At 46.1% G+C, this 1,153,433-nt stretch overlaps 2 protein-coding genes and 1 pseudogene across 2 annotated transcripts; all 3 read left to right on the top strand.

Annotated features, from left to right (window-relative positions):
* The first annotated feature begins 475,426 nt into the window (after positions 1-475,426).
* Positions 475,427-573,742, top strand: LOC120914250 (neural cell adhesion molecule L1-like). Its single transcript, XM_040324874.1, has 4 exons — positions 475,427-475,577; positions 506,246-506,389; positions 506,745-506,856; positions 573,537-573,742. Exons 2-4 carry the CDS (start codon positions 506,272-506,274, stop codon positions 573,715-573,717), a joined length of 411 nt encoding a protein of 136 aa, XP_040180808.1. The 5' UTR covers positions 475,427-475,577; positions 506,246-506,271; the 3' UTR covers positions 573,718-573,742.
* Positions 573,743-598,393: 24,651 nt separating this feature from the next.
* Positions 598,394-1,106,199, top strand: LOC120914249 (neuronal cell adhesion molecule-like). Its single transcript, XM_040324873.1, has 13 exons — positions 598,394-598,455; positions 640,981-641,105; positions 705,422-705,523; positions 736,507-736,704; positions 737,388-737,458; positions 789,161-789,383; positions 830,753-830,868; positions 914,935-915,115; positions 985,148-985,270; positions 991,244-991,420; positions 1,061,168-1,061,287; positions 1,069,874-1,070,029; positions 1,106,068-1,106,199. Exons 2-13 carry the CDS (start codon positions 641,099-641,101, stop codon positions 1,106,118-1,106,120), a joined length of 1,527 nt encoding a protein of 508 aa, XP_040180807.1. The 5' UTR covers positions 598,394-598,455; positions 640,981-641,098; the 3' UTR covers positions 1,106,121-1,106,199.
* LOC120914676 lies at positions 896,583-896,713 on the top strand (annotated as a pseudogene).
* Positions 1,106,200-1,153,433: the final 47,234 nt, after the last annotated feature.

Genomic DNA, 1,153,433 nt, shown 5'->3' with positions numbered 1-1,153,433 from the left:
TATATCTGAAAAAAAATATATTAATATAAATGTCCAGAAAAAAAGGAGAAACAATATTCAGTTTTCCATTTCCTGAAACTCTTCACCACGTGACTAAAAAGCACACCAAGAATGTGATCCCTCCACCGATTAGGTTGGGTACTCTCACCTCAGCCCAAGACCACTGTGTTACCAGATGGTCAAAACAGCTTGTGTATATTATCCAAGAGAATCAGCAGCACAAACAATGGTATGTCTTCCCGTGGGACAGCCAAATGAACACCAGGGGGCACAATGAGATTCCAAAATCCTCAGTTCACAAGCACATTAATGGACCGAAAACATGCAGGAAGATGTATGGGATTAAAAAGGAGCGACATAAACAAGACTCCTGACCCCCGGACGACGTTGCGTGGTTCACTTCCTCAGCAGTCCACAGTCCGCCCTGCTGAGGCAGCTAAAAAAGTTAGGAGCCAGAAAACGCACCCCGTCCCGACGAGCTTGCGCGCAGAAGCGAACACATACGTGAGCAGCGCCCGCATATGTAAACGGTGTTCAAACCACACATGTGAGGTATCGCCGCGATTGGTAGAGCGAGAGCAATAATTCTAGCCCTAGCCCTTCTCTGTAACTTAAAACATGCAACCTGTAGATTTTTTTAAACGTCGCCTATGAAGATTTTAAAGGGTAAAAAAGTTTGTCGGCATTCCACAAGCGGACACAATTTTGAAGCGTGACATATTGGGTATCAATTTACTCGGCGTAACATTATCTTTCATAATATTAAAAAAAATGGGGAAAACTTTACTGTTGTCTTATTTTTTAATTAAAAAAAGTGTAATTTTTTCCCAAAAAAGTGCCCTTGTAAGACCGCTGCGCAAATACGGCGTAACAGAAAGTATTGCAACGATCGCTATTTTATTCTCTAGGGTGTTAGGATAAAAAATATATATAATTGTTTGGGGGTTCTAATTAGAGGGAAGAATATGGCAGTAAAAATAGTGTAAAATGACATTAGAATTGCTGTTTAACTTGTAATGCTTAACTTGTAATACCAACGGCCACCACCAGATGGCGCCAGCTCACATCTGGTGGTAATAACTTGTAATACCAACGGCTCACCACCAGATGGCGCCGCGGGCCGGTACTTTGAGACCACTGATCTAGAAACTTTTGTCCTGATGCAAACTGTGATATATCTGTGTTTGTAGTACTGAGATCATAAGAATTCGGAACACATGCGCGTCCTTTGTTTTTTGGTGTTTTACTATAAGAAATTACAATAAACCTACCATTTGCTAGCACATGAATATCTTATTTACTGGTCTGTGAACACTCTAAGAGTAACTGGGACTTGTAAATTATCAAAAGTGATGACTTGTATAGCTTATCAACAATCTAACCTGACAATTAAGATTAAAGCAGTTACTAGGAGAAGATATAGACATTACAGCCATATACACAAAGTGACAATTTTAATATATGTAGCACCCTGTAGCTTAGGCAGGGAGCTCCTCACAAATTTACATGCCAGTAGTAGTTATCCTGGTGGATTGATGGAGATCCATTGATTTCTCCCTAAGTTTGGCCTTGTTGCACTTTTCTCTTCTATCACTAGGTGGCCGGATACTTGGTGATACTAGATATGAGAAGGGAAACCCAAGGTCAGGTTATGGGTATAAAGGGTATCTCAGCCAATGGGCAGGGGTTTTCTTGAATCCTTTGGCCTGCTGGGAGCAACTATATATGTGGGTGGAGTCAGGTGATCTGTGTTCTGTGCCACCTGAACAGCTGTCTGGGTGGACGTCTGTTTTACGCCTTGGGCTGCTAGGCTGGAGATTGGGCCTATCCCGGGGGCATCTGGCTGCCAGGCTGTGTAAGGGCCTATCCAGAAGTAAGAGGGCAGCGCAGGGTTGGGATTGCGGATTGCCAGGGACCAAGCCGGTCAGCATGGGTGAAGCTTGAGGAGTACCTGGAGTGCCAAGCTAGGGACCCAGCAGTGAAGCGTGGGTGACGCTTTAGGGAGATACCACCACAAAATTGGAGGAGCTTAGGTGATTCACAGTCAGTGAACCAGTGGGTCTAGTGAGAGACTGGGAGCTCAGTGTTGAGGAACTACAAGAAGCAGATGTAATGAAGCTGAAGGAAAGGTTAGGAACTGTTAAAGACTGTTGCCATAGGAGACAGCATCCCTGCATGTGCAGATTTGGCACCTTTGTGGGGCCTTTATGCTGCACGGTTGTCTTCCTTTTGATGTCTGAGTCTGTCAATTAAATTTACAACTACCTAAGGGTGTCCTGGCCCTAACCCTCTTTCCCCCAAAAATACAAAAAAGGACTGTCAAAAGAAATAAAACCTCTTTTACATCCAAGAAGTGTATGGCATCCAATGACTTTCACCATCTTTGCACCTACTATGCCTCACAACCCACTACATATTGAAGGATGTCAGCTATCTTTGGCCTTGGAAGTCCTCATTAGAGGAGGCTAAACATTTTGCTACATATACAGTGGGGCGAACAGGTATTTGATACACTGCCGATTTAGCAGGTTTTCCTACTTACAAAGCATATAGAGGCCTGTAAATTTTTATCATAGTTACTCTTCAACTGTGAGAGACTGAATCTAAAACAAAAATCCAGAAAATGACATTGTATGATTTTTAAGTAATTAATTTGCATTTTATTGCATGACATAAGTATTTGATACATCAGAAAAGCAGAACATAGTATTTGGTACAGAAACCTTTGTTTGCAATTACAGAGATCATACATTTCCTGTAGTTCTTGGTCCTGTAGTTCTTGTACACACTGCAGCAGGGATTTTGGCCAACTCCTCCATACAGAGCTTCTCCAGATCCTTCAGGTTTCGGGTCTGTCGCTGGGCAATACAGACTTTTAGCTCCTTCCAAAGATTTTCTATTGGGATCAGGTCTGGGGACTGGCTAGGCCACTCCAGCACCTTGAGATGCTTCTTACGGAGCCACTTTTTAGTTGCCCTGGCTGTGTGTTTCGAGTCATTGTCATACTGGAAGACTCAGCTACAACCCATCTTCAATGCTCTTACTGAGGGAAGGAGGTTGTTGGTCAAGATCTTGCGATACATGGCCCCATCCATCCTCCCCTCAATACGGTGCAGTCGTCCTGTCTCCTTTGCAGAAAAGCATCCCCAAAAAATGATGTTCAACCTCTATGCTTCACGATTGGGATGGTGTTCTTGGGGTTGTACTCATCCTTCTTCTTCCTCTAAACACGGTTAGTGGAGTTTAGACCAAAAAGCTCTATTTTTGTCTCATCAGACCACATGACCTTCTCTCATTCCTCCTCTGGATCATCCAGATGGTCATTGGCAAACTTCAGACGGGCCTGGACATGCGCTGGCTTGAGCAGGGGGACCTTGCGTGCGCTGCAGGATTTTAATCCTTGATGGCGTAGTGTGTTACTAATGGTTTTCTTTGATACTGTGGTCCCAGCTCTCTTCAGATCATTGAACAGGTCCTGCCGTGTAGTTCTGGGCTGATCTCTCACCTTCCTCATGATCATTGATGCCCCACGAGGTGAGAATTTGCATGGAGCCCCAGACCGAGTGAGATTGATTGTCATCTTAAACTTCTTCCATTTTCTAATAATTGTGCTAACAGTTGTTGCCTTCTCACCAAGCTGCTTGCCTATTGTCCTGTAGTCCATCCCAGCCTTGTGCAGTTCTACAATTTTATCCCTGATGTCCTTTCACAGCTTTCTGGTCTTGGCCATTAATGAAGAGAGGTTGAAGTCTGTTAGATTGAATGGGTGGACAGGTGTCTTTTATACAGGTACAGTTAATACAGGTAATAAGTGGAGAACAGGAAGGCTTCTTAAAGAAAAAGTAACAGGTCTGTGAGAAGCGGAATTCTTACTGGTTGGTAGGTATTCAAATACTTATGTCATGCAATAAAATGCATTATTAATTATTTAAAAATCATACAATGTGATTTTCCGTATTTTTGCTTTGAATTCAAAATTGGCAGTGTATCAAATACTTGTTCTTCCACTGTATACCCAAGATTCTAATACTATATATGTGAATAACGGTTAAATTATTTTGGATCTCTGTATACCAGTTCTTGCATTTATGTATTGTTTCAAAACATCAGTTTTTGTCCCACTTCACTCTATAGTACAGATTTATATATATACTGGGTATTATTCTGTCTGCAGGAAAGGTTCTGTGCCTGAACACAATGGAACATTTGTAAGTTCAGTATGAGAGCATAATGTATTATGTGTACCACTGGCATACAAAAAAAATCAGACAAGAAACCATTTTAGTCACACGCTATATACCGTTGCCAAGTTCACCAAAATAAATAGCCTAGGAGGAAATTAGTAAAACTGCCCTTTTCCATTGAAACAAGTAATCCCTTTGTCACCCAGCCCACACATTATTTGATTGGGAGATTCCATCCCTGTGAGAGAAGATGTAGGGACAGAATAAAGAGTAAATAACCTCCAGACTTGTTCAGGACAATCATCTCATGAGGTAAGTCAACAGGACAGAAATGTATTGAAGTGGCCTGTAATAAAAAAATAATACCTGATATTATCATTGTCAGATGCATTTAAAACTGGCGTCTGGTATAGGTATGTCATGAGTAATTAAAGGTCCACAATAATAGAAATATATTCTATTCTGGTAACAGTATGGGATAAAGTACTTCTAAAATAAAATCTTTGTGCGCATAATACAATATATTCATAAAATCATCTTACTCTCTTAACCCTTTTGCTGCCAATCCATTTTTTTTTCTTTGCACACATGTAAAAATGTGCATTTATGGCGCCTGAGGAATTCTCGGCAAACGTGCCAATGTCATTTACAGTATATTTAGGCTGGATGTAAAGTGCAATAGAACCATAAAAATGTGTTTGTGTTTTCTACACGGTTCCGTGACTGCATCTCCTCCTTTGCTTGTTACAATGTGCTATTACACATTCTTTTCACATAAATCATCCAAAGTAATCAGGAAAACCAGCATATTAGAGGCTTTCTTATGTCTTGCATGGCCTATTAACCAATTTTAGAAATATGAGAAATATACCCATCGCTCACAAATATCATACAGTGGATTCACCTTTCACGGTTTACCTTAAATGGAAAATGATGTATCTATCTAAAGTGTAGATACCTACTTTTCCTGTCAGATTTACCTACTCAAACAATCACATTCGGCCAGGCTTTTTTTTCCCTCAGAGAATAGGTGCAGGAACCTATTCCAAGTCACCCTTGCCTTCACCCCCTACCCACCTCCAAGCACTGTTCCTTGGTTCCACCCCTTACCCACCTCCCAGTACCACCCCTTTTAGAGGATACAGAAACAAGTATCATTTTGTGGTGAAGTATTTTGTATGAAATTTGTTAATGATAACAAGAAAGGCAGTAGAATAGATCTAGCAACAATGGATACCCCAGCAGCAATTGATCCACCCCAGCAACAATGGACTCCCAACAGCCAGCATCAATAGACCCTCCAGCAGCCAGCAGATCCCTCCCAGCAACGATTGACCCCCTGCAACATAAGACCCAACCCCATCAACAATAGATCCCCTCCAGCAACAATAGATTCCCCAGTAGCCAACATCAATAGACCCTCCAGCAGCCAGCAACAAAGACCCCTCCCTCAACAGTACATCCCTCCTAGCAATGACCCCCCACGAGTAACAGAAGAACTCCCCATCAACAATAGACTCCCTTCCTTCGCAAAATAGATCCCCTCCAGCAACAATATATCCTCCAGCAGCCAGCATCAATAGACTCTCCAGCACACCCCAGAACCTCTTTCCATTACATACATTCAGTTTGGGAGGTGCCGGAACTGCGTTCCCCCGCGTTCCTGCTGAAAAAAGCCCTGCATTCGGCTATGTTAGGGCTGAAAAATAAATACATTTTTAAAAAATATATAAAAAGAAAAATTAACAATGCTCATATATTTTACTTTATATATTCATAGATTTCTAAACAGCTAAATCCACGATCCCTAGTGACCTGTCCTAACACCAAAAGAAAAAAGTCAGCTTTTTTTTGCCATTTTAATAAATTTTAGTATTGAAGGTAATGCACTAGTCGTTTGCCCCCTCCTTTAACACCAGTTATGTGTAAAACCCCAAGTTTAAACCTTTATTGCAGTATCACCCTTTACTTCCTGTACTGTGCACATCCTGTGGATTCTGTTTTTGAATATGTATTGTAAGGGGTTAGCTCGGTAGCGGGCTGTGTGACCCCTTGGATGGGTTCACTACACACTGAATTTATACAGACAGGCAGTCGAAGACGGTTGAAAACCAAGATTTTGGTTTATTCTTCCATCTTGCTGGAAACAAGTGCAAGCATTCAAACAGCATAAACAAAATCAAACATAAAATAAACCCTGGCCACTTGGGGCGTCTATCTTCACCACATAGGAACCTATCTATGGAGTCTGGCACAGCCTAGTGCTGGGCAGACACTGCTGGTCATACAGCAGAAAAACAATAGTCTTTTGATTTTTATCACACAGAAAAATCAATCACCTCCTCAGAAGACTTTCAGTACACTGCTATCCTTATTCACAAAGCCTCAGGATGCAGCAATTCAGTGATAATCCTCTGGATTACTTATAGAGGCCTTAATTGCCTCATTCTGAACAGCTGAAGTTTTTCAACGCCTTTAGACCTTTTCTGGCTACTTTTGCAGCCGACGCCTAATAACAATTGGTGTATTGTCTAAACAAGGCAGAAATGTATGTCCCGTCTGTGACAGCACCCACAGATTTACCTGACTTCCTGTCACAGTATCCACACTCCAACAGTAGTCCTGCCTTAAGCCCCATTCACACAGGGGTGGCACGACTTTGGGGGCGACTCGGCAAGGCGACCTGAAGACGACTTCAGAGGCGACTTGCAAAATGGCTTCTGTATAGAAGTCAATGCAAGTCGCCCCCGAAGTCGTACAAGAACCTTTTTCTAAGTCGAAGCGACTTGCGTCGCTCCTAGTAGAATGGTTTTATTGAATAGAACGGGATGCGACTTGTCAGGCGGCTGTCGCCCCTGTGTGAATGGGCTCTTACAGTTCCACTACAATAATTATGGCAGAATTTACCAAAGTACATGCTGCTATAATCAAGCTTAAATACACACAGGAAGGGACAATGCAGAAAGATGTACAACCACATTTTTAGGTGTAAATGTTTAGGTATTCTTATACCCTTTAAATCATCAAAAATATGTAAACAATTCCAAATGTAATACAGTATTACTTTTAAACAAATACTATTTTTCTCTTATTTCAATTTATTCAACTTAGTCAAAGAAAAACTCTTATGCCCCGTACACACCATCACTTTATGTGATGAAAAAAAATGACGTTTTTAAAAACGTCACTTTAAATGACCGTGTGTGGGGGAAAACGTTGTTTTATGTCTTGTAAAAAACGACAAAAAAAAATTGAAGCATGCTTCAATTTTATGTGTCGTTTTTCAAAACGTCATTTTTTACGACGTTACGACGTTTTTTCACCCGTGCATGCCCAGAAGCTACTTATGAAGCGAGCTTCAATGGAAAAACGTGGTGAACGTAACCTCGCTTTGCTAGAACATTGTGAGAAAAACGATGGTGTGTAGGCAACTTCGTCTTTGATAATTGAAGTTTCAAAAACGTCATTTTTTACTTCACAGAAAATTAAGTTTTTTTTCATCACATAAAGTGATGGTGTGTACGGGGCATTAGATATTCATAAAGATCAGGAGTTTGGGGGATTTTAGGTGTGCAAAGTATAACAACAAAACTAGAAAAACAATATAATTTTATTTGAAAAACATTAAAAACATTTTTAGACATAAAGAGCAAGTTCCGATATGATCATACAATGCATAGGCAGGTGCAAACTGATTGAATCTGTACATGTTTTACCAAATCATTGGCTTATTCAGGAGAATTGTTATCAGGGCACTGTACATATGATCACTAAAGAATCAGAAATACTGCAATTTTAGAGATAACAAAGAAATAATTTATAAATATACACCAATAGACTTAAATTCCTGGACTAGACAAAGAGATCGAGCAGCAGACCTGGATCAATTTATTACCTGCATGTTCTATAAGTAAAAACTAAACGTATTTTATAGGCTCCAGAGACAAGGGGGTGAACCAATCTGGATCAATTGGTTTAACCATAGAGAGAGGTATATACAGGGCTTTTTTTCAGGGGGAACTTGGGGGAACTCGGTTCCACCACCTCTGGCTCAGACCCTTTGGTGCCTGCTCACCACAATCACTTGTGTAGCGCTACCCCCGAAGAAGCCGCTGGTTGATTTGGGATCTACTCTCCTTCGGTTTAGCTCACCCCTATTTAATTGGCTCGAACCCTCCCTTGACACATCAGAAGTCTGGAGAATGAGATATTGTGACCCCTGCTAGGCTGAGGTCACAATAGCAAACATGCAGTATACAGTGGAAATATAGGAATGAAATTACCTGTGGTTATAGACGGTCCCTCCAGACTAAGGAAAGAAAGTATACTCCACACAGTGAAAATGTTTGGATGTGAAATCAAAGATAGATTTACTGCATGAAACTTAAAAGGGCAAACATACATTTAGACATAAACACAACTAGCCAGTAAGAGCTTGATATGATCCACAAGGGCCCTTGCAAGGATCTGCAATTTATATAAGCAAGGAGGAACTAACCTATGAATGGTACCATTCGTCTAATCTAATGGCAGGCAGTCTATGCTCATAAGCGCCCTCTAACGGGCAGTCCTACAGAACAGTTAATATCCCTGTTGTGGCACATTAACAATTGTAATCCACAGGTGGCAATCGGGGAAAAGGCCTAAGCAACAAAAATGTCTATGGTAGTAGAAAGTTGGTGGATTGACCGCTCGTCAGCGTCAACCACTTCTGTGTAGCACTGGAACCATTAAATGGGCCTCTAAGATCCGGCCTGGGGCCGAACAAGTTTCTGTGGCCTGTGAAATGGCACTAGGTGTCGGTGTTAAATCCAGAGTCTGAAACTGAGCAAGTGCTCTCTCACCCAACAGGCCGATCCGCCTGAGTTCTCCGCAGAAGAGGGCGCACTGACGAGCACTGTTCCTCGGGCACACAGGATCCCGGACGGAGGTACTCCACTGTTTCAGTGTCAGCTGGGCAGTCTCCTCAATCCTCAGGAACACAGGCCGGGTGCTGGAGTCTTGCTTCCGTATAGATGGCTGGTCTCTCAGTGGACAGGCCCAGGCTTCTGGCCTAGCAGCACGACTGTGCTCGGTTTGCAGCTCCGCAGAGGAAAGAAGTGCAGGTCCCGAGAGAGCGAAAAACAGCCCCCACCTTTCCTTAAGTAACCTCCCCCATAAGTGTGTGCGGAGGTGTCACATGTTCCAATAGTACAGAGCATTGTGGGAAGTGTAGTCTGTTTCTCTACGAGTCAATGGAGTCCATATCTCCTGGTACTTGCCATCCCACAATGCATAACTTTCTTAAAGGTATCCTAATTATTTACAAAAATGGATAAAGTTCCAGCGGGGATGACCTGTCGTAAGACCTTGACAGGATGACCCTGCTACACTTGTAAACACAGAAGTCTGGTTTCTGTGTTTATAAGTGACAGCTCTGCACTCTGTGTGTAACCACCTGAACTCTGCATTCTGTATGTAATGCAATCGTGGTATTTAATTCCCCTTTAAGACCCTTCTACTGTTTGTGAAATCTGAACGGGGTCGTGGTTGGGTTCCCGCACCTATTTTCTAAGAAAAAATGCTATGGTCAAACCTAAAACATATATGATCTTGGAGATGGCACAGACAGACTCCTTGTGTAACATAAGAACAATGGCCCGGATTCACGTAGAGCCGCGTAAAATTGTGCGGGCGTAACGTATCTGATTTACGTTACGCCTCCGCAACTTACACGGGCAAGTGCTGTATTCTCAAAGCACTTGCTCCGTAAGTTACGGCGGCGTAGCGTAAATCGGCCGGCGTAAGCCCGCCTAATTCAAATTTGGATCAGGGGGGCGTGTTTTATGTAAAACTACTGTGACCCGACGTGATTGACATTTTTGCGGAGCGGCGCATGCGCCGTCCGTGGAATTTCCCAGTGTGCATTGCTCCAAAGTACGCCGCAAAGGACGTCATTGGTTTCAACGTGAACGTAAATGACGTCCAGCCCCATTAACGGACGACTTACGCAAACGACGTAACTTTTTCAAATTTTGACGCGGGAACGACGGCCATACTTAAAATTGGCTGCGCCTCATATACAGTAGCAGGGGCAACTTTACGCCAGGAAAAGCCTAACGTAAACGTCGTAACTTTACTGCGTCGGCCGCGCGTACGTTCGGGAATTCGCGTATCTAGCTAATTTGCATACTCGACACGGAATTCGACGGAAGCGCCACCTAGCGGTAAAAAAAAATGCAGTTAAGATCCGACGGCGTAAGAGACTTACGCCTGTCGGATCTAATGGATATCCATGCGTAACTGATTCTAAGAATCAGACGCATAGATTGCGCCGTCGTAAGTCCTTTGAGAATCTGGGCCAATGTCTATTCATGCCTAAGAACCTACCGTAATTTAAACTTTTAAAGATAGTGAATTTGATTTTAACCTCTTAAAGAGAAAGTAGAAATGGCTTTAGTAGAGTTCATAACATATTATTTATGAACTTAACTTTAGAGACAAAGGGCCTGATCCACAAAGCAGATGCGCCGACTTAACTCGAGATACGCGGCGTAATTAAAATTTACACCGCGCGTATGTTTGCGCCTGATCCTCAAAATGAGTTACGCCTGAAATCCAGGTTTTTCTGTCCTACCTAAAATAATTACACCGGCGCTTCTTCGCACGCAAATTACGCTAGACACGCCGCTGTTTTGATAGGCAAAGATGCAAATGAGGGAGATAGGGCGATCCACAAAATTAAGTGTGTGCGCCGTAGATTACGCCCTGTGCGCTTCTGTTAGTTTTCCGGAGCAATTTTACACTTTATAAAAGCAGCCCTAATTTTACACCTGCCGAGTAAAGGTCTGCTACAGCAACACCATTAAGGAAGAGCTGAGCACACACACTTGCCGGACTACAATCTGTCTGCCAACATGCCAGGGCCATCCATGATCATAACTGCACTAGTGACTTTAGACGCGCTAAGAAGGAGGAGGGAACGGAGGAGGAGGGCACAGGAGAGGGTTTACCGCAGACGCCTAGATGTGTTTGGCATGACTGCTTCTGAGGTGTATGGCACCTTCAGATTCAACCGTGAAGCCATCCTGGAATTAACCACAATCCTGCAGGATGATCTCACCAGCCCAACACAATGATCACATGCAGTGCAGCCACTGATCAAGGTACTGGCAACACTGCATTTCCTTGCCACTGGCTCTTTTCAGCGCACAAGTGGAGGTGTGGCTGGAATGGCACAATCCTCCATGAGCAGATGTGTGCACCAGGTTGTCCCTGCAATCCTCAGACGCATGGCCAATTAATTCATCAAACCCTCCCAGGAGGTCCAGCGAATGAACACAATGACTGATTTTTTCCAAATTGCTGGATTCCCACGCATCATTGGGGCCCATGATTGCACCCATGTGGCACTACAACCCCCCCCATGAGACAGAGCACATGTACTGAAATAGGAAGCATTGGCATTCAATCAATGTTCAGGTGATAGTGGATGCCAAATGCCTCATATGGCACGTCTGTGCCAAATTCCCAGGATCCAGCCATGACAGCTATATATTCCGTCACAGCAACATCTCCAAAGAATTGGAACAGAACGTGTATGGGGACAGCTGGCTGGTTGGTGAGTGACATGGGTGTCAGGTATGACTGTCCCCCCCCATGATGCAGACATCACGAGGGGCACATGCACGACTAACATCCTCCTGTCTTTTCCCTTCCAGGTGACTCTGCATATGCACTGGGACCCCATCTTATGACTCCATATCGGAACCCCCAAACCCCAGGAGAGGAAAGATACAATGCTGCACACATAAGTACCCGTGGAGTGGTGGAACGCACATTTGGCCTCCTGAAGTCACGTCTCCGATGCCTGGATAAGTCTGGGGGTACCCTGTTGTATTCCCCAGACTTTGTGTGCCAGATCATCGGTGCATGTTGTATTCTGCACAACTTCGCAGTGAGAAGGGGCCTGGAGATTGACATATGTGATGACCTGACCCCTGAACCAGACAATCCCCCCTCAACCAACTCTACCCGGTCTGCTGAGGGCACAGCAGCCAGGAGACGCCTCGCAGAAGGCATCTTTGCACAGTAAACGCACCTTAAACATGTCACAATGAGAATGTATCTTTGCACAGTAAACGCACATTAATTATGTCACAATGAGAATGCATGAATGCACACCACTGTGGTCCCTAGCACAGACCCATCACATGCACATCGAATTGGATTAGATCCAAGTACCCCCCCAATGGTACTTGGGAGCAGTAACGCCCTGCCACGGCTCCAATTATGTCACTGTGCATTCATACACCATTCAGGGACCTGGGATCACTTCTCCCTGGTCCTGGGGATCCCTTCTCCACCAAAACTGAGGGTGACACCCTTATTTAATCAGGAATGCCACCCCCCCCCCACATTCACACATCATTCACACACATAAAACAAATCATAAGTACAGTATACCAAACAAAATCATAAAAATAAAAAACAAAAGTACCCCTGCAAAATTAATAGCGGCGGCGTTTGCTACGTCTGGGCCGCCCATGGCCAACCGGAGGATCTTCATGGGGGGGGGTGTGAGCAGGGGAGGGAGTATCTTCATGGGGGGGGGTGTGAGCAGGGGAGGGAGTATCTTCATGGGGGGGTGGGTGAGCAGGGGAGGGAGTATCTTCATGGGGGGGTGGGTGAGCACGGGAAGGAGGAGCCTCCCCTGGTGACTGTCCTCCTGCTGGCCTTCCCTCCAAGGCCACTGCTATCCTTGTGAGACAGAGAGTGAGGGCAGCCGTATTGGCCTGGCCAGCCCTGGTATTGTCCTGCGCAGCCTGGGTCAGGGCAGTCACCTCCTGGGCCACGTTGTGGCGGTCTGCAGCTCACACAAGCATGTGATGACCGCCAATGAGTTTGTGGCCCCATCACTGATTGACTCCTTCATTGCACCCAGGCTGTGCTCCATCTGGGTCAGAGTCTCTTTTATCTGACCCAGATGGCGGGTCTGCCGGGCATTGTCCTTCTGCAGATTGGCTGGCAGACGCTCGGCCACCCCCCTGGTCTCCTGAGTCGCCATCCTGCCTGCCGCTGAGGCTTGTGGCCCTGGAGGAGGGAAGAGAGTGACCCTTGTGGGTTGAGGCCTGTTGAGGGAGGAGTGGGAGGGGCTACCCCTGATGGTGGCCTGACTGCTGCCAGCCTCAGGGGTAGCCTCAAGGGTCAACAAATCCGAGGCCAAAAGGACTTCCCTGCCAATCTGCATATCTTCTTCCTCCACCCCCTCATCCTCCTCCCCCTCATCCTCCTCCCCCTCAACCTCCTCATGAGGGGAGGTTTGGCCACTCCCCTCCCCTGGGGAATCCTGCCCTTCTTGGGACTCCTCAGCAGCCTCTTGTCCTGGGGGTGGTGCAGCAGCCTGGCCTGATGGCCCAGCAACCTCCTGGTCATCTGTGGAGGACACAAAACAATCACAGGTTTGAGGATCCACACACTTGGCACATCTTCCCTTCCCCCACCCACACATGCTAATCACCAGATAGAAAAACCAAAAACGTACCTGTCCTCACAGAAACATCTGATTGATATCCATGCAGGCCCACCACCTGCTCTGGCTGGAAACACCGGGCCACTGCCCATTCCTCCTCACTCAGCCTGATGGGGCAGGCTGGGCCTCCTCCAGTGCCCGTGGTATGGGAATTTATTTGGGCCATCTTGTTACGGACCACGCTCTTAAGATCGTTAATCTTCTTTTGTATGCCAGCGGTGGTCCTCGTCTCCCCCCCGCCGCATTTATCGGATCCGTTATTTTTGGGATTATTGCCTTCCTTTGGGCCGGGGAGGTGTTCCGGCTATCAGGGCCATGCAAATAACGCCCATATAGGACGATGGCCCGAGCAAGAATTTGCTTCTCTACCAGAGAAAAATTGAGCTTCCTGCGCTTGGGTGCCATCACAGACACCACTCAGCAACAAGAATAAACTCAGGACAAACAAAAAGACACACACAACAAACAAACAAAAATACACACACAACAAACAAAAAAACTCACAGAAGAAACACACACAAAAATCAAAACACACAAGCAGACAGCTACTACAAATTCAAAAACAAACACACAAAAAACAAACAGAAAATACAATCAGAAAAAAACAAACAGAAAATACAATCAGAAAAAAAAACAGAAAATACACTTAGCAGAAACAAACACCAACTACAATCTACTACTCCTCCAAAACTTTACAATCACACACAACTCACCAACACACACCAACAAACGATCAGAGCAGAAGCAACTTGCTCTAGGAAGGGGAACACAGGGATATACTTTTGCAAGGGAAGTGTGTTTGTCTGGGGCTATTTATACACAGGGCTGTCATAGAATTATTAATAACGCACGTACATAATTAAAATAAGCTATAAAACCTTTTTGTCTATATAAAAATTAAAAACAAAGAATAGCGCTGCGAAAAAGAGAAAAATATTACATTTATTGATACAGAGAAGAAACTGGTATTACTACAATATTTACAAGCATAACATAACCTATAACACCTTTAAAACCAAGATGATATCCAAGGCACACAATTATACAAACAGTAAGACGGCTAAACTGGATACATCAGTAAGAAATGACAAGTCATAGGAAAGAAAAAGTTACAGAGATTAATCTTAGGAAGAGAGAGATAGAGAGAGGGGGAGAGAGAGAGAGAGAGATAGATAGATAGATAGATAGATAGATAGATAGATAGATAGAGAGGGAGAGGGGGAAGGAGAGAAGGGGTTATATCACCACGCCTGGGTCAGCTCATCCATCATGCTTCAGTCTGCTTGGTCAAGACATCATACACTGATTAATTTGTCCATCTCACTTGACTCGTCTTTATACCCCTCAGACTACAACTTTTCCCTCCAAAAACTCTAAGAAACCTTTGATATGATTGGTTGCTCATGGGTCTTTTCAGAATGGCACATCAGGACCCCCCACCCAGTAACCCCCTGTAGTCATATCCTCTTGACATAGAGGATGTCTTGGCCAGTTCCCACGATTATTGTCTAATTAACACAGTCTATCTAAATGTGTTTTTTAATCAGACAGGAGATGGCCGGAAATGCTTTTAATACAATGAGGGGACACTTCCTATCAGAACATATATTGTAACTATCAAATGGTATGCAGCTATCCTTTGAAGCGTAGTCACACCAGTATGCAAAGGGCCCCTGCTGTGATGGAGCTTTTCAGCTTGTCCGAACAAAAGGACAATTTAACTAATTGAATTAACACCTGGCACCTGTAATTGGTTCCCAAGACAGGAGATGCTTATACAGTAGTGGCCCTGTCCTAACCAGTCCAGCACAACATATACATTCATTGAAATCAATGGTTCCCCTGGTATAAATATGAAATTCAACATTTCTATAACAGTACCCCCTCAAGTTCATTATTGAACTTATGTCCTCCTTCAATGATCCGGTACCCACCCACAACGGCCCAGAAGCCCCGACCCTTCCCCCACCACAACTGCGGCCTCTTCCTTTCTTGAATTAGCCGTAACTCATCAAGGTAGACTTGAGACAGTCCTGGTGCCTTTGAGACTTCCGATCCGAACCCTGAGTGTCTGTACTGCAATGTTTCATCGCCCCTCTGCATTGGAGGAGTGGAATTCCAACATTGATGGCGGGATCCTTATATATTTAGTCCTGTATCTTGGAAAGATGGTGTTCTGATTGTCACCATTGGATCGGACCGCGAGACAGCACCTTTTCAGCATGATGAAGAAGGGTTTCAGAGTGTCTTATTCATGGCACGTTTGTCTTCAAAAAAAATTACTTGGTTGTCGTTGCTTCTTCAGGTGGTGGTTGGGTGGGCCTCCAGACAGTCATGTATGAATACAAAAGGAGAACGTCAGTGTACAGTTGGAGGAATGTCAGACAGGAGCCGTGGGGTGGCCTTTATGACTATAAAGCCGTAGGTAGACTAGGGGAGGTAGAAATACACACCATCAGATTATCTGCAGATTTTTGTCTTCAGATTTACCAAAACCATGTAGTACAAGGGCCTGCCTGATTGCATACAAATTGAAACTCTTAAGGTTTGACCTCATATTATATGGTTTTGGTAAATCTGAAGACAAAAATCTGCAGATAATCTGATGGTGTGTATGGGGCTTAAGACATGAAAACCTGGATGTCCAGGGATACAATATGGCACTGGCAGGCAGGAATGCTCACGCGCCTTAAAAACAAAATATGACTGAAGTTCTAGTTACATTATCCTGGATGGAAGCCAAAAATAAAAACTTAGAGAGCATAATATTAAAGGAGGAAAGGAAGAGAGGTGAGTAATGAAAAAGAATAAGGAAAATAGAAAAAAATAATAAACATAACAGATAAAAACTACAGATTTAATGCTGCTCCAACCAAGATCTCCAGTTTACATTCCACTTTATATTGTTAAAGAGCATTGAATCGGTATTCAAAAAACCTAATACCTAGTTGCCCTGTCAATTTTAGCTGATAGCGAGAAAAAAATAAAAAATAAAACATTGTTCCGTTAAAAACGACTCCTCTCTCATACTAGTAATTGGTGGTATTTTTGCTGGTCAGGTACAATAACGAGAGAGAGATGATTTAAATTTGTAGAATTTGGGTAAACCTGACCGCACTTTATTATTACAAATTGAAGAGGCTTATTCCTAGATCAACAGGAAAAAATATAGTTCTAGGGTCCTCTCTTAAAAAAACAAAAGAAAAAAATAGACTCTTCTGCCCTATTGGTGATCATGGTCACTTAACAATGTACAAGTCGGGTTAAAAACATAAAAAATGAAAATATTAAAAAGGAGCGACTAAACAATGGTTGCCAACAAACTTTCTAGAATTTAGTCAAATAATATATAGTTCTCCAACAAAAGGGAAATTAAAACCAATGCATTATCTACTATTTTCCTCTTCCAGGTCTATGCACTACTCCCCTCTTCAGGTGGAAAAAGTTCAAACCTTTTGGAACCTTTCTCACCTGAAATGAAATAAGAGGGAAAAAAATAAATACAAAAAATAATAATGAAAAACTTTAAAAAAAAATAAAAGTAAAACAATTATAACCATAACACTTCAGGGAGAAAAATGAGAGAAAAAATAAAATAAAAATAAAAAAATAAAACTGACAAAAATAAAATAAAAATATTTATCCAGAAGCTACCCCACCTCCACCTAAAATGTTCTCTCAGCCAGCTCCATGTCCGATAATTCCCAGTAGTTATTATTTTGTTCCACCCCCTCCCTTAGCTTATAAATCCCTTGAGACGGGCCCTTTTTATTCACGCCTTGCACAAACTGTTGGCACCATTTAAATCCTGTAGCCCGAAGTTTAACTACCTATCTTTTAATTCCTCCCCGAATCCCAACGGAAGTTTCAGTAAGTGTAAAGGGGATGTCAGGTTTTGCTATAAAACCTTTCTTCAGGGCAACTCGAGGTGTACCCGGGTTCCGTCTATATCCATCCCAAGGACAAGAGAATAGGTACAATAGACTCCCCCGAGGTAGTGTGCCTAGCTGAGTACAGTTCAACCTAATGCTGACAACAGTGCATCATTAGACATGTGACACCAGCATCAGTACCCCCCGGCATTCGAGGCACATATACATTGAAACAATGACAAAACCCACAAAAACTTCATCCCTGTGACTTGATTTCAGTGACCATGCCCCACTACCACTGGTAGGTCCAAGGAACACCCTAGTTCCATGACTAACACCACCATCGGTAATCCTCTAGGACAAAGAAAAAAAACTTGCCTATGTCCTAAATTATACCTAGGTGTTTCCTCCCCCGTAATGATCTCCCATCCAGAACCCACAGTGAAATACTTCCCAACATTCCTCCTTCACCACCGTGTATGGACCTGGAATGCAAAAGACATCGTGTCACACTTCTGACAGGGGGAAATATCAACCTGCTCCTCAGCTTCCGTACCCTCTGATCACATGTGGGTCACTTAGCCCCAAATGCACCAAGATAGAATCCCCAGTCAGTAAGCTCATTGATGCCCAACATATCTACAGACCGAGTCTGCACTTCCGTATATGGGATCATACAGCACCTCATTTCTCACAATCCAAACCAGTACAGCCCATCCCGGCATTTGATACCATTTTGGATTAGTGTAAGCGACGAGTTTTGTCAAAGTCTTACGAGTGGTGATGCGAACTCCTCAGGCTACCGCCCATCATACAGAGATTTGTACACTCAGCCTGATCTGGTCAATAACTCCGCCTGCCCGCATGTACGCCAGAGCCAATGACATATTTTTGTCCTATACCCCATCACACTCTCTTCCAACCTCTTAACATGTCGATAAAATCGGTGAGCCATATTAAACTGGGGTAATTATGTAACTTTGTTGCATGTTGTCACAACTGTCACCAATCTCTCTGAGCAACAAAGCCGTGCTTATTGTCTGAAGCCATGGCTGCGGGTCTGTTCCTCAGGAGACCGCTGTCCACTCTATTACTAAAACCCATCCCAGCTCCTATTCCCCCTATATAGTGCTGAATACACCCCTCCTCTGTTTGGTTACTCCTCAGAAATAAGCGTCCTGCGTGAACCTTATGCTGTGTCTGCACATCTCTGGGAGAAAGCCACTGGTCACTTAATAATCACTTGATTCAGTGTATACTCAGCACATACAGGGTAATAGTCTTATCAACCACTGTGAGATGCTGCAGCGCCATGTGATGAAGGCATACTGTACCCTGTTTGCCCGCGTGTATTCCCTTTATTTAACAGGGCATGTTCCTGTATGTAGTTACTGGCATTACTCGTGCAGGGATTCAACCTCTCAGGTGAGACATCAACTAGGTGTACCTCTCCCATGTCCAGTAACCGAAAGCTTCTTTATAGGACTGCTAAGCTTGAGACACTGCCTCTACGAGGAAGTTTTCACCCCATTGATGTATCACCTGGCACCCTCTAGTTTGGCCAACAGACACCCTATTATGCATAGATGCCAGCTCCTGGGTACCTGCACCACATACAATTATGTCATACTAGTCACCCATTCCAACATTTCTTTCAATTCCTGTCTGGACTCACAACCCTCAGAACAGGATGGACTCCAGGGTGTACCCTCTAGTAGAGTCTGATAGGATAGTACCCAAATTAACTGTGATATATGCACAAAGTTCCGTCCATGCCCAAAGTTCCTTCCCTGCCCTTAGGGATGAGAATAGAACGAGTTGGATTTTCCTAACCCTTCCCTGATATGTAGCCCAGGGCCTCCCAATGTGTTCTTGATTATCTCCAGCTCTATAGTGATTACGGTATCCAATTACCCACCTCCCGCTCCAAAGACAGTCGCCATTGAGCCTCTGAGATGCCATTGAGCCTCTTTTAAGTATGGGAAATAGTCTGGATACCCGGATTGAAAACCACCTGCCACCAGGTACACCCGATCCCTCATAGAGGCTGCACCCTTTCTCCCTCCTCTATCAATTCAGTAATTAGACTATGTTATCCTTCACCCCTACAAAACAAACTGCCTTCACCATTCAGACAGGACTCCCATGAAAGACAGGAGTCTAGTGCCACCCTGGGGCACTGATATTCTTGGCATGCAAGTCACAGACCACCAGTTAAGGTACACAAGTAATCTAGGACAGGAAGGACACCTATGGATATTAACTGGAGGAGAATACTGCATGCCCACATATATATCGGAAGTGAGGGCCTCTGGAACAGCCAAGAGCTGATACCCCCCCATACAATCTTCTTGCGCACCTTTTCTCCAGACTCAACCCCAAAACTATACAATATGAGGCCATACCTATGTACTTTAAACTCGTATGCCACCAGGCAGGCCCTCATACTACATGTCTGCCGGTAAATCTAAAAAAAATTGGAAAACAAGAATTGCATAATCAAGGGAACGGGTGCTACCAGACCCAACTGACCAATAGACTAAGAAAAATCCTTTGTAGCCCTGCGGCGCCGGGATCACTGAACAGTAGGGGATACACGAGCCGACCAGTGTGCCTGGACCCACACAAATAGCCACCACAACTGACAAAAATAAACTCTAGGAGGAGAAAAAATGTCGCATGGTGCCACGGAAAGAAACCGTTGTGAACTTTTGGGGACATACAGATAGCTAGGGACATTAGCATACCTTAGCCTGAGGCAATGCAACCTTGTACAGCCAGGCTTAACAGCGGGGGGGAGTTTAAGCAGTCCTAAAACACAAGTCTAGCCAAAGTAGCATCAGGCTTTTACCTATTAGATCTATGGAACTACATGTGTCAGCATGGCTGATCTTCGGTAATAAGAAAACATATGCCACGGATCTATGGCCGATCCATTTCAACCTCTGGAGACCCAAAACCCTTTTACCACTAAGTGTGGTACCCCTGAACGCTACTTAGCCTAATATAGAGTGCCAATTATCTTTTGCAGTCTTACTCAATTTTTCATAAAAAACTAATACGCGGACCTCAGTTAGTTGGTTCTGCTATTCAGTGGATCAGCACATGTAACCCCCACTAGGTGGTCCAAAAACATAGCCAAATGGACTGACCACTAGACGTTCCAACTAGATAATAGTCATGAAAACCTAAACCTTGTGAAACCCGACCGACGGAACAACAACATAAAGATTTCCTCTTATTCTGAAATCCTGAAAACCCAGTTATCGATTCTGAGGGATAAAACACAAAATAAAAGTTAGTAATAAACATTCAATTTTTTTCCTTAACCTGGAAACAAAAAAATGGTTATATACCTGTAACAAGACATTAGCATATGAAACACAAATATACAAAAAAAAAGAAAAAAAAAAAGAAACACAAATATACATTACATTATATTACATAAACCGTGCACTTTTTCGTTTAAAATACCAAAAATTGTTGAGCTCAACTTTTCATCAATATGTATTACTATAATACATATTAATGCCATATGGATTTTCTTTTTTTTTTATGGTATACCAATAATTCCCCCTAAAAAAAAATGTCACCATGGTAGGAGGAAAAAAAATTAACAACTCGTAATAAACCTTTTAACGGTTCCATTTATTAACCAATCATAATACTTCATCACAACGTTTTCACAGAACCTTCTGTAAAGAAAAACAAACACATTTTAGTAAATGTCCTTTTCAATTCACCATTACAGAATGCAGGCTCAGGTCATTTGCAAGTCAATAAGATCTCTTTTCCACTCTCACAGACCTGGAAAAAAAAGGGGGGTCATTTGGGCGGTCAGCACTGAGTCAGCAACTGAGAACACACGTCACACACTCTCAGTTTAACTTGTGTCAAGGAAAGAGAGGGGGGGTGGTTGCTCTGAACTATAGAACACCATTCCCAATTTTTAAACCTTAACCAACACAAAACAAATCATCATGCCATCACACACAACCTCACAATCCATGGATCTCACACATTTCCGCACAACACATTTAGCTAGGTCAAATATGACCTCAAGACCTTACACAGATCCACATGTTCTATATCCTACTTAAACCCATAACCTCTGTTTATCACTTCTCTGGAAATGTGGATTCCCTATTAAAAATACTCACCTCATCAGTTCTGTTATCCTACCATCCCTGCCCTCCAAGCATCTCGCATTTCTCTTAAAAATACCGTTTCCAGTCTAGCGATTCCCATCATTTATATATTTCACAATCCAAGGTCCATATTTATCTATCATTTCTTCCCTCGGAGTCAAGTGGTAAGGTTCCCCACAGTTCGACTTCCTTTTTCGAAGCGATTTGATTTCCCATCCTTTACGGACGAAGGACTTTGAGCTGATCCCGCAACCCTTATAGGTCGCTTATTCCAAAGCTAGCTACACTTTGACATGATTGGGTCGGCGGGTACCTCCCCCGTCCACCTTTACCGATTTTTTTTCACTACTTGCCAGAACAATCCATGTACTGATTATAGTCCTTCAAAAAATTAGCCCGGAGATCTTCCAAACCAAACGGTTCAACCTCCCCGCAGACTTTCCAAAGTATTCTAAAATAAATGCTTACTGTACCACAGGGCTTCCCAAGCGTTAAGCATGATTAGACCCTATGATGGCTTGTACTACAGGAGGCAATTTTAACTGACGAACCCCTAATTACATTATTTTTTTTAGCCGTTACAATATAGCCAGTGTTTCCAGATTCAATTACACCGCTTACAATCCCCAATTATTTGTTTAAACATAGGAATAGATTCACATACATCCAGATAATTCAGTGTGATTTTAGTCTCCGTTTCCACTGATGAGATTTGCCATGCGACTTTGGACCCAAAGTCGCATTACAACTCGCAGCCCATTGATTTCAATAGCACCCATTCCAATCTATGTGGCTCAATGCTGCAGCGACCGATAAAGGTACCTGCACCATTTTGATGCGACTTCTGGATCAAAAACGCATTCAAAGCCACACCACAGTCGCACTAAAGCTGCATTTCAAAATCGCACCCTGAATCAGGCGACATTGGAGTTGCACCCGTGGAAACACAGCCCAAAAGCATAGGTGCTGACAAAACTGAAAATTAACATTCGTGAGACGGATAGGGGAGCTTTGCTCAACAAGAAAAAGCTTCATCAAGCACCTACCATGAATCTGGCCTTTATCACAGAATACAGCAACCAATACCAACAATTGGAAAAGATCTTCAAAAAGTATTGGCCCATTTTGAAAGAGGACAAAACTTTAGCAGCGTTATTGCCATCACGACCCAGATTCATTTACCGTAGAGCACCAACACTACGAACACACCTTGTCCACAATGTACTTGATCCTCCCAGGGAAGTGAATATTTGTCCAAAACTTGAAAGATTCTAGAGATGCCTACCATGCAAAACAAATAAACCCCAGCCTCGGAGAAAAACAACATTCAAGTCCCATGTACCACTGGCGGGGGGGGGCAACAAAAAGATCCAGGTCTCACAAAATGAGACCCGTTGGATACACAGGTTGGGGTCTCTAGCCCCTAGAGGCCTCAACCTGGATATTGATTTGAACTGCTTTATTTCTAATTATTTTTTGATCACAAGTCACTTCTCTTTGCTGGCCTGCACAGGGTCCTGACTTTATTCATTATATACTGTTTCTCCTACTAACGTGGAGGTTTCTTGGACACCAACTAATGGTGGAGGTTCACCAACTGAGTCACATATTTGTCAGCAAGTCTTTTGTGGCACTATTAATGGGGTGACCTATACACACTCAATCTGTGTGTTTCCAAAAAGGGGGTCCACGTATATTGGATTCATCCCTCAAGTAGGTACCCAACACAGGTTTAATAACCACTACACCCACACCTTATTGAATATTAATCATTATAGCAGCGCCATCACCCCACTGTTTATTTACAAAAGCATAGGTGTGTTTCACTCACAAAGATTGGCCTAATCTCATTCAAAGGGTCAACTGCATAGAGGCCCACTGGGCCAGATTCACAGTCAGTGGTGTAATTTTGTGCGGGTGTAACGTATCCGCTCTACGCTACGCCTCTGCAACCCAGACGGGCAAGCGCTGTATTCTCAAAGCACTTGCTCCGTAAATCGAAGCGGTGCAGCGCAAATCGGCCAGCGCAAGCCCGCCTAATTCAAATTTGGATCAGGGGGGCGTGTTTTTTTAAAATCTACTGTGACTCGACGTGATAGACGTTTTTGCCAAACGGCGCATGCGCCGTCCGTGGAATTTCCCAGTGTGCATTGCTCCAAAGTATGCCGCAAGGATGTCATTGGTTTCTACGTGAACGTAAATGACGTCCAGCCCCATTCACGGACGACTTACGCAAACAACGTAACTTTTTCAAATTTAGACGCGGGAATGACGGCCATACTTAACATTTGTACGCCGCACCTATGCTTTTGTAAATAAACAGTGGGGTGATGGCGCTGCTATCCAGTGCCCGTGGTATGGGCATTTATTTGGGCCACCTTGTTACGGACCACGCTCTTAAGATCGTTAATCTTCTTTTGTATGCCAGCGGTGGTCCTCGTCTCCCCCCGTCGCATTTATCTGATCCGTTATTTTTTGGATTATTGCCTTCCTTTGGGCCGGGGAGGTGTTCCGGCTATCAGGGCCATGCAAATAACGCCCATATAGGACGATGGCCCGAGCAAGAATTTGCTTCTCTACCAGAGAAAAATTGAGCTTCCTGCGCTTGGGTGCCATCACAGACACCACTCAGCAACAAGAATAAACTCAGGACAAACAAACAAAAATACACACACAACAAACAAACAAAAATACACACACAACAAACAAAAAAACTCACAGAAGAAACACACACAAAAATCAAAACACACAAGCAGACAGCTACTACAAATTCAAAAACAAACACGCAAAAAACAAACAGAAAATACAATCAGAAAAAAACAAACAGAAAATACAATCAGAAAAAAAAAAAACAGAAAATACACTTAGCAGAAACAAACACCAACTACAATCTACTACTCCTCCAAAACTTTACAATCACACACAACTCACCAACACACACCAACAAACGATCAGAGCAGAAGCAACTTGCTCTAGGAAGGGGAACACAGGGATATACTTTTGCAAGGGAAGTGTGTTTGTCTGGGGCTATTTATACACAGGGCGATCCTCAAACTAAGTACGCTTGGCCTTTTACCTATCTCACTGATTGCGCCTAGCCAAGTTCTGCACATGCCCAGTGAGCAGCAGATTCGTGCGCGCATGCGCAGTACGGCCGGACCTTCATTTGCATGGGGTCATGGCTCATTACAATGAAGCACGCCCACTTCATTCCCACTTGCAATAACCCCGCCTTACGCCTCGGAATTTAAGTTACACTTGCGCAATTTTGGACGCAAATGCGCTGTGGATACGGCACTTACGACACAAAATTAGGGCGCCTTAACTTAAATGACATACGTTTTGACTAACTTAATTTGCGCCGCTGTTTGTGGATCAGGCCCAAAATGCTCTCTCTCTCTCGTTTATAATAAACATGAATAGGAAAAATACATAATATGCATAATATAAAGGTCTATATGTATATTCTTTTAACCCCAAATGTTCTGACACTGTGACGTCAGTCAACATGCTGCTCGGTTGCAGCGGTTTCATACCGCACCGCGCGACTCTTTTAGCGGCCCCTTAGCTTCAAATTTTCATCAGCTGCTGGCGGCGTGATGTGTAGGTGGCAGTAATTGACCACATACACCAGATATGCAGTATAAAGGAAGTGACTCAGCCTTTTGCACTCTGTTAATTTGCCATCTCCAGGCAACATCCATGCTCCATGTCCCCTTTGGGGAGCAAATTGCATTGATTTATTGCTTCCCTTTCCTCCATTGTGACCAGGTAATATATCCATCGTAATTCTGACTGAAGCAATTTTTTATTCCAGTCTCCCCCTCTTGTGGGGGGGTTGGATTCGGTCCAAAACAAGAAACTGCATATGGGGGAATCTACCGTTATGCACAGATATAACATGACGGCTTCAAGGGAGATCAGTATTTTTCAATTTCATACTCAATATATGCCGGTATGCTGTTTTCCTAAATTCTTAAATGGTTTTACCCACATAAAAGCAGCCACACTCACAGGTCAGGAGATATACCACGCCAATCGTTTTGCAATTGGTATAGTGTCGGTGCCTGAAGCACCATTAGGTAAGCGAATAATCTTGTCAGTGCACATATATTGGCAGTAGTTGCAGCCACAAAAGGTGCCTGGATACTTACAGGGATCTTTTTTAGCACTACCTTTAAATTCGCTGTGGACTAGTTGGTCATCACCAACCAATGTTGCATGTTTATAAGTGATGGCTGGTTTGTCCGGTACAAAATGGCCAAAAATGGAGTCAGTGCCCAACAAATGCCAAGATTTTTCCATGATGCTCCTGACCTGTGAGTGCTGGCTGCAATAACGCATTATCAACTGAGTGGTATCATCTGTCTTGCGTTTTTTTTGAGACATAGAGAAGTGAATGTCTAATAGGTATATGACTTTTTAGACACTTTTTTGAATAGCCCCTAGCCAAGAGTCTATCTTGCAATGCATCTGCCTCAATTTTGAAGGCACCATCATTGGTGCAGTTTCTGCGGCTACGCAGGTACTGCCCATATGGGATTAAATTTACTAGGGGTCTTGGATGAAAGCTGGAGAAGTGTTGAATACTGTTCCCTGCTGTGGGTTTACGATAGAGATTACTCAAAAGGGTCCCATCCGGATCTTTAGAATTGGGCTTAAACTATGATTCATAGTAAAAGCTAAATTGAGCTGGTTTGAGTTCATGGCCTGGAAACAGAGATGGAGTCTCAATGGGTCCATCCCATATCAGGAAAATATCGTTGATAAATCTATACCAGTGGTGCCCAACCAGTGGCCCGAGGAGCCCTCTGATGTGGCCTCAAACCTCCTGCTCTGGGATGGAATAAAATAGAATAGAATACTGGTGTTATTAAAGGTAAGTTTATTACTGTAATTTCCATTTGGTTTCTTAGATTGACAAGAGCTTGTCTTTACCGTAGTGATAAGTTGTCCCAATAAGGATTTATCTTTAAAGACTTATAGGTAGATTCAGAAAGAGTTAGGCCGGCTTATCTACAGATAAGTTGACCTAACTCTGAATTTAAGCCGACCTATGTTTAAGTGTATTCTCTAACAAGCCGTCCTATCTTAGATTGCAATGTTTTGGCTGACCGCTAGGTGGCGCTTCCATTGCGGCCAGCGTAGATTATGTAAATGAGCTTGTACGCCGATTCACGAATGTACGCGCGGCCGCCGCAGTCGAATTACGTTGTTTCTGTAAGAGATAGGCCGCCTAAAGTTAGAGCTATGCTCTAGTGGCCTAGACAATGTTAAGTATGGCCGCCGTTCCCGCCGCGGAATTCGAAATTTTAACGTCGTTTGCGTAAGTCGTCCGCGAATCGGGATTTACGTCGTTTACGTCCACGTCGAAATCAATAGGCCCGTACGGTGTACTTAGCCACAATGCGCACTGGGAAATGTAGGCGCCCGGCGCATGCGCAGTAGCAAGAGACTTCAAAAAACGTGAGGTCAAGCCTCATTACCATACAACACACCCCCCTCCGACCAATTTGAATTAGGCGCCCTTACGCCCCCTCGTTTGAGGCTACGCCGCCGTAGATTAGCAGGTAAGTTGATTTAGAATCATTACTAGCCTAGCTAATTTACGGCGGTGTAGCCTAAACAGGCTAGGCTACGACGCCGCAACTATAAGCCAATGTACCTGAATCTACCTATTAATGTCCTTGCTTGTAAGTTTGAGAAAGGCTGCCAGATTAGAGTTAGAGCTAGGGGCTGGGTAAATATCAGATTTTTTCTTTAGAGAAGATTTCACAATTGGAATATCACGAGTTTCGGAAAGGAGGGAATCCAGGTTAATTGCATGTTGTGTGTTGGACAAAAGTTAAGACGTCTTTGTAACACCTGGATTTACTCCGGGGAAAGGTTGTTTGGATAGGTTTATAATATTCAAATCCTGATCTGAAGAGATCAAAGGGGGAACAGGTGACGAGTCATGAAATGTGTTAGAATAGCTGTTGTGACTATTTAGAGGTCAAGAAGACCCTATTAGTGTGTTCCTACTTCCAACACACTAAGGGTGATATGTATAATGATAAATATTGGGCATGGTTTAAAGGGTGTGTGGTTAGAGTCATGATATGAGACATGATACAAGGCATGGCCAGAGACCACAGACATCATACAAGGCATGGCCAGAGACCACAGACATAATACAAGGAATTGCCATAGACCGCAGACACGATACAAGGCATGACCAGAAACCGCAGACATGATACGTGAGAGAGAGACACAGACAGAGAGAGAGATTCCCTGAATACCTGCTGCTCGCCTCCCTCCCTAGCAAAAAACCCAGACAAAGAGCCAACCTATCATGGTTTTACATAGCCTTTTAAATGCAGAGTCCATATGCACACATACTGCAGTTCAGCTCAGGTCGGGCTGCCATATTCTTCATCTCTCCGCGGCTGACCACACCCCCTCTGAGTCCCAGCCAATTAGTGAGAGGCAAGAAATCCTGTGGAATTAGTATTTTTAACCTTTGTGTTACCCCAGCGCTGCAGCCGGGTTTTGCATTGCAGAGTCTAGGCTGACTGCTGCTGCCCAGGAAATAGTACATTTTTTGGGATTCCACGACTTTTTGGGATTCAAAGACTCCACTGGAAATCAGTCAGTTTCCTGGAAATGGGGCCGGGCGCATGAATAGGGGGTGGCAACGGCAGCCATCGATAGATTCATGCTATGCATGAATCTATCCATTGATCATAGAGGGGGTGGCGCCTGTGCACCCTTAGGCCCCTTTTCACACTGGGGCGTTTTTCGAGCGTTTTTTGAGCGTTATTACAAGTTATTCAAGCGTTTTTCGAGCGTTATTAGAGCGTTATTAAAGCGTTATTCGAGCGAAGCCTCATCTGCAATCCCAATGTGCTGCTAAAGCACCACTTAGACCCTAACGTTTTAGGGCGTTTTTGCAGTGCCATGATGTGAAAGGGTAAGACGTTTTTACAGCGCTTTTCAATTCATTTCAATGGAAAGGGGCGTTTTTGGAGCGTTTTTTTCAGCGCCCAAAAGCTGCTCCAAAGATGCTGCTTGCAGGACTTTTCTCAACGCCCCGCCAGTTCAACGCCTCAGTGTGAAAGGGTAAGGTGTTTTTACAGCGCTTTCAATTAATTTCAACAATGGAGAGGGGCGTTTTTGGAGCGTTTTTTTTCAGCGCTCAAAAGCTGCTCCAAAGATGCTGCTTGCAGGACTCAGTGTGAAAGGGTCCATTGAGATGCATGGAGAGCGTTTTATGAGCATTTTAAGAGCGCTATTTTTAACGCTTCAATGTGAAAGAGGTCTTATGGACACACCACCACTGATATAGAAACATTAAGAGGACCTGAATAAATTAATGGAGTGTGCTACTAGATGGCAAATTTATTTTAACACTGGTATACAGGGCCGCTGATAGGGCAGTACAACCAGCCCTGTTGTACTGGTCCCCGCCTAGATCAGCTACACAGTGGGGCCCGGGCATCATGACAATTTGTTGCTGCATTTAAAAAAAAAAAAATCTACACTTTTCCCCACTTTCACTTGCTTACAGAGTGGGTATATTGTTTTCCTGGGCCTCATCTATTCAACACAGGGGCCCAGGAGAGGAGCACAGCGGAGGGACTATTTCTCTATTTTCGGGCACATGTACATCATGCCGCCCCACTATTCTATGAGTCCCGGCTGGCGGAGTGATACAGCTGCTCTCCGTTCGTCTCCTGGTTGCTTCTCTGAAGAGATGTGAAGAAGTTGAGCGGCTGGAGATGGGGAGAGCAGGAGGAGATCGTGGCTGCACTGGACACAGTGAGTGGGGGAATAGATGAAAGAATACTCACTGTGTCCTATTATTTATCTCACAGCAGGTTGCAATCATCACACAGGCAGCACAGCAGGGTCTCTGTCATGGCTCTGTGTCACATTGCTTTTGGGTGCTGACTTTGTTATGGTTGTACTGTTACAGTCTGTTAAATACAATACAGCCATAAGTTAACTAAGCCAGCATTCAACAGCCATGTGACATAGAGCCATGACAGAGCCATGATAGAGCCCCTGCTTACTGTGCTGCCTGTGTGATAATTGTAACCTGATGATAAGAAACATGCTACTTTAAACGTCACTTGGGGAGCAGTAAATGTGCAGCGAAGCTGCATTTTTACTGCCCCCCAAACCAATCTACTTTAACTGCTTCCCATCATCACTGAATTGGAAGGTTGATATCTCGGTCATCACTACAGTAATGATCGAGATATAATTTTTTAGCCCCATCAACTCAAAGTAAAAGTAATTGTAGTGACTAAAAAGCCCCTGGATTACTTTTTCAGGCAGTGGAAGGGGGTCCCACCACAGCCTTTACTGCTTTTAAGATGTGACCAGTAGCATCCAGTTACTGGGACACAGTGAGAGGAATGGATGTCGTTCCTCCCACCGTGTGATATCAGAAACCAGAAGTGACAACGATTTTATCACTCCTGGTTTTGGTCTCACGTAAAGAAGCCATTACCGAATTGAACAAGCATCTGATCAAACTGATCTTAGTTTGATCAGATGCTTTGGAGGCCAGAAGACAGATATGGAGTCTAAAAAACCCCAGATCTCTCCATAAAGAGGACCTGTCATGGCCCATGCTATCACAAGGAATGTTGTCCATCCCTTGTGAAAGCAAAAATTACCAAACAAAATGTAAAGATACAGTGTAAGATATATATTTTTGTATTATTTGTAATAAATAAAATACAATTTAGAATAAATTTAAACTGCCCCCTGCTCTTTCATGCTTACCAATTGCAAACACCTGCGTTGGCTCCACACACATATGTAAACAGCAACAAACCTGCATTTCGCTTCAAGTCGGGGTCAGGGGTGAGGCCAGGGGAGGGGGCAAGGGCGTGGTTGAAGGGGGGCCCTGTCGGGTAGGCTGTATGGGGCCCCATGATTTCTAACAGTGGCCCTGCTGGTATATGTAAGGTAATGCACTAGGGGAGTACTCCTATGGAATTCCAGGATGGAGAAAGATCTGAGGGTCCTAGAAGATGACAGACTGAGCAATCGCATGCAATGTCAAACTGCAGCAAGCAAAGCCAGCAGAATGTTAGCATGCATTAGCAAGCATGCGGCACAGCGGGGGACCCCATTCGATTGCCGATTCGAATGGGGCTCCATGATTTCTAACAGTGGCCCTGCTGGTATATGTAAGGTAATGCACTAGGGGAGTACCCCTACGGAATTCCAGGATGGAGAAATATCTGAGGGTCCTAGTAGATGACAGACTGAGCCAGGGCTGGACTGGGACAATAATTTGGCCCTGGACTTCATCCAGACCGGCCCACTTTAATTCAATAAAATGCTGCCCCTAGCCCCACCCCCCCGAAAAATCACGCCCACCAAAAGGCCCCTACATCCATTATTGTATATCATGAGAGGGTGAGAGAGAGGGGAATGGGAGGGTTGAGGGAAAGGGGGTGAGAGGGGGTGAGTGCGAGAGGGGGGTGAGTGTAAGAAAAATAGAGTGAGTGTAAAAGAGAGGGGGTGAGTGTAGGACCCCTTTTTACACTGAGGCGTTTTTAGTCACTTTTGGGCTAAAAATAGCGCCTGTAAAGTGACTGAAAAACGCTTCCGCTGCAGTCCCAGTGTGAAAGCCTGAGTGCTTGCACACTGGGGTGCTGCCAGGGCGTTAGAAAAAGTCCTCCAAGCAGCATCTCTGTTTTAAAAAACGGCCCACTGAGCCATCGGCCCACCGGGAAACTCCCTGTAGTCCCTATGGCCAGTCCATCCCTGGACTGAGCAATCGCATGCAATGTCAAACTGCAGCAAGCAAAGCCAGCAGAATGTTAGCATGCATTAGCAAGCATGCGGCACAGCGGGGGACCCCATTCGATTGCCGATTCGATATCCAACTTTTCATGTGAGCGGTCCTTTAAACGATAACGGTGGTCTCCGCGGCGGATTATCGGCCGCGGGAAAGGGGCCCCCCTCCCGCCGCTCTCCCACGTCCTCCACCGCTTACCGGAGCCGTTGGCAGCGGCGGAGACGATCGCGTCCTGTTTCCTGCTCGTCTGGGATACGAGTGAGGGCAAGATGGCCCACACCCGTCTCCATAGCATAGCAGGGCAGAAGCGAAGTCAAAACGTCACTTCTGCCCATGCTTCTTTAAAGGCATATTTTCTTGTTGTCATTTTTTCAAATGACAATTTTTTTTTTGCATTTTAGTCTAAATATGAGACCTGAGGTCTTTTTGACCCCAGATCTCATATTTAAGAGGACCTGCCATGGTTTTTTCTATTACAAGGGATGTTTAAATTTTTTTTTGTCTAAAAATAAATAAAAATAAATAAGAAAACAAAAACATTTTTTTTAAGCGCCCCGTCCTGACGAGCTTGCACGCAGAAGCGAACGCATATGTGAGTAGCACTCACATATGAAAATGGTGTTTAACCCTCCTAGCGGAGTTCCCGAGTCTGACCCGGGGTGAGATTTTCATACCAAAAGCGGTAACCCAGAGTCAGACTCGGGCTTGCCTCGCTGCAGCAGCAGACAAAGTTACTTACCTTGTCCTGGATCCAGCGATGCCACCGCGATGTGTGAGCGAGCGGGACCCCGCTCGATTCACACAGTGTCCTCCTGTGCCGCCGATCTCCGTTCCCTGCGACGTTACGACGAACGGGAGCGGAGAACGGCGCCAAATTCAAAAACGTAAACAAACACATTACATACAGTATACTGTAATCTTATAGATTACAGTACTGTATGTAAAAAATACACACCCCCCTTGTCCCTAGTGGTCTGCCCAGTACATGTACTGCTACATGTACTTTTATATAATAAAAACGGTTCTTTCTCCCTGCAAACTGTAGATTGTCCATAGCAACCAAAAGTGTCACTTTATGTCAAAAATGGTTTTAGAGCAGCTGCGATAATAAATTATAATCACTTGCAGAATTGTGCGATAGCGATTTGTGGGGAAATTCGTCATAAAAAAATAAAAGTAATGACAGCGACAATTCTGCAACTGAGCAAATTTCAGTGATTTTGAGTTGATTACATTATTGAATATTTTTTATTATAATTATATTATTACTTATTATAATTATTTATAATTATTTATTATATTATAATTTATCATTTTGTTTTAAAAAAAAATGTCATACCCGGGATGCCTACTAGTCTCTTGTTTGGTCAGATTTAAGTGAGTTATTCCTCAAAATTACAGACCTACAATATAAAACACCAAATTTCCTTGCAAATAATGGTACCGCTTTCAGCATCTTTTTTCTGAAAGAATCATACCGCCAGGGAGGTTAAATCACACAAGTGAGGTATCACCGCGATCGTTAGAGCGAGAGCAATAATTCTAGCACTAGACCTCCTCCTCCTCCATCAAAAGATGCAACCTATAGAATTTTTTAAGGGTAAAAGTTTGACGCCATTCAACAAGCGGGCGCTATTTTGAAGCGTGACATGTTGGGTATCATTTTACTCGTCGTAACATTATCTTTCACAATCTAAAAAAAAAATTGGGCTAACTTTACTGTTGTCTTATTTTTTAATTCAAATTTTTTTTTTTTTAAAGTGCGCTTGTAAGACCGCTGCGCAAATACGGTGTGACAAAAAGTATTGCAATGACCGCCATTTTATTCTCTAGGGTGTTAGAAAAAATATATATAATGTTTGGGGTTTCTAAGTAATTTTCTAGCAAAAAAACTGTTTTAATCTTGTAAACACCAAGTCTGAAAAACAGGCAAGGTCCTTAAAGGGTCACCAAAGGAAAAAAATGTTTTTGCTGAAATGACTGTTTACAGGGTATAGAGACATAATAGTTAACTGATTCCTTTTAAAAATGATTAAAAATAGATAAAAAACAATCATATAATGTACCTACAGTTTAGTTTCGTTTTTGCTGTTGTTTCCTGGTTCTCTGATGTACAGAGGCAGAGAGCCAATAGAGGACAGGGAAGGTTTTTCAAAACGAGGGGTTTTAGACACACCTCCTTGATTAGTCACCACAGTGAGAAATCTCCCAGTACTGTGGTGATCAGGAAACAGACAACCAGGAAGTGTCCAGAACAGAGAGGATTTACAGCAACATCAAAGCAAAAACGGACAACGAGGACATGAAACCAGGACTGCAGTAAGGTAAAGGAAGCTATTTAGCTAAAAAAAAAAATCCTTTAGTGACCCTTTAAGTGGTTAAGCAGGCAAATCTTCCGGTCTGTAAGTGGTTAAAAAGGGAATTTACTCCGTAATCTTGCCAATTTATAAAACTCTGGTTCGGCCGCATCTGGAGTATTCCCTCCAGTTATGGTCACCAATCCTCAGAAAGTATGTGCTGGAACTGGAGAGAGTCCAGAGAAGGGCAACTATATTAATATGGGGACTGGAGGACCTCCATTATGAGGAACGATTACAAACCCAAATGTATTCTCCCTGGAGAATAGACACTTAAAGGGTCACTAAAGGAATTTTTTTTTTTAGCTAAATAGCTTCCTTTACCTTACTGCAGTACTGGTTTCATGTCCTCATTGTTTGTTTTTGCTTTGAAGTAGCTGTAATTCTGCTGTGATCTCCACACTTCCTGGTTGCCTGTTTCCTTATAACCATCATACTGGGAGATTTTCACTGTGGTTTAAGCTGTCATAACTGTGTGTCTAAAACTCCTCAGAACCAATCAGATTCATTTTAAAAACAAAACACTGCCCTGAATTTGTTTGTTTTTGTTCTGTGAGTCTTCCCGACTCACCTCTCACCCGGAACTTCATGTATGTACCTTTTAAAACCGAAAGTGAACTAGAGGCACATTATATGATAGATTAAATTCAATTTTTAATCATTTTTAAAAGGAATCAGTTAACTTTTATGTCTCTATACCCAATAAACAGTCATTTCAGCAAAAAAAATGTTTTCCTTTAGTGACCCTTTAAGAGGAGATATGATAGCAATATACAAATATCTCAAAGGTGATCCCAGCGTAAGTATGAATCATTGCAGTCCCAGCGGTTTACCCTTTAAGCTTTGTAAGGGGTTTTTCACTGTCTGGGTGATAAGGATGTGGAACTCTCTTACACAATCGGTGGTGTCGGCAGAAAGTATGGTTAATTTTAAAAGACGTGCATCTTAGCGAAAAGAATATACAGGCATATGAGAAATGATTTTCTACACGCGCACACACACACAAACACAGGTTGAACTGGATGGACTGTTGACTTTATTCAACCTTACTAACTATGTAAAATGACAACACAGCTATGTGAGAGTGATCACTATTGGAGGGATAAAAAATATTTACTGTATTTATCAGCGTAAACCACGCACCTTAATTTAAGAGGGACGTTTCAGGGAAAAAAACATACATATTATATCAAAAATGTTGAAGCAAAATAAGGGTCAGTGCCCATCTGCAGCCTTGCCATTGCCCATTATTGCAGGCTGATCAGTGCCCATCTGCAGCATTGCCCATTTTGCAGCATAATCAGTGCCCATCTGCAGCCTTGCCAATCATTGCAGCAGGATCAGTGCCTATCTGCAGTCTTGCCCCTCTTTTCAGCCTGATCAGTGCCCATCTGCAGCCTTGCCCATCATTGCAGCAGGATCAGTGCCTATCTGCAGTCTTACCCCTCTTTGAAGCCTGATCAGTGCCCATCTGCAGTCTTGTTCCTCTTTGCAGCTTGATCAGTGCGCATCTGCAGCCTTGTTATTGTTGAAATATACAGAGCCGGATCTCCTGTGTACTCTGCTCGGCTCGCAGTCCCGCCCTTTGGCGGGACGTCAATGCTAGGAGGCGGGGCTGGGCGTGACTGCGAGGGGAGCCGAGTACACAGGAGATTCGGCTCTATTTCAGCGGCGCTCGTTCCCGCCTTCCCTCTGAGGCAGCAGTTTGGCATATAACACACACACACACGATTCCCCCCTGATTTTAAGGGGGGGAAAGTTCAAGTTATAAGCCAATATATACAGTATATAGTGCCAGCATAGTCTTTGGTGTCACGATATCGGAAAATCAAAACAATAATAAAAATAAACTGGATAATTTTGTCAGTGTAGAGATATCACCAATTTCACTTACAAACAACTATACGGTATATTGAATACACTAGCCATGCTTTAATCTGCCCTTATCCTCCCATCAATAAAATATTACAATATGACAGATTTACCTGTAAATAATCAGCTTGTGGTTTGAAATAAATGTGTTGGCAAGGTGGACATCCTAGTAATACAATGAATTGAAGAAAAAAAATAACTGCCAATAATTTAAGGGCCATTGCTATTTTTTGTTTAAAACCTAAGTGCAACCAAAATCATGAACAAAAAAGTCAGCGCAAGAGACGTAACAGTCATAAGGTGGGGTGTGTGCCTTGTGTCCATCCTTTCTGTCCAGCTCCTCCATTTATAAAAGCTTCTGTGAATGGAAAGCATCCTGTGAATGGAGGATGGGCAGGTGATAGATCTGCCTTCCCATTCAAAGATCCTGTTTCATTCATAGAAGCTGGGGTATGGCTTCTATGAATGAAGCTGCTAGGTGTAAAGGGTGGTTAATACCCACACGTAGTGGTATACCAATCAATACGGCCATAATAATTACTTTGCTTGCCTAATTGCAGGTATTATACAGGTGAGTTCAAGTTTTGGATGTATCGCTGAGTGTTCTATATGGAAAGACTATTTTCACAGTGTTTGATACGCTCCATATCCATTAACAACATCTTTTATATAGAGAATTGATTGAGACTATATTTACATTACTAATGGTGACCATTCATGGTTTAAACAGACACCTCACTATTTTTCACAATTCTTGGAGTTGTGACTGACCTCCCACTTTTTCTCCTACTGCTTGAAATTGATGGCTGATATATATTTCCAGAAATGTTGGGCCAAATTCTCAAAAGAGATACGCGGACTTAACTAAAGTTTTCTAAATTTACACGGCGCGTATCTTTGCGCCCGATCTTCAAAACGAGTTAAGCCTAGATTTCCGGATTTTCCGTCCTACCTAAAATAGTTACACCTGCGCATCCCCGGGCGCAAATTACGCTAGTCTCGCCCAGGGGTCAAGTCCTGGGGAAAAAAGTGTGGGAACTCCCACCCAAGATCCTCTCCCCCACCAAAAAATAAATAAATGATACGCTCATATGCATAATTACTAAACCGCATGTTTTTTTTTTTCTATCCACTGAACCCTAGTAATCCTTTATGTTACTGTCCGCTTCCTGTATATGGATTCATCGGGTAGTGTGGGAGTATTCCGTCACTTCCTCGATGCCGCATTGTCTCCTGGGAGCTTTTGTCATTGTTCCCAGAAGACATTGCGGAGGTCTGCCGCGAGTTATCGCGGGATTTAGAAAGAACTTAAAGCAAGTTTCTAAATCCCGTGATAATTCGCGGCAGACCTCCGCAATGTCTCCTGGGAACAATGACAAAAGCTCCCAGGAGACATTGCAGCATCGAGGAAGTGCCGGAATACCCGCACACTACCCGATGAATCCATATACAGGAAGCGGCCAGTAACATAAAGGATTACTAAGGTTCGCCTGCCCCTGACAGTGACTCCAGCTGGGCATCGCCGCTTAGTGAAGGATTGGCTCGGGTGGCTTGGCTGCTCTCGACTGCTCTAGTCCTGCAAAGGGAACTGCGTTCCTGCTGTGAAAAAAGTGCAGGAACTCCGTTCCCACGCGTTCCCACAGGACTTGAGCCCTGGTCTCGCCGCTGTTTTTGATAGGCAAAGATGCAAATGAGGGAGTTAGGGCGATCCTCAAAATTAAGTGTGTGCGGCGTATTTTCCGCCCTGTGCGCACCTGTTAGTTTCCCTGTGCAAATTTCCACATTATAAAAGCAGCCCTAATTTTACACATGCCGTGGAAGGGTTTGCTGAAGGTAGTGACTAGAGCTATACTTGTGAAGGATCTGTCTGGAAAAATGCCTGGGACATCAATGATTCTGACGGCACTTGCCACCTTACAGGCACAAAGGAGGAGGAGGGCACAGAGGAGGAGGATGAGGGCACAGGAGAGAGTTTATCGGCCACGGCGTGATCTGTTTCAAATGCCAGATTATGAAGTGTATGGCAACTTCAGGTTTGATAGGGAAGCCATCCTGGAGCTCACCCAACTACTTATGGAGGATCTTATCACCCCAACCAGACGCTCCATGCCCTGCCACCCTCTACATATAAAGTTATGGCAACCAGCCATTTTTTATCTACAGGCTCATTCCAGCGGCATCTGGAGGTCTGGCTGGGATGGTGCAGTCGACAATGAGCCGATGTGTCCATCAGGTGGTCCCTGCCATACTGCGGCGCATGACCAACCAATTTGTTCAAGCCCCCCAGGAGGAGGCAGCGTCTGCAAGCCATGCCTGACTATTTACAGCATTGCTGGCTTCCCAAGGACCATCGGGCGGAGATAGATTGCACGCATGTGGCACCTACAGCCCCCCATTGAAACTGAACACCTGTTCAGAAACAGAAAAGGGTGGCATTCCATCAACGTCCAGATGATTGTAGATGCCCATGGCCTCATCTGGCACGTTTGTGCCAAGTTTCCAGGGTCGTGCCACGGCAGTTTTATTCTACGGCAGACCAAGATCTACCAAGACTTGGAGATGAACGTTTATGGAGACAGCTGGCTGATTGGTGAGTGACATTGGTGTCAGGTATGCCCCCCCCATGATGCAGACATCACAAGGGGCACATGCATGACTAATATCCTCCTGTCTTTTCCCTTACAGGTGACTCTGGATATGCGTTGGGACCCCATCTCATGACCCCTTTTAGGAACCCCCAAACACCCGGAGAACGCAAATTCAACGAGGGGCACATCCACACCCAGTCAATAGTAGAGCGGACATTTGGCCTTCTCAAGTCCAGATTCAGATGCCTTGACAAGACTGGGGGTACACTCTTGTATTCCCCAGACTTTGTCTGTCAAATTATTGGGGCATGTTGCATCCTCCATAATTTTGCTCTGAGAAGGGGCCTGCATGTTGAGATATGTCCTGACCTAACCCCCCACCCAGGCAATCCCCCCCTCCCAACCACCTCTACCCAGTTTGCTGAGGGCCAGGCAATAAGGAGACAACTGGCTGAAGGCATCTTTGCCCAGTAAATGGACCTTAATTATCTTTTTTTTTGGTTTGACAACAAAAACTCACAGAGATTATGTGACCTTTAAACATTTACTTTGCACATAAAATGCACATTACTTATATGACAATGAGAATGTCTTTTTTTACCTCACAATGAGAATGCATGAATGCACGCCACTGTGGTCCCTAGCACAGACACATCACATGCACATCGAATTGGATTAGATCCAAGTACCCCCCCCTTTGGTACTTGGGAGCAGTAACGCCCCGCCATGGCTCCAATTATGTCACTGTGCATTCATACACCATTCAGGAACCTGGGATGACTTCTCCCTGGTCCTGGGGATCCCTACTCCACCAAAACTGAGGGTGACACCCTTATGTTATCAGGAATGCCCCCCCCCCCCACATTCACACATCATTCACACACATAAACCAAATCAGTTTAATAAAAAAAAGGGAAAAAAAATACCAAAAGTACCCCTGCAACTTAGTGATGTTGCCGAGTGCTCCTTCTGGGCTGACCACGGGCACGGCCACGGCCAACTGGGGGATCTTCACGGGGGGGGGGTCTGTGCAGGGGAGGGAGTATCTTCACGGGGGGGGTCTGTGCAGGGGAAGAAGGAGCCTCCCCTGGTGTCTGTCCTCCTGCTGGCCTGCCCTCCAAGGCCACGGCTATCCTTGTCAGACAGGCAGTGATGTCAGCCGTATTAGCCTGGCCAGCCCGGGTATTGGCCTGCACAGCCCGGGTATTGGCCTGCACAGCCTGGGTCAGGGCAGTCACCTCCTGGGCCACGCCTGTTGTGGCGTTCCTCAGGTCCCACAAACAGGTGATGACCCCCACTGAGTTGGTGGCCACGTCACCCAGTGAATCCCTCATTAAACCCAGGCTGTGCTCCACCTTGGTCATTGTTTTTTTAATTTCACCCAGACTGCGGGTCTGCCGGGCATTGTCCCTCAGCAGACTGACCGGCAGACGCTCAAACCCCCCCCTGGTTTCCGGGGTCGGCCTCCTACTTGCCCCTGAGGCTTGTGGCCTTGGAGGAGGGGTTGGAGTGACCCATGGGGGCTGCTGCATGTTGGAGGAGGCGTTGGGAGGGGCCACCCCTGATGGTGGCCTGACTGCTGGGAGCCTCTGGGGTACCCTCAGGGGATGACTCAAAGGTCCTATCTTGGCCCATCAGGATTTGCTGGGCAATAACAATATTTTCATCTTCCTCCCCCTCATCCTCCTCCCACTCAACATCCAAATTAGCGGGAGTTGTGGGCACTCCCCTCCCATGGCGAATCCTGCCCTTCTTGGGACTCAGCATCAGCCTGTCTTGGGGGTGGTGCAGCAGCCTGCCCTGATGGGCCAGCAACCTCCTGGGCTGATGGGGCTGCCACCTCCTGGGCTGATGACCCAGCAACCTCCTGGGCTGATGACCCAGCAACCTCCTGGGCTGATGGGGCTGCCACCTCCTGGGCTGATGACCCAGCAACCTCCTGGGCTGATGGGGCTGCAACCTCCTGGCCATCTGGGGAGGACACAAAACAATCACAGGTTGGTGGATCCACACACTTGGCACATCTTCCCTTCCCCCCACCCACATGCTAATCACCAGATAGAAAAAATAAAAACACTACCTGTCCTCACAGGGAGCATCAGAGTCAAAGCCAGGCAGGCCCATACACCTGCTGTGGGTGTAAACACTGGGCCACTGCCCATTCCTCCTCACACTCATCCTGACTGGGCAGGGTCCCCCTCCTCCAGTGCCCCTGGTATGGGCATGCAGCGTTGCCAGCTTGTTCCGGGACACGCTCTTCAAATCGTTTATTTTTTTTTGGATTCCAGCGATGGTCCTGGTCTCCCCCCCCCCCGCCCGCATTGATCCGATCGGTGATCTTTTTAAGGATCTCCTTCCTCCTGGCCGGGGTGTGTTGTGGCTCTCAGGGCATGGAGAAAGCGCCATATTTATGATGCCCTGAGCAAGAATATGCTTCTCTGCCACTGAAAAATTTAGCTTCCTGCACTTGGTGGCCATCACAGACACCACCCAGCAACAGGAAACTCACCCAAAAAACAATCAACAATACACACACAACAAAGAAAAAAAAACACAGCTAAAAAAAAAAAAACACAAACAGACAGCTACTATAAATTCAAAAACAAACAGGCAAAAAAGGGAAACAAAAAACAATCACACACCAAAAAAAAAACACTTATCAAAAACAAACAGGCAAAAAATCAAAACAAATAACAAATTATCAAAAACAAACACCAACTATACTCTACAACTCCTCAACAACTTTTCTCACAAACAAATCTTACCAACAAACACTGACAAACGTTCAAAGCAGAAGCAACTTGCTTTAGGAAGGGAACACAGGGAAATACTTTTGCAAGGGAAGTGTGTTTGACTGGGGCTATTTAGACACAGGGCGATCCTCAAACTAAGTACGCTTGGCCTTTTACCTATCTCACTGATTGCGATGAGCAAAGTTCTGCACATGCCCAGTGAGGTCCAGATTCGTGCGCGCATGCACAGTACAGCCGGCCCTTCATTTGCATGGGGTCACGGCTCATTACAATGAAGCACGCCCACTTCATTCCCACTTTCCATGACCACGCCTTACGCCTCGGAATTTAGGTTAAGGATGGCGCAATTTTGTGCGCAAATGCGCTGTGGATACGGCACTTACGACACCAACTTAGGGCGCCGTAACTTAAATGACATAAGTTAGGTAATACTAAATTTGCACAGCTTTTTGAGAATTTGGCCCGTTGTATTCATGTGCTCACTCCAGCTCATGGGTTCCACCTATGGACAGTGTAATACATCTGGGATCAGGGATACACTGCCCTATGTAGGAACATTTAATGATATCTTATTAAGATAGTGGCTCGGTCATTGCTTGGGTGTATTTGGGGGTGTTTGTATTTTGGGGGAGGGTGGGTGTGCATGCTGCTTTATTTGTCTCCTTTCTTTAGGGAGGTATATCCTAGCTAGTCAGTTGTATATACCGTCACTGGAATTATATATGGGGAATGCTTTGGATTTGATTCCCTATATGGATTTGATTCCCTATATTAGATAGGGGACTTGGTTTTAGATATCTGAATGATGCCTGCAGCTACTGGCATCATTCAGATATCGTTCTCTTCTGCCGGCGATTCTGTGCACCATAGGAACGATCAAAGCGACAGTTTCGTCGCTTGATCATTCTTATAGGCGGCTGGAGGGGACATCCCCGCCGCCATCCATTGCTTCTCTGGGCTCTCCTGTGCCATCGGGGGCCCGGAGAACGAACCGGTCGGATGAGGACCATAGAGATTTCCGGTGACCGGATGATCACCAGTCATCTCTATGACCGTCGGAGGCCCGGGCGCGATATTATGACATCACGCCCGGGTACCCAGAAGTAAACAAAGTCGCAATTGCGGCTGTCAGCATGAGATCTGTGAATTTTTTTTCCCAATCTCATGCTTTCCAGCCTGCAGGAGAGATGTGGGTTCTTTTTGATCCTGCATCTCTCCATAAACAGGGCCTGTCACTAACAATTCCTATTACAAGGCATGTTTACATTCCTTGTAATAAGAATAAAAGTGATAAAAAAAAAAAGTAAAATAAAGTGTAAAAAAAATTAAATAAATGTAAATGCCCCTGTCCCCGGTAGCTTGCGCTCAGAAGCGAACACACGTAAGTCCAGCCCACATATGTAATCAGTGTTCAAACCATACATGTGAGGTATCGCCGCATGCGATAGAGCGCATGCAACAATTCTAGCACTAGACCTCCTCTGTAACTATAAACTGGTAACCTGTAAAAGAAAATTAAAGCTTTGCATATGGAGATTTTTAAGTACCGAAGTTTGGCACCATTCCATGTGTGTGTGCATTTTTAAAGCGTGACAAGTTAGATATCTATTTACTCGGCGTAACATCATCTTTCACATTATACAAAAAAAAATTGGGCTAACTTTACTGTTTTGTTATGTTTTTATTCCCAAAAAAATGGCGTTTGAAAAATGATTGCGCACATACAGTGCCAGGAAAAATAGCATTGAGCTCCAATTTATTCCCCAGGGTGTCTGTTAAAAAAATATAATGTTTGAGGGTTCTGAATAATTTTCTAGCAAAAAAAATGGGATTTTTACATGAAGGAGCGAAGTGCCAGAATTGGCCCGGTAGGGAAGTGGTTAAATTGTCTGTGACACTGATATGCAAATTTCAGCCTAGCTTTTACTATAAAAAAAGAGTTTGTTTATAGTAAAAAGTATAGTAGTCAGTATCTCCTGTCAAAAGAGTCAAGGTTGCAATGAAAAGGAGGGTTTGAAACTGCTGTGATTGTGCCACTCATGGTGATCTTTTTTTCTCCTCCTTAAAAGGTGGATTCTCTTCTTGTGTCTTCCTCCGTCTGGCAAGACGCCGATTTTCCGACATGTCCCTTTCACCCAGAGCATGTGTGCTTGGGTTTTTTCCCATCTTCCTGTGTGCATTCAACATCCATGCACTGGATTTACCTAAAGACTGTAAGTAAACCACATGCTCCCTCCTCTATGTGCTTTATTCATAACCACTGTAATTTTAAGCCGTGCCTAATTGCTAGCTATCTGTATATACTACCATTTCTCAATGTACATGGGTTCTTGGTTATAAAATTAATATTAATATATTTTTCCTCAGCCACTTGTATATTTACTGCATAGCATGCAGCTGTCTGTTTACTGAGGGTTTTAAGCCGTGAGCTGTAATAGTGCTTTGCTTCAGCACAATGAACAGCTCCTCAGGAAGGTAGCAGCTGTGTATAGTGAGGCAGGCTTTCATGCCTCAGTGAATTCCTAGTTACTCTCACTAGCAGGCTGGATTTTTATGATTAATAAATTAACTATTTAGGTATATGTAATCTTACTGAAGTAAATTTTAACATGTTAATGTAGTTTCAAAGGCCATTTTCAATATTTTAAAATATGCACATTTTATAAAAAAAATAAGTTTAAGGTCCTTGTTTAGGCACTTCTGGTTATAGGGTGAAATCTCTGGGGTAGATTCAGAAAGGGCGTCCTAACTTTGCGGCGGAGTAGCGTATCGTGTTTACACTACGCTGCCGTAAGTTAGCGAGGCAAGTACATGATTCACAAAGTACTTGCCTGCTAAGTTACGGCGGCGTAGCCTAAAGGGAGCGGGCGTAAGGGCGCTTAATTCAAAATAGGCTGAGGCGGCATGTTTTATGTTAATGGGGCTTGACCTGACGTGATTAACGTATTTTACAAACGGCTCATGCGCCGTCCGCCTACATATCCCAGTGTGCATTGCGGCAAAGTACGCCGCACGGTCCTATTGATTTCGACGTGGACGTAAATGACGTAAAACCCTATTCACGGATGACTTACGCAAACGACGTACAATTTTCAAATTTCGACGCGGGAACGGCGGCCATACTTAACATTACTATTCCAGCTATTTGATGGAATAACTTTAGGCCTGATAATGCGTTACGTAAACGGCGTATCTGTACTGCGTCGGCCGGGCGTACTTTCGTGAATAGGCGTATCTACTCATTTACATATTCTACGCTGACCGCAATGGAAGCGCCACCTAGCGGTCAGCCCTAAAAATTACACTTTAGGATACAACGGTGTAAGACACTTACGCCGCTCGTATCTGAGCCTAATTTAAGCGTATCTGGTTACCAGAATACGCTTAAATTAGCGCCGATGCAAATTCAGACTTAGGCTGGCGTATCTACTGATACACCAGCCTAAGTCTCTCTGAATCTAGCTATCTGTCTTTGTCTCCTGATTGTGTTCCTGTCAGGAAAATGATATGCAGCCATCACTGGGAACTTGCAAGTACACATGAAGATGTCACAAAAAAACTGCAGTAGATCAGTAACACTAAGGCCCCATACACACGAGAGGATTTATCCGCAGATACGGTCCAGCGGACCGTATCCGCGGATAAATCCTCTCGAGGATTTCAGAAGATTTCTATGCGATGGCGTGTACACACCATCGCATTGAAATCCGCGCTGAAATCCTCTGGCGATGACGTGTCGCGCCGTCGCCGCTATTATGACGCGGCGACGGGCGCGACGCTGTCATATAAGGAATTTCACGCATGCGTCAAATCATTACGACGCGTGCGGGGAATCCCTTTGGACGGATGGATCCGGTAAGTCTGTACAGACGAGCGGATCCATCCGTTGGAATGGATTCCAGCAGATGGATTTGTTGTGCATGTCAGCAAATATCCGATCTGCTGGAATCCATCCCAGAGGAGATTTCTCCGCGGAAACAGATCCGCTGGCGTGTACACACCATAGGATCTATCCGCAGAAACCCATTTGCTGGGATTTATCTGCGGATGGATTCTATCGTGTGTATGGGGCCTAAGATGCAACAGATGGGGATTAAGGTTTAAACAAGTATTTTATTAAGAAAAAACAGCAGTGGTTTATGATACACAGCACCTCAACAAACGTAAGTCTTTTTTTTGAAAATTTCTTTTTATTGAAAGTTTTTGTTGACATAACAAAACATACATTTCTTGGTAAAACACCAAGTAAACCGTTGGTCAACATGACCATGTGCATACTACAAGGCCATCACAGATGGCAAAACCCAATTGAAACTCCCTCCCTCCCTCCCCCCTACTACTCAGTTCCCTCCCCCTGCGACACATCAGCGCAGGGCTCCTCTGCAAGAAAAAGAGATGCACACCTTGCTGAGAGTTCATCCCCATTCATATTCCCGATGCACCGGAAGTCAGTCAATTGCAGGTATAGAAATGTATGCAGAATTCAGACTTTATTTACCTATTCACACTATCCAACCGTCTGATCAGATTCGTACCAGGCCCTCCATACCTTTTCAAATTTACCCACACAGCCCCGAGACAGGTATGTTGCCTTGTAATATGGGAGCATAGCATTCACCAGCCCTTTCCAAATGCTATCTCTGGTGGCCCCCGGGACTCTTCCATTTGAGCAAAATAGCTTTTTTCCCGTAAAATAGGAGTATGCTAAGTAACGTTCTATGCGCCCTAGATGGGACCACCTCCTCCACCAAGCCCAACAGACAAACACTGATTTCTCTAGGTATGGGTACCCCCAGCACTCCCTCTATGCAGGACGTGACCCCTGTCCAGAACTGCCGAATCTGTGGGCAATCCCAAAACACGTGGTGTGTGTCTGCTGGCGAAAAAGTGCACCTCCAACATTCAGGTGGCACCGACGGATAAATCACTGCCAGCCTGGCTGGAGTGTAGTAGCTTCTGTGCAGAAATTTGAACTGAATGAGTCTGTCTCGAGCCGCCACCAGATATTTGAACGGACGATCCCACATGTCATCCCACTCCTCCCCTTGTATACCAGGGACCTCATTTGCCCATCGCTCTCTGCATTTTACCAAGGCCTTAGGACTAATTTTAAACAATTCTTTGTATGTCACTGATAGAGTTTTGGGCAAATCTTCAGTCATTAGGAGGTCTTCTAATCTTGAAGGAAAGGATGCAACCGTCTGTGTTTCAAACTGTGTCTGGAATGCGTGTCTCAGTCTCAAATACCGGAAGAATTGTGTGTTAGGAAGGTCATGTTTGACCTTTAACTGGTCAAACGTTAAAAGTACCCCATCGCGCGTAATGTCCTTAAGTAGTTTGATCCCCTTGCTCGCCCAACCTACAGCATCGTCAAATTTATAGAATTGTTGGAGCTTCGGGTTCATCCACAGGGGAGTCGAAGGTGAGACCCCTGTGTAGCTGGGACAGGCCAATTTTTCCACCTCCACCCATGCCCTAACTGTGGCCTTCATAGATTCTGTCAGCGGGAGGTCCTTTCCTGTACCTCGGTGTATTGCTAACCGAAGGGTCTCATAAGAGCCTAAATGGGCTGCCTCCAGTATAGTAGCTGAATCTCCCGCATCTGAACTTAACCATCTATGTATGAAAACTAGTTGCCCCGCCAAATAGTATTTGCGCCAATCAGGCACTGCCAGCCCTCCCTGTCCCCATGGTTCCTGTAGAACCTTCAAACCCAGCCTAGGTGATTTTGGTGCCCAGAGAAATGTGGTCGTGATGCTGTCCAATTTCTTGAAGAAGGACTTCGGTATCCATACCGGAGCATTCCTCAGAAAATATAGAATGACTGGGAGAATCTTCATCTTTAGAAGATTAACCTTGCCAATCAGAGATAGAGGGAGTTTTTGCCAAGTCAATGCTTTCTGCTTAAAGAATGTCAAAAGGGGGAGCAGGTTAAGAGACATGTAATCCAACGCATTCGCTGTTACCTTCACACCCAGGTAAGTTATCTGTGTAACCCACTTTAGTGGTAAGTTGGGATCCGCTTTTTCACTAGCCCCCTTATCTAAGGGTAAAATGGACGATTTGCCCCAGTTCACTTTCAACCCTGAGTACGTAGTAAAGGTGTTCATGATACCCAGAGCAGTGACCAACGACTCCCCCGGATCTCTGAGAAACAACAGAAGGTCGTCTGCGTATAACGCCAGCCCTTCATTTATACTACCCACCCGAATTGCTTTTACTCCCTCCGACGCCCTCAGCGCCACTGCAAGGGGCTCCATCATAAGGGCAAATAAGAATGGTGACAAGGGGCACCCCTGCCTAGTACCCCTCCCAATCGAAAAATACTCAGAAGTGGATCCCCCCATGCGAATGGCTGTTCTAGGCGTACTATACAAAAGTGCAATCCACTGTCTGAAAGATTGACCAAACCCCATGTACTCAAGAACTGTATGCATAAAGTTCCAGTCCACCGAGTCAAAGGCCTTCTCTATATCAATAGAGACTATTACCCTGTCTGCCGAATCTACATTAGGAGCTGTAAATGTGTAAAAAGCCTTCTCAAGTTAGTATCAGTGGATTTTCCTGGCATAAAACCTGTCTGGTCTACATCCACCAGGGATGAAATGACCAGCGCCAGCCTCTTTGCTAAAACTTTCGTCAGAATCTTAAGGTCCATGTTAAGCAGCGCTATGGGTCTATACGATGAGCATTCTAGGGAATCTTTACCTGGTTTAAGTAAAAGGATAATGTATGCATCAAGCATGGAGGTTGGGAGCACTTTTTCCTTCAGACAGCATTCAAATAACGTCGATAACCTAGGGGCCAATTGGTCAACATACGCCTTGTAAAAGTCAGCCGGGAAGCCATCCGGACCCGGCGCTTTATTAGGTGGGAATGCAAATATCGCCGATACTACTTCTTTGTTCGTAATTTTAGCATCTAATGCTATACTATCGTCCTCCGACAACTTGGGAAGGGATAGGCCCCCTAGCAAATTATTCAGAGCCTCTTTGTCATACGGTGGTATCGGAGCATACAGGGTTGAAAAGAATGCCTGGAACTCCGCTAGAACTTCCGTCGGGTCCCCGACCAGTTCTCCATCACGTCCCCTCACTACCGATATGTGTTCTATGTGGTTTTGCTCCGCCACCAACCTAGCCAAAAGCTTCCCATTCTTGTCCCCTTCAGAAAACAGTGAATTAGCTCTGTGTGCAGCCTCCGTATGTGCAAGATCATTACAGTGCATTGAAAGTCTACGTCTCGCCTCCAACAGGGCAGAATAAGAAACATCCGTCCGGTCCGTAGCGTGTACAGACGCGCATTCCCTTTCCCTGTCCTGAAGTTCTTGAATGGTCGCATTCTGATCTACTCTGACCCTCTTAATGGCAGTTATTGATTCCCCCCGTATCACAGCCTTAAACGCATCCCATACTACTAGTGGATCAGCCGAGTCCACGTTCTGTGTCCAGTAGTTGTCAACTGCTTCCAGTAGGTGATTGGAAACCTGCTCCTCCTGTAACCATCCCGGTGACAGTCTCCAACTCCTGCCCCCCCACCCGCCGGGAAGAGCACGAGATAGAGAGTGGGTTATGATCTGAGAGCCCTCCTGCCAAGTAGTCCGCTCCCCCTACATAAGGTAACATAGCCTGGTTGGCAAATGCTAGGTCTATTCTAGCCGATGAGCGATGCGTCTGTGAAAGATGGGAATAGCACGTGGTGGTGGATGCTTAGCTCTCCATATTTCAGATAAACCAGCCATAGAACCCATGACAACAAGTCCTGCGAACCTCCCCTCCCTGGGTTGGACGAGTCCAGATCGCTAAGTGTAGCATTAAAATCCCCATCAATAGAAGCGGTAAATGAGCATGCGGGGTCAGTTTCACATATAAGTCATATAACATTTGTACATTAAACGGAGGTGGCACATATACATTTACCAATAAGATTTTTCGATTGGCTATATCCATTACTACTGCCGCATACCGCCCCCCCGGATCAGTTATCACCTGGTGGATCTTACAAGGGAGTGCCTTGCTTACAAGTATAGACACGCCCCGTGCAAATGTGGAGTAGGTGGCGTGGAAAGCCTTTTGAATCCAGTGCTTTCGTAGGGCCAAAATTCTATTTCCATCCAGGTGAGTCTCCTGCAAGAGGACCACATGCGGCCGAACTACTTTTAAGTATTGGAACATTGAGGCCCTTTTAAATTTGCTATTCAAGCCCCGAACATTCCAAGACACAAACTTAATCACATTAGCCATATTCCCCAGCACAAAATAACTCCCAGGTGCATCTCATACAGACCCGAAAGTCTAAATCAGGACACAGCAATAATATCTGACATGAAGCCCCCGCTAACCGAGGAACGGGAACTGAGTAGTAGGTATGTACAAAGAAACCCATCCCCCCTCCCTTTCCTCCCAACAACCCACCCCCCCTGCCATTATACCAGAAACAAAAAAATAAAAAAGAGAAAAAAAAATTAGAACCTTGAAGCAAAAAGGCTTCAAAAACACCCATTGTCTGGTATGCGGCTTCAAAACCCAAAAACCTTTTAACACCCAAAAATTAGATGATTCTGGAAGTTGCTCCGAAAGATCTCCTGTCCAACCGTGTACTAAAAGTCTTCCTGAGTTCCAGAGAGCTCCACTTCAACAGGTTTCAAATTGGAGCTATACAGAGATGGCCTGAAGAAAAATATAAGAAGGACAGCGCACCACCGCCATCTAGTGGTTTCATAACTAGTATGACCAGAATGAATATGCAGCTTTGAATAGTGTATGAGAGAGCACAGCTTAATAAAACAAAATGATGAGACGCCCTGACAGGCCTGTCTCAAAGCTGGGGGCAATAGGTAAAGTACAGCGCAAAATTCAAATAAAAAAGATATGACCATGGGGCCTATATTGATAGGCAACTGGAAAAAAGAAGAAAAAACCTCATGTAAGATACTTTTAAAGGAAGGCAAAATACACAGATCTATTGCCTTCACCTCATTAGTCAAGGTGCTTCCTAAAAGCACCGTTGCCTACAACGTCAGTAGATTGAAAATCAAATAAAATGGCAAAAAGCGGAGTTCCACTCAATAATAATAAAACAAAGGAGGAGAAAGAAAAAAAAAAACTATAGGACATCAAAACTCAATACTCAGCTTGCGGTGAAGGCAATTCAGGGATTCCTATCCAACCAGTCGCAGGCATCTCTTGGGTTGTCAAAATTTTTTACATTGCCTTGATGTTGAACTCGCAATTTGCTGGGGTAAAGCATGCTGTACTGTACATTCTTGTCACGCAGCCTCCTCTTGACATCATTGAAAGATCTTCTTCTTCTCTGTGTTTCCGCCGAGAAGTCTGGAAAGAGCATTATTTTGGCATTCTCATACTTCAGCTCTTGGGCCCTCCTGGATGCCGACAATATCATGTCCCTATCCCTGTAGTTCAGGAATTTTACTAGGAAGGGACGCGGATATTCACCTGGAGGCCTCCTGCCCATGGGTACTCTGTGGGCCCGTTCCACCACATATGTCGGGGGGCTCTCCCCCAAAGCAAGCAGCTTAATAAAGAAGTCCTCAGCAAAAGTGGTGGCCTGTGAGCCCTCTGCCCCCTCCGGTAGCCCCACCACGCGGACATTATTCCTCCTTTGTCTGTCTTCAGCATCATTAGCGCGGTCTTGTAACAGTCTCACCACCTCTTGCAATTCAGACAATTGGTTGCCCTGTATATGAGTCTCATCCTCCACACTGGAGATCCTCTCCTCTGCCTCAGTCATCCTCCCCCTAATCTTGTCCAGATCATGCCTTATCAGGGTAATTTCTGTAGTGAGGTGGTCTATGCTTACCATGACCGCGGCCTTGCTGGCAGTTATGGCCTCCAGGATCGGGCGCGTGATTGCCTCTTGGGCTGCATCCTGAGCCGGAGGGACTGGCTGTGTTTCACCTGCACTGATGTCCTGTGCGTTCCCCTCAACGTGTGCCATCTCCTTAGCTAGCCTCCGTGCACTCCTCGAGGAGGGAGGATTAGGCAAGATGGCGGCGGCGTGCAGGCCCGCGTCTGAGCCTCGTGCAGAGCGGGTCTGGCGCTGGCACTTTGGGGTCTGGATTCCGGATTTCGCCGCCCCCTTTCGCATGTCCGGAGGTTCCCCCACCAGTATCCGGGCAGCTGTGGTGAAAAATCGGGCAGCAAAGCTCCAATAAACGGATGGTTAGAGCGGATCACTGTGGAGCTCTCACAGCACACGTCTTCCCTTGCTCACATCCGGACACGCCCCCAACAACAAACGTAAGTCTTGATTCACATATGCAAAGCTTGAACCAGCGCGATTCCTATGTAAGTTCCTGCATCGCATCTAACTTGCAGGCAGTTCACACTGCTCTCTGTGAACCTGCTGAGGGTGTCAATAGAAAGTTAATGACACTCCCAAATCGTTTCTCAGAACACAGTGTGAACTGTGGAATCGGATCTCATGGGTGTGAAAACTCATGTGACCCGATTCCAGTTCGGACCAAAAAAGGGTGCTGCCCCATTTTTGTGCAAATACAATGTGATTTCAGCCATACATACTGTATGGCTGAATTTGAATCGCACAGACATTGCATGTAATGTGCACAGCAATGCGATTCAAATCACATGTGATGTCTGGCATTGCACATGTGTGAACTCAGCCTACAGTGCCTTAAAAAAGTATTCATACCCCTTGAAATGTTCCACATTTTGTCACGTTAAAACCAAAACGTAAATGTATTTTATTGGGATTTTATGTGATAGACCAACACAAAGTGGCACATAATGGTGAAGTGGAAGGAAAATGATAAATGGTTTTCAAAATTTTTACAAATAAAAATCTGAAAAGTGTGGCGTGCATTTGTATTCAGTCCCCTTTACTCTGATACCCCTAACCAATCTAGTGGAACCAATTGCCTTAAAAAATCACCTAACTAGTAAATAGAGTCCACCTGTGTGTAATTTAATCTCAGTAAGAATACAGCTGTTCTGTAAAGCCCTCATGGGTTTGGTAGAGAATCTTAGTGAACAAACAGCATCATGAAGGCCAAGGAACATGCCGGACAGGTCAGGAATAAAGTTGTGGAGAAGTTTAAAGCAGGGTTAGGTTATCAAAAAATATCCCAAGCTTTGAACATCTCACAGAGCACTGAGCACAGAGCATCATCCGAAAATAGAAAGAGTATGGCACAACTGCAAACCTCCCAAGACATGGCAGTCCACCTAAACTGACAGGCCGGGCAAGGAGAGCATTAATCAGAGAAGCAGGCAAGAGGCCTTTGGTAACCCTGGAGGAGCTGCAGAGATCCACAGCTCAGGTGGGAGAATATGTCCACAGGACAACTATTAGTCATGCACCACACAAATATGACCTTTATGGAAGAAGGCCATTTTTGAAAGAAAGCCATAAGCAGTCCAGTTTGTGAGAAGCCATGTGGGGGACACAGCAATCATGTGGAAGAAGGTATTCTGATCAGATGAAAATGTAACTTTTTGGCCTAAAAGCTAAACTCTATTAGGTAGATTCACAAAGAGTTAGGCCGGCTTATCAGTAGATAAGCCGACCTAACTCCGAATCTACGCTGCCGTATGTTTAAGCGTATGCTCAAACAGACATACGCTTAAACAAAGCTAAGATAGGACGGCTTGCGCCGTTCTATCCTAGCTTGCAATTTTTCGGATGGCCGCTAGGTGGCGCTTCCATTGCGGCCGGCGTAGATTATGTAAATGAGCTTGTACGCCGATTCCCGAACGTACGCCAGCCCGCCGCAGTCGCATCACGTTGTTTCCGTAAGGCCTTAGGCAGCCTAAAGTTATTCCACCTATGAGGTGGAATAACAATGTTAAAGTATGTCCGCCGTTCCCGCCGCGAGGTTCGAATTTGTTACGTCGTTTGCGTAAGTCGGCCGCGAATCGGGAGTTACGTCGTTTACGTCCACGTCGAAATCAATAGGCCCGTACGGCGTACTTATCCGCAATGCGCACTGGGAAATGTAGGCGCCCGGCGCATGCGCAGTAGCCGAAAACGTCAAAAAACGTGAGGTCAAGCCTCATTTCCATACAACACGCCCCCCTCCAACCAATTTGAATTAGGCCCCCTTACGCCCGCTCGTTTTAGGCTACGCCGCCGTAGATTAGCAGGTAAGTTGATTTAGAATCATTACTAGCCTAGCTAATTTACGGCGGCGTAGCCTAAAAAGGCTAAGCTACGCCGCCGCAAGTTTAATCCTATCTACCTGAATCTACCTATATGTGTGGCAGAAAACTAACACTGCACATCACCATGGACACACACACGTGTTGTGGGGATGATTTTCTTTAGCAGGGGCAGGGAAGCTGATTAGAGTTGATGGGAAGATGGATGGAGCCAAGTACAGGGCAATCTTAGAAGAAAGGCTGTTAGGTCTGCAAAAGACTTGAGGTGGAGGTTCACCTTCCAGCAGAACAACGGACATAAACATACATCCAGAGCTACAATGGCATGGTTTAGATCAAAGCATATTTATGTGTTAGAATGGCCCTGTCAAAGTCCAGACCTAAATCCAAAAGATTTTGGTTGTATCATGAGCAAATGTGGAAAATTTCAAGTGGTATGAATACTTTTTCAAGCCACTGTAAGAGTCATAGTGGTAAGTAAATATTACACTTGCAAAATTACTTCTCCCTGAAGCCCATGAGGTCCGTGGTGAGGAGTCTACAGTACTTCACAGGGTTTTTTCTAGTTAATGAGGCAGAGAGTGCTCCCTGATTGGCAGATAGATTGAACACCTGGTTTTGACAGGTCAGGTGATAGCGCTCTCTTGTCTGTTTTTTTACATTTATTTTTACATATTAGTAAGGCCATGTTGCTGCTTTATAAATGGAGCTCTAAATGTGGCTCAGTTAGTTTACATTTACTGTATGTGTGAATAGGATTTTATCAAAATCCTGACCATGCCTTTTAATTAAATACTGTATATGTAATAAGCACTGCAGTTTTAATGTAACACGCAATGCACACATTGGCATTTACAGGTTTTTGAAAGAGGAGCATTTACAGGCTGAAAAAAACATCAACAGCATGATCAGGAGAGGAGCTTTGAGCAGACAGAACACTTGATGCTCCTAAGTGCATGTAAACGCTAGGTGCATTTAGGAGAATTTGAGCGTAAATGCACTCCAGTGGGCAAATTCATTTTATGTTCTAGCCAATGGAATACATTACCGCTCAAATGCTTGATACTCCCAAATGTGTGTGCAATACATGGTTTTGTAGCAGATCCTGATGTTGCGGTCAATTTTTATTTATTTCTATTCTTTATTTAGATTAATCAGTATGACAATTCCACAAAGGGTCCCAAAAAATAAAAAGGGGCGGAGAACCAAGAGAGAGAGCAGAGGGCACAGACCATAGGAGATGGTCAGTCCCCAAAAGCCAGTTTATTAATTTGAGGCAGAATTGTACCATCAAGGATGATTATATTGGACAGGTTATTACACTTGAAACCAGATTTGTTGATAAGGGGTATAAGGAAGAGGAGTTGGACAAACTCATATTAAATGTAGGCAGCTTATATAGAGATACCATCTTGCGAGGTGCTTCTAATATAAAAAATGCCATCAGGGATTAAAATGTTTCCTTTGTCAAGACGTACAAATGTCGAGACATTGGAAAGTGTTGAAGAATGATTGACTACTTGGATTCTCGATCCCAGATTTCCCTCAAGTTACTTTTCATGGGGGAGTACCATTAAGACTCCTAATAGAACAATTTTTTTCCAGGACTTGAATGGCTATTTTCCATGCTGCAGGTTGTGCGGTTTGTGGCCTAAACAAGATACAGGAGAGATTGGTGTGTAAATTTAGTTCATTAGTTAGATACAAATCTTATAATATTAGGACATTTATCACCTGTTTATCGCTTATTGTTGTTTACTGTACCTGCTTATTTGTCCATGTGGCCTACAGTATGTGGGCCGCACAATTAGGGCTATGAGTGTGAGGAGCATATAGCAAATATTAAGAAGGGATTTCCAGGGCACAGTGTCTCGAAACACTATCTGCAGTGTCATACTAAAAATCCTGTCACTACATTTCTTGCCATTGACAAATTCACTCCACATTGGACGGCAAATTTCCCGAATGGAGACTCGCTGTATTTATGACCTGAAATCTTATGTCCCATGCGGACTGAATGTCGAGTGGGACGTGAATAAACTGTTTTATTAATAGTTGAAGCAAGTCCATTTTTTTTTGTTCTTAATAAAACATTTACTTTTTTTTTTATTAATTAAAGGGGTAGTATTGACTTAATCTTTTTGCCAAATATACTTTTTCGTACATCTCGATTAATCGTATTATGATTCATTTTAATATGTGTAATTAGTATTGATATATTGATTGATTTGTATACATGTCTCCCTTACAATTTGTTTAGGAAGGATTTTATTTGCAAGTCATTATCTAATATGTCCACTAGATGGAGAATTTTTTTTTTTGTTACGTCCTTCTTTAGCCTTGTCCATGTACCATTATGGGTATACAGTCATGCTCAAAAGTTTGCATACCCTGGCAGAAATTTAGAAATTTTGGCATTAATATTGAAAATATGACTGATCATGCAAAAAAAGCCTGTCTTTCATTTAACCACTTGCCGACCGGCTCATGTCGATATACGTCGGTAAAGTGGCACGGGTGCGCTAAAAAGCCACAAATGTGGGAAATTAACCTTTAATTGCAATTTTAACCTGTGTGTGTGCCACCTTCTGTGTCTGTACCAAGGCCAAACATTCCCGGGTATGTAAACTTTTTATCAGGGCCATTTCTCTATTATTATGATTTAAAAAGGATCCAAAAAATGATGAGTAGGGGGATCAGACTCAATGCAGGGACAAACTCACAGTCTCTTTAGGAAAACACCATGTTTAATGCACAGGATATTTCTAAACAGAAGAAAAATGGCATCTTGCCATCAGAACTATCCTTCTTTACCCTGAAGTCTTTGCTGGTATTATCTTAGATTTTAACTCTAAGAATCCGTGGAGGAACATATATCCTATCAATTACTTTTCCTGTCATTTTAGTTTGTTTCACAGGCCCCCCCACTACATATGTTATAATAAATATTAATGACAAAATTTCACAATTTCTGCCATGGTATGCAACATAGGCGTGCGCACAGGGTGTGCCTGGTGTGCTAAGGCACACCCTAATCACCCTGAGCAGCACACATTCCCCCTACTTCCCTGGCTCGCATCTTTCCCCCTGCAGCACTGCCAGCTTCCTTCCTTTCCTATCGGCTGTTGCTCCTGGGATGTTTTATGAGTGGGGAAGGGGCCAGTAAATATGTAATTTACCGGCCCCTTCCCTTTCTGAATGAATATTGTGAGTGATCGGTAGTGTGTGTTTGGGCTTTGGGGTGCACACCCTAATGCAATAGGCTACGCACACCTATGGTATGCAAACTTTTGAGCACAACTGTGTGTGTATGTGTATATATATATATATATATAATATATACACACAGTATCTCACAAAATTGAGTACACCCCTCACATTTTTGTAAATATTTTTTCTTTATCGTACATAACGGGACACAGAGTCTAGTAATTACTTACTTTTAAGCATATTCCACCTTCAGGTGCTGGACACTGGTATAATCAATTAGACAGGAAGTTTCCTCCCAATTTAAGCCCTCCCATACTGGGAGCACCTAATTTTTTTTTACCAGTGTCTAAGGTGTTGGTCACAAGTAAAGATGTGCTCTGAGGAGCTCCACTGGAGGGATCCATGCAGGATTTAAATAGCCTCCATAAAGACCAGATCCATCCAAAGTGCCTTGGGCCAAAGTGGATGGTACCTGGGGCCTCGTATTCGAAGCACAAGGTTTTTGCCTGTAATGCCTCTCTTCGGAGGGCTGGATCCTGGGTTTCAGTACTTTTGTTATAACCACATACCAAAGATTTTCTGGCAGGATGCGGTACAGGTCCAGGGGAGTGGAAACCCTGTCTAGGATCCCGGTCCCTGAAGGTCTGTTGACTTAACCCGCCGTGATGGGTGAAGATTGGGTCTGTCTGTGCTCAGCAGTATCCTGCGACAAGGATAAGGTAAGTGAAGACAATCCTAGGTAAATACCTTAAGGCTTCAGGCTCTGCCACAGTTGTGTGGGGGAGTCCCTCGTAGTCCGGGTCCATGGCGCTCCTTGGGAGATATCTCTCTCTCCCCCCGCCTTCACATTTCCCTATGCACGCTTGCGTGAGGGGGGCGCACTTTTGTAGGCGGGAGGGGGATGATGTGGTTGCTGCTGTCACGCGTGAACACGCTGGCTCATGGTGTAGGGCGGGCCCTTCAAAAAAAGCCCAGATGTCAGGGCGCTGTAAAGCCAGAGGGACACAGCAGCTTGGAGCACGTAAGCACCTTGTGTGTGTTGGATACAGACATACCTAAGACGCCTGCCTACTCAGCATCTGGCTGTGCAGATATAAACCACAAAAAACTGCGCATAGATGAAAAATTAAAAGCAAAGGCAGCAGCACTGGTGGAATAACACACAAATAGATAACTGCACCAATAAATATGACCATATATCAACCTATAGTCCAAAGAATATAATGAATGTAGATAAGTCTACTGAAGGTTGTCAACCAGAGTCTGATATGCCAAACACAATACAAGGTGAAAAAACACCAAAAAGTCCCATAAAAAGAACAGTGGCCCAGATTCAGGTAGCAATTGCGCCTGCGTAATCATAGTTACGCAGCGCAATTGCTGACTTGCGCCGGCATAACGAGTTCTCCTGATTCAGAGAACTCGTTACGCCGACTGCAGCCTAAAATCTGCGTAGCATAAGGCTCTTATGCCACGCAGATTTTAGGCTGCATTCTAGCGATGACCGCTAGGGGGCGCTCCCATTGTGATCTGTGTATAGTATGCAAATTGCATACTAACACCGATTCACAACGTTGCGCGAGCCCTGCGTACGCAAATTACGTAGTTTGCGTACGTCGGGTTTCGCGTAAGGTTACACATCCTAATAGCAGGCGCAGCCAATGCTATAGGATACCCGGCGTTCCCACGTCACAACGTTCAAATTTTACGTCGTTTGCGTAAGTGAATCGTGAATGGCGCTGGACGCCATTCACGTTCACTTTGAAGCAAATGACGTCCTTGCGACGTCATTTGCCGCAATGCACATCGGGAAAGTTTCCCGACGGAGCATGCGCTGTACGCTCGCCGTGGGAGCGCGCCTAATTTAAATGATTCCCGCGCCCTCGCAATTTACGGAGCAACTGCTCCGTGAATCGAGGGCAGCGCAAATTATTTGCGGGGGCGTAGGGCAAAATCGTTGCCCTGTGCCTCCGCAAATAATGCGCAAGTCGTACCTGAATCCGGGCCAGTGTTAGTAATAACAACAGAATCCACCTAGAAATAATAGAGGTGAGTAAAAAAATATATATATATGTTTGCGATGATGCCAAAAAATATTAATACGAAATGCACAAACTAAACCCTGTGAATTGACTAACAAAGGTCCCAGCCAATAAAAATCTAAGCAAAGAAAAATATATCAGCATAAGTCCACAAAAAAGTCTCTGAGGGGTTAATTGCGGATAATTCAACTATAAGAGGTCCCTCTTTGGATAACACCCGGTGCCACACAAATGCTGAAGGGTGCCCACCACCGTAATTAGATGTAAGCTTACCAAAAGGCCTTTAATCTGTTCGCTACACCCGGTTAAGAGCAGCAAATGAATGTTAGATTCCTTCCGCTCACAAATACGATCGATGCAATGGCTCAGGATGGGAAAGGAATAACATAGACCATCGTGTGATACCGTAGATAAAAAGTTTTTATATAAAAATAAATACACTTACATTTATTCATTTAGAAACAGCATAAAAAGTTGTTTGCCGACCGGCAAGTACAGAGCCCGTCCTCCCTGTTACAGCGTGGTGCAGATTAGCAGGCATTATTTTTTGCTAAACTAAGTTCAGCTGTTGATGCACCTGTGTTGATCTCTGCTTTTAGCTTAGGACTTTGTCACCCTGTATAAAAGGTTTAGGGGCAGGAATATATAAGGGCACCAGGGTATCGCCACCTAAATCTGCTGGCCCTAATCATGCTTGCATGATACCATCCTCCCCTGTAGAGACTTGAGGCAGCCCGCAGGTTGAGCCATCGGCCCTGTCAGGCATTGCAGCCTCCCGCAACATTTCAGCCACCCTGCATATGTGAGTTTGGACATTTTTTGCCTTGCATTTGTTGGTCTATAAGAGGTTAATTGCTATATTCGCAGCATCCTCACAAGAAGCAGATACCGGTGTGTGCCCCTTTCCCTGCTCTAAATCCTCAAACAAGAGGATTAAAAGACCTGAGGATGAAAGTTCACCGTCTGAGGACAGGGAAAAAAATTAATTCCCATAGGTTGCTTGTACCTTCCCACCCCATCCATTACTGCAACAGTTTATTTCTGCTGGTCAGGCACGCGCATAAGCTGTTTTTTCTCTTCCGTTCATGGACGGACACAGTAGCCTTTGACCTTAGGGTTATATCTGCTTCCTTCCAGGAGAGTTAGGCAGAAAAAAAGCACTTTAAGTGTTAACAACACTTTCCTCAGTGCAGCTCCTCCCAGGGGGCGCCCAGGGGGCGTTGCTTTTTGTTATTTTGTTCCTGCATTTTTGGATCCTGTGATTCGTCTATCAACTGCCGACTGGGTGACAGGCTGGGTCTAGACTCTTGTAGTCCCCCCATGTTCGGCCATTGAGCGTGAGCCGGCCCTCAGCTCAGCTCTGGGTCGTCCACGACAGGCCCCATTGCTCCAGGGGTGGCCGGGGAACGTCTTGTTCTAGGGCACACATATGACCAGACTCTATGGCCTTGTCACAGTGTGTCTGGCCGACAGCCATGCCGTTTAGCGGACTTTGGTTCTGTCTGGGATACCTCCAGCTGGTGGTCGCAGGACGGGTAAGTAGTGGCCCCTTGCTCAGGTAAGGTGGTATGGCTGGAATTTTCCCCTGGGAGGTCGACTGATGGTTTTCCCTGCTTTCCTCTCTCCTTTCATTCCTCTCCCTCCTTCCCCCTTGGGGTAACGGCTGTGAGGGGGGCCTTCTGGGGTCTCTTTATTACCATCGGGGCCTGTGTGTACAGCGGGGGCTGTGTGTGTGTTTTGCAACAGGTTTTTTGTAGCACTGTGTGTACTGGGTGCTGCGCTGGGTGCTGTGCTGTGTTACTCTGAGTATTGTGGTCGTGCTTTCTATGGCTCGGCGGCCATTTTCCTGTAGTCCTGTGGTGTTTTTTCCTCATACGGTGGTCATCTTGGATTTCGTTTGGCCTCGTGCGGTCGTTTTAGCGCTGCTCGAAGACCACGAATCTCCCTGGGATGACAGACGCTGCGCAGCCAGCTCCAGTGCACACGTAGGACCTGTCATAGCTCGCGCTGCACCGGGTGGGGTGGTGAGTTCCCTGGGGCTCTGAGGAAGAGGTCTCTGTCACCTCGAAACTCTGTCATCCCTCACTGCTGGGCTCTGAGGAAGAGGTCTCTGTCACCTCGAAACGCGTCAGACAGCAGCAACGCACCTCACCTCGCCACCCCCCCTACATTCTGGAGTGTGGTTCGAGGGGTATTTCAATTATCGTTTGACAAGCCTTTTATCATTCTTTGTTTGTGAGTAGTTTTCATTATTTTGTTATTTCATTAAAATTTGTCAAACGGTTGTACACGAGGCTGGTGCGCCTTTCTTTCTCCCTTTTAGTTCCCTGGGGGCCCCTGTCTCTATTGTAACAGCCTGGAGGTGACCGGTGGGTGGTTCTGCCTGGCAGTTCAGGGTGACTCAGCGGTGGGGCATTGTGGTGCCTGAACGGGTACTTCTGTCTTTGCGATGCCTGAGTTAACCCTTGGTGCCCCTCCCCTTGGTGTCGGCTGTCCTGGTGGCGTTTCTCACCAGGTTTGAAGCGGCTAGTGGCCAGATGGGGGGTATAAAAGCGCCCCCTCCCTGGCCTGCTTCGGGGGATATCTCTGACATCTGTCTCTGGTCTGTATTGTCAGATGATGCACCCACACGGACAGTGAGGACGACTCTGCTTCAGGGTCGGTTGCTGATAGGAATTGTTGGAGCTATTATTTCTGCGGGCGTGATTCTCAGACACTTGAGGATATGGCGGGGACACCTGATGTGCCAGTTCCTTTTGGGTCCCGCAGTTTGTTGTACAAGAAATGGGATACACCGCAGACTGTTTTTGCCTTTGCGGTCCGTTATCCCTTTGAGGAGGACTTTTTTAGAAAAGTGGGTCTCTCCTCCGTCTGTGGACCCTCCCGTGTCCAGTTTGAGCAATGCCACCACGTTGCCTGTGGATGGGGCTCCTGCCTTTAAAGACCCCGCGGATGGGAGAGTGGAGGCTGTGGCCCGCTCCATCATCGCAGTAGTGGGTTCGGCTGTGAGACTGGTTTTGGCTGGGACTCTGGTGTCACAGACTCTGACTGGTAGGGCAAAGCTTTTTTGCTGCAGGATCTAAAAGCACAGGGTGCTTCCGAGACCGGTGAGGAGCTGGCTGAACAATTGGTTCAGGGTCTAAAGTTTGTCTGTGAGTCGGCCCTGGATACGCTCCCCTTGCTTTCCAGGGCTTCTGCCTATGCGGTGGTACTGCGCCGCCTTGTGTGGCTGAAATGCTGGGCTGCGGACCAGTCCTAATAGAAGGCCTTGGTGGATTTACCCTTCTAGGGTGAACGGCTTTTTGAGGCATCCCTGGATGGCATCACTGAGGATGCAACAGGTGGTGGGGGCATACTGCTCCCACAGTCTGGGAAGGGCAAAGAGCCTCTCCGTAAGCGAGGGCCCTCTTTTACTGTCCCCAAGCGTTTTTTGTGCGCCCAGTGCGGCGAGTAAAAGTTTGCAAGGTGCTGTGCCCCTGCTGCGGGGCAGAAGCGCACCTGGTACCGCAATCCTAACAAGCCTGCGGACAAACCTGCTTCCGCGTGAAGGTCTGCCCCCACCCGTGTCTTGGGTGGGGGGGGGGTTCGGCTTCGCGAATTCGCAGCTCGGTGGATGTCCCTTCTTTCCGACCGTTAGGTTTGCGAAGTAGTTTCCTCGGGGTACATGATAGTGATTCTCTCTTGTCCACCAAACAGATTTTTTCCTTCCAACCTCCAGCTTCCTCCGGATCGCCGGAAGGATCTGTCAGGGGCTGTCCAGGATCTACTGGACAGGGGAGTGATTGTGCGGGTTCCCTCGATGGAACGGTTTCAGGGGTTTTACTCCATTCTGTTTGTAGTTCCCAAGAAGGTTGGGGTCCGTTCAATCCTGGACCTAAAGGCCCTCAATTGTTTTGTCAAAGTGCAAAAATTCAGGATGGTGTCGATTCGCTCTGTAATAGCGGCGCTCCATCAGGGGGACTTTCTGGCGTCCTTGGATGTCATGGACGCCTACCTGCATGTTCCCATGTGCTCAAAGCACCAGAGATTTCTGCGCTTTGCGGTCGGGGAGGAGCATTTTCAATTTGTGGCCCTCCCGTTCGGCTTGGTGTCGGCACCATAGGTTTTCACCAAAGTACTCGCCCCGATACTGGCCCTACTGAGACACCGAGGGATCGCTATCGTGGGATATCTGGATGACCTTCTCCTCAGAGCTTCCTCAGGCTCGGAATTAGAAGAGGACGTGTCTATCACGTGTCAGACTCTCCAAGAGTTCGGCTGGCTTCTGAATATCCAGAAGTCTGTGTTGGTTCCGTCTCTGCGTCTGGAATACCTAGGGCTAGTCCTGGATTCCGCGGAGGCGAGAGTTTTTCTCCCAACGGAGAGACTCCAGACACTGCATTCTGCGGTGCAGCAGTTGTTGACCCAGAAGTGGTCGTCTCTTCGATTCTGCATGAGGGTTCTGGGTCTGATGGTGGCCTCTTTCGAGGCAGTTCCTTATGCCCAATTCCACACCAGGGAGCTACAGAAGGTAATTCTGTCACGTTGGGACAAGCTCCCGTCTTCTCTGGATTACCAGATTCAGTTGAGCCATCTGGTCATGTCTTCCCTGGTGTGGTGGCTGACATCTCCGGTGCTTCGGACCGGGAAGTCTTTTCTATCGTGTCGCTAGACAGTGGTCACGACGGATGCCAGCCTCTCCGGCTGGAGGGCGTTTGGGGCACCCAGTCAGCCCAGGGGCGCTGGACTCAGGAGAAGTCCCGCCTGCCGAGCAATATTCCGGAGCTCCGAGCAATCAAGCTGTGCCTTGCCGGGTGGTCCCTGGATCTGCAGGACCGACCGGTCAGGATCCAGTCCGACAACGCCACGGCCGTGGCGTGCGTCAATCATCAGGGAGGCACACGGAGCTCAGCTGCAGCGACGGAGGTCGCGCACATCCTCCGGTGGGCCGAAAGGTCCGTTCCGGCTCTGTCGGCTGTGTACATTCCGGGTGTACAGAATTGGCAAGCCGACTACCTAAGTCGCCAAACTCTGGACCAAGGAGAGTGGTCACTTCAACCGGAGGTGTTTGAGAGAGTGGGCGGACGCGTCGGACGCGTTGGTGGCACTTTGGGGGTCACTATCGCCTGATTCACACCTTCCCTCCTCTGAAGCTTCTTCCTCGCCTGCTGCGCAGAGTGGAAGCCGAAGGGATTCCGACAATCCTGTTCGCCCCAGACTGGCCGTGTCGTTCCTGGTACACGGACCTGGTGCGTCTGCCACCTGGCGTCTACCCCTGAGAGAAGATCTTCTGTCGCAGGGTCCGATCTTCCGTCCTGCTTTACGGTCGCTGGCTTTAACGGCGTGACTGTTGTGAGCCTGGTGTTGGAGGTCCGGGGCCTGTCAGGCTCAGTGGCTTCTACCATGCTGCGTGCACGGAAGTTCCTACTTCACGGAGGATTTACCATCGTACGTGGTAGGCCTACATCTCTATGTGTGAGGAGATAAAGTGGCACCCCTGTACATACGTGGTGTCCCGGATTCTGCTGTTTTTACAACAGGGAGTGGATCAGGCTCTCGCCTTGAGTGCGGTTATGCGTCAGATTTCGGCTCTGTCTGTTTACTTTCAGTGGCCATTGGCAGCGCACCCCTTGGTGCGCTCGTTTGTGCAGGGGGCCCGACATGTGGCCCCTCCTGTGCGCCCTCCACTGCTCCCATGGGACTTGGATTTGGTCCTCTCGGTGCTTCAAGATGCTCCCTTTGAGGACATTCAGAAGATCCCTTTGCTGTCACAATAGGTGTTTTTTCTGGTTGCTATTACATTGATCAGACGGGTTTCTGAACTGGTGGCTTTGTCCTGCAAGGCTCCCTACTTAGTCATCCATGAGGATGAGGTGGTGCTGCGACCGCAGCCTTCTTTTCTCCCGAAGGTCTTTTTGGCTTTTCACTTTAATATGGACATTGTTCTTCCATCCTTATGTCCTCGGCCGAGGAACCCAAAGGAGACCACTTTACATTTCCTGGATGTGGTTCGGGCTCTTCGAGTGCAGACAACTGCTACGGTTCCGTTCTGGAAGTCGGACTCACTGTTTGTGTCAGTGTCTGGTCCTAAAAGAGGTCTGGCAGTCTCGTCGGCCACCATTCCTAGGTGGATCCGACAGGTTGTGCTTCAGGCCTATGCCCTGATGGTGCGGGCGCCTCCCTTTTAGGTTACGGCGCATTCGACCAGGGCGATCGGTGCCTCTTGGGCTTTCCGACATCAAGCCTCTGTGTTACAGGAGGTAGGGCAGCGACCTGGTCGTCGGTCCACGCTTTTTCAAGGTTTTTCAAGGTGGATGTGAGTGCTTCTTCTGATGCCTCCTTCGGCCGCAAGGTGTTACATGGGGCAGTTTAAAGTTGGAGTTCCTCCGTTGAGTAACTCCGGTTTTGTTTGGGGTGTAAGCTTGGTTGCTGTGTTGTTTTTCCCACCCCTCTAAATTTTTGACACTGCTTGGGGACGTCCCTAAGGTCAAAGGCTGCTGTGTCCATCCACGAACTAAAGAGAAAATATCCATTTCTCTGAGTTCAAAGACGGACACAGCACCCACCCCTCCTTTGTACTGCTTGTTCGAAATTAGGCTGCTAGAGCAGGGTGTGGGTTATACCCGGGGAGCCACGCCCCCTGGGAGGAGCTGCACTGAGGAAAGTGTTGTTAACACTTAAAGTGCTTTTTTTCTGCCTAACTCTCCTGGAAGGAAGCGGATATAACCCTAAGGTCAAAGGCTGCTGTGTCCGTCCATGAACTCAGAGAAATGGATTTTACGGTGAGTACAAAAATCCTATTTTTTCTCCTCCTAAAGACTCTCGCCAAGGCGTATAAGTTGCTAGAAAAGCCTCCACAGGGTCCTCATCCTGGTGCTGGCTTCAGGCTAACCAAACGCACAACTGTGGGATGCACAGTTACGGGTGTACATTGCTAACGCACAACAGCTATATCGCATAATTGCGGAAATGCACGTCTGCAGAGGATAACTTCCTCTTTACCAGTCCACATGTTTGCATAAAATAAATGAGTTTGGAATGTTCAAAATGCATATGGAGTAAAAACATGTAACAGAACATGTTTATTGTTGATCACAAAAAGATACATGTTTCTGTTTGTATGGATTTTTTTTTTTTATCAAAGTCTTTTTTATCAAGCAAGAGAGACAATACACACAGAAAGACATCATGACAACCGTCAAATACGGCTTGCATTATCTCTTGACAATAAAGTATGGTTTCATTCCTTAACAGTATAAACGCGAACTTGAAACTTCATAATCAATACCAATAACAGTCGGTTATGTCAGGATATAGACATTACGTGCCGCCTGGGGCCCCCCCCTTCGACTCGTCACACACATCTCCCGCCAATCAGCAGACAAGATCCAAAAGAAATAGACCACAGCCCATTTAGTTATACACAGGTGTCAGCGGCCCTAAGCCACCTGTCCCAAACTTTTTCATATTTAGAGGGACAGCCTCTGTGGGAATATATCAATCTTTTGTACGGTAATACTGCGTTAACCTCTGCAATCCAGCGCGAAACAGTCGGAGGAGTAGGTCTCATCCACACTCTAGCAACAACCTTACGTGCAGAGAAAAGCGTCTCATGTAGAAACAGTTTAGAAAATGTATTAATGTCTGGGTCAGGGAAAATTGCCAAAAGACACGGTTTCGGTTCTAGTGTTATAGGGGATCCCATTGTGTCATGTAAGAACCTTACAATCTGGGACCAGAAGGCCTGTATTTTGGGGCAGTGTTTGTATGGATTTACATGTTTTTTACATAGTTGCATAAAGATGCTGGATCACACAAGGTTGCCTGATCACATGAGTCCTTGATTACCCAAGGATACTTGGTCACACAGAGAGGCTTGTTTTCACAGAAATGCCTAAAATCGCATTAAAAATGCTTGACTGCATAAAGATGCTGGATCACACAAGGTTGCCTGATCACATGAGTCCTTGATTACCCAAGGATACTTGGTCACACAGAGAGGCTTGTTTTCACAGAAATGCCTAAAATCGCATTAAAAATGCTTGACTGCATAAAGATGCTGGATCACACAAGGTTGCCTGATCACACATGTCCTTGATTACTCAAGGATACTTGGTCACACAGAGATGCTTGTTTTCACAGAAATGCCTAAAATCGCATAAAAATGCTTGATTGCATAAAGATGCTGGATCACACAAGGTTGCCAAATCACACCAGTCCTTGATTACCCAAGGATACTTGGTCACACAGAGAGGCTTGTTTTCACAGAAATACCTAAAATCGCATAAAAATGCTTGATTGCATAAAGATGCTGGATCGCATATGGGTGCTTGATCACACAAGAGTCCTTGGTCACACAAGGGTACTTGTCCGCACAGTAATGCTTAAAATGCATCAGATGTTTGATCGCATGAAAAATGCTGAATCGCATAAAGATGCATGATCGCTTAAAGTTGCATGTTTGCCTAGATTTTGCATGGTTGCATAATGAAGTATGATCATTTAAATTTCCTTAATTATACGGAATTCCTTGTGTCTGCATGGGTACATGTTACGCAATGTTGCATAACACATTCATAAACTCATACTTGCTTGCAAGATGCCAGTTCCATAACATGCATGCTATATGTATGCGTGTATAGAGCATGTCCTTTTTATGTTTTATTATGGGTGTTTGTACAGTTGTACTAATGCGCTGACATCAAAAAATATATAAATAAATATAAATGAATATAAAAGTAAATATGTGATTATACCACACGTGACAACCATCAACAATCTATTATGCCATACAAAACGTTATCCCTCAAACGTATATTGTGCTGCAATCTCATATATATAAATCTGTGGAATATTGAAAAAATATAAAATAAATATAAAATAAAAATACAACCCTTTTCTTGCAAACTCAAGAGCGCTTATGCGCTAACAATTAGTGGTATTTGTGTAAATACAAAATCTATAACCAATCTAGTATTTATATAAAAACTATAACCAATCTATAAAGAAATCTGTGACCTTTCCACCTTAAATGTAAGTGTCACCACCACATTTAAGGTGGAAAAGTCACGGATTTCTTTGCAGCAAGGCACAAAATTCCTGCACATATTGAAAACACACTCTGAGGACTATTTTGCATATATGCATGACCACACTGGACTATATAGATTGGTTATAGTTTTTATATAAATACTAGATTGGTTATAGATTTTGTATTTACACAAATACCACTAATTGTTAGCGCATAAGCGCTCTTGAGTTTGCAAGAAAAGGGTTGTATTTTTATTTTTATTTTATATTTATTTTATATTTTTTCAATATTCCACAGATTTATATATACGGGTTTACAGGGTGCTAGGGCCCGCCTCTAGCACGTCTAAAGGCCCAGGGTATAGCAGTAATGCCATACTGACGCAATCTGCTGCTGATAGATCAGTCAGTAGCATGGCTGGACCTAAGTGCGCCCAGCATGGTCAATTATCTGGAACTCCTTGGTTAGGATCCCAGTATAAAAGTACATTCTTTTGTTTGGTAAGAAGCTTGGAATATTTGGGACACAGTCCAAAAAGGAGAGTTTTTTGCCTCAGACAAGATCAGCGCTATGAAAAAGCTGGTCTATGTGGTCTAGGCAAGGAACAGTTCCTTACATTGAAAATGGAAAATTTCCCCATCGGGGCTTTAGACAGCAATGTAACAAGATCAGAAATTCAAATAATAAAAGGAGTTGTTTATTGGAAGAATAATCCAGTAGCATTAATAAAATACAGTAGAATTTAATCTGGTCCAATGATACAGTATATGTACAGTACAAATACAATTTAATGCAATAAAAGAACATAATTGTGCACATAGTTACATCGCATATGCTATGGGGTGTGCGAGTCCCGACGCGTTTCGACCTCTGTTCGGTCTCCTCAGGGGGACAATTGGCTCTAAAAGATATATAGATACATTACATATATTTAAAGTTTAGAAAACATTGTACATGTTGTTAAATAAATCATTATGGTATTTTTACCACTCAAAGGTGAAATAACTATTTATGTGACCAGAGATAATAATGCTGTTGAAGAATCCAGGGGGCTGAATTGCCATCCACATCCCCCCCAAAAACACCACCGAAGGGAAAGGGGGGCCGCCCCAAGGGGCTTGCAAGGAGCCACACAGAAAACGTCCACTGAAAAAAATAGGAGTCGGCACCTGTGAAGACCACCCAAATAATAACCATGTGTTAATAAAAAGATTAAAAGAGTAGACTCATAGCATATTAAGCCAGAGTATAGTTGTAAACATTACTGAATGTTTGTATGCCCATTTAAGTATATGTAGGGTCTAACGGCGAATTGAAATTGCCGATATGCTAAATCCTCTAGGTGTCATCGACGTCCCATTAGGGATAACTAGCCAATGTTAGAAGTAGTTGGTTAAAGTAATATAGTGGTAAGGTGGTCCAAGAAATGGTATTAATAAATGATCATGTGAATGAATCTAGTGGTAAACAAAAGGTGCAATAATGTGTCAAGGAGACTGACAATATGCAGTCAGACAAAGCACTGTTTGCTCAGTGACGTTGAGGGTTGAGAAAATAACTGAAGGTAATTAAAACATATATTCTAATGTCAGGGTGTGCACCAGCTATTTGCTGGTAAATGACCAAAATTAGTGTTATCAAAAACTGAAACAAAAGTAAGGGTGTGGTGAGAGATAATAGAATTTACTTGTGCAATAGTATAGTAGTAATATAGTCTTGTAGGGTTCCTTTGTGTTTGGAGACCTCATTGCAATTATGCTGGAAAAGATTTGGATGCCACTAGGGAATAAATGCAGTAACGCAGGGTCACAGACGGTCACAGGTGCCTGGGTGCAGAAATATTTCTAGCGCCCCCACATGGGAGTACTAACTCCTAACTCCTTACAAATGTTTCTATGGCAATGACTCAACCACAGATATGCTCCCCCACAAAGTCTTCATTAACCTGGGATCCTTACATGATCTCACAGCAATCCCATGGTCCAAAAAATTCCTGCAAGTAGCTTCTTTGAGGCACCTTAGGAGCGGTGTATACACTGCTCCTAAAGCGCCCCTGCTCATTGAAATCAATGTACAGTGCCTGCAAATCGCTTTGGCACTGGCGCCTTTGAACCCTTTATTTGGCCGCTAGTGGGGGGTTAAATGTACCTCTAAAATTGTCGTAAAGCGCCGCTAAAACTAGCAGGGCTTTACAGCCGATGCTCCAGCACTGTCAGTAGGAAAGGGCTCTTGGTACATCTCATTATACTGTACATCACATCTGTAGATTGATTAGGTGCAGGAATGGGCAGGGGCTGTGTATCCTATCTATCATGCCATAAAACATCTAGAGCAGGGGCAGCCCAGAGCATGTGTAAAGGAATGCTGGGGATGCCATCCCCCAGCACAGAGCACACTGAACACTGTGACTCACCTTGGTTCTCTCTCTGTGCAGCCCGAGATAGAGATGGGAGGGGGAGGCATTCCAACTGGAGTTGGTGGAGACAGTGCGGGATCCCAGGATCCCAGTGTGAGGAATTCATTCCTGCACATCAGCACTCAGCAGCCACTGAAAACTAGAACTCTCATGTCAGAAAGAGGAGCGGCCCCTCCCCCGAGCACTACCAGGCTGGATGGGCTACCCTATGCTCACACATCAGTTCTGGACGAACACACACCTATGCTTAGAACACTAGTTCTGGACAAATACAAACAAGTAGAGAAGGAGGGAGGGGAGAACTTTGGCACTTCGGCGCCCCCACCTCTGCAGGTGCCTGGGTGCAATGCACCCTGTGCACCCTGCCTAGGATCGGCCCTGCAGTAACGTCCATACTGGCCTGCTTGGAATCATCTAGGAGTCCCAAGCATCCAGTCTTATATGGGCTAGTAGGTCTAATGATAGGGATGATCACACATAGGTGCCAGTGAACTCCCCCTCCCCCACAGGAAAGATGTGCAGGCTGCTGAGAAAAAAAAACACACAGCTCCTGTATAAATCCATTGAAGTACTATATCCAGTTTTCTTTTTTGCACTTTGTGATCCTATGATCAATTACCAACCATACAGACATGACTTCAACATTATGTTATTCTGACCCATGGCTGTTGGTATCCTGTGGGGTTTGGGTTGTGCTCCTTTCCCCCCCTCCCCCCTAAGGGATTTGGTTCCGACCCCTTGCGGCTTCCCGGCAGGGCAGGGGGCATGAGACATTGTGTCCCCCCATTGTTTGCTCCAGTCGACGACTGAGTGGTGACTCTCCACCCTGCCGGCGGCGTCCCGTGTTCACCTCCGGATCGCCTGTGGCGTTGTGCGCATGCGCTTCATGCTATGTGCACACATCGCCATGACGTCACGCTTATTGCGGCGGAGTTGACAACGGCGTTTGGGGCTCCCCACAGCCTTCCGGGATGCCGAGGGAGCCACGCGTGGGCTGTTTGGGTCTTTTTTTCTTTGTTTTTTTTTTTTTTTTTCTCAGCAGCCTGCACGTCTTTCCTGTGGGGGAGGGGAGTTCACTGGCACCTTGTGTGTGATCATCCCTATCATTAGACCTACTAGCCCATATAAGATGGATGCTTGAGACTCCTAGATGATTCCAAGCAGGCCAGTATGAACATTACTGCATTTATTCCCTAATGGCATCCGAATCTTTTCCTGCATAATTACAATGAGGTCTCCAAATACAAAGGAACCCTACAACACCAAACAAAACTATATTACTACTATACTATTGCACAGGTAAATTCTATTATCTCTCAACACACCCTTACTTTTGTTTCAGTTTTTGATAACACTAATTTTGGTCATTCACCAGCAAATAGCTGGTGCACACCCTGACATTAGAATATATGTTTTAATTACCTTCAGGTATTTTCTCAACCCTCAACATCACTGAGCACACAGTGCTTTGTCTGACTGAATATTGTTATTATTGCACCTTTTGTTTACCACTAGATTCATTTACATGATCATTTATTTATACCACTTCTTGGACCACCTACCACTATATTACTTTAACCAACTACTTCTAACATTGGCTAGTTATCCCTAATGGGACGCCAATGACACCTAGAGGATTTAGCATATCGGCAAATTTCAATTCGCCGTTAGACCCTACATATACTTAAATGGGCATACAAACATTCAGTAATGTTTACAACTATACTCTGGCTTAATATGCTATGAGTCTACTCTTTTAATCTTTTTATTAACACATAGTTATTATTTGGGTGGTTTTCACAGGTGCCGACTCTTTTCAGTGGACGTTTTCTGTGTGGCTCCTTGCAAGCCCCTTGGGGCGGCCCCCCTTTCCCTTCGGTGGTGTTTTTGGGGGGGATGTGGATGGCAATCCAGCCCCCTGGATTCTTCAACAGCATTATTATCTCTGGCCACATGAATAGTTATTTCACCTTTGAGTGGTAAATATACCATAATGATTAATTTAACAACATGTATGATGTTTTCTAAACTTTAAATATATGTAATGTAATGTATGTATATATCTTTAAGAGCCAATTGTCCCCCTGAGGAGACTGAACAGAGGTCGAAACGCGTTGGGGATCGCACACTTGTACTGTACATATACTGTTTCATTGGACCAGATTCAATTCTACTGTATTTTATTCATGCTACTGGATTATTCTTCCAATAAACAACTCCTTTTATTATTGAAATTTCTGATCTTGTTACATTGCTGTCTAAAGCTCCACTGGGGAAATTTTCCATTTTCATTCGTTTGCGGGGTGTGCAGCTCTTTCGTCTCTGCTATGTGTGTCTTTTCCATATATTTTTTAAAAAAAATTCAGTTCCTTACATTTGCCTTTTGCTTAAGGTGCTAGGGAAGATGGTGGCTTCATTCAAAGTGGTTCCCTATGCTCAGTCTCATTCGAGGCTGATATAAACTTTATTCTGTCTGCCTGGAACAAGTAGATCCTAACCTAGTATTACTCAAAGAGTCTGGTTCCAGGTATACGCTGGAGTTTCAGTTGGTGGTTCTTAACCAAGAGATTGGCAGGGAGGAAGATCTTTCATGCCCGTTACCTGGGAGTTGGTGGCTACGAAGGCTGGCCTCTAGGGATGGAGGCCAGGTCTGGAAGAGACCACTGCCCAGGGGAAGTGGTCAAGCTCCAAGTGAGCCTTTTGCATCAGCATTCTAGAGCTACGGATGGAGCATCTGGTTTAAGGGCCTGGACGTTTAGGTTACAGGATTGTTCTGTCAAAGTACAATCCGACAATGCCACACAAGTAATTTACTTGGTTTACCAAAGAGGCACTAGAAGTCACGCAGCCAGAGGGTAGTATGCCATGTTCTGGCTTGGGCAGAGGAGCTTGTGCCTTGCCTATCGACAATCTTCATTTCATGGAATGCTGAATTGGTTCTCTGGAGCCGTCAACAATTGTTCCAGGGAGAATGACCAGTGACAAATGGTCCCACGGGGTCACTAACGCATCTGTTCCTCATGCAAGTGGATCCTTTGTCCTTGACACAAAGCTGTGCAACTTCTTGTTGAACCTGGACGCCAATACATTTTATGTACAGGGTACTCTTTCTCTGGCATTTGGTCAGAAAAAAGTCGGGGTGTAGAGGTCATTCTCCCTGGAACAATTGTTGACGGCTCCAGAGAACCAGTTCAGCATTCCATGAAATAAAGATTGTCGATATGCCAGAGAAAGGGTACCCTGTACATAAAATGTATTGGCATCCAGGTTCAACAAGAAGTTGGACAGCTTTGTGTCAAGGACAAAGGATCCACTCGCATGTGGAACAGATGCGTTAGTGACCCCGTGGGACCAGTTGTCACTGGTTTATGCGTTCTCTCCCCCCAGTGCCACGGCTTCTGTGGCTTCTATGCAACACCAGAGGGGAACGGAAGACAGCCTAATTGCGCCGGCATGACCCAGACAACCTTACTGTGCAGGAATAGTAAGGGTGGTAGTAAAGGACCCAGGGTCCCTTACATCTTGTCCAGACCTACTTTACAAGGGGGTATTTTATCCCGTCTTGCAAACATGAGAAATAATGGTCTGGTTGTTATAGCCCGCATTCTTCAGGATCGGGGCTTTCAAAATCAGCGGCAAATTACCTTGATTCATACAGGAGAGCTGGCCTCCAGGACCATGTATCATAGGATCTGGAAGGCCCATGTTCCTGATGTGAAAATAAGGGGTGGCATCCTTGGAAGTATGTCATAGGTAAAATTCTTGCCTTCCCACATTAGTAAAGGAGATGGAGCTAGCCTTAAGTTCCATTAAGGTTCCGATCTCGGCCTTGTCAGTATTTTTAAAGGTCACTTGCTTCGCACTCTTTGATCCGGATCTTTATACAAGGGGTAACACGTATAAGTCCGCCAGTTAGGTCGCCTTTGTGCTCGGAGGATTAAGTCTAGTTTTGTCGGCTTACAAAGTCAGCACCTTGGGCGATGCACCATATTTATCTTCATCCTTCTAACAAGGTAATTGGTGTTCTTGGTTGCTGTAGCCTCCGCAAGAGAGTTTCAGTATTGGCACCTTTGTTTGTATAGAGCCATACTTAATTATTCTTAAAGCGGGGGTTCACCCTAAAACTACTTTCTAGTATTACAATGTCCCGACACATTACAATACAATTATGCCTATTTTTTTTATTTTTTATGCTGTACATACCTCGGTACAGCTAGTTCACCCGCAGCTTCCGGGTTGCGAATCCCGCGGGAGTGGGCGTTCCTAACTTACTGGTGATTGACGTGATGACCAAAAACTAGCTCCCCCCGTCGCATAAGCTGCGTCACGATTGCCGAAAGAAGCCGAACAGCGATTTGGCGCTATACTGTGCCTGCGCACCGCCGTTCGGCTCCTTTCGGCAATCGTGACGCAGCTTACGCGATGGGGAGGAGCTCGTTTTTGGTCATCACGTCCATCACCAGCAAGTTAGGAACGCCCACTCCCGCGGGATTCGCAACCCGGAAGCCGCGGGTGAACTAGCTGTACCGAGGTATGTACAGCATAAAAAAAAATAGGCATAATTCTATTGTAATGTGTCGGGACATTGTAATACTAGAAAGTAGTTTTAGGGTGAACCCCCGCTTTAAGGATAGGGTGATGTTAAATACTCACCGAGCCTTATTTCCTAGAAGGATCTAGTTTTCATTTGAATCAAGATATTCTTGCCTTCCTTTTTTCCAGAACCTTGTTTCTCTCAATATAGATGAGAGCAGTTAAAAATCTATCTGAAGGTTTCAGATATAGGAACCTGACATTTTGTTGTGCTGCCAGAAGACCCTAGAAATATGCAGGCAGTGTTCAGATCAGCTATTAAAATGGTTACACTCTCGTTAGAGTGAGAACAGTTAAGGCCTATCTGAAGCGGCTGCTCAGATATGGAAAACTGATGTTGTTGCGCTACCAGGAGGCCCCAGGAAAGAGCAGGCAGCATCTAAATAAACGTTTCCAATATTTATTTATCAGGTTATTATTCAGGCTTGTGGTTTATAGAGAGTGTTGCCCCTGTTTCTTTTAGAGTGCACCCTACCAGGATAGTAAGCAGTGCATTACCAAGCCTTTATGACTCAGATTTGCAAGGCTGCAACTTGGTCGTCGGTGCTTACGTTCACTAATTTCTATCAGGTGAATGTAAGGCCGCGTACACACGGTCGGTCAAAACCCGATGGAAACGGACTGAAGGTTAAAAGTCCACGCATGCTCAGACTAAATGAGTGGACGGGAGCGCTCGTTCTTGTAAAACTTGCATACATTTTTAAAATTAGTGTCTCGTTTATTGTAGCGCATTTTTTTCTTCGTTCTCTTGCTAAAATAAACACGTTGTTTTGCTGATGCTATTTAGACAGAGTTCTCCCATACTGACTTCTTTTCTTTTTTGCTTGTGATCTCATTTTTAATTATGATTTTTTAGAAAGACAGATCTCCAAAATAATTATTTGGACTCCACATATTTTTTTATTTTTTTGGTGAAATTCTTTTTTTTTTTGTCAAGTTATCACACCAACATTTTTTTATTATTTTGGTGAAATTCGTATTTTTTTTTTTTGTCAAGTTTTTCACCCCGCCTCAAGGAGGTTGTGTCCTTTGTTAATTACACATTGTATTTCTGAAATGGTTGATGGCTATTCCCCAGAAAAACACAATAGACAAGTATTTTACTTCAATTAAATATCCATTTATTCTGGCATTTAAAAAAAACAAAAACATGAAAGGCAACACTTGCCCAATCTGCCAAATATCTGCAGACTTTGGATACCAAAAGCACATTCCCCCATGATCCAGAACAAAAGCAACAACATCAGGACAATGTGCTCCCCAAATCCCAGAAATCATAAGCAGCAGCAGATGTCATACATGACCCCAAGCTGTGGTACTACAACAACCTCAGTTTGGGGCCAAATCAGCTTGAAGCCAGGGAATCACTTTCTGGTCTTCCTTACAGCCTTCCTTCCAGGCTGCCTTGCAGCGTTACTTCCACGGCCCCGTCCACCGCCCCTTGCGGGTGGTGACAATGTGGCAGGAGGAGGAGGAGCCGCGGCCGGGTCCCACAATATTGTGGTCCTAGTCAGCTGGTCCCTTCTTGCCCACTGTATCACAGATGCCATCATGTCTTGGGCCAGGCCCCGTTGTCCCTCCCTAAAGCTTGCAGCTTGTGGGCAAGGTAGGAACTGTAGCTCTCAACTGGGTTAAGGGGGCCCGCATGATTGCAGATGCTTCCCTGATGACCTGCAGGCTCCTCCCAGTCGCCAGGTACCGCAACGTGGCAATAAGCCTCTGCTCGGCCGTGATGGCTTGGCGCATCACAGTGTCCTGCCTAACGAGGCAGGACACTGTGATGCGCCAAGCCATAAAGGGGGACAGAAGATCCAATATACGGTGGAAAACGGGGTCCGTCATACGGAGAAAGTTCCTGAAGTCTTCAGGATTATTCTCCTGGATTTCCCTAAGCAGAGGCATATGAGAGAATTGGTCACGCTGGCGCAACCAATTCTTGGCCAATAATCTCCTCCTCCTCCTTTTCCCAGCCAAAGATCGAGCAACATTATGAACTCCAGAAGACAGCCCATACGCAGCACAAACTCGAGCATGAGAACGTGCCTCCAACATGGCTTCAAACCGGTCGGCCGGTCAGAACGCACTTGAAACAGAAAGCAAGCCAAATCCAGCAAGACCTGTAAAGAACGCACTTGAAAAACAGATGCAAGCGGACAGGAAGGCTCTGAAAAACAGAAACGACCCGACCCCAAGCACTGAATACCAAATACGAACCCACAAGAACAAACTGAACCCGAGAATACGATCTGCAAAGCACGGAGACTAAAAAGCGTGAATCGGCTCTAACCAAACTTTCACTAACACGCGGTAACACGGAATTAGCAAAAGCAGAGGCAAGGGTGGCGCCCAAGGCTTTGGCCTTCCCCTTTATAGTGACATCGTACGTGGTTTACGTGTCCGCATTCTGACCCAATCGGTTAGTTAACCTATGGTGTGTAGGCACATCAGACCATCAGTCAGCGTCATCTGTTAACCGATGAGAACACTCCTTCGGACCGTTCTCATCGGATAGACTGATCGTGTGTACAGGGCTTTAAACGGCAAGAGGATGCCACTTTTTGGTGCAGGATGCTGCAGGCAGCAGTATAGGTCCGTCTGATGCCGGTCTGCGTTTTGTGTCTCCCTCCCCTCAGTAGGCATTGCTTTGGGACGTCCCACTTAGTAATTACTAGACTCTGTGTCCTGTGATGTACGATAAAGAAAATATGATTTTTATAACAGCTTACCTGTAAAATCCTTTTCTTGGAGTACATCACGGGACACAGAGCTCCCGCCCCTCTTGTTTGGGGATATTGGGACACTTATTGCTTTGCTACAAAAACTGAGGTGCTCCCAGTATGGGAGGGGTTATATTGGGAGGAAACTTTCTGTCTAATTGATTACACCAGTGTCCAGCACCTGAAGGTGGAATATAACCCACTTAGTAATTACTAGACTCTGTGTCCCGTGATTTTACAGGTAAACTGTTATTAAAATCCTATTATTATACCTTTTCATGTGACAACACTGAAGAAATTACACTTTACTACAATGTAAAGTAGTGAGTGTACAGTTTATTGTGTACATTTTCTGCCCCCTCAAAATAACTCAACACACAGCCATTCATTTCCAAACCAGTGGCAACAAAAGTGAGTACACCCCTAAGTGAAAATGTCCAAATTGGGCCCAATAACAATTTTCCCTCCCGCTGTCATGTGACTAGTTAGTTTTACAAGGTCTCGGGTGTGAAGTGTTTATCGCTCTCATTCTCTCATACTGGTCACTGGAAGTTCAGCATGGCACCTCATGGCAAAGAACTTTCTGAGGATCTGAAAAAATGAATTGTTGCTCTACATAAAGATGGCCTAGGCTATAAGAAGATTGCCAAGACCCTGAAACTGAGGTGCAGTACGGTGGCCAAAACCATACAGTGGTTTAACAGGACAGCTTCCACTCAGAACAGGCTTTGCCATGGTCGATTAAAGAAGTTGAGTGCTTGTGCTCAGCATCATATGCAGAGGTTGTCTTTGGGAAATAGACGTATGAGTGCTGCCAGCATTGCTGCAGAGGTTGAAGGGGTGAGGGTTCAGCCTGTGAACCATACGCCGCACACTGCATCAAATTGGTCTGCTTGGCTGTCACCCCAGAAGGAAGCCTCTTCTAAAGATGATGCAAAAGAAAGCCTGCAAACAGTTTGCTGAAGAAGACAAGAAGACTAAGGACATGGATTACTGGAACCTGGTGTCAAGCGTGTGTGGTGGCAACCAGGTGAGAGTACAAAGACAAGTGTTTTTCCTACAGTCAAGCATGGTGGTGGGAGTGTCATGGTCTGGGGCTGCATGAGTGCTGCCAGCACTGGGGAGCTACAGTTCATTGAGGAAACCATGAATGCCAACATGTACTGAAGCAGAGCATGATGCCCTCCCTTCAGAGATAACAACCCCAAACACACCTCCAAGACAACTGCCTTGCTAAAGAAGCTGAGGGAAAAGGTAATGGACTGGCCAAGCATGTCTCCAGACCTAAACCCTGTTGAGCATCTGCGGGGCATCCTCAAATGGAAGGTGGAGGAGCGCAAGGTCTCTAACATCCACCAGCTCCGTGATGTCATCATGGATGAGTGGAAGAGGACTCCAGTGGAAACCTGTGAAGCTCTGGTGAACTCCATGCCCAAGAGCGATAAGGCAGTGCTCATAATAATGGTGGCCACACAAAATATTGACACTTTGGGCCCAATATGGACATTTGCACTTAGGGGTGTACTCACATTTGTTGACAGCGGTTTAGACATTAATGGCTGTGTGTTTCTTTTTTTTGAGGGGACAGCAAATTTACACTGTTATACCAGCTGTACACTTACTACTTTTCATTGTAACAAAGTGTAATTTCTTCAGTGTTGTCACATGAAAAGATATAATAAAATATTTACAAAAATGTGAGGGGTGTACTAATTTGTGTGTATATGTATGTATAAATTGGTCTCTATAGTAATTTCTGATCTCTGTGTAAATAAGGGCGTGCTTGCGTCAGTAGGCCATGCCTCTGATGATGTCTACTTGATGACGAGACATTTTAGGCGGGACCTAACCAATGACCCAAGCACGCTGTAAGCTGCAGCCTTTCTGACTGATCTTATTTGCTGACCGTACCAAGCCATGTGCCCCCAACATGGGGGGGTTGGTGCTTTGGGGCAGGGGGGGCACTGCCCCCCCTGCTCCAAAGCACATTGTCCCCATGTTGATGAGGACAAGGGCCTCTTCCCAACAACCCTGGCCGTTGGTTGTCGGGGTCTGCGGGCAGGGGGCTTATCAGAATCTGGGAGATCCCCGGATACCGGCCCCCCACTGTATGTGAATGAGTATGGGGTACATCATACCCCTACCCACTGGGGGAAAAAGTAGTTTTTCAGCAGATTTTTTTGTGCTGAAAATGCCCCCTCGGCTTATACTCGAGTCACCTTTTTGCGCCTAATCTCCTGGAATTTGGGAGACTTGGCAATTACTAAGGCAGTGAAACTGATCAAATCACCTGTGCAAAAATAATAGTAAGACCTGTTGGGGTTACTTGAGGAATGGAGTTGGGAAACACTGGTCTAGCAGCCATTTCCATCCTGCAACTGATCACTCACTGCAAGGAATAAGGTGTCATTGTAGAGATGTGATTATGATTAGAACCTTACTTTTTTTGGGGATCCCACCCTTGCTTTTTTGGGCTAATTAGTTTCCAAATGTATGCTGTCATAGAGTACCGTTTATACTCGAGTATAAGCCGAGTTTTTCAGCACATATTTTTTTGTGCTGAAAATGCCCCCCTCGACTTATACTCATATCACCCTTTTGCACCTGATCTCCCAGTACCAATCTTGGCACACTTGTAGCCCCACTCTTCCTCTACAAGTGTGCAAAGTTTTTTGTCCGGGGGACCTACGGCTGGGGAGCAACGATTTTTCAAAGCCGGGCCCCCCTTCTATAGACTCCCATGTTAAAAGGTAATTTCTCCAGTGAATTTGGGGACCCGGTAGCGGCCGGTCATAGGTCCCCTGGACCCGGAAATTTGGCACACATGTAGCCCCATTTCTCCTCTACAAGTGTACAAAGTAAGACCTACGGCTGGGGAGGACCAATTTTTTAAAGCCGGGCACTCCTTCCACAGACTCCCATGTTAAACGTCAGTTGAGGCATGGGCACAGTGAGGCATGGACACAGTGAGGCATGCACATGGACACATAGAGGCAAAGTGAGGCACAGTGAGGCATGCAGATGGACACCCTAGGCTTATACTCGAGTCAATACGTTTTCCCAGTTTTTTGTGGTAAAATTAGGTGCCTCGGCTTATACTCGGGTCGGCTTATGCTCGAGTATATACGGTAATTTATTGGGCAGCTCTGGTGGTCTTCTTCAGACTCCGGGGGTCTTCTTCCGATTTCGGGGGTCTTCTTCCGACTTCTACGATCTCTCTGGCGTCTTCTCCCGCTCTCTGGTGCCTTCTGCTGGACTCCTCCGCTATCTTCTTCCAGCTCTTTTACTAGAGGAGGCCCGGTCTACTCCATCATGTTCTCCCCTCTTCTCTTCTTCCGATGTTGACTCGATGATCTCTCCCGCTGTAATGCTGGGTGTGCGGTGCGCAATGATTTATATAGGCATGGGGCGTGGTCACCCGGTGACTGTGCCCCTTATAGCATCACAGTCCCATTAATGCCCCGGGACTGTGATGCCATAAGGGGTGGGGTCACCGGGTGATCCCTTAAGATCCATACCAGAGCAAAGGGTCTGGTATCATCCTGGCAGGGAACCTCACGCAATTTTTTTTAAAATTTTCGTGGGGTTCCCCTTCAAGATTCTCAGCACACGAGTCGCCCCGCAAGTCGGATCATCTTGATCCGACTTCTGGTGCGACCTCTATTCAATTGATTTTGAATAGAGAAAGCTGGACAAAGCTTAACACAGGGTTAAGCCTTGTTAAATCGCGTTTAGCACCCTTTGCTGGCGTCTGACGTCTTTACAGCTCTAACGCTGGAGCTTCAGAACGCACTGGTCCTGGGTTTTATTTACAGCTTAAAAATGGCTCAGCCATTTACAGCTCAAAAACTTCATGGTGAGCATGAGGCCATAGGCTAACATGGAGAGCCGTTTTTAAGCTGCAAAAAACGCTTATAAAGTGGCTGTAAAAATGTCCGTGGGCACGAGGCCTTACCATGAAGCATGGATATCCCTGTTTTTTTATTATGACAATTCCAAGATAAAAAAAAAAAATCATAGAAAAGCAGGGGTTACAATGATTCAAGTACTAGAACAACAAAGTGGAGAGCACTAGGCCCAGAGGAATACAGAACATAGATTGGTGTTCTATGAAATACTAGATCAGGTATAGGCAACCCTTTGAACAATGTGCCGTAATATTTTTCAAAGAAATCGAGTGTGCCGATTTTATAACAAAAAAAAAGATTTTTTTAAAAGTAAACAAATTTAGTAGTGAGAAATTAACATCCTGCAATTAACATCCTGCACTCTCATGCCTCAGATCATCCCCAATTCATGCACCTTCACAACTTAGATCATACCTCCCAACCTGCACGGATTCTGCGGGAACTCCCCGCACAGACTGCATGTTCCCGCAGTCCCGCAAAGGGGTTAATTTTCCCACACAGGAAGCACTGAAGCAGAAGAAAAAAGTCTAAGGGGAGACATGCTGACCGTAGCGATGTGTGGACTGCGGCAGCTGAAGGGAAGATGAGAACCAACACGCTGTGCACAGGTGAGAGGCTACAACTGCATCAATCCACAGCAACCCACCCCACGCTCAACAACTTTGACCTGACTTCACTCGACCCCCCCCTCAACAACTTCGACCCCCCCCCCCCGCTCAACAAGAATGTCCCGCAGAGGATTTTTTAAATGTTGGGAGGTATGCCTTAGATCACTGTCCCCCCTGCAAATCTGTTTCACCACTGTACCCCCCTGTTCATTTGCCCCACCACTGTAACCCCCTGCACATCGGCCCCACCACTGTACATCTGCTCCACCACTGTACCCCCCTGCTCATCTGCCCCACCACTGTACCCCCTGCTCATCTTCCCCACCACTGTACCCCCTGCTCATCTTCCCCACCACTGTACCCCCTGCTCATCTACCCAACCACTGTATCCCCTGCTCATCTGCCCCACCACTGTACCGCCCTGCTCATCTGTCCCACCAATGTAACCCCCTGTACATCTGCCCCACCACTGTACTACCCTGCTCATCTGCCCCACCAATGTACCCCCTTTCTCATCTGCCCCACCAATGTACCCCCTTTCTCATTTGCCCCACCAATGTACCCCCTTTTTTCTACTGCCCCACCACTGTAACCCATAGCTGAGCTAGGTGATGGGGAGGACTTAGAAATGCAATGTGGGGGGGGGGCAATGAGGACAGTAATGTGAAGGGGGCTTAAGACAGTAATGTGGTATGGCTGAGCACTGTAATGTTGGGATGGGGGGGACTGAGGACAGTATTGCGGGGGGATAATGTAAATAGGGGTAGAGGGCAGTACTATTGGGGGGGTTGATGTCAAAGTGTGAGAACATTACCTTGAAAGGGGTTGAGGGGAGTGATGTGCAGTGGGGACTGAGGATCCTGATGTAAGAATGGGTTTAGATCTGTGTATGTGCATTAGGTGGGCTGCATTACCCACAAGAAACATGGAGAAAAAATACATTTTTTTCCAAAAGCGTGCCGCACCAAGCACCATGGGTACCAAGATGATGTTTGGACCTCTGCTTTAAAGCGGATGTGCCACTAAAAAAATATATTAAAAGCCAGCAGCTACAAATACTGCAGCTGCTGACTTTTAATATAAGGACACTTACCTGTCCTGGAGTCCAGCGCCGATCGCAGCAGATGACGAGCGATCGCTTGTCTCTCTGCTGCTCCCCCCTCCATCCACGGTGAGGGAACCAGGAAGTGAAGCGCTCCGGCTTCACTGCCCGGTTCCCTACGGCGCATGCGCGAGTCGCGCTGTGCCCGCCGATTGGCTCCCGCTGTGTGCTGGGAGCCGAGTGTTCCCAGCATACAACGGGGGACGGACGGGAAGCAGAGAAAAAACCCGTCTTTTGCCCGTATCGTAGGGCCGGAAGTGGGTGCAGATACCTGTCTGTAGACAGGTATCTGCACCCCCCTCCCCCCTGAAAGGTGTCAAATGTGACACCGGAGGGGGGGAGGGTGCCGATCAGCGGGACTCCACTTTAGAGTGGAGATCCGCTTTAAGAAAATTTTACTGCCTGGGCCTCAGTGAATTTTAATTCAGTACCCCTGGTATAGTGTATATAACCCAGTTTAGAGTATATAGTGAAGTCAGTGTAGAATATATAACTCAGTGCAGAGTATATAGTGCAGTCCCTCAACATGGGGAGGGTGCTTTGGGGTGCCAAGGGCTTCTTCCCAACAACCCTGGAAGATTTTCCCCCTTAACCACTTGCTGATATACGTTGGCACAATGGCAGTGGTGGGCAAATGGAAGTACAGGTACGTCCCCTTCAATTTTGCTGTTAGTGGGCACATGCACGGCGTGTACCTCGTGACCGTGCCAGCGGGAGTGGTAAACTCAATGTTCGTCGGCGGCCCGTGATCGTGACACGGAGAGGCAACGGGATTTAAAAAAGGCATTTCCTTGTTCTGTCTAGTGACATGACAGGGATCTACTGCTCCCTGTCATTGGGAGCAGTGATCGCTGTCATGTCAGTAGTTGCCCACCCCCCCACAGTTAGAATCTCTCCCTAGGATACACTTAACCCCTTGATCACCCCCTAGTGTTTAACCCCTTGCCAGTGTCATTTACACAGTAATCAGTGCATTTTTATAGACTGATCGCTGTATAAATGACAATGGTCCCAAAATAGTGTCAAAAGTGTCCGATGTGTCTGCCATAATGTCGCAGTTACAATAAAAATTGCAGATCGCCGGCATTACTAGTAAAAAAAAATATTAATAAAAATGGCGTAAATCTATACCCTATTTTGTAGACGCTATAACTTTTGCGCAAACCAATCAATATAAGCTCATTGCAATATTTTTATTTTTTTTACCAAAAATATGTAGAAGAATACATATTGGCCTAAACTAAGGAAAAATTTAGTTTTTTATATACATTTTTGGGGATATTTATTATAGCAAAAAGTAAAAAATATTGCTTTTTTTCAAAATTGACGCTCTTCTTTTGTTTATAGCGCAAAAAATAGGAATAGTTTTAAAAATTGTTTTTGCATTGATACATGTCCCCTGGGCAGTACATAGGTCCCCATACACTTTTTATGGCAATAACTTGCATATAAGCCTTTAAAATTAGGACTTTTTCATGTTCGTGCCCCATAGACTTTGCATGTTCGCTAGAACTTTTTGTCTGTTCGAGGTGTTGTGGTGCGAACCTAACCGGTGGGGTGTTCGGCCCATTGAAATGGCATGTAAATGTACCTGTTTGTAAAGTGGATGTTCCCTCTTGCACAGAGTAATGACTTTTTACTAAGTTATCCTTTAGAGATTTAGGGAAAATAATTTTTGGACAAGGTACAATATTTTTCTATCTCATTTGTTTGTGTTGTTTTGAGAAACTTGTAATTAGGCAAACTGATTGTGTTTCTGATTTAGCTTGCGTTTCAAATACAAGGAATTTTGTGTATTAGCATGATTGTAGGATTTTTCAAACAAGTGTGACTATTGCCCCTATGGCATACTCATGTGCATAAATCTGTTGCTTCAATTTGAAAATCCTTTTCACTACTGCAGTTCCTCCTTAGTCTGAGGTAATGACTGTATGGAATGCTTGAAACAAGAAATTTAGGATGACAATTTGAAGCATGGAGAATTGTATTTCCCGTAGACAGTTTCCTATATAGAGAGGAGCCCAAGGAACTATCAGGGTTGATGAAAATTTGAACATCCAAAAAGGTAATTGTTGACTGGTGACTTGTCATAGTAAAGTTTGAATTGTAATCGTTCTTACTAATAATGTCCATAAACATAGACAATTTGTCATGGGTGCCTGACCAAATCCATAGGATATAGTTATAACATGGTTTAGGCTGTCAACAATATTCTCATGTGCAAAACATTAACACTCCCACAACATAGGCAAAGGTTGGCATACGATGCGGCACACCCTATCCCCATCGCCACCCTCTGGAGGTAGTGGAAGCACTTGAACATAAATATGTTCCATGTTAAAATAAACCTAAAAAGACAAAAGGTGAATTGGACCACCTCAAGTCCTTTGTCACGAGGGATTGAATTGTACAAACATTCTACGTTGATCGCTACTAACCATGCATCTTTCGGGGGATTGGAATCCTTCAGTTATTAACAAATAGTGTCTTTAATGTACAACATTTAAATTTTTACATGCTAATAGTCATCGACCAAGTGACATGCATTCTCTGTCAAGGTTATACACCTGGATATGATAGGATGTCCAGGAGGGTTGGTGAGACACTTATGAACCTTTGGTAGTGCATAAAATGTTTTTTTTTTTTTATGGGGGGGGGGGGTTCCTTGACATTTAAGTATTGCCAGGTATCTTTGTCTTGCCTTGGTGATGGGCCTCACTGATAATGTTCTTATACTGATTGGTATAACTGTTTTGGAGATATACCAGTCTATACCAAATTTTTTCTTAGAATCTGCAGACAGGTTGCTAGCATTACACAGTGGTCTAGTGGTTATCTAGTGGCTTTAGCACTAAATTGTTGTTTTTTTTTGCAATGAAGTTAGAGCTTTTTTTTATCAACCTTAAATTTTAAAGTGGTTCTAAAGCCTCAAGGTTTTTTACCTTAATGCATTCTATGCATTAAGGTAAAAAGCCTTCTGTACTATAGGAGCCCCTTTATTCTTACCTAAGCACGATCTGATCCAGCGACTTGCCACTGTCTCCTTTTGGGCAGACTGCTGTCAATCAACTGTTGTGGCGGGGGCCGAGTCGCCGGTCTGTGTCAATAGACAAACTGGGCGGCTGAGAAGTGAGCAAGCATGAGTGCCCCCAGGGAAAGTGGCTTTCCCTGGAAGCACTCGCCGAAGAGGAGGGGCTGGGTGACCCCAGAAAAGGACAATACAAGTAAAAAATGCGCAAATAAACAATCTCTCAGGTATCAAGTCAGCACCATATGAGATAAGGGGCAGAGTCAGTAGGTAATAGTTTACATTAGCTGACAAAGGTGGGTAATTAGAGTCTGTAGGTTTTTGATGAGGGTACACACTCTCAGGGCTGCCATCAGAGGGGAACAGAAACCATGTTCCAATTCTATAGGAAAACAACAAGGGAAGAGGCACCTCTGGGAATAGTAGTTTAAAACAATTTGAATAGTAAAACATAGGTAATGGTCACTCACATTTTTGAAGTGACAAATAGGCATGTAGAAAATAATCCCGAGGAGGGGAGAGGTGTCATTCGGCCGTCACTCATCCAGGGTCTGCTGGAGCGCTGTGTGGGGAGGTTTCACTTTCACCGCTAATGGAGATAGCCGGCTGCGATGGAGGATCCTGAAACCGAGGCTTGGAGCGCAGGTGGACAGCAGTCGAGGGATGATGGCGTCACCGGGTATGCAACGCGTTTCTGAGTGGACAGGCAGCGAATGACGTGGCTACCGCACTCCTTTTTCAAGCAGACCCTGGATGACAGTGACGGCCGGATGACACCTCTCCCCTCCTCGGGATTATTTTCTACATGCCTATTTGTCACTTCAAAAATGTGAGTGACCATTACCTATGTTTTACTATTAAAATTGTTTTAAACTACTACACCCAGAGGCGCCTCTTCCCTTGTTGTTGACCCCAGAAAAGGAGGAATGGGGCTGTTGAGCAGGTAAGTATGACATGCTTGTTATTGTTGAAAAAAACCACAAAGGTTTATAGGGTTGGGATTGTTTTCACCCCCTCTGTTTTTCCTGCTGGATGCTGGCTGAATAATACCTCTGTTTATGGTTGCATTGTGGACTCTCTACAGAGAGACCAGAGATATCAGCATTAACATTTACATTTACTTTTGAGAGTGAAAAAGAGAAGGACGTAATTTAAGTGCCAGTTGAAATGGTTTGGAAGGAGGATAGTGTAGGATAGAAAATTTCTTCTAAAGGTTCGTACACACGGTCGGACAGCCAACAAAATTTCCCTTGGATTTTTTACTTAACTGATTTGTCCGATCACACCCATAGCATACACACACTCTGACTTTTTCGGCAACCAACATGAACGTAGTGACGTTTCAACGTACTGCCGCGAGATTCAAAGAGGAAGTTCAATTTTTGGACGTCACCCGTTGCGTTCCATCAGCTACTATATAGTTAGTTGACGTTTCGTGTGAGTGCTTTCCCGATTTCCAGTTCGTGCCTTTTTGCTCGTTCCATTGCGTGCGTTCGCTGTATTACGAAATGTTGCGGAATCCGGCGAGAGAGCGTGCAGTTTATGGTCTTGGAGTTCTGGCTAACACTCAAGCCCGGACCCGTACCAGGAAGAGGAGGACTGTTTGGACCAAAAATTGGTTGCTTCATCGGGACCAATTTTCACATATGACATTGCTCAGGGAGCTGCAAGAAAACAATCCGAATGATTTTCGGAACTATCTTCGGATGTCAGATGCCTGCTTCCAGCGTCTTCTAGACTTGCTGTCCCCATATATTAGCAAGAAGGACACCTGTATGAGGCCTGCCATTCCTGCAGAGCAACGGCTCATAGCCACTTTGCGTTATTTGGCCACAGGGAGAAGCCTCCAGGACATCAAGTTCACCACTGGGATCTCTCCCCAGGCTCTGGGACACATAATTCCGGACACTTGCTGTGCCATTATTCAAGTCCTGCAGAAGGACTATATTCGGGTAAGTTTTTTTCTTTGATCTCACATTTGATACACTTCATGATTTATCTAAAATATTTTATTTGTACTTTGTATTTTTTGTATATATTATGTTATTGTCTACCCTCTGGTGTAACAATCACAAAAACCCAAGTGGGTTGCAACCTGATCCTTCATTGTTTCACCATATTGGTCCCATGGAAAAGGAGAGAGTTCTTAACACTTGCCAAACTTTAAGCATTCAACATCATCTCCCCAAAATGTATTTAATCTGCCACCAGAGGGAGTCAGGAAGCATATTGATAGCTCTGATTGTCAATTTTTAGTCAACAAATGTTTGGGTATTTTTTTTTTTTTTTGTAAAATTATTTTTATTGAATTTTTCAAGACACATACACAATAACAGGCCACAGACGCGACCAACAGTTACCGGTCATGACACAGAGACCGGTGTACAAACCAAAACCCAACCAAGAGAAAAGGGGGCAAAGGGGGGGGGCGAGGGGGAGAAGAGGAAAAGAAAAAAAAAAAAAAAAAAAAAAAGGGGGGGGGGGACAAATGCTTGCATTAGACATATTCAACACCTGTCAAATGTAATGAGATGGATTATAATGCAGTGAAGTCCAAGCTTGACCGTTCCCCCTTACACAGTATAAATAACGCCTTCTTGCCGACCCTTGACCCCAGTACCGAGCTAAGAGACGGATGCTCGCACTCCATCATGGAGGACCGAACCCCTCCATAGTTGCATAGTAACAAGTACCCTCTTCAAAGTGCACAGTCGTCATGAGACATATCCTGCGCCCCTACCCACAATTTCCCTGACCCCCTCAGCCGTCAGACCCCGCATGCCTCCTACCCATCCAGCTTAATCTGACACTGTATCCACAGAGGCCATCCAGCCCCCCCATACCTTATCAAACTTGGTCAAAGCCCCTCTATTCAAGTAAGTTGCCTTATAGAATGGGATGGCTTTGTTGACTGTTTGGGTATTTTTTAGTGTTCTCTTGCCCCTATAATGTATTTTTTAAAATTTTTGGTAATATTTTCTGTTTAAGTATTAACTAGTTTTTCTTTGCTTGACTCCACAGTTTCCTTCAAACCCTGAGGAATGGCAGGATGTTGCGGCCCAGTTTGCCAATCAGTGGAATTTTCCAAACTGTGGGGGTGCCATTGATGACAAACATGTCCGAATTGTTCCTCCACCGGCCTCAGGCTCTTATTTTTTTAATTATAAGGGCTTTAGCAGCATAGTTCTGCTTGCTGTAGTTTCGGCCAATTATGAGTTTCTATATGTTGATGTTGGTATGAATGGTCGTCATTCTGATGGAGGTGTCATGGCTCATACCGAATTCTATCAGCGTTTTACGACTGGCACCTTACATTTGCCACCTGCGCAGGACAACGTGGAGGGACTCAACTTTGTATTTGTGGCAGATGAGGCGTTTACTCTTGGGGAACATCTTTTGAAGCCCTTTCCAATGAGGAACCTCACCCCTGAGCAACGGATCTATAACTATAGACTTTCTCGTGCCAGAAGGGTGGTTGAAAACGCCTTCGGCATTTTGTCCTGTCGTTTTCGGCTTTTTCTGACTGCCATTCACTTGGCGGAATACAAACTGAACCATGTGGTGTTGTGCTGCTGCATCCTCCATAATTTTCTACGGAGGAATGCTGCTAACTACATTGGTTCCGGCCATACTGATGACCCCTCAGGTGGACGGCCAGCTGAAGACGCAGTGATGCCAGCCCTGCAACTAACTAGACCTGCTGTCTCCTCCCAGAATGCCCGTCTGGTGCGGGAGCAGTATATGGAATATTTTGTGGGTAGAGGGGCAGTGCCTTGGCAGCAAAATGTCCTGTAGATTTATTTAAATATTTCTGATGTTCCTGTTGAAAAGCCTAATTTCCATCTGCTGTTATCTGTGTTTTGTAATATTATTTTACATATTTGTCCAAGTTTGCTGTGATTTGCATTAAATATTTAGAACCAAGCCAATGTTGAATTTTGCCTTTCTAAAGTTGTAAACAGCTATGTGTAGTATTATTATGCGTTGTGTTTCTGCTACACCCCTTCTCCAATAATACACTGTCACTTTCCCTAGACAAATATGCAAATATACTGGTAATAGTGATCAGATAAATAAGAAGCCACACCTTTTTTGCAAAAATATAATTGTTCAATCCTGCACAATCCAATGTGACTTTTTGTCATTTTACAAAATACAAAACCATTGGTAGTTCAGGAATAACACAATTGTGTTGTTTTTTCTAAATGCTAAACATGCATCTTTTAAAACCGAGCCATAGACATTGCCAAGTGTTTTCAGAAGAAATGTTAACATTTTCTGCTTTATTCACGCACCAAAATATAATTTACTAATGTAAATGTCTGACCAGATGCATTTCTGTTCATTCTGTGTAGCATTTTTTCGTGGGGCAAAAAGGCATGCACAGTGGTCTCCATGTGCTCCGTGGGTTCTGGTTGGCTGTAGCTCACAACATGTAGTCATCCTTATCACCGGAAACTGACTACCATGTTGTGAGCTAGAGCCGACCTGAACCATAATGGAGTGCATGTCAAACACTGTGCCTGCATCTTTGTCGCACACAAAAATGCACACCAAAATGAATGGAACTGCGTCTGATGCGAACTGACCCTTAGCACAGTCTTTCTCAACTCTCCTTCTCCTGGTGCAATCCCAGGGTCATATTGACAAGTTGTTCCACTTTTGACCTAGATACATTGTGCATTCTTTGATGTGCATCTTTTCCATATTTTAAGGTCTAGCCCTTAAAATATCGAAAAAATACATTTTTAGGCACCAGGAGAAGAGGAGTGGATAAACACTGAGCTAAGACACAGAAATCACACATAAAGATTGTCATTTTGTGGTAATGACCAACCAATTAAAGTATTGTATTGTCCAAAAAATTCACATGTACAAAAATGTGCGTATTGCAAAGAGAAGTAGTGCAAATTATTTGAATTCTCACAAACTGAGCATGTGCAACCAAGGCTAATTGCACTAATTTCCTTGAAAAAAAATGAACACGAGGGAACATGTGAAACTAGAAATGTCCAACAAAAAAAAACTAAAATTTTGCTAACAGGTCGTAATAATCCCTGATTCGTCTCCTAAAACCAGTGGCAGCCTCCTTTAGATTTTCCAGCTCTGTCATTGCCTGCAGCATATCAGCACTGATCCGACCAATAGTGCATCCTGGTAGTTGGTGGCCTTTGAAGAAGATAAAACATTTTAATGGGTTTGATGGTCAAGTGACTGAGGCAATCAAAAAAGGAGCACATTATTATTCAGGGCTAGTTTCTGAAAATACTTACCTAAACCTAGACACTAAATTCTTGCTTGCAACCTTTTTTCTCTTCAAATACACCTACACTACTAGGGAATGTACACACTACAGATAATACTCTGTAAATCTTGGGCCAGGTGCATATCCATGTGTCTTCACATGCATCTACCTAAACAACTCTGCCACCTCTCCCTTCTACATGATCAAATGTTGAATACACTACATAATTTGCTACTGTGTTGTGGGCGTGTTTGGTGTGGACATCTAAACAATAAACAGGTGTTGATTTTGCAAGGCACATGTTCAAAAAACTTACTGGGGCAAACAACAACCTCCAAAGGCTCATCTTGCATTTCTTGCACTCCTTCACCCTCAGCATATCTGGTGTCTGGGGATGTGCTGTCGACTGGTGGCTCTTTGCTGTGTCCGGCGCTATCCTCCAAATCCTGCAAAGGTTGGTGCTGAGCACACTCACGATCCTCTAAAATGAAATAATAAATCATCTATGAATCCTCGCCAAAATTACATTATATTAACATAATCACATGTGCTGCTTTTAAAGTACAACAACCTTGCCCTGGTGAACCAGTTTGCTCCACACTAGTGCACTACACTTTGCATTATTAAAATAAACGCAATGCTAGGGAACAGGAGTATGATGTCATTTAAAATGTGTGAATACATGTCTATATATAGGCCACATTAAACAACTCAGGCAGATGACACCCATCACTCTTGTTTGCTATGGCAATATGGGATATATGATCTGAAATGTAGCAGGCGTGACTCTGTGTGACTCTGATCCCCAGGGCCTCTCCTCTACCCATGTCTACCCTGCAAAGGTGTCATTATTGGTCAGTGATGAGCCACGCATCTAACATAAAGTGTAATGTACCCATTAAGTTCCGCCCTGAGCCCATGGCCTTTGTCCTACCTATAAACACCCCTGTCACTGGCAAAAGCACATTAGTATTATTATTAACTTACGTTTTGGGGCAGATTTTGGGCCTGTTGTCTCCCCTGTTCTCTCCCCTGTTGGAGCCCGGCCAAGGGAAGCCTCCCTTTGTCCCCTGTGGTGTTTGTCTCTGTGCCTTTGTCCTGTGGAAAACATTAGAATACAGTATATGAAGTATTTGACAAAAGTAGCCAAGACAGAAGAACAACTTTACAATTATAATGAACTGCATGAAAACTGGCATTAACTTCTTCTGTAGGCCACACCCTAAAAAAACACCATTAAATTTCATCCATCTATAATGTACAGAGAAATAATTATCGAATTACATGTACTTACTTCTTTTGATAATGGTGCGGTGAATGGAGTCAAAATGTTCTTGCTCTCTGTGCTTCAAATCTGACCATCGTTTGCGGATTTGGTCTTTCGTTCGTTGTACCCCATAATCTCCTTCCAACACCGCGAGGACCTTCTCCAGAACCCAGTCTTTATGGCTGTTGGGCCTATCATAGTTTTCGAGTTTACAATCGTAATCGTACTTATCAAAGATGCGCACCATCTCCACCATCTCCCCCTTGCTCATGGGGGTGGCCTTGTGCTTTCTATAAACGCCTCCACTGCGGGGCCTGTTCGTTTTCGTGGTTTCCGCCATCACGTTCTCCCTCACACATCCCAGAATGTCGCATGCAGAAAAAAGAATGTGGTACCGCCCCAGCGTCATGACGCACGTAGAGCGGAGCTTCACGCATGCACAGGCTATATAAATCAAGAACGAGCGCTCGATGTCACGGACGCATGCACGAAGCCAGCGGAACGACTCTACGTGCAGCCGAAGGTATACGCGGAACGAAGGTAGGTGAATACATTGTGACACTAGTGGTTACTGCATGATTTAGCTTAAAGAACAGGGATATGCAATTAGCGAATCTCCAGATGTTGCCAAACTACAAATCCCATCATGCCTCTGCCTCTGGGTGTCATGCTCGTGGCTGTCAAAGCCTTGCTATGCCTCATGGGATTTGTAGTTCAGCAACAGCTGGAGGTCCACTAATTGCATATACCCGTTATAGAACCAAACAGAGATTGTATAAGCAGGTTAGGAAGTTAAAGCAAGCACTTATTGGTTGTATTGTATCCTTTATTGCAGATATCTCCTAAAAAAACATGCCGAAAGCAAAGGGTGGAAAGCTTAATTCAAAAGCCTTCATCACATCTTTTATTGAGCTCTATAGATCTCACACCTGTCTGTGGCAGGTCACCAATAAAGACTACTCAAATAAAAATAAAAGGCAGGCAGCAATTGATGAACTGGTGGCAGAAGCAAAGACTATGTACCCCAGGGCCAACGAGACACAAATCAAAGCCAAAATTGGGAGCCTGAGGAGAACTTTTCTGAGGGAGCTCAAGAAGATTGAGGGTTCCAAAAGATCGGGAGCTGCAGCAGATGATGTGTATGTGCCCAAGCTATGGTACTTCAGCAGCCTGATGTTTTTAAAGGACCAAACTGAGCCACGCCAACATCTTTCCACACTTGCATCCGCATCAGCAGAGGCCACAGATACTGAGGCTGAACCAACTCAGGATGAGGAGGAGGAGGAGGAGGAGCTCAGCTTGACACAGGTATAGTATTATTGAAAATATGGGCATTCAAATATACTATGATGTTAATGTGTTGTTATGATGGCAAGAAAAAATAAATGATGCTCCTTTTTCAGACACAGGACGTTGTCAGCCAAGAAGAGGCTGGGCCCAGCAGACAGTCCACACAATGCAGAATCCCTACACTGAACCCTCCTAGAAAAAGGACCAAGAAGAGGCAACACCTAGATGATGCAACAGCCGAATTCTTGAGTAGGGCCACATCGGTCATCACCACAGCACCCGATAGTGCAGAAGGGTTTGGCTGTTTTATAGCCAATAAACTATGGGAAATTGATGCCGATCAAAGGGAGCTATGTGAGGGGATCATGGTACAGCTCCTTAGCAAGGCCAGGAAACGGGAGCTAAACCCTTATTCACATGTCTGTGATTTAGATCATGCACCTCCAGCCAATCTACAACAGGCCTACCAACCACAGACAGCCTACCAACCCCAGACAAGCTTCCAAGCCCACCCAGCCTACCCACACCAGCCAACCTACCCACACCAGCCAGCCTACCCACACCAGCCAACCTACCCACCCACCCCAGCCAACCTACCCACCCCAGCAAGCCCACCCACCCCAGCAAGCCAACCCACCCCAGCAGCATGGGGGTCAGTGGCCAACTCAGAGCCCAGATTTTAGGGGATACTCATTTTTACACCAATATGATTTGGAACATATTTTTTTAAGTATTTTAATTTGAGTGTGTAATTTTTGGTTTGGCTTTCTAAAAATGGCAGATTAATGGCAGAAAATATTTATTTTTAAGATATTATTGGTTTTTGTATTGTGTTGGGAGTGCAAAAAAAAAAGGCCTCAGCTGATGGGGATTGAAGTGTGGAGAGTGTTGGTCGTGGTTCAGTTTTTTTTTTTTAATTATCAGCCTGTTGAAGTACCACAGCCTGGGCACAGATATGTCTGCTGCTGCTGCTCCCCATCTTTTGGAGACCACAATCTTCTTGGGCTCCTTATATTTAAGTTCATGCTCAGGTCCCCAAGTTTGGAGATTCTAACATAATTTATGTATGCCCTGGGGTACAGAGGCTTTGCCAAGTCAACCAGTTCTTCAATTGCTGCCTTCCTGTTGTTTTGTATCTGTCATTCTTTTTTCCATTTTTTGAAAAATGAAAGGATGATGTTAAAAACTCTTGGATTATGTGTGGAAAGTCAAATGTCAGTTTGTGAGTAGGCAGGCCCTTTGCTAAAATTGAAGGGACACAAATAGAGTAGTTATTACTTTGCCCAGCATAAAGAATTGGGGATAATGTTTTTTTTTGAATTTGACAGAAAAGAATAGAGAAATTTACTGGATTCATATCAAGAAAATACACTAATCCAATATAAATACATTTGGTTTTAATCCGTCCGTATCACCAGCAAAGCAGATGTACATATTATGACATTATAAAGAAAAAGAGAATATGCGCTGCTTTTTGAGATTTCGAAACTTGCCGCGTGACGAATGAGCATTTTCTAATACGAACGCTAGTTTTACTAGACAGATGGCTTCCGGGTGCTCTTTACTTCGGGGCATGCGCATTTTGACTTTTTCGGAAAGTCCGATTGATTTCTGTACACACGGTCGCACTTTGCACCATCGGACTTTTCTGAACATAAAGTTGGTCCGTTCACAGACCCAACTTTTTGTCCGATGGAAGCCAAAAAAGTTGGTCCGATGGAACGTACACACGGTCGGACAAATACGAAAAGTGTCCGATTTTGAAGTTGGTTGGCCAAAAGTCCGACCGTGTGTACGGGGCTTTAGAAACAATAATCTTAAAGCAGAGCTCCAGCCCCCCCTCCACCAACAAATTCAAAGTCAGCAGTTACAAATAATAAATAGTAGGACACTTACCTGTCCAGGGATCCTGCTATGTCGGCACCCCAGGCAGTTTTTCAGTTGGCCCTTGGGTGCTGATGCTGTCATTTCTTGTAAGGCAGGCGTCTCAAACTGGAGGCCCTCCAGCTGTTGCAAAACTACAAGTCCAATGAGGCATTGCAAGAATGACAGTTATTGCGACTTCACAACCAGTTCCCTACTGTGCAGGCACGAAGCACGCTGTGCTTTGTGATTGCCTGACAGCAGGGAAAGGAGGAGGGGGGCCGAACTTCCGAGTGACTTTGTTGTGGCAAAGTCACCAAGAAGTGGGAACAGATACCTGTCAAAAACAGGCAGGGCTTCCACTTATGGGTGGAGCTCTGTTTTAAGAGAATATGACGTTTCAGAAGTCTGAGTAGATATAAACAAGAAGAAATGGTGGAGAAAGCATTCCAATCCACATTCCATGTTGAAATTCCTACAGAATGTAACTAGCCAAACGTTTTTATAGTTTTAGTGGGAAAGCACTAAAATCTCATTTTTTTTGCCAAATGTTTCCTGCTGGGGAGATCCCACTTAATTTCTTGGAGAAGCAGCAGGGACTTAGAGTAAATCTCTGAGGCCTGGTTCACACCTGTGCATTTTGGAAGGCACAAAATTGCATTGTGTCAATCCATTCACATTTGTGTGCTGTGTTGTGCTGCTTTGAGTAATAGTAATGAGGCATGTCCAATTTTCTGTGCATTTTTAAGTTCTGTAATGCTAAATAGATTAATGAAAACACATGTAAAATGCACAAGGCATGTTAAAAAATGCACCTAAAAAGAACACAAAAGTGGATATGATTAGATGAGAACCCAGCCCCAAGGGAACAGAATAGGTGTCCCAATTGGGGAATTTTCCTATTTTTTTTTAGAATATTGATCACATTTTTGTCTTTAATGGTGAGCACCAGGACAAATGGAGGGGTAAATTTACCCAGCAAGGACACAGACCGTAGTAAGACCATGAAATTTAGCCTTCAAAACTCCACACAACAAAAAAATAAAACTGCCTCTAAAATACTCTTTAAATTATGAAAGCACTACTCCCCTGTTTCCTTCCATTTTTTTTTTTTTTTTGCCGAGTGGAGTAAGGGAGGGTTATAACTCAGTTTTTGCCATCTGTGTCCCACTAGGGAGATTTCCATTCACTTCCTGTCCCCGAGTCAAAACAGGCTGTTCGAGTAAAACTCCCCGGTTGTCAGCAGGGTTACCAGAACTAGTGTCTTCATTGGAAGATTTCCCCTTTATTGCTGTTCTTGGGACAACCCAAAATTTGGGATTTTCTTTTACTTTCACTTTCAATGAGAACAGTTAACATGACATATACAGAGTGTTAAAACTTGACAAGTGTTTTAAAATATAACTAAATGCAAAATCTTTTTTTAGGTTTTGGATAGATTAAAGAGGGGTTAGAACCCCTGTCATGTTTTTATTGCTGTCTGCGTCCCCATTATGTTCCCCCTCTCTATTTTTCCTGTTTACCATTAATATTGAAAGTGAAAGTAAAAGAAAAATCACAAATTTTGGGTTATCCCCAAAAAAGTAATAGAAGGGAAATCTTCCCAGGGGACACTAGTTCTGGTGACTTGGGGGTCCCCAGGGAATTCACTTAATTTGCAGAGATTTCCTCTCACTTCCTGTTTGGCTATGGCACAATAAGTGAAGGGAAATCTCCAAAATGGGACAGGGGTTTCCCCTACTCCATCCAAAATTAAAAGGAAAAGCTTTGCCTATAGGTCTACTTTAATCCATCTCCACTCTGTCCAAAACTAAAAAAAAAGGGTTACCTTTAGTTATACTTTAAATAACTGTCATTTAATTGTGCTAAAACAGCAACGCTAAGTGTATGTTTTATATAGTTCCTGTGCCGACTCTTGCTGATTTCGAATCATGTGTGATATAAACCAGCTTTTTCTTTCTTTCTCCCTCTCTTTCTTTTGCTGCTTTAACTGGAACCAACAGATGAATTTCCGGCCAGTAAGTCTAATCTTCTATTTAATTAACAAACACACTGCCTATTGTAATTGTTAATACCAAGGATAAATAAATCATTAGACAATATACAGCAGTCACTGGTGTGCTGCGGTTTGGCCATAGCACGGGTGTATGCATGTTTTTTGTGCGTTTTACCCCCTCTTTAGCCACGGTCCCATAGACTTCTATTAGGACACATATTTTCTGAAAGAGTGCTGCATGCTGCATCTCTGATGCACTTTCACAAAACATGGCAAAAATGTACAACCTATAAGAACTATGGGGCCATGGGTAAAATGCACGCAAACTGCACATAAGCTTGCGCTGCAGCCAAACCAGTGTTGACTCGCCTTAGAGATAATTCACAAACAAAAAAAATCATACCATGAAAAACCGCATTAACACACATGAAATGTACCAACAGCTGCCATTGCTTGTCTTTTTTTTTTAGATGACAAACAGGTTTCTTAAGAACTCTGCATAAATACTAACTTCACTAATGTGTAATTGGCCACATGTAGCCTCAACACACAAGGGACAGTGAGAATAGGAATTTTAATGTGCCTAAAATACCACTAAAAGGACACAACAAAATAATTCTACATGTACGTAAAAAGTAAAAATGATTCTAACAATCAAATATTCCTTCATATATATAAAAACAATGGTCAACAGCTGCACAAATGATTATACATTTAGGTGCAAGGAAGTAAAGGAACTATGGATTGACACGTTTCGCCTGGTAGAGGCTTCTTCAGGATCCATCGTCTTGTAGTCTTTTGCATAAAAGCAGCCAACCAAAAAGTTTTTTAATTGGCCATAGATGAGGAGTTGCAATGATTGGGCAGGGGGCAGAGCTACTGCTATCATGCTTATGCATCAGGAAAGGAAAATTACCGTCAGGTAAGTATACAATGCTTGTTTTCAAGAAAGACAAGCAAAAGACAATGCTTACATAATGACAGCTGGTAACATGTGGTAAGATGGTAGCTTCAGAAGGAGGAATAAGGTAACGGGTCCCTTCCCCCGACCTTCCATCTTCCTACCTCGCTAGTCAAACCACATGGTTTCTTATACTGTTCTTAAAGCTAAGCATATTTACTTTTAGCATAGCTCCAAGGAAGGTGATGATGCTACTGTCACAAAAGTAACACCCACTTGTGTATATTAAGTAACATAACTCCACCCATTGTCTTGACATAGAACTTCAAAAATAGATGTAACGTACAGCAAATGACCTTCCTCTTATCCTCAGCAACCTTCAAAATTAACATGTTTCAATGAAGATGAAAGAAATATATCACTTAAAATAGTAATAAATTCAAAATCTAACAGTTGACTGGTGTAAACATTAAACCCACTTTTTTTTATTGTGCTATGACAATGTAACATAAAAATCTCAAAAGGGACAAATTCTTTATTTAGGCCCCTTTCACACTGGGGCGTTATTCGAGCGTTATTCAAGCGTTTTTTGAGTGTTATTCGAGCGTTATTGGAGCGAAGCCTCATCTGCAATCCCAATGTGCTGGTAATGCACCGCTAAGACCCTAACGTTTTAGGGTGTTTTTGCAGTGCTTCAGTGTGAAAGGGTAAGGCGTTTTTACAGCGCTTTCAATTCATTTCAATGGAGAGGGGCGTTTTTTGAGCATTTTTTTTAGCGCCCAAAAGCTGCTCCAAAGATGCTGCTTGCAGGACTTTTCTCAACTCCCCGCCAGTGCAACGCCTCAGTGTGAAAGGGTAAGGCGTTTTTACAGCACTTTCAATTCATTTCAATAGAGAGGGGCATTTTTGGAGTGTTTTTTTCAGCGCCCAAAAGCTGCTCCAAAGATGCTGCTTGCAGGACTCAGTGTGAAAGGGTTCATTGAGATGCAGGGAGAGCATTTTATGAGCGTTTTAATAGTGCTATTTTTAACGCTAAAACGCTGTAAAAACGTTTCAGTGTGAAAGGGGTATTAAGCTATATTCACAGAAATATATGCAATACCTCTGCCAGCTATCTATGGTATATTGTACAAGCACAGGCTTCATTAATAAACTGAACTAGGCTCTTACATTATTGTTTTAACATTCTATAGCAATGTGGAATTGTAAATTATACTTACACTGGAAAACATTTCAACAAGTAGGGTACTCTCCCTGTCCCCACCAGATCCTTTCTGCTCCAACCACCTGGGGGCAATTTTTATGTCATAGCACAATAAATAAAAGTGGGTTTAATGTTTACACCAGTCAACAGAAATATACTCTCTCGTGTCCAATTGAAAAATTTCTGCAAAGAGAGAAGATAAGCATATCCATAATGGAAAACTGTATACTTACCTGACGGTAATTTTTCTTTCCTGATGCATAAGCATGATAGCAGTAGCTCCAGGCAAAGCATTATAGCAGTAGCTCCGGTCAAAGCATCTGCTTCTTGCCTCCTGGTCCACTGCTGCCTCTGATATACAAACCTGGCATACAACTTCCCAGGAAAGCCAGCTACCACTAGCCGAGGATGACACACCTGGCCAGTCTGACAAAGACTCCTTGACCAATAGCGTCTGAGGCAGAGGTGGCCTTTAAGCAAACGTAGCTGTTGGGCTTAGTATCTGACAATTGGTGACTATAAATCTTTGCATTCAGTCTGATCAAAGTCAAAACATGTGCCTTCTTTGCCTCCTTATTCACTGCTGCCTCTGATATGCAACTTGGCATACCATGTTGGCAGGTAAGACAGCTAACCGCAAGCCCAAAACTGCCCAGGATGATCATTGTAGTGGGACTTCTTTTAGTCTGCCTCTCCTGGCAGTGCCTAGAATGGGAAGAAAGAAGTAACATCGCTCAGGTGGGTGAATCCAGATAGGTGAGTAAAGTGAATTGAAGGACTCCTCTCGAGAGTGCTAGCCACGGCTCGCCCACCATACAAACTGCAAAAAGGAAGAAACAATGTAAAAGATGTGAGTCACCGGCGCAAAAAAACAATATTGCATGAATTATTATGTTTGCTGCAGTCAAAAATACATTCCACCCTAAAGTGGAATGTTAGATATAGAGAAAGAAAGTGTTGGCTGCGCTAACTACTGGATAGACCACTCTTGTTGTAACAGTGAAAGATATCTATTAACTAATTGTTGTGAAGAGTTATCATCAAATACCCTCCATATTGCTATTCAGTGATACAAATTAATATGTGTCCCAAACATCAGCCGCCAAACAATTCGCAAAAAAAACATAACAAAACATTTTTTATTTGAAATTTACACTGCAATCACGGTAAAAAGTAAATAAATATATATATGAAACCATTCAAATATACAGTGCTAATAGAAGATCAGAATAAACCAACAACGTGAAATAAAAAAAAGTGAATAATATGTTTATCAAGTCCCAGTGAATATCTTCAGTGTAAATCAACTTATTCCTGTGTATTCATCCCTTATCCGTAGCTCTGTGCAACTGATTCCACCAATTTGTGACAACACCATCACCTCATAGATTGGCCACTGACCAGAAGTAAATATATATACGCCTTTGGTTCATCAATGGGATAACCATTCTGCACTTTTCCCAGGCAGCATATCAGTCTAATTGACTTCTCATGTTATATCAATGTCTCATAAAAAAATATTAAACAGCAATCATTGCGTAGTATGTGTACTGTTTATTGGTAAATTTTTTTAAAGGCTATTAAACTCACAATTTTGTGTACCCACAAGCCGGCATGAAGCCTATTTAGCAGTGTATATGGGGTAAAGAGTATCGGCGTGCGCTTCCCCTGTGTTCCCCTGTGTTGGCGTGTGTCCCAGGCCTCGCCCTCCCTCGGCAGGAAGTGACGCAGTAATTTTCCCAGCAGCCTCTACACATTTCGCAAATAGGATTGCGTCATCAGGAAACTTCCTAATGGCGAGGCCTGGGACGCACGCCAACACAGGGGAAGCGCACGCTGATACTCTTTACCCCATATACACAGCTGGATAGGCTTGGTGCCGACTTGTGAGCACACAAAATTGTGAGGGCAACAGCCTTTTAATTTTTTTTACAAATAAACAGTAGACATACTATGCAATGATTGTTGTTTAACATTTTATTTATTAGACATTGATAGAACATGAGAAGTCAATTATACTACACAACAAATTCTCCTGCGCTCTGGTGTTTTCTGCTATAGGGCAACGTGATCCAATTACAGGGTAAATTCTATGGTCTTGCAGTCCTCCTCAGAATCATGGGAATTCATAGAGCTAAAAAAGAAAAAGGAGGGCGCACCGACCTAGTGTATTACCGTTTAAAAAGGATTTTATTGTATGAACTAAAACAATGGTCATATTCACAAAATGAGTTGTAAAACAGCGCTTAACAACCAATACAGCTAGTACACAGCATCGCCAAACGAACACGATGACAACACGGATCAGATGTATCAGACCGGTGATATGGCTGACGCGTTTCAGAGGCGAACCCCTTTCATCAGAGCCTTGGTGATAGGATTGGCCAAGGGGGAGATGGGTAGGTCTGGCAAATTGGGGTTGGACTACGGTCAGGCATCTCCGCACATGCTCACCTGTGTGTATAAGTATCTGAGAGCTCCTGGTATGAGGGAACAACTATGGACCACCAAGGCTCTGATGAAAGGGGTTCGCCTCTGAAACGCGTCAGCCATATCACCGGTCTGATACCATCTGATCCGTGTTGTCATCGTGTTCCTTTGGCGATGCTGTGTACTAGCTGTATTGGTTGTTAAGCGCTGTTTTACAACTAATTTTGTGAGTATGACCATTGTTTTAATTCATACAATAAAATCCTTTTTAAACGGTAATACACTAGGTCGGTGCGCCCTCCTTTTTCTTTTCTTTTTAAGTCAATTATACTGACATTGTTGGTTTATTCTGATCTTCTATTAGCACGGTATATTTGAATGGTTTCATATATATATATATATATATATATATATATATATATATTTATTTATTTATTTTTTACTTTTTACACTGATTGCAGTGTACATTTCAAATAAAAATTTTTTGGGTGAATTGTTTGGTGGCTGATGTTTGGGACACATATAAATTGTTATCACTGAATAGCAATATGGAAGGTATTTGGTGATAACCCTTCACAACAATTAGTTAATAGATATTTTTCACCGTTACAACAAGAGTGGTCTAACACATACAGTGGGGATCGAAAGTTTGGGCACCCCAGGTAAAAATTTGTATTAATGTGCATATTAATGTGCATATCGAAGCAGAAATCGGAAATCGGAAAGATGGAAAAATCTCCAAAAGTCATCAAATTACAGATTAGACATTCTTATAATATGTCAAAAAAAGTTAGATTTTATTTCCATCATTTACACTTTCAAAATTGCAGAAAACAAAAAAATGGCGTCTGCAAAAGTTTGGGCACCCTGCAGAATTTATAGCATGCACTGCCCCCTTTGCAAAGCTGAGACCTGCCAGTGTCATGGATTGTTCTCAATCATCGTCTGGGAAGATCAGGTGATGTCAATCTCAAAGGTTTTAAATGCCCAGACTCATCTGACCTAGCCCCAACCAGGGCCGGCCTTAGGTGTTCATGCGCCCTGTGCGAGCTAACCCTGTGGCGCCCCCCCCAGACCGCTACACAATATACTACCCACAGACCACTACACAATACACACTGGCCACCACACACAGACCACTACACAATACACACTGGCCACCACACATAGACCACTACACAATACATACTGACACTACAGCATTGGTGCATTTTACTATAGGAGGCATTGGTGGACTACAATGCCCAGCATTTTAGTCCCACCAATGCCTCCTATAGTAAAATGCTGCGCCTTGTAGTCCACCAATGCCTCTATAGTAAAATGCTGGGCCTTGTAGTCCACCAATGCCTCCTAGAGTAAAATGCTGGGCCTTGTAGTCCACCAATGCCTCCTATAGTAAAATGCTGGGCCTTGTAGTCCACCAATGCCTCCTATAGTAAAAGCCATAGAATTTTACTATAGGAGGCATTGGTGGGACTAAAAGGCCCAGCATTTTACTATAGGAGGCCTTGGTGGACTACAAGGCCCAGCATTTTACTATAGGAGGCATAACACATTACACACTGACTTTCTGGCTGCTCCCCCCCTCTTCCCAGACCGATACCTACTCCCCCAGGCCAGCAGCTAGAACTCACGAGGGAGACGAGTCTTACCTTTTTTACTTCCTACTGCCGACGCCTGTCACACTGGACGCCCGGGCCGCCCCGACGGGGACATGTTCATGGATCCATTCCGCTGGAGAGCCTGAGGAGGAGGAGAAGACTGCGAGTGTACAGTCGTACACAGCTTGCAGCGAACGCCAGCCCCGCTCCCCGCGCCGCACATGACCACTTGACCCAATCACAGGGCGCCAGGGGCGGGTGGGAGAGAGGAGGAGGTGAGAGGGTGTGGGGTGAGGATGAGAGAGAGAGGGGGATTAGAGAAAGAGTGGTGGGTGGGAGAGAGGAGGTGAGAGAGGGGCTAAGTGAGAGAGTGAGGAAGGGTGTAAGCTGACACAGAGGAGGGGGGTGACACAGAGGAGGGGGGGTGACACAGAGGAGGGGGGTGACCTGACACAGAGGAGGGGGGGTGGCCTGACACAGAGGAGGGGGGTGACCTGACACAGAGGAGGGGGGGTGACACAGAGGAGGGGGTGACACAGAGGAGGGGGGTGACCTGACACAGAGAAGGGGGGTGACCTGACACAGAGGAGGGGGGTGACACAGAGGAGGGGGTGACCTGACACAGAGGAGGTGGGGTGACACAGAGGAGGGGGGTGACCTGACACAGAGGAGGGGGTGACACAGAGAAGGGGGGTGACCTGACACAGAGGAGGGGGGTAACACAGAGGGGGGGGTGACACAGAGGAGGGGGGGTGACACAAAGGGGGGTGACACAGAGGGGGGGTGACACAGAGGAGGGGGGTAAGCTGACCGAGCAGATGAGCCCTCAGGAGACACAAATCGAGAAGCAGGACTCCGGGAGCAAGCAGGCACAATCATCGAATCCACAGTGCAGCCCCGCCCCTGCCTCCACACATGACCAGCTCCGCAGGGCCATTCACAGACCCCCAAAGAGGAGGGGGGTGACCTGACACAGAGGAGGGGGGGTGACACAGAGGAGGAGGGTGACCTGACACAGAGGAGGGGGGGTGACCTGACACAGAGGAGGGGGGTGACCTGACACAGAGGAGGGGGGGTGACCTGACACAGAGGAGGGGGGGGTGACACAGAGGAGGGTGACCTGACACAGAGGAGGGGGGTGACACAGAGGAGGGGGGGTGACACAGAGGAGGGGGGTGACCTGAAACAGAGGAGGGGGGTGACCTGACACTGAGGAGGGGGGGTGACCTGACACAGAGGAGGGGGGATGACCTGACAGAGAGGAGGGGGGTGACCTGACACAGAGGAGGGGGGTGACCTGACACAGAGGAGGGGGGTGACCTGACACAGAGGAGTGGGGTGACCTGACACAGAGGAGGGGGGTGACCTGACACAGAGGAGGGGGGGTGACACAGAGGAGGGGGTGACACAGAGGATGGGGCTGACCTGACACAATGGAGGGGGGTGACACAAAGAGGGGGGGTGACACAGAGGAGGGGGGTAAGCTGACCGAGCAGATGAGCCCTCAGGAGACACAAATCGAGAAGCAGGACTCCGGGAGCAAGCAGGCACGATCATCGAATCCACAGTGCAGCCCCGCGCCGCACATGACCACTTGACCCAATCACAGGGCGCCAGGGGCGGGTGGGAGAGAGGAGGAGGTGAGAGGGTGTGGGGTGAGGATGAGAGAGAGAGGGGGATTAGAGAAAGAGTGGTGGGTGGGAGAGAGGAGGTGAGAGAGGGGCTAAGTGAGAGAGTGAGGAAGGGGGTAAGCTGACACAGAGGAGGGGGGGTGACACAGAGGAGGGGGGGTGACACAGAGGAGGGGGGTGACCTGACACAGAGGAGGGGGGTGGCCTGACACAGAGGAGGGGGGTGACCTGACACAGAGGAGGGGGGTGACACAGAGGAGGGGGTGACACAGAGGAGGGGGGTGACCTGACACAGAGAAGGGGGGTGACCTGACACAGAGGAGGGGGGTGACACAGAGGAGGGGGTGACCTGACACAGAGGAGGGGGGGGTGACACAGAGGAGGGGGGCTGACCTGACACAGAGGAGGGAGGGTGACACAGAGGAGGGGGGGTGACACAGAGGAGGGGGGTGACCTGACACAGAGGAGGGGGTGACACAGAGGAGGGGGGGTAACACAGAGGGGGGGTGACACAGAGGAGGGGGGGGTGACACAAAGGGGGTGACACAGAGGGGGGGTGACACAGAGGAGGGGGGTAAGCTGACCGAGCAGATGAGCCCTCAGGAGACACAAATCGAGAAGCAGGACTCCGGGAGCAAGCAGGCACAATCATCGAATCCACAGTGCAGCCCCGCCCCTGCCTCCACACATGACCAGCTCCGCAGGGCCATTCACAGACCCCCAAAGAGGAGGGGGGTGACCTGACACAGAGGAGGGGGGGTGACACAGAGGAGGAGGGTGACCTGACACAGAGGAGGGGGGGTGACCTGACACAGAGGAGGGGGGTGACCTGACACAGAGGAGGGGGGGTGACCTGACACAGAGGAGGGGGGGTGACCTGACACAGAGGAGGGGGGGTGACACAGAGGAGGGTGACCTGACACAGAGGAGGGGGGTGACACAGAGGAGGGGGGGTGACCTAACACAGAGGAGGGGGGTGACACAGAGGAGGGGGGTGACCTGACACAGAGGAGGGGGGGTGACAGAGGAGGGGGGTGACCTGACACTGAGGAGGGGGGGTGACCTGACACAGAGGAGGGGGGATGACCTGACAGAGAGGAGGGGGGTGACCTGACACAGAGGAGTGGGGTGACCTGACACAGAGGAGGGGGGTGACCTGACACAGAGGAGGGGGGTGACCTGACACAGAGGAGTGGGGTGACCTGACACAGAGGAGGGGGGTGACCTGACACAGAGGAGGGGGGGTGACACAGAGGAGGGGGGGTGACACAGAGGAGGGGGTGACACAGAGGATGGGGCTGACCTGACACAGAGGAGGGGGGTGACACAAAGAGGGGGGGTGACACAGAGGAGGGGGGTAAGCTGACCGAGCAGATGAGCCCTCAGGAGACACAAATCGAGAAGCAGGACTCCGGGAGCAAGCAGGCACGATCATCGAATCCACAGTGCAGCCCCGCCCCCCCCTCCACACATGACCAGCTCCGCAGGGCCATTCACAGACCCCCAAAGAGGAGGGGGGTGACCTGACACAGAGGAGGTGGGGGTGACACAGAGGAGGAGGGTGACCTGACACAGAGGAGGGGGGGTGACCTGACACAGGAGGGGGGTGACAGAGGAGGAGTGTGACCTGACACAGAGGAGGGGGGTGACCTGACACAGAGGAGGGGGGGTGACACAGAGGAGGGGGGTGACCTGACACAGAGGAGGGGGGGTGACACAGAGGAGGGGGGTGACCTGCCACAGAGGAGGGGGTGACCTGACACTGAGGAGGGGGGGTGACCTGACACTGAGGAGGGGGGTGACCTGACAGAGAGGAGGGGGGTGACCTGACAGAGAGGAGGGGGGTGACCTGACACAGAGGAGGGGGGGTGACACAGAGGAGGGGGGGTGATACAGAGGAGGGGGGTGACCTGACACAGAGGAGGGGGGGTGACACAGAGGGGGGGTGACACAGAGGAGGGGGGTGACCTGACACAGAGGAGGGGGGTGACACAGAGGGGGGGGGTGACACAGAGGAGGGGGTAAGCTGACCGAGCAGATGAGCCCTCGGGAGATACAAATCGCCCCGACCCGCCTCCACACATGACCAGCTCCGCAGGGCCATTCACAGACCCTCATCTCTGCTTCCCGGGCCGCCCCGCACATCGCACATGGCCCGTTCGGGCCAATCACAGGCAGGGCACCCACAGGTTTAGAGCGCATCAGGCACACAGCGATAGCGAGTACTGTACAGAATCATGTGCACCGCCCGCATGATATGGCTGCTACTTGCCACAGGATGGTGTAAAGTGTGCCCGGGTTTCCAGCGGGTAGAAACCTGGGCACATGTGTCAAAACCAGGTCAACCGGCACGACTCCCCTGTCACCTATGGCGCCCTGTGCGGGCGCACAGTTCGCACTCCCCAAAGTCCGGCCCTGGCCCCAACAATCAGCACCATGGGTTCTTCTAAGCAGTTGTCTAGAAAACTGAAACTGAAAATAGTTGACGCTCACAAAGCTGGAGAAGGCTATGAGAAGATAGCAAAGCGTTTTCAGATGTCAATATCCTCTGTTCGGAATGCAATTAAGAAATGGCAGTCATCAGGAACAGTGAAAGTTAAAGCAAGATCTGGAAGACCAAGAAAAATTTCAGACAGAACAGCTCGCAGGATTGTGAGAAAAGCAATTCAAAACCCACGTTTGACTGCACAATCCCTCCAGAAAGATCTGGCAGACACTGGAGTTGTGGTACACTATTCCACTATAAAGAGATACTTGTACAAATATGGTCTTCATGGAAGAGTCATCAGAAGAAAACCTCTTCTACGTCCTCACGACAAAAATCAGCGTTTGAACTTTGCAAATGAACATATAGACAAGCCTGATGCATTTTGGAAACAAGTTCCGTGGATCGATGAGGTTAAAATAGAACTTTTTGGCCGGAATGAGCAAAGGTACATTTGGAGAAGAAAGGGCACAGAATTGAATGAAAAGAACCTCTGTCCAACTGTTAAGCATGGGGGTGGATCAATCATGCTTTGGGGTTGTATTGCAGCCAGTGGCACAGGGAACATTTCACGAGTAGAAGGAAAAATGGATTCAATAAAATTTCAGCAAATTTTGGATGGTAACTTGATGCCATCTGTGAAAAAGCTGAAGTTAAAGAGAGGATGGCTTCTACAAATGGATAATGATCCTAAACACACCTCAAAATCCACGGGGGATTACATCAAGAGGCATAAACTGAAGGTTTTGCCATGGCCTTCACAATCTCCTGACCTCAACATAATTGAAAATCTATGGATAGACCTTAAAAGAGCAGTGCGTGACAGACAGCCCTGATATCTCAAAGAACTGGAAGACTTTTGTAAGGAAGAATGGGCAAAGATACCTCAAACAAGAATTGAAAGATTCTTGGCTGGCTACAAAAAGTGTTTACAGGCTGTGATACTTGCCAAAGGGGGCAGTACGAGATATTAACTCTGCAGGGTTCCCAAACTTTTGCAGATGCCATTTTTTTGTTTTCTGTAATTTTGAAATTGTAAATGATGGAATAGGAAGGGGACTTTGGGACTTTAAATGAGGTCTATGAGTATAGCACCTCCATCCCTAACAACGTATGTGAAAAAATAGGGCAGGAAAATGTTTGGGACTTTGAATGAGGCTGCAGACATGGTGCGGGTAATAAAAACGTACAAATTTATTGGTCACACATTTGCAAAACACATATCAACATCCCGAGATCATGTAAATGAAAAACATACATTTCAAAAATAAAAGACATTACCACATATTAGAGCACATAGTATGTGCAGATACAGTGGGGGTAGCAGAGATACAACAATGCTTGACCGGATGTCACATGATCATCCGCATGGATTAATGAGTGCATAATGTGAATATACATATGTACAGATGTCAAGATAACAGTCTTAGCGAATATGTAAAGGTGAAAACGACTGGTAAAAGCATGTATAAAATATAATCGGATCAATTAGAATATTGTCATAAAGTATGTGTAGCATCCGTATTGGCCCGACGCGTTTCGTGTGTATAACACTCTTCAGGGGCAGATGCTTGGCTTATCTAAAAATATATAAAGATTAAGGGTAGGGTACAATAAGTCAATAACATTTATTTAAACCAGTATAAGGTGGAAACGATGTCCACCTGAAGTACTCACATGAAATCAAGAATAAATGAATGCGGTATATATGGAGCCACGGCCAAGGGGATATGTCCGTCACGGGAGCTGAGGCGGCAGTAAAGCACACACAAGAAGGGGCAGCAAGGAATCCTCCCAAAGCAAATAACATAGGGTTGAGCATGTATGGCATATACAGCGAGAGCAAAAACCACTAGGAATAGCCAGCTGGAATCTATAATAATAATAATGACAGCCAATTAGTGAGTATAAGAACAAATCGGGAGGCAGCCAGCCCAAATAAATGGATAGGTATAGTAACCTAGTAGAGGCGTCAAAGATTCCCGGATAACCAGCAGGAGAGATAATGTGGTATAGCTTGTTACAGCTCATAGGCATTGGGATATATAGGGAGGACCTTTAAATAGCCGCCTCACAGCTGTGCACGCCAGCGTGCCGTCAGCGTCACGTGGGCTGGAGGTACACCATAGGAGGGTGCCGCCACGGGTGGGAACCGCCCACAGCGTCCACCCTGTAGTCCTGGCAACCTCAGCTGAGATGGAAAACACACGCACAGTGTAGTGACGTCAGAACTGACGTCCCAGGCTGGGCGGGATGCGTGGCGCCGACGCGCCGCGTGCACCGCCTCCCTAAGTCCGAGCAGCCCCCCGCCCACACTGGGCAGAGAGAGGGGCGGACAGGAGGCAGCACGCAGAGCGCGTCGCAGCTCCCAATTGGCAGACAGTGAAAGGCCATGGACATGTAACCACATCACATACCAGACCCATGACAGAAACGCATAACTGTTAGCTCTCAAGAAAAAATCCTTAGTGTGCTCAGTCTAAGCCTGATGAGAAAAAACGCATAGAACTAAGCCGCCCAGCACTGGGATGGCAGGGGAACACTGCCAATCCTGTCTGGCAAGCCTCCAATCCTGAGCGAGAGAATAGGAAGGGGACTTTGGGACTTTAAATGAGGTCTATGAGTATAGCACCTCCATCCCTAACAACGTATGTGAAAAAATAGGGCAGGAAAATGTTTGGGACTTTGAATGAGGCTGCAGACATGGTGCGGGTAATCAAAAACATACAAATTTATTGGTCACACATTTGCAAAACACATATCAACATCCCGAGATCATGTAAATGAAAAACATACATTTCAAAAATAAAAGACATTACCACATATTAGAGCACATAGTATGTGCAGATACAGTGGGGGTAGCAGAGATACAACAATGCTTGACCGGATGTCACATGATCATCCGCATGGATTAATGAGTGCATAGGGTGAATATACATATGTACAGATGTCAAGATAACAGTCTTAGCGAATATGTTAAGGTAAAAACGACTGGTAAAAGCATGTATAAAATATAATCGGATCAATTAGAATATTGTCATAAAGTATGTGTAGCATCCGTATTGGCCCGACGCGTTTCGTGTGTATAACACTCTTCAGGGGCAGATGCTTGGCTTATCTAAAAAAATTATGGAAAAAAAATCTAACTTTTTTTTTAATATTATAAGAATGTCTAATCTGTAATTTGATGCCTTTTGGAGATTTTTCCATCTTTCCTTGGCTTTGTTATACACATTAATACAAATTTTTACCTGGGGTGCCCAAACTTTCGATCCCCACTGTATATCCAGTAGTTAGCACAGTCAACACTTTCTTTCTCTAAAAATGAAGAAACGGCTGCATTCCAAGATGAATATGGGTGTCAGGACCTTGACTTGAATTTGGGACCTCTTGTCCGGCATTGACTCCTCCCACTGAGCTATCTGGGATGCTTGACAGCTCCCTGCCTGATCTATTGGACAATCCTATCTGATCCATTGGACAACCCTGCCTTGTGTCTTGATTGCTGTTGAACCTTGAACTCCTTGCTCCTCCCACGAACTTCCTATTTAAGCCTTGTCTCAGCACTTCCTCTTTGCCAGGTTAATGTGCCTTTTCAGACAGTGCCTTGCTCTTGTTTTTTTCTGCTGCCGTCTGTATTTTGCTACCACTCGTGATTGACCCTTGACTACTCTACTGCCTGATTCCAACCTGCAACTACTTGTTACTGATCTTTTGGCTTGTTTATTGACCGTGCTGCCGTTTGATCCTTATCGGCTCATCTGCTACTTGCTCACACCCTTGTGGGGCAAACTGTGACCTGGTACTAGCATGCAGCTAAATCCATCTCCACCCTCAGGAGCTTTGGTGAACACCGGCTAGTACTTAGACTTCACACCTCAGGTGAGCCTGTGTCATCTGCCAGGATGACTGCCTGTGCACCCTTCCCTCTGGTCGGTGGTAGTTCTGCAACTACTATAGCAACTGGTCTTCAAGCCTGACGCCTGATCGTGACAATGGGTCCTTTATTGATCCATCCACGTGACACACCACAGGAAAAAAACGACAATCAAGGCAGACATGTTTCACACACACACGATACTGTGTGAAACATGTCTGCCTTGATGCCTTGAGTGTATTTTTCTTGTGGTGTGTCACTTGGATGGATCAATAAAGCACTAATACTCATCATCTTGGAGTGCAGCCATTTTATCCTTTTTTGCATGCCTAGAATGCATAGCGGTTCCTTCACTGTTAAAGAGGATTTGTCACTGTTGAAGGAACATGTTGCCTCTTTGGAGTGAGCGAGTAACTTGTATAACTAAATCGCCTCAAGGCGCTGTATCCAATGTCGTCGTCCAGCCATGCTTCAGAATAGGTGGGTCTTAAGTTTTTTTCTGAAGGCCCGATGGTTTTCTTCTATCCGAATGTCTGTAGGTAGAGCGTTTCATAGCCGTGGTTCTTGGACTGCGAATCTTAGTTCTCCTTTAGATTTGTAGCGAGACTTTGGGATGTGGGGGAGGTTCTGATTAGTTGATTGGAGGGCCCGATTTGGGGTGTGTAAAAGCGTGATTTTTGACACGTGTTATGTCAAATGGCATTTCTCAGGACGTTTCGCTCAAAAGTTCAATAAGCCAGGCTTACTCAAAATGTGAGTTTTATTTATATCTTACTTGGCATCAACTTGTGAATACATACAAAGTTCAAATATTCATACAGCTTGATGTAGTAAAACAACAGATAATTAGCAATAAGCTTAAAAGAAAAGTACAGGAAAAGATTCAGCTCCTTGCTTCATCTTCAACAGCTGTTTGTGAGGTACAGTAGGTGTTTGTGATATTGTGTTTTTAGCACGACAGCATCGCGCTGATTCTCGGCGACATGGTGCCGAGATCTCGCCGACATCTCACACTCACTGGAATAGTGACAGCACATCCCAGCAAGCGCGTCATAGAAGCGACGGGAGATCCGACTTGGATTCCCGCCAATTCTACACGTGTGTGGCGTTTGTTATGAATCCTGAGGGGGAAGTCCCCGCCGGATTTTAAATAAAAATCCGGCATGGGTTCCCCCCTCAGGAGCATACCGGGCCCTTAGGTCTGTCATGGGAAAAAAACGGCGTAGGGGGTCCCCCTACAATCCATACCAGACCCGTATCCAAAGCACGCTACCCGGCCGGCCAGGGAGTGGGGACGAGCGAGCGCCCCCCCCCCTCCTGAGCCGTACCAGGCTGCATGCCCTCAACATGGGGGGGTTGGGTGCTCTGGGGCAGGGGGGCGCACTGCGGCCCCCCCACCTCAGAGCACCCTGTCCCCATGTTGATGAGGACAGGGCCCCTTCCCGACAACCCTGGCCATTGGTTGTCGGGGTATGCGGGCGGGAGGCTTATCGGAATCTGGGAGCCCCCTTTAATAAGGGGGCCCCCAGATACCGGCCCCCCACCCTAAGTGAATGAGTATGGGGTACATCGTACCCCTACCCATTCACCTGCAAGAAAAGTGGTAAAAACACAAATAAACCACACAGGGTATTAAAATATTTTATTAGTCTGCTCCGGAGGCCTCCCCTGTCTTCTTTAGCTCTTTTACCAGGGTAGGCTTCTTCTTCCGATTTCCGGGGGTCTTCTCCTGCTCTCCGGGGTCTTCACCGCTCTTCTGTGACGTCTTCTCCGCTCCGGGGGTCTTCTCAGCTCTTCTGTGACGTCTTCTCCGCTCCGGGGGTCTTCTCAGCTCTTCTGTGACTTCTTCTCCGCTCCGGGGGTCTTCTCAGCTCTGGGGGGGTCTTCTTCTTTTTTTTTTTTTTTTGACCACCTCAGCTTTTACCAAATTCTAGAGACCAGCTCATGATTTGATGCTTCTTACGTCTCGGTTTGTGGTTTGCATCATGTGTGGTATAATTTCTGTGCTCCCCTTTTCTTTTTTTTTTTTTTTTTTTTTTTTTTTTTGTTGTTGTTTTGTACTCTTTAAATTGTTCATAAATATAACCATTTCTATAACGGCCACCCACTGGGACAGTGAGGTCATGACCCCCCTTCCGTCCCCCCTCCTCCCAGCTTGAGTGGTCAAGCCGATTGCCATATGGCCAGCTTTCGATTTTTTTTTTTTTTTTTAAATAACACCCCCCTCCCCCTCATGGCTCCCAGGAATCTCCTAACTTTTCCCCAAATAGAGGGAAAAACTCAAAAGTTCATCCTGACTCTCTCAGCATAACTCCATGTTTTTTTGTATTCCTTCCATTTTTCCCATTTTTCCTTGTATTCGCCTGTTGTCACTAGATGACCATCCTTTAACTCTTCAAGCCTATACGTTTCCTCCACTTCGTCTATCCAATTCCAGACGTGTGGGCTTTCCGTCTCCTGCCACTTTTTGGGTATGAGTCTCTTAGCTGCATTTAGAAGATGTGGAAGTAGAGACTGCTTATATTTTTTTACCCCCTCTTGGCTGCAATGAAAGAGCACGACCCAGGGGTCCTTCTTTAACTCTTCGCCCGTGATAGCTTTAATTTGACTCAGAATTATGTCCCAATAGGTTTGAATTTTTGGGCATAACCACCAAAGATGGGCCATTGTGCCTCTTTCTAAGCAGCCCCGCCAACACTCTGCGGTCTGATCTGCTTTAAATTTGTTAGCTTTGTCCGGGGTGATGTACCACCCTGAAATACACTTATAATTTGTTTCGGCAGTTCGTGTGTCGATAGCAGATGAATGTGTTAGGTGCATGATCCTTTTATAAGTATTTGTCCCTCTTGTGATTCCTAACTCTCTTTCCCATTTATCTATGAAGGGTGCTTCACTCCGAGAGCCTATCTTTACCAATATCCCGTATAATTTAGTGATAGTGCCCTTTGAGTTCTGTGTTTTGCAAATCTTTTCAAGTGGAGTTAGCTCCGCCTCCGTCCGTAATGGGCGGGGGAGGTGCCGAACAAAGTGGTGCAGCTGGGAATAATGCCACCTATCCAGATTCCAATAATCCGTTTTGGATCTCAGATCTTCATAGGTCCTTATCTCTCCATCTTTAATGATATCTCCTAAGTGAACAGTGTCATCCTTAATCCAATTCCCGCCAATTTTATCTTCCCCTGGTGCAAAATAAGGATTTTCTTTTAAATTCATTAGTGGGGAGTTAAATTTCCCTTCTAATTGTGTCTGGGTCCTATCCCACATTTTTAAAGTGTCCCGTGTTAAATCGTGTATTTTGTGATCTAGTGCTCTATGTTGTGCGGGAATCCAAATAATATTTTTCAAATGTTTGCTTGTTAGTGCTTTCTCAATTTGCACCCACCTTTTGTCAGTCCTATCCCGTGCCCATTCAACTGCCCGCGATAGTACCGCCGCCTTTTGATATCCGGAACTGCCAGGCCGCCAAATGACTTACCCTGCTTTAGGGTGGAAAGAGATATTCTATGCTTCTTATTTTTCCAGACATAGTTTAATAACAAGGCATTAAGGATTCTCAAAAATTGCTGGGGGAGGGCTATAGGAACTAATGAAAATTTATAAAGAATTTTTGGGACTACCACCATCTTCAGCATATTGATGCGTCCGATCCATGATATAGGTTTATTAACCGTTCTTTTTAATTCGCTCTTGATCTCATTTAATAAGGGGACATAATTTATTTTATACATCTTCTGCTCTGTGTTAGCCAATTTGATACCTAGGTACTTTAGTTCTTTGGTCCATGGGAACGCGCAGATTTCCTTAACACGGCATACCTCCTTTTTATTTAAATTAATATTCAAAATTTCTGATTTGGTTACGTTGATTTTAAAGTTTGAAATGGCGCCATATTGTTGCAAAACTCTAGTGAGCTTGGGGATCGACTTGACCGGGTTGGTTAAATAGAACAGAATATCGTCGGCAAAAGCCGATAATTTATGTTCCTCCCCTTCAACTCTCACTCCGTTTATGTCGGGGTCATTACGAATAGTGGCCAATAGAGGCTCTAAGGACAAAATGAAGAGGAGGGGAGACAAGGGGCACCCTTGTCTTGTCCCATTTTTCATCTCGAAGGGCTCAGATAGCGTAGCATTAATTTTAATTTTTGCAGTGGGATGATAGTACAGTGTTTTAATCCACCGGGCCATCCTGTTTCCTAATCCCATGGCATTAAGCGTCTCCATCATGAGCCCCCAGTCTACCCTGTCAAAAGCTTTTTCAGCATCAACTGACAGGAATAGTCCTGGGGGCTCATTCTGCCTTATGGTCTGTAGCAGAAGGATTGCCCTAAGACTATTATCTTTGCCCTCTCTGTTGGGCACAAAACCTACCTGATCGGGGTGTACCAAGGAGTGCATGACCCCTTTTAGGCGCCCCGCAAGAATTTTAGCAAAAAGCTTAATGTCTGTATTTAACAGAGAGATAGGTCTGTATCCCGAACAGAGAGAGCTATCTTTGCCTTCTTTCAAGATTATTGTAACCACCGCCGCTATAGCTTCCCTGCTAGTTTCAAATTCAGACCCCAGCCCATTGAAGTATTTACACAGCCTCGGTATCAAAATGTTGCTATATCTCTTGTAGTACAGGTTGGAGAACCCGTCCGGCCCCGGGCTCTTTCCGCCCGGGGTGTTATTTAGGGCTATTTTTATTTCTTCCTCAGTTATAGGGCGGTCCATGTTCAAACTTTCTATCTCTTCTAATCTAGGGAGTCCTGCCCTGTCAAGGAAATCTCGGATCTTTCCCTCCCTTTCCCCTACCTGCCCCCCTGGATGTTTTAATGTGTATAATTCCTCGTAATATTTTTTAAATGTATCCGCAATTTCCCTGGTTGCGTAAACCATGTTCCCATCTTTCCTTTTAATTTTATCAATATAGTTCCTAGCTTTCTTTTTTTGGGCCATCTTAGCTAGGAGCTTGCTTGGTTTGTTACCCCATAGATATCTCTCTTTGGAAATACAGTTTAGTTTGTATCTCGCTTCCTGTTCCATAATCTCCTTGAGAGCATCTCTTTTTATAATTAAATTGTGGTGAATCTTAATCAGGGTGTTTGCTTTATTTTTCCTCTCTTTTATTTTTTTAGCTCCCTCTGCGATTAAGATTCCTCTAATATAAGCTTTGTGCGTCTCCCAAAGGGTAGCGCTGGTAATCCCTTCTGTATCGTTGATCAGGAAATTTTTTTTTAATTCCGCCTCCACCCTATTTGCCCCTCCTTCGTCACGAATCAGGCCATCATCTAGGCGCCACAACGGCCGCTGTCTCTTTTGTGTGGATAATTTGATTTTCATAGAGATTGGAGCATGATCTGACACAGTCATGATTCCTATAACCGTCTCCGTTATAGAGTCCAGCAGCCTATGATCCGCCAGGATGTAGTCAATTCTAGAGTATGTTCCGTGGGGAGGAGAAAAAAACGTGTAATCGTGTTCATTTGGGTGAAAAATCCGCCAAACATCCACTAGTTGGTGGTCATGAATCTTTTGTTTAATTCTCTGTAAGTGCCCATTTTTGGTCTCCTTCCCACGGAACGTACTATCTTCTTTCGGATCTAAGACAAAGTTTAAATCACCCATCAGGATTATATATCCCTCCGCGAAATTATTCAGTTTTCCCAGGATTTTACCTAAATATTGGGTTTGGTGTACATTTGGGGCATAGATATTTGCTAAGGTATAGACGATATTATCAATCCTTACCCTAAGAAATATAAATCTCCCTTCTGGGTCTGTCATCCTTGCCTCGAGGGTAAACCCAAACCCCCTTGTGAACCCAATTGCCACGCCCCTAGCGCGTTTTGAGATGGAATCCCCATAGAACCAAGTGGGGTATGCAGGGGAGTAAAGCTTGATATTTGCGTCTAAGGTTAAGTGGGATTCCTGGATGTATACAACATCCGCTCTAAGTTGTTCAATCTCTGCGAGAACCTTGAGTCTTTTAACGGCTGAATTTAATCCCTTTACATTATAAGATAAAAATTTTACTTCTGTCATTTTCCATAGCTAGGTCATTTCCTACTGAGTTTTCCAAGAGATTCCTTGGGAGCCATAATCCCTTTTCCCTCCCTATTTTGAAGGAGGAGATTCCCTCTCCCCTTCCAAACCCACCCACCCACCACCCCACCTCCCCCCTCCCCCCTCCCACCCCCTTGCCCAGGCCTATGCATCGCCTCTGAACCGTAGGGATCCTTGGTACCCCCTACCCGTCGGTTCTTATGGATGAGGTGAAGCACCACTGCGCCCCTCCCACCCCTTTTCCCCAGGAAATTTTCGGGGACTAGATCATATATGGGTGGGGTAACGGATCAAACCTCCCCATTCCCCTCCCTAGTCCTCCCCTCCCCCTCCCCCCCTCATCCCCCCACAACGCCCAATTGCGTTACTCCGGACCACCCCGAGGGCCAGGCAATCTTCCGCGAGCTATTCAACCCATCCGGGTATGTCCACAACTGGCATATCCAATCTGCGGCAGAACCCTGCCAGGTCTTCAGGAAATATTAATTTTGCTGACACCCCTTCTTTGTGGCCTATCAGACAGGCCGGGAACCCCCACTTATAATTTATATTATATAATCGCATCTGTTCCAGTAAGGGTTTTTGGAGTCTTCTTCTGGCCAGGGTTTCCCATGCCAGATCCATGAAGATCTGGATCTCCATCCCGGCATAGGATAAGGGAGGCTTCCTTCTCAATTTTAGCCAGATCTCCTCTTTATGTTCGAAATGTCTGAACCTAGCAATAATGTCCCTGTGCCAATTGCCTCCTCCCTCCCTGATCTTCCCCACACGGTGTACTCGTTCCAATTTGAGGGGACCTTCCGAGCCATTGTCGAGAAGGGGCAGGAACAAATCATTGAGAATTTTTCTCAAGTCTTCTCCCTTCTCCTCCTTAACCGATCGTATTCTTAAATTTTGCCTTCTATTACGGTTCTCTTGATCTTCTAAACGGTATTGCAACCGCCTCTGATTTTGTTTCATAGTCAAATGTTGATTTTTTAATTCAATAAGGTCGAGGTCCTGCTTTTCTATTTTTTTCTCTGCTTCCTCTACTCGTTCTAACATGTGAAATAGGTCCGTTCTTAATGTGCTGATTTCCTCCCTTATTACATTCTCCACCCTCTTTAACATTACGTCCATTTCCCCCGTGGTGGGGACATGAGAGTCCAGGCTAGGGTCATCCATTTGGTTAGATACATGCTCAGATTCTGTTGAAATATCAGCAATAAGGGTTGCCGTCCCCCCCACACTCTTCTTATTTGTCCCAGTTTTTTCCACTTTTTTTATCAGACCTGGGCTCTTAGAACTCCCGTCCGGGGTCATATAGTGTCTGATCGTACTCGTGGAAGAGGTCTCTTTGGGTATTTTCGGGGCAGCCCCCCTTGTTGACCTATTCATATTATATTTCTTTGTCGATCTAATTCGTTTCCCCAGTTTGAGCAGAAGTGGGCAGGTCTCCACCTCCCCCCCTTTTTTTTTTTGTAGTTTTTTTTTTTTTTAAAGCTCACTGGGGGGCTAGTTGAGAATACTAGGGGGGGTGTTGGTTCCTTCCGAAAGCCAAAAAGATGTCTGGCCCCCGGTATTTCCAGGGATCCTTAAAGGTTTCGGTGAACTGCCCAGTACGTTAAGGTGTATGCGTAAAAGGAGGATTGCGTACCCTCTAATTTAGAGGGGGGTCCACATCCAAAAACACTCGGGGCCGTCTTTGGAATTTTTCCCCTGTAAAGAACCTAGGAGTCTTTAGGGGGCGAAAAACCTGGGGGGGCTGTATTTCCGCGTCCTCTTTATATATACATATATATACATATACATAAACATACATATATATATATTTTTTTTTTTCCCCGCCCTTTCCCCTTGGGGTACGCAAAACCTTTAGATAGAATGGGGCTGCTACACGCTATGCCCTACATTGTCCTCTGGTCACCCAGCAGAAAATCTAGGAAAATCTAGGTTAGGCCTGGTGAGGTGGCGACATCTCTGGTATTGCCACTAATGCTCCAGTCCAGTCCCCCAGTACTTTAACAAAGACCTGCGGAGGTAGGTATAGTGTCTCTTATATGGCTGGTTCTTTTCCCCCCGTGCCACTGGGGTTTTTTCGGCAGCGTGTATGGTCCAAAAAGTTATATTCCATGTAAGCTTAGGCTCCTGATATGACACAGTTACACTTTTCCCCCTTTTTATTTGATTATTATTTATTTTTAACCAGTAGCCGGTCTGGGTAGATTAGGCGTATTGTGAGTAGGCATCTAATGTTTGCCCCCTATACTCCAGAGCAAAAACGCCCTCAATGATTTCTCTATAATTAACAAAGGTAAGTACGGTGGCACGGGGGTATCTAATGCTTTTCCACCAATCCCCAACAGACGGTATAAGTGTAAGTATCCACCTCGTACAAGTGTGAGATCAAGTAGACCATTAATGCTTGTCCAAGTTAGGTCAATGTGAGGAGTAGAGAGAAATAAAACTTTTATATGTCCACTTATAACACATAGAGTATTGCATATAAAGAGGTAATGCTCCGCTTTCTTACCCTGTCTTCACTGTTAGAGCCAGATCCCAGGTCAACACATTGCTACAATACCGTCTTGTAACAGAGAGAAAAAGGGTTAATATTACCTCTTTGCCGAGTTTTCTTATTGGGCATGTCTTTTTCTTTCAGCCTGGTGCCGAGATGTCCTGGGGTCAGTACAAGCAAGGAGGGGGGGGGCGGGCGGCCAGCAGGCACGCCACGGATGGAAGCCTCCCTGCTATTCCTCTGCACTTTAGATCACCTGCCGCCGGGGGGGCGTGGGGGGGGGGGGGGGGAACGAGGAACTCACGGAGAGCGGCGGGGGCGGATGTAGGCTGCGGGGTGAACGGACTAACCGCTCGGCGGACTTCCTCTCCCCATCGCGTCCGCCGTCACTGAAGCTCCGCCGGGTCTAGATCCCTCCGTCTCCCGCAGCCATCGCCAGGTCGGATCCGTCGCGCAGGCAGCTCCTCCCTCGGACGTGCGTGCTTCACGTGCACCGGGGGGTCTTCTTCTATATTCGCCGCTCTCGACTCGGCGCACCCCGGTTCTTCCTCCCGCTGTCCGGTTCCTTCTCCTTCAGGGCTGGCCGCCGCTATACTGGCGGCGGTCAGTCCGCTCTTCTGTAACGTCATCTTCTTCTCTTCTCGTCTTCCGTCTTCTCCAGATGTTGACACGCCGGCCGGCTCTTCTCGCTGCAATGACGTGTGCCCGGCTTGCGTCGGATTTATATAGGCCTCACAGTCCCATCATGCTCTGTACCTACCCATGTGATACCTACCCACAAGTCCCTTACACATGTCGGATCTTCTGCCTATCTATTGGAAACTTTAGATTTGATTCTGTGGATCAGTTCCAAAGATAGAAACAGGGATACGACAGCGTATCAGTAGATACGCCGTCGTATCCCTTTTGTGGATCTGGCCCAATATGTTGGACGGACTATACGTCCATTTTCAGTAATTGAGCATATAGCAAATATAAAGAAAGGAGCAACTAATTACAGTGGGCCAGATTCACGTAGAGCGGTGCATATTTAGATCGGCATAACGCATGTCTATTACGTTACGACGGCTCAATTTTGTGACGTACGTCCCGTATCCACAGAGTATTTGCGTATTTTTGCGTATTTTTTTTCTGTGTGGTTTTTGGAGTCTGTATCAGCGGTTTGTTTGTACTGTTTGATTTTGGTGTCTTGTTTGTGCTGTTTGATTTTGGTGTCTGGTTTTTGCTGTCTGATTTTTCTGTCTGTCTGTTCTGTGTCTTTTTGTGTCTGTTTGTTCTGTCAGATTTTTGTGTCTGTTTGGTGCTGAGTGTTGTGCTATAGCACCAAAGAGAAGAAAGCTCAACTTCTCGGTTCGGGAGAAGCAAATACTTGCTAGGGAAATCACCCAACATGGGCAATTTTTGCATGGCCCTGAGAGCCGGGACATCACCCCGGCCAGGAAGAAGGCGTTCCTCCAGCAGATTACTGATGAGATCAATTTATCTGGCGAGTAGCATGTGTGGGGGGGGGGAAGGGAATATGTGCCAAGTGTGTGGATCCTCCAACCTGTGTATGTTTTGTGTCATCCACAGATGGCCAGGAGAGTGCTGGGCCATCTGGCCAGTCTGCTCCATCCCCCGGACATCAGGCTGCTGAAGAGCCCCAAGAAAGGCAGGAGTCCTCAGGGCAGGGGAGTGGCCACAACTCACCTCATGAGGAGGTTGAGGGGGAGGAGGATGAGGGGGGGAGGTTGAGGAGGATCCAATGGACATTGCCAGTGAACTACTTCAGCTTTTGGATGATGCTCCCCTTGTGGCTGGCAGCAGCCAGGCCTCCATCAGGGGTAGCCCCTCCCACTCCTCCCCCAACAGGGCTCCCCCCAAGTGTCTCTCTCTCCCCTCCTCCCAGGCCCCAAGCCTCATCTGCAGGCAGGAAGGCCACCCAGAAGACCAGGGGGTGGCCGAGTTTCTGCCTGCAAATCTTAGGAGGGACCAGGCCCGTCAGACCCACCATCTGGGTCAGGTCACCCGGACTTTGGCCCAGATGGAGCACAGCCTGGTCTCCATAAAAGACTCCCTCAATGATGTGGGCACCAACTCATTGGCGTACATAACTTGCCTTTGCGACCTGCAGACCGCCACAGCAGGCGTGGCCCTGGAGGTGAATGCCCTGACCCAGGCTGTCCAGGCCAATACCCAGGCTGTCCAGGCCAATACGGCAGCCCTCACTGTGGGTCTGAACAGAATAGCCGTGGCCTTGGAGGGCAGGCCAGCAGGTGGGCAGAGCCCAGGGGAGGCTCCTCCTTCCCCTGCTTCCCCCCCCATGAGTCTCCCCTGAGGGCCCGTGGCCGGCCCAGGCGTAGCTCACGCCGTCGGTAATTTTGGATGTTCTTTTGATTTTTTTTTTGTAGGGATTTGTACTGTGATTATGATTTGTTTTATGTGTGTGAATGATGTATGAATGTGGGGTTGACATTCCTGCCAGAAAAGGGGTGTCACCCTCATTTTTGGTGGCGTAGGGATCCCCAGGACCAGGGAGAAGTGATCCCAGGTCCATGTGAATGGTGTATGAATATACAGTGACATAATTGGAGCCTTGGCGGGGCGTTGCTGCTCCCTAGTACCGTGCGGTGTACTTCGGTCTAATTCAATTCGATGAGGATGTGGGGTGTGTGTGCTAGGGACCACAGTGAGTGTGCATGCATGCATTCTCATTGTGCCATGATTAATGTGTGTGTTTACTGTGCAAAGATGCCTTCTGCGAGGCGTCTCCTGGCTGCTGTTCCCTCAGTAGACCGGGTAGAGTTGGTCAGGGTTTTAATGTCTGGTTCGGGGGTCAGGTCCTCACGTATGTCAATCTCCAGGCCCCTTCTCACTGCGAAGTTGTGCAGCATGCAACATGCACCGATGATCTGGCACACAAAGTTTGGGGAATACAACAGGGTTCCCCCAGACTTATCCAGGCTTCGAAAACGGGACTTCAGGAGGCCAAATGTGCAGTTCCACCACTGCACGGGTACGTATGTGTGCAGCATTGTATCTTTCCTCTCCTGGGGTTTGGGGGTTCCGGAATGGAGTCATGAGATGGGGTCCAAGTGCATATGCAGAGTCACCTGGAAGGGAAAAGACAGGAGGATGTTAGTCATGCATGTGCCCCTCGTGATGTCTGCATCATGGGGGGAGGGACAGTCATGCCTGACACCCATGTCACTCACCAACCAGCCAGCTGTCCTTGTACACGTTCTGTTCAAATTCTCTTGGGATGTTGCTTTGACGGAATATGTAGCTGTCATGGCTGGAACCTGGGTGTTTGGCACGTACATGCCATGTGAGGTATTGGGCATCGTCTATCACCTGTACATTGATTGAATGCCAATGCTTCCGATTGTGGTACATGTGCTCTGTCTCACGGGGGGGGGGCTGTAGTGCCACATGTGTGCAATCAATGGCCACCACGGTGCGTGGAAATCTGGCAATTCTATAGAAATCTGTCATTGTCTTCAGCCGCAGGTCCTCCTGGGTGGGTTTGATGATTTGGTTGGCCATGCGTCTCAGCATTGCAGGGACAACCTGGTGCACACATCTGCTAATGGAGGATTGTGCCATCCCAGCCACCACTCCACTTGTACACTGAAAAGAGCCAGTGGCAAGGAAATGGAGTGTTGCTATCACCTTGACCAGTGGCTCCAGTGCATGTGAGTGGTGTGTTGGGCTGGTGATGTCATCTTTCAGGGTTGTGGTTAATTCCATGATAGCTACAGGGGTGAATCTGAAGTTGCGATACACCTCAGAAGCAGGCATGCCAAAGACATCTAGGCTTCTGCGGTATATCCTCTCCTGTGCCCTCCTCCTCCTCCTCTGTTCCCTCCTCCTTCTGCGTGCCTCTAAAGTCACTAGTATAGCTATGAGCATGGATGCCCCAGGCATTGTTGTCCTGCAAGTGTGTGTGCTCAGCTCGTCCCTAATGGTGTTGCTTTAGCTGACCTGCACACGTCTGGTGTAAAGTTAAGGCAGCTTTTATAAGGTGTAACTTTCCGCCGGGAAAAAAGCAGATGCGCACACGGCGTAGCCTGCGCTGCACAAGCATACTTTTGTGGATCGCCGTATCTCCCTCATTTGCATATTTGACTAGCAAATCAATGGTGCGTCTAGCGTATTTTGCGCCCATAATGCGCCGGTGTAATCGTTTTACGTCGGACGAAAAAAAATGGTTTTCAGGCGTATCTCGTTTTGTGGATACGGCGCATAGATACGCACGGCGCATTTTTCAATTACGCCGGGCATCTCTAGATACGCCGGCGTAAGTGCTTTGATAATCTGGCCCAGTGTGCCTAAACTTTTTCCCCGACATCATAATAAAGACCCTAAAGGCACTCAGGGCCAGATTCTCAAAAGAAATACGCCGGCGTATCGCCTGATACGCCGTCGTATCTCTGAGTCTGCCCGTTGTATCTATGTCTGCCCGTCGTATCTATGTGCCTGATTCATAGAATCAGTTACGCATAGATAACCATTAGATCCGACAGGCGTAAGTCTCTTACGCTGTCGGATCTTAAATGCATTTTTTTTTCGCCGCTAGGTGTCGCCGACGTCATTTTCCCGATCGAGTATGCAAATTAGCAAAATACGCGAATTCCCGAACGTACGCCCAACCGACGCAGTGAAGTTACGACGTTTATGTAAGATTTGCGATGCGTAAAGTTGCCCCTGGGTATATGAGGCACAGTCAATGTTAAGAATGGCCGTCGTTCCCGCGTCGAAATTTGAAAATTTACGTTGTTTGCGCGCACTGAAGAAACGGCTCACTCGTACCGTTTCTTCAGCTGTGCTGTGACCAGGGGCTCCCGTGCACATGCGTCATTGTGGCTCTGGCCAATCACAGCGCCAGAGCCCGCAAACCCAGAAATAACTGCGGGAGACATGTCATGTGCAAGGACCGCTGCAACAGCTTCAATCTAAGGTAAGTATTTCATAATGAGCTAGTATGCAATGCATACTAGCTCATCATGCTTTTGTCTTGCAGGTTCTTTTACAACCACTTTAATACCGCTTCATTTTAATTTTTGTCATAATATATTGGTATTTCTCTTATCGTCCATGGACGGAAACAGCTCCTTACATTTTGACAAGTGGGTTATGTTCCTGTTCACAGGAGAGGACTAGGCAGAAACATGTTAGATAATAAAATACATGTCACTTTAACAGAGTTGAACAGCCCCGCCCAGGGGGCAGTCCCTCCGGAAATAACCCTCCTCCCTGCAGTATGCAGCCTCAGTTTCTTTCTGCCTAGCAAATGAGAAGGACGTATGGCTCCCTTTGAGCCCAGCGCCCTGAGGGAATTTTTCTTATTTTATTTTCTTCTTGAAGAATCTTCTATCAACTGTCGGCTGAAAGACAGGCTGGATATATAGATCCTTGTAGTCTCCTCAGTCCGGTCAGCGAGCATGAGCATACCTTTGCAAAGAGGCTGGGTCTGCCACGACATACTCCATGGCTCCTGGGGTGGCCGGTGAGCTTTGACTCCAGGGTCCAAATATGACTGGGCTGTGGTGTTGTCTCACTCACAGTGGACCGGGCCGACAGCTACTCCTACGCAGTGTATGCCTGTCAGGAATGCATCAGTGGGTCCTTGTTTGGACGGGTAAGTACAGTCCTTCCCACTTCGGCAGGTCGGTACAGCTGAGCATCCCTGGAGTTCGGGGGTCTTCCTTTCCTCTCTTCCCTGCTCTCTGTCATATTTCCCTCTGCTGTTCTATGGCTGCCGGGGTGGACCTGTGGGGGGCTCATTTTCCCACCAGGGGGCTGTGGGGTGTCTGGGCCTGTGAATTCCCATTGGCGGCTATTTTGTTGTGGTCCCGCTATGGCACAGCTTACTATTGCGGTCGGCAATTTTACTGTGGCCATTTCCTGCTCTATCTGAGGCGTCCATTTTGGAGATGGTTTTGGCCTCTAGTGCTGAACGGTCTCCTCCTGTGATTGGTGAGTCCCCTGTGTAATCCCCGGTCAGCGCAGCAAGGAGGGTGGGATTTATTCAGGTCTGACATAGGTCCCTGAGAGCTGTCTAGATGGAGTCAGTGTCTGGTTCTTCCTCCCCAATACATGCCAGAGGTGGTAGCTGGGGCTCCTGCACCTGCGGTTCATGGACACTTTGTTGGAGCGGCGTGCGGGTGTTGGGGGGGTTGAAAAGTGCCCCCTCCCCCCACCATCCCCTGGGGACTGCTCTGACTCAGACCGGGACCTGGCTTTCACGTCCCTGGTTCTGCGTTGTCTGTGTAAGTGCACCAGGACCTTCATTGTGAGCAGGACTCCTCACTTGGGTCAGTGACAAGGCGCTTGTCAGTGCGCTTATTATTGCTGTAAGGAACTCCCTTATGCTGTATTGTGCAGCGGAGGTATCCTCTGAGGGCTCTGTCTTTTTTGTGCACACAAATCAGACCGCTCTGTGAAAGTTTTTCCTTATATGTCCTTTTCTTTTGACAAGTTCATTGATAAGGAATGGGAAAGGCCACAGAATATCTCTGTCATATTTCCCTCTGCTGTTCTATGGCTGCCGGGGTGGGCCTGTGGGGGGGCTCATTTTCCCACCAGGGGACTGTGGGGTGTCTGGGCCTGTGTTTTTTCTGTGGGGGTGTGTTTGCTTCAGAAAGGCCTCATTAGGCCTTCTCATCCACTTTGCAGCGTTTTGCCACCATTTTTGCAGCCCCTGGCGCCATTTTTTGTAGCCTGCTGTTGCCATTGTGAATTCCCATTGGCGGCCATTTTGTTGTGGTCCCGCTATGGCACAGCTTACTATTGCGGTTGGCTATTTTACTGTGGCCGTTTCCTGCTCTGAGGCATCCGGCGGCCGTTTTGGAGGTGGTTTTGGCCTCTAGTGCTAGGCTTATACAGCGCGCAGCACAGGTCTCCTCATGACTTTTGATCGCAGCTTTACCTCAGAGCGTTTCTCCACACACGCTGTGTTCTGAGGGTAGGCAGCGGCGCTGAACGGTCTCCTCCTGTGATTGGTGAGTACCCTGGGTAACCCCCGGTCAGCACAGCAAGGAGGGTGGGATTTATTCAGGTCTGAAATAGGTCCCTGAGAGCTGTCTAGATGGAGTCAGTGTCTGGTTCTTCCTCCCCAATACATGCCAGAGGTGGCAGCTGGGGCTCCTGCACCTGCGGTTCATGGACACTTTGTTGTGCGTGTGTTGGGGGGGTTGAACAGTGCCCCCTCCCCCCACCATCCCCTGGGCACTGCTCTAACTCAGACCGGGACCTGGCTGTCATGTCCCTGGTTCTGTGTTGTCTGTTTAAGTGCACCAGGACCTTCATTGTGAGGAGGAATCCTCACTTGGGTCAGTGACAAGGCACTTGTCAGTGCGCTTATTATTGCTGTAAGGAACTCCCTTATGCTGTATTGTGCAGCGGAGGTATCCTCTGAGGGTTGTGTCTTTTTGTGCACACAAATTAGACCGCTCTGTGAAGGTTTTTCCTTATATGTCCTTTTCTTTTGACAAGTTCATTGATAAGGAATGGGAAAGGCCGCAAAAGTCCTTGTAGTTCCTCAGCGCCTAATTATTCTGACAGGACGTCATATGATGTCCTCGTCTTTTAAAGCCGCTAGGGGGCGCGTGCACGCACGCCCCCTGACGCGTTTCTGGGAACACGATGTGTGTGCCTGGCAGCCGCGATGGCCGCCGGGCACCTGCGATTGCCCAGTAACTGAGCAGGACCGTGGATCTCTGTGTGTAAACACAGAGATCCACGTCCTGTCAGGGAGAGGAGACCGATGCTGTGTCCCTTGTACATAGGGACACAGATTGGTCACCTCCCCAGTCAGTCCCCTCCCCCTACAGTTAGAATCACTCACTAGGCTATACATTTAACCCCTTCCTCGGCCCCTAGTGTTAACCCCTTCCCTGCCAGTCACATTTATACAGTTATCAGTGCATGTTTATAGCACTGTTCACTGTATAAATGTGAATGGTCCCAAAAATGTGTCAAAAGTGTCCGATGTGTCCGCAGATCACCGCCATTCCTAGTAAAAAAAAAAATCATAAAAAAAAAAATCATAATTATTTTGTAGGCGCTATAACTTTTGCGCAAAACAGTCACTATACGGTTATTGCGATTACGTATCGGCCTAAAAAGAGAAACATTTTTTTTTATGCGCTATTTATTATAGCAAAAAGTAAAAAATATTGGGGCAGATCCACAAAGCACTTACGCCGGCGTATCTCGAGATGCGCGGCGTAAGTGTAAATATGCGCCGTATCCCCAAAACGATATACGCCTGAAAAATAGTTTTTTCCGACCGACGTAATTTTTCTACACCAGCGCATCGTGGGCGCAAAAATACGCTGGACGCACCATTGTTTTGCTATGCAAATATGCAAATGAGGGAGATACGGTGATCCATGAAATTACGTTTGTACGGCGCAGGCTACGCGCTGTGTGCGTAAGCTGTACGTCCGTTCTAAAGTTACCCCTCATAAAAGCAGCTTTAACTTTGCACTAGACATGTGCAGGTCAGCTTCAGCAGCACCGTTAGGGACGAGCTGAGCAACCACACTTGCAGGACAACAATCTGTATGCCAACATGCCAGGGGCATCTATGGTCATAGCTATACTACTGGCTTTAGATGCGCGTAGAAGGAGGAGGGCACGGAGGAGGAGGGCACGGGAGAGGATATACCGACCACGCATAAACGTCTTTGGCATGGTGGATTCTGAGGTGTATCGCATCTTCAGATTCAGCCCTACTGACATCCTGGAATTAACCACAACCCTGAAAGATGACATCACCAGCCAGACACACCGCGCACATGCAGTGGAGCCACTAGTCAAGGTACTGGCAACACTCCATTTCCTTGCCAGTGGCTCGTTTCAGCGTACAAGTGGAGTTGTGGCTGGGATGGCACAATCCTCCATTAGCAGATGTGTGCACCAGGTTGTCCCCGCAATCCTGAGACGCTTGGCCAACCAAATCATCAGACCCACCCAGGAGCATCTGCGGGTGAAGGCAATGCGTGATTTATTCAGGATTGTAGGATTCCCACGCACCGTATTTTATTCACAGCCTTGCAATGACACTCAAAATTGAGATTAGGTGCATCCTGTTTCCACTGATCAAGCTTGAGATGTTTCTACAACTTGAGTGGAGTCCACCTGTAGTAAATTCAGTTGATTGGACATGATTTGGAAAGGCAAACAACTGTCTATATAAAGTCCCACATGAAGTCAAAGAAATTGTCTGTAGACCTCCAATACAGGATTGTATTGAGGCACAGATCTGGGGTAGGGTACAGAAAAATGTCTGCAGCATTAAAGGTCCCAATGAGCACAGTGGCCTAAAGAATGTCAAAAATCACATGTAAATAAGTATTCACAGCCTTTGCTCAATACTTTGTTAAAGCACTTTTTGCACCAATTACAGCTTTAAGTATTTTTGAGTATGATGCTACAAGCTTGGCACACTTATTTTTGGGTAGGGTCTCTCATTCTTCTTTGCAGGACCTCCTAAGCTCCATCATGTTGGGAAGGGAGCATCAGGGCACAGCCATTTTCAGATCTCTCCAGAGATGTTTAAATAGGGTTCAAGTCTAGGCTCTGGCTGGGCCATGCAAGGACATTCACAGAGTTGTCCTGTAACTACTCCTTTGTTATCCTGGCTGCATGGTTAGGGTTGTTGTCCTGTTAGAAGATGAACCTGAGGTCCAGAGCACTCTGCAGCAGGTTTAAATCAAGGATGTCTCATGTACATTGCTGCATTCATCTTTCCCTCAATCCTGACTAGTCTTCCAGTTCTTGCCACTGAAAAACATCCCCACAGCATGATGCTGCCACCACCATGCTTCACTGTAGGGACAGTATTGGCCAGGTGATGTGCGGTGCCAGGTTTCCTCCAGACATGATGCTTGCCATTTAGGCCAAAGAGTTCAATCTTTGTTTCATCAGACTGGCTGTCATGTGCCTTTTGTTGAGGAGTGGCTTCCGTCTGGCCACTCTACCATACAGGCCTGATGCGGAGTGTTGCAGAGATGCTGCAGAGATGGCTGTAATTCTGGAAGGTTCTCCTCTCTGTCCACAGAGAAACTCTTGAGCTCTGTTAGTGACCATGGGGTGATGATGGATGCCACTGTGCTCATTGGGACCTTTAATGCTGCAGACATTTTTCTGTACCCTTCCCCAGATCTGTGCCTCAATACAATCCTGTCTTGGAGGTCTACAGACAATTTCTTTGACTTCATGTGGGACTTTATATAAACAGTAGTTTGCCTTTCCAAATCATGTCCAATCAACTGAATTTACTACAGGTGGACTCCACTCAAGTTGTAGAAACATCTCAAGCATGATCAGTGGAAACAGGATGCACCTAAGCTCAATTTTGAGTGTCATTGCAAGGCTGTGAATATTTATGTACATGTAATTTTTTTTTCTAATAAATTTGCAAAGATTTCAAACAAACTTCTTTCACGTTGTCATTATGGGATATTGTTTGTAGAATTCTGAGGAAAATAATAAATGTATTCCATTTTGGAATAAGGCTGTAATAAAATGTGGAAAAAGTGAAGGGCTGTGAATACTTTCCGGATGCACTGTACTTGTAGGCAACTCGTAACAGTATAACAGAACCTGAAAACGATTGTCTTGTGCACCATGTGGTGCGCCTTACGACCTGAATGCCTCATGTGCCAACAGGAAGTCCAGTGAACATAGGCGTACGCACAGGATGTGCCTTGGCACATCATAATCAACCCGTTCACATAACTGCCATGTCCCAGTGGCGGAACATGCTCCGTATTGGAGGCACTTAGCATAGCTTCAGAGAAACATTGTTCTGTGTCTCCCCTGCAGCTGTGCTTCTCATAGGCAGCTACATGGGAAACGTTGTTTGCTTATGTCGGGGAGGGGGCAGGTACTAAAGGGAGGCAAAGGAAGTAGGGAGGGCTATGTTTGATTGCGATTGGTTTTATACAGGGAGAGGGTGGTTGCTAAATTCGGCGATCATCGTCTCGCCCAATACTCTCAGTGTTATCCATTAGTACCCACCCCTTTCCTGACATAAACAAACAACGTTACCCCGATAGCTGTCTGTGACATGCGCAGTTGTAGGGGAGACACAGAAATAGGAATGACTTCTGTTTTTTCCCTGGACTTTTCACATTACACAGGATAATGCAACTCCAGCTCCCCCTCTCTTATTCCCAGGTCCAGTAGGCAGGGCTATGAGTAATTTAGCTCCACCTATATGACCAGTAAATAAGAGAAGGGGAAAAGAGCCAGAGCTGCAGTACCCTTAGTACTACAAAGAGTCCAGGGAGTCCAACAGAATAAGCAGTGCAGAAATTAGTGAGAGAGGGTCACTACTGCACTTTGTACTCTGTGGGCCAGATTCATGAACAATGGTGCAGATTTGCACCGGCGTGGTGCATCATTTTTAGACTACACCGGTCCAGCGCGGAGAGGTGATTCAAGAAACTTTTTTTGTCTACGATGCCCCAGCGGGGCGGATTTTAGACGGCGTAAGGCGGGGTAAGGCCAACTGGGAGTCACCCTATGCTAATGAAGTGCCGACCGTGGCGCAGGGGTCACGCCGGGGCGCATCTTAGACCGCACATGCTCAGTGACATCCAGGGGTAAATGCCCCAATCTGCACATGCTCAGAACTGCGCCCCGGCGTGATCCCTGAGCTACGCCGACCCACTACCAACGCCCAGTCCATAAATCAGCCCAGACTTCCGCCCTGCAGGTGCAAATGTACTGAAGCTTTTTTTTTTCTAAGCTAGGTCGTTTGCATTGTGGTGGGGCAGTTATGGCTGATGAGGAATCCTCAGGTGGGCGGATGACCAATTTCAGCCCAGAGGAGAGGGCTGTAATTATTGAGGGCCTCTCCCAACATGGGGACCGCCTCTATGTGTTGTCCAGCAAGTGTTGTTGCTCAGTTCGTTTGTAACGCTGCTGCTTTAGCTGCTCTCCAGCTGACCTCTGCAAGTTTGGTGCAAAGTTACCCCTGCTTTTATGAGGTGTAACTTTGCACCGGAAATTTCAGCTCCGCGCACCGGGAGTAGCCTGCGCCGGTCAAGCTTAAGTTGATGAATCGGCCCAAAAACCTAATTTGCATATTTAAAACACAAAAACCATGGCCGCGCCAGATCCGACCAGCGTAAATCTGCGCCAACGCCGCGCCGGCGTGGAAAGGTTACACCGAGGCGATGAAGTCTATTTGGAGGCGTAATCTGGTTCTCTGGGTAAGGCGCAGCGATCCGCCGGCGCAAATCTGCACTTACACCGTGCATCTACCAAAAAAACGGTGTAAGTGCTTCATGAATCTGGCCCTGTGTCACTATTGACCTCTTTACTAGCAAGTGACGCAGAGCTCAGAAGTGACTAAAAGGTCAGTAGTAAGTGAGGCAGAGTTCTATGCAGATAGACCAGATGAATCAGGCAAGATGAGGGTAAAAATTCTCCTTTAAACAGTTCCATAACCGGCTGAGCAGTGGGAAAAAAAGGAGAATGCTGCCTTCGGAGAGGTGACTCATTTATATAGTATAACTGGTCCAGTGATTGGGCAGGGGGCAGAGCCTGTACCCATACATATATGCTGTCATGCTTATGTCATTAAAGCTTTATGATGCCACCTGTCTATGCTCATCAGTGTCACCATAGGCGTGTGCACAGGGTGTGCCAGGTGTGCCCAGGCACATCCTAATTACCCTATGCAGCTCAGTACCCCCTCCTGCAGCGCTACCGGCTTCCATCCTCTACCACTATCTGCTGCTGCGGGCACACACAGATGATGTTTCAGGATGAGCGGGTGAAGTCGCAATGTAATTTACCAACCCCTTACCTTTCTAAATGAACACAGTGATTGGTACCATGTGTTTGAGCTTTAGGGTGCACACCCTAATACAATAGGCTGCACACACCTATGAGTATCACCCACTGCCACTAATTGTTGTAGGTATTGTACTCTATTTTTATATAGCAGTAAACATTTCTCAGAATTGTAATTGTGTATTACTGCATTTTTCTGTAAAGAAAAAAAATAAAAGTCTGCTAATAGAGTGTGTTAAATAATATCTGTTTTCCTTTTAGCACAACTATTTCCTCCTGTTTTCACTGAACAACCTCCACCAACATATGTGGTCTACCCTAATGATGATATCATGCTCAGATGTGAAGCAAAAGAAAATTCCAGAGCTTGGTATGTTCAGCAGTTCCTCTTTTCTTTTTTTTCTATTAATGCTGTTAGCACCTAGACTGTTCATTAAAATGTTTGCCTCTCAAGACAGTAATAAAATAGAGTTTTATACACGAGAATATCTGAGGTACCTCATGGCGGGTAATATGATCAGTTAATATTGGTGATATCTCAAGGTCCATAGCTCTGCGGAGGATCAGATATTTCATATTTTTTTTTTTTTTCTCAAAAAGGATGTTTATTGACAAATATGACAAAAATACATGGGTACATACATCTTGTCTGTTACATAGCTTTTTTTTTTTTTTTTTTTTTTTTTTTTTTTTGGTTATATACATCCATGTTATACCGTTCAGGGTAATGAAATAATATAAAACATCAAAAATAAATCAACAAAAGAAAGAACTTCTGAAATGCTACGTTCTCCTCCCATCTAATCCTTGCATTATACATTAATACACTCTTTAAGAGTACTGACATGCTCTTACACTCCGTATCCCCCTCCAGTGTATTACTGGGTCCACTCCCCTGTCCCTTTCCCCCTCCTCCTTCCATAGTACACCAATGATCCAGTCTCGAGTTTTTCACCCTCGGCCTTTTACATGAGCAGCCTGTCCAGTACCAGCTCAAGAGGGGCCAATCCCGGGGAATTTAACCATGGGGCCCACAGCAACTCAAACCTACCCCCCCGTTTCCTGCGCTGGTAGATATATTTCTCAGCTCGGAGAGTGAGTCCCATCTGGGCTAGATATTTCATATTTAAACAAAGTATTTTGAAGTTAGTTCCTATAGTCTATAAAAGGTTATTTTTACTAAAGTATAATGGAAACACCAAGTTTAATAATAAATGCAAGTTTAAAGTGGTATTAAGCCCAAAAGCAAACACTTAATTATATTGCAGCTTACCAATTCTAATGCTGCGTACACACGATCATTTTTCGGCATGAAAAATAAACTAGGTGCCAAATTCTCAAAAGAGATACGCAGGCGGAACTGCTGTTCAGCCTGCGTATCTCTGTGCCTAACTTTGGAAACGATTCTCAAAAGGCTTTTTCCAAAGTTAGGCAGAAGATCTGACATGTGTAAGACACTTACACTGTCAGATCTTAGGATGCAGTACCGCATCCGCCGCTGGGGGCATTTCTCATTGAAATGCCGCTTTGAGTATGCAAATGAGGACTTAAGCAGATCCACAAAGCTTTTAAGCATTGTCATTTCTGCGTAAGTTCCGATTTGCTTGCGCAAAACTAGGGCTGGTTTTACAATGTGGAAAGTTAGTAACACCATGTAAAAGCCCATTCAAGCGACGGCATTTGGTATGCATTCCTGAGGGAGAACTCCACGGCAATTTGTAAAATCAAAACCGGCATGGGTTCCCCCCCAGGAGCATACCAGGCCCTTAGGTCGACGTAGGGGGTCCCCCTACAATCCATACCAGACCCGTATCCAAAGCACGCTACCCGGCCGGCCAGGAATGGGAGTGGGGACGAGCGAGCGCCCCCCCCTCCTGAGCCGTACCAGGCCGCATGCCCTCAACATGGGGGGTTGGGTGCTCTGGGGCAGGGGGGCGCACTGCGGGCCCCCCCACCCCAGAGCACCCTGTCCCCATGTTGATGAGGACAGGACCTCTTCCCGACAACCCTGGCCGTTGGTTGTCGGGGTCTGCGGGCGGGGGGCTTATCGGAATCTGGGAGTCCCCTCAAATAAGGGGGCCCCCAGATACCGGCCCCCCACCCTAAGTGAATGGATATGGGGTACATCGTAGTAATCGCCCCCCGGAGAGGAGGACCGCCTTGCGACGGAGGCACTTAAGTTACACGGCGTGTAATTTCTAGGTAAGTGCTTTGAAGATCGGGCACTTAGGTAGAAATTTAACGCCTGTGTAACTTAACTGCTGAAAGTTAAGTTAGGCTACGTTTTTGGGAATTTGGCCACGTACAATGGCACTATAAAGGGGAAGTTCCATGCGGATGACGCCACCCTTCGGGCTGCTTTAGCTGATTCTGTGTTCGTAAAGGACGATTCACGCTTTTCTGTCTGTTACAGCATGATGAATGGTAGTTTTACCAGAATGAGCGCTCCCGTCTCATAACTTGCTTCTGAGCATGCGCGGGTTTTTAACGTAGTTATAGCCCACACACGATCATTTTTTACAACCCGAAAAACGACATCGTTTTAAACGTCGTTAAAAAATGCAGCATGTTCGAAAAAATAATTTTTCGGGTTTCAGAACCCGAAAAATTATGTGAAGCCCACACACGATCATTTTAAATGACATTTTTTAAAAACAACTTTTTTTTCATGCTGAAAAATTATCGTGTGTACGCGGCATTAGATGTGATGAATGCATTTGTTTTCTTTTTAGACTTTTTTTTTTCTTTTATTTTCACCTAGTGATCTGCCAAGTAAGTCTGCTATTTTTAAAGAGGAACTGCAGTCTGCTCACATAATTTATAATAAAAACATCTTTGCCATTCTAAAGCTTCCCTCCAACCACTTTGCATATTATTTTATATATACTGTGATTGTGTACTTGCCAAATATGCTGCAGAAATCTCCCTCCACTAAGTCTGGCTGCATCAATTTTAACTGTGGGCAGCTGAAGCTGCTGCCTGTTCACTTGCTGATTTTACACAGACACACAGAGGCACGCCTCCAGCTCCGCAGCTCTCATTGGCCCTCTTATGACTCATCCCCCCTCCTTTCCTGGCAAACTCTCACAAGAGTGAGAGAGATGTAAAGAAAATCTAGACTTATCAATATCAACATTAGCCTGCAAACATTGCTCATACATTGAGTTAAACAAAATCACATGGCTCGCTAACCCCTGATATTCCAATTTGCTTTCATTAGCTAAATAATCCAAAAATTCCATATTTGCTGCTTACCGAATATAGCACTTTTTCTCGTTTGAGCTAGACTTAAATTCTCAGGTCTTCCCAATCATTGTTTGATTCCTAGGTTCTTTCAATCATTCCAAGGTTTAATCAATTGGTAAGATCTCTCAGTTCATCAGTTCGTCTCTCCCCTCTGTTCAAACAAAGGAAAATACAAAAATGTCCAGAGTATTGATACTGGCTGGCTGAGCCACAAAAAAAAACAGATGTTGATGGAAGCGGATGAAACTGGATGCAAATGAATGATCATCAGTTGTCATCCGTTTTTCCATAGGAATGCATTGATGTCCGTTTTTCATCCGCCAATGGATGGATGGAAAACGGACAAACAGTTCGTATGTGTGAAAGGGGCCTTATAAAGTAAAAAATATATAACATTTTCCCTGCAAGCTTTCTTTATTTTGTGCAATCAGAACAAGATTCAAGACTTTTTGGATAAATTCTGGTGTCTGTTTCGCAGACTTTGGGTAGAAGTAAAAGGTGCAAAAAAATTGGGTTTTGGGTGTTGGTGGTGCCCTCCCACCCTAACCTTATAGAGGTACTTTTTATAAAAGCAATTATTGGCCTTGCTGTAAAAAATTTAAATTGTATGTCTCAGTCAAACAGTGGCGAACAATATTGGACTTTGGGTGTTGGTGGTGCCTTCACACCGTAACCCTATAGAGGTACTCTTGATGAAAGCAAGAATTGGCCTTATCATATGAAGAAACAGAGCTAAGCCGCTCCAGGTGAGAACAATCTTTCTCTCCACCCCCTAGGTGCGAGTCCGTAATGAGAAGCCACTGACACAGGAAAAGGTTGACCAAACTCACAGGTGTGAAGCAATAGTAGTATCTTTATTGAACATAAAAGTCCATCAAAACGCCTTCATTTGACATTCACAAATCAAAATTCGCTTAATCATAATCTAACAAACACCGATGGGCATAACCTTTAAATAGTATGTATACAGCTGAAACTGACCGGTGTTTGATTATGCCAATTAACCCCCAATCTGGAGTTTCTGCGTACAAACAGAAACCATGAAACTTACAACATACATGTTAAGATCAATATGCATATAATTATATTAAAATCATAGAAAGGACCTTTTCTGTCTGTGGGATAAACTACAGAAAGGAAACAAGATTAAGAATTGGCCTTGCTGTAAAAAATTTAAATTATATGCACCTGTCAAACAGGTGCAGACAAATTGGTCCTTGGATGTTAATTGTGCCCATGAAACCTAAACCAGTTTCTTCCAGATAAAATCAACACCCATAAAGCTAGACAGTCTTGCAGAGATCCCACATGCCAAAAAACACTTAAATCGATGACATTGGCATCAGGGGCCTGATAGCAGTTGCTAATCGAGGAATGATTAATTTTGATAAATGTCAGCGGGTCAACAGAGTCTGTGGACAGACACGCTCTTGACTGTCAGAAAACCTCCGGCAGCAGTGAATGTTGTTTGGAAAACACGATGTATGCAGGGCAGTCTAGCAGCTGAATTGCATACTGGGCAAGTTCTGGCCAGTGTTCTATTCTCATGACCCAGTAACCCATTGGATCATCGACTGGAAAGCTCTCAATGTCTGTTTTCGGCCCTAGATAATCTCCCACCATATGATGCAGACGCTGCCGATGGGATATAGAAGCTAACAGCCCTGGGTGCCGAGAACTATAAAAATTAAAAAAAATGCATCACTGAGGCAACCCCCTTCTCCACTGCTATTCTTTTGACCAACAGATGCCTTTAATACTAGCTTTTCCATGAGAATGTAACCTACCAGTGTCTGGAAAGGCATTACATAAACTCATCTTTAAGGTGTCCTCAAGATATTTCATCTTCTGCCCCCTCTGTGGGGACAAGATGCGTTCTGAGTCTCTCCCCATGTAACGGTGGTCAAGGAGGGTAGCCAACCAATAATGATCCTTCTCTGTGATGCCACACATTTTTGGGTCCTTTCGCTGGCTTTGAAGAATAAGGGAGCTCATGCACCGCAAGTTTGCGGAGGCATGAGGAGCAGAATCCTAGTAGTCACTGAGGATTACAGTATCTGGAACTGCTAACTCACAGCCATGTACTACTCCCAAGGGTTCTAGGGATGGAAAGCCATCTTTTAAGGTTTGAGGTATGTCTTCCTTTGCTTCAATGCCTCCAGAACTGTCCGAATCCTCCTCCTCCTCCTCCCTCTCCTCTTGTGTGTTTTGTGTCATCACAAGCATGGTGCCTGCATAAAGCGGCCTTGAGAGGGAAGAAAGTCCTCCTCTTCATCCTGCTGCTCTACCTTCAGTGCCCTGTCCATAATGCCATGCAGAGTCTTCTCCAGCAGGATTACAACAGGGGTTGTGTCACTGATGCATGCATTGTTACGTCTCCCCATCATTTTCGCTTCCTCAAATGGTGACAGTACAGTGCATGCATCCTTTATCAGCAGTCATTGGCTTATGGGGGAAAAAGGTGAGCTGTCCATAGCCTGTCGTTCTGCCGTACTCACAGGTACTTGTTGACGGCCCTCTGCTGCATGTGCAACCACTGCAGCATTGCCAAAGTTGATTTCCATCTGCTGGGCATGTCACACATTATGGGCAGGGGGAATTCCAGCTGAATTTCAGTCAACTGAACAAATGGACTACTCTGGCCTGCTTCAGAATATCTTGCAACCCTGGGTATCTGTTAAAGAAACACTGCACCACCAAATTGAGGACATGTGCCAGACACAGCACATGTCAACCTTCCCTGTCGAAGGGCGGACAGGAGCTTGGTGCCATTATTGCACACCACCATTCCTGACTCAAGATATCGTGGTGTGAACCACCTCTGGGCCTGCATCTCCAGAGCTGAAAGAATCTCTGTGTGTCTCCTGTCCCCTAGACAGACAAGCTGAAGCACTGCATGGCATCTTTTAGCCTGACTTGTTGAATAGCCCCTTGAACAGCAGGTACTTGTGGTTCATAGGACAATTCAGCAGAGGAGGGCATGGAGGAGGAGGGGGTGGAGCTGACAAATCTTGCATCATCACGTAGAGACATGGTGGCAAAATAGGCTCCAGCACTGAGCCCTGTCCTGCATCCTTCCTAGTTTCAAGCATAGCTACCCAGTGTGCTGTGAACAAAATATAGCGTCCATGACCATGCTTGCTGGACCACGTGTCAGCAGTAATGGGACCTTGCTGATGACTGACTAGCCCAACAATGTCACAACAGTGCCTTCCACATGATGGTACAAAGCTGGAATGGCCTTGCAAAAAAATAGAGACTGGGATCCTGCCATTGTGGTACAACACATTCTGCAATTCTGCGAAGGAGTTGTAAAGCAAGCAGCTTGGACAAGCTGGAATTTAGACGATGGGTATGTGGGTGGCAGTGACTGTATTCTTTTTCATCTGCAGCAGCCGGGGCAAAGAATTTTTCCTGCTATACCTTTCAATCTGGTGGTGTGCTGCTGGCAGACATACTGCAAGGAGATGAGACACCCTTCACTTAACCATCATCCCTGTCAGTGGAGGCTGCTGAGAGGTCATGAGATATAACAGGGGTAGACCTGAAAGGTGAGGAATGAGGACAAGAAGAATTGTTTCCCTTTTGTGTGGCTTTCATGTGCTCTTGCCAATGGGCTGTGTGGTGGGAGGTTAAATGCCTTGTCAAGCATGTGGTACCCAAATGGCTGGTGTTTTTGCCAACCATGATCTGTTTTAGGCAACGTTTGCAAATTGCGATCACTTGCACATGTGGTAAAAAAGGCCCAGACAGCTGAGCTGTGGGAATTATAATGGGAGATAACAGCTCCACAATCTGATGGAATAGGGTGGCTACTCTGTACTCTTCCAAGATGTCTGCAATGTGCTCTTGCTTCGTCTCTCCACTCTATGCTGCACAATGTTGGTAATTTCCATTATCCACGTCATAACAGACACACTAATTTGAAATGCACGTTTATGTCCCTTAACTGTTTTCTAATTGTGAAGCTTTGGAGGGGCCCTGGTGCTCTTGCATGCATGCGTTCTGTGTCATATGTATTGTCCAATCTGTTGCTCTTGAGAATCCACAGACAAAGACCCTTGCGTCGCAAACGCGTAGGAGTACCCACAATTATTTTTGGGATCTAGAGCCATTTCTTGTTATGAAGAAAGTCCTATTCTGTGCAAAATTTGCGTTCACTGTTGCATGTATTTTATTATTGTCTTAAGATTGTATTTAATATAAACTAGATTTGTATATTTTTTTTATATATTTGTCATAATGGTACCTTTCCAAAAGTCCCTTCCATAAACATTTTTTCTGTATCCACAGTAAAACTGCACTGACCCACTTTAAAATACTGCAGTAAAAAGAAGGTAAACATGCAGCAAATGCATCAGGGGCCGCCCCCTTGGACTTTTAAGGCAGAAAAAGTAAGATAAGTAATAAAGTATATACAGGCTCCATCTGAGCCTTGTGTGCAGGGAGGAGCTCCTACCTGTCCCTACTGTGTTTCTCTAACATGAGCAAGGAACTCCCTCTTGCCAGTGATACGCTGGCGCATGACGCCATCACGCCCCAAGGGGCAGGTCTACGCCGCACGCCCTTGTGTCTGAGAGACGTTCTGAGTTCTGTCCTCAGCTGTTTCCCATGCAGCTAATTAGGTAGATTAACCAGCACTATCCACAAACTCATGAGGATTGGTTCTCTCACCAGCTGACTCACACTCAGCTGGTATCTCTCAGTTTAAGGACTGCCACCCTGAGGTTTGCATCTCTATCAGCACAGTGAAAGGTAATACACTAGTTTATTTGGGCAATCTTGGGAAACGTATTCCCTTGTTTTGCTGTTACAGCATACTATGTATGCGTTTATACTCATTTAAAAAACATTTCTTACAATCTCTCCTTTATGGCCTTTCAAACAGTATTATCTTCTTGCTGGTTCAATATTGGGCATCTCTTGTGGATGCGATTTATTAGCCGACTCTTGTCTACACGGTTGTCCACCTATGCTGTCCCTCTGGACCCTTTCAGCCAGCGTGTATTCCCTGCAATTGTTTTTACCATTTTCCCATGCCCTCTCAAAGAACCCTTAATGCAAGGACCTTTTAGCCCAAATATCATATAGTTTATCCCTTTCATGACTAAGCCTATTTTTGATATTTGTTGCTTACAAGTTAAAATACATATTTTTTGCTATAAAATTACTCAGAACCCCCAAACATTATATATAATTCTTTAGCAGAGAATCCAGAGAATAAAATGACGATTGTTGCAATATTTTATGTCACACAGTATTTGTGCAGCGGTCTTTCAAACGCATTTTTTTGGGGAAAAAATACACTTTCATGAAATAAAAAAAATAAACAGTAAAGTTAGCCCATTTTTTTTGTATAATGTGAAAGATGGTATATAATTGCACACACTCGTGGAATGGCAAAAAACTACGGTACCTAAAAATCTCCCTAAAAAAAAAAAGGGTTAACCAGGTTAGAGTTCTAGTGCTAGAATTATTGCTCTTGCTCTGACGATCGCGGCGATACCTCACATGTGTGATTTGAACACCGTTTACATATGCGGGTGCGACTTACGTATGTGCTTTCTTTGTTGTGTGAGCTCACAGGGACGGGGGCGCTTTAATTTTTTAAAATGTTTTATTTATTATTTGTTTTTATTTTACTACATTGTGCTTAGAAAAAAAAATTATCACTTTTATTGCCGTCACTAGGAATGTAAACAGCCCTTGTGACAGTAATAGGTGGTGACAGGTACTCTTTATGGAGGGATCGGGGGTCTAAAAGATTGTGATTGGTCACAGCTGATCATGTGGTAAGAAGCCTCTGACAGAGGCTTCGTATCATGATCAGAAATGCGGCGTGTCACAGGCGCACACCGGCATGTTAACACATTAAATATAATGCAAAGTTGTGTTTATAAAAAACAGTGGACACCACTGAATAAGCCATAATTATTTAAATAAAGTCCATCCAAAGTCCCAAATTGTGAAAAACAAAAGTAAAAAATGCGGACATCTCTAAACCATAAAGTAAATAAAGGAAAGTCTTCCATACAGAAGTATTCCCCCACAGTCCACCAGTGGTAAGTAACAGAAGTTAGAGCAGTCAAACAACACAATTTGTTCATCAACTGAATGAGTGTGTGAGTATCTTGTATAGCGCTACAAATGTGAATAAAATTCCCACCCGCCCGTCTATATATCGGCCTCTGGCTTTCGAGCCACTGCGGCGCACGCGCAAGCCCACCACGTCACTCAGGTGCGGATGCGCGTGCCTGGCGGAGGCGATATCCGCCAGGCACCCGTGATCGGCAGTCACAGAGACAGGGACATGGATCTCTGTTTTTTTCAGAAGAAAATTGCATACAAAAATAAGATAGATCATACATTGTCAATTCCCAAAAATACATTGAAAAGCAAATAAAAAGGTCTCAACAATATGAAAATGATGTGTTTAATAATAGTGACTACAGCCCGGGCTGCCCAACGAGACGAGCAGCCAGCAACCTAGAACAGCACACAAATGATCACATTGACAAACAAACCCTTTACGAAAGAAAAGAGTACCGACACCCAAAACAACAGCGGCCGGCATGCATCGATGGAGGGTGCAAGGGGCCAGGAGGGCAGAAAGGACACCCCCCAAACCAGGAGAACCCCCCACACCCCCACTAATACCCAGTCAGAGGCGTCATAACATTGTCCAGGGTGCCCATACTTTGTCATACTTCCAGGCGCACCCCCTATTTGAATACGTCAATCTGTATAACGGGAGTGCCTCATCCACCAACTTCTCCCAACCAGAAACAGTAGGTGGAGATGAAGAAACCCAGTTAGGCAGGATTGCCTTTTTAGCATAGTACAATAGGTAAGCTATAAGCAACTTAGAGTGATGTGAACGCTGTTCATCATCGGGAATCCCCAGCAGGGCCAAAGCTGGGGTAGGAGTCAGACTAAGTTGTAACCTAAGATTAATTTCTTCAAAACGGCTTGCCAATATGACACCACAACAGGACACTCCCAGAACATGTGTATATAAGTTCCTACTGTAAGGTCACATCGAGGGCAGTTAGGCCTTGTACACACGGTCGGACGAAACCGATAAAAACGGACTGAAGTTCAGTTTCATCGGTCCAAACCGACTGTGTGTAGGCCCCATCGGTCCGTTATCCTTCGGTCGCAAAATTGAGAACTTGCTTTAAAATTGATCCGATGGACGCCTAACCGATCGGTCAAAACCGATGGTTAGTACGCAAAAGCATCGGTTCCAAACCCGCGCATGCTCAGAATCAAGTCGACACATGCTTGGAAGCATTGAACTTAATTTTTCTCAGCACGTCGTTGTGTTTTACGTCACCGCGTTGGACTCGATCGGTTTTAAAACTGATGGTGTGTAGGCACATCAGACCATCAGCCTTCGGACCGTTCTCATCGGATGGACTGATCGTTTGTACAGGGCCTTAGGGTTACGGTGCGGGAACATCCTCTGAAGTCTCCGAGGCGTGTAATAGACCCTATGGATAAATTTAGCCTGTATCAATTTGTCCGTAGATGAGATGACAAGTTTAGGGCCGAGCTCCAGACTGTCCTCCCAAGACTCCCTATCTAAGGAAGGAATATCTGCCTGCCAGCAATCCCACAGTTTTCCCAATCTGACCTATTTCTTGCAAAGAAGCGCAACATAGAGGGTGGAGAGGGGTTTCTCCATTACCCCAAATGGACAACTAACTCGTCAATAGGATCTACCGCAATAGTAGGAGGACGGGGAAATTGGGCCCTAGCTGCGTGCCGTAATTGATGATATCTAAAGAACATCCACCCGGGCAACTGAAATTTCTGGGACAGCTGGGAGAAGGTCATAAGATTCCCTGCAGGCATTATATCTCCTAGAGTTTTGAACCCAAACCCAGCCCACACACGAGGGTCCGGAATGGTGCGAAAATGAGGGAGGTGTGGGTTACCCCACAGGGGCTGAGCAGGTGACAATTGGCCCGGCTGGCTAAAGCGTTCAGTTTCTACCTTCCATGTGGCAAGAGTTGGTCCCGGTAAAGACGGATTGCCCGTAGGCCTCTGTAAATCAAGTTTCGGAGGTCCTGTAGGGATCCCAGAAAAGAGGCCTCCAAACAGGTAGCCGCATTTGATCTAGATCCCTAAACCACCAAAACACAGAGACCAAAACTGCAGCCCAGAAATATACCCGAAAGTCTGGTAGCGCAAGTCCCCCCAACCTCTGCGGTAAGGATAAGGTCGCCCTGGCCAGTCTGGAAGATGCTCAATTCCATATAAAAGAATGCAGGCAAGAATCTATTTCTTTAAAAAAGGCAGCTGAGAGAGGAATAGGACAATTGCAGAACACATAGGTGAACCACGGAAGAAGCATCATCTTGATAAGATTGATGTGACCCAAAAGATTCAGTGGAAGCCCCGCCCAGGATGAGCAATTCCGTTTAAGTGAGGTAAGTAAGGGTTGAAGATTAAGGTCAAAAAAGTCTGTCGCTCGTCTGGTCACCTGTATCCCCAAGTACCTGAACTCCACCACCCAGCGAAGCGGAGTAGAGGAGCCCAGGGCAGCCACCCCACCGTCAATTGGGAAAAGGATTGATTTTGACCAATTAATTTTTATGCCCGAAAAAGAACTAACCCTATCAAAAATCTGCAGGGACGGCAAGGGACGGCCCCGCATCATTTAGGTACAGCAGAGCGTCGTCCGCATAAAGGGACAATTTCTCCTCCAATCACCCCACCCGCAAGCCCCGGACCTCCGATGACTCCCTAATCAGGATCGCCAGAGGCTCGAGAGCTAGGGCAAATAGGGAGGGCGACAGGGGACAGCCCTGGCGCATGCCCCTATGCAGGTCAAACATGTCAGATAACCTATCATTAGTACGCACCCTAGCTTTGGGAGCCCGATATAACAGCTGAAGCCAATGCAAGAACTTAGGAATAAACCCATAACGACGCATGATCTCCCAGAGGTAAGACCACTCCACTGAGTCAAACGCCTTCTCTGCATCCAGAGAGGAGATAACTCTAGTGCCCGGATTATCGTGTGGAATGGACAGGTTCCAAAAAAGGCATCGCAGGTTAATGTCAGTTCCCTTCCCCAGCATGAAGCCAGTTTGGTCTACGTGGATCAAATCCTCTATGACAGTAACAAGGCAGTTTGCCCGAATTTTCGCTAATATTTTCGTATCTACATTCAATAGTGAAATAGGCATGTAGAATGCGTAATCTTGGGCATTCTTACCGGGTTTAGGAATTAAGACAATTACCGCCTCCTCCATAGAATCAGGGAGCTGATTCAGAGAGGCCAACCCTGAGAACAGGGATGTAAGCTTAGGGGCCACAAGTTCTGCAAAATTAGATTAGAATTCTGTCGAGAGGCCATCCGAACCTGGGGTTTTCCCTGCCTGCAAACAGCCTATAGCAGTTTGAACCTCCTCTAGGGAAATGTCCTTCTCCAGACGGACCCTATCAGCTGTGGCCAGGAGCGGGAGTGTCATGGAGTCTAGCAACGCCAGCAGATCAGTCAAAGAGTATGTAGCCCTAGATTGGTACAAGTCTCTAAAGAATTGCATAAATCTAGCATTTACACTTTCAGGCGTCACAAGAAGGGAATCGTCAACGTCCCTAACGCTCGCAATATAAGTCATGGGGTGTTGAGTTTTAGCCAGCCAGGCCAACAAATGCCCATTTTTGTCACCGTATGCAAAAATTCTCTGCCGAGTGTAAAACATAGCTTTTTTTTTTTTTTTTTTTAACTTGATAAAGAGACAGTTGCCGGAGAGCCCTCTGAAATAATTTATGTGTATCTGTGGTTTGGAGCAACACGAAATCCGCCTCACGCTCAGCAGCCTCCTCCTCCAACTGCTTCAGAGTCCGAGAGGACTACCGTTGCAGTTGCGCTATGCGGGAGATGTAAGCTCCCCTAACCCAGGCCTTAAAGGAATCCCATTGCACCAGGGGGGAGTCAGTGTCCGCATTCAAATTCCAGTAAGTGACCAAGGACTCTGTCATAGGCTCCTGCAGCCTGTCATCTGAGGCCCAGAGCCCCGACAAATGCCACAACCTGGCATTGGAAGGCGAAGAGATAGAAATAGCCAGACTGAGCATGATCCGACACCCCACAAGGGAGCACACGTGCCCCCGTAACCCATCGCAGGGCTTCCGAAGAGGCATAAGCTAAATCTAGAAGAGACAAAGTCTTGTGCAAATTAGAATGACACGTGTACTCCCTGATGCCCGGGTACAGACATCGCCACACATCAGTGAGAGCATAGGTAGAGGCCCAGTGCGCCAGGCAGACTCTCCCCCACGCAACCTATCCATCATAACACAGGGAACCATATTGAAGTCTCCCATTACGAGAACGGCCGATGTGTCAAATTGCAGGACAATCTGCATCATCTCATTTAAGACGTGAACCGAGGCTGGAGGGGGAACATACACACCCACCAGCACCACATTCCTACCGTAGATGGAGGCATGAAGTACAACGTACCGTCCAGACGGGTCCGTACGAACCTCCAGGACCTGCAGGGCCAGGGACCGCCGTATAAGGATACTGACCCCACGGGCCTAGGTAGAATATGTAGCATGGTAATGTAAACCGACCCAAGGCCGGTGTAGTCCCCTTACCCTGGAGCCCTGGAGGTGTGTCTCCTGCAAAATGCAAATATGTGGGTTATACTTCTGGAGATACTTGAACACCAATGAACGCTTCACCGCCAAGTTAAGGCCTCTAACGTTCCAAGAAACAATAGTAATATCAGACATGTGCACTTAGACATATAACTGACCAGATAACAGAATTCAAAAATTGAAGAGGGAGGCATGGAGGGGCGTGACCGGATGTAGGAGAGTATGGTGGAGTGAGTGAGCGTGTGAACCTCTCTGCTCTCTCTCCCCGTTCCTCTACCTTGTCTTTACCTGGAAGCCTGGAAGCATGAGCGCTGCCTGATGGTCATAAGATCCGAGCGATATCTCCCACCCTCCCCACAGTATCAATAGAAGCCTTACCCAGTGTTTTGGAGCCTGGCTGCACCCGTGTCCTGTGTCCCGCCGAGACCCTCCGTATGTTGTGGGTTGCTGCCGAGCGTTGCAGCTTTCTTTTTTTCCCTGTTCCAGTGTGGATGGGCCCCCTCTTCTTACCCTGAGAGCGGGTGCGGACTGGTAGAGAGGAGGTGCGGCGGCAGCGGGGCCCGTATTGCGGTGCCGGAGCGAGGCCAGATGTCTGGCTGGAAGCGGGGGGAGCAACCCCCATAACGCACGGAGACACCCGGAAATCTCGCGAGATCTCAGGAGGCCGTGAGATCTCGGGTTGCTAGCTGCTCCCCGTGCACTAGCAAGGAGCAGCGCTCTGGACGGAGCGTGGGACAGTGGGGGGGGGGGGGGCCCTGTAGGTTAACCGCTCCACTGTCTGCTTTCCCCAATAAGAGCTGCTAACAAGAGCTGCTACACGAGGTCCCCTTTTTTTGTTTTTTTTTGTTTTGGCTAAACTTTGCTTGTCCCACTGTGTGCTTCCCCCAACAAGAGCTGCCAACAAGAGCTGCTAACAAGAGCCAATAAGAGCTGCTACAAGAGGTCCTTTTTTTTGGGCTAAAGTTTACCTGTCCTTCCCTTTGCTGCCAATCTCTTAGGACAATCTCTTAGGACATGCTGTAATAGCTGTATAACCTGCAGATTATACCCCCTTGCCTATAAACTTGCAGTAAAGTTTGCAGTAAAGTTTATATAAGGGGGTTTGAGCCTTATCCATACGTCCTACTGGCTCTGCAGCGTGGATTTGCCACCTAGTAAAATACAGCGTTCTGCAGCGTTTTGCCTGCTACTCTCCCCGATCCAAGTGCTAAACAACAAGGGCTGCAGATTGACCCCCGATTATCCCAATCCATAGCGGTGCCCACTGGGGATCCTGTTATCTGCGGCTATACTACATCACATTTCATCATACTGCGGCCCTATTATACATGCTGGCAATACTTGCGGATCACTTGTTACTTGCTGGTACTTACTACACACAAAGGTTTATTATGCCCAACGCCCCTAAATTGCAGGAAGGAATGTCGTCTACAAGATCAGCTAAAAACACCCAGGCATCTGCTGCAAAGTTGGAGCGATCTGTACAATCTTCATCTAATTCACCAGCTAAAGGCCAGCTATCTACAACCACAGCTCAACACAAGCCGCAGATGGGGCCGCCACTTGACAGAAGGAGCCAGGGTCAAACAGCTGTAAAACCAACTAGCACTACCAGTACAACAAGCATCAGAAACGTGAGTACTAAAGGGTCGGGGGGAGAGGCACCTGAGACTGTAATCATACCGATTATTACCGCATCATCTGGTGAAGCAGCCCCCCCCATAGTTGGCCTGACAACAGAAGGGGAACCCACTTTAAGAGAGGTTCTTTGTACGGTTAATTCACGCAAGGACTATATGGTCAATTTTGACACTCAGTTAAAGAGTTTAAAGGTAGAATTGTTATCCATGAGTCAGGAGTTACATAGGACTGTTGCAAGAACGAATGCTCTGGAAGAGAGGCTAAGCACAGTTGAAGACATGCTGTTTCCAATGCAGGGGGAACTTAAAGGGCTACAGGAGTTAACGGACCTTCAAGCGGCCAAGTTAGACGCAATGGAAAACAGACTTCGGAGAAACAATGTGAGAGTGGTAGGTCTGCCAGAGCAGTGTGAGGGCATAAACCCTATAATTTTTATGGAGAACTGGTGTAGCGAAATTTTTGGCTCTGATAGTTTTTCACCCTTTATTTCTATAGAGAGGGCCCATAGGGTCCCCTCTAGGGTACTCCAACAAGCAAAGTATCCAAGGCCTATGCTACTAAAGCTGCTTAATTACACCGATAAGATGATCATGCTACAAAAAGCTAGAGAGCTGGGGGACATTACATATAACAGAGCAAGAGTTTCAATATACCCCGATTTCTCACCAGATCGACAGAAAAGGAGAGCTGAGTTTATACCAATCAAAAAGTCCCTTCAGAAATATAGAATCACATATGCTCTTTTATACCCGGCTCGTCTGAGAGTAGTAGCTTTGGGCAGGACTATCTTTTTCAATGACCCAAGGGAAGCCTCCGATTGGCTGGAGGCAAATAAATCAGCTCTATAGCTCCCCAGAGACAGGGGGGGGCTAGGTCTAACGAGGAAAGAGGAAGATGAAAGCCCACATAAGTAAGAAGGGAGTGAGGAGAAGGGGAGAAGAGTGATCCCCCCTACTTTTCCTCCCCCCCCCTTTTTTTTGTTGTCTTGGACACTATTCCTGACATTATGGACTGACTGTCTAGAAAGGGGGGAGGAAGGAGGAGACGAAAACCTGCCAGTTAAATCAACGCTCAAAGGTCAAACAAGGCTTCCTCAAAGGGAAGGAGACGAAAAAGCAAACACATGACTTTAGAGGATAGTCCAGTAGAGGGACCAGGCCACGGACGGTTCAATAATATATGAGTGGCCTGGAGGTCCTGGTGTTTTTGAGATCCTTATTGCTCTCCCCCAGAATTTTTTTTTGGGGGGAGGGGAGAAGGGAGGGGAAAGGGAAAAGTGGAATATCTGTTCTTTTTTTTGGGGGGGAGGGGGATAGGGGAGGGAAAGGTGGAATATTTGCCTCTTTTTTTTTTCCTCTTTTCTCTCTTTTCTCTCTCTCTTTTTTTTTTCCCTCCCACTTTAGAAATTTCTAATGACACTTGGTGACACTCATGTTAAAGTATCGTATTTATATATATTTTACACATGTTTCACTGGGTAGACATAGGGTACAGAGGATTACGAAAGCTCGGTACTGGGGCCCTAATGTCAATACCATTATTAATCATAAAAGGGGCGTGGTAATTATTCTTGACACTAAGCACAGTAAGCGTATTTGTATACCCAACGGTACTAGTACCCTTACTCTCACTGAGGTGGGGAAACAAACTATTAGAAAGGGGTGGGTTCATCTCTTCTCCCCCCCTCTTTTTTTCCCCCCTTTTTTTTCTCACTTTAGAGATATTTAATGACACTTGACGACACTTGGCGACACCCATGATAAAGTACTGTACTTATATATACATTCACACATGTTTTAATAGGATGACACAGTGTATAGAGACGTATAAAGCTCGGTATTAGGGCCCTGACGATATTATCAGTAAGAGACTAATTAGAAACAGGGGCGCGGTAATTATTTTTGACACTAAGCACAGTATGTACAGTTTTATACCTCACAGTATTAATATCCTCACTTTCACGGAGGTGGGGAAACAAAGTATTATCAAGGGGAGGGGGAGGGGGGTTTACCTCCTCTCCCCTTTCCCCTCCCCCTTTTTTTTTTCTCTTTCTCCCCCTTTGCTTTCGATTGGGGGAATATTTGTCATATAAATAGAAACACTCACACTAAAACTTAGGGGGGTATCTCCAACAATATGTAAGAAACAATTAGCAAGTAGCAATTTAACACCTTCTGTTAAGCTTCATAAATGTTGACACGTGGTATTAATGTTTGCTCTTTAAGCTACTGTATGCATATTTATGATGCAATGTTTTTACTTCTCTTAGGGTTGTATACCAGGGGTATACCAGGGGTTTAGTATAGGGGGGAGGTACTATACTGTTAAGGAGGGGGGGGGGGGGGGGGCTCGGTCACTACTTTGTCTCTTCCAGGCTTGCTGGTTGCTTTGATTTTGCCTCTGGGGAGAGAGGGAGAGACATGCGTTTGCATGCCTGCAGGATGCCTGCAGGATGTGTGTGAGGGAGCGTAGAGAGGTCATTGGACAAGTCCCTGAAGGGTGCCCAGTAGGGCGGGTAGGAAGGGGGGGTGGGAGGGTAGGGGAGGGGTTAAAGAGAGGGGTCAGGGAGCGTATATTACTCAAATCAAAACTGTGTTGCTACTGGGGGTGGAAACGGGATAGATGAGTGAGGGGAGGCCATTGGGCGACCAGGTTCATATGGTGAGGAGCGAGATGGCCATATACCTAAGCTGCTGGACTAAAGTTGAGTACCCTATTATTATGTCAATTTGCCTAGATGCAGGATAGGTTACTGGCCATCACCTCTTGGAATGTACGAGGAATGGGGGACCCAATCAAGAGATCATCAGTTATGTCACTACTGGAAGATAGTACACCGGGATTGATATGTTTGCAAGAGACACATTTGACCAAGGACTCAGTTTCAGTACTGAATAGTCGCGAACTTCAATCCTAGTTCCACTCGGTCCATTCCTCCTACTCAAGGGGGGTGAGCATACTGGTGGGGAGGGGTGTGACATTTTCTTGTACTGAGTCTCAGATAGATGACCAAGGTTGTTATATATTTCTTTCCTGCTTAATCGAGAATAGCCCATATGTTTTGGCCAATATGTATATCCCCCCACCATTTAAGCTAGATGTCTTACATAAGCTCCTCGAGTTCATACTTGATAAAACAGCCGTTCCTGTTATAGCAGTAGGGGATTACAATGAGGTCCTGGATAGAAGCCTGGATAGATTTCCTCCTGGAAAAAAAAAACTGGGGAGGGGCGATTAGCTCGATTCCTGGAGGAAATAGGGTTGAGGGATATATGGAGAACTTATTTCCCACCGGACCGCCAATATTCGCGCTACTCCAGCTCCCATCATACACTTTCCAGAATAGATTTGGCTGTGGGTAGTGAGGATGTAATACCCCTGGTAAAGAGAATATATTACGGCCCCAGAGGGGTCTCGGACCACTCCCCTCTGGTGCTAAAAATAAAGACTGGAACTAAAGTCTCCCGCAATAAATGGGAATTTAACCCAGGTTGGTTGGAGTTGATTGGTGACTTAGGAACCCTGGAGGCTAAACTAATAGAGTATGTATATTAATACAGGATCTGCACCGACGGGAATAGTCTGGGACTCTCTGAAAGCCTTTATGCGAGGCCTACTAATTCAGCAGGTTGCCAGGGTAAAAAGAGAAGGGAGAGAGCAGGAGGGTAAATTGGCCCGTGAGTCCACTCAAGCAGAACTGAGATTTATCGAACAGCCCACTCCTGACACGCGGGAAGCATGGTTGACAAAACAGCTAGAGCAGCCCTCAAAATTTCCACTCGCCTGCTAGCATTTGGCGAGTGGATTTAAGCTGGGGGCGAGTGCTGACAGGGCTGCATGACTAATGTCCCTTCAATCTGTGCCTACACTTAGAGCCCCGATGCGATTGGCGGCCGAAGAGGAAAGGTGCATGCTCGGAAAAAGTAGTCTGGTGAGCCGCGCACAGGCAGAGCAGTACACAGGTGCTCTCCTTACAATTCTCATTAAGCCATGGGACCTAACAGTATGACCTCTCTGAGCCTGCCCCCCTCCTCCCCGACCAATGTAGCTGGAGAGCAGAGAGCAGGGAGCAGGAAGTAATGAGTCAGGTGGAGGATTGCGAAAATTACCACTCCGGGTGTCCCAGGTAGGCAGTGCAGCGCTCACTGAAAGTTGCCCTGACATGAGTGGCAGCCTTCCAGTTTGTGCAGTTTTCTTCTCCTTGTGCTCTACTGTATGTAGGTGTCCAGCAGTTCAGCCTGAGCACTGTGAGCAGACTGGTCTCAATGTGTGCTGTGCGGTGTCAATGTGCGCTGTGCTATGGTGTCAACGGCTGTGCAGTTGTGTGGATCTCGGCGCTGGATTGTACTCCCTCCCGCTGTGCTGCAGCTCCTCTCCTCACTTCCAGCCTGAATAAAAGGGGGAAGTGGGGACATGCAAGCGTGGAGCCGCACACACAGGCTCCTGATGATGCGATGAATAGGAGAGGGAGAGAGAGGATGGATGGATGGGAGTTGCAGAGGAGACAGCAAGAGAATGGGGAAGAGATCCAGTTCTAGTGCCCTGTCCCTCTGGTCTGCCCCCAGTGCCCTGTGCCTCTGGTCTGTCCCCAGTGCCCTGTCCCATTTTGTTAAAGTTGTTTTTGGTAATATTTAATTGTGTAACTTGATTCTGCATAAAATATTTAACAGTGTCATTCCATGAGATAATCTACGAGGGCGTGTTTAGGGGCGCAATTAGGGGTGGAGCAGTGTATGAATTAGGTGGGGCAACTGGTGGCGAGTAACTCTTGAGGCCTGGCTAGTAGCTCAGGGCTTGAAATTTTGAGCCCTGAGCTAGAGTATAGAACAGCTACTCTGAGAAGCGCCGAGAATAAGAGAACTCTACAAAGGCAATGCCAGTTTGGCGAGGGAGAGAAGGTAGGACGGATCTTATCACTCCTGAGCAGAACTAACTCCCCCTCGTCAAATATTCTAGCAATAAGGACAATAGCGGGAGAAATCTCTACGGACGGCTAAGCGATTCTACAAACGTTTTGCGAATATTACAAGGAATTGTATAGATCTAAAGGGGGGGCTGGGAGAGAAGCTATGCAAGCCTTTTTTCAGAAAATAGCAGTCCCCACTCTACCTGAGGAGGACAGACAGGCCCTAGAAGCACCAATCACTTTAAGCGAAATCCAACAAGCAGTAACGGAGATGCCAAACCAGAAATCCCCTGGCCCGGATGGGTTACCTATAGAGATATATAAGAAATTCGGCGAGCCGCTGCTTCCAGAGTTGTTGAAGGCTCTGGAGGGAGCTGAAAATGGAGGTACACTCCCCCGATCAATGTTGGAAGCAACGATTATAGTAATCCACAAGGAGGGGAAAGAAAAATTGATCCCCTCATCCTACCGCCCAATTTCTTTGTTAACCACCGATGTTAAGATCCTAGCTAAAATCTTAGCAACACGCCTAAACAGATTTATTAGTAGCCTCATTCACCCAGACCAATCAGGGTTTATACCAGGCAGGGCAACAACTACTAATATAAGAAGAACTTTTTTAAATATACAAATACCAACGGACAATGAAAGACCTAGAGCGGTGCTGTCTCTTGATGCCGCTAAGGCATTCGATAGCCTCGAATGGAGTTACTTATGGGAAGTATTGGAGACATTTGGCATTGGACCTCGCTACATGGGATGGGTTAAATTACTATACAGCGAGCCAAGAGCTAAAATAAAAATCAATAATGAGACGTCGGAAGTTTTTCAGTTGGAGCGAGGGACGAGGCAGGGGTGTCCTCTATCCCCCCTTCTGTTCGCCCTCGCTATGGAACCACTCGCAATAATGGCCAGGGCGAGGTCAGACATAATGGGGTTTAGAAGACACCAAGGAGAAGACAAGATTGCACTATTCGCAGATGATATCTTGTTTTTCCTAGGGGATGTTGAATACACTCTAGACAAAGTGATGCAACTGGTAGTTGACTTTGGTCATTTCTCAGGTTTATCAATTAACTGGGAAAAATCTGCCCTCCTACCACTGGATCCAGCTGATCTCCAGCTCTTGCCAGGCACCTCTCAATTAAGCATGGTCACAAAACTCAAATACTTAGGGATTTGGATAACGAAAGATGTCACCCAATATGCAAATTTAAATCTCGCCCCATTGCTATCAAAGTGGAAAAATAAATGTGATATTTGGAAAAGACTTCCCCTGTCCGTAGCAGGACGATGCAACCTAATTAAAATGTTGTGGCAGCCACAACTATTATACGTGCTCCATAACGCACCCTTTTGGCTAGGATACACATGGTTTAAAACCATAGAATCACTATTTAGAGAACTTATATGGAGAGGAGGCCAAGCCAGGATAAGTTTGCAAACACTTCAACTACCAGTAAAAGAAGGGGGTATGGCGGTTCCACACCCAAAGTTATATTTTATTGCGTCACAATTGCAACAATTGGCAGGGTGCGGAACCACTGAGAGAGATGGCTCCATCAGCCGCTTGATGTTAACACGCAACCCCCACAAATTGCTGGTGGAAGCTTTAGAGGCAGATTTTTTCCCCTATAAACACCTAACAATAAAACTAGTTATTAAAGTATGGCATATAACAAAGACTTTGCTGGGATATGTTGGTCTAACGGAGTTTTCACCCCTATGGAAAAACAACAACTTGCAGGAAGTGACGCGTATAGAGGAATCAAGTGAGTGGAAGAGACAAGGTATAACCCGTCTAAAGCACCTGTTCGAGGGCAACACCCTAAAAACATTTCTAGATTTAACAAGGGAATTCAATATCTCAAATAAAACATTTTACAAATATTTGCAGGTTCGCCATGCTATCCAAGCACAGTTTAGCTCCAAATTAATTATATGGACTCCCGTCCTTCTTAAGGTAATCAATGCAAGTATCGCCAAGGGCTTAATATCAGCAGTATATAACAGTTTGAGTGCTAGTGCGATAAGCAGAGCGGGCCCGGCCAAGAGTAAAGCAGCTTGGGAAAGAGATTTGGGAATAATACCACCCGAACAGTGGGATAGGATTCTCCAACAAGGTGCATTGGTCTCAATTGCCCCCGCGCAAAGACTGTCCCATCTGTTCTTACTACACAGGGTATACCATACACTGCACAAAATGTTTAAACTGGGGTGGAGACAAAACAACGAATGCCAGAGATGTAAAGACAAAGGGGATCTGATACACATGGTCTGGAAGTGCCCCAAACTCTATAGCTACTGGGTGGAAATAGTAGAGAGGATTAATAAGGTATTTGGAACATCCCTTGGACCAGTGGCTAGGACTTGCCTCTTGGGGTGCATAGACGACATAAGAGCCCCTCAAGGCAGCGGGGAAGCTATACTGAGATGCCTCTTCCAGGCACGCAAGACGATAGCCCAAAAATGGCAGGCGCAGACTCCGCCGTCAGTAGTAAACTGGCTAGCATCTATGAAACTAACAATTTCAAATGAAAGAGTGTACTTTACCAGACAGGGGAACTATGAGAAATTCGAAAGAATGTGGGGGCCGTGGCAGAGGACGGCGGGGAACATAGGCTAGGGGAACTTGAGAAAATGTCTCCAGGATACCGTGCCCCCCCCCCCCCCCCGGCAGCGATGGCTGGCACCCATTGCTGCCAGGGTGTGTTTTGCACCCTGGGGAACTTGACCTCTCACACCAACACATTGAGAAAATAGAAAAACGTAGTGGCCTCCTCCCTAATCTACTAGCCTTCCTGCACATTGGACCAATTAAAGGGGTAATACGCTCCCTTAGATAGGGGTAGGTGGGGGATGGGGGGGGGGGAAAGACTAGGTTTATGGCTAGGAGATATAGCAGGCATCAGGTACCCTTGGTTATACAAGCTAGGAACATGGTCGGTACTGGCTGTAGGTTGTTATCGTTTTGTCCCTTTGGTTTATATGGATTCGTGTATGCTGTAATATCGATACCTGTTTAATTATCTGCCTGTTGTACCAAGTCATTTTAAAACCAAATAAAAAACAATTAAGCAAATAAAAAAAAAATTGAAGACAGATTCTCATACCTGATGGTATACCCAGGCAACCAACCCTTTAAAGAGGGGCGAGACACTGTATCTCGACCCAGTACACCGAAGCATATCAGTACAATGCAATGAAAATAAAGCACCAAATTTACAGAAAAGCAAAAAAAAAACAAATAAACAAAACTTAAACAAGTTAAAACTGAACACATCCCCCATCCCCTTTCTTATCCTGGGGATCAGACCAACCCTCCCCCCACCCCGCATCCCCATCCCAATCATGGAGTGCATGGAACCCCAAACAACAGACAACCTGTCTGTGAAGTCAATTAACAAACCAGAGGGCGTGAAAAAGGTGGGTCTATATGCAGGGCCGATTTCCAGCAGCACACCGGAGATGCTGGGCGCCAATAACATGGCATGGCATGCACTAACAGGATAATAAACGTTCTCCACGGCCGTAGAGGTGATAGGGTACTGGTGGGAATCGGAAGCACACACACAGCCGACCCCCCTGCCAATAATCGTAGTATATCAAAAAGGGAGTTGTAGAAAAAACAGCATTGCATCAGACTTTTCTCCTGCAAGCAGGGGCACAAATCTTAACAAGTACAGTACCTGAACAGCGCAGGGACTCCAAACAGCAACAACACAGGAGATACCCCCAGTAAAACATAAATTCCAGTGGCCAGTTCACACTATGACACTAAAAAAAGGGTTAGGCACAGGATATCACCCCCTCCAGGGGCAACGCAGGCATCCAGCATCAACGATGAGGTGGTAAGGTGTCGATCCAGGAGGAAGCTTCCCGTAGAGAAGTTAAAAACCGGACCGTCTCCGTATCCTGTACCCGAAGACGTGCTGGAAAGAGCATGCTGTAACATATGTTGCGGGCCCGCAATGCTGCCTTCACGTGATCAAATGACCTCAGCTTCTGGGTCTCCAGAGAATAGTCCGGAAAAATTAGCAATTTATTATTCTGGAACTGCAGATCTCCCTGCGCTCTAGCCGCCCTCAGCACCTTGGGCCATATTCTCAAAGATATCCGGCGGCGTAACGTATCTCGTTTACGTTACTCCGCCGCAAGTTTAACGGGCAAGTGCCTGATTCCCAAATCACTTACCCGTAAACTTGCGGCGGCGTAGCGTAAAATCCACCCGCGGAAGCACTCCTAATTCAAATGATCCTGGTAGGGGGCGTAGATCATTTAAATTAGGCGCGCTCCCGCGCCGATCGTACTGCGCATGCTCCGTCGGGTAAATTACCCGACGTGCATTGCGCTAAATGACGTCGCACGGACGTCATTTGTTTTGACGGTAACGTAAATGGCATCCAGCGCCATTCACAGACGACTTACGCAAACAACGTTAAATTTTCAAATTGCGACGCGGGAACGATGGCCATACTTAACATTGAGTACGCCACCTAGGGGGCATGTTTATCTTTACGCCGCGTATCGCTTACGGAAACGACGTAAAAACACTACGACGGGCAAGCGTACGTTCGTGAATCGGCGTGACTAGCCATTTGCATATTCTATGCTGACCGGAAAGGAAACGCCACCTAGCGGTCAGCGTAGATATTGCAGCCTAAGATACAACGGCGCTGGCCATCATATCTTAGGCATGTTTAAGTGTATCTCAGTTTGAGAATACACTTAAACATAGGACGGCCTTAGAATCGGACTTACGTCGGCGTATCTGCTGATACGCCGGTGTAATTCTTTGAGAATATGGCCCCTTGTCTCTATCCCTAGAATTGAGGAGGCGAAGGATGAAGATGCGGGGGGGGAGGACAGGACAGGCCCTGGCTTAGGCGGAACACTATGTGCCCTCTCCACCGTGAAACAAGGGGAGAATTGACCATTTGGAAAGGAGGTTTTTTTTTTTTTTTTTTTTTTTTTTTTAAATCAAAGAAGTTTTTATTGCTCATAAAACATACATAGAAAACAAACAGTATGACACGACAGTAGTAGCATATACAGTACACTTTGCACAAACCTCTCCTTCCAACATCTAGCACATATTTAGCAATTACCTATGGCATGCCCTCCAATCCCGCCTCCCCATACCTGGCAAATCTAGTTACCGCCCAACAGTCTCCCCTGGACTAGTTCCATAGGGCTCAAGCCAGGTGTGGCCAGCCACGCGTCCCACAGCCTGTCAAATTTGCCCGCGTTCCCTCTGTGTTGAAAAATATATTTCTCCATCACCAGCATCTTGCCCATATGTGTCAACCAAAATTTCAGTGTGGGGGGAGCCTCTAGTTTCCATTTCAGGAGAATGGCCCTCCTGGCCTGGAACAGTGCTCTGTTAAAAGCCAGTCGAGTCAGCTCCTCCGTGATTACTCCCTCCAGTACTCCAAGCAGACAATGTATCGGCTCCAGGGGGACAGAGACCTGGAACACAGAATTAAGTGTTTCCAGGACCCCGCTCCAGAACCTATGGAGCTTGGGGCAGCGCCACAGCAGATGAATCAAATCACCAGACATTACCTTACATCTGTTACACATTGGGTCGGTGACCCCACCCATCCTAAAGAGTTTCACCGGGGTAAAGTGGACCCTCAATAAAATATATAACTGGGATACCTTCTGTGCTACATTAAGCGAGCAGTTGTTGACCGCCAGCAACGCTTCCTCCCACATGTCTCCTGTCATCGGGCCCACGTCTGCCTCCCACTGGTCTGCCACCTTCCTGGGGTGCACCTCTAAGAATGTGTCCAGCAGCATGTTGTAACATTGCGAGATAACACCTTTAGTCTCAGATGCGGCCCTCAAGACGCGGAATACCGGAGTGGGGGACTGAGCCCACTCCACCGCGTCCCCCTGAGCTCTAATTGCATGCTGCAGTTGTAAGTAGAAAAAGAACATGGATTGGGGGAGTGCAAACCTGGACCGGAGGGTATCAAACGGGAGCAGCGCGCCTCCTCGGAATATCTGTTTGAGAAGCGTTATGCCTTGAAGGCACCACCTTGGGCCCTGATCTAGTTTGGCCAGTTCGGGGTACGAATTGTTCCCCCAAATCGGGCTGAATTCAGTGAATCCTGTGACCCCCTGAAGCTGCCTCGCCTTATTCCACACCTTCTGGGTAAGCGCGAAGGTGGGCATTTTCTTATTAGGTTTTTGAAACTGTTGGGCCTCAAGTCCCTCTGGTATCGACGTAGCCCCCGAGCCAAGCAGCAAAAGCCTAGCCGAGGAGCCAGCCGGAGCCGGGGACATGGCACCTATTAGGTGCTGTAGCTGTGCTGCTAAATAGTAGATCCATGGGTTAGGAAGGGCCAGCCCCCCACCCTCCTTGGGGCGCTGCAGTTGTTCCAGTTTTATCCTGGGGGTTTTAACATGCCAAAGCAGTTGCCTAAAAAGCGAATTGACCACTCTAAACGTTTTGAGGGTAATGACTACTGGGGAATTGTGGAGCAGGTACAATAACTGCGGCATCAGAATCATCTTGATGAGGTTGGTCTTGCCCGCTAGGGACATTTTCAGCCTATTCCATATATGGATTTTGTCTCTAAACCGAGTCAGCAAGGGAAAGACATTCAGGCTACAGTAGTCGGTCACCCTAGGGGAGACATATACCCCCAAGTATTTAAAGGTGGTCACCACGGCAACAGGGCATGTGAGACCAACGTCGGACGGGGGAGACCCGTCCAGAAACATTAGGGCTGACTTAGTCCAGTTGATGGTGAGGCCCGAAAAATGGCCGAACCTCTCCACAAGGGACATCACCCGGCTCAAGGATTCCTCCGCATCCTCCAAAAACAGGAGCATGTCGTCTGCGTAAAGCATGATTTTTTCGTGCATGTCTCCGTAGCGGAAGCCCCTGACTGCAGGACAATCCCGCACCAGGGCCGCCAGTGGCTCGATTGCCAGAGCAAAGAGCAGGGGGGACAGGGGACATCCCTGCCTGGTCCCCCTGCCCAGAGCAAAGGGCTGGGACATCCTGTCTGATAAACGCATGGTCGCTTGTGGTGCTTCATATAGTAGTCTCACCCACCTAAGAAAGTTGGGGCCAAAGCCGAACCTGGTCAATACAGCCCACAGATACCGCCAGCCGACACTGTCGAAGGCCTTATTGGCATCAAGTGACAACAGTGCCCGGTGGCCGGCGGAATCCGACGGAGTCTGCATGTTAAGGTATAGGCGCCTAAGATTGGTTGCCGTGGAACTGCGGGGCATAAACCCTGCCTGGTCAGGATGGATTATGGATAGGATGACCTTGTTTACTCTCATGGCTAGCGCTTTTGCAAGGATTTTAACATCGCTTTGCAGCAGGGAAATGGGCCTGTAGGAGCCTGGATCGAGGGGGTCCTTGCCAGGTTTCAACAATAGGATAATATTGGCCCTTGTCATAGATATAGGAAGTTTCCCCAGATCAAATGAGGCATTGAATGCTCTCAGCAACCTGGGGAGGATTTCCCCTCCGTACTGGGTGTATACCTCCATGGGGATCCCGTCATCTCCCGGGGCCTTACAGGTGGGAAAGGAGGCTGCCGCCTCTATTAGTTCAGTAAGGGTCAGTGGGGCGTCCATCTCCGCCCGGGCCCGCCCGCTCAAAGTCGGGAGAGCCACGGCATCCACGTACGCCTGTAGTTCACTGTCAGTATAATCGTCCCGGGCCCTATACAGGTCTGAGTAGAAAGATGCCAATGTGGCAACGATCTGCTCGGGGTCATTCACTAACCGTCCCTGAGAGTCACGGATTGCTCCTATGGCTGGGGACGCCTGTTGGGACCTAGCAATCCTTGCCAAAAGTCGGCCTGTCTTCTCCCCCTCCTCATAATAGGCCTGCTTTGTGAAAAAGCGCTTCTTTTCCGCGGTGGAGGCCCTTAACCGGTCCAGAGAGTCCTGGCCCGATATCCAAGCCTCCCGCGCGGAGTCCGAGGGATCCGTCACAAACTGCAGCTCCAACCTCTGTACCTGATCCCCAACCTGTTCCAAAAGGGCAGCAGAATTGCGTTTAACAGAGGTGATTTCCGCTATGAAAGTGCCCCTAAGGCACGCCTTAAATGCATCCCATCCCTCTACTGTGATAGCACCCTGATCATTCTCTGCAAAGTATTGCTCTATCTGCAGTCCGGAAAGGAGGTTTACGCAGGAGATCTTCCACAAACACCGTGGGATTGTTACCCTCTGCACCCTCCGCCATTCCCACGATGCGCAGATTATTCCTTCTATCCTGGTTTTCGGAATCATCCTCCTTGTATTCCAGGGCTTTAATTTTAGACTGGATGGTACGGAGGACAGAGGAATGCTCCTCCACCGTGTCTTCTGCTGCACCCACACGCTGCTCTGCTTCAGTTACCCAGGAACAGAGCTTATCCACATCTTGCCTCATTAGGCCCACTTCCAGCTGAACTGCTTTGATCTTGGTCGTGAGGTTAGCCTGACACACGGCGATCGCTGACATTATGTCCGCCACATAGCCCGGCGGGTGCGAGGCCTCCTCCTCCATCTGGGACGCCATATTGCGGTTGCTTCTACCATGAGGCAACGCACAGGCCACAGTGATGGCTGAGTCTCGTCCAGCGGCAGAAAGCGGAGTTGTTTATATCTGCCAGGGGTTCCTTTACCGGATCGCTGTCTCATCAGGCTAAGCACCAGCTCAGATGGCAGAGCAGGGTGCCGGGAGAGTAATAAAAACTAGGCCAGCCAGCAGAGCTCCGGAAAGTGCAACTACTCAGATCGCCATCCTAGACACGCCCCCGGATCTCTGTGTTTACACACAGAAATCCACGTCTTGTCAGGGAGAGGAGACCGATGGTGTGTCCCTTGTACATAGTGACAACCATCGGTCACCTCCCCCAGTCAGTCCCCTCCCCCACAGTAAGAATCACCTAGCAGGGCACACATTAACCCCTTCCGCACCCCTAGTGTTAACCCCTTCCCTGCCAGTCACATTTATACAGTAATCAGTGCATATTTATAGTACTGTTCACTGTGTGGCAGAGCGAGGCTCTGTCCCTATGAAAATGTTGTTGAAATGGACACAGGGTCTGCATATAGCCAGATTGCAGAGCGTAGATTTGAAACAGAGAAAACTGCTGTGGCAGTTTTCTCCAGATCTTGCTATTTCTGAAAGAGGCTCTTTAGTTTCCTCAGAGATATGGGTGGGATGGGATCGCCAACCCTGTGTACAGATCTTATAGATAGCCTGCAGGGTGTGTGCCCAGGTGCACACAGCCCATATAATGAGGGACTAATCAGAGCAGAAGAGAGAGGAAGGCTGAGTTGGAGCAGTGGCTGCTAGTGAGAGTCTCTGTGTGAGAAAAGGCGCTGTGTGCATTAAGAAGTTCAAAGCTGTGTGCGTTGAAGGGCTTCAAGCTGTGTGCGTCCAAGGAGCCAGAAGCTGTGTGCATTAAGGGACTTCAAGCTGTGTGCGTTTAAGAAGCCCAAAGCTGTGTGCGTCCAAGACTGAGACTGAAAGATCTGGTGGTTTAAGGTACCAGTACCTATAGCGGCAGTGCCGTTGAAGAGTAGTAGAAATAAATACTGCGCTCCTCCAACAAAATTAAAATTATCAGCAGGCAACTATAGGTGTTATATTACACTAAAAAACTGAAATGGATACAAAAAAGCTGCGCTATAACAAGTGACTATACGGAGATCCCTCTCCTATAGGGAAATTTGATATAAAAAAACAAAAAGTGAAAGGATAAACAATGACATTAACCCTGGTGATGGGTGTAAATAATATTATTTAAGTCCAGATATTATTTAAGTCCAGATATTAACAGTCCAGATCAGTGAAAGCCCAATGAATGGGTTTAAACTTAATAATAAATGCAAAAGAAAACCTTCCACAGCAAAATAAAAAATAAATATGAAACACAACAACCCAGTGACTTATGTGTTTATAAAGTCCAAAAATTGAACAATCCACCAAGTAGCAGTGGCATCTCAGAACTGAGTGGATTTAGTGCAGGAAAAAATCTCCTAACTTCCAGAAGAACATGAGGAAAGGAAAGCCACCACCTTAGATAATACTGCCTCTTACCAGATGGAATTGATCTCTGATTAGGAGATCACAAACACATGACCACGTCCATTTGCGATGAAACGTTGGGCAGGCGACGTTTCGTCACCGCGACACCAGCTGAACCCGGAAGACACGGGCAGGCACATCAAGGAGCCGGCTGGCTCGATTTTAATTCCATGCTCTAAACAATTGAATAATTGTAAGTGTGCATTTTTTATTTATCATTAAAAAGTCACCTTGGATTTTATACTATGCGAGTCTTTCTTACCATGGTATATCATCACATGTGAAAGTCTACAACAAGGAGTTCCCTGGTGGAGAGCTGTTGGGAGGTTATCTGTCTCATGCGTTTGTGATCTCCTAATCAGAGATCAATTCCAGCTGGTAAGAGGCAGTATTATTTAAGGTGGTGGCTTTCCTTTCCTCACGTTCTTCTGGAAGCTGGTAGATTTTTCCTGCACTGAATCTACTCAGTTCTGAGATGCCACTGCTACTTGGTGGATTGTTCAACTTTTGGACTTTATAAACACATAAGTCACTGGGTTGTTGTGTTTCATTTTTATTTTGCTGTGGAAGGTTTTCCTTTTGCATTTATTATTAAGTTTAAACCCATTCATTGGGCTTTCACTGATCTGGACTTAATATCTGGACTTAATATCTGGACTTAAATAATATTATTTACACCCATCACCTGGTTTAATTTCATTGTTCATCCTTTCCCTTGTTGTTTTTTTATATCAATTTTCCCTATAGGAGAGGGATCTCCGTATAGTCACTTGTTATAGCGCAGCCGTTGAAGAGTAGCCAGGTGGGCTTGTATTTTCAGTTATCTCTGAATGACGTTTAAACCCCTGCGTGGGATTCCTGAGTGGACTTTTGTTTTGTTTTTTCTCATTTATTAAACGTGGGCTACCACGCCCTTAACGATACATGCCTGTTTTTTTTTTGTTTTTTTTAGGGCTTTCACATCTGCCATATTTTTTTTTTCTTTTTCATTATTAATTTTTTTATTTTGTATTTCTTTCTTTCTTTCCAAAATACAGTGTATTACAAAAAAAAATCCTTGCATCTATATAAATGATGTGTGATACATACAGCCGAAAAGACAATTATCATGCTAAGTATATATAATATCTTATCCTATCTCCCCTCCACCCTCCCCCCCAGCCCTCTGTCACCCCCCCTCCCGTTCCCATCCACCCCCCCCCCCCAGGCAGCACCCATGTCATCCTGACCAAAAAAAAGGAAGAAAGAAGAGAAGCAATCAAAAGTGGGAGAGAGAGTCCCCCCTATGCAAATCTAAGTTATAGTCGCTTTTTTAGAGAGGAACCTAGATCGAATACGGCTTGTTTTAGTTTTTAATTGTTTGAGGATTCCTGGCTGCAATGGATGGGGAAAGTTTCCAGTGACACCAATCGTTTTACCTCTACAAAGGGAGGCCTGTGCATCTCAACCAAGGTCCCCACACTTTTTCAAGCCTTTTGTGGTTTCCTTGTTTGATAAATGCCACTCTCTCACTCTCTATTAGCCTATTTATTGTTCCAATCCAGTTCCTGACGGATGGAGGGTCATGCGCCTGCCATCGCTGAGCGATTAATTTGCGTGCCTGAAATAGGCCTCTCAGCACACCCTCCAGTGTACCCGGAGCAAGTCTATCGTCTTCCATATCTCCCAGGAGACAGGTTCTAGCCTCTAGCACCAAAGAGGTCCCAAAAATATTGTTGAGCTTATTAATGACCTCTGTCCAATATCTAAAAAGTTTGGGACATCTCCAAAACATATGGACAAGGTCACCTATGGCGTTACATCTAGGGCATTGATCGCTCGTTTTCCAACCAAATTGATGCATTTTTTTGGGGGTATAATAGACCCTATGCAGCAAGAAGAGGTGAGACAGTCTCTGTGCCGGGGCGATATATACTAAAGCCCCTCTGCTCAGAATCCTGTTCCATCTCTCATGCGTTATCGGTCCCAAGTCTCGTTCCCATCTTTCTTTACTCCTAAGAATGCCCTTTTGATTTATGGCTCTGTCCCCCAAATTATTATATAATTCTGAAATAAACCCTTTTGTTGAGGCTTTTTGGGCTTTTTTATTAAGAACAGGGGTCTGGGCCCTGGTTAGTGGGTGGGACTTGAACTGGGTCTGAATGGCATGTCTGATCTGAAGGTATTTCAAAAAAGTATTATTTGGGATATTAAATTCTTGTCTTAAATCTGAAAACGACTTCATAGTATTCCCCTCGTACAAATGGACCAACCGTGTGATTCCCTGTCTCTCCCAGATATTACATCTCTCCACCCCCTCCACTTCTGGAAGGTTTTTATTGTACCAAAGGGGAGCGAATTCAGATATTCCAAGATATCCCAGCAATGCCTTTGTTGTCCTCCACACCTTATTGAGTAGATCTATAGTCGGACACTTATATGCAAATGAATTTGCCTCCAGGACTTCTATTAGCGTTCTATGTGGAGCCCCTGCCAACATTATTCTAAAGCAATCTTTTCTGGGGTCTAAGCTCCCGCAACCTGCAATATGCTGGAGCTGAGACGCCAGAAAGTAAATTCTTGGGTGTGGAACCGCCACCCCTCCCCCCCCCCCGACCGGCAGCTGCATAGTCTGCAACCCAATTCTGGCCTGCCCACCTTTCCACATTAATTCGCGAAATAGAGTTTCCAATCTCTTAAACCACCCTTGGTTAATCCAGGTTGGAGAATTGTGGAGAATGTATAGTATCTGGGGGAGCCAGATCATTTTGATTAGGCTGCATCTCCCGGCCGCCGAGAGAGGGAGGCGCCCCCAAATATCTTTTTTTTGCTTGAGCTTAGACAGTAGGGGGGCCAAGTTTATTCCAATGTATTCGCTGACGTCACGAGTGATCCAAATCCCCAGATATTTAAATGTCGTCAGGGTTTTCAATTGGGGCATGTCGGTTGATGTAATATATCTTGCTATATCTATTGGTAGCAAAGCCGACTTGTCCCAATTGATGGTTAATCCAGAAAACCTGCCGAATTCTCTAACCATTTGGACCACTGGGGCTAATGAATTATTAACATCTCCAATAAAAAAAAGCAAGTTAGGCTTACCGGTAACTTGTTTTCCAGAAGTCTTTCAGGACAGCACCTCGAGAGATAGTGGCTCCTCCCTCTCCAACAGGAAACACCTTCACTTCAAACTTTAAAGGGAGGCTCCTCCCAGCACACCTCAGTTGTTACCGAGAAACCTTCGGCCCCGGCTGGAACATATAAACACATAGGTTAGTCACAGCATGGCATATTTAACAAGTATCTCAAGCGGGCGGGTTGCTGCTGTCCTGAAAGACTTCTGGAAAACAAGTTACTGGTAAGCCTAACTTGCTTTTTCCCAGAGCGTCTTTCAGGACAGCACCTCAAGAGGATACCAGAGACTTACCACCTTAGGGCGGGACAACAGCTTGCAGGACCTTTCTGCCAAATGCTTGGTCCTTGGCAGAAATAAGGTCCAACCCATAATGCCGTACAAACGTGTTAAAGCTTGACCACGTCGCCGCCTTGCAGATTTGTTCCGGGGTGGCACCAGCTCTCTCTGCCCATGAGGTCGCAAGCGCTCGTGTAGAATGGGCACAGATCCCATCTGGTGGGACAATCTTTGCATGCAAATAGGTCTCCCTGACGGCTAGCTTTAACCATCTGGCTATCGTGCCCTTTGAGGCTGGATGGCCCCTTCTTTTGCCCCCAAACAAAACAAATAGTGAATCTGAGTGTCTGAAGGACTCTGTTATTTTAAGGTAGCATAACAAAGCCCTTCTCACATCTAACATGTGAAAAAACGATTCTTTTTCCCCCGAGGGGTTTGAACAAAACGTAGGTAGCACAATCTCTTGAGCGCGATTGGCTGCTGAGGCTTCCTTCGGTAAGAATTTGGGGTCTGTTCTAAGCACAACCCTATCCGAAAATAAAGAAAAATACGGTTCCCTTATTGACAGGGCCTGTAATTCGCTCACCCTACGAGCTGAGGTGATAGCGACCAGGAAAAGAACCTTCAAGGTAGCATCTCTAAGAGAAGCATCACACAAAGGTTCAAAGGGCTTTTCAGCTAAAGCTTTCAATACAATTGACAAATCCCACTTCGGGAAACCCTTGACCTGTGGTGGCCTAGCCCTCGAGAGGGCTCTAAAGAACCTGGACACCAACGGTTCGGAGGCTATCGATCTTTCTAGAAAGACTGCTAAGGCGGATACTTGCACTTTTAGAGTGCTGACCGCTAACACCATATCTGCTCCGTTTTGCAAAAATTCTAGGATGGCCTTCAGGCTGCTAGGTTCCATGTTTGCAGTGTGACACCAGTTTTATCCTGGGGGTTTTAACATGCCAAAGCAGTTGCCTAAAAAGCGAATTGACCACTCTAAACGTTTTGAGGGTAATGACTACTGGGGAATTGTGGAGCAGGTACAATAACTGCGGCATCAGAATCATCTTGATGAGGTTGGTCTTGCCCGCTAGGGACATTTTCAGCCTATTCCATATATGGATTTTGTCTCTAAACCGAGTCAGCAAGGGAAAGACATTCAGGCTACAGTAGTCGGTCACCCTAGGGGAGACATATACCCCCAAGTATTTAAAGGTGGTCACCACGGCAACAGGGCATGTGAGACCAACGTCGGACGGGGGAGACCCGTCCAGAAACATTAGGGCTGACTTAGTCCAGTTGATGGTGAGGCCCGAAAAATGGCCGAACCTCTCCACAAGGGACATCACCCGGCTCAAGGATTCCTCCGCATCCTCCAAAAACAGGAGCATGTCGTCTGCGTAAAGCATGATTTTTTCGTGCATGTCTCCGTAGCGGAAGCCCCTGACTGCAGGACAATCCCGCACCAGGGCCGCCAGTGGCTCGATTGCCAGAGCAAAGAGCAGGGGGGACAGGGGACATCCCTGCCTGGTCCCCCTGCCCAGAGCAAAGGGCTGGGACATCCTGTCTGATAAACGCATGGTCGCTTGTGGTGCTTCATATAGTAGTCTCACCCACCTAAGAAAGTTGGGGCCAAAGCCGAACCTGGTCAATACAGCCCACAGATACCGCCAGCCGACACTGTCGAAGGCCTTATTGGCATCAAGTGACAACAGTGCCCGGTGGCCGGCGGAATCCGACGGAGTCTGCATGTTAAGGTATAGGCGCCTAAGATTGGTTGCCGTGGAACTGCGGGGCATAAACCCTGCCTGGTCAGGATGGATTATGGATAGGATGACCTTGTTTACTCTCATGGCTAGCGCTTTTGCAAGGATTTTAACATCGCTTTGCAGCAGGGAAATGGGCCTGTAGGAGCCTGGATCGAGGGGGTCCTTGCCAGGTTTCAACAATAGGATAATATTGGCCCTTGTCATAGATATAGGAAGTTTCCCCAGATCAAATGAGGCATTGAATGCTCTCAGCAACCTGGGGAGGATTTCCCCTCCGTACTGGGTGTATACCTCCATGGGGATCCCGTCATCTCCCGGGGCCTTACAGGTGGGAAAGGAGGCTGCCGCCTCTATTAGTTCAGTAAGGGTCAGTGGGGCGTCCATCTCCGCCCGGGCCCGCCCGCTCAAAGTCGGGAGAGCCACGGCATCCACGTACGCCTGTAGTTCACTGTCAGTATAATCGTCCCGGGCCCTATACAGGTCTGAGTAGAAAGATGCCAATGTGGCAACGATCTGCTCGGGGTCATTCACTAACCGTCCCTGAGAGTCACGGATTGCTCCTATGGCTGGGGACGCCTGTTGGGACCTAGCAATCCTTGCCAAAAGTCGGCCTGTCTTCTCCCCCTCCTCATAATAGGCCTGCTTTGTGAAAAAGCGCTTCTTTTCCGCGGTGGAGGCCCTTAACCGGTCCAGAGAGTCCTGGCCCGATATCCAAGCCTCCCGCGCGGAGTCCGAGGGATCCGTCACAAACTGCAGCTCCAACCTCTGTACCTGATCCCCAACCTGTTCCAAAAGGGCAGCAGAATTGCGTTTAACAGAGGTGATTTCCGCTATGAAAGTGCCCCTAAGGCACGCCTTAAATGCATCCCATCCCTCTACTGTGATAGCACCCTGATCATTCTCTGCAAAGTATTGCTCTATCTGCAGTCCGGAAAGGAGGTTTACGCAGGAGATCTTCCACAAACACCGTGGGATTGTTACCCTCTGCACCCTCCGCCATTCCCACGATGCGCAGATTATTCCTTCTATCCTGGTTTTCGGAATCATCCTCCTTGTATTCCAGGGCTTTAATTTTAGACTGGATGGTACGGAGGACAGAGGAATGCTCCTCCACCGTGTCTTCTGCTGCACCCACACGCTGCTCTGCTTCAGTTACCCAGGAACAGAGCTTATCCACATCTTGCCTCATTAGGCCCACTTCCAGCTGAACTGCTTTGATCTTGGTCGTGAGGTTAGCCTGACACACGGCGATCGCTGACATTATGTCCGCCACATAGCCCGGCGGGTGCGAGGCCTCCTCCTCCATCTGGGACGCCATATTGCGGTTGCTTCTACCATGAGGCAACGCACAGGCCACAGTGATGGCTGAGTCTCGTCCAGCGGCAGAAAGCGGAGTTGTTTATATCTGCCAGGGGTTCCTTTACCGGATCGCTGTCTCATCAGGCTAAGCACCAGCTCAGATGGCAGAGCAGGGTGCCGGGAGAGTAATAAAAACTAGGCCAGCCAGCAGAGCTCCGGAAAGTGCAACTACTCAGATCGCCATCCTAGACACGCCCCCGGATCTCTGTGTTTACACACAGAAATCCACGTCTTGTCAGGGAGAGGAGACCGATGGTGTGTCCCTTGTACATAGTGACAACCATCGGTCACCTCCCCCAGTCAGTCCCCTCCCCCACAGTAAGAATCACCTAGCAGGGCACACATTAACCCCTTCCGCACCCCTAGTGTTAACCCCTTCCCTGCCAGTCACATTTATACAGTAATCAGTGCATATTTATAGTACTGTTCACTGTGTGGCAGAGCGAGGCTCTGTCCCTATGAAAATGTTGTTGAAATGGACACAGGGTCTGCATATAGCCAGATTGCAGAGCGTAGATTTGAAACAGAGAAAACTGCTGTGGCAGTTTTCTCCAGATCTTGCTATTTCTGAAAGAGGCTCTTTAGTTTCCTCAGAGATATGGGTGGGATGGGATCGCCAACCCTGTGTACAGATCTTATAGATAGCCTGCAGGGTGTGTGCCCAGGTGCACACAGCCCATATAATGAGGGACTAATCAGAGCAGAAGAGAGAGGAAGGCTGAGTTGGAGCAGTGGCTGCTAGTGAGAGTCTCTGTGTGAGAAAAGGCGCTGTGTGCATTAAGAAGTTCAAAGCTGTGTGCGTTGAAGGGCTTCAAGCTGTGTGCGTCCAAGGAGCCAGAAGCTGTGTGCATTAAGGGACTTCAAGCTGTGTGCGTTTAAGAAGCCCAAAGCTGTGTGCGTCCAAGACTGAGACTGAAAGATCTGGTGGTTTAAGGTACCAGTACCTATAGCGGCAGTGCCGTTGAAGAGTAGTAGAAATAAATACTGCGCTCCTCCAACAAAATTAAAATTATCAGCAGGCAACTATAGGTGTTATATTACACTAAAAAACTGAAATGGATACAAAAAAGCTGCGCTATAACAAGTGACTATACGGAGATCCCTCTCCTATAGGGAAATTTGATATAAAAAAACAAAAAGTGAAAGGATAAACAATGACATTAACCCTGGTGATGGGTGTAAATAATATTATTTAAGTCCAGATATTATTTAAGTCCAGATATTAACAGTCCAGATCAGTGAAAGCCCAATGAATGGGTTTAAACTTAATAATAAATGCAAAAGAAAACCTTCCACAGCAAAATAAAAAATAAATATGAAACACAACAACCCAGTGACTTATGTGTTTATAAAGTCCAAAAATTGAACAATCCACCAAGTAGCAGTGGCATCTCAGAACTGAGTGGATTTAGTGCAGGAAAAAATCTCCTAACTTCCAGAAGAACATGAGGAAAGGAAAGCCACCACCTTAGATAATACTGCCTCTTACCAGATGGAATTGATCTCTGATTAGGAGATCACAAACACATGACCACGTCCATTTGCGATGAAACGTTGGGCAGGCGACGTTTCGTCACCGCGACACCAGCTGAACCCGGAAGACACGGGCAGGCACATCAAGGAGCCGGCTGGCTCGATTTTAATTCCATGCTCTAAACAATTGAATAATTGTAAGTGTGCATTTTTTATTTATCATTAAAAAGTCACCTTGGATTTTATACTATGCGAGTCTTTCTTACCATGGTATATCATCACATGTGAAAGTCTACAACAAGGAGTTCCCTGGTGGAGAGCTGTTGGGAGGTTATCTGTCTCATGCGTTTGTGATCTCCTAATCAGAGATCAATTCCAGCTGGTAAGAGGCAGTATTATTTAAGGTGGTGGCTTTCCTTTCCTCACGTTCTTCTGGAAGCTGGTAGATTTTTCCTGCACTGAATCTACTCAGTTCTGAGATGCCACTGCTACTTGGTGGATTGTTCAACTTTTGGACTTTATAAACACATAAGTCACTGGGTTGTTGTGTTTCATTTTTATTTTGCTGTGGAAGGTTTTCCTTTTGCATTTATTATTAAGTTTAAACCCATTCATTGGGCTTTCACTGATCTGGACTTAATATCTGGACTTAATATCTGGACTTAAATAATATTATTTACACCCATCACCTGGTTTAATTTCATTGTTCATCCTTTCCCTTGTTGTTTTTTTATATCAATTTTCCCTATAGGAGAGGGATCTCCGTATAGTCACTTGTTATAGCGCAGCCGTTGAAGAGTAGCCAGGTGGGCTTGTATTTTCAGTTATCTCTGAATGACGTTTAAACCCCTGCGTGGGATTCCTGAGTGGACTTTTGTTTTGTTTTTTCTCATTTATTAAACGTGGGCTACCACGCCCTTAACGATACATGCCTGTTTTTTTTTTGTTTTTTTTAGGGCTTTCACATCTGCCATATTTTTTTTTTCTTTTTCATTATTAATTTTTTTATTTTGTATTTCTTTCTTTCTTTCCAAAATACAGTGTATTACAAAAAAAAATCCTTGCATCTATATAAATGATGTGTGATACATACAGCCGAAAAGACAATTATCATGCTAAGTATATATAATATCTTATCCTATCTCCCCTCCACCCTCCCCCCCAGCCCTCTGTCACCCCCCCTCCCGTTCCCATCCACCCCCCCCCCCAGGCAGCACCCATGTCATCCTGACCAAAAAAAAGGAAGAAAGAAGAGAAGCAATCAAAAGTGGGAGAGAGAGTCCCCCCTATGCAAATCTAAGTTATAGTCGCTTTTTTAGAGAGGAACCTAGATCGAATACGGCTTGTTTTAGTTTTTAATTGTTTGAGGATTCCTGGCTGCAATGGATGGGGAAAGTTTCCAGTGACACCAATCGTTTTACCTCTACAAAGGGAGGCCTGTGCATCTCAACCAAGGTCCCCACACTTTTTCAAGCCTTTTGTGGTTTCCTTGTTTGATAAATGCCACTCTCTCACTCTCTATTAGCCTATTTATTGTTCCAATCCAGTTCCTGACGGATGGAGGGTCATGCGCCTGCCATCGCTGAGCGATTAATTTGCGTGCCTGAAATAGGCCTCTCAGCACACCCTCCAGTGTACCCGGAGCAAGTCTATCGTCTTCCATATCTCCCAGGAGACAGGTTCTAGCCTCTAGCACCAAAGAGGTCCCAAAAATATTGTTGAGCTTATTAATGACCTCTGTCCAATATCTAAAAAGTTTGGGACATCTCCAAAACATATGGACAAGGTCACCTATGGCGTTACATCTAGGGCATTGATCGCTCGTTTTCCAACCAAATTGATGCATTTTTTTGGGGGTATAATAGACCCTATGCAGCAAGAAGAGGTGAGACAGTCTCTGTGCCGGGGCGATATATACTAAAGCCCCTCTGCTCAGAATCCTGTTCCATCTCTCATGCGTTATCGGTCCCAAGTCTCGTTCCCATCTTTCTTTACTCCTAAGAATGCCCTTTTGATTTATGGCTCTGTCCCCCAAATTATTATATAATTCTGAAATAAACCCTTTTGTTGAGGCTTTTTGGGCTTTTTTATTAAGAACAGGGGTCTGGGCCCTGGTTAGTGGGTGGGACTTGAACTGGGTCTGAATGGCATGTCTGATCTGAAGGTATTTCAAAAAAGTATTATTTGGGATATTAAATTCTTGTCTTAAATCTGAAAACGACTTCATAGTATTCCCCTCGTACAAATGGACCAACCGTGTGATTCCCTGTCTCTCCCAGATATTACATCTCTCCACCCCCTCCACTTCTGGAAGGTTTTTATTGTACCAAAGGGGAGCGAATTCAGATATTCCAAGATATCCCAGCAATGCCTTTGTTGTCCTCCACACCTTATTGAGTAGATCTATAGTCGGACACTTATATGCAAATGAATTTGCCTCCAGGACTTCTATTAGCGTTCTATGTGGAGCCCCTGCCAACATTATTCTAAAGCAATCTTTTCTGGGGTCTAAGCTCCCGCAACCTGCAATATGCTGGAGCTGAGACGCCAGAAAGTAAATTCTTGGGTGTGGAACCGCCACCCCTCCCCCCCCCCCCCACCGGCAGCTGCATAGTCTGCAACCCAATTCTGGCCTGCCCACCTTTCCACATTAATTCGCGAAATAGAGTTTCCAATCTCTTAAACCACCCTTGGTTAATCCAGGTTGGAGAATTGTGGAGAATGTATAGTATCTGGGGGAGCCAGATCATTTTGATTAGGCTGCATCTCCCGGCCGCCGAGAGAGGGAGGCGCCCCCAAATATCTTTTTTTTGCTTGAGCTTAGACAGTAGGGGGGCCAAGTTTATTCCAATGTATTCGCTGACGTCACGAGTGATCCAAATCCCCAGATATTTAAATGTCGTCAGGGTTTTCAATTGGGGCATGTCGGTTGATGTAATATATCTTGCTATATCTATTGGTAGCAAAGCCGACTTGTCCCAATTGATGGTTAATCCAGAAAACCTGCCGAATTCTCTAACCATTTGGACCACTGGGGCTAATGAATTATTAACATCTCCAATAAAAAAAAGCAAGTTAGGCTTACCGGTAACTTGTTTTCCAGAAGTCTTTCAGGACAGCACCTCGAGAGATAGTGGCTCCTCCCTCTCCAACAGGAAACACCTTCACTTCAAACTTTAAAGGGAGGCTCCTCCCAGCACACCTCAGTTGTTACCGAGAAACCTTCGGCCCCGGCTGGAACATATAAACACATAGGTTAGTCACAGCATGGCATATTTAACAAGTATCTCAAGCGGGCGGGTTGCTGCTGTCCTGAAAGACTTCTGGAAAACAAGTTACTGGTAAGCCTAACTTGCTTTTTCCCAGAGCGTCTTTCAGGACAGCACCTCAAGAGGATACCAGAGACTTACCACCTTAGGGCGGGACAACAGCTTGCAGGACCTTTCTGCCAAATGCTTGGTCCTTGGCAGAAATAAGGTCCAACCCATAATGCCGTACAAACGTGTTAAAGCTTGACCACGTCGCCGCCTTGCAGATTTGTTCCGGGGTGGCACCAGCTCTCTCTGCCCATGAGGTCGCAAGCGCTCGTGTAGAATGGGCACAGATCCCATCTGGTGGGACAATCTTTGCATGCAAATAGGTCTCCCTGACGGCTAGCTTTAACCATCTGGCTATCGTGCCCTTTGAGGCTGGATGGCCCCTTCTTTTGCCCCCAAACAAAACAAATAGTGAATCTGAGTGTCTGAAGGACTCTGTTATTTTAAGGTAGCATAACAAAGCCCTTCTCACATCTAACATGTGAAAAAACGATTCTTTTTCCCCCGAGGGGTTTGAACAAAACGTAGGTAGCACAATCTCTTGAGCGCGATTGGCTGCTGAGGCTTCCTTCGGTAAGAATTTGGGGTCTGTTCTAAGCACAACCCTATCCGAAAATAAAGAAAAATACGGTTCCCTTATTGACAGGGCCTGTAATTCGCTCACCCTACGAGCTGAGGTGATAGCGACCAGGAAAAGAACCTTCAAGGTAGCATCTCTAAGAGAAGCATCACACAAAGGTTCAAAGGGCTTTTCAGCTAAAGCTTTCAATACAATTGACAAATCCCACTTCGGGAAACCCTTGACCTGTGGTGGCCTAGCCCTCGAGAGGGCTCTAAAGAACCTGGACACCAACGGTTCGGAGGCTATCGATCTTTCTAGAAAGACTGCTAAGGCGGATACTTGCACTTTTAGAGTGCTGACCGCTAACACCATATCTGCTCCGTTTTGCAAAAATTCTAGGATGGCCTTCAGGCTGCTAGGTTCCATGTTTGCAGTGTGACACCAGGACGTATATACTCTCCAAACCTTAGCGTAGATGGCTCTTGTGACCTTCTTCCTGCTATTTAATAGGGTAGACACTAACCGATCTGAAAACCCCTTATCCTCTAGGATCTTTCTTTCAGAAACCAAGCTGAAAGGGAGAGCCTGAATACGTCCGGATGACACACTGGACCCTGACTCAGAAGATCTGACCTGCGAGGTAGGTGCCAACATGGTCTTGTAGCCATACCTAGGAGTGTTGAGAACCATGCTCTCTTGGGCCAATATGGAGCGATCAGGATTACTGGGACTCCTTCCTTCTGAATCTTTCTCAGGACTAATGGAATCAGTTGGAACGGGGGGAAAGCGAAGCAGAGGCGAAATCTCCAGGGATGCGCCAGGGCATCTACCCCTAGGGAGCCCTCCAGTCTGTTTAGAGAAAAAAACAGAGGTACCTGGGAGTTTTCCCTCGAAGCAAACAGGTCCACCTCTGGTTGACCCCACCTGCTGACGATTTCTGCAAAGACTTCGGGGTTTAGTGACCACTCCGACTCCCGAACCTGACGCCTGCTCAGAAAATCTGCCACCCCATTCAGGGATCCCCTCAGGTGTACCGCTGAGAGGGATCGCAGATTCAGGGGCTTGCTTCTGGTGCCCCCCTGCCTGTTTAGATACGCTACGGCCGTAGCGTTGTCCGTCAGCACCTGAACGTGGTGGTCTAGTAGATCCGGAGCAAACCTCTCTAGAGCTAATGTGACTGCCCTCAACTCCCTCCAGTTCGAGGATCGAGCTGACTCCTCCTTTGACCATCGGCCCTGAACGAAGTTCTTTTCCAAGTGGGCTCCCCATCCCCAGGCACTGGCATCTGTCGTTATTCTTTTCCCCACTGGAAAAGACCACTCCAGACCCTTCGAGAGAACCCTCTGGTCCTTCCACCAATATAGGGATCTCTTTACCCGAGATGGAATCTTTACTAGATTGTCCAGGGAATTGAGGTTGTGATCCCATGACCCTAACATAAAACTCTGTAGGCACCGAAAGTGCAGCCTTGCCCACTGGATTGCAGGCATGGTTGAGGTCAATAGTCCTAACGCTGCCATTATTTGCCTTATGGATATGGGTTGATTGGACTGAAGTCGGGAGATGGTCTCCTGGACCTTGATCTTTTTTTCTTGGGGTAGAAATATACTTTGGCTTTAGAGAGTTCACCTGAAATCCTAGAAACAGAATTTCCTGAGCAGGTACCAGTGATGACTTCTGAAGGTTCAGGATCCACCCCAGGGACTCCAGGTGAGTTTGAGCCCTGGCCAGGTCTATCAGTAATTTTTCCCTTGACGGGGCAAAAAATAACAGGTCGTCTAGATATGGGACCACTGCCACTCCCTGCAGACGCAGCGGGGCCAAGGCTTCCGCCATCACCTTGGTAAACACCCGGGGTGAGGAAGAGAGCCCGAAAGGCAGAGCCCTGTACTGCAGGTGCTGAACTATCCCCCCTCTCCTTACCACAAACCTGAGGTATCTTTGGGATTGCGGAGAGATCGGGATGTGCAGATAGGCATCCCTCAAATCTATTGACGCCATGAAGCAACCTGGCGTCAATAGATTCCGGACTGAAAAAATAGAGTCCATTTTGAACCTCCTGTACCTGACTGACTTGTTTAAGGGTTTCAGGTTTAGGATCATCCTGAATTTTCCTGTAGGTTTCTTTACCAGGAAAATATGGGAGTAGAAACCCAGGCCTTGCTCTGCCTGAGGTACCTCTATTATTACCCCCTGCTGCCTCAACTCCCTTAAAGAGGATTTCATGGCCAGGGATTTTGCTGGATCCTTTGGGAAATTTGTCACCAGAAATCTTTGGGGTGGAGTGTCTGAAAACTCTATCTCGTAACCCCGGGACAGGGTGGTCAGAATGTACTGATTGGTGGTTATCTCTGACCACCGCGGAAGAAACTTTTGTAATCTTCCGCCAACCCGGGTCGCGGAGTCATTGCGTTTTTTGGGACTGTGCAGGAGGATTGAAAAGGATTCCCTTTTTTTCTTTGGCTTTCTGTACCCAACCTCTCCTGTCCCCTTGGGGTTTGTTGCCCTTATCCTGTGCCCTTTGCTGACGAAAAAAACGTCTAGGGGGCTGCCTTTTTCTCTTGACCGGGAAAGATTTCTTCCTATCTGCGGTCCTGTCCAGGATACTATCTAAATCTGGACCAAATAGGAAATCTCCTGAGAAAGGGATACCGCAAAGTTTGTTCTTTGATGCCGCATCCCCTGGCCAGGTTTTCAGCCAAAGCGCTCTCCTGGCCGAATTTGCCAGGGCCGCTGACCTTGCTGACATCTTAATGGCCTCCACTGAGGCATCCGCAATGTAGGCTACTGCCGCGGTTAGAGTAGAAAAAGATTCCAGAATCTCTTCTTTCGACGAATCAGCCGAAATATGATTCTTCAACTGATTTGTCTAGAACTCTAGATTCCGGGCAACACAGGTTGTGGCCATGGCGGGCTTTAAACCATTCATGATTGACTGCCAAGACCTTTTGAGGAGGAGATCCATGCGCTTGTCCATGGGGTCCTTAAGAACACCCATGTCCTCAAAGGCCAGGTCCGTGGACCTAGATACTTGCGAGAAAGCCGCATCAAGTTTTGGGACTTTGTTCCAAACTGCTGTTTGATCTTCCTGAAAGGGAAAGCGCCTCTTATGTGCTTTAGGGAAAAAGTTTTTTTTCTCTGGATCCTGCCATTCTCTAATTATGGTCTCAGAAATCACTGAATGGCCCGGAATGACCCGCCCCTTTGACTCACCCAGACCCGCATACATGCGGTCATGCAAGGTTAGATCCCTTTTTTCCTCACTCAGGCCTAAAGTTAAATGGATAGCCCTGATTAAGCCGTCCACTTCCTCCAGGGATAGTTTAAACTTTGAGGGGTGTCCCACTGACTCCCCTTCTGACTCCTCTGAGTCCTCGCTGTCTGGTACCCGAGAGCCCCCTTCTCTGGGACCTATGTCGCCTGTTCCCAAAATCAGTTCCGGTACTGACACTGAATCCTGAGAGGATTGAGAAGTGGAGGCTAGAGGGGTGGGAGGCGGAACTAATGACTCACGTAAGGACTGAAATGTGGACAGTAGTTCTTTCTTTGCTGAGGAAATCAGATCATCCCGCATAGCGGCTGACTCCTCCTGTATCAAAGAATCAATGCATTTTTTACAAAGTGCCTTCTTCCAGCTGTCACTCATCTTTGTTTTACATGATGGGCATCTCCTTCTAGTGTCAGACTTAGCCTGCAAGGAAAAAAAAAACAGGGAAGAGAAGGCAGGGAGACCTTAGTAAAGAACCCTGTTCACACTTATGGACCCCAACAAAAGGTGCACTAGGAAAAGTAAAGCCCAACCAGTGCCCAGACAGGCCCCCAAGCCACTGGGGGGGGGGAGAAAAATAATTTTGAGACTGACCATCCACCTGACAGAAAAAAGAAGAAAGGTAGAACTCATAAGGAAGAACACTCACTGCGCTGCTTCCCGCCGAGGCCTTGCTGGTGCCTGTGCCTGTCCCCACCGCTGGACTCTCTGCTGTTTCCATCGCAGAATACCAGCGCTTCACCCGTGGCTTCACCGACCGGCTTCCGGAGACCTATAGCGCCGTTGCGCCGGACCGGAAATCGGCACCAGCTCCCGCTCCGCCCCTTCCTAGCCGGCGCGCCGGAAATGACGCATATGGCCAGCGCCCGCGCTGAAAACTAAACAGAATGGCGCGAATCGCGCGCGCGGCCGCCGGACGCCATCCCCAGCTACTCGTGGCCCCACTGAGCACACCTCGCCCGCCTGTAACACCCGGAACCCCGGATGTGTGGAAGGGGGAGCCCGGCTACTACCGTCGCCGAACGGGTAGCTCGGGGAGCGGAGTCTCCCAGGCGTTTAGCCTGCAAAAGGTAAGAAAAAAACGGGAGTAATCCAGGGCTTTCCTGGACCTACAATAACTCCCTAGAAGATGTTCCCTCCGGGTCGGAGGAAACACAAAAACTGAGGTGTGCTGGGAGGAGACTCCCTTTAAAGTTTGAAGTGAAGGTGTTTCCTGTTGGAGAGGGAGGAGCCACTATCTCTCGAGGTGCTGTCCTGAAAGACGCTCTGGGGAAAAAGGATGTCGTCTGCGAACAACGATATTCTATCTTCGTCTAGGGCCCTTTTAAATCCCAAAATGTCTTCCTTACATCTAGTTTTTATAGCTAGGGGTTCCATGGCCAACGCGAATAGAAGTGGGGACAGGGGACAACCCTGCCTCGTTCCCCTCTCCAGCTCAAACAGATCTGATCTTTCACCATTAATCTTAACTTTTGCACAAGGTTTACTATATAGGAGCTTAACCCACCTAGTGAAGGACGGGCCGAACCCAAAGCCTTCTAGTACCCGCCATAGGTATGTCCACTCCAGGCTATCGAATGCTTTAGCAGCATCTAGCGCCAACAATGCCCTAGGGGCCGCGTTGTCAGTGGGAATCTGGATGTTTAAGAAGACCCTTCTTATATTAAGGCTTGTTGACCTGTTAGGAATAAATCCCGACTGGTCAGAATGGATAAGGTGCTATTTTTACGTCCATGCAAAGTAGCGAAATTGGACGGTATGAAGCGTGGTCAAGTTGATCTTTTCCCTCTTTATGGATTATGATGATTGTTGCCTCCATCATAGAGGGAGGAAGGTGTCCTTTGGAGAAAGCCTGATTCAAAGTGTGCAATAACTCAGGTAGTAATATATCTCCATATTGTTTGAAAATTTCTGTTGGGAGCCCATCAGGGCCTGGTGATCTATGATTGGCCATCTCTGCCACAGCACATCGCAGTTCTTCCAACGTAAGTGGAGATTCTAGTTTTTTTTTTCTCATTGTCTAACAAGGTTGGAAAAGATAGTCCCTGAAAAAAAGCCTCCATATTTTCATTCTCGCCCCTTGATTTATATAGGCTTTTATAGAATTCGTGGAACGTACATCTTACAATTTCGCCTGTTGGATTTCTAATGGCCCCAATATTGGAAGATGGAGAATTAGTCTGTACCAGGAGCGACACCACCCGCCCCGCCCTTTCCCGTTCACCAAATTGGAGTTGCTTCTGGAAAATTTGGCGGTTCGCGGTCTTTCTCCTAATTACCATTTTATAGGCCTGTTGTTTTTCAAGCCATTCCCCTTGTCTACTTAGGGAGGGATCTACTATGTAGCTTTGCTCGGCTAACATCGCGGCATTCCTCGCCTCTTCTTCCCATTGTCTGGATTCCCGCTGTAATCTTGCAACTTTTTGTATTAACAAGCCCCTTAGATATGCCTTCAGGGAGTCCCAGACCATATCAGCCTCTGCCGTACCAGTGTTGATCTGGGTGTATTCCCTCAGACTGTCCGCCAGCTCTTGTGATTTCCCAATCAATTCAAGCGAATAGGGGCTGATTTTCCACTCCTTTGGAGTTGGTCTCTCCTTTTTTCTGATTATTAAGTCTAATGGTGAATGGTCTGAGACCCCTCTCGGGCCGTATTCTATTTCCTTGACCCTGTTTATTAAAACTGAGTTGCCCAAGGCCAAGTTAATTCTGGATAATGTGTTATGAGAACTGGAAAAGCAAGAATACTGACGGGTCGTTGGGTGGTGGACACGCCAGATATCCTTTAGCCCTGCCTCCTCCATAAACTGAACCAAACAACCTCCACGTTCGTTCTTTGAGTCCAGCCTCGCGGGGAATCTATCGTGCACTCTGTCAGGGGCTTTGTTGTAGTCTCCCACTGCTATCAGGGGGATATCTGACTTGTCCATCATAAACTCAATTAGTTTCTGTAATACTAAAAAGTTAAAGGGGGGGGGAACATATATATTGGCTAATATATAAGGCTCATTGTCTATTGTGCAGGCCAGAAAGATATAGCGTCCCTGTTCGTCTATCCAGCTCTGTTCACAGGAGAATAGTAGACCCCTGCTTACCAGTATACTGACCCCCCGTGAGTATGAAGAATGTACCGAATGATATCGGTACGGAAACTTACGTATACCCAATTGGTTCATACTATCTTTCGTTAAATGAGTCTCTTGTAGACAAAGTATCCCTGGTCCCCTCCCCTCCATTGAAGCCAGAACCAACGCTCTCTTAGTTGGATCGCCCATCCCTCTTATTCCATGACCTAATTCTCCAAGCCATAGTTAATGTACAGTAAAAGAAAAAAATATGAAAGCGTAAACATAGAGGTTAACATGGTATTGATCTTCTCTCTCCCCTTTTGGCGGCCTTTGCAAGCAACGTCCACTCTCCTTCCTAGCCCTATCTGGCCTTTTAACAATTAAGCTACCTGGAGTATATCCTGCCCCAAAGTGACCCTCCCCCACCCTCCCTCCGCCAAAGCCCCACCCTCCCACCCTCCCCTCTTCCCCTCCTGCCCATTGGGGCTCCCCATAGGGGCCTCTCCTGTGACCTTGCCACTCATACCCACTCTCAGCACTACTGTCATCCCACCACCTACTTACCCCTTTGTCCCTGCTGAGGGTCTCCCCTCTCCTATCCCCTACCAAAATTTACATCTCCTTTTTACCATAATATATAAATGAACAAAAAAATATACCAAAGTAAACCCCAAACCAACTTGCAAGCATGTGTCTCTCTTATACATTTCTATCAAGTGTCAAGACTTAAGATCATGCAAAACGTGAAGAGTTGACCCCAAGTTTCAGAAGGGGCAAATCCATTTAACATTTAACAATTAATAATGTGTAAAGTACAGGTATATATCCTGATCAAAAACCAAAAGAGTAAACACAATCCATTAACCATATACCCTGTGTGTATAAAAATGTCTTTCTTTTATTGTGTACCCCAAAGAGGTCCGAGAGGAATGCAAAAAAAAAAAAAAGGCCACCCTCGGTCCATTAGACCCCCAAACCTAGTGCAGAATATATTAAATGTGCATATGTACCTACATGCTTAATTGCTAATTAGTTATTAGGGCCAAAAACTTATAACACGCAACCCGACATCCCTTCCGCCCCTGAAAAAAAGACCAAAACCCGAGAAAAAAAAAAAATATGCTTCCTCCCCAAGCCTGTTAGCTTTTAACCGGCGCCATCTACATCCTACTTATGGCAAAAAAAAATAAAAAATTTGAATACTAAGGCCAAAATAATGGCAAAAAGCACTGTATCCCCCCCCTCTTGTACTTGTGTCCTACTTGTGACAAAACTAAATAAAAACTAGTGCAAAAAAAAAAAAAAATGTTTTTAGAAGGAGAGGCTGGGAGGGGAAAAAACAAAAAAGAAGGGGGGTTTGGCAGTCCTGCTTTTGAATCATATGAGTCTTATAGGTCTTTTCGGACATCTTCCAGACATTTTGTTGCTTCATCCGGTGCATTGAAGAAAAAAGTCCTGCCTAATGCTGTTACCCGTAGAAGGGCCGGATATAGTAGAGCATATCCCACTTTGTGTTGTTGCAGAATACGTTTAATGGGCAGGTATTCAAACCTTCGTTTTTGAAGCTCAGGGGAAAAGTCTGGGTAAAATGATACTCTGGAGCCATTATAGCTGATGTCCCCCTTTTCCCTAGCTTTTTGGAGCAAGGTGACTTTATCAGCAAAGTTGAAGAATTAAAAAATTATGGGTCTAGGCCTTCCACCTGGCTGCGGGGGTTTTGAAGGAACTCTATGCGCTCTTTTAATGGAGAAAAAGGGTGAGAAAATAATATTGTCAAAAATCTCCTTCAACCATTTCTCCATAAACTTTATAGTGTCTTCGCCTTCACACCTTTCTGGGAGACCAATTACCCGAATATTGCTCCTTCTGAGCCTATTTTCCATTTCATCTAATTTAGATGATTGAAAGTGGACTTTTTCCTGCAGCTCTCTTACTTTGTTCTCCAATGGGTATACCTTATCCTCGAGGGCACTTGTTCGCTCCTCCAAGGTCACCACCCTTTCCAGGGTGCTGCTCATGTCCTGGTGTATAAGTACAAGTTCATATTTCAAACTCTTGAGTTGGTTATCAAAGCTGCCCATTAATGCTTTGCAGTCATTCACGGCTCCAAAAACATCTTTTATTGTGGGTTCCTGGTTTAACTCTAGGTCAGTATTTACGGTAGATCCAAGGATGGTCTCTTCGTTTGGTATTACCTCAGTCTCGTTCCTCCCCCCACCCGGGCCCTTATTGGGTTGGTTTCTGGAACCAATAGAATTAGCTGGGTTAGATGTCTTAGGGGGTACCGTTGACGCTGACCCCATACTTCGCCTATCTGCTGACGGAGCCAGTGATCCCTTAAAATGCACTGCCGCTGATGACGCTCCCCCCTTAGCTGGGGAGTGGGTAGTGGGCTTTGGGGGGTGAAAAAAAACGATCCAGTTTGGCTGCTGCTACCTGGCTACCCTTCTCTTTATCCTTGTCCTTGGCGGACCTTGTAACGGGAGCCCCCTCTGCGTTAGGCGCGTTTTTGGACATGGTGAACATGAGGAATAGGCAATTTTTTTTAATTGGCTTTTAGCAAGCTGTTATGGAATTCTATTCACAATTCAATCAGTTTTGAGATGTCTCTCTTTCACTGGTGTGCATGCACAATAGCATGTATTTACTCTCTCCGTCTTTTTTTAGGGATAAAGTGCAAACTGTAGACTGCTATACAAAGCTATAATTCAGTTCAGTCAGTTTAAGATGTCACTCCTTCACTGATGTACATACCTCATAACATATGTTACTCACTCCGTCCTTTTGGGAGATAAAGTGCAAAGTGCAAACTGCTATGCGCAGCTATAATTCAATTCAGTCAGTTTAAAGTGTCACTCATTCACTGATGTGCATTTACGATAGCATGTGTTGCTCACTTGGGGGTTATAGGGTTTTTTTTTTGTCACCACTTTTGCTTATTACATGCTGCAGTTTCTTAGAATACTTGCGTGCTTAAACGCTACCCCCAAATTTTATAGCCCCCTCTACCCTATGCCAACACCACGCAAGGGCACACCAGTTCTATTTAGGGGTTTGTAGATGTCACAATTGCAGGCAGGATAATATAAAAAAAAGGAGTCCTAAAGTGCCTAGATACAGTGAGCTCTTCCCCTCGGTTAATCAAGCCGTATAATAGAGCACAGTTCCATGAATAATCACACTGCTGTATTGGACTACTCACACGTCCCTTGCTTGGTCCAAGGTCTCTCTTTATTAGGCAGCGTTTGCTGGTGTAGGACTCGTTCTGTGTATATCACTGTGGAGCTCCTCTTTACATAGTCTGTGGTTACCACTCTTGCCCGTATCCTCCCGAAAGCGTGGGGTATGTTGCGAGGTCGATGTGGGGAGCTCCGACAGAGATCCCCAGTATCCACGCCGGCTTCGCTGGCTTGGTTGCACGGATACTCCGGCGTAGTGGGATTGGTTGAGCCAGTCACGTGGTCCCGTCCGCTGGCCTCCGCCACCCAATCGCGTCCTCTCGTCTCAGCTCAGTGAACCAGCCGCAACAGACCTCTGGAGGAACGGGGGAGAGCCAAGATTCCTCATGCCGGAAAACACGGTAGGTGCCGCTGGCTAACGATCTGCACAGTTCGCGCAGATAACAACAGCATCAGCAAAAGATTTAACTAACGGAGGTCTTCAAATTGCAAACGAAGCAGAAAGCTGGAGCGAGCAGAGCATTCAGAGCGGGGTGTATGAGGTGCATAGTCCGTTTAGCATACTGGGGTAGGTAGGGAAGAAGAGACCTTCCACATTTTGCAGGTCCTCACATGTCCACCGCCCTCCTCACACCTCTCACACTCCTCACACCGCACACCTGCATCCGGTCACGCCCCCCATACATGCCTGTTTAGTGTGGACTCACTACAAGAAAACGCATCTGCCACGAGAGCTAACAATCCCCTATGTCACAGTGGTGGATTCAGCGGGCATCTAGACGGTGGAATCCGGGTCCTTGCTCCAGTAGTGAGTCGCATCAGGAACTGCTGCTAGCTGTGTGTGGCAGCCAGGCGAACAGCATTGCATAGAAGTTTGATGGACTGTGTTGCATGCAGGTTGTGTACCTGTGAAAAGAGAATCACATTTTTTTTTCTTCCCTCTCTGCTGTGAACTGTGTTACCGGTTTCTGTGTGCAACACCTCAAGGATGGGGCGGTCAAAACAGAAAAAGGAGGCGATCCTTGCTGATGCCAGAGATAGAGCTCTGTGGCTGGAGGGGTTGTTACTGCCTGATAGATACCCATACATGCCCAGAGTTTTCCAAGGGAAAAGAGGGCTGCTGTTGTCCCTAACAACACTGCTGCAATAAGTGCACATGTGACTGCTAAAGTGGAAAGTCCACCAGCGTTTGAATCTGCAGTGGATTGGTGCAAGCAGCACCTGGCAGGAATGGACCAAGCTAAAGTGGAAGGCAAGCCAACCTTTGCTACAAAGAGAAAGCTGCCGGATGTCCGTACCTGGGAGAGAGATGTTGTTGTCCCTGGCAATGCTGCTGCAGTTAAACCAGCAGCTGTTGCGAAAAGTGTGAAAGTGACACAGCTTAAGACAGGATGCAACGGAGGGAAGCCTGTGTTGTGTGCCAGAAGGGAGGCTGACCAAAGGCCAGGACGGAGAGTGGTTGCCCATAGCAACACAGATGAGGCCAGTCGGGCTGTCTGTGGACCATGGGGTGTGCCTGCCAAGGGTGGTGGTAAGTGGCTTCCGGAGGAGCCAATACAGCATGTTGGAGAGAGCCAATAAGGCTCTGCTGGGAGAGTGCGATCTCCCATGGCAACAAGAGTGGAAGTTGTGTCTGGAGGGAGGAGCTGCAGGAGAGATTTGGCTCAACATCCCCACAAAGAGGCCTGTGTGTTATTGCCAGCTGGGAATCATCAGGAGAGAAACACATTGGAGAAAAGTCATCCAGTACCATGCCTGGAATGTGGCCAGCTGGGGCACGGCATATTTTCTTGCCCTAAATTCTGGGATACAGCTGAGAGACAGCGCACTCAAGTGAAGGCTATGATGCCAGCCACTGAAAATGGTAAGACTGTCTTTAATGAAATGATGGCTGGGACTGCTGATTGCAGGTATAAAAGAACTGGTTACGAGACTGTCCATGATGATGTGAGAGTGACCCCAGTTAGTGGGGCCACTAAATGTGCGCTTGAGAATGACTTTTCCCTATCCAGTATGAATGCAGGGGTTAAAGTCCAAACAGAACCTGTGTTGATGATTACAAGTGTTGTGTCTAATGTCTGCCAGCCTCAAGTAGGCAGTGGGCTAGGTCAACCTGAAAAAAATAAAAATGCTATAAGTGTTGCTTTTAATGACATGTTTGCTGCTGTTGGGAAAATCACAGGTTCTTTTAGAGCAAAAGTTGTTGTCACAAATGGGCCGTTGCCTGTAGCAACTGGTGGTAAGACAGCACAGTTGTCCCCAGAAATCTCCAGGGAACTTCATGTATTGGAGTCGGAGGTTGCCATGGACAACTGGTGGCACAGAGTGGAACTGTACAGTGTAATGGCAATGTGTTGGTGCAAGCTGCTAGTACTAAAAATGTGCAGTAAAGGGTGGGTTAACACAACCTGTGAAAAATGCAAAGGTGTGTGAGGCTTATAAAGCGCCACTCGAGCAAGGTGGTGGTTGTGGTGTATTTCATCCTGTGGTGCTAAAACATGTGTTACCGAAGTCTGCCATGATTTGTAATTTGAGTAATGAATCTGCAACTAAACCCATCTGTTCTAATGTGTGTGCTTGGGCAGATGGATCAGGGCTAAGGAGCGCAGATGAATGGAGCACAGCTACAACAGATTGGGATAGTTGGGATAGAAATCTAATGTCCCTGATAGATGAGGCTTTCATGCATAAAAGTAAGGTGGACAAAGTTTCTGCTGTGCCAGCAGGAGGGACAGCAGAACAGCTTATACCTGAGGGCGCGGTGGCTGCTGCAGGAGTTAACCCTTGTGAGAAATATGGACCATATAAGGGTGAGCACACAGCAGACACTTTGTCCGTAACCTACACAAATGATGCTGACATGGCGTGTCAAAGTGATGTTGTCAATGGTAATGTGAAGCAGTTCATTGGCTCTGAACCTGAGAAATTGGGTATGAGTCAAGCACCTGGCAGCACTCTGGTAGAGCACCAGGCTGTGGTCATCTCCAGCTGGGAGAAGGTTCCATTAAACCTTGCAACCTCTCACGTCTCAGCAAGTGAATCTGTCTGCATTCCCAGTAACAAGAAAGTCCCCAGGAAGGATTTCAATCCTAAGGAAAGGGTATGGTTTCTAACAAAAGTGTTAAAGGAGATGCTTAAACTTTGGGATTTACAGCCAGTCTATACTGAGGTGTCTCCACCACAGTCAGACAGTCTGGTACTGCGAAGTACCATTAGGTGTCCCCCTGAATGGCGAATTTTAAAATGTAATGTCGTTTGCGTAACGCGTCCGGGAATACGGAAGTACGCTACGCGCGTCGCTGTTCGAAAAAATGACGTCACGGCGCGCAAATCACGTCGGGAATTGCGAAACTGAGCATGCGCAGTAGGTCCGGCGCGGGAGCGTGCCTAATTTAAATGGCACACGCCCATTTGAATTGGCCCGCCTTGTGCCGGAGGCTGCCAGCGTAGTTTTCATCGCAAGTGCTTTGTGAATCAGGCACTTGCGATGAAAACTTGCGGCGGTGTAACGTATCTACGATACGTTACGCATCTACGATACGTTACGCCACCGCGATTCTACGTGAATCTGGCCCATAATACGTAATCTACTTGTTTGTGGATACATAAAAACATAACTTTCCCATTATTTGATTGTCATATTTTTATATATTCTATCTTTCTATTTATTTTTCTATCTTTTAATTTATTTTTCTATCTTTTTAATCTTTTTATCTATCCATTTAATTTATTTATCTATCCATGACCAGCAAGCAACTCTTTCTTTTATTTATTTTTCAATGTTCCATATTATTTAATTCAACAATAATTCTGTTTAGACACTTTAAAATCCTTTTCATCCACACAAACCTGTATGCTTTTTAACTATATTAATACTTCAAATGTATACTTTGTTATACATTCTTGTAATAACAAACTATCCATCCAACTTTCCCAAGTTATGTGTTCTATAAAAATTTATAAAAATTAATTATTCTATGTGAAATATTAATTCTATGTGTATCAATATGTATTCTTATAAAAGATTTAGAAACCAAAATATAACAACTATTTTTCCATACTTCAAAAAATTCAAAAAATTCCTATATTAGAATTACATTCCAACTCCCCCTCACATAATGATCGACTGATCAATATGTCACTTTTGATGTAAGTCCATATGAATAAATCATTGAAGTTCATCCAAAAATGATGATCCTTGATAACATAATCAAAAAATAATTTTGAAAAAACTAGAAGTAATAACCAAAATAGAATTTATTTTAGTTGTGCTTGTTTCATGGTCATGAAAGAATCCAAAAAATAAAATAACCTTCCCAATTGAAATCTGATATTTCAGTTGGCATTCCTATTGACATTCTTGGTACGTTCAGGTCTATAATTCCTAACCATAACTTTAGCTACTGGAATAAATTATGAAACATAATTTCTATTCAAATTTAGCAAAGGCCTAGCCATATTTTGTGAACAAACTTCTGAAATTCCTATACCTGTACTTTGTCCTATGCAACAGATTGCAAATAACTATATATGCTAATTTTAAAAAAACATAGAAGAACAGACATTCTTCATCCTGTCATTAACTCAAAAAATGTAACCAACCCTTGCTTTAAAAAAGGTTTTAAACTAAAAATATAACAGGTAAATAAGTCACCTACGGCCAGATTCACGTAGAATCGCAGCGGCGTAACGTGACGTAGATACGTTACACCGCCGCAAGTTTTCATCGCAAGTGCCTGATTCACAAAGCACTTGCGATGAAAACTACGCCAGCGGCCTCCGGCGCAAGGCGGGCCAATTCAAATGGGCGTGTGCCATTTAAATTAGGCGCGCTCCCGCGCCGGACCTACTGCGCATGCTTCGTCTCGCAATTCCCGTCGTGCTTTGCGCGCCGTGACGTAATTTTTTCGAACGGCGACGCGCGTAGCATACTTCCGTATTCCTGGACGTGTTACGCAAACGATGTTAAATTTTAAATTTCGACGCGGGAACGACGGCCATACTTTAGACAGCAATACGATTGCTGACTAAAGTTAGGGCACCCAAAACGACGACTAAATTTGCGACGGGAAACTAGACTAGCGGCGACGTAGCGAACGCGAATATCCGTCGTGGATCGCCGTAACTCCTAATTAGCATAACCGACGCTGGTTTACGACGCAAACTCCCCCAGCGGCGGCCGCGGTACTGCATCCTAAGATCCGACAGTGTAAAACAATAACACCTGTCGGATCTTATGGATATCTATGCGTAACTGATTCAATGAATCAGTCGCATAGATAGAAACAGAGATATGATGGCGTATCAGGAGATACGCCGTCGTATCCCCTTTGTGAATCTGGCCCCTAGTATTTACCTTTTATTAAATCATCTTACCCTATTTAGACTTTAAAAAAATACTATTGTAGTGTTCTATTATATCTGGGTACTAAAGATGATAAAAAAAACAATAACTTTATCAAATACTAAAATTGCATACATGTCCTTCATCACCTGTCCTATAAAAAAAAAAAAAAAAAAAAAAAACATCTGATTCCATGGTTTGAAATCAACCCCAATGGAATGTGAAAAAGTTCATAACTTAGTTTTCATTAAAAATATATTAATTTTTCTAGAATAATCTCAATTAATTTTACCAAAAAAAATAACTAAAAAGAAAAAAACATACTTGTATACTCCTTCAGCAGGTGAAAAAATCTAATATACTCAATCTACATAGATTGCAAATCTCTCAATACTTTATAGTATCTGATCACTCTTTGCCTTTTGAATTGCTCTATAAACACAATAAAACAATATTCAGAAGTTTGATGACAAAAATGCTCTAATAATGAGTAGTTAAAAATTTCTTTCATTAGCTCAAACAAAAAAATCAATTGAAAAAAGTCAATCTGTCAGGTACCTGGATATGCAAAAATAAATATTTTCATTTTAAAATAACTCTATCCATTATCATTGGAATCAATTATTTTTACAATTTATTTTATCTTCATTATCAGTCTGTACTGAGACAAAATTTTCATCGTCCCTCACTTTATTTCTGTGTCTAATTATATTTTGTAAAAGTAATATTTTTATCAGATTATTGTATTTTTCTTTACTTATAATTGCTTTAATTTTGCAAAAGAACATTTAGGTTGGGTTTTCCTAAATATTTTATTTCAGAAAGAAACTTCTGACTGCTTACTATTTAACATCCAGTTGTCACTTAGACAAAAGCTTAATCAAGGCCTTGTGTTGACACCTCATGTTTAAAAATAACACCTTTAGTTTTTCAAAACAAATGGTGCAAAACCCACGTGTTTTTTTAAAACAATTACTTTAGTTAGTAATACCTTTTTAAAATATTTTTTCCCCATCCATGAACCTTTATTTCAGATTTCTGAAAAAAGATTTAAACACTAAAATGTGTTTATATCCATAGAGGTGAAAAAACTGTCATGGTATGACTGACCATCTGCTTTGTAACTCGTCCTCCATTTCTCTGTTAATAGTACATTCTTTTACATGATCTGTCACTGTCAGTCTTAGCTACTATGCTACCATTCACTATACAATTTGTTAACCAATCTCATTTTATCGTTTTTACAATTTTTAACCTTTTTTTAAAAATTTTAAATATATTTGGTTTGTACATCTGCTGAAAATCATGTACATAATGCTATAATATGACTTTTGATTATAATAATGACAAAAAATTAGCGGAAAAATCTCATGAAACCCAGATTGGCCCCTGCGCATGAACCGACCTGCGTCTCCCCGAGATAATTACTCCAACCAACTCTTTATCAGAAATACTCAATTATAAAAAACTTTTAACAATAGTTTTTTCTTCAATTATTGCTAATTTTGGATTGAACAAAACTTTCATATTTTAATATTTTTCCTGGGTAAACTTTAGTAATTTAGAACAATTTACTACTTTTAATTAAATAACCAAACCCAAGTTTGGAAACTTTTGTAAAAATTGCTCAATCCTTATTTATTATTTTCTACAACCAAATCTGTAGGATTTTTGTTAACTACTAAATACCTTGTTGTTTTCCATTAACTGAATTGTATACAGTTCTTACATAATTGTAATCAATAGTTTTTCCTTAAACTTCTGCCCCTGTTTGTGCTTTGAATGACATGCATTAACACATTTCTGTTGTTTTAGGGCTAAAATATTCCTAAAATATTCCCAAACATATACAAGCAGCATTTAACTGAGTTTTTAACCATCCCATGTTAAACCACTTATATAAAAAACATATTTACCCCTTGTTTAGAATGATTTTCCTGTGGACACTTAAAAAACAAGAGATGCAATGTTCTTTAACTTTGTCTTATTAGTTTCTTTCGTTCTTATTGTCTTTGGTGATTTTTCTTGTTGCAGTTTCATGTTGCTGTATATTCATTTGTTGCTTTATCTTGGAAGAATAATGTCCTTATTTTCTTTGAAGAATTAATTTTCTATCAGTTCTTGTCTTGATCATGGCTCGCCTGGTTCCTTTTTCGTTCCTTTTTCGTTCCTTTTGGCTCACGTGTTAATGTAAATGTTTAGTTAAGCTGTAAAGTAGCCTCAAGTAAACAAATGTAAAGATGCGTGCGTAAAAATAATGTCTTTCTCCTTTTTGTGTAGCGAAAGGAATGTATAATGTATAGTGTATTCTTGGACCGTTCAAACATCAAAATCCCGACTTTCATAATAGCTCACCCAAAGTGTACATCTGCCTGTGTAACTACAATGGTGGCCTCTGAAAATAACGTGAATCTTTAGATTCTATTTCAACACTTCTTCTGTGAGAACTCTCACCTTTTTTAGAATCTTCTTGGCAGGTCTTCACGTACGTAAACGTTTATGATTTTTCTCCATAACAAGAAAGTCCTCAGCTGGATTTTCCATGATACTTTGAAACAATCTGTCCAAATAGCTGGTTAGCCTCGTGTAAGTTTTTTTTTTCTTCTGCTCGTAAACTACAAGCGTTCTAACAGGTGAGAAAACAAAACAGCGTAAAAACTCACCCTGTGTTTTTGAGCCTTCTCACATCTGATGGAACACAATCGCCTCTTTGCTTCTAGGTCCTTTGGTCGTATTTTTCTTCAAGACTTGAAAAAAACATCTTTATGTCCATTTCCCCCTTTTCAAGGCTTTTAGGGAAAAAAATGACCAATATGGCTGGGGTCCGCCAAATGTTGAATGTGGGGGAAAGGAGAGAAATAGATAGAACACAGAGGACACAGAAGACAGAGGGGACATATTCCTCTAACACGTGTCATGCAATATTTCAAACTCTCCTTCTCCAGGCGTTCTTGGTTCCCAAAATACAGACATAGGTTTACTTCATTATACGATGTTTATTCTTCCACAGATATGACAGCAAACAGACAGTCTATGCTTACATCGTTACAGCTTGGTAAAACATCATTTGCAGGGTGGCATCTCAGAAAGTTACAGAAGGAGGAAATAGATGGTACATCTTCTCTGCTGGATAGAGTCCCTTCTAGCAGGTTGGGTTCCAACCCCCATCTTCTCTGTAGGGTCGTGACCCTAAGGCTTCCTACTTCACTACACTCACCACATGGATACTTATACAGGTTTAAAAGCCAAACTTAGCATAATTCATATATAGATTAGCTCCATGGAAGGTTGTGATGATCGATAACACCCACTTATGTATTTTTAAGTAACATCTCCACCCACTTTGACGTAGTACTTTCAAGAATAGATGTGGTCTACGACAGATGTAGTGTCGTCCTATAACTGACCTTGTCCTTAAAAGCTACCATGTTTAAACCAATGATTCAGAAACATTTAAAACATAAAAATATTAATAAATTTAAAATCTAACAATTACCAGTGTTAAAAGTCGCCTCTAGGTATGCTGATAGGTTAATTCCTGTACAAGAAGTTTATGGGAGAGGCTTTGGCGAAAAGAAAGGGTCTGAGGTTTCACCAACTAACAGCCACGTAGAAGGCATTTCTGCTGCTATGGTTCAAGGTAGTACTGGTCAGTTGTCAATGAAGGACGTGTATGCTGTACCAGTGGCACTATCACATGAGATGGAAGGGCCAAGTGTGGACCATAAAGCAGCAGAAATCCTAACTGGGGCTCAACCGAAGGGGTTTAAAGAGACTGGGGTCCCCAGTCCAATGTTTGGTTTAGGTGACAAACGGATAAGAAGTGCGGTAAAAATTGTATGTGGATCAGACGAGAGCTTGTCTCTTCAGGTGGATAAAAATACAGATGGCATCAGAACAGGTCAAGTGGTAGGACAGCTGCCTGCAGAGAGGTTGAACCCAGGGGAGGTGACGTCCTGTGAGGTTCCCGTGGGTGATGGTGACCCTCCAGTATGTGTGCCCTCTGCAGACTCTGCCCTAGCAAATGCTGAAAAAAAAAGGAATTGGTGACTTGTGCGGCGTAACGTATGTCATTTACGTTATGCCGCCGCAAGTTTTTACGGGCAAGTGCTTTATTCACAAAGCACTTGCCTGTAAAGTTGCGGCGGCGTAGCGTAAATCACCCGGCGCAAGCCCGCCTAATTCAAATTAGGCGGGTAGGGGGCGTATAGCATTTAAATTAAGCGCGCTCCCGCGCCGAACGTAATGCGCATGCGCCGTCCCTAAAATTTCCCGACGTGCATTGCGCTAAATGACGTCGCAAGGACGTCATTGGTTTCGATGTGAACGTAAATGGCGTCCAGCCCCATTCACGGACGACTTACGCAAACAACGTAAATTTTTACATTTCGACGCGGGAACGACGGCCATACTTAACATTGATTGCGCCTCATATAGCAGGGGCAACTTTACGCCAGGACAAGCCTAACGTAAACGTTGTAACTTCACTGCGTCGGCAGCGCGTACGTTTGGGAATTCGCGTATCTAGCTAATTTGCATACTCAACGGGGAAAACGACGGCGGCAACACCTAGCGCCTGTCGGATCTAATGGTTATCTATCCATAACTGATTCTAAGAATCAGTCGCATAGATACGACGGCTCGGATTAGGACTTACGATGGCGTAGCGCTGCGCCGTCGTAGGTCGTCTGAGAATCCGGGCCAGAGCTGACTCAGAGGAATGCAAAAGATTCTTATAAAATTATAAAAACTTTAATGGGGAAAAACAATCCTTCCTAAGCCATGAAGACACACTTTTATAGCTAGATTCACGTAGGGCGGGGTATGTTTGAGCCAGTGTATCGTATTTATGCTATGCCGCCGTAAGTTAGAGAGGCAAGTGCTGTATTCACAAAGCACTTGCGTCCTAAGTTACGGCGGCGTAGCGTAAATGTGCCGGCCTAAGCACGCCTAATTCAAATTGTGAAGAGGTGGGCGTGTTTTTTGCAAATGAATCGTGACCCGACGTTATTGACGTTTTTTACGAACGGCGCATGCGCCGTCCGTGGACATATCCCAGTGCGCATGCTCTAAATTACGCCGCAAAGACTTATTGCTTTAGACGTGAACGGAAATTACGCCCAGCCCCATTCACGGACGACTTACGCAAACAACGTAAAAATTAAAAAATTCGACGTGGGACCGACGTCCAAACTTAACATTGGCTAGGCCAGCTTTTTGTTGGACTAACTTTACGCCTGAAAACGCCTTACGTAAACGGCGTATGTTTACTGCGACGGGCAAGCGTACATTCGTGAGTAGGCGTATCTCGCTGGTTTACGCATTCTAGGCGTAAATCAGCGTTCACGCCCCTAGCGGCCGGCCTAAATAGAAAGCTAAGATATGACGGCGCATTTTGAGAATACACTTAAATATACGACGGCTTAGATTCAGAGTTACGATTCACGTTACTCCAGGAGGTCAGCGTCCGGACACTGTATCCTCCTTCCGTGACGCTGCGTGTGTCCCACCCACCATCTGAACAGCTGACGCGGCCGCGTCACTCACAACTCCAGCAGTGCTGTATCTGGGCTTCCCCGCCGGCTCACATCGCGGCGGTGTCAGGGATTCCACTCCCACTGGCTCCCTGCATTAGTTTGTACCCCCTCTACGTCTAACCTCCTAATACACTGCGGCGGTGTGGATTGTTCCCCGCCAGACAGTGTCTCCACCTGCTCCCTCTGGCCAGCTGATCCCCTCTGAAGTGGTGTATCCATCTACAGATTGGACATTGGAGTGTTTCCCGTTCGAGGTACTGTACATTAACCTTCCCTACAACAACTTGCCAACTGTTCTGGTAACTTGCCAACTGTTCTGGTGTGCACCTGGTTATCCATTCATAGCGTGACTACTATATTTAATCATTCCATCACAAGACTTGCTTTGTGGATTCATTGTGGACTGGTTGTTTTATCCATTTTGAAATTTTATCCAAATTTTGTTTGTGCATATACCTCTGTCAATTGTTATTCTTCATTTAGACTATAAAGTGTGATTATAATTTTACCTATTGTGCGCTGCTCTTTTGTTTGTACATATGATACATAATGAGCTTTTGAGTGGGAGGGTTTAATGCTACAAACTTAGGGCCAGATTCACATAGAGATACGACGGTGTATTTCGAGATGCGCGGCGTAATTGTAAATTTGCGCTGTCGTATCTATGCGCCGTACCCACAGAAGCAGATACGCCCGAAAATAGGCTTCATCCGTCCGACGTAACTGTCCTCCGCCGGCGGAACTTAGGCGCATATTTAGGCTGGGCGCATCTTTCGTTCCCATTGATTTCCTATTCAATTATGCAAATGAGGGAGATATGCCGATTCTCATGAGTACGTTTGGCCAGCGCAGGCTACGCGCGGTGCGCGTAAGCTGTACGCCCGGCCTAAAGTTACCCCTCATAAAAGCAGGGGTAACTTTGCACCAGACTTGCACAGGTCAGCTGGAGAGCAGCAACAGCAGCAGCGTGACAGACGACCTGAGCAACAACACTTGCAGGACAACACATCTGTGTGCCAACATGCCAGGGGCAGCCGTGGTCATAGCACTACTGCGTCTACGGGCACGTAGGAGGAGGAGGAGGGCACGGTAAAGGATCTACCGAACGCGCATGGACCTCTTTGGCATCAGGGATTCGGAGGTGTATCGCATGTTCAGATTTGACACTGATGCTATCCTGGAAATAGCCAGAACCCTGCAGGATGACCTCACCAGCAAGACACACCGCTCACATGCAGTGCAGCCACTGCTCAAGGTAATGGCAACACTGCATTTCCTGGCCAGTGGATCTTTTCAAAGAACAAGTGGAGCTGTGACTGGTTTGTCACAAACCACCATGAGCAGATGTGTGCACCAGGTTGTCCCCGCAATCCTCAGACGCATGTCCCACCACATCTTCAGACCCACCCAGGAGCATCAACGGATGAAGGCAATGACAGATTTCTACAGAATTGCCAGATTCCCATGCACCATCGGGCCCATTGATTGCACACATGTGACACTACAGCCCCCCTGTGAGACAGAGCACATATACCGCAATCGGAAGCACTGGCATTCAATCAATGTACAGGTGATAGCCGATGCCCAATGCCTCCGTGCCAAACACCCAGGGTCCAGCCATGACAGCTTCATATACCGTCAATGCACCATCCCAACAAAATTTGAACAGAACGTGTATGGGGACAGCTGGCTGGTTGGTGAGTGACATGGGTGTCAGGCATGACTGTCCCCCCCAATGATGCAGACATCACGAGGGGCACATGCATGACTAACATCCTTCTGCCTTTTCCCTTCCAGGTGACTCTGCATATGCACTTGGACCCCATCTCATGACTCCATACCGGAATCCTGAAACCAGAGGAGAGAGAAAATACAATGAAGCACACGCACGTACCCGTGCAGTGGTGGAACGCACCTTTGGCCTCCTAAAGTCCCGTTTCCGATGCCTGGATAAGTCTGGGGGTACCCTGTTGTATTCCCCAAACTTTGTGTGCCAGATCATCGGTGCATGTTGTATTCTGCACAACTTTGCCATGAGAAGGGGCCTGCAGATTGACCTACGAGATGACCTGACCCCCCAACCACACAATGCCCCTCTAACTGAGGGTACCCCGTCTGCTGAGGGAAGAGCAGTCAGGAGATGCCTCACAGAGGGCTTATTTTCACATTAAACACACACATTCATCATGGCACAATGAGAATGCACGCATGCACACCACTGTGGTCCCTAGCACACACACCCCACAACCCCATTAAATTGGATTAGACCAAAGTACACCGCACGGTACTTAGGAGCAGCAACGCCACGTCAAGGCTCCAATTATGTTGCTGTTTATTAAAGAAAAAAAAATACTAAGACTCATATCGAGTATAATAAGAAAATAATAAGACTCATATCGAGTATAATAAGAAAATAATAAGACTCATATCGAATATAATAAGAAAATAATAAGACTCATATCGAGTATAATAAGTTAATAATAGAACTGGCAATCATCTGGCCTTACGTGGACTACGCCTAGTGCCAAGGCTCCTGACCCTCTGTTGCCTGGTGGCAGCCGCGGGTGGGGGGGTGGGTCGTTGGGAGGAGGAACATCCCCCAGTCTATCCCTGACTGCCTGGCTTTCCTCCAAAGCCACGGCTATGCGTGTGAGGACCACATTTGTTTGAGTCCCCACCGCCTCAATGGCAGCTGTATTGGCCTGTATGGCCACTGCCAGGCTCCTCACCTCTGCCACAAGGCCTGAATTTGTGGCCTCCAGGTCACTCACGCAGGTCATTAATGCAGAGCTGTTTACACTGACCTCCTGCACACTTTCTATGATGGCGGCAGTGTAAGCAGCCTGGGTCTGCTCCAAGGAGGCCAGGCTGGCTGCCACCCGGTGCATGTCAGACACCACACAACCAACATGGTGGGTCTGCTTGGCCTGGTCCCTCAACAAAGTGGCCTCAAAGGTCTCTGGATCACCCTTCGTCTTACTAGTAGCCTTCCTGGGTGCAGGTGTGGCTTGGGGCCGACTGTACGGGGATGCCCTTGAGGGTACTTCCCTTATGGAGGAGGATGGGGGGCTTCCCAAAATAGGGGAGGCCCTTGGGGGGCTTCCAGAAAGAGTGGAGGCCCTTGGGGGGTGATCCCCTATGGAGGTGGAGGTATGGGAGGGTCCTGGGATGGTGGTCTCGTCCCCCAGGTAAATTCCATCCTCAAGGTCCCCATGCTCCTCCTCTACTTCCTCTAAAGGAGAGGTATGGACACTGTCCTCATGGGATGTGGTTGGTTGCCCAGCAGCCGAGCTTCATCCTGCACATCTGTGGATGACACAAAACATTCACATGTTGGTGGACCCACATACTTGTCACATGTACCCTTCCCCCCCCACACACATGCTACACACCAGATAAGAGATAACACACACTCACGTGTCCTCAAGGGTTGATCAACAGACTCAAATCCCTCCAGGCCCTCCACCTGCTCCCTCTCCAAGCACATGGCTATGACCTTCTCATCAGGTGTCAGGGTGATATTCAGGGCTGGTCCACCTCCGGTGCCCCTTCTGTGCCTCTTCATCTTGGCCACCTTCTCCTTCACGAGACGCCGCAGGTCGTTTATTTTCTTGGCGATCTTGTCAGGGGTCTGTTCCGCATTGGCCAAGGGCACTGACCTGCGAAGCAATCTCTGCCAATATCTTATCCTTACGGACCTTGCTGGTCGTGCCACTCTCCGATCCGTGGAGGTACTTGTTGTACCTTGACATGACATCAATTATTAGAGCCTTCTCCTCTTTAGAAAAAAATTTAAGCCTCCTTTCCTTAGGCACTGCTTCAGACATTTTTAAGAAATAACAAGCCAAAAGTAGCCACACCAAACCAACCAAAGCTGCTGGTGTACTTTTGCGCTCGACGGGCGCATGTCTGGGCGTATTTATACCCTGGGGCGTAAACGGTGGGCCGGCTTATCTCGGGGGATACGATAGGCGTAGTTGTGCGCATGCGCAGAGGGACGTGGGACATGCTATCACGTGACGGTGCATGCGCCGTTCGTTCGGCCCTTCATTTGCATGGGGTCACGCTTCATTTTAATGGACCACCACTTCCTTCCCACTTCTAATTACATCCGGTTACGCCGTCTAATTTAAGTTACGCTGGCTCAACGCAGTGCGCATTTACTTCCGGAATATGCTGCTTGCCTCTTGAAATTTCGTCGGCGTAGTGCATCTTCGATGCGCTACGCCGGCATAAAGATGCGACGAGGTACGTGAATCTAGCCCTGTGTCTTTATTTGACAATAGACTTTAAAGCTTGGATGGTTTTCCTCCCAAACTCTACTGTAGTAAGAGCTGCTGGATCCACCCTGTAGTGTTTTAAGAACGTATGATGTGATGACCAGCTAGCCTCTTTGCAGACTATCTCCAGAGACAATCCTGGCCGTATCCCCCAAAAAGATGACATCACCCTGGTTGAGTGAGCTCTAACCACCTCTGGAGGATCCTTCCTGGTTCTATATGCCTGGTGAATATTTTTTACTATCCAGGATGAGATGGTTCTGGTCGAGGCCTCTTTCCCTTTAAATTTTCATGATGAAAAAGTCTGTCAGAACGTCTGAATGTAGAAGTAGCCTGGAGATAGGCTTTGAGGACTTTTGGAATGTCCAACTCAGCATCTGATTTCGCTGGGAAGGCTGGAGGCACCCTTTCACTGGAGAGATGAAATATCAATGCCACTTTTGGGACAAAATGATCCAATGGTCTCAGCACAACCCTGTCTGGGAAGAACATGGAATACGGTTCTGCCACCCCCAATTCTTGGAGTCCGACACCCTTTCCCCTGAAGTTATGGCCAATAGAAAATCCGATTTTAAGGTGATATCCCATAATGAACAATCTATCGGTTTGTGAGGACTACTGCCAGTCCCATTGAGCGAACCTATTTATCTTGGGATCTTTTCATGAAGTGCTCCACCAGCAGGTTTGCTGCCCATTTATTTTGGGTAAAAGCCAGGATGGCTGAAATTTGCACCTTAAGCGAACTGAGCCCCAAATCCAAATTCGGAATGCAGAAAACACAGGATTTGAGATACATTTGGGTCACTAGGGTCAGACTGATGTCCAGCTGCAAAGCTCATGAACCTATTCCATATTCTGGAGTAGATGGCATTGGTTGACCCCTTTCTGGAACTCTGTAAAGTTCTAATACCCTCTGGAGAACATCCTAAGTCTTGTAACCCCTGCTTTACAATCTCCAGGCTGCTAAGGTCAGTCGTGATGGTTGCGGATGAAGGGTATCTCTTTCAGACAGGAGATGAGGAGTCACCGGCAGAGTGATTGGTGTGCACACACTAAGATCCATTGCCAGAGAGACCCATGGTCTGTGAATCCTGTAAGAAAAACCTGTGATGACTGTCAAAAATCTCCTCAGGAATTTCAGGATTAAAGAAATTGGAGGGAAGGCATAGGCCAGTTTCCCAACCCAAGAATAGGTAAAGGTATCCGTCCCCTCCGCTAATGGATGGAGGTAGCGTGAGAGGAACCGGCTCACCTTGCAGATGGTTGAGGAGGAAAAAATATCCATCTTGCAGACACCCCCACTCGTGGATGATCTGTGTTGAACACTTTGGGGTGAAGGGACCATTCGTTGGGGTCCATTAATTGTCTGGATAGGCAATCTGCTTCCAAGTTCTGACAGCCTGGAAGATATATGGCCTTCAAATCAGGGAGATATTGTTGTTGCCAATGTCATGATTGGTTCCACCTCTCTCAAGAGGTATTGGCTGTGCTCCCCACCTTGTCGCTTTATGTAGGACACTGCTGCCGTGTTGTCCAGATGGAGCAGGACTGGGTGACCCTGTATGTGCGGCAGCAAGATGGGCAACACCATGAATGCTGCTTGGAGTTCCAGAATATTGGAAACTAGGGGGGGAAATTTCCCTCTGCCCTGGATCTTGAGTTGTTCACAAGTGGGCCCCACCTTGCTGTGCTGGCATCTGTGGTAACAATGATCCATGGCTGTGGCCCGAATGGATTAAGCCATTTAGCTTTTTTTTTAGTCTACCACCAGAGACTGGTGCCTACAGCTGGTGATCCTGATTGGCTGGGATAGACAAACTCTTCCACTGCATCAGGAAGCCTTGTTGGAAAACTGAGGTTTTTCTTTAGCCGCTGGTTTTTGATTGCATACTCCAAGTTCAGCGCCCACACTTGCATAGCACTTGCTACGGATGTTAAAGCAATGATGGGTTTACAAGCACCACCTGCCGTGAGGTAAAACTTTCTTAAGTCCATGTCAATGCATCAATCAAGGATATCATGAAAGGAGGAAGAGTCTTCCATCGGAAGTGTCACATTCTTGGCCAGTCTGGCGACTGCCGCATTCACCATTGGTGGATTAGATAAAGGAGTCGCATCCTCCTCCGTTAGTGGATACAACTTCTGCAACCTATTGGTTGAGGAGGATTTTCTCTCCCCCTTTTCCCCATTCCTCCTGAAACAGGCCTCTTATTTCTGTCATAAGAGGAAAGGTAGCTACCTGTTTCTTTAGGTTCTCCTATGGAACCTAAAGGCTTGTTCACACTTGCAGCAGGATCTGCTATTGCACTGAAAAGCAATCTGTGCTTAGGTCACTTTTCAGAGGCATTTGATATTATCACGTAGAGGGGACAAGTGTTCCTGCTATGTGATTTTCAAAGAGCGATTTGTATGTACACAATTTTGCAACTCGCATGGGTGTGGCCCATTTACTTGGTTGTTCTACTTTTGCTCCTATTTAGGGGCAACCACCTTTGCACATTGGGGTGGATTCAGCAAGCAATTACGCCTGCGTATCCATAGATACGCAGCGTAATTGCTAAGTAGCGCCGGCGTATCGACTTTCTGTATTCAGAAACAGTGGCAGCCCGTCCATAGGGGCGCCCGGGCGCCGCCCCCCATCCCCCAGTCAGTAAAAAAAAAAAAAAATTTTTTTTAAACCTGTCCCTTTAAAAAAAAAAAAAAATCCAAAAAAGGGCCTCATATGTGCACTGTGTCCGCGAGCCGGACGCCGGGCACAGTGCAGAAAGAGTAGCACCACATCTGTGCAATCACGGGATTGCAGACGCGGCGCTACATTGGAAGCCAAAATATGGGCATTGTGGCGTTCTCCATCGCGCCACTTGCTTCCGGTGCGATGGACAGTATTGATATCGCCGAGCGGGTGCACCCGCTTTCAGTGTGCACCCGCTCATCTCTGTGCTCATTCTGACCTCACTGGCAAAACAGGAAGTGATGTCGGGACTGCTTGAGCTCAGTGCGCCCGACCGAGGAGAGGAGCAGGTAAGCTGAGCTATGCCTGCCTGCCTGCTATGATGTTGTATGGAACACCACACACAACACCAGCTGCGTACTATGCCTCGGTGACAGCATCCAACCCCCCCTCCCCCCCCGCTTATTCAACACATTTTTTTTTCTATTTGACGGCCGCCCCCCCCACCCCACCCCCCGCTTATTCCAAGAATTTTTTTTATCTAATATTCGGCGGACCCGGACCCCCCTCCCACCCCCCGCTTATTTAAAAAAAAGTTTTAGCATGTAATTGAAACCCTCCACCCCCCCCCCCCCTGCTTAATCCAAATTTTTTTTTTTTTATATTTAATATTCAGCAAAAATAATGCCAGGCAAAAACCCCCTCCCCCCCCCCCCAATCAATGTTTTTTTTTTAAATGTTATATTATTAACAGTTAAGCTTATTAATAGTTTCTTTATAATAGTTGATTCAATTTAGCAATAAGTGGGTAAATGAATTATAAAAAAAGTTTTTTTTTAGTAACCGGGCCCCCCCCCCCCCCCCCGGTTATTAAAAACAACTTTTTTTATAATTCATTTACCCACTTATTAACAACACTTATTTTCTATGTAAAAATTAATTACAGCACAAATAGCGGCCGGTAACACTACCCCACCCCATTATTAAAAAAAACTTTTATACTTAATGTGCAGGGAAAATATCGGCCGTCAACACCACACCACCCCCCGCTTGCAAATTGTCCTGCGACTTGGGACTGGAAAGTTGCAGGATGAGTTGGACCCGATGATTTCCAATGAGAACTGTTCATATCTGTGCAACTTTGAAGTAGTCCCTGCATTACTTTTGTCCCACTTTGATGTGACTTGAGGTCCATAGACCTCCAGAATACATAGGCATTGCTTCAAGTCGCTGCAAAATCGCACCAAAAAATTGTGGCAGAATCTTGCGACTTTCAGGCTAATGCAGTCTGAAAGTTGCACAATTCTACTGCAATTTTGATGCGATTTAAAGCAATGCCTGTGTATTCTGGAGGTCTATGGACCTCAAGTTGCATCAAAGTGGGACCAAAGTAATGCAGGGACTACTTTGAAGTCGCACAGATATGAACGGTTCTCATTGGAAATCATGGGGTACGACTTGTCATGCAACGTTTAAGTCCCAAGTCGCAGGACAAGTAATGCCTGCAGTCTCTGGTAATCTTGTGCAGTATGTCTGCAGTCTCTGGTAATCTTGTGCAGTATGTCCGCAGTCTCTGGTAATCTTGTGCAGTATGTCCGCAGTCTCTGGTAATCTCCTGCAGTATGTCCGCAGTCTCTGGTAATCTCCTGCAGTATGTCCGCAGTCTCTGGTAATCTTGTGCAGTATGTCCGCAGTCTCTGGTAATCTCCTGCAGTATGTCCGCAGTCTCTGGTAATCTTGTGCAGTATGTCCGCAGTCTCTGGTAATCTTGTGCAGTATGTCCGCAGTCTCTGGTAATCTTGTGCAGTATGTCCGCAGTCTCTGGTAATCTCCAGCAGTATGCCTGCAGTCTCTGGTAATCTCCTGCAGTATGTCCGCAGTCTCTGGTAATCTTCTGCAGTATGTCCGCAGTCTCTGGTAATCTCCTGCAGTATGCCTGCAGTCTCTGGTAATCTCCTGCAGTATGTCCGCAGTCTCTGGTAATCTTCTGCAGTATGTCCGCAGTCTCTGGTAATCCTGTGCAGTATGTCCGCAGTTTCTGATAATCTCCTGCAGTATGTCCGCAGTCTCTGGTAATCTTGTGCAGTATGTCCGCAGTCTCTGGTAATCTTGTGCAGTATGTCCGCAGTCTCTGTTAATCTTTTGCAGTATGTCCGCAGTTTCTGATAATCTTGTGCAGTATGTCCGCAGTCTCTAGTAATCTCCTGCCCATTTCGAGTCCTTCATTACTAACAGTGTCATATTTTAGTTTGTTTGCACCGATCTGTAAGGCTGCGCTATATACCATGATTTGTGATGCTGGGGCTGTATACTCTGTGCTGTGACGCTGAGCTGTATACTCCTGACATTGAGTGGAAGCAAGTGGAATACAGGGGACGGAGCGGTGGATTCTATAAGGGGTGTGGCTTATGAGAAGTGGGAGGGACCAAATGTGGAAGGGCGGGGTATTGCGCCCCCCCATCCTAAAACTTCACCAGCCGCCACTGTTCAGAAAGCTCGATACGCCGACTGTAGCCTAAGATATGACTGGCATAAGGCTCTTATGCCGTCGTATCTTAGGCTGCATTCTTACGCTGGCCGCTAGGTGGCGTTCCCGTAGTGGTCAGCGTAGAGTATGCAAATTGCATACTCACGCCGAGTCACAAACGTACGCGCACCCGGCGTTCGAGTTTTACGTCGTTTGCGTTCGTCGCTTTCTGCGTAAGGCTGCTCCTGCTATTAGGAGGCGCAGCCAATGGTAAGTATACAGGTCGTTCCCGCCTCGCGATTTTCGAAATTTACGTCATTTGCGTAAGTGAATCGTGAATGGCGCTGGACGCCATTTACGTTCACGTCGAAGCAAATGCCGTCCTTGCGACGTCATTTACCGCAATGCACGTCGGGAAATTTTCCCGACGGAGCATGCGCAGTACGTTCGGCGTGGGAACGCGCCTAATTTAAATGATCCACGCCCCCTACGGGATCATTTAAATTACGCGCGCTTACGCCGGCCACTTTTACGAAACGCCCCCGCAAATTACGGAGCAAATGCTTAGTGAATGAAGCGTAGCTCAAGTAATTTACGGAGGCGTAGCGTAAAAACGGTATGCTGCGCCGCCATAGTAGTGCACTCCCCTACTTGAATCTACCCCAATGTTTTTAAAGGCACGTTCTCCCAGGTGACTATCACAGCAGAATCACATGGCATTTGGGGTGTCCTGAAAGGATAAAGGCACCTAATGTGTGTTGTGCAGCGATTGCCACACAATTTAAAATCAGATTGTATGGTGTTTAATAATAGGTTTTCTCCTTCTTTGGAGGAGGTTCCGGATCCTCCTATTCCAGTGCAGCTTTTACTGCCAGAATGAATGGGGGTATTAACGCTAAACCAAAGCCTGAACCTTCATGATTCTCTGCCGAGGCAATATCTTCTCCCTCTGCCTGAAAAGTTGACTGTAATACTGGATCTGGGCAATCAGCCTGCCTAATCTGCTGGGCTGGATTCACCCCTGAAGTACCTGGAACCCCTCTAGTTTAGTGTGCATTCACACCTGAGCGTTTTGTAGCCTGAAGCATGAAACTCCAAAATGCTAGAGGGGAAAAAATCCATTATTATCAATGGAGATGGTTCACATCTCTACTCCAAAACGCCTGAAGCCGAACACCTAAAGCTCAAACAAGTTCTGGACCTGCACAAATTGGGCTGATTTGGGCATTTCTGAACGTTTGTATTCCCATGAAAACGCTTGATTCAAGCGTCTAGCGCAACAACAAGCGTTTCTATGGGCGTTTTGTCGCTTTTATCTGTTCTGTGAAATAAAATATTCACCCAGGAAGAAGCTAAAAAAAATCTAAAAACATGGCAAGAAATGATGAAAGAGATGATAATTTTTCCAATTGGCTAAAATAAAAAACGACGAAGTTCAAAAACGTCGGACAACGCTGTATGCAAATGCGCAAATACGTGTGAATACGTGCGACAAAACGTCGGAAACAACTATCAAAAACGCTACGCTCAGGTGTGAATGCAGCCTTAGAGAGGGTTGAGTGGCTTGGTTTAGACTTGGTGCAGGGCCCACACTGTTTGTCCACTTCTGTTCCTGGTTGCCCGAAATGACTGGAAAATTCTGCCATGAAGTTGGGGACTACTTTCTTGAGCAAGGTAGACACCTGCTGACTCTCATACTCCTGGTCTCTGGCAAGCTTCCTGAAGCAGCTGCTGCAAAGTAGCTTTCCGGGCATAGGGTCATCTCCACATGACCAACATTTGCCTTTCGGGCGCTGAGCCCTCGCAGGATAGGCTGTGTGCGTTCTCTTAAGTACACTTATGTACACATTTGCGCCCATTGTACTGGGGTCTGCCAGGACTGGAGGAGTCACTTTCTGCCCTGGAAAAATCCTGATGATCCAGAGGACCTCTGGATCTCCTAGAGCAGGTGTGTGAGCGACCAGGACTGCAATAGACAGGAAGACATGCTCGTCAGGGCAGAACCCACTCTTTTTCCCGCATCTTCTTACTTACCAAAAGTTGGCTCTTACCTGGTATTGCGGAGGTCTTGGTTATGTTAGGCTCATGCTGGAGGAAGAACCGAAAGGTGCAAGGGGGACTGCATGGCAACAGAGAGAAATAAGGGAAGCAAGAGAGAGAAAAATATAAATATATACCCCCTTTTTTTGCAAATAGTAACACATTTAAATAAAGGAAATATGAGCAAACCCCAACATTGCTCCTTACTCCCCCCCCCCCCAGTCTATCCCCCATTACTAGGATAGCAATACTTACCTGTCATTGACTATTCCTCAGAATGAGATGCTGCATCTATGGATGCCTGAATAGCAAAGGCATTCATTACCTGGCCATTTGTGCTCTGCAAATAGAGCACCTGAGAGAGAGAGAGAGACTCAGCCCACTCTCACCTCTGTACAAATAAAAAATAAATAAAGCACAATTAGGAGAGCCAACGCCAGGGTCGTTGCTAGGTGCCAAAAAGACCAGAGGCTTCAGCCCAAAGCCAAGCCGGCACTGGGGGGGGGGGGGGTTCGGGCGCGGTCAGTGGAGTGGCGCTTTGTGACCTACCTGACACACATACCCTGACCTACGTGTGTGTGTACACACACTGACATAACCTACATACACTGACCTGACCTGTCCTGCATACACTGACCTGACCTGCATACACTGACCTGACCCACTGACCTGACCTACATACACTGACCTGTCCTGCATACACTGACCTGACCCACTGACCTGACCTACATACACTGACCTGTCCCGCATACACTGACCTGACCTGTCCTGCATACACTGACCTGTCCTGCATACACTGACCTGACCCACTGACCTGACCTACATACACTGACCTGACCTGCATACACTGACCTGACCTGCATACACTGACCTGACCTGCATACACTGACCTGACCTGCATACACTGACCTGTCCTGCATACACTGACCTGTCCTGCATACACTGACCTGACCTGCATACACTGACCTGACCCACTGACCTGTCCTGCGTACACTGACCTGTCCTGTCCTGTCCTGTCCTGCATACACTGACCTGACCTGCATACACTGACCTGACCTGTCCTGCATACACTGACCTGACCACACTGACCTGTCCTGCATACACTGACCTGACCCACTGACCTGTCCTGCATACACTGACCTGACCTGCATACAATGACCTGACCTGCATACAATGACCTGACCTGCATACACTGACATGACCTGCATACACTGACCTGACCCACTGACCTGACCTACATACACTGACCTGACCCACTGACCTGACCTACATACACTGACCTGACTCACTGACCTGTCCTGCATACACTGACCTGACCCACTGACATGACCTGCATACACTGACCTGACCTGCATACACTGACATGACCTGCATACACTGACCTGACCTACATACACTGACCTGACCCACTGACCTGACCTACATACACTGACCTGTCCTGCATACACTGACCTGACCCTCTGACCTGTCCTGCATACACTGACCTGACCCACTGACCTGACCTATATACACTGACCTGTCCCGCATACACTGACCTGACCTGTCCTGCATACACTGACCTGACCTACATACACTGACCTGACCTGCATACACTGACCTGACCTGCATACACTAACCTGACCTGCATACACTGACCTGTCCTGTCCTGCATACACTGACCTGACCTGTCCTGCATACACTGACCTGACCTGTCCTGCATACACTGACCTGACCACACTGACCTGACCCACTGACCTGTCCTGTATACACTGACCTGACCCACTGACCGTGCCTGCATACACTGACCTGACCTGCATACACTGACCTGACCTGCATACACTGACCTGACCTGCATACACTGACATGACCTGCATACACTGACCTGACCCACTGACCTGACCTACATACACTGACCTGACTCACTGACCTGTCCTGCATACACTGACCTGACCCACTGACCTGACCTACATACACTGACCTGTCCTGCATGCACTGACCTGTCCTGCATACACTGACCTGACCCACTGACCTGTCTTGCATACACTGACCTGACCTGCATACACTGACCTGTCCTGCATACACTGACCTGTCCTGCATACACTGACCTGTCCTGCATACACTGATCTGACCCACTGACCTGTCCTGCATACACTGACCTGTCCTGCATACACTGACATGACCTGCATACACTGACCTGACCCACTGACCTGACCTACATACACTGACCTGACCCACTGACCTGACCTACATACACTGACCTGTCCTGCATACACTGACCTGACCCTCTGACCTGTCCTGCATACACTGACCTGACCCACTGACCTGACCTACATACACTGACCTGTCCTGCATACACTGACCTGACCCACTGACCTGTCCTGCATACACTGACCTATCCTGCATACACTGACCTGTCCTGCATACACTGACCTACATACACTGACCTGTCCTGCATACACTGACCTGACCCACTGACCTGCATACACTGACCTGTCCTGCATACACTGACCTGTCCTGCATACACTGACCTGACCTACATACAATGACCTGACCTACATACACTGACCTGACCCACTGACCTGTCCTGCATACACTGACCTGTCCTGCATACACTGACCTGTCCTGCTTACACTGACCTACTGACCTGTCCTGCATACACTGACCTGTCCTGCATACACTGACCTGTCCTGCATACACTGACCTGACCCACTGACCTGTCCTGCATACACTGACCTGACCCACTGACCTGACCTACATACACTGACCTGTCCTGCATACACTGACCTGACCCACTGACCTGTCCTGCATACACTGACCTGTCCTGCATACACTGACCTGATCCACTGACCTGACCTGCATACACTGACCTGTCATGCATACACTGACCTGTCCTACATACACTGACCTGACCCACTGACCTGACCTACATACACTGACCTGACCCACTGACCTTACCTACATACACTGACCTGTCCTGCATACACTGACCTGACCCACTGACCTGTCCTGCATACACTGACCTGTCCTGCATACACTGACCTGACCTGCATACACTGACCTGTCCTGCATACACTGACCTGACCTACATACAATGACCTGACCTACATACAATGACCTGTCCTGCATACACTGACCTGACCCACTGACCTGTCCTGCATACACTGACCTGTCCTGCATACACTGACCTGTCCTGCTTACACTGACCTGTCCTGCATACACTGACCTGTCCTGCATACACTGACCTGACCCACTGACCTGTCCTGCATACACTGACCTGACCCACTGACCTGACCTACATACACTGACCTGTCCTGCATACACTGACCTGTCCTGCATACACTGACCTGACCTGCATACACTGACCTGTCCTGCATACACTGACCTGCATACACTGACCTGTCCTGCATACACTGACCTGTCCTGCATACACTGACCTGTCCTGCATACACTGACCTGTCCTGCATACACTGACCTGTCCTGCATACACTGACCTGTCCTGCATACACTGACCTGACCCACTGACCTGTCCTGCATACACTGACCTGACCCACTGACCTGACCTACATACACTGACCTGTCCTGCATACACTGACCTGACCCACTGACCTGACCCGCTGACCTGACCTGCATACACTGACCTGTCCTGCATACACTGACCTGACCCACTGACCTGACCTACATACACTGACCTGACCCACTGACCTGACCTACATACACTGACCTGTCCTGCATACACTGACCTGACCCACTGACCTGTCCTGCATACACCGACCTGTCCTGCATACACTGACCTGACCTACATACACTGACCTGTCCTGCATACACTGACCTGTCCTGCATACACTGACCTGACCTACATACAATGACCTGTCCTGCATACACTGACCTGACCCACTGACCTGTCCTGCATACACTGACCTGTCCTGCATACACTGACCTGTCCTGCATACACTGACCTGTCCTGCATACACTGACCTGACCCACTGACCTGACCTACATACACTGACCTGTCCTGCATACACTGACCTGACCCACTGACCTGTCCTGCATACACTGACCTGTCCTGCATACACTGACCTGACCCACTGACCTGACCTACATACACTGACCTGTCCTGCATACACTGACCTGTCCTGCATACACTGACCTGACCCACTGACCTGACCTGCATACACTGAACTGTCCTGCATACACTGACCTGTCCTGCATACACTGACCTGACCCACTGACCTGACCTACATACACTGACCTGTCCTGCATACACTGACCTAACCTACTAACCTGACCTGACTCACTCACCTGACTCCCTCACCTGACCCACTGACCTGACCCACTGACCTGACCCGACCCACTGACCTGACCCACTTACCTGACCTGAATATGAATTTTCCAAGAACAGACAGGTGATCTTTTTTTAAATTTATGTTACTTGTAAAAGCTATCCATATAGGTTCACAGTGAACCTATATGAAGAGCTTTTACAAGTAATATAATTTAAAAAAAGATCAGTAACAACTCCACACAGTGCACTGACCTACCTTAGCACTTAGCAGCCTCAGCCTTGGTGTGCGGTCACAGCAGGTCAGGCACTGGCAGTCAGAGAGGAGCCGAGGAGAGCCACCCGCCTGAGCGGGGATGTGGTGAGGCGGCCGAATTGGAATTCCCGCCGTAGAGCCTGCAGCGCCTATGATGGACGTCACACGTCCCGCTATAGGCGCTGCAGGCTCCAGAAGGCAGGGCAGCATTCGATCACATTGTTAGCCCCGAGCCGAGCATCTGGGAGTCAGGACCAATCTGATGCCGAAAGTGGCCTTCGGCATCAGGTCCTGACTCCCAGATGCTCGACTCTGGGCTAACAATGTGATCAGATGCGGCATAGACTCTGGCCTTTTTGGGGACCCATTCGGGGCTCCAGCCCCCCAAGCTACACCCTAACGACGCCCCTGGCCAACGCCCATCCACACAAAAGGACATGTTTAAGCTGGCTACACGTGATATAATCCTCTGCAGATTTCTTTCCCTCAGATTTACCAAAACCACACAACATGAGGTCAAACCTTAAGAGCCTCGATTTTTATGCAATCAGGCAGGCCCCTGCACCACATGGTCCCGGCAAATCCAAAGGAAATCAGACAACAAAAGTTGTATGGGATTTTTAGAGACATGAGAGCAAGAAAAATAAAACAAAAGTTTTTTAGAAATTGACAGACTTGGAAAGAGTTCCATAGGAGAGAATACATCATGCAGTCCCAGCTGCTGGATCCAGACTCTAAAGCAAGCATGCCACAAGATGATTGTCGTCTCTGATTAGAGAACACCTCAACCCCAAAAGACCACCAAAAGGGGTTCCCCACCTTGTTGGTGTGTTTACCCGCCTAAGATGTGGAACTGCATACTGGAAGAGGCTGAACCCAGACGGAATCCGACATAATCAACAGTTAAGAACTTATCCTGAGTTTAACAGTCTGTAGGTGTTGACCTTTTGACGACAAAAAGGAGAATGGGGGAGGTAGCTCTCAGTCAGACGTTTATAGAGCTAAACAGGTCCTGTGGGTGGATATAGGGGTGGAGCTATATCATATGTATGCTGCCATGTCTGGCGCAAGGAAATAAAACTGTCTGAGCAAGGGAGTAGGTCATATGCTCCACCACACCCTGAAGAGCAGGGTATTCTCTTTGGCTGCAGAGGAGAGAGGTGTAGTGAAGGAGCACATGCAAGGTGAGTATAGAGGTACAAAATAATGCATAAAAAAACTGATTTAAAGTGCCTTTTCACTTCTAAGCTCTGGATTCTTCACAATAGGGCACTTTTAGAAAGAATCTAAAAGGAAACGTAGCAACTAAATTCCGACAGCGGCATTGAAAACATTGTTAAACATTGTTTTGTACAGTATCAATATTTAATAATGAAGTCATTAAGCCTATTTAGTTATTTAAATAATACAAAATATGTCATTATTACATCATTCTTAATGGATTTCTATTATTATCATTTCCTTTTTAGGTATATGTGGGAAAAGGATGGGGTACTGTTTGAACCAAATGACACAAGAGTCACACAGAAAAAAGATTCTGGAACTTTAATAATTTCCAACTACAATGGAAATATGAAGGACTTCCAGGGAAAATACCGTTGCTCTGCCAGAAATGAACTGGGCACAGCTGTGTCAAATGAGGTCCATGTTATCACAGAAGGTATGTTTACCATAAACTTTTACTGAATGAATGAATGACTTTTATAGCGCAACTCATGCGAACTGAATCGCCTCTGGGCGCTTTTTCCAGCCAGATTCTGCTTGGCTGGTGCGGTCATTTTACCCCATAGGATCGTGACACACAGTCATACATATGTATACTGGGCCAATTTGGACAAGATACAATTTACCTACCAGCATGTCTTTGGAATGTGGGAGGAAACTGGAGTACCGGGAGGAAACCCACGCATGCACAGGGAGAACATGCAAACCCCAGGCAGATGGTGTCGTGGTCGGGATTCGAACCAGCGACCCTTTTTGCTGCTAGGCGAAAGTGCTACTCACTGCACCACTGTGCTGCCCACTATGTGCTGAATACATATAGTTTGTACAGTTCATCCTTGTCTAAAATATTACTGGTTTGTTAGGCTGGGGAATGTGTGGGGGATCATCTTGGATGCTCCAGCTGTAGCCTGGAAAGCATGTGTGAATTTCCACAGTGAGCGACCAATGCCAGCTCTGATCGAGTCTACCAATATCAATGGAGAATTCCCATGGTAGTCGATGTGTGATGGAGGAACTGCTATCAGTCATGTTGTTACTCCCATCTCAGCAGGGGCGGTACTTCCTACATTGCTAAGAGTATGCCTGTGACATGAACTGCTGAGAGATTAAATGGGACATATGCTGTGCATGCACACCATGGTGGCAATGCTGCACAGGCCAGATCTGCCTGCAGATCATTGCCACCAGGAACAAAGAAGTCCAATACTGAAACATTTTATAAAAAACAAAGCCATATATAGTTATGATTGGGGAATGATAAACTGTTATTGGGTTTAATGACACACAGAACTATAGGCTATTTTTATTTTATTTTGGATAGAGCAAGGAAGGATTATAACCCTTGTGAGATATTTTTTCATCATTTGTGTCCAGTTGCAGAGATTTCCCTTCACTTTCTGTCCTATAGCCAAACAGGAAGTGAGGGGAAATCCCTGCAAATTAAGGAAATTCCTTGGGGACCCCTAGGTTACCAGAACTAGTTTCCCCATTGGGAGATTTCCCCTCTATGTCTTTCTGAGGACAACCTAAAATTTGGGATATGTCTTTACTTGCACTTTCAATGATAATGGTAAACATGACAAATAGGGAAAATCTTCTTAACAGGGGCACAGACAGCAATAAAAATAGACAGGCATTCTAATCCCTCTGCACTCTTTCCAAAACGAAAAAAATGTTTTCCTTTTAGTTATAGTTTAACCTCTTCACTTCTGCGCTATAGCCGAATGACGGCTACAGTGCGGACCTGAATTGCCGGAAGCCCGTCAATAGAAATCCTCCCGCACTCAAGCTGCGGACAGCTCATCTGTGCCCATGTGTGCCACCTGTCAGTGCCACCTACCAATACACAACAGTGCCACCTACCAGTTCCACCCATCAGTGCTAACTATCAGTGCCCACAGTGCCACCTATCAATGTCACAAGTCAATGCCTCATAAGTGTCACCTACCAGTGCCCATCAGTGCCCCCTATCAGAAAGACCTATCAGTGCATTTCAGTGCCACCCATCAGTGCGATCTTATCTGTGCCCATAAGTGCCACCTAATCGTTGCCCATAAGTGCTGCCTTATCTGTGCCCATCAGTATCGCCTTATCTGTCCCCATCAGTACCGCCTTATCTGTGCCCATCATTACCTGTTTGCAAAATTTTATAACAAAATATGAAACATGATTTATTTATTTTTTTTCCATCTTTTTTGTTTGTTTAGCAAAAATAAATACCCCCAAAAGAAAGCTCTATTTGTGTGAAAAAAATTAAATAATTTCATTTGGGTACAGCGTTGTATGACCGTGCAAATGTCATTGAAAGTGCATCAGCGCTGAAAGCTGAAAATTGGTCTGGGCAGGAGGGGGGTTTAAGTGCCCAGTAAGCAAGTGGTTAAGCTGGCCATAGATGCATATTTTTTTTCCATTCCGCCAGTGGGCTTTTTAACAGATTCAGTCAAATAATTGACTTTTGTAGAACAGGGACAGGCACACAGTGATCAAAGTTTGGCTGGTCATTTCTGAACTGGCCAAATTATGATCATTCTATAGCAAGCTTTCTTGTAATTATTTACTAAACAGACTAATTGTTTCCTGATGAATGGGAGTTGCAGAGGAGACAGCAAGAGAATGGGGAAGAGATCCAGTTTTAGTGCCCTGTCCCTCTGGTCTGTCCCCAGTGCCCTGTCCCATTTTGTTAAAGTTGTTTTTGGTAATATTTAATTGTGTAACTTGATTCTGCATAAAACATTTAACAGTGTCATTCCATGAGATAATCTACGAGGACGTGTTAAGGGGCGCAATTAGGCGTGGAGCAGTGTATAAATTAGGTGGGGCAACTGGTGGCGAGTAACTCTTGAGGACTGGCTAGTAGCTCAGGGCTTGAAATTTTGACAGTGATCCGACAGTGATCCTTCTCCCGGCCGAAATACTGTTCGATTTCGGCACCGAACACGGCCTGGTAGTACCGCCGCACTCAGGGAACACATCGCTACGCTCGTCCGCCCGATTACCGGCATGATGACCCGCAAACAGCTCAAGGGAGACGAGCTGCAGGACTTGCAAAATGGCGCCGCGGCAGCCTGGAAAGCACGAGAAGATAAGAGAGACATGGGTAAGAACCCCCCCAAGACACCTAAAGCCCAGGGGAAGGAGGTCCCTAAGGATATGGTGTACTATGCACAGAAGCTTAATAGCCTAGCAGACCGTCCCTCGGATGAGGAGCTGGATGCCACGCCAGACATCTTCCATGCACTGATGCCGGGGCCTTGCTCTGCCCAGGCCTCACAACAGGCCTCAGCCTAAATTACACCTGAAGTTCATACAGGGGAGGTGGAGGAGGACGAGGGCGCGGAGCAACCCACGCTTGCTCAGATATTAAAAGCGGTTAATAAGTGTACAGCCTCGGTGCAGACTCTGCAGCAACATTTTGGGGGATTGAAGGAGGAGGTGGGGCTGATCCGCCATGACTTCCAAAAAATCAGGGACCGCACCACGGCGGTGGAGAGCCGTGTTAGCAAGGTGGAAGATAGAATGGCCCCCCTCATTAGGGAACTGCAGGTCACGGCCAGAACAGTGATAGCTAATGAGAACCGTAACGAAGACATTGAGAACCGTTTGAGGAGGAGCAATGTCCGCATAGTGGGCCTCCCTGAAAAAACGGAGGGCCGGGACCCCACCGCATTTGTGGAAGCCTGGCTGCAAGAAGTTTTTGGCAAAGATGCCTTTACGCCCTTCTATTCAGTGGAGAGGGCGCACAGAGTACCACCCAGACCTCTCCCCCCTGGCAACCCACCACGAACCATGCTTGCCAAACTACTTAACTTTAAGGACAAGGAAATTATTCTGAGACTGGCCAGAGAACGTCGCAACATTCAATTTAATGGAGTGAGGGTGTCCTTTTACCCCGACTTCTCGGCGGATGTGCAGAGGCCCAGGGCCAAATTTGGAGAAGTAAAGAGGAGATTGCAACGCCTGCGAGCTAACTACGCAATGCTTTACCCTGCTAAACTCCGAATTATTGCAGGTGGCAGGGCCCAGTTTTTCGAATCGGCGGCGGATGCCTCATCGTGGCTGGATATGAATGAGCATCTGATTCGCCAGGCGGAGGGACCGGAGGCGGATGCGGACTGATTTATCCTGATCTGATGGGCCGAGTAGAGTGGAGGTAAGACGGCTCACTTTTCTGTTTCTCACCCAAGACTGTTGGGTTTTCTTTTGCCATCGTCCATATGGTCGCAGGACCGGGAGAAAAATATATGCAGAGGAAAAAGGGTTTTATACAAAATTTGTTTCTAACCAGGAATTGAGCGAACTGTTTTTTTTTTTGTTTCCTCTTGCTGACTTTCCTGGTTCTACATGCGACTCGGATCGCATACGAAGTGCCCAAGACGGCACAGGATTGGGGGCCACAGGCTGCACATTGCGTCTGTGGCGGGAAAGGGGCACAGGTTTTGCCCAGCAGCAGTGCGCTGCAAAGTTGCTGTGTTTTTTGTTTTTTTTGGTTCTACTGATTTTTCTTTGTTTTTTGGATGCTACTCTCCTCTTCTCACACCCAGAAGGACTGTTACTTCAGAATCATGTCCCCAACCGCAGGACTGAAGCTCCCCTGACTATGCATGATCTAAGCGGTGAGGTTTTGATAACCACTACACATTGGGGTTTGTCTGACTGTTTGATGCTATCGACCCATGCTCTATTACTTTTTTTATTTTTTGTCTGTTTTGCATTATTGTTTTTGACCTCCCAGGAGGACGCTTGTTCTGCATTAGCAATATTATATGCTGTTTGCTGCGGGTGGAGGTTTGATATGACATGTAATGCTATTTTAACTGGGACATGATGGCGGGGATTGCTGTAATTTCATGGAATGTAAGGGGTCTAGGGGATCCACTTAAACAAACTATGGTATCCTCTTCCCCGAGGAAACATTTTCCAGCTATATGTGTCCTACAGGAGACTCATTTGACTCCAGATACTACGTCATGGATGGGGTTTGCTTGGGCAGGCTGGACATATCACTCCACTCACACCTCATATTCAAGGGGTGCGAGTGTATTGATACACAGGTCCCTGGACTTTCAGCTGATAGACTCTAGGATTGATCAGGAGGGGTGATATGTGTTCTTATTATGCAAAGTATACCAATTGACGCTCATTCTTGCTGCAGTATATGTTCCTCCTCCTTTCAGCCCTCAAATATTGCGTACCCTCTTGACCTTTCAGCTGTGTAACCCTGGTGTCCCATTGGTGGTGGTGGGGGATTTCAATGGGATTATGAACCCATACTTGGATAGACACCCTGTCCCGGGGGGAGCCCCGGGGACGACAAGGACGGCCATGGCGAAGTTCATGGAGGAGGTGGGATGGGTGGACCCCTGGAGACTGAGGAACCCCCTAGAGAAGCAGTTTTCCTGCTTCTCCAAGACGCATATGTCTCTGTCCAGGAAAGATCAATGTGTGTGCTCATCCTCGGCAACTCAGTATGTCGAGGATATACAATATCTCCCTCGGTGCATCTCGGATCATTCCCCCATCCTGCTCTCCCTGAGGGTTAGGCCTCTTACTACCCTTCCGCGTGCACCGTGGAAGCTTAATGCCTTTTGGCTTAACCTCTTCCCCTCACATAAAAAAATTTAAAAGGATATTGTGGCCTACTGGCAGAGACATGCAGATCATCCTGGTACAGACACTGCCTGGGATGCTTTTAAGGCCTTTTTGAGAGGAATTTTCATTGCGGAGGTAAACGCCATTAAGCACAACAAAACTGAACAAAGGGATCAGATGGCACAGATGGTTAGGCGCTTGGAGGCAGAGTATATTGCCAACTCGGGGGAGGGCTCTCGGGAGGCATGGATAGCAGCACAGGACGCATTGACTAGACTTGACGCCTCTAGGGCTGACAGGAAACGGTTCTTTTCCAAAATGGCTTTCTATGAAGAGGGGGAACAGACGGGCAAACTCCTGGCCAAGATAGTCCAATCACAACAGACGTCCCCGTCCATTGGAGCTCTTAGGGCAGAGGGAGGAAAACTAGTCAACACTCCTGATCGGGAGATGAGGGAACTGGTCAGATTCTACGCTGACCTGTATGAATCGAAGAAAACACACACTGGGGAGGAGACTCTGGATTTTCTGCAGGGGATAGAACTACCGTGTTTAACGGAGTCCCAGGCAGAGTCCCTTGAGGCTCCTATTACCATTGAGGTGATGATAGAGGCGGCTAATTCTTTTCCTAATGCTAAGGCACCAGGGGATGACGGCATCCTGATCGAAGTATACAAACAGTATTGGAATGTTGTGCTCCCGAAACTGCTTCACACTCTGAACGCGGCCAGGGAGTCACAGCGGCTCCCGGACTCCATGAGACAAGCAAGTATAGTCCTACTACTTTAACCTGGAAAGGATCCACTAGATCCTGGCTCCTATAGGCCAATCTCGCTACTGCAGAGCGATATAAAAATACTAACAAAGGTCTTAGCAACAAGGTTGAATAAGGTGATAGCTGCAATCATACACACAGATCAGTCAGGATTTATACCGGAGAGATCTACAGCTATTAATCTCAGGAGACTGTTCGTTAATATGCAGTCGTCGGCGGATAATATGGGGGATAGAGCATTGTTGTCTTTAGATGCCCATAAAGCTTTTGATAGCATAGAATGGCAGTTCCTGTGGGCGACACTGACCAGATTTGGATTCGGACCGGTGTTCCAGTCCTGGGTGCGGCTCCTGTACGACTCCCCCTTGGCAGTCATTAGGGAGGAGGGCAGAGTATCTTCTCCCTTCCCGCTGCATAGGGGGACCCGGCAGGGGTGCCCCCTGTTACTCTTGTTGTTCGCGGTTGCCATAGAACCGTTGGCAGCTCTGGTGCGTTCCAACCCTCTGATTACAGGATTTAAGTATGGACTGACGCATGAAAAGATTATGCTCTACGCGGACGACACCATGTTGTTATTGGGCGATACGTCGGGTTCCCTTCGCGAGGCGATGTCGGTGGTTCAGACCTTCAGATCCTATTCTGGCCTACTGATTAATTGGACCAAGTCCGCAATAATGCTTTTGGACTCGGCGAATCCGTCGGGCCCCACGCTGCAGAACATCCCGGTGGCGACTAAATTCAAATATTTGGGTGTCTGGGTTACCCCTCAGCCACTCGAATATGTCACTCTTAACCTCACTCCCTTAGTAGGCAGAATTAGAGACAAAATTAAAATATGGTCAAAATTGAAAATACTTGTTTTTAGGGTGAACCTCCACTTTAAGGAGAGAAATTGGGCCACATAGTATAATTCCGTTTAAAATAATTATTAAATAAAATATAAAATGTTCACTCGCATTTGAGAAGACAAGTAAAAGCAAATAGGATCAAAAATAACGCAGTGGCATCAGCAGAGCCCTTCCCAATGCGTTTCTCCTAGTAAGACATCATCTGGGGTGCTGGTCCATTGTGTCCACTGCGTATTTATAGGTATAGAGGTACCCCCTAATGAGAGCCAGCTCCACTATTGCCAGAGACATAAACAAACTACTTCCTGTTTGTAAAGATGGCACCTATGGCTTGCACCTCAAGCCTCATTATGGTATGTGGCTCAAGCCTCAATCCTAAACCATAAAATTGTATAATATATAGTACAGTATATATAGTATGGCCAGACCCCTCTGGCTAGACAGAAAGCATGTGAACTATCATTAATATAAAAGCGGTGACAAACTTGTGAATATGTCAATCATGGAACTGTTTGTTTTATATGATTTTAGACCCGATTGATGTGCTTGTGGGAAAGGGTCCTAAGGCCTTGTTCACACAGGGCATACACAGCGTACCTTTTCAGGGATTCACAGGTGTTCCGTGCATCTTTGTGCAGGCAGTCCCATTGATGTAATTTGGGATGTAGCAACTGCACGAACAGAGCCGTTGCTCCCAGTTTTACATCCATGTAGGTCTGCATGCATGTCTCTCAGCACACACTGTCTGCTTTCAGGATCATGTACCCACTCCCACATGGATGTCAGATTGAGAACAGCAGCTATGCCTGTGCAGCTGCTGCATCCCAATTGAGATAAATGGTACTGCCTGTACGGGGATAAACGGAAAACTTGTGCATCCCTGTGTGGGTAAACATGGCGATAAACATGACCCTCCATGGACGTACACTTTAGTATGCCACATGTGAACGATGCTTTATAAGCAATTTAGCAGGAAATCTGTAACTTATGTTGTCTTTATGTGCACTATTAATGATTGTAGTGTCTTTTTTAGTGGAAATAGCAAAATGATGAATATTTGCACAATTATTGTGGGGCCCACAAAATCAGTAGCCCCTTGTATTATCTGACAGGTCATTTGCTTTCAGAAAATGTCTAGTTCGAGGGGTCTTTTCAAATTCTGAAAGCTGTAAGTGAAAAATGGTAACCTCCAGATTTTTTGAGTAAATTGTTATTATTTACAGTTTTGCGTACCATCAGTTTTCACCAAAAACTTCTCAAAAAATTGCAATTTAAAATGTACAAATATGTGTTATTTATTAACTCAATACAGTTTTAACTTTTAGATTTACTAGGAATTTAGTAGGAATTTTGTACATTTTGCCATGTATGAATCCACTAGTAAGGTTTTTAGTGTATTTTTTGCGAAAATATTGATTTGATAAACATTTGAGCAAATATTGCGCTGCCGTAAAAATCAGTAGCACCTTCTTTTTATTCTACTGGCCATGTGCTTTCAAAAAATGTATGGTTTTTTATGGGTCTTTTACAAATTCTGAAAGCTGTAAGGGAAAAAGGAAAACCTCCAGATTTTCTAAGAAACGTTTGCGTACCTTATTTTCACGATTTCTCAAAAAGGCGCAATTTAACTGCTTGCCGACCAGCCAACATCGTTATACAGTGGCAGGTTGTCACTCCTGCATGAATCGCTGTAGCAGTATGTCGACTCGCACAGGCACAGTTGTGGGTACACCAGAGGCCCACGATCGCCTAGTACAGAGGCAGAACGGGGATCTGCCTTTGTAAACAAGGCAAATCCCTGTTCTGACAGGGCACACAACATAGATCCACTGTTCTCCGTCATCGGGAACAGTGATCTCTGTCATGTCCCTGGCAGCCCATCCCCCCTACAGTTAGAACACACCCAGGGAACACAGTTAACCTCTTCCCTGCCAGTGTCATTTTTACATTGTTTGCGATGCATGCACCAGTGCGTACAGAGGTTCTTCATAGGCATCCATGCTGGATATGGGCAGCATTGCCAGTCCTTCTGCAGACATTTCCCTGACACAGATGGGGCGGTAGGAGGAACACAATGTAGGGTCTTTTCCTGGTTTAGGAATCAGAACAATCACTGCATCGCTCATGGAATCTGGAAGCAACTCCACTGCCAGTGATTTTACCAACATGAAGTGTATACTAGTAAATCCTCCACATAGTTTTTATAGAATTCCACTGGGATACCACCAGGACCAGGAGTCTTACCCAATTAGAGTGCCCCCAATGCCTTCTGCAGCTTCTGAGTAATAGGTGAGTACAATTTGTCACAATATACAGAAGTGACGATTTAGGAAGTATTTATGTCCGCTAGGTAGAAATTAAGTTTGCTATCATCATATGGCACTTGAGAACTAGATTTTGATAGTATGAGACAAAACAGTTATTAATGTCTGTCAGGGTGAGGAGCATGGTCCCATCATGGTAATGGATTTGCGATATACTGGCCACAGCAGTATGTTCTCTGGACAGCAATGCCAACAGTTTCCCATTCCTCCCCCTCTGCTCAAAAATGTGCTGGGATTGATGAAGCAGTTGCTTTTTTTGTCAGGGCTGTTAAGAAGAGGAGAACCTCTCTAGTCAGGGTTTGTAATCGAGCATGCTGTTATCATGGCATTGGATTTGCGATATACTGGCCACAGCAGTATGTTCTCTGGACAGCAATGCCAACAGTTTCCCATTCCTCTCCCTCTGCTCAAAAATGTGCTGGGATTGATGAAGCAGTTGCTTTTTTTGTCAGGGCTGTTAAGAAGAGGAGAACCTCTCTAGTCAGGGTTTGTAATCGAGCATGCTGTTGAGGGTCTTTAGTGCGGATATACAACACCTTCTGATCGCTAGCCGCTGCCTCAGCCCGAACTAGGTCAATTTAACACATCTTCCATACCTTGCCAATAATAGTTTGGTACTGCCGACTCATGAATGCCTTAAAGGCATCCCACACTACTGCATCAGAGGCGGTGTTCAAACTCCAATAAGTCACAAGATGTTCCTTAAATTGTGGGTCTAAACATAAATCTAGGGAGCCTCTACAATCCATTTGAGGGGCCACCCAACATGTCTAACCCCTTTGGCAGAATCGTGGCTTCCGTGACTCTGGGCAGGACAGACCGTACCCCCACGAAGGCCAAGTTAATACGTGAGAATGTCTTATAAGATTCTGAGTTGCATGTATAGGCCCGGGTATAGGGGTGCTTGCAATAAGAGTGGTAAGGGCCCTCAGTGGTAAGCCTGTCCATGCCCGGGTCAGGGACCAAGTTAAAATCACCCAGTACAATAATATTGTTCATGGTGTACTCAGCCATTAGGGAGTTCACCTTATGTAGCAATTTGAGCGAAACTGGTGGAGGCAGATACAGACCAACTATTATCATTATGGAGCATTCAATTTGTGCATGTAATAGGACATATGTCGATCTGGGTACAATATCAGATCCAACAATTTAAAAGGCAGTGATTTGTACACTAGGACACTCTTGCGAAATTAGAGTAAGTTGAGCAGTATTGGTGCCTGATCAACATTTTTTAAGGCTAAGGGTCTTGCTACCCAACAGATGAGTTTCTTGGAGTACACAAATATGAGGGGCATGCATTTTTAGAAATTGGAATACCAGGGATCGCTTTATAGGCGAGTGCAAACACCCTTGTATTCCAAAAGAGAATATTAAGTTGAGACATAGGGACATATAGCCAACCACTTCACAGGATCGGACAGTGTGAATAACCAGGGAGGGATAGACTGGACCCGGGTAGAATGGACAAGTAAAAAGAGCAGCACTGTATCACAAAGTGCAAGTGAATTAATAGGCTGTATGGTGAAATTAACATCAAATTAAAAATAACAACCAAAACAAAGAAGTGCAACCCAGGAGGACACCCCCCCCCCTCGTGATCATATTACCCTAACAATATAACCTGTAACCAGAAACATAAGCCTTTCAGCCTTCCATGTTCCATAGCCTTCCATGTGCCATAGTCTTCCATGTGCCATAGCCTTCCATGTTCCATAGCCTTCCAGGTGCCATAGTTTTCCAGCCTTCCATGTGCCATAGTCTTCCATCCTTCCATGTGCCATAGCCTCTCAGCCTCCCATGAGCCATAGCCTTTCATGTGCCAAAGCCTTCCAGCCTTTCATGTGCCATAGCCTTCCAGCCTTCCATGTGCCATAGCCTTCCAGCCCTCCATTTGCCATAGTCTTCCATGTGCCACAGTCTTCCTGCCTTCCAAGTCCCATAGTCTTCCAGCCTTTCATGTGTCATAGTATTCCAGGTGCCATAGTTGTCCTGCCTTAAATGTACCATAGTGATCCTTCCTGCCTTAAATGTACCACGGTGATCCTTCCTGCCTTTGATGTGCAATAATTCTTCCTTATACCATAGTGATTATCCCCTCTCTCTCTCTCTCTCCCTAAGGGGTCATACTGCAGTACTTATTCTTTGGCTCCAGCCTGGGTTCCTCAGATCATTTATAATCCTCTATTTTAAGCTCTTTGTCTATTCTCTGTGTATACAAAACCAGATGTATTGGAAGTATTTTCTAAATCATTGTGTTGAGGTTTATATGTATCCCTGAGACTCCCAGCTTGTGACATAGCTATCAAACGTATATGTAGTGGGATATTTAGCTTGCATTTCATGGCACTGGTAGGCTGCATTTGGTGGGCATAGGTAGGCTGCATTGGGTGGGCACTGATAAGCTGCATTTGATGGGCGCTGGTGAGGCTGCATTTGATGGGTGCTGGTGAGGCTGCATTTGATGGGTGCTGGTGAGGCTGCATTTGATGGGCGCTGGCGAGACTGCATTTTTTTTTATATTTTATTGAGTTTTATATTGCACATACATGATATGCACATACATGATGAACAACAAAAGAAGAAACAAAAACAGCACATTTCTCACCCACATAAAATGTACTTAGCAAGATGTTCTGTGTGTCACTTCAAACTGAACCCAAATAAAAGTCACAACAGTCATTCCAGAAAGGAAACATGGTTCATACAAATTCTTAACTAAGACTGACTTCAACCAGGCCTTGTTCATCCCAAAGAGGGAGACAGTATCCACCACGAGTCCAGGAAAGTATTGAAGGAACACCTCAACAGGCACTCACTGCCTGTAAGGAAAACGGCAGTCACCCCCTGAAATGATTTAAGTATATTTTGATTATATAATTGAGCAATATTGTAGATACCGGCCAGTCTCCAGGACAGGAAGCCGTCTAACTTAGACACTCCTACTAAGTTGGGATTGTCCCAAAGCGGTGTATCCACAATAAATCCTGAGATACGCAAATTAGACCTCATCATGGACCACAATTTCTTAAAGCGGTTGTAAACCGTGATTAATTTTTTTTTTTTCACCTAAAAAGGCAAAAGCCATAATGAGCTAGTATGCACCGCATATTAGCTCATTATGAAATACTTACCTTGGAACGAGGTGAGAGGAACTTACCTGGTCCACGCCAAGCGAGATGTCATCTTGACTCGGCATGTTTTTTCCGAGTATCGCCGCTCCAGCGCTGTGATTGGCTGGAGCGGCGATGACGTCACTCCCGCACATGCGCGCGGGAGACTTCAATTTGGCAGGGTCCGGCGGCTGCCGGTCCTTTAGCCGAGAATCCCCGCTGCGCATGCGCCGCTGCAATCAGCGGCGCATTGCGGGGGGAATATCTCCTAAACCGTACAGGTTTAGGAGATATTCTTTATACCTGTAGGTAAAAGTAAAACATTTAAGTTTACAACCACTTTAAGGAGGACTACAGTAGGCGCCGCCTGTGGCAGGTGAGGAAACCCCGCCTCCAAACACGCCAGCACTAAAGTGTTCGAGACCCTGTTCGTAACAGATTTTCAATAGTCAGATTAATTTAAATACCCCAACCCACCCAAATGCAGTAACTGAGAAGCAACAAAATAAAATTTGGGGTTAGAGACTGCAGCTCCTCCCTGATCTTTATCATATTGTAATGTTGAAAGCCTAATACGGGCACATTTTTTCTTCCAAATCAAAGACCTAAATAGAGTATGTATTCAAGTTTACCATCTGCAGGGTATCCACTGAGGAGAATTGTGCATGATGTATAATAGTTGAGGGCACCACACCATTTTCATTAGATTTATCTTACCTATAACTGAAAGCGGGAGTTTACACCAAGTGTTACATGTCATTTGTAATCTTTTGAAAAGAGGCAGGAGATTCTCCTCTAGGTACGTCAGTGGATTAGCCAATACCTGAACCCCCAAATATTTAAAAGAAGAGACTACCTTCAGGGACCTTGCAGCATCCGGCAGCAAAGCAATTGGGCCATCTACAGGCAAAAGGACAGACTTACTCCAATTAATTGAAAATCCTGACAAGGAGCCAAAATGTTTAATCAACTCCATAGCTGCAGTAAGGGAGGTATTCACATCCCCTAAGTATAGTAATGTGTCGTCCGCGTAAAGGGAAACCTTTTCCATGCTTGAACCCCTACTGAAGCCAATGATCGATGGGGACGATCTTATCAGAGCTGCCAGCGGTTCAAGGGCCAATGCAAACAACAGGGGTGACAATGGACACCCCTGTCTTGTGCCTCTAAACAAAGTGAAAGAGTCAGAGAGGTCTCCATTCACGCAGATCCTAGCAGTGGGGGCCGCATACAACAATCAGTTCTACGATCAGCTATAATATCTGATCTCTGATGTTCAGACTGGAGGAAGCAGTGTACCGACAGAAGCACTCAAGCAGAGCATTGGACGGGTTCCGTTACAGGTAGCTAATTCTAGGAACCAACACATTCAAAAAGTTGGTTGGACGTTAATTCAGACATAGACAGATAAAACATGAAACAAATAACTACTCACAGGAGGTTCTTGAATGGTGTATGGACTTGAGGTTCCATACCTGCCCAACCACAGAATTTCCAAAACATAATAGTGATAAAATAGTCACTGAGGCGCCTCTTATTTGAAAAGTTCAAGTTGCTAGGAAGATCTGGAAGTTCAAGGCTTAAACCATTGGACTGAACCGCAACATTTTGTCTAGGATAACCAATGTCCGTGGTAGTCAAAATCAAATACATTTATTTAACACACGCTGTACACACGTGTGGGGGGTCTGCTTGCTATTCAAAAGACTGCCCAAAAATTCATTGTACAGCTTTATCATTTTTACACATCATGTTTACCATCATTAGCAAGTAAAAAGTTGCACAAGTCAGATCTGTTCTTCTTGAGATATGCCCTGAGGGTGTGGGGTTCCAGGGAAAAGGGCCCCATATGTTCTTGTAAGTTGTCACGTAGTAGAGTTGTAATGACTACGTAAATTCTATATTAGCAGAACTTTGTCTTTTGAGACATAATAAGATCAAACTTAAAATGGCTGCAATTCTTAAAAAATGGTGGACAGTTAGGCCGGGTACTAACGAGCAAACATGTACGATGAAACCGGTCCGTCGGACCGTTTTCACCATACATGTCTGCCAGAGGGCTTCTGTACGATGGCTGTACTAACCATCGTACAGAAGTCCGCGCGTAAACAATACGCGGGGCGTGTCCGCGTCGTCGCCGCGACGATGACGCAGCGACGTGGGCGGGCCTGCCATTTAAAGGCTTCCACGCATGCGTCAAAGTCATTCGACGCATGCGAGGGACGGCGGGCGCTCGGACATGTACGTTAGGTCTGTACTGACGACCGTACATGTCCGAGCGGGCAGGATTCCAGCGGACGGTTTTAAAACACGTCCAGGAATATTTGTCTGCTGGGAAAAGGCCCGGCGGGCAAATGTTTGCTGGAATTCGGCCCGCTCGCGCCTACACACGACCAAACATGTATGCTGAAACTGTTTCAGCATACATGTTTGGTCGTGTGTACGGGGCCTTAGGTGATTAAAATTACCACTTTAAGCCTAATCCCTACACATACCTATTTAAAAAAAAAAGTACATAAATATTATACAGTATATATTATCATATTATTTATATCCTGTGGAAGAGAGAGACTAATGCCCCGTACACGCGACCGGATTTCCCGTCGGAAAAAAGTTGGATGGTTTCTTTTTTTTTCATATCTTTTATTTTTATTTTTATATCCAAGAAAACAAAGAGGAATTATCAAGAAAAAGAGGGGATACATAATCATATTACAACCCAAGGAACATATCTATATTTATCTTCCCCTATAATAGTTATACTAAAAATAATTCTTAATCCACCTTGCGCACATCTCTAAATTTACTTTTATTTTTATTTCTGTCATTCACCCTTACCTCTTTATTTCCCCTTCCTTACATACCCCACACATCCCTCCCTCTCCGAAAAAAAAAAAAAGGAATCCCCAAAACCCCCCCCCCCCCAAACCCCACCAAGAGATGGAGGGACTACCTTCTTATTATATCTCATGTACAGGTACGGGCCCCATATTGGGGACTCCTCACTCCATACTTTCCCCACCTAGCACTCTCTTCCCCTCATCAGAGTACATAGATTCCATCCTGTCCATGTTTTAATATACTGTTCTCTTTTATTTTGAGTTGAAAGGACCAAGTCTTCTATAGCTCCTATCTCTCGTACTCTATTGAGCCATCTCGTGATGGAGGGTGTTCTAGTATCTCTCCACTGTAAGGTTACTCCGCTTTTAGCCACATTAATCAGATGGCACAACACCTATTTTTTGTAAGTCAGCACCAGGATCTGTGAACAATGGAGCAGGAAAAAAGAAGGATTATCTGGTATAGGGAACTCTGTAAATTTTCGAGAGATTCTCTGGACCTCTAGCCACTTTTTCACAAGACCAGAATATATGCAGCAAAGTTCCTCGTTCCATTCCACATCTCCAACAGCACTCTGGGGTTTCTTTAGAAAATGTATGCAGCCCTACTGGGGTGTAATACCATTGAGTTAGGAGTTTATAATTGGATTCTTGGGTTCATGTACATACCGAGGAATTCAATGCCAAAAAGATGATGTGTTTACGCTGGGTTGGCATGAAAGCCCTCCCCGGGTCTCTTTCCCACTCACTCATTTCTGGCATCACAAAGTCCCCCTGGGGGGTATTCAACAACCCGTACATCTTAGAAACCACTCGAGATAGTGGTTTCTCATCTTCACAATAGGCTTCTAACGTTGTTAATTGTCGCCGGAAGTTTAATGGTGGCCTCAGGGATCTCAAAAAATGATTTACTTGAAACACCTGCCAGAGACTTAGTTCAAAGGTCCCCCCAGGTTTCATTAGTAAATCGATAGTTGGCCAGGTTTCTGATTGTAAAAAATGTGACACCTGAACAATACCCTTCTCTTTAAGTTTATTAAATGCTCCCCGCCTCCATTCCTGGAATAAAGCCTGGATTCCCCAGAATGGGAAACAGGGGTGATTGGCCAGTTGAGAACTTTGAATTTCGGCAGACCTTCGCCGCAATTCGTAACGTTGGGCCAATTGTAGGATGTTTCTTCAGCAAGCTCGGTAATACTGTATAGCACCAAGGTGCTCTACGTAAGGGGACCAGACTAAACTGTTGCTCCATGTCAACCCAACGTTTATAATCAAAGGGGCAGATCCACAACGATCTTCCCCGTCGCAGCGTATCTGTGATACGCTACGCCGCCATAACTTACTTTTTTTGGTTTGAATCCTGGAAGAATTTGCGCCATAGTGTTGCGGCGTAGTGTATCTCTCGCTGCGTAACGGCGCCTAATTCAAATCGGAGAGTAGGGGGGGCGTGTTTAATTTAAATGAAGCGCGTCCCCGCGACAAACGAACTGCGCATGCGCCGTCCCTAAATTTCCCGCCGTGCATTGCGCTAAATGACGTCGCAAGGACCTCATTGTTTTGACGTGGACGTAAATTACGTCCATCACTTACGCAAACAAAAAAAAAATGTCAAATTAAACGCGGGAACGACGGCCATAGCAGGCCATAGCAGGTTTGACTATACGCCACCAAACAACAGCTTTAACTATACACCGGAAAAAGCCGACTAGAGACGACGTAAAAGAATGCGACGGCCGCTCGTACGTTTGTGGATCGTCAGAAATAGCTAATTTGCATACTCAACGCGGATTACGACGGGAACGCCACCCAGCGGACGCCGAAGAATTGCATCTTAGATCCGAAGGCGTACGAAGACGTACGCCTGTCGCATCTAACCCAGATGCCGTCGTATCTTGTTTTGAGGATTCAAAACAAAGATACGACGCGGGAAATTTGAAAGTACACCGGCGTATCAGTAGATACGCCGGCGTACTCGCTTTGTGGATCTGCCCCAAAATGTCTGCACCAATCTACCAACCTTGCCAGATGGACCGCTCGATAGTATTTAGCGATGTCTGGGACTGCCATCCCACCAAAGCACTTGGGTAACATCATCAAATCTTTCTTAATTCTTGGTCGTTTCCCTGCCCATATGAATTTCATAAGGAGGGTACTCATTTGTCGAAGAAAAGCCGTAAGGATGGTTATCGGCAATGCCTGAAACAAATACCAAATTTTGGGCAAAATACTAATTTTAACTATATTATTCCGTCCAAACCATGAATCCATGTTGCCATTTATCTAAAAGTGTTCTTACTGAGTTATAGAGTGGTGGGAAATTTGTTTTGAAAAATGTTCTTTAAGCTTGATGGAATCTGTGTACCCAAGTACTTTAGCATAGTCTTCCATTTAAATCCAAAATGTAGTTCTATAGTCTTATGCCGCGTACACACCATCACTTTATGTGATGAAAAAAAATGACGTTTTTAAAAACGTCACTTTAATTGACTGTGTGTGGGGGAAAACGTCGTTTTATGTCTTGTAAAAAACGACCAAAAAAAATTGAAGCATGCTTCAATTTTATGTGTCGTTTTTCAAAAGTGCACTTTTTACTTCACAGAAATTGACCGTGTGTTGCAAAAAACTTCGTTTTCTAAGACGTTTTTTCATCCACGCATGCCCAGAAGCTACTTATGAAGCAAGCTTCAATGGTAAAACGTGGTGGAACGTAACCTCACTTTGCAAGATCATTGTGAGAAAACGATTGTGTGTAGGCAACTTTGTCTTTGAAAATTGAAGTTTCAAAAACGTCATTTTTTACTTCACAGAAAGTGTCGTTTTTTTTCATCACATAAAGTGATGGTGTGTACGCGGCATTAGACATCGAAGGGGCATTGCCACACTCATCGCTTCTAGAATGGTTTATTTTTAAGTGTAGCGCCACCTTACTTTCAGTATGGGCACTACACCAGAGTTAGTGGGGAATGGGAGGATTAGTTAACCCCATTCACAATTTGTTGAAATTCGGGCTGTTGTCAATTCAGAACTGTCCTGTAGTTCAGTCTGCGCTCCAGGGGTGCGTTACCACCCCTGGGCGACAGTTGGCGCTAGAGGGGTCCTGACAGACCCACCTTTCCCCAGCAGCCAATCAGAGGAGTGGTTCCCTCGTTGGGCATGCTGGGAGGGGGTATATCTGTGGCAACCGCCATTAGCTGTTCTGTTCTGTGCGGGGCCCCAATTCCAGGTGCACGCATCCATGGGCCCCGCCACTGTGTCCTATTTGACCGAAGCTTCGCGCCATCAAGAGTTTCACTCTGACATTGAGAGGGGCCCCAGTGACTTTCTGGGTCCCAGACCTTCACTGAGAGGATCCTAAGCTGGGAGCTGTACGGTGGGAGAACAGCTCGGGGAGAACCTAGAGATAGAGGTTGTCCGGAAGGCCAGGACGAACCATCGAGGATCCGGTCACCACGTAGCATGACAGGTACACTAAAGCTGTCAATTGGTGACCCTTATTTGAACTAACTGGGAGGATTCAATCCCTTATACCTAAAATCTTTAAGCCTGTGGCAGGGGCCTGTTCCTCCCAGTGATTTGCAAGTGACACTCCGGCTGCCAGGCTCGTGGCAACCGCCTGTCCGGGGGCACTTTACCCACTCTAGCTGGAGTGGCGACGAGTTGAGCTAAATTATTGCCGAGAGCAGGTTTGCTCTCCTTCATATCCAAGGCCTGATACTAAAGTTCTCTCCATGCTCATCAACCTTTCTCTATTGTGTGCCATGTTGATGTTGGCCGTGTTGGGCCTTGGAATAAAGCATTGGAAACGTATTTGATGTCTGGACACTCGCTCTTTATCCACACTCACAAGTATCACCCCTAGACAAAATTAAGAGGGCAACCTAATACGCCGATCCCAAACTAATCAGCGGCTCCTTTGGGGGTGAGCGCTACATAAGTTTGACAGCCTACCATAGCTTTCGATCTCTCTCACAAGGTTAGGGAGTGAGACATGTTGATTGGGCATCGAAAACAACAGATCGTCTGCATAAGCTGACACTTTATGCGGTGGATGGTTTTACTGACGGAATTCCGCTCAAGCTTGTCTTGCATATACACGGTTACACAAAAGTTCTCTGAACTTTCGAGCATTAAGAATGCGTTGACGTACAACACTACGACGAGGCAAGTTCAATGCTTCCGAAAATGCGTCAAATTTTTTCCGAGCATGCATTTTTTTTCCCATCGGAATTCCATACAGACAAACGGTTTTTCCACTAGGAATTTGTTCCGTTGGGAAAATAGAGAACCAGCTCTCAATTTTTTTCTGGAAGTTTTTTGCTTGGAAAAAGTCAGATGGAGCATACACACGGTCGGGATTCCCAAACAAAAGCTCTCATCTGACGGTCTCTGACAGGAAAACCAATCGTGTGTACAGGGCATAAGGGAATTTTGATACAAGTTTGATACAAGTTTTAGATCCAGCTCAGATGTTGTCCCTGGGATCTCTTTCTTTGCATTACAAAATTATCTTGCCGTTTTTCTGATGGTAATACAGTTTTACCATTAGGGGGATATGTTTTCTATTTTCTGTATAAGCTTTATAATGTAAAACACATACATATATATATATATATATATATATATATATATATATATATATATATATATATATATATATATATATATATATATATATATATATATATATATATATATATATATATATATATATATATATATACACACATACATATTTTACGTTCAATAGATTTTTATTTTTCAAATACAGAAGCAGACAGAATACAATTACAATATGACAAAAGGTTGGGTCTACATCATTATAACATGTAACAAAATAAGTATAGTGTCAGCAACAAGGCCTCATTTGATTTTATGAAGCCCGACAGTGGGCTGATTAATGAAAGATTATGAGCTAGTTAGTAGGGGAAGGGGAGGTATAGAAATGAACTAAGGGGTCTGTCGCTCAGGGAGTTCTACCTGTCCCAGGCACCCCTAATGGGATCATTCTGTATATATATATATTTTATATATACGGTAATTGATAACCCTAGAGATGACTGTGCGTTAAAGACCTAGTAGATCAGCAGTTTTTTAAATACTTAGACCAGCCCGTCAACAACTATGGCACGTTCAAAGTAAATTATTCCCCTTTCTTCCCCATTCTGATGCTCTGATGTTTGAAATTTAGCATGTCATCTTCACCAAGTCTAGATGCCTAAATGCATTGGGTTGCTGCCATGTGATTGCCATGTGATTGGCTGATTAGCAATTTGTGTTACCAAGCAATTGAACAGGTGTACCTAAAAGTGGCTGATGAGTGCATATCTGAAACGAACAAGTTGGAGATCCTAGCCATGCTTAAAGTGTTTACCCCCCCCAAAAAATTATATTCTGGTCCCTTTAAGCAGATTATACAGCACAGCGCTTGTGCTGTGTAATCTGCCCCCTCTAAACTGTAAAAATAACTGAATATTGCACTTCCTGCATGCCCGCTCTAAATAGACCACGATAACCAGGGTATACCCTTCCTGATCACTGTGGTCTAAGTGCGTTCCTCCGTTATACGCTGTCTTCTCTGCTCTTCTCTCTCCCCCTCACCCCCTCCTTCCTCCCTGTTATTTGTCCCCCCCCCACACACACACACACTTTCCACCACTATTGCTTGTAAATTAAAATCATTACATTTTTTACTACCAGCCTCTCTATTTGAGGCTGGCATAGCACAATAGTAAATACCTAATATCAGCTGTCTTCAGGCCACTTTATAGCTCCAAGACAGGGCTTTTATGTCAGCAGCCTGAAGACAGCTGATATTAGTTATTTACAGCACTTGTTTTGTAAAACTAGTGACAGTGTGCTATGCCAGTCTCTAATAGAGGGACTGGCATAGTTTTTTATATATGGGTTAACATACCCTTTAAAGGAGAAGTCCAGCCTGAGCTTTTTAGGCTGGGCTTTTCCTCTGGGTCACAGGAGTGCAATTTGTTTTGCACTCCTGTGACCAGTTTTAAGCAGAGATCGATCTGAAGTCCGCTCTCCGCTGACGTCACTGCCATCAGTCGAGGCAGTGCGTCATCCCGACTTCCAAGTGCCTCTCACTAAAGATGAGCTTGGGTGTTTTATATACTTTTTTGTATTTTTGCAGCAAAGTCTACTTAGCTATTTAGCCCTCTCACTGACTGGAAGGAAGGTCGGCGTGTTCACAAGTAGATGTGCCCGAGCACGCAAGGAAGATGACAATCACAGGCACTGTGAAATTTTCCCCAATCTCTGCCTCTGCTTGCCGAGCGCTGCTCTCATTGTTAGGATGAGCGGGGCTGTAGCCGGGCGTGTAGTTGGGCGTGTAGTTACATATACATTCTAATGTGATCCCCCAAGTATATCCGCGTGTTATTTATTTTTTGGATACACCTTCAGCATGAAACGCCGCTTTCATGCCGCGTACACACAATCGTTTTTCGGGATGAAAAAAAACGTAGTTTTTCAGCATGTCCAAAAAATAAAGTTTTTCCAACTTCATCATTAAAAACGATGTTGCCCACACGCCATCGTTTTTGAAAAATTATGAACAAAGCGCGGTGACGTACAACATGTACGACGGCACTCTAAAAGGGAAGTTCTATTTGCCTTTGGGCTGCTTTTAGCTGATTCCTTGTTAGTAAAAGACGATTTGTGCTTTTATGTCTGTTACAGCGTGATGAATGTGCTTACTCCATTATGAATGGTAGTTTTACCTGAACGAGCGCTCCCGTCTCATAACTTGCTTCTGGGCATGCGCGGGTTTAAAACATTGTTTTTGCCCACACATGATCATTTTTTACAACCCGAAAAACGAAATTTTTTCAGAACGTTTTTTTTTTCATGCCGAAAAATGATCGTGTGTACGCGGCATCATTGTTAGGATGTGTAGCGGGTCATGTAGCTAGGCGTGTTCACAAGTCTATTTGCCAGAGCCGCTATGAAGCTGACAGCATGCAGAGCCAATTATATGTACTGTGACATTTCCAGAGCTCTGCAGATGCAGACTGCAGATGCAGAGATGCCCAGCTACACGCCCTGTTACACATCCTAACAATGAGAGCGGTGCTCGGGATTTGTCATGCTGAAGATGTATACAAAAAAACAAACAAATAACACACGGATATACTTGGGGGGCCACATTAGAATGTATATGTAAATCTCAAGTGGGGGCCACATCAAACCGGAACACGGGCCGCAAATGGTCCACAGGCCGGACTTTGGACATGCCTGCTTTAACACCCCAAGCAGCTCTGGGTGCACTCCATTATCTCTGGGTGTTCCTGATGAAAGGCTCGGAGCAGGCGTGGAGCATGTACATTTCTGTGATGATACTACCTTGTGAATGCTAATTAGAACTGTTGGATCTCAGCTGCAGAGGCTTCTCAGGTCTAACCACCAGTTCACTCTCTATATTAGCAGAAAGTTTGGGGTTAACTCATCACAACCTCAATCCGGTACCAACAAAAATTAGCTTATTACCTCATAAGCATGACAACATAAAGGAAATAGTGTTAAAGTCTCTCAAGTGAAATGGAATTCTTACTATGTATCTTGCTAGGCAGTAATTATGAGGCAGGTCTGTATGCGGTAGAGTACTTATTATCTGGCATTCATATTGTTACATCACAATATTAGGCTTAGTACTAAAACAGGCACAGTCCTTCAGAATGTTAGATGAGGTATCTTAATGGAAGAGGTTTCATCAATCACAATCCCCGCAGTTAGTATGCAAATTGGTATTAGAACACAATGCAATAGGTATATGTTTAAACAAGATACTTGCGGTTCTGCTGGGTGTTGTGGTACACAGTCTGGGGGTTGCAGAATGTAAGTAGCACAGTCCCAGGTTCCTAGACAGTGATGATTCCGTGCTTGGCTGAGGCAGGGAGCAGAGGGGTGCAGGCTTGCAGCCTGTTGGTTCAGGGAGACAGAGATCCGTGGGCTGGGAAGAGACAGGTGAAGAGGTCTCCAGTGGATCCGGGCTTGGAGGTGCGGTTTGGATGTTCCCAGGTGACGGCAGGCATCCGACAGAATAACCGAACACCTTGCCATCATCTCTGAGGCATTTAAATAGCCCCGAATTCGCGGGGAAAACGGGGAAGGACACTGAGTCGCACTTCCGCGTTCCAGCATGGAACGCAGGCGTCCGCGCACCGGAAGTGGCGCAGATGTCTTGCAGAACAGAGCGCAGCTGCTTTTATAAGGCACAGCTGCGCTCGTTCTGCCAACAGAAACATCAGAGATGTTACAATTTCTAGAAGGTTCCCAGGAGTTGTCTTCAGGGCATACTCCTTCCATTTGACTAAGTACTTGAGCTGTGTACCCCTTTTTCTAAAACTCAATATAGACTCCACCTCAAATTAATTTTCTCTGTCCACTTTGACCGGAGGACGAGGTAGTTCTTGTCTCCCAGAGAAGGCACTGGGGATGACAGGTTTTAGTAAGGCTGCGTGAAATCCTGGATGTATTCTGTAGGACTTAGGCAAGAATAGTTCGAAGGCCACATGGTTTACCATCCTTTTGATTTTGAAGGGACCTATGAACCTTGGTCCCTGCTTTCATGAAGGAGAGGTAATCTGAGATGGCTGATAGCCAGACTTCTTCACCAACCCTTGTCATAATACCTTTTGTAGTTGCCCTGGGACTTGTGCATGTTTTCCTGAATCTTCAGAAAGTTCTGCTGGATAGAAGCTATCCAGTCCTGTACAGCAGGGACATATCTCGGGGAAGGCGTCGGGGAGAAAGAATGGATGGAACCCGAAGTTCACCCAGAAGGGTGACTGGTTGGTACCTGTGCGAATAGAGTTATTATACGCAAACTCAGCGTAAGGCAGGAGAGTAGACCAGTCGTCTTGGGAGCCAGAACAAAAACAACGGAGATACTGCTCCAACGTCTGATTCGTTCTCTCCGCCTGGACGTTGCTTTGAGGATGGTGGGCTGAGGAGAGACAAATCTTTATTTCCAAAACTTGGAGGTAAATTGGACACCTCTATCCCAAACGATGCTCTTGGGTACACCGTGAAGTCTTACTGCTTCTCTGAAGAAGGCATTGGAAGCGAAGGGAGTACCCATCATGGGCAGAAAGTGGGCCATTTTAGAAAGGTGGTCGACAACGACCAGGATAGTGGTGAATCCCCCCGAAGGAGGTAAGTCGACAATGAAGTCCATGGAGACTTCTGCCCATGGCCGTTCCGGAACACATAAAGGTTTAAGTGAACCCCAGGTCTTGGTTTTGGGTCCCTTGCTGCGTTGGCAAAGGGTGCAAGACGAGACAAATTCCTTACAGTCCTGTTTCCAACCTGGCCACCAGAAAGAACGGGAGATGAATTTGGCAGTCTTCTGGGTTCTAAAGTGGCCTGCCAACTTGTGATCATGGAAAGTTTTTAGGGTCAGTAATCTTGCTTCCTGTGGGACTAAATTTTTGCCATGAGCCCAGAGTAGATCATTGTGGGTGATTAAGAAAAAAAATTGCGGAGACAAGATGGTGCTAGGTTCAGATACCTGAGGTGTTTCCAGGAACATCCGAGAGAGGGCGTCTGCCTTTTCGTTTTTGGAGCCGGGTCTGTAGGATATGTGGAAATTGAACCTGGAGAAGAAGAGAGCCCAGCGGGCTTGTCTGGGTCTTAAACGTTTGGCTGACCTGAGGTACTCCAGGTTTTTATGATCAGTAAAGATCTACAACATCATAGTTTCTTTTAGACAAACTTAATTTTCAAGATGCAAAAGCCACGGGATGTAAAAGGGCCTTGGGACCGTGTCTCTGGGAAAGAATGGCCCCGTGGCTGTTTCGGAGGCGTCAACTTCCAGTACAAATGGCAGGGCTGAGTCTGGGTGCCGTAAAATTGGTGCAGAGATAAACAGTCTTTCGTTTTGCAAAGGCTTCCTGGGCTTCCTGAGACCACTGGAAACGGTGGTGTTGGCGTGTGAGTTGGGTAATAGGTGCCACAATTGCTGAAAAGCCAATAATGTATCGCCTGTAATAAACCTAAAAACCTAAACCTATAAACCTAAAAACCTATACACCTTTGTACTCCCTTCTTGTCACTTGGGGCTGGCCACTCCTGAATTGCCTTGACCTTTTGTGGGTCCATTGCAACCCCGTTGGTGGAGATGATGAACCCCAGGAACTGCACAACAGTTTTTTCAAAGTCACATTTTTCCGCCTTGAGATATAATTTATGTGCTCTGAGGATGGCAAGAACTTTTTTGAAATGGACTTGGTGCAACTCAATGGTGGAGGAGAAAATTACAAAAACAAACAAACAAATACAATGATGGCGCAAAAGAGGGAGATTTGAACCACAATACTACAAAAAGTGCATAAATAAAATTTTTATAAAAAGGGAAGGGGAGGAAGGGAAACAAAAAGGCCAGTAACTGCTTAATAATAAAAACGATGGTAATGAAAGTCCAAATATAAAGTTTGTATATAAACAGTTTAAAATGACATTTAGAGATGTGGGAGAGGGCGCTAGTGAGGTAAATCACCTGTAGTGAATAATCCTAACAATTGGGACACACCAGCTGGGAGGATCCCAAATGTCAGGGTGATAATACTATAATAAACACTCTATTGCATATGGATCCAACAATCAATAAATCTCTATCTAGAGATATCTTCAGTGTACACAAATATACCAACAGATTATCGTCCGTGAAAAAATACAACAAAATAATAGAAAAAAATGTGAGAAAAGAAAAACCTGTTCCCCAGCTGATCACGCTTACAGTCCCTGCAGTCACGATTTGGACATCTAGTCACACGGCTCTCTGTGCGATCGAGATTGAGTCTACACGTTACGCATGCAGTCCTAGTGCCGGGTAGGCACTCATACAAGTAAGGGGCCATTCAGCTTGTTTTTAAAATTATGTTTTATTAAAGCGGTAATACACTATAGACCTCTTCTTCTTGTTTTTTGTGGATGCAATTCTGGGATATCATGAGTACCAGCATTGTGGCAGTGGCAGCGTTTGGTGTATAGTGTACAGGCACTGAAACCTGTTCTGCCTTGCCGACCTACTTTTTCATTAAAGTGGTCCACAAAATCTTGTAAGCGCATTCCCTGTTAAGAGCACGTCGGGTGAAATTTATGGTGGAGGCTGCATTTATCACCAGGATTGATTGCATGATCACTTATTGAAGTATCCTGTGAAGGCGATCCTCTACGAACTGTGTTTATCATATTGTGTTAATCAAGCGACGCAAAATTTCTCAATTTTTTTTCTTTTCTCACATTTTTTTCTATTATTTTGTTGTATTTTTTCACGGACGATAATCTGTTGGTATATTTGTGTACACTGAAGATATCTCTAGATAGAGATTTATTGATTGTTGGATCCATATGCAATAGAGTGTTTATTATAGTATTATCACCCTGACATTTGGGATCCTCCCAGCTGGTGTGTCCCAATTGTTAGGATTATTCACTACAGGTGATTTACCTCACTAGCGCCCTCTCCCACATCTCTATTCCATTGCACAGTATATTTATATTTCTATATTTTGTTTTCAGAGGAGCAGATTGATATTATAAGTTGTAACGGCTACCCCAGTAGTGAGGGGGTATCAGCCTTTGGAGACGTCCTTTTCCCTGGCAAGTTGTTGTATGCGAGTGAAGCCGGTATAATCCCATCCACGAGATCCAGAGAGAGAGAGTCAGGTGCAGCTGTAAAAAGAGCAGAATAATAGTCCCATAGAATGCTGTGACGGTATTAGAATGATATCCCCGTCAAAGATTCCCTCCTTCCCATAAAAGAACATCCCATCCTGGAATCGCCATAATAAGCCACCCATGAGTCAGTGCTTACTCCTGGAACAAGACAGACTTTAATGGTATAACACACAGCTTATATGTAATTTCCAAACTGTTACAATGGCAAATCTCCGCCTCCTCACACAGTGGGGACTCTCATACAGATCATAGGCAGACATTTTGGAGCCGACCCTGAAAGCACATTTTCTTTAGATAATGACATCAGTGAAGGTAATTACTAGTTGTACAGAATACGTTATCTAGACAGCTTGGCCCCGCATGTAGAAGAGATAATTGCCACAACGAAGCAATCAGAATAATTAACATGAGCCCCTTCTAATCATAGTAAACAGTAACCACAGGGCACCTTCACACACACAATTACCCTTTGAAATAGGACTGGCTGAGGAAGGGTCATTAACATTTCAAAAGCCTGTTAGCAGAGGGGTGAGTCACACCTGAAATCACCTGTTACACTTAACACACACACACAATATTACTTAGCAGGGAGAATTTAAACTGAAGCATCCTTCACAATGGCCCCCCTTTTTCTCCCTGCTCCGGCAACCCGGTTGGACCTTCCCTGGTCCAGTAGGGTTGACGGGTTCAGAGCTTTTAGTCCGAGGTTAACTCCGTTTGGCGTGACTGACCTCCCTTGGCAACTGCTTCCGACTCAGGTATGTCACCAGGTCGTCAGATCACACGCCGGTCAGTCCCCAAGTCTTTGTGCGATCTGCAGAGTCACCAGAAGTCAGTGTGAAGACGGCGAATGGGTCTGTGCGCCGCCGTCTAGGTGTCCCGCTATGGGAGGGGGCAGGTTATGGCTCTGAAGTGACAATCACAGGAGATTCATAAAAAAGAAAAAGTTATATTTGTTGAAATGCTGTAGCACTGGTGCTCAGAGTCCGGGGGGGGGGGGATCAGTGCCCCATAGGGTCAGCCACCCCCTGCTCCCTCCGCATCCGCCGGTTCTCCTCTTTGAGCTTCTCCAGCTCCATCTCCAGTTCATGGAGCCTGGGGGGGGTCAGCCTGCTGTGACCTCAGGTGGTTGTTCTCCTCCTCCATGCGGCTTATGCACTCCTCCAGCTCTAGGTACGCACGGATCAGCTCCTGCTTGCTCATGTCCTGCAGGCTCTCCACGTGGTCTTTCATCATCAGGAACTGGGTGGTGGTGTAAGGGGCCACCGGTGGGCCCTTGGCGAACATCTCGGCCCGCATCTGGGACGCCCGCTGCGACTCCCTCTCCTCCAGTCGCTTCTTCTCCTCCCAGGTCAGCTTGTTATACGGCTTCCAGGACCTCTTCTTCTTGGAGGGTGGCCGGCGGTGCCTCTTTCTGCCCAGCTCCCTCCAGGGCCCCTCCGGCTCATGGCTGTCGCCCATGACCAGCTGACAATGGTGTTCCCTGTTGTCCATAATAACAGATTGTACCATGAGGGCTTCGTAAGGGGTGCCCAATGGTTCTTCCTGACCCAGCTCCTGGGGATCCCAAGCCGAGTCTACACAATGGGCTGCTGCTGGTGGGCGGTACCCAGGTTGAGACCAATTTGACCTGGTGTTGTCATTCAGGGGGCAATTCTGCTTGAAGTGACCCAGCTGTTTGCACCAGAAGCAGCGTTGTTCGTTGTCCTCCTGGCGTGGATAGCACGGGCTAGATGTCATCGGTCTGTTAGGAGGTTGGTATCTAGCGGCTGGTGGGTGTGAGGGCACCGTTGGTCGTGGAGGTTGTACCTGTGGTGTGACCTGGTTCGTCTTGCGAGTATCCGCATATTCATCCGCCAACTTAGCGGCCTCTGGTAGAGTCATGGGCCTGCGATCTCTCACCCAGTCTTTGACGTCCGTCTGAATGTGATTGTAAAATTGCTCCAGGAGCATTAGTTGCAAAATGTCCTCTGCGGTGGTGGCCTGGCTGCTGTTAACCCAGTTAGAGGCCGACAGGGATAACTGGCATGCCCATTCCGCGTAAGAGTCTTTCGTGGTTTTGCGTGAGTCCCTGAACTTCTGTCGGTGGGACTCTGGGGTTACTGCGTAAGGAGCCAGGAGCACTTCTTTAACCCGGGCGTAGCTATGGATATCCTGATCTGGCACGGTCCGGAAAGCATCAGAAGCTTTGCCTGACAGTTTGCCTGACAATATTGCAACCCACTCTCTTCTAGCTATTCGGTGCAGGTTACATTGTCGCTCAAAATCTGCCAGGTAGTTATCAATTTCACAGTCCTTTTCATCAAAAGCTTTAAAAGCGCTAAACGGAATATTCCTTGTGTCTGCTGTGCTGTACTCACTGTTTGGAGAATGTGCGGCTGCTTGTTGGACTGCTGCCAGTTTTAACTGTAGCTCTGCGTTTACTAACAGGTCCATCACTTTCAGCACCACATCCGCCGTTGGGTTCGGACCGAACCATGCTAGCTTCTCTCTCATTACTTTGTTGGCTGGCGATTCCTCCTCCTGAATCACTGGTGTCTCCATCTCTTGTACTGCTGGCGTTGCTGCAACCAAGTTCTCCTGGCCTAGCTCCATTAATTCTGCTATGATGACCCGCTTGGTTTTGTTGCTAGCAATCCTTCCACAAACTTCCAGTAGTTCTTCCAGTGTCTGCTTGGAATCCGGGTGTAAAGGAGAGTAGAAGGGAAAATCCCGCTGCTGCCAACCAATTGTGACGGTATTAGAATGATATCCCCGTCAAAGATTCCCTTCTTCCCATAAAAGAACATCCCATCCTGGAATCGCCATAATAAGCCACACATGAGTCAGTGCCTACTGCTGGAACAAGACAGACTTTAATGGTATAACACACAGCTTATATGTAATTTCCAAACTGTTACAATGACAAATCTCCACCCCTTTCACACAGTGGGGACTCTCATACAGATCATAGGCAGACATTTTGGAGCTGACCCTGAAAGCACATTTTCTTTAGATAATGACATCAGTGAAGGTAATTACTAGTTGTACAGAATACGTTATCTAGACAGCTTGGCCCCACATGTAGAAGAGATAATTACCACAATGAAGCAATCAGAATAATTAACATGAGCCCCTTCTAATCATAGTAAACAGTAACCACAGGGCTCCTTCACACACACAATTACCCTTTGAAATAGGACTGGCTGAGGAAGGGTCATTAACATTTCAAAAGCCTGTTAGCAGAGGGGTGAGTCACACCTGAAATCACCTGTTACACTTAACACACACACACAATATTACTTAGCAGGGAGAATTTAAACTGAAGCATCCTTCACAAATGCCCTTTCAAGAACGAGACGGGGCTACGTTTTGAAGGGTCAAGTAGACCACTTTAATGGTTCACTCTGAGATTTTATACAGTTTTCAAGGCACATGAACAATCAAACTCCCCACCCACATATCACACCATGTGGGGGCTTCAATCACATTCTTTAAGGTAATTACTAAACATTCTAGACATGTCGGCGCCGGCCTATAATTATCATGATCTAATCACTGCACATTCCTTCAGTAACAGAACTACAACAAAACACCATCACACAATGATCTCCTTCCAATCCACATCCCCAGACAGACGCTCTGTCTCCGACAAGTACATTCCACACATAAACAGTATTTAGCATACATAATTAGAGGTCTGGGAGCAGACCTGGATTAACACCTTTACACAAGGGACAATGAAATGTCTAGGAGTAGATGCAATTAACACCTTTCAAAAGAATGTGTCCCCACATTGAATAGCCAACAACTTGTGATATCTCAAGACATCCTGCAAACATGAATTATGATTCACTTGCCACCCCATCTCCTGGCTCAATCTGTGCCCAAAAGTCACTCCTGTTACATGGCTCCCTCCTTGTGGAACACTCCGGCAGACCCGGCTTGATCCTTTTCGGGTCAACATGGGGATGTCCGGTCTGCTGTTAGGGTAAAAGTTCAGTTTGCCTGGACAGTCCGTCGGCATTCCCATTGAATCGGCCAGGGCGGTATTGGATGGAAAAATTGTAGGGCCAAGCTCCATCTTAGCAAGCGCCCATTATCCCCGGCTACCCGGTTCAGCCATACTAGTGGGTTATGGTCCGTGATCAGGGTGAATTCCTGACCATACAGGTAGGTGTAGTAATATTAATATAGATATGTAGGTATTGTAAAATATTGTGGTATATGAAAGGCACAGTATATATAGGTTTACATACAGGCATTCATGGTTACACATCAAAGGGGTTAGTGGTCAAACGACACGTATCAAAAGATACAGAGGACTCTTTGATGTGTTAATCTTATCTAAGACAATCTAGGTGTGTGGCCTGGTACTTCCTTACATAAGGAAGTGTTTATTGATGGTAATTAGACTTGTGGGATATTCATTCAATGGGAACATTTGGTTGACCCCCCCCCCCACTTCCAGTGTGAGTCCAATATTTGAAGCAGTCAAGCTGGCATTCAAGGAGTCTAGTCTTGTCTCTCTACGATGAATATAGCACAGGTCTAGGAAAAGATGGGATTCTGAATTATACTCTGTTGGATTCTTGTATCGTCTGTGGACTTTGGACTTTGTATGTTATTGGAAGTTAATTAAATTTTGCGTTCTCTGGAGAGCCTGGTGTGTCGCTGCGAAACAACGTAATTTATGGTCATTATACTAACATCTAAGATATTAATTATCTGACCGGAGTACTGGACACTATACATGATCACTACATTTATTGGACAAATTTGATCACTACAGTAGGGTGTGAGCTTCTTTAAAGCCCAAACCAGGGCTAAACATTCCTTTTCCACGGCCGCGTAGCTCACTTCCCTGGGTAATAGTTTTCTACTCAGGTACGCGACAGGGTGTTCCCCTCCATCCTCCCCAATCTGGCTTAGAACTGCCCCCAGTCCGTACATGGACGCATCTGTATGAACGACAAACCTTTTGTTAGGGACGGGGGCAGATAGGACAGGTGCGTTGATCAATGCTTGTTTTAAGGTTTGGAATGCTGTTTCACAGGTGGGAGACCACAGGACTACTCTAGGCAAATTCTTCTTGGTCAAATCCGTCAGGGGTTTGGCAATGGTACTGTAGTCAGGGACAAATTTTCTGTAATACCCCGCTGTCCCTAAAAATGCCAGTACCTGGGTCTTAGTGTGGGGAGTTGGCCAATTGGCTACAGCCTCAACCTTAGCGGGTTCGGGTCGTTGTTTCCCACACCCCACTCTGTGTCCCAAGTACTGGACTTCTGCCATCCCGAAATTACATTTTTCTGGTTTCAGGGTTAGGCCCGCGGCCCTAATTTGATCCAGTACAGCCTCAACATGCCTCAAGTGTTCCCCCCAAGTCTCACTATAGATCGCAATGTCATCCAGGTACGCGCAAGCGAAATCCTGGAAGCCATCAAGGAGGCGGTCCACTATGCGCTGAAATGTGGCTGGGGCATTCTTCATCCCAAAGGGCATGACCTTAAACTGGTATAAGCCAAATGGGGTGACAAATGCCGACTTAGGGATATCCTCCTTGGCCAGGGGAATCTGCCAATACCCTTTGCACAAATCGATTGTGGTCAGATAACGTCCCCTGGCAATACGATCTAATAGCTCGTCTACTTGGGGCATGGGGTAGGCATCTGTCACGGTTCTGTCATTGAGGCGTCGGTAATCGACACAGAATCGGGTTGTTCCGTCCTTTTTGGGTACTAGGACAACGGGCGAGGCCCAGGGGCTGTCAGATGGTTCTATAATCCCCAGTCATAACATTTCTTGTATTTCCTTCCTCATCTCCTCCTTTACTGCCTCCGGCATTCTGTAGGGAGTCTGTCTGAGAGGGTTTTGTCCTGGGGTCTCTACGTAGTGAGTCGCTAAGAGAGTGTACCCGGGCTCCTGGGAAAATGTCAGCCCTTTCTCAGTTAGCAATTGTTGCATCTGTCCCTTTTCTGCTCCCCTAGCTGTATCGTATTGAGCAGAGTTTTAGGTTCCGAGTCGGCTAATAGATCTGGGATGGGTAAGCTGTCAGGGTCTTCAGTGGCTGGAATACATATGGCTGCTACATCCTCTGGCCTTTCTGTAAGTTTACATGAACGGATTTTTGAACCCTTTCATCTTGGCTGCTGGCAATTACATATGTAGTATCGCAGACTTGCGCTACTACTTTGTAAGGGCCCTGCCATGAGGTCTGGAGCATATTCCCTTTGACAGGCCTAAGCACCAGCACCGTCTGGCCCACTTGGAACATTCTCTGATCGTACCAGTGTTTCTGCCATCCCTGGGCCGCCTGAAGATGGTCCCGGGCCATCCGGGCTAAATGTTTCATGTGGTCCCGCATTTCCAGCACATATGGCACAATGGGGACACCTTCATGTTCTGTCTCGCCCTCCCAGTGCTCGCGGATGAGGTCGAGGGGGCCCCGCACTCTCCGTCCATAGAGCAGCTCGAAGGGGGAGAACCCTGTGGTACTTCTCGATAGGCAAACAAGATGTGTGGCAAAAATCGCTCCCAGTCTCTGTATTCCGCCGTAAAGGTCTGCAGGAATTGCTTGAGGGTACCATTAAAGCGTTCACAGAGACCGTTAGTCTGAGGGTGGTACGGTGAACTAAGCAGGGTCTTAATACCGCAGACCTTCCATAACTGCTGGGTTAGGTCTGCGGTAAACTGGGTCCCTCGGTCGGATAGGATTTCCTGAGGAAACCCCACTCTGGTGAATATCCCAACGAGAGCACTGGCAACAGTGGGCCAGATTCTCATAAGAGTTACGACGGTGTATCTCAGGAAACACCGTCGTATCTCTGTTTCTGAGCCCGGTATCTATGCGAGTGATTCCTAGAATCATTTTCGAATAGATACGGCCAAGATCCGACAGGTGTAAGTCACTTACACCGTCGGATCTTAGATGTAATGCAACGCCGGCCACTAGGTGGCGTTTACGTTCAGTTCTCATTTGACTATGCAAATGAGCCTGATACGCCGATTCCCGAACGAATTTGCGTCGCGTACTCGTCGCTTACGTCGTTTCCGTAAGCGCAAGGTTACCCCTGCTATATGAGGGGTAACCTTACGCCAGTCCGCCGTATGCCATGTTAAGTATGGCGTCGGGTCCGCGTCGTCTTTTTCCGTCGGTTACGTCGTTTTCCTAAGTCGTTCTTGAATACGACTTTACGTCAATGACGCTCACGTCGGCGTCATTGACGTTTTCCGTCGTGAGCTGGAGCATGCGCACTGGGCTATTTTTCAGCCCGGCGCATGCGCAGTTCAATCGGCACGGGGGCGCGCTTAATTTGAATACAAGCCGCCCCCTTTGAATTACGCCGCAAATTACGGAAAAGTGCTTGGAGAATACGGCACTTGCTCCAGTAAGTTGCGGCGGCGTGGTGTAAATGGCTTACTCTACGCCGCCGCAGATTCTACGAGAATCTGGCCCTGTGTCCGCCTGGATATTCGTCAGAGCGACGGCCTCCGGGTAGCGAGTAGCATAGTCCACTACGGTAAGAATATATTTCTTACCCGAAAGGCTGGGGTTAGGTAGAGGTCCCACTAGGTTGACTGCTACCCTGCTACACGGTTCCTCGATCACAGGCATAGGTGACAGTCGAGCTTTCGGGTGATATCCTCTTTTCCCTACCCATTGGCATACGTCACAGGTGCTGCAGTAACGTCGCACATCCTTTGAGATCCCCGGCCAAAAGAAGGTCTGGGTGATCCTGTAGGTGGTGCGGTTACCCCCTAGGTGACCTGCCAACGGAATGTCGTGACCGATTCAGAGAAGTTCCAACCGGTACTTTCTGGGTACCACTAGTTGGCACTTTTGCGAAGGGACACCGCCTCTCTTTCTGCCTTCGGTCAATCTGTATAACCTGTTACCATCCCATATAAAACGTTCCCGCTCATCCCCTCCACTGTCGGATAATTCTCGATACTTTTGGAGGGTGGGGTCCTCCCTAGTTTCCCTCCCAAATTCCTCTGGGGTGTCCCATGCTATGGGTCCCTCTACCGTAGTGGGGTTAACTGTCGGTTCTTGGCTTACCTGGGTCTCTCGGCCTGTTGTAGGATCATCTGTGATACGGGTCTGTGAGCGGGTGGTCACGGGACAAGCAGCAGCAGGTGTAGGTAAATAAGCCGAAGTCAGAGGGCCAATGTCGTTGCCCAGCACAACCTCGGCAGGCTGGTTGTCCATGATACCAACTGTGGTCTTTCCTGACCCGACTCCCCAGTCTAAGTGCACCCGAGCGGTGGGTAAGCGAAATACAGCACCCCCTGCGACCCAGACGGCAACTGTGCGAGTAGACACGTTCTCTGGCTTTACCAGATGTTTTTGAATCAAAGTGATAGTAGCCCCGGTATCTCTTAGGCCTTGTGCTACTTGTCCATTAACCCGTACCTCCTGACGGTGATGCTGACGGTTATCTGGAGAGGCAGCTTGTACAAAATTCCCAGACATTCCTCAGGGCCCCCCTCGGTCTCTAGGCAGTGGGCCGCTGAGGGACGTGATGGAGTGACCTCTGTGTTGGGTGTTGTGCGTCTCCAGTTGTTATTGGTAGCTCTCAAAGGGCAATAACGAGCAATATGTCCCGTGTTGCTGCAGTTGTGGCACGTCACCCTCGACGAATCCCGGGGGTAGTTGTTAGGCCCCTGAGGGCGTGGTGGGACTGGAGCCCGAAACTCTGGGCGTGGGGTGGTGGTTGGAGTACGCGGTTCTCCCTTATGAGCCAGCCGTGTAGTACCCTGGCTTACTTTCCTTGTTTCCGCGTACTCATCTGCTAGCCGAGCCGCCTCGTTTAAGTTAGCGGGACGGCGATCTCGTACCCAGTCTTGTATGTCTGCGTGTCTTGTATGTCTGCGTATGTCTGCGGCCAGGTCTTGGAAGAAATGTTCCATTAAGAACAATACTTCCTCCCCGGTGTTGGCCTTGCACCCTTGGACCCAATGGGATGCCATCCTTTGTAACTGGTTGGCCCATTCCATGTGGGAGTCCACAGCCTTCTTCTTGGACTCCCGGAAGCGACGGCGGTAGGCTTCTGGAGTTACGGCATATCGGGTTATTAGCGCCTTTTTAACTTGCTGATATTGTAGAATATATTCTGGAGCAAGAGCCCGAAAGGCTTCATTGGCTTTGCCCGACAATTTCCCAGACAAAATAGTGACCCATTGGTCTGGTGGTACCTGGTGTAGTGAGCACTGCCTCTCAAAGTCCGCCAAATATCCATCGATTTCCTCCTCACTTTCTACAAAAGTTTTAAATGCAGTGAACAGTATTTCCTTTCCTGTAGCAGCAGGTGGGGGAGTAGGAACTGCATGTGTAATGGGCTGTCTCGCTCTTACCAGTTCCAGTTCTTGTCCCCTCTTAGTTTGTATCTCCTCCCTTGCTTCCCGGAACAGCTGGTTGATTAGTGACCACGGACGTTTCTGGATACAAGGATAATCTCCGCTGTACAATATCAGTAATTACATCTTCTTCACTGACCGGTGCAAGGGGCTTCGTTCCTTCCATGGATCCATCCATTTTGTCCAGCTCCAGCAGGTCAGCTATCAGCTCCCTCCGTGGTCTGTTGCTGGCACTCCTACCATGACTCTTCAATAAATCTTTTAGTGTGGATCTTTTCAGCCTGGCGTACTGCGACTCCATTCAGAACTTGCTGTCTGGATAAAAGGACCATCCCGCTGCAGCCAACCAATGTAACGGCTACCCCAGTAGTGAGGGTGTATCAGTCGTTGGAGACGTCCTTTTCCATGGCAAGTTGTTGTATGCGAGTGAAGCCGGTATAATCCCATCCACGAGATCTAGAGAGAGAGAGTCAGGTGCAGCTGTAAAAAGAGCAGAATAGTCCCATAGAATGCCCTTTCAAGAACGAGACGGGGCTACGTTTTGAAGGGTCAAGTAGACCACTTTAATGGTTCACTCTGAGATTTTATACAGTTTTCAAGGCACATGAACAATCAAACTCCCCACCCACATATCACACCGTGGGGGGGCTTCAATCACATTCTTTGAGCTAATTACTAAACATTCTAGGCATGTCGGCGCCGGCCTATAATTATCATGATCTAATCACTGCACATTCCTTCAGTAACAGAACTACAACAAAACACCAGCACACAATGATCTCCTTCCAATCCACATCCCCAGACAGACGCTCTGTCTCCGACAAGTACATTCCACACATAAACAGTATTTAGCATACATAATTAGAGGTCTGGGAGCAGACCTGGATTAACACCTTCTTATTTTTGTGCTTCACTTACACCCCCAACTCTCCTACACTTATCCTTCACGTTCTTTTTTCTCTGTTCCATTCCCTTTTTCACCCCCCTCTTCTCCCCCACCTCCCTCCCCCCCCTCCCCCGTCTCCTTTCTCTGCCTATTTCACTCTCCAGCCTTGCCCCTTCCATCTGTTTATTCCCACTTTCTTCTTTTCCTTCGCTTCCTTTCCCTCCCTTTCTTTCTGTTCTCCAAATTCCTTTTTCCTCCTTTTCCTTGTTTCCCCTGTCCCCCCTTTCTTTCCTCTTTTCCCCCCCTCCTCCTCCCCCCCGGTTTTTCTTTTTATCCTTCTTGTCATCCCCCATCCCCTCCCCCCCACCCTTCTCCCTTTCCTTTCATTCCTACCCCTTTTTTCCTTTTTCTCTCCCCTCATAATTCCCCCCCCCCCTCTCCCTCACCCCGCTCCTCCCTCCGTTCTTCATTGCTCTTCCCTTCCCTTTCCTTCACTGCACTCACTACCTCACTTTCACCACCATTCACACAATTTCATTTCATTTGATTTTATTTATTTCTCACGCGTGTCCACAACCACTCCCCTTTCTGCACCAGGCCAGCGCAGCAGTCTTAACTTATATTTTATATCATATATATCAGACTAGCAGGACAATCCCTCCATGTGTCCATCCCGGCTACCACATGGGACCTTGTAGGGTACCTCCCCATTTAACCACTTCCCGACCTCCTCGTGTACATATACGTCAGCAGAATGGCACGGACAGGCACATGTACGTACCTGTACGTCCTCTGCTAGACGTGGGTGGGGGGTCCGATCGGGACCCCCCCCCGGTACATGCGGAGGTCGGGTCCGCTCGGGGAGCGATCCGGGACGACGGCGCGGCTATTTGTTTATAGCCGCTCCGTCGCGATCGCTCCCCGGAGCTGAAGAACGGGGAGAGCCGTGTGTAAACACGGCTTCCCCGTGCTTCACTGTGTCGGCGCATCGATCGTGTCTTCCCTATAAAGGGAATGACGCGATCGATAACGTCATTCCTACAGCCACACCCCCCTACACTAGTAAACACACACAAAGTAAACCCTAACTCCTACAGCGCCCCCTGTGGTTAACTCCCAAACTGCAACTGTCATTTTCACAATAAAGAATGCAATTTAAATGCATTTTTTGCTGTGAAAATGACAATTGTCCCAAAAATGTGTCAAAATTGTCCGAAGTGTCCGCCATAATGTCGCAGTCACGAAAAAAATCGCTGATGGCCGCCATTAGTAGTAAAAAAAATAAAAAAAATAAACATGCAAAAAAACTATCCCCTATTTTGTAAACGCTATAAATTTTGCGCAAACCAACCGATAAACGATTATTGCGATTTTTTTTACCAAAAATAGGTAGAAGAATACGTATCGGCCTAAACTGAGGAAAAATGTTTTTTTATATATGTTTTTGGGGGGATATTTATTACAGCAAAAAGTAAAAAATATTGCATTTTTTTCAAAATTGTCGCTCTATTTTTGTTTATAGCGCAAAAAATAAAAACCGCAGAGGTGATCAAATACCACCAAAAGAAAGCTCTATTTGTGGGGAAAAAAGGACGCCAATTTTGTTTGGGAGCCACGTCGCACGACCGCGCAATTGTCTGTTAAAGCGACGCAGTCCCGAACTGTAAAAACCCCTTGGGTCTTTAGGCAGCAATATGGTCCGGGGCTTAAGTGGTTAAAAGATGTCTGTTATTGTACTTGTATTGGTACATGTATCTTAATTATTAACTGACTGTTTAATAATTTTTAGAACTTCTCCTGAGGAAGCGGAATTGTCCGCGAAACTAGTAGAGACCGTCATAACCCTCAACCCATCGTGTCTTTCTCCTTATCGGGGGTTTCTCAATATGGTGTTGTCATAGGTTATGAGTATTTTAATTGTGTGACCATGTCTATTTATGTCTTCAATAAAATGTATTTTTGTCTTTTAAAATGTACCCTTAATTGTTCCCTTTTTGTACCTGTACCGCGATAGTCCTAATTGGCCCATTTTTTCCCCCTTTGGTTCTCTGGTTCGGGGACCTCAGACCCAAAATATTCTATATGATTTCAGGATGATGGTACTTCCAACATTTATATCTACATATTTTTACCCAGAGGCTCCTACTTTATAACCTTTACACAAGGGACAATGAAATGTCTAGGAGTAGATGCAATTAACACCTTTCAAAAGAATGTGTCCCCACATTGAATAGCCAACAACTTGTGATATCTCAAGACATCCTGCAAACATGAATTATGATTCACTTGCCACCCCATCTCCTGGCTCAATCTGTGCCCAAAAGTCACTCCTGTTACATAAGTATTTTTATTTCATGTAATTATTTAATAATTTTGCTTATCACATTGGCGCGGAAACACGCTCCATTTTTAAAATGACATATACACCGTGGCAGCACTTGAGAGTGAAGCAAGACTCTGTGATAGCAAAAACAAAAATAAATAATGCGCCTACTAAGTGCAGTATGTCTGATAATATGGAATTTATTAATTCATTAAAACCAAATTGCTACTCACTAAAAAGTAGTACAAAATGTGCTCATAAGAAGGGAAGTGTAGTCACTATACCAGTGGTCTCCAAACTGCGGCCCCAGGGCCGAATGCGGCCCTTTGCATGCCTTTATCCGGCCCTTGGGAATTCCTCCTACAGATATGAAGCACTATTTCTCCCACTTATATGGACGATTGGACAATGGGGTACTATTCCTCCCACTGATACCAATAATGGAATACTATCTCTTCCACTGACACTAATGATGGGGCAATGTTCCTCCCACTGACACCAATGATGGGGCAATATTCCTCCCACTGATACCAATAATGGGGACAAATTCCTCCCACTGACACCAATGATGGGGCACTATTCCTCCCACTAACACCAATGATGGGGTACTATTCCTCCCACTGACACCAATGATGGGGTATTATTCCTCCCATTATTCCTCCCACTGACACCAACAATGGGGCATTATTCCTATAAACTAATATCTTTTATGGGGCACTATTTCACCTACGGATTACCGGCACTGTGTAATTTTATATATTTTTTATTCCCACTGACCTACTGGCCACAGTCCGGCCCCCCCTAAAATCTGAAGGACAGTAAACTGGCCCTTTGTTTAAAAAGTTTGGAGACCCCTGCACTATACCATCATCAGCTGACGATCTACAGTGACTACACTTCCCTTATGAGCGCATTTTGTACTACTTTTTAGTGAGTAGCCATTTGGCTGTTTTAATGAATTAATAAATTCCATATTATCAGACATACTGCACTTAGTAGGCACATTTTTTCTTTTTGTTGTTGGAGGAGAAAATGAGGATGTCATCCAGATACACTACTAGGAAATTGTCAAGGTATTCTCGGAAAAAATAATAGTAAAAATATAATTTACTAGATGCTGGAAAGTGGCCAGGGCGTTGCACAGTCCGAACAGAATTACCAGGAGGCAGATTCAGATAGAGATACGACGGCGTATCTCCTGATATGCTGTCGTATCTCTGAGATCCGACGGTCGGATCTATGCGGCTGATTCATAGAATCAGGTTCCGCATAGATCTCCCTAAGATCCGACAGGTGTAAGTGTCGGATCTTAGGCTGCAATCTCCCGCTGGCCGCTAGGTGGCGCTTCCGTTTGTATACGCGGCGAATATGCAAATGAGGAGATCCGCCGATTCAGAAACGAACGCCCGCCCGTCACTTTTTTTTAACGCCGTTTGCGTTCGGCTTTTTCCGGCGATTAGTTATCCCTGCTATATGCGGCATATCCTATGTTAAGTATGGCCGTCGTTCACGCGCCGAGTTTTGAATTTTTTACGTTGTTTGTGTAAGTCGGTCGCGAATACAGATGGACGTAATTTACGTACACGTCGAAACCAATGACGTCCTAGCGACGTCATTTGGAGCAATGCACGCTGGGAAATTTAGCCGGCAGGACATGCGCAGTACGATCGGCGCGGGGACGCACCTGATTTAAATAGTAAACTCCCCCTAGCCGCAGAATTTTTATTCCGCCGGGGGATTTACGATCCGCCGGCGCAACTTTAGAGGCAAGTGCTTTCTGAATACAGCACTTGCCTCAAAAACTTGCGCTGGCGGATCGTAAATAAGATAGAATTGGCGGATCTAAAAGATCCGCTGATCTATCTGAATCTACCCCCAGGTATCCAAACCTGGATCTGAAAGCGGTCTTTCACTCATCCCCAGCCCGAATCCGAATGAGGTTGTAGGCTCCTCGCAGGTCAAGTTGGGAGAAGATTCGGGCGGATCGGAAACGCACTGAAATAACTGGCAGCAGGTATCGATTTTTAACAGTTATTTTATTTAATTCCCAGTAGTCAATGCATGGCCTCAGAGAACAGTCTTTTTTTTCCACAAAAAAGATACCAGCTTCAGCTGGTGAGGATGAAGGACAGATGAAACCCTTCTCCAGGTTCTCATCTATGTAGGTTTTAAGGGCTTTCAACTCCGTCTTGGGCAGTGAAAAAATGCGGCCAAAAGGAACTTCAGACCCGGGAAACAAGTCAATGGGGCAGTTATAAGACCGATGATGGTGAAGGTGGTAGATGGTCGGCCTGTTGTTTGTCAAAAACATCTCTGAACTCAAGGTATACAGAGGGAACATGTTGAAGGTTGTCATGTGCGGGGGAGACAGTTAGGCAGGCCTTGGGAACCAGAGTACCACAATGCTGAGAACAGTAATGGGAAGAGAAGGAGACCTCTTTCTTGTTCCTATTTATTTGGGGTTCATGGCCCTGCAGCCAGGGGAGCCCCACAATTATGGGGAACATAGGAGAAGGGATGAGATCAAAGCGCAGAAGCTCCTGGTGACCAGAGTCTGTGGTGGTCAGAATGGGATTGGTCTCCTGTGTGATAAGTCCAGAACGGGGGAGAGACCCGTTGGCCAGATGTACCTGTAGGCTTTGCTTCTTAGTCTGCGAGGTATCCAGGAAGCAGCTACAGGCTCCAGAATCAATTATAGCTGGCAGGCAGAATACTCTTTTTGCTAATTGTAAAGAGATGAAGAAAGTAACGTAAGTCTGAGGCACACCAGTGACTTGATAGTTCATAATAAAACATGGAAAAGACTTACTGGGCCTCACAGGGCAGTTACAAAGGAAGTGTCCTGCACCCCCGCAATACAGGTACAGGTTGGCTTGGCGCCTGCGTTGCTTCTCCTCCAGCGTAGGTGGAGCACGGACCAGCCCAAGTTGCATGGGTTCGCCTTCAGGAGTAGGAGTGGCCGGAGGAGCCGAGAAAAGCTGAAATGAATGGGAGTTGGTTTAGGAAGCATCCAGCTGGGACAAGGAACCTGGAATCACTCTGAGCGCCGCTCCCGCATGCGCCTGTCCAATTTAGTGGCTGATTGGATCAAGTCCTCCAAAGTAGCAGGGGTTTCCACCCCGGCCAGCTCATTCTTAAGAGCTCCTGACAACCCCTCACGGTATTGGTACTTGAAGGCAGGTTCATTCCAGCCAGTGTGAGCTGACCACTTCCGGAACTCAGCGTTATAGTCCTCAACTGGCCTCTCCCTTGGGACAAGTTACACAGGGTGGCCTCAGCCGTGGCTGTGCGTTGGGGATCATCATAAAGCTGTGCCATGCTTTCAAAAAAATCAATGGAATTCAATAAATCACTTCTCTGTTCCATCAGGCTGTGGGCCCAAGCTTTCGATTCATTGGCCATGGGGGAGATAATGAACCCTACTTTTACCACTTCAGAGGAGAAAGTCCTGGGCTCTAGGTCTATGTAAAGAGAACAGGAATTCTTAAAGGCCCGGTATTTCTTGCGATCACCTGCAAATCGCTCCGGTGTAGGAACTCTAGGCTCAGGGAGGGCCATTACCACAGTTGGACTTGAAGAGGCTTGCGAAGAAGAGGCCCCACTGGCGGGTGCAGAAGCTGTGACTGTTGGTGAAAGTGATCCGGAAAGTTGCTGGAGGCGACCATCAATCTGGGTGTAGCCTTCCTGCAGCTTCTGAACCGCATCAATAAGAGCAGTGACTTGCTGGCACAGGATATCCAAAGGAGAACATGCTCTGTCGGCCTCTGACATCTGGCTGGTTTGTACATCAGAAGAGTACTTACCGATGCCGAGAACGGTTCACCCTTGCTATTAGGCGCACTCCTTCCCATGGAGGTGAGACAGTGAGAGGATGGCACAAAGAGGCATATGCTACCATGAAAGGAAGACTTGCATAGAGGTTCTTTGTAGAGAAGGGCAGCTGTGCGATGACTGGGGGTCGCAGGACCAGCAGCACAAGAGTTCCACAGAAAGTCCAGAACAGACCGAGGATCAAACACAGGAGGCCAAAGGCAGATCTGGGTACAGGCAGAGGGTCAAGCACTGGAGACAGGAGACAGGTCCGGGTCACAGACAGAGGGTCAAACACTGGAGACAAGGCTAGCCAGAGGTTGGTGCAGGAGAAGAGCAGAATGGTCAAGGTCAATCCTGGTCACAACAGGTAATCAGATGCAGGAAACAGGAAGCAGAACACAACAGGAAGCTGAAGACAAACAAGCAATTCCTCTGAGCACACCCATAGCAGGGACCAGGTGCCAGCTCAGCCACCCACAGCCGGGACCAGGTGCCAGCTCAGCCACCCACAGCCGGGACCAGGTGCCAGCTCAGCCACCCACAGCTGGGACCAGGTGCCAGCTCAGCCAACCAAGGCAGGGACCAGGTGCCAGCTCAGCCACCCACAGCAGGGACCAGGTGCCAGCTCAGCCACCCACTGATAGGACAAGGTGCCAGCTCAGCCACCCACTGACAGGACCAGGTGCCAGCTCAGCCACCCACAGCAGGGACAAGGTGCCTGCTCAGCCACCCACAGCTGGGACAGCTGGGAAAATGTGCCAGCTCAGCCACCCAGTGACGGGACCAGGTGCCAGTTCAGCCACCCACAGTAGGGCCAGGGACCAGGTGCTAAAGCAGAAAGGACGATGAAGAAGAAAATACTAGCATACAAAATTCCTTTTAAACTGGAGGTAGTAAAATATACTAAGGAACATGGAAAAAAGCAGCAGAGAGACATTTTGGGCTACCTCCAACTAAAAATGTTTTAACAGAGTAGAGGAAACAGGAGGATCAGCTGCAAAAAGCAAATAAAAGTAAGCACACTTTTCATGGGCATGCTGCAAAGTGGCCATAGTTAGAAGTGGCCATTAAGGAATGGATCACACATCATCGGAATAATGGCTTCTCAATCTCTACAAAAAAGAAGCCAAACACCTTGCTGTAGAGAAAGGCATTCAGGATTTTACTGGATCATCATCGTGGTGCTACAGATTTATGAGGCAATGTGACCTTGTTATGTGCACCAAAACTAGAATTGCGCAAAAAATGCCTAAAGAATGTGAATCTAAGATTCTGGGCCAGATTCTCGTAGATCCCGCTTTGGCGTAGTGTAAGTAATTTACACTACGCCACCGCAACTTACTGGAGCAAGTGCCGTATTCTCCAAGCACTTGCTCCGTAATTTGCGGCGGCGTAGTGTAAATGGCCCGGCGTATGGCCGCGTAATTCAAAGGGGGCGGCTTGTATTCAAATTAAGCGCGCCCCCGCGCCGATTGAACTGTGCATGCACCGGGCTGAAAAATAACCCAGTGCGCATGCTCCAGCTCACGACGGAAAACGTCAATGACGCCGACGTGAGCGTCATCGACGTAAAGTCGTATTCAAGAACGACTTAGGAAAACAACGTAACCGACGGAAAAAGCCGACGCGGACCCAACGCCATACTTAACATGGCATACGGCGGACTGGCGTAAGGTTACCCCTCATATAGCAGGGGTAACCTTACGGAAACGACGTACGCAACGCAAATTTGTTCGGGAATCTGCGTATCAGGCTCATTTGCATAAACAAATGAGAACTGAACGTAAACGCCCCCTAGCGGTCGGCGTCGCATTACATCTAAGACCCGACGGTGTAAGTGACTTGACACCCATGCTAATTTTCAAAAGGAAAACATTTCCAAAAGAAGTGATTCCACCTGGCCTGGAGGGCTTCTGAAAAACGCCTGCCTTAGTGCTTGACCAGTATAGAGCACATATTTGCGAAACTACAAACAAGTGCTTTATGGAAGTGAAGACTCATCTAGCTGTGATTCCTGGGGGTCTTACCAGCCAGTTGCAACCTCTAAACATTTCCATAAACAAACCATTTAAAGTCTTTACGCGAGAAGAGTGGAACAAGTGGATGGCTGCTGGTAATCATGATCTGACACCTACTGGATGAATGAAGAGGCCCACTATCACTTAAGTTTGTGAATGTGTGAAAACATCATGGCACTCAGTGAAGGAAGAAATTGTTGTATAGTCATTCAAAAAATGTGGCATTAGCAATGCCTTAGATGGAACTGAAGATTGTATCGTATATGAAGATAGCGAAGAAAGTGATGTCAGTGATTGTGAGCAACTGAGCTTCATAAATTCTGACACTAGTGATGATGAGTTCTTGGGGTTCCCAGAAAACTAGAAGATTACTGGAACCTTAAAGTCTCTACTTATTTGTTAATGACAGTGATGATCATTAATGCAATTGTTGACTGCTGTTCACTTTACATGGTTGAAATATTATTCTGTTATATTTTATTAAATATTTCAGTACACCATTTGGGTCAGAATATTTTTTTTCTCACTTTCCTCCTCTAAAACATAGGAACGTATTATGGTCAGGTGCGTTTTATGATCCGAAAAATACGGTACGTTTTTTTTTTACACAAATATGTATCAGAATACATATTGGCTTGAATTGATAAAAAAATAAATACGATTTTTTTAATTTTGTTGTTGGATATGATTTATAGCAGAAAGTAAAAATATATATTTTTTTTTTATTCAAAATTGTCGGTTGTTTTTGTTTATAGTGCAAAAAATTTAATACCGCAGAGGTGATCAAATACCTCCAAAAGAAAGCTCTATTTGTGGGAAAAGGACAAACATATTATTTGGATACAGCATTGCACTAGTGAGCAATTGTCATTTAAAGTAACTTTGTGCCGTATAGCAATAGATGGCCTGGTCATGAGGTGGGGGGGGGGGGGTAAACCTTCAGGAGCTGTAGTAGTTAAACAACACTTGGTCACTGTAAATTGGCATGCTATCTTTCAGTCATTTCAAATACAAAAGCATGTGTAATAAATAAATATGTGTAATAAAACCAATTTTTTTTTTTTTTTATTACCTTCTTTATACCTTATTTTTATCTTACCTTCCTCTAGCCACCCCTAAATGGCAGAAAGAAATCATAAAACCTGTTGAAGTTGAAGAAGGAGATTCTGTGGAATTGCCTTGTAACCCTCCGAAAAGTGCTGTGCCCCCACATATCTTCTGGATGAACAGCTGTGAGTATAAAGCAGTTTACGTCCATTGCCTATATGTGCATTTTTCCAGTGATACTAATTCGTAAAGAGTTAGACCGATACAATATAATGGCACCACACCCTATCTAAACCATAATTCAAAAAATTTCAAAATCAGAGTGGATTTTTAGGGTGCCCAAGCACTACACACTAAATATTTCATGTATATAATTTTTTAACAAGTTATAAAAACATATGTACAAGACAACACAATTAAATCGGAGCTCCACCCTAAAGTGGAACTCGCGCTGATCGGAACCCGCCCCCCCTCCGGTGTCACATTTGACACCTTTCAGGGGGGAGGGGGGTGCAGATACCTATCTAAAGACAGGTATTTGCACCCACTTCCGGCCACACGTCTCGGGCAAAAGACGGGTTTTTCCCGACTTCCCGTCTGTCCCCCATTGTGTGCTGGGAACACTCGGCTCCCAGCACACAGCGTGTGAGCCAATCGACGGGCGCAGCGCGACTCGCGCATGCGCCGTAGGGAACCGGGTAGTGAAGCCGGAGCGCTTCACTTCCTGGTTCCCTCACTGAGGATGGCGGGGGGAGCAGCAGAGAGACGAGCGATCGCTCATCCTCTGCTGCGGACGGCGCTGGACTCCAGGACAGGTAAGTGTCCTAATATTAAAAGTCAGCAGCTGCAGTATTTGTAGCTGCTGGCTTTTAATATTTTTTTTTAATGGCACATCCACTTTAAAAACATTTTTCAGTTGTCGTGCCTCCCTCCTTATTTAAGAGGTTGCCATATACAATTAGGTCAGCCTACTCGTGAATACATGTTCATTTTTGTTTGGCTTGTCCCGGCGATCCCACTTGCACCAACACGATTAAAGCGGTTGTAAACCGCATAAACTTTTTTTTTTTTCCCCCAAACCTGCAATGCAAAAGGCATAATAGGCTAGTATGCACCGCATACTAGCCTATTATGAAATACTTACCTCGGAACGAGGTGTGTACCACTTACCTGGTCCACGCCGAGCAGGATGTCATCTTGCTCCGGCGTGTCTTCCGGGTATCGCCGCTCAAGCGCTGTGATTGGCTGGAGCGGCGATGACGTCACTCCCGCGCGTGCGCGCGGGAGATTTAAAAGCGGCAGGGTCCGGCGGATGCCGGTCCTTCAGCCGTGGATTCCCCCCTGCGCATGCGCCGCCCGCATTGCGGGGGGAATATCTCCTAAACCGTGCAGGTTTAGGAGATATTCTCCTTACCTACAGGTAAGCCTTATTATAGGCTTACCTGTAGGTAAAAGTCCAAATAGTGGGTTTACAACCACTTTAACAGGGCTAAAGTTCACTTCCTCAGGAGGATGTGGCAGAACACAATTTCTGCTCAAAAATATATATTCTAAATATTCTACAGTATGAACATTGATCATGCATATACAAACGCAACCTTAGTATTGTATCTGCTGTATCTACTGTAATGAGACATTAGATAGGGCCAATAATTGTTCAGTTAAACCTTGGTTTGAGAGTAACTTGGTTTGAGAGCGTTTTGCAAGATGAGCAATAAAGAGAACAAGAGATAATAAATGTTGCCTTGGTATACAAGCAATATCTTGATATAAGAGTAGCGCCATGTACAACTGAGTAAAAAAGAGAAGAGAGGAGCCTCCAAGTGTAGCAATATGGTTACATTTAACCACTTGACCACTGGGCACTTAAACCCCTTTAATAACCAGACCAATTTTCAGCTTTCGGTGCTCTCACACTTTAAATGACAATTACTCAGTCATACAACACTGTACCCAAATGACATTTTGTCCTTTTTTTTTCCACAAATGGAGCTTTCTTTTGGTGGTATTTAATCACTGTTGGGATTTTTATTTTTTGCACTATAAAAATAAAAAAAGACTGAAAATTCTGTAAAAAAAGTTAATTTTTCTTTGTTTCTGTTATAAAATTTAGCAAATTTGTAATTTCTCTTCATAAACTTTGTCCAAAATGTATACTGCTACATATCTTTGGTAAAAATAAGTACAAATTGGTGGATATTATTTGGTCTTTATGAAAGTTATAGCTTACACAAGCTATGGTGCCGATATCTGAACATTGATCACACCTGAAGTACTGACGGCCTATCTCATTTCTTGAGACCCTAACATGCCAGAAAAGTACAAATAGCCCCCAAATGACCCCTTTTTGGAAAGAAGACATTCCAAGGTATTTAGAAAGAGGCATGGTGAGTTTTTTGAAGTTGTCATTTTTTCCCACAATTCTTTGCAAAATCTTTTTTTTTTTTTCACAAAATGTTCATATTAGCAGGTTATTTCTCACACATAGCATATGCATACCACAAAATACACCCCAAAACACATTCTGCTATTCCTTCCGAGTATGGCGATACCACATGTGTGAGACTTTTACACAGCCTGGCCACATACAGAGACCCAACATGCAGGGAGCACCTTCAGTCGTTCTGGAGCACCCAGACCAATTCTGACATTCCTCTCCTACATGTAAAAATCATCATTTATTTGCTAGAAAATGACATAGCACCCCAAAACATTATATATGCTTTTTTAGCAAAGACCCTAGAGAATACAATGGGGTTGTTGCAACTTTTTATCGTGCACGGTATTTGCACAGCAATTTTTCGAACGCATCTTTTTTGGAAATAAAACTGTTTTGTGCTTTTAAAAAAAAAAACAAACATTAAAGTTAGCCCAATGTTTTTGCATAATATGAAAGATGAAGTTACGCAGAGTAAATAGATACCCAACATGTCACCCTTCAAAATTGCACACGCTTGTGGAATGGCGCCAAACTTCGCTACTTAAAAATCCCCATAGGTAACGCTTTAAATATTTTTACTGGTTACATCTTTTTAGTTGGAGAAGAGGTCTAGGGCCAAAATTATTGCTCTCGCTCTAACGTTTGCACCGATATCTCACATGTGTGGTTTGAACACCGTTTCCATATGTGGGTGGGACTTACGTGTGCGTTCGCTTCTGTATACGAGCACACAGGAACAGGGGCGCTTTAAATTATTTTATTTTTTTTATTAATTTTACTTTTATTTATTTTAGTTTGACACGTTTTTCCCCCAAAATAAATGTTTTGATCACTTTTATTCCTATTACAAGGAATGTAAACATCCCTTGTAATAGGAATATAGCATGACAGGTCCTCTTTACAGTGAGATATGGGGTCAATAAGACCCCACATCTCACCTCTAGGCTGGGAAGCCTGAAATAATAAAAAAAAAAAAACGATCCTGGCTTCCATCGTAGCAGTGAGTCGGAAGAAGCACCGGAGGGTGATGGGAGGGGGACGTCCCCTTTCGCCTCCCGTAAGAATGATCAAGAGGCGGAACAGCCGCCATGATCATTCTTATGGTGTAGAGAATCGCCGGCTGAAAAATATGATATCTGAATGATGCCTGTAGCTGCAGGCATCATTCAGATATCCCTGCACAAAGTCAAGTATGTCATATGACGGCCGTCGGGTAGGAAGTGGTTAAAACGCATTTTTTTTCCAGAGTATTTTCCGGGTATTGCATTGAGTATTGGTTGGGGTATTGCAGAGTATTGTGCGGGGGTATTACAGAGTATTGTGCGGGGGTATTGCAGAGTACTGTGCGGGGGTATTGCAGAGTACTGTGCGGTGGTATTGTGCGGGGGTATTGCAGAGTATTGTGCGGGGGTATTGCAGAGTATTGTGGGGGGTATTGCAGAGTACTGGCAGGGGTATTGCAGAGTACTGTGCGGGGGTATTGCAGATTATTGCGCAGGGGTATTGCAGAGTATTGCGCATGGGTATTGCAGAGTATTGTGTGGGGGTATTGCAGAGTATTGTGTGGGGGTATTGCAGAGTATTGTGTGGGGGTATTGCAGAGTATTGTGTGGGGTATTGCAGAGTATTGTGCAGGGGTATTGCAGAGTATTGCGCGGGGTTATTGCAGAGTATTGCACATGGGGTATTGCAGAGTATTGTGCGGGGGTATTGCAGAGTATTGTGCGGGGGTATTGCAGAGTATTGTGCGGGGGTAGTGCAGAGTATTTTGCGGGGGTAGTGCAGAGTATTTTGCGGGGGTATTGCAGAGTATTGTGCGGGGGTATTGCAGAGTATTGTGCGGGGGTATTGCAGAGTACTGCGCAGGGGTATTGCAGAGTATTGCACATGGGGTATTGCAGAGTATTGCGTGGGGGGTATTGCAGAGTACTGTGCAGGGGGTATTGCAGAGTATTGCGCAGGGGGTATTGCAGAGTATTGCGCAGGGGGTATTGCAGAGTATTGCGCGGGGTGGTATTGCAGAGTATTGCGCGGGGTGGGTATTGCAGAGTATTGTGCGGGGTGGTATTGCAGAGTATTGCGCGGGGGTATTGCAGAGTATTGTGCAGGGTATTGCAGGGATGGCTGAGCAGGGATGGCTGGATTTGTGACTGCAATAGTCACAGATCCAGCCCACAGCGCTGCTGGCACCCGCTCTCATTGGACGGATCGATCACGTGGTAAACGGGGGCTATCAGCGGCAATTTACCACAATCGGTGATGCGCCGGGTCCTCTGGACATTCCCGTGTGCGCTCCCCAGGGGGCGCGCGGGAGCGCGATTCTGGGAGGACATCAATGTACGCCCTCCCAGAGTTAACGAACCGCCCTGTAGACGTATTTTCTCTATGGGCGGGTCGTTAAGTGGTTAATGAAGGTATGACATTTAGCAACTTATTGCTACACTTAGAGATGTCTCTCTTCTCTTTTATACCCTGTAAAAAAATGCTTTGATATACAAGTGCTTTGGATTACAAGCATGTTTCTGGAACGAATTATGCTCGCAATCCTAGGTTTTACTGTAGTCTGCTACGACTGGTTCCAGTCTCCATTGTTGCCTACCTGGCTCCCTCCATATCAGTAGAAAGTACAATCCGCATCCATAACAACAGTTATTGATTTAGATTGAACTTCTCACAGGGCAGATTGATAGCAACGGGAGCCATTTGGTCTGTGTTAATAATATAAACAAGACCAAGGATAAATCAAAGGAAAAATCCAAGCTTTACTCACCAATAGACACAAACAGGGTGGCTCTGGAGTGAGTCTGCATGGGTGCCATGCCCCCCCCCCCCCGGAAAGAACCTTTCTATGAGGGTACTCTCTGAAGAGGCTGAGCCAGAAGCGCTGGGGAGTGGACCCCAGCAAAAGAGGATTGGGGTTGCTATGTACAAAACCATTTCTCAGAGCAGGTAGGTATGACATGTTTGTTATTTTATTGAGAAAAAAAATGAAAGCTTTACAATCATTTTAATCACCCCCATTCAGAATCGCTTTGCACAGGACATTGTTTAACAAATAACTATTCCTTCAGTACAGAAAAAGGTAGGGAGCTGCAGCAATGTTTTTTAAAATCCTTGCAAATTACAAGGAAATATTTCTGATTGGGACTCTAAACACAGAATTTAATACTGCAGCTGCAGGAACAGATAAGCAATCACTGGGGTAGATTCAGGTAGCTACGCTATAAGTTACGGCGGCGCAGCGTAGTGTATTTACGCTACGCCTCCGCAACTTACAGGAGCAAGTACAGTATTCACAAAGCACTTGCTCCGGCGTATCGTAAATGGGGCCGGCGTAAGCGTGCGTAATTCAAATGGGGAGGGGGCGTGTTTTATGGTAATATGTGATGACCTGACATGATTGACGTGTACCTATCCCAGTGTGCATTGCTTCCAAGTACCGCGTAATGACGTATTGGTTTCGACGTGAACGTAAATTACATCCAGCCCTATTCGCGAACGACTTACGCAAACAACGTAAATAATTCAAATTTCGAAGCGGGAACGACGTCCATACTTAACATTGGCTGCGCCTCCTAATAGCAGGAGCAGCCTTATGCCGAAAAAGCCTTAACGCAAATGACGTAAAAAACAAACGCCGGGCGCACGTACGTTTGTGAATCGGCGTATCTAGGAAATTAGCATATTCTACGCCGACAACAACAGAAGCGCCCCTAGCGGCCAAAGTTATATTGCACACAATTCTACGCCGCCGCAATCAAGTTACGTCGGTGGAGGAAGCCTATTTTTTCAGCGTAACTGCCTTCGTGAATCGGCGTAACGCTACGCGGGCGGAATTCAAATTACTGGAGATACGCCGCCGCAAAAGGTATGTGAATCTACCCCACTGTGTGTAAAATGTCCGTTCAGTGTCAAAATGTATTATTACATGTTATTTTGTACATAGATAAGAAAGGGGTGGTGTGAGATGTTATTAAAAACTGACAAATAGAAATATGTTATTAAAAGTTAACAAATAGGAATATATTATTAAAAGCTAGCGAATAGAACAATGAGGGGGAAGTAGAGACAGAGAGAGCAGTTGTGTCTGTTAGGTGAAGGTTACAGAACACATTCAACAGCGTGAACAAGATGGAGTCTCTTGTGCTTAATTGAGCAATACAGTGAATGTCCATGTCATTTCCCTCCTTTTGTTTATTTGACACCATTCTTCTCCGCGTTACATTTAGCCGATTGCTGTTAACTCCTGTTACATTGGCTCAGAGAGACGGGTCCTGTTTAGCTCTCTCCTAGTTTTCTCACAATAATGGGATCATCAGGGCTGGTGGACCATTTGTTGGTACAGCAGGTGGTCACACAGAGGCATAGCCTCATGAGGAAATAAATCACAATGAAATTTCCTTAATTTCTGTAACCATGTTTCTATGGCATATAAAAAGTCACCAACACCTCCTAAGCCTGTAGTTCTCTTATCTTAGCAAGATGTCCTTTAATAATGTCCTCATTATCAAAAATGTATATTCAACAGTCAGTGTGAAATACCTTACACATCCCACCTTGAGCTGCAGTGAGACAATTTAGCATTAGTCTGTGCTCTAATACTACTTTTTTTAAGGTGAGCCCTTTCTTCAACTTAATAAACCTATATCAGTGGTAGTAAGGTCAATAATTGAATCTACAATTCTAGTGTAATTATTTATTCTTTTCATTGCTTCAATTACCCATCCTGTCCAGGAAGGGAACCCTGACCACGTCATGTCACCTTCAGTGCGTAGCTCTCTTCTGAACACTAATGTCTCGTACACACAGCCGGACTTTCTGAGAAAAAAAGTCAGGCTTTTTTTCTCAGAAAGTCCGGTCGTGTTTAGCCTCCATCTGATTTTTTTTGTCGGAAGTCTGATGGACCTTGGATAGAGAATCTGTTCCTATTCTTTCCGTCGGAATTTCCAACGGACTCGCGTCAAAATTCCGACCGTGTGTACAAGGCATAAAGGGTATGATCTGGTTGCACTGTATCTTTGCGAACAGCCAAAACAGGTGCTAACTTTCCAATATAACATGTACCTGTAACATTAGCAGGAATCCAGGCGTAAGCTTAATTTCCACATATATAATATAACCCTCTACGTATGGATGGTATACCTGCTCCTAAAAAACTGGAAGCAATAACATGGAGTCTCAGGTAACCGATATTTTCACATACTGGGAACTGTGAACAATTCGTACTATAAAGGGTTCTATTTAGTTCTGGATCTGGGATATAATAATATTGACCATAGTTTCCTCCATAAACTGTAATCTTTGCTCCAGTGCAATCTGAATTGCCCAACCGTGTACATTTAGGGGTATATCCACGTACATTGGCGCATATATAGACCGGCGTAGCGCATCTCATTTACGTTACACCGGCTCAACTTAGAGAGGCAAGTACCGTATCCTCAGAGTATTTGTGCCCGACGATGCGCCGGCGCAACGTAAATTACGAGGCGTAAGCCGGCGTAATTGAAAGTAGGAAGGAAGTGGGCGTGTTCCATTGAAATGAGCCGTGACCCCATGCAAATGAAGGGCCGGACGGCGCATGCGAAATGTCGCTGACTATGTTCAGCGCCTCTCTGTGCATGCTCAGAACTCTGCCCGGCGTAATCAGTGAGATACAAACTAGGCTTGGCGTAATTAGTGAGATACGCCCAGGGCATAAATGCGCCCAGACATGCACCCGTCCAGTGCAAAAGTACATCCGTTTGTTCCCCCCCCCCCCCTGAAGCAAGGTGCTTTTGTCCTTTTTTGTGCAGGTTTTTGTGCAGGTTATTCTGTTAGAGCCATGTCTGCTCCAGCAGCAGAGAAGAAGCGCAAGCACAATTACAAGCCACAGGAGAAGGCCATCATTATCAAGGCCATGGCCCTGAATCATCGTTACCTCCATGGGCCAGAGAGTGTCAACACCACCCAGGCCAGGAGGAGGGAGATCCTGGCCCAGATCGCAGATGATGTGAATGCATTGGGTAGAGAGACCAGGACCCCCAATGAGATCTTAAAAAAGATCAATGATCTGCGGCGCGTGGTGCGAGGTAAGATGGCGAGGATAGCCACTCATGCCAGGGGCACTGGAGAGGGACCAGCCACTAGGGAGACGCTCAGTGCTGAGGAGCGGGTGGTTGCCCAGTACCTCCACAGGCATCAAGTGGAGGGAGTTCCTGGATTTGACTCCATTGAGGAGGCCTTGAGGACAGGTAAGTGTGTTTTATTTCCTATCTGGTGTGTAGCATGTGTGGGGGTGGAAGGGAACATGTGACAAGTGTGTATATCCTCCAACCTGTGAATGTTTTGTGTCATCCACAGATGTGCAGGAGGGTGCTGGGCCATCTGGCCAGTCCACAATCTCCCCCGGACATCAGGCTGCCTCTGACCACCTGGCAAGCCCGGAGTCCCCTGTGGAGGGGAGTGGCCACACTTCTCCTCAGGAGGAGGTTGAGGAGGAGGAGGAGGAGGTGATGTCTGGCAATGAAGTGAGGCTCCATTTGGAGGAGTCTTCCCCTGGTGCTGGCACCAGTCAGGCCTCCATCAGGGGTAGCCCCTCCCACTCCTCCCCCAACAGGGCTTCCCCCCAAGGGTCTCCCCTTCTTCTAGGCCCCAAGCCTCATCAGGACCCAGGAAGGCAACCCAGAAGACAAGGGGGGTGGCAGACGTCCTGCCAGAAAACATCCGGAGGGACCAGGCCCGCCAGACCCGCCATCTGGGTGAGGTGGTGAGGAGAATGGACCACATGGCGGACAGCATGGCCTCCATAAAGGAAGCTGTGCAGGATGTGGCATGCAACTCATCAGTTCTGGTCACCTGCATGGCTGATATGCAGGCGACCACAGCAGGCGTGGGTGAAGATGTCCGCGCCCTCACAGAGGCTGTCAGGGCCAACACAACAGCCATCCAGGCCGGGGTGAGGCTGCATGAGGACACCAATGTGGTCCTCACCCGCATCGCCCTGGCGTTGGAGGGCAGGCCGCCATGTGTGCTGAGACCAGGGGATGCTTCTCCTGATGTCCCCCCCCCAATGAGTCTCCCCTGAGGAGCTGGGGCCGTGGCCACGGCAGGCGTGGGGCACGGCATCGCCGGTAATTTATTTTTATTTTTTTACTCAGGTTATGAGTATTTTATGTATATTTTTCTATTTTGACTCAGGTTATGAGTATTTTTTGTTTTTTTTAGCCCAGGCAGGCTACAGTGTGACTGATGTATGAATGTGGGGGTGACATTCCTGCCAAAAAAGGGGTGTCACCCTCAGTTTTTGGGGAGAAGGCATCCCCAGGACCAGGGAGAAGTGATCCCTAGGTCCGTGTGAATGGTGTATGAATGTACAGCAACATAATTGGAGCCTTGGCGCGGCGTTGCTGCTCACAAGTCCTGAATGGTGGACTTGGGCTAATCCAATTTGATGAGGATGTGGGGTGTGTGTGCTAGGGACCACAGTGGTGTGCATGCGTGCATTGTGCTTGTGCCATGATGAATGTGTGGGTTTAATGTGCAAAGATGCCTACTGCGAGGCATCTCCTGACTGCTCTTCCCTCAGAAGACAGGGTAGCCTCGGTCAAGGGGGGATTGTCTGGTTCGGGGGTCAGGTCATCACGTATGTCAATCTCCAGGCCCTTTCTCACGGCGAAGTTGTGCAGCATGCAACATGCACTGATGATCTGGCACACAAAGTTTGGGGAATACAACAGGGTCCCCCCAGACTTATCCAGGCATCGGAAACGGGACTTCAGGAGGCCAAAGGTGCGTTCCACCACTCCACGGGTACGTGCGTGTGCATCATTGTATCTTTGCTCTCCTGGGGTTTCAGGATTCCGGAATGGTCCAAGTGCATATGCAGAGTCACCTGGAAGGGAAAAGACAGGAGGATGTTAGTCGTGCATGTGCCCCTCGTGATGTCTGCATCATGGGGGCGGACAGTCATGCCTGACACCCATGTCACTCACCAACCAGCCAGCTGTCCCCATACACGTTCTGTTCAAATTCTGTTGGGATGGGGCTTTGACGGTATATATAGCTGTCATGGCTGGACCCCGGGTGTTTGGCACAGACGTGCCATATGAGGCATTGGGCATCGGCTATCACCTGTACGTTGATGGAATGCCAGTGCTTCCGATTGCGGTAAATGTTCTCTGTGTCACGGGGGGGGCCGTAGTGCCACATGTGTGCAATAAATGGCCCCCACAGTGCGTGGGAATCCTGCAATTCTGACGAAATCCCGCATTGCCTTCACCCGCAGATGCTCCTGGGTGGGTCTGATGATTTGGTTGGCCATGCGTCTGAGGATTGGGGGGACAACCTGGTGCACACATCTGCTAATGGGGGATTGTGCCATCCCAGCCACAACTCCACTTGTACACTGAAACGAGCCACTGGCAAGGAAATGGAGTGTTGCCAGGACCTTGACCAGTGGCTCCACTGCATGTGAGTGGTGTGTCTGGCTGGTGATGTCATCTTTCAGGGTTGTGGCTAATTCCATGATGGCAGTAGGGCTGAATCTGAAGATGCGATACGCCTTAGAGTCCCCCATGCCAAAGACATTTATGCGCGGTCGGTATATCCTCTCCCGTGCCCTCCTCCTCCGTGCCCTCCTCCTACGCGCATCTAAAGCCAGTAGTATAGCTATGAGCATGGATGCCCCTAGCATGTTGGCATACAGATTGTTGTCCTGCAAGTGTGGGTGCTCAGGTCGTCCCTAACGATGCTGCTGAAGCTGACCTGCACACGTCTGGTGCAAAGTTAAAGCTGCTTTTATGAGGGGTAACTTTAGACCGGACGTACAGCTTACACGCACAGCACGTTGCCTGCGCCGGACAAACGTACTTTGTGGATTTGCCCCTTAGTGTTAAACGGTAATGTAATGTTTAAACAAATCTGTAGAGTGTTTATCTGTTTTGAAACCATCAACGTCACTGATCTGTGCTCATTAGCTGTGGAGACAATGTATGAGCCATTTATTATGGTCCTGTTTAGATCAGTGAAGTTGAGAGGTATTGCTATTATGGGTATTGTTCCTGTTTGGGGATGTAAGTGAGTAACCCAGCAGTTACTAACGTTGCTATGGGTTGCATACAATTTTAACATTTGGGCCTCGTACACACGACGGACCGTTTTCATCGGACATGTCCGCTGGCGGATTTTGGTCTGATGGCTGTACACACCATCAGACCAAATTTCCCGCGGACAGCGAACGCGGTGACGTGGCCACGCCGTCGCCGCGACGATGACGCGGCAACGTGTGCGACCCTGAAAGGTCAATGCTTCCACGCATGCGTCGAATCACTTCGACGCAATGCAAGGGCTTTTGGGCAAACGGACATGTCCGGTGAGTCGTACAGACGAACGAACATGTCCGACGGACAGGCTTCCAGCGGACATGTTTCTTAGCATGCTAAGAAACATTTGTCCGCTGGAAACCTGTCCGATCCGCCGGAAAATTGTCCGTTCGGCCGTACAGACGACCGAACATGTCCGCAGAAACTGGTCCGCGGACCAGTTTCAGCAAACATGTTCGGTCGTGTGTACAAGGCCTAAGATGAAAGGGTTATTTTTCCATGTCTCAGTTCTCACAACCAAAAGAAAAGGAACAATATCATTATTTTTTCAAAGGATATCATCACTTCAGGATTTTCTTGCAGTGACTGGTGTGAATCCAGGTGGGCCTTCCTTCCAACTTGACAACGGAACCAGTTGTCAAAAGCACCAAATGTGGTTCTAGCGGCTTTCTGACATGTCACATGACCAGGGCCGCTGATAGGGGGGACCACCAGCCCTTCTGTAGGGGGCCCCGACACACAGAGGGGCCCAGACAGCAGGAGGGTTGGTGGAGAACAATGCCCTCCATGTCTCTCACCCAGGTTTCTCCCCCTCTTCCCTCCTGACGGCTTTTAGCTGCTGGGTGAGAGACATGGAGGGATAATGAACCTGGCCAGCCACCACTGAGCTCCTTCCCCTGCCCTGAGAGGGGGTTGTGCTAGGAGGAGGGGCTTGTGGGAATGTGTTCTAGGAGAGGGATTGAAGAAAGATGATTTGTGCTGGGAGGGGAGATGAGGGTGATTGTGTACCAGGAGCCGATGAGGGAATTCAGGGCTAATAGGAGGGATTGGGGGAATTGTGCAGGCAGGGGAGATTTGTACTAGGTGGAATCGGGTGGCATTTTTGTCCATTAATAATGTATCTTTTTGTGAAAATATTGTATAGAATACCGTCAGGTGTGTGTGTGGGGGGGGCCCCCGTCAGGTAGGCTGTGCGGGGCCCCATGATTCCTAACAGCGGCCCTGCACATGACCACCACCCAGTCACCTGGTTGGATTCTGTGAATACATGTTTTCACATCTGTTTTTCAAAATTCCATTAAGTCTCTCAACTTTACCACTACTTTGTGGATAATAATGTGTATGGAAAGCTTGCTGTATGTGAAGGGCTTCCATTACCTCTTTCATTACTTCCCCAGTAAAATGGGTTCCTCTGTCACTCTCAATAGTTTCAGGAACTCCATATCTACAAACTATTTCACTCCAAATTTTCTTTGCTGTTTTTGCATTTGCTTTAGCTACCGGCCAGCACTCAGGCCAACCTGAAAACATATCAGCACACACTAGAGCGTACTCATAGGTGCCTATTTTGGGCATCTGAATGTAGTCTATTTGAATTCTTTGGAAAGGGAAATCTGGCTTAGGAGAATGATTTTGGGGAACATGGACACTGCCTCCCTGCATTGTACAGAGCACAAGCGAGACGTGAAGCACAAAACCTGGCTGCAAATGCACTAAATCCAGGTGCTATCCAATAGCGTCAGTAAGTGCCACCATCGCGCCCTTAGCAAGATGACTGACGCCATGTGCCAGTTGTGCCAAAACTGGGTGCAAACTCCTGGGCAGACACCACCTGTTGTCAGCGCTCCACATGCCCTGCTGATTTTGGGTAGCATTACATTTGATCCACTTATCCTTCCCTTCATCAGGGGCTTGGTTCTGCAACTGAATTAAAGTTTCTAAATCCCACTGCTCTTGATGAGGGGAATCTGTCCCCACTACCTGGGCGACCCCTACAGTGGGTGTGACTTCAAATGTCATAAGGGCAGCATCCTTTGACGCTTGGTCTGCTAAAGCATTTCCTCTGGCTGTCACATCATTTTCCCTTGCATGTCCTTTTACCTTCAAGATGGCAACTTCTGCTGGTTTCTGAAAGGCCTCGAATAGCCGCTCTGAGTTTTGCATGTCTCACTGGCTTCTCTGCACTAGTCAGAAAGTGCTGTGCTGTCCAAATAGGCCCAAAATCGTGCGCTATTCCAAACGCATATCCACTGTCAGTGTAAACGTTTCCCCTTTGATTCTCTAGGAGATTACATGCTTTGACTACAGCACACAACTCCGCTTCCTGTGCTGACATCTGGGGTGTCAATGCTTCCTGATGTAAAATAGTGTCTGTAGTGGTTGCAGCAAACCCTGTGTGTGGCTGACCATCATCAGTGTAAAATCTGGAACCATCTAGGAATATGTGTGTCACAATCTGATAAAGGCTCATCTTTTGCTGGTGTGACAGAGGCCCATTCTACCTCCATCAAAGCCATACAATCATGAGACAAACTCTCAGGTTCTACATCAGTACCATTTGTTGCATCTTCCTCATCAGTTATAGGAAGAAGTAGCCAGATTTAAAGTAACACATCGTTTGATTGTTATATTAGATGGAGCAAAAAGAGCAGACTTGTACTTGTCAAATCTACTGGCAGACACATGTCTGGTATTTACTTGATTCATGATTTTCTGTACTGCATTTGGCACATACAGGATCAGAGCAGAATCTAGTACAAGCTCAGTTAATTTTTCTAGCAGCAAAATGCAGGCTGCTATGGCTCGCATACAAATGGGGAAGCTTTTGATGACATGGTCTAATGAGGCTGATGCATACATCACAGGCCTCTGTTTGTCTCCATGTAGCTGGGTGAGTACACCTGCAGCAAATCCATTGACTTCATGACAGAACAATGAGAACGTCTTGGCATAGTAAGGAAGTCCAATTGCAGGGTTTAGACAAAATTTTAATAAACTCCATCTGCAATTCATTGTCCCAAGTGAGTTTGAAAGGGTTTCTAGTGGTAGCCTCATATAGAGGAGCCATAAGTTCTGATGCATTTTGAATCCAGTCCCTATAATATCCCACTAACCCCAGGAAGGCACGTAGTTGTCGTACATTTCTTTGCTTTTCAAATTTTTGTAGAGTTTTAACTCGATCTGGAGTTAGGTGATGGATTCCGTGTGAAATGCAGTGACCCAGGAAGATCACTTTCTCTTGGCAGTATCGTAGCTTATTTTTGTTAACTTTGTTGTTACTATTATAGAGAAACATGAGAAGGCTTACTGTTTCTCTGCTACAAATGTCCTTTGTATCAGAACAAATAAGCAAATCGTCTATGTACTGAAGCAAAACTGTGTTTGGGTGTGAGGGGGACCATTGATCCAATACTTGCTTTAACGCAGTATTATATTCAGAGGGGCTACTCACACAACCTTGGGGCAATCTTGTCCATGATAACTTTTGGGCATCATGGGTAAATGAAAAAAGGTGCCAGCAATCTGGGTGCAGGGGCACAGAAAATAAAGCATTTGCAAGATCGATCACTGTAAAGGAGGCAGGTATTCCACTTAGTTAAGTGTGGGGATTGGGCACAATCAGAATATCTGCCTCAATTATATTGTTAATGTTAATGTTAGTGCACCTAACTGGAACATTATTTATTTATTATATATTTATATTTTTTAGGCACAGACTTTATAGTGCACGTACTGTCATTTGGGTTCACCATTTTACTACGTTTATTTGTGGTTGCATGGATTCACTCTTACAAATGCAATTATCCACATTTTGCTTCATCATATATGATTGTGTATGAACTCAAGACTTTGAGTCATAAATATTGTTTGGATCTCATTATCTTCACACATCCCCTCCTTCACATCATAGTCATTGATGTGAGAGGAGTTTATAGAGGAATTTGGAGTGGAACACATTTTTTTGGACATTATCACACGTTGCTGTGCGTTTCTTGTCTATTTTATTTATTTATTTACTGCAAGCGCCACTACACCCCCTCTTTCTTATTTCTGGTTTAATTGTTATGATAACTGGGGTGCAGTTCAGCAGACCTACATCATATTTACTGGTGGCCCATAATTCAGCAGGAATCACTTCCAATTCTGGTGGAAATGGCGGAGTGGAGTCTTGAATTAAAAATACCCCACAGGCAGAATTTAAAACTTCTCCTGACAGACTACTGACCACTTGGACTACTGTAGGAGTGTAGTCTATGTTTGCTAAAATTTGGTTCAAAATGTCAGCTCCCAAAAGATTGGTAGGAACTGTCTGAAATTAACACTTGTGACAATTTCTGTTTGCTGTTCTAACCTGAGTTTAAGTGGCTTGGACTCAACCAAATCAGTAGAGGTCCCGTTTAGACCAACACCAGAGATAACATTTGTAGATAATAATAATAGGGGAGGTAGTGCTGCGCTAATAAGCGGTGGATGGACAAGTGGGGAGAGGGAATGGAGGGTGGTATAACTGTGATTGGGAACAGTGTAAACAAAATGGCATAAAAATAAAAGTAAAAATAATCAGTGAACGATAACAATACTAATGCAAATCACATAACTCCACAAGTTCTTCTTAATGTGATAAAATACACAGTAAATAAAGTGATAGGTGGTGCAAAATAAATATTATGTCTAACACAACACCCAAATAACTGTGATGGGTAACAATAGTAAGCTGGTGATAGAAGGTCCATAAAACAGGACTTGAGCAATAACAGCAAGAATATAAATAATATTTTAAAAGTCCAAAAATAAGAAAAGTGCTAGGCCCCATACACACGATAGAATCCATCCGCAGATAAATCCCAGCAAATGGGTTTCTGCGGATAGATCCTATGGTGTGTACACGCCAGCGGATCTGTTTCCGCGGAGAAATCTCCTCTGGGATGGATTCCAGCAGATCGGATATTTGCTGACATGCACAACAAATCCATCTGCTGGAATCCATTCCAACGGATGGATCCGCTCGTCTGTACAGACTTACCGGATCCATCCATCCAAAGGGATTCCCCGCACGCGTCGTAATGATTTGACGCATGCGTGGAATTCCTTATATGACAGCGTCGCGCCGTCGCCGCGTCATAATAGCGGCGACGGCGCGACACGTCATCGCCAGAGGATTTCAGCGCGGATTTCAATGCGACGGTGTGTACACGCCATCGCATAGAAATCTTCTGAAATCCTCGAGAGGATTTATCCGCGGATACGGTCCGCTGGACCGTATCTGCGGATAAATCCTCTCGTGTGTATGGGGCCCTAGTGTAGGTCCGAATATGAAGTGAAGAGGGGATGGATATCCAGTGATCCTTTTAAGATGAATGAGGATGTCCCCTTACCTTACTGCTGTAAGGTAACAGCATATAAATCCAACCACATTAAATGGTTATCCTAATGGGCTCTGATCCAGAAAAGACAGGTCCTCCTTGGAAGTCTCGTCCCAGGTTGGTCAGTATCTCGCCCCAAAGAAATAAAGCATCGATAGTGTGATACCGTTTTATAAAACTTTAATTCTCATAAGAAATAGACGAGGGTACTCACATATTATAAGATACAATTAGGCATGTAAAAAGAGGGGCAGTCTGTCGCCAACGTCACCGCCGGTACCTCTCAGTGGACTCATGCGCATTCGTCACTAACATGTGACTTCCTCAGGAGTAGTGAGAGGCATAAGGGAAATCCCTTATATAGGGTGACTTGTTTGGTGGGCTGTCAGTAAAATCAGCTGTTTGTCATGCAGGAAATGGAGCTGCAGCCATTTTCCCGTAGCCTACTGGTGCTCAACAATATACCCCACCCAGCGGGTTGAATATTAGGCTTGATGGCATTTAACAGATGGGTGACAGGCCTAACATCTCATCTGTATAGTTATTTTTGGAAAACTTAGGGCAAAAAACGAAAGGGAACGGAAAAAAGACCCATTGTGTCCCCATCACTGTGTGTTAATAGCACAGAGCGTTCCGCCGGAAGTCCGGCAGTCGCCATTTTGTTGTAGCTCGAGAGACGCCCCCAGTGTCTCACAGAGCACTGGGCGTACGTCTTTCAAATCGAACCACACTATCCATCGCCCGGTCGGGAGCCAGCACGGGCCCCCCGGCCAAGGCCAACATCGCGGGCCAGCCATAAGGCGGCAAAAAAACAAACATATACCGTCAAAACGAGCGCCGCCGGAAGTAGAGTAACGGCCATTTTGCAGCCACCGGAAGTGGAGCCGCGGCCATCTTTCCGAGGCCAGTGAACATTAAAACAATAATAAACGGCATCATCAAAGGAAGCCTTGAAAAAAGGAGCAAAAAAACCGGAGGGAGAGGGATTAACTAATCCATAATACCTCGTTATACACCACATATTTAGAAGATAAAAACTCGATTAATACCAAATATATTAAAAATTATTGGAAGCCAAAATAAAATTATTTGTTAAAAGTTTAAAAATTATATAGATTAAATGAATAGAATATATGTCGACATACATCTGTATTAATTTATGAAACCCATTGGATTAGATTAGTATGCCACATAAGGTCAAAAAACCGTAGATGACGTGTGCGGACAGGTCCACATATAAATATTAAAACAGTCTACGCCATCAATATTGGATAAAAAAGGAATGAAAGGGGCAAAACAGAGGGGGTAGATGGAGCGAGATGTTAAAATGAATTAAAAGATATAGTCTTATCGGTCACTTAAAAAACAATTAAGATCAAAATCTATGTTAAGACCTCGAGGAGCGAAAGTATCCAAAGTAAATATCCAGCGAGATTCTAACTGACTCAGTGTTCTAACTTTATGACTGCCTCGCCAGTGTCTCACATAGGGCTCTATGCCCCAAAATTTAAGATGTGTCGGATCTTTATTGTGATGGGTAAGGAAATGTCTTGACACACTATGTTTATCAAAACCTTTAAGGATGTTTTGAACATGTTCTTTTATACGCACTCGTAGTGCTCTTTTGGTCCGGCCTATGTATTGTAGTCCGCAACTACATTCGAGTGCGTATACAACTCCCTCTGTGTTGCAGCAGATAAATTCTTTTATTTCGTATACATCTCCTGTACTTGTTGCAGTAAAATCTTTCTTCTGGTTCGGTTTATGTGTTCTCAAACATGCAAAGCATCGCTTGCATGGAAAAAAACCTTTGCCAGTGAAAAAGGAGAGGAAGTTATTTTTAGGCGGGTCAGGCACATTTTTAACAATTTTGTCCCTAATGGTAGGTGCCCTTTTGTATACAAACTTTGGGATCAGTGGAAGGACGCTCCCCAGTTCTTTGTCGGCCAGTAATATATTCCAATGGCGTCTGATGACTTTTTCAATGCGTTTATGTTGTATACTGTAATCGAAGATGATGGGCATCAGGTCTTTATGCACTTTTTGTTTAGATTTATCACTCATAAGGGTCCGTCTATCCATTGTTGCCACTTCTGCAATTTTCTGGTTAATGAAGGAATTATCGTATCCTTTTTGTTTAAACCGTTCTCCCATGTCTTTTGCTTGGATAAGAAAAATATTTTTGTCTGTACAATTTCGTCTTAGACGCATTAATTGCCCTTTTGGTATGTTAAAAAGCCAATTTCTATGATGACAACTTTCAAGCGGCAAATAGCTATTACGATCCACATTTTTAAAATGGGTTTTAGACCGAAGTTCATTGTTTTCTTGTTCCACCTCTAGGTCTAAAAATGTGATCTTTTTGTTGCTGATTTCCCAAGAGAGTTTAATATTTCTATCATTGGTATTTAAATCTTGTAGAAAATCTGCTAATATTTCTTTCTCGCCCTTCCACAGTATGAAGATATCATCAATATATCTTTTATATATGTACAGATCATCGGGAGGTTCGGAAAAGATTTTCCCTTCTTCCCATTGGGCCATGAAAAGCCCAGCTACACTAGGGGCAAATTTGGCCCCCATGGCTACGGCGGTTTTCTGGAAAAGGCAATTGCCGCCTTACCAGAAGTAGCTATTTTTAAGGCAAAAATCCAAGCTTTTTACCAGATATTTCCGTTGAATGCAGGGCAACTGGGAGTATTTCCTGAGGCCCCATTTGACTGCTTCGCATGCTTGATGATGTAGTATGATCGTGTATAACGACGATACGTCTGCCGTTGCTAGCCAAAAGGGTCCATATTCTCTTGGTATATCATCCAGGCATTGTAACATCTGTTTTGTGTCTCTGAGATACGCTCTTGTACTCTGAACTGCTGGCTGTAAGTAAAAGTCAATGTATTGCCCCATTCTTGCAGTTAAGGAATCAATTCCATTTACTATAGGTCTGGGTGGTGGATTCGTGCTATCTTTATGTATTTTGGGGAGTGAGTATACAAATAGGTGTACGGCATGATGTAGGAATCAAATATTGTGCTTCTTTCTTATCCAAAATTCCTCTTTTTAGTCCTAAGTGTACAATCTGTTCCAAGGCTTTTCTGCATTTAAACATGGGATTACCCAAAAGGCGGTTGTAGGTATTGGTATCTCCTAGCATTTGATCCATGCTCATTTTATACTGTTCCTTGGAGATAACTGGGGTGCAGTTCAGCAGACCTACATCATATTTACTGGTGGCCCATAATTCAGCAGGAATCACTTCCAATTCTGGTGGAAATGGCGGAGTGGAGTCTTGAATTAAAAATACCCCACAGGCAGAATTTAAAACTTCTCCTGACAGACTACTGACCACTTGGACTCCTGTAGGAGTGTAGTCTATGTTTGCTAAAATTTGGTTCAAAATGTCAGCTCCCAAAAGATTGGTAGGAACTGTCTGAAATTAACACTTGTGACAATTTCTGTTTGCTGTTCTAGCCTGAGTTTAAGTGGCTTGGACTCAACCAAATCAGTAGAGGTCCCGTTTAGGCCAACACCAGAGATAACATTTGTAGATAATAATCCCGGAGGTAAATCTCTATATTAAAAACAGCCCGGCTTGCACCAGTATCTAGTTAATTATGTTTCTCCTCCAGGATAGGGTAGTTCTTATAAAAATACTTTTACTCTGGCCTCAGGACCATTGTCTCTCCTATTTAACATGATTGATACTGGCATGACATTTTCCTATGCCTGATCCACTGCTTCTGGCAGAAAACTGGGATCATCATGAGGTGCCTCTAAGCTCTTTTCCAGTCTACGGTCAGGAAGATGGCAACATTTGTCTGTGTCCTTCCCCATTACAATTGTAGCATATAATTGGTCCCTGGTTGCCATGATTTCTGAAATTGTCTTTGCCTCTTCCTCTCTGCTTCCCCATGTACATAACCTTGGGTTTGCTGTCTTTTTTGTTAATCCTGTTTTCTATGGATAACAGAATAGGCAGGAGGTCTCGAATAGACATATTGTCCCAGGCCTTGATGTGAACAACATTTATTTTAACTGGGGTATTTAACCATCAAGAAACCTTTGTTTCACCAGTTGTGTAGATGGACTTGCAGTTTCTCTCGCCTTCTCTTCCTCTATTTTAAGGCCTGCTTCCTCAGCCATATCGCTTAACCGCCTCCAATAAGCACCTGCTGCTTCCTCTTTACTAGGGATGAGCCAAACACCCCCCCGGTTCGGTTCGCACCAGAACCTTCGAATGGACCGATCATTCACGTGAACTTTAGAACCCCATTGAAGTCTATGGGACTCGAACGTTTAAAATCAAAAGTGCTAATTTTAAAAGCCAATATGCAAGTTATTGTCCTAAAACGGGTTTGGGGACCCGGGTCTTGCCCCAGGGAACATGTATCACTGCAAAAAAAGTCACCCGTTTATTCAGGAGCAGTGATTTTTAATGATGCTTAAAGTGAAAAAAAATCCTTTAAATATCGTACCTGCTGGGTGTCTATAGTATGCCTGTGAAGAGGCACGTGTTTCCCGTGTTTAGAACTGTCCCTGCACAACATGCCATTTCTATAGGAAAAAGGTCATTTAGAACTGCTTGCGGCTTTAATGTAATGTATGGTCCCTGCAATATGGATGAAAATCATTGAGAAAAATAGCATGAGTTCCCCCCCCCCCTTCCCCCAGGTCATTACCAGCCCCTTTGACCCTATACTCTGAACAGCAGTATACAGGCGGTGCAAACAAGACAGGTTTGTTGTTCAGTAGAATCTTAATTTTAAACTGGTACATTTTTAAAGTGTAGCTCCAGCCAAAACATCTATTTTTAAGCTTTTTGGAAAACATAGAGAAGGGTTATCAACCCTGTAACATTTGTTTTGCTGTCTGTGCATCTCTTCAGAAGATTTCACCTCACTTTCTGTCCCAATGACAAATGTTTTTTTGAAAATTAGTTTTTTTTAGTGAATCAAGGATTGGTGATAAAGCATCAGTGGACAGGAGACACCTCTTACAGAATTTCCCTTCATAGGGGTAGATTTCCTCTCACTTCCTGTTGTCTCCTTCCGTTTGCAAGTAGGAGTCGTTTGTAAGTTGGATGTTTGAAAGTAGGGGCCTGCCGTATATACTCTGCAGAAATTTGGGCCCTAGGTGGTTCAACTCCCTTGAAAAGGGATTTGATCAAGAATTGTAATTACATGCCCCTGTTGAACAGGGGCAGAAAAATTGGTCCTTTGTTGGTGGTGGTGCTGGTGCCACAACACTGTAAGCCCTCACAGTTACTCTTGGTGGGTGCAGGAATGGGCCCTGCTGTTAAATATTAGTTTAAGGATTGTAATTACATGCCCCTGTTGAACAGGTGCAGAAAAATTGGTCCTTTGGTGGTGATGGTGCACAACACTGTAAGCCCTCACAGTTACTTTTGGTGGGTGCAGGAATGAGCCCTGCTGTGAAATATTATATAAAAAAATTGTAATTACATGCCCCTGTTGAACAGGGGCAGAAAAATTGGGTCTTAGGCACTGGTTGCACAACACAGCAACCCTTCACAGATACTCTAGTTGGAGCACACTTATCAGCCCTGCTGCTAAGTATTGAATAAAAAATTGCTGTGGTATTAATATGAGAACACCAGCAAATCTATTGACGTAGCTTTAGGTGCACACTGTGCAGAGGACACAGTACACCATGTGAAAATACTTGCAGATCCCTTGCCTGTGGTATTAATATGAGCAGATCCCTGCCTGTGGTATTAATATGAGAACACCAGCAAATCTGTTGACGTAGCTTTAGGTGCACACTGTGCAGAGGACACAGTACACCATGTGAAAATACTTGCAGATCCCCTGCCTGTTGTATTAATATGAGCAGATCCCTGTCTGTGGTATTAATATGAGAACACCAGCAAATCTATTGATGTAGCTTTAGGTGCACACTGTGCAGAGGACACAGTACACCACATGAAAATACTTGCAGATCCCCTGCCTGTGGTATTAATATGAGAACACCAGCAAATGTATTCACGTAGCTTTACGTGCACACTGTGCAGAGGACACAGTACACCAAGTAAGAATACTTGCTGATCAGCCACTGCCTGTGGTATTAATATGAGAACAACAGCAATTATATTCACGTAGCTTTAGGTTCACACTGTGCAGAGGACACAGACAGTATACCAAGTGATAATACTGCAGCTAGCACAATCACCTGCCTGTCTGTCAGTTGTAACGTTCGGGGGCTATAGCTCGGTGGGATTAAGTGCACAAACCGTTCGACCTGAACATAAAAAGGCTTTTATTCATAGGTCAACAAAAAATAAGGCTTTTCTCAGCACACAAGGAAAACTATAAACAAAAAGTCTGCTTAGCTTCAGCATCAAAATAAAGTCTGCTTATCTTCAGCACCAAAAGTAAGTAAAAAACAAAACACATACAGTTCGTTGGTAGCCGGGTCTTCACCCCCTGTATTCCAAAAAGTCCTCACTGTATTCTGAAAAGCAGCTAACAGACTCCCAGCTTGTCTTCACAGGTGTAATCTCCACACTCCCTCACTACCTCCAACACCACTTCCTGTTTAAATAGGTGGTTCTCTGGGAGTGTTAACACCTTGTGTGCTGGCTCTCAGTGTTTAGGAGTGGATGCTCTTTCCCACCCAAATAACACTTTAGAGCCTCCAGAATTCCAGTCCCCAAATTACTCTATCAAGATAGAGAGAACTGCGAGCCAGTCCTCTCTGGATTAACTCTTACCTGGAATCCTTCACCCACTTTGGGTGACCCCCTGAATACTCTTCCCGCTATTAAAGGGACCATAGCCCAAATAGTGGTGCTGTATAGCACCCGTCCAGGACCCAACCCTGGCGTCCTGTACATATCCCCCCCCCCCTCTGCCTCAACGCGGAGGTGTTGGAGGCACCAGTAGACACCATACAATGGACACGGGAGAGGGCATCAGCATTCTGATGTTGTCTCCCGGGTCTGTGCTCTACCACAAAATTGAACTCCTGGAGAGAAAGGAACCACCTTGTTACCCTGGCATTGGTGTGCTTGTTTTGTCTCATCCACGTAAGGGGAGCGTGGTCTGACACCAGGCGAAACTTCCTACCCAGGAGAAAATATTGTAGGGAGTCTAAAGCCCATCTCTAATACACTACGCCGCCGTAACTTACAGCGCATTTTCCTTATCCTCAAAGAATTTGCGCCGTAAGTAGTGTAACTTTGGCGGCGTAAGGGCGCGCAATTCAAATGTATGTGATGGGGGCGTGTTTTATGTTAATACGTCGTGACCCGACGTAAATGACGTTTTTCTTTTTACGGCGCATGCGCCGTCTGTGGGGGTATCCCAGTGCGCATGCTCGAAAATAAACTGGAACAAGCCAATGTTTACGACGATGACGTCATTCTACGCAAATCCCTATTCGCGAACGACTTACGCAAACGACGTAAAAAATTCAAAATTCGACGCGGGAACGACGGCCATACTTAACATAGGATACGCCTCATATAGCAGGGGTAACTATACGCCGAAAAAAAGCCTTACGGAAACTACGTAAAAAAATGCGCCGGCCGGACGTACGTTCGTGGATCGCCGTATCTAGCTAATTTGCATACTCAACGCGGAATTCGACGGAAACGCCACCTAGCAGACGGCGGAAAAATGCACCTACGATCCGACGGCGTACTAAGACGAACGCCAGTCGGATCGAGCCCAGATGCAGTCGTATCTTGTTTTGTAGATACAAAACAAAGATACGACGTGGGAACTTTGAAATTCTTCTGTGGATCTGGCCCCTTGAGTGTATATTTGTAAATGAACAGAAAAAATAAAATAAAAATAAAAACCTTGATTGTATATTTGTAAATGAACAGAAAAAATAAAATAAAAATAAAAACCTGATTTTATCTATGTTAAAAAATAAACATATTTGTAACATCAAAAATGTGTGGCTTGTTCTTATATCAATGCTGACTAATATAAGAACTCATGTCGATTTGTGGTGGTAACATTGACAATGATGGGTAAATACCCATCATTGTCAATGTTACCACCACAAATCGACATGAGTTCTTATCCAAAACACATGGCACTATGATAACCTAGGAAAAAGCTAGAATACACACAAATAAAAAATTAGTAAATTAACAAACAAATTAGACTGTTTCTTGCAGAAAAGAAAATATTTTATTCAGCCAAGATCCCCATAAAATAATCGACATATGCTTGACGCACTGCACGTGCGCTTTGGGGGGGGGGCAAGCCTGTATGGCTAGCCTCACGGGCCGCCTCCGGAGCAACATCAACTGCCTCATCAGGCAATACTGTTAAATAGTTTGAAGAATGTCTTTTGAGAAAGTTATGCAAAATACAGCAACATAGGATGATATGGTTCCACTTATATTCTGCCAGGTTTATGGCGGTCAAAAATAAACGAAATCGGCTGGCCATGATGCCAAATGCATTCTCAACCACCCGTCTTGCTCTGGCCAGCCTATAATTAAAAACCCTCCTCTCAGGGGTGAGGGTGCATTGGGGAAATTAATTTGGTTGTGAGTGTCACCGGCGCAAAAAATATAAAATAAAATAAATATGAATATAAACCGTGATCTGCTGCAGTACTGTGTGCCCTTGGTAGGGGTTAATAGTGCATAGGAAAAAATGTTACTGCGCTGATCTAATTATCCAGAGGGTTTAATCTCTGGAAATGTGAGCTGTGACTTGATAGAATACACCCTCAACCATAAGTGGAATATGTATATCAGGGCCACAATGTGCCCAATCTTAAATGTGAGTAACCTAAATACAAACAATCTGTGAAAATATATAAATTAAATTTAAATCATGCATATGTGACACAGTTTTTGAATCACAAATATAAATTGGTGTATCGGCATACACATCAATATGCCACAGTGCTCCTGTGAAAGAGTGGCTATCGTTGCTGCTACTAGCCGGCTAAATAATGAAAACAATACAGAAAAAAGTATACTATATAAAACACACAATGTGCAATGTGCCAACTGCACCGTGAATTGTCCAATAACTGGTATTGGAAACAGGTAATCCCCAAAAAATTATATATATAACAAAAAAAATATATATATATATATATATATATATATATATATATATATATATATATATATATATATATATATATATATATATATATATATATAATTAGGTTAATTAGGGACTGTTTGTAAAAAAAAAAAAAATAAGGCATGCAATAAATACATAGTTTGTGCATTTAAAGGACACCACTTACCTTAACATAGTCCTCCTGCAGAACCTGAATTATGGCAGAACAGGTATTCGGGATTATGAGGCCCAGAGCTTGGGGGGAGATGCCCGTCGAGAACTTCAAGTCCTGCAGACTTCTCCCTGTTGCAAGGTACCGCAACGTAGCAACTAGCCGCTGCTCAGCAGTGATGGCTTCCCGCATAACAGTGTCCTGCCTAGTGATATATGGCGACACGGGGTCAGACATCCTCAGAAAATTCCTGAAATCATCAGGGTTGTTTTCTTGGATCTCCTGCAGCAGAGGCATATGAGAGAACTGGTCCCTGCGAAGAAACCAGTTCTTGGCCCTTAAACTCCTCCTCACCCTGTTAATGGACTGGAGCCGGGATACAGCACAAATCCCAACAGAAAGCACAGCACGATCTTGGCGACGAGAATGTACCCGCAACATGGCTAGAAAACGGTCGTCAAATCAGATCGGACTAAAAAAAAAACGCCCTGCAGGCCTCTGAAGAACGACCTGCAAAACAGGAACGAGCAGACAAGAACGCACTGCGAAAACAGATACGAACTGAATACAAGCACTGTAAGACAGATACGAACCCAAAAGCACAAACTGTACGACAGAAAACGAAATTTAAAGCACGAAGACTGAAAAGCGTGAATCGTCTCTCACCAAACTTTTACTAACACGCAGCAACACGATATCAGCAAAAGAGGCCGTCTTCCGCATGGAAATTACCCTTTAAAGTGCCGTCGTACGTGCTGTACGTAACCGCGCTTTGCTAGAGCTTTTTGAAAAAACGAAGTTGTGTAGGCAACTTCGTTTTTTTAAATGAAGTTTGAAAAACTTCGTTTTTTATCATGATAAAAAACAACGTTTTTTTACAAGACAAAAAACGACCGTGTGTACGCGGCATAATGGTGGATTATTTGTTGGACTTTGGTGTTCATTTGCTTGTTTGGGATCCTCATTGGAAATTATTCTGCTTCTGCCTTTGACATTCATTGCATTCAGCATTTATTCCATCATCACCGGGATTTTATATCCAGCCCGGTGGTTGGTTTACGCAAGTTACCATCTTGGAGTTGCCCTGAACAAATATTCTTTGCCAGCATGACCTCCCCGTTAAAGGGAGGTAAATGTATTAAATGTTTATTCTTTTATTATTATTTTTTGTTTATGTTACGTTATGTCTCTTTATTGCACTTAATGGGCATGTATTGTGATGTGCATGCATGTAGGCATGTCACCTGTGGATAACCAACAACAATTCATTTTTGATTGGTCCACTGTCTGCCCGCCTTGAGGTTTCCGATGCGCCATGGCATCTTGAGGATGAGTGCGGCAATTTTTTGCTTTACCATCTCTGCATGCTGGTGACATTGGCCTAGATTCACAAAGCACTTACGCCGACGTATATCATGTTACGCCGATGTAAGTGCCATTGTGTGCGGCAGACCCACAAACCAACATGCGCTTAAAAACAGGCTACACCCTGCCGACATAGCTTGCGTACGCCGGCGTAGGGTGGGCGCACATGTGGGCTGGGCGCACGGTGCTGCTCCCATTGATTAGCCATGCAAACATGCAAATGAGGGAAATACGTGTACATCCGGCGTAAAGTTAGTCCCCATAAATGAAGTGCAACCCGGCAACAGACATGCACAGGTCAGCTGTAGAGCAGCTGCAGCAGCACTGTTACGGACGAGCAGAGCAACCACACTTGCAGGACAACACATCCGTAAGCCAACATGCCAGGGGCAGCCATGGTCATAGCACTACTGCGTCAACAGGCACGGAGGAGGGCACAGGAGAGGATATACCGAACGCGCATGAACGTCTTCGGCATGGGGGAATCGGAGGTGTACCGCATCTTCAGATTCAGCCCTGATGCCATCCTGGAATTAGCCACAGCCCTGCATGATGAAATCGCCAGCCAGACAGGATGCTCACATGCAGTGCAGCCACTGGTCAAGGTACTGGCAACACTCCATTTCCTCACCAGTGGATTTTTCCAACGTACAAGTGGAGTCGTGTCTCAGATTTCACAATCCACCATAAGCAGATGTGTGCACCAGGTCGTCCCCGCAATCCTCACACTCATGTCCCACCACATCATCAAACCGACCCATGAGCACCTGCGGCAGACGGCAATGCAGGATTTCTGCAAAATGTGGAAAAATACTGCGCAAGTCTCAAAGTGTATGGAAATGAAAATCACAAATTGAATTAATGCAAAATTAATAAAATGCTGCTGCAGCAAATATGTCAGATATAACTATAAATAGCAGATAAAACAGAGTTTGCCGTGCTGCATAAATAACTAATAATCAGATAAAAGAAAATAGTACATACTGTATAAATTCAAACACAATTGCAGTGCATGAAACCACCTGTGCAAAAACAGTAACTATATAGCATAACCTTAATAGTTAAAAAGTGTGGTGTATATTAAGCCAAAGAGTCCATAATAACGGTCCCAAGGAATTCTGGAGGAAAGTTCTAAGGAAAATTACAAATAAGTCCAAAAAGAGTGCCACACAAATCCAAAGGAAATCGTGCAAAAGCAGGATAGATGAAACGCCTCCACCTCTTATCTCCTATCTGCTTACCAGCTGAAGTTGATCTCTGTGAATGAGATCTCATGCGCGTGTGGCTAGCAGCCCTGCTTAGATTTCCTGGAGTCTCTTTTCCAATATGTTAGTTTGCATTCCAAGCTGGCTGCTTGGTGAGTGACATAGGTGTCAGGCATGACTGTCCGACCCCATGATGCAGACATCACAAGGGGCACATGCACGGCTAACATCCTCCTGTCTTTACCCTTCCAGGTGACTTGGCATATGCACTTGGGCCCCATCTCCTGACTCCATACTGGAATCCCCAAACCAGAGGTGAGAGAAGATACAATGCTGCACACATACGCACCAGTGCAGTGGTGGAGCTCACATTTGGCATCCTGAAGTCTCGTTTCCGATGCCTGGATAAGTCCAGGGGGGCCCTGTTGTATTCCCCAAACATCATGTGCCAGATCATCGGTGCATGCTGCACAACTACGCCATGAAAAAGGGCCTGGAGATTGACATATGTGATGACCTGACCCCCGCACCACACAGTCCCCCCCCCTGCCTGAGGCTACCCCGTCTGCTGATGGAACAGTAGTTGCCTCGTGGAACGGATCTTTGCACGTTGAATTGCAGCAACACACACATTCATCATGGGACATGGACAATGCACGCATGCACACCACTGTGGTCCATAGCTCACACACACCACATCCACCTCACATTGGTTTAGCCCAAGTCCACAACGCGGGACTTGGGAGCAGCAACACCACGCCAAGGGCCCAATGATGTTGCTGTACATTCATACCACATCCACACGGTCGTGGGGATAACCTCTCCCCGACAATCCAAGGTGACCCCTGCCAGTTGACACGCAGTGCTGACAGAAATGGCCTTATGTGAGTGTGTGTATGTGCACATTGGCCACATACACACACACACTCACACACCAGTCACACCGTAGCACTGTCATCACCGGGCAAACCCTGCCCCTGCAAACCGGTGTCCAGTCACCGTTGAGACTTCTGCACTCCTGACCGTGTGCAGTCCGATGTTGCTGTGACATCAGTGAGGGTGACACATGTCCCACAGTCTGGGTCCGTGAAAAGAAAAAAAAATATTGGACAATGCCTTACATGTGCAAGGCACATGCCTCTGTGCACGTCACCCAAAATAAAACATGCTCTGACCCTGAGCTGCACTAGTGGTGCCATTGTCCTCAGGACAGTCACTTGCCCTCCCGCGGTCCATGCCTCATGCCCAGGGATCTACTCCGCAGGTGTCGTGGCGATGACTCGGGTGGGGCATCCCGTGGCGGTTCATCCCTGGGCTGTCGCTCCTGGATATGGATCTAGATGTTGCCTGCATCCCCTCTAAGGCAATGGCAATGCGGGTCAGCACACCATATGTTTCCGCCTGCATCTGCCTCTGACTGGCGTTGTGTTGGCGCTGCAGGCGCCTGTTCTGGCGTCCCTCAAACTGGATGGCGGCAGTGTTGGCCTGCACGATTCCGCCCAGGCTCCTAACCTCGGTCACGATCCCTGCTGCTGTTGCTTGCAGTTGCTCAATGGACGTGGTGTTGCGTTGCTGGGTCACCTGCATGTCCATGGCCGATCCATGGTCCTCAGATGTTGTGGGACCCCCTGCTACCATGTGCTACCCTGCTTCCAGGGTCTGTGACTGATCACACAGGCATGTGACCATGGATGCACAGTTAGCATTGACCTCCTGCATGTCACAGATGGCCTTTGTGTGTTCGGCCTGCTGTTTGAGGCACTGCTGCATTGTGGTTGCAGTGCCCTGCACAGCCAGTGTGTACTCAGCCTGTGCCTTCTTCGAGGACCCGACGAAGGAGGCTATGCTATCACCCACACGGTGGAGGTCGATGGCAATGTCTGCCATGTGCTGTGTCTGGCGGGCCTGTTCCCTCTCGAGCCCTTCTTGGACTGATATGGTTCCAGCCCTATTCTTGCTCAGGGCCTTCCTGGGAGTTGCAGTCGGTTGCGTCCCTCTGGCCGGTGTGTCCCTTGCAGGTGTCCCTCTTGACGGGGTGGCCCTCGGGGGGGGGTTCCACTGATGATCGTGGATGGCGTTATGAGGTCTATGACTTCCACCGTCTCGGAGGGTCCGGCGCAGAGGGTCACCTCCTCATCGAGATACAGGAAGTCCTCCTGTTGGATGTCCATAGGCTTCTCCACGATGACCTCCAATGCACCTGTGTGTGCACTCCCCTCCACCGTCGCTGCAGCCACGGCGTGTTGACAAGCTTCGTGGCTTCCCAGGGGGTCAGACCAATGGACATGTTGCTTGCCTGGCGTGGGTCGTCCAGAGGCAGATGATAGCCCAGCTCCCTCCAGCACATCTGTGGATGACACACAGCATTCACATGTTGGTGGGCCCACACACTTGTCTCATGTTCCCTTGCACCCCCTCACATGCTCCACACCGGATGGGGGATGAAACACACATACCCCTCCTCAAGTCATGTTCGCTAGAGTCAAATCCCTCCAGGCCCTCCACCTGCTCCTGTACCAGGCAGCTGGCTATGACCTCCTCTTCAGCAGACAGCTTCAACTTGCTAGCTGATCCGCCTCCCATGGCCCAGAGGTGCCTCTTCACCTTCGCCAGCTTTTCCCTGACACGCCAACGCATGTCATTAATTTTCTTCTGCACCTCCTTCCATGTTCGGGTTTCGTGTCCGAGGGTGTTCAGCTCCAGGGTCACCTTCTGCAGGATTTCAAGTTTCCTGGCCTTGCTTGTCCTCCCGCTCTGTGCTCCGTGGAGGTACGTATCATACTTCCCAATGGCCATGGTCAGGATCGCCCTCTCATCCACGGAGAAGTTCTTCTTGCGCTTCTCCTTTTCACTGTCACTGTCTGACATGTCGTCTGCAGCAGGGAACACAAGCCGGCCTACTGTGCGTTGGACGTGCATCTCGCTGGGCGTACGTTATGTTCACTGCGTATGCAGTGATCCGGCGTAGCTTAGGCGGTTGTGCCGGCAGGGTTGTGAGCAGGCGCAGGGGGGTGCTGTGCATGCGTCCACGTCACAGCACATGCGCAGTTCGTAATAGGAACACTGCGCCACGTCGGCGTACCTGTTTGGCGCTCGGCCCATCATTTGCATGGGGTCACACCCACTTCCACCTACGCCGGCGCGCGCTTTCAAACCCCACGCCACGCTGGCGCAGCGTTGGGTGCACTGGCTTGCTGAATGCAATGCTTGCCTCGCCGCACTACGTTGGCGTGCCGTACGGTGTGTGCGCTACGGCGGTGTAACATGTGCCTTGCTCTCTGTTAATCTGGGCCTTAGTTTTCCCAGCACTTTCATGTCTGCACAGAATGTCGTTCTGTGCAGACAAAGCCATGGACCGGAAGTGATGTCAATTCCTACTTCTGGGTATCAGTCCATGGTCCTCGGATCCTCTTCCCTTTCATCCGTGATGTGTCATCACAGCGGGACATCACAGGTTGTGACGCATCAGGGGGATATATAATTTCCACATGGCATCATCCATGTTTGGAAGTGTTTGGGAGCTCACACTGGACTGAGACATTCAATATAGGTATGTGATCTACCGATGGTGTGATATGGTGTCTTGGTGTATACCTTCTAAGAGATGGCTCTCCTGTCTGTGTTTTTTTTTAAATAGGTGTAGGAGTTTGGGGCTGTTTTCCTTGGAATTTGTTTGTCTTTTTTACAAGTTTTTTCTTTGGAGTAGAACCATTAGTAGCCCCTGGAGGGGCATCTGGGCAAAAGTGGACAGGATCTATCTATAGGTGAGCGAATGCTCCAATGTTTGAGAATATAAAGCTAAGTGTATCATATGGTATTAAGTTATTATCTCTTTCATAAATGTTTAGGTTTTTGGATGGAAGACTTATATTGCTTGGTGTGAAGCCAAAAAATGGCATCCTCGGAAATACGTGATTGGGATTTTTTTCTACAGTCATCTGTAATAAATCAAATTGGCTTTGAGTACAATCAGAAGTCAAGTTTCGGCCCTATCAGTTTTCTTCCAAAGGCCTTTAGCCTCCCATTCACTGGTCTGTTATGCAGGGGGCAACTTGATTCCTCCCCCCTATTAGGTCACCTTTGTGTCCCTGGGACTTGAACTTGGTGCTGTCTGTGTTACAGAAATAACCATTTGAACCTATTATGGAAATCCCATTAGACTTGCTGTCACGCAGTTGGCGGAGTTGGCGGCCCTTTCATGCAGGGCACCGTACTTGATCCTTCACCACGACAGAGTTGTGTTACAACCTGTTCCATCCTTCTTGCCAAAAGTGGCGTTGACCTTTCATTTAAATCAGGACATTATTTTGCCTTCTTTTTTCTCTCAGCCTCATTCAGTGGAAGAGAGATGACTGCATTCTTTGGATGTTGTCTGGGCAGTCGAGGTTTATTTGTCTAGATCTGCGGAGATCCGAGGATCAGACTCTTTTTGTTTTTTGTTTTACCAAAGGGACCCAAGAAGCTTCTAAAGCTTCCATTGCCAATTGGGTCCGTCAATTGGTCATTCAGGCCTATGGTCTGAAACATAAGGCTCCTTCCTTTAGGGTGAGAGCTCATTCTTCCAGGGGTGTAGGAACCTCCTGGGCTTTTTACCATCAGGTATCTGTGGCTCAGATTTGTAAGACTGCTACCTGGTCTTCAGTGCATATGTTCACAACATTTTTATCAAGTGGATGTTTGAGCAGCTGAGGATCTGATGGCTATTGTTTGGCAGGGTGTCTCCCCTCAAGGCTATTGCTCTGGGACATCCCGGAAGGTAATGAATATTAGCCTGACTCTGTGTCCCATGATGTACTCAAAGAAAGGGATTTAATAGGTAAGAATGATGTAAAAATCCTATTTTATAAATATTCCATTTGATTTGGTCTCCGTTTAATTTGCACCTTGTAGATATTTGCAGCTGTGCAGTATTGTTCAGAATAAGTTATAAAACTACTCTATACTGAACCACTTGAGCCCCGGACCATTTTGTTGCTAAATGCCCAGGCCAGGTTTTGCGATTCGGCACTGCGTCGCTTTAACAGACAATTGCGCGGTCGTGCGACGTGTCTCCCAAACAAAATTGGCGTCTTTTTTTCCCCACAAATAGAGCTTTCTTTTGGTGGTATTTGATCACCTCTGCGGTTTTTATTTTTTGCGCTATAAACAAAAATAGAGCGACAATTTTGAAAAAAATTAAATATTTTTTACTTTTTGCTATAATAAATATTCCCCAAAAACATATATAATTTTTTTTTCCCCCTCAGTTTAGGCCGATACGTATTCTTCTACCTATTTTTGGTAAAAAAAAAAAAATCGCAATAAGTGTTTATCGATTGGTTTGCGCAAAATTTATAGCGTTTACAAAATAGGGGATAGTTTTTTTGCATTTTTATTCATTTTTCCTTTTTTTACTACTAATGGCGGCGATCAGCGTTTTTTTTCTTGACTGCGACATTATGGCGGACTCTTCGGCCAATTTTGACACATTTTTGGGACCATTGTCATTTTCACAGCAAAAAATGCATTTAAATTGCATTGTTTATTGTGAAAATGACAGTTGCAGTTTGGGAGTTAACCACAGGGGGCGCTGTAGGAGTTAGGGTTCACCTAGTGTGTGTTTACAACTGTAGGGGGGTGTGGCTGTAGGACTGATGTCATCGATCGAGTCTCCCTATAAAAGGGATCACTCGATCGATGCAGCCGCCACAGTGAAGCACGGGGAAGCCGTGTTTACATACGGCTCTCCCCGTTCTTCAGCTCCAGGGAGCGATCGCGACGGGGCGGCTATAAACGAATAGCCACGCCGTCGTCCCGGATTGCTCCCCGAGGTAAGCCGCACGCAGCGGGGGGGGGGGTCCCCCGATCGGACCCCCGACCCGCTAGAAGGCAGGGACGTATATATACGCCCATCTGCCTGTACGTGCCATTCTGTGGGCGTAAATAGGCTTGCGGCGGGCGTTAAGTGGTTAATCATATATTTAAAATAAAAACTTTTTTAGTTTGATGTAATTAAATATTGATCACTCTTTCTGCTGATCAGTATATTCTATGATTGTGCCAAACATCAGGATGCCAGAAAGAGTATAAATGCTTTTAGACCAATGTTTATGTAATCTCTTTATAATTGTAATGCTATTTTTTTTTTATCCTCTGTTTAGCCTTACTGCATATTATTCAGGATCACCGTGTCTCAATGGGGATGAATGGAAACCTTTATTTTTCCAACGTGAAAGTGACAGATCACCATCCTGATTACATCTGCCATGCCCAGTTTGTTGGAGCCAGAACTATTGTGCAGAAGGAGCCCATTGATCTTAAAGTCAAACCAAGTAAATATATGTTTCTATTGTTGTTCTATTGTTGTTCTTCAGTCTCTTCAGAAGGATGCATGTGTTAAGTACCATGTGTGGTGAATGTGTATAGGCCATCATGAGACAGAAACAAACAATATTTTAAAGAGCAAAAGTCTATATGATAATTATAATATATATATATATATTTTGGAGGTGAGTTTGTTTATTCTGCAGTCTGAAAGAACAATGATGACATTACAAAATTCATTCACTGACATTTCCTATTGTTGGGGTGGGGTTCAGTATCACCAAGATATGACCCAGTTGTTCCTTCGATCTCAGAACGGTACCAGAGACCCCTCTTTGACCAATAATGCACACACAGGCTTAGTTTCAGAGTGGTCTAACAGGTAATGTATTTGTCATGGCTTATATAAGATAAAAAAAGCATTACTAGCATTACAAGGCAAAATTCTGGTCACACAGTAAGTGTTAAGTGTTAATATGTCAATAGCAGTAACAAGGTTACATCCAGACAATCTCATGAGATGTTCTCAAAACATTGCAACAAACTATAACACAGAAGTTTGATAAGGAGTGTTTCAATGTAAGAAACTTGTCTCTCCAAACTAGAACAACAAGATAGCTTGCAGGGTAAAAGATAGAACACATTAGAAAAGCAACATTTAAAGCAGAATACAAGTTAAATCCATTCTGCTAATATGACACAAAATGGATGCTGGCTTACAAGATGGAGTAGAGAAGGCTCATTCTCTTTCAATCCCCTCTTAAATTATATATTTATATATTATTTTTAATAACTATAAGCAGAGTATTTAGAAACCCATTTGAGCATGTTTATAATCTTCCAGATACATTGCATAAGGCAGTATATCCTTAGGGGGTGCTGGGCCCTTTCCACTATGCACATACAACACTTAAAGCATAAGTAGAGTATTACTGCAAATATTAGAATCATTATAATGGTAAGCACGATATCCTTAAGCCAGGAGAAAATGCCACCAAATCCAAACCTTCCTGCTCCAAAGGGGCTCCATGTTTTGGCAATATCCCTGGCCTCTTGTTGTAGCTTGTGTACCTCCTTTCTATGTTGGGCGATAATGTCTGTAACGTTCGGGGCTATAGCTCGGTGGGATTAAGTGCACAAACCGTTCGACCTGAACATAAAAAGGCTTTTATTCATAGGTCAACAAAAATAAGGCTTTTCTCAGCACACAAGGAAAACTATAACCAAAAAGTCCGCTTAGCTTCAGCATTAAATAAAGTCTGCTTATCTTCAGCACCAAAAAGTAAGTCAAAAACAAAACACATACAGTTCGTTGGTAGCCGGGTCTTCACCCTCTGTATTCCAAAAGTCCTCACTGTATTGTGAACAGCAGCTATCAGACTCCCAGCTTGTCCTCACAGGTGCAATCTCCACACACCTCCACCACCACTTCCTGTTTAAATGGGTGGTTCTCTGGGAGTGTTAACACCTTGTGTGCTGGCTCTTCAGTGTTTAGGAGTGGAGGCTCTTTCCCACCCAAATAGCACTTTAGAGCCTCCAGAATTCCAGGCCCCAAATTACTCTATCAAAACAGATAGAACTGCGAGCCAGTCCTCTCTGGATTAATTCTTACCTGGAATCCTTCACCCACTTTGGGTGACCCCCTGAACACTCTTCCCGCTATTTAAAGGGACCATAGCCCAAATAGTGGTGCTGTATAGCACCCGTCCAGGACCCAACCCTGGCGTCCTGTACATGTCATAATAATCAGGGACCTCAATGGATGTATTATGAACCCAAGTGCAACACTCCTAGTCCTCAGTGACTTCACATAGGCCTGTGAGTGCTACACTCATGCTTTCAATGGCCAGGTAATGGAGTTCAAAATTTATCGCACCAGTTATGAAACGTTTTTTTCAGGAAATGTTGTCACTGGGGCAGATTCATGTAGATCTGCGGATCTTTAGATCCGCTAGATCTACCTGGTTTGCGATCCGCTGGTGCAATTTAGCGAGGCAAGTGCATGATTCATCAAGCACTTACCTCGCAAACTGCACCGTCGGATCCTAACTCCCCCCGGCGGAATGCAAATTCCGCGGCTAGGGGGAGTGTACAATTTAAATCAGGCGCGTTCCCGCGCCGATTTAACTGCGCATGCGTCGGCCATACTTAACATTAGCTACCCCTCATAGAAGCAGGGGTAGCTATCCGCCGGAAAAACCCGAACGCAAACGACGTAGAAAACGAGCGACGGGCGGGCGTACGGATGTGAATCGGCGGTTTTCCTCATTTGCATATGCGACGGGTAAAAAATCGCGACGACACCTAGCAGCCGGCGGGAGATTACAGCCTAAGATCCGACTGGTGTAAGTCACTTACACCAGTCGGATCCAAGGGAGATCTATGCGGAACTGATTCTTATGAATCAGTCGCATAGCTCCGACGGTGGGATCTCACAGATCCGACCGTCGGGTCTCACAGATACGACGGCGGATCAGGAGATCCGCCGGTGTATCAGGAGATCCGCCGGCGTATCTATTGATGAATCTGCCCCACTGTGTGTAGCAGAAGTAAAGCAGCGAAAGCGACAACAATTCTGCAGTACCCAAATACATTATTATGAAAGTATATTTTTTGATAACGCCACGCTTCAATCTGTTGATTTGGGTGGCCACTGGTTTATCGCACCAGTTATGAAACTTTTTTTCACGAAATTTTGTCACTGTGTGTAGCAGAAGTAAAGCAGTGAAAGCGACAACAATTCTGCAGTACCCAAATACATTGGGGCAGATTCAGGTAGCTTTTACGGTGGCGTATCTCCAGATACGCCGCCGTAATTTTAATTCTGCGCCGGCGTATCGTTACGCCGATTCTCAAAGGCAGATACGCTAAAAAAATAGGCTTCCTCCGCCGACGTAACTTGAATGCAGTGGCGTATAATTGTGTGCAATATTACGTTGGGGGCGCTTCCGTTGTTTTCGGCGTAGAATATGCAAATTACCTAGTTACGTCGATTCACTAACGTACGTGCGCCCGGCGGTAGTTTTTTTACGTCGTTTGCGTAAGGCTTTTTCGGCGTAACGTTGCTCCTGCTATTAGGAGGCGCAGCCAATGTTAAGTATGGACGTCGTTCCCGCTTCGAAATTTGAATTTTTTACGTCGTTTGCGTAAGTCGTTCGAGAATAGGGCTGGACGTAATTTACGTTCACGTCGAAACCAATACGTCGTTGCGGCGTACTTGAGAGCAATGCACACTGTGAAATGTACACGGACAGCGCATGCGCCGTTCGTAAAACACGTCAATCACGTCAGGTCATAATACATTAGCATAAAACACGCCCCCCTTCCACATTTGAATTACGCAGGCTTACGCCGGCCCCGTTTACGCTACATCGCCGCAACTTACGGAGCAAGTGCTTTGTGAATACTGCACTTGCTCCTGTAAGTTGCGTCGGCGTAGCGTAAATACAATACGCTGCGCCGCCGTAACTAGGCGCGCAGGTACCTGAATCTGCCCCATTATTATGAAAGTATATTTTTAGATAACACCACGCTTCAATTTGTTGATTTGGATGGCCACTGGTTTATCGCACCAGTTATGAAACTTTTTTTCAGGAAATTTTGTCACTGTGTGTAGCAGATGTAACGCAGCAAAAGAGGCAAAAATTCAGCAGTAACCAAATACACAAGTAGTCACAATGCTGCACAATACAAATCCACTATAATATGCTTTCTATATTTGAAAGTATATTATAAGTGTATATTACACCTATTTACTGCACAGCGAGTAGTACACCTATACCAGTGCTTGAAAGGACTTTTGTGGACCTGTTAGGTAACGATTTGTGTCACTACAGTCTGTCCCTGCTGCAAACTGCAACCTGTCCCTACACTGACAAAAAGTATATGAATGTATTACACACCTATATACTGCACAGCAAGTAGTACACCTAAACCAGTGCTTGAAAGGGCTTTTGTGGACCTGTTAGGTAACGATTTGTGTCACTACAGTCTGTCCCTGCTGCAAACTGCAACCTGTCCCTACACTGACAAAATGTATATGAATGTATTACACACCTATATACTGCACAGCAAGTAGTTGTCATTGATATGCAATAAAGTCTGGCAGCTTATCTGATCTCCATGTGTTTATTAGAGGCCTGACCCTCCTTCTGACTGTCTTTTATCACCTTCCTCCCTGTATTGCTCCACCCTAGGCCATCCCAGGAAGCCTATATTAACCACTGCACTGCTACTCTGCTTTGCTGTTCAACCATGTTGTTAGCTTTTGTTCCTGTCTGCAGTGTGCTACATTTATCTTCCTGTGTACTGTTTTTGGCTCGTCCCTGACTTCTCCTGTTTGGCTGTGATCCTGACCTTTTGCCTGTCCCTCGGTTACCCTTGTCTGCCTGTTGCCCTGACCTCGGCTTACCCATCACTACCACTTGTCCTGCTTGCTGCTTCCTCTCTCTCCCTGCAGAGCATGACCTAGGGGATCCCAGGGGTCACGACCTGGATCCAGCTGCGGCAAAGGCCATCCTCACCACTAGAGGCTCTGGTGAACCCAAAGCTGGGTCTTAGACTCCGTGCCCTGGGCGATCTTGGGTTCACGCTTCCTCTCTAATCGCAGCAGTCGGCCATAGGGTTCACTACCCTGTGGTGCATCCCTGACCCCAACGGGGTGCACTTGTCACCTGGCCACAGGTGACCTGACAGTTTGAACAGCCAGTTTGAAGCATGAAGCTAATCAGACTCAGGTGATGCGTTTCCTACAGGATCTGGCTTCCCGCTTTGATCAGCTTCAGACCTCGTTGGGAACCCCGAATCCGCAACCCCAAGTACAACCAGTGCTGAATTTATAGCATGCACTGCCCCCTTTGCAAAGCTGAGACCTGCCAGTGTCATGGATTGTTCTCAATCATCGTCTGGGAAGACCAGGTGATGTCAATCTCAAAGGTTTTAAATGCCCAGACTCATCTGACCTTGCCCCAACAATCAGCACCATGCTAAGCAGTTGTCTAGAAAACTGAAAGTGAAAATAGTTGACGCTCACAAAGCTGGAGAAGGCTATAAGAAGATAGTAAAGCGTTTTCAGATGTCAATATCCTCTGTTCGGAATGTAATTAAGAAATGGCAGTCATCAGGAACAGTGAAAGTTAAAGCAAGATCTGGAAGACCAAGAAAAATATCAGGCAGAACAGCTCACAGGATTGTGAGAAAAGCAATTCAAAACCCACATTTGACTGCACGATCCCTCCAGAAAGATCTGAGAGACGCGAGGAGTTGTGGTACACTATTCCACTATTAAGAGATACTTGTACAAATATGGTCCTCATGGAAGAGTCATCAGAAGAAAACTTCTTCTACGTCCTCACCACAAAAATCAGCGTTTGAACTTTGCAAATGAACATATAGACAAGCCTGATGCATTTTGGAAACAAGTTCTGTGGACCGATGAGGTTGAAATATAACTTTTTGTCCGGAATGAGCAAAGGTACATTTGGAGAAGAAAGGGCACAGAATTTAATGAAAAGAACCTCTGTCCATGTCAGGAACGTTACTTACCGAGGCCGAGATGCTGAGGGCGGCTCACCTTTGCGACCCTGTGCAGACCACTCCCTGGAGTTAGAACAGAGGAGGGACGGCACAAGGAGGCACCTGTGCCGGGAACTGGTAGGCAGACTTGGTGCAGCTGACGAAAACAGGGCAGGTGCAGAGGACTGAGACAGTCGTTGATCAGGCAGGAACAGGCAGGTAAGTCCAGAAGGAACCAACAGGAAACAAGGCAAATCCGGGTCACAGGCCGTGGGTCAGGAGTTGGAGAGATCAGAGGAAGTCCGTGAGAGCAAGCCAAGGTCAAGGGGCAGGAGACAACAGCAAATCCGATAAGCAGGCAGGGGTCAAGTGTAGGAGACGGCAGAGAGTAGTCAAGGTCCAATCCGGGTCAAACAGGTCAGGGTAGTCAGGTTACAAGGTTCTCTCACAGGGTAAAGCTGACAACGAACCAGCAATTAGCAAAGGGGAAGGGGCTGGCTTAAATAGGCCGCACTGGCCACTGATTGGTCCACAGAAGTACAGGTTTCAGAACCAGGCTCCAATGGACAGCACACAGAATAGAACTGAGCAGTGGCTCAGAGACAAAAGAGCTGCACCTTCAATGGAGAGATCCTGGGTTCGATTCCACCCAGGACCAACTAGGGAAAGAGACCGTAAAAGGTCTGTGCCCTGACAGTGCCCCCCCCCTAGGGGCGGACTCCGGACGCCCAACCTGTCCGTTAGTTCCGGAAGCTCCTGATGGGAAGCTTGGATAAAACGGGGAGCATGTAGATTGTTACTTTTTCTTTTTTGGCTTTTTTGATCCTGAAGTTCTGGTAGGGGGCGCCCTCCTTGCTTGTAAAGCTCGTTCCAATATCTCCAGATCCTGTTTACGGACCATAGTACCATTTGAGGCATATGTGCAGTCTGGAGGGAGAACTTCACTTGGGGAGATATGATCTGGAATTTCAACTGGGGACACTGGAACTGGGGACACAGGAACCGAAGACACTGGAACTGAAGACACTGGAACTGGGGACACAGGAACTGAAGACACTGGAACTGAAGACACTGGAACTGAAGACACTGGAACTGGGGACACAGGAACCAAAGACACTGGAACTGGGGACACAGGAACTGAAGACACAGGAACTGAAGACACAGGAACTGAAGACACAGGAACTGAAGACACAGGAACCGAAGACACTGGAACTGGGGACACAGGAACTGAAGACACAGGAACTGAAGACACTGGAACTGGGGACACAGGAACTGAAGACACAGGAACTGAAGACACTGGAACTGGGGACACTGGAACTGGGGACACTGGAACTGGGGACACAGGAACTGAAGACACTGGAACTGGGGACACAGGAACCGAAGACACTGGAACTGGGGACACAGGAACTGAAGACACTGGAACTGGGGACACAGGAACCGAAGACACTGGAACTGGGGACACAGGAACCGAAGACACTGGAACTGGGGAGGTAGGTACAGATTCTGAGGCATAGAAAAAACTTCCAATAGTACCCACTTGAAGAAGCTTTGGCCGAGGTGGGCGAGTTGGGCAAAGCGATATAAGGTGCCCGCTAGCACCACAATAAAAGCAAAGTCCATGGGCTCTTCTCCGCTCTCTTTCTGCCATAGATAGGCTGAACCGGATGACCCCGATCTGCATGGGTTCTTCCTCCTCCAAGGTAGGCGTGTGTGCATCCACAGAAATGTCAAGACCTTGTGATGGGGAAACTTCCAGGCTGGGCACATACGGAGTCTCATAATTTGGCACACACTGGGCTGGCTGGAGGTCATAACCGTACTGGGGCTTCCTATCCTTGGGTACCCGTAGGCCTCGTGAACTAAGAGCAGACCTGGGAGTGCTGGTCCTCTTGGAAGCAGGGATATATGAGTCCAGAGCAGACATGAACGTCTCCCAGCTGTCCAAGACTGGACTTTTTTCCTGCAGCAGCAGGTGAGCCCACGATTTGACCTGCCCTGTTAGCAAGTTGACGGAGGCTCTAACCTTAATATAGTCCGTGGCATAGGTCCTAGGTTTAAGGGTGAACAATAGCTCACAGTCAGTTTTAAAGCACAAGAAGGATGCACGGTTCCCATCGAATATTTCTGGCATAAGAACAAATGGCTCATAATATACAGGTTCCGGGGCTGGGCGTGTTGTCTCTTTAAATTTTTGGACTTTTTGTTGTAGGTCCTGAATAATATGGTTCAGGCTGGAGACTTGCAGAGCCAAGGAAGTGAGCATTTTGAACAAGTCTGCGGACTCCATGTTATCCGTCAGTCCATTATGTAATTCTTGCAATTTTTGAACGGCAACCGTCAAAACAGACACCTGTTGACACAGGTTTTCAAGGGGTGAGCATGCCCTGTCGGCCTCAGACATAATGGCTGGTTCGTAATGTCAGGAACGTTACTTACCGAGGCCGAGATGCTGAGGGCGGCTCACCTTTGCGACCCTGTGCAGACCACTCCCTGGAGTTAGAACAGAGGAGGGACGGCACAAGGAGGCACCTGTGCCGGGAACTGGTAGGCAGACTTGGTGCAGCTGACGAAAACAGGGCAGGTGCAGAGGACTGAGACAGTCGTTAATCAGGCAGGAACAGGCAGGTAAGTCCAGAAGGAACCAACAGGAAACAAGGCAAATCCGGGTCACAGGCCGTGGGTCAGGAGTTGGAGAGATCAGAGGAAGTCCGTGAGAGCAAGCCAAGGTCAAGGGGCAGGAGACAACAGCAAATCCGATAAGCAGGCAGGGGTCAAGTGTAGGAGACGGCAGAGAGTAGTCAAGGTCCAATCCGGGTCAAACAGGTCAGGGTAGTCAGGTTACAAGGTTCTCTCACAGGGTAAAGCTGACAACGAACCAGCAATTAGCTATTAGGTATTAAGGGGAAGGGGCTGGCTTAAATAGGCCGCACTGGCCACTGATTGGTCCACAGAAGTACAGGTTTCAGAACCAGGCTCCAATGGACAGCACACAGAATAGAACTGAGCAGTGGCTCAGAGACAAAAGAGCTGCACCTTCAATGGAGAGATCCTGGGTTCGATTCCACCCAGGACCAACTAGGGAAAGAGACCGTAAAAGGTCTGTGCCCTGACAGTCCAACTGTGAAGCATGGGGGTGGATCAATCATGCTTTGGGGTTGTATTGCAGCCAGTGGCACAGGGAACATTTCACGAGTAGAAGGAAAAATGGATTCAATAAAATTTCTGCAAATTTTTGATGGTAACTTGATGCCATCTGTGAAAAAGCTGAAGTTAAAGAGAGGATGGCTTCTACAAATGGATAATGATCCTAAACACACCTCAAAATCCACGGGGGATTACATCAAGAGGCATAAACTGAAGGTTTTGCCATGGCCTTCACAATCTCCTGACCTCAACATAATTGAAAATCTATGGATAGACCTTAAATGAGCAGTGCGTGACAGACAGCCCGGAAATCTCAAAGAACGGGAAGACTTTTGTAAGGAAGAATGGGCAAAGATACCTCAAACAAGAATTGAAAGACTCTTGGCTGGCTACAAAAAGCGTTTACAAGCTGTGATACTTGCCAAAGGGGGCAGTACAAGATATTAACTCTGCAGGGTGCCCAAACTTTTGCAGACGCCATTTTTTTGTTTTCTGTAATTTTGAAAGTGTAAATGATGGAAATAAAATCTAACTTTTTTTGACATATTATAAGAATGTCTAATCTGTAATTTGATGCCTTTTGGAGATTTTTCCATCTTTCCTTGGCTTCGTTATGCACATTAATACAAATTTTTACCTGGGGTGCCCAAACTTTCGATCCCCACTGTAGATTTTCGCTTTCAGGAAAGGACCCTAGAAAGGCGACGCCAGCATTCCTTGGTTCTTAGTCAGCCTAAGCTCCCCTCTCTTCGACCCGTGGAACATCTCCTGCCAGCTGAGGAACCCATGCAGCTGGGTCGGACCAGGCTATCTCCCGAGGAACGTGCTAAGCGCAGAACTCTGGGCCTGTGTCTCTACTGTGGGGGCAAAGGTCATTTTCGTGACACTTGCTCTTTTCGCCCGAAGAAAAACTCAGGTTCAATACATCTGGAAGGTGAAGTATTGGACCCAGAAATATCACCTTCACCTTCTCGTCTTCTTCTTTCTGTGTCCCTTCATCTCGGTGCTTCTTTTCATTCGGTCTTGGCATATCTGGATTCCGGAGCCGCTGGCAACTTCATGGACTGGGAAATCGCATCGTCCTTGAGACTTACCCTCTTGCCCCTCACCACGCCATTGGTGGTCTTGGCGATTGATGGCACTGTTCTCCCGGGGGGTCCTATTCGCTTCCAGACACTCCCAGTTAAGATGTCAGTAGGGACACTTCACCAGGAGTGGATATCCTTCCTTATCCTACCTAAGGCCTCAGCTCCTATCGTTTTGGGTCTTCCTTGGTTAAGGCTCCATTCTCCACACATTGACTGGACTGCCGGACAAATCCTGGCTTGGGGTCCCTCCTGTTCCCCGTCCTGCCTACCCAAGGTTGCCCCAAAAGAGAAACTTCCTGTTGCCACCATTCCAGTATCTTTTGCTCTTCCTACCGCATGTAGTGGTGTCCGGAATGTGTCCTGCAATAGTCAGGCTAATGCACTTTCTAGCCAATGTGGCACTCTGGATGAGGAGTCCGCCTGTGAACCTGAGCCGATCATTCACTCCAGGTTACCGTTGTCTGTCCCTAAAACGCACAGCCAGGCTAACTTGTCTGCAAGTTCTGCAGTCGCTACGCCTTGTGATGCGATTCAGGTAGTCACTACACCTGACTATGCTATTCAATCGGCCTCTGCATTAGCTATGCCGGGCCAGCCCATGCCCAGGGAGCCTCCTACCTGTTCTTGTTCAGGACCTTCTGCAACCTGTCTAAGGGGCTCAATCCATCCTTTGGATAGATTGCCTCATATGGCCAAGTGGGGTTTTCTACCTTGTTTTCAGGGCTCTCTGCATTCTGCTGGTTTTTCTGCTATCCAGCTTGACTCCTGTGTCATGTCACCTTCTAACCAACCTGACCTCAGGGTTCCTCTGACCTCTGCCCAGTCTGATGGTCCTGTGCTAGATGCCCAGTTCATCTTTAAGGGTCTGGGGAATCCTCCTCAGATTCCTGTTGATCCTCTCATGCCCTTACTTATTCCTAAAAGGCCTTTAGTCCTCAATAAGTCCTTTTGTCTTCTCCCTACTTCGGTTCTGGTCAATGAGGATAATCCAAAGTATGAGGTTACTCAAGTTCTGGATTCTCGTCTCTGTAGAGGCATTCTTCAGTACCTTGTGCTTTGGAGAGGGTATGGTCCTGAGGAGGCGTCTTGGATTTCTGCATCTGAGGTCTTTGCGCCCCATTTGTTGAGGAGGTTTCAATGGGATTCCCCTTTAGGCCTGGGTCCAGGTTGGGGAGGGGGAGGGGCCATAAGAGGGAGGGTACTGTCATGGATATGCAATAAAGTCTGGCAGCTTACCTGATCTCAATGTGTTCATTAGAGGCCTGACCCTCCTTCTGACTGTCTTTTATCACCTTCCTCCCTGTATTGCTCCACCCTAGGCCATCCCAGGAAGCCTATATTAACCACTGCACTGCTAGTCTGCTTTGCTGTTCAACCGTGTTGTTAGCTTTAGTTCCTGTCTGCAGTGTGCTATGATTATCTTCCTGTGTACCGTTTTTGGCTCGTCCCTGACTTCTCCTGTTTGCCTGTGATCCTGACCTTTTGCCTGTCCCTCGGTTACCCTTGTCTGCCTGTTGCACTGACCTTGGCTTACCCATCACTACCGCTTGTCCTGCTTGCTGCTTCCCCTCTCTGACCTAGGGGATCCCAGGGGTCGCGACCTGGATCCAGCTGCGGCGAAGGCCATCCTCACCACTAGAGGCTCTGGTGAACACAAAGCTGGGTCTTAGACTCCGCGCCCTGGGCGATCTTGGGTTCACGCTTCCTCTATAATCGCAGCAGTCAGCCATAGGGTTCACTACCCTGTGGTGCATCCTTGACCCCAACGGGGTGCACTTGTCACCTGGCCACAGGTGCTTGAAAGGACTTTTGTGGACCTGTTAGGTAACGATTTGTGTCACTACAGTCTGTCCCTGCTCGAAACAGCAACCTGTCCCCACACTGACAAAAAGTATATGAATGTATTACACACCTATATACTGCACAGCAAGTAGTACACCTATACCAGTGCTTGAAAGGACTGTTTGTGGACCTGTTAGGTAACAATTTGTGTCACTACAGTCTGTCCCTGCTCGAAACAGCAACCTGTCCCTACACTGACAACAAGTATATGAATGTATTACACACCTACTGCACAGCAAGTAGTACACCTATACCAGTCCTTAAAAGGACTTTAGTGGACCTTTTACATAGCTATTTGATTGAATACAGCCTGTCCCTGCTCCAAACACCAACCTCTCCCTACACTGACAAAAAGCAGAATGTAAGATGTCCATGTGCTGAAATGTCTCAATTGGCTGTCCTGCACCACCTGATGGATGTGTCATGGGTCAAAGTTCTTCTCAATGTAAAATGGCGGACCGCCGCGAACATCGCCAGATGTCATCCTCTTAGGCGTATCGCGAACAAGCAAAGTTTGCCGCAAAACGACTGCCGGGCGAACCGCCAAGCCATCTCTAATAACAATACTGGGAATTAGGGTTGTCCCGATACCGATACTAGTATCGGTATCGGGACCGATTCCGAGTATTTGCGGGAGTACTCGTACTCCCGCAAATACCCCCGATACCGAAATAGAATACTCCCCCCCCGCCGCCGCTACGCCGCATCCCGCCGCCGTTATGTTGCATCCCGCCGCATCCCCGCTGCCGCCGACTGTTTAACACGCGCGGGGAGTGTAATGATTGGCGCGTATAGACACTCCCCCTTGCTCGGGTGAACTGTCCAATCCCGAGCAAGGGGGAGTGTTTGTACGCAGCGCGGCACAAATCATTACAGCTGTAATGATTGGCGCCGCATATAGACACTCCCCCTTGCTCGGGTGGGGGGAGACAATGGCTGTATATGGGGGGGAGACAATGGCTGGATATGGGGGGAGACAAAGGCTGGATATGGGGGAGACAAAGGCTGGATATGGGGGGAGACAATGGCTGGATATGGGGGGAGACAAGGGCTGGATATGGGGGGAGACAATGGCTGTATATGGGGGGAGACAATGGCTGGATATGGTGGGAGACATTGCTGCATGGGGGAAGACAATGGTTGGATATGGGGGAAGACAAAGGCTGGATATGGGGGGAGACAAAGGCTGGATATGGGGGGAGACAATGGCTGTATATGGGGGGAGACAATGGCTGGATATGGGGGGGGACATGGCTGGATATGGGGGGGGACATGGCTGCATCTGTGGGGGGACATGTCTGCATATGGAGACACATTTAAAAAAAAGTATCGGTATTCGGTATCGGCGACTACTTAAAAAAAAGTATCGGTACTCGTACTCAGTCCTAAAAAAGTGGTATCGGGACAACCCTACTGGGAATGCTATCGAGCATTCCCACTAATAACAATAATAATATATATGTGAAATAACAGTAAGTGGTCTTGCTATGCAAGAACACTTAATAATACAGTTGCAAGAAAAAGTATGTGAACCCTGTTGGAATGATATGGATTTCTGCACAAATTGATCATAAAATGTGATCTGATCTTCACCTAAGTCACAACAATAGACAATTGCAGTCTGCTTAAACTAATAACACATAAATAATTTAATGTTACCATGTTTTTATTGAACACACCATGTAAACATTCACAGTGCAGGTGGAAAAAGTATGTGAACCCTTGGATTTAATAACTGGTTGAACCTCCTTTGGCAGCAGTAACTTCAACCAAACGTTTCCTGTAGTTGCAGATCAGACGTGCACAATGGTCAGAAGTAATTCTTGACCATTCCTCTTTATTATTTTTGGTTTGACAACAAGTTCTTCCTTCAAAGGCGTGGCGTGGCTCTGGGGGCCAAGTTTGCCCCTAGCCTCGCCAACCTCTTCATGGCCAAATGGGAGGAGGACGTCGTCTATCGTGAGAGACCATCATCTCATGTACTTTGGACAAGATATATAGACGACGTCCTCCTCCTATGGGATGGTCCACGTGAAACATTGGAGGAATACTTTCTCTGTCTGAATAATAACGACCGAGGGATTTCCTTTTCTTATGAGTGCAGTCCTATTAAGATCACCTTTTTGGACCTAGAAATCGCACTTGAATCCAGGCAGTTCAAGTTCAAAACACATTTTAAAGCCACTGACAGGAACAGCTTTATCCCTACAGACAGTTGCCATCATAGGTCATGGTTAAACTCGGTTCCGCGTAGTCAGTTTCTGCGTCTGCGGAGGAACTGTACTGACGATGACATCTACTTCTTACAGGCCTCTATGCTCAGGGAGAGGTTCATTGAGAAGGGATATGATGCCTCATCCGTGGACCTGGAATTACAAAAAGTGGCATTAATTGAACGAGATTCCTTGCTGATTGACAGAGCACCACGTGAACAAGACCATTCCTATAAATTTTCCATGATAACTTCCTATTCTAATCAGCATAGGGATGTCAAAACCATCATTGACAAACATTGGGATATACTCAAGAATGATAAGGTTTTGGGCCCCAACTTACCTGAACGGGCCAAAGTTATATTCAAAGGGGTGCCGACATTGAGAAATAGTATTGCTCTCAACGTGGTTGACCCCCCTGGTCGCCCATCATTCTTTCAAGACATGAAGGGGTATTACCCATGTAAGAAATGTAGTGTTTGTCTCCATAACACTAATGGGAGGTCCAAGACTTTGGAATTTGGATCTCGCAGTACAGGTCGCCAATATCCGATAAAATCTTTTTGTACATGTGCGACAACACACATCGTGTATCTCATTACCTGCCCCTGCGGAAAGCAATACGTTGGCCGCACTATACGTGTGTTTTCCGTACGGGTAGATGAGCATGTTAGTAAAATCATTGGTGGTTGTACAAAACATACAGTCCCGAGACACTATAGGGAATGTCATCATCGGAATCCTTAGGGTATACAGTTTTTAATAATCGACAAATTCGTACCACCATGGAGAGGTGGAGCTAAGACGAGGGGTGTTTCTAGACTTGAAGCATACTGGATTTATGAGTTACGCACATATGTCCCACATGGGCTTAACGTTGAGTGGGACATTAATGCGTTCATTAATCAATCATGATGTTATTTCCCTTTCATGCCTGGTTGTGGTTCCGTCATCTCCCTCCTTGTCTAAATCTTTTTATTTACATATATTTTTAATCCCTCCCTTTTTTGCATTGCCTCTTGGCATTGAATTTTTAATTATTGTTACATTTAATTTTTTGTACATCATTTTATGATTATTTGCAGAGTATTGCCTAACAGGCACTGTTTTCCACAGTGCTCTGACCTTAGTCTAGGCAACTTTTTAATATAGTTGGAATTATGGACTTCTGACATCAGCAGTCTATATTCAAACATTATTCGTTTTAATTTCACGATTTTAATAAATATTGTTTTTTTCATCCTCTTGCCCCTATTACGTTATTGTACATATGTGGGCGCATTTTGTGGTTGCAGATTGGGCCGGACTCGATTGGTGATGTGACGAATCATATGTCCCATCGCCGCCGTCTGACCCCTCCTCCTAGGTGAGGCTTGGAACGCAATTCGCTCTGCTGACTCGCAGGGCGTCCTATGTTCGGCTGTTACGTCGTGCGTTGCGCTCCGGTTCTCCCATCGTGAGAGGCTTGGAGCACACGCCGACGTCACTTCCTGGTTTTGATCTGCCAGTGTCCGTCGAGCGCTGCGTTCCGGCTCTCTCCCTGTGTGAGACTTGGAGCGCACGCTGACGTGACCTCCATCTGGATCAGTGTACTTACGGCCCGGACGCCTTATTGGTTTAGTCCAGGATGACGCTGATTTCCTTTAGCCTGTGTGTGAGGCTTGGAACGCACGCCGCCTCAGACATCTTTTTTATCAATCAGGCCATTAAAGTTTACGTAATTTCCAGCTGGAGCCACAATTAAGGTATGGGGGCCTCTCTTTATATATTTGGTTTTTTGGAGCAGTGGGTCAGTACCCCAGATGACGATCGTTGGATCGAAACGCGTCGGGACCCGCTGACCCCACTGCTCACATTTTTATATGCCTGTATCTTCTGATGATATGTGAGTGTGAAATTTTTCTTACATTAAGTAAATGTATACAGTATCACACTATGTCCATCTCCTTTTTTCCTTTTGGGTTTAACACGCTCTGAACCCCTGGATTCACTGTTTGTGAGCTTATCCGCTAATTTCTGCTGATTATTGTCCATCATTGGTCCGTGTTCTTATGGTCTCATCATATACTACACCAATTGGGAATCATCCTCCTGTGTACTGCTCAAGTTACCCTGAAGCTAAGACATCGCAACCATTAAGCCCTTGTGACCTATTAGCAGGGCTTTTTTTCAGGGGGAACTTGGGGGAACTCAGTTCCACCACCTCTGGCTCAGACCCTTTGGTGCCTGCTCACCACAATACCTTGTAAACACAGAAGTCTGGTTTCTGTGTTTACAAGTGACAGCTCTGCACTCTGTGTGTAACCCCCCTAAACTCTGCACTCTGTATGTAATGCAATCCTGGTATTTAATGCCCCTTTAAGACACTTCTACTGTTTGTGAAATCTGAACGGGGTCGTGGTTAAGTTCCTGCACCTATTTTCTGAGAAAAAAAGCTCTGCCTATTAGGTATATACCTATCTAGGTCCACAACATCTGGTAAGCCTCCGATTTATCTTGGTGGTGGACTTCCTATTCAAAATTTACCACACTTTCTTCCCAGCACTATGTCACTTTCTTGTTGGAGCAATTAATATTGAACTTTATTATTGAATTATTATATCAATCGTATTCATTTACATTGACTTTTTGTGGACTTCCAAACACTTATGTCCTTCACGCATGAGGGTTTCACATGTTTACAGTTTATTTGCACGTATTATTAATGCTATACTTTTTTTGTCCTTTGCTTGTTTTTTCAGAATTGATCTAGTTCTGTAGAGTTGGCTGCCATCTTTATACGTTTGTATTGGTAGCGCAGTGATTTATATACTTTTAGTATATTGTGTTTTCATTCCTCTTTACAGAACTGTTTCAGTTCAGCAATATTCTTGGGATGTCTGGTGTGAATCGCTTTCTTGAGGTCATGCCACAGCATCTCAATCGGGTTGAGGTCAGGACTCTGAATGGGCCACTCCAGAAGGTGTATTTTCTTCTGTTTAAGCCATTCTGTTGTTAATTTACTTCTATGCTTTGGGTCCTGTTGCAACACCCATCTTCTGTTGAGCTTCAGCTGGTGGACAGATAGCCTTAAGTTCTCCTGCAAAATGTCTTGATAAACTTGGGAATTCATTTTTCCTTCGATGATAGCAATCCGTCCAGGCCCTGATACAGCAAAGCAGCCCCAAACCATGATGCCCCACCACCATACTTTACAGTTGGGATGAGGTTTTGATGTTGGTGTGCTGTGCCTCTTTTTCTCCACACATATTGTTGTCTGTTTCTTCCAAACAACTCAACTTTGGTTTCATCTGTCCACAGAATATTTTGCCAGTACTGCTGTGGAACATCCAGGTGCAAACTGTAAACGTGCAGCAACATTTTTATTTGGACAGCAGTGGCTTCCTCTGTGGTATCCTCCCAAATCCATTCTTCTTTAGTGTTTTACGTATCGTAGATTCGCTAACAGGGATGTTAGCATATGCCAGAGACTTTTGTAAGTCTTTAGCTGATACTCTAGAATTCTTCTTCACCTCGTCTGCGCTGTGCTCTTGCAGTCATCTTTACAGGACGGTCACTCCTAGGTAGAGTAGCAGCAGTGCTGAACTTTCTCCATTTTTAGACAATTTGTCTTACCGTGGACTGATGAACAACAAGGCTTTTGGAGATACTTTTATAACCCTTTTCAGCTTTATGCAAGTCAACAATTCTCAATCATAGGTCTTCTGAGAGCTCTTTTGTGCGAGGCATCATTCACATCAGGCAATGCTTGTGAAACGCAAACCCAGAACTGGTGTATGCTTTTTTATAGGGCAGGGCAGCTGTAACCAACACCTCCAATCTCATCTCATTGATTGGACTCCAGTTGGTTGACACCTCACTCCAATTAGCTCTTGGAGATGTCATTAGTCTAGGGGTTCACATACTTTTTCCACCTGCACTGTGAATGTTTACATGGTGTGTTCAATGAAAAAATGGTAACATTAAATTGTTTGTGTGTCGTGCTCGACCCCTCCCCTGGAATACAGGAGAGTCAGGACGCTCTCTACGTTGCAGATAGAGAAAGGAGCTGTGGGTTAGTGGGCGTCCTGACTCTCCTGTATTCCAGGGGAGGGGTCGAGCACGACACTCCACACAAGGGAGAAAGCCTTGCATTACTGTGTGGAGTTACAGACAGAAGAACAGGAAGTGAGGATTTCTCAGAAGAAATAAGGACATTTAAAAGCAAAATCGAAGGATGAGGTAAGTGAAGGAGGACTGCACTAAGGTAAAGGAATCTATTTAGGATTTTTTTTTACCTTTACAACCCCTTTAATAATAAAAATATATATGTGAGATAACAGTAAGTGGTCTTGCTATGCAAGAACACTTAAAGCGGAGTTCCGGCCACAATATAAATACCCCTGTAATACACAAGCTTAATGTATTCTACTACAGTTAGTCTGTAAACTAAGGTCCGTTTTGTTAGGTTGTTACAGCATTTAGACACTTTATAAAACAGAAATTGACTGGGGCCATCTTAAGTGTGGGCATCAATGGTTTCAGATCAGGTTTCAATAGCAACGGGAGTGTCAGAGGAAGTTACCACCCCTTATCTATGCAAACCTCTCCTCCCCTCCTCCCTCCAGGAACCAGTAAATATACAAAATAATTTGTTCCTGTGCAGATATATATACATAACAAGATGATATATATATATCTTGTTATATATGTGGTGTGTATACATATACCAGACATGTGCACTGTCAATAAATTCATTTTGTTTAGTTCCGTTTCGCATTAGCCGTTATTTCGTATTTTGTGCCCGAAACTCACTTCGGATTCGTACGCTCATAATGGGCACAGCAGGAGTACAGGCACAGGAAGTCAGAACAGGGATGGTGGGAACCCTTCATGAGGGGTTCCCACCATCCCTGCACTGAGTTCCCGGGTCTGTACACCAGCTGTGCCCATTATGAAGGGTTCCCACCATCCCTGTGCTGAGTTCCCGGGTCTGTACACCAGCTGTGCCCATTATGAGGGGTTCCCACCATCCCTGTGCTGAGTTCCTGGGTCTGTACACCAGCTGTGCCCATTATGAGGGGTTCCCACCATCCCTGTGCTGTGTTCCTCCTGCTTCCTTCTTCCCCCAGCACAGCACATTGCCACCGTAACATTGCCCACCGCATCGTCCCCGGAACAGCACCCCGCATTGGCCCTGGCCCCCCGCATCGGCCCCGGAACCACAACCAGACCCAAATGTCAGGGTACACCAGTGCAGATTATCAGTGCCCATTAGTGCGGTGACACCAGTTCATTATCTGTGCAGTGGCACCAGTGCCTTATATCAGTGCGGTGACAACATTATTAGTGCCCATCAGTGCGGTGACAACATTATTAGTGCCCATCAGTGCGGTGACAACATTATTAGTGCCCATCAGTACGGTGACAACATTATTAGTGCCCATCAGTGCGGTGACAACATTATAAGTGCCCATCAGTGCGGTGACAACATTATTAGTGCCCATCAGTGCGGTGACAACATTATTAGTGCCCATCAGTGCGGTGCCAACATTATTAGTGCCCATCAGTGCGGTGAAAACATCAGTGCCCATCAGTGCGGTGACAACATTATTAGTGCCCATCAGTGCGGTGACAACATTAGTGTCCATCAGTGCGGTGACAACATTAGTGCCCATCAGTGCGGTGACAACATTATTAGTGTCCATCAGTGCGGTGACAACATTATTAGTGCCCATCAGTGCGGTGACAACAACATTAGTGCCCATCAGTGCGGTGACAACAACATTAGTGCCCATCAGTGCGGTGACAACAACATTAGTGTCCATCAGTGCGGTGACAACATTAGTGCCCATCAGTGCGGTGACAACAACATTAGTGCCCATCAGTGCGGTGACAACAACATTAGTGGCCATCAGCGCATGACAACATTAGTGCCCATCAGTGCGGTGACAACATTAGTGCCCATCAGTGCGGTGACAACATTATTAGTGCCCATCAGTGCGGTGACAGCATTATTAGTGCCCATCAGTACAGTGACAACATTATTAGTGCCCATCAGTGCGGTGACAACATTATAAGTGCCCATCAGTGCGGTGACAACATTATTAGTGCCCATCAGTGCGGTGACAACATTATTAGTGCCCATCAGTGCGGTGAAAACATCAGTGCCCATCAGTGCGGTGACAACATTTTTAGTGCCCATCAGTGCGGTGACAACATTAGTGCCCATCAGTGCGGTGACAACATTAGTGCCCATCAGTGCGGTGACAACATTATTAGTGTCCATCAGTGCGGTGACAACATTATTAGTGCCCATCAGTGCGGTGACAACAACATTAGTGCCCATCAGTGCGGTGACAACAACATTAGTGCCCATCAGTGCGGTGACAACAACATTAGTGTCCATCAGTGCGGTGACAACATTAGTGCCCATCAGTGCGGTGACAACAACATTAGTGCCCATCAGTGCGGTGACAACAACATTAGTGGCCATCAGCGCATGACAACATTAGTGCCCATCAGTGCGGTGACAACATTAGTGCCCATCAGTGCGGTGACAACATTATTAGTGCCCATCAGTGCGGTGACAACATTATTAGTGCCCATCAGTACGGTGACAACATTATTAGTGCCCATCAGTGCGGTGACAACATTATAAGTGCCCATCAGTGCGGTGACAACATCAGTGCCCATCAGTGCGGTGACAACATTATTAGTGCCCATCAGTGCGGTGCCAACATTATTAGTGCCCATCAGTGCGGTGACAACATTATTAGTGCCCATCAGTGCGGTGACAACATTAGTGCCCATCAGTGCGGTGACAACATTATTAGTGCCCAGTGCAGAGTGGGGAGAGTTACAGATCAGGCAGACAGAGCGGATCTCTGTCTGATAGATCTGTATGTGTGAACACCGCTCCTAGTACAGCCCCGCCTCCCTGTACATAGAAACGTCGCTCTGCACTGTGTGTTACAATTCTAGTGCAGGGTGACAGAGCGGATCTCTGTCTGATAGATCTGTATGTGAGTACAGTGATCGTAGTACAGCTCCACCTCCCTGCACTAGAATTGTAACAGACAGTACAGAGCGATGTTTCAATGTACAGGGAGGCGGGGCTGTACTAGGAGCTGTGTTCACACATACAGATCTATCAGACAGAGATCCGCTCTGTCTGCCTGATGATCTGTATCTCCGTGCACCGGAGACAGATGGTGGGCGGGTGGTGGAGGGGGAGGACGGGGGCGGTGGGAGGAGTTAGAGAGGGAGAAGAGGAAGGACACCACCTCTATGGGTGGCACTGCCCTCCCTCCCTCCCGCCCCCCGAGATGTTCAACTACGGCTGCGATGTTCAGCCCAGCCTCCTGGGATTGATGACACACATCTCCCAGGAGGCATAGCAGCGCTAGATGCGGCGGAAAGGCCATTCCGCCGCAACGGGGGAAAGAGACTCACAGGAAAAAAACGTGAGTTTTTAAAAGAAAAAAAAAAAACATCCCAAATGTATTTAAGGGTGTTAAAAAGAATGCTGAAAAGTTGAAAAATAGGGTGGAACTCCGCTTTAATACTAATATATATGTGAAATAACAGTACGTGGTCTTGCTATGCAAGAACACTTAATAATAATAATAATAATAATATATATGTGAGATAACAGTAAGTGGTCTTGCTATGCAAGAACACTTAATAATGATAATAATAATAATAATAATATATATGTGAAATAACAGTAAGTGGTCTTGCTATGCAAGAACACTTCATTAAAAAGAAAAAACTAAACAGTAAAGTTAGCCCATTTTTTTTTCTTCCAAATGTTTTTGTGTATTTAATATTTAATATTTAGTTTTTAGTTTTTTTATCTAAAGTGCACTGATTGGAGGCTTGTTGTGTTTGATAAATGTTTATTTTAAGACCTTTTCTGTATCACTTATTACTTAAGGCTGCTTTCACACTGGAGCGGGCAGGCATTGACGGTAAAATAATACTAGTTATAGCGGCGCTTTACTGTTATTTTAGCGGCGCTATTCAGCCGCTAGCGGGGCGCTTATAACCCAGCTAGTGGCCGATGAAGGGGTTAAATGCACTCGTGTAGCGCCGCTGCAGAAGCTCTTTGCAGGCACTTCGGCAGCGGTGCCCATTCATTTCAATGGGCAGGAGTGGTGGAGGAGTTGTATACACCACTCCAAAGATGCTGCTTGCAGGTCTTTTTTTAATGTCCTGCCAGCGCATCGCCTCAGTGTGAAAGTGCTCAGGCTTTCACACTAAGGCTGCAGGGGAGCCCGTTTGCAGGCACTTTACAGGTGCTGGGCCAGATCCACAGACAGAGTACGCCGGCGTATCTACTGATACGCCGGCGTACTTTCAAATTACGTGCGTCGTATCTTTAGTTTGAATCCTCAAACCAAGATATGACGGCATCTGGGTTATTTTCGACAGGTGTACGTCCTCGTACGCCTTCGGATCTAAGATGCAATACTTCGGCGTCCGCTGGGTGGCGTTCACATCGTTTTCCGCATCGGGTATGCAAATTAGCTATTTCCGGCAATCCACAAACATACGCGCGGCCGTCGCATTCTCTTACATCGTCTCTAGTCGGCTTTTTCCGGTGTATAGTTAAAGCTGCTATTTTGCGGTGTATAGTTAGACTTGCCATGTTAAGTATGGCCGTCGTTCCTGCGTCAAAATTTGAATTTTTTTTTTTTTCGTAAGTCGTCATGCGTCCACCACCCATCTCCTGTGCTGCTAGCATTTACACCCCCCCCACTCCCCAGACCAGGTGTACTTACCTCTTCTGCAACATACAAATCTGTGATTAACACAGGGACACTGTTACAAGGCTCCACCACATTCAGTCCTTTGATAAGCCCGGGGACTGGATGGCAGCTACATTGAGGTCTACTGTCTCAGCCATCCTATGTCACATGACCATTGCAGAGATACACAAGGTAAGGCAGAAGTCTTGACTAGTGTAGTCCAGAGATACCCACCATTACACCCGTTATACCAATTCTACTCCCACCCCAAACTTCACCTAAAATGAGACAACACCATGATTTTGGAGTAAAAATGGCCATAACAGCCTATTTATTAAAACAATGTAGGGTAAAAACTCCAACTCAAAATAATCATTATAATAACATATAACATCATTACAACAGTCTGTTGGTCTTTTCTGGCAGCCCCCCAAACTCAAACACATCTTTAACCACTTAACCCCCGGACCATATTGCTGGTCAAAGACCAGGCCATTTTTTTCGATTCGGCACTGCGTGGCTTTAACTGACAATTGCGCGTTCGTGCGACGTGACTCCCAAACAAAATTGGCGTCCTTTTTTCCCCACAAATAGAGCTTTCTTTTGGTGGTATTTGATCACCTCTGCGGTTTTTAGTTTTTGCGCTATAAACAAAAATAGAACGACAATTTTGAAAAAAAATGAATATTTTTTACTTTTTGCTATAATAAATATCCCCCAAAAATATATAAAAAACAATTTTTTCCTCAGTTTAGGCCGATACGTATTCGTCTACATATTTTTTTATTTTTTAAATCGCAATAAGCGTTTATTGATTGGTTTGCGCAAAAGTTATAGCGTTTACAAAATAGAGGATAGTTTTATGGCATTTTTCTTAATATTTTTTTTTACTAGTAATGGCGGCGATCAGCGATTTTTATCGGTAATGTCACATTATGGCGTACACTTTTGACACATTTTTGGGACCATTGTCATTTTTATAGCGATCAGTGCTATAAAAATGCATTGATTACTATAAAAATGCCACTGGCAGTGAAGGGGTTAACACTAGGGGGCGAGGAAGGGGTTAATCATGTTCCTTGGGTGTGTTCTAACTGAAGGGGGGGGGGGTAAACTGACATGGGGAAATGACAAATCGCTGTTCATACATTGTATGAACAGACGATAGGTAATTTCCCCCCCTGACAGGACCGGGAGCTGTGTGTGTAACGAGCGATCGCGGGTGCCCAGCGGTGATCGGCGAGCGCCCCTATTGGCTGCTTGGCGAGTAGGGATGAGCCGAACACCCCCGTGTTCAGTTCGCACCAGAACCTTCGAACAGACCTAACGTTCGCGCTAACGTATCGAACCCCATTGACGTCTATGGGACTCGAACGTTCGAATTCAAAAGTGCTAATTTTAAAGCCCAATATACAAGTTATTTTTGGAAAACGGGTTTGGGGACCCGGGCCTTTACCCAGGGAACATGTATCGATGGAAAACAAAGTTTTAAAAACTGTCATTTTTTCTGGAGCAGCGATTTTAATGATGCTTAAAGTGATGCTTAAACACGTGTCACGTGTTTAGAACTGTCCCTGCACAAAATAAGATTGCTATAAGAAAAAAGTCATTTAAGACTGCTTGTGGCTTTAATGTAATGTTTGGTCCCTGCAATTTTGATGAAAATCACTGAGAAAAATAGCATGGGTTTCCCCGCCCCTTCCCCCCAGGTCATTAAAAAGCCCCTTTGGCCCTATATACTTTGAACAGAAGTATACAGGCGGTGCAAACAAGACAGGGACTGTAGGTTTGTTCTTAAGTAGAATCTATTTGTAATTTTTAACTGGTACTTCTTTAAAGTGTAGCTTCAACCCTAAAATCTTTTTTTAAGCTTTTCTGAAAACATAGAGAAGGGTTATCACCCCTGTAACATGTGTTTTGCTGTCTGTGTGCATCTCTTCAGAAGATTGCACCTCCCTTTCTGTCCCAATGACAAATGATTTTTTTAATTTTTTTTTTTGGTCAAACAAGGATTGTGATAAAGCATCAGTGGAAAGGAGACACCTCTTACAGAAGAGAATTTCCCTTCCTAGGGGTAGATTTCCTTTCACTTCCTGTTGTCTCCTTCCGTTTGCAAGTAGGAGTCGTTTGTAATTTGGATGTTTGAAAGTAGGGGCCTGCCATATATACTCTGCAGAAATTTGGGACCTAGGTGTTGGTGTTGCCACAACACTGTAAGCCCTCACAGTTAGTCTTGATGGGCGCTGGAACGCCCTGCTGTGAAATATTAGATCAAGAATTGTAATTACACGCCCCTGTTGAACAGGGGCAGAAAAATTGGTCCTTAGGCACTGGTGGCGGTGCAAAAAACACTGCAACCCCTCACAGATACTGTAATTGGAGCGCAGCAAAGCGCCTCATGCAAAGTATTGCATCGAAAATTGTTATTACACGCCCCTGTTAAACAGGGGCAAAAAACACTGCAACCCCTCAAAGATACTGTAATTGGAGCGCAACAAAGAGCCACATGCAAAGAATTGCATCCAAAATTGTTAATATACGCCCCTGTTAACCACTTGACCACTGGGCACGTAAACCCCCTTAATAACCAGACCAATTTTCAGCTTTCGGTGCTCTCACAATTTGAATGACAATTACTCAGTCATACAACACTGTACCCAAAAGAAATTTTCGTCCTTTTTTTCACACAAATAGAGCTTTCTTTTGGTGGTATTTAATCACCGTTGTTTTTTTTTTTTTTTTTGCGCTATAAGAGAAAAAAGACTGAAAATTCTGTAAAAAATAATAATTTTTCTTTGTTTCTGTTATAAAATTTGGCAAATTTTGTATTTTTTCTTCATTCTTTTGCATAAATGTGAAAGATGAAGTTACGCCGAGTAAATAGATACCCAACATGTCACCCTTCAAAATTGCACACGCTTGTGGAATGGCGCCAAACTTTGCTACTTAAAAATCCCCATAGACGACGTTGCAGGGTATTGTGGGGTATTGCGGAGTATTGTGGGGTATTGCGGAGTATTGTGGGGTATTGCAGAGTATTGTGTGGTATTGCAGGGTATTGCGGAGTATTGCGGGGTATTGCGGGGTATTGCGGAGTATTGCGGGGTATTGCGGGGTATTGCGGAGTATTGCGGGGTATTGCGGGGTATTGCGGGGTATTGCGGAGTATTGCGGGGCATTGCGGAGTATTGCGGAGTATTGCGGGGCATTGCGGGGCATTGCAGAGTATGGGGGCATTGCAGAGTATTTTGGGGCATTGCAGAGTATGGGGGCATTGCAGAGTATGGGGGCATTGCAGAGTATGGGGGCATTGCAGAGTATTGCACAGGGAGGGATGGATGGCTGGATCTGTGACTGAATGTGTCACAGATCCAGCCCGCAGCAGCAGCAGCAGCAGCAGCAGCAGCTGCTGCTGCTTCCGCTCTCTCCCCTCTCCTCTCTCACACTGTACCGTTCGGTACAGAGAGGAGAGGGAGGAACCGGCGTCATCACATGACGCCGGTTTGTTTACTAGTGATCGCTCCGTCATTGGACGGAGCGATCACGTGGTAAACCGCCGCTATCAGCGGCGATTTACCGCGATCCGTGATCAGCCGGGTCCGGAGGACCCGGCGGTCACGGAGACTCCCGTGTGCGCGCCCCACAGGGCGCGCGGGAGCGCGATTCTGGGAGGACGTACATTGACGCCCTCCCAGAGTTAAGCAACCTCCTTGTAGACGTATTTCGTCTATAGGGCGGTTGCTAACTGGTTAAACAGGGGCAGAAAAATTGGGCCTCAGGCACTGGTGGCGGTGCCACAACACTGCAACCCCTCACAGATAATGTAATTGGAGCGCAGCAAAGAGCCACATGCAAAGTATTGCATCAAAACTTGTTATTATACGCCCCTGTCAAACAGGGGCAGAAAAATTGGGCCTTGGGCACAACACAACACTGCAACCCCTCACAGATACTGTAATTGAAGCGCAACAAAGAGCCACATGCAAATAATTGCATCAAAAATTGTTATTATACACCCCTGTTAAACAGGGGCAGAAAAATTGGGCCTTAGGCACTGGTGGCGGTGCCACAACACTGCAACCCCTCACAGATAATGTAATTGGAGCGCAGCAAAGAGCCACATGCAAATTATTGCATCAAAAATTGTTAATATAAGCCCCTTACGTTAAACAGGGGCAGAAAAATTGGGCCTTAGACACTGGTGGCGGTGGCCAGAACCAACAAGGTTCTTACTAGCTATCAGCAAGATCATTGAGGAGGAAAAGGATATTCAGTCAGCAGCATAACAGGACAGTCACTCAGCATCAGCATAGGCAGTCTCCAAGGGATCAGACATTTGCAAAAAAGTATTCAGTTACATCAGCATCAGGTGCTTGGTAGCTGGTGTTGATCCAAGCCTGATTAATTTTTATGAAGGTCAGTCGATCGACGGAGTCGGTGGAGAGGCGCACCCTGTGAACGGTCACAAAGCCTCCAGCAGCACTGAATGTGCATTCTGAAAGAACGCTGGATGCAGGACAAGCCAGTAGCTCAATTGTGTACTGTGCAAGCTCTGGCCAGTGATCCATCCTCAAGACCCAGTAAGCCAGATGATTTTCGGTGGGGAAGGTGTCCAAGTCTGATCTTGCCCCTAGGTACTCCCGCACCATGTAAACCAGACGCTGGCGATGGTTGCTGGAACCGGTCATACCTTGGGGCTGTGTACTAAAAAATTGTCTGAACGCATCGGTCAGACGGCCACCTTCTCCACCGCTCCTTCTGTGACTCACCGAAGCCCCAGCAACACGTTGGCTAGGGCCAGGACCAGGATTTGGTAATCCCCCAAGTTCTGGGAACGCGTTGCACAGTCCTTTCTGCAAGGCCTCCCGAAGATGTTTCATCTTCTGCTCCCTCTGCGACGGCAAGATGAGCTCCGCAACCTTACTCTTGTAACGTGGATCAAGGAGAGTTGCCAGCCGGTAATGATCCCTCTCCTTGATACCACGAATACGGGGATCCTTATGCAGGCTTTGCAGGATCAGGGAGGCCATGCATAGTCCGGGCACAGTCCTCTGGGTCACTGAGGACGACAGGATCTGCAGTCACCTCATCCCAGCCACATAAAAGTCCATGGGTTCCTTGGGACTGTAAATGACCCCTTTAAGACTGCTGTTGCTGATGCTGAGTAATAGGCTCCACCTCCATGCTGATGATACAATCCTCCTCCTCCTCATCCTCTTCCTGTGTGCTAGGCGGGCAAGCAGGACCACTGTCTGGATAAAGGGGGCCTTGAGAGATAAGGAAGTCCTCCTCTTCCTCCCTCTGTTCTGCCTCAAGGGCCCTGTCCATTATTCCACGTAGCGTGTGCTCCAACATGTGAATAAGAGGGACAGTCTCACTGATGAATGCACTGTCACTGCTCACCATCCTTGTGGCCTCCTCAAATGGTGACAGGACAGTGCATGCATCCCTGATCAAGGCCCACTGGCGTGGGGAAGAAAACCCAAGCTCCCCTGACCCAGTTCTGCTGCCATATTGGCACAGGTACTCATTGATGGCCCTCTGCTGCGTGTGCAGCCGCTGCAGCATGGCCAATGTAGAGTTCCATCTGGTGGGCATGTCACAGATTAGGCGATTCTTGAGCAGGTTGTATTCCCTTTGGAGGTCTGTCAGCCGAGCAGTGGCATTATATGACCTTCAGAAATGCACACAGACTTTCCTGGCCTGCTTCAGGACATCATGTAAGCCCGGGTACCTGCCCAAGAACCGCTGCACCACCAAATTCAGGACATGAGCAAAATAGGGCACATGGGTCAGTTGTCCCTGTCGCAGGGCAGAGAGGAGGTTGGTGCCATTGTCGCTAACCACCATTCTTGGCTTAAGCTGGCGTGGCGTCAACCACCTCGGAGCCTGCCCCTGCAGAGCTGACAGAACCTCTGCCTTAGTGTGGCTCCTGTCTCCCAAGCACACCAGCTCTAGCACCGCATGGCATCTCTTTGCCTGCATTCCTGCGTAGCCCCTCGTACACCTACGGAGCACGGCTGGTTCCGAGGACACATCAGCACAGGAAGAGGCCACAGAGGAAGAAGAGGAGCGGGTGGAGAAGAGAGGTGTGTCACAACCAGTAGGAGTGTTTTGGAGGCGTGGTGGCGGAACAGCCTCCAACACTACTGTACCTTGCCCTGCGTCCTTCCCAGCTGCCAGCAGAGTCACCCAATGTGCCGTGAAAGAGAGGTAACCTCCTTGTCCATGCCTGCTGGACCATGAGTCAGCGGTGATATGCACCTTACCACTGACCGCCCTGCCCAGCGAGGCATGGACATGGCGGTAGAGATCCGGAATCTAAACAGCACAAGTGCAGTATCACCAAGTACGTTTAGGTGCAAACTAAACAGCACAAGTGCAGTAACACCAATGATGTTTAGGTGCAAACTAAACAGCACAAGTGCAGTAACACCAAGTACGTTTAGGTGCAAACTAAACAGCACAAGTGCAGTAACACCAATGACGTTTAGGTGCAAACTAAACAGCACAAGTGCAGTAACACCAATGACGTTTAGGTGCAAACTAAACAGCACAAGTGCAGTAATACCAATGACGTTTAGGTGCAAACTAAACAGCACGCGGGCAATGAAACACGTTAGAACACTGCAGCTAGCACAATCTACTGCCTGACAAATAGAAATAGCTGATCTAGCTAAACTATACAGGGGCAGATCCACAAAGCACTTACGCCGGCGTATCTCGAGATGCACGGCGTAAGTGTAACTATGCGCCGTATCCACAAAACGACATACACCTGAAAAATAGGTTTTTCCGACCGATGTAATTTTTCTACACCGGCGCATCATGGGTGCAAAAATACGCTGGACGCACCATTGTTTTGCTATGCAAATATGCAAATGAGGGAGATACGGCGATCCACGAAAGTACGTTTGTCCGGCGCAGGCTACGCGCGGTGCACGTAAGCTGTACGTCCGGTCTAAAGTTACCCCTCATAAAAGCAGCTTTAACTTTGCACCAGACGTGTGCAGGTCAGCTTCAGCAGCACCGTTAGGGACGAGCTGAGCAGCCAAACTTGCAGGACAACAATCTGTATGCCAACATGCCAGGGGCATCCATGGTCATAGCTATACTACTGGCTTTAGATGCGCGCAGAAGGAGGAGGGCACGGGAGAGGATATACCGACCGCACATAAACGTCTTTGGCCTCCTATAGTCCCATTTCCGATGCATGGATAAGTCTGGGGGTACCCTGTTATATTCCCCAAACTTTGTGTGCCAGATCATTGCTGCATGTTGCATGCTGCACAACTTTGCCATGAGAAAGGGCCTGGAGATTGACATACGTGATGACCTGACCCCCGAACCAGACAATACCCCCCTGACCAAGGCTACCCCGTCTTCTGAGGGAAGAGCAGTCAGGAGATGCCTCGCAGTAGGCATCTTTGCACGTTAAACCCACACATTAATCATGGCACAATGAGAATGCACGCATGCACACCACTGTGGTCCCTAGCACACCCACCCCACATCCACATCAAATTGGATTAGCCCAAGCCCATTCTGGACTTGTGAGCAGCAACGCCACGACAAGGCTCCAATTATGTTGCTGGACATTCATACACCATTCACACGGACCTAGGGATCACTTCTCCCTGGTCCTGGGGATCCCTTCTCCACCACAACCAAGGGCGACACCCCTTTTCCGGCACAAATGTCACCCCCACATTCATACATCAGTCACACTGTAGCCTGCCTGGGCTACAAAAAATTAAAATACTTATAACCTGAGTCAAAATAGCAAAAAAAAACATAAAAAACTCATAACTTCAGTCAAAAACAAAACAAAAAATTACCGGTGCTGCCGTGCCCCACGCCTGCCACGGCCCCGGCTCCTCAGGGGAGACTCATTGGGGGGGGGGGGACATCAGGAGAAGCATCCCCTGGTCTCACCACACCTGGCGGCCTGCCCTCCAACGCCAGGGCGATACGGGTGAGGACCACATTGGTGTCCTCATGCAGCCTCACCCCCGCCTGGATGGCTGCCGTATTGGCCCTGACAGCCTCGGTGAGGGCGCGGACATCTTCTTCACCCACACCTGCTGTGAGAGTGACCAGAACTGAGGAGTTGCAGGCCAGATCCTGCGCAGACTCCTTTATGGAGGCCATGCTGTCTGACATGTAGCCCATTCTCCTCACCACCTCACCCAGATGGCGGGCCTGGTCCCTCTGGATGTTTTCCGGCAGAACGTCTGCCACCCCCCTTGTCTTCTGGGTCGCCTTCCTGGGTCCTGATGAGGCTTGGGGCCTAGAAGAAGGGGAGACCCTTGGGGGGGAAGCCCTGTTGGGGGAGGAGTGGGAGGGGCTACCCCTGATGGAGGCCTGACTGGTGCCAGCACCATGGGAAGACTCCTCCAAATGGAGCCTCACCTCATTGGCAGACATCACCTCCTCCTCCTCAACCTCCTCCTGAGGAGAAGTGTGGTCACTCACCTCCCCTGAGGACTCCGGGCTTGCCAGGTGGTCAGAGTCAGCCTGATGTCCGGGGGATGGTGAGTACTGGCCAGATGGCCCAGCACCCTCCTGCACATCTGTGGATGACACAAAACAGTCACAGGTTGGAGGATCCACACACTTGTCACATGTTCCCTCCCCCCCCCCCACACATGCTACACACCAGATAGGAAATAAAACTTACTTACCTGTCCTCAAGGCCTCCTCAATGGAGTCAAATCCAGGCACTCCCTCCACTTGATGCCTGTTGAGGCACTGGGCAACCACCCGCTCCTCAGCATTGAGCGTCTTCCTAGTGGCTGGTCCCCCTCCAGTGCCCCTGGCATGAGTGGCCATCCTCGCCATCTTACCACGCACCACGCGCCGCAGATCATTGATATTTTTCAAGATCTCATTGGGGGTCCTGGTCTCTCTCCCCAATGCATTCACATCATCTGCGATCTCTTGCAGGATCTCCCTCATCCTGGCCTGCGTGGTGTTGACACTCTCAGGCCCATGGAGATAACGATCATCATCCTGACAATGATGGCCTTCTCCTGTCGGGTATAATTGTGCTTGCGCTTCCTCTCTGCTGCTGGAGCTGACATGGCTCAAACAGAATAACCTGCACAAATACCTGCACAAAAAAGGACAAAAGCACCTTGCTTCAGGGGGGGGAAACAAACGGATGTACTTTTGCACTGGTTGGGCGCATGTCTGGGCCTATTTATGCCCTGGGCGTATCTCACTAATTACGCCGGGCCTAGTTCCTATCTCACTGATTACGCCGGGCCGAGTTCTGAGCATGCGCAGAGAGGCGCTGGACATAGTCAGCGTCATTGTGCATGCGCTGTCCATTCGGCCCTTCATTTGCATGGGGTCACGGCTCATTTCAATGGAACACGCCCACTTCCTTCCCACTTTCAATTACGCCGGCTTCCGCCTCGTAATTTATGTTACGCCGGCGCATCGGCGGGTGCAAATACTCTGTGGATACGGTACTTGCCTCTCTAAGTTGAACCGGCGTAACGTAAATGAGATGCGCTACGCCGGTCTATATATGCGCCGATGTACGTGGATCTACCCCACAGTGTATAAATATTAGGGGTGCAACAGATAAAAAAACTCACGGTTCGGATCGTTCCTCGGATCAGGAGTCACAGATCGGATCATTTTCCGGATCGGCAAAAAAAAAAAAAATCTTCCCCACTGTAATATCCACATCCCCCCCCCCCACCGACTATAGTACCCCCTCGGTGCAGACACCCCCCCTCCTCTTAGTACAGAGACCCACCCCTCCTCTTAGTACAGAGACCCACCCCTCCTCTTAGTACAGAGACCCCCCCCCTTCTCAGTACAGTGACCCCCCTTCTCAGTACAGTGACCCCCCCTTCTCAGTACAGTGACCCCCCCTTCTCAGTACATTGACCCCCCTTCTCAGGACAGTGACCCCCCCTTCTCAGGACAGTGACCCCCCTTCTCAGGACAGTGACCCCCCCAGCTAGTACCGACAGATGAGCGGCGTGTCCCACGAGTGCGGGCTCCTCCTCTGTGGGTGTAAACAGAGGAGGGCCGCCGCCGGGTGTACCAAGATGGCCACGGCTCCGGAGCTAGGCCGAAGCCGCGGTCTTTCCTAATGTTACGGCGGCGGCTCCGGAGGTAGGCCGAAGCCGTGGCCATAACATTAGGAAAGGCTGCGGCTTCGGCCTAGCTCCGGAGCCGCCGCCGTAACATTAGGAAAGGACGCAGCTTTGGCCTAGCTCCGGAGCCGTGGCAATCTGCGGATCACAGTGTGTTTCGATCCGAAGGGGGTGACCTGTTCAGATCACGGATCAACTGTGATCCGTTGCACCCCTAATAAATATATGTACAACTCCTGGGATGTATATATATCCTCTACACACTGTGGGGTAGATTCACATACAAATAGATCAGCGCAGCGTATGTGAGATACGCTACGCCGCTGTAACTTACATTAGGCCGGTTCGAATCCCCAAAGAATTTGCGCCGTAAGTTACAGCGGCATAGTGTATCTCAAGCGGCGTAACGGCGCGGAATTCAAATCGGCGATTAGGGGGCGTGTTTCATTTAAATGAAGCGCATCCCCGCGCCGAATGAACTGCGCATGCGCCGTCCCTAAATTTCCCTCCATGCATTGTGCGAAATGACGTCGCAAGGACGTAATTTTTTAAACTTAGACGTGACTTACGTCCACCCCGATTCACGGACGACTTACGCAAAAAAAAGAAAAAATTCAAATGCCGACGCGGGAACGACGGCCATACTTAACATGGCAAATCTAAATATACGCCGCAAAAAAGCAGCATTAACTATACACCGGAAAAAGCCGACTAGAGACGACGTAAGAGAATGCGTAAGAGAACGACGCGGAAAACGACACAGACTCCACCCAGCGGGCGCCGAAATATTGCATCTACGATCCGAAGGCGTACGAGGACGTACACCTGTCGGATCTAACTCAGATGCCGTCGTATCTTGGTTTGAGGATTTAAACCAAGGATACGACGCGGGTAATTTGAAAGTACGGCGTACTCTGTCTGTGGATCTGCCCCTGTAAATTTAACTGAACTGACTAGCCTGCCTGCTCTATCTATCTATATATCTAGTAAAAAAGACACTGAGCTAGATTCACAGAACACTTACGCTGGCGTATCTACAGATACACAGCGTAAGTGAACAAATGCGCCTTCGTATCTATGCGCCCTATTCTCTTAACTAGATACGCCTGAATTTGGCCTCCATCCGACCGACGTAAGTCTCCTACGCCGTTGGACCTTGGGCGCATATTTACGCTGGCCGCAAGGGGCGCTTCCATTGATTTACGCGCTGAATATGTAAATGACGTAGATAAGCATACGAAAGCATTGAGCCGACGTAGCTTAGGGAGTATATGCGATGTGATTCTGAGCATGCGCGCGAATGCGCCGTTCGTACGGTGCTTCGTTTACATGGGGTCACGATTCATTTCAATACAAAATGCCCACTACCAGCCTACTTTGAATTAGGCGGGCTTACGCCGACCGTATTACGCTACGCCGCGGAACGTACGGGGCGAGTGCTTTGTGAATATTGCTCTGGGCTCTGTGTGCCCCGTCGGCGTAGCGTTTATTCGATACGCTACGCCGGCAAAACTATGCGCCGAGCTACCTGAATCTAGCTCACTGTCTCTCTCTCACTGACTGATCTTTTCATTAACAACGCCGCAACACACTACACGAGGCCACCTTGCAGGCTGCCTTTTATAGTGTGGGGCGTGTGCTAAAGCCCTGAGCCATAATTGGCCAAAGCCACCCTGGCTTTTGCCAATTACGGCTCTCTGTACTGACGGCGCTGTGATTGGCCAAGCATGCGGTTCATAGTGCATGCTTGGTCAATCATCAGCGCGCAATGCCACAGTGAATTATGGGCCGTGACGCGTCACTCGAATTTGGCGCAAATGACCCGTTTTGTTCGAATTTCGACGAACAATCGAACAGCCAATGTTCGGTTCGAACATGGGTTCGAGTCGAACACGAAGCTCATCCCTATTGGCGAGATGACGTATAGCTACGTGATCTCGCCCAGCAGAGCCGACCTGCCGCCGTATAACTGCGGCGACTGGTCGGCAAGCAGATAATCAATACACTGCGGGCCCATATAACACATTAGGCCTCCAGCCATGTAGTCCGCTCAGAGACAAACCCCCGCCCGCAGTGCAACCATTACAGTATTCCAGCAAACCTTCAGCTGGAATACACCGGAGGGGCACATACCACCCCATTTTAATCACATTTCTTACTGCCACTTTCAAAGACCAACAGACAAACACCGCCATCTCACAGCTGTCATGAAGACCCTTGTCCTGTACACCTGCAAAAGAAAAAACACACAGCAACACACAGAATCAACACAGGGAGGGAGGGAATCAACACAGGGAGGGAGGGTGGGAAAAACTTCCTCCTCCACTAACTAGCCCTGCAAACTGTTCCCCTTCAGTTCCCAACTCTCCTATTTATACGGCCACTCCCCTTCTGCCTATTCACATTACCTCTCCGCCCCCCAGTAAATTAACCCTGGTGTGTCCTGCACACTCTGTCATGCCCGGCCCTACACTATTGTAATTCTTACTTTTTGTTCCGGGCCTCACTTCCTCATTCTGATCAGATGCCATAATAATCAGAAGTATGAAGGGAGCAGATGCACAGGTGGTCTCCATTGAGTGAGTGAGTGAGAAACTTATATAGCGCGGCACATGCAAACTAAATCGCCTCTGGGCGCTCGTTTGTCCATTTCTCCTTAGAATAGGGTGACCAGACATCCCCGGTTTCAGGGGACAGTCCCCAGATTGAGGACACTGTCCCCGGACCAAGTCTGTCCCTGGATTTGTCCCCAGATTGGATTTGAACAGGGGCTGGGGCAATTTCAAAGACATTCAGTGCAGAATTAAAAAAAAAAATTGAATTACACACCTCCACTCCGCCGCTCCTACTAGCTTAGGGGGGGGGGGGATTTTTTTTCCATTATCTGTGCCCTTTCTGATGATCATGTGCTGGACGGAGTGGGGGGAATATTTCTTCAGTTTCGGGCACATGCCCATTCAGCTCCGCTCATGTTCTTCTGCCTTGGCTCAAGTCCCGACCAGCCGCCTGCTAGTTTATCTCCTTGCCTTCCCTGGTGGAGGGATCTTCCTCTGCACCCCACCCAGTAGTAGCCGGGGCCTGGAGAGTGAGACTTGACAGGCTGTGAGGTGGGCGGCGAGGGGCAGAGAAACGCTGATTGCCGCCATTACTAGTAAAAAAATATGTCCCCAGATTTCATTTAAAAAATCTGATCACCTTACCTTAGAACTCAAAAGAGATGGGTTTTGATCATTCTCCTAAAGGTCAAGTGATTCTCCTCCAACCGAATGCTGGTTGGTAAAGCGTTCCATAGTCTGGGGCCCTGGAGCGCAAATCTTCGTTCTCCCTTGGACTTGTATCTGGTTTTTGGTATTTGGAGTAGATTTTGATTGGTGGATCGCAGAACGCGATTGGAGTTGTGAGCTTTTAGTTTTTCGCATAAATATTGTGGGGCATTTCCTTGAACACATTAAGTCGGCTGATTGTAGTAGAGCTGTGTTGATGGCATCCAGAGTTTCTGTGGCGGTTTGATGTAGTTGGATTGTTTTTTTTTTTCCCTAATGTAGTTTTGAAGAGTTCCGAATGGAGCTTCTTCAGAGATCTGGTCCAGTGCGTTGTCACCGGTTTTACTCTTTTTGTTAAGGGGGCGTTTTTGGTAATTATGAATTTAATTACATGGTGGTCAGTCCATGGTAACAGCTCATTTTTCAGATTGTTTTTTTCCAGATCTTGTCTGAAAATAAGATCGAGCGTATGCCCTGACACATGTGTGGGCCCACTTACTAGTTGTTGCAGCCCTAATCATTCCAAATGGTCGATGCAGGCGTCGGCAACGGGATCCTGTGAGGAGTTGGCCCAGAGGTTGAAATCCCCGAGCAGCAGAAGATGTTTGCTGTTTAGGGTATAGGTGGAGATGAACTCTGTCAAAGGTGAGAGAAGCTGCAATTTTGGACCCGGTGGTCTATAGCAGAGTAGAATATGAACGGTTTCCTGGGGATTGGTTTGCAGTTGCAGAGTGAGGGTTTCCATGAATGGAAGAGGGTTTTGAAGGACTGGTTTAGTGATCGCGAGGTGAGTCTTGTGGATCACCGCCAGGCCTCCTCCTCTTTGCCCCACTCTGTTTTCAGTTATAATACGATAGTTTTCAGGCACCAGTTCTCCCAGAATGGTGTTACAGTCGGCTGTAAGCCAGCTTTCTGTGATAAAGAGGCAGCCTAAATTGTATTGTATGATGAAATCATGGATTTCTAGTCAGTGTTTTACTGCCGATCTTGTGTTGATCAAAGCACATGATATGTGCTTAGGCTGGGGTAAGTGGCTGCAATTTTTGACAGTTGATCGTCGATCGATTCTCAACAGTTGCTTAATTCTTAGAGCTTTTTTGGTGACGCCTGGCAGTATTGCGGCAAATGGCTTTAGACCCCAAATGGTTTCTGCCAAGTATCTCAGATTAACCATGGTCGCCGAACGCCGGGGGGGGGGGGGGGGGCGACAGATGTTTTATCGGGGAGGGTTTTCACTGGCGATAGGAAGGAAGATTAGCTAATCCTCTCTCCCGGGTTGATCCAGAGGAAGGCAAAAAAAACCTAGCCGTGCTAAGCCAATGTGCAGTGGCAGGAGAAAAAATTCCTTCCTGACCCCTCAAGGGCGATCGGGCGAACCCTGGATCAAGTGCTAAAGAGGTGGTGGATGCCTATTAGGGCAGAATGAGGGGGGGAGGGTGATGTCCTCCCTCCTGAATTCATCCGGTGGGAGCCAATTTCCAGTTTTTTGGTTGTGGAGGAGGGAGTGGGGGTGAGTGAATAGGGATAGCCCAGTGCTGGGGTGTATCAAGCTGGCTATCGACCGAGGTCAGGGGCCCAGCCTAAGACTGTGCGGCTGGGTGGATCATGCAGGATGAGGCTCGGGGGTACCTGAGAGAGGATGGGGATCCTCCTGTGGTCAAAAAAGCAGGGGGGGAGGGTTTTCAGGTAGTTTGGGGGAGACTGCTGGGTGTGGATGCGGCGCGCCAACTAGGCTGCGGACTTTCCTAATCGCGGCCGCCGCAAATCGTTCCAGGAGGTGGCGGAGGGGCGCGGGGGCCAAGGTAGGGTTATGGATGGCTGAAAATCAGAGGCGGGGAGGCGGAGAGGTGGCGCGGGGATGCCTTGATAACGTCTAATGGTGTGGGGGGTGAGGAGAGAGCTAGGCCCTAGCTCTACAGTGATTAGGCCGCTGCCGCGGCTTGTCCTGAAAAGGACGGCCGCCAACGGCCCCCGGGAACAGGTGGAATGGCCCTGAGAAACAGGGGTTTACCTTACAGGGCCCCCGGGAGGTGATGGCTGCTGAGCAAGGAGGGAGGCTCGGGGAAAAGAGGAGATCGTTGGTCCTGGTGCTATGGTAGCAGATGTTGTAGCAAGGTGGTAGGAGGAACCTGCCTGCCTGACTGTCAAGTCTATCTGTCTATCTGGTCCCTGAGTGAGAGCAGACTCGTTGAGAAGCGTCCTACTCCACCACTGGCTCAGACTGTGGGGGACAGCTGAGAAGGGGAAGGGGACAGCTGAGCACCCTGTGTCTGCTGGCCACTTACACATCTGTTGAAATCACCCTCACCTGCTCACTACACATTTCAAGCCACTGCAAGCTTCTCGATATACTGCCCCCCTTCCTAGCTCACATGGTGTCTCTCCTGCCCATTTTTATTCACCAATGAAAGCACATTACTGAGCAAAATCCTCCCTACTACTTATCTTCATTCACACACTACTCTGATCACGGCACAGCATATCACTTCTGGCAATGTATCCCTTTTGGCAATCTTAAAACCCTCCCCCAACTACAATCACTTCCATGCTGCTCATATCTTGTGAAAACTCCTCCACCAGTGCATACCGTCCACTGCACTGACTTGCACTCCTTGCCACTGCACTGGCACACACTCTCCACAACTACACAGAAGGGAAATCTCACACTGATGTGCACCACTGCATCAGCCCGCATTCCCACACCCTCTGTCACTGCACCAACATGAACTTCTGCATACTCTGCCACTGCACTAACACTCACCCACATTTGCTGCACTGATGTGCACTCCAAACACATATAAGCACAACCACATTGTGGTGTGCCACTGCAGCTAAGCATACTCCCACACTCTCTGCTACTTAATTTCTTTGCATTTCTGTACTGTATCAAAGCAAACAGCCACTCTCTCTGTATTCTTCTTCTTATTATACAGGATTTATATAGCACCAACAGTTTGCGCAGAGCTTTACACCATGAGGGCAGACAGTACAGTTACAATACACTTCATCTCAATACAGGAGGAATCAGAGAGCCCTGCTCATAAGAGCTTACAATCTAGGAGGGAGGGTCAAGTGATAGAAAATGTAATAGCTGTGCGTGATTATCTGATGTGCAAAGTAAATGTACAGTTGTTAGGTGGGGGACGGTGTTCTGTCGGTATTGGTTACCAGTTGGATAATGCCCAGGCTGGACTGCGCAGCGCATGCACAAGCAGAGCCACCAAAAATCTCAGAGGAAGAACAGCTGTTCTGTACCTGTAGATGGCGCATGCGCAATCAACACGCCGCTCGTTCCCAAGGCAGGCTATTCATTGCATACAACAAGGGATGGAATACAAGGGGCGGATGCTTTTGTTAAAGGTGCGGATGCTTTTGTCAAAGAGGCAGATGTATTCTTGAGCAGTGCTCTTTTGGGAAACGGTTTTCTCAACTACACGTCTTTGCGCTGCAGATTCATTGAAGGACGCTCTTATTTACACACTTTTGTAAGTGCATTATTACACGCCCCGCAAAGACGTGTAGTTTGTACACTTACACATTACTGAAAAAGTGGATCAACAGGATCAATGGGTATTTTCTGTTAAAGGACAGATCACAGCAAGATAATAGATTAGATTTAAAGTTTTTTTTTTTGTATATCTAGCCATTTTAACAGTTCTGCATTTTAGAACATGCTTTTAACTTGCCTAGTATGCTTCCGTATTTTGTGGCCTTTTGTGAAAATCTCCATTTTATTCCCCCCTATTCAAAGATATACTGGTAGGTTAATGAGGTAGTCAAAATGCCTTTGTATATATGACAATGATTGGTATTTACACTACTTTTCTGTTGTAAATATTTTATTCTATAAGGCCCCTTTCACATGGGACAGTGAAGGTGCGGTGGCGGTATAACGGCGCAATTTTTAGCACCGCTATACTATCGCATTTACCGCGATATTTGGCAGCTAGCGGTGTGGTTAAAAAACACAATTTATTTATACAGTATGTGTGGGTGGATATAAACAGGCATACATCTATAGCCACAGAAAAAAAAACTTGGTCTGTGTTTGTTTTTTTTCTATTTTTGTGGGCATAAACTGAGCTGATAGATGTACACATTGGTGAAGACTGATGTAACCTGAATCTGTATTCATCAGTTTTTAATTAGTGAAAAAATGTGACTGAACTGATGTTGCCATTTGCAAGGACCCTAATTGTTCAACCTTTGAGTATATGAAGAAATGTGGAAAACTGCCATTGTTGACTGGTTAAAAAAAACTGCAAATCAATTTGTTGGTAATTTATAAAATATTGAATTAATTCTAAGGTGTGATGTCCTTTTTCATTTATAATACCATTCTCCTTTCAGCTAACTCTGTGATGTTGCGCAAACCTAAAATGATGACACCTACAGGCAGTACAAGCCGCTACTTGGCACTAAAAGGAATGCCTCTGCAGTTAGAGTGTATAGCCCAAGGACTGTAAGTACAGTGATAATTGCTACAATATCAGGATGCAAACATTGATTGCAACACAATAGGTTTAAAGTAGTTAAAGTGATTGTAAACCCCCACCAAATACCCAATGAAGTGAAAAGACTCAAAGAGATTAAACAAATCCTCCTAGATACGTTTTACTAGTTTATCTGCAGTCTTCAAAAGAGAAAAATGAGGGGGGTGGAGAGATGCACTTATAGCTCTTAGACACTGTGTGAGGCCTCATACACATGACCGAGTTTCTCGGCAGAATTCAGCCAGAAACTCGGTCTGAGCCGGATTCTGCCGAGAAACTCGGTCGTGTGCACACTTTTCATCGAGAAACTCGTCGAGGAACTCGTCGAGCCAAAAAGAGAGCAGGTTCTCTATTTTCTCGACGGGAGTGGATTTTGGATCGACGAGTTCTTCGGGCTGTTTTATCAATGAGAAACTCGGTCGTGTGTATGCTAAGAAACCTGTGAAAAACTTAGACACTGGAGAACACCCTCGGTAAAAGTAGCGTTTGGAATGGAGATAGCACATTCGTCCCGCTTCCAACATTATTGCATTGTTTATTTGCAGCGCTTTACCCAATTTTTTGTAAGGGCACAAAACAGCAATATTCTTTTTTGCTTTTGTTATGATATTCACACAGAGTTCTGTTAAATTTTGTGGAACCTTTTTCTTACTGATCTCAATTATATTTTCTTCAAAAATTGTCACCTTATTTTGAACTGATTTAATGTTTCTGTGAAGTAAAGAGACACACAGAACAAAAACAAACAAATCCATGGCATATTTTTGTCCAAAAATATATTCACATTGTTTCAGAGGATTTTTAGACACACAGCTTAGACCACAGTGAGAAGCTCCCATGAGAAATTTTAGAGTGAGCCAGAGAACCAGGAAGTGTGGATTTATGCAAAGGATTACAGCTGCTTAAAAGCAAAAACGGACAATGAGGACATGAAATCCAGACTGATATAATGTAAAGTAAGCTATTTATGCCCATAAAAATTTGGGGTTATTGATCCTTTAAATGTCTGTCTTTCCTGAATATGCCACTGCTGTCCCAAGTTCGAAGCATACCTACACGCTTGTCGTTCAAACGTCTTTCTTACGCAACCCGGTCGTATGGACGCCACGTGTGTTCGAGCCTTATATACACTCCGCACACGTCATCCGCCCATGCTTAAAGAATTAGATGTTCCCCCCGCCCCTTATCTTCCATCGCTAAAACGACAAGGAGGAATTAGCAGCAGATCATGTTGGGTCAGTTCGTAGGAAACAGATGACCAGTTGTGTCTAACTAATAAGCCAGAAATCCTCCTCATTTGTGTATGAAACGTTATAGAAAAGCACTCCGATCTAGTTTGGTCAAGACATAAAAGCGACCATTTGCATCATGTCTAAAACGAAATTTTTTCAAAATACATCCTGAGAACCGAGATTGGCCACACAACAATAGTTGGATCAAAATGCAGAAGCAAAGCGTTGGTTTACGTACGACGGCACTATAGCGGCGAATTACCTTCAATTTTAGAAATAGCTATCTCTTAGTTTATGACCATAATATGTAGCCCACAAAATCATTCAATCAATAATAACATGGAAAATGTAGTTACATACCGGTGTTTGACCCGATCGTTATCTCCGCCGTCTTCCACAAACTGTGAACGCCCCTTTTACTCACGTGGTAGCCCTTTATACACGCGCATGTGTGACTTTACGCACGTCTCCCCACCCCTGACGTTCGCGGTGTAGTCCTTTCCCCGCCCCTTTTCATTCTGTTTTTTGGTTGGGAGCACATGCTAGAAAATATGGCAGCACTACAGGAGCCAGGCCAGGCGGGACGAGGGATCACCAGGAGAATCCGATTTAAGGCCACCAACATGACCTTTGAAGAAATGGTGGAGATGGTGCTCATCTTCAAAAAGGAGGACTATGATGGGAGGCATGGGCCATACAAGTACCCGAACAAGGTCAAGGCCCAAATAATGGAGAAGGTGAGGAGGAGTCTCCATCGCAAATTTGGGGTCCGAAGAACAAAAGAACAGATTAGAAAAAGGTGGTCGGACCTCAAAAAGCGTGAGCCGGAACAAATGAACCGGATCAGGAGAGTGATTCGAAGAAGTAAGTTTTTTATTTATTTTTTATTATTTGTTCCGCGCCATGTGTTTTTTATTTCAGGTTGTACTGTATCATGTTTTTCTGCCCAATAATTTGTCGTCAAAGTCGACGTACATTCGGAACGACAACTATTGTGCATAAAATCAAGAAAATTATGACATTTCACTAAATTTATCGTGAGATCAATATTGAAATTAATGTAGATGTGCTATTAACAAAATTCTATTACTGTTAAATTAAAATATATACAGTAAAAGGAGAGTCTGCTCAGCAGTCGGTGACAAATGTGGACTCATTTGCATAATTGTTGTCCCCTTTAATAACCCATTTTGGGGTTCACACAGAGGTGAGGTGATCCAGTGTATACTTGGTTGGCTTACATGTTTAAAAGTAGACCAAAGGTACAAGAAATGTCATGATCTTTGTGAATGCCTACAATCCTGTGTTCTGCCCAGAGGGGTTGTTAGAAACATCAATAGTCCCAGAAATTGGATAAAGTGAATCATATTCCTCTTTCAGGCCTATAAGCTCTTAAAATCCTGTTTCCATTTTCTTCATTCTCGTAGTGCGTCATGAAGCTTCGACACGGGAGCAGCAAGTCAGCACGCAAGCCACACCCCCGAGGGATGGTGATGATGCGCAGCCTGCCACCACATCAGGTAAAGTAACATATAACTAACCCAGCTTCAGGTAATGTAGATGTAGGCCTGCCTAATTTTAATAAATGGTTTTGTCCCACATTTCAGGAGCAGGTGGTGACTTGGACTTGGACAGGCATACTGTCCAGATGGTGATCCAAGAAATCTGGGCCTGCAGAGAAGAGGTGGAGGAGATACATCTGGCCAACCGAAAAATAAAAGAACGAACAAGGAGGGTGGAAACTAAATTGAAAAATGTAATAGATGTTTTGGGGAGAGTCTGAATGTGCCCAAAAAAGTTTTAGAAACAAAAAAAACCCAGATTTAAGACTTTTTAATCAAAAAAATAACAAAAAAATAACAAAACCAGATTTTGCTGATGTTTTATTAAAAAAATAACAAAAAAATAACAAAACCAGATTTTGCTGATTTTTTTAATCAAAAAAATAACAAAAAAATAACAAAACCAGATTTTGCTGAGTTTTTAATCAAAAAAATAACAACAAAATAACAAAACCAGATTTTGCTGATTTTTTATTAAAAAAATAACAAAAAAATAACAAAACCAGATTTTGCTGATTTTTTAATCAAAAAAATAACAAAAAAAAATAACAAAACCAGATTTTGCTGAGTTTTTAATCAAAAAAATAACAAAAAAATAACAAAACCAGATTTTGCTGATTTTTTATTAAAAAAATAACAAAAAAATAACAAAACCAGATTTTGCTGATTTTTTAATCAAAAAAATAACAAAAAAATAACAAAACCAGATTTTGCTGAGTTTTTAATCAAAAAAATAACAAAGAAATAACAAAACCAGATTTTGCTGATTTTTTATTAAAAAAATAACAAAAAAATAACAAAACCAGATTTTGCTGATTTTTTAATCAAAAAAATAACAAAAAAATAACAAAACCAGATTTTGCTGAGTTTTTAATCAAAAAAATGACAAAAAAATAACAAAACCAGATTTTGCTGAGTTTTTATTAAAAAAATAACAAAAAAATAACAAAACCAGATTTTGCTGATTTTTTAATCAAAAAAATAACAAAAAAATAACAAAACCAGATTTTGCTGAGTTTTTATTAAAAAAATAACAAAAAAATAACAAAACCAGATTTTGCTGATTTTTTAATCAACAAAAATAACAAAAAAATAACAAAACCAGATTTTGCTGATTTTTTAATCAAAAAAATAACAAAAAAATAACAAAACCAGATTTTGCTGAGTTTTTATTAAAAAAATAACAAAAAAATAACAAAACCAGATTTTGCTGAGTTTTTATTAAAAAAATAACAAAAAAATAACAAAACCAGATTTTGCTGATTTTTTAATCAAAAAAATAACAAAAAAATAACAAAAAATAACAAAAAATAACAGATTTTTGTATATTGTATGATCAAAAAATAATAATAAAAAAGAAAAACCAGATTTTTGTATATTGTATGATCAAAAAAAAAAAAGAAAAACATGATTTTTGTATATTGTATGATCAAAAAAAAAAAAAAAAAAAAACATGATTTTTGTATATTGTATGATCAAAAAAAGAAAAAAAAAGAAAAACCAGATTTTTGTATATTGTATGATCAAAAAAAGAAAAAAAAAGAAAAACATGATTTTTGTATATTGTATGATCAAAAAAATAAAAAAAAATGAAAAACATGATTTTTGTATATTGTATGATCAAAAAAATAAAAAAAATAAAAGAAAAACATGATTTTTGTATATTGTATGATCAAAAAATAATAAAAAAAAAAAGAAAAAACAGATTTTTGTATATTGTATGATCAAAAAAAAAAAAGAAAAAAAAATGATTTTTGGGTATTTTGTAAACCAAAAAAAAGATTAGGTCAGAAAATAAAGAGCTTTTGAACCTGAAAAAAGTGTGTGGGGTTTTTCTTAAAATACGTATAATTTTCTATGTGTTTTGTTTGGGGGTCACCTGGGAACTGTTTGCTAGTTGATAATGAAAATACACTTAGTTACACTTAGTAAACAACTACAAGCAACACAAGCAAGACATAACAAGTTTGGTCAAAGTTTTAATATATATTTGGTCAATAATTAAAATTAAGGCAAATTGGCTTGAGATGGTATTGCCCCCCTACCCATGAAATAGTCCATGTATTTGTCCTGCACTTCACGGGCACTCTGGGGGGGCAGTCCTGTGTGGCCAGCTTCAAGGCCCGGCAAAGTTTCTGCTGGAGACAAAAGTTGTGCCTCGGGCCCAACCAGGGCCAGATAAGTAGGAGATTGTCTCCGCAAATAATTGTGTAGGATGCAGCATGCAAAAATTATTGTATTCCACTTATATTCCGCCATGTGGAGAGAGGTGAGGAAAAGGCGGAACCGGCTGGCCATGATGCCGAAGGCGTTCTCAACCACTCTGCGGGCTCGGCCCAGCCTGAAATTAAAGACCCTCCTCTCTGGGGTGAGGGTGCGCTGAGGGTATGGCCTCATAAGATGGGGTCCCAGGGCAAACGCTTCATCAGCCAGGAAAACAAATGGCAGGCCTTCTACATTCTGGTCATCCGGTGGCAATGACAGATCCTCATCCTGAAGGCGAAGCGCAAACTCCATCTGCCTGAAGGCTCCCCCATCCGATATCCGTCCGTTCATCCCAACATCCACAAAAAGGAATTCGTACTGTGCTGACACCACCGCCATCAGCACAATACTGTTGAACCCCTTATAGTTGAAAAACTGGGAACCAGAACGGGGTGGAGGCACGATGCGGACGTGCTTCCCGTCGATGGCTCCCCCGCAGTTGGGGAAGTTCCAACGGGTCTGGAAGTCCAAAGCCACAGACTGCCACTCCTGTGGTGTGGACGGAAGCTGGGGAAGAAAAAAAAAAAATACCAACATAACCTTGCAAGCAGATTAGACAAAGACATTATAAGCATTCTAACATTTCTTGTAACTAGCTTATTATATCGAAATATATTTAGACAATTAGCACATTAAACACCCCCTCTGATGGGCCAGTGCCCAAGTTTGGGGGAGGGCTAGATGAGTTTGGGAGTCCTAAACTAAAAAAAGATATATATTTGAGATTGGTGAACATAGACTTTACCACACATTTGGGAGGGGAGGGCTAGATGAGTTTGGGAGTCCTAAACTAAAAAAAGATATATATTTGAGATTGGTGAACATAGACTTTACCACACATTTGGGGGGGGGGGAACATTACAATGGATATAACACAATACATTGAGAAGTGACTAGGCTAGGTAGGTTGGGGCCCAGGATAGCATGCTGGGTAGGTAAGTGAAGGGAAATAGGCATGTAGGCCAAAAAAGGGGCATGAATAAAATTTACAGCATGCATGGGGGCAAAGGGGACATTAACAGCATATTCCAAACATGGTAATTAGGGAAGGAGGAGTGAACTACAATACATTAGCATACATTATATACATAAAATGTGATATTAAAGGAGAAAACTTACCCTCATATATTCCTCCTGCAGAACCTGGATGATGGCAGAGCAGGTGTCAGGAATGATGAGGCCCAGAGCCTGGGGGGAGATGCCCGTCGAGAACTTTAAGTCCTGAAGGCTTCTCCCAGTTGCCAGATAACGGAGGGTGGCAACTAGCCTCTGCTCAGCACTGATGGCTTCCCGCATAATGGTGTCCTGCCTGGTAATATAGGGGGACACCAAAGCCAACAGGTGCTGAAAGACGGGATCAGACATCCTCAGGAAATTCCTGTAATCAACAGGATTATTTTCCTGAAGCTCCCGCAGCAAAGGCATGTGAGAGAATTGGTTCCTACGGAGCAACCAATTCTTGGTCCATGAACGCGTCCTCCTCCTGTTCATGAACTCCTCATCGTCTAGGTCATAAACAAACAGACCTACACACATAAGATGCTGAGCACTAAGTCGGCGACGACGAGGTGCCTGCAACATGGCTACAAAGCTAGGAACGAACGACAAATCAGAATTGCACTAAACAGATCGCAGTGAAGAACAGCAAGACCTATGAAGAACGACCTGACAATCAAAAACACGGGGACAGGACCGCAATGTAAAACAATACGACCTGACCGCACGTCCCGATTGCCTAGATACGACCCCCACAAGTACAAACTGAACGGCAGAGATCAATCTGAAAGCACAAAGACTGAAAAGCACGAATCGTCACTCACCAAACTTTTACTAACACGCGTAAACACGGAATCAAGGAACTCGACGAGGAACTCGATATGTTTGTCTCGTCGAGTTCCTCGGTCGTGTGTACGAGGCCTGAGAGCTGACTGGAGGAAAGGGACACACACCACTCCACATAGGCAGAGGAACAAAGGAACATGCAACACTGTATTCTGAGGCTGTGTGCTTATCTCCCTCCCCATCACAAATGTATCCCATGCATCAGGAAAACTTGTTAGACATGACTCATGCTGATAACAGAACAATTCAAGCACCAGAGATAAACTACACTTTGGAGCTTTGGCTAGAGACATGTAAACACTACAGATATATGTGCTTTGTTGCGATTTTATGACTGGGGTTTACAACCACTTTAACCACTTCCATACAGGGCACGTATACACCTTCCCGCCCAAGCCAATTTTCAGCTTTCAGCACTGTCGCACTTTGAATGGCAATTGCGCGGTCATGCTACACTGTACCCAAACAAAATTGGCGTCCTTTTTTTCCCACAAATAGAGCTTTCTTTTGGTGGTATTTGATCACCTCTGCAATTTTTTTTTTTGTGCAACAACTAAAAAAAGACTGAAAATTTTGAAAAAAAATACGTTTTTATTTTTTTCTGTTAAATTTTTTGTAAATACGTTTTCTCTTTCAATTACGGGCACTGATATGGCGGCACTGATGGGCACCGATGAGATGGCACTGATGGACATCAATGAGGTAGTACTGACGGGCACAGATGAGGTGGCACTGATTGGCGGCGCTTGTATGCGGCACTGATGGGCACACATAGGCGGCACTGATGGGCACACATAGGCGGCACTGATGGGCACACATAGGCGGCACTGATGGGCACACATAGGCAGCACTGATGGGCACACACAGGCGGCACTGGGCACTCATAGGCGGCACAGATGGGCACTCATGGGCGGCACTTATGGGTGGCACTGATGGCTACTTATGGGTGGCACAGATGGGCACTGATAGGTGGGCACTGGGCATGGATGGGCACTGTGGGGTGGCACTGATGGACACTGTAGGGTGGCACTGATGGACACTGGGGCGGCACTGATTAACCTATGTTGCCAGTCAGTGCCCATTTGTGGGCACTGATTGGCATCATTTTTTTTTTAATGCTTTTTTTTTTACAGCCTTTTTTTTAGCCTTTTTTTTTTTTTAACAGCCTTTTTTTTTTTTTTTTTTAGCCTTTTTTTTTTTTTTTATCTGCCCTTCCCTGGTGGTCCAGGGTGGGCTTCCCTGGTGGTCCATGTGGCGATCCGAGGGGGGGCTGCGCTGATAAACAATCAGCGCGAACCCCCCCTGTCAGGAGAGCAGCCGTTCGGCTCTCCTCTACTCGCGTCTGTCAGACGCGAGTGAGGAAGAGCCCTCAACGGCTCTTCCTGTTTACATCATGATCAGCCGTGATTCGACACGTCTGATCATGTGGTAAAGAGTCTCCGTGAGAGACTATTTACCGAGATCGGTGTTGCGGGGTGTCAGACTGACACCCTGCAACAACGATCGCCGCGATGCGCGCCCCCGGGGGCGCGCAGCGGCTCAGAATCCTGAGGGCGTCATATGACGTCCGGTCAGGATTCTACAACCACTTTGCCGCCGTCAATCTGTCATTGGCGGGCGGCAAGTGGTTAAAGTAGTATTGTGTGACGTAATGTCATGTAACTAATGTAATCTCAGGGGGAAAAAAAGCACACTTCCTATGGAAAATACTCTCTGACCTTTGTACCATGTAATGATACAAAAACAAGGTTCCTTTTTTGAGTTTGTAGAAATTGGGATAAAAAGAAACATAAACCTTTATTTATAATACTACAACAGTACCGCACTAATCAAATGTGAATCCAAATTTGAAATGAAAGTAATTGTAAACGATCACCTTGTAAAATAACCCATTCAGTTTAAAATAGAATGAAAGGCAAAACATTTTGTATTGATATAAAAAAAAAAAAAAACATTAATACATAGTTTACCTTTTTTATAAGTGATCACATTGCCTCTGTTCTCAGCCTTATAAGAGCTGGGGGAGGAGAAGCAGCATCACACTAAGGTGTCCGTTTATGAAGCAGTGAAATCTATTCACTGCTTCTTTCTCCGGCATTCACGGTGAAGATTTTTCTCCTCTGTGTGCCTGTTTATGAAGCGGAGAAGATCGCTTCACCCTTGGAGGAGTGAAGTGATCTTCCAACGCTTCAAACACTGGAGAATGGACCAGAAATTCACAGAAATACGGAGATGTCAGTTTATTGAGCAGTGATAAATTATCACCGCTCAGTTCACTGAAAGACACGTGGTTAATGTAATTAAAATAACGAGTCCCCCTGCATAATATATATATGTATACACACACACACACATTGTATATACATGTGTTTATACACACACATTATATATATGTACATGTATACATTATATATATTTATGTATATATATGTATACACATAAATATTACAGAGGGACATTGTTACAGTGTTGGGGGGTCTGAACGAGGTAGAAGGAAGTTAAAAATCTTCCTCCTTCCTCCTCAGAACCCCCGGGATTGCCTCTTCACTCCCCACTTCACCAGCTCTGAGATGGTGAATCGGGGCATGTGAATTCTGACTCAGATCACCAGTGAAGAGCTCAGATCACAGCTTCATAAACTGTCCGTTTCTGTGTCAGTCTATGAGACTTCACTGTGTGTAGAGATAATCTGCGGGAGAAACACTTCTCCCCCGATTATCACTGTTTCATAAACTGTTTATAGGCTGTGATCACTGGTGATCCCTGGGATCACCGCTCTTCAATGCTTCATAAACGGACACCTAAGGTGTACGTTTAATAAACCGTGATAAACCGAGATCATGATGATCACGGCTGATCACTGCTTATCACAGAGCATTGGCGGTTTAATAAACTGTGATAAGGAGCAGAGAACACATTCTCCACTTCACATCACAGCACATGGATGTTTTGTCACAAACGGCCAGTTTAATAAACCGTGATCTGAAGATTTCACAGCTCTTCCACTGAAATATCTCCCTTCCAGATTCACCAGCTCAGAGGTGGAGAATCTTGGAGAGAAGCTGGTGTGATAAGAGGAAGAAGGCTTATTTCTTCCTAATTTCAACACCAGTGGGTTAAAAATGAATATTAACAACAATATACACGTGTGTGTGTGTGTGTATATATATATATATATATATATATATATACACACACACACATACCGTATTTATCGGCGTATACCGTGAACTTTTTTGCCCTTAAAATCAGGGCAAAATTGTGGGTGCACGATATACGCCGATACTTGCTTCCCGCACTGTGTTTGAACTTTGCCGCCAATCCCTGCTTCCCGCGCTGTGTTTAAACGCCGCCGCCGCCATATACCGAGTGCAGTACACTCGGGTACAGTCGGCCAGGCTCGGCTCCCTTCTAGGTTATGCGAGAGGAGCCGAGCGTGCCCGAGTGTACTGCGCTCGGTATATGGCGGCGGCGGCGTTCAAACACAGCGCGGGAAGCAGGGATCGGCTCAGAGACAGCGCGGGAGCAGCGGGGAGGACACCACGAAGGCCGCAAACGGACGCCAGACCGGACAAGGCCGCCGATGGACGCCAGGCAAGACACCAAACTGTAAGTAATAAAAAATAAATAAAATTCAGGAATTTCACATCCAGAGTAGGGGTGCGCACTATACGCGGGTGCGCACAATAGTCTGATATATACAGTATATATATATATATATATATATATATATATATATGTGTATGTGTGTATGTGTATATATATATATATATATATATATATATATATATATATACAGGGCTTTTTTTCAGGGGGAACTTGGTGGAACTCAGTTCCACCACCTTTGGCTCAGACCCTTTGGTGCCTGCTCACCACAGTCACTTGTTAACACAGAAGTCTGGTTTCTGTGTTTACAAGTGACAGCTCTGCGCTCTGTGTATAACCCCCCTGAACTCTGTATGTAATGCAATTCTGGTATTTAATGCCCCTTTAAGACCCTTCTACTGTTTGTGAAATCTGAACAGGGTCGTGGTTGAGTTCCTGCACCTATTTTCTGAGAAAAAAAGCTCTGTATATATATATACACACACACATACATACAGTATTTATATATATATATATATATATATATATATATATATATATATATATATATATAATCACATGTCTGAAAACATTAATTACATGTTAGTTTCACTTTTTGAATTCGGCTGCACCATAATCTCACAATATCTCACGAGATTACAGGCAGTCCACCCACTTTTACACAGATCTCAGCCGTTTTCAGAGAAAAAACTTCACCTCTGTTCACCATCTGAGAACTGAAGTTCTCAGTTTATTAAACTGGCTGCAGAGGAGATAATTCTCTTCATGAGAACTGCTGTGAACTGAACTGAGAAAAAACGTCACCGTTTATTAAACGGACACCTAAGCTCGCAAGTAAATGTCTATGCAGTGGGGGCGTGTCAGGACAAGTCTGATCATTGGAGGAGAGCAGGCTAAGTTCCCAGCATAGCTAGAGAACTAACCACAGTGTGCTCTCCTGCTTAGTGTGGTCAATTTTTATTGGACAGCAAAGGGAGTGCCAGGAACACTAGGGATTTCACATAAAGGAAGCAATACAAAGAGAAAAGGATACTTTCTCATACAAGTACATGGTACAGCAGGCACATATCAGGAAAACATCAGAAGTGTTGGGGCAACAAATGCTTTAATATTCACCAGTAAAATAATGGTAAATTCTAATATCCACATAAAACATAGTTTGAGAAACTAAAATGGTGATCTTCTTAAATGTATTTGTTTTTATTTATTTTATTCATTATAATTATGCAAGTCCACATCACATAATAGTGATAAGAATCTTCAATCAAAATCTCTCTGAATCCCACAGCAAAAATAAAGAAGACTGCTAAATAAGTTAATAAAACTTCTGTGCTTCTACTTTAAATATTATGGCCCAGATTCACAGAGAGCGGGCGCACATTACGCCGCCGTAGCGCAAATAAAATACGCTACGCCGACGCAGCGCAGAGAGGCAAGCATGGAATTCACAAAGCCAGTGCTCCCAAAACTGTGCTGGGTTTCGAGGGCATAAGTCGGCGTAGGTGGAAGTGGGTGTGATCCATGCAAATGAGGCGTGACCCCATGCAAATGATGGGCCGAGCGCCAGACAGATACGTATCACCGGGACATGGACAGATCCCTCTGCGCATGCTCAAAACCACGTCGGAACAACTCCCTAAACTACGCCGGATCACTGCCTACGGCGTTAACTTAACCTACGCCCAGCCAGACACACGTCCAACGTAAAATACGGAGGCTTGATTTCCCTGGTGCAGACCTTTGCATGTCTGCTGCTGGGTTACACCTGCTTTATGGGGCTTAACTTTACGCAGGACGTACAACTTACGCGCACATCGCGTAGCCTGCGTCGGGCGCACTTACGTTTGTGAATCGTCGTATTTCCCTCATTTGCATATCTGAATGGCTAAACAATGGGAGCGCCACATGCGTCCAGCCTAAATGTGTGTCCACGCTATGCCGGCGTAGGCAAGTTACGTCAGCGGATTGAAGCCTGTTTTTAGGCGTATCTTAGTTTTCGGGACAGCGCATATTTGCACTTACGCGGCGTATCTTGAGATACGTTGGCGCAAGTGCTTTGTGAATCCGGGCCTATGAATCTAGCTACATGAAGTGGCTGCAGCAGACACCTAATAGTGTTCCCACAACTGAAAATTGAAAAATGCTATAATAGAATGGTGCTGTGCTGCTTATGAACAAAATTAATAAAGTGAGGTGTGCAACTTGAATTCATTTACTATATGTGCAAACTGTCATTTGGCCCTCTGTAACCCCTTGTAATGCCTTTGATCCTGCTGGGCTATGCCCTCCCCTGTACGCTGACCACGATATATCAGGGCTGCTGAGCCCTGATAGCGTTGTCAGCGTACGTGTCTCTGACATCCGCAGCCCTGCTCTCTGTCTCCCCCATCCCCTATCTGACTGCCCGCCTGTTGTCAGCGCCCCCTACCTTGCTTCTGCTGCTCTCCCACTTAACATTAAATGCCCCCCCCCCCCGTATTAGAAGAATACATTTCCCTGTGTCATATCATAAATTAGTTTTTTTGTACTTATAACACAGCGTCTTCCTGCGATCATATGACTCCTCGGTTCTGTCTCTCCTCTTCTCCTTGGCTGATGTCAGTGGCAGTGCTCTGCGCCGCCCACTGGAACTATAAGCAGGACAGAGAAGAGACGAGGCAACTAATCGCAGGAATACAGTGTGATATCAGTACAGATAAGCATGTTTATGACATAACACAAGGGAACTTATTGTTCTAGTACAGAGGGGATGGGAGCTTTTTATACAAGTGGCTTAACAACCATTTTAAGCAACCGTTTCCATCATTTGTGCAAATAAACAAATGCATATACTTGCAAGATAAAACAATATAACATATGTGTACACAAAATAGGAACTTCACAAATCCAAACCAACTCTTAGGCCGCGTACACACGGTCGTTCCAAACCGATGAGAATGGTCCGAAGGCCATTTCCATCGGTTCACTGCTGAAGTGGCCTGATGGTCTGATGTGCGTACACACCATCGTTCCAAAAACCAATCAGGTCAGAACGCGGTGACGTCAAATACACGACATGCTGAATAAAATGAAGTTCGAAACTTCCAAGCATGCGTCGACTTGATTCTGAGCATGCGCAGGTTTTGAACCGATGCTTTCTGTACTAACCATCGGTTTGGATCGATCAGGCAGCGGTCCATCGGTACGATTTAAAGCATGTTTTAAAATTTTGGACCAAAGGAAAACAGACTGATAGGCTATACACACGGTCGGTTTGGACCGATGAAACTATACCTCGGTCCATTCTCGATTTTGTCTGACCGTGTGTACGCGGCCTAACAACTTTTTAAATCTGTATTCCAGTGTATAATAAAATTCCTGTGCTCTTTAATACAGTTCTTGTGTATAAAAGTCTCTTGTATTGCTCGTTTCCTGTCACTTTTGTGTAAAACAATACTTCTGTGTTGCCTGTGACTGCTGATCTATCACCACTGTGCTCACAGAACTCTCACCTCCTTTACACTTGCATCAATTGCAAGCTGCAGGATTTCAGTCTTTCACAGTGTAGTGTGTTGCCAATTTTCTTGGTGACTATGGTCCCAGCTAAGATCATTGACAAGATTCTCCCATGTAGTTCTGGGCTGATTCCTTACTGTTCTCATGATCATTGAAACTTCACAAGGTCAGATCTTGCATGGAGCCCCAGACCGAGGGAGATTGACAGTTATTTTGTGTTTCTTTCATTTGCGAATATTTGCACCAGCTGTTGTCACCCTCTCACCAAGCTGCTTAGCGGCGATCTGGTAGCCCATTCCAGCCTTGTGTAGGTCTACAATCTTGTCCCTGACATCCTTGGACAGCTGATTGATTGCTTCTGTGGACAAGTGTCTTTTATACAGATAACAAGCAGAAATTAGGAGCCCTCCTTTTAAATGCTCATAATCTCAGTCTGTTATCTGTATAGAATAAACCTGGGAGCCAGAAATCTTGCTGATTTATGGGGGATCAAATACTTATTTCACTCATAAAAATTCTAATTAATTTATATATATAAATAGCTCCCAATTTTCTGGTCTGGGTGATGGCTAGTAGGGATGAGCTGGTCGTTCGACTCGAACGTATGTTCGACTTGAACATCGTCTGTTCGTACGTTCGACGAATTTTGAACAAAACGGGTCGTTCGCGCCAAATTCGAGTGACGCGCGGCGGCCCATAATTCACTGCGGCGTTGCGTGCTGATGATTGGTCAAGCATGCACCATGACCCTGCATGCTTGGCCAATCACAGCGCCCAAAAAACAAAGAACCATAATTGGCCAAATTGGCCAATTGGCTTTGGCATATGGCTCAGGGGGTTTAGTACACGCCCCACACTATATAAGGCCACCTATAAGGCGGCCGCGTGTAGTGTGTTCCGGCTTTGTTAAAGAGAAGTCAGTCAGACAGTTAGAGAGAGAGCGATAGATAGAGACACAGTGGCCCAGATTATCAAAGGGCTTACGATGGCGCAGCACCATGTACGCCGTCGTAAGTCCTAATCTGGGCTGTCATATCTATGCGACTGATTCTTAGAATCAGTTACGCATAGATATCCATTAGGTCCGACAGGCGTAAGTCTCTTACACCGTCGGATCTTAAATGCAATTTTTTTTTGTCCGCTAGGTGTCGCCTCCGTCGTTTTCCCCGTCGACTATGCAAATTAGCTAGATACGCAAATTCCCGAATGTACGTGCGGCCGACGCAGTAAAGTTACTACGTTTACGTTAGGCTTGTCCCGGCGTAAAGTTGCCCCTGCTATATGAGGCGCAACCAATGTTAAGTATGGCCGTCGTTCCCGCGTCAAAATTTATAAATTTACGTCGTTTGCGTAATTAATCCGTGAATGGGGCTGGACGCATTTACGTTCAAAAAAACGAGATGCGGCGGGAAAAAAAAAAATGTACAGCGTCGCGGGAAAGAAGGGTCTACTTTTACATGGTGTACTAACTTTACACTTTGTAAAAGCAGCCCTAATTTTGCGACGGCAAACTAATACTTACGGAGAAAAAATGAAGCGTAAATGCTTCGTGGATCTCCGTAAGTGCTAATTTGCATACCCGACGCTGGATTTCGACGAGAAATGCCCCCAGCGGCGGCTGCGGTACTGCATCCTAAGATCCGACAGTGTAAGTCCCTTACACATGTCGGATCTTCTGCCTATCTATGTGAAACTGATTCTGTGGATCAGTTCCATAGATAGAAACAGGGATACGACGGCGTATAAGTAGATACACCGGTGTATCCCTTTTGTGGATCAGGCCCACAGTGTCTTTTCTACTAGATAGATAGATAGATAGATAGATAGATAGATAGATAGATAGATAGATAGATAGATAGATAGATAGATAGATAGATAGAGCAGGAAGGCTAGTGAGTTTAGTTAAATTTACAGTGTGTAGAGGATATATATACATCCTAGCGTTGTACATATATTTATACACTGTATAGCTTAGCTAGATCAGCTATACCTATTGTTTAGGCAGTAGATTGTGCTAGATGCAGTGCTCTAACGTGTTGTATTGCCTGCATAGTGTTTAGTTTACACCTAAACATAGTACTCAGTTTTAGTGGACGTGTGCTATTTAATTGCACATACACGCAGTTGCTGTTACTGTACGTGTGCTATTTGCACATAAACACAGTCGCTGTTAATGCACGTGGGCTATTTAATTGCACATAAACGCAGTCGCTCTTACTGCACATGTGCTGTTTTTTAGCCCATAAACGCAGTCGCTGTTAGTGCACGTTTGCTGTTTTTGGCCATAAACGCAGTCGATCTTATTGCACATTTGCTGTGTTTTTGCCCATAAACGCAGTTGATCTTACTGCACGTTTGCTGTGTTTTTGACCATAAACACAGTCGATCTTATTGCACGTTTGCTGTGTTTTTGCCCATAAACACAGTCGATCTTATTGCACGTTTGCTGTGTTTTTGGCCATAAACACAGTCGATCTTACTGCACATTTGCTGTGTTTTTGCCCATAAACACGGTCGATCTTATTGCACGTTTGCTGTGTTTTTGGCCATAAACACAGTCGATCTTATTGCACGTTTGCTGTGTTTTTGCCCATAAACACAGTCGATCTTATTGCACGTTTGCTGTGTTTTTGGCCATAAACACAGTCGATCTTACTGCACATTTGCTGTGTTTTTGCCCATAAACACGGTCGATCTTATTGCACGTTTGCTGTGTTTTTGGCCATAAACACAGTCGATCTTATTGCACGTTTGCTGTGTTTTTGCCTATAAACGCAGTCGATCTTACTGCACGTTTGCTGTGTTTTTGACCATAAACGCAGTCGATCTTACTGCACGTTTGCTGTGTTTTTGCCCATAAACACAGTCGATCTTATTGCACGTTTGCTGTGTTTTTGCCCATAAACGCAGTCGATCTTATTGCACGTTTGCTGTGTTTTTGGCCATAAACACAGTCAATCTTACTGCACGTTTGCTGTGTTTTTGCACATTATCACAGTCGATCTTATTGCACGTTTGCTGTGTTTTTGCCCATAAACACAGTTGATCTCACTGCACGTTTGCTGTGTTTTTGCCCATAAACACAGTCGATCTTACTGCACGTTTGCTGTGTTTTTGCCCATAAACACAGTCGATCTTATTGCACGTTTGCTGTGTTTTTGCCCATAAACACAGTCGATCTTATTGCACGTTTGCTGTGTTTTTGCCCATAAACACAGTCGATCTTACTGCACATTTGCTGTGTTTTTGCCCATAAACACAGTCGATCTTATTGCACGTTTGCTGTGTTTTAAACATAAACACAGTTGCTCTTACTGGACAGATGCTGTTTATTTCTTATTTTAATGTCCTGTGCAGGCTATTAAAATGTCTGGAAGGACAACAAAGAAAGGCAGAGAGTCACGAGGGCAAGCAGGCTCTGCATCTAGAGGCAACGCTGGTGGTGGACACGGTGCATCCTCTTCAGGTTGTGGCCATCTGACCGATGCGTTCAAACAATTTTTTAGTATTAGTCCGCAGCCCCAAGGTATGACCGGTTCCAGCAACCATCACCAGCGTTTGGTGAATACCTAGGGGCAAGATCAGACTTGGACACCTTCCCCACAGAAAATCCTCTGGCTTACTGGGTCTTGAGGATGGATCACTGGCCAGAGCTTGCACAGTACGCAATTGAGCTACTGGCTTGCCCTTCATCCAGCGTTCTTTCAGAACGCACATTCAGTGCTGCTGGAGGCTTTGTGACCGATCACAGGGTGCGCTTCTCCACCGACTCCGTCGAACGACTGACCTTCATAAAAATGAATGAGGTGGCTGTGGATCCTGTCGTCCTCAGTGACCCAGAGGACTGTGCCCCGAATGCTTCAGCAAACCTACGCTGCATGGCCTCCCTGATCCTGCAAAGCCTGCGTAAGGATCCTCGTGTTCATGGTATCAAGGAGAGGGATCATTACTGGCTGGCAACTCTCCTTGATCCACGTTACAAGAGTAAGGTTGCGGAGCTTATCTTGCCGTCGTAGAGGGAGCAGAAGATGAAACATCTTCGGGAGGCCTTGCAGAAGGGTCTGTGCAACGCGTTCCCAGAACCTGGGGGATTACCAAATCCTGTTCCTGGACAACGTGTTGCTGAGGCTTCGGTGAGTCACAGAAGGAGCAGTGGAGAAGGTGGCCGTCTGACTGATGCGTTCAGACAATTTTTTCGTCCGCAGCCCCAAGGTATGACCGGTTCCAGCAACCATCGCCAGCGTTTGGTTTACATGGTGCGTGAATACCTAGGGGCAAGATCAGACTTGGACACCTTCCCCACCGAAAATCCTCTGGCTTACTGGGTCTTGAGGATGGATCACTGGCCAGAGCTTGCACAGTACGCAATTGAGCTACTGGCTTGCCCTGCATCCAGCGTTCTTTTTAGAACGCACATTCAGTGCTGCTGGAGGCTTTGTGACCGATCACAGGGTGCGCCTCTCCACCGACTCCGTCGATCGACTGACCTTCATAAAAATGAATCAGGCTTGGATCAACACCAGCTACCAAGCACCTGATGAAAGAAAAGAAGCTGGGATAGCCGCACTCCAAAAAAACTATGCCTTAGTGCTTATTCATAGCTATGAATAAGCACCAAGGCATAGTGCGAATCGTCAGCTTTTCTTTTGTTGTGCTGTTTTTTGCTGTGGCATGCGTTTTGTGATTTTTAATTAAAGGATGAGTTTTTTTGGAGTGCGGCTATCCCAGCTTCTTTTCTGTCATCCCAACCTGCATTTTGATTGCACTGCCTGCACCCTAGACTCGGATCACAGGAAATAGATCACCTGGTTTTCTTTGAGCGGTTACCCACTTTCTCGTACCAAGCACCTGATGCTGATGTAACTGAATATTTTTTTTAAATGACAGATCCCTTGGAGACTGCCTATGCTGATGCTGAGTGACTGTCCTGTTATGCTGCTGACTGAATATCCTTTTCCTCCTCACTGATCTTGCTGAGAGCTACTAAGATAAAAAAAAATTCTGGGCTCCACCACCAGTGCCTAAGGACCAATTTTTCTGTCCCTGTTTAACAGGGGCGTCTAATAACAATTTTTAATGCAATACTTGTGGCTCTTTGCTGCGCTCCAATTACATTATCTGTGAGGGATTGCAGTGTTGTGACACCGCCACCATTGCCTAATGCCCAATTTTTTTGCACCTGTTCTAGTACTTTTCTTTGTTTGATTCTTTTCTAATTAGAGTTCATTCTAGATTTCTCCTATGTTATCATAGTGTCATGTTTATTTCCCTGTACTAAATACTCATCATTGTCAATGTAAACACCACAAATCTAGATTTGTTCTTTTAGGCAGCATTGATATAATAAGAAGCCACACATTGTTGAGTATCCAAAAATATTTATTGTATCACACTTAAAATGTGTAATTTTTATTTTTTCAAAAAATATCTTAATATAAATTGTTTAATTTTTTTTTTTTTGGTCAAGAAATATTTTTTTGATTTGAAATATTTGTCTACATCTATTTTTTTTAATCCCTCCTCAGCACATCAATAATATTCTTCATTTTTTGTTCCAGCTTTCGATTTTTATTTATAATATTGTCTAGGGCGAGGTTTGTTTCCTCTATTTCTGCCATGCAGGAATTGATCTCCCCAATTAGAACATGGGCACTGTAGGTGTCCAATCCGCCTCCAACAGCTCCGACACCTCCTGAAATTTGGAAAAAAAACATGTATTATAATTATGCAGGCCTACATGTATTACCTGAAGCTGTGCTGTATGACACTGACCTGATGTGGTGGCATTTTGCACTTCCTGCACATGCGTCGAGGGTGGGGCTTGGCTCTGTGTGGGGTTGGTCGGCTCCAGCGCTGCAGCTTCATTGTGAGATTGTAAAAAAAGGGATACATGAATCAAAAAGATTAGAGGCCTGAAAGAGGAATATCAATCATTCTTTTTAAAAAGTGTGGTACAATTGTCTGTTTTTACAATCCTTCTAAGCTTAACACAGGATTTTATCCATTACCAAAGCTGCTGCATTTCTCTATATTTGGCCAAGTTTCCTACATGGAAAAACAACAAGTATACACTGGATCACCTCTGTGTGACACCCTAACTAGGTTGTTCTTGTGACCAACACTCAGTGCCGATCCTGATCTCCCTGGGGCCCGAAGCAAAATGACATAGCGCATTAAAAATGAGAAGCGGAGGGGGGGTTAACGACAGTGACATGTCACATTAAAGGAAGTTGAGAAGTGGGGGGAGGGGGTGTTTTGCTTTCGGAAATGACATCTTCTCCCATGCAGCCAGCGAGTTGAGAAGCGGGGTGAGGGGGCGAAAATGACTTCTTACCAGGCGGGGTCTCTAGTTATTTGGGGGGCCCTTCACAGCTTTGTGGGGCCCTAAGCGGCTTGCATAGTGAGCCTATAGGGCGGATCGGCCATGCCAACCATTGTGCTACTGAGTCCATATGTGTAATCAACTGCTGTGCTGAGCATACTCTCCTTTTACTGTATATTGACTTAAGTTGGATTATTTAATTCTAGTTAATAACACATCTACATTAAATAAAAAATTGGTCTCACATAAAATGATCATAAATAGAATGAACAACCGATTATTATGCCCACAAACATGAACCTTGAGACATCTATTCTTGAACTGTATATATACACAACCTGAAATAAAAAGCACATGCCGCAAAATAATGAAAACAAAAACTCAGAGTACACATGAACATTACTTACGTCTTATGAGGACTCTTCGAATCCTCTCCAGCTGCTCTGGGTCTCTTCTTTTCAAGTCTGACCACCTCTTCCTCAACTGATCCCTTGACCTCTGCACCTTGAATTTCTCATGGAGAGTCATTTGAACCTTCTCCATTATCTGGCCCTTTACCTTCTTGGGCTTCTTGTAAGGCCCTTTTAGACAATCATAGTCCTCCTCTTCAACAATGACAACCATCTCCACCATCTCATCAAAGGTCATTCTGGTGGCTTGGTTCATGCTCCTGCTCCTTTGATAGAAGGAAAGGTTGCTCCTTTGATAGAAGGAAAGGTACCCCAAGGGGCTTTGAGTTGCAGCAAAAAATTTGAATGGATTCCAAAGTTCAAGAAATAATTTATTAAAAAGATACATTTTTTCCTGGCCTCTCTCCTTACTTGTGGTTGCAGCTTCCTGTCTCTCCTGAGTCTCCTCCATCATGTCTTCTTCATTGAAGTGCATTGACCGACCAAAAAGGGGCGTGCCAAATACTAGAACGAACGTCATAGGCGGGGATACGTGCGGAGCTTCCCGCATGCGCATAAAGGGATATTGCGTGAGTTAGAACGTCGTTTCCAGACGGTAGAAAACGTCGGGAAACCGATCGTGCAGTACGACAAAACGAAACTTGATTTTTGGACTTTATGATCAGTGGATGAGTTTGTGGATTAGATATGGGGAGAAAGCTAAGGCTTGACTGACATTTTTTTTTCTAAATTTTGACTTTCAGAAATAATGGAGGCCTTCAGAGAACAGGAGTTCTTCACAGAATTTGTTCAAAGGGGGCCCCGGATGGCAACCCCCCTTTTTTCTAGAATTTTTATTTCCCAAAAAAAATATTTATTGACCCAAGATCTGGCATTGTAATGGCCCCCCCACCCCTAAAATAATCGACATATTGTTGCCACACAGCACGTGCACTTTGGGGGGCCAAGCCTGTATGAACAGTCTCACGAGCCACCACCACTGGAACATCAGTGGCCTCATCAGGCACAAGTGTCATGTAGTTTGTTGAGGGTCTCTTTAGGAAATTGTGCAATATGCAGGAGCAAAGTATGACATGGTTCTGATTCTACTTAAGAAACCTACAGTCCTTATCTTGTTTGCAACACCTGTATACTGCTGTTCAAAGTATATAGGGCCAAAAAGTCTTGTCAGGGCCGATCCTCGCTATAGGCTCACTATGCAAGCCGCTTAGGGCCCCGCAAAGCTGCAAAGGGCCCCCCAAATTACTAGAGGCCCCGCCTGGTGAGAAGTCATTTTCGCCCCCTCACCCCACTTCTAAACTCGCTGGCTGAGTCATTTCCGACAGCAGAACACCCCTCCCCCCGCTTCTCAACTTTCAACTTTCAACTTTGTGACATATCACTCGTCATCACTCGTCAGCGCCCCCCCGATTCTCATTTTAAATGTGCCATGTCATTTTGCTTAGGGCCCCAGGGAGGTCAGGATCGGCACTGGGTCTTGTAATGACCTGGGGGGAGTGGTGGCGGGGAAACTCATGCTATTTTTTCCAATGATTTTTATCCATATTGCAGGGACCAAACATTACATTAAAGCCGCAAGCAGTATTAAATTATTTTTTTCTGAGAGTATTCTCATGTTGTGGAGGGACATTTCTAAACACGTGCCACTACTATAGACACCCAGCAGGTACCATATTTAAAGGAATTTTTTTTTTCACTTTAAGCATCATTAAAATCGCTGCTCAAGAAAAAACTACAGTTTTTAAAAAAAAATGTTTCCATTGATACATGTTCCCTGGGGCAAGACCCGGGTTCTCAAAGACGTTTTCCAACAATAACTTGCATATTGAGTCCCATAGACTTCAATGGGGTTCTAAATGTTCGGTCTGTTCGAACGATCGGTCTGTTCGAACGTTCTGGTGTGAACCGAATGCGGGTATGTTTGGCTCATCCCTAATGGCTAGGTTCTCCTTTAACCACTTAAGGACCGCTTCCTGCAGATATACGTCGGCAGAATGGCTGGGCACAAGCACGTACATGTACGTCCTCTTTAAGTGCCCAGCCATGGGTCGCGGGACCTGCTGACCTGATCGCCGCCAGAGTCCCGCGATCGGTCCCCGGAGCTGAAGAACGGGGAGAGCTGTGTGTAAACACAGCTTCCGTGTTCTTCACAGTGGCAGCTTCATTGATCGTGTGTTCCCTAATATAGGGAAACACGATCAATGACATTACAGGTCCAGCCCCACCCCCCTACAGTTAGAAAAACATATGAGGTCACACATTACCCCTACAGCGCCCCCTAGTGGTTAACTCCCAAACTGTAATTGTCATTTTCACAGTAAACAATGCATTTTTATAGCATTTTTTGCTGTAAAAATGACAATGGTGCAAAAAATGTGTCAAAATTGTCCGATGTGTCCGCCATAATGTCGCAGTCACGATCATTAGTAGTAAAAAAATTATAATTAATACAAATTTAATAAAACTATCTCCTATTTTGTAAACGCTATAAATTTTGCGCAAACCAATCGATAAACGCTTATTGCAATTTTTTTACCAAAAATAGGTAGAAGAATACGTATCGGCCTAAACTGAGGAAAAAAAAGTGTTTTTATATATTTTTGGGTGATATTTATTATAGCAAAAAGTAAAAAATATTGAATTTTTTTCAAAATTGTCGCTCTGTTTTTGTTTATAGCGCAAAAAATAAAAACCGCAGAGGTGATCAAATACCACCAAAAGAAAGCTCTATTTGTGGGAAAAAAAGGACGCCAATTTTGCTTTGGAGCCACATCGCACGACCGCGCAATTGTCAGTTAAAGCGACACAGTGCCGAATCGCAAAAACTGGCCAGGTCTTTTATCTGCATAAAGGTCCGGGTCTTAAGTGGTTAAGGTGCGCCTGTATATCTCCTCAAGTTAATCAAGTCTTTAAAATTACTACACTATGGAAAGTTTTTTTTTTTTAACTTGGATTTGTGAAGTTATACGCATACAGTATGTTATATTGCTTTATCTTGGAAGTATGTTCATTCATTTATTTGCACAAATTATGATGGCTAAGGTTGCATAATTTTGCATAGTACCGGTAATTATTTCAATAGTAATAGTAATTAATTCAAGTTGCACACCTCACTTTATTCACATGCCATGGCCCTTCCTCCCTAGAAACTTGTTTAAGCTCCTTGCAGTAGCAGAACATTTTGTGGAGATAGGATGGTATCAGGTTGAGTAACTTCCTTTTATTCCAGAAAAATATGTGACAAAGCGTCTGGTTTCCCATTCTTAGGCCCCGTACACACGATAGAATCCATCCGCTGAAAAATCCCAGCAAATGGGTTTCAGCGGATAGATCCTATGGTGTGTACACTCCAGCGGATCTGTTTTCGCGGATATTTCTTCCCTGGGATGGATTCCAGCAGATCGAATATTTGCTGACATGCCAAACAAATCCATCTGCTGGAATCCATCCCAACGGATGGATCCGCTGGTCTGTATAGACTCACCGGATCCATCCGTCCGAAGGGATCCCCCGCATGCGTCGTAATGATTCGACGCATGCGTGGAATTCCTTATATAACAGCGTCGCGCACGTCGCCGCGTCATAATCGCGGCGACGGCGCGACACGTCATCGCCAGAGGATTTCGGCGCGGATTTCAATGCGATGGTGTGTACACGCCATCGCATAGAAATCCGCGGAAATCCTCGAGAGGATTTATCCGTGGAAACGGTCCGCTGGACCATATCCGCGGATAAATCCTCCCGTGTGTATGGGGCCTTAGAACCTGGTCTGTAGGTTATATGGAATGTAAATCATGAGAAAAACAACCTGGCCTGACAGGGTTTCAGACGCCTAGCTGTATGGAGGTATTCTAACTTTTTGTGGTCTGTAAAAATAAGGATTGAGTGACTTGCTCCCTCAAGCACATAACTCCATTCCTCCAGAGCGGCCTTGATGGCAAGTAGCTCACGGTCTCCTACATCCAAATTTTTCTCTGAAGAACTACGTTTCCTTGAGAAGAAAGCAAAGGCATGTAGAAGTGAGGCGAGTTGGCCACTGGAGTACACTGAAATCAGGTGTTTTGTTTAGTAAACTGAGTGATGGGACTGGTGATAGCTGAAAAGTTGTTGATGAATTTACGATAAACGTTAGAAAATCCAACAAATCTCTGGATTACTTTTCGATCAGTTGGCACTGGCCACTCAAGAATGGCACTAACTTTTTGTGGATCCATTGTGATGCCTGATATTGAGATAATAAGTCCCAGGAACTGGATTGTTTCTTTCTCAAACACACACTTCTCAGCCTTTGCGTATAACTGGTGTTCCTGGAGTGTCACAATCAGGCGTCGGGCTAGAAGGCCAATTGCAATAGAAGTTGCAGGACTACCACTGACCAGCAAGATAGTTACACAGGCCTGACAGATGACACAGGCTCACCTGAGGTGCGGAGTCTAAGTGCTAACCAGTGTTCACCAGAGCTCCTGATGGTGGAGATGGATTTTGCTGCATGTTAGCACCAGGTCGCGGTCCTCAAGATCGCCCCTCCAGGAGGTGAGCAAGCCAGGGTTCAGTAGCGGAGGAACAGGTAAGGATTAAACAGAAGCGTGGTCAGTAAACAAGCCAAAAGTTCGGTAATGAGTAGTTGCAGGTTGGAATCAGGCAGAAGCGTAGTCGAGGAACAAGCCAAGGGTTGATACCTAGCAGTAGAAAATATGGACGGCAGCAGGGAAGACAGGAACGAGATACTGTCTGGAGATAGCACAAAATTCTGGCAAGGAGGAAGTGCAGACATGGCTTATATCAGGAAGCCCATGGGAGAAGCAAAGAGTTCAAGATTCAGCTGAAATTAAGGTACAAGGCAGGGTTGTCTAAAGGATCTGACAAGGCGCTGTCCAGCATCTCAGATAGCTCAAGGAGAAGGTTCATTGCCAGACACAGCTGAGGTCCCAGGTTCAAGTCCAGGTCCTGACAGTACTCCCCTCCTCCCAGGACGTCCACTGGATGTCTTAGGGCCTGGTTTGTGAGGGAACCTCTGGTGGAATTCTCTTGTTAATCTAGGAGCATGAACATTCTGCTCAGGCTCCCAAGAATTTTCTTCTGGCCGGTATCCTTCCCATTGAACCAGATATTGCAATTTGTTCCTATAGATCCTGGAATCAAAAATTTTCTCTACCACATATTCTTCTGTACCCTGTACCTCAACAGGTGGAGGGGGTGGAAGAGTTCTTGCAGAAAAAGTATTTTCGTGAAATGGTTTGAGTAGCGATATGTGAAACACAGGGTGAATCTTCATACTGGCTGGAAGTTATGGGCGAAAGGCAACTTGGTTGATCTAGGCCAAGATCTGGAAAGGTCCCACAAGCATCTTGGACAATGTAGGAAGGGAAATTTAAGAAAAAAAGTTATTTGCCTTAGATTGGTCCAACTCGTTATCAGATAAGTATAGACTTTTTAACTGTGTCTTGAATTTTTGTAGGATTTTCACTGGATTGGTAGAGTATACATCCCTTGATAGTTTAAGGCGGATGGGTTTGGTAGTATTATGTCAAGATCTCAATGTTCTGGCTAGAAGCGTGTTGGTTTATTCGCATTCATGTAATAGTTATGTTTTGATCTTTTAAATGTTTTATCCGCTGACTCAGTAAGGAATAAATCGAATTCCAATTTGGCATTGTCTAATTTTAATCTGGAGGATGGTGAGGGGTTTTGCTGAAATGCCATATGGCAGGAATTTAAATTTGTTTCTAGAGTGTGATACATGGCTTTTCTTTCTCTATTACATAGATTAGCTTGGCGTAAACATGTTCCACTGAGATCAGGCTTGTGAGCTTCCCATAAAGTAGTTGGGAAAATGTCGGGTGTGAAATTAAATTTTAAATACTCGTTGGCCGCGATTCAGATACATTGTTGTATCTTTAAGCAGGCGTAACGCATCTCCTATGCGCTACGCCGACGTAACATTGAGAGGCAAGTACTGTATTCAGAAAGCACTTGCTCCCAAAGTTACGTCGGCGTATCGTAAATGGGCCGGCGTAAGCCCGCGTAATTCAAAGTAGCAAGGCAGTGGGCGTGTTGTATTGTAATGAAGCGTGACCCCATGTAAATGCATGTCCGATCGAACGGCACGTCGCAAATACTCCCTAAGATACGTCGGCTCAATGCTTTGTCGACGTGAACGTAACATACGCCCAGCCCCATTCACGTACGACTTACGCAAACAACGTAAAATACGACGCTGTTCCGACATGTCCGACGTCCATACCTTAACATGACTTACCCCTGCTTTATGAGGGGTAAACTTACGCCGGACCGAAGCCTTACGTAAACGGCATAGCTAAATCCGACGGGTGCAAGTACGTTTCTGAATCGGCGTATCTAGGTCATTTGCATATTCAACACGTAAATCTACGGAAGTGCCCCTAGCGGCCAGCGTAAATATGCACCCAAGATACGACGGTGTAAGAGACTTACGTCGGTCGTATCTTGGCCAAATTCAGGCGTAACTGCCTTTCTAAATAAGCGCATAGATACGATGGTGCTCATTTGGACTTACGACGGCGTATCTGGAGATACGCCGTTGTAAGTCCTTTCTGAATCCCGGCCCTTGAGTGCAATTTCGATATTTTGTTTATATACTGGGTTTTTGAGCAGAAAGATTCGAAGTAACCACGTTGGGCCACGTGATTTTGGTATTGTAGATGCAATAGTATTGAAAATTGCACTATGATCAGACCAGGGGATTGGAACAATTTTGGAATTTAAGATTTCCAGCGTCATCCCTATGGACATAAAAATGTGGTCAATTCTTGAGAATGACCGGCATGGATAAGAATAGTGTGTATATTGTCTCTTGGTTGGATTTAATTTACGCCAAGAGTCTACTAGGTTATATTTTGCAATTCATTTTGAAAAAGATTGTTTATCTGACTTTTGGGATTGTGGAATTGGTAATTTATCCAGAAAGGGAAAGATAGTCTGGTTAGAATCTCCACTTAATATTACAGGACCTATTTTTTTTATGTTTCAATAGTGTTTATTAATTTTCTTCACAAACAAAAAGAAATACATATCAGCGTAACTTCTTTCTATAAGTAATGATTTGACAATCTGTTTAACATCACAAAGTGCCATTGCCTATTAGGGTTACGACCTCCCATATCATATGAAAAACCACATCATACAATTGGCAAATTAGACGTTATTAAACAACACTTCAGATATGTAAAAAGGAGGTAGTAAAGCAGAAAAAAGGGGATTCAGTCCCGTTGGGGAATGACAAGAAAGGAAACAGTGGGATAAGAAAGAAGAGGGGGGAAGGGGGAGAGTTGAGGCTCCATGCTCCTTAAAAATAATCCACAAGATAAACCTAAGAACCACTCGACCCAGGATCACCAGTTAAGTAGCAGATCCATGGATCCCAGACCAGATCCCAGACAGGTACATTTGCGTATATCTAAAGCATGGGTCTTCAAACTACGGCCCTCCAGTTGTTCAGGAACTACAATTCCCATCATGCCTAGTCATGTCTGTGAATGTCAGTGTGTTACAATGCCTCATGGGATGTGTAGTTCTACAACATCTGGAGGGCCGTAGTTTGAGGATCCCTGATCTAAAGCGTTCAGTCACTGGCATTTGATATTTTTCAACTAGTGTTCTCTCCGACAATATCCCTTTATGATCACAAAGATCGGCTATTCGTAAAAGACCTTTATTTGTCCACCAATGAAACCCTACTGGAGAGAGGCCCAGGGTGAAATCCCTGTTCTTTAACAAGGGGGCTAACGGGTTGTGATGGGATTTAAACTTCCTAGTCCTTGAGAGCCTGTCCCAAATTTCCAACGAAAAGGACAGAGTAGGACACAGTATGATCGGTCTGTCCTTCATAGGAAGCCACATAATATGAGAAATCAAATCAGGGCGACAGGAATAGGATTCCATAGTCATCCATATTGCGTTAGGCTTTTGGGAATGGTACCTCGTAAGTTGGGCCAACTGGGCCACATAAAAGTACTTCATAAGGTCAGGCAGTCCCAAGCCTCCCTTTTACTTTGGTGTGTACATAGTTCCCCTATTCACCCTAGGCCTCTTATCACCCCAGATGAATTGTAAAATCTTCTTTTGGAATGTGTGGAGGTCAGATCGAACTAGTGACACAGGCAAGGTACGAAATAGATATAAAACCTTAGGTAGTACATTCATTTTTATTGAGTGCAATCTACCGAACCGCGAAGGGGGGTGAATCTGCCATCTGGCCAAATTGTCTGATAGGCGTTTAAATAGGGCAGGGTAATTCTGTCTATACAACATTTGAATAGATGAGGTCAAATTTATACCGAGGTAAGGAAGAGCTTCCGATTCCCACTTGAACCTGTGCGATCGCTCAAGAGTCTCCTGAGTTGATTTCTGTAAAGATATATCAAGTGCTCTTGATTTGTCATGATTAGTTCGGAGTCCTGAAATTTCTGAAAATGGTTGCAAAATCGCGTATAGGTTAGGGAGGGAAGTAATAGGTGACGACAATGTCAATAAAAGGTCATCTGCAAAGAACAAGCACTTATGCTCGTCCTCCCCACAAACGATACCCTTGACATCTGGACTCGAACAGATCTTAATTGCCAACGGCTCAATTGCTAAAACAAATAGCAGCGACGATAATGGGCAGCCCTGCCTTGTTTCCCTTTTAATATCGAATGGTGGGGATGAATAACCCCTTAATCTCAATAATGCTGAGGGAGAATGGTACAGCGTTCGCAAGAGGACCAGAAAGCGCTCGCCGAAACCGAAACGATGCAATACATCAAATAGGTATTCCCACGAGAGAGAGTCGAACGCCTTCTGGATGTCCAACGAAAGCAGCATTCCCCGCCTAGGACCCTTACAGTCCCAATCCGACTGGATTGCCGAAATTAAGTTTATAACTCTGCGAGTCTGATCAGATGCCTGACGGTTGGGGACAAAACCAGCCTGGTCAGGGTGGATGTATTTTGAAAGAAATGTGTTTAGTCTGAATGCTAGCACCTTCGTCAATAGCTTTAGATTCGTATTGATCAAGGAGATTGGGCGATAATTAGTGCAATCTCCATGATCCCGACACGGTTTTGGTATAACATGTAGATACGCTATGTTTTCGTGGTCAGAAATAGTATTTCCCCTCCTTAAGTCATTAAAATAGGAACACAAATGTGGAACAAGGATCTCGTTGTATTTCATATAGTAATGGCCAGTGAAGCCATCCGGTCCCGGTGCTTTAGATGGATGAATGTTTTTTATGGCCAGTTTAATTTCGGACTCCGTAAATTCCCCATCCATTAGCTCCATGTGAGCCTGGGTGAGTCAGGGCAATTGCACATCGCGGAAAAACTGTTCCGTCCTGGAGGGCACATAGCTAGCGGGAGAGCTATAAAGTGTTGCATAGAATTTCTGAAATTCCCCAAGAATGGATTCCAGATTCTGGGTGGGGTGACCTGAGGGTAGTCGTAGTTTAGGTAACGTAGCAGCGTGTTGTCGGGGTACTAGCTTCCTAGCTAACATAGTGGTGGGTTTATCTCCCATTGTGTAGAATCTATGCTTGGACCAGCTGATATGCTTTTCTGCTTGGGTGGTCAGGCTAAGATTAAGAGCCAACCGTGCGTCATCTATCTTACGCCTAATGTCAGTCTGGGGGTTTCTGCGCTGTTCCTCCAACAGGTGGTCCAGATCATCCTCCAATTGCCTAATCGTTTGCTCCCGGTTCCTCTTTTCCCTAGCAGCCAATTGAATCAATTTACCCCGCACCGTGACCTTGTGAGCACCCCAATTAATGGTAGGGGAAGTATCCGATGCCTTATTATTACTAAAGTACTCTTGTAGTGCCTTTTCGATTTCAGTGTATAGTAAGGGGTCATTCAGTAGGCTAGCGTTAAGTCTCCAAGGAGAAGGGCTAGGTTTAGACCACAGTCCTTTCACTGACAATTTAACTGGAGAATGATCCGACCATGGGGTCGACAGTATCTTAACCGACGTCATGTACGGCAGCAAAGGGGTACGCACTAAGATGTGATCTATCCGGGAATATGTGTGGTGCACCTGTGAAAAGTGCGTGTAGTCTCTAACCGTGGGATTACACTCCCTCCATGCATCTATCAAATCGTATAGATGTAACAGGCGCTCAACCCTGCTACTACCAGTCGGTGGCCTTCTAAGGATCGGTCTAGCTGGATCCAATGTGTCCATTATTCTATCTAGCAGGATATTACTGCCCCCCCCCCCCATTATCACCTGTTCCAGTACCTTAGGCATCAATATTCTGAGCATTTTGCTAAAGAATTCGGTCTGTCCCGTGTTTGGGATGTAATAAGATATAAAGGTGACCAACTGGTCATGAAGGCGACCAGCCGCCATGACATATCTGCCTTCCTTATCTATCACCACTGTGAGGGGAGTGAAGGGAGTCTGCCTAGATAGGCAGATCGCCACCCCACCCCGCTTAGCGGGTCCGCTTGCCAAATAAAATTGTGGATATTTCACATTTAGGTACCTAGGAGCCGACGATTTAGAAAAGTGAGTCTCCTGTAATAAGAGGACATCAGCCTTCTGTTTGTGATAGAATTGAAAGGCCTTAGTTCTTTTAGTGGGGGAATTAAAACCGTGTACATTATGGGTGACTATCGAATAGTCCGTGGGAAAACTACCGGCCATCGTGGTGGGGCAGAGCACTCTTACCTTGAGTCAACCAGTACGAGTAGGAAGCATCACAAAGACAGAACTTCGGCACAACCTGGGACCAGGGCCAAGTGGATACAGCGGAGCACGGAGCCGGAACTCGGGGAAGAAGGGTGGGACTATAGGGGAAAGAGAAAAAGAGATATAGGTAAAAGAGCAAAAAACATACATTCGACCATAGGCCTGTAAAACTATTTACAGGCAACCTGAGAAAGTTAACAACATTATGGGGAATAGCCCCAACCGGATACAACATCCGGATTTGTATGAGCAAGGGTACCCTCCTCCGTAGAGGAGAAGTAGTCTCGCAACTGGGTGGCATGGATGGCCTCCCCGATCCAACCTACTAAAACCATAAATGCAGGTCAAAAAGACATAAAAAACATGGAACATATTTCTACTTCAGTAGTACCCAGCAAAGAGTCAATGTAAATAATGGTAGGGGACAAACAAAAAAAAAGGGGGGGGGGGGAATTTCCAAAAAAAAAACACGCGCAACCAGGGCTACTAGGTTCAGGCCACAGCCCCCAGTGGACTAAAATTCAGTCAACAAGAAAATACATCTGCTCATCCCATCCCAGAGGGTAGTTGAGTCCATGTTCAGGTCGTCTGAGGAGATCTAGAGGACTGCGAGTGTCGTCGGTTCTGCCACAGCGGGGAGATGGGTTGATGGTCCTGGCGTGAGACGGAGGTATCTGAATCCCGAGCGATGATTCCAAGGCTCAGTAAAAGATCTTCGCCATCAGAAAACTTTGTGAAGGAATGGGATCGGCCTTGATACGAGAACGACAGCCGAAATGGGAAAGCCCAGCGGTATTTTATCTGCTTACACACAAGTTGCTGCAGCAAAGGTTTCAGATTCCTGCGTTTTTGCACCGTGGAAGGGGCTAGATCAGTGAAAAGTTGAATCTGTGCCCCATACAGTACCAGATCCTGTCTATTGCGAGTAAGAGTGCGGTTTGACTATAATGTCACGCGGGAGGCCATCCTTCCTTGGGGCCGTTAGGGCCCGATGAATGCCATCAATCTCCATATGATGTGCCTTAATGTCAGGAATCAGTTCTTTCATCAGATCCTTCATAGCTCCTTCCAGGTCAGTGTGGCTTTGCGGAAGACCATGTATGCGCACATTCTCTCTGCGAGAGCGGTTCTCCAAATCTTCAATCTTAGTATAAGCCTCATCCAACCGATCTTGAAGGTCAGCGATAATGTTTGAGTTTTGATTGACCTTTTTGACAGTACTGTCCACTTTAGTTTCTATCATCTCAAATCGCTGTCCCAGGCCATGAATGTCTCTCTTAAGGTCTGTGGTAATGAAAGAGCAGGCTTTAGATAGCTCCTGTTGTAGCATTGCTGAGAAGCGAGCTAGCAGGACTGCATCCCCTGAATATGCTGGTGGTTGAGGTGTTAAAGCATGTAAGCTGGATTGTCAGTCAGCTTACATGCTTGTCAGCCATATTCCTGTCCATGGAGGACATAGGGGAATCAACCATGCCCTGCATGCCTCTGTATGTGGCAGGGGATGAGGGCTGTGATAAGGACTCACCCTGCAGCTCTGCCTCCTGCTCTCCCGAAGACTGAGAGGAGAAGGGATCCCTGGGATGGCCAGCCTGGATCTCCTCTTCGTCCTGCTGCGATCTCTGTGTCTACTGGACCTATTTTATGGGAATCAGTAACTTGTAGCAGATGGGATAGGAAAAAAATTGTTTTTTTATTAGGGGCATAATATGACATGATGGTGATAGCTGAGTCCAATTAATGCCCTGTGAGAATCAGATATCGGCCTTCTGGATCTTTGATCTCTTTTGTTATTGAAAATGGGGTACTACGGTGGAATGCTATAAGCACACCACATTGCTTTGTAGAGGCCAAGGCCATAAAGACTTGTGGATAGGATCTGCTAAATAATTTGGGGGTGGATAGTGGTGTAAAATGTGTTTCTTGGAGGCATATGACGTGTGCTTTTTTGGAATTAAAAGTACGAAAGGCTTTAGTGCGTTTTTGCTGAATATTTAATCCCTGAACATTAAGGGAAAATATGTTTAATGGAGCCATGGTATTAGAAAAACTTTGGTTCTAGTGATGCCCAAACATAGAGTGATTAAGGAAGTATTTACCTTCAGATTATAAGGAAAAAATTGAATTGGAGGGGGAAAAAGAAAGAAAAGAGAACTCAGAGAGAAAGTACGATTAAGGCCTCATTCACACGGACGGACCGTTCGGGTCCGCCTGTCAGTTTTGACAGCGAACCTGAAAGGCCGCTCCATGCATCCCTATGTCTGCTGACATCCGACCCTATCCGATCCGCTAAAAACAGACGTATGGGGGCACGTCCCCATCCGTCCATGCCGGATCGGGTAAGATCTGATGAAAACGGACATGCTGTCCGTTTTCATCAGATCGCTCCATAGGAGACAGCGGTGCCCGACAAGCCCCTCCCCGCTCAGTGAGAAGCTTGTCATCCATCGGCTCAGCGGAGATCTGTGGACTGATCTCCCTCTGAGCTGGCGGGAGCAGGTAGACTCCGTAGCAACGGAGTCCGCCTCGTGTGAATGAGGCCTTAGGAATATCCTAATGAGATAGCAAAACATATATAGGTTCATTACATATCCGTTGAGGGGAGAAAAAGTCTTCCTCCAAGGGCACATGGGCTACCGTCAGCCGCCCACTGAGTCGCTGGGCAGCTAAGGGTAGCAAAAGGGGGCACAGGGAACAGTCCCACAGAACTTGGAGAGCCAACCAATTAAATTAGAATCTCACAAACACTAAGCAAAACTAAAAACAAAGGCAATAGTCCAGTTAGTAATGACTACTGACTAATGGGGGTTAGTGAAATACAACCCGTACCTAGGATGCACAAAATCAGGTAAGGCCAGCCTGGAGGTTTGGAGATATATAGGGCCAGATTCACAAAGCACTTACGCCGACGTATCTAGAGATGCGCGGCGTAATTGGAAAATGCGCCGCATGTATTTTTGCGCCTGATCCTCAAAACGAAATACGCCTGAAAAACAGTTTTTTCCATCCTACCTAAAACAATTACACCGGCGCTTCTTCGAGCGCAAAATACGCTAGACACACCATTGTTTTGCTAGGCAAAGATGCAAATGAGGGAGATAAGGCGATCCACAAAATTAAGTGTGTGTGGCGTAGGCTACACCCTGTGCACATCTGTTAGTTTCCCGGAGTAAAGATACACTTTATAAAAGCTGCCCTAACTTTGTGACTTTAGTAACCGAGGGTACCCCCTCTTCTGAGGGAACAGCAGTCAGGAGACGCCTCGCAGAATGCATCTTTGCACAGTAAGCACACACATTAATCATGGCACAATGAGAATGCACATCTAATTGGATTGGATCCTAGAAAACCACATGGTATTAGGGAGCAGTAACGCCACACCACGGCTCCAATTATGTCACTGTGCATTCATACACCATTCACATGGACCTGGGATAACTTCTCCCTGGTCCTGGGGATCCCTAATCCACCAAAACTGAGGGTGACACCCTTTTTCACCAGGAATGTCACCCCCACATTCATACATCATTCACACACAAAAAACAAATCGGAATCACAAAAAAAAATCAGGAAATAATAATAAAAAAAAAGTACACCCAAAATCTCAATGGCGGCGGCGTGAGCTACGCCTGGGCCGGCCACGGGCACAGGCACGGCCACGGCCCCTCAGGGCAGACTCATGGGGGGGGGCAGGGGAAGGAGGAGACTCATGGGGGGGTGAGCAGGGGAAGGAGGAGCCTCCCCGGGTGACTGCCCACCTGCTGGCCTGCCCTCCAAGGCCACGGCGATCCTGTTGAGGCCCAGAGTAAGGGCTGCCGTATTGGCCTGGACAGCCTGGGTGTTGTCCTGGACAGCCTGGGTCAGGGCAGTCACCTCAAGGGCCACGCCTGTTGTGGCGGCCTGCAGCTCAGAAAAGCAATTAATAAAAGCTAATGAATTTGTGCTGACGTCACTCACTGAATCATTGATGGAGGCCAGGCTCTCCTCTATCTGGGCCAAAGTCCGGGTGACCTGACCCAGATGGTGGGTCTGAAGGGCCTGGTCCCTCTGCAGATTTGCAGGCAGGAACTCGGCCACCCCCCTGGTCTTCTGGGTGGCCTTCCTGCCTGCAGTTGAGGCTTGTGGCCTGGGAGGAGGGGATCCCCCTGGGGGGGCAGCCCTGTTGGGGGAGGAGTGGGAGGCACTACCCCTGATGGTGGCCTGACTGCCTCCAGATGAGGCTTGTGGCCTGGGAGGAGGGGAGCCCCCTGGGGGGGCAGCCCTGTTGGTGGAGGAGTGGGAGGGACTACCCATGATGGTGGCCTGACTGCTGTCAGGCGCAAGGGAATCCTGATCCCAACACAGCATAACTTCTCGGGCAAGCTCCATTGGATCATCCTCAACCTCCCCCCCTCATCCTCCTCCCCCTGCAAAAATCTCCCAAATTGGGTGATAGCCCTGGCCAGCAAGTGCTTCTCTCGCACCGAGAAGTTTAATTTTCTTCTCTTAGGTGCCATCTCAACAAACAGCACTCAGCAACAAACAGACACTAAATTCAAACAGAACAAACAAACACAGAAACACACAGAACAAACAGCCAAAAAGACACAGAACAGACAGCCAAAAAGACACAGAACAGACAGCCAAAAAGACACAGAACAGACACACACAAAAATCAGACAGCAAAAAAACAAAAACACAAGCAGACAGCTAATACAAATTCAGACAAAAAACACAGAAGAAACAGACACAAAAAACACTCCGAAAATACACACACCTACTACAACCTCCTACTACAATAAATCTTTAATATAACACTACACTCACCAACAAACAGCCACAGACAACAGAGCAAAATACACTTGCTTTAGGAAGGGAAACACAGGGATGTACTTTTGCAAGGGAAGTGCGCTTGTCTGGGGCTATTTAAGCACAGGGCGATTCTCAAACTAAGTATGCTTGGCCTTTTTCCTATCTCACTGATTGCGCCGAGCCGAGTTCTGCACATGCCCAGTGAGGTGCAGATTCGTGCGCGCATTCGCAGTATGGCCAGCCCTTCATTTGCATGGGGTCACGGCTCATTTCAATGGAGCACGCCCACTTCCTTCCAACTTGCAATAACCACGCCTTACGCCTCGGTATTTACGTCGCGCTGGCGCAAATTTGGGCGCAAATGCGCTGTGGATACGGCACTTACGTCACAAAATTAAGGCTCCGTAACTTAAATGATATACGTTTGGAGTAACTTAATTTGCGCCACTCTACGTGAATCTGGCCCATAGTATTCATCCTCTAAACTTGATGGTTACAAATTATAACGGAAACTTAAAACTAGGCTTGACCTTTAAAATGGTAGCAAAATAATGGTTATTAACAATGGACAAATTACTAAATATTCTAAATTGCAAAGAATAGCAGGCTAGAACTGGTTATAAGAAGAGATTAAAGAAGAGTCACAGCAGCATAAACTTATATGCAACGTTAAAGGGATAACCACCAGGGAGTCGTTAGAGGGCCAGGGCAAGACCAAGTCGGTCAAGCAGACTCCCAGAAAAAGGAAAAAACATGGTACGCAACTCTATTCAATCCATAGAGTCACTCAGATCCGGAACAGGATCATTTTCCCTAGAGGTAGAAGAGGGATTATCAGAAGATGAGGAAGATCTTCGATGCGTGTTGGTGATGTCCTTATATTCTGTAGGGTGGTTTGCAGGTCTTTAGCCTTATGACATGTGTATTTATGATTTTGGTAGGTGAAACACACCGAAAATGGGGAAGAGGAGCTGGCTTCCCCCTAGGGGCACAAATTGAGCCAAGTTTGAGGACATTGCCTGTGAAAAGATGGTGGGGGACTCACAATAGCTCTGGGGCAACCTGGTAGAGGTATATCAAAGAGGGGTGTTACAGGAGCTATCAGGAAACGGAATAATCACTACTGTTGTAAAAATGTATCTATTACAGAGGCTATACCCTCCTCTGCTTCCTTCTATGGGACTCCTGTGTTTGCCGCCTCGGCGGTGTACTCCTCTGCATCCTCATCTCCTTCAACACTTTGCACAAAAACCTTTACTTTCAAAAAAAAATTCCCATTGTTTTTAGATACTTCTTTGAATGTTTAGCATATTGTAAAACATCTAAAACTGATGCAGTTAGGTAAGTAACCATGTTTTTAACAATGTAATCTTTATTATCCTGTTTTAATCCATTTACAAAAGCTATTTTTAGCCATTGCTGATATGCACTATTCACATCCTCAGCTACGGGGATCCCGGAGAACACTTTAAAAACCTCTTGTAGTTTATTTAGGTAGTCACTGACACTCTCCTTGTCTTCTTGTACTGTCATATTTATTTTCTACCAATCAGTCCATGGCCTGAAAACAGTCATTGTCAGGGGATGCTGTCCTCCCACCCCGTCCAGCTGTCCTCCCCTGGGGTTCCGGACTTCTATCAATGGGTATTCTTCACCATCATCTACACCATACCTAATAGGAGGTTTACTTGATCTCTCAAGTAAAGTGCATAAGCTATGGCGTCAGTTAAAATTTCAAGGATTGATCTGTTCAACTCCGAGATTATGCTGCTATCTGGAGAGATTAAGGAAGTAGGGTTAGGGTCGTGTTCAGGGGCGGTTCCTCTGACAGGGGTGGATGTCACAGGGAGGGTGGTATTCTGGGCAGTGGCTTGCACCTGAGGGGGAGGACCATTATAAGGAGGTGGTCTCTGGGTGATACAAATGAAATCATCCTCTTTGTCCACTAGGGGAAGTTGGACTTGGCATTTTTCTTTTGTTCTTCTAGCATGTTCAAGCCAGCATTCCGCCATTTCTAACTGACACCTTCTCTGATCTTAACAATTTAAGCTTATCCACCAAATTCTGGCAACCTTTTTCAGTTAAATTATTCTTAAAACCAAATTTTCTTTCCCAATTAGCACAGTATCTCACCAATTTAGGGTCTTTGTTATGCATAAATTTCTTATCTCCTTCTAATGGTGCATTAGGAACACAACAGCGACACACACAATACATTCCTTTACAGAAAGTACAGTATTCCCCATGGTGCTCTGTTCTTTTGCTTCAGTGTTGAGTTTAGAATTCAAATCCCACCAAAATCTATATAAAACAACAAAGTCTGAATTCCCCAAACAGGAAACCTATGCACACATATATATATATTCTATACCATTACCCTCCCTCTCTTTTTTTCTTTTTTTTTTTTTAGAAGCACAGTTTGTTTAAAACAAACACAGACAAAAAACAAACAAAGCAAACAAAAAAGAAGAGAAAAAAAATGACCTGGTCTGAATTCTAGGCGGACAAGTCCTTAACAATACAAAGGTCCAAAGGGGGGGGGGGGGTGAGCTCAATGTTTAACCACAAGATTGCAAACACGTGAAACGTGAAATTTCCCTGTTGTTAGCATTATTTGGGGTTTCCAATAATTTGTAAAACACTGGGGTAGCAATCCTTGGGCCACGATAACAATAAGAATACAGGAAAATCAAAAATATCAAAACACCCCACACTATGGGGAAAAGCAAAAAATTGTTAAAACCCGTCTATGCAGCACTGTTCAAAAAACAAAATTGTAAAGTTAGCCATTTGAAAAAGAGAGAAGTAGATGGTACTACACCACCTATTATAGAAAAAGAAGTACTTTTAAGCGCTTAAATTGTCGGGTCCGCAACCTTCGACATTCGGTATACCCTTCAAATCTTTTTTTTATCTGTTCTGGACAGCAGGCGACGTCCATTTTAACGCAGGCAACGCCCCAAATGCCTGTGACATCGGACTATTAAGATCTCATACAATCAATCCCAATGTCTGTTATTACAACTCATCTATAACTCATAACCAGAATCAAGCAGAAAAAAAAGAATAGATTTAGAGAGAAAAAAAAATTACAAGTAATTTAAAGTATCTTACCTCCCAAACACACTAAAAGGACTGGATCACTGCAGGTTCGGAACCAGATGGTTGAAACCGGGCCCTGGTAGCAATTGGCCCCTATTTGACCACTAATGTTAAGTGGGGGGACTTATTTTCTCAGTGAGTTCTGAGATCCGATACTCACCGATTTCTGATCGATCAGAACCATTGGACCCGGGGCTTCACGCATTGGTTGCGGCTGGAAGGACCAAAATGTTAGGATAATTCTCCCCCTGTGATCAGTCAAACTTCAAGTGTTCGAGGAGCAAGATATTTTATTTCAAATGTACCGATACAGATGGATATGACCTTCATGCTGAGAGTGTGTGTCCTTCTTATATGGTCAACAGGAAGTATACTATTGGCTTAAAGACCACCGGTGGCTCATGACGCAAACAGCTTTATTGCCAATCCAGTGCCTCTTTACAATTCGTAGCAAAGCTTGATTTAAGGAAGTAAAACAAACAATAGAACTAGACAAGCTAAAGCAACATGTCTTTTTTTTTTTTTTTTTCAAAAAGTATTTATTAAGTTTTCACAAATACAGCAAATAGAATCCACAATACCGAGTAGAAAAAGGAACATAGCAAATGGGGACGCAGCCCCAGCAGTATAATATCTACATGTAACCGTGAACAATGTATCTAGCGGATCAGGAACAATAAATCCAACAGACATGTAGTCAGGTATGAGACATGGTAGAGGCGGGATCCCCGTCCGCAAACCCCATACAAGGAGGAGGATGCCTAAGAGGACACCACCTCCACTCGTAAGTGAACTGGTGGGATCTGAACAATAACAGAGGATACGACCCGGGTGAGTCTCAAATGATGGATTCTAGGCATGTCAACAGTTATGGGTAACAAAGAATCTAAGTAGTGGAAACAAGGAGCTCTAACAGCTAGGAAACCTATAAGGTGAGGAGGGGGGGGCACCATGTATAAAGCACCGTTTAGAAGAGCACCAAGAGGGAGGGGGAGGGGAGGGGGGAGGTGATGTCCAGACCTGTGGAAGCAGTTCAGTACAAATTAATCGGGGGCGGTGGTATGGGAGCTAGGTGACGGATCTCTGCCCTAGGTTGAGGGTGGAGGGGACTTGAAATACGAGAAAGTAAACTGATCGAAGGCGCTAAGGTCCTCTTGGGAGAGTGATGCAGACATAAAAGGTTGCCAGGTTAAGAGAAAGCGGGATTTTTCCGTGGCTCGCTGGAAGTCCGTGGTGGCTCGTTCCTTATAGAGGAGGAGAAGGAGGTCTCGTGCAACCAGATTGGCGGAGGGGGGTTGAGAAGAGATCCAGTTTCTTAGAATAGCCCTTCGTGCGACAAGGAAACAAAGTAGTGGCCAGGTCTTGGACACCTGAGATCTTTGTAGCAGCAGGGGGTCCCAATATCCAAATATAAGGAGGAAAGGGTCTTTGGGTAACTTCAGTAGGGTGATTTGAAAAACGTAGGCCAAGACTTGATCCCAAAACGCTGAAATAAATGAGCAAGACCAGAACCGGTGAGATAAAGAGGGTTTCGGGTGTTGGCACAAGGGGCAGGAGGTGCCGTTCACGTCCTGCGAGGAGTGTAGAAAAGGGATGTGGGCCCGGTGAAGAATCTTTAGCTGGGTTTCCTTCCAGATTTCATTTGGTGTAATCCTCTGGACAGTATTGAAGCCGTGTAATAACTTGGATATCAGGTTTTCGTCAGGGAAGTCTTTGCCCAAGTTTGCAGCAGATGTGGACGATAGAGAAGGTAGCGCTTTAAGGAGCAGGGGTTTGTAGATATCCGAGATCCTGTAGGAGCCTTCCAGAAGCAGCCTGTCAGTGAAAGTAGGGAGGAAGCGCTTCAAGGCCTCAGTGCACGAGAGTCGTAGGTAGTTGGCACATTGCCAATAGTGGAAGATGTGAGCCTTGGGTAGATCAAACGTCTCAGCAGTTCTTGTAAAAGACAGAGGGAGGCCAGTTGAGGTGTCACACAATGATGAGAAAAGTGTAAGTCCCCTGTCCTGCCATATTTTAAAGGGCTTGTGGTCCAGTCCTGCGGGGAAGCTGGGGTTGCCTTGAATAGGAAGGTGACGTGATACGAAGGGGGACAGACCCAGGAGTTTTCTGGATTCCCTCCAGGCTATGACCGTGTCCCTGAGTAGTAAGTTATGCTGGAGTGGGGGTTTGACCGATTTCCATTTACAATGGAGAAGGGCCACTAGGGAGAAGGGGTGCACCATGGCTGATTCTAGTGAGTAATTTGAATACCTCGCCGAATGTGAAATCCAATCTAAGCCCGTTCTCAATAGACATGCTAAATTATATAATCTGACATTAGGAAGACTTACACCACCCTCGCGTCTGGAAAGAAAAAGTTTTTTCATAGCTATGCGGGGTCTCTTGCCGTGCCATATGAATTTGGAGATAGCTGATTCAATAAGTTTAATATCTTTATGGCGTAAGAGTAGGGGTATGGTCTGCATCGGGTATAATAATCTGGCAAAACTGACCATTTTGACCAAGTGGCATCTTCCCAGGAGCGAGAGCGGCAGATCCGACCAGTTCGACAATTCCTGAGATAGTTTCGAAATCAAGGGGGGGTAGTTTAAGTGATACAGAGAAGAGGGCAGTTTGCCAATTTTTATGCCGAGGTACGTAATATGAGAGGAGGCTACCGTGAAGATGGAGTGGCGTGTCCAGGAGGGGTCGGGGCGGGTGCCTAATGGTAGGATTTCGCTTTTGGAGTAGTTTATTCGGAGGCCAGAGCAGCGACGGAACGTGTCAAAAACCGCTTTGATAGTGATCATATCGGAGGAGGGGTCCGCCGAAAAGATGAGGACATCGTCGGCAAAAAGAGACGAACGCAGTTCGTGGGGGCCCGAATGTATGCCGTGAAGGGGCGCTACTTGGGTTAGGTGTCTGGACAGGGGTTCTAGAGCTAAATTAAAGAGAAGGGGAGAGAGGGGGCAGCCCTGTCGCGTCCCCTTATGGAGGCGGAATTCCTCTGAGAGAATTCCAGCGGCCACTAATTTCGCAGAGGGGGTTGCATACATAGCATTTATAAGATGGCAGACGGGGCCGGAGAAACCCATTTTCTCCATGGACACAGAAAGCCATTCGAAGCTGACATTGTCGAAGGCTTTCTCCGCGTCCAATGTGATAATGGCGAAATCGCCTTCTGGGTGTTGTTTAGCATGTTCTAAAGCCAGCATTACTTTACGGATATTTAAAGTGGCCGTCCTGCCTTTTACAAAGCCCGATTGAGCCGGGTGTATCAGGGAGGGAATGATATCTGATAACCAATTGGCAACGATCTTAGAGAGAATTTTTACGTCAAGGTTCAGAAGGGATATCGGTCTGTACGAGCCTGGCTCGAGAGGGTCTTTTCCTTTCTTAGACAATAACTTTACAATAGCCTGGTTTCCCGAGGGGAGGTAGGGGCCGCCGGACCAGACGCCGCAATATACTTTGTGTAAAGTGGGTTCCACTATGTTTTGTAGGGTCTTATAAAATTCGCCCGTAAAGCCATCAGGGCCCGGGGCTTTTGAGGGTGCAAGCTTGCGAATGGTTTCGGAGATCTCGTGGATAGAAATAGGGGCGTTTAGGCTTTCTAATTGGGAGGGGGTAAGCTGAGGAATGTCCAGGTTCTCTAGAAAGGCGTTTGCCGTCGATCTGTCAACGGGGTCCGGAGCGTAAAGGGCCGAGTAAAATTGGAGCATCGCCTTGTTGATAGCTGGGGGGGTGGTTTTGACGGAGCCGCTCAAATCCCTTAGGGAGGTGATGTGGGTAGGGGTGAAGGAGCCTTTGCAGAGTCTGGCGAGGAGTTTACCCGACTTGTTGCCAAATTTGTGGAGTGAGGCATCTAAGTTGGACTTTTTAACTGTTTCTAGAGTGTCCGCCCACGTATCGAATGACCGTTTGGCTGCGTGCCATTCGTCTCTGTTGTCAGGGGAGTCAGCTAGAGAAAGGTTTCTTTGTGCTATATGTAAACGGGAACTGGCTAATTTGAACTTAGACAGGGCGTTTCTTTTAAATGAGGTGGCGAAGGAAATGATTTGTCCTCTGAGGAAAGCCTTGCCGGCGTCCCAGAAGAGGTTTGGGTCATCTATGTGGGGGGCATTCGCCGAGGAGTATTCCAGCCAGGCTTTCTCCATAAAATGTCGGAAGTCGGAGTGGTTGTGGAGGAAGGAGGAGAAGCGCCATAGCATAGGTTGGGGGGGAAGGTCTAGGTTGTCCAGGGAGACTGATATCGGGGCGTGATCGGATATTGCGATGTCAAGAATATCGGTGGTTGATATCAGAGGGATGAGATCGTCTGATCCGAAAAAATTGTCTATTCTGGTGAATATGGCATGGGGATTAGAATAGAACGTAAATTCCCTATCCGCGGGATGGGTCAGACGCCATAGGTCTCGCAGGTGAAGCAAGTCCATCGTGGAGGCAAATAGCGAGGGTTGCAATGGGTCAAGGCCTGAGCGGGAGCATTTAGGGGAAGATCTGTCATCTACCGGGTGCAGGGTATCATTAAAGTCGCCTCCAACCAAATGAGGAAGATTGGTGTTTTGCAGCAGCCAGGAAGATAGCTCACAGTAGAACGAACCACCTGGGCTGTTCGGGGCATAGACATTAGAGACGACCAATTCTTTAGAACCGATTTTGAGGTGAGCTGATAATAGGCGGCCATGGGAATCGGAGTTTACCACTAGAACCGAGCAGGGAAGGTTTTTATGTATCAATAGGAGGACACCTGCCTTGCGGCCAACCGCTTCAGAGCCCAGGACCGTGCCCACCCAAAGTTTTTTCATGCGCGGGAAATCAGATGCGGATAAATGGGTTTCCTGTAGTAGTGCTATGTCCGCTTTGATTCTTTTTAGGTGTCTGAGGATCTTCATTCTTTTATTTGGGGACCTGAGTCCCTTCACATTCCATGAAATAACTTTCATGTTAGGGGTTCCGGGAATGGGGTCTGAGATGTATTTTTACGATGGATATTATCTGACAAGGGGCCAAGGGGGATCACCACGTAAGGGCAGATCAGGACCTGTAAGTCACGAGGGGGAGGGGATGTATAGGGTGCGTGTAGGTGAGTGCCGGGGGGAGGAGGAGAGAGAGGAGGGGGAAGAGGGCGCAAAATGAGGAGCTGGAAAGAAAATGACAAAAGTAACAAAACCAATAGCAAAAACTTAACTTTTTTCCACATGGAGTCACTGTACGAGCAGGCCCCCTTGTCACGACATAGGTGGCCTGTGCCTGAGAGCCAAGGTTAAGTGGTATAGCTTTGCACGGCTAACACGCAGTGCCCATAGCGGGGGGGGGAGACAGGGTTAGTGCGTACAGTGAGCCCAGGAGGCGCAAATATCTCAAAACATTGATAACATTTATACAGATATAAATATATTCGATCAAGGAGGGGGGCATAGGGAGAACATGACTGATCCAAGTGAGATACAACCTGAATGAATATAGCTGAACCATATCAACGGGGTAATGCAGGTACACAGTAGAGGTATAAACAAAAAAAAGAAAACAAAAACCCCAAATGGGTTACCTGGGTAATATACCACATAACGCTACCTGTCCAGTCGGCAAGAGGGGGGTGGAGAGCCGTCAGTTGGTTGGGGGTCAAGTGGTGCATGAGCAGGACCTGATCAGAGGACACCTTGGCGATGTAGCAAGACGCTCAGGGGGAAGAATAAGAACCAGGAGGGCGTGCTGGTCGCCGGAAAATCATCTCGCGGTGGCCCAGGCCGGATCATGGGCCGAGGCTCTGAAACGCTTAGGCGATTCCTTCCTCGGGCTTCTCTGGTCCAGGGAACGATTAAGTGCAGGGGCCTTGGAGGGCGTCTGAGGGTTGAGGTATGGGTGCCGCGACCGCAGGAAAGCTTCAGCTTCTGAGGGGTCCTGAAAAGTCAGCTGATCTCCATTCGGGGCCTTGAGGCGTAGTATAGCCGGGAAGGCTAAGGTAAACTTGATTTGTTGTTTGAAAAGTTCAGAGCAAACCTGTTGAAAGGCCTTACGTCTCTTAGAGACCTCAATGGAATAGTCTGCAAATACTAGCACTTTTATACCATCGATCTGGAGCTGGCGGGCCTGCCGAAAGGAGTGTAGTATGAGGGACTTTTCAGCGTAGTTTAGGTATTTGGTGATGCGTTCCGAATTAAAAGCCCCCATACGGTGGGCACGTTCTACCGTGCAAGGGCCAGGAAGGCCCAGCGCTTCCGGGATGCGCTGGGCGCAGAACTCGGCGAGTGTGGTGGCCTGAAGTGATTCCGGGACACCTACGAAACGTAGGTTACTTCGCCTGGATCTGTTTTCTAAATCGTCTAATTTTTGAAGAACGAATTGGTTCGTCTTGTCCTGTGCGTGTTCCATGGCCTGGGCATGGTATAGATCCTCTTCCGCACTAGACAGGCGGTGTTCTAATTCATTTAATCTTGAGCCATGCTCCCCAAGCTGGGCCTTGATCTGTGCCATCCCTGCATTTACAGCTTTTTCCACCGAAGCTGCTATCATGGGGTTCAGCAGGGCAGCTACGCTCGGTTGTATTATCCCCCGCTTGGTGGGGTGAGGATGTGCTATTCCCCGTTGATTGGGGTGAGGGAGCGTGTGAGGGAGGAGAGGGGGAAATAGCGCCGCTCACCTCCATCGCCGCCGGCGCGTCTGGGATCCGCGGAGCGGAGTAGGCCAAAGCCGGGGCCTCGATTTGCGGCTTAGCCGCCGCCGGCGGCGCCGTCTGGGCCGAGTGGCTGCGGGTGCCCGATTTCTCCACGAACCGATCCATGGTCGTGGGGGGATGTGCCCAGAGGTGGAGGGGGGTTCGGATGGCTGCTCGAGGGGGTTTTGTAGGCTGGATACGGAGTCGTGCGGCGGGAGCTGCTGAGGAGAGCAGTCACTCCATGAGGCGCCGGAACCGGAAGTAACATGTCTTTTTAAAAGCCATTACAGAAACTGGACTCAATTTTACATTTTTATAAATAGTCACACAATGCACATAGAAAACTTTTCCAACACCCGGGTCGCGGGTGGGCGGGGCCTTGAGTTCAACTGACACTCTGGCCCCGCCCCTTGCTATGCGTTTCAGTGACCAGTCACCAGTGTACCTGATCTGAGGAGCAGGGAGGAGGGTGAGAGATCAGAGTGAGCGGAGTGGAGTGCAGCTGCCTGGTGGTTCCTGCTTGACTTGCAGGTCTGGTCAGTGTTTTAAAAAGTTTAGCCTGCACCCACCTCCCTCTGAACCCATCTCCCTACCTCCATCTGCACCGTGTACCCACCTCCATCTGCACCCTGTACCCACCTCCATCTGTACTTACCTCCATCTCCACCATGTACCCACCTCCATCTGTACCCACCTCCATATGCACCCTGTACCCACCTCCATCTCCCTCTGCACCCATCTCCCTCTGTACCCACCTCCATCTGTACCCTGTACCCACCTCCATCTGCACCCTGTACCCACCTCCCTCTGTACCCACCTCTATCTGCACCCTGTACCCACCTCCCTCTGTACCCACCTCCATCTGCACCCATCTCCATCTGTACCTACCTCCCTCTGCACCCTGTACCCACCTCCCTCTGCACTCATCTCCCTCTGTACCCACCCCCATCTGCACCCACCTCCCTCTGTACCCACCTCCCTCTGCACCCACCTCCATCTGCACTTTGTACCCACCTCCATCTGCACCCACCTCAATCTGCACCCTGTACCCACCTCCCTCTGCACCCACCTCCCTCTGCACCCATCTCCCTCTGCACCCACCTCCCTCTGCACCCACCCCCCTCTGCACCCACTTCCCTCTGCACCCACCTCCCTCTGTACCCACCTCCATCTGCACCCTGTACCCATCTCCCTCTGCACCCATCTCCCTCTGTACCCACCTCCCTCTGTACTCACCTCCCTCTGCACTCATCTCCCTCTGTACCCACCTCCCTCTGCACCCACCTCAGTCCTGCACTCTGTACCCACCTCATTCCTGCACTCTGCACCCATCTCCCTCTACACCCACCTCAGCCTGCACCCACCTTCCTCTTTACCCACCTCCCTCTGCACCCACCTCCATCTGCACATTGTACCCACCTCCCTCTGCACCCACCCCCCTCTGTACCCACCTCCCTCTGTACCCACCTCAGTCCTGCACTCTGTACCCACCTCAGTCCTGCACTCTGTACCCACCTCAGTCCTGCACTCTGCACCCATCTCCCTCTGCACCCACCTCCATCTGCACCCACCTTCCTCTGTACCCACCTCCATCTGTACCCACCTCCCTTTGCACCCATCTCCATCTGCACCCACCTCCATCTGCACCCACCTCCCTCTGCACCCACCTCCATCTTTACCCTGTACCCAACTCCCTCTGTACCCACCTCCATTTGCACCCTGTACCCACCTCCATCTGCACCCTGTACCCACCTCCCTCTGCACCCACCTCCCTCTGCACCCACCTCCCTCTGTACCCACCTCCCTCTGTACCCACCTCAGTCCTGCACTCTGTACCCACCACAGTCCTGCACTCTGTACCCACCTCAGTCCTGCACTCTGTACCCACCTCAGTCCTGCACTCTGCACCCATCTCCTTCTGCACCCACCTCCATCTGCACCCACCTTCCTCTGTACACACCTCCATCTGCACCCTGTACCCACCTCCATCTGCACTCTGTACCCACCTCCCTCTGTACCCACCTCCATATGCACCCACCTTCATATGCACCCACCTCCATCTGCACCCTGTACCCACCTCCATCTGCACCCTGTACCCACCTCCATCTGCACTCTGTACCCACCTCCCTCTGTACCCACCTCCATATGCACCCACCTCCATCTGTACCCACCTCCCTCTGTACCCACCTCCATATGCACCCACCTTCATATGCACCCACCTCCATCTGTACCCACCTCCATCTGCACCCTGTACCCACCTCCATCTGCACTCTGCACCCACCTCAGTCCTGCACTCTGTACCCACCTCAGTCCTGCACTCTGCACCCACCTCCATCTACACCCACCTAAGCCTGCACCCACCTTCCTCTAGCTCCACCTCCCTCTGCACCCACCTCCCTCTGCACCCATCTCCCTCTGTACCCACCTCCATCTGCACCCTGTACCCACCTCCATCTGCACCCATCTTCCTCTGCACCCACCTCCCTCTGCACCCACCTCCCTCTGTACCCACCTCCCTCTGTACCCATCTCCCTCTGTACCCACCTCCATCTGTACCCACCTCCCTTTGCACCCATCTCCATCTGCACCCACCTCCATCTGCACCCACCTCCCTCTGCACCCACCTCCATCTTTACCCTGTACCCAACTCCCTCTGTACCCACCTTCATCTGCACCCACCTCCATTTGCACCCTGTACCCACCTCCATCTGCACCCTGTACCCACCTCCCTCTGCACCCACCTCCCTCTGCACCCACCTCCCTCTGTACCCACCTCCCTCTGTACCCACCTCAGTCCTGCACTCTGTACCCACCACAGTCCTGCACTCTGTACCCACCTCAGTCCTGCACTCTGTACCCACCTCAGTCCTGCACTCTGCACCCATCTCCTTCTGCACCCACCTCCATCTGCACCCACCTTCCTCTGTACCCACCTCCATCTGCACCCTGTACCCACCTCCATCTGCACTCTGTACCCACCTCCCTCTGTACCCATCTCCCTCTGTACCCACCTCCATATGCACCCACCTTCATATGCACCCACCTCCATCTGCACCCTGTACCCACCTCCATCTGCACCCTGTACCCACCTCCATCTGCACTCTGTACCCGCCTCCATATGCACCCACCTCCATCTGTACCCACCTCCCTCTGTACCCACCTCCATATGCACCCACCTTCATATGCACCCACCTCCATCTGTACCCACCTCCATCTGCACCCTGTACCCACCTCCATCTGCACTCTGCACCCACCTCAGTCCTGCACTCTGTACCCACCTCAGTCCTGCACTCTGCACCCACCTCCATCTACACCCACCTAAGCCTGCACCCACCTTCCTCTAGCTCCACCTCCCTCTGCACCCACCTCCCTCTGCACCCATCTCCCTCTGTACCCACCTCCATCTGCACCCTGTACCCACCTCCATCTGCACCTATCTTCCTCTGCACCCACCTCCCTCTGCACCCACCTCCCTCTGTACCCACCTCCCTCTGTACCCATCTCCCTCTGTACCCACCTCCATCTGTACCCACCTCCATCTGCACCCACCTCCCTCTGTACCCACCTCAGTCCTGCACTCTGTACCCACCTCCCTCTGTACCCACCTCAGTCCTGCACTCTGCACCCACCTCCATCTGCACCCATCTCCCTATGCACCCACCTCCCTCTTTACCCACCTCCATCTGCACCCACCTCCCTCTGTACCTACCTCCAGCACCCACCTCCCTCTGTACACACCTCAGTCCTGCACTCTGTACCCACCTCAGTCCTGCGCTCTGCACCCATCTCCCTCTGCACCCACCTCCACCTACACCCACCTAAGCCTGCACCCACCTTCCTCTAGATCCACCTCCCTCTGCACCCACCTCCCTCTGCACCCATCTCCCTCTGTACCCACCTCCATCTGCACCCTGTACCCACCTCCATCTGCACCCATCTTCCTCTGTACCCACCTCCCTCTGCACCCACCTCCCTCTGTACCCACCTCCCTCTGTACCCACCTCCCTCTGTACCCACCTCCATCTGCACCCACCTCCCTCTGTACCCACCTCAGTCCTGCACTCTGTACCCACCTCCCTCTGTACCCACCTCAGTCCTGCACTCTGCACCCACCTCAGCCTGCACCCACCTTCCTCTAGACCACCTCCATCTGTACCCACCTTCCTCTGTACCCACCTCCCTCTGCACCCACCTCACCCCTCAATACTAGTGCAGTTTGGCCACACCTTCAATTTGCACTGAGAGGTTATGATGTGTAGTAACCTCTTACAACGAATCAGTGAGTAATATTGATTTGCAGTAACCTCTAGAATCCAAGTAGTGAGCAGTAATGATGTTCTGTAACCTCTAGCAATTAATCTGTGAGCTGTAATGATGTGTTGTAATCTCTGGCAGCCAATCACAATCACTGCCTGATCTTCTGCAGTAAACTCATCTTGAGTCTAGCTGGGGGGGCCCCCAATAAAATCTTTGCCCAGGGCCCAATGAATGTTAAAGACTGCCCTGCACGCAATCCAAGGTATTACTGTATTACTGTATATTATACTGTACATGCAGGACTCCCTAAACACAGTGTGTAGCTGCATTTGTTTATTTTATTCTTTAAAATTAAATGTTTATTCTTATCTCTATTTTTTCTGGATAGCCCCACTCCAGACATTGAGTGGCTGCCTCTCACTGGAAATATGGACCCTAGTCACCGCCGTTTTGATGAATATAAGAAGATTCTTCGTATTGAAAATGTGAATGAAGATGATGATGGAGAGTATGAGTGTATTGCCAAGAACTCAGAAGGGGATGTCCGCCACAAATACATTGTTACAGTGGAGTGTAAGTGTCAAGTTATGTTACTAAATTAATTATATGTCTGATATTACAGTTAATAAAATGTTATGGTATTGGAAAAATGGATACACACACAAGGAGATTACCCCAAACAACGTTCCTATGTAGAGAGTTATTCTGGATTTTTAAGTATACCTCTTGGCTTAAATTGTTGGTGAGATATCAGTCCTTTTGTTGTTATTTAACCTTTTTTAACCTTTTGTTATTTAACCTTTTTGGACAAATGTAACAGGTTATTATATACTGTATGGGCTAGATTCATAAAGCCCGCTGTAAGTTTGTGCGGGCGTAGCGTATCTGAGATACGCTACGCCGCCGTAACTTAGTGAGGCTGGGGCTGGATTCACAACCTGCGCCCTAAGTTACGGCGGCGTAGCGTACATCTGCCGGCGTAAGCGCGCCAAATTCAAATTCTGAAGAGGTGGGCATGTTTAAGTAAATAAAACATGACCCCACGTTAATGACGTTTCTCACGAATGGCGCATGCGCCGTCCGTGAACGTATCCCAGTGCGCATGCTCCTAATCACGTCGCAAATAGTCAATGCTTTCGACGTGGACGTAATTTACGCAAAGCCCTATTCGCGAACGACTTACGAAAACAATGTAAAATTTTCAAAATTCGACGCGGTAACGACGTCCATACTTAACATTGGCTATGCCTCATATAGCAGGAGTAACGTTACGCCGGAAAAAGCCTTTACGCAAACAACGTAAAAAAATCCGCCGGGCGCACGTACGTTTCTAAATCAGTGTATCCAGCTCATTTGCATATTCTACGATAAAATCGACGGCAGCGCCACCTAGCGGCCAGCGTAAATATGCAACTAAGATACGACGGCGTAAAAGAGACTTAAGCCAGTCGGATCTTAGCCTAATTTCGGCATATCTTGCTTTCTGAATACAGAAAGAAGATACGCCGGCGCAGCTTTGAATTTACGCGGCATATCAATAGATACGCCGGCGAAAATTCTTGCAGAATCTAGCCCTAAGTCTTTAAAAGGTAATGTAAGTGAGATGTTGTTAATATGTTGCCATTGGCCATTTTCACGTACCTAGATGCAGAGCATGGGATGATGAGGGTTGGCTAACTTTACTGTTTTTTGTTACTTTTTAATTCATGGAACTGTTTTTTTTCCCCCAAAAAATTATTGCGCAAATACTGTGCAAGATAAAAAGTTGCAATGACCGCCACTTTATTCTCTAGGGTGTCTGCTAAAAAATATATATATAATGTTTGGGGGTTCTAGCAAAAAAAATATTTTTTTACATGAAGGAGAGAAGTGCCAGAATAGGCCCGGTAGGGAAGTGGTTAAAAATAGTAAAATTGGTACATGCAAACATTGGCCCAGATTCAGGTACGACTTGCGCGGGAGCAAGTGTGATTTGCGCCGCGCAAGTACGGATTTGCTCCCAGGCAAATTTGCGGGTGACCCAGAAAGCAAGCTAAGCCTGAAATGTGCCATTTTTGCACAGAGGCAGTTTCTCTGCCCCGGCGCAATTAAGGGGCAATTTTGCTCAGGGAGCAACTTGCGCTCTCATGGTTTTCCCTCAGCAAATATGCAAATGAGGAACTGCCACTGATTCATAAACTTGCGCGTGTGAGGAGCATTTTGCTCCCAAAGCGCGCAAGCTGTTTGGCCGGGGCAAATTTGCACTTTATAAAAGCAGGGGCAAGTTAGCAACAGATGGCCACAGGTCAGCTGGAGAGCAACTACAGCAGCACCAAGACGGACGAGCTGAACAAGCAGAGCACCCACACTTTCTGGATCTCACATCTGTGTGCCAACATGCCAGGGGCAGCTACAAAATAAAAAAAAAGCTCATAATCTGAGCATCAATAAAAAAAAAAACTAAAAATCTGAGCATAACCAAAAAACAAGCTCATAATCTGAGCCACCAAAAAAAAAAAAAATGGTCATAAATTATTTTTTTCTTTTGGACATCCTTGGCCCAAGGGTGCCCCGGCTCTGGCTCCTCAGACGCCGTGGTGGAGCATGGGGTGGGGATGGAGGGGGGGGGGAGCATCAACCCCTACTTCATCTCTCCTGGCAGGTGGTGCCTGCAAGCCCTCCATGGCGTTGGCCAGGCGGTTGAGAACGGTGTTGGTCTGTCCCAACATCCTCATCTGCCATGGGGTGGTGATCCTCAACTGCCGTCGGGTAATGCCGCGTACACACCATCACTTTATGTGATGAAAAAAAACGACAATTTCTGTGAAGTAAAAAATGACGTTTTTGAAACTTCAATTTTCAAAGACGAAGTTGCCTACACAATGTTCTAGCAAAGTGAGGTTACGTTCCACCACGTTTTCCCATTGAAGCTTGCTTCATAAGTAGATTCTGGGCATGCGTGGATGAAAAAACGTCTTAGAAAACGACGTTTTTTGCTACACACGGTCAATTTCTGTGAAGTAAAAAGTGCACTTTTGAAAACGACACATAAAATTGAAGCATGCTTCAATTTTTTTTGGTCGTTTTTTACAAGACATAAAACGACGTTTTCCCCCACACACAGTCAATTAAAGTGACGTTTTTAAAAACGTCATTTTTTTTCATCACATAAAGTGATGGTGTGTACGCGGCATAAGTCTCCCCTCCTCCCGCACAGCAGCAGTGTTGGCCTCCACTGCACCTGCCAACCTGCTCACCTCCGAAGTTAATAATGCAGTGGCATCCTGCTGTTCAACCAGACAGGTCACAATGGCTGCGCAGTTGCCACTAACATCCTCCAGGGTCTCATTCTGTCGGTCCCCCGGTCAGCATGGTGGGTGAGGGCCTGCTGGACAGAGGAGGAGGAGGATGCCAGGCTGTCCGCCACCCACCTCAGGTCTCCCACCATCTCCCTATATGGTGGGTCTGCCGGGCCTGCTCCTCCTGCAGACCCTCACGGAGGCTGGAGGGTACACCCCTAGTTTTAGAAAGAGCCTTCCTTGGAGGAGAGGCTGGGGCACGAACTGAGGGAGCAGAAGGGGAGGGAGGGACACTGGAGGGAGGGTCACACAGGAGGGAGTGACACTGGAGGGGGGGACACTGGAGGGGGGGACACTGGAGGGGGATGATGTTATGGTCGGGGGGGTGGTGGGTCGGTCAGGGATGGTGGGATCCTCCTGGAGGGACACTGCTTCCTCCAGATTGAGGATAACGGCCTCCTCCACCACTTCCTCCTCCCTAGATGGACTCTGGCCGATATCCTCCTCCACCAACATGCCCAGTATCTGCAGGGGGCCTGACTGCACCCCATGATGTTCTGGGGATGGCGTGGGTCGCCCTACAGCCGACGACGGCCCAGCCTCATCATCAACATCTGTGGATGACACAAAACAAAAATGTTGCTGGAGCAACACACTTATCATATGTTCCCTTCTACCCCCTCCCATGATACACAGCAGATATGAGAAACAAAAACTTGTTACATGTTCCCTTCTACCCCCTCATATGTTCCCTTCTACCCCCTCCCATGATACACAGCAGATATGAGAAACAAAAAACTTACCAGTCCCCAAGTCCCCAACAGTGGAGTCATAGCCTGGCAGTCCCTCCACCTGCTCCAGCGCTAGACTCTGAGAGATGACCTCCTCCGGATTGAGTCGCACAGAACAGGCTGGTCCTCCTCCCGTGCCCCTGATGTGCTTTTTAATGAGGACAATTTTGTCCGGGACGCGACGCCGCATGTCCGTGAACTTTTTCTGGATGTCCATCCAAGTCCGGTCCTCAAAGCCCAGGGCATTGATGTCTAAGGTTATCGCCTCAAATATTGCCCTCCTTTGGGCTACGGTAGTATTTTGGCATTCAGCGCCATACAGAACAGCAGTATGGCGCGTCAGTGCCTCCAGCATGATCTCCATCTCCGCTGCCACAAAATTAGCCTTCCTGGGACGGGAGGTGCCATCTCGCAGCAAAGGGCAAAATTACCTTGCTCAGGGGGGGTGGAACAAGCAGGATGTAATTTTGCACAGGACCTGCGCAGGTCTGCCCCTATTTATTTGCTCAGTGCAAGCAGGTGGGCAGAATTTGCCCTGAAAATAGGTGCAAACCACTGCTGAGTGGAAAAAAGATCATTTGCATAGGGCACACCCACTTTCACTTGCGCTGCCTTACGCCCTGATTTTTGCCTTACAAAGGAGCAAGTTAGCAGACAAAAGGAATCCTGAATCAGGTGGCAATCTTTCCAATTTGCCCCAGCGCAGAGCAAATCAGCTGCTCTTCACATTTGCAACTAATGGGCAAATCTACCTGAATCTGGACCATTCTTTATAGTCTTCGCTATATCACATGAATTGCATCAAGGAGGAGACTCCCATAACTAACACTGGCCCAGATTCAGGTACAACTTGCGCGGGAGCAAGTGTAATTTGCGCCGCGCAAGTACGGATTTGCTCCCAGGCAAATTTGCGGGTGACCCAGAAAGCAAGCTAAGCCTGAAATGTGCCATTTTTGCACGGAGGCAGTTTCTCTGCCCCGGCGCAATTAAGGGGCAATTTTGCTCAGGGAGCAACCTGCGCTCTCATGGTTTTCCCTCAGCAAATATGCAAATGAGGAACTGCCACTGATTCATAAACTTGCGCGTGTGAGGAGCATTTTGCTCCCCAAGCTGTTTGGCCGGGGCAAATTTGCACTTTATAAAAGCAGGGGCAAGTTAGCAACAGATGGCCACAGGTCAGCTGGAGAGCAACTACAGCAGCACCAAGACGGACGAGCTGAACAAGCAGAGCACCCACACTTTCTGGATCTCACATCTGTGTGCCAACATGCCAGGGGCAGCTATGGTTCTTGCTATCTTATTGAGTGAACTGACTCGTAGGAGGGCACGGGAGAGGGTATACAGATTGCGCCACAACATCTTTGACATGAGTGATATTGAGGTGTATCACATTTTTTCGATTCAGCCCTGAAGTAATCCTTGAATTGGCAAGAATCCTGCAGGATGACATCAGCAGCCAGACACATCGTGGCCAGGCAGTGCAGCCACTGGTGAAGGTCGTGGCAACCCTGCATTTTTTGGCAAGTGGATCATTTCAGCGCACAGGTGGAATGGTGGCTGGGATGTCCCAATCCAGCATGAGCAGGTGTGTCCACCAAGTGATCCCTGCAATACTCAGGCGCATGGCCAACCAATTTATCAAACCAACCACGGATGACCTGCGGCAGAAGGCAATCACCGATTTCTATTCAATAGACAGATTCCCACGCACTGTGGGTGCAATTGATTGTACCCATGTGGCACTACGCCCCCCCCCATCACCTAGAGCATATCTACTGTAACAGGAAGCACTGGCATTCCATAAATGTCCAGGTGATCGTGGATGCCCATGGCCTCATATGGCATGTCCGTGCCAAACACCCCGGGTCCAGCCATGACAGTTTTATCTACCGTCAGAGCCCCATCCCAACCGAGTTTGACCAGAACATGTATGGAGACAGCTGGCTGATTGGTGAGTGACATGGGTGTCAGGTATGACTGTCCCCCCCCATGATGCAGACATCACGAGGGGCACATGCATGACTAACATCCTTCTGTCTTTTCCCTTCCAGGTGACTCTGCATATGCCCTGGGACCTCACATGATGACCCCATTCCGGAACCCCCAAACCCCAGGAGAGGAAAGATTTAATGAAGCTCACGCACGTACCCGTGCAGTGGTGGAACGCACATTTAGCATCCTTAAATCCCGTTTCAGAAGTCTGGATAAATCCGGGGGGACCCTGTTGTATTCACCCAACTTTGTATGCCAGATCATCGGGGCATGTTGTATTCTGCATAACTTTGCCGAGAGAAGGGGCATGCAGATTGACATACGTGATGACCTGACCCCTGAACCACGCAATCCCCCCCCCCCCCCAAGAAACTCTACCCGGTCTACTGAGGGAAGAGCAATCAGGAGTGGTCTCGTGGAACGTCTCTTTTCACGTTAAACACACACATTAATCATGTCACAAGTAGAATGCACGCATGCACACCACTGTGGTCCCTAGCACACACACCCCACATGCACCCAAAATTGGATTAGACCCAACGATACCACATGGTATTAGGGAGCAGCAACGCCGCGTCAAGGCTCCAATTATGTTGCTGTTCATTCATACACCTTTCACATGGCAGAGGGTGACACCCCTTTTCCAGCAGGAGTGACACCCCCCCCCCCCATTCACACACCAGTCACACTGTAGTATACACTCCTCACCGTGTGTAGGGACTACAAAATAAAATAAAAACTCAAACTTTGAGCATATACAAAACCAACAAAAAATCATATTCTGAGCATATACAAAAGAATCAAAAACTCATAATCTTAATTTAATTTAATTTTTTTTGGACATCTTTGGGCCAAGGGTGCCCCGGCTCTGGCTCCTCAGTCTCCGTGGTTGAGCCTGTGGTGGAGATGAAGCATGGGGTGGGGATGGAGGGGGGGGAGCATCAACCCCTACTTTAACACTCCTGGCAGGTGGTGCCTGCATGCCCTCCATGGCGTTGGCCAGGCGGGTGAGGACGGTGTTGGTCTGGGCCAACATGCGCATTTGCCGGGTGGTGGTGTTCCGGTGGTGACGCCGGGTAAGTCTCCCCTCCTCACGCACAGCAGCAGTGTTGGCCTCCACCGCACCTGCCAACCTGCTCACCTCCGCTGTCAGTAAAGCGGTGGCGCCCTGCTGGTCAACCATGCAGGTCACCATGGCTGAACAGTTCACACTGACTTCCTCCAGGCTCTCTGCAATTTTTTTCTCCCGGTCAGCATGCAGGGTGAGGGCCTGCTCAACAGAGGAGGAGGAGGATGCCAGGCTGTCCGCCACCCGCCTCAGATCTACCACCATGGCCCCTAGATGGCGGGTCTGCCGGGCCTGCTCCTCCTGCAGACCCTTGACGGAGGCTGGAGGGTACACCCCTCGTTTTTTGAAAGAGCCTTCCTGGGAGGAGGAGAGGCTGGGGCATGAACAGAGGGAGAAGAAGGGGAGGGGGCCACACTGGAGGGGGGGACACTGGAGGAGGGGGACACTGGAGGGGCTTGCCCTGGAGGGGGATGACGTGATGGTCGGGGGGGGTGGTGGGTTGGTCAGGGATGGTGGGATCCTCCTGGAGGTAGCCAGAGTCCTCCAGGTTGAGGATAAATGACTCCTCCACCACTTCCTCCTCCATACTTGGCCTTGGTAAAATCTCCTCCTCAACAAACATGGCCAGTATGTCCATGGGGCCTGACTGGACCCCATGCTCATGTGGGGATGGCGTGGGTCGCCCCGCAGCCGACGACGGCCCAGCTTCATCATCACCACCTGTGGATGACACAAAAAAAACACATGTTGCTGGAGCAAACACACTTCTCATATGTTCACTTCTACCCCCCTCCCATGATACACAGCAAATATGAAAACAAAAAACTTGTTACATGTTCCCTTCTACCCCCTCATATGTTCACTTCTACCCCCTCCCATGATACACAGCAAATATGAAACAAAAAACTTGTTACATGTTCCCTTCTACCCCCTCATATGTTCACTTCTACCCCCTCCCATGATACACAGCAAATATGAAAACAAAAAAACTTGTTACATGTTCCCTTCTACCCCCCTCATATGTTCACTTCTACCCCCTCCCATGATACACAGCAAATATGAAAACAAAAAACTTGTTACATGTTCCCTTCTACCCCCTCATATGTTCACTTCTACCCCCTCCCATGATACATAGCAAATATGAAAACAAAAAACTTGTTACATGTTCCCTTCTACCCCTCATATGTTCACTTCTACCCCCCTCCCGTGATACACAGCAAATATGAAAACAAAAAACTTGTTACATGTTCCCTTCTACCCCCCTCATATGTTCACTTCTACCCCTCCCATGATACACAGCAAATATGAAAACAAAAAACTTGTTACATGTTCCCTTCTACCCCCTCATATGTTCCAATTCTACCCCCTCCCATGATACACAGCAAATATGAAAACAAAAAACTTACAGTCCCCAAGTCCCCAACAGTGGAGTCGTATCCTGGGACTCCCCTCCACCTGCTCCAGCGCTAGACTTTGCGCGATCACCTCCTCATCAGGATTTAGACGGATCTTGCAGAGTGGTCCTCCTCCCGTGCCACTCGTATGCTTACGGATAAGCACAAGCTTATCCCGGACCCCACGCCGCATGTCATTCAACTTCTTTTGAATGTCCTCCCACGTCCTTTCTTCATTACCCAGGGCATTTATGTCCAGGGTAATGCCATCATAGATAGCCCTCCTTTGGGCTACAGTGGAGTGCTGCCGCTGGGCACCATACAGCACATCACTATGGCGCGTGAGTGCCGCAAGAAGTATCTCCATCTCTGAAGCTATAAAAATTAGCTTTTCTTTTTTTTTTCATGAGGAGGTGCCATATCAGCAAAAAGGGCAAAATTACCTTGCTCAGGGGGGGGGGGGGGGGGCGGTGGCAAAAGCAGGATGTAATTTTGCACAGGACCCTGCGCAGGTCTGCCCCTATTTATTTGCTCAGTGCAAGCAGCTGGCAGAATTTGCCCTGAAAATAGGCGCAAACCACTGCTGAGTGGAAAAAAGATCATTTGCATAGGGCACACCCACTTTCACTTGCACTGCCTTACGCCCTGATTTTTGCCTTACAAAGGAATCCTGAATCAGGTGGCAATCTTTCCAATTTGCCCCAGCGCAGAGCAAATCAGCTGCTCTTCACATGTGCAACTAATGGGAAAATCTACCTGAATCTGGGCCACTGTGGTTAAGTGTTGCAGAGACTGAGGGGCAGATCCACAAAGCACTTACGCCGGCGTATCTCGAGATGCACGGCGTAAGTGTATATATACGCCAGTGTAACTATGCGCCGTATCCACAAAACGAGATACGCCTGAAAAATAGGTTTTTCCGTCCAACGTAATTTTTCTACGCCGGCGCATCGTGGGTGCAAATATACGCTGGACGCACCATTGTTTTGCTATTCAAATATGCAAATGAGGGAGATACGGCGATCCACGAACGTACGTGCACCCGACACGGGCTACGCACGGCGTGCATAAGACATACGTCCGGTCTAAAGTTACCCCTCATAATAGCAGCTGTAACTTTGCACCAGACGTGTGCAGGTCAGCTGGAGAGCAGCTTCAGCAGCACTGTTAGGGACGAGCTGAGCATCCACACTTGCAGGACAACAATCTGTATGCCAACATGCCAGGGGAATCCATGGTCATAGCTATACTACTGGCTTCACATGCGCGTAGAAGGAGGAGGGCACGGAGGAGGGCACGGAGGAGGGCACCGCGCATAAACATCTTTGGCATGGGGGAATCGGAGGTGTATCGCATCTTCAGATTCAGGCCTACTGCCATCCTGGAATTAACCACAACCCTAAAGGATGACATCACCAGCCAGACACACCGCTCACATGCAGTGGAGCCACTGGTCAAGGTACAGGCAACACTCCATTTCCTTGCCAGTGGCTCGTTCCAGCGTACAAGTGGAGTTGTGGCTGGGATGGCACAATCCTCCATTAGCAGATGTGTGCACCAGGTTGTCCCCACAATCCTCAGACGCATGTCCCACCACATTGTCAGACCCACCCAGGAGCATCTGCGGGTGAAGGCAATGCGGTATTTCTACATGATTGCAGGATTCCCACCTCACCGTGGGGGCCATTGATTGCACACATGTGGCACTATGGCCCCCCCGTGACAGAGAGCACATATACCGCAATCAGTAGCACTGGCATTTCATCAACGTACAGGTGATAGCCGATGCCCAATGCCTCATATGGCACATCCGTGCCAAACACCCAGGGTCCAACCACGACAGCTACATATACCGTCAAAGCCCCATCCCAACAGAATTCGAACAGAACGTGTATGGGGACAGCTGGCTGGTTGGTGAGTGACATGGGAGTCAGGCATGACTGTCCCACCCCATGATGCAGACATCACGAGGGGCACATGCATGACTAACATCCTCCTGTCTTTTCCCTTCCAGGTGACTCTGCATATGCACTTGGACCCCATCTCATGACTCCATTCCGGAATCCTGAAACCCCAGGAGAGCAAAGATACAATGATGCACACACACTTACCCGTGCAGTGGTGGAACGCACCTTTGGTCTCCTGAAGTCCCGTTTCCGATGCCTGGATAAGTCTGGGGGTACCCTGTTGTATTCCCCAAACTTTGTGTGCCAGATCATCTGTGCATGTTGCATGCTGCACAACTTCGCCGTGAGAAAGGGCCTGGAGATTGACATACGTGATGACCTGACCCCCGAACCAGACATTCCCCCCCTGACCGAGGCTACCCCGTCTTCTGAGGGAAGAGCAGTCAGGAGATGCCTCACAGTAGGCATCTTTGCACGTTAAACACACACATTCATCATGGCACAAGAAGAATGCACGCATGCACACCACTGTGGTCCCTAGCACACACACCCCACATCCACATCACATTGGATTAGCCCAAGTCCACCAATCAGGACTTGGGAGCAGCAACGCCACGGCAAGGCTCCAATTATGTTGCTGTACATTCATACACCATTCACACGGACCTGGGGATCACTTCTCCCTGGTCCTGGGGATCACTTCTCCCCGACAACCAAGGGTGACACCCCTTTTCCAGCAGAAATGTAACCCCCGCATTCAAACACCAGTCACACTGTAGCCTGCACTACTAACCGTGTGCTTTGGCTACAAAAAAATAACAACTCATAACCTGAGTATATTCCAAAAAGAAACATAAAACACTCATAACCTGAGTCGAAAATAAAAAAATCCCCAAAAAATGACTGCGCTGCCGTGCCCCGCGCCTGTGGCGGCCACGGCCCCGGCTCCTCATGGGAGACTCATGGGGGGGGGGAATCAGGAGAAGGAGCATCCCATGGTCTCTCCACGCCTGGCGGCCTGGCCTCCAATGCCAGGGCGATGCGGGTGAGGACCGCATTGGTGTCCGCCTGCAGCCGCACCCCCGCCTGGATGGCTGCCGTGTTGTCCCTGACAGCCTCTGTCAGGGCGTGGAACTCCTCACCCAGGCCTGCTGTGGTGGCCTGCAGATCAGCCAGGCAGGTGACCACAGCTGTGGAATTGCAGCCCAACTCCTCCACAGCTTCCTTCACGGAGGCCATGCTTTGGGCCATGTGGTCCATACTCATGGCAACCTCCCCCAGATGGCGGGTCTGGCGGGCCTGGTCCCTCCTGAGGTGTTTAGGGATAACATCTGACACCCCCTTGTCTTCCTAGACACCTTCCTGGGTCCTGAAGTGGCTTGGGGCCTGGGAGAAGGGGAGACCCTTGGGGGGGAAGCCCTGTTGGGGGAGGAGCGGGAGGGGCTACCCCTGATGGAGAGCTGACTGGTGCCAGCCACAGGGGAAGACTCCTCCAAATGGAGCCTCACCTCATTCCCACTCATCACCTCCTCCTCCTCAACCACCTCCTGAGGAGAGATGTGGCCACTCCCTTCCACAGAGGACTCCTGGCTTGCCAGGTGGTCTGACTCAGCCTAATGTCCGGGGGATGGTGTGGACTGGCCAGATGGCCCAGCACCCTCCTGCACATCTGTGGATGACACAAAACATTCACATGTTGGAGGATTCACACACTTGTCACATGTTCCCTTCCACCCCCACACATGCTACACACCAGATAGGAAATAAAACACACTTACCTGTCCTCAAGGCATCCACAATGGAGTCAAAGCCCTCCACTCCCTCCACTTGATGCCTGTGGAGGCACTGGGCAACCACCTGCTCCTCAGCAGTGAGCGTCTCAGTAGTTGCTGGTCCCCCTCCAGTGCCCCTGGCATGAGTGCTCATCCTGGTCAGCTTACCTTTGACCAGGCGCCGCAGGTCATTTATCTTTTTAAAAATGTCATTGGGGGATCTGAACTCACTCCCCAACGCATTGACATCTGCAGCAATCAGTGCCAGGATCTCCCTCCTCCTGGCCTGGGTGGTATTGGCACTCTCTGCCCCATGGAGAAATGTATCATACTGGGCCAAGGGCCCTGATAATGATCGCCTTCTCCTGTGTGGTATAATTTAGCTTTCTCTTCTTCGGAGCTGCTGGAGCAGACATGGCTCTAAATCAAACAGCTACAAAGAAAAGAACAAAAGTACCTTGCTTCAGGGGGGGAAACAAACGGATGTACTTTTGCACTGGACGGGCGCATGTCTGGGCGTATTTATGCCCTGGGCGTATCTCACTAATTACGCCGGGCCTAGTTCGTATCTCACTGATTACGCCTAGTTCTGAGCATGCGCATAGAGGCGATGAACATAGTCAGCGTCACGGCGCATGCGCCGTCCGTTCGGCCCTTCATTTGCATGGGGTCACGGCTCATTTCAATGGAACACGCCCACTTCCTTCCTACTTTCAATTACGCCGGCTTACGCCTAGGAATTTACGTTGCGCCGGCGCAACGTCGGGCACAAATACTCTGAGGATACTGGGCCAGATTCTCAAAAGAGTTACGCCGGTGTATCTACAGATACCCCGGCGTAATTCGGAATTTCCGCCGGCGTATCATTGTTTTGTATGAGCTGGCGTAACGTAAATGAGATGCGATACGCCGGCCTATATATGCGCCGATGTACGTGGATCTGCCCCTGAAACTGCAGTCACTGGCCCGGATTAACATACATTGGCGCATATTTATGCCGGTGTAGCGTATCTAATATACGCTACGCTGACGTCACGCAGAGAGGCAAGCACTGAATTCTCAAAGCACTTGCCTCCCAAACAGCACTGGGTTCCCTCGGGGGAAGCCGTTCGTAGGTGGACGTGTGTGTGAGTCATGCTAATCAGGCGTGACCCCATGCAAAATATGGGCCAAGCGTCATAGAAGTACTTAAAACGAACGGCGCATGCGCCGTCCCGTGGCCGCATCCCAGTGCGCATGCTCAGAATCACATCGAAACATCTGCATAAGATACGTCGAATCACTGCCTACGACGTGAACGTAACCTACTCCTAGCCATATTCACGTACTACGTAACGGCTCTGTTCCCTGATCCATACCTTTGCACCTCCTATATGGGAAATAACTTTACGTCGAACGTACGACTTACGCAAACCGCATATATTATGCACCGGGTGCAAGTACGTTCGTGAATCGGCGTATCTCCCGCATTTGCATATGTGCATAGAAAATCAATGGGAGCGGCAAATGCGCCCAGCATAAATATGCGCCCACGATACGACGACGTAGGCAAGTTACGTCGGTCGTAGGAACCCTATTTTTAGGCGTATCTCAGATTGTGGGCACGGCGCACAGATACGATGGCGCATAGTTACACTTACGCGGCGTATGTCGATATATGTCGGCGTAAGTGCTTTGTGAATCCAGGCCACTGTCTTTAAAATGCATTCCCACTGACCAGTTTCAAGGGCTGACACTCTTCATCAAGGCTGGTTTTATCACATGCTTGTTGTCTTTAACCACTTCCATACAGGGCACGTATACACCTTCCTGCCCAAGCCAATTTTCAGCTTTCAGCACTGTTGCACTTTGAATGGCAATTGCGCGGTCATGCTACACTGTACCCAAACAAAATTGGCGTCCTTTTTTCCCACAAATAGAGCTTTATTTTGGTGGTATTTGATCACCTCTGCGATTTTTTTTTTTTGCGCAACAACTATAAAAAGACTGAAAATTTTGAAAAAAAAATACGTTTTTATTTTTTTCTGTTAATTTTTTTGTAAATAAGTAAGTTTTCTCTTTCAATTGCGGGCACTGATATGGCGGCACTGATGGGATGGCACTGATGGACATCGATGAGGTAGTACTGACGGGCACAGATGAGGTGGCACTGATTGGCGGCGCTTGTATGCGGCACTGATGGGCACACATAGGCGGCACTGATGGGCACACATAGGCGGCACTGATGGGCACACATAGGCGGCACTGATGGGCACACATAGGCGGCACTGATGGGCACTCATGGGCGGCACTGATGGGCACTCATGAGCGGCACTGGGCACTCATAGGCGGCACAGATGGGCACTCATGGGCGGCACTGATGGCTACTTATGGGTGGCACAGATGGGCACTGATAGGTGGGCACTGGGCATGGATGGGCACTGTGGGGTGGCACTGATGGACACTGTAGAGTGGCACTGATGGACAATGTGGGGTGGCACTGATGGACACTGGGGCGACACTGATTTACCTATGTTGCCAATCAGTGCCCATTTGTGGGCACTGATTGGCATCTTTTTTTTTTAAATGCTTTTTTTTTTTTTTTCAGCCTTTTTTTTTATTTTCCAGCTTTTTTATTTTTATTTTTTTCAGCTTTTTTTTTTTTTCCATCTGCCCTTCCCTGGTGGTCCAGGGTGGGCATCCCTGGTGGTCCATGTGGCGATCCGAGGGGGGGCTGCGCTGATAAACAATCAGCGCGAACCCCCCCTGTCAGGAGAGCCGCCGATCGGCTCTCCTCTACTCGCGTCTGTCAGACGCGAGTGAGGAAGAGCCATCAAAGGCTCTTCCTGTTTACATCGTGATCAGCCGTGATTCGACATGGCTGATCACGTGGTAAAGAGTCTCCGTGAGAGACTCTTTACCGAGATCGGTGTTGCAGGGTGTCAGACTGACAACGTTTTTGCCCTGCGCCCCCGCAAATTTACTGCGCTGCCCTTGATTCACGGAGCAGTAGCTCCGTAAATTGCGTGGGCGCGCCAGCAAAATGCCCGGCGTAAGCGCGCAATTTAAATGATCCCGTAGGGGGCGGGAATCATTTAAATTAGGCACGTTCCCACGCCGAGCGTAGAGCGCATGCTCCGTCGGGAAACTTTCCCGACGTGCATTGCGGAAAATGACGTCGCAAGGACGTCATTTGCTTCAAAATGAACGTGAATGGCGTCCAGCGCCATTCACGATTCACTTACGCAAACTACGTAACTTTCAAATTTCGCGACGCGGGAACGACGGGTATACGTAACATTGGCTGCCCCTGCTAATAGCAGGGGCAGCCTTACGCGAAAACCGCCATAAGGAAACAACATAAATTGCGTACGCAGGGCTCGCGCAACGTTGTGAATCAGCGTTAGTATGCAATTTGCATACTATACGCTGAGCACAACGGGAACGCCACCTAGCGGCCATCGCAAGAATGCAGCCTAAGATATGCGGGCATAAGAGCCTTATGCCGCGCATATCTTAGGCTGCAGTCGGCGTAACAAGGTTCCTGAATCAGGAGCATTCGTTACGCCGGGGGGAAGTAAGCAATTGCGCTGTGTAACTTATGGTTACACAGGCGCAATTGCTTCTTGAATCCAGGCCATTGCCATTTACTGGCTAATGTAGTTGCACACATTCAAATTCTGTATTCCAACACCCCACTCAACAACTACTCCTTATATTAGTCCCATTTTAGATCTCAGTTCTATAAATCTGTTTCTTGTAAGCAGTTTTGGCAGATGCTCTGATCCACTTTGTTTTCTCCTGAGTTGGAAGTTTTTGTATATCATCCCATTAATCTGGCTCTGGTTTTAATTCTACACAAGTAGGCTTGGCTACTGAATCACTGATTCAAATTAGTGAATCAACTTACTGCAGAGTTTGAATTAATCAAAACATGAAAGTGAATCTGATTAAATGAATTGTGAAAGATCCTCCCCTTTAAGAATGGGTAGGGAGGGAGCTTAAAACAGCAGCCTCATCTCATGATCTGCAAAATGAGCACACAAGATTCTCTTTTGTATGATGAGGTGTTTGTGAGTGAGGCATGCAGCAGCAAAACTGAGTCTGTGAATGACTCTAATGCCGCGTATACACGATCGGTCAATCCGATGAGAACGGTCTGATGGACCGTTTTCATCAGACCAAACCGATCGTGTGTAAGCCCCATCGGTTATTTATCCATCAGTTAAAAAATTTGAAACTTGTTTTAAAATTAACCGATGGATACCTAACCGATAGAAAAAAACGATCGATCAGTTAAAAATCCACGCATAATCAAGTCGACACGTGCTTGGAAGCATTGAACTTCATTTTTTTCAGCACGTCGTTGTGTTTTACGTCACCGCGTTCTGACACAATTGTTTTTTTAACTGATGGTGTGTAGGCACGACTGATCATCAGTCAGCTTCATCGGTTAACTGATTGAAAAATCCATCAGACCGTTCTCATCGAATTGACCAATCGTGTGTGCAGGGCATAAGGCGCAGAGAGCACACAAGAATTCACATTCTGTTTGGTAACATGAGCTTTGTGTGTGTGAGCCAGCAGCATGACTCTTAAGTCTGTGAGAGACTTAAAGACATAGACCCGGATTCAGATAGCCCTTACGCCGGCGTATCTATTGATAAGCCACGTAAGTGCTACGAAGCGTCGGCGTATCTTCTTTCTGTATTCAGAAAGCAAGATACGCCAGAATTTCCCTAAGATCCGACCGGCGTAAGTGTCTTACACCGTCGTATCTTAGGCTGCATATTTACGCTGGCCTCTAGGTGGCGCTTCCGTATATTTCCGCGAGGAATATGCAAATTAGGTATTTACGCCGATTCAGAAACGTACGTCCGCCTGGCACATTTTTGTCCGGCGTTTACGTTAGGCTTTTTCCGGCGTAAAGTTACCCCTGCTATATGAGGGGCATGTTAAGTATGGACGTCGTTCCCGCGTTGAATTTTGAAAATTTTACGTAGTTTGCGTAAGTCGTTCGTGAATAGGGCTGTACGTAAGTTACGTTGACGTCTAAAGCAATGACGATTTGTGGCGTAATTTCGAGCATGTGCACTGGGGTACTTGGGGTCACAGTGAATTTAAATAAAACACGCCCACATCATCCACATTTGAATTAGGCGGGCCTACGCCTGACCACATACGCTACGCCGCCGTAACTAAGGGCGCAAGTTCTTTCTGAATACAGAACTTGCGCCCTAATTTACGGCGGCGTAACGTATCTGAGATACGTTACGCCCCGCCGAAAGATACTCCAATGTATCTGAATCCGGCCCATAGAGCGCATACAAGAATTATAATTCTGTTTTGTAACATGGGCTGTCCGTGTGTGAAGCAGGCAGCATAACCCAGTGTGGATGTATCAAGTCTCAGAGCAGTGGAGCACATAAGATTCATGAGCTGCTGTGAGAAGTCTCTGAATAAATCACAGAAAGCACAAAATGATTCTGTATTGTATCATGAGCTGATGCAGCCAGACTCTGATTCTATGAATTATTCACAGCCTAGAAAGCTCACAATGATTCTGTATTGGATCATGAGCTGTGTGTGAGTCGGCAAGACTGAATTGCTAGTTGCTAAATCTAGATGTTTATTGCAACGGTATGGCCCGTGGGACCCAGAGGCGCTTGAAGGATATGGGTACTCCTGTGTCAGGTTCACCAATGACTCTTGTGTCTAGGGTCATCCTTTGTCCACTAGGGGCATAGGATGACTGAGAACTGATATCATGGATTACATGAGATGGGACAGTAATGATAATTCATGTATTGCAGGATATCTTGGAATATTACAAGTTGTTCATTCTGAACACAACAGGTCAATAGAGGGTCTCCTTCAATGTGGAACATAGACTGTTGAGATGTTAATTGATGTTAATCACCTCCAGCCACCTGGCTGTAGTGATGAAAGCTTGCTGTGATTGCATTCTATTGTCTATTGTGTTAATTAAGCCTGGCTCCTAAGATATTTCATGGTGCTATGCTAACTAACCCTGTATTGTGTGAAAGTTCTATTGATGCTAATATGTGTTGTGAGTTAACACACTCTAAAGGTCAGACGTCTGACTTATGTTCACTAAAGGAATATGTATTGTGTAGCAGGTGAGAATAGCTTATCGCAGAGTCAGAACGTCTGGGTAAATGACTAGTAATTAGTTCATGTAGATTATCTGAATGTCATTATCTAAAGGAATGTGTATTGAGCACCCATTGTGTCATGTTGTGGGTGGAGTTAAGCCATTGTTTCCTGGGGCTTCTAACTGTATATAACAAGCCTGGGTTTACCATTAAAGTATTATATCTGTTTGGAACCAGAGGACATAGCTGTGTCTCGTTATTCTGGGGGGGGGGGGGGGAATCCAATGGTTCCTGTCTGCTGGATTGTGGAGTGTCGGAAGCTGTCCCTGACCATTACAATTATGTTAATTATGTTTTTTGTATAATTTAAGGTATCTGTATATAATGATTAATAACTATTTTTGCTGTCTTGCAGAGGTTATAGAACAGTTATCAGTGTTGTTCATCTTCCTTTAAAAAAGTAACTAGTTACAATTACAAGTTACTTGCCCGAAAAAGTAATTGAGTTAGTGACTCAGTTACTTTATTAGCAAAGTAACTAGTTACTCGGAAAAGTAACTGAGATTTTTTTTTTATATATTCTACAATGCTATTACGTTCTATAACATCTTTAGTATCAAAGATGTTTATATTAACTGATTGAAGAATAAAAACACTATATACAGTATTTTAGAACATTTCGTACTGTGTACAATTATTAATATCATCACACTCCACCTGCCCAGCAATACTGTACAATATATATTCAGTGTGCAGTGTGAGTGACACTTCTGCAGTGCACACTGAATCTATATTGTACAGTATTGCTGGGCAGGTGGAGTGTGATGATGATATTAATATTTGTACACAGTATTGCATTTGCTGGGCCTGCCATATACTGTACTGTACTATACTGTATAACTGCACTACAAAATTCCTTTACAAATAATGCATATTTTAAAATGTTATTAGTAATAACATTTTAAAATATGCATTATTTGTAAAGGAATTTTGTAGTGCAGTTATACAGTATAGTACAGTACAGTATATGGCAGGCCCAGCAAATGCAATACTGTGTACAATTATTAATATCATCATCACACTCCACCTGCCCAGGCAGCAATACTGTACAATATAGATTCAGTGTGCACTGCAGCAGTGTCACTCACACTGCACACTGAATCTATATTGTACAGTATTGCTGGGCACTGGAGTGTGATGATGATATTAATAATTGTACACAGTATTGCATTTGCTGGGCCTGCCCCCCACATACAGTATGCAGTCATGTCCCCCACATACAGTATGCAGCCATGTCCCCCCACATACAGTATGCAGCCGCCAGCCAATGCCATGTCCCCCCACATACAGTATGCAGCCACCAGCCAATGCCATGTCCCCCCACATACAGTATGCAGCCATGTCCCCCCCACATACAGTATGCAGCCATGTCCCAACCCAACATACAGTATGCAGCCAGGATGTGTGTCCCCCCCACATACAGTATGCAGCCATGTGTCCCCCCCACATACAGTATGCAGCCATGTGTCTCCCCCCCACATACAGTATGCAGCCAGGATGTGTCTCCCCCCCACATACAGTATGCAGCCATGTGTCCCCCCCCCACATACAGTATGCAGCCAGGGTGTGTCTCCCCCCCCACATACAGTATGCAGCCATGTGTCTTCTCCCCCCCCCCCACAGTATGCACTATGCAGCCATGTGTCTCACTCTCCCCATACCTAGATGCCGTCGCCGCCTAGTTAATCACCGTGCGGGGAACATTACAGCTTTCATTTGAATAGCTGTCTGTTCCCGGCCGTGTATAGACACTCCTTCTTGCTCAGGATTGGACGGGTGATCTGCACTTTGATAGACAGGTCACCCGTCCAATCCCGAGCAAGGGGGAGTGTCTATATGCGGCGGGGAACAGACAGCTATTCAAATGAAAGCTGTAATGTTCAGCGCACGCTGATTAATTAGGCGGCGTTGCGGTATGCGGCAGCGGTGGAGGGGCGGTAATCTCAGTAACGCAGCAAATGTAATGGCAACGGCGCTCCCACTGGGGTACAAGTAATCAGGTAGATTACTAGTTACCCGCAGGAGGCCAATCATTATGTAACGGCGTTTATTTAAACGCCGTTACTTGCAACACTGATAGTTATACAACAGGGTCTAAGTTCATGATCCTTAAAGCGGAGGTCCACACAAAAATGGTGTCACATTTGGCACCTTTCAGGGGGGAGCAGATACCTGTCTAAGACAGGTATTTGCACCCACTTCCGGACATAGACCCCCGCATTATCTGCCGCAGTCTACGCCACGTCCGGTGTCCCCCACCCCTGCTGTCTTCTGGGAGACACACGGGTCCCAGAACACATCAGTGACCCGTGACATTGCACATCGCGAGTCGCGCATGCGCAGTAGGGAACCAGGAAGTGGTTCCTTGATTCCCCATACCGAAGATGGCGGTGGCAGCATCTGAGGACCGAGGGACGAGTTGGCCTTGGGTGCCGACATTGCGGATGCACTGGACAGGTAAATGTGCTTATTTTAAGAGTCAGCAGTTGCAGTATTTGTAGCTGCTGACTTTAAAAAAAAAATGGCAGACCCCCTCTTTAAGCTTGCAGGAAATGAGTCATGATTAAATTCAGTGATTCAAACCATTTCCCTGAACTGATCCAAATGATTCAAATCACTAAAAAGAATCACTCTTGCTCTATAGGCAAGCAACATAGGACAGATGTTTGGCTGGGGTGCCTTTATTGCTTCTGGTGGATTTTCTGATAGATTCCTTTTGTGGCCTGGTGTCTTCTCTTAAGCCCCATACACACTATCAGTTTTCCTGCAGGTTTTTCTCTTCAGGTTTACCAAAACCATCTAATATGAGGTCAAACCTCAAGAGTTTAAATTTGTATGCAATCCCTTGCACTACATAGTTTTCTCTTCAGGTTTACCAAAACCATCTAATATGAGGTCAAACCTCAAGAGTTTAAATTTGTATGCAATCCCTTGCACTACATAGTTTTGGTAAACCTGAAGAGAAAAACTTGCAGGAAAACTGATAGTGTGTATGGGGCTTTACCGTCCGTGTTTGTATTGTCTGCGTTCATTTCTATTTCTGTGTCACTTTGTTGCTTATCTTCACGTGACATTGATGTGGAATTTCTTTCAGTTTAAAGTAATTGTGTTAGTTCATGAAATTTTGAACAACCTGAAGTTTTATTGACAATTACACTTCTACTGATGGTCACTTTATTTGTATCTTGGTGTAGAATTTTGTATCCCTTTTGAGATTCACTGTACCCCACAAGTACACCTTCCATTGCACAAACATTCATTTTTTGTACTTTTTTTCTTTTGAGATATGCACAAAAATATTTAGATGGTTCAAATTTGGGGCCCTTCCATTCCAATATGGAGTTTTCCCAGTTTATTTTTCCTGGCAGACGATTTTAGAGATAACATGCAGTAATAACTGCCCCTCCCTAGTATGTGGTTAGCATATTTGCATCAAGCAGCATGGTTCTTCCAATCTCACATAGACTACAGTCCATTCTTTCTTCAACCAGGTTTTGTTCTGGGTTGTATGGTACAGTAGTTTGAAACATTATGCCATGCTGTCTGGAAATCACCTGTATGTTCAGTTCCATGGGCTAGCACAAAGGTACTTCAAACAAAAAGACACACAATATTATAATACAACGCATATTTATTTATCTTGGATTTAATATGGCCACGGTGTTATCCATAAGGGGTTAACATGAATTCTTTAAATAAAATAAATAAGCCATCCTGGCTAAAATATATTTAACAAAGAATTAAATGGTGTCCATCCAGCCAAAGCTGGACGACTACTCCCCTATTGGACAACAATGTGACATCGAAGATAGGGAAGAAGGGTGGGCGTCGCTGTCCGTCAGGAAACGGTCTGAGGGGACCGCCGCACTTGGCTCTTTTATTGGCTTTGTCCGCGCGGGCTAACTGACCGCTCAAAACGACCAATCAGCTGCTTGGCTACGACCACCAATCCCCTGGCTGTTGCTGCCCCGGAGATTGCACGGCTAAAACGGCACCTGCGGAATAAAACAAAACAGGGAAAAAACTGCCAGCTCTCTCTTTGCGCCAGCCCATGTTGGTCCAGCTTAATGCTGTGACCTCTCATGGGCTAGCACAAAGGTACTTCAAATAAAGAGACAAACAATATAATACAACGCATATTTATTTATCTTGGATTTAATATGGTCACAGTGTTATCCATAAGGGGTTAACATGAATTATTTAAATAAAATAAATATGCCATCCTGGCTAAAATATATTTAAAAATAATTAAATGGTGTCCATCCAGCCAAAGCTGGACAACTACTCCCCACCGGCCGAAGACAGCAGAGCAGCTGCTGTCTGAAGCCCCCCACCACCGTGGCTGATTCAATCAGGTTTTGTAGACCCATATTAAAAATGTCAAGACCTATAAGTGACAAAAACCTGGCACAAACCCTTCCAATTCTGAGTGGCGAAATGAGACACCTCCAGATGAAATTAAAAATCTGTGAACAGTTCTGTTGAGCCTCCTCCGAATCCTGTCCAAATAGAACAGGCCACTCTGAGGAGACCACAACAACCTAGGGATCATCTCAGAAAACGCCAAGACCGATGATGGAAACAACAGCTTTATTGAGTGTAAATCCCTCTTTATTTCACACAATAATTCCCAGGTACCCATTTTGCCCAGGTCATTGGCCCCGGCATGAAAAACCAAAATGTTAGGGGAAGGCTATATACCGGCCAAATAGGTTACATGCTCCCTAATGTTACGCCAACGTAAGCCCCTGACACCAGACCATAAAACCATAAATGACTTAGTATCCAGACCTAAATTGGTGGAGTAGGATATGGATCCAGCATGTTGGGCTGCCCAAAACACATATGAATGACCTATTATCCAAACCACCTTCCTGACATGATCTGAAAGACAAAATTACAAGGTTAGAAGCTCAGGACGAACATACAATTTATATCTATTACTACACCAGCGACCTATCCTTTTTAATTTGTCCCCTGGAAAACCAAAAGATTCAGCTGTGGTGGCCGCCCCAATCCTAAAAGAATGGGAAGAGAAACGAAAACCAGATAGGTTCAAGCGTTTCAAACAGGCAGACAAAACAGCCAAACATTGGTACCTAGTCAGAGATGATAAGTCGCTGTGAACAAAAAATGAATCCACGGATACTGTCCTGACTAGCATATACCTCTGAACTTGAAGGACAGGACAGATTGACTCATTTGGTGAACTTGACAAGAAGAACCATTGACCCTTCCAAGTTGGAAAAGACTTGGACCTACAAAGAAAAAGATGAAGACCTTCCTCTATACAAACATGATCAAACTTGAGAAAAGATACAAAACCCTTGTTAACAGCCATAAATTCCCCAATCCTAAGGGCTCCAAAGAAGGCAACTGAGAAGGCAGCTCTAAAAAGAAGGGACTCGAAATCTGATGAACATAGCTCCTGTAGAGTCTCCATTAACAAGGCAACTGAAATAGGCCTCCTGTTATCATAGAAAGGTCTGGACCTCTTAAAACCTTTGAGCACTTGGGTAACCTGAAAAAATGAGGGTTTGAATGGGAAGGCCTGCGAACTTCAGAAAAAATGAAACCCCCAGCCAGATATTTGCTCACTGAAGCCAGGCTAAGATGTGACTGCATAAGAGAAGACAAGGCCAAAGCTCCATAAGAGGTGACAACCAATGGATCCAAACCCTCCCTTTGGCAGAAAACACACCATCTTGGCCATGAAAATTTATAATCCAACCAAGTCTTACTTGACACAGAGTTCCTGAGATTACAGAATATTAATCCCATATTAAGCCCCAGAGGAAATCTGGGCAAGGGGTCCCATGCTGATCTTCTGCCGGCGCCAAGTCCCGAAACTTCTTGAACTGCAAACGAGACAAAGCGTCAGCAATATTATTACGTATGCCAGCTATGTGCTCAGCTCTTAACCAAATGTTAAAACGCATACAATGCAACACCAGGAAGCGCAATAATTTTATCACAGGTTCAGATCTGGAAAATAATGTATTAACAGCAAAAAATACACCTTTGTTATCAGTGTGAACCAGAATCCTTCGATTCATAAAGGCCTCTTTCCAAACTACCACGGAAACCACGACCGGGAATAACTCCAGAAGGACCAAATTCTGTAAAATGTCCTTCTGCCGCCATTCCTCAGGCCATTCGCTAGCGCACCAGCGCGCATTCAAGAAAGCCCAAAAACCTGAAGACCCAGCTGCATCTGTAAATTCCAGATGACTGCTGTCCACAAAGTCTTGCTACCAAACTGTGGAGCCATTGAAATTGCTCAGAAAGGAATCCCAAATTGTTATGTCCTCTCTAATCCCTTTGGATATACAAACGTGAGCCCGTGGATTCTTAATACCCTTGAGGGCCAGGCCCTAGCCATAGGAATCGTTCTTGCAAAGAGCCCCAGGAGAGACTGGGCTTCCTTTAGAATAACCTTCTTCTTGGCCAAGAACACCAAGATCAAAGATCTAATTTTTTGTAACTTCTGTTCTGGTAACCTGAATTCCATGCATTCAGAATCAATGATTATTCCCAGAAACTCAATAGAAGTAGAAGGAAAAATTGTTTTCTCGAGTGCAAGTGGCACACCGAAATTCCTGCAAATAACAAAAAATGCCTGCAAGGCCTCCAAACACTCAGAGGACCCATCTGAACCAATAAATAAAAAATAGTCCAGATAATGGAGAACGGAAAACCCCATGGGCATACATTTGTCAAAGTTAAATTGGCCCCTAAACTGAAAAACCCAGAGAGTTGAAACCTTGAGGGTGAATAGGTAGCAAGCGAAAGACTGATTTAATGTCGGCTTTAGCCAACAGGGAACCTTGACCCACCCGCCTTAACAAAATCAGGGCTTCATCAAAAGAGGAATAGCAGACTGGGGCTAAAACATTAGAGACTTCATCGTTCAGTAAAGCATCCAAAGGATAAGAAAGATGATGTATCATTCTGTAGCAACCACTTTCTTTTTTAGGAACTATCCCTAGCGGGGAGAGGCGAAAATTCAAAAAGGGGGGAACAGAAAAGGGGCCCGCAATCCTACCATCGGCCAGTTCTTTAGCTATTTTATCCTAAACCACATCCGCATGGTTATAAGCAGATAATATATTCTGAACCATCACACAACCTGGCCCTTGAAAAGAAGGGACCAAAAAACCTTCTTTAAATCCATCAATTAACAGAGCCGCCATCCTGTGGTCTGGATAGCGCTCTAACCAAGGGTGCATTTTTGCTAGGCTCACCGGCGTCGGTGCTCTTCCCATGAGTGTCCCGGGGCAATGACTGGAAAGAGGTTGCAACTGACTTATGAAAACACCTACTTGCCGCATGTGCTCCATTACAGTAAGAGCATTGGTGCTTATACCTGCAATTTGTCAGAAATTTGCATTGTCCTTCATTGAAGGCAAAGCAGAAGCCCTTGCAGAATGCAGCCGGAGAGCTAGCTTGCGGCCGAGGGGTAAACTGAGGTTTTGCTGGTAACATGAGATTCAGCCACAAACCAACGTCCTTAGACCCCCAATGCAAGGAGGATGGACTGCCAATTTCTGGCGAAAATTCTCGTCATATGTGAACCAAGCAGAACCCCCAAAATGGCAAAATGCTTCAGCAATTACATCCACATGTTGGAACAAACCCGAGCATTTCCCCGGGAAGCGTTCGCCCATGACTGCAGCATAGTTGCAAAAGGCTTGCAGCCAGTTCTGGAAAGTTTTGGGAATAGCTTGTCTCCAATCTTCCTCAGATCTCTCACCCGATTGCTTATCGGTTTTGGATAGGAACTCCTTAGAAGCTGGTAATAATGATAGAATATCAAGGAATTCGCCCCTCCAAATCTTTTCTTTAACCGCCTTGGGCAAATGGAAGCCCAGTGGGGACAAAACACAAGGAAGGGGTTCTCTAAAAGAACATTCCCCAACCGTCACCGCTGAGGGTTTGAGAGGTAATGCTGGGTTATTAGATATTGGAGGGCTAATAACTCTAGAGCGGGTAGCCATTTTCCCCGTGTCCTGCAATGGAACACTATAATCTTGCCAAATAGCACCCACATCATTACCATACTGCATATTAACTTTAACATCATCAGCATTTACCTCAGCCGTATCATTATAAACCCCATATTCAGCACCAGACACCTGTGCCCTCTGACATACACCTGCATTACCTTGCAGCTGCATGCTGTGTTCTGCACCAATAACTTGTGCTCCTGAAAATTCACCAACATCAATGCTCCTGCATTGTAGAACATGTTTTGCACCAGACCCCCGTGCACTCTGCATATCAACAGCCATATCAGCACCACTAGCATGTGCCCCTTTAAATTGCTCTAACACATTAGCCAAAGTGTCAATTAAAACTGAGAATTTAGAAATACCATGTTTCTCACCCTCTGGAACTACATCTGACTGCTCACTAGCCACTAGCTCACTAGCCACCTCAGGTGGAGGGGAAGTGGCGCTGCTCTCCCGCAGATGAGATGCACTCTGTGCTGGGAAACTGCCTGCTCTCTCCTGACTTGCTTCCAGCTGAGGAGAAGCAGCTGTACGCCGGTATTTTTTTTTTTTGGCTCTTTTATCGGCTTCATCCGCACGGGCTAACTGACCGCTCAAAACGACCAATCAGCTGCTTGGCTACGACCACCAATCCCCTGGCTGTTGCTGCCCGGAGATAGCGAGGCTAAAACGGCACCTGCGGAATAAAACAAAGCAGGGAAAAAACTGCCAGCTCTCCCTTTGCGCCAGCCCATGTTGTTCCAGCTTAATTCTGTGACCTCTCATTGTCTTTACATTTTGCCAAATGCGTTACCCAAATACTGTTCAAGTTTTTTTGGTACTTCACTTTTGTTGTGTAGTAGTAGTGCAAAGAAAATTCCTCAAAAATGGACCAAAAACATAATATGTACTTTTACCATAAAAGTAATATGTATCATAAAAGTACAAAATTAATTAAACAAATATACAAACAGAAATAAGCATGTAAACAAGAATTAATCGATAAAAACAAAAACCATGGAATAGGATGAGCAGCATGAAATCAAAACACTGGAATAACCTAAGGAGCAACTGTCAAAGATAACACAGAAGCAGTCCTAACAGATGGTGTAGTATACCTGGAATAATCATCTATAAAAGTCAGAAAATACCTCTTCTTTCCTGGAGTACATTTTTACATTGGACCACAATTAATTAATTCAGTCCAGAGGTTTCTTAGCTCTGCTGCTACTCTGCTTTGGAGAGGCCTTTCCTACCATTTTTCCTTTTATACAGCTGGTGGTTTTGCCAGATTTTGTTGGTTGAAAGCTGAAGAGTGAAACATTTGAGTGGAAAGTGAAAAACTGTTTTGCTTTTGACTACTGGTGTTTGATGTGTTTTCATTATTAGTTTTTTTTTTTTTTTTTGGGGGGGGGGGGGCATTTTTGCCTGCAGCTTTTTAAACCTTTTCTGTCACTTTTTAAATAGCTTTTTTTTTCTTTCCTTCCTTCAGACTACTAATTAACCACTTGCCGCCCGCCATATAGCAAAATGACTTCGGCAAAGTGGTTGCGATATCCTGACTGGACGTCATATGACGTTGGCAAGATATCAAGCCCCGGGGGCGTGCATTGTGGTGATCGGTGTTGCGGTGTGTCAGTCTGACACACCACAACTCCAATCTAGGTATAGAGTCTCTGATGGAGACTCTTTACCACGTGATCAGCCGTGTCCAATCACGGCTGATCAAGATGTAACAAGGAGGAGCCGTTGATCATCTTTTCCTCACTCCCGTCTGACAGACTTGAATATAGGAGAGCCGATCAGCGCATCACCCCCTTGGATCCCACTCAGGACCACCAGTGCCGCATATCAGTGCCCATCAGTGCCGCCTAACAGTGCCACCCATAAGTATATAAGTACCCATCAGTGCAGCCTTTCAGTGCCCACCAGTGCCACCCATGAGTACCCATCAGTGCCGCCTATCAATGCCCATCAGTGCCGCCTATCAGTGCCCATCATCAGTGGCACCTAATTGGTGCCATCTCATCGGTGTCACCTTATCAGTGCCCATCAGTTCCTTTCAGTGGCGTCACTAGGGTTGGTGTCATCTGGTGCGGTAAAATATGATGTCACCCCCCCCACCCAATAAAATTTTTCAAATATTTTTTACCCTACTGTTTGCTCTCTGTTCTCCTTTCTTCCCCTTTTCTCTCTCTCCCTATCCATCTTTCTTGTTCGTTCTATCCCTTCTTCTTTCTCTCCATTTTTCTTTGTCCCCTCCCCCACCTCTCTTTCTCCAGGACCGGAATTCACATCTCAGGAGCCTATAGGCCAGGGGCGTACCTAGAGCATTTGGCACCCGGGGCGGATCCAATATCTGGCACCCCCCCACGTTAAAATGTAAAAACACCCCACTGTGCCCCCTGCATACCTCTGCATCTTTCAAATATCTTTTTGTTACTACTGTGTACCCCTCTCCACAACTGCACCTCTGGACCACTTTACATTGCACAGCACCCTGCATCACTGGACCCCTTTACATTAAACAGCCTCCTGCATCACTGGACCCTTTACATTACACAGCCCCCTGCATCACTGGACCCCTTTAAAATTACACAGCACCCTGCATCACTGGACCCCTTTAAAATTACACAGCACCCTGTATCACTGGACCCCTTTACATCTCACAGCTCCCTTCACCTCTGGACCCTTTTACATTACACAGCACCCTGCACCTCTGGACCTCTTTACATTACACAGCCCTCTGCATCACTGGACCCCTTTAAAATTACACAGTACCCTGCATCACTGCACCCCTTTACATTACACAGCACCCTGCATCACTGGACCCCTTTACATCTCATAGCCCCCTGCACATCTGGACCCTTTTACATTACACAGCCCCCTGCACCACTGGACCCCTTTACATCACATAGCCCCCTGCACCTCTGGACCCCTTTAAATTACACAGCACCCTGCATCACTGGACCCCTTTACATTACACAGCACCCTGCACCTCTGGACCCCTTTACATTACACAGCACCCTGCATCACTGGACCCCTTTACATTACACAGCACCCTGCACCTCTGGACCCCTTTACATTACACAGCACCCTGCATCACTGGACCCCTTTAAAATTACACAGTATCCTGCATCACTGGACCCCTTTAAAATTACACAGCACCCTGCATCACTGGACCCCTTTACATCTCACAGCCCCCTTCACCTCTGGACTCTTTTACATTACACAGCACCCTGCACCTCTGGGCCCCTTTACATTACACATCACCCTGCACTTCTTTACATTACACAGCCCCTGCACAACTGGACCCCTTTACATCACATAGCCCCCTGCACCTTTGGACTCCTTTACATTACACAGCACCCTGCACCTCTGGACCTCTTTACATTACACAGCCCCCTGCATCACTGGACCCCTTTAAAATTACACAGTACCCTGCATCACTGGACCCCTTTAAAATTACACAACACCCTGCATCACTGGACCCCTTTACATCTCACAGCCCCCTTCACCTCTGGACCCTTTTACATTACACAGCACCCTGCACCTCTCTACATTACACAGCCCCTGCACCACTGGACCCCTTTACATCTCACATAGCCCCCTGCACCTCTGGACCCCTTTACATTACACAGCACCCTGCATCACTGGACCCCTTTACATTACACAGCACCCTGCATCACTGGACCCATTTACATCTCATAGCACCCTGCATCTCTGGACCCTTTTACATTGCACAGCACCCTGCATCACTGCACCCCTTTTACATTACACAGCCGCCTGCACCTCTGCACCCCTTTACATCACATAGCCCCCTGCACCTCTGGACCCTTTTACACTACACAGCCCTCTGCACCCCTTTACATTACACAGCACCCTGCATCACTGCACCCCTTTTACATTACACAGCCACCTGCACCTCTGGACCCCTGCATATTACACAGACCCCCCCTTCAGTGCAGACACCCCCTCAGTGCAGACACCCCCCCCCACCCTTAGTGCAACCCCCCCCCTCAGTGCAAACCCCCCTTAGTGAAAACCCCCTCAGTGCAAACACCCCCTTAGTACATCCCCCCCACCCCTTCAGTGAAATCCCCCCAGGTGCAAACACCCTCCCTCCCCATTCAGTACCTCAGATCATCGCAGGCAGCGCCACGGCACATGGACAGAAGGTCCCCTCGGCCCCTCCCCCTCTGTACACACAAACAGAGAGGAGGGGGCTGTGCCTGTGTGCCGACTGCCGACCACCGCTAACAGCCCGTGGCTGTGAGAGGAGGGGATGGATGGTGCTGCGGTGTCACTCCGCAACCCCCCTCCTCTTGTACCGCGGCGCTCCGCGCTCCGATTCCGCGGCGCTCATTGCTGCAGTCGCGGGGGGGAGCCACCTCCCCCCCCCCCCCCCACATGTCAGCTAAAAAAAATAAAAAATTGTTTTTTTTAAATCGGGATGGTGTCACCCCTCTAGTGGGTGTCACCCGGGGCGGACCGCACCCCCTAGCAACGCCTCTGGTTCCTTTTATAAAGCTGGTGGTTTTGCCAGATTTTGTTGGTTGAAAGCTGAAGAGTGAAAAATTTGAGTGGAAAGTGAAAAACTGTTTTGCTTTTGACTGCTGGTGTTTGCTGTGTTTGCATTATTAGATTTTTTTGGGGGGTTGGGGGGGACATTTTCCCTGCAGCTTTTTAAACCTTTTCTGTCACTTTTTAAATAGCTTTTTTTTTTTGTTTCCGTCCTTCAGATTACTAATTTACCACTTGCCGCCCACCATATAGCAAATTTGCTTTTGACTGCTGGTGTTTGATGTGTTTGCATTATTAGTTTTTTTTGGGGGGGGCATTTTCCCTGCAGCTTTTTAAACCTTTTCTGTTACTTTTTAAATAGCTTTTTTTTTTCTTTCTTTCCTTCAGGAAGGAGAAAACATACTTATTTACTAAATTGTACAACCGAAACAAATGAAAATTTGTTTAGCAAAAAATAAAAACCACAGAGGTGATAAAATACGACCAAAAGAAAGCGCTATTTGTGGGAACACAATGATAACATTTTTGTTTGGATACAGTGTAGCATGACTGCGCAATTCTCATTTAAACAGCGACAGCGATGAAAGCAGAAAATTTGCTTGGGCAGGAAGGTGTTTAAGTGCCCTGTATGGAGGTGCTTAAAGGGAGTGGCTAATTGGTCACAGGTGCTTCAGGTCCTATATAACTTTCTGTAGAACCAATTTTTGAGCTTTCTCAACCTTGAGCTTGCCACCTTTTTGCTTGCTGGAACGTAGACCAAGTGGAACTTGACTAAGTGGTGAGTTAAAAATCAGAGTTGAAAACAGGAGATTATAACAGTAGTCTTTAAGCCTGTAAATAAGTGTGCCGCATGTATACAGTAAAGGAGAAATCGCTCCAGGATGCATACCGCTGTGACAGATGTGAGTGGGTTGCCTTTCTGGAAGCTCGCATTAGAGATCTGAAGGAGCAAGTTGCAACACTGGACAGAACTGTGTGAAAAATAACTACAGCGCTAAATTAAATACTCAAAAATTATAACATTAATAAATCACCAAATAATAAAAAGCTGCAAAGATATTTGATAGTGGGTCAAACAAAGTAAAAATGTGTATAATAAAAATATTGCGCTAATTATTAACTTAATTATGCCAACCGTGCTGAGACAGTGATTCAAAAAACAATATAGAAACAAATCCACAAATTGTGTCCAATTGTATGTAGACTGTGCACCAGTGTTTCAACTAAAACAACAACACCCAGTTCAGTGCAGTGATAGGATTAATCGATGTGATCACAGACACACTCTCCTGCTTCACAGATGAGGGGGATCTCCTCCACACAGACACCGCTCATGAAAAAAGGGAAAGGAGACAGCTCATTGCACAGATGGTATGGCACCAAAAGGAAACAACAGATATTCCTCTAGAATGGCACACTCACGCTACCGCCGTTAAAACAAAGCATAGATCTCCAATGCACCAATCCTCCATAGGGCCGCTCAGCTGATGTTGCATCTACTCATTCAGATCCACTGTCCGTCCCGCTCGTAGCTCCTCCCCCACGCGTTACGTCAATGGTCACTTGACTTACTCATGGGACCCATGAGTAAGTCAAGTGACCATTGACGTAACGCGTGGGGGAGGAGCTACGAGCGGGACGGACAGTGGATCTGAATGAGTAGATGCAACATCAGCTGAGCGGCCCTATGGAGGATTGGTGCATTGGAGATCTATGCTTTGTTTTAACGGCGGTAGCGTGAGTGTGCCATTCTAGAGGAATATCTGTTGTTTCCTTTTGGTGCCATACCATCTGTGCAATGAGCTGTCTCCTTTCCCTTTTTTCATGAGCGGTGTCTGTGTGGAGGAGATCCCCCTCATCTGTGAAGCAGGAGAGTGTGTCTGTGATCACATCGATTAATCCTATCACTGCACTGAACTGGGTGTTGTTGTTTTAGTTGAAACACTGGTGCACAGTCTACATACAATTGGACACAATTTGTGGATTTGTTTCTATATTGTTTTTTGAATCACTGTCTCAGCACGGTTGGCATAATTAAGTTAATAATTAGCGCAATATTTTTATTATACACACTGGACAGAACTGACAACCTTTTTTTTTTTTTTTTAAAGGTACACCCATTATAAAATGAAAAGAAAGAAAAAGAAAAAAACATCAATATCCAGTTAGCAGATACAAAGCAGAATATAGATCATATTACTGTACGGCATTCTTCAACTCACATTGAGTCCGAGGGCACATGCATAATAGATACAATTCAGGATTATAGTCTCATTACATTAATCAAGGAATTGTTACAGTACCCTCAGAGAATTTTTTCGGGCAGCCTCTAGCTTCATATGTTAATTTGTACAATGATATAGTGTGGTTTACAATACTAAGCCAGAACGCTACAGTGGGCGAGGATTGAGATTTCCAGTGCAATGTTATAGATTTTTTAGCATAAAAAAGTACTATGCGTATAGAGGTTTGTACATTCTTAGAGATTTTGTTATCATCAATGTATCCTAGCAGGCACCGTAGGGGGTTACAGATGTTAGGTTTCTGAGTTAAGGAGCTAATAAAGGCCGTAACTTTTGACCAGAACTTTCTTATCGGAGTACATTCCCACATCATATGGAAGAATGTACCATCAGCCATGCCGCATCAAGAGCACATGGCAGCCTGTGTAATCTATACAGCAAACAAGGTGTTAAGTAGGACCTATACAACAATTTTGTCTGGATTACTTTGTCACAGGAAGAGATGACTGTCACAAACTACGGTGAACAGAAGTGAACCACAACTGCGGTTAAGGAAAGAATTCAATGCACCTCTCTATGTTATGTGAGATTTCAGTACTGGGCCCCAGGCGTCACTCCAATCAGAGAACAAGAGTTTGGGGGGTCACTACATCATCTCTCTCACATATAGGAATGCATTGAGCTACTAAGGGCGGAGGTATTACAACATGCGTCCAACTGCTAGCATAGACGAATACAATAAAGATCAACAAGCACAAAAGGTTCCAATGCACTTCTCTTATGTAAGTGATTATCAGTACAGGACCCCAGGCATCACTCCAATCAGAGAACAGGAGTTTGGGGGTTCTCTACATCATATCACTTTAACATAAAGAAATGCATTGGGCTACTAAAGGAGCAGGTATGAGATACCTCCCCCTGTGAGGATCGTCTAAAGGCCCTGGCTGGGGTTTGCAGCCGCAAGCATTTATTGCTTGCCATGTGGTAAGCCTCCAATCTTTACTGGTTTGTGGTGGTGGTTTTCATATTTGCTCCTCAACATCTGTTCACCTTTATATGAACTTATTTATTGTGGACACACTGGGACTGAGTTCTTCCTTCTAGTCTCCCATTGACTTGGGTTTACTGACTTCAACATTTATCATACATCAAATTTATTGTTTAGATTTATTTAATTTATTAGCGCAACATCTCCTTCTTTTTTCTATGAGATACCTTCGGGCTTTAGCATGAAAAAGTTATAGCAAACATGTTCAGCATTTTAGGGACGAAGCGCATATACATTTAAGAATGTATGTCAGGCACGTAGCAATTTAAGAATACTGTATGCAATTAATATTTGCGTAGGAGAGGCAAGTATAGCTGATCTGAGTTGAGAGTGTATGTCCCTTTAAGATATTTTACAGCAATTATGGTACTTCATAAGGACAATATATATATAATATTTAATTATGGTACTTCATAAGGACAATATGTGAAGCAGATAATACTAAGGCTGTAAAAATTAAGTTAAGATGCTACTTATCCGTTTGCAGAGGATCAGCGTTGTAGTATCATAGCAGCAATGGGATTTCTGCAGGGTCTTCTTGTGGAGGATATCTTTAGGGTGTCCCCAGCATTGGCAATATGTATGGCAGCCTGGATCCAGTGTAGCTAGATGTTAATATGAGTCCAGCGTGGCATAGTCTGCAACTTGGGGATGGATGGTACCTATAGTTCCATAATAGCCAAGCCAGCTACGGCCGACAATAATAGAACAGTGTGCAGTGTCCACACTGTTCTCTTTATAGGTGGGATACAGGTGTAGTGCATAAGCACTAATTTGAGCCGCATTTCAGCGTTCCAAGCTGGAATGCACGCAGCGCCGGGCGATGACGTCATGGAGCGCATTACGGCGCTGAGAGCGCCTGTTACAGTACACCCCTCTTAAGGTATACCCTCCTGGGGATCTCAATAAGTGTAGGCTTATCAAGATGAGAGCTTTCACGAGTAAGACAATTTTTTATATACTTTCTGTAAAAAAATTGCGAACCCCCCAAAAAAAAACTTTATATCGCCTTTTGGAAAAATAACAAAGGCAAGGAAAGAAATAATGGTCTGTTTAAAGACACCATTTCTGAAACTTGGCGTAGAGGGAATGAGCTCTGAGTCTTACAAGCAGCCATCTGACATGTTTCCGATGTTGCAATAGGTCATCTGAGCAAATAATTATGTCATCTAGACACACCACTACGCACATGTCCAGAATGTCTCTTAAGACATCATTCAGAAGGCTTTGAAGGGTTTTTGCAACTTTGCACGGTCCCAATGTCCATTTGTTCATCAAAAGGGGACAGACTCAATTGTTGAGGTGTAGGGACAGGTGCTGTTGAACTTGATGAACATTCAGCTTGTCTCTCTCTTAACCTACGATCTATAGTGATAGCACGTTGTATGGTATCATTGAAAGATTGGGGAGATCAGCTCTAGCGAACTCATCCTTGAGTGGTTCGAAAAGGCCAAGACGAAAATGGTTACGGAGGGTAACATCATTCCACTCAGTCTCGATAGCCCACCTCTGGAATTGGGCTATGAAGTCCTCAACTGGTCCTGTACCTTGTTTGAGATTCCTAATAGCATTTTCTGCAGTAAGTTGCTTGTTGAAGTCATCCTAAAGCACGGACATAGTTGCCAAAAATTGTGGACATGAATTTAGGATTGGATCCTCTTTTTCTAGATAGGTATTTGCCCAAGCACGTGGTTCTCCACGTAAATAGGATATGAGAGTAAGCACCTTAAACCTTTAATTGGGGAAGGTGCGAGGGCGTAATTCAAACCTTAATTTACATGCATTAATGAATTCTCTGTAGGTCTTTCGATCACCAGTAAAAGGTGCAGGTGGATTGACCTTAGGTTCAAGGAGGAAAACGAGGTACATTTGGATTTTGTGCAACTAATTCTTGCAGTGTTTGGTTCTCCAACTGCAGGATTTGTATAGTTTGAGCAAGTGCGTCTACCTTTTGAGAAAGGGCGACCACATGGTTGGCAAGTTCCGCTGGGTTCATTTTATGGTTCTATTATTCTGTCACAAACTACCGTGAACGGAAGTGAACCACAACTGCGGTTAAGGAAAGAATTCAATGCACCTCCCTATGTTATGTGAGATTTTAGTACTGGGCCCCAGGCGTCACTCCAATCAGAGAACAGGAGTTTGGGGGGGTCACTACATCATCTCTCTCACATATAGGAATGCACTGAGCTACTAAATGCGGAGGTATTACAAAATGCGTCCAACTGCTAGCATAGAAGATTACAATAAAGATCAACGAGCACAAAAGGTTCCAATGCACTTCTCTTATGTAAGGGATTATCAGTACGGGACCCCAGGCGTCAATCCAATCAGAGAACAGGAGTTTGAGGGTTCTCTACATCATATCACTTTAACATAAAGGAATGCATTGGGCTACTAAAGGAGCAGGTATGAGATATCTTAGGGCTTTAGCATGAAAAAGTTAGAGCGAACATGTTCAGCATTTTAGGGACGAAGTGCATATACATTTAAGAATGTATGTCAGGCACGTAGCAATTTAAGAATACTGGGCCAGATTCACAAAAGAGATACGACGGCATATCTCCTGATACGCCGTCGTATCTCTGAGAGTATCTACGCGGCTGATTCATAGAATCAGTTACGCATAGATAGCCCTAAGATCCGACATGTGTAATTGACTTACACCGTCAGATCTTAGAATGCAATACTTTGGCCGCCGCTGGGTGGAGTTTGTGTCGTTTTCCAGCATCGGGTATGCAAATTGGCTTTTACGGCGATCCACGAAGGTATGCGCGTTCGTTACGTCGTCGCTAGTCGGTTTTTCCCGTCGCAAAGTTAGGCCTGCTTTTTCATGGCTTAACTTTACACAAGCCATGTTAAAGTATGGCCGTCGTTCCCGGGTCGAATTTCAAATTTTTTTTTTGCGTAAGACGTCCGGGAATTCGAAAGTACGTTACGCATGTCGCCATTCAAAAAACACGTTGGGGCGCCGTAATTTCACGCAATGCACGTCGGGAAATTTCCTAACAGAGCATGTGCAGAACGTTCGGAGCGGGAACGCGCCTTATTTAAATGGTACACACCCCATTTGAATTAGGTGGGCTTGCGCTGGACGTCTTTACGTTACTCCGCCGCAAGTTTAAACTCGAGTGCTTTGTGAATCAAGCACTTACGAGGAAAACTTGCGGCGGTGTAACTTAAAGACGATACGTTATGCTGCTGCAGTTCTCTATGAATCTGGCCCACTGTATGCAATTAATATTTGCGTAGGAGAGGCACGTATAGTTGATCTGAGTTGAGAGTGTATGTCCCTTTAAGATATTCTACAGCAACAGCTAAAGACACACTAAGTTTTTTTTTTAAATGTTTATTTATACACAGCAAGAAACCGGTCCACATGAACCATGACATGTACATTATACTGATTGCATTGTCAAAAACATGCATACAGGGGAAAACAACATTTCGGGGACATTATTTGTCACAAATAAGGAAGCAGGTATATCAAGGTGTATACCTTCAACGCCCCAGCTCCTCGCCCTCAGCAGTACAACCCCCTCTCGGCTCTTGTCTAGGGTTCGGGGCTAATGAGGTGCAGCATATCAATGAGGGACAGTGGACACAGTTCCTCCCATTTTCCTTTTTTCTGAGTGTTAGCAGATAGAGAGGAAACAGAAAAAAAAAAGAGTGTAGTTCAGGTGCCGCGGAGAAAGCGGCTTGAGGAAATCAGGACAGAGTTGTATATCAAGAGAGAGGTATAAGAAGGGGTGGGGGGGGGAGACGCGGGCTTGGAGATCGCGAGTTCGGGCAACAGCCGGGTATTGGTGATCCACTCCAGGAGATCTCACCTGTAGTCCGCGTCCTGGTGTCATTGATAACCGTGTCTGTTTGTCACTATTCAAGGGTTACCTCTGAGGGACTGACCCTCCGTCGAATACTTAAATTGGTTCCACAACCTCCATGTCTTGGTATACAGTTCGGTCCTGTCGTGTTTTGTCAGAATCAGGTCTTCCATTGCATTGATGTCGTCTACTTTCTGCAGCCACATGGCTACTGTCGGTGGGTTTGGGGATCGCCAGCACACAGGCCTTTGCGGCGTCCAGTAGGTGGCGTACAACCGACTTCTTGTATATTCGCGCTGGGGTGGCGTTTGCGTGTAGAAGGAAGTACGCCGGGTTATCTGGGACTGTGCAGTCCGAAAACATTTGCGTTATGCACCTGATTTCCCCCCAGTATGTCTGTAGGCGTGGGCAGGACCAGAATATATGGAGTAGTGTGCCCCTGTCTGCCTGGCACCTCCAACAGAGGTCCGATAGTGACGGGAACAGTCGGTGTAGTAGGTCTGGGGTCCTGTACCATCTCCTTAGTAGCTTAAAGTTAGTCTCCTGTATCTTTGCACAAATCGATGACCTGTGCGTGAATCTAAGTATATGTCTTGTCTGAGCGGGCGTGAAATGACATTCCAGATCCCTCTCCCATTTACCTAGGCTTGGGATCTGGTAGTCTTCCGGTGGCGTGATCAAAATTGTGTGCATCAATGACAGGGCATGTGGCAGTGGCTCCGACTCCATACACACCTCCCCCAAAGTCGTGAGGGTTCGCCCCACTCCGGAGGGGGGGTCGAGTGTTCGCAAAAAATGTCTCAGCTGACTGGTTCTCATATAATCAAGGCCGTATTGACCCAATGGGTCCATCAGCTCAGTCGCCGTTCTCCATCGACCAGCGTCGCCAAAATGTGAGGCCTGGAATACACCTGAGTCCCGTAGTGCGCAGAACTTGGCATCTGAGAGGCCTGGCGTAAAGGATGGGTTGCCCAAAATCGGGTGCAAGGGAGAGGCTGCTGATGCCAAGCGGAACCGCAAGAGCAGTTTTGTGCATACCACGATGGTGTTACCAATTAGGGGGTGATTCTTCACGTCCTTTGGTCTCATTGTTTGGCACCAAGGGGCGGCCCTTAACAGTACGTCGCACTGTGCCTGCTTTATCCGTGGCCACAGTTTTGTCCGTCCATGGCGGCACCAGTCCACCAATCGGTTCAACTGCGCCGCGTAGTAATACATCTTCACATTGGGTGCCGCGAGGCCCCCGCAGTTTTTAGGCAAGGAGAGTATCGATCTACTGAGTCTGGGGTGTTTGCCCGCCCACAAGAATGTCCCAAACATCGACTGCACCCGTCCAAAATAAGCCGTCGGTATACGTATGGGTAGTGCCTGCAAAAGGTATGTGAATTTGGTAGGACAGTCATCTTAAGGATGCTACATCTCCCAAACCACGAGTGTAGACCCGTGGTCCACTGATCCAGCAGTTTCTGTACCGTTTGGAGCAGTGGAGGGAAGTTAAGCTTAAAGATATCTGAGATTCTTGGCGGTATACGGGTCCCAAGATATGTCAGGGCCATGCTTGTCCATTTCAGTTTAAAATTTTGTTTTAGGGTCTGCAACCCAGACTGAGGGATTCCCACCCCCATCGCTTCCGATTTGGTCATATTAATCTTCAGATTCGAGAGCCTACCATACAAATCGAACTCCCGCATTAGGTTTGGTAATGAGGTCGTTGGGTTTGTCAGGGAGAACATCATGTCGTCAGCGTAGGCCGAGACTTTGTATTGACCGTTGCCTATAGCTACTCCCGTAATGCCGGGATTCAGTCTGACATGTCGTAGGAAGGGTTCAAGAGTCAAGGCAAAGAGCAGAGGCGACAGCGGACATCCCTGCCTGGTCCCGTTAGAAATCGGGAAAGTGGGTGACGTCGTACCATTCGCCCTCACTCTTGCCGACGGGCCCGTGTAGGCCGCCGTTATCCAGCGCATCATCCTACTTCCAAGTCCGACATGCCTGAGAGTAGCAAACAAAAAGCGCCAGTCCACTCGGTCGAACGCCTTCTCGGCATCCGTCCCGAGGAAGACTGCGGGCGTCTTGGTGGCATTGGTGGCATGCAGGACATTCAGGACTTTGGTCGTGTTATCTCTAGCCTCCCTGGTCGGCACAAAGCCCACCTGGTCCAGGTGTATCAGGTCTGGGAGGTGTCTCTGAATTCTCGTGGCAACAATCTTGGTGAAAAGCTTAATATCTGAATTCAATAGTGATATGGGGCGTTAGCTACCGCATTGCCCTGGGTCCTTCCCCTCCTTGTGTATCACTGCTATCTGAGCCTGCAAGGTAGTGGAGTGAAAATTCCCCCCCGTACCTATAGTATGGAACAGGTGTAACAGCTTGTCCCCCAATGATGTAAACAGGGTCCTGTAATAGGGGACAGTGAGTCCATCCGGTCCCGGTGCCTTACCAGGCTTGGTGGCCTTCAGGGCTGCCTGGAGTTCCATCATAGTGATTGGTTCCTCCAGCAGCTCCACTACATCCAGTTCAAGTCTCGGCATCTGAGAGTCGGAAATATAGGTCGCGGGTCTGTCCTCGGCCAAGGCCGGGGAGGTGGGAGGGAGGTTGTACAAGTCTTGGTAGTAGTCTTTGAATTCGTTGGAGATTTGTTGTGGGATTGACACCTTGCCTCCTGCTCGTGTATTAATGTGCGGTATGTACGACACATTTTTCTGTGAGTGGAGCGCTCGGGCCAGCATCTTCCCGCACTTGTTACCCGACTCGTAAATTGTGCGCCTACAAATTTGCATCGCCGCTTTGGCCTTGTGTCTCAATAGGTCCGTAATTTGTCTGCGGGTGGTATTCAGGTCTGAGGTTATCGGCACAGTTTGGGTCTGTTTATGCTGGATCTCAAGGGTCTGCAGCTTCAGAAGCAGCGCGTTGAGTTGCTCAGTTCTCTGCTTTTTCAGACGTGATCCATGCTTGATAAGGATTCCCCTTACTACTGCCTTATGGGCTTCCCACACTACTCCTGGTTCACTGTCCGTAGTGGAGTTTGTGTTGAAGTAGTGTCCCAACTCCCTTACCACCTCAGTCATAGTGTCCTTGTCCTGCAGCAGGCTCTCGTTAAGCCTCCACGGGGGTCGTCTATCAGTCAGGGCGTCCATCAGGCCATAGGTTAACAGTATCGGCGCGTGGTCCGACCATGTTATGGAGCCGATCGATGTTTTTTTAACCGCCGCCAGATGTCGATGAGGGATCAAGAACATGTCAATTCTTGAATAAGATTGATGAGGTGCCGAGAAGAAGGTGTAGTCCCTCTCGCCCGCGTGCAGTAGGCGCCATGCATCCACCATTTGGTGCTCGTGGAGCGTCGCGTGTACTCGTTTACGAAAGTCTCCCGACACTGTGGACCGTCCAGTGGAGGTATCCTCCTGTGGGATCAGGGGGATGTTAAAATCTCCCCCCACTATCAGTTGCCCTTCCGTGAAGCGTGCCACTTGGGCCAGTTGTTTCGTAAGAAATCTGTCCTGTCGGTCGTTGGGTGCATATAGATTCGCTATGGTCACTTGTGTCTTTCCTATGCGTCCCTTTAGTAACAGCGTGCGGCCCTCCGGGTCCGTCCTCACCTCCCCAAGGGTCCAAGGGACCCTGGCCGAGATGAGAACGGATACTCCCCTAGACTTTGCCTCCGTGTATTGAGAGTGATAGACTGTGGGATAATACCTATTTTTTTAACACGGGGAGATTGTTATCCCTAAAATGTGTCTCCTGAAGCAGGACCACATCTGCCCTCATCCGGCGCATGTCATGCAGGAGCATTCTCCTTTTTTCTGGGACATTCAATCCCTTGGCATTCAGTGATACCACTGTTAGTGTATCCATACCCGCGACTCGGGGTATCAAAGGGTAGGGGGGGTGTGGGGGAGGTGGTGAGTGTGGGGAGAGGTTAGAGGCCTCCCGACTGGGATAGGTCCGGAGGTAAGGGTATCAGACAGATAGAAACCTGCAGGAAAAGGAAAGCGTAAGACAGAGGTTTAAGTTAGGAAGCCTGCACCAGAGTGTGCGGCAAGGATAAGAAAATCTAACTTAGCCTAAGCGGCTATGACACTCGCCAGTCTAGGACTGGAAATTGAGTGTAGGCCTTAGTGGGTAGGTGGATAGACAGGCCCAGCAAGGCGAGCCCCCTGACCCTATTCCCCCCCCCCCCCCCGGCCAGCAGTAATGATGGTAACAATGCAAGGCAATACAATCTATTCAGTTAGTCATTTAGTACGGATATTACAATAAGGATTCTGCAACGAATAACACCATTTAAATTGGGATTACATCAACATGAGAGCAAGCAGGGATCATTAACACTATTCCCCAATAACAGGAGAAAACAGCCTTCACTCCCAACTATAATAACTTTTCGGGCAGCGGCAATTATGGGCCAGACCAGCCACCCATCCTCTCCTCCGGTAATGTGCCCTGCACTCTGTGTCCCCCCTCCCCATTGGATCCCAACATTCTGTGATCAGTCCTTCCGCCTCCTGCAGTATTCCCAAGGTCTCACTGTCCCAACTTTTTCCCTTGGGGGCGTTAACAGCCAATCTATTCGGGTATCCTCACAATCCTTCGATATCCAGGATTCACATGTAACTCAGCTGTCAGCTTAGTGGTCTCAGAGATCCCCAGAACAGTGTGGGGTGCTTGTCATCTGCCGACTCACTTGTCCATGGTATTGTGTCCAGCACCGCAGTATGATTAGGGATAGGTGATGTAGCCTTCCCCCTCCCCCTTCCCTGGCGGGGGACCCCCTACATGCATGTCTAAGCTACGGGAGTGCCTCTCCCTCCGCGTCGGTGCCAACAGGTATCACCATTGTATAGCAGGCTGCCTCCCCCAACGTGGCCAGGCTGTGAGCCAGGTACGGTGTCAAAACAGGCCCTCCGGGCACGTCTTCCAGAGTTCTAAACGTGAGGGGGTGATCTAACGGTGCTACCTCTCCCTCCATAGGCGGGTAACAACCCTAGCCTCATGCATGCTGCTGAGAGAGGTAGAGCAGATCAGTCGGGTCTAATTGCCATCCCCCTCCCTCCACCCCCGGGATCGGGCAACAAATACCAGGCCTCAAAAAAAAAAAAAAGATGGGGTCTCCACCGTGGGATCCGTGCTGCTCCTGTATCCAGGGTGCACGGCGTGCTAGTAGGGCGGGGGAGAAATCACCAGAGTCAGCAGCGGGTCTCCCGTACTTATGGTGAAAGGTCATTACAGAGACACGGGGCAGGGTTACACAGCAGGTTCAGGCAGTCAGGGGGGTTTAAAAAAACTGAGGGTGGGTAACGGACTACGGCCCAAGGCCTACTCACTGTTCAGTCGCGCTGTCCTCCTCCTGAAGGGGCTCTCCGCCTTCCCCTTCCCTGTCGTTGCTGGCGCGGTGGATACGGGGCACCTGCGTTGGATGGGCCCGATCGTCCGACCGGTCGAGGCAGGATCTGAAGCCAGTCTGGCATCGGTATCCGGTCCGTCTCCAGAAACTGGAAGAGGCCGGGAAGGTCCGCCGGTGTCTGTAGGGTGTAGGCTCGGCCATCTTTGCGGAAGGTAGTTGACAGAGGGTATCCCCATCTGTATGTGTAGCCCTTTTCCTTAGCCAGTTCCAGCATGGGTTTCAGCATCGCTCTCCGTCTCAGCGTCGCCCTCGATAGATCAGGCAGTATCTTGATCTGGGCCCCCTCCACCTTAATTGCTCCATGCTCCCACGCCATGCGTAGGATTCGTTCCTTCTGCGCGTACCGCAACAGTCTGCAAACCACATCACGGGGTCGGTCTTGCTCCAGGTTCCTAGGGCCTGAGGCCCTGTGTGCGCGGTCCACCTCTGCTTCCTCCGCCGGCTCCCCCAGGATCTCTCGGAACAGGCCCTGCAGCTTCCCGTCCAGGGCCTCCGCTCCTACCGTCTCCGGTATACCGCGTATCCGCAAATTATTGCGGCGGCTCCTATCCTCCACGTCCTCCAGGTGGAGCTGCAGGGCGACCGCCGTGTCCCGGTGCTGGTCTCTCGTGCGTTCCAGGTACAGGACCCTCCGCTCCAGTTCAGCGACGATTCGCCAGTTGCCACCCTGTCCGTCAAGGTTGACACCTCCGCTCGGACCTCTTGGTAGTCGCGGCGGTGCGTCTCCTCCAGCCGCAGGATAAGGGCCTCTATGTCCGACCGCGTGGGCAGGGCCTGCAGGAGGGCGCGAATGTCCTGGTCCGCCACTGATCCATCCGGGGAGGAGGTCGGTGAAGCCATGGGTAAGTCGGGGGGTTCCTGCGCCGCCGACGGCTCAGCAGGCAGCTCCGGGTCCGCGGGGTGGAAAGTCCACAGTCCCTGCTCCAGATCTTCCGGCGGTGTGTCGTCCGGTGCGCCTCGTGGTGCCGTCGTCCCGGCTCCAGATGTTTTCTGCGGCCTGGGTTGGAAAAAGTTATGTAGATCACCCGTGGCTGCTCCAGAACGGGTCACTCTGGTAGTGGGTTTAGATCCGCACTTCTTGGCAGATTGCATGCCGATTTTTAGGGCAGTTTGGCCGGTAAAAGGGGGTTTCAGGCCGGGAGCTCAGCAAGCTAGCATCCTCACTCAGCCATGTCCAGGCCACGCCCCCAAGACACACTAAGTTATCCGGGGCAGCAAGATAGTATTAAATGATCCAGATTTAATTACGGTACTTCATAAGGACAATATGTGAAGCAGATAATACTAAGGCTGTATAAATGACGTTAAAATGCTACTTATCCGTTTGCAGAGGATCAGCGTTGTAGTATCATAGCAGCAATGGGATTTCTGTAGTGCAGGGTCTTCTTGTGTAGGATATCTTTAGGTTGTCCCCAGCATTGTCAATATGTATGGCAGCCTGGATCCAGTGTAGCTAGATGTTAATATGAGTCCAGCGTGGCATAGTCTGCAACTTGGGGATGGATGGTACCTGTGGTTCCATAGTAGCCAAGCCGGCTACGGCCGACAATAATAGAACAGTGTGTAGTCTGCACGCTGTTCTCTTTATAGGTGGGATACAGGTGTAGTGCATAAGCACTAATTCAAGCCGCACTACCGCGTTCCAAGCTGAAGCAGTGTGACGTATCTGCAAGTAATGAAAATAGGCTGTGTGGGGGAGGCTGTAGTCCATACAAAATTCCGCAAAGGAGCAGAACGTGTTTCCTGTGAATAAGTGTGAGATTACCTTCACCCCTCTCTTAGACCAAAATACCCCATCTGTCCTACAAAAAAAACTCTGTTAGGCTTGGGTTCCCCTAGAGCGGAGCATTTGAGGAGTAAGTGACATGTGCAGTGGATGGCAGCAGCTTGGAGATTTTTTTTAGGGTCATTGCCAGGACGGCCACACCTTCTCTTCCCCTAATTGACAGAGTCAGTGTATTAAGTTCTGAAGGGATTCATATGAGGTAAGAATGGCTGCCTCTAAAGCAGTGGCCACATTGTTGGCTTCAGGGTAAAACAACCAATGTGCGTACTCCAGTTGTGATGATATATAGTATGTTTGTAGACAGGCCAGACCCCCTTCCAGAGTGGGTAATTGTCAGGTAAGTTTTACAATTTGGATTGCTTCTCCCTTCCAGATAAAGTTAGTCAGCATCGAATCTATTTCCTTAAATTGTGCTTTTGTAATATATACCGGTGAGTTGCTCAGAATGTATAAGAAATGTGGCAGGAAGATCATTTTGAAAACATTTATTCTACCTAGTAGCGTTAGAGGAAGGTTGTGCCCACGTCTTCAGCGTGTGTCTCAATCTACTGATAAGAGGTGTAACGGCACCCCAAATACGAAAGGGGTAAAAGCCGTTTAGGATACTCCCTTTCCGAACACAAGGCAGCTACCAACACTCCACAGTCAGGCGAACAAGACCCATACGAATAATCCCCCCCCCCCCCCGACATATGAGATGACACTCTGTATGAGGTTCAAGCAGGAATGACATTTTATTGAAAAACTACAAGTTGTATACACCAAAAGAGGAGGTTCTTGCATTCACCTCATTTTACTCTGAAAATACACCTTTGACCAGACCTAGTTTACATGAGCTAATTAACTACAGCTGATGACTCAGATACAGGACCCTTAGGCTATCCTTGTTGTCTCCTAAACTCCAATCCACATCACCACAGTAGCAGACTTAATTACCACAATAGACAATAGAATGCAATTACATCCCACCCCATCACAGCAAGCTTATAGTACACAACAGCCAACACACAATATACACACAATATATACAATGTATACCGCATTGAATCTGACTAGCACAGATCATAGTGGGGTTCTCATTCACCCTGTGCCCCTATTAGAGACACAGGGTGATCTACACATAAGAGGTGTCAGGGAAGCTGAAGCAAGGGTATCTCATACTTTCTAAGAGCTTCTGGGTTCCACAGGCCCTCCCATTACAAGAGGATCTAAATGAATCTTAATATAGGAGGAGATGGGATGCTGTATGTATCTGAAAGTGTGAACAGTCTGTAATGGGCAAGAGGGAGGTAATGACTTGTTGAGCATCCAGAGCTATAACAGCCCGAGGACCAATTGTGTCTTGTACAAAACAGCCCTAGAGCCAATTGTGGGTTAGTGGGTAAGTCTTCCCCACACACCAAAAAGGAATAGATCATTGAGATACCGGCCCCATCCAAAATATTTGAGCACCATTGTTCATAAAGAGTGGATTTAGGGGGTTCCTTCTTGTCAGACCAAATAGAATTACGGAAGTGCCTGATTTGGGAGAGTCTGAATTTTTCCAAGATGGGCATTTCAAGTATAATTAAACAATAACCCAGGAAGATAGGTCCCACTGAATTAGAAAAAATAGGATTTTTTGTACTCACCGTAAAGTCCCTTTCTCTGTCGTCCATGGACAAACAGATCTCCTTATAACTTGACAAGTGGGTTATGTTCCTGTTCATATGAGAGGACTAGGCAGAACATGTTAGTTATCTAAAAACATGTAACTTTAACAGAGTTGAACAGCCCCGCCCAGGGGGCGGTCCCTCCGGTCATAACCCCTCACCCTGCAGCATGCAGCTCAGTTCGTCAAAAAGCAGTACAAACTTAAAAAGGAGGGGTGGGTGCTGAGTCCGTCCATGAACGACAGAGAAAAGGGAGGAAGAGGAATTTTTCTAATGTTCTCAAAAGGAGGCTTCTGAAGAGCCGAGAGCAGCAGATTCAAATCCCACATAGGAAGTGGTGGTCTAATCGGGGGAAGCACATGTCGAACCCCCTGCACAAAAGTACCTACCAGCGAGTGGGTCACCAAGGGTCGTTGAAAGAAAACAGCCAAGGCTGAAATCTATCCCTTAATGGTGCTTAAGGCAAGTTTCTGATCCACGCTGATCCACGCTGTAAAAACAGTAGGACCCTGGAAACCAAATACGTCTGTGGACGCCACTCCATCTCCTCGCACATAGAGATGTAGGCCTTTCAAGTGCGATGGTAGATCTTCTGCAAAGATGACTTCCGTGCCCTCAGCATGGTTGAAATGGCCGAATCCGACAGACCTTTGGGCCAGATTCACAAAAGAGATACGACGGCATATCTCCTGATACGCCGTCGTATCTCTGTTTCTAACTATGCGACTGATTCATAGAATCAGTTATGCATAGATAGGCAGAAGATCCGACAGGTGTAATGGACTTACACTGTCGGATCTTAGGATGCAGTACCACGGCCGCCGATGGGGGGAGTTTGCGTCGTAAACCAGCGTCGGGTATGCAAATTAGGAGGTACGGCGATCTACAAAGATTTTTCCCATCGTTACGTCGTCACGAGTGTTAGATTTCCGTCGCAAAGATAGGGCACCTTTAACATGGTGTAAAAGTACTCCACCATGTTAAAGTATGCCTGTCTTTCCCGCGTCGCTTTTGAATTTTTTTCAAATCTTTTATTTTTCCCGGCGTAAATCTTTTTTGACGTCGCGATTCACAAAACGTCGGCGCGTCGTAATTTCGCGCAAAGCACGTCGGGAAATTTGCGACGGGAGCATGCGCAGTACGTCCGGCGCGGGAGCGCGCCTAATTTAAATGGTACTCGCCCCATTCTATTTGGCCCGCCTTGCGTCGGACGCATTTACGATACACCGCCGCAAGTTTCCAGGTAAGTGCTTTGTGGATCGAGCACTAAACCTGAAAACTTACGGCGGTGTAACTTAAATGGCTTACGTGTCCCCGGCGCAATTGTACGTGAATCTGGCCCTTTGTCCCTTAGCACCTGGCTTTCAATAGCCATGCCGTTAAAGCCAGCGACTGTAAAGCAGGATGAAGTATGGGACCTTGAAACAGAAGGTCCTCCTGCATTGGCAGCCGCCAGAGTGCATCCGCCACCAGGCGCACAAGGTCGGCGTACCAGGGACGCCGGGGCCAATCTGGAGCGAATAGAATCACCGGGATCCCCTCTGTGTCCACTCTGCGGAGCAGACAAGGAAGCAACTTTAATGGGGGAAAGGCATAAATTAGCTGATACTGACCCCACGGGGCCACCAACATGTCTGAGGTGTCTGCCCAAGGATGTCTGGACCTGGCCATGAACCTCGACACCTTGCGATTGAGTCGAGAAACCAGGAGATCCACGTCCGGTGTACCCCACCTCCGGAAAATGAGTTGAAACACCTCCGGATGTAACGACCATTCCCCCTGATCCAGCATCTGGCAACTTAGGTAGTCCTCCTGCCAGTTTTCTACACCCGGAATTTAAATGGCTGACAGGATGTGAACGACCTCCGATGCCACAGCCGAGTGCCTTGTTCCCCCCTGAAGGTTGACATAAGCCACCACCGTCCAACTGGATCCTGATTGGACGTCCTTGTAGCCTCTGTGACCACGAGGAGAGGCATAGCCTGATCGCTCGAAGTTCTAGTACATTGATCGTCAGGCGAGATTCGTCCGGAGTCCAGTGACCCTGGGCCGACTGGACCCCCCAGTCTCCCCCCCCCAACCTGTGAGGCTGGCGTCCGTCATGATCACAGTCCAATGGAAAGGAAGGAACAACTTCCTAGACTGAAGACCTGGGGATCTCAGCCACCAACTCAGGGAAGCCCTGACCAGGTGACTTACCTAAAGCTGACAATCCAGAGACAATGGAGATCAGTTCCATTTGGACAGGATCTCCTTTTGCAATACTCGAGTGTGGAATTGGGCATAAGGTACTGCCTCGAAGGAGGCCTCCATAAGGCCCAGCACTCGCATGCAAAAACGGAGAGACAACCATTTGCTGGATTCTAACAATTTCACCGCCGACTGGAGTGTCTGCAACTTCTCCAAAGGAAGGAAGACCTTCGCCTCCGAGGAGTCCAGGGTCAACCCTAGGTACTCCAGATGCTGAGTCGGTACCAAGACCTACTTCTGAATGTTCAGCACCCAACCAAATTCCCGGAGGGTCTGACTGGCTATAGACACGTTTTCCGCTAATTCTGAGCCAGAAGCAGCTCTCAGAAGAAGATTGTCTAAGTAGCCCACAACAGCAATGCCTCTTTGTCTCAGCAAAGTCAGAATCGGGGCGAGCACCTTGGTGAACACGCTAGGCAAGGGAAGAGCCACAAACTGATAGTGGTCTTCGCCGATCGCAAAGCCCAGAAACCTCTGATGACCGGTGCAGATGGGGACATGCAAGTATGCGTCATTGATGTCCAGGGACACCAGAAAGTCCCCCAGGTGGAGCGCAGCAACCACCGAACAAATGGATTCCATCTTGAACTTTCGCACCCTCAACAAAGGCATTGAGGGCCTTAAGGTCCAAGATCGGACAAACACCATCCTTTTTTGGGACTACTAACAGATTCAAAAAAGAATCCCTGAAACCTTTCCTCCAGTGGCACAGGTAAAATTACCCCGCACCTGAGCAAGTCTTGTACTGCTCCCATTAAAGCAGCCCGACAAGCCGGAAGGAGGGAAAGATTTGAGGGAAAGAATCTGTTTGGCGGACAAGAAAGAAACTCGATCTTGTACCCCAAAGTTACCACCCACAAAGCCGCCCCCCCCCCACCCTTTGAGGCGGGCGGGGGCAAAACTTCATGCTGTAGCAGGCTTGTTAGGCCTGCGCACCCAGGGACTCTTCTGTCCCCCAGCTTGAACTTTATCAGTCTGGGAGGATCTCCAGGCTGACCCTGACTGATGAAAATACAGCTTCTGCGCTGAATAGGAGGGCCTCGGCTTACGGCGTGGCTCCTTCCCCTTAGAGGACTGAGCGAGAAGTGTGCTCTTACTTCCAGTGACATCCTTAATGTCATCCAGCGAGGTACCAAAAAGCCTCCCACCTTTGAAGGGCAAATCTGCTAGAGCTTTTTTGGATGCTTGGTCAGTGGACCAGCATTTCAGCCAAATCAGGCGGTGTAATACCACCGCCGATACAGAGGCTCTGGAGATCAAGGGAGCTGTATCCAGAGTGGCATCACAGACATACGCCAACCTCACACACTCAGGGGGGAGCTGATGCTCCTCCATTGTCTGGCGCAAAATCTTTGCCCATTCAGTAAGCGTCTGAGACACCAAAGTTGCAGCCAAAATAGGCTGCAACGCAGACCCCAGCATGGTGAACATGGAACGGGTCACAGCTTCGGACCATCAGTAGGGTCCTTAAAGGCAGGGTTCCCCTCTACCGGGAGATTGGTTACCTTATTTAGCCGAGAGACCAGGGGGTCCACGACCGAAAAAGAGGCCCATTTTTTCAAAAGGCTCTTCTCAAAAGGATAACGGACCGCCCTGTGCTGAGGTACCACAAAGGACTTCTGCGGCCGATCCCATTCCTTATCTATGAACTTATCAAAGAAAGTAACATAAGGAAAAACTTTCACAGAGCAGTTTTTGTGTGACCCAAAGGAGACAGGCTGCGGAAGTCCCAGCTGCATCCTCCAGCTTGAGAGAGTCCCTCACCGCATCAATAAGTGCACTCACAAGTGCCCTGCCTTGCCCTGACCCAAACAAGAGGTCCTCCTCACCAGGGAGGTCCTAGTCCGCATCCTCTGACATACCAGAACCGGGATCCTGAGCCACAGCCAGGCCTGAATCCGAGTCAGAGCATTCCCCAGAAGATGGTGGCGGGGTGGGGGCGCTTTTTACCCCCCTTACGCCCGCACACAACTTCCACCCTGGCAACAAATGATTCCAGAACTGCTGACAGCATATCCATGGGAACTGCAGGTGCAGGGGCAACGTTTGCTGCCTCTGGCAATTTAGGGGAAGAAAAGCCAGATACTGACTCCATATTCACCAGTGAAAAACACTCAAAAAGTCCACCCTCCTTGCTGCACCGACCGGGGGGGGGGTTACCCAGGGGACTCACCACCCAGAGGGAGACCGCTCAGCACCGCTGCCCACCTTCATTGTATACACAGCGTGTGAGGAAAACACTGTGAGGTGAATGAGCTGCGTGCCATTCAGAAAGCCAGTGCTAGAGGCCATAACCCACCCCAAAAGACGCCGCAGATAAAAGGGCGCGGACCGCAAGAAAATGGCCGCCAGCAATACCGACCTGCGCCACAGTTCGTCCACGACAAAATGGCCACCTACTGAAATTTCAATAGAGAAAGCAGGCACACTAAAAATTGCGTCAGCGCTGCAAAAAATTACGCCTGAGCCCTGCGATGTGGACGAGAAGGCCGCGCAGACTTCCCAGGACAGACCCCCCTCACAGAAAGCGGACTCTGGCACCCCACGGTCCCCCACAGGGACCCGGAATCCCCCCACAAATACACCCCGGTCGCAGTGGGCCCTAGAGCAGGAGGGGAAAGTGCGACAGAGAGCAGGGAAAGGGAGGACAGGATAACCCATTAATCCCAGGAATGCCCAGCTGTTCCATCCTGTCGAGGACTTGCTGGCGGGTCCCTGACAGACCCACAACCAATGGTACAGAGTAGCTGTCGGCCCGGTCCACTGTGAGTGAGACAATAGCAGCCCAGTCATATGTGGACCCCTGAGCATATGCTCACCGGCCACCCCTGGAGCCATGGGGTATGTCGTGGCCGAGCCAGTGCGTAGCTAAGGTCTGCTCATGCTCGATGGTCAGACTGGGGGGACTACAAGGATCTATAATATCCAGCCTGTCACCCAGCCGTCAGTTGATAGAAGAATCACAAAAATAAAATAAATAAAAATGTAAAATGTCTTGTAAGGTTTGTGAAAATTTAAAATAATACCCTTCAGAAGTGTTCAGATGGAAGCAGTGAACACCTGATACCATTCAGGTCTCCCAAATTGTGACATCTCCAACTTCACCTCGGTATAGATACAGGCTTGCCAAATTTAATGGACCCTCTATTCAAAGAGAGGTCAGATGAGCATATGGCCAAACACCCTGGCCAGGGTATTCCCAGGGCCCTCCTACTGTACAAGATCCACTCAGGAGTAAGGATATGGACTGTACTTGTCATCTCAATGGCATCCAGTTAAGGCCACAATAAACATGAAAGGAGAAGCTCCACATAGTGTAAAAAACCTTTCTAAACGTTTTATTAAAAATAAAGGTTACACTTATATTAAAAGTATCACAAATCAGTTCCTGGAACATGCGTTGATGTCAGCACGCCGCTCTGCCCTATGCGTTTTGTCACACCTGAAGTCGCCCGGGGTACGGGCGCAATTTTTTATTATAAACAAGGGCCCATATTCTTAAAGAAGTTCCGCCGGCGTATATGGAGATGCGCGGCGTAAGTGTAAAGATGCGCCGTCCTATCTAAGCGCCGCAGTCACAGAACCAGATCCGCCAGAAACAAGGCTGCTCCCGTCCGTCCTAGCTCGTTTAAGTTTACGCGGCGTAGGCGCATATTTCCGCTGAAGGCATCCTACGCGGCCATAGAATTAGTATTCAAATATGCAAATGATGTACATAAGCAGATTCCCGAACCTACACGCGATCGGCGTAGGCTACGCCCTGTGCACGTAAGACGAATGTCCGGCTGAAAGTTACTCCTCATAAAGCTCGGATAACTTTGCTCCAGACCTGAGTAAGTCAGCTTGAAAGCCAATACAGCAGCACCATCCCGGACGAGCTGAGCAACCAAACTTCTCGGACAACACATTCGTATGCAAACATGCCAGGGGCAGGCAAGGTCTTAACACTACTAGTGTATGCAGAGGCAGAGGAAGAGGAAGAGGCAGAGGCGCGTAGAAGGAGGAGGGCACGTGAGAGGATATACCCACAGCGCATTAGCCTCTTTGGCATGGCTGATGTGGAGGTGTATCGCCGTTTCAGATTCAGCCCTGATGCCATCCTGGAAATTACCAGAGCCCTGCAGGATGACATCACCAGCCCAACACAACGCTCACATGCAGTGCAGCCACTGGTGAAGGTCCTGGTAACATTGCATTTCCTGGCCACTGGTTCTTTTCAAAGAACAAGTGGAGACGTGATTGGGATATCACAAACCAGCATGAGCAGATGTGTGCACCAGGTTGTCCCTGCAATCCTAAGACGCATGTCCCACCACATCATCAGACCCACCCAGGAGGTCCAGCGGCTGATATGATGCAGACATCACGAGGGGCACATGCATGACTAACATCCTCCTGTCTTTTCCCTTACAGGTGACTCTGCATATGCCCTGGGACCCCACCTGATGACCCCATTCCGGAACCCACAAACCCCAGGAGAGGAAAACTACAATAAAGCACATGCACGTACCCGTGGAGTGGTTGAGCGCACATTTGGCATCCTGAAGTCATGTTTCCGATGCCTGGATAAGACTGGGGGTACCCTGCTGTATTCCCCAAACTTCGTGTGCCAGATCATCGCTGCATGTTGCGTGCTGCACAACTTTGCTGTGAGAAAGGGCCTGGAGATTGAGCTACGTGATGACCTGACCCCCCAACCAGACATTACCCCCCTAACCGAGGGTACCCCGTCTTCTGAGGGATCAGCAATCAGGAGATGTCTCGTGGAACGAATCTTGGAACGTTAAAAATACACATTAAACATTGCACAATGAGAATGCACGCATGCACACCACTGTGGTCCCAAGCACACACTCCCCACATGCACATCCCATTGGATTAGACCGAAGTACACCGCACGGTACTAAGGAGCAGCAACGCCGCGTCAAGGCTTCAATGATGTTGCTGTCCATTCATACACCTTTCACACGGACCTGGGGAGAACTTATCCCCAGCGACCGAGGGTGACACCCCTTACTGGCAGGAGTGTCACCCCCCCCACATTCACACACCATTCACACTGTACTATGCACTACTTTGTGCAGCACCCCAAAAAAAAAAGCTCTTACTCAGAGCATAAATAATACAAAAAAGCTCTTACTCAGAGCATAAATAATACCAAAAAGCTCTTACTCAGAGCATAAATAATACCAAAAAGCTCTTACTATAAATAAAAAAAAAAAAATCACTGGCCCCGGCGCGGACTGCGCCTGGTGCCCAGGTTCCTGACCCTCACTTGCCTGGGGGAGCCTCATTTGGGGGGGTAGGGCATCAGGTGGAGGAGCATTCCCAGGTGCCTCCCTGGCTGGCTGTCTGCCCTCTAGAGCCACTGCTATGCGGGTGAGCAGGGCCTCCTGGCAAGCAGTCTGGGCCTGAACAGCCTTCCGCAGGCACCTGACCTCCCCCCCAAGTTCGGCTGTGGTGGTATGCAGCTCACCCAGGCTGGTGATTGTGGCTGCAGAGTTTCCAGCCACATCCTGGAGAGCATCGGGCACTGCTCCAGAGGAGGACAGGCTATTATTTAGCCGCCTCAACTCCTCCACAATGTCCCCCATATGGCGGCTCTGCTGGTCCTGCTGCCTGGCCAGCTTTTCCTGCAGGACTCCTGCCACACCCCTGGTCTTATGAGTGGCCTTCCTGGGGACAGGAGTGCCTGGGGCCCTTGAATAGGGGGAGGGCCGTGAGGGGCTGGTGGTGAGGGGCATGGGACGGGAGGGGCTGGAGAGGGTGTTGGAAGACCCTGAGGGGCTGGAAATGTGGTGGCGTTGTGATGGTCCGGCCACCTCATGCGAGTCCTCTAGAAATAAAAAGACCTCCTGCTCGCTCTGGACCACCTCCTCTTCATTGCCCACCACCTCCTCATGGGCAATCTCCTCCTCAACCACCTCCTGCGCGGAGGACTGCCCACTCCCCTCCAACAAAGCCTGTTGGCTTCCCAGGGGGTCAGCCACTGAAGCAGGCTGCTGGGGGGATGGTGTTGGACGGACACTGCCAGCAGTAGACGGCCCAGCTCCCTCCTGCACACCTGTGGATGACACAAAAAATTCACATGTTGGTGGACCCGCACACTTGTCACATGTCCCCCCCCCCCCCCAAACATGCTACACACCAGATAGAAGATAAAACACACTTACCTGTCCTCATGGGCAGCTCACTGGAGTCATGGCCCTCCAGGCACTCCACCTGCTCCCTCCGCAGGCATCGGGCTATCACTTCCTCCTCCTCTGTAAGGCGGATCGGACAGGGTGGCCCACCTCCAGTGCCCCTGGCATGTTTGGCAATGGTGGCCATTTTATTTCGGACCACACCCCGCAGGTCATTCATTTTCTTGATTATGTCCTGGGGGGTCCTCACCTCATGGCCAAGGGCATTGACCTGTGCCGTCACTCTTCTTAAAATCTCCTCCTTTTTTATTTTGCTCGTGTTGCCACTCTCAGCACCATGGAGCCTGGCATCAAAGCGCTCCATTGCTGAGACAATAACTGCCCTCTCAGCATGGGTGAAGTTTTTTTTTCTCCTGGAAAAAAAACAGAAAAAAAGGAGATAACTGCGCTAAACCAGAAATGTACACATAAATGTACAGATCTTGTGATAATATGAAAAATACAATAGACGTGTGCCCAAGTGTATATCAAAAATACAGGCCAAAGAGCAGTGGCCTATTAGGGGTTAAGTGACTATATACTAAACAATTGAGCTCCAGATCCCTGGATGCCCAAATCTATAAGTGAAAAATATATAAACAAATAAATAACAGTAACAGTGTGTCACAATTATCGATCTATCACCAAATTTGGCAATAAGTAATTTTGCACAATAAACGGAAATTGTGACATAAACAATTGTTATTGTGAATAGTCCAAGAAAAAAAGGAAGTCCATAATATGACTGTTGGAAACACCCGTGCAGATTTAAAACCATGCGATTATCCTTGGGATAGATTATCCAAAAGTGAATCCACCACCAGTGATCGTAAGCCGCTTACCAAATTATAAGGTCCCTACGGACCAAGCCCAGCATATAGCTCCTCAGTAAAACGATGTTGGTATCCAGATGTAAGCAGACTCCACAATGGTATTCACATAAGCCAAATAAAGAAAAAAGGAAATGCTTCCATAGCATAAAACCAAATGTGACTTTATTAAAATAAATGTAGCAGATATTTCACTCACATTTCAGAAGATTCAATAAAACATTTCTGCCATGCAGCTCCGGCCGGACGCTTACAGGCAACAGGACTGCTCGTAGAGAGTAGACGGTTGAGAGGGGATGACACAGGAATGCCGCTCGCTCCACCCGACGCGTTTCGTGAAAGAATCACTTCGTCTCGGGGCACGAGCAGCACCCTCTTATATAGGTGACATACAAACAAAATTTAGGCCGAGCCTCATTACGGGCCGCACGCGCGATGCCCCAGCGTCAAAGTGCCGCTGTGTTCCAGCCTACCTCGACCACTGGTTGGCTGTCATCAAGGGGTGACGCCCAGTTGGGCAGAACAGCAGGCGGAAGGGATGACTTGGAGACCTTTATGTCGTCACTCAATGACAATACGAGGGGCATCCATTTCACCTTTTCAGCTAGTCAGACAATAGTTAATTTCCTTGATCTTAATATCGAAATTGTAGGAGATAGTTTTCGCACAACTACTTTTTTTAAACCTACAGACAGGAATTCCTTTATTCCTCTTGACAGCTGTCATTATGCCCCTTGGCTGAAGGCTGTCCCTCGTGGGCAATTCACTAGGATCAGGCGGAATTGCACAGAGGTTGAGGCCTATGATAGCCAAGCAGAGGTATTGTCACAAAGGTTCAAGGAGAAAGGTTACGATCCAGGGATTCTTTCTGAACTTGTCTCTTCTACTCGTTTAGTTGATAGGGATTCCCTCCTAAGTGATCGTCCAAAGAGATAGGAATGCCTTCACGGTACCTTTTATTACTACCTTTTCGGCACAACACCAGAGTATTAAGCAACTCATAAGAAAGCACTGGCATATTTTGCGGAGCGATCAATTGCTCGCACCAATATTGCCAGATAGGCCTTCTATTGTTTTTCGGGGTGCTTCGTCATTGGGCAGCAGTGTGGCGCCCAGTGTCCAGGACCCCCCGGAAAGGAATAGAACCTTCCTAGAGGGCCTGTGTGGTTATCACAGATGTAAGAGATGCCAAGTATGCTCTTTGAATAAGTGCCAAGACCGTAAAATCTTGCAGTTTATATCAACAAGCACTGGTAAGACCCATGAGGTAAAACCCTTTGTCACTTGTTCCACCAAGGGGGTTGTCTACCTCCTACAGTGCCCTTGCGGGTTACAGTACGTGGGGAGGACAAAGAGGGAAATGAGGATTAGAGTCAACGAACATATAGCGAATATTAGAAAGGGTTTTCCAAATCATTCAGTTTCACGACATTATGATGAAGTCCATAATAGGGACCCGACAGGGACATTGTTCATAGGTATTGACAAATACAGGCCCCATTGGAGGGGGAGTTCTCTTGTCAGAGAAATATCTAAATGTGAGATGTCCTGGATCCATCGACTAAGGACTTATCTCCCATATGGACTTAATGTCGACACGGACATAAACGCCTTCATTAATAATTCCTGATTTTGTTGCCTCCTTCCAGTTTCCCCCCCCCCTCCCACCTTCCACCCTCGTACACACTTTTTGTCCCCCTTTTTGGTTTCTGCCTCTTTTTCTTTTCCCACATTCGGGTCCTTGTGTGGTCCCTTTTTCTATATTTTTTATTTTATTTCTTTCAAGGTGGGTAGGATGTTTGGGGTATTTTTTGTATCCGTAGCGAAACGCCCCCCCCCCTTTTTTTGAGTTTTTTGGTGGTCTTTGGGATGTTTTGCTAACACAACTATGGGGAGTGCTAAAACAAGCACACCACACTGTCCCACAATTTTTGTATATAGATTATTCACATATGATTAAAGCCTTCAGTTAGGCACTAGCTTCACTATAGTTCTGTGTCCCCAGTTCCAATATGTCATATATTGGTATATGTGACGTTGCATGGGTTCCATCAACTGGTGGCTACAGGATCTATCTGACATGATTCACTTTTGAATGGGTAGGCCTTTGTGCAGACTTTTGAAAACTGTCATCTGTGTCGATATGAATTAAAATTAATGACATTTGATGTCCCTTGAGGTAATAGGGTTGCATTTCTGGCCTCAATTTTATCTACAATGTGCACTTTTTGGTTCAGACATATATTGCTACTCATGGTGGTTATAAAATGCCCAAAGTGTGCACATTTTAACATAATCCTATTTAATTGAATATTTAAATTGATTGTATTATTGATTTAATTTTTAATAATGCACTCTGCATAATTGTTTAATCACGGATATCATTGGTCCGGGCAGTATGTGATATTATGAGTGTATATTTTAAAATGTGTCCCCCAATACATGTGTAACAACTATTTCCGGGACTCTGTTTGACTAATCCTCGCTGGGTTCCGCTCTCGTACGAATTGATGTTCACGCTCCCCATATGTGGGCGTCCCATTGTGGAGGCCGCCAGCCAATTGCTGGTGTAGTAGGCTGGAGTACTGTGGAGCGCGTCACTATCCTGGGATTACGGGACGTCGTGCTTGAGCGTGGCCTCAGAACGAGGCTTGGTTCCATATGTTTTCACCAGGCCGGCTTCCCGGTCCGCGCGCGCGCCGCGTCACGCCTGCTGTTCCGCCCAACTGGGCGTCTCCCCCCTTGATGACAGCCAACCAGTGGTCGAGGTAGGCTGGAACACAGCGGCACTTTGACGCTGCAGCTGGGGCGTCGCGCGTGCGGCCCGTAATGAGGCTCGGCCTCAATTTTGTTTGTATGTCACCTATATAAGAGGGGGTGATACAGGGTGCTGCTCGTGCCCCGAGACGAAGTGATTCTTTCACGAAACGCGTCGGGTGGAGCGAGCGGCATTCCTGTGTCATCCCCTCTCAACCGTCTACTCTCTACGAGCAGTCCTGTTGCCTGTAAGCGTCCGGCCGGAGCTGCATGGTAGAAATGTTTTATTGAATCTTCTGAAATGTGAGTGAAATATCTGCTACATTTATTTTAATAAAGTCACATTTGGTTTTATGCTATGGAAGCATTTCCTTTTTTCTTTATTTGGCTTATGTGAATACCATTGTGGAGTCTGCTTACATCTGGATACCAACATCGTTTTACTGAAGAGCTATATGCTGGGCTTGGTCCGTAGGGACCTTATAATCTGGTAAGCGGCTTACGATCACTGGTGGTGGATTCACTTTTGGATAATCTATCCCACGGATAATCGCATGGTTTTAAATCTGCACGGGTGTTTCCAACAGTCATATTATGGACTTCCTTTTTTTCTTGGACTATTCACAATAACAATTGTTTATGTCACAATTTCCGTTTATTGTGCAAAATTACTTATTGCCAAATTTGGTGATAGATCGATAATTGTGACACACTGTTACTGTTATTTATTTGTTTATATATTTTTCACTTATAGATTTGGGCATCCAGGGATCTGGAGCTCAATTGTTTAGTATATAGTCACTTAACCCCTAATAGGCCACTGCTCTTTGGCCTGTATTTTTGATATACACTTGGGCACACGTCTATTGTATTTTTCATATTATCACAAGATCTGTACATTTATGTGTACATTTCTGGTTTAGCGCAGTTATCTCCCTTTTTCTGTACTTTTTGTGTTCGTTTGACATAATAATTGCTGCTTATCAATCCACATTTATTTACTTAGCGCAGTTGCTTCCTCTTTTCTTTTTTTTCTCCTGTCTTTCCTTGGGCCTGGCATAGCAGCAGCAAAGTGTAAACTCCAAAAAACGAAATCCAAGGGAGTCACTTTGCACTAGCTGGGCGGATGTGCTGAGGCTTTTATACACTGGGCCGACCCAACTCAGCAGGGATTTACGCCTATTGTCATTGTGCGCATGCGCAGAGGGCGGGGCACGTCCGGCGCATGCGCCGTTCGGTCTGGACATCATTTGCATGGGGTCACGGTTCATTAGCATGCTTCACGCCCACATCCCTCCTACCATCACTTGCGCCTACTTACGCCGACACATTTAAGTTACGCGAGCGCTGCGTAGGACGCATGTGGTCCAGGAATATGGTCCGGCTCTCGCCAAGTTAAGCCGGCGGTGCGCATCGGAGATCCGCTACGCCACACTAAATATGCGCCGATCTACGAGAATATGGGCCAAGGAGTGTGACAAAACCTCGCTCTGTCATGCCGCGTACACACCATCACCGTCGTTTTTCAAAACGTTTTTTGTGTCAATTAAAATGATAGTGTGTGGGCAAAACGACGTTTAAAACAACGTTTTTAAACCCGTGCATGCTCAGAAGCAAGTTATGAAGCTAGTTTCAATGGAAAAGAGTGCTGAACGTAACCGCGCTTTGCTAGAGCATTTTGAAAAAACGATGGTGTGTAGGCAACGTCGTTTTTGAAAATGAAGTTTCAAAAACGTTGTTTTATTTCATGATTTAAAACTTCGTTTTTTTTCATCACATAAAGTGATGGTGTGTACGCGGCATTACAGGCTTGGTAATTGAAAAACAGCAACCAAGTCTCAATTTCAATCCCCCTAGACCTGGAAATGGTACATAAGCTCCATGTAAACACCAGAAAATTAAAAAAATCTTATGTTAAACTATCATTTAACTTCTTCTGGACCACCCACCGCATTTACTGCGGCAGGGCAGCCTATCTGCGTGGAAAGTACTTGTACATTGTTTCCACATCGTGTTCTGGGGCGATCGCGCCACCAAAACCTGCCAATTATTCACTGGAGAGGCAGAGCGGTGGTCTACCTATGTAAACAAGGCAGACCGTTGTCCTGCTAGAGAGGAAGAGAGAGATTTTGTGTTCCTGCTAATCAGGAACACAGATGTCTCTCTTCCTCCAGTCAGTCCATCCACCACACAGTTATAAATCACTCCCTAGGAGCACACTTAACCCTTTGATCGCCCCTGGTGTTAACCCCTTCCCTGCCAGTGTCATTTATACAGTGGAGGTGCATTTTTTAGCACTGATCACTGTATTAGTATCACTGGTCCCCAAAAAGTGTCACTTAGTGTCCAATTTGTCCACCACAATGTCACAGTCCTGCTATAAATTGCTGAGAGATGCTATTACTAGTAAAAATAAAAATGCCATAAATCTATCATATAGTTTATAGACGCAATACATTTTGTGCAAACCAATCAATATACACTTAAATAGTAAATTATACACTGCGCTTTGGAATATCACACAATAAATGTGTGTTGAAGATTAAAACATTAAAACAATGTAGTGTTAATGTGACGTAATTGACATATGTGACATAGATGTGATATGACCAAAATAAAAACAATAATTATGTCAATTAAAACATTAATAATAAAGTGCTCAAATGCTGGCGATTAGGCTGAATGGTGCCATTACAAGCATTATTCACCCTGATCAAGCTGGCTTTATTCCAAATAAGTAGACGGCTGTTAACTTACAGAGGCTTTACCTCAACATGCAATCCCCTGCGGATAATGTAGGGCAGAGGGCCCTGCTTTCATTGGACGCTATGAAGGCATTCGATAGTGTTGAATGGAAGTACTTGTGGGGAATTCTTTCGACGTTTTGGCTTCAGAAACTCGTATATCTCCTGGGTGCACCTGCTATACCACAGTCCACGGGCAGCCATTCAGGCGTCTGGGGCTATGTCACACACCTTTACTTTGGGTAGGGGCAGGCGACAGGGGTGCCCTTTGTCACCCCTGCTTTTTGCATTAGCCATAGAACCCCTAGTGATTAAGGTAAAAGCCAATCCAGGTATTGTGGGGTTTAAATACGGGGACAAGCAGGAGAAAATAATGCTATATGCAGACAACACTATAAACTTGCTCTGGGACGTGGAGGGCTCTCTTACAGAAGCCATGGCCACCGTAGGAGAATTTGGTAGGTACTCTGGGCTCCAGATAAACTTTACTAAGTCCTCCTTGATGCTCATTGATGATTGGGGGACACCCCCAACTGTCATGGATATGCAGTAATGTCTGGCAGCTTACCTTTCTCTCCATGTGTTCACCTTAGAGGCCAGACTCTCTTATCTAGTTGCTTTTATCATCTCTCCTCCCTGTATGGCTCCACCCCAGGCCATCCCAGGAACTCTATATTAACCAGTGCACTGCAGGTCTGCCTTGCTGATTAACGTTGTTTGTTAAGCATTGTGTTCCTGCTTGCCGCGTGCTACGTTTATCTCTGTGTACCGATCTTGGCTTGTCCCTGACTACTCCTGTTTGCCTGTGACCCTGACCCTTGGCCTGTCCCTTGTTTATGCTTGTCTGCTTGTCGCCCGGACCTCAGCTTAACCCTTCACTATCTCTTGTGTCCTTAGTGGCTGCTTCCCCTCTCTCCCTACGGAGCGTGACCTAGTGGACTCTGGGGGCTGCGACCTGGATTCAGTTGCAGCTAAGGCCATCCTCACCACTAGAGGCTCTGGTGAATACCAGCTGGATCTTAGACTCCACGCCCTGGGGAATCTTGGGCTCAAGCTTCCTGTGGGGTCCCTGTTTGTGCTCCAGTGGACCAGTCCTCCATATTCACTCTGTGGTCCATCCACAGCAGTCTGCCATAGGGTTCACTACCTTGTGGTGCACTCCTGACTCCAACGGGGTGCATTTGTCATCTGGCCACAGGTGACCTGACACCAACCTCTAATTCTGTACCCCTGACTACTTCACTGAGATACTTGGGTATCCAGGTGACACCCAAGATCTGTGACTATGGACGGCTGAATGTTTCCCCGCCGTTGCCAAAGTTTAGAGACTGGATCAAGACGTGGAATTCACTCTGCCTGTCGGTAGCAGGCAGAGTGAATCTGATTAAAATGATCCTCATGCCCCAATTACTTTATGTACTCCACAATGCCCCGACCGTTGTGTCTCTAAAGGTGTTTAGAATTGTCAATTCCCTGTTTCAAATGCTTATATGGAAAAACCGCTCACCCAGAATTAAACTAGAACATCTCCAAAGCCTGAAAGATGAAGGGGGGCTTGCCCTTCAAATCCTTGGTTATACTACATTGTTGCACAGTTGCAGCAATTGATAGGTACAATCCACACAAGTATAGACAGAGAGGGAGGGAACTGTGACTCCTCGGAACTGGTGATGCTGCACACAGTAAAGAAGGACTCTGTACCGACAGCCCTAGAGTCGTTAGCTTTTGGGAAGCAGAATAAACAATACCCTACCTATAATCTGGAACAAAATTAGGTATCTACAGGGAGTGACAGGGCACACGGATTATAGCCCTATCTGGTCTAATGACTCATACCCAGAATTGGCTAAACTGCAGCATTTTACACTGTGGGAAAGATATGGGGTGGTCTATCTTAGCCAGATCTTTCATAATGGGAAATTGCTAGCGTTTGAAACTGTCTTTTTGGTTTTATATAAAAGGTGATAAGCGCTAAAGTATGAGTGTATAACACAAGCGGCTGTGCGCCGACACACTAAGACTAGTAGTGAAAAGATGAGCTAGGAGAGCCCAAAACGTGGGAGTAACTGTCCCACTGTGAAAAACGATAAACAAACAAACAATAAGTCTATATGAGAAATGACAGGTGGATAATCTTGAAGGACATATCCAATGGATGGATCATCTAGACAGGTATATGCAATGCGGTAACTTGTCTCCTATTGCCCTTACCTTAAGCCAGTAGTAAATACGCATAGGGCAAATGTTTGTCTCCTCCTGTTGGATCAGCGCCGCCACTCCTGGATCCGTTCCAATGATGTCCTGGTGGGTTGATGGTCCTGGGATCCGTGTATCCGTGGTCCCGGAAATGGAGCCAAGGGATAGCCAGGGGATGCAATAAAGAGTAGTAGGCCACAATAGTGAAGTATGTAGTAACCGATAAAAAATGTATTCCATAAATAATAATCCAACAGGTATGTTTAAAAAATCATAAATTCGCGCTAAACATACCTGTTGGATTATTATTTTTGGAATACATTTTTTATCGGTTACTACATACTTCACTATTGTGGCCTACTACTCTTTATTGCATCCCCTGGCTATCCCTTGGCTCCATTTCCGGGACCACGGATACACGGATCCCAGGACCATCAACCCACCAGGACATCATTGGAACGGATCCAGGAGTGGCGGCGCTGATCCAACAGGAGGAGACAAACATTTGCCCTATGCGTATTTACTACTGGCTTAAGGTAAGGGCAATAGGAGACAAGTTACCGCATTGCATATACCTGTCTAGATGATCCATCCATTGGATATGTCCTTCAAGATTATCCACCTGTCATTTCTCATATAGACTTATTGTTTGTTTGTTTATCGTTTTTCACAGTGGGACAGTTACTCCCACGTTTTGGGCTCTCCTAGCTCATCTTTTCACTACTAGTCTTAGTGTGTCGGCGCACAGCCGCTTGTGTTATACACTCATACTTTAGCGCTTATCACCTTTTATATATTACTTTGTCATTGGTTTAGTGCACCTACAGATACAACAGCTTTAGTAATTATTATTGATATAACCATTGGTTTTCCCACATTTTATATCAGTTTTTCATTTGGTTGACACTTTCAACACTCGCAGTAGCGCAATAGATCACTCCAGTTTTCATTGTCTTTTTGGTTTACCACAATCTATGAGGTTTTACTATATGCAACTACAGCATGCTATAACTGTCCAGAGCAAATCTTCGGAGTGGGTCCCCTTCCCAACCCCATTGTTTAATTTAATCGCAAGAGCTGCCACTATGTCATGGTCTTACCTCTCTCCTGTCTCCTTCGTTTGACATGTGCTGGCGGCCATCTTGGTTTCTAGGTCTCTTGTAGCCTCCCACCCTGCGGCTCCTCCTTCCCACTGGGAGGAGCTGGATGCCTGGCTCACATATATAGGAGGTCTGTGACTTCAGTTCCTTACTTGGTCCTCCTGTGTGCACATGCTTCTAAAGACTGCTGCTGCTTCTGGTTCTGATCCTGGCTTCGTCTGACTTCCCTGCTGGTTCCTGATCCTGGCTTCGTCTGACTTCCCTGCTGGTTCCTGATCCTGGCTTCGTCTGACTTCCCTGCTGGTTCCTGATCCTGGCTTCGTCGGACTACCCTTCTGGTTCCTGACCTCTGGTTTCACCATCCGTTGGACTTTTGCTTTACAGCTTGATTTTCAATAAAGCCTTCTTATTTTCACTTATCTCTTGTTGTACGTCTGGTTCATGGTTCCGTAACACACTACTAAGGGTTTTATATCGCAATGCTATAATATGCTACTACAGAACTTTTTGAATAAACACCCTCTACGAATGCTGGCCAAGTGGGAGGGGGAGGTGGGCCCGATCGATGGGGATCAATGGGAGGAAGCCCTGCAGGCGGTACCCACTTGCTCCTTGAATGTGTCACATAGATTGTTGCAACTGTACTTATTGCTAAGAGTGTACTATACCCTCCACAGATTGTTTGCTATGGGCTTGCGACCCACCCCACTGTGTACCAGATGTAAGAGAGACCATAGAGGCCTGATCCACCTACTGTGGAGATGCCCGAAACTCCACCATGTTGGAAGGGGGTGGTGGACACCATAAACAGGGTGTTTTAGGTCTTGTTGCCTATCAACCCAAAACACTGCCTACTTAATATACTGGATGAGCTAAAATGGAAGGAATGCACTAGAGTAACAGTTATTAGATTCCTGTTTCTGGCACGCAAGCTAATAATGACCCACTGGATATCGGAGGATCCTCCCACTCTCAAAGAGTGGATTCATACAATGGGGGATATGCTACAGAAAAAAAAAAAATAATATACCAACATAGGGGTAGCGCCCAGAAATTCGAGAAACTATGGGGATCATGGTTGAATGTGCCGGGGGTTCACCCCGGTGGATCTAGTCATGGGCAGATTGCTGGGCATGGGTACTTGAACAGGTTGTATGCTGGACTACTGGTCCTTCTGTGGGCACTGGCAGTTCAACCCAGAACATGGCGGGAGACATGATCAGATAGTCAAGGAATGTCTAGTTAGGTATACAGACTATATACATTTATGGCTTATGATGTTTGAACATGTACTGGAATTTATCTGTAGCTCTGGTGTATGTTTATATGTGTACTTTAGTAAACTTTTTTTCTGGATAAAAAAATAAATAAAAAATAATAAAGAGCTCATGTGCATCAAAGTGCTTTGTAACACAGATATAAGTGTCCGGTGGTATATAGGGAACACCACTAGTCCCATTTTAAATAGCAAAAAATGCTATTGTGCAAAAACAAGTCTTTTTATAAAACAATGCTGTGACAGTCATGTTGAAAAAAGTGCATATTCGTGGTATCCAGTACTAGCACTGCTGACATGCTTATAAATCCATGCGTCTGAAAATGATTGACAGGTTTTGCAAATCATGCATTGGTGCTCTCATTCCAATGACCCCCTAGGTATTAAATGCTCACCTTGGAGCTTGTGACTTAGCAATTACGCTCAGTCAATACTAGCTTGTGAATCACCCCTGGGTTCTATAATGGTAACAGGATCCTGGGCTTCCCACGCAGTATCTCGGGAATAATGGGGAATAAAAAGCCTCAATAGTGTGATATTGCTTTAAACGTTTTACTAAACAAATAAGAACAACCCCCCAATGGGGTACTCACATGTACCAGGTGCGTCAGTGCACCACTCGGTGTATGGCATGAAATATTACAGCAGCTGGTTTTGGAATGGTGTATGCTTCCTCCTAAGCAGGTAGACTGCCTGTTGTGTCGTCCTGACCCCTCCCCAGATGCATGGATTTATAAGCATGTCATCAGTGCTATTACTGGATACCACGCATATGCACTTTTTTCAACAGGACTGTCACAGCATTGTTTTATAAAAAGACTTGTTTTTGCACAATATCATTTTTTGCTATTTAAAGTGGGACAAGTGTTGTTCCCTATATACCACCGGACACTTACTGCATATCTGTGTTACAAAGCACTTGGATGCACATGAGCACTTTATGATTAATGTTTTAATTGACATACTTATTGTTTTTATTTTGGTCATATCACATCTATGTCACATATGTCACTTACATCACATTAACACTACATGTGTTTGTTTTAATCTTCAGCACGCATTTATTGTGTGATATTACAAAGCGCAGCGTATAATTTACTATTTTTGTCTATGTGCACAAGCTTATGAGACGTGTGTAACGCTTGCAGCTGGTTAGTGATATCTATTAGGCTTTGGGTTCATTAAGGCTTGCAGGAATTATATTACAATCAATACACACTTATTGGGATTTTTTTACCAGAAATATGTAGAACAATCCATGTTGGCTTAAAGGGTCACTAAAGGAAAAACATTTTTTGCCTAAAATTAATGGCCCAGATTCAGAAAGCAATTGCGCCCGTGTAACCATAGGTTACATGGCGCAATTGCTGACTTGCTCCGGTGTAACGAGTGTTCCTGATTCAGGAACCTTGTTACACCGGCTGCAGCCTAAAATCTGCGCGGCATAAGGCTCTTATGCCTCGCAGATTTTAGGCTGCATTCTTGCGGGGGCCGCTAGGGGGCACTCCCATTGTGTATCAGCGTGTAGTATGCAAATTGCATACTACCACTGATTCACAAGCTTGCGCGGCCCCCGTGCAAGCCAGGTACGGAGTTTCCGTACGGCAACTTTAGCGCAAGGCTGCCCTTTCTAATAGCAGGGGCAGCCAATGCTAAAGTATAGCCGGCCTTCCCGCGCCGTGAAATTTGAATTTCACGGCGTTTGCGTAAGTGCTTCGTGAATGGCGCTGGACGCCATTCACGTTCACTTTGAAGCAAATGACGTCCTTGCGACGTCATTTGCCGCAATGCACGTCGGGAAAGTTTCCCGACGGAGCATGCGCTGTACGCTCAGCGCGGGAGCGCGCCTAATTTAACTGATTCCCGCCCCCGGCGGGATCATTTAACTTGCGCGCGCTTACGCCGGGCAAATTTGCCGGCGCGCCCTCGTAGTTCACGGAGCTACTGCTCCGTGAATCGAGGGCAGCTCAAAATATTTGTGGGGCGCAGGGCAAAATCGTTGCCCTGCTCCCCCACAAATATCGCGCAAGCTATGCTGAATCTGGGCCAATGTCTGCAAGGTAGACAGACAGAATAGTGTAATGATTCTGTTAAAAAACAAGTAAATACCTATTAAATTCCTTCATCTATATCACCTCCGGCATTCTAGTTTCTGTTCTTTCATTCACTTCCTGGTTTGCATCGCTCGTTCATGTAAGAACTACATTTCCCAGTATGAATTGCGGCACGCCCAGTAATTCACACCTCCTTGAAGTCTCTAACACGTAGAGAGCATCCTGCCACACAGATGTAGTTCCCAGGAGGGGGTGAGCACGTTACTGACCACCGCAGAAAAGCCTCCCATCACGGTGGTCAGTAAAATCAGACAAGCAGAAAGTGAACAGAACAGGGAAGAAATAGAGCAACTTCTGAGCAAAAACGATCAATGAGGAAGTGAAAAGAGGAATGTCTGCAGGTAAAGGATGCTTATTATGAAAAAAAAAAATCCTTTACAACCTCTTTAAACTGATAAAGAAATTAGATTTTTTTTTACTTTTTTTAATGGATGTATTTTATAGCAGAAAGTAAAAAAAATGTTGTTTTTGTTGATGGCGCAAAAAATGAAAACCACAGAGGTGATCAAATGGCACCAAAAGAAAGCTCTATTTGCAGGGAACAAATGACAAAAATGTGGTTTGGGTACAGTATCGCAGGACCGTGCAATTGTCAGTTAGAACAAAGCAATGCCGTATTGCAAAAAATGGCCTTGTCATTAAGGGAGTGAAATCTTTCCTGGCGGAAGTGGTTATTAAAGATCAGAGTAAATACAATAAGCTAGACTAATCTAATAGCATAAATGATCCTGACATATGCCACATAAAGTATAAAAATTCAATACATGTCCAACTTAAAGAGGATGTAAACCCTCACATATAACCAGTGAAGTGAACAGCCTCAGATGGTAGACAGGGATGAAACAAATCCTCCTACATAAGTTTTACATAAGTTTTACATGTATATCTGCTCTCCTCCCCTTTCTATATTTAAAATTCTTACATTGTGTTAAGAGATTTGGGCTTGTTCATTCTGCAGTCAGTGTAGCTTGAATTACACTGGGAGCCCAGAGGCGATTCAGTTCGCATGTGTTGCGCTATATAAGTTTCTTACTCACTCACTCACTCAGACAGCTGATTGGATGAAAAGGCATTGTTCCATATAGGCAGAGACTTGCAGAGCTCCCCTGTGAATTGTGCAGCACTCTGCTAATCTATTTATAGCAAACTTCAGGCTCCCATCTCGGAGAACTTGCCAGAAGTTATCAGGCTAATAACAGAGCTACCAATCAGGAGAAAGCCATAGTGTTTTGGAGAGAGATAAGAAAACACTACAGATACAGTATCTCACAAAAGTGAGTACACCCCTCACATTTTTGTTAATATTGTATTATATCTTTTCATGTGACAACACTGAAGAAATTACACTTTGCTACAATGTAAAGTAGTGAGTATGCAGTTTGTATAACAGTGTAAATTTGCTGTCCCCTCAAAATAACTCAACACACAGCCATTTAGTGAGTACACCCCTAAGTAAAAATGTTCATAAATGTGTGGCTATCATTATTTTCCAGCACTGCCTTAACCCTCTTGGGCATGGAGTTCACCAGAGCTTCACAGGTTGCCACTGGAGTCCTCTTCATCTGACATCACAAAGCTGGTAGACGTTAGAGACCTTGCGCTCCTCCACCTTCCATTTCAGGATGCCCTACAGATGCTCAATAGGTTTAAGGTCTGGAGACATGTTCGGCCAGTCCACCACCTTTACCCTTAGCTTCTTTAGCAATGCAGTGGTCATCTTGGAGGTGTGTTTGGGGTCGTTATAATGTTGGAATACTGCCCTGTACATGTTGGCATTCATAGTTCCCCTTTACTGAACTGTATCTTCCCAGTGACGGCAGCACTTATACAGCCCAGGCCATGACACTCCCACCACCATGCTTGACTGTAGGCAAGACATGTTTGTCTTTGTACTCCTCACCTGGTTGCCACTACACATGCTTGACACCATCTGTACCAAATAAGTTTATCTTGGTCTCATCAGACCACATGACATGGTTCCAGTAATCCATGTCCTTAGTCTGCTTGTCTTCAGCAAACTGTTTGTGGGCTTTCTTGTGCATAATCTTTAGAAGAGGCTTCCTTCTGGGATGACTGGGGTAACCTTAGACTCTGAACTGTCCTTTCAGGCCCACATCCAATCCCTGTCCAAACCATGCCGTCTTAGCCTCTGCAACATTTCTAGAATACGCCCCCTTTTAACTAATGACACCACCAAGCTTCTAATTCACTCCTTGGTTATCTCTCGCCTCGACTACTGCAACTCCCTCCTCATTGGATTACCTTTACATAGACTATCCCCCCTTCAGCCGATAATTAATGCTGCTGCAAGACTCATCCACCTTATCAACTATTCAGTGTCCTCCACCCCTCTCTGTCAATCCCTCCAATGGCTTCCACTCGCCAATTAAAATTCAAAGTACTAACAATAATTTACAAAGCAATCCATAACTCTGCCATCAGATACATCACTAACCTAGTCTCAAAATACCAACCAAGTCACTCTCTTCGGTCCTCCCAAGACCTCCTGCTCTCTAGCTTCATTGTCACCTCCTCCCATGCTCACCTCAAGGATTTCTCCAGAGCTTATCCCATTCTTTGGAACTCCCTACCACAATCTGTCCGACTGTCCCCTAATCTGTCAATCTTTAGACAATCTCTGAAAACCCTTCTCTTTAAAGAAGTCTATCCTGCTTCTAACTAATACACTGTTTTACTTTCTCCATCAGCTCATCCTCCACAGCTATTACCTTTTGTATCAATTGACCCTCCATTTTAGATTGTAAGCTCTAATGAGCAGGACCCTCTGATCCCTCTTGTACCAAATTGTAATGTAATTATAATGTCTGCCTTCATTTTGTTAAGCGCTGCACAAACTGTTGGCATTATATAAATCATGTATAATAATAATGCAGACCAATTTGATGCAGTGTGCAGTGTATAGTCTGAGCACTGACAGGCTGACCCCTTCAGCCTCTGCAGCAATGATGGCAGAACTCATACGCCTATTTTCCAAAGATAACCTCCTTATATGATGTTGAGCTTGTGCACTCAACTTATTTGGTTGACCATGGTGAGTCCTGTTCTGAGTGGAACCTGTCCTGGTAAACCCTAGGCCAGGGGTGTCCAAATTTTCAATTTTTTTCAAAGAGGGCCATATTTGATGAAGTGAACATGCATGATGGCCTACCATTTTGCCTGACATTCTGTGAACCATTACAATTTGGTCTAAGTGTGTTCGTCCGAGCACTAATACATGACCCAACAATAATTCTCCTGCCTTTGTGGCTGTGTGTGGTGAAGAGATGAGCTCGAGCATGATATTTGGATATACCATATTTATTGGTGTATAACACACACCTTCACTTTAAGGCCGGGTACTCACGACCAAACATGTATGGTGAAAGCGGTCCGTCGGACCGTTTTCACCATACATGTCTGCCAGAGGGCTTCTGTACGATGGTTGTACACACCATCGTACAGAAGTCCGCGCGTAAACAATACGCGGGGCGTGTCCGCGGTGTCGCCGCGTCGATGACGCGATGTCGCCGCGACAATGACGCGGTGACGTGGGCGGCCCGCCTTTAAAATGCTTCCACGCATGCGTCGAAGTCATTCGACGCATGCGAGGGACGGCGGGCGCCTGGACATGTACGGTAGGTCTGTACTGACGACCGTACATGTCCGAGCGGGCAGGATTCCAGCGGACTGTTTTAAAACAAGTCCAGGAATATTTGTCCGCTGGGAAAAGGCCCGGCGGGCAAATGTTTGCTGGAATTCGGCCCGCTCGCGCCCACACACGACCAAACATGTCTGCTGAAACTGGCCTGCGGACCAGTTTCAGCAGACATGTTTGCTCGTGAGTATGGGTCCTTAGAGGGAAGATTCAGGAAAAAATCTTAAATTTTAAATAAAGAACTGTGAAGCAAAATAAGGGTCAGTGCCCTGAATGCAGCACCCCCCTTGCCCTGAATGAAGCACCCCCTTGTGGCGAATGCAGCACCCCTGTTGTCCTGAATGCAGCACCCCCGTTGTCCTGAATGCAGCACCCCCGTTGTCCTGAATGCAGCACCCCCATTGTCCTGAATGCTGCACCCCTGTTGTCCTGAATGCTGCACCCCCCTTGCCCTGAATGCTGCACCCCCCTTGCCCTGAATGCAGCACCCCCTCACCCTGAATGCAGCACCCCTCTTGCCCTGAATGCAGCACCCCCATTGACATGAATGCAAACTCACCATTGCCATCAGTGCAGCCTGATTCATGTCCATTTGCAGCCTTGGAGGAGACAGGGAGGGGGCGGAATGAGCTCCGACAGACATACAGAAGAAACTCCTGGTTTATCGGCGGCCTCTTTAATAGAAAGTCCCGCCTCCTATAATGGACAGAACAGTTGTCCAATGGCAGTGCAGGAGACATGACTTTATTTTACAGAGATTGTTGTGTAAACAGGAAATACTCCTGTATGCATGGCACTCATCCCACCTCCTCCCTGTCCCACCAAGGCAGCCAGCATGTATTTCTTTTGTGGCCCCTGGCGCTCAAGGATTCGTTGGGAGCCACAAAAGATATACATGTCAAAATGACCAGGCGGGCTGTCCGAAATCGGAACGCGGGCCGGACTTTGGACATGCCTGGCCTAGGCCATCTTTATGTAGAGCAACACATTTTTTTTCAGATCCTCAGAGCTCTTTGCCATGAGGCCATATTGAACGTTCTATGACCAGTTTGAGAAAATCAGAGCGATAACACCAAATTTAACACACCTGTTCCCCATTCACACCTGAGACATTATCTGATGGACCGTTTTCATCGGACCAAACCGATCGTGTGTAGGCCCCATCAGTTATTTATCCATAGGTTAAAAAAAGCAATCTTGTTTTAAATTTAACCGATGGATACCTAACCGATAGAAAAAAAAACGATTGTTTGTAGGCATGTCCATCGTTTTTTTAACTGATGGTGTGTAGGCACGACTGACCATCAGTCAGCTTCATCGGTTAACCGATGAAAACGGTCCATCAGACCGTTTTCATCGGATGGACCGTGTGTACAGGGCATAACAAATCACACAACACCGGGGAGGAAAAATAACTAATTGGGCCCAATTTGGAAATTTTCACTTAGGGGTGTGCTGACTTTTGTTGCCAGCAGCTTAGACATTAATGGCTGTGTGTTGAGTTACTTTGAGGGGGCATCAAATTTACACTGTTATACAAGCTGTACACTCACTACTTTATATTGTAGAAAACTGTAATTTATTCAGTGTTCGATCATGTGGATCTCGGAAATTCCCGCAGGCTGCATGTGCCTTTCCAGTTCATCCCTGGCTGGATAAACTGACGTATGATGACTGGGTTCACCCAGATAAACTGTTTTCTCCTTCTAGGCAGTTTTCCCTCCTTTATTCTTAGTGAATGTTTCACTAAGAAATGGGGGATACCTGCTATTGATGCAGCTATTTCTCGTGCAAACAAAAACCTGACCTGTCCTATAGACAACGCGCAAGGTTTTAAGGATTCAACTGATAAAAAGCTGGAGTCCCTATTAAAAGCCTCCTCTTCCATGGCTGTAGTACAATGTGCAGTTGCAGCCAGGCCTGGATTGGCCATAGGGCAAACCGGGCATTTGCCCGGTGGGCCGTGGCCGCTGGGCCACTGTTCTGACTTGCGGGGCCAAGGCAGGCTGCTCTTTAAGCCCGCGCCGGTCCTCCGACCTTTCCGCGGCCGCCCGGCTGCCAGTTCAGCCTCAGGCTCAGCCTTCGGCATCAGCAGCTCCTGAAGGGGGAGGGACTAGAGGAGACACCGCTCCACGGCCGCCAGTGAAGTTCAGCCGTTGGTGCCGGGGGGCGTGACCAGGAAGGGAGAGGAGCCTGTTACAACCTGTGTTCTGCCGATGGGATCTCTCAGCAAAAACGTAAGTGCGGCCCCTGTAACCTGAATAGGAGGAGCAGTGGCTGCATATAGAAGAATAATTCTCTCCATCGTCCCCCCGCGGTCTCTGAATGCCTGCTTCTGCTCCTCTCCCTCTCGCAGGCATTCAGGTACTGCGGGAAGAAGATGGAGAGAATGATTCTTCTATATGCAGTCACCCCACCGCTCCTCCTATCCTGCTTATCTCTGCTGCCCCCCCAGTGCTCTCTAGTCTCTACACCCCCCCAGTGCTCTCTAGTCTCTACACCCCCCCCAGTGCTTTCTAGTCTCTACCCCCCACAGTGCTCTCTAGCCCCCCCAGTGCTCTCCACCTCCCCCATGCTCTCTGCTGCCGCCCACCTCTCTTCCTGTGCTCTGCACCTCCCCCCTGTGATATCCATGCTCTCCGCTGCCCCCTGTGCCCTCCACTTCTCCCCCAGTGCTATCCAGCCCCCCCCCTGTGCTCTCCACCTCCCCATACTCTAGGCTGCCCCCCTGTGCCCTTCACCTCTCCCCTTGTGCTTTTTACCTCCCCCTGTGCTCTCCACCTCCCTACATGCTCTATGGTCTCCCCCTGTGCCCTCCGCCTCTCCCCCTGTGCTCTTCACCTCCCCCAATGCTCTCCAGTCCCCCCAGTGCTCTCTAGCCCCCCAGTGCTCTCCACCTCCCCCCATGCTCTCCACCTCCCTCCTGTGTTCTTCACCTCCCGCCTGTGCCCTCTGCCTCTCCTCCTCTCCCTATGCTTTACACTTCCCCCTGTGCTCTTCACCTCCCCCCAATGCTCTCCAACACCCCCAGTGCTCTCTAGCCCCCCCCAGTGCTCTCCAGTCTCACCTTCTCTCCACCTCCCTCCTATGTTCTCCACCTCCCCCCATGCTCTATGCTGCCCCCCTGTGCCCTCCATCTCTCTCCCTGTGCCCTTTATCTCTCCCCCTGTGCTCTCCACCTCCCCCATGCTCTACGCTCCCCCCTGTGCCCTCCGTCTCTCCCCCTGTGCTCTCCACCTCCCCCCATGCTCTACGCTGCCCCCTGTGCCCTCCGCCTCTCCCCCTGTGCTCTCCACCTCCCCCCATGCTCTACGCTGCCCCCTGTGCCCTCCACCTCTCCCCCTGTGCTCTCCACCTCCCCCTGTGCTCTTTTCAATTCCCCCTAATTCTCTACAGAATCCCCCCTCCTCCATCTCTCCCCCTGTGCTCTCCATCTTCCCAATGCTCTACGCTGCCCCCCCTGTGCCCTCCGCCTCTCGCCCTGTGCTTTTCACTGCCCCCCGTGCTCTCCACCTCCCCCATGCTCTACGCTGCCCCCTGTGCCCTCTGCCTCTCCCCCTGTGCTCTCCACCTCCTCCTGTGCTCTTTTCAATTAACCCTAATTCTCTCCAGCCCCCCCAGTGCTCTCACCAGCCCCCCCAGTGCTCTCTATCCCCCCAGTGCTCTCCAGCCCCCCTCTTCTGTCCACCTCCCTCCTGTGCTCTCCACCTCCCTCCTGTGCTCTCCACCTCCCCCCATGCTCTACGCTGCCCCCTGTGCCCTCCGCCTCTCCCCCTGTGCTCTCCACCTCCCCCTGTGCTTTTTTCAATTCCCCCTAATTCTCTACAGCCCCCCCCAGTGCTCTCTATCCCCCCAGTGCTCCCAAGCCCCCCTCTTCCCTCCACCTCCCTCCTGTGCTCTCCAACTCCCCCCATGCTCTAGGCTGCCCCCTATGCCCTCCATCTCTCCCCCTGTGCTCTCCACCTTCCCAATGCTCTACGCTGCCCCCCCCTGTGCCCTCTGCCTCTCCCCCAGTGCTTTCTAGCCCCCCAGTGGCCTCTAGCCTCCCCTGTGCTCTCTAGCCTCCCCTGTGCTCTCCAGCCCCCCAGTGCTCTTTAACACCCCATCCCAGTGCTTTCCACCTCCCACATGCTCTACGCTGCCCCCCCTGTGCCCTCCGTATCTCCCCCTGTGCTCTCCACCATCCCAATGCTCTACGCTGCCCCCCCCTGTTCCCTCCGCCTCTCCCCCTGTGCTTTTCACTGCCCCCTGTGCTCTCCAACTCCCCCATGCTCTACGCTGCCCCCTGTGCCCTCTGCCTCTCCCCATGTGCTCTCCACCTCCCCCTGTGCTCTTTTCAATTCCCCCTAATTCTCTCCAGCCCCCCCAGTGCTCTCCAGCCTCCCCAGTGCTCTCCACCTCCCCCCATGCTCTATGCTGCCCCCTATGCCCTCTGTCTCTCCCCCTGTGCTCTCCACCTCCCCTATGCTCTACGCTTCCCCCTGTGCCCTCTGCCTCTCCCCCAGTGCTTTTTAGCCCCCTCTGTGCTCTCCAGCCCCCCTGTGCTCTCCACCTCCCCCATGCTCTACACTGCCCCCTGTACCCTCTGCCTCTCCCCCAGTGCTCTCTAGCCCCCCAGTGCTCTCCACCTCCTCCCATGCTCTACGTTGTCCCCCTGTGCCCTACGCCTCTCCCCCAGTACTCTCCAGCCCCCCATTGATCTTCAACTACCCCCTGTGCTCTCCACCTCCTCCCATGCTCTCTGCTGCCCCCCCATGCCCTTCGTCTCCCCCCAGTGATCTTCGCCTCCCCCAGTGATCTTCGCCTCCCCCAATGATCTCCGCCTCCCCCATGTGCTCTTCGCCCCCGTGCTCTACTGCCCTCCCTGTGCCCTCTGCCCCACCCTGTGTTTTTGCTTCCCCCTGTGCTCTCCAACCCCCCACTCCCTGTGCTCTCCAGGCCCCCATGCTCTCCAGCCCCCTTGTGCTCTCCTCTTCCTCCCTGTGTTCTCTGCCTCTCCCCCGTGCTCTCACCCCACCCCACCCCATGTTCTCAAGGTTCTTCCCGGTGCTCTCTGACCCCCCCTGCCCTTTCCCTGTCCCCTTGCCCCCTGCACCTTTGTAGGGTTTCCCCCTCCCCTCTCCCAGGGGATCCCTCAGGATGAAAAGTGGAGAAGGAGCCGGTTAAGATGTCATGGGCTGCTCATTCCAAAATGCCCGTGCCTATTTTTTGTGCCAGTCCGGGCCTGGTTGCAGCCATTGGAGTATTTCAGTCCCACAAGGAACAAGTAAAGCAGATGATTAACCTCCTCCCTACAGAGGAGATTGAGGTTTATGAGAACCTTTCTAAGGCCTTGTGTTTTGCGATTGATGCGATTATGGACTCTGTTCAACAAGCATCTCGCTTAAATCTCTTGCAGGTACACATGCACAGGTCCCTTTGGTTAAAACATTGGGAGGTCGAGGCTTCTTGCAAGAAATACTTGGCAGCATTCCTCTTTGGGGGAGAATGCCTGTTTGGGGATGAGCTGGATAAATACATCCAAAAGATTACTGGAGGCAAGTCTGCTCTATTGCCGGTTAAAAAGAAGCGTAAGCTTCCCTCATTTAAACATACTCTTTCTCCAGCCCCTGGAAACTCAGTCTCCAGGCAGTGGCGATGGCCTCCCCAGTCTAACGCTAGGGGGAAAGCCCAGAGCCAAGCCGAAGGGCAGAAAAGGACTTGGGGTTCAAAGTCGAAGAAAACCCCAAATCTTCCCTATGAAGGGATGCCCCCACTCGGCCGAGTGGGGGGAAGACTGCTGCAATTTGCAAACGCCTGGCAGTGTCTTCAGGCTACAAGCTAGAATTCAGAGAACTTCCGCCACCCTGAGATCAAGAATTGCCAAAGATCCAGAAAAAATAAGGCCTCTACTGCTGGCCTTGGAACACCTGTTGTCCCAAGGGGTAATCTTGGAGTTAGCCCCAAAGGATCAGGGGTCAGGATTCTATTCAAACCTTTTTATGGTTCCAAACCAAACGGGGATGTCAGACCTATTCTAGATCTGAAAAGCCTGAATCATTTTCTGAACATTCACTCCTTCCGCATGGGAGGAGGGAGGAGAATTTCTGGCATCAATAGACATATTTCGGCCAGATTCACGTACGAGCGCGTAACTTTGTGCGGGCGTAGCGTATCCTATTTACGCTACGCCTCCGCAACTTGGACGGGCAAGTGCAGTATTCACAAAGCACTTGCTCCGTAAGTTGCAGTGGTGTAGCGTAAATGGGCCGGCGTAAGCCCGCGTAATTCAAATGTGGAAGAGGTGGGCGTGTTGTATGTAAATCAATCGTGACCCCACGTAAATGACGCGCCTAACGAACGGCGCATGCGCGCGCATGCTCAGTATCACGTTGAATTTACTCCATAAGATACGCCAGGCCCATTGCCTGTGACGTGAACGGAACCTATGCACAGCCCCATTCACGTACGACTTACGTAAACAACGTAAAAAGATACGCTTGCCGACGTCCATACCTACTCCTCATATAGCAGGGGTAACTTTACGCCAGACGTAAGCCTTACGTAAACGGCGTAGCGGCCGCAAGTACATTTGTGAATTGGCGTATATACCTAATTTACATATTTGACGCGTAAATCTACGGAAGCGCCCCTTCCGGCCAGCATAAATATTGCACCCAAGATACGACGGCGTAGGAGACTTACGCCGCTCGTATCTTGGCCAAATCTATGCGTAACTGATTCTAAGAATCAGGCGCATAGATACGACGGCTCACATTCAGACTTACGACGGCGTACATGGAGATACGCCGTCGTAAGTCCGCTGTGAATCTGGCCCCAGAGATGCATATCTACATGTGCCAATTTTTCCCCGCTCACCAAAGGTTTCTAAGGTATGCAGTGGATCAGCGCCACTTTCAGTTTGTGGCCCTTCCTTTCAGGCTGGTTACAGCACCTTGTGTGTTCACAAAAATACTGGCCCTGGCAAGGCTAAGGGCACGAGGCATAGCAGTAACAGCTTACTGGACGATCTGTTGATCATAGATTAGTATGCCGCATGCTTGGGCCACAATGTGCACAGCACAGTGGAATATTTAGAGTACCTAGGCTGGGTCCTCAATCTGAAGAAATCTTCCTTGCAGCTTCAAAAAAGGCTAGAGTACTTGGGCATGATTATAGACACGTCCCTAAGCAAGGTATTACTTCCCAAGCCAAGGGCAAAAGCCATAGGAGACTTGGTCCATGTGGTAATGGCGAAAAGAAGGCCTTCCATCCGTCTATGCATGAGATTAATGGGAAAGATGGTAGCCTCATTCAAGGCTTTCCCTTACGCCCAGTTTCACTCAAGACCGTTACAGGGTGGAATTCTGTCAGCTTGGAACAAAGATGTTCAGGCCCTGGATCTTCCTATGATCTTATCTCCAGGGGTTCACCAGAGCCTCAATTGGTGGTTGCTCCCCCAAAATCTGTCAGAAGTAAAATCCTTCACTCCAGTTACCTGTAAAGTGGTGACCACAGACGCCAGCCTTCTGGGCTGGGGGGCAGTTCTAGAAGAAGCATCTGCCCAGGGGAAGTGGTTCGGGGCCAAATAGCTCCTACCCATCAACATTCTGGAGATTCGGGCAATTCATTTGGCCCTCGAAGTTTGGTCTTACAGACTGCAAGGCTGGCCTGTTCGGGTTCAGTCCGACAATGCTACGGCCGTGGCCTATATCAATCACCAAGGAGGCACCAGAAGTCTGGATGCCCAAAAAGAGCAGAATCAGATCTTGGCATGGGCAAAATGACATTTTCCTCGCCTATCTGTGGTCTTCATTCCAGGGGTAGAAAATTGGCAGGCGGATTTTTTAAGCCGCCAGCAACTGAGTCCAGGAGAATGGTCTCTACACCCCGACATGTTTCAAATCATATGTCAGAAATGGGGAACCCCAGATGTGGACCTGTTGGCTTCCAGGTTCAACGCAAAGCTGGACAGCTTTTGTGTCAACAACAAGAGATCCCTGTGTTCAAGGGCCAGATGCCCTGACAATCTCATGGGATCAGTATTCCCTGATTTATGCATTCCCTCCAGTTCCCCTTCTCCCACGATTCCTTCAGAGAGTCCAGAAGAAAGGAAAGTCAGTGATTTTGGTCGCCCGGCTTGGCCCAGGAGACCCTGGTATACAGAAGTCGTAAGAATGGCAGTAGGAAGACCTTGGGTTCTTCCATTGTGCCCAGACCTACTATTGCAGGGTCCAATATTCCATCCTGCCTTACAAAGTCTAAATTTGATGGTTTGGCTGTTGAGACCCACGTTCTGAGGAAATGTGGGCTCTCAGGGCCAGTCCTATCCACCCTGGTTAATGCTAGGAAAGCGGCCTCCAGGCTCATTTACTACAGAATCTGGAAGGCATATGTTTCCTGGTGTGAACCCAGAAAGTGGCATCCTAGGAAGTTTGCCATTAATAGGATTCTTGCCTTTCTTCAGTTGGGCTCAAATATGAAGTTGGCCTTGAGCACTATCAAGGGCCAAATCTCGGCTTTATCTGTATGTTTTCAAAAATCGCTTGCATCTCATGGCATAGTCAGGGCATTTGTTCAGGGTGCACTGCGTTTGAATCCGCCGGTTAAGTCTCCTGTGTGCCCATGGTATTTGAATTTGGTATTATCTGTTTTTACAGAAGCTACCTTTTGAACCTTTACACCATTTTTCTCTAAGTCTGTTGACACAGAAACAGTTTTTTCTTGTAGCCATATCCTCAGCAAGGAGGGTATCGGAATTGGTGGCTCTTTTGTGTAAAGAACCGTATATGATTATTCATGAATACAGGGTGGTGCTGCATCCTCACCCAACTTTCTTACCTAAGGTGGTTTCAGGTTTTCATCTGAATCAAAATATAGTACTACCGTCTTTTTTTTTCCAGATCCGCAGTCTGTGGAGGAAGAGAGTTTACACTCTCTAGATGTTGTTAGAGCGGTAAAGGTTTGTCTGCATGCTACGGCTCAGATAAAGAAGACTGATTGTCTACTCATTCTGCCACAAGGCCCAAAGAAGGGCCAGGCAGCATCAAAATCCACTATTGCAAGGTGGGTTTGACAAGTCATTATTCAGGCCTATGGTTTAGAATAGAAGATCCCTCCTTTTCAGGTGAAAGCACACTAGTCTAGAGCAGTTGGTGCTTCATGGGCAGTGCATCACCAGGCCTCCTTGGCTCAGATCTGTAAGGCTGCTACTTGGTCTTTGGTCCATACATTTACTAAATTCTACCAGGTAGATGTGAGAGGTTACGAGGATGCCTCCTTCTGGCGTAGTGTGCTGCAGGCAGCAGTATAGATCCTCTTGCTCGATGGCAGTCTTATTCTGATCTGTGTCTCCCTCTTCTCAAATTTTAGCATTGCTATGGGACATCCCATTAAGTAATTAAGGCTCTGTGTCCCGTGATGTACGATTAAGTAAATAGGATTTTTTAATACAGCTTACCTGTAAAAATCCTTTTCTTGGAAATACATCATGGGACACATGAGCTCCCACCCCTCTTCGGAGTTTAACGTGGAACACTTATTGCTTTGCTACAAAACCGGGGTACTCTCTATTTAGGATGGGTTATATAGGGGAGGAACTCATTTTTAATTGGGTTTGCCAGTGTTCAATCACCTGTGGTGACTACATAACCCATTAAGTATTTAAGGCTCTGTGTCCTGTGATGTATTTTCAAGAAAAGGATTTTACAGGTAAGCTGTATTAAAAAAATCCTATTTTTTTAATTAACTGTAAAGCCAGCAGAGTTCTTTAACCACTTCCATACTGGGCACTTAAACACTCTCCTGACCAGACCAATTTTCAGCTTTCAGGGCTCTCACACTTTGAATGACAATTACTCAGTCATGCAACACTGTACCCAAATGATTTTTTTTGTCCTTTTTTTCCCACAAATAGAGCTTTCTTTTGGTGGTATTTGATCACCTCTGTGTTTTTTATTTTTTGCGCTATTAATGAAAAAAGACCGAAAATTTAGAAAAAAAATGTTTTTTTCTTAGTTTCTGTGATAAAATTTTGCAAAATATTAATTTTTCTTCATAAATTTTGGCCACAATTTATACTGCTACATGTCTTTGATAAAAATAACCCAAATTTTTTGGAAATTATTTGGTCTGTGTGAAAGTTTTAGAGTCTACAATCTATAGTGCAAATCATAATAAATTATCACATCTGATCACACCTGATGTTTTGAAGGCCTATCTCATTTCTTGAGACCCTAACAAGCCAGGAAAGTACAAATGCCCCCCAAATAACCCCTTTTTGGAAAGTAGACATCCCAAGGTATTTAGTAAGAGGCATGGTGAGTTATTTAAAGTTGTAATTTTTTTCCCAAAACACTTTGCAAAATTAAGATTTTTATTTTTTATTTAAAAAATTTCTCAAAAGTGTCATTGTAATAGCTTATTTCTCTCACATGGCATGTGCATACCACAAATGACACCCCAAAATACATTCTGCTCCTCCTCCTGAGTAAAACGATACCCCATGTGTGAGACTTTTCCACTGCCTGGCCACATACCGATGCCCAACCTGCAGGGAGCGCCATCAGGGGTTTTAGGAGCATAAATTGCACATCTAACTAGTTGACAACCTATTACAATTTAGAAGGCCCTGGAACACCAGGACAATGGAATTACCCACAAAATGACCCCATTTTGGAAAGCTAACACCCTAACGTATAATCTATGAGGCATAATGAGTCTTTTGAACGGTTCATTTTTTTCCAGAAGTTTTTGGAATATGTGGAAAAAAAATGAAAACGCATTTTTTTTACACAAAGTTGTCCATTGATAAGATATTTCCAACACATAGCATGTACATAGCAAAAATGACACCCCAAAATACATTCTGCTATTCCTCCTGAGTAAAACGATACCCCATGTGTGAGACTTTTTCACTGCCTGGCCACATACAGATGCCCAACATGCAGGGAGCGCCATCAGGGGTTTTAGGAGCATAAATTGCACATCTAACTAGTTGACAACCTATTACACGTTTGAAGGCCCTGGAACACCAGGACAATGGAATTACCCACAAAATGACCCCATTTTGGAAAGCTAACACCCCAACGTATAATCTATGAGGCATAATGAGTCTTTTGAACGGTTCATTTTTTTCCAGAAGTTTTTGGAATATGTGGAAAAAAAATGAAAACGCATTTTTTTTACACAAAGTTGTCCATTGATAAGATATTTCCAACACATAGCATGTACATAGCAAAAATGACACCCCAAAATACATTCTGCTATTCCTCCTGAGTAAAACGATACCCCATGTGTGAGACTTTTTCACTGCCTGGCCACATACAGATGCCCAACATGCAGGGAGCGCCATCAGGGGTTTTAGGAGCATAAATTGCACATCTAACTGTCATGAATATGCATCAAGCCTGTCTGCCTGCCTGATCTCCATGTGTTCGTTGGAGGCGGATCCTGCTCTGGTTCCCCTTTTTGTCACTTCCTCTTCCTGTATGGCTCCACCCTAGTCCATCCCAGGAAGCCTATGTTGGCCGTTGCTCTGCGGGTCTGCGGGGCTGTTCAACAGTGTTCCATGCTTAGTTCCTGTCTGCAGTGTATTGCTAGTTCCTGTTTGCAGAGTGCTACGATCATCTTCCGTGTACCGTTTTGGCTTGTCCCCGACTTCCCTGTCTGCCTGTGCCCCTGACTATTTGCATGTTCCACGGTTATCCTTGTCTGCCTGTTGCCCTGACCTCGGCCTGTCCATCACCACTGTTTGGTCTGCTGGCTGCTTCCCCCTTCTCCCTGCGGAGTGTGACTTGAGGAATCTCGGGGATGCGACCTGGACCCAGTAGCGGCCAAGACCATCCTTACCATCAAAGGCTCTGGTGAATACAATACTGGGTCTATAAAAAGGTTGCGACTAAGGCCTCATTGTTCCAGCTCAGTTCAGCTGAGTGGATACGGAACTGCAGAGAATATTGTCCCACTGAACGGGATTCTTGGCGGAGACGTAAAAGGGCGCTGGCTGCTGAAGAGACACGAGCCGGTTCTTCAAAGATATTCCGAAAAAGTTTCAAGAAAACAGGCAGGCTAGAAACCACTGGATCATTCAATTCCCACAGAGGGGCAGCCCAGGCTAAGGCCTCCCCGGAGAGGAGAGAAATGATATAGGCTATCTTGGCCCGATCAGACAAGAAGTACTGGGGCAGGAGCTCAAAATGAATAGTGCATTGGCTAAGGAATCCCCTGCAGGCTTTGGAGTCTCCAGAAAAACGGATTGGAGGTGATAACTTCAGTGAATGCGACTCTGCGACTGGTGCAACAGGTGCAGCTGCTGGTTGTACTTGGGGTTGCGGATTCGGGGTTCCCAGCGAGGTCTGAAGCTGATCAAAGCGGGAAGCCAGATCCTGAAGGAAACGCATCACCTGATCCTGATTAGCTTCATGCGTCTCGAGTCTGCGAACAATGCACTGTAATGGATCATCTGCGGGGAGCGGCATGTCGGCCGGATTCATGGCTGTTCAAACTGTCAGGTCACCTGTGGCCAGGTGACAAGTGCACCCCGTAGGGGTCAGGGATGCACCACAGGGTGGTGAATCCTATGGCCGACTGCTGCTAGCAGAGACGAAGCGTGAACCTAAGATCACCCAGGGCGCGGAGTCTAAGACCCAGTATTGTATTCACCAGAGCCTTTGATGGTAAGGATGGTCTTGGCCGCTACTGGGTCCAGGTCGCATCCCCGAGATTCCTCAAGTCACACTCCGCAGGGAGAAGGGGGAAGCAGCCAGCAGACCAAACAGTGGTGATGGACAGGCCGAGGTCAGGGCAACAGGCAGACAAGGATAACCGTGGAACATGCAAATAGTCAGGGGCACAGGCAGACAGGGAAGTCGGGGACAAGCCAAAACGGTACACGGAAGATGATCGTAGCACTCTGCAAACAGGAACTAGCAATACACTGCAGACAGGAACTAAGCATGGAACACTGTTGAACAGCCCCGCAGACCCGCAGAGCAACGGCCAACATAGGCTTCCTGGGATGGACTAGGGTGGAGCCATACAGGAAGAGGAAGTGACAAAAAGGGGAACCAGAGCAGGATCCGCCTCCAACGAACACATGGAGATCAGGCAGGCAGACAGGCTTGATGCATATTCATGACACTAACTAGTTGACAACCTATTACACGTTTGAAGGCCCTGGAACACCAGGACAATGGAATTACCCACAAAATGACCCCATTTTGGAAAGCTAAAACCCCAACGTATAATCTATGAGGCATAATGAGTCTTTTGAACGGTTCATTTTTTTCCAGAAGTTTTTGGAATATGTGGAAAAAAAAATGAAATCGCATATTTTTTACACAAAGTTGTCCATTGATAAGATATTTCCAACACATAGCATGTACATAGCAAAAATGACACCCCAAAATACATTCTGCTACTCCTCCTGAGTAAAACGATACCCCATGTGTGAGACTTCTACACAGCCTGACCACATATAGAGATCCAACATGCAAGGAACACCGTCAGGTGTTCCAGAGACACATAGCATGCACATACCAAGAATTACACCCCAAAATACATTATGCTGAGCAAAGCGTAAACAAAAGATTATCTTGGTAATAGTAGCGCAGTTCTACACAGCAGGATAGCACTGGTCCAGGCAGCAGGCAGGGACTGGTCAGCAACGTCCAGGCAGGGATACTGCAGGTGGTCAGTTCATGCAACAGGCAGAGGCATGATGGCATAGGTCATACAGGCAGCAGGAGGGCCTCGTTCAGGACAGAATGGGGACAGGGGTAGAGGCTTCTCCCACCCAAATCTCTTTGAAGCCTCCGGGCAACCAGACCCTAATCTAGCATGAGAAAACAAAAAAGTTTTCTTCATCCAGAAAAACTTTTCTGGCGCCCCTCACATATGTGAGACCCCTGTGTTGAATCCCACTAGTCCAGTAGCAGGGTACAAGATCAGTCCAAGAGGCAGGCAAAAGGCATGGTCAAACAGTCCGAGGTCAGTTCCAGATCAGGCAGAGGCAGTACAGAATCGTTAGGCAGAAGAATGGTCGAAAAACAGTCCAGGGTCAATTCCAAATCGGGCAGCGGTATTACAAAATCATTAGGCAGAAGGGTGGTCCAATAACAAGCCGGGGTCAGTTACAAAGCAGGCAGTGGCATAAGGGGTGAGAAGGCAGGAACGGAGGATTACGTTTACCATACTAAACTAATACTTTAGTTTAGTATGGTAACGTTTGAAACAGTCAATTATACAGAGGCCTGGTTGTGAAGGACACTCTGCACAATAATAAACTGTGTCCCGTCTGACTCCTACACTGGCACACACTCTACATTTTTTTTGAGCTCGTCGGCCTGATGCTGTGGGAGGGACCTTATCCGGGAAGTGCCGTTCGGAGAGCCGACTTAGAACATCTGATCGGATGTGTTGGGGCAGGTCGTCCGGGAATATCAGGGTAGTGGTAATTTCCTCCAGGTAGCCAAGGAAGGGTAGGGGGTTTTGGGTGGATTTGCGGTAAATAATATGGGAGTTGTAGACGGCCAAATGAAAAAAATAAATTGCTACTTTCTTGTACCAATGGTACGTGCGTCTTGTGGGTAGATATGGTTCCATCATTTGATCATTTAGGTCGACTCCCCCCATGAACAAATTGTAGTCCTGAATGCAGGTGGGTTTTTGGATGGTGGTGCCACGCCTTCTGCGGGTTTCTACAAAGGAATCGTTGTGGATGGACGACAACATGTACACGTCTCTTCTGTCCCTCCACTTCACTGCCAGAACCTCCTTGTTGCGCAGACTCGCCGATTCCCCTTTCTTCAGCTTTGTATTCACAAGGCTTTGAGGAAAGCCTTTCCGGTTCTTTCTGGCGGTGCCACATGCTGGCGTCTTCTTTCGGTGCAGGTTGTGGAACAGAGGAAGAGACGTGTAGAAGTTGTCCACGTACAGGTGGTATCCTTTATCCAGGAGGGGGGTGATAAGTTGCCAGACAACTTTTGCACTTGATCCCAAGTAGTCTGGGCAATCGGGGGGATTCAGCTGGGTGTCCTTCCCTTCGTACACCAAAAAGGAATACAAGTACCCTGTGGCTCGTTCACATAACTTGTACATCTTCTCCCCATAGCGGGCTCTTTTGCTTGGAATGAACTGTTTGATCTTAAGTCGGCCACAAAATTTTACTAGGGACTCGTCGACACAAATGTGTTGTTCCGGGGTATATATTTGGGGGAATAATTCTGAAAAATAATCTAATAAGGGGCGAATTTTGAAAAGCCTATCAAAATTTGGGTCATTTCGGGGAAGGCACTGGGTGTTATCATTGAAGTGGAGGAACCTCAGGATCGTGAAATATCGGTTTCGGGGCATTGATGCAGAAAAGACGGGCATATGATAAATGGGGCGTTTGGACCAAAATGAATGTTTTTCGTTTTTTGGGTTGAGTCCCATACAAAAGGTGAGGCCTAAAAAAATTCTGAACTCCTCCACTGTTAGATCTCTCCAATTGTAGGGACGGGCATAGGACGATGTGGGGTTGTTGGTGATAAACTGTTGGGCATATAGGTTGCACTGGGCCACAACGCTAGAAAGCAGTTCCTCAGTAAAAAATAAATTGAAAAAATGTATTGGGGAAAAATTGTCCGTGTTTACCTGGACTCCTGGCTGGGCAGTAAAAGGGGGAATGTTGGCTTCTCCGGAATTTGGAGGAAGCCACAAGGGGTACTGAAGGGCATAGGGAAGGCTTGCATGGGTCCTTGGCCTTTGCTGCCGAGGTACTGCAGTGCTGGTGGATGGCACTTCGGTGCTGGTGGATGGCACGACGGGGCTGGTGGATGGCATGACGGGGCTGGTGGATGGCATGACGGGGCTGGTGGATGGCATGACGGTGCTGGTGGATGGCACTGCCTCACCAGAGCGCCTTCTTTTGGCGGGCTGATTATCTTCCCCCTCTGAGCCTGTATCGGTTCCACTGCTGTAGACTGGCTCGTAGTCTACATCCACATCCGAATCCAGCTGTGAATCGGAAGACGAGAGCTCCCCGTTGCTCTCGTCACTTGCGGCAATAATTGCAAATGCCTGCTCGGTGGAATAGAGACGCTTAGACATTGTTGCTGGCGACTTCACACAGATGTGTGGCACAGATGTGCACTGAGGCGACACAGATGGGCAGAGATGGGTACTGAGGTGGCAGAGATGGGTACTGAGGTGGCAGAGATGGGTACTGAGGTGGCAGAGATGGGGTGGAATAGATGTGCACTGATGAGGCGGCACAGATGTGCACTGATTGATTGCACAGATGTGCACTGATGAGACGGCACAGATGTGCGATGATTGATTGCACAGATGTGCACTGATGAGGCGGCACAGATGGCACTGATGAGGCGGCTCAGATGGCACTAATGTGGCGAAACAGGTGGGCACTGAGATGGGTACTGATGTGCACCGATGAGGCGGCACAGATGTGCACTGAGGTGGCACAGGTAGGCACTGATGAGGTGGCACAGGTAGGCACTGATGAGGTGGCACAGGTAGGCACTGATGAGGTGGCACAGGTAGGCACTGATGAGGTGGCACAGGTAGGCACTGATGAGGTGGCACAGGTGGGCACTGAAAAGTACTGAGGTGGCAGGTGGGCACTTGGCAGAGGTGGGCACTTGGCACAGGTGGGCACTTGGCACAGGTGGGCACTTGGCACAGGTGGGCACTGGTGGCACAGGTGGACACTGGTGGCACAGGTGGACACTGGTGGCACAGGTGGACACTGGTGGACATTGGTGGCACAGGTATCACTGGGCACTGATTGGGTACTGAGGTGGCAGGTGGGCACTTGGCACAGGTGGGCACTTGGCAGAGGTGGGCACTTGGCAGAGGTGGGCACTTGGCACAGGTGGGCACTTGGCAGAGGTGGGCACTGGGCACTGGTGGCACAGGTGGACACTGGTGGCACAGATGGACACTGGTATCACTGGGCACTGATTGGGCACGTTTTTTTTTTTTCACATTAGATGCTTTTTTTTACTCACAGACAATCACAGTATCTCTCTCTCCTCACACGCGCTGTGTGTGTGAGGAGGGAGAGCCGGCAATGAGAGATGATCTCATATGTTTACATTTGAGATCATCTCTCATTGGCCACAGAATCGCGCTGTAAATAGCCGCTGTGATTGGCTATTTACCGCGATCTGTAATTGGCTGTGTCCAAGGGACACGGCCAGTACAGGAGTTCCCCGATGCGCGCTCGGGAAACGAGGAAAGGGGCGGCCGTAAAAACACGGCCTCCCAGAGATTCAGAGCCACCCGACGGCCGTACAAAGTCGTACAGCCGTCGGGAACTGGTTAAATCATGCCATTATTCTGTCATTGCCAAGTCAAGCCCCTTTTAAATTTACCACACTCTACTGTTATAGCGAGCAAGACAGTCTGGATATACAGTAAAACCTTGGTTTGAGAGTAACTTGGTTTGAGAGCGGTTTGCAAGACGAGCAAAATTGTTTAATAAATTTTGACTTGATATAAGAGAAGCGTCATGTCACAACTGAGTTTAAAGGGGTTGTAAAGGAATTTTTGTTTTCCCAAAATAGCTTCCTTCCCTTAGTGCAGTCCTCCTTCACTTACCTCATCCTTCAATTTTGCTTTTAAATATCCTTATTTCCTCTGAGAAATCCTCACTTCCTGTTCTTCTGTCTGTAACTCACCACCATAATGCGAGGCTTTCTCCCTGGTGTGGAAAAAGCCTCTTGAAGAGGGAGGGGGCGAGCAGGCAAGTCAGGAAATTCTACTTTGCAGATAGAGAAAGGAGCTGTGTGTTAGTGGGCGTCCTGACACTCCTGCTCGCCCCCTCAAGAGGCTTTCTGCACACCAGGAAGAAAGCCTTGCATTACGGTGGTGAGTTGCAGACAGAAGAACAAGTATTATTCTGATCTGTGTCTCCCTTCCCTTCAAATGTTAGCATTGCTATGGGACATCCCATTAAGTAATTAAGGCTCTGTGTCCCGTGATGTATGATCAAGAAAATAGGATTTTTAATACAGCTTACCTGTAAAATCCTTTTCTTGGGAATACATCATGAGACACAGAGCTCCCACCCCTCTTCGGAGTTAAACGTGGAACACTTATTGCTACAAAACTGAGGTACTCTCCATTTGGGAGGAGTTATATAGGGGAGGAACTAAATTTTAATTGGGTTTGCCAGTGTCCAATAACCCGTGGTGACTACATAACCTATTAAGTAATTAAGGCTCTGTGTCCCGTGATGTATTCCCAAGAAAAGGATTTTACAGGTAAGCTGTATTAAAAAAAATAAAAACATTTTGTTTTCTTCTTATGGCAGTCTATCATAACAATATCATCTATTGGTTACATATTACTTTTTTCTTACTTACGATGTTATTTTTCTTACATTGTTTACCTTGCTAGCTGCCCCTCATTGGGTTAACAGACCAAAAGATGAAATCCGTGGTCCAGGAGAACATGTAAAATTCACCTGTGATGTAGATGGCAAGCCCAAACCCAAGATTACCTGGAAAATTAATGGGGAACCTGTAAAAGGTATGAAATAAAAGTCTACTAAACTTTAGTCTAATTTTGTATTCTTCCCTTTGTTTTGTTTTTATACTTTGAATGAAGATAGGAGAATAGGTTGTTTCTGCTACCTCACCTTTGGCTATCCCTTTTTAGTAGGGCTGTTACTGATCAAAATATTTCTGTTCGATTAATCTTTTTTTTTTTTTTTAAATCGGTTAATTGACTAATTTCGATTAATTATAACGCACATACAGATCCAACTACTTTTAGGCTGATTCCCAGTGCAGCTACCAACCACTGGAAAATGGATAGCAGGATACAAAAAACACACAAAGGCAGCACTCGATGGGAATAGCATTAAAACTTTTATAGTCTTCAAGTAGGTAACAAAATAAATATTGCACTAAAGATAAAATCGATGTAGCTACATAAACTGTAAAAATGGTGCGAGTAATACCAAACGGTACCAAAAGCAGTCATAAAAACATGTACTGTAGCTAAGTATGATACTGGTATCAAAATGTGCACAACGATACCACTGCTAAATCCAGATGAGGAGAGGTTAACCTCCCTAGCGGTATGATTATTTCAGAAAAAAAGGTGCTGAAAGCAGTACCATTATTTGCAAGGAAATTTGGCGTTTTATACTTTAGGCCTGTAATTCTTAGGAATAACTCACTTAAAACTATCCAAACAAGAGTCTAGTAGGCATCCCGGGTATGATTTTTTTTTTAAAACAAAATGATAAATTATAATATAATAAATAATTATAAATCATTATAACAAATAATAATATAATTATAATAAAAATTATTCAATAATGTAATCTACTCAAAATCACTGAAATTTGCTCAGTTGCAGAATTGTCACTGTCATTACTTTTATTTTTTTATGACAAATTTCCCCACAAATCGCTATCACACAATTCTGCAAGTGATTATAATTTATTATCGCTGTTTTCTAGCTGCTCTAAAACCATTTTTGACATAAAGGGACACTTTTGGTTGCTATGGACAATCTACAGTTTGCAGGCAGAAAGAACAGTTTTTTTATTATATAAAAGTACATGTAGGACACTTGGCAGACCACTAGGGACAAGGGGGGGGGTGTATTTTTTACATACAGTACTGTAATCTATAAGATTACAGTATACTGTATGTAAGGTGTTTGTTTACCTTTTTGAATTTGGCGCCGTTCTCCGCCCCCGTGCGTCGTAACGTCACAGGGAACGGAGATCGGCGGCACACAGCGCGGTGGCATTGCTGAATCCAGGGACAAGGTAAGTAAACCAAGCCTGTGGATTCAGCGGGACGAGCCCGAGTCTGACTTGGGGTTACCGATCACAGCACAAAAATGTAACCCAGAGTCAGACTCTGGAATACCACCAGGGGGGTTAACATCAGTCCGTCGGCATGTAGATGTCCCATGAAGGGAACTAACACAACTCCCAGTGGATGGTTGTAGAATCCCAGTTTGATAGAGGGAAGTGATAGAGGAAAGTGTAACAGCCCTTGCGTGTGGCAGATAGTAAGGTCCCGCCGGCATGCAGATATGAAGGCACAGTAAAGGAGCCCTTCAGATGGACACGGCAAGCCCCACCGATGTCCGTGACGTTACTGGATCTCCGATGGAACTCCCTGAAGGCCCAGAAGCCGGCGGAGAGGTGAGTACCAATCAAAAGAATTTTAATTGATCAAAAAGATTTTGATCGATCAAAAAAATTAAAGATTAATCGATTAATTAAAAGTTAATTTGCACAGCCCTACTTTTTAGCAGCCAATGCAGGCAGAATAACCATCAGCTTAATGTACATTTTCAATTGCTAAAAGTGGGACTTTTTAGAATTATGTCTAGGATTGCTGAAAGTGAGCGGTGACTTTTTTTTTTTTTTTTTTTAAATATTCTTTATTTATATATATTTCAAGAACATGATATCTCTATCGATACATTTATAGGTTCTATTATATTCCAAAACATGGTACATTTTTCATCCCATTACATTCTTTAATTCTGTTTTTAGTCTCCTCCCTTTCTTCTTTCTTTGTTAACATTACTTTACTTTCCATATATTTTTATATATATCCCGCCACAGAGAAGAAACACAATATTATACCCCTCTTCCTCCTGAGTATCCTTATCTTTTATTTCTCTTTGCTTCTTTTAAAATTTTTATAATCCCCCATCTCTCCCCCCCCCCCAAAAAAAACAGAAAAGGAGAACCCCCCCAAATATCTTCTAGTCCCCCCCCCTACCCCTTACTCTCCCCACTCCCCTTTCCCCTGCCCCCCTGAGGGTCCATGAATATTGGTCTCCCCCATATTTCTCGTTTCTCGAGCAAACCTATTTCCCACCTGTGTTTCCCAATAATCTCTTCCCTTCTTCTGACAGGACAAATATGTTCCATTTTGACCAAGTTTTATTGTATTGCTCTTTTCTGTCTTGTGCCGTTAATACCAGGTCCTCTATGGCCCCCACGTTTCTCACCCTGTTGAGCCATTCAGCAATTGTTGGAGGCCTAGTGCTTTTCCAATTTTTTGCTATACACGCTTAAGCCTCATTGACCATGTGGCATAATACCAAGTTTTTATATACCTGTAAAGGTAATTGCGAGAGATGCAACAGAAAGAACCCCGGATCATCCGGCACGGTACATGCCACAATTTTTTGAGATATCTTTCGTACCTCCCTCCAATATTGCCTAATTTTAGGGCATGTCCAGTATATATGTAGCAGAGTTCCTTGCGCTACGTTGCATCTCCAGCACAGGTCTGAAGCTTCAGGAAAAGACCTTCCTAGTTTTGCTGGCGTATAATACCACCTGGTCAATAATTTGATTCCTGCGTTCTGGTACATATTGATGTATTTAAAGCCAGGTATATCATCTTTTGAAACTGGGCTGGTGTAAAGATCTTATTGAAGTCCCTCCCCCACTTATTAATTGCTGGCATCTCATAGTTCTCTAGTGGGGCTATTAGCAACGTATATATCTTTGAAATTATTCGATCGAGGGGTTCCTTCTCATTACAGTATGTTTCAAATTTAGTCAGTTCCAGTTTAAACCTGCTTATTGGTTCCAGTGACTCCAGAAAGTGTCGCAGTTGTATTGCCTGCCTGTGTTTTATTTCAAATAGGCCCCCTGGTTGCGTCAGGGCCGAGATTGTGGGGCATGTCTCTGATTGGAGAAAGTGTGATACCTGGCTATAGTCCCTCTCTCCCTCTCTCTGAGTTTCCATCCCCGGTCCAAAACTTGGATTTCCCAATACTGGGTATAGTGGGGAAAACTTTGACGAGTATTTAGGGTTTTGGCAGATTTTTGCACTTATAGCTAACGTTGGTCCTATAAAGGGATGTTTTTTAAGATGTTCCGGCAAATTTGCGTAACACCAAGGTGCTCTATCCATAATTTGAGGTCTTTGTGTCTGTGCCAATCTATGACTCTTCCCAAGTGAACTGTTTGATGATATTTAGACACATCTGGAACTGCTAAGCACTTGGGAAGGGTCATTTGATTTCTACTTATCCTTGGTTGTTTATTGGCCCAGATAAACTTAGTAAACAGCATGTTTACTTGCTTAAAATAGGCCCCCGGAATTCCTATTGGTATGGCTTGAAACAAATACAAAAATGTTGGTAATATATTCATTTTGATGATGTTACAGCAGCCAGACCAAGAGTGAAATCCCTGTTGCCATTTATCTAATAAGGAACATGGGGCCAGATTCACAGCTGAGATACGACGGAGTATCTCAGATACTCCGTCGTATCTCTCAGAGTATCTATGCGACTGATTCATAGAATCAGTTACGCATAGATATCCCTAAGATCCGACAGGTGTAATTGTTTTACACTGTCGGATCTTAGGATGCAACACCGCGGCCGCCGCTGGGGGGAGTTTGTGTCGTAAACCAGCGTCGGGTATGCAAATTAGGAGTTACGGCGATTCCCGACGGATTTTCGCGTTCGCTACGTCGCCGCTAGTCTAGTTTCCCGTCGCAAAGTTAGTCTTTTTTTTTGGTGCCCTAACTTTAGTCAGCAATCGTATTGCTGTCTAAAGTATGGCCGTCGTTCCCGCGTCGAAATTTAAAATTTAACGTCGTTTGCGTAACACGTCCGGGAATACGGAAGTACGCTACGCGCGTCGCCGTTCGAAAAAATGACATCACGGCGCGCAAAGCACGATGGGAATTGCGAAACTGAGCATGCACAGTAGGTCCTGCGCGGGAGCGCGCCTAATTTAAATGGCACACGCCCATTTGAATTGGCCCGCCTTGCGCCGGAGGCCGCCGGCATAGTTTTCATCGCAAGTGCTTTGTGAATCAGGCACTTGCGAAGAAAACTTGCTGTGGTGTAACGTATCTACGATACGTTACGCCGCCGCAGTTCTATGTGAATCTGGCCCATGCTTCCTTGTATACTGGTGGGAAATTTACTGCAAATACCTTCTCTAGTCTTGATTGTATGTTTATCCCTAGATATTTCAATGTCGACCCTACCCACTTAAACTTAAACTTAAACTTGGGTTGTAAGTTTTGCTGTACTTTTATAGGGAGGGCTACCCCCATTGCTTCTGATTTTGCATAGTTGATCTTCAGGCCTGCTAATGTCCTATACCCTTCCATTTCCTTCATCAAGTTTGGCAATGAGAGCTGGGGGCAGGATAGTGAGAACAACAGGTCGTCTGCATAGGCAGAGATTTTATATTTCTGATCACCTATTTGAAGACCCTGTATATCTGGGTTTTGCCTTACCCTATTCAAAAGAGGTTCTAATGAGAGTGCAAACAACATCTGGGATAGTGGACACCCCTGGTGCGTTCCATTTGAAATTTTGAAGGTTTTCAAGTAGATACCATTTACTTTTACTGATGCCCGGAATGTTGCATATACTCCTGCTATCCATTTCCGCATGTGTTCTCCTATTCCCATTTGTTTCAGTACTTCAAACATAAAACTCCAACTGACCCTATCAAACACTTTTTCCGCATCCGTACTCAAAAAAATAGAGGACGTTTTTGTTTTGATGGCATAATGTACCAGGTTGAGAACCTTTACAGTATTATCCCCTGCCTCTCGGGTAGGGATAAATCCGACCTGGTCTCGGTGTACCATTTGAGTTAGCAAGGGCTGTAGATGAGAGGCAAGCAGTTTCGTAAAAAGTTTTAGATCTATATTCAGCAATGTGATCGGGCGATAGCTCCCGCACTCCGCCGGGTCTTTCCCCTCCTTCGGAATTACCGAGATATATGCCATAAGTGCCTCTGGCGGCAGTGCGGAAGCCCGGCCGATCTCATTGAAGGCCCTTGTCATGTATGCCCCCAGGGTTGGGAGAAAACATTTATAGTATTGGATCGTAAATCCGTCTGGGCCCAGAGCCTTCCCATGTTTAACTGTCTTCATCACTGTCTCTAGTTCCTCTACTGATATACGGTAGGTGTTTCTAGTTTTTTACAGTCTGGTGATGATAACCTAGGCAGATGTGTGGAGAGAAGGTATTCTTCCATCATGTTCTGATTTCCCTGAGTTGGAGTTAGGTTATAGAGGGACGCATAGTATTCTCTAAATCTCTTGGCTATGTCTTTGGGAAGTGCGAGTGACTGTCCATTTTCCCCCTTAATGTGGGGGATGAATACTTTCTTCCCTTTCTCTCTAAGTTTCCCTGCCAAGATTTTACTACACTTTTCCCCTAGTTCATATGTTGCTTTTCTCCCTGCCTGTATTGCCGCTTTTGCTTTATATCTAAGTAGGTCTGTCAGTTGTCTCCTCAGATGTGCCAATTCTATCCCCACTAGCAGTGTCTGCGCTTTCTTATGTTGTACTTCTAGTGCCTGAATTTCTTTTAACAGGTTTGCTATCTGTCCTTGTCGTGTTCTTTTTAATCGAGAGCCATGTTTAATCAAGATCCCTCTTATCACTACTTTATGTGCTTCACAAATCATGGCCAGGTCACTCCCAAGAGTGTCGTTCATACGAAAGTATGCCTCCATTTCTTTTGCTATGTCTTCCCGAATTTCGGGGATCTGCAGCAGGCTTTCATTCAAACGCCATGGCCACTCCAGTGCAGAGGCTATACTTGACAAAGCAATATGTAACGTCACTGGCGCGTGGTCCGACCATGTTATATTTCCAATTTTTACTTTGTTTACCGCCGTCAACAGATAGTGTGGCACCAGGAAAAGGTCTATGCGAGAGTACATCTGATGCACGTTGGAGAAAAACATGTAGTCTTTTTCAACCTCCAAACATCCACCAACTGCATCTCCTGTAACTTCTGCAAGATCCCCCTCCTGGTCCCCCCTGATATGGAAGAAACCCCAGTTGATGTATCGACCTTGGGATCTAGTGTTATATTGAGGTCTCCCCCTAAGATCAACTTCCCTTCTGCGAATCTCGCCAACTTACTCAGAGTTTTACTCAAAAAGACATCTTGGTGCACATTTGGTGCATAAACCGACACCAATGTCACGTTTGTGCTTCCAATATGTCCCTTTAAGAAAATAAAACAACCCTCTGTGTCCACCAGTTTGTCTGACAGGGACCAAGGTATCCGATTTGAGATTAGAATTGATACCCCTTTTGACTTTGAGGTCTGGTTACATGCATGGTATGTGCAGGGATAAAATCTATTTTGTAAATATGGGGGACCCCCTTTCTTAAAATGTGTCTCCTTTATGAATGCTACATCTGCGCGGGTTTGTTGTAACTCGCTTATAAGCATTCTCCTTTTCTCAGGGACGTTAAGTCCTTTAGCGTTAATAGTGGTTAACCTTATTCCCTCCATCCTGGAAGCGGGGGAGAACAACACAGAGAGGGGCAGAAAGAGAGAGAGAGAGAAAAAAATATATAAACTCCAAACGCCCTCCCCCTTTTTCTAATTCCCCTACTTCTAAATATTCCACTAACCACCTCCCCCCTTAACCCCACCCTCTAGAGAGGCACCCACTAATGAACCTCTAGTCTTACGGTTGCCGTGGGTGCAGGCCTAATTGGGGATTGGCCTAAAACAACAGAGGTGCATCCCCCCTCCTCCCCCACCACCCTTCTCAGCTACCTCTCCCTAATTCCACTTTCCAAGCTCCCCTCTTTTTTGCTAAAGAGGACCTTATCATTCAAAGGGCCTCCACTGTATATTCCTCTTCTTCTTTTCTTTTCCTTCCCCCTTTCCTTCCTTCTTCTTCCCTTCCCTTTCTTCTTCCTTTCCCCTTTCTTTCCCTCCTTATCCATCCCCTATTTTTCTATCTTACCCCTCCCTGCTTTCTATTCCCTCTTCCAACTTCCATCAACGCCATCCCCAGTCACCTCCCAACCCCCCTCGGTGGGTCTTCCAAATATTAACTGTTTCTTCTTCCCTCTTGGGAGTTCCTTCCACCTCTTAATGAGTTTCATTCTCTCTCGTGTCCATGTGTGTGTGCCTTCTGACTTTATACCACCCCATTTTGTGTTCCATATGTTCCCCTCACCCTCCACTTTTCCCTACTTATATTTGAATCCCCTAACTATATTTTTAATCCCCTCTCCCCTTTCTGCGTGTGTCCCTCCTCACCCCTTACATTCCTGCCTCCCTTTCCCCTTTTCCTGTGTACCTCCCTTTCTACCTCCTATCTGTGTCACCCCACCAACCTTTTATCCTATATTCCCCCTCATCTTTGTGTCCGTATACCACCTTCTTCCCCTTTTATATAAAGTGTGCATAATAGTTATCCTGTGCATATCTCTATATCCCTGAAACCCTAAGTCTATACAAGACTACCTAAGGATAGATCGATACAATCAGCGCTGACTTTATATGCATGTTATCTTCCCACTGTGATTGCATACCTCCCAGCTTTTTGAGATGGAAACTATTAGCAAAAGTATGTAGGCATTGGACACAAACATGCAATCATTTTGACATGCTTTTTACCAGAAATTCTAAGTTTTATTGTTGTTTTAAACTGGACATATGATAAAATAACTTGTTTTTTTCTTTTCTTACCTACTTTAATAAAAGCTGCTTAAAAAGCCAAAACTAGTGGAGCCAGATAATTTTTTTTTAATTTTAATTTTGTTTATTGATTGCATTAAAAAAAAAAATTTTTGCAAGGCAATATATCAAAAAAAAATTGCGTGCCCTGGAATAAATGCTGTATGGGTTACGTCCAACTAGGTATATGTCACCTCATGAACTTATTTTTTACTTGTATTTACAATTAACATTTTTACTGAGCGACATTGGTCTGACAGGAGCGACACTGTTTTTCACATGGCATCTGCTGTGCCTGCTCCTCCCTTCCATTTATCATTTCCAGAAGACTTGGGCTAGACTAAATAGCATTTTAACCCTGGTTGTGTTATTGTTTCTACTTTTACTGTCCTGTTGCCACATGGACAATGTCTATTTTTCTTATCGTCAATGGACGGACACCGCTCCTTAAATCTTGACAAGTGGGGTTATGTTCCTGTTCATAGGAGAAGACTAGGCAGAACATGTTAGTTATCTTAAAACATGTAACTTTAACAGAGTCATAGCCCCTGTCATAGCTCCTCACCCTGCAGCATGCAGCTCAGTTTTTTTCTGCCTAGCAGAGGAGAAGGACGTGGCTCCCTTTGGGCCCAGAGTCCTGAAGAAATTTTAAATGTTTATATATTTTATTTTTGTGATTCTTCTATCAACTGCCGGCTGGGTGACAGGCTGGATATTATAGATCCTTGTAGTCCCCCCAGTCCGGCCATCGAGTGTGAGCAGACCTTTGCTACGCGCTGGGTCGGCCACGACATACCCCATGGCTCCAGGGGTGGCCAGAGAGCATATGCTCCAGGGGTCCACATATGACTGGGCTGCTGTTGTCTCACTCACAGTGGACCGGGCCAACAGCTACTCTGTACCATCAGTTGTGGGTCTTTCAGGGAGGCGCCAGCAAGACCTCGCAAGGACTGCCTCAGCAGATTGGAACAGCTGGGCATTCCCGGGATTAAGGGGTTCTCCTGTCCTCTATTTCCCTCCTTCTCTAGGGCCCTCTGCGACCGGGGTGTACCTGTGGAGGACCGTGGTGTGCCGGGGTCCACTATCTGTGAGGGAGGGTCTGTCTCCTGGGAAGTCTCTGCATGGCCTTCTCGTCCACATCGCGGGGCCCAGGCGCCATTTTTTTGCAGTGCCAACGCCATTTTTTGTGTGCCTGCTTTCTCTATTGAAATTTCCATTGGCGGACATTTTTCGTGGTCACACTGTGGCACAGGTTGGTATTGCGTGCCGCCATTTTCTTGTGTTCCGTGCCCTTTTATCTGAGGCATCTGGTGGCCATTTTGGAGTGGGTTTTGGCCTCTAACACTGGCTTTCTGAACGGTGCGCAGCTCATTCACCTCATTTTTTTTCCTCACAGTTTTTTCCTCACACACGCTGTGTACACAAGGAAGGCATGCAGCGGTGCTAAGCGGTCTCCCTCTGGGTGGTGAGTTTCCTGGGTAACCCCCCCGGTCGGTGCAGCAAGGAGGATCAACTTCTTAAGTGTTTTTCACTTAGTCCTTGAGGGCTGTCAGTGGGTGAATATGGAGTCAGTATCTGGCCTTTCTTCCCCTAGATTGCCAGAGGCAGCAAATGATGCCCCTGCACCTCCGGTTCCCATGGATACACTGTCATTTGTTGCCAGGGTGGAAGCGGCGTGCGGGTGTAAGGCGGGGTAAAAAGTGCCCCTCCCCCGCCATCTTCTGGGGAATACTCGGATTCGGGTCTGGCTCAGGACCCCGGTTCCGGTATGTCAGAGGATGAGGACAAGGACCTCCCTGGTGAGGAGGACCCCTCGTCCGGGTCAGTGCAAGACAGGGCACTTGTGAGTGCACTTATTGTTGCTGCAAGGGACTCTTTAAAGCTGAAGGATGCAGCTGGGACTTCGACAGAGGGGTCTGTCTCCCTTGGGTCACACAAATCTAACCGCTCTGTGAAAGTTTTTCCTTATGTTACTTTCTTCGATAAGTTCATAGCTAAGGAATGACAATGGCCGCAGAAGTCTTTTGTGGTCCCTCAGCGCATGTCGATCCGTTATCCTTTTAAGGAGAGCCTTTTGAAAAAATGGGCCTCTCCTCCGGTCGTGGACCCCCCGGTCTCTCGGCTAAAAAAGGTAACCACTCTCCCAGTAGAGGGGACCACTGCCTTTAAGGACCCTACTGATAGGAGGTCCGAAGCTGTGACCCATTCCATGTTCACCATGCTGGGGTCTGCGTTGCGGCCTGTTTTAGCTGCAACTTTGGTGTCTCAGATGCTTACTGAATAGGCGGCATGTGTATGTCTGTGAAGAAGCTCCCTTGATTTCCAGAGCCTCTGTATTATGCCGCCTGCGGGTTTGCAGCTCGGTGGACCTCCCTGCTCTCCGACCAGTGGGTCTGCCAGGTGGTAACTTCGGGGTACAAGATCGAGTTTCTTTCTTGTCCGCCAAACAGATTCTTTCCCTCAAATCTTCCTCTCCTTCCGGCTTGTCGGGCTGCCTTAATGGTAGCAGTACAAGACTTGCTCAGGTGCGGGGTAATTTTACCTGTGCCACTGGAGGAAAGGTTTCAGGGATTCTATTTGAATCTGTTTGTAGTCCCAAAGAAGGACAGTGTTCTTGCATTGCTGTTGTTGGCTACTTAGACGATCTTCTTCTGAGAGCTGCTTCTGGCTCAGAATTAGAGGAAAACGTGTCTATAGCCAGTCAGACCCTCCGGAAATTTGGAAGTCAGTCTTGGTACCGACTCAGCATCTGGAGTTTCTAGGGTTGACCCTGGACTCCTCGGAGGCGAAGGTCTTCCTCCCTTTGGAGAAGTTGCAGACACTGCCAGTCGGTGGTGAAATTGTTAGCATCCCGCAAGTGGTCGTCTCTCCGTTTTTATCATGCGAGTTCTGGGCCTCATGGTGGCCTCCTTCGAGGCAGTACTGTATGCCCAATTCCACACTTGAGTATTGCAGAAGGAGATCCTGTCCAAATGAAACAGATCTCCATTGTCTCTGGATCATCAGATTCAGGTAAGTCACCTGGTCAGGTCTTCCCTGAGTTGGCTGAGGTCCCCGTCTCTTTAGTCCGGGAAGTCGTTGCTTCCTTTCCATTGGACTGTGATCACGACAGAAGCCAGGGTGTGGAAGGTTGGAGACAGAAGGGATGAGAGAGAGAAAGGGTGGGGTGGGACAGAGACAGAGATGGAGGGGGTGGGGTGAGACAGAGATGGAGGGGGTTGGGGTGAGACAGAGATGGAGGGGGTGGGGGTGAGACAGAGATGGAGGGGGTGGGGGTGAGACAGAGAGGGTGGGGGTAAGACAGAGATGGAGGGGGTGGGGTGTGACAGAGAGGGGGGTGACAGAAAGGGAGGGGGTGGGAGTGTGACAGAGAGGGGGGTGACAAAGGAAGGGGGTGAGACAGAGAGGGAGGGGGTGTGACAGAAGGGGGGGTGACAGAGAAGGAGGGAAGTGACCGAGAGGGAGGGGGTGAGACAGAGAGGAAGGGGGTGGGGGTGAGACAGAAGGGGGTGACAGAGATGAGTGAGACATTACACAGCCCCCTGCACCACTGGACCCCTTTACATCACATAGCACCCTGCACCTCTGGACCTCTTTACATTACACAGCCCCCTGCATCACTGGACCCCTTTACATCACATAGCCCCCTGCACCTCTGGAACCCTTTACATCACATAGCCCCCTGCACCTCTGGACCTCTTTACTTTACACAGCCCCCTGCACCACTGGACCCCTTTACATCACATAGCCCCCTGCACTTCTGGACCCCTTTACATCACATAGCCCCCTGCACCTCTGGACCTCTTTACATTACACAACCCCCTGCATCACTGGACCCCTTTACATTACACAGTACCCTGCATCACTGCACCCCTTTACATTACACAGCACCCTGCACCTCTGGACCCCTTTACATTACACAGCCCCCTGCACCACTGGACCCCTTTACATTACACAGCCCCCTGCACCACTGGATCCCTTTACATCACATAGCCCCCTGCACCTCTGGACCCTTTTACACTACACAGCCCTCTGCACCCCTTTACATTACACAGCCCCCTGTACCTCTGGACCCCCTGGGCAGCAACACGACTCTCACGATCATGAGGGAGTCTTACCTTCTATTCTTTGGAGGCGAGGAGGAGGAGAAGACAGCAGCAGCTTAAAATCTCAATTTCTAATGTCCCCGGCCCCGCGCTTCGCCATGTTCAGATTCCGGACTGGCACCCTGTGATTGGACGTACATGGGGTCATGTGCGGCGGCAGGGCTGGCCTATTAACGATCGCAGTTGCAGGAGTGCAGGAGACTGAACATGGGCGGAGGTGGGACTCCAGGATCTACCGCGATCGTGGATAGGCCAGCCCCGCCGCCGCACATGACCCCTTACGCCCAATCACAGGATGCCTGAGACTTAACATGGTGACACAGCACGGGGGACACAGGAAAGCACATTTAGGAGGAGGAAGCCACTGACATATACTGGCGGGCGCCCCCCTAAATGTTGCACCCAGTGCCACGGCCCCCCGCACCTCCCACACACACTACACCACAGTATGAGAGCTAAAAAAATATATATATTTATAAAAATAAAAATCCTCAATGTCGGGATGGTGTCACCCCTCTAGCGGGTGTCACCCGGGTGCGGACCACACCCCCCCCAGCAACGCCTCTGAGACACAATGTGACCCAGATAGTGGACTGAAGACTGGTAGAATTGACACTTTTCCGGGGACAGCTTCAATCCTTCCTCATGAAGTCTCTTCAAGACCTTCTCCAGCCTTTCTTCATGCTCTTCCAGGGTTCTTCCAAATACAATAACGTCATCCAAGTACACCAAGACTTCTATCAGATTCATGTCTCCCACTGTCCTCTCCATCAGTCTTTGGAAAGTGGCTGGAGCTTCTGATAGACCCTGAGGCATGCGGTTAAACTCAAAGAATCCCACTGGAGTAATAAAGGCCGTCTTCTCCCTGTCCTTAGGATGCATGGGAATTTGGTAATACCCACTCTTCAAGTCCATCACACTGAACCATTTGGCCCTCGATAAACTCTGTGGGATGTCTTCTATCCTGGGGATAGTATACTGATCAGGGACAGTTCTTCGGTTCAACGTTCGGTAGTTGATGCACAATCTTAAGGACCCATTTTTCTTTCGAACCACCACGATCGGGGAAGTATAAGGGCTTCTAAATTCCCGAATTATTCCGGTCCTCTTGAGCTCCGCCACTTGTTCACGTAAATCTTCCAAATCTCCTAGAGAAAAAGTAAGGAGAAAAGCGCCACTGAGTAAACTGTGTTTTAATATAAAGTATAAAATAATCCAGCACTTACATCATAATACACTATGCTGCAGTCAGGGAAGCTGGTGCAAGTCTGACGATCAGTGAACCTCGTATCCAGATGGAATGTAGCTGCTAGGACCCGAGGAGAGCCGGGGGGGAGCCGGCTATGTCCGTGTTAGATGTCTCACTGCCAGCGGGGAATTCATCCGGTGGAACGTAGAGTCAGCTTGGACGGGGGCCGAGAAGGACCACAACGCGTTTCAGAGCATGCGCAAAGGAACCGACCTGCGCGCTCCTTTTTCAAGTGTGATGAGATAGGGGAAGAGGCATGTATTATAGCTGGTCATGGGGAGAGCCAACCAATGAGGATACAGCAAACACAATCTGACAGGACACAATGATAACGGTGTGGCCATCAAACCAATAAGAGAAAGAACACAGAATAGTTAAAAGATTATTAAGGACGGACTAAAAGGATTAGTTGGGAATAATTCTGTATGGTGTTTGTGCATATATTGGGCTCAAGTACGCTCATATGTAAAAAGAAGAAAAGAAACAGAGCTGGTATATAAATGTGGAAAACACTGTATTTGTGGACATTGAACACCAGAGGGCCCCCTAAGGTTAAAATACAATTGAATTTAAATAACAGACCTGGAGGGGAAAACAAAGTCTACATGTTGGGAAGATCTTATAAAGATTAACAAATATATATATTGGAGGGGAGAGAAAAAAATATATATATGTATATATAAGTCTAATTAATTAAAGTAATATTTGCAGATAATAGAACCAATATGTATAAAAACATAAATTAAAAATTACAAAAAAGGAAAAAACTGACTATGAGTGATTAACTATGACAGGGATGGACCCGTGTGTGTGGGAGCAAACAAATCTATTTGCATGAAAAAAACAATATCATTTTTATTTTGGTACAGTTTTGCATGACCACGCAATTGTCAGTTAAAGTAATGCAGTGTTAAATAGCAAAACATGGCCTGGTCATGAAGGGGGGAATTTTCCAGAGGTCAGGTGTTTAAGTTGATTTTTAAGTGTAATTTTTTTTTAAATTGTTCTCGCACGTGTTAAAATAATGGTTTTATATCTGATCAGATATCAGAGCATTATTTTAACACGTGTGAGAACAGTTAAAAATGGGCAAAAAAATATATATTTATATTATTACTTTTTTGCCCATACATACACTTTAAAGGAAAACATTTTTTTGCCTAAAATTAATGTCTGCAAGGTAGACAGACAGAATAGTGTAATGATTCTGTTAAAAAACGAGTAAATACCTATTAAATTCCTTCATCTATATCACCTCCGGCATTCTAGTTTCTGTTCTCTCATTCACTTCCTGGTTTGCATTGCTCGTTCATGTAAGAACTAAATTTCCCAGTATGAATTGCGGCACGCCCAGTAATTCAAACCTCCTTGAAGTCTCTAACATGTAGAGAGCGTCCTGCCGCACAGATGTAGTTCCCAGGAGGGGGTGAGCACGCTACTGACCACTGCAGTAAAGCCTCCCTTCACGGTGGTGAGTAACAATCAGACAAGCAGAAAGTGAACAGAACATAGAAGAAATAGAGCAACTTCTGAGCAAAAACGAACAATGAGGAAGTGAAAAGAGGAATGTCTGCAGGTAAAGGATGCCTATTATGAAAAAAAAAAAAAAAATTCCTTTACAACCCCTTTAAGTTAAATATAACTTTTAACTGTTCTCACGTGTGTTAAAATAACACTTTAATATCTGATCATATCTCAAACCATTATTTTATATTTATATATACACACACAGTGCCTTGAAAAAATATTCATACCCTTGACATTTTCCACATCTTGTCATGTTACGACCAAAAACATAAATGTATTTTATTGTGATTTTATGTGATAGACCAACACAAAGTGGCACATAATTGTGAAGTAGAAGGAAAATGATAAATGGCGTTCAAAAAAGTGTGGCATGCAATTGCATTCAGCCCCCTTTACTCTGATACCCCTAACTAAAATCTAGTGGAACCAATTGATTTCATAAGGCACCTTAATTAGTAAATAGAGTCCACCTATGTGTAATTTAATCTCAGTATAAATACAGACGTTCTGTGAAGCCCTCACAGAGGTTTGTTTGAGAACCATATGCCACATACCAACGATCGGATTTTCCTTCCTCTTGGCTTGGCTTGCATACCCACGTTCTCTGAACTTTTGACCGTCAAAAACGCGGTGACGTAAACACTATGACGAGCCGAGAAAATTAAGTTTAATGGTTCCGAGCATGCGTTGGAATTGCTACAGACGATCGGATTTTCCGATAGGATTTTTTTCTGTTGGAAAATTTGAGAACCAGCTCTCAATCTTTTTTTGTCGAAAATCAGACTTTTGCTGTCGGAATTACCGATCGTGTGTACGGGACATCAGTGAACATACAGCATCGTAAAAAAGGCCAATGAACACACAAGACAGGTCATAGAGAAAAAGAAAGATCACACACACAAGCCATATGGTGTTGCCAACATTACGAAGCAAAGAGTACCCCCCGGTACTAATGGGACTTTAAAGGCAAACAGTTCGACACAAATATATAAAAAAATAGCAAATGTCATTGTACAAAACAGATAAAATGGTGTATAACATCACCAATGGGAAGAAAGTACATATATGATTAGGTGACTGTAATTGTTTCTGTGCAGTGGTCCTAGAGGACCGGCTTCATCTCCTTGACTCAACGAACTAATGATCTTTTGACCCTTTTTTGAGGGTTTTGCTTCGAGAGGTTGCGAAAAAGAATAATCCTTGATCTGAGACCTCTCCCCAGTTTCTAGGTTACATAGACTACTCCTGTATTATAATATATACTGAAGAATCATTCTCTGTTATTCGGATGTATCTCTGTATAATCCAGTTTAATGTAAGTTTTTGTCTTATGCCATAGATGCTGTTTTAAACAACTTAGGGTCCCCCTATTGGGGGACCACCTAGTGATCAGCTGCAGTGGCATGGGACATTACCACCTTTAAATGGACTTCCCTTTTGATCTCTCCTGGTGCACAGGGACCTCACGTTTTTGCGGGCAACCTTATTGCGGCGCATGGGGGAGCGGTAACCTGCCATGACCAATTTTATCAGGCATCCGAGGCATGCTTTTGCCAGAAGCCACTTCCACTGCGTTGATGAGCCACCTTTGCAAGACACTCTCTCATGTTCACCATGGGGGCGGAGCGCCGTGCAGCTGTGGCCCAAGGTTTCCTTGTGCACTGTGGTGCGTCTTTTTTCCAGGCACCAGCTTGTGTGCTGTATGATGGGACGACCTAGAGGATTTCCCAGTCAGCTCGACGTATGCACGTTGGATCTTATACGGTCGACACGCACTGACACGAGTGTGTCATAATGAGGTCACGGGCTACTTACCAGTCCCCATTTTAGGGCTGAGCACTGCCGCCATCCTTTGACACAGTCATGGACTTTCACCAACTGCAAAAGACTTGAGACTGGGGCTGAGGTTCGCCCTCCAGCAGGACAACAACCCTAAACGAACAGCCAAAGCTACAATGGAATGGTTTAGATCAAAGCCTATTCATGTGTTAAAATGGCTTATGCCGCCTACAGACGGTCATTTTTTGTGATGTAAAAAAACTTTGTTTTTTGTGATGAAAAAAAACGAAGTTTTTCAAACTTAATTTTCAAAAACGACGTAGCATACACACCATCGTTTTTTCCAAAAGCTCTAGCAAAGCGCGGTTACGTTCAGCACGTACGACGGCACTCTGTTCCATTCAAACTCGTGTCCTAACTTGCTTCTGAGCATGCGTGGGTTTAAAAACATCGTTTTAAACGTCGTTTTAGCTACACTCGGTCATTTTTTGTGACACACAAAACGACGTTTTGAAAAACTACATAAAAAATTGAAGCATGCTTAAATTTTTGTTGTCGTTTTTCAGAAGACATAAAACTATGTTTTCCCCACACACGGTCATTTTAAATGACGTTTTTAAAAACAACGTTTTTTTTCATCACAAAAAACGACCGTCTGTACGCGGCATTAGTCAAAGTCCAGACCTAAATCCAATTGAGAATCTGTGGCAAGACTTGAAAATATCTGTCCACAGACATTCTCCATCAAATCTGACAGAGCTTGAGCTATTTTGCAAAGAAGAATGGGCAAAAATGTCATTCTTTAGATGTGCAAAGCTTGAATAGACATGTCCAAATAGAATTGCAGCTGTAATTGCTGCGGAAGGTGGTTCTACAAAGGGGGACTGAATGCAAATGCGCGCCACACTTTTCACATATTTATTAGTAATATGTTGAAAATCATTTATAATTTTCCTTTCACTTCACAATTATGTGCCACTTTGTGTTGGTCTATCACATAAAATCCCAATAATATACATTTTGGTTGTAACATAACAAAATGTGGACAATTTCAAGGGGTATGAATACTTTGTTTAAGGCACTGTGTGTGTGTATACTGTATGTTGTGTGTGTGTGTGTCATATACACTATAGATAGATAGATAGATAGATAGATAGATAGATAGATAGATAGATAGATAGATAGATAGATAGATATGAGTGATTAACTATGACAGGGATGGACCCGTGTGTGTGGGAGCAAACAAATCTATTTGCATGAAAAAAACAATATCATTTTTATTTTGGTACAGTTTTGCATGACCACGCAATTGTCAGTTAAAGTAATGCAGTGTTAAATAGCAAAACATGGCCTGGTCATGAAGGGGGGAATTTTCCAGAGGTCAGGTGTTTAAGTTGATTTTTAAGTGTAATTTTTTTTTAAATTGTTCTCGCACGTGTTAAAATAATGGTTTTATATCTGATCAGATATCAGAGCATTATTTTAACACGTGTGAGAACAGTTAAAAATGGGCAAAAAAATATATATTTATATTATTACTTTTTTGCCCATACATACACTTTAAAGGAAAACATTTTTTTGCCTAAAATTAATGTCTGCAAGGTAGACAGACAGAATAGTGTAATGATTCTGTTAAAAAACGAGTAAATACCTATTAAATTCCTTCATCTATATCACCTCCGGCATTCTAGTTTCTGTTCTCTCATTCACTTCCTGGTTTGCATTGCTCGTTCATGTAAGAACTAAATTTCCCAGTATGAATTGCGGCACGCCCAGTAATTCAAACCTCCTTGAAGTCTCTAACATGTAGAGAGCGTCCTGCCGCACAGATGTAGTTCCCAGGAGGGGGTGAGCACGCTACTGACCACTGCAGTAAAGCCTCCCTTCACGGTGGTGAGTAACAATCAGACAAGCAGAAAGTGAACAGAACATAGAAGAAATAGAGCAACTTCTGAGCAAAAACGAACAATGAGGAAGTGAAAAGAGGAATGTCTGCAGGTAAAGGATGCCTATTATGAAAAAAAAAAAAAAAATTCCTTTACAACCCCTTTAAGTTAAATATAACTTTTAACTGTTCTCACGTGTGTTAAAATAACACTTTAATATCTGATCATATCTCAAACCATTATTTTATATTTATATATACACACACAGTGCCTTGAAAAAATATTCATACCCTTGACATTTTCCACATCTTGTCATGTTACGACCAAAAACATAAATGTATTTTATTGTGATTTTATGTGATAGACCAACACAAAGTGGCACATAATTGTGAAGTAGAAGGAAAATGATAAATGGCGTTCAAAAAAGTGTGGCATGCAATTGCATTCAGCCCCCTTTACTCTGATACCCCTAACTAAAATCTAGTGGAACCAATTGATTTCATAAGGCACCTTAATTAGTAAATAGAGTCCACCTATGTGTAATTTAATCTCAGTATAAATACAGACGTTCTGTGAAGCCCTCACAGAGGTTTGTTTGAGAACCATATGCCACATACCAACGATCGGATTTTCCTTCCTCTTGGCTTGGCTTGCATACCCACGTTCTCTGAACTTTTGACACGAGTGTGTCATAATGAGGTCACGGGCTACTTACCAGTCCCCATTTTAGGGCTGAGCACTGCCGCCATCCTTTGACACAGTCATGGACTTTCACCAACTGCAAAAGACTTGAGACTGGGGCTGAGGTTCGCCCTCCAGCAGGACAACAACCCTAAACGAACAGCCAAAGCTACAATGGAATGGTTTAGATCAAAGCCTATTCATGTGTTAAAATGGCTTATGCCGCCTACAGACGGTCATTTTTTGTGATGTAAAAAAACTTTGTTTTTTGTGATGAAAAAAAACGAAGTTTTTCAAACTTAATTTTCAAAAACGACGTAGCATACACACCATCGTTTTTTCCAAAAGCTCTAGCAAAGCGCGGTTACGTTCAGCACGTACGACGGCACTCTGTTCCATTCAAACTCGTGTCCTAACTTGCTTCTGAGCATGCGTGGGTTTAAAAACATCGTTTTAAACGTCGTTTTAGCTACACTCGGTCATTTTTTGTGACACACAAAACGACGTTTTGAAAAACTACATAAAAAATTGAAGCATGCTTAAATTTTTGTTGTCGTTTTTCAGAAGACATAAAACTATGTTTTCCCCACACACGGTCATTTTAAATGACGTTTTTAAAAACAACGTTTTTTTTCATCACAAAAAACGACCGTCTGTACGCGGCATTAGTCAAAGTCCAGACCTAAATCCAATTGAGAATCTGTGGCAAGACTTGAAAATATCTGTCCACAGACATTCTCCATCAAATCTGACAGAGCTTGAGCTATTTTGCAAAGAAGAATGGGCAAAAATGTCATTCTTTAGATGTGCAAAGCTTGAATAGACATGTCCAAATAGAATTGCAGCTGTAATTGCTGCGGAAGGTGGTTCTACAAAGGGGGACTGAATGCAAATGCGCGCCACACTTTTCACATATTTATTAGTAATATGTTGAAAATCATTTATAATTTTCCTTTCACTTCACAATTATGTGCCACTTTGTGTTGGTCTATCACATAAAATCCCAATAATATACATTTTGGTTGTAACATAACAAAATGTGGACAATTTCAAGGGGTATGAATACTTTGTTTAAGGCACTGTGTGTGTGTATACTGTATGTTGTGTGTGTGTGTGTCATATACACTATAGATAGATAGATAGATAGATAGATAGATAGATAGATAGATAGATAGATAGATAGATAGACACACACACACACACACAGTATCTCATAAGGGTAAGATACAACCTTCACATTTTGTAAATATGTTATTATATCTTTCCATGTGACAACACTGAAGAGACGACACGTTGCCACAATCTAGTAGCGAGTGCACAGCTTGTATAACAGTGTCAATTTGATGTCCCCTCAAAATTACTAAACACACAGCCATTAATGTCTAAACCACTAGCAACAAAAGTGAGTACATCCCCAATTGAAAATGTCCAAATTGGGACATTGTGTGGCCACGATTGTGTAGGACATTGTGTGGCCACAATTATTTTCACACAGCCATTAATGTCTAAATCACTAGCAACAAAGCAAAAAAAGTGAGTACACAAGCACTAGCAACAAAAGTGAGTACATCCCTGTGAAAATGTCCAAATTGGGTCATTGTGTGGCCACGATAGTGTGGGACGATTGTGTGGGACATTGTGTGGCCACAATTATTTTCAGCACTTCCTTAACCCTCTTGGACATGGAGCTTCACAGGTTGCCACTGGAGTCCTCTTCCACTTCTCCATGACTGCATCACAGAGCTGGTGAATGTTAGAGACCTTGCATTCCTCCACCTTCCGTTTGAGGATGCCCCACAGATGCTCAATAGGGTTTAGGTCTGGAGACATGCTTGGCCAGTCCATCACCTTTTTTTTTTGTAAAATTATTTTTATTAAGTTTTCAAAACACATATACAATAACAGGCCACATATGTGACCAACATTGACCGGTTAAAACACAGAGACCGGTGTACAGAACCCAAACATGACAAAAACTGAAGGGAGGAAAAAAAAAAAAAAAAAGAGGGGGGGGAAGAGGGGGAGGGGGGGGAAGGAATGGGGGGACCGAAATGCTCACATTGAATCCCGTCAGCAGGTGCTGAGCGGGCTAGGATGGATGGAAATGACGATATGGGTCAGAGCACAACCGATCCCCCCCGTACAATATACCTGAGACTCTTCCACCTACACCCAGCTCCAGTGCCAAATCTAAAGACGTATGGCCCCATTCTCTCCCAAGGAGCCCATCCATAACATTAGCTTACCCCAAGATCCTCCACAGACCTGAATTGTCCCCCCTATGCGTGCGGGTCGTAGTTCTCCCCAGTTCCTCCCATTCAGGATTCCCCGACCACTGTAGCTGCCAGGCACTGAACTTCTCCATCAATGTGACTTAGTCTGATACCGTGTCTGTGGAGGCCATCCAACCCCCCCACACCCTATCGAACTTGGTCAATGCCCCTCTACTCAAGTATGTGGCTTTGTAGAATGGGATGGCTTTGTTGACTAATACCTTCCAGGCTGTCACCGTCGGGGCAGAGGAACTTTTCCAAGAAAGAATGATTCGTTTCTTAGCATAGAAGAGCACAAGAATGAGAAGCGTCCTTACAGCCCTAGTCGTTGCTAGGGGTTCGACCAAAAGTAGCAAGCATACCTCTACAGTCATGGGGATTGAAATAGTAGTGACCGACTGGATGCAATCTACCACTGCCTGCCAGTACGCCTGAATCTGGGGGCACTCCCAAAAAATGTGCATAAAATCGGCAGTAGGCGCTGAGCACCGCCAGCAGGCCGATCCCTGACCCCTGAACATTCTAGCCAGCCTGGCAGGAGTCAGGTACGCCCTATGTAGGAACTTGTAATGAATAAGTCTGTCTCTTGTAGAGACTAAGGCCTGGAAAGCCGCCCCCCAGACATCGTCCCAGTCGTCCCTGTCCAATCCCGTGGTCACCGAGTCCCAAGCACGCCTACAAGGCGACAGCAACCCGGTGGTCTCGGGGAAAAGGTCTTTATAGAGGCTGGAAACCTCCTTGGGAAGTGGTTCACTACGAGCCAGTGACTCCAGGTCCCCAGACTCCAGAATCAAAGGATTCCCTCCGAACTGGGCCTGAAACGCATGGCGCAATTGTAGGTATCTAAAAAAATGGGCATTGGGTAGGTCATGTCGTGTTTTCAAGTCATCAAACGTCCGTAAGGTACCATTTACTACAACATGGCTCAAGGTCTTAATCCCGTAGGCCGTCCATACCACCGGGTCCGGGTAGTCCAGAAAGTGGATCAAGTTGGGGTTTCTCCATAAAGGCACGTGGGGGGAGAAGGTAGCACGATCAGTAGGTCTTAATGCTTGCGCCACGACCCATGCTCTGATCACTGACCTCATGGAAGGTGTTAAGGGGTACGGGGCCCTCGGGCCCCTGTAGACTAACCGGGAGAGTGCCTCGTAGGAGCCCACGCAAGCAGCTTCCAGCGACACCGCGGCATCATCCGGAGCAGAAGTCAGCCAACGGTGTGCTACCGTCAACTGGCCGGCCAGGAAATATTTAGAAAAATTGGGCACCGCCAGGCCTCCCTCCCCCCATGGCTGTTGGAGAATGGTCAACTTAAGGCGGGGTGAACTACCCTGCCACAGGAAGGAGGATATCATGCCATCTATGGCCTTGAAAACCGTCTTTGGTATCCACACTGGGGCGTTCCTAAGCGTATAGAGCAGGAGAGGAAGGATCTTCATTTTAAGAAGATTAACCCTACCTATGAGGGACAGGGGGAGATTTTTCCAGGAGTTCAATTTTTTGGAGACGACATTCAGCAATGGGGACACGTTAAGTTCAATAAAGTTCGTTACGGAGTTAGTAATCTGCAGCCCCAAGTACCTAATTTGGGTCACCCACTGTAGGGGGTTTGAGGGGTCGGCCCCTCCAGGGGACACATGGGAGCGGAGTGGGAGGATTTTGGATTTGGTCCAGTTGACTTTGAGGCCGGATACCTCGGTAAATTTGCCCATCATTGACAGTGCGGCATGTAAAGAGGGGCCAGTATCCCCCAGAAATAATACCAGGTCGTCCGCATAAAGAGTTACCGACTCAGTCAAAGTGCCCACCCTGATACCCTGGATTAGGGGCGAAGATCTCAACGCAATCGCCAAGGGTTCCATCACCAGGGCAAACAGGCCCGGTGACAGGGGACAACCCTGCCTGGTGCCCCTGGATACTGGAAAGGCGCCCGACACTTCGCCATTCAGACGAATTGCCGCCACTGGTCTATCATATAGCAACGATATCCATTTGAGAAATACAGGCCCAAAGCCCATACGCTCCAGCACCCGCGTCATGTAGCCCCAATCAATGGAGTCGAACGCCTTTTCCAGATCGAAAAACGCCAGGGCCCCCCCGTGAGATATTTCTCCGTCAATTTGCGTGTGCGTGTATACCCTGCGAATGTTAATGTCAGTAGCCTTTTTGGGCATGAACCCCGTCTGGTCAGGAGATATCAAATGGTCTAAGCAGGACATCAACCGATTGGCCACCATCTTGGTCAATATCTTGAGGTCCATGTTCAGCAGCGCAATAGGCCTATAGGACGAGCAGTAAAGGGGGTCCTTCTCAGGCTTGGGGAGCAGGACCACATGAGCCTCATACCAAGAGGGGGGCATACTCCCTATCTCCAAACACTCCCCATAAAGGTTCAGTAGTCTGTGGGACACCACCTCTGAATAGGTCTTATACCACTCTGCCGGAATGCCGTCAGGGCCCGGCGCCTTGCCATTCGGGAAGGAGGCAATCGCCACAGCCAGCTCCTTGGAGGAGAAAGGAGCCTCCAAAATCTTGACCGCCTCTCCAGGCAGCACCGGGATCTGAATGGAATCCAGCAGGTCCGTCAGAACCTGGTTGTCATATTGTGGGATAGCCGCATAGAGGTCTGAGTAATAGGACACAAATGCTTGTAGAATACCTTCCCTGTCCCGTACCAGAGTGCCCCCAGTCGTGTAAATACATGGAACGGACACATGTGATCTGACATCTGCTGCCAAGTAGGCAAGCAGCTTCCCATTCTTGTCTCCTCTTTCAAATAGATCCTCTGCCCTACGCCTAAACGTGCATTGTGTAAGTGATTGTAGGTGGACCAAGAAAGCTCTTCTAGCCATCTGCAACTCCACAAGTGTGGAGGCAGAGGGCGCCTCAGCATGGGCTTTTGCACACCGAATCTCATGCGCCTGGAGCGCATCCGACTCAGAGTTCTTTTCAGTCCTGGCAGCCTTAATAGCAGCAATATATACTCCCCGGGTGGACGCCTTGAACGCATCCCACACCATGTGTCCACCCGCAGAGCCTTCATTCGTCTCCCAGTACTCCGTTACATGACCAGAGACCAGTGACTCAACTGATGGTTCATCCACCCATCCCGGGTGCAGCCTCCAGAGTCTCCGACCACCCCCACCGGGACGACTCAGTGTCACCTGCAAGGGAGTGTGATCCGAGAGTCCCCCGGCCAGGTAATCAACATATGTCACCTGTGGCAGGAGGGCCGGATTCGCGAAGGCAAGGTCTATACGGGAGGAGGAGGAACTGACGTGGGAAAGATAGGAGTAACCTCTCTCACCAGGATGTTTCCACCGCCACAACTCCTCCACAGCCGCTACATCCGCCCAGTGCCTGAGGTCCAGGTTTCGCGCCCGATTGGGGTTGGAAGCATCCAACCCGTAGTCCAGTACATTGTTAAAATCCCCAGCCACAAGCAATTTCAATGGGCCAAAAGTGGCAATCTTCTCTAAAACCAGATATAATACCTCTTTGTTGAAGGGTGGAGGGATGTACACATTAGCTATGGCCAGCAGCTGGGAGTCAACAGTGAGAACCACAATAGCATATCGCCCGTGGGGGTCTGTCACAACATGTTCTATATTGCATTGCAGTTTCTTGTGCAGCAGGATGACCACACCCCTTGCATATGAGGAATAAGTGGAGTGTACCGCTCTCTGTATCCAGTTCCTATTCAGGGAAAGAGTTTTACTACCCATCAGGTGAGTCTCTTGCAGGAGGACAATATGTGGGTTTAGAGATTTAAGGTACTGTAGAACTAGAGATCTTTTGTATTTAGAGTTTAGACCGCGGACATTCCACGACACTAGCTTAATATCATTCATCGGGTGGGGGGAGGTAACATGTTAATGCAAGGTAAATCAAGCATACGAGGGGGGAGGAAGCTGGACACAGAGAGCCATTGAATAATATATCACAACAGTTCAACAGGGTGTGACACGTAGAGCATTGCACATTGTACGGTGTAGCACATATGGAGCGAGGCCCCAGGGCCAATAGGGGGTGGAGGCACAGAGTCAAAGCCTCGTATAGAAAGACAGGGGAAAGGCAAAAAATGCCTGGGAAAAAAAGGAAAAAAATTAACAACAAAAAGTTTAAGCAAAAAAACATCAGTAAAATCCCAACGCCCTGTTTGCTCCAGGCGAACCAAACTAAAAAACGGTATTACCGCCGGAGAAACTTTATACCCAAAAACTTAGAAATCAGGTGTGAAACGTCTCAACAGTTCATCCACTCCAAGAGAGAAAGTAAAGGGAAAAAAAAAGTTCCCAGGGGTTCCAGGGAAACACAGATAAATTTCAAACCGTGCTTAACAGTACCTGTTGCTCCTGTCAGGAACGGATGCTTGACCACGCAGAATAGTCCATCCATCATTAATCTACAAAGTTTAGCAGCCAAGAGCAACCGGAGTGCAGTAAGGAGGTACTGCAGCAAGGAACCACTGCTCCCAGCAAGGGCAATCGTGATGAGGTAAGTAACTTTTCCTCCCTAGGCCGACTGCGCCGTCACCCAGCCTCCACAAGCCTCTAGGCCATCGAATCCAGCCAATCCACCGCCTCTGCCGGAGAGTCAAAAAATTTTGCAGAGCCCCTATGGATCACTTTTAGGCGGCTAGGGTAGAGCATGCTATACACCAGGCCTTTTTCCCGCAGGCGACGACGGACATCCGTAAAGGAGCGCCTTCTCTTCTGCAGCTCCTGGGAAAAGTCAGGATACAAGTGGATTGCCGCATTTTCATGCTTCAGCTCCGGGTGTTTTCGGGCCTCTGCCAGGATCATGTCCCGGTCCCTGAAATTCAGGAGGCGGACCAGGAACGCACGCGGCCATGCACCCACAGGCCTCTTGCCGGTGGGGACCCTGTGAGCGCTCTCCACTATGTAGACAGGGGACAGATTCCGCAGGCCCAGGAGTTCTTTAAAGAATGTCTCCGCAAATTCCACCGGGTTGGCTCCCTCTGCGCCCTCTGGGAGCCCAACCACCCTGACATTGTTGCGGCGGAGGCGATTTTCGGCGTCTTCTGAACGGGCCATTAGGACCCTGACCTGCTGTTGCAGCTCCCCAACCGAGTGAGCGGTGGAGGCCACCGTGTCCTCCACCACGGATATGCGGTGTTCTGCCTCTGACAGGCGGCCTCTAAACTTGTCCATGTCCTGCCTTATCAGCCCACACTCTATGGCCAGGGTGTCGATCTTACCCTCCACGGAGGACTTGCTGTCCGCAATGGCCGCCAGGATCGCGGCGGTGGACCGACCTCCCAGCATCCCCGGCGGGTCCTTCTCCTCCATCTGCGGTCCCTCCAGGTCCAGCGACTCGAGGTCCGCCATCCAGGATTCCGTTTGCGCTGCCACCGAGGCCGGGAAGGATGGTGAAGGCGGCAAGATGGCCGCCGCGCGCGTGTTTGGCGGTGGGCGCCGGGTAGAAGAACTCGCCGCCTTCTTGGCCGAGCCGCGCTTTCCAGTCATCGGGAGGACCGGGGCTGTCCCCCGGACAGGAGGAAGAAGCTTGCTGAGCAGGATGGCACCCTAAGGTAAGGATGGAGACGGATTCAAAGCACGGATGGCAGGAGCACAGGCAATGCACGTCCGTCTCTCTCTACATCCCGGCCACGCCCCAGTCCATCACCTTTAACCTCAGCTTCTTTAGCAAGGCAGTGGTCATCTTGGAGGCATGTTTGGGGTCGTGGACCAATCTCTGAAGGGAGCGGATCATGCTCTGCTTCAGTATGTCACAGTATGTGTTGACATTCATGGTTCCCTCAATGAACTGTATCTCCCCAGTGCCGGCTCAGCCCTTCCTTCTCAAAGGAGGCTGCTCAGCTGCCGGTAAATTGCCAGCTCTAATCTTTAAACAGTGACTCACTTGGTGATGATATCCTGCTTGTCAGTCCTGCTAGCAGTTCAATCCAGATTTACTCTGCCTTCGCCTGGTCAACATATCAGAGACTCTCTCCTGTGTACCTGTGAAAGCCTTGCTTGGCTGATGTCCCTTTTGGTTCCTGATCTTGCTTGCTGCTCCACTACCCTGATTTACCTGGCTTGTTCTGAAGTATGCTGATCTCTGCCTCCCTGAGGTCCTGGCTTGTCTGGCTATCCATTCTAGTTACCAAACTCTGGCTATGTTTTGACTATGTTTGCTCTGTTTACCTTTTATTATTAAATTAGTGTGATTTTTACTGCACTTCTGTCTCGGTCTGATTCATGGTTTCTGACACACTGACAGGCTGACCCCCCTCCACTTCAACCTCTGCAGCAATGCCTGCAGCACTCATACGTCTATGTCCCAAAGACAACCTCTGGATATGACCCTGAGCACAAGCAATCTCTTTGGTCAACCATAGCGAGGGCTGTTCTGAGTGGAACCTGTCCTGTTAAACCACTGTATGGTCTTGGCCACCATGCTGGAGCTCAGTTTCAGGGTCTTGGCAATCTTCTTATAGCCTATGCCATCTTTATGAAGAGCAACAATTATTTTTTTCAGATCCTCAGAGTTCATTGTCATGAGGTGCCATATTGAAATTCCAATGACCAGTATGAGGCCGCGTACACACGGTCGATCCATCCGATGAGAATGGTCCGGACGGACCGTTTTCATCGATTTACCGCTGAAGCAGCCTGATGGTCTGATGTGCGTACACACCATCAGTTCAAAATCCGATCGGGTCAGAACGCGGTGACGTAAAACACACGACGTGCTGAAAAAAACGAAGTTCAATGCTTCCAAGCTCGCGTCAACTTGATTCTGAGCATGCGCAGATTTTGAACCAATGCTTTTGTGTACTAACTATCGGTTTGGACCTATCGATCAGCGGTCCATCGGTTTGATTTTAAAGCAAGTTCTCTAATTTTTGTCCGAAGGAAAAAAGACCGATGGGCCGTACACACGGTCGGTTTGGACCAATGAAACTGAACTTCGGTCCGTTTTCATTGGTTTGGACCGATGGTGTGTACGCAGCCTGAGAGAGTGAGAGCGATGTGACAGACTCACCCGGTATGGGAGATTGAGAGCGATGTGAGAGACTCACACGGGACAGGGGCTTTTGGAGAGAGCTGGGAAAACTTTGTTTCAGCCCCCCATGTCCCTCTTATGTCTAAGTTACCCTGTGTCTATTAGGGGCACAGGGTAATCAACAAATGGAACAGTAATATTTATCCACAATATCTCCCAGGAAATATACAAAGACTATTCCTGGTTTATTTGATTCCGAACTATACATGTTAATGGAAAGAGCTGAACACATTGGCCCCTGTACATTGGAGGAGATGGATATTCTGCTACTGGTGGGCTCCTGCTATTGTGAGAAAGTGTCCTGTGTTTATACTTATGATAATGTGGATTGTGTCTTCTAAACTAGGGAGAAAGCAAGGCTGATCTGAAAGGTCAAACCTCTGAGTCATCTAGGCTGGGTAAATGATTAGTTAATTAGCTCATGTTAATTTATGTTTCAGGTTACAGTTTGTATTGTTAGGGTAATATAATCAGGAGGGGGAACCTCCTCCTCAAGTGTATTCAAGACTGTATTTTTGCAGGTCCTCAAGGGTAGGTTCCTCTTCATCGCCAAACACAAACACATTTGTGCATGTGCCTATGGTGCTACAGCTGTGTTATCATTTATCATAAGGTCACATATTTTCATAAGGTCACATGTGTTATCATAAGGTCACATATTTTTTCCAGTTACTTCACTCTGTTACCCATGGCCATGATATATTTTTTCGGGGTGGAAGGAGTGCTCATTGTGCTGTATGTAGAGGTTTTAATCATCCATTCCTGCCATATGCAAGACTCTAATGTAGTCTAGCAAGACATTGGGGGTTATTTCCGAAAGGTAAATCCACTTTGCACTACAAGTGCACTTGTAAGTGCAGTCGCTGTAGATCACTGTAGATCTGAGGGGAAGCTCTGAAATTAGGGGAAGCTCTGCTGATTTTTATCATCCAATAATGTGCAAGCAAACATGCATTTTTTTTCCCTTGCATGTCTCCCTCATTTCTACAGCGACTGCACTTGAAAGTGCACTTGTAGTGCAAAGTGGATTTGCCTTTCGTAAATAACCCCCACTGTCTCCCTCCTCTTGTACTTGATCACAAGCATGGTCCAGAGAAAAAGGTCTGTTGTCCTTCGGTCCAAAATTTTAAAACATGCTTCAAAATCGAACCAATGGCCCGCTGCCCGATCGGTCCAAACCGATGGTTAGTACAGAAAGCATCGGTTCAAAACCCACGCATGCTCAGAATCAAGTCGACGCATGCTTGGAAGCATTGAACGTTTTATTCAGCACGTCGTGTGTTTGACGTCACCGCATTCTGACCCAATCGGTTTTTGGAAAGATGGTGTGTACGCACATCAGACCATCAGGCCACTTCAGCAGGGAACCAATGGAAATGGCTCGTCAGTTGCGAACGACCGTGTGTACGCGGCCTGAGTGTTTTGGTTTTTGATTGCTAACCTTATTCCAAAGTGGTGCCAGTATACAATCAGGAAATGTTGTCCACTATGCTTTACTTTCAATCATTTTTATTGAACACCAGTAAGTACAACAGCCAGAATTTTTTTTATGTTCATGACATTACTTTTTACAATCATGTGATTACTTACATGTCTATGTTTACAGTTTTTAGCTCTGATGAAGGGAGAATTTTTTTGGCACTTGAAGTACATTGCCCTTTACCCTGATATATATATATATATATATATATATATATATATATATATATATATATATATATGGTACACACACATTATATCTGGACCCTAAAATCATTGGTGGTGCACTCTTGTTTGCTTTAACCTCAAGGTCTTAAAGGAAACCTGTGGTGAGAAAAACACCTTTTCATTGCTGACCACTCATTCTCAAAAACGCAAGCAGACTGGATTTCATGTAGATTATTTGGTTTCAGGTTTCTGTAATGCGAAGTTCATGAATTCAGACTTTCACGGGCATCATGGTTAGTAAGTGACTAAAGTAGACAAAGTAAGTGACTAAAAGCTAGAAATAGCCTATCAACTAGAGGAAGAGGTCAGCAATAGCAGCTTACATATGCATTTCAGCTGCACTGCTTGCATGATCTGCTGTCTGTTCTTGTTTGTGTATATTTACACCAAAAATTATTTACCTACATAGAGAAAGATCTCTATGCCAAATTGTTTTAATCCCTATATAAAAAAATCACTTATATTAAGATTTATGTAACCTCTTCCCATGTGACAGTCTCAGAATCGGGTCCAAATGTGAAAATGGAGGGTGGAAGTTTGATCCTGCAAAACTTGAAGACTACTGACACAGCAGTTGTTCAATGTGAAGCACGCAACAAACATGGGCGCATCCTTGAAAATGCCTATGTTTATGTTGTAGGTAAGTCCATCTATTCACCTTATATGCAACTACTACGGGCACTGAATGTATTGCTTATTACATATCTGTTGAGCTTACCAACTGTTGAGCTTATCAATTTCCTGATCAATCTCACCTACACATCTCTCAATGTCACTCCTTGTTTGGACTATGCAGCATTAAAAACCCTGATATTATGAGCTAGCTTTTGGAATAGCTTTGAATGACAGTATGCAAGTCCACTGGGTTATTCTTCCCACAATCGTCCACCTATATCTTAACTATATCAGTCTAAGGTGGTCTAACCTATACTTTCCCTCAAAAAGTGTAATAAAACAGAATGTGGTACTTATATTGTTTTTCTTTTCTTTCCCAGAGCTGGCTCCAGAAATCCTGACACCAGACAGAATGACATACAATGCAGTCGAGAACACAGAAGTCTTCTTGCATTGTAAATTTTTTGGATCTCCAGTTCCCATTACTCACTGGTAAGAATCTCTCTTATAATCAGATGTAATACTTAAAGCGGTGGTTCACCCTCCTTCACATCATTAGACCATTACATTCGGCATCGTAGCGCGAGCTACGGTATGCCGGTCTTAAATTTTTAATCCCCGTACTCACTGTGCTATCGATGATTGAAGAATCCGACTCCCGCGGGGAATGGGCGTGCCTATGGAGAGGGAGGATGATTGACGGCCGGCTCTGGCACGTCACGCTCCCCGAAGACAGCCGGAGTAGGTCTCGGCTATTCACGGCGCCTGCGCACAGGCTATGCGCAGGCGCCGTGAATAGCCAAGCCTATTTCGGCTATTTCCGGAGAAGCGTGACGTGCCAGGGCTGGCCGTCAATCACCTTCTCTCACCATAGGAACGCCCATTCCCCGGATTCTTCAATCATCGATAGCACAGTGAGTACGGGGATAAAAAATGTAAGACCGGCATACCGTAGCTCGCGCTACGATGCCGAATGTAATGGTCTAATAAAAAAAAACATTTTTTTTTTTTTTAACAGGGTGAACCCCCGCTTTAATAGATAGCAGTAAGGTTAATGGTTATTAAATGTTTAGTTATCCTTTAAAACAGCCGGGATGAAAACAAAAACATAAAATTAAAGCAGAGGTATTGTATGGCAATTTTTACTTAGTCACATTAGATCAGCTTTGATTCCCTTTGGGGATCTATTGCTATGCAGGTGACAACTGTCTCTGAGACAGGAAGAAGACAGGAAGAAGGTAGTCTCCTTCATAGAGAAAGCAGTACAAAAAATCTGATAGTTATAAAACTTTCTGTCAAAAAGATGTTTTTATTATGGAAGTTTGTTTTAGAGATCTCACCTTACTTCCTGCCTTTTTGACCACCATTGTACACAAGAAGTGAAAGAAAAAACTTATAGGGACACAGACAGCAAAAAAAAAAAAACTGACAAAGTTAAAGTGGATGTAAGTAAACCCTATCCTATAGCCAGTGGAGTGAACAGCCTCAGATGATGCACAAAAATAAACAAATCTCCCTACATAAGGTTTAAATGTATATCTGCTGTCTTCAGCTTTCTCCTACTCTTTAGAAAGTTAACATTGTGTTAGAATTTTTACTTCTGCATTCAGCAATGGGAGGAGAGTCTTGGCATACACTGTGTGGCAGCTGATTGGAGGAGAGTTTCACAACCCCCCCCCCCCCTCAACATAGGCAGAGAAAGGAAGAAAGGTGCAGAGCTGTGCTGTCAATAGATCAGCTCTCTGCTAATCTATTTATAGCACCATCCCTGACATACATTTCCAGCTGCTTTTATCTCCCGTGTCAGAGAACTTGTCAGAAGTTATCATGCTGATAACAGAGCAACGAAGCAGCAGAAAGACACAAGACTTGGGGCTTTGGAGAGAGATAAGTAAACACTACAGATATATGTGCCCAGGTCAGATTTCATGAATGGGGTTTATATCCACTTTAAAGTTGAAGGTTAGGTATGTAATTTTTGCATAGTCACATTGGTCCAGCATGGACCACTATAAGTACACATGTGCCTTACGTGTGGGATTTCCGTGGAAGTGGGAAATCACTGCAGTAGTCACCACTACTCCACTGATTGCCACTAGTTTATGGGTCCCATGCCAAGTGACTGCCCTGCTGCTTAGTGAACACAGGAGTTCACTTACGTGCTCTGGGGTGCCATTCATAGAACACTTTGCTAAATTAATGAGAATTTCTGATTGGACAAGGTGGAGATAACGTCACTGCCCTGCCTCTCTACTTTGTCCAATCAAAGAATACTTTGCATTCTATGAGAGAATGCAAAGTGTTCCATGATTGGCACCCACTCCGAGCAAGTAACCTCCATTGCTCACAAAGCAGAAGGCCGGCCGCCCGGCATGGAACCCTGTGTTCACTGTAGTGAGAGATTCTTCAGGGATCCCACAGGTATGGCACATGCATACTTACATTAGTCCAAGTTGGACCAATGTAACTCTGCAAAAAATATGCATACCTAAACTTCAAGAACAAAAATGTTCTGGCTAGAGTTCCTTCTTCAGCTATTTACCGTATCTGTTGTATCAATATAAGTGATAATATATATTTTAGAATGTTATATATATATATATATATATATATATATATATATATATGAAAGGCCTTTGTAATATGTAAATTATCTGTCCCACAATGGACATCTTGTTTAAAAATTTCACTGTACTGAGGTGTTCAGAAGAGTGAGAAAATTGCTCTTGGCATCTTTTATACATGCTGTTATGGTACATCCAAACTGACATTTATTACAACAGGCTATATGTGTGTCATATTGTAATATTTGTTTATTGTACAGCTAAAACAGCCACTTAACATAAGGTCTGTGAAAATTCAAGAAAAAAAAGCACATATTCTGGAAAAAAATATGGTAATGTGGTCCCCGGGCCAGATCCACAAAAACCTGGCGTAACTTAAAAAATCCCATTTAAGTTACACTGCCTTAAAGTTTCTACCTAAGTGCCTGATCCACAAAGCACTTATCTAGAAATTTCAGGCTGTGTAACTAAAATTCCGCCGGCGCAAGGCGTTCCTATTCAAATGGGGCGAGTCCCATTTAAATGAGGCGCGCTCCCGCGCCGGCCGTACTGCGCATGCGCGAAGTTACGTTACGCCGAGTTTTGAGGATCGCGACGGCTTAAAAAGGTTGCGTCGGGAAAAAAAAAAAATGACAGCGGCATGCATTCCTGAGGGAGAACTCCATGCCAATTTTCAAAGAAAAAACCGGCATGGGTTCCCCCCCCAGGTGCATACCAGGCCCTTAGGTCTGGCATGGGTTGTAAGGAGACCCCCCCCACGCCGAAAAATTGACGTAGGGGGTCCCCCTACAATCCATACCAGACCCGTATCCAAAGCACGCTACCCGGCCGGCCAGGAAAGGAGTGGGGACGAGCGAGCGCCCCCCCCCTCCTGAGCCGTGCCAGGCCGCGTGCCCTCAACATGGGGGGGTTGGGTGCTCTGGGGCAGGGGGGCGCACTGCGGGCCCCCCCACCCCAGAGCACCCTGTCCCCATGTTGATGAGGACAGGACCTCTTCCCGACAACCCTTGCCATTGGTTGTCGGGGTCTGCGGGCGGAGGCTTATCGGAATCTGGGAGTCCCCTCAAATAAGGGGGCCCCCAGATACCGGCCCCCCACCCTAAGTGAATGGATATGGGGTACATCGTACCCCTATCCATTCACCTGTAGGCAAAAAGTAAAAGTTAATAAACACACAACACAAGGCTTTTTAAAATATTTTATTATTCTGCTCCGGATGCCCCCCCTGTCTTCGTTATTAGCTCAATTAGCAGGGGGGGCTTCTTCTTCCGCTCTCCGGGGGTCTTCCGCTCTCCGGGGGTCTTCCACTCTCCGGGGGTCTTCCGCTCTCCGGGGGTCTTCTCCGCTCTCCGGGGGGGGCTTCTCCGGACTCCGGGGGGCTTCTTCCATCTTCTCCCCTCTTCCGCTGTTGACTCGGCGAACCCCGGTTCTTCTGCAGCTCTCCGGTGCCTTCTTCTTCAGCGCTGGCTGCCTGCTATGTTTGTGTGTTAGCTCGATTTCAAACAGGCAGCCAGCGCGGTCTTCTGTGGCGTCAGGGTCTTCTGGTCTTCTCCCCTCTTCCTATGTTGCCTCGTCGCCTGTTGTCGCTGTAATGATGGAAGCGCGCCTTGCATCACATTTATATAGGCATCACCGTCCCATCATGCTCCGGTTGGTACCCACGTGGTGGGTGCACGTGGGTAGGCACCCACCACGTGGGTACCTGCCGGAGCATGATGGGACGGTGATGCCTATATAAATGTGATGCAAGGCGCGCTTCCATCATTACAGCGACAACAGGCGACGAGGCAACATCGGAAGAGGGGAGAAGACCAGAAGACCCTGACGCCACAGAAGACCGCGCTGGCTGCCTGTTTGAAATCGAGCTAACACACAAACATAGCAGGCAGCCAGCGCTGAAGAAGAAGGCACCGGAGAGCTGCAGAAGAACCGGGGTTCGCCGAGTCAACAGCGGAAGAGGAGAGAAGATGGAAGAAGCCCCCCGGAGTCCGGAGAAGCCCCCCCCGGAGAGCGGAGAAGACCCCCGGAGAGCGGAAGACCCCCGGAGAGTGGAAGACCCCCGTAGAGCGGAAGAAGAAGCCCCCCCTGCTAATTGAGCTAATAACGAAGACAGGGGGGGCATCCGGAGCAGAATAATAAAATATTTTAAAAAGCCTTGTGTTGTGTGTTTATTAACTTTTACTTTTTGCCTACAGGTGAATGGATAGGGGTACGATGTACCCCATATCTATTCACTTAGGGTGGGGGGCCGGTATCTGGGGGCCCCCTTATTTGAGGGGACTCCCAGATTCCGATAAGCCTCCGCCCGCAGACCCCGACAACCAATGGCAAGGGTTGTCGGGAAGAGGTCCTGTCCTCATCAACATGGGGACAGGGTGCTCTGGGGTGGGGGGGCCCGCAGTGCGCCCCCCTGCCCCAGAGCACCCAACCCCCCCATGTTGAGGGCACGCGGCCTGGCACGGCTCAGGAGGGGGGGGCGCTCGCTCGTCCCCACTCCTTTCCTGGCCGGCCGGGTAGCGTGCTTTGGATACGGGTCTGGTATGGATTGTAGGGGGACCCCCTACGTCGATTTTTCGGCGTAGGGGGGGTCCCCTTACAACCCATACCAGACCTAAGGGCCTGGTATGCTCCTGGGGGGGAACCCATGCCGGTTTTGTTTTTACAAATTGCCGTGGAGTTCTCCCTCGGGAAAGCATACCAAATGCCGTCGCTGGAATGGGCTTTTACAAGGTGTGACTAGTTTACACTTTGTAGAACCAGCCCTAATTTTACACTTGCAAAATAACACTTACGGCGCAAAAAGGAAGCTGGAAAGCTTTGTGGATCGCCTTAAGTGCTAATTTGCATACTAGCAACGGCATTTCGACTCGAAATGCCCCCAGCGGCGGATGCGGTACTGCATCCTAAGATTCGGCAGTGTAATTCAATTACACATGCCGGATCTTCTGCCTAACTTTGGAAAAAGCCTTTTGAGGATCGTTTCCAAAGTTACACACAGACTGAACAGCAGTTAAGTCGGAGTATCTCTTTTGTGGATCTGGCCCCCCATGTCTAACAGTCAGGCTTGTATGAAAGACTATCAAAATATTTGGAGCTGTGTGTGGACACTCCTCAGCATGGCACAACTGTCAACTATGGGAAGAGGAGAGCACAGTGTGGCAGAAAAAGTCAAGTATATTAATTGCGAATGTGAATTCTTCCCATAAATAATTTTCCTAATCATACAGTAGAGGACACAGGCAACTTATTTATACGCCAGGGGTTGTAAGCATGTATCAAATCTGAAGGAAGGAACTGGTCAAGTGAAACTACATATCAATATTAGTCAAACAAACAATATAACAGATTCAGGCAACAAGGCTACTCCCAATTTTTTTTCAAATATGCATGCAGACGAGCCTCCTCAACTGAACGTAGGGACATCCTTTTCCCTAAACAGATACAAGATTCCCATTCCCAAATTACAATATCCCAATCTTCTCCTGTACGCTTCATTACTTATGGGGTCCAATGGGAGGAAGTTCGGTCAATTCTGACCAAACATTGGTCCATTTTGTCAAGGTCTCCCGACCTCTCTAATATTGTGAGCCCAAAACTCTATTGCTCTCCAGGCGAGCCAGGAACCTGAAAGACAATGTGGTACTTTCTGAGTTTACAAGCACTCCATCCAAGATTTGGCTGACGGAAATGCCTTGCTCTAAAGGTATGTTTTCATGTGGCCATTGCCACATTTGTCACCATGTTGAGCGTACAGATACATTTCCTGATATGGATGGTAAAAGGATCTACCAGGGTGTAATTCTTGGTGTGTACATGCTATGTGTTAGAAGCCTGCAGGTGCTACTTGCATGTTGGGCCTCTATATGTGGCCAGGCTGTGGAAAAGTCTCACACATAGGGTATCGCCATACTCAGGACGAGTAGCAGAATGTATTTTGGGGTGTTATTTTTGCTATGTACATACTATGTGTTAGAAAGATCTTCTAAATTGACAACTTTGTGAAAAAAATTGGTTTTAATTTTTTTCCACATTTTCCAAAAACTTTTGGAAAGAAATGACATGTTCAAAATAGTTATTATGCCTCATAGAGTATACATTGGGTTGTTTTCTTTACAAAATGGGGTCATTTTGTGGGCAATTCCATTGTCGTGGTTCTCCAGGGCCTTCAAAAATGTGATAGGAGCTCAGGAAATGAAATGTGTAATTTATGCATTCAGAATGCCTAATGGTGCTACTTGGATGTTTGGCCTCTGTATGTGGCCGGCTGTGGAAAAGTCTCACGCATGGGGTATCGCCATACTCAGGACGAGTAGCAGATTGTATTTTGGGGTGTTATTTTTGCTATGTACATACTATGGGCCAGATTTTCAAAAGAGATACAACGGCGTATCTCCAGATACGCCGTCGTATCTCTGAGTCTGGGCGGTCGTATCTATGTGCCTGATTCTTAGAATCAGTTACGCATAGATTTCTATTAGATCCGACCGGCGTAAGTCTCTTACGCCGTCAGATCGTAACTGCATATTTACGCTGGCCGCTAGGGCCGTGTACGCTGATTTACGCGGCGAAATATGTAAATCAGCTAGATACGCAAATTCACGAACGTACGCCCGACCGACGCAGTACAGATACGCCGTTTACGTTAGGCTTTTCCCGGCGTACCCCTGCTATATGGTGGCATAAGTGCTGCGTACCAATGTTAAGTATGGCCGTCGTTCCCGCAACGAAATTTAAAAATGTTACGTCGTTTGCGTAACTCGTCCGTGAATGGGGCTGGACGTAATTTACGTTCACATCAAAACCAATACGTCCTTGCGGCGTATTAGGAGCAATAACACTGGGAGATTTCCACGGACGGCGCATGCGCCGTTCGTGAAAAACGTCAATCACGTCGGGTCACAGAACATTTACATAAAACACGCCCCCCTGTTCCAAATTTGAATTAGGCGGGCCTACGCCGGCCTATTTACGCTACGCCACCGAAACTTACGGAGCAAGTGCTTTGAGAATACAGCACTTGCCCATCTAAGTTGCGAAAGGCGTAACGTAAATAGGTTACGTTACGCCAAACTACGAGAATCTGGCCCTATGTGTTAGAAAGATCTTCTAAATTGACAACTTTGTGAAGAAAAAAAATAAATAAAAAATATATATATATATATATATATCTTCATTTTCCAAGGCATTGTGGGTAAAAAATAGAAACTTAAAAAAATTCACTATGCCTCTTACTAAATACCTCAGACTGTCTTCTTTCCAAAAAAGGGGCATTTGGAGGGTATTTGTACTGTCCTGACATTTTAGGGCCTCAAGAAATGAGATCATCAGTGCATTAGGATTGATCAATTTGCAATAATGCGTAGCTTAGTTTGTAGACTCTATGGCCCGGATTCACATACATTGGCGCATAGTTATGCCGGCGTAGCGTATCGAATATACACTACGCCGACACAGCGCACAGAGGCAAGCACAGTATTTACAAAGCACTCGCCCCCAGTCGCTGTTAAAGATACGCTGGGTTTCCCCAGCGTAAGCCAGCGTAGGTGGAAGTGGGCGTGAGCCATGCTAATGAGGCGTGACCCCATGTAAATGAAGGACTGAGCGTCATAAAGCTCAGAATCACGTCAAAACAACTGCCTAAGATACGTTGAATCACTGCCTACGACGTGAACGTAATCTACGCCTAGCCCTATTCACATACTACGTAAACAACATAAAATACGACAGCTGTGTTCCCTGGTCCATACCTTTGCATGACTTGCGCCTCCTATATGGGGAATAACTTTACGCCGGACGTACAACTTACACAAACCGTGTATATAATGCACTGGGTGCAAGTACGTTCGTGAATCGGCGTATCTCCCTCATTTGCATAGGTGAATAGGAAATCAATGGGAGTACCACTTGCGGCCAGCGTAAATATGCGCCATATATCACGTATCTAGTTTTGTGGGCACGGCGCACAGATACGACGGCGCATACTTACACTTACGCGGCGTATCTCGAGATACCTCGGCATAAGTGTTTTGTAAATCCGGGCTTATAACTTTCACACAAACACAAAATCCTGATATCATAAAGTTATCAGGATTTTTTTTACCAAAGCAGAATAGCAGAATAAATTTTGTCCTAAATGTTCGCCAAAATTTGATTTTTTGGGATTTCTTTTAAAACGGAAAGTAGAATTTTTTTTTTTATATTCGCTCTTTTTTCACTTATATCACCAAAAAAAAAAAGTTGTAAATAAATACCACCAAAAGAAAGCTCTATTTGTGTATAGTGTAGCATGACTGAATAATTGTCATTCAAAGTGCAAGAGCACTGAAAGCTGAAAATTGGTCTGCCCAGTATTGAGGTGGTTAAATACACCCTATAGTATGCCTAAAATACAATGACCTCTATGTTTAAACACAAATAGAAGTGAAATTGGGCCCCACCGTCAACCGTGGATGCCCCCCCCCCCCCATTTCATAGCTATCTTACAGAAACTTTCTGGGCATTTTCTATCAGATAAATGCATAATGTGAACAAGGGCTCACTGAGGTTGGCACGGCTCAAGCCACCTGGTAGCCAGCATATGAAAAACAATCCTGGTACTCTTGACAGTCCATCATTCAATTTGCAAGATGAGAATTTTCCCCTTTACCACAGCTTATTCTGTGTCTTTGAAGCCCCAAAGTCCATCAATTTTTCACTCGGGGTAGAACAACATTTCCCAGCAGTTTACCTTCTCCTCAGCGACAACTCTGGGGACTGGAGGCACTTCTTGACACTACCCTTACAGTGGAGGCACTACCCTTGCAGTGGTAATCTCAGTCTGTCTGCACTACAGCCGGGGACTGAGAACAAAGTTCCTCATTAGTTGAAGAAACAAACACGTTGAATGTCCGATCAACATTTTACTTTTCCAAGGAAGGCACACTGGCAATTACAGAGCACTAGCCAGCATGACTCAAGTGGGCAGTCCCTGTTAGGGATGAGCTTTGTGTTCGATGCGAACGTATGTTCGACTCGAACATTGTCTGTTCGTACATTCGGCGAATTTCGAACAAAATGGGTCGTTCGCGCCAAATTCGAGTGATGCGCAACGGCCCAGAATTCACTGCGGCATTGCGCGCTGATGATTGGTCAAGCATGCACCATGACCCTGCATGCTTGGTCAATCACAGCGAGCAAAAAACGAAGGGGGGCGTGGCTGCCGAGCTTCTGCATGGACGTCTAAGCAGAGAGCTCCGTGCCAACTGTAGGTAGAACGACACGCAGAGGCACCCACAATGGCTCCAACCTACCTGGATCGCTCCACCGGACCGCCTAGCTTCCTGGGATGGCCCGTAAACGGAAAACTTCGACCGCAGGTACAGAATCGCTCCCACTTCTTTCCTCCGACTCCTCACGGCCTAGTCCAAGAGGGTGCCGACGGAGCCTCACCTTCCTCCTCCAACAGCTCTAGCTCTGCCCCGACAAGCCCGAACCCGCAGCCAGGAGAGGCGCACAGATCCCCGGAGGCTTCCACACCACTGGTGCGCAGCCCAGCCAAATCCAAACCGCGGCTATCCCCTGAGTGCTCCGGCGAGAAAGTGGTCATCACACAGGACTCCCTGAATGACCCCAGGGAGCTTGCGGAGGTCATTAACTCCTTCCCAACCGCTGACAAGCCCCTTTTCCGATACCATGCTTAATGACATGTTGGTGTCCCTCCGCAGCTCCCTCCATGCTGACATGATGGAGTGCATGAGAGGTTTCAAAGCTGATGTCCAGGAGACAGAATTGACAGAATACACAGCCTGCCTAAGCCATCACATCTCCCTGACAGTATCCCCAGGAATGTGCTGATGCGGGTACATTTTTTTCAAGTCAAGGATCGCCTCATGATGTCCTTCAGGAAAAACAAGAACCCACTCGCACAGTATGCTTCTATCCAGCTTTTTGCAGATCTCTTCCAATTTACAATGCAGAGGTGCAGGTCCCTTCTCCCGGTTACTAAGGCCTTACGCAACCACGACATTGTGTACAGATGGGGCTATCCAGCCAAACTTACTGTCACGAGAGACAACCACTCATCCGTGATCAACAACCTCACAGAGGGCCTTGCTCTCCTCCGATCCTGGAACATAGTCCCGGAGCAGGTGGAGGGTGACCAGCCCTCTGCCTCCAAAGTCGCCACTCAGGACTCATGGCACCTGGTGTCCCACAAGAAGAAGGGCAACAAAAAGGTCCCCCTGAAGGCCTCGGCTACGAATACAGCATCGTGCTACAGAATACCTACTGACTTGATGTTTCCCCCCCCCCCCCCGTGTTAAATGAGCAGCACTCCTGCTCTCAGATTCAACATTGAATCTCCCTTTTTACTACCCATGTTTGTTCTGACCGAACTGTTTCACTGCTTGAATGCCACTGTTCCCCGTGGCTCTGTTTTTTATGCTTTTCTTTTATTTCCATTTTTGTTTTTCTTTACCCCTTGTCAAGAGATGGATTTCACCCCACTGAACAGGCTGTGGCAGAACCTCTGCCCCCGGAAACGACGCCTTGGATTTCATCTATACTACGTCAGCATCTTTACCCTGAGGTACTGTTTCTTCATTACCCCCCCTCACCATGGTGATTAACGTAGTCTCCTTTAATGTCCACGGGTTAAACCACCCTGCTAAGAGATCAGCACTGTGGAAGGAGGCCCAGAAGCTACAGGCGGACATCTTGTGTGTGCAGGAATCCCATTTTCTCTCCTCCAAACCTCCTTGCTTCAAGCATAAGAACTACCCCCATATATTTTTTTTGCTTCTGCCCCTAATAGGAAGCATAGGGGCACATTTAAGCTTGGCGAAGTAATATCTGACCCTGCTGGTAGGTTTGTGATCCTGGTGGGGGAATTTAATAATCTCACTTATACGATTGTCAATCTTTATGCCCCGAACGTAAACCAGGTCAGGTTTGTTAACAAGGTGTTTAAAAAACTTAAGGATGTCAAAAAAGGTAATGTCATTATATGTGGTGACTATAATATGACGGTTAATTACAGTATTGACACAACCTCTAAATCCAAACGCCCCCACCCCTCATTACACCCTGCTCTTCTCAGAGAGGATTATTATGATGTTTGGAGGTGTCAGCACGCCAATGAACGTGACTACTCCTTTCACTCTACAAGGCACAACTCCTACTCCCGTATTGACATGGTACTTGTTGATAGAGCCCTGCTTCGGGCGGTCTCCTCCTCCACCATTCACGACATCTCGTGGTCAGACCATGCATCTGTCTCTATCTCGCTGGTGGAGGAGATGGCCCCCAGCCCTGCCTACATATGGAGGGCCAATGTTGGAGTGTTCCAGACGCGAGCCCAGGTTAATTGCATTTCCAAACATCTGAAAGAATTTTTTGAGTTGAATGTAGGATCGGTATCAGACCCGTCGGTCTTGTGGTGCGCCCACAAAGCCTTCATTAGGGGCATTCTACTACAAATTAGCTAAAAATTGAAACGCCAGCGAACTTTGAAGGTAGACCTTCTCCTGAAGGAAATCAGTTCCCTGGAGTTGCAGAATAAGGCCTCACCTGATCTGGTCCTGTCAAACAAATTGGTTAGTCTCAGATGTGACCTAAGACGCCTAGAATCTCATAATAAATTTGTTAATGCCCTGAAGCTGACGTACTACTCCTCTGGGAATAAGGCTGGCAAATTTTTGGCGCGTCGCCTGAAGGACCAGAGAACACGTACGAAAATCCCCTACATCCGCAGCCCAACTAATAATAGCAAGTTGTACGACCCGAAAGACATTGCCAATTCTTTCGCGGACTACTATTCATCATTATACAATATAAAAGAAGATAGCAACACCCCGCAGCCCTCAGATCTTGACATCCAGAAGTTTCTGGCTGGTCTGTCTCTCCCTACCCTGTCACCGTCACAACTACAAGCTCTAAACGCCCCCATTACAGATGCAGAAATCCAGAAAATAATTTCCAAGATGCCCTTGGGTAAATCCCCTGGTCCTGATGGCCTACCAAACGACTATTACAGAGCGTTTGGTGGGATCCTTTCCCCACCGCGTTATGCACAGTATTTTCACAGGCCATGTCCTCTGCGAGCTTCCCACCTGAGATGCTAACCGCCTATATAGTCACTATCCCCAAACCTGGTAAACCTCCTAACGTTCCATCCAACTTTTGCGCCATTTCACTTTTAAACACCGATGTTAAGCTGTACGCCAAAATTCTCGCTCATAGGCTTTTAACTGTTATTCCATCATTGATTAATCCGGACCAATCCGGCTTCACTGCGGGAAGACAGGCATCAGATGCCATTCGCAGGATTATTGGGGTGGTGTAGCATGCTTGGACCTCTCGGACGCCTTCTCTGCTTCTCTTTTTGGATGCGGAGAAGGCGTTCAACAGGGTCCACTTTGCCCTTTATGTACAATACTCTTACTAAATTTGGGTTCCAGGGCCCTATTTTGTCAGCTATTCTGGCCCTCTACTCGCACCCCTCGGCTCAGGTTTATACATCTAATTGCCTCTCCCGACCTTTCCATATCTCGAATAGAACGCGTCAGGGGTGCCACCTGTCACCCTCAATTTTCAACCTTCTGATTGAACCACTGGCCGAAAAAATTTAGAGCCCGTCCTCACATCACGGGTTTTAATATTCATGGTACACCCCACAAGATTAATTTGTTTGCCGATGATATTATTCTGTCCATAACCTCCCCGACTAAATCGCCCCCCCATGTCCAAGAAGTTTTACAGTCCTTGAGCAATATCTCCTACTATAAAGTTAACTCCTCCAAGTCAATTATTCTACCTATGCACCTCCCATCCTCTGCCCAGGCCTACTTGGAAGGCACATTCCCCTATGCGTGGACTAAGAGAAGCATATCCTACCTAGGTCTTCAGATCACAGCAGACCCTTCAGGACTAGCTGATGCAAATTACCCTGTACTAATAGATAAACTTCGCTTGGCTAAAATAGAGCTCTCCTGGTCTGGCGGTCTTGCTTCCTTTGAAATGTTACTACTACCCCAGATCTTATATATCTTTTGCACGCTCCCTATCCCCATAAAACCTACCCATCTTCGATCCTTAAATTCTATCCTTAGGACTTTTGTGTGGAGTGCACGTAGACCCAGATGCTCCAAAACATTGTTAACCAGACACAGGTCTGTGGGTGGTATAGGTTTGGGTTTCACGGACATACGTGACTATTACCATGCATCCCTTATCAATCTACTTAAGTCATGGTTTACTGACCCCCCTGTGGTCCCTTGGCGCAGCATTGAACAGTCATTAAGCCCCACTAAGGATTTGGTCTCCCTGCTGTATCTGGACAGGATGAGACCTCTTCCTTTGCACCATCTTCCATTATCCATTCGAGGCCTGGATGGATCTTGGGGGCATCTCTGGTCCCCAGGATGTATTGGTGGAGGTACCAGTCCCCATTGAAACCTTGACGAGTGCCATTCCCAATATTAGCCTTAGGAGCTGGAAGGACAAGGGTATTACCCATATCTCTAATCTATACAGTGAGGGCCGGATAGCCTCCTTTCAGTCCCTTCAATCTACATTCAACCTTTCTTTGGCAGATGTATACAAATTCCGCCAAGTATCTCATTTCCTAAAGTCTGTCAATAACCATAGAGTATACCTTCCAGACCTCGTTTGGAAGTTCTTCACGTCCTCTACCCCCCCATCACAGGGATCCCCCTTTTCTACAATCTACTCCAGCATAGACAAACCTTTGTCAAGTCCCCCCCTGTTCTTAAAATGGGAGAAGGACTTGGGCAGTACCTTTACAGATCTGCAGTGGCAAGCTGCTCTCAATTCTGTCTATAAGGCCTCTAAATGCACCAATCACTGGGAACTGGCCCAGCAGATTTCCCTAAGGTGGTACCTTACGCCATATAGGATGTCCAAGTTCTCTCAAGATAATTCTCCTCTGTGCTGGAGAGGTTGCGGAGAGGTGGGTAACATTATGCATGTCTTCTGGAAGTGCAAGCACTTAACAAGCTTCTGTAATAGTGTGTTCAAGTGTATCTTCTCAATTACAGGTGTCCTTACTCGGCCAGGGCCGGCGTTGGCCCTGTTGGGTTTGAACATTGACTCTTTCCCCCCACAATTCCGAACTGTGGTGACGCACCTGTTGCTTGCAGCCAGATCGCTCATTACTCGGAATTGGAAGTCCAATGTAGTCCCTAATCTCACAGATGTAATCACTTTTACTCGCAATAATTACGTATATGAAGCCCTAATAGCTTCCAAAGCTGGTCAGAGGAGAGGCTTTGATAAAAGGTGGCAGATATGGAGTGAGTGGAATAAGGAGTGAGCTTACCTTTGGTTAACTGATTTCTTAATGATAACTTAGAGCTAGCAGAGGCTCCTGTCACGCCCTGGTATAACTAACTGTTATTCCTTAACTTGTCTAACACTTGAGGTCCATCTCGCCCCTGGTCTTGTTCCCATCCCCTTTTTACTTTAATCCATCTTATTTATTATTTGATGCCTATTTTCTTGGTTGTAAATTGATATCTGATTACTATATGCCTAACCTTGGTAGTCAGTGACGGAGACTGCAGGTACGACTGTGAATAGTGGTTACAGCACGTCAGCTAGTACAGTATGATTTAATATGCAATCTGTTTTCCTCTATGTTGTGGTGCATATGTAGTCTCGTACCTGTATAATATGCTCATGCAATGTCCCTGCTTTCATTGTTGATTTATGACTCCTATTTCTTTGTTAAAGCGGAAGTTCACCCATAAAACAATTTTTTCAAAGAATCCCCTTAGATGGATGTTCGTTTTGTCTAGGGGAATCGGCTAGTTGTTTTAAAATATGAGCTGTACTTACCGTTTTCGAGATGCATCTTCTCCGTCGCTTCCGGGTATAGGTCTTCGGGAGCGGGCGTTCCTTCTTGATTGACAGTTTTCAGAGAGGCTTCCGACGGTCACATCCATCGTGTCACTAGTAGCCGAAAGAAGCCGAACGTCGGTGCGGCTCTATACTGCGCCTGCGCACCGTCGTTCGGCTTCTTTCGGAAAATCGTGACGCGATGGACGCGACCGTCGGAAGCCTCTCGGAAGACTGTCAATCAAAATAGGAACGCTCATGTCCCGCAGCCCATACCCGGAAGCGGCGGAGAAGATGCATCTCGTAAACGGTAAGTGCAGCTCATATTTTAAAACAACTAGCCGATTCCCCTAGACAAAACGAGCATCCATCTAAGGGGAAAAAGTATTATGTACGGGTGAACCTCCGCTTTAATGAAAAAAAAAATCAATAAAAATTTAATTGCAAAAAAAAACAAAAAAAAAACGAAGAACCATAATTGGCCAAGGCCAGGGTGGCTTTGGCAAATTATGGCTCAGGGGGTTTAGTACACGCCCCACACTATATAAGGCCGCCTACAAGGCGGCCGCGTGTAGTGTGTTGCGGCGTTGTTAAAGAAAAGAACAGTCAGTCAGTTAGAGAGAGACACAGTGGGCCAGATTCAGAAAGATGAGCGCATCTTTCTTCCGGTGTAACGTATCTCCGATACGTTACGCCGCTATAACTTTGGGCGCAAGTTCTGTATTCAGAAAGAACTTGCGCCCTTAGTTACGGCGGCGTAACGTATGTGTTGCGGCGTAAGGCCGCCTAATTCAAATGGGGATGTTGGGGGCGTGTTGTATTAAAATTTTACTTGACCCCACGTTTTTGATGTTGTTTTTTTTAACGGCGCATGCGCCGTCCGTAAAATATCCCAGTGTGCATTGCGCCAAAGTACGCCGCAAGGACGTATTGGATTCGATGTGAACGTAAATGACGTCCAGCCCTATTCGCGAACGACTTACGCAAACGACGTAAAATTTCAAAACTCGGCGCGGGAACGACGGCCATACTTAACATTAGCTACGCCTCATATAGCAGGGGTAACTATATGCCGAAAAAAGCCTAACGTAAACGACGTAAAAAAATGCGCCGGCGGGACGTACGTTTCTGAATCGGCGTAAATACCTAATTTGCATATTCCTCGCGTAACTATACAGAAGCACCACCTAGCAGCCAGCGTGAATATGCAGCCTAAGATACAATATGAGACAATTACACCAGTCGGATCTTAGGGATATCTATGCGTAACTGATTCTCTGAATCAGGCGCATAGATACGACCGCCCGCCCGCAATCAGGAGATACGCCGTCGTATCTCGTTTCTGAATCCGGCCCACTGTCTTTTCTACTAGATAGATAGATAGATAGATAGATAGAGCAGGCAGGCTAGTCAGTTTAGTTAAATTTACAGTGTGTAGAGGATATTTAGGCGTTGTACATATATTTATACACTGTATAGTTTAGCTAGATCAGCTATTCCTATTTGTTAGGCAGTAGATTGTGCTAGCTGCAGTGCTCTAACGTGTTGTATTGCCTGTATGCTGTTTAGTTTACACCTAAACATAGTACTCAGTGTTAGTGGACATGTGCTATTTAATTGCACATAAACGCAGTTGCTGTTAGTGCACGTGTGCTATTTAATTGCACATACACGCAGTTGCTGTTACTGCACGTGTGCTATTTAATTGCACATAAACACAATTGCTGTTACTGCACATGTGCTATTTAATTGCACATAAACACATTAGCTGTTACTGCACGTGTGCTATTTATTTGCACATAAACGCAGTTGCTGTTACTGCACGTGGGCTATTTAATTGCGCATAAACACAGTTGCTGTACTGCACGTGGGCTATTTAATTGCACATAAACGCAGTCGCTCTTACTGCACGTGTGCTGTTTTGTTGCCCATAAACACAGTCGCTCTTATTGCACGTTTGCTGTTTTTTTGCCCATAAACACAGTCGCTCTTACTGCACGTTTGCTGTTTTTTTTCCCATAAACGCAGTAGCTCTTACTGCACGTGTGCTGTTTTTTTGCCCATAAACGCATTAGCTGTTACTGCACGTGGGCTATTTAATTGCACATAAACGCAGTTGCTGTTACTGCACGTGGGCTATTTATTTGCACATAAACGCATTTGCTCTTACTGCACTTGTGCTGTTTTTGTTGCCCATAAACGCAGTCGCTCTTACTGCACGTGTGCTGTTTTTTTCCCCTTAAACGCATTAGCTGTTACTGCACATGGGCTATTTAATTGCACATAAACGCAGTTGCTGGTACTGCACGTGTGCTATTTAATTGCACATAAACACAGTTGTTGTTACTGCACGTGGGCTATTTAATTACACATAAACACATTTGCTCTTACTGCACATGTGCTGTTTTTTTGCCCATAAACGCAGTCGCTCTTACTGCACATGTGCTGTTTTTTTGCCCACAAACGCAGTCGCTCTTACTGCACGTTTGCTGTTTTTTTGCCCATAAACACAGTCGCTCTTACTGCACATGTGCTGTTTTTTGCTCATAAACACATTAGCTGTTACTGCACGTGGGCTATTTAATTGCACATAAACACAGTTGATGTTACTGCATGTGGGCTATTAAATTGCACATGAACGCAGTTGCTGTTACTGCACGTGGGCTATTTATTTGCACATAAACACATTTGCTCTTACTGCACATGTGCTGTTTTTTTGCCCATAAACGCAGTTGCTGTTAGTGCACGTGTGCTCTTTACTTGCACATAAATGCATTAGCTGTTACTGTACGTGTGCTATTTATTTGCACATAAACGCAGTTGCTGTTAGTGCACGTGTGTTATTTAATTGCACATAAACGCAGTCGCTCTTACTGCACGTGTGCTGTTTATTTCTGATTTTGTCCTGTGCAGGCCATTAAAATGTCTGGAAGGACAACAAAGAGAGGCAGAGAGTCACGAGGGCAAGCGGACTCTGCATCTAGAGGCAACGCTGGTGGTGGACACGGTGCATCCTCTTCAGCACGTGGCCGTCTGACACGCTCATCCTTCTTTTCGAGAGCTGGCCTTGTTGAGCCTCAACATGCAGAGAAATTAGTAGAGTGGATGACCAAGCCGTCCTCATCCTCCTCTTCCTCTCTCACCCAGGCTGAGCTTAGTTTGTCTGGCAAAGCAGCTGCCAAGGCTTCCTCTTCCCTCTGCACAATGGCATCACACAATCCTTCCCTAGTCCCACCATGTCCTCCTGAGGAGTCCCCCGAACTGTTTCAACACAGTGTTGGGTACATGCTGCATGAAGATGTGCAGCGTTTTGAAGGCTCCGATGATGGAACACAGATAGAGGAAGGCATTGATGTGAGCCCAGAGAAAGCGGGTGCCCGGGAGGGACAGCAATCTGGCAGTCATGTTCCCCCAGCTGCAGCATACTGACAGGTTTTCGACAGTGATGAGGAGGGAGGGGATGATGAGGTCACTGATTCTACGTGGGTGCCTGAGAGGAGGAGGAGGAAGAGGCACAGACACATCTCCAAAGAGGCAGGATGCCCTTCAGGGGCCAGCTTAAGGGCACTACACCAACTGCATTACATTGCAGAGCTATGCCTGTGCAGGGCACTGCTCTGTCTCAACGGTGTGGGCCTTTTTTGAGACATGTGCATCAGATCGCACCATTGCTATTTGCAACATATGTCTCAAGCGTATCTCGTGTCGGCAAAAACATCACTCGCTTGGGCACCACATGCTTGACCAGACATATGTCGACCTGCCATGCAGTTCGTTGGCAAGCATACCTGAAAGACCCACACCAAAGAACAAAGCAGACCTCCCCTTGCCCCTCATCATCTGAGACCTCCAACCCCACTAGACCCTCAGTCCTCTCTGAAGCCTGCACTGATAGGACTGAAGGTGTAGAAATAGGTGTGTCACAACCTAGTAGTACATGCGGGAAATCTACTGATGGTAGCACACAAATTTCCCTGCCCCAGCTGCTGTAGCGCCGAAAGAACTACTCTCCCAGCCTTCCACATGCCCAGCGGTTGAATGCTAGCTTAGCGAAATTGCTAGCACTTCAACTGCTACCTTTTCAATTGGTAGATTCTGCCCCCTTCCGTGAGTTTGTGGAATGTGCGGTACCTCAGTGGCAAGTACCCAAATGCCACTTTTTCTCACGGAAGGCGATTCCCGCTTTCTACCGGCATGTGGAAGGCAATGTCAATGCCTCGCTGGACAGGGCGGTCAGTGGTAAGGTGCATCTTACCGCTGACTCAGGGTCCAGCAGGCATGGACGTTACCTCTCTTTTTACGGCGCATTGGGTGACTCTGCTGGCAGCTGGGAAGGACGCCGGGCAATGTACAGTAGTGTTGGAGGTTGTTCCACCACGCCTCCAAAACACTACTACTGGTTGTGACACACCTCTCTCTCCTCCACCCCCTCATATTCTTCTTCCTCTGTGGCCTCTTCCTGTGCTGATGTTTCCTCTGAACCAGCCGTGCTCCGTAGGCATACGAGGGGCTATGCAGGAATGCAGGCAAAGAGATGCCATGCGGTCCTAGAGCTGGTGTGCTTGGGAGACAGAAGCCACACTGGGGCAGAGGTTCTGTCAGCTCTACAGGGGCAGGCTCAGAGGTGGTTGACGCCATGCCAGCTTAAGCCAGGAATGGTGGTTAGTGACAATGGCACCAACCTCCTCTCTGCCCTGCGACAGGGATAACTGACCCATGTGCCCTGTTTTGCTCATGTTCTCAATTTGGTGGTGCAGCTTGGGCAGGTACCCGGGCTTACAGGATGTCCTGAAGCAGGTTAGGAAAGTCTGTGTGCATTTCTGAAGGTCATACAATGCCACTGCTCGGCTGACAGACCTCCAAAGGGAATACAACCTGCCCAAGAACCGCCTAATCTGTGACATGCCCACCAGATGGAACTCTACATTGGCCATGCTGCAGCGGCTGCACATGCAGCAGAGGGCCATCAATGAGTACCTGTGCCAATATGGCAGCAGAACTGGGTCAGGGGAGCTTGGTTTTTTTTCCCCACGCCAGTGGGCCTTGATCAGGGATGCATGCACTGTCATTTCACCATTTGAGGAGGCCACGAGGATGGTGAGCAGTGACAGTGCATGCATCAGTGAGACTGTCCCTCTTATTCACCTGTTGGAGCACACGCTACGTGGAATAATGGACAGGACTTCCTTACCTCTCAAGGGCCCCTTTATCCAGACAGTGGTCCTGCATGCCCGCCTAGCACACAGGAAGAGGACAAGGTGGAGGAGGAGGATGATTGTATCAGCAGCATGGAAGTGGAGCCTAGCACTCAGCATCAGCAGCAGCAGTCTTCAAGGGATCACTTACAGTCCCAAGGAACCCGTGGACTTTTACGTGGCTGGGATGAGATGGCTGTGGATCCTGTCGTCCTCAGTGACCCAGAGGACTGTGCCCCGAATGCTTCAGCAAACCTACGCTGCATGGCCTCCCTGATCCTGCAAAGCCTGCGTAAGGATCCTCGTGTTCATGGTATCAAGGAGAGGGATCATTACTGGCTGGCAACTCTCCTTGATCCACGTTACAAGAGTAAGGTTGCGTAGCTTATCTTGCCGTCGTAGAGGGAGCAGAAGATGAAACATCTTCGGGAGGCCTTGCAGAAGGGTCTGTGCAACGCGTTCCCAGAACCTGGGGGATTACCAAATCCTGTTCCTGGACAACGTGTTGCTGAGGCTTCAGTGAGTCACAGAAGAAGTGGTGGAGAAGCTATGAAGCTATGAATAAGCACTAAGGCATAGTGCGAAACTTCAGCTTTTCTTTTGTTGTGCTGTTTTTTGCTGTGGCATGCGTTTTGTAATTTTTAATTAAAGGAGGAGTTTTTTTGGAGTGCGGCTATCCCAGCTTCTTTTCTTTCATCCCAACCTGCATTTTGATTGCACTGCCTGCACCCTAGACTCGGATCACAGGAAATAGATCACCTGGTTTTCTTTGAGCGGTTACCCACTTTCTCGTACCAAGCACCTGATGCTGATGTAACTGAATATTTTTTTTAAATGACAGATCCCTTGGAGACTGCCTATGCTGATGCTGAGTGATTGTCCTGTTATGCTGCTGACTGAATATCCTTTTCCTCCTCACTGATCTTGCTGATAGCTAGTAAGAAAATGTTTGTTTCTGGGCTCTGCCACCAGTGCCTAAGGCCCAATTTTTCTGCCCCTGTTTAACAGGGGCGTCTAATAACAATTGTTGATGCAATACTTTGCATGTGGCTTTTGCTGCGCTCCAATTACAGTATCTGTGAGTGGTTGCAGTCTGACCCGGATGGAAACCCCCTTTTTTTCTAGAATTTTTATTTCCCCCCAAAAAAATTATTCAGCCAAGATCTGGCATTGTAATGGCCCCACCCCCAACCCTAAAATAATCAACATATTGTTGCCAGTTGTCACACAGCACGTGCACTTTGGTCGGCCAAGCCTGTATGGACAGTCTCACGGGCCATCACCACTGGAACATCAGTGGCCTCATCAGGCACAAGTGTCATGTAGTTTGTTGATGGTCTCTTTAGGAAATTGTGCAATATGCAGGAGCAAAGTATGACATGGTTCAGATTCTACTTAACAAACCTACAGTCCTTATCTTGTTTGCAACGCCTGTATACTACTGTTCAAAGTATATAGGGCCAAAAGGTCTTGTCAGGGCCGATCCTCACTATAGGCTCACTATGCAAGCCGCTTAGGGCCCCGCAAATCTGCAAATGGCCCCCAAATTACTAGAGGCCCCGCCTGGTGAGAAGTCCTTTTCGCACCCTCACCCCGCTTCTAAACTCGCTGGCTGGCCTGAGTCATTTACGACAGCAGAACACCCCCTCCCCCCGCTTCTCAACTTTCTTTAATGTGACATGTCACTGTCGTCAGCGCACCACCCGATTCTCATGTTTAATGTGCCATGTCATTTTGCTTAGGGCCCCAGGGAGGTCAGGATCTGCACTGGGTCTTGTAATGACCTGGGGGGAGTGGTGGCGGGGAAACTCATGCTATTTTTTTCAATGATTTTTATCCATATTGCAGGGACCAAACATTACATTAAAGTCGCAAGCAGTATTAAATTACTTTTTTCTGAGAGCAATCAAATGTTGTGCAGGGACATTTCTAAACACGTGCCACTACTATAGACACCCAGCAGGTACGATATTTAAAGGAATTTTTGATTTTTTTTCCATTAAGCATCATTAAAATCGCTGCTCCACAAAAAACTACAGTTTTTAAAAGTTTTTTTTCCAGTGATACATGTTCCCTGGGGCAAAACCCGGGTTCTCAAAGACGTTTTCCAAAAATAACTTGAATATTGGGCTTTAAAATGAGCACTTTTGAATTCAAACGTTCGAGTCCCATAGACTTCAATGGGGTTCTAAATGTTCGCACGGACGTCCGGTCCGTTCGAAAGTTCTGGTGCGAACTGAACGCAGGTATTTTCGGCTCATCCCTACTCCCTGTATTTGCCAGCAGCAACAGTTCAACACAGTCCCAGCAATACAGCCAACAGGGATGTCCCCCACTAGCAACATTTTCTGCACAAGAGGGGGAGTGGCTCTTAGCATAGTGTCTTAACTCTACGAAGTACACATTTGTAATCCATAGGGTGTAAGTGAAAAACACACTTTGATAGCATCTACCAGTAGTATCTGGGTTCTGGTAACTTCAAGGTTGAATGTCTTTCTTGTTGGGTCTGCGGATAATCACACTATGTGGGTTAATTTTGCGACCATAGCTCCATGTTTGCAATACTGAGGTATACCTTTCAGCTATCTTAGGCAACAACTGTTGGAAATCCTCCCTCATAGGGATCCAAAGAAAACTCCACACAGCTTCATCTACCCATTGTGTTTCCTTGTCCTGGATCTCTTCCTCTAGATAACCATTCTCCTCAGCCACTTTCTTAATACCGTATATACTCGAGTATAAGCCGACCCAAATATAAGCCGAGCCACCTACTTTTACAACAAAAAAATGGGAAAACGTATTGACTTGAGTATAAGCCTAGGGTGAGAATGCAGCAGCTACTGTAAGTGGAAAAGAGGGTCAACACTGCCCATTTACAGCTTCACTGTGCCCATCTGCAGCCTCCATGTGCCCATTGCATGCCTCACCTCACTGTGCCCACAAAAGTGCAAACAAAGGGTAGTGATTTTGCGAACCTAAAATTTTCGGTTCGCGAACGCAAACTTCCGCAAATAGACTTCAATGGGCAGGCAAATTTTAAAACCCACAGGGACTCTTTCTGGCCACAATAGTGATGGAAAAGTTGTTTCAAGGGGACTAACACTTGGACTGTGGCAAAACTCCCATGGAAAATTACGTAGTTGTCGCAGAGTCCGTTTTTAATCCATAAAGGGCATAAATCACCTAACATTCATAAATTGTTTGGAATAACGTGCTTTAAAACATCAGGTATGATGTTGTATCGATCAGGTAGTGTAAGGGTTAGGGTAATGGGCCGTACACACGACCGAACATGTCTGCTGAAACTGGTCCGCGGACCAGTTTCAGCAGACATGTTCGGTCGTGTGTAGGCCCGAGCGGGCAGGATTCCAGCAAACATTTGCCCGCCGGGCCTTTTTCCAGCGGGCAAATATTTCCGGACTTGTTTTAAAACAGCCCGCTGAAATCCTGCCCGCTCGGACATGTTCGGTTGTCTGTACAGACCTACCGTACATGTCCGAGCGCCCGCCATCCCTCGCATGCGTCGAATGACTTTGACGCATGCGTGGAAGCATTGAACTGGCAGGGCGGACACGCCCCGCGTATTGTTTACGCGCGGATTTCTGTATGATGGTGAGTACAGCCACCATACAGAAATCCCCGGGCAGACATGTACGGTGAAAACGGTTCCGACGGACCTGTTTCATCGTACATGTTTGCTCGTCTGTACCCGGCCTTAGGGTTACAGACAGGGTTAGGGTTACAGATAGGGTTAGGGTTACAGACAGGGTTAGGGTAACAGATAGGGTTAGGGTTAGGGTTACAGACAGGGTTAGGGTTAGGATTACAGACAGGGTTAGGGTTACAGATAGGGTTAGGGTTACAGTCTGTAACCCTAACCCTATCTGTAACCCTAACCCTGTCTGTAACCCTAAGCCTTTCTGTAACCCTAACCCTATCTGTAACCCTAACCTTGTCTGTAACAGGGTTAGGGTTAGGGTTCACAGTGACAGACCAAACTCTGACAGACCAAACTCCCCGTTTAACGCACAGCAAACAACCACAAATAGTCCATTTGCACAACCGCAAACTCCCCATTTACACAAGGTTGGATACCAAGCTAGCCATGTCCTGTTCCTTGTCCTCACTGACGTCATTGAATGTCTCTTCCTCCACCCAGCCACGTACAACACCAAGGGTCCCTGAAAGGTGACAACAAGCCCCCTGGGACGCCTGCTATGGTTGGTCTTCCACTTCCTCAAAGCCACCTTCCTCCTCTGACTCCTCTTCTTCAGACTCCTCTCTCTCAGAAAGAAGATTTGCGATCCAAGGACCTAGACTATGGAACGCTTTACCAACCAGCATTCGGTTGTAGGAGAATCACTTGGCCTTTAGGAGAAAGATCAAAACCCATCTCTTTTGAGGACAAAGGAGAAAGGGACAACGAGCGCCCAGAGGCGATTCAGTTTGCATGTTGCTGCGCTATATAAGTTTCTCACTCACTCACTGTGCGTTGCCGCAGGTTCAGCAATCGACGACGACAAGGCTGCTTCTGGTGGTGATGGTGAGCACAACTCTTCCTCTTCATGCTCATCTACGGCCTGATCCAGCACTCTTCGCAGGGCACACTCCATAAAAATCGCATATGGGATGAGGTCGATGATGTTGCCTTGGGTTTGACTGACCAGGTTTGTCACCTCCGCAAAATAGCTTATAGCCATTGTGCATGAGCGTTCAGTAACGCGGCCAAAATATACCCAGCTCCGCAGAGGCTGTGCTCTTTTTTTTTTAAATTAACAAAAATCTGTGCGTGTGCCGTGTAATGTACTGTGCAATCCCAATATGAGTGGTATATTAAGTAGTACTATTCCTATCAGTTTAATCCCTGTTACGTTCCCTATCAGGAGACGTGTATGGAATATAATTTAGACAACCGCAAAGAGTTGTTAAAGATTGATTGCTTTGCCCTTGGATGGCAATCAACATCCTTGAAAACAATAGTGCCACATCCTGAATTAATTGGAATTTTAAAGAGAAAGGAAAATGGACTTTGTATGCACTTTTATATAAAAATACAATTTTTTTTAATTATAATAGAAAATCACATTAACATATCAATGAATACAAAATTTAAAACATGTTATGGGATATATAGAACCAGATGAATGGACCATATAGGGTGATTTGTTTGTCGTTAATCACTGGGGAACTTCAATTCACACTTGGTCCACACATGTTCAATCCCTACCATGTAGAGAGTTCCACGATTGGCTCAACTAGTTTTGCGGAGCTTATCCGCTTCCTTCATCGGGAGCTTTGGAACTAAAGTATAAAGAGTATATGTATCAATAACAAATAACATAAGATAATGTAAGAAGCCAAGACCAGACTTTGGGTCAGTCCGGTATAGGGATTCCTGTAAAGTATACTCACCACTTGGATGGTATTTGTTTTAAATGGAATGCTGCAGCAAAAAGGCACCACCCAAAGAGAGCTTCCTCCTGACCAAACCCAGCCAGGTCAGACAAGAATACGCACCACTCACCAGCAGAAACCAAAAGGGCTGTGTTGGGCCGTTCCGCAAGCTAGGGGGTGCCACTGGTAACTGAAAAAGTAATGATACAAATGGGTATGGGCATATTGGCCTGGACAAATTTGCAAATCCAAACATTGGCAAGCGAGTTTAAGAATGTAAAAAAGAGAAAGATGTACATAATATCAAATAATTATTGAGATAAGATAAAGCATAAAATGCTGTTAATCAAACAGCATTGTTGGAGCTATTAGACATAAGCCACCATAATAAAAACTAAGCACTGAAGTGTCTAAAGCATTTATAGCTAAATAAGGCACTTATTAATGGTAGGCAGAATGGATGCTTGCAGGGCTAAGGCAATAGATATTATGTAGTGAAGAAATGGCCACTTAACAAGAGAGTAAGAGATACATTTAGGTCAATAGACTTTTATAGAGAAATATTTTACAGATAGATGCTAAGCAGTTTACAAAGTCAGTTGTAGAGTTTTGTATAGGGAAACAATTGTTACCTGGTTTGCTACTTATACAATCAAACTTGCTGTGGGAGCTTTAAAAATGAAAGGCATTTGTACTGCAGCACTGCTGTTACAAAATTCTAAAAGATGGCCAAGAAAACAAAGATAGAAAATACTTTAGTGGTCTGGCTAAGACAAGTGCCAGTATTCAGCATGTTTAAGAAAGGAAGATCGCTTACCAATGTGGAGCGCTGAATCCGGGCAGAAAAACCGCACCTGGTGTGTGTAGTGTGGCTCGCTCCACACTGTCAAAGGGTGTGTGCTGCCTATCTTTAAATAGCACCCCGCGCGCTGTACGTCAGAAAACGTCTGACATAACGCGCGCCGGCCAAGTCAGTCTACCGCGCATGCGCCATCTGGTGCCAGCGCTTTTGGGAGTTGTAGGAAAATCCCAGTGCGCTGTAAAGCGGGTTGGACTGGGGACCGCTGGAGATGGAGATCGCAGTCAGTGATTGCCATTGCCAGAGGATCACCACTCTGTTCCTCATTGAGAGGAAAGGTGATATCTTTCAAAAATTGGCTAGTGATGTGAGGCTCCCCCTAGGGGCGCGCCATCGCCGGAGCACTCCTGCAAAGATAAATAAAGATTATATATATATGTTCATTATTTGTTTAGTCAGGGAATGAAGCCCCAACATGGACATAATAAAAATTGTAAAAAACAAAGTAATGAGTATTACAATACAGTAAACTAATGTAATCTTAGTTCAGCAGTGTGGTACAGTACAATGTGTGTAACAACACTGCTTTGGACAAGGAGAATGTGGTGAACATACCACAATTCTGCTTGCCAATATAGTATTGTATGTGTATATACCTATATGTGCAAAAGGACACCTTTTTCATTCTATTGGACAATATAGTAAACCATTGGGCTTCTCTAATAAAGTGCCCTTGATAATAAAAAGGGGGGTTTTATGCAAAATTAATTACCGTATTTATCGCGGTATAACGCGCTCCCGCGTATACCGCGCACCCCCAAAGTTGACCCGAATCCTGTGGAAAATTTTTTTTTTTTGTACTTACAGTTTTGGTGTCTTGCGCGGCGTCCATCGGCGGCCTCGTCGGGTCCGGCGTTCGTCTGTGGCTTTGGGTGTCCTCTTCGGCGGGTCCGGCATCCTTCTGCGGCTTCGGGTGTCCTTCTGCGGCTTCAGGTGTCCTTCTGCGGCGGGTCCGGTGTCCTCTTCGGCGGGTCCGGTGTCCTCTTCGGCGGGTCCGGCGTCCTTCTGCGGCATCCTTGCGGCGTCCTCCCCGCTCATTTCCCGCGCCGAGTTTAAATACTGCGCCGACATATACAGAGCGCAATACACTCGTGTATTGTCGGCAATGCTCGGCTACCCGCGCTGACGTCCTGTACGTCCAGGACGTGAGCGCAGAAGGTGCCGAGACTGCCCGACTATACCCGAGTGTACTGCGCTCGATATATGTCGGCGCAGTATTCAGAACTCGGCGCGTGAAAGCGGGTATCGGCGTATACTGCGCACCCACGATTTTGCCCTGATTTTCAGGGCAAAAAAGTGCGCGTATACGCTGATAAATACGGTAGTTGGTAACTTAAATCATTGATGCATTAAACATTGTTACAAATGAACAGTAATAGGCCACCGTGTGGATGAGATGGATATACATCCTAATAAAACCAGCAAAGATAGTCAAGGTTAGTATATAGTATGTTAATCTGTTTATTCAAAAACAATTGCCTAGTTATAGTACTTTAGTGATGGGGGGGACCATACGTGGGCGCCTGGGCGCCATGGCCATGCACGGAACCACCCATTACAAAAAAGATTTGTAGGAATGAATTTCGTTGATACCTGGGGGAATTGTCGCCCCCAGCCGTTCTATTCAGAACGTCTCCTTCTGGAGTATACGTTGATTCCAATTACCCCCTCTGGGGTCTTCAGGTATCACCTCAAGGACAATAAATTTGACTTGGGATACGTCAAATTTATGATATAGGCCTAAGTGTCTATTCACTGGTGTTATCATCTTTCCAAATTGTGAATAATAAATGTGATCATATATACGTTTTTTGAATTCCCTAATTGTCTTGCCGACATAGAAGGCTCTGCATCGGCATAGCATGAGATAAACTAATCCTTTTGTAGTACACAAGGCCTGAAATGATGGTCTAAAGATTTCCCCATTTGGTAACCGCAAAGAGTTGTCAATAGTTGACACACTCATGACATAAATTTTATTCCTCTATGCGTCAATCTTGGTATAGTGATGACTGTGCTCATGCGCACGTTTTGGAGATTGCAGGCAATGGGGGTTTTTCAAAGCCTATGGTCGTGCTGAGGTAGTTCAGTGACAGTTAAGTGACCCAGAAAACAATGATTCTGCAGTGTGGGCCCATTGTTGGCCTATTAGGCTTTAATGATCACCTTAGATGATCACAAAGAAAATTAATGTTTTTTCTATGCAAAATTATCCAGCCGATCGCTTTTGGTCTGTTCACAATGAAGCAACGACCTTATCATCTGGGGTGTGCCAACATTGCCATAGCCAACACACTTATAGAGATTTTGATGTTTTCCAGGCAGAAAGTGCACTAAAACATTGTGGCTTGAACCCTAGTTGGTGGCGGATAAGTCACGCAAGTCATCCGGCATGCAGGGATAAAATACAGCAGCGTGTGGACCATTTTTAGCCCAAGGAAGCTCATCTCATCAGGCCTTTAGTCAAATGTATCACCCACTGTCAGTCCCTTCGGGATCCATGCCTCATTCATTTTAATAAAGGTGAGGCAATCTAGACTTTTTTGACCTAGGCGACTTCTCTTCTCAGTGACAATACCTCCTGCTGCACTGAAGGTCCTTTCTGAAAGGACACTTGAAGCGGGGCAGGCCAGAAGTTCTATCGCAAATTGGGATAGCTCAGGCTACAGGTCAAGCCTGCACACCCAGTAGTCAAGGGGTTCATCGCTCCTCAGAGTGTCGATATCTGCAGTTAAGGCGAGGTAGTCTGCTACCTGTCGTTCAAGTCGTTCTCTGAGGGTGGACCCCAAAGGGCTGTGGCGATGCGTAGGACTTAAAAAGTTCTGCATGTCCTCCATCAACAACACGTCTGTAAAGCGTCCTGTCCTTGCCGGCGTGGTCATGGTAGGAGGAGGATTACTTCCACCTCTTCCACTGTTAGATTCCCGTTGTGCTGTGACATCACCCGTGTATGCTGTGTAAAGCATACTTTTCAATTTATTTTGGAACTGCTGCATCATTTCCGTTACTTTGGTAACATTTCAGGCACTTTCTGCTTATACCGGGGGTCTAGTAGCGTGGCCACCCAGTACAGGTCGTTCTCCTTCAGCCTTTTTATACGAGGGTCCCTCAACAGGCACGACAGCATGAAAGACCCCATTTGCACAAGGTTGGATGCCGAGCTGCTCATGTCCCGTTCCTCGTCCTCACTGATCTCACTGAAGGTCTGTTCTTCCTCCCAGCCACGTACAACACCACGGTTACCAGATAGGTGACAACGAGCACCCTGGGATGCCTGCTGTGGTTGGTCTTCCTCCTCCTCCTCAAAGCCACATTCCTCCTCTGACTCCTCTTCCTCACACTCCTCTTCCAGCGTTTCTGCAGGTCCAGCAAGCGATGCTGATAAGGCTGTTTCTGGTGGTGATGGTGACCACAACTCTTCCTCTTCACGCTCATCTACGGCCTGATCCAGCACTCTTCGCAGGGCACGTTTCAGGAAGAAAACAAATGGGATGATGTCGCTGATAGTGCCTTCAGTGCAACTAACTAGGTTTGTCACCTCTTTAAAAGGATGCATGAGCCTACAGGCATTGCGCATGAGCGTCCAATAACGTGGCAAAAAAAATCCCAGCTGTGCAGAGGCTGTCCTAGCACCCCGGTCATACAAATACTCGTTGATGGCCTTTTCTTGTTGGAGCAGGTGGTCGAACATTAGGAGTGTTGAATTCCTACGTGTCGGGCTGTCGCAAATCAAGCGCCTCACTGGCATGTTGTTTCGCCGCTGGATATATGAAAAGTGCGCCATGGCTGTGTAGGAACGCCTGAAATGGCCACACACATTTCTGGCCTGCTTGAGGACGTCCTGTAAGTCTGGGTACTTATGCACAAAGCGTTGTACAATCAGATTCAACACATGTTCCATGCACGGGACATATGTCAACTTGCCCAAATTCAATGCCGCCAACAAATTGCTTCCGTTGTCACACACCACTTTGCCGATCTCCAGTTGGTGCGGAGTCAGCCACTGATCCACCTGTGCGTTCAGGGTGGACAGGAGTGCTGGTCCGGTGTGACTCTCTGCTTTCAGGCAAGTCAACCCCAAGACGGCGTGACACTGTCGTATCCAGTATGTGGAATAGCTCCTGGGGAGCTGGGGGGTGCAGGTGATGTGGAGCAAGATGCAGCAGCAGAAGAGGACTCAGCCAAGGAGGTTATCACAGAGGATGGAGTAGAGGAGGTGGCAGCAGGCCTGCCTGCAAGTCGTGGCAGTGTCACCAACTCCTCTGCAGAGCCACGCATTACATGCTTGGCAGCCGTCAGCAGGTTTACCCAATGCGCAGTGTAGGTGATATACCCGCCCTGACCGTGCTTTGCAGACCAGGTATCAGTGGTCAGATGGACCCTTGCCCCAACACTGTGTGCCAGAGATGCCATGACTTCCTTTTGCACAATAGAGTACAGGTTGGGGATTGCCTTTTGTGAAAAAAAATTTTGGCCGGGTACCTTCCACTGCGGTGTCCCAATAGCTACAAGCCTCAGACTCCACCAGCTTGTATGGTAAAAGCTGGCGGGCTAATAGTTCCGACAAGCCAGCTGTCAGACGCGGGGCAAGGGGGTGACTCTGTGACATTGGCTTCTTACACTCAAACATGTCCTTGACAGACAGATCTGACTGTGGGCAGATGAGCAGGAACTGCTCAAGGTGAAAGACGGAGTGGCGGATGGTTGAGAGGGGGCAAGGAGGACAGCAGTGGTTGATGTGACTGAAGATGCTGCACCAGGAGGAGGATGATGGCTTCGAGCTTGTGTGCTACTTGTACTCGTCATCATGTGTTGATCCCATAGGCGTTTGTGATGTGCGATTGTGTGCCTTCGCAAAGCAGTTGTACCTAGGTGGGTGTTGGATTTCCCACGACTCAGTTTCTTTTGGCACAGGTTGCAAATGGCATCGCTGTTATCAGAGGCAGACACACACAAAAAATGCCACACTGCTGAGCTTTGCAATGATAGCATTCTGGTGGTGGCAACAGCATGCATTGATTGGCGTGCTGTCTGGCTGACCCCGGGTGCCGATACATGCTGTCTGACTGTGCCACTAGCTCCTTGCGACGACCTCCCCCTGCTTCCAACTCGTCTCTTCCTTCTCTCTGTCTCCCCATCTGAACGTTCCCCCTATTCTTCTTCTCTTCGAGCGGGCACCCATGTGACATCCCCGGACACATCGTCATCATCAACCGCTTCACTTGTATCTGACAACTCAGCAAAGGAAGCAGCAGCGGGTATATCATCATCATTACACCATACGTCCATGTGTGTAATGCTGCCTGACTGAGTCATATCCCTTTTATCTACATCCTCTGGCAATAATGGTTGCGCATCACTCATTTCTTCCAACTGATGTGTAAATAACTCCTCTGACAGATTAAGTGAAGCAGCTGTGATGCTAGTGTTGGTGGTGGCGGCATGTGGGCGAGTGGTAACTTGAGAGGTGCCCGAAGCTGAGCTGGAGGAGGATGGTGCGTCAAGGTTCTGAGCGGAAGCTGTAGAAGATTGGGTGTCCTGTGTTAGCCAGTCAACTATGTCCTCAGAACTTTTCGAGTTCAGGGTATGTGGCCTCTGAACACTGGGCATTATTCTAGGGCCAAAGGGAATCACGGCACCATGACCACGTTGGCCCCTGTGTGGTGGCCTGCCTCTGCCTGTCATTTTTTTTAGATTCGTTTAGTTGTACTATGCGTGCAAGCTACTGTGCCACCAGATATGACATGTGGCACTGGCAGGCAGGTGGGCACAGTTTACCCTGTGAGGCAAAGACACCCTGGCAGACAAAAGACTACTATTTAGTATTGCAGTGAATTTTGTTTTTATATCTTATCAACTGTGCCAACACAATATAGATGATATGTGGCACTGGCAGGCAGGTGGGCACAGTTTTCCCTGTGAGACAAAGACACCCTGGCAGACAAAAGACTACTATTTAGTATTGCAGTGAATTTTGTTTTTATATCTTATCAACTGTGCCAACACAATATAGATGAGATGTGGCACTGGTAGGCAGGTGGGCACAGTTTACCCTGTGAGGAAAAGACACCCTGGCAGACAAAAGACTACTATTTAGTATTGCAGTGAATTTTGTTTTTATATCTTATCAACTGTGCCAACACAATATAGGTGAGATGTGACACTGGCAGGCAGGTGGGCACAGTTTTCCCTGTGAGGCAAAGACACCCGGGCAGACAAAAGACTACTGTAACGGCTACCCATGTAGTGAGAGGGTCTCAGCCGTTGGAGAAGTCCTTTTCCCTGGCAAGCTGCGATATGCAGGTACCGCCGATATATCCCATCGAACGCCCTTTCAAGAAACGAGACGGGCTACGTTTGCAGAGTCAAGCAGGACTGATTTTTAATGGTTCACTCTGAGATTTTATACAGTATTCAAGGCACATGAACAATCAAACTGTCCCCACCCACACATCACACCGTGGGGAAGCTTCAATCACCTTCTTTGAGCTAATTATAAACATTTCTTCATTACCAGAACTCAAACACAATGATCTCCTTGAATCAATCAGTCTCTAGACGTTCCGGCACCGAGATCTACTTAACATGACCTGGCCGGGCACATTCCTTTCTCAATAGAATTCAATTAACCTTTAGAACAATATACACTCACAGATCATCACTTTAGCATACACCTGGCAAGAGGCTGTTAACTGGTAATACACAACGGAGCGTCAATTAGCATTTAGCAGTGAAAAAGTCCCTCTACAATTAACCCTTTGAGCTCAGTAACCAGTCATGCAGTCCTCTGTAGGCAGAATAGTTCATAGGTAGGGATGAGCCGAACATACCCTGTTCGGTTCGCATCAGAACGTTCGAACAGACCGCGGGTTCGCGCGAACATTTAGAACCCCATTGAAGTCTATGGGACTCGAACGTTCGAATTCAAAAACGATCATTTTAAAGACCAATATTCAATTTAATGTTGGTAAACGTCTTTCAGAACCCGGGTCTTGCCCCAGGGAACATGTATCAATCGAAAAAAATATTTTAAAAACGGCCGTTTTTGCGGAGCAGCGATTTTAACCACTTGGTAACCGCCCTATAGACAATATACGTCTACAGGGCGGGTGGTTAACTCTAGGAGGGCGTCAATGTACGTCCTCCTAGAGTCCGTCTCCCGCGCGTCCCCTGGGACGCGCACACGGGAACATCCGTGACCGCCGGGTCCAGAGGACCCGGCCGATCACGAATCGCGGTAAACGGCCGCTGATAGCGGCCGTTTACCATGTGATCGCTCCGTCCAATGACGGAGCGATCACATGTAAACAAACCGGCGTCTTTTGATGACGCCGGTTCCTCCCTCCTCTCTCTGTACCGAGCGGTACAGTGTGAGAGGGGGGAGCGCGGGTGTCAGCAGCGCTGTGGATGGATCTGTGACTATTGCAGTCACAGATCCATCCATCCCTGCTCAGCCATCCCTGAAACCCCCGCCCCAATACTGTGCAATACACTCTGCAATACCCCCCCTACAATACTCTGCATACCCCCGGCAATACTCTGCATACCCCCCTGCGCAATACTCTGCATACCCCCCTGCGCAATACTCTGCATACCCCCCTGCGCAATACTCTGCATACCCCCCCTGCGCAATACTCTGCATACCCCCCCTGCGCAATACTCTGCATATCCCCCTGCGCAATACTCTGCATACCCCCCCTACGAAATACTCTGCATACCCCCCACCTGCGAAATACTCTGCATACCCCCCCCTGCGAAATACTCTGCATACCCCCCCCTGCGCAATACTCTGCATACCCCCCTGCGCAATACTCTGCATACCTCCCCTGCGCAATACTCTGCATACCCCCCTTCGCAATACTCTGCATACCCCCCTGCGCAATACTCTGCATACCCCCCTGCGAAATACTCTGCATACCCCCCTGCGCAATACTCTGCATACCACCCCCTGCGCAATACTCTGCATACCACCCCCTGCGCAATACTCTGCATACCCCCCTGCGCAATACTCTGCATACCCCCCTGCGAAATACTCTGCATACCCCCCTGCGCAATACTCTGCATACCACCCCCTGCGCAATACTCTGCATACCACCCCCTGCGCAATACTCTGCATACCCCCCTGCGCAATACTCTGCATACCCCCCTGCGCAATACTCTGCATTACTCCCCGGCAATACTCTGCATTACTCCCCGGCAATACTCTGCATTACTCCCCGGCAATACTCTGCATTACTCCCCGGCAATTCTCTGCATTACTCCCCGGCAATACTCTGCAATACCCCTGCACAATTACTCTGCGCAATTACTCTGCAATACCCCCGCACCAATACTCTGCAATACCCCCGCACCAATACTCTGCAATACCCCCGCACCAATACTCTGCAATACCCCCGCACCAATACTCTGCAATACCCCCGCACCAATACTCTGCAATACCCCAACACCAATACTCTGCAATACCCCCGCACCAATACTCTGCAATACCCCCGCACCAATACTCTGCAATACCCCCGCACCAATACTCTGCAATACCCCCGCACCAATACTCTGCAATACCCCCGCACCAATACTCTGCAATACCCCCGCACCAATACTCGGCAATACCCCGGCCAATACTTTGCAATACCCCCGCACCAATACTCGGCAATACCCCCACACCAATACTCTGCAATTCCCCAACACCAATACTCTGCAATACCCCAACACCAATACTCTGCAATACCCCAACACCAATACTCTGCAATACCCCGGCTAATACTCTGCAGTACCCAGAAAATACTCTGGGAAAAAAATGCGTTTTAACCACTTCCCTCCCGCCGGCCGTCATGACGTCCTTGACTTTGTGCAGGGATATCTGAATGATGCCTGCAGCTACAGGCATCATTCAGATATCATTTTTTTCAGCCGGCGATTCCCTACACCGTAAGAACAATCATGTCGGCTGTTCCGCCTCTTGATCGTTCTTACGGGAGGCGAAAGGGGACGTCTCCCCTCCCTTCTCCCTCTGGTGCCTCTTCTGACTCACCGCTACGATCGAAACCAGGATCGTTTTATTTTTTTTTATTTTTTTTCAGGCTTCCCAGCCTAGAGGTGAGATGTGGGGTCTTATTGACCCCAAATCACACTGTAAAGAGGACCTGTCATGCTATATTCCTATTACAAGGGATGTTTACATTCCTTGTAATAGGAATAAAAGTGATCAAAACATTTATTTTTGGGGAAAAACATATCAAACTAAAATAAATAAAGTGAAATGAACAATAAAAATATATATTTTTTTTAAAGCGCCCCTGTTCCTGCGTGCTCGTATACAGAAGCGACCGCACACGTAAGTCCCGCCCACATATGAAAACGGTGTTCAAACCACACATGTGAGGTATCGCTGCGAACGTTGGAGCAAGAGCAATACTTTTGGCCCTAGAGCTCTTCTCCAACTAAAAAGATGTAACCAGTAAAAATATTTAAAGCGTCGCCTATGGGGATTTTTAAGTAGCGAAGTTTGGCGCCATTCCACAAGCGTGTGCAATATTGAAGGGTGACATGTTGGGTATCTATTGACTCGGCGTAACTTCATCTTTCATATTATGCAAAAACATTGGGCTAACTTTAATGTTTTTTTTTTTTAAAAGCACAAAACTGTTTTATTTCCAAAAAAACGCATTCGAACAATTGCTGCGAAAATAACGTGCGCGATAAAAAGTTGCAACGACCGCCATTGTATTCTCTAGGGTTTTTGCTAAAAAAGCATATATAATGTTTTGGGGTTCTATGCAACTTTCTAGCAAATAAATTATGATTTTTCCATGTAGGAGAGAAATGTCAGAATTGGTCTCGGTGCTCCAGAACGCCTGATGGTGCTCCCTGCATGTTGTGCCTCTGTATGTGGCCACGCTGTGTAAAAGTCTCACACATTTGGTATCGGCATACTCGGGAGGAATAGCAGAATGTGTTTTGGGGTGTAATTAGTGTTATGCATATGCTGTGTGTGAGAAATAACCGGCGAATATGAACATTTTGTGAAAAAAAAAATCTTGATTTTGCAAAGAATTGTGGGAAAAAATTACAACTTCTAAAAACTCACCATGCCTCTTTCTAAATACCTTGGAATGTCTTCTTTCCAAAAAGGGGTCATTTGGGGGGTATTTGTACTTTTCTGGCATGTTAGGGTCTCAAGAAATGAGAGAGGCTGTCAGTACATCGGGTGTGATCAAATTGATCAATTTTCAGTAATTGGTACCATAGCTTGTAGACCCTATAACTTTCACCCAGACTAAATAATAACCCAATTTTTTTTTTTTTTTTTACCAAAGATATGTAGCAGTATACATTTTAGGCCAAATTTATGAAGAAAAATTCATTTTTTGCAAAATTTTATAATAGAAATGAAAAAAAATTCATTTTTTTACAAAATTTTCGTTCTTTTTTCATTATTAGCGGAAAAAATAAAAACCGCAGAGGTGATCAAATACCACCAAAAGAAAGCTCTATTTGTGGGAAAAAAAGGACAAAAATTTCATTTGGTTACAGTGTTGTATGACTGAGTTATTGTCATTCAAAATGTGAGAGCACCGAAAGCTGAAAATTGGTCTGATTATTAAGGGTGTTTAAGTGCCCAGTTGTCAAGTGGTTAATGATGTTTAAAGTGAAAAAAAAAATGAAAAATTCCTTCAAATATCACACCTGCTGTGTGTCTCTAGTAGTGGCACGTGTTTAGAAATGTCCCTGCACAACATTAAATTATTATAAGAACAAAGTTAATTTAATACTGCTTGCGCACGTGCTGTGTGGGAACACTATCTCGATTATTTTAGGGGTGGTGGGGGGTGGCATTATCTTTTTGGGAAAGCAAAATTGTAGAAAAAAGGGCACCCCTCAAACATACTGTAATTGTAGCGCAACAAAGAGCCACGTGCAAAGTATTGCATCAAAAATTGTTATTTGGCGCCCCTGTTACACAGAGGCATAAAAATGTGTCCGTAGGCGCAACATAACACTGCAACCCCTCCCAATATCTGTAATTGGAGCGCAACAAGGAGCCACGTGCAAAGTATTGCATCATAAATTGTTATTAGGCGCCCCTGTTACACAGGGGCATAAAAATGTGTCCGTAGGCGCAACATAACACTGCAACCCCTCCCAATATCTGTAATTGGAGCGCAACAAGGAGCCACGTGCAAAGTATTGCATCATAAATTGTTATTAGGCGCCCCTGTTACACAGGGGCATAAAAATGTGTCCGTAGGCGCAACATAACACTGCAACCCCTCCCAATATCTGTAATTGGAGCGCAACAAGGAGCCACGTGCAAAGTATTGCATCAAAAATTGTTATTAGGCGCCCCTGTTACACAGGGGCATAAAAATGTGTCCGTAGGCGCAACATAACACTGCAACCCCTCCCAATATCTGTAATTGGAGCGCAACAAGGAGCCACGTGCAAAGTATTGCATCAAAAATTGTTATTAGGCGCCCCTGTTACACAGGGGCATAAAAATGTGTCCGTAGGCGCAACATAACACTGCAACCCCTCCCAATATCTGTAATTGGAGCACAACAAGGAGCCACGTGCAAAGTATTGCATCAAAAATTGTTATTAGGCGCCCCTGTTACACAGGGGCATAAAAATGTGTCCGTAGGCGCAACATAACACTGCAACCCCTCCCAATATCTGTAATTGGAGCGCAACAAGGAGCCACGTGCAAAGTATTGCATCAATAATTGTTATTAGGCTCCCCTGTTATACAGGGGCACAAAAATTGTGCCTTAGGCCACGTGCAAAGTATTGCATCAAAAATTGTTATTAGACGCCCCTGTTACACAGGGGCACAAAAAGTAGAAACAGTAGTTTCATCTTCTGCTCCCTCTTTGATGGCAACATAAGATCTGTTACCTTACTCTTGTAACGTGGATCAAGGAGAGTTGCCAGCCAGTAATGATCCCTCTCCTTGATAGCACGTACACGAGGATCCTTACGCAGGCTTTGCAGGATCAGGGAGGCCATGCAGCGTAGGTTTGCAGAGGCATTCGGGGCACAGTCCTCTGGGTCACTGAGGATGACAGGATCCTCAGCCACCTCATCCCAGCCACGTAAAAGTCCATGTGTTCCTTGGGACTGTAAATGATCCCTTGAAGACTGCTGCTGTTGATGCTGAGTGCTAGGCTCCACCTCCATGCTGCTGATACAATCCTCCTCCTCCTCCTCCTCATCCTCCTCCTCTCTTCCTGTGTTCCAGGTGGGCAAGCAGGAACAGTGTCTGGATAAAGGGGGCCTTGAGAGGTAAGGAAGTCCTCCTCTTCCTCCCTCTGTTCTGCCTCAAGGGCTCTGTCCATTATTCCACGTAGGGTGTGCTCCAACATGTGAATAAGCGGGACAGTCTCACTGATGCATGCACTGTCACTGCTCACCATCCTCGTGGCCTCCTCAAATGGTGACAGGACAGTGCATGCATCCCTGATCAAGGCCCCCTGAGCCAGTTCTGCTGCCATATTGGCACAGGTACTCATTGATGGCCCTCTGCTGCGTGTGCAGCCGCTGCAGCATGGCCAACGTAGAGTTCCATCTGGTGGGCATGTCACAGATTAGGCGGTTCTTGGGCAGGTTGTATTCCCTCTGGAGGTCTGTCAGCCGAGCAGTGGCATTATATGACCTCCGGAAATGCACACAGACTTTCCTGGCCTGAGGACATCCTGTAAGCCAGGGTACCTGCCCAAGAACCGCTGCACCACCAAATTCAGAACATGCGCAAAACAGGGCACATGGGTGAGTTTTCCACGTCGCAGAGCAGAGAGGAGGTTGGTGCCATTATCGCTAATCACCATTCCAGGCTTCAGCTGGCGTGGCGTCAACCACCTCTGAGCCTGCCCCTGCAGAGCTGAAAGAACCTCTTCCCCAGTATGGCTCCTGTCTCCCAAGCACACCAGCTCTAGCACCGCATGGCATCTCTTGGCCTGCATTCCTGCGTAGCCCGTCGTACGCCTACGGAGCACGGCTGGTTCTGAGCCAACATCACCACAGGAAGAGGCCACAGAGGAAGAAGAAGAGGAGGGGGTGGAGGAGAGAGGTGTGTCACAAGCAGTAGTAGTGTTTTGGAGGCGTGGTGACGGAACAACCTCCAAAACTACTGTACCTTGCCCTGCGTCTTTCCCAGCTGCCAGCAGAGTCACCCAATGGGCCGTAAAAGACAAGTAACGTCCGTCTCCATGCCTGCTGGACCATGAGTCAGCGGTAAGATGCACCTTACCACTGACCGCCCTGTCCAGCGAGGCATGGACATTGCCTTCCACATGCCGGTAGAGAGCTGGAATCGCCTTCCATGAGAAAAAGTGGCGTTTGGGTACTTGCCACTGAGGTACTGCACATTCCACAAACTCACGGAAGGGGGCAGAATCTACCAACTGAAAAGGTAGCAGTTGAAGTGCTAGCAATTTTGCTAAGCTAGCATTCAACCGCTGGGCATGTGGATGGCTGGGAGCGTACTTCTTTCGGCGCTGCAGCAGCTGGGGCAGGGAAATTTGTCTGGTAATATCAGTAGATTGCCCGCATGTACTACCATAACTACATTGTGACACACCTATTTCTACACCTTCGGTGCAGGCTGCAGAGAGGACTGGGGGTCTAGTGGGGTTGGAGGTCACAGAAGGGCAAGGGGAGGACCACTTTGGTCTTTGGTGTGGGTCTTTTTGGTATGCCTGCCAACGAGCTGCATGGCAGGTCGACATATGTCTGGACAAGCATGTGGTGCCCAAGCGGGTGATGTTTTGGCCACGCGAGATACACTTGAGACATATGTTGCAAACAGCAAAGGTACGATCTGATGGACAGGTTTCAAAAAAGGCCCACACCAAAGAACTTTTGCTGTACCGTTGAGACACAGCAGCGCCACGTAATGCAGTTGGTGTGCTGACCCCTGGAGGGCATCCTGCCTCTTTGGAGATGTGCCTGTGCCTCGTCCTCCTCTTCCTCCTCCTCCTCTCTCCTATCAGGCACCCAGGTAGAGTCAATGACCTCGTCATCCCCTCCCTCCTCATCATCACTGGCGACAACCTGGCAGTATGCTCCAGCTGGGGGAACATCACTCTCAGATTGTTGTCCCTCTCGGCCACCCCCTCTCCCTGGGCTCACATCAATGCCTTCCTCTATCAGTGTGGACGGCTTGGTCATCCACTCAACTAATTTCTCAGCATGTTAAGGCTCAACACGGCCAGCTCCCGAAAAGAAGGATGAGCGGCTACGGCCACGTGCTGAAGAGGATGCACCACATCCATCACCAGCGTTGCCTCTAGATGCAGAGCCTGCTTGCCCTCGTGACTCTCTGCCTCTCTTTGTCCTTCCAGCCATAGTTATGCGTTCAGGTGTTATGTAACAAAATAGTCGCAGTCACACCAACTGCGTTCAGCAACCACACAGTAAGAGCGACTTGGCTCAAGTGTTATGTAACAAAATAGTCGCAGTCACACCAACTGCGTTCAGATGGTATTAAATAGCAACCACACAGTAAGAGCGACTAGGCTCAAGTGTTAGGTAACAAAATAGTCGCAGTCACACCAACTGCGTTCAGATGGTATTAAATAGCAACCACACAGTAAGAGCGACTTGGCTCAAGTGTTATGTAACAAAATAGTCGCAGTCACACCAACTGCGTTCAGATGGTATTAAACAGCAACCACACAGTAAGAGCGACTTGGCTCAAGTGTTATGTAACAAAATAGTCGCAGTCACACCAACTGCGTTCAGATGGTATTAAATAGCAACCACACAGTAAGAGCGACTTGGCTCAAGTGTTATGTAACAAAATAGTCGCAGTCACACCAACTGCGTTCAGATGGTATTAAATAGCAACCACACAGTAAGAGCGACTTGGCTCAAGTGTTATGTAACAAAATAGTCGCAGTCACACCAACTGCGTTCAGATGGTATTAAATAGCAACCACACAGTAAGAGCGACTAGGCTCAAGTGTTAGGTAACAAAATAGTCGCAGTCACACCAACTGCGTTCAGATGGTATTAAATAGCATACACACAGTAAGAGCGACTTGGCTCAAGTGTTATGTAACAAAATAGTCGCAGTCACACCAACTGCGTTCAGATGGTATTAAATAGCAACCACACAGTAAGAGCGACTTGGCGCAAGTGTTATGTAACAAAATAGTCGCAGTCACACCAACTGCGTTCAGATGGTATTAAATAGCAACCACACAGTAAGAGCGACTTGGCTCAAGTGTTATGTAACAAAATAGTCGCAGTCACACCAACTGCGTTCAGATGGTATTAAATAGCAACCACACAGTAAGAGCGACTTGGCTCAAGTGTTATGTAACAAAATAGTCACAGTCACACTGCCTGCGTTCAGATGGTATTAAATAGCAACCACACAGTAAGAGCGACTTGGCTCAAGTGTTATGTAACAAAATAGTCGCAGTCACACCAACTGCGTTCAGATGGTATTTTTTTTTTTTTTTTTTTCAAAATATGTTTATTGAGTTTTACAAAATAGTTACATACAGTAAAATCAATGCAAAGGGCAGATGATGTAAGTGCACAAGGCATCAAAGCCGTATACATACAGAACAAACAACGCCATATAGGCCTACCCTGCGGGTAGTTAGGCAGATACAAAGAACAAACAGCAATGAGGATTATGCAGTGGTTCAAGTCCCAACGGCTTGTGAACAGGTTGGATCCTAACATAGCTACTTGGGGGGGAGGGGCCTATGTTTACCGTGGGGAGTCGGTCAGGTACGGCATATGGGTACCGGTCATTTCTAAAACTATAGGTAGAGAAAAAAGAGGGGGGGGTGGAGGAGGAAAGGGAGGAGGGGGAGCACACCTTGACACAAGATAATGACAATAGTAGAGGCTTTGCATATATAGAAGGGGGGGGAGAGGGGAGGCGACACATGGGAGATTGCAGAGATAGTCAATCTGTTGCGGTGGAAGAGGAATCTGAAGGGGGGTCTCCTCCTAGGAGTGAAGTTGGCCGGGATTTTGAGAAAGAAAAGGAATATTGATCAAAAGCGTCCAAGTCTTCTTGTGAGAGGTTTGAAAGCATAAAGGGATGCCAGATGGAGAGAAAACTGGCTTTTTTAGTGGCCTGGTGGAAGTCTGTGGTGGCCCGTTCTTTATAGAGGAGGAGGAGGATGTCTCGCTTAACCTGGGTAACAGAAGGTGGGTGGGGAGAGATCCAGTTTCTTAAGATGGCTCGTCGTGAGACGAGTAGGCAAAGTAGAGGCCATTCTTTGGAAGGTCGTGCGGTGGACGTGGAAGTGGTTGCAGGAGGGCCGCCTTGGCGTGACCATTGTAGCAGCAGAGGGTCCCAGTAGCCAAAAATGAGGAGAAAAGGGTCCTTAGGCAGTTTCAGCAGGGTAATTTCGAAAATGTATGCCAGCACTTGGTCCCAGAAAGTGGAGATGAAGGAGCATGCCCAGAAGCGATGTGTCAGAGAGGGTCGTGGGTGGTGGCATAATGGGCACTCGGAAGAGCCCGGCTCCTGCGCGGAGCGCAGGAAGGGGATATGTGCCCGGTGAAGAATCTTGAGTTGGGTTTCCTTCCAGATTTCGTTGGGAGTAAGTTTCTGTACGGTATTGTAGCCTTGTAGTAGCTTATGTATCAGGTCGTCATCTGGAAAGTCCTTGCCCCAGTTGGCCACTGATGAGGATGACAGGGAGGGGGAAGTCTTGTGTAGCATGGGCTTGTAAATGTCCGAGATCTTGTACGTGCCCTCCGCTAGTAGCTGGTCCGTGAAGTTAGGGGTAAATCTTTTGCTGTACTCATTGCAGGTGGCACGTAGATAGTTGGTGCATTGCCAGAAATGGAAGTCGTGGGATTGGGGTAGAGTAAAGCGTTCGGCCATGGCGGCGAAGGTCAAGGTGCGTCCAGTTGTGGGTTCACATAAGGAGATGAAATGCGTGAGCCCCTTCTCCTGCCAGATTCTGAAGGGTTTGTGGTCTAGTCCCGGGGCAAAACTAGGGTTTCCTTGGATCGGGAGGTGACGTGACATGTATGGGGGGATTCCAAGGTTTCTTCTGCTTTCTCTCCAGGCGATGACTGTGTCCCTGAGTAGCAAGTTATGCTGGAGAGTGGGGGTGGTAGATTTCCACTTGCAGTGGAGGAGGGCAGCCAGGGAAAGGGGGTAGACCATGGCAGATTCAAGGGAGTAATTAGAATACCTTGAGGATTGCGTTATCCAGTCCAAACCAAATCTTAACAAACATGCTAAATTATATAATCTGACATTCGGGAGACTAACACCCCCCTCGCGTCTGGGAAGGCACATCTTTTTGAAAGCTATGCGTGGTCTCTTGCCATGCCAGATGAATTTGGATATAGCCGATTCTATGAATTTGACGTCTTTATGGCGGAGGAGTAAAGGGATGGTTTGCATTGGATACAATAGTCTGGCAAAACTGACCATCTTGACTAGATGGCATCTTCCCAAAAGCGAGAGAGGCAGATCCAACCAGTTCACCAGTTCTTGAGATATCTTTTGAATCAGAGGGGGGTAGTTTAGGTGGTACAGAGAGGAGGGCAGTTTACCTATCTTGATGCCAAGGTAAGTGATGTGAGAAGTGGCAACCGAGAATATGGAGTGGCTGGTCCAAGTGGGCGTCGAGGGAGAACCCAGGGGGAGGATCTCACTCTTGCTATAATTGATCCTAAGACGGTGGGAATATCTGAGGGGGGGTCCGCCGTAAAAATGAGGACGTCGTCCGCGAAAAGGGAGGAGCGGAGTTTGTGGGCACCGACCCGAATTCCATGGAGGGGGGCTACCTGGTTAAGATGCCTGGATAAGGGTTCTAAAGCTATATTGAAAAGGAGAGGGGAGAGGGGGCAGCCCTGACGAGTTCCCTTGTGGAGGCGAAATTCCTCTGAGAGGAGGCCCGCTGCAACCAGTTTTGCCGAGGGGGAGGTGTACATGGCGTCGATAAGGTGGCAAAAGGGGCCAGAGAAGCCCATTTTAGCCATCGATAGAGAGAGCCATTCGAAGCTGACATTGTCGAAGGCTTTTTCGGCGTCTAATGTGATGATGGCAAAATCCCCTTTGGGATGTTGTTTGGCGTGCTCCAGAGCCAGCATGACTTTGCGGATGTTCAGGGTGGCCGTTCTGCCTTTCACAAAGCCCGATTGCGCTGGATGGATGAGGGAGGGGATAATGTCAGAGAGCCTGTTTGCCACAATTTTGGAGAGGATTTTTACATCCAGGTTTAGAAGGGAGATCGGTCTATATGAGCCGGGTTCTAGGGGGTCTTTTCCCTTTTTGGATAGCAATTTAATGATGGCCTGGTTACCCGAGGGGAGGTATGAGCCGCCGGACCATATGCCTGAGTACACTTTGTGGAGGGTGGGTTCTAGAATGGTTTGTAGGGTCTTATAAAATTCTCCCGTGAAACCATCGGGTCCCGGGGCCTTAGAGGGGGCAAGTTTGCGGATGGTATGTGATATCTCAGCAAGGGATATGGGGGCGTTGAGGGTTTCCAATTGGGAAGGAGTAATTTTGGGCATCTCTAAGTGTTCCAGGAAGGTGTCCGCCGTTTGTTTGTTGATGGGGTCTGGGGCGTAAAGGGCCGAGTAGAAACGGAGCATCGTCTCATTGATGGTAGGGGGGGTGGTGTGCACGTTGCCACCATGGTCCCTCAGGGAGGTGATATGTGTAGGTTTGAAGGTGCCTTTACAGAGCCTGGCTAGTAGTTTGCCCGACTTGTTGCCAAACTTATGAAGGGTGGCATCCAGTTTTGCTTTTTGAACTGCCTCTAGTGTATCTGCCCAGGTATCGAAGGATCTCTTGGCAGCATGCCATTCGGCCCTGTTCTTTGAGGAGTCAGATGAGTAAAGAGCCCTTTGTGCCTGGTGTAGTCGTGTGCTAGCTAGTTTGTATTTGGACACAGTGCTCCTTTTGAAGGAGGCAGCATAGGAGATGATCCGGCCCCTGAGGAACGCTTTACCAGCGTCCCAGAAGAGGTTCGGGTCAGAGGCATGGGGGGCATTAGCCATGGAGTATTCTAGCCATTCCTTCTCTATGTAGCGTTGGAAATCGGCATGGTTGTGAAGGTATGAGGGAAACCGCCAGATCTTAGGGTGTGGGGGGAGATCGAGGTTGTCGAGCGAGATTAAGACTGGGGCATGGTCGGAAACCGCGATATCGAGAATGTCGGTGGCCGATACCATAGGGATTAGATCATCCGATCCAAAGAAATAATCTATTCTGGTGAATACAGAGTGGGGATTGGAGTAGAAGGTAAATTCCCTATCTGCAGGGTGTGCTAGGCGCCAGAGGTCACGGAGGTGAAGGGAGTCCATAGTGGACGCGAAGAGCGAGGGGCGGCTCGGTTCTGAGCAAGGATTAATGTGTCTAGGGGAGGACCTGTCATCAACCTGGTGGAGGGTGTCGTTGAAGTCACCGCCGATCAGGTGAGGAAGGTGGTTATTTTGAAGGAGCCACGTGGAAAGTTCGCTGTAGAAGGACTTGCCAGGGCTGTTGGGGGCATAGATATTGGAGATGACCATCTCCCTGGTTACCAATCTAACCCGTGCTGAGAGAAGTCTGCCTTGGGTGTCCGAGTTCACCGCTAGAATTGTGCATGGGAGGTTCTTGTGTACTAGTAGGAGAACTCCTGCCTTGCGTCCTACAGCTTCTGAGCCTATGACCGTTCCCACCCAAAGCTTTTGCATGCAGAAAAGTAAGATGCCGACAGGTGGGTCTCCTGCAGTAGTGCGATGTCTGCCTTGAGTCTTTTCAGGTGTCTAAGAATTTTCATCCTCTTATTTGGGGACCTAAGTCCCTTTACATTCCAGGAGATTATTTTCATGTTAGGGGGCCTGTAAGAGGGATTTGAGCAGAAATTTCAGCGAGGGGGCCGCATAGAATGAGATTAAGGGAGGTCGCCGTGGCTGGGGGGGAGGGATGTCGAACCTCGCAGGGGGGTGGAGGTGTGCAAAATAGGTGTGGACAGGTGCACTGAAGGGGAGAGGGAGTAGGAGGTGCGGGGGGTAACAGAGGGAGAGCCTGGAACGTAGGCAACAGAAACAACAACAACATTCGTGGGAACTTCACTTTTTTCCGCATGGAGTCACTGTATGAAGCCAGCCCCCCTGTCACGATCCCGATAACATGAGGCCTGGGAGCCCATATCAAAATGCTGGGCGCCAGACGGCACAAAATCAGTTACCTGAGATGGAGAGTAGTAGGAGAGGGATGCATACAGCGACGCCAGGAGGCACAATTCACAAGTCAAAAAAGAAAAAAAAACAGTACAATCATGTGCCCTTGGGGGGATACAATCTAAAGCCGTGTAGGGCAGATAAGACTATCAACTAGAGCATTAGGAGCATTGCAACAGTAACAGCAGGTGAAAGAACATAGATGCCAAAGTGGAGAAAATCTACCTGTCCCCGCAGCGGAGTAGAAGATGATCCTTGCGACATGGAGGGGGGGGGGTAGTTAGCCGAATAGACTGGCATTTAGAAAGAATGTGCACTGTACAGTCGTGACAGGGCAATTAGAGCGACCCCTGGGAAGGGGGGTTAAGTAGAGGAGAGAGACTTATTGCAGGTCGGCTATCTTGTGGTGTGCCGGATAGATTCGTGGTCTGAGGCCCTGAAGCGTTTGGGGGATTCTTTACGTGGACTTCTTTGGTCCATGGGCCTGTTGAGTGGAGCAGCTTTAGATGGTGAGTGGGGGTGCGGAGTTGCAAGGCGCGACCGTACAAAGGCTTCTGCTTCGGCAGGGTCCTGGAATGTCAGTTGATCTCCGTTTGGTGCTTTGAGGCGGAGAATCGCCGGGAAGGCCAAAGAGAATTTAATTTGCTGCTTGAATAGTTCCGTGCAAACTTGCTGGAAGGCTTTTCTTTTCTTTGACACTTCGATTGAGTAGTCAGCGAAGACCAGCACTTTTATGCCATCAATTTGTAACTGGCGGGCTTGCCGGAATGATTGCAGAATAAGGGACTTGTCTGCATAGTTGAGGTACTTAGCAATAATAGGCCGCGGGGATTTGCGATCCGAGTTAAACGCCCCCATGTGCTCTTTCCACCATGCAGGGGCCTGTAAGGCCTAGTGCTTCTGGTATGCGTCGGGAGCAAAAATCAGACAGGGCGGATGTTTGGAGTGACTCCGGTACCCCCACAAAACGAAGATTGCTTCGTCTAGACCTATTCTCCAAATCATCCAATTTCTGTAACACGTACTGGTTGGTTTTATCCTGGGCATGCTCTAAGGCCTGGGCTTGATAGAGCTCTTCTTCCGCGTTGGAAAGGCGGTGCTCGAGTTCATTTAGTCTTTTGCCATGTTCCCCCATCTGGGCCTTGATCTGTGCCATCCCGGCATTTACGGCCTTTTCCACCGAGGCCGCGATCATGGGGGTTAATAGCGCCGCCACGGCCTGGGCAATGCGCTCGGTGGTATTATCCCCCGTCTGCAGGGGCAGAGATGTGTGTGGGGAAGGAGGGGGGGAGGTGCTGCCGCTTACCTCCATGTCTGCTTGTTGCGCTGTGGGCCGCAGAGCGGTGTAGGCCGAGACCGGGGCCTCGATTTGTGAGAGCGCCGGCGGAGGTGACGCCGTCTGGGCCGTGTTCGTGCGGGCGCCGGATTTTTCCACAAAACGGTCCATAGGCGGTGGATGACTTGCCCAGAGGTGGAGAGGGGCTTGGTGTGGCTCTCAGGCTGGATTTTTAGGCCGATTTGCGATCGTGGTGCGGGAGCTGAGGAGGAGAGCAGTCACTCCATGCGGCGCCGGAACCGGAAGTCTCCAGATGGTATTAAATAGCAACCACACAGAGCGACTTGGCTCAAGTGTTATGTAACAAAATAGTCGCAGTCACACCAACTGCGTTCAGATGGTATTAAACAGCAACCACACAGTAAGAGCGACTAGGCTCAAGTGTTATGTAACAAAATAGTCGCAGTCACACCAACTGCGTTCAAATGGTATTAAATAGCAAACACACAGTAAGAGCGACTTGGCTCAAGTGTTATGTAACAAAATAGTCTCAGTCACACCAACTGCGTTCAGATGGTATTAAATAGCAACCACACAGTAAGAGCAACTTGGCTCAAGTGTTATGTAACAAAATAGTCGCAGTCACACCGACTGCGTTCAGATGGTATTAAATAGCAACCACACAGTAAGAGCGACTTGGCGCAAGTGTTATGTAACAAAATAGTCGCAGTCACACCAACTGCGTTCAGATGGTATTAAATAGCAACCACACAGTAAGAGCGACTTGGCTCAAGTGTTATGTAACAAAATAGTCGCAGTCACACCAACTGCGTTCAGATGGTATTAAATAGCAACCACACAGTAAGAGCGACTTGGCTCAAGTGTTATGTAACAAAATAGTCGCAGTCACACCAACTGCGTTCAGATGGTATTAAATAGCAACCACACAGTAAGAGCGACTTGGCTCAAGTGTTATGTAACAAAATAGTCGCAGTCACACCAACTGCGTTCAGATGGTATTAAATAGCAACCACACAGTAAGAGCGACTTGGCTCAAGTGTTATGTAACAAAATAGTCGCAGTCACACCAACTGCGTTCAGATGGTATTAAATAGCACCCACACAGTAAGAGCGACTTGGCTCAAGTGTTATGTAACAAAATAGTCGCAGTCACACCAACTGCGTTCAGATGGTATTAAATAGCAACCACACAGTAAGAGCGACTTGGCTCAAGTGTTATGTAACAAAATAGTCGCAGTCACACCAACTGCGTTCAGATGGTATTAAATAGCAACCACACAGTAAGAGCGACTAGGCTCAAGTGTTAGGTAACAAAATAGTCGCAGTCACACCAACTGCGTTCAGATGGTATTAAATAGCAACCACACAGTAAGAGCGACTTGGCTCAAGTGTTATGTAACAAAATAGTCACAGTCACACCAACTGCGTTCAGATGGTATTAAACAGCAACCACACAGTAAGAGCGACTTGGCTCAAGTGTTATGTAACAAAATAGTCGCAGTCACACCAACTGCGTTCAGATGGTATTAAATAGCAACCACACAGTAAGAGCGACTTGGCTCAAGTGTTATGTAACAAAATAGTCGCAGTCACACCAACTGCGTTCAGATGGTATTAAATAGCAACCACACAGTAAGAGCGACTTGGCTCAAGTGTTATGTAACAAAATAGTCGCAGTCACACCAACTGCGTTCAGATGGTATTAAATAGCAACCACACAGTAAGAGCGACTAGGCTCAAGTGTTATGTAACAAAATAGTCGCAGTCACACCAACTGCGTTCAGATGGTATTAAATAGCAAACACACAGTAAGAGTGACTTGGCTCAAGTGTTATGTAACAAAATAGTCGCAGTCACACCAACTGCGTTCAGATGGTATTAAATAGCAACCACACAGTAAGAGCGACTTGGCGCAAGTGTTATGTAACAAAATAGTCGCAGTCACACCAACTGCGTTCAGATGGTATTAAATAGCAACCACACAGTAAGAGCGACTTGGCTCAAGTGTTATGTAACAAAATAGTCGCAGTCACACCAACTGCGTTCAGATGGTATTAAATAGCAACCACACAGTAAGAGCGACTTGGCTCAAGTGTTATGTAACAAAATAGTCGCAGTCACACCGACTGCGTTCAGATGGTATTAAATAGCAACCACACAGTAAGAGCGACTTGGCTCAAGTGTTATGTAACAAAATAGTCACAGTCACACCAACTGCGTTCAGATGGTATTAAATAGCAACCACACAGAGCGACTTGGCTCAAGTGTTATGTAACAAAATAGTCGCAGTCACACCAACTGCGTTCAGATGGTATTAAACAGCAACCACACAGTAAGAGCGACTTGGCTCAAGTGTTATGTAACAAAATAGTCGCAGTCACACCAACTGCGTTCAGATGGTATTAAATAGCAACCACACAGTAAGAGCGACTAGGCTCAAGTGTTATGTAACAAAATAGTCGCAGTCACACCAACTGCGTTCAGATGGTATTAAATAGCAAACACACAGTAAGAGTGACTTGGCTCAAGTGTTATGTAACAAAATAGTCGCAGTCACACCAACTGCGTTCAGATGGTATTAAATAGCAACCACACAGTAAGAGCGACTTGGCGCAAGTGTTATGTAACAAAATAGTCGCAGTCACACCAACTGCGTTCAGATGGTATTAAATAGCAACCACACAGTAAGAGCGACTTGGCTCAAGTGTTATGTAACAAAATAGTCGCAGTCACACCAACTGCGTTCAGATGGTATTAAATAGCAACCACACAGTAAGAGCGACTTGGCTCAAGTGTTATGTAACAAAATAGTCGCAGTCACACCGACTGCGTTCAGATGGTATTAAATAGCAACCACACAGTAAGAGCGACTTGGCTCAAGTGTTATGTAACAAAATAGTCGCAGTCACACCAACTGCGTTCAGATGGTATTAAATAGCAACCACACAGAGCGACTTGGCTCAAGTGTTATGTAACAAAATAGTCGCAGTCACACCAACTGCGTTCAGATGGTATTAAACAGCAACCACACAGTAAGAGCGACTTGGCTCAAGTGTTATGTAACAAAATAGTCGCAGTCACACCAACTGCGTTCAGATGGTATTAAATAGCAACCACACAGTAAGAGCGACTTGGCTCAAGTGTTATGTAACAAAATAGTCGCAGTCACACCAACTGCATTCAGATGGTATTAAATAGCAACCACACAGTAAGAGCGACTAGGCTCAAGTGTTAGGTAACAAAATAGTCGCAGTCACACCAACTGCGTTCAGATGGTATTAAATAGCAACCACACAGTAAGAGCGACTTGGCTCAAGTGTTATGTAACAAAATAGTCGCAGTCACACCAACTGCGTTCAGATGGTATTAAACAGCAACCACACAGTAAGAGCGACTTGGCTCAAGTGTTATGTAACAAAATAGTCGCAGTCACACCAACTGCGTTCAGATGGTATTAAATAGCAACCACACAGTAAGAGCGACTTGGCTCAAGTGTTATGTAACAAAATAGTCGCAGTCACACCAACTGCGTTCAGATGGTATTAAATAGCAACCACACAGTAAGAGCGACTTGGCTCAAGTGTTATGTAACAAAATAGTCGCAGTCACACCAACTGCGTTCAGATGGTATTAAATAGCAACCACACAGTAAGAGCGACTAGGCTCAAGTGTTATGTAACAAAATAGTCGCAGTCACACCAACTGCGTTCAGATGGTATTAAATAGCAAACACACAGTAAGAGTGACTTGGCTCAAGTGTTATGTAACAAAATAGTCGCAGTCACACCAACTGCGTTCAGATGGTATTAAATAGCAACCACACAGTAAGAGCGACTTGGCGCAAGTGTTATGTAACAAAATAGTCGCAGTCACACCAACTGCGTTCAGATGGTATTAAATAGCAACCACACAGTAAGAGCGACTTGGCTCAAGTGTTATGTAACAAAATAGTCGCAGTCACACCAACTGCGTTCAGATGGTATTAAATAGCAACCACACAGTAAGAGCGACTTGGCTCAAGTGTTATGTAACAAAATAGTCGCAGTCACACCGACTGCGTTCAGATGGTATTAAATAGCAACCACACAGTAAGAGCGACTTGGCTCAAGTGTTATGTAACAAAATAGTCGCAGTCACACCAACTGCGTTCAGATGGTATTAAATAGCAACCACACAGAGCGACTTGGCTCAAGTGTTATGTAACAAAATAGTCGCAGTCACACCAACTGCGTTCAGATGGTATTAAACAGCAACCACACAGTAAGAGCGACTTGGCTCAAGTGTTATGTAACAAAATAGTCGCAGTCACACCAACTGCGTTCAGATGGTATTAAATAGCAACCACACAGTAAGAGCGACTGCGGTCAAATGCGATTTAACAGCACACACGCAGTGACACCAACTGCGTTTAGTTGCTATTAAACAGCACACACGCAGTAATAGCGACTGCGGTCAAATGCGATTTAACAGCACACACGCAGTGACACCGACTGCGTTTAGTTGCTATTAAACAGCACACACGCAGTAATAGCGACTGCGGTCAAATGCGATTTAACAGCACACACGCAGTGACACCAAATGCGTTTAGTTGCTATTAAGCAGCACGCACGCAGTAAGAATGTCTGCGTTTCTGTGCAATTCAATAGCCCAGTTGCATTAACCACGACTGCGCTTCTGTGCAAATAAATTGCACACGTGCAGTAACAGGTAATGCGTCTGTGTGTGCAATTAAACTAGCACACGTTCAATAACTCAGAATAATATTTTCAAGCTAATCCCTAATGCAGGCAATACAACACGTTAGAGCACTGCATGTAGAACAATCTCCTGCCTGACAGATACTAATAGATCAACTAGATGAGCTATACAGTTTATAAATATATTGACAACGCCTAAGGATGTGAATATATTCTCTACAAACTGTAGTTTTAACTATACTGACTACACTTCCTACTCTATCTATCTATCTATCTATCTATCTATCTATCTATCTATCTGGTAGAAAAGACACGTCTCTATCTCTCTATCTATCTCTCTCTGTCTGACTGATCTCCTCTCTGTAACAAGCTGGAACACACTACAGAAGGCAGCCGTGCAGGCTGCCTTTTATAGTGTGGGGCGTGTACTAATCCCCCTGAGCCATAATTGGCCAAAGCCACCCTGGCTTTGGCCAATTATGGCTCTTCGTTTTTTGAGCGATGCGATTGGCCAAGCATGCGGGACATACAGCATGCTTGGCCAATCATCAGCGCTCAACGCCGCAGTGAATTATGGGACGTTTTGCGTCATTCGAATTTGGCGCGAACGACCCGTTTCGTTCGAGTTTCGACGAACGATCGAACGCCCGATGTTCGATTCGAACATACGTTCGAATCGAACGCAGAGCTCATCCCTATTCATAGGTCCGTTACACTACTCCCCTTTTGTGGAACACTCCGGCAGACCCGGATTGATCCTTTTCGGGTCAACTTGGGGATGTCCGGTCTGCTGTTAAGGTAAAAGTTCAGTTTGCCTGGACAGTCCGTCGGCCTTCCCATTGGCTTACCAGGTCGGTAGCTGATGGTGAAGGTGAATAATGGAATTAAATTCTGGAACAGTCACTTGCTTTGCTCTCTCAATGGCTCCCAAAACCTGTTGCTGATGCTCTTGGGACAGATACGGCACCACCTGGATGCAAATCCCATTTAATCTTTTGACAATTTCCGCCTGTTTGTGCATTTCAATGTTCAAGCCACGGGACATCTCATAATACATGACATAGTGTTGTTGCATCTCTGATTTCTTACTGGCCAACTTGTCACATTCCCATTTTAGACTGTGATATTGTGCCGGATCTACAGTACATGCCGGGGAAGGTAGTCTTACCCGGGTCTCAGCAGCAAGCAAGTTGATTCCAGCAACGCGGGTGGTCACGGGACAAGCAGCAGCAGGTGTAGGTAAATAAGCCGAAGTCAGAGGGCCAATGTCGTTGCCCAGCACCACCTCGGCAGGTAGGTTGTCCATGATACCAACTGTGGTCTTTCCTGTCCCGGCTACCCAGTCTAAGTGCACCCGGGCGGTGGGTACGCAAAATACAGCACCCCCTGCGACCCGGACGTCAACTGTGCGAGTGGACACGTTCTCTGGCTTTACCAGATGTTTTTGAATCAGAGTGATAGTAGTCCCGGAATCTCTTAGGCCTTGTGCTACTTGTCCATTCACCCGTACCTCCTGACGGTGATGCTGACGGTTATCCGGAGAGGCCGCTTGTATTGGGTCTGCCTCATACCAAATTCCCAGACATTCCTCAGGGCCCCCCTCGGTCTCCAGGCAGTGGGCCGCAGAGGGACGTGATGGAGTGACCTCTGTGTTGGGTGTTGTGCGTCTCCAGTTGTTATTTGTAGCTCTCAAAGGGCAATAACGAGCAATATGTCCCGTGTCGCTGCAGTGATGGCACGTCACCCTAGGCGAATCCCGGGGGTAGTTGCTAGGCCCCTGAGGACGTGGTGGGACTGGAGCCCGAAACTCTGGGCGTGGGGTGACGGTTGGAGTACGCGGTTCTACCTTCTGAGCCAGCCGCGTAGTACCCTGGCTTACTTTCCTTGTTTCCGCGTACTCATCTGCTAGCCGAGCCGCCTCGTTTAAGTTAGCAGGACGGCGATCTCGTACCCAGTCTTGTATGTCTGCGGCCAGGTCTTGGAGAAAATGTTCCATTAGGAACAGCTGCAATACTTCCTCCCCGGTGTTGGCCTTGCACCCTTGGACCCAAAGGGATGCCACCCTTTGTAACTGGTTGGCCCATTCCATGTGGGAGTCCACAGCCTTCTTCTTGGACCCGGAAGCGCCGACGGTAGGCTTCTGGAGTTACGGCATATCGGGTTAGCAGCGCCTTTTTAACTTGCTGATATTGTAAAATATCCTCTGGGGCGAGAGCCCGAAAGGCTTCATTGGCTTTGCCCGACAATTTTCCCGACAAAATAGTGACCCATTGGTCTGGTGGTACCTGGTGTAGTGAGCACTGCCTCTCAAAATCCGCCAAATATCCATCGATTTCCTCCTCACTTTCTACAAAAGCTTTAAATGCAGTGAACGGTATTTTCTTTCCTGTAGCCGCGGGTGGGGGGGTAGGAACTGCATGTGTAATGGGCTGTCTCGCTCTTACCAGTTCCAGTTCTTGTCCCCTCTTAGTTTGTATCTCTTCCCTTGCTTCCCGGAACAGCTGGTTGATTAGTTCCACGGACATTTCTGGATACAAGGATAATCTCCGCTGTACAATCCCAGTAATTACATCTTCCTCGCTGACTGGTCCTTCCATAGATCCATCCATTTCGTCCAGCTCCAGCAGGTCAGCTATCAGCTCCCTCCGTGGTCTGTTGCTGGCGCTCCTACCACGACTCTCTAATAAATCTTTTAGTGTGGATCTTTTCAGCCTGGCGTACTGCTACTCCATTCAGCACTTGCTCTTTGGATAAAAGGACCATCCCACCGCTGCCAACCAATGTAACGGCTACCCATGTAGTGAGAGGGTCTTAGCCGTTGGAGAAGTCCTTTTCCCTGGCAAGCTGCGATATGCAGGTACCGCCGGTATATCCCATCGAACGCCCTTTCAAGAAACGATACGGGCTACGTTTGCAGAGTCAAGCAGGACTGATTTTTAATGGTTCACTCTGAGATTTTATACAGTATTCAAGGCACAGGAACAATCAAACTGTCCCCACCCACACATCACACCGTGGGGAAGCTTCAATCACCTTCTTTGAGCTAATTATAAACATTTCTTCATTACCAGAACTCAAACACAATGATCTCCTTGAATCAATCAGTCTCTAGACGTTCCGGCACCGAGATCTACTTAACATGACCTGGCCGGGCACATTCCTTTCTCAATAGAATTCAATTAACCTTTAGAACAATATACACTCACAGATCATCACTTTAGCATACACCTGGCAAGAGGCTGTTAACTGGTAATACACAATGGAGCGTCAATTAGCATTTAGCAGTGAAAAAGTCCCTCTACAATTAACCCTTTGAGCTCAGTAACCAGTCATGCAGTCCTCTGTAGGCAGAATAGTTCATAGGTCCGTTACAACTACTATTTAGTATTGCAGTGAATTTTGTTTTTATATCTTATCAACTGTGCCAATACAATATAGATGATATGTGGCACTGGCAGGCAGGTGGGCACAGTTTTCCCTGTGAGACAAAGACACCCTGGCAGACAAAAGACTACTATTTAGTATTGCAGTGAATTTTGTTTTTATATCTTATCAACTGTGCCAACACAATATAGATGAGATGTGGCACTGGCAGGCAGCTGGGCTCAGTTTTCCCTGTGAGACAAAGACACCCTGGCAGACAAAAGACTACTATTTAGTATTGCAGTGAATTTTGTTTTTATATCTTATCAACTGTGCCAACACAATATAGATGAGATGCGGCACTGGCAGGCAGGTGGGCACAGTTTTCCCTGTGAGGCAAAGACACCCTGGCAGACAAAAGACTACTATTTAGTATTGCAGTGCATTTTGTTTTTATATCTTATCAACTGTGCCAACACAATATAGATGAGATGTGGCACTGGCAGGCAGGTGGGCACAGTTTTCCCTGTGAGCCTGGGCCCCTTACATTACACAGCACCCACAGCTCTGGGCCCCTCTACATAGCACCCAGCACCACTGGACCCCTTTATATTACACAGCAGCTTGCACCACTGGGCCCCTTACATTACACAGCACCCCACAGCTCTGTGCCCCTTTACATAGCACCCTGCACCACTGGACCCCTTTATATTACACAGCACCCTGCACCTCTAATCTAACTAAACTATACAGTGTATAAATATATGTACAACTCCGGGGATGTATATATATCCTCTACACACTGTAACATTAACTGACTAGCCTGCCTAACTCCAAAAAAATGACACTCTCTCTCTCTCTGTCTCTCTCTGTAAACCACGCAGCACAGATTACAGGGAAAAAAAAGCAGACTGATTGATTAGCCCTAACAAGGGCTGTTTGGATTGCTGTTCTAACAGCAGAGATCAGATGAGTCTTTCAGGACTGGAGTACACTGGCCTATCTAGCGCTTTCCCTATAAAATCAGCAGCAGCAAACACTGTCCCTCCTCTCACTAAGAATGCAGGTTCAGAATGAATCTAAAATGGATGCTGCCCTAGAGGTGGGAGGTACAGGGAGGGAGGGTATGCTGCTGATTGGCTGGAATGTGTCTGCTGACTGTGAGGTAGAGGGTCAAAGTTTGCTCAATGTTAATTAATAGGAGGCGGATCGAACATCGCATATGTTCGCCCGTGGCGGCGAACGCGAACAAGCAAAAATTGCTGCAAACTATTCGCCGGTGAACCGTTTTGTACATCTCTAACGAAGGGCACTTACCCAACTTCAGCATCCTTTTCCCCGGTGGTTCCATCATTAAGGAGATCAGGTGGGCCAGACACCGGCCTCGAAGGAGAACTGGAGCACTGGGTCCTGGAGCAGCCACATAAACAATAGGAGCAGCTTCTCTCCCAAGCCGGGTGATAGCCGGGGGACTCTCAAGGTCGCTACCAGCCGGGACGGCAATATTCTTGTTCCAGTCCACTTGCAGTGTCCACGGAGTTTGGGCTGGTGAGACTACCTCAAGCAGGGTTTCCCCCGCAGCATCCACAGACGATCCAAGGCCTTAGATGTGTGGCCAAGCCGGAACACTTCCCACAGAACAGTCCCAAGGCCTCATAGCCTCCAACCGTGTACAGGGCAAGACTACCCTTAGGTGTATACCGCCATAGCACTTCCAAACTGTGCCATCTTCTCCATACCACAACCAGGCACACTTGGCAGCACTTCCCTATCCTCCTCTGCAGAACTGGAGCCCTTCCCCCTGCCGAAAGATTGGTGCAGATACTTTCTGGGAATTTCAGCGCCCGCTTCTTTTCTCTCGCAGCACGCCAAAACTTTAATGGATTCCATTTTAACCCTTGCAGCACTGGCGTAAAGTGTCAAAAGACCAGACTGATACTCTCCCATGAGCAATGAGACCTGCTGGTTCTTTCCCACATTGTTGGAATGCACAATAACAGTCTATATGAAGTAATGATGTTATTTGCCACTTTCCCACTGAGCCAGATGAAATTCCGATGTAACTGTAGCCAGTTGCTATGAGTGACTGCTGTAGGAATAACACCTTTGCCACACATTGGGCGCCAAATGTAGCAAAGTCCCAGGGCCCCTGAGGACCAATTGTGATCTCCAAAAGTTAGGGACATACTTCTGTATAGAGTGGGTTACAAGGCATGGTGGGTGTAATGCAAGATGAAAGGGTGGGCGCCAGACACTTTTTGAATGCAAAGAGAGTTATTGTCTCTTAAACAGAACTGGGGGAGACAGGATTAGGGCCAGTACACCCTTAAGTAGATGCAGTGATAATTAGCAGACTCCGAGACTTCTATAGGTAGACAACTATACAGGTGAAGGCATCCAGTCGGACATACACCAGGAAACCTCCTCCCTGTAGCAGGTTGAGACCCCCAGCTGCCAAACCCGTGGAGGAGAAAAGATTTAAGCACAGAACATCGGGCTTCACAAAAAGTGTAACTAAAGGACCCATAGTTCAAAAGTCTCCACTGCCTGGAGAATGTATAACATACTAAGTGATAGTTAAGTCACACGGGCCGTTAGATAAGGTGGAGGAGTCTCAGGTATATATCTGTTGCAGCCCCTATAGCCTCAGGGATAAGGCATAACTGGGACAAGGGTGATCTCAAAAAAGAGTGAGTTCTCATCGGGTCCCATTTGTCCACAGAGCAAACTGGAGGCTAGGATATATGGCACTGCCTAGTTGAATAGGCAAGAGACAGTCCAGGATGGGTCCTGGTCATTCTGGAAAAGTATACAATGGAGGGGACCTTTATGATTTTTTTTTTAAGATTGCAAGTTGCCCCCCCACAAGTTAAAAACATAATATCTGGGGTTTTCTTGCCCCTCTCCAATATGGAACGTTGTGCAGGCATTAATTGAACTATCTCAGGCACTAACAGTTTCAAAGGAGGGCAGCGAATTAAAAACATGTGAAGGCTGACTGTGCATAGCAGAGCACCAGGCTTCATTGCTCATCGAGTCCAAGTGTTGGGTCCTCCGTGCAGACCGAGAGCGGTTATTCCTCAGGCGCTGCGGTCTTGGTGCCTACCGATCAGTCGAAATTGGTTCCAATAGAGGAGCCAACCAACTGGGTACTTCCACAGCAGCGACATCCAGAAAAGAAAACCATGCAAGAAGCTGATCCGGGGAGTGAAAAATAAATGGTCTGCCCTCCTTCCAGACTTGAAGGTGGAATAGATGTCCCCAGCTATAAGTAGCATTGGCTGTGTGGATGGTTTGCAGGAGGGGGCGAAGCTTTCTCCTCATTGCAAGAGTAAGGTTCAACAGGTCCGGGTAGAATATTAGGAAAAAAGAGGGCCTATTTTAACGTGCATAGATCACAGGGTGATACTGCGAATGCACCTATTAAAGATGTGCCACTGCCCCGATATTACAGGAATTAGAATGAGAGCTATTAAATTGGGCTTTAAGGGCACACAGTACAATTTGTATTGAAAAAACTAGAAAATGTATTGGTATGAAATATCATAAAATCAGTTATAAACATAAAATCAAAATTAGAAATCAAGTCAATAGCTGGTACTACAAGGGTTATGACAACAGTATACACAAGCTTTGTTTGAAAAGCAAAGTCTAAAGATACAATTTTGAATTGTGTAACCCAAGTAGTGACGGTCGAGTATTGGCGTCATCTTCTTCCATCGGGGACACGTGCGGACTCCTGTGCTATTGTGGGCATCTAGGACCTTGCTTTGCCAGTCCTGCTTACAATTTCCTCTGTTCTACTGTTTGAGGATCTCCAGGCTGCTTTGGTAGATTTACCTATATGCCTATCTGTGCCTAGCCCATTGTACTTAGCACTAAATCACCGCACATGTACACCCCTGGATTTTTATTGCTTACCAGCAATTGACTGCCCCAACACCATTACTTTTATAGTTTCGTGTTTATGATACTACCCCTACATTAGGCTGGATCAGTACTAATCAGTATACCCAGCCACTGTGGGGATAATACACGACCGTCGTTTGCTTACCCCCAACGCGGCTTATCTATGCAAATATCTATGCTCCAGAGGAAGCGCTAGTCCAAGCGCGTAACATGTAGAGCAAGCCCTCCATTAACCTCCAGATCACTACTTGGGTTACACAATTCAAGATTGTATCTTTAGACTTTGCTTTTCAAACAAAGCTTGTGTATACTGAGACTATATAACTGTTGTTATAACCCTTGTAGTACCAGCTATTGACTTGATTTCTAATTTTGATTTTATGTTTATAACTGATTTTATGATATTTCATACCAATACATTTTCTATTTTTTTCAATACAAATTGTACTGTGTGCCCTTAAAGCCCAATTTAATAGCTTCTCCATTATCACCTTCTACCCGGACCTAGAATGAGAAGGGTGCAATAGATAGGCCGCACTCGTCATCCCCATCATTAGGTCTGCCCCAAGATTTTTTCTTGGCTCTCCTGCGAGCCTTTAAACCCACTATCTGCCTTGGATCTTCTGGGGGCCAGAGAACGCTGTGCCGCTAGGTGTGAGACAACTTTGACAAAATCCCCTACCATGATTGTTATTGGTACCCGGGGGGTGTCTCCCTTACACCCCCTGGCAGTAAATCTTGTTTTATGTTATTTTAATGTAATGTTTTATTTTTGTTTTGTATTATATTTTAGACTGTCTCCTGACGAAGCGAAAATTGAGTTCGCGAAACTAGTAGAGACCAGAGACTCTTGTCTCATGACTCCAACTTTCTCACCGCCACCCCCCCTTGTTCATATATAAGGGATTGCATGACCGGTGATTCAATTGTGGTCAAACATGTTTGTATTGTTGTTCTTTTTAATGTCATGTGTTTTTTATTCTGTCTAATGTATTCATGTGAATACATTTTTCTACCATTTATCTAATGTGACTCACTCTGGTTGTTTGCAACCAATCTTTAAAGTACCGGTATAGTCCTCCCCGCCCACCTTTTCCCTTGTTGGAGCCTCAGGGTTTGTGGGGATTCCCTGGGACCCCCCATTCTTTACTAGAATATTAGGACGACGGTACATCCCTTATTTGACTTATTTGACTGTATTTCCTCAATGATAAAAGGTTAAATCATATCCTAAAGGCCAACTAATGTGAGTAAAACGCAATTGCAGTAGTGATGTGGATTTCAAATTACAGGCCGAACTACTAAAAGGGAAATTTGCAGAAAAAGGATATAAAAATAATCAGTTGGATAAAATTATCGATGAACTAACACTATTACCCAGATCTAGTTGTTTATCTACAACACAACCTCAGATAAACAAGAAAAATATGCACGAATGGAGTTTTATCTCTGGTTACCATAGCCAGTATAAAGAAATAGAGAGGATTTTTAAAAATCACTGGCATATTCTATTCTTGGATAAAACACTCAATACTGTTCTCCCTTCCAAACCTGGTTTCATATACAGGAAGGCAGTCAATTTTGGAGACAAAATTGTGAAAAAGGTTTCTGGACCCTCCAAAGAAACCCCCATCCATATGGGATAAGGATGGCTTCTTTCCATGTAAAAAATGCCTCCCCTGTAAAGAAGCGGATAGATCAAGGGGCCCAATAGACTCCTTCACTGCCACATCCAATGGAATTCAACTTCAAGTCAAATCCTTCATTACGTGTAATACAACATACGTTGTGTATATGTTGGAATGTCCTTGTAAACTGATGTATATCGATCGAACAAAAAGAAAACTAAGAGTCAGAATAGCCGAACATGTTGCCAATATTAAACTTGGATACAAGGACCATAATGTATCTCTTCACTTTAAATTGCACCATGACAGCAACCCTGCCGGCCTCAAGTTTTGGGGGGTGGACCATGTTGAACCCTCATGGAGAGGATGTAATCAAGTAAGAGAACTATCCAAACGCGAAACCAAATGTATATACATGGCTGGCACCTCAGTTCCGAAAGGGCTAAATGTTGACCTGGACATAAACTGTTTTATCAGCGATTCTTAATGATCCTTTCAGTCTGCTCTTATACTATTTTTTTTTTTTTTTTATCCTTGTTTTGACCTGATTATCCATAGACAGACCAATTCCGAATCTATATCTGTCACATTGACGCCTCCATATCAGCTATCTCTCAGCTCACCTGGACCTCCCCCTCTTGGCATCCAAGTACTATGCCTCGTACCTATGCACGAATTAGATGACCATCTCAGCACTGGTATGAGATACCTAATTGGGTCTCATCCATAGAGTATTCTCTATCTGCGTTTTCCCATGGTCTCCTATATGTTTTCTCCTATATGGTTTTATTTAGAGTTTTTTTATATATACTCTATATATATTTTTATATATTTTATATTTTATATATATATATATATATATATATATATATATATATATATATATAATTTTTTATATTTTATATATTTTATTGACTTTTTTTATGTATTTTAAGTATTTTATATACTTTTTATATACATATACATCAGTCTCTATTATTCTCTGTGCTAAATTTACTAGCATCGAATCACCCCCTCTTTTGGTTCCTCTATATAAGACAATCACATCTTTGACATTTTATTTATGTGCAGATCCACTAATAAAAGATGTGCGCTGCTGTGCATTCAGCTTAAATGATGGGCTATTTACATATATCGATTATTAGACCTAGCCCTACTTTAAATCTATTGCGTTAGTTCACTGTCATGGAAGTCCTCCTTTTTGGTTATTTTATTTAAGACAAACACATCTTGTACATCTTATATAGCTGCAGATCCATTACTGAAAGATGCACGTTGCTGTGCATTCAGCTTGAATGACGGGCTATCTACACATAGTGATTATTAGATCTATCTCCATTACAAGATTACTGTTATCCATTAAAGGCTTAATAACCTACTCGATTCCGCAGCTTTGAAAAGATAAAGAGATTTTAACATATACAAGCACCCAAAGATCTGCTATGATCGCCACACAGAACTGCGGTATCTGTATGAGAACCTTAGACACACCTACACCTCGCGTGATTGGATAGAATGCCGTCTGTGCTTTAAAGCATAGCACACTCGGCAAACGTTTTTAATCCTTTTCTTTATTAAAGTTTGTAGTTGCACCATCGCTTGTAGAAATCGTTTACAAATGACCTCTTTACCTATATAGGACAAGCAGTTTGGATGGGTTGCTGTTTATTTTTGACCGTATTAAAATGCAGTATATTTATCCCTCTCATATCCTCTTTCTGAACTCCATACAACACGGCTGAAGTCGTCCCGTCCTTCCGGTCTGAGTAGCACCAATCGTGACCGGAGGGCGGGCATCACTTAACCAATAGCCTGCTGTTGAGTGAGTATAAAGAGATAGAGACAGCGCTGTGTAGCCACGCCCTCTGTCGAAGTCGGAAGTGACAAAACGTGTCAGGGCGTGGCTACAACGGCGCTACAAGGAGAAACAGTCTGCGTTCCACCGTGCTCCACCAACCACCAACCACAACCTAGGACATAGCAGCCTCTGCACAGCACGCACGCGGCCCCTGGGGGTAGGAAGACGGCTGTGACAGTGGTGAATTCTTTCATGTTTACATGTTCATTTTACAGTGATATATTGTACGGGCATTAACCTTTGGTCTTTACCTGAACTTAGCTGGGCTGACACTTAGACAATATTACACGATTTCTGGTCTGTGTTTTTTTGCTTTTTATATACCCCGGCTGAGAATTACTTCCCTATCAATACCTAGAAGATCAAATGGTGTGATTGCAAAGTCATATCTTTGGCGTGGTAAGCCTGCACCCCAATTGGGGGAGTAATCCACTCTGTAGGGGTGAAACATTTGTTTAGGTGTATGGTGCACTTACACCTTTTCTGTTCACCTCTCACATCATCACTGGTCGCTAGGAGTCTTTACCTGAGCTGGATACATACCATCTCATAGTGCTGTTTATCTTCTGAACACCAGTTCATATGATTTATAGATACTTTGTTTTATTTTTTTAGATGGTGATATGGCTTCATCAAATTCCATGCCTTATGGGGTCACCTCTTCTTTAAGTAAGAAAAATTGATGCAGCACAAGACAGCCCGCGGCTTGGAGTGGTTCTCCCTGTGTCCAGCCACTCTGTGAACTCTATCCAATTGTATACTGGTGAATAGCTCCCTATCCAGCAAGGTGTTTAGAATTGCCTGGACCGTGTCTCTGAGATCCGGGCCCCTAGTCGCTTCAAGGAATACTGCAAATGCAGACATTATTTCTTCTACTGTGATTCTCACTATTGTGAACTTTGAGTTGAAGTTGGTTCAGCAATTGAGCATGGGAGGTCTGAGCGTCCTTATGACGGCCCTTCTGATTGGCTGAAATGCGCCAAGACTTGATCGCGTCACTGCAACATCAATTCAGTCTTCCTCATGCCTGGGACCATGCTGAGCCACAAATTGCGGAATTCACTATACGCCGGCCGGAGCGATTCCATACATATGCTGGGTGCCAGGTCATGGGCACCTTAAAATTTTCTTTCACTGTCCTTATCTGAGGAATAACCCATTGAGATGCCCACTACTAAAGATACAGTGAATCCGGAAAGTATTCAGAACGCTTCACTTTTTCCATATTCTGTTATGTTATAGCCTTATTCCAAAATGGCTTACATTCATTATTTTCCTCAAAATTCTACAAATGATACCCCATAATGACAATGTTTAAGAAGTTTGTTTGAAATCTTTGCAAATGTATTAAAAATAAAAAACAAGAAAAAAATCACATGTACGTAAGTATTCACAGCCTTTGCTCAATACTTTGTTGAATCACCTTTGGCACCAATTACAGCCTCAAGTCTTTTTGAGTATGATGCTACAAGCTTGGCACACCTTTTTTTGGTCAGTTTCTCCCATTCTTCTTTGCAGGACCTCTCAAGCTCCATCAGGTTTGATGGAGCATCAGTGCACAACCATTTTCAGGATCTTTCCAGAGACATTCAATCAAGTTCAAGTCTGGGCTCTGACTGGGCATTCACAGAGTTGTCCTGTAGCCACTTCTTTTATTTGGCTGCGTGCTTAGGGTTGTTGTCCTAATGGAAGATGAACATTCACCCTGGTCTGAGGTCCAGAGTGCTTGGAGCAAGGTTTTCATCATGGATATCTCTGTACATTCTTGCAGTCATCTTTTCCTTGATCCTGACTAGTCTCCTAGATCCTTCCACTGAAAAACATTCCATAGCAAGACCACCATTCTTCACTGTAGGGATGGTATTGGCCAGGTGATGAGCGGTGCCTGGTTTACTCCACACATGACGCTTGCCGTTCAAGCCAACAAGTTATATCGTTGTTTTATCAGACCAGAGAATTTTGTTTCTCGTGGTCTGAGAGTCCTTCAGGTGGCCTTATGGCAAACTCAGGCAGGTTGCCATGTGCCTTTATACTGAGGAGTGTCTTCCGTCTGGCCACTCTACCATACAAGCCTAATTGGTAGAGTGCTGCAGGGATATTGTTCTTCTGGAAGGTTTTCCGCTCGACAGAGTGACCATTGGGTTCTTGGTCATCTCCCTTTTTTATTTGATATATGGACTAATGGTGTGATAATGATATATACCTAGCGCGATGTATAGTCTATATAACAGGGTGGTCTGTGCCTGTATGATTTGTAGTTTTTTTTATCAAACAGTGCAACTTATATATATATATATTTTGGTGTTTTATCCTGTATTTAGGGTTGAGAAATGTGCAGCAGTCTGAATGGATTTTATCTAGCGCAAGATTTTACATTTTTGGTTATCAAGGATGTGGTCTAAACCTATCCAGGAAGGAAACTCTGAATGTACAATCCTGCCTCAAAAGAACTTCCTAGGACCCACAACTTCCAGGACATTCTTAAGTCTCTCAAAGAGGGGTATGAGAATGACCCATCCTCCTAAGGAAATTAACGTTGAGTATCATATTGGCTTTTGGACTAATGGTCAGACCAATCAAACGTTGTGGCATTACTGTCAATGTTTTGTCAGTTATCTTCAGAATGGCTGGGTGGATTATCTTTCTATGGCAGAGTTTGCTTACACAATTCCAAACAGTTCCAAGTTTTTGCTGTTACCAACAGATTAACTACTGTACATTTACATGAGATTCAGGAGAAAATTGATTGAGTTATAGGGAAGGAGTCGAAGGGGTGTACCCTCAAAAGCTTGCCAGTATCCAATTACCTGAAGGTATGGGCTTATACCATGGTGTATGAATACTTAATGCCTATGCCCTGTACAGTACTTCAAGATATGTAATTCAAAAGTCCTCTCTTTTATTTACCTGCAATGTGACTTTGACCTTGCTAGGAAAATTGAATAGTCCATTTCCCAGAACAACCCCTCCTTTTTTGCATTTTCATTGCATTCTTCTATTCTGGGAGTATCCCCGAGCTAGCCTAGGCACTGCACCCTCTCTTCTCTTCCTTAATATACAGTATCTTCTGGAGAGAATCGTAGAGGAATTTTAGTTGCCTAAAACAGAGAGCCGTTTACTGGTAAATAAATTGAATAAACTAAAAAATCTATAATTATAGTGTCTCTTTGTGGTAGGGCAAGAACAAATGTAAATGATTCTGGGTGTCTGGTTCTGGTTAACATTTAATTTGTACTTAAACATTCTCCCAGAATTATTATACATAAGCTGCCTAAAGACATTACATGCATTCACAATCTAATCGCCAAATGATCTTTCTAGCAGAAGAGGCACCTACAAATAAATATTACCACTGATTTAAATGGTCATTTAATATCTATATTTGCTTACACTTCTACTTTTAATGTCTGTTTACAGGTATGATAAGGATATGAATTCTGTAGTAAGTAAGGACGGCTTTGAAATCCTTACAAATGGGAGTATGAAAATATCAGATGTGCATGTTGAAGATGAAGGAATGTACTATTGCACTGCAGCAAACAGCAAAGGCAACATGACCATCTCTGCATACATAGATGTCAGAAGTAAGTTTTTATGAACAATAGCCCATGATGCTTCAAGATTACATGAAGATAGATAGATACATTTTAGGAACTGTTTTTTAATTTTCTTAAAGCTGAACTCCAGGCAAAACATTTGCATATAAAGATCAAATACCGTATTTGAGATCTGGTTTACATGACAAGATCCTATACTCCCTGGGACTGAAAAGTTTCATACTTACGCTGTGATCACCATTGAGATATTTGTATAACACCTCTCAAAGTCTCTTCTCCAGGGAGAATAAATTCAGCCCAGAGATGGGCCTGATCTTTCTCTGCTGCAGTTTTCAGTTACAGGGTTCCTCTGTATCCATCCATTCCTGGAGATTATGCAGTTTCTGCCAAAAACAATGTACATGCGTATCGGATCTGTAGAACTCCTGAAATTGGAGGTCTAAAAGAGAGAGAAAACTGTAGGAGAGAATATTGTAGAAGTTTGCTGTCTCCTGTGAGGCCTCAGCAACTATTGTAATGCATGGAAAATGTATAGCTATCTCCACCTAGTTTACGGTTAGAAGCTTTTGGGCTAGATTCACATAGATTAGCGGATCTTTAGATCCGCGTAATCTATGTGGATTTACGATCCGCCGGTGCAATTTTGCGAGGCTAGTGCAGTATTCACAAAGCACTTACCTCGAAACTTGCACCGGCGGATCGTAACTCCCCCGGCGGAATTCAAATTCCGCCGCTAGGGGGAGTGTACAATTTAAATCAGCGCGTTCCCGCGCCGATTTACTGTGCATGCGCCGCCCGCGAAATTCCCAGTGCGCATGCTCCAAATACGTCGCTAGACGTCATTGTTTTCGGCGCAACATAAATTGCGGCCATCCGTATTCCAGACCGACTTACGCAAACAACGTAAAAATTTGAAGCGCGGCGCGGGAACGTCGGCCATACTTAACATTAGCTACCCTCATATAGCAGGGTTAACTATCCGCCGGAAAAAAGCCGAATGCAAACGACGTAAAAAAAAAAAGCGATGGGCGGGCGTTCTGTTGTTTCTGAATCGGCGGAAATCGGAATTTGCATATTCCTCGCGTAAAAAAACGAAGCGACACCTAGCGGCCTGGCGGGATATTGCAGCCTAAGATCCGACGGTGTAAGTCACTTACACCAGTCGAATCTAAGGGAGATCTATGCGTAACTGATTCTTATGAATCAGTCGCATAGATCAGACCGTCGGATCTCAGAGATACGACGGCGGATCAGGAGATCCACCGTCATATCTCTTGATGAATCTGGCCCTTTGAGTACAACTAACACCAAAGCATGTAATAAACAATAAAAAAATAAAAATGAATATTATAAATATATGCAAATTTAATATAAAATCAAAAGGTTGTATAAAATATACAGAAGTATCACAATTGATTATAAGTTAAATTGAATTAAATGATTTGATTATGATGATTATGATTATGATTGAATTAAATGATTTTGTAAATGTTAAACCCCAAATCCAGGCAAAAAAACAAGTTTCCCTGGGGCTGTGCTCGCACTGCATGGGGTTAAATACTGTTTTTTGTCTAGGGGAGAGGAGCAAGGATTTTTCGGCTCCTTTCACACGGACGGCTGTTCTGCCGCAGTTAAAAGCATGTTTATGTTCTCCTGAAATTCAAGACTCCAGGCACAGCGGTCAGCTGCATTTGTACAGTGCGATTAGCTGCGCTTGCGTTTAGCCACGGCACAATATTGAACGGGGATCCGACTTGGATCCCTGCCAATATCAAGTACTGTGTCTGGTATGAATCTTGAGGGGGAACTCCACACCAAATTCAAATAAAAAAACAGCATGGGTTCCCCCTCCAAGAGCATACCAGACACAGTGCTTGGTATTGGCAGGGATCCAAGTCGGATGCCCGTTCAATATCGTGCCACGGCTAAACGCAACCGCAGCTAATCGCACTGTACAAATGCAGCTGACTGCTGTGCCTGGAGTCTTGAATTTCAGGAGAACATAAACATGCTTTTAACTGTGGCAGAACAGCCGTCCGTGTGAAAGGGGCCTAAAACTCCTTGCTCCTCTCACCTAGACAAAAACCAGCACTTAACCCCATGCAGTGCGAGCAGCTGAAAGCACCATTCTATCCGTCTGTGTGAAAGGGGCCATACTTACCTAATCCTCTGATCAGGGCTTCTGTTAGAAATCATGGAGCCCCAAAAAGCCTACCTGACACCCCCCCCCCCCTCATGAAAATATAACATTTTTACTAAAATACACTAAAATCATTATTAGTGGACACAAACACGACAAACTTCCTGCTAAATCTCTGTGTGAATGAAGTATTGGAGCTCATTCACATGGGTGCTGTGGCTTGTACAGTGTAAATCAGTGGTTTGTTTATGTGGCTGGAGCTGTGTGCAGGCAGTCTACCCAAAAGTGATGCAGCAAGTATATGAACACAGCCACAGGTCCTAATTTGTGGGTGTGTGGGTGCAGGTGTACTGCCTCGAACAAAGACAGTGTGCTCGCAGGATCATTTACCCATGCCTGCACACCTGCCAAGTTGGGACCTATGGCTGTGTTTGTATAGCTGCTGCTTCCCCTTAGCATAACAGGTGGCTCCAGCTGCAGGAACAATCCAATAATTTACACGGCCAGAGTGCCTGTGTGATTGAATCCTTAGGGCTCATTCACACGTGAGGTTGGGGGGCAGTAAAAAAACCCATGGTTGAGCCTTGCGTTTACCACCCTTATTTTTTTAGTACCTTATTATTTATCTATTTTTTTTTTTAAATGCCCTGTTGAGGGGGGGGGCTTCGGTGAAATATCAGGTTAAAACAGACCCTCAATATCTTACATTTGAGACTGAGAAAGGAACTGAGGGCATACATTTATCAGTCCCTTTCTTTGCTGCCCAGCTGAATGAGTATAAAGCCCTCGGGGTCTTCCTGTTCATTCACAAACTGATGCATAGTAAACAGTTTACTATACTTCAGTGATGAATGGACACATGAGCTATCAGTACTGCTCACTGTGCTCATTCATAAAAGGAAAGGAGCAGTACATTGTATATTTACCAGCCTCTTTCCCTGCTCTTCATAAAATCCCCCTGAATGCCCACATCAGCTTTTGGCAGCACTGTGACACACAGGGGGCCCAGACAGCAGGAGGATGAGGGCGGAGGAAGAAAGAGGAGTAGAAGCTGTCAGCGCTCCAGAGGGAAGCACAAGAGGATCGGTGTCTGCAATAAGGCAGTACAGCTGGCCCTCCTGTTCGTCAAGTGCTCAGGCCCCCCTTTTGAACTCATGGGGCCCAGGCCCGGTACAGGAGGGCCGGCTGTACTGCTTTATCAGCAATCCTACTTCCGATTCTGCAAGACTGGTCCTGCACCCCTGCGTTCCAGCAGTCTTGAGCTATGGACTGTCCCTGAGCCCAGAGCAGACTCTATACACTAGGAACAGTCCACCGCTGGACTTGGGAGCGCCATTTTCTAGGGGAAAGAAGGATTGGGGAGTGTAAGCTTTCTCTTCACCCCTAGACAAAACGAGCAGTTGACCTGTGCAGTGCGTGCACAGCCCCTCTGCATGGGGAAATTTTTTAACTTTTTTTGTCTGAATTGGGCTTTAATACACATAGATAAAAATATTAATTTAACTTGGCTGGACAGGACCTTCCTCCATCCAAACATTTCTCTGTGCTCTCTCCCTTTTCTGAGGACCTCATTGAGAACTACAAAGCAGTATCGGCTATGGATATATCTCAAGTTTTTTTTTGCGAGACAGTAGTGTCTTTGGAAACTATACATACTTCCTGCCGACACCACCGATTTGGAAGAAAGTTCCACATCCTTACCACCCTGACAGTGAAAAAACCCCTATGCAACTTAAGGTTAAATTGCTTCCCTTCAGTCTCATCATGTGGCCTCATGTCCTCTTGTGTCCTCATACTCCCTGGGACTGAAAAGTTCATACTTACGCTGGGAGCACCATTGAGATATTTGTATATTTGTAGAAGGCTCTTCTCCAGGGAGAATAAATTCAGTGCTTGGAGTCGTTCCTCATAATCAATGTGCTCCAGTCCCCATATTAATTTAGTTGCCCTTCTCTGGACTCTCTCTATCTCCATATCTCCTGAGGATTGGTGACCAGAACTTGACTGCATACTGCAGATGCGGCCGAACCAGAGTTTTATAAAATGGCAGATATGCTAATATTCTGCTGTCTTTGGAAGCCACAGCTTGACACTGCATGCTATTGCTCATTTTGTCTTCTACTAGGACCCCTAGATGCTTCTCTATCCTGGAATCTCCTATATGTTCTCCCCCAATGAGTAACTTGCGTTTATATTTTTACCCCCCAAGTGCGTTGCAAAATCCAAATGGCATTACTAAGTATTCAAAATGTCCAAACCTTGTTCTAAATGCTGTTTTCCACTTGTCCCCCTCTGGGATGCAGACAAGATTGTAAGCTCCACGTAGGTCTAGTTTAGTGAAGACATGAGCTGTACGGAACCTCTGTAAGAGTTCTGGGATGAGGGGGAGCGGGTAGCGAATTCTATTCAATTCCCTGTAATCCACACATGGCCTCAAAGTTTTTCCTTCTTCTCAACAAAGAAAATGCCGACACCGGCAGGAGAGGAGGAAGGGCGGATAAATCCCTTTTCAAGGTTTTCATCAATATACTGTCTCAAAGTTTCAAGTTTAGTCTCAGAAAGGGGTAAAATACGGCCAAAAGGAATCTCCGCCCACGATAACAACTCGATGGGGCAATCATAGGGACGATGTGGGGGTAGAGAATCTGCTTTCTTCTTGTCAAAGACATCCTGAAACTCCTGATAGGCTGCTGGTATATCGGGATCTGCACTGGGTGTGGGTAGAACAGACATGCAACTGGAAGAGTCCTTGGTTTCAGGAAAAGGACAATGCTGCCGGCAGTAGGGAGAGGTGAAGAAAACTTCCCTTTTGGACCAGTCAATCTGAGGGTTATGTGCCTGTAGCCATGGAGTTCCCAAGATGACAGGGAATATAGGAGAGCTCAGGACATCAAAACGTATAATTTCCTGGTGACCAGAATTGATGGAAGTAAAGATAGGTGCCGTTTCCTGGGTGACATGCCCGGAACTGGGAAGTGAGCCGTCGGCCAGGTGGACAGTCAGTCTTTGGCTCTTGTGGTGGAGAGAAATAGCAAGTCTCCTTGCCAGTGTTGGATCCAAAAAACAACTACATGCCTCGGAATCCAGTATTGCTTGCAGGTGAACTTCTTTTTCTGCTATCAGTAATATGACCGGAAGAGTGATGTGAGTCGAAGAGGACCTGGACCCCTGACAGTTGACCAGGGTACGGAGGACCGATTTCCTGGGTCTTATGAGGCAAAAGGTTGTATAATGACTGGTTCCCCCCGCAGTAGAAGCAAAGGTTTGCCCCTAAGGTTAATGCAAGATGGGCCAGCCAAGCTGCATAGAACTAGATGTGGGTGGAGCTTCGAGCAGTTGAGGGGTGTGGATGCGTTCAGACCGGCGCTCTTGTAAGCGTCTGTCGAGTTGAATAGTCAGTAGGATGAGACTCTCTAGGTTGAAGGGGTCTTGACTCTAGACAGTTCATCCTTGAGGGATTCAGGACAGTCCCAGCCGATACTAATAACGTAACGCTGCCTCATTCCATCCTGAGTCTGAGGACCAGGTACGGAATTCCACTGTGTAATCTTCTGCAGGGTGCTGACCCTGCCGGAGGGCATGAGAGCAGCTTCAGCCGTGGCCGTCCGCAGGGATTGTCATATAACTGGGGCCATGATTTTCAAAGAACTTGTCCCACAGAATTGATGAGGGGACTCTCTTGCTCCAGTAAGCCATGAGCCCATACTTGGGGTTCGTCAGTCAGCAAGGAAATAATGAATCCCACTTTCACGGTTTCAGAGGAAAAAGTATGTGGTTGCAGAGCCAGGTACAGGTAACATGCGTTTTTAAAGGATCTGAATTTCTTCCGATCACTGAAGAAGTGTTCGTTGTTGGCACTTGTGTTCTGGAGGGGGCATCACCACAGCAGGAGTGGTTGCCAAGGAACTAGTTAAAGGTGACCCTTGACCTGCGGGAGAAGGGTGTTGCAGGCAGGTGCTGCAGTCAGCCCTTTAATTGGCGGTATCTCTTTCTGGAGTTCTTGGATGGCCTGTGGTGAGGACCGACTGTAGGCTGGCAGGTTCCAGTGGGGGAGACACCTCCGTCGGCCTCTGACATGGCTGGTTGATACTGTCAGGACTTGGTAGGAGCCGAGATGCTGGAAGGTGACACAGCAGGTGTGGTGCCCACAGAAGCACGGGTGCCTGGTTGCTAAAGACAGACGTTCTTGGGAGGTCCAGGAGACAGAGAACCAGTGGAGCAACTGATAGCTGAGCCAGGAGCCAGGTCAAGGATCATTCACAGGAAGACAGTCCGTAATCAGACTGACCAGGGGTGAGCCGAGTCTTAGTACAGGGAGCAGGATAAGCAGAGTCCAATAGTCAAGTCGGGGTCAGATGCAGGGAGCAGGACTAAGGAGGTCAGGTGCAAGCCAAGGGTCGAGCCAGAGGATCTGGAAGAGCGGGTCAGAACAAGCCAGGTAGGTACAAGGAGATCAGATCAACAGGAAATTCAGGATACAGGAACACAGGGGGAACTACAGATCAACCAGCAAATGCAGACACTAGCAGACTTCCTTATATAGGCCCATGTGACCTGCTGGTAGATATACTGGGTCCTAAAGCCCTTCTCCTGCCAGAGATGCTGGGTCCTAAAGCCCTACTCCTGCTGTTGGTTCCCTGACAGTGCCTTTGCCTATGCAGATTTGCCAACCCTGCACCATTACGCACAGGGATGCGCCTATTTCCCTGATATTATCTCATACTTTTCAAAAACTTCTAGGTTCCAAGGGCCCTCCCTGTGGGGACCTTTTTTTACATTTTAAAACCTGGGAGTGGCTATCTGAAGTCGGTAAGATCATATATAAGAATGTATGTTGGATGAATTCTGATTACTAGTAAAATTACTTTTGACCATATTTATTCTAAGTGAGTCAATTCTATTTGTTCTTTGAGGAGAACACTATTTTGGTGGCACACAATACTGAGTGGAGTGTGAACACTTCCCTATTACTGGTGTTATTTCATTACATCCCTTTTGTTGCATATGAGGAATTCTCTGCCTATTTGTGGAGCTATTTCATGGTCGTTTGCTTTGATTCTATACTGTACAGCACTCAAGAATTTTCCTTGAGATATTTTACTGCATTTTTTATATAACACTTGGATTATTTGTGCTTTATGTTGCTATATCACACTGTATTGATGCTTATTACATATGATATTTAATATTTTATATTTCCCCCCTCACCTTCCAGGACAGCTATTTGAGAGATGTTTGGCTCCACCCTCTACAGGAAACACAAGTCAGATACAATTTAAAAGGCCCCTCCCTTTCCTCTGACCCTCAGTTGTTTTGTGTTTCCAGACCCTCCAGGAGCACCGACACATTTTTTTGTTTCCTTGGGTCTAGTAACCGTGGTTGTGGACCCCCCTTCTCTGGCATCATCCAGTACTTGTTGTGGCCAAGTTCTGGGTGTTTAGTCCCTGTACTCTCTGTCCAGAAGGGTTCGCTATTAGGAAGTACTTGCATACCTGGTGGTAAAAGTGGTGGCAACTTCCTTCAGTTTTTTTCCCGAGCTCTGCCTGTGTGGAAACCTTGTCCTCCTCATGCTTCACTGAGGTGTACCAAGACGGGCTTCGAGGACTTCCGGTGACGCGGCAAGATGGAACCAGAAGTCACATGGCACACTTCTGGGTGCTGTTTTTATGAAGAACACAGCGTGATACACTGAGGACATGCTGCCTGGGGGAACAGTCTGTTGAAACCCCGGACAGGCGCATTTTAGCAGGACGACAGCAACCGATTTTTCGGGCCGATCTCCACTTGCCTTATGGAGCTTGAGGACAGGTCTGAGGATGGAGCACACGCTCGGATTTAACCAGCGGCAGCCTCCGGGTCCCATACTGCCCCCAAGGTAAGCCCTTGTCTGTGGTTCTACAGCATGGGACCTTTTTTGTATGGACCTTCTTTGTTTATGGATCTTGTTTCTGCTTTTTTTCTAAGACAAACCAGTAAGGAAGAAATGTGGGAACTATAGGGCCAGGCTTTCTGATAGTTATAAATAACTATTTTGTGAGCCATACAGAGCTAGGTCAGAGACTGCCTCTTTAAAATAGTTAATGTCTTCTATGAAGGAAGTTGTAGCCTTCTTCCGGTCCTTTAATGACAGAGTAGCAGGGCTGGGACCTTCCTCATCTAGTTCCATAGCTCAAGAGCCTTCAGCCTCAGCTAGACCCCTTCTTCTGTTATTGTCCGAGACCATTAATTCACACTGTACTTCTGATCTGGAAGAAGGTGAGAACCCAAGCTCTTCATCTGATGGGGATTTTGCATCAGAGGAAGAGGCGGGTAGCTCTAAGTAACTTTTTTCCAGTGGAAGATATTGACGAACTTTTAAAGTCAATATATACCTCTGAACAGATTGAGACTTTTTCTATTGAAAAGCCTATGGCGTGCAAAACACACCCAAAAAACTCCACCCGGTGCAGAAAAAATGTGCACATCAAACGGTCCTCCATAAAGAAGGACCTGACCCTGGTCCCCCGGGGCGTTAGGCTCCAGACGGGGACTGAGGTACTCAAGTGGTCCGAGCAGCCGAAGCCGACACGGACCCCATTCCTTGGAGGGTCTGCCCACAGTGACAAATAACATGCACCAAACAAAAAAGGACATAAAGTTGCAAACAGAGGGGTAAATTAAAGAAAGTAGGGGAGAAGAAAGATGAGGGAGTGTGAAAAGTGATCATCGTGCAATATGATGGCTGGCCCTCCGGCCAGGAATCAAAAATTCCTCTGGTCCTAGCCAAAAGGCCCGGCCCTAAAGGCAGGTGTAAAAAAGGTGATATGGTGTCGTGACCAAGGTGCCAAAAAGCAAAAGTGCCGGTAAAAGCACTAGTGCAATTACGGCACCCCTGGACTGCCACTCCAGGGGCACATCACCATAGGCTTTTCAACGGACCCTGACCCACAGCCCAGACCAACAGCACCCATCCCAGCCAGGAAGGTAGGAGCTCTGAGAGATTGGGGAGAGCCCACACCAATAGGCTACTCCCACTATTCCCATCCCTCCCTCCTAATCATGTTCGGGAAATACTAACCGCTCCTCCCGGGAGGAAGGAGGAGCTAGTGTTCTCTCCTGAACAACTGACCGGGGCAGGCACCACAAAATCCAGGCCAGAAGGCCAGGGGCCCGGCCCTTCAGCTTCGACCACATGTTTCTCTGTCCAAATCAGAAGGCTTCCACCTCCACGCCAGCAGGTTCTGCATCTGCCAACCGCCATCGGTTAGCATAGTGCCCCCTACTGGCAACTGATAAGAACAGATACTACACTTGATCTTAGCCAAAAGGCTGGAACAGATTGAGATACCACAGCAAATCCAAGAGGAGATTATTCCAGTCTAAAGGGCACAAAAGAAGATTTCCTTTTGAGTCTTAGTTAAAGGAAACTTTCTTTAAATGTCCTAGGCTGGATGCCCCTATGTCACAGGTATCCAAGGTGTCAGACCTGTCTTTTGAAGACTTAAAGAGCAAATGGACAGGAAGGCCGACTCCTTGCTGCGTAAGGCCTGGGATGCTTCAGCTTTCTCCTTGGGTCCAGCTGTAGCATCCACCTGTGTGGCTACCAATTTGGACGTATGGGTTCAGCATCTGGATGATCTTCTTTCATACGACACCCCCAAAGAGGATATTAGGGAGTCTCTCCCACTCATTGCCAAATCAGTTGCCTTCCTGTCTGATGCAGCTGCAGTCGTCGTGAAAGCTGCAGCTAGGTCTTCTGCTCTCATTAATTCAGCCAGATGGGCTATCTGGCTTAAATCTTGGGAGGGTGACCTTACCTCCAAAAACAAACTCTGCGGCATTCCCTTTGAAGGCAAGCTCTTATTCGGTTCCTCCTTGGTGGAGGTCCTAGCTCATTCCTCTGAGAAGAGTAAACTTCTTCTCAAAAGAATAAGCCACAGAATAAGAAGCCTTTTTGCAGTTTCCAGAAAAAGGTTAATTTTAAAACCAACAGGCAACAGGCGGAAAAAAAAGTGGTCTTTTAACAAAGATAAGCAAAAAGGGGGACTCTCTTTGCTCCTTCAGCCCCTTCCAAAATCCCAAGTGACGCCAGAATAGGGGTAGGGGGAAGGTTGTCCCATTTCGTCAAAGAATGGGCAGAGATTTCCAACAATTCCTTTATTCTTCAGAAAGGGGTTACAGGTTGGAATTCAAGAGTCTCCCCCCCCCCCAGGGATTTTTTCTTACCCATCTGCTGAGAGACCAAGAAAGACAGCAAGCCATGTTGAATCTAACTTCCATGTGGGAAACAGAGGGGGTTTTGTCTCCTGTTCCGGAAAATCTAAAATTCCAGGGATTTTATTCCCACATCTTTCTGGTCCAGCGGCTTTTGTATGGTCATCAATTTAAGCATCCTGAACAAGTTTATTCTCTACAGACGTTTCTGGATGGAAAATATTTATTCTGTAAGAAATCTATTGTGGCCAGAGGTCTTTATGGTAACCCGCTTATCTTCATGTTTCAATCTGCCAAAGCCACCAATGGTTCCTCAGATTTGCGATTCTCATGGACAACGGGTCGAGTCATTGGCAGTTCAATGCCCTTCCTTCCTTTCTCTCGGCAGCACCCAGAATTTTTACAAAAACCATGGCCTTTTTTCGGATGCAAAGTGTATTGATCGTCCCATATCTGTTTAAGTTTCTGATCTTTGCCCGAGACAAAGAGTCCCTTATCCAGGATCTGCAGTTGGTTTTACGGACCTTTCAGAAACTGGGGTGGAAAGTCAATCAACAGAAGTCTTGTCTGGTGCCCTCCCAGAGCATACTTGTCCTGGGTTATCTAATAGACTCTGTTGCCCAAAAGATTTTTCTTCCCAAGGAGAACATTTTAAAACTTCTCTCTGTGCAGGCCTTCAAATTGGTCCCGCAGATCTCTCTTCGGCGTATCATGCAGTTATTAGGGTTATTGACTGCAGCCATCCCAGGGGTGCCCTGGGCCAAATTACACTCTAGACCCCTTCAGGCGTTTCTCTTACTCCATTGGGATCGCAGGAAGGGTTCTCTAGATCAGCTGGTGCAGCTGCCAAGAGAGAATTTGCTCAATCTCTCCTGGTGGGAGCAGCGGGAACACCTGCAGGGAGGGAAGAACTGGGCGCAACATGCTCCATTAAAAGTTACTACAGAATTTTACACAAACCTTTACAACAACCCTGACATTCCCAGTGACCCTTTTTCCCCGGACATTTCCCTTAGCATGGAAAAATACCTGGAACAAAGCAGCGTTTCTAGGCTCCAACCCTCTGACCTAACTTCCCTGAATATGCAGATTACTGAAGAGGAGATAGAGCAGACCATCAAATATCTACCCTCCCGCAAGTCCCCGGGTCCAGATGGCCTGCTTTATGAATATTATAAAGCTTGCCCCTCCTGCTTGACCACATGTGCAAACTCTTTAATACCTTCCTTCGGGATAGCCCGTTCCGGCAGATATGCAGCGCTCCTTTATCACCCTGATCCCCAAGCCGGACAAGGACCCTGTCAACTATAGACCAATTGTAAAAACAGACAGTAATCCATGCTGATGGTGTGTAGAAAGCTGCTGCCTCCCTATGGAGTCCCGGTGAGGGGACTGAGAAGAATAGGTAAATGATGAGGGAAGTTGGCGCTGCTAGTGACCGAGGTGTCACAGAAAACAGGAGATGTGTGTTTCAAAGACAAGGATGTCTGTGTCGGGTACCTGTATTGGGGTGGGGTCCAATGGTTATGGACTCCCCATACACCCTTACTGTAAAAGTCTGGGTGCAAAAAAGGAGAGAGGTATGCTATTTGATGATAAAGGGTTATGTCACTATATGCCTAGGAAATTATACTGTATACTGGGCCCTCAGCCTCCGCTGGTTTCCAGACCTAAAGTATATCACTAGGCCAGAGGCAAAAAATATAATAAATTAATAGAATGAAGCCAAAAAGCCAAGTGACAGGATCCTGTGCAGGACAGCAGCCTAGCTGTATCTGCCAATTTGCTAGAATGTTAGACTGAAATCCCCTGGTGTGCAATGGATAGGCTGTTTGCTATCTGACCTAGTAAATCAGGGTAACTCCTATACAATAGGTTAGTGTAGTAAAACATAGTAGGCAAGTTGAGCCTAAAACACAAAAAGCCTTAATATGCAATGGGTAGACTGATTGCTATAATAACCTGATGGGTATAGGACAGTTGCTAAGCATCAGGTTAACAAACGCAAATGAAAAAAACACAATTCCAAAAAAAACAGTCTCGATGTGGAGGTACACACACCCTTTTAGGCCAATAGCCAAAGTGTGAACACTCCAAGTCCCGTTGATCCGTAAACCTCTAAGATTTTAAACAAAACAATAGGGTCACTGTAATATAAAAACAAACAAGTTCCCAGGAACGCCTGTATTGGTGACTTGGTGCTGGTTACGTTGATCCAATGGCAAGGTGACTTTGGTGCTCCCCCTCATAGGTCCCCACTTACCAGATATAAGCACCCCAGCCGGGGTAACAGGCGGTTGGTAGTGGTACCTTGTTCTCTCCCGGTGTCCAAAGCCCTCTGCTGGATCCCAGCCGAAATCTGCGGTCCTGGTAATTTTCTTAGAGTGCAGTCAGCGGTTGCAGTGTGTCACTCGGTTAAGAAAAATAGAGTACACATAGGGGCTGATTTACTATTATTACTGCGCTGCGCCGGTTCATGGCTTAATTAGTACTCCGGGTGAAGCCTTAATTAGGCGCATGATCCGGCGTAGCAGCGGGCGCAATGCAAGTAATATGTAAAGCCGCCGCAGAACTCCCTATAGAAGTCTATGGGAGAAATAAAAAGTGTTCATTTTAAATGTTAATATGCAAGTTTTGTCCTAAAAAGTGTTTGGGGACCTGAGTCCTGCCCCAGGGGACATGTATCAATGCTTTTTTTTTTTTTTTTAACTGACGTTTTTTCGGGAGCAGTGAATTTAATAATGCTTAAAGTGAAACAATAAAAGTGAAATATTCCTTTAAATTTCGTACCTGGGGGTGTAAATTCAGCATGTGAAATAGCGCATTTTTCCCGTACTTAGAACTGTTCCTGCACAAAATGACATTTGACATTTAACCTGGCTGGCCACAGTAAAGAGGGGGGGACAGAGTGCGGCCCCCCCCTCTCCTGAACCGTACCAGGCTACATACCCTCAACATGGGGAGGATGTCCCCATGTTGATGGGGACAAGGGCCTCATCCCCACAACCCTTGCCCAGTGGTTGTGGGGGTCTGTGGGTGGGATGCTTATCAAAATCTGGAAGACCCCTTTAACAAAGGGGACCCCCAGATCCCACCCCCCCCTGTGTGAAATGGTAATGGGGTACATTGTACCTCTACAATTTCACCAAAAAAAAAAGTGTAAATTTTTTTAAAAATGACAGTAGCCGGTTTTGACTATTCTTTTATTAATATCTTTCCGCGCTTCTTCTTTTCTTCTTTCATTCGAGTTTCTTCCTCCATCTTCCTCTGCTTCTTTCTTGGGAACTCTCGTCCGCATCTTGCCCGGCGTCTTCTTCCATCTTCTTCTCCTTCCATCGGACTTCTCGTCCTGCATCTTCTACTTCTTCCGCTGCTTCTTTCTTGGGTCTTCTCGTCCGCATCTTGCCCGGCGTTTTCTCCCATCTTCTTCTCCTTCCGTCGGCCTTCTCGTCCGCATCTCCTTCTTCTTCCCTGGACGCAGCGCTTGAAATTGAATTCCCCGCCGTGTGCCGCTCCTGGGACCCCACCCCCCCTCTGACGTCACAGGTAAACTCATAAGAAAGTCATGTGTGTCAGAGGGGGGCGGGGTCACGCGGCGGGGAATTCAAGTTCAAGCGCAGCGTCCGGAGAAGAAGAAGCCGTGCAAGATGCGGACGAGCTTCCAATTGAAGTTCCCGCTGTGTGACGCTCTGTGATCCCGCCCCCCTCTGACGCACATATACCACACGCGGACTTTCTTATGAGTTTACCTGTGGCATCAGAGCGGGGCGGGGTCACAGGAACATGGCGGGGACTTAAATTTCAAGCGCAGCATCCAGAAGAACAAGAAGATGTGGGACGAGAAGGCAGACGGAAGGAGAAGAAGATGGAAGAAGACGCCGGTCAAGATGCGGACGAGAAGTCCCAAGAAAGAAGCAGAGGAATATGGAGGAAGAAACTCGAAAGAAAGAAGGAAAGAAGAAGAAGCGCGGAAAGAAGATATTAATAAAGGAATTGTCAAAAACCGGCTACTGTCATTTTTTAAATTTTTGTCACTTTTTTGGTGAAATGGTAGAGGAACAATGTACCCCATTACCATTTCACACAGGGGGGGGCGGGATCTGGGGGTCCCCTTTGTTAAAGGGGTCGTCCAGATTCTGATAAGCCCCCCGCCCGCAGACCACCACAACCACCGGGCAAGGGTTGTGGGGATGAGGCCCTTGTCCCCATGTGGAGGGCATGTGGCCTGGTACGGTTCAGGAGAGGGGGCGTACTCCCCCCCCCTCTTTTCTGCGGCCGGCCAGGTTAACGTGCTCGGATAAGGGTCTGGTGTGAATTTTTGGGGGGACTCTACGCCATTTTTTTTTTATTTGGGGTGGAGTTCCCCTTAAAATCCATACCAGACCTGAAGGGCCTGGTATGGATATTTGGGGGGACCCCCACGTCTTTTTATTTTTATTTTTTGGACGGCGGGGTTCCCCTTAATATCCATACCAGACCTGAAGGGCCTGGTAATTGAATTTGGGGGGACCCCCACGTTTTTGTTTTTTTAGTTTTAATGAGCAATGACTGTATTCTTTATAGCCATGAGTACTTTTAAATTACTTTTTTTTTCACTTCAGAAATGACATCTTGTACAGGGACAGTTCTAAGCACGGAAAACATGTACTACTTCACAAGCATGTTATACCCCCCCCTGTATGAAATTTAAAGGAATATTTCACTTTTATTGTTTCACTTTAACCACTTCCATACTGCGCCTATTCTGGCACTTCTCTCCTTCATGTAAAAATTATATTTTGTTCCTGGGAAATTACTCAGGACCCCCAAACATTATATATATTTTTTTAGCAGACACCCTAGGGAATAAAGTGGCGGTCATTTTTTTATTTTATTTCCAACTGCATTTGGGCAATAATTTTTCTAACGCCTTTTTTTTGCCCCAAAAAAAAAAACGGTTTCATGAATTAAAAAATAACAAAGCAGTAAAGTTAGCCTAATTTTTAGGGATAATGTGAAAGATAATGTTACACCAAGTAAATAGATACCTAACTTGTCACGCTTTAATATTGCACACACTCATGGAATGGCGCCAAACTTCGGGACTTAAAAATCTCCATAGGCAATGCTTGATTTTTTTTTTACAGGTTACCAGTTCAGAGTTACAGAGGAGGTCTAGGGCTAGAATTATTGCCCTCGCTCTAAAGCACGCGTCAATACCTCACATGTGTGGTTTGATATGTGTTTACATATGTGGGCGGGACTTACATGCGTGTTCGCTTCTGAGTGTGAGCTACTAGGGACAGGGGCGTTTTAATTTTTTTTTACGTAATATTTTTCTTTTTACACTTTTTTGCCCCTTTTTTTTTTGGATCACTTTTATTCCTATTACAAGGAATGTAAACATCCCTTGTAATAGGACTAGTGTGTGACAGGTCTTCTTTATGGAGAGAGGCGGGGTCAATAAGACCCCACATCTATCCTCCATGCTGGAAAACATGAGATTGGAAAAAAAAAACACTGATCTCATCATTTCAGCCACGATCATGTTCGTTCAGCACAGTGGTGTAGTGGATAGTCATTTCATCTAGCAGCAAAAAGGGTCGCTGGTTCGAATCCCGCCTGTGACACCATCTGCCTGGAGTTTGCATGTTCTCCCTGTGCCTGCGTGGGTTTCCTCCCACAATATAAAAACATGCTATAAATCGGATCCTGTCTAAATAAGCGGTAGTATATTTAGGTTTTGTGCTGCCCTAGGCCTAACTAAACTTCTGCACCTCCTAATAGAAAAATGACCCACCCCTTCCTGTCAAGGCCACACCCTGTTTTTTAGGAAACGTCCATAAATTTTCAGGGGGGGACACACACACACACACACTAGTTCTGGGGGGAGGAGAGGCACTGGATTCCCTTAGTTTGCATAGTTTTTCTCTCACTTCCTGTTTGGCTATGGGGCAGGAAGTGAAGGCAAATCTCCCCAATTGGACAGGGATGGTACAAAATAAACTGACAGGGGCTATAACCCTCCCTCCATCCAAAATGAAAGAAAAAAAGTGTTGATTATAGTTCTACTTTAAGCACACATTTCTGATAATTTTATTGAGAGGACTAAGAAAATATAACCATGCCAATAGGCCAGGATACAGCGTTGCTAATATGTATGAATGTGTGTTAGGGCCCCCCACAAACACCACCCATTGTTAAATAAAAAAATATTAATTTGCAAATAAGTATCATCTGCTCATTTTTGGGGGATGTCACAAATGTTGTCACTTTCTAATTCAAATTTATTCACTTCCTGTCACATAGCCAAACAGGAAGTGAGGGTAAAACCTTACTGATATATTTTCTTGGGGACACAGAGATCAATCTAAATAGTTTCCCATTATGTAAATTGCACTCTAGCATTTTGCTGTGTACACCCCAAATTATTAGGGATCTTGGACTTTGGGGTCCATTTACTAAAGGCAAATCCACTTTGCACTACAAGTGGACGAGCAAGGAAGAAAACAAACAAAAAAAAAACCTTTGCTTCTACAGGATTGGATGGTAAAACCATCAGTGCTTCCCCTCTGATTTTCAGCGACTACGCTTGTACTGCAGAGTGGCTTTGCCTTTACTAAACCTTTACTAAACCCCAAACTAACTAATCATTTGGGGTGTACACAGCAGTGCTGGAGTGCAATTTGCTTAATGGGGACACTAGTTAGATTGACCTGTGTCCCCAAGAAAAGACATTGGTAGGGTTTTAACCTCACTTCCTGTTCAGCTGTGTGACAGGAAGTGAAGCCAATTTTAAGAAAAGGGACACAAAGCTCAACCCAAAAAAACACAAGCAGGGGTTCTAACACTCACTTGGCTTCCCTCAAACACCCACAATTAGAATAGGATTGTCTTGCACTAGATTTAAGCACAGTGATGTAAATCAGCACTTCAAGCCTGTCCGCAAACACCCCCCCCCCCCCCCCCCCAACAGGCCATGTTTGCAGGTTTACCTTCATCTTGCACATGTGCTTTAAAAGACAGTCTGGACAGCAATTCTTGATAAGATAAATCCACAAAACATGTCCTGTCGGGGGTACTTGAGGACCACTACAGTAAAAAGGAACCAATACTTACCGCTCTGTCTTTTTAATTTCCTGGTGATTAAACATGGCAGCAAACATTTCATCCATACACACCAGGAAAAGAGCTTACAGACAAAAATCACACCTGATTGTTTAGGCCAAAATTATTTCAGCTGCAGCTGTCAAAATCTGTAGCATGAAAAAGTAACAAAAATCAAACACAATTTAAAAGTAATTGTATTGGTCAACAAAACAGGGAAAGCAAAAAAAAAAATTAAAAATAAACATAAAAACACAAACATAAATATAAAAACTAAAAATATACATTTGAGACAGTAAACAGCATATGGTTTATGCTTTGGAAATAACATGATAGATTGATTGATTGATTGAAACATTAGTCAAAACATCTTGAGAAAAATTTAGCAAAATAATGCAGCATAGACAAATAAATCAAAGTGAACATCATTAACCGGTTAACGCCCGCCGCATGTACATATACGTCCACAGAATGGCACGTACAGGCATATGGGCGTACATGTACGTCCCACCTTTCCGCGGGTCGGGGGTCCGATCGGACCCCCCGGTACATGTGGCGGTCGGTAACCCGCGGGGAGCGATCCGGGACGAGGGCGTGGCTTGCCGCCCCCCTCGCGATCACCCCCCGGAGCTGAAGAACGGGGAGAGCCGTAGTAAACATGGCTTCCCTGTGCTTCACTGTGGCGGCTGCATCGATCAAGTGATCACTTTTATAGGAGACTCGATCGATGATGTCAGACCTACAGCACACACCCCCCTACAGTTGTAAACACACACTAGGTGAACCCTAACTCCTTCAGCCTGCCCCTGTGGTTAACTCCCAAACTGCAACTGTCATTTTCACAATAAACAATGCAATTTAAATGCATTTTTTGCTGTGAAAATGACAATGGTCTCAAAAATGTGTCAAAATTGGCCAAAGTGTCCGCCATAATGTCGCAGTCACGAAAAAAATCGATGATCGCCAACATTAGTAGTAAAAAAAAAAAATAATGATAAAACTATCCCCTATTTTGTAAACGCTATAAATTTTGCGCAAACCAATCGATAAAGGCTTATTGCGATTTTTTTTACCAAAAATAGGTAAAAGAATACGTATCGGCCTAAACTGAAGAAAAAATAAAATTATATATGTTTTGGGGGGATATTTATTATAGCAAAAAGTAAAAAATATTTTTTTCAAAATTGTCGCTCTATTTTTGTTTATAGCGCAAAAAAATAAAAACCGCAGCGGTGATCAAATACCACCAAAAGAAAGCTATATTTTTGGGGAAAAAAGGACAGCAATTTTGTTTGGGAGCCACGTCGCACGACCGCGCAATTGTGTGTTAAAGCGATGCAGTGCCGAATCGCAAAACCGGACCTGGGCATTTAGCTGCCTGAATGTATGTTAAAAAACATACATTGCCAAAAAAAAACTTGCTCAAAAACATATCTGTTTAGAGCAAAGACATTCTTGCCTGCCTGCCAGCCATAGTCGCCCCCCCAACACACAACCTGCCCTCTCTCAGGGCAGCTGACAACTGCTGTATACATGCTTTATATAACATGTGTGCTAATGGGGATTAGAAATTGAAAACACAGGGACAAAGGTCAGTCTCATCTCTACATGAGCATCAGAGACATCCAAAATGATTTTCACCCACAAAAAGCAACATCAAACATTTCTAAGTCCCTGGGCATGCTCAGCTCAGCAGAATGCAGAAACATAAGCAAAGCTGCAATCGCGGCTGAAAGGATGAGATCTGTTTTTTTTCCGCCTGAACTCTTGCTTTCCAGCCTGAAGGGGAGGTCTTTTGATTATTACGTAAAAAAAAATAATAATAATTAAACGGCCCCTGTCCCTAGTAGCTCGCACTCAGAAGCGAACATGCATGCAAGTCCCGCCCACATATATAAACACCGTTCAAACCACACATGTGAGGTATTGACGCGTGCGTTAGAGCAAGAGCAATACTTTTAGCACTAGACCTCCTCTGTAACTCTAAGTCCCCTTTCACACTTAATATGACTTGTCTCACGATTTAGGACTGCAAAATCGTATGACAAGTCATTCTCCATTATTTTCAATGACTACCATTCATACTGGCACGACTTTAAGTTGTGCCTACTTCAAGTAGTCCTTGCACTACTTTGGTCCGATTTTGATGCCACTTACACAGGCATTCATTGAAATCGCAGCCGCGAATCGCGGCAAATTCGCGGCCGCGAAATCGCGGTAAAACTCACATAGACTTTGAAGTCGTACAAGTGTGAAAGGGGGCTAAACTGGTAACCTGTAAAAAAAAAAAAAAAGTGTCGCCTATGGAGATTTTAAAGTCCTGAAGTTTGGCGCCATTCCATGAGTGTGTGCAATATTAAAGCGTGACAAGTTAGGTTTATATTTACTTGGTGTAACATCATCTTTCCCATTATCACAACAAATTGGGCTAACTTTACTGTTTTGTTATTATTTAACCACTTGAGCCACGGACCATATTGCTGGTCAATGACCGGGCCAGTTTTTGCGATTCGGCACTGTGTCGCTTTAACTGACAATTGCGCGGTCGTGCGACGTGGCTCCCAAACAAAATTGGCGACCTTTTTTCCCACAAAGAGAGCTTTCTTTTGGTGGTATTTGATCACCTCTGCGGGGTTTTTTTTTGGCGCTATAAACAAAAATAGAGCGACAATTTAAAAAAATAAAGAATATTTTGGACTTTTTGCTATAATAAATATCCCCAAAAATATAGTTTAGGCCGATACGTATTCTTCTACATCTTTTTGGCTCCAAAAAATCACAATAAGTGTTTATTGATTGGTTTGCGCAAAAGTTTTAGCGTCTACAAAATAGGGGTTATTTTTATGGCATTTTTATTAATATTTTTTTTTACTAGTAATGGCGGCGATCAGCGATTTTTATCGGTACTGCGACATTATGGCGGACACATCGGACACTTTTGACACATTTTTGGGACCATTGGCATTTTTATAGCGATCAGTGCTATAAAAATGCATTGCTTACTATAAAAATGCCACTGGCAGGGAAGGGGTTAACACTAGGGGCGAGGGAGGGGTTAATTATGTTCCCTGGGCGTGTTCTAACTGAAGGGGGTGGGACTGACATGGGTAAATGACAGATCACTGTTCATGAAGGGGACGGTGAGCATGAAGGACAACTCCAGACCAAATAAAAAATAAAATAAAACTTGGGTTCCCCTCCAGGTGCATACCAGGCTCTTAGGCTTGGTCTGGAACGTAAGGGGTTAAACCTACGCCAAAAAACAGCGTGGGGTTCCCCCCAGATCCAGACCAAGCCCTTATCCCAAGCACACAGTCTGGCCGGACAGGAATGGGGGTGGGGACGAGCGAGCGGCCCCCCCTCCTGAGCCGTACCAGACCGCATGCCCTCAACATGGGGGAGTGTGTGCTTTGGGGGAGGGGGGCACTGCCCCTGGTCTTCTCCGGTGCCTTCCGCCGGGGCCCCGGTCTTCCTTGTTTTCTGCCGGGGGTGCGCCAACTCCCCCGGTCTTTTCTCTGCTGTCTTGTCATTGTCTCTTCTGCCTGGCTCCTCCGCGGGGCGAAGGGCTTCTCTCTGGTGTCTTCTTCCTTCTTCTCTTTCATTCGATGTTGACACGACGAGGCCTCCGGCTGTTATGGCGTCTGATCGTTGCTCATTGACTTATATAGGCATAGGGCGTGGTCACCGGCTGATGCCACCCTTCGACCTCAACCTTTGTGACATCACATTCCCATCATGCCCTGGGAAATTTGTCGCAGAGTTCCCCTTCATGGTCAGCGTAAGCTGAAAACAGTTCGGGATTCACGTGTGCCGCGTCAATCCGCGCAATTACAGCTACGCCGCTTGGAATTTACCAAGATTTTCCCAGCGTACTGACAAGGCGTGCGTGAATCCCCCGAAATTGCTGTGTACACATGTCCAGTATGTAAATGAACCTTCCGAGGTTCAGGCGTACTGTGCAGGCGTACGGGGATCGGGTCCCAAAAATCACTTTCACCTACACTTCATAACATCTGAAAAAAAAAAGCCCTCAATGAGGTAATATCCGCAGAGCAATGGCGGATAATATGGTCCCAGGCGGCGAAGAGTTTCCTTTTGTAAATTATATAAAGGAGAACGCATATAAAGTACTTTTCTTCTGGTATATGACCCCTGACGTACTTCACGCTATATACCCCACTAGCTCAGATCGCTGTTGGCGATGTTAAACAGATAGGGGCTCCCTCTTTCACATCTATTGGAGTTGCCCGATGATCTCCCCCTACTGGACCGCAGTCCAAAAACTGTTGGGCCGTCTCTTGGACACGCAGGTCCCCATGTGCCCCAAATTCTTCCTATTGGGCCTGTCACCCCTGAGAGTCTCCAAGCCCTACAAAAAGTTAACACGCCATATTCTCACAGCTGCACGTTGTCTCATAGCCTTTAACTGGAAAAATCGCTCTCCCCCCACCCATGAGGCTTTATATGCTAGAGTTAAGGATGTGGAGCTGATGGAGAGAATGACTGCCAGGATACAGGACAAGCTGGAGACCCATGACGTTGTCTGGAGCCGTGGCGCTTCGGGAGGACCCACTATAACCAGGTAAACGAGCTGATTCGATGACCCCTCTCTCTCTCCCTTCTTCCCTATCCCCCCTCTTTTTTCTCTTTTCTTTCTCCTTTCTTCCATGAGTACCCCTGTGACTCCTTCAGGTTTAAAGTTTTGCAGTGTTCTAATGTATGCTTCTATGAGTATAGCAGATTTAACTTCAGGTATGTGCTTACTACTGTTTAGCAGTGCAACGACAAACCATACTTGTCATTGCTGGAAGGCCTGTAACATACGCAGATTTGTGTCTTAATTTGTACATCTTCCCTCATGCTATATTCTATGCTTTTGTATGTTGTAAGCAACTATTTTCAATAAAAAGTTATTTGAGAAAAGTTATTACAGATGCCAGTCTGTGGGGCTGGGGTGTGCACTCTCAGGGCCTGGCAGGCCCAGGGAGCCTGGTTGCCAGAGGAGGCAGGACGCTCCTCAAATTTCAGGGAACTACTAGCTGTGAGGAAAGCTCTCTTGGTTCTGCAAGAGAGGGTCTATTCAAGAGACTTATTCATTTTCTCAGACAATGCCACAACGGTGGCGTGCCTGAAAAAGCAAGGGGGCACTCTTTCGGAGTCACTTCTAATGCTAACACAGCAGATTCTGTCCTGGGCAGAGATCAATGTCCACTTTGATCAGGGCAGTCCACATCAGGGGATCAGAGAATACGCTGGCGTACTATCTGAGCAGAATGAGCATCAGTTCGAGCTGTTGGGAGCTGCATCAAGGTACATTTCCGGGAGATTGTGTTAAGATGGGGTCTTCCTGCAGTGGATCTTTTTGCCGGATGCTCTCTCCTTTCCCCGTGGGATTTTGCTCTGGCCTACGCCTTCCTCCTATTCCCCTCTTTACCTCTGGCAGTTCGGAAAATTATTCAGGATCGAGCATAAGTGGTTCTGATTGCTTCCTGGTGGCCCAGGAGAGTTGGTTTTCCTCTCTGAAGGCCCTCTCTGTGGGTCTTCCCTGGCCCTACCAGATCGGAAGGATCTTCTCCATCTGGGACCAGTGTTGCATCCAAACCCTCAAGACCTCCATTTGACGGTCTGGAGGCTGAGTGGCGCTTCTTACAGTTGAGAGGGTGTTCAGAGAAGGTTATTCAAACTATCCTGGACAGCCGCAAGTTGGTCACAAGGAGAATCTATAGGAACGTTGGAAATGATGTGCTGATCGCTGTGCCTGGAGTCTTGAATTCCAGCATAAACATGAACATGCTTTTAACTGCGGCAAAACAGCCATCCGTGAGAAAGAGGCCTTAGGGTTCAGGTTATGGCCATGTCTTTGTTTTCAGACAAGAAACTAGCGAAATATCCTTTCGTCAGGAGGTTCCTTTCAGCCAGATCTAGACATGCTCCCAAGGTCATCATCCTTGGGATTTGTCATTAGTGTTAAATGCTCTAACAGGGGCTCCTTTTGAGCCTTTGCATGAGGCTTCCCTGAAATTTAATTTCCTTAAAGATTTCCTTCCTTTTGGCTATTACGTCAGGGAGGAGGAATTCTGATCTGCAGTCCCTTTCCTGTAAAGACCCCTTTCTGAAAATTCTAGAGGACAGGGTAGTGATTAGGCCTGATCCTTTCTATTTCCAAAGTATCTTCAAACTTTTTTAGGTCCACCGAGGTAGTCCTGCCTAGTTTCTGTACCTCTCTCAAGAATGCGGAGGAGGAAAGATTTTGTATTTTAGACGTAAAGAGTGTCTTCTGCTTTACCTAGAGAAATCCAGTGGTTTTAGGAGTTTCTGCCAGCTGTTTGTGTTATTCAGCGGCCCCAAGAAGGGTCCAAAGCGTCTAAAAGCTCTATAGCTACGTGAATTAGGGAAGCTATTGTGAAGCATATAAAGCGTCAGTCGCATCCCTCCTTCTAGAATTAGGGGCTCATTCAACGAGATCCATGGCCACTTCATGGGCAGAAAGAGCGGGAGCATCATGGGAGAAATTTCTAAAGCTCCATCTGGTCCTCCTCTCGATGGCATTTGTAAAACATTATAGAGTTCAGATGCTTTCCAGCCAGGACCTCTCCTTTGGTTGGAAAGTGCTTCAGGCTGTTGGTCCCTTCCCTAAGGTATAGAATCTTGCTTATCCTCTCAAGTAGCTGCCTGGAAGGTGAGGGGCAAAACCCCAGTTAGACTTTCCAGGTAACCTTCCAGGACAGCGTCTATATTTCTCACCCTATTTACTTTTCACTGGTCGACCTTTTTTTACCATATTTTCTATTTTTTTTCCTCTGCCGAGTGCACTTTGTGAGGTTTACTTGATCTTATAAACAGCTGAGGGTCAGAGGAAAGGGAGGGTCTTTTTAAATGGTATCTGATTTGTATGTCTTGTAGAGGGGAGAACCAATCATCTCTCTAGTAGCTGTCCTGGAAAGGTTCCTGGAAATACTGTTACCGGTAAGTCTAAACGGGTTTTTTTTTTTGAGTGGAGTATTATACTGTTATATTATTGTTAGGTACATTTAAAATGTATGTGTTTGTTTTTTGTTTTTTCATTTCACATTGTTACTATAACTTACTATACTATGTCTATTTTATCAGTATCCAGTCTTTAGACATAGTACATCTTTATCATAACATTTTAACTATTTTATAGAAATAATTATTTATATGTGCATTTCTTACAGATGTACCCACATTGTCCACTCCCCCCAAAAACACAGCGTGTGAGGAAGGGTGGGAAGGCTACATTGAGTGCATCCTTTATTTGACCGCAAACATGGAGATGAAAACCCATATTGAATGGAGAAAAGATAACACCAAGGATAATAGAAGATGATGACGGTGACAAGTATGAAGAATATTGATGGAAGACATGTTAAAGGATAGGGCACACAAATGACTTGATCATTAAAACTAGATATAGGGCCTAATTTACTAAACCGGAGGAGTGCAAAATTGGTTGCAGCTGTGCATGGTAGCCAATCAGCTTTGGCCAAAAACAATGGAAGCTGATTGTTCCTATGTAGAGCTGCACCAAATGTTGCACTCTAATATTAGTAAATCAACCCCATAGTGCTGTTATTGCAGCAGCTGTGAAAGCACTACTTTCACCATTGTCTAAGCCTAAACCAAACCGAGCCGTTTATGCTAACCCCTCACCCACATTATCATGCTATCTGGACAGGTATGCTGATTTTGTATGGACTTTTTTTTTCACACAAGCTAATTAGTGTTGACTACATAAAACTAATATCTCCTACAACAATGCTATTGGCAGGTGGGTGGTACTGAGAAGTGTAGAGACCTGATTACCAGAGTCCTTGTAAAAGGAAAGAAGTGGGTAATACTTGCATCTACCCAACATGAATTATTATTGTGGAGAACCCGAAAGCTGCCTATGTAGCTCTGTTGCCACGGAGATAAAATCTTTCCTTTTCTTGAGCAAATCCACTTCATCCACTTACCAGTTAGTAATGACAGAGCAACTTCCTACTACAAGACCACGTCTGCTTAAAAGTGCTCCTATTTTGAAAGCAATGTAAATGTGTGATCTGCTGCAGTCTCAAATTCCCCACCAAAAGGTAATGGATATGTAATGTGTTGTTTTTAGTGGATAAACTGCGCCAAACCTAAAGGTTGGCGCAGGTTTATCCACTAAAAAACACACATTACCTTATATGATGTTCTTTTTTCAATTTCACTTTCAGTAATTTTTTTACATTTTTTTTATAGGATTTCCCATGTGCGTTACTTTTTTACATTTGTACCGGTTACCCGTACAAATATAAAAAAGTAACGCGCATGGGAAATTCCAGAGTGCATCTGTAAGTCATTTGAGACGATAAAGGTGATTAAAAGTGACGAGCAATAAGTATGGCAAGTTACTGTACATATTGTACAGTAATGATTCCATTTATATCAACAGGGGGAGGGGGTCAGAAAAGGTGTGCTTCCTGTAAATTGAAAGACATGCGTGGATAAGAGTCAGTATGCTGTGCAGAAAATGGCCAGGCAAAAAAATAATAAAGGCCTCCCAGGCGGGCCAAGGGAAGAAAAGAAGAGGGAAAGGAGTAGACAGTATAGAAAAGGAAAGGGAGGAACAGAAGGAGGACATCAGGGACACACAGATCAAAAACCTAGGGCTTTAAATGTCTATAGCTTATTGTGACATGCAGGGATGAGCATATTGTATCCATTTGGCCCAGGTTTTTAGTATTTTTTTTATGTGTATCTAAGTGAATGCTAGTAAGCAATTTGTTGATGAAGAAAGTGTCTACGTACAATGGATAAACTTTTGTTTCCAAGCTTTTGCGATGTTTGTTTCACTGCAAATAAGACATTTGTAGCCAAGTTTAAATTTGGATCTTCAGATGCAATTTGATGTGCCAAGAATCTCTAGAGAAAGGGACAAGTTTGTAACAGTTTATAGTTTGGATCTTTGTCCAAAATCTGGTTAACATGGAGCATGACCACCACATATGGCGTTACAACCCCTGGAAGGATAGTAGCCCTGAAAGAGGGGCCAGAGAAATTTAGGTAACAGTGTGCTAGGCGAGTTGGAACCACATACCACCTGGAGACTGATTTAAAGGCCCAATTCCAGTGTGAGTGTGTTGATAGAGCAAGAGGTAATTGTGGTCCAAATATGTATCAATTCTTCCTTGTCCCTTAGGGCCTTTAAAGTCGAGTGTTCCTATTTAGAAATGTAAGCGTGGCCGCTGGGGTTTTTAAGATCAATCAGCTGTGATTAGATGATAGAGATACGTTTGGAAAAAGTGTGTGGTGGCAGATGTGTTCAAACAAACAGAGTCAGGTGAAAAACTCTGTGTTGGCAGGGTAGAGTAGTCAACCAGTGCTTAATTTGTACAAACCTAAAAGGCTCGATAGATGGGGTGTGGTATTTTTCCCTAATTTCTGCTCAGGTGTATGAAAGAGTGGTCACAATGGAAGGGAAGCCACCCATTAAAGCAGGTAGCATACTTTAATCCTGGGGGAATGATGTGTTGCCCAAATGAGAAAGAAGGGGGCTGTAAGGTGAAATTACATTGCTGAAAATTTTAATAGAGTCCCAGGCTCGCAGTGTGTGTCAGCAAAGGACTTAAAGATGTAGGTCTGGATTTCAAAGGGAGCCATTGGAGGTAAGCAAAGACAAAATTGGGGAGCAGAGAGATGCTTCAAAGTCAACCCACAGGGGGGGCATATTCTGTGGTGTAGATGGAGATTAGTGTGGTAATCTGTGAAGCCAAATAATTTTGGGATGTTTTGGGTTCTTTCCAGTTCCTTTTATTAAAATATATAGTTTATATTAGGTTGAGGGTGTTGAAAAGTTTCACAAAGTTAATGGTGAAAAAATGCCAAATATCTTTATATATCTGTGCAATCAGTTTACCTGTACTAAAAAGTTATTAATAAAATTATCGTTGTTATTAAAATATGGTAAAAATTGAGAGACAGAGGATTCTGAAGACTGTATCCCAGATAGCAAGGATACATTGCCACAAATGTGTGGCAGTGTTGAATTGTAAGTCTTGTTAACTTGCTGCACATTTTAACTGGCAAATTGTACACTTGCAGAGCACTTGAAGCATAAGGCTCCATGCACACAGAAGCTAACAAAAGCTATAAAAAACGGCAGTAGCTTTGCAGGGAGCCTTTTTTTAACGTTTTTCAGTGTAGCGTTTTTTAGCTTTTTTTTTCAATGGATAAAAAAACGCTGGTAAGCAGCGTTTTTGAGCATTTTTTGGCGTTTTGCGTTTTTGAGCATTTTTTTTTCCGCCGAAAAACGGCACTTTGAAAGCAAATTTTAGGCGTTCTGAAAAAAGCCAATAAACTCCAAAGCTCATTAACACAAAAAAATGCCCATGTGGGAGTGTGGCTTGGCAATGGCCGTGTGAAGACGTGTATTACAGGAGCTCCCCGTCCGACTTGCCCTGACCTGGCCACCGGACACCTCTCTACTCATGTGGGCACGTTCGGCGACCCGTTGGTACCCGCCACCAGACATTACAACCCGGGATTTGGCAATTCCTCAGACACCCTCACAGAGTATCACCAGGCGCCATTGTGGCCGCGCCACATGAATTCAACATGGAGCACTCCAGCCCCCTGCCGCCGCCGGCTTCCCCCATATACTCACCAGAAATGGGGACTCACACGGGACACGCTGCGGGCTCTCACCCAGCCTTGGCTAGTCAATCACCGAGCCAGAGCAGACTGGATGATGCGTGCCATGCTCCGCGCTCTCCTGACGAGAGCAGACATCGAGGCCCTGTCGACGAGAGCGGACATTGAATCCCTGATAGTCCGCATAGAGGAGGCGCATATCAGGGACATACAGGAGGCTCGGACAGAGCTACAGGCAGTTGGAAGCCGAGTGACCTCAGGAGAATCTCTGCTTATCTCTCTGGAGACTCGGGTGCAGACACTGGAATGAGCACGGGACACACACATGATGGAAGCACAGGAGATGCAGCTTCACCTGGAAGAAATGAGAAATGGAAGACCGCAGTAATAACCTGCGGCTGCGGGGAATCCCGGAGGCCACCGGTCAAGAAGACCTCACGGCGACGGTAACTGCGATCTTCCACAGTGTTCTTGAAGCCCTGCCGCCTGCTCTGGAGATTGATCGGGTGCACCGCACACTGGGCCCTAAGTCCACAGACCCCCTGAGACCCGAGACGTCCTTTGTCGCCTGCACAGGTACACGCAGAAGGAATCCATCCTGCGGAGGGCTTGGGACCAAGGGGACATAGACTTTGACGGAGCTCATTTACAGATCCTACCTGACCTATCCAGAGCCACCCTGCAGAGACATGCAATGCTGAAGCCGATCCTGCAACTAGCGAGAAGACGAGGTTGCACCTATCGGTGGGGCTACCCCCTGGCTGTGATCTTCCGCACGGAACAAGCATCGTTTACCCTTCGAGTGCCTGGAGAACTTCCAGCGCTGTTCACCTTCCTGGAGGCAGATCCGTTCCCGGTACACAACTGGCTGATGAGGATTCCGAAACAATCGGGCCGCTCTAGACCATCCGCGGGCAGATCTAACTATGTCCCCAAATAGTAGATGTCCCCAAACCTCGCTCAACCATGGGTCACGTGAGTCATAAGCACACTCTGATAGCCTTTGGCCAGTTTGCACGTTATTGGACTGACTATGCCTCCCTCCTCCCGACGGGCTGACAGTGTATGCCGCACATAGGAGCCCTGTTGCCGCAGTTGTTTTGTTTTTTAACTATTTTTAGTTTTTTTTGGCTCCTGATTGACACCCGGCGAGCCCATGCCGTAGAAGACGAAGTCCCTCTTACCCCCCCTCTTATTACGATCTGGAGGGATCCTGGATGTGTCCCCCCCCCCTTTATGATACTGCGACCTATCCCCCTTCTCCCTGGGACTTGGCCTGTAGCCCAGCCACAGATTTAGGAGCGGTTGATGTCATTGAGCGGACACCCGCGAGCTACTGCCCCCTGTGTGGACCAAACTGTGACACTCCTGCGACCACTGACTTCCCGGACTCTGCCCCGCACTACCGATGCTCGGTGAGGAGTTCACCACAGGGGGCCCGCAGCCGGTTCACGCGGTTCAGTTCCCACTGATGTGAAGCCCCGGGTCCCGTGGACGGCAGAAGATCCAGCAGAACACCTGTACCAGAATATGTGAGCGATGGAGGTGGGCCTAAGGGCCGTGAGACTTTGGAGGGCTGTTTTTGTTGTTTTTGTTTCACTCGGCCCAGCCAGAGCCCTCCAGGCCATCTTTTTGCGGGGGATGTGGGGCAGTGTTGTGGTGATTGGTGGGAGTCCGGGGGGGATTACCCCGCCTTTCTGCCTGCCTGTGTCTTCTTCGCTGGACAGCCTGTTGGCGTCCGGGTGGGGGGGACTGGTGACACTGGGGGACTCGGCTGGGGATGTGGCTCAGGGGGGGCGAGGCGGAGGTGGCTAAAAATGCTTTGTTTTGATTTTGTAAGTCAGTCAGCGTAGTTATATTTTAGAATGTACTGCACTGTGCCAAAGATAGATATTGAGAATGTTATGTGTGCCTTAAGAGTCCTATATCCTTTACATGTTTATAGAAAATGTGTCCTATGTGCACTGTGTTGTTTAGTGTTCCGTCAGACGCTTGTTATTTGCCCACGTTATCATACACAGCAAAGGTCAGCGGGGCTGACGAGGGTTTGGGAGCCCCCTACTGGCTCTTGCTAACCACACTAGGACAACGCTTACTATCCGGAGTATATCCGGAGAGCGTTACAGCAAACTTTTGCTAACACCTTAGGAATCCAGCCAAGCTGGTCAGTGGCTACTAGGGGAGTCTCCTTGGCACCCACGATGGTTACTGTCTTTACCCCCTCGGGGGACACCTTTCCTACAGGGGGGCACCTCGCCCCTCTGCTCTCTATTTCTCTCCTTCTATAACCCCGCCCCTCCCTCTCCTTTCTCTTGGTTTTCTTTTCTCACTGTTTCCCACAGGCATGGATGAACTCACCATAGTCTCACTTAATGTGAAAGGACTTAACGTCCCAGAGAAGTGTTGCATGCTACTCAATGACATGAAGCTCACGGCCGCGGATGTGGTGCTACTACAAGAAACGCACTTCCGCAACAACAAATTCCCCGTCCTACAGAATAGGTTCTACCCGATGGTCTATCATTCTACTTACTCTGAGGCCAAATCCAGAGGGACCTCCATCCTGATTTCGGCACGGATCCCATGGACCCTGATGGCCGTGAAATCAGATGCGTCGGGCAGGTTTCTGTTAGTCAAAGGCCTGATAGGCGACGTGAAGGTAACTATTGCCAATCTCTACTCCCCTAATTGCAACATGACACTTTCATTAAGAGACATCTGAAGCATGCTTCAAGGGTTTTTCTGAGGGACAACTTATAGTGGGAGGAGACCTCAATGTGCCCTTCTCGAATTGTAGACACAAGGCACATATCCATCCCGGTGAACGGGATTACACCTTTTACTCCTGCCCGCATCAGACGTATTCCCGAATAGATTATCTTTTGGTACCCAGTGTTGCCTCTCTTACTTTAGAAAAAGTAATTAGTTACAGTTACAAATTACTTTTCCGAAAAAGTAATTGCGTTAGTGACTCAGTTACTACATTGAAAAAGTAATTAGTTACTCAGCAAAGTAACTGACTTTTTTTTTAATATTCTACAATGCTTTGTTGAGATGATTTCCTTTCTATAATGCAGGTGACGGGCGCTTTCCATGGAGCAGTTAGTTAATACTCCAAGACAAAAGAATGCCAGATCCTTGAGAAAAGAAAAACGGAAACAAATGGTGATCTTGTGTATATCCCAGCCTAGGTGCATCCATCCCACCATGTATGTGCAGCAAATAGGACTTAAAACCCTTGTCCATCTGCCATATATTACATCCAAATTGTAAGCTGGATTAAAATGTATGTTTATAATATACATTCCCTTGATGTTTCCGAGTCCGTAATTTAAAATCTTATATTAGGCTTTATTCAAATTTTCTATAGTTTATTGTTTATTATTTCATGTATCTTATATAAGCTTTATTAGATGCAACGATTTGTTTGTGTGGAGACCCCCCAGGGATCTGGAATGGGGATGTTAGATTTTTCTTTATTGTCTGATGAAGAGATGAAATCACTGACCAAAAATAACCTGCTGATCATTGGTCTGTATAGGTGTCCTGCACTTACCATGTTGACCACTAGATGTCGCTGTGTACACTGTGTTTTATAGGGAATGTTTGTTCTGTGGAACATTTTGTTCCGGCCATGTGTTCCCCGGATCATTGATCAGGTTGCGCACCCAGTGCGTGTGAGTGGATGTGAGTTGTTCCCCGGTGTAAGAGGCAGTGTGAGGCGGATGGGCTCATTGTATCCAGGGCTCCTTGTGATTGGGAGTTTTCAGACCGCTGGACAGGCCATCACACCCATATTCCATATTTCACAGCGGCCGGCAAGAAGCAATTACTCTGCTGCCATCTAGTGGAGGTAGATGTAATTGCGGTAACGCCGCCCAAGTAATGGGGAACGGCGTTGCCGAGAGGGGAAGAGTAATCAGGTAGATATGCATTACCTCTCAAAAAGGGGGCTGCGTTAGGGTAACGGCGGTTATTTAAACGCCGTGACTTACAACACTGTGGTACCGCTTGATCAGCTTCAAGGCGATAACAAACACCTCGATTGGGTCCATTACCTGGTCGGACCACGCCCCCGTTACCATTGCGCTATGCCCTGACTGACTTCTATAGAGGCCAAAGGAAGCCATGAAGCTCAATGAGAGCCTGCTGCAGAATCCGGAGGTGCTGGCAGATGTGACGACAGAAATTCAGCATTACTTCCAAACGAATACTGCGGCTGATAGCGACAGGGGGCTGGTTTTGGGAAGCGCACAAAAACTGTAATCTGCAGGGTTAAATATTGGAAAAGTGGATATTACCCGCGCTTATCAAAGGAGGGGAAAAAAAGGAAAAAAGGGGGGGGGGGGAGGAATGAAAGTGAGGAGAAGTGGAGGTACAGCTGCGGCACTGAAAGGTGTATCAAACCATATGCAATTAATAATGGGGAGGGTAGTGCTGCGCTAATCAGTGCTGGATGGATAGGTGAATAAGCAGTGGGGGAAGGGAATGCAGATAAGTGTAATTGAAATGAGGAGCGATATAGCCCAAATGGCATCAGCATAAAAATAAATATAAAATGATCAGTGAACAATAACAGTACTGGTGTAAATCATATGACTCCACAGGTTCCTCTTAGTGTTATGAAATACCCTATAAATAATGGTGCAAAGAATTCCAAGTAACTGTGCTAGGTGACACTCCTATACTGGTGATAAACAGTCCATCAACAGGGCTTGAAAAATATCAGCAAAAAATAAATATAAGTAAAATTTCAACAGTCCAAGAAAGCAAAAGTGCAAGTGTGGGTCCGCAATATGGAGTGAGGGGGGAATGGGTATCCAGTGATCCTTTTAGGGTAAGTAAGGATGTCCCCTTACCTTACTGCTGTAAGGTAACAGCATATAGATCCAACCACATTAGATGGTTCTCTCGATGGGCTCTGATCCAACAACGGCAGGTCCTCCTTGGAGTTCTCGTCCCAGATTGGTCAGTTTCTCGCCCCAAAGAAATAAAGCATCGATGGTGTGATACCGTTTTAAAATTTTAATTCTCAAAGAAAATAGACAGGGGTACTCACATAATTCAAAATACAATTGAGCATGTAAAAAGAGGGGCAATCTGTCGCCAACGTCACCTCCGATACCTCTCAGTGGACTCATGCGCATTCGTCACTATCATGTGACTTCCTCAGGAAGGACGGCAGTGCAGGAGCTACCGACTGATTTCCCTACTCAATTCAGACCTCAAACTCTTTATCAAAGTTATAGCCACTAGATTGCAAACACACCTCCCTCGACTGATCCACCTGGACCAGGTTGGTTTTGTCCCCACCAGGGAGGCCCGAGGCAACACCACCAAGGTATTGAACTTACTATACCCGGCCACCCTTACCAAGACGCCCAGTGTCTTCATAGGCACTGACGCGGAAAAGGCATTCAATCGCGTAAACTGGGATTTCATGTATTCAACACTACGACACATGGGGCTAGACGTGAATATGCAAAGATGGATCTCTGCGGCCTACGCGTCACCGACGGCCAGGGTCAGGTCGAACGGCGTGATCTCAGACCCGCTGACTATTACCAACGGGACAAGACAGGGCTGTCCCCTGTCTTCTCTTTGCGCGCTCTGAGACACGTGAGGTTGAACCCGAATATTACGGGGATTCGGCTTGGCACCTCTCAACATAAGGTTTCGGCTTACGCAGACAACCTGCTCTTCTCCCTCACCAACCCACTTGTATCCCTCCCAAACCTAATGCAAGAATTTTGCGACATACGGAACACTATTCCAATTCGAAAATTAATTTAGCTAAAATCTGAGGCCATGGGGGTAGGAATACCACCACCGCAGCTTGACCCACCTTCAGGCCAGTTTCACATTAAAGTGGACAAAGACAGCTACAAAGTACCTGGGCATGCACATACCCACCGACGCACTCGAAACTATATGATCTTAATTTTCCCCCACTACTAAAAACGATACTAACTAAATGGATCCTTACTAACTAAATGGAATACGGGTCTACATTTGCTGGTTGGGGGACGCTGCAATATTTTGAAGATGAATGATACTCTTCCCTGCTTCCTTCTCTTTCCTTATGCAGGCCTTGGCTATACATAATACCGACATCATACTTCAAACAGGTTGCAGTCAGTGTTCACTGAATTTGTCTGGGCCAAGAAAAGACATGTCGAATGTATATAAAAGGGGGGAGGGGGAAGGTAGAGAACAAGAGATTGATAGAATGCAAAAAGATATAAAAAAAATCTATAAAGAAGAGAGAAATTTGGTTTTAAATATATGGTAAAGAAATAGAGAGGCCATGTATGGGGACGCCGGGCACTAGCACTGCCCTGTTCTACAGCACCCCCACGATAAACGCCTCTCCTCCGGGTGGAGGATAAGCCGGAGGCGTTTGGGTTGTTTTTTTTTTTTTTTTCCTCCTCTTTCTGTGGTGGCCCCGGTCTCTGAGGGGACACCGGGAGACTTCAGACGCAGAGAAGGTAATCTTCGCAGAGGGGGATAGGGTTTTTTTTTTTGTCTGTTGGCTGGCATTCCCACCTCCCCCCCCTCCTGACAGCTTACCCCAGTGGGTAGGATAAAACAATGTCGAATATAACATTTACCTTGTATAATGTTAAAGGGCTAAATATCCCCGAATAAAGAGTACGGTTGCTATCAGAAGTACATAGACTTAAATCACAGGTCATCTTTATATAAGAAACTCATTTTAAGGGAGGAAAACTCAGAATCTGAAAAATCGCAGGTTCCCGATAGTATACCATAGTACATCACAAAACTCGAAATCATGTGGGGTATCTATCTTGTAGGACGTTTGTTAATAGTTAAAGGAATACTAAACCAACAGAAGACCACGTTGGTAAATAAATATTTACCAACGTCGATCAGATAAATTACTTAGAATCATGTATACAAATGGTCCATCAACACAGGGAGGGAATACTGGTGATAGGGGGGGATCTGAATTTGACCCTGGATCCTATAAAGGATACGTTGAAAGGTGTCTCTCACTTGTCATATATTAAATTAAGGAAAGCTAAAAAAAACTCCTACAAGAATTACAAATGATCGATAGTTGGAGGATGACTCATGCACAGGAGAGGGATTACACATTCTAAGCAGATAGACGCGGGACATACACTAGAATTGATTATGTTTTTATCCCGCAAAATTTAGCGACATCTTTAGTGGATGCCACTATCGGGAACTTTTACACTTTCAGACCATGTTCCAACAGATTGTACAATAAAATGGGGAGTCTGAAGATGAGAAGGAATGGCACTGGAAAATAAACGACACACTACTGAATAGATAGGAAGTATGAAGAGAAAATAAGGGAAGAATTAGATTTTTTTTTTTGAGACAAACGATACAGATGAACACAACTCCTTTTTGTCTGTGGGAAACGCACAAATGCGTAATGAGAGGTAATCTTCATCGCAATGGGGGCACATAGAAAAAAGATGTTAAACAAACAGATAGACACAATGTTCAAACAAGTGGGGGAGCTTGAAACCGTACATAAAAAATCCCAGGCTCAATCAATAGAACAGGAATTAGATGTGACTCGAGAAAAATTGAACCTGTTGCTGATAGATAAGGCTAAAAGCTAAACTAACAAGGGGGAGAAGAACATTCATGAGTTTGGGAACAAACCAGGCAGTACATTAGCAAATGCCCTGAAAGGAGCACATATAGGTAATCACATCACACAAATTAAGACATTTAACGATGAAATGGTCAACACCCCGCAAGAAATCACAAATTGCTTTAAGAAATACTATGAGAAAACTATATCAGCTGGAGGACAAACTGACCTCAGAGAAGGAACATGAGAAACTAGAAAAAGCCAGGGAATATATTAAAGATACTCTGATGCCAAAAATATCTGAAGACATAGCAAGGAAAATAGATGAGCCAATTACAATAAGGGACTTTACGGATGCTCTAAAAATGTTAAAATTGGGGCAAAGCACCAGGTCCTGACGGGTTTAGCTTAACATACTATAGGATGTTCGCGGAGAAATTAGCACAAAGATATACAGCAGCTTTTAACACTCACTGCGGGAAGGAAAAAAAATACCAAATGAAACATTGCTGGCACATATAGTGGTTATTCCAAAAGAAAGGAAAGGCCCTTCTCAATGTGCCAGCTACCGTCCCATATCATTGTTGAATGTGGACTTAAAGGTATTTTACTACAATTCTTGCCATAAGGTTAGTAGAATGTATTCCAGATTTGATACACCCAGATCAAGTGGGATTTATACCAGGTAGGAGGGGAGAGAGAATACACAGCGAGTGGTAAATGCATATATCTAGCCCAAAAAGAAAAGAAGCCAATGAAACTAGTAGCTAGTGATGCAGAAAAAGCGTTTGACCAAGTGGAATGGTCGTTTCTAAAAGCAACGCTGCAACACATAGGATTAGGAGAAGGGATGATGAGCTGGTTCACAAAATTTATATTCACAACCACGCGCAAAAGTTAAAATAGAAGTAAGATATCCGACCAATTCGATATTCGAAATGGGACAAGACAAGGATGCCCACTATCGCCCATAATTTTTGTTTTGACTATGGAGCCTTTTTTAAGGAAAATACATGCTAATGTAAACATTAGGGGGGTAGCAACAAAAGGAGAGGTACAGAAAGTGGCGGCATACGCTGATGATTTAATTTTTCTTTATAACATCTTTATAACATCTCCAGTTTCTCCTCTCTACCGCCCCTAATGGCAGAAATCTGTCCAACTTAAAGTCAACTATGGGAAAACAGAAGCACTAGGAATAGAAGTAAAAGCAGAATATTGGAGCAGATTAAAACTCATTTTGACTTCAGGTGGACAGATTCCCATATAAATTATCTAGGAACAAAGATAACAGGGAGCTTAAATAGATTATTTGAATCTAACCATGCAATGTTGGCTAGGCGAATAAAATCTGACCTAGATAGATGGGATAAAGGAACCTTCACATGGTTTGGGCGGATAAATATATTAAAGATGAATGTGCTTCCAAAAATGATATATCTAATACAGGCTTTACCAATCAAGATTCCACAAAGTTTTTTTAAGAGAACCAAGATCAAGATTCTTGAAATGTATTTGGGCAGGGAAACCAGCAAGGATAAGTAGGACTATTCTGTCACTCCCTAAGGGGGAAGGAGGGATTGGATTCCCAGATTTGATAAAATATCAGGAAGCAGCTCATCTAACCAAAGTTGTGGAGTGGTGTGGGCGGAATAAAAAACCCTGGATAAGAATGGAACAAGCGACGGTAGAGGTTCCACTAGATGGAGTGGTATGGACCCCAGATAGTGAAATAACAACAGAGGTAAAGAAACATCCATTGGTAGGAGCCACTATACGAATTACTAAAAAGATTTTTGAAAAAACGATGATGTCAAAATACCCAAGCCCACTGACACCGATTTTAGCTACTAAGGCTTTTCAAATAGGAATGATAGACTCAAGGTTCAATGCCCTGTGACAGAGGGGTATAAGTAGAATCATACACTTCTCAAAAGATAACCGCCTAATGACAAGGAGAGAGATTGAAAGAGAAGGTATGCCATAATTAGATTTCCTGAGGCAGCTACAATTAGAAGCATTCCTTCGAACAAAGGCAGATATCTATACAGTAGCGAGATCCCCGTCTAAATTTGAGCGGATATGCCTAGACAGGAACTTAATAAGACATTCTTTGTCTTATTTCTACGCATCGTTAATTAAGCTAGACAGACCACAAGAATTTACATTTTATACAAGCATGGGAGAGAGATCTCAGACTAATATTTACTCAAGAACAAAAAGATAGGATCCTACGATTTACTCATAAGGCATCAGTAGCAAGTAAATATGAGGAGGGTGGATATAAAATATTAACGAGATGGTACAGAACACCAACAGTATTACACCGAATATATCCAGAGACGTCAGATATCTGTTGGAGATGTCTTGAAGCGGAAGGGACATTAGTACACATCTGGTGGGAATGTAGAAAAATACAGGAATTCTGGAAAATGGTAACGGAAACAATTAACACAATAACAGGAATTAATTTAATGGATAGACCATAGGCGGTCTTATTACTAGACATCCCATTGTCAATGGAAAAATACAAAAACTCGTTGATAAGACAGGTGCGAGAGCGTGCATTCCCGCTATGTGGAAACAGGAGACTCCTCCATCGAGAGCACAATGGCTCGCAAAAGTAGCAGAGATTCAACAAATGGAGAATCTAAAAATGGCATTGAAAGATCTGGATGAGAGATACCAGTCGACATGGGCTCCTTATGTGAGGTATAGAGAGGGGGAGGGGGGGTGGGGAATGGCCAACACGACCCCTTTTTTTTTGGGGGGGGGGGTGGGTGGAAAAGGGGGGGGGGGTATAGAGGGTAATAAGATACATAAAGATAGAGAGGAAAATGGAAAGTATTGCGAAACTAGGATAAAGGTGGGAGGAGGGGGGGGTGATGAGGTTTCTATCCATCGTTCTCTCAATTCTTTGATAATAGTCTAATAAAGTAGAAGAGATGAAATGTAATATCCTGTAACGTAATTCTTGAAATAAAAAAGAATTTATAAAAAAAAAGAGACTAATGGGTCTCCCCTTTGGGGCTTTTTTTTTTTTGGATGCACTAGACAAAGCAGTGTGAAAGAACAAATGGCACTATTGAAATGGGGGAGCCCCGATAAATTTAATAATAGGCACAGTTGGTAGAGCACCTTAATAGCACTAAAGGGGGTGGGGGGGGAGGGTGATGAGCCCTAGAATAAGGGTTTAAGGGATGCCTGAAGGGGAGAAGGGATGAGTGGAGTGCAGAGGTTTTGGTCCCCAGTGTAGGCCCAGCTGGGTGGGTGGGGGGAGGGAGGAGGGCTGGGGGGTAGGGGGGAAGATGGGAGAGCCACATCACAAATAATTATTGGAAAAAAAGTATAAATGTACATTTTTTTACACAGGCTACACAGGTTTACCAGAGGAGGTAGGATTTTTACATTAGTGAGAATGGTAGTGGATTTTGTAGGAAAGCATATTTAAAAAAAAAAAGCTCTGCAGGGGTAAGTTTCCAAAGTGGGCAAATGTTCTATGGCTCATTGTTTATTGGTATATATATAACTGTTTCTGTGTCCGTGGCAATGGTTAATAGGAATAATAAGGGCATATTATTAATGACATGGAATGTCAGGGGCCTGGGGGATAAGGTTAAAAGAAATGCGATGTTTAAATACTTTGATAAAATGAAACCCCAGGTAATATGTTTGCAGGAAACACACATGCGACCCGACTCTGTCCACCTGTTAAATTTGCGTAAATATCTAACGCATATCACTCTACAAACACTTTCTATTCTAGGGAGTAAGTGTGATGGTTTCTGTCAATGTTACTTTTGAGTATATCCAACAGCAGTGGACAGAGAGGCAGATATGTTTTTTTGCTCTGTAAAATAAATGGTCTAATGTGTATTATTGCTTCAATATACGTTCCCCCACCATTTACAGCAGCACCACTTAAAAATCTAGCGCAATTTATGACCTCAGCCCCAGATGTACCGGTACTAGCCTTGGGCGATTTCAACAATACCTTGGATAGGGGCTTGGACAGAATATCTTTTTCACTCAGAGTGGCGAGGCGGACAACTGATAAAACAACCTTCGCCTCCCTGCTCTCGGAAATAGGACTCCATGATGTCTGGCGTGAGAGGCATGTTGATGATGATGCTACTCATGCCATTCCACCATGCATGATGGTCTCTCCCATATAGATTTAGGTTTGGGAAATGAGATGTTAATGCAGCGGGTAGAAGAACCACGCTTAATATCAGACCACTCACCATTTTGGGTACGGCTCGATGTCTCTGTTACATCGGACCGCCCGTTATGGAAAGTGAACCCATACTGGCTAACCTTGCTCCCTCCATCGGATGGAATAGGAGAGGCAGTACGGTAGTTTTTAGATTTTAGATAAAACTGGGGAGATGCACACTCCTGGGGTTGACATTCTAAAGGACTTTCAACAATTTTATAAGGACTTATACTCCTCTAAAGCCAGTTATAGTCCATTGGATATGGTTTTGTTTTTACAAACCTGCCCATTGAACTCACCCATAACCCTGATGGAGCTGAAGAAAGCCCTGAATGGGGCCCCACACCATGAATCCCCAGGACCGGATGGTATACCGATAGAGGTGTACTCCCACTATGGGGAGATCCTCCTGCCACCTTTGTTATAGGCATTGCAGGAGGTCGTTGAAATGGGTATTTTACCAGATAGTATGCAAGAGGCGATAATTATAGTATTATTAAAGCCGGGAAAAGACACTCTTTGCAGGCACAACAAATAACACAATCATTAGCAATAGTGTCATCACCCCTGATCGAGGAAGTCCTCGGAACGGAGGACTAATATCAAAAATCTATATGAAACTAACTCTCTGAGATGCCGTAGTAAATAGGTAGAAGATATAGGGGATATAGATCTGAACCAATGGGACAGAGCCTTAGAATCCATTCATGTAGTATCGGTATCTGCGTTAGTATCGGTATCTGCGTTGCATAAACGATCACAATTATTTATTTTGCATAGGGCATATAGAACACCACTACAGATGTATAGGTGGGGGGGGGCGGAGAGACTCCCCCCAATGCCCAAAGTGTAAAGTACATCAGGGGAATTTTATACACCTAATATGGAGATGTCCAAAATTACATTGGTATTGGGAGGAAGTCTCCCAGTGTATAATTAGACTGGCTCAGGTACCAGTTCCCTTAGATCCCCCGGTGTACTTACTTGGTGCTATGCGAGTGCCTGGCAGCCGTGATGTCCGCCAGGCACTCGGGATCGGCGGCTACAGGGACAAGACGTGGAGCTCTGTGTGTAAACACAGAGATCCATGTCCTGTCAGGGGAGAGAGGAGACCGATCTGTGTCCCTATGTACAAGGGACACAGATCGGTCTCCTCCCCCAGTCACCCCCCTCCACACACAGTTAGAACACAATTCAGGGTACACATTTAACCCCTTCCTCACCCCCTAGTGTTAACCTCTTCAATGCCAGTCACATTTATACAGTAATTAGTGCATATTTTTTAGCACTGATCGCTGTATAAATGTGATTGGCGCCAGTGCTTTAAGTGGGCCAAAAGAGGTGCCGGTACTCTATTAGGTGCCGGTGCTCCCCCCCCCCCCCCCAATACTGAACATGAAAATATATATATTTTACAAACCCTCTCTTAGACGAAACCCAGCAGCTATGGTTTGCAATATATTGGTGCATTTTCTGCTAAAATTACATAAACCAGCTGATGTCAGAAACTAAAAAAAGAGAAGATAAAATGGGCACAAAGCATGACAAGGGACAGACACCACAGAAAATAGATAGAATAATGGATGTTATTCATCAGTCACTCTGAGCAGTCCATGTGCAAGCTTGCAACAATAATCATACAATGAACATCTTCCTACTTTTCAAGACGGTTTAAAATAAACATAAAAGGAAAATAACAGGGCAAGTCTGCATGGCTGTCTGAAACGAGCCATGATAAATTGATAGGAGAAGTGTATACATATCAGTCTGTGAGCAGCCATAGGTAGCAACAAAACACTCACCAGTACTCTGTACTTCAGAAGTTCAGATCCAAGGCAAAGTCCGGTGTTTTTCACTTTGCTGCACCGTCCTGACTCCTAGGAGGGCCAGTCACCCGCTCACATTCACCACGCCGCACTGATCGCTCCTCACAGGCGCGCGGAAAGGAGTTGACGTCACCCAACGTGAGGTCAACTCCCTGCCTGCGCCTGCACGTACGGCTCAAGCCGTACTCTGCACACGGCCCGCCCCCCTCCACTAGCTGATGGCCGGCCCAGCCAATGACATTATGGAGGAGAGAGACGATGCGCGATGTAATTCGCCCAGCGCCGGCCAGCCACTATAATGCTGTAGCTAGCTCTCCGCTGCGTTCCGGTACCGGAAACCCACGTACTGGGCGCACAGAGAGGTGCTGGTACTCTCCAGGGCCATTTTTGGAAGTGGCGGTACTGAGTACCGCCGCGTTCCTGCCCACTTAAAGCACTGATTGGCGCCAAAAATGTGTCAAAAGTGTCCGATGTCCCCTATTTTGTAAGCGCAATAACTTTTGCGCAAACCAGACGCTGCTTGCGTTTTTTTTTTTTTTAACCAAAAATATGTAGAAGAATGGACCGGACGCAGGTGTGGAGGTGTGTGGCGTGAGAGCAGCATGTGAGGAGTAATGAGAGATGCATGTCTTCCACTGCCTAACTGGCCCAAACATGCAGTCTAAAATCCTCTATTCATAGCATGGTTTGAACAACCGCCGCTAAGTCTGCTGATCCCTGCTATCAAAACACATGCCCCTTGGAGAAGGGAGAAACAACTCCGTGAGATTTTAGTGCACTCGCACTCGTCCGTTCTGCTAAGACTGTGCGGGACCCCCCCTCGTATCCTGTGGGTACACAATCGTAGGCAGGAGCGAGGGATTGGTGGAGGGCGGTCAGCTGACGTGGGGACACGTGACCGCTCCAGCGAACCCCGGAGAATCTTTGGTGCGCTGCCCGGAGGCTCTATTGTCACCATCTCTCGCTGTGGAGAGCGGAGGGGGCGTTTTGGACTTGGCAGAGTGGATAGTGAGGCGGGGGGATCTCTGCCTTGGCTCAGCGCAGCTACTACCAATGAGAACGGGAACAATGTACAGCGTACCCTGCAAGAGGACAAGCCAAAAGGACGGAGTGAGTAACATATAGTACTGTGCATGCACATCAGTGAATGAGTGACAATTGCTGTACTGAATTATAGCTTTGCACAGCAGGTCGCACATTACACGTTACCCCTCAAAAAAGATGGAGTGAGCAACATGTGATATTGTGAATGCTTATCAGTATATGAGTGACACCTTAAATTGACTGAACTAACTCATAGCTCTATATAGCAGTCTGCACTTTGCACTTTATCCCTCAAAAAGGACGGAGTGAGCAGCACATGTTATTGAGTATGCACACCAGTGAAGCAGTGACATTTTAAACTATTTGAACTGAACCATAGCTTTGAATAGCAGTCTGCACATTGCACTTTATTCCTTAAAGGGACGGACAGTTTGCAGTTCGATTGGTGCTAGAGGGGGGCTGTGGAAAACTGCATGTGTGAGTAACTCAAAATAAACATTTCACACTATACGCACTGAACTATGTACTAATCTATTTGAAGGAAAAGAGTCAATCGGTTTTAAGCATCAAGCACTTTATGCATTTTTTCTTCTTTCCCTCTTCTAGATAGAGAGGTGCAAAGTTTGCCCTTTTTTTTTTTTTTTTCTCCCTGCCTAATTGGGACTGCTTTGGAAGAAAGCTAAAACCAAGGGAGACTATAAAAGCAGGGTGCGGCACTTAAATACCTAATTATAAAATCTAAATAGAAATAGAAACTGGTAACAAATCACATCTCTTATGGGATACGAGTCTTATGGCCATTGTATGATATCAATCACTGGAGGCTGCCTATCCTCTTGAGAGACGCTCATTATATTTTTGGTCCAATTGGCATACACGGGCTAAAAGCCAATTAAAAAGTATCGCCTACTCCTCATTCCGTATGTTTACCATGTCCAAAAATGCGTCTCAGGTAGAGGGGGCTCCTGTTACAAGGTCCACCAAGGACAAGGACAAAGAGAAGGGTAGCTAGGTAGCAGCAGCCAAATTAGATTGCTTTTTCCACCCCCCAAAGCCCATTACTCACTCCCCAGTTAAGGGGGCAGCGGCTTCTGCTACAGGGCATTTTAAGGATACACCAGCCCTGCTGGCAGACAGGCGGAGTTTGGGGTCAACATCAGTAGTACCCCCTAAAACATCCAACTCGGCTAATTCCACTGGTCCCAAACGCCAACTTAATAAGGGTCCTGAGATCACTTCAGGATCTACCGTAAATAGTGACCAGGATTCAACTCAGGAGCCCACATTAAGGGATGTTTTAAAGGCTGTAAATGATTGCAAAACATTAATGGGCAGCTTTGATAACCAACTCAAGAGTTTGAAAGATGAACTTGCTCTAATACTCCAGGACATGAGTAATACCCTGGAAATGGTGGCGACTCTGGAAGAGCGAACAAGTGCCCTTGAGGATATGGTATACCCAACCGAGAACAAAGTAAGAGAGCTGCAGGAAAAAGTCCACTTCCAATCATCTAAGCTAGATGAAATGGAGAATAGGCTTAGAAGAAGTAATATTCGGGTGATCGGCCTTCCAGAACGGTGTGAAGGGGTGGACACTATAAAATTTATGGAGAGATGGCTGAAGGAGATTTTTGACAATATTATTTTTTCACCTTTTTTTTCCATTGAAAGGGCGCATAGAGTGCCTTCAAAACCCCCGCAGCCAGGTGGAAGGCCTAGACCCATAATATTTTAATTCTTTAATTTTGCTGATAAAGACATTTTGCTTCAAAAAGCTAGGGAGAAGGGGGACATCAGCTACAATGGCTCCAGAATATCATTTTACCCAGACTTCTCCCCAGAGCTACAAAAGCGAATATATGAATATATGCCAATCAAACGCATCTTGCAGCAGCACAAAGTGGACTATGCTCTATTATGCCCGTTTGCGGGTAATAGCATTGGGCAAGACTTTCTTCTTCAACACGCCAGACAAAGTGAAAAAATGGCTGGAAGACAACCGAAAGGACCTATAAGATCTACTACAAGATTCATATGACTCATATGACTCATAAGCAGAACTGTCAAACCTTTTTTTTTTCTTTTTTTTTTTTCCCCTTCCCCTCCAGTCCCTTCCAGTCTTTCCTTAAGAGAGAGAAGGGGAAGGGAAGGAATTTATTTTTTTCTTTCTCTCTCCTTTTTTTTCTTGTATTAGTTTTTTAGTTTTTGCCACAAGTAGAACACAAATATGATGAAGATGGTGCTGGTTAAAAGCCAACAGGCTTGGGGAGAGAAGAGAAGAGAAAGGGAGAGGAAAAACTTTTTTTTTGTTTTTCTTTCCCAGGGGGGGGGGGGAGGGGATGCTGGGTTGCGCGTTTTTACATTTGGCCCTAGTAATTAACTAGTAATTAAGCATGTAGATTTATATGTACACTTTACATTTAGCACTAGGTTTTCACTAGGTTTGGGGGCTTATTTGTCCGAGGGTGTTTCTTTTTTTTTTTTTTTTTTTTTTTTTCCCTCTCGGACCTTTTTGAGGCACACGATAAAAGCAAGAATGCTTTACACATACAGGGCATACGGTTAATGGATTGTATTCACTCTTCTTGTTTTTGATTAGGATATATACCTGTATTTTACACATTATCAATCGTTAAATGTTAAATGGATTTGCCCCTTCTGAGATTTGGGGCCAACTTTTCACATTCTGCATGATTTTAAGTCTTGACACTTGATAGAAATGTATAAGGGAGACACATGCCTACAGGTTGGTTAGGGGTTTATTTTGGTATATTTTTTTTTGTTTATATACATATTATGGTAAAAAGAAGCTGTAAATTTTAGCAGGGGATAGGAGAGGGGAGACCCTCAGTAGGGATAAAGGGGAAGGTAGGTGGTGGGATGACAGTAGTGTTGAGAGTGGGTATGAGTGGTAAGGTCACAGGAGAGGCCCCTATGGGGAGCCCCAATGGGCAGTGGGGGAAGAGGGGTGGGAGGGAGGGTGGGGGTCCGATGGAGGGAGGGTGGGGGAGAGGGGGGGAGGGTCACCCTGGGGTGGGACATACTCCAGGCAGCTTAAATGTCAAAACGCTGAATAGGATTAGAAAGGAGAGTGGACGCTGTTCGCAAAGACAGCCAAAGGGGGAGAAAGAAGAGCAATACTATGCTAACCTCTATGTCTATGCTTTCATATTTTTCTCTTTCACTGTACATTAACTATGGCTTGGAGAATTAGGTCATGGAATATAAGAGGGATGGGCGATCCCACCAAGAGAGCATTGGTTCTGGCTTCGATGGAGGGGAGGGGACCAGGCATACTTTGTCTACAAGAGACTCATTTAACGAAAGATAGTATGACCCAATTGGGTATACGTAAGTTTCCGTATAGGTATCATTCGGTACATTCTTCATACTCACGGGGGGTTAGTACACTGGTAAGCAAGGGACTACTATTCTCCTGTGAACAGAGCTGGATAGATGAACAGGGACGCTTTATCTTTCTAGCCTGCACAATAGACAACGAGCCCTATATATTAGCCAATATATATGTCCCCCCCATTTAACTTTTTAGTATTACAGAAACTAATTGAGTTTATGATGGACAAGCCAGATATCCCCCTGATAGCAGTGGGAGATTACAACGAAGCCCCTGACAGCACGTACGATAGATTCCCCCCGAGGTTGGACTCAAAGAACGAACATGGAGGTCGTTTGGTCGAGTTCATGGAGGAGGCGGGGTTAAAGGATATCTGGCGTGTCCACCATCCAACAACCCGTCAGTATTCTTGTTTCTCCAGCTCTTATAACACACTTTCCAGAATCGACTTGGCCTTGGGCAATTCAATTTCAACGAATAGGGTGAAGGAAATAGAATACGGCCCGAGAGGGGTCTCAGACCACTCACCATTAGATTTAATAATCAGAAAAAAGGAGAGACCAACTTCAAAGGAGGCTTGAATTGATTGGGAAATCACAAGAGCTGTCGGACAGTCTGAGAGAGTACACTCAGATTAACACTGGCACGGCAGATGCTGACATGGTCTGGGACTCCCTGAAGGCATATTTAGGGGGCTTGCTAATACAAAAAGTGGCAAGATTACAACGGGAATCCAGACAATGGGAGGAAGAGGCGAGGAACGCCGCGATGTTAGCCGAGCAACGTTACATAGCAGACCCCTCCCCAAGTAGACAAGGGGAATGGCTTGAAAAACAACAGGCCTATGAAATGGTAATTAGGAGAAAGACCGCGAACCGCCAAATTTTCCAAAAGCAACTCCAATTTGGTGAACGGGAAAGGGCGGGGCGGGTGCTGTCGCTACTGGTACAGACTAACTCTCCATCTTCTAATATTGGGGCCATTAGAAATCCAACAGGCGAAATTGTAACAGAAGGCAGGGGGATAAGATGTACGTTCCACGAATTCTACAAAACCCTATATAAATCAAGGGGGGAGAATGATAATATGGAGACTTTTTTTCAGGGACTTTCTTTTCCAACCTTGTTAGACAATGAGAAAAAAAAACTAGAATCCCCACTTACGCTGGAAGAACTGCAATGTGCTGTGACAGAGATGGCCAATCATAGATCACCAGGCCCTGATGGGCTCCCAACAGAAATTTTCAAACAATATGGAGACATACTATTACCTGAGCTATTGCACACTTTGAACCAGGCTTTCTCCAAAGGACACCTTCCTCCCTCTATGACGGAGGCAACAATCATCATAATCCACAAAGAGGGAAAAGATCAACTTGACCCCGCTTCATACCGTCCAATTTCGCTACTCTGCACGGACGTAAAAATCCTTGCAAAGGTTCTTGCAACAAGATTAAAAGGGTGCATTGAGCGCCTTATCCATCCTGACCAGTCGGGATTTATTCCTAACAGGTCAACAAGCCTTAATATAAGAAGGGTCTTCTTAAACATCCAGATTCACACTGATAATGAGGGCCCTAGGGCATTGCTGGCTCTAGATGCTGCCAAAGCATTCGACAGCCTGGACTGGACATACCTATGGCGTGTACTAGAAGGCTTTGGGTTTGGCCCGTCCTTCACTAGGTGGGTTAAGCTCCTATATAATAAACCCTGTGCAAAAGTAAAGATTAATGGTGAAACATCAGACCTGTTTGAGTTGGAGAGGGGAACGAGGCAAGGATGTCCCCTGTCCCCACTTCTATTTGCGTTGGCCATGGAACCCCTAGCTATAAAAACTAGATGTAAGGAAGACATTTCGGGATTCAAAAGGGGCTTAGACGAAGATAGAATATCGTTGTTCGCAGACAACATCCTTTTTTTTATTGGGGATGCTAATAATTCATTAGCCCCAGTGGTCCATATGGTCAGAGAGTTCGGCAGGTTTTCTGGATTAACCATCAATTGGGACAAGTCGGCTTTGCTACTAATAGATATAGCACGATATATTACATCAATCGACATGCCCCAATTGAAAATCCTGACGACATTTAAATATCTGGGGATTTGGATCACCCGTGACGTCAGCGAATACATTGCAACAAACTTGGCCCCTCTATTGTCTAAGCTGAAGCAAAAAAAAGATATTTGGGGCCGCCTCCCCCTCTCAGCGGCCGGGAGATGCAGCCTAATCAAAATGATCTGGCTCCCCAGATACTATACATTCTCCACAATTCTCCAATCTGGATTAACCAAGTGTGGTTTAAAAGACTGGAAACGCTATTTCGCGAATTAATGTGGAAAGGTGGGCAGGCCAGAATTGGGTTGCATACTATGCAGCTGCCGGTCGGGGGGGAGGGATGGCGGTTCCACACCCAAGAATTTATTTTTTGGCGTCACAGCTTCAGCATATTGCTGGTTGCGGGAGCTCGGACCCCAGAAAAGACTGCTTTAGAATAATGTTGGCAGGGGCCCCACATAGAACGCTAATAGAGGTCCTGGAGGCAAATTAATTTGCATATAAGTGCCCGACCATAGACCTACTCAATAAGGTGTGGAGGGCAACAAAGGCATTGTTGGGATACCCTGGAATATCTGAATTTGCTCCCCTTTGGTACAATAAAAACCTCCCAGAAGTTGAGGGGGTGGAGAGATGTAATATCTGGGAGAGACAGGGAATTACACGATTGGCCCATCTGTATGAGGGGAATACTATGAAGTCGTTTTCAGACTTAAGACAAGAATTTAATAAAGATAAAGATAATGGTAATAATAAAGATTAATGGTGAAACATCAGACCTGTTTGAGTTGGAGAGGGGAACGAGGCAAGGATGTCCCCTGTCCCCACTTCTATTTGCGTTGGCCATGGAACCCCTAGCTATAAAAACTAGCTTAGACGAAGATAGAATATCGTTGTTCGCAGACGACATCCTTTTTTTTATTGGGGATGCTAATAATTCATTAGCCCCAGTGGTCCATATGGTCAGAGAGTTCGGCAGGTTTTCTGGATTAACCATCAATTGGGACAAGTCGGCTTTGCTACTGTGATACATTTGCCTATATGTCTCAGTGTACTGCTCCCTGCTAGCCATGGGTAGAGGTAGAAAGGAATTTCATGTGTGATTCATTCCTCTGACCGGTTATTGACGTGCTAATGTCCCCTCACTATTCTAAAGGTTAATTGATCTATTGTGTTGTGTAAAGAAGATCTGTGTTTACCCTTAAAAGATGAGTATTGTATCATCAGGCTAAATGATTAGAGAAGTAGTATGTTAATTATTCTGATTGCTTCAGTGTAGTAATTAACTCCAGTGATGTCTTTATCTAAAGAAACGTGTCTGCATGGTCGGCTCCGACTTGTCTCCTATAATCTGTATGGGAAACCCCACTGTGTGAGGGGGGCGTTCCTAACAGGCTGTAACCACATATAAGCTGAGTTTTTGTGTCAATAAAGTGTCTTGGTTCCAGCATCCAGTCTTGACTCATGTGTGGGGGATCCTGTGATGTTCTTGTATGGAGAGGAGGGAATGCTTGACGGGGATATCATACCGATACCGTCACAAATTGGTTGGCAGCAGCGGGATCTTCCCTTCTACTCTCCTTCACACCCGGATTCCAAGCAGACACTGGAAGAACTACTGGAAGTTCGTGGAAGGATTGCTAGCAACAAAACCAAGCGGGTCATCATAGCGGAATCAATGGAGATAGACCAGGAGGACGGGATTGCAGCAACGCCAGCAGTACAAGAGATGGATACACCAGTGATTCAGGAGGAGGAATCGCCAGCCAACAAGCTAATGAGAGAGAAGCTAGCGTGGTTCGGCCCGAACCCAACGCCGGATGTGGTGCTGAAAGTGATGGACCTGTTAGCGGAGGAGGCTAAACAAATAAGAGACGCAGAACTACAGAAGGCTAAACAAATAAGGGACGCAGAACTACAGAAGGATAAACAAATAAGGGACGCAGAACTACAGTTAAAACTGGCAGCAGTCCAACAAGCAGCCGCACCTTCTCCGAACAGTGAGTACAGCACAGCAGATGCAAGGAAGATTCCGTTTAGCGCTTTTAAAGCTTTTGATGAAAAGGACTGTGAAATTGATAACTACCTGGCGGATTTTGAGCGACAATGTAACCTGCACCGAATAGCTAGAAGAGAGTGGGTTGCAATATTGTCAGGCAAACTGTCAGGCAAAGCTTCTGATGCTTTCCGGACCGTGCCAGATCAGGATATCCATAGCTACGCCCGGGTTAAAGAAGTGCTCCTGGCTCGTTATGCAGTAACCCCAGAGTCCACCGACAGAAGTTCAGGGACTCACGCAAAACCACGAAAGACTCTTACGCAGAATGGGCATGCCAGCTGTCCCCTGTCGGCCTCTAACTGGGTTAACAGCAGCCAGGCCACCACCGCAGAGGACATTTTGCAACTAATGCTCCTGGAGCAATTTTACAATCACATCCAGACGGATGTCAAAGATTGGGTGAGAGATCGCAGGCCCATGACTCTACCAGAGGCCGCGAAGTTGGCGGATGAATATGCGGATACTCGCAAGACAAACCAGGTCACACCACGGGTACAACCTCCACGACCAACGGCGCCCTCACACCCACCAGCCGCTAGATACCAACCTCCTAACAGACCGGTGACATCTAGCCCTCGCTATCCACGCCAGGAGGACAACGAACAACGCTGCTTCCGGTGCAAACAGTTGGGTCACTCCAAGCAGAATTGCCCCATGAATGACAACACCAGGTCAAATTGGTCTCAACCTGGGTACCGCCCACCAGCAGCAGCCCATTGTGTAGACTCGGCTTGGGATCCCCAGGAGCGGGGTCGGGAAGAACCATTGGGCACCCCTACGAAGCCCTCATGGTACAATCTGCTATTACGGACAACAGGGAACACCATTGTCAGCTGGTCATGGGCTCCAGCCCTGAGCCGGAGGGGCCCTGGAGGGAGCTGGGCAGAAAGAGGCACCGCCGGCCACCCTTCAAGAAGAAGAGGCTCCTGGAAGTCATATAACCAGCGGGACCTGGGAGGAGAAGAAGCGACTGGAGGAGAGGGAGTCGCAGCGGGCGTCCCAGATGCGGGCTGAGAGTTCGCCAAGGGCCCACCGGTGGCCCCCTTACACCACCAACCCAGTTCCTGATGATGAAGGACCACGTGGAGAGCCTGCAGGACATGAGCAAGCAGGATCTGATCCGTGAGTACATAGAGCTGGAGGAGTGCATAAGCCGCATGGAGGAGGAGAACAACCACCTGAGGTCACAGCAGGCTGACCCCCCAGGCTCCATGAACCTGGAGATGGAGCTGGAGAAGCTCCAAGAGGAGAACCGGCGGCTGCGGAGGGAGGCAGGGGGTGGCTGACCTTATGGGGCTCTGAGTCCCCCTCTCCCCCCCCCCCCCCGGACTCTGAGCACCAGTGCTACAACAAATATAACTTTCCTTTTTATGAATCTCTGTGATTGTCACTTCAGAGCCATAACCTGCCCCCTCCCATAGCGGGACACCTAGACGGCGGCGCACAGACCCATTCGCTGTCTTCACACTGACTTCTGGTGACTTTGCAGATCGCACAAAGACTTGGGGACTGACGACCCGGTGACATACCTGAGTCTGAAGCAGTTGTCAAGGGAGGTCAGTCATGCCAAACGGAGTTAACCTCGGACTAAAAGCTCTGAACCCGTCAACCCTACTGGACCAGGGAAGGTCCACCGGATTTTGCCGGACGCAGGGAGCAAAAGGGGGGCCATTGTGATACATTTGCCTATATGTCTCAGTGTACTGCTCCCTGCTAGCCATGGGTAGAGGTAGAAAGGAATTTCATGTGTGATTCATTCCTCTGACCGGTTATTGACGTGCTAATGTCCCCTCACTATTCTAAAGGTTAATTGATCTATTGTGTTGTGTAAAGAAGATCTGTGTTTACCCTTAAAAGATGAGTATTGTATCATCAGGCTAAATGATTAGAGAAGTAGTATGTTAATTATTCTGATTGCTTCAGTGTAGTAATTAACTCCAGTGATGTCTTTATCTAAAGAAACGTGTCTGCATGGTCGGCTCCGACTTGTCTCCTATAATCTGTATGGAAACCCACTGTGTGAGGGGGGCGTTCCTAACAGGCTGTAACCACATATAAGCTGAGTTTTTGTGTCAATAAAGTGTCTTGGTTCCAGCATCCAGTCTTGACTCATGTGTGGGGGATCCTGTGATGTTCTTGTATGGAGAGGAGGGAATGCTTGATGGGGATATCATACCGATACCGTCACAGCTACTAATAGATATAGCACGATATATTACATCAATCGACATGCCCCAATTGAAAATCCTGACGACATTTAAATATCTGGGGATTTGGATCACCCGTGACGTCAGCGAATACATTGCAACAAACTTGGCCCCTCTATTGTCTAAGCTGAAGCAAAAAAAAGATATTTGGGGCCGCCTCCCCCTCTCAGCGGCCGGGAGATGCAGCCTAATCAAAATGATCTGGCTCCCCCAGATACTATACATTCTCCACAATTCTCCAATCTGGATTAACCAAGTGTGGTTTAAAAGACTGGAAACGCTATTTCGCGAATTAATGTGGAAAGGTGGGCAGGCCAGAATTGGGTTGCATACTATGCAGCTGCCGGTCGGGGGGGAGGGATGGCGGTTCCACACCAAGAATTTATTTTTTTGGCGTCACAGCTTCAGCATATTGCTGGTTGCGGGAGCTCGGACCCCAGAAAAGACTGCTTTAGAATAATGTTGGCAGGGGCCCCACATAGAACGCTAATAGAGGTCCTGGAGGCAAATTAATTTGCATATAAGTGCCCGACCATAGACCTACTCAATAAGGTGTGGAGGGCAACAAAGGCATTGTTGGGATACCCTGGAATATCTGAATTTGCTCCCCTTTGGTACAATAAAAACCTCCCAGAAGTTGAGGGGGTGGAGAGATGTAATATCTGGGAGAGACAGGGAATTACACGATTGGCCCATCTGTATGAAGGGAATACTATGAAGTCGTTTTCAGACTTAAGACAAGAATTTAATATCCCAAATAATACTTTTTTCAAATACCTTCAGATCAGGCATGCCATCCAGACCCAGTTTAAATCCCACCCACTAACCAGGGCCCCGACTCCAGTTCTTAATAAAATAGCCAAAAAAACCTCAACAAAAGGGTTTATTTCAGAATTATACAATAATTTGGGGGACAGAGCCATAAACCAAAAGGGTATTCTTAGGAGCAGAGAAAGATGGGAACGGGACTTGGGACCGATAACACACGAGAGATGGGACAGGATTCTGAGCAGAGGGGTTTTAGTATCTATCGCCCCGGCACAGAGACTGTCTCACCTCTTTTTGCTACATAGGGTCTATTACACCCCAAAAAAAATGTTTCATTTTGGTTGGAAAACGAGCGATCAATGCCCTAGATGTAATGCCACAGGTGACCTTGTCCATATGTTCTGGAGATGTCCTAAACCTTTTAGATATTGGACAGAGGTCATCAATAAGCTAAACGACATTTTTGGGACCTCTTTGGCGCTAGAAGCCAGAACATGTCTCTTGGGAGATATGGAAGACGATAGACTCCCCCCCGCGTACACTGGAGGGTGTGCTGAGAGGCCTATTTCAGGCACGCAAATTAATCGCTCAACGATGGCAGGTGCATGACCCTCCATCAGCTAGGAACTGGATCGGAACAATAAACAGGCTGATAGAGAGTGAGAGAGTGGCATTTATCAAACAAGGAAACCACAAAAGGCTAGGAAAAGTGTGGGGACCTTGGCTGAGAAGCATAGGCCTCCCTTTGTAGAGGTAAAAGGATCGGTATCATTGGAAACTTTCCCCACCCATGGAAGCCAGGAATCTTCAAACAACTAAAAACTAAAATTAGCCGTATTCGACCTTGGTTCCTCTCTTAAAAAAAAAAAAAAAAGCGACTATAATCCACATTTGCATAAGGGGTGACTTCTCTCCCATTCTTGACTGCTTCTCTTCTTTCTTCCTTTCCTTTTTCTTTTCCTTTTTTTTTCCTCTCTGTTTTTGGTCAGGATGACATGGGCGCTGCCTGGGGGGGGGGTGGAGGGGAGATAGAACAACATACTATATATAATTAGCACGATAATTGTTCTTTTGACTGTATGTACCACGCATCATTTATATAGATGTGAAGATTTTTTGTAACACACTGTATTTTGGAAAGAAGGAAAAAAAAAATACAAAATAAAAATATTAAAGATGAAAAATATGTAGAAGAATACGTTTCTCCTAGACTGAGAAAAATTAAAATTAAAAAAAATTGGGCTATTTATTACAGCAACAAGTAAAACATTTTTTAATTTTTTTTCAAAATTGTTGCTCTATTTTTGTTTATAGCGCAAAAAATAAAAACCGCAGAGGCGATCAAATACCACCAAAAGAAAGCTCTATTTGTGGGGGAAAAAGGACGTCAATTTTGTTTGGGAGCCATGTCGCACGACCGCGCAATTGTCAGTTAAAGTGACGCAGTGCCACAAGCTGAAATTTCACCTGGTCAGGAAGGGGTATATGTGCCCAGTAAGGAAGTGGTTAAGTACAGAGTGTACTATAAGAGCAAATTTCTAAATATAAAAAAAAAACAACAGGCACTTTGTTCATATTCTGTGTAATTTGAGTCCTGTGAAGAGCTCAGCTGTTTTCTGTTGGCGCAGGCTTTAGCTGTGTGAGGTGAATTAGACAGAGCCATTACAACAGAACCTCTGAGGGGTTTTTCCTTGTGTGTTTTTGTCTTGGCTTTCCTGCGGGTCCCTCCAAAAACTATACTATTATGTTCCCAGGGCGTTAGTGAAGATTATAGAGTAGTTTTGATTAATTACCCTGTCATTCAGGTGTCCGTGGAAGCCGTGAAGACCTGAGAAGAACGGAGCCTCAACAGGACATGTCTGATGCCATCAGCTCCGCCCCTCCCCTCATAAAGATGTTTTTTTCTGACCTATTTGTAAAATCTTTTTTGGAAGAACATTGAAGGACACCGGCCCCGTCCCTCTGGGCCTATGATCACTCCTGTATTGCTTGGTGCAAAACTGGAGGCAGGTTGGGAATAAGAAGGTTTATGAAGCACTGGGTTTTAGCTTAGCTTTTTCAAATGAATATGTATTTCCAGTTATGGGATAGGGCATGGGACTGTACGAATGCAATTAGGAAATATGATACAGTTATAAATGGAAAAAAAGGGGGTTTACTATAGAACCGCAGAGACCATACATAGTAGACAAAACTTGTATGTATAAAAAATATAATTTAATTGAAATTGATCATATAAAGACACATAAACAGAGATAAAAACAATGATCATATGAGATAATGAGTTTCACCCTATGTAGAATTACAAATTGGTGTATGCAGAGGGTCCAACATGTTTCGCCCTTCGGGCTTCTTCAGGGACAAATATGCATATTACACAATTTATAAATAAATAAAGACATGTAAATATGATAAAATTTACAATTGGGCATGGTATACAGATCAAGGACATGTTGCGGACATAGCCGTAATCATTTACACTGCGAGAGTCAGCATGTTCAACAAGAGAACAGATAGAGTAAAGCATACATATGAAGTACATTATAAAAGACAAAAATGAAACTACAATTTGTTTATGTCTGCCGCCATTATGTGAACATGTACACGCCTAGAACAAGGAATATACCTCAGTAATGATCGCATATGGAGATCCCAGGTGTATCTGTCAGAGATTGCCAGGTGGATTGGCAAAGTACGGCTAGGTCAAATGGCACAGGTCATAGACAGTCCATTAGTCGCACTGGGAGCACATGGAAGCAAATTATATTGAAGTAATGTATAAAGAGATGTGATACAGTTGGGAAGCATAAAGTGTCTGGGTTGGGTAAGGATGGAAAGAAGACAAAAAAAATGGAAAAAAGAGACAACAAAGAATAATCTAGGTATGTGATGTAGTTGGACTTAATTACTAACTGATAATGGTATTAGAATAGTAATAAGCGGGATATTTCCTAAAATATTGTTACATAGGCTAATAATATTATAAAATAATTAGTAATAACAATAAACCATTATATGTGTGTATATAAAAGCATAAATAGATATATATATATATATATATATATATATTATATATATATATATATATATATATATATATATATATATATATATATATATATATAGCAAGCAAAGGCTTATATATATATGTTAGCGTCTCAGGCTTATCATGTGTTACAAAGTATGCATCTGGCACTAATATTGTAATAGCAAATAAAAGACAATATGATAACAACTTGTGTGAACTTACATACAAAGTTTCCATTAGGTGGATTGCGATTGGGAAATGTCAGGGTGTGATTAACACACTGAGATTAGACTGATTGGAACCAGATGTAGCAGACTTGTTTGGCAATCTGAAGTGATTACATTTAATAAATTTATATTAGAACCTCAAAAGAGGACACAGAGAAAATAAAAAAGTAAAAAAATGATGATGAAAAAGGATAGATGGATAATTTGAAATGTATACATAGGTACCTCCTATAACAACTCAAGTAGAAGGGAGGTTGGTAAATATTCCAACCCACTTGGGAATGCAGGGAAAGACCGGTAACACAGCTGACCATATGCTAAAAAAGGCAAAAAAGAGAGAGAAAAAAATCCCAGGGAACAAAGTCCCTATTTAGAAGGTTTTTTGTATAGGTACTCGAGATGTGTGCCTATCCTCCATGTGTAGGAGGAAGGCAACACAAATGCTTTAAATCAATGTGGACAAATGGTTTGAAAAATACCTTGATATGGTGGCTGTGGTGAGCGCGGTCTGCCTGCAGTGGCCTGAGCGGGTTGTGTCAGCTGTATATGCTCCTCTTATACTCCCCCTGCGCTCTGACGTAGCAAACGTCAGAGCGCTGAAGTGGGCGGGCAGAGTGCGTCAGGAGAGGTGTATGGAAATCCTTTCCTGTCAGTGCCGTGTAACCAGCCCGCCCATGTGGGATGACAGTGATGCAGTCACACCCCCTGGGCGGGATGGGAGAGCGGAGATCCGTCTCGGCGGCGATGCGATCGCCCATGCACGGCATATGCACTGGGTAGGCGGATGATCACAACACCATGGCCTCCGCCATGGTTCAGAGCAGTATATGCATCTGGTGGTCACCCCTGGGCGCCCAGATAGTGAGACCAATAGATGTCAGATGGCAGCACGCCTAGTGGCCAGATGAGGAGCCGGTCAATGAGAAAACACCTGGGAGTATTCCACCTAGGATCACAAAAGGAGGCACAGGAGGAGGCACTGGAGTCCCCAGGTCTTCCCTGATGTAAAGCGCTGCGCAAACTGTTGGCGCTATAAAAAACCTGTATAATAATAATAATAGAGCATAGAACCCATGGCAGCAAGCAAAAACAAATAAAAAAAAATAAATATACGAGTGCAGCAAGTCAAAATGTGGTCAACAATATGTAATGTTGAAGTTATATTTTTCCATAACTGGATGTCATCCAAGATGTACAAATCGTACACCCTTTGAGGTGACTGTCCCTTGTGGTGGAAAGAAGGTTAACCCTTCACTCAAGTATATCTATCGAAAGTTACTGTATCAGCAAAAAAGTGTTTGGGTCGTCTTTGTGGGTTATTAGTACCCACAGAGACAAATACTGGGAACATTGTATATCGTACAGATTGTTGATTGAGAACCTGACTTGGCTCCGTATGATGTTAAGGGGAGTGGCCAGGTGCTGTGAGGACCATTGATGGATCTATGTACAGGATCCGCGTATGGAACAATTGGGATATAGGTACACAATAAAATGAATATATTACAACAGTGTCAGATGTAACACTGTGATGGAGTATGGCTCAGATATAGGGGTCGAAATTGACGTATGTACACAAATACTGGGAAAAGGGAGAGAAAAAACCCTGTTGATAAAGGATGATGTTGAGTTTTTACAGAAATGATTTATAGCTCATACTGTCGTTAAGGCCTGGATATATGGTGGCTCTTAACGTATAGATCCAGCGAGCTTCTAGCTGGAGAAGACCTTTGTCAATCTTGCCACCTCTCTCGTTAGGTGCAATGTGACAGAGAATTCCCCCTTAAAGACAAACGGCCACGTGCCCAAAGAACTCGTAGACCTCAGTCTTCTGGAGCCCAGAGTACCAGTGTACATAGCAATACATCAGTGGTTTTATCCTCGCCACTACCGGTGGTGAGCATGATATCCACGCCGGCACCCCCTATGGCACACCAATTAAGCTGCGAACCCGGCACCCCCAGCTCCCACAATATAGCAGACATAAGAACTGCTCCCATTTTTACGATGGAACACAAATCGAGCACAATACCAACTAATACAGTTCAGGAATTAAACCAATAGGTCCCGGTCTTGATGATAACCCAGATCGGGACTCTAATAACATTATCAATTTATCTAATTGCAAACTTACAGAATATCAGATCACAGTACTCCAGCTGGGTCTGTCTTTCTGCCCTGATGGTGAAGCAGACCAATACGAACTAATCAAAGACCTCCATCTCTTCGCCAGAAGACTGATGTTTAAGGTTCTTTAGGACAAACCGCAGGTAAATACAGAACTTCCGATTACAGACAATTCTAATCTTGATCAGGTTTCCCTACAGGAACTCCAGGCCCTCCAGGACCTTATGTCCCTGTGGGATGAAAGCAACCCAGAAGAAGAGGGTTGGACTTTTAAGATCCCAGGAGTGACACCTGGCACCTTAGTCCAATCCCGATTGAATAGACCCATCTACGTAACACCGAAAACATATAAGCCAAAATCAAAGTCTTTCCCTGTCCTACAAGGGAATCCTAACATCTGGGCCTTCGTCCTACAAGTGACAAAGGCCATTGAAAATACCCAATGGAAGACAGGCCCCACTCCTAACATAAGTCCGACTAAAAAAGCCATTAATGACCTACGCAACAATGATGAGATCGTAATTAAACCTTCTGATAAGGGTGGCAATGTTGTCATCCTTACTAGAAAGGGATACGAGTCTATGTGCCTAGACATTCTCAAGAACAAACAGTGGTACAGATTGGTACCCGCCTCTACTGTGACTCGAAACATAAGCAAATACAGAGAAATTCTCAACCGTGCACATCGAGAAGGCATTGTTGATGAGAACACCACTAAATTTTTGAACATCGAGCATCCCTCTACACCCACCTTTTATGCACTACCCAAAGTGCATAAATGCATCCTTCCACCACCTGGACGACCTATCGTCTCAGGGTGTGGCTCCCTTACCGAGAACGTAAGCCGCATTATTGATTAGTATTTATACCCTCATGTGCGGGGGCTTTTTTCCTATGTAAAACTTACAATCGACCTCCTTAAAATTACAGATGGGTTGATAATCCCTGATGATGCCTGGCTAGTCGCCATAGACATCAAGGCTCTTTACAACTCCATACCCCACTCACATGGAGTACAAGTCATCAGAAGTTTTCTCAGTGAGCGGGACAAAAACTCCAAAAGGTACAATAACTTTATTATCGAAATGTTAGAATTCATTCTGACTACCAATGTATTTCTCTTCAAGCGCTCCCACTACCTCCAGGTGCAAGGCGTGGCTATGGGGGCGGGCTGTGCCCCCTCCTATGCCAACTTGTACCTGGGGGGGGTGGGAGCGCGATCTCTTTGGAGGTGAGAAAAATGATGCCCTTTTGACCAATGTGCTGACGTGGCACAGGTATATAGATGATGTGTTCATGGTATGGGCAGGGCCCAAAGAAGGCCTTGATATCTTTCTAAACCAACTACAAATTAATACCTACAATCTTAGATTTACTCATAACTGTAGTCAGGAGAAAATTACCTTTTTAGATGTCGAACTTTGTGTCGATACTAATGGCCGCCTATGTTCAACTCTTTATAGAAAACCCACGGCAGGTAACAGCCTGCTTCACGCCTCTAGCTCTCATCCGAAGACATTGATTGCCAGTATACCGTATAGTCAATATTTACGACTTAAGCGTAATTGTTCTGAACAAAGCGATTTTGTTTCAGAAGCTGTCTTGCGGGCTCGTGGGTACACCAAGAGTTGCCAACGTAAGGCCTACAATAGGGCAAACTGCCAGGACCACAATACACTGCTATATGTACCAAAAGAGAAAAATAAATCCAATACCACTCGGGTAATCACTAGGTACAACAGACAGCATTCCAAAATAAGAAAAATATACAATCAATACTGGCATCTATTGACATCTGATAGTAAAATCAACAAGTTTGTAAAAAGCCACCCTGAAATTATATTTAAACGGTCCAGATCAATAAGAGATAATGCCATGTCTAGTCATTATTCCACCCAACTGGTGCCCAGACCCACACAAACGGGCACCTATCCCTGCATGAAATGCAATCGTTGTCGCCATATTATCAAAGGCAGTAGTCTTCTTCTGCCTAATGGTGACATCTGTACACCCAAATTTAGAGCTACATGCCAAACCATAGGAATCATCTACATGATGAAGTGCAATTGCGGAGCTTTCTATATCGGCAAAACCAAACGCAATTTTTTCTGCCGAATACGTGATCATGTGTCGGCAGTCAATAAAAAAATGCTTGAAACCCCAATCAGCAGACACATGGGGCTACTCCATGGGCACGATGTGGATATGATGGGCTTTTTTGCTCTCGGTCACATTGCACCCAACGAGAGAGGTGGCGAGATTGACAAACTTCTTCTCCAGCTAGAAGCTCGCTGGATCTATGCGTTAAGAGCCACCATATATCCAGGCCTTAACGACAGTATGAGCTATAAATCATTTCTGTAAAAACTCAACGTCATCCTTTATCAACAGGGGCCCAGATTCAAGTAGCAATTGTGCCTGTGTAACCATAGGTTACACAGCGCAATTGCTTACTTGCCCCGGCGTTACGAATGCTCCTGATTCAGGAACATCGTTACGCCAACTGCAGCCTAAAATCTGCGTGGCATAAGGCTCTTATGCCACGCATATCTAGGCTGCATTCTTGCGATGACCGCTAGGGGGCGTTCCCATTGTGGTCAGCGTATAGTATGCAAACTGCCTACTAACACCGATTCACAATGTTGCGCGAGCCCTGCGTACGCAATTTACGTTGTTTCCGTACGGCGTGTTTAGCGTAAGGCTGCCCCTTCTAATAGCAGGGGCAGCCAATGCTAAAGTATACCTGTCGTTCCCGCGTCGCAACGTTCAAATTTTACGTAATTTGCGTAAGTGATTCGTGAATGGCGCTGGACGCCATTTACGTTCACTTTGAAGCAAATGACGTCCTTGCGACATCATTTGCCACAATGCACGTCGGAGCATGCGCTCTACGCTCGGCGCGGGAGCGCGCCTAATTTAAATGATTCCCGCCCCCTACGGGATCATTTACATTAGGCGCCCTTACGCAGGGCAAGTTTACACAGCGTACACGCAATTTACGGAGCTACTGCTCCGTGAATCGCGGGTAGCGCAGTAAATTTGCAGGGGCGCAGGGCAAAAACGCTGCCCTGCGCCTCCGTAAATAAGGGGCAAATCTACCTGAATCCGGGCCAGGGTTTTTTCTCTCCCTTTTCCCAGTATTTGTGTACATACGTCAATTTCGACCCCTATATCTGAGCCATACTCCATCACAGTGTTACATCTGACACTGTTGTAATATATTCATTTTATTGTGTACCTATATCCCAATTGTTCCATACACGGATCCTGTACATAGATCCATCAATGGTCCTCACAGCACCTGGCCACTCCCCTTAACATCATATGGAGCCAAGTCAGGTTCTCAATCAACAATCTGTACGATATACAATGTTCCCAGTATTTGTCTCTGTGGGTAGTATTAACCCACAAAGACGACTCTAACACTCTTTTGTTGATACAGTAACTTTCGATAGATATACTTGAGTGAAGGGTTAACCTTCTTTCCACCACAAGGGACAGTCACCTCAAAGGGTGTATGATTTGTACATCTTGGATGACATCCAGTTATGGAAAAATATAACTTCAACATTACATATTGTTGACCACATTTTGACTTGCTGCACTTGTATATTTTTTTTCTTTATTTGTTTTTGCTTGCTGCCATGGGTTCTATGCTCTATGCCTGGGGACTTTGTGTGCCTCCTTTTGTGATCCTAGGTGGAATACTCCCAGGTGTTTTCTCATTGACCGGCTCCTCATCTGGCCACTAGGCGTGCTGCCATCTGACATCTATTGGTCTCGCTATCTGGGCGCCCAGGGGTGACCACCAGATGCATATACTGCTCTGAACCACGGCGGAGGCCATGGTGTTGTGATCATCCGCCTACCCAGTGCATATGCCGTGAATGGGCGATCGCATCGCCGCCGAAACTGATCTCCGCTCTCCCATACCGCCCAGGGGGTGTGACTGCATCACTGTCATCCCACATGGGTGGGTTGGTTACACTGCACTGACAGGAGTGGATTTCCATACACCTCTCCTGACGCACTCTGCCTGCCCACTTCAGCGCTCTGACGTTTGCTATGTCAGAGCGCAGGGGGAGTATAAGAGGAGCACATACAGCTGACACAACCCGCTCAGGCCACTGCAGGCAGACTGCGCTCACCACAGCCACCATATCAAGGTATTTTTCAAATCATTTGTCCACATTGATTTAAAGCATTTGTGTTGCCTTCCTCCTACACATGGAGGATATGCACACATCTCGAGTACCTATACAAAAAACCTTCTAAATAGGGACTTTGTTCCCTGGGATTTTTTTCTCTCTCTTTTTTGCCTTTTTTAGCATATGGTCAGCTGTGTTACCGGTCTTTCCCTGCATTCCCAAGTGGGTTGGAATATTTACCAACCTCCCTTCTACTTGAGTTGTTATAGGAGGTACCTATATATACATTTCATATTATCCATCTATCCTTTTTCATCATCATTTTTTTACTTTTTTATTTTCTCTGTGTCCTCTTTTGAGGTTCTAATATAAATGTATTAAATGTAATCACTTCAGATTGCCAAACATGTCTGCTACATCTGGTTCCAATCAGTCTAATCTCAGTGTGTTAATCACACCCTGACATTTCCCAATCGCAATCCACCTAATGGAAACTTTGTATGTAAGTTCACACAAGTTATCATATTGTCTTTTATTTGCTATTACAATATGAGTGCCAGATGCATACTTTGTAACAAATGATAAGCCTGAGACGCTAACATATATATAAGCCTTTGCTTGCTATATATATATATATATATATATATATATATATATATATATATATATATAATCATTTTATATACACACATATAATGGTTTATTATTATTACTAATTATTTTTTAATATTATTAGCCTATGTAACAATATTTTAGGAAATATCCCGCTTATTACTATTCTAATACCATTATCAGTTAGTCTAGTTAGTTTTTGTCTTCTTTCCATCCTTACCCAACCAAGACACTTTATGCTTCCCATCTGACACTGTATCACATCTCTTTATACATTACTTCAATATAATTTGCTTCCATGTGCTCCCAGTGCGTCTATGACCTGTGCCATTTGACCTAGCCGTACTTTGCCAATCCACCTGGCAATCTCTGACGGACACGCCTGGGATCTCCATATGCGATCATTACTGAGGTATATTCCTTGTTCTAGGCGTTTACATGTTCACATAATGGCGGCAGACATAAACAAATTGTAGTTTCATTTTTGTCTTTTATAATGTACTTCATATGTTCTCTTGTTGAACATGCTGACTCTCTCAGTCTAAATGATTACGGCTATGTCCGCAACATGTCCTTGATCTGTAAACCATGACCAATTGTAAATTTTAGCATATTTACATGTCTTTATTTATTTATAGATTGTGTAATATGCATATTTGTCCCTGAAGAAGCCCGAAGGGCGAAACATGTTGGACCCTCTGCATACACCAATTTGTAATTCTACATATGGTGAAACTCATTATCTCATATGATCATTGTTTTTATCTCTGTTTATGTGTATTTATATGATCAATTTCAATTAAATTATATTTTTTATACATACAAGTTTTGTCTACTATGTATGGTCTCTGCGGTTCTATAGTAAACCCCCTTTTTTCCATTTATAACTGTATCATATATCCTAATTGCATTCGTACAGTCCCATGCCCTATCCCATAACTGGGAATACATATTCATTTTTCTACCCGGGGCGGTAATGCTTTTGGGCTTATCTTTATAGTATACTGTGCAAGCTCTATATGCATCTCTTTCTTAGCTTTTTCAAACTTAAAAAAAAAAAAAAAAGGAATGCTGCAGCTGCTTGTAAGCCAAGCTATTTGTAAAAGGAAAAAAAAAAAACAATTACAATTCTTGTATATTCCCGCAGTATGAATACTGTTTTGTAATAACATGTACAGCATTAAAGGAGAAGTCCAGCCTGAGCTCATTTGACTGGGCTTTTCCTATACCCTATTTTAGCAGTTTTTCTGTCTGAAGTCCACTCTCTGCTGATGTCACACAGATCAGTCTAGGCACCATGTCATCCCGACTCTGGAATTCTGGATCCGCCCGGTGCCTGGACTGATGGTTGTCTCAGCTTCTAAGTGAGCCGCTGAGACAGCCACTCCCAGCCCCTCCACAGCTCAGCGCTCCAGTGAGCATGGAGGAGCAGAACTGGAGAGCTGCTGATTGACAGTCAGTAGCTCTCTGCTTGGGAGACTGTAAGAACCGAGCCATCAGTGGTGTTCGATGGCTCGGTTCTCGGAGCAGAGACACCGGGGGGACAGATGCAGCTTTGGACCGATACGTTTAATGGGGGGAAAAATGGGGGGAAAAAACTCAAACCCATACTTCTCTTTTAACCCCAAGCTGTAATTTAAATGATTAAACATCTTCCATGCTGTTTTTTTTTAACAATAGTTTACCTATTAGTCCTAGAATTACCAGAATTGATTAGCAGGACTCACTTCCTGTAGACTTTAACCACTTGCCTACTGCCACTTTTAACCACTTCCTGCCCGTGCCAATTTACAGCTTTCAGTGTTGTCACACTTTGAGTGACAATTACATGGTCATGCAACACTGTGCGCAAATAACATTTTTATCAATTTTTTTTTTATCACAAATAGAGCTTTCTTTTGGTGGTATTTAATCACTGCTGGGTTTTTATTTTTTTGCTAGAAAAGCAAAACATTTTGCACAAAAATAAATAAATGTTTTTCTTAGTTTCTGTGATTATATTTTGTATATATACATGTTTTCTTCTTCACTGATGTGCGCTGGTGAGACATCACTAATGGTCACTGATGAGGTGGCACTGAAGGGCACTGATTAGGTGGCACTGATAGGCGACATCGATGGCCACTGATAAACGGCACTGGTGGGCAATGATGGACGGCACTGATGAGCAAGTACTGAAAGGCAGCACTGATGGGCACTGCTGTCCTGTACTGTAATCAGGCCACTAATGATCAGGTCTTCCCTGCGAGGAGATGCTGCTGATGAGCCCTCCTTGCCACACACTCCGTCAGTGTGAGCCGTGGAGAGCCGATAAACGACACTTCCTTGTTTACAGCTGTGATTGGACACAGTCGATCACATGAGTAAAGAGCCGCGTCATCAGCTCTTTACTGAGATCAGGGTAGCGCCGTGTCCTAGGAACATATATCGATAGCAGCAGTTTTGGGGTCATATGATGTCATCCCAGAATGAGAGTGCATCCCGCCCGCCGTCAGTTTTCTACATGGCGGGGGGCAGTGGTATATTGGTATTCACATCTACAGCCGGCTATACATGGATTGAAATTTGGCTGGTTCAGCAGAGACTGGCCAAATTCTGATCCATGTATGGGCACCCTGTTGTAACTGTTGAGAATGCCCTGCATCCACCTCTTGAGTGCATGCATAATTGTAAACAAAAAGAGACTGCAGTAGCAATAAGACACAGCAAAGGATAGAAAGCTGAACTCTGGTATAAGTAAATATTGTATGAATACAAAAGGAATCTGCAGTAATCTGGAGTAAAACTTTGTCTTTGTGCAGGAGATGGTAATAGACTGGTCATTGCTGCTCTCTTTCCTTGTGCCAACTTAGATGTGATATCAGTATGCCCCTGGTCTTGTCTCCGCCTCCTCCTGAAGTCTTCTGAAGACAGCCTTGGAGGCATGCTGCTGGGCCCCTCCCACAGCTCTGCTCTCTGTACAATCAATGTGCAACATAGTGATGATGTTACTGCTATTTTTACAAAGCAATATCTGGGTTTGTGAAAGCATTTGGTGCACACAAACAAAATGTACTGTATATCTTTGTTAGTTATTCAGTTGGGGTTGCTGACATCGCATCTAAGATGGTGATGCCCATCAACAGTCTTAGGGCTTTTGGGTTACAGAAAAAAACAGTCACTGTTCCAGCGCTAATAGGTCTTCCAAGGTGAGGAGTAACAGATGACAGATACAATGATGGTGTGAAAGGTATATATGGTAACCCAAACCCTAGGTGGATGATGCTTCCTCAGATGGGGTAATCCGAAATGAACTACAAGAAAAACAGAAATGGAAGGTGCGCACACCTAGTGCATTACTAGAGATAATTTAATAAGACATTTTTGTATTAAAGATGGCACTCACAAAATGCAACTGACAAAAGGCCATAAACACAGTGCATGTACATGCACAGGACAAGGGTTACAGCCAACGCATTTTAGGGGCGCACCCCCTTTTTCAGAGCTGGGGATTTTGGGTGTTTTACACAAGAGACTTTTACAGGTATAAAACCTATACATGTATTATGTTAAAGGAAGCTTTTTGTTGACATAAATAGTCTGATCTCTTTTAAGGTTTTACTATTAAGGCCCCTTTTCTCACTAGCGGACCTCCAGTCTCCTTTATAGAGTGGTGGGTATCCGTTGACACCCCCGCAAACATCTAATCCTATCCGCTAAAAACAGACGCAATCGCCTGGTGGGTTGGATCAGATGGCAGTTGGGTGCAAACGCACTGTCAGTCTGTTTACATATGACTGCCTATAGAGAAGTGTGGGCTATGTCTGCTCTGCATAAGATGAGTGGACACAGACCAGCCATCTGCCTGTTCAGCGGGCTACAGCAGACAGATTCCCCACTGAGCAGGAGGACTCCAATTGGGCCTGCCCCATGTGTAAAGGGCCTAAGGGAAGACTTGTTTACTATAGTTTTTGCATTAATGTATGTTTTTTTTTTTTTTTGCAGGTATTTTATTGAAGACTATATTCTCAGCATAGCGAATGTGCAAGAAGGTGACCAGGCAAATTATGCGTGTGTTGTTCATAGTGAACTGGATTCAGTGAGCAGATCTGCTCGTTTAATCATGCTCGGTCAGTATACAAAGACAGTTTAACTTAAGATTCTAAATTCTTCTGACTGTGAAGTTGGCATTTATCTCTGTCTGGTTTTGAGATTGAAATAAAGCATTAAGAGAATACAAAGTTTAACAAAAGCAATGAATACTGCATACCTGTGAATCAGCGTTAGTAGGCATTAAGCACAAGAGACATATGCCTTCGCACAGGGTGTGCCAGATGTGCCTAGGCCATGTGTGGCACAGATTGCCCCTGTTTAAGCCCCTGATATTTTAGCAAAGCCCCCTAATGGGACTCCTATAAAGTTTGTAAAAAAAAAAATGTTAAAAGATAATAAAAATAAAAACTACTGACACCATCCACTGCCTTACTGACACCGTCAGTATATTTACACACATGCATGTGTTTGAGCTTTGAGGTGCACACCCTAATGCATGCATAGGCTGTGCACACCTATTGCAAGAGATGATATACAAAATAAGCAAAATAGCTCAAATTCAAACTATATAATTTTCTACACTATTACAGATATACAGTTTTGTAGGGTACATTGGGAAGCTATATGTAAATAGCAAGTGACTGAATTTGTCAGGAGTTTTTATATCCTACAGCAATTATAATGGGAGATTTAAAATGAGCATACATTCAGATTACAAACCAAAGAAATATGCATAGAAAAAAAAACATGCACTGTGCTGTACTTTCATTGTTGCATACACACTCTAGCTTCAAATGGACTATCAATGACAGATCCCTTTAAATATACAGTATATGCAGATGATAAAATCATGCAGACAGTACAATTATTTCTAAATCCTACAACCTAATGGTAACAATCATTGGGTAATGAATACTAAATTTTAGCAGCATCAAACCTCAGTGAGTGGGCAGAATGTTTCCAAAGCTTCATAAGCAATTAGCAGTACTGTGCATCAGATTCCCAAGTCTCTTTATTATGCATTTTGTATGTACTTGGCTTTATTTAATGTATTGTCTATTCTTTTTACAGTGGGTATAAAAAAGAATTACCCCTTCCCCCTTTTAAAATAATCACGTTTTGTTGCTTTGCAGCCTTAAATGAAGACAGACACAGTTGTTGTTGTATCCAGTTGTGCAACTTATAACATCTAAGTGAAAGATATAACACCAACATGCCAGAAAAATTCAAAATCAGAATTACTGATTTGGAGTTGGAAAAAGGATAATTCCCTCCTAAAAATGACTTTTAAACTCAATCAGGTGTAGGTAATCACCTTCTCAATGGCACACAAAGCCATTTGACTTTCAACTGTGATCAGCTGTGGCCATTTTGATTAGTCTGCATGACAAGAGCTTTCCTGGAGCATTTTAGTCTCTCATAGTGCAACTGAAGCAAACAATCAACTCTGGGTGGCAGGGCACGGTCAAAAGATCTCTGGGATAAATTTAAGGACAGGCACAAGTCAGAAGATGATTTAAAAACATTTTCAAATGCCTTATCAATGCATAGAAGCACAGTGAAGTCTATTTTAAAGAAAATATTGAAAGAACATGATGTGGGATTTTAAAAGTTCTAGAGATAATAGTCAATACAACATAAATTATAAAAAATAGAAAATATTTTAATAATAACAACAATAAAAAACTGATAAATACTATTCATTGGCTGTTAAAGGCATACATTTAATACCTAACATGTAACAGTGATGGATTGTATACAGTTGAAAGTAGCGTCCATTTTTGTTCGACAGTTTCTCTGTTAAGGCTTCATCAGGACTGGATGCGAAGAAATATTTTAAATAATTTTTCAAAAGAAATCCAGCTTTAGATGTAAGGAAAAAGAAAGAATACAAATAAATATAGATATTATTTTACGACAAAAATATACATTGCAAATATTGGTAAGCATGCATGTGAAAAAAAAAAAACGTTTTAAAGAAGTGGAAATATTCGATACAACACAGACCCTCCTTGGATAAGGACGTTGCTCCAAACTGAATGTAAGAGCCAGGAGGAAACTGGTCAGAGAGGCTACCAGGAGGCCAACTCTGAAGTAGTTGCAGGAATTTTTTATTATTATTATTATTATTATTATTATTATTATTATTATACAGGATTTATATAGCGCCAACAGTTTGCGCAGGGCTTTACAACATCAGGGAAGACAGTACAGTTACAATAAAATTCAATACAGGAGGGATCAGAGGGCCCTGCTCGTTAGAGCTTACTATCTAGAAGGGAGGGTCAAGTGGAACAAAGAGTAGTAGATGTGGGGGGTGATCAGATAGACACAATTAAAATACAGTTAGATGTGGGTAGGATAGGCTTCTCTGAAGAGGAGGGTTTTCAGGGATCCTCTAAAAGCTAATAGAGAAGGAGATAGACGGACAGATTGGGGTAAGGAGTTCCATAGGCTTGGAGAGGCTCTGGAAAAGTCCTGTAGATGAGCATGGGAGGAGGTGATGAGAGAGCTAAAGAGCAGGAGGTCTTTAGAAGAACGAAGAGAACGATTAGGTTGGTATTTAGAGACTAGGTCAGTGATGTAGCTGGGAGCAGACTTGTGAATGGCTTTGTAGGTAGTAGTTAGTATTTTGAATTTAATTTGTTAGGCGAGCGGATTGACAGAGAGGAGCAGCAGAGACAGAGCGGATGGTAAGGTAAATGAGTCTGGCAGCAGCATTCATGATGGACTGAAGGGGGGATAGAGTATGCAGCGGTAAGCCAATGAGAAGAGAGTTGCAGTAATCGAGGCGAGAGATGACCAGGGAGTGAATTAAGAACTTTGTTGTGTCATTGGTTAGAAAGGGGCGTATTTTGGAGATGTTGCGGAAGTTGAGGCGGCAAGATTTGGACAGTGATTGGACGTGGGGCTTGAAGGAGAGTTCAGAGTCCAGGACTACTCCTAGGACCTTGGCATGTGGGGATGGGCTTATGGTTGTGCCATCAATTTTGACAGAGAAATCTGGGGAAGAGGCACGTGGGGGAGGAAAAATTATAAGTTCGGTTTTGGATAGATTGAGTTTGAGGAAGTGGTGTGACATCCAGACTGATATATCTGATAGTAAATTAGTGATACGTGAGGAGAATGAAGGGGTGAGTTGAGGGGCGGAGAAATAGATTTGAGTGTCGTCAGCGTAGAGATGGTATTGGAAGCCATGGGAGGCTATAAGCTGACCCAGGGAGGAGGTGTAGATTGAAAATAGGAGGGGTCCAAGAACAGAACCTTGGTGGACCCCGACAGAGAAAGGAAGAGGAGAGGAGGTAGTAGAATTGTAAGTAACGCTAAAGGTGCGGTTGGATAAGTAGGTAGAGAACCAGTGAAGAGTACGGTCACGGAGACCAAAGGTGTGGAGTTTTTTGAGGAGTGGGTGGTCAACCATATCAAAGGCAGCAGAGAGGTCCAGGAGTAGGAGTACGGAATAGTGTCCCTTGGTTTTGGCCGTTAGTATATCTTTTGTTAGTTTTAAGAGAGCAGTTTCTGTGGAATGTTGAGGACGAAATCCAGACGGAAGGGGATCAAAAAGGTTATTATCAGCAAGGTGTCCGGACGCTCAGTCGGTTGTAGACTAGACGTTCAAGGAGTTTGGATAAAAAGGGGAGCAAGGAGATAAGGCGTAGGTTGTCAAGATCGGATAGGTCCAGTGAGGGCTTTTTAAGTATGGGGCTGACAAGTGCCTGTTTCAAATGCCGCGTACACACCATCACTTTATGTGATGGAAAAAAACGACACTTTCTGTGAAGTAAAAAGTGCACGTTTGAAAAATGACACATAAAATTGAAGCATGCTTCAATTTTTTTTGGTCGTTTTTTACAAGACATAAAACAACGTTTTCCCCCACACACAGTCAATTAAAGTGACGTTTTTAAAAACGTAATTTTTTTTCATCACATAAAGTCATGGTGTGTACGCGGCAAAAGAGTTAGGGAAGATGCCAGAAGAGAGGAAGAGATTGAAGATGTGGGTTAGAGAGTATAGAATAGAGCCAGAGGGTGATTGTAGCATTTGCGAGGGAACAGGATCCAGAGGGCAGGTGATAAGATGGACATTAGTAAGTAATTTACCAACCTCGTCTCTAGTGGTGGGGTTGAAAGAGGGAAGTAATGATTGTACCACTGGGCATGAGGTGTATAGCATGGAGGGTATCTGAACAGTAGAGATCTCCTCGCAAATTGTATCAATCTTCTGTTTGAAGTGATTGGCGATCTCCTGGGCAGTGAGTGAGTTGGTGGGTGGAGGCAGTGGGGGACGAAGTAGAGAGTTGAAGGTAGAGAAGAGTTGACGGAGACGGGATGATACGTTTTTAATGAGGGTGATGAAATAAGTCTGCTTGGCAGTGAAGAGGCTGGAATTGTATTTTTGGAGGGCAGATTTATACTGGTCGAAATCTTTCTGGGACTTTGTCTTACACCACAGGCGCTCGAGGACACGGCTGTGTTTTATCTTCTGTTCATGGACGTACACAGCAGCCTTTGACCTTAGGGTATTATATCCTTCCTTCCAGGAGAGATTAGGCAGAAAAACAGCACTTTAAGTGTTAAAACACTTTCCTCAGTACAGCTCCTCCCAGGGGGCGTGGTCCCCCGGGTATAACCCACACTCTGCCTCAGCAGCTCCAGTTTTTTTCTGCCTAATGTCAGGAGAGACATGGCCTTCTGGAGTCCATGTACTCTGGAATTTTTTGCGATTTTTTCGCTTTTGTTTTGTTTTGTTCCTGCATTTTTGAATCCTGAGATTCTACTATCAACTGCCGAATGGGTGACAGGCTGGGTCTTGACTCTTGTAGTCCCCCCATGTTCGGCCATCGAGCGTGTGCCGGCCCTCAGCTCAGCTTTGGGTCGTCCACGACATGCCCCGTTGCTCCAGAGGTGGCCGGGAAACTACCGTTCCAGGGCACACATATGACCGGTCTCTATGGCATTGTCACAGTGTGTCTGGCCGACAGCCATGCCGTTTAGCGGACGTTGGTTCTGTCCGGAATGCCTCCAGCCGGTGGTCGCAGGACGGGTAAGTAGGCCCCTTGCCCTGGCAAGGTGGTATGGCTGGTGCTTCCCTGGGGAGGTCGAATGAGGGTCCGCCCTGCTTTCCTCTCTCCCTTCCTCTCCCTCCTTCCCCATGCTGGGTGGCGGCTGTAAGGGGGGCCCTCCTGGGGTTCTATCGCTACCGGGGACCGTGTTCTGTGAGGTGCTATGTTTTTTTGCGTTTGGGGAGTTGCTGTATGTGCTGGCCGTGCTTTTTGCTGTGTCACTTTGTTTTTGAAACTGCGTATGGCCGCCATTTTGCCGTGGACGTGGTTCACATAGTTCGGTGGCCATTTTCTTGTAGCCCGCATGGTGTTTTTTACCTCAGACGGCGGCCATCTTGGAAAAGTATTGGGGCCAGATTCACAGCGCACTTACGACGGCGTATCTCCATGTACGCCGTCGTAAGTCCGAATGTGAGCCATCGTATCTATGCGCCTGATTCTTAGAATCAGTTACGCATAGATTTGGCCAATATACGAGCGGCGTAAGTCTCCTACAGCGTCGTATCTTGGGTGCAATATTTACACTGGCCGCAAGGGGCGCTTCCGAAGATTTACGCATCGAATATGTAAATTAGGTAGATACGCCGATTTACGAACGTACTTGCGGCCGCTACGCCGTTTACGTAAGGCTTACGTCCGGCATAAAGTTACCACTGCTATATGAGGCGTAGGTAATGCAAAGTATGGACGTCGGCAAGCGTATCTTTTTACGTTGTTTACGTAAGTCATACGTGAATGGGGCTGTGCGTAGGTTACGTTCACGTCACAGGCATTGGGCCTGGCGTATCTTATGGAGTAAATTTGACGTGATACTGAGCATGCGCCGTTCGTTAGGCGCGTCATTTACGTGGGGTCACGATTCATTTACATACAACACGCCCCCTATCAGCCTATTTTGAATTAGTGGGGCTTACGCCGGCCAATTTACGCTACACCGCCGCAACTTACAAGGCAAGTGCTTTGTGAATACTGCACTTGCCCGTCCAAGTTGCGGAGGCGTAGCGTAAATAGTATATGCTACGCCCGCACAAAGTTACACGCTCGTACGTGAATCTGACCCCTGGCCTCTAGTGCCTGAAATAGCGCAGCAAAAGCCTGCGAATCACTTCCTGAGGGACAGCGCAGCCAGCACTTCTCAGCGCTTCAGCTCACACTGCAACGGGGTGGGGTGGTGAGTTCCCTGGGGGTCCCCTGCCTTCTCTTTTGCAGCCAGGAGGTGACCGGTGGGTTTTTCTGCCTTGCAGTGCTAGCTAGGGAGGCATAGCGGTGGGGCAACATGGAGCCTGAACCAGAATCTTCTACCCCAGCAATGCCTGAGTTAACCCTTAATGCCCCTGCCGCCTCTGTAGAGGCTATAACAGCAGTCCTTGAGGCGTTTCTCGCCAGGATTGAAGCGACTAGTGGCCAGAAGGGGGGTAAAAAGCGCCCCCTCCCTGAGCCTGCTTCTGGGGATGTCTCTGACACAGAATCAGGCCCTGCTATTGCGTCTGGCTCTGGTTCTGTCATGTCAGATGATGCGGGCTTAACCCACGCGGACAGTGAGGATGACTCTGCTTCAGGGTCAATGCATGATAAGGAATTTGTTGGAGCTCTTATCTCTGTGGTGCGGGATACTCAGAAACTTGAGGATTTGGCGGAGGCATCGGATGTGCCGGTCCCTTTTGGGTTTCGCAAGCCACCCCGCACCGCAAAAGTGTTTCCTTGTGTTCCATATCTGGACAAATTGTTGTACAAGGAATGGGATACGCCGCAGAAAGTTTATGCTGTTCCAAAATACTTTGCGCCCCGTTATCCCTTTCAGGAGGACTTTTTTTAAAAGTGGGTCTCTCCTCCGTCAGTGGACCCTCCCGTGTCCAGATTGAGCAAAGACACCACGTTGCCTGTGGAAGGGGCTCCCGCCTTTAAGGACCCCGCAGACAGGAGAGTGGAGGCTGTGGCCCGCTCCATGTTCACAGTTGTGGGTTCGGCAGTAAGACCGGTTTTGGCCGGGACTCTGGTGTCGCAGACACTTACCGAACGGGCAAAGTTCTTGCTACAGAAGCTGGAGGCGCTGAATGCTTCCGAGACCTGTGTGGACCTGGCTGAACAGTTGGTTCAGGGTCTGAAGTTGGTCTGTGAGTCGGCCCTGGATACGCTCCCTTTGCTCTCCAGGGCCTCCGCCTACGCGGTGGTACTACGTTGCCTTGTGTGGCTGAAGTGTTGGTCTGCGGACCAGTCCTCAAAGAAGGCTTTGATTGATTTACCCTTTAAGGGTGAACGGCTTTTTGGGGCGTCCCTGGATGACATCATAAAGGATGCCACAGGTGCTAAGAGCACACTGCTACCACAGTCTGGGAAGGGCAAGGAGCCTCGCCGTAAGCAAGGGCCCTCCTTTACTTCCCCCAAGCGCTTTTTTTTCGCCCGCCCAGTGCGGCAGGAAAAAGTTTTTAAGGTGCTAAGACCCCCACTGCAGGGCAGAAGCGCACCTGGTACCGCAAGCCTAACAAGCCTGCGGACAAACCTGCTTCCGCATGAAGGTCTGCCCCCGCCCTTGTCTCAGGTGGGGGGCCGGCTTTGTAAATTCGCTGCTCGGTGGAGGTCTCTTCTTTCCGACCGGTTTGCGAAGTAGTTTCCTCGGGGTACAAGATAGAGTTTCTCTCTTGTCCGCCAAACAGATTTTTTCCTTCCAACCTCCAGCTTCCTCCGGATCGCCAGAAGGATCTGTCAGGGGCTGTCCAGGATCTTCTGGTCAGGGGAGTGATTGTGCTGGTTCCCTCGATAGAAAGGTTTCAGGGGTTTTACTCCAATCTGTTTGTAGTCCCCAAGATGGAAGGGGTCCTTCCAATCCTGGATCTCAATGCCCTCAATTGTTTTGTCAAAGAGCAAAAATTTAGGATGGAGTCGATTCGCTCGGTAGTGGCAGCGCTCCATCAGGGGGACTATATGGCGTCCTTGGATATCATGGACACATACCTACATGTTCCCATATGCACAAAGCACCAGAGGTTTCTGCGCTTTGCGATCGGGGAGGACCATTTTCAATTTGTGGCCCTCCCGTTTGGCCTGGCCTCGGCACCATGGGTTTTCACCAAGGTGCTCGCCCCGATCCTAGCTCTGCTGAGGCAGCGCGGGATCGCTATCGTAGGATATCTGGACGACCTTCTCCTGAGAGCTTCCTCAAGCTCAGAGTTAGAAGAGGACGTGTCTATCACGTGTCAGACTCCCTGAGAGTTCGGCTGGCTTCTGAATATCCAGAAGTCAATGTTGGTTCCGTCTCAGCGACTGGAATACCTGGGGATAGTCCTGGATTCCGCTGAGGCGAGAGTCTTTCTCCCAACAGAGAAACTTCAGACACTGCAATCTGCGGTGCAGCAGTTGTCGACCCAGAAGTGGTCATCTCTTCGATTCTGCATGAGGGTTCTGGGTCTGATGGTGGCCTCTTTCGAGGCAGTTCCGTATGCCCAATTCCACACCCGGGTGCTACCGAAGGAAATTCTGTCACGTTGGGACAAGCTCCCTTCATCTCTGGATTACCAGATTCAGATGAGTCAACTGGTCAAGTCCTCCCTGGTGTGGTGGCTGACGTCTCCGGTGCTTCGGACCGGGAAGTCGTTTCTGCCGTGCCATTGGACAATGGTCACGACGGATGCCAGCCTCTCCGTTTGGGGCACCCAGTCAGCCCAGGGGGGCTGGACTCAGGAGGAGTCCCGCCTTCCAATCAATGTACTGGAGCTCCGAGCAATCAAGTTGTGCCTTGCCAGGTGGTCCCTGGAGCTGCAGGACCGACCGGTCAGGATCCAGTCCGACAACGCCACGGCCGTGGCGTACATCAATCATCAGGGAGGCACACGGAGCTCAGCTGCAGCGATGGAGGTCGCGCACATCCTTCGGTGGGCCGAAAGGTCCGTTCCGGCTCTGTCGGCCGTGTACATTCCGGGAGTACAGAATTGGCAAGCCGACTACCTAAATCGCCAAACACTAGACCAAGTGGTCACTCCACCCGGAGGTGTTTCAGAGTCTGTGCCAAAAGTGGGGCACTCCAGACGTGGACTTCTAGCGTTCCGTCTCAATCGGAAGGTGCCACGGTTCGTGGCCAAGTCGAAGGACCCATGAGCGGACGTGTCAGACGCGTTGGTGGCGCCTTGGGGTCACTATCGCCTAATTTACGCCTTCCCTCCTCTGGTACGCAGACCTGGTGCGTCTGGTGGCAGACGCCCCTTGGCGTCTACCCCTGAGAGAATATCTTCTGTCACAGGGCCCGATCTTCCACCCTGCTTTTCAGTCGCTGGCTTTAATAGCGTGGCTGTTGAGAGCCAGGTTCTGAAGGACCGGGGCCTGTCAGGCTCGGTGGTCTCTACCATGCTGCGTGCACGGAAGTCTACTTCACAAAGGATTTACCATCGTACGTGGAAGGCCTACATCTCTGTGTGTGAAGAGTTGAAATGGCACCCCCCGTACATACTGTGACAGGAAGTCAGGTAAATCTGTGGGTGTTGTCTCTGATGGGACATACATTTCTGCCTTGTTTTGACGATACACAGATGGTTATCGGGCGTCGGCTACAAACATAGCCAGAGAAAGGTTGGAGGGCGTTAAAATACTCCAGCTGTTCAGAATGAGGCAATTAAGGCCTCTATAAGAAGTCCAGAGGGTTACCACTAATTGCTGCATGCTGAGGCTTTCTGTGTGAAAGAGAGCAGAGCTGAAGGTCTTCTGAGAGGTGAGGAGACCATTGATTTTTTCTGTGTGATAAAAACCAAAAGACTATTGTTTGTGCTGTATGACCAGCACTGTCTACCCAGCAGTAGGCTGAGTCAGACTTCATAGGTAGGTTCCTGTGTGGAAGGTAGACGCCCAAAGTGGCTAGAGTTTATTTTATGTTTTGATTTTGTTTATGCTGTTTGGATGCTTGCAATTGCTTTCCAGCAAGATGGAAAAAAAAAAAAAACGTTGTTTTCAACCGTTTTCGACTGCCAGTCTGTATAAATTCAGTGTGTGGTGAACCCATCCAAGGGGTCACACACCCCGCTACCGAGCTAACCCCTCACATATGGTGGAGTGCCGCGGGCAATTAAAGTAAACCCAAAATGGAGGAGATACTGAAACAGCTGGCTTTAGCAAATGCAAAACAACAACAGGCAAATGCAGCTCAACAACAGATGAATGCAGGTTTGCAGCGGAGCATTGCAGCTCAACAACAGGCTCAACAACAGAGCCTTGCAGCTCAACAACAGGCTCACCAAGAGAGCCTTGCAGCTCAACAACAAGTTCAGCAAGAAAGCATTGCAGGCTTGGAACAGAGACACCAGCAGCAAATGGAGGCCATCGTGAAACAACTTCAGAGACAGCAGACCGAGGCTGGGAGTCAGGCCAGTAACATACCGACTTTTCGGGTAAGACACTTATTGCCAAAGATGACTGCAGATGAGGACCCTGAGATGTTTCTGACCACGTTTGAGAGAGCAGCGGAAAAAGAGAGAGTTGGCCTAAAGACCAGTGGGCTGGACTAGTGGCCCCCCTATTATCTGGAGAAGCCCGATTCAGTTCGCATGTGTTGCGCTTTACAAGTCTCTCTCTCTCTCTTAAAAGATGAAATATTGGCACGTTTCGGTGTAACCCTGGATGTCCGTGCTCAGCGGGTCCACAATTGGAGTTATCAGCAGAGGAAGCCACCACGGTCGCAGATGTATTTGGCTAGGAAATGGCTGCAGCCAGAAACTCTGTCCGGACCAAAAATTTTGGAGCGAGTAGTCATGGACAAATTTCTTAGGTCTCTTCCTAACACCCTGCAGAAATGGGTGAACCATGGTGGTCCGGAAACCGCAGACACACTTGTAGACCTAGTCGAAAGGTATCTAACAATGGAGAATTAAAAATGATTATGAACTACAGCGATACTAAATCCAGATACACCACACAATTAATGAATAAATGTAAAAAGCTGCAGTATGTGAAAAAGGTAACCAACCAAACAACAAATGTGAAAATTATAAACATATGCGCTAAAAACAACTAATTAATGTGATACCTTACTATAAAAATCAATTCGGACAAATGTGATATGTTCCATTCAAATATACTAAGAATGGACTTGTTAGTATTACCACAGTGAGGTGAAAGCACAAAAAACAAAATAAAGAGCATCAACTGCAATAATCAATCACATGGACCGTCCTAGTAGGAAAGGATGGTGTAACTGAAGGGTTAAAACAGTGTGGAGATTAGCAGCAGCATGAGAGTGTCACTGAAATCAGATCAAACAAACAAAGCCTTGATGCCTGAATGCTCTGCAGCAAGTTTCAGACCCACTCCAGTGAGCTCAGTCCACACAGACTTGGCGATTAGCATATGGTGTAGTATAGCTTCAGACCCCCTCCTCATACAGGTGTGAGACATGCAAGAGAGGGGAAAACACAATAGTGTAATACAGCCAAACCAAACCAATACCGCTAACAGCGCTGTGCGCCGATCCACTCACGCTTTCCCCGTCTTTGAAATCAAGCCGCTCAGTAACGAAAATGTAGAGGTCCTCACTCGGGAACTTCCGACAGATCTCGTACGGCAGGCTCCTCCCCCACGCGTTGCGTCACTTGCCACGTGACTTTTCACCCCAAGACCAGACCATCCCCACTTATAGGTAAGACTGCATCAAGGGATGGGGGTGGAGAGAGGTACCAAGAAGCCCGGCGAGAGCAGCCTTGAAGACCTATCCCACAGGAGAGGACCAGAAGGTTGATCTGTTACTGTTGCCATGAAGAGGGACATGTAGCAGCAGTTTGCCCAGCGGGTGATGAACCCATGCAATGTGACTTTTTGACCGAGAGACGACAGTCCCTTTTTGCAACCACATGCACTGCAGTAAAGGGAAATGAGAAACCATTATATAGAATGTGCTTAGATGGTAAAAATATTGTGGTATTGTTGGATTCAGGTAGCCTGGTCACCTTAGTGAAAAGTGACCTAGTGGTGGGAAAAACCTTACATCCGAGGAAAATGGCTGTAGTTTGTGTACATGGGGACACTCGAGAATATCCGGTGACTACCTTTTTCTTTTGAAACCTCCCTCGGTAACTGGTGTCACCAGGTGGGTTTAGTTCCCAAACTGCCACATGACGCCATTGTGGGAAGGGATTTCCCAAAATTCTGGGAACTCTGGGACTGCCCAGATTCCCCAGTAGGTGGTTCTTCTGAGGCTGAACCATCTACTCCAGAAACCTCTAACTGTGAGGATTCTCCTGAGTTTCCATTCTCAGTCTTAGCAGGGGAAACACCAGTCCCTAGGGAGGAGCCTGCTACCTCAGAATGAGGAACAGCGGCCGATAGGGTTTGATGACCTCGAGGTGCACAGAGAAAATTTTGTCACTGAGCAACTGAGGGACCCCACCTTGCTAAGAGCCCGGGAGAATGTAGTAAAGATAGATGGGGAGCTAGTTAACCCTGATGAGAGGGTTGCCCTACCTTACTTCATTATTGAAAGGGACCTGTTATATCGAGTGTCACAGAGGATAGAGGACACTATTGAGCAACTGGTAGTGCCTAAACCGTACCGCAGGATGATATATAAAAAAATCCGATGCGCTACTGTGAGTATACAAATATGATAAAAAAGTGAATTACAGTATATCTGAGGCAGCTATATCTAAAAGTGTTCACATAACACAAAAAGTATAAGCAGGGTAAAGTAAATGATAAGCGCTCCAGATATGTGATAGAAATCACAACTAGGTATATAAATAAAACGTATAGTGCACAAACAAAATAAGTGACTTTACTCAGGTGTGTGCAGAGTGTGTCCCAAAAACATGATGCAAAGGTGTGAACCTCTAGATATTGAAACTGTGTGAACCTCTATGCACCTAGATGCATCCAAAGCACAGTGATGTGCAAAAAAATTATAATGAAAAATCAAAATACAGTGTTGATATAGCAGTCTATAAGAAATGATGATTTGATGTTCCAAACTTCCGACTTCTTCACTCAGACAATGGTTGAATATCCACACAGGTACTGTAGTACCCTTACCTTGAAGGTGCTATATATATGCATATAGTGCTGTCTCTCCAGATCTCAGGTCTCGTCTATCCCAGAATCACTGGCTCGAGCTGCTCAGGTTGCTGTGTGCCTCCAATGGATCCAGGCTCAATAATTCAGAATGAGGGATACAATGGGGAGGAGAAAACATAGGCCTCCAATAGTGTAGTGGGTTTTGAATCCAAGAAAGTTTATTGCACCAAAAAAAGGGTAGCACAGAAAAAAACAAGTTAAAAACGAGTTAAAAAAGTACAAACAGCGTTTGTAATGAGCGGGGACATGGCGATCGAAATACCGCCTTACGTCCGATGGCCTCCGGCTTGTGCGGGTGTTCCTCGGTCTCGACTCCCTACGGCGTTACGTCACGTACCTCGTGACTTCATCAGGGGAACCCTATTGGCTGTCGGGCCGCTGGCTAAATACGCCCAAACCGGAAGTAAACAAGCTTCAATTTTCTTGAAGTCCATACATATGGACATAATGGATTTCAAGAGTGGCTGCTCTTAGGACGTAGCTAAAGTTAAAATGTATGTGTCAAACCTTACAGGATATTTTGTTCCATATGAATACTAAATACTGGATGACTAAATACAGGACCAGTATCCACAGAAGGAACTTTTAAGTTGGTTTTGGAACTGGCCCACTAGCACATTCTTGGGGGACATTTAGGAGCGGAAAAAACACGGGAGAGGATCACCCAGAGGTTTTATTGGCCTGGGATCACTAACGAAGTGGAATTGTACTGCTCTTCCTGTCCAGTGTGTCAGATTACTGCACCCATGCCACATTTCCACAGTCTGTTGGTACCCCTGCCCATTATAGAGGTCCATTTTGAGAGGATTGCCATGGACTTGGTTGGCCCTTTACTGAAGTCCACTAGAGGGCACCAGCACATCTTGGTAATAATGGACTATGCCACCCGGTACCCAGAATCGATCCCTCTCCGAAAAACCTCTGCTAAAACCATTGCAAAAGAATTGTTTCAGGGTTTTCAGCCGTGTGGGTCTTCCTAAGGAAGTCCTAACTGACCAAGGCACCCCGTTTATGTCTAGGGTGACCAAAGAACTTTGTAAACTCCTGAAAGTGACCCAATTACGTACATCAGTATATCACCCTCAGACAGACGGGTTAGTGGACAGGTTTAATAAAACCTTAAAACAAATGTTGAAGAAAGTGGTGGATAAAGACGGAAAGAATTGGAATTATCTGCTCCCTTATCTGATGTTTGCAATAAGAGAGGTTCCCCAAACGTCCACAGGGTTCTCTCCGTTTGAGTTACTGTATGGGAGGCACCCTCGGGGCCTACTGGACGTTGCCAGGGAAACATGGGAGAGTGAGAGTTCCCCTCATCGAAGTGTGATTGAACATGTGGCCCAAATGAAAGACAGAATTGCCCAAGTGATGCCGATTGTGAAGGAACATTTGGCCCAAGCCCAATTGGCTCAACAAAGGATTTACAATCGTGGGGCCCAGGTCCGTTCCTTTGCACCTGGTGATAGGGTGTTGGTGTTGGTCCCCACGGTCGAAAGTAAATTCCTAGCCAAATGGCAGAGTCCATATGAAGTGTTGGAAAAAATGGGAGTGGTGAATTATAAAATTAGCCAACCGGGAAGAAGAAAACCTGAGCAGCTCTATCACGTGAACTTGCTGAAACCATGGAAGGATAGAGAGTCCTTGGTCGCTAAGACTATCCGATTTTCTGCTCCATTTAACCTGGCTGTCCCTGAAGTTGGGATAGCGGAGACTCTATCCAAAGCTCAGAAACAGGAGGTTAAAGAATTTGTGCTCCGTAATAAGGAGAAGTTTTCAGACCTACCAGGTTGGGTCTCCGGAGTTGAACATGACATTATCACCACACCAGGGGATAAGGTCAAGTTGAAGCCTTATAGAATTCCAGAAGCCCGGCGAGAGGCAATTTGCCAGGAAGTAAAACAAATGTTTGAGCTGGGGGTGATAGAAGAGTCAAATAGTGATTGGTCAAGTCCCATTGTCTTAGTGCCCAAACCAGATGGAAGTTGGCGGTTTTGTAATGACTTGCGCCGCCTTAACCAAATCACTAAATTTGACACCTATCCCATGCCCCGCATAGATTAACTGGTTGATCGCCTAGGCACTGCCCGATACATGACAATGTTAGACCTGACCAAGGGTTATTGGCAAATTCCTCTCTCGGAGTCGGCCAGGGAAAAAACAGCATTTGTAACTCCAGACGGATCTTTCCAATATCGGAGGATGCCTTTTGGGTTACAGAATGCTCCCGCTACATTCCAACGCACCATGGATAAGACCCTTCGGCCTCATCGAGCCTATGCTGCTGCATACCTTGATGACGTTGTCATCCACAGTGAAGATTGGGAATCACACTTGCCAAAAGTTCAGGCTGTGTTGGATTCCATCTGGAAAGCCGGGTTTACAGCCAATCCAAAAAAATGTACCCTTGGGCTAGAAGAGGCGAAGTATCTGGGGTATACCATCGGAAGAGGTCTAATCAAGCCCCAAATAAATTAAGTTGAGGCTATTCAGAATTGGCCATGTCCCATCAACAAGAAACAGGTTCGTGCATTTTTGGGGATCGCAGGCTACTATCGCCGCTTTATTCCCCATTTTGCCTCACAGGCTGTTCCCCTGACCAATTTGACCAAAGGGAAGGAGTCTGTAATGACCAAATGGACTCCTGAAGCAGAAACAGCTTTTCAGGCTTTAAAGCAGGCCTTATGTAGTCAGCCAGTTTTAAATTTGCCTGATTTTTCACGGGACTTCGTGGTTCAGACAGATGCGTCAAATGTGGGCTTAGGAGCTGTACTGTCTCAGGTTATCAAGGGGGGAGGAACACCCTGTTATGTACCTCAGCCGAAAGTTGAAGGCCCATGAAGAGAATTATGCTACCATTGAGAAAGAATGTTTGGCGGTGAAATGGGCTGTGGATTCTCTCCGGTACTACCTCGTGGGTAGACCGTTTGAGCTGGTGACGAATCATGCCCCGTTGAAGTGGATGGCACAGAACAAAGAGAGCAATAGGAGAATAAATAGGTGGTTCCTGGCCCTCCAGGAATTTAGTTTTGTGGTAACGCATCGCCCCAGTGCTAGAATGGGGAATGCAGATGGGTTGTCCCGAGTGCATGCCTGCCTGGCAACCTGTGTCCCAACCCTAGGGTTGAAACAAGAGGGGGGTATGTGACAGGAAGTCAGGTAAATCTGTGGGTGTTGTCACTGATGGGACATACATTTCTGCCTTGTTTAGACGATACACAGATGGTTATCGGGCGTCGGCTACAAACATAGCCAGAGAAAGGTTGGAGGGCGTTAATAGACTCCAGCTGTTCAGAATGAGGCAATTAAGGCCTCTATAAGAAGTCCAGAGGGTTACCACTAATTGCTGCATGCTGAGGCTTTCTGTGTGAAAGAGAGCCGAGCTGAAGGTCTTCTGAGAGGTGAGGAGACCATTGATTTTTTCTGTGTGATAAAAATCAATAGACTATTGTTTGTGCTGTATGACCAGCACTGTTTACCCAGCAGTAGGCTGAGTCAGACTTCATAGGTAGGTTCCTTTGTGGAAGGTAGACGCCCAAAGTGGCTAGAGTTTATTTTATGTTTTGATTTTGTTTATGCTGTTTGGATGCTTGCAATTGTTTTCCAGCAAGATGGAAAAATCAAAAACTTTGTTTTCAACCGTCTTCGACTGCCAGTCTGTATAAATTCAGTGTGTGGTGAACCCATCCAAGAGGTCACACACCCTGCTACCGAGCTAACCCCTCAAAATACGTGGTGTCCCGTGTTCTGCTGTTCTTACAGCGGGAGTGGATCATGCTCTCTCCTTGAGTACGGTTAAGAGTCAGATTTCGGCTCTAGCTGTTTACTTTTAGCGACCCTTGGCAGCGCACTCCTTGGTGCGTATGTTTGTGCAGGGGGTCCGACATGTGGCCCCTCCTGTGCGTCTTCCACTGCCCCCATGGGACCTGAATTTAGTCCTCTCGGTGCTTCAACCAGCTCCCTTTGAGGACATTCGGGAGATCCCTTTGTTGACTCTTGTCTTGCAAGGCTCCCTACTTGGTCATCCATGAGGATAAGGTGGTGCTGTGGCCGCAGCCGTCTTTTCTCCCAAAGGTCGTTTCGGCTTTTCACATTAATGAGGACATTGTGTTACCATCCTTGTGTCCTCAGCCGAAAAACCCGAAGGAGGCCACTTTACATTCCTTGGATGTGGTTCGGGCCTTGCGTGTGTACTTATCTGCTACGACTCCATACCAGAAGTCGGACTCACTGTTTGTGTCGGTGAATGGTCCTACAAAAGGTCTGGAGGTCTCGTCGGCCACCATTTCTAGGTGGATCAGACAGGTTGTGCTTCAGGCCTATACCCTGAAGGGGCCGGCGCCTCCCTTTCAAGTTACGGCGCATTCGACCAGGGCGATTGGTGCCTCTTGGTCTTTCCGTCATCAAGCCTCTGTGTTACAGGTGTGTAAGGCAGCGACCTGGTCGTCAATCCACACCTTCTCAAAATTTTACAAGGTGGATGTGAGTGCATCTTCGGATGCCTCCTTCGGCCGCAAGGTGTTACAGGCGGCAGTTTAAGGTTGGAGTTTCTCTGTTGAGAAACTCTGGTTTTTGTTTCTGGTGTAGCTTGGTTTGCTGTGTTGTTTTCCCACCCCTCAAATTTTTTTGACACTGCTTGGGAACATCCCTAAGGTCAAAGGCTGCTGTGTCCCTCCATGAACGGAAGAGAAAATAGGATTTTTATAGGAGTGCTAGCATTAGTAGGGATGTTGAAGTCGCCAAGAATGATTGTGGGTATTTTAGAAGAGAGAAAGTAGGGTAGCCAGGCAGAGAAGTCATCAAGAAAGGATGATACTGTACCCGGAGGCCGGTAGATCACAGCTATCCTTAGAGAAACTGGGGAGAAGAGACGAATGTAGTGTGCCTCAAATGAGGAGATTGCCAGAGAGGGAGGTGGGTGAAGTACTTGAAAGGTGCTATGTGGTGCTTAAAGAATTCCAACACCCCCTCATTGCATCCACTGGGTCTGGGGGAGTGAGTCCAAAAAAGACCATCGTGGGATAGAGCAGCAGAAGACGCAGTGTCGGATTCGTGAAGCCAGGTTTCGGTAACGGCGAGGAGATTAAATGATTTAGCAATAAAGAGATTGTGGAGGGAGATGGGTTTGTTACAGACGGAGCGAGCGTTCCAATTGCACAAGAGAACGGGGGTCTGTTCTTGGGAAGAAGAGTTATGGGAACTAGATTGTGTGCATTGCGGCTGCAGCCAGAGGGTGTAGGGTAATGGGTGTGTTGAGTACAGTTAGAAGGAGGCCCAGGGTTTGGTGATACATCACCAGAGGATAGGAGAAGCAGAAGGGTGAGGGAGGTAATGTGGCATAGTGATTTATATGAGGGGACTGTCACGCACCTGGTGGTGGAGCCTGATGTGCAGGGAACGACTACTCTTGCTCCTCTCACTCTGGAGGCCCTGATAGAGAAAACAGGGAACCCGAGAGTGGAGAGTCCCACAAGCGCCTGGCGGGGACGCTGGTGTTGGGTAGAGCTGAAGTCTTGTTCACTGAGGAAGGCTGGACGCCAGGTGGCTGGGCCGGATAGTGGAGGCCGGGTTATGCGCTGCGGGAGGTGTATTGTAGTACAGGCAGACAGGAGCAGGTTCAGACAGGCCGGGTCATGCACTGGTGGGTGGATCGGGTACAGAGACAAGGCAGGAGCGGAGTCGTGGGTCAAGCCGGGTTGGTAAATGGCATGCAGCAAACTGGTAGGTGGAACAGGGGTAAACATGGTCAGACAAGCCGAGGTCAGGGCAGGCGGAGATCAGAGTAGTCAGAGGCAAGCCGGGTCTTCAGGAACAGATAGGTAGCAGGTAACAGGTAACAGGTTAGGTTCATGAACGTGCTGTAGATAAAGCAGCAAGAGGCCCTGGGATCAGCACCCTTAAATAGCCCCATTTTGGCGCCAAGATGGCATCCACACGTGCCCGCGCGCCGTTACCGCGATTGTGCGCGTCGATGCGCCACTAGCGCCATCTAGTGGCCGGATTTGTCCATGACAGGGACATTCCCCAGTGGTTTGGAGTATTGGGCGTGTAAATTTAGAGTAAGTCAGAGTTGGTGAACGCAGTAATAAGGGGAGGACAGAAGTGAGGGTGATATATACAAGGTGTGGGGTGGAGAAGAGGGATGAATGAAATACAGTTTAAGGATCGAAGATGCAGCTGTCAGAAATAGTGGTAGACAGTGCATTTTAGAAGGGGGAGGAAGAGCAGAAAGTGTGAACAAGGTTACCTGTGTGACAAATCTCAAGGTTTTTTGTGTTCCTTCGCTTTGTGCATTCGCTGAAGTGCAGAGTCAGAAGTGCTTCCACTTATATAAATCCCCCCACTTTGAGAAAGAACCCCATTTGCAAACGTGCCTTTCCCAAGAGATGTTTAAATATATACTGTTAGGAATGGGGGGTGGGTGTTCTTCTAAATACTAATTAGGGAGGTAATAAAAAGGCTGGCTATGCAGAGCAGAATTCTCACTTAAGAAACAGATTTACAAGTGGACAGCTAATACAGATAAGGAAAGGCCATAATTTAGAGGTAAGGCATAGGAAGGAAACAAAAACAAAAGCAAGGTATGTGGATAGTCTACAGATTGTTAAGCAAAAGGCATAAGCAAAAAACTTTTCATTATTGCAATCAAAGTTGGCGTTGCATCAGTGCAAACATCAGTGCAAACATACCAGCAATTTAGACTATGGGGAATTAAACACTTTCAGTTTTGAATTCTGGGTTTTCAATTTATGAGAAGAAGTGGTCATTGTGTGACAACAATATCACAAATTCTCCACACATATGGCTTATATGGGAAGGTTGCAAGAAAAAACCCACTATTCAAGAAAGCCAACATGCAGTCATGACTGAGCTCTGCCAAAATGCACCTTGAAGATTGGCCACATGGAAAAAGGGATTATGGTCAGATAAGATAACAATTTTTTTATTTGGCCTCAACACCAAACAATATGTGTGGTGGAAATCCAATACAGATCACCATCCAAATAACACTGTCCCTACAGTAAAGTATGGAGGGGTTAATATCCTGTCATGGGGGTGTTTATTTGCAGCAGGGACTGAAGCGCCTGTCAGGATAGAAGGGAATATGGATGGGGCAAAATACCATCAAATTATGGTGGAAAATCTGCTGCCCTCTACCAGAAAGTTGTCTGTGGGAAGGTAGTTTACCTTCCAACATGACAATGACCCAAAGCACACCGAAAAATTGACCACACAGTGGTTGAAGGATAAAAAGGTAAATGTCCTTGCATGGGTTTTTATTGGCACTAGGGGAAAAAAAACATATCTGCGTATTGTAAGTATCAGCTGTTCAGGGGTAGTTTAAAGCCACATGTAATAGGATGGAAGTCACAATTATTAGATAAAAGAAAAAAATCTCACGCCAAATAAAATAAATATAAGCTGCTCCCCAAAATAATCAAACCTTGATTACAAATATTTGTAGAATGTGAGGGTGGGGGCGCTAATCCGTGCTAATAATATAGATATATAATAAGTGCTATAACAAACATATATACTATCAAACTAACCAGCTCCTAAACAAAATTCATGTGTAATGTGATAATATATATCAAATATATGAATTGCCAATCCACAATACATAAAAGAACCCAAAACCATTCATTAATGAATAGTGAGTGTATCAATTGACATATATTACAACTGTGCAAAAAAAAAAAAACCTGTGCAAAGAAAGAGATCAAATAAAATGTGCTTCATGCAAAATAAAGTTCATCAAAAAGTCCATATGTTCCTCCTATGTGAATGAAACCAAATAAACTGTATAACAATCCACCTTCACCAGCTGTAGATAGACACCCGAAGTGCTCAAAAATAGGATGGCTTCTTACCAAATGGAGTTGACCCTTTTAGATAAAAAAAAGGGGTCAAATGTGCCATTTCAGGATAAACCTGCTTAGTGGATGAGTGGATGCCCCTCACTCCCTTGCTGTACAAAGACTCCCATGCGGATATGCAAAGAACGAAAATGCCAAAATAGTGTAATATTGTTTTAATAAAAATGTATAGCATAAAACAGCCAAGTGGCTTCTTACTTTAAAAAGTGCCCCGAACCCGGCACTGAGGCTAGCTCGCGTGTCAAAGGGGATTAGTGTCCTGGAAGGCTGCATGTACTGGCGTGCGTTCCACCTCGCTAACGCCGTGAACCAGCGGGACCGGAAGTTACGATTGGTGCGTGACCAGGTACCGACGTACGTTTCATTTTCCACGTCTTCAGGAGGCATACCTGGTCACGCACTGATAGGTCTTTAAATGTGTCAATCAATTAGGCTATGGGGAGGCGATTGATGACAGCCTCTGTCCCGGTATCAGCATCTTACCATGTATACAATAGTAACTCTGCACACCTCAATCCACACAACCCTGGACATAATCATATATTATGTTAAATTAAAATGGTTGGCCCCGTACTAATATCATCATCTGCTGATCTTAGATAAGGTTAGATCAGAATACGATCTCCATAATAAATGTATTAGAATTAAAATATTAATATGATGATTATTTAATATATAATTAAAAGATAGAATAAAATGGAATACCCCAATAATTCCTAAGAAACAATTTAAATCTAGTTCTATGTTGAGACCCTGTGGCTGCATAGTCCTTAAAGTGGAGTTCCACCCATAAATATAACATTACATCAGTAGTTTTAAAAAAATGTCATTAGTCCTTTACGAATTTTTTTTTTTTAGATGCCTTCAAAGTGTTGTTGCTAGGCAGAATAGTTAATCTTCCCACTTCCTGCACCTAGGTGCTTAATGCTTCCTAACCTACACTGCACAGACTCCTGGGAATGTAGTGGGTGTAACTTTCCAGGAGTCTGTGCACTCCCCAGTCTCAAAGAATCATGTGACTTGGACAGCACAGGTGCTGAAACCTGATCTGACACTGCTTGTGCAGCACTGAGCATGTGCGAGATCTGCAAGGCTGAAATCCAGGAAGTCATACAGTCTGGCTTCATGATGCCCACACTTAAGATGGCCCCAGTCAATTTCTATTTTATAAAGTGTCTAAATGCTGTAACAACCTAACAAAACGGACCTTAGTTTACAGACTAACTTTACTAGAATACATTAAGCTTGTGTATTACAGGGGTGTTTATATTTAAAAAGTGAAATTGTGGCCGGAACTCCGCTTTAATCGATATATCCACTGGGTCTCGTTTTGAGAAACTGCCCTAATCAAGTCAGTACCCATCCAATGGTTAGTGACCCCGTTGATCCCATAAAAAGTCAATTTACTGGGATCTTTGTCATGGCATTGGGCGAATGGCCTGGACACACTATGGTTGGGAAAACCTTTAATGATAGTGGCCACATGTTCATTAATTCTAACCCTTAATTCTTGTGTGGTTCGTCCCACGTATTGGAAGGAACATGGACATTCCAATACATATGTGACATGTGTAGCGCTGACATTCTTGTATGTGATGTGTGTTTGCATACTTTAATACAACGTCTATGGACATTGCTATGTTTAAGTATTTGGAGCCATCTAGAGACCCAAATACTGGTAATGCAGAGAGATGTTTTGTGGAGGATTTTGGGTTGCCTTGGAGACGAGGGGAGACAGGAGTGGAAACAAAGCCTTCTGGATGCTGATGCCGAGCTGCTGGGGAGTGAAGGCTGAGCTCGGAGAGCTAGAGGACAGTGGCTGGATTGCAGAGACCGAGAGACACTCATCCGAGCATCAGAGAACCGGATCCATCCAGCGGAGCTGAACAGAGCTGACGGAGAAGCAAGTTGCAGTCACAGGACCCTGAACAAAAGTTACTACCCGGAGCTCCGATCCAGTGGGTGAGCGGGTCACGACCCACAGTTTGCTAAGTTTACACGCAGTTAGACTCATATACAGGCCTCACTGGGATTTATAGTTCCACAGAGGAGCAGAGGAACTGAAACTGAGAAGGCTTGAGGCCTATCTAATTTGACGTTTCAAGCGATTTTAAAATAGTTGTTGCAGTTACACCAGGAGCATTTTCACTTCAATTTGACTCATCAAAACTGTGGATCACAAATCACTTTAGCTAGCGAAGAAAATAAGATCCAAGACCAAGTACTTTAAGTGAGATCTCACGCATAGCTAATAAAGTAGGGGGAGCTCCCAGGTATAAAATGTTTATGTATACTGTTTTCAAATACAGTAGCTTATGTTTAAATCAATTGTGCTGTCGTCTTATGTTGGGATGACAGCACAATTACTGTAATCACTTCTTTGCATATTTCACAGTAAAATATATCTCTGGTATCCAGTTGTTGTGGCGTACTGTTTTTCTCACTCCAAGTGCAGTCAGTGGATCCTGGGGTTATAATACAGGTATTTTGTGTTGTCTTACATTGTATTGTATTGCATTGCATTGCATCACAGCTGTGCCAAGGGGATTGAGACAAGTTAGTGGGGTTTATTGGTACAGTGCAGGCCCAAATTAAACCAGCAGCTCCTTCGGGGGTCAGTGCTACACGTGGGGGCTCGTCCGGGATTCCTGTCACTCTACAAGCAAGCCCGCCACTTCACGCTATCATGGACCCCATCAAAGTAGTCCAATGGTGCGAAGCAGAAGGGACACGCTCAGAAGCGAGCGTGGTCATTGAACTTCCAGGGAGCGACTGGGGAAAGAAACAAATTAAAGAGGTGGTACAAGCATTGTCCCCGGACAGAAAGGCTTACGTGGTCGCAGTGAAACCCGATCCTGGGACAGACTGCACCTATGCACTGATAGAGTGGGAACGGGATGTCCCTGAAAACTTCCACGGTGCCAGTATAAAATTGTCCGAAAAGACAGAGTTCCACCTGACACAACCCAGCAAACATGAAGGGCGCTCTCCCAGTCAAAAGCAGTTAGAACCTTTAGACAGGAAAGCAGAGGCTGCTGTTAAATCACTGGCAGAACGACAGCTGGCTGATCTGAAGCGACAGTACTGTAACATACAGGAGAGGTTTCAGGAGACCTCCAGTATGATAGCTGAACGCATTAATGGGTTACGTTTGGAGGACCAGAAAGATGGCCAGATAACGCCCAACACTGGGAAGGTACTGAAGAAACGCACCCAGGGCCGCTTGCAGGAAGTAACCATCCGGAAGGATTTCCACATTGACGGCCAGATAGGAGAAAGAGGGCAGAAGGACAAACTGTCCTACACCAGCCTCCTACACCAAATAGAGTTGGGGCTACAGAAAGGATATCTGGAATCGGAAATTAGAGAGGCTGTAATCCATGCCATCAGCCCAGGTTCAAGTGTTAGGGGCATGTTGGAGAGGAAGAGTGGGTTGACCTTGAACCAGCTAAAGAGGATACTGAAAAGCTATTATGAGGAGGAATATGCCACTGAGCTGTTTCATCGACTGATAAATATGACACAGGATAGTAGAGAGACTCTTCAGAACTTCCTATTTCGGGCCATTGAGCTCAAGGACCGCCTGCTGTTCACATCAAAGGAAGAAGGAAATGTAGAGCATTTTGGAGCCGAACTAGTTAAGAGGAAATTTAGGAGATCTGTGACTACGGGATTGAGGAGTGACTATATCAAGCTACAACTGAAGCAGTATTTGGAAGATCCCTCAACTCCGTATGAGGTCCTCATTGAGAAAGTGAATGAAGCGGATAAAATGGAGATTGAGAGGGACCAAAAACAGGGGAAACTTCAACCTCTTAGCACCACAAGTGCTAAAATACAGCAGATAGGTGTCCCCTCAGACACTCAGGAACTTAATGTATTGGCAACAAGCGTTGAACAGGGATCATGGCTTTCACCTATTCACCACCTACCTGTAGGTCAGACTGAACTGGAGAAGCTGTTCCAGACCCAGAAAGAAATACTGGAGATGATGACCATGTTGATGACTCGTCTGGTGAAACCCCAGACAGAAGAAGTCCTGCCACTCAAGGCTCCAGAGACTCCTACCATTAACCATCCTATGAAACAAACACAGAGAGTCTGCTTCAAATGTGGAGGAGTAGGACATCTCAGGCGAGTGTGCCCAAGCCCAGTAACTGAAACAAAATCCAAACAACTGGGGGAAAAACTTCAGAGGGCCCCAGTGAAGGAGTCAACTGGGCGCCCGGTTGCAATAGCGAACTCCACACCGACTCATATACCCCTGACCACTGAGGTCACCAACAAGCCAGGATGGAAAAGAGAGAGACCCCCAAAACCAAAGGCAAAGGTACAAGCCACCAGGCAGGTCAAAGGTACTGCAATCAGTGGATTTCCCCCCAAGCTAGTGGGACCCTCCCCAATTGTTCCCATCCAAGTAGAGGGGATTTATATGAAAGCCCTGCTGGACACTGGAGCCCAAGTAACCTTGCTCTACAGGGATTTCTATGACAGACATCTCAAGCACCTGCCGTTACAGAAATTGGAGGAACTAGAGATATGGGGATTAGGCACCCAGAACTTCCCATATGATGGTTACCTGCCGGTCAGACTCACCTTCGACCCAAGTACAGCAGGAGAGGCTGAGACTTTCGACACCTTGGCCATAGTGTGCCCTCGTCCCCCAGGGGCTGACAAAAATTCCCTCATCATTGGGACGAACACTGACTTGGTGAGGAGGCTACTTGCACCACTTGTGCTGCAGAAGGGGACCCTCCCCACTAAAATACATCCAATGTTGGCCCAGACATACCGAGACCTTAGACAGGAGGAAGAGGCTCCTGAAGAGGGAGTGGGAAAATTCTGGCTCCTGGATAGGGAAAAGAGGTTAGTCCAGCCGGGTGAAGTAGTCTGCCTGAGAGCCTCCGTCAAGTTAAGCTGGAAAAAAACAGGTCCTTTCATTGTCCTTGAAAATACAAGCCAGGAAGAAAAAAAAGGGTTAGAACTTATCCCTGAAGTATTGCCCACCAGGGCTTTGAAGAGGACTCACGGCAAAGTACCAGTCAGTGTCCGCAACACAGCAGCTGTGCCAGTGAGGGTGCCAGCCAGACTACTGTTAGGACAGGTCAGCCCAGCAACTCCAGTCGCAGCATGTGGTTCGACGGAAGGACCAGCAGCAGAAATCCCTATAGAAGAATTCTGCCCAAAGAATACGCCTCTTACTCCTGCATGGAGAGAAAGAGCTAAAGCCCAACTTCTGAGATGGAGGGCAGCTTTCTCAAAAAGTGAATTTGATGTGGGTTTGGCAAAGAGTGCCACCCACCGAATTCGACTGGAGGAAGACAAGCCGTTTCGTGAAAGGGTTAGGTGAATCCCATTGGGAGATCTGGAAGATTTGAGGGAACAACTGGCTGAACTCAAGAGGACTGGCATTATCCAGGAGTCCAGGAGTCCTTATGCCTCCTCAATAGTGGTGGTCAGGAAGAAGAATGGGTCCCTACGCCTATGTATCGATTACAGGACCCTGAACCGGAGGACCATTCCTGACCAGTACACCACACCTCGGATAGAGAATGCTCTGCAGAGCCTGTCGGGAGCGAAGTGGTTCAGTGTGCTGGACTTAAAGAGTGGGTATTATCAGATCCCCATGTGCCCTAAAGACAAAGAGAAGACCGCTTTTATCACCCCAGTCGGATTCTTTGAGTTCAAACGGATGCCGCAAGGCCTGTCTGGGGCCCCAGCAACGTTCCAGAGGTTGATGGAAAAAACAGTGGGTGACATGAACCTACTTGAAGTACTAGTTTACCTGGATGACGTCATAGTATTTGGAAGAACGTTGGAAGAGCACGAAGAACACCTGGAGAAGGTCCTGAAGAGACTTCATGATGAAGGTCTGAAGCTCTCTATGGAAAAATGCCAGTTCTACCAGCCCTCAGTGAATTACCTGGGACACATTGTGTCTGAAGAGGGAGTGGCAACCGATCCCAAGAAGTTAGAAGCTGTCACTTCTTGGCCAAGGTCCACCAATGTGACTGAACTCAGGTCATTCTTAGGCTTCTGTTCGTACTACAGAAGGTTCGTGGAGGGGTTCGCTAAAATAGCCCACCCACTCACTGAGCTCCTGAAGAAACAGGAAGAAGTTAGTGTAAGCCCAGATCAGTCAAGGAAGCCAAAAGAAGGGCCCAGAAGGAAGAAAGAGTCCATCCATGACCAGTGGACTCCAGGATGTGAGGAAGCCTTCAGACAATTGAAGTGGAGCCTTACCACTGCTCCGGTTTTGGCCTATGCAGACCCTGCCAAACCCATACGAGTTGCATGTGGATGCCAGCCGTGATGGACTGGGAGGAGTGCTCTATCAAGAGCATGAAGGGCATCTGCAGCCGATCGCCTATGTGAGCAGAAGTTTGATTCCTGCCGAAAGAAACTATCCGACTCACAAGCTTGAATTTCTGGCTCTGAAGTGGGCAGTGGTAGACAAGTTGAAGGATTACCTTTACGGGGCTGAATTTGTGGTAAAGACGGACAACAACCCCCTCACATACCTGCTCACCACTGCAAAGCTGGACGCCACCGGTCACAGGTGGCTAGCTGCTCTCTCGGCATTTACCTTCAGCCTGAAGGACAGACCAGGGGTTGGTAATCGAGATGCGGATGCTCCATCAAGAAGGCCTCATGACCCCCAAAATCCATCAGAAGACTGGACTCAACTTACTCCAGAGGGGGTAAGAGCCCTTTGTGAAGGGACAAGTCTACACGGGAGAGGTGGGGCCAGAGCTGAAGAAGTGGGAGTATCCTCAGCGGGAGTACCCAGGTGCTATTGCAACGTCTCCCAGGTTGTACAAGAGGGTCTCCCCAAGCTATCCAGAAAGGATCTCAGGAGAGATCAGGAGGAAGATCCACTGTGTGGGCTGGTGCTGAAGGCATTGGAACATCAACAGTCTGATGTGCTGCAGAAAGCCCCAAGAAGGAAGCCTGGCTGATACTGAAAGAATGGGATCGGTTGCAGTTGCAACAAGGGGTGGTCTACCGAAGGGGCCCCTCTGATGATCCAGAAGCAAAGTGGCAGCTGCTCCTGCCGGAAAAGCACAGAGAGAGGGTACTGATTGCTTTACACAATCATCATGGTCATTTGGGAGCCGAGAGGACTTTCCAACTAGTAAGGGACAGGTTCTACTGGCCTCACATGAGGAAAGAAGTGGAGAGTTACTGTCATTCCTGCCTCAGGTGTATACAACGAAAGACATTGCCCCAGAGGGCTGCCCCAATGGGCCATTTGGAGAGCCAGGGACCAATGGACCTGGTCTGCATAGACTTTCTTTGTTTGGAATCCGATCTGAGTGGGCAGGGGGACATCTTGGTGGTAACAGATCACTTTACCCGTTATGCCCAAGCATTTCCTACTAGAGACCAGCAAGCAACCACAGTAGCAAAGACTCTCGTGGAAAAGTTCTTCGTCCATTATGGCTTACCTCAACGGATACATTCGGACCAAGGAAGGGACTTTGAGAGCAAATTAATAAAAAGACTGTTGGATCTACTAGGCATACAAAAGTCCAGGACTACTCCTTATCACCCACAAGGGGACCCTCAACCGGAAAGGTTCAACAGGACTCTCCTGAATATGTTGGGGACGTTGACTGCAGAACAGAAACCCCATTGGAGTAAACACATTACTGCACTGGTTCATGCCTACAACAGTACCAAAAATGACGCCACTGGGTATTCACCTTACAGATTGATGTTCGGCCGTGAAGCCCGATTACCAGTGGACCTGGCTTTTGGTTCCTCCTTGGATCACACATCAGAGACCTCCCATAGAGGGTATGTGGACAGGCTGCGGAGGAGCCTGAAGATAGCTTACGAGCAGGCTCAAGCCACCTCGAACTCCAGAGTCAACAGGAACAAGAGAAACTTTGACCTGAAAGTAAGAGTTCAGGATCTTCAACCAGGTGACCGGGTTTTTGCTGATGAATCTAGGCATCCCAGGTAAGCATAAGTTGGCTGATCGTTGGAGATCACAGCCTTATGTTGTGTGTAGGAAGCTTCCAGGGCTCCCAGTATATGAAATCAAGCCAGAAGGAAACACTGGGCCAATAAAAACCTGGCATCGGAATCACCTTTTACCTCTCACTGAGGCAGTCAGGATAAGCACAGAGGAGATAACAACAAAAACCTGGGGAATGCCCAGGGAAAAACCAAGCCTACTTACCGACCAGCTTGCAGAAAACCAATTAACCTGTCTACAGTATGCGTTAAAAACAGGGGTTCAGTCCGCACGCATTTGCAAACGCATGCGTGAGCCACAGAGCCGCGCCAAGGCACCCTGTAATATCTGTGGTCCTAACACTAAACAATGAGCGTCCCCACAGTGGAGGCACATGCATTTTAATGGATAGACAGGGGCAGGTGAACTGAAGGGAAGCCACCCCTCCTTTAAAGGTACAAGAGCACACCAAGCACCCAGCATATAGCACAATGGCTGCAAAGGTGTTGGTGCACTGATGGACCAATATAAACACCACAGGTGAAGCATAAACATGTCCACTGCCCCCGTCTATAGCTGGCCATAACAGTAAATAGCATTGGAAGGCTAAAGCAGATAACAACAAAAACCTGGGGAATGCCCAGGGAAAAACCAAGCCTACTTACCGACCAGCTTGCAGAAAACCAATTAACCTGTCTACAGTATGCGTTAAAAACAGGGGTTCAGTCCGCACGCATTTGCAAACGCATGCGGGAGCCACAGAGCCGCGCCAAGGCACCCTGTAATATCTGTGGTCCTAACACTAAACAATGAGCGTCCCCACAGTGGAGGCACATGCATTTTAATGGATAGACAGGGGCAGGTGAACTGAAGGGAAGCCACCCCTCCTTTAAAAGTACAAGAGCACACCAAGCACCCAGCATATAGCACAATGGCTGCAAAGGTGTTGGTGCACTGATGGACCAATATAAACACCACAGGTGAAGCATAAACATGTCCACTGCCCCCGTCTATAGCTGGCCATAACAGTAAGTAGCATTGGAAGGCTAAAGCAGATAACAACAAAAACCTGGGGAATGCCCAGGGAAAAACCAAGCCTACTTACCGACCAGCTTGCAGAAAACCAATTAACCTGTCTACAGTATGCGTTAAAAACAGGGGTTCAGTCCGCACGCATTTGCAAACGCATGCGTGAGCCACAGAGCCGCGCCAAGGCACCCTGTAATATCTGTGGTCCTAACACTAAACAATGAGCGTCCCCACAGTGGAGGCACATGCATTTTAATGGATAGACAGGGGCAGGTGAACTGAAGGGAAGCCCAGAGGAGGAATTCCCATCCACATCCACCGATGTGTGTAGGCCAATAACCAGATCTCAGCTTGCACCCTCTACAGATGAAGATGAGGAAGTGGAGATGAGTTGGCTGTGGCCTCCGGAAACTTCAGAAACAGATGCTGATATCTCTTCAGAAGTAGAGGAGGATAATAATGGAACTCTCAGGGCAGAGGCCCCAGAATTTGTGCCAGCAACTCATCTTGCAGAAGAGCCCAGTACTCTTATTTACTCTCCATTTTTAGTCACTGAGAGGAGGGATGACGACATTTGTCCAAAAGGAATGGATACCCCGAAAGTGCAAAGAGAGATATTCGCCCACCACGCAGACTGACTTATATTACATTGGGCGAATGCTCTGAAGCATCTCAGTTTGTCAGCAAAAGAAACCTTGAACTGTCTGGTCCCTCTACTTTTGATTCAGTAAGGGACAACCCCACCTCACCCCTTGGCACATCTGTACCAGACACAGTAGTATCAGCTGTGAGTGCACAGGATAGCTCCCCATCATATGACAATTGGTGGGAAGCTCCTCTGTCAGTATTGTATGACCGTATAGAGGCTAAAATGCAGAATAGAGTTAGCAATTTGAACCTCTTTGGAGGACCAAAGAGATAAAGTAGGGGGAGTGTGTAGCACTGACATTCTTGTATGTGATGTGTGTTTGCATACTTTAATACAACGTCTATGGACATTGCTATGTTTAACTACTTAACCCCCGGAACATATTGCTGCCCAAAGACCAGAGGACTTTTTGCGATTCGGGACTGCGCCACTTTAACTGACAATTGCGCGGTCGTGCGACGTGGCTCCCAAACAAAATTGGCGTCCTTTTTTTCCCACAAATAGAGCTTTCTTTTGGTGGTATTTGATCACCTCTGCGGTTTTTATTTTTTGCGCTATAAACAAAAATAGAGCGACAATTTAAAAAAAAATTAATATTTTTTACTTTTTGCTGTAATAAATATCCCCCAAAAATATATAAAAAAACTTTTTTTTTCCTCAGTTTAGGCCGATACGTATTTGTCTACATATTTTTCGTAAAAAAAATCGCAATAAGCGTTTATTGATTGGTTTGCGCAAAAGTTATAGCGTTTACAAAATAGGGGGTATTTTTATGATATTTTAATTAATATATTTTTTTTACTAGTAATGGCGGCGATCAGCAAATTTTTTTTCGGTACTGTGACGTTATGGCGGACACTTCGGACACTTTTGACACATTTTTGGGACCATTGGTATTTTTATAGCGATCCGTGCTATAAAAATGCATTGGATTACTATAAAAATGCCACTGGCAGTGAAGGGGTTAACACTAGGGGGCGGGGAAGGGGTTAAGTATGCCTGGGTGTGTTCTTACTGTGGGGGGGGGGTGGCCTCACTAGGGGAAACACTGATTTTCTGTTCATACATTGTATGAACAGAAAATCAGCATTTCCCCTGCTGACAGGAACGAGAGCTGTGTGTTTACACACACAGCTCCCGTTCCCCGCTCTGTAACGAGCGATCGCGTGTGCCCGGCGGCGATCGCACCCGCCGGGCACACGCACGGGAGTCGGGGGCGAGCGGGGGGCGAGCGGGGGGCGCGCGCGCGCCCCCTAGTGGCGGCTCAAAGAGCCGCCGTATAGCTACGGGCTCTCGCCCAGGAGAGCTGACGGTGCGCGGTCGGCTAGTGGTTAAGTATTTGGAGCCATCTAGAGACCCAAATACTGGTAATGCAGAGAGATGTTTTGTGGAGGATTTTGGGTTGCCTTGGAGACGAGGGGAGACAGGAGCCTTCTGGATGCTGATGCCGAGCTGCTGGGGAGCGAAGGCTGAGCTCGGAGAGCTAGAGGACAGTGGCTGGATTGCAGAGACCGAGAGACACTCATCCGAGCATCAGAGAACCGGATCCATCCAGCGGAGCTGAACAGAGCTGACGGAGAAGCAAGTTGCAGTCACAGGACCCTGAACAAAAGTTACTACCCGGAGCTCCGATCCAGTGGGTGAGCGGGTCACGACCCACAGTTTGCTAAGTTTACACACAGTTAGACTCATATACAGGCCTCACTGGGATTTATAGTTCCACAGAGGAGCAGAGGAACTGAAACTGAGAAGGCTTGAGGCCTCTCTAATTTGACGTTTTAAGCGATTTTAAAATAGTTGTTCCAGTTACACCAGGAGCATTTTCACTTCAATTTGACTCATCAAAACTGTGGATTACAAATCACTTTAGCTAGCGAAGAAAATAAGATCCAAGACCAAGTACTTTAAGTGAGATCTCACGCATAGCTAATAAAGTAGGGGGAGCTCCCAGGTATAAAATGTTTATGTATACTGTTTTCAAATACAGTAGCTTATGTTTAAATCAATTGTGCTGTCGTCTTATGTTGGGATGACAGCACAATTACTGTAATCACTTCTTTGCATATTTCACAGTAAAATATATCTCTGGTTAAGTATCCAGTTGTTGTGGCGTACTGTTTTTCTCACTCCAAGTGCAGTCAGTGGATCCTGGGGTTATAATACAGGTATTTTGTATTGTCTTACATTGTATTGTATTGCATTGCATTGCATCACAGCTGTGCCAAGGGGATTGAGACAAGTTAGTGGGGTTTATTGGTAGAGTGCAGGCCCAAATCAAACCAGCAGCTCCTTCGGGGGTCAGTGCTACACATATTTGGAACAACAGGTGATGAGGGGTTTAATGGGATAATGACAATGTGTCACATTGGATTTGAATTTGTTAACTTTTTTAGATTTTCTAGTGGTGGTCTTACAAGATCTGCATCTCGTGCAGTAATGAAAACCTGACCCATCCAAAAATGTTAGTGGTTTTTCTGGACGGTCCAGTACATCGGGCGCAATTAAATTCCTCAACCTCGGTGCCCTCATATAAATAAACTTAGGAGGTAAAACAGTAGCTAAATCAATATCCTTCAATAAAATAGGCCAGTGTTTTTTAAATATTGTTTTCTATGCTTCTATACTGTATGTGGAACACTGACAGGAAGGCCATATCCCCTGCAAAGGGGGGTTTCTTTTTGGGAATCAAAAGAGATTCCCTGTCCATAGTAGAAACCTAATTTACCATTTTGGTTAACCCTTGTAGGGGATACCCCTTTTTCTTGAATTTCTCCGTTAGGATAGCGGCCTGAGATTTAAAATCAATCAGATTGTCACAGTTGTGCCGGATCCACATATACTGTCCCTTAGGGATGGCTGCCAGCCATTGCGGGTGGTGGCAACTATTCTTGGGCATGAAGGCATTCCTATCCGTGGTGTAAGGGGTTAGCTCGGTAGCGGGGGTGTGTGACCTCCTGAGTGGGTTCACTACACACTGAAGTATACAGAGAGACAGCCGTGGGTGGTTGAAAAAACAGGGGTTATGGTTTATTCTTCCATATTGCTGGAAACAAGTGCAAGCATCCAAACAGCATAAACAAAACATAAAATAAATCCTGGCCACTTGGGCCGTCTACCTTCACAACACAGGAACCTACCTATGGAGTCTGGCACAGCCTACTGCTGTGCAGACACTGCTGGTCTTCCAGCAGAAAACAATAGTCTTTTTGATTTTTTTATCACACAGCAAAAATATCAACAACCACTTCACCTTCAGAAGTCTTCCTCAGCTCACTGCTCTCCTTAACTCAACAAGCCTCAGGATGCAGCATTGAGCAGTAATCCTCTGGACAACTTATAGAGGCCTTAATTTCCTCATTCTGAACAGTTGAAGCTATCCAACCTTTCTGGCTATCTCTGCAGCCGACACCTGATAGTAATTGGTGAATTTTCTAAACAAGGCAGAAATGTATCTCCCGTCTGTGACAACACCCCCAGATTTACCTGACTTTCTGTCACAGTGGTTTTAAAGAATGTCCTCGTGCTCACTTGGCCACCATTTTTCACAAGGGTTAAATCAATGTAATTAATAGAAGCCAAACTGGACTCTGCTGTAAATTTGAGCCCATATTGGTTAACATTTAACCCTTGTAGGAAACTCAAACTCATCTGTCCAAGTACGATGGAGAGATCAAAAATAAAAAACTTAAAAAATATCAGAGGGATATTAAAGATTATGGAGGAGCATAAAGTATATAAGTGGCAAATAGAATTTAATCCTGCTAGCTCTAAAGAGTCATCGGTGGAGAGAGACATGGAAGTACACCATGTAGTCACTCAATTAGCTAACAAGTTTAAAAACAAAAATAAAAACCAGACGCCTAAAAAAACAAAACCCCTCCCAACCCAAGGCTAATGGTATTCAGCCAGGGAGGGGTCCTCCCCCTCCACCTCATAATGGGAATTATCTATCACATAATGACTACTATCCAGCCCCATATGGAGCCTCTAATTACAATAGATATGACCAATTGGATAACCGACCGGTTGATTATGATTATCAGTATTATAACCCCGGTCCTAATTATTATGTACCTAGGCCACTGTGAGGACAGTTCAGAGGGAATTTTAGGGGTAGACCCACCCAACAACCCAATAACCAACAGCATGGGGGGGGGTGGAGGGGATGGAAGAAGCCCTACAAAATTCCATCTACCCCAGCACAATATCAGAAAGTAAAACCAGAAAAAGAGGTAGAAGAGGGGGAACCAGGAAGAAAAAGACCCAGAGACAATTAAGTGAAGGCCTATTCAATCTGGCTGGCGTTGAATTTTCTGAGGCAGAGTTGGGAGTTTTATCACAGGGCATGGAGTTTGCCCCAGATAAGAACATCAATAAATTTGAACTATTAATAGATGTAGAAAAATATGTGAGGAAACTCAATATTAAAGAATATTTCTCTCAACAACCAATTTGCTCATCAAAGCCAGCCAATAATAGTTACCAACACAGTGGTTTAAGAAACAATTCAGTATTTAATCCCAAGAAAGGAACACATCATTATGTTGAGGTCTTTAAACATATGATACAGGAAGAAATAAAATAATTAGAGGTAAAACAGACTAGAACTAACCGCACAATACTGGAAGGAATTAAAAAGTTGGAGAAAAACAAAAATATAGTAATACGCCCCGCGGACAAATAGGGAGGAGTGGTAGTGCTCTCCAAGGAGAGTTACTATGGAGAGATCCAATGTCTATTGGGAGACACTGCCACCTATAAATTATTACGTGGGGACCCATTGGCTAAACTAAAAGCAGAACTCTTGTTGTGGATCAATGAGGGGGCCGCTAAATCCATACTAGATGAAAGGAAGCTCTTTACCTTGTCCCACGAGTACCACACACCCCAGTTCTATATACTGTATAGTCCCTAAGTAACATAAAAACAAAAATAATCCCCCAGGTCGACCCATCATTAGTGGGATTGGATCGCTGTATTCCAGAGTGGGAGAATATCTTGATATCTTCCTTCAACCCTTGGTCACACAGGGGAGATCTTATTTAAAAGATAGTAGGGAGCTCATTAAATCTCTATCATCTATAGTGGTCACCGAAGCTACGTGGCTAGTAACGGTTGACATTGAGTCCCTCTATACCAATATCAAGCAGGAGGACGCCATTGTGGCTGTCACTAAGGCGCTAGGGGCAGAATCCACGCTACCAGAAGCCCAAATCAAATTCCTGGTAGACGGACTCAAACAGGCCATGGGAAATAATTATTTTTGGGCCCAGGGAAAATTCTATAATCAAACTAGGGGCGTGGCTATGGGGGCTAGATATGCCCCCGGTGTAGCAAATCTTGTACTCCACAAATGGGAAGGGGAAACTATATATCAAGATAATCATGTGTCTTTGATACATTACAAAAGATATATCGATGATATTATCCTCTTGTGGGAGGGACCATGGTTCACATTGGAAGTTTTCCTACACGGGTTAAATGTTAACAATATGGGCTCAAGTTTACAGCAGAGTCCAGTTTGGCTTCTATTAATTACCTTGATTTAACCCTTGTGAAAAATGGTGGCCAAGTGAGTACGAGGACGTTCTTTAAAACCACGGATAAGAATGCCTTCGTGCCCACGAATAGTTGCCACCACCCGCAATGGCTGGCAGCCATCCCTAAGGGACAGTATATGCGGATCCGTATCCGCAACTGTGACAATCTGATTGATTTTGAATGTCAGGCCGCTAGCCTAACGGAGAAATTCAAGGAAAAGGGATATCCCCTACAAGGGTTAACCAAAGCGATAAATGAAGTTTCTACTATGGACAGGGAATCTCTTGATTCCCAAAAGGAAACCTCCTTTTGCAGGGGATATGGCCTTCCTGTCAGGGTTCCACAGACAGTATAGAAGCGTAGAAAAAATATTAAAAAAACACTGGCCTATTTTATTAAAGGATATTGATTTAGCTACTGTTTTACCTCCCAAACCTACGTTTATTTATAGGAGGGCACCGGGGTTGAGGAATTTAATTGCGCCCAATGTACCGGACCCTCCAGAAAAACCACTAACATTTTTGGATGGGTCAGGTTTTCATTACTGCACGAGATGTAAGACCACCGCTAGAAAATCTAAAACAGTTAACAAATTCAAATCCAATGTGACACATTGTCATTATCCCATTAAACCCCTCATCACCTGTTGTTCCAAATATGTCACATATGTATTGGAATGTCCATGTTCCTTCTAATACGTGGGACGAACCACACGAGAATTAAGGGTTAGAATTAATGAACATGTGGCCAATAGCATTAAAGGTTTTCCCAACCATAGTGTGTCCAGGCACTTCGCCCAATGCCATGACAAAGATCCCAGTAAATTGACTTTTTATGGAATCGACAGGGTCACTAACCATTGGAGGGGTACTGACTTGATTAGGGCAGTTTCTCAAAACGAGACCCAGTGGATATATCAATTAAGGACTATGCAGCCACAGGGTCTCAACATAGAACTAGATTTAAATTGTTTCTTAACCAACATATAACCTTTATATTAGGAATTATTGGGGTATTCCATTTTATTCTATCTTTTAATTATATATTAAATAATCATTTATCATATTAATATTTTAATTATAATACATTTTTTATTATGGAGATCGTATTCTGATCTAACCTTATCTAAGATCAGCAGATGATGATATTAGTCCAGGGCCAACCATTTTAATTTAACATAATATACGATTATGGTTTGTCCAGGGTTGTGTGGATTGAGGTGTGCAGAGTTACTATTGTATACATGGTAAGACGCTGAAACCGGGACAGAGGCTGTCATCAATCGCCTCCCCATAGCCTAATTGATTGACACATTTAAAGACCTATCAGTGTGTGACCTGGTATGCCTCCTGAAGACAAGGAAAACGAAACGTACGTCGAGGTGGTACCTGGTCACGCACGCACCAATCGTAACTTCCAGTCCCGCTGGTTCACGGCGTTAGCAAGGTGGAACGCACGCCAGTACATGCAGCCTTCCGGGACACTAATCCCCTTTGACACGCAAGCTAGCCTCCGTGCCGAGTTTGGGGCACTTTTTAAAGTAAGAAGCCACTTGGCTTTTTTATGCTATACATTTTTATTAAAACAATATTACACTATTTTGACATTTTCGTTCTTTGCATATCCGCATGGGAGTCTTTGTACAGCAAGGGAGCATCCACTCATCCACTAAGCAGGTTTATCCTGAAATAGCGCATTTGACCTCTTTTTTAATCTAAATGGGTCAACTCCATTTGGTAAGAAGCCATCCTATTTTTGAGCACTTTGGGTGTCTATCTACAGCTGGTGAAGGTGGATCGTTATACAGTTTATTTGGTTTCATTCACATAGGAGGAACATATGGACTTTTTGATGGACTTTATTTTGCATGAAGCACATTATTTTATTTGATCTCTTTCTTTTTTGCTTTTTTTTGCACAGTTGTAATATATGTCAATTGATACACTCACTATTCATTAATGAATGGTTTTGGGTACTTTTATGTATTGTGTATTGGCAATTCATATATTTGATATATAATATCACATTACACATGAATTTTGTTTAGGAGCTGGTTAGTTTGATAGTATATATGTTTGTTATAGCACTTATTATAAACCTATATTATTAGCACTGATTAGCGCCCCCACCCTCACATTCTACACAATTATTAGATGTTTGGGTTGAACATGGGTTCAATTACATACAGTATACAAGCCCACCTGATCCTTTATAATGTAAGCCACTAATAAGGAGAGACAGGGTCAGTGTTGGTAGACAGGTCCTCAACCCAAATGTCTCAGACCTTGTGGAGGTTTTCTAGGGCATCATCTCGCTAAGTAGGTGGCTTTATACCGTGGTAAGTTGAGATTAATTCATTTTTTCCACAAGGTCAAGGTTGTAGCTGATGACCATTTCCATTGGAGAAGAATAACTTTTCTTGCATAGAACAATAATAATCCTATCAGTGTCCTAGAAGCCCGCAGTTGAGCCAGGGGGTTCACCAAACACAGCAAACAAACCTCCACTGTCTGGGGCACATGATTAGTGGTCACAGAATGTATGACCAAGACTACCGCTTCCCAGAAAATTTGAATATTAGGGCATTGCCAGAATATGTGGAAAAAGTCCGCCGCACACTGCCAACACTCAGCAGGAACGGAGGGTTATATTCTGTGTAAACGCGCTGGTGTGAGGTAGATCCTATGTAGGAGTTTGTACTGAATCAACCCTGTGGAAACCAGCTGTAAAAATTGACATTCCCATATATCTTCCCACTCTTCAGCTTCCAGGTCAGGGACATCTAGCGTCCATTTAGATCTAAGTGCTTCCAACCCTGAGTGGACAGAGGGGGATATGGTCTTATAAATAGCCGAGAGGGGTTTGGTGAGGGTTTCATCTTTAAGTACATCTTCTAAGGTTGAGGTATAAAACGCTACTGGTTTTTGTTTAAATTGTGTTTGAAAGGTGTGTCTCAATTTTATATATCTAAACAATTATACATTAGGCAGGTTAAAGTCTAATTTTAAGGGTTTTAGTTCTCCAGCAATACAAATTTGCTCTAAATATTTTATGCCCTTTACTGCCCAGACCTATGGATCAGGTATAGAGACACATTTTGGTAACAAGGGATTGTGCCATAAGGGGGTTTGTGTTGTGAGATATGACCGGGGGGACTAGGGAGTAGAACTTGGGCTAGCAACCAGGCTTTCAGCCTTCATGGCTGCAGTCAATAGAAGGAAGCAGAGGCCCCTCTGTATAGGAGATTTTTAAGAGCCTCAAAGGAGCCCACACAGGAAGCCTCCAATACTACCGCGTGAGCCAGTTAAGAGCATGCATGAGCATGGCAGCCAGGAAATACTTGTAGAGATCCGGGCACGCCAGTCCTCCCTGTAGCCACGGCCATTACAAAGTTGTCAACTTAAATCTCAGTTGTTGTGAGCCTCAAATGAAAGTCGTTAGACTATAATTCATTATTTTAACCACTTGACCACTGGGCACTTAAATCCCCTTCCTAACCAGATAAATTTTCAGCTTTCGGTGCTCTCACAATTTGAATGACAATTACTCAGTAATACAACATTGTACTCATATGAATTTTGTGTACTTTTTTTCACACAAATAGAGCTTTCTTTTGGTGGTATTTGATCAGCTCTGGGTTTTTTATTTTTTGCGCTAAAAAAGAAAAAAAGACTGAAAATTATGTTAAAAAAAAATTCTCGTTTGTCATATTAGCAGGTTATTTCTCACACACAGAATATGCATACCACAAATTACACCCCAAAACACATTCTGCTATTCCTCCTGAGTATGGCGATACCACATGTGTGAGACTTTTTACACAGCGTGGCCACATACAGAGGCCCAACATGCAGGGAGCGCCATCAGGCGTTCTGGAGCACCCAGGCCAATCCTGACATTTCTCTCCTACATGTAAAAATCATCATTTGCTAGAAAATTACATAGAACTCCAAAACATTATATATGCTTCTTTAGCAAAGACCCTAGAGAATACAATGGCAGCCATTACAACTTTTTATCTCGCACTGTATTTTCGCAGCAATTTTTTGAACGCGTGTTTTAAAAAAAAAAAAGGTTTGTGCCTAACAAAAACACAAAACAGTAAAGTTAGCCCAATGTTTTTAGATAATTTGAAAGATGAAGTTACTCCCAGTAAAAAGATACCCAACATGTCACCCTTCAAAATTGCACACGCTCGTGAAATGGCGCCAAACTTTGCTACTTAAAAATCCCCATAGGCGACGCTTTAATTATTTTTACTAGTTACATGTTTTTAGTTACAGAGGAGGTCTAGGGATGATTGCTCTCGCTCTAACGTTCGCAGTGATACTTCACATGTGTGGGTTGAACACCGTTTTCATATATGGGCAGGACTTACATGTGCGTTCGCTTCTGCGTGCGAGCATACAGGGACAGGGGCACTTTAAAAAATATATATATATTTTATTGTTCATTTTACTTTATTTATTTTAGTTTGACACTTTTTTCAGCAAAAATACATTTTTTGATCATTTTTATTCCTATTATAAGGAATGTAAACATCCCTTGTAATAGGAATATAGCATGACAGGTCCTCTTTACAGTGAGATTTGGGGTCACATCTCACCTCTAGGCTGGGAAGCCTGAAATAAAAAAAAATGATCCTGGCTTTGATCGTAGCAGTGAGTGGCGAGTATTGCGGAGTATTGCAGAGTATTGCGGCATATTGTGGGGTATTGCAAAGTATTGCAGGGTATTGCGGAGTATTGCGGGGTATTGCGGAGTATTGCAGGGTATTGCGGAGTATTGCGGGGTACTGCGGAGTATTGCAGGGTACTGCGGAGTATTGCAGGGTACTGTGGAGTATTGCATGGTACTGCAGAGTATTGCAGGGTATTGTGGAGTATTGCAGGGTATTGTAGAGAGTATTGTGCAGGGTATTGTGCAGGGTATTGCGCAGGGTATTGCGGAGTATTGCACAGGGAATTGCACAGGGAATTGCAGAGTATTGCACACGGTATTGCAGAGTATTGCGCAGGGATGGATGGCTGGATCTGTGACTGCAGTTGTCACAGATCCAGCTCACAGTGCTGCTGCTGCCTCCGCTCTCCCCCCTCTCCTCTCACAATGTACCGATCGGTACAGAGAGGGGAGGGAGGAACCGGGTCATCACATGACGCCGGTTTGTTTACAAGTGATCGCTCCGTCATTGGACGGATCGATCACGTGGTAAACCGCCGCTATCAGCGGCGATTTACCGTGATGCGCCAGGTCCTCTGGACCCGGCGGTCACGGACACTCCCGTGTGTGCGCCCTAGGGGGCGCGCGGAGCGTGATTCTGGGAGGACGTTAACCACTTAAGGACTGCCTCCTGCACATTTACGTCGGCAGAATGGCACGACTGGGCGCATGCACGTACAGGTACGTGCTGTGCTATTGTCCAGCTGTGGGTCCGAAGCTCCGGGACCCATGGACCCGATCGCCGCTGGAGTCCCACGATCGGTCCCCGGAGCTGAAGAACGGGGAGAGCCATGTGTAAACACGGCTTCCCCATTCTTTACTGTGGCGACGTCATCGATTGTGTGATCCCTTTTATAGGGATACACAATCGATGATGTCACACCTACAGCCACACCCCCCTACAGTTGTAAACACACATGAGGTCACACATAACCCCATCAGCGCCCCCTGTGGTTAACTCCCAAATGGCAACTGTCATTTTCACAGTAAACAATGCATTTTAAATGCATTTTTTGCTGTGAAAATTACAATGGTCCCAAAAATGTGTCAAAATTGTCCGGTGTCCGCCATAATGTCACAGTCACGAAAAAATCCCTGATCGCCGCCATAAGTAGTAAAAACATTCTATAAAAATGCAATAAAACTATCCCCTATTTTGTAAACACTATACATTTTGCGCAAACCAATCGATAAACGCTTATTGCGATTTTTGTTACCAAAAATAGGTAGAAGAATACGTATCAGCCTAAACTGAGGGATTTTTTTTTAATATATATATTTTTGGGGGATATTTATTATAGCAAAAAGTTAAAAATATTGATTTTTTTTTTTTAAATTGTCGCTCTTTTTTTGTTTATAGTGCAAAAAAAAACGCAGTGGTGATCAAATACCACCAAAAGAAAGCTCTATTTGTGGGAAAAATAAACGCCAATTTTGTTTGGGAGCCACGTCGCACGACCGCGCAATTGTCTGTTAAAGCAACGCAGTGACGAATCGCAAAACCTGGCCGGGTCCTTTAGCTGCATTTTGGTCCGGGTCTTAAGTGGTTAATTAACGGCCTCCCGGAGTTAAGCAACCGCCCTGTAGACGTACTTTGTCTATAGGGTGGTTGTCAAGTGGTTAAAATATTTTTGGGGCATCCAATGCAAGAGCACATAGAGAAAACCAGAAAATAATTTCAGATTTATGCCCTTAATTTAGATTTCATATTGTCAAGAAGTGGAACTAAATTTAAGACACAATATTCTGAAGTATCCGGGGAAATCTCAATGCCTAGGTATCTGATACTGGGTGACCATAATAGAGGTAGGGTAGGGTCAGCTCGATCTCGGGCCTCTCTGACAATAGGCAACATTTGTGAATTCCCCCAATTAATTTTTAGTCCTGAGTGAATGGAAAACTCAGATATTATACGAAATGCTTCCTTAAAGTGGAGGTTCTATCAAAAAAACAATTTTGCTTTAAACTTTAGCTTACGACTAAAAAAGAAAAAAAAAAACATTTTTTATTTTTTTTTACTCATCTGGAAATGCCTGTTGCTATGCGGTCCCACGAAATCTGCCTTTGAAACGACCTAGGATTCTGACATCATCTCCCTCTAATGCTCCTGGGAAATGTGTGTCATCATTTCCCAGGATGCAGTGCGCTGTCCAATTATCACTCCCCATCCAAGACTTCCAGGAAGTATGGGCCAGATTCACAAAAGGGATACAATGGCGTTTCTCCTGATACGCTGTTGTATCCCTGTTTCTATCTATGCGACTGATTCATAGAATCAGTTACGCATAGATAACCATAAGATCCGACAGGTGTAATTGTTTTACACTGTCGGATCTTAAGATGCAATACCACGGCCGCCGCTGGGGGGAGTTTGCGTCGTAAACCAGCGTCGGGTATGCAAATTCGGAGTTACGGCGATTCCCTGCGGTTTTTCGCGTCCGCTACGTCGCCGCTAGTCTAGTTTCCTGTCGCAAAGTTAGTCGTTTTTTTTGGTGCCTTAACTTTACACAGCAAGCGTATTGCTGTATAAAGTATGGCCGTCGTTCCTGCGTCGAAATTTAAAAAATAACGTCGTTTGCGTAAGCCGTCCGGGAATATTGAATTACGCTACGCGCATCGCCGTTCGGAAAAATGACGTCACGGCGCGCAAAGCACGGCGGGAGTTCGGAAACGGAGCATGGCGGTAGGTCCGGCGCGGGAGCGCGTCTAATTTAAATGGCACACGCCCATTTAAATTGGCCCGCCTTGCGCAGGCGTAGGTTTTCATCGCAAGTGCTTGGTGAATCAGGCACTTGCGATGAAAAATTGCGGCGGTGTAACGTATCTACGATACGTTACGCCGCCGCTCTTCTATGTGAATCTGGTGAATCTAAGTGCCTGTAGGCTTCACAATGCCCACAAGCAAAATGTCAACGGTGTAGATATAGTTTTATAAATATAAATATAAATATCTTTTTTTGAATATCTATGCAGATCGGCGGCGGATTGTAAAATAGTAAGTGACCAGATTTATATTATAAAAACGCATGATGAAAGGACATACATTTAAAAAATGCTAATTGTGGTTGGAACTCCGCTTTAAGAGATGGCCACGGGTCATTCAAAAACAATATGAGATCATCCGCATACATGGCTATCTTTTCCTCCAAGGGTCCCACACGCATATGGCCACTGCCACCGGCTCCATCACGATAGTGAACAGAGCCGGAGACAATGGGCAACCCTGTCTTGTACACCTCTCAACTGAAAAGGGTTCTGAGAGCTCGCCCCCCCCCCAACTTAACCTGGGCTGAATTTGGGCCCAAACCCCATAGCCTTCAACACTGAGTGTCATGAATATGCAGTAGTCTCTCAGCTTACCTGTTTCCATCTGTTCATTAGAGGCCTGACCCTGTTCTGGTTCCCTTTTTATCACTTCTTCTTCATGTTTGGCCCCACCCAGGCCATCCCAGGAAGTCTATATTAACTGTTGCACTACAGGTCTGCGGTGCTGTTCAACAGTGTTGCTTTGCTTAAGTTCCTGTCTGCAGTGTGCTACTATTGTCTTCCTGTGTACCATTTTTGGCTTGTCCTTGACTTCTCCTGTTTACCTGTGCCCCTGACCTTATGCCTGTCTCTTGGTTACCCTTGTCTGCCTGTTGCCCTGTCCTCGGCCTACCCATCACTACAGTTTGTCCTGCCTGCTGCTTTCCCTCTCTCCCTGCGGAGTGTGACCTAGGGAATCCCAGGGGTCGCGACCTGGATCCAGCTGAGGCGAAGGCCATCCTCACCACTAGAGGCTCTGGTGAACACAAAGCTGGGTCTTAGACTCCGCACCCTGGGTGATCTTGGGTTTGTGCTTCCTCCCTAATAGCAGCAGTCGGCTATAGGGTTCACTACTCTGAGGTGCATCCCTGACCCCAACGGGGTGCACTTGTCACCTGGCTACGTTCGACCTGACAGAGAGCATATAAGGCCAGGCCACAGAGGCCTTTTCAATGTTGAGTGCTGCCAAGACTCTAGAAGTGGATTCAGTTGGAGGTAGCTGTAAATGAGTAAAAACCCAGCAGATATTGATATCCGTGGATTTCCCCATTATAAACCCTGTTTGATCTATGCTGAGTAGATGCGGAATAATTTTCTTTTGTGGCCCAAATTTTTGTTAAAATCCTTAAATCATAATTTAACAAAGAAATGGGCCTGTGAGAGGCACATTTGGCGTGGTCCTTTCCTGGTTTGGGAATTAAGACTAAGTGGGCCTGGTACATAGAGGGGGACAGCTCAATTTTTTCTAAAGATTCCGAATACAAGCTACCCCTGTATGTAGTTTTGGTGCCAGGATAAAGATGTACGCCCTTTACCACTCCCCCGGGATACCATCTGGACCTGGAGTTTTCTTACTGGGGAAGGAGTGCATGGCTGTTTCAATTTCCTCTAATGAAATGGGTTTATCAAGAAGCACTACTTCTGGTGAGAGTGTCTAGGGCAGTGGTCATCAACCCTGTCCTCAGGGCCCACTAACAGGCCAGGTTTTATGTATTACCTGGCCTATTAGTGGGCGCTGAGTGCAGGGTTGATGACCACTGGTCCAGGGTACTGAGTAGTTCCTGGATAGCGGTTTTGGACGGACCTGAGACTGTGGAATACAGCTGACTAAAATAGTCTGTGAATTCCTGTAGAATGATAGCAGGATCAGATGTTACATCTGTACAGTGTATGTTCAAAATTAGCATTTGAAACCTATGTTCTGCCACTAGATTAGCCAGCATTTTACCATTTTTGTCCCCAGACTCGAACACCCTACCAGCCACAAAGCGCAGATCTAAATGTGTAGCCGAAGCCATATGTAAAGACAATTCACGTCTTGTTTGCGCAAGCAGCTCAAAGTTGTCCACAGTTGGTGAGCCAGAAAAGGTTTCAGCTGCTTTCACCTTACCTTCTTCCAGGTGTTTTATTTGTGAAGACAAATATGATTTGACTGCTTTAATGGCAGAGATATATTCACCCTGAATATGTGCCTTAAAGGCATCCGATACCATGGCTTGTGAGGTTGATCCCTCCTTAGTTTCCCAATATTGGTTAAGTTTAGGTGAGACCAGATCTCCCACCTTCGGATATTCTATCCACTTGGGCGCTAGATGCCAGCAACTGGGACGCCTAGCGTCCTTCAAAGCAATGATCAAAGAAACCAGAGGGAAGATAGGATACACTTTTAATCAGTCAATGCTGGTGCATTGCCAAAAGCTAGGTCAATCCGGGAACCCGATTTATGAGTAGTAGAGAAACAGGCGTAGCTCCCTAATTTCTGGGTGTTTCCATCGCCAAATTCCAGTATAATCCAAAGCTTGAGCCCAGTTACATAAATCAGGAGTGTGGGTTATTGAAGGATTGGAAGAGTCAAGCTTTACATCCATAATGGAATTAAAGTTCCCAGTTATATACAGCCGGTGAGAAAGTTAGAGATGACAGTTTATCATATATGGTGTACAGGATCTACTGGTTAAAGGGAGGAGGTATATAAATATTGACAAATGCAAACATCATAGCACCAATTTCCAATAACAGGATAATATAGCTTCCCAGTGGATCAGTAATGAGATGTAACACCTTATATGCTAGAGATTTGTTCAGAAGGATTGCCACACCCCTAGTGTAACCTGAATAGGTAACCTGAATAGGAAAGCCTGCTGAACCCATGACCTGCGTAGTTCCAAAATCTTATCGCCTATCAAGTGGGTTTCCTGTAAAAAAAGAATGAGGTCTGTGGTAATTTAGATATTTGAACATTAGTCCTCTCTTAAACTTATCATTGAGCCCCCTGACATTCCATGATAATAATTTCAAATCCATAATTCAATTAAGGAAACGCATAACCTGAGCAGGAGAGATCCATAGACATATACATATAGGGCTAGATTCAGATAGGTGAGCGGATCTGATTTACGTTACGCCGCCACAATTTTTTCAGGCAAGTGCTTTATTCACATTGCCTGTAAAGTTGTGGCGGCGTATCGTAAATCCCCCGGCGGAATTCAAATTCGGCGGGTAGGGGGCGTGTATCATTTAAATGAAGCGCGCCCCCGCGCCAACCGAACTGCGCATGCGCTGTCCCAAAAAAATCCCAGAGTGCATTGCTCTAAATGTTGTCGCAAGGACGTCATTGGTATTGACGGGAACGTAAATTTTGTCCATCCGTATTCGCGAACGACTTACGCAAACAACGTAAAATTTCAAAACTCGGCGCGGGAACGACGGCCATACTTAACATTAGCTACGCCTCATATAGCATGGGTAACTATACGCCAGGAAAAAGCCGAACGCAAACGACGTAAAAAAAAAAGCGCCGGGCGGTCGTTCGTTTCTGAATAGGCGTAACTCCTCAATTGCATATTCCTCGCGTAATAATACTGAAGAGCCACCTAGCGGCCGGCCTGGAATTGCAGCCTAAGATTCGACGGTGTTAGTCACTTACACCTGTCGGATCTTAGGGATATCTATGCGTAACCTGATTCTATGAATCAGGCGCATAGATACGACGGCCGGACTCAGAGATATGACGGCGTATCAGGAGATACGCCGTCGTATCTTCTTTCTGAATCCGGGCCATAGTGCATATCGTAGGAGGTAGAAAGAGTTGATTTCTTGAAGAACCCTGAAAAACAGGCATGATATACAGATTGGAGAGCTGAACCAAAAAGAATCTGGAGCATAGTTAGCGAAACAAAAACAAACAAAAATTTGGTCAAAAAAGATCTTAGATGTAAACTCCCTACTGACCATGATTCCCCAACATATATCTAGGTCAGTTTAAATCCCAGAACAGTCTTTAGTTGAGTGTACTCTAAGAAAATATGAGCACCCTATTAACTGACAAACAACTATGTCAGTTTTAAATCTCTCAAAATGTTCCAATGGCTTCAACGGTGTATTCCAGCCGGGATGAAGAGTTGCATCCCAGGCACAAACTTCAGTTGTCACTGAGATAAGCCAACAGAAGGGTGCAGAAAACTTACTTTGTAGAGTCTTGTGTGAATAGCTCACTTAACCACTTAAGACCCTGCCAGGTTTTGCGATTCGGCACTGCGTCGCTTTAATAGACAATAGCGTGGTCGTGCGACATGGCTCCCAAACAAAATTGGCGTCCTATTTTTCCCACAAATAGAGCTTTCTTTTGGTGGTATTTGATCACCTCTGCGGTTTTTATTTTTTGAGCTATAAACAAAAATAGAGCGACAATTTTGAAAAAAAATCTATATTTTTTACTTTTTGCTATAATAAATATCCCCCAAAAATATATAAAAAAACATGTTTTCCCTCAGTTTAGGCCGATACGTATTCTTCTACCTATTTTTGGTAAAAAAATATCTCAATAAGTGTTTATCGGTTGGTTTGCGCAAAATTTATAGCGTTTACAAAATAGGGGATAGTTTTTTTTTTGTTTACAAAAGTTTTTATCGTATGTTTTGAGATGAATATAAACATAGACAGTATACATAAAATCATATCAAGAGGTATTCAGAAAACATGGCAAGGTACGGAGTATACAAATCTTACAAAAGGCACATCTATTTAGTAAGTCCAACGATATAGAGAAAGGCTTGATCATAGTGCGGATTGAGGGTGAAATTGAAATTATTGCGTAATCGACCAGTACGACCATTTGACTTCAAATACATGAAGAGTGTCATTTAGTGTGTGGTATATTCTGTCCGATAATCTCAGCAGCTCCATCCTATCTAGAACCTGTGACCACAGTAAAACGTCTGTTCTCCAATTAAGGGCTATCATCCATTGAATGGAGCTACAGAGAGAGTGGAACAGCCTGCCACAGGGGGGAGGAACATCAGGGATACTAGCGTACAAAAGGCACATTTGGGGGGTAGGAGTAAGTTTGTGATTAGAGGATCTTTCAAATCTATCCAATGCATCTTTCCAGATTTGTGTCAGATGGGGGCAGCTCCAAAATATATGCAATAATGTGCCCTCTACCGGGCAGCCTCTGAAACAGTTGGGAGAGACTGAGGGATAAAATGAGTGAAATTTGGTTGGGGTAAGATACCACCTACAGAATAATTTTATTGGGGTCTCTTGGAATGAGACTGCCCTGTTGCTTTTGCGAAGGTTCTCCGACATAGAGTTCCAGGTGTCAGGAGTGAGGTTGCATCCTATGTCAGTCTCCCAATGTAACATTGGCTGCGATTTGTCAGGGGTAGAGAGATCATTGAGGTATCGGTAAATTCTTGACAACATCCCCCTATCTCTAGATGTGGAGAGACATATTCTCTCAAATATTGTGTTGGTGAGCTGGGTGGAGAGGGAGAAGTGGGTGGAAAAAAAAGTCTTTATGAGAAAATATCTCTCATGCTCCAAGGGGGGAAATCCATCTACCTTCTGGAGAACTTCAAAGGTTTTAAATCTCCATTTATATTGTAGTGAACCTAGAGTGGTTTTATTGGAGTTTATCCAGCATGAGTATGAGGATCTATCATTAAATGCTGTAGCTAGTCTAGGATCCCCAAGGAATGATGTGAGTGGAGAGAAGGGGGAGGCCAACAAGAACGTGTCCTTAGCTTTAAGCCACAATTGGAACATCTGTGCAACTATCAAGTTAAGTTTGCGAAGCTTTCTGTATAGAACATGGTTGGACCATAATATACCCTGGAGATGATAGGGTAGGATGGAAGAAGTTTCAAATTTTATCCAGGGAATATCCTGAGAGGGTGAGAACCACTGTGAAATCTGTGAGAGTCTGGCAGCTAAGAAATACTTCCACAGGTTAGGGAGGCCAAGCCCACCATTGTGGAGGGGTCTGTGTAATAGGGCGTGAAAAAAGGAAGGGCTCCCCAGTGGGGTTTTTAGGCAGCAAAAATTATATAAACAATTACAGAGACGTAACAAATTTGTTGTAAAAAGGTAAAAAATGTATTTAATAAGTACAAAGTCGTAAAATAATGAACTCTGGTACAGTTTATACTGAGGACACATACATATGAGAATATAGCACCAAAGTTACATGACACTGATCAACATGAATGGCTGATCTTCAGGTCAAGTTGTTCCTGACGCGTTTCGACCCCCACATATGGGTCTTCTTCGGAGGAAAGGGTATATGATGCAAACTATAACAGAGAATAAATATATGGTAATAGAATACATAGATACATAGTACAATTTAGGTAAAAAAAAAAATTTAAGTATATAGTTATCAACTCACAGATTGTGTTTCTCAGTTCTATTTGGACCAGAGAAAGGTTATAATCCTGAGGATCCCTGGTTACTTTTCTCCATACGGGTGGTTAGCACCCCCAAAAAGGCCTCAACCATGCCCCACAAGAATGGCCTGCAGGGACCCACAGTATAACTGGGGAAAAAAATCCAAAGGTCCAGTCAGAGAGTGCGGGCCGGACAGGTGGAGGGGGAGCCCAGCAAAGCAATTGCCAGAGTGATGCCTATTAAGAAATTCAAATATAAAGTAGTTTTAATACCAAAAACTATATGTTTAAAGTATAAAGATTAATTGACTTGTTATACAAGTAGATGGCGCTAGTGCATGTCTAGCGCCATCTACTTGTATAACAAGTCAATTAATCTTTATACTTTAAACATATAGTTTTTGGTATTAAAACTACTTTATATTTGAATATCTGGGTTTTTTGTCTGACCATACAAACTTATTAATGAGCCTCTGAATGGAATCTAATTTGGATTTGGGAATGTTGATTGGGAGAGTACGGAAATAGTATAAGATTTTTGGGATTATGTTCATTTTGATTGCGCATATTCTACCGAGGAAAGATATGTTGTAGGCGGACCAGGTATCTAGGAGGGATTTAATATGGTTGAAGAGGGGAATATAATTAAGTTTAAATAAGTCATTGTGATTAGGCGTGATATTGACCCCCAAATATTTCACTGTGTGTGAGTTCCAAGTAAAAGGGAAGTTAGCTTGAAGTAAATTAAGAGTGTTTAGTGGGATGTTAATGGGCATGGCAGAGCATTTGTTTAAGTTGATTTTGAGGCCCGAAATATCATGAAACAAATTTAGTTCTCTTAAGAGGACCGGGATAGATGTATGGGGGTCTGTGATGTAGAGCAACGCATCGTCAGCGTAAAGACTGATTTTATATTCCATGTGATCTCTGGAGTATCCCTTAATGTCTGGATTATTCCTTATGGCTTGGGCGAGGGGTTCAATGGCCAGAGAAAACAGGAGAGGGGATAGGGGACAGCCCTGTCTAGTGCCTCTGCCCAGAGGGAAAAAATCTGAATTGAATCCCGGGATCCTAATGCGTGTCTGTGGGGCTTGATAAAGAGCATTGAAGCCTTGAAGGAATTGGCCTGAAATCCCAAATCTAGGCAGGAGACTGTTCATATATGTCCAGCTGACACTATTGGGGATAGTTTTATTGCATCTTTATAAAATTTTTTTTTTACTACTAATGGCGGCGATCAGCGATTTTTTTTATGACTGCGACATTATGGCGGACACTTCGGACAATTTTGACACATTTTTGGGACCATTGTCATTTTCACAGCAAAAAAATGCATTGTTTACTGTGAAAATGACAATTGCAGTTTGGGAGTTAACCACAAGGGGGCGCTGAAGGGATTATGTATGACCTAATATGTGTTTCTAACTGTAGGGGGGTGTGGCTGTGGGTGTGACATCATCGATTGTTTATCCCTATAAAAGGGATCACACGATCGATGACGCCGCCACAGTGAAGAACGGGGAAGCTGTGTTTACACACAGCTCTCCCCGTTCTTCAGCTCCGGGGACCGATCGCGGGACTCCAGCGGCAATCGGGTCTGCGGGTCCCACAGTCCCGGAGCTTCGGAAGCGGGTCGCGGGCGCGCGCCCACGACCCACGGCTGGGCACTAGCACAGGACGTACCTGTGCCCAGCCGTGCCATTCTGCCGACGTAAATGTGCAGGAGGCGGTCCTTAAGTGGTTAAAGGGGTTGTAAAGGAAAACATTGTTTCCCCTAAATAGCTTCCTTCACTTACCTCATCCTTCGATTTTGCTTTTAAATGTCCTTATTTCTTCTGAGAAATGCCCACTTCCTGTTCTTCTGTCTGTAACTCAACATCGTAATGCAAGGCTTACTTCCTGGTGTGGAGAAAGCCTCTTGAGGGGGGAGGGGGCGACCCACTAACACACAGCTCCTTTCTCTATCTGCAAAGTAGAGAGTGTCCTGACTTGCCTGCTCGCCCCCTCCCCCCCTCAAGAGGCTTTCTCCACACCAGGGAGAAAGCCTTGCATTAAGGATGAGGTAAGTGAAGGTAGAGGAAGCCATTTAGGGAAACATTTTTTTTCCTTTACAACCCCTTTAAAGAGGAAGTAAACCCTGATGCGGTTTACTTCCACTATGTCTCCCTGCTAAGGTAAAGCATAATTAGCTACTATGCATTGCATAGTATCCCATTATGTGACACTTACCTGCAGTAGAAGCCTACAATGTTGCCGTCTTCCTCCATGGCAGCGAGCGTCCATCTTCACTCCTCTTCTTCCGGGGGCCGTGAACTCCGACTCTGTGACTGGCCGGAGTCAGGTGACATCACTCTTGTGCATGCGTGCAGGAGCCGCCTTTAACGGCATGACCCCGGCCTGAAGTGGCACAGTGTGTCCTTTCAAGAAGGCTTCGCTCAGGGAAATTGCAAATATCTCCGACACCCTGTAGGTCTCTGAGATATTGCAAGCACCTACAGGTAAGCCTTAATCTAGGCTTACCTGTAGGTGTAACTTGTCCCCAAGGGTTTGCAACAACTTTAACGTAGGATCTCCTGAACATGAGAGGATGACAGCCCAGCATTTAGGAAGGGGGTAACTTGAGAGCCTTTTTAGAGATAAGGACCACAGTTGACCGAAATCCCATGAGTCCCTCACATATTTTTAAGGGAATGGCCTTTGGAGGGTAGGCCATGATCCGGCCCACTCAAAGACCAGGGGTCACAGCCCAAGGCTTATGATGATAAAAGTCTGAGGAATATGGCAGAATAGATCCCAGGCAAAATAGAAGAATCATGTAGGATATAACATACCTCCTGAGCTCAGGAGAAATACGCACAGTAGAGTAGCACACTATGACATCAACGCAGCCTGTTAAGCCAGGCATCAACCTCAGCTAGGGTGTCAAAAAATTGGACAGAGCCCTCATGTTGAACTCGCAGGCGACTAGGATAGAGCATTCCATATTTAATGTTGTGGTCTCGTAGTCTGCGACGAACGTCGGTGGAGGTTTTCCATTTTTTTTACGTTCCGGAGAGAAATCAGGGAACAGCATTATATGTGCATGTTAGAAACCATGAATCAGACCGAGACAGACGTACAGTTAAATCACACTTGTTTAATAATAATAATAAAAAGATAAACATAGTAAGCATAATCAAAACATAGCCAGAGTTCAGGAACCAGATCGTATAGTCAGCCAAGTCAAATTTTATAGAGCCAGAGAAGAACGTAGTAAAACAGCAAGCAGGATTTTGGAGCCAGAAGGAACGTCAGCCAAGCAAGTCTTCAACAGGAACGCAGGAGATCTCTGTGATGTCGACCAAGGCGAAGGCAGAGAGCAACTGAGCTGGAAGGCTTAAGTAGGCAGGACTGACGAGCAGGATCAACAAGTGAGTCACTGTGGAGAGATAGAAGCTGGCAATTAGCCAACAGCTGAGTGGCCAGCTCAGAGAAGAAAGGGCTGAGCCCAGCCATGACAGTACCCCCTCCTCAACGAGTCCTTGAAGGAGCACCGGGCTTGAAGGGAAAATGTATATGGATATCACGGAGGAGGACAGGGGCATGTACGTCCGAGGATGAGACCCAAGAGTGTTCCTCCGGACCATACCCTTTCCAATGCACTAGGTACTGTATGCGCCTACGGAATCAACAATGGACTGTACTTCATACTCCTCATGGTTCTCAACCTGTATAGGGGTGAGGACATGGCATCAATGCAGTAAAGCGATTGCAGACCAAAGGTTTCAATAAGGAGACAATAAGGAGACATGAAACACATTTGAGATATGCAAACTAGAAGGAAGGTCCAACGCATAAGCCATTGTGTTAATCCTGTGAAGGATACGGAAAGGCCCAATAAACCGAGGTGCGAACTTCAGAGAAGAAACACAAAGTCGGAGGTTGCGAGATGACAGCCATACCCTGTCCCCAACCTGGTAGGAAAGAGCAGGCAGGCGTCTATGGTCAGCATGGAGTCTGTTGTTAGCATGTCGCAAAGCCTCCTGGACTTGTGCCAAAGTGGAACGAAGACCACGGAGATGCTCCTCTAACGCAGGAATACTCTACGGAACAAACTAATCAGGCAAAATGGAAGGTTGGAAACCATAGTTCGCCATAAATGGGAACAAATCGGGAAGCAGAATTCAAGGCACTATTGTGAGCAAACTCTGCCTATGGTAAGAGGTGTGACCAGTTGTTATGATGGTCAGAAATATAGCAACGTAGGAATTGCTCCAAGGACTGATTGGCTCGTTCTGCGGCCCCATTAGACTGCGGGTGATACGCAGAGAAGAAATCAAGCTGAATTACCAACTGTGCACAAAAGCTCTCCAGAATCGGGACACAAACTGACTAAGACAATCACTGTCTGAGATAATCACCTTGGGTAGCCCATGTAAGCAAAAGATCTCCCGAGCAAAAATGGAAGCTAGTTCCTTAGACGTGGGCAACTTCTTGTGGAATACAATGAGACATTTTCGAGAACTGGTCAACCACCATAAATATAACTGTGTTGCCCTGGGAGTTGGGTAACTCCACAATGAAACCCATAGACAGGTGGGTCCAGGGCCTCTCTACATTGGGTATGGGTTGTAGGAGGCCCACTGGAAGGTGTTGTGGAGTCTTACTCTGAGCACACACGGAACAGGCAGCTACAAAGGCGGTTACATCAGCACGTAGACTAGGCCACCAGAATTGTTGGGAAATTGCCCAAAAGAGTTGATTCTTCCCAGAGTGGCTAGCAGCCTTGGGAGAATGGCAAGTCTGGAGAACAGCAGTAGGGAGACTCTCTGGGACAAAGCAGCGGTCACTCGGTTTATCAGGAGGAGCATTAACCTGAGCAGCAAGAATTTTGTCACCCAAAGGAGAAGTGAGACTGGTGCGAACCGTTGCCAGAATACGATCAGGAGGAAATCGCAGGAACCAGAACCGACTCCATCTTGGAAGAGGAGGAAAATTGTTGTGACAAAGCGTCAGCCCTTACATTCTTAGTACCGGGTAAGAATGAGACAATGTAATTAAAACTTGACAAGAAAAAAGGCCCATCGCGCCCTTCTAGGAGAGAGGCGTTTAGCCTCAGACAAGAATGTGAGATTCTTATGGTCAGTAAGAATTAGGGGTGTAACGGATCAAAAAACTCACGGATCGGATCGATCCTCGGATCAGGAGTCACGGATCGGATCATTTTCGGATCAGCGCAAAAAAAAAAAAAATGTGTGTGTGTAAAATATATATATATATATATATATATACACATACACACACACACATACATTTCACGGGTGGATTAAAGAGGAAGCAGGTGAGGCTGTTTGGGACTTGTTAAAAGTACAATCTTGATGTTTTTACAGCTATATATATATATATATATATATATATATAATTATATATAGCTGTAAAAACATCAAGATTGTACTTTTAACAAGTCCCAAACAGCCTCACCTGCTTCCTCTTTAATCCACCCGTGAAATGTGCTCTCCCCCCCCCCCCCTCCTCCTCCTCCTCTCACACTAGTGCTTCTCTGCTACTATTCCCTCTCCATGTCGGCTTGCCAGAGCCCAGTGCACAGCGTGACACGCCTCCCCGGGGAGGCGGGGAGGCGTGTCACGCTGGGCTCTGGCAAGCAGACTGGGTGGAGCAAGATCGCTCCGGAGCTAGGCCGAAGCCGGGGACTTGCCTAGGCTCCGGAGCGCTCCGCGGATCGCGGGGTGTGCCGATCCGAACGGGGTGGCCCGTTCGGATCACGGATCGGTGACGATCCGTTACACCCCTAGTAAGAATGAGAACTGACACAGTGGTACCCTCGAGGAGATGTCTCCATTCTTTCAGGGCTAAAATGATCGCCAACAGCTCTCTATCACCAATCTCGTAATTACACTGCAATTGCACTCCGCTGGTGACAGTTTCTTGGAAAAGTAGCCACACGGATGCATAGCGCTCTCAAAGCTAGGACGTTGAGACAGAAGGGCGCCAACTCCAGTCTCAGAAGCATCAATCTCAAGGATAAAAGGCAATGTAGGATCAGGATGTGCCAACACAGGAGCAGAAACAAAGACAGCCTTGCACTTCGTAGACCAACTCTGTGGGTTACCGTCCTCTCTGGTCATATCAGTCAGGGGCTTGACCAGAGATGAGAAGTTATGAATAAACTGCCGATAATAGTTGGTAAAGCCAAGAAAATGCTGCAGAGGATGTAAACCCAAGGGTCGAGGCCACTGTAGGACTGCTGAACGTTTCTCTGGATCGAAAACCCAGCAGTGGAAATGACATAACCCAGGATTCTAACCTGTTCACAATGAAATTCACACTTCTCCAATTTACAATAGAGATTGTTCTCTCTTAGTTTCTGAAGCACATGACAGATATCTGTGTGGTGGCTCTCTAGGGACTTGAAAAATATGAGGATATCGTCCAGATAAACCACCACACATAACTGCAACAAATCTCGGAGAACATTGTTGATAAACTCCTGGAAAACTGTCGGAGCGTTACAAAGGTCAAAATGCATTACTAGATACTTATAATGACATGTTCTGGTATTAAAACACAGTTTTACACTCATTGCCCTCCTTAATCCTGAGGAGATTGAGGTAGCCAAATATCTCTGTAATCAACGGAATCGGATAGGCATTCATAAACGTGAAACGATTGCGACCCCTATAATCAATACAAGGTCTCAGTTCACCACTCTTCTTCACAAAGAAGAAACCAGCACCAGCAGGAGATGAGGATTTGCGGATGAAACCTTGAGAAAGTGTGTCTGTAACATACTCCTCCATGGCCTTATTCTCCAAGACCGACAAAGGGTAAACCCGACCACAAGGTGGTATGGCACCACGTTGAAGGTCAATTGCGCAATCATACGACCGGTGTGGAGGCAAAGTACCGGCTTGACCTTTGTCAAAGACATTGCTAAAATTGCGGTACTCCTCCTTAAGGAGGAGTGTGAAGAAGTGCACAGGACCTTGGCTACCTTCTGGAAGCATCTCTTACTGCATTTTGGCTACCAGGACAGAACCTCAGCACAAAGCCAATCAAAAGAAGGGTTGTGCCTCTGTAACCAAGGATAATCAATAACCAGCGGAAACTTATGTGAGGAAATAACTTGGAATTTAATTATCTCATGGTGAAAAGCCCCTACAGTCATAGACAATGGAACAGTCACACGGGCAGGCTGCAGAGGTCTCCCATCAAGAGCCTCAATGGCAAGGGGAGTGACACACAACTGCAGTGGAATCGAGTGCTTAGATACAAAGGCAGCATCAATGAACAGGCCTGCAGCCCCGGAGTCGGTTAGAGCCTGTATCTCGACGGACGACTCAGCCCAAGAAAGGATAACCAAAACCAGGGGCTTATCCTTCTGGATACCTGGAGACGAAACAGCGTCACCTAAGGCCTGTTCGTGACAAGACCTCAAGGTTTGGGCGTTCCCTGGACGGGTAGGACAAGACTTCAAAAAGTGACCAGCCTGGCCATAAGAAAGGCACAATCTCTCTCCCTCCTCCTAAGGGCTCTCTCATCCGCAGAGGGACGTGTGAAGCCCAAGTGCATGGGTTCACCTTCACTGACCGACTCTGTACCAGGAGGCATGGGAGGTAAGGGAGGCAATGGTGGGACTGCAAAAAGCTTGGAGACAAATGTACAGGAGGCTTCCGCAAGTGCTCCTTAACCGGTTAAGACTCAGACCAATATGCAGGTTAAGGACCTGGCCACTTTTTGCGATTTGGCACTGTGTCGCATTAACTAACAATTGCGCGGTCGTGCGACGTGGCTCCCAAAAAAAAATTGGTGTCCTCTTTTTTCCCCACAAATAGAACTTTCTTTTGGTGGTATTTGATCACCTCTGCGGTTTTTATTTTTTACGCTATAAACAAAAAATAATAATAATTTGCTATAATAAATATCCCCAAAAAATATATAAATTTTTCTTTTTTCCCCTCAGTTTAGACCGATACGTATTCTTCTACATATTTTTGGTAAAAAAATCACAATAAGTGTTTATTGATTGGTTTGCGCAAACACCGGCCGGAGAGGGGGGGGGAGAGGAGCGGAGCTCCGGCCGGCGAGTCGTTGGACCGTGGAGCAGGTGAGTGTCTGTTTATTTAAAGCCAGCAGCTACACTTTTTGTAGCTGCTGACTTTTAATAAAAACAGTAAAAAAGCCTGGAACTCCCCTTTAAGTGTGTACTAAGGGAGTGTTCTTACTGTGGGGGGGGGGGTGGCTGTACGTGTGATGTCACTGATCGCCGTTCCCTAACACAGGGAACAGACGATCAGTGACAGCCACACTAGGAAGAACAGGGAAGGTTTGTTTACACTTACCTGTCCCCGTTCTTCCTCTCTGTGACCCGATCGCGGGACACCGGTGGCGATCGGGTCCGCTGTTCCCGCGGGGACGGTCACGGAGGAGAGGACCAGGTCGTGAGCGTGCCAGGTGACCCACGGCTGGGCTCTTAAAAGGGATGTACATGTACGCCCTTGTGCCCAGCCATGCCATTTTGTCGACGTATATCGTCGTGCGGCAGTCCTGAAGTGGTTGAGAGAGTCTTTCTCTGAGTCTGGAGTCAAAGAGGATGGCAAATGTGATCAACTTCTCCAGCTCAGTGGGTATATCTCTGGCTGCTATCTCATCCTTGAGACCATGAAAAAAAGCAGCCACAAGGGCCTCATTGTTCCAAGCAACTTCTGCTGCCAGAGTACGGAATTCAATGGCGTAATCGGCAACAGTTCTCATACTCTGTTTAAGGGACATGAGGCACTTGGCAGCAGAATTTTAAAAGAAGCCACAAACTCTGGGTAACTTAAGACAACAGTTTTTTTGTGTCTCCCATATAGGGTTTGCCCAGGCCAAGGCTCTTTCAGCTTTCTCAAAATATATCTCAACCTGGTTGAAAAAAAAAACTCTGCATTGGAGTGGATCGCCCCCAAATTGCTTAGGAAGCAGAGTGGAACCAGACATACCTCTTATAACGGTAATACTCGAGGCGGTGGGGCAACAGCAGGGTCAGCCTGCAACACCGATTCTACTGGAGCGGTCACAGTGGGAGAATCCAGACGAGCCGTGTGACTCAGGAGCGTCTGTAACGCCATGGCAAACTGATCCATGGTCATCCAATCTGGAAAAAATATTACCAACAAGGGATTGACTGCATCTTCTGAATTCATGGCCTTCGCCTACTGTCAGAAACCATGAATCAGACCGAGACAGAAATACAGTTAAATCACACAGATAAACAGAGTAAGCATAGTCAAAACATAGCCAGAGTTCAGGAATTGGATCGGATCGGTTAGTCAGCCAAGCCAAATGTCATAGAGCCAGAGAAGAACGTAGTAAAACAGCAAGGAGCCAGAAGGAACGTCAGCCAAGTAAGTCTTCAACAGGAACAAAGGAGATAGTCTCTGTGATGTTGACCAACGCAAGGGCAGAGAGCAACTGAGCTGGAAGGCTTAAGTAGGCAGGACTGACGAGCGGGATCATCAACAGGTGAGTCACTTTGGAGAGATAGGAGCTGGCAATTAGTTGACAGCTGAGCAGCCACCTCTGAGAAGGAAGGGCTGAGCCCAGCCCTGACAGTGCATTACCATATTGCAGATTCAGGTGCTTCCTTGCCTTAGAGCAGGGGTGCCCAACCAGTGGCCCAGGGGCCACATGTGGCCCGCGGAGCCCCCTGATGTGGCCCGAGACATCCCCATTTAGGGATGGTGGGTTGGCAAGCCCAGATCGTGGGCTGCTGACCCACCACCCCAAAGAATCAGTGTGATGAATGAATCCTGGGGTAGAGGAAGCAAGCGGCTGCAGAACAGAGCCTTATAAGCCAATGCTTCCTATATAGTGCCAGCTCTTGTCATCACAGGCAAAGTGTTACCAAATGCACTCTGCCTGGGACAGCAACAGCCGGCAATACCTGAATAGAAGACTGTTATTAAAGGTACGTTTATTACTAAAATCACAGTGTATATATGAGCATCTTTCAAACTGATTTGCAGGCTCAGCGCAGAACACGCGCGGGTGACCTTCACTGAGCTAAAGACTTCTGTTATTACCTACGGGTTTGGTGCACCACACCTGCAGGATATTATAGAAGTCTATGGCAAAGGGCAGCTAACCCGCATGAAAGCCATAGGTGTGCACTGCGTTCTACCTTTGGTATCAGTGGGAAAACAGCCTTAGGCCCCTTTGATACGATCAAACCCGTTCACCTCTATGAAGCATCACTTGTAAATGGGCTTGTGGCCATTTATACCCACCTACCTCCAATCTAATCTGCTAAAAAAAAAAAAAAAAACAGAAGGGGGATCCGTCTCCTTCTATCTGGGCAGATCAGATCGGAGGGCCCATAGAGTAGAGTGGGCTATGTCGGTGTCTGCTCTGCATATGCAGAGTGGACACAGACCTGTCATCCGCCCGTTCCACTGATTGTGGCCCGCGACCGGTTACCAAGTCGCTTAAGTGGCCCTCGCTCTTCAAAAGGTTGGGCACCTCTGCCTTAGAGTATGCAATCCCGATCTCGGTAGTTCAAGAAATGCACCAAGAAGGGGCACGGAGGTGCACATGGGATAAACCGACCCATCGGAACACAATGAGCATGTTCCGCCACATATGTAAGGGAGACGTCAGCCATTCCCAGCAAGTCTTTGAAGAAGGCTTCTGCAAAGTCTGCTGGGTTATCTCCTTCCGAGCCCTCCGAGAGGCCCAACACCCTAATATTGTTGCGTCTCATTCGATTTTCGGCATTCATCAGATTTCGCCACCAGAGCTTTTATTGTGTTTTGCATGTTGTCCTGTTCGATCCTCTACCTCTGAGATCCAGTTTTCAGATTCTGAGAGGCGCCCCCGCATTTTATCCAAATCATTACAAATTAGATTGCACTCCTCCGCCAGGTGATTGATCAGTACCAATAGAGATGTCCTACTGCTTTCAATCGCAGCTAAGATCATGTTTGTGTCATCTGTGGGGGGCCGGGGTGAGGGGGTGCAGGGGTGTCAGCAGGGGAACTGTCCTCCATGTCCACTTATAAGGCTTGTCATTTCTGGAGTAAGGTGGAATCCACGCGTGTGGATGGGGTTGCAGTTTGTGCCCTGGACTGTTTTGCCTTGGATCGCTACTTAAACGGCTCCTTGTCAGGCAGGAGAGCTCTGGAACGGGGGTAAAGTAAGAGTCAGAGACAAACAAGACAGGGGGGCCAAGAGTGAGTGTTATGGTGTAGTAAGAAGCCCGCTATGCACAATGTAAGTGCTGTGACCCATCCCTCAGGTGACTATGAGGACAGGTGAATGTTGCTATGGAGGCTGTAGGTGGCAGTTTGACTGGTTGGGCAACACTGGTGACAGTGGGCCAGGTGCAGATGAGTCAGGGAGACAGAGACTGGGTGTGGATATTACCACAGGGTGGAGCAAGATGGCCGCCACACATGTCACTGGCACCTCCTGGTGCACGTTGACAGCCTGCACATCTTGCAGAGGAGCACTGTCACCCCTCACTGTGGAGTCTTGATCTACAAGGCCAGAGCGTTGCTATTGGTGCCTTGGAGCGGGTGCAGAGGAGGTAGGAGGGTCGCAAGTGTTCACCCGGGTGTATCAAGATGGCCGCTGCTTACCAGGCCGGATCCTCAATTTCCCCCTCCTGCCACTGAATTGGAGTGTCACAATGGGAGCTGCAGGCAGCGGTCGGCCAGCTGTGAGGTCCGGCGGCTGTAGCAGGAGGAAACAGGGCTCAGGGTGGTCAGGAAGTTCTGTAGTACTTGCTGAGGCCTTCGCTGGTGGAAGCAAGATGGACGCCGTTCCGGGAGCTGGGCCGGAGCCACAGTCAGTCCCTCAGGCAGCTGCAGGATGATAAAGCACCGCAATGGTGGCCTCAGGTGGGCCGGTGGCTGTAGCAGGAGGAAACTGGGCTCAGGGTGGTCAGGGAGGCCAGGAGTACTTGCTGGGGCTGTCGCCGGGTGAAGCAAGATGGCTGCCACGTCGGGAAATTTTCCACATTTTGTCACGCTACAACCAAATACATACATGTATTTTATTGGGATTGTATGTGATAGACCAACACAAAGTCGCACAGAATTGGGAAGTAGAAGAAAAATGATAAATGGTTTTCAAAATGTTTTACAAATAAATACCTAAAAAGTGTAGCGTGCATTTGTTTACAGCCCCCCCCCCAGTCAATATTTTGTAGAACCACCTTTCACTGCAATTGCAGCTGCAAGTCTTTTTGGGTATGTCTCTACCAGCTTTGCACATCTAGAGTGAGCTGTTTGCCCATTCTTCTTTGCAAAATAGCACAAGCTTTGTCAGATTGGATGAAGAGCGTCTGTGAACAGCAATTTCCAAATCTTGCCACAGATTCTCAATTGGATTTAGGTCTAGGCTTTGCTTATGCCATTCCAATGCATGAATATGCTTTGATCTAAACCATTCCATTGTAGCTCTTGCTGTATGTTTAGGGTCGTTGTCCTGCTGGAAGGTGAACCTCCACCCCAGTCTCAAGTCTTTTGCAGACTCCAACAGGTTTCTTCTAAGATTGCCCTGTATTTGGCTCTATCCATCTTCCCATCAACTCTGACCAGCTTCCCTGTCCCTGCTGAAGAAAATAATCCCCACAACATGATGCTGCCACCACCTTGTTTCATGGTGGGGATGGTGTGTTTAGGGTGATGTGTAGTGTTAGTTTTCCACCACACATAGCATTTTTCTTTTAGGCCCAAAAAGTTAAATTTTGGTCTCAGCTGACCAGAGCACATTCTACCACATTTGCTGTGTCTCCCACATTGCTTCTCACAAACTGCAAACAAGACTTCATATGGCTTTCTTTAAACAATAGCTTTCTTCACTCCATAAAGGTCAGATTTGTGAAGTGCACGACTAATGCCACGTACACACGGTGGTTTTTTGTGATGAAAAAATGACATTTTTAAAAACGTCATTTAAAATGACCGTGTGTGGGGAAAACGTAGTTTTATGTCTTCTGAAAAATGTCCAAAAAAAAAATTTGAGCATGCTTAAATTTTTTATGTCGTTTTTCAAAACCTCGTTTTTTGTGTCATAAAAAATCACAATGTGTAGCTAAAACGACGTTTAAAACAATGTTTTTAAACCCGCGCATGCTCAGAAGCAAGTTATAAAGTGAGCCGTATGTGCTGAACGTAACCGCGCTTTGCTAGAGCATTTTGAAAAAACGATGGTGTGTAGGCAACGTCGTTTTTTAAAACGAAGTTGAAAAACTTCGTTTTTTTCATGAGAAAAAATTACGTTTTTTTTTTCATCACAAAAAACTACCGTGTGTATGCGGCATAATAGTTGTCCTATGGACAGATTCTACCACATGAGCTGTGGATCTCTGCAGCTTCTCCATTAAACTCTTGGCTGCTTCTCTGTTTAATGCTCTCCTTGGCCAGCCTGTCAATTTAGGTGGACAGCCATGTCTTGGTTAAGTTTGCAGTTGTGCCATACTCTTTCCATTCTCGGATGATGGATTGAACAGTGGTCCATAAAATGTTCAAAGTTTGGTATATTTTCTTATAACCTAACCCTGCTTTAAACCTCTCCACAACTTTTTTCTTGACCTGTCTGGTGTGTTCCTTGGCCTTCATGATGCTCTTTGTTTACTATGGTTCTCTAAAAACCTCTGAGGACTTCACAGAACAGCTGTATTTAAACAGATTAAATTACACACAGGTGGATTTACTAATTAGGTGACTTCTGAAGGCAATTCGTTTCACACGATTTTGGTTAGGGGGTATCAGAGTAAAGGGGGCTGAATGCAAATGCACTCCACACTTTTCAGATATTTTTTTGTGTGCAAATGTGTGTCTATCACAATAAAATACATTTACATTTTTGGTTGTAACATAACAATATGTGGAAAATGTTAAGGGGTGTGAATACTTTTTCAAGGCACTGTATATCTTTAACTTGGGTGTTTTGAGTTGTACTGGGTAAATACAGCTGGCTAAAACAAAACCTGTGTCTGTCTACATTTCAGGCAACAACATGTGATTTGTTTTTAAAGGGGGTGATTATTTTTTATACCCACTGTATGTGTAACTAAACTAATAATATGCCTTTATTTTCTGTGTGTACATTTTTTTGTATATGTATGTTTTGTACAGTATGTATATTTAGGTGTAAAACCTAAATATACATACCCAAACTGCTCCTTAATTTTTTGGTGCCTTGCCTGTTCATCCAGGCATTGAGTTATTAATGGTACTCAGTAAATATTCATTATACTGTGATCCTCTAAGATCTATTACCTTTTGTCATAAATCATGTTAACTGTATTTTAATATTTTAATGTAATGCTTTTAGATTTACCAGAGCCTCCTTACAACTTGGAACTCGCCACATTTCAAGATACAAGTGTGACTTTAAGCTGGACCCCAGGAAATGATAACAATAGCCCCATTGGCGGTAGGGTTTTACACCTTGTAACCTTAATTTATGTGATTTTGAATTAATGTTGAAATCTACTCTAAGGCCCAGATTCTCGTAGAATGGCGTAAATGTCGGCGGAGGTAACGTATCTCATTTACGCTATGCCGCCGCAAGTTTTACAGGCAAGTGCTTTATTCACAAAGCACTTGCGTGTAAAGTTGCAGCGGCGTAGCGTAAATCTCCCGACGCAAGCCCGCCTAATTCAAATTAGTCAGGTAGGGGGCGTGTAACATTTAAATTAAGTGCGTTCCCGCGCCGAACATACTGCGCATGTGCCGTCCGAAAATAATCCAGGGTTCATTGCTCCAAATGACGTCGCAAGGACGTCATTGGTTTCGACGTGAACGTAAATGGCATCCAGCCCCATTCACGACGACTTACGCAAACAACGTAAATTTATAAATTTCGAAGCGGGAACGACGGCCATACTTAACATTGGTTGCCCCTCATATAGAAGGGGCAACTTTACGCCGGAAAAACCTAACGTAAATGTCGTAACTTCACTGCGTCGGCCGCGCGTACGTTCGGGAATTCACGTATCTAGCTAATCTGTATACTCGACGGGGAAAACGACGGAGGCGACACCTAGCGGACAAAAAAAAATTGCATTTAACATCCGACAGCGTAAGAGCCTTACGCCTGTCGGATCTAATGGATATCTGTGCGTAACTGATTCTAAGAATCAGATGCATAGATACGACGGCCCAGATTAGGACTTACGACGGCGTACATGGCGTTGCGCCGTCGTAAGCCCTTTGAGAATCTGGGCCTAACAATCCTAGTGCTAGAACTTCTTTGTCTCCCATTATTACAGATTTATAAGTACTGTAGTTTGTCGCCATTCCACGAGCATGCACAATCCTAAAGTGTGACATGTTCAGTATCTATTTACTCGGCGTAACATTCTTTTTTACATTGTACAAAAAATTGGAGTAAATATTGTGTTTTGTTTGGTTGTAATTCCCAAAAAATTGTGTTTGCAAAACCTCTGCACAAATACTGTGACTTAAAAAATTGTAACAATCACCATTTTATTCCCTAGGGTCTATACAAAAAAATGTTTGGGGGTTATAAGTAATTTTCTAGAAAAATAATACTGATTTAAACTGTAAACAAAAAGTGCCAGAAAAAGCCTGGTTGGCAACTGGTTAATACTGTATAACACAGCAGTTTTGTCACCTGCGCCCAACTGGAGAGATTTCCCTTCAATTTCAGTTTTCATAGCCACCCACATAAAATCAGGGGAAATTCAGGTAGCCACCAGGATCAAAAGAATAGAGGTCCCTCCATTTCTGTGAGCTTTATGTTCGGGTCGAACATGAGTTCGATCCGAACATTGGCTGTTCGCCGAACAGCGAACCATTTGGGGTGTTTCACGGCAAATTCGAAAAGCCGTGGAAACACCCTTTAAAAAGTCCATGGGAGAAATCTAAAGTGCTAATTTTAAAGGTTCATATGCAATTTATTATCATATAAAGTGTTTGGGGACCTGAATCCTGCCCCAGGGGACATATATCAATGCAAAAAAAAAGTTTTAAACAATTGCAGTTTTTTCGGGAGCAGTGATTTTAATAATGCTTAAAGTGAAACAATAAAATTGAAATATTCCTTTAAATTTCGTACTTGGGGGGGGGGGGTCTATAGTATGCCTGTAAAATAGCGCATGTTTCCCGTGTTTATAACCGTCTCTGCACAAAATGATATTTCAAAAGGAAAAAAAGTAATTTAAAACTACTCCCGGCTATAATGAATTGTTGAGTCACGGCAATACAGATAAAAGTGGCCCTTCAGGTCTGGTATGGATATTAAGAGGAACCCTGCGCCAAATAAAAAAAAAATGGCATGGGGTTCCCCCAAAAAATCCATACCAAAACCTTCAGGTCTGGTTTGGATTAAAAGGGAAGCTCTGTGCCAAATTTGCGTGGGGTGGGCGTGGGCCGTGAGGTTCCCCCCAAAAATCCACTCCAGACCCTTTTTCAAAGCACGCAACCTGGCAGGCCGCAGGAAAAGAGGGGGATGAGAGAGCACCCCCCTCCTGAACCGTACCAGGCCACATGCCCTCAACATGGGGAGGATGTCCCTATGTTGATAGGGACAAGGGCCTCATCCCCACAACCCTTGCCCGGTGGTTGTGTGGGTCTGCGGGAGGGGGGCTTATCAGAATCTGGATGCCCCCTTTAACAAAGGGGACACCAGATCCCACCCCCTATGTGAATTGGTAACGGGGTATATTGTAACCCTACCATTTCACCAAAAAAGTGTCAAAATTTTAAAAAACACACACACCAAGTTGGGACAAGTCCTTTACTAAAAAAATTAAAAAACTTCAGTGCTGTAATCCTTCTATGATCCCAGACCCGCCGCTACGACTGATACCGCCTCCATTGGAGGCTCCCGGCCGAATGACACGCGAGCTGTATGACAGCTCTTTTATAACCGAGGGCGGGGCCACCCGTGATGTGACAGGTAACCCCGCCCCCTCTGATGCAAAAGGGGTTTCCTGCGTCAGAGGGGGCGGTTATAAAAGAGCTATCATACAGCTTGCGCGTCATTCAGGCGGAAGCCTCTGGTGGAGGCGGTATCATTCACAGCTGCAGGGACCGGGATCGTAGAAGGACTACGGCGCTGGAGTTTTTTTTATTAAAGGTCTTGTCCCAACTTGGTGTGTGTATTTTTTTAAAATTTTTACACTTTTATTGTGTGAAATGGTAGGGGTACAATCTACCCCGTTACAAATTCACATGGGGCGGCGGGATCTAGGGGTGCCCTTTGTTTAAAAGGAGCCTTCCAGATTTCCGATAAGCCAACCACCCGCAGACCCACACAAGGGTTGTGGGGACGAGGCCCTTGTCCCCATCAACATCCTCCCCATGTTGAGGGCATGTGGCCTGGTAAGGTTCAGGAGTGGGGCGCTCTCTCGTCTTCCCCTCTTTTCCTGCAGTCTGCCAGGTTGCGTGCTCGGATAAGGGTCTGGTATGGATTTTTGAGGGGAACCCCACGTCTTTTTTTTTTTTTTTTGGCGCAGAGTTCCCCTTGAAATCCATACCAACCCTGAAGGGTCTGGTATGGATTTTTGGAGGGAACCCCATAACATTTTTTTTAGTATTGGTGCAGAGTTCCCTTTAATATCCATACCAGACCTGAAGGGCCTGGTAATGGAATTTGGGGGGACCCCCACAACATTTTATTTTTCAATGACTTTTATCTGTATGCCGTGACTTCACAATTCATTATAGCCGAGTAGTTTTAAAATGACTTTTTTCCTTTAGAAATGTTATTTTGTGCAGAGACTGTTATAAACAAGGGAAATATGCGCTACTTTACAGTCATACTATAGACACCCCCCAGGTACGAAATTTAAATGAATATTTCACTTTTATTGTTTCACTTTAAGCATTATTAAAATCACTGCTCCAGAAAAAATGCTGTTTTTGAAACTTTTTTTGCATTGATACATGTCCCCTGGGGCAGGACTCCGGTCCCCAAACACTTTTTATGACAATAACTTGCATATTAGCCTTTAAAATTAGCACTTTTGATTTTTCATGTTTGTGTCACATTGACTTTAACGGTGTTCGCGTATTCAAACAAATGTTTTGCCTGGTTGCATGTTCTGCTGCGAACCGAATCGGGGGGGTGTTCGGCTCATCCCTATTTCTAGAACAGCAATATCACCAGTGCTAAAATTGTGGACATGTATGCCAATAACATAAAGTCAGGAGCAAAAGTCAATGGAGAGGGATGTGAGCCCAGTGCTGCTTGATAAAAAATGTAACTGGAAAATACGGCTACAAACAAACAATGCACAGTGATCCAGTGCTCATGGGATACAAAAGGCATGCAGTCTCTTGGCAGTTGCAAAAAGCTAATTCTTTATTCAACCAAAATGAAGCTAAAATGCAGTCCTGAATGACTATAAAAAGTAAAACTTGCAATATCACCTGGGATACTCCAAGCAACGAGGGGCCAACAGTTTCCAGTGAAGGTCAATAGTCACACAGCATTGAGTGTACAATAGAACAGAGGGAGGGAGGCGGCCACCAACACACTAAATCGGTGGTCACATGGTGCTCAAGTCTTCTCTCTTTATCTGTTCACAACCGCTGATGACCTTCTTCAGGTTTCCTTGTCACTGCCTGGGTGACACGGACACTTGCTTTTGCCTGCCCAGCAGTGGGGTCCTCTCAGGATCCAGAAGAGGAGTGACGGTGGTGCAGTAAGCCTGGGACTAGCCTGTGCATCTACAGCAATGGGTTAGTTGTCCCTTCCATTGCCAGGAAACTTGTCAGCGAGGGACTAAGATGATGCTGGATCCTGAACCACTGTAGATGCACCATGTACAGCTTTGGGTAAATGTGCTCGCCATAAGGCCAAGCCATGGTGTGCGTTCCAAAGCACAGGGGATGGGAACCAAAAAACTGGATATTATGTAAATAATAAGTGGATGCCCGCTATGCATTTCATGTTACACACGTCATCACACGTTTTCTGTGTATATGGTTATGATGATGAGTTATTTGGGTATTGGTTGACACACATATATTGATTTATATAGTAGCGCAGCACTGTTTTTGTTAATTCTATATCGTTCTTTTTATTTTTTTGTGTTGCAGTACAAAACAGGGCCGTTGGGGCATACCCCGGCCAACCGATGCACTTGTGCATAAAATAGTATGAATAACAGTTTAAAAAACTACACATCCTAACTAAAAACAACACAATCACCAATTCTATATTCGTTCTTAAGTGAGCGAAAGCACTTGTTAGTGATAGTGGCTACTAAAAATTCACACACATTCACTATTTGTTTGATATTTTGTTCAGGACATAGACAAAAATCTTACATAAAATAACAAGATCGTATGCAACACTCGCTATGTATATGAATAAAAGGAAAGGATCAATTTCTCCCCGTGACAAAATAACCATGGTATATTGATAACTAACTATCAGACAATAGTCTGTTTTACAAAGCCAACAGTTATTCCCCTGGCAGAAGTATTAAATGTTAAACTGCGTAAAAAAAAAAAGGGGGGGGAATGCTACCATACTGCAAATAAGAAGTTAATGTAGCACTACCCCTGAAGGAGCTGCTGGTTTGTTTTGGGTCTACGGCTCTGGCTATCAACCCCTAAAGCTGGCTCGAACCCTCCCTTGGCACAACTGGTATTCAGTGGAATTGGTGGCCCCCAATAGCTGTTGGAGGGCACAAATATTACACCACAGTAAATTATACAAACACGTGATTACCTTGAGTTGTATTGATCCTGTAGGATGACAGGTGGACTGCACACAAATTCAGCTTTACCAATGTAACTCTTTACTTGGTAAAATAAAAGCAAAGGAAACAAAGGGGGTAAAACAGTAGTAGACTTCTTGCAGAGCCCTGCAAGAGTCAGAATCAGTGATAACAGATAAATAAAAATGAAACTAGAATAGCTATGCAGACCTGTGTAAGCACACAGCAAAGGGGGTCCCCTCAGTAAGATATATACACTGAGGCACCTCCCTGCCAAGCCTCACCCAGCTCTCTCTCTAATAACAGTGCTACACAGCCTAATGGATCCAGTTACCCAGCTAAAGAGTATGGAAATAGCTATCAACAGTTTACTATAACTAAACAGGCAGTTTTTAGATAGTGTACTTCACTAATGTGGTTTGGTTGATCAGACCAATCCTCAGTACAAATTACCCCAAAAGTCTGTGCACTTATGCGTTGGCGTACAAAGGGGGAATTTGTAATCCAAAAAAAAGAAAAGGAACAAATAAACTGGTGGAATAGGCCCGAATAGTCAAATCACTGTGATTAATGTGAACGATCCACCCTCCTGCAATACAGCCAGTATGCTTGGGCAGGTGCCTGTCTCACCCAACCAGGTCAGGCCTGGTCCTTCCGAAACACTACATCTGCGAACTCCATCACAGTCCTTCAGGATGACAGGCTCCAATTATGTCACTGTACATTCATACACCTTTTCACACGGACCTGGGATCACTTCTCCCTGGTTCTGGGGAACCCTACTCCACCACAAAATGAGGGTGACACCCCTTTTTTCAGCAGGAATGTCACCCCCACATTCATACATCATTCATAAACATAAAACAAATCATAAACACAGTAAAAACAAAACCAACAAAGGCACTGAAACCAAAAATACACAAAAAATTAACGCAGGCGTGACCCACGCCTGGGCCGGCCACGATCCGGCCCCTCAGGGGAGACTCATGGGGGGGGCGGAATCAGGGAAGGAGGAGCCTCCCCTGGGCTCTGCCCACTGCTGGCCTGCCCTCCAAGGCCACGGCTATCCTGTTCAGGCCCACAGTGAGGCTGCTGATTGGCCTGGACAGCCTGGGTATTGTCCTGGACAACCTGGGGTCAGGGCATGCACCTCCTGACCCACACCTGCTGTTGCAGTCTGCAGTTCATTAAAACAGTTTATGAACGCCAAGGAGTTGCAGCTCACTTCAGTCACTGAGTCCTTACAGGCTGTCCTCCATCTGTGCCAAAGTCTGGCTGACCTCACCCAGATGGCGGGTCTGAAGGGCCTGGTCCCTCCGCAGATTGGCCGGCAGAAAGTCGGCCACCCCCCTGGTCTTCTGGGTGGCCTTCCTGCCTCCAGATGAGGCATGTGGCCTGGGAGGAGGGGAGCCCCCTGGGGGGGAGCCCTGTTGGGGGAGGAGTGGGAGGGGCTACCCCTGATGGTGGCCTGACTGCCTCCAGATGAGGCTTGTGGCCTGGGAGGAGGGGAGCCCCCTGGGGGGGAGCCCTGTTGGGGGAGGAGTGGGAGGGGCTACCCCTGATGGTGGCCTGACTGCTGTCAGCCCCAGGGGGAGACTCCTCCAAAAGGAGAAGTATCTCACTGGCTATGTCAACCTGATCCTCCTCAACCTCCTCCCCCTCATCCTCCTCATGAGGTGAGTTGTGGCCACTCTCCTCCCCTGAGGACTCCAGCCTTGCCTGGGAAAGTTCAGCAGCCTGACGTCTGGGGGTTGGTGCAGACTGGCCTGATGGCCCAGCACCCTCCTGGTCATCTGTGGATGACACAAAACATACACAGGTTGGAGGATCCACACACTTGGCACATATTCCCTTCCCCCCCCCCCCACACATGCTACTCGCAGATGAAAAAAAAGCGTACCTGTCCTCACGGGCCTCCTCGGAGTCCAAATCAGGCAGGCCCACCACTTGCTGCCTGTTGAAGCACCGGGCCACTGCCCACTCCTCCTCAGTCAGCCTGATGGTGCAAGGTGGTCCCCCTCCAGTGCCCCTGGAATGGCCTGTAAGCTTGGCTAGCTTTTCACGGACCAGGTGGCGGAGGTCATTGATCTTTTTGAGATCCCACACTGACGATCCTTGTTCCCCCCCCACCACATTGATCTCATCAGTAATCTCCTGGAGGATCTCCTGCTTCCTGGCCTGGGTGATGTCCTGGCTCTCAGGGCCATGCAAATATCGCCCATGACAGGAAATGGCCCTAGCAAGGATTTGCTTCTCCCGGACAGAGAAGTGTTAACTTTCTCTTTTTTGGTGCCATATCACCACCAAACAGTCAGCACCAAAACTGACACAAAAACAAACAGCACACCACAGACACATAAACACACAGCACACACAGCAAAAAAACAAACACCAAAATCAAACAGAACAAACAGACAGCTAACACAGACACCAAAACACACAGCAAAAAACAAACACCAAAATCAAACAGAACAAACAGACAGCTAATACAGACACCAAAAAACACACAGCAAAAAAAAAAAAACACCAAAATCAAACAGAACAAACAGACAGCTAATACAATCTCCTATCTCACTCTCCAAAAAATCTTTGCTACAACACTCCTACACAACCAACAAAACAGCCACAGACAACAGAACAAAAGCCACCTCGCTTCAGGAAGGGAAACACAGGGATGTACTTTTGCAATGGAAGGGCGTTTGTCTGGGCCTATTTAAGCACAGGTCGTATCTCACTAAGTATGCTTGGCCTAGTTCCTATCTCACTGATTGCGCCGGGCCGAGTTCTGCGCATGCGCAGAGAGGCTATGAACAGAGTCAGCACCATTGCGCATGCCAGCCGGCCCTTCATTTGCATGGGGTCACGACTCATTTCAATGAAGCACGCCCACTTCCTTCCCACTTTCAATTACCCCGCCTTACGCCTCGGAACTTACGTTACGCTGGCACAAATTTGGGCGCAAATACTCTGTGGATACGGTACTTACGTCACAAAATTGAGCCGCGTAACGTAACAGAGATGCGTTACGCCGATCTAAATATGCGCCGCTCTACGTGAATCTGGATCACACTTTTTTTATTTTAATGCACTAAAACACACTATATTGCCCAAATGTTTGATGAAATAAAAAAGATGATCTTAGGCAGAGTACATGGATACCAAACACGACATGCTTTAAAATTGATCACAAACACACAGTGGCGACAATCTACATACATTTTTAAAAGCCTTAAAGGTTACCACTTTAGATTTACAGAGGAGGTCTACTCTCTAAAATTACTGCCCTTGATCTGACCTTTGTGGTGAGATACCTCACATGCATAGTGCAATTGCTGTTTACATATGACGCCAGACCGATGCTTGCGTTCGCCTTTGCACGAGAGCAGGGGGGGACAGGGTGCTTTTTTTTACTAACTATTATTATTTATTTTGCTTTTTTATTTTATTTTTAAACTGTTCCTTGCATTTTTTTTTAATCATTTTTATTGTTATCTCAGGGAATGTAATATCCCCTATGAGCAAATCGGTAGTGACAGGTACCCTTTTTTGAAAAAATTGGGACCTCTCCTCTGCCCTCAAAGCATCTGACCACACCAAGATCGGTGTGATAAAATGCTTTCCCAATTTCACAATGACGCTGTTCATATCAGACAAAATCTAAGTCATAAAATGCTCGTAGCTTCAGGTTTCTTGGGCCATAGAGATGATTGGAGCCATTCTGGTCTCTTATCAGCTATTTGGTCAGCTGGCAGAACCACCGGCTGTTGGGACAGGAGAGCCAGAGAAAACCATGGGAGATGGTGGGGGGTGGGGGGGGGGGGACATTCTGTTCCACTACTTGTAAAAGCAGTCTAGAGGCTAATTAGCTTTTATGTGGAAGCCGACCGCTGGCTGAAAAGAATGATACCTAAACCCACAGGCATCATGTTGGTATAACCATTCAAAGTCCAGCAACATACCAGTACATTGCTGGTCCTTGTGGGGCATATATTGTAATCTTTTTTTTCATGCAGCCTGTTGGCTGAACGAAAACTCGGTGGGTATGCCCACCATTAGAATACCTCCCTTCATCCCACTTCTAATGGCATACACGCACCATTTATATATGCCGAAGCATGGGGGCATCATCCCACAAAAGTTATGCCGCGTGTGTATGCAGCATTAGGAGCAAATCGCTCCTTCGCCCCTGCTGCCCCCATGCTTCGGCATATATGCTCTTTTTCTTTTAACTGTGGTGGTGAAATCACCTCCTACAGCACTGGAGTCACGGCTTTATGTATCGTAGGGGCAAACGCTGTTGCTGTCAAGATGGATAGATCTGCACTGCAACTGAATGGCGTACCTGAAAACAAAAAAAAATGGTTAACAATAAAACACAGTAAACAGTAAAGTATAAAAAAATGACATACCTGAAAAGCAAACATGATGAAACATAATAACAATAAAACATTGCAGAATAGAATACAGTAAAAAAAGAGCAGAACAATAGAGAGAGAATAGAGAGGGAGAGAACAATAAAAACACTTTTTATTTGTAACTGTAATTGTTTGGTATTCGGTTCCAGGTTTGGGTCTCTCAAAATGCAATGGCATCTTGGGAGACCCTGTGTAAGTGTGTCCTAGTCTGTGAAATGCTGTACCCTACGCTAATACTGCACTAGTGTGTGGTAGCATTCAAAACATTCACCAATGCTTTCTACAGACACAACATTTTCTTTGGGGGGCTCGTTGGGTAGGGGTACTAGGGAGGACATACAGAAAATGCCTCTCATGCAGCCGGCTTACTGCATTTGGTTGGGGATGGTGAGGTGCAGTACCGCCTGGATACAGGAGGGCTCGGACAATATCTCCCTGGAATTTACGGAAAGATCCAGTCTGTCCTGAAGCTTTGTAGAGCAAAAAAGCATTCAGCAAAGTCAATTGAAATAAATATACAGACACTTTTTTGTACCAGCATCTGGCCTGAGGTTGAGGTCCACCCCTCCCATATTTTGGTTATATTCGTGGGAAACAGAGGGGTTTCTCCACAACACCAGTCGCTGTACGAACTTGGACTGTCGTGTCTGCGTGAAGGGAGGAAAGAACAAAAACATTCTTATTATCCCTCCACTTCATAGCGAATTATTACACCTTGAACAGGCTCTCTCCCCCAGCCTAAGACGGGAATCTACAAGCCACTGGCAATTAGGTCGCACGGTGCCACATGCGCCAATCGGATGATCAAACAAGTGACTAAAAAGTGTCACGCTCCTGTAATAATTGTTCACATATAAATGGTACCCCTTTCCGAATAAGGGTGACACCAAGTTCCACACTATTTTGACAGCACTCCCTATGTAATCTGGGCAGTTCTACGTGACTATCTTTTCCCTCAAAAACCATAAAACTACATGTATAGCCTGTGGTTAGTTAATTGAAGTGGTTTACGAGGGGCCTAATTTTGTAGAGCCGATCGAATTAAGGATCTCCATGAGGACGACAAAGTTCATTTTTGTTGCAATGCATGAACTGTGAGATCTGCTCGTATCGTGCCCTGGTCATGGAGGCAGAGAACATGGGCACATGAGCTCACTCATTTTAACTATGCTCATGTCGAGGGATAGGGCCAGAAAGGTTTTAAAATCGGAAACCGTAATTGGTTTCCATTCTTTGGCAAAGGAGGACTGGGGATTAGCGGCTATGAATTGACCAGCATACAAATTAGTTTGGTCCACAATAGATCTATAGAAATCTTCAGTGAAAAACTGCACATTAAAATCAAGTGCCGTAAAATCAACTGTTTCCACCTGAATTCCGGGTTGGCCAGTGAATGGGGGGAAGTATGGGTGTTGTAGAAGTGGTGGGCTCCCAATTAGGATTGGCAAATTCAGCAGGACACTATGGGCACGATGGGCCCATCTTTGTCTTCTTCTTGTTGGCAGCGGGACACTACTTGTGCTTGCCACCTCGCCAGCTAGAACTGCACTTATGGGACTCACCACATCACCAAGTGTTACTGCAGCGCTGGATGTACGACCAGGGTGTATTTGGCCACTGGTGCTTGCCAGTTCATCAGAAGGATGAGCGGCACTAGTACTTCTCTGCTCCATACGAGAGCCCTGCGGTTCTTGCACCTCAACAACAGAAGAAAAATATTGGGGTCGGGTATGCCTGACCTTGGCAGGGACCTCAACTTTGTCATCAGAGCTATCTGTCATGAAGCCCCTGTAGCTGGGCGGAGGGGCAAAACGCAGGTGCTAGCAGTTATCTGGGCTGATCCCGCTAACACTGTGTTTATGAGAACCCTAAACTGCTTGGGACACTAGTATAGATCTGAACAGATCAATATCTGATCTGTTCAGATACTATACCACTAAGGGAGGTGTATGCTGCGTGCGTGGGTGTTAGCGCTACTGGCACTAATCTGACACTGCCTGGGGCGACGCATGCCCTATTTGACACTAAACCTAATTGATATCACCCGCCGGGTGATCAGGGGGTTAAACCTTTATTGGGTAATAAATGGTGGATGCCCTGACGCTATAAAAAGCAAACTAACAAACTAGTGTCACATGTAACACTTATACAGTGATCACTGGTGAAAGGGTTAACTAGATGGCAATCAGGGGGTTTATTAGGTAGTATATGGGGGTACCTGTAGCTATAAAAACCTGAAGGTGAACCTAAATAACTAACTGGCTACCTAGCACCACCCGCGACACTAATACAGTGATCAGAAAAAAGATCGCTTAGTGACACTGGCGACAGGGGGTGAAAGGGTTACCTGGGAGGTGATAAAGGGGTTTGAGCTCCCACCCGCTGTGAGGCAGGGACGTATATACAGGTGGTTCTCAAAAAATTAGCATATTGTGATAAAGTTCATTATTTTCTGTAATGTACTGATAAACATTAGACTTTCATATATTTTAGATTCATTACACACAACTGAAGTAGTTCAAAGCCTTTTTATTGTTTTAAATATTGATGATTTTGGCATACAGCTCATGAAACCCCAAAATTCCTATCTCAAAAAATTAGCATATTTCATCCGACTAATAAAAGAAAAGTGTTTTTAATAAAAAAAAGTCAACCTTCAAATAATTATGTTCAGTTATGCACTCAATACTTGGTCGGGAATCCTTTTGCATAAATGACTGCTTCAATGCGGCGTGGCATGGAGGCAATCAGCCTGTAGTACTGCTGAGGTGTTATGGAGGCCCAGGATGCTTCGGTAGCGGCCTTAAGCTCATCCAGAGTGTTGGGTTTTGCGTCTCTCAACTTTCTCTTCCCAATATCCCACAGATTGTCTATTGGGTTCAGGTCAGGAGAGTTGGCAGGCCAATTGAGCACAGTAATACCATGGTCAGTAAACCATTTACCAGGGGTTTTGGCACTGTGAGCAGGTGCCAGGTCGTGCTGAAAAATGAAATCTTCATCTCCATAAAGCTTTTCAGCAGATGGAAGTATGAAGTGCTCCAAAATCTCCTGATAGCTAGCTGCATTCACCCTGTCCTTGATAAAACACAGTGGACCAACACCAGCAGCTGACATGGCACCCCAGACCATCACTGACTGTGGGTACTTGACACTGGACTTCAGGCATTTTGGCATTTCCTTCTCCCCAGTCTTCCTCCAGACTCTGGCACCTTGATTACCGAATGACATGCAAAATTTGCTTTCATCCGAAAAAAGTACTTTGGACCACGGAGCAACAGTCCAGTGTTGCTTCTCTGTAGCCCAGGTCAGGCGCTTCTGCCGCTGTTTCTGGTTTAAAAGTGGGTTGACCTGGGGAATGCGGCACCTGTAGCCCATTTCCTGCACACGCCTGTACACGGTGGCTCTGGATGTTTCTACTCCAGGCTCAGTCCACTGCTTCTGCAGGTCCCCCAAGGTCTGAATCGGTCCTTCTCCACAATCTTCCTCAGGGTCCGGTCACCTCTTCTCGTTGTGCAGCGTTTTCTGCCACACTTTTTCCTTCCCAGACTTCCCACTGAGGTGCCTTGATACAGCACTCTGGAACAGCCTATTCGTTCAGAAATTTCTTTCTGTGTCTTACCCTCTTGCTTGAGGGTGTCAATGATGGCCTTTTGGACAGCAGTCAGGTCGGCAGTCTTACCCATGATTGCGGTTTTGGAGTAATGAACCAGGCTGGGAGTTTTTAAAAGCCTCAGGAATCTTTTGCAGGTGTTTAGAGTTAATTAGTTGATTCAGATGATTAGGTTAAGAGCTCGTTTAGAGAACCTTTTCATGATATGCTAATTTTTTGAGATAGGAATTTTGGGTTTTCATGAGCTTTATGCCAAAATCATCAATATTAAAACAATAAAAAGGCTTGAACTACTTCAGTTGTGTGTAATGAATCTAAAATATATGAAAGTCTAATGTTTATCAGAACATTACAGAAAATAATGAACTTTATCACAATATGCAAATTTTTGAGAACCACCTGTATATGCCCATTCGCCTGCCCGTGCCATTCTGTCAATGTATATCGTCGTGCAGCGGTCGGCAAGTGGTTAATGACATACAGGAAAAAATAACAAAACAGTAAAGTTAGCCCAATTTTTTTTGTAAAATATGAAAGATGATGTTACACCGAGTAAATAGATACCTAACATGTCACGCTTTAAAATTGCGCACACTCATGGAATGGCGCCAAACTTCGGTACTTAAAAATCTCCATAGGCAACGCTTTGATTTTTTTTACTGGTTACCAGTTTAGATTTACAGAGGAGATCTAGTGCTAGAATTGTTGCTCGCACTCTAACGCACGCGGCGATACCTCACATATGTGGTTTTAACGGTGTTTACATGTCGGCGGGACTTGCGTGTGCGTTCGCTTCTGCGCGCGAGCTACTGGGGACAGGGGCGTTAAAAAAAAATGTTTTATTTCTTTTTTTTTTTTTTTACATATTTATTTCTTTTTTTACACTTTTTTTTTTATTTTATTTTTTTTATTATCACTTTTATTCCTATTACAAGGAATGTAAACATCCCTTGTAATAGGAATGTGTGTGACAGGTACTCTTTATGGAGAGATGCGGGGTCAATAAGACCCCACATCTCTCCTCCAGGCTGGAAAGCATGAAATCGGTGAAAAAAAATTCACCGATCTCATGCTTGTGGTTGCTTAGCAGCCGCAATTGCGGCTTTGTTTACTTACGGGGACCCGGGCGTGACGTCATCACATCGCGCCCGGGTTCTCCAACGGTCATAGAGATGACTGGTGACCATCTGGTCACCAGTCATCTCTATGCTTCCTGCCAGCGCCGGACGATTCGTTCTCCGGGCCCCCGATGGCACGGGAGAGCCCGGAGAAGCACCGGATGGCGGCGGGAGGGGGGGATGTCCCTCCCGCCGCCTGTAAGAACGATCTAGCGGCGGAATCGCCGCTATGATCGTTCTTACGTTGTGCAGAATCGCTGGCAGGAGAGAAGGATATCTGAATGATGCCTCTCGCTGCAGGCATCATTCAGATATCCACCCGGAAAGCCCATGACGTCATATGACGTCCTCCTGGATCGAGGAGGGGTTCCTGCCGCCGTCATTTCACAATGACGCGGTAAGGAAGTGGTTAATCAAGTCAGATCTGGTCATTGATCGGATTCACCGACTGCCCAAACCATCCCACCTCCAAAGTATGATCACTTTTATTCCTACTACACGGAATGTAAACATCCCTTGTAATAGAAAAAAGCATGACAGGTCCTCTTAAATATGAGATCTGGGGTCAAAAAGACAAAAAAAAAAAGTTTCTTTAAGACGCCGGGCGGGACTGACGTTTTGACGTCACTTCCGCCCAGCAGAGCTATGGGGACGGGTGGGGGCGATTTTTCCCTCACTCGATTCCCCAGTCAGCAGCCGAGCACACCTGAATCTCCTAAGCCGCTACCGACGGCTCCGGTAAGCGGCGGAGGGCGCGGGAGAGTGGCGGGAGGCGCGGGAGAGTGGCGGGAGGGGGGGCCCTCTCCCTCCGCCGATAACAGCTATCTCGCGTTGAATGCGCCACGGAGACCGCCGTTATCGTTAACAGAACCGCTCACACTAAAGATGGATACCTCGGTTGTGGCAGCAGCTGCTGCCGTTACCGAGATATCCATCTTTAAAGTGAGGCCATATATAGTCGTACAGCGGTTTGGAAGTGGTTAAAGATACGCTGGGTTTCCTCAGCGTAAGCCAGCGTAGGTGTTAGTGGGCGTGAGCCATGCTAATGAGGTGTGACCCCATGCAAATGATGAGGCAAGCGCCATAGAAGCCGTCCCATGGCCGCATCCCTGTGCGCTTTCTCAGAATCATGTCGGAACTACTCCCTAAGATACGACGGATCACTGCCTACGACGTGAACGTAACCTACGCCCAGCCCTATTCATGTACAACGTAAACGACATAAGATACGACGGCTTGTGTTCCCTGGTCCATACCTTTGCATGAGTTGCGCCTCCTATATGGGGAAGAACTTTACGCCGGACGTACGACTTACGCAAACTGAGTATATTATGCGCCAGGCGCAAGTACGTTCATGAATCGGCGTATCTCCCTCATTTGCATATGTGCATAGAAAATCAATGGGAGCGGCAAATGTGCCCAGCGTAAATATGCGCCCACGATACGCCGGCGTAGGAAAGTTACGTCGACTGGATGAAGCCTATTTTTAGGCGTATCTCAGATTGTGGGCACGGCACATAGATACGACGGTGCATACTTACACGGTGTATCTCGAGATACGTCAGCGTAAGTGCTTTGGGAATCTGGGCCATAGCGTTTTGCTTTTAGACCAAAAAGCATCTTCTTCCACATGTTTGCTGTGTTCCCCACATGGCTTCTCACAAAATGCAAATGGAACATCTAAATGCTCTCCTTGTCTGGCCTATCAGTTTAGATGGATGGCCATGTCTTGGTAGGTTTGCAGTTGTGCCATACGCTTTCCATTTTCAGATGATGTATTGAACAGTGCTCTGTGAGATGTTCAAAGCTTGGGATATTTTAACCGCTTGACAACGGCTTCCTGCAGATATACATCAGCAGAATGGCACGGCTGCGCAAAGCAACACAAACCCCTGCCCTGAGTTCCGTAACCGTGTCAGCCAGACCTGCGGACTCAATGTCCGCCGGTGTCCCACAATCATGTCACGGAGCTACAGAACGGGGGGATGCCTGTATAAACAAGGTATTTCCCTGTTCTGTCTTGTGACAGGACACTGATCTACTGCTCCATGTCATCTGGAAGCCCATCCCCCCACAGTTAGAATCACTCCCTAGGATACACTTAGCCCCTTCCTCGGCCCCTAGTGGTTAACCCCTTCCCTACCAGTGTCATTTACACAATAATCAGTGCATTTTTATAGCACTGATTGCTGTATAAATGACAATGGTCCCAAAATAGCATCAAAGTGGCTGATGTGTCCCCCATACCCATACCACACAAATAATTTTTTGTCTGTGCAATGTTTATGGTATTTAATTACGTGTTGGTCCATATAATTCAGTATTACTATTTTTGGTCACACCAGTAAAATCAGCCTCAAGAGGTTTAATCACCCGGACGTCATTATTCATCAATAGACGTTTGGATAGTGCAGATGTTATACACGTTAGCATTTTGCTACATTTATATTATTATATTCTTGTGATTTTTTCCAATGATGATATGTAAATGACTCGGTGCCCAAGACCTTTATGTTTGGATTATACCAGGATTATACTATGTCTTTACGATCTTATTCTCATACACATTTTAATTTAAATTTTGACACTTTAGTAAATAAATAATAGTATACATTGGGGTAGATCCACCTACATCGGCGCATATATAGACCGGCGTAGCGCATCTCATTTACGTTACGCCGGCTCAACTTAGAGAGGCAAGTACCGTATCCTCATAGTATTTGCACCCACTTTGCGCGGCGCAACGTAAATTCCGAGGCGTAAGCCGGCGTAATTGAAAGTGGGAAGGAAGTGGGGCGTGTGTTCCATTGAAATGAGCCGTGACCCCATGCAAATGAAGGGTCCGAACGGACGGCGCATGCGCAATGAAGCTGACTATGTTCAGCGCCTCTCTGCGCATGCTCAGAACTCGGCCCGGCGTTATCAGTGAGATAGGAACTAGGCCCGGCGTAATTAGTGAGATACGCCCAGGGCATAAATGCGCCCAGACATGTGCCCATCCAGTGCAAAAGTACATCTTCTTGTTTCCCCCCCTGAAGCAAGGTGCTTTTGTTCTGTTGTTTGTAGGTGTTTGTCGGTGTGTGTTTTTTGGAGCCATGTCAGCAGCTCGTAAAAAGAGGAAGCTGAATTACTTCCCACAGGAGAGGGCTATTATTGTCAGGGCCATGACCCAATATGATAGGTACCTCCATGGGCCAGAGATTGCCAACACCACCGCGGCCAGGAGGAGGGAGATCCTGCAACTGATAGCAGACAATGTCAATGCATTGGGGAGTGAGGCCAGGACCCCCAATGAGATCTTAAAGGGGTGGTTCACCCTAAAAACGACTTTTTTTTATTACAATGGCCCCCCACATTACAATACGATTAAGGCTCTTATTATTTTTTTGAAGCTGTACATACCTTTGTACAGCATATTCACCCGTTGCGAGTCCCGCGGGAGTGGGCATTCCTCACATGTCTGTGATTGACATTTTGACCAAAAACGAGCCCCCCCCGTCGCGTAAGCCGCGTCACGATTGGCGAAAGGAGCCGAACGGCGATGCGCATGCGCAGTATAGCGCCGACTCGCCGTTCGGCTCCTTTCGCCAATGGTTGACGCGGCTTACGCGACGGGGGGGAGCTCGTTTTTGGTCAAAATGTCAATCACAGACATGTGAGGAACGCCCACTCCCTCGGGACTCGCAACGGGTGAATAGGCTGTACAAAGGTATGTACAGCTTCAAAAAAATAATAAGAGCCTTAATCGTATTGTAATGTGGGGGGCCATTGTAATAAAAAAAGTAGTTTTTAGGGTGAACCACCCCTTTAAAGAAGATCAATGATCTCAGGGGCGTCATCCGAGGTAAGCTGGCCAAGACCACTCATGCCTGGGGCACTGGAGGGGGAACATCAACCACTCTCAGCTCAGTGCTGAGGAGCGGGTGGTTGCCCAGTGCCTCCACAGGCATCAAGTGGAGGGAGTTCCTGGATTTGACCCCATTGAGGAGGCCTTGAAGACAGGTAAGTGTGTTTTATTTCCTATCTGGTGTGTAGCTATGTGTGGGGGGGAAGGGAACATGTGACAAGTGTGTGGATCCTCCAACATGTGAATGTTTTGTGTCATCCACAGATGTGCAGGAGGGTGCTGGGCCATCTGGCCAGTCCCACAGCCTCCCCCGGACCATGAGTCTGAGGCAGACCCCCAGGCAAGTCAGGAGTCATCTGTGGAGGGGAGTGGCCACAGGCTCTCCTCAGGAGGTTGAGGAGGAGGAGGTGCTGAGTGCCAATGAGGTCCTTCTCCATTTGGAGGAGGCTTTCCCTATGCCTGGCACCAGTCAGGCCTCCATCAGGGGTAGCCCCTCCCCCAACAAGGCTTCCCCCCCAGGGGTCTCCCCTACTCCTAGGCCCCAAGCCACATCAGGAGCCAGGAAGGCGACCAGGAAGACAAGGGGGTGGCAGAAGTTCTGCCTGAAAACCTGCGGAGGGACCAGACCCGCCATCTGGGTCAGGTTGCCCAGTGTATGGAGCACATGTCAGACAGCATGGCCTCCATAAAGGAGTCTGTGCAGGATGTGGCATGCAACTCCTCGGCTGTGATAACCTGCATGATTGACCTGCAGACCACCACAGCAGGCGTTGGGTCAGGAGGTGCGCGCCCTGACCAAGGCTGTCCCGGGCCAACACGGCAGCCATCCAGGCGGGGGTGAGGCTGCAGGAGGACACCAATGTGGTCCTCACCCGCATCGCCCTGGCGTTGGAGGGCAGGCCGCCAGGTGGGCAGAGACCAGGGGATTCTCCTCCTTCTCCTGATTTCCCCCCCCCCCAAGAGTCTCCCCTGAGTAGCCGGGGGCCGGGGCCGTGGCCGCCGCCGCAGCGCCGGTAGTTTTTTTTGTTTTTTATTTTTTACTCAGGTTATGAGTGTTTTAGGTTTCTTTGTTATTTTACTCATGTTATGAGTTCTTATAATTTATTGTAGCCCAGGCAGGATACAGTGTGACTGATGTATGAATGTGGGGGTGACATTCCTGCCGGAAAAGGGGTGTCACCCTCGGTTGTGGTGAGAAGGGATCCCCAGGACCAGGGAGAAGTGATCCCCAGGTCCGTGTGAATGCGGTATGAATGTCGTGCAACATAATTGGAGCCTTAGCGCGGCGTTGCTGCTCACAAGTCCAGAATGGTGGACTTGGGCTAATCCAATTTGATGTGGATGTGGGGTGTGTGTGCTAGGGACCACAGTGTGTGCATGCGTGCATTCTCCTTGTGCCATGATTAATGTGTGGGTTTAATGTGCAAAGATGCCTACTGCGAGGCATCTCCTGACTGCTGTTCCCTCAGAAGACGGGGTAGCCTCGGTTATGGGGGGATTGTCTGGTTCGGGGTCAGGTCATCGCGTATGTCAATCTCCAGGCCCTTTCTCACAGCGTAGTTTTGCAAACACAAAGTTTGGGGAATACAACAGGGTACCCCCAAACTTATCCAGGCATCGGAAACGGGACTTCAGGAGGCCAAAGGTGCGTTCCACCACTCCACGGGTACGTGCGTGTGCATCATTGTATCTTTCCTCTCTGGTGTTTGGGGATCCTGGAATGGAGTCATGAGATGGGGCCCAAGTGCATATGCAGAGTCAACTGGAAGGGAAAAGACAGGAGGATGTTAGTCGTGCATGTGCCCCCTTGTGATGTCTGCATCATGGGGGTGCACAGACATGCCTGACACCCATGTCACTCTCCAACCAGCCAGCTGTCCCCATACACGTCTGAATGAATGAAGAACTTATATAGCGCGGCAACATGCGAACTAAATCGCCTCTGGGCGCTTGTTGTTCCTGTCTCCTTTGATATCAAAAGAGATGAGTTTTGATTTTTCTCCTGAATGCTAAGTGGTTTTCCTCCAACCAAATGCTGGTTGGTAAAGACGTTCCATAGTCCTGGGACCTTGGACCGCGAATCTTCTTTCTCCTTTGACTTGTAATTGGCTTTGGGTATTTGAAGCAGGTTTTGGTTGGTGGATCGCAGAACGCGATTGGCGTTGTGAGCTTTTATTTTAGCGCATAGATAATGGGGAGCATTCCCATGGATACATCTATGCGTTAGACAGAGTGCTTTATAAAACAATTCTGTCTTTTACTGGCAACTAATGAAGGGCTCTCAGTGAAGGTGAGATTGATTCCCAAGGCTTTTCCCAGTCACTAGTCTGGCGGCCGTATTTTGAACGACTTGCAGACGAGCGATTTGGTACTTTGGGAGGCCGAGGTAAAGGGCGTTTGCATAATCCAGTTTGGAGTTCACATTTGCTCCCACCACGGCCGCTATGTTCTTCTTTGGAATAAAAGAAGTGAGTTTGCGTAGTAGGCGCAGCAGATGGTGGAGATCCGCTGACTACTGACCCTATTTGTGCGTCCATTGTCATGTAGGAGTCGAAGATGACCCCAAGACTTTTGACTTTGCGCTAGGGGTGATGATTTTGCCCAGAATGGGCGGGGGTATCCAAGTTGTTGCAGGTTGAGTCATACGCTTGGCGCGAAACAGGAGAAGTTCTGTTTTCGCTCCGTTGAGTTTAAGATAACTCTTTGTCATCCAGTTCTCTATCAAATAGAGGCATGTATCTAGATTGAGGTGGTGATCCTTTTGTTGCAAATGCGGAAATATAGTTGCGTGCCGTCTGCATATGAGTGATAAAGCAGTTTTTTGGCTGCTAATGATTTTAAAAGAGGACGAAGATAGATGTTAAACAGTATCGGCGATAGAGGCGATCCTTGAGAGACTCCGTGCGATAACGTGCGTTTCTCAGAAGTGAAAGGTCCCAATTTCACTGTTTGTGATCGGTTTTCCAAAAAAGAGGAGAACCAAGATAAATCACCTTCTGTGACTTTGGCTACTCCTGCTAGCCGAGTCAGTAATAGTTTGTGGTCTACAGTGTCAAAGGCAGTGCTTAGGTCCAGCAGAACCAGGAGACAAGATTCTCCTTCGTCTGCGGCCTCGAGAGCGTCGTCCCATATTTTGAGCAATGCAGTTTCCGTACCGTGTCCGGGGCGGAAACCCGATTGAAATGGATCAACGTAGGTTATGGGTATCTAGATGCTGTTGCAGCTGTTGTACCACTACTTTCTCCATTACCTTGGAAAGAACGTTTAGGCCTGTTATGGGATGGCGATGAAGTGGGTTTCTTCAAGATCGGTTGGATTATGCCCTCTTTCAACTGGGAGGGCACTATGCCCTCCTTGAAAGAGTGTTTATAAGCTGCGTGATAGGAGGTGCCAGGATGTCGGCGCATTCCTTCAGCAGTTTGGTGGGAATGATATCATTTGGCGCTGTGCTGTTCGCAAAGTACCGATGATATTTTAGTGGCATCAATGGAAATGGGTTCTAGAGTGAACTTTCCTGATTGTGGTGAATTTCTGTGGGTGGTGTGTGAGTAATTGCGGGGGGGGGGGTGAGGGGGGTATTGTTTTGCTGAATGCTTTCCCGGATTCCCTCAATTTTATTAATGAAGTAATCCGACAATTCACTGCAAAATTCTTGGGTGTCCGAATTGGGGGGCTTCAAGACAGACGGGATTCATGTCTGAGTGACCATCTTGAAGAGTTCGTGTGGGGCGGTTTAGGGCGCTATTGATAGCCTTGGAAAAAAAAAAAATCTTGGCTTTGAAAATTTCTTTGTGGTAATTTCTTGTTGTGGCCTTGTAGATGGTGAGGTTTTCTTCTGAGGAGCTTCTTTTCCAGGCGGCTTCCGCCCTTCTGCGCTCTTGCTTCAATACTGACAGCTGGTGTTAACCAGCTTGAGGTGTTTTTCCGGATGCAGGTTTTCCGTTTCGGCGCTATTAAGTCGGCTGACTGTAATAGGGCGTGTGTTTATGGCATCTAGTGTTTCTAAGGCCGTTTGATGAGGTCGAATTGTTTTTACTTTTTCCCTTAATGTGGTTTGAAGAGTTCCGAATGGAGCTTCTTCTGACATCTAGTCCAGTGTGTTGTCATTGGTTTTGATGTTTTTGTTAAGGGGGGGGAATTTGGAAATTGTGAATTTAATTGCATGGTGATCTGTCCATGGCAACGGTTCATTTTCCAAAATGTTTATTTCCAGATTTTGTCTGAAAATGAGATCGAGCGTGTGACCTGAAGTATGTGTGGGCCCACATACTAATTGCTGTAGCCCTAATCCTTCCAGGTGGTCAATACAGGCATCGGCCACGGGGTTTTGTGAGGAGTTGGGCCCAAAGGTTTAAAATCCCCGAGCAGCAAAAAGTGTTTGCTGTAAGGCCGTGTACACACCAGCAAACATGTACGATGAAACCGGTCCGCCGGACCGTTTTCACCGTACATGTCTGCCCGGGGCTTTCTGTACGATGGCTGTACTAACCATCGTACAGAAAGCCGCGCGTAAACAATACGCGGGGCGTGTCCGCGCGTCGATGACGGCGGTGTCGCCGCGACAATGACGCGGCGACGTGGGCGGGCCTGCCAGTTAAATGCTTCCACACATGCGTCAAAGTCATTCGACGCATGCGAGGGATGGCGGGCGCTCGGACATGTACGGTAGGTCTGTACAGACGACCGAACATGTCCGAGCGGGCAGGATTCCAGCGGATTGTTTTAAAACAAGTCCAGGAATATTTGTCCGCTGGGAAAAGGTCCGGCGGGCAAATGTTTGCTGGAATCCTGCACGCTCGTGCCTACACACGACCGAACATGTCTGCTGAAACTGGCCCGCAGACCAGTTTCAGCAGACATGTTTGGTCATCTGTACGGGGCCTTAAGGGTGTAAGTGGAGATAAACTCCGTCAATGATGGCAGAAACTGCGATTTTGGGCCAGGTGGTCTGTAGCAAAGTAGAATACGGGCGGTCTCCTGAGAATTTGTTTGTAGTTGCAGAGTAAGGGTTTCCATGAATAGAAGGGGCTTTGAAGGACTGGTTTAGTGATCGCGAGGTGATTCTTGTGATCACCGCCAGGCCTCCTCCTCTTTGCCCAATTCTGTTTTCGGTTATAATACGATAGTTTTCAGGCACCAGTTCTCCGAGAATGGTGTTACAGTCGGCTGTGAGCCAGCTCTCTGTAATAAAGAGGCAGTCTCAGGCTCCGTACACACGAGAGGATCCATCCGCTGAAAAATCTCAGCGGATCGGTTTCAGCGGATAGATCCCCTGGTGTGTACGTTCCAGCGGATATTTATCCGTGGATATTTCCGATTTCCAGCAGATAAAAATTTGTTAGCATGCTAACAAATGAGTTGAGCTCTGTCATTTCAAAGCCACTGTATCTAATATTTAGGGACTCATTAAAGACAGGAATAGTCACCACTGGATTGGCGCAGGGCCAATGTGGTGCCCATATTTAAAAAGGGAACAAAGTCTTTACCAAGTAACTATAGACCTGTTAGTTTAACTTCTATAGTTGGGAAGATACTGGAACGTTTAATAAAAGACCACATGGATGAGTTCTTGCTGGAAAAAAACTATTTAAGCAGCAGACAACATGGATTCATGAAAGACAGAAGTTGTCAGACAAACCTGATTTCCTTTTATGAAGAGGTAAGTAAAACCCTGGACAGAGGCGTGGCTGTGGACGTGATATATTTGGATTTTGCAAAAGCGTTCGATACAGTTCCGCACACACGGCTCATGTGTAAGGTAAGGTCTACAGGATTGGATATATCAGTTTGTAAATGGATAGAAAACTGGCTGAAAGACAGAATTCAGAGAGTCGTGGTTAATGATTCTTACTCTGAATGGTCCAAGGTTATCAGTGGTGTACCCCAAGGTTCAGTGCTGGGACCCTTACTTTTCAATATATTTATAAATGATATTGGGTCTGAGATCAAAAGTAACATTTCTGTCTTTGCAGATGACACCAAGCTATGCAGTGGAAATAACGTCCTTACAGGATGTCTCCAATTTACAAGCCGACCTCAATGCTCTGTCTGATTGGGCGACTAAGTGGCAGATGAGGTTTAATGTAGATAAATGTAAAGTTATGCACTTGGGGGCTAAGAATATGCATGCATCATACATACTAGGGGAGTACAACTGGGGGGATCTGTAGTGGAGAAGGATCTGGGGGTTTTAGTTGATCATAAGCTCAATAATGGCATGCAATGCCAAGCTGCGGTTTCCAAAGCGAGCAAAGTCCTTTCTTGTATTAAGAGAGGTATGGACTCCAGAGACAGAGATATAATTTTGCCCCTGTACAAATCATTAGTAAGACCTCATCTGGAATATGCAGTTCAGTTTTGGGCACCAGTTCTCAAAAAGGATATAGGAGAACTGGAGGAAAGTGCAGAGAAGAGCAACCAAACTGATAAGAGGCATGGAGGAGCTCAGCTATGAGGAAAGATTAGAGGAACTGAATTTATTCACTCTTGAGAAGAGGAGAATAAGGGGGGATATGATCAACATGTACAAATATATAAGAGGTCCATACAGTGAACTTGGTGTTGAGTTATTCACTTTACGGTCATCACTGAGGACAAGGGGGCACTCTTTACGTCTAGAGGAAAAGAGATTTCACCTCCAAATACGGAAAGGTTTTTTTCACGGTAAGAGCTGTGAAAATGTGGAACAGACTCCCTCCAGAGGTGGTTCTGGCCAGCTCAGTAGATTGCTTTAAGAAAGGCCTGGATTCTTTCCTAAATGTACAGAATATAACTGAGTACTAAGATTTGTAGGTAAAGTTGATCCAGGGTAAATCCGATTGCCTCTCGGGGGATCAGGAAGGAATTTTTTCCCCTGCTGTAGCAAATTGGATCATGCTCCGCTGGGGTTTTTTGCCTTCCTCTGGATCAACTGTGGGTATGGAGTTGGGTGTATAGGATTTTACTGTGTTTTTTATTTTGTTTTTTTGTTTTTTGTGGTTGAACTGGATGGACTTGTGTCTTTTTTCAACCTGACTAACTATGTAACTATGTAACTATGTAACAAATCTATCCGCTGGAATCGGCTCCAGCGGATCGATCCGGTGGTCTGTACAGACTCACCGGATCGATCCGTCCGAACCCGTCCCTCGCATGCGTCGTAATGATTCGACGCATGCGTGGATTTCCTTATATGACTGCGTCACGCACGTCGCCGCGTCATCATCGCGGCGACGGCGCGACACGTCACCGCGGTTGAATTCCGCGCAGATTTGGATCCGATGGTGAGTACATGCCAACGGATCCAAATCCACCAGAGGATTTATCCGCGGATACGGTCTGGAGGACCGTATCCGTGGATCAATCCTATCGTGTGTACCAGGCCTAAGTCGTGTTGTAAAATGAAATCGTGGATTTCTAGTCTGTGTTTTACTGCCGATCTTGTGTTGATTAAAGCACATAATATGTGCTTAGGCTTGGGTAAATGGCTGAGATTGTTGACAGTCGATCGTCGATCGATTCTCAATAATCGCTCAATTCTTAGGACTTTTTTGGTGATGGCTGGTAGTATTGCGGCAAAACGCCTCAGACCCCATATCGTTTCTGCGGAATATTGCAGATTAACCATGGTCGCCAGGGTTGGGGGGGGGGATTTTTTTAGGGTGATGGAGGGAAGATTAACTTAATCCTCCCTCCTGGCTTTGGTCCAGAGGAAGGCAAAAAAAACCTGGCCAAGCTGTGCCAATATGCTATGGCTGGGGAAAAAATTCCTTCCTGACCCCTTGACAGGCGATCAGCAAAGCCCTGGATCAAGTTCAGATTGTATTAAGAGGGGGGGAGTGGGGATGAGGGGTATCCTTGTTGCTGGGTGTAGCAAGATGGCCACCAATCAGGCAGCAGGAACCAGGCTGGGGCTATCTTTTGGTGGATCTGTGTAATGCTCAGTCGTTGCCCGTGGAAGACAGGTATCCTTCAGGGGTAAGGGGGGGAGGGGGGTTCTGGGCAGTTTGGTGGAAGATTGCCGGGTGTGGGAAGCGGCGCACCGCTAGGCCGCGGGTGAAGCCGCGGTCTTTCCTAGATCGCGGCTACCGCGGTTCTCCACAGGCCGGCGCGGATGTCCAGAGAAGCGCTGAAAAAACGGCCGGAGGTTTAGGCGGGAAGGTGGTGGGGGGATGCCTTGATGGTAATGTGGGGGTATAGAAGAGGGGGGTAAGGAGAAGGGGAGAGCCGAACTAACTGGGTTGCTGTGGCGGCTTGTCCTGAAAAGGACGGCCGCCAACGATCCAGTAGATGGCCCTGAGAGCAGGGGCTTACCTGTAGGCTTCCCTATGGAGAGGAAGAAGGAGGAAGCCAGGGGGCATCAGGGTGGGCCGGGGGAAGCCAGATGGAAAGTCTGCGGTGGAGATCTGACAAGCAGAGGCCGGGGAGAGCAGATAGCAGTGACAGGGAGTTGGATCAGGCTGAAGCTGAAGCTGGGGGTGGAAACCCTGCCTGTCTGGCTCCAGGAGCCGTACGTCCTACTGCTAGGATCCGTACGCCGATTACAACTGGAGCTCAGTTCTAGCCCTGGGGAGGAGTCACTCTTTCAGACTCAATCTGTTGGGATGGGGCTTTGACGGTATATGTAGCTGTCGTGGCTGGACCCTGGGTGTTTGGCACGGACGTGCCATATGAGGCATTGGGCATCGGCTATCACCTGTACGTTGATGGAATGCCAGTGCTTACGATTGCGGTATAGGTGCTCTGTGTCACTGGGGCCGTAGTGCCACATGGGTGCAATCAATGGCCCCCACGGTGCGTGGGAATCTGGCAATTCTGTAGAAATAACGCATTGCCTTCACCCGCAGATGCTCCTGGGTGGGTCTGATGATTTGATTGGCCATGCATCTGAGGATTGCGGGAACAACCTGGTGCACACATCTGCTAATGGAGGATTGTGCCATCCCAGCCACAACTCCACTTTCACGCTGAAACAAGCCACTGGCAAGGAAATGCAGTGTTTGCCAGGACCTTGACCAGTGGCTCTACTGCATGTGAGCGGTTGTGTCTGGCTGGTGATGTCATCTTTCAGGGTTTGTGGTTAATTCCAGGATGGCAGTAGGGCTGAATCTGAAGATGTGATACACCTCCGAATCACCCATGCCAAAGACGTTTATGCGCGGTCGGTAGATCCTCTCCCGTGCCCTCCTCCTTCTGTGCGCATCTAAAGCCAGTAGTATAGCTATGACCATGGATGCCCCTGGCATGTTGGCATACAGATTGTTGTTCTGCAAGTGTGGCTGCTCAGCTCGTCCCTAACGGTGCTGCTGAAGCTGACCTGCACACGTCTGGTGCAAAGTTAAAGCTGCTTTTATGAGGGGTAACTTTAGACCGGATGTACAGCTTACACGCATAGTGCGTAGCCTGTGCCGGACAAACGTACTTTTGTGGATCGCCGTATCTCCCTCATTTGCATATTTGCATAGCAAAACATATACAAGATACGCCGGCGTAAGTGCTTTGTGGATCTGCCCCAATATATGTACACTTGAATTTCTTTTTACTTTATTATATTATGCACGGCGGTTTGCCACCCCTGCTCTATAACATCTACACAGACTAAATCATATATGCTGATTTGTGTTATTTTTTCTTTAACAGAAAATGTATGTTTATTTTTAATCAAAGAATTGTAGCAGAAATTGGCCTGAGAAGGAAGGTAGTGAAAGTGTCCGTATTGAAGTGCATAAAGTTGAACTTAATGTAGCACTTTATTGATCAATACATAATAAAAGGAACTCAGTTTTAATACAGGCAATACAAATAACTGCAATTGATTTATTTGGTATAAGATTTTTGCAATTCCCTGGATAGCAGAATAGGAAAAGCAGTACAAGGTTCATATGTTAAAGATTATGCTGATAAAAGGAAAGGGCAGGATGAGAGAGGGGTATGAGCTAATCAGTCTGTGTCACAGGCTGGGGATAAGAGAGAGGGCATGTAAGTAACAGCTGTAGAGAAAATTCTGCTAGACAGGGCTGTGCTATATGTCAGAGCTGTCAGGACTAGATGGACAGAAATGCAAATCCTTTAGGCCAATAAAGCAGCTCCCTTAAATGTATATTATCAGTGTATTTAGCTGTTTGCCTGGAGTTCCACTTTAAGCATCTCAATTTCTCTACAAATGTTGGCTAATTTTATTATTTTGGCAAGGATTTAGCAAAGTGCTGGGGATTATAATTCATACTAACATAATGCACGTCATTTTGGTTTATAAACCTTACATTCATTTTTAGAAATCCTCCCACTATATACCCAATTATACATTTGATCTATTGAGCCTAGTCTAGGGACAGTGCAAGTGATGGGCCTATGTGGATTATGTTGCCTTTGTCCACAACCCTACCCAGGCACCAGCCATCCCATGGCTGTCTGAATTGAGAAACAGTTTTTTTGGAGGGATATCTCTTATTGGTTAAATACTTGACTATATGGGCAGATCCAGATTTACTGCCAAGCCACAGCCTAGGGCAGCATGCGGGGCAGGAGTGGCTGCTAAAAGCTAATTGATAGCATGCATTTTTTTGTAGAGGTCCTAGTTCAGCTTCCCTTTGCTCCTGTGATTCATGGCATACACTGCTCGTCCACTGTGTACTCCACCACTTATCTAACTGTAAATGCTTGGGGTACATTTAAATTTACAGCAAGTGGAATAGTTATAAAAGAGAAGGGCAAACAATAAATTGAAAAGGTGAAGGAAACGGTTTCTTTCTTTGTGTTTTTCTCTCTCCACCCCACTCTTTCAAATGCTACAACTAGGGTAGACACCTGGTGTGTTTTTTGCCAGTCTTGCCAATAAAAATGGTTAAGGGGGAAATGATCAAAATGTATAAATACATAAGGGGTCCATATAGTGAACTTGGTGTTGAGTTTTTCACTTTTTTTTTTTTTGGAATTAAAATGATTTATTCGTTAACATTATAAGTGGCCGTTTCTGCATAGAGAAGACAGGTTTCATTTTAAGGGCAGAAGGAAAAATACACATCCTAAAGACCTCACTGAGCACTTGCCAGATGAGAAGGTGGAACCTAAATCGCCATGTATGCCACCAGACTCCAATCTTGCATGCCCTGAAATTGTGGAGCTACTAGCTACTGCTTAAAATGTCACTCAAAAGCAGTCTCTTGGCTTTTTCTTACACAGCGTGCAACTTTCCTTTTAAATTCTCCATTACGGTCTTCTCTCCACTCTTTTGCTGCATCAACGTTGGCTGGGGAGTCTCCATTGGGATCTGCTAGCATAGAAATTACACTTATAATGGTGTCCACCGTATGAATAGGAAGCCAGCGCTCATCTGGTTTTTCATAGCCATACTTATCCTCTCCCGGCTCATGAAGAATGGAAAATACACATCCTAAAGACCTCACTGAGCACTTGCCAGATGAGAAGGTAGAACCTAAATCAAACCTAAATTTAAAGTCATCACAGAGAACAAGGGGCACTCTTTACGTCTAAAGAAAAAAAGATTTAATCTCCAAATATGGAAAGGTTTCTTCACAATAAGAGCTGTGAAAATGTGGAATAGACTCCCCTCCAGAGGTGGTTCTTTCCATCTCAGTAGATTGCTTTAAAAAAGGCCTGGATTCTTTCCTTAATGTACATAATATAACATTTATACGTAAGTTGATCCAGAGAAAATCTGATTGCCTCTCAAGGGATCAGGAAGCAATTTTTTCCCCTGCTGTTACAAATTGGATCATGCTTTGCTGGGGTGTTTTGCCTTCAGCCCTGTACACATGGACCAGAATCTCGTCAGTTTTTCCCGACGAGATTCTTGGCAAGAATCTCTTGCAGCCTGAGTGAACAGACACTCCTTTCTAAAGAACCGTGGTTCTTTTGAAAGGCAAGAACGCTGTGACGTCATCGCGTACGACGAGCATGCGCTCGTTAAAATTCGATGCCGTCGGCGCCATCATGCTGCACCCTACTTATGCCTAGGAAGCTACCGCGCATGTGTCAAAGTCATTTCGAGCATGCGTGGGTTTCCACAGCGACAGGTAAGTATGCACACTTTCGGGTTTCTCAGCAGGAAATCTGCCGAGAATCTCACGACGAGAAAATAGAGAGAATGTTCTCTATTTTTCTTGTCTAGATTCTGGGCAGTTTTCTTGTTGAGAAACCCGAAAGCCTCGTACACACACTTGCCGAGTAAACCGAGCGTGTGTGCGAGGCTTTACTCTGGATCAACTATGGGTGAAGGATTGTGTATATGGGATTGCATTATTTTTATTTTTTTAACTGGATGGACTTGTGTCTTTTTTCAACCCGACTAACTATGGTAGTATGTAACACCCTAACTTTACATCATCACTGTTCTCCAAACATCTTTACTGTTTACAAATTCATCCCTGTGTCTTCCCTTTATTCACACATATTTCACACATATTCCTGGTTGTTCAGAATGCTAATGATTCATTTATAAACATTATAATATATACGTACAGTACAGTGCTATACCTAAAACCCATTTGCATATACAAATAAATAATTACAAATGGTTAAAAAAACAGGTCCAACACTGTTAATAAACAATTATCTTCAAAATTATTCAGCAGTTCAATCAGACAAAATGTATTTACAAACAGGTTGGGGGAATGTGCAGGGAATGTTACAGTCAATACCTTTTCCTAAAGAACAGATGTTGCCAGGGAATGTACCTTTCACTAGCATTTTGTTTTCCAATTCAAAAGTATATTTTTTTAATATCTTTTAGAGTTCATCATAGAGTTTGAGGAAGATAATTTTGAACCTGGAATATGGCATGAACTAAAACGGGTTGGTGGAACTGAAAACTCAGCATACCTGGACCTTTCTCCTTATGTAAATTACCAGTTTCGAGTTATTGCAGTGAATGAGCTGGGACCAAGCAATGGAAGCAAGCCGTCAGACCGCATTAGGACACCAGAAGCAGGTGATAATCTCACATTAGGTATAGTTAGAGACTAGTGAATCTTACATTTTCCCAACAGCCGCACCGCTAAAATTCATTTTGGAGGTGAATATTCCCTACCCATCTGGCATATAGTGAAGCAGTTACTAGGTCCACTCCTTACCAGTTGAGTTTTTTGAGTCTCTGCTCTATGTGGTGCCCCCTTTTCTTGCCCTTTTGCCACAGAGTATAGCAATATGAATGGGATCCGGGAATGAACATGCATTTAATTGAAGGCAGAACGAGTAGGGGTTATGGAGTGAGACTTATCTTATAGCCCCAATAAGTAAGTAGTGTATTGAAATGGTTGTGTTTCATAAATGTATTATACAGTGCATACCCATGTCAATGTGACAAGAGATTAAAACATCTTTATAATAATTCATTGAGATATACTGTATTCTTCAGTCATATGTTACTTTACTTTTCGTGTAGACCAGGGTTATATAACCAATTTTTAACACCAACGATCCTTACAGTTGAACTACTGCTGTCCAGATTGGTTTCAGTTGTAAGCCATCAGTGATATTACCTAGTCAGATTTTGAATTTCCAGAATTGAATATCAGGAGACTGAGAAACTATTTAATATGTATGGCTATTCTTGATGTAGAATGAGCCAGGACAGTTACACAAGTTAAATTGTATTCTTTGTATTCACCATAGCACCTTTAAACAACCCTATTGATGTTCGGGGAGAAGGTACTAAACCCAATAACATGAAAATAACATGGAAGGTAAGTAATTCTAAGACTATGCATTGTAATAAACTGCAAATAAAATTGCAAATAAAAAAACAATACAGACTTTCCAACATACTTGATAAAGTCCTAATCACAAAGTACAATGTATAATGCCCCTTTCACATGGACGGCTGTTCTGCCACAGTTAAAAGCATGTTTATGTTCTCCTGAAATTCAACACTGCAGGCACAGCGATCAGCTGTATTTGTACAGTGCGGTTAGCTGCGGTTGCGTTTAGCCGCGGCACGATATTGAACGGGGATCCGACTTGGATCCCTGCCAATTCCAAGCACTGTGTCTGGTATGAATCTTGAGGGGGAACTCCATGCCAAATTTCAAATAAAAAACCGGCATACCAGGCCCTTGGATCTGCTATGGATTTTAAGGGGAACCCCCGTACGCCGAAAAACGGCGTGGGGGTTCCCCCCAAAATTCATACCAGACCCTCCTTATCCGAGCATGCAGCCCGGTCGGTCAGGAAAGGGGGTTGGGCCGAGCGAGCGCCCCCCTCCTTAAAGCGGAGTACCGGCCACAATTTCACTTTTTAAATATAAATACCCCTGTAATACACAAGCTTAATGTATTCTAGTAAAGTTAGTCTGTAAACTAAGGTCCGTTTTGTTAGGTTGTTACAGCATTTAGACACTTTATAAAATAGAAATTGACTGGGGCCATCTTAAGTGTGGGCATCATTAAGCCAGACTGTATGACTTCCTGGATTTCAGCCTTACAGATCTCGCACATGCTCCGTGCTGCACAAGCAGTGTATTAGGTTTCAGCACCTGTACTGTCCAAGTCACATGATTCTTCGAGACTGGGGAGTGCACAGACTCCTGGAAAGTTACACCCACTACATTCCCAGGAGTCTGTGCGGTGTAGGTTAGGAAGCTTAAGCACCTAGGTGCAGGAAGTGGGAAGATTAACTATTCTGCCTAGCAACAACACTTTGAAGGCATCAAAAAAATAAATAAAAAATTCTTAAAGGACTAATGACATTTTTTTAAAACTGATGTAATGTTATATTTATGGGTGGAACTCCACTTTAACCGCACCAGGCCGCATGTCCTCAACATGGGGGGTAGGTGCTTTGGGGCAGGGTTGGCGACCTGCGCTGGCCATGTCAGACTAAGAAAGTACATGAACTTCTTTATAGGCAGATTACAGGCTTTTTTTTTGCTTTTTACATTGGTGAACTTTTGACCTGTACAAAATCAGGGCAAAAAACGCAGCAAAAATTGTGGTAAAAACACATGACGTTCTGTCTGAAAAAAAATACGCTCAGGTGTGAGTGCAGCCTTAACCATTTAGGTAAGCAGCAGTGTACATGTGTTATTTCAGCCCGGGTTCACACAGATGCGATGCGGGAACCAGTGCGATTCCAGCGCCGGTTGCCGCATCGTATATCTTCTGTGGGCAGTTCACACTGCCCTCTGAAAAGCGCTGCGGGTGTCAATAGATTGTTAACAACACCCCCAGTTTAGTTCACAGATCGCAGTGTGAGCTGTTAACTCGCACAGGAATCAGATTGCATAGGTGAGAACACTCATGTGATCTGATTCTAGTGCAGGAAAAACAAGTCCCTGCAATTTTTTTGTGTACCAATCCAACTACAACTGTATGGCTGAACTTGCATCTCACAGACATCGCATGCGATCGGCACCACAGGTGCGGGTGCAAATCGCATGTGACGTCTCTAATCGCACTGGTATGAATCTGGGCTGAAGCAGAGAAGAAAAGCACAGTTCTCTCCTAGCAAGGACACAGAGGGTCAATTACTAAAGAGTCTTTATTTCAGATAACAAAGAGATAGGAGAAACAAATTGGGAAAGCTGGAGCACAGATAAGCCATGGCATGAGGTTTGCAAGGAGACACAGTGAGGATCGGTATTTATATCTGACACAGTAGCTGGGTCAGCTGCTGAAGCCACGATCCGACGGCTCCATCATCCATGTGCACTGGGGTCACAAGTTCACAACACAGGCAGAGAAACTGACCAGCTCTCTCACTGGTCTCCCGTCTGTGCAGAGAGAAGGGGGGGAGGGGGAACTATCACCACACTGTATGAGAGAGAGCTCCCCGAATTCTGCAGCTAGTAACTCCTCTTCCACATCAGGATGGGAGAATGTCTCCGGATCAACCCCACCCGCCGACGGTGCTCGCCCCCCCCCCCTGCCAGGCAGCCCAGCTCCTCGCCAGCCCTCATTTTCCACTCGCAAAATGCGAGTAGGCGAGTGGAAAATTTGAGGGCTGGCCTAAAGGATTGCTATTGGTCAAAACTAGCTACTTTGCCTTGATTGCTTATCACTGTGCCACACTTAGGAATTGTTGTTTGTTTGAGTCCCAACTGATCACAGATCAGATATGTGAAACGCATCTACGTGATTAACAGCAGGTGTATTTTGACCATCTGCAATAAAAGACACTTTTGGAAACTTTGGATGTGCAGCCATTTCTTCTTCTTCTCAAGTTTTTATGGAGGCGAGCCAGGGCTAGCACTCCTACTTGGTTCTAATCAAGGTATTGCATACACCTGGAGCAGCGGATTGCTTTTCTTTTGGGGTTGCCCTTTAGCAGTAGTAATATTTACAGCACCTACCGGTAATTGCCTTCTTGGAAAATCCATTCATTTATTATCTGTTACTGTGTACTGTACATTGATATTGTTCTGATATAATTTGAGAACTATTTCAACTGAGTATTGGCTGTTTATCCAGGGCTTGGCTGACCAATACCTTAATACTCTTTTTTTGATTAAGTAAATCTTAGAGAGCTAAAGCCATCTGTATTGTGTGAGCGTGTTATTTAAAGGTATATACAACATGGCTGAACCTAGAGTGTCAGGAGGGCTGGAAAGTTCACAGGGTCAAGGCGGCACAGAAGAACATGTAATTATAAACAACCCCCAAGGGGGCAGTGCTACATTTGGGGGATCGCCTGGGATGTTCTTTGCTGCAGGCCCTAGGAAAGTGCCGAACGACCCCCTGTTCAGTTCGCACCAGAACTTTTGAACATTGGGAAATATAAGGAACCGAATAACAGTGCACATGCGTGGCTTCGGATGATGGCGGACATGTAATTTGTCTGCTCTCATCCACCGATGCCTTCTTCTACTCTCGCACAGCTACCCAGAGCTCACACTGCCATGAGAGTCTTCCTCACATCCCACCGCTACCTCCAGGCAACCCATGGGGAAGTTTGGGCCCAAACAAACATCTCCTTTACCCACCATGAAGCTGCAGTCTTCCCAGACTCTGGACCACTTCCTGCATAGGCCTGAATCCCCGACCTCGAGAATACAGGATGACCTGCCGGACCCTGCGGACCTGCTCGATGCAGACAGGGATGCTTATTTACAGATCCCATCCATTCCAATAGCAGGGTTGTCGTTCCCCCTAACAGTGGAAGTGCTGGACACAAAGCTGCAATCCCTCCTGAAAAAGCCTGACACGCAATATTACCCGGGAAGTAGGGAAACTTGCTCAAGAACTGAGAGGTGAGATAGAACACTTGGGGTACTGACATGCTTGGAAAAAAAATAATGATCTGGTACAATATGTCCATGTTCTAGAAGTTAATGCAGCCCTAAAACATTCTGTCTCCCAACTCCAGTCCCAGCAGGATCTGGAAAACAGGGAACGCTGCCAAATCTGTGAATTCGGGGAACCCCTGAGACGGTGGGTGATCGAGAAATTTGCCCTTACTTACCCAGATCTATCTCTCCACTCCTCAACTTACCCCCTCTATCTCCTCACATCCTCAACTTATTGAATGACATATTGGTATGGATGTCACCCAACTTTCTCAAACTCAATCTTTCTAAAACTTGTTAGAGCTTGTTATATTTCCTCCTTCCCGGTCCCCCCACCATGACTTTACCGTTAAGATCAATAGCACAACCATTGGTCCCTCTTCACACATACCAGGGTGCTGGGTGTAATCCTTGACTCTAACCTCTCCTTCAGCCCCCACATCCAGTCACTGGCTAAATCCTGCCGCCTTAACCTCTGCACCATCTCCAGAATTCGACCCTTCCTGACTGAAACCACAAAGCAACTTATTCACTCCTTAAATTATTTCCCATCTTGACTACTGCAACTCCTTTTTATGGCCTACCCTTACGCAGACTATCCCCCTTCAGTCTATTATAAATGCTAATGCTAGACTAATACACTTCCCTAACTGATCTGTGACTGCTGCTCCTCTCAGACACTCTATTCACTGGCTTCCCCGTATAAAATTCAAAATGCTAATCACAACATACAAGGCCATCCACAACATCGATCTTGATCTTTTTGTCCCATGCCCATTGGTTGATTTTATAGTTTATTTTGTTTCAAACCTCACATTTGTTTTATTATCCTTGCTAGAAGATGGCGGGATCACTCCAGTCAGTCTGGAGGCCCCCATGCTCCTATCCTGTATCCACAACTGTGGTCGTGGACTCCTGTGAAGGGTTTGAACTCCATTCATAAAAGATGGTTGGCTTTGAAGGAGTTAAAATCCTCAGCAGCTGACGTAATCCTAGTCCAGGAGACCCATTTCCGTCCAGGGGGTTCCTTTAAATTTGCCGCTAAGCATTTTCCTACCTCTTTCATGGCCTCTGGCCCTTCTGGGAAAGCAGGGGTGGGGTTGATTAAAAGCTCCTGTCTCCTGAGAGTGGAATCTTCCTATTTTGGACCCCCATGGCAGGTTTATCTTCCTGGACTGTGATTACCTATCATGTTCATTCACCTTAATTAATGTTTACTCTCCCAATTCAGGTCAGATACAGTTCCTCACTATGTGCTCGGTAAGCTTGGAAATTTATCACAAATTTTTATGATTATTGGAGATGACTTCAATATGACCATGTTCCCTAAAAGAGACAGACGCACACTTTTTTCTTCTACTTCCTCTGCTAAAGTTGATCATCAATCTACCTCCTTCCGTAAACTCATTAGATCTCACAATTTATTAGACATGTGACGATTGAAACTTCCTACACATAAACAATTCGCATTTTACTCCCCACCCCACAAAATGTATTCCAGACTAGGCTTATCTTTTTTGTCACATCCTTGTTACTGACGTCCGAGGTCACCTTGGAAATGAATTCCATTACCTGGTCTGATCATTCCTCTGTTCAACTCAACCTCACGCTATCCTCACCCTCAAGTAGGACCTGTCATTGGCATCTTAATGATTCCCTTCTTCATAACCCGGTTATTAGGAACCAACTATCCCAAGAATTGTCTGAGTTTTTTCACCTAAATGAAAACACTGTGGCAGAGGTCTACACCCTCTGGTAAATGCATAAGATGTATTTTAGAGGTCAGTGCATTTTGGCTGGCTCTCGCCTAAAAAAAGACACAGCTTTGCAGCAGTCTTCTATCCTTTCCCAGCTACATAAAATGAAAAAACTACTGCTTGCTTCCCCTACAATGGTACGCCTGCACACAGTTACCTCTTTACGCAAACGTTTGAAAACTCTAGATATGAATAGATGCTCCAAATCTCTCCTCTGGGCCAAACAGAAATTCTACACATTTTCCAATAAACCTTGTTGTAGCAAAATAGGCCGTACGCAGAGCACAGCGCCATTTTGCCCTGTGCTATTAAGCACAGAATCCAGTCTTAATGAAATAATCCATATTTAAGCTAAATAGATTCACTTACCATTCATTCCCTGCCATTCATTCAAGTCACGAGACCTCACACCAGCTTGTTCTCAAAACATCACCCCAGCATCATTGCCATTCCTGGCTCAGCCAAGCTCCCTTTATTTACCCAAACAGGAAGTGCTCACTGCACCAGTTAAACACCTCCCTCATGGGAGTGGTCAATACATGATGTCCCCTTGACACAGCTAACACCATATAAGGACATTCCTTCTAACAGGAAGTCCCATAGAATACATGAATAGAATATAATACAATGGATACAATACAATGCATAGAAATACATACAATGCTGCTAAAGGCTTATGGGCGTGGCAGGGAGTGCCCCCCCCTGCCTCTAACCGATCATAAGCTCTTATATTAATCGCCTGATAGAATCCTTAATCTGCGCCATTCCATAGAATAATGCATATCCAAATTATACCCTTATTAAGGTGGAATGGAGGCTATCTACAGGCGTATGCTACGAATCCCAAGCCCTGCTGATCAGACAAGACCCAGATAAGAACGCACATCTGTCCATAACCATCCGTGTGCTTGCGGAGTGAGCGCACCCCCCCCCTCCCCAACGATCGTCTGTGCTAAATGCACAGAGGGCCCCTCGTGGGGGTGGACATATGCCCACGCTGCAAACATCACACTCCGACCTCAAGACATTTTCTACTACCAGATGAGATTCAACCAGCCTCAGACTGCCCCAGCCAGCTCTATTTAGAGCGGTCTGCGGAAGTACTAAGACTGGGTGCCATTATGACAATACATCTTCAAATTTCCACAACAGTCCTCCTTTTTGTCATATTGCTCCCATTTGTCCTTCAAATCTTGATAGTCTTCTTACACCTAGAAACTAAATAAGTCTTTACAGTCCATAAAAAGGAAAACACGGCTTGACATGTAGACTCTATTCTTCAGGAGAAATGACTTATAAGGAGGACACAACTTGGTGAGCTGTAGTAATCGCAGATCGGTCTGGGGTCCTCAGTCTTGTCCGGGTCCGGCTTCGGGGCGTCTCATCAAGGGAGATGTGGTCATCTGCTCCGGTTCTGGTCGCGCGTCAAATCAGGCAACATGAGCGCCTCATCATGACATAAAAAGAATAGAAATAAAAACGACATGAGTATATATATTCCCATTTCCATCAACCACGATCCGCTGTAAAATAAAAATTAAATCCCCAAAGATTCCCAGAAATCGCCCTTGGACCGTGAGAACTTCCTTGTAGCTTCAACAGTCACATGAAGCATTCCATCCTCAATAGGTGTGAATTGTTCAATCGTATCATAAGCTCAAGCCCCCCACCTTGTACATGCAGGAAACCATGCCCAGACCTGGTCGGAGTTGGTGAACAATTCCTGTCTAGCCGCCCCTGCCATTCCTACTTTCTCTTGTGCCATCAGATCCTTGCGATCGGCCGCGATATATGATGCTGGGACAGCTTCACCACCACGCATGAACCTCTTGAATTACCTTATAAGCTGTAGATACCCAAGACGCATATAAAAACCATAAAACCATAAAAGCCATAAAAACGAAAACCAATTCTACCCTCTAAAGACATCTCATATTAGTCATAAAATAGACTTTAAATAATAACTTGGGATGCTTTTCATCGTTACCTCTGCTAAAATTTAGTAAACAAACAAATACAAAATAAACGAAGATGGTACTAATTTCTTTGATGAGGAGGAGCCGCTTCTTGCAGTGGCTGGCGTGGTCTCATCCATCAAGCTTCTTTACAAACGACCCAGTCACCTGGTTGGGAAAAAAGAAAACCAATTACCTTGTCAGGGTCCAGGAGAGACTCCTGAACCCTTTTGAAGTTCATGTTACAGTGATCGCACTCACCCCATCACCTGAGAATAGACGTGACAGCCGATGAGGGGAGTACGACCCTGGTTTCGGTTGGCCTCCAAAACAAACCTTATGACAATAACCCTGACCTCGGGACTGTGTTCACTGCACAATCTGTGCGTGTCTCCCTGTCCCCTGTAATCGCTTACCATCTCCTGTAATACCTGGAACCATTGGGAGGTTCTTCATCTAAAATGGGAACCTACTTCACCAGACTGCTGCTTGCCGATTCAAATTATATCAAAGAAAGACAGTCTTGGCACAAACTTGATTTAGAATTAGAAAGATTAGTGTTATTAGTTCGAAAAACTGTCACTTTTACATTTATTTATTCCCCCCTTTTCTTCCTCATTACAGACTGGAGTTAGAAGAAAACAATGAAATAGCCTATGATACTTTAACCTCCTTAGACTTGTATTTATCCATGTGTACAGCTGTCTACATACACCTGCTCTATGTACAGAAACTTCCAGAAACTTCTTGGACCTGAAAAATACTTATAAGCAGAAATCATTACTTCATCCCTCATATTTATCCTGCAGAGAATGGCAAACAAAAATGACATTCCTGTAAATTTTCAATGACATTCTTTCAAAACCGATTCAAACGAAACCCTCTATAACCCTAACTTTCCCCGTTTCTACAAAAATACTACAGCCGCGACGCATCGGAGGATCGCCGCGGTAAATTCAAACATATTCACGTTACTACATACAAACATTCATATACAAATGTGGGGGAGATATTCATAGTATCCAAAACAAAAATGAAAAAAACAAAAACCAGCCGGAAATCTGCCTTCACTTTCAGCAATAGAAGAAAATACAATGGGGAAAATATGAGAATAGCGTGAGAGCCTTGCATAGTCCAGCTATACAACGTTCTCCTTTGAGGGTCACCAAAGCGTGTACCACACCTCCATCCACACTCATCATTACAGATTTCTGAAGCCACATCTGAACTACATTTAAGGTATCTTTATTCTGAGGTCTCGTACCTCCAGCCAGAGTACCTTCCAAAGGAGTACATCTTACTGTACCCTCTGACCACCTATGTCATTCTTTAAGGGGTCTCATGTCCGGAGCCCCAAACCCAGACTTCATATGCGTGCAGCTGTCTGACTGGTGCACTGCATGGGCGTCACATCCCATGACGATTCAAATCGCTTTTTTCGGCAAGCTCTGCGTCCAGAACAGCCTGTGCTTTACTTTCGGAGCGGCTATGGCTTGCGCCTTTATAATCATAACCGACACTCGGACTTCCGATTATTCTACACGGACTTACCGGGCTGCTATCGTAATACTCCTCACATTTATGCTAATACAATCGCGCACAGGATTTCCGATTATTGTACACGGCCGACCTGTCTCACGATATTAAGCCTCCTAAAATGTGTTCGTCAGACAAACTACAACGCACCATGAAATCCTCCACTTTTCAAAACAATATTATGGCTTCTTTCGACCTGCGTCTAGATGTCAACAATAATGGTGAAGCCCCCCTGTTTGCTCTAAAATACCCAAAACTGTATTTACAGTATAACACTTCACAAAAACGACTGAAATGTAACTTTAAAACACTCTTTTAAACGCCAAAATATTTTCCGTTGTCCTTTCAGGACACAAATCTCATTGCTAATCTTTCAGAAGACTTCAAAAACTTCTCCCACTGACTTCCTGCTTATATATAAATGCTGAAAAAGGACTTCCTGTTGTATGCTCAGCTTGTAAACCCCAATTCTGGTTTATTTACATAATGACAGGAAGAGGGAGGGGAGGGGGAAGTCTATCTTCATTGCCTCGTCACAACACATCAAAAAAATCCATGGACATAAATATCCCCTGGAAGTATTATCCAATAGTAAACAAAGCCAAAACTGAATCTCCTTTTAAAACAAAAGTCTTTTGGTTCAGGAAAGGTAAAACAATCTCCTCCCATCTGCAGAATAGGAGTTGATCCCCCCTGACCCTACGATCTTCAAAAACAATTAATTGCCCACAGGGAAACTCCCAAATATTCAAACACCAAAACGCACATCGCTGTGCACAAAAATGCATTCAAACCAGTTCCACAATCCATCAAAATTCAGTGCATGTAAAGCAGAGTCTTTTCACCCAAAAACGAAATTCTACACAAAAGCCTCCACTCTTACACTGCAAAGTCAGCCGGTAGGTTAGTCAGATCCTGTATACAAATTAGCCCTAGCACGCAAGCACTATTCAAAAGATAGCGCTTAAACTGCATCTCAAAATGGCCGACAACAAGCCAAGCAAACAATGGCGCCATTTACGCTTGCAAAAAACAATTTAACTGCGCCTCGAAATCATCTTTTTTTTTACCAGGACAGACCATACTACACAAAGGAAAACAAAAATGTTGTCCACCAGATCCCAACACAGAAAAGACCGCGCTACTCAATACGCACTAAACATCGAAATCTGCCCCAAAGGCTGCAAAATTCCACCACACAGTCACATGGTATGACACCCCAAAGAAAGGTGGCTGCACCTTCTCCTATAAGACGACCCACAGACTTCACCTCCCAAAATGGCCGCCAACGACCATAGCAGCAAACAAGATGGCTGCCAGATGCAGCCCCCAAAAACCTGCCTAGAATCTCTCCACAAAGACAACACATGGAACATCAAAAACAAACAATTATAGAGCATTTTTAAAACCAACCTTCACACACATACATACTTTAGGCTCCTTTAAATCAGACCTTTTTATGGTGTGAACCCCTCATAATGAGCACAGGGATGGTGGGAACCCCTCATAATGAGCACAGGGATGGTGGGAACCCCTCACAATGAGCACAGGGATGGTGGGAACCCCTCACAATGAGCACAGGGATTCAACACTAGTCACCCCCAGAGCCGCATTTTAGGCTGCTTCAAATCTGACCTCTTGCCAAAACAGCACAAAAAAATTCAGTTACATGCGCAACATTAAACACTATTTTCTCAAAGCTCATGCAACAAGCCATTTAAAAAATACACAGTGAGGTCACATAACCTTAAAAAAAAATATTTTCATGCTAGCAGCCAAAAGAAAATGCTGATTCAAACAAACAGCCTCATTGTAAATCATGGGCACATGTTTCCTACATCAGCCAAACAATTCAATCAGCCACACTTATGCGGACATTACATTCAGAAAATACAAAATGTCTCCCTGCACACATCGCAGGCTGAATAATGCCACCTCTATACAGACAAATCATCCACAATATACAGTTTCCATTTCTTTTCCTCACATAGATCATTGAACATATTACAAAATTCAAGACGCATACAGGGATCCAACAACACTGTCTGCCCCTCCCCCAAGCCACATGGCCAGAGAAGCCATCTTTAAAAGCCATGCCTGCTCAAACAAATCGCCCTTCCCCCACCAAAGCACATGGTCAGAGACAACATCTTACACAATAGCTTTTCCAATCTGGTCAAACAATCAAATCAATTGCTTACTTACAAACTGTTCAATCATACAGCATTCAGGCATACACACATACACAATCAAATCCACTTGATTTCACAAACGCATGCAATCATACACAGTCCCACACACATCCAATCGCGAACACGCACACACACAATCGCGCACACACACAATCGCACACACACACAATCGCACACACACACAATCACGCACACAACTCATTATTTCAAAAATACGTCAAATTTATTCTTTCCAAAGCATGGTCTTCCCGATGCATCAGAACGTACCCCAAATTCCCCCTCTGATGCCCAGGGAAAACCACGAATAGTAATACCTGGCTCGCCACCTGTTGTAGCAAAATAGGCCGTACGCAGAGCACAGCGCCATTTTGCCCTGTGCTATTAAGCACAGAATCCAGTCTTAATGAAATAATCCATATTTAAGCTAAATAGATTCATTCCCTGCCATTCATTCAAGTCACGAGACCTCACACCAGCTTGTTCTCAAAACATCACCCCAGCATCATTGCCATTCCTGGCTCAGCCAAGCTCCCTTTATTTACCCAAACAGGAAGTGCTCACTGCACCAGTTAAACACCTCCCTCATGGGAGTGGTCAATACATGATGTTCCCTTGACACAGCTAACACCATATAAGGACATTCCTTCTAACAGGAAGTCCCATAGAATACATGAATAGAATATAATACAATGGATACAATACAATGCATAGAAATACATACAATGCTGCTAAAGGCTTATGGGCGTGGCAGGGAGTGCCCCCCTGCCTCTAACCGATCATAAGCTCTTATATTAATCGCCTGATAGAATCCTTAATCTGTGCCATTCCATAGAATAATGCATATCCAGATTATACCCTTATTAAGGTGGAATGGAGGCTATCTACAGGCGTACGCTACGAATCCCAAGCCCTGCTGATCAGACAAGACCCAGATAAGAACGCACATCTGTCCATAACCATCCGTGTGCTTGCGGAGTGAGCGCACCCCCCCCCCCCCAACGATCGTCTGTGCTAAATGCACAGAGGGCCCCTCGTGGGGGCGGACATATGCCCACGCCGCAAACATCACACTCCGACCTCAAGACATTTTCTACTACCAGACGAGATTCAACCAGCCTCAGACTGCCCCAGCCAGCTCTATTTAGAGCGGGCTGCGGAAGTACTAAGACTGGGTGCCATTATGACAATACATCTTCAAATTTCCACAACAACCTCAAAGAATGCTGGTGAACAGACAAACCTTGCCCATTCCATTCTTTCCCTGATTTTCTCCTACAAGCTGACAGGGTGTTTGGAAAATATTACGAACATTTATACAATTGCTTGAATGCAGACTCCGGGCACCTTCCCCCCCCCCCCCCCCCCCCCCAAGACAAATTTGACTCTTTTTTTAACCCTTTACAATGATCTAAATTGTCACCTTCCCAAATTTCTTCAATCAATGCCATTTTGACTCCAGAAGAATTGGCTGCCGTGGTTAAGGACCTCCCTTCACACAATTCACTGGGCCCAGATGGCCTGTCTTATTTTTATTATAAGACATTCCTCCCAATCTTAAGCCCCTATTTACAAGGGCATTGTTCCTCATCCTCAATTCTTACATGACCACATTACAGTCCTCCCAAAACCTGAAAAGACCAGTCACTACCAGATAACTATATAGGCCCATTGCTCTACTTAACTATAAAATATTAACAAAAATTGTAGATAATAGACTAACTCCAATAATCCCTAAACTTCTACACGAAGATCAGGTGGATTTTGCTTCCTCTAGACACACTGGTGCCAACACCAGACGCACCAATGACCTCATAGATTTACTCGACAAGACTTCCCACCCAGCCCTTATTCTAAGTTTGGATGCTCAGAAGGCCTTTGACAGGCTTGGCTGGCCCTATATATTCGCCACTTTCGCACGATTTGGATTTACAGGCCCCTTTATTGCAGCTCTCCACGCTTTATATTCCTGTTCCACTTCCCAGGTACAGTTGTCCTCTTTCTTATACCCATCTTTTTCCCTTAGCAATGGTACTAGACAGCGTTGTCCCCTATCTCACTTACTCTATACATTGTGTCTAGAACCTCTAGCTGAAGGTATCCGTTTCTTTATGACAAAAGGGAATACAAACGTTCCCTCTTTGCAGATGCCATTATTTTACCATTGACAAATCCCCATACCTCTCTCCCCAATTTACACACCATCAGATCAAAATCCCAGCGGAAAACATACGCGGTGACGTGGCCGCGACGATGACGCGGCGACGTGCGCGACCCTGGAAGGTAAATACTTCCACGCATGCGTCGAATCACTTTGACGCATGCGAGGGATGGGGATCGGTCGGACTTATCCGGTGAGTCTGTACAGACGACCGGATAAGTCCGACGGACAGGTTTCCAGCGGATAGATTTTTTAGCATGCTAAGAAATTTTTATCCGCTTGAAAAATGGTCGGCTGGACAAATGTCCGCCGAAAAATGACCACTAGGCCGTACACACCTGGATTTGTCTGCTGGAACTGATCCGCGGATAAATCCCAACGGACAGATTCGGTCGTGTGTACGGGGCCTCAGACACTTTTAGTCTGCTTTGCAGTTATAAAGTAAACACAGCAAAGATGAAAGCTTTACCCATACATATTCCCCTTCCACTCCTTACTACATTACAAAACAACTTTTCTAATCATTGGTGTTCCTCTTCTCTAAAATATTTAGGAATACACCTAACTGCATCATACTCCACACTCTATCATGCTAATTATACCCCTCTGTTTGCGAAAATGGGTCATCCTTTTTGTCAATGGGAGGACTGCCCTCTGGCTCTTCTGGGTAGGATAAATGTTCTAAAAATGTCTATACTCCCAAAACTTTTGCACCTTTTAGAAACTTTACCAGTAATGGTTCCTATGGTACAGCTCAAAAGTATCCAAAGGTCCTTAATTTATCCGGGGTAACAAGGCTCATCGGATTGCTAGCACTGTTTTTTTTTTCAAAAATTCTATATTTGATTGTTTTTTAATCAATTTATACAAACAAACATACTTCAATTGCATACGTGTCACATATAACATATCACAAATCGATTCTACAATAAAGGAATTTACAGAACATTTCAGTTCCAAAAAAAAATATTTTCTAAATATACTGGGCGGGATTCAGATACCTGAGCGTATCTGTCCGGCCGGCGTAACGTATCTTAGATACGTTATGCCGCTGTAACTTTGGGCGCAAGTTCCGTATTTAGAAAGAACTTGCTCCCTAAGTTACGGCGGCGTAACGTATGTGGGCCGGCGTAAGCCCGCCTAATTCAAATGGGGATGTTGGGGGCCTGTTTTATTTAAATTTTGCTTGACCCCGCATATTTGATGTTTTTTTTGTACGGCTCATGCGCCGTTCGTGAAAACATCCCAGTGCGCATGCTCGAAAATCCGCCGCAAAACGTCATTGCATTTGACGTGAACGTAAATTACGTCCAGCCGTATTCGCAAACGACTTACGCAAACAACGTAAAAATTTCAAAACTTGGCGCGGGAATGACGACCATACTTAACATAGGATACGCAGCACATACCCCTCATATAGCAGGGGTAACTTTACGCCGGAAAAAGCCGAACGCAAACAACGTAAAAAAAAAGCGCCGGGCGGTCGTTCGTTTCTGAATCGATGTAAATAGTAATTTGCATATTCCTTGCGTAAAAATACGGAAGCGCCACCTAGCGGCCAGCCTGAAATTGCAGCCTAAGATACAACGATGTAAGACACTTACACCTGTCGGATCTTAGGGATATCTATGCGTAACTGATTCTATGAATCAGTCGCATAGATACGACCGAGCGCACTCAGAGATATGACGGCGTATCAGGAGATACGCCGTCGTATCTCTTTCTGAATCTGGCCCACTGACGGTATAGATAATCTTCATCGTCCTTCCCATTTACTTTCAAAGATTTTTATTTTCACAGGATATAAAGTACAATGTGACATCAAACATAAAATGTGGCATATGAGACAAAGTATTATCCATCCATCTTACTACAGCAGTAGACATGAGGAGAAAATATTGAATGACAAAGCCTGAACAAAGACTAAAAACCTGAAAAAAGATACCAAAAATATACCCCTTGTTTTCCAAAAATAGAATTAAGTCAACTAGTTTCATACTTTAGTACTAGTATCTTAATCTTACAGATTATCTAAACAGTTAACTGAGATCTGGAGAAATTCCATAGTTGGTAGAGGGGGAAGACCCGGAGCAGATTAACCCATCCGGAACTTTATTATTAATTACCTTGAATGATTGGCTTATTTTCAGCCTGTATCGGCACCCCATATGGGTGCACACTGTGCCGGGACTAGCCGAAAATGTGGCTATTAAATTATGTCAGAACCCAAAACATTCAAAAATGAACTATAATGTACTGAAATTCCTAAAAAAAAAAAAAACGAAAAAAAAACAAGACGTTCTCGTCATATAACATTTCAAGTATATTAAGTGTATAAAATATAATTGACAATATGCTAGAGGCTGTATTATATGTAGGAATGTTAAAAGGAAGACAATACGTATGTCTAGATCAGCAAAACCCAGATAGACAGATATTAAGATGAAAAAATAATACTGGAGGAATATTGTGGTGGGAAATCACATAATCCCTGGAAGTAGAGAAAATAAAAGAGAGTGAAGAAAAAGTATAGAAAAAAGAAGAGAAAGAACATGATCAAAAATTACCGAGTCAGCTTAGGGATGTGCTCCCAATGTAATGACCACCTTATGTCCCCAGGATCACAATCTGCATTAACCCTAATTAGGCTAAGTATGAGTATGAACTCCTGGCCTTAATGATATACCCGCATGATGGGCCCACGGTTCCCATATAGTTTCGAACCTGTCCGTCAAGTCTAGTAAGATACTAGCCAATTTTTCCTGGGCCATGATCCATGAGATTTTGCGCTTGGCGGCCAGAAAGGAAACTTTAGTTTGTTTCCAGGCCCTGGCCAAGGTAGATTTAGCCCCCAGCAAAATAAAATGGATCAGGTTCAGTGAAAACTTGGGGATCTTGGGATCAATAGTGTTTAAGAGAGCGACTTCCGGGGATTTAGGTATTTGGAGGCCTGTGACCTTATAAATGAGATTAAAGATTTTAGACCAATATCGTCTAACTCTAGGGCATTCCCACCATATGTGGGCCATGGATCCAAACAAACCACATCCCCTGAAGCAAATAGGCTCAGAGGATGGGTACATTATTGATAATTTGGCAGGGGTGAGATACCACCTAGTAATCACTTTTAGATTGGCTTCTATTAGAGCCACATTTAGGATGCCTTTATAAGCCCTCGAAAAATTTTGAGACCATAAATCCAAATCCCAGTCCAACTTTAGGTCCCTTTCCCAGGCTGACATGTAAGGGGTCTTACTATCTTGGACAGCTAAACATTGGTAGATAGTAGAAATGCCACCCCTCTGCTCCTCTGCACTTCCACACCATATTTCATATGCTGTGAAGCACGGCGGAAGTGGTTTTTCCTTCCAAATCTTATGTAGGAAATGCTGTATCTGCCCGAATCTGAAAATTTCCGAGTTCGGGAGCTCAAGTTGCCTCTTACAGTGAGTAAGAGTTAAGGGTCCAGAAGCGGAAAAAAATTGTCCAATTCGGTATAATCCTTTATCTAACCACCACTTAAATAAGCGAATATCCAAGCCCGGGATAAAGTCTGGGTTGTTAAAAATGTGGGAATACCGGTGATAAAACGGCTGGTCTGTTTCTAGGAGGAACCCATAATAAAAAGTCTAGTGTGTACGATGGGGTGGCTTGACTTTCTATCCGGATCCAGTCGGGCTTCTCATACCGTGAGTAAATCATCGAAAGTTGAGCGAGCCTCGCTGCTTGGTAGTACCAGAATAGATTTGGAAGACCTAATCCCCCAAATTTCTTAGGTCTAAGCAGAGTACTACGGGGTAATCTATGTCCGGATCCCCCCCCATACAAACTGAACAATTTTCCTCTGCAGAGTTTGTAGATGATCCTTTCTAACTGCGATTGGGATGGCCCTAAAGAGGTATAATAAACGAGGAAGAAGGTTCATTTTAATAGAATGAATCTTACCTAGCCAAGATAGACCACTTTTAGCCCAGGTTTTTAGATCTGATTCAAGTTTCTTGTATGTATGCGGAAAATTAACCGAATACAATAACTCAATTTTGGGGGGAAGGTTAATACCCAGATACTCTAAGAAGTCATCTTTCCATTTAAAGTCAAAGGAGGTCTTCAAAGCCTCGACCGTACCAGACAATAAAGAAACATTTAAAGCAAAAGATTTTTTGTAGTTCACCTGCAGGCCCGAGACCCCGGAGAAGTCCCTCAAAATGTCACATAAAATCGGAAGAGAAGTAACTGGGGAGGTAATAAAAAGTAGCATGTCATCCGCGAATAAACCACATTTATGTGTTTGAGTACCACAGGAGACTCCCAACACATTAGGATTAGAGCGGATAGCAATTGCTAATGTTTCGATGGCAATGGCGAACACTAAGGGCGATAGGGGACACCCCTGTCTTGTCCCCCTTGCTATACTGAAAGGAGATGAACAATGTCCTAAGAGGCGTATCAATGCTCTTGGGTTGGAATATAAGGACCTAAGTATGCCTAAAAATTTATGACCGAACCCCCAGCGTTCCAATAGAATAAATAAATAGGGCCACTCAATGGAGTCGAAGGCTTTATGTAAATCCAGGGATAAAAGCATTCCCCTCTGTTTGGGACCCCCCTCCCAGTTGGATTGTAGTATAGAGACTACGTCTACTGCCCTCCTTATTTGGTCTGGTCCTTGTCTTCCTGGGATGAAACCTACCTGGTCTTTATGAATGTATCTACTTATAAAGGATGAGAGACGGTTGGCCAAAATTTTCGTTAGGATTTTCAGATCATTATTGATGAGTGAAATAGGCCTGTAGTTTTCAACCTCCTCTGGGCCCATAAGACTTCAGGGGAAATTTCCCCCACATTGTTCAAAGTAAAATATTCCTTTAAGGAATTTTCTATCTCCTTGAGTATAACAGGGTCACTTAACAAAGATTAGTTTAGGCGCCAATTAGAGCTCGTAGAACTAGAAAGAGCATTCCTTATAGATAAGTAGACAAGAGAATGGTCCGACCAAGGTATGTCAGTAATAGAGGCCTTAGAGGTGTAGGGGATAAGATTAGGAGGAACCAAAATGTGGTCGATCCTAGCGTAGATTTTATGAGGGGCGGAATAATGAGTGAAGTCTTTCTTATTTGGATTCAACTCCCTCCAAATATCTATTAATCCTTGGTTATGGAGGGTGCGGGCAATATTTAAACTAGCTCTAGTGGGACGCAAAAACTGTGATTTGTGCGGTTTAGATCTATCTAGGCCTTGATCGAAGGCGACATTCGAGTCGCCTCCAAAGATAATCTTGCCCTCTGTAAGAGGTAGCAAAGCCCTAAGAAGATCCTGAAAGAAGGTGGCCTGACCTTTATTTGGTGCGTAGTAGGAAATAAAGGAGTAAATGACCCCTTCAATTGAGCCCTTAACAAGTAGATATCTGCCCTCCGGGTCTCTGTGCGTGGATATATGGCTAAAAGGACAATTTTTAGAGAGGAACAGTGCTACTCCCCGTGTCTTGTTTTCTGCGTTTGCTAAAAAAAAAGGTGGGATAATGTGAGTGTATGAACTTTGGACAATACCGAGCTGGAAAATGAGTCTCCTGGAGCATTACAACATCAAACTTGGAAGCTCTATAGTGATCGAAGGCTATCCTCCGTTTCCTGGGGGAGTTCAGGCCTTGCACGTTATGTGTAGCAACCCTAAGTTCCCTATTTAATTGAATTGGGTCAGACATCTACGTGATAGTGGGATGTATCGCTAGAAGATAGAGAACTTACCCTTTGGTGTCTTCTCAACCCTGGAGCCACACGCGGAGAAACGAAGGCCAGGAACCAGGACCAAATTTCAAAGGTTAGGAGGAATCCCCAGCTGACTCGGTAATGAGAGAGAGATGAAAAAGAAATAGAAAAGAAACAAGAAGAGGACAGAGATATAAAAAAAAACAAAAATTGTAGTATATATTCCAAAGTACAGTCTAAGTCCATGGTTGTGGAATAACCAGCCATGGATTTACACAAAAAAAAATCGCAGACCCCTTAAGGAGGTCTGACTACCCATCCCGCAGAAGCGAATCTCGCCCTTGAAGGATGGGGGAGGTGCATGTGAGTCATCCCAGACCCAATTGAACTATAAAATAAAATATTAAATATTAGGCATACAACAAAATTATGTTAGACCCCCAGGACCCTCCGATAAGAATTGAAAATGAGAAATAAAAATTATAAAGAAGTATCCTATAATAAAAACTGTAAAAATAGGACAACTCAACTCGTGAGAACTTTGAGGTCCAGAGGTGCCCCTTGCTAGGGAGGATCTCCAGGCCCCAAAATATTAGCTGTAGAGCCCAGTAATCAGTACTAGGGTCTTTAGGTTCACCAGCTTATAAAACCCCCAAACTCTGCTCGACAACAGGAACATTAAAATTAACCCCTGGGCAGATAGAGTTTCAAAAGCATCAAAATAAAAATAAAAATAATAGAAAAATTTACTGAAAATTCCCACCCCAGGGGGGAGTAGACATAAACACAACATGGATAAATTCAAATGAAGCCAACTATATCCCCCCATAGAGGGGACCCTACGGCCATTGGACTAATTAGGAAAACCGTCCCAGTCCAAAGAAACAAAAGGAGAAAAACAAAACAGAGAATGCTTCTTCCCCTTCCTTTTCACCCATTTCCACCTTCTTTGGATTTCTTGGTCTTGCCAACATTCCACATCGGGGATATTGGGCTGGAAGGCGATGGGCGCTTAGCGGATGTTGTAGCAGCTGCTGAGGTGTCCATAGGAGCTTCCTGGGAAATTAGCTTGAGACGAAGCAACAATTTCTCTCCCTCCGATAGGCTAGAAAAGACATGGGTCTTGCCCTGGAAAGAGAATTTGACAGCGAAGGGAAAGTTCCACCGATATTTAATATCCCTTGTAGAAAGAACATTAAGGATGGGTTTAAGAGCTCTCCTCTTTTGGATGGTTGTGGGAGAGAGGTCCGCAAAAATTTGGATCTGATGTCCCCTACAAGATAGTTGTTGGTGAATTCTGGCCTGTTTCATGACCTCCTCTTTGGTTGCAAAGAAGTGTGGCTTAACCATAATGTCCCTCGGGAGACCATCCTTCCTAGGCGGACCCAATGTTCTGTGGGCTCTGTCTAATTCCAAACGATAGGGCTTAATAGAGGGTATGAGTTCTTTTATCAGGTCTTGTACTGCTTCCGCAACATCAGTAATAGTCTCTGGGAGACCTCTGACCCTAAAATTATATCTCCTTGTTCGGTTTTCAAGTTCGTCAATTTTACATAAAGCTATATCTAGTTGATCTTGTAGGGTCTGGATATGAGCTGCGTTTTGATTGGTGCAAGAAACTGTAATGTCCAATTTTCTCTCTATTGCCTCCATTCTAGAACCTAGATTGGCAAAATCAGATTTCATGTCTCTGGTGATCTGTGCTGCTGTATTAGCTAGACCCCTTTCCAGCAGGTTAGATAGCTTTACAAATAGATCCCCCTGGGGGGAGAATTGATCCCCTCCCTGCTGGGATGGTGAGGGAGTTGTGAGGTGAAGGGGAAAGTCAGGCCCTGCTGGAGACAGGGCATAGTCCTCCAGCGTGCGGCCCAGGAGGGATTCCGTGGAAGCTGGTGAGGGGAGCTGTATTTGGTGCTGTTTGCTCTGGATGGCCTGAGAATAGGTGAGAGTAGCAGGGGCTATCACTTGCCTGACCTCAGTCTTTCCTCCAGCTGCCGCGTGTGCGTGTGTTGCTGCCTGAGCCGCGGCCATCTTGGATTCGCCGTCCCCGCCGGATTTGTTAAATTCTGGGCCAAGATCACGTTGGGCGGCCGGGATAGACATTCACCCAAAGTCCCTGGGGTGACCGCTATCGGGGTGTCCGGGAATCGAATCCCGAGCTACGTTACGGTGCCCGTTAGGAGGATCGAGGGTCCGGGATGCTGCGGAGCTCCTGGCTCAAACGTCCATCTTGGTGCTCCCGCGCATGCGCACTCCGTCCTTCCCATTTATCAAGCCGGCACAGCAAAAAACAAAACAAAAACAAACAAATCAAAACAAAGAAAAAATATTCCTCTATTCCGCCTCCGCCAGTGCACAGCCATATTCTCTAGAGCAGACATACGCTGACCATTTTGACCATTTTTTATTTAACCTACGTTCTCATGGAGGGCTGGGAACCCCAGACGTTATCAAATACTACTATGCTACGCATTTCAGAGCAGCCATCTCCTGGACAGCACGTTATGCAACCAGCAGATGGTTGGAACTGGAATTAAGTGTAGCCAGCCCTGTACATCCTTGCTCTATGCTCTGGTCCGATTTACATATGTCTATTACACAATTGAGAAGTCGATGTTGTTCACGCTTTCTATTTGGAGGAAATGCTCCAGACAGTTCTCTTTTCTCCATGCCCACCTCTCCTCAATATACTTTTCAACCTGGATAGCTTATCATACAGCCACATGTACCCTTGGTCACAAGCTGGTATTTTCCAGCTTCATAACCTGGCACACCCTGTGACCCATAAATTGCTTTCATTCCAAGAACTCCATAACAAATTTAAGAACCTTTTTTTCTCTTATCTCCAAATCAAACATTGTTGCTGTCCTTATTCTTGAAAAAAACTAGTGCATTTTAATTATGTACCCAGGGCCCACATCATTGTGGCCCCATTTCCTCTTTATATAAAATTTTTCATGAATCTATTCCACTTACAGAAATCTTTCACACTTACATATGCAGAAATGGGCCAAGATCATTCTGACGCCTCTTTCTCTCCCACAATGGCAACGAATTTGGGACTCCATATCTAAAGCCTCTAGATGCGTGGAGCAGCGAGAGACACCCTTTAAAATCCTCATCTTCTGGTACAGAACCCTAGAAGTTCTACATACATTTGATCCCTCCATTCCCCAAACATATTGGAGATGCCTTAAAGATATAGGTACACACTACCATATTTTCTGGGATTGCACGATGATCCGCCCTTTTTGGAATTCGGGACAATCCCTCCTTCAAGATCTTTTCGAGATGGACCTACCTCTAGACCCGGTTCATTATCTGTTAGGTCTCCCAATCCCAGGGGTCCCTAAACACACCAGGAAATGTATATATTTGATCCTATTAGCCACTAAAAAAGTAATATCAACTTGCTGGTTATCTTCTAATCCTCCTACGCAGTCCCAATTGGTACAAACCGTAGCCCATATATGCAGGATGGAACATATGACATCAGTCAATCATGACTCTTTATCCCATATTCCAAAACTATGGGACATGTGAGATAACTCCTGATTCAACTCGTAAGCAATTCCCTACACTCCTGAGTGAATATCATCCTTATAATTAGCTTGTTTAGGGGCTCTTCTCATATTCTCATCTATATCATAATCGTATTGTTCAAATCCATGGTGTATCCCTTCACTTTTGTTGTTTTTCTTTTGATGTCTTGAAATGTTTTAGTTCTCGCATACGTTATGTTTTTCTGGCCTAAAGGTGGAGCCACAATAGGGAAATTAGATATTCAGCTTTTCTATCACAGCCGGCTCCTTCGGCCTATTATCTGGATTTCCCATTTTTTTTCATGCGATATAAGCACCTTTTCTGAATGGTTACATCTTATTTGTTTTGTACTGTTATAGGTATATCTTTATTTAATGAGTTATGCTCTTTTGAATATGATTCTTTGATTTCTCCTTGTATTGTTCTTGAAAACCAAATAAATATACAATTATAAAAAGGAGCCCATTGAAATCTATGGGACCCCAACGTGAAAATCAAAAGGTGCCCATTTTGAAAGCTTATATGCAAGTAATTGGTCATACAGTGGTTATGGGAGTACCACTGAGGGACATTTATCAATGAAAAAAAGTTTGTAAAAAAATCATTTTTAAATGAGCAGTGATTTATTGATGCTTAAAGGGAAAGTATGACAATTAAAAATTACTCGGAAGGATGCAGGACAGGGCTCAGTGCTGCAGATTGTTGTGCCAACACGTCTCCACACAGATGGTGATGTGAGATTTTTCATCTCTTCCCCCTCCTCCTCCATTTCCTCCTCTGCTGAATTCTCATATTGAACCTCAAGTACCCCCTAAGCGTTCAAATGAGTCAGGTTAAAAGGTGTCATGTAGTGCTTTAGCTGGTGTGTCTAGAGGACAGGAACCACACCCACCAGAGATTCTTGCAGCTCTGCAGGGACTGGCCCAGAGGTTGTCCACTCCACGCAAGCTGGAGCCAGGAATGGTGGTGTGTGATAATGGCACAGACCTCCTGTCCACTCTTGGACAGGGAAAGTTGACACATGTGCCCTGCCTGGCACATGTCCTCAAATTGGTGGTGTAGTGTTTCCTAAATGGGTACCCAGGGTTGGAAAATCTACTAGCAGACCGGACTAGTCTGTAGCCATTTTAGGCAATCATACACAGGCAGTGCTCGGTTTGCTGAAATTCAGCAGGAATTCCACCTACCCGTAAACTGCCTGATTTGTGACATATCCACCAGGTGGAACTTGACTTTGGCAATGCTGCAGTGGCTGCACATGCAGCAGAGGGCCGTTAACGAGTACCTGTGTGAGTATGGCACAACGACAGGCTTACGCCGTCTCTGCTTTTTTTCCCCACACCAATGGCTGCTCATAAAGGATGCATGCACTGTACTGTCAACATTTAAGGATGGTGACCTGTGACAATGCATGCATCAGTGACACAATCTCTGTTGTGTTCCTACTGGAGCAGAATCTGTGTGGCATTATGGACAGGGCACTCGGGGCAGAGCAGCGAGATGAAGAGGAGGACTTCCTTTCCTCTAAAGGCCCACTTTATGCAGACACCATTGTTCCTATGCCACAGAAAACACAAGGAGGAGAGAGTAGGCGAAGTCAGAGGAAGACATACGTCAAACAGGAAGAGATGGTTTTCTATCCCCAGAACCCTTGGGAGTAGTATGTGACTGGGAGGAGACAGTTCCAGATACTGTAATCCTCAGTGATCCTGAGGAGTCTGCTTCTCAGTAGGGATGAGCCGAACCCCCCCCCCCCCCCCCGGTTCGGTTTGCAGCAGAACATGCGAACAGGCAAAAAGTTTGTTTGAACACGCGAACACCGTTAAAGTCTATGGATCAGGACCTGGGTCCTGCCCCAGGGGATATGTATCAATGCAAAAAAAGTTTTAAAAGCGTCCGTTTTTTTGGGAGCCGTGATTTTAATAATGCTTAAAGTGAAACAATAAAAATTAAATATCCCTTTAAATTTCGTGCCTGTGGGGTGTCTATAGTATGCCTGTAAAGTGGCGCATTTTCCCGTGTTTAGAACAGTCCTGCAGCAAAATGACATTTCTAAAGGAAAAAAAGTAATTTAAAACTGCTAGCGACTAATATATTGTCATTGATAAAAACGGCATGAGTCCCCCCCCAGTCCATTACCAGGCCCTTTATTAAGGGGAATCCAGCACCCAAATAAAAAAAAAGCTGTGGGGGTCCCCCAGGCCCTATATACTCTGAACAGCAATATATATACTATACGGCCTGCCCTATATACTCTGCAGAAAATTGGGCCTTAGGTGTTGGTGGTACCACAACACTGTAACCCCTCACATATACTCTTATTGAGCGCAGGAATGGGCACGGCTGTGAAATATTAGATCAAAAACTGTAATTACATGGCTCTGTTAAACAGGGACATAAAATTTGGGCCTTTGGTTTTGGTGGCGCCAGAACACTGTAAAGCCTCGTACACATTTGATGGAATCTAATCCGATGGATTTTTATTTTTATTTTTTATTTATAAAAACGGAGAGACCGGCCTGCACAGGCCAAAACAACAGCATGTAACAACATATACAGCAGAGCAGGTAAAACCACTTATTTCCATACAGCTTAAAGCGGGATTCCACCCGCAATTTTTTTTTTTTAAAGTCAGCAGCCAGTAGCTGTGTAGCTGCTGACTTTTAATAAGGACACTTACCTGTCCTACTTGCCCGCGCTGATGCCCCCCCCGATGCCGATCCCACAATCGATGCAGGTCCGGCGCCGCCATTCACACTAGGGGAAACAGGCAGTAAAGCCTTACGGCTTCACTGCCCATTTCCTACTGCGCATGCGCGAGTCTCGTGCCGACTTGTGAATGGGCGGCTGCTCTCTGAGAACACACACAGTTCCCAGAAAGCAGCGCGCCCCATTCACTAGGAGAAGATGAAGAAGAAGACAGACCGCGGCTACGGAAGAGGCAGATTACGAACTTCCGCATAGCAACAGGTATTTCGGGTGAGTATAATTTTTTTTGTTTTTCTAATTTTTTTTTCAGTTTTTTTTTTAAGATTTTTGGGCAAATGTTGTTTTCCTGGGTGGAACTCCACTTTAACAAATCCATCTACAATGTATATCCAAATGCAGCCTACGTCTAGCGTTCCCCCATGTGTCACAGCGGCCTGTGCGATGGTGGGTATATAGGGGGGTTGATATCTTGGCTGCTGCATGCGTACATGGTTATGGTATGTCCCTCAGGGAACCCACCCCGCCTACAACTACGGGGTTCCGGGAATCCCCAAACTTGGCACCTGTCCTGGTTGTCCAGTTCGTACCAGCCCGGCTTCCCTTCCATTTTCTATTTTAAGAGCTAAAAGGTTTTTAAGAGAAAGTAGTCTCAAAAGTTCTAGAGAAAAGGTAGGATAAGAGAGAGAAGTCAAGTAGGGGGGGGAGGGGGGGTTCCCCAATGGGTGCAGGCATGTGTCAAGGGGTGCGTCTGATACGGCACCCTCCGGTCGTTCCTCCCTGAGGGTTTGTCCTTCAGTAGAGTATTTAAAAACATTCCACAGCTGCCAGGTTTGTTTGTAGGTTTCCTGCCTATCTTCGCTCGTGAGGATAAGATCCTCTAGCCGGCTGATGTTATCTACTTTTTCAAGCCAAAGGGATAGGGTCGGCGGGTGTTGACATTTCCAGGTGAGTGGGATGCAAGCTCTAGCCGCATCTAGCAGGTGGCGTACCACTGACTTTTTGTAAACCTTAGATGGGATGTCTGTCGCATGCAGTAAAAAGAATGCCGGGTCGTCCGGTATCTCGCGGTCAGTGAAACTGAGTTACCCGACGGACTTCTCTCCAGAACCCCTGTAAACGAGTACAGGACCAGAATATGTGTAAAAGGGTACCCTTCTCCTCCTGACAGCGCCAGCAAAGGTCCGACGTCCCAGGGAAGAGGGTATGTAGTAACACCGGGGTCCTGTACCATCGTGTAAGTATCTTGTAATTACTTTCTTGGGTTCTGGAGCATATGGATGACTTATGGGCAAACTCAAGTATGCGCTGTCTCTTGCCCGTCGGGAAGACACAGTTCAGGTCCCTTTCCCATTTAAGAAGACATGGGATCGGGCTGTCCTCGGGTGGAGTGTTCAGTATGCCATACATCAGGGACAGGGTGTGCGAAACCACCCCGGTCTCGACGCAGATTTCCTCCAAGGCCGTGGGCGGCTGCTGTATGGCATCGGGGGGTGGCATACTATTCAGAAAGTGTCCAAGCTGAAGTGCTCTCATGTAGTCCAATTTGTACGGGCCTGCAGGGTCTGTTAGCTCCGCAGCGGTTTTCCACTTACCCCTGTCACTAAAGTGCGTCGCTTGGTCCAAACCCGCCTCGCGTAATTCAAGGAATTTCCCGTCGTGGAGTCCTGGTTCAAAGTTAGGATGTCCCAGTGGGGAATTACGCATCGCAAGAGATGGTTTTGTCAACAGCTGTGAGGTGATCTTAACCGTGGCTCCTATCAGCGAGTGACATCTAATCACTGGCGGTAGGGTTATCGCGCACCGCGGCGCCCTACGGAGGGGGACACTACACTGTTCCTGCTTCACCTGTGTCCACAGTTTGGTGTCGGTGTGGCGACACCAGTCCACCAGCCTTCCTAGGTGGGCCACCCGGTAATAGGTGCGGAGGTCGGGCATAGCCAGGCCTCCGTGTAATTTTGGGAGCGAGAGCGTTTTCCTGCTTAGTCGTGGACATTTCCCCGCCCAGAGGAATCTTGTGAAGGCGGCATGGGCCTGTTTGAAAAAGTCCCCTGGTATCAACACCGGGAGGGCCTGTAAGAGATAGAGGAACTTCGGCAGCACTGACATTTTAAGGATATTTCAGCGGCCTAGCCATAAGTGCAGGCCACTGTTCCACTGGTCAAGCAACCTTCTTACCATTGCAAGAAGTGTGGGAAATTAAGGTGGAAGAGTCGGGCGAGTGATGTAGGTATGTGGGTACCAAGGTACTTCAGGGCCTTATGCGTCCATTTTAGGTCAAATCTCTCCCTGAGCTCCGCAAGGCGGTGTTGAGGGATCCCGACACCCATGGCCTCTGACTTGGTGAAATTAATCTTCAGATTGGACAGCTGGCCGTATAGTTCAAATTCCCGCATGAGGTGCGTCAGGGACGTGGATGGGTTCGTTAGGGTGAACATCAGGTCGTCTGCATAGGCAGAGACCTTATGTTGTCTTTTGCCTACTGTCACCCCCGAAATATCCAGGTTCTGTCTAATATGACACAAGAAGGGCTCGAGGGAGAGGGCGAAGAGCAGGGGGGAGAGAGGGCAGCCTTGTCTGGTGCCATTGTCTATCGGAAATGACTCCGACAACACTCCATTCGCATTAACTCTGGCTGTAGGCCCCGAGTAGGCGGCTCCCACCCAGCTCGACATCCAGATCCCCCAGGCACACGTGCCTCAACGTTGCGAACATGTATTCCCAGTTCACCCGGTTGAATGCCTTCTCGGCATCTGTCCCCACCATCACACATGTTTTTTGCTACCAACTGCCACATGTAATAAATTAAGGACCTTGATGGTGTTGACCCTAGCTTCCCTCATCGGGACAAATCCCACCTGATCCAAGTGTATCAGGCGAGGGAGGTGTTGCTGCAACCTGGAGGCCAGGATCTTGGTGAATAGTTTGAGGTCTGCGTTGAGGAGAGATATGGGACGGTAGCTCCCACACAATGATGGGTCTTTCCCCTCCTTCGGTATCACCGAGATCTAGGCCTGGAGTGTGGAGCCATGAAACTGGCGTCCGGACCCAAGATCATTAAATAACTTCACCATATGTTGACCCACAAGATGGCAGCAATACCGTGTAGTAGTGTGTGGTGAGACCGACCATCAGGGCCAGGGGCTTTGCCTTTTTTAGTGTTACTGAGGGCAAGCTGAAGTTCTGGTAAGGTGATGGGTTCTTCCAAGCTCTCTCGGGAGCGTGGCCATAAAGGATTTGTTGAGGTAGTCCGTCACAAGTTCTCGCGTGGAGGTCGGGTGTGTATATTATATAGGGCATTGTAGAATGACCTAAATTCCTGAGTAATCTGGTGAGGCAGAGACGCCCGCTGTCCATCAGTGGCGACCACGTGTGGAATGTAGGACGCTTGGCGTTGTGATTGAAGGGTCTGGGCCAGGAGTCTGCCACATTTGTTGCCTGACTCGTAGACCTTCCTCCGTCACACTTGCATCGCAGTTTTGGCCTTGTATTGCAGAATTTCGGTGACTTGTAAGCGGACCACATCCAATTCCTCTCCCAGTCGGGCCTTATGGGCAGTCTCCAGTGTCCGCAGTTTATCCAGGAGTAGATTCAACTGCATCGTACGAGCCTGTTTTAATCTGGTTCCGTGTTTTATTAGGACACCTCTAATCATGACCTTATGGGCCTCTCAAACCACCCCGGGGTCACTGTCCGTCGTGCTGTTAGTCTTAAAGTATCGATCTATCTCAGTCACCACATCTGCTAAGACCTCAGGGTCCTGCAGGAGGCTTTCATTAAGCCTCCAGGTCGAGTTTAAAAGGAGGGGTGGGGAGAAGTAGGAGGTAGAGAAAGAGAGTAATAAGATTTAAAGTTAAGTAGTTTAGGTTCCCTCGAGAGGGAGTGATATAGAGACGGTTTAGAAGCTTACACTAGGGCGTGCAGCTATAAGAGGATTCTAAAGTAGCCTTAACGGCTATGGCGCTCGCCGGCGTCTTCTCGCAGAGAAGACGCCTTGAAATAGAGCGCCATCCTATACGGGGTAGTGGGTGAACAAGGGTCTAAGCTAGACTACCCGACCTTATCCCCCATCTTATATATCTATATTGTGTAACACATATCGGCAGTGCAAATAATCACGATTACATTACAGGGTAGAAAACAAGGGCAGTTTAACCAGCATATAAATGAATAAAACAATAAAACAGTGCTGAGCATTAGTGCAAGCAGAAGCATAGTGCAATCATCAGCTACAACAGATTGTCCATAACAGTAGAGAACATGTAACGTGTAGCATGCGGCAAGTCTCCTCTCCCTTCCAGATCAAATCAAGTATACCACCCATTCCTCCCACCGTCCCCCCAAGTGTGGGGGGTCATGCTTTCTTTCCTGCCCCATTGTCAGGTCCAAAAAGGGTGTCTCCAGGTGCCGGTGATGAATCCCTACAGAAACAACTTCCAGTTCACCAGCTCTTAATGTAATACCCCAACTGCACCGCGTTCATAAAATGCACCCGCTGTTCCTCGAGGTGGTCTGAAAACTCTGCATAGGGTTCCCCCTACCCCAACAACAATCCACCCTCTGTCCCTCCCCAAAGGACCCCCGTGATGCTCCATATGTCGGGTCCCCACCTCACCTCCTCCCCCCCACAACAACCCAAACGGTGGGCGATGGGTGCGGTAAACAAAGAGCAGCCGGAGATCCGGTGAGTGTGGGTAGCCGTGGGGACAGGGACCGGGGTTGCTCCTAGGGTCAGTGTCACTGTAAAGGGACCTTCCGGGGGGGATCCCCAGGGGGGGGTGTGCGGGAAGGTGCCGGGAACCAGTCGCCAGTGTTGCGGTCCGGGCAGTGAGTGGCATGGTGACGGTGAGTGGAGGGGCACAGCAGGTGGAAAGGGACTGCAGATGGAGGTGAAAGGAGGTAGAGGAGAGGAGACATGGCCCAGGGCCTACTCACGTGGTTCTTCCCGGGATGCCGACCGGTTCCTCCGTCTTCCGCACTGCTGACGGGGTGGAAGTGGGCCACGCCGAGCCGAGGGACCAGATCTTCCAGATGGTCTCTGGAGCAGCTGGAGCCAGTTGGGGACCCGAATGGGGTCCGCGTCCATAAAGCGGAAAAGCTCCGGGAGGTCAGCTGCAGACTGCAGAGCAAAGGATCCGGAATCCCCCCGGAAGGTCACCGACAACGGGTATCCCCATCTATAGGTCAGATTCTTCTGCTTAGCCAGGTCTAGGAGAGGACGCAGTAGGGCCCTGCGTCGCAGCGGCGCCCTGGAGAGATCCGGCAGGATTTTGATCCGTGCGCCCTCGCGTTCCACGTCGCCGTGATCCTAGGCCCCTCTATGGATGGTTTCCTTTTGGGCGTACCGGTGTAACCTTGTTTCTCTGTGCAATGGTTTTTACTGGATTAAAGGCTTTTATTGTTTTTTTACATTTACCGTTTTAGGGGAGTCTTGGTCGGGAGCTCAAAGGAAGAGCAGCCTCACAGATCCATGTCTAGGCCACGCCCCCCATCCGATGGATTTTTACGTCACCTTTAAGAAGCTGCATTGTCCGACCGCAGGTCTCGCAGACTCAATGTGCACGGGGATACCGCGATCGTCTCACGGAGAGGAAGAACGGGGAAATGCTGATGTAAACAAGCATTTCCCCATTCTAGTCCTAGTGACAGGACACTGATCACAGCTCCCTGTAATCAGGAGTGGTGATTAGTATCGTGACACACGTAGCCCATCCCCCCTACAGTTAGAACACATCCCTAGGACACACTTAACCTCTTTAGCACCCCCTCCTGGTTAACCCCTTCACTGCCAGCCAAAGTCTGGCTTCCAATAGCCATATTGAGCAAGTCAGTGACGGTACAACAGGAGGAAGTATGGGACCTTGAGACAGAGGGACCTCCCGCCCTGGCAACCGCCAGGGTACTTCCGCTACCAGGCGCCCGATATCGGCATACCAAGGACACCGAGGTCAATCTGGAGCGATTAGAATCATCAGGATCTCCTCAGCCTCCACTCTGTGGAGCAGCCGAGGAAGCAACTACAATGGTAGAATGGCAAAAAGTCGCCGATACAGACCCCACAGGGCCACCAGCGCGACTTACGCGTCTGTACCAGATCACTAGACCTGGCCACTAACTTAGACACCCTTGCGGTGCAGACGAGCGGCCAGGAGATCCATGCCCTGTGAGGCTCACCTCCTGCAAGGGAGCCAAAACACCCCAAGCACAAAGACCAGTCGCCCTGGTCCAGCATCTGGCGACTCCATTAGTCCCCCTGCCGGTATACCTGATGGTAGACCGAAGCCACGGCCATGGCGTTGTCCGGCTGAAACCAGATCGGACGACCTTGCAACCTCCTCGACCATGAGAAGCATAGCCCGATCGCCTAAAATAGTAGGACAATGAACGGTAGACAGCACCTGGTATTCCCAGGCGGTCTCCCACCCAGGCACTAGCCAGGCCCGACCCTGGGTGGGAGACCAAGACCAGACAAGAGCGGGCACATTCAGTGAGGTGTGGCCGTAAGTCCACACAAGTCCAGACTCAGGGCTGACTGGACCCCCCAGGTTCACAACCCGTGAGGCTGGCATCCGTCGTAAACACTAACCACTGGAAAGAAGAAACAACTTCCCGGACCGAAGAGTCGGGGATCTCCGTCACCAACTCAGAGAGACTCTGACTAGGTGGCGCACCGAAATCTGATGATTTCAGAGACAAGAGATTTTTACCACCTGGACAGTATTTCCCGTGGAAAACCCAAGTGTGGAACTGGGCATACAGTACCGCTTTGAAGGAGGATACCCACAGGCCCCGGACCAGCAGGCGCCCGGAGAGAAGACAGATTGCTTGATGCCAATACCTTCACCTCAGACTTAAGAGTCTGCAATTTCTCCAGGGGAAGAAGGACCTTCGCCACACAATTCAAATTGGTTGGAGGGGGGCGTGTTGTATGGAAATGAGGCTTGACCTCACATTTTTTGATTTTTCTTGCTACTGCGCATGCGCCGGGCGCCTACATTACCCAGTGCGCATTGCGGCTAAGTACGCCGTATGGGCCTATTGATTTCGACGTGGACGTAAACTACGTAAATCCCGATTCGCGGACGACTTACGCAAACGACGTTAAAATTTCGAATTTCGCGGCGGGAACGGCGGCCATACTTAACATTGGCTAGGCCACTAGAGCATAGCTCTAACTTTAGGCGGCCTATCTCTTATGGAAACAACGTAATTCGACTGCGGCGGCCACGCATACGTTCGTGAATCGGCGTACAAGCTCATTTACATAATCTACGCCGGCCGCAATGGAAGCGACACATAGCGGTCAGCCAAAACATTGCAATCTAAGATAGGACGCCGCAAGCCATCCTATCTTAGATATGTTTAAGTGTATCTCTGTTATAGAATACACTTAACCACTTCCATACCAGGCACTTACGCACCTTCCCGCCCAAGCCAATTTTCAGCTTTCAGCACTGTCGCACTTTGAATGGCAATTGCGCGGTCATGCGACGTGGCTCCCAAACAAAATTGGCGTCCTTTTTTTCCCACAAATAGAGCTTTCTTTTGGTGGTATTTGATCACCTCTGCGATTTTTTTTTTTGCGCAACAACTAAAAAAAGACAGATTTTTTTTTTTAAAAATTAAGTTTTTATTTTTTTCTGTTATTTTTTTAGTAAATAAGTTTTCTCTTTCAATTACGGGCACTGATATGGCGGCACTGATGGGCACCGATGAGATGGCACTGATGGACATCGATGAGGTAGTACTGACGGGCACAGATGAGGTGGCACTGATTGGCGGCGCTGGTATGTGGCACTGATGGGCACACATAGGCGGCACTGATGGGCACACATAGGCGGCATTGATGGGCACACATAGGCGGCACTGATGGGCACTCGTGGGCGGCACTGGGCACTCATAGGCGGCACAGATGGGCACTCATGGGCGGAACTTATGGGTGGCACTGATGGATACTTATGGGTGGCACAGATGGGCACTGATAGGTGAGCACTGGGCATGGATGGGCACTGTGGGGTGGCACTGATGGACACTGTGGGGTGGCACTGATGGACACTTGGGGTGGCACTGATGGACATTGTGGGGAAGCACTGATCTACCCATGTTGCCAGTCAATGCCTTTTTTTTTTTTTTAAGACTTTTTTTTTTCCATGCTTTTTTTTTTTTTTTTGGCCCACCCTGGTGGTCCAGGTTGGGCTTCCCTGGTGGTCCATGTGGCGATCCGAGGGGGGGCTGCGCTGATAAACAATCAGCGCGAACCCCCCCTGTCAGGAGAGCTGCCGATCGGCGCGGCATGAAATCCTGCAGGACGTCCATGGACGTCCTGTCAGGATTTCACAACCACAACCACTTCCCGGACGTAAATCGGCCATAGGCCGGGCGGGAAGTGGTTAAACATAGGTCGGCTTAGATTCAGAGTTAGGTCGGCTTATCTGTAGATAAGCCGGCCTAACTCTTTCTGTTTTCAATCTGAATTTTATTACATTTTGGTAGTTCCCAGGTATACATATATTACTATTATGGTCATAGCATCCAAACATTTAAATATGTGATACAAATTATCTTAGTATAAACGTCTAACAAACATACATACATAAAAAAAAGAAGAGAAGAAGGAAAAAAAATGTAATAACAAAAAGCATAATAGAGTCCTCTAGTAATAATCCCCCCAGCCTGGCTACTCGTCTATATGGTTCCCTTTAACCCAGTTTAGGAATTCATTGGACTTTCGAAATTCAGACCATGCGGTCCATGTATGGAAAAACTGCTCTTCCCTTCCCGTTTCCCTGGCCAATAAGCTTTACAAGTCCCTAGAGCGTTCCAATTCCTTCACCCATTCCCCCAGGGAAGGCACTAACCTTGTCTTCCAATATCGTGGAATAACTACTTTAGCTGCTGAAATAAAGTGTCCAAGCACCTCTTCTCTTGCCTTTTTTAAAGAACCTGGGGTCATATTTAGGAGGGCCACTTTGGGTGATGCGCAGATTACTGTACCCTCCAATTTTCCATATAAATCAAAAATTTGTTTCCAAAACTTTTTCACCGGTGGGCATTCCCACCAAACATGTAGCATACTACCTTTTGCCTCCTGACAACGCCAACAGATGTCAGGTATATCTTGATTAATTTGATGCATTATAGAAGGGCACCTATACTCACTAGCTTATATGCCTTTTCTTGTGATCTTGTGTCTATTAAGGTTTTAGGAGTCATAATAAAACTTTTTTGCCAGTCTGATAAAGCTATATTCTCTTGGAGTTCTTTCTCCCACTTCCGTGTAAATGGGGGGAGATCTGGATGGATTGAAAGCAAAAGGATAGAATAAATTATAGAAATTGGGTGCGCTAGTGGTTCTTTTTGTAGCAACAAAGATTGAAATGCTGTTGGTTCGGCATAAAAATCTTGTTTCGATGGAATTGATCGTATATAGCATAAGGCTTGATGTCTCTGTAACCACTGTGTAGAGTTTTGAGAGGTCTTAGTCAATGGGAAATCTACCATTGATAATGAATCTGTCTGAAGTACTTGAACAATTCTCCTATGTTCTCGTTTATACCAGGGCCCAAACGTGATTGAGTGTAGAGCTGGTATAAAATCCGGTGTTCCAAAAAAAGGGGTCATGGGGCTCATTTGTTTTGATATTGTATATATGGGTATCAATCGGTCCCATATATACAGTGTTTGCCTAGTAAGGTCTACTGGTATTGAAAGGCCTTTTCGTAATATAGACGAGGTCCATGGGAGGGCACATAAATCTATAGGATTCATATGTCCCTCCAATTGAACCCATTGCTTCGAGGTGGAGTGGTGAAACCAGTCAATGATACGTGCTAGTATGGTCGCTTTATGATAAATCGAAACGTCTGGTACCCCCACTCCACCTTTGTTTTTTGGTAAAGACAGTGTCTCAAAACTAATTCTTGACTGGGCTGAATTCCAAATAAACCTAGAAAATAGTCGGTGAATCTTACGAAAAAACGCTGCCGGAAGATGGATTGGGATTGTTTGAAACAAATATAGAAGACGGGGGAGTATGTCCATCTTAAGGGTATTAATTCTACCAAACCACGAGAGACGTTTAAGTGTGTATGATGTCAAAGTCGTTTGAATTTTATTGAGCATTGGGAGAAAATTTAGGGAGTATATCTGTGCTGCTGATGCTGGGATACTAATCCCTAAGTATCGAATCGACTCCCTACACGTCTTAAATGGAAAGTCCTTCGATATTCGCTTCATTTTGGCTTGCGGGACAGATATATTGAGAAGTTCTGATTTGTTATAATTAACTTTAAAATTACTAACTTCGCTAAATCTCTAGAATTCTAAAAGTATAGCAGGAATAGAGGTATGTGGATTTGTTACAAACAATAATAAATCATCTGCAAATAGGGCCAATTTTTTTAAAGCCATCGGGGCCTGGGCTTTTACCTCCCGGGGTATTAACAATAGCTTTGATAACCTCTTCTTCAGTGATTACGGTTTCCAACTCTTCTACTATATTTCCCGCCAGGGTAGGTATCGGAGTATCTACTATATAGGATGTTACTTTATCTTCTTCATTATCAAATGAGCTTGAGGGTTCGTTTGGGGATATATTGTATAAAGACTTATAAAAGTCACTAAATGTATCCCTAATTAAAGAAGGTGAAGATATTATTTCACCATTTGAACCCTGGAGCTTTGGGATAAAAGTAGGGGTCTGGTGTGGATTTAGAGAACTAGCCAACAACTTTCCACATTTATCGCTAGATTTATATTGGTGTAATACCACCTTACTTGAATATGTGCGGGCAGAAGACTCATATAGTTTACGCAGACATGACCGTGCTGAATCAACCTCTAGTGAAGTTTCCGTCGTGTTTAGTCTCTTATGTTCTGTTTCTAGGGTTCTAAGTTTTTGAAACGCCTTTGTAATATCTGCTGACCGCTTCTTTTTCATTTGGGTACCTAATTGAATAAAAGACCCTCTCAAAACTGCTTTCATAGCTTCCCATTGAATGGGAAGTGATGTAGAATCTAGGGCATGGTCTGACAAAAAATTTGAGATAATTTCCGCTATATAGTTAGAGCACTCTGTATTCTCTATTAATGCATCATTTAAACGCCATGTCCATTCTCTAAGTGGGACCGAGGGGATAGTAAATTCCAAAAAAAGAGGTGCATGATCTGACCAAACCATTGTACCGATATCACATATTGGTGACCAATCCAAGCAGTTGTGGTCAACAAAAAAGTAGTCAATTCTACTATAAGTTTGGTGAACCATTGAGAAATATGTATAATCTCTTGATTTAGGGTGTAATATCCTCCAGACATCTATCAAATGATAATCATAGAGAATACGCTTCAAAGTCTTCAACCTAGACACTGAAACCGCTTTTCTTAATGAGGAGGTGTCTATTTGCGGATCCATTGGAAGATTAAAATCTCCCCCCAGAATAAGTCTTCCCTCCATGAAGCCAGACAGTATTTCCAAATACCTCAGTGCTATTTGGCTTTGGTTTGTATTCGGCAGATATATGTTTGCCACTGTAAATTTAATTCCCCACAGGAAAAACTTAACAAAAACGTACCTTCCCTGAGGGTCTACCATATCTTCAATTAATTCAATAGGCAAGGTCTTATGGAACGCGATAGAGACTCCTTTAGTCTTCTGTTCTGGATTAGTGCTATGGAACCACCGATTAAAATGTCCACTGGGGCAGATAGGGAAAGAGTCAGTCTGAAAATGGGTTTCTTGAAGAAAAAGCAAATTAACTTTATGTTTATGCATTTGATGTATAATTTGCCCTCTCTTAGATGCTATGTTTAAGCCCCTAACATTGTAAGAGCATATCTTTAGCACCGGTTGGGACACCATTGTAGTAGCCATGCTGGAGAGAGAAAAAAAAAAAAAAAGAAGAGGGGGAGGGTGGGCGTCTCTAAGAGACCCTAATGCACTGACTTATGCAGTACACTGTTTGATATTTCACACAATAGGCACAAACTGTGCCTAGCCTATATAGGGAGTGAACAACAATACTAAACACACAAACAACAAAAAAAAAGGGGGGGCAAAGAAAAAATAAGAAACACACCCAAAAAAAGTAAAAATGGAAATAAGGGGGGAGTGAAAAAAAAATACAAAAAAACAACAAAAAAAACCCCACAAATTTGACAAAACCACGAGATGCGCTCCCTGCGCTATCGCAGATATTAAATCATTATTGAATTTAAGGGAAATTGAATACCCGACCAATTCACTAGTTATTCTGAAAAGCTTTTTAACACAATTCACCAAAATCGTAACACCTTATGTTCAAGTGGGTTAAGGTGCCTATTACATCATATAGTTTCCTACTTACCACTAAACAAAAAGCATTTATTGTGTAGATTTCCCCCTTCCACTATGGATCACTATCTGACCATCAGATAGAAATCAAACAGAGATCCGACCAGGTCTGGTGGTTTCACCGTATTAGTCCCATTATGGATCGCCATAAAGCTAACGGATAGAAATAACTGACAGGGGGGGAGAGAAGGGCGGGGAGGAAAGGAAAATAAAATGAAAAAAGGGGGGAGGGGGGACCTTTAGAATTTCCAAATTTATTCTAACTAGTTTGTCCCTTGATTAACATCTTGGATCCCAGATCGAGATCCAACATTTCCCTGTTGCTGATTACGGGTGACCGATAGTCTTCCTGGTTGTCGATATTCCTCTGGTGGATCAAGCCAATTAGGAATAGGAATATGGTTCTGTCCAAGAAAATCAAAAAATGCTGGAAGAAGTTCTGGTTCATAAAGGACGAACATCTCGTGTCCCTTTGTTACTTGTATACTAAAAGGGTGACCCCAAGTATAAGTAGCGCCTGATTGGCGAATTAAGTCTAGTAGAGGGCGGACCATCCTGCGCATATACAGTGTATTCTTAGATAGGTCTGGATATAGATGGATAGTGGAGTTTTCATTGACAACCGGGCCGTAACTCTAAGCTTTACGCATGATTTCCTCTTTTAGGGTATAATAATGCACTCGACATACCACATCTCTAGGGCGGCTGGCTTGATCCCTCATCCCTCTCCCCACTCGATGTACTCTATCTAATTCGATATTGGAATCGGTCTCCCTACCCAAGACTTGATTAAGAATAGCAACCACTTTAGGATTTAAATTAGCGCCTGAAATATCCTCTGGGATCCCTTTTAGACAGATATTATTTCTCCGGTTGCGATTTTCGCTATCTTCAATGCGTAGTTGGTGTTGACGGAGACGATGAAGGCTTGTTTGGGATGCAATTTCTAGAGCAGTAATGCGTGCAGCGTGGTCTTCTTGAGTATGGGCAATCCCGGATACTGCATTATTGGTAACTGTTACTTGTTCTCCAAGTGTGCTTACTTCAGAGTGAATAGATGATTCAATTTTTATAGCCCATGATTCAAAATCAGCCCTAAATGCAGAGATTAAAGCGGCTGTTTCAGACCCTGAGCCTAAAGAGTCCCTTGACGTGCCTTGCTGCGTTGTGGTTAGACCCTTCCCAATATATACAGAAGAGGAGGATAACGCCAAATCCATAGGTCTAGCCTGATTAACATTGTCCATATCTGATACATCTACTCCATCTGCTCCTTCTATCGTTGTTGCCATATAGGTTGCCTTATTTGCCATTGCAGCTTCCTCTCCTATAGGCTCTTCAATTCAATCGATTTTATCCATTTTATTAAACTTATTCGATTTATCAATTTTAGTTTTATCAGCAGTTTTTCCAACAGTTTTATCAATGGATAACATACTTTCTTTATCTAACTGGAACTGTGGGAGAGACTAGAAGGCAGCAACTGCTGCTGCAGCCGCCACTGCCATAGTAGGTTAAGAAAATGTTTTATCTGAAAACAATCTTATCTCTATCGCTGAGAGTGGCTAAGTTTTCAATATTGCGCGAGGGGTAAGAGGAATAACGGGGTATGCAGAGCACCGCTATAGACCAGCCCTTATAACCAACTACTCAAATATATGACCAGTGTATAATCAATAAGATCTATGAAATCAAGAAGATGTTTCTTAATAATAGATCTTAGCGTCTATAGACGAAAAAAGTTTCTTAATAGTACTAGTAGATCGGAACACCTTGATGGTCTATATGAGTCTATAAAAGTCTGTAGGAGAGTTTATATATATATATATATATATATTATTTTTTTTTATTTTTTTTAGACCTCTTAAGCTTCTCCCCGGACAACTTGGGGGTTCCCCTCTCCCACTCCCCACCACAGACGGCCACTCAGCGTCAGTTGATAGAAGTCTGTAGGACTCTGTAGGAGAGTTTATATCCTTTTTTGATTTTTTAATCCTCTTAGGCTTCTCCCCGGACAACTTGGGGGTTCCCCTCTCCCACTCCCCCCTCACTACCACTATGGGCGGCCACTCAGCGTCAGCTGAGAAGAGTCTGTATGAGTCTGTAGGAGGGTTTATTTTTTATTTTTTTTAAACTCTTAGGCTTCTCTTAGGCTTCTCCCCAGACAGCTTGGGGGTTCCCCTCTCCCACTCAGCTGGTAAGAGTCTGCTAAAAGTTTGTAGAAAAGTTTTTTACCTTTTGGGCTTTTTTTTTAAGCTTCTCCCGGGTCAGGTCCCGGGTCTCCTGATGCTCCCGATTCAGCCCGCCTGCACCCAACACACCGACAGCAACGGCAAAGGCTGGCACTATCACTAGCACTGGACCTCCAGATACACACACCTCCTCCTGCAGATCCCTTCAATCCTGGACAACAGCACGGCTCAGCACGGCCTCGCAGGGTGTAGAGTGAAGAGTGTAGAGTAAGGAGTAGAGCGGGACGGATCGAATCCCAAAACCCACGCCAGGCTCAGGTCACGCTGGGCACAAGTCACGCCAGGAACAGGTACCGCTTAGCAGAGCAGGTCGGTAGATCCGATAGATCCGGTTGACGGATCTATCATTCAGTAAGGAATCTGACAACACATCTGACTACACGGCACAGCACAGCAACAATATCAGTAGCGATGAACAGGTTACGGTGGTGCTACAGAGCGGGCTCCCTAAAGAGCTTCAGGGGGACTCCAAAGGTATGGTCGGGCGGGCATCAAGAAAAAAAGAAAAAAAAAAAAAGATCAAAGAGTTCAATCCAGGATAACGTTCAAGTATCCAATAACGCCCGCACAAGGTGTCCGCTTAGCAGTAACTGCTCAGAGAGGCTCCCAGGAGGCTATCAGTCCATTCAATCTGCCCGTTGCAGGGAGACACAGAGCTCGTGGAACGCGTGCACGCTCAGCAGCTCATTGTTAACCCCTGTCTGGGCTGCTGATCCCCAAACCTCAACAGCTGCCTAACTCTTTCTGAATCTACCTGTGTATGTATATTATGTAGGTGTATGCACACATGCCTTTGGAGGAAAACTGAGTACCCGGAGGAACCCACGCAGACACAGGGAGCGACAATGCAAGCTCCAGGCAGATTGGCGTCAGTGTCCGGATTCGAGCCAATGACTCTCTTGCTGCCAAGTAATGGAGTTAACCACTACACCTCTGTGTGCATAAAACCATTCTGAAACAGAAGCCCTTGATAACAAGGGCGCAGCATTCAATGAAGCATCACAGACCTATCTGAGGCCCTGGACCAGCTGGTCCGCCAGCCTAATAACTTTGGGAGAGAGTCGGTGCTCCTCCACTGTGTTATGTAAAATGCTCACTCCGTGAGTTGTATACAGCACTAGGGGTCAGGACTACTCCAAGATGGCCCGCCGAGTGTTCAGAACGCGGCCACAGGAAAATGGCCGACTGCAATGTAAGCTGCGCCATAGCGCAGCTATGACAAAATGGCCGCCAATGGGAGTTTTCAATGTAATTGAAAAACCTCCTATAAAATGGTGCCAGCGCCGACTGAGACCCGAGAGTAGTGGCCACAATAGGCCGCAAGTCAGACCCCAGCATGGTAAACATTGAACGGGTCAGTACTTCGGATCTTCTATCAGTCAGATCCATATAAGCGGGGGTTACCTCAAAGGGGCACTGAACTGCCCGGCGGTGAGGGACTACAAAAGCCCTCAGCGGCTGTTCTCATTCCACCTCTACACAGAGCGGTCTGATTTGTGTGATCCAAAAAAGACAAAGCGGAAACTCAGCTGCACTATCCAGCTTAAGAGAGTCCCTTGCAGCACTGAGAAGCGCACCCATAAATGCCTTATCCTCCTTTTTTCTTTTTACTACCTAGGTACCTGGTCCATGGCTCCATAACAGCATTCCCCAGGGGATAACGGGGGAGGGGGCACTCTTTTACCGCCCGTCCGCAGTCCACCCCCACCCTGGCATGAACTTGTCCAGGACTAACAATAAAACCTCTGTGGGAATCCTAGGTGCTAACACCTGCTGCCACCACCAGCATGTTGGGGAAGGACCCAGATACTGACTCCAAATATTAATAATATTTACATAGTGTGTATGTATAATATGCACACCTGTCCTTACAAATAAACAAAAGCTCATAGAGCCCTATTCAGGGCCTCTCACCCACTTGCTGCGCTGATCAGGGGTACCCAGGAGACTCATCTCAGGAGGAGACTGCCCATCGCTGCCGTCCACTCTCAGCACACAGTGTGTGAGAGGAAAAGACCTGTGAGGTAACTGTGCGGCATCTGCAGGGACCTGTTTGCCAAATGGCAGCAAAATGCAGCGTTTAAACAGGAAAAGCCTCCTAGGGCTTTTAAACAGTAAAAAAACCCTCACAGGAAAGCCCCATACAAAAAGAAAAAACACAGGCCAGATAACACAGTCCCCTCAGGAAGGCCCCCTGACAGCAGCAATGTTAGCAATGCAGCAAGGGAAAAGGAGCAGGGAATGGAGGAGAAGAGGACCCCCGAACCCCAGGAATGCCCAGCCGTACCAACCCACCGAAGCGGGAGGGACTGTACTTACCCCTCCAAGTGAGGCTCGCTGACGCATTCCTGACAGAACTACAAACCACTGTGAATGAGACAACACCACAGCCCAGTCATATGTGGACCTCAGAGCAAAGCTCACCGGCCACCCCAGGAGTCATGGGGTATGGCGTGGCAGACCCAGCCTCTTTTTGCAAAGGTGTGCCCACGCTTGCTGGTCGGACTGAGTAGACTACAAGGATCTATATTGTCCAGCCTGTCTCTCAGCCGACAGTTGAAAGAAGATTCCTCAAGAAAAAGTAAAATAAAATAAAATACAATTTCTCCTCAGGGCGCTGGGCCCAAAGGGAGCCATACGTCCTTCTCCTTGATAGGCAAAACGAAACTGAGGCTGCATGCTGCAGTAAGGAGGGTTATGTCTGGAGAAACCGCCCCCTGGGCAGAGCTGTTCAACTAAGATAATTAAATACATGTTACATTAATAAAAATGTTTCTGCCTAGTGCTCTCCTGTAAACAGGGAAATCTTGTCAAGATTTAAGGAGCTGTGTCCGTCCATGGACGATAAGAGAAAATGCATTTTTTCAAAATTAACGCTCTATTTTTATTTATAGCAGAAAAAATAAAAACCACAGAGGTGATCAAATACCACCAAAAGAATGCTCTATTTGTGGAAAAAAAAGGACGTCAATTTTGTTTGGGAGCCACATCGCAATTGTCAGTTAAAGCGACGCAGTGCCGAATCGCAAAAAGTGCTCTGGTCTTTGGCCAGCCAAATGGTTCGGGGCTGAAGTGGTTATATCAAGAATTGTAATTACATGCCCCTGTTAAACAGGGGAAGACAAAATGGGCCTTTGGTGGTGGTGCCACACCACTGTAAAACCTCAGAGTTACTCTTGGTGGCGCAGGAATGGGCCCTGCTGTGAAATATTATATATAGAATTGAATTAAAAGGGGCAATCAAATTGGGCCTTTGGTGGTGGTGCCACAACACTGTAAGCCCTCATTTGGCTGGCCAAAGACCAGAGCACTTTTTGCGATTCGGCACTGCGTCGCTCTGACAATTGCACGATGTGGCTCCCAAACAAAATTGATTCCCTGCTGAGAAATATTAGATCAAGAATTGTAATTACGTGCTCCTGTTAAACAGGGGCAGAAAAATTGGGCCTTTGTGCTGGTGCCACAACACGGTAAACCCTCACAGTTACTCTTGGTGGGCACAGGAATGGGCCCTGCTGTGAAATATTATATATAGAATTGAATTAAAAGGGGCAATCAAATTGGGCCTTTGGTGGTGGTGCCACAACACTGTAAGCCCTCATTTGGCTGGCCAAAGACCAGAGCACTTTTTGCGATTCGGCACTGCGTCGCTCTGACAATTGCACGATGTGGCTCCCAAACAAAATTGATGTCCTTTTTTTCCCATAAATAGACCTTTCTTTTGGTGGTATTTGATTACCTGGTTTTTATTGTTTGCACTATAAACAAAAATAGAGCGACAATTTTGAAAAAAAATACAATATTTTTTACTTTTTGCTATAATAAATATCCCCCAAAAATATATAAAAAGTTTAGGCCGATACGTATTCTTCGACATATTTTTGGTAAAAAAATCGTAATAAGTGTTTTATTGATTGGTTTGCACAAAATGAATAGGCCCGGATTCAGATAGAGATACGACGGCGTATCTCTGAGTTCCGACGGTCGGATCTATGCGGCTGATTCATAGAATCAGGTTCCGCATAGATCTCCCCAAGATCCGACAGGTGTAAGTGACTTACATCGTCGGATCTTAGGCTGCAATCTCCCGCTGGCCGCTAGGTGGCGTTTCGTTTTTTGTACGCGACGAATATGCAAATGGGGAGTTCCGCCGATTCAGAAATGAACGCCCGCCCGTCGCTTTTTTTTTACGCCGCTTGCGTTCGGCTTTTTCCGGCGTATAGTTACCCCTGCTATGTGAGGGGCATCCTATGTTAAGTATGGCCGTCGTTCCCGCGCCGAGTTTTAAATTTTTACGTCGTTTGCGTAAGTCGATTCAGAATACGGCCGGACACAAGTTACGCTCACACCGAAACCAATGACGTCCTAGCGACGTCATTTGGAGCAATGCACGCTGGGAAATTTAGCCGGCGGCGCATGCGCAGTTAAATCGGCGCGGGGACGCGCCTGATTTAAATAGTACACTCCCCCTAGCCGCGGAATTTAAATTCCGCCGGGGGATTTACGATACGCCGCCGCAAGTTTTGAGGTAAGTGCTTTCTGAATAAAGCGCTAGCCTCAAAAACTTGCGCCGGCGGATCGTAAATCAGATGGATTACGCGGATCTAAAGATCCGCTAATCTATCTGAATCTAACCCAGTGTGTCTACAAAATTGGGGATAGTTTTTGGCATTTTTATAAAACATGTTTTTGCTAGTATTGACGGCGATCAGCGATTTTTATTGTAACTGCAACATTATGGCGAACTAATCGGACACTTTTGACGCCATTTTGGGACCATTGTCATTGATACCATTGATATGGGCTAGGTGTGACATGACACTGATCACTGCTCCCGATTACAGGGAGCAGTGATCAGTGTCCTGTCACTAGGGAGAATGTCGAAATGCTTGTTTACATCAGCATTTCCCCATTCTTCCTCTCCGTGAGACGATCATGGGTATCCCCGGGACCCGCGGTCGGGCTCGCGGAGCTTGCGGCGGGCGCGTGAGCCCACAATGCTGCATCTTAAAGGGGACGTGTATATACGTCAATCTGCCCACAGGAGACATTGTTTCAACGTATATACAGTTGTGTTCAAAATTATTCAACCCCCCAATGCTGTAAAGGGTTTTAGGGAATTTAGTGTACATTTGTAATTGTATTCAGAATGAAATCCTACAAGGACTTCTTAAAGAACCATATGCAACTAAAATGACATCAATCGGTTTTGTAATACAGTAGTAAATGTTTATTTTGTGAATTCTTCATTTACACAATTATTCAACCCCTTAAAGACTACCACTCTGAAGAACAGAGGTTCATTGAAGTGTATTCAATCAGGTATTGAAAACACCTGTGGATGTCAGGGAGCAGCAATAAAGCCTAATAAGCATTAATTAGGCAGCTTTAAAATGACTGTGATACTCAGGTCCTTCTAGACATTTACTGGTGTGGTTACAAACATGGTGAAGTCAAGAGAATGGTCCAGGAAGACAAGAGAAGAGGTGATTACTCTTCACAGGAAGGGCAATGGCTATAAGAAGATTGCAAAGATGTTAAACATACCAAGAGACACCATAGGAAGCATCATTCGCAAATTCAAGGCAAAGGGCACTGTTGAAACGATACCTGGTCATGGCAGAACGAAGATGCTGACTTCGACTGCTGTGCGCTACCTGAAGCGTAGAGTGGAGAAAAGTCCCCTTGTGACTGCTGAGGAACTGAGAAAAGATTTGTCAGATGTGGGTACTGAAGTTTCTGCTCAGACAATACGGCGCACACTGCGTAATGAAGGCCTCCATGCCAGAACTCCCAGGCGCACCCCCTTGCTGTCTCCAAAGAATAGGAAGAGTCCACTGCAGTATGCCAAAAGTCATGTGGACAAACCACAGAAGTTTTGGGATTGTGTTCTGTGGACTGATGAAACTGTTTGGGCCCATGGATCAACGCTATGTTTGGAGGAGGAAGAACAAGGCCTATGATGAAAAGAACACCTTGCCCACTGTGAAGCATGGCGGGGGTTCAATCATGCTTTGGGGCTGTTTTGCTTCTGCAGGTACAGGGAAGCTTCAGCGTGTGCAAGGTACCATGAATTCTCTTCAGTACCAGGAGATATTGGATGACAATGTGATGCAGTCCGTCACAAACCTGAGGCTTGGGAGACGTTAGACCTTTCAACAGGACAATGATCCCAAGCATACCTCCAAGTCCACTAGAGCATGGTTGCAGATTAAAGGCTGGAACATTTTGGAGTGGCCATCGCAGTCACCAGACTTAAATCTGATTGAGAACCTCTGGTGGGACTTAAAGAAAGCAGTTGCAGTGCGCAAGCCTAAGAATGTGACTGAACTGGAGGCTTTTGCCCATGACGAATGGGCGAAGATACCCGTAGATCGCTGCAAGACACTTGTGTCAAGCTATGCTTCACGTTTAAAAGCTGTTATAACTGTAAAAGGATGTTGTACTAAGTACTAAGATTGAATGTCACTTGGGGGTTGAATAAAACTGATAATGATGTGAGCACAGAAAATACATTTGTGGTTATCTCATTATAAATGTTATGTTATATTTGTCTGACCTACACGTGCCTCTTTGATTAAATTGTAAGCAGGATGACTGAATGATCAAAATCAATGTCAAACTGGCCAAAACAATCAATTTCATAGGGGGTTGAATAATTTTGAATACAACTGTATATGTGTGACCCGGTCGTTAAGTGGTTAAACAGGGGCAGAAAAATTGGGCCTTTGGTGGTGGTGCCACAACACTGTAAACCCTCACAGTTACTCTTGATGGGTGCAGGAACAGGCCCTGCTGTGAAATTTTAGATCAAAAATTGTAATTAAATGCCCCTGTTAAACAGGGGCAGAAAAATTGGGTCTTTGGGGGGGGGGGGCGGTGGTGCCACAACACTGTAACCCCTCACAGATACTCTTGTTGAGTGCAGGAACGGGCAGAAAAATTGGGCCTTAGGCAGTGGTATTGGTGCCCTAAACCAAAAATATATTTTTAGAAGCTAGCACCATCAAGATTGAGGAGGAATAGGATAGTCACTCAGCATAATAGGACAGTTATACAGGTTGCATTCCCTTTGAATGTCAGCCAGCTGAGCACTGGCATTATATAACCGGCGGAAATTAACACAGGCTTTTCTGGCCTGCCTCAGGAGATCCTGTAAGCCCTGGGTACCTGCTCAAGAACCGCTGCACTACCAAATTCAGGAAGTGAGCCAAACGTGGAGCATGGTTCAAGTGTGCCTGTCGGAAGGCGGAGAGGAGGTTGGTGCCATTGTCGCATACAACCATTCCTGGCTGAAGCTGGCATGACATCAACCACCTCTGAGCCTGCCCCTGCAGAGCTGACAGAATCTTTGCCCCAGTGTGGCTCTTGTGCCCTATGCAGACTAACTCAAGCACCACATGGCATCTTTTTAACCCCTTGAATGCCTACAGAGCACCGCTGGTTCAAAGGACAAATCTGCAGAGGAAGAGGTCATAGAGGAAGAAGAAGAGGGGGTGGAGGAGAGAGCTGTGGCAGAATCACCACTAGTATTTTGGAGGCGTGGTGGCAGAACAAGCTCCAACAATACTGAACCCTGTCCTGCATTCTTCCCAGCTGCCAGCAGAGTTACCCAGTGCGCCGTGAAAGAAATGTAGCGTCCCTGTCCAACAGATATACTGTGGAAAAGAAAAAGTGCGGTGCTCAAAATATTACTCTCGGTATGCTCAAAAGATATAAGGGGGTAATCCACAAAAGGGATACGCCGGCGTATCTACTGATACGCCGTCTTTTCCCTGTTTCTATCTATGGAACTGATCCACAGAATCAGTTTACCATAGATAGGCAGAAGATCCGACATGTGTAATTGAATTACACTGTCGGATCTTAAGGATGCAATTCTAGGCCGGCCGCTAGGTGGCGAGGCCATTGCGGCCGGCCTAGAATATGCAAATGAACACTTACGGCGATCCACGAACGTTCCGACGGGCCCGTCGCGCTAAATCTACGTCGTTTACGTCGAGTTACGCCGCGTAAAACTAGGGCTGAGCCCTAGTTCTCTTAAGCCATGTTAAGTATGGCCGTCGTTCCCGCGTCAAAATTTTAATTCTACGTCGTTTGCGTAAGACGTTCGTGAATGGCGCTGGACGCCATTTACGTTAACGTCTAAGCAAATGACGTCGGAGCGACGTCAGTTAGTGCAATGCACGTCGGGTAAGTTACCCAACGGAGCATGCACGGTACGTCCGGCGCGGGAGCGCGCCTAATTTAAATGGGACTCGCCCCATTAGATTCGGCACGCCTTGCGCCGGACACATTTAAGTTACACCGCCGCAAATTTCAAGGTAAGTGCTTTGTGGATCGGGCACTTAGGGAGAAATTTTGCGGCGGTGTAACTTAAATCGGAAGATTTAAGTTGTGCCCGATATTTGTGGATTTGGCCCTAAGTGTACATATAACCTCCGTGTTATACTTAATAAATTTATTAAATTGCACACATAATATGAAAACTATGCAAATGATTAATCAAAGTGATAATATAATGCAATCATTGACTGAACAAAAAAGTGTGTTATTCAAAATTTGAACATGATCCAAAATAATATGTGTAGGTTGAAAATGCACCAAATGAATATAGTGAATAAATAACCAAAATTATAGACATAAATATAATAAATACAAAGTGAAGCACCAAAGATGGAAATAAACCAAAAAAGTGCTAGTGATTAGTGAACAAATGAAATATAAAGTCCAAAATTGATCCACTGTGATCCACTATATTGACATCAATGGGTATCCATTATAGGTTTAAGCAATGTTACTTCATACACAAATCCTCCCAGTGTAACATACGTTAAAGATATACCTGTGCTCAAATCCCAATAGCTTGTACATGTATTTAAACTATCAAGTGCTAAAGTGACCACATATTAACACTACAAATTCTGGATGGACCCTCTGCACACTGCTATACAATTTCCTAGCAAATTATGCAATGAAAAACAAGGATATTTAGTTCACATATATTGCAATACACGTTTAAGCTGACCAACTTTGTCAAAGTAATCCCTCCTTTGGCCAGTCCTACACTGCCTTGCCACTGCAGATGCTATGGTGGACACCATGCCAACATGGGGCATAAAGACCCAAGGTGGGGGAGAGCAACCAGGTTCGGATCTGGTCACTGACCTGCGTTACAACAGAAAAAAGATTTACCTGTGCTCAAATCTCAATAGCTTGTATATGTATTTGAACTATCAAGTGCTAAAGTGACCGCATATTAACACTACAAATTCTGGATGGACCCTCTGCACACTGTTACAGCATTCCTAGCAAATTATGCAATGAAAAACTGGGTTATTTATTTCACATATATTGCAATACATGTTTAAGTAATCCCTCTTCTGGCCAGTCCTACACTGCCTTGACTCATTGGTTGTTAAGGATGAGGTGGCCGTCTTCCGAGCAACCAGCAATGTACAGTGTTTTTGTGTTTAAAGAAAAAAAAAGCAAAATTCATGAAAACTGCATGCAGAAACGCATAAACAAACAATGGTTTAAAAATGCCAAACGCACTTCAAAATGTGCCTGAAAAACGCATCAAGCGCAGCCGCATAGGTGTGAATCTAGACTTACAAGCCAATTGGCAAATTACCTTTCAAACATTCCATAGTCCATGATAAGAACTAAGAGGGCTAAATAACCCCTTGCAATAACACAGGAAGTCTGCACAGGACAGGTCTAAATTTCTGACAAAAATAAGACTTTTTTCACTGCACTTTTTAAACAGATATAAAATAAATATTTCTAACAGTATGTTTAACAAACTAAAAGAGAAAATAATTTTTTAGGGTTTACATACGATTTAAGGTTTGCTGTCTGTTTGGGACACTCACAACAGTACCACCCTATTCTGGCTGTTCTGCCAGTGCTGTTTTTTAGCCTAGGCCGACAAGGCCCAGGCCTAGGGCGGCACTTGCGGGGGCGGCAAAAAAGGCACCCCCCTGCGCAAATGGCACCCGCGCCCTCCTTCCGACTCCTGCAAGCAGGGCCACTATCAGAGGAGTACTGCTTAGGAGTGCAGTGGCTCGTGTGTGCAGTGAGGGCCAGAAAGCAGTTTAAGTATGAGCCGTCAAGCCGCCCCCCCAGCTGTGATTCTCTGATTGGCCCTCTGCTGTGGCCAATCATGGGAAGGGAAACAGCGGGCAGGAAGTTGGGTGGCGGTGCTGGGAATCCAATTAGAGCCGCTCTCTCCCTCTCTTCTCCCTTCTCCTGTCACAGCGCCGTTGCCGAGTTCTCTGGCAAATAGAGCAGCCGTGCTGTGACAGGGAGAGGAGAGCTACCGGCTGTCTGTATCTCCCCCGCTCGCCCCCCTTGCCTTTCTGTGAGCCGAAGAGAGGGAGAGAACGGCTCTAATTGGATTTGCCGCACCACTGCCCAGCTTCCTGCCCACTGTTTCCCTTATTATGATTGGCCACAGCAGAGGGCCAATCAGAAGACTCTGGGGGCATCATGGGAAAGGTAGCCCCAGTGTGTCCACAGACATCATGCTACAGCCCCCAGCATGCATGAATTCTGCTGGGGGGGTGTTAAAAGAGGAGAAAAAGAGACTACTGTGCTGGGGGAAGCCAGAGAGGGAGCAACACTGTACCCGCACCACCAGAGAGCCACGCTGTACCCACACCACCAGAGAGCCACACTGTACCCGCACCACCAGAGAGCCACGCTGTACCCGCACCACCAGAGAGCCACGCTGTACCTGCACCACCAGAGAGCCACGCTGTACCTGCACCACCAGAGAGCCACGCTGTACCCACACCACCAGAAAGCCACGCTGTACCCACACCACCAGAGAGCCACGCTGTACCCACACCACCAGAGAGCCACGCTGTATACCCACACCACCAGAGAGGGAGCCATGCTGTAACCGCACCACCAGAGAGGGAGTCGCGCTGTTCCCACACCACCAGAGAGCCACGCTGTACCCACACCACCACAGCATCCCTCTGTCCTCTTTCCATGGCGTCCCTCTGTCTTCCTCCCATTAAGATGACAGGGCGGGTCTTAAAAAGGAAGGGGCCTTGACAGGAAGACGTTGGTCATATTTAAATTAGAGGGTGTGCGAGTTTAGTCAGGCCTAGGGCAGCACAAATCGTCCTTCCTATTATGTACCCTTTTCCTTTAAGGAATCAACACTTGGGCACTTTCTGGCCCGTCTGGTACCAGGTTTCTGTTCCCCAGTCTTCAGTCCAAACCTTCACCATAGTATAGATTGTCGGCATTGCTGCTCGGTGGACGCTAGCTTTGAACATAAAGCCTTGCAAGGCAGAGGTGTAATTTAGTCACACAATCTTTTTGGGGGGGGTTGCTGGAACCATTTTTTTATACTGTTTTTTTTGTGTGTGCTTGCTTCCCTAATTGGTATTTATCTCTTGATATTTGGTATGTTGCTGCATTTAAGAATTTGTACTAGTAAAGGTTGTCTTATCCTTTTCCTGCTACAGTATTCACTACTGTGATACTACTGAGCTTTATATCCATTTTCAGAGATATTGCCACTAGGTGGTTCTGACGCTCTTTGTATAGTGTACCATACACCCCCCCATAAAAGGCAGAAACATACACGATACCCCTTTCACACTGGGGAGGTGCAGGCATTAGTGGTAAAGCGCCTCTAGTTTTAGCAGCGCTTTACTGCTGTTATAGTGGCACTAGCGGGGTGCTTTTAACCCCCGTTAGCAGATGAAGAAAGGGTTAATAGCGTCCGCGTTGCCATTAATTTCAATAGAAGATGCTGCTTTTTAGTGTCCTGCAAGCGCACCACCCCAGTGTAAAAGCACTCAGGCTTCCACACTGGGGTTGCTTGAGAGGCACTTTTCAGGTGCTATTTTTATGGGGAGTACAAAAGCATATTATTGCAAACCTAAATCATATAATACTTTTTTTTCATGCCTATTAATTACCTATTAGTAATTTTTTAAGTAAATTGAAAACTAAGAAAAATAAAGGATATACATTTAAATCATGTTGATGATTCTCCTATTATTGGCAGCCTATGAGAGGAATTGAATGGAATGGACCTGGTTTTGCTTACCTTGTGAAGTGGAGAAGGCAGAAACAGAATGAAGAATGGAAGGAGAAGATTCTCACAGAGCCTTATGTCTTTGTAGAAGATACCAATACATTTGTGCCTTATGATATCAAAGTCCAGGCTGTAAATGAGCTTGGGGAAGGCCCGGAGCCTAAAGCTGTCACTGGATACTCTGGAGAAGACTGTAAGTATCTCTACTCAACCTTTCTTGCCCATTGATGCCTAGATGCGTATGTCAATTCAGCAGTGTCAGCATAGGATGCTTAACTTGCCAATTCTATTACTAATTTGCATACTTGCATCATCTCTATATATTTTTAATGACATATAAAAGAAAAATGTTTTCAATATTATTATTTTTTTACTTTTTATCTTTTTTACTTTTTAATCTTTGGATTATCTACAGCCTCAAAGTTGCATTGTTCTTCTGCAGGCTGAAGGCTTTATTTGTTTTAGTAAAGCCTCCAACCTGAAAGGGATAACTACAGTATGTCATATCAGGAACCACGCTGATTTATTCCAGATCGTCAGAGGGGACTGTCAGTGATAGCTGGGATTGAATTCCACCAGCTGCATCTGGCCAGCTGCTGGTTCTCAAAGAGAAGAATGATTGTTTATAAATGTGACCCTAGCATAGGGTGACCAGACATCCCCAGTTTCAGGGGACAGTCCCCTGATTGAGGACACTGTCCCCAGACCAAGTCTGTCCCTGGTTTTGTCCCCAGATTGGATTTAATAGGGGACATGGGCAATTTCAAAGACAGTCAGTATTACACACCCCCGCTCCGCTATGCCTACTAGCATAGGGGGGGGTTGTATTTTTCCCATTATCTGTGCCCCCTTCTGATGATCATGTGCTGGTCGGAGTGGAGGGAATATTTCTTCAGTTTCGGGCACATGCCCATTCAGCTCCACTCACATGTTCTTCTGCCTTGGCTCAAATCCTGGCCAGCCACCTGCCTATCTCCTTGCCTTCCCTGGTGGAGTGATCTTAATCCGCTCCCCATCCAGTAGTAGCCGGGGGCCCGAAGAGTAAGACTTGAGAGGCTATGAGGCGGGCGGCGACGGGCAGAGAGTTGCGATTACTAGTAAAGAAAAAATATGTCCCCGGATTTCATTAAAAAAATCTGGTCACCTTACCCTAGCACAATAAATGTATAGCTGGTTGGAAGGAAGGGGATAGGAACACTGACAGTGCTGGACATCAAAAACCTATCTCTGTCTACAGCGGGGATCTCACATTTTTAAACAAAGGACCTACTATATATACTGTCCCTCAAACTGTTCAGTAGGAGTAAAAATACCCTGACTTTTTACATCCGTGCCATGTCATGCCATATTTCAGGGTAGGGTGACCACATTTCTAAACTGCCATTCAGGGACACACCCCCCCCCCTCTCACCTTCCCCCCAAAAAATGAGGGGGGGGAATGTAGTCTCGGGGTTGATGGGGAGTTGATGGCGGCGGGTTATTTGTCAGGTAAATCTGCCACTTGCCACCAGATGCAGTGCTGCTGTCATTCCCTCCCTCCCGTGCGTAGAAGGAAAGGAGCGGCGTCACTATCTGGAGAGTGAAGATCACACCAGTCCCTGCTGCTTGCCGCTGGGTGCCGGAGGAGGTGCTGAGGGGGGCGGGGACAGCAGTGCTGCACTAGGTGTAGGCCTTGCTCCCGGTCTCACTGTCTGAGAGTAAATTGTCACTGGTTGCAAGACACTAGGCAGCGCCGACCCTAGCAACCAGTTACGAAAAAGTAGTTATTAGTTAGTAGGGGGTGGCTGTGTCCTCTATTTCATTCCGGGACATTGTATTGTCCCAGAATGAAGCTGCCTGGGACCTGGGACAGACATGTCAATTGCGGGACAGTCCCGGGAAATCCGGGACATGTGGGCACCCTATTTCAGGGGTAGTGAGCCCTTGTAGAATGCCAACCTGGGGTTTCCAAAAACCCAGCCTGCTTCTTCACCAGGGCTTCTGATGGTCGGGGATGGACTTACAGCAAGCTGGAACTGGGCAGCGGCCCCCAGGTACGCCCAGCAAGTTATACAGAGATCACTTGCATGTACAGTTGGCAGGATACAGAATAGGATCCGGGAAACAAGCCGAGGTCAGGGCAGGTGGCAGACAAGCACAAATGAAAAACAAAGCCAGGGTCAGTACACTTGAAGTCAAACACTGAATAAATTAAACACAAGGCAAAATAGAGCTCAGGGAAGTAGGAAGTTGCTCAGGCAAACCGGGCTGCACTGAACATGTCTTTATATAGGGGGCAACTCAGGAAGTGGTCACAAACAGTGAAAAATTCTGAATTGTTGACCAGCTAGATTAAAACATTGCCCTGACATCAAATAGGCATAAACAAATACTGTGACCTCTTCCCTCACAGCCCACATTACCATCTTACCAAAAGTGGGAAAACCATTCTGACCACCATTATTTTAGTCCCATTCCCTTATTAACATAGACATTGAATTATTAGCCAAAATATTGGCCACCAGGCTCGATTCGAGAGAGGGACTCATCAGGACTGCTCCCTTACCCCCAAAATGCAAAGGGCATTAGAACCCTTGGCACACATTATCAGACTTAATCCTAACATACATGGCATAGACTCGGTCCAACGTATCCATAAAATTAGTCTGTTTGCAGACAACACTCATCTCCCTGCCCAACTTACTGTTTACTGTTTGATCTTTCACCCAAATCTCAAACCTACAGATTTATGAGGACACGTCTCTGGCCCTCAACATCTCCTTGCCCCATTCTCTGCTCGACATGTTAAAATCATCTTTTAAATTATCTGAGCCACCAAACAGAAGGAATACCTGGACATTCAGCTAACCCCGCACTACTCCAGATTATACTCAGCTTAATGTATCCTCACCATTCATTCTTTGAAATCCCAAATCACATCCTGGCTCCCCCACTACCTTTCATGGCTGGGCAAAATGATCTCCATTAAAATGACCATCCTACTTCCAGTGCCATATGTGAAGGAGATCGCAACGGCGGCTCCAAGACAAACTGCTTGTAAAGCTAGCTCCTCACAGCCCACACACAGCATCCGACCCGGTCACTACCTCTATCTCACCCCCTGAGACCACCGGGCATGGACAGATTCATGCTGCACGGCTCCATGGATACAAGCACACAATCGGATCTCCCCCGCCAGCTACACTCATGGGTAACATGGTGGACGCCACACTACTGCACAGCACACTAGACACTGCAGAGCTGAGCTTCGGAACCCCTGCCAGCCATGAGGAACAATATGTAGTGCTGTAGCAGCACTTCTCAAGCCCTCAATCACTGATGCAGTGCACAGGGCGATCGCAGCAGGAATCACTCAGCTCAGCCCGTAGCTGGGAGATCAGGTTAAACACCTGCCTGAGGTGGCGCACTGATTATGTGATCTGGAGGATGAACTTCAAAGCTCCCACACATCTGAGCAACAAGCTAAAAACATACACAGCAGTATATTTTAGAAAAACTTGACTACCTTGAGAATTGCTTGAGGCAAAACAATCTGAGGGTCATAGGGCTCCCTACATTGCGGATTCCCTTCATGATATTTGCACTCTGCGCATCCGGAGTGCTTTAGGAATTACTACATCATGCATTGTAGAGAGCTCATAGCATAGGAACCCCAAATGACAGGCACACTCCAGATCCGGTTATAGTCCACAACCTAAACTATACGGACAGAGTCAACATCCTGAGGTCATTTCGGAATTCAAAATCATTCCAACTTGACAGTCATAAACTCCTTCTATTTGCAGACTACTCTCAAGAAGTCTCACGCAGAAGGAAAGCCTTCCATCCAATCTTTAAAGCCCTTTTCCAAAAGGGCGTGAAGTTCACCCTGGCTTACCAGCTACCCTGCATTTTACAGACCCCTCAGGAGATCCAATATCATTCTCTCATCCAGAAGAGGCGTCTCACTACCTGAAAGCCTACCTCCACATTCCGATGGACACCTCCAACAGGCCAGCTCCCCCACGCACTACAGAACCAAGAGACCAATGCAGCCCACAGAAGGATTCCAGCCCTCCAACTCAGGTCGCAACAAATTCCGCTGACTTTAAAACAGCTTTATATGGCTCGTAAACAGAGCGCTCACCGAGCTACCTACCACGTTCTGTTTCTCCAAGCCGGCTCCTGGCCTTTGTTTATCAAGTTTTCAGGCACTGTTACCAAGGGATGAACATATGCCCCCACCTGTTAACACCCCGGGGTCTCCATCAACCACATCTCCCATGCGGGATATTCCCGAAGGGCAATATACAACATAGCCATGGGCGAAGGTCTTCAATCCCTGGTAACGCTGTTCGCTGGTGTGAGTGTAATGCATATGGAAAAAAGCAAAGTCCAGGCTTCCCTGGGTATGTACCCTTGTGTTCTTCCCCACTGACTTCTGTTGGGTCGTTTTTCTCCCCAAGCCCTTTTTTTTTAGATGCAAGCACCCCTTTCTAGGATTAACACTTTCAGGTGATCCCCCAATGGTGAGCTGTGTACCACCTCACTTAACACTCAAGGTTTCTAAACTTGCAAGACAGACCCCCCTCCACAAAATCTTTATATGAAAGTGGTCTCCTGTAATGTCATTACATTTTGGGGTTACGTTCTCCCCAAAAACCTATGGCGGTCCTTCGCCATCTTAAAAATCTTAAAACTAATGTAGCTTTCCTCCAGGAGACACACTTGACAGTGGCTGATTTCACCCGCATGCGCAAGCTCTGGGTAGGTCAGGTGTTTGGGTCTCCAGCTATCTAAGGGAAAGCGGATGTCCTTCTCCTCATGCACAAATAACTCCCTTGTGAGGTACTCTCCATGCAAACAGATGATGAAGAACGTATCCTCATGGCTAAACTTAAGACTCAGGAATGGGTCATATCTAGGGATGAGCCGAACATACCCGCGTTCGGTTCGCACCAGAACGTTCGAACAGACCGCGGGTTCGCGCGAACATTTAGAACCCCATTAAAGTCTATGGGACTCGAACGCTCGAATTCAAAAACGCTCATTTTAAAGACCAATATTCAATCTAATGTTGAAAAACGTCTTTTAGAACCCGGTTCTTGCCCCAGGGAACATGTATCAATGGAATTTTTTTTTTTTTTAAATGGACGTTTTTTCCGGAGCAGCGATTTTAATGATGCTTAAAGTGAAAAAAAAAGAAAAATTCCTTTAATTATTTTTTTGTGAAAGAAAAATTGTAGAAAAAAGGGCACCCCTCAAACATTCTGTAATTGGAGCGCAACAAAGAGCCACATGCAAAGTATTGCATCAAAAATTGTTATTAAGCGCCCCTGTTAAACAGGGGCAGAAAAATTGTGCCTTAGGCACAACACTGCAACCCCTCCTAATAACTGTAATTAGAGCACAACAAAGAGCCACGTGCAAAGTATTGCATCAAAAATTGTTATTAGGCGCCCCTGTTAAACAGGGGCAGAAAAATTGTGCCTTAGGCACAACACAACACTGAAACCCCTCCCAATAACTGTAATTGGAGTGCAACAAACAGCCACGTGCAAAGTATTGCATAAAAAATTGTTATTAGGCGCCCCTGTTAAACAGGGGCAGAAAAATTGGGCCTTAGGCACAACACAACACTGCAACCCCTCCCAATAACTGTAATTGGAGCGCAACAAAGAGCCACGTGCAATGTATTGCATCAAAAATTGTTATTAGACGCAAAAATTAGGCCTTAGGCACTGGTGGCGGAGCCCAGAAACACAAAATTTCTTACTAGCTATCAGCAAGAAAAGTGAGAAGGATATTCCATCAGCAGCATAACAGGACAGTCACTCAGCATACGCAGTCTCAAAGGGATCTGACATTTCAACAAAAAATTATTATTCAGTAACATCAGCATCAGGTGCTTGGTAGCTGGTGTTGATCCAAGCCCGATTCATTTTGATGAAGGTCAGTCGATCAACAGAGTCGGTGGAGAGGCGCACCCTGTGATCGGTCACAAAGCCTCCAGCAGCACTGAATGTGCGTTCTGAAAGAACACTGGATGCAGGGCAAGCCAGTAGCTCAATTGCGTACTGTGCAAGCTCTGGCCAGTGATCCATCCTCAAGACCCAGTAATCCAGAGGATTTTCAGTGGGGAAGGTGTCCAAGTCGGATCTTGCCCCTAGGTATTCCCGGACCATGTAAACCAGACGCTGGCGACGGTTGCTGGAACCGGTCAGACCTTGGGGCTGCGGACTAAAAAATTGTCTGAACGCATCTGTCAGACGGCCACCTTCTCCACCGCTCCTTCTGTGACTCACCGAAGCCTCAGCAACACGTTGTCCAGGGCCAGGTTTTGGTAATCCCCCCTGTTCTGGGAACGCATTGCACAGACCCTTCTGCAAGGCCTCCCGCAGAAGTTTCATCTTTTGCTCCCTCTGCGATGGCAACACTTGTAAGGTGGATCAAGGAGAGTTACCAGCCAGTAATGATCCCTCTCCTTGATAGCACGTACACGAGGATCCTTACGCAGGCTTTGCAGGATCAGGGAGGCCATGCAGCGTAGGTTTGCAGAGGCATTCGGGGCACAGTCCTCTGGGTCAATGAGGACGACAGGATCCGCAGCCACCTCATCCCAGCCACGTAAAAGTCCACGTGTTCCTTGGGACTGTAAATGATCCCTTGAAGACTGCTGCTGCTGATGCTGAGTGCTAGGCTCCACCTCCATGCTGCTGATACAATCATCCTCCTCCTCCTCTTCCTGTGTGCTAGGTGGGCAAGCAGGACCACTGTCTGGATAAAGGGGGCCTTGAGAGGTAAGGAAGTCCTCCTCTTCCTCCCTCTGTTCTGCCTCAAGGGCCCTGTCCATTATTCCACGTAGCGTGTGCTCCAACATGTGAATAAGAGGGACAGTCTCACTGATGCATGCACTGTCACTGCTCACCATCCTCGTGGCCTCCTCAAATGGTGACAGGACAGTGCATGCATCCCTGATCAAGGCCCACTGGCGTGGTGAAAAAAAACCAAGCTCCCCTGACCTAGTTCTGCTGCCATATTGGCACAGGTACTCATTGATGGCCCTCTGCTGCATGTGCAGCCGCTGCAGCATGGCCAACGTAGAGTTCCATCTGGTGGGCATGTCACAGATTAGGTGGTTCTTGGGCAGGTTGTATTCCTTTTGGAGGTCTGTCAGCCGAGCATTGGCATTATATGATCTCCGGAAATGCACACAGACTTTCCTGGCCTGCTTCAGGACATCCTGTAAGCCCGGGTTCCTGCCCAAGAACCGATGCACCACCAAATTCAGGACATGCGCAAAACAGGGCACATGGGTGAGTTTTCCCTGACGAGGGGCGGAGAGGAGGTTGGTGCCATTATCGCTGACCACCATTTCAGGCTTCAACTGGCGTGGCGTCAACCATCTCTGAGCCTGCCCCTGCAGAGCTGACAGTACCTCTTCCCCAGTGTGGCTCCTGTCTCCCAAGCACACCAGCTCTAGCACTGCATGGCATCTCTTGGGCTGCATTCCTGCATAGCCCCTCGTACGCCTACGGAGCACGGCTGGTTCCTGGGAAACATCACCACAGGAAGAGGCCACAGAGGAAGAAGAAGAGGAGGGGGTGGAGGAGAGAGGTGTGTCACAACCAGTAGTAGTGTTTTGGAGGCGTGGTGGCGGAACGTGCACTTACAGTAAATGCGTTTACGTGCGATTAAACAGCAAACGTGCACTTACAGTAAATGCGCTTACGTGCTATTAAAGAGTGAACTTGCACTTACAGTAAATGCGCTGATGTGGTATTAAAGAGCAAACTTGCACTTACAGTAAATGCGTTTACGTGTGAGTAAACAGCAAACTTGCACTTACGTGCACTTTGACGTGCTATTAAAGAGCAAACTGGCACTTACAGTAAATGCGTTTACGTGCGATTAAACAGCGCATGGGTGTAAGCGTTACTGGCACTAACTAGCTACCTAGCGACACTAATACAGCGATCAGAAAAACGATCGCTTAGTGACGCTGGCAATAGGGGGTGAAAGGGTTAACTCTAGGGGCAATCAGGGGTTAAAACATTTATTAGAAAATGTATGGGGGTACCTAACGCTATAAATCCTAGCGGGCGAACAATGTCTCCTGGGAGCTTTTGGTCTGATGTGTGTACACACCATCAGACCAAAATCCCCGCGGACAGAGAACGCGGTGACGTAGAAGACACTGACGTTCTCAAACGCTGAAGTGCAATGCTTCCACGCATGCGTCAAATCAATTTGACGCATGCGCGGGATTTCGGGACGCTGGTTACACGTCATAACCAGCGGACATGTCCGATTAGGTGTACTAACCATCGGACATGTCCGACGGACATGTTTCCAGCGGACAAGTTTCTTAGCTTGCTAAGAAACTTTTGTCCGCTGGAAACCTGTCCGCTAGGCCGTACACATGGTCGGACATGTCCGCGGAAACTGGTCCGCGGACCAGTTTCAGCGGACATGTGCGAACGTGTGTACACGGCCTAATACAGCGATCAGAAAAACGATCGCTTAGTGACGCTGGCAATAGTGGGTGAAAGGGTCAACTCTAAGGGCAATCAGGGATTAAAACCTTTATTAGAAAATGTATGGGGGTACCTAAAGCTATAAAAACCTGGCAGGCGAACCTCAAAAAATAACTAGCTACCTAGCGGCACTAGCGACACTAATACAGCGATCAGAAAAACGATCGCTTAGTGACGCTGGCAATAGGGGGGTTAAAACCTTTATTAGAAAATATATGGGGGTACCTAATAAAGGTTTTAACCCCTGATTGCCCCTAGAGTTAACCCTTTCACCCCCTATTGCCAGTGTCACTAAGCGATCGTTTTTCGGATTGATGTATTGGTGTCGCTAGTGCCGCTAGGTAGCCAGTTATTTTTTGAGGTTCGCCGCCATGTTTTTATAGCGTTAGGCAGGGACATACAGGTACGCCAATGTGCCTGTACGTGCCATTCTGCCGACGTATATGTACATGCGGCGGTCCGGAAGTGGTTAAAGAGCAAACTTGCACTTACAGTAAATGCGTTACGTGTGATTAAACAGCAAACGTGCACTTTCAGTAAATGCGCTTGGGTGCAAATAAACAGGACACGTGCACTTACAGTAAATGCTTTGACGTGCTATTAAAGAGCAAACTTGCGCTTGCAGTAAATGCGTTTACGTGCGTTTAAAGAGCAAACTTGCACTTACAGTAAATGCGCTTAGCTGCAAATAAACAGGACACGTGCACTTACAGTAAATGTTTTGACGTGCTATTAAAGAGCAAACTTGCACTTACAGTAAATGCGTTTACGTGCGATTAAACAGCAAACATGCACTTACACAAAATCCTTAAAATGTTGCCTTTAATGGTAAAAAATGGAAACAGCACTACAAGTCACAGCAGACAGTGGGGTGGATAGTTGACGCGTTTCGCACTGGGGTATCAGCGCTTAGTCATAGCTAAAACAAAATGGTACACAACTCGAATATACACACACCTAAACCAAGCCTGAACCAGTCACGTGATCCACCTTCACCTGTGACCAATTATCGCTAATGGTGTAAGTAAGGTGTCAAAAAACAATCGATGGTGATCACCTGGGGAGCTGGATCACATCAGTGGTAAAGTATAACACACATGTATACAAAAGAAACCCAAAGCTAAAATAAGCAATAAGGTAAAAAAAGGGGGGTAAAAAAACCCGGTGAAAAAACAAGTACAGAATATATATAAAACGGACATGAACCTTAGATATAAGGAAAAAATTCATAAATAAAATCTAGTGACAATAAATGTACAAATATAACTATAAGCGACGATAAGTGATACAGAGCAATGTTGTTGGATACAAATGTAAGTGTATGTGTTCTTATTCGACATATAAAACAACGTGAAAAGATGGAGAATCCTGTGCATATATGTGCAGGAAAAATGAACATTAAGATTGAATGGCATTGTGTAGCAGGAAACTCAAATGTTGTAGGCGAAAGAAAAATAAAAAGTGATAAAAAGACAGAGCTCAAAGTAATATATGAAAGTGGGATTGTATAAATTATCGGTGACTATGATGACGCTCACATAAAGAGCTATAATAAAATAGGATGTATAATATGTGGTTCAAGTTCCTATTGACTAAAATAGGTCAAATATACACTCATCATGCAATAGTGATGACGGGTGTATAGAAGAAAGAAATTTGGGTAATCGGTGTGTGTGTCCATGTATCCAGAAACGCAATGAAAATCGGAAGCAAAATAGGCTGGGGAGGTACAGAAATAAGTATAACTCTCATCACATGTCCCTAAATGCCCACCGTGTGTTATTATTCAGGGCATATGCTGTGATAAAAAGGCCTAAAAGGAAATTTTTAGGTTGTTAAAAATATTAAGTGTTGGATGTTGAAGCCTTCGAAGTTGTCAATAGTGAGGCCATCAAAGGAGTTAAGTAGAGGGTTAATATGTGTGTGGACTAAACATCATGTGAAAAAACAGGGGCAACACGCATAAGACTCTCTGGATATTGTACACATGCCAATATAAAGACCGGAGTGTGTCCATACATAACAAAAGATTGTTATAAACAAAATAGATGCTGTATAGGAAAGGCTCGATAAATCGGCCGATCTCATGCGTGAATGGTGAATGGTCCCTAAGTGCAGACTGTGCTTACAGCTCTCTGATGGTTTTACAGTGACTGTGTCACCGACCACGCAGACTGTAGCCATCCCCACACAGTACACCATTCGCCACTGTCCCTGTCACATGAACATCTGCACAAAAATTCAGTGTCCCATAATCATCTGTACCAGCGCACAAAACATTTGTCACAGTGTACCAGTGTCCCATCAACATCTGTACCAGTGCACAAAAACATCTGTAATAGTGTTCCATTGCAACATCAAAATCTGTCAGTGTCCATCGGTGGATGGTCAGCATCTGTCATCCTGTACAGGTGCACCAAAACATCCGTCAGTGTACCAGTGTCCTACCATTAAATAAATAAAAAATGTAAAGAGCCCCACCATGGTTGTGTCCAAAGGATAACACACACGTTGGTCCTGTATGCATACATAAATGCGATCGCACTTCACATGTGAGGTTTCACCACGAATGACAGAGCAAGAGCAATAACTATAGCACCAGACCTCCTGTGTAACTTTAAACTGGTAACCAATAAAGGCTTATGAAGCATTGCCTATGAAGATTTGTAACCAGCGCCCAGAGGCGATTCAGTTCGCATGTGTTGCACTTTACAAGTTTCTCACTCACTCACTTCAGCTCCGGATGATTTACCCCCCTTCCTGACCACCCCATTTTGTGCGATACAGCATTGCATTACTTTAACAGACAATTACGTGGTTGTGCTACGCTGTACCCAAATAAAGCGTTTTTTTCCCACAAATAGAGCTTTTGGTGGTATTTGATCCCCTCTGCGGTTTTTATTTATTGTGCTATAAACAAAACTGACTAACATTTTTAAGAACATTTTTTTTCCACGTTCTGCTATAAAACATATCCAATAAAAACAAAACAAAAATTGAATTTCTTCATCGATTAAAAAAAAAAAAAAAAATCGTACAGTATATTGATTGGTTTGTGTAAACGTTATAGCGTCTACAAACTGTGGGATATATTTATGGAAATTGTATTTATTATTTTTTTTCTACTGGTAATGGAGGCAATCAGCGACTTATAGCAGGACTGTGATATTGCTGCGGACGAATTGGACATTAACTGACACTTTTGACACTTTTTTGGGGACCAGTTCACATTATTACAGTGATCAGTGCTAAAAATATGTACGGTCACTGTACTAATGACACTGGCTGGGAAGGGGTTAACACCAGGTGTGTTCCTAGGGTTAACTGTTTGCCTAGCTGGTGTTTCAGTGTAGTGGGGGGAAGGTGCTTTAGTAAAAGCACTAGTAAGCTAGTAAGCACTAGTAAGTTGAAGGCAAGGATAGGTGTTTCTGCTTTATAGGAACACAGGATCCATGCCTTCTGTACTGACAGAATGGCAATCTGCCTTTACATAGGCAGATCGCTATTTTACCTGTATACAGAACGATCAGCAGGTACCAGAGGACATCACGTAGAATCACAGCGGGAGCGGGCCACCAGCGACATCACTTGTGACCGATACGCGGCAGTTCCGGATCTTGTACATATACAGTATGTCACAAAAGTGAGTACACCCCTCACATTTTTGTAAATATTTTATTCTATCTTTTTATGTGACAACACTGAAGAAAGTACACTTTGTTACAATGTAAAGTAGTGAGTGTACAGCTTGTATAACAGTGTAAATTTGCTGTCCTCTGTGATGGTTTGGGTCTGTCTTGCCTGAAGGATGGCGTGTTTTCGCCATATTTTGGAGAGACAGACACATTGATTGCACAGCTGTGTGATCAGCTATTTAGTGCTGGCCTGGCTGTGGCTCAGAGCCCCACCTGCAGACAGGAAGTCTGGTCCCTGGGAGCCAGGTGAGCTCGCACTCGCTGAAAGGAGTCAGAGAGAGGCTGCATGGATTGCATGAACGCACCTACCGTTGGAGTCTGTTCCCGCAAGGTTACAATATGGTGTCAGAAGTGGGATGGATGGATGCTCCGGGCAGTTTGAAAGAATTCCAGACTCATGCATACCAAAAACAGTGAGTAAAAAGAAACTGTGCATTTTTGCAGCAATGCTGTGTCGCAGCCAGGCGAACTGCATTGCCCAAGAGTTCAATTGATGGACTGTGTTGCCTACAGGTGGTGTACCTGTGGAAGGGAGCTCAGCGTGGCCTGAGAAGAAGTATCCACTTGGGAAATCGCTGATTCAAGTGGAATCGCAAAGGCGTGAAGTCTGCATGTGAAAGTGTGCTGTTTGCAAGTCCTGGAGACAGTACGCCAAAGTTTTCCTGTGTTAAGAAAGAACTGTGTTAAAAACGTTGTTGCCCTGTTGCAGTGATGGGGAGGTCAAGACGCAAAAAGGAAGCAATGTTTGCTGACATGAGAGTTGGTGTTGTTCCCAGCAACACAACTGAAATGATTGCGAGTAGGGAGAAGACCCCAGAGTATAAGGCTGCAGTGGATTGGTGCAAGCAACACTGGGCCGCACTGAACCAAGATAAATGGGAAATTCATGCTGTTGCCCCTGGCAACACTGGTGTAGGCCGACCAGCTATCAAGGTGCAAAGTGTTAAGAAACAAGTGTGCAGTTTGCGGTGCAGTGAGTGGGGGCATGAAGTTTCCAAATGCCCTTTGTCGCAAGCTTCAGCAAAGCAGATGGGTGCAGTTGCCCATAGCAACGTTTATGTCGTCAGGTCAATGGACCACAAGACAAGAGTATTACTGACAGAGGATCGTCGCAAGTTGAAAGCAACAAGGCTTCAAGGATCGCAAAGTCCCTGCGTTTTGGGAGAGTCGCCGGGCACCGTGCCTGGAATGTGGTCAGCTGGGGCACGGCATATTTTCTTGCCCTAGATTTTGGGGTACAGCTGAAGGGGATGCTAAACAGTGGGAGATGCCTGCTGTAATTTCATCCTGTGGCCACCTGGGGGAGTTGGCCAGTGACTATGCAACTGAGAGACAGCGCACTCAAGTGAAGATCGATTTACCGACTACGGAATATGGTAAGACTGTTGCAGTTTCTGTTTCAAGTGAAGTGTGTCCGGTGAGGAGATCGGCAGAAGTTGTAAAGATGGACTTGCTGCAGTGTGTTACCCCGATCAGTGGGGAGACACAGGTTAAAGCCCTGCTTGCAGCAGGGTCAAGGTCTGAAATGGACAAATGGACTATGGGTGCACCTAGGGTAGTCCAGCAGAATGTTGAGAGAGATGTGTTAGGGGTGACCAAAACAGTTGGTGTGTCATTTTCCCCTAGGATAGAGACAGCTGCTGCGGAGTTGCCAAGGGAAACCCCCAAGGAGCCTGTATTGGTAAGGCAAGGGGTTCCCAGGACAACTGTGAAGCCGCCCTAGTGGGCAAAATAGTTCCTTTGGAGAGGAAGGGTGATGTGCTGAGTCGCATGCAGGTTGCCATGCATTCTGACAAAAGTCAATCTGATAGAGATTATAAAACTGCTATGTTTATGAATGCTGATGTTGAAGATATTGCTGGTGATACTTGTACTTATGGTAATGTGAGGCTTAATAAGGTAGGGGTGATCGCTAAGCAGGATATGCAATTCCCCTTAGCAACGGTAGAGAAGGCTGCAGAGGTGTCCTTAGAAACCTCCAGGGAGCTCTGTGTGTTGGAGCCAGAGGTTGCCGGGGACAACTGTGGTGCCGCTCTGATGGATAAGAGGGTACTTGAAACTGGTGATGAGGAAAATGGTAAAACACAAATGTTTAAAATTACTTGTAGTGATAATGGGTTACTACGGTCTGTCACTGCTGGCAGAAAAAGTTCTCATGAGTTTAATGAAGCGCCAGCTGAGCAATGTGGTGAAGTCCAGTGATCCAGTCATCTAGTCGGGACCACTTGAGTGAGGGGGGGGGGTGCACTGCAGAGAGAGAATGTATTATAGTGACTCGAGTGAGTCCGACGACTCCAGTCACTAACTTGAACTTAGAGTCCCATAGTGGACCCCTGGCCTGGCTGCAACATCCATCCATCCATCTCTTGACTGGATGTCATCTATGTGATGTCTACAGGCAGCGGTTATCAGACAAGAATGGCAGTGGTGTGATTGTACAGAATTACAGATGTTAACAATCTCTGTCTTGCCACCTCCTGTATCCTGTCTGTCATCCTGTAGCATGTCTGCAGTCTCTGATCATCTCCTGTACTATGTCCGCAGTCTCTGATCATCTCCTGTACTATGTCCGCAGTCTCTGATCATCTCCTGTACTATGTCCGCAGTCTCTGATCATCTCCTGCACTATGTCCGCAGTCTCTGATCATCTCCTGTACCACGTCTGCAGTCTCTGATCATCTCCTGTACTATGTCCGCAGTCTCTGATCATCTCCTGTACTATGCCTGCAGTCTCTGATCATCTCCTGTACCACGTCTGCAGTCTCTGATCATCTCCTTTAGTATTTTGGGGGGAGAGCCATTCGCACTTGCGCTGCAATCGCGATGCATCGTGATGCATCGTGGAATCAAATCGTGAGACCGGTGAAGATGCGCAGCCCTACTACACACCAGCCCAATTTTTACTGCACCATTATACAATTTCAAAAGCTGTATACTTACGCTCACTGCCACTCATATGGTAAAAACAGAAAATATGTGCATACCTGCCAAGTGGCGCTCCTCAGACCCTCCGACCATAACAGATTGGGTTAGATGTATACAGCAAACCTCAGGACCAGAAGAACTTATGCGCCAAGCGAATGATACCCCTTCCAAATTCAGGAAAATATGGTCCTGCTGGCAGCACTTTATCACTACTGAATATACCAAACTTCTGGCCTAATCACTCACAAAAAAGCTGACAGGAATGTAGTCTAGAACTCTGGGCCTTATTTATTTTCTTCTTCCCCCCTATAATGACCATTAAGGAAACCACCTACCTCTTTGAAACTTCCTCTAAACACTATGACCTTTATTACCGTTATTATAACCCTATTAACATGTTTTGTGCATTAATCGCTAATGAAATTCAACCCTTTTTGTTCCCTTCCTCTGCTACTGTAGCGGCTGTGACTTTTTGTATATACCTTTTTACAAATAAACAAACAATTTAAAAAAAAATGGTGTTATTGCTCTCTCTGGTCACTGGAAGTTCAACATGACACCTCACGGCAAAGAACTCTCGTGAGTAGAGGTCGACCGATATGGGTTTTTTTTCTGGCCGATGCCAATATTTAGAAATAATATTTTAGACCGATTTTTTTTTTTTTTTTTTATTTTTTTTTTTGGCAGGCGGCACTGACAGGTGCCACTGGCTCGTGGCACTTACAGGTGACACTGGCAAGTGGCACTAATTGGCACTGGCAGGTTGCATTGGATGGAACGAATTGGCACTAGCAGATGGCACTGATTGGCAGGTGGCACTGGCAGGCACCAACAGGTGGCACTGGATGGCACTGGCAGGTGGCACTGGATGGCACTAGTTGGCATTTGCAGGTGGCACTGGTTGGCAGGTGGCACTGTCACTGGCAGGTGCCACTAATTGGCACTGGCAGGTGGCACTGGATGGCAATAGTTGGCACTGGCAGATGGCACTGGTTGGCGTTGGCACTGGATAGCACTGGCAGGTTGCACTAGTTGGCACTGTTAGGTGGCACTGGATGGCACTAGTTGACACTGGCAGGTGGCACTGGATGCCATTGGCAGGTGGCACTGGATGGCACTACTGGCAGGTGGCACTAGATGGCACTAGTTGGCACTGGCAGGTGGCACTGGATGGCATTGGCAGATGGCACTAGCAGGCACTGGTTGGCATTAGCAGATGGCACTAGCAGGTTTCACAGCCGATAATGTAGCTGTGTGAAACTGTTCTCTGCAGCACCATGTGAAACTGTATGGAGAGAGGAGTTCAGATTCAGCGTGATGTCGGAGGTGGGTGGGACCCAGGGTGGGCGAGCCCCCAGCAGCTATCCAGCCAATGATCTCATCCCATTGGCTGGTGTTGGATAGCTGGGTCCCGCCCACCCCGGGTCCCACCCACCCCGACATCAGACCTCGATAATGACAGCTGCCTTCTCTCTCTCCTTAATGTTTCACACACAAGGCGCTGCTCTGCAGACAGCGTGGAGAAGGAATTTCACGTTCCTCCTCCCTTCTCCACACTCATTTAACACATCTGCATCTGTGTTAGCAATCGGCCACATTTCGATAATAATCAGCCGATGCTGATTTCTCCAAAATGGCCAAATATCGGCCGGCCGATATATCATTGGACCTCTACTCGTGAGGATCTTAAAAAAAAAAAAAAAAAAAAGAATTGTTGCACTGCATAAAGATGGCCTAGGCTATTAGAAGATTGGCAAGACCCTGAAACTGAGTTGCAGCATGTGGCCAATACCATACAGCGGTTTAACAGGAGAGGTTCCACTCAGAACAGGCCTTGCCATGGTCGACCAAAGAAGTTGAGTGCACATGCTCAGTGTCATATCCAGAGGTTGTCATTGGGAAATTGACATATGAGTGCTGCCAGCATTGCTGCAGAGGTTGAAGGGGTGGGGGGTCAGCCTATCAGTGCTCACACCATACACTGCATCAAATTGGTCTGCATGGCCGTCATCCGAAAAGGAAGCCTCTATCTAAAGATAATGCACAAGAAAGCCTGCAAACAGTTTACTGAAGACATGTCCTGTGGTCTGATGAGACCAAGATTAACTTATTTGGTTCAGATCATGTCAAGTGTGTGTGGCGGCAACCAGGTGAGGAGTACAAAGACAAGTGTATCTTGCCTACAGTCAAGCATGGTGGTGGGAGTGTCATTATCTGGGGCTGCATGAGTGCTGACGGCACTGGGGAGATACAGTTCATTAAGGGAACCATGAATGTCAACATGTACTGTGACATACTGAAGCAGAGTATGATCTCCTCCCTTCGGAGACTGGGCCGCAGGGCAGTATTCCAACATAACGAACCCAAACACACCTCCAAGACGACCACTGCCTTGCTAAAGAAGCTGGGGGTAAAGGCGATAAACTAGCCAAGCATGTCTCCAGAAGTAAACCCTATTGAGCATCTGTGGGGCATCCTCAAAACGGAAGGTGGAGGAGCGCAAGGCCTCTTACATACACCAGCTCTGTTATGTCAACATGGAGGAGTGGAAGAGGACTCCATTGGCAACCTGTGAAGCTCTGGTGAACTCCATGCCCAAGAGGGTTAAGGCAGTGCTGGAAAATTAATGGTGGCTACACAAAATATTGACACTTTGGGCCCAATTTGGACATTTTCACTTATTTATTATTATTTAGGAGAGATATATATATATATATATATATATATATATATATATATATATATAAAGCGCCAACATGGGGGCAGAGAGTAACGTTGCAATACAATTCATTACAGGAGGGATCAGAGGGCCCTGCTTGTTAAGAGCTTACAATCAGGGCCGGATTCCAGACAAGGCCAACAAGGCCAGGCCTCGGGGCGGCAGTATGTGCAGGGGCGGCACTGTGGCGGAGAGGACACTTTCACCTCTGGAGTTCCCCCCCTGTCATGTCACGGATGGTGAGAGGAGAGAAAACTGAGGGAAGAGGTGGTGAGCACCCCCCCAGTTCTCTAAGCAATTTTCGGCAGCAGCACCCCCCCTCCCCACCTCTCAATGTCATATTCGGCAGCAGCACCCCCTGCTTCTCAGTGTCCTGCGGATAATGTCCCCCCTGTACTGTGCAGGCGGGGGGCGGTATTGAAGGACCTGGCCTTGGGGCGGCATAGGGAGTAAATCCGGGCCTGCTTACAATCTAGAAGGGAGGGTCATGTGGAACAAAAGGGAATAGCTGTGGGGGATGATCAGGTAGGAAAACCCTCCTCTTCTCTGAAGAGGAGGGTTTTCAGGGATCATCTAAAAGCTACTACAATAGGAGATAGTCGAACAGATTGGGGTAAGGAGTTATATGTACTTAGGGGTGTACTCACTTGTTGCCAGCGGTTTAGACATTAATGGCTGTGTGTTTGAGTTATTTTGAGGGCGGCTCCAGGTGGGTGCTTGGGTGTGCTGAAGCTCCCCCAAAAAATCTTCAAGCACCCCCAAAATTTTCACAGAGGTATTACGGTACAGTTACAGGATTTAAAAAAAAATATTTGGTACCTGCTGTGAATCCTGTCTGCATAAGGCTAGGTACTCTTTTGTAAAGTGGAGGGATACAGCCGAATAAGCTGCTAATGATCGCCATGCATCAGTGGTGGATTGATCCAGTGTTGGAGTTGACACCTGCTATCTCCTGCATTTCCCGGCAAAAAATGAGATTGAATGGAAGCAGCCGGGAGAGCCCAGCCCTGTGCAGTGCAACAGGAACCTGGAGGAAGCAGGTATTCTAAGGATGAGAGCAGCTGTGTTTCCTTATATGGTGAGAGGGAGCAGAACGAAGCAGAACTAGTGCATTCATGCATTGCAGTCTGCAGGGCTGACTGAGACTGCCAGTGTCAGAGCACAAGAGGGGTGTATGTCACATAATGTGGTCCGAGGAGGAAGGCTGAGGCTGGGTTCACACTTGTCCGACAAACGGTCCTACATTGGGAGCCTCATGTAGCATGACGTGTGAAAATCAATGTTTGCCTATGAGAGCTGTCTTAACTGGTCCTACACAAGTCGGTCCGACTTTGAAAATGCTCCCTGTACTACTTTTGGTCCTACATTGATCCTACTTCAACCCATTGAATATCATTGAAGTCGGACTAAAGTAGTATCCTGTTCATGAAAGTAGGATGGATGTAGGATAAATGTAGGACCAATGTAGCAGAGCAAAGTAGGATGAAAGTAGTGTAGTAGTGTGAAGCCAGCCTGCAGCAGTGATCAGCCTCACTCCTCGTCAGGCTGATCACTGCTGCAGGCATCGTTCTGTTTTTAATGTAGCTGCTGAGCCTGGAAGGGAGGGGGGTTTCCAGTCCTCTGATCTATAGCAGCATGCTGCATTACACAGGCACTTACTGAGGGGCATGCCTGATCTGGGCTGAGCCTGAGCAGTGGACACTGAGGGAAATCCTCTGATATCAACCCTTTTATTGGGCTTGGGCACATGTATTGCAATCATTACAATGACACAAAGTTTAGGAGTGCATGTGCCTGCTACTTACAGTGTCCAAATGATGGTTAGATGCACCATTGGACTCTGTGTATGGGGTCACCATCCTGCTGTGGGCACTGTGTATGGGGTCACTGTCCAGCTGTGGGCACTGTGTATGGGGTCACTGTCCAGCTGTGGGCACTGTGTATGGGCTCACCATTGTGATGTGGGCACTGTGTATGGGCTCAGCATTGTGCTGTGGGCACTGTGTATGGGCTCACCTGTCCTGCTGTGGGAACTGTGTATGGGGTCACTGTCCAGCTGTGGGCACTGTGTATGGGCTCACCGTTGTGCTTTGGGCACTGTGTATGGGGTCACTGTCCTGCTGTGGGCACTGTATATGGAGTCACCTGTCCTGCTGTGGGCACTGTGTATGGGGTCACCTGTGCTGCTGTGGGCACTGTATATGGAGTCACCCGTCCAGCTGTATGCACTGTATATGGGGTCACTGTTGTGCTGTGGGCACTGTGTATGGGGTCATCTGTCCTGCTGTGGGCACTGTGTATGGGGTCATCTGTCCTGCTGTGGGCACGGTGTAATGGGTCACCGTTGTGCTGTGGGCACTGTGTATGGGGTCACCTGTCCGGCTGTGGGCATTGTGTAATGGGTCACCCATCCTGCTGTGGGCACTGTGTAATGGGTCACTGTTGTGCTGTGGGCACTGTAATGGGTCACCGTTGTGCTGTGGGCACTGTGTATGGGGTCACTCTCCTGCTGGGAGCACTGTATATAGGGGTCAATCTACTGCTGTGGGCACTGTACATGTGGTGTTTCTCAACTCCAACTCCAGTCTTCAAGGCACTCCAACAGGTCATGTTTTCAGGATTTCCCTCAGATGAAGCGGCTATGGTAATTACAAAGGCAGTGAAACTGATCAAATCACCTGTGCAAAATAATGTAAATCCTGAAAAAATTACCTATTGGGGGGCCTTGAGTTGAGAAACACAGCTCTATGGGGGCACTCTAACGGGAACACTCTCTTGCTCTGGGTCCTCTAAAGGGAGCACTCTCTTGCTCTTGGCCCTCTCTATGGGGTCACTCTCCTTCTTCTTTTTGCACTCTATGGGGTAACTCCTGCTCTGCACTGTATGCTGTGTTCTGCTCACTAACCTCCACTGTATGCTGCTCACTGTTCTGCTGTGCTGGGTGTTCTGGCTGGCCTTAACATGTACTAGGAATTATCATTGCTTTACCTCATAAATGCTGGGGTTTATCATCGCTGGTTCCATTAGGGCTTGTTTTACTCCAACAATCAATTCTGTGTGCTCGAAGGCCCTATTTTGTCTATACAATGGGGGAAACCATGAAAAAAACACCCACATTTTGGCCACACCCACAGAAGTGACACGTGTCGCATTAGCACCACCACTTATACTTTCAGCACCCACACAGCACCCCCAAAAAAACTGTCTGGAGCAACCCCTGTTTAAGGGGACAGCAAATTTACACTGTTATACAAGCTGTACACTCACTATTTTACATTGTAGCAAAGTGTAATTTATTCAGTGTTGTCACATGAAAAGATAGAATAAAATATTTACAAAAACATGACCCCTCAATTATTTTATTTCACTTGTGTGGGATACTGTATGTGATCCTCTGCTGCGCGGCCGCCTGTGTCACGTATCTGGTGGGAGTCTGATATACTGAGGTCGGCCTCTTTTTTATCTCCAGCCCAAGCCCCACTGGGAGGGGGACAGATGGTGGCTAGGGTCAGGAGGGACACGAGTGCCTGTAGGTGTTGCTTGCAGAATTTGCAGATGAAGATGTAGGCTTGGAGACACAGACAGGTAAACAGGCACAGAGCACGTGTAGTGCTCAGAGGATCAGCCAATGTTAAGGGGAACTCCAACCAACTTGCAGGTTCTGAATTAGCAGTTTGCTGGAACTTCCGGAAGTCAAAGGTCAGAGGAATAGCCGGGTTCGGTAACAGGCGGGCAGCAAGGTACAAAGTCATCAGCAGGAGCAGGGTCAAATGGACCCGGGATCAGGAACCAGTAATCAGAGAAGTATCAGAGTCCAGAGGCAGAGTCAGGGAAGGCCAAAGTCAGCAACGGGTATCAAGCAGAACACAACAGAAATCCGAAAATCAGGACACAGCTGAAGACCAGTCAGCACTGTTTGGGAGTCAGAGCCCCCTTTAAATAGGCAGACTGGCGCCAAGTGAGATTAGGGGCGTGCTCCTGCGCGTGTACGCCGTCCATTGCGCATTTGCACTAGTGCTCTGGAAAGGCTGCTGAAGCCCGTAAGCGCACGCGCGCCAGTTTTACGGAAAGCCTGCCGTTGTTCTTGAATATGCACACGCGTGTGTACCAGGGGCGGTGTATTAGTTCTCTTACAGCCTGGTAGCCGTAAAAGTGCTAAGGGGCAGTCAGCAAGTGGTTAAATGCCGAAGTTTGGCACCATTTCACAAGCGTGCACAATTTTAAAGCATATTATGTTTAATATCTATTTACCCTGCGAATCAACATATTTTATATTTCACTGAAATTAATTAAAATGTATTTATGTGTTAGTGTGTAAAATGGCGTTCAAAAAACTTCTGCGCAAATATTGTGTGAAATAAACATTTGCAAAACCCACCATTTTATTCTCTAGGGCCTCTGCTAGAAAAATATATTTCTCTTATCGCCCATGGACAGACACAGCTCCTTAAGTATTGACAAGTGGGTTATGTTTCCTGTTTACAGGAGAGGACTAGGCAGAAACATGTTAGATCATTAAATGCATGTTACATTAACAGAGTTGAACAGCCCCACCCAGGGGGCGGTCCCTCCAGACATAACCCTCTTCACTGCAGCTGCAGCCTCAGTTTCGTTCTGCCTAGCAAAGGAGAAGGACGTATGGCTCTCTTTGGGCCCAGCGCCTTGAGGAGAAATGTTCTTTTATTTTCTTTTATTTGAATTTTTTCTTAAAGAATCTTTTTCCAACTGTCGGCTGAGAGACAGGCTGGATATTATAGATCCTTGTAGTCTTCTCAGTCCGACCAGCATGCGTGGGCACACCTTTGCAAAGAGGCTTGGTCTGCCACGCCATACCCCATGACTCCTGGGGTGGCCGGTGAGCTTTGCTCTGAGGTCCACATATGACTGGGCTGTGGTGTTGTCTCACTCACAGTGGACCGGGCCAACAGCTACCTCCATTGCTGTTGTAGGTCTGTCAGGAATGCGTCAGCGAGTCCTGCTCGGAGGTAAGTGCAGTCCCTCCCGCATAGGTGGATTAGTACGGCTGGGCATTCCTGGGGTTTGGGGGTCCTCTTCTCCTCCCTTACCTGCTCCTTTCCCTCTGCTGCATTGCAAACATTTGCCGCTATCGGGGGGGGGGGGGGGGGGGGGGGGACCTCCCTGAGGGGACTGTGTCTGGCCTGAGTTTTTTTGTGAGGTTTCCGTTTGTATTTTTCTTTTTTACACTTTTAAAAGCCTTAGAGGCTTTTGCTGTTTAAATGCGGCGTTTTGCCGCCATTTGGCCGGCTCTGGCGCCATTTTTGGGTTGGTTTTCAATTGCATTGAAAACTCCCATTGGCGTCCATTTTGCCATAGCCGTGCTCCGAGGACGTTCGGCTGCCATCTTGGCTGACCCCTAGTGCTGAATCCTATGCACCGTAGGATTCAGGACACAGGTCCCTCGGATGCCGCATGTCTCCTCACAGTGTTTGTTCCTCCGCACACGCCGTGTGCTGTGGGCGGATGGCATGCTGGGCAATCTCCTCCTTGGTGAGTCCCCTGGGATACCCCCAACCAGCGCAGTGAAGGGTGAGTTGCCCTGAATAGGGCATTGGAGCTTCTGTTTTGTGGTAAAACACAATTGCATTTTATGCATACACACTATGGCCCGGATTCAGAAAGGACTTACGACGGCGTAACTCCAGATACGTGAATGGGGCTGCGCGTAGGTTACGTTCACGTCGAAAGCATTGAGCCGACATATCTTGGGGAGTGTTTGCGACGTGATTCTGAGCATGCGCCGTTCGATAGGCCATGCATTTACATGGGGTCACGCTTCATTATAATACAACACGCCCACTGCCTTGCTACTTTGAATTACGCGGGCTTACGCCGGCCCATTTACGTTACGCCGGCGTACATATGGGAGAAAGTGCTTTGTGAATACAGTACTTGCCTCTCTACGTTACGTCAGCGTAGCGCATATGAGATGCGCTACGCCCGCTCAAAGATACGCCAATGTATCTGAATCCCGGCCTATGTGTATGTGTTGCTTTATTTGGGGTCAGTATCTGGTCCTTCCCCTACATGTTTGTGATGGCAGCGGGTGCCCAATACCTGGGATCCCACAGATGTTTTTTTTTTTACTGTTTGTCCTGGACACCTTGGTGCCAGGGTGGGGGACTGCGGCCGGGCGGGGGTCAAAGGAGTGCCCCCCCTTATCCCCTGGGGAATGCTCTGTCAGTCAGGCAATGCCTCTTCTCATGGTCGAGGGGGTTGCAAGGTCGTCCGATCTTGATTCAACCTGACAACGCCACGCCGGTGGCTTCGGGCTACCATCAGGTATACCGGCAGGCGGGCTACTGGAGTCGCCTGATGTTGAACCAGGACAACTGGTCTTGGCACATGAAGTCAACTCCCTTACAGGAGGTGAGCCTCGCAGGGCATGGATCTCCTAGCCACTCGTCTCAGCCGCAGGGGTATCAAGATCTAGCGATCTGGTACAGACGCGCAACTTGCGCTGGTGGCCCTGTGGGGTCTGTCTCAGCGACTTTATGACTTTCTCCCATTGTAGTGGCTTCCCCCGGCTGCTCCACAGAGTGGAGGCTAAGGAATCCCGGTGATTTTAATAGCTCCAGATCCTTGGTGCGCCGATTTCGGGCGCCTGGTAGCGGAGGTACCCTGGTGGTTGCCAGGGCATGAGGTCCTTCTGTCTCGAGGTCCCATACTTCCTCCTGTTGTACAATCACTGACTTGCTCAACAGGGCTATTGGAAGCCAGACTTTAAGGGACCGGGGTCTGTCCGACTCGGTCACCTCAACAATGCTGAGGGCACTTTAGTCTTCTTCCGGTGGACCTACCGTCGCGTCTGGCGGACCTACATCTCTTGGTGTGAAGAGATGGAGTGATGTCCACGGACGTACTCGGGGTCCATCGGCCTGCTGTTTTTACAGCTTGGTGGATCAAAAATTAGCTTAGAGCACCGTTTGGGGGCAGATTTCAGCCTTGGCTGTGTTCTTTCAGTGGCCTTTTTGCGGCCGTTCCCTGGTGGGTACCTTTTTTGTGGAGGGGGCTTGTCCTATACCTCCCCCCCCCCCTTGGCCCATCTCTTCCCCCATGAGTTTTGACTCTGGCGTTCTCGGTTCTTCAGGAATCTTCCTTTTGGAAACATCAGAGAGATTTTCTCTTGACACTATCTCAGAAGTGGCCCCTTTAAGTGGCCTTTACCTCTGTTAGAGGGGTTTCTGAGTTGGCGCTCTTGTCTTGCAAGCCGCCATGTTTGATCCTTCATAGCTTTAATGCCGCGTACAGACGGTCGTTTTTTGTGATGAAAAAAAGTCGTTTTTGAAAACGCTGTTTTTTTGTGTCAATTAAAATGATAGTGTGTGGGCAAAACGACGTTTAAAACCTGCGCATGCTCAGAAGCAAGTTATGAAGCTAGCTTCAATGGAAAAGAGTGCTGAACGTAACCACGCTTTGCTAGAGCATTTTGAAAAAACGATGGTGTGTAGGCAACGTCGTTTTTGAAAATGAATTTTTAAAAAAACTTGTTTTATTTCATGATTTAAAACGTCGTTTTGTTTTTACAAAAAAAAAAAAAAACGGCCGTCTGTACGCGGCATTAGGTGGTGGTGCGGTTCTTCCGAAGATGGTTTCGGCTTTTTTGCCGGAATAAGGACATTGCTTCTCACATCCTTCTGTCCTCGGCCGCCGCATCTTACGGAGGTTGTCTTTCATGCTTTTAGGCGTAGTACGCGCTTTGCGGGTGTACCAGCCTGCTACGGCTCAGTTTCGGAAGATCTGACTCTTCTGTGTCGGTGTCTGGTCCACAAAAGGGACTGGCAATCTCGTTGCCCACCATTTCTCGGTGGATGAGGTAGGCTGTCATACAGGCCTATGTTCTTAAGGGGCGGGTCCCCCTTTTCCGGTCCGACAGCACGCGTCGTTCTCAGGTGTGCGAGGCAGCAACTTGGTCGTCGGTTCACATTCTTTCCAGAATTTACATGGTTGCTGTGAGTGCATCTTCTGATGCTTCTTTCGGCCGCTAGGTTTTTGCAGGTGGCTGTTTAAAGTTGCACCTCCTCTTTTGAGGAGCTCTGCTTGTTTTGGGGTGAAGTTAAGATTGGTTTTACTGATATATTTCCCACCCCTCATTTTGACACTGCTTGGGGACGTCCCACTTGTCAAGACTTAAGGAGCTGTGTAGTCCATGGACGATGAGAGAAAATAGGATTTTTTGTACTCACCGTAAAATCCTTTTCTCTGACGTCCATGGACGGACACAGCTCCCACCCCTCCTTTTTAGGTTTGTACTGCGTGTTACGAACTGAGGCTTCAGCTGCAGTGAGGAGGGTTATGTCTGGAGGGACCGCCCCTGGGCGTGGCTGTTCAACTCTGTTAATGTAACATGTATTTAATGATCTAACATGTTTCTGCCTAGTCCTCTCCTGTAAACAGGGAACATTACCCACTTGTCAAGACTTAAGGAGCTGTGTCCGTCCATAGACGTCAGAGAAAAGGATTTTACGGTGAGTACAAAAAATCCTATTGTTTGGGGGTTCTAAGTAATTTTCTAGCAACAATACAGATTTTAAAAGTGTCAAATACAAAATAACCTAAATGTTCTGATGCTGCACCTATAATTAGTAATAAACGAATAACTCCTAAACATAATAAATATAAAGAGCGCAATCTAAACTTTTGAAACGCATACTAACAGAGGCCCTACACTTCCGTTTAGGTAGCTGAAATGCACGTTGCATGCCGCTAGTCATACAGCGGTGACAGATCAGTTTCCACATTCCCTGAGCTGTTTTTTTATGCCTGCTGCATCTCGTACTGGACTATGTAACTGCAAATAAAAAAATAAAAAGCAATATTAAATACCTGCCTTCTGTGGCTCTGTGTGCCGGAGCCAATTCCACAGTGTCCTGTGATGGGAGTTGGATATATTCAGTAGAGGATATGAGGTTGAAGAAAGTCACTTTTATTTACCATTGCATTGGAATTTTTTTTATCCATACACTGATAAGTGATTGAGATGAGATTCCTGAAGAGGTTAAACCAATGAAACAAGGAGTTTCATATATTACACGCTTAATGGTAACTTGCTGGCCGAGGCTATCTGGTGAGTAGTGATGTAGCAAACCTAAAATTTTCGGTTCGCGAATGCGAACTTCCGCAAATGTTTGCGAACGGGCGAACCGCCATAGACTTCAATGGGCGGGCGACTTTTAAAACCCACAGGGACTCTTTCTGGCCACAATATTGATGGAAAAGTTGTTTCAAGGGGACTAACACCTGGACTGTGGCATGCCGGAGGGGGATCCATGGGAGTAGTTGTCGTACAGACCGTTTTTAATCCATAAAGGGCATAAATCCCCTAACATTCATAAATTATTTGGAATAACGTGCTTTAAAACATCAGGTATGATGTTGTATCGATTAGGTAGTGTAAGGGTTAGGGTTACAGACAGGGTTAGGGTTACAGACAGGGTTACAGTCTGTAACCCTAACCCTGTCTGTAACCCTAACCCTGTCTGTAACAGGGTTAGGGTTCACAGTGACAGACCAAACTCCCCGTTTAACGCACAGCAAAAAAACGCAAACGGTCCATTTGCACAACCGCAAACTCCCCATTTACACAAGGTTGGATACCAAGCTAGCCATGTCCCGTTCCTTGTCCTTACTGACGTCACTTTCTCCACCCAGCCACGTACAACACCAAGGGTCCTTGAAAGGTGACAACAAGCCCCCTGGGACGCCTGCTATGGTTGGTCTTCCACTTCCTCAAAGCCACCTTCCTCCTCTGACTCTTCTTCAGACTCCTCTCTCTCAGAAAGAAGATTTGCGGTCCAAGGACCAGCTTTCGGTTGTAGGAGAATCACTTGGCCTTTTTGGAGAAAGATCAAAACCCATCTCTTTTTACGACAAAGGAGAAAGGGACAACGAGCGCCCAGAGGCGATTCAGTTTGCATGTTGCTGCGCTATATAAGTTTCTCACTCACTCACTGTGTGTTGCCGCAGGTCCAGCAATCGATGACGCCGAAAAGGCTGCTTCTGGTGGTAATGGTGAGCACAACTCTTCCTCTTCATGCTCATCTACGGCCTGATCAAGCACTCTTCGCAGGGCACACTCCAGAAAAATCGCATATGGGATAAGGTCGATGATGTTGTCTTGGGTTTGACTGACCAGGTTTGTCACCTCCGCAAAAGGACGCATGAGCTTATAGCCATTGTGCATGAGCGTTCAGTAACGCGGCCAAAAAATACCCAGCTCCGCAGAGGCTGTGCTTTTTTTTTTTTTAATTGACAGAAATCTGTGTGTGCGCCGTGTAATGTACTGTGCAATCCCAATATGAGTGGTATGTTAAGTAGTACTATTACTATCAGTTTGATCCCTGTTACGTCCCCTATCAGGAAACGTGTATGGAATAGAATTTAGACAACCGAAAAGAGTTGTCAATAGTTGACACACTCATGACCTAAATTTTATTCCTCTATGCGTCAATCTTGGTATAGTGATGACTGTGCTCATGCGCAGGTTTTGGAGATTGCAGGTGATGGGGGTTTTTCAAAGCCTATGGTCGTGCTAAGGTAGTTCAGTGACAGTTAAGTGACCCAGAAAACAATGATTCTGCAGTGTGGGCCCATTGTTGGCCTAGATGATCACAAAGAAAATTAATGTTTTTTCTATGCAAAATGATCCAGCCGATCGCTTTTAGTCTGTTCACAATGAAGCAACGACCTTATCATCTGGGGTGTGCCAACATTGCCATTGCCAACACACTCATAGAGGTGGTCGCATCTTTGTGATATGCAAGCCCCTTCACCACAACAAGGTAACGATCACGAAGGGGAATTGACACATGTATGTGCCTTTTTTTTTTGTTTTGTTTTGTTTTTGCAGCCACAGTGCAGCACCAGAGGCCAGAAAAATTACACATGCCTGAAAAAGTAGGTATTGTTGCAGCCGCTGTAGCAGCGGCCAGAAAAATTTAGTTTTCCAGGCAGAAAGTGCACTAAAACATTGTGGCTTGAACCCTAGTTGGTGGCGGATAAGTCACGCAAGTCATCCGGCATGCAGAGATAAAATACAGCAGCGTGTGGACCATTTTTAGACCAAGGAAGCTCATCTCATCAGGCCTTTAGTCAAATGTATCGCCCACTGTCACTCCCTTCGGGAGCCAAGCTACTCATGTCCCGTTCCTTGTCCTCACTGATCTCACTGAAGGTCTGTTCTTCCTCCCAGCCACGTACAACACCACGGGTACCAGATAGGTGACAACGAGCACCCTGGGATGCCTGCTGTGGTTGGTCTTCCTCCCCCTCAAAGCCACATTCCTCCTCTGACTCCTCATCCAGAGTTTCTGCAGGTCCAGCAAGCGATGCTGATAAGGCTGTTTCTGGTGGTGATGGTGACCACAACTCTTCCTCTTCACGCTCATCTACGGCCTGATCCAGCACTCTTCGCAGGACACGTTCCAGGAAGAAAACAAATGGGATGATGTCGCAAATGGTGCCTTCAAAGAGACTTGAGGAGGTGACAAACCTAGTAAAAGGACACATGAGCCTACAGGCATTGCGCATGAGCGTCCAGTAACATGGCAAAAAAATCCCAGCTGCGCAGAGGCTGTCCTAGCACCCCGGTCATACAAATACTCGTTGACGGCTTTTTCTTGTTGGAGCAGGCGGTCGAACATTAGGAGTGTTGAATTCCAACGTGTCAGGCTGTCGCAAATCAAGCGCCTCACTGGCATGTTTCGCCGCTGGATATCTGAAAAGTGCGCCATGGCTGTGTAGGAACGCCTGAAATGGCCACACACATTCCTGGCCTGCTTGAGGACGTCCTGTAAGTCTGGGTACTTATGCACAAAGCGTTGTACAATCAGATTTAACACATGTGCCAACTTGCCCAAATTCAATGCCGCAAACAAATTGCTTCCGTTGTCACACACCACTTTGCCGATCTCCAGTTGGTGCGGAGTCGGCCACTGATCCACCTGTGCGTTCAGGGCGGACAGGAGTGCTGGTCTGGTGTGACTCTCTGCTTTCAGGCAAGTCAACCCCAAGACAGCGTGACACTGTCCTATCCGGGATGTGGAATAGCCCCTGGGGAGCTGGGGGGGGGGAGCAGTTGATGTGGAGCAAGACGCAGAAGCAGAAGAGGACTCAGCCAAGGAGGTTATCGAAGAGGATGGAGTAGGAGGAGTAGAGGAGGTGGCAGCAGACCTGCCTGCAAGTCGTGGCGGTGTCACCAACCCCTCTGCAGAGCCACGCATTACATGCTTGGCAGCCGTCAGCAGGTTTACCCAATGCGCAGTGTAGGTGATATACCTGCCCTGACCGTGCTTTGCAGACCAGGTATGAGTGGTCAGATGGACCCTTGCCCCAACACTGTGTGCCAGGGATGCCATAACCTTTTTTTGCGCAATAGTACAGGTTGGGGATTGCCTTTTGCGAAAATTTTGGCCGGATACCTTCCACTGTGGTGTCCCAATAGCTACAAATTTTTTGAAGGCCTCAGACTCCACCAGCTTGTATGGTAAAAGCTGGCAGGCTAATAGTTCCGACAAGCCAGCTGTCAGATGCCGGGCAAGGGGGTGACTCTGTGACATTGGCTTCTTACACTCAAACATGTCCTTGACAGACACCTGACTGTGGGCAGATGAGCAGGAACTGCTCAAGGTGAGAGACGGAGTGGCGGATGGTTGAGAGGGGGCAAGGAGGACAGCAGTGGTTGACGTGACTGAAGATGCTGCACCAGGAGGAGGATGGTGGCTTTGAGCTTGTGTGCTGCTTGTACTCGTCATCATGTGTTGATCCTTCGCAAAGCAGTTGTACCTAGGTGGGTGTTGGATTTCCCACGACTCAAGTTTCTTTTGGCACAGGTTGCAAATGGCATCGCTGTTATCAGAGGCAGACACACAAAAAAATGCCACACTGCTGAGCTTTGCAATGACGGCATTCTGGTGGTGGCAACAGCATGTGTTGATTGGCGTGCTGTCTGGCTGACCCCGGGTGCCGATACATGCTGTCTGACTGTGCCACTAGCTCCTTGCGATGACCTCCCCCTGCTTCCAACTCATCTCCTCCTCCTCTCTGTCTCCCCATCTGAACTTTCCCCCTGTTCTTCTTCTCTTCGAGCGAGCACCCACGTGACATCCCCGGACACATCGTCATCATCAACCACTTCACTTTTATATGACAACTCGGCAAAGGAAGCAGCAGCGGTACATCATCATCATCATTACACCATACGTCCATGTGTGTAATGCTGCCTGACTGAGTCATATCCCTTTTATCTACATCCTCTGGCAATAATGGTTGCGCATCACTCATTTCTTCCAACTGATGTGTAAATATCTCCTCTGACAGATCAAGTGAAGCAGCTGTGATGCTAGTGTTGGTGGTGGCGGCATGCGGGCAAGTGGTAACTTGAGAGGTGCCCGAAGCTGAGCTGGAGGATGGTGCGTCAAGGTTCCGAGCGGAAGCTGTAGAAGATTGGGTGTCCTGTGTTAGCCAGTCAACTATGTCCTCAGAACTTTGAGTTCAGGGTACGTGGCCTCTGAACACTGTGCATTATTCTAGGGCCAAAGGGAATCGCAGCACCATGACCACGACGGCCCCTGCGGGGTGGCTTGCCTCTGCCTGTCATTTTTTTTTTTAGATTAGTTTAGTTGTACTATGCTTGCAAGCTACTGTGCCACCAGATATGAGATGTGCCACTGGCAGGCACGTGGGCACAGTTTACCATGTGAGGCAAAGACACCCTGGCAGACAGACTACTATTTAGTATTGCAGTGAATTTTGTTTTTGTATCTTATCAACTGTGCCAACACAATATAGATGAGATGTGACACCTTTATATTACACAGCACCCTGCACCTCTAATCTAACTAAACTATACAGTGTATAAATGTATGTATAACTCCGGGGATGTGGGGCGTTCCCGGAAGTGAGCGGAGAATGACGCAATTTAACAAGGCTCCACAGACCCAGGCCTAATTTATTGCCATCCGCATCGGAAGATCGTTCCAAACCTCCAAAAAAACTATCACCTCGGTTCCTGACCCTCTCCTGAACAGGTACATATCTGTATGGTGACCCCTGGACGCCCGCCTGCCTCGGAATCCGTTCCGCTGCCGGATCACCCCTCGGACGAGCCGCCGCCATTTTGAGGCCTGTACAACCTCCGCAAGCACCGGGCTCGAGTATCGCGGCTGCGATACGAACGGGGCTCAACATCGGACGCACCGGCACCTCAGCTCCATCCCTACATCTCGCCCCTGGTCTCCGGAGCCCTCCGACCTATTGTTCGCCGTCCGCGAGCGCCGCCGTTCTCCCCGTCCGGGCATCTGATCTAGGAAAGACCGCGGCTTTGGCCTAGTCCTGGAAGCGGCGGCCATTTTGCTTCACCCGGCGGCGGATCCAGAGCACTCCCTCGGCCTTCCTATTGATACAACACTCGGGCTCTCTAGCTACCACCTCCAGATTGCCTCTAGACACCATTGCTGTGCCTCCTGGACCCTGCAGCTCTGTCCAGGTCAGTCCCTGTCTCCTTCCTAGCCTCCTATTGGCGGCCATCTTGTTCCACCTGAAGGAATTATCTGTACTATAGGCCCTCTCCTCCACAGAATCAGCCGTCCCTTGCCGCATACCCCTCCTCAGGAGACATAAGTTACCATTTATGAATACAAACGTTAATCAGTGGTAATTGTCCAGGCTGGGCGAAGGCACGGTGGCCATTTTGGAATACCTCGTTCTCTTGCTCACAGAAATTTTCACTTCTCTAAAGCTGTTACTCCCTGTAAGTGACTGAACTCCCGCCATTCTTAACTCTCTTTAAAGTTTGACTATGGCCTTTGTAGTTATTTTCTTCTTCATATGGCACTAAGGGGTAATGCTTAAGCCGGACCCTGTCTAGCTACCGACCTGATTTCAAATAGCAATGCCAGCAAAAGGCTCTGCCTCCCGTTCATCGATAAACAAACGGTCCGCTAAATCTTCAACTGTTCATCAGACTTCTGTTGGCTCTATCAAACGCTTTCTTGCTGCTGAGAGGGCGAGCCCTGGCTCTATGAGCGCTAAAACCAGAGCATCGAGATCTCTCATCTCGCCAGCCTCTCACACTGCCTCTATCTGCGAAAGTTCGCCAGCCTCATCCTGTGGATTGGAGATAATGGATGATCCTGGTTCCCCCACTGGTTCCGAAATGTCCTCCTTTCTGCTTGAATTCAGAAAAGAAATGGCGGGTATGTTCCACGATATGGAGAAATCGATCAAAAAAGACATCTCTGCGGTCCGAGCGGACATGGCTCACCTCCTCGATAGGGTTGAGGAAACAGAACAGCGTCAAGACTTGCACGAAGTGGCTATCAAAGAGCTGCAGGACACTGTTACCCAATTGTCACATGCTCATAGGGCCTCATTATATAAACTTGAGGACCTCGAGAACCGTAACCGCAGAAATAACCTGCGTATCCGTGGCCTACCGGAAGCAACTGGGAATAATGATCTGGAACCCTCGCTTCGTGGCATCAACACCATTTTAGGCAGATCTCCCACGGATCCCCTTCGGTTTGACAGAGTCCACCGTGCTCTTCGACCCCGTAACCTCTCTTCTGATCTACCCAGAGATGCGATTTGCCGTCTCCACTACTTCGAAGATAAGAATGCTATCATGATCAAATTGCGGAACACCCCTAACATTGACTTTGATGGAGCTATTCTTCACATCTTCCCAGACATAGCTAAGGAAACCCTCGATCGCCGCAGGGCCCAAAAACCACTTTGAGAAACTAAGAAGTGATGGAACTACCTATCGGTGGGGCTTCCCAGCATGCCTAATTGCGACCAAGAATGGTCGATCGTCCACACTGCGTTTCCCTGAGGAACTTCCTATCTTCCTACAAGATCTCCATTTACCACACATGGAGCTCCCAGGCTGGCAGAACCCCATTCCCACTTTTTCCACTCTCCGTTCATCCCAATGGAAGAAGACCCCTGCTAAGCTGCGGAAGGTTTCAACCCCGAGCTCGTCCAAGAAGAATGGGTGAGGTACTCCTGAGCACCCAATCATTTTTCCTTTTAGCAATTATCCTTACGGTGGCAAAGACGTGTTTTTCAGTCTGTTATTTTTTTTTTTACATTCTTTTCTGAAGCTCCTTTGCCGCCCTGAACACTTGATGGCTCATTTTTGAAAATGGGATTTCTTTAAACCGTATTGCTCCCTATTTTTGAGCCATGCTGACTGAACATCATATCACCTGATAGCCTAACCTAGTGTTTGGAGAATGCTATGTTTATGTTTTATCCGTTGCTAATTTCTTTCTGTTATAACTACCTTTTATTTACAGGTCGGTAGCTGATGGGGCCTCTGGCTCCATGTTGATACACTTACCGGGGACATTGTTTCTCCCCCTTCTCCTTTTGGGGTTGCTATGAAATGGTGGTCTTTATTTTTCTCCTAATGTTTTTTTTCTTTAAATCCTTTTTGACCGCCCGCTCCCTTCATCCCCACTGGGACCACCGCAGGTTTCTGCGTGATTGTTACCTTACTCCCAATCGTTCTACCAAATGTTCTGATACTTGTGTATGTACTTTTGTACTTTTCTTCTTTTCTCTTTCATTTCCCCTCTTATCTCCTTTCTCTCCGCCCTCTCTCTCCCTTCCCCCTCCTCCCCTCTCCCTACTTTGCTGGTTCACATGGTTGTATGACTTGTTCACTTGCTTCTTCCTGGAACCATGGCTACTGTAAAAATCTCCTCTTATAATGTACGAGGCCTAAATGTGGCCGCCAAAAGACATCAAGTCCTCCGGGAATTGCGAAGTTCTGCCTGTTCTATCGCTTTCCTTCAGGAAACTTATTTGACCCACACTACATCTGTGAAACTCTATTCACCACACTTCCCGGTGTGGCCATTGGTTTCAGTAGGAATGCATCATTTCGTTTTACAGACATGCTTACGGATGACCACGGTCGATATCTTTTTATCAAGGGATTCATAGGTAACACTAAATGTACTCTGGCTAATATCTACTGCCCCAATCATAATCAAACCTCTTTTTTTACACAAACTCTCACAAAACTCTCACAATTTGCTGAAGGATTGATTGTTCTTGCGGGAGACATAAATATTCCTCTAGATCCCACGATAGATACTTCCTTGGGTCGGTCAAGTATTCCATTCAAGCGGCTAGCGCAAGTAAAGAAAAAACTCTTTGATCTCCAACTAATGGATGCTTGGCGTTTCACGCACCCTACAGATAGAGATTATTCCCATTTTTCCGCACCCCATAACTCTTATTCCAGAATAGATAATATCTTCTTAGATCACTTCCACCTTCCCTTTCTTCGCTCAGCATGTATAGGCACTGCCTCTCTCTCTGATCATGCTCCTGTTTCCATATGCCTGACTATACCAGATTTACCTCATCGCCCCAGTAACTGGAAACTCAATGATTCCCTCATCACTAACTCAACAGAGGTATCCGCCCTAACCAAAACGCTTTCCCAATACTTTGAGGAAAACTCTGTCTCAGACGCCTCTCCATCTCTTTTGTGGGAGGCCCATAAGGCTCTAATAAGAGGAAATCTTATCGAATTGGGTGCGAGGAAAAAAAGAGAACATGGTCAGCAGCTCAAACAGGTCTTGCATCAGATTGCTGAGTTGGATAAACAACATAAACTCTCTCTCCACGTTTCCCACTTAAAAGCCCTTACCCTTAAAAGAGAAGAACTCAGAACTCTCCTTGCCCTTGAAACTAAGCGAAAGTTTCACTACATTTCCCAGAAAGTATATGAATGGGGTAACAAACCGGGGAAACTATTGGCTAGGTCACTTACAGCCAGAAAAACTCTATCATTTATACCCAAAGTTAAACAGCCATCAGGAGACTTAGTACACACTACCCCCCAGATATCGCGAGCCTTTAAAGAATTTTACGCTGACTTATATAATGTGGAGGGTGGTTTGGCTTCTCTATCTCTTGCCGAAAAACGTAAACGAATCCTCGCCTTTCTTAGACAAGCCAATCTCCCTAAGCTTTCAAAATCCGCCCTTAGCGCACTTGAAGCGGACATCTCCGTGGAGGAATTTAATGTAGCACTCAAGTCCTTCTCCTCCGGTAAAGCCCCTGGCCCTGATGGCTTCACCCTCCTATATTATAAAACCTTTAGAGATGTCCTATTCCCCCACCTTGTAGCCTATGCAAATTCTGTATCCCGTGACTCTCCCCTGCACCCTGAATCATTATCCGCTCACATCACGGTTATCCCTAAACCTGACAAGGACCCCACCCTATGTAGCAGTTATAGACCCATCTCCCTTTTAAATGTTGACACCAAACTCTTCGCCAAAGTAATAGCGAACAGATTGCTTCCCCTCTTACCTAAGTGGATCTCGGCTGATCAAACCGGTTTCATTCCGAATAGAGAGGCGAGAGATAATTCCCTCCGTACTTTATCACTGATCCATTATGTGCCGAAGTGTTCCCAGCCCACCCTTCTCCTCTCCACCGATGCTGAAAAAGCATTTCATAGGGTGGACTGGGAATACCTTAAAACTACTCTGTCATTTTGGCCTTGGTCCTAAGATGTTTTCTCGTATCTTCTCCCTTTACTCCAACCCCACTGCACAAGTACGTATTAATGGCTCCTTAAGTGATCCATTTATGCTACATAACGGAACCAGACAGGGTTGTCCTCTATCCCCCTTGTTATTTGCTATCTCCCTTGAACCCTTTTTGGCTACTGTTAGGAATAACAGGGGAATTCATGGTATCCAGGTCGGCACTAGAATACATAAATACGCAGCCTATGCGGATGACATTTTATTCTTTATCCAACAGCCACGTGTTTCACTGCCAAGTCTGATGTCTGAATTCTCCTCATTCCAAGGTCTCTCCAACTTTAAGATTAATCTTTCAAAATCCGAAATCTTAAATGTAACAGTCCCCCAACGAATAGCTGATCAGCTGAGACCCCTATTTCCCTTTCGATGGGTTTCATCGCGCATTAAATATCTTGGCGTTTGACTCCCCACCTCCATTCCCTCTTTAGGCATAACTATATCCCTCTTCTAAATGCTATTAAAGATGATCTTCGGAAGTGGTCCTCCCTCTCTCATTCTTGGCTAGGTAAGGTCAGCATAATAAAGATGAACGTACTCCCCCGTATTCTTTTTTTGTTGCAAATGATTCCCTTGAAGATCCCAATAGTTTTTTTTACCCTTTTACAAACCATGGTATCTCGCTTTATATGGAGGGGTGGGCGTCCCAGGGTTTCTAGAGAGACTCTTTTCAGAACCAAAATGTTCAGGGGGACTGGCTTTACCTAATTTTAAAGCTTACTATCAAGCCGTTATATTAGCACGGATAGCGGACTGGAAATATGCCTCTGCCTCCAAATTATGGGTCCAATTGGAACATTCTTTATGTGGCTTTGATCTCTCTGTGACTCCTTGGATCCCACACTCTTTTAGAGATCTATCCCCTACCACCTCACCTCTTACCTTATCTTCCCTACAAATTTGGGATGATCTACATAAGAAATTTACATGGTCCTATAATTCCCCATTAACTCCCTTGATGTCTCACAGATACTTCGCCCCGGGTCTCCTTGACTCAGGCTTTCAGAAATGGTCACCGGATGGCCCTCTCCTATTGTACCATGTTGTTTCCTCCAATTGTCTTAGGCCCCTATCTGAGATTCTGGGTCATAATTCACCCTCATTCTTAGATAAATGGAGATACAAGCAATTGAGTAGTTTTTTCCATACATTACCACGTCCCTTTAGGCCGGGTACACACGGACAAACATGTACGGTGAAAGCGGTCCGTCGGACCGTTTTCACCGTACATGTCTGCCAGAGGGCTTCTGTACGATGGTTGTACACACCATCGTACAGAAGTCCGCGCGTAAACAATACGCGGGGCGTGTCCGCGGTGTCGCCGCGACAATGACGCGGCGACGTGGGCGGCCTGCCTTTAAAATGCTTCCACGCATGCGTCGAAGTCATTCGACGCATGCGAGGGACGGCGGGCGCCTGGACATGTACGGTAGGTCTGTACTGACGACCGTACATGTCCGAGCGGGCAGGATTCCAGCGGACTGTTTTAAAACAAGTCCAGGAATATTTGTCCGCTGGGAAAAGGCCCGGCGGGCAAATGTTTGCTGGAATTCGGCCCGCTCGCGCCCACACACGACCAAACATGTCTGCTGAAACTGGCCCGCGGACCAGTTTCAGCAGACATGTTTGGTCGTGAGTATGGGGCCTAAGAGGTATCCCAGATCTCAACAGCATAGAACAAATTCTCCTGTCTAGGGATCCTCCTACACGCTCTATCTCCCAATTTTACAAGGCCCTTCTAGACTTACAATGCCCTCTGTATCCAGAATATGTATCCCGGTGGGAGAAGGATTTAGGAATTACTATTACTAATAAACAAAAGGATAAGATGCTCAAACTTACGCATGTCTCTTCCCTGGCTTCTTCCATGACTGAATCTAACTTCAAGCTCCTTACTAGATGGCACCACACTCCTACCAAGCTTCACCGTATGTTTCCTAGTAATTCTCCACTTTGTTGGAGGAATTGCGGTCAAATTGCCACCCATGCCCACATTTGGTGGTCTTGCCCCCTCATTCGCCCTTACTGGACAGAAGTCTTAAACTTGATATCCCAGATCACTGAGGTACAAATCCCCCTTGGACGGTTCTTTTCCACGCCACCTCTAGACCCATTGGCAAATACAAACGTTCAATCATCCCACACCTTCTTAATGCAGCCAAAGCCATTATCCCTCGTCTCTGGGGTCAATCTGAAACTCCTTCCATTAAAACATGGTTGCAAAAGATCTCTGAACTTAGCCTCATGGAAGAACTCACTCATGTTGCAAGAGACACCAGCGAACGACACTCTTTAATCTGGGCGCCCTGGTCTTCATTTATCTCTACACAGTGCTATTTAGATATTATATCCTCGCCTCCTTACAGCTCTGAAACCACATGAGGCTGTTTTTCACCAAATTGTGACCCTTTCTCCCACTCTCTGATATGGTTCCCCCTTATTCCTGATATTCTACTAATTACGTTAGTATAGCGATATGCTCGATATGACTACCATGTGTTCCAGCTCCCCCCCCCTTCCCTACCCTCCCCTGCTTTTCTATCCTCTATCCTTCTTTTTTTTTTTCTCTCTCTCCCCTCCTCTCTTGTCTCTTTTCTTTTTCTCTATTAATAGACAATTGAAATGCTTGTGCTCTCTATGATGCATCATTTGTTAAATTAGCCAAGTTATTACTCTGTATTGATGCCTCTTTAAAGAGTTGATTCACTCTTATTGTACTGTCTAATATATTTTTTTATTGATAGAAATAAACAAAAACAAAAAATAAATAAAAAAAAGTCTCATTGTAATTCTCCCTGCTTGTTTGATGCTGTATTAGAGGTAGAAAGTCATTTAATGTGTGATTCAGTCCTCTGCTAAAGAGCCTGTTGAAGTGCTAATGTCCCCTCACTATTCTAAAGGTTAATTGGTCTATTGTGTTCTGTGAAGGAGATCTGTGTTTACCCTTAAAAGATGTGTATTGTATCATCAAGCTAAATGATTAGATAAGTGGCATGTTAATTATTCTGATTGCTTCATTGTAATAATTACCCCCACTGATGTCAGTATCTAAAGAAATGTGTCTGGCAGGTTCGGTGCCAGAGGGTCTAGAGACTGATTAGTTCAAGGAGAGATCATTGTTTCCAAGGATCTGTATTGAAGACCCCCACTGTGTGAGGGGGGCGGAGATTGTCATTAACAGCTTGTAACCTGCATATAACCAGCTGAATGCTGGCATTAAAGTGTGTTGTTCCAGCAAAAAAAAAAAACAAAAAAAAAAAAACTCCGGGGATGTATATATATCCTCTACACACCGTCACATTAACTGACTAGCCTGCCTAACTCCAAAAAATGCTGCCCTAGAGGTGGGAGGGAGGGTATGCTGCTGATTGGCTGAAATGTGTCTGCTGACTGTGAGGTAGAGGGTCAAAGTTTGCTCAATGTTAATTAATAGGAGGCGGGTCGAACATCGCATATGTTCGCCGGCGAACAAGCGAAAATCGACGCAAACTATTTGCCGGCGAACCGTTCTGTACATCTCTACTGGTGAGCGCATTTCATTATCGCTTCGGGTGAAACACCACTGTATTTGAGATCTTGGAGCACATCGCATTTTAGAAGCACGGTGTTGGAGCATATATTGAAGAGTTGTTCACAGTGGCTTTCATGGACTTTTCAGTTTATTAATTGGATTAACACTGTTTAACCGCTTGCCGACTGCCTCACGCACATTTACATCGGCAGAATGGTATGGGCAGGCAAAGCAACGTAGCCTTGAACCTGCCCCCTCTCCGTGACCGTGGGACCGTGGGACCCGCGGACTCGATGTCTGCTGATATCCCGTGATCAGGTCACAGAACAGCAGAACGGGGGGGATTCCTTTGTAAACAAGGCATCTCCATGTTCTGCCTAGTGATGCAACACTGATCGTCTGCTCCCTCATCGGGAGCAGCGATCTGTGACATGCCACAGTAAGCCACGCCCCCTAACAGTTAGAATCACTCCCTAGGATACACTTGGCCCCTTCCCCCCCTTCTGGTTAATCCCTTCACTGCCAGTCACATTTATACAGTAATCAGTGAATTTTTGCAGCACCGATCGCTGTAAAAATGTGAATGGTTACAAAATAGTTATAAGTGTCTGATGTGAAAATTGCAGATCGCCGCCATTGCAAATAAAAAGTTTCCATAAAACGACCCACTATTTTGTAGACGCTATAACTTTTGCACAAACCAATCAGTATACGCTTATTGCAATATTTTTTTTTGACCAAAAATATGTAGAAGAATACTAAACTGAGAAAAAAATTGCTTTTTAAAAAAAAAAAAAAATAATAATGGGGATATTTATTATAGCAAAAAGTACAAAATATTGCATTTTTTTTAAAAATTATCGCTATATTTTTGTTTATAGTGCAAAAAATAAAAACCACAGAGGTGATCAAATACCACCAAAAGAAAGCTCTATTTGTGGGGAAAAAAGGACGTAAATCTTGTTAGAAAGCCATGTCGCACGGCCGCACAATTGTCAGTTAAAGCTACGCAGTGCTGAATCGCAATTAGTGGCCTGGTCATTTGGCAGCCAAATGGTCCGGGCTGAATTGGTTAATATTTTCACAAATTTTGTTTAGATTGCGCCCTTTATATTTATTATTTTTAAAGCAGATAATGCCTAAAGGTGCTACTTGTATGTTGCGCCTCTGTATGCGGCTAGGCTGGAAAAAAAGTCACACATGTGGTATCGGCATACTCAGAATGAGTGGGCAAACATGGCTGAACTATGTTTGATTCTGTCTTTACCCTGCAAATATTGAGCACATATACTTTAAAATGGGTGAAAACCACTTTGATAAATAAAGCAAGTGTGCAGATTTAATTATTTGTTAGAAAGTGGAGGAATATTGGTCAAATTACCCATCAAATCATTAGTGAATAGACATCTCTGAGTAACTAATGTATGTTGCAGATTCATTTATTCAGAACTGTACATCAGAAATTAGAGAGTAAAGAAGAAGAATGGTTCAATAGAGGCTTTCCCTCCAAAGTCAGATAGGTAATCTGCTGTTTACTCTTTGCCTTATGTTTTTAACATGGTCTTTAATAAATTCATCATTTTTTTTTTTTCTTCTTCTTGAACAGATCCCCAAAGTATCCCTGAGAATGTTGGTTTAGAAGCTGTTAATGACAGTACAATAAAAGTGGCATGGTTGCCTGTACAGAAAGAAGGATTAAACGGTCACCTGAAAGGATTTGTGGTAAGTTTAGTCAGTTCTTGTAATTGGTGTAGTGTAACTGAAAATTGTTGAAATAACTACTTTATGCTTTTACTATTCACCATCATAGTGTCAGGTCACCTGTGGCCAGGCGACAAGTGCACCCCGTTGGGATCTGGGATGCACCACAGGGTGGTGAACCCTATAGCCGACTGCTGCAAGCATGAACGAAGTGTGAACCCAAGATCACCCTGGGCGCAGAGACTAAGACCCAGTTTTGTATTCATCAGGGCCCCTGATGGTGGGGATGGTCTTGGCTGCAACTGGATCCAGGTCGCGTCCCCGAGATTCCCTAGGTCACACTCCGCAGGGAGAGAGGGGAAGCAGCCAGCAAGACAAACAGTGGTGATGGGTAGGCCGAGGTCAGGGTAACAGGCAGACAAGGATAACCGTGGGACAGGCAAATGGTCAGGGGCACAGGCAGACAAGGATAACCGTGGGACAGGCAAATGGTCAGGGGCACAGGCAAACAGCAGAAGTCAGGAACAAGCCAAAACGGTACACGGAAAGATGATCGTAGCACACTGGAAACAGGAACTAGAAAACTACACTGTTGAACAGCACTGCAGACCTGTAGAGCAACGGTTAATAAAGACTTCCTGGGCTGGCCCGGGTAGGGCCATACAGGAAGAGGAAGTGATAAAAAGGGAACCAGAACAGAGTCAGGCCTCTACTGAACAGATGGAAACACAGGTAAGCTGCCAGGCTATTGCATACCCATGACAGCTATTGCATATCCATGACACATAGTCTGTTAATAAACGGAAGAATACTGTCTGTGTACCCTGTTTCTGCATAAGGGCCCAAAAAAAAAGGATTGGACACTTCTGAGATTCATGGATAGTATGGGTAGCCAGAGGACCAAAATTGAAGAGGACTTTTACTGCGTATCATCTAGGATTATTTTTATATAGACCTTAACATTCTTTGAATGCATTCACACTAGCAGTTTTAACTGTGCCCGGGCATTGTTCATCCCTTTTTGGTCCAGTTCATTTGTGAGGTGTGAGTGCTCTGAACCGTGCCTGGGAATGGTTAAAGGGGTTGTAAAGGTACATTTTTTTTTTGTTTTCCTAAATGGCTTCCTTTACCTTAGTGCAGTCCTCCTTCACTTACCTCATCCTTCGATTTTGCTTTTAAATGTCCTCATTTCTTCTGAGAAATCCTCACTTCCTGTTCTTCTGTCTAACTCCACACAGTAATGCAAGGCTTTGTCCCTGGTGTGGAGTGTCATGCTCGCCCCCTCCCATGAGGGGGAAGGGGGCGAGCAGGAGAGTCAGGACACTCTCTACTAGTGGTGCAACGGATCGTCATTGATCCGTGATCCGAACCGAAGATATTGATCCGAACCGCACACACGTGATCCGTGGATTGATTTCTGAAAAAAAAATGCGCGCACAGCGTGGTCATGGCGAGCGGAGGAATGGAGGAGCTTGAACGCCCGCGTCATTTAAATCCCCTGTATGGGAGCATTTTGGCTTCCCTGTTAAATATGATGAAGGAAAGAGGTTAGTGGATAAAACCGTGACGGTGTGTAGGCACTGTGGCACAAGAAAGCCATGTGACAGTGGAAACACATCAAGCATGGCCACACATTTGAAGCGACATCACCCTGGTGTTTCACTGACAGGAGCGAAAACGAAAGCTGCTCAACAACCGCTTATCACCGCAGCATTTAAGCAGCCCTTTGTTGCACAATCAGACCGGGCTAAAGCCATCACAAACACTATTGGTGTGTTTGTAGGTGCAGACATGAGGCCATATTCGGTTTTACAAAACGAGGGCTTTAAACACATGCTGAAAGTGCTTGAGCCACATTACGGCTTTTTTTTTTTTTTTTTTTTTGCTGATCCGAAAAATGATCCGATCCGTGACTCTGATCCGAGAACTGATCCAAACCGTACGTTTTTTGATCTGTTGCACCCCCTACTCTCTACATTGCAGATAGAGAAAGGAGCTGTGTGTTAGTGGGCGTCCTGACTCTCCTGCTCGCCCCCTCAAAGGAGAGGGGGAGCACGACACTCCACACCAGGGAGAAAGCCTTGCATTACTGGGTTACAGACAAGAACAGGAAGTGAGGATTTCTCAGTAGAAAGAAGGACATTTAAAAGCAAAATGGAAGGATGTGGTAAGTGAAGGAGGACTGCACTAAGGTAAAGGAAGCTATTTAGCCCAGTACAGTTCACGTTAGGTTGAGTGCAAACAATGCCTTAGCACTCTTCATAGACCACCAAGCAAAGAAGCAGTGATCTCTGTGGTCTGGTTGGAAATTGTGATGATGTAACTGTGCCTGGGAACAAGGGGGGTTAGTTCCCTTACATATGAACCGACTCTCCGTTATTCGGTTGGTCTGGGGTGGGAGGAAACATGGCCAAAGGTATACATTCACACATCAGCCGCGGGCTACCTCAATGCTTGGCCCTCAGCCGAGTATATGAAGATACTCCACAGTTGCCAGGTGTTTTTGAATGTTTCCTGTGTGTCGTGTGCTGTGAGGACAAGGTCCCCCATGTGCCTAATCTCATCCACCTTCGCAATCCACTGGGGTATTGTCGGCGGAAGTGTAGCCTTCCAATGAAGTGGAATGCAAGCCTTGGCTGCATCCAACAGGTTCCTAATCATGAATTTTTTGTATACTTTCTCCGGGATGTTAGTTGCATGCAGGAGAAAGAACACGGGGTATGCTGGGATATCGTGGTCTGTGAATTTGAGCCACCTCGCGAATTACTCGCCAGAAGCGACTCAGGCTGGGGCAGGACCAAAAAATGTGTAGCGACGTCCCCCTGTCGGGCCGGCAGCGCCAACAAAGGTCAGACGTCACCGGGAAGAACCTGTGGAGCAGCACTGGGGTCCTGTACCATTGTGACAGAAGTTTGTAATTCGTCTCCTGGGTCTTGGCGCAGATGGAGGACTTATGCGTAAACCTCAGTATGCGCTGTCGCTTGGCCGTATCGAAATGACAGTGTAATTCCTCCTCCCATTTAAGTATACCCGGGGGCACAAAATCCTTGTGTGGTGTATTCAAAAGACTGTAGGTTAGGGAAAGTATGTGATGTGGTACCTGAGGTGTTGCAGAGTTCCTCTAGTGTTGTAAGGGGTTGGGCGTTGGTGGCCGGAGGTGTCAGAGCGGAGAAAGTGGTTCAGTTGATGGGATCTCAGGAAGTCCAAGCGAAACGGGCCTTCGGGATCCGAAAGCTCCGCAGCAGTGTTCCATCTCCCCCCAAACAGAAATGGGAGGCCTGGTATAGGCCCGCCTCACTCAGCCTCCGAAAGACCAATTCCCGCACACCCGGCGCGAACCGGGGGTTCCCCAATATGGGGTATAAAGGTGAATCAGTTGAGGTTACCGATGCCTGTGATATAAGTCTAGCGCAGACACGTATCGTATTGCCAATTAGTGGATGGCGTTTGGTTTCCGCTGATAGGCTCAAGGCGCTCTGTTAAGGGGAATTTCGCTTTGGTCCTGCTCCATCTGCGCCCAAAGCTTGTTTTCCCGTTTACGGCACCAATCTACAGGCCTCCCTAGATGAATTGCGTGGTGGTAAGCGCAAATATCTGGTGCCGCAAGGCCCCCCTGGGGTTTAGGTAAGACCAGGAGTTTAGCTGAGAGTCGCGGTCTCTTTTTAGCCCAAATGAATTCCGTGAGTGTGAACTGCACCTGTTTAAAGTATGAGGTGGGTACGTGGATGGGCAATGCTTGCATGAGATAAAGAAATTTTGTGAGGATTGTCATCTTCACGATGTTACAGCGGCCCACCCAGGAGTGTAGTCCCGTATGCCATTTGTTCAAGAGTGCCCGGATCGTCCTCAGGGGTGGGAAGTTAAGATCATATACCCAAGCGATTGTCTGGGGGGATATGTGTGCCTAGGTATGTCAGGGCAGTTGTCTTCCATTTCAGCTTAAATTTATCCTGCAAATGCTTTAGTTGTGTGTGTGTGTGTGCGTGACATCCCCACGCCCATGGTTTCCGATTTGGTGAAATTGATTTTTAAATTGGAGAGTACACCATATCGTTTAAATTCCCCTAAAAGGGCAGGGGGGGAGATAGTGGGATCGGTGAGGGTAAACATGAGGTCATCGGCGTAGGTGGACACCTTGTGTTGGGTGCGATTTACTGCCACTCCTGATATATCTGGGTGCAGCCGCACGTGACAAAGAAATGGTTCCAACGAAGAGGAGAGGTGACAGCGGGCAGCCCTGTCGCGTTCCGTTAGTGATCGGGAAGGGGTCAGAAGACACCCAATTAGCCCGTACTCTGGCTGTGGGTGACGCATGGGTCGCTGCTATCCAACTCATTATGTTACAGCCCAGCCCTACATGTCTTAGCGTCGCGAGCATAAAGGCCCAACCCACCCTATTGAACGCCTTCTCCGCATCGGTGCTCAGAAAAATACTATGTCTTGGTACAGGTGGTGGAGTAGAGCAAGTCCAGGACTTTGGTGGTGTTGTCCCTCGCCTCTCTCGTTGGGAAAAAGCCCACTTGGTCCAGTTGAATGAGGCAGGGAAGGTGGAGCTGTAGTCTGGTGGTGATAATTTTGGTAAACAATTTAAGGTCTGTATTAAGGAGGGATATAGGTCGGTAACGACGGGTCTTTGCCCTCTTTAGGGGTAAACTGGAATCTGTGCTTGTAGTGTGGAGGCATGTAAAGTATCGCCCTCGGTAAGGCCATTAATCATCTTTACCAGATGATTCCCCAGGGATGGCAGCAGCGTCTTATAATATTGAAGTGTGAGGCCGTCAGGTCCGGGGGCTTTTACCAATTTGGTGTTGCTCACCGCAAGCTGTAGCTCAACTAACGTGATGGGGTCCTCTAACAGGGCACGCGTCTCGGCCGGTAGGGTGGGCATGCTGGAGAAGGTAATGTAGTCTAGCATACGGTCTGGAGGCGGGGACGACGTGGGTAGGTTGTAGAGTGACTCGTAGAAGGACTTGAACTCCTGCGATATATGTTGGGGCATGGTTATCCTCTTGCCCGTCGGGGATCGTACATGCGTAATGTAAGACGCCAATTTCTGGTCGTGCAGGGATTGAGCCAAAAGTCTACCACATTTATTACCGGACTCATAGACCTTTTTGCGGGTTATTTGTAGAGCCGACTTAGCCTTAAAAGTGAGTAGATCAGTGACCTGCTTACGTATAGTGTTGAGCTCCGCCTTTAGTGGACCTGTCGGGGTTTGTTAATGGCTAATTTCCAGGGCTTGAAGTTTGTCAAGTAGGGAGGTCAGTTGGGTCGTCCTCGTTTAAGTCTCGCCCCGTGCTTTATGAGGGTTCCACGAATCACCGCCTTATGGGCTTCCCAGATCAGACCCGCCCCACTGTCCGCGGCATTGTTAGTCTGGAAATAGTCGGTTATGTCTCTAGTTACATCAGACGGTACTTCTGGGTCTTGTAGGAGACTCTCATTGAGCCTCCATGGCTTCCTTTGGCCTGCAGTTGGTTGTGGGGGACAAAAATGTAGTCAATGCGCGAATATGGGAGAAGGTGTAGTCACGCTCACCGGTATAAAACAGATGCCAGGCGTCAATAAGCTGCGATGCATGAAGAGCTAAATGAATGGCCCTACGTGCACATCGAGGAGCGCCCCGTGGAGGTGTGTTCCTCAGGGATCAGGGGGATATTAAAATCTCCCCCTAAAATGAGCTGGCCCTCAGAGAATTTCCGGAGGGCGGCCAGGTGTTTTTTGGTGAAAGTGTCTTGTTTGCTGTTAGGAGCGTAAAGGCTGGCGATAGTGACCTTTGCACCGCCAATCAGGCCTCGGAGGAAAAGGAATCTGCCCCTCGGATCTGTCCGGATCTCGGACAGGGTCTACCGGATTTTTGCTGAAATCAAAAATCGAGACTCCTCTAGATTTGGCTTCCGAGTATGCGGAATGGTATGTGAAAGAGGACGGATGCGCTAAGAAAATAAATCAATTGAATAATTAAATGAATAAATAAACAATAAATCAAAAAAACCTTATCCAGCAAATCTAGATATAAGTAATGAACGCTTCCCGACGACGAGTCAATCTCGAAGCGTACGTCGAGGCGCATTGGTCACGCAAATCCCGACGGACTTCCGGTCCTGCTGGTCCTCGCTTGTAGAGAGGTGGAACGCACACCGTTGTCGTCATCCTGCAGCGTGGGACTTCTCCCCCTAAATAATCATCCAACGCAGACCAGCCTCAGTGCCGGGTTAATGCACTTTTCAAGTAAGGGGCCAATTGGCGTTGCCTGTCTTTTAATTGTTTTAAATAAACGTTATTATACTATGGCGATTTTTCTTTTGGCTTGCTTTATTTGATGCTGGATCTGCTGATATCGATTCCTATGGAGTCTTATGGAACCTGATGTTTACGATTAACCCATGCCTTATTTGACCTCTTTTTTTGGTTAAAGAGGTCAACATCTTGTGGTAAGTTGCCATCCATGAGCACTTTTTTGCGGTGATTATTTTCTGGTGGAGGTGGAAGTCTGCACAGATTTTTGGACACATCCTGCAAAACCTTTTTCACTGTCATTTTGACTGTTTAATGCACAATATTGGTTTGATCTCCTATCACTAGGAGTCTTGCACATTTGTTGGACATTATTATTATTATTATTATTATTATTATTTCCCATATATTATTGTATGGTATAATATCCCACCATTATTCATTACTTATATCTAGATTTGCTGGATAAGTTTTTTTTTATTTATTGTTTATTTATTCAATTGATTTATTTTCTTAGCGCATCTGTCCTCTTTCACATATTCACATTATTGCACTTCCCCTGCAGTATTTTGGATTGCAGCTTTGGTTATTTACTAGTTACACATCTAGCATGCAATTTAGGTTTTTGGCGCGAAATTTTACCCCCCACATGCGGAATGGTATACCGTCGGGTAGAATCTCTATTTTTCAGGATTGGAAAGGTATTTTCTCTAAAGTGTGTCTCCTGTAGGAGAAAAATATCAGCGGTCAGGCGTCTCATGCCATTAAGCAGCAGACGCCGCTTCTCTGGGACATTAAGTCCCTTTACATTAAGGGTGACAACAGTTATCTCATCCATTTTCCTACAGAGTGGAGGAGGGGAGATTGGCGACTAAAGGGGAAGGGGGGGGTGATGGGAGAAGAGTAAGGGTGAGCAAGAGGAATAGGAAGTAAAGGACTAGGAGGAGAAGAGAAGAAGAAGTAGAAGTAGCCCCCTGCGGGTGACCAGTCCCGCAGGGGGTGTAAGACGCGCCCGCTGGAGGGGTAAACCCGCAGCGGGTGCTAACCAGCGTAGCTGGGTAACTAAGTTATGCAAAAAATTGCAAGAACGCTCCCCAGTGTCACCTGGGTAATGAGCGTCGTCCTAAGTGGGAGTGTGGTCAGCAAGGGCGCATGGGATGCTCCCAAACCCTTCCCGACCCCACCGGCCACCGCCTGAATGAAGGGCGTGGACCCCGAACAGGGTACCATAGCCCTAAGATGTTGTGGAAAGTGAGAACAAGTAGATGTAGATATATACAAGACATTTAGAGTACCTAGAATTCCAACAAACTATGACAGTAATACGAATAGACATATTGAACACAGTGACCAGGCCGACCACCAAAACACATCCGAGTATGAGCGGGGGGGGGGCCTTGGGGCGGGGGAAGCAGCACAGCCCAAGCACTCCTCCAGGTTCAACCACCTCTCACCGGACCTCCAGCACAACAGTGCCCCAGGGGCGAAGACATGGCGGGTGGCTCACTATTCAGGCTTTCCATGGACAGCAGGGAGGGGGAACACCAACATTCAGCTTGCACGGGGGGGGGGGGGGGCGGCACGAGGCCGCAAACACACTGGCCGAGTATCCAGGTAACATAAAGTGCCAACAGTCAGCCTGGTCAAATTGACAAAGTAGCTGGGGAATCGGTTAAGACTCACGTGCTTCCGCTGTAGGTTGCACTCTCATACGGCCCCGAGATCTCTGTGAGCGGGCAGGCTGGTTGTGACGACCGGCTGGAGGGCCCGATCGGCCCGTCTGTTTAGGGATCCGCCGTAGCCAGTTCGGCACCGGGACTGGCTCCGCACCCAGGATGGCAAAGAGCTCAGGTAGGTCAGCTGGTGTTCTCAGGGTAAAGGCGGTCCGCTCAGTGCGGAAGGTGACCGCTAACGGGTACCCCCAGCGGTAGGTGCAGCCACGTCTCCTCGCCAGTTCCAGCACTGGCTTGAGTATTGCCCGTCGCTGAAGCGTGGCCCGGGACAGGTCTGGGAGCAACTGAATGAGTGCCCCATCGAAGTCCAGGTCACCCAGGTCCCATGCTCTCCGCAGGATCGCCTCCTTCTGCACGTAGCGGTGTAGGCGGCACAGGACATCACGCGGCCCGGTGTGGTCTGCAGATTTGGGGCCCAGTGTACGGTAGACCTCTATACGCAGGATTAGGGCCTCTATGTCAGACCTCGTGGGGAGAGCCTGGAGCATATTGCGGAGGTCAGTGTCCTTTGGCTCTGGCTCAGGGGAGGATCAGCCATCTCCGGCTGAAAGGTCGACGATGTGCCTGTAAGGGGGTCCGGTACCTGTGAGGTTGTCGGTAGAGCCATCAGGCCCAAGTCTGGTTCTGTGCAAGATCCACGTGGCGCGGCCACAATGGCGCCTGGTGAGAGAGTCAATGGACTTCTAAAATAGGTCTGTATATTGGACTGAGATCTCTGTGAACGGGTCCCCGGGGATGCCGATTGTGTCCTGTATCCTCTAGGGGTGTTCATTCTGTGTCCACATGCGGGGAAGGTGTAGTGGCGGCCGATGCAAGCCGGGTCAGGCCGGGAGCTCCTCTATAGCATGTATTTACGCGGACATTGCTAAGCCACGCCCCCCAAACTCGGGCGCATTTTAACTGAAACAGTGCCCAGTGTGAGAGCACCCTTTCTGTCCTAGGATGAAAATTCTGCTCCTCCATAAATACAATGCAGTAGGTGAGGGTTTGAACGCCAGGTGAAACCCCAAGGTTGCTATAAATTAAGTAAAAAAAGCCAGAAAATGTATGCATACATCAAATCTGAGGACAGACAGGTAAGCTGCATTATATAAATGTTTTGTTCTTACTGCTCTGCATTTTAAAATCACTATAAGCATAAAATATTTTGGAGGCTTTGGTATATTAGCTTGTTTTGCTTGTAGCTGTGTACCTGTGAGGGTAAGTACTCACCAAGGCCGAAATGCCGAGAGCGACTCTCCTTCACGACTCTGCGCACTTCACCCCCTGAAGGGCGCAAAGAGGCACCGGTTACCAGCAGTGGACGGTGGGTTGATAGGAGATCACTGTGGAACTGGTCAGCGGACACAGAAGGAAGACGTAGCAGGTACTGGCAGTGGGTCAGGTAACAGAGCACGTTCAAGTAAGGACTGTAAGCAGATCCGAGATGCAAGCCAGGGGTCAGGGATTGGAGAAGGTAGCAGAGTCCGAGGTACAAGCCAGAGGTCGAAGGAGTGTAGACAGCAGCAGATCCGATGAAACAAGCCGGGGGTCAGGTGCAGGAGAAGGGGTAGAGAAGTCAGGTCCAATCCGGGTCAAAAACAGGTCAGAGTTCAGGTTCAGGAAGTTTAACACAGGTAAAAGCTGACAACAAACCAGCAACCCGCCATAGGCTTGGGGCTGGTTTAAATAGGCAGGGCTGAGCCTTGATTGGTGTGCGTAGACGCGCGCGCCCGCGCCGTAACGCAGAACCGCGCCGGACTGCAGAACCGCGCATGCGCGCGCCGTGCTCGGGCACGCGCCGTAGCGCAAATCGGCTGCTGGAGCTGCTGGTTCCCTGACAGTACCAGGCTGCTGTGAGTGGCCACAGCATCATGTGATACCTGTGACCAATCACAGCGTGCACATTAATAGTAATAAAACAATGATGTTATTGTTTACTAATGTGTGAGCTCTGTGATTTGGCTTAGGAATCACATGGTACCAGGGCCAATAATAGCGGCCCTGTACCATGTGATAGCTGTGACCAATCACATCATCACGGTAGTACACAAGGTTAAAAAAAACAGTATTGTAACACTGCACTCCTCTGGAGACCGTATATATATATATATATATATATATATATATATATATATATATATATATATATATATATATATATATATATATATATATATATATAGTAAGATTGGGGGATCATACTCCAACGGTAGATGCGTTTTTCAGTGAGACGCCAATCCGGAGCTGAGTTTTAAGGGCCTGGTAGCCCACTTTTATTTAAAAGAAAAGTTCAAAGTTCACAAGAAACAAAAGCAGCCCTCGCAGGGGGGTTTCATCATTTCTGTATCTTGCAAAGAAAATCAACAGTCGCACACAGCGACTTATCTGCACACAGCATTTGATTCGCACACAGCGACTTGTCCTCTTGACACAAACGGCTTCTAATTTGCACACAGCGTCTAGCTTACATCTTTCTGCTCCAACAGTCATCACCTCTGCCTCCTGCAGAGATGCATCCACTCTGTCTTCTCTCACAGAGCTTTTGGGAGTCACCTGACTCCTTAGCACAGACCTCCTGTCTGTCGGGTGTGGCCCTGAATGCTGTTTAGATCAGCCTTCAAAAGCCCAAACCACAGCTGGCCAATTAACTTGTGTTTGTCTCTCCCAAATTATGGCAAAAACCCGCCATCATTCAGGTAAAACAGACCCAAACCACCACATACCCTCCCCCTCTGTTTCGAACCGGAGGGAGGAACACACAGACCCATCATCACAAATGGGTCACCTCTGGGCCAACCATTGGCTACACAGGCCCATTTTTTCCGGGTCTGTTTCCACCAAAACTTTGCCATGGCGCCAACTATGAGCAGCAGGAGTCCTAATCTGCCCAACCCTTCCTCTAAAGGGGCACTCTACCCAGCTCTTCTTCCGGGTGTGCTTCCACCAGCACTTCTTCCTAAACCATGGGCTCTTACAAATCCCTCTATCCCTTCTATCTTCTGGCCTCAGAATCCCTCTTTTTCCTCCCATGGACCTACACTCCTGGGACTGTTGGGGACCTACTTCTATGGGATCTGTCAGGAACTGACCACTCTCACTACCTGACTCAACATTGTCAATGGGACCTCTGATCCCCTTGTTTGTTAGGACAGAGTCTATGGAGGGACCACCTACAGGCAAGCAGTTACTCCCTATGGGACAGTCCCGCAGTTTCACATCGCCCCCTGTTGTCCAACACTCCATTAACAATTGTCCTACCAACGCACATTTTTCTACACCAATCTCTTTAACCACTTCTGTGTCCATTGGTACCTCAACCAATAGCTCAGAATTGTCTGACAGTGCTTCTCATACACTTTGTTACAGATATCATTACCGTTATTTCCTATCAAAGTGTCTCCGGGTACCTCAAACTGTACCTCTCTGTGAGTGATGGACTGAATTCCCACTACTGCCACGTCCATTCCGAGCCATTCCTTTACATGAGGTCTAGAGGGTGAGACAGTACGCGCGCCATGTACCAACCACTGCTCAGCCGTACCTCGGACTGCACCAGTAGGAATACACGCCATCACATCAGCAGACGGAGAGACTTCCACTATGTCTATTACTTCTGATATCTCTAACAATTCCCCTGAGCGCCTTCCGCACCCAACCGCCGCTGGAAGCACTCTCGATGAGAACTGTGAGACAACTTTACACAAAATTAACCAACAGTAGAGCAACCAATTTTCATTAATATTGCTTAACAATGCCTGTACCACCTGTGTCCACCGATTGGTACTACGCAGTACCATGTCACCCCTCTGCTGTGGATACATGCAGGTGTACATTGGAAATATTGTCACCAATTCCAACAACATCTCAGTTATTTTTAAACATGTCACATCTAAACACAGAACTCTAGGAATTTTTCCTTTACCAACGATGTGGAGGGGCTCATTTGCTAAAGCGTGAGAGGCTGAGTCATTTAAAGAGACGTCTACCTCAGAGGCAACTGACAAAACATGCGGCTTCCCTTGAGCACTGCAAATCGCATGTGCGACACTCATCCTCTCACTTTCAGCAACACTGAGCGATTCCAAATCGCTATCCATTACCATAGCATTCTGAAGAGCAACATTCCTCATCTCTTTTGCTGAGGACAAAACTTCTGCCATGTATGCGCCCTTTTCAGATCCTTCCAACTGGAGAGGGTTAACTTCTGCAAAAGCCAATGCACCCGTGTCTACCGGCCCTGCAGTATCTCCATTTTGCATAGCAGAATTTGTGTCCACCGCAAACACATTTTTAAACACAGCAGGTTTCAATAACATAACTTGACCACTGTGTGGCGCCTCATTAAACTCGTGAGGACTTTTTCTGTCAGCAGCGACAGACTGTAGTAACACATCACTACAAGCAAATTCAGACATTTCAGTTTTACCATTTTTCTCATCACAAAGGTCAAGTACCCTCTTATCCATCAGAGCGGCACGACCGTCGTCCCAGGCAACCTCTGGCTCCAACACACAGAGCTCCCTGGAGGTCTCTAAGGACACCTCTGCAACCTTACCTACTGTTGCTAAGGGAAATCGCATAACCTGTTTAGCGATCACCCCTACCTCATTACTAGTGAACACATCACCATAAGTGCATGTATCATCAACAACATCATCATCATCATCTATAAACATAGCAGTTCTATAACCTTTATCAGATTGATTTTAATCAGAACGCACGGCACCCTGCATGCGACTCAGCACATTAGCCTTCCTCTCTAACGGAACTATTTTGCCCACTAGGGCGGCTTCACAGTTGTCCTGGGAAACACCTTGCCTTACCAATACAGGCTCCTTGGCGGTTTCCCTTGGCAACTCCGCAGCAGCTGTCTCTATCCCTAGGGAACATGACACCAACTGTTTTGGTCACCCCTAACACATCTCTCTCAACATTCTGCTGGACTACCTTAGGTGCACCCATAGTCCATTTCAGACCTTGACGCAAGCAGGGCTTTACCTTGTATCTCCCCACTGATCTGGGTAACACACTGCAGCAAGTCCATTTTTACAACTTCTGCCGATGTCCTCACCGGACACACTTCACTTGAAACAGAAACTGCAACAGTCTTACCATACTCTGAAGTCGGCAAATCGATCTTCACTTGAGAGCATCGTCTCTCAGTTGCATATTCACTGGTGAACTCCTCCTGGTGGCCACAGGACGAAATTACAGCAGGCATCTCCCACTGTTTAATACCCCCTGCAGACACAACAGAAGACTTCTTGTTGCCAGGGGTGACTGAAAACACATCTGAAAGGGAACCTTGGTCCACCAACGAAGAGTTCCGCTGGCCCATGATATGATGAAACTCTCCTCTAAGAAGGATTTCCTCTTTAAACTTGCAATAGTCATCCTGGTCACTGTCCATCAAATGGTAAACCGACCGGTACTCCACCGGCAACAAGGTTTGCAGCAATTTTGGCCACCGGTCTCTAGGCCATTTCCCCCTTACGGCAACTTTTTCAAATTTTCCCAAGAAGTCTCTAACCTCCTCTGCTGGTAGCATGGGTTGCATGTAATCAGAGGCACAAATCATAGCACCTTGAACTGCATCTGACACCTTTTCTCCGGTTGCTAGTGGAAATGGTGCTCTCCTAGCTGCATGTTGCTGGCTCTCCGACACACGTAGACTTCTCTCTCCATGAAGCAGCGTTGCTTTAAACTTGCCAGGACTCTCTGTATGCAATATCTTTGTCTTGCGGTCCACTGACCTGACATCATAGGCGTTGCTATGGGCAACTGCACCCATCTGCTCACTCTTTACATTCAGAGCAGGCTTCTCATACCTTTGCTTTGTTGAAGCCTGGGACAAAGGGCATTTGGAAACTCCATGCCCCCACTCACTGCACTGCAAATAGCGCACTTGTTTCTTAATACTTTGCACATTAATAGCTGGCCGGCCTGCACCAGCGTTGCTAAGGGTAACAGCATGAACTTCCCCTTTATTTTGGTTCAGTGCGGCCAAGTGTCGCTTGCACCAATCCACTGCAGACTCAAACTTTGGTGGATTCTCTGCACTTGCAATCACCTGTGCACTCATTTCAACTGTGTTGCTAGGGACAACAGCATGAACTTTGACTTTGGCTTGGTTCAGCGCAGCCAAGTGCTTTTTGCATGATTCTGGGGCTTGTTCTGTCGGCAACAAACCCTCCAGCCACAAAGTCCTGTCTCTCATTTCAGCAAATATTGCTTTCTGTTTGCGATTTGACCTTCCCATCGCTGCAAACAGGGCAATGATTTATAACACAGTTCCTTTTAAAACACAGGAAAAAATGTTGGTGTACTTTCTACAAGACTTGCCAACAGCACACTTTCACACGCAGACTTCACTCTCTGCGATTCCACTTGAATTATCCATTCACTGGGCCTTCCCAAATGGATATGTCTTCTCAGGCCATGTGCAACACAGTCCATTAATTGAACTCCTGTGCAATGCAGTTCTCCTGACTGCCACACACAGCTAACAGAAGTTCACAGCAGAAAAACTTTTAACTTCAAGTTCATATTGGCTGTTCATCATAGCATTGCTGCCAAAAACGCACGGTTGCTTTCTACTCACTGTTTGTTGGTATGCGTGGATCTGGAACTCTTCCAAACTGCCCGTAGCAATACCTCCACCAGATGTAAGATTGGGGGATCATACTCCAACGGTAGAGGAGTTTTTCAGTGAGACGCCAATCCGGAACGGAGTTTTAAGGGCCTGGTAGCCCACTTTTATTTAAAAGAAAAGTTCAAAGTTCACAAGAAACAAAAGCAGCCCTCGCAGGGGGGTTTCATCATTTCTGTATCTTGCAAAGAAAATCAACAGTCGCACACAGCATTTGATTCACACACAGCGACTTGTCCTCTTGACACACACGGCTTCTAATTCGCACACAGCGTCTAGCTTACATCTTTCTGCTCCAACAGTCATCACCTCTGCCTCCTGCAGAGATGCATCCACTCTGTCTTCTCTCACAGAGCTTTTGGGAGTCACCTGACTCCTTAGCACAGACCTCCTGTCTGTTGGGTGTGGCCCTGAATGCTGTTTAGATCAGCCTTCAAAAGCCCAAACCACAGCTGGCCTATTAACTTGTGTTTGTCTCTCCCAAATTATGGCAAAAACCCGCCATCATTCAGGTAAAACAGACCCAAACCACCACAATATATATATATATATATATATATATATATATATATATATATTTTGTCTACTTGCTGACCAGCCACAGTACTTATACTGCGGCTGGGCGGCACATGCAGGCAAAATCACATACATGATTACATGATCACAATGCCAACAAAGCTATTTTTAACAGCTGTGTTTCCTATGCTATGATTGGCCCACAGCTATCACATGGTACCTGGGCCAATCACAGTTCTCTGTACCATGTGATTAGCTGAGGCCAATCACAGACCACTCATGATCACAGTTGTCATGAATGTAACCCAGAGGTCGCCAACCCCCTTTTATGTTTGCCAGCCATGGCACACAAAGGATGGCACACAAAGACGTTTTAGACACCTGCATAGCCCGATGCTTGCAGCTGTACAAGAGCTCATCTGCCTCTGCCCCCCCCCCCTTTCATTCCCAGGTACACCCAACAGATTGACATAGCCAGCCGCCTGATGCTTACGGCTGGCTATACAAGAAGGAGCTTGGCTGCCCCTGTCCTGCCTCCGGTCCTATCCCCCTCCGTTCCCAGGGACACCTGACAGATCGACATAGCCAGCCATCCGATGCTTGCAGCTGCCTATACAAGAATAGCTTGGCTGCCTCTTTCCCCCTCCGATCCCTCCCATCTCTTTCAGCTTGGATTAATGTAGCCAACATTGTGGCTACGCACTCCCCCCCTTTCAATGAATGCTGTGCCCGGCCTACTTAACTGCTTCTGGCATCCCCACACAGGGCACTCAGAAGATCTCATCCTTCTGTACAGCACATACATAGCTGAACTCTGATTAGTTTACAGATACAACCTCCATCTGCACAGTGTGTAGCTGCCTGCTATGTTGCTGCTCTGACCTGTGAAATCTCCAGATCAGAAGAGCAGCAAAGCTGCAGTAGACAGTTACACACTGTGCAGATAGAGGTTTTCTGTAAAATAATCTGATCTCAGCTATGTGCTGTGTGGGGAGGAGGAACTCTGCCGTGTGCCCTGACCCCTGTTCTCTGCCCTGCTCTGCATCCTCCAACCCCATCCTCTGGCCTGCTGACTTCTGTCCTCTGCAACGCTGACCCCTATACACTTCTGTCCTCTAACTTCTGTCCTCTAACTTCTTTCTCTGCCCCACTGACTTCTGTCAACTGACCCCTGTACAGTGCCACACTGACCCCTGTCCTCTAACACCATCCTCTGCCCCACTGACTTCTGTTCTCAGCCCCACTGACCCCTGTATACTGCCCCGCTGACCGCTGTCCCCTAAACCCATCCTCTGCCCCGCTGACTCATTTGCCCTGCTGACCCCTGTACACTGCCCCACTGATCTGTATCCTCTGACCCCTGTACACTACCCCACTGACCCCAGTCCTCTGCCCTGCTGACCCTATCCCCTGCCCTGCTGAACACTGTGCTATGCCCTGCTGACCCCTGTCCCCTGCACTGCTGAACCATGTTAGGTTTTGGGCACTGCTAATTTACAGCTACAAAAATTTGGCCTGATATGAGGTGTGAAGGTATAGAAATTGGGACAATCTGTGGTCTGAAGGTGCAGGAAATTGAGTTTATCTGCGGTCTGAAGGTGTAAAGGTGTAGGGATTTGGGCAGATCTGAGGTGTAAAGATGCAGGAATTGGGATTAATCTGAAGTGTGAAGGTGCAGGAATTTGGGAGATCTGAGGGGTGATGGAGCAGTAATTGGTTCTGATCTGAGGTGTGAAGGTACAGGAAGTGGGGCAGATCTGAGGTGTGATGGTGCAGGAATTTGGGTGATCTTAGACGTGATGGTACAGGTACTGGGGTGATTGAGGTGTAAAGGTGCAGGAATTTGGCCGTATTTAAGAACTAAAGTTGCATGAATTGGCACTAATCTGAAATGTAAAGGTGGAGGAATTGGTGTTATCTGAGGTGTGAAGGTGCAGAAATTGGCACCGATATGGGATGTGAAAGTGTAGGGGCTGATCTAAGGTGTGAATGTGCAGGAATTTGGGAGATCTGAGGTGTGACGTGCAGGAACTGGGCTTATTTGAGATCTGAAGGTGTAGAAATTGGTGTGATCTGAGGTGTGAAGATGCAGGAATTGGAGAGCTCTGGTGTGGTGATGCATAAATTGGGCTGATCTGAGGTGTGAAGGTGCAGGAATTGGGGTGATCTGAGGTGTGAAAGTGCATACTGGGGGCTGTCTCTTCAGACCTCATGGTATAATCCACAGGAATTATGGGAAGCTACGGTGGCTTTTAAGCAACAATCTCTACCTACCTTCAGTAAATTATTCACAGATACTAAGTAAGATCCTGGCTGTGAAGGTGCAGGAATTGGGGCTGATCTGATGTGTGAAGGTGCAGGAATTGGGGTGATTCGAGGTGTGATAGTACAGGAATTAGGGTGATCCGAGGTGTGATGGTGCAAGAACTGGGGTGATTTGATGTGTGTAGGTGCAGGAATTGACACTGATCTGAAGTGTAAAGGTGGAGGAATTGGGGTGATCTGAGGTGTGCAGGTATTGGGGCTGATATGAGGTGTAAAGGAACTGGGCTTATTTTAGATCTGAAGGTGTAGAAATGTGGGTGATCTGAGATGTGAAAGTACAGGAATTGGGGTTTGTGACGGTATCGGTATGATATCCCCGTCAAGCATTCCCTCCTCTCCATACAAGAACATCACAGGATCATCCACACATGAGTCAAGACTGAATGCTGGAACCAAGACTGATTTATTGGCAGCTTGCTGCTGGTTATAAATACAGTTTTACAAGCTAAATCCTTAATCAAGGAACAATGGGAGCTCCACCCCCTTTTCACCCACTCTGGAGTTTCTCATACAGGATATAGCCAGACAATTCGAAGCCGACCTGAGACACATTTTATTTAAATAATGACATCAGGGAAGTTAATTACAAGGTGTACAGAACACATTAGCTGGGCAGCCTGGCACCGCATAATGAAGCAATCAGAATACATAACATGAGTCACCTCTAATCACAGTAAACAGGTTTAACATCCCTTTGAAATAAGGAGCTAGCTGCAGACGGGTCATTAACATGTCAATAGCTTGTAACACATGAATCCATTTTACCTCTAACCCACAATTTAACCAAGCAGGGAGAATTACACTGAAGCATCCTTCACAGGGTTAATCTGATATCTGATGGTGGAGGAATTGGGACTAATCTGAGGTGCGAAGGTGCAAATATTGGGTCTGATCTGGGATGTGAAGGTGCAGGAATTGGGACTGATCTGAGATGAGAAGGGGCAGGAATTTGGGCTGATCTGAGGTGTGGAGGTGCAGGAATGTTGGATATGTGAGGTGTGATGGTGCAGACATTTGGGTGATCTGAGGTGTGAAGGTGCAGGAACTGGACTTATTTGAGATCTGAAGGTGTAGAAATTGGTGTGATCTGAGGTGTGAAGATGCAGAAATTGGAGAGATCTGGTGTGGTGATGCATGAATTGAGCTGCTCTGAGATGTGAAGGTGCAGTAATTGGGGTGATCTGAGGTCTGAAATTGCATACTGGGGGCTGTCTCTTCAGACCTCTTGGTATAATCCACAGGAATTATGGGAAGCTACGGTGGCTTTTAAGCAACAATCTCTACCTACCTTCAGTAAATTATTCACAGATACTAAGGCCCTGTACACACGAGGAGACATGTCCGATGAAATCGGTCCGCGGACCATTTTTATCGGACATGTCTCCTGGGAAATTTTGGTCTGATGTGTGTACACACCATCAGACCAAAATCCCCGCGGACAGAGAACGCGGTGGCGGTGACGCGGCGACGTGCGCAAACCAGTAAGTTCAATGCTTCCACGCATGCATCGAATCAATTCGATGCATTTTTGGGTCCGCTGGTTAGACGTACTAACCAGCGGACATGTCCGACGGACAGGTTTCCAGCGGACAAGTTTCTAAGCATGCTAAGAAACTTTTGTCCGCTGGAAAACGGTCCGCTAGGCCAGGAAACCTGTCCGCTAGGCCGTACACACGGTCGGACATGTCCGCGGAAACTGGTCCGCGGACCAGTTTCATCGGACATGTTCGGTCGTGTGTACGGGGCCTAAGTATGTAAAAGAGCCACTAGATGGTGATATTACAATTTACTTTACATACCATTAGCATATTCAAGAATTAACAATGAACATAAGAAAACCTTGCTAAAGGCATGACAGGTATGATTAGGGTGATCTGAGGTGTGATGATGCAGAAACTGGGGTAATTTGAGGTGTGAAGGTGCAGGAATTTGGGAGACCTAAAGGGTTGATGGAGCAGGAATTAGGGTCTCATCTGGAAAGATGTAGGAATTGGGTCTGATCTGGGGTGTGAAGGTGTAAGAATTAGGGCTGATCTGAGGTGTGAAGGTTCAGGAATTGGGACTGATCTGAGGTGTGAAGGTGCAGGAATTGCACCTGATCCTGGCTGTGAAGGTGCAGGAATTGGGGCTGATCTGATATTTGAAGGTGCAGGGATTGGGGTGATTTGAGGTGTGATAGTACAGGAATTAGGGTGATCTGAGGTTTGATGGTGCAAGAACTGGGGTGATTTGATATGTGAAGGTGCAGGAATTGACACTGATCTGAAGTGTAAAGGTGGAGGAATTGGGGTGATCTGAGGTGTGAATGTGCAGGTATTGGGGCTGATATGAGGTGTGAAGGAACTGGGCTTATTTGAGAGCCGAAGGTGTAGAAATTGGGGTGATCTGAGATGTGAAAGTACAGAAATTGGGGTAAATCTGATGGTGTAGGAATTGGGACTGATCTGAGGTGCGAATGTGCAGAAATTGGGTCTAATCTGGGTTGTGAAGGTGCAGAAATTGGGTCTGATCTGGGTTGTGAAGGTGCAGGAATTGGGACTGATCTGAGGTGTGGAGGTGCAGGAATGTTGGAGATGTGAGGTGTGAAGGTGCAGGAATTCAAGTGATTTGAGCTGTGATGGTACCTGAAATAGGGTGATCTGAGGTGTGAAGATGCAGAAATTGGAGAGATCTGTAGTGTGAAGATGCAGAAATGAGGCTGATCCTAGGTGTGAAGGTGCAGGAATTGGGGTATATTTGAAATCTGAAAGTGCAGGAATCGGCACTGATCTGAAGTATAAAGGTGGAGGAATTGGGGCTGATATGATGTGTGAAGGTGCTCTGGGCTTATTTGAGATCTGAAGGCACAGATATTAGGTCTGACCTGAGGTGTGAAGGTGCAGAAATTGGGGCTGATATGAAGTGTGAAGGTACAGGAACTGGGCATATTTGAGATCTGAAGGTGCAAAAATTGGGCCTGACCTGAGGTGTGATGGTGCAGGATTGGGGGCTGATCTAAGGTGTAAAGGAGGAGGAACTGGAGTGATCTGAGATGTGAAGGTACATAAATTGGGGCTGACCTGAGGTGTGAAGGTGCAAGAATTGTGGCTGATCTGAGGTGTGAAGGTGCAGGAACTGGGGTGATTTGAGGTGTGATGGTACAGGAATTGGGGTGATCTGAGATGTGAACGTGCAGGAATTGGGGCCTATTTGAGATCCAATGCCGCGCACACTCGTGTGTGGGTTTCACATCGTTTTTCGGCTTCTGAAAAACGAAAAAAAAAAAATCGAACATGCTGCATTTTTTCACGTCGTTTTTAAAAATTACATTTTTCGGGTTGTAAACAATGATCGTGTGTGGGCTAAAACGTCGTTTTAAACCCGCGCATGCTCAGAAGGAAGTTATGAGACGGGAGCGCTCGTTCTGGTAAAACTACCATTCATAATGGAGTAAGCACATTCATCACGCTGTAACAGACAAAAAAGCGCGGATCGTCTTTTACTAACAAGGAATTGGCTAAAAGCAGCCCAAAGGCAAATAGAACTTCGTCTTTAATGTGCCGTCGTACGTGTTGTATGTCACCGCGCTTTGTTCATAATTTTTCAAAAACGATGGTGTGTGAGCAACATCGTTTTTAATGATGAAGTTGGAAAAACATTGTTTTTTGGACATGCTGAAAAACAAAGTTTTTTTTCATGCCGAAAAATGATCGCGTGTACGCGGCATTAAGGTACAGGAATTGGTGTGATCTGAGGTGTAAAGGTGGAGGAACTGGGTTGATCTGAGGTGTGAAGGTGGAGGAATTGGGGCTGTTATGAGGTGTGATGTGCAGTATTGGGGGCTGATATGAGGTGTGAAGGTGCAGACATTTGGGAGTTCGAAGGGGTGATGGAGCCGGAATAGGGTCTGATCTGCAGTGTGAAGGTGCAGGAATTGGGACTGATCTGAAGTGTGATGGTGCAGGAATTTAGGTGATTTGAGGTGTGATGGTACAGGAATTAGTGCGATCTGAGGTGTGATGGTACAGAAATTAGGGTGATCCAGTGGCGTCACTAGGGTTGGTGTCACCTGGTGCGGTAAAATATGGTGTCACCCCCCCCCCCCCCATAACATTTTTCAAATATTTTTCACCCTACTGTTTGCTCTCTGTTCTCCTTTCTTCCCATTTTCTCTCTCTCCCTATCCATCTTTCTTGTTCGTTCTATCCCTTCTTCTTTCTCTCCATTTTTCTTTGTCCCCTTTCCCCACCTCTCTTTCTCCAGAACCGGAATTCACATCTCAGGAGCCTATAGGCCAGGGGCGTACCTAGAGCATTTGGCACCGGGGGCGGATCCAATATCTGGCACCCACCCCCCACCTTAAAATGTAAAAACGCCCCACTGTGCCCCCTGCATACCTCTGCATCCTTCAATATATTTTTGTTACTACTGTGTACCCCTCTCCACAACTGCACCTCTGGACCACTTTACATTGCACAGCACCCTGCATCACTGGACCCCTTTACATTACACAGCCCCCTGCATCACTGGACCCCCTTACATTACACAGCCCCCTGCATCACTGGACCCCTTTACATTACACAGCCCCCTGCATCACTGGACCCCTTTACATTACACACCCCCCTGCATCTCTGGACCCCTTTAAAATTACACAGTACCCTGCACCTCTGGGCCCCTTTACATTACACAGCACCCTGCACCTCTGGACCTCTTTACATTACACAGCCCCCTGCACCACTGGACCCCTTTACATCACATAGCCCCCTGCACCTCTGGACCTCTTTACATTACACAGCCCCCTGCCTCACTGGACCCCTTTAAAATAACACAGTACCCTGCATCACTGCACCCCTTTACATTACACAGCACCCTGCATCACTGGACCCTTTACATCACATAGCCCCCTGCACCTCTGGACCCTTTTACATTACACAGCCCCCTGCACCACTGGACCCCTTTACATCACATAGCCCCCTGCACCTCTGGACCCCTTTACATTACACAGCACCCTGCATCGCTGGACCCCTTTACATTACACAGCACCCTGGACCTATTTACATTACACAGCCCCCTGCATCACTGGACCCCTTTAAAATTACACAGTACCCTGCATCACTGGACCCCTTTAAAATTACACATCACCCTGCATCACTGGACCCCTTTACATTACACAGCACCCTGCATCACTGGACCCCTTTACATCTCATAGCCCCCTGCACCTCTGGACCCTTTTACATTACACAGCACCCTGCATCACTGCACCCTATTTACATTACACAGCCCCCTGCACCACTGGACCCCTTTACATTACACAGCACCCTGCACCTCTGGACCTCTTTACATTACACAGCCCCCTGCCTCACTGGACCCCTTTAAAATTACACAGTACCCTGCATCACTGCACCCCTTTACATTATACAGCACCCTGCATCACTGGACCCCTTTACATCACATAGCCCCCTGCACCTCTGGACCCATTTACATTACACAGCACCCTGCATCACTGGACCCCTTTACATTACACAGCACGCTGGACCTCTTTACATTACACAGCCCCCTGCATCACTGGACCCCTTTACATTACACAGCACCCTGCATCACTGGACCCCTTTACATCTCATAGCCCCCTGCACCTCTGGACCCTTTTACATTACACAGCACCCTGCATCACTGCACCCTATTTACATTACACAGCCACCTGCACCTCTGGACCCCTGCATGTTACACAGACCCCTCAGTGCAAACCCCCCCCTCAGTGCAACCCCCCCCCCTCAGTGCAAACACCCTCAGTGCAAACACCCCCTTAGTACAACCCCCCCTCAGTGCAAACACCCCCCCACACAAACAGAGGAGGGGGCTGTTTCTGTGTGCCGACTGCCGAGCACCGCTAACAGCCCGTGGCTGTGAGAGGAGGGGATGGATGGTGCTGCGGTGTCACCCGGCGCTCCCATTCCGCGGTGCTCATCACTGCAGTCGCGGGGGGGGGGAGCCGCCCCCCCCCCCCACATGTCGGCTAAAAAAAATGTAAAAAAAAAATCGGGATGGTCTCACCCCTCTAGTGGGTGTCACCCGGGTGCGGACCGCACCCCCTGCACCCCCCTAGCAACGCCTCTGGGGTGATCTGAGGTGTGATGGTGCAGGAACTGGGGTGATCTGAGGTGTGAAGGTGCAGGAATTGGTGCCTATTTGAGATCTGTAGATTCATTAATTGGCACTGATCTGAAGTGTAAAGGTAGAGGGCCAGAGAGACTCTGAACAAAATGTTGCTGGCATATGTCATCTGTTTTGAAGGCTGGTTATGGCTTTAGTTTCTGTCAGCATGCTGGGAGATAACAGCTGTAATTTTGTGGGGTTTGACTTGGTAAGAGGCTGCAATTAGTGCTGGTGGAGAAATGTTAAGGCTGATTATAGTCCTTGCCCATGGAAAACATATGACACGGATTGCAATGGTGGTGGAACCCTCCTACACATAAATACTACATTTAGACATAAATTATGTAAGGACCTGAGTCAGGAGTTATGTAACATATGGAGAACAGACAACTTCTCTTCATGAAGTGTCATGTTTAGGATTCGAACCAGCAACCCCAGCGCTGCTAAGCAGAAGTGCTAACCTGTGCTGCCACATGTGAAACCCTCCTACACATAAATACTGCATTTCATTGGACATATAGGTGGTGGAATTACATTAGTGAGGAGTTATTCTTCTTTATTTATGCTGTTATATTTGGTGGTTCTTGGTGTGTGAGTGTAGAATAGTGATGTTACCCTCTGACTTTTGGGAATGACATTTTGATTAATGATGTTGGTACACATATCAAATTTTTTGGGCTCAAATTAGGGTCCTATTGAAATAATAAAAAACACACAAAATTGTGACTCATTTTAAATTTGCAATGGTATTGTTTGTGGTTTGTAAAGACACCTGTGTGAGTTCGGGTAAAGATTTTTTGTGAGATGGACAGCAACAAGTGAGAGAAAAATATACTTTACCAAAACATTCCACATTCTAGCATTCTTAAAGTGGAGGTTCACCCAAAAAAAAAATTCTAACATTACATTCAGCCGAGTTGTCCTAATGACAATCGGCTGTTTTTTTTGTTTTTTTTCCCGTACATACCGTATTTTTACTGTCGCTTCCGGGTATGTCTTCTGCGGGACTGGGCGTTCCTATCTGATTGACAGGCTTCCGACCATCGCATACTACGCGTCACGAGTTGCCGAAAGAAGCCGAACGTCGGTGCTCAGGCGCCGTATAGAGCCGCACCGACGTTCGCAACTCGTGATGTGCTTTATGCGACGGTCGGAAGCCTGTCAATCAGATAGGAATGCCCAGTCCCGCAGAAGACATACCCGGAAGCGGCGGTGAAATACGGTATGTACGAAAAAAAAACAGCCGATTGTCATTAGGACAACTCGGCTGAATGTAATGTTACATTTTTTTTTTTTGGGTGGACCCCCACAAAATAGACGAAGAAGCAACATTGTTGCAAGGACAATTTCTTTGAAAGAAAGATACATTTCATCTCAACATGAAAAGTATTTATTTGGGGAAGTTACAATTGTACCATTAGAATCAATGGCTGAAACTTACATTTACTCTGATTTTCACTCTCAAAAAAATCTTTTTAACCCAGTTAAACCACTTAAGACCCGGACCTTTAGGCAGCTAAAGGACCTGGCCAGTTGTTGCGATTCGGCACTGTGTCACTTTAACTGACAATTGCGCGGTCGTGCGACGTGGCTCCCAAACAAAATTGACATCCTTTTCCCCCCCCCACAAATAAAGCTTTCTTTTGGTGGTATTTGATCACCTCTGCGGTTTTTATTTTTTGCGCTATAAACAAAAATAGAGCGACAATTTTGAAAAAAAATGCAATATTTTTTACTTTTTGTTATAATAAATATTCCCCAAAAATATATAATTTTTTTTTTTTTACATATTTTTGGTAAAAAAATCGCAATAAGTGTTTATCGATTGGTTTGCGCACAATTTATAGCGTTTACAAAATAGGGGATAGTTTTATTGCATTTTTATTAATTTTTATTTTTTTACTACTAATGGCGGCGATCAGCGATTTTTTTTTTTTCTCGTGACTGCGACATTATGGCGGACACTTCAGACAATTTTGACACATTTTTGGGACCATTGTCATTTTCACAGCAAAAAATGCATTAAAAATGCATTTTTTACTGTAAAAATTACAATTTCAGTTTGGGAGTTAACCACAAGGGGGCGCTGAAGGGGTTAAGTGTGACCTCATTTGTGTTTCTAACTGTAGGGGGGTGTGGCTGTAGGTGTGACGTCATTGATTGTGTTTCCCTATAAAAGGGAACACACGATCAATGACGGCGCCACAGTGAAGAATGGGGAAGCTGTGTTTACACACAGCTCTCCCCGTTCTTCAGCTCCGGGGACCGATCGTGGTACTCCAGCGGCGATCGGGTCCGCGGGTCCCGCGGCCACGGAGCTTCGGACCGGGTGGGCACTTAAAGAGGACGTACCTGTACGTGCTTGTGCCCAGCCGTGCCATTCTGCTGACGTATATGTGCAGGAGGCGGTCCTTAAGTGGTTAATATAACTCTTGGTGAAAAAGGCATGGGAGTCAAAATGAGAGTAGTTTGCACGTCTGAGCATGCTCAGTTGTGCTGGCACCTAGATTTTAGCTGTAAAGGCTGGGCCATTGTCTGAGTTTATTTGTAATGGACATCCCCACCTAGGAATAATTTCCTGTGTGAGGATCTTCACCACAGTCTGCCCAGCGTGACATCATATCCACTATGACCAAAAGGTATTGTTGTTTCTTTCCTTCTTTGGGCCATGGGTGTAGGAACCCTTACAAATCTGGGGGGGACAGCATTTTTACTCGCCAGGTAAATTTTTATTCAGTAAACTCGGACTCCCACATGCCATGTGGGTTAATTTTTACTTATGCCATGTGGGTTGATTTTTACTAATGCCTTGTGGGCCACAAGGCATTAGTAAAAATCAACCCACATGGCATAAGTAAAAATTAACCCACATGGCATAAGTAAAGATTAACCCACATGGCATAAGTAAAAATTAACCCACATGACATAAGTAAAAATTAACCCACGTGGCATAAGTAAAAATTAACCCACATGGCATTAGTAAAAATTAACCCACATGGCATTAGTAAAAATTAACCCACATGGCATTAGTAAAAATCAACCCACATGGCAATAGTAAAAAACCAACCCACATGGCATAAGTAAAAATTAATCCACACAGCATAAGTAAAAATTAACCCACACGGCATAAGCAAAAATTAACCCACATGGCATAAGTAAAAATTAACCCACATGGCATTAGTAAAAACCAACCCACATGGCATAAGTAAAAATTAACCCACATGACATTAGTAAAAATTAACCCACATGGCATTAGCAAAAATTAACTGGTTAGCTGGTAGTGGCAGGTTAGGTGATTGACAATAGTTCCAGGTTAGGTAGTAGTGGCAGGCTAGGTGGCAGTGCCGGGTTAGGTGGCATACAGTAGTGCCAGGTTAGGTGGTAGTGCCAGGTTAGGTGGCATACAGTAGTGCCTGGTTAGGTGGTGGTGTCAGGTTAGGTGGCAGTGCCAGGTTAGGTGGTATACAGTAGTGCCAGGTTAGGTGGTAGTGCCAGGTTAGGTGGTATACAGCAGTACCTGGTTAGGTGGTAGTGCCAGGTTAGGTGGCATACAGTAGTGCCTGGTTAGGTGGTAGTGTCAGGTTAGGTGGCAGTGCCAGGTTAGGTGGTATACAGTAGTGCCAGGTTAGGTGGTAGTGCCAGGTTAGGTGGTATACAGTAGTGCCTGGTTAGGTGGTAGTGTCAGGTTAGGTGGCAGTGCCAGGTTAGGTGGTATACAGTAGTGCCAGGTTAGGTGGTAGTGCCAGGTTAGGTGGTATACAGTAGTGCCAGGTTAGGTGGTAGTGGCAGGTTAGGTGGTATACAGTAGTGCCTGGATAGGTGGAAGTGGAAGGTTAGGTGGTAGTGGCAGGTTAGGTGGTATACAGTAGTGGCAGGTTAGGTGGTAGTGGCAGGTTAGGTGGTAGTGCCAGGTTAGGTGGTATACAGTAGTGCCAGGTTAGGTGGTAGTGCCAGGTTAGGTGGTATAGGGTAGTGTCTGGTTAGGTGGTAGTGGCAGGTTAGGTGGTATGCAGTAGTGCCTGGATAGGTGGTAGTGGCAGGTTAAGTGGTAGTGGCAGGTTAGGTGGTATAAAGTAGTGCCAGGTTAGGTGGTTGTGGCAGGTTAGGTGGTATACAGTAGTGCCTGGATAAGTGGAAGGTTAGGTAGTAGTGGCAGGTTAGGTGGTAGTGGCAGGTTAGGTGGTATACAGTAGTGGCAGGTTAGGTGGTAGTGCCAGGTTATGTGGTAGTGCCAGGTTAGGTGGTATACAGTAGTGCCAGGTTAGGTGGCAGTGCCAGGTTAGGTGGTATACAGTAGTGCCTGGTTAGGTGGTAGTGCCAGGTTAGGTGGTAGTGGCAGGTTAGGTGGTATACAGTAGTGCCTGGATAGGTGGTAGTGGCAGGTTAGGTGGTAGTGCCAGGTTAGGTGGTATACAGTAGTGCCAGGTTAGGTGGTATACAGTAGTGCCTGGTTAGGTGGTAGTGCCAGGTTAGGTGGTAGTGCCAGGTTAGGTGGTATACAGTAGTGCCAGGTTAGGTGGTATACAGTAGTGCCAGGTTAGGTGGTATACAGTAGCGCCTGGTTAGGTGGTAGTGCCAGGTTAGGTGGTATACAGTAGTGCCTGGTTAGGTGGTAGTGGCAGGTTAGGTGGTAGTGGTAGGTTAGGTGGTATACAGTAGTGCCAGGTTAGGTGGTATACAGTAGTGCCTGGTTAGGTGGTAGTGCCAGGTTAGGTGGTAGTGCCAGGTTAGGTGGTAGTGCCAGGTTAGGTGGTATACAGTAGTGCCAGGTTAGGTGGTAGTGCCAGGTTAGAGTGGTAGTGCCAGAGTAAATACATGACATGAATAGATAAGAGTCCTGTTCCCCATTTCCATCAGCTGCACTAAAAGCATGAATCTATGACTATCCAGTGCCAGGTTAGTACCTGTATACCATACCCCCCCCCTCTCTGAATACTATACCTCCCCCTCTCTGTAAACTGTAACACCACCCCCCCCCCCTCTCTGAATACTATACCTCCCCCTCTCTGTAAACTGTAACACCCCCCCCCACTCTCTGAATATTATACCTCCCCCTCTCTGTAAACTGTAACACCCCCCCCTCTCTGAATATTATACCTCCCCCTCTCTGTAAACTGTAACACCCCCCCCTCTCTGAATATTATACCTCCCCCTCTCTGTAAACTGTAACACCCCCCCCTCTCTGAATATTATACCTCCCCCTCTCTGTAAACTGTAACACCCCCCCCTCTCTGAATATTATACCTCCCCCTCTCTGTAAACTGTAACACCCCCCCCCCCCCCTCTCTGAATATTATACCTCCCCCTCTCTGTAAACTGTAACTTCCCCCCCCCCTCTCTGAATATTATACCTCCCCCTCTCTGTAAACTGTAACACCCCCCCCCTCTCTGAATATTTTACCTCCCCCTCTCTGTAAACTGTAACACCCCCCCCCTCTCTGAATATTATACCTCCCCCTCTCTGTAAACTGTAACACCCCCCCCCCCCTCTCTGAATATTATACCTCCCCCTCTCTGTAAACTGTAACACCCCCCCCCCCCTCTCTGAATATTATACCTCCCCCTCTCTGTAAACTGTAACTTCCCCCCTCTCTGTAAAATTTACCTCCTCCCCCCTGTACCTTAACTGTGTCGTTCTGGCTCTCCATCACATGCAACTTAGTCTCTCTGGCTCTGCAGGCTGGTCGGGTGTAGTGTGGCCACGAGTGTCAGTCTGGGCCCCGCCCCCTTCCTGCTCCTTTCTCACATTCAGCAGAGCGGCCAGCACAGCTATGCATGTCTGTGTGCAATCAGCTGTGCGCCGCTCGGGAGGGGAGGGGTCGGGTCGGGGGTGGATCGGCACTACATCGGCACTGAAGGGGGAGAAAAGCAGTGACCGCAGCTGGACTCGGCGGCCCCTGCCTGCGATCCGGGGACGATCTTCCTATCCTAACCTGGGGGGGATTTTACCATACTTGTCCCCCCCGCATTATTTCCTGGGGGGGATGCGTCCCCCCCGGTTCCTACGCCCATGCTTTGGGCATATGTGTAAAGTCTATCTGTAAATGGGTAAACAATGTTGTTGGGTACTCAAGATGTTCATGATTTGATTTCTTTGGGTTTGTTGGATTGTTTCTAATGCAAGTGACAGATCTCCGTACAAATGCTTAGACTAGATTAGGTAATCCTGCAATGAGAAAATCTGCATCTAGGAGTTCACATGTTGCCTGCCAGCCTTTGTGACCCAGTCCATGGTATTGTGCAATGAACAGGGGGGCACTGGCAACAGGAATACACGGTCACCCCTCTTTGCAGATTAATCCTGTTTTAGGATCTTTCTGCACTACTCCATCAGTTCCATTGCCCAATATCATCAGGGGTGGCAAAAGCCTGCAGTTCCGTGAGCCAATGTGTATCTTTCAGAGAACATGGCTGAGGTATTGGCATGGGCATTTAAATGTCTGCCTTTTGTGTAGATTCAGCTTCTTTGGCGATTTTGTCAGCTAGTGCATTCCCTTTGGCTATATCAGTCATTTGGTCTGTATGTGCCTTACAGTGCATGATAGCTAGTTTCGAAGGCAACTGAATTGCATCTAGTAATGCTGTGACTAGGTCAGAGTGTGAGATGCTCTTTCCATCTGCTGCCACATACCCTCTGCGAAGCCATATTACACCATGGTCCCAGACCACACCGTGAGCATATTTGGAATCGGTGTAAATGTGTACCTCTTTTCCTGCAAACAGCTGGCATGGACGGGTTAATGCTATCAATTCAGCAGCCTGTGCAGACTGATAGGGTATTGGATTGGCTTTGAGGACAGTATCCAGCAGTTGGACCACAGCATATCCTGCATGATAGACATTGGGCCAGATTCTCAAAGATCCTGCGGCGGCGTCACGTAAGCTATTTACACTACGCCGCCCCAACTTACAGGAGCAAGTGCTGTATTCCCCAAACACTTGCTCCGTAGTTTGCGGCGGCGTAGTGTAAAAGGCCCGGCGTAATTCAAAGTGGGCGGCTTGTATTTAAATTAAGCGCGCCCCCGTGCCGATCGAACTGCGCATGCGCTGGGCTTAAAATAGCCCAGTGCGCATGCTCCAGTTCTCGACGGAAAACGTCAATGACGCCGACGTGTGCGTCATTGACGTAAAGTCGTATTCAAGAACGACTTAGGTAAACGACGTACCCAACGGGAAAAGACGACACGGACCCGACGCCTTACGCAAACGACGGCTACGCGACGCAAATTCGTTCGGGAATCGGCGTATCAGGCTCATTTGCATAAACAAATTAGACCTGAACGTAAATGCCACCTAGCGGCCGGCGGCGAATTACATTTAAGATCCGACAGTGTAAGTCACTTACACCTGTCGGATCTTGGCCGTATCTATGCGAAAATGATTCTAGGAATCACTCGCATAGATACGACGGTGTTTCCTGAGTTACACCGTTGTAACTCTGCTGAGAATCTGGCCCATTATCACTTGGTCTGCTGCAAGAGCCATCTACAAAAACTGTTTGTGCAGTAGGGATTGGTACTGAAAGCATATCTGCTCTAGGTGAAGTGTCCTGATGTATTGCTTGTGTACAGTCATGAGGTGGTGGTAAGTCATCCTGTTCTACTTTAAGATCTAATAAGGCATTCGAAATTGGAGCTGGGCCAGAGTTTATGTAAGGTGGTGTCATGACCCTATGTAAATGGTGTTGCCATCTCCACAACCATTGCACAAGAAGCCAGCACTCTGAGACACGCAGGCATACCTTGCACCTGTACTGGAACCACCTTTTGAGAAAAAATCTACAGGGCGCAGTCTCCCCCATGTTCCTGGGCCAGTACTCCTGCCATGGTTTTACAATTTTCCCTAGCAAACAAGTGAAACATTTTGCCATACTCAGGGAGGCCGAGGCTCGGGCTGGTAACCATTGCACATTTCAACATAGCAAAAGCATTTAGCATTTCATCAGACCATTTTACAATGTCAGACATTTCAGAGAGAGTTGCTTGTCTCAGTATATTGTCATAGAAAGAACAGTCAGGTATCCATTGGCGGCAGTAACCAATCATACCAGGAAAGGTGAGCATGTCTTTCTTTGTAAGTGGGCAGGGCAGACCCACGAGAGCCACAGCTCTTTTGTGACTGACCTTCCTTTCTCCTGGAGACAGCACAAACCCTAGGTATTTAACCTCTTGTTTACACCATTTGTAACTTTTTTTTAGACACTTTTAGCCAGATTCAGAAAGACCTATGCCGGTGTATCTACAGATACGCCGCGTAAGTGTAAATATGCGCTGGCGTTATTATGTTCCGTACCCACAGAACGAAATACGCCTGAAAATAAGCTTCCTCCGACCAACGTAACTTTCCTACACCGGAGTGTCGTGGGCGCATATTTACGCTCAACGCATCTTCCGCTCACATTGATTTCCTATTAAAATATGCAAATGAGGGAGATACGCCGATTCACGCATTTAAGTGCGCCCGATGCAGACTACGCGCGGTGCGCGTAAGTCGTACGTCAGGCCTAAAGTTATTCCATCAAAAAGCTGGATTATCTTTGCACCAGACATGCACAGGTCAGCTGGAGAGCAGCTACAGCAGCACCATTACGGACAAGCTGAGCGAGCTGAGCAACCACACTTGCAGGAGAACACATCTGTGTGCCAACATGCCAGGGGCAGCCGTGGTCCTAGCACTACTAATGGGTCCACCGACTCGTAGGAGGGCACGGGAGAGGATATACTGCACGCGCATGAACGTCTTTGGCATGGGTGATTCAGAGGTGTATCGCATCTTCAGATTCAGCCCTGATGCCATCCTAGAATTAGCCACAACCCTGCATGATGACATCACTAGCATGACACATCGTGCACATGCAGTGCAGCCATTGGTCAAGGTACTGGCAACACTGCATTTCCTCGCCAGTGGATCTTTTCAGCGTACAAGTGGAGTCGTGTCTGGGATGTTGCAATCCACCATGAGCAGATGCGTGCACTAGGTTGTCCCCGCAATCCTCCAACGCATGTCCCACCACTTCATCAGACCCACCCATGAGCATCTGCGGCAGAAGGCAATGCAGGATTTCTACATGATTGCAGGATTCCCACGCACCGTGGGGGCCATTGATTGCACACATGTGGCACTACGGCCCCCCCCCCCGTGCCACAGAGCACATGTACCGCAATCGGAAGCACTGGCATTCCATCAACGTACAGGTGATAGCCGATGCCCAATGCCTCATATGGCACGTCCGTCACGACAGCTACATATACCGTCAAAGCAACATCCCAACAGATTTTGAACAGAACTTGTACGGGGACAGCTGGCTGGTTGGTGAGTGACATGGGTGTCAGGCATGACTGTCCGACCCCATGATGCAGACATCACGAGGGGCACATGCAAGACTAACATCCTCCTGTCTTTTCCCTTCCGAGTGACTCTGCATATGCACTTGGACCCCATCTCCTGACTCCATACAGGAATCCCCAAACCAGAGGAGAGATAAACTACAATGCTGCACACATACGTACCCGTGCAGTGGTGGAACGCACATTTGGCCTCCTGAAGTCCCGTTTCCGATGCTTGGATAAGTCAGGGGGGACCCTGTTGTATTCCCCAAACTTTGTGTGCCAGATCATCGGTGCATGTTGCGTGCTGCACAACTACGCCATGAGAAAGGGCCTGGAGATTGACCTACGTGATGACCTGACCCCCGAACCACACAATCCCCCCCCCCCTAAATGAGGCTACCCCATCTGCTGAGGGAACAGCAGTCAGGAGACGCCTCACAGAAGACATCTTTGCACGTTAACCGGTTAACGCCCGCCGCATGTATATGTACGTCCACAGAATGGCACGTACAGGCATATGGGCGTACATGTACGTCGCCCGCCTTTCCGCGGGTCGGGGGTCCGATCGGGACCCCCCCTCCCGGTACATGCGGCGGTCGGTAACCCGCGGGGAGCGATCTGGGACGAGGGCGCGGCTATTCGTTTCTAGCCGCCCCCTCGTGATCGCTCCCTGGAGCTGAAGAACGGGGAGAGCCGTATGTAAACACGGCTTCCTCGAGTGATCCCTTTTATAGGGAGACTCGATCGATGATGTCAGACCTACAGCCACACCCCCCTACAGTTGTAAACACACACTAGGTGAACCCTAACTCCTTCAGCGCCCCTGTGGTTAACTCCCAAACTGCAACTGTCATTTTCACAATAAACAATGCAATTTAAATGCATTTTTTGCTGTGAAAATGACAATGGTCCCAAAAATGTGTAAAAATTGTCTGAAGTGTCCGCCATAATGTCGCAGTCACAAAAAAAATCGCTGATCGCCGCCATTAGTAGTAGAAAAAGAAAATAAAACTATCCCCTATTTTGTAAACGCTATAAATTTTGCGCAAACCAATCGATAAACGCTTATTGCGATTTTTTTTTTTTTACCAAAAATAGGTAGAAGAATACGTATCGGCCTAAACTGAGGATTTTTTTTTGTTTTTAGGGGATATTTATTATAGCAAAAAGTAAAAAATATTGCATTTTTTTCAAAATTGTCGCTCTATTTTTGTTTATAGCGCAATAAAATAAAAACCGCAGAGGTGATCAAATACCACCAAAAGAAAGCTCTATTTGTGGGGAAAAAAGGACGCCAATTTTGTTTGGGAGCCACGTCGCACGACCGCGCAATTGTCTGTTAAAGCGACGCAGTGCCGAATCGCAAAACCTGGCCTGGGCATTTAGCTGCCTAAAGGTCCGGGGCTTAAGTGGTTAAACACACACATTCATCATGGCACAAAGAGAATGCACGCATGCACACCACTGTGGTCCCTAGCTCACACACACCACATCCACATCACATTGGATTAGCCCAAGTCCACCATGCAGGACTTGGGAGCAGCAACGCCGCGCCAAGGCCCCAATTATGTCGCTGTCCATTCATACCACATTCACACGGTCGTGGGGATAATTTCTCCCCGACGACCAAGGGTGACACCCCTTACTGGCAGGAGTGTCACCCCCACATTCACACACCAGTCACACTTTAGCCAGCACTCCTCACCGTGTGCTTACATAAATAAAAAAAAAGGCTCATGACCTCAGCATAAAAAAAAATAACTCAAATCCTGAGCATAAATAACCAACAAAAAAACAACAACTCCTGAGTCAAAAAATAAAAAAAAGGCACTCATTTGGCCTGACGGGGGCTGCGCCTGGTGGCAGCTCTCTGGCTCCTCAGCTGCCTGGGGGAGCCTGGGGTGGGGGGGGCGGGACATCTGGAAGTGGCTCATCCCCGGGTGTGCCACTCCTGGCAGGTGATGGCTGCATGCCCTCCAAGGCCACAGCAATGCGGCTCAGAAAGTGGTTGGTCTGGGCCTGCATCCTCAGCTGGCAGGTGAGGTTATGCCGCTGGTTGCGCTGCCTCTGCCTCCCCTCCTCCTGGATGGCAGCCGTGTTGGCGTGGATGGCCCCAGTAAGGGTTTGAACCTCTGCCACTAGGTTCGCAGTGGTGGCCTGCAGCTCCCCAACGCAGGTGACCACTGCTGCGCTATTGGCATTGCCATCCTGCACTGCGTCCAAAATCTGGACTGTGTTTTCTGCCACCCGGTGCAGGTGCCCGGCTATCTCCCCTATATGCCGGGTCTGCCGGCCTTGGTCCATGGCTATTTGGTCCTGGACACTTTGAGGAACACCCCTAGTCTTCCGTGTCACCTTCCTTGGGGCAGAAGACGCTTGGGAGCGGCTGTAGGGTGAGCCCCTTGAGGGGGTTCCCTTGCTGGTGGCTGAGACAGAGGGGTTTCCCCTGATGGGGGGGAAGTTGTGAGAGGGCCCAGGCAGAACAGTGGACTCCTCTATAATGAGGGAAATCTGGCCGAGGTCCACCGACTCCTCCACCACCTCCTCGAGAGGAGAGGTGTGGCCACTCCCCTCCACCGCTGGATCTAGGTGGTCTGGCTGAGGCTGTTCCGGGGAAGATGTCGTGGGACGGCCACCGGCAGCAGATGGGCCCGCTCCCTCCTGCACATCTGTGGATGACACAAAGCAGTCACATGTTGGGGGACCCACACACTTGTCACATGTTCCCTTCCACCCCCTCACATGCTACACACCGGATAGGGGATATAAAACACTTACCTGTCCTCAAGGCATCATCACAGGAATCATAGCCCTCAACGCCCTCCAACTGCTCCCTCTGCAGACACCGGGTGACCACCTCCTCCTCCGGGGTCAAACTGACATTGCATGGTGGTCCGCCACCCGTGCCCCTCTGGTGCTTCCCAATGGCAGCCAGCTTCTCCCGCACACGGAGCTTCAGATCATTGATCTTTTTATTAATGTCCTTGGTGCTCCGGGTCGCATTACAAAGGGCACTAACCTCAGTCGCGATGGTCTCCAGGATGACCTGTTTCTTTGTGCGGCTAGTATCCCGACTGGGCACCATGGAGGAAGGTGTCATATTTCTCCATGGCAGCGATGAGGACTGCCTTCTCCTGGGGAGAAAAAATCCTCTACCTCCTGTTCTTCTCCTCTGTAGCAGCCATCGCACAGCAAAATTACCTTGCTCAGGGGGGGGAAAAGCAGGATGTAATTTTGCGTCGGACGGGCGCATGTCTGGGCGTATTTATGCGCTCGGCGTAAGCCGCTAGGCCGGCGTAGACCAGGGAAGCGATCATAAGTCTGCATCACTGTGCATGCTCCGTTGATGATATGCCGGGCGTAAGCCACTGCTCCACGCTCAGGCCATCATTTGCATAAGGTCACACCCAGCGCATATACGTTGCGTTACGCCGGTACAAAGATGCGCCCATCTACCTGAATCTGGCTATTTGTGACCACGTGCACGTAACCATTTCAATAAGGATAGGCTATCAGCTCGGCAGTCCTCCTCTGAGGAACTACAAATCAAAAGATCATCAACATATGTCTAGAGTACAGAACCATGAGGGGCAGTCCAAGGCCTGAGGGTGGCTTGGAGTACTATAGAATAGACCACAGGAGAGTCTATATATCCCTGGGGCATTCTACACCAGGTAAATTGGCGATTGTGTTGGTCAATTGACCTAGTAAAAGAAAAGTGGCCGTGTCTCCTCGTCTACAAGGACGGAGAAAAAAACATTCTTTAAATCAATCACAGTACAACATTTGGCTGTTGCTGGAATGGAGGACAGGAGTGATGGGACATCAGGTACAATGGGACTATGAGGTCATTTATGGCCCTCAAGTTCTGTACAAACCTGAAAGAGCCATCCGGCTTCTTTACAGGGTTGATGGGTGTGTGTAAGGAGAAATAATTTCTTCCAGGATCCCATCCTGCAGAAACTTTTTTACCATTGGCACTATGCCATCTACCTTTTCCTTAGAGAGTGGATATTGTTTGTGATAGATGGGAAATGCACCTTCTTTGAGAGTGGCCTTGTATAATGTGCATGGAATAAGTCCTACATCCAGATCTGTTGTGGACCAGACCTGGGGTTCTATATGCTCAAAATCTTCTTCACTACTCTGTTGTCACAGCATCAATAAACCTGGTTTACATGCTACTATAGTGATTTTATTTTATCTGAGAAAATGTCTAGACCTCCTTCTGATTTGGTTTTGATTGTGATTCCTAGTGGCCCAAACAAGTATCTTCCCATCAAATTTACAGGGCACCTTGGTATTATCCTAAAAGAGTGTGTACAAATGGTGTAAGCTTCATCATCCTCTATTGGTAGTGGTGGGGTCCTATATGTTTTTGTCAGTATCCCATTAATTCCCAAAGAGGGTTCTGCTGGTTCCAATCTGCCTTTAAAATAATCTTCACAAATAGTGCTCCAAGTGGCACTGCTATCAACGAGATAGGGGAGGAGTCTCCCATTTACTGAAATAACAACCATTGGACTGTCAGTAAAATCATTTGAGACAAAAGGAAAAGCTGGGACACTACCCTCCGGGTCCCATCATTGTTGTTGATTTCCCCTATTGCAGCGGCGGTTCGTCCATAGAGGGCGCTGGAGCGCCGCCCCCCTCTGGCTCTCGCACAGCCACTGAAATACATAGATTCATGCATTGCATGAATCTATGTATTTTTGCCGCTGCCGCCCACTATTCAGATGGCCGGATGGTGAGCGCCGGCCATCTGAATAACGGCAGCTGGTTGGCTGTGTGGAAGTGCCTATCAGAGCCAGAGGCTTTCTGAGTACAGCCCTCAGGCTGTAGTCGGCTTCCGAATGCTTATCTAAGGGATGTACCGGCGGTGCGTTCCTTGGATAAGACTGACAGGCGTCTCAGCCAATCAGGTTCACCAGTTCTGGTTACCCGTAACCTGATTGGCTAAGCGTCATTGAGGGCGGGAGAAGACATCGAGGGGCGTGGAAGGAGGATGGCTGACCCCCAGAAAGGTAAGTGCCGGGGGAGGGGCATTTTACAGGGCACAGTGGCGACAATGGGCACAGTGGCTACAATGGGCACAGTGGCTACAATGGGCACAGTGGCTACAATGGGCACAGTGGCGACAATTAAAGGGCACAGTGGCATCAATTGGCACAGTGGCGACAATTGGCACAGTGGTGACAATTGATAGGCACAGTGGCTGCGTTTGATGGCATGGCACAGTGGCTGTGTTTGATGGCATGGCACAGTGACTGCATTTGATGGCATGGCACAGTGACTGCATTTGATGGCATGGCACAGTGGTGACAATTGATGGCACAGTGGCTTAGTTTGATGGCATGGCACAGTGGCTGCGTTTGATGGCATGGCACAGTGGTGACAATTGATGGCACAGTGGCTGCGTTTGATGGCATGGCACAGTGACTGCATTTGATGGCATGGCACAGTGGTGACAATTGATGGCACAGTGGCTGCGTTTGATGGCACGGCATAGTGGTGACAATTGATGGCACAGTGGCTGCGTTTGATGGCATGGCACAGTGGCTGCGTTTGATGGCATGGCACAGTGGTGATAATTGATAGCACAGTGGCTGCATTTGATGGGCACAGTGGCTGCATTTGATGGGCACAGTGAGGCTGCAATTGTTTTTTTTGTTTTTTTCGTTTACGCCCCCCCAAAAAATTTGCGCACCAGCCGCCACTGCCCTATTGATTGGAAATGTTGGACCTTGTTGGATGGATGCCTGTGGTTGTGGTTGCTGTGTCTGGTTAGGGACAGAGCTGGAGTTGGGAGTCTGTGGAGAGGTGGGGTGAGGACACTGACTCACCCAGTGATCCTCTGTACCACAGTTGAAACATCTAATGTTTCTAGGGCGACTCATCCCTCTTCCATTTCTGCCTCTAAACCTGCCTCTACCTCCTCCTCTAACGTTTCACTTCATGTTTGCTTGGAAATGTTGTGTGGAGACAGGTGATGGCTTTGGTGTGAAAGTGCTTTGCCAAAGTCAGTTCTAGGAAGGGTTGACCATTCAGTAATCATTTGTTTGACTGGAACCACTAAATGAGGTTTAAGATTACTCAGGAAAGTCTGGATCAATAATGGATGCATAGCTGGCAGAATACCCAAACCGTCTTCCTGTGTCCACACATCATTGAATATTTTCCAAAATTCAAGAACTGATTCTCCTGTCTTTTGTTTGCATGCTATGGCAGTGGGCAATGACGATTTTGGTTTAAAAATCTCTAACATGTGAGTTGTTACTTCAGTCCACGTATCATCTCTCCCTTGTTCTGTGTTAAGCTTGTAATCGGTTGCAGCTGTACCTGCCAATTCTACAATAGATATAGTTCCAACCTTGGTCCAGTCCCAACCTGTACCTGTCCCTACAACACCCTCGATAATTAACCCCATATCTTCCTGTGTGTAGTTTCTGCCTTTACAAGCTCTTATCAGCAGAGGCGTCCCTAGGGGGGGGGGCCTGACCCCCCCAACATCATGCTGTGCCCCACCATGTGCCCCCCCCCCACATTTTTTTTTTTTGCAATTTTTGTATTTTGCTCCCCGAGAGGGAGAGCGTCCCCAGTCAGCTCTGCGGGGGATTCCTCCCCCTCCCTGTGCTCGCCGACACTGCATAATGCGAGCGCTCACACAACCAGATATTCTAGCCTGGACCGTGTTTAAGTGTGTGCACTGCAGACTGCAGTACACTGTAATCACTGAACTACATTATCTCCATCCCTTCTCTCCCCCCCCATCTGTCTCCCTCCCCCTCTCCTGTTCTTTCAAAACATTCACAATTTAATTTCACTTTCAGTTAGGCAGATAATATATGGTGCAAATTTCTTTCCTGCATCCACAGATTGCAGGAAAGAAACTTGCATGATTCCCCCATCAACACAGACACTGCTGACAGGAATATCCCTCCTGCCCAGCAATTGTTGTCTCCCGACAAACAGTGATTATCACTAGTGACTATACAGCAACCACTAGTGATAATTATAAGAGAATCTGCTCATTAATGGTTCAAATCTCAGCCAGTTTCTGCTGAACCAGCTGAGATTTAAACTGTCTATGGCTGGTCTTAGCTCTTAGGCAGCCCATACATTGATTAGCACTGTGGAGTGTCGGCTTCCTGGCGTGACCGGGCATGTGGGATTTCAAACACATCCGAGCCCATCTCTATTGGTTGTAGACAGTTGAGCTCCCTGCAGGTTGCTTAGCAGCAGTGGACCCTTCTCTGACAAGCTGATCGGGATGCAATCCAGGTGATGCTCCCAGTCAAATCCTAGTCATAAATATCAGTGATTTTATTGATCAAAGCCCACACTTTACAGGCATAGAGCCCACATGGCTGCTGATCATACGGTTGATTATATTTATGTGGTTGTACTCTTGATGCTAATAAATACTGTGTTTATTAGATCTGACTGGGAGCATCACCTGGATCACATGCCGATCAGCATGTCAACAGAGAAGGTTATACAGCATTACTGCTGCTAGGTGACCAGCTGGGGGCTCGGCTCTCTATAACCAATAGTGCCAGCCTTCCCCTGCATGCACCCATAATGTCACCAGCACTAGGTCCTAATAGACTGCCGCCGCTGCCAAGGAGACAGACGCCAGACCAGCGCTGTAAATAGCAGGGACAGGACAACTGGGGATCCCCACTGTGGCAGAACACCAGGGCCCGGTGGCAAGACAACCTTTGCAACCCTGATAGTTCTCCCACTGCTTTGGACCCTTATATTTTCTTGGTGTGCTGGTGACATATATCTCTTGTTTTCTGCCACCCTGGGGGGCCCCAGTATAGTAGGAAGGGAGCTCACTGCAGAACATGTGAAAGGGCCCATAGTGGGATCGTAGTAAAGGGCCCCAGGATATATATATATATATATATATATATATATATATATATATAATTGCATTTTATAGTTGGCCCCCCTACTTTTGTCCCTGTCCCCCCATGTGCCCCCCCTAAATATGAAAGCTGGAGACGCCACTGCTTATCAGGTAGGCTAGAGTGGCGGGTGCAGAGACAGTGGGCTTAGGACAGTTTTTGACTATGCGATTTATGTCTTCAATCTCTATAACTTTCTTTAATAGACTGTCACCAACGGTCATGAAGGGCAGCTGCTGGGTTAGAGCGGCGGCTTCTTTCTCTTTCCGCTGTCTCCTTTGAGTTCTAGTCTCGTTTTGCTTTCCTGATGGGCTTATTATGTTAGTTATACCCATAGGCGTGCGCACGGGGTGTGCCGTTTGTGCCGGGTGTGCCTGGGCACACCCTAATCACCCCGTGCTGTCTCCAGAGATCTCCCCAGAAATGCTTCATCCATGAGAGTGTGTGGCGTCCGCTGCCTGTGAAACAGTTTCACAGGAGCAGATCGTGAGAATTGCCAGAGCTTTTCAGCGTATGAAGCTGTCAGATAATGACATTACATGCAGGGAAAGTCACCAGCTGTCAAAATGATGTCGGGCATGGGCGGGACTAAACAGCCATCAAACACCAACCAATGGGATGGGTCTGGGCGGGCCGCTACATTTATGTGGCTCCGCCCGCTCTGTGAAGCAGCTCAATCATTGGCTGGTGTTGATGGCGCTTGGTCCCGCCCACTCCCGACATCCCGGCTGAGTTGTAAGTCATCACAACTCAGCCGCGATGTCGGGGTGGGCGGAACCAAGCGCCATCAACACAAGCCAATGATTCGCTGCTTCAGAGAGGGGGCGGAGCCAGAGAAATGTAGCGGCCGCCCAGACCCATCCCATTGGCTGGTGTTTAATAACTGTTCAGTCCCGCCCATCCTCTACATCACCGCTGACTTAACAACTGGTGTCTCTTCCTGCATGTAGTGTCATTATCTGACAGCTTCTTACACTGAACAGCTCTGGCAATTTTCACAATATCCTGAATGTGAAACTCCCCCTCTCCCCTATCTGTGCCAACCAATGCTGCCTATACGTGCCAGTGTTGCTTATCAGTGCCAACCAATTCTGCCTATCAGTGGCAACCAGTGCCAACCAATGCTGCCAATCAATGCACTGCCAACCAAAGCTGCCTATCCGTGCCAACCAGTTCTGCCTATCTGTGCCAACCAGTTCTGCCTATCTGTGCCAACCAGTTCTGCCTATCCGTGCCAACCAGTGCTGCCTATCCGTGCCAACCAGTGCTGCCAATCAGTGCCAACCAGTGCTGCCAATCAGTGCCAACCAGCACTGCCTATCAGTGCCAGTGTTGCTTATCAGTGCCAACCAATTCTGCCTATCATTGCCAACCAGTGCCAACCAATGCTGCCAATCAGTGCACTGCCAACCAATGCTGCCTATCCATGCCAACCAATGCTGCCAATCAGTGCCAACCAATGCTGCCAATCGGTGCCAGTGTTGCTTAACCGTGCCAACCAATGCTGCCTATCCGTGCCAACCAATGCTGCCTATCCGTGCCAACCAATGCTGCCTATCCATGCCAACCAATGCTGCCTATCCGTGCCAGTGCTGCTTATCAATGCCAACCAGTTCTGCCTATCAGTGCCAACCAGTGCTGCCTATCAGTGCCAACCAGTGCTGTCTATCAGTGCCAACCAGTGCTGTCTATCAGTGCCAACCAGTGCTGCCTATCAGTACCAACCAGTGCTACCTATGAGTACCAACCAGTGCTGCATATCAGTACCAACCAATGCTACCTATCAATGTCAGTGCTGCTTTTCAGTGCCAACCAATGCATCCTATCACTGCCACTCTGCCAGTGCTGCTCATCAGTGCCAACCAGTGCTGCCTATCAGTGCCAATCAATGCTGCCTATCAGTGCCAACCAAAGCTTTAAATCAGTGCCAGCCAATGCTGTCAATCAGAGCCCATCAGTGCTGCCAATCAGAGCCCATCAGTGCTGCATATGAGTGCCCATCAGTGCTGCATATGAGTGCCCATCAGTGATGCCAGTCAGTGTCCATAATTGCAACCAATCAGAGCCCATCAGTGATGCATATCAGTGCCCATCGGTGCCACCTATCAGTGCTGCCTATCAGTGCCACATCAGTGCTACCAATTAGTGTCCATCAACGCTGCCAATCAGTGCCTACCAGTGCTGCCTTAGCAGGGATGGTGGAAACCTCTCTACAGATAATTGCAATAAAAATTACCTTCAAGTGCAACAACTTTTTTATTGGGAGCTTCACACCATTATAGCACTTTGGAATTTACATTTTTTAGATTGTTACACTTAATTGTATATGTTTTAGTCGCGGTTATAATGTGAATTATTGCTTTTGAAGTTAATTTTCCACCACCCTGCTAAGTCCATGTCTTTATGGACCTTGCTGTGTGCACAGGCGAGCAGTCATGTTGAAACAGGAAGGTTGCCGTCCCCCAAACTGTTCCCACAAAGTTGGGAGCATGAAATTGTCCAAAATTTCTTGGTATGCTGACGCCTTAAGAGTTCCTTTCACTGGAACTAAGGGGCCAATCCCAACCCCTGGAAAACAACCCCACACCATATTATTTGGACCCGTGCACAAAGCAAGGTCCATAAAGAAAAGGATGAGCGAGTTTGGGGTGAAGGAACTTGACTGACCTGCACGGAGTCCTGACCTCAACCCGATAGAACACCTTTGGGATGAATTAGAGTGGAGACTGCAAGCCAGGCCTTCTCGTCCAACATCAGTGCCTGATCTCACAAATGTGCTTCTGGAAGAATGGTCAAACATTCCCAGAGACACTCCTAAACCTTGTGGACGGCCTTCCCATAAGAGTTGAAGCTGTTATAGCTGCAAAGGGCGGGGCCAACTCAATATTGAACCCTACGGACTAAGACTGGGATGTCATTAAAAGTTATGTGTGTGTAAAGGCAGGTGTACTAATACTTTTGACTATATATATATATATATATATATATATATATATATATATACACACACCCATATACATACACACACACACACGTATGTGTGCTTGAGCTTTTGGGTGCACACCCTAATGCAATAGGCTGCGCACGCCTATGGTTATACCAAGTCTGTCAGTAACATTAGTAATAAGGGATCCTCCCATTGCTTCATTATTCTTACCTTCTTCATCATCTGACTCTTCCTCTGTATCCTTTACTGTGGATGAAACTACGGCTGTACTGTCTGCCTGTTGCTGTGGTCGTTGTGGAGGTGGTGCTTGTGGTCTTTGGGGAGCAGGGTTTGGAGGATTAGGGTAAGGCCCCGTACAGACGACCGAACATGTCTGCTGAAACTGGTCCGCGGACCAGTTTCAGCAGACATGTTCGGTCGTGTGTAGGCCTGAGCGGGCAGGATTCCAGCAAACATTTGCCCGCCGGGCCTTTTCCCAGCGGGCAAATATTTCTGGACTTGTTTTAAAACAGCCCGCTGAAATCCTGCCCGCTCGGACATGTTCGGTCGTCTGTACAGACCTACCGTACATGTCCGAGCGCCCGCCATCCCTCGCATGCGTCGAATGACTTTGACGCATGCGTGGAAGCATTTAACTGGCAGGCCCGCCCACGTCGCCGCGTCATCGTCGCGGCGACGGCGCGGACACGCCCCGCGTATTGTTTACGCGCGGATTTCTGTACGATGGTTAGTACAGGATTACTACTGCCTATACCTTCTGTCCATCCTGCCATATGATCTACCCAAGGGTTAACAAGGTAGTAATCCGTCCCACACACTCTGGCTACAAAATCCTTACACCCTTCATCTGCATGAGGTAGTGGTCTGTGTCATTCCCATTATCTATCAGAACAATTCACAGTGCTTGACTTTTTGGATATACAATAAATTCACAACCGTTTTCACAGACCTGCTGCCTTGTTTCAGATAAAAGGCTGCACTTAGTGCACTCACGCATCCTCACTTATGTTATAGACAGGGCGGCAGATTCAGATAGAGATACGACGGCGTATCTCCTGATACGCCGTCGTATCTCTGAGTTCCATCGGTCGTATCTATGCGCCTGATTCATAGAATCAGGTTCCGCATAGATATCCCTAAGATCCGACAGGTGTAAGCGACTTACACCGTCGGATCTTAGGCTGCAATTCCAGGCCGGCCACTAGGTGGTGTTGGTAGTTGAGACCCCTGGCCTCTCCGATAGTCCCTGACTACCTGGCGGTCAGCTCGTGTTGTGTCTGCAGGCCTGGGAGATTGGTTTCGAGAAGTAACACAGACGGAGACATATAAATTGTGAAACCAAGCTCTCTTTATTTTTGGCTCGTTGCTGGTTATATAGGGGGGGGAATAGGGGCGTACAACATAACATTTGACATACATATAACTGTTCTTTTAGGTTAAAGGAATGGAATTTTCCGCTAAGGACAGCTGATGTTTGAGCTTCAACTTTACCCTAGATAATAGAGGAAGTTAAACACAGAAAGAACACGTACGTACTTATGTTAAACATGGCTCTAGACAATAGAGGAAGCGAAACCCAGACAGAACACACACACACACTTTATGTTGCTTGTTTAACTAAAACACATATATAAAATGGAATCTGGACAAACAACATGGATTCTAAGCTAGGTCAATTCCCCAGGACAAACAACATGGATTCTAAGCTAGGTCAATTCCCCACAATCCCCTCTTAAAATCTAATTAAACCTTAATTGATTTTCTTAATCGAACCTTGATTCATGATCATTTAGGAATGTCATCAGGGGATATAAAATCTCCCTGGTACATCTAGCGTGTTTGGCAGATTAACCCTTTGTATCCCTGTTGGGAGAAGGGACCAAGTCACGTCCATTTCTAAATGATGAGGCTCTTTTTCTTTTGTTTGTGCATTTTAACATATGCGGTATACTCATCAGGGTTGTGTGGCGGTGGGGCTTGATGATTGGAGATTGGGTGAGACAACATGGACATATTGTCGATGCCCTTAGTTAATAATTTTTTTAAGCAAGGGATAATGCAACAGACTACTATACCAATAATTATCAATATTACACAAATGATTATAGCGATTTGGACCAAAGCATGTTTCCAGGAATTGAACCACCCGAAATACTGATCCCAAGGATTGTCAATACCAGAGTTCTTCTTCAATTCCACGGACAAATCTTCTAGTTTCTTAATAGCTAGAGTTACCCTTCCATTAGGACCAGTATTGTCGGGGATCCAAGTGCAACACCCCTCTGTCTTATCTATGTATACACAGGTACCTCCCTTTTCGGCTAATACCATATCTAGGGCCATTCTATTCTGGAAAACCATTCGGGATGTTGGTTCTAGCTGTTCAGCTATTCCCTGTAGGGCCTCTTTAGTATCATTAACAAATCTTTGTTGGTTATAGTAAATATAATTAATCCAATCAACATTTTTATTTACAGTTATAATAGGGCTCAATAGTGATTCAAATCCCGCAGCAACCTGGTCTCTGGCTTTGAATTCTGTAGGGACCCCTCTTGGCACCCCTATTGCATCAATATAAACATGGGGATCGAAACTTCCGCCTGGGACCTCTCTCCTGACCCTCTTGAGAGCATGATTTAGGCCATCCCCTGCAGGAGTATTTGTTTCTGACACTATGTGCAGGGGCATAAGGATTTTTGCTAGTGCACATTCTCCTTTCCAAGACCCTTCTAACTTGGTTCTGAGTTTCAAATCACCACAAATCCAATATATATCACCCAGGGATTTAGTCTGATTAATGATAGTGATGTTCCTGGTCTCTGAGCAATATCCCCTTGGAAATTTCCTCAAATCTTTTCCCTGGCTATCTGAAGTATAACAAGTATAATTCCCAGGGTAAATTGTGACATGGCTTCCTGGATTTTGGTTTTGTGAGAGGATGGGATATTCTTGCTTCCACCTCTTGCAAAGAGTGTCATTAGTGGGAGTGTCGGTAAACAAGCTCAGGAAACAGTCTTCCTGATCTTCGGGAATGTTAAGGGGGACGGTTCCTAGATGAGGCCTGGCTTTACCACATACATAATAGTTACTTTTATTATGAGAGTGGGCATTATACTTCATCCACTCTAGCCAGTAATTGGTCTCTGAAAAACCTGTTTCTATGGCTAAGGTGTCTTCATAGGTTGGGTCTCCTATTGCTATCATTTCTTTAAGTGTGCTCATATGGGGTTTGAGGGGATTTGTTGGTGGGCGGTTTCGGTTTGACCACTCCTCGGACTCATACATGTCTTTCAGTCTGAATTTCCCATATTCCCCCCTACTGCCTCCTTTTCTATAGGTCCCCAGTATGTAGGTGTCAGCATCATTGGGACTGGGGTTCTCTATTGTCAGGGCGAATTTCATATTCCTTCCTGTTTTCCCACTGTTCAGACATGTGCCTGTCTTTATCAGAGTCATCCTGCTAATTAAGGATTTCCCGTTCTTATCTTTCTTATCCAGGGCACTTTGTGGTTTATACCCCCAGTCCGTACCCGTATTCCACCCCACCGACCCCCAATAGTTACAGGTTTGTCCCCAATTGTTCTCGTCGGTGACACATATATAGGTGGATCCGCGGTATAAATCACACTGCCATGGGACTGGGGGACAGGAGACTATGATACAATAATCAAAGGAAAACGTGGCCACGTGTGTGTTGGATGAGTTATACCAGAAAGTGGTTAGTAGGTTTTTGTCTTGTGTGATAGCCGTTTGACGGGGGTTCGGGGAGGGGACACTTCTCTTAGATCGGGGGACTTGCATTTTTTCGCTGTAATTTTTACCGCAAATACCTCGCAATCCCCCTAAATCTTCTGGGCTATAAATACAGTTGGTGGTAACCCATACTACGGAGAAAACTGAGAATGAGACAAGTCCTATAAGGAGCCAAAGCTTTCCAGAGTCCGGTGAAATTAAGATTGTCATTTTTCTACAGGGCCAAGGCTGTCTGCCTCCGGAACCCCCTTTTCTTGACTATCCTGTTCAAGGCCAGAGCAAGTCAGCTTGCCCTCGTTAGTGCCTCTCTTGCTTCTGGATCTTCCTCTTCAAGGCCAAGGCAACTTGCCTCCGTTAGTACCTCTCTTGTCTCTAAATCCGGACTTGCTTCTGGACTTGCTTCTGGACTTGCTTCTGGGGTCGGACCTTTCTTTACCAACTTTACTCGGGTAGCATGGATCCAGGTAGGACTGTTCTCTGTTAGGACTGCTGTTCTGGTCACTGCAACAATGATGGTGGGAGGTCCGTAGGTGAAGTCTTGCTGTCTTTTCCCTTTTGGATGTAGCTTGACCACTACTTCGTCCCCCTCCCTGAAGGGGTGTGTGTTTTCCTGTGAAGAAAAAGGACATTTGCGAGTAACATCTTCCTCGGTGCGGACCAAGGTTTGGATCAGCTTCCTTACATATTCATCTCTCAGGTTATCAAGGTTATCCATGGTCATAAAAGTTTTCCTAGACCATGGGGTGGGGAAAGGTCTACCAAACAGGATTTCAAAGGGGGAATACCCTAGGGCTTTGTTGGGGGTCATTCTTATTTCAGCCATGATGGCTGGGAGGTACCTTTTCCAATTGGAAAAGGTTCCACCTGTTGCTTTCCTCACCTTGTCTTTAATCGTCCTATTCATCCTTTCCACAATCCCAGAGCTTTGAGGATGATAGGGAATGTGGAATTTCCATTCTACCTGTAATGTCTTGGCCAGTTCTCTACAAATTTTAGATGTGAAGGCGGGGCCTTGGTCTGAGTTTATTTGTAGAGGTATTCCCCATCTGGGAACTATCTCTCTTGTCAGAATTCCTACCACTGTCTTAGCATCTTCTCTTCTTGTAGGGAATGCCTCTGGCCATCTACTGAAAACATCTATTATTACACAAACTGGCTGTGTGCCCCCCTTTACTGGGAGATGAGTAAAGTCAATTTGTAGATGTGTAAATGGCGTTGTTGGATAGGGTAGGTGCTCGTGTTTGACCTTGTGTGGGTTGTTGGGGTTGTTCCTAATGCAGGTTATGCATCTCTGAACAAAACTTTTTACCATAGGTTCAACTTTGGTAATGTAAAACATTGTTTTAAGTTGTTGTAAAGTGGCTTTCCAACCTATGTGTCCTATTCCGTGAACATGTGCTATGTAGATTGGGGCACTATGTTGTGGGATGCATGGTCTCCCCTCTTTGCAAATGAGTCCAGTTTTAGGACTCTTTTGTAACACTGGGTAACACCAATCTGCAAGTTCCTCTGGGGTAGCCGAGGCCTGCAGATCAGTTAGCAGCTGTGTTTCATCTGGGAGGAGAGGTACCAAGGTTGGCATGGTTAGGAAAGTTGAAATAACTGTCTTAGCCGCTGACTTGGCTGTGATATCAGCAAGGGCGTTTCCTTTTGATATGTCATCTGAGCCTTGAGTGTGTGCTCTACAATGGATGATGGCTAATTCTGATGGGAGTTTTATGGCATCTAGCAATTGTTTTATCAATTGGGCATGTGAAATGCGCTTCCCGTCGGCTCCTATATATCCTCTGATGGACCACAGTACCCCATGGTCAAAAACAACTCCATGAGCGTACCTGGAATCAGTGTATATAGTCACGGGTTGGTTGGCATATAGAGTGCAAGCTCTTGTTAAGGCTATTAACTCGGCTGCTTGTGCTGACTGGTGGTTGATTGGTTCCGCCTCGATGACAACATCAGGTAATTTTACTACTGCATAACCCGCATGATAAGTGTTGTCATTTGGGCGGGAGCAAGAACCATCTACAAAAATTACATCCCCTCTTTCCAGAGGGGCCTTTTGCATGTCTAATCTGGGAGATGTCATGACTTCTATAGATTCTAAACAACTGTGTTCTTCCGCTATAGTGTCATCATTGGACTTCAGTCCCAGCAATCCATTTAAGATCATTGCTGGTCCTGCCGTGGTGGAATTGTACTGGACTTTTAGTTGGGGGTTACTCAGCAATATAATCTCATATCCACTCTGTCTCTGGGCAGACATATGTTGTGTGTGTATCCCTTTCAGAATAGATAACACATCATGAGTTGTGTGTAGGGTGGTAGGGTGACCCAGTGTGAAAACAGTAGCCATTTCAACAACCATAGCGCAAGTAGCCAGTGCTCGGAGGCACGAAGGAAAACCCTGGACTTGTAGAGGCATGACCTTAGAAAAAAAATGCGACTGGTCGCATCTTCCCACCGTGTTCTTGGCCGAGAACGCCCGCCATGGTTTTACAATTATCCCTTGCATACAAATGGAACATTTGACTATAATCAGGGAGGCCAAGACCAGGACTTGTCATCATTGAACATTTCAATGCCCTAAACGCTTCACACATTTCTTCTGACCATTTAACATTGTCGGGTGAATCCTTTAGTGTAGCTTGTCTTAAAATGTTATCATAGAAGGAGCAATCACGTATCCATTGTCTGCAATAGCTTACCATCCCAAGGAAAGATAACATGTCTTTCTTGGTGTGTGGGGTGACCAGGCCCACGATGGCATCGACCCGTGATTTGCTCAAGCTTCTTACTCCCTTTGAGAAGACAAAGCCTAAGTATTCCACCTTTTCTAAACACCACTGTAACTTCTGTTTCGACACTTTGTATCCACATTCTAACAACCATAATAATAATGACTTGCTATCTTCCTGGCTGGCTTCCACTGACTGGCTGCAGACCATCAGGTCATCAACATATTGCAGCACTACCGAACCTTGGGGGGGGTTCCATGGCCTTAGTGTGGACTGTAGTACAATACTAAAAACCACGGGGGAGTCCACATATCCTTGCGGTAATCTTGACCAAGTCATTTGGCGCTTTCCATCAAGGCTAAAAGCAAAAATGGGCCGTGTCTCTTTGTCAACAGGTATGCTGAAGAAGGCATTCTTCAGATCGATAACCGAAAAATGGGAGGCTTCATGTGGGATGGTTGCCAGAAGCGCGCTGATGTCTGGGACTATTGGCGCGATGGGAATAACTAAGTTGTTAATAGCCCTTAGGTCTTGCACAAAACGGTACTGGCCATCGGGCTTTTTTACTGGGTTTACTGGTGTGTTGTAAGATGAGATACAATACTCCAATACACCTTTCTCCAGGTATTCTTCTACCTGGGGAGTGATTCCTTCTATTTTCTCTGGTGACAAAGGGTACTGTTTTTGGTAAACTGGCATAGCTTGGGGTTTGAGGGTGGCTTTATACGGGGTACAGTCTATTAAACCCGTGTCATGATTCCCTTCTGCCCAGATTTCGTTTGGTAGGTCTAGTGGTAGAGTGAAAACAGGTATCTAAAAGACGTGAACAGAAGTTCAAATAGATAAACAGCGCTATTGGATTGTTAAAACAATCCAGAAAACTAAATAAATAAATGAAGCCAGTGGGTGCAGTTGGTGCAAAAGGTGATCAGATCAGAAGTCTATGTGCACCAAAGACAGCTCAAAAAGAGGTAACACCTATATGTGTGGTTAAACGTACCCTACTGGGGTGTAAGCCTACCACATTACAGTGAAACAATTCTGTAGTTACACCATCTGATCCTCCTGGTATTGGAAAGGCAGACCACGTCTCAGTGCAGCAGCATGAAAGAGAAACATGTACAAATGATAGTGCAATATTGTCTATATGCAACTGGCTAAGACAAGTATTAGACCTTAAGAGAATGCCCGTACAATGTAATAATGTTAAGCAAGCAATTTAAATAGTAAAGGTTTCACCGCTGTCACCGCCGTTTGATAACCTCCAGGGGCCGCGCTCGTGCTATGCAGGAACTGCTGGAGCGAGTGCTGGGCTGTGGTTGGTAGTAGGTGGAACGCAGGTGGAACGCAGTCTGAATCCGTGTGTGTAGCGCCGTTAGTAGCCACGCCCTGACGCGTTTCGTCACTTCCGACTTCGACAGAGGGCGTGGCTACACAGCGCAATCACTGTCCCTTTGTACTCGGTCAACGGCAGGCTATTGGTTGAGTTTACCCGCCCCCGGTCCTGATTGGTGCTGATCCGACCGGATGAACAGGCTAAGCTCAGCCTTGTTGAATAGAGTATCTGAAAGGGTCAAATGAAAAACGGGTCATACTGCATTTTAATACGATCAATACGATCAGATCATCTACATAGAATCACTAGTCCCACGTGGGTAAAAGGTCGTTTGTAAACGATCTTAGCAAGTGAGCATGTATAAACGTGTTTTTTTGATTAGAAGCCACATTAAAAAGGGGATCGATGGAAAAAAGCTATGTGTGTGTGCACAAGCCATACATCAACGAATCCCAGCATGTTGTGGGCGTATTAAACAAGATGGACAAAAAACTTGGGGATAGAAATATATATACACATATATTCAAAAGAAATTCTGGAGGAAAGAAGAGTAGAAGATATATTGCTTTCCACTTTGGTCGATGATATGTGGTTGTTGTACATATAAGTATATCGGATCAAGTGTAAGGGTATATCTGTGACAATTAAATCTAAGTGTGTCACACATTTAATCGTAAGAAATGCACAGCAACGCACACCGCGTGTGCTTCAAGGTGTGATTCAAGCATTTGTTCTCACTCATTATTTAAAGAAAGTATCAAAGTATATATTATTTATGGTCATCATTAAATGTATAGAAGCATATGTGTATATAATACACGTTTTCTAAAAGGATAATAAATATATATATAAATTGAGTAATAAAAATAGCAAAAGCTCATCTGGAGAGGTAGCACAACACAACAAGCAGGCTGTTAATGTGCATCTTGATGGTGCTACAGCGCATATTTATGTGATGGCATGAGTACGATAATTAAAGTGGTAAAGGTATGTGTGGTCTTTTACTCTATGTGGAGTACATAGAGAGTAAACTATTTGTAAATAAATAAATATAAATATCTAAATATTTAAAAGTTTAAAAGTCTCACATAGAACAGACATAATTGTCAATGTAGTGTCCTTCAAAGGAGGTAAGACATTCATAAGGGGAGTTGGAATGCGGACGGAGGCTACTCAATTATGAGGGACTTCCAATTTTACAAAGTAATATCTGGGTTTGTCCAGAGAAAACGAAGAGTATGGAGCAGCAAAATAATGGATAAAAGAGGGGCATAATCAATCCATAAAGACTGATAAAAGAGGGGACCAAGTCACAGTAAGCATTAAATGAACTTGCACAAAAAGATGATGTGTGCTGGATAAAGGTGCTGGACATAGGCTAATAAAATCAATTAAAGGAACATAAAAGAGTAAAACTGATAAAATGGATTAAAAAGGGTTTTGACTGTTAGTGATAAAAGGAGGGCAAAAATATGTCAATGGTGACACATTGAAGTCAGACATCACTAATAAAACAATTAATGTCAAGGTCAACGTTCAACCCTTTCGGCACCAGTGTGCCAGACATAAAAATCCATTCAGTTTCCTTCTTGGAGAGTTCCCTTACACGATTGCTACCTCTCCAGGAGGCTTCAATGTGTTCGACACCCCAGAACTTTAATCCTGAAGGATTCTTGTCATGATGTAGTAAGAAGTGGAGGGAGACATTGTGGTCCTTGTATCCTAATTTAATATTGGCCACATGCTCAGCAATTCTAATTCTTAATTTTCTCTTGGTGCGGCCAATATACATCAGTTTGCACGGGCATTCTAGCATGTATACAACATGTGTTGTGTTGCATGTGATAAACGATTTTACATTAAATTCAATGCCGTTAGATGTGGATGTGAAGGACTCTACAGTGCCTCTTGTTCTGTCAGCCTCTTTACAGGGGAGGCATTTCTTGCATGGGAAGAACGCGTCCTTATTCCATATTGTTGGTGGTTTCCTTGGGGGGTCTAGGACTTTTTTGACAACTTTATCTCCAAAACTGACTGCTTTCTTATATATGAATCCTGGTTTTTTTGGTAAAACAGTACATAAAATTTTGTCCAAAAAGAGGATATGCCAGTGATTTTTAAAAATCAACTCAACTTCTTTGTACTGGCTGTGGTAGCCTGATATGAAGCTCCATTCGTGCATGTTCCTCCTAGGTGTCGCTTGGGTTGTGGAAAGGCAATTTGATCGTGGTACTTCTGCGAGTTCGTCTATGATTCTGACAAGTTGGTTATTATCATAGCCTTTCTCCACAAATTTGTCTTTAAGGAGCGTAGCCTGAGATCTAAAATCAACAACATTACTGCAATTCCGTTTAACTCTCATTAATTGGCCTTTCGGAATATTTCTTAGCCACATTGGGTGGTGACCGCTTATCATTGGTAAATAGCTGTTACAATCTGTTGGTTTAAAATATACATTAGTGCCGAGCTTATTTCCTTCTCTAAAAATGTTGAGGTCAAGGAAGTGTACACTTTGCTGATTGTATTCGCTGGTGAGTTGGATATTGCACGTATTTGTATTAAGATCATTTAAAAAAGATTCTAATGTTAAAAGGGGTCCAGCCCAGATAAAAAACAGGTCATCAATGTAACGACGATAAAATAAAAGTTCTTCCCGTGGCATATTAAAAATCGTCTTATCCTCCCATTCTGCCATAAAAAGGTTTGCTATGCTGGGAGCAAACTTGGCTTTTTTTAATCCATTTTATCAGTTTTACTCTTTTATGTTCCTTTAATTGATTTTATTAGCCTATGTCCAGCACCTTTATCCAGCACACATCATCTTTTTGTGCAAGTTCATTTAATGCTTACTGTGACTTGGTCCCCTCTTTTATCAGTCTTTATGGATTGATTATGCCCCTCTTTTATCCATTATTTTGCTGCTCCATACTCTTCGTTTTCTCTGGACAAACCCAGATATTACTTTGTAAAATTGGAAGTCCCTCATAATTGAGTAGCCTCCGTCCGCATTCCAACTCCCCTTATGAATGTCTTACCTCCTTTGAAGGACACTACATTGACAATTATGTCTGTTCTATGTGAGACTTTTAAACTTTTAAATATTTAGATATTTATATTTATTTATTTACAAATAGTTTACTCTCTATGTACTCCACATAGAGTAAAAGACCACACATACCTTTACCACTTTAATTATCGTACTCATGCCATCACATAAATATGCGCTGTAGCACCATCAAGATGCACATTAACAGCCTGCTTGTTGTGTTGTGCTACCTCTCCAGATGAGCTTTTGCTATTTTTATTACTCAATTTATATATATATTTATTATCCTTTTAGAAAACGTGTATTATATACACATATGCTTCTATACATTTAATGATGACCATAAATAATATATACTTTGATACTTTCTTTAAATAATGAGTGAGAACAAATGCTTGAATCACACCTTGAAGCACACGCGGTGTGCGTTGCTGTGCATTTCTTACGATTAAATGTGTGACACACTTAGATTTAATTGTCACAGATATACCCTTACACTTGATCCGATATACTTATATGTACAACAACCACATATCATCGACCAAAGTGGAAAGCAATATATCTTCTACTCTTCTTTCCTCCAGAATTTCTTTTGAATATATGTGTATATATATTTCTATCCCCAAGTTTTTTGTCCATCTTGTTTAATACGCCCACAACATGCTGGGATTCGTTGATGTATGGCTTGTGCACACACACATAGCTTTTTTCCATCGATCCCCTTTTTAATGTGGCTTCTAATCAAAAAAACACGTTTATACATGCTCACTTGCTAAGATCGTTTACAAACGACCTTTTACCCACGTGGGACTAGTGATTCTATGTAGATGATCTGATCGTATTGATCGTATTAAAATGCAGTATGACCCGTTTTTCATTTGACCCTTTCAGATACTCTATTCAACAAGGCTGAGCTTAGCCTGTTCATCCGGTCGGATCAGCACCAATCAGGACCGGGGGCGGGTAAACTCAACCAATAGCCTGCCGTTGACCGAGTACAAAGGGACAGTGATTGCGCTGTGTAGCCACGCCCTCTGTCGAAGTCGGAAGTGACGAAACGCGTCAGGGCGTGGCTACTAACGGCGCTACACACACGGATTCAGACTGCGTTCCACCTGCGTTCCACCTACTACCAACCACAGCCCAGCACTCGCTCCAGCAGTTCCTGCATAGCACGAGCGCGGCCCCTGGAGGTTATCAAACGGCGGTGACAGCGGTGAAACCTTTACTATTTAAATTGCTTGCTTAACATTATTACATTGTACGGGCATTCTCTTAAGGTCTAATACTTGTCTTAGCCAGTTGCATATAGACAATATTGCACTATCATTTGTACATGTTTCTCTTTCATGCTGCTGCACTGAGACGTGGTCTGCCTTTCCAATACCAGGAGGATCAGATGGTGTAACTACAGAATTGTTTCACTGTAATGTGGTAGGCTTACACCCCAGTAGGGTACGTTTAACCACACATATAGGTGTTACCTCTTTTTGAGCTGTCTTTGGTGCACATAGACTTCTGATCTGATCACCTTTTGCACCAACTGCACCCACTGGCTTCATTTATTTATTTAGTTTTCTGGATTGTTTTAACAATCCAATAGCGCTGTTTATCTATTTGAACTTCTGTTCACGTCTTTTAGATACCTGTTTTCACATCTTTTAAATGGTTTTAAATCCGTTTTATTGAAACAGCTGCTTTATAGACAACACCACTTGCACTTTGCGGTGTTCTCTTTATATATATTTATTTTATGGTATTTACTCTCACTTTACATTGAGTCACTTTAAGGTGTTGTTGCAACACTAAGCGCCGGCAGTGCAATTTTGGGCCTTTTCTTTGCACTCTTCCTTCATATACGTTTTATATATCTATTGACTTATTTATATATTTTGCCCGGGCTGCTATGGACGCACTACGCTTTTTGAGTGACAGAAATCTGGACATTAGTACCATCTTTACTGTTAACGAGCAAACTACTGCACAAACCAATTTTAATACAATTTTAACCACTCTGGGAAATACACTAGAAAAACAAGTAAGAACATGGTGGGATATCTGCACCCTCGAGCAATATTTAAAAGAGCATATCATCATAAGGAGCCTAAGATGGGAAGTAACACCCCAAGACGGTCTCGATGATAAAGACTCCATGATAGAATGGCTTGAGTTTTTTAATGGTGTGGGACACAAACTACAGGATCTTATTTTAAGAAGGAAGAAAAGGAAAATGTTAAAATTAGAATCTAAGATCAAAGAGTTGGGGACACTACTGGAACCTATTAAAGATTCCCAACAAGTGACCGACTTCAACATCCGTATTAAAAAGCGACTAGAAAAAGTCGATAAAGATACCCAGAAAACTAAAACTAAGAAATTTCATCGTGATCTTGGAGATTTTAGAACCAACACCATTTATCTGTGGCAGCAAAATAACATTATAGGGTCTGGAGACAATGAAGTGAACACTATGGAGACCCAAAATGAACCAGGAATCAGTGAAACACAACCTACCTCAACCTTAGGACCACAACACGCTAATGGAAGACATGTAGAGCATCCCCATACACCTAACAACTACTCTACGCCCATTAGGAATGATGGTAACCAAACAAGGGGTCGAGGTAGACACCCTGGTCCATCTAATCGCAATCAGAGACCACCTCCCACAGATGCATATCATCAAGTACCCGTTTATAACCGATACGAAACATTACGAGATGAGGAATACGAATATAGGTACGCATCACCTCGACCTTTTTTAGGGAGAGGCCGAGGCCCGCAGAAAAGGGGCAGGGGGACATCAGGGCACAGGGGGAAACCCACCACACACCCCCAGTATTACACCCAATACAGAGACCCGAACTATGTTCCGGTAAACAGAGAACCGCAATGGAGGGACCACCCGCATCCGGAACAAGAAAGAAGCCACCAACCTGGACCTTGGAACAGAGAACCAGAGGGTGCCGAGCGGGGAGACGGATCCAGGAACAGCAAAAAAAGAAGACTGAGGGAGCACGAATAGGAGGCATTTTTAACTTGAGTAATACTGTTTTAACTGTTAAAGAGACTAACATTTTAAATTTAGGACTTAAATGTGGTCTCAATCGCCCTATCAATAAGTTTAATGTGTTTATCGACATTCATAAATATACTCGGAAATTAAATATGAAAAAATATTTTTTAAACAAATATCCCAGTATTGTTGATAGAACACCAATACCACCAAATGACAGCGGACTTAGGAACAAATCACTCTTTAACCCTATGCTTGGAACAAACCAACCACTGGATGTGTTTAAGGGCCTCTTACTCCGCGATTTGGAACATATTAAACCTAAAAAACTTGTAAATCCTAGATACATCAGAGAGGGGATAGAAACATTAGAAAAAAGAAAAGACATCGTGATAAGGCCGGCGGATAAAGGGGGAGGAGTGGTTATCTTGAGCAAAGACTACTACCACAAGCAAATGATCACTATGCTTTCTGACATAAATACATATACTAGATTGACAAAGGATCCCTCCTCCCAGTATGAAAAAAACTTAAGTGTTTTAGTACAGCTTGGTTATCGCTCACACGCAATATCCACCAAAGAGAAAAAATATCTGATTCCTAGTAGTAATAGAATTCCGACGATCTATACACTACCCAAGATACATAAGGATGTACAGAGCCCACCTGCCAGACCAATAGTAAACGGCATAGGCTCTGTGACATCTCGTGTTGGCGAATTTCTTGATCATTTCCTCCAAAAAAGCGTTACTAATACCAAGGCATACTTGAGGGACACTAAAGATTTACTGATCCAATTGCAAGGAATAGACCTAACTGGACTGTCTGATATATACTTGGTGACTGCAGATGTCTCGTCATTGTATACAATAATACAACACGATGATGCGCTCTTAGCTCTAAACTGGGCACTTTCCAAGAGAGACGACATCACGCATACCCTCAAAGTCTTTTTACGTAATTGCCTAGATTTCTGCCTTAGCCACAATTTTTTCTGGTATAATGATTGCTTTTATTTACAGAATAAAGGTGTTGCTATGGGGGCCAAGTTTGCTCCCAGCATAGCAAACCTTTTTATGGCAGAATGGGAGGATAAGACGATTTTTAATATGCCACGGGAAGAACTTTTATTTTATCGTCGTTACATTGATGACCTGTTTTTTATCTGGGCTGGACCCCTTTTAACATTAGAATCTTTTTTAAATGATCTTAATACAAATACGTGCAATATCCAACTCACCAGCGAATACAATCAGCAAAGTGTACACTTCCTTGACCTCAACATTTTTAGAGAAGGAAATAAGCTCGGCACTAATGTATATTTTAAACCAACAGATTGTAACAGCTATTTACCAATGATAAGCGGTCACCACCCAATGTGGCTAAGAAATATTCCGAAAGGCCAATTAATGAGAGTTAAACGGAATTGCAGTAATGTTGTTGATTTTAGATCTCAGGCTACGCTCCTTAAAGACAAATTTGTGGAGAAAGGCTATGATAATAACCAACTTGTCAGAATCATAGACGAACTCGCAGAAGTACCACGATCAAATTGCCTTTCCACAACCCAAGCGACACCTAGGAGGAACATGCACGAATGGAGCTTCATATCAGGCTACCACAGCCAGTACAAAGAAGTTGAGTTGATTTTTAAAAATCACTGGCATATCCTCTTTTTGGACAAAATTTTATGTACTGTTTTACCAAAAAAACCAGGATTCATATATAAGAAAGCAGTCAGTTTTGGAGATAAAGTTGTCAAAAAAGTCCTAGACCCCCCAAGGAAACCACCAACAATATGGAATAAGGACGCGTTCTTCCCATGCAAGAAATGCCTCCCCTGTAAAGAGGCTGACAGAACAAGAGGCACTGTAGAGTCCTTCACATCCACATCTAACGGCATTGAATTTAATGTAAAATCGTTTATCACATGCAACACAACACATGTTGTATACATGCTAGAATGCCCGTGCAAACTGATGTATATTGGCCGCACCAAGAGAAAATTAAGAATTAGAATTGCTGAGCATGTGGCCAATATTAAATTAGGATACAAGGACCACAATGTCTCCCTCCACTTCTTACTACATCATGACAAGAATCCTTCAGGATTAAAGTTCTGGGGTGTCGAACACATTGAAGCCTCCTGGAGAGGTAGCAATCGTGTAAGGGAACTCTCCAAGAAGGAAACTGAATGGATTTTTATGTCTGGCACACTGGTGCCGAAAGGGTTGAACGTTGACCTTGACATTAATTGTTTTATTAGTGATGTCTGACTTCAATGTGTCACCATTGACATATTTTTGCCCTCCTTTTATCACTAACAGTCAAAACCCTTTTTAATCCATTTTATCAGTTTTACTCTTTTATGTTCCTTTAATTGATTTTATTAGCCTATGTCCAGCACCTTTATCCAGCACACATCATCTTTTTGTGCAAGTTCATTTAATGCTTACTGTGACTTGGTCCCCTCTTTTATCAGTCTTTATGGATTGATTATGCCCCTCTTTTATCCATTATTTTGCTGCTCCATACTCTTCGTTTTCTCTGGACAAACCCAGATATTACTTTGTAAAATTGGAAGTCCCTCATAATTGAGTAGCCTCCGTCCGCATTCCAACTCCCCTTATGAATGTCTTACCTCCTTTGAAGGACACTACATTGACAATTATGTCTGTTCTATGTGAGACTTTTAAACTTTTAAATATTTAGATATTTATATTTATTTATTTACAAATAGTTTACTCTCTATGTACTCCACATAGAGTAAAAGACCACACATACCTTTACCACTTTAATTATCGTACTCATGCCATCACATAAATATGCGCTGTAGCACCATCAAGATGCACATTAACAGCCTGCTTGTTGTGTTGTGCTACCTCTCCAGATGAGCTTTTGCTATTTTTATTACTCAATTTATATATATATTTATTATCCTTTTAGAAAACGTGTATTATATACACATATGCTTCTATACATTTAATGATGACCATAAATAATATATACTTTGATACTTTCTTTAAATAATGAGTGAGAACAAATGCTTGAATCACACCTTGAAGCACACGCGGTGTGCGTTGCTGTGCATTTCTTACGATTAAATGTGTGACACACTTAGATTTAATTGTCACAGATATACCCTTACACTTGATCCGATATACTTATATGTACAACAACCACATATCATCGACCAAAGTGGAAAGCAATATATCTTCTACTCTTCTTTCCTCCAGAATTTCTTTTGAATATATGTGTATATATATTTCTATCCCCAAGTTTTTTGTCCATCTTGTTTAATACGCCCACAACATGCTGGGATTCGTTGATGTATGGCTTGTGCACACACACATAGCTTTTTTCCATCGATCCCCTTTTTAATGTGGCTTCTAATCAAAAAAACACGTTTATACATGCTCACTTGCTAAGATCGTTTACAAACGACCTTTTACCCACGTGGGACTAGTGATTCTATGTAGATGATCTGATCGTATTGATCGTATTAAAATGCAGTATGACCCGTTTTTCATTTGACCCTTTCAGATACTCTATTCAACAAGGCTGAGCTTAGCCTGTTCATCCGGTCGGATCAGCACCAATCAGGACCGGGGGCGGGTAAACTCAACCAATAGCCTGCCGTTGACCGAGTACAAAGGGACAGTGATTGCGCTGTGTAGCCACGCCCTCTGTCGAAGTCGGAAGTGACGAAACGCGTCAGGGCGTGGCTACTAACGGCGCTACACACACGGATTCAGACTGCGTTCCACCTGCGTTCCACCTACTACCAACCACAGCCCAGCACTCGCTCCAGCAGTTCCTGCATAGCACGAGCGCGGCCCCTGGAGGTTATCAAACGGCGGTGACAGCGGTGAAACCTTTACTATTTAAATTGCTTGCTTAACATTATTACATTGTACGGGCATTCTCTTAAGGTCTAATACTTGTCTTAGCCAGTTGCATATAGACAATATTGCACTATCATTTGTACATGTTTCTCTTTCATGCTGCTGCACTGAGACGTGGTCTGCCTTTCCAATACCAGGAGGATCAGATGGTGTAACTACAGAATTGTTTCACTGTAATGTGGTAGGCTTACACCCCAGTAGGGTACGTTTAACCACACATATAGGTGTTACCTCTTTTTGAGCTGTCTTTGGTGCACATAGACTTCTGATCTGATCACCTTTTGCACCAACTGCACCCACTGGCTTCATTTATTTATTTAGTTTTCTGGATTGTTTTAACAATCCAATAGCGCTGTTTATCTATTTGAACTTCTGTTCACGTCTTTTAGATACCTGTTTTCACATCTTTTAAATGGTTTTAAATCCGTTTTATTGAAACAGCTGCTTTATAGACAACACCACTTGCACTTTGCGGTGTTCTCTTTATATATATTTATTTTATGGTATTTACTCTCACTTTACATTGAGTCACTTTAAGGTGTTGTTGCAACACTAAGCGCCGGCAGTGCAATTTTGGGCCTTTTCTTTGCACTCTTCCTTCTCATACAGGTCTAGTGGTAGACTTACACAAATAAAATCTTCGCTTCTCTGAGTAACCTTCAGATTTGGTTCCACCGAAAAACAGGGCGAATCTACAATCAGTCCTCCCCCCCTCTTATCCACTGTGATACTCAAACTTAGTTTTTCAAAGAGATCTCTACCAAGCAGGTTTACTGGGCACCCGGGTATTATACTAAAGGCATGGGAGCAGATGAATCTGCCTGTACCATCGGTAACCTTCAAGCGATTAGTCTTGAAAGTGGGAGTTGATACCCCGTTTATTCCCATAGAAGGCGTTGACCTTTCCCTTGGGCCAGAATAATTACTTGGTGCCATAACGCTCGTAGTCGCCCCGGAGTCGACGATGAACGCAAGTTTTCTTTGGTTTACCGTTAAGTCTACGAGGGGCAGTTCCTTCCAAGTTTCTGTGATTTGTGGGAAAGTCGGGATATCAGCCTCCGGGCACCATCAGCGTTGTTGCTGTTGGTTTGACCAGTTGATAGGGAATTTATTCCCTGTCAACGTCGCCTGTGGTTGTTGTTCAGTGGACATGCTGTTGTTCTGGGGTTGGTAGTTTTTCCGGGGTCTAGGGCAGTCCCTGGCCCAATGATTAGGGTCTCCGCAATTGTAGCAGGTACCCTGGGGGTACCTAGGCTGTGGTGGATCTCTCTGGTTCCTACCTCTCCCATATTCATTTCGGTTTTGACTAGGGTAACCTCTACCTCGACCTCTGCTCATTCCCCTCCCATACTGTGGGGCATCAATTTTGTCAGAAAAATGGTGGGTACTGATAGTTGGTTTTTTTATTTCAAAACATCCAGCAGCCTCTTTTTCAAAAAGATGCTTATGGAAGTCTGGCACCGTATCGGATGGCCAGGAGGAAACCATTTGTTTGATGGGGGTGACGAGGTGAGGCAGAGTGTTAATCAGAAAAGTAGAAATGAATAATTGATCATTATCCTGTATCTTTAAACCGGCCTCTTGAACCCAACAGTCATGGAATCTCTTCCAATATTCGGGGATGGGTTCATCTTTCTTTTGTTTGCATGCTAACGCGGTGGATAGGGATGATTTTTGTTTAAAAACTCTCTTCATTTCATTTTCCAATTCCTCCCACATTTTGGCCACTCCAACTTCCGTGTTTAATGCATACTGTCCGGCTGGAGGATTGGATGGGGGAGGTGGAGGTTGTGCTGCCTCTTCTTTTATCTGTATTATACTAATGGAAGGTACCTTTGCCCAATCCCATTCTGACCTAGGACCTATAATTCCATCTATTATCAGACGCATGTCTTCTTGTGTATAATTCCTACCCTTACAAGCCTTCTTTAAATAATTTAATGTTCCCAATGGGGCTGCCGTGGGTTTGGGACAGTTCTTAACTATTCTATCGATGTCTTCCAACTCTAAAGGCTTCTTTACCAGATAATTCCCCACTGACATAAAAGGAAAATGTTTATTGTTCCCTTCGGCAATGGCTGGGGGCCCAGGGGGGTTTGAATTGGGGTCAGATGGATTGTAGTTTCTTCCAGTCCTAGTATGGGGTGGAGAGGCTATTTCTTCTTCCAAACTCCCAGGCTCCGGTAATTCCCGGATGACCTGGGGACGATTGGAGAAGGTTGGGGACATCCGAGCTGAGATACCGGGGGAACGGGGCATTCGGATCGTTGACCTAGCTGGGCTATAGGTAGTGACCCGTGGTATACCTTGTCTCTGCAGAGTGGGGGTAGATGACCCCTGAGTGGGTTGGTCAGGTGCTGTAGGTCTTATGTGATATGTTCCTTGTGGGTCATTGACTGGTTCTATTTCGGGCAGTGTGGATACTATGGCCAGTGACTCAATCTCACGTTCATCCAGTATCCACACTGCCTGAAATAGAACCAGTCAATGACCCACAAGGAACATATCACATAAGACCTACAGCACCTGACCAACCTAGAATAGTTAAGAACTGTCCCAATCCCGGACGAGGCCCCAAATCTGTTGGTAGTTGAGACCCCTGGCCTCTCCGATAGTCCCTGACTACCTGGCGGTCAGCTCGTGTTGTGTCTGCAGGCCTGGGAGATTGGTTTCGAGAAGTAACACAGACGGAGACATATAAATTGAGAAACCAAGCTCTCTTTATTTTTGGCTCGTTGCTGGTTATATAGGGGGAGGAATAGGGGCGTACAACATAACATTTGACATACATATAACTGTTCTTTTAGGTTAAAGGAATGGAATTTTCCGCTAAGGACAGCTGATGTTTGAGCTTCAACTTTACCCTAGATAATAGAGGAAGTTAAACACAGAAAGAACACGTACGTACTTATGTTAAACATGGCTCTAGACAATAGAGGAAGCGAAACCCAGACAGAACACACACACACACTTTATGTTGCTTGTTTAACTAAAACACATATATAAAATGGAATCTGGACAAACAACATGGATTCTAAGCTAGGTCAATTCCCCAGGACAAACAACATGGATTCTAAGCTAGGTCAATTCCCCACAGGTGGCGTTTCGTTTTTTTTTACGCGCCGAATATGCAAATGAGGATTTCCGGACGGCGCATGCGCAGTTCGTTCGGCGTGGGGACACCCCCCTAGCCGCGGAATTTGAATTCCGCCGGGGGATTTACGATACGCCGCCGCAACTTTAGAGGCAAGTGCTGTTAAATAGCCATCTGCAGGTCCATAATTGCAGACAGCTGAGCCAAAAAAAGGGAGGGATACAACAAAACATCTTTGCGGGCAACCCTTATTATAAAAGATTAAGGGGTAGATTCAGGTAGCTTTTACGGCGGCGTATCTCAAATCTGCGCCGGCGTATCATTACACCGATTCTCAAAGGCAGATACGCTAAAAAAATATGCTTCCGCCGACGTAACTTGAATGCGTCGGCGTAGAATTGTGTGCAATATTACGTTGGCCGCTAGGGGCGCTTCCGTTGTTTTTGGCGTAGAATATGCAAATTACCTATATACGACCATTCACAAACATACGTACGGCCGGCGCAATTTATTTATGTTGTTTACGTTAGGCTTTTTCGGCGTAAGGTTGCTCCTGCTATTAGGAGACGCAGCCTATGTTAAATATGAACGTCGTTCCCGCTTCGAAATTTGAATTTTTTACTCTGTTTGCGTAAGTCGTTTGCGAATAGGGCTGTACGTAATTTATGTTCACGTCGAAACCAATACGTCGTTGCGGTGTACTTGGGAGCAATGCACACTGGGATATGTACACGGACAGCGCATGCGCCGTTCGTAAAACACGCCAATCACGTCAGGTCATCACACATTAGCATAAAACACGCCCCCCCTTCCACATTTGAATTACGTAGGCTTACGCCGGCCCCATTTACGCTACGCCGCCGCAACTTACGGAGCAAGTGCTTTGTGAATACTGCACTTGCTCCTGTAAGTTACGGCGGCGTAGCGTAAATGCGATACGCTGCGCCGCCGTAAGAAGAAGCGCAGGTACATGAATCTAGCCCTAAGTGTGTAACACTACACAATACAGAGTTTTTAATACAAAAATGTTTAAAACCAGTTAAAAATATTTTTAAAATACTTAAAATACCACCTATCTGATCCAGATATCGCTTCTCGGCCTTTTGGCTAAGATCAAGTGTAGTATCTGTTCTTATCAGTTGCCAATAGGTGGTGCTAAGCTGACTGTCCCCGGTACCCTGTGGCAGGGGGAAAGGGATGGCAGTCGGCGGACGCTAAGCCTGTTGGCGTGGAGGTGGAAGCCTTCTGATCGGGACAGAGAGGCATGAGGTTGAAGCCAAGAGGCCGGGTCCCTGGCCGTTGGCCTGGATTTGGTGGTATCTGCCCCAGTCAGTTGTTCTGGAGGGAACCCTTGCTTCTCCTTTAACCGGGAAGGAGCGGGTAGTACTTCCAGAATGTGATTAGGTGGGAGAGATAGGGGCTGTGGGTAGAGCCTGCTTAGGTGGGTTCTCCCCAGCCTCTTCTCCCACCTTCCTGGCTGGGAAGGGTGCTGCCGGTCCGGGCCAGGGGCTAGGGACCGTTGAAAAGCCCGTGGAGATTGTGCCCCTGGAGTGGCAGTCCAGGGGTGCCATACATTGCACGAGTGTTTGAGGGGCACTCATCGTGTGGCACCTTCAGGTCACTGATCTCCACAACACACTTTTCACACCTGCCGCTTGGGCCGGGCCTTTTGGCTAGGACCAGTGGAATTTTTGTTTCCTGACCGGAGGGCCGGCCAATGTATTTCACATTGGTCACTTTCCTCACTCTCCCATCTTCCTTTTCCCCACTTTCTTTTATTATTTTTCCCCGTGTTTGTTTGTTTTGTCACTCTTTTTGTTTTGGTGCTTGCACTTTATGTGTGGCGAGTAGGGTGCTGGTCCTCGGGCCGGTCTCTGAAAGTCTTGGGAGTTGGTGGACTCGGCCTTCTGGTTAGGTTCACCGGCTCTCATGGGGTCTCCCTTCGGGGGAGCCTCACCGAGGAGGGTTCTGTTTCGGCAGTCCCTCCGAGGATGTTGGGTCCTTGTGGCTTCGGCTGCTTGGACCAAGATGGGTCCATATGGCTTCGGCTGTATGGACCACAGTAACTCTTTTCCCTGTCAGGAGCCTAACGCCCCGGGGGATCAGAGACGGGTCCTTTTCGGAGGACCACTGACGTATGCACCCGTCGCAGTTTTTTGTGATGTCACTCTTTATGTGTGTGCACATTTTTCCCTGCACCGGGTGGAGTTTTTGGGTTGTGTTTTGCACACCACAGGCTTTTAAAAAAAAAAAATCTGATCCAGATATATGTATCATTCAGGCATCTCTAGCACTTCATGCCTCTGGTGGTAGAAATAAACATATGTGTATAGTAATACAAACCCTGCAGAGCCTACCTCCAGCAGTGACACATATATAGTAAAAATAGGATAATATAATTAAAATATACATATAACTAATTAATAAAAATAAATGTATTAATTATGTATATAAAATAGATATACTGAAAAAAAAAAAAAAATCCAAATAGGACAGTTAGTAGTCTGAGATGAAGCAATTCAAGTCAAAATCGATGTTAAGGCCATTAGGCACCAATGACTTCATCTCATGTATCCATCTTGATTCCGACTTACTTAGTTCTCTAACTTTGACTACCTCTCCAGTGTGGAGTGTATTTATCGATAGCCCAAAATTTCATTTCCTTTTGGGTTCTTCTGGTGGCATAATTCAAAATGGCGAGAGACGACGTGTTTGGAAAGCCGTTTTCTATGTTTTGGACATGCTCCCTAATACGCTTCCAAAGGGGTCATATACCACCCCTTCTGTTCTGCAGGTGATGAGATCTTTAATTTCATATTCCTTCTTTTGTCACATTTGATTGGAATTTGGTGCACTTCTACCCATTGAAATGTGTCTTCTTGCAGGCGTAACACCGCCTACATGGAAAGAAACCCTTTCCCTGAAAGAAGGTGAGTGCCTTATTTTTCGTTGGGAAGTCAGGGACATTTTTAGCCACCAGATCCCTCAGTGTGGGGGCTCTTCTATATATTACTCTGGGGCCGCGTACACACGGTCGAACATGTCCGCTGAAACTGGTCCGCTAAGAAACTTGTCCGCTGGAAACATGTCCGTCGGACATGTCCGATGGTTAGTATACCTAATCGGACATGTCCGCTGGTTATGACGTGTAACCAGCGTCCCGAAATCCTGCGCATGCGTCAAATTGATTTGACGCATGCGTGGAAGCATTGCACTTCCGTGTTTGAGAACGTCGGTGTCTTCTACGTCACCGCGTTCTCTGTCCGTGGGGATTTTGGTCTGATGGTGTGTACACACATCAGACCAAAAGCTCCCAGGAGACATGTCCGATGAAAACGGTCCGCTGTGGCAAGACAGAGATTGTTAACATCTGTAATTCTGTACAATCACACCACTGCCATTCTTGTCTGATAACCGCTGCCTGTAGAAATCACATAGATAGCATCCAGTCAAGAGATGGATGGATGGATGGATGTTGCAGCCAGGCCAGGGGTCCACTATGGGACTCTAAGTTCAAGTTAGTGACTGGAGTCGTCGGACTCACTCGAGTCACTATAATACATTCTCTCTCTGCAGTGCACCCCCCCCTCACTCAAGTGGTCCCGACTAGATCACTGGACTGCACTGTGACTGGAGTGAGGGGACAGGGGAGACGATGAGTCCTGCAGGCTGTCGCCTGTCTGTCTCTCTTTCTCTGAGAGAGAGAGAACAGTCTAGTGTGTCAGTCACTGTGTCCCAACCTAGCCTGACCCTTTTTATCAATTATTATGGCAGGCGGCTTTGCAACGGAAGTTGGAGAACTGCAGACAGACTACTATTGCACTCACCAGGGCAGGCTCAGCGAGCTGCAGGCTCAGCCAGGCAGGGTTCCGCCTGGTCCGGTGAAAAAAGTCTGCGCTGCGCGTCTCTCTGCAGTCCAGTCTCTCCTGGCGTCAGCCCCTCCCGCCTTTCTACTGATCTGATAGTTACAGTCAGTGGGCGGGGCTGACGCCAGGTGAGACGTAAAAGCAGACAGGAGAGAGGCGGGCCGGGCAGTCACATGAGCGCACCATAAGGTAACATCTGAATGGAGCGCTCTCCCGGGAGGGACGGGGGCGGGGCTAAACATCGATTATTACGGTCACATCGGGGACACCCGAATCACGATGCAGCGATTTAAATTTGACACCCCTACAAGACCATGAGATCCGCAAGCAGTGGCGGCTGGTGCTCAACATTCTTTGGGGGGGGCGCAAACGAAAATAAATTGCAGCCTCACTGTGCCCATCAAATGCAGCCACTGTGACATCAATTGTCACCACCGTGCCATGCCATCAAATGCAGTCACTGTGCCATGCCATCAAACGCAGCCACTGTGCCATCAATTCGTACCACTGAGCCATGCCATCAAACGCAGCCACTTTGCCATGCAATCAAACGCAGCCACTGTGCCATCAATTGTCACCACTGTTTCATGCCATCAAATGCAGTCACTATGCCATGCCATAAAATGCAGCCACTGTGCCATCAATTCGCACCACTGTGCCATGCCATCAAATGCAGTCACTATGCCATGCCATCAAACGCAGCCACTGTGCCATCAATTCACACCACTGTGCCATGCCATCAAACGCAGCCACTGTGCCATCAATTCACACCACTGTGCCATGCCATCAAACGCAGCCACTGTGCCCATCAATTGTCACCACTGTGCCCTTTCGTTGTTGACACTGTGCCCATTGTCCCCACTGTGCCCATTGTCCCCACTGTGCCCATTGTCCCCACTGTGCCAATTGTGCCCATTGTCACCACTGTGCCCATTGTCGCCGCTGTGCCCTGTAAAATGGCATAGGAGATGTGGGAAGCTTTCCTGGAAGTGTCTAGGATTGGGTCGATTGTGAAGTTCATATCACCCCCATGATGCCCTCCGTAAAGTCACTTAGTTTAGCAAAGACAGGTTCCAGAAAGGAGATCTGGTTTGAATTGGTACAGGTTCATCAAGATGACCCTCGAGTAGGGCTGCACGATTCTGGTCAAAATGAGAATCACAATTCTTTTACTTAGACAAAAGTTCACGATTCTCTCACGATTCTCAAAAATGTAATGCCAGAACCCCCCCCCCCCCCCAAAAAAAAAATGTAATAAATAAACCTGCGATTTATCTGAAAATATGAATATATAAAAAAAGAGACCAGTGATATGTCTATAATGTTAAAGATCATATAACTCCTGTGAAAAAAGCAGAATAAAACTTTGATTCTGATTTTTTCATAGGAGTTATATGGTCTTTAACATTATAGACATATCACTGGTCTCTTTTTTTTTTATAGATCAGAAGCAGTACTGCCAGCAACCATTGGGTGGCGCATGGATACACACAGTTGTACAGAACTGTGAGAAGGTTTAATAAATCAGAAGCAGTACCGCCGACAACCACTGGGTGGCGCATGGATACAAACTACTGTTGTGAGAAGCTCAGGCATCTATCCAGCGGCGCAGGCTGCTGACGTCGGTTTCGATGTCGGCGGCATTTGCATTCCACGTGGAACCAGCGGTGAACACAAGAATCGCGGGTCATCCCACGGGGAAATCGCGGGCGGGGAGAATCGAAATCGTGATTCTCTCCGCGATTAATCGTGCAGCTCTACCCTCGAGTGACCGATGATTGCCTTTATGAAGAGAGCTCTGCCCTATGCATGATACCGCCTATCTCTGAATGACCAGGGGATTGAGTTATGTAGCAATATGGAAACTCCTTTGGACTTGGAATCTGAAGAGAAACCGTAGTAGGCCATTGAGAAAAATGCAATCATGGAGTTTAGGTATTTTATCAGCACGGAAATGTGTCTTTAAAAATGGGCCTTCATATGTTTCAGATTGGAAAGTACTATGGAGCATTTTTCCGGGGTATTCAGCCCCTTAACATTTATTGAGACCAGACGCACAGATTCTTTTTTTACCTAAGGCCATCACGGAAGATGGGGGATGAGGGAGAGGGAGGTGAGGTAGGACGAGGATAAAGGGAAGAGGAGAGAGAGGGTAGAAAAAGAGGTAGGTATGCGAGCAACCAAACGGCTGATAGCTCACTACTTCCGACCTAATATGTCTAAGGTGTAGCAAGGAGAAAATCTCAAAGCACCCCGTTAGCACAACAAAATTATATAAAGCAGAAAGAAAAAACTAAAACTAAAAACAATTGCCAAAAGGGTGTGGCCCTATGTGGATAGGAGGTTGAGCACAGCAGGGTTTAGAGACTCCCTATCCCTACCAAACCCAATTGAAAATAGATTTAAAAAGAGAAAAACAAAAAAACTATAGCAAGTAGACAGCCAGGTGAGGTATACGCTACCAGTGTAGTCACTCAGAAAGTGGGCAGAGCAACATGACCTTTAAAGAAAAAAGATTTACTTACTGTATATGCTCGAGTATAAGCCAAGTTTTTCAGCACATTTTTTTTGTACTTATACTCGAGTCAGAGGCGTACATAGTGTTAGAGGAGAGGTGCAGTGGCTGCGGAGGACTGTGTCCGACTGCCGATGAAAGGAGAAAACATGACATCCCCTGCCGCTGCGCGCCTCTGATCATCAGTGATTCGGAGACCTGTCTATCCCAGTCTCATAATGTGGTCGCGTCACCACCAGGCACCAGTCAGTGATTGAATTTGTCCCATCGGTTCTGTCCTGTCCCGTCCGACCGTGACTGTCCTACAGCCAGCACCTCTGCCCAAAGCCCGTACCCTACGTCCATGTGATTCCTAATACTGCCCCCCTTGTCGTGTAGGCCGCGCTCCCTCCCTGAACAATGGCAGCGTCGGTCAGTGGAGTCACTAAAGTGCTGTGCTATAGCAGGGCCGGCTGCACTCCGGGGGAGCCTTGGTGACAGATGGAGTCTGCCTGGAGGAGGCATCGAGGCAGGCAGAATCTGAAAATAGTTTGTTCCTCACAGAGCCCCAGACCGTCCCCTGGTGAGTAAAACGAAACACTTTCACTGAGATTACATTATGGCATGCAAATGTATATAGTTATAATGTGTGTGTGTGTATAAAGGCTGATCTGCCAATCACACTGATGTGTGTGTGTGTGTGTGTGTGTGTGTGTGTGTACCAAGGGGTCCCCCTCTCCCTGGTGAGGCTGCATTTTTGGGTGCTGGTGAGGCTGCATTTTTGGGTGCTGGTGAGGCTGCTTTTATGGGTGCTGGTGAGGCTGCTTTTATGGGTGCTGGTGAGGCTGCTTTTTATGGGTGCTGGTGAGGCTGCTTTTATGGGCGCTGGTGAGGCTGCGTTCATGGGCGCTGGTGAGGCTGCGTTTATGGGCGCTGGTGAGGCTGCTATTATGGGCGCTGGTGAGGCTGCGTTTATGGGCGTTGGTGAGGCTGCATTTCTCACCCTAGGCTCGAGTCAATACGTTTTCCCATTTTTTTGTAGTAAAATTAGGTGCCTCGGCTTATACTCAGGTCGGCTTATACTCGAGTATATACAGTACTTTAAAAGCAAATAGAACAAAGCATGGGATGGAGAGTGACTTGAAGCAGCATACATTTTATTTAAAGTCATCTGCCTAGGAATTTTATCCACTTGACCACCGGGCCTATTTTGGCACTTCTCTCCTTTTTTTGCTAGAAAATTAATCAGAACCCCCAAACATTATATATATATATATTTTTTTTAGCAGACACCATAAGGAATAAAATGGCGGTCATTGCTACTTTTTTTTTCTCGCACGGTATTTGCGCAATCATTTTTCAAACACCTTTTTTTGGGAAAAAAAACAGTTTCATGAATTAAAAAATAACAAAACAGTAAAGTTAGGCCAATTTATTTGTATAATGTGAAAGACGATGTTGCGCCAAGTAAATAGATACCTGACATGTCACGCTTTAAAATTGCACACACTCATTGGAATGGCGCCAAACTTCGGTACTTAAAGCGGGTGTTCACCCTAAAAAAAAAAAATGTCTTTGGCTACCATGCCATCCAGCATACTAGCGTCGGCTACAGTATGCCATTATTTTTATTTTTTCAGCTGTACTCACAGTTTAATCCATTAGTTTAGTTTCAAACTCCGGCGGGAAGTAGGCGTTCCTATGAAGAGGGGAACATGATTGACGGCCAGCTATGGCGCGTCACGCGTTCCGAAAATAGCCGAAATAGGACTTGGCTCTTCATGGCGTCTGCGCAGTCAGCTCCTAGTCTGTGCGCAGGCGCCGTATAGCGCCGTGAAGAGCCGAGTCCTACTCCGGCTATTTTCGGAATGCGTGACGCACCATAGCCGGCCGTCAATTATGTTCCCCTCTTCATAGGAACGCCTTTCCCCGCGGGAGTCTGAAACGAAACTAATGGATTAAACTGTGAGTACAGCGCAAAAAATAAAAATAAAGGCATACTGTAGCTGACGCTAGTATGCTGGATGGCATGGTAGAAAGTTGTTTTTTAGCCTGAACCTCCGCTTTAAATATCTCCATAGGCAACGCTTTACATTTTTTTACAGGTTATTATTTTCGGAGTTACAGAGGAGAACTAGAATTGTTGCACACGCTCTAACGCACGCGACGATACCTCACATGTGGGGTTTAAACGGCGTTTACATATGTGGGCGGGACTTGCATGCGTGTTCGCTTCTGAGCGCAAGATACCGGGGATAGGGGCGTTGTAAAAAATTTTTTTTTATTGTAATCATTTTTTTATTTTTACACTTTTTTTTACATTTCTTTTTTTTTTTATCACTTTTATTCCTATTACAAGGAATGTAAACATCCCTTGTAATAGGAATCACTGTGACAGGTCCTCTTTATGGAGAGATGTGGGGTCAATAAGACCCCACATCTCTCCTCCAGGCTTACAAGCATGAGATTGTGAAAAAAATTCACTGATCTCATGCCGACAGCCACGATTGCGGATTTGTTTACTTCTGGGTACGGGCGTGACGTCATAACGTCGCGCCCGGGGCTCTGACGGTCATAGAGATGACTGGTGACCATCTGGTCACCAGTCATCTCTATGCTTCCCAGCCATTGCTGGCCGATTCGTTCTCCGGGCCTCCGGAAGCACCAGAGGGGGGGGGGGCGACCCGTCCCGCTGCCTATAAGAACGATCAAGCAGCGGAACTGCCGCTTTGATCGTTCTTATCGTGCAGAGAATTGCCGGCTGAAGACGGTGATATCTGATGCCTGTAGCTGCAGGCATCATTCAGATATCACCGCACAAAGTCGAGGACGTCCATGGACAACCTTGGTTGTTAACTGGTTATTTTTTGCTCTTTTTAGACTGACACCCTGCTAATACCGCCTAGCAGGCTTCTTTAAGTTGCTCTCCACCCCATGCTTTGTTCTATTTGCTTTTAAAGTAAGTAAATATTTTTTCTTGCTGTTATTTCACAGCATGTGTTCTTCTCTTTCAAGTTCACTAGCAGTGTAGTTGGTGTTTTTTACCATTAAATAATCTCCTTATCTATTTAGCTTGGCCTTTGTGTTGTCCTCTGTGACTACGCAGGAACCTCCTTCCCTTTGGGGATTTTTGGTAGTTCCGTAATTTGGCAGTGGTTGTCTCTGCTGGATTGTATCGTGGGGTAAGCGAGCTTTCGGAAATACCCTAAAATGCTCATCCATATGTGTAATGTTACAGTTTACTTTTTTGACTATTGTGTTTATTCATGCTTTTTGTTTCTACATTTATATAGTTATTTTCTGATATTACTGATTTCCTTTGCACGTCCCCTGAAGAAGCAATACAGCGAAACATGTCGGGATAATGTGCAAGTTATCCTTTTCTCAACCAACCTGCCTGTTTTGACCACAATTTAAATGAACTACTGCTTCAACTTTCTTTGAACAGGGTGTAGTTAAGAGGAGCAACAAGGGAGGGGGGACAATCCCTTAGGCAGTTTAGGCAGTTCTGAATTGGCTGTGTGAGAGAGTCTGTGGTGTTCTTCCCATGTTGTGAGTGACAGAGTCCACTGTGCAGGACCAAATGTGGGATACTGATGAGCCAGGCTAGTAATCCATTAAGTCTCTGGAGCATCCACCGGGACCAGGGCACGAGCCTCTCTCCTTGGTCTTGGTGTGCGGCGGGGCACCCGAGCAGCAGCACAGGGAATCACGGCCAGGCAGTGGACATAACCATTCCAGTATTGGCTTATGTCATAGAAAGAGAAGAGGTCTGGTAGGTCTGTGTGACATCTAAACTGGAAAGAGGAGTCTCCTTTACAGATAGATGGTTAGCTGCAGGGGGAAGCCCCACCTGTAAGTAAGCTCCCGTTGGTGCAGCTTCTCCAGCAAACAGTTTTAGCATCACTCTTCTTAGTAGGGTGGCTCTGGAGACATCAGGCAGTATAGTGACGCTGGCCCCATCTAAATCAATGGGCCCCTTTTTCCATGCATTGCCGAGGACTAGATGCAGACGGCAGATAACATCTTTTGGACGATCAGGATCAGCTGGTTTAGGGACCCAGCACCTGTGTATTCTATCAAATTTCATTGTGGTCGAAGGTCTAGAGTCCATAACCTTGGTTAAAATTGCCGACACAGTGTCAATCAAGTTATCAGGCCTTGTTGCCTCCAGCAGACCCGGCAAGTTATTTCAGTGACTCCGGTTCTCTAGGTCCTCCACGTGAAGATGCATCTCTGCCAGGTTGTCCTGGTGGGAAGAGTGTTCCTGTTTTAGTGCAGCCACATGAAGCTCCAGATTGGACAGCCCAGTCTCTCCCTTGGACAGACGGGTATCCAAAAGGTGCACTTCTGTGCCAATCCCGGAGGTGCTGTTCCTCTAAGCAAAGCATCATTGACTCAATATCGGCCTTTGTAGGGAGAGCCCAGAGCAGGGATCTAATGTCGGCATCATCCTGCATGGGTTGTGTGGAGGAACCTAGGCTCAGAGAGGGCTGCTTGTGCTACTCACTGTGGAACCTAAAGGGTTAATCCTCTGCATTGTGTAAAAAGGCTTTTTGATCTTGTATGCACAGATCCTCCTCTTCTTCCACTGACTCCAAAACAGGTCCGGATAAGACAGAGTTACTGGAGTCATGCTGCACATACTTATTGCTAAGGGGAAAAAGTGCTGCGCTAGAATTTTGATATAAAATGACTTGTGCAAAATTAAAATTAAAGCTCAACACTTAACTCAATACATTAATTTACAAACAAAGTGGCAAGCATGGGCGTCCGCTCCATAGGGCAAGGGGGGTCGTTTGCCCCCCCCCTGGAATTGCCAGGGAGAACCAGGAGCAGGGCCGAACTGGCCCTGGGGCCGCTTTAAGCGGCGACTTCAGTGCTCCCCTCCTTTTGTCCTCCGGCGCTCGTATCGTATGTCATGGAGCTGGGTTTGTGTGCAAGGTCCCGCCCCCCTAGTTCGGCTCGTCTGATAGTCTTCTAGTGTTCCGCCTATCACACGAGCCGAACTAGGGGGGCGGGACCTTGCACACAGACCCAGCTTTGTGACATACGATACGAGCGCCAGAGGACAGAGGGAGAGGAGCGCCGCTTTATATCGTTTACCAGCCATGTGCTTTGTTTGTTCCAACATCTGTTGCCACAGGTAACGCTAGACTATTTTCTGATGTGTTTTTAGCAAGTCTGGAAACGCAGAGCAAACACAACACAGAGTTGCAGCCTACGGCATAGTTTCTAGTTGTCCCTTATTTAGAGTGCCTGTCCCCCTTCTGGAATCAAATCCATTTGTCCCTCATTTCAAAAGGTTCCTCTTTTAGACCTGAAATAAATATACTGTCATTATAGTGTAGTGTTTCAGTCAAGGGAAAGGGGTGCTGTGTAATGTAAAGGGGTCCAGTGATGCAGGGTGCTGTGTAATGTAAAGGGGGGCAGTGATGCAGGGTGCTGTGTAATGTAAAGGGGGGCAGTGATGCAGGGTGCTGTGTAATGTAAAGGGGTCCAGAGGTGCAGTTGTGGAGAGGGGGTACACAGTAATGACAAAGAGATATGAAAGATGCAGGGGGCACAGTGGGGTGTTTTTACATTTTAACATGGGGGGGGGCACTTTTAACCCCCGCTAGCGGTCGAAGAAGGGGTAAAATGCGACTGTGTATCGCCGCTGCCGAAGCGCGCCCCCCCCCTGAAAAAATTTCAGCGGACGCCCATGGTGGCAAGTGCATATATTGCAAATATACAAATAAAGAGTGTGTAATGAAAAGTCCATAGGATTTGCCTAATTCTCAATAAAGAAAAAGATCCATAAAATAAAGGACACTGGTGTTCAACGTGATTGTTGAGATGGGAAACCATAAAGAGTCCATTCAAGAGATTACCACTGTGTTTAACCCATAGAAGGCTTAAATACACTTACCAAGATTCATGGACTCCAATGCCATCAGCACTGAGTCAAGCAGGCATCAGGAAAATAAGATCTCCAAAGCAATGCTCTGTAAGTTGAATCCAATATTCTGACACCACATCACTCAGTTTGCAGATCTCTGTTCCAGTGTGCCAGTTTTTCTCCTCTCCGTTTGTCTCCCAATTCCTTATGCCGCGTACACACGATCATTTTTCGGGTTCTAAAAAACTATGTTTTTCAGGCTCTAGAATAAACAACGTTTTTTTCAACCCGATAATTAAAACGGCCTTGCCTACACACGATCGTGAAACAAAAATGCTATAGCAAAGCGCGGTGACGTACGGCGGCACTATAAAGGGGAAGTTCCATTCGGATGACGCCACCCTTTGGGCTGCATTAGCTGATTTTGTGTTAGTAAAAGACGATTTGCGCTTTTCTGTCTGTTACAGCTTGATAAATGTGCTTACTCCATTACGAACGGTAGTTTTACTAGAGCGCTCCCGTCTCATAACTTGCTTCTGAGCATGCACGGATTTTTCACGTCGTTAAAGCCTATACACGACCATTTTTTACAACCCGACAAACGACAATGTTAAAAATGTCGTGAAAAAATAGAGCATGTTCGAAAAAAAATTTACCCATTTTTCAGAACCCGAAAAATGCTCTGAAGCCCACACACGATCGTTTTTAATGACGTTTAAAAAAAAACTTCATTTTTTTAGAACCAGAAAAATGATCGCGTGTACGCGGCATAACAGTTTTTTTTGTTCAATGAAGATAGAAATACCCTTTCCTCTCCAGATACGTTTTTGTCTACTTGGGAGTTCTCAACACTCCTCCACACTTTTTTTTCATTCACATTTAGTGCAGATTATTCTTCCGTGCAGGTGCACCCAATCCCTCCTCTCCAGATCATTTTTCTGTCTTCTGTATATTCAGGTCTCCAACACTCCTCCTGGCTCTCTATCGGCTCTTTGTTCTAGTCCTTGTATATGCAATCTTTTTTCAATATAATTGTAAATACTGTATAGCTGTGCCAACCTGAACAACATGGGAGAGGTCAAAGATCACAGGGCACAGTGTCGCTTCCTCACACCTGATCTCAATCCCTAACTGCCATACTACTGTGTCACAATCATGTCTGCTGTGTGTATTGCTAGAGAGTTGTTTTTATTTCTTGAGAGAGTGCATGTGATCTGCACAGGGCCAATCAGCACTGTCCAGACAGAGGATCAGGTGTCCTGAATCCTGATAGGACAGCTCAGTGCAGTATGAAAACTCCTCCTACAAGCTTTAACCAGGAACTGATAGAAGTCACAAGACTGCTATATACTGCTGATGAGAAAATATATTTATCAGTTTAAATTTACTAAAATAATTGCATTCCCATGTTCTGTTTGTGGGAGACCAGATATAATTAATGCAGGTTCCTGGGCTTAGTAAAACTTTTAAGTCTGTTGTCTGTCTCTCTGTCACCGTCACTTAGGATCTTCAACATCCTGGTGTCTGTACATGACAACATTAATAGATTGTAAGAGAATGCTGGTCCTGTTTCCCTATTTCTCCATTACCTGCTCCAAAATAACTAACCTATTGCTTTCCCTGCTGCTGCAGAACCTCCTTATCCCCCCTCCATGAAGTAAACCTAAAGAAAAAAAAAACTCACATGAAAGCTAGAGATCTAAGGGTGATTTTAGCTTATTCTTTCTCTGGAACTGAAGTTGAAATGTGGTGGGAGGGGTTGCAACATGGACAAAGCATTATTGGCTAACACTGAGCATGTAAAATAAAATGCAAATATACCCCCCCTACCCTTCCATTTGGTGGTCGGATGTGCTGCTGCTCCAGCTGGGTCTGTCTGCTGTCATTATGACAAGCAGGAGACCCAGACTGCAAACTCTGAACAACAGGACAGGGAGGATGATCGGCACAGCAATTACAGGAACAATGCGCCTTGAGGCGATTAAGTTTGCATTTGTTGCGCTATACAAGTTACTCACTCACTCTGTCTCTCCCTCCAGCAGCTGAAAGCTGGTGGGAGGGGAAGGGAGAGAAACCCACTTTCAGCTGCTGGAGGGAGAGACACACAGGGTATTCTTCCTGTAATTTCATTCCAATCATCCTCTCTGCCCTGCCCACTTCCGCTTTCTCCTAACTGCCCCACAGCCTAATTTAGCAGTGCAAGGAAGACCTTAGGGTGGGGGAATTGCCCCCCTGTAGGTACGCCACTGCTTCTCTTGTTGGTCATAAGAACAGAACTAAATTTAGTCAGCTTATAGTGGGATATTGCAGAGTGGCAGTGGAAGAATTTTGTTGGGATCAGGAAGGATCCCAACTATATTTTTGGGATCCACCCCGCTGCCTGATTGACAGCTGGCTCTACCTTTCAGCAAGCAGGTGAGAGATAGAGCCACCCATGTCTGCCTCTCGCCTGCCGGGGTGCTTCAGTGTGAGTGCTGGAAGGGTGGAGCAGAGAGTATTAATTGAAGCTCTCCACTCAGAGGAGACCAAGAACTAATCAGCAGTCATGAGATCACTCAGTGCTTAGGCTGGCCCTACATTATACAATGTTCTTGTACAATTTTCCTTTAGATTTACCAAAACCAAATATTATGAGATCAAACCTAAATACCTGATTTGTATGCAATCAGGCAGGCCCTTGCACTACATAGTTGAAGGTAAATGTAAAGGAAATTAAATAAGAAAATCAAATAATGTAATGGCCAGCCTTAGAGCTGAAGTGGGACAGATGCTGCAGTGTTGGGGTGAGTATGGATGTTGTTTTTTTTTAAAGCCCACACTTCTCCTTTAGGCTCCTTCCACACGCTATGGAGTCCGCCTGCTCCCACCAGTTCAGCGGGAGATCAGTCTGTTGATCTCTGCTGAGCTGGCGGATGACAAGCTCCTCTCTGCTCACTGAGCGGGGAGGGGCTTGTTGGGCGCCGATGTCTCCTATGGAGCGATTGGACGAAAACAGACAGCATGTACATGTCTCCACTGACATTCGACGCTCCATAGAGATGCAAGAAGCCGCCGTTCAGGTCCGCCGTCAAAACTGACAGGCGGACCTGGACGCTTCGTCCGTGTGAAAGGGGCCTGTCATGGATCTTGAGATATTAAAGTGTTTCTACTTGACATCTGTTACACAGGAGAGGGACATTACAAGCTGTTGGCTTATTCAATGCAAGAACACCTGCGTTTAAGATGCTAAGTAAGCTGAATTGTGAAAGACATTTCCATTATGTGATAAGCCTGTTTAAAGCCTTTTGATTAGCAGGTGTGGGTATCTTCTGTTAGTAGAGACAGACCGTCTGTCTAAAGATGTGGAATGACATACCATGTTCTATTGTGTGATGCCAATACTGTGTTGTAACTGATTAAGTCAAAAGGGTCTCTGCCCTGTCTTAAGGCTAACTCACTCTCCAGACGGTCCCATTGTTCTGTGGCTGGCTATTGTGTACATTGATTGCCCCCTGGGGCTTCTGTCTCAATACACATAAGCCTTTCTATCCAAGCTATTGGGCCAATCCCTGTTGACTATTTCAAGTCCTCATTTGCATGGTCAAGGAGGACCTGAGTGAGAACTGCATATACTTTACAATTGACCAATAGGAAAGCGGTTGTTGGGAATGGGATGTTCCAAATTCTGTATAAAAGTGTGCTGTGTACTTGAAAATAAAGAGTCCTGCTTGAACATACATACATACAGCCTGCCTGGTGTGTGTTCTTAATGGGTCCGAATGGCACATATCTGTAATTTCGGATCCCGGAACCTTGGATGACTGGACCATGTGATGTTGCAATCTGCAAGCTGACTCACTGGTAGCAGAGGAGTGTCGGGAAAGCAGAACCGGGCGAGCAAAGGATCTCGTCACATTGGTTGGCAGCGGTGGGATTTGCTCTCCAGTTACTGGGACAACTCCAAACCACCACCATGAATGACCAGCTATGAAGCCTGCAGGAGAACCATGCTAAAAGACTTGCTTGAGAGCCGTGGAGGGACCAGTGGGAAGAACAAGGCCACCCTGATCATTGCGCTAGCCGAGATGGATCAGAGGGATGGTGATGCAGGACCCCGGTCAGTTGAAGACTTGTTCCAGCAACGAGTTCGACAACGGTTGGCATTATATGGTACTAACCCATCAGACCGTCATACAGGAGGCCATTAGAGACATCCAGCTGCAGGATAAGCGGCAACAGAGAGAACGAGAGCGGCAAGAGGAGCTGGAGACCGCCTACAGACAGCTGCTAGACTCTGCTCAGCAGCAGGGTGGGGCTCCCGTTGCCTGGGACTGTCTGGGAGAAATAGCAGACAGTCAAAAAGATGAGGAGCAAATGGGGCCAGGGGTGACCCTACGTTTTCCCGTCCTAACTGCACTGGAAGAAGCAGCGATGATACAGAGGGCACTGCGAGCTCTAGAATGCCGGAACGCACCGGAGGTCCACCAGGCAGCGAGACAAGCTAATAGCATGAAGGTCTCAGAAAGGGGAGTTGAGACAGGCGCTGGAAGGCTGGGAAATGATGATCAGCAGCAAGTCCAGAGTATCTCATCGGGTGCCCCAGCAGAAGCGCAGGCTATAGGGCAGAGTGCCTCTGGCATCTGCCCAGCATCAGAAAGAGGTGGCTCCGGAGACTCTGAGAGAGGATCTGCGTGAGCTGTTGCCCCAACAGCAGATATCCCCACTGGGAGTAGAGGAAGCAATTCTCCCTCCCCAGCAATTGGACACTACCCCAATGTTCACCCCCCCAGCAGAAGTGCTGGCAACAGGGCAGAGTGCTAGCAATCTCTGCCCAGCACCGGAACCAACTGTGGAGTTCCAGGGATCCGGGGCAGTTGGCTCCCCTCCCCAGCAACAAGCTGAGGTAGTAAAGCTGTTACTCCCAGCTGAATCACTGGCAGCAGGGCAGGATGCTACTGGCTGCTGCACACAACTACAGCTTGAGCGGATATCGGTGGATGGGACTGTGGTCTCCACTCACAGCAGCCCAGCGGAAGAGCTGGCAACAGAGCAGAGTGCCCCGGGCCTCTGCTCTCAACTAACAGAAGAGGGGGTTCCTGTGGTAGTGGATGGGACTTCAGTCTCCACTGGTATACCCCAGGAATGGTGGCCAGTTGGCCCAGATCCCCAACAGCATGATGAACTGAGCCCAGCCACCCTGTCTTCTCTCCAGCGGCTGAAAGGACTCCAGGAAGAAGGGCCAGTCCAGGCCTCTCCCCAGCGGCAGGCGTGTTCTCTGACAGAGGCAGAGATTGGCTGGGTGAGTAATGCTCTGTTTGGGACAAGGTATCTGGGGTGCTGGGTGGGTACCGGAATTGGGATCTCTCCCAGTGTTAGTCTCCTGCCAAAGAGGGAGATGTGTGACAGACCTAGCCGGGACAGGGGCTTTTGGAGAGGACTGAATGCGAGCCTCTTGCCGTCCGATTATGGGCCAGGACCTCAAAACAGGAAGGCAGATGGGTCATCCCAGCAGACAGTCCTGGAACCTTAAGACTACTTTTCCAACATCCTCGAGTTGACCTGTTTGGGTCCCACTGCGGCTGTTGGACTGTTTCCCAGGGGAAGTAATGTCATGGATCTTGAGATATTAAAGTGTTTCTACTTGATATCTGTTACACAGGAGAGGGACATTGCAAGCTGTTGGCTTATTCAATGCAAGGACACCTGCGTTTAAGATGCTAAGTAAGCTGAATTGTGAAAGACATTTCCATTATGTGATAAGCCTGTTTAAAGCCTTTTGATTAGCAGGTGTGGGTATCTTCTGTTAGTAGAGACAGACCGTCTGTCTAAAGATGTGGAATGACATACCATGTTCTATTGTGTGATGCCAATACTGTGTTGTAACTGATTAAGTCAAAAGGGTCTCTGCCCTGTTTTAAGGCTAACTCACTCTCCAGACGGTCCCATTGTTGGCTGGCTATTGTGTACATTGATTGATTCTGTCTCAATACACATAAGCCTTTCTATCCAAGCTATTGGGCCAATCCCTGTTGACTATTTCAAGTCCTCATTTGCATGGTCAAGGAGGACCTGAGTGAGAACTGCATATACTTTACAATTGACCAATAGGAAAGCGGTTGTTGGGAATGGGATGTTCCAAATTCTGTATAAAAGTGTGCTGTGTACTTGAAAATAAAGAGTCCTGCTTGAACATACATACAGCCTGCCTGGTGTGTGTTCTTAATGGGTCCGAATGGCACATAGCTGTAATTCGGATCCCGGAACCTTGGATGACTGGACCATCAGACATTGCAATCTGCAAGCTGACTCACTGGTAGCAGAGAAGTGTCGGGAGAGCAGAAGCGGGCGAGCAAAGGATCTCGTCACAGGGCCTTTATCAAATGCCAACATATGTACACAAATAAAGGCCTATAGATTTTAAATGCACATGAACATTTTTATTCTAACTAAAAAAATGTTTGGGTTTTCCTCAAAACGGGAAGAAACAGAATCTTTGATTTGCTATGACTTCTTTTTACATCTCAATATAGGAACTAAGATTTTCTCTTCAACGGGACAAAGGAAAATTAAGTTACCTAGTGAGTTCTAACCAATGTATAATCATTTCAAAACAGGAAAGAAAATGTTGGCCTATGATAGCCTTGAAGGGGCTATTTTATAATGGAGAACAGATAGTGTTATGGACTTTCCATTTTACTTGGTTGTACTAATGCATACTGCAGCCCACCTGTTATTAAAAAATGGTGTTCTCCCTGCTTAATGCAGCAGTGTGATTTGAGGAGATTCAGCCATGTGACTTTGACAAAAAAATATGTTTTTTTAACTCATTTAATGGAGGGAAAGATGTATACTTACATGATTACTAAAGTTCATTGGGCTAAAGAAGACCTGAAGAATTGTAATCTGATGCTACACTATTATTGGGATCATTGATCTAAGCAGGTGCTCCAACATGGCCCACTATATACGGTGCATACTCTATTTCTGGGCTGCTTTTTAGCTTTCTGATTGAACTGACATGACAGGTAAACAGATTCTATGCAAAATAGTTACAATTACCTGACAGTTAAACTCCTCAGCAGTTTATTTTGTACAATGTGAAGTGGGTTGTGTAGGAGGGTTTGCCTTAATAGCAACTGTGTAAATGTAAAATGTAAAGAAGTTACTATTCAAGAGCCTTTACAGTCTGTCTTAGTTTCTTGTCAACTTTATTTCACAGGTCCAATATGCTGCTCAGAATGAGAGGCATACACATAAGATAACTGTGTATGGTAATGTTACTCATGCAAACATCAACAGCCTAAAGCCTTTTACCAACTACTCCGTCACAGTTCATGTGCTCAACGGTAAAGGTGAAGGCTCAGAAAGTGAGACAAAGACCATCAGAACGGAAGAAGGAGGTGAGTTCACACACATACAGGTAGAAGTATAGCTCAAACCTAACCCCCATGTATAGCCTATTGATCCTCCACGTTTTTACTAATGCATACTGCAGCCCACCTGTTAATAAAAAGTGGAGTTCGCTCTGTTTAGTGCAGCAGCAGTGTGATTTGGAGGAGAGCCAGTCATGTGACTTTGACAAGTTTTTTTTGTAAACTCCTCATTCAAAGACTTGCATGATTAGTATAAGTAATACAATTTGTGCAGCATGTGATTAAGTTTGGCTGTAAATCTATTTTTTTTTGGTTTACAAATGGTTTATTGAAAAAAATAAGTCTCAATACAATTTAAGCGTACATTGGAAAGAAATATACATATAAAGAAGGGAGCAGTATACATTATCATAATATATGAGTAGCAGTAATATAAAAGGTAGGGGAACATTCTCTGGGATGTATAATAGAATCACTGATAACCTATAGAGGCACAAAAACCTAGTGAAATTGTTTGACGATAAAAAAGGCCAATCATATCATATTGTAGTTCAATGAATCAACGAAGAAAGATCCCAAGGTTTCCATTTTCTATCATATGTGTCCAGTGTCAAATAGGGTGTAATGAATGTGTTCTGATAGCTTGAAGGCCAGCTTGCGATTCATAATTTGGGACCATGGCACAGTAGAAGATCGCCAGTTAAGGGCTATAGCCCAGTGTATTGAGCTGAACAACGTGTGTATTAGCCTAGTGTGGGCTATAGGGATATCTGCAAAAGGATAGAAAAGGAGGCACATTTTAGGTGTCAGTACAATACTTCTACCCGTAATTTGTTCTATTTTATTTTTAGCCTGTTGCCATGTGGTTTTGAGGTGGGTACAATCCCAGAAGGTGTTGGCTGTAAATCTAAACCTGCAGAGAGACAGACTAATGTATTTGTGAATTCAAGCTCTGCTCTCTTTATAAGTCCACTGTAGCCTCACCCACAAACAGTGAAGTTCAAAGCTGGTTATCTCGAACTAATTAAATTCTAAGTCTGAATGTGGTTTTTATTTAAAAAAAAAACATATTTATTGTAATATGCACGTATATCCTGAAATCAAGCGTCGGATTTAAAACTGGCAATTAATCAATTTTTTTTCAAGGTTTTCATCGAAAAATTGTCAAGTCACAATGGTTCTATTGAATACTCTGACAAATGATCTTTCCTGCCTTCTATACCACCAGGTGTATGTGTGCTTACAGTATCTATGCATATATACTATGGTAATATTTCAGTTCTGCACTAAGAATAGTTTTTATGGTTATTGTGTCATATCGTAACACTTTTTTTTTATTTGGTTATTCACTTACTTTTTATATATTGATAATAGTTGGGAATTGATTGTACAAACAAGTTAGCGCTAATGATCACTGTTGTATAGTGTAAAACTTGTAGGTTCATTGATGCCGAGAAGTACAGTCATTATTATAGTTCTAGTGATGTGGCTAATGCCCTGTACACACGATCGGATTTTCCATCGGAAAAACCTAGGATGAGAGCTGGTTCTCAAATTTTCCAACGAAAATCAGATCGTCTGTACCAATTCGGACACGCAAAATGTACGGGGCATAAGAGAAAAATGTCTTGTACCCTTTAAAGAATACATGGTGTTCTGTGATGGACAATGGGAGAGGAGGAACAGCTTTTATTCTGTAAAAAGCGTAAAGGACATTTTGTGAATGATAAAGGGTAGAGAAAATGGAGGGTAAAAAACTGGATCCCTTTACTGTATGATAGACATTGCTCTTAATTACAGTGCTGTACTTTCCAGCACTAATTAGAAGTTTTACACTACACACCAGTGATCAAGAACTAGGATTATCATCTTAAGAGCTAACTTGTTTATACAAAGCACATTTCAATATTTTTTTTCCTGATTAATGTGTACTGAATATGGTAGCTGTAGAATAAGCAAGAGGTGAATTTAAAAGGTAAGTTAATCTTTTTTTGAAAAAATAAACGAGCCCCCTTTCCTAGCCCACTATACTTATGAACTCACTTATCAGTGTTGCCTCCTTCCCCTCCCTCCACCGGTCCACACATACCTCCTCCAATGGCGACTGCCCCCAACTCTTATTTATTTATTTTTTTTTCAATTCAACCGAGCGGGCTGGATGAAAAAAATCTGACAGCTCAGGTCGGAGCCACTGTACTAACTATGTGATGTTAGTACTTTGATCTCGCCAGCTGTTCTATTGTTTTTTGACGGGGGTGCCCATCCCCCCCCCCGCCAGAACGCTCCGGTCTGCGCTCTCAGCCATTGGCCGATTGACCGGTCGCCTTCTGTTGGACCAGCTGCAGTACACTAGGGCGGCCAAACATTTGGCCCCTTGTGTACTAGACTTAAGCGTCAGCCTGCTTCTTCACCAGGGCCCTTGATGGTGGGGATGGACTTGCAGCAAGCTGGATCCAGGGCACAGCCCCCAGGTATGCCTAGCTGTTGATACGGGACCACTCGCGTATGAAGATTCCAGGTAGCAGGAGACAGAAAAGGATCCAGGAAACAAGCAGAGGTCTGGGCAGGCGGCAGATAAGATCAAGTGGAAGGGGGCGTGGCCTAGCGTCGGAACGAGATGGACGCCTGATCCCCTTCCTTCCGCACCAGAGGACAGCTAACATAGCCCACGAGGAGATTAAAAGCTCTAATGAGCATGGGAAAGGGCGATCGATGCTCCACTACATCTAAGGAGCCGATGGACCCAGGTATGCAAACTCCCCCTGTCATCCCGGAGATGTTCGGGGCAGCGCAAGGTACAGGCCTCAAAGCCGCGGCCTCGAGTAGGCCGCTCGTGCCGCTCGGCGGCTCCAGCCCCATCGCGGATGGCGCAATCGACGCACAGATAGCATCGGCGCCCCCACAACAGCAGGCACCTCAGCTGACACAGTCCCTGAGCCTTGCAGACCTGCAGGCTAATCTACAAGCAGTAGCTATGGACATTAAAGCCTCTTTTACAGCAGCCATAGCTGACATACAAGGCATAGCAGCAAGGACTGGAGTCATTGAGCAAGCCTCGGTGCGCCATTCAGAGGCCATCAAGCAAGTACAAAGAAACGCTGATACACACCTTTCTCATATCGTCGAACTTTACCGCCATTTAGAGGACCTCGAAAACAGGGGGAGACGCCACAACATAAGGATAAGGGGGGTCCCAGAAATGCCAGACCAAATACCAGTAGAACGTACTGTAGAAACTATATTTAACGACATTTTGGAAAGACCTCCGGATTCCCCTATTGAGTTCGAGAGAGTACACAGAGCCCTAAGACCCAGAGGGAGAGAAAATGACCCCCCCAAGAGACATAATCTGTTGTCTTGTAAATTTCCCTCTTAAGGAGGCAATCTTGAAAAAAGCCAGAGAGAAAAACAGGGTCATCTTTAATGGTACAGAAGTAAAACTCTTTCAAGATCTCTCAAATATCACTTTGCAGCAACGCAGGGCTCTACGCCCGATCACAGAGCAACTGAGATCAAAGGGAATACCGTATAGATGGAAGTTTCCATTCTATCAGCCACTTCGAGGGGACACACAGCGTTGCTTAGAACACCTGATGACCTCCGATCTTTTTGCGAAGCCATGAATATCCCCAGAACGGAAGTCCCAGAATGGTACAATTTGTTTATGCTTAATGAGCCTTGGATCGCAGTTTCCAATACCCTCACCCCTAGAGCACAGAGACAGAGGGACCGACGCCGCAGATCGCCGTCTCCTATCCGCATTAGAGGAGGAGGAGTAGAAGTCCAAGGCGAGCCAGGAATCTCGCCACCTAGACGTAGAGACCGCCTGGATCACCAGGACCACATGGACACCTAAATTCAGTTCCAATTCAGGGAGACCGAAACCTGCAACTCAACACGTTCAGGATCCTGAACATTTAACACCGATCGCCGAAGCTGCATATTCTCTTCATTCACTTCTCTTCAAAATGTTTCAGAGACTGGAATCTACTCTACAAGGGCCCTAGCCTACAACGACCGGCTTACTTTTATTTCTTGTTCACTCCCCCCCCCCCCTGTTTCTCCCCCCTTTTTTTTCAATTTTTTTTTGCAGTGATGTCTTGCGCCCTCAACACAAAGAGCTATGCGACTTCCCTCCGAGGAAACCCGAACGGCTAGCAAGAGTCGAACAGACTTTCTGTTAAAAGGTTTGACATCTTAACTAGTAAGGAACTAGACGCCTGTAAGTATTGCCTCCTTTCTCAACTAGTTCAAAAAAGAAAAGAGACATTCGCTCATTCCTTATGTTACACAGCCTAGTCACTCTTATGGCAGATGCTTTGCTCTACGCCTGACAGCCTTCTTCATAGACTAACTCCGCCACTCCCTAGCTGTATGGCGCGCTAAGACCCATCTGGAGTATGATGAGACATTTTGAGGTTATATTGGTAGAATTCTATTTCCTACATGGGGAGAACTGCCTTATAAATATTTCAGCCCAAAGTTTTATTTGTTTTTCCAGTTAAAAGGGCTTTAGAATGCTCAACTGAACTCCAGCCGCTTATGATTGATTGATCGGAAAATGGTTGCTCTGATTCGGGTTGAAGTCAATTGTTACACTTTTGTCTTTTTTTTATTTTATTTTTCTCCACGTCTGTTTATCCATCTATGCTCCCAAGCGTATATCACAAGAAGTGTTAGGACATGGCGGTGATCGACTCCCACTTAGTTTATACATCTGAGCCCTTATTTCGCGATTATGCGATTAATTTAATCGCCTTCTTAAGTACCCCAGATTTAAATGATCCAAATATAACTGACAATCCGTTCTATTTCCATCGCATTACATGGATTGCAAGTCAATCCACAGCCCATTCAATGATCACCACGGTGTCTTACTCAAAGATTAACAGTTTTATTGCACGGTAGTTTGACTTTAATAATTGTGTAAGTTAATTGTTTTTTTATTTGTTTGCTATTCATCCCTCGGGACACGTTTACTGGTTTTAACAAGCAAAGGGAAACTGCTCAAACTCTAAATGTAAGAAAAGTAATCTAAATAACACTAAAGCGACAGTGCCACCTAGTGGCTGAAAATGAGAATGTCATTTTTGGTCTGAAAAACCTGATATATTAGATACCCTCCAACTGCTAAACCACTAGATCTTTTCCTCTGGCCACAAGCCTATATGTGATTATTAGCATATGCGTATTACGATTAACCATAAAACTTAACACACTAGGCATGACGCCAACAATTTGTCCATGGTCCAGATCGTCTTTCTACAAATATCCCTGTGACATTTTTATTTTTTTTTTCATTACATAGCTGTCCCGGAGTGCTTCTCTTACTGATATATAGGACAGAGTAGAGAGATTGGAAGAGAGTGAGAACGATTTAAGTACAATACGGATAAGTAAAATATTCCATTTTTTGTTAGCTATACCTCCTCTATTCTCTCTTTAGTATTTACATTCGAACATCACAAATCCATTTCGATACTGATCATAGCCACAAACCCATTCAAGGCATAGATTCGTTCTTTGTCCATTGACCTTTCCAGTTTTTTACATATTAGGGTTGACCAGCTGGTCTAAGTCTACCCCCGGAGACCTCCTCCCTCCCCTCACCCCTCCCCCCACCCCTTTTTCTTTTTCTCTTTTTTTCTTTTTATTTTATTTATTTTTATTTATTTTGTGACATCTTTTCAGACACTACAAAGTTACTCGCACAGGGACATTCACGCGCGATACATGACAATGTCTCTGAACGCTCAGCAGGCCATACCACTAAATGTTAATTTTTTATCCGTAAACGCTAAAGGCCTTAATGTGCCGGAGAAACGGTCCAAATTTCTTAATGAGTTTCACAAACAAAAAGCAAACTTTGTTTGCGTCCAAGAGACTCATTTCAAGACTGATAGAATTCCAAAATTTCATGACAAGAGATATCCTATAGCCTATCATGCCTCAAATTCGGAAGGGAAAACAAAAGGGGTCTCTATACTCATTTCTAACCAGACTCCCTTCCAAGTGCAGGACACCCTTCTAGACCCAAGTAGTAGATATATATTTGTTAAGGGAAGATTTGAGAGCCGTCCAATGACAATTGCTAATGTTTACGCCCCAAACTCGGGACAGGTTGCTTTTTTCCGTAAAATTAAGGACTTGCTGAAAACTTTTGCTACAGGCATCTTGGTCCTAGGGGGCGACTTCAATATTCCCTTAAACCCCCTTATAGACACCTCTAATGGAGCGTCGAGCCTTCCTTACAGAGCGCTAAGACAAATTAAGATACAATTGAAAGATTTGACACTACATGACACCTGGAGAACTCTGTTCCCTCAAACCAAAGACTTCACTTACTTTTCTAGCATTCATCAAAAATACTCTAGAATCGATTACTTCTTTATATCACAATGTGACCTAACTTTATTAAAGAACTCAACAATCGAACCCATGACACTTTCCGACCACCATCCTATAACTATTTTGTTGACCTTCCCTGAAAAAAAAAACAATCACAAAAATGTGGAGACTCAATCCTGCGATACTGAAAGGCCCAGCAGATGTACTCGAGATACAAGATAAGCTTTCAGATTACTTTGAGAGGAATGAAAATGACGAGACTTATTCTCTAGTCCAGTGGGAAGCACACAAATGTGTAATCAGAGGCGAATTCATTAAAAAACTAGCCAGGCTAAAAAGGGAGTGTCAATCGAAAATTAAACTCCTCATAGAGCAGATACACAAACTAGAAATTCTGCATAAGAGAAACTTGGCTGTTTCAACACTTGAAGAGCTAACTAAAAAAAGAACACTCCTAACAGAGGAACTCAATTTAAAAATGAAAAGACAATATGTATTGCGACATAAGATTTATTATGAGCAGGGTAATAAAAGTGGGAAACTTCTGGCTAGGACAGTTCAAAGCAAAAAAATATCTTCAACTGTACACCAAATTAGAGACTCCCAAGGGAAATCACACTCCACTAATGAGGGGATCGCCAAACAGTTCGAAACATACTACCAATTCCTCTATGACCTCCCGTCAAACCCAAAATGCCCCCTAAATTCAGAAAAAAGATCATAAATGATTCGGGAATTCCTAGAGAAATATAGCCCACCTAAGCTAGCTAGCGACAAAGCACAGGAACTAGAAGCCCCTATATCAGGCCCATAATTTGACAAAGCTATCAAGGAGATTAAAATAGGTAAAGCACCTGGACCAGATGGCCTGCCCCTACAATATTACAAGACGTTCACCGATATCTTAAAACCAAGATTTTTAAAGACCTTCCATTCGCTTACATCAGATCGTCAACCTCCTAAACAATTGTTAGAGGCGCATATTACAGTAATTCCTAAAGAGAGTAAAGATACAACGCAAGTCACGAACTACAGGCCCATATCCTTAATAAACGTTGATGTAAAAATCTACGCAAAAATCTTAGCTAACAGATTAGTGCCCTTACTTAACTCCCTTATATCCTTAGATCAGGTGGGATTCATCCCAGGTAGAGAGGGACGTGACAACACAATCAAAGCCCTTAACATTAGTCACTGGTTGACTTCCAACAAGAAACAGGGTTTTTTTCTTTCCCTGGATGCCGAAAAGGCGTTCGATAGAGTGGCCTGGGACTACATTGACGCAGTTCTGGATCACATAGGCATCTTACCCCAAATGAAGGCTTATATTACTGCACTTTACACTAACCCAACCGCTAGAGTACGAGTCAATGGTCACCTATCGGACGCCTTTAAGCTTCGTAACGGAACGAGACAGGGATGCCCCCTGTCCCCTCTACTTTTCGTATTGACCCTCGAACCACGTTTAAATAAAATTAGAGCCAACCAAAATATTAAAGGAATTGAGATACAGAAGAATACTTATACGAAGTATTCTTCTGATGACATGCTACTGTTCCTCTCTGAACCTCACATTTCCATTCCAAACCTCTTAAAGGACTTAGACTATTTTAATTTATTATCTAACCTAAAAATCAACCACTCTAAATCTAATGCCCTAAACATCACGTTACCATCAAGAGTTGTAGACATATGTAGGACAAATTTCCCGTTCACATGGGCCAAGCACAACATAAATTACCTAGGAATAGAAATCCCTAAAAAATCTAGAAGACCTCTTTAAACTAAACCTTTTGCCTATTTTAAAAGAGACACAAGTAGACCTTAAAAGATGGAATTATTTGAACATCTCCTGGTTTGGTAGAGCATCCCTAGTCAAAATGACAACATTACCCCGTTTTCCTTTACACTATGCAGACAATACCCATCTTTTTACCTTCATCCTTCTTTATTTCCTTTCGCAGGGCGTGCTCAAAATTTGTCTGGAGAGGCAAATCCCCCAGGATAAAAATTTCGAGATTATACTTGCCTAAAAACAGGGGTGGAATAGCACTACCAGATCTTAAAAAATACCATCAGGCGGCTCTTTTGACACGTATTGTAGATTGGAACATACATCAATCAGTTAAACATTGGGTAACATTGGAACAGGCGCAGTTCACCCAAGAACTTCGTACCCTACCATGGTTAGACCCTAAATATCACTCGAAGATTGTTAAGGCACATCCCCTTGTAGGCCCTACTCTAAGAATCTTTCATAGCACATTTAAATCCTCAAATACCACCCCTTGGCTTAGCCCTTTGACTTCTCTGAAAAATAATCCTGATTTTCCCCCTGGACTCGAATCCTTTCCAAACACTTCTTCAAAAATAAGAAGCTGTTGTCTAGAGAAGACCTGAACAGAGACATCAAGCCTTTCTCAATTCTGTTTTGGAATTATATCCAAATCAGACATTATTTGACTAGGACCGACATAACACACTACTGGACAAGACCCCTTACGAAATTAGAGGACCTCTGCACAAAAGTAACCCCCCAAAGACATATTATTTCATCATTGTACAACTCAATGTTTGAAGACAGGACAGATTTCTCCAGCTCCTCATATCGGAATTGGGAAAAAGATATAAGTACCTCTCTGACTGATGAAAACTGGGAAAAAATCTATACGTATGCACACAAAGGGTCATTAAATGTTGCCACACAAGAATGCAGTTTTAAGATTATCACCAGATGGTACAGGACACCCTCTGTTCTTCACAAATTCTCACCATCTATCTCTGACAGATGCTGGAGGTGTAAACAAGAAGAAGGCTCGATGCTCCACATATGGTGGACCTGCCCACTGATACAGAACTTTTGGACATTAGTCCATGACACTATTTCTTTGGTCACTTCGGAAAACCTTGACTTTACTCCAGCGCAATACCTCCTCCACTTCAATTCCCTTCCAAGAAAGCGTTATCTAAAGTCGCTACCAATGTTTATGATAAATGCCACACGACAATGCATCCCCGCTCATTGGCTCACAAACAATTCACCCTCTAAGACAGAATGGTTCAGACGGATCAATTACATAGAAAGAATAGAAGAACTCATAAGCATTTTTCAGGAGAGGATAACGAATTTCTCGTCGACATGGTACAATTGGACGGTTTTCAAAGATTCACAATCATATAAAATTCTCATTCAGTAATATTCATTACCACCCTATGCGAGGCTATGGAATACCTTGTTAGTTTGGATGGAGTATTCTGGAAATTTATCCTAAGTCAAGCAAGTAAAACATTTTTTTTTTTCTTTCTTCCCTTACCCCTCTCTCCCCCACCCCTTCTTCTCATACCTCGATCACAGAGGCAATACACAATTGAACAACACACTCCCTGGTCGAGATAGGTACAATAAAAAAAAAATTGTGGTGAATTCTTTATAATATTTAATGCTCTCTCATTCTTTGATCTCTCTTCATAGTTTATGTTCTCTGAGTGACGACTGTATCTTAACATAAGATTCTGATTTGCGTCATCATTTTTCTCAGATATGTTTTTCTATTGTTAAAATATGCATTCATATGAAGTATCTATGTGATATTATGTTTGATCTCATATTCACCTAATAAAACTTTATGAAAAAGTGGAAGAGGAAGCCGGGTTCGGTACTCAGGAAGTCAGACACTGAATACATGAAACACTACAGGTAGGCAAACTAGATCTCAGACAAATAGGAACATTGCACAGGCAATGCGGGCTGCACTGCGCATTTCTTATATAGGAATCAGAGGTCTAGCAGAACCACTGCAGCAAAGAGGTAAAAAAACACAGGTAGAAAACTGCAGGCTAAACCATGAGAGTACCCCTTCCCCCTTACGAGCCCTCCCTACTTGTTTAGGGCCATGCTTGAGAGGAAACTTCTAATGAAAGACGGGGGATGTCTGTAGAAGGAATCCTTAGGACCATATCTCTACTAATCATTTAGATTAGTAGCTCTGTGTATACAAAGGAGCATGAGGAAGCTCATGACCATAATGGGGATGGTATTGACCCAGCCCCAGATTGTCCACAATGGCTCAAAAGTGATAAGGTCCATAAACATTTAGACAGAATAAAGGTGGATAAAGCACCAGGACCAGATGGCATCCACCCTCCGATCCTAAAAGATTTGAGCTCTGTAACTTCAAAGCCATTGTTTCAAATGTTTAGGGACTCATTAATGACTGGAATAGTACCACTAGATTGGCATAGGGCCAACGTGGTGCCTATATTTAAATATGGATCAAAGTCTTTACCAAGTAACTATAGACCCATTAGTTTAACTTCTATAGTTGGGAAAATACTGGAGAGTTTATTAACCACTTAAGGACCTGCTCATGTAGATGTACATCGGTTTTTTAAAGATGGATATCTCGGTAACGGCAGCAGCTGCTGCCACAATCGAGGTATCCATCTTTAGCATGAGCCGTCCTGTAAACGATAATGGCGGTCTCCGCGGCAGAATCGCCGCGAGATCGCCGTTATCGTCGGCGGGAGAGGGCCCCTCCCACCGCTCTTCCGCGCCCTCCGCCGCTTACCGGAGCCGTCGGTAGCGGCGGAGGTGATCGGATCCTTCAGCCTGCTGTGTGGGGATGCGAGTGAGGGCAAGATGGCCCCCACCCATCCCCATAGCCTAGCAGGGTGGAAGTGACGTCAAAACGTCAGTCCTGCCCATGCGTCTTAAAGGCACATTTTTTTGTTGTCATTTTTTTAAATGACAACATTTCCATTTTTTTTTTTTTTGCATTTAAGTCTAAATATGAAATCTGAGGTCTTTTTGACCCCAGATCTCATATTTAACCACTTAATCACCAGGCCTATTTTGGCACTTCTCTCCTTCATGTAAAAATCAAAAAATGTTTGCTAGAAAATTAATCAGAACCCCCAAACATTATATATATATTTTTTTTAGCAGACACCATAGGGAATAAAATGGCGGTCATTGCAACTTTTTTTCTTGCACGGTATTTGCGCAATAAACTGTTTCGTGAATTAAAAAATAACAAAACAGTAAAGTTAGCCCATTTTTTTGTATAGTGTGAAAGACGATGTTACGCCGAGTAAATAGATACCTAACATGTCACGCTTTAAAATTGCGCACACTCATGAAATGGCGCCAAACTTCGGTACTTAAAAATCTCCATAGGTGACGTTTTAATTTTTTTTACAGGTTACTATTTTTGAGTTACAGAGGAGGTCTAGTGCTAGAATTGTTGCACACGCTCTACCGCACTCAATGATACCTCACATTTGGGGTTCGAACGGTGTTTACCTATGTGGGCGGGACTTGCATGCGTGTTCGCTTCTGCACGTGAGCGACCGGGACAGGGGCGTTTTATTTTTTTATTTTTTTTATTATTATTATTATTATTTTTCACTTAACTTTTTTACTTTTACACTTTTCATTCTTATGGTGCACAGAATCGCCGGCTGAAGACGGCGATATCTGAATGATGCCTGTGGCTGCAGGCATCATCCAGATATCACCGCGCAAAGTCGAGGACGTCCATGGATGTCCTAAGGTGAGCAAGTGGTTAAGAGGACCTGTCATGCTTTTTTCTATTACAAGGGATGTTTACATTCCTTGTAATATGAATAAAAGTGATCACATTTTTTTTTCAGTGTAAAAAATAATAAAAAAAAAAAAAATTTTTTTTTTTAAAGCGCCCCGTCCTGACGAGCTCGTGCGCAGAAGCGAACGCAAACGTGAGTAGCGCCTGCATATGAAAACGGTGTTCAAACTACACAAGTGAGATATCACTGCGATCGTTAGAGCGAGTGCAATAATTCTAGCCCTAGACCTCCTCTGTAGCTCAAAAGATGTAACCTATAGAATTTTTTAAACGTCGCCTATCGAGATTTTTAAGGGTAGAAGTTTGACGCCATGCCACAAGTGGGCGCAATTTTTAAGCATGACATGTTGGGTATCATTTTACTCGGCGTAATATTATCTTTCACAATATATAAAAAAATTGGGCCAAATTTATAAATACGAAATACCAAATACGGTGTGACAAAAAGTATTGCAATGACCGCCATTTTATTCTCTAGGGTGTTAGAAAAAATATATATATAATGTTTGGGGGTTTTAAGTAATTTTCTAGCAAAAAAAAATGTTTTAGTCTTGCAAACACCAAATCTGAAAAACACCCAAGGTCCTTAAGTGGTAAAAAGACCATATAGATTCTCTTGTTAAAAAAAGATTATATAGATAAGTTCTTGTTGGAAAAAAAATATTTTAAGCAATGGATTCACGAAAGACAGAAGTTGTCACACAAACATGATTTCTTTTTATGAAGAGGTAAGTAAAACCTTGGACAGAGGGGTGGCTGTGGACGTAGTTTGCTTTTATTTTGCAAAAGCGTTTGACACAGTTCCCCACACAAGGCTAATGTGTAAGGTAAAGTCTACAGGATTGGAAATATCAGTTTGTAAATGGATAGAAAACTGGCTAAAATACAGAATTCAGAGAGTAGTGGTTAATGATTCTTACTCTGAATGGTCTAAGGTTATCAGTGGTATACCGCAAGGTTCAATGTTGAAACCCTTACTTTTTAATATATTTATAAATGATATAGGGTCTGGGATTAAAAGTACCATTCCAGTCTTTGCGGATGACACCAAGCTATGCAGTAGAATAACATTATTACAAGTCTCCAACTTACAAGCCAACCTCAATGCACTCATTGGGCAACTACGAGACAAATGAGGTTTAATGTTGATAAATGTAAAGTTATGCACTTGGAGGCTAAGAATATGCATGCATCATACAAACTAGGAGGAGTACAACTGGGGAAATCCATAGTGGAGAAGGATCTGGGGGTTTTGGTAGATCATAAGCTTAATAATAGCATGCAATGCCAAGCTGCGGTTTCCATAGCGAGCAAAGTTCTTTCTTGTATTGAGAGGCATGGATTGCAGAGAGAGAGAGATATCATTTTGCCCCTGTACAATCATTAGTAAGACCTCATCTGGAATATGCAGTTCAGTTTTAGGCACTAGTTCTTTAAAAGGAGAATATCGGGGGAGTGCAGAGAAGGGCAACCAAACTGATAAGAAGGGGCATGGAAGAGCTCAAAAAGAGAAGCTCCTGCGCTATCGGTAACTAAAGCTAGGGGGCACTGCTGCAGGCACTTGGTAGTCTGTCCTCAGTTGAAAAAATAAGTATGAATAAGTAATAGTGACTGCGCTGTGTAACTAAACAAACATATAAAGTGATACAAAACCCACTAGGGTGTAACACTCCTGCGATTAATTCGATTGAAGTAGGATCTCAAATGCGGAGGTTTCTCAGATATAACCACTACTTCACTCTTTTATATGATCAAAGAGTTTAGGGTTTTATTCATCACAACCTCTATATGAGAATCACAATGTATAACAAAGCTTATTACTGCATAAGCTATCATATGTGTGTGTGGAAGCAATAGAAAGGTCTATGGTCTGCAATAGTAAGAAAAACAGCAGCAAAGTCTATGGTTTGCAATAGCAAGAGAAGCAGCAGCAATGTCTATGGTTTGCAATAGCAAGAGAAGCAGCAGCAATGTCTATGGTTTGCAATAGCAAGAGAAGCAGCAGCAATGTCTATGGTTTGCAATAGCAAGAGAAGCAGCAGCAATGTCTATGGTCTTGCAATAGCACAAAAGCAGCAGCAATGTTAAAGGTATCCTGTTGTTAGAGTTAGTGTCACAAGTATGCAGCATAAGGGTTAATAAGCACACAGTCTATAGATGAGTACTGCAGGAATTAACTTAGTAATGTTATGCTCATATAGGAATACTTGCGGTTCTGTTGCAATCTGCGTTTGTAGAAGATTGGATTGAATCCTGGAGTAGGTGTATGGACTCTGAGTAATGGAGATGCTGTTTGCAGGGAATTCCTGAAGTTTGCAGGATTTGCTGGGAGCGCTGTAGCAAGGGGGAAGTCCAGTTCCTGTAAGGTGGTGAGGATCCGGTAATGAGGCTCATAAACTGAGCTTCAGAGGCATCAGGGGTGCTTGGCAGCAGATCGTGGCGTGAGGCAGAAGGTCCCAGGTGACGGCAGGGGTCCAACAAAATAGCGGAACACCCTGCCGTCATCGCTGCACGTTTAAATAGCCCGTGCGACGCGGGAAACCAGGAAACTCGCTGGGGCGCGCTTCCGCGTTCCAGCGTGGAACGCAAGCCGCGGCGCACAGGGAGTGACGTTGCAGAGACAGGGAGATGAGCGCAGCTCTCTGTAACAGGTGAGGCTGCGCTCGTTTTGCTCAACATAACGCCAATAGCGTTACATACTCCCCTCCTCAATGGGGCACCACCAGTTCCAGTAATAGGTGAAGGACGAGTGGGGTATCTCTGATGGAATTGTCTAATTAGACGAGGAGCATGAATGTGAGAAGAATTTTCCCAAGAATCTTCAAGTTGGGAGTACCCTTTCCAACGTATTAAATATTGGGTGTCAGAACCTCTTTTTCTAGAGTCCAGAATCTTTTCTACTTCATATTCTGTTTCACCCAGAATTTCAACTGGTGGAGGAGGTCGTGCAGTCCTATTGGGAAATGGATTGGGTACATACGGTTTAATGAGAGAGACATGAAAAACTGGATGTATCTTCCAATCAAGGGGTAAATGTAGTTTTACTGCATTAGGGTTAATCACTTGAGAGATAGGATATGGACCTATGAACTGACGACCCAACTTTTTCGATGGTAAATTTAGACGTAGATTTCTGGTAGAAAGCCAAACTAGATCACCAACGTTGTAAGAAGGAGGTACTGATCTATGAAGGTCATAATTACGTTTTTGTCGTGTTTGCGCAGCTTCTAGGTTCGACCGTATGATTGGAATTGTGTTTTTTAGAGTGGTGAGATAATCGTCAACTGCAGGTACTTCGTTAGAAAGGAATGAAGTTGGTAAACTGTTTGGGTGAAACCCATAGTTGGCAAAAAATGGTGAGAATAGTGACGAAGAACTGGTTGAATTATTGTATGCAAATTCTGCATGGGGAAGCAGTTGAAACCAGTCATCCTGGAGGTGAGTGCAGTAACAGCGCAAATATTGCTCTAAGATCTGATTAATGCGCTCTGTCTGCCCATTCGTTTGGGGGTGATACGCAGTGGACATCCTATGATCAATTTTTAATGTCTTACATAAAGCCTTCCAAAACTTGGAAACGAATTGAGATCCTCGATCAGAAATAATCTGAGCAGGTAACCCATGTAGTTTTAGAACATTGTTTATGAAGGCTGTTGCTGTCTCTAGTGAGGTTGGAAGATTTTTTAAGGGAACAAAGTGTGCCATTTTAGTGAATAGGTCTACAGTGACCATGATGGTATTAGCCCCATTCGATCGGGGAAGCTCAACTATAAAGTCCATTGATACAACCTCCCATGGTCTGTTGGGTATTGGAATGGAGGTAAGAAGACCAAAAGGTGGTTGCCTAGAAGGTTTGTTGCTAGCACAAATCTCGCAGGAAGAGACATATTCTTGAACCATTTTAGTTAAATGGGGCCACCAATAGTGTCTTTTAACAAGATGTATTGTCTTGGTGATTCCGGGATGACCAGCCAAAGGAGAATCATGTAATTGTTTAAGTAACAATAACCGTAAATCAGGAGGAACATATAATTTCTCTTTATAGGTGTATAATCCATCTGGTTGTTTCGTAACACCATTAGGAAGTTCAGAAGCATCTGTGGATATGGATTGAGAGAGTAACTGTTTAAAAGAAGTAGTTATTCCTATGAATCGGTTATCAGGAATGATAGAATGAGGTGGTAACTCGGTAAAGCGATCCTCATTCATGCGGGATAAGGAGTCTGCTTTTAAGTTTTGCGTGCCTGGTCTATAGGAGATCTGGAAATCAAATCGATCAAAGAACAAGCTCCATCTCACCTGACGGGCAGACAAGGTCTTGCAGGCCTTTAGGTGTTGCAAATTTCGATGATCTGTCAAAATGGTGATTGGGTGAGTGGACCCTTCAAGAAGGTGTCTCCAATTGGCCAAAGCATCTCTAATTGCTAGGAGTTCTTTTTCTCCAATTGGGTAATTCCTTTCTGCACTGGTTAAGGTTCTGGAATAAAAAGCCACTGGATGTAAAGGTTCAGACACATTTTGTTGTTGCGAGAGTACCGCGCCTAATGCGAAATGTGATGCATCAACTTCTAAAATGAAGAAGAATGAGGGGTTAGGTAGCTGGAGGATTGGAGCTGTAGTATAGGATTGTTTGAGTGTCTCAAACGCTACTTGTGCCTCATTTGTCCATTTGAAAGGTGCATTTTTACTTGTTAAAGCATTCAGAGGCTTCACAATCTGCGAGAAGTTTTTGATGAATTTACGGTAATAATTTGAAAAGCCAAGGAAGCGCTGCAAGGCCTTCCTAGATTGGGGAACTGGCCAGGAGAGAATACAATCAACCTTTGAATCATCCATCTGTATTCCTTCCGGGGTGATTTGGTACCCAAGGAAAGAAACACTGGTCTGACTAAAGACACATTTTTCGAGTTTAACGTAGAGGCAATGTGTTCTGAGCCTGCCTAAAACCCATCTGACATGCTTAGTATGTTCTTCAAAGGTGTCAGAATAAATTAAAATATCGTCCAGATAGACTACAACACAAACGTCCAGTAAATCTCGGAAAATGTCATTAATAAAACGTTGAAAGGTTGCAGGTGCATTTGACAAGCCAAACGGCATCACTAAGCACTCGAATAACCCGTAACGGGTTTTAAAGGCAGTTTTCCACTCGTCGCCTGGACGTATTCTGATTAAATTGTAAGCACCCCTGAGATCTAGCTTGGTGAAAATTTTGGAGGTTTGCAGTCTTTCTATTAGTTCTGGAATTAGTGGCAATGGGTAACGATTTTTTATCGTAATATTATTCAGTGAACGATAGTCGATTACGGGTCTAAGAGATCCGTCCTTTTTTTTAACAAAAAATATTGCAGCACTAGCTGGGGAGGTAGAGGGTCTAATGAACCCCTTTCTAAGATTATCATCCAGGTATTCCTTAAGATAACCCAGTTCAGGCTGTGATAGTGGGTAAATTCTTGCAGTGGGAATAGGAGCTTCTGGAATCAGGTCAATAGGACAATCATAAATTCTATTGGGTGGAAGTGTCTCGGCATTGATTTTGCTGAAGACATCAGAGAAGTCCATTAAATAAGACGGAACCCCATCAGCGTTTACATTATTTAAAAGAGAGTTATGTGTGGGATAGCACATGTTTTTACAGTAGGGGGAATCTAAACAAAGTGAAGTTTTGGACCAATGAAAGGTTGGTTGATGGATGTGTAACCATGGTAACCCTAGAACGACTGGGAATAAGGGTGATGGGATGATGTCAAACACCAAATTCTCCATATGTGTATTATCACAAGTAACTAATAATGGGGCAGTTTGAGACAGTACTGGACCGAAGGAGGATTCGGATCCGTCAATGAAGGTGACAGACGAGGGGTTTTGCTTTGACTCAAAAGGAATTTTATTTAAATTAACAAAACTTAAATCAATAAAATTGCCACAAGCACCAGTGTCGATCATCGCATCAATGGTGGTACTATCTTGGTCCCACTGTAAAGTAAGGGTGAGAAAGATGTATTGGTTAATGTTTGTACGATTTTTGGGTTTAGTCAAGTTTAAACTACTAATATTGAAGTTGTTACCTTCCGTTTTATTCCTTAGAATGGGGCAGGTAGAGACCATGTGGTCAGGGGCGGAGCAGTAGAGACATAGATTGTTGCTTCTGCGTCTCTGTCTCTCAGCTGGGGTCAGTGGACCTCTAACTATACTGACTTCCATAGGAACCTCTTTGGGGGGTGACCTGGACCTCCTGATTGGTGCTGGTTGGTAGTAATTAGCTCGTTCAGCCTTTCTTTCTCTGATGCGTCTATCAATTGATAGGGAGAGATGCATGAGATCTTCCAGGGATGCTGGAATTTCAACACGTGCAAGCTCATCCTTGACGGACTCGGATAGACCAATGCGAAACTGATTTCTGAGAGCTATGTCTGTCCATAAAGTTTCACGACACCAGCATTTGAACTCTGAGATATAGTCCTCCACTTGTCTCTTCCCTTGTTTCAAGTTCCTGATGGTATTTTCAGCAGTAAGCTGTTTGTTAGGATCCTCATAAAGTAAGGACATTTCATCTATGAAAGTATTGAGGGCGCCTAATAGATCGCCATGCTCTTCAACATAGGCATCTGCCCAGACTCTGGGTTCCCCTTTTAGGTATGAAATTAAAGTCAAAATTCTGACTCTGTCAGAGTAATAAGTCCGTGGACGTAAATCAAACATTAACCGACATGAACTGATAAATTGGCGAAAATTTTTCCTGTCACCAGAAAAGCATTCTGGGGGGCAGACTTTAGGTTCCGGGCGTTCCCTGGCTTGAGTAAAATTTTGATCCCTAAGGGCCTCATTTTCTAAGCGCAGGTCATTCAGATTAACAGTAAGTGTGTCCACACGTTGTGACAGTCCCACTAAGTGGTTTGCAATCTCCGCTGGATCCATTTTATGGTTCCGCTATTATGTAACACTCCTGCGATTAATTCGATTGAAGTAGGATCTCAAATGCGGAGGTTTCTCAGATATAACCACTACTTCACTCTTTTATATGATCAAAGAGTTTAGGGTTTTATTCATCACAACCTCTATATGAGAATCACAATGTATAACAAAGCTTATTACTGCATAAGCTATCATATGTGTGTGTGGAAGCAATAGAAAGGTCTATGGTCTGCAATAGTAAGAAAAACAGCAGCAAAGTCTATGGTTTGCAATAGCAAGAGAAGCAGCAGCAATGTCTATGGTTTGCAATAGCAAGAGAAGCAGCAGCAATGTCTATGGTTTGCAATAGCAAGAGAAGCAGCAGCAATGTCTATGGTTTGCAATAGCAAGAGAAGCAGCAGCAATGTCTATGGTCTTGCAATAGCACAAAAGCAGCAGCAATGTTAAAGGTATCCTGTTGTTAGAGTTAGTGTCACAAGTATGCAGCATAAGGGTTAATAAGCACACAGTCTATAGATGAGTACTGCAGGAATTAACTTAGTAATGTTATGCTCATATAGGAATACTTGCGGTTCTGTTGCAATCTGCGTTTGTAGAAGATTGGATTGAATCCTGGAGTAGGTGTATGGACTCTGAGTAATGGAGATGCTGTTTGCAGGGAATTCCTGAAGTTTGCAGGATTTGCTGGGAGCGCTGTAGCAAGGGGGAAGTCCAGTTCCTGTAAGGTGGTGAGGATCCGGTAATGAGGCTCATAAACTGAGCTTCAGAGGCATCAGGGGTGCTTGGCAGCAGATCGTGGCGTGAGGCAGAAGGTCCCAGGTGACGGCAGGGGTCCAACAAAATAGCGGAACACCCTGCCGTCATCGCTGCACGTTTAAATAGCCCGTGCGACGCGGGAAACCAGGAAACTCGCTGGGGCGCGCTTCCGCGTTCCAGCGTGGAACGCAAGCCGCGGCGCACAGGGAGTGACGTTGCAGAGACAGGGAGATGAGCGCAGCTCTCTGTAACAGGTGAGGCTGCGCTCGTTTTGCTCAACATAACGCCAATAGCGTTACATAGGGGCAATAACCTCCTATATGGTGAGGTGAAATATAGATATTTTAACAAAACATGAAACAGCATGAACTAGTGGTGCAAAATGGATCAATACTCAAACAAGCATAAATACTGATAAACGTAAATAAAGATAAATCCAAGTGAATTCACATAAAAGTGAAACAAAGCAAACACACGTGTGTGATGTGACAAAGTCTTATAAACGGTGATCCAAAGAAAAGCCAAGCTCCAGTGTTGGGGAAAAACTTCAGTGCAAACACCTCTTGTGGTTCCTAAATGCTCACCTCACGGCTATAGCACGGACAGCCAGAAACACCACAGGTATGTACTAAAATGATGCAGCAAACTTGTATGTAGTTGGAGGAATCCACATCAGGTGAGCATATACAGGAAACAGCAAAGGGATAATGGCGTATTACTGTGAGGGTACTTGGAAGTAATAAATCACATAGACATGCACTCACATAGAGGCCATGAATAGCGGGCCTATCTCCAACGAACACAGAGTTCGCAAGTGATCCTGTGTGTGTTCCTAGATATCTCTCTTCCACTTCCTCCTCCTGGTATCCAGATAGTGTCAGGTATATCACTCAGAGGATGTTGGTGAAAGAAGATAGAGGGAGGCACATAGTATAGTTCCGCAGTATAACATTTATTTGATGAAAGCGTAAGGTAAAAAACTCACATTTAAAATGATGGTACAGACTCAAAACACATACGAGCGGCGAGCTCGTCTCCCCGCCGTCAGAGCGTGTTCGAACTAGTGCTCCTGGTCCCTACACGTGTCGGCACAAAACGTGACTTCATCAGGGGATGAATTTAAGCCTTTCTTAAGGTAAGAGGCTTGTGAAAACGTAGCACTTTATTTCTGCACATCTTCACTGTGGGAACCTTGGTGGTTTCATTTCTTGGTTACCAGCACAGCTGCACTTTGGAAAATCCTGGATTGAAGCACTTTATTGTGGATTATCTTTGTGTACAGTGGAGCACATATGCACTTTGGAAATTATTTATTGGAGCATTATTTTTGTTTTTGAACATTTATATTGAATAGGCATGTTTTGACAATTGCATTCAATTGTGTCACTAATATTTATTTTGGTAGCAGATCTTACATTTCACTTACACTTATATATTTTTTTTATCAATATCATTAATCACATTAGATTTTTATAGTGCGATTTTGTTCTATCCTAATCATTATTATTCAAATTTTTTCATCAAAATCACTTCCATATCCCCCTAATCAGTGTGTTGTTGTTTGGTGGGTTATTTATTAGGAGTGAAACACATTTTTTCTGGTATATTAATTATTGTCGGATCATTATCTTGCACTTTTGGTTTTCAGCGAGCACCAATACACTTGGAGTGGACCTTGTATGTCAGACCCACAGGGATTGATAGGTTTTCCTTTTTTTTATGCTATTTAATTATTATTAGCAAGCGCCATTACACCCCCTCTTTCTAACTTGTTATCAGTGTGTGAGCACTAATTAGTTGTGGCTGCTGCTTAGATTCGTACAAGTTTTAATTTTAGTTTTATTTAAATTCTTTTTTTTTTTTTACTTATCTTTTATTTTATTTTCTCCAACGAATACCATACAGATAACATACAGCACTTCTACTAATAATAATACAAGTACATAATTCACATAAATTATCATACCTCAAGTCATTATCTATACAGTCATCACTCCTATTACTCCCTCTCTCCCTCCCACCCCTCCCTCCTCCAAAAAAAAAATAAGTTTTCTATTCCCTCCCTTTTCTTATCATTCCCTCCCTCCCCCTCCCCCTCCTCCCAATTCCCCCTCCCTTCCCCTCCTCCTCCAAAATATAGGACCTTTAAGATCTTTCCTTGGCCGCCTAGGCCCACATTCCTTCCCTCAAAATTTCTATACCACCTCTTAGCTCCCCTCCATGATCTAATAAACATGTTCCATCCTGACCAAGTATCGTTATACTGTGTCCTCCTATTCTGCGCTGAATGCACCAAATCTTCCATTGCTCCTACCTCCTTGATCCTATTGAGCCAGCCTACGATGGAAGGTGCACCTGTATCCCTCCACCTCAGCGTGACTCCTACCCTTGCCGCATTTATCATGTGACACACTACTGATTTCCTATATTTCTGCACAGGTATCTGTGAACTATGCAGCAGGAAAAAGGCGGGGTCATCTGGGATCGAATCTTCAATACATTTTTGGCAGATTCTTCGCACCTCCTCCCAATAATGACTCATTTTATGACAGGACCAAAAAATATGTAAAAGTGTTCCCTGCTCTGCCACATCTCCAACAACTTCCATCTACATGTTTATCAAATTGGTGTAACCTTTCTGGGGTATAGTACCATTGTGTTAGGAGCTTATAATTCGCTTCTTGCATCTTTGAGCACACCGAAGAGTTGACTGCCAGGAGTATTATTTGTTTATGCTGGGTTGGGGTGAAAATTCTCCCCAGATCCCTCTCCCATTTCCTAATACCTGGCATCACGAATTCTTCTGGAGGTGTGTTCAAAAACCCGTACATTTTAGACAGTACTCTTGAGAGAGGTTCCACTCCGTTACAACATCTCTCCAATGTTGTCAATTGTCTTTGGAATTCCGTTGTCTGTCCCAGAGATCTTAAAAAATGGCTTACCTGAAGCGCCTGCCACAATGCAAGTTCAAATGGGCCTCCTACTTCTGTTAGGTCCCCAATTGAGGGCCACTCACTTGACTTTAAAAAGTCTAAAACCTGACAAAGGCCCTTTTCTCTGAACTTTTCAGCTATGCCCTGCTCCATCCCTGGTATAAAATTAGGGTTACCTACTATAGGTAACAATGGTGATTTACCTGGTGTATATTTCTTATCTCCACATATTTTTGCTGAAATTTGTAATGTTGGGCCTATTATAGGGTGTCTCTTAAGGTATCTAGGAAGTGCCGAGTAGCACCATGCTGCTCTAGGTAACGGGATCGGACTTGAATATTGCTCTATATTTACCCATCGTTTAAACTCTCCATGTCTGCACCAGTCAACCAATCTGGTCAAGTGTGATGCTCTATAATATTTAATTATGTTTGGGATTGCCATCCCTCTTACATTTTTGGGCATTCTCAACAGATCACTTTTAATTCTAGTTTTTTTCCCTGCCCATATAAATCTCATAATCAGAGTATTCACCTGTCTTAAGAAAGTTATCGGTATAGAGATTGGCAGAGCCTGGAACAGATACAACATTTTTGGTAAGATACACATTTTCACTATACTTCCTCTCCCGAACCATGAGTGCAGTCCTTGTCCCCATTTATCTAGCAATGTTTTCATTGCATTATATAGTGAAGGAAAATTCAGAGCAAAGATGTTCTTAATATTTGATGATATGTATGTACCTAAGTTTTTTAGTACTGTCACCCATTTAAACCTGAAATTCTGTTTTATTGTGTCCCCTATTGGTCCTGGGATCGCTACATTCATCGCTTCTGATTTAGTTTTATTAATTTTCATGTTATTTTCCCGTAATTCTCAATTTCTCGTACAAGATTGGGAAGGGACATATGGGGGTTAGTCACTGAGAAAAGCAGATCGTCCGCGTATGCTGCTATCTTATGTATCTGCTTTCCCATCTGTATTCCCTGGATATCTACATTTTCTCTAATTCTGTTTAGTAAGGGCTCTAATGTGAGAGCGAACAACAGGGGCCACAGAGGGCAACCCTGTCTTGTACCATTTTTTATTTTAAAGGGAGATGAAAGTACTCCATTAACCCATACTGAGGCGCGTGGGTTTGTGTATACACTCATGATCCATCTGATCATGCAATTTCCCGATCCCACCTGTCTCAGTACTTCCTCCAGAAACCGCCAACTCACCCGATCAAACGCTTTTTCTGCATCGGTGTTCAAAAATACACAGGGAATTTTTTTCTCTCCACCATAATGTACCAGGTTAAGGGTTTTAATCGTATTATCTTTAGCCTCCCTCCCCGGCACGAATCCCACCTGGTCCATATCCACCAACTGAGCTGTCCATGGTTGAAGCCGAGATGCTATTATTTTTGAGAAAATTTTTAAATCTGCATTTAACAACGAAATAGGTCTGTAGCTACCGCAATCCGACAGATCCTTCCCCTCTTTGGGGATCACGGTAATATGTGCAAGAAGTGCTTCCGGAGGGAATGCCGCAGTACCTCCCTGTGCGTTAAAAAACTTTGACATCTGTCCATTCAATAACCCAGAGAATTCTCTGTAATAACTCACAGAAAATCCATCCGGGCCTGGAGAATTCCCTAACTTCACCTTTTTTAGGATTTTCCCTACTTCTTCAGTAGATATAGGGGTCTCTAAATTTTTTCGGGCTAGTGAAGGTAATCTGGGCATTCCTATTCCTTTATCTCCTGTGTATCCCCCTCTGATGATAAATTATATAGGGCCGAATAGTATTCCTCAAATGTCTGAACTATCTCTCTTGGTTTTTTTAACAGTTGTCCCTCTTTCCCTTTAATTTGTGGGACATAAATTATTCTACTCTTTTCTTTCAGTTTCCCAGCAAGTAACTTACTGCATTTATCCCCCATCTCGTAGTTAGCCTTCCTCCCTCTCTGTATAATTGCTTTAGCTTTAAAACGCATAATCTCTGAAATCTGCCTCCTCAATTGTCCTAACTCCCTCCCAACCGCCGATGTTTGTTTTTTCTTGTGTTGGAGTTCTAATCTCTGAATTTCATCTAATATCTCCTTAATCTGTTTCTCACGTTTTTTTTTCAGGTATGACCCGTGTTTTATCAGGATCCCCCTAATCACAGTCTTGTGGGCCTCCCACACCATTCCTGGGTCACTACCTGGTATGTCATTGACCTGAAAGTATGCTGCAATCTCCTTGGCCACATCCTCTTTTACTTCTGGATTTTGCAGCAAACTCTCATTCAATCGCCAGGTTCTATCTTGGGCGAATACCGCGTTAGATAGGGAGAGGCACATACTGATCGGGGCATGATCCGACCACGTTATATTCCCAATTGTTATCTCCGATACTGAGGTGATCAGATAGTGAGGGATAAGAAACATATCTATACGTGTATATACTTGATGTGGAATAGAAAAAAGAGTGTAGTCCTTTTCATCTGCATGAAAAGTCCTCCACACATCCACTAATTGTACCTCATATAGTTTCTTTATTATCCCCCTTCTGATCCTTCCTGGGATCGACGAGACCCCTGAGGATGCATCCATTCTGGGATCCAAAGTGATATTAAAATCTCCTCCCAGAATTAATTTCCCCTCTGAAAATTCAACCAATTCTGTAAGCGCTTTTTTAATGAATACATCTTGTTTAGTATTTGGTGCATACAGCATAGCCAGAGTTACCTTAACCCCTCCTATACTCCCCTTCAGGAAAAGGAACCTGCCATTAGGGTCCAGGCGTTTATCTTGTAGAGTCAATGCTACTCGATTAGAGATCAAAATTGATACTCCCTTGGACTTCGCCTCCTGATTCATCGCATGATAAACGCAAGGAAAAAATATATTCTGAAGAAATGGCAGGCCCCCTCCCCTAAAATGGGTTTCCTGTACGAAGGCCACATCTGTCCCCCACCTACTTAAATCCTTTAACATCATTTTCCGTTTTTCTGGTATATTCAGTCCTTTGGCATTCAGGGAGGTTACTTTTATTGTCCCCATCTCAATAATAATTATCAGGAATCAAGTACTCACCGAGACCGAACTGCCGAGGGTGGTTCACCTTTACGACCAAGCGCGCCCACCCACTGAGTTTTGGAACAGGTGGCGGAAGCACGAGGCGGTACCGGTGCCAGTGGAGAAGCGTTGACCGGTGACGGTTGTAGATGACAGGTGCTTCTGGGTGACTGCAGACGGAAACAGGAACAAACGATACTGAAGCCGGATAACCGGTACTGAAAGAGTCCAAGAAACAAACTGGAAAGTCCGGGGTGCAAGCCAAGGTTCGGGGAGCAGAGAAGACAGCAGATCCGGGTCACAAGCCAAGAGGTTCAAGGGCAGGAGAAACAACAACAGAGTCCAGGTCACAAGCCGAGGTCTGGGTCAGAAGAGTTCAATAGAGTGGTGAAGCAATCCGAAGTCAGGTTCCAGGTGAGAGGTGAGTCGGACGGAATTCCAACAGGAAATGGTTTCCAGAGACACAGGTTCAGGAAGTAGCTGACGATAAACCAGCAATCTGTCTACTGACAGGAGCTGGTTTAAATAGGGCAGTCACGCTGGTGATTGGCCCCGAGAGGTCACATGCGTATGCGCACACGCCTAAAGTGCCCAGTTAGCCGCCGGGAAGCCAATCTACTACGCTGGTGTGTTAAAGGAGGAAGTACAGCGCTTTGGCCCTGACAGTGCCCCCCCCCAAGGGGCGGACTTCGGACGCCTAAACTGGCCATCAACTCCGGATGCTCCTGGTGAAAAACACGAATTAGCCGAGGGGCATGCACATTTCTTGAAGGTTCCCATGAGTTGTCTTCTGGAGGGTAGCCCCTCCATTTGATCAGGTATTGGAGTTGTCTCCCCTTTTTTCTACAGCTCAAAATGGCCTCGACCTCAAACTCCTCTTCTCCATCAATCTCCACTGGTGGTGCAGGAATAGCTGCCCTTCCCTGAAAAGGGTCGGGGATGGTAGGTTTTAGGAGGGAGGCATGAAAAACCGGGTGGATTCTATAAGAGTTGGGTAATGAAAGTTCAAAAGCTACTTCGTTGATCTTGCGTTTGATTCTAAACGGGCCAATGAATCTCGGACCTAGCTTCCGGGCAGGAACTGGCAACTTCAAATTAGCCGCGGAGAGCCAGACCTCTTCCCCAATTTCAAAAGAGGGACAGTCCTTCCTTCCCTTATCATAGAATTTCTTATAATCCTCTTGGGCTTGCTGCATTACATCCCTGAGCTTCCGAAAGTTAGACTGTAAGGTGGTTATACGTTCCTGGGCAGCTGGGACAGGTATCTCCGGGAGAGGGTCTGGCAGGAAGGCCGGGTGAAAACCGCAATTAGCCCAAAAGGGTGTTTGGTTGGTGGTAGTGTGAACAGAATTATTGTAGGCAAACTCCGCGGTGGGCAATAGAGATGACCAATCATCTTGGGAGGCAGAACAAAAACATCTGAGGTATTGTTCAAGAGTTTGGTTCGTCCTTTCCGTTTGCCCGTTGCTTTGCGGGTGGTAGGCCGATGACAAACATGTTTTGACTTCCAGGGATCTGAAAAGCTCTCTCCAAAATTTAGAGGTAAATTGGACCCCTCTGTCTGAGACAATGGTTTTGGGGACCCCGTGAAGCCTAACGATTTCTTTGAAGAAAATTTTCGCCGTTTCGGCAGCAGAAGGGGTTCCAACCATGGGTAGAAAATGTGCCATTTTAGACAGGCGATCCATGACTACCAGGATTGTCGTGAAGCCCTCCGATGGAGGTAAATCTACGATGAAATCTAGAGCAATATCAGCCCACGGACGTTCTGGAACTGGCAGAGGCTTAAGTAACCCCCAGGTCTTGGTTTTAGGACCCTTGTTGCGTTGACAGATTGCACATGAAGAAATGTAAGTTTTACAGTCTTGTTTCCATTTTGGCCACCAAAAATAACGGGAAAGTAGTTCAGAGGTCTTCCTTGCCCCAAAATGACCGGCTAACTTACGGTCGTGGAAGGTGCTCAGAACTGATTGCCTGATCTCGGTGGGAACGTAGATCCTGTCTTGAAGCCAAAATAAGCCATCGCGCTCCTTTAGTGACGATGATACTGGGTCCGAGATTTGTCTGGATGCAATTTTAATGGAATTTAACAGATCAGTTTCAGAAACCAAGAGAAAATTCCGGGAAGGCAGGATGGTACTTGGTTCCGCTGTGCAAGGAGTCTCTGGGAACATCCTGGAAAGTGCGTCCGCCTTTCCATTTTTCGAACCAGGCCTATAAGTAATATGGAAATTAAATCGTAAAAAAAAAAGAGCCCATCGAGCTTGTCTAGGTCTCAAACGTTTTGCGGAGCGCAAGTACTCGAGATTTTTATGGTCCGTAAAAATTATAATCGGGTGAATTGCTCCTTCTAACAAGTACCTCCACTCCTCGAGGGCAAATTTGATAGCGAGGAGTTCTCTGTCCCCTACGTCATAATTCTTCTCTGGAGTTGTTAGTTTCCTGGAGGCAAAGGCCACGGGATGAGTAGGGACTTTAACCCTTGCCTTTGTGAAAGAATGGCTCCTAGGGCTGTCTCAGAGGCATCCACTTCCAAAGTAAAGGGCAACTTTGGATCAGGGTGCCGTAAGACAGGTGCTGAAGAAAAAATCTTTTTTTAGTTTCTCAAAATCTTCCTGAGCCTCCTGCGACCAGTGAAAATGGCTGCCTTGGTGGGTAAGTTTGGTGATAGGAATCACGATGGCAGAAAACCAGACGATAAATCGCCGGTAGAAATTGGCAAAGCCAATAAATCGCTGCACTGCCTTCTTATCCACTGGTGTCGGCCAGTCTAAGATGGCTTTGATCTTCTGGGGATCCATGGCGACCCCGCCGGTAGAGATGACAAAACCTAGAAACTGTATCGTCGTTCTTTCAAATTCGCATTTTTCGGCTTTCAAAAATAATTTGTGTTTCCTGAGGATAGTAAGAACTTTCTTGACGTGGTGCCTATGAAGCTCAAGAGAAGGGGAAAAAATGAGGATGTCGTCCAGGTATACAACTAAAAAATCGTCCAAATACTCACGAAAGATATCATTGACCAGATGTTGAAAGGTGGCCGGGGCATTGCAGAGCCCGAATGGCATGACGAGATATTCAAAATGACCGAACCGTGACCTGAAGGCGGTCTTCCATTCATCCCCGACTCGGATTCTAACAAGATTGTAGGCACCCCTCAGATCCAATTTGGAAAACACCTGGGCATCTCGAAATCTCTGAAAAAGCTCTGGTATGAGAGGCAACGGGTACCTATTTTTGATGGTGATCCGGTTAAGTTCTCTGTAGTCGATACAGGGTCGTAACGAGCCGTCTTTCTTTTGAACGAAAAAGATACCTGCCCCCGCTGGAGAAGAAGAAGGTCGGATAAAGTTCTTTTGTAAGTTTTCGTCGATGTATTCCTTAAGAGCCGCAAGCTCGGTTTCAGATAACGGGAAGATGCGGCCGAAAGGTATTTCAGAGCCAGGTAAGAGATCAATCGGGCAATCATAAGGCCGATGGGGAGGGAGAGAGTCAGCCTGCTGTTTATCAAAAACGTCTTTAAATTCATGGTAAACAGAGGGGACGTGAGGTGGAAGTTCAGGTGAGGTTACCACAGTTGAACAGGTGGCTACCGTGGGTGCTCAGCAGTTTTGGGCACAAAAGTAAGATGTAAAGTTGACCTCTTTCTTCAGCCAATCGATGCAAGGTTGATGTGTTTGCAACCAGGGAAGTCCTAAAATAATAGGAAAAAGCGGTGAAGGAATGAGATCTAGTCGTAGAAATTCCTGATGACCTGAATCGGTAATGGCTAGAAGAGGCACAGTTTCCTGTGAGACTAGTCCCGATTTAGGAAGAGAGCCATCGGCCAAATGTATTTGCAGGCGTTGATCCTTATTGCGAAGGGGTATGTGGAGTTTAAGGGCTAAATTGGAGTCCAGAAAATTACTGCATGCACCTGAATCAAGGATGGCCGGGAGGCGGATGGTCTTTTCCGGTAGCTGTAAAGAGACGAAGAGTACAAGATGAGTTTGAGAACTATTTGAGACATGAAGGTTGAAAACGGGTTGAATCGGGAACTTACTCGGTCTTATGGGGCAGGTGCGAAGAAAATGACCGGTGGCACCGCAATACAGACACAAGTTATTCTGGCGTCTACGCAGTCTTTCCTCACTGGTGAGAGGGGTTCGAACCAGTCCGAGTTGCATGGGTTCCGGGTCTGGAAGACTGCCGTGTTGAGGAGCCACAGGAGGGGATGCAGCTGGAACTACCCTGGGTGGAACCCAAGCAGGGCGTGAAGTCTGGAAGCGCTCAGTGCGTCGTTCTCGTAAACGTCGGTCCAGCTGGGTGGCGGACTGGATCAAGGCCTCTAACGAAGCGGGAGCCTCGGTTCTTGCCAACTCATCCTTGAGAGTTTCTGAGAGTCCCTGGCGGAATTGGTATTTTAGTGCTGCGTCATTCCAGCCGGTGTCAGCTGACCATTTGCGGAATTCCGCGGTATAATCCTCTACCGGACGCCTCCCCTGGGTTAGATTATGGAGGACGGTCTCAGCAGAAGCCATACGCTGCGGGTCATCATATAACTGAGCCATATGATCAAAGAAAGAGTCCAGTGAATCTAGGATCGGACTTCGTTTTTCCATTAGGCTGTGCGCCCAAGCCTGGGGTTCTTCGGACAAGAGGGAAATAACAAATCCAACTTTCACGGCCTCGGAGAAAAAAGTTCTAGGCTGGAGGTCTAAGTATAAAGTACACGCGTTTTTGAACGCCCAGTATTTTCGGCGTTCGCCAGAAAAACGCTCCGGAGGAGGGACCCGAGGTTCCGGGTGGATCAATCCGACAGCTGAACTGGGAATGGACTGTGATGAGGAAGTCCCGACAGCAGATGCAGCAGGTGGGGGTGCTACCCCAGGAGACCCAGTTAACTGTTGTAGACGGCCATCGACTTGGACATATCCCTCCTGAAGTTTCTGCACCGCCTCGGTAAGCGCGGACACCTGCTGGCAAAGTGTCTCGAAAGGTGAACGCACCCTGTCGGTCTCGGACATTTTTTGTTTTCGGCTGGTTTATACTATCAGGAATCAAGTACTCACCGAGACCGAACTGCCAAGGGTGGTTCACCTTTACGACCAAGCGCGCCCGCCCACTGAGTTTTGGAACAGGTGGCGGAAGCACGAGGCGGTACCGGTGCCAGTGGAGAAGCGTTGACCGGTGACGGTTGTAGATGACAGGTGCTTCTGGGTGACTGCAGACGGAAACAGGAACAAACGATACTGAAGCCGGATAACCGGTACTGAAAGAGTCCAAGAAACAAACTGGAAAGTCCGGGGTGCAAGCCAAGGTTCGGGGAGCAGAGAAGACAGCAGATCCGGGTCACAAGCCAAGAGGTTCAAGGGCAGGAGAAACAACAACAGAGTACAGGTCACAAGCCGAGGTCTGGGTCAGAAGAGTTCAATAGAGTGGTGAAGCAATCCGAAGTCAGGTTCCAGGTGAGAGGTGAGTCGGACGGAATTCCAACAGGAAATGGTTTCCAGAGACACAGGTTCAGGAAGTAGCTGACGATAAACCAGCAATCTGTCTACTGACAGGAGCTGGTTTAAATAGGGCAGTCACGCTGGTGATTGGCCCCGAGAGGTCACATGCGTATGCGCACACGCCTAAAGTGCCCAGTTAGCCGCCGGGAAGCCAATCTACGCTGGTGTGTTAAAGGAGGAAGTACAGCGCTTTGGCCCTGACAATAATTGAGGGGAGGGAGAGAGGAGAGGAAGGGAAGAAAAAAAAAAAAACTACCCTAGTACCTTTGTACCTACCCCCACCCCCTTTCTATGCCCCTAAGGGAAAAACAAACACCCAAGACTGGATCTGTGACGGTATTAGAATGATATCCCCGTCAACGTTCCCTTCTTCCCATAACGAAAATCACCCCAATATTCCACGAGGAGGGATATTCCTGGAGTCGCCCCAAAAAGCCACACATGAGACAAGCTTACTGCTGGAACAACACAGACTTTAATGGTTTTCTTCTCAGCTTTTTATACAGTCCAAGACATTGAAGCAACAATGAAATCTCCACCCCCCCCTAATCACACACTAAGGCTAATTACTAAAACATTCTAGACAGGTCGGCACCGACCGACAATTATCATGTCTAATCACTGCACATTCCTTAAACAGCATAACAACAAACCACCTTCACACACTGAGTTTCCTAAGCAGACGTTTCGTCTGCATCCAGTTTGACACCTATTAACACCTCTGAGAATCACTAGGTTGTAGACAGGGTTATCACACAATTAAAGGCCTTTCAAAAGCTAGCCTTATTTAACATATGAACAGTCTTTACAGAGAGAGATGAATCACACATGAACACCTGTTACCTCTGACCCACAGCATTAAGTTAGCAGGGAGAGAATTAGACTGAAGCATATAGGCAATTGCATCACAGGATCCTTCTCCAGTAATCATCGTGGGTGTATACCTACTCTGGGGGGATATAACGGAATGGTCAAGTGGCTCCCACCCAGCTTCCCTTCACCCCACCCCCGACTATCTTTATACTTCTCTTCCATCTCTTCTTCCTCTCCTCCATCTTTATACTCTCTTCACTTTTTCCCCCTTTCCCTTTCATTCTCCCTTTCCTTTTCTTTCGTTCTTTCTCCCCCCCCCCCCCCCCGCCCCACCAGTGAGTTTATTTTTTTTCTCTCTTTTTTTTGTTCCTGATAGCAGATATCTAATATCTATTATCTAATACTTTCCCTCTACTTTTCTTCTCACGCTCTATGGCCACTAATTGTATTTATATTTTGTATTTTTATTTTATATTTTGTCTCACTTTCTTATTTTATCTCACTTACTCACTTTATCTCACTTTCCACTCAAATTTACTCAAAATTAATACTACCAAGGCCTCCAGGGGTCCTATACACTCCCAAAAGAGGGGATCCCCCCTCTTTGACCAATAGAGCTTATTCACACTGGTAGGGCGGAGCTACTTTCAGGGGAGAAAAAAAAAACAGGAAAAAGGGGGAAGGAAAAAGAGCATACCACCTATATCACAGCAACGGCAGCAACCTACTTCCCCATTTGCCCTTTCAGACATATATAATAAACAAAAAAAAAGGGTACAAGAACTATTTGTACTACCCCTTCCCCCCGCCCCCCATCTTGGCCACATAACCACTTACATTTGTTATATTTGTTACCATATATCGAACTAGGAGCCCAGGAAACAGGAGGCCCGTCGTTGTAGCGTGGCCTTGGATAAGTCAGGGAGAATTTTTATCTGCGCCCCTTCAAATACAATCTCACCTGCTTCCCACGCTGCTCTGCTGACCATTTCTTTGTGAGCATATCTATGGAAGCACCCCATTATATCTCTAGGCCTGTCCAAATTCGTTGAGCGGGGGCCCAGTGCTCTATGGAGTCTTTCAAATTCAAACCCCTGGGGGGGAGGGGAGCGCACCAACTGGTTACATACCCCATTTATCATTGTCTGCAAAGTCTCCTTTTTGACCGTTTCAGGGACCCCTCTAAATCTTAAGTTCCTGCGTCTGCTACGGTCCTCCATTTCCTCCAGCCTCAGCTGCATATGATCAATTTTTAACATATATGTCTGTTCTTATAGCCGAGACCCGTACATCCAAATTTGCCAACAACAGTTCATCTCTATCCAACTTATCTGATATCTGTAGTACTTCTTCCCGGACCACCTCCATATCCTTGCGGTGGGCTTCTTCCATGCATTTCACCAGCATCTCCATATCTGATTTTGTTGGAAAAGCTTGCAACATGGATTTCAATACGTTAAATTCTGACTCCTGGTCTCTTTGGGGGGGCTTTGTATAAACTGTCCCTTTATCCCCCAGCTCTCTCTGAGCCTTCTGACTTTCACTTCCTCCGCTCTCCTTTACCTCCCCTCCTCCTGCTTGCAACATCTCCGTCCACACTGTCGGGTTCGTGGAGAGAACAACCCCGGGCTTAAGCGTCTCCCCACACGTCACTACACCACGTGACCCGATCTCGCGGTGCCTGCTTGCAGCCGACCGCGTCAGTGGAAAGTACCGCTGGATCTCCGGCTAAAACAGGGGAGTCTGCTTAAACTGCCTACCCGGTCCGGGCGGCTTAGATATCCGCGGCTCCTGAGACGGCTCTCTATGCTGCTCCTCTCCAGGTAATTCAATAACCACCTTTTTCCTCCTCATTACCCGGCTCCTACCACCGCTTGTTCGTGCCCTGTTTAAAAACACGGTCCGTCCGGGAAGATGTCTTGCTGTCGGGAAGTATTTTACATTGTTGTAGTCTAAGTCCAAACTGCCGTATCAAACTGTTTCACTAGCCGATTTTCAGATGGTATATGATGGAAACCTCATTTAATCCTAGTCGGGTGGTGGAGTTTGGATGTAGCTGTGGAGCACGTCTTTCTCTACTCCACCATCTTCCGGTCACACCCCCTCCTCTTATTTAAATTCTATTTTAGTTTTTGTTGCCCTGGTTAGTGTGGTTTTGCGCATTAGTTACCCCCTTTTACATATAGTGAACTTGGTGTTGAGTTATTAATTTTAAGGTCATCACAGAGGACAAGTGGACACTCTTTTTACGTCTGGACAAAAAGAGATTTGTCTCCAAATACAGAAAGGTTTATTCACAGTAAGAGCTGTGAAAATGTGGAATAGACTACCTCCAGAGGTGGTTCTGGCCAGCTCAGTAGGCTGCTTTAAAAAGGTCTGGATTCTTTCCTAGGTGTACATAATATAACTGGGCACTAACATTTATTGGTAAAGTTGATACAGGGAATATCCGATTGCCTCTCGGGGATCAGAAAGGATTTTTTCCCATGCTGTAGCAAATTGGATCATGGTTTGCTGGGGTTGTTTTGCCTTCCTCTGGATCAATTGCGGGTATATAATTGTGTATATGGGATTGTATTGTGTTTTTTTTATTTTTATTATTATTGGTTGAGCTAGATGGACTTGTGTCTTTTTTCAACCTGACGTATGCCGTGTACAGATAATCAGACATTCGGACAACAAAACCGTGGATACATTCCCGAGGGATGTTGGCTCAAACTTGTCTTGCAAATGGTCACACAAATGTTGTTGGAAATTTCGAACATCAAGAACGCAGTGGCGTACAACGCGTACTTTGAAAGGGGAAGTTTAATACCAGTCGTGTTAGTAGAAGTTTGGTGAGAAGCGGTTCGTGCTCTTCAGCCTCATGCTTTTCAGTCCATTACAGCGTGACGAATGTGCTATCTCCATTGGAGGTGTGACAGGGGATTGATGGCACAAAGAGGCACAAGCAAGCTTGAATGATGGTCCTTGAGGGGTTAAGGCAGCTGTGCAAACTGGCAGGTAAGTGGCTTGCTGATGGAGCTCAAACAGGAAGTCCAGAACCAGGCTGAGTCAGGCATTTGAGAGGACGCATCTCTTGCAGCTCCTGGCAGTGATCCGATACGATCCTCCCCCAGCCGTTTTTCCAGTTCGGTACCATCATATGCTGGCAGCCAGTGACCCAGGGACCACAGCGGCCACCACCAGCTCTCTGCACCAGAGGGATGACCCGCAAAAGACAGGCGGAGATCGCGGGGCTGGAGATCCGAGATGGCGCCGCTGCGGTGAAGGGGACTCCTCGTGGCATGGAGAAACAGGGGCTTAAACAAAGTAAGCTGCCCAAGCCCTCTGGCAAAGATCCCCCCAGGGACATGATATATTATGCCCAAAAGTTGGCTGGGGCTGTGGGGAAGGAGCTGCCCTCCCGATCGGGAGACTCAGGGCCCAAACAGCCTAACATGCAGGCAGGCACTGTCCCGGATCACTGGGGAGAGGAGGAGGAGGAGGGAGACCGGGTGGGCCCCATGTTGGAGGATGACCAGGCCACAGGCACACATGCTGTAGCTGCAGCACAACCCACCCTAGCTGATATCCTTAAGGCTGTTAATAGATGCACGGCCTTGGTGGACACATTGAAAGAACAGTTTGGTTTCTTGCGGCAGGATATGCAAAAGATCCGCGAACGCACTACTGCCGTGGAAAGCAGAGTCAGTGAGGTGGAGGATCAAATGCAGCCCATGGCCCAGGATACCAGAGCTGCTTTACAGATGGCTCGGGATGCATACTATCGCGCTGAAGATATGGAGAACCATCTCAGACGAAACAACGTTCGCATAGTGGGGCTCCCTGAGCGGGTGGAGGGTAAAGATCCTACCACTTTTGTGGAACATTGGCTGATTGAGGTCTTTGGTAAAAATGTTTTTTTACAATTTTTTGCGGTGGAGCGAGCGCACAGAGTGCCTTCCCGTCCGCCTCCGCAGGGGGGCCCCCCCAGATCCATCCTTGCACGGCTACTACATTACCGGGACAGAGAGGCAGTACTACGCCAGGCTCGGGAACGGGCGAATGTCCAGCAAAATGGCATTAGAGTGTCGTTTTACCCGGATTTCTCGGCAGAGGTCCAGAGGTGCAGAGCTAAATTTACTGATGTGAAACGCCGATTACGTCATCTGCAACTCCCCTATGCAATGCTCTATCCTGCAAAGCTCCGAGTAGTGGTGCGGGGTCAAGCCCAGTTTTTTTACTCTGCCAAGGAGGCCATGACCTGGCTGGATCGCAACGAACAATCACTACAATGCAGAGCGCAAGAGGAAGGAGAATGAAGCTGGATTTCTAAGGTTGCTTTTGGGGCCCCTATGTTATAATGCTGGAAGCCATTTTTGCTTCGGTCTTTGGGTTGTTTTGGGGAGGGAGGGGAGGGGGCCTTTACTTCCCGTTTTTTCTTTTCCCTTCTTTTGTTCTCTTTGGGGGGAGCCTCCACAATAAGGTTTGATGTTCTCTGGCTGGGGGACAAAATATATGGCTACGCAGCGATTGGAGAGCTGTTTTAAGCGAGAAGGTTAATATGCTGATGCTTGGCTTAAACAAAGTGAGGCGACGATGGGTGGCTGAAAAAGTTACAACCGCCCTGTTGGCGGAGTGTGGAGTTCCAGGACCCGTTAGGTCTGTTTGTTTAACTCATTACTCATTATCTACTCATTATTTTGGTAGCAGTTTTATGTTGGAAGAGGTACACTGCAACAGACTTGGGCTTCAGGCCCTCCCGAGACTTTTTCTGCCCGCAATTATCCATGCTCTTTGCTTTACTGGAGGACACTCATGGCTAAGATCCCTATAGTGTCATGGAATGTGAGGGGCATGCACTCCCCCCTAAAACGTACAATGCTTTTTATGTGTCTGAAGAAATTTCTTCCAGGGGTGATTTGTTTTCAGGAAACCCACCTGAAGGCGGAGACCGTGTGCTTTCTGAGGTACTCATGGGTGGGGAGGGTGTACCACTCTACACACACCTCCTTCTCTAGGGGGGTGAGTGTATTGATACATGCTGCCCTGGATTTCCAGGAATTTGGCAGTGAAATTGACTAAGAGGGGCGTTATGTGTTTTTCCATTGTAGATTTGGTACATTAATATGTGTATTGGCATGTATATATATCCCCCCGCCGTTCACGGTGGCGGTGCTCAGGCTCCTCCTTGCTTTTTTGGATGGTAGACCGGATGTGCCGTTGCTTGTGATCGGCGATTTCAACTGTTGCCCGGACCAGGTGGCTGATAGACACCCGGGCCCTAGACCCTCTGCCCTCGCCAGGAGCACTCCCCTGGCGCAGTTGTTGCAAGAGGTGGGCTGGGTGGATGTCTGGTGACACCGCAATCCGGGTGAGAGACAATTTACCTGTTTCTCGAAGATCCATTCATGTCTGTCGAGAATAGACTTAGGGGTGGGGAGCCTGAGCATGCTCCCGTTTATAGCAGATATATCCCATAGACCCCGTAGTGTGTCAGATCATTCCGCTTTGGTGATACAACTATTAGTGGCCCCGCCGTCTAAATTACCTAGGGCACCCTGGAAATTTAACGCATTCTGGCTGAAGTTATTCAAATCCCATGAAGACATAGTGGGGAGCATGCGAGGGTTCTTTGCTGCTGAGGAGGGGCTGGATGTTGGTGGGTTGCACTGGGATGCCTTTAAAGCGCATTTCCGGGCCTCCTGATAGGAGAAATGAGCAAGGTTAAAAAGGCTTCTTCTGCACTTCTGATTGAAGTGGAAGCTAGGGTTCAGGAACTGGAGCAGGCTTACATTGTGGACCCGTCTGATCTGTCCAGGGAGGCGTGGCAGGCTGCTCAGTCTGCTTATCAGCGCCTGCTCTCTTCCTCGGCTGAGAAAAAGAGGTTCTTTGCAAAACAGGCGTTCTTTGAGGAGGGTGAGAAAACCAGCTGGATTCTGGTGAGGATTGCGAACTCCCATCAACGTTCTCCTGCTATAGGGGCCATTAGGTCCGGGTCGGGGAGCGTTGTTTTCCAACCGGAACAGATTATGCAGGAGTTAGCGTGTTTTTATAAAACCCTGTATAGTCCTGGTAAGGCATATACCCAGGAAGATTTGGAGCTGTACTTAACCCAGTTGGTCTTCCCTGAGCTGTCACTGAGTCAGCGAGCCCAGCTGGATAAACCGCTTACTGTTGAGGAATTAGTAGAGGCTGTTAGTGCATTCCCTAATTGTAAGGCCCCGGGAGAGGATGGGTTGCCCATGGAGGTGTATAAACAGTATTCTGGGGAGTTGCTGCCGCAACTGCTGAAGGTCTTTAACAGTGCCAGGGAGAGAGGGACCCTCCCTCCTTCGATGTCAAAGGCAAACATAGTACTGTTGCTGAAGCCAGGCAAGGATCCGGTGTATCCGGGGGCGTACCGCCCCATCTCTCTATTACAGAGTGACGTGAAGCTATTGGCCAAGGTGCTCGCCATTCGGCTGAATGGAGTGATAACCTCTGTTGTGCATGGAGACCAGGCAGGTTTCATGCCCAATAAATCTACAGCGGTTAATCTGTGGCGGTTGTTTCTTAATATGCAGGCGAGGGCGGATAACATGGGCAGTAGGGCGCTGCTGTCTTTGGACGCTACAAAAGCGTTCGACAGCATAGATTGGAACTACCTCTGGATGGTGCTACGGAGGTTCGGATTTGGCCCTGTATATATTTCCTGGGTAAGGCTGTTATACAGTCAGCCGCAGGCTGCGATTAGGACTTTTGGTTCCCTGTCTGGGAGCTTTGCGTTGAGGAGCGGGACCCGACAGGGATGTCCCCTGTCTCCCCTCCTCTTCGCCCTGGCCATTGATATCAGAACAAATGAACGCATTACTGGTTTCTGTTATGGTGACTTGCAGGAAAAAGTTATGCTTTATGCTGACGATACTCTCCTTTTGCTGGGGGACACAGAATCCTCCCTCAGGGAGGCTATGTCGACCATCACTAAATTTGGCAGATTTTCAGGGCTACTCATAAACTGGTCCAAGTTGGCACTGCTGCTGTTGGACGGGGATGACACGCAGGCGATTACCTCCTCGTGCCCCATTCCTATAACCTCATCTTTTAAATACTTGGGAGTTCAGATCACAGCTAGGCCGCAGGACTTTATCCATCTTAATATCTCCCCCTTGCTACTAAGGTTCAGGGACAAGATCAAAACCTGGAAGGCTCTCCTCTTGTCTGTAGCAGGCAGGGTGAATTTAATAAAAATGATACTTATGCCAAAATTACTATACTTTCTTCACAACACCCCTATGGTTGTGCCCCTGAAAAAATTTCTGTACGGTGAACAGTATCTTTCACAGCCTCATATGGAAAGATAGGCCCCCTAGGATTATATACTGAGTTGGCCAAATTACAGTCGGGGGCTAGATGGAGAAGGTACGGGATTACACATCTTAAACACATATTCCGCCATGGAGTACTACTCCTGTTACTGATTTGAGGGAGGCGTTTGGCCTTTCCGCAGTCGATGTACTTTTCATACTTACAGCTGCTTCGTGCTGTGGTGGCACAGGGTCGCTCCTCGGAGTGGCATTTGTCAACTGCCCCTGTGTTAGATCTTTGGGGGGATGCTGAGACGTCAAAAGGCTTTATTTCCCAGTGCTACGCCATTCTGATGCAGTCTGTGATGAAACAGCATCCCCTGAAGATAAGGGAGAAGTGGGAGGCGGATGTTGGCCAATTGGATGGAGAACAGTGGGTAGAGATATTCCAGGCAGTGGGTAGGTGCTCATTGAATGTTTCCCAAAGGCTCACCCAGCTGTATATAGTGTTGAGGACCTACTATACTCCTCATAGACTACATTGGATGAACGCACAGCTCGACCCTACATGTACGAGGTGCAAAAGAGATCATGGGGGACTTGGTCCAAATGCTGTGGAGATGTCCCAAGCTCCACATGTACTGAGCGGGTGTGGTGACTAGGATTAACTCTGTTTGATGTGTCTCTCCCACAGGACCCGAGGGCTTGTCTCTTGGGTGCTCTGGAGGAATCTGAGTGGGAGGAGGATATCGGGGAGGCTATACATAGAGTTCTGTTCCAGGCGAGGAAGCTTATCATGGTTCACTGGAAGGATGAGGCTCCCCCGACCCTAACAGAATGGATTGCCAATATTGGAGCAGTGTTGAGAATGGAGAAGCTGATATACCAACATAGGGGTAGCACTTACAAGTTCAAGAAGATTTGGGCAAGGTGGCTGGATGTGCCGGGGTTGGCTGATAGACTGTTGGGCATTAATGTTGGGTAAAAAATTGTGTTAATGTTCTATCGAATGGGAAGAGGTGGAGAATGTTGGGGGGGAGGGATGGCCCTGTGTTTGGACTTATTTTGACTTGCATGTGTGTATTGCTGGTTTGCTGCTTTTTGTCTTCCCCCGTACTGTTAGGGGGAATAAGTATGAAGTGTACCTCAAAACTGAATAAAATGTTGTTGGATAAAAAAAAACACGGGTAGGTCAGGCAGTCCTATTCACCGGCTGGGGGCACAGTGTTTTATGAGGAATTTACAAGGCAAGTCCATGTCACAAGCAGAGGGTCATGGCAAGGAGACGAAAGGCAAATCCAGGTCACGGGCCGAGGGTCAAACACAGGAGACAAGGCGGAGTCCATAGTACAAGCCGAGGTCGGGTCCAGGAGAAGATCAGGATAGTCAGAGGCAATCCGGGTCACACCAGGCAAACAGATACAGGAAACAGGGTCAAGACAACAGGAAGCTAAAGACGAACCAGCAATCAGACTGAGCACCTGAGTTCCTTTTATAGGCCTGCCAGAGGGTCACATTGAGTGTACGCTAGTGCGCTTGCGTGCGCCGTTCCGTCGGGCTACGCACGCGCCGGAGTGCCGTTCCACCACGCATGCGCGCAGGGACATGGCTGATTTGGTTGGAAGGACGATTCCTCTGACAGTGCCCCCGAGGGGCGGCCTCTGGACGCCCTAGCTGGACATCAATTCTGGATGTTCTTGGTGGAAAGCCTGGATCAAACGTGGAGCATGCTGATTCCGAGAAGGCTCCCAGGAATTGTCCTCAGGAGGATACCCCTTCCATGCAACTAAATATTGGAGTTGCCTACCCCTCTTCCTGCAACTTAATATCTTCTCTACTTCGAACCCGTTTTCCCCATCCACCATGACTGGTTGAGGAGGTGGTTCTTCTCTGCCAGGGAAAGAGCTGGCAACAACAGGCTTCAGTAATGATGCATAGAATACTGGGTGTATTTTGTAGGTTTTGGGCAGAGCCAATTCGAAGGCTACAGGGTTGATCATTCTTTTAACCTTTAAAAATGCCTATGAACTTTGGGCCCAGTTTCCGTGAGGGAAAAGGTAATCTAAGGTTAATGGCTGATAGCCACACCTCTTCGCCCACCTAAAGACTGGATTCTCCTTCATTCCCTTGTTGTAATACCTCTTGTAGTCCTCCTGTGCTTTTTGCATAGCCTGGATCTTCTGAAAGTTCAGCTGAATAGAGGTTACCCGATCTTGTACAGCAGGGACAGACATCTCGGGGAAGGAGTTTGGGAGAAAAGTAGGGTTGTCCCGATACCACTTTTTCAAGACCGAGTACAAGTACCGATACTTTTTTTCAAGTACTCGCTGATACCGAATACCGATACTTTTTTTTAATGTCATGTGACGCACTGAGAGATGGCACTGGCTGATGGGCACTAAAAGGTGGCACAGACTGATGACTGGCAGTGGCACGGATATGTGGCACTGATTATGCAGCACTGATAGGTGGCATGCACTGAAAGATGGCACAGATAGCTGGCACTGAAAGATGTCACTGACAGGTGGCACGTACTGATGGCACGCACTGATGGCTGGCACTGACAGGTGGCATGCACTGATGGCTGGCACTGACAGGTGGCATGCACTGATGGCTGGCACTGACAGGTGGCACGCACTGATGGCTGGCACTGACATGCGGCAATGATGGGCACAGATAAAGTAGCACTTATAGGGCTGCACTGATATGTGTGGCACAGATGGGCAGCACTGATATGTGTGGCACAGATAGGCAGCACTGATATGTGTGGCACAGATAGGCAGCACTGATATGTGTGGCACAGATAGGCAGCACTGATATGTGTGGCACAGATAGGCAGCACTGATATGTGTGGCACAGATAGGCAGCACTGATATGTGTGGCACAGATAGGCAGCACTGATGAGGGGGGGCATTGATATAAGGTGGGCTGTGAGCTAATGGGGGTCTCCAAGGGGGGTGCTGCTGATCTAATGGTTGGTTACCACACGTTATATCAGCAGTCAGTACACCCTCTTAGAGACCCCCATTAGCTCAAAGCCCCCTCCCTTCCTTAGAGACTTCCAGGGATCAGAGAGCTGCCACCTTTAAGACATCATTCATGTCTTATCAGCGTGACCCGGGAGGGAAGTGTGAGAGTCGAGCTGGGGGAGGGGGGCAGAGACACTCTTGGGCTATGCAGACAGTGTGTGTGTGTGTGAACAGATCGGCATGTTATGTTACTCACATGCACACTGTTCCCCGCAGCGTCGGCAGCACTTTCTTCCTCTCCTCCCAAACTGCTGAATAACGTAACGACGGGGCGGCACTAGAAGGCATCTGTCGGGCGGGGAAGAGAATATGCTGGGTGCAGGAGGAGTGCACACGCACACCGCTGCCATCCCTGTACACTACAGTGAGTGATTTCCCCTGCGCGCCCGCTGACTTCCTGTTGTTCCCGCCTCTCTCTCGCCTCTCTCTCCTATCTCTCCCATCCCAGGTATCGGATCAGGCATCGGCAGCATTTGCGCGAGTACAAGTACTCGCGCAAATGCTTGGTATCGGTCCCGATACCGATACTAGTATCGGTATCGGGACAACCCTAGAGAAAAGGGTGGAAGCCAGTGTTTGCCCAGAAAGGTGTTTGTTTGGTGGCTGAATGAATAGTTATTGTAATAGTTATTGTACATGAATTCAGCATAAGGCAGGAGAGTGGACCAATCATCTTGGGAACCGGAACAAAAGCAACGGAGGTACTGCTCCAAAGTTTGGTTCGCTCTCTCCGTCTGCCCGTTGCTCTGAGGGTGGTATGCAGAGGAGAGACAATTTTTTATTTACAGAGATTTGCAGAGCTCTTTCCAAAACTTGGAGGTAAATTGGATGTGTCTATCAGAGACACCATGAAGCCTTATTACTTCTTTGAAGAAAACATTGGCCATGTCTGAAGCGGAAGGAGTACCCACCATGGGTAGGAAATGCGCCATTTTTGAAAGGCATCAACGACCAGGATGGTGGTGAACCCCCGAGGGGAGGGGGCAGGTCCACTAGAAAAGTCCAAGGAGACGTCTGCCCGTTCCGGGATAAGTAAGGTTTTTAGTAGACCCCAAGACTTAGTGCATGATCACTGCACTGTCACGGGAGGCAAGAAGCGACATAGTCCTTACAGTCTTCTCTCCAGCCTGGCGACCAAAAGGAATGGGAGACCAATTCTGCAGTCTTCTGTGCCCCTAAGTAACCTGCCAATTTGTGGTCATAGCAGGTCCTCAAGGTCTTACCTGCAAAGATTTTTCCCCAGGCCCTGAGTAGGTCTTCACGTTTTTCCAAAAAAGGCACTACAGGATCAGGACAATGACTGGATGCTGTTTTAATGAAAGTTATCAGATCAGCTTGAGTGATTAGAAGAAAATTTTGTGGAGACAGAATTGTACCCGGTTCTGCTGTTTGAGGGGTTTCAAGGAACATCCGGGAGAGTGCATCTGCTTTTCCGTTTTTTGATCCTGGTCTGAAAGAGATGTGATAGTTGAATCTGGAAAAAAGAGCCCACCAGGCTTGTCTGGGTTTTAAACGTTTGGCTGTTCTGAGGTATTCCAGATTTTTGTGATCGGGGAAGATCATGACATGGTGAGAAGCACCTTCCAGTAGATACCTCCACTCCTCCAGGGCGAAATTGATGACCAACAGCTCCCTGTCTCCAACATCATGGTTCTTTTCCGGCGGACCTAACTTCTGAGATGCGAAGGCTAGAGGGTGCAAAAGGGCCTTGGGACCCTGTCGTTGGGAGAGAATGGCCCCAGTGGCAGTTTCGGTAGCATCCACTTCCAGTACAAATGGCAGGGTGCTGTAATATTGGTGCAGAAGTAAAAAGAGACTTTAGTGTGTTGAAAGCTTCCTGGGCTTCTGGGGAACACTGAACGTGGTTATGTTGACGCGTTAATTTAATGATGGGTGTGTCAGAATGTTAATAATGAAATGATAAAATAGTATTGTATTAATGGAAATATGTAAATTTTTGATTTGGGAGATTTACAAATTTCTACTATATCAACCAAGAAATCCAAGTTTGTTTATCCGTGCTATTTTGAAGACAAGTGACACAAATGTTATATTGCTTAAAATATAAAATATATATATATATATATATATATATATATATATATATATATATATATATATATATATATATATATATATATATATTAACTAAAGATACAGTGCAAATTAAAATCGGGTATAATTTGTGATAAAACAAATAAATGATATACTACTACATATCAGAGATAAATGGTGATTAATGTTCAGATAATATTCACCTACATTTCTATGTAAACTCTATTACAAACTATCACCTTTCAATTCTAGAATGATAACTTGTACATTTAAAGGGGTTGTGAAGGTACAATATTTTTTTCCTAAATAGCTTCCTTTACCCTAGTGCAGTCCTCCTTCATTTACCTCATCCTTTAATTTTGCTTTTAAAGGGTCACTAAAGGAAAAAAAATGTTTTTGTTTAAAATAACAAACATGTTATACTTGCCTCCACTGTGCAGTTTGTTTTGCACAAAGTGGCCTCGATCCACGTCTTCTGGGGTCCCTCGGCGGCTGTCTCTGGTCCTCCCGCACAAACTACACACGTTCATGCGAGAGAGCTTGCATTGTGTGTAGTCCTTGCGCGCGCTCCCGTGATACAGCAAGCAGCCATAGGGTTTTTTTTTTACCAAAAATAGGTAGAAGAATACGTATCGGCCTAAACTGAGGAATTTTTTTTTTATATATATATATATTTGGGGGATATTTATTATAGCAAAAAGTGCATTTTTTTCAAAATTGTCGCTCTAATTTTGTTTATAGCGCAAAAAATAAAAACCGCAGAGGTGATCAAATACCACCAAAAGAAAGCTCTATTTGTGGGGAAAAAAGGACGCCAATTTTGTTTGGGAGCCACGTCGCACGACCGCACAATTGTCAGTTAAAGCGACGCAGTGCCAAATCGCAAAAAGGGGCAAGGTCCTTTAGCTGCATTTTGGTCCGGGTCTTAAGTGGTTAATATTTGGAATATAATTATTTCATACTGCAGTTAAAAATAATATAATGCTCTGCCATATATTTAAATGGTTTTAGTAATGGACATGTAAAAACAATTAAATTTACCAAAAAGGTAAAATAAATAAACAAATGTTACCAGAATTTAAGAATTCTGCTATCTTGAGAAGCAAACTCTCAAAAGGAACTTCTTTCAACATTGCTACATGTTTGTGTTTCAAGATCTACCCCTCCTCTCAGCTTCAGTCTCCAGCGAGATCTCTTCCTTTCCGCTCTCCATAGATATCTACCTCTGAGATTTGTGTAACACCTTTTTAACACACCCAAAAAGTGTGTGTGTGTGTGTGTGTGTGTGTGTCACAGCAGTGTAATTGACGACGTCAAATGACGATGTGTTTTGGGAAGTTGCCATAGCAACCAAGTTTTCGGCCATCTTGAGTAATATCATTTTTAACCAATAGGGGTAGTCTCGTCTAATAAAATGATTCCTAAGGTGATTGACATGGCCTTTGCCCTCGGCCTGGTGAATTACCATTAATTGTGTGAGGGTTGACAATTACAAGCCAATATCTCCAGCCAACCTGGCGGCTGGCTTAAATTTATGTCAGAGGAAACTGAGGGTTGTTAAATTCCTTGAAACTGATCACCAGAATTTTACTTTGAGTTTAAGCAGTTTCTAATGCTTTCAAACTATTATAATACTCTCTTTGCAACTCTCTCATAATAATAATTTATATATATATATATATATATATATATATATATATATATATATATATATATATTACACATACATACATACATACATACATAAATGGGTTTATATATTAATTGAAGAAATAGGTAGAGGGCGCTAAACCACAAAAAATAGAAACAATCTATCGCCTATAATTGTGATCATAAATAGATATATAATGCCAATAAAGTAAACGAATACAGAATTAATAAATTGACAAATGTCTCTGTGTCATAGGTAAACCCAATGACATAAAAGTCCCAATATTGGCCCAGATTCAGGTACGACTTGCGCGGGAGCAAGTGTGATTTGCGCCGGGCAAGTACGGATTTGCTCCCAGGCAAATTTGCGCGTGACCCAGAAAGCAAGCTAAGCCTGAAATGTGCCATTTTTGCACTGAGGCAGTTTCTCTGCCCCGGCGCAATTAAGGGGCAATTTTGCTCAGGGAGCAACTTGCGCTCTCATGGTTTTCCCTCAGCAAATATGCAAATGAGGAACTGCCACTGATTCATAAACTTGCGCGTGTGAGGAGCATTTTGCTCCCAAAGCGTGCAAGCTGTTTGGCCGGGGCAAATTTGCACTTTATAAAAGCAGGGGCAAGTTAGCAACAGATGGCCACAGGTCAGCTGGAGAGCAACTACAGCAGCACCAAGACGGACGAGCTGAACAAGCAGAGCACCCACACTTTCTGGATCTCACATCTGTGTGCCAACATGCCAGGGGCAGCTACAAAATAAAAAAAAGCTCATAATCTGAGCATCAATAAAAAAAAAAACTCAAAATCTGAGCATAACCAAAAAACAAGCTCATAATCTGAGCCACCAAAAAAAAAAAAAATGGTCATAATTTTTTTTTTCTTTTGGACATCCTTGGCCCAAGGGTGCCCCGGCTCTGGCTCCTCAGACGCTGTGGTGGAGCATGGGGTGGGGATGGAGGGGGGGGAGGAGCATCAACCCCTACTTCATCTCTCCTGGCAGGTGGTGCCTGCAAGCCCTCCATGGCGTTGGCCAGGCGGTTGAGGACGGTGTTGGTCTGTCCCAACATCCTCATCTGCCATGTGGTGGTGATCCTCAACTGCCGTCGGGTAAGTCTCCCCTCCTCCCGCACAGCAGCAGTGTTGGCCTCCACCGCACCTGCCAACCTGCTCACCTCCGAAGTTAATAATGCAGTGGCATCCTGCTGTTCAACCAGACAGGTCACAATGGCTGTGCAGTTGCCACTAACATCCTCCAGGGTCTCATTCTGTCGGTCCCCCCGGTCAGCATGGTGGGTGAGGGCCTGCTGGACAGAGGAGGAGGAGGATGCCAGGCTGTCCGCCACCTGCCTCAGGTCTCCCACCATCTCCCCTATATGGTGGGTCTGCCAGGCCTGCTCCTCCTGCAGACCCTCACGGAGGCTGGAGGGTACACCCCTAGTTTTAAAAATAGCCTTCCTTGGAGGAGAGGCTGGGGCATGAACAGAGGGAGCAGAAGGGGAAGGGTTCACACAGGAGGGAGTGACACTGGAGGGGGGACACTGGAGGGAGGGACACTGGAGGGGCTTGCCCTGGAGGGGGATGATGTTATGGTCGGGGGGGTGGTGGGTCAGTCAGGGATGGTGGGATCCTCCTGGAGGGACACTGCTTCCTCCAGATTGAGGATAACGGCCTCCTCCACCACTTCCTCCTCCCTAGATGGACTCTGGCCGATATCCTCCTCCACCAACATGCCAAGGATCTGCAGAGGGCCTGACTGCACCCCATGATGTTCTGGGGATGGCGTGGGTAGCCCTCCAGCCGACGACGGCCCAGCCTCATCATCAACATCTGTGGATGACACAAAACAAAAATGTTGCTGGAGCAACACACTTATCATATGTTCCCTTCTACCCCCTCCCATGATACACAGCAGATATGAGAAACAAAAACTTGTTACATGTTCCCTTCTACCCACTCATATGTTCACTTCTACCCCCTCCCATGATACACAGCAGATATGAGAAACAAAAAACTTACCAGTGCCCAAGTCCCCAACAGTGGAGTCATAGCCTGGCAGTCCCTCCACCTGCTCCAGCGCTAGACTCAGAGATGACCTCCTCCTCCGGATTGAGTCGCACAGAACAGGCTGGTCCTCCTCCGGTGCCCCTGCTGTGCTTTTTAATGAGGACAATTTTGTCCCGGATGCGACGACGCATGTCTGTGAACTTTTTCTGGATGTCCATCCAAGTCCGCTCCTCAATGCCCAGGGCATTGATGTCTAAGGTTATCGCCTCAAATATTGCCCTCCTTTGGGCTACGGTAGTATTTTGGTGTTCAGCGCCATACAGAACAGCAGTATGGCGCGTCAGTGCCTCGAGCATGATCTCCATCTCCGCTGCCACAAAATTAGCCTTCCTCTTTTTTTTTGGGCCGGGAGGTGCCATCTCGCAGCAAAGGGCAAAATGACCCTGCTCAGGGGGGGGTGGAACAAGCAGGATGTAATTTTGCACAGGACCTGCGCAGGTCTGCCCCTATTTATTTGCTCAGTGCAAGCAGGTGGGCAAAATTTGCCCTGAAAATAGGCGCAAACCACTGCTGAGTGGAAAAAAGATCATTTGCATAGGGCACACCCACTTTCACTTGCGCTGCCTTAGGCCCTGATTTTTGCCTTACAAAGGAGCAAGTTAGCAGACAAAAGGAATCCTGAATCAGGTGGCAATCTTTCCAATTTGCCCCAGCGCAGAGCAAATCAGCTGCTCTTCACATGTGCAACTAAAGGGCAAATCTACCTGAATCTGGGCCATTGTGCATAAGTAGGTAATGAAATCTTATTTGCTGTGATCTTGCTTAAGTGAAAATAAAGTGCCACCACCACACTTGAATCTTCTTTACACCCAAAATGTGCTGAAGAAAATGGATGCGCTTACCAGTTGACTACTTTAATGAAAAAGATAGTCACACAAGCTTGAGCAGGATTGTGCCTGCACACATGTTGACAGGAAAAAGATGTTTAACCTTGTCTCCAGGCGTTCCAATTAGGATATGTGAAAAAAACAGGAGAATCCAATAGCGTAATATTGCTTTTATTAAAACACTAATAAAACAAAGGAAAGCCAAATGGCCTCTTACTGTAAAATTGCCTACCCGGCATTGGGGCTGCAGACGTTTCACCGCCAATCTGCGGTATAAATTTCGGTCATCAGGGATAGCCGCCACCGCTGTAGCGTCACCACGAGTTCCCGGCTGCTAGCTACACAGGACGAAGAGCACATCACGTGACCAGGTACAGCCTCCGACGTACGTTTCGTTGGATGAACGTCTTCAGGGGGGCAAATACAGATACATTGTTAAGATATTATAAAAGAAACAATACTATTTAAGATATACAATACAACGGGAATTGTGAATAAACCATTTTGTTTCTGTAGCTTATTCTGAAATACTATGAGCTCATGTCTCCGTCTGTAGAATCTATACACAGTCTGTGTAAGCCTGTGCCAACCCCCTTTATCTTGTTAATCTTACTAAGTGTTCAAAACCTTTGAGTTAGAACCTGGGATAAAGACACAGAAAACAATTCATAGTAAAACATAAAACCCACTTTAGAGACAGTGGGGCAGATTCACGTACAGCCGGGCGTAACGTATCTGATTTACGTTACACCTCCGCAACTTACACGGGCAAGTGCTGTATTCTCAAAGCACTTGCTCGGTAAGTTGCGGCGGCGTAGCGTAAATCACCTGGCGGAATTCAAATTCTGCGGGTAGGGGGCGTGTATCATTTAAATGAAGCGCATCCCCACGCCGAACGAACTGCGCATGCGCCGTCCGTAAAATATCCCAGTGTACATTGCTCCAAATGACGTCGCAAGGACGTCATTGGTTTTGACGTGAACGTTAATGAAGCCCAGCCCCAATCACGGACGACTTGCGCAAACAACGTAACTTTTTAAAATTTCGACGCTGGAACGACGGCCATACTTAACATTGGCTGCGCCTCATATAGCAGGGGCAACTTTACGCCAGGAACGTAACTTTACTGCGTCGGCCGCGCATACGTTCGGGAATTCGCGTATCTAGCTCGACGTGGAATTCGACGGAAGCGGCACCTAGCGAGCAAAAAAAAAATTGCAGTTTAGATCCGATGGCGTAAGAGACTTACGCCTGTCGGATCTAATGGATATCTATGCGTAACTGATTCTAAGAATCAGTCGCATAGATACGACGGCTCAGATTAGGACTTACGACGGCGTACATGGCGCTGCGCCAAGTCCTATGAGAATCTGGGCCAGTGAATTTAATTTAACCTCTTAGAGATAAAATAGAAACCAAAATGGCTGTGGTATTGTTCACAGCATGTCATGAGCTATGAACTAATTTCAACTTTAGAGAGAAAATGGCTTCTATCTCATTCATTTGAAAAATATACAATATACGTAATATAAAGGCATATATATATATATATAATATATACATACACACATACATACATATTTCTTTTAACCCCAAATGTTCTGACAGGTGCCACAATAGATGAGAAGCCAGCGATAAATCTCTGATAGAAATTTGCGAAACCTATGAATCGCTGTACCCCCTTTTTGTCTACAGGCTCCTGGATTGCCTTGACCTCCTGAGGATCCATTGCGACCCCATTGGTGGAGAAAATGAATCCCAGGAATTGTACAATTGTCTTTTCGAGTTCGCACTTCTCTGCCTTGAGGCATAATTCATGTCTCCTGAGGATTGCAAGGACTCTTTTGACGTGTACTTGGTGTAGTTCAATAGTGATGGAGAAGATAAGGATGTCGTCCAGATAAACGACTAGGAAGTCATCGAGATATTCCCGGAAAATGTCGTTCACCGAGTGCTGAAAGGTGGCTGGAGCATTACAGAGCCCGAATGGCATTACCAGGTACTCATAATGCCCAAACCTGGACCTGAAGGCAGTTTTCCATTCATCACCGGCCCTAATCCAGATGAGGTTGTAGGCACCACGAAGATCTAGTTTGGAAAAGATCCGGACGTTTCGGAAACGCTGAGATAACTCCGGAATCAATGGAAGCGGATACCATTATTTAATAGTCACTTTGTTTAGTTCCCTGTAGTCAATGCAGGGCCTGAGGGAACCGTCTTCTTTCCCACAAAGTAAATACCAAAAAAAAAAAAAAAAGGACTCGGCCACGTTTTTGTTGCAAACGCACAGTGACCTTCCTAAACTGTTCGCATTTTTGGAGGTGGAACCGCTCCTGGTCCCAAATTGGAGAATACCATTGTTAGTCAAAAAATTTATAAAGAAGCTTAAAAAAAAAAGTATAAATGAGATGCAATAATCAGCTGACTTATGTTAAATATTAAAGTGGCTCCTGTCGGAGGGAGAGGAGACATAATTACAAATTACAAATAAGGGTAAAGGGGGAGTCCCAAACCCCCGCTGTGTTGGGTTCCCCTGCCCCCTTTCTCTCTGAAGAAGTACACATTGGAGAGTCATTGAAATAATAACATCATGATGAACTAAGGAGAAGAGAAAATATATATAACACTCATATTGTGACTGACAATCCCCTTTGGATGGTGTGTGTGTTTTTTTTTTTTCCTCTCCTCTCGAATGATGGAATTCAACCCAAATTGGTCAGTTGACCGAATAGGATACTGGATGAAAATATATAAAAAATCCGGTCTGGGTTATTTGTATGAAATGTATTTAATTTATTTGTTATTTGAGAAGGGGGCTAAAGAAAATAGGGATAAATTATCATATTTGTTATTTTTGGTTATAATGATCAATCCCTAGTTATGGTTATTGAAATATTTAAAAGTTAATTAGGTAGTGGGGGTGGAGGAAGGAGTAGGGGGAGTTAAAAGGTGGATAGGTTTCACATAAAAATCACATTAAGGGAATAGAAGAGATATAGAAGGGAGGGGAGGGGATGATTTTTCTTTTGTTGTTGTTTTTTGTGGTGTTTTTAGATGGGAAGCGGTGTGAGAAGGCTTTCCCTTATAAGGTGGGGGGGTAATAACACAAAGACGATAACACAGAGAAAGCGGTGTGAGAAGGCTTTCCCCTATAACACCACGTCGCACGACCGCGCATTTGTCAGTTAAAGCGATGCAGTGCTGAATCGCAAAACGGGGCAAGGTCCTTTAGCTGCATTTTGGTCCGGGTCTTAAGTGGTTAAAAAGGGTTTCCTGAATGAAAGCAATGTCAATATGCTGTCTCTTGAGGTCCTGTAATAACATCCAACGTTTTTCGGGGATATTTAATCCCCTTGCATTAAACAACATAATTAACAAAGATTCCATTGCTCCCAATCTCTGTTACCCAGAGCAAAGAAAAAAAAATACCATAGAGAGGACAGATGGACCAGGGCACACAGGGGAGAAAGAGAGGAGAAGAAAAAAAAACCCACTCCCTACCCTCCCTACCTATCTAAGAGCTCCACAGAAAGCAAAAGGCCTCCCGGGGACTTCTAAAGCTATTCTGCTTTATTCACTCAATCTCTGCGAAAACCAATTCCTTGAGTGTTAACCTATTGAGGGGCCAAGGTTGGGCACAGCTGCCCCAGGCCTGAGCATTCCAAGCAAATTCCACCTATTTTATATACATCATGGCCCAGATTCACGTAGGGTGGCGTAACTTTGTCCGGGTGTAGCGTATTTTCTTTACGCTACGCCGCCGCAACTTAGAGAGGCAAGTGCAGTATTTACAAAGCACTTGTGTCCTAAGTTACGGCTGCCTAGCGCAAATTGGCCCGGCGTAAGCACGCGTATTTCAAAGTAGGCAGGTCGTGGGCGTGATGTATTTAAATTAAGCGTGACCCCATGTAGATGCATGGCCGAACGAACGGCGCATGTGCGCGCATGCTCATTATCACGTCGAATTTTCAAAGTAAATTACGCCCACTCAATGCTTAGTCGACGTGAACGTAACCTACGCCCAGCCCCATTCACGGACAATTTACGCAAACAACGTAAAATATGACGCTGTTTGTACGTTTCCGACGTCCATACCTAACATGACTTACCCCTGCTTTATGAGGGGTAACTTTACGCCGGTCCGACGCCTTACGTAAATTACGTATCTTGATACGCCGGGCGCACATACGTACGTGAATCGGCGTATCTAGCTAATTTGCATATTCTACGCGGAAATATACGGAAGCGCCCCTAGTGGCCAGCGTAAATATGCACCCTAAGATACGACGGCGTAGGAGACTTACGCCGCTCGTATCTAGGCAACTGTGTGGCATGAAGGTCTGCCCCCGCCCGTGTCTCGGGTGGGGGGCCGGCTTTGCAAATTTGCGGCTCGGTGGAGGTCTCTTCTTTCCGACCGTTGGGTTTGCGAAGTAGTTTCCTTGGGGTACAAGATAGAGTTTCTCTCTTGTCCACCAAACAGATGTTTTCCTTCTAACCTCCAGCTTCCTCCGGATCGCCGGAAGGCTCTGTCAGGGGCTGTCCAGGATCTACTGGGCAGGGGTGTGATTGTGCCAGTTCCCTCGATGGAACGGTTTCAGGGGTTTTACTCCAATCTGTTTGTAGTCCCGAAGAAGGAAGGAGTCCGTCCAATCCTGGACCTAAAAGCCCTCAATTGTTTTGTCAAGGTGCAAAAATTCAGCATGGAGTCGATTCGCTCGGTAATACCGGCGCTCCATCAGGGGGACTTTCTGGCGTCCTTGGATATCATGGACGCGTACCTGCATGTTCCAATATGCACAAAGCACCAGAGATTTCTGCGCTTTGCGGTCGGGGAGGACCATTTTCAATTTGTGGCCCTCCCGTTCGGCTTGGCATCGGCACCACAGGTTTTCACCAAGGTGCTCGCCCTGTTCCTGGCCCTGCTGAAACAGCGAGGGATCGCTATCATGGGATATCTGGACGACCTTCTCCTGCGAGCTTCCTCAGGCTCAGAATTAGAAGAGGGCGTGTCTATCACATGTCAGACCCTCCAAGAGTTCGGCTGGCTTCTGAATGTCCAGAAGTCAGTGTTAGTTCCGTCTCAGAGACTGGAATACCTGGGGCTAGTCCTGGATTCCGCTGAGGCGAGAGTTTTCCTCCCAACGGAGAAACTTCAGACTCTATCAATCTGCAGTGCGGCAGTTGTCGACCCAGAAGTGGTCATCTCTTCGATTCTGCATGAGGGTTCTGGGTCTGATGGTGGCCTCTTTCGAGGCGGTTCCGTATGCCCAATTCCACACCAGGGAGCTACAGAAGGAAATTCTGTCTCGTTGGGACAAGCTCCCGTCATCTCTGGATTACCAGATTCAGTTGAGCCATCTGGTCAAGTCTTCCCTGGTGTGGTGGCTGACGTCTCTGGTACTTAGGACCGGGAAGTCATTTCTGCCGTGCCATTGGACAGTGGTCACGACGGATGCCAGCCTCTCCGGCTGGGGGAGCATTTGGGGCACCCAGTCAGCCCAGGGGCGCTGGACTCAGGAGGAGTCCCGACCGGTCAGGATCCAGTCCGACAACGCCATGGCCGTGGCGTACGTCAATCATCAGGGAGGCACACGGAGCTCAGCTGCAGCGACAGAAGTCGCGCACATCCTTCGGTGGGCCGAAAGGTCCGTTCCAGCTCTATCAGCCGTGTACATTCCGGGAGTACAGAATTGGCAAGCCGACTACCTAAGTCGCCAAACACTAGACCAAGGAGAGTGGTCTCTCCACCCGGAGATGTTTCAGAGTCTGTGCCAAAAGTGGGGCACTCCAGACGTGGACCTTCTAGCGTCCCGTCCCAACCGGAAGGTGCCACGGTTCGTGGCCAGGTCGAAGGACCCGTGGGCAGACGGGTGGCACCTTGGGGTCACTATCGCCTAATTTACGCCTTCCCTCCTCTGAAGCTTCTTCCTCGCCTGCTGCGCAGAGTGGAAGCTGTAGGGATTCCAACAATCCTGATCGCCCCTGATTGGCCGCGCCGCTCCTGGTACGCGGACCTGGTGTGTCTGGTGGCAGACGCCCCCTGGCGTCTACCCCTGAGAGAAGAACTTCTGTCGCAGGATCCGATCTTCCACCCTGCTTTACAGTCGCTGGCTTTAACGGCGTGGCTGTTGAGAGCCAGGTGTTGAAGGACCAGGGGCCTATCAGGCTCGTGGTTTCTACCATGCTGCGTGCACGGAAGTCTACTTCACGGAGGATTTACCATCGTACGTGGAGGGCCTACATCTCTGTGTGAAGAGATGAAATGGCACCCCCGTTCATATGTGGTGTCCCGGATTCTGCTGTTTTTACAGCAGGGTGTGGACCAGGCTCTCGCCTTGAGTACGGTTAAGAGTCAGATTTTGGCTCTAGCTGTTTACTTTCAGCGACCCTTGGCGGCGCACTCCTTGGTGCGTACGTTTGTGCAGGGGGTCCGGCATGTGGCCCCTCCTGTGAGCCCTCCACTGCCCCCATGGGACTTGAATTTAGTCCTCTCGATGCTTCAGGATGCTCCCTTTGAGGACATTCGGAAGATCCCTTTGTTGACTCTGTCACAGAAGGTGGTTTTTCTGGTAGCAATTGCATTGATCAGACAGGTGTCTGAACTGGCGGCCTTGTCCTGCAAGGCTCCCTACTTGGTTATCCATGAGGATAAGGTGGTGCTGCGGCCGTAGCCCTCTTTTCCCCTGAAGGTTGTTTCGGCTTTTCACATCAATGAGGACATTGTGTTACCATCCTTATGTCCTCGGCCGAAAAACCCAAAGGAGGCCACTTTACATACCCTGGATGTGGTTCGGGCCCTACGGGTGTACTTATCTGCTACGGCTCCGTTCCGGAAGTTGGACTCACTGTTCGTGTCGGTGAAGGGTCTGGCGGTCTCGTCGGCCACCATTTCTAGGTGGATCAGACAGGTTGTGCTTCAGGCCTATGCCCTAAAGGGGCGGGCGCCTCCTTTTCAGGTTATGGCGCATTCGACCAGGGTGATCGGTGCCTCCTGGGCTTTTCGTCATCAAGCCTCTGTGCTACAGGTGTGTAAGGCAGCGACCTGGTCGTCGGTCCACACTTTTTCAAAGTTTTACAAGGTGGATGTGAGTGCATCTTCGGATGCCTCCTTCGGCCGCAAGGTGTTACAGGTGGCAGTTTAAGGTTGGAGTTCCTCCGTTGAGTAACTCCGGTTTTGTTTAGGGTGAAGTTTGGTTTGCTGTGTTGTTTTCCCACCCCTCTAAATTTTTGACACTGCTTGGGGACGTCCCTAAGGTCAAAGGCTGCTGTGTCCGTCCATGAACGGAAGAGAAAATAGGATTTTTGGGCCAGATTCACGTAGCCCGGGCGCAACGTAACTTAACCGATTTAGGTTACACCGCCGCAAATTTTCTGGCTAAGTGCCCGATCCACAAAGCACTTACCTGGAAATTTGCGGCGTTGTATCCTAAATCCGTCCGGCGCAAGGCGGGCCAATTCAAATGGGGCGGGTACCATTTAAATTAGGCGCGCTCCCGCGCCGGACGTACTGCGCATGCTCCCGACGCAAATTTCCCGACGTGCTTTGCGCGAAATTACGACGCGCCAACGTTTTGTGAATCGCGACGTGAAAAAAAGACTAATTTTACACTTTGTAAAAGGTGCCCTATCTTTGCGACGGCAAACTAACACTTGCGGCGACGTAACAACGTGAAAAAGTTTTGTGGATCGCCCTAATTGCTAATTTGCATACCCAACGCTGGTTTACGACGCGAACTCCCCCCAGCGGCGGCCGCGGTACTGCATCCTAAGATCCGACAGTGTAAAACTATTACACCTGTCGGATCTTAGGGATATCTATGCGTAACTGATTCTATGAATCAGTCGCATAGATAGAAACAGGGATACGACGGCGTATCAGCAGATACGCCGTCGTATCCCTTTTGTGAATCTGGCCCAATGTACTCACCGTAAAATCCATTTCTCTGAGTTCATGGACGGACACAGCACCCACCCCTCCTTTGTTTGTACTGCTTGTTACTGGGAGGAGCTGCACTGAGGAAAGTGTTGTTAACACTTAAAGTGCTTTTTTTCTGCCTAACTCTCCTGATAGAAGCAGATATAACCCTAAGGTCAAAGGCTGCTGTCTCCGTCCATGAACTCAGAGAAATGGATTTTACGGTGAGTACAAAAATCCTATTTTTCTGGTCCTGCTCTAGAATTAGGGAATTTTGGAAGGAAGTACGAGAGACCATTCAAAGATTTAGTGAAGCAAAAATACCGGAGGATCCAGCATTTTTTCTTTTGCATTTAACGGAGAGTTCGGGGGATACATATAGGAATTCCATTCTGTGTCACTTAGTGAATGCTGCTAAAGCATGCATACCACTTAAATGGAAACAGAAAAAACCTCCTACTATGAGTATGTGGTATCAAAAAGTGGAGGAAGTGAACAGGATGGAAAACCTAGTATGGACAAGTAGGAAAAAGAGAGAAATCTATTTAAAAATTTGGTCACTATGGAATGAATTTATTGCCTCCGGAGTGGGGAGGGGGCGGATGGAGGGGGACTGAGGGGGGGAGGAGGAGATGTTGGGGGGTGGGTCTGGGGGGTTCTCTCTTTTTTTTTTTTTTTTTTTTTTTTTGGGGGGTTATAGGTAGGAGAGCGAAAGGGGACTACAAATAGGAAGGAGCAGATGGAATACTCTGGGACAGAAGCTGAGTAGGAAGAGCTATGGGGTTGCGCCCCCCCAGGCTTGATAATAGAAGAAGATATGTGAGGTGGGGAGTAGAGGAGGAAGCAGTACTTTTAGTAGTTTTGTTATTATTATTATATAAAAAAAAATATATATTTTGCTTCCCCCCTCACAACTATCTGGATGATAACTGTGACCACCCAGATTAGGAGCCGCACTAGCCCCCCCCCCCCCCCCCCCGGGCCCTGACACAAGTTACACATGAGAAGGTGGCAGACCAAATGTCACAGTTACACTTATTGATTGACGATTTGGAAAACCGCATTCGCAGACGTAACATCAGACTTCACGGTCTGCCAGAAGCCACCTGACAGGCTGATCTTAAGATGACCATATTTAATGACTGTTTGGGGAACCCACCAGAGACACCCATCACCATTGACAGGGTTCACAGAACTCTTGGACCCAGAGGTCCCGCAAAAGACAGACCTAGGGATGACAATTATACTGTTAAAGAGGACATTCTTCAGCGGGCCTGGCAAAGAGGAAACATGGACTTTGACGGGACACAGATTACTCTTCTGCCTGATGTGTCCCGGAGGACCTTCTAGATGCGCCGTTTGCATGAAGCCCCTGCTAGAGAAACTGAGCGATCAGGGGATCACTTACAAGTGGGGACACCCTTTCCACCTCATTGAACACAAGGGAGGCCACTCCTATACCCTTTGGCATCCCTCGGATGTACCTGCTTTCCTTAGCGCACTAGAGTTGCCACCGGTGTCGCTGCCTAACTGGCTGGCGTTTGTTCTTACACCAAGCAATAATAACCCTGCTCTGAACCCACCTGGCAGACCCCAACTGTCAGGGGACAATCATCGGTCGCAGCGCAGAGGATCACAGGCTCTCAGGATAATGATCCCTGAACCTCAAAGGCTAGCTTTGTTTACAGGTTTAAGGCTTGTCCTGGACTTGGGAGATCCCCTCTATATGCAAGTTCTACTTCACTTTTACATTGTACCTGTTACCTCACTTGCCAGAGACTCCTTGGACTGGTGTCCATTCTCGGAGGTGACCCCTGGTTAACCTAGACAGACTGTCCCAGAACCCCTGGTCTTAACTGTCCCTTGAGAGGACTTCATGGTGACATAGGTTCAGTTCTGATTTATCCAAGGGGGGAGGTGGAGTCAAATAGATTCTCTTGGAGGTCTCATGTAGAGGTTGGCTACAGGATTGATTGTGCCCGGTAGGGCCTACCGTCATGCCTGCAAGTATTTGTTCCCTTTTTTTTTTAACACTGGTTTCTACATGTTGGTCAATGTATAATAGTATTTGTTAATGTGTGCCCATATGGAGGAGAGTGATCTGCTGTATCTGGTCTTGGGATTTTTTTATTTTTTTTATGCAGACCTAGGGATAACAATCTCTCCCTGATTTGGTTCACTTCTGGGTGACCATGGTTCATGTAACAGGGTCACCTCCCCATAGCTATGCCCCTCTTTGGGGCCTGAACGATGTTCCTGTCTAGGAATAAATGTATTTAGTTGTACTTGAATGGGTGACAGAGCTACGGTTCGCTCTCACAGGGTGCTGACTATCGGTGGCGAGCGGTCTCTTCAACTGTCAAATTACGGTCATGATGTTATAATGTTGTTTGCAAATGATTCATTTTTGTTTCCACTCCCTGTGCTCTTTGAAACGTGTTACTTCTTTTGTTTTAGTTATTTTGTTATTGAGAAGTTTACCATTGCACTGCGGTTCCTACTTGGACCACCTCCAGCGGGGGATTGCTGGGGGGATCATTGGGGGCTCAACCCCTGAAGTGCCTTACCTCTTCCCCCACTAGGCCTTAGCTGCCCTAATTGGCAGTAGCCCTCCGTTTGGAGACATCCTTTCTAAACTACTGCCATAGTGCTGATCTATAAGGATATACATGCCTCCTGCATGTATCCATACCTGTCAAATGTCTCCCCTCTTTCTGTTATGAGACCTGAAAAACTGCAGATTCTGTGGGTGGATCTGTTGTCTGGAGCTCTGTGGGTGGAGTCGTGAGGTCAGTAGTCTCCCCGCCCTCCTCTACACTCCCCTTGTCAACATGCATTTTTTCCCTATGTATTTCTTACACTAAATTCTGCTATGATCACTAACATCCAGTCAAAATCCAGAAAAGTAACCACATGACTTCAGAAAAGGAGTGGGGGTGGGAATTCAAAAATAATGCCTGTCTCCAGGCTAGTGCATGAGATATGTAAATAACCTGTCACTCACAGCAAGTGGGCAGAACGTACTAAGGTTTTTCTCTGTAAGTCGGTTTTATTTCACTGAACAATAAGAGGATTGCTCAGAGCTGGATTAACTCTGTGTGGCAAGACTGGGCACAGATGACAGGAAATCTTATACTGTACATTGTGACATCAAAAAAAAAAAAATCAGGTTTACATCCACTTTAAACGCTCCAAAAAAGCGCTCCAGTTGTTTAGCTGAACTCTGGAGACAAAGTAGTATTCTTGCAAGAAACCCATTTTCTGGCTGACAAGATCCCGAAACTATACAATACGCATTTCCCAACAGTTTATCACAGTGTGTCACCCTCCACAAAATCAAAGGGCATGTGTATTCTCCTGGCCAAAACTGTACCCTGGCAGCTGTTGGACCTACATACCGACCATGAGGGCAGATACCTTTTTGTAAAGGGTACACTCCAGTCGCAAACGTTCACCCTGGCTAACCTGTACTTGCCGAATGTAGATCAGCTTCTGGTACTTGAATCCTGCCTGGCTGAATTGGCTTCCTTTGCTGGGGGAACTTTAGTGTTGGGGGCGACCTAAACCTGACCCTTGATCCCCACACAGACTCCTCGACGGGCTCTTCAGCCCTGTCCCTGAAATCTCGAAACCGAGTCAGAGAGTTGTTGCACTCGCATCAACTAGTGGACATCTGGCGTATCCTTCAGCTGCAGGAGAGGGACTACACCTTTTTCTCGGCGGTGCATGGCTTGTATTCCAGGATAGATCTTTTCCTAATCTCTCATGCCACGATACCACTTGTTTCTGGGGCCAACTTTGGACATATAGCACTCTCAGACCACGCTCCAATCTCTTTAATTTTTGCCTCACAGAACCCGGCACCTAGATCAGCCATGTGGTGCTTAAATGAGTCCCTTGTACAGGACCCCAAGGTCAAGGCAGAGATTGTACAGGAGCTGGAACTTTTTTTGAGAGAAACAAAGACTCAGCCCCTAATCCTCTCTCTGTTTAGTCAGCACACAAGTGCTACATTAGAGGAATGCTCATTAAACATGGTCACAGACTTGAGGTGTCACAGACTTGAGGTGGCAAGAGCGAAGACGCTGTCTGGGTTGCTTGTGAAACTACATGATTGGGAAAAGCCCCATAAATTATATCCAGAGTCCTGGAAGCAGAAGTAACCAGTCTCTGAGAACAAATAAGGGAACACTCCTTATTTTAATCTAAGAACAGACTTTTGAAGGCACGTAGGTCCTTTTATGAACACGGGGACCTATATGGAAATCTCTTTCTTGTGCTTACAACATTTTACTTGCTCGCATATCTCAACATGACCCCCCATATTTGAAAAAATGGGAGAGAGATCTCAACATTACGTTCACTGAGGATCAAAAGAATCATATCCTTTTTCTTTGCACATAAGTCATCCTTGTGTATCAAGTATCAGGAGATTACCTATAAGATTCTGATGTGCTGGTACAGGACCCCATCGGTGTTGGCTTCCATATTCCCAGGACATAGTCCACTGTGCTGGAGATGTGTTACCCAAGCCGCAACTTTACTACACATCTTCTGGGAATGTCCGTAGTTGTCCCTTTTCTGGAGACAAGTTCTACAGATCATTCACAAGATTACCAACGTCTCTCTTCAGGAGAAGCAACAGTCTCCACCAGTGGTGTCACAGTGGTTTGCCAGGGTGTGCAGTATACAGCGGATGGAGAATCTGACAGCTGCCCCGGGGGATAGAGAGGAAGAACACAATACTTGCTGGATACACTGGGATCTGTTCCGATTCTCAGACGAATCTTAGGGTTTTGGGTCGTCGTCCTTGCCAGCACTTTCTACCCTCCCCTTCCCACCTTACTATCCCTGTAGTGTTCTTCGTTTTAGCCTTTCTTATCTTTCTTTCCCTCACTGACACCTCTAGTGTCATCCACTTTCCTTTTCTAAAAAAGAGAAAATTCTCATGGCTTGCGGTTTTCCACTGGTGCCACCCCTGCGAATCCGGGCCTAAGAGTCACACTTTACAACAGGTAAAATGTTCAGTCTCGACCCCCCATGATTGCAGTGGCTCATCACCTGTTAGCCAGGGATAAGGATGTTCTGCCCATCAGGTTGTCATCCTTACAGCCTATGGTTCCTATTTAATGGTATACATCTGTAACGGCAATCCAAGGATGCAAGGGGTTAATGCCGTTTAGGATATTCCATTCCTGAACACAAGGCATCTACCGACACTCCAGTCAGGCGAACGAGAACCATAAGAATAATTCTCCCTCAATAACGAGACAACGCTCTGTCTTGAGATTTAAGCAGGAATGACATGCTTTATTGAAAAAATACAATTTTTAAACACAAAGAGGAGGTTCTTACATTCTCCTCATTTTACTCTGAAAATACACATTTGACCAGACCTAATTTACATGAGCTAATTAAAGGGGAGGTTCACCCTATAAAAAAATTCTAACACTACATCCAGCCCAGTTCTGCATATAAAATTACACTGACCTTTTTTTTTTTTTTTTGCCGTAGATAGCGTTTAGCCTTAGAATTCACCGCAGCTTCTGGGTAGGGAATCCCGCGGGATTGGGCGTTCCTATTGACATGCCAATTGATTGACATGCTAAACGACGGCGCACACAGCGCGTCACGACTTCCTGAAGGAAGCTCGGCTCGGCTCGGCCCTATTCGGCGCCGAATAGAGCCGAGCCGACCCAAGCTTCTTTCGGAAAGTCGTGACGCGCTGTGTGCGCCGTCGTTTAGCATGTCAATCAATTGGCATGTCAATAGGAACGCCCACTCCCGCGGGATTCCCTACCCAGAAGCCGCGGTGAATTCTAAGGCTAAACGCTATCTACGGCATAAAAAAAAAAAGGTCAGTGTAATTTTATTTGCAGAACTGGGCTGGATGTAGTGTTAGAAATTTTTTATAGGGTGAACCTCCCCTTTAATTAATCCCCCTTACAGCAGCTGATAACTCAGAGACCTGACCTTTAGGCTAGACTTGGCGTCTGTGTCAAAAGACACAATCAACCTTATCACAAATACACCTTCATACAATTGCAGGGTCAATTACCACAAGCCACAATGAAAAGATCTTTAGAAGTTAGTCTGGATTCATTAACATTAGAAAGGTGGTTGAAGTTGAACACATCAGCCTATTTCCATTAACCTGTTGAGTTCAGAATCAACAAACAGTAAATAGTTATTTACAGATATCCTGAAATATATTGTGGATAAATATTACTGTCCCATTTTAGGTAGTCCAAGATATTTCTCAGTCACCCTATGCCCCTATTAGCGACACAGGGTGATTTAGACATAAGAGGTGCATGGGGAGCTGAAGCAAGGGTATCTCATACTTTCTAAGAGATTCTGGATTCCACGGGCCCTCCCGTTACATCCAATGACATTAATCCTCTATTAGGTTGGGGTGGTTCTCACTGCAGTTCAGATAATGTACAGGATATATCTGTTGTGGAGACTTTAGACCACAGTTTCCTGAATTACCATGACACTGTATTGAAACCTTGACTGTTATGTCATTTTTTATTTTATTTTTTGCTAAGGGTTACTGTTAAAGCCTATCATTTGCTGTTATGGGTCGATTGTATGTGATATGCTACTTTGTGTAAACCGCAAACCTTAAATAAAGATTTAAAAAACCAAAACAAAAACAGACTTACACCCATAAGCCCACATTTCTCTTTTTTTTTTCATATTTCTTGCTGATGACTGTTATGTAATATGATTTTAATAGCATACCTGTAAAATCCTTTTCTTGGAGTACACCATGGGACACAGAGCCTCTTATTCATTACATAGTGGGTTGTATGGTCACCAGAGGTGATTGGACACTGGCACAACCAAAGACAGTTCTCCTCCATATAACCCCTCCCATCAGGGAAGTACCTCACTTTTTTTAGCAAAGCAGTAAGGTTCCCATAAGAAGGGGGGACCTCTGTGTCCTGTGGTGTACTCCAAGAAAAGGATTTTACAGGTAAGCTGTTATTAAAAATCCTATTTTCTTTATCGTACACCACGGGACACAGAGCCTCTTATTCATTACATAGTAGGATGTCCCAGAGCAATGCTCAATATGAAGGGTGGAAGACACAGATCCGAGCCAGCCGTAAAGGGACAAGGAGCCCTAGACTGCTTCCTGCAGTACACTACGCCCGCAGACATAATCCTCATGTCCTCTTACATCTATTTGATAGAATTTGGTAAATGTATGGACTGAAGACCAAGTTGCAGCTTTACAGATCTGAGCCATGGAAGCCTGGTGATGCACTGTCCATGAAGCACTCATAGCTCTGGTCAAGTGCGCCTTATCAGATGTTACTTGTCGAATCCATCATGAAATGGTGGATTTTGATGGCGCTTTTCTCTTCTTGGGACCATCTGGCAAAATAAACAAAACATCTGTTACCTGCAGATACACTTTTACTGCTCTCACTACATCTAGAGAGTGCAATAACTTTTCCTCTGCTGTCTGCAGATCCGGAAAAAAGAAAGGCAAAATAATATCTTGATTCAAATGAAATGTCGACACCACCTTTTGGTAAAAAGGTTGGATGGGGTCGTAGAATAATCCTGTCCTTGTGACAAATTAAATAAGGCTCTTTACAAGAAAGAGCTGTTAATTCTGATACTCTTCTAGCCGAAGAGATGGCAATCAAAAAGCCCACTTTCCTGCTCAAAAGAATCAAAGGAATATGGCAAATAGGTTCAAAAGGTTGCTTTTGCAATACTGACAATACCAAATTCAAATTCCATGGGCACAAGGGTGACTTGACTGGCGGATTTATCCACAGTACCCCCTGAATGAAAGACCAAACTAGGGAATGAGATGCCAGTGGTCTTTAAAGAATGACTGATGGGGCCTTGATAGAGACTGATGACCCTTAATGGTACTAAGGGCTAATTTCATATACACTCCTAGCTGGCAAAAGGCGAGAATCATACTTATGTCATACTTCTGAGGATTTCATTTCTTGGTTTCACACCAGTAAACATATGCCTTCCAGACTCTATAGTAGATAAGCCTGTAGGCTGGCTTTCTAGCATTAATGAGTGTAGAAATCACTGGACCCGAGATCCCTTGTTTCTTCAGAATGTGGGTCTTAGTAGCCAAACCGTCAAGTTTAGCTTTTGTAAGGAAGGATGGAACACTGGACCTTGCGACAGCAGCTCATGACGAAGCGGAAGCTTCCAATGTTTTCCTACCACCATCTTTATAATTTCGGCAAACCAGGGCCTTCTGGGCCACTAGGATTACTGGAATTATTTCCTTCTTGTCCTGCAAAGTAGCCTTTGTAAGGGAGCGACTGGAGGAAGCGCATAGATTAGTGAAAACTGATTCCACGGAATTATTAGAGCATCCGATCCCTAGGCCAGAGGATCTCTTGTCCTGGACACAAAGTTGTCGAACTTCCTGTTGAACCTGGAGGCTAGCAGGTATTCACCCAGGGTCCCCCATCTCTGGCATATGGCCTGGGAGACATCGGGGTGGAGAGACCACTCTCCTGGTAATAGTTGCTGGCGGCTCAGGTAGTCCACTTGCCAGTTTTCTACCCCCGGAATGAAGATTGCAGAGAGGCAAGGAACTTGTTCTTCTGCCCATGCCAAAATCGGATTCACCTCTTTCTGAGCGCCCTGGCTGTGGGTGCCTCCCTGGTGATTGATGTAAGCTACTGCAGTAGCATTGTTGGATTGAATCTGCTCCGGGTGGCCCTGTAACCTGTGTGTCCAGGTTCTGAGGGCTAAGTATACTGCCCGCATTTCCAGTATGTTGATGGGCAGGTTCTCTTCGGTCTTGGCCCAGGTTTCCTGGGCTGAAACTTCTTCTAAGAAACACAGTCTCCTGCACTCGTTACAGGTACTATCACTTTTGGCTCTGAGGAAGAGGGTCTGCCCTCGTAACGCGCAAGCCGTAGCTGTAATATATGTCGTCTGGACTCTCCGGTTGTCTGGTTCTAGTAGGAGGCCTTCCGGAGGCATCTATCCCTTAGATGGAGTGGTGTTTACGCTTGCTTTTTACTTGTTTTGTGAGTATTCATGATCTTTTATACAATTTTAATTAACCCTAGCCATTGGTAATGCACTAGGTCGGTGCGCCCTTCCTTTCCTTTTACACTGAAGCTTCTTCTAACACTGCTCCCCAGCCCATTAGGCTGGTATCCGTAGACACCACCTTTCAGGTGACTGGGAGAAAGGATTTTCCTTTCTGCAAGTTCTTGGTTTTTAACCACCAACTGAAGCTTTGGCGCACTTGTGGAGACAGGCGCATGGGTAAATCCAGAGCTTGGATATTCCTGTTCCAGGCGGCTAAGATACTGCCTTTAAGTAGTCTCGAATGAAACTGGGCATAAGGGACAGCCTCGAAGGAGGCCACCATCTTCCCTAGTAGCCTCATGCAAAGGCGAATAGATGGCCTTTTGTTTGCCTTCACCTCGTGGATCAGGTCCTTTAGAGACTTGATCTTTGGTTCTGGCAGGAATACCATCCTTTGGGCTGTGTCTATGATCATGCCCAAATACTCTACCCTTCTTTGGGCTTGTAGAGAGGATTTTTGTAGGTTTGCAATCCATCCTAACTGTTCCAGGTATTTTATTGTGTTAAGCACGGCGTGATCTAATCCTGCCACTGACTGATCTATCACAAGTAGATCTAGATACGCCATTACCGCTATGCCCTGTGCCCCACCAAAGGGCAGAGCCACAAACTGGAAGTGGCGATGTTCTACCGCAAACCTTAAGAATCTTTGGTGCGCGGGATGGATAGGCACATGTAAATATGCGTCCTTGATGTCTATCGACGCCATGAATTCTCCGCCTTGTAGGGTGGCGACCACTGATAGAATAGTTTCCATTCGAAAATGGCGAATGTTCAGAAACTGATTTAGAGATCTTACATCCAGGATGGGTCTGACATCTCTGTTTGATTTTAGAATCACAAAGAGGTTTGAATAAAAACCTGAACCTTGCTCCTTAAGGGGTACTTCTGTGATCACCCCTTGGGACAGCAAGTGATCCAATCCTTTGAAGAAGGACGCTCTTGTTAGTAGATCTTTGGAGAGCCTTGAGCTTCGGAACTGAGAAGATGGGATCTCTCAAAATTCCAGTTTGTATCCTAGGGATACTGTGGATACTACCCATCTGTCCTGCATTTCTGTCTGCCATGCTGCTGAAAACTGCCAAAGTTGTCCCCCCACTCGGCCGAGCGGGGGTGCCTCTTCATGAAGAGACTTTGGGGTTTTGCTTGTTGGCCTTTGAACCCCACTGCTTCTTGTTTTTCTGGGCTTGGTCTTCCTTAGCCTTTGTGGCTGGCTGAAAATGCTGTCGCCACTGGCTGGAGCTAGATCTACCATGACCCGGATAGAGAGAACGCTTAAAACAAGGACGCTTGTTTTTCTTCTTCTCTGGTAGAAGGGTAGTTTTACAGCTCGATATCTTTTGGATATACTTCTCCAAATCATCCCCAAAGAGGCTTTCGCTATGGAAGGGGAAGCTGGCCAAAAGCTTTTTGCACGGGGCTTCTGCTGACCAATGCCTTAGCCAAAGAATTCTGTGCATAAGCACCAGCTGGAGCATGAGGTGGGATGCCTGTTGGTTAGAATCTCTAATGGCATCCCCTGTAAAACATAAGGCCCTAGGCATATTCTCCCAAAATGTGATCTGTTCTAAAGTCAGATCTTTCATCCCCTGTTTCACCTGGTCCTTTAAGACCTGACACATACCCACCGCCGCTACAGCAGGTTGGGTTACTGCGCCTGCCAGGAGGAAGGATGATTTTGGTAAAGATTTCAACCTTTTCTCAGCAGGGGGCCAGATTCAGATAGGTTACGCAGATCTAAAGATCCGCTGACCTATCTGATTTACGTTATGCCGCCGCAAGTTTTTGAGGCAAGTGCTTTATTCAGAAAGCACTTGCCTCTAAAGTTGCGGCGGCGTATCGTAAATCCCCCGGCGGAATTCAAATTCCGCGGCTAGGGGGCGTCTACAATTGAAATCAGGCGCGTCCCCGCGCCGATCGAACCACGCATGTGCCGTCCGCAAAGTTTCCCAGCGTGCATTGCTCCAAATGACGTTGCAAGGACGTCATTGGTTTCAAAGTTAACGTAAATTACGTCCGGCCGTATTCGCGAACGACTTACGCAAACGACGTGAAAAATTCTAAACTCTGCGCGGGAACGACGGCCATACTTAACATAGGATACGCCGCACGTACCCCTCCTATAGCAGGGGTAACTTTCCGCCAGAAAAAGCCGAACGCAAACGACGTAAAAAAAAAGCACCGGGCGGTCGTTTGTTTCTGAATCGGCGTAAATGCTCATTTGCATATTCGACGCGTAAAAGATACGGAAGCGCCACATAGCGGCCGGCCTGGAATTGCAGCCTAAGATCCGACGGTGTAAGTCACTTACACCTGTCGGATCTTGGGCATATCTATGCGTAACCTGATTTTATGAATCAGGCGCATAGATATGACGGCCGGACTCAGAAATACGACGGCGTATCAGGAGATACGCCATCGTATCCTCTTTCTGAATCCGGCACAGGATCTTTAAATACCTGGGCATTGTCCACCGGACAAGTTAGGCTTTTATTTACGCCTAGGAGGAGAAAAACGCTGATCTGGGTGTTTCCAGTCTGCGTAAATCAGATTCTCCAATAAAGGATGAATCGGAAAGGCACAGGCAGCCTGTGGGGATTTTAACGAGCCCAGAGAGGAGACAGGTAATTCAGTTATCTCCTTAGAGGGTAATCTAAATGTGGAGTGCACCACTTCAGTATAATATTGCACCAGTGACTTTAGAACCTGAGAGGCAGAAAAAGGTTCCTCTGATATCTTGGATCCCTCAGAGTCCTCATCCCCCGATGGGGCCTCATCCTTCTCAGATCTTTCTGCAAGGAGATCAACAGTTTCATGCCAGTCTTATCCTTTGGGAGTACTCAGCCAACCACATGGAGATCTTACGTGCCCTTAAACACTGCTGTGTCCCTTGCAGGGAAGCGCCAGGCATGTGAGGTTCTTCCTTCCTGCCTGTTTGCCGTTATAAGACGTGCCTGTGCACGTGTGCGCGCCCGTGCACGTCCCAGTGCCTGTTCAGGCCGCCCACCTCCCATTGAAATTGTCATAAAGCGTGCCCCTGTGCGTGCGCGCATCCTAGGTGCATTCTTCGCACCCCTGTGTGGTTAATGGCGTTCTTCTGTGTGAGGGAGATCCTCCAGTCATTGTCTGGAGGGAGAAGGAGGGCAATGTCTATGGCAGAGCTTGCAGCGGAAGGAGTGTGCTGGCGCTGGGACTGACACTGCTTTGGAGCCTGGTGAGTCAAAACTCAGCTCTTTACTCCCGCCAGTGGCGGCCTCAAAAAATACACCCACTCTAAATAGGAAAGGTCCTTAAAGGAGTTGTAAAGGAAAATTTTATTTGCCTAAAATGTATGTCTGCAAGGTAGACAGACAGAAAAGTGTAATGATTCTGTTAAAAAAACAAGTAAATACCTATTAAATTCCTTCCTCTATATCAGCTCCGGCATTCTAGTTTATGTTCTCTCATTCACTTCCTCGTTCGTTCATGTAAGAACTACATTTCCCAGTATGAATTGCGGCACGCCCAGTAATTCACACCTCCTTGAGGTCTTTAACTCGTAGAGAGCGTCCCGCCGCACAGATGTAGTTCCCAGGAGGGGGTGAGCACGTTACTGACCACCGCAATAAACCCTCCCGTCACAGTGGTCAGTAAAATCAGACAAGCAGTAAGTGAACAGAACAGAGAAGAAATAGAGCAACTTCTGAGCAAAAACGAACAATAAGGAAGTGAAAAGAGGAATGTCTGCAGGTAAAGGATGCTTATTATGGAAAAAAAAAATTCCTTTACAACCCCTTTAAGTTTTAAAACTTAGGACCCACACCTTAGACACTGGTGAAAAAACTGAGGTACTTCCCTGATGGGAGGGGTTATATGGAGGGGAACTGTCTTTGATTAGTTGTACCAGTGTCCAATCACCTCTGGTGACCATACAACCCACTATGTAATGAATAAGAGGCTCTGTGTCCCGTGGTGTACGATAAAGAAAAATATTTTTCCTTTCCTCTTCACACATTTTTTTTTACTTTGTTGTGTCCTGCCAGTTTCACACAATTTTTCAAATGTAGATAGTATGTTCATAGGTAGCATGTACACTGTTCAGTGCAGCTCAAAACAACATCATTGGAAAAGCATTTTTCAATTTAATTTGCAAGAGATAGGGGGAGGAGGCAGAGCAGCACTGAAGGTCTGCTTTAAGTTAACATTGAATATAATTTATTTTTAAGATTAGGTATATTTCTAGATCCATTTAAACCATCTTTTTTGGTTTGCAGTTCCCAGCCCACCTTCTGGATTACGTATTGAACGGCTGTCTGACACATCTCTTGCACTGTTTTGGGGACCTCCTGAACATCCCAATGGAATCCTTACAGGCTACAAGATTTCTCATCACTTAGGTAAATCAAAAGGGATTGGCTGAATGGGGCTCTTATTTAAAGTTCTAGTGACATTCATTATATCAAGGTAAAGCTCAATTTCCGTTCATTATAAGAGATGCATTTTCAAATAAGGCCTTGCATGACTAAATTACAGCATTCAACTGTTTTTTTTTTATATGTATTTATATTATATTATATTATATTAGCCATAATGTTCATAGCTCCCAACTGTCCCTGATTTTTAGGGACTGTCCCTGATTTGGAGCAATGTCCCTCTGTCCCTCCTTCCCCCTCATTTGTCCCTCATTTTGGTCGATTCAATAGAGTTGTATATAAAATGAACTTTTTATCTTTTATTATCTTTTATCTATAAGTGTTTTCCAGCCCTAAACCTTTCATCTGATTTCTAAATTGCTGCATTTGTAAATTCCAAAAGCCAATATAAAGGAATAGTAGTGGTAAAAAAAGCACTTGTGGGTTTAACCAATCTTGTTTTTTTGTACACTTCTCCTTTAAGAGGGCATGGCAAGGGGTGTGTCCTATGCCTGCATACTTTTTCTGATAGGTGTCCCTCATTACCATCTCAAAAAGTTGGGAGGTATGATAATGTGCAGCAGTTTACAGGGAATTTGCTTACTTTTCCCAAGTATAGCTTACATACGAACTTACAGTGCCTTTACTGTACCCTAATCACCAAAAATGTCCTTTTATTTTGACACAATAAAAAAGATTGTTTAAGATGCACTCACAAGGTTCCAGTGAAATAACTTGCCTGTCACTGTGTACACCCAGTATAGTTTAGTGAATATGTGAACAAAACAAGAGTGCAGATTGCATGAACGGAGTCCCAGGAAGCACTCACCTCCCTTGTAAATTATGCAGTGACAGGAAAGGCAAGATCCTTTGCAAGAACTCTCACTGGAATCACCAATGAATCACCAAGGAAGAATCTGTTCTTAAAAAGTAGGTTTTGGTTGTCGGACACAACCTGAAAGACTTCAACAAATCCCAAGTGTCTCCCTCAAATGAGAAGATCATGGACAAAATAAAGGATGTGTAAAATCCCTATTGAATTGAATAATCCTTGCCAAAAAAGTGGTCCTAGGTCTCATGACAGCTCTATGAAGGATGAGAAAATGTGACTTGCAAGACAAGGTTGCAAACTTTACAATACTGCTGGCACAAGTCATGACAATAAAAAAATCTGCCGTCTAAGACATTACACAAAGTGGTATCTTACCATATCCGAGCATGCGGTAAGATACCGTATAGCGTTTGTGAAGGATGCTTCAGTTTAATTCTCCCTGCTCGTTATGCTGTGTGTGTGTTAGAGGATTTCAGGTGTGACTCATTCCTCGGCTAACAGGCTGTTGATATGGTAATGACCTTTCCTCAGCCAGTCCTGGTTCAAAGGGTAAATGGTCTAGTGTGTTGTGTGAAGAAGCCCTGTGGTTACTGTTTACTGTGATTAGAAGGGGCTCATGTTAATTATTCTGATTGCTTCATTGTGGTAATTACCTTCACTGATGTCATTATCTAAAGAAAATGTGTTTTCAGAATCGGCTCCGAAATGTCTGCCCATGATCTGTATGGAAGCCCCAGTGTGAGGGGGCGGAGATTTGTCATTGTAACAGTTTGGAAATTACATATAAGCTCTGTGTTATAAAATTAAAGTCTGTCTTGTTCCAGCATTAACCTTGGCTTCTGTGTGGATTATTGGGCCATCCCAGGGAGTTCTACTCATGGAATACTGGGTGATTTGCTTTTATGGGAAGAAGGGAAGACTTTGACGGGGATATCTTCCACTACCGTCACAAATGGTTGGCAGCAGCGGGATTTTCCCTTCTATTCCCCTTTACACCCGGATTCCAAGCAGACACTGGAAGAACTACTGGAAGTTCGTGGAAGGATTGCTAGCAACAAAACCAAGCGGGTCATCATAGCAGAATTAATGGAGATAGACCAGGAGGACGGGATTGCAGCAACGCCAGCAGTACAAGAGATGGAGACACCAGTGATTCAGGAGGAGGAATCGCCAGCCAACAAAGTAATGAGAGAGAAGCTAGCATGGTTCAGTCCGAACCCAACGGCGGATGTGGTGCTGAAAGTGATGGACCTGTTAGCGGAGGAGGCTAAACAAATAAGAGACGCAGAACTACAGAAGGATAAACAAATAAGAGACGCAGAAATACAGTTAAAACTGGCAGCAGTCCAACAAGCAGCCGCACATTCTCCAAACAGTGAGTACAGCACAGCAGACTCAAGGAAGATTCAGTTTAGCGCTTTAAAAGCTTTTGATGAAAAAGACTGTGAAATTGATAACTACCTGGCAGATTTTGAGCGACAATGTAACCTGCACCGAATAGCTAGAAGAGAGTGGGTTGCAATATTGTCAGGAAAACTGTCAGGCAAAGCTTCTGATGCTTTCCGGACCGTGCCAGATCAGGATATCCACAGCTACGCCTGGGTTAAAGAAGTGCTCCTGGCTCGTTATGCAGTAACCCCAGAGTCCCACCGACAGAAGTTCAGGGACTCACGCAAAACCACGAAAGACTCTTACGCGGAATGGGCATGCCAGTTATCCCTGTCGGCCTCTAACTGGGTTAACAGCAGCCAGGCCACCACCGCAGAGGACATTTTGCAACTAATGCTCCTGGAGCAATTTTACAATCACATCCAGACGGACGTCAAAGACTGGGTGAGAGATCGCAGGCCCATGACTCTACCAGAGGCCGCGAAGTTGGCGGATGAATATGCGGATACTCGCAAGACAAACCAGGTCACGCCACAGGTACAACCTCCACGACCAACGGCGCCCTCATACCCACCAGCCGCTAGATACCAACCTCCTAACAGACCAATGACATCTAGCCCTCGCTATCCACGCCAGGAGGACAACGAACAAAGCTGCTTCCGGTGCAAACAGCTGGGTCACTTCAAGCAGAATTGCCCCATGAATGACAACACCAGGTCAAATTGGTCTCAACCTGGGTACCGCCCACGAGCAGCAGCCCATTGTGTAGACTCGGCTTGGGATCCCCAGGAGCTGGGTCCGGAAGAACCATTGGGCACCCCTTACGAAGCCCTCATGGTACAATCCTTTATTATGGACAACAGGGAACACCATTGTCAGCTGGTCATGGGCGACAGCCATGAGCTGGAGGGGCCCTGGAGGGAGCTGGGCAGAAGGAGGCACCGCCGGCCACCCTCCAAGAAGAAGAGGTCCTGGAAGCCGTATAACAAGCTGAACTGGGAGGAGAAGAAGCGACTGGAGGAGAGGGAGTCGCAGCGGGCGTCTCAGATGCGGGCCGAGATGTTCGCCAAGGGCCCACCGGTGGCCCCTTACACCACCACCCAGTTCCTGATGATGAAGAACCACATGGAGAGCCTGCAGGACATGAGCAAGCAGGAGCTGATCCGTGAGTACATGGAGCTGGAGGAGTGCATAAGCCGCATGGAGGAGGAGAACAACCACCTGAGGTCACAGCAGGCTGACCCCCCCAGGCTCCATGAACTGGAGATGGAGCTGGAGAAGCTCAAAGAGGAGAACCGGCGGCTGCGGAGGGAGAAGGGGGTGGCTGACCCTATGGGGCACTGATCCAATCCCCCCCCCCGGACTCTGAGCACCAGTGCTACAGCATTTCAACAAATATAACTTTTTCTTTTTTATGAATCTCCTGTGATTGTCACTTCAGAGCCATAACCTGCCCCCTCCCATAGCGGGACACCTAGACCGCGGCGCACAGACCCATTCGCCGTCTTCACACTGACTTCTGGTGACTCTGCAGATCGCACAAAGACTTGGGGACTGACCGGCGGGTGATCTGACGACCCGGTGACATACCTGAGTCGGAAGCAGTTGCCAAGGGAGGTCAGTCACGCCAAACGGAGTTAACCTCGGACTAAAAGCTCTGAACCCGTCAACCCTACTGGACCAGGGAAGGTCCAACCGGGTTGCCGGAGCAGGGAGAAAAAGGGGGGCCATTGTGAAGGATGCTTCAGTTTAATTCTCCCTGCTCGTTATGCTGTGTGTGTGTTAGAGGATTTCAGGTGTGACTTGGCTAACAGGCTGTTGATATGGTAATGACCTTTCTGACCCATGATCTGTATGGAAGCCCCAGTGTGAGGGGGCGGAGATTTGTCATTGTAACAGTTTGGAAATTACATATAAGCTCTGTGTTATAAAATTAAAGTCTGTCTTGTTCCAGCATTAACCTTGGCTCCTGTGTGGATTATCATCCCAGGGAGTTCTACTCATGGAATACTGGGTGATTTGCTTTTATGGGAAGAAGGGAAGACTTTGACGGGGATATCTTCCACTACCGTCACAGCGTTTTTCAAAAAGCTATTTAGTATTCACTAAAGAACGCTACTAAAATGCAGCAAGTCATGCGATATTTTAGTAGTGAAAGCATGCAGTAATTTACCACCGGCAGGAGCTGACGTCCTTACCACAGGCTGTTACTAGCTGTTTTTTAAAGTGCGGGCAGCATCCCTGCTGACAGCTGAAAGTTAAAATAAAATAACAAAAATACAAATTGAGAAAAAACATAAAAAAAAAATGATGTGGGGTCCCTCTCAAAATCAATACCAAGCCCTTATTCAAGCATTTAACAAGAGGGCCCCCAGATCCCAACCCCCCTCCCATGTGAACGAGTATGGGGTATGTAGTAAAAAAAGACATTAGAATATATGTAAAAGATAGGGCCTCTTTTTTAGTAAGGATTATTCACTTCATTAGGGACATCCATAATTTTGTCTATTATTTGAGGGAGACACTTTGGATTTGTTGAAGTCTTTCAGGGTGTGTCTGACAACCAATACCTACTTTTCAAGGACAAATCATTTTTTTTTATTCCCTCTCCTGTCACTGCTTAATTGACAAGGGTGGTGAGTTTTTCCTGGGCAACATGACTCTATTTATGCTATCTGCTCTATTGTTCTGTTCACATATTCAGTAAATTGTACTGGGTGTATGTTGCTGTGATGCAGTCAAATTTTCCTTGAGGGTTTCCTTGGTGCTTTGGTTTGTTTTGCCTGTCCCATTTTCCTGGGACTGCTTTTAGATATACCATTAGTTCCATAATAAATAACAATGTAATTTCCGAAAGAAAAGGTAATTTTTTGTACTACAAATTACCTGGGACAACATAGTGGCTAAGTGCTTTTTGCCTGGCAGCATTAGGATCGTCGGTTCAAATCCCAATTATGGCGCAACCTGCCTGGAGTTTACATTTTCTTCCTGTGCCTGCATGGGTTTCCTCCCACACTCCAAAGACATGTTGGTAGAATAAAGGATAAGTTCACCTTTGGGAGCATGTTACACTCATATTTAGGGTGTAACACCAGTGCCCCCCTCTCTGTGACAGCGGGTGGGGGATGCTCTCCGCACACCCGTTGTCATGGCTGCATCATTTATTCACAGTTTCCTGTGAATGAACTACAAGCTTTCAGCTGTTGTGGCTGTCAAAGAACTGTGAGGGGGCTGGTGAACGGTCTTGTAGTTTATTGATCCTTTCTGCCATTCAATAACTGCTTGCCTTTTTTGGAGGTACAGTGTACTGAGAGTCCAGTCATTGCACACACAATCTGCTAATTGCAGGTGCAATGCTTTACAGGATGCAATGTAAAGAAATAACAAAAGTCTAAAAAATTTACAGGCAAAAGATGAGTATTTATTTTTTATACAAAAGGTGAACTTTTGCCTAAATTGACCCTAGTATGTGTATGTGTACAGTATGTATACATGTGAGTTGGGAAGCTCCTTCAGGGCAGGGACTTAAGTGAATGTACAATATACTGTTTTTAAAGCGTGTGTAAATAAGCGTCTGTGTTATATAAGTACCTGTAATAAATAAATAATAAATTGCTGCAAGATGAAAAAACAGGCCCGCAGTTCTATGCAGTGAGCATGTTTTCTTTGTAATGGAGTCAGAAAAATAATTGTTGTTGCACACTCCTGATCTTCCTCTGTTCATCTATTTCTTCCAGTGAATAAGGATCATACTGACTCATTTGTACTGCAAACCATCAATGATCCAACTCAACAAAACTGGACATTTCACAACATGAGTGCCAAGGATACCTACAAATTCTATGTGTATGCCAAAAACTCTGTTAAAGAAAGTTTACCTGCCAAGATAGAGGGCAGCACAATGAAAGAGCTAGGTGAGGAATTTGAGATTCATTATAAGTATCATTGGTTACATTATTAAATAAATAAACTGTCATATTTTTGATTTTACCATATTTTCCCCGTTGATAATGGTAAACAGGACAAAAAGAGGGCGAATCTCCCCAACGACAGCTCATAAAAACAGCTATAAAAACTGACAAACATTTTTTTTTACTTGGTAAAACCAACTTTATTAATATAAAGCACATATTACATGACAGTCAAGCACATTCGTCAATCAAAGTACAGTTTCATATGGGGAAATGTGTGATCATTTTGTTTACGTGTAGCACTACCCCTGTAGGAGCTGCTGGTTTGAATTTGGGCCTGCCATTACCTTACCACATTCATCTTAGGCCTCGTACAGACGACCCAACATGTCAGATGAAAACGGTCCGCGGCGACAATGACGCTGCCACGTACGCGACCCCGGAAGTTCAATGCTTCCACGCATGCGTCGAATCACTTTGACGCATGCGAGGGATTTCGGCCGAGCGGACATGTCCGATGAGTCGTACTGACCATCGGACATGTCCGACGGACATGGTTCCAGCGGACATGTTTCTTAGCATGCTAAGAAACATTGGTCCGCTGCAAACCTGTCCGCTAGGCCGGGAATCCGGTCGGCCCTACACACGACCTAACATGTCCGCGGAAACTGGTGTGTACGAGGCCTCAGGGGTCCTTCTTGAAGAGTTATTCACATCATTTTAAATGATGTTTTTTTTCATGCCGAAAAATGATCGTGTGTACGCGGCATAAGTGTTGGTGCAGACCACCAACACTTATGCCGCGTACACACGATCATTTTTCGGCATGAAAAACACATACTTTAAAATGATCGTGTGTGGGCTTCACATCATTTTTCAGGTTCTGAAAAACGACAAAAAAAAATTTGAACATGCTGCATTTTTTAACGTTGTTTTAAACAATGTCGTTTTTCGGGTTGTAAAAAATTATCCTGTGTGGGCTAAAACGACGTAAAATACCCGCGCATGCTCAGAAGCAAGTTATGAGACGGGAGCGCTCGTTCTGGTAAAACTACCGTTCATAATGGAGTAAGCAAATTCATCACGCTGTAACAGACAAAAAAGCGCGAATCGTCTTTTACTAACACGGAATCAGCTAAAGCAGCCCAAAGGTGAATGGAACTTTCCCTTTATAGTGCCGTCGTACGTGTTGTACGTCACCGCGCTTTGCTAGATCATTTTTTAAAAACTATGGTGTGTAGGCAACATCGTTTTAATGATGAAGTTGGGAAAACGTCGTTTTTTTTCATGCTGAAAAATTATCGTGTGTACGCGGCATCAGTCTCTTTTTCCAAGATTTTATTAAACAAGATCAGACAGAGGGTTAGGGGAGATTCAGGTACCTTGCTTTGCGGATCACGGGGACGTTCTTGAATCCAGAGAAAAAAACGTTTCCACACTGGATTCAGCAATCACCGGATAGGTCTCTCTCACTGACCTAGCAGCCGGTGGGAAGCTTGTTCAAAAGTCTCTGCCACAGAATTGATGAGTGTAAACGAGTCGTTGCACAGTCCTCTGCACAGGACAGTGTAACCACCAACACACTTTGCTAAAGTTCCAAAAACACAGCTACACGGTATACTAAAATAGTCAAAACACAAATGAGAACACCGAAAACAGTAGGCACCACATCCCAGGCAAAACTATTAGAACATGGGGGGGAGAAGGGAACAAAGGGATTTTGTCGGCGCAATTAATAATTTTATAGCGATGAGAAAGAAATCGTCTTTAATCAATATTGTATAAAAATACAAAATAATTGTATTAAATACAAATCAATAGAAACACTGATCAAGTTAGATATTATAACATAATATGATGGTCACAATATAGCAGGTTGCGGTTATGCCAAGATGGAAAAGTCGCAGAGTCCCAACATGTTTCGCAAAATGCACTTCAGGGGAATGCAATGTCCAATAATGCTTTTACATCTATAAAAAAGATAAAAAACATAATATAATTAATATTACAAATTTAAAACCAGATATTATATAGACAATAACGATGAATAGGAGTGACTGAAGTGTCATCGGGGCCAAACAAAAAATACACGCTTACCCAAGCTACCAGCTGGACCAGCAGTCCAACCACCATCAGAGGCATGGGATCAAGATGTGAAAACCCCACAATGGGAGGAGGAGCGTCCCGAACACACCACAAAGGACGCTAAAGGGGACTGTGTGGACAAAAAGCAGAAAGCAAACCCACCCATGAGCATCTGCGGCAGAAGGCAATGCAGGATTTCTTCAGAATTGCCGGATTCCCACGCACCGTGGGGGGCATTGATTGCACACATGTGGCACTACAGCCCCCCCCCTCCCCCGTGCCACAGAGCACATATACCGCAATCGTAAACATTGGCATTCCATCAACGTACAGGTGATAGCTGATGCCCAATGCCTCATATGGCACGTCCGTGCCAAACACCCAGGGGCCAGCCACGACAGCTACATATACCGTCAAAGCAACATCCCAACGGAATTCGAACAGAACATGTACAGGGACAGCTGGCTGGTTGGTGAGTGACATGGGAGTCAGGCATGACTGTCCGACCCCATGATGCAGACATCATGAGGGGCACATTCACGACTAACATCCTCCTGTCTTTTTTATCTTCCAGGTGACTCTGCATATGCACTTTGGCCCCATCTCATGACTCCATACCGGAATCCCCAAACCAGAGGAGAGAGAAAATACAATGCTGCACACATACGTACCCGTGCAGTGGTGGAACGCACATTTGGCATCCTGAAGTCCTGTTTCCGATGCCTGGATAAGTCCGGGGGGACCCTGTTGTATTCCCCAAACTTTGTGTGCCAGATCATCGGTGCATGTTGCATGCTGCACAACTACGCCATGAGAAAGGGCCTGGAGATTGACATATGTGATGACCTGACCCCCGAACCACACAGTCCCCCCCTGAACGAGGCTACCCTGTCTGCTGAGGGAAGAGCAGTCAGGAGTTCCCTCGTGAAACGTATCTTTACACGTTAAACACACACATTCATCATGGCACATGGACAATGCACGCATGCACACCACTGTGGTCCCTAGCTCACACACACCACATCCACCTCACATTGGATTAGCCCAAGTCCACCATGCAGGACTTGGGAGCAGCAACGCCACGCCAAGGCCCCAAGAATGTCGCTGTCCATTCATACCACATTCACACGGTCGTGGGGATAACTTTTCCCCCCTGACGACCCGGGGTGACACGCCTTACTGGCAGGTATGTCACCCCCACATTCACACACCAGTCACACTGTAGCCTGCACTACTGACTGTGTGCAGTCACAATAAAAAGAAAAAACTTATAACCTGAGCCTAAAACAAAATTAAAAAAACTCATAACCTGAACATAAAACAAAATAAAAAAAACTCATTAAATGATCATAAACAAAAAAGAAAAAAAGGCACTCATTTGCCCTGTCGTGGGCCAGGGCATGGTGCCACGGCTCCTGGGCCTCAGTTCCCTGGGGGGAGCCTCGGGTGGGGGGGTGGGGCATCTGGAGGAGGATCATCCCCTGGTCCCTCCCTGGCTGGCTGCCTGCCCTCCAATGCCAGGGCAATGCGAGTGAGGACCGCATTTGTCTCAGCCTGCATCCGCAGCTGGTGGGTGGTGGTGTGGCGCTGGTGGCGCCTTGTCTGTCTCCCCTCCGCCTGTATGGCCTCTGCCAGGCTCCTCCCCTCCACCTCGATGGCAGCTGTATTTGCTTGGACAGCCACTGCAAGGCTCCTGACCTCTGTCACAAGGCCTGATGTGGTGGCCTGCAGCTCCCCAAGGCAGGTCACTATCGCTGTGCAGTTCGCACTGACATCCTTCAGGCTGTCAGTGATGGAGGTAGTCTGATCAGCCTGCTGTGTGAGGGCCTGCTAAACAGCCAATGTGCAGGCAGCCTGGGTCTGGGCCGAGGAGGCCAGGCTCTCTGCCAGATGGCGCAGGTCACCCACTATAGCACCCATATGGCGGGTCTGCCGGGCCTGGTCCCTCGCAATATTTGCCTCCAAGGCATCTGGATCACCCCTGGTCTTCCGTGTAGCCTTCCTGGGGGCAGGAGAGGCTTGGGGCCGTCTGGACAGGGAGGCCCTTGAGGGGCTTTCCCCGATGGAGGAGGAGGCCCTTGAGGGGCTTTCCCCGATGGAGGAGGAGGCCCTTGAGGGGCTTTCCCTGATGGGGGGGGAGGCCCTTGAGGGGCTTTCCCTGATGGAGGAGGAGGCCCTTGAGGGGCTTTCCCTGACGGGGGGGTTTGGGAGGGTCCAGTGATGGGGATCTCCTCCACGAGGTAGACACCTTCCTCTAGAGTACCGTGCTCCTCCTCGACTTCCTCTAGAGGAGAGGTGTGGGCACACTCCTCCTGGGATGGCGTGGGTCGCCCAGCAGCCGACGATGGCCCAGCTCCCTCCAGCACATCTGTGGATGACACAAAGCATTCACATGTTGGTGGACCCACACACTTGTCACATATTCCCTTACACCCCCACACATGCTACAAACCGGATAGGAGATAAAACACACTTACCTGTCCTCTAGGCCTGATCAATGGAGTCATAGCCCTCCAGGCCCTCTACCTGATCCCTCTCCAGGCATCGGGCAATCACCTGCTCCTCGGCACTGAGCCTGATGGTAGTGGCTGGTCCACCTCCCGTGCCCCTGGTGTGCTTCCTCATCCCGGCCAGCTTCTCTCTCTCACCAGACGACGCAGGTCATTTATCTTTTTAGATATGTCCCTTGAGGCCCTCCGCTCATTGCCAAGGGCATTAACCTGCAATGTGATCTTCTGGAGGATCTCCTCCTTCTTGACCTTGCTGGTGGTGCCACTCTGTGCCCCATGGAGGTACACGTTGTACCTTGACATGGCATTAATAACAATTGCCTTCTCCTCAGGTGAAAAGTTATTTTTCCTCCTCTCCTTGCCTGAATTTCCAGCTGCCGCCATCGCTCAGCAAAAGTACCTTGCTTCAGGGGGGGAAACAAGCATGGATGTACTTTTGCGCCGGACAGGCGCATGTCTGGGCGTATTTATGCGCTCGGCGTAAGCCGGTGGGCCGGCGTATCCCAGGAAGTTGCGCCGGCGTAGTTGTGAGCATGCGCACAGGGGAGCGAACATACGTCCACCTCACTGCGCATGCTCCGTTCATGTTGTGCTGGGCGTAAAACACTGCTCCACGCTCGGACCATCATTTGCATAAGGTCACACCCACTTACACTTACGCTGGCTTACGCCTACGAAATTATGTTACGCCGGCGCAACATTGGGAGCAAGTGCTTTGTGAATACTGTACTTGCCTCTCAGAGTTACGTCGGCGTAGCGCATATGAGATGCGCTACGCCGGCACAAAGATGCGCTGCTCTTCGTGAATCCCAGCCATTGAGTGGACATTTGTCTCACTATATTAGTTATTACACAAAAAATAGTTGAGGTAATTTTTTTCAAAAACAAAAAGAAAAGGGGCAATAACAATGATGAAAAACGGAAGAAAATTAAAACAGAAAATAAAAGTTGACGCTCGACCTGAGTATATCAGTTGAAGCTTACCACAAGATTAAAGTAAACCTTTGCACACACGTCCCACCTGCTCTCTGCACAGCTAAGCCGCAAGAGCAGGTATTTATAGGGGCTGATTTACTATGCTCTGTGCGCTGCGCTGGTTCATGCCTTAATTAGTGCGCCGGGTGGAGGCTTAATTGGGCGCATGAACCAGCGTAGCAGCCGGCGCATTGAAAGTAATATGTAAAGCCGCGCCGAACTCCCTATAGAAGTCTATGGGAGAAATCAAAAGTGTTCATTTTAAAGGCTAATCTGCAAGTTTTGTCCTAAAAAGTGTTTGGGGACCTCAGTCCTGCCCCAGGGAACATGTATCAATGCTTTTTTTATTTTTTAAAACGGCCGTTTTTTCGGGAGCAGTGAAATGAATAATTCTTAAAGTGAAACAATAAAAGTGAAATATTCCTTTAAATTTCGTACCTGGGGGGGTGTAATGTCAGCATGTGAAATAGCGCATTTTTCCCGCACTTAGAACTGCCCCTGCACAAAGTGACATTCAGAAGGAAAAAAGTCATTTAAAAATTCACACGCGGCTATAATGAATTGTCGGCTCTGACAATTCTAAAGGGATTCATTCATAAAACAAAAACAAAAAATGTGTAGGGGTTCCCCCAAATTAAATTACCAGGCCCTTCAGGTCTGGAATGGATATTAAGGGGAACCCCGCCGTAAAAACCAAAAAAAAAAAGACGTGCGGTTCCCGGCAAATATCCATTCCAGGCCCTTCAGGTCTGGTGTGGATTTTAAGGGGAACTCCACCCCAAATTTAAAAAAAAAATGGCGTGGAGTCCCCCTAAAAATCCACACCAGACCCTTATCCGAGCACGTTGACCTGGCCGGCCGCAGAAAAGAGGGGGGGACAGAGTGCGCCCCCCCCTCTCCTGAACCGCACCAGGCCACATGCCCTCAACATGGGGAGGATGTCCCCATGTTGATGGGGACAAGGGCCTCATCCCCACAACCCTTGACCGGTGGTTGTGGGGGTCTGCGGGCGGGGGGCTTATCAGAATCTGGAAGACCCCTTTAACAAAGGGGACCCCCAGATCCTGGCCCCCCCTATGTGAAATGGTAATGGGGTACATTGTACCTCTACCATTTCACCCCAAAAAAAATGTCAAAAGTGTTAAAAATGACAATAGCCGGTTTTTGACAAATCTTTTAATAAAATCTTCTTTTCTTCTTTCCTTCGGGTTTCTTCCGCTGCTTATTTCTTGGGTCTTCTCGTACACATCTTGCCCGACGTGTTCTTCTATCTTCTCCGTCCGTCCTTCAGCCTTCTGGTCCCGCATCTTGCCCGTTGTCTTCTCCTGTCTTCTTCTCCTTCCGTCCGCCAGCCTTCTCGTCCAGCTCTTAATTCTTCCCCGGACGCCGCGTTTGAATTTGATTTGGCCGCCGTGTTGCGCTCCTGGGACCCGCCCCCCTCTGACTCCACAAGTAAACTCCTTAGAAGGTCATGTGCGTCAGAGGGGGGCGGGGTCACAGAGCGTCACACGGCGGGGGAATTCAATTTCAAGCGCGCCGCCCGGAGAAGAAGATGCCGCCGCTTCCAATTGAAGTTCCCGCCGTGTCACACTCATGTGACCCCGCCCCCCTCTGACGCACATATGCCACACGCGGACTTTCATATGAGTTTACTTGTGGCGTCAGAGGGGGGCGGATCCCAGGAGCGCAACACGGCGGCCAAATCAAATTCAAACGATGGGTCCGGGGAAGAAAAAGATGTGGACGAGAAGGCTGGCGAACGGACAGAGAAGAAGACAGGAGAAGACAACGGGCAAGATGCGGGACCAGAAGGCTGAAGGACGGACGGAGAAGATAGAAGAACACGTCGGGCAAGATGTGGTCGAGAAGACCCAAGAAAGAAGCAGCGGAAGAAACCCGAAGGAAAGAAGAAAAGAAGATTTTATTAAAAGATTTGTCAAAAACCGGCTACTGTCATTTTGTAACACTTTTGACTTTTTTTTGGGGGTGAAATGGTAGAGGTACAATGTACCCCATTACCATTTCACATAGGGGGGGCCAGGATCTGGGGGTCCCCTTTGTTAAAGGGGTCTTCCAAATTCTGATAAGCCCCCCGCCCGCAGACCCCCACAACCACCGGGCAAGGGTTGTGGGGATGAGGCCCTTGTCCCCATCAACATGGGGACATCCTCCCCATGTTGAGGGCATGTGGCCTGGTGCGGTTCAGGAGAGGGGGGGGGGCGCACTCTGTCCCCCCCTCTTTTCTGCGGCCGGCCAGGTCAACGTGCTCGGATAAGGGTCTGGTGTGGATTTTTAGGGGGACTCCATGCCATTTTTTTTCAATTTGGGGTGGAGTTCCCCTTAAAATCCACACCAGACCTGAAGGGTCTGGTATGGATATTTGGGGGGACCCCACGCCATTTTTTTGGGGGGGTTTTACGGCGGGGTTCCCCTTAATATCCATTCCAGACCTGAAGGGCCTGGTAATTTAATTTGGAGGGACCCCCATTTTTTTTTTTTTTTTTTTAATTATTTTTAATGAGCAATGACTGTATTCTTTATAGCCATGAGTACTTTAAACTTCCTTTTTTTTGTTTCACTTCAGAAATGACATCTTGTACAGGGACAGTTCTAAGCACGGGAAACATGCGTGTACCCCCTCCCCCCCTGTATGAAATTTAAAGGAATATTTCACTTTTATTATTTCACTTTAACCACTTCCATACCGTGCCTATTCTGGCACTTCTCTCCTTCATGTAAAAATTATATTTTGTTCCTGGGAAATTACTCAGGACCCCCAAACATTATATATAATTTTTTAGCAGACACCCTAGGGAATAAAGTGGCGGTCATTTTTTATTTGATTTCCAACGGTATTTGCGCAATAATTTTTCTAACGCCTTTTTTTTTGGGCCCAAAAAAAAAACACGGTTCATGAATTAAAAAAATAAAAAACAGTAAAGTTAGCCCAATTTTTATGGATAATGTTAAAGATGATGTTACACCGAGTAAATAGATACCTAACTTGTCACGCTTTAATATTGCACACACTCATGGAATAGCGCCAAACTTCGGGACATAAAAATATCCATAGGCGATGCTTGTTTTTTTTTTACAGGTGACCAGTTCAGAGTTACAGAGGAGGTCTAGGGCTAGAATTATTGCTCTCGCTCTAACGCACGCGTCAATACCTCACATGTGTGGTTTGAATGGTGTTTACATATGTGGGCGGGACTTACATGCATATTCGCTTCTGAGTGCGAGCTTCTAGGGACAGGGGCGTTATTTTATTTTTTTGTTTGTTTTTTTTACCTCATATTTTTCTTCTTGCACATTTTTGACACTTTTTTTGATTTTGGATCACTTTTCTTCCTATTACAAGGAATGTAAACATCCCTTGTAATAGGACTAGTGTGTGACAGGTCCTCTTTATGGAGAGAGGCGGGGTCAATAAGGCTGGAAAGCATGGTATTGAAAAAAAAAAAAAAGATCTCATGCTTTCAGCTGCAATCATGTTCGTTCAGCACAGTGGTGTAGTGTATAGCACTTTGACCTAGCAGCAAAAGGGTCGCTGGTTCGAATCCAGCCCGTGACACCATCTGCATGGAGTTTGCATGTTCTCCCTGTGCCTGCGTGGGTTTCCTCCCACAATATAAAAACACGCTGTAAATCGGATCCGGTCTAAATAAGCCCTAATATGCAGTAGTATATTTAGGTTTTGTTCTGCCCTAGGCCTGACTACATATCTGCACCTCCTAATAGAAAAATGACCCACCCCTTCCTGTCAAGGTCACACCCTGTTTTTGTATGACCCGCCCAGGAATTTTCAGGGGACCCACACACTAGTTCTGGGGGGGAGGGGGGCACTGGATTCCCTTAACCACTTCCATACCAGGCACTTACGCACCTTCCCGCCCAAGCCAATTTTCAGCTTTCAGCACTGTCGCACTTTGAATGGCAAATGCGCAGTCATACACCACTGTACCCAAACAATATTGGCGTCCTTTTTCCCCCACAAATAGAGCTTTCTTTTGTTGGTATTTGATCACCTCTGCGATTTTTTTTTTGCGCAACAACTAAAAAAAGACTGCAAATTTTGAAAAAAAAAACGTTTTTATTTTTTTATGTTAATTTTTTTGTAAATACGTTTTTCTCTTTCAATTACGGGCACTGATATGGCGGCACTGATGGGCACCGATGAGATGGCACTGATGGACATCGATGAGGTAGTACTGACGGGCCCAGATGAGGTGGCATTGATTGGCGGCGCTGGTATGCGGCACTGATGGGCACTCATAGGCGGCACTGATGGGCACTCATGGGCGGCACAGATGGGCACTCATGGGCGGCACTGATGGATACTTATGGGTGGCACAGGTGGGCACTGATAGGTGGGCACTGTGCATGGATGGGCACTGTGGGGTGGCACTGATGGACACTGTGGGGTGGCACTGATGGACACTGTGGGGTGGCACTGATTTTCCCAGGTTGCCAGTCAGTGCCCATTTGTGGGCACTGATTGGCATCTTTTTTCTTTTTTTTAATGCTTTTTTTTTTTTTTCCATATTTTTTTTTTTTTTTTGCCCACCCTGGTGGTCCAGGGTGGGCATCCCTGGTGGTCCAGTGTGGTGATCCGAGCGCGAACGCCCCCTGTCAGGAGAGCCGCCGATCGGCTCTCCTATACTCGCGTCTGTCAGACGCGAGTGAGGAAGAGCCATCGATGGCTCTTCCTGTTTACATCGTGATCAGTCGTGATTGGACACGGCTGATCACGTGGTAAAGAGTCTCCGTCTCCGTGAGAGACTCTTTACCGAGATCGGAGATGCAGGGTGTCAGACTGACACCCCGCATCACCGATCGCCGCGCTGCGTGCCCCCACAGGCGCGCACCGCATGAAATCCTGCAGGACGTCCTGTCAGGATTGTGTAACCACTTCCCGGACATAAATCGGCCATAGGCTGGGCGGGAAGTGGTTAATTTGCATAGTTTTTCTCTCACTTCCTGTTTGGCTATGGGGCAGGAAGTGAAGGCAAATCTCCCCAATTGGACACAGATAAGACAAAATAAACTGACAGGGCCTATAACCCTCCCTCACTCTATCCAAAATTAAAGAAAATAAAACGTGTTGATTATAGTTCTAGTTTAAGCACAAATTTCATAGAGTTTTATTGAGAGCCCTAAGAAAATATAACCATGCCAATAGGCCAGGATACAGCGTTGCTAATATGTAGGAATGTGTGTGTTAGAGCACCCCACCCAATGTTAACTAAAAAATTATTAATTTGCAAATAAGTATTATCTGCTCATTTTTTGGGGGGATGTCTGCACCCCTGATAGTGAGAACATTTGTGAGGTGTCTTCACCCTTTCTAATTCATTCACTTCCTGTCACATAGCCAAACAGGAAGTGAGGGTAAAACCTTACTAATATCTTTTCTTGGGGACACAGAGATCAATCTAAATAGTTTCCCATTATGTAAATTGCACTCTAGCATTTTGCGGTGTACACCCCAAATTATTAGGTATCTTGGACTTTGGGGTCCATTTACTAAAGGCAAATCCACTTTGCACTACAAGTGCAAAGCAAGGAAGAAAACAAAACAACTTTGCTTCTACAGGATTGGATGTTAAAACCATCAGTGCTTCCTCTCTGATTTTCAGCAACTATGCTTGTACTGCAGAGTGGCTTTGCCTTTACTAAACCCCAAACTAAATAATCATTTGGGGCAGGGATCCTCAAACTACGGCCCTCCAGCTAGGGTTGCCACCTCATCCCTTTAAAAAGGAACACATCTGAATTACACAGATTCTGAGGCTAATTTAATGCAGATAAGGCACCAAGTGAGTTTAATTACCACCTTAATCAGCCACAGAACCTGTGTAATTCAGATGTGTTCCTTTTTGAAGGGATGAGGTGGCAACCCTACCTATAGCTGTTGTAGAACTACACATCCCATGAGGCCTTGTAATGCACTGACATTCACAGACATGACTAGGCATGATGGGAATTGTAGTTCCTGAACAACTGGAGGGCCGTAGTTTGAAGACCCATGATTTGGGGTGTACACAGCAGTGCTGGAGTGCAATTTGCTTAATGGGGACACTAGTTAGATTGACCCGTGTCCCCAAGAAAAGACACTGGTAGGGTTTTAACCTCACTTCCTGTTCAGCTGTGTGACAGGAAGTGAAGCCAATTTTAAGAAAAGGGACACAAAGCTCAACCCCCCAAAAAAAAAAACACAAGCAGGGGTTCTAACACTCACTTGGCTTCCCTCAAACACCCACAATTAGAATAGGATTGCCTTGCCCTAGATTTAAGCACAGTGCTGTAAATCAGCACTTCAAGCCTGTCCACCAATAGCCCCCCCCCCCCACATTTCATGATTACACACCAGGAAAGAAGCTTAGACAAAAATCACACCTAATTTGTTAGGCCCTAACCTAGTTCAGCTGCAGCTGTCAAAATATGTTGCATGAAAAAGTAACAAAAAACAAACTTCAAAATTTTAAAGTAATTTTTATTGGTCAACAAAACAAGGAAAGAAAAAAAAACAAACACACACAAACAAAAATACATTTTAAAACTCAAAATAAACAGATTTAAAGTCGCAACATCTTTACAATTTTGTCATAAAATAAGGCCACAGAGACAAATACATCAAAGTGAACATCATTTAAAAATAAACAAAAACCATTGGCAAAATAAAAACCCATGCAACAAACCACATTTGTGTTCCGCAACAGCATTTCTGCCTGCCCCTATGAGGGCAGCTGAGGATTGATCGATGCACGGTTTTTATAACATGTGCTAGTAATGAAGCAATTGAAATCACATGAACAAATTGCAGTCTCTAGTGTGGGTGAGCTTACACCTGGTTAATTAACCCAACCCACGCTCTATGACCATCCAAGTGATTTTCACCTTTTAAAAAGAAAGGATTTTTTCTAAGTGTTTGAGCAGACTCAGTTCATCACACATGTAGGAACAAAGCTGCAATGGCATGAGAGTTTTTTGTTTTTTTTCCCTGATCTCATGCTTTCCAGCCTGGCCCGGTCATTGACCAGCAATATGGTCCGGGGCTCAAGTGGTTACAAATTAACAAAACACTAAAGTTAGCCCAATTTTTGGTGATAATGTGAAAGATGATGTTACACCGAGTAAATAGATACCTTACATGTCACGCTTTACTATTGGAAACACTCCTGCAATGGGGCCAAAATTCATTCCGTGAATATCCCCATAGGCGACCTTTTTCTTTTTTTTCAGGTTACCAGTTTATAGTTACAAAGAAGGTCTAGTGGTAAAAGTATTGCTCTCGCTCTAACGCACGCGTCAATACCTCACATGTGTGGTTTGAACGATGTTTACATATATGGGCGGGACTTACGCAAGTCCCGCCCACATATATAAACATCGTTCAAACCACACATGTGAGGTATTGACGCGTGTGTTAGAGCGAGAGCAATACTTTTAGCACTAGTCCTTCTTTGTAACTATAAACTGGTAACCTGGAAAAAAAAGAAAAAGGTCGCCTATGGGGATATTCACGGAATGAATTTTGGCCCCATTGCCAGGAGTGTTTCCAATAGTAAAGCGTGACATGTAAGGTATCTATTTACTCGGTGTAACATCATCTTTCACATTATCCCCAAAAATTGGGCTAACTTTAGTGTTTTGTTAATTTTTAACCACTTGAGCCCCGGACCATATTGCTGGTCAATGCCCGGGCCAGTTTTTGTGATTCGGCACGGCGTCGCTTTAACTGACAATTGCGCAGTCGTGCGACGTGGCTCCCAAACAAAATTGGCAACCTTTTTTTTTTCCCACAAAGAGAGCTTTATTTTGGTGGTATTTGATCACTTCTGCGTTTTTTTTTTTTTTTAGAGCTCTAACCAAAAATAGAGCGACAATTTTAAAAAATAAAGAATTATTTTTACTTTTTGCTATAATAAATATCCCCAAAAATATATATTCTAAAAAATAAAAAAACCCTCAGTTTAGGCCGATACGTATTCTACATCTCTTTGGTTCCAAAAAATCGCAAATAGCGTTTAGTGTTTGGTTTTGGCAAAAGTTATAGCGTCTACAAAATATGGCTTTTTTTTGTTTTAACTAGTTATTGCGGCGATCAGCGATTTTTATCGGTACTGCGACATTATGGCGGACACATCGGACACTTTTTTGGAACCATTGGCATTTTTCTAGCGATCAGTGCTGTAAAAATGCATTGCTTACTATAAAAATGCCACTGGCAGGGAAGGGGTTAACATTAGGTGCGAGGGAGGGGTTAAATATGTTCCCTGGGTGTGTTCTAACTGAAGGGGGGGTGGGACTGACATGGGTAAATGACAGATCGCTGTTCATGAAGGGGAACTCCAGACCCAAAAAAAAAAATAACGTGGGTTCCCTCCAGGTGCATACCAGGCTCTTAGGCTTGGTCTGGAACATAAGGGGTTAAACCCGTGCAAAAAAAACAGCGTGGGGTCGCCCCCCCCAAGATCCAGACCAAGCTCTTATCCCAGGCACGCAGTCTGGCCAGACAGGAATGGGGGTGGGGATGAGCGAGCGCCCCCCCCCTCCTGAGCCGTACCAGACCACATGCCCTCAACATGGGGGAGTGTGTGCTGTGGGGGAGGGGGGCACTGCCCCCCACCCCAAAGCACTCTTGTCCCCATGTCGATAGGGACAAGAGCCTCTTCCCGACAACCCTGGCCGTTGGTTGTCGGGGTATGCGGGCGGAGGGCTTATCAGAATCTGAGAGGCCCCTTTAATAAAGGGGCCCCCAGATTCCAGCCCCCCACCCTATGTGAATGAGTATGGGGTACATCGTACCTCTACCCATTCACATGGGGGAAAGTGTAAAGTAAAATAAAACACCACACAATAAAATATTTTATTAATCTGCTCCGGAGCCCCCCCTTTCTTCTTTAGCTCTCTTACAAGGGGGGGTTTCTTCTCTCCCGATCTTCCGCCGGGACCCTGGGCTTCGGTGATTTCTGCCGGGGGAGGGCGCCATCCCTCGGTCCTCTCCGGAGCCTTCCGCCGGATGCCCCCACCCCATTTAAGCTCTTTTACATTAGGGGGGGGCATCCGGACTTCGGGGTCTTCTGCCGGGGGATGGCGCCTATCCCCCGGTCTTTCCGGTGCCTTCCGCCAGGGTTCCGGTCTTCCTGGTCTTCTGCCGGGGGTGCGCCAACTCCCAGGTCTTTTCTGTCTTCTCTGCTCCCTCTTCTGCCTGGCTCCCCCGCGGAGCCAGGGCTTTCTTCCGTCTTCTTTCTTCTCTCTTCCTTCTTCTGCCTGTCTCCTCCGGGAGCACAGGGCTTGTCTGCGCTGTCCTCTCCCTTCTCTTCCATTGGATGTTGACACGACGAGGTTCCGCACTGACATGCCGTGTCAGCGGCGGGCATGGACTTATATAGGGCAATGCCACCATGTGACCTCAACCCATGTGACATCACATTCCCATCATGCCCAGGGAATGTGATGTCACATGGGTTGAGGTCACATGGTGGCATTACCCTATATAAGTCCATGCCCGCCGCTGACACGGCATGTCAGCGCGGAACCTCGTCATGTCAACATCCAATGGAAGAGAAGGGAGAGGACAGCGCAGACAAGCTCTGTGCTCCCGGAGGAGACAGGCAGAAGAAGGAAGAGAGAAGAAAGAAGACGGAAGAAAGCCCTAGCTCCGCGGGGGAGCCAGGCAGAAGAGGGAGCAGAGAAGACAGAAGAGAAAAGACCTGGGAGTTGGCGCACCCCCGGCAGAAGACCAGGAAGACCGGAACCCTGGCGGAAGGCACCGGAAAGACCGGGGGATAGGCGCCATCCCCCGGCAGAAGACCCCGAAGTCCGGATGCCCCCCCTAATGTAAAAGAGCTTAAATGGGGTGGGGGCATCCGGCGGAAGGCTCCGGAGAGGACCGAGGGATGGCGCCCTCCCCCGGCAGAAATCACAGAAGCCCAGGTTCCCGGCGGAAGATCGGGAGAGAAGAAACCCCCCCTTGTAAGAGAGCTAAAGAAGAAAGGGGGGGCTCCGGAGCAGATTAATAAAATATTTTATTGTGTGGTGTTTTATTTTACTTTACACTTTCCCCCATGTGAATGGGTAGAGGTACGATGTACCCCATACTCATTCACATAGGGTGGGGGGCCGGTATCTGGGGGCCCCCTTATTAAAGGGAGCTAGCAGATTCCGATTAGCCCCGCCCGCATACCCCGACAACCAATGGCAAGGGTTGTCGGGAAGAGGCTCTTGTCCCTATCGACATGGGGGCAAGAGTGCTGTGGGGTGGGGGGGCAGTGCCCCCCTCCCCCACAGCACACACTCCCCCATGTTGAGGGCATGCGGTCTGGTACGGCTCAGGAGGGGGGGGCCGCTCGCTCGTCCCCACCCCCATTCCTGTCCGGGCCAGACTGCGTGCTTGGGATGAGGGCTTGGTTTGGATCTGGGGGGGGGGACCCCCGCGCCGAATCGGCGCGGGTTTAACCCCTCACGTTCCGGACCAAGCCTAAGAGCCTAATGTAGCCCTGAAGAGGGACCCGCGCCGATTTCAAGTTTGAAATTTGGCTCGGCGTTCCCCTTCATGGCTGAAAACAGCTCGGAGATTCCCGTGCGCCGCGTCACGCAGCGCATTCACGGGTACGCCGCTTGGTATTTACCAAGATTTTCATGGCGTACTGACAAGGCGCACGGGAAGCGCCGAAATTTCTCTCTGCGCATGCCCAGTATGCAAATGAACCTCCCGAGGTTCAGGCGCACTGTGCAAGCGTACGGGGATCTGTTTTCAAAAAACACTTTCCCTTTCAATTCGGCCCGCCAAACACATTCAAACACATGTCACTTCACTTCCCCTGCATCCCCCCACCTCCCCCCCTAATAAACTCCCGCCCAAACCCCCGCAATTTACATTTCAATGTGCCGTGCGCCAGGTCTGTACTGGTGCACAATGCACCCTCTCCTGGGCGCACGGAGCACATTAGTAACTAGGGAAATACACTGCACTAGCAGCGTATTTCTTTAGTAAATGTCAAAACGGCTGCTACTCCTGCTTTTACTCCATGAGTCATGGAGTAAAGGCTTGGTAAATCAGCCCCACAGTGTCCTTGTGACGTGCCCGGCGTCTGATGTCACCGGGAATGAGGCGGGCATATAGGCACAATTGCGCATGCCCCTAAACTCCGGCGGGGCCTAAACTACAGAACCCAGGATGCACCATGTCAAGAGGGGAGGGGTGCCACACTGGTCGCCGATGACGTTGGTAACCAAGACAACACCCTAACCCCTCTCGCAATGCTCAAATCAAAGATGGAAAGGGGGGTTAAATAAACCCGACAGATTAGAAAAGGTGGAAAGATGGTATACCAATGGGTTAGTAGACCGGTCCTACGGAATCAGGACACAGCACAGCGCCAGAAATAGGGAGACTTAACGGAGGATAAAAAAGCCTCCCCGGGCGCACATGTGGCTAGGTCGAGCACTCCATAGGGGGATCACAGGCACACCGCAGGGTGGAAGCAAACCACGGTGAAACAGCAAGAGCAGAGGAAGCGTGACATAGGGGGGCATGGCTGACAAACCATCTACAACCACCAACCCCTCTGGATGGCCAAATGACACTACATACACTCGATAGCAATATATGGGGAAAATAATATAACATTTTAGTACAATCTTAAACCAATTCAATATATAATATAGATTATGTTGAGTAGTAAATGAATTAAACAATCCAATATACATTTAAAGCAAACTATACTTTAGCTACATGTGGAATTTCAAAAGGGATGGACAGCCGCACTCCAAAGGAACTTCAAAAGTTGTCTTTATTGGTAAAAATGGACATGCATCACAGAATACAGCCAGAAAAAGGGACAGCCGACGTGTTTCACACTAGTTCAGTGCTTAGCCATGACTAAGCACTGAACGAGTGTGAAACGCGTCAGCTGTCCCTTTTTCTGGCTGTATTCTGTGATGCATGTCCATTTTTACCAATAAAGACAACTTTTGAAGTTCCTTTTGGAGTGCGGCTGTCCATCCCTTTTGAAATTCCACATTTGCCTAGTGCATTGCCAGCACCTTGGTTTCCTGAGAAGTTCCTAAATTGCTTACAAGACCCACCTGGAGCGGTGACTCCCTTCCCTATACTTTAGCTACAAGCTGCATAAAGCAGCTAGTAGCCGATAGAAAAGAAGGGGGGGAAGGTTTTATATGTGGTACTGAGACACAAAAAAAAAAACCACAACAACCTGAGAATGAAAAATCAAGGGAGGAATGACTATGAATGGTAAACTCTAGAACATGAAGACAAAGAAAAGGTTTGAAGCTAAGATTAAATCCAGGATATTGTGTAGCCCTCAGATCATAAATCCAACGAGCTGGAGCAGGGTTCCATCGACACTGCCACCTCTCAAATCCGGCAGGACATGATCGAGGGCTAAAAATTCAATAACCTTAGGATCAAAGTTGTGATACATGGCAGCATTCCTACTGATAGCAGTCACAATTTTCTTTTTGAGGATGGGCTTGATATCATCCCTTATCCTCTTAAAGAAACACTGTTTTGTCTTACCAACATAAAAACCCCTGCATTGAGCAAGGTCAATGACTCCAATTGTTTGGCAGGTGATCAAAGCTTTATGCCGCGTACACACCATCACTTTATGTGATGAAAAAAAAACAACGTTTTAAATCATGAAATAAAACGACGTTTTTGAAACTTCATTTTCAAAAACGACGTTGCCTACACAAACCATCGTTTTTTCAAAATGCTCTAGCAAAGCGTGGTTACATTCAGCACTCTTTTTTTTTTTTTCCTATTTATTTTTATTTCAAAAAGTTTTTTAAAAACATACATAGTTCACAATAAATTACATTTATGTTGAATCTATACAAAAACAATTTTCATCCTTAAATACACTCAACATAACTTAAATACACATAACAACATTAAAGACAACATTCTCGATTTGGGTCTATCTTACACCTTTTTATCTTTCTCTCTCTCCCTTATCCCCCCTCTTTTCTTATACTTTCCCTCCGTCCTCCAAAAAAAAAAAAAAAGGGGGGGGGGAGGGAGGGGGAATTAGATACTACATGTATCTTTATCCTCTTCTCCCTTTCGTGACACCTATCAAAATATCTTTATGTGTTTTATTTTATATTTATCCCCAGTGATTAAACCCATTTAATTTTATTTTCCCTTCCTCTTGAGGGGTAAAAATTAATTAACCTTTCTCTCCTTCAAGTCCACTTGTGTGGTAAAGGAAAAAGAGAGAAGAGGAAAAAAAAAAAAAAAAAATTTTTTAAATAAAAAAAAAAAGGGGGAGGGGGGAGGGGGGAGGAATTAAATACCACGTGTATCTTTATCCTCTTCTCCCTTTCGTGACACCTATCAAAATATCTTTATGTGTTTTATTTTATATTTATCCCCAGTGATTAAACCCATTTAATTTTATTTTCCCTTCCTCTTAAGGGGTAAAAGTTAATTAACCTTTCTCTCCTTCAAGTCCACTCGTGTGATAAGAAAAAAAGAAAAAAAAAAAAAAAAAAAAAAAGGGGGGGGAGGGAGGAAGAATTAAATACTACGTGTATCTTCATCCTCTTCTCCCTTTCGTGATACCTATCTAAATATCTTTATGTGTTTTATTTTATATTTATATTTATCCTCAGTGACTAAATCCATTTATTTTTATTTTCCCTACCTTTCCCTTCCTCTTAAAGGGGGAGAGTCTAATTAACATTTCTCCCCTTCTAATCCACTTGTGAATTCAGCACTCTTTTCCATTGAAGCTAGCTTTATAACTTGCTTCTAAGCATGCGCGGGTTTAAAAACGTTGTTTTAAACGTCGTTTTGCCCACACACTATCATTTTAATTGACACAAAAAACAACGTTTTGAAAAACGACACAAAAAATTGAAGCATGCTTCAATTTTTTTTTTGTCGTTTTTCACAAGACATAAAACAACGTTTTCACCCACACACGGTCATTTTAATTTTTTTTCATCACATAAAGTGATGGTGTGTACGTGGCATTAGTTGAATGCCAATTTTTGTTTATTACCAACATAATTGCAAATATCGCATTGGCCACATGGGGATGTGCCTCCCCTGACCGAAGCTTTAGATGTTGAAACAGCATTGAAATGACTATGTACTAGTCGATCTCTTAGGTATGGTACATGTCTGAAAGTGATCTCGGGATACTCTTTCACATATTTTTTTCACAGTGGGATCTGCTGATAGCAGTGGCCAAAATGTTTTCAAAATATTTCTCATTTCATTATGTTGATTCGAGTATCGTGTGAATACTCTAACATTGTCAACCTTGTTGTGGCCCTTAGAGGAAAAAATAAGAGAGCTTCTTTTTTTGGATGTTAACTAGTGTTGAGCAGAATATGCCATATTCGATTTTGCGATATATCTCGAATATATATTCGAATATTCGAGATATATTCGCTAAATTCGAATATTCGTGATATTTTATCGAAATTAAATGATTGCGATTTTTCGCTATTGCGAATGCGAAAATAATTGCGATTTTTTGATAACTGCGGTAGGAGCACTCTGATTGGCTCAGAATATTCGTGATATTTTATCGAAATATCGCAACATGCGAATGCGATATTTATTGCGCAATTTCGAGAAATGCTGGAGGAGCGCTCTGATTGGCTCAGAATATTCGTGATATTTTATCGAAATATCGCAACATGCGAATGCGATATTTACTGCGCAATTTCGACAAATGCTGTAGGAGCAGTCTGATTGGCTCAGAATATTCGTGATATTTTATCGAAATATCGCAACATGCGAATGCGATATTTACTGCGCAATTTCGACAAATGCTGTAGGAGCACTCTGATTGGCTCAGAATATTCGTGATATTTTACAATACAAAATAATTGCGAATATTCGGCAAATGCGGAAGGAGCACTCTGATTGGCTCAGAATATTCTTGATATTTTACAATACAAAATAATTGCGAATATTCGGCAAATGCGGAAGGAGCACTCTGATTGGCTCAGAATATTCTTGATATTTTACAATACAAAATAATTGCGAATATTCGGCAAATGCAGAAGGAGCACTCTGATTGGCTCAGAATATTCTTGATATTTTACAATACAAAATAAAAAGTGTTTTGCATTGGTGGTGATTCTTTACTCTATCCATCTGTCACAGCCGTTTGTCAATCAAACACCTTGAAGATTGAACACGTTCATGCTGCATGCTTTGGACTTTTTTTCACTTCACATATCAAAGACATTTTTATGAAAGATTATTTTTCTATTATTGGGACTATATTTCTTTATATATTTGTTTCACTGTGTATTTCACAAGTTATTTGCGCTTGCTTATTTTATAATTTGCCCACATGTCTTGTCACTAGACATATTTTTTATTCTTGTAGAGCGACTCCATTTTCTGTCTTGTATTAAATTATGTTGTATAACATTTTTGAGTTGCTGCTGTATTCTCCCCTTTTTTTAAGGTATGCGCAATTTTTTCCTTCTTACAAAAAAAAATAATATCAAACATACAAATATTCATAACAGAAACATACACAAAGCCCCCCCCTTTTGCATCAGAGACAATCAGAGTTCTCCTACCACAGTTATCGAAAATTCGCAATCATTTTCGCATTCGCAATAGCGAAAAATCGCAATGTTTTTTTTTTCTATTTGGGAACATAAAAGGATCGCCTCAGCTTAGCTACTCGGCCCAGGGTCTCTAATCATACCAGCAATGCTTTTAGACGTCGATAGGATGTGATCTGTTTTAAAAATCAAATTGAAAAAATGCGAATATTCGGAATTGCGAATATTCACCGCGAAATTCGAAATATAGCGCGATTTCTCGAATATGCTATATTCGAGTCGAATATTCGCAATGCGAATATTCGTGAGCAACACTAATGTTAACCCGATTGTATGCACGTTTCAGACATTTATGACTATAACCTCTTGATTTTAGTCTATAATATAGATCCTTCGAGGAGCTTTGAAAGTCTGTATCCCGACTACAGTTCACACAGTTCAGCGGTGCAGCAGACGCTCTCACCTTAGTCTGCCCACCCCAGGGACAGCGAGAGCAGGACGCTCTCAAACGAGTCGGCTCTCCCCAGGGATAGTGCAGCCAGGCAGGGTCCTCCCAGCTCTCGGCTGCTGCAGACACAGCACAAACAACCAGGACTCAGGATTACCTTCTGCCTCCTTTGGCGCGCCTTCACCGCCGCCCCCCTCTCGTAGGCATCCCCGTCCAGCAACCCCTAAGGTAAGGCCTGTCTCTTCCCCTGATCGGAGCCTCCTCCTTTGGGACAGTCCCCGACCATCCTTTTTAGGATAAGTCGCAGCTTCTGGCCCAACGAAGGAACGGCCTAAATTTCCCTCCCCCTCTTTTCTGTAAACCCTGTCAGTCTCTCCCTGCTACCCCCGCTCCAGCCAACCTCACCCCCCTCCCCACCGCTGCTCAAGCCATCCGCAATCGCGGCGGCCGCAGCTAGAAAAGTTCCCGGCTTCAACCGGGGCCTAGCGGTGCGCTGCATACCCACCCCACAAACCTCAATCAAACCCGCCAATTCCCCCCACGTAGACCTCCACCACCCCCCCGGTGCACCTGGAGGACCCCGACCACCTCATGTCCATTTACACCCCCATCGCATCATAAACATCTCACCGCCATCTCCCCGCTACCCCCCTGGCATCCTCAACCTTTTTAGGTGCCTGGGCAGTCCCGCTACTGGGTCGCGGTCCAGGAAAGTCGGCGGCTCCAGCGTAGCGATACTGTCGTGATTGCACATCCAATGCCCCCCGCTCTTAATACTACTAAAACCCCCCCAGCCCCCCCTAGGTTCCCCCGTGCTGCCCCTGCTATCCACCCCCCCCTCGGCGTCCCTGCACCCCAGCCCCCGGCTCAGGCCTAGTTCCCGGTGTGCGGCCATTCTTATTGCTCCCGACAATTTTAAAAACATCACTGCACTCACCCCCACTCCCCCTCCACAGCCAGTTTTTTTTTCCTGAAACCAACTCCCATAGTTTAACACAGGGGTACGAAACCCCCCCCCCCCCACCAGGCAATTGACCAAGGGTTGCACCGATTGCCCGTTGAGGGGTCAGGAAGGAATTTTTTCCCCGGTCGCTGCAGATTGGCTCAGCACGCCTGGTTTTCCGCCTTCCTCTGGACCAATCGGGGAGAGAAGACTCAACGAGTGACGGTTCACTTGGACAGTCTTCCGCCCATCACCATAAAAGACCCCCCAATCAACATTACTTCCCTGCGTTTTTTTCTGCCACCATGGGTTACCTAAAATACTCTGCAGAAACCATCCGGGAACTAAAACCATTTCCCTCTATACTCCCAGTTGTCACCAAAAAAGCTCTAAGGAATGAGCGACTGTTGAGCTATTATGCGCTTTGGTCAACACAAGATCGGCAGTAAAACACTGACAAGAAATCTATGATTTCATCCTTCAACACGATCTAGACTGCCTCTTCATCACAGAAAGCTGGCTCACAGCCGACTGCAACACCATTCTAACAGAATTGGTGCCAGCAAATTATTGCATTCAAATGCAAAACAGAGTGGGGCAAAGAGGGGGGGGGCCTGGCGGTGATCCACAAGATTCACCTCTCGATCACCAAACCAGTCCTTCAGAACTCGCTTCCATTCATGGAAACCCTCACTCTGCAGCTGCAAACAAATCCCCAAGATACGTTCCATATTCTACTTTGCTATAGACCACCAGGCCCAAAAACGTACCTTCTCACGTCGTTGACGGAATTCATCTCCACATATACCCTAAACATCAAACGCCTTTTGGTGCTTGGGGATTTCAACCTCTAGGCCAACTCTTCGCTGGACACCGTCGCTGACGCCTGCATCGACCAACTTGAAGGATTAGGTCTGCAGCAACTAATACAAGGCCCCACTCATGCCTCAGGTCATACGCTAAATCTAATTTTCAAACAAGATTTGGAAATTGACATCCTGGAAAATGAGCCGCAACCATGGACCGATCACCATGCCATTAAATTCACAATCACCAAAAACGCCAGCCCAAAAAAAACGACAGAACCGGTGAAAACTCACTGGACTAGATCTCAGAAGAAGCTCCACTCGGAACTCTTCAAAACAACACTAGGGAACAAAATAAAAACAACCCAACAAAAACAAACCGCCACAGAAACACTTGACGCCATCAACAAGGCGCTACTACAGTCAGCTGACTTAGTAGCATCAAAACGCAAAACTTGCATCCGGATAAACAACTCCAGCTGGTTTAATGACCAAAGCAAGAGCGTAGAAGAGCAGAAGCTGCTTGGAAAAGGTGCTCTTCAGATAAAAACCACACCATTTACAAGAAAATAACAAAGCAATATCACAAAGAAATCTTCACGGCCAAAAAAAAATAATTTCTCCAACATCATCGCATATGCCCTTAACCGCCCCCGAGAACTCTTCAAGCTGGTCACTCAGACTATGAATCCTGTATTACCCCCCACTAAGCCAGTTAAGAGTACTATGGAGAGTGTACACGCGGGAAGGGAGGAGGAGCCCACGATGCGGGATTTGTTACATGCTATTAATGCTTGTAGAGACTCGTTTGGATGCAGAGCTTAAAGGCATTAAGGGTGAGCTCCTCTCAATGGGGGATAGGGTGAATAAGACGGTGGAAAAAATGACTGTGCTGGAGGAGAGACTCAGTGTGGTGGAAGATGATTTATTTCCCCTTAAACAAGTAGTCACTGGGATGAAGAAACAGATGGATATAAACGCTGCTAGAATTGACGAGTTAGAAAACAGAAATCGCAGAAACAACGTTAGGATACTGGGCATGCCTGAACAGAGTGAGGGAGCTAATGCCATAGCATTCCTGGAGGGATGGTTTAGGGAAGTTTTTGGGGCCACATGCTTTTCACCATTCTTCGGTATTAAACGGGCCCATCGAACCCCCTTTAAACCTCAACTGGCAAATAAATATCCCAGGCCACTACTTATTTAAATGTTTAATTACATTGATAAAGTGACTTTGCTTCAGAAGGCCAGAGAAAAGGGGGATATTTTTTTTAATGGGGCAAGAATCTCATTCTACCAGGATTTCTCACCGGATTTGCAAAGAAGAAGAGGAGAATTTATTCATGTCAAACGAAAGCTCCAGCAATATAAATTAGTCTATGCGTTACTCTACCCCGCACGCTTAAGAGTAATGGCGAAGGATGGTATCCAATTTTTTGATACCCCAGAAAGTGTAGAGAAGTGGCTCGAGGAAAATCAGAAAGACCTTTAAATTTTCATCTTGGGACACAAGACATGTATAGAACAGGATTGGCTTTGGGACCGGACCTTTTTTTCTTTCTTTTTTTTTGTGTTTTTTCTGTTGTGTGTGTTTTTTTTCCCCTCTCACAATGAATAATGCACAAAATGTATACATTTGCACTATTTAGCAGCAGGACAAGAGTACGGATGGTTTAAGGGAAATGTCGTTAATTTAAAAAAAAGGGTGGAGATTAGGGGAAGAGGCAAGCAACTAGAGGAAGGGAAAAAAAAGGAAAAAAGAGAAAATTTTAGATATGAACTTCAAATTAGTTGAATAAACACAAAAAGAAGCACTGAAAAAGCACAAAAGTAGGATTAAGAAGTAATTAAAAAGGGGGTGGGGGGTGGGGACGTGGGTGTAAAGGGAGTATCGATGTATGGTAGAAGGAATGAGCGAAAGGGTGTGGGTGTCATGGAGAGGTATGTGAGAGAGGAGTGGAGGTGTGTGAGGTGCCGCAAGGTCACAGGTACAACCCCGGGGGTAGGCCTAGATGGGCCAGGGGGGAGGGTGGGGGGGAGGAGGAGGGAGGAGGGGTGGGTTAGGGAGGGGGGAGATAAACTACAATTTAGTAATCTACAACAGTAATCTACAAATAAAACGGAAATCACAAACATTATGGTGATGATACGCATGCAGCAGATGGATTGGCGCACTAGCAGGGAAACACGATTAGATTTATATATTTTTTAAGGTATATACACTTCAAAAGCACTTTAAAAGCACTTTAAAAGAATTTTTATTAATTATGATAAGCAGAGGGTAAGCTTTTTCTCCTTTGTCGTTCTAGTAGGTCTAAGCATAATATGTATATGACAAGTCTCAATGAATAACGGTATTGAATGATGAATAATGGTAACAAAAAAGGGAGTACTACTCATGACATGGAATATCAGGGGTTTAGGGGATAGAAATAAAAGAAATGCAATGTTCAGATACTTTGATAGGGTGCAGCCCCAGATAATATGCCTACAGGAAACGCATTTGCGACCCGAATCTACTCACCTGCTGAGTTCACGTAAATATCCGTGGCAGTACCATTCTACATATTCCTCCTACTCTAGGGAGGTTAGTATAATGGTGTCCGCTAATATCATGTTCGAATGTATTCAACAACAGGTGGACGAGGAAAGCAGATATGTTTTCTTGTTATGCAAGCTGAATAGGTTAACATGTATCATAGCTACAATGTATATTCCCCCCCCCCCCATTTTCTGCGATATCTCTGAGAAGGCTGGCACAATTCATGGCCTTATATCCAGATACCCCTGTGTTAGCATTAGGGGATTTTAATAACACCTTGGATCGGGGACTAGATAGAATGTCTTTTACACCTAAGGCGACAGGACAGATAGCTGGCAAAACTACGTTTGCCTTATTGCTCTCAGAATTGGGACTCTGCGATGTTTGGAGGGAGAGACATGGCGACGAGAGATGTTACTGCCCTGGGTTTGGGAAATGAAGCATTAATACAAAGGGTAAGGGACTCGGGTTATGAGCCGAGATTATTGTCGGATCACTCTCCATTTTGGGTTAGATTGGATGCCTCGGTCGCATCGGGACGCCCATTGTGGAAGGTGAACCCATTTTGGTTGACCCTACTCCCATCTCCGGTTCGGACAGTGGGTCAGCTACAGGAGTATTGGCAACTCAACAGGGGTACTGCTAGTGCAGGGGTGGTATGGGATACATTAAAAGCATTTCTGAGGGGCTGCCTGATTAGGGAAATTTCGGGCATTAAGACCCGTTATAAAGTCCGGGATGAAATGAAAATCAAGCTTTGGTAGCAGACCCGTCAAAAAATAACGGGAATCCTACCTGATAGTATGCAGGAGGCTATAATTATACTACTTCCCAAGCCAGTTAAAGATAAGCTGTCCCGAGATTCATACCGTCCAATATCTTTATTAAATACGGATATCAAGCTTCTGGCAAAAATGTTGGCCAAGAGGCTATCGCGGGTTATAGACAGGCTGGTGCATCGAGACCAGTCTGGCTTGATACCTAATCGATCTACGGCTGATAATATAAGAAGACTATATATGAATCTGCAGGTGCCAGTGGATAATCCAGGGGGTAGGGCGATTCTGTCACTGGATGCTACTAAAGCGTTCAATAGTGTGGAGTGGCCCTATCTCTTAGTAATATTGACCAGGTTTGGATTGGGGAGTAGGTTTATAGAATGGGTAGGTGCTTTACTCCAAACCTAGAGCCAGACTCCGAGTTAACAATAACCTTTCCCTCCATTGGAGTTACATAGAGGTACCCATCAGGGATGTCCATTATCCCCACTGCTGTTTGCCTTGGCAGTTGAGCCCCTGGCGATACTGCTTAGAACAACATCGGAGGTGGTTGGGTTTCGCAGAGGCCAGAGGGAAGAAAAAATCTCCTTATATGCAGATGATGTAATTATATATCTGGGTGATACGGCAGCATTGTTACGAACAGCAATGGGGACAATAGGAGAATTTGGAGGTTTCTCTGGGTTCAATATAAATTGGTCCAAATCAATATTAATGCCCCTAGATCCGTTGAGGGAACAGTTACCAGAAGGAGCAGAGCAGATCACTATAGCAAGCAGTTTTTGCTATCTGGGTGTGGTGGTTTCCCCGGTCACGGCCGAATATCTTCGGCTGAATCTGGATCCACTGTTGGCAAAACAAAGAGAGAAGTGTAATAGCTGGTGCAAACTCCCTCTATCGGTGGTAGGTAGGGCCAGCTTAATTAAAATGGTATGGGCTCCACAACTTTTATATATTTTCCATAATTCCCCGATGTGGATATCGAACAAATGGTTTAAAAGAATCGATACTCAGATGCGGGAGTTAATATGGAAAAAAGAAGACAGCTAGGATTAGCTTAACCACTTTGCAATATGGAAAGGATAGGGGGGGACTTGCGATCCCCCACCCCAAAATGTATTTTTTGGCTTCTCAGATACAACAGCTGGTGGGGTGGGGAAGGGAAGAAAGAGAGGACCCGAACAGAAACTTGGTGACCAGTATGGTCCCCTTACTAAAAGCAGCCTCCCATCTTGAAATGGACTTGCCCAGTTTGCCAGATTCAGCACCCACAGGAACCCTCCTCAAAAAGATATGGGGGAAGCTACGGAAGACTTTGAGGACAGATTGTGTGTTACTCTTTACTCCAATATGGAACAATCCCAGATATGCAGAGCTACAGGATTTATCAGGCTTCACTTATTGGAAAAAGAGGGGAATTTGGTTATTTTCTCAGCTGTATGAGGGCGAGACACTGAAAACATACGAACAGTTGTGTAGGGAATACCAACTAGCCCCTCGGGGCTTTTATCAGTATCTCCAGCTTCGGCATGCTCTACAGGTACAGCAACAAATACGACCGCTGGTGGTAACATCACCGTCACCTTTGATGAAGGCGGTTCTGTATGCAGATGCTTGGAGAGGGCTGATAACAAAAATATATGAGGGATTGCTTGTAACAATACAGAACCATGCCTCATTTAGAAGTCGTAGGAAATGGGTGGAAGACATTGGGGAGATAGACGGAGACCAGTGGGAAAGGGCGCTTGAATCTGTTCCTGTGGTGTCCGTCTCGGCGTCCCATAAATTGTCGCAACTCTTTATTCTACACAGGGCCTATAGAACAGCGCCACAACTGCATAGATGGGGAAGAAGGGATACCCCTATGTGTCCAATGTGCAAAGTAGAACAAGGGAACTTCATTAATTTAATATGGAGATGCCCAAAGCTTCACAGGTACTGGGAGGAAGTCTCCCAGTGTATTACTAGAGTAGCACAGGTACCAGTCCCATTGGATCCTCTTGTGTATTTGCTAGGGGCTATTGACCCTGGAGAATATTCAGGGGGAAAGTACTATATGGTAACTAGACTGCTGTACCTGGCAAGAAAGCTCATTGCACGTTATTGGTTGGCCCCGACAGTTCCCACAGGGAAGCAATGGGTTGCATATGTTAACTCTATATTGGGTAGAGAACATCTGGCCTATAAACGTAGGAAGGTAGAGGGTAAATTTGAGGAGATTTGGCACTCCTGGTTGGGAGATGCAAGTGTCGCACCACCAAAATTGGTAATGGAGAGATTCCGTATGTAGAGTGTAGAGGATGGGGGGGGGCAGGGTTAATAAAAAGAGAGACATTGTTATATCTTGGGAAGGTAAAAACGCATATTGAAAATAATGTATTTGAATTGATTTGTTATGGATGCCGAATAGGCATGTGTATGTATTAAATGAGAAAAGATAAAAAAAAAAAAAAAAAAATTAAAGTAAAGTGAAGACTATGAATCCTGCTTGTTTAGAGGCCCGCAATTCTGATTCACAAGATTTTTGCAACTAATTATCAGATTATTTCATTAATAAAATTGAAAAAATCCGTGAAAGTATTCAGCAAAATGGAACCGTCACCAACTCCTCCCCCAAATCACAAACCTAATACCCACATAAATCCGCCGCAATCACCAAAATTCACTCTTAAACCCATTTCCATCAATGCCACTAAAAACATCATCGGGACTCTGCGTAACAGCACAGCACCCAATGATATTATCCCCACTAAACTGCCGATATATTGGCACCAGCTATCACGCAGCTCATAAACCAATCATTCAAGGAGGGCATGGTGCCCACCTTGCTGAAACAAGGTACAATAAAACCAATTCTAAAAAAAACTACCCTCGACCCCAAAGACCCAAACAACCGGAGGCCCATAACAGGTCTAAATGTTTTCTCCAAGGTAATGGAGAAAGTAGTTGTACAACAGCTGCAACTGCATTTAGACACCCATAAATTACTCGACCCGTTTCAATCAGGCTTCCGTCCGGGTCATGGAACAGAAACGGCGCTGCTCAAAATATGGGATGACGCTCTAGAGGCCGCAGACGAAGGAGAATCTTGTCTCCTGATACTGCTGGATCTAAGCGCGGCTTTTGACACTGTAGACCACGGACTACTACTGGCTAGGCTAGCTGAAGTAGCCGAAGTCGCCAAAGGTGTTTTACCCTGGTTCTCCTCCTTCTTGGAAAACCAATCACAAATAGTGAAACTGGGGTCTTTCACTTCTGAAAAACGTACGGTATCATGCGAAGTCCCTCAGGGATCTCCCTTGTCGCCCGTATTGTTTAATATCTATCTTCGCCCTCTCTTTGAAATCATCAGTAACCAGAAGTTACTTTACCACTCCTATGCAGACGACGCACAACTGTATTTCCGCATCTGCAACAAAAAAGATCACTCTCTTGGACTAGAGAAAACCCTTACTCTAATAGATAAGTTTAAGATAACTGTTTGTCATCCAGTTAACGGTTCGAAAACAGAACTTCTCCTGTTCCACACTAACCGAAAAAGTCACCCCGCGTCAACATGGACTCCCCCGCCCATTCTGGGCAAAACTATCACTCCTAGCACCAAAGTCAAAAGTCTCTGAGTCATTTTAGACACCTACATGACAATGGATGCACAAATAGGGTCAGTAGTCAGCGGATCCCACCATCTGCTGTGCCTACTACGCAGAATCACCCCCTTTATCCCGAAAGAGGACATTGCAGTCGTGGTGGGAACAATCATCAATTCCAGACTTGACTACGCAAATGCCCTCTATCTAGGACTCCCCAAATACCAAATCACTCGTCTGCAAGTCGTTCAAAATACGGCCGCTCGACTAGTGACAGGAAAAAAAACATGGGAATCAATCTCACCTTCACTGAGATCCCTTCATTGGTTGCCAGTAAAAGACAGAATCACTTTCAAGGCACTCTGCCTAATGCATAAGTGTATTCAAGGCAACGCCCCCCAATATCAATGCGAAAAAATAAAAGCCCATTACCCCAATCACATTCTGCGATCCACCAATCAAAACCTACTCCAGATACCCAAAGCCAGATATAAGTCCAAAGGAGATTGAAGATTTGCAGTCCAGGGACCTCGGCTGTGGAATGCACTACCAACCACCATCCGACTGGAGACGGACCACTTGGCCTTCAGGAGAAAGATTAAAACCCATCTCTTCTGAGGTCAAGGGGTTCCTTACCCATTGAAATGGATCCAGCGCCCAGAGGCGATTCAGTTTACATGTGTTGCGCTTTACAAGTTTCTCACTCACTCACTCAGGGTTTTCTGTATAATGATGAATTAATTTTAATGTGGAACACCCTCCTAGTGAGGCAGAGTCAGACACATGTTTCTCCATCCTCTAGACATCTGTCCCATACTTTGAAATACTTTTGAGTGGAACCCCTGTGTGTGTATATCAGCTTTTTAAATGGCAAGGTGTCATTAACAGCCTTTTTCCACATCTGTAGAGTGGGGGGCAAATCCTGCATCCATCTCTGGGCGATCACCTTCCGTGCTAAAAATAATATTTCAAGAAGGAAAATTGTGTGATATTTATCCACCTCTACATTAGGCAATAGCCCCAGAATACACAACTTAGTGTCAAGTACCACAGGGGATCCCATATTGTCAGGCAGAAAGCAAACAACCTGCACCCAGTATGTCTGAATATTTGGACATCTCCAAATGAGATGGTATAATGTGCCACTCGTGGACTGACACAGACGACAGATCGGATTGGATGTGTGTTGAAATTTAGCCAATCTCAGTAGTGTAAGATAGGCTCTATGAACTATATAAATTTGCGTCAGTGACCGTTTAGGGGACGTAGTCTTGGTTCCCTTCAGTATTTTGTCCCGGTCTGTGTCTTCTATTGGGCCTACGTCCTGTTTCCATGCCGTCTTGGCCTACTGAGAAACGGCTACTGTACCCCGGTGCCTAATGGTGTAGTATAGGTGCGAAATAAGCTTGGAGGGATCACTCCCCAAAACAATACCCAGCACCGGTGGAGGTTCCGTCTCTACATCCAGAGATGGCAGCTGGGCTCTGAGTGCATGACGGAGCTGTAGGTATTTAAAAGCTAAATGCTGTGGGAACGAAAATTCCTCTAAGTGCCTGAAACTGTTTGAACCCAGGGTTTGATACAACTTGGTGTAAGTATATTATTCCGTACCTAGCCCAGACCACCGAGTCAGGAATCTCCGCTAGTTCTGGCATATGGTTGTTAAGCCACAATGGGGTACAAGAGTAAAATTTCCTGACATTCAGTTTTTTATGGGATATTTCACATATCCTTTGGTGATGCATTAATATCCCTGAGTTGTGCCTTAAGGCCTGCTTATTTGTTTCCCGCGGAGGATAGTCTGTAGGGGGCGTGTACATCGGGTGCCCGGGTTTATTGCAAACCAAAGACCTATAGCGTTGGAATTCTGAGGTATCGAAGTGGTATAGGTGAGAGAGCTGTGAGGCCAAGTAATAGTCATGAAGGTCTGGCAGAGAAACACCTCCCATGTCTGTTGGGTTCTTTAAAATGTGCCAAGCTAGCTAGTTTGTGTCTGCCAGTCCCCCAAACAAATTAATTCAGAATAGCTTCCATTTGTTTAACCACTTCTCTATTTTGGGTGTTTTTCAGATTTGGTGTTTACAAGACTAAAACATTTTTTTTTGCTAGAAAATTTCTTAAAACCCACAAACATTATATATTTATTTTTTTCTAATACCCTAGAGAATAAAATGGCGATCATTGCAATACTTTTTGTCACACCATATTTGCGCAGCGGTCCTACAAGCGCACTTTTTTTGGAAAAAAATCACTTTTTTTAATTAAAAAATAAGACAGCAATAAATTTGGCCCAATTTTTTGATATATTGTGAAAGATAATGTTACGCCGAGTAAAATGGTACCCAACATGTCACGCTTAAAAATTGCGTCCGCTCGTGGCATGGCGTCAAACTTTTACCCTTAAAAATCTCGATAGGCGACGTTTAAAAAATTCTATAGGTTGCATTTTTTGAGTTAGAGTAGGTCTAGGGCTATAATTATTGCTCTCGCTCTAATGATCGCGGCGATACCTCACTTGTGTCGTTTGAACACCGTTTTCATATGTGGGCGCTACTCGCGTATGCGTTCGCTTCTGCGCACGAGCTCGTCGGGACGGGGCGCTTTAAAAAAAAAAAATTTTCTTATTTATTTTTATTTATTTTATTATTTTTTACACTGGAAAAAAAAAATATCACTTTTATTCCTATTACAAGGAATGTAAACATCCCGTGTAATAGAAAAAAGCATGACAGGTCCTCTTAAATATGAGATCTGGGGTCAAAAAGACCTCAGATCTCATATTTAGACTAACATGCAAAAAAAAAAAAAATTGAAACTGTCATTTTTTCAAATGACAAAAAAAAAAATGTTTCTTTAAGAGGCTGGGCGGGACTGACGTTTTGACGTCACTTCCACCCAGCAGAGCTATGGGGACGGGTGAAGGAGATTTTTCCTTCAGTCTCGTCCCCAGTCAGCAGCCGAACGCACCCGATCTCCTCTGCCGCTACCGACGGCTCCGGTAAGCGGCGGAGGGCGCGGGAGGGGGTGGCCCCTCTCCCGCCGCCGATAACGGCGATCTCGCGGCGAATCCGCCGCGGAGACCGCCGTTATCGTTAACAGAACCGCTGACACTAAAGATGGATACCTGGGTTGTGGCAGCAGCTGCTGCCGTTACCGAGATATCCATCTTTAAAGTTAGGCCGTATAAAGACGTACAGCGGTTTGGAAGTGGTTAAAGAGTTTTAGGGGAATGTATAGAGGGGCATACCACACCATACAGTATACAGAATTTTGGGCACTATAATAATTTTTATAATATTTATGCGCCACATCACCCCTAATGGTAATCTAGCCCACGTCTGTGTTTTGAGTTTGATCATGTCAAATAGCAGTGCCACATTCAGGGGTGTATAGTCTGTCAGGCTCCTGGTAACCTCAACTCCCAGGTATCTAATCCTGGATACTCTGGAAAGAGGCAGCGGGGGGTCACCATAGGGGGGGGGGGAAGACATCTATGGGGAGAATTTGGGACTTGTCCCTATTAATGCGCAGTCCCGAATAGCCACCCATTTGTTCGATAATTCGTAATGCCGTTTGCAGTGATGGTCCCTGGTCCGCAGGGGATAGGATAGTGCGTATAGGCCTATCTTATCAACTGAGTGACCCCGACGCAGACCCAGGGTGTCAGGGTGTGTTTTGATGGTGATAGCCAGTGGCTCAGCGGCAAAGGCATATAGCAACGGGGAGAGGGGACACCCCCGACGAGTACCCCTCTCCAGAGGACAACGCTCGGAGAGCCATCCATTGACAAAGATTCTCGCCTTGGGAGTCTGATACAGGCATTGCACCCATTTTATGAAATGTGGTCCAAAGCCATAATTATGAAGACATTCCCACAGGTAGGGCCACTCCACTGAATCAAAGGCTTTGGACGTGTCAAGTGCCACCACCACCCTGGTTCCTGATTAACCTAGATGCTAATATTTTGGCTAAGATTTTAATATCTACCTGCAGTAGAGAAATAGGCTGATAAGATTCAGGGGAGTGGGGGTTCTTCCCGGGTTTGGGGAGTACTATAATTTGGGCTTCCTGCATAGACTCAGGGAGTACGTTCGTATTAAAAATAGACTGATACAGGGCCAGTTTGGGAACAAGTATATCGGAATAGGTATCATAAAATTCCAAGGGGAGTCTATCCAGTCCTGGTGCTTTGGCCAACTGAGCAATCGCCTCAGCAATGTCATGTGCCGTAATAGGCACATCCAGTAGTTTAACCTGCTCTCTGTTAAGCCGAGGAAACTGAATGGTTGCCAAATAGGACTGCAGTTCCCCATGCGTATAGGTACCCTGGGATCTATAGAGGGTACTATAGAATTGCTAAAATTTAGCTGCCACTTGGTTCGGGTCAGTAATACTATGTCCATCAGGGTCACTAAGTGAAAATGCAACCGGAGGCTTATCATCCAAATGAGCTAGATAGCCCAGCAGTCTCCCTGCTTTCTCCCCCTGCTCATATACTCTCTGCCTGCTGAAGAATACCCGCTGTTTGGCTTTTTCTCTGAGCAGTTGCGTAACCATACGGGACTGGAGTTTGACTCTGTTAAGGTTTTTAGGGGTCGGGCTAGCATTATATATGGCTTCTAAGTCTCAAAGTTTGTCAGAGTTTAATTGGAGTATGGTGGTAGAATCACGTTTACGCCTATTTATTCTGGTGGATAATATCCTGTGGGCATGCGCTTTAAAGTCATCCCAGTGTGGGTTAAGGGTAGAGGGCTCCCGTAGTTTATCAAAAAAGAATACTGCTATGGAATCATGGGGCCAGATTCACATAGAGCAGCGCTAATTAAGTTACTCCAAACGTATATCATTTAAGTTATCCACAGCGCTTTTGCGCCCAAATTTGCGCCAGCGCAACGTAAATACCGAGGCGTAAGGCGGGGTTATTGCAAGTGGGAAGGAAGTAGGCGTGCTCCATTGAAATGAGCCGTGACCCCATGCAAATGAAGGGCCGGCCGTACTGCGCATGCGCGCACGAATCTGCACCTCACTGGGCATGTGCAGAACTCGGCTCGGCGCAATCAGTGAGATAGGAAAAAGGCCAAGCATACTTAGTTTGAGAATCGCTCTGTGCTTAAATAGCCCCAGACAAACACACTTCTCTTGCAAAAGTACATCCCTGTGTTTCCCTTCCTAAAGCAAGTGTCTTTTGCTCTGTTGTTTGTGGCTGTTTGTTGGTGAGTGTAGTGTTATATTAAAGATTTATTGTAGTAGGAGGTTGTAGTAGGTGTGTGTATTTTCGGAGTGTTTTTTGTGTCTGTTTCTTCTGTGTTTTTTGTTTGAATTTGTATTAGCTGTCTGCTTGTGTTTTTGTTTTTTGGCTGTCTGATTTTTGTGTGTGTCTGTTCTGTGTCTTTTTGGCTGTCTGTTCTGTGTCTTTTTGGCTGTCTGTTCTGTGTCTTTTTGGCTGTCTGTTCTGTGTCTTTTTGGCTGTTTGTTGTGTGTTTCTGTGTTTGTTTGTTCTGTTTGAATTTAGTGTCTGTTTGTTGCTGAGTGCTGTGTTGTGAGATGGCACCGAACAGAAGAAAATTAAACTTCTCGGTGCGAGAGAAGCACTTGCTGGCCTGGGTGATCACCCAATTGGGAGATTTTTTGCATCGCCCTGACAGCCGGGACGTCCTCCCGGCCAGGAAGAGGGCAATAATCCGAGAGATTACTGATCGGATCAATGCGGAGGGGGGGGGAGACAAGGTCCCCCAGTGGGATTCAGAAGAAGATCAACGATCTTAGGAGCCTGGTCCGGGAGAAGATGGCCAAGCAAGCAGCCCATGCCAGGGGCACTGGAGGAGGCCCACCTTGCACCGTAAGGTGGACTGAGGAGGAACTTGCGGTGGCCCGGTGCTTCCACAGCCAACAAGTGGTGGGCCTGCCTGGCTTTCAATCTGATGATCCTGTGAGGACAGGTAAGTAGCATGTGTGGGTGGGGGGAGGGAATATGTGCCAAGTGTGTGGATCCTCCAACCTGTGTATGTTTTGTGTCCTCCACAGATGGCCAGGAGATTGGTGGTCCATCAGGCCAGGAGGTTGCTGGGCCATCAGGCCAGGAGGTTGCTGGGCCATCAGGCCAGGCTGCACCACCCCAGGACACTAGGCTGCTGAGGAGCCCCAAGAAAGTCCGGAGTCCCCAGGGCAGGGGAGTGGCTACACCCCACCTCAGGAGGAGGTTCAGGGGAGGAGGATGAGGGGGGGAGGTTGAGGATGATATGAGGGAGCTTGCCCGAGAAGTGATGCTGTGTTGGGATGAGGATTCCCTTGTGGCTGACAGCAGTCAGGCCACCATCAGGGGTAGTCCCTCCCACTCCTCCCCCAACAGGGCTGCCCCCCCAGGGGGATCCCCTGCTCCCAGGCCACAAGCCTCAGCTGGTGGTAGTCAGGCCACTATCAGGGGTAGCCCCTCTCACTCCTCCCCCAACAGGGCTGCCCCCCCAGGGGTCTCCCCTCCTCCCAGGCCACAAGCCTCAACTGCAGGCAGGAAGGCCACCCAGAAGACCAGGGGGGTGGCCGAGTTCCTGCCTGCAAATCTGAAGAGGGACCAGGCCCTTCAGACCCGCCATCTGGGTCAGGTCACCCAGACTTTGGCCCAGATGGAGGAGAGCCTGGCCTCCATCAAGGAGTCTGTCAGTGACGTGGGCACTAACACTGTTGCATTCATCAACTGTTTCAGTGAGCTGCAGGCCGCCACAACAGGCGTGGCCCTTGAGGTGACTGCCCTGACCCAGGCTGTCCAGGACAACACCCAGGTTCTCCAGGCCAATACGGCAGCCCTCACTCTGGGCCTGACCAGGATCGCCGTGGCCTTGGAGGGCAGGGCAGCAGGTGGGCAGCCACCCGTGGGGGATCCTCCTTCCCCTGCCCCCCCATGAGGATCCTCCTTCCCCCCCATGAGGATCCTCCTTCCCCTGCCTCCCCCCCCATGAGGCTCCCCTGAGGGGCCGTGGCCGGCCCAGGCGTAGCTCACGCCGCCGCCATTGAGTTTATGGGTGTATTTTTTTTTTATGTCATTTTTTGGTGATTTGGATTTTTTATTTGTGTGTGAATGATGTATGAATGTGGGGGTGACATTCCTGGTGAAAAAGGGTGTCACCCTCAGTTTTGGTGGATTAGCGAGAAGTGATCCCAGGTCCATGTGAATGGTGTATGAATGCACAGTGACATAATTGGAGCCGTGGCATGGCGTTACTGCTCCCTAATACCATGTGGTTTTCTTGGGTCTAATCCAATTAGATGTGCATGTGATGTGTCTGTGCTAGGGACCACAGTGGGTGTTCATTCATGCATTCTCATAGTGCCATGTTTAATGTGTGTGTTTACTGTGCAAAGATGCCTTCTGCGAGGCGTCTCCTGGCTGCTGTGCCCTCAGCAGACCGGGTAGAGTTGGTTGGGGGGGGGGGAATGTCTGGTTCGGGGGTCAGGTCATCACGTATGTCAATCTCCAGGTCCCTTCTCACTGCGAAGTTGTGCAGCATGCAACATGCCCAGATGATCTGGCACACGAAGTTTGGGGACTTATCCAGGCATCGGAAACGGGACTTCAGGAGGCCAAATGTGCGTTCCACCACTCCACGGGTACGTATGTGTGCAGCATTGTAGTTTTCCTCTCCTGGGGTTTGGGGGTTCCGGTATGGAGTCATTAGATGGGGTCCCAGTGCATATGCAGAGTCACCTGGAAGGGAAAAGACAAAAGGATGTTAGTCATGCATGTGCCCCTCGTGATGTCTGCATCATGGGGGGGGGACAGTCATACCTGACACCCATGTCACTCACCAACCAGCCAGCTGTCCCCATACACGTTCTGTTCAAATTCTCTGGAGATGTTGCTGTGACGGTATATGGCTGGATCCTGGGTGTTTGGCACAGACGTGCCATATGAGGTATTGGGCATCAACTATCACCTGGACATTGATTGAATGCCAATGCTTCCTATTGCGGTACATGTGCTCTGTCTCATGGGGGAGCTGTAGTGCCACATGTGTGCAATCAATGGCCCCGATGGTGCATGGGAATCATGCAATTTTGTAAATTTTGTAAAAAAAATTGTGTTCATTCGCTGGACCTCCTGGGAGGGTTTGATGATTTGATTGGCCATGCGTCTCAGGATTGCAGGGACAACCCGGTGCACACATCTGCTAATGGAGGATTGTGACATCCAGCCACAACCTCCACTTGTGCGCTGAAAAAAGCCAGTGGCCAGGAAATGGAGTGTTGCCAGTACCTTTATCAGTGGCTGCACTGCATTAAGCGGTGTGTTGGGCTGGTGAGATCATCCTGCAGGATTGTGGTTATTTCCATGATGGCTTCACGGTTGAATCTGAAGGTGCGATACACCTCAGAATCACACATGCCAAACACATTCTAGGCGTCTGCGGTAGATCCTCTCCTGTGCCCTCCTCCTCCTCTGTTCCTCCTCCTTCTTTGCGCCTCTAAAGTCACTAGTATAGTTATGAGCATGGATGCCCCTGGCATGTTGCAGACAGATTGTAGTCCGGCAAGTGTGTGTGCTCAGCTCTTCCTTAATGGTGTTGCTTTAGCTGACCTTTACACGGCTGGAGCAAAGTTAAGGCAACCTTTTATAAAGTGAAAATTACTCCGGGAAACTAACAGATGCGCACAGGGCGTAGCCTTCGCCGCACACACTTAATTTTGTGGATCGCCTTATCTCCCTCATTTGCATCTTTGCCTAGCAAAACAATGGTGTGTCTAGCGTATTTTGCGCTCGAAGAAGCGCCGGTGTAATTTTTTTAGGTAGGACGGAAAAAAATTGTTTTCAGGCGTATTTCGTTTTGAGGATCAGGCGCAAAAATACGTGTGGCACAAATTTCAATTACGCGCGCATCTCGAGATACGTCGGCGTAAGTCCTTTGTGAATCTGGCCCATGGTCTTTAAGGACCAACAGCCAGTGGGGATTAAGTCTACACAGTCACGCTGGGTAGGCAACTCGAAGAGACACCATCAGCCAGCACGGGGAGTGGTCCAAAAGGGCCCTGGGAGCAAACCCAGATCCCGTAACCTTGGGCAACAGGGCCCTGGAAACAATAATATAATCAATCCTAGACATGGTGTTGTGGCTTGTTGAATGACAAGTGTACGCTCTGGTCGTGGGGTTATTATGTCTCCAGAAGTCAATAAGGGCAAACTCTGTCAGTGTACGACATAGTCTAGTGTGTAATGGCTCGCCTGGTCCAGGGTCAGCTTGTACTGGGTGATATAGCGCCGGGGTCATCGTATTGTTGAAGTCCCCCATCCACACAACTAGTAGCTATGGGTACTGTGCTATATAAGCAAGGCCCTCCGTCACCACATCTGCCCTGTAGGGAGGGGGATGTAGCTAGCTAGAATCAATATAGGGGCACCCCCCACAATGGCATGCATAAAGAGGTATCTACCCTGCCGATCAGACACCAGTTCAAAAGAAGTAGATTTTGCAACGAGCACCGTATGTTCTGTTCCCACATGAAGGCGATTGAAGGTATAACTGATAATAGCTGTGTGACTTCTTACCTTCGTATCCAAGCAGTGGGGCAGACAGGACCTGCAGATGTTCAGGTTAGATGGATCCAGACTCCGACATGAAGATGAAATCAACGTGGGTTTATTCAATCCAGATAAGACAACAAATGGTGATACAATACTGTTCTGTAGTAGTGGTATCAATGCTGACTTGTTAGAATATGTCCTGAGGCTAGCTGCTGTGGCTGCTGAGCTGCTGCTAACTGCTTGCTAACTACTGCTGACTTCTGCGTGACTCTGCGTGGTCAAAAACTGATGCCTTCCTCGAGCCCAAAAATGTGGAGTGTCTAGTCACACAGCCATGAGGAGATACTGAAATGGCTGCCCCCAGTGAAGAGACCTGCCCAGCAAGAGTCCACGCCTCGTGCACCCTTTACGACTTGTGCACCCTTAGATTGTCTCTGCCAAGCAGGAGTAGAATCTCAGCATTGTTGTCCATAGGTGGGATAACGTTGGCTAGGTGCCTTAGGTGCGGTTGGTGAAACGCAGCTTCTGGGGTAGGAATCTCATCCCTATGGTTGGGTATTTGATCGCATTCAATCAGTGTTGGTAGGGGTATTCTGTATTCCCACTGATGGGGGGAAGCAATGAATCCTTGCGCCCTCCTGCCGCTAGTCTCTATGCGGCCTGAGCAGTGTTTAAGATGTAGGGTTCTGATGGTCCCATTATCCCAAAGGCTTCAAAGAATTTAGGTCCTGCTAGGGACCGGTTGCTTTGGTCATCGATGATGGCATACATTTTTACTGCCTTTTTCTGGTAGTCCCTCTGGATAGACCTTGATTAGGCAGTTTGGAGCACAACAATTTCTCACCCTGGCCCTCGCCCAATAATTCCAAACATGAGCAGGAAACAGCGGCGGCTGCGTTAGTGTGGTTCCTGGGGCTCCCCGCCATGACTTGGAGGTGGGACTGGTGGTGACGGTAGCTGGCGAGTCTCTGGGCAGTTGGAACTGGGTGCATAGCCGAGGCATGTCTTTCACTATGACACTCCTCACACTTGATGATGGATTTACAGTCCTTAGCGATGTGCTCCAATGAAGCGCAGCATCTGAAACACACCCAAGCTCGCTGAGGAACTTCTTGCGCTCCTGTATGGGTTTGGATCTAAACCCCCTGCATTTGTTCAGTGAGTGTGTTTTTTTTATGAATGGGACATTCAACGATTGAAGGACTTGTCTCCTGATGAGGTATTGTACTGTTTACCCATGGGTGCTAGCAGAAGATGGTAGTTAGTCTTTCTAACACTCACAGCTGCTCTTAAAGTCTCTGGTGTTTGTGCATGGCACTCTCATACCTTGGTGATGGTGTCGCTGGAGCTGTAGTGTTGAACTCCAGGAAATCGAGGCTGGGGTCATTCCTCATCTGGGACTGTTCTTCAATGAATCTGCAGAAATGAATAAATGGGGGAAAGGGTGATGTCATGCACCCTTTTGTACCTTGAGACTGATGCCGCCCACTTTTCTTGCAGACTGTATGGTAGTTTGACGACAATTGGTTCACTCCAGGGCTGTATCCAGGTAGCATAGCCCGATCAGACGAGGGTCTCTTTTTGCAAGCTCTAGTTCCATGAGCAGGTCACTCAAATCCTGAAGCTTATGGACGTCCTTAAGATTGATCTTTGGATGTTTCTGCAGTCTCTTAAATAGGGCCTTCTCTATTGCTTCTGCACTGCCGAAGGTACGTTCGAGTCTCTGCCAGGCGGCAGCGAGACCTGCTTCTGCTTGTCCCACATAGACAGTTCTGAGGCTCTTGATGCGATTTGTGGAGCTTGGACCCAGCCATGTGATCATGAGGTTGAGCTCCTTCTCTGCGTCTAGTTTGAGGTTGGCAATGGTGGCCTTGAAAGTTGCCTTCCAAGCTCTGTAGCTTTCCTGCACGGTCATCAACTTTTGAGAGACTTGTGTTTATTAGCTCTCTGATCGCCATAATCCTGGCCAACTCAGACATATCTGATTTCTCACTGCTTGTTGCCACGACAACCTGTGGTGCCGCCGGGGGCGTTGTAGGCTTTGCGGCGTGAAAGGGTGAGATGCATCCAGGTAGAATGATGCTGCTGCAGGGGTTGAGCTGTGATCTAGTCTCTGTAGATCGTGAGGACTGCTGCTTGAGCTGTGGAGGTAGGCTAGGAAACGCCTGATGGCCCCTTTTTGTAGTTTCCGTAATAACTGTCCTTGAGAAGGCACATCTGGGTGAACACCATCAGGTTGCTCGGGTGCTGTAAATGGCACTGTAGGTGGAGATGACTTTGAGGTTTCGGCGTTGTCGGCTTGGACGGTACTGCATACTGGGGTGAAGCAGATAATTGTTTCAGTACATAGTCGCTGGTGCGGTCAGCTGAATCTTCTACCTCCTGTGGTAGCGAGCAGACTGGATCAAGACCTTGGCTTAATGCTTGCTCAAGTAGTCTTACTTTAGCTAATGCAACTTCCTCTTCCATCTCTGATTCAAGAATCTTTATTCGAGCCTCTGCTTCTGCGTCTGCCCTCTTGGCCTCTGCTTCTGCCCTCTTGGCCTCTGCTTCTGCGTCTGCCCTCTTGGCCTCTGCTTCTGCCCTCTTGGCCTCTGCTTCTGCGTCTGCCCTCTTGGCCTCTGCTCTTGCCAGAGCTTCTTTTTCAGTGAAGGAACGTCTGACTTTGGATTGCTCTGCATTTATGCGGGCTTCTAGTAATCTGTTGCTTAGGGTTGAGCTTCTTGAGTACGATGATCTGTATGACCGAGAGGAATGTTTGGATAAATTTGATCTGTGTGATCTAGTTTCTTGCAAATGGGAGATGCGGAGTTCCGCTTTATCTTTAGCAAGCAGCACCATGGTGTCTCTTTGAATGTCTATAGATTCTGCCTTGCTCAGTTCTGAAAGGGCTTCATCATTATTAACATTTTTTAGAAAGGTTATATACCTTGTGAACAGTCTCTTGTATCCTTCATGAGCTGTGTTCAGCCGCCTGATGCCAACTTGTAAGCTTGAGGTATCACCAGAGGATTTAAGTCCTGACATGAGGGAGGAAACTCGCTCCCATAGCTCTTCCAGGTTATCGCATAGCTCATCTTTTGTGGTTTGATAGTTTTCCCTAACCTTTATTGTCGGTTTGAGGGAGCGTCTTGGTCGCACGACTTGGGTCTGCTGGAAGTGTGGGGTTCTGCTTCCTGTGCTTTCTTGGTAATCAGTATCAGGCTGCATTAGCTCTGTTTCATCACTGGGGGAACTGTGCAAGGTCCTTTTTTGTCCATTTTGATTTAAGAGGTGCGCTGTCTCTTTAAGAAAATAAACTTTGAATTGGGGCTGAAAATCGCAGTGGCGGCTGAGCTGGGGGGCACTCTGGGCAAGGTTCCTCAGGTGTTTTAAGTGAGTATGCGTGGGGTTTAGGTTAGAGAGGGACCCCGTGTGCGTTAACAGTTCTGCTATGCGAGCAAGAGGTTGATATGTGATATAGAAAACGCTTGATGAGGTTGTGAGGGCTTTCAAGCAACAGTAATGATACTGTGGACATGCGGTGCTTGCCCTGATACTTGTGGAACATGCACTTGAAGCCAGGCAGATTCGCTGCAGATGGGCCTGTTACAAGGGAGATTCCTTAGTGTGGTAACTCTGAGGGAATCTGTGACTGGGTTGTGGACATTAAGGCAGTTTTTTGACTGTTCTGTTCCCACATGAAGCGATTGAAGGTATAAACTGATAATAGCTGTGTGACTTCTTACCTTCGTATCCAAGCAGTGGGGCAGACAGGACCGGCAGATGTTCAGGTTAGATGGATCCAGACTCAGACATGAAGATGAAATCAACGTGGGTTTATTCAAAATCCAGATAAGCCAACAAACGGTGATACAATACTGTTCTGTAGTAGTGGTATCAATGCTGACTTGTAGAATATGTCCTGAGGCTAGCTGCTGTGGCTGCTGAGCTGCTGCTAACTGCTGCTAACTACTGCTGACTTTCTGCGTGACTTCTGCGTGGTCAAAAACTGATGCCTTCTCGAGCCCAAAAATGTGGAGTGTCCTAGTCACACAGCCATGAGAGAATACTGAAATGGCTGCCCCCCAGTGAAGAGACCTGCCCAGCAAGAGTCCACGCCTCCGATACAAAAAACTTTACTAACAAGAACAGGGACGTGTGGCATGCAAATTCTGGCCAGCAGATGGCAGCAGTGAAAGAAATGCATGTAAACAAAGATTTAGAAATAAAGATTAATAATGCAATGTACAAATAACTATAAGAGAAACACACACCGTAACCCCCCTAGACATGTTGGTATGAGTGCTATGGTATGGTCACCCCACCCAGGGGCATTTCAAGGCTGCCTGTAAATGACCTGTGACATGTATTCTACCAAGCAATGATATCTTTCTTCTGAAACTTGATATAGTCCAATACAGCCGTACGTTTGATTTTATCCCGCATTCCTGCTACATTCTATAGTAGGAATTTAACATCTGCCATACTACTTAGAGGTATATCTGTGTGCACGAATCCGCAGGGTATCCCCTCCATCAAAATAGGGTCTCAGGTAAGGCACTCCCCCCAACCTTGATAACCCATAACATAACATAGCCGTCACATAACTAAGCATACATGTTGCATACATGGTAAGTGCTTGTTTAAAATAATTCCAAGTAAGTAACAATTGCACAATGGTGCTAACATTCCCAATGCTCTGATCAAGGGATCCGGCATTTTCCTTCCCTCCCAGCTTCCCAGCTTCCCACCTCCCAAACTTGGTGGAAGCATGCATTCCCTTGCAGCCTTTATATGAATTGGCTTCTAGCCATCAAAATTAGCTGGAGGTACAGTACTTAGAAAATAGTGAGCAGAAAAGTTCAAAATAATGAGGAAAAAAAAGGGGTTGCAAACATATCGGGGGAGATTATTCACTTTGTACCGCAAGAATAGGGCACTAAGCATGTCTTATGCGTCTTTCTCCTTCTGAGTGAGACTCGCGCTGCAAGGATACATAGTCAACTCTGTGTTCTAAAGTTATTGGGGCCTTATCCCTATGGTATCATCCATGAAGGTGCTGTGGGGGCAGTAAGAAGCATAGAGAGTTAATCTCTGTGGTCCAAGCAGCTCCAGGCCAGGGGCCGAGTGTACAGGAGTATCAATAAGCTGCGTCCCTTCTCCCCCATGGGAGCTTAAGGGTCGGGCCCCCTACCCCCAATAGGGGGGCCTCCAAACAACACTTGAGTAATGCACTGGTTATGAAGATGGGTTGAGGGGAAGAAGCAATTGTGCGAGAAAAAAAACAAAAATGGTGAGATGAGACTACCTCCCACAGCTGAGGGGACACTTTGAAGAGAAGTGGGGCCTGCCATCATCTGGCAATGGCAACAGTAGTAACAGGCCGTATAACCGTTAATCCATCCGGGCATCCGCGTTGAACCAGCCTGTGTGCTGCCGCCTTCAGGTCCTCAAAAAATAGGGCTCTACCATCCTCCTCCACTCTGGCCGGAAACAACATGGCCACCGACGCTTAACATCTTGGAACTGTGCACGCTTTCTTTGGACTTCATTAGAGAAGTCAGGGAACACTGCAATATGATCGTTGCCCAGGGCGATGTTGCCTTTCTCTCTAGTCAACCAAAGGATTTTATCTCTGTCTGTGAAATTAAGAATCTTGGCGATAAATGTCCTGGGGGGCTCCCGCAGCTGGAGGTTTAGCTGGGATGCGGTGCCCCCGTTCCACTGCGAACATGACGGAAACGGCCTCTCTTCCAAAATGTTGGATCAGGAGAGATTCCAAGTATTCAGCAGGGTTTGTACCTTCAGCCTTTTCAGGTAGACAGATGAACCGGAGGTTGCAGCGTCTCAAACGGTTCTCCATATCATCCTGGTGGGCGTGCAGCTGCTGGATCTGGCGCAGCAGGTCCTCCACTGTGCGGCCCAGGGGGTGCAGGATGTTCTCTGCCGGTCTGATGCGCGTCTCGGCTTCGGTGACCCTGTCTTTTACCTTAGGTCCTGGCGCAAGAGGGAGATGTCAATCTTGACCTCATCTATTTTGGCTGTGAGTGTCCCCTGCAGCATTACAATGGCATCCAGCACCTTGGCTGTGTCTGCTCCCTGATGGGCCACCGCGGAGCAGGTGCTGTCACCATCTTTGGCCTGTGATTCTTGATCCTAATGGCAGTATTTCACCAGCTTGTCCACCGGCCTCAGAGGTCCTTTTCGGCGGAGACATGGTCTCTCCCTGGCCCGGACTGTGGATGACCAGGCCATTGCCGAGTGGAGCCGCTGCTCCGAGGGTTAGGCCAGAACCACGGACCACCCCCAAAACAGATGCAGGACATAAATGTACTGCAGTAGCGGCCTCAGGCAGACAAGGGGCCATTCTAGGAGGCGCTGTAACTCAAGGCAGTCAGAGAGGCCAGGAAAGCTCACCCAGGCCACCGCCTAGTGGAGTAAGATGGCCACCGCTCTGGGAAGTAGACCGAACCCGCGACCCATCCTGTGGCAAATGCAAAGAACGGATGTGTCACGGACGGCAGGTCCAGGCTGGCCGAATGCTGTTTCAGGAGGGGATGGAGCATTTAGACACCAGGAGGTCTGAAAAGTGTGCTGTAGACCCCGCCGGGTGGACCAAGATGCCACCACTAGGCCGAAGCTGCAGCCTTTCCTAGGGGAAAATGCGGAATACCACCGGGCGGCCTTGGACGGTGGCATCTAGCGAGCCGGCATGCTCCAGGGACAGCGGATGAGGCAGAACAGGTCCCCGGGTGCTGGGAGGCATCAGCCAAGCAGGGATACAGGCAGGATGGTAAGGTAAAGATTACTTCTGAGTTCTGAGCGGGACAGACAGAAACACATTATTCTCTATGACCAGGAGCTCATACATCATAGTATTGCAAAGACAGTGATTGTCAATGTGCAAGCCAGGGCATTCAGATGAGGCAGGAAGTTGGGGTTTGAGTCTGGCTTATTGTGTTGAGAGAGGATTCTGGTAATAGAAAGGCATGCGTGTGTTTGGGGGGGGGAGGGTTAGTGTGCAGCTTTGCTTTACAAAAGTAATCTAGTTGGCACCATTGATCTAGTTGGCACCAGTGCTTTAAGTGGGCCAAAAGAGGTGCCGGTACTCTATTAGGCGCCGGTGCTCCCCCCCCCCCCAATACTGAACATGAAAAATATATATTTTACAAACCCTCTCTTAGACGAAACCTAACATTTGATTTTGCTGCTAAAATTACATAAACCAGCTGATGATGTCAGAAACTAAAAAAAGAGAAGATAAAATGGGGCACAAAGCATGACAAGGGACAGACACCACAGAAAATAGATAGAATGAATGGATGTTATTCATCAGTCTGAGCAGTCCATGTGCAAGCTTGCAACAATAATCATACAATGAACATCTTCCTACTTTTCAAGACAAAACCGAGAAAATAAACATAAAAGGAAAATAACAGGGCAAGTCTGCATGGCTGTTTTAAAACGAGCCATGATAAATTGCAGAGTTCCTAATCTCTATAGGAGGAGACGCTGTAAGATGTCATTCCCCATCACCTCTTCATCCTTCTGGTGTAATATACAGGTACCATGCCATGTATATTACGATCCTGTGAGATGTCATTCCCCATCACCTCTCCATCCTTCTAGTGTAATACACAGGTGAGTCCATGCCATGTATATTACAATCCTAACCGTTGACATCTCACAGGATTGAGGCATGGTACCTGTGTATTACACCAGAAGGATGGAGAGGTGATGGGGAATGACATCTCACAGGATTGTAATATACATGGCATTGGTACCTGTGTATTACACCAGAAGGATGAAGAGGTGATGGGGAATGACATCTCACAGCGTCTCCTCCTATAGAGATTAGGAACTCTGCAATTTTATCCTGGCTCGTTTCAGACAGCCATGCAGACTTGCCCTGTTATTTTCCTTTCATGTTTATTTTCTCGGTTTTGTCTTGAAAACTAGGAAGATGTTCATTGTATGATTATTGTTGCAAGCTTGCACATGGACTGCTCAAGACTGATGAATAACATCCATTATTCTATCTATTTTCTGTGGTGTCTGTCCCTTGTCATGCTTTGTGCCCATTTATCTTCTCTTTTTTTAGTTTCTGACATCATCAGCTGGTTTATGTAATTTTAGCAGAAAATGCACCAATATATTGCAAACCATAGCTGCTATGTTTGCAATATATTGGTGCATTTTCTGCTAAAATTACATAAACCAGCTGAGTGATGTCAGAAACTAAAAAAAAGAGAAGATAAAATGGGCACAAAGCATGACAAGGGACAGACACCACAGAAAATAGATAGGAGAAGTATAGAATATACATATCAGTCTGTGAGCAGCCATAGCAACAAAACATCACTCACCATTAGTACAGAATCTGTACTTCAGATCCAAAGGCAAAGTCCGATGACTGATTTTTCACTTTGCTGCACCGTCCTAGGAGGGCCAGTCACCCGCTCACATCCACCACGCCGCACTGATCGCTCCTCACAGGCACGTGGAAAGGAGTTGACGTCATCTAACGTGAGGTCAACTCCCTGCCTGCGCCTGCACGTTCAGCTCAAGCCGTACTCTGCACACGGCCCGCCCCCCTCCACTAGCTGATGGCCGGCCCAGCCAATGACTATTATGGAGGAGACGGTGCGCGATGTAATTCGCCCAGCGGTCAGCCACTACAATGCTGTAGCTAGCTCTCCGCACGGGGGCCGGATTAAAAGGTCCTCGGGCCGTATCAGTCATATTCCTGGCCTGGGGCTGCGTTCCGGCAGTGCGTAGCTTGGTTGTCAGCGCCCGGGCAAGGCAAGAAATTTGCGCCCCCTCCAACCTGCGGCTTTCCACTACACACTGACCACTAACCCACACACTGACCACTATCCTGCACACCACTACACTGCACCCTGACCCACCTGACATCTACACTAACCCACCTCACCCCTGCTGTCCTGCACTACTCACATTACACTGCCCCACCTGAACACAACACTGGACTATATACACTGACTGGACACACATACACTGACCCCCAACACCTACCTGACACATACACTGACCCACCGACCTCACACCTACACTGAAATATGCAAAATGAGGTACAGCGCTAAATGAATGTCAATAGGTGGTAATTTGAAAAATTGGTGAAAGGAAAACTAATGCGAGTCATATTAAATTCATATGATTCTAAATAATTTTCAATTGAATGAAATTAAACATAAAAATTAGTGAAGGAGGAAAACTATTGCAGAATCCTAATCACATAAAATTGATATATCTGGGCAAGATACTAATAACAAACAAATGAGATGGAAAAAAATATCAACAAGTGAAAAAAAAACAGTAAGAAAGGAAAACTATTACAGAATCTCAATCTCATAAAGCTCATGTAGGTCTATGCAAAATGAAAATAAAGAAAGGTATGATGGTGAAAAATTCAGCAGGTGAAAAAATGGTGAAAAAAGAGACAACTAATGCAGAGTCCCAACCACAATGAATTTCATAAGTGTCTATGCAATGCTTTGCATCCTAATGAGTGAAAAATAGCATATAAGTGACACAAATCTTCACACCAGCCACCGGCAAATAGCCCGACAGCCCAATTGATAAGCACTAAGGTAGCCTGCTTACCAGAACATTGACTGTCACACAGCCTCACCAAGTATAGGAATTTAACGGTCTCCCCAAGACTCAAGTGCTATCCGGAAACAGCGAAGTGTAATTGAAGTGTTACTTGCGGACATGGAAGTAAAAAATATTCTCATGGTGCAGTATGTTAACTCAAATACATTTAATATAAGAATTATTGCCCTTACAAGAGCTATGTTGGTATATCAGCGAAACAGCAATCACAGATGTGGTCATGTAAGGAGCTGTGGCATCTCTGTTAACTTCTCTCTACTCCCTATCGTCAAGCCACCGTCTGGAAAGGGGAAAACGCGATGGCGGGTGGAGGCCCTGGTGACATCATCGCGTTTTTCCTTTCCAGACGGTGATTGACTATAGGGAGTAGGAGAGAAGTTAACAGAGATGCCACAGCTCCTTACATGACCACATATGTGATTGCTGTTTCGCTGATATACCAACATAGCTCTTGTAAGGGCAATAATTCTTATATTAAATGTATTTGAGTTAACATTCTGCACCATGAGAATATTTTTACATTCCATTCCGCGAGTAACACTTCAATTACCGTATTTAACGCGTATAACACGCACAGGCGTATAACAACGCACCCTAACTTAAGAGGGAAGTTTTCAGGGAAAAAACCTTCCAAAGCCCCCTGCTTATAACACGCAGGCACAGTTTTACCCTCTATTTCAGGGGTAAAAAAGTGAGCGTTATACGCCAATAAATACAGTACATGCCAAAAGCCCCCCCCCCCCCCTCAGGAATCTGATTAATGATTTACTGAGCTTCATGTACCCCCTCAGGGCTTTAAGCATCATGTAAGGGGTTAAATGATGAATCCTGCTAGGTATTTGGCATGTCGAATGCCCTGAGGGATGAATTGTATAGCATAGCAGGAATAATAATTTAACCCCTTACATGCTGAAATATAATGCATTCCTCAGGGCTTTCAGCATGTACGGGGTTAAATGATTAATCCTGCTATGCTATACAATTCATCCCTCAGGCATTCGACATGCCAAATACCTAGCAGGATTCATCATTTAACCCCTTACATGATGCTTAAAACCCCCGAGGGGTACATGAAGCTCAATAAATCTTTAATCTGATTCCTGAGGGGGGGGGCTTGGAGGGGGCTTTTGGCATGTAACTGTCTCGGTCTGTACTGTGGCATGGCGTGTCTCTCCTCTCCCTAACTGCTGCTGACCTGTTGTCCATTGACTCGAGTTCCACTTCTCGCCGGTCACAGATGAAGACTCATTTCCAGATCCGTCAGGGAGAGAAGATGGTGGCGGCTTACAGAAGCGGGGGGGGTGGGTCCTTCACGCATGCGCCGCCCACGTCAAGGATTGGGCCAGCCGCGGCAGCACATGACCACAATTGACCAATCGCAGGCGCAACGTGGCGACCAAGCCAGTGACACAGTACATCAAATTGAACACGGACCATGATAAGTGACACATTAACGGTGCAGGAATTTGCCCCCCCCCCGAATATTTCGCCCGGTGCGACGGCCCCCCCTCGCTACGCCAGTGCGTTCCGGTACGGAAACCCACGTACTGGCGCACGGAGAGGTGCTGGTACTCTCCAGGGCCATTTTTGGAAATGGCGGTACTGAGTACTGCCGCGTTCCGACCCAGTTAAAGCACTGGTTGGCACCATGCATTAAGGTGTTCAGGTTGGGGCAGAGGTAGGCCCAAGCTTGAGAGAAAGTCTATGTTGGACAGGAGCAGCCAGGAAGCTGTAGAGAGAGTCCAGGAGGGACACGCAGAGCTAGGGAGCTGCAAGGAAAGATGCAGAGCTAAAGTACAGCGTCTGTGCATAGCCTTGGGGTGTGTTTGATGGTCAGGAACATAAAAAGGTGTTTGGGCAGAGGTACTCTGCGCAGTGAAGCTGCCACAAGAGAGCCAGGAGGTTGAATGTTATGGTTACGCAGTGATGGTAAGCACCCACTGTGTGGGAAGATTTGTCTGTATGAACTTTTAAATAAAAGTGGGTGGCCATGCCCTAAAAATAACTCATTGTAAGCGCACCTACCGCTTAAGTTTAAAGTGATTATAAAGTCTCATTTTTTTTATAACAAACATGTTATACTTACCTCATCTGTGCATTGGATTTGCACAGAGCAGCCCAGATCCTCCTCTTCTTAGGTCCCTCTTCGCTGCTGCTAGCCCCTCCCTCTTGCAGAGTGCCCCTAGAGCAAGCAGCTTGCTATGAGGCACCTGAGCCGAGCTGCTGCTCCTCCATGTGTCCATTCAGACACGGAGCTGCCGTTTGGCCCACCCCCTCTCCCCCCTGTTTGTCTAACTAACTTTGATTGACAGCCATGGGAGCAAATAATGCAGCTGCTGTGTCTCAGCCAATTATAAGGAGAGTCTTGGGTGGCCGAGGGACTCGTGGATATTGCTGAGGCTCGTGTAAGTACTAGGGGTTGCTTGGGAGGCTACTACACACAGAAGGCTTTTTATCTTAATGCATTAATATAAAAGACCTTCTGCCTTTACAACGCCTTTAATCACCCCAATCTTACATTGAGATTCTAAAATGCCAGAGCAGTATACCCCCCCCCCCCTATAAATTACCACTTTTTAGAAAGTAGACACCCCAAGCTATTTGCTGATAGGCATGTCAAGTTCATTTTATTTTTTGACACAAGTTTCTGGAAAATTACAACAAAATGTATTTTTTTTTTACACAAAGTTTTCACTTAAATGATATATTGCTCACACATGCCTTGGATATATGTGGGATTACAGCCCAAAATACATTCTGCTGCTACTCCTGAGTATGGGGATACCACAATCTATTTGCTGAGAGGCATGTTGAGGCCATAGAAAATTGTATTCCTCTTATTGTCCATGGACGGACACAGCTCCTTAAATCTTGACAAGTGGGTTATGTTTCCTGTTTACAGGAGAGGGCTAGGCAGAAACATGTTAGATAATTGAATACATGTTACATTAACAGAGTTGAACATCCCAGCCCAGGGGGCAATCTCTCCGCACATAACCCTCCTCACTGCAGCATGCAGCCTCAGTTTCGTTCTGCCTAGCAAAGGAGATAGACATATGGCTCCCTTTGCGCCCAGCGCCCTGAGGAGAGGTTTTATTTTATTTTTATTTTACCTTTTCTTGAAGAATCTTCTTTCAACTGTCAGCTGAGAGACAGGCTGGATAATATAGATCCTTGTAGTCTACTCAGTCCGACCAGCAAGCGTGGAAACACCTTTGCAAAGAGGCTGGGTCTGCCACGCCATACCCCATGACTCCTGGGGTGGCCGGTGAGCTTTGCTCCGAGGTCCACATATGACTGGGCTGTGGTGTTGTCTCACTCGACAGCTACCTCCATTTCGGTTGTAGTTCTGTCAGGAATGCGTCAGCGAGTCCTCGCTTGGACGTGTAAGTACAGTCCCTCCTACTTCGGTGGGTTGGTACGGCTGGGCATTCCTGGGGTTTGGGGGGCCTCTTCTCCTCCCTTCCCTGTTCCTTTCCCTTGCTGCATTGCTAACATTGGCGCTGTCAGGGGGAGGGGGCCTTCCTGAGAAGACTGTGTTATCTGGCCTGTGTTTTTCTTTTTTGTATTGGGCTTTCCTGTGAGGAAAAAGCCCTGTAATGAGCACAGATGTTTATGATTATACTGTAACGGTTTTGCTTTTTATGCTGTATCTGTGTCTTATCCTTAAATAAAAAAGGGAAAACCCTAGGAGGCTTTTCCTGTTTAAACACAGGTCCCTGCAGATGCCACACAGTTACCTCATGGTTTCTTTTCCTCTCACACACTGTGTGCTGAGAGCAGACGGCAGCCCTGGGCAGTCTCCTCCTGAGGTGAGTCCCCTGGTTACTCCTGGTCAGCGCAGCAAGTGGGTGAGAGGCCCTGAATAGGGCTCTAGGAGCTTTTGTTTATTTGTACGGACAGGTGTGCATATTATAATACACACTATGTAAATATTGGAGTCAGTATCTGGGTCCTTCCCCACATGCTGGTGGTGGCAGCAGGTGTTGGCACCTGGGATTCCCTGGGAGTTTTTATTGTTAGTCCTGGACACGTTTGTACAAGGGTGGGGGTGGACTGCAGGCGGGCGGTAAAAGAGTGCCCTCTTCCCCGTTATCCCCTGGGGAATGCTCTGTTATGAAGCCATGGACCAGGTACCTAGTTAAAAAAAAAGCAGAATAAGGCATTTATGGGTGCGCTTTTTACTGCTGCAAGGGACTCTCAGTGCAGCTGAGTTTCCGCCGAGGACTCGGTCTTTTTTGGATCACACAAATCAGACCGCCGTGTAGGTTTTTTCCTTCTGTGCCCTTTGATAATTTCTGAAAAGCGGAATGAGAAAAGCCGCTGAGGGCTTTTGTAGTCCCTCACCGCCGGGCGGGAACCCCCGCTTGTTTGGATCTGACTGATAGAAGATCCGAAGTACTGACCCGTTCCATGTTTACCATGCTGGGGTCTGGCTAGTGGCCTATTGTGGCCACTACTCTGGGGTCTCAGACGGCGCTGGCGCGATTTTTTGGGAGAGTTTTTCAATTACATTGAAAACTCCCATTGGCGCCCATTTTGTCGTAGCCGCGCTATGGCGCAGCTTACACTGTGCCGGCCATTTTCCTGTGGCCGCGTTCTGAACGCTCGGCGGCCATCTTGTAGTAGTCCTGACCTCTAGTGCTGTATACAACTCACGAAGTGAGCATTTTGCACCAGACAGTGGAGGAGCACCGACTCTCTCCTGAGGTTATTAGGCTAGCGGACCAGCTGGTCCAGGGCCTCATATAGGTCTGTGATGCTTCATTGAATGCTGCGCCCTTGTTATCCAGGGCTTCTGTTTCAGAATGGTTTTTATGCACACGGTGGTGTAGTGCTTAACTCCATTACTTGGCAGCAAGAGAGTCATTGGTTCGAATCCGGACACTGACGCCAATCTGCCTGGAGCTTTCATTGTCGCTCCCTGTGTCTGCGCGGGTTTCCTCCGGGTACTCCGATTTCCTCCAAAGGCATGTGTGCATACACCTACATAATATACATACACATTATGTGTGTGTATTATTTAGGGGCAACCCTCCCAAGCCGTCAAAGGCCCAGCTGGGGGACTAACCTGTCCCCGGGTGCGTAAGCCTATCATGCCGGCACCCAAATCCTGCCACTGTATGTAGCCTTCCCTCCCTGTCTCTAGGTGGGGGGGCTGCTTGCAGGTTCACAATTCGGTGAAACCTCCCTGCTCTCCGACCAGTGGGTCTGCAAGGTGGTCTCTTCGGAGTACTAGATAGGGTTTCCTCCTATCCACAGAACAAAGTTCTTTCCTCGTGTCTTCCTCTCCCGGCCCATCGGTCTGCCTTGGGCAGTGTGGGACTTGCTAAGCTGTGGGGTCATTTTACCTTTCCTGCAGGACGAGAGTTTTTGGGGTTTTCTATGGGCCTCAGGCCTTAAATACCTTTGTGAGCGTCGGGTAGTTCCGCATGGAATCCATTTGTTCGGTGGTAGCTGCACTCCATCCAGGGGATGTCCTGGCGTCCTCGGACATCAGGGACGCATACATGCATGTCCCGTTTTGCGCATGTCACAGTGTTGTTTATGTGCTTTGTGATGAGAGAGGGTCTCTGTCAGCCTGTGGCCCTCCCTTTTGATCTGGCGTCAGCACTATGGGTTTTCAGCTAGGAGCTCGCACTTATCCTAACTTTGTTGGGACAGCAAGGCTTTGCCTCGTGGCTACTTGGACGACTTTCTTCTGACAGCAGCTTCTGTCTCAGACCTAGTGGATGGGTTATCCACACTCGGGTTTTCCAGGGTAAGGGCGCGGAATTCAAATGGATGTAATGAGGGCGTGTTTTATGTTAATACGTCGTGACCCGACGTAAACAACGTTTTTTTTTTAACTGTGCATGCGCCGTCCGTGGGGGTATCCCAGTGCGCATGCTCAAAATTGTCCCGGAAAAAGCCAATGCTTCCGACGGTGACGTCATTCTTCACAAATCCCTATTAGCGAACGACTTGCGCAAATGACGTAAAAATTTCAAAATTGTACGCGGGAACGACGGCCATACTTAACATTGAGTACGCCTCATAACGGCAGCTTTAACTATACGCCGGAAAAAGGCGAACGAAAACGACGTAAAAAAATGCGCCGGACGTACGTTCGTGGATCGCCGGAAATAGCTAATTTACATACTCGACGCGGAAATCGACGGAAACGCCACCTAGCGGCCGCCGAAATATTGCATCTAAGATCCGACGGCGTACTAAGACGTACACCTGTTGGATCGATCCCAGATGCCGTCCTATCTTGTTTTGTAGATACAAAACAAAGATACGACGCAGGAATTTTTAAATTACGCCGGAGTATCAATAGATACGTCGGCGTAATCCTTTTGTGGATCTGCCCCTACTACTTTAGATTTACACAGGAGGTCTAGTGCTAGAATTACTGACCTTGGGGTAGATTCAGGTAGCTGCGCTTTGTTACGGCGGCGCAGCGTATTGTATTTACGTTACCCTGACGCAACTTACAGGAGCAAGTGCAGTATTCACAAAGCACTTGCTCCGTAAGTTGCGGTGGCGTAGCGTAAATGGGGCCGGCGTAAGCCCGCGTAATTCAAATGTGGAAGGGGGGCGTGTTTTATGCTAATATGTGATGACCTGACGTGATTGACGTGATTTACGAACGGCGCATGCGCCCTCCGTGTACATATCCCAGTGTGCATTGCAAGGACGTCATTGGTTTCGACGTGAACGTAAATTATGTCCAGCCCTATTCGCGAATGACTTACACAAACGACACAAAAAATTCAAATTTCGAAGCGGGAACGACGTCCATACTTAACATTGGCTGCGCCACCTAATAGCAGGAGCAACGTTACGCCGAAAAAGCCTTACGCAAACGACGTAAAAAACTACCGCCTGGCGCACGTACGTTTGTGAATCGGCGTAACTAGGTAATTTGCATACTCTACGCCAAAAACTACGGGAGCACCACCTAGCGGCCAGCGTGAGAATGCACCCTAAGATACGACGGCGTAAGAGACTTATGTCAGTCGTATCTTAGGCTAATGTCGGCGTATCTTGTTTTCTGAATACAGAAAGAAGATACGCCAGCGCAGATTTGAATTTACGCGACGTATCTATGGATACGCCGGCGTAAATCCTCTCTGAATCCGGGGCCTTGTTCTGAACCCACATGCATGGTGCAATTGCCGTTTACATACCGACATATGACCGATGCTTGCGTTCGCCTTTGTGTGCTAAACGGGGAGACGGGGAGCTTTATTATTATTATTTTTTATTAATTATTTTGCTATTTTAATTTTACACTGTGCTTATCTTTTACAATTTTTTTTATCTTATTGTTTTCACAGGGAATTTAAATATCACCAGTGATAGTAAAAGGGAATTAACAGGTACTCTTTTCTGAGAAATCTGGAGTTCATTAGACTCTAGGGCCCAGATTCTCAAAAGAGATACGACGGCGCATCTCCAGATACGCCGTCGTATCTCTGCGTAGCGCTGTCGTATCTATGCGACTGATTCTTAGAATCAGTTACGCATAGATATTCATTAGGTCCAACAGGCGTAAGTCTCTTACGCAGTCGGATCTAAACTGCAATTTTTTTTGCCCGCTAGGTGGCGCTTCCGTCGATTTCCGCGTCGAGTATGCAAATTAGCTAGATACGCGAATTCCCGGACGTACGCGCGGCCGACGCAGTAAAGTTACGCCGTTTACGTTAGGCTTTTCCCGGCGTAAAGTTGCCCCTGGGTCTATGAGGCGCAGCCAATGTTATGTATGGCCGTCGTTCCTGCGTCAAAAATTTATAAATTTACGTTGTTTGCGTAAGTCGTCCGTGAATGGGGCTGGACATCATTTACGTTCACGCTGAAACCAATGACGTCCTTGCGACGTCATTTGGAGCAATGCACACTGGGATATTTTAGGGACGGCGCATGCGCAGTTCGTTCGCCGCGGGGGCGCGCTTCATTTAAATGAAACACGCCCCCTACCCGCCGAATTTGAATTCCGCCGGGTGATTTACGCTACGCCGCCGCAACTTTACAGGCAAGTGCTTTGTGAATAAATGAGATACGTTACGCCCGCACAATTTTGCGCCCATCTACTTGAATCTGGGCCTAGATCTCTCTTCTGCCCTTAAAGCATCTGCCCACACCAAGATCAGTGTGATCAGATGCTTTCCCAATTTAAAAATGGCGCTGTTTATATCCGATGAAACCGAACTGATGAAATGCTTGTTAGCTTCCAGTTTCTTGGACCATAGAGATGATTGGAGCCATTTCAGTCTTCAATCAGCTCTATGGTCAGCTTGCAGAACCACCGGCTGCAATCTCGGGTTCCCCGGTGGGACAGGGGGCCAAATTCTCAAAAGAGATACGCAGGCGGAACTGCTGTTCAGCCTGCGTATCTCTGTGCCTAACTTTGGAAACGATCCTCAAAAGGCTTTTTCCAAAGTTAGGCAGAAGATCTGACATGTGTAAGACACTTACACTGTCAGATCTTAGGATGCAGTACCGCATCCGCCGCTGGGGGCATTTCTCATTGAAATGCCGCTTTGAGTATGCAAATGAGGACTTAAGCAGATCCACAAAGCTTTTAAGCATTGTGATTTCTGCGTAAGTTCCGATTTGCTTGCGCAAAACTAGGGCTGGTTTTACAATGTGGAAAGTTAGTAACACCATGTAAAAGCCCATTCAAGCAACGGCATTTGGTATGCATTCCTGAGGGAGAACTCCACGGCAATTTGTAAAATCAAAACCGGCATATGACCGCCGGGAAAAAAAAAAATTGACAGCGTCGCTCGGCATGCATTCCTGAGAGGGAGAACTCCATGCCAATTTTCAAATAAAAAAACGGCATGGGTTCCCCCCCTAGGAGCATACCAGGCCCTTAGGTCTGGTATGGGTTGTAAGGAGACCCCCCCTACGCCGAAAAAATCGACGTAGGGGGTCCCCCTACAATCCATACCAGACCCTATCCAAAGCACGCTACCCGGCCGGCAAGGAATGGAGTGGGGACGAGCGAGCGCCCCCCCCTCCTGAGCCGTGCCAGGCCGCATGCCCTCAACATGGGGGGGTTGGGTGCTCGTGGGGGCAGGGGGGCGCACCCCAGGAGCACCCTGTCCCCATGTTGATGAGGACAGGACCTCTTCCCGACAACCCTGGGCCGTGGTTGTCAGGGTCTGCGGGCGGGGGGGCTTTTCGGAGATCTGGGAGTCCCCTCAAATAAGGGGGCCCCCAGATACCGGCCCCCCACCCTAAGTGAATGGATATGGGGTACATCGTACCTCTACCCATTCACCCTGGAGGCAAAGGTGATAGTTTATTAAAGCACACAACACAAGGGTTTTTAAAATCATTTATTAGTCTGCTCCGAAGGCCCCCCCTGTCTTCTTTACTCTAATACCGAGGGGGGGCTTCTTCCGCTCTTCCGGGGTCTTCTCCGCTCTCCGGGGGGTCTTCTCTCCGTCATCCGGGGGTCTTCTTCTATCTGTCGCCGCTCTCCGCTGTTGACTCGGCGGCACCCCGGTTTCTTCTCCAGCTGTCCGGTGCCTTTCTCCTTCAGGCCTGGCTGCCTGCTATCTTCGTGTGTTAGCTCAATTACTTAGCAGGCAGCCAGCGCGGTCTTCTGTGGCGTCATCTTCTTCTCTTCTCTTCTTCTCCCTTCGTTCCATGTTGACTCGACGCCTCTTCTCACTGCAATGATGGAAGCGCCCTTGCATCCCATTTATATAGGCATTCACCGTCCCATCATGCTCCGGTAGGTACCCCCTCACATTTTTGTATACATTTTATTATAACTTTTCATGTGACAACACTGAAGAAATTACAACTTTGCTCACTAGTGTACAGCTTGATAACAGTGTAAATGTGCGATCCCTCAAAATAACTCAAAAATAAAATATTTACAAAAATATGGGGGGTGTGTACTGGACTTTTGTGATATACTGTATAGTAATGTTCTTTTTTTCATGCAGCCTGTGGGCTGAACGAAAAAAGAGAAACTGTACAGATTCTTCCATTCACATTGATCGATGTGGATGAAGAAAAAGTGTGTGGTATGCCCACCAATATAATATACCACCCACTTCTAATAATGGGGATACATGCAACCTAACAGATTCTTCCATTCACATTGATCAATGTGGATGAAGAAATCTCTAGAGAAAAAAATATATGCCGAAGCATAGGGGCGATCCGCCCACTGACCACCCCAGGCCCCCATTCTTGGGCAGTACACATTCTTTCTTTAAACAGCGATGAGAAATCTCCTCCTACACTGATGTATGTATTTCATTCTGAAAAGCACACCCTGCTGCTGTTAGAATAACAGATCAGTACTGCAGCAGAATGGCATTCCTGCCAAACAAACAATGGTTAACAATAAGAACACAGTAGAACTGAACATTTTAAGTTAAAAGAAAATTATAAATGTTTTTTCAATTTTTTTAACAGATAAATATCTGAAAAGTGGTGACGAGTATTGTATTTTGCCCTCTTCTCTGATACCCCTAACTTTAACCACTTGACCACTGGGCACTTAAACCCCCCTATTAACCTGACCCATTTCAGCTTTCATTTTTTTTTTAAACTACTTCAGACTTAACCATAGCAAGAGACTTGCTCATGATTTCATTTAATCATATATAATGTCTCTACTCCAGTTTCGCATCATTTGTGGTTGTATCCGATTTTTATGTATTTATCTTTTACTAATTTATTCTTTTTTTTTTGTTCCCCTTTCTCCTCCCTCCCCCCCCCCAATTCCCTGTTCTTTTTTCCCCCTCCCCCCTTCCTCTTCCCCCCTCCCTCCCCAATCCCCTAATGGTTTGTTCTTACCTTCCTATTCATCTAATAGCTTGCCCCAAATATTTCTCAGATGCCTTAAAGTCTTCACTGTCCTCCATTTTCTGTTATAATTGTTATGTTGGCCCACATCACAACTGCAAAGGTATTCAATGCTGCTATAATTTTCAACTCTTTCAAACCATTCTTTTATATCTGGTTTAATTTTTATTTAGCCATTTTTTTGGTATTGGCCCTTTTGCGGCATTTATTAATGGTGGGGATTAATGTTTTCCCTGTATCTTATATTTGAATCTTTGGTTCATGAAACACACAGGCTTGTATGGTGTTAGCTATCTTTTCTCCAGTGATTACTTCCACCAATTCCCCGAGATTTCCCTGCCAATAATCCTTTATCTTGGACAGTCCACACCATATATGTGTAGTTTGTTCCGATTTGTCCACATTCTCTCCAACACAGAGGGGATTTATCTTTATTAAATTATTGATCATTTCGGGTGTCCTATGCCATCTTGAGATACATTTATAGTTCATTTCAATGTGTTCATGTCAGTTGCGGTGATTATTGTAACGGATGCTATTAGTTCTTTCTACTTGTTGGTCTTCAAATTTCTTGTTTGTTTCTGTTTCCCATTTTGCTATAAAGTAAGATTTTCCTTGTAGCTCTGATTCTGTCAGGATTTGATATACTCTTGATATAACGTGCTTTACTGGGGTTTGCGTGGAGGCACAGTTTTTCTAGTGGAGTTAATTTCTTTTCGTCTCTTAATGGTGTGGTTATTGAATTTATCAGATGTTTTAGTTCCCATAGTTGATTGTGCCATCTGTTTTTCTCTTTTATCTCCAAAAGTGTTTTTATCTTGCCCTGTTCTGTAATGTCCTTTATTTGTGCAGCCCCCATTTATTTTCCCAGCCGGTCTCTTTCCCCGGTATAACAAAAATTAGTTTCGGTGAGTGATTTAAAGGTGAATTGTAAATCCATTTATTCTGTTTGTGAATCAAATCCCAAACTTTAAAAACATTCTTAGTTTAGTCCGTGGGTGTCTGCATCTAACACTCTATACTTTTGGTGGTATCCATACATTTTTGTGAAGGTGCTGTTTTACTTATGATATTTTCCATTCGAATCCATTTTTTTTCAATCTCTTTGTGCTTGTTTCCCCATTCTACCATTTGTGCGATGTTCGTGCCTTATAATATCTCTAATATCCGGTGCTGCTAATCCTCCGTGTTTTTTTTTCTCTTGTTAATGTTCCAAAATTTACTCTTAGTTTTTTGTTTCCCCATATATATTTTATCAGCATTGTTTGGATGGTTTGAAGAAACTCTGAGGGATAACTATGGGTAACATATGGAATTTATATGTTATTTTTGGGAGGGGTGATCATCTTAAAAGCGTTTATCCTTCCCAGCCATGAAAGGGGCTCTGGTGTGTTCTTTTTTAGAGTCTGTTTTTATCTTGTTTAACAAAGGGACAGAAATTGGCTAGATACAGACCGTCTACTGTAGATGTCAACTTAACCCCCAAATAATTAACTCTCTCACCTAAGTGTATGAGTATTTTTTTTTGTAAGGCAAGTTTCTTCTTTTTTTCTCCACTCCTATATTTAGAATTCTGTTTTATGGATTTATTTTAAAATTCGAAAGTTCTCTGTACTTTTTTATTTTTGGCTATGTTCACAGGGTCTCACTTGGGTTAGTTATATACATTAAAATATCATCGGCATACGCTCTATCTTATTTCTTCTTCACCTATTCTCTGCCCCCTCTATTTTAGGATTATTTCAAAGAGTTGCCAAAAAAGGTTCCTAGCGTTTAATATATATAGAAGTGGCGAGAGCGGCACCCTTGTCTAGTCCCATTATACATTTTAAAGGAGATGACAATTACCATTAACCTTAACCATTGGCCATTGGTCTACTGTAGCAGGTTTTGCATCCAGTGTCTAATTTTAGGTCCCCATCCCCATATGTGGGAGGCATTTCCATCATAAATCCCCAGTCTACCCTGTCGAATGCTTTCTCGGCATCTATTGACAGGAGTAGAATTGGGGATTTTACGCTCTTGTTTTCCTGCAATAGTAATATAGTTTTTAAACTATTATCTCTACCTTCTCTTCCGGGTATAAACCCGTCTGGTCTGGGGTCTACCAATCGGGCATTAGGTCCTTTAATCGGGTGGCTAGTATTTTTGCATATAATTTTGTGGTCAGTATTTAGTATGCTATAGGCCTGTAACTAGAACATAATGTTTTATCTTTCCCAGGTTTTGTATTATAGTGATGTAGGCCAATAAAGATTCATGTCGCATTTCCTCTTCTTCTTCTCCTATTTGGTTAAAGTAATCACATAGTTTTCAGAATCAGTTGCTTCTGAAATTTTTTAAAAATATTTGATGGGTGAACCCATCTGGTCCGGTGCTTTTCCCAATAGGTGTTTCTTTTAAAGCTCTTGTGAATTTCTTCCTGGTCAGATCCTTGCTTCCAGGGCTGTCAAACGGTTCTTCTTGTATTTTGGCAGTTTGGCATTCTTTAAATATTCTTGTATTTTTTTCCTTCTGCTTCTTTTCTCCTTATGTATATCTTTCCTTTCTAATTGCATATAATGTACTGTAGTATGTTTAAATGCTGCTGTGATTATCAGCTGTTTTATTCACCAGTTCACCTCTTCCGTTCTTTATCTTCTCGATATAGTTTAGTGAGTTTATTGCGTTTCAGGCATTTTTGCAAGGTATTTTCCAGGCTTATTTCCTCCTCTGTAGCTATCCTTTCTATTCTATTGAACTCCCTTCTTGTTTTCCTGTTCCATTAGATCTTTCAATGATTCCCTTGTTTATATTAGGGCTCGTTGGGTCTCCTTTTCAGCATTTCTCTTATATCTTTGTTCCAAAGCATATATTTTCTTTTAAGATTTTTTGCATGTTAGTTTCTCTTTCTTTCTTTTTTCTGGCTCCAATGGCTATCAATTGGGCCCCTTTATAACGGCCTTTGTGGGGCTTCCCAGATAGTTGCTTTGCTCAGTTCTGGTTATACTCGTTAGTCCGTAAAATACTGTATTCAATTTCTGTTTCTATTAACTTCTCTGACTTCTTGGTCTTCAACTTTTTCAAATTTCGACGCGGGCACGACGGCCATACTTAACATTGGCTGCGCCTCATATAGCAGGGACAACTTTACGCCGGGAAAAGCCTAACGTAAATGTCGTAACTTTACTGCGTTCGGCCGCGCGTACATTTGGGAATTTGCCGTATCTAGCTAATTTTGCATACTCAACGCGGAATTCGACCGAAGCGCCACCTAGCGGCAAAAAAAAATGCAGTTAAGATCCGACGGCGTAAGAGACTTACGCCTGTCGGATCTAATGGATATCTATGCGTAACTGATTCTAAGAATCAGACGCATAGATACGACAGTTCGGATTTAAGACTTACGACGGCGGTACATGGCGCTGCGCCGTCGTAAGTCCTTTCAGAATCTGGGCCACAGTCCTCCTTTGCTTACAGCAGTTAAAACGCACTTAATCTTCACATACAAATTTCCAGAGAAAATTACAAAAAAAAGTAACCATATTAGTATGCAATACAGTTTCACTTAGGGATATGGGAAGAAGCTTCTCTTATCGGTGCATTGGTGGGAGGTGAGGCGAGAATTATTAGGGTTGTTAAATATTTGTTCCTCAGATACACTTCCTGGGCTTTTCCTTCCCTGAGTTAACTTTTCACTAGCTCCTCTCCGCCCCCTTTAGATTACGTTTTCCCCGGGGCCGCTCTTGGTGGATTTGCCGCAGTCCTCGCCACTCCGTGACCCCCCCCCCTACCTCTTCCGATCGTCTTCGGCTGCTTTCGCAGCTCCCGGAGCGCCGCGATCCTCAGCACACTCCGACTCACTCCCTGGCGCTCCTTAGTGCAGTCATGGCTCTCTCACTCTCGACTCTACAGCCCTCCAGTCGCCGCACAGCACGCCACACACGGGTGTCTCCCACCGAAGCCGGCCGATTCCTCCCCCCAAAGACGTTCCAGTATGAGGGATTTAGAAAGCAAGGTTCGCTACGAGCAAGCTGACGGGGGCATGGGTTCACAGGGACTGGTTATCGGCTTTCAGGTTTTATGTGCGGGAGCTGGAGACCCGGAACTCACGGCGTGCTCTCAGCTGGCGCCATTACCAGACTCCTCCCTCGCGGTGCTCTTACATTTTGAATGACAATTACTCAGTCATACAACATTGTACCCAAATGAAATTTTGGCCTTTTTTTCACACAAATAGAGCTTTCTTTTGGTGGTATTTAATCACCATTGGGTGTTAGGATATACTTCCCCTGTGATCAGTCAAACTTCAAGTGTTCTAGAAGTAAGGTAATTTATTTCAAATGTACCAGTACAGATGGATGAGACCCTCATGCTGAGAAGAAAGCAGAAGTCAGATACAGACACGAGGTGTGTGACCTTTTTATAGAGTCAACAGGAAGAATACTATTGGCTAAAAGATCACTGGTGCTCATGACGCAAAACAGCTTTATTGCCAATCACAGTGTCTTTTTACAATTCGTAGCAAAGCTTGATTTTAAGGAAGTAACTTAAAACAATAGAAAAAATACAAGTTAGAAGCAACGTGTCTTTAGAAACCATTTCAGATGTAGGAAACCATTTTACATTCCTATACATAGTCACACAATACACATAAAAAAACGTATCCATCATTCCCTCTTCTTGTGTGGCTATTTTATCTCAACACATTTCGATGATAGTCCCTGTCATGGGCGTCCGCTGAAATTTTTGCAGGGGGGAGGGCGCTTCGGCACTGGCGATACACAGTCGCATTTAACCCTTTCTTCGACCGCTAGCGGGGGTTAAAAGCGCCCCCCCCCCCACGTTAAAATGTAAAAACACCCCACTGTGCCCCCTGCATCTTTCAATATCTCTTTATCACTACTGTGTACCCCCTCTCCACAACTGCATCACTGCACCCCTTTACATTACACAGCACCCCTTTATATTACACAGCACCCTGCGCCTCTGGACTCCTTTACATTACACAGCACCCTGCGCCTCTGAAACCCCTTACATTACACAGCAAACTGCACCTCTGGACCCCTTACATTACACAGCACCCTGCACCACTGGACCCCTTACATTACACAGCACCCTGCACCACTGGAACCCTTTACATTACACAGCACCCTGCACCTCTGGACCCCTTTACATTACACAGCACCCTGCACCTCTGGACCCCCTTACATTACACAGCACCCTGCACCACTGGAACCCTTTACATTACACAGCACCCTGCAACCTCTGGACCCCCTTTACATTACACAGCACCCTGCACCTCTGGACCCCTTTACATTACACAGCACCCTGCACCACTGGAACCCTTTACATTACACAGCACCCTGCGCCTCTGGACCCCTTACATTACACAGCACCCTGCACCACTGGAACCCTTTACATTACACAGCACCCTGCACCTCTGGACCCCTTTACATTACACAGCACCTGCACCACTTAACATTACACTGCACCCTGCATCCCTGGACCCCTTTACATTACACTGCACCCTGCACTGTGCAGGACATTAATACATGAGTAACCATAACAAGTGCAGGACATTTACCCCCCCCCCCCACTCCCACCATGCTGCATATTAAAAAAATCACAGACAGTCATCACAGTTAATAATCTTCAGACTGCATCATTCCGTATGGCATGATGCCATACAGAATGCAGTCTGAAGATTTTTTTAATATGCAGCATGGCGGCGGGGGGGAGGGGGGGTAAATGTCCTACACTGACATTAATACATGAGTTTACTATGATCACTGACCAGTGCACCCTCCTGACATTTTAAGGTATATATATATATACAAAGAAAAATGTGAAGGTTTTGTTGCTTAAAAGTGCTAGTTGTTTGGCTGTCTCTGGTGGCTTTGCAGCCAAGAAACTAGTATTTTCAGAAGGGAAGTCAGTAAAAGCAGGCTGGCTTTGCAGTGCAGTAATGCAACACACATTGGCAACACTTTGCACATATTAAGTTTTGCACTGAATTTTTTTATTTTCCAATAATTTTTATTGAAAATTATTCATATCAAGTTTACAGTTTTAATGGCTCCCCAATGCACTAAAGGGGACACACCTGCTGCATGGTAATACACTTTGAGTTTTACTATATGAAATTGTGATTGTTATTATTCGATTAGTGAGCCATTTTACAAGTGTGTGTATCACACAAACACACTTGTAAAATGGCTCACTAATCGAATAATAACAATCACAATTTCATATAGTAAAAATCAAAGTGTATTACCATGCAGCAGGTGTGTCCCTTTAGTGCATTGGGAAGCCATTAAAAAAATGTCAGTGCAAACATGTACAAAGTGTGCTAATGTGTGTTGCATTACTGCACTGTCTGCAAAGCCAGCCTGCTTTTACTGATGTCCCTTCTGAAAACTAGCAAACAATTAGCGCTTTAAGGGGATTGGTAGCAAAAACCTTTACAGACTGTCTGTGTCTGTGTGTGACTTGCCTCAACAGCGCGCGGGCTCCTCTTGGTACAGCTCTCTAACGCTCCTCCCAGCCATCAGTATCACCGACGTGATCCCTCCCGGCGTGAGTGACGTCACGCCATCAGGACGAGCTCCAGGCTAGGGGGAGTTAGCGATCATTGGCTGGCCAGAAACAAGGGTGGGGAGCCGAGCGAAAGGTAAACAAACAGTCACAGACTGACTTGATATGCCGGTGACATTAGAGAGACAGTGACAATCGGCGGCGCAGTTCGAGAGGCGGCTGCAGCTAAATCTAAATGTGTGTCACATTGTCTTACTACTGATTCTAGGGGGGGCGAACGCCCTCCCTTGCCCTATGGAGCGGACGCCCATGGTCCCTGTGTTCTTTTGCACTCTCGAACTGTATGTCATTAAGTTGAGCTTCAATGTCCACACAGGTCTCCTTAGAGGTAGGAAGGGCTTGATACATTGTTCTTGAGATTGCAGTTTCGATCACTTTTTGTGAAAGTCCTCTAACACAGGGAATGCAGCAGCATCTGCAAGTGACCAGAACGGCCAAAGCCACAGCAATTGAGATCAAACATGATGTAATAAGTCCAGTCCATTTAACAAACCATCCTTCAAGCCTGTTTGTGAATGGATCATTAATACCTGAATTCTCTGCTAATTTATTCGATAGAGCAGTTAGTCCTTACAGGGCTCTGGTCACAGTCCCTCCAGCTGTATTGTTAGGCATAAAGGTACAACACATGCTACCAAACATTTTGCATACCCCTCCTTTTTCAGCCAGGATCATATATAAGGCTATTCGGTTCTGCCATGCCATTAGAGAGGTGGGGCCCAGCTGTTCTGCTAGACCTTTTACAGCGTCCCTGGTATAGTTTACAAATCGTTGTTGGTTGTAGTATATATAGTTAATCTAGTCAACATTTTTATCTATAGTCACCTGTGTTGCCAACCGTCCGTAGAATTACAGACAGCCCGTAAAAACAGGGCACTTTTCTCCTGTCCGTGAAAGTCAGTGGCAGGAGAAAAGTGCCAGTAAAAATCGCGGCGACCGGCTCGTGACAGAACTCTGCATGCGCAGTTCCGGAATTCGGCGAGAACATACGATCCTCCTAAGCCGAGCCTTCCAGTACTGCCTCTGCTAAGCCCAGCCCACCCGCCACGCAACCAATGATGTGACAGGTAGGGTCTGGGCGGGCGGATTTGAGGAGCCTCATGGTGGAGTGGACAGAGCAGACACTGGCGTGTGTGGGAGTCGGGCGCTGCGCAGACTTTGACCTAACCGGACTGGACTGGTGCAACGGACTCCTGGCTGAGGCTGACTGAGGCACTGAGCCTGGCGGTGAGTGCACTCACAGTCTGAGAAAGACTGTCACTGAGACAGGCAGCCCGCAGGTGGGATGATGGTGACGGGGGGTGTTATGTCTGATGGTGGTTGGCAGGGGGTGATATGTCTGATGGTGGTTGGCAGGGGGTGATATGTCTGATGTGGTGGTGGCAGGGGGTAATATGTCTGGTGTGGTGCAGGGGGTGATATGTCTGATGGTGGTGGCAGGGGGTGATATGTCTGATGTGGTTGGCAGGGGTGATATGTCTGGATGGTGGTGGCAGGGGGTGATATGTCTGATGATGTGGTGGCAGGGGGTGATATGTCTGAAGGTGTTGGTGGCAGGGGGTGATATGTCTGGGGTGGTGTGGCAGGGGGTGATATGTCTGTGGGGGTGATGGTGGGTAATGATGGTGGTAGGGGTGATGTCTGATGGTTGGCAGGGCGTGATGGTGGCAGGGGTGATGTCTATGGTGCAGGGGTGATGATTGTTGTAGGGGGGTGATGGTGGCAGGGGTGATGGGTAAGTGATGGTGGCAGGGGGTGTTGTCTGATGGTGTCAGGAGGGTGATGATGTCAGGGGGTCCTTTAGAATTGGGAACATAAATTCTGGTGATCCTAGTAGTAGTAGCTACCAGGGGATTCCCCTCACTTTCTGTGGTGGTTATGGAACAGAAGTGAAGGGGAAATCTCTCCAGTTGGACATGGGTGACAAAAACTGATGGACTAAATAATTTTGCCCTTATTATATCGAAAATAACAGAAATATGTTTTTTACCTTAAGAGCTTCTTTATTGCGATATATGGGCAGATTACTATTCAGATTTACTATTTACCATTATTATTGACAGCTTGAGCTTGCACCACTTTTTGGTAATTCCTCTCATTGTACTGGTATTTAGCGGCACAAGCTGAGGAGTTCACAATACACTTGTGTAGTGCACCCCCTAGGGATTCCGCTGGTGAATTTGGTCCTGATTTGTCCATTTAGGCTCCATTCAGACCTAGGAAATTTAATTCCAAATTGGCGTCAAAATGCAGGACACGTTTGCGATGTCATTACTTCTTAATTGCACCCCAACCGCGGTGCGATTTTGCTGTGATTGTCACTTTGCAAAATAGCAAAGTGTGAAGCTTGTCGCTAAAAAAGGGAGCAGGAGCTTTCCCGGGGATTGGGGTTCCATAAATATTGAGGCTGCCTGTTCTTGCCCTCCCACTATAGTGGTCCCATGCCCTATTATATTGTAGAAATAATACTCTAGAAGACCGAGGGAAGTAACAGAACTGCAGCATTGTGAAACACGGAGCAGCCCTAGATGCAGGGGAGTCAAACAAAATTTCTTATCAGCCTGCTCAAACTACAGCGTGGATAACATTTTATGTTGTTTTTTATGTGTGGAAGTTTATTCCACTTGAGAAGGACTCACAAGTCCATGTCAGTGTAACTAATAAAATCATCACCTTTGATATACAGGTAGAAGTGTATAGAAGGAAGCAAATGCTAGCTTAAATATTTGATTGTATTTTGTCTTTAATGGATATTTGGATTGTTTATCCATATCAGTAAAGCTGTGTTATTTGAATAGTCCTTTTTTCCTCATATTTTACACAGTGGACTTTACTCCCTCTTCTTTTTTTATATTCACTGAGCAATTATGGAGTATCATTATCGAGACCCTAGATAGTTTGGCTGCAGCACAATATATTATTATTATATTGTATTGGGCCTTGTTTTTTATTTTAACATATTATATTTTTTTCAGGAGTTTCCACCAGTCCTAAACATTACCGTTTTCAGCACAGAAAAGTATATCTGCTTTAAATGGAGGCCGTTGGATGGACTGAGAAATGGTGAAATTAGAGTGCAGATAAAGAATAAGAGCAGTAAGTAGAAAATAACCAATGCCTAATTTGTCCTCCATTCCCTCAGTTAAGAATACTGCTGCATACACAGGTGCAGGGCCGATCCTAGGGTCACAGATGCCCTGGGTGCAGAAATATTTCTGGCGCCCCCACATGGGCATGGTCATCTTACAAACTCCTCCCCTTTACACATGTTTCTATGGCAGCGACTCAAACACAGAGATGTTTACCGGGTTCCTCCCTCGATCTTTTAAAAATAAAGAAAATACAGGAAGAAAGTACACTAATAAAACCTGGAGGGGAGTCTCTCTGATGCACACAGACAGGGATTCTGTTAGAGAGTCTGTTAGAAAGAGCCCCCAGACATAGTACAGGAATTGTCAGAGAGCTGCAGACATGATACAAGAGATGGTCAGAGACTGCAGACATGTTACAGGAGACAGTCAGAGAGTGCAAACATATTACAGGAGACGCAGAGACTGTAGACATATTACAGGAGACAGTCAGAGAGGTGCAGACATATTACAGGAGACGGTCAGAGAGTGCAGATATATTACAGGAGATGTCAGAGAATGCAGACATATTACAGGAGATGGTCAGAGACTGCAGACATAGCACATGAGATGGTCAGAGACTGCAGATATAATACAGAAGATAGTTAGAGACTGCAGATATAATACAGGAGATGGTCAGAGACTACAGACATAGCACAGTAGATGGTCAGAGACTGCAGACATAGCACAGGAGATGGTCACATACTGCAGATATAATACAGAAGATGGTCAGAGACTGCAGACATACTACTGGAGATAATGGCTGATCGACCCTCTCACCTGACCTAGCAATACTGCAACAACGGTTCCTCTGATCAGAAGTCAGCTCACTCTGAATTCCCTGTGGCGACTCCGCTGGGTAGAGTCCAGATCCGTATTCTGGCAATGACTCCATTCCTATCTCCGCCAGGGATGGAGCCAGGCTGTGTTGCTTTCCCTCTGGTGGCACAGGGCAGCAGGGTTCTCTCTCTGATGGTGTTCTCTCAGCACTGTCCTCTCCCTCTGGATTCCTGGGTGCACTTTCCTAAAAACCTTTTCCAGGCTCCTGTCTCTCTCTCTCCTATTCAGCTGGGCATGCTGTGTGGCCTGCAGTTTCCGTGTTACAGTGGGGCTGCCAGTCCTTGGGACTATATGTCCCACAATACTCTTCTCTGCTCATTTTTTTTATTCTATTTCTTCCCTGGCCGATATGAAGGCGGGGGAAGAAACATAGTGGGCGGCTGTGCTGGCAAGTGCTGCTCACTACTACAGCATCACAAGGAGAGGGAGAGGGAGGGGGGAAGAAGGAGCCCGCGTTTGCAGTGGCTCACTAGGTTGGTGTCACCCCCCTCCACCAACTATAGTCGCCCCTCAGTACAGACCCCTCCTCCACTAAGTATAGACCCCCCCTCCTTCATGCAGACGTGCCCAGCTAAGTATAACCCCTCCCTCAGTACTGACCCCCTCCATTAGTACAGGACCCACCCAGGACAAACCACCCCCCTCCATTAGTACATACCACCCAGGACAAACCACCCCCCTCCATTAGTAACAGATCCCAGACAGACCACCCCCCTCCAGTAGTACAGACCCCCCTCAGGACAAACCAGATCCCCTCCATTAGTACAGACCCCCCCTCAGGACAAACCACCCCCTCCATTAGTATATACCCCCAGGACAAGCCACCCCCTCCATTAGTACAGACCCCCCAGACAAGCCACCCCCCCTCCATTAGTACAGACCTCCCTCAGGACAAACCCCCCCTCCATTAGTACAGACCCCCCAGGACAAACCACCCCCCCTCCATTAGTAGAGACCCCCCCGGACAAACCACCCCCCCTCCATTAGTACAGACCCCCCACAAACCACCCCCCTCCATTAGTACAGACCCCCCTCAGGATAAACCACCCCCCTCCATTTGCACAGACCCCCCCTCCCGACAAACCACCCCTCTCCATTAGTACAGCCCCCCCACAAACCACCCCCATTAGAACAGACCCCCTTCATTAGTACAGACCCACCACAAACCACCCCTCTTCATTAGTACAGACCCCCCTCCATTAGTACAGGCCCCCCTCCATTAGTACAGCCCCCCCACAAACCCCCCCCATTAGAACAGACCCCCCTTCATTAGTACAGACCCACCACAAACCACCCCTCTCCATTAGTACAGAGCCCCTTCCATTAGTACAGACACCCCTCCATTAATACAGACCCCCCTGAGGACAAACCCCACCCGGGCGGCAGCTGGAGAGGAGAGGAGTGGACAGTGTGCAGCTGTGCGCCCAGGTGAAGAAGATCGTGACAGAGGAGAAAAAGCACAAATGAGGGGCACGGACCGCCCTGCCCCACCCCCCAACGAGGTCCACAGCGCGGGTATCTCATCCGAACAGAGACAGACGCTCGATCTCCTCTGATAGGAGGATAGAGGGGCGGGTGTCACGTACCTGATGGTGTTGAGCCCGAATTGCAGGGGACGGCCCCCCTTACATCTCCCACTCGTGGCCTTCTGGTAAGGTAACAGTAGGCACTCGAGTAAGGAGTGGCACGGTGCCTGGCAGGATCAACAAGGTTGAGAAAGTGGATCAGCCCAGCCGAAGCGTCCTTGCAGGAACTAGGAGACAGGAACTGGGTCGGTTTAGTGGACTGGACTAGGAACAGCTCAGCAAACTGGATCAGTTTGAGAGACTGGAACAGCTTAGCAGACTGGATCAGGAGCAACTCAGCAGACTGGATCAGTTAAGTAGACTGGATCAGCTTAGCAGACTGGATCAGGAGCAGCTCAGCAGACTGGATCAGCTCAGCAGACTGGATCAGCTCAGCAGACTGGATCAGCTTAGCAGACTGGATCAGGATCACCTCAGCAGACTGGATCAGCTCAGCAGACTGAATCAGCTCAGCAGACTGGATCAGCTTTGCAAACTGGATCAGAGCAGCTCAGCAGACTGGATCAGCTTAGGCACACTGGATCGGAACCAGGAACAGATAGGACCAATACAGGAGTAGTCAGACAGGCCAGGTCGGATATCAGGCGGACAGTAGAGGTACAGAGGTTCAGGCGAAGAGGAGTCCCAAATGGGCAGAGGTCAGATGCAGGCAGATAACTGGATGGTCAAAAGTAAGCCGGGTATTAATTCAGGTAAAGGCACACAACGCTGTAGAGCAGACAGCGAAGACTGCATGGGACAGGCAGGCTTAAATAGCCCGCTTGATGCCAACAGAGATGCACACGTGCATGCGCGGTTGCTCCCGCAATCGGGAACCGATGAGGCGCCTGTTTCTGGCAGGATCTTCATGACAGGCGGACTAGGGCAGGAAATACAGCGGCGGCGCCGTGGCAGTGACTGGCGGAGAGAGCGGCCTAGCCTCAGACACCAACGAGGAGAGGAAGAGGAGGGAGGGGAGCACTCTGTCGCTTGAGCGCCCCCACCTCTGTGGCACCTGGGTGAACTTCACCCCGCGCACCCATCTAGGATCGGCCCTGCTGAGGTGCCACCTAGGTTAGGAATACAGGCTCTTTCACACTTGCATTCATTTTTAAAGCAGCCTAAGGCCTGGTTCACACTAGTGCGATGCCAGAAACTTGCACCATTCAACACTTCTCAAATGCCCTGTGTGTGTTTTTTTTTATTATTACAAGGCAAAAATGAGAAATAATCACTTTTAACGCTTTGCAACCACACCACAAACATACTGTAGACATGTTTTAAGGTGTGGGTTGTGGTGTGTTTTTCACTAGAAGTGAATAGAGACAGTTGCAAAGCCTGCCAAACATTGCAAGCAGCGTTATTTTTGCCTCGTCCCAACACAAAGTCCGCTCCCTATTGTAACAATTTGAGAGCCATTGATGTGCATTCAGAAAGCATTAAAAACATGACCCAACCACCTATTTTTGATAGACGGTTGGGTCGTGTTTTTAACAAAAAACAAAACCCAAAAACAAATTTATGTGGGCTCTACCCCTCCTCTGCTTTGTTGGTGTAAGTATCCTAAAATGCATGTTCTGGAACACCTTACTATATATATATCTGTGAGAGGGAGGTAACATGGGCATACCTATATGGAAACATTACAACAGTCCCTTCCTATTTTGCCTCCTCTTGACCACAGGTCTTATGTGCAATTATTCCATCTATGAAACCCAAGTTCACTACAAAATACTTGGGTATTTTGTACCTTGCCATCTTCTGTTGGCAAGGTACAATTACCAACAGAAGTATATCTACAGGATTAACATAAACATACCCAACTTAATTGTTAAATGTTTGGGGAATATAATAAGGACAAATAATATAGCGCAACCCCCAATAAAATAAGTGAATAAGTGAAAACACAACACTCAGAAACAAATGTAACAAATAATGAATGTGAGTGAAACAATATGTCTGTTGCACAAGGTTATATAAATATATAAAGTCCACTGGTTGAAAAAGAGAACATTAGATCGTTGTTCAAACAATAACTGATTGTTCACACAATAATATAACTTCAATGTGGAGGAATGCAACATAAAAATAGGTGAATTAATGTGTCTGCTGCAACAAGCTATCAAGGTGTATAGAAACAGATATAGTCCACTTGTAAAATGAAAGCGCTGGGTCACTGTTCAAAGAAGCAGCTATTTCCACCACACAGTAATACAGCTTCAGTATGCAGGGATATAAGATGAAAAAATCCGGGCTGGATGGCCCCTTACCAGAGAAAAGATCATAAAGGCATAGGATAGGATTCTTTAAACCGGAGGGGTGCTGGATACAGGAGATCCGTCTTCACAGGGTCCCAGGGGCGCTCACACTCCACTCTGCTCGGCTCGATCCCAGCTCTCCCGGAGGTATTGCGATCAGGAAATGCAATTAGAGGAAGGAGAGGACTTCATAGCGCAACCAGTTTTTAAAAATGTTCATAAGAACTTCTTTATTTAAAAAAAAAAAAAATTGCAATGGACATCCAGGTAGGATAATCACTATTTCATGAAGCCAACAGTAAAAAAAGAGGAAATTAACCAATATCCATATAAGATGTATCTCTTTGCAGTATTCAGTGAAAACAGATATACTCAGAGATTGGCTGTGTCTGATACTGAAGCTTCCATCCGACGCGGCGTTTCACCTGAAAGAGGTTTAACAGGGAAGGGAAGCCACTGGAAACCTGTCCGCTAGGCCGGAAAACTGTCCGGTAGGCCCTACACACGGTCGGACATGAGCGCGGAAACTGGTCCGACGGACCAGTTTCAGCGGACATGTTCGGTCATGTGTACAAGGCCTAGGTGTTCTAAGTAGCATGCTTTCTTAGACTGCCTTCACATATTTGCATTGCAGTAATGCAATTTTTTATTCTGATGCATGGTAATACGTGTGGCACATTGGGGTTCCATTAATTTTCAATTGCACCCCAGTGCATAACCACAACCGACCTATGTTTTACTGCACTATAGTGAACAGTGAATTATCGTTGTGTCACTTCTATCTTTGTGTTGCTGTACCCTGGGATAAAAAAATGCAAGTGTGCATTTAAGTTTGTTGTGATGCATTGAAAGTCCATTAAAAAAATGAGTGCATTGTCTTACCTCAATACACGTTAAGAACACAGTAAAGAACTCAGGATTCTCATATGGCAGGTGCACAGCTGTGTGCGAGTAAACTTAAGCCTAGGTTCACACTGACAGAATAATAAAATCGTGCAAGTTCCGCTGAACTTGCACAATTTCATTCCTGCATGTCAGTCTCAACTTCAGAGACATATGTACGGGTTGCTGCACAGATGTCAATGGAAATCGCACCCCAAAGTCACCAAAAGTAGTACTGAAACTACTACTACTACTAAAACACAAATGCGGCGTCGCACAGATTCAGATGATATCATAAATTGCTACACAAGCCATTTTGTAAATAAACGGGTTAACTCCTTCTTTGGAACCCACAGGACAACCTCTTCCCAACTGAAGTGTTATTCTTTTGTGGTCATGCCTCAGGCTACCTATTGATTGCGGTTGGTAAGTACTGCAAGTATGCTGCAAGTATTTTCTCCCTGCCGCACTTACACCTCCAGATTTAGCCTCTCCTGGTGTTTGAAGACCCAGAATGATGGAAGCAAACCTTCCTGAAACAAGTTGCCCTGGGTGCCCGGACATGGGCAATGTAGCTTAAACAGCACTTGTATTGTACAGGTGTGGTGTTAGTAAGCTCTGCAATGTCACAATTTGGGGTTTTCCCAGCCTTGTATAGGCAGCGCTGACGCCACTCTCCTGACTTTATTTTCAGTCAGAGAGCGGTTGTTGGGAGATGGTGTGATGTGGGATAGTGTCTGCCAGTCGCCAAGCACTGGCATAAACAGTCTTAGAAGTCAGCAGAGAAACTGGCTTCTCTCGCTGGTGAGGTAAAGACTTGTTGCTGTTGCTCCCCTGCTGTGCTGTGTGCTCCTGAAGTTTCGACAGTCTGACTGGTGTTGGTCTCAGAGTCTGACTGTGTGTCCTGTCTGCCTCTGGAAGTGCTGCCTGGGCTCCACCTGCTGCTGCTTATTGAAAGCAGATGCATATTAATGTGAGTGTACCTGTTATTTTTGGTGAGAGAGTAATATGAGCTTGCTGCATCTGTCAGCGGCACAGAAGACTAGGGAAAGTTAAGAGGAGGCAACATGGGACATGTTTTTAAGAGTGCTCAAGGACCGCAGATTATGGTGTTTTGCATTATTTTAAGAGCAGTAACCCTAAATGCAAATACTCTAGAAAACACAAAAGCCCCCCCATTGGTCTTCTCCTGACCAGGAAAATCTGCATTCAACAGATTCCCGCACAGGGTGGCTTTCATGCTCCCCAAGCAGCTCATGTGGCAATGGCTCACATGCGTCTATATCAGCACAATAGGAAATGCCTCGCCCAGCTCAGGGTGTATGTTGGACCTGCATGGAGTCTCCAATGGTGGGGAAATTTGCATGGATTGCCCCAAGTGAAAATGTATAAGAAGGTGATGCGCAAATTTCAAAATCTATGTTTAGGAGGGCTACAGCGAAAAGTATGCAGATAATATCAAGGGCTGATTAGAAAGGGAGGGTGCACATACTTTTGATTTCTATCTCATAGCCGCCTTTAGTATTGGAGACCAGAGGCCCTACCACCGCAAAAAGCATGTAAAAGAAGTAAGGACCTTATTTTTCCCATAATCATCTGAGCAAAGAGCTCATTGATGAAGAATGGTAGAGACCTGATAAGAAAGCCAATTTACAGTACAGGTTCCTGAGCTTTATCCCATGAAGGTGGCTGATGCATGGTGTAGCATAGCCCCCATGGGATTGCTGTGTGTAGACTTCCCTGGGCTTTTGCCATTCTTATTTTGCAGCCAGTTGCTACGAGGTTTTTCACACAACTGCCCGTATTCTCATCCTGTGTTCCCAATAATCAATCCAGGGGTTTGGTTTTTTGGTATTTATTGTTGGAACTTGGATAGGAAAAGGGAATTGTGGGATACTCCAACTGGAACTAATTACAATTGAGGACAACTCTCACTCGGCCTCACAGGTTAGGTGTGGTAACAGACTTGCTGTTATACAACACTTGTATAAGAAAAATAAGTATTTGTGCTTGCTCTGGCAGCAGACTTGATGAGACTGTTTATCTTCAGGACACTCACTAGCATCCCATTTTTGTCAGCACCCATCCTCTGACTCTACTAGCTGAAGGGCCTGAGGCTGCATGGCAACTTCTACAGAGGAGGGGCAGCAGCCCCTTCCCTCCTGGACACTGCTCTCCCAGCCGAAGGACCCTGAGCACATGTGCCCCTGGCATTTATACAGTCATCCAGCATGCATCGAGGCACTTTCCTCTGCCAATAGCCAGGCTGTGACAATTAAATAACACAAATCTATTGCGCTTGGGTTAATATAAAATCCTAACATATAGCAGCTAGCACAGTATTGTTGGGGACAATAAACAGTAACAAGTGATAATGGTGCAGCGCTGTATTAAAGTCTGAATTTAAAAATAAATAAACATTCAAATAAATGTTCTTAAGCTGTGTTACAGTGATAGATAAAAGGGCCGTCACCAACATCCGATCACACTGAATCTTACCCTAAGGTAAAAACATATAAGCAGCAAGTATCATCTGATGGCTGTCTCAGCAATCCTCCACGCCAAGGATATCACCTCCCTCTGGGCAAGATTAGCAATGATACCAGATAATGAATGCTGGTCCTAAAATGAATTCCATCAACAGCCCACACAAAGCGTCAATAGGAGCTTTTCACCAGGGCAATATTATTCTCAAAACCTCATTGCGCAGACATCCCCTGTGGGAGTTAACCCATTGTGTGCTGATATGAAGATAGGCCAGGTAAGTAAATATACGGTAAGGACACAGATTACTGCTGGGAAATCTCAAAGTTTTAAATTAAATCAAACTAATTAAAATGGTATATTTTAATGATATTGGCTTTTCTGTCTTTTTCGTGTTGGCATAGGATTTTCTTTTGTATATGTACACAAATGGGCCAGTTTTCACATTTTTTATAACTCAAATAAGTTCTTAAAGGTGCTCTTCTAGCTTAAGGCTTAATATTATATTACTCTTCCCATACCCAGATGACCAATGGTATCTCCATGCTATTGTCAATGCATCGGATGCGGAGTACAAGCTTCTTGAACTGAAATCAGGACAGAATTATCACATCCGTCTTTTGGCCCTAAACTACAGTGGCTTTGAGGAGATCTGGATAAATGAAGTGCATACTCCACTAGGTAAGATACAGACTTTTCTGAAGTTGATCATTTTATCTTTCTCCTCTGAAATCTCTGAAAGATGTTAGAGTAATTGTGAGGTGTATTTTGATTTTGCATACAGAAGGTGTAGGCTAGCTATATTTATTTAGCAACAAAGCTTTTTTACCACTTTAGTCCCTTAGCATTTTCCCTTGAGTCCCAGAACAATGAAAATACAGTAAAGCCTTGGATTGCGAGCATAAATCGTTCTGAAAGCATGCTTGTAATCCAAAGCACTTGTATGTCAAAGCAAATTTTCCCATAAGAAATAATGGAAACTGAAATGATTCGTTACACGACCATTTATTCATAAGTCCTTCAGTCTATAGTCCATATATAAACATTACAGCAATGTGAAGTTGTGTCCAATGTCCATCCACAAATGGCAGCCTCCCCAAGGGGATTAGAAGCAAAATCCAGCAGGAGCTACAGAGTATAAAAGAGAAGAGCGGCGCCTCTAATTGTAGCAATATGGTTACATTTAATGAAGGTAAAACATTTAGCAACTCACATGGTTGATGATTAAATGAGGCACATCTAAGTATGCAGGCATCCAGGATAAAGCTGTCCACATAGACCGTCCTCCTCACCTCCGACTCCGGGAAGACTACCCTGCAGTAGAGTGATTTGAAAGTGAGGCTTGAACCACACGTGGAAGGGGCGACATCAATGGTGGTGCGGAGGATGGTCTATGTGGACAACTTTACCCTGGATGCCTGCATACTTAGATGTGCCTGTTTGAATCATCAACCATGTGAATTTCTAAATGTTGTACCTTCATTAAATGTATCCATATTGCTACACTTAGAGGCGCCTCTCTCCTATTTTTATACTCAGTTGTGACATTACGCTACTCTTATATCAAGACGTCGCTTGAATATCAAGTCAAAATGTATTAAAACATTTTGTCTGTCTTTCAAAACGCTCTAAAAACCAAGTTTCTCTCAAACCAAGGTTTTACTGTACTCTTTGTGGGATTTTTAAGGCAACCAATAAATGAATACAGTATGTTATATAGAAAATTACATTCTTTGCTATTTTTATTTTTTTAATAAGAGGAATTGTTTAAATACTGTATTTAAAATAAATATTTCATATATATTTGTTGTCACATAACATATATTTTACATTTCATAATAAGCCATATAGAACAAGTCTGGATGCAATTGATGGTTCCAAGAGTTGAGAATATCTAACATGTTTCAAAATACAGTACATACAATATCTTCTTCAGGGAATTAATACCACTCTGCAACATAAAGCAGATTATCGATCTGTGTCTCTATATGTATGGTGCCACATCCAAAAGAAAAATCAGAAAAAAACAATGGGTCCCCTGACTGGACTTTAAAGGCACAAAGATATAAACCACAAAGTGGATAAATGTTTATGTAAAAAAGAAAAAATATAATTTATTATATAAGTACAAAACAGATTATATTAAAACATTGACATGATATGGAATGAATATAGACTAGAATATAAATGAGTTCAAAGTACAAACAAGCATTGTAGGACGTGATTCTTCAACGTATACCCAACGTTTCTGAGAGATGCCTCTCTTTCCTCAGGGGTGTAGAGAAGAGTCAGCAATTTGTCTATAATGTGTATAACAGATAGTCAGCATGAACCGTACAGCATTTTATCAAAGTATGCTCCATATTAAAGAAATAGTAATTTCTCAGTACTCACAGCTTTGAAGCAGTTCTATCGGCAGATCATTCCATTCATGCGTTAAAAACAGAGAAGATGAGCAGCATTATGATCTGGGTTCACTGGTATAACCAAACGTGATTGGAGATAGTTCAGATATTGCCTGGCCGATGCCCTAGGCCCCCATACACAGTGCTGCTAGAGCCAATCTCTGCTGGGCCCTGTGAAGATAGTATGGGATGGTAATATATGATTGCCCTTCCAGGGGGGGATTTTTATTATTATTGTCTTATTACTTATTTTGTTGTATATTAAATAAGTTAGGATAACACATTCATAGGTCTTACCAGATTATTCACAATAAAGAAATTGTATTGCTGTGACTTGTAACCACTGCAAATAAAAATTTATATAGTGCGGAGGTTATGGTCTATAGTGTAACAGTTGGTAAAATATTGCAACCATTAAATAAGATGTAGGTGGTCTGCTTATTTGTTTGAAAAAAAGGTTATAAACAGTTCTTTATTGTAGAGACTTTGGGCCCAGATTCTCAAAGGCGTTACGACGGCGCAACACCATTTGCGCCGTCATAACTCCTCATTTGGCCCCGGGTATCTATGCGACTGATTCTTAGAATCAGTTACGCATAGATACCCATTAGATCTGACAGGCGTAAGGCTCTTACGCTGTCAGATCTAAAATGCAATTTTGTTTCCCGCCGCTAGATGTCGCGGACGTTGTTTTCCCCGTCGTTTATGTAAATTAGCAAATTACGGCGATTCCCGAACGTACGCGCGCTTGACGCAGAGAATTTACGTCGTTTCCGTAGCCTTTCCGACGCGTAAAGTTTGCCCCTAGTATTATGAGGGGCAACCAATGTTAAGTATGGCCGTCGTTCCCTACGTCGAAATTTTAAAAAATTACGTTGTTTGCGTAAGACGTCCGTGAATGGCGCTGGACGCCATTTACGTTAACGTCTAAGTAAATGACGTTGGTGCGACGTCATTTAGCGCAATGCACGTCGGGTAATTTACCCGACGGAGCATGCGCAGTTACGCTCGACGCGGGAGCGCGCCTAATTTAAATGGTGCCCGCCCCATTTGAATTGGGCGGGCTTGCGCCGAGCGATTTAACGATACATCCGCCGCAAGTTTACAGGTAAGTGTTCTGAGAATCAGGCTGTAAACCTGTAAACCTGCGGCGGTGTAACGTAAATCACATACGTTTACGCTGCCCAGGAGCAACGTAAGGCTTCATTTCCACTGGCGTTTTTACAGCCACTGTTGTTAGCCTTTTTTTTTTTTTGAGCTGGAGCTCAAAAACGCAGCGGTAGCTTTTTTGAGCGTTTTTGAGCATTTTTTAACGTCTGGCGTTTTTACAGCTCTACTCTGGAGCTTCAGAACGCCCTGGTCCTGCGTTTTTTTTACAGCTCAAAAACGCCTATGCCATTTGCAGCTCAAAAACGCCTATGTGGGCATGATGCCATAGAATAACATGGACAGGCGTTTTTAAGCTGTAAAAAACGCTCAGAAAAGTGGCTGTAAAAACGTCAGTGGAAATGAAGCCTTAATGTATGAGAATCTGGGCCTTTTATTCTATGAGAGAGAAAAAAAGGATCTCACCTTAGAATTAACTTAAATAGTATATATATTTTTTTATTTTATTTTAATGATATAACCTATATTATGACAATAACCTACCACAAGATAGCGTACATATCGAGATTGTTTTTGTGTGGTATTGACAGCCCTTTACTGGTTGTCTGACTTATAGATAAGGCTGGTGTCAATGAAAGCATTGAAAGTTATTGAGTGTGACCTGAGCTAAAAGTATGATGACTAATAGCTGGATTCTGGATGACGAGCGCATAGTTGCTGCGGCGTAAGTTTGCAAGGCAAGTACTGTATTCACTAAGTACTTGCCTGCTAAGTTACGGCGGCGTAGCGTAAATCAGGCGGGCGTGATGGCGCCTAATTCAAATTTATTTGAGGGGGCGTGTTTTATGGTAATGGAGGGTGACCTTACGTGATTGACGTATTTTACGAACGCCGCATGCGCCGTCCGCCTACATATCCCAGTGTGCATTGCGGCAAAGTACGCCGCACAGTCCTATTGGTTTCGACGTGGACGTAAATGACGTAAATCCCTATTCACGAACGACTTACGCAAATGACGTAAAATTTTCGAATTTCGACGCGGGAACGACGACCATACTTAACATTACTATTCCAGCTATTTGATGGAATAAATTTAGGCCTGATAATGCGTTACGTAAACGGCGTATCTGTACTGCGTCGGCCGGGCGTACGTTTGTGAATAGGCGTATCTAGTGATTTACATATTCTACGCCGACTGCAATGGAAGCGACACCTAGCGGTCAGCCTAAAAATTACACTTTAGGATACGACGGTGGTAAGACACTTACGCCGCTCGTATCTGAGCCTAATTTAAGCGTATCTGGTTTCCAGAATACGCTTAACCACTTAAGCCCCGGACCAATACGCTGTCTAAAGACCCAAGGTGTTTTTACAATTTGGCAATGCGCTGCTTTAACTGTAATTGCGCGGTCATGCAATGTTGTACCGAAACGAAACTTGCGTTCTTTTCTTCCCACAAATAGAGCTTTATTTTGATGGTATTTGATCGCCTCTGCGATTTTTATTTTTTGCGATATAAACGCAAAAAGACCGTAAATTTTGAAAAAAAAATGATTTTTCTTATAACAAAAAGTAAAAAAAATCGAATAAACTAAATTTTAGTCAAACATTTAGGCCAAAATGTATTCAGGCCACATGTCTTTAGTAAAAAAAATCGCAATAAGCGTATATTTATTGGTTTTCGCAAAAGTTATAGCGTCTACAAACTAGGGTACATTTTCTGGAATTTACACAGCTTTTATTTTATGACTGCCTATCTCATTTCTTGAGGTGCTAAAATGGCAGGGCAGTACAAAACCCCCCCAAATGACCCCATTTTGGAAAGTAGACACCCCAAGGAAACTGCTGAGAGGCATGTTGAGTCCATTGAATATTTAATTGATTGAAGTGATTGAATAATGACGAAAAAAAAAAAAAATGTTTACAAAAAGTTGTCACTAAATGATATATTTCTCACACATGCCATGGTTATATGTGGAATTGCACCCCAAAATACATTCTGCTGCTTCTCCTGAGTACGGGGATACCACATGTGTGGGACTTTTTGGGAGCCTAGCCGCATACGGGGCCCCAAAACCCAAGCACCGCCTTCAGCATTTCTAAGGGCACAAATTTTTGATTTCACTCCTCACTACCTATCAAGGTTTCGAAGGCCATAAAATGCCAAAATAGCAAAAAAAAAAACCAAATGACCCCATTTTGGAAAGTAGACACCCTAAGCTATTTGCTGAGAGGCATGTCGAGTCCATGGAATATTTTATATTTTGACACAAGTTGCGGGAATATGACAAACTGATTTTTTTTTGCACAGAAGTTGTCACTAAATGATATATTGCTCACACATGCCATAGTTATATGTGGAATTGCACCCCAAAATACATTCTGCTGCTTCTCCCGAGTACGGGGATACCACATATGTGGGACTTTTTGTGAGCCTAGCCGCATACGGGGCCCCGAAAACAAAGCACCGCCTTCAAGATTTCTAAGGGCATACATTTTTGATTTCACTCCTCACTACCTATCACTACCTATCACAGTTTTGAAGGCCATAAAATGCCAAGATGTCACACAACCCCCCCAAATGACCCCATTTTGGAAGAAGACACCCCAAGCTATTTTGCTGAGAGGCATGTCGAGTCCATGGAATATTTTATATTTTGACACAAGTTGCGGGAATATGACAAACTGTTTTTTTTTTTGCACAAAGTTGTCACTAAATGATATATTTCTCACATATGCCATGGGCATATGTGGAATTGCACCCCAAAATACATGTCTGCTGCTTCTCCTGAGTACGGGGATACCACATGTGTGGGACTTTTTGGGAGCCTAGCCACGCCTAGCCACACAAATCTTGAAGGCAGTGCTTGGTTTTCGGGGCCCCGTACGCGGCTAGGCTCCCAAAAAGTCCCACACATGTGGTATCCCCGTACTCAGGAGAAGCAGCAGAATGTATTTTGGGGTGCAATTCCACATATAACCGTGGCATGTGTGAGAAATATATCATTTAGTGACAACTTTGTGCAAAAAAAAATCAGTTTGTCATATTCCCGCAACTTGTGTCAAAATATAAAATATTCCATGGACTCGACATGCCTCTCAGCAAATAGCTTGGGGTGTCTTCTTTCCAAAATGGGGTCATTTGGGGGGTTGTGTGACATCTTGGCATTTTTATGGCCTTCAAAACTGTGATAGGTAGTGATAGGTAGTGAGGAGTGAAATCAAAAATGTATGCCCTTAGAAATCTTGAAGGCGGTGCTTTGTTTTCGGGGCCCCGTATGCGGCTAGGCTCACAAAAAGTCCCACACATGTGGTATCCCCGTACTCAGGAGAAGCAGCAGAATGTATTTTGGGGTGCAATTCCACATATAACCGTGGCATGTGTGAGAAATATATCATTTAGTGACAACGTTTTGTATTTTTTTTTTTTTGGTCATTATTCAGTGACTTGGGGCAAAAAAATTAAATATTCCATGGACTCAACATGCCTCTCAGCAAATAGCTTGGGGTGTCTACTTTCCAAAATTGGGTCATTTGGGGGGGTTTTGTGCTGTTTTGGCATTTTATTGCCTTCGAAACTGTGATAGGTAGTGAGGAGTGAAATCAAAAATTTATGCCCTTAGAAATGCTGAAGGCGGTGCTTGGTTTTCGGGGTCCCGTACGCGGCTAGGCTCCCAAAAAGTCCCAAACATGTGGTATCCCCGTACTCAGGAGAAGCAGCAGAATGTATTTTAGGTGCAACTCCACATATAACCATGGCATGTGTGAGCAATATATCATTTAGTGACACATTTTTCTTTTTTTTTTTTTTTTTTCTCATTATTCAATCACTTTGGACAAAAAAAAAAAAAATCAATGGACTCAACATGCCTCTCAGCAGTTTCCTTGGGGTGTCTTCTTTCCAAAATGGGGTCATTTGGGTTTTTTTGTGCTATTTTGGCATTTTATGGCCTTCGAAACTGTGATAGGTAGTGAGGAGTGAAATCAAAAATTTACACCCTTAGAAAGCCTGAAGGCGGTGATTGGTTTTTGGGTCCCGTACGCGGCTAGGCTCCCAAAAAGTCTCACACATGTGGTATCCCCGTACTCAGGAGAAGCAGCAGAATGCATTTTGGGGTGTAATTCCACATATGCCCATGGCATGTTTGAGCAATATATCATTTAGTGACAACTTTGCGCAAAAAAAAAATATATATATATATATATTTATATTTCCCGCAACTTGGGTCAAAATCTAAAATATTCCATGGACTTAAGATGCCTCTCAGCAAATAGCTTGGGGTGTCTACTTTCCAAAATGGGGTCATTTGGGGGGGTTTTCAATTGTCCTGGCATTTTATGCACAACAATTAGAAGCTTATGTCACACATCACCCACTCTTCTAACCACTTGAAGAAAAAGCCCTTCTGACACTGTTTGTTTACATAAAAACATATTATTTTTTTGCAAGAAAGTAAAGTTGAACCCCCAAACATTATATATTTTTTTTAAAGCAAAGGCCCTACAGATTAAAATGGTGGGTGTTGCAAAAAAAATTTCCACACAGTATTTGCGCAGCGTTTTTTCAAACGCATTTTTTGGGGAAAAAATACACTTTTTTTTATTTTAAAGCACTAAAACACACTATATTGCCCAAATTATTGATGAAATAAAAATTATGATCTTAGGCCGAGTACATGGATACCAAACACGACATACTTTAAAATTGCGCACAAACGCGCAGTGGCGACAAACTACATACATTTTTAAAAGCCTTTAAAAGCCTTTACAGGTTACCACATTAGATTTACAGAGTAGGTCTACTGCTAAAATGACTGCCCTCGATCTGCCCTTCGCGGTGATACCTCACATGCATGGTGCAATTGCTGTTTACATATGACTCCAGACCGACGCTTGCGTTCGTCTTTGCGCAAGAGCAGGGGGGGACAGGGATGCTTTTTTTTTATTTTTTTATTTTTTATATATTTATTTCGCTTTTTTTATTTTATTTGTTAACTGTTCCTTCCATTTATTTATTTTTTTACCATTTTTATTGTTATCTCAGGGAATGTAAATATCCCTTATGATAGCAATAGTTAGTGACAGGTACTCTTTTTTTTTTTTAAATGGGGTCTATTAGACCCTAGATCTTTCCTCTGCCCTCAAAGCATCTGACCACACCAAGATCGGTGTGATAAAATGCTTTCCCATATTCTCAATGGCGCCGTTTATATCTGGGGGGGGGGGACATTCCCTCCCACTGAATGTAAAAGCAGTCTAGAGGCTAATTAGCCGCTAGGACTGCTTTTACATGAAAGCCGACCGCTGGCTGAAAAGAATGATACCAAGATGATGCCTAAACCCGCAGGCATCATTCTGGTATAACCATTCAAAGTCCTGCAACATACCAGTACGTTGATGGTTCTTGTTGGACATGTATTGTAATCTTTTTTTTTTTCATGCAGCCTGTTGGCTGAACAAAAAAAAGATTGATCGGTGGGTATGCCCACCATTAGAATACCTCCCTTCATCCACCCACTTCTAATGATGGGCATACATGCACCATTTATATATGCCGAAGCATGGGGGCATCCTCCCGCAAAAAAGTTATGCCGCGTACGGTCAGACTTTTCTATGCCGCGTACACACGGTCGGACTTTTCTATGCCGTGTACACATGGTCAGACTTTTCCACAGGAAAGCCTCCGTAGGAATGTCAACCGTATGTACGCGGCATTAGGAGCAAAATCGCTCCTCCGCCCCTAATGCCCCCATGCTCCGGCATATATGCTCTTTTTTGAACTGTAGTGGTGAAATCACCTCCTACAGCATTGGAGTCGCGGCTTTATATATCGTGGGAGCAAACGCTGTTGCTGTCACGCTAAATAAATCCGCACTGCAACTGAATGGCGTACCTGCTAAGCAAATGATGGTTAACATTAAAACAAAGTAACATTCCAGTATAACAGTAAGATCATACCATACCTGCAAAGCAAATACCTATAAAAAAACATAGTAAAAAATAAAACATTTTTTAACGCAACCTGTGCCTAAAATATATATATGCCAAAGCATGGGGGCATCCTCCCGCAAAAAAGTTATGCCGCGTACGGTCGGACTTTTCTATGCCGCGTACACACGGTCGGACTTTTCTATGCCGTGTACACATGGTCAGACTTTTCCACGGGAAAGCCTCCGTAGGAATGTCAACCGTATGTACGCGGCATTAGAGCAAAATCGCTCCTCCGCCCCTGCTGCCCGCATGCTTCGGCATATATGCTCTTTTTTTTAACTGTGGTGGTGAAATCACCTCCTACAGCACTGGAGTCGCGGCTTTATATATCGTGGGAGCAAACGCTGTTGCTGTCAAGATAAATAAGTCCGCGCAACAGCTGAATGGCGTACCTGAAAACAGTAAAATAAATTACATACCTGAAAAGCAAGCATGAAAAAACATAACAACAATAAAACTTTGCAGAATAGAATACAGTAAAAAAGAGCAGAACAATAGAGAGAGAATAGAGAGGGAGAGAACAATAAAACGACAACTATTTTTGGTTTTTTTATTTTATATTTTTTTGTGTGTTTTTATTTTTTACTTTTTTTTTTTTTTTAACACTTTTTTTTTTGTAACTGTGAACTGTAACTTCAACTTTTCGGTTCCAGGTTTGGGTCTCTCAAAATGCGATGGCATCTTGGGAGACCCTGTGTGAGTGTGCCTAGCCTGTGAAATGTTTCACCCTACACTAATAATTAACGTGTGTGTGGAAGCGTTCAAAACATTCACCAATACAAAGACCAGGATTGCCAGGACATTTGGGACAAAAATAACGGGTGTCACGCCTAAATCCGCGCTTGGTACAGACACGACATTTTCTTTGGGGGGCTCGTTGGGTAGGGGTACTCTGGAGGACATAAGAAAAATGCCTCTCATGCAGTCGGCTTACTGCATTTGGTAGGAGATGGTGAGGTACAATACCGCCTGGATACAGGAGTTCTGTGATGATATCCCTCTGGAATTGAAGGAAGGATTCATTCCGTCCTGAAGCTCTGTATACGACATGAGCATTCAGTAGAGCCAATTGAAATAAATGTAGAGACACTTTTTTGTACCAGCGTCTCGTCTTACGGGCAATATGATACGGCGCCATTAACTGGTCGTTGAGGTCCACCCCTCCCATGTTTTGGTTATATTCGTGGACACAGAGGGGTTTCTCCACAACACCAGTCGCCGTACGAATTTGGACTGTCGTGTCTGCGTGAAGGGTGGTAAGAACGAAAACATTCCTATTGTCCCGCCACTTCACAGCGAGCAAATTTTTACATCTGCAGCAGGCTCTCGCCCCCGGCCTAACACGGGCATCTACAAGCCGCTGGGGGAAGCCCCGGCGATTAGGTCGCACGGTGCCACATGCTCCAATCTGTTGATCAAATAAGTGGCTAAAAAGTGGCACGCTGCTGTAAAAATTGTCCACATACAAATGGTACCCCTTTCCGAATAAGGGTGACACCAAGTCCCAAACAATCTTGCCAGCGCTCCCCATGTAATCTGGGCATCCTTCCGGCTCTACCTGACTATCTTTTCCCTCGTAAACCCTAAAGCTCCATGTGTAGCCTGTGGCCCTGTCACAGAGCTTATAGAGCTTGACCCCGTATCTGGAACGCTTGCTGGGAAGGTACTGTTTGAAAGACAAGCGGCCAGCAAATTTAATCAGGGACTCATCAACGCATACAACCTGCTGGGGATTAAACAAGGCTGCAAAACGTTCGTTGAAAATGGTTTACGAGGGGCCGAATTTTGTAGAGCCGGTCAAATTCAGGGTCTCCACGTGGACGACAAAGTGCATTGTCACTGAAATGCAGGAACCGCAGGATCGCCTCGTATCGTTTCCTGGCCATGTGAGCAGAGAAAATGTACATATGGTCAATGGGATGTGTGGACCAATACATCCGCAATGACGGAAATTTGTGTATTGCCCATGTTGAGGGTAAGGCCCAGAAAGGTCTTAAATTCGGAAACCTCGAGAGGTTTCCATTGTTTGGCAAGGCGAGACTGGGGGTTAGCGGCGATGTAAGTACCAGCATATAAATTAGTCTGGTCCACAATAGATCTATAGAGATCTTCCGTGAAATACAGCGAATAAAAATCAAGTGACGTAAAGTTCGCTGTATCCACCTGAATACCGGGTTGGCCAGTGAATGGGGGAAGTACAGGTGCTGTAGAAGTGGTGGGGACCCAATCAGGATAGGCAAATTCTACAGGAAGGGCACTATGGGCACGACGGGCCTGTCTCTGTCTTCTTCTTGGTGGCAGCGGGACACTACTTGTGCTTGCCACATCGCCAGCTTCAACTGCACTTATGGGACTCGCCACGTCACCAAGTGTTACTGCAGTGCTGGATAAACGACCAGGGTGTACTAGGCCGCTGGTGCTTGCCAATTCACCAGAAGGAATAGCGGCGCTAGTACTGGATCTCTGCTCCATACGAGGGTCCTGCGGTTCTTGCTGCTCAACAACATCAGAATGGGATCGGGTACGCCTGGCCTTAGCAGGGACCTCAACTTCGTCGTGCGAGCTATCTGACATGGAGCCGCTGTCGTAAATGGGTTCATATTCTGAGCCAGAATCTGTCAGATGCGTGACCTCCTCCTCTTCACTATCTGACATGCACATGAACTCCAAGGCCTGCTTATCATTGTACCTTCGGTTTGCCATTTTGGACTCTAAATTTAGTGGTACAATGGTAAGGATTCACAGGTAAAAAAAGCACCTGACTATAGAAAAGCAAATGTAGAAAACGCTTCAAAAAAAACTGTAAGCGATCGCAGGGATCAGCCTGTCTCTGCGAAAGCTGCAGTTATGTGTCTTGTGTTTTGTAAGTGACAGTGATCGATCGATACTGCACTTGGGTGGGTTGGGCTGGGCAGAGGGGGAAAACGCAGGTGCTAGCGGGTATCTGGGCTGATTCCGCTAACAATGCGTTTTTGGGTACCCTAAACTGCTGGGTACGCTAGTATAGATCTGATCAGATCAGGTATCGATCCGTTCAGATCCTATACCACTAAGGGGGGTGTATGCTTAGCGAGTGGGTGTAAGCGGTACTGGCTCTAACCTAACGCTGCCTGGGGCGACGCAGACCCTGACTGGCGCTAAAATTAAATTTATATCACCCGCCGGGTTAACTAGGGGGCAATCAGGGGGTTAAAACCTTTATTCGGTAATATATGGGGGTACCTAACGCTTTCTAAAAACCTGGTGGCGAACCTAAAATAACTAAATAACTAACTGGCTAACCACGTCACCAGTGACACTTATACAGTGATCAGTGGTGAAAGGGTTAACTCTAGGGGCAATCAGGGGTTAAAACCTTTATTTATGGGGGTACCTAACGCTATATAAACCTGGCGGCGAACCTCAAAAAGAAACTAACTGCCTAGCGGCAACAGTGACACTAATACAGCGATCAGAAACCGATCGCTTAGTGACACTGGCAATAGGGGTGAAAGGGTTAACTCTAGGGGCAATCAGGGGTTAAAACCTTTATTTATGGGGGTACCTAACGCTATATAAACCTGGCGGCGAACCTCAAAAAAAAACTAACTGCCTAGCGGCAACAGTGACACTAATACAGCGATCAGAAACCGATCGCTTAGTGACACTGGCAATAGGGGTGAAAGGGTTAACTCTAGGGGCAATCAGGGGTTAAAACCTTTATTTATGGGGGTACCTAACGCTATATAAACCTGGCGGCGAACCTCAAAAAAAACTAACTGCCTAGCGGCAACAGTGACACTAATACAGCGATCAGAAACCGATCGCTTAGTGACACTGGCAATAGGGGTGAAAGGTTTAACTTTAGGGGCAATCAGGGGTTAAACCTTTATTGGGGGGGGTAGGGGGCTACCCCGGACCTAAAGGGGCCTAAACCTAACTGCCCTGACACTTTTTTCTGTCACACTGACACTAAAGCAGTGATCAGAAAATAAATGATCACTGCAATCAGTGACACTGTGACAGGGGGTGATCTGGGGGTGCTGGGGGGGGTGATCGGGGGGGGTTATGTGCCTATGTGTGCTGTGTCAGTGTGCTGTTGGTGCAACTCACAGTACTGACGTCTTCTCTCCTCTGGAACCGGACGAAAAGACCGCCAGAGGGGAGAAAACGTCACTTCCTCCCTGCCTGTGTTTACAGTTACACAGGCAGGGAGGGCTCAGCTGGAAGCTCATTCGCTGACGGAGATCGAGAGGGGACGGCTGGAAACCAATAGCCGCCCCCTCCTCCCGGACCTCCCGTACACCGTTCCCGGCCCTCGCATGTACCGGAGGGGGTCCCGATCGGACCCCCGAACCCAGGTAAGGCGGGGACGTACCTGTACGCCCATGTGCCTGTACGTGCCATATTGTGGACGTATATGTACATGCGGGGGTCGGGAAGTGGTTAAATTAGCGCCGGCACACATTCAGACTTAGGCTGGCGTATCTACTGATACGCCGGCCTAAGTCTTTCTGAATCCACCTATAAGGCTATAAGTTACCATAAAGGAATTGTATGTGTTGTAAGCAAATAACAATTAGGAGTAGTCCAAACCATGTGCTGGATCACAGCTAACTTGCTTCCCTCCTTGTTTAAATACCCTCCTCCCGCCAATCAGCGACACACAGCGCAACGATATGCAGCTGTGTTCGCACAGGGCTGTGGAGGGAGGTATAGGCTGACAGGGAGACTGATTCCCTGGGCCGAGGGTGCACGCCCCCCTCCCCGAACGCGCGTGCGCGTTGACGCACGACGGAGTGACGGGCTGCACCCAAGGACCACCGACACAGGAGCTCCCCCGCCGCACTGGGCATGCGCATGGGGGGAGCAAGATGGTGACCAGGCGGTGGTGTCCGCACTAAGTCGCCATCTAATGCTCTAACACTCTGCAACATAGAGCAGCTTTATTTAGAATCAATGCATTGTTTCAACATAGATAAATCTCATTCTGTGCATTCAAAAGCACTTACATAATACACTGTCTGTTTTGGCTCTGTCCAAGGAAAGCACTGAGGATTATATTTCCAGAAGCGCATTTGTGAGGTCAGCACTGATGTTGGACGAGAAGGCCTGGCTTGCAGTCTCTACTCTAATTCATTCCAAGGGTGTTCTATCTAATTCAGGTCTGGACTCTGTGCAGGCCAGTCAAGTTCCTCCACCCCAAACTCGCTCATCAATGTCTTTATGGTCCTTGCTTTTGTGCACTGGTGCGCAGTCATTTTGAACAGGAAGGGGCCATCCCCAAACTGTTTCCACAAAGTTGAGAGCATGAAATTGTCCAAAATGCCTTGGTAAACTGACACCTTAAGAGTACCCTTCACTGGAACTACTGTAAGGGGCCAAGCCCAACGTCTGAAACATAACCCCACACCATAATTAGGGATGAGCCCGATGTTCTCGTTGAATAGCGAACAATTTGGGGTGTTCGCGGCAAATTCAAAAGCCATGGAACACCCTTTTAAAATCTATGGGAGAAATCAAAAGTGCTAATTTTAAAGGTTAATGCCGCGTACGCACATTTTTCGACATGAAAAAAACCAAAGTTTTTCGGCATGTAGAAAAAACAATGTTTTTCCAACTTCATCATTAAAACGACGTTGCCCACACACCATCGTTTTAAAAAAATGCTCTAGCAAAGCGCGGTGACGTACAACACGTACGATGGAACTATAAAGGGGAAGTTCCAATGCGGATGACGCCACCCTTGGGGCTGCTTTAGCTGATTCCGTGTTAGTAAAAGACGATTCGCACTTTTCTGTCTGTTACAGCGTCTGTTACTCCATTACGAATGGTAGTTTTACCAGAACGAGCGATCCCGTCTCATAACTTGCTGAGCATGTGCAGGTTTTTAATGTCGTTTTAGCCCACACACGATAATTTTTTACAACCCGAAAAAACGACATTGTTTAAAACGTCGTTAAAAAATGCAGCATGTTCGGAATTTTTTTTTTCGTTTTTGAGAACACGAAAAATGATGTGAAGCCCACACGATCATTTTAAATGACATTTTTTAAAAACTAAGTTTTTTTCATGCCGAAAAATGATCGTGTGTACGCGGCATTATATGCATGGTATTGTCATAAAAAGTGTTTGGGGACGTGTGTCCTGCCCCAGGGACATGTATCAATGCAAAAAAAAGTTTAAAAACTGCCGTGTTTTGGGAGCAGTGATTTTAATAATACTTAAAGTGAAACAATAAAAGCAAAATATTCCTTTTCGTACCTGGGGGGTGTCTATAGTATGCCTGTAAAGTGGCGCATTTTTCCAGTGTTTAGAAAAGTCCCTGCAGCAAAATGACATTTCTAAAGGGAAAAAGTCATTTAAAACTGCTCGCGGCTGTAATGAATTGTCGAGTCTTGCAATACAGATAAAAGTCATTGGAAAAAACGACATGGGTTCCCTGAAAAATGTTCCCCCGCCCCCTCTGACGCCATGGGAAATTGCAGGAAACCCTGTGGCGTCAGAGGGGGCGAGGTCACCCGTGGCGCCACAGGGAAACCAGGAAACCCCTGTGGCATCAGAGGGGGCGGGATCGCACGTGTACATCACTGGTGGCTCTACTCTCAGCTATTTAACCACTTAACCCCCAGACCATATTGCTGGTCAAAGACCAGAGCACTTTTTGAGATTCGGCACTGCGTCACTTTAACTGACAATTGGGCGGTCGTGCGATGTGGCTCCCAAACAAAATTGGCGTCCTTTTTTCCCCACAAATAGAGCTTTCTTTTGGTGGTATTTGATCACCTCTGCGGTTTTTTAGTTTTTGCGCTATAAACGAAAATAGAGCGACAATTTTGAAAAAAAAATGAATATTTTTTACTTTTTGCTATAATAAATATCCCCAAAAAATATATAAAAAAAAAAATTTTTTTCCTCAGTTTAGGCCGATACGTATTCTTCTACATATTTTTCTTAAAAAAAAATTGCAATAACCGTTTATTGATTTGTTTGCGCAAAAGTTATAGCGTTTACAAAATAGGGGGTATTTTTATTAATATTTTTTTTTACTAGTAATGGCGGTGATCAGCGATTTTTTTTTCGGTACTTCGACATTATGGCGGCCAATTCGGATACTTTTGACACATTTTTGGGACCATTGGCATTTTTATAGCGATCAGTGCTATAAAAATGCATTGATTACTATAAAAATGACACTGGCAGTGAAGGGGTTAACACTAGGGGGCGGGGAAGGGGTTAAGTATGTTCCCTGGGTGTCTTCTAACTGTAGGGGGGTGGCCTCACTAGGGGAAATTACTGATCTTCTGTTCATACATTGTATGAACAGAATATCAGCATTTCTCCCCCTGACAGGACCGGGAGCTGTGTGATTACACACACAGCTCCCGGTCCCCGCTCTGTAATGAGCGATCGCGTGTGCCTGCACGGGAGTCGGGGGCGGGCGCGCGCCCCTAGTGGCCTGCGAGAGGGCCGATATAGAGCTATAAGCTCTCGCGCAGGGGAGCCGACCTGCCGCCGTAAAACGACGATGGCTGGTCGGCAAGTAGTTAAGAGCTGTCACGGCAGGTGTAGCGTCATTCGACGGGAACATCCCATGGAGGTGGATCGTGGCAGCGTTTTTATTTTTCCCGTACTCTAGGGTCAAGAATGGATTACATCGCTGGATTTTTTTTCTTTTTAAATAAAGGACTTGTCCCAAGCTGTGTCTTGTGTTTTTTACAATTTTTGACACTTTTTTTGTGAAATGGTATGGATACAATGTACCTCATTACCAATTCACATAGGGGGGGCGGGATTTTGGGGTCCCCTTTGTTAAAGGGCTTTCAGATTCTGATAAGCCCCCCACCCGCAGACCCCCACAACCACTGGGCAAGGGAGGTGGGGATGAGGCCCTTGTCCCCATCAACATGGGGACATGGTGCTTTTGACCCCAATGCATCCTCCCAATGTTGAGGGCATGTGGCCTGGTACAGTTCAGAAGAGGGGGGGCGCTCTCTCATCCCCCCTCTTTTACTGTGGCCTGTCAGGTTGCGTGGTAATGGACTGGGGGGGAACTAATGCCATTTTTTTTATGACTTTTATCTGTATTGCGGGACCCAACAATTCATTATAGCCGTGAGCAGTTTTAACCTCTTGACCACTGGGCACTTAAACCCCCTTCCTCACCAGACCAATTTTCAGCTTTCGGTGCTCTCACAATTTGAATGACAATTACTCAGTCATACAACATTGTGCCCATCTGAAATTTTTGTCCTTTTTTTCCCACAAATAGAGCTTTCTTTTGGTGGTATTTGATCACCTCTGCGATTTTTATTTTTTGCGCTATAAAAGAAAAAACACTGAAAATTCTGTAAAAAAAAAAAAAAAAAAAATATCTCGTTTCTGTCATATTAGCAGGTATTGCAGAGTATTGGGTGGTATTGTGGAGTATTGGGTGGTATTGCAGAGTATGGGGGGGGGTTATTGCAGAGTATGGGGGGGTTATTGCAGAGTATGGGGGGTTATTGCAGAGTATGGGGGGTTAATAGCAGAGTATGGGGGGGTTATTGCAGAGTATGGGGGTTAATTGCAGAGTATGGGGGGTTAATTGCAGAGTATGGGGGGTATGGGGGTATTGCAGAGTATGAGGGGTTAATTGCAGAGTATTGCAGAGTATTGCACAGGGAGGGAGGGATGGATCTGTGACTGCATGTGTCACAGATCCATCCCACAGCAGCTGCTGCTGCTGCCGCTCTCCCCCCCTCTCCTCTCACACTGTACCGATCGGTACAGAGAGGAGAGGGAGGAACCGGCGTCATGACATGACGCCGGTTTGTTTACAAGTGATCGCTCCGTCATTTGACAGAGCGATCACGTGGTAAACCGCCGCTATCAGCTGCGATTTACCGCGATCTGTGATGCGCCGGGTCTTCTAGACCCGGCGCTCACAGATGATTCCGGGAGCGCGCCCCAGGGGGCGCGCGAGTGAAGGATTCTGGGAGGACGTCCCAGGGACGTCGTCCCGGAATAACTCCACCGCGCTGTAGCAGTATTTTCGCTATGGCGTAGTGGGGTAGTGGTTAAATGACTTTTTTCCTTTTTAGAAATTTCATTTTGCTGTAGGGATTTTTCTAAACACAGGAAAAATGCGCCCCTTTACAGTTACGCCCCCCAGGTGGCAAAAAATTGTCCACTTTACAGACACCCCCCAGGTACGAAATTTAAAGGAATATTTCACTTTTGTTTCACTTTAAACATTATTAAAATCACTGCTCCCAAAAAAACTTCCCTTTTTTAAAACTTTTTTTGCATTGATACATCATGTCCCCTGGGGCAGGACCCAGGTCCCCAAACACTTTTTATGAAAATAACTTGCATATTATCCTTTGAAATTATCACTTTTGATTTTTCACATTCGTGTTCCATAGACTTTAATGGTGTTCGCGCGTTCAAACAAATTTTTTGTTTTGCCTGTTCGCATGTTCTGCTGCGAACCGGGGGGGGGGGGGGGGTTTGGCTCATCCCTAACCATAATCTCCCCCTCACCCATAGGCGTGCACACCCTAATCATTCCTGTGCTAGGTCTGTGCTTTAACACATTTTGCTAGTACTGACTGCCTGCAACATGTCTGTCCCTGTGTAGCTCACATGATGGACCGATGCAGTAGTGGCAAGCGGCAGCGGGCGGCGCGGGTGGGGGAGTGTTAGATGACACCCGGAAGAAGCTGTAGACAGTTGGTGCTGTTGAGTGCCCCCTCCAATCATTGGTAAAGCGGGTTGATTTTGGCAGAAGCGAATAGCGATGTGACACAGGGGAGAGGCGGGCTGTGGGTATCTTGCGTCCCCTCCCCTTTCTCCTGTCAGCCGAGCTCCAGTGTAGAGCAGAGAGCGCTCTAATGTATTCGCAGGGACAACGCCTACCTTCCTGCCCACTATCCCCATTGGCTACAGCAGAGGGCCAATCAGACGACACTGGGGAAGGAAGCATCATGGGAAGCATAGTCCCGGAAGATAGGCGCCGGGCGCCACCAGCATCCGTTTTGTTAGTGCTCCCGACTCGAGTCCCTCATCGTCGGATCGCCTCCCCCCTTAATGTGCCGATGGATCAGTAAAGCAGCATGCTCCTCCTCCTCTCTGCCAGACCCCTCCTCCTCTCTGCCAGACCCCCCCTCCTCTCTGCCAGACCCCCCTCCTCTCTGCCAGACCCCCTCTTCTCTGCCAGACCCCCCCTCCTCTCTGCCGGACCCCGCCCTCCTCTCTGCCAGACCCCCCCTCTCCTCTCTGCCAGCCCCCCCTCCTCTCTGCCAGACCCCCCCTCCTCTGCCAGACCCTCCTTCTCTCTGCCAGACCCCCCCTCCTCTGCCAGACCCTCCTCCTCTCTGCCAGACCCCCCTCCTCTGCCAGACCCCTGCCCTCCTCTGCCAGACCCCTCCTCCTCTCTGCCAGACCCCCCCCTCCTCTGCCAGACTCCTCTCCTGCCAGACCCCCCCTCCTCTCTGCCAGACCCCCCTCCTCTCTGCCAGACCCCCCCTCCTCTCTGCCAGACCCCCCCCCTCCTCTCTGCCAGACCCCCCTCCTCTCTGCCAGACCCCCCCTCTCCTCTCTGCCAGACCCCCCCCTCCTCTCTGCCAGACCCCCCCTCCTCTCTGCCAGACCCCCCCTCCTCTCTGCCAGACCTCCTCCTCTCTGTCAGACCCCCATCTTCCCTGTCAGCTCACCCTTGTGGCAACATGTGGCATGTGACCAATCCTGTGGCAAGTGACAATCCGTAACGTGTGGCAAGTGACAATCCGCAACATGTGGCAGGTGACATGGCAAGTGGACAATCCGCAGCTTGTGGCAGGTGGACAATCCGCAACTTGTGGCAGGTTACGTGGTAAGTGACTATATGCGGCGTATCCTATGTTAAGTATGGCCGTCGTTCCTGCGCAGAGTTTTGAATTTTTACGTCGTTTGCGTAAGTCGGTCGCGAATACGGATGGACGTAATTTACGTTCAAGCCGAAACCAATGACGTCCTAGCGACATCATTTGGAGCAATGCACGCTGGGAATTTAGCCGGGACGCGCCTGATTTAAATACTACACTCCCCCTAGCCGCGGAATTTGAATTCCGCCGGGGGATTTACGATCCGCCGGCGCAAGTTTCAAGGTAAGTGCTTTCTGAATACTGCACTGGCCTCTCAATTTGCACCGGCGGATCTAAAGATCCGCTAATCTATCTGAATCTAGCCCTATAAGTTTTTTAAGTTTTTCACTCACTCACTTGTAGAGGGGGTTGGCAGTCCATGAGGTATATAGGCTACCCATATAGCTCTGGGAGTCAGCTGGAGATATGTAGTGATGTATTACTATAGTCTGCAGCAAGTAAATAAAGGAGTGGAAAAATTAAACAACAGGTGAGATTGTACCTTCAACGCTGCTACCACATGGGCCAACATAAGAGAGGTTGCTTTAGTGTCCGTAGACAGATGAACCTTCCCAAAGAGCTCTCCAGCAGTGATTTCAAACAGTAGAACAAACCCACTGGATAGAGAGGGAGATGATGAGGGGCATGGCCCACAAATATTCAGCACAAGCAGTTTAGACTGGTCAAGAAACATGATCCTGGAAATAATGCTGCTGCCATCTTCTCTGCTCCCTCTGGTTACGTCTGGAGGATGGAGTAGACCAGGCATGTCCAAAGTCCGGCCCGCGGCCAAATGCGGCCCCCCCTGTTGATTTAATATGGCCCCCCTGGGGATTTGGATATATATAATGTTTGTGGCCCCCAGGGCCACAAAAGTTATGTACCGTATTTATCGGCACTGCTTTGGAGGGGACAGGGAGGGGGCAGATCACATTAAGAGAATCTCCTGTTTACTCAGCAGCGTCTGTATTGGAAGTCCCGTCTCCTGGGATGCCATTGGACGACTGTTCTGTCTATCATAGGAGGCGGGACTTTGTATTAAAGAGGACTCAGAGTAAACAAGAGATTCTCCTGTTTGTAATCTGTCTGCACTCGTCCCACCCCCCCCCCTCCCTCTGCCCTCCGAGGCTACAGATGGCTGCATTTAAGGCACATGTGAGGCTGCAATTATGGCACGTGAGGCTGCATTCTTGGCACGTGTAAGGCTGCATTCATGGCACACGTGAGGCTGCATTGGTTGCAATGGTGAGGCTGCATACGCCGATTAATACAGTATATCCAAATAACACGCCCAAGCTCATCCTTAGTCCCGAGCAGCACTCTGGGATTCGTTGGGGCCACAAAAGAAATATATACAGTATATCCAAATAACATGCCCGGGCTCATCTCTTCACCACACACAGCCACAAAGGTAAGAGAACTCTTGTTGGGCCGTGTATTAGTGCTCAGACTAACACACTTAGACCGAATTTTAATGGATCAAAGAATGTCAGGCAAATTAGTCGGCCCTCGCGCATGTTCACTTCATCAAATCTGGCACTCTTTGAAAAAAGTTTGGACACCCCTGGAGTAGACCATATGGGTGATGATCTAGGGGTAGCTGGAAGACGGTGCGATGGTTGCTGCTCCAGCAAGCCAGTTTGATCAACAGCTCCTTCCCCTTTAATGACATTGTAAACTGTGTACGTTGTGCCATGGGCATTATAGATAGCTTAAATGGGAAACCCCATCTATACTTGACTCTGGCTGTTTGGAGGATACTTGTGACCTCTTTCATTCTGCGTCCTTCGGTCCAATGTCGCAGGAGAGATATCAGGGTAAATCTGCAGTTTAACCCCATCCAATTCAATGCAGGGGGAGTTTTTGGAGGCTCTCATAATTTGCACATTAACACATCTCTGGGGGGTTTTCAGGTTGGTGGTTTGGGTCTTAATGCCCTGTGCAGTCTGTCACATGCAAAAGCAGACAATGGCTTGTCAGGAACAAGACCATGAAAGAGCTTTGTAATGGCCTGAGTTAAATCAGTGATTGATTCTGGGATACCACGCACTCTTATATTATTGCGTCTGTTCCTATTGTCCAAATCCTCTATGTGTGCTTGCATGAAGGAGAAGCTGTCAGCCAGGCGTCTCATAATCTTTCCTGAGGTCATTGTTTGCAAGGGCTAGTTCGTCATGCTTGGTTTCAAATATGTCAGTGTGGCCTCCTATGCTAGCAATCTCTTGAGAGAGAAAATTAGTAGATTTGTGAAGCTCCTGTCCAAGCTTATCTACTAGTTTTTCATATATGGCAGTCAAACTTGCGTCCAGATCAGCCTTAGAGAGAGGCTGTGAGTACTCACTGTTTGTAGGAGGACGAGCTGGAGTTTGAATGGAGCTGCTGGAGGCCGCATGGTGGCCGGCGCCATTTTGGGACATCTTCTCAGCAGTAAGGAGAAAGTTTGTCAGCGTGTGCTGGGAGCGGCAATTTCGCCCTTTTTTGCTGGATAGTCATACACCGGGTTGTTCCTCTGGGGTGGTGGTGTGTTGTTGGAGGTTTTTGTGGTGGATTAGCCCCAGGAATCCTGCCTGGCCTGCCTAGTCAGATGGAGCTTCTGCTCAGCAACGTCCGTCTCGCATCGCACTGCGCCATGCGCCCTGTCATCAGCTTATTTTGAATGAAAATTGCGCAAATATACGATATGGCTGAAGCTATCGGCTGATTAAACCACTTGCAAGTGGCGTTTTTTTTTGTTTTTTTTTCAGTCAGTGATTGGCTTTTCTCATTGGCTTTCTCGCTTTCAAAAGCAGCAGGAGGGGTCGTCCCCCACCCGCCCTCCTGCTGCTCCACAATGTTTCTCGGACTTACCATTTTTACCAGCGCACCCGAGAAACAATTCTACGGCATGCTCAGCTGGCCATAGAGGTTTCCAGAGACCAGATCGTCTCTGATTGCCTCTATGATCTTGGAGGACCAGGTCTAGGACGGATGTAAACTATGCCCAGATTCTCGTAGGGCGGCGTAAATGTAAGCGGGCGTAGCGGATCGTAGTTACGTTACGCCGCCGCAACTTAGAGAGGCAAGTGCTGTATTCACAAAGCACTTGCGCCCAAAGTTACGTTGGCGTAGCGTAAATGTGCCGGCGTAAGCGCACCTAAATCAAATGAGGAACACGGGGGCGTGTTTTATGTTAAACTTATCATGACCCCACGTAAATGACGCTTTCTTCGAACAGCGCATGCGTGCGCATGCTCATTATCATGTTGAATTTTCAAATTAAATTACGCCCGCTCAATGCCTAGTCGACGTGAACGTAACTTACGTCCAGCCCCCATTCACGGACGACTTACACAAACGACGTTAAAATACGACGCTGTTCGTAACGTATCCGGATGTCCATACCATACCTGCTTTATGAAGGGTAACTTTACGCCGGCGTATGTCTTACGAAACAACGTATCTTGATACACCGGGCGCACGTACGTTTGTCAATCGGCGTATCTAGCTAATTTGCCATATTCAACACGGAAATATACGGAACGCCCACCTAGCGGCAGCGTAAATATGCACCCTAAGATACGACGACGTAGGAGACTTGCGCCGCTCGTATCTAGGGCAACTGTGAGGCGTATCTGATTCTATGAATCAGGCGCCGAGTTTGCGACGGGCAGCACTCTAGATTTACCACGGCGTATCTGGAGATACGCCAGCATAACTCCTTTGCTAATCCGGGCCTATATATTTGTTTTAAAAACCAAAAGATTAATTTTGTTGTATGTATGTATATGTAAATGTGTTCGCACCACACATGTGAGGTATCACCACAAATGGTAGAGCGAGAGCAATAATTCTAAGTGCTAGAATTAACCTGTAAAAAGTTTTCAAGCGTTGCAAATGGAGATTTGTAAATATCGTAGTTTGTCACCATTCCACGAACGTGCACAATTTTAAAGCGTGACATGTGGGTATCTATTTACTTAGCATAACATCATCTTTTATATTTTACCAAAAGATTGGGTTATATATTGTGTAAATGCATTAAAAGCATTAAAGTATATTTTTTTCTATAAAATTGCTTTTGAGAAACCTCTGTGCAAGTACCATGTGACATAAAAAATTGCAAACGATTATTATTTTATTCTCTAGGGCAGTGGTCTCAAGTACCGGCCCGCGGGCCATTTGCGGCCCGCGGACCAGTTAAAAATGGCCCGCAGGCAGGGTTGGAAGTGAGGGGAGCAAAAAAAAAAAAAAAAAAATGTTTTTTTTTTTTTTTTGAGCTGGCGCCATCTGGTGGTGAGCCGTTGGTATTACAAGTTATTACCACCAAATGTGAGCTGGGCGCCATCTGGTGGTGGCCGTTGGTATTACAAGTTAAGCATTACAAGTTAAACAGCAATTCTAATGTCATTTTACACTATTTTCACTGCCATATTCTTCCCTCTAATTAGAACCCCCAAACATTATATTATATTTTTTATCCTAACACCCTAGAGAATAAAATAGCGATCGTTGCAAAACTTTCTGTTACGCCGTATTTGCGCAGCGGTATTACAAGCGCACTTTTTTGGGAAAAAATTACACTTTTTTTAATTAAAAAATAAGACAACGGTTAAGTTATCCCATTTTTTTAATATTATGAAAGATAATGTTACGCCGAGTAATTCATACCCAACATGTCACGCTTCAAAATTGTGTCCGCTTGTGGAATGCCGACAAACTTTTTTACCCTTTAAAATCTTCATAGGCGACGTTTAAAAAAATCTACAGGTTTGCATGTTTTAAGTTACAGAGGAGCTAGAATTATTGCTCTCACTCTACCAATCGCGGCGATACCTCACATGTGTGGTTTGAACACCGTTTACATATGCGGGCGCTGCTCACGTATGTGTTCGCTTCTGTGCGCAAGCTCGTCGGGACGGGGTGCGTTTTCTGGCTCCTAACTTTTTTAGCTGGCTCCTAGATTCCAAGAAAATTTGTCAAACCCTGACTTACACAGTGCTGGTGGTAATAATGCGCTCGCTGACACCAGTGCTGGTGGTAATAATGCGCTCGCTGACTCCAGTGCTGGGGGTTAATAATGTGTTCGCTGACACCAGTACTGTTGTTTTTGAAGTTTGAAATTTGCATGCGGCCCCCCATGGCATATGAAAACTTGTCTTGTGGCCCTCAGGTAACTTTGAGTTTGAGACCCCTGCTCTAGGGTCTCTGCTAAAAAATATATATATATCATTTTTGGGGGTTCTAAGTAATTTTCTTAACAAAAAGCACCAGAAAAGACTTGGTAGGCAAGTGGTTAAAAAAGATTGAAAAAAACGTTTGAATTACATATGTCATGTGAGTTAGATCAATGAAACAGGAAGGTTAATGGGCACACTTAACCACTTGCCCACCAGGTAAATTCTGGCACTTCTCTCCTTCATGTGAAAATCACAATTTTTTTGCTAGAAAATTAATCAGAACCCCAAACATTATTTATTTTTTTTTAGCAGACATCCTAGGGAATAAAATGGCAGTCATTGCAATACTTTTTGTCACACCGTATTTGCGCAGCGGTCTTACAAGGCACTTTTTTTTGGATAAAAATCACTTTTTTGAATTAAAAAATAAGACAACAATACATTTTGCCCATTTTTTTTATATATTGTGAAAGATAATGTTACGCCGAGTAAAATGATACCCAACATGTCACGCTTAAAAATTGCGCCCGCTCGTGGCATGGCGTCAAACTTTTACCTTAAAAATCTCGATAGGCGACGTTTAAAAAAATCTACAGGTTGCAATTTTTTGAGTTGCAGAGTAGGTCTAGGGGCTAGAATTATTGCTCTCACTCTAACGATCGCGCGATACCTCACTTGTGTGGTTTGAATACCGTTTTCATATGCGGGCGCTACTCGCGTATGCGTTTGCTTCTGCGCGCGAGCTCGTCGGGACGGGGCGCTTTAAAAAAATTTTTTTTGGTTTTCTTATTTATTTTTATTTCGTTTTATAATTTTTTACACTGAAAAAAAAAAAAAAAAAATTGATCACTTTTATTCCATTACAAGGAATGTAAACAATCCCTTGTAATAGAAAAAAGCATGACAGGTCCTCTTAAATATGAGAATCTGGGTCAAAAAGACCTCAGATCTCATAATTAGACTTAAATGCAAAAAAAAAAAAAAAAAAATGTCATTTTTTCAAATGACAAAAAAAAAAATGTTTCTTAAGAGGCTGGGCGGGACTGACGTTTTGGACGTCACTTCCGCCCAGCAGAGCTATGAGGACGGGTGAAGGAGATTTCTCCTTCAGTCCCGTCCCCCGCTCAGCTGCCGGACACATCCGATCCCCTCCGCCGCTACCGACGGCTCCGGTAAGCGGCGGAGGGCGCGGGAGAGCGGCGGGAGGGGGGGGCCCTCTCCGCCACCGATAACGGCGATCTTGCGGCGAATCCGCCGCGGAGACCGCCGTTATCGTGTACACCACCCGCCCCTGAAAAGATGAATATCTCGGTTGTGGCAGCAGCTGCTGCCGTTATCGAGATATTCAACTTTAAAAAGAGACGTCTTTTTGACATGGGGCGGTGGTCAAGAGGTTAATATATAACTGACATGTTCAAGATTTTCTACATGAGGATCTCTCTGAATGCATTATTATTATCATCTTTATATGATAAATATTAAACCTGTCATGTTTGTGATATGTTGCGTTTGCACAGCCTGCACAGTCCTAATCCCCGACTTTGGCTCCCCCCCAGTGTGGCCAACCTACCAGATTGAAATGTACTGACATGACAAACTAAAAAGTACTGGCTCAGCCAAATTTACACTTCCATTTCCAAAAGTTACAAAATTACAGTTTTCCAGTATTTAGGCTAAAAATAAGTACAATGTGCAATTAGACATGTGATTTAAGGTAGATATTAAGTAAAAAAACATATTCTTAAACTTTTTTCGATGTAGTAAGTAGGTAGACAGGACTCAGGAGGGCAATAAATTAGAATGGGCAGCACACAAACATGAAATTGACTCTCACAATGACACTGACAGTGTGCAGCAGCAAAGATCCCCAACACAACATGTCCCTTCCGGAGTGACAGTCTCTCTCCACACCAGGTGGTCCCTCCACTCCAAACACGATTGACAGTCTTGCTCCTGGCTTGCCTTGCTCCCGTCCCTCTGACCCGCAAACAAGGCTCCAGCCACTCCACTTGGCTCCCTTGCACCAATGACCTCACACAACACTTTTAGGCACCACCTCCACCAGTCCTGTCCCCTCCTGGCACTGACTGAACAGTAGAAGGCACTTAGATGGTCTCGGCCATCTCCGGACCAGAACTGAGCATGCGCAGCCATATTTTTTACTGGCAACCTTTTCCTCTTACTGGCAGTAAAACAGGAGCAAACAATTGCTTAGCAGGAGGGATTGCCCTGTCAGCACTGTCTGTGTTAATGGGTAATCGTGCAAATGCAAATTTCTGCATGAAAAAAATGTGCACTGTGTATGGCCTGCCTAACTGCTACATCTGCAAAAGAATTTGTTCTTTGGCAAAAACACACTTACTGGCCAGATCCCAGGTGAAAATAAGGAAAGAAAGCCTAAATGGGAAAACAATGCAGCTACCACATCTAAGGCCCCATTTACACTTGAATCGTGACAAAATGTGCCTTTAAAATCACACAAATCTAAATGCCCAAAAAGGAGCAGGAGCTTTTTTTGGGTGACAAACGCACAAAGGGCAGCCCTATACGTGACACACACAGAAGCACATGTATATCGCGCTTAAAAATCACTAGCGGAAATAGACATTGAAGGCCTTTTCTAGGAAGTAACAATCCTTTTTTTTTTTTTAATAAAATAGAACATTTGACTATAGAAATATGGGAGGTTCTTGCATATCTCGCTGTATAATAAAGTCAAGGTTCAACCCCTTAGCCTGCACCTTGCACCTGCCTGTGCTGCATTCTTGCCACTTTCTGGCCCCTTACCCTGATGTTCACACCTATAGTCCATTTAACATGGTTACCCGCGCTGGCAGCTTAATATAAAAAATAATTGCCAGCAAAATCAGGAAAAATACAACATGGGTACCCCCCCCCCCCCCCCCCCCATACATACCATGCCCTTTGAGTCTGGCTTTGATTTGAAGGGGAACCCCACTCCAAAATTTTTAAAAAAATGGCGTGGCCCCTGCCCCAAAAATCCATATTAGACCCTTGGGACGAGTCAGATCCCCATCCTCCTGAACTATACCAGGCCACATGCCCTCAACATGGTGGGGGGCTCTGCTCTCAATGTGCTTCAAAATGTGTCTGCAGAACGTGACATTTAAAGCCACTGGCCCGGATTCAAGAAGCAATTGCGCCTGTGTAACCATAGGTTACACAGCGCAATTGCTTACTTGCCCCGGCGTTATGAATGCTCCTGATTCAGGAACATCGTAACGCGGACTGCAGCCTAAAATCTGCGTGGCATAAGGCTCTTATGCCACGCATATCTTAGGCTGCATTCTTGCGATGGCCACTAGGGGGCGCTCCCATTGTGCTCAGTGTATAGTATGCAAATTGCATACTAACACCGATTCACAATGTTGCGCGAGCCCTGCGTACGCAATTTACGTTGTTTCCGTACGGCGTGTTGAGCGTAAGGCTGCCCCTTCTAATAGCAGGGGCAGCCAATGCTAAAGTATACCCGTCGTTCCCGCGCCGCGACGTTCGAATTTTACGTAATTTGCGTAAGTGATTAGTGAATGCCGCTGGGCGCCATTCACGTTCACTTTGAAGCAAATGACGTCCTTGCGATGTCATTTGCCGCAATGCACGTCGGGAAAGCTTCCAGACGGAGCATGCGCTCTACGCTCGGTGCGGGAGTGCGCCTAATTTAAATGATTCCCGCCCCCTACGGGATCATTTACAATAGGCGCGCCCTTACGCAGGGCAAGTTTACACAGCGCACACGCAATTTACGGACCTACTGCTCTTGAATCGCGGGTAGCCGCAGGAAATTTGCGGGGGCGCAGGGCAAAAACGCTGCCCTGCGCCTCCGTAACTAAGGGGCAAATCGACCTGAATCCAGGTCACTGTTACTATTTAAAATTGTTTACATGTTGCTTTGCTTTGCTTTCAAAAATGATACCCCATGTCACATTCTTGGTGCTTCAAAGCATCTCTGAAGCCTTCATGGAAGTTACATGTAGCTTTTGAAAGGTTTTTTTTTTTTTGTGGAGGTTTTTTGCAGGTATGAGATATCCCAGGAAGCACTGTGAAACCAAATAACAAATCTTTCCATCCAGATTTAAAGCTATTAGGCCCCGTACACACGACCGAACATGTCTGCTGAAACTGGTCCGCGGACCAGTTTCAGCAGACATGTTCGGTCGTGTGTAGGCCGAGCGGACAGGATTCCAGCATACATTTGCCCGCCGGGCCTTTTCCCAGCGGGCAAATATTTCCGGACTTGTTTTTAAAACAGCCCGCTGGAACTCCTGTCCCCACGGACATGTTCGGTCGTCTGTACAGACCTACCGTACATGTCCGAGCGGACCGCCATCCCTCGCATGCGACGAATGACTTCGACGCATGCGTGGAAGCATTGAACTGGCAGGGCCGCCCACGTCGCCGCATCATCGTCGCGGCGACGGCGCGGCCACGCCCCCGTATTGTTTACGCGCAGATTTCTGTATGATGGTGAGTACAGCCACCATACAGCAATCCCCGGGCAGACATTTACGGTGAAAACGGTCCGGCGGGACGGTTTCATGTACATGTATGCTCGTCTGTACGCGGCCTTAGAGCCACTGTTGTTCTTTTAATTTCAACATATGTGTACTGCTGAGGAAATATTGGAAATAAAATGCAGTATTAATATATTATATAAATGCCTATTCTGTCTGTGTATTCTGTCTCCCTTTTCACTGGATATATTGGTGGATAAAGCAATTAAATTATTTTAAATTAAATAATTAATTTAGATCACTGTCACGCTGATTAATTTGTCTTTCATGTTTCTTCCATACTTCCTGAGCCATGGATCTACTACGAAACATTTTGAATAAGAAATTGCAACTTATGTTGTAATGTTTTTTTGTAATGTTTTTTTTTTTGGGGTAGATGCCAAAGAGTTGAACCAATCATGTCATGCCTTCTGCGAGGTTTTCTTATGTACATGTTAATTCTTGTATATGCTAATGGTATGTATAATACATTGTAATATCGCCATCTAGTGGCTCTTTTACATACTTAGGGAAGATTCACAGAGATCGGCGTATCTCTGTTCGGCACGTAACATATCTCATTTACGTTACGCCGCCGCAAGTTTTTCAGGCAAGTGCTTTATTCACAAAGCACTTGCCTGTAAAGTTGCGGCGGCGTAGGCGTAAATTACCCGGCGGAATTCAAATTCCGGCGGTAGGGGGCGTGTTTCATTTAAATGAAGCGCGTCCTCGCGCCGAACGAACTGCGCATGCGCTGTCCCTAAAACATCCCAGTGTGCATTGCTCCAAATGACGTCGCAAGGACGTCATTGGTTTCGACGTGAACGTAAATGACGTTCAGCCCCATTCACGACGACTTACGCAAACTACGTACATTTTGAATTTTCGACGCGGGAACGACGGCCATACTTAACATTGGCTGCGCCTCATAGACCCCAGGGGCAACTTTACGCCAGGAAAAGCCTAACGTAAACGTCCGTAACTTTACTGCGTCGGCCGCGCGTACGTTCGGGAATTCTCATATCTAGCTAATTTGGATACTTGACGGGAAAATCAACGGAAGCACCACCTAGCGGGCAAAAAAAAATTGCATTTAAGATCCGACGGCGTAAGAGACTTACGCTGTCGAATCTAATGAATATCTATGCGTAACTGATTCTAAGATCAGTCGCATAGATACAACGGCGCTAGGCAGAGATACGACGGCGTATCTGGAGATGCGCCGTCGTATCTCTTTTGAGAATCTGGGCCTTAGTATTTGTGAAAAATTTACTGAAGGTAGATAGAGATTGTTGCTTAAAAGCCACTGTATCTTCCCATAATTTCTGTGGACTATACCATGAGGTCTGAGAGACAGCCCACAGTAGCCATCTTCCTTCTTCATCCATGCACCTTCTCCAGAGAACTCCACACCTATTCAGGTGCAATTCTAATGTCAGCCTAATATGGAAACATCGCCGGTATGGTCATATCCCTTTACCTAGTTAGACTGTGTGTTAGGACTGTATATTTGTATATTGTGTATACTAATTGTATGTTATTTCTTTTATTTGTAGTTTTACTCTTACTTCCCTGCAATAAAAGTTGAAAAAAGAACCTTGCGCTTGCCTCAATGAGTTGTTAAGAAGGAGAGTTAGCTGTCTGTCTAATTATACCTTAGCCACGTAAAGTGAGGGCAGAACAAATCAACAATTTCCCATATGTTTGCAGTTGGATGTCCGTGCTTGATTTTTCCAGCCATTACATCCACCAGCTGCTGAAGCCATGCAGTGTGGATACCACACTTTTTGTTGGATTTCTTATTGCTTTCATATAGATCATACATCATGAAAAGATAAACCAACTTAAAGTGTGTAGAACACCCAACAAATTTAGATCTGTGATAGGGATATTACACCACAGAAGCCCCAATGGATATAAGAAGCCGTCATAAGAGTCAGACTACCTTGTATATACCTATATCTTATGTATCCCCATGAATGTCTTTTTACAGGTACCCCTGTCATGAAAAAGTGTAGGGGCTGCCATTGTCAGCCTACTTCTGAAAATTTCTAAGTAACTGGATGACTTTTAAATAACACAAATACCAGCTCTATACCAAGCCTTTTTAACCAGGGTGCCTTCGGGTTTTTTTCATGGGTCCAAAATCCCTAACAATTGCCCAAAATTGTATACAAGCCAGCAGGTGGATGCAGCTTGCATTTAAGTTGCACAAAGCCGCAGGTTTTTATTGTGCCACCCAGCGTCCTCACAAACCAATGACATTGTCGATTAATAAGGAAGAATCGGGTGCCTGCACAGCTTCCTTGTTTGCCCTCCTCTGTGCCTCTCCATCAGCACTGTAGTCATGTTAGTGTAGCACCCTGATATTAGACAGGGTTGCTAATAAAAATTAGTTATTCTAGGCGGTAATTAGCCTGGCTAATTGGTAGTTGTATTCTTTGACTTTTTTGCCTTAAAGCGGAGTTCCGGCCACAATTTTAAATATAAAAAACTTTTAAATATAAATACCCTGTAATACACAAGCTTAATGTATTCTAGTAAAGTTAGTCTGTAAACTTATGTCCGTTTTGTTAGGTTGTTACAGCATTTAGACACTTTATAAAATAGAAATTGACTGGGGCCATCTTAAGTGAGGGCATCATGAAGCCAGACTGTATGACTTCCTGGATTTCAGCCTTGATCTCGCCACATGCTCAGTGCTGCACAGCATGTAATAGTTTCAGGTCAGGTTTCCATAGCAACGGAGGAACTTGCGCCCTTGTCTATGCAAAACTCTCCTCCCTCCAGGAACCAGTAAAATATACTAAATCATTTGTTATGTAGATATATCTGCACAGAAACAAGATTTATATATATATATATATATATATATATATATATATATATATATATGTACGTACGTACGTACGTACGTACGTACATACATACATATATGAGCACAGCAGGAGTACAGCCCCGGGAACTCAGCACAGTACAGGGATGGTGGGAACCCCTCATAATGAGCACAGAAGGAGTACAGCCCCGGGAACTCAGCACAGTACAGGGATGGTGGGAACCCCTCATAATGAGCACAGCAGGAGTACAGCCCCGGGAACTCAGCACAGTACAGGGATGGTGGGAACCCCTCATAATGAGCACAGCAGGAGTACAGCCCCGGGAACTCAGCACAGTACAGGGATAGTGGGAGCCCCTCATGAGCACAGCACAGGGATGGTGGGAACCCCTCATAATGAGCACAGCAGGAGTACAGCCCCGGGAACTCAGCCACAGTACAGGGATGGTGGGAACCCCTCATGAGCACAGTACAGGGATGGTGGGAAACCCCTCATGAGCACAGTAAAGGGATGGTGGAAACCCCTCATGAGCACAGCACAGGGATGGTGGGAAACCCCTCATAATGAGCACATAAGTACAGCCCCGGGAACTCAGCAGAGCACAGGGATGGTGGGAACCCCTCATAATGAGCACAGCAGGAGTACAGCCCCCGGGAACTCAGCACAGTACAGGGATGGTGAGAACCCCACATAATGAGCACAGCAGGAGTACAGACCCGGGAACTCAGCACAGTACAGGGATGGTGGGAACCCCTCATAGTGAGCACAGCAGGAGTACAGCCCCGGGAACTCAGCACAGTACAGGGATGGTGGGAATCCCTCATGAGCACAGCACAGGGATGGTGGAACCCCTCATAATGAGCACAGAAGGAGTACAGACCCGGGAACTCAGCACAGTACAGGGATGGTGGGAACCCCTCATAATGAGCACAGCAGGAGTACAGCCCCGGGAAACTCAGCACAGTACAGGGATGGTGGGAACCCCTCATGAGCACAGTACAGGGATGGTGGAAACCCCTCATGAGCACAGTACAGGGATGGTGGGAACCCCTCATAATGAGCACATAAGTACAGCCCCGGGAACTCAGCAGAGCACAGGGATGGTGGGAAACCCCTCATAATGAGCACAGCAGGAGTACAGCCCCGGGAACTCAGCACAGTACAGGATGGTGGGAACCCCTCATGAGCACAGTACAGGGATGGTGGAAACCCCCTCATGAGCACAGTACAGGGATGGTGGGAACCCCTCATAATGAGCACATAAGTACAGCCCCGGGAACTCAGCAGAGCACAGGGATGGTGGGAACCCCTCATAATGAGCACAGCAGGAGTACAGCCCCGGGAACTCAGCACAGTACAGGGATAGTGGGAGCCCCTCATGAGCACAGCACAGGAATGGTGGGAACCTCTCATAATGAGCACAGCAGGGTAAAGCCCCGGGAACTCAGCACAGTACAGGGATGGTGGGAACCCCTCATGAGCACAGTACAGGGATGGTGGGAACCCCTCAATGAGCACAGTACAGGGATGGTAGGGAACCCCTCATGAGCACAGGGATGGTGGGAACCTCTCATGAGCACAGCAGGAGTACAGCCCCGGTACTCAGCACAGCACAGGGATGGTGGGAACCCCTCATGAGCACCGTACAGGGATGGTGGGAACCCCTCATGAGCACAGTACAGGGATGGTGGGAACCCCTCATAATGAGCACAGAAGTACAGCCCCGGGAACTCAGCAGAGCACAGGGATGGTGGGAACCCCTATAATGAGCACAGCAGGAGTACAGCCCCGGGAACTCAGCACAGTACGGTATGGTGGGAACCCCTCATGAGGACAGTACAGGATGGTGGAACCCCTCATGAGGACAGTACAGGGATGGTGGGAACCCCTCATGAGCACAGCACAGGGATGGTGGGAACCCCTCATGAGCACAGCACAGGGATGGTGGGAACCTCTCATGAGCACAGCAGGAGTACAGCCCCGGGTACTCAGCACAGCACAGGGATGGTGGGAACCCTCATGAGCACAGTACAGGGATGGTGGGAACCCCTCATAATGAGCACAGAAGTACAGCCTCGGGAACTCAGCAGAGCACAGGGATGGTGGGAACCCCTCATAATGAGCACAGCAGGAGTACAGCCCCGGGAACTCAGCACAGTACAGGGATGGTGGGAACCCCTCATGAGCACAGCCAGGGATGGTGGGAACCCCTCATGAGCACAGAAGGAGTACAGCCCGGGAACTCAGCCAGCATCTCTTTGAATCAGGGGTGGGGGAAAGGGTACTGCATGTGCTAGTAGGCATTTTTGGAGGAGGGAGGACATGTGCTGGGGAGGGTGGGGGCAGTTTTCCTAAAACGCCCCCTAGCACATACCCTCTCCCCCCACATAGATCACTGCAGAATTCATTTATATCAGCTCCCCCACGCAAGTGTCATCTATAGTGTGTGTTTAATAATGTCTGTGTACTTGTACACAGACCTTTAGATGAGCGGCACAGCAGCATCCCACCTTCTCCCTGGCTCCTCCTCCTGTCTGTGTACTCAGAAGGTGTCTGATCGGAGGAGGCGTGGTAGGGGCGGGGTCATCGGCATACACAGTGTATGCCGATGACCCCGCCCCTACCACGCCTCCTCGATCTAACACCTTCTGTGTCATTGCAGTGAGAGAGGCAGCTGACGGGAAGCGATGTCGGCTGCAGAAGAGTGGGCTAAGATCGCGTGGGACAGCAAACAACCCCGCACAAACTGCGGGGGGGGGTTTGTGCCCACAGTAGCCCGCCCCTCCTAGGCAAGTGCACCACCCCCGTGAAGCAGGACATAAAATAGAGCGGTGGGCGGGGCTTTAACCATCTCTCCGCCTACGCCCCGCCCACCCGCTCGCTCGAGATTTCTCTCAATTGCGGCGGAAGTACCGCGATACTTTAAGGAAATAGCAGGGCTGGGGATGACACGGCGAGGCTCCTCTGCCGCCGCGGCGGGAGAAATAAACGAAAAAGAATAGCACAGTGAGTATTTAAAAAAAATTAAAAAAAACATGCCAAATATATTTAAGGGGGCAGTATTACATCATATAATACAAACTTGAAAAATAGGTGGAAACTCCGCTTTAAGCCTGAATCTGGTGCATTTCTCTCTTCTGTCAATAGGTGGCACTGCTGCATTTGGCATTAGAATGACAAGACCACAGTGAGTTGCGGTTGTGAATAGACATAATTTCTCAGCCAATCATGTTTGTGGCTATTTTTTAAAGCAAATAAGTCAGGTGATCAGTGTTCTTTTAGCCCCAGGGCTAAGGCCTGGGGGGCTGTATGTTGAAGCAGCAGCTGAAGGTTAGGCCTAAGCCTGAGGCTTAGCCACTTGTGTACAGGCTCAGCCCGAAAAGTGGGGCTGATCGTTGCAGAGGTTCAGCCAGATGGTGAACTGACTGACCGGCGCAATTGTCAGTTAAAGCGACACAGTGTCGTTATCGCCAAAAATTATATGGTCATTAAGGGGGTAAGTCCTTCCGAGCTAAAGTGGTTAAAGGGTGGCTCTTGCCGGAAAAAGGTTGAGAAAAACTGCTCTATACTTATTCTGGGCAGTGACGTAGACACCAAAGCATCAGCATGACACCAGGAACCTAGCATTTCATAAATGGAGAAGATCAGCAATGACAGCCATCATCAATCTGTAATGCTAGTTTCTTCACAAGCATATAGACCATTTTTTTAAATCACATGAAAAATATTGCTCAGACCTGTAATGTTTTTAGCAATTGAGACAGCTAATTCTTACTGCATAAAGAAAAATATTACTTTAATCTCTTCCTCTTTTGCTAAATATATGTCACTCTATATCATTTTACAGCTTTAGACGTTAGTCATAAAGGATTCGCTACAGAGGGCTGTTTATTGGGCTGATAAGTGCTATTGTACTGCTGCTGCTTATCCTTCTCATCCTGTGCTTCATCAAACGCAGCAAAGGGGGCAAGTACTCAGGTGAGACCTAACCTGTCCTTTCAGCTACTTTCAAACTGCTTCTCTGCCACTCTTCTTAAAATTGTACAATCCTTTCTTCAAAAAACAAGCAAAAAACTTTTATGTCAGTAGATATCATGATAAATAAATATAATTTATAACAAATGTAAAAAAGAAGCTGGCAAATGGACATGAATTACTTTTGAATGAATCCCTGGCTGCTACTGCATAGACCATCCCTAAGGGTGCTTTCACACTGGGACGCTTTTTCAGGTGTTTTTGCGCTAAAAATAGTGCCTGAAAAGCACCTCTCAAGCCTCCCCAGTGTAAAAGACCAAGGGGCAGATCCACGTACAGCGGCGCATTTATCCGCCGGGCGTAGCGTATCTAAGATACACTACGCTGCCGTTACTTACTTTTTTTTTCAAATCCACAAAGAATCCGCGCCGTAAGTTACGGCGGCGTAGTGTATCTTTGGCGGCGTAATGGCGCGGCATTCAAATCTCTGTGATGGGGGCGTGTTTTATGTAAATACGTTGTGACCCGACGTAAACAACGTTTTTTTTTAACTGCTCATGCGCCGTCCGTGGGGGTATCCCAGTGCGCATGCTCGAAATTAACCCGAAAAAGCCAATGCTCACGCGGTGACGTCATTCTGCGCAAATCCCTATTCGCGAACGACTTACGCAAACAACGTAAAAAATTCAAATGCGAGGCGGGAACGACGGCCATACTTAACATTGAGTACGCCTCATAACAGTAGCTTTAACTATACGCCGGAAAAAGCCGAATGCAAACGACGTAAAAAAATGCGACAGCCGGACGTACGTTCGTGGATCGCCGTAACTAGCTAATTTGCATACTCGATGCGGAATTCGACGGAAACGCCACCTAGCGGCCGCCGAAAAATTGCATCTTGGATCAGACGGCGTACTAAGACGTACGCCTGTCGGATCGATCCGAGAGACCGGTCGTATCTTGTTTTGTAGATACAAAACAAAGATACGACGCGCAAAATTTGAAATTACGCGGCGTATCAAGAGATACGCCGGCGTAATTCTTTTGTGGATCTGCCCCCAAGTGTTTTTAGAGGCGATGCGGGAGCCGTGTATACACGGCTCCCAAAACGCCCCTGCCCATTAACAACACGGGTGCTTTTTAACTTTTTCTTCGGCCGCTAGTGGCCTAAAAGCAAACACTACAACAGTGATAAAGCGCTGCTAAAACTAGTGGCGCTTTACCGCTAACGCTGACACCACCCCCAGTGTGAAAGTACCCTAAATGAACTTCACTAAATGGCACAAATAGACATTCTAAAAACTATTTGAAATGATGTTCATTGATGACTGTCTGTGTAATGGTTTCTGTTATATATACTGAGCCACAGAGATCAGGACACAGAAAATTAAAGTGTTTCCAACTGGGCAGGTTTTGCTTCTTTCTTTTCAGCTACTTTGCAAGAGAATGAAAAACCCTGTAATGTATTAATGTGCTTTAACTAAAGAAGAATGTTGCATACAGTTACAGTTGTAGAAAAACAATATGTCATGAACATTCACACAAACCAGTAACTAGCCTTTCCTAGCAAATGTTTCCAATATGTACGCAGTAAGAGAACAATAAAATCACGTAAAACAGAAGTATGGGTTTGTTTATTTTTTTTACGATGCTGCATCTGTCCCCCACTGGCTCTAACACTAAGAACCGAGTGAACACACACTGCCGATCGCTCGGTTCTCACAGCTCCCTGAGCAGAAAGCTAGAGCTCTCTGCTTTGCCCCCCTGAGCCAGGTGCCGGCCCAGGCATGTGGGCGGATTCCTGATTTCATTGTCACGATCTTGCCTGAGCCTGGGCCCTCTCTGTGACATCAACCGGCAGCAGGCTTCAACCAGCTATCTGCTGAAAACGGGTCATGAAGTACAGCCAAACAAGCCCCCCGGTTCGGTTCGCAGAAGAACATGTGAACAGGCACAAAATTTGTTCAAACATGCGAACACCGTTAGAGATAATGGGACACGAATGTGAAAAATCAAAAGTGCTAATTTTAAAGGTTAATATGCAAGTTAGGCCCCGTACACACGTCCGAGGAACTCGACGTGCCAAACACATCGAGTTCCTCGTCGAGTTCAGTGTTAAAGCCGCCGAGGATTCAACAACAATCAAATAGAGAACATGTTCTCTATTTGGCCCGACGAGTTCCTCGTCGGCTTCCTCGCTGAAAAGTGTACACACGACGGAGTTTCTCGGCAGAATCCAGCTCCGATCGAGTTTCTGGCTGAATTCTGCCGAGAAACTCGGTCGTGTGTACGGGGCCTGATTGTCATAAAAAGTGTTTGGGGACCTGGGTCCTGCCCCAGGTGACATGTATCAATGCAAGACAAGGTTTTAAAAATGTCAGTTTTTTTGGGAGCAGTGATTTTAATAATGCTTAAAGTGAAATAATAATTAAATTTCTAAAGGGAAAAAAAGTCATTTAAAACTACTCACGGTTATAATGAATTATTGGGACCCGGCAAAACAGATAAAAGTAATTGAAAAAACGGCAAAATAAACAATAATTGTGTGGGGATCCCCCCAAATTCCATACCAGGCCCTTCAGGTCTGGTATGGATTTTAAGGGGAACCCCACACCAAAATTGAAAAAAAAATGGCGTGGGGGTTCCCCCCAAAAATCCATAGCAGGGGGGGTGGGGTCACCCGTGCCTGTCACTGGATAACCCTGCTGCATTTCCCCTTGAGTCAGAGGGGGGCGGGGTCACCCCACACACGTGATGGGTGGCCCAGCCCTTGGCTATTTAAGAGCTGTCACTGCGGGTGTAGTATCGTTCGGCATTTTAAGATCATGTTGGATCAAGTAGATCGTGTCAGTGTTTTTTAATTCTCCGTATCCTCCGCTCGAGAATGGGTTACATCGCTGAATTTCAATTTTTTGTAATAAAGGACTTGTCCCAAGCTGTTCTACTGTGTTTTTTTGACACTTTTATTGTGAAATGGTAGGGGTACAATGTACCCTGTTACCAATTCACATGGGGGTCCTCTTTGTTAAAGGGGGCTTCCAGATTCCAATAAGCCCCCCACCTGCAGACCCCCACAACCACCGGGCAAGGGTTGTGGGGATGAGGCCCCTTGTCCCTATCAACATGGGGACAAGGTGCTTTGGGGGGTCTTAGACCGCCAAAGAATTTTTACCCATGTTTAGGGCATGTGGCCTGGTATGGTTCAGTGGGGTGCTCTCTCGTCCCCCCTCTTTCCTGCGGCCTGCCAGGATAAGGGTCTGGTATGGATTTTGAGGATGACGCCTACGCCATTTTTTTTTTATTTGGCGCAGGGTTCCCCTAATATCTATACCAGACCTGAAGGGCCAGGTATGGAATTTGGGGGGACCCCCATGCAATTTTTTTTAATTCTGGTTCGGGGGTCTGGTAATGGACCTGGTAATGGACTGGGGGGAACCATGCCCTTTTTTTCAATGACTTTTATCTGTATTGCCGGGACCCGACAATTCATTATAGCCGCTAGTAGTTTTAAATAAAAAAAATTATTTTAGAAATGTCATTTTGTGCAGGGACTGTTCTAAACACGGGAAAAATGTGCCACTTACAGGCATACTATAGACACCCCCCAGGTACGAAATTTAAAGGAATATTTCACTTTTATTGTTTCACCTTCAGCATTATTAAAATCACTGCTCCCAAAAAAATGGACGTTTTAAAAACTTTTTTTGCATTGATACATGTCCCCTGGGGCAGGACCCAGGTCCCCAAACACTTTTTATGACAATACAATGCATATAAGCCTTAAAATTAGCACTTTTGATTTCTCCCATAGACTTTTAATGGGTATCCGTGGTTTTCGAATTTGGTGCGAACACCCCAAATTGTTCGCTATTCGGCAAACAGTGAACACCCGATGTTCGACTCAAACTCACGTTTGACTCGAACATCAGGCTCATCCCTAGTTGTCACCTTCTCACCAAGCTTTTTGCTGATTGTTTTGTAGCCAATTCCAGCCCTGTTCAGGCCTACCATCTTGTCCCAACGTCCTTCGACAGCTCTTTGGTCTTGCCCATGATGGTGAGGTTTTAATGGAAGAAAGGGATTCTGTGGGACAGGTTTCTTTTATACACATAACAAGTTGTCGTTAGGAGCACCTTCTTAAACTGACAGGACTTATCTGTGTACCACATGTGCACATACTGTAGCCAGTCTGTGAGAGCCAGAATCATTGTTGGTTGGTAGGGGATCAAATACTATACTTATTTTCTTTCACTGAACTGCAGCTCATGATATATTTGTATTAATTTCAGGGACCGCTTGTTAAAGGGGTTGTAAAGGAAAACATTTTTTTTTCATAATAAGCATCCTTTACCTGCAGACATTCCTCTTTTCACTTCCTCATTGTTCGTTTTTGCGCAGAAGTTGCTCTATTTCTTCTCTGTTCTGTTTACTTCCTGCTTGTCTGATTGTTACTCACCACCGTGAAAGGGAGGCTTTACTGTGGTGGTCAGTGATGTGCTCGCCCCCTCCTGGAAACTACATTTGTGCGGCAGACGCTCTCTACGTGTTTAGACTTCAAGGAGGTGTGAATTACTAGGCGTGCCGCAATTCATACTGGAAATGTAGTTCTTACATGAACGAGCACCGCACACCAGGAAGTGAATGAGAGAACAGAAACTAGAACGCCGGAGGTGATATAGATGAAGGAATTTAATAGGTATTTTCTTGTTTTTTAACAGAATCATTACACTATTCTGTCTGTCTACCTTGCAGACATTAATTTTAGGCAAAACATTTTTTTCCTTTACAACTCCTTTAAACCATATGATATGCTTATACGTGCTCCAATTAAAAAACTGCAAACATCATAAGTGAATATCGCAATGAATTACAAATAAAGTGACAAAATGCAGTAAAAGTGCAAAAAAAGTCTTTAGTGCTTGATGCTTAATCCCACAGATCACCCTGTATATTCCACCACGTGCTGTAATAGGTTTTCGCTGCACTCACCAGATGTCAGTTACTCCCTTGCTGTAGCAAGGAGAGTCAACAAGGCTTTTAGGTCTCTAGGGGGACCTGTCCCACGGTCCTTGATATCACCTCCTGTGACTCCCAGGGATCCTTGCTTCTCCCCTTTACAATATGGTATGTTATCCCCAGCAAGGTAAGGCAGGTAGAAAAAAATAGAAAGACAGCCTCTCATGTTAGATTCCTTTGGTATGTTTATTTAAAATAACGGTTATAAAAGCCTCATGGATATAATGATAATCATCGGCTCTGTGGAGTGTGCAAAAAGATGGACGCTGCCTATGTCCTGGAGTGCGCTCCACTCGGTTGGCCAGAAGTGACGCACGTGAACACCAGCTTGACAAGTTTTGTCAGTTATCGACGTCTTCAAAAGCAGGAAGTTTCCTGCGTGCCACTTACTATATAGACTCCGGGAAACTAATCAAATTCTATTTTATAGAAAAAAACAATCCGGAAGTAACACTCCACTGGATTGTTCTTACTATTCCTATGATATACAAACAAGTGGAGTGGTACTTCCTGATTGTTTTTTTCTATAACATAGAATTTAAATGGAAGGGGAGAAATCGTTTCCCGGAGCCTATATAGTAGGTGGTATGCAAGGGAACTTCCTGCTTCTGAGGATGTTGCTAACTGATGATGAAACGTGTCAAGATGGTGTTCCTGTGTGTCACTTCTGGCCCAGCGAGTGGAACGCAGAGCATAGGTGGCGTCCATCTTTTTACACACTCCATAGGCCAATTTTTTTATGATTGTATTCTTGATGCTTTTTATAACTGGTATTTTAAAATAAACACACCTATGGCTGGGGAGAACATACCAGATTGTAAAGTGGAGAAGCAAGGATCCCTGAGAGTCACAGGAGATATCAGGAAAGAACTGTGGGGCAGGCCCCCCTAGAGACCTAAAAGCCTTGTTGACTCTCCTTGTAAGGCAAGGTAGTCATCGACGCACTGGTGAGTGCGTTGTGTTGCCATTACAGCACATGGTGTGGATCCCTCAAGATTGCACTAAATACTTTTTTGCACTTTATTTTGTATTCTTTGTCACTTGTGTGCAGGGGCATTGCTAGGTCTGCAAAAGATCTGGGCTAGAGCCCAAAACAGCAGTCACCAACCTTTTTGCAGGCGGGGGGGCGTGCTTCAATCATCACGGCACCATGGCTGTTATGGTGTCAGGGTGATTGAAGTGCATTATTTCTTTTGTTACATTGTAATATTAAATGTCTCACACTTGGGCGGTGGGGAGAGGCAGAGTTGCCGCTGACACCAGCAATGATAAGGTTACAGTTTGGGGGCCTGCTACTAACAAAACTACAGTTAAAGTTACTTCTCAGCCAGCAAAAAACTTTCACAAACGAAAAAGGAAAAAACATTTAAATAAATAAAAAATATTTTATTTATTAAAAAAAATACAATAAATCAATGAAATTGAATTTATGACAATTAGATAAATAATTAAATAAATAAATACAATTAATCAAAATTGAAGTCCATGAATAACACCACTGAAATGTTACAGATTGCAAACTCATGTGTAAAAATAGGATTTTCTGTACTCCATGGACGGACACAGCCTTCTTAAGTCTTGACAAGTGGGTTATGTTCCTGTTCGTAGGAGAGGACTAGGCAGAACATGTTAGATATTTAAATACATGTTACTTTAGGTTCAATAGGATTTTTATTGTAAAGAACAATTTTTAAAAGATAGCAAAAGAAAAAACGAACCGACCGCCCGCCAATGGGCAGCTCAATCCACATAACAAAAAACATAAGCATTCCACAACATGTAAGCAAGTGTAAACAAACATTACCTCATTAGAATATCGGCTATACAAGCACAAGTACAACGTGCTACTCTGCTGCGCCCAGGGCCAGGTGGAAGTAAAAAATAAGGCAAGTAAGGCAGTAGTGCAAGTAGCTATGAAATAACAATACGTTTGTACAACACGCAAGATCTAAAGCTGGCAAATAAACTTGCTGAGTACAAGAAAAAAAAAAGTCATAGCCAAGCAAAGTCGGTCTGAGGAGGAGGACAGAAAAACTGAGAAGAACAGAGGAAAGGAAAGTCAAAGAGGTAAAGCGATAGGAAAGGAGGGGAAGGATAGGGTAGGGGAGAGGACAAGGGGGACGGTGTGCTCAGGTCCCCCGTGGCGAGCACCACTCCAGGGTTCTCAAATTATACTAAGGTGCTGGTGCTGGCAATACAGTCAAATTGGGTGGGAGTCTATTTTTGAGTTTATCTGAGGAGGAGTAATGCCTCCAGACACCCCAGGTGAAGGAGAATTTGGCGTAATTGTCTAAGGATTTGGCCCGCAAATCTTCCATAAGCATTACACCATTCATTCCGCTTACCCATTCGACTAGGGTCAGAGGAGAGGATGACTTCCAATGTCTGGAAATCAACACTGCACTGCAACCAGCACTGAGGAAAAATTTAAGGAAGGTATGCTTCTGGAATTTGAAGGTACCAGGGAGAATGGATAGGAGGGCTATAGAAGGAAAGGGATGGAGAGGTTTACCATACAGGCATGGGTGTCCGCTCCATAGGGCAAGGGAGGTCGTTTGCCCCCCTGAAATTGCCAGGGAGAGCCAGGAGCAGGGCCGATTTAAGCGGTGACTGCAGCGCTCCCCTCCCCTCTAATTAAGAGTGCCTGTCCCTCTTCTGGAATCAAATCCATTTGTCCCTCATTCCAAAAGGTTCCTCTTTTAGACCTGAAATAAATATACTGTCAATATAGTGTAGTGTTTCAGTCAAGGGAAAGAGGTGCTGTGTAATGTGAAGGGGTCCAGTGATGCAGGGTGCTGTGTAATGTAAAGGGGGCCAGTGATGCAGGGTGCTGTGTAATGTAAAGGGGGCCAGAGCTGTGGGGTGCTGTGTAATGTAAAGGGGTCCAGAGCTGTGAGGTGCTGTGTAATGTAAAGGGGTCCAGAGGTGCAGTTGTGGAGAGGGGGTACACAGTAGTGACAAAGATATTGAAAGATGCAGGGGACACAGTGGGGTGTTTTTACATTTTAACGTGGGGGGGGGGGCGCTTTTAACCCCACTAGCGGTCGAAGAAAGGGTAAAATGCGACTGTGTATTGCCGCTGCCAAAAGCGCCCCCCTCTGAAAAAAATTCAGCGGATGCCCATACATACAGGTCTGAATAAATTTTAAAAACCTGGTTCCAAAACGGGCGAATTAAGTCACAATCCCACCAGATATGACGGTACGTACCAGTAGCCGAGTTACATCTCCAGCAAGAATCAGAAGCCGATGGAAACATGACCCTGAGGGCGGTCGGTACTCGATACCACCGCGATAGCACTTTATAGTTATTTTCCTGAGCATAACTCGAGATAGAGGATTTATGGGTGTAGAAGAAAGCCTTGTGCCAATCCGCCTCACTGATGTCTTTCCCCAGATCCTCTGACCAAGCTGTAGTAAATTTAGGGAGAGAACCATGGGTGTGGCCTAATATCATTTTATAAATCAAAGAAACAGTGTGGCGGGGGGTTTCCAGAAGTGAGCAAATTTGTTCAAAGTCTGTCGGGACAGGTCCATACCTTTCCCGACTCATGAAGCTGCTTGCCGTAGGCTGTCAGATGAATACGTGTGAGTCAGGTCACTCTAGGGATCGTGGGAGCCTCGTTCGTCACAAAGGAACCAGAGGATACGTTCACAAATTGTTGTGCAGTGGGCCAAGAATCTCTATTATATTCATTGATCAGTTGGGTGAATCTGCCCTCAGGGAGGGCTGGGTTATCAAATAAGGGAGTCATTGGGCCCGGATCAGTAGTTAAAGTGCAAACCGCCTTCTTTCGGTAACCAAATCGCCAAGGCGTGTCTGGTGAGGGGGGATAGCTCCGAGAGAGATCGATGCAACCTATCGTGTCCCCAAAGGAGGGCCCGGAGGTCAACTGGGGACAGATCTTGTTAAATTAAAGTGGCAATTTTACATAATAAACGGGGGAACCACTCCAGGATCCGAGAGAATACCACCACCGAATGGTAAAGCTCAAAATCTGGGAGACCCGTTCTGCCGTTAGCGATGGGAGAGCAGAGGAGTTTGTGTTTCAACCTCGGGCGGTTCCCCTTCCACACAAACCGTATGGCCATAGAGCGTAGCGTACGAAAGAAGGTGGAAGGGGGGCTATCGGTAGCGCTTGGAACAAATATAATAGTAGTTATAGTATAGTAGTTATAATTAGCGTATTCATACGTCCAAACCACGACACCGGTAAGTCCAAGTGGTCTCCGTGAGACGTCTAAGTCTGGTTAGGAGGGGGCTGTGATTCAGGGTATAGATCTCAGATAGCTGAGCCGGAATGGCCGTCCCTAAATAGGAGATAGATTTCGCCTGCCATTGAAAGGAGAAATTAGATTTAAGGGTCGTAAGGACAGGCTGCGACAGTGATATATTCAAAGCCTCTGTTTTGGATAGATTTAGCTTATAGTTACTCAGTCTGCCAAACCGATCTATCTCTGCCAATATGGACGGGATGGTAATATGGGGTTGGGTAATATACAGTAGGAGATCATCTGCGTGTAGGGAAAGTTTACAATGAGACGAGGGGTTTGGATCCCTTGTATACTCGGGTTTGCTCTAAAGCGCCTCTGATTTGACGCTGTTGACTAAAATGGAGGCAGAGGGGTTGGAATACAGGGACATAATACGTGAGAGCATTTTCGGGCCCAGACCTATTTGGGCGAGGATGGACTGCAGGAATGGCCAACTGACCCTATCGAAGGCCTTCTCTGCATCACAGGAGAGAAGGCAGGTCGGTATGCGGTTGCGTTTGGCGTATGCCCTATGGAGCGGACGTCCGTGCCTGTATGGTAAACCTCTCCATCCCTTTCCTTCTATAGCCCTCCTATCCATTCTCCCTGGTACCTTCAAATTCCAGAAGCATACCCTCCTTAAATTTTTCCTCAGTGCTGGTTGCAGTGCAGTGTTGATTTCCAGACATTGGAAGTCATCCTCTCCTTTGACGCTAGTCGAATGGGTAAGTGCAATGAATGGTTTAATGCTTATGGAAGATTTGCGGGCCAAATCCTTAGACAATTACGCCAAATTCTCCTTCACCTGGGGTGTCTGGAGGCATTACTCCTCCTCAGATAAACTCAAAAATAGACTCCCACCCAATTTGACTGTATTACCAGCACCTTAGTATAATTTGAGAACCCTGGAGTGGTGCTCGCCACAGGGGACCTGAGCACACCGTCTCCCTTGTCCTCTCCCCTACCCTCTCCTTCCCCTCCTTTCCTATCGCTTTACCTCTTTGACTTTCCTTTCCTCTGTTCTTCTCAGTTTTTCTGTCCTCCTCCTCAGACCGACTTTGCCTGGCTATGACTTTTTTTTTTTCTTGTACTCAGCTTTAGATCTTGCATGTTGTACAAACGTATTGTTATTTCATAGCTACTTGCACTACTGCCTTACTTGCCTTATTTTTTACTTCCACCTGGCCCTGGGTGCAGCAGAGTAGCACATTGTACTTGTGCTTGTATAGCCGATATTCTAATGAGGTAATGTTTGTTTACACTTGCTTACATGTTGTGGAATGCTTATGTTTTTTGTTATGTGGATCGAGCTGCCCATTGGCAGGCGGTCGGTTCGTTTTTTCTTTTGCTATCTTTTAAAAATTGTTCTTTACAATAAAAATCCTATTGAACCTAAAGTAACATGTATTTAAATATCTAACATGTTCTGCCTAGTCCTCTCCTACGAACAGGAACATAACCCACTTGTCAAGACTTAAGAAGGCTGTGTCCGTCCATGGAGTACAGAAAATCCTATTTTTACACATGAGTTTGCAATCTGTAACATTTCAGTGGTGTTATTCATGGACTTTCAATTTTGATTAATTGTCTTTATTTAATTATTTATCTAATTGTCATAAATTCAATTTCATTGATTTATTGTATTTTTTTTAATAAATAAAATATTTTTTATTTATTTAAATGTTTTTTTCCTTTTTCGTTTGTGAAAGTTTTTGCTGGCTGAGAAGTAACTTTAACTGTAGTTTTGTTAGTAGCAGGCCCCCAAACTGTAACCTTATCATTGCTGGTGTCAGCGGCAACTCTGCCTCTCCCCACCGCCCAAGTGTGAGACATTTAATATTACAATGTAACAAAAGAAATAATGCACTTCAATCACCCTGACACCATAACAACCATGGTGCCGTGATGATTGAAGCACGCCCCCCCGCCTGCAAAAAGGTTGGTGACCGCTGTTTTGGGCTCTAGCCCCAAATCTTTTGCAGACCTAGCAATGCCCCTGCACACAAGTGACAAAGAATACAAAATAAAGTGCAAAAAAGTTGGTGTATCGTCTTAGTGGTGTTGTCTCGGGCCTCACGGCCCGGGACAAAGCCCACCTGATCTCCATGTATGATTTTGGGAAGTAAAGGGGAAAGGCGATCAGACAGTATTTTTGTAAATCGTTTCAGATCGACGTTTAAAAGGGAGATTGGCCTATAGTTGGGGCATTGTGACGGGTCTTTACCGGGCTTGGGGAGGACTACTATTTGGGCTAGAAGGAGGGTAGAGGAGGGGGAGAGGGTCTCATCAATGGCATTAAATGCTTTTGCAAGGAGGGGGCCAACTGGGGTGCAAATGTCTTGTAAAAACGTGGAGTGAATCCATCAGGGCCAGGGCTCTTACCGTTTTTACGTTTCTTGATGGCCAGTTGAAAGTCCGCGTCTGTTAGAGGAGCTTCCAGTTCCTCCACATCCGCTGTTGGGATGGACGGGAGAGCGGTGTCTTGGATGTAAGAAGACATGTCGCATAGGGACGCGTTCACCGAGGGTGGGGACGTAGGGGTTTGAGGGGGGAGATTATAGAGGTCTGAATAATATTGATGGAACTCCTCAGCAATGGCGGAATTAGTCATTCATTTTCCCTTACTAGGAGAGACGATGAAAGGGATATGTTTCCTAGCCTGACGTGGTTGGAGTGTATTTGCCAAGAGCCTGCCGCATTTGTTAGCTTGGGAATGGTGCGTAAAACGTCCCTTATCCCTAGCCACTAGGGAGCGATCAGCAAAGATTTGTAAGAGGTTCCCCCGGGGCGTTAGCCAGATTCACCAACTTGGCAGAATCTGGGGAGTGCTTGTGGGAATCCTCTAGAGTGGTGATGATGGCGAGAAGGCGAGTGACGTCAACAGTACGGGCCTTTTTGAGCCGGGACCCATGCTGAATGAATTTGCCCCTGAGGACACATTTGAGAGCTTCCCATTTTGTAAGAGGGTTGGTGTTGTCTTGAGTGTGGTCTGTATTAAAATGATTGATGGTTTGGATAATATCGTCAGTACAGGCCAAATCCGATCGCAGATTATCATTGAGCCTCCAGGAGAATCTGGGCTTGGAGGAAGGAACCCTTCCCAGGCACACGTGAATGGGGGCATGGTCCGACCACAACGTGAGGCCAATAGAGGCCCTAGGGGAGAGATCAAGTAGGGACTGTGAGACAAGGATATTGTCCAGTCTGCTGTATGAAGAGTGTGCGGGGGAGTAATATGTATAGTCCCTGGCCGAGGGGTGCAGGACCCTCCACACATCTGTTAGTGAGAGGTCAGAAAGGAGGGTGCGCAGCTTGGTCAGAGAAGCTAGGGAGAGCGAGGACTTACGGGTCGACGTGTCGATGCGGGGTATCAGAGCAGCGTTAAAGTCACCACCCAGGATCATGTTGGTCGTGCTAAACTTCTTCAGGCGTGAAATCACAGAGGAGAAGAACTGCAGCTGGTCCTGGTTAGGAGAGTATACGTTAATGACAGTATAAATCACATTCTTATACGACAACTTAAGAAATATAAATCTCCCAGCAGCATCAACATAGGTGTCAAGAACATCTGGCGTGAATAAGGCATGAAAAGCTATGGAAACCCCTTTAGATTTGGCGGAAGTGTTCGCACTATGAAACCAGGTGGGGTAGTGTTTATAAAGAAGCTTTGGGATAGAATCGGACCGAAAATTGGTTTCTTGAAGAAGGAGGATTTGGGTGCGTAATTTATGAAAGTGGAACAAAATCTGCCTCTGTTTCTCTGGTACGTTGAGGCCCCTGCAGTTCAGGGAAGAAACCGTCAGGGAAGTGGGTGTAGCCGATGAAAGAGCTGTGAGAGGGATGAGTAGATGTCAGCAAGGGATGAGCACACCGTCTCCAGGGGGTGGGAAGGGAAAAAGGGACAGTGCCGGGCAAGGAGCCCAAAGAAGGAAGGCAAGAGAGGGAGAAAAAAAGAAGAGACAAGGAGAAAAGAAAAGAAATATTGTTGCTAGCAAAATTTCAGCTAGTACCACAATGGAAGCTGAATGTCCTAAGTGGGGGTACGCGGTCAAAAAAACAGGGTCAGGTCAGCAGGGGAGTACCGCACTAGAACGGGCCAAAAACAGTCAATAGCACAGCACCCCAACCGAACCCGAGAATCCAACAGGGAAACGTCTCGGCAGTCTAAAACCTGTAAAAAGAGAAAAGAGAGAGACAAATTGTGGGCTCCATCCATTCAGCCGGCAGGTGACTTGGAGGCCTTCCGACCTGGAACGTCTGGGTTTCTTGGCTTGTCTCCGCCAGCCGGAGGAGCGTTGAAATCCAGGAGTAGCGGTTTGCAATGGCCATTCCGGTAGAGGTATCTGGGGTAGCTCAAAGGTCCCTAAGAATTTGGGGAGATCGCCCAGCGTGTGGAAAATCGCCGACTTCCCATCATGAGAGGCAGACAGTTGGAAGGGGAATCCCCAACGATATTTGATATGTTTGGCTTGCAGGGCTTCAGGGACCGGCGAAGATCCAGAGTCAATTTGGAAACATCCGGCAGGAGGTGAATGCGGGTTTCATTAAAGTGAATGGATTCCTGCGTGCGAGCGGCTTGCATGATGGCGTCTTTAATGGCATAGACGTGGACCCTACAGATCACATCCCTGGGGTGGTCTGGGCTGGGATTCTTGGGCCCCAGGGCCATGTGGACCCGACCAAGCTCTATTGGAGCCTCTTTATCCTTCTGGAGCAGATCATTAAATATGGCAAGAACCACAGGGACCAGGTCCTTGGTTTCAACCGTTTCAGGGAGACCTCGGACACGTATATTGTTCTCTTGTTCATCTTGAGAGAGCATGAGCTGTTGAATCTGTGCAGTATGGTCCTTTAAGATGGCTTCATGTGTTTGCAGGGTGAAAACAGTCTCTTCCACGCGGTGTTCCACCTCCTCCAGTCTATCCGTAACATCACGGCGCAGCTCAGATATCTCCTGCTTGTAAGAGCGCTCCATCCTCTAAACGCAGGCTTCAAAATCGTGCCTAGTTGGCAAGGCCCTGATGTAGGCCTCTAGGTCCCAGCCTGCATATGATCGGTGTGAATCAGGGGAATGACAGGCCAACGGACCAAGCCGTTATCAGAGTCTGGGGGAGAGCTGGCCCTCTGCCTGGTTTTCATTGCTGAGGTGGATCCTTGGGATGAAGCCCCGTGAGAGGCCGCGTGTGTCCCTGAGGAGCGGGCCACCGTCATCTTGGATGGGGGGGGGGGTGTCGCGCTGCTCTGGCCGGAGTTTGGGGAAAAAACGGTCGATTTCTCCATCCCTGCCCGGATTGGGGATGTGGTGAGTCTCTCCCCCTCCTTTCCTGCCCATCACCAACCTTTACTAAGATGTGTAGCTGCTGAAATCGTCGTTAGTCAGGCGGCGTGTGCGGGAGCTCAGTGAGGAAGCGTCTTACTCCGCCATGCGCTAAGCCACGCCCCCTAAATACATGTTACTTTAACAGAGTTGAACAGCCCCGCCTAGGGGGCGGTCCCTCCGGACATAACCCTCCTCCCTGCAGCATGCAGCCTCAGTTCGTAACAAGCAGTACAAACCTAAAAAAGGAGGGGTGGGTGCTGTGTCCATCCATGGACGACAGAGAAAAGGATTTTACGGTGAGTACAAAAATATACAGCCTTCTCAAGTCTTGACAAGTAGGACGTCCCCAAGCAGTGTCAAAAAACGAGGGGTGGGAACAGTATCAGTAAAAATCACACAACTTCACCCCATACAAGCGGAGCTCCTCAACGGAGGAGTTGCAACTTTAAACAGCTGCCTGCAAAACCTTGCGGCTGAAGGAAGCATCTGAAGATGCACTCACATCAACCTTGTAAAATGTGGAAAAGGTATAAACCAACGACCAGGTCTCTGCAGACGCTTGATGTCAGAAAGCCCAGGAAGCACCAATCGCCCTGGTCGAATGTGCCATGACCGGAAAGGGGGGCGACCACCCCTTAAGAGCATAGGCCTGTATGACGGTCTGCCTGATCCACTGAGAAATGGTGGCCGACGAAACCACCAGGCCCTTTTGTAGACCAGATACCGACACAAAAAGTGAGTCAGACCGCCAAAACGGTGCCGTAGCAGACAGGTACACCCGCAAAGCGCGTACCACGTATGTAGCGCAACCTCTTTAAGATGCGCCGGCCGAGGACACAAGGATGGAGCTAAATGTCCTCATTAAGGTGAAAGGCCGAAACCACCTTCGGAAAAAAGGAAGGTTGCGGGCGCAACACTGCCTTATCCTTATGGAGGACCAAGTATGGCGTCCTGCAAGACAAGGCTGCCAATTCCAAAACACGTCTGACAGAAGTAATAGCCACCAAAAAGGCCACCTTCTGAGTGTCAGGAGAGGAATCTATCTGATGTTTTCAAAAGGAGCGTCCTGAAGAACCGAGAGCACCAGATTCAAATCCCATGGCGAAAGAGGTGGTTTAAGAGCGGGAAGTCTATGACAAACCCCCTGCACAAAGGTACCCACCAGAGAATGAGCCGCCAAAGGCTTAAATCTGTCCCTTAATGGTGCTTAAGGAAAGTTTCTGATCCACTCCACGCTGTAAAAACAGCAGGACCCTAGAAACCGAATACGTCCGTGGACACCACCCCATCTCTTCCCACAAAGAGATGTAAGCCTTCCAGGTGCGATAGTAGATCTTCCTGGAAGAAGACTTCTGTGCCCTCAGCATGGTTGGGATGACCGAGTCGGAAAGACTTTGGTCCTTCAATTCCTGGCTTTCAATAGCCATGCCGTTAAAGCCAGTGATTGTAAAGCAGGATGAAGTATGGGCCCTTGAGACAGAAGGTCCTACCACATTGGCAGCCACCAGGGTGCATCCGCCACCAAGCATACAAGATTGATGTACCAAGGACGCCAGGGCCAATCTGCAGTGATTATAATCATTGTTATCCACTCTGCGGAGCAGCCGAGGAAGCAACTTCAATGGGGGAAAGGCATAAATTAGTCGATACTGACCCCACGGGCCACTGACGCGTCTGCCCAGGGATCTCTGGACCTGGCCATGAACCTCGACACTATGCGGTTTAGGCGAGAGGCCAGGAGATCCATGTCTGGTGTGCTCCACCTCCTGCAAAGGAGTTGAAACACCTCTGGATGCAATGACCATTCTCCCTGGTCCAGCATCTGGCGACTCAGGTAGTCTGCCTGCCAGTTTTCTACGCCCGGAATGTAGACAGCCGACAGAGCCTTCTTTCCGCCCACCTTAGGATGTGAGCGACCTCAGATGCTGCAGCCGAGCTCTGAGTTCCCCCCTGATGGTTGACATAAGCCACTGCCGTGGCGTTGTCCGACTGGATCCTGATTGGGTGACCTTGCAACCTCCTCGACCACGAGGAGAGGCATAGCCTGAGCGCCCGAAGTTCCAGGACATTGATCGGCAGACGGGATTCTTCTAGAGTCCATTGACCCTGGGCCAACTGGACCCCCCAGACACCCCCCCAACCCGTGAGGCTGGCATCCGTCATAATCACCGTCCACTGGAATGGAAGAAACGACTGAAGAGCTGGGGATCTCAGCCACCAATTCAGAGAAACTCTGACTAGGTGGCTTACTTGAATCTGACAATCCAGAGACATGGAGATTTGTTCCATTTGGACAGGATCTCCTTCTGCAATACTCGAGTGTGGAACTGGGCATACGGTACTGCCTCGAAGGAGGCTACCATCAGACCCAGGACTCGCATGCAAAAACGGAGACGACCATTTGCGGGATACCAACAGCTTCACTGCAGACCCAAGAGTCTGCAATTTTTCCAGGGGAAGTATGACTCTCGCTTCTGGAGTCCAGAATCAGCCCCAGGTATTCCAAACGGTACCAGGACCGACTTCTGGATGTTTAACACCCACCCGAATTTTCTGAGGGTCTGGCTGGCTATAGACACATCCTCCTCTTAATTCTGAGTCAGAAGCTGTTTTTAGAAGAAGATCGTCTAAGTAGCCCACGATGGCAATGCCTCGCTCTCTCAGCAAAGCTAGGATCGGTGTGAGCACCTTGGTGAAAACTCTTGGTGCTGACGCTAGGCCAAAGGGAAGGGCCACAAACTGATAGTGGTCTTCCCCTATCGCAAAGCTCAGAAACCTCTGGTGACTTGCGCAAATTGGAACAAGCAAGTATGCGTCCTTGATGTCCAAAGATGCCAGAAAGTCCCCCGGATGGAGCTCAGCCACCACCGAGTGAATGGATTGCATAGGGAACTTCCTCACTCTCACAAAGGTGTTCAGGGCCTCGAGGTCCAAGATTGGACGGACCCCATCCTTCTTCGGGACCACAAACAGATTAGAATAAAATCCCTGAAACCTCTCGTCCTGCGGAACGGGTAAGATTACCCAGCAACTTTGTCTTGCACTGCCTCTAATAGGGCAGATCGACGAGCCGGAAGAGAGGGAGACTTGAGGGAAAGAATCTGTTCGGTGGATAGAAAAGAAACTCTATCTTGTACCCCAAAGAGACCACCTCGCAGACCCAGTGGTCGGAGAGCAGGGAGGTCCACCGAGGTGTGAACATGCGAAGCCGCCCCCCCCACCCATGTGTCGGGCGGGGGCAAAACTTCATGCAGTGGCGGGTTTGGATGCTGGTTTGTTCAGCTTACGCCCCCAGGGACGCTTCTGTCCCCAGTTGAGCCTTCATCGGCCTGGGAGGGTTTACCCGCGGACCCTGATTGACGAAAATACCGCTTCTGAGTGAGAAACGAAGGACTCTGCTTGTGGCGCAGTTCCTTCCCCTTGGTGGACTGAGGAAGGAGAGTGCTCTTACCTCCAGTGACATAATAATGTCATCCAGCGAGGTACCAAAAAGCCTCCAACCCTTGAAGGGCCTTTTTGGATGCTTGGTCAGCAGACCAACATTTCAGCCAAATCAGGTGGCGTAAAACCACCGCCGAAACAGAGGCTCTGGATATCAAGGGGGCTGCATCCAATGTAGCATCACAGACATAGGCCAAGGCCCTGGACCAACTGGTCGGCCAGTCTAATAAATTCAGGAGGGAGCTGGTGCTCCTCCACAGTCTTGTGCAAATCTTTGCCCATTCAGTGAGTGTCTGAGACACCAAGGTAGCAGTCACAATAGGCTGCAATGCAGACCCCAACATGGTAAACATGGAGCGGGTCAGCGCCTCGGACCTCCTATCGGTATGGTCCTTGAAGGCAGGGGTCCCCTCTTTAGGGAGAGTGGTCATCTTATTCAACCGGGCAACCGGGGGTTCAACTACCGGGGGAGAAGCCCATTTTTTCAACAGGCTGTCCTCAAAAGGGTAACGGACCGCATGGCGCTGAGGAACCACAAAGGACTTTTGCGGCTTTTCCCATTCCTTATCAATGAACTTGTAAAAAAAAAGACACATAAGGAAAAACCTTCACAGAGTGGTCCGACTTGTGGGACCCAAAAAAGACTGAACACTCAGTGGATGCCTCAGTTTAAGGGAATCCCTTACAACACTGATAAGCACACTGACAAGTGCCCTGTCCTGTACTGACCCAAGGGAGGAGTCTTCCTCACAAGGAAGGTCCTGGTCCACATCCTCTGACAACCCAGAACTGGCGTTCTGTGCCGCAGCCAGGCCCGGGTCTGAGTCAGAGCATTCCCCAGGAGATAGCGGGGGGAGGGGGCGCTTTGTACTCCCCTTACGCCAGCACGTCGCTTCTACCCTGGCAACAAATGTTTCTAGAACCGCCGACAAAGTGTACATGGGAACCGCAGGTGCAGGGGCACCAGCTGCCACCTCAGGCATGTTTGGGGAAGAAGGGCCAGATACGGACTCCATAACCACAGACCGCTCTCAGGGACCTAGTCATACCTGAAAAAGCCCACCCTCCTTGCTGCGCTGACCGGGGGGGTTTCCCAGGGGACTCACCAACCTAGCAGGAGACTGCTTAGCGCCAATGCCCGCCTTCAGTATACAGCGTGTGCTGTGAGGAGAAACTGAGGTAAAGCTGTGAGGTAAAAAGGTCTGTGAGGAGATATGTGCTACGCGCTGTTCAGAAGCCAGCAATAGAGGTCAAAAACAATAAAGTAATATATCCGTGCTAGGACTAAGGATTGAACGCTGCTGCCTCCCTATAAACGTCCCCAAACGGGTGTCAGTGATTGAAAATATTGCTATTAAGGGAAATTGGCGCCGCTGTCCTGGTACTCAACTATGATTCAATATGTTGTAGACAGGTAAGTAATCCACTAAGTGGTGTCGGGTTCCCTCCTGCGGTTTAGCTCATATGTGAAGAGCCACCAATGGGGTGTAGGGTTCCCCTTTTTAATGGTGTGCAGTATATAACCACGTTTCCCTGTATTAATGTGTTCACTCTGTGTGTTCTTCAAAAAAGAAGAAAGAGAAAAAATCTTATCCAAAAGTGACTAAGAAAGAAGAAATGAGGAGGTAATCAAAATGTAGCTCCCATTAGTCCTCTATGTGCTGGTGTTGAATAACGTGCCAAATTTAATTGAGCCTCTAAATGTCAGCCTCTGTGCCCAAAGAAAAAAATGAAGAAAGAAGAAAGAAAAATAGCTTTGGCAAATGTATCAAGTCAGACCCCTGTTATTTAGAGGTATTGCTACTAAATGATAGCCTGGTGTCAGCCAAACATATGTGACAGTAAAAGTGTCTAGTTAGTGCTACAAATGGTTCATATATGTATTAGTGAAAATCACAAACGCGATTCCCTCCGTTGGGGATGTACCACTTGCCGTGAAAATGTGCTAATTTCTATGTCATATATTAAACGTGAGAATATTACAAGATGTGATTAATCTTTTCCTTCACTGTGAACCTTATGTGTTTTCAACAATTATCTCACAATGATTTAAATACGTGCTGTTAATTGCTCACTTTAGTGGAATGTGCTACTATGTAAATCCCTGCGATATATTGTATGGGTATAGATTATATTAAATCAAGGTATATTAGGCATTTCATCAGATTTCCACATAAATCCTAAACCCGTGGATGCTGGTCCTAATCCGGGTTGTTACAACAACTATTTGCTGTAACCATGCATTCCAGAAAAAAAAATATATATGGATAACCAATATAGGAACAGAAAACCACCAATAATCTCTCAAACAGGGTGATAGATGAATCTGTAAACAACAGTGCTTGAAAACAATCCAATCCTCAATATAAATGATGCGGTCCACAGCAGGGACAAACAATTTTTCCTTATGCCCCTGCAGGCAACTCTCCCGACTCCCCACTCAGGCGTGCTTCACGATCCCCCCTATTGGGTCCCCACTCACCGAATAGATGTCCCCTCGAGGGGGTGTAGAGCTTATCAGAGTGAGTTTCCGTTGGATACCAGAGAGATTCCACATAGGGTAGTGCTGTCGGTACTTGATGATCAATTTTAATAAAGAGGGATCATGCCAGGTACATAATAATCATTAATCAGTTCCATCCCAAAAAAATTATTTTGTTTAAAAACAATTGAAAAATAAAAATAAAAAATATAAAACCAAAACGAGTAAAAAAAATGTTATGGCCAACGGTTAGCTCCAGACTAAGTCTGGTCAACAGCCTTAATCCACACTATCCGTGTGGCGGTTTGCGCTCCACAGGTGACTAAGCCGTAATCACGTCACACGCACGCACCGCCAGCAGACACTTCCGGGTAAGGACCTAATAGCCGTGGAGCGCAAACAGCCACACGTGCTGCGGTATACACCGCCGGACTGATACATCAATATCCCACCCGGATAGTGTGGATTAAGGCTGTTGACCAGACTTAGTCTGGAGCTAACCGTTGGCCATAACGTTTTTTTTACTCGTTTTGGTTTTATATTTTTTATTTTTATTTTTCAATTGTTTTTAAACAAAATAATTTTTTTGGGATGGAAATGATTATTATGTACCTGGCATGATCCCTCTTTATTAAAATTGATCTTCAAGTACCGACAGCACTACCCTATGTGGAATCTCTCTGTCTTTTTATACACACCCAATATCTACTGAGACAAGGCACGGAACACTGAACAGACATCATCCCACACCAGATCGATCAACTCAGGAGAGGAAACCTCCAGACATCAGGTATCCAACAGAAACTCACTCTGATAAGCTCTACACCCCCTTGAGGGGACATCTATTCGGTGAGTGGGGACCCAATAGGGGGGATCGTGAAGCACGCCTGAGTGGGGAGTCGGGAGAGTTGCCTGAGGGGCATAAGGAAAAATTGTTTGTCCCTGCTGTGGACCGCATCATTTATATTGAGGATTGGATTGTTTTCAAGCACTGTTGTTTACAGATTCATCTATCACCCTGTTTGAGAGATTATTGGTGGTTTTCTGTTCCTATATTGGTTATCCATATATATTTTTTTTTCTGGAATGCATGGTTACAGCAAATAGTTGTTGTAACAACCCGGATTAGGACCAGCATCCACGGGTTTAGGATTTATGTGGAAATCTGATGAAATGCCTAATATACCTTGATTTAATACAATATATCGGGATTTACATAGTAGCACATTCCACTAAAGTGAGCAATTAACAGCACGTATTTAAATCATTGTGAGATAATTGTTGAAAACACATAAGGTTCACAGTGAAGGAAAAGATTAATCACATCTTGTAATATTCTCACGTTTAATATATGACATAGAAATTAGCACATTTTCACAGCAAGTGGTACATCCCCAACGGAGGGAATCGCGTTTGTGATTTTCACTAATACATATATGAACCATTTGTAGCACTAACTAGACACTTTTACTGTCACATATGTTTGGCTGACACCAGGCTATCATTTAGTAGCAATACCTCTGAATAACAGGGGTCTGACTTGATACATTTGCCAAAACTATTTTTCTTTCTTCTTTCTTCATTTTTTTCTTTGGGCACATAGGGAAAAATGACAGAGAGCAGGGAAAGGGAGGATAAGGAATGCTCAGTCATACCGACCCACCGAGGCAGGAAGGACTGTACTTACCCGTCCCTGCGAGGACCTGCTGGCGCATTCCTGACAGGCATACAACCGCGTTGGAGTAGCTGTCAGCCCGGTCCACTGTGTGACAACACCACAGCCCAGTCATGTGTGGACCCTGGAGCAAAAAGCCCACCGGACACCCCAGGAGTCATGGGGTATGTCATGGCAGACCCAGCCCTTTGCAATGGTGTGCTCACACTCTCTGGCCAGACTGAGGAGACTACAAGGATCTAAATATCCAGCCTGTCACCCAGCCGGCAGTTGATAGAAGAATCTTAAATAAAGAAAATAAAATAAAACAAAACATTTCTTCAGGGCGCTGGTCCCAAAGGGAGCCACGTCCATCTCCTTTGCTAGGCAGAAAAAAACTAAGGCTGCATGCTGGGTTATGTCCAGAGGGACCGGCCCCTGGGCGGGGCTGTTCAACTCTGTTAAAGTAACATGTATTTAAATATCTAACATGTTCTGCCTAGTCCTCTCCTATGAACAGGAACATAACACACTTGTCAAGACTTGAGAAGGCTGTGTCCGTCCATGGACGATAAGAGAAAAAGGCATTTGTCACTGTCCCAGTGTGTCCCAGAGAGTCCGCGAGCAATTTGCCACAGCATATACCAAGCTTTTATAGGAAAAGCAAGCAGAAAGAGCAAGGTAGCCAAAGTAAAATAAAAAAAAGGAAGAGGAGAATTTACTTTATTAAAAACGATAGATAGTCCAATATCATATTTAGGTTGCTCTTATGTGTGTACAGAACTTAGGATCCCCAGATGGATGGCTCTTCTGGCCACTGAGATAGAGAGCCACACTCCCAGGGATGCCAGGGGAATGTCAGGAGTCGCCAGGTCAGCGTCAGGAGCCACCAGATCCCACCTATCCACGAAGGATTCCACTGAAGAATAGACTGAAGAAACCATCAGTGAGGATCACAAGCAGCCGTCACAGGACACAGGGGTTGGCGGGAGATCGTTTATGTGAGGAAAGCTCCGCTAATGAATAGACCAAATGGGACACTCGGATCTGAGTAAGGGCAGGAGAGCGGTGATGCGGGGGACGGGCGGAGAGAAATATTGTCATCTCTGCTTGTCCGCCCACTCGCTTCTCTCATTGGCTGCAGAGAGGCCACAGCCTGCTGGTTGGCAGGTGCAAGAGACTCGGGGCTATAGCCACCCCCTGGTGATGCCTCTGCTTATGTGCAATATTCACTTTTGATTGCAGTTTATTAATTGGAGCACATATTATCATATTCATATGGTATTCATATGGTATAGCTAGCGCTGCCTGAGATTAAAGCAGAGTGCCACTGGTTGTTAAGTTTATTAAAAGTCAGCAGCTACAAAACACTGCTGCTGCTGACTTTTAAAAACAGAGACTCACCTGTCCCACGGTCCAACGATGTGGCTGCCCAAAGCCACGCTTCTCTCCCCCGTCTCTTCACGGCACCGGCATTGTAAGTGTGGGCGCCGGTCTGTGACAGCTTTATGAGTTGCGCTGCGCTCTGTCAGTGGCCAGGCAATCTTCTAGGACCTGTGACGTGTCTCAGAAGATTGCAGGGAGGGAGGGGTTACCTAAGGGGAGAGGAGGAAGTGGGAGATGGGTCCCTATCAAAACTTGATCACTGCCCTCTATTTATTGGCTCTTTGTCTCTGTACATCAGAGAACCAGGAAACAACAGCAAAACCGAAACGAAACTGCAGGTACATTATGTGATTGGTTTTTATCTATTTTTAATAATTTTTAAAAGGAATCAGTTAACTATTATGTCTCTATACCCTGTAAATAGTCATTTCAGCAAAAAAAAAAAATGTCCTTTAGTGACCCTTTAAGCTCTGTCAGATAGGATGAAGAGCGTCCGTGAACAGCAATTTTCAACTCTTGCCACAGAGATTCTCAATTGGATTTAGGTCTGGATTTTGACTGAGCCATTCATGAATATGCTTCTAAACCATTCCATTGTAGCTCTGGCTGTATGTTTAGGGTTGTTGTCCTGCTGGAAGGTGAACCTCTGCCCCAGCTTCAAGTCTTTTGCAGACTTTTAAAAGATTTTCTTCCTGTATTTGGCTCCATCAATCTTCCCATTAAGTCTGTCTAGCTTTCCTGTTCTTGTGGAATAAAAGCATCCCCACAACATGATGCTGCCACGACCATGTTTCACGGTAGTGGCAGGGTGTGTTCAGGGTGATGTGCAGTGTTAGTTTTCCACCTGACATAGCATTTTCCTTTCAGATCAAATTTGTGTCATGTGTACAGAGCACCTTCTTCCACATGTTTTCCCCCACGTGGCTTCTCACAAACTGCTTTCTTCTTATGGCTTTCTTTGAACAATGGCTTTCTTCTTGCCACTCTTCCACGCTTTTGCCAGATTTGTGGCATGCACAATAATTGCAATAATAATTGTCCTGTGGACAGATTCTCCCACCTGAGCTGTGGTAGGAGTAAGGCTGGGTTCACACTACTACACTACTTTCATCCTACTTTGCTCTGCTACATTGGTCCTACATTTATCCTACATTGGTCCTACATCCATCCTACTTTCATGAACAGGATACTACTTTGGTCCGACTTCAATGATATTCAATGGGCCTGAAGTAGGATCAATGTAGGACCAACAGTAGTACAGGGAGCATTTTCAAAGTCGGACCGACTTGTGTAGGACGCTACAAGACACTCTCATAGGGAAACATTGAACACAGAGCAAAGTAGGATGAAAGTAGTGTAGTAGTGTGAACCCAGCCTTATACAGAGATTAAACTACACCTAGGTGGACTCTACTAATTAAGTGACCTCTGATAGCAATTGGTTCTACTAGATTTTAGTTAGGGGTATAGTAAAGGGGGCTGAATATAAATGCATGTCATACATTTCAGATATTTATTTGCAAAAAATTTGAAAACCATTTATCATTTTCCTACCACTTCACAATTAAGTGCCACTACATTTATGTTTTTGGTTGTAACATGACAAAATGTACAAAATTTCAAGGGGTGTGAATACTTTTTCAAGGCACTGTAAATACAAGCAGCCGGTCTCATCTATCAATCTCCTCCTAATCCCACTTGTGTCAGTAGAGTATGCTAGCCACTCCAGAATCAGAGAAGGGAAGGAGCCGCACCATGCAATGAATGCAGGTGCCACAATGACATCACAATGGAAGGCAGAACATCCTTGGATTGGCTTTGCAGTTGGTACGGCTCCTTCCCTTCTCAGATTCCTGAGTGGCCAACATACTCTAATGACACCAGTTGGATTACGAGGAGATTGATACAGGAGACCTTCTGCTTGTCTTACAAAACTGCATCACTACATTTGTACATAGTCTGTAACCCATAACACTGTACTATTTCTCTTAAATTGTATCTTTTCATATTAAGGGAGGCCCCACTCCTTCCTAATCGTTGATGTTGGATGCCTTGTAGTTGTAAATCTTGCTGTTTAGATTGATGAGACTACCTGCTAGGCTTAACACCACCAGTTATTTATTATTGAAGATTGATTGTACTTTTATTTGTTATTATACAATATGTTTTTATGTCTTTAGTTAAATATTTTATTACACACACTTTATCTCTTATTACAGTGCATTTTTTAGGCTTTCACCTTCACATTTCTGCACATATAGTGGATTTATTTAGTTAAAAGGCTGAGCACTGCTGTTTTTTGGTTTGTGTGTATTTTATTATTTTGTATACTAAACGCTTACTTACATAATCTGTCCAAACAGTGAAAGACAAAGAAGATACTCAGGTGGATTCTGAAGCAAGACCAATGAAGGATGAAACATTTGGGGAATACAGGTAAAAAAACATAGGAGAAACCTTATACTCTAAAAAGTAAGAAATTAAAATCTTCTGAAAGTGGAATTCCAGACAAAGTTTTCTCCAGTTTTGGGTAGAAGAGAAGGGCTATGACACTTGAGGGTTTTCCTTTCTACTTGTGCCACTGTTGGACAATTGTGCTGTTCTGGTTACTATGGCAGGACACTTTAGTAGGAAAGTCATGCTACAGAAGAACCAATGGATCCATTGGTATACACAAAAGAAGCAATCATAAGTTTCAAACTACCTGAATAGCACCACTAAAACTATGGTAAAGCACAGCTAAAACTAGCTGCGCTTTACCAATAATGCGGCCAGATGGCAGTGTGAAATAGCTCTTGAGATAATTCAGCTTCACTCCATGCCCATATAGATATAGCCTAGAGAATTGTGCATCTTTCTATTTGCAATGTATTGCAATACATCTGTTGTGGCCATATTTTGATCTTTATGAAAACAGCCTATACTGTATAGATTTTCATCAAGATCAAAATATGGCCACAACAGATGTATTGCAATATAGAAAGATGTACATTCTCTAGGCTATATTTATATGGGCATCATGGACTGGTATGCTTGAGAGACTGAGTAACTTCCATACAAAGTGAAGAAGATATTATAACACACACAAATATATTTTTCCAGCAATAGCTCAGCTGTCCAACTTTCCAAGCAATATATATATATATATATATATATATTCTCCTCCTAAAGGGCACAGTGGCACTGCAGTGCTGTTACCAGTGGTTCTTCAGTGATGCAAAGGCACTGGCAGCGTATTCTGTCTCGGACACTGCGCGCACCTGTGAGAGGAGCTGGCGCTGCGCCGGCTGGATCAGCATAGCAACGTTACACAGGCAGGCTAAGGCAGCCAATCACAGTTCCAGAATAGCTAAGATGTCGAGCAGAGGCCCAAGCCACAGTCAGAGCCAATCCGATGATGGGGCCGGGGGTGAGGGAGGGAGGGAGGGACGGATGTCTGTATCAATCTGTGATAAGTCGGAACAGACTGAGAGCAGCCCCAGGCCAACAGACATAAAAAAAAAGTCCAAGGCGGCCGCGGCGGCCATTGCGTAAACAGGGCAACTGTCATCACTCTTCAACACCTTCTTACGATTCCAGGGAGGCAATCGCTGCTGCAGACGCCCATGTATGGCCTCCCAGGTCGGTAATGGATTTTTGGGGAGCCAACACACTAACAAAAAAAAATGCCTTGAGGTCCCCACCAAAATCCATACCTGACCCTTATCGGCACCCAACACCTCAACCCTCCCTCCTGAACCATTCCACATGCTCTTAACATGGCAACAGCCCCTCCTCCCCATGTTGATGAGGACAAGGACCTCTGCTCGGGATGGTTACACTGCACGGAGCACAAATTAAATTCAAGTGAACCTGTTTTGTCATATCTGAGTTGCTTTTAAGTAATTTTTAGATCTGTTTGTGACTTGCTTTTATTTACAGTATATGTGTAAGTCAATGTAAATGCAAAGTAAACAGATCTCAAAAACTCAACTAGGCGTTTTGTTGAACATTATTATGCAATCATTATTTGTAGCCAAAGCCGAAAGACCAGAAGAGAACCTGTCCTCTTGCCCAGTTGTATGTTACATATTGCCTTTAAGTCCTTTATTAATCAAATAAAATGAAGAGACAATTTCTAAAAACAGAACCATTTAAAGAAGTTGTATGTGTTTTAAAGGAAAACATCATTTTGTGCTTCTAAAAACAATCAGTATATGATGTAATTTATTTGTCTGGAAGTATCTGTAGTGCCCATATACACTATTTATGTTGTGTGATTGGTATGCATTCATTCTCCACTTTTTTTTTATCCTTGCTGCGCATCAGATCTCTGGAGAGGTAAGCTGCTCTCATGTGGTAAAGTTTTTTTTTAATTTAAGGCAAATAGGGGATGCATTGATGCACTTTGAGTGTTGAGTTATAACACGTCACCCACTGGTGCCCTGTTACTTTTATTATCAAAAGTGACAACAAAGTCATTGTTTAAAACATAGATTGGCTTATGCCTTTGTGGCATTCCCATCTTAAATGAACCGCATTGTTGTTCTTTATTAAAAAATAAATATAAAATTGCAGCTGCAATTTTCAATGTCCCTCAAATCTACTTTTGAAACAAAAATCTATAAACCTTTGAAATAACAGAAGTCAATGACTGGTTAGATCCAACAACATCTGCCAATTCAAATATCAGGTTGTAAAGAGGTTAGGCATCTCATTGTAGCATTTACAAATGGATACGTGATGTATTTATCAGAAATAAGGTCATTTTAACTAGCTTAATTTTTCAATGTGTATTTCCATGTGATTTCACCAGATATAAACCACATGTACAGTAACCAATATTCTATGTTCCTGATAGGTGAAAATACCTATACAGTATACTGTTTTGAAATTAAATGCTATTAGGAACAAATAATGCCAAATCAATTGAAATTGTTTAATTAGGCAAAACTAACATAATACATTCTTCCCTGGTATAAGAACGTTCTCATCTTGTGAACACGTATTAAAATTGCTCAGAAAAAATAGATTTTGGTTGTCTAAATCATTGTCATGGATCCTTCTGTTTGCTAAGAAAATCAAAGCTGGCCACTGACTTTTTATATTATATATAATCTTTATTTATAGAAAGTTTTTTCCTTTTGTGACAAAACACATACAGAACTGTCCAACCGTGTATCTATGCAGTATACAAAACAATAGGCCCGATTGGCCATCCAACAAAGAGGATATAAGAGACGGAGGCGTCAGTTACGTGGCCAGAAAAACATATGAATCCTATCATTTTTAGGGTGTCCCCAATCACACTGTTAGACACAGGAGGCAATTATGGGTAGATATCACCAAGTCAGACAAGCAAACAAAAACAAAAAAGGGGAAAGGGAAAAAGTAACAAAGAAACAAACATGGTGTACTCATGCAAATTATGTGAGCATACCTGCAGCAGGTAATTCAAATGTGCACAACGGATCAAAACTCATTTTGATAATTACTCCACTCCTGCTGGAGACTGTTCTGTTTGGCGTGAGTGCGTAGCATCCCCTTTAACATTAACAGTGAATCCATGTTGCCCAAATACTCTACCATTTGTCATACTTATCGCTGCATCTCGCCATCCACTTCTCCGCGACCTGAATAGTTTTCACTAACCGGACCCAGTCCGAGCGATTGGGGATTTGTCTATTCTTCCAATAAACGGGAATCAATCTTCTAGCCGCATTCAAAAGATAAGGCAGTACCGATTTTTTGGTAAAGGCCGAGAGGAATGGCGGGGACATGCAGGAGGAAGCCCATTGGAGAGTCAGGGAGGTCCAGTATAACTTTAATTTGGGTTCTAGTATCTTGCTAGAAAGGGCGTAATTTAGGACAGTCCCACCATATATGCAGAAAGGAACCTCTATGGCCACATTCCCGCCAGCAAGCATCCATGCACATCGGGTAAATTTGTTTAAACCTAGTGGGGACCCTGTACCACCTAGTTACATAGTTACATAGTTAGTCAGGTTGAAAAAAGACACAAGTCCATCCAGTTCAACCACAAAAAATAAAAAAACAAAATAAAAAACAGTAAAATCCTATACACCCAACTCCATACCCACAGTTGATCCAGAGGAAGGCAAAAAACCCCAGCAGAGCATGATCCAATTTGCTACAGCAGGGGAAAAAATTCCTTCCTGATCCCCCGAGAGGCAATCGGATTTACCCTGGATCAACTTTACCTACAAATCTTAGTACTCAGTTATATTCTGTACATTTAGGAAAGAATCCAGGCCTTTCTTAAAGCAATCTACTGAGCTGGCCAGAACCACCTCTGGAGGGAGTCTGTTCCACATTTTCACAGCTCTTACTGTGAAAAAACCTTTCCGTATTTGGAGGTGAAATCTCTTTTCCTCTAGACGTAAAGAGTGCCCCCTTGTCCTCAGTGTTGACCGTAAAGTGAATAATACAACACCAAGTTCACTGTATGGACCTCTTATATATTTCTACATGTTGATCATATCCCCCCTTATTCTCCTCTTCTCAAGAGTGAATAAATTCAGTTCCTCTAATTTTTCCTCATAGCTGAGCTCCTCCATGCCTCTTATCAGTTTGGTTGCTCTTCTCTGCACTTTCTAGTCAGTACCTTAAAACCGTTTTCCTGCATTTTCGTATCAACAGAGCTAGAATGAGTGAGGCGGTATAATTGGCCAAGTTGAATATGAGTAAATTCGTGTTGCAGGTCCCTTTGCCATTCCCGAATGTAGGCGGGCCTCCTGGGGGGTCCCCGTCTTTCTAGTAGTTCGTAGAGGACAGATATAGAGTGCGGGATTGAACTGGAAGACATGCACAGCCTCTCAAAGGGGGTGCAGGATGTAGAAGAATGTATCGTGTGTGGTAAACCACGAGCGAAGTGCTGAAGCTGTCCATGTTTCCAACCATCCATCGGAAAGCCACCATACTGGGCTCTGAGAGCCAGATTCACAAAAGAGATATGACGGCGTATCTCCTGATACGCCGTCGTATCTCTGTTTCTATCTATGCGACTGATTCATAGAATCAGTTACGCATAGATATCCCTAAGATCCGACAGGTGTAATTGTTTTACACTGTCAGATCTTAGGATGCAGTACCGTGGCAAACTGGGGGGAGTTTGCGTCGTAAACCAGCTTCGGGTATGCAAATTAGCAGTTACGGTGATCCACAACGATTTTTCGCGTTTGCTACGTCGCCGCTAGTATAGTTTCCCATCGCAAAGTTAGTCGTCGTTTTTGGTGCCCTAACTTTAGTCAGCAAGCGTATTGCTGTCTAAAGTATGGCCGTCGTTCCCAAAAATTCTAAATTTAACGTCGTTTGCGTAAGCCGTCCGGGAATACGGAAGTACGCTACGCGCGTCGCTGTTCGAAAAAATGACGTCACTTCGCGCAAAGCACGGCGGGAGTTAGGAAACGGAGCATGCGCAGTAGGTCCGGCGCGGGCGCGCGCCTAATTTAAATGTTAGCCGCCCATTCGATTTGGCCCGCCTTGCTCCGGACGCATTTACGATACACCGCCGCAAGTTTCCAGGTAAGTGCTTTGTGGATCGAGCACTAAACTTGAAAACTTACGGCGGTGTAACTTAAATGGCTTAAGTTTCCCCGGCGCAATTGTACGTGAATCTGGCCCTAAGTTCCCAATCATGGAAGAACCTGCCACATCTCAACACTCCAAGTACAATAGAAAGACGGATGTTCCCCCTGGGGAAAACCAGGGGAAGCCTCCTAGGGGTGCCAGTGGGGAAAAAGGGGGAGCAAGCTGTCCTGATTTATTTAAAGTATCCCATAACTTTAAAGCATGGGCAGTCGTTGGGGAGACATAGATCGACAGACCCCTATGTGCCTGGGGAGGCCAGGGGGCATGAGATAGATTGCGACCCGCCAAGAATTTTTCTAATGGTACCCAAACCTTAGTGGTTACCCCATGGTGCCAGTCTAATATCCGTTGAAGGGCGATAGCCTCATAGTACTTGCGTATATCTGGGAAGCCTAGGCCTCCCAGACGCTTAGGTCTCTGTAAGGTATGAAGAGCCAAAGGAGGGCTCTGTCCCTGCCAGATATATTTAAGAAACGCACTGTTGAGGCTCAAAAAGAAAGACCTAGGTAATGAGATAGGCACCATTTGGAGGAAAAACAGAATACAAGGCAACACGTACATCTTTAACACACTAGCCCGGATTCAGATAGAATTGTCTATCTATGGGCGGGCGTAACGTATCACAGATACGGTACGCCGCCGTAACTTAGGGCGCAAGTTCCGTATGCAGAAAGAACTTGCGCCATTAGTTACGGCGGCGTAACGTATGTGTGTCGGCGTAAGCCTGCCTAATTCAAATATGGATGATGTGGGCGTGTTTTATGCAAATTCACTGTGACCCCACGTATTTGACATATTTTAAGAACGGCGCATGCGTCGTTCGTGAAAAAATCCCAGTGCGCATGCTCGAAATTACGCCGCAAGTCGTCATTGCTTTAGACGTGAACGTAACTTACGTACAGCCCTATTCGCGAACGACTTACGCAAACGGCGTAAAATTTTCAAAACTCGACGCGGGAACGACGTCCATACTTAACATTAGCTACGCCTCATATAGCAGGGGTAACTTTATGGCGAAAGAAGCCTAACGTAAACAACGTAAAAAAATTCGCCGGACGAACGTTTCTGAATCGGCGTATCTACCTAATTAGCATATTCATCGCGTAACTATACGGAAGCGCCAGCTAGCAGCCAGCGTAAATATGCAGCCTAAGATACGACGATGTAAGACACTTACGCCGGTCGGATCTTAGGGAAATCTATGCGTAACTGATTCTCTGAATCAGTCGCATAGTTACAACCACGCACGCTCAGAGATACGCCGTCGTATCTCCTTTCTGAATCTGGCCCGCTGACTTTGCCCATCCACGAGAAGGCCTCTCTATCCCACTGGTGCAGGTCCGATTTACTGACTGACTTTTTATATCACAGTTTTCAAATGCCCTAGATTTGATGTCCCATCTCAAACTGTGAATGCTACAAGTTATCTTTTCATAGTACAATAACTTGTAAATTTAGTGTATTGATTTAATAAAATGAAAATGCCATATAAGACACTGTGACAGAGTTACTGCTAGCACACCCCTAGTATAATTAGAACTTGCCACATACTTTTTTATAAGAGAGCAGCATGACATTTGTCATCTTTATGCATTATTTCATTTCAGTTCAGCTTATGGCATTATTAAATTTGATGTTTGTTAATCACTAATCTTTTAAAAAATTTCAATGTATACAGCTGATTTCCGAGTAGATTCCATGAAAATATAATCTACGGTAGTTTATTTTAAGTGCTCACTTACTTTGTCAATGCCTACTGTGGCGTTACCACGCATTGTATTTTGTAACTATGCATTTGTGGGGATCTTTATGATTGTTGTGCTTTCTGTTACTAACATGCTCATGTTAACTGCAACATAAGTGTTTTCTACTGTTAAAATAGGTTAGTGACATTACTTCACACTTTTGGTGGGCTATATTAGTGATTTTGATGGGGATGCCTAATATTGCAAACAATTTGGAAGAATCTCCCCTCTGTATTTACCCTTCATCTTTCTCATAAAAAAAAAAAAACGACTTTAGGAGTAAAACATTTCCGCTATTCCCTGCATTGTATGCATTCTTATGATAATTATAAAATATTGCCATACTATCTTTAGTAATTATAGCTAGTAAGATAAGTTGTAAGAAAACTGTGAAGGATGTCAGTGTAAATCTCCCTGCTTGGTTCATGTGTCACAAGCTATTGACATGTTAATGACCCTTCCTCAGCCAGCTCCCTAGTTCAAATGGTAATTGATTTATTGTGTGTGGGAAGGAGACCGGCCTTACTGTTTACAATGATTAGATAAGGGGCTCATGTTAATTATTCTGATTGCTTCATTGTGGTCAGGCTGTTACACCTAGTAATTAACTCCGCTGATGTCTTTATCTAAAGAAACATGTCTGCATGGTCGGCTCCGACTTGTCTCCTATAATCTGTAAGGGAAACCCCACTGTGTGAGGGGGGCGTTCCTAACAGGCTGTAACCACATATAAGCTGAGTTTTTGTGTCAATAAAGTGTCTTGTTCCAGCAGTAAGCTTGTCTCATGTGTGGCTTTCTGGGCGATTCCAGGGATATCCCTCCTCGTGGAATATTGGGGTGATTGTCGTTATGGGAAGAAGGGAACGTTGACGGGGATATCATACCGATACCGTCACAATTGGTTGGTAGCAGCGGGATTTTTCCCTTCTATTCCCCTTCACACCCGGATTCCAAGCAGACACTGGAAGAACTACTGGAAGTTCGTAGAAGGATCGCTAGCAACAAAACCAAGCGGGTCATCATAGCAGAATTAATGGAGCTAGACCAGGAGGACGGGATTGCAGCAACGCCAGCAGTACAAGAGATGGAGACACCAGTGATTCAGGAGGAGGAATCGCCAGCCAACAAGCTAATGAGAGAGAAGCTAGCGTGGTTCGGCCCGAACCCAACGCCGGATGTGGTTCTGAAAGTGATGGACCTGTTAGCGGAGGAGGCTAAACAAATAAGGGACGCAGAACTACAGAAGGATAAACAAATAAGGGACGCAGAACTACAGGAGGCTAAACAAATAAGGGATGCAGAGCTACAGAAGGCTAAAGAAATAAGGGACGCAGAACTACAGAAGGCTAAACAAATAAGGGACGCAGAGCTACAGAAGGATAAACAAATAAGGGACGCAGAGCTACAGTTAAAACTGGCAGCAGTCCAACAAGCAGCCGCACCTTCTACGAACAGTGAGTACAGCACAGCAGACGCAAGGAAGATTCCGTTTAGCGCTTTTAAAGCTTTTGATGAAAAGGACTGTGAAATTGATAACTACCTGGCAGACTTTGAGCGACAATGTAACCTGCACCGAATTGCTAGAAGAGAGTGGGTTGCAATATTGTCAGGCAAACTGTCAGACAAAGCTTCTGATGCTTTCCGGACCGTGCCAGATCAGGATATCCATAGCTACGCCCGGGTTAAAGAAGCGCTCCTGGCTCGTTATGCAGTAACCCCAGAGTCCCACCGACAGAAGTTCAGGGACTCACGCAAAACCACGAAAGACTCTTACGCAGAATGGGCATGCCAGCTGTCCCTGTCGGCCTCTAACTGGGTTAACAGCAGCCAGGCCACCACCGCAGAGGACATTTTGCAACTAATGCTCCTGGAGCAATTTTACAATCACATCCAGACGGATGTCAAAGATTGGGTGAGAGATCGCAGGCCCATGACTCTACCAGAGGCCGCGAAGTTGGCGGATGAATATGCGGATACTCGCAAGACAAACCAGGTCACACCACGGGTACAACCTCCACAACCAACGGCGCCCTCACACCCACCAGCCGCTAGATACCAACCGCCTAACAGACCGATGACATCTAGCCCTCGCTACCCACGCCAGGAGGACAACGAACAACGCTGCTTCCGGTGCAAACAGTTGGGTCACTTCAAGCAGAATTGCCCCATGAACGACAACACCAGGTCAAATTGGTCTCAACCTGGGTACCGCCCACCAGCAGCAGCCCATTGTGTAGACTCGGCTTGGGATCTCCAGGAGCTGGGTCCGGAAGAACCATTGGGCACCCCTTACGAAGCCCTCATGGTACAATCTGTTATTACGGACAACAGGGAACACCATTGTCAGCTGGTCATGGGCGACCGCCATGAGCCGGAGGGGCCTTGGAGGGAGCTGGGCAGAAAGAGGCACCGCCAGCTACCCTCCAAGAAGAAGAGGTCCTGGAAGTCATATAACCAGCGGACCTGGGAGGAGAAGAAGCGACTGGAGGAGATGAAATCGCAGCGGGCGCCCCAGATGCGGGCCGAGATGTTCGCCAAGGGCCCACCGGTGGCCCCTTACACCACCACCCAGTTCCTGATGATGAAGGACCACGTGGAGAGCCTGCAGGACATGAGCAAGCAGGATCTGATCCGTGAGTACATAGAGCTGGAGGAGTGCATAAGCCGCATGGAGGAGGAGAACAACCACCTGAGGTCACAGCGGGCTGACCCCCCCAGGCTCCATGAACTGGAGATGGAGCTGGAGAAGCTCAAAGAGGAGAACCGGCGGCTGCGGAGGGAGCAGGGGGTGGCTGACCTTATGGGGCTCTGAGTCCCCTCTCCCCCCCCCCCCCCCCCCCCCCCGGACTCTGAGCACCAGTGCTACAGCATTTCAACAAATATAACTTTTTCTTTTTATGAATCTCCTGTGATTGTCACTTCAGAGCCATAACCTGCCCCCTCCCATAGCGGGACACCTAGACGGCGGCGCACAGACCCATTCGCTGTCTTCACACTGACTTCTGGTGACTTTGCAGATCGCACAAAGACTTGGGGACTGACCGGCGTGTGATCTGACGACCCGGTAGCATACCTGAGTCGGAAGCAGTTACCAATGGAGGTCAGTCACGCCAAACGGAGTTAACCTCGGACTAAAAGCTCTGAACCCGTCAACCCTACTGGACCAGGGAAGGTCCAACCGGGTTTGCCGGAGCAGGGAGAAAAAGGGGGGCCATTGTGAAGGATGTCAGTGTAAATCTCCCTGCTTGGTTCATGTGTCACAAGCTATTGACATGTTAATGACCCTTCCTCAGCCAGCTCCCTAGTTCAAATGGTAATTGATTTATTGTGTGTGGGAAGGAGACCGGCCTTACTGTTTACAATGATTAGATAAGGGGCTCATGTTAATTATTCTGATTGCTTCATTGTGGTCAGGCTGTTACACCTAGTAATTAACTCCGCTGATGTCTTTATCTAAAGAAACATGTCTGCATGGTCGGCTCCGACTTGTCTCCTATAATCTGTAAGGGAAACCCCACTGTGTGAGGGGGGCGTTCCTAACAGGCTGTAACCACATATAAGCTGAGTTTTTGTGTCAATAAAGTGTCTTGTTCCAGCAGTAAGCTTGTCTCATGTGTGGCTTTCTGGGCGATTCCAGGGATATCCCTCCTCGTGGAATATTGGGGTGATTGTCGTTATGGGAAGAAGGGAACGTTGACGGGGATATCATACCGATACCGTCACAAAAACCATCCACAAATTTTCCAGATATTTTTTATTTTTCTTAAAGTTTTACAACAGCAATAAACAGCATATGTTCATATGATTCATAGGTTCATAATATTTAGGGCCCATTTACAGCAGTGGTCTGCGGTAATACAAGTTACTGTGTGTTAACGCAATGTGCGTGCATTGTGTCTGATTTGGTGCCATTTATTGTCAAAGACCACCTACACACCTTTGCAATGTACCTGTGCTTTTTACCTTGTGGTATTGCACTAATGTGTGTGTTGTGGTGTACTGTTGAAACTGCAATAGTAATTTTTGGTTCATTGTGGTGTGTTAGGCAGGATATTCAATTATATGGGCTGCCTAAATGCAATGAGCTAGATTCAGGTAGCTCGGCGCATAGTTTTGCCAGCGTAGCGTACCGAATATACGTTACGCAGACGGCGCACACAGAGCCCAGAGCAGTATTCACAAAGCACTCGCCCCGTACGTTGCCGCGGCGTAGCGTAATATGGTCGGCGTAACCACGCTAATTCAAAGTAGGCTGGTAGTGGGCGTGTTGTATTGAAATGAATCGTGACCTCATGTAAATGAAGCGCCATACAAACGGCGCATGCGCGCGCATGCTCAGAATCACGCATATACTCCCTAAGCTACGTCGGCTCAATGCTTTCGACGTGAACATAGCCTACGCACAGCCCCATTCCCGTACGACTTACGTAAACGACGTAAAATTCGACGGCTGTTCCGACGTCCATACCTTTGCATGGGTTGCACCACCTATAGCAGGGATAACTTTACGACGGACGTACGCCTTACGTAAACGGCGTAGATTACAGCGACGGGCACAAGTACGTTCGTGAATATGGTATCTAGGTCATTTACATATTCGTAAATCAATGGAAGCGCCCCTTGCGGCCAGCGTAAATATGCGCCCAAGATCCGACGGCGTAGGAGACTTACGTCGGTCGGATGGAGGCCAAATTCAGGCGTATCTAGTTAAGAGAATAGGGCGCATAGATACAACGGCGCATTTGTTCACTTACGCTGCATATCTGTAGATACGCCAGCGTAAGTGTTCTGTGAATCTAGCTCAATATGTTTTAAATGTACAACGTAATGCACCTCTTAGCACCTCAGCAGACTTGACTGCCGAGAATGGGCCAATAATGAACAGTGGCTCTTTAAAAGTATCCTGTACCATATTTAACTGCCTTCTGCTAGGCAAAGTTCTATACCATATTTAACTATTTTAACTGCCTTCTACTAGGCAAATTTCCAAATATGTATTTTAGAGCCTGTTTGCCAACATCCTCCCCAGCACTTGTGTCTCATGGATAATGACTCAAGAGAAACTGGCCAGTATTCTAAATAACACCACCGTGAAATTTAGAAAAATATGGAAACCATGGGCTAATTATATTGCAATATCACTTAGTTGAGACGTATCTACATTCTCTCTATACTCATCTTTATGGAGCTAGGCATGTACTCTCTGCTCTTCCTATTTCTCTCTTTATTTTCTTCCTTTTATTTACCTTTTTTTTCTATTAGTACTCTTTTATAAGTCTCCCGGAGAAGTGTTTAAGGATCCTATTTACAGATTTATCCTTTAGTTTTATTATATTTATAAGCAATATTTTTGGAGAATTACAGATGAGTTATATTGGATATTTTTCTGTTATTTAATAGTCTAGAAAGACTATAATTTAAGTTCATGTGGGGGATTGGAGGTCCACTCTTCAGGCACAGCATGATCCCTATAGGGGTGCCGTGGAGAGATAGAGATATTCGTTCCTCATATGGCTAGCATTTCAGGGGTCTCTTAGGCCCCGTACACACGAGAGGATATCCGCTGGAAACAGTCCGCCGGACCGTTTCCAGCGGATAAATCCTCTGGCGGATTTGGATCTGATGGCTGTACACACCATTAGATCGAAATCCGCGCGGAATACATCCGCGGTGACGTGTCGCGCCATCACCGCGACGATGACGCGGCGACGTGCGCGATGCTGGAAGGTAAATACTTCCACGCATGCGTCGAATCATTACGACGCATGCGAGGGAGGGGAGCGGACGGACTGATCCGGTGAGTCTGTACAGACGACCGGATCAGTCCGCTGGACTGGATTCCAGCGGATAGATTTTGTAGCATGCTACAAAATTTTTATCTGCTGGGAATCCGTCGGCTGGATTTTTATCCACCGTGAAATGTCCGCTCGGACTTACAGACGACCGGATTTATCTGCTGGAACTGATCCGCGGATCAATCCCAGCGGATAGATCCGGTCGTCTGTACGAGGCCTTAGGCATAGTCTAGCCTCTTATTTAATGCTTAAAGGGGTTGTTAAGGTTAGTTTTTTATTTTCTAAATAGGTTCCTTTAAGCTAGTGCATTGTTGGTACACTAACCTTTTCATTCATTTTCCCTTTTAAATGTTTTTTTTTTTCTTTGTTTGTCTGAATTTCTCACTTCCTGTTCCTCCTCAGTAAGCTGTTCAGTAAGCTGTTCTGACTGACTTTCCACCGCTCGGATGATGGTGGAAAGCTTACTGAGGAGAAACAGGAAGTGAGTACTTCAGACAAAGAAAAAAACATTTAGAAGGAAAATCGAAGGAAAAGGTAAGTGAACCAACAATGTACTAGCTTAAAGGAACCCATTTAGAAAATAAAAAACGAATATTTACAACCCCTTTAGGCTACCCTAACCAATATTCTTGTATCTCAGATGTTATTTTTTCTATTTTTAATTTTTGTTATCCTTCCTTTTTATTTTTACCTTTTATTCTGTTTATATTTGCTTATTGGTTGTTGATTATCCTTTATTTTTTGTTATTTCTCTCCGGGAGGTATATTGATTACACTTAGGCCCCGTACACACGAGAGGATATCTGCTGGAAACGGTCCGCCGGACCGTTTCCAGCGGATAAATCCTCTGGCGGATTTGGATCTGATGGCTGTACACACCATCAGATCGAAATCCGCGCGGAATACATCCGCGGTGATGTGTCGCGCCGTCGCCGCGACGATGACGCGGCGACGTGCGCGACACTGGAAGGTAAATACTTCCACGCATGCGTCGAATCATTACGACGCATGCGAGGGAGGGGAGCGGACGGACTGATCCGGTGAGTCTGTACAGACGACCGGATCAGTCCGCTGGACTGGATTCCAGCGGATACATTTCTTAGCATGCTAAGAAATTTTTATCCGCTGGGAATCCGTCGGCTGGATTTTTATCCGCTGGGAAATGTCCGCACGGACGTACGCACGACCGGATCTATCTGCTGGAACTGATCCGCGGATCAATCCTAGCGGATAGATCCGGTCGTCTGTACGAGGCCTAATTCCGCATACACACCATCACTTTATGTGATGAAAAAAAACTACATTTTCTGTGAAGTAAAAAACTAAGTTTTTGAAACTTCAATTTTCAAAGACGAAGTTGCCTACACACCATTGTTTTTCTCACAATGTTCTAGCAAAGCGAGGTTACGTTCACCACGTTTTTCCATTGAAGCTCGCTTCATAACTAGCTTCTGGGCATGTGCGGGTGTAAAAACGTTGTTTTAAACGACGTTTTTTGCTACACACGGTCAATTTCTGTGAAGTAAAAAACGACGTTTTGAAAAATGACACATAAAATTGAAGCATTGTCGTTTTTCAGAAGACATAAAACAACGTTTTCCCCCACACACGGTCATTTAAAGTGACGTTTTTAAAAACTTCGTTTTTTTTTCATCACATAAAGGTGATGGTGTGTACGCGGCATAAGATGTATTGTGATTTATTGTCTTTATATTATTTCTTATTTCTTGAAAATAAAATACTTTGAAAGTAAAAAAATAAATAAAAAAAAATAAATAAAAAATTATTAGCAAGTGACTGATTGTAGCAAATCCACAAAAAATTATTCACCAAAAAGTGCTAAATTAATTCCAAAAGTGCTTGTGCTCACTTTCACTTTCGACTATGCCGAATCTCTTCTTGCTGTCAAACTGGTCACTGATTGGGTTAAACACCAATCTAATTATGTGTCTGAGGCTTCTAAAGATCCAGTGTTATGTGGCCTAAAGGGGTTGTCTGGTTGGGTCAAGATCCCTACATTTGCTCATCCCGAGTTCCTTTTGCAGCTAGAGGATCCTGTTGTGCCAAGGCCAGGTGGTCCAGATCTCCCCTTTAAACTTGAGAGCCAAATCTACTGTTACAGCCCCGGTAGTAGAGGTCCCATGGGAAGGGACAGTGTTCCATTTAAGCTTTGTCCTGACCCAGGGGTCATCTCTGCGATCCCTGGTGCATTTGGGGACCCGAGTGGGGTAACCTATGCGCTGGGTTGACCCGAGGTACAGTGCAGAGCGGCCTCTAGTAACAGAGGGAGAGAATGTCCAGTTGTGAAGGAATGCCCTGGCATCGGGGTACCTGCACGGACCAGGGACTCTGGCATTGGGCGGTTGGGTGTCCTTTGGTGTCCCAGCATTGGGAAACAGGCTGCTTTTAAGAATATACCTTTGGTGTTGTGCCTCCTTAGGGATCTGACCAGCAGAGAACCCAGACAGTTTTGGGACCCCAGCGGCGGGGTCTCACCAGGCCTCAGTCAGTTTGCAGATCCTGGTGGTGGGGCCCTATGGAGCGTCCAGTGGCCGCTCCTTAAGGTGGGGAATCTGTTAGGATTAAGTTCACCTGCTGGTGGCACTATCCTGCTCTGGGCTGTTTGCTGCAGTTCCAGTGTCCACCAGCAGGTGTCTCCCAGAAGCCAGCAGGTTCTGATCAGCCACACCTGGCTCCAGCTGCCAGGTGGATATTTAAGGCTGCTCCTCCCTTCCCCCAGTGCGTCACAATTCTGGTCCTTTCTTGTCTGCCTGCTACCAGCTTGTGCCTGATAACCTGCCCTTGTCCTGATCCATCCTTCACCCTTCTTGCCTTGTTCTATGCTCTTGTCCCCAGCCGTGTCCCTTTCCTTGCATCCCTGTTGCCTTTTCCCTTATGTTGTATATAGATAGCTGTTAGTTTTTTTAGTTATTCTTGTTCTTGTTTGCTGGAGTGGTTTATGTTTTCACTGGTTGCTGTATATGTTTATTGGTGTATGTTCACTGTAAATAAATATCACTTTAAGGATAAATGCTTGTTTGGTCTCAGTTCCTCTGTGTAGCTACGTGTCCGGTGGTCTTAGATGCTGACCCTGACAGTTTGCCTGTAATGTCTCTCTGCCGAGGTCTGGGCTCTGGGATCCAGACTTTGGTGTACCAATACATACGTGGCATGAAAAGTTTCTGGCAGAGTCTTCTACAGGTCCAGGTATGAGGTTTTCGCTAATAAAACCCTTTGTAAACCTGAAGGTTGGCACAACTTGCCCGCCGTGATGGGTGAAAGCTGGAACTACTTTTGGTAGCTTTCCTGCGGCATGGATCAGGTAAGAAGATAATTTTTTATTTTTGTATTATCTTCTTGGAGTAGGATGTCTTTCCTGGTTTTCACTACTGGAGGGAGTAAGTGCTAACCTGCTGTTTTCTTACATAGCCTTCCAGGATATACATGCTCAGTGAAGTCGGTCATAATAACACCACTCACCTCCTTCTGCTGCAGGCTCTGCCACGATACGCATGCTGGGGTCCTCAGATGCCCCCCAGTAACTCTCCCCCACTTCCTCATCTCCTGGGACCGCCATGACAGGGCGCGCGCGAACGTTCTCGCACCAAAAAAGATTGTTTGCGCCCCAGAAATGATTGTTTCTGACAGTGTGGAGACATGCAGGACACAATGCAGGACACCTGTGTGCAGGCGCCAAGAGGCTGGTTAAAAAGCCCAGCACGCCAGAGCCTTCTGTAAGCAGCATGGACACAGAGCTGTGGGCTGTAAGCATCCCTGTGGATTGAACCAGGCAAACCTAAGACTCCTACTCTGCATCAGGTTGTGCAGTGAGCTGATATGTTGTGTACAGTGGCGTAGAGTGGGCTGTCAGCGCCCGGGGGAAGGCAAGTAATTTTCGCCCCCCAACTTGTGGACTTTTCGCACTCCCCGAGTCCCTTCACTTCCTACAATAGTACTGACCAACCTGACCACTAATCTACCCAATTCCTATACTGACCACTACACAATACAATACACTGACCTATCTCATTCCTATGCTAACCACTACACTACACTACACACTGACCTACCTGATTCCTATACTGACCACTACACTACAAACCACACCACATTAACCTACCTGATTCCTATACTGACCAATAAACACTGAACGCTACACACTACACTGACCTACCTCATTTTTATACTGACCCTTACACTAACCTACCTGATTCCTACATCGACCACTACACAATACTGACCACTACGCACCACACCAAACTACTTGATTTCTATACTGACCACTACACTACACACTGACCACTACACACTGACCACTACACACTGACAAGTGCACACTGACCACTACACTACACACTGCTACACTACACACTGAACACTACACACCACTACACTACACACTGGCCACTACTCTACACACTGACCACTACACTACACACTGACCACTGCACACTGAACACTACTCTACACACTGACCACTACACTACACACTAACCACTACACACCGCTACACTACACACTGACCCAGTAGACCCATAGAGCGGCTCAGCCGAAACCACTCGCAAGGACCAAGCCACAGATCAGTGTCTCAGCGCACTCTATTTCAGCCAGCAGTCTCAGGCTCCGCCAGCCAAGCATGCCAAACCTTGTCGTACTTTAGTGGACAGCCACGATTGACATACGTGTCTCTGTACAAGGGAAGGCTGGTGTTAAGACCTGCAGTGGTTATGGTACTGCGGCCTTCTTTCCATCTCCCAATCGTCAAGCATAAGTGATTATCGCTACCATAGGAGGTAGAGGGATAGTGGAGATGAATGCAGTTTCCAGGTTGATTCTTCCAATGGTTAGAATGTTCCCCCCAAACATGAGCCAAGACTTCATGAAGAGGTTACCAGGCATAGAATAGCTTTATTGAGAGGGCAGGTTACTTAAATACACCAAAAGGAATACTTGAAGTAATCAGATGGACAATGACAAACTCCTCCCACAACATCATACAATGGTTTTACTAACGAGCTTCAATAGACCTCTTTTAGGAGACAGACGGCTGTCTCCGATAAAATCCACATGAGTTAATTACTTGTCATTTACCCAGACGAGGTGACTCTGAGATAAGCTCTTCTCACCTGCTAAACAATAGAAATTCACACAATGAACGCTTCTTGAGAGACAGACCAAAGTTCATTTACATGACACCGCAGACGATATTATTACAGCAGGCTCTGCCTGGGATATATTGAGATCAGTTAAGGAATAAACCAATTATCTCCAGGCAGAGAGCACCCCAATTTTCCCAAAAGTTGGAACACCCTTTTCCACACAAGGTATGCCTACCATTACATATCCCCTGATAGCCCCGATCTTGGGGACCAACATATCCAAATTTCACCCAGATCGGTCCAGGGGTTCCTAAAAAACACACAGAACCTATGAGAAAATACAGAATAAAGTCTATTTTCTTCACAATACTCCTTAGTTCCATACCTGCCTAGACCCTGCCGGGTTGGCTAGGGGATGTCCGGGTCAAAATTATACTTCCAAGTCGGTTTGGCGGGAAAGCCCATCCGCATTGCCGTTCTGCTTCCCCGGGCGGTATTGCAGTGTAAAATTGTAGGGCTGCAACGCTAGACTCCAGCGCAGCAACCAGATGAGGGGGTTGTGGTTAGTGAGGAGGGTTAAGGTACAGCCATAAAGGTACGGTTGGAGCTTCTTTAAGGCCCAGGCATTCTTTTTCCATGGTGGCGCAGCTGACCTCCCGAGGTAATAACTTGCGGCTGAGGTATGCCACCGGGTGCTCCATGCCGTCTTAAGTCCATGGAACGCCGTTGCACACTCCGAGAACCAGGCTACCTGCTTGGGTAGGGCCCTTTTGGTCAGGTCAGTAAGGGGTTTCGCTAGGGTGCTATACTCCGGTACGAACTTTCTATAATACCCGGCGGGGCCTAGGGACGCCAATACCTGCGTCTTGGTGCGGGGCTGGGGCCAATTGGCTATGGCCTCTACTTTCGCGGGTTCGAGGCGCTGTTTCCCAAACCCTACTCTATGCCCTATGTTCTATTGAACCTCTGCCATGCCCACATGGCAGTTCTTGGGTTTCAGGGTGGGATTTAGTTTCTCCCCCAACCCAACTTGCTCTAGGTCACCTTGGTTAGCTGCCAGCAGGTCGGGTAAAGGGAGTCCTTCACTAGCGTCAGTGGACGGGGCACAGATAGTGGCCACGTCCTTGGAGCGCTCAAAGTACGGTTTCAACATGTTTACATTAAAGGCTCGTCTGACCCTTTCATCCGAACATTTGGCCACAATATAGGTGGTGTTGCTAATCTGTTCCACAACTTTAAATAGCCCCTGCCACGCTGCCTGTAGCTTGTCCTTTTTGGATGGTCTGAGGGCTGATACTTTTTGCCCTACTTCCAGGTTCCTATCTCGTGCTCCCCGGTCATACCATTGTTTCTGTCGTTTCTGGGCTGCCTGTAGGCTCTCCCCAACGGATTCGGTCAGTGCCCGCAGGCTGTCCCGGAACTCCAGCACGTACGGTAAAACCGGGACCCCTTCCTTTCCTGTGTTGCCCTCCCAGTGCTCCCGTATGTGGTCCAGGGGTCCCCGGACTTTTCTCCCGTATAGGAGTTTGAAGGGGAGAACCCGGTCGACGCCTGGGGCACTTCCCGGTAGGCAAACAGGAGATGGGGTAGAAATTTCTCCCATTGACCGCAGGACTCTGTGAATGCTTTGAGCATCTGCTTAAGCGTGCCGTTGAATCGTTCACAGAGGCCGTTGGTCTGGGGGTGGTAGGGGGAGCTAAATAACGGTTTCACCCCGCAGCTCTGCCAAAACTGTTGAGTGACAGTTGCTGTGAGCTGGGTTCCCTGATCTGAGAGTATTTCCCGGGGGAATCCTACTCGAGAAAAGATCCTGACTAGAGCCTCTGCTACTGTCTCCGCCTCAATGTTGGGGAGCGCTACCGCCCCAGGGTACCTGGTGGCATAGTCCACCACCGTAAGGATGTAGCGCCTTCCGGAGGCGCTGGGTTTGTTGAGGGGCCCTATCAGGTCTACTGCCACTCTGGAGAATGGTTCCTCTATTATAGGTAGGGACCGTAACTTGGCCTTGGGGTGGTCTTCCCCCCCCCGTTTCCCTATCCTTTGACACGTGTCACATGTCCTGCAGTACGTCTGCAAGTCTTTTGATATCCCTGGCCAGAAGACCCTATATAGCAGTCCCTTTTCCTAGTGTAAGTTCTCTTGAGCATTACCTTCCTTAGGGGTACCTGCGGCCTTCCTGTAACCTGCTAAGGTGTGATCTGACTGCTGGACTTGGCCAAAGTCTTGTGGAGTGCCCCAGAAGGGGATAGGGTCAGGGCATACTACAGGGTTTTCGGTTCCTACCTGTGGTTCCACGGAGTGCGTCTGTCCAGCTCGGCGGGCTTGCACCCTGGTAGTCACAGGGCAGGTTCCAGCGGTATCTGGGGTAAGCAGCTGTGAAGTTAGGCACCCCATATCGTTTGCCAACAATACTTCTGCAGGTAGGCCCGACATAATGCCTACTTCCATCTGCTTGGCCCCGTTGCCCCAATTTAACTGCACTTGGGCTGTGGGTAGTTTGTGGAAGGCGCCTCCTGCCAACAGGACTGCAACAGTCCTGTTGGTGCATGCCTTCACAAATACGGTGTGAGGCTGCACCAGAGTGAGGGTGGCCCCAGAGTCTCGTAGTGCCTCAGCCTCCTTTCCATCTACTGTGACCAAATGTCTGTGGTGCACCCGGTTGTCCCCCCCAGCTTGTGCTAGGTTCACCTCATGTAGTATGGTCCATTGCTCAGATTCAGAGCTGTGGTCTTCCAGCGGCTCATGCTGATAGTGATGGGCGGCTGCCCTCGGTGGTGGTGGTGATGACCGCTCCCAATTGCCTCTGCTCCGCTGAGGGCAATGTATTTTGTAGTGCCCTGGCTGATTGCATTGGTGACATACCAATGGCGGTCTCCGTTTAAAATTAGGTGGTGTCCTCCAGGGATCGACACTAAGGATGAGTTGAGGTGGGAGGGGGCGTGACCGGATGTAGAAGGTGTGAGTTTGTGAGGAGCGAGATGCCTGCGTGATCTCGAGCTGCCTCGCTCCAACCCCCCCCTGCATTGGAATCCTCTTTTTAATGCCCGAATAGTGTGCGCTGCACACCGCACAGGATAGTACCGTGAGCGGCTTACTTCAATGGCTTCAATGCCATCTCATCGCAGCAGCTGATACTGTGGACACCGTGGAGCCGCCGGGACCTGGCTGGGTTCCCCCTCCCTTCGTGCAGCGTGCAGCGTCTGAGGGTGATTGCCTGTGTTCTCTGCTGGGAGATCAGGTGACCTCTAGCCGTCTCAGCCTCCAGCTCCCCCCCCCCTCTGTACGGGGATTCTCTCCCCCTACTGATCGTAGCAGTGATGCTACACTGAACAGCGCAGCATAGCGTGACTGGATGGAGGGGTGAGTGTGCGGCTAGGTGAACAGCTGTGCGTGTCCCCTCTTCTCTCTGTAGTATGTTGACCGGCTGAGCTCGGGTGTTCTGAGTTCCCTGACGGAGG

This window comes from Rana temporaria, chromosome 9 (genome assembly GCF_905171775.1).
Source record: "Rana temporaria chromosome 9, aRanTem1.1, whole genome shotgun sequence".
Classification (NCBI taxonomy): domain Eukaryota; kingdom Metazoa; phylum Chordata; class Amphibia; order Anura; family Ranidae; genus Rana; species Rana temporaria.
This window is presented reverse-complemented; position numbering and strand designations above follow the sequence as displayed.

Excerpts from the sequence above, each read along its gene's own strand:
- LOC120914249 (XM_040324873.1), top strand. Across the intron at positions 736,705-737,387 it reads CATTAGGACACCAGAAGCAG|CACCTTTAAACAACCCTATT; the intron begins GTGATAATCTCA and ends TATTCACCATAG. Across the intron at positions 789,384-830,752 it reads TGGATACTCTGGAGAAGACT|ATCCCCAAAGTATCCCTGAG; the intron begins GTAAGTATCTCT and ends CTTCTTGAACAG.
- LOC120914250 (XM_040324874.1), top strand. The coding sequence starts at position 506,272 with ATGGAGGGTGGAAGTTTGATCCTGCAAAACTTGAAGACTACTGACACA. Across the intron at positions 506,390-506,744 it reads TGCCTATGTTTATGTTGTAG|AGCTGGCTCCAGAAATCCTG; the intron begins GTAAGTCCATCT and ends TTTCTTTCCCAG. Across the intron at positions 506,857-573,536 it reads CCAGTTCCCATTACTCACTG|GTATGATAAGGATATGAATT; the intron begins GTAAGAATCTCT and ends GTCTGTTTACAG.